The 1,153,433-nt window shown below is 42.9% G+C and overlaps 6 protein-coding genes, 3 long non-coding RNA genes and 6 pseudogenes across 36 annotated transcripts; 5 read left to right on the forward strand and 10 right to left on the reverse strand.

The window, feature by feature from the left end:
- Positions 1 to 3,382: 3,382 nt before the first annotated feature.
- CLYBL (citramalyl-CoA lyase) lies at positions 3,383 to 284,373 on the forward strand. Of its 10 annotated transcripts, XM_077973917.1 has the most exons (10): positions 3,383 to 3,453; positions 102,992 to 103,070; positions 167,704 to 167,890; positions 249,680 to 249,868; positions 254,074 to 254,175; positions 255,908 to 256,001; positions 257,313 to 257,480; positions 262,007 to 262,131; positions 283,125 to 283,244; positions 284,250 to 284,373. In XM_077973917.1, exons 2-9 carry the CDS (start codon positions 103,036 to 103,038, stop codon positions 283,218 to 283,220), a joined length of 996 nt encoding a protein of 331 aa, XP_077830043.1. In that variant the 5' UTR covers positions 3,383 to 3,453; positions 102,992 to 103,035; the 3' UTR covers positions 283,221 to 283,244; positions 284,250 to 284,373. The 10 variants fall into 10 exon arrangements, with proteins under 10 accessions (XP_077830043.1, XP_077830041.1, XP_028693089.2 ...); XM_077973915.1 differs by lacking the exon at positions 102,992 to 103,070 and having other exon boundaries at positions 255,908 to 256,034; positions 284,230 to 284,373; XM_028837256.2 differs by lacking the exon at positions 102,992 to 103,070 and having other exon boundaries at positions 255,908 to 256,034.
- Positions 177,357 to 177,477, reverse strand: LOC114673618 (small nucleolar RNA SNORA25; annotated as a pseudogene).
- Positions 177,548 to 177,634, reverse strand: LOC114673636 (small nucleolar RNA U13; annotated as a pseudogene).
- Positions 284,374 to 355,600: 71,227 nt separating the features above from the next.
- On the reverse strand, positions 355,601 to 364,182 carry ZIC5 (Zic family member 5). Its single transcript, XM_015121381.3, has 2 exons — positions 362,709 to 364,182; positions 355,601 to 358,414 (listed from the first exon to the last, which is right to left on the reverse strand). The coding sequence occupies exons 1-2, from the start codon at positions 364,165 to 364,167 to the stop codon at positions 357,972 to 357,974; spliced, it is 1,902 nt and encodes a 633-aa protein (XP_014976867.3). The 5' UTR covers positions 364,168 to 364,182; the 3' UTR covers positions 355,601 to 357,971.
- Positions 364,183 to 373,892: 9,710 nt separating this feature from the next.
- ZIC2 (Zic family member 2) lies at positions 373,893 to 379,344 on the forward strand. The gene is made up of 3 exons (XM_001093759.5): positions 373,893 to 375,723; positions 377,525 to 377,688; positions 377,901 to 379,344. The coding sequence occupies exons 1-3, from the start codon at positions 374,649 to 374,651 to the stop codon at positions 378,252 to 378,254; spliced, it is 1,593 nt and encodes a 530-aa protein (XP_001093759.2). The 5' UTR covers positions 373,893 to 374,648; the 3' UTR covers positions 378,255 to 379,344.
- A 64,558-nt stretch (positions 379,345 to 443,902) lies between these two features.
- Positions 443,903 to 445,013, reverse strand: LOC100424700 (adiponectin receptor protein 1 pseudogene; annotated as a pseudogene).
- An 11,282-nt stretch (positions 445,014 to 456,295) lies between these two features.
- On the reverse strand, positions 456,296 to 458,609 carry LOC100428608 (asparagine synthetase [glutamine-hydrolyzing] pseudogene; annotated as a pseudogene).
- Positions 458,610 to 465,789: 7,180 nt separating this feature from the next.
- Positions 465,790 to 476,990, reverse strand: LOC144336176 (uncharacterized). The gene is made up of 2 exons (XR_013407705.1): positions 476,669 to 476,990; positions 465,790 to 466,930 (listed from the first exon to the last, which is right to left on the reverse strand). It is a non-coding gene; the product is annotated as an uncharacterized LOC144336176 (long non-coding RNA).
- Positions 474,868 to 475,776, reverse strand: LOC106994359 (uncharacterized). Its single transcript, XR_001440918.3, has 2 exons — positions 475,641 to 475,776; positions 474,868 to 475,062 (listed from the first exon to the last, which is right to left on the reverse strand). It is a non-coding gene; the product is annotated as an uncharacterized LOC106994359 (long non-coding RNA).
- A 133-nt stretch (positions 476,991 to 477,123) lies between the features above and the next one.
- PCCA (propionyl-CoA carboxylase subunit alpha) lies at positions 477,124 to 913,862 on the forward strand. Of its 2 annotated transcripts, XM_001092670.5 has the most exons (24): positions 477,124 to 477,264; positions 494,885 to 494,962; positions 504,136 to 504,183; positions 504,293 to 504,361; positions 537,118 to 537,231; positions 539,423 to 539,476; positions 592,699 to 592,830; positions 614,416 to 614,452; positions 635,110 to 635,188; positions 640,159 to 640,261; positions 648,146 to 648,240; positions 653,114 to 653,264; positions 677,375 to 677,518; positions 678,832 to 678,906; positions 683,134 to 683,202; positions 686,126 to 686,201; positions 706,773 to 706,883; positions 716,798 to 716,900; positions 751,960 to 752,062; positions 811,272 to 811,370; positions 835,232 to 835,285; positions 899,440 to 899,580; positions 911,110 to 911,187; positions 913,530 to 913,862. In XM_001092670.5, exons 1-24 carry the CDS (start codon positions 477,160 to 477,162, stop codon positions 913,596 to 913,598), a joined length of 2,187 nt encoding a protein of 728 aa, XP_001092670.3. In that variant the 5' UTR covers positions 477,124 to 477,159; the 3' UTR covers positions 913,599 to 913,862. The 2 variants fall into 2 exon arrangements, with proteins under 2 accessions (XP_001092670.3, XP_014976871.3); XM_015121385.3 differs by lacking the exon at positions 835,232 to 835,285.
- Positions 533,198 to 533,894, reverse strand: LOC114673452 (large ribosomal subunit protein eL15 pseudogene; annotated as a pseudogene).
- On the forward strand, positions 852,307 to 853,449 carry LOC114673453 (ribosomal protein uL30-like; annotated as a pseudogene).
- Positions 913,612 to 971,304, reverse strand: GGACT (gamma-glutamylamine cyclotransferase). Of its 13 annotated transcripts, none has more exons than XM_077973922.1 (4): positions 971,265 to 971,304; positions 966,392 to 966,563; positions 916,694 to 916,770; positions 913,612 to 916,016 (listed from the first exon to the last, which is right to left on the reverse strand). In XM_077973922.1, exon 4 carries the CDS (start codon positions 916,004 to 916,006, stop codon positions 915,545 to 915,547), a length of 462 nt encoding a protein of 153 aa, XP_077830048.1. In that variant the 5' UTR covers positions 916,007 to 916,016; positions 916,694 to 916,770; positions 966,392 to 966,563; positions 971,265 to 971,304; the 3' UTR covers positions 913,612 to 915,544. The 13 variants fall into 13 exon arrangements, with proteins under 13 accessions (XP_077830048.1, XP_014976874.1, XP_077830046.1 ...); XM_015121388.3 differs by lacking the exon at positions 916,694 to 916,770 and adding an exon at positions 916,953 to 917,214; XM_077973920.1 differs by lacking the exon at positions 916,694 to 916,770 and adding an exon at positions 916,953 to 917,214 and having other exon boundaries at positions 970,857 to 971,304.
- A 15,364-nt stretch (positions 971,305 to 986,668) lies between these two features.
- TMTC4 (transmembrane O-mannosyltransferase targeting cadherins 4) lies at positions 986,669 to 1,056,781 on the reverse strand. 6 transcript variants are annotated; one of them, XM_077973928.1, is made up of 19 exons: positions 1,056,703 to 1,056,781; positions 1,052,237 to 1,052,435; positions 1,050,462 to 1,050,677; positions 1,046,014 to 1,046,129; positions 1,044,765 to 1,044,981; positions 1,038,267 to 1,038,354; positions 1,024,202 to 1,024,302; positions 1,019,962 to 1,020,054; positions 1,019,570 to 1,019,734; positions 1,018,561 to 1,018,763; positions 1,017,061 to 1,017,232; positions 1,016,537 to 1,016,668; positions 1,007,880 to 1,007,959; positions 1,007,594 to 1,007,701; positions 1,007,343 to 1,007,484; positions 997,463 to 997,577; positions 994,913 to 995,025; positions 989,094 to 989,163; positions 986,669 to 987,885 (listed from the first exon to the last, which is right to left on the reverse strand). In XM_077973928.1, the coding sequence occupies exons 2-19, from the start codon at positions 1,052,237 to 1,052,239 to the stop codon at positions 987,737 to 987,739; spliced, it is 2,283 nt and encodes a 760-aa protein (XP_077830054.1). In that variant the 5' UTR covers positions 1,052,240 to 1,052,435; positions 1,056,703 to 1,056,781; the 3' UTR covers positions 986,669 to 987,736. The 6 variants fall into 6 exon arrangements, with proteins under 6 accessions (XP_077830054.1, XP_077830055.1, XP_077830056.1 ...); XM_077973929.1 differs by having other exon boundaries at positions 1,052,160 to 1,052,435; XM_077973930.1 differs by lacking the exon at positions 1,056,703 to 1,056,781 and adding an exon at positions 1,054,659 to 1,056,653 and having other exon boundaries at positions 1,052,160 to 1,052,435.
- Positions 1,056,782 to 1,057,018: 237 nt separating this feature from the next.
- LOC144336177 (uncharacterized) lies at positions 1,057,019 to 1,058,837 on the forward strand. Its single transcript, XR_013407708.1, has 2 exons — positions 1,057,019 to 1,057,157; positions 1,057,344 to 1,058,837. It is a non-coding gene; the product is annotated as an uncharacterized LOC144336177 (long non-coding RNA).
- Positions 1,058,838 to 1,153,433: the final 94,596 nt, after the last annotated feature.

The following is a 1,153,433-nucleotide window of genomic DNA, read 5'->3' on the forward strand; positions in this document are numbered from 1 at the left end:
ATCTTTTGAAGAAACTCAATAACCCCATACCATTGTTAGTGATAATGGGCACAGCTACAGTTCCTTCCAGCAGAATCTGAAATTGAACCAATTAGCAAATAAGTCATAGCAAGACCTACTTTAGATCCGAGGCCTTTTAAATAAGGATAACTAGTTACATAGCAATTTTCAACTGTAATGAGGCTGGTAGAACATTTTCATCATATATATATATATTTTTGTGTTGTTTTGTTTTGTTTTGTTTTTTTTGAGATGGAGTCTCGCTCTGTCACCCAGGCTGGAGTGCAGTGGTGCGATCTCAGCTCACTGCAACCTCTGCCTCCCAGGTTCAAGCAATTCTCATGCCTCAGCCTCCTGAGTAGCTGGGAATACAGGTGCCCGCCACCACACCCAGCTAATTTTTATATTTTTAATAGAGACAGGGTTTCACCATGTTGGCCAGGCTGGTCTTGAACTCCTAACCTCAGGTGATCTGCCCGCCTTGCCTCCAAAAGTGCTGGGATTACAGGCATGAGCCACCATCTTATATGTATTGAATACCTGCCAGGTATGTGTCACTGAGCAGGTGCTGGGGGTACAGCAGCGACAAGAAATATAAGGTCCCTGCTCTCAAAGAAGTTATGGTCTCATCCTACCGAAGGTGTTTCTAAATTAAGACAACAACAGCCTTTCTCCCAAGGGGGCTGCCCAGCACATCACTAGCCCTGCCCCCTAAATGACAACACCGCATCCCAAACCCCACCTGATAGATGGTTAGTCATCCCATCCCAACCCACCCTCTGAGAACTGCTGGGGAAAGACACAATAAAGAAGTATCAGGTTGTTGCAAAAGTAATTGTGGTTTTTGCCATTACTTCCAATTCTGTAAGTTTTTTGAGAGCAGAGACCTTGTACGTCTTGTCACTGCTGTGCTCCCAGCACCTAGCTCAGTGACTTATACCTGGCAGGTATTCAATACATAGAAGGTGAAATTGTTCTTTCCATTACTTTGAGTGGCAAAAACCACAATTATTTTGCACCAACCTAATAAATTCACAAACTCATATATCGATATTGTGGTGGAGATGACCAGGCACTGTGACAGCCATGGGGGATCTTTAGGTTATTAGCACAGGCCCCTGTGAAGAGGTGGCACGTAGGCTGAAGGTCCTGGAGGATGAGCAGGTGTAGCCATGAGCATTCTGGGGATGAGGAACAGCATGTGTGAAGGCCCCACGGTGGGAGAGAGCCTCGTGGACTTAGAACAGAAGATGAGTGGGGCTGGAGATAAATTGGAGAGGCTGGCAGGGGCCAGACCATGTGAGGCTTTAAGGGTCATGGAGAAGAATTCAGATTTTATTCTAAAGCCACCAAAGGGTTTTAAGAAGGGAAGTGATGCAATAACAATAATAATGAGGAATAGTTAACACTACTGAGAACTTGTTTAGATTTTAAGTGTGCACTCTCTTTCTATGTATGTGTAAACTCAGTCTATCATGACAACAACCCTATGAGGTGATGAGGTATTTATACCCCCATTCTATAGATGAGGAAACAGAGAGCTTCAGAAACTTGACCAAAGTCACACAGCAAGTCAACTTTGGAACTAGGAGCTGTGGTATGCTTTTAAAAGGTCAGCTGGGTTGTATGGCAAAGGGGTGATTGTAGGAGGGAAGAATGGGAGCAAGGAGGCTTTGAAATAATCCAGGTAAAGGATGATGATGGCTAGAAGCAGACTTGAGTGAGGCGAGTGCAGCACCAGCCTGGGAGGCAAAATTTAAGGAGAAGTCTCAGTAATTAAGATAAGTAATATTGGCCTGGCGTGGTAGCTCATGCCTGTAAGCCCAGCACTTTGGGAGGCTGAGGTGGATGGATCACTTGAGGCCAGGAGTTTGAGACCAGCCTGGCCAACATGGTGAAACCCTATCTCTACTAAAAATACAAAACAATTAGCTGGGCATGTTGGCATTTGCCTGCAGTCCCAGCTACTCGGGAGGCTGAGGGATGAGAATTGCTTGAACCTAGGAAGTGGAGGTTACAGTGTGTGAGCCGAGATCGTGCCACTGCGCTCCAGCCTGGGCGACAGAGCAAGACTCCGTCTCAAAAAAAAAAAAAAAAAAAAAAAAAAAAAAGTAATATTCTAAACTAAAAACCAAGATAATGGAAAAATCCCATTATGAACAAAATATCAAAATTTTAATTAAAGACAGGATTGGTGTTACTGAAATTGCCTTTGCCTCAGTCTTCAGTATGGCTGGGCTGGGCACTGGCTGGGACTAAGGTGGTGACAAGAAAATTACCAAATTTAAGTAGACAGGAGAGGCCTGAGGTGGAGCAGGCGTGGGAGCTGGGGGAGGGCACAAAGGGGTTGAGCAGTCTCTCCTGTTGGTATCGAATATAACAATAATTCTTAGGCTCAGCAGAAGTTTAGCATCCATGTTCCCAGGCACCTGGACTTTTCCAAATCTTGGAACCCACTCTGGCTGAACAGGCTTTTGTTTGTTGAAACGGCCACTTTTTGCATCCAAGAGCACAAGTCAGTTTCCACTGGAAGGTTCTTAGAAACGGTTTCAGGTGTAAGTTTAGAGCATGAATGGAACGGAGTCACAGCTGAAAAAGAAACATGCTGAGTGCGAAGGAAAAGACATGGTTAAGGGGTAACACGGACTCGGGCAGGTGATGACCGGCAAGTGGAGGCCGGCTGGATCAGGGAAGGTGAAAGAAGAGGCAGGTGCAGGGCCCAGCCTGTTTTAACGCCTCGGCGTTCTCACCGCTGCAAAACGACTGCAGGGGGCAGAATAAAGAGCTGCTGCCAGTTTCCCTGCCGAGAGAGTGCCAACAGCTGCTCTGACCTATTGCAAGCATGTGTGTTCCAGGATGCAACCTTCCTGTATTCTCTTTGACCACTCTAGATTAATTGCTAACCAAGATATGAACGTGGTGGGGCTCACAAAGTGTTAGGCGGTATTTTAACAACAAAAACTGCAAAGAAATCCCTAGAAATGTTGGCTCTTCTGGCTGGGAAAACGCAGTCTGTCAACAGTTGCCTCAAAAACTCAGAAGCTCAGGGAGAGTTGGATTCGGTCAACAGAGACGCCCCTCAAAGAGGAGCCATCCATTCAGATCCTCTGCTCTGTCCCCCATGACAGCGGGGACGAAGGGCCTGAGCCCTGGCCGGGAGGGGCAGGTGACCTCGGGACTGGCCGCGGGGCGGAGCGGGTGCTGGGAGGAAGAAGAACGTGGCTGGCGGCGGGGGGGGGCGGGGGGGCGGGGGGGCGGGGGGGGCGGGGGGGCGGGGCGGGGCGAAGACAGAGCGAGGCGGGGACTGGGACTGAGATGTAGCCGTGGGGGAGTGGAAAGTGGGGTGGGCGTGGCTAAAGGCAAAGGGCGGGGCGCGCGCTTCGGGAAGATGGCGCTACGTCTACTGCGGAGGGCGGCGCGCGGAGTGGCGGCGGCGGCGGCGCTGCTGAGGCTGTGAGTGCAGGTTCCCATTCCCCGCCTTCCCGGCCCGGCTTGCAGCGGGTCGGCTCCCGTTGCAACCCCGCGGGCCGGGCGCGGCTTCCCCAATCCCTCATGGGAACCCAGCCGGACGGGAGCACCATGCGCCTCCCTCGCGCTGGCTCGACCTGGTCCAAGGTCGCTGCCGCCCGCGCCTCCCTGTGGGTGGGCCCTTGTTGCACCCGGAAAATGGGTACATATAGTCGAGTTACCTGGACTCAGCCCCAAGGAACAAAACTGTCTGCCTGCCACAAATGGCAAACGTGAACGCGCCAATCTTTATCTCTGAGAGGCGGCTCGCCTGGTGAAGAACACCTGCGGTTCGTTTAACACAGCGGTTCCCAAACGGTTTGGTCTCAGGACCCGTTTACACGTCTAAAAATAATTTGAGGACCCCGAAAGCTTTTGCTTATATCTATTGATTTTTGTGGTATGAGGAATTAAACCAGAAATTTAAAAAATATTCACTTAATAACAAACCCATTAACTTTTAATACAAATAACACTTTAATGAAAATATTCTCAAAAGTGAGAAGATTGGCTCATGGTTTTTATATTTTTGAAAATTTCTTTGGTTTAATAAAGGACAGCTGGAGTCTCATATCAGCTGTTTTGGAGGAAGTATTTGAAAGAAATGCTGGGCTCCTGCAGATGCAGATATTAGTTGGGAAAGGGAGGACCAAGCAGACACTCTCAGCGGGTCTCAGGGACCCCCTTAGGCGTCTTTGGACCACACTCTGAGAACCGCTGGTCTAGCACTTGCCCATCGCCTAGGTACGTGCACATACATGGTCTCATTTGTTTCCCTTGACCAGCATGTGAAGAAGTTGGGTGTCATGTTTATAAAGATGAAAAACAGGGTCAGAAAGGTTAAGGATTGTCAAAGCTCTATGACCAGTAATGAGAGTTTGGTTCAAACACTGAGTCTATGGCGCCTGGTCTGAAACTTTTCTTTCTTTCTTTTCTTTCTTTTCTTTCTTTCTTTCTTCTTTCATTTTTATTTTTATATTTTGAGACAGAGTCTCGCTGTGTCACCTAGGCTGTAGTGCAGTGGTGCAATCTCGGCTTACTGCAACCTCCACCTCCACGATTCTCATGCCTCAGCCTCCTGAGTGGCTGGCATTACAGGTGTGCACCACCACCCCCGGCTAATTTTTGTATTTTTAGTAGAGACAGGGGCCATGGTGACTAGGCTATTCTCGAACTCCAGACCTCAAAGGATCCACCCCGCTCAGCCTCCCAAAGACTGGGATTACAGGCGTGAGCCACTACAGCCAGCCTGGTGGTCTGGAACTTCTTCTTCTTCTTTTTTTTTTTTTTTTTGAGACGGAGTTTAGCTTTTGTCGCCCAGGCTGGAGTGCGATGGTGCCATCTCAGCTGACTGCAACCTCCGCCTCCCGGATTCAAGCGATTCTCCTGCCGCAGCCTCCCGAGTAGCTGGAATTATAGGGCGTCCGCCACCACGCCTGGCTAATTTTTGTATTTTTAGTAGAGACGAGGTTTCACCATGTTGGCCAGGCTGGTCTCGGGCTCCTGACCTCAGGTGATCCGCCCGCCTCGGCCTCCCAGAGTGTTGGGATTACAGGCGTGAGCCACCGTGCCCGGCCAAGTCTGAACTTCTTACGTCTTCTTGCATTGTGCCTCTTTAGTCACCCACCTATGGGAGGACCCACCTAATCGTATGCATCCCACTTTTCCATTTCCTCCACTGCCTCTGGCACAGGGCCCTGGCTGTGGGAGTCACCTCTGGCCCCAGAGGAGCAGCTCAGGCAGTGTATCCAGGCTGGTCCAGAAGGGTCCTTTTCTGGCTCCTTTTGAGGGGGCCAGCCTCTGTGGACTGTTCAGTAGCGGGTCCGGTGAGCAAGCACAGTCCCCACGCCAGCACTGGGGGTTAATTCACAGTGCTCTTCACCCGCCTTAGCACACTGGCTCCATTCTCGACATGTCTACCCGCTGGATATAGGATTCTTGATGGGCATTTTTTTTTCTTTTGAGCATTTTAAAGTGTATTATCTCACTGTCTTCTTGCCTCCAGTATTCTAATGAGAATTCAGACTTTAATCTTATTAGGGTTCTATGTAAGTGATGAATCTCTCTCTCTTTTTTTTTGCTTGCAAGATTTTCTCTTTGTCTTGGTCTTTTAGTGGTTTTATTGTGGTGTGTGTGAATCTGTTTGAGTTTATCCTCTTGGGAGTTTGTTGAGCTTCTTGGATGTGTATACATCAAATTTGGGAAGTTTTTGGCTATTGTTCTCTCAAAAAAGTCTGCTTTCTTATCCCTCTCTTCTCTTTCTGAGGCTCCCATTGCATGTATGTTGGTGTAGTTGATAGAACCCTATGGGTCTTTGAGACTGTTCAGTTTTCTTTCAGTTCCTCAGGCTGGACAATGTCAATTGACCAGGTTTTTTTGTTTTTGTTTTTTTTTTTTTTTTTTTGAGATGGAGTCTCAGTCTGTCACCAGGCTGGAGTTCAGTGGCGCCATCTTGGCTCACTGCAACCTCTGACTCCCTGGTTCAAGCGATTCTCCTGCTCCGGCCTCCCGAGTAGCTGGGATTACAGGCACGTGCCACCACGCCCAGCAATTTTTGTATTTTTAGTAGAGATGGGGTTTCACCATGTTGGCCAGGATGGTCTTGATCTTCTGACCTCGTGATCCGCCTGCCTTGGCCTCCCAAAGTGCTGGGATTACAGGTGTGAGCCACTGCGCCCGGCCAACCTGTCTTTAGGTTTGCTGATTCCTCCCTTGTCCAGCTCAAATCATTTTCATTTTAATCCAGAACTTCTTTCTTTTTGGAGACTGAGTCTGATTCTGTCACCAAGGCTGGAGTGCAGTGGTGCTGTCTCGGCTCACTACAACCTCTGCCTCCTGGGCTCAAGCCATCCTCCCACCTCAGCCTCCCACATAGCTGGGACTACAGGTGTGCACCCATGCACCTGGCTAATTGTTTATGTTTTTTTGTAGAGACAGGGTTTCGCCATGTTGCTCAGGGTGGTCTCGAACTGGGCTCAAGCAATCTGCCTGCCTCTGTCGCTCATAGTATTGGGATTACAGGCATGAGCCACCATGCCTGGCCCTTTTCTGTACTTTCTATCTCTTCATTGATATTCTCTGTGTACTGAAACATCATTCTCATACTTTCCTTTAGTTCTCTTTTTTCTTTCTTTCTCTTAGAGACAGAGTCTCCAGGCTGGAGTACAGTAGTGCGATCATAGCTCACTGCAGCCTGCAGCTTCTGGGCTCAAGTGATCCTCCTGCCTCAGCCTCCCCAGTAGCTGGGACTACAGGCACACACCACTATGCCCAGCTAATTTTTAAATTTTTTGAAGAGACAGAGTCTTGCAGTGTTGCCCAGGGTGGTCTTGAACTCCTGGGTTCAAATGATTCTCTTGCCTTGGCCTCCAAAGCAGTGAGATTCTAGGCATGAACGACTGCACCTGGCCTCCTTCAGTTCTTTATGCATAGTTTCCTTTAGTTTTCTGAACATACTTTAAATAGATGATTTAACTAGTAAGTCCAGCATCTGGACTTCCTCAGGAACAGTTTGTACTGGCTACTTTCTTCCTCTGCGTATGGGTCGTACTTTCTTGTTTCTTTGCATGTCTTGTATATTTCTTTTGAAAACTGGACATTTTAAGTAATATAATGGGGCAACTCTGGAAATCAGATTTCTCCCTTTTCCCATGGTTTTTTGTTGTTGTTTGCTTAGTGACTTTAATAAACTAATTCTGCATTGTGTTCTTTGTCATGTGTGACCACTGCGGTCTCTGCTTGGTTAGCTTAGTAGTCTAACAATTAGACAAAGATTTCCTTAAATTCCTGGAAGCAGTAAGTCTCCTAGTCTTTGCTGAGGGACTCTGTGTGTGTCAGGACATGTCTTCAACATTCAGCCACAGTTTGCTACTCTGCCCCTGCTTCCACTTCCTTCTTACACAGAGATTGAAGGTTAGCTAGACATGATCTCTTAAGGTCTTTCCTTAGCAGGTATACAGCCTTGCACGTGTGTGTGGCCTCCTAGAGTCTCAGGAACATGTCACAACTTTTCAGAGTTCTATATGGATATCGCGTTCTCCATTTTTAGCTTTTAAGTGTTTTGGTTAGCTGGTGGTTTGCCCTGTTACCTTCCATCTCAAGTAGCTGTGATGTTAAATAAGTACTTCTGATTGTTTGGACAAATGCCCTCCGGGAAAATACTGTTCCTACTGTGCAAGCTCTGAGTCAGGTCAAATAAAGACAGTTTTGCAAGTAGGGTCTGTCAAGGAATCACAAGACAGGTCAAATAGTGACATTTTCCAGAAATGGGGCTTTCCCCCTTCTAGTGGCTGCCGTGCTGCTGGTTTTCACTGTGATGGGGGCTGTTGATTTTTAAGTCTACCATAGAACTGGGGAAAACGGATAGTGTAAACTAAATCCCCACGACAATTGCTGTTCTTCCTGAGATTTATCCATTTTTCTTGAATAAATGATCCCTATATTGCTGCAAGTCTTTAATTTCTAGAATTCTGAAAAAGTTGATTCTGACCATTTTTGCCAATATTCTCATTGATTTTATGGAGGATGGGATTTTCAGAGGTCCTTTTTCTGTAGTTTTTGCTGAAGTCAGCCTGCATGGAGTTTTGATCAAGAATGGATTTGAATTTATAATTTTTTTTTTTTGCATCTGTTGTGTTGATCATAAGGCTTTTCTTCTTCAGTGCGTTAATTTGGTGAATTACAGTGATTGACTTTTTAAACGTTAAGCTGACCATTGCATTCCTGGAATAAACCCCAGTGATCGTGATGTATTGTTTGGATTGCATGTGCTAAAATTTTGTTAACATTATTTGTATCTATGTTCATAAGGAATATTAGCCTATAGTTTTCTGATATTGCCTTGGTCTGGGTTTGGTGTTAGGATGGTGACGGTCCCAGGATGTGTTGGAGAGTTCCCGCTTCTATTTCCTGGAACAGTTTGTGTAAATTTGGTAAGATTTTGCCTGTATATGTTTGCACCTGCAGTTTTCTTTGTGGAAAAAGTGTTAAACTACAAATTTAGTTTATTTAATAGACATATTGCTATTCAGATTATCTAGTTCTTCTTGAGTAAGCTTTGGTAGTTTGTATCTTTGAAGGACTATGTACATTTCATCTAAGTTGTCACATTCACGTGCCTAGAGTTGTTCATGCTGAGTCCTTATCCTTTTTCTTACATCCCTACAAAGGTATGTACCACACAATTCACCCTTTGTTAGTGTATGATTAAGTAATTTCTAATAAGTTTATAGGCCCATCACTACAATCCAGTTTTAGGCCCCCATCCAAATTTCTATCACCCCCCCAAATTCTCTGGAGTCCATTTGCAATTAATTCTTACCCCTGCCTCTAGTCTGTCATCTCCTTACTGTTCGTGTCATCTGTAGTGATGTGTCCTCTTTCATCCCTGATATTTGTAATTCTTTTTTCTCTGTTTTTTATTTCATCAGTCTGGCTCGAGTTGTATTGCTTTTCTTAAAGAACCATCTTTTGATTTTATCGATTTTTCTCTATTTTTTTTTTCTGTTTTCTATTTCATTGATTTCAGTCTCATCTTTATTATTTCCTACGTTCAGCTTACTTTGGGTTTAATTTGCCCTTTAGTTTTTTAAGGTGGAAATTTAAATTATTAATTTTAGACCTTTCTACTTTTTTTTTGAGACAAGGTCTCGCTCTGTCACCCAGGCTGGAGTGCAATGATGCAATCTTGGCTCACTGCAACCTCCATATTCTAGGCTGAAACAATCCTCCTTCCTCAGCCTCCCAAGTAGCTGAGACTACAGGCATTAGCCACCATGTCTGGCTAATTTTTGTATTTTTGGAGAGATGAAGTTTCCCCACGTTGCCCGGGCTGGTCTCAAACTCCTGGATTCAAGCAGTCCACCTACCTCGGCCTCCGAAAGTGCTGGGATTACAGATGTGAACCACTGCACCCATCCGGGGTCTACTTTCTAAATATAAGCACTCAGTAATTACTTTTCAGCAATGCTTGGTGGCTCATGTCTACGATCCCAGCACTTTGGGAGGCTGAGTTAGAAGGATCACTTTTGGCCAGGAGTTCAAGTCCAGCTTGGGCAACATAGATGCTGTCTCCACAAAAATTTTTTAAAAATTAGCTGGATGTGGTGGCTTGTGCCTGTAATCCTAGCCACTTGGGATACTGAGGTGGGAGGATTCCTTGAGCCTGGGGATTTGGGGTTCCAGTGAGCTGTGATCATACTGCTGCAGTCCAGCCTGGGTGACAGAGCAAGGCTCTATTAAAAATAGTAATAATAATAATAATAAAAAAATTTCCTCTAAGGAGTGTTTTAATTCCCTCTAGCAAATTTTGCAAGATTTCTGGTACCTATCATCTCTTTTAATGTCTTACGTTGATCCTCTGTTTTCTAAAGTATTCAGTAGTAAGACTCCAAAAGAAAAAGGGCTCCCTGGCTGTATGTGTTCAGTGGTAGCAGCCAAGGAATGTGCCAGGAAGATACTTCACATTTTGCAGTGCCATGGTGGAGAGAAATCTGATTAAAAAAAAAAAAAAAAAAAAAAAAAATTGAAGACAATTTAGAGCGGCGACAACTGCAAGCTAAGTACCTGAGACTCTGGGTCAACAGGAAGGGGACAGTGTGTGAGGAAACAGGGGCCATGGAAAGTGGCTGAGGGGCCTGGATGGGGTTACCTGTCAGGGTCCCAATAGGCCTTTTGTAGGGTTGGCTTCATCTTTGAAGCCTCCTGAGGTTACCGTGACAACCACTATTGTCCCTCTGTACTGCTGTGAGGCCACTAAGGGAAAAAGGAAGGGAAGGGACCCAAAGGGAGGACGGAGGTGGGAGAAGAGGGAGCGATGGGGAGAGAAAGGCAGAGAAGAATGGAAGCAGTGAGCAAGAAAGGGGAGAAACCTGACTGAAAAGGAGGCAGGGTAAACATGACGGAGAAATGGAAAAATAATCACATTGCAAAGAACTAACTCAGAGTCAGGATGAATGTGTATTCTTTGCTACTTGAACTGGCATTAAAAGGCCAATGTGAAGTGTTAGATATTTTAAAATGTTTATTGGTATCATTAGAAGTTGACTTCAGTTGCCCAAATGCATGGTGAGAAAGGGGATGTGTAAACAAAAATGGTATTTTGGATTGTGAAGCAGAAGGTCATTTTAAATGGCCCTGGGAGGTAAAGGGACCAATCCTCTCGGTCACCTGGGACTGTCCTGGTTTTAGCATGGAATGTCCTATGTTCCCAGAAACCCCTTAGATCCCAGCAAACCAGGATGGCCATTCACCACAGAGGTAGAGAAGTAAAGGGCTGTGGATGAAGACGGGTACTTATTAGGAACACGGAGGAGGATGGAGTTGGAGGGGATGAGTGCAGGGCAGGATACAGAGCCCAGAAGAAAGGGAATTGACAGAAGCTGGGAGAAAGAATAAAAAGACCAGTGGTCTAAGATGGTAGACCTCAGGTTCAAGAACTGGAGCAACAGTCTTCTGGAATGGCCTCCATTCTAGAATGGAGAGAGAGTGTTCAGAATGCTTTGATGGAGAAAGAACGGCCGCTGCCAAGAGTGGGGCTGAAGAGAAAAAGGAGACCTGGAGGGAGCAGGCAACACCAGGAAGGCAGTTGTATGCAGTGTGCAGACCGGGAGTAGCCTAGGGGTAGGGACATGCCTGGACTGGACAGTGGAATTGGTGGGAAATCAGATTTCCCTGAGCAAAATCCAGTGGGCAGCAGCCAAACTGGTGAGCAAGAACTGGCTGTGGTGGCTGGGCCCGAATTGGGTGCTGCACCTGCCAGGGCAGGTGTAGCTGCGAGGGAGGTCTCTGCCAACAATTCAGCTGTGCTGTGCCTACTGAACGGACTCACCTTGGCCTCTGGCTCTGTTGCAGCTGTGTGGCGCTCATGCTTCTACATACTGTTATCCTGTGGTAGAGTTTTACCGTGAACCAGGGCCATCTAGAGGAAACTGGGTCACCCACATGCTTTCTGTGGGAGAGGCCAAGGAGTCAGGGGGAGACTGGGACCTGAAGATCAACTCTTTACTGCAGAGATCACTCCCTCCCTCTCTCTGTCCCCTGGATCCAGAGGGAAGTTGAGGACAGTTTCATGCCACATGCTTGACCCGACTCGACTGAGTAACTGTGGCTGCTGTGAAGACTCTGTCCTTGCAAGGAGCTCTCCTTAGTGCCCGAATTCCGCAGAATGTTTGCGTGACACGAGTGCTTCATTCGTCTAGAAATACTTCATGGTAGTCAGTTGCTAATAACAGGGTATCTGCAGGTGGCACGTTCTCAGGAGGCACACCTGAAGCCTCAAAGGTGAGGACACACATGGCTGGGTGAGCCTGTCCCAAGACATGACCCATATCCATAGGGAGTGCCCTCAGGGCAGCTGACACCAGTCAGCCTCAGCAGTCTCCAGTGATAGCTTCGGAGCAGCCACGGTCTGACTGATATACTTTCTGAAAACAGCCTTCGATCACACAGTTTCCTAACTAAATGTGGTGGTGGCCACTCTGTAGGAGTTGCCATTTTATGTGTGATTCCCTGTGAGGAAGCCCATAGGTGCTCGTGGCTGAAATTTTAGGAATGCAGGTTTCTAAGAAGGCTGGGAAAAGCAAGCTGGGCTCCTTGGGGAGGTTTAATTAAGTTTTTTAACATATAAAAAGTTGTTAATTATAAAAACAACATTTTTTCCTACCCTGAGTGCAGCTGGAGCTGTGTTCTGCTGTTACACATTGCTCATTAATTCCACACATTGCTCGTGATCCTGTGAGGTTTAGAATTTTATTAGACAATAAGGAAGATATCAAGGAAATAATATTTGTGTTTTCATATAGGTCACTTGGGTATGAATTTAAATCCACTGTAATTCAAACAGGTTTAATTTATTTCATGTTGCTACTTGAATGTGTTATAGCTTATCAATTAAATAACGCACCTGAATGATGCAGACTTGAGATTCATTCCCTCCTTCTTTCCTTACTTCCTTCCTTTCTCATCCCATCCTCTCCACCATAAACCAGGTTTAGAATAGCTGTTAATTTTGCTGCTTTGATTTTTTGTTGTTGTTTATTTTGAAACGGAGTCTCGCTCTGTCGCTCAGGCTGGAGTGCAGTGGCACAGTTTCAGCTCACTGCAACCTCTGCCTCCTGGGTTCAAGTGCTCCTCCTGCCTCAGCCTCCTAAGTAGCTGGAATTACAGGCGGACACCACCATGCACGGCTAATTTTTTTATTTTTCTTATTTTTAGTAGAGATGGGGTTTCACCATGTTGGTCAGGCTGGTCTTGAACTACTGACCTCGTGATCTGCTGCCTCAGTCTCCCAAAGTGCTGGGATTATAGGTGTGAACCACCGTGCTGGCTTTTTTTTTTTTAAAGACTGGTGCAGCTATGTTGCCCAGACTGGAATGCAGTGGCTATTTACAGGTGTTATTATAGCTCACTGCAGCCTTAACATCCTGGGCGCCAGTAGCCCTTCTTCCTCAGTCTGTCTAGTAGCTGGGACTGTAGGCATGTGCTACCACACCCAGCTGTTTTTACGTTTTGTTTACATTTAAGGATGTTAACCTAATTTAGGAGTGGTGATGATGTTCACTATTGTCCCACATGACTCTAGCACGTATATATTTGTATGTGTATAACCACAGTTGTTCATTAAGTCTGTTTCCAGGTTTTCTTGGGAAATGCAGAGAAAAATGTTCCTATCCCCAAATCTCTGTGGATACCCTTACTTAAGTATTTGGAGGTAAATTTCTATATGTGAACTTGCTGAGTACAGACATTTGAAGCCTTTTGATGCTTGCTGACAAATCACCCTCCACAAGGGTGTGTCGATACATCCCTGGATGGTGTATGCCTCTTGGAGGCTCATCTGTCCCATTTCCTTGCATTAGGAGACCCATGCACACTGAAGTAGGCACAGACTGTCACGCAGGTCACCTGACTGGAAGCACCAGACCTAAAAAGGCCTGTTGGCTACCACGACAGCCTTGGCTGTCACACTGGACCCGCCCATGGGTGTTTCTGTACATGGCCATTAACCTCTTTTGAACTACACCACATGTTAACATCTTTCTCTTAGTTAGGTCTTTGAGATTGGCAGAAGTGCTCTATTTAATAATAAAGGAATGGCCCGGGCATTGGTGGCTCACACCTGTAATTCCAGCACTTTTGAGAGACCAAGGTAGACAGATCGCTTGAGGTCAGAAGTTCAAGACCAGCCTGGCCAGCATGGTGAAACCCCATCTCTACTAAAAATACAAAAATTAGCATGGTGTGGTTGTGCATGCCTGCAGTCCCAGCTGCTCAGGAGGCTGAGGCAGGAGAATTGCTTGAACCCAGGAGGCAAAGGTTGCAGTGAGCCAAGATCACACCACTGCACTCCAGCCTGGGTGACAGAGCGAGACTCTGTCTCAATAATAATAATAATAACAAGGGAATGAAAGTTTCCCTAGAAAGTAAGGATTCTATTTTAAGAGAGTACTTGGGTGGGCAAGTCTGTCTTAACTGTTTCTCCTCACTGTGTCTAAATGAGAAGGAAGAATGACCCTGGTGTCTGTATTTGCAGGACACTTTTCAGTATTGATATTCAGAACCCCAAATATTGAAAAGTGTAAAAGACAATACTTGCTACTTCATTGTCCCGTTGCCCCCCACCCCAGTAAAATGAGGGTCTTAGGTTAGTGGAAGACTGTGTTCACTGTTTAACTCACAGTTCTACATTGCTAAAATTTGACACTTTTTTTTCCTAATAAGGGCCTCTCTGTGGACCTTTTGAAAGTTTATATGGTCATTAAAAACATCATTGCACACATATATTTCATACCACTTTGGAAGTAGTGCAGGCTTGTTTGAAAGCATACACTTGACTTGTCTTGTTACTCAGTCTCACAGTACTCTTTGGGAGAAGGTTGATGTGCCCACATTCTGTGGCCAAAAACAAAAGTTTAGGAAATGAAAACAACAAACAGAAAACCCCATGCCAAGTGCTGTTTTCGTAGTGAGGCACTGGAGGGTGCTCTAGCAATGGGAGATGCACGCAGTCTCTGCAGTCTGCAGGCTGCCCTCACAAATGCCTCTTTCAGAAGATGTAAGAGTTGTTTTTTCTGTTCATTTTAAGGCAAATGAAAGACACATGGATGGTAGAGGAAATATTTCTATACTGACCTATAAACGGTCCCTTTAAAAGTTTATGAGAAACTGAAGAAGTAGCTCTGCGCTCCAGCCCTCTTTATGACCTCCTCTCTCCCTAGCCTGTTGCAGCCTCACCGGCCTCCTCTTCTGGGCTGTGTCAGCCTGAAGCACTGTCCCTTTGTGTCTTAGATGTGACAGATCAGAGAGGTCTTCCTTGACCACCCTGTACAACAGAGTCTCCACCCCCTTACCAGCCTCTGCACTACCCCCTGTCCCCTTGCTGCTGTTTTCATTTTTTCCTGTTGCCCCATTTCCACCAGACATATCACATGCTTATTTGTTTATTGTCTGCCTGTACCCTACCCCAGCCCCCAGATAGTCATGAGAGCAGGAACTTGGTTTATTCCATTGCTATTATATATCCAGAACCTAAAACAATCCTTGGCAGTGCCTGATATAAATTTGTAGAAGGAAAAAAGAAGAGATTTAGGAAATGAAATATTTTGAGTGTTTCTAAAGATTTAGTGGATTTTTTTCTTTATTATGGTAAATTATACATAACAAAATTACCAGTTTAACTTTTTTTTTTTTTTTTGGGATGGAGTCTTGCTCTGTCCCCCAGGCTGGAGTGCAGTGGTGCAATCTTGGCTCACTGCAACCTCCGCCTCCCGGGTTCAAGCAATTCTCCTGCCTCAGCCTCCCAACTAGCTGAGATTACAGGTGCCCGCCACCACACCCAGCTAATTTGTTGTAGTTTTAGCAGAGACGGGGTTTCACCATGTTGGCCAGGCTGGTTTCGAACTCCTGACCTCAGGTGATCTACCCGTCTCGGCCTCCCAGAGTGCTGGGATTACAGGCGTGAGCCACCACACCTGGCCCATTTTAACTATCTTTAAGTGTACAGTTTAGTGGCATTAAGTACATTCACACTGTTGTACAGCCGTCACCACCACCCATCTTCAGAACTTTTTTATCTTCCCAAACTGAAACCCTGTGCACATTAAACACTAACTCCCTGTTCCCTTCCCCGCTACCCAGCCCCTGGTAACCACCGTTCTCATTATTTTCACTGTGAATTTGACTACTCTAGTTACTTCACATACATGGAATCACATATTTATCCTTTTGTGTTTGGCTTATTTCACTCAGCATAATATCTTCCAAAGTGCATCCATGTTATAGCAGGTATCTGATTTTCATTCATTTTTAAGGCTGAATAATCTATTGTGTGCATATTCCATATTTTATTTATTCATCCATCTGTTGATGGACATTTGGGTCACTGCCACCTTTTGGCTATTGTTAGTGCATGTTCTATGTGGAGCACAGAAATGTGATGTTTAAGTTTCTTTGAATTATACTAGCCAGTCACAGATCACTCCTGGGTAGTACTATGGTTTGAATGTGGTATCCCCTCCAAAATTCATGTTGAAACTTAATTCCCATTGCGGTGGTATTAAGAAGTGGGGCCTTGTAGGAAGTGGTTAAGTCATGAGGGCTGGGCCTTATGAATGGGTTAGTACCATTGGAAAGAGGCTTCAGAGAGAGTTTTCCAGTCTTGCCCTTCCACCTTCCACCATGTGAGGACACAGCAACAGGGCGCCATATTGGAAGCAGAGAGCAGCCCTCCGTAGACACCAAGGCTGGCACCTTGATCTTGGATTCCCCAGTCTCCAGAACTGTGGGAAGCAAGTTTCTGTTGTTTATAAATTAGCCCAGTATGTGATACTTTTTAAAATAGCAGCATAAACAGACTGAAACAGGTGGTTTCTACTTTTAGGAAAATATTTTTAATTCATATTAAGGTAGAAACTTATTCTAGCTCCTAAAAATCAGAATTGTTTTAATATCCTCAGGTGCTCTTTTAAGTTTTTCTTGCAGTTGTCAAAAACAAGTTTAAAATCAAGTTACTAACTCTCTGCTATAGGCAGGAAGCTCCTGGATAGATCCTCTGGGGTTCAAGTCCAATGCTGACCTGCAGTTGGCCCTTGTCTAGATTGTGCCTTATTTTTCTCACCCATCAAAAGGAGGATGGACAAGTTTCTTCCTGCTAGTTGACATTCCACAGTCTAGAAAGGAATTGTTGCCCTCAAGTAAGATGACATTGGGGAATTCAGAAATATAAAATATATAGCTTTTTGAGCTCTAAGTTATTTTGGTCCATTTGAGCTCAATTTGACCAGAGATTGAAGATAAAAGCTCTGCCTCCCCCAAACTTATGGGTACAGCCTGCACTCAATAGGTTTTACCGCCTGCTCCTGCCATTAAGGGAGATTTTTTTGGTCGTGTGTTGTTGACCCTTTAGGTCCTCAGAAGGGGCGGCGGCCTCATCGTGTCTCTCCCTGTAGCAGGGAGTGTTACCAGGCACTTTGTTCCGGTGACTTATGATGGACACAGCACAGCGCCAAGGGGTTAGGATTCTAAAATAATTCAGGTGTACTGAGATGCAGAACCTAAAAGAACTCCGGGGTAAGAGAAGGTAGATATCCTCAATTTTAGTCGGATTTTGACTCAGAAGTGGGTACCTGATTTCTGCCTACATCTCACTTCTTTCAGTTTTTTCCTGCTCCATTTGGGTTCCCTGCTCACTTGGTACCCTCAAGCTGGCTTGTAAATGCCCAGAGCCTGGACCACAGTGCTCTCGTGGGGCCTGCCTGTTCTAGAGCCCAGCAGCCAGCAGTCCACCCAGGGATGACCAGTGAGCCCAAGAAAACAAGCAGTGCTCATGTCAGATGTGTAGCCCTTCCCAAGTGCTGCACCTTTTAAGAAATGCCTTCACTGGGCGTAGTGGCTCATGCCTGTAATCCCAGCACTTTGGGAGGCCGAGATGGGTGGATCACGAGGTCAGGAGTTCGAGACCAACCTGGCACAACATGGTGAAACCCCGTCTCTACTAAAAATACAAAAATTAGCCGAGCGTGGTGGTCACGCACCTCTAATCCCAGCTACTCAGGAGGCTGAGGCAGGAGAATCACTTGAACCTGGAAGCAGAGGTTGCAGTGACTGAGATCCTACCATTGCACTCCAGCCTGGGCGACAGCAAGACTCCGTCTCAAAAAAAAAAAAAGAAAGAAAGAAAGAGAAAGAAATGTCTTCTGCAGACACCTTAACTGCAAAAGAGTCAGCCAGGCAAGAGAATTTCTCCTCTACCAGGAGGAGAATATGGGTATAGGAGAGGCTTGGAGTGTCTCTGCCACCCCTCATGTCCTCTGGACAAAGGTCCAATCTGTGCATTTGCATCAGTGTCTAGCTGTCCTGCAAAACGTCAGGGACTTACCAGGTAAGCTGGTGACATGCCTGCACCAGGGGATTGGGAGAATCCTTACCGTTAAACCTCTTCTCCCCACCTCTTAACACATAAATACACTTTTTAAGCTTCCTAACGCTGTACTCTGATCATGGTGCCCACCCCCTCGGACAGCATAAATTTCCCAATGATCTCCGATTACCTGTCGCATAAAGTCCAGGCCCCTTAGCGTGGCATGTACACACCTCCTCACCCATCCTTCTATCTTTCCATTTCCCCCAGGCCGCTTACCTGTGGCCCACATGCGCCACTCACCATGCCCCATACTCTTGAGTCATCAGCGCCACTTCCTCCTGGAAGCCTTCCCTGGACACCTCAGCCAGCCATCTGTCTCATCCCCGAGAGCTCTAACCTCTCTGCTGACTTTTGCCACCCTTCCCTGTGTTAAGGTCATTGAGATGCAGAACTCCCAGTTGTCTTTGATGCCTCCTCTCCTCTCCCACCCATACCCCATCTGTTGCCAGGCCCGTTGATTTTCCCCTTCAGGTGCCAACTCTTTTTCATTGTATTAGTTTCCTATTGCTGTTGTAATAGATTATTGCAAACATCATGGTTTAAATTAAGCTTGTCCCTGCAGCCTATGGGCCACATGTGACCCAGGATGGCTTTGAATATGACCCAACACAAATTTGTGAGCTTTCTTAAAACATTATGAGATTTTTTGACGATTTTTTTTTTCCTTAGCTTATCAGCTGTTGTTAGTGGATTTTATATGTGGCCCAAGACAATTCTTCCAGTGTGGGCCGGGGAAGCCAAAAAAATTGGACTCCCCTGGTTAAGTTAACACAGATTTGTTAGCTTATGCTTCTCCAGGTTGGAAGTCTGACCTAGGTTTTGTGGGCTAAAACCAAGGTGTTTACAGGGATGGGGAGCCTTCTTTCTGGCAGTTCTAGGGGTGATTCGTTTGTTTGCCTGTTCCAGCTTCTGGAGGCTGCCCACATTCTCTGGCTCATGGCTCCTTATCCATCTTCAAAGTCAGCCCCAGTGGACTGAATTCTTCTCCCTACTGCTGCCATCTCGGGTTCTGTTGCTTCTGCTGCCCTCTTCCACTTAGAAGAACCCTTGTGATTACATTGGCCCCACCTGGATAACCCAGGCCAATCGCCTCAACTCAGGGTCAGATGATTAGCGACCTTCATTCCACTTTGCCATGTAACCTGACATATCAATAGATACTGGGTATAAGGACATGGACATCTTTGGGGGCCATTATTCTGCATACCCATCCACTGTTCTAGATTCAGGTTTGAACTCTTGGAATGACCATCTAATGGGCTGAGTTCCCTCATTGCCTCTCATGTTACGTGCTGCCAGCATGTATTGAGATGTACGTTCTATCATCTAGACCTGTTGGTTCCAAAAATATCTCTTGGATCTGTCCTTTTTGTCTCCATTGTCCCTACCCTAGTGGTCATCTGTCATCTGGACCACTGTGAAAAAGGATTGTTTACATCTACAGGTACCCCTCCAAGCAATATTTAAGTGTATTATTCAAGAGTATTTTAGTACATTCACAATGTTGTGCAACCGGCACCTCCATCTAGTTTCAAAACATTTTCATCACCCTAAAGGAAAACTCTGTATCCATTGAGCAGTCATTCCCCATTCCCTCCTCTCCTCAACCCCTGGCAACCACCGGTCTATCTTCTGTCTATGGATTTACCAGTTCCTTTGTATGGATATAGTACTACATTTTATTTTTTAAATTAGATCAAATTTTTCAGAGACAGGATGTAGCTCTGTCATCCAGTTTGGAGTATAGTGGCGCTGTCACCCAGACTGGAGTGTAGTGGCATGATCATAGCTCACTGTAGCCTTGGACTCCTGGGCTTGAGTGATTCCTCCTGCCTCAGCCTTCCAAGTAGCTAGGACTGCAGGCACTCACCACCACACCTGACTCATTTTTAAAATTTGTCAGTTGATGGACATTTGGGCTGTTTCTACTTTTTGGCGATTGTGACTAGTGCTGCTGTGAACATTCATGTACACGTATTTGTTTTCAGTTCCTTTGGGTTTATACCTAGGAACTGCTGTGCCATATGGTAATTCTATGTTTAACTTTTTGAGGAACCACCAAATTGTTTTCCACAGTGGCTGCACCATTTTATATTCCACCAGAAATGCACAAGGGTTCTGATTTCTTCACATCCTCACCAACACTTGCTATTTTCCGTTGTTTTTATTGCAGCCATCCTAGTGGGTGTGAAGTTGTATCTCGCGGTTTCCTCCAAATCATTTTTAAATGCACAAATTGGCTAATTTCACTTCTCTGCTTTACATCCTTCCCATTGCATTTATGATAAACCCTGGCCCTCCCCTTGGACTCCGAGGAGCGTGTGATCTTCCACTCCTACCTCTTTCTGTCACTGCTTTCCATTCTCCTCACACAGTCCACTTACCGAGTGTCATTGGCCTTCTTCTGTTCCCTCAAGCAGGGAAGGCAAACACCCATGGGCTTTTATTTATTATTTATTATTATTATTTTTTAACACTTCTCTTAGTTCCAGAGACCGTGGGCTTTGAGGCTCAGGGGATTCAGATCCAAGGTCCATCTAGAAGTAAATTATGAGATAAGCTGGGCGCGGTGGCTCATGCCTGTAATCCCAGCACTTTCAGAGGCTGACATGGGCAGATCACGAGGTCAGGAGATCAAGACCATCCTGGCTAACACGGTGAAACCCTGTCTCTACTAAAAATACAAAAAATTAGCCGGGTGTGGTGGTGCGCACCTGTAATCCCAGCTACTCAGGAGGCTGAGGCAGGAGAATCGCTTTAACCAGGGAGGTGGAGGTTGCAGTGAGCTGAGATCATGCCACTGCACTCCAGCCTGGGCAACAGAGCGAGACTCTGTCTCAAAAAAAAAAAAAAATTAAATGATGAGATGATGCATTGAATGCTAGATATGGCGTGTATGTAGTTCATAAGAACACCAGTAAACAGTGGATGTAAAAAGCAACATCAGCTAGATACCTAAAGGCCGTGTCTTTGGAGCAGGGGTGACCACCTGAAGCATGTCCTCCCGTCCCTGCCTTTTCCCTCCCTCACAGCACCCCGCTCTTCATCACACTTACTGTTTGTCACCAGCCACGAACGTGTGCATCTCCCTGTTATGTTTGGTCTCCCGCACTGGGCTGGAAACTCCACGTTCACCCTTTATGCCTGTGCCCAGCACAGTGCCTGACACAGTCGGCACTGATTAAATGATTCCTGAATGACTGCATCATCATATGGTCACAGTAAACAGAATCCATCACTAATTATCTATTTGACATGAGAGGGTGGAAAGGCAGAGTTTTTATGCATGAGTGTGGGTGTATGTATGTTTTCCTAGATTATAGATTTGTCTAAACATTCCTGCTAATTTTAAGATATCAAATCTGAAGTTTCCTTCTTGGCTTGAATTTTTGAACATAGGCCAATGCTGTTTTTAGATTCCTCAATATTCTCTCTTTTGTAAAAGAGTTTTCAAAAGTATAAACGGGGCATCTTCCGTACAACTGGTTTACATTGTTGGTTTATGCAGCTGAGTTGTGGGCAGACGGGAAACCTCAATGTCTGAATGTGGCTTTACCCCAGCACTGAGGTATTCCCCGGAGAGCTTGGCCAGTCTGAGTGCATGTGGTCTAAAGGTCCTCCCTAGCCAGTTCCCTGTCCTAGCTACTTTCTCTTTATTTCAGAACTTCTCACCTGTTGAACACTCAGCCTTTCCTCAACACAGGACCAGCTCAGCATCAGGAAGCTGTATTTTAAGAAAATCATGGTCTTCCAGCCCAGTGGAGGCATCTTAGCGGTATCCAAAATAGCATTCACTTTTATCTTGAAATTCTTTCTGGTTTTGGTTTTTCCCCAACTCTCATCCTTCACCCCAGACACTCCAGGTTGTTACTGAAATGAGGCATGATAGAAAGTGTGAACTCATAGGCTCAGTTCTGTTGCCTCCTTATGGCCAGTGTGTGGAAGGGCTCCTCTGCTCTCATGCCTTCTCCCTTGGAGCTCGTTCATCACCTTGGCCTGTTTTGGGCTGAGTCCCCGACTTGGGAATTGTGCTGTTCGTTTGATGTCCATCGGGCTGTAAGCTCCTTGAGGACCAGGCACCCTGTTTACTCACTCCTGTCCCTTCTGGGAACCTGGGGGAAACTGCTAACTGGCGTGGCTCTGAGACCTTGTATGGCCCCACACATTTTTTTTCTGTGGGAACCACTAAGCATTAGCAGCTAGCCAGTGACCAGCAGGGATTAGCAGCGTTTAGGCTCCGCAAACATTTAATGTGCTAATTGAGGAGCCCAGGGTTCGGCCGAGGAAGTGATTTACAAAGGTGGAAACAGGACTGTTGACACAGGTGCATTTTATTATTACTTGTTTGGGGGGATTAGTAAACATGTTAATAATTTGGGGGATTATTGTTAATGAAGGATAAGAAACTTCACGACCATATGGTTTACTACTTGATGTGATTTTCCCTTTTTTAAAAAACACTTTTAAATCTGGGTTTTATCTTAGTAAGGACAAGCCATTTATTGCAGAACCTACTGATTGTATTACATAGGTAAATGGAAAAATATTTCCTAGAACAATTTTTTTGTAACAAAAAATTCTAAAACATACCAGTGGTATGAAGAGGCACCTATGGTACATCTTTGTATTATTCAGTCCCTCCTTTCTATGTTCTTCTGACAAGAACGGGAGTCATGCCTCCCAGGCTCCGAGCATTACTGAGGCAGCTCCTAAGAAGAGAAAAGGGAAGAACATTTCCTGAGGATCTTTGCTGTGCCAGGTTCCAGAAGGTGCTTTGGCGCATCTCACGTGAGATACGGGCTCCTTTCGCCTGCTTTCTAAGAAGTGTGCGGTGTGGGCCGGGCGCGGTGGCTCAAGCCTGTAATCCCAGCACTTTGGGAGGCCGAGACGGGCGGATCACGAGGTCAGGAGATCGAGACCATCCTGGCTAATATGATGAAACCCTGTCTCTACTAAAAATACAAAAAACTAGCCGGGCGAGGTGGTGGCGCCTGTAGTCCCAGCTACTCGGGAGGCTGAGGCAGGAGAATGGCGGGAACCCGGGGGGCGGAGCTTGCAGTGAGCTGAGATCCGGCCACTGCACTCCAGCCTGGGCGACAAAGCGAGACTCCGTCTCAAAAAAAAAAAAAAAAAAAAAAAAGAAGTGTGCGGTGTGAGGGGGCCGGCTGCGTGGAAGAGACCTGGGAGGAGTAATTCCACCACTATTGTGACTTAGTCTTCAAGTGGTCAGTGCAGTACCTTGGCCTGTGGTAGATCCTGAGTAAATGTTGACTGAAACGAAGATGCCATGGCCTGTGGTGAAGCAGGGATCATTGCAGCATGCTGTGGGAATACAGAGGCGGGGCTGGCTTTTGGAGGGCACCTGGACCATTCCCAGGGAAACTGCCCTCTGGACAGAGTTTAAAGTATGGCAGAGGGAAGAGTGTTCTGGGCAGAGGGCACTGTGTGCACAAGGCCCCGGCAGGGGAGTTATGAGCAGGTAATTGTGGAGTATGGGATTCCCAGGGGCTGGGCATAACGTTGAGAGTGGGGGAAGTTGAGGCCAGACTGTGAAAGGATTCCCAGGCCAGCCCAGGACTGACTTCAAATTTACATCCCGTTGGCAACAAGGAGCCAGTGGAGATGTTTAATCTCTTTCGGCCTCCATCAGGTTAGCCTTTCAGTCTATAACCTGGCCTAAGTGTTAGTCCCATGTCATTTGAACCCCTTGCCTTTCTCTTTTACTTAAATTACATTCACAGTGCGCTGTGAAACCTAATTGGAATAGACAAAACGTGGTGGAACTCTGCAGCTTATGGGGCCAGTTCATGCTCACCTTAATATACTTATAATATACATTTAAATACTGCCAGTTATTTGAAGCTTTCAGGTGACTTCACTTCTCTGTGTACTATATACTTTGCTTCCTACATCTGCAGTTAATTTGTTAAGAGACCTTAATGAGAAACTTCAAATAGTTTAAATGTCAATTACCAAAAAAGTGAGGTTTTCAAGTTCCAGTAATCTACCCATATTGGTCATCAGAATGTAGTCCCAGGTGGATGTAATTTAAGACATGACATTCCAGAGCTTCAGTTACAAAGAATTTATGTATTTCAGGACTAATAAGCTGGCTTCAGTGGTGGCTACACTTGCGGGATTGTCTGCAGTTATGACTCATCTAGTGCCGGCTCTGCTCAGAGCTTTCTGTCTGTGGAGTTCACACTGGTTTTGTGTTTCGGCTGGTGCTTTCGAATCTGAAAAAAGTGCATAAAAATATGCCAGAACTGTAATAAATATTGTGATCATTTCATTTTTTAATACGACACTTTTGAGAGGAAAAGAGTATTATCAGTACTTTATCGTAGATTGAATTAATGGGATAATCTTTAATTTCTGACTCAGACATCTGGATTTGTTTCTTGCCACTGCCTCCTTTTTTTCTGTGTTCCTTTCTTGTCTCTATTTTCGATGAAGATAAAATACTTAAAGAAAGCGTTGGATATGATGAGTATTGTTTTAACAGAAAGTGAAATCAAAAGCATGCAGAATAAGTTAACCTTGCATTTTCTTGGCAGGTCAGTTAGTGGGTGTTATATCCTTAGTTGTTTGTGCTACAAAGTAAATACTTTTTGACAGCTGGTTTAGTTTTCGCCACTTCTAAGCCTATGACAAATGGTCTTCGAAGATCTTTGGTCTTAAAATTTTTTCTGTGCGAGTTTTAAGTTTAGTTTTGTTGGGTTTTGAAGGCTTTTTTTATGTAAGCCAATTTACGTGGCATTTTGTTTTATTTGAATTCGAAATTTTTTTTTAAGTTTTAAAGCTAGAGTCTGCCACAAAGAACTGTTTTTCACACTTGGCATTTAAAAGTTAATTTGCTTTTTCTGTTTTTAAAAGACTAAAAAACTAAGGTTTCCCCTACTAAGCATTTATTAGTCAACTGCTATTGAAAATTGAAAAATTAGTTTGTATGGTTTTAGATTGTTTTTCTCCCCAGGAGAAATAATGTTGCTACATAATCTCAGACCTGCATTCACGTATTCAACCTGCCATAAGTCACCGTCAAAGTGAAGAAAATGCTGAAAGTTAGATAGACCTGCACATGTGAATTTCATGTATTTTCTGGTAATCAACTCTGTTTTAAAGGCTTTTGGGAGTTGTTTTCTTCCAGAAGCAGCCCACTGGTGCTGTATTTGGCATGTTGTGTGTTATTAAAACTTCATATAAATGCAGAGGTACTAAAACGTGAAGTTTACAAAACCCATCGGAACATTTTTACTTGTGTAGCTAGCACGATCACGTCTCCAAGTACAATAATCTTTGTGTTGTGAGCCTGTAGACAAAACTGGTGTCTGGCATATCTGATTGGAATGTGAAATTTAATATTTTCCACTAGTTATTTCCCAACATGCAAAGTGAACTGATACCCATTAAATGTATATATTTAAGTAAAAATAGAGAGGATCAGTGGCTTAATCAGCTTTACAGCTGTGAATTTAGGAAGTGAATTCACATCACCCCTCTCTCCAGAGAGACGACTTGGTGACTTACTCTTGGTTTCTTTAAGTGACATAGTAGACCTTGTTTGGATTAATCAGCAGCCTTGGGAGCTGGAGCAGTCATTTGCAATATTGAGTGGAAAAGTTCCTTGTGCTTGGAAAAGTCAGAAGGCCAGGAGTGAGAGACATGGCCTCATCCTTTCCCTGGTGGCTCCTCACCTGTGAAGTCGCACCAGGGTGGTAATAAAATTGTAGGAGCTCATTTTATGTGAAACCATTAGCAGCCTGAGAATTCAGGACTAGCTGCCTTTCATACTTTAAGACACTGGAAGGTGTCATTTATAAGCATAGAGAGCCTGCAGGAGGGCAGAACAGGCTTGTAAACTGGAGCCTGAGGCTCTGGACAGCAATCAGTGTGTAATAGAGTTTAAAGTCTTAGGTTATCAGAATCACAAACGGGCCTTTAAGTGTTGTGGGCAAATCCCAAGAAACATCTGTCTATAAAAGGCAGGTACAATGGCCAGTTATTTCCTCCTGGTTATTGTGATATTGTTATTTTCTGTTTCTGCCTTTGTGGATGGGAGTGGGGAGAGAAAGGGAGGGGCCCTTGCTACAAGTGTAAGAATAAAATTGTAAATATGTGTATTAGTTGAAAAAAAATTGACTATGGTAAGTGTCGCAGCTAATGTGGGGTATTTTCACCTTGAAACAGCGACTGCCGCCCAGTTCCTGCTGCCTTGTTCCGCGGACTCTGAATTCCACTGCTGGGGCAGGCGTGTGTGACAGGCAGAGGGCGCTCTGGGGTTGGGGGAGCAAGGAAGTGTTTCCAGTTCCCATTTGGCTTATGCATTGGAGGGTTCTCCAATGTGGGGACAGTGTCCGGGTTCTTGGCCTGTGGGAATGACAAATGGCCCTGACAGTGGGCTATCCCAGCTTCAGTGTTTCTGTTCACCATCCTAAGAGTAGTTCTTTATCTGAAACCATGAAGAAAACCGGAAGATTAGATAACAATTCAAGACCCCACTCTGTAGACGTTGCCTGCTGATAAGTACAAGTGTGTCTGTTGAAATCTCAGTGCTCCAAGTCCCCGTCTGTCCGCCTTCCGCCTCCTCCAGGTGTTAGATGGGTTACCTGATTGCCCCTGCTTGGCCCTCATCCCCTCCCCCATCTGGCCAGCGCTCTGCTCTCCCCGCTGTTGGGCGGGGTGGGGGTGGTCCTCCTGTTCCTGGGTCGCACGGCATCGAGAGATGCTGATTCCATCTGCAGCTCCTTCTCTGTACTGTGGACTTCACTGCTTGTCTCTTTCTCTGGCCACTCGGAAGCATATATTCTGATTCTCACGGGCAGCTCAAGAGGGCTCCCGCAGAGGGAAGGGTAGGCCTTTAATATTTCTGTCCTTCATCTCAAAGTCCATTTCTTTAAAGTGGACACCGATGGGATTGGGCTGGAGAGAGGTGGCCCCAGCCCAGGAGATCCGTGTTGTCTGGGTGAAACCACTGCACCCTCTGGTCCCTGGGCTCCTAGTGCTCAGGGTTCCTTTTTGAAGCCCACTTGTTAAGACTTCTTCCTTTATGGAGGAGATATTGTGCTTATCCTCTTAGGAGGATCTCACAGTGTTCTAGCACCTCTCCTTGGAGATGGCATTTACTGGTTTGAAGGCGACCTCTGCTAATGGACCTGTTCAGTCACCAGGTCCAGGGCCTTCTTCCGTTGTGTTGTCGAAGAGACTGTGCTCACCCCCGCCCCACCAGCACTGAGAAGTGCCTGAGGTTAGTTGGATGTGGCTTCTCTGCTTAGGTAGTCTTGCACCCCTGGGAGGATGGGAGCCTAAGCTGGAGGTGGATTTTTCTCATCTAGCAGAAGCACGTTCGATACTGGATACAAAGCCCCATCTTCTGTTTCAGAAGCAGCTTGGAGCATTTCTTGTTTAACTGTCAGGTAAGCCCCTTAAGCAATGCTTTTTTCAGGGAGAGATCATCCTGATAAATTGTCAAATGCCTCTTTCAAATCCACTCCTTTAAAAAAAAAAATCCTCTTTTCTGTTTATTCTAGAGTCACTTATCATGCACATATTAATATATTTGTGAGAAGTGGTGTTCCTGGAATTGAAGAAGGCTGTTTGGTTGGGCTGCTGGTCAGTACAGTCCCTGAAAAACATGACTATTTATAACACAGGCACCAGAGGGTTCAGAGAAGTGCTAAAAGTGGAGAAGTTGGGGGCAGGGGAGTGCTGGCAAGGATGAACTTTGCCTATTTCACAAGTTTTGACTAAAGTAGTTCTGAATAAGAAAAGCGTTTGATGAAATCTTACCTAGTATAAAGACATATTATTTTTGGCCTCTCTTTTTTCTTTCTTCTTTTTGTTCTTTCACCTTTCCCCTGTGACCTCTCATTCCAGCTGAGCCCTCTTGTTCCCATTTGCCCTGTACTGTTGATCTTAACCCCAGCTCTGCCCTCTCTTAAATCCTATTCTTATTCTTGGGGAAGACTACAGTCTCCCGAGCTCTTTCTATATGCCAAGCACTATCCTTTATATACATTAATATTATCATGAGGAAATATTCTTTTGACTATTTTACAGATGAGGCAAGTGAGATTCAGGGAAGTTAAGTAATTTATCCAAATTTACATGCCTACTAAGGGATGGAGCAGGAGCCAGACCCCCATTTCTGAAGCATGTTTGCTGAACCACTACACTTCAGCCACCTACTTTGGACACCTTTGGAAAGCAGGATTCTTTTACCGTTACCAAAAAGATATTAATAAAAATAATGCCAGGTGTGGTGTCTCACGCCTGTAATCCCAGCGCTATGGGAGGCAGAGGCAGGTGGATTGCTTGAGCTCAGGAGTTCAAGACCAGCCTGGGCAACATGATGAAACCCTGTCTCTACAAATAATAGAAAAATTAGCCAGGCGTGGTGGCGCATGCCTGTAGTCCCAGCTACTCCAGAGGTTGAGGTGGGAGGATTGCGTGAGCCTGGGAGGCAGAAGTTGCAGTGAGCTGAGATAGCACCACTGCACTCCAGCCTGGGTGACAGAGCCAGATCCTGCCTCCAAATACGTATATATATATGTGTGTATGTGTGTATACACATATATAATATATATGCAAGTATATAATATATACATATATACATATGTAATATATATGTGTGTATATATAATAAAATGCCCATTAATTGAAGATTCATTAAATACAGGGATAGTCATACCATAGTAATGATGTAGCTGTTAAAAGGAATAAGGTAGTTCCCATAAATGGTAGCATAGCTTGATTCTACTAATCCTCCTGTATTTTATCCAGATTTGTAAGATTCACACAAATTTTTATTTATTTTTATTTATTTTTTATTTTTGAGATGGAGTCTCGCTCAGTCGCCTAGGCTGGAGTGAAGTGGCATGATCTTGGCTCACTGCAACCTCCGCCTCCCGGATTCAAGTGGTTCTCCTGCTTCAGCCTCCCGAGTAGCTGAGACTACAGGCACCCACCACCATGCCTGACTAATTTTTATATTTTTAATAGAGATGGGGTTTCACCATGTTGGCCAGGATGGTCTCGATCTCTTGACCTTGTGATCCTCCCGCCTCGGCCTCCTGAAGTGCTGGGATTACAGTTGTGAGCCACCGCACCCGGCCCCACACAAAATATTTTTTAAAATTATTGTAAGGCACCAGAAAGCAAGCAAAATCAGGCGGAAACTGGAGGGGAATCTACCTCAAAAGACAAACTGCGGTGGATAAGGTTTGCAGGTTTGTAACTTTAACCTGAAGGTACTCCCAGAGCTACTTAAGTGGCCAAAAGCTGCAGCCTTACTGTATTGTGATGTTAGAGGGCAGAGGTAGAAACTGGCAGAGCAGTCAGAAAGTTAGGAGGAGCTACAGAGGGGACAAAACACCCAAATCTGCATATGAAATGGCACAAATCCTTGGTTGGCTACTAAACTATGTGTCTGCAAGCCTGGTGAAAAAGTAGCAGCTTTAAGCCTGAAAAAAACTGAGCAATGATCTTGGCCACTGCCTACCATGAGGAAGACAGAACTTGGTATTTGTGTTCAGCCAAGTTAACTGTCTGCTAGAACAAAAATTACTCTTCAGAGAAATGTGCAGAATCTAGAATCTCTATAACATATCAATCATAATGTCCAGTGTCCTATCAGAAACCACTAGAGGCCGGGCACGGTGGCTCATGCCTGTAATCCCAGTACTTTGGGAGACTGAGGTGGGAGGATCGCCAGAGGTCAGGAGTTTGAGACCAGCCTGGCCAACATAGGGAAACCCTATCTCTACTAAATATACAAAAAAAATTAGCCAGGTGTGGTGGCAGGCACCTGTAGTCCCAGCTATTCAGGAGGCTGAGGCAAGAGAAGCCCTTGAACCTGGGAGGTGGAGGTTGCAGTGAGCCAAGATCATGCCACTGTACTCCAGCCTGGTGACAGAGTGAGACTCCATCTCAAAAAAAAAAAAAAAAGACAAAAACAAAAACACCCCACTAGATAGAGGTAGAAATGGGAAAAAAGTAGATAATAGAAGCAAACTCAAGATGATAGAGATGTTACAATTAATAGACAAGGACTTTAAAGCATCTACTATAAATATGTTCAAAGACTTAATAAAAATATATACACAATGAATGAACAGATAGGGAGTATCAGCTTAGAAATAGTAGCTATGGGCCAGTTGCAGTGGCTCATACCTGTAATCCCAGCACTTTGGGAGGCTCATGTGGGTGGATCACTTGAAGCCAGGAGTTCATGACTAGACTGGCCAACATGGCAAAACCCTGTCTCTGACTAAAAATACAAAAATTAGCCAGGTGCAGGTGTGGTGGTGCACACCTGTAATCCCAGCTACTCAGGAGACTGAGGCAGGAGAATCTCTTGGACGTGGGAGGCAGAGGTTGCAGTGAGCCGAGATCATGCCAGTGCACTCCAGCCTGGGCAACAGGGCAAGATCCTGTCTCAAAAAAAAAAGAAAGAAAGAAAAGAAAAGAAATAAGTCCAGGTGTGGTAACTAATGCCTGTAATCCCAGCACTTTGAGAGGCTGAAGCAGGTGGATCACTTGAGGGCAGGAGTTTGATACTAGTCTGGGCAACACGACAAAACCCCATCTCTACTAAAAATACAAAAATTAACTGGACATGGTGGCACATGCCTGTAATCCCAGCTACTTGGGAGGCTGAGGCACAAAAATCGCTTGAGCCTGGGAGGTGGAGGTTGCAGTGAGCCAAGATGGCACCACTGTACTCCAGCCTGGGCAAAATGCAGGACTCTGTCTCAAAAAAAAAAAAAAAGTAGCTATGAAAAAGAGCTGAAAGGGTGGTGGTTGCCAGAGGTTGCGGGGAGGAGGGAATGGGCGGTGATTGTTTGATGCGTGTGGGGTTTCCTTTTGTGTTGATGAAAGTGTTCTTGGGCTAGTGGTGATGCTCATGCAGCGTTGTGAAATATACTTTGTGCTGCTGAATTGTTCACTCTAAAATGGTGAAAATTGTGAATTTTATGAAAAGAAAGTGCTGAAAATACATGAACTAAATAGAAATTTTTACCAGTAAGCTCAATAGCAGACAAAGTTAACTGAAAAATAAATTGTATGTACTCAGTTTGAGGAAAAGAAAAAGATTGAAGAAAAGCAAATAGAGCCTCAGAGACCTGTGGGACAGTATCAGGGAGTCTAACATGTATAGTTGGAGTTCCAGAAGCATAAAAGAGATTAGGGCAGAAAAAATATTTGAAGGGATAATGACCAGAAATGTTCCAAATTTGGTGAAATCCATTAACTTGCTGATCCCTCAACAAACACGCAGCAGGATAAATTAAAACACACACATGCACATGAGAGCCGCACTGCTGAAATCCACACATAAGAAAGTCTTGAAAGCTGCCTGAGAAAAAAGAAGGTGCACAAAAGGAACAATAATGTAACTAACAGCAGACTTCTTACCAGAAACAGTGGAGAGTAGAAGGTAAACGTATTGAAAGAAAAAATATCAACCCAGAATTTTACGTCCAGCAAAACTATCCTTCAAAATTGAAGCCCAAATAAAGACCTCTACAATTAAACAAAAACAGAGAATTTGTTGCAAAGAATCTGACTATGAGAAATGCTAAAGGAATTTCTTTAGGCTTAGGGGAAATAACTCCAGATGATAACTTAGATCTGTAAAAAGAAATGAACCAGAAATGATGAAGAAAATAATCATATCTATCTGTGTTGATGTAAACATTAATTTAATAATAAATATTTATATAGCAATTGGTATTCTGAATGCTTTATATACATTAACTCATAACCCTTACAACAATCCTGTGAAATGGGTACATTATTATTAACATCATTTTACAGAGGTGGAAACTGAGCCACAGAGTAACTTCCTCATTTTCAGACACCTTGTCAGTGACGGGTAGGATTCAGACCCAGCATTCTGACTCCAGAGCCTGTTCTCTCAACCACTATGCCGGATTGCCTCTCAACATAGATTATTACATGAACAAATAAGTGATATTAGTATGTGAACAAATAAGACATATCATTGCATGTTCAAAACAGTGTGCATATATAGAGTATGACTCTGTGTGTATAATTGAAAGTACATATAAAAATTTTCAGTTTTTTTTTGGGAAGGATACGTAAGAAACCTTTTTTTTTTTTAAATTATTATTATACTTTAAGTTCTAGGGTACATGTGCATAACGTGCAGGTTTGTTACATATGTATACTTGTGCTATGTTGCTGTTCTGCACCCATCAACTCGTCAGCACCCATCAACTCGTCATTTCGGAAGAAACCTTTAACAGTGATAACCTGCTGGGCGCGGTGGCTCAAGCCTGTAATCCCAGCACTTTGGGAGGCCAAGGTGGGCGGATCACGAGGTCGGGAGTTCGAGACCAGCCAGACCAACATAGTGAAACCCCGTCTCTACTAAAAATACAAAAATTAGCCAGGCATGGTGGTGTGTGCCTGTAACCCCAGCTACTCAGGAGGCTGAGGCAGGAGAATCGCTTGAACCTGGGAAGTGGAGGTTGCAGTGAGCCGAGATTGCGCCACGGCACTCCAGCCTAGGCGACAGAGTGAGACTCCATCTCAAAAAAACACAAAAAAACAAAAAAAAAAAACCAGTGATAACCTTCCCCGTGGGAAAGGGAAAGACATTGAGAGCTTGGGTATGAAAAAGGAAACTAAATTATTATTTTGTGCTTCTCTCAATCATTTGAATATTTTTTAATGTGGATATATTACTTATTTTTTAAAATAAATTTTTAAATGTCATGAAACAGCTATGAAAAATAGAGATACTTGATATCAGTTGAGAAAATAGTGTCCTGTTTCTCTTGTAAGGAATATGACAGAAATAGAGACATTGTAGACTGGGAGTCAGAATTGGGTTTCTTTTCTACTCTGTCGGCAGGACACTGTGTCACATGACAAAAGCTGTGAAGGAGGTATCAGATCGTGTTTTCTGGCCTCGGACACCTTCCTTCCACGCTGAGTCTTCTTCCCCATCCCCAGACGTCCCCACTCATTCAGGCGGCAGCTCTGGGAAGGCACATCTTGCTCTAAAATGGCCTCCTGAATACTCCTGTTCCCACACACTGTCTGGCTTAATCTTACTCCAAAGCAGGCAGCTGCAGAGGGCGCCAGGGCTGGTTCTGCTCCTGGGTTCCCCATCTCAGGTGATCAGGACACCATCATATGCTCTGTCACCCAAGCCAGCAGCCCGAGAGTCTGCCTTTTAACTCACCTTGTTAGTGACCCCCAGGTATGTTTCGTTAGGTCTTGGTAATGAAATGTACCTGGGGTCATTAACAAGGTCAGTTGACCCAAATCCTTCTCAAATCTGCCTCCTTTCTCTGTCATCATTTTTAATTTCCCCTTCTCCCCTCCCCCCCACCCCCAACCTTTTCCAGGATCAAATTGAGACTTCTCCAGTGTTTGCAGAGTGGTGAGGTTCTGTCTTTAACCTGGCCCCTACCCACGTCCAGCCTTGTTTTCCACATGCGAGGGTCCAGCCTCATCTCCCGGTGAGGTCAGTTGTGGCCATTCAGCCTCCCCTTCCACATGTTCAGCCCTCCTGACTTTGTGCAGCTTATTGCTTTTTTCTGTGTTCCTTCCGTGTCTTCTTCACACAGCAAATCATTCTCACCTCCAGAGATGCTGTGTCCTGGAAGCCTTACCTATTTCCTAGCACGCTGGACTGAGTGGTCCTGTCCCGGACTCCCATAACTCTTGTTAATGCTCTGTCCTGCTCTTGGAGAGACCATGAAGATTGGGGGAAGAAGACAGGGTTTGGAGTTGGACAGATTTGGTCTCAATTCTGGTCTTTCCATTTACGGGCTCAGGCAAGTTATTTAATCTCCCCACTCTCAGTTTCCTCATCTTTCTGGTGACAATACTGCTTACTTTGTTGAGACAGATGGACTAAAGATAATATATATATATAAAGTCTTTGGCATGGTTCCTATTATAGCTTTATTCTTAGAACACTTTTTTAAACATTGTGTTGATTAAACATTTACTTGATTAAATGTTTTTCTCTCCCACTAGACTATACATTCTTTGAGACCAGCAGTGCTTCATGTTTGTAGAATTCAAGTTTTAATGAGTTTGAATTTTAAGAGAGTACATTTGCTAAGTTAAAGAGTGATTATATTAACTCGAATTGTGGAATTCACGTAATGTGAAATTCAAAGCTTTATATATATTTTCAGCAGAGACTCTTCAAATTATGTTTTTGAAGTAACAATTTTATCTCCCCAAGCAAAATGCCACCTGCACCTTTACAAACACTTTACCACGGTTACCTTGACCTGTTCTTCATTGCTCACACTTGCTGCAGATCATTAAATGTACACATAAATTATTAATATTTACCAAGGTCTTAAAGTCCTGATAAGACAATTTTGAGTGGTCTATATAGAAAGGTCACCTGTTAGCTCCTGATGCTTGAAAACAGAGGTGGGACCTGGTGGGCTGTCTTCAGCTGATGCGATGCCAGCACATCTGGGCTGGGCAGGGCCTCCAGTGCCTTCTGCACAGGTTCATGTGGCCAACTCTGCTTGGACAGTGGGAGCTGCTCCCTGGCACCTGGGACACCTGCTCCCCACTGTTGAGCCATTCCTTTGGCCAGGGCTGTTTGAGTATCAGTCAGTCACTACCTTCCTGGCCCCCTCCTTTTAGAGAGAGATCTCTGATTTTAAGAGGCAAAGTTTAAAATAAGACATTTCATGTGTAGTAGCAAATATTATTAACTTTGTCGTGCACAGTATGCCTTGGATCTTCTTTTCTTGGCTAGGGCACAGATAAAATGATGGTTCTATGAGGGGTAAGTAGGAAAAATTAGTGGTTCTGGATTCTCTCCATGCCCTAGCTCACTCCATTATAGTCACAGTGGCAAGATGGAGTATTAGCAAGACCGGTCCTGAGTGTGGTTGCAGTCTAATTTAAACTTTTTTTTTTTAGACTTACTCTCTCGCCCAGGTCGGAGTGCAGTGGTGCGATCTTGGCTCACTGCATCACTGCATCCCCAACCTGGGCTCAAGCAATTCTCATTTCGCAGCTTCCCGAGTAGCTGGGACTACAGTCATGTGCAACCAGGCCTAGCTAATTTTTTAATTTTTAGTAGAGACGGGATTTCGCCATGTTGGCCAGGCTGGTCTCAAACCCCTGGTCTCAAGTGATCTGTCTACCTCCCAAAGTGCTGAGGTTACAGGCATGAGCCACTGCATTCAACCTAATTTAAACTTTGTCTTTGTAAGTGCCGGAGTAATAGAGGCTGCCCAGTTTGCCAGTGTGCTCACCCAAAGATGAAAGTGCTAACATTGAGAGGAAGAATTCCCAATTATTAAGCTCCTCCTCTCTCTGTGTTGAAAATCCTCCATGAAAACCCATCTCTGGAAGTGGATCAAGCAGTGTTATCACTACCTAAGCCATATCTGCCAAACCTGGTCTTTCCAGCATGTAGCATATTCCCTTTCTTGCCAGTGAAATGTGGTATAGAAGAAAAAAATTGCCACAGAATGTAATTTTTAAAACCACAGCCGGGCACGGTGGCTCACACCTGTAATCCTAACGCTTTGGGAGGCCGAGGTGGGTGGATTACCTGAGGTCAGGAGTTCAAGAGCAGCCTGGGCAACATGGTGAAACCTTGTCTTTACTAAAAATACAAAAAATTAGCCAGGTGCAGTGGCGCGCACCTGTAATCCCAGCTACTTGGGAGGCTGAGGTAGGAGAATTGCTTGAACCCGGGAGGCGGAGGTTGCGGTGAGCCAAGATCGAGCCACTGCACTCCAGCCTGGGCTACAGAGTGTGACTTCATCTCAAAACAATAATAATAATAATAAAACCATAAAATTCCTACAAAGTGTGAATATATATTTATGAATGATGTCTGTGTATATCCATATACATACATCCATTCATATTTCTGAGAAGCTTTCAAGGAGAATTTTTAAACATAGCAGATGCATTAATTTGCATACAAAGAGCCAATTACAGATCATTCTTACCTGGTTATCCAAGTCACCTCAACAGTGCTTTGTTGTTTTTTTTGGGAGACAAGGTCTTGCTTTGTGGCCTAGGCTGGAGTGCTGGAGTGCAATGGCACAATCACAATCGCGGTTCACTGCATTCTTGACCACCCAGGCTCCAGTGACTCTCCTACCTTAGCCTCCTGAGTCGCTGAGACCACAGGTGTGCACCAGCTACACCTGGCTAATTTTTATTTTTAAATTTTTTGTAGCGATGTGGTCTCCCCATGTTGCCCTGGCTGGTCTTAAATGCCTGGGCTCAAACCATCCCCCTGCCTCAGCCTTCTGAAGTGCTGGGATTACAGGCATGAGCCACTGTGCCCAGCTTAATGATGCTATTAAACTACACCTGTTAACCTTCTACTTGCTTTCTGTGGTTGACAAATAATTCTCTTTGCATTTCTTTTTACTCATTCAGATGGGCTTCTCTTTTCTTACTCCGAATTATTGAAAGTTATTTATTTGTGTAAAATGTTACATAGACATAGACACACACGATATATGTGTGCCTTATGCATTTCACAACATCATCTGAACAAATATTTATTAACTACCTATTGTGTTCCAGACTCTGTGCTAGACATCAGGGATTTCAGTGATGGGAACAGTGTCTGCCCAACAGTCCCACAAAGAAATATTAAGCAAGAATAAAATCTGTAGCCAAGTATGTGTCTACATTTTTTGAGAGCTTACTATGCTCTGGGCCACTGTGTTAACATTTTCAACATTATTTCATGTAGCACTCTCAACAACTGTGTGAGATAAGTTTTATTTATTGTTACCATTTTTCCAAGGAGGAAACCGAAACACAGAAAGGTTAAGTTACTTGCCTGAGGAAACTTAGCATTGATAGAGTCAGGATCTGAACCTGGGTAGTATGACTCCTAGGTCCCCATGAGCTGGCACACAGGTTGCCATTCCATCAGTTAACCCTCCCATCACTGGATCAGAGAGCCAAGGAGCAGAAGGGGGATAGAACTTCCCAGTACCAAACTAAGGGGCAGAGCTGGGATCGCCACCACAGGTCCTGTTTCAAAGCTGGGGCTCTTTGGACAAGGCCACGCCCGCCTTGTCTCTTGTGTATGCTTTTTCACCTGAGGCTGAATTTTAGGTCTGAGTCAACGGCATTTTGAAAAAATCATCTGCTTGAAGCCCCTGATGATGTAACGATAAAGACCATTGGAAAACCAGCAATCTGTGAATCTTCATATAGATGAACAGGGTGGCGTTAGAGTTTATCATCCTAATCTGGACATTTTTGAGAGTGAAAGAGTACTGTTATAGATGCTGGGGCATCAGGAGTCAGCCAGGATGTCCAGGCAAGCCGGGGCTTGTGTTCACTTTGTGGACACGCAGCGTGGTCATTAATGCCCACACAGTGTGTGTATTGTTATTTGTAGATTCCTTTACTCTTTGGAATATAAGCCTCTAAGCAAGCTAAAGTAACTCTACTATGGTTTAATTATGCATTGTTGGTAACCATAACAATAAATCCTTGGCCAATTCCAATCCAAGGACATAAGCATTTAGAGTCATTTTTAAAGCAGTGCTCCCATGGTTTAGCAGTCATTTAAATGCATTTATATGTAACAGAAGACAAAAACAATAATTAAGATAAACATAAAACTCATCCCTTTTGCCTACAGAAGTGACTATTTTTAGAACCACAAATTTGGGCTGGGTGTGGTGCCTCTTACCTGCAATACCAGCACTTTGGGAGACCAAGGTAGGAGGATTGCTTGAGCCAGGAGTTTGAAACCAGCCTGGCCAATGTAGTGAGACCATATCTATACAAAAGAAAAGTAAAAAACTTAGCTGGGCATGGTGACATGTGCCTGTAGTCCCAGCTACTGAAGAGGCTGAGGCAGGAGGATCACTTGAGCCCAGGAGTTCAAGGCTGCAGTGAGCCATGATTGTACCACTGTACTCTAGCCTGGGCAACATAGCAAGACCTTATCTTAAAAAAAAAAATTGTATGCATAGTCTGAGTATATGATTTGATATATTTAGGAAATAGATAATGGGATAAAATATTCAAAAGTGAAATTATGCAGGAAAATTCCAGGCATGTGATTGTCATATATATAGTTGAAAACTTCTCTATGTAGTTTAGACTTTAATTAAACAATAATCGGCCAGGCGCGGTGGCTCACGCCTGTAATCCTAGCACTTTGGGAGGCCGAGGCGGGCGGATCACAAGGTCAGGAGATCGAGACCACGGTGAAACACCGTCTCTACTAAAAATACAAAATATTAGCCGGGCGCGGTAGTGGGCGCCTGTAGTCCCAGCTACTCAGGAGGCTGAGGCAGGAGAATGGCGTGAATCCGGGAGGCGGAGCTTGCAGTGAGCCGAGATGGTGCCACTGCACTCCAGCCTGGGGGACACAGCGAGACTCCGTCTCAAAAAAAAAAAAAAAAAAAAAAACAATAATCTGACTTTAATCTCTCTTGATATTATAAAAGTAAGTTGAATTTGTTCTTTTTTTTTGTTATTTTTTAATCATGAAAACTAATGCCCAAAGTACCTATCCAACTCAAAATAATTGTTTCTTTTTTTCACACAAAGCCAGTTGAATAGATTGGATACTTCTAGATTGCATATTTAACTATTTAATAGTTTTGCTCATCACATTATAGGTTTTAAAAAATCATTTATCTTAGCGCTAAGTACATTTCACTATGGTTTTTGTATGCTCATTGTCGTAAAATATTATTGTTAATGTTTCACTAGGTTCACTAATGTTAGGCTGAGGGTATTTATTGTTGTATCAAATATCCTTTTGTGTTTTATTTAAATCTATATTTACTTGTTTTAAATAGTTTGCCTTATTGCTAAGGCTAGTGGAAAATATTTAAAGTGTGAAAATGTGGGTTTTTTTTCTACAGTGTTCTTTTGAGTAGTTGATAACTGTGAAAACATTTAGCAGGTTTCCCTCCTTTTCACCCTTGGTTAAGCTTTGCTTCTAAAGAAATATTCCTAGCAGAACATGCCACATTGTGTCCGAAACATTGCTGTGTTACAGCTGCAACATGGTCTAAAAGGAAAAATTGAGTGTGGGTTTCGAGTTGACACATGATAAAAGTAGCCCTGAAGTGGTCAATTAGAAAGTGAAGGCCTGGAACTGATAACTTCATGGGCAGTGGCCCTGCTCTTTTGTCTTATGACCAGTAGGATTTTGACTGCTCAGGAAATTTGTATGCATGTACCCAGATGTAGACCTAGGCATCTAAATGCACACGTGGATATATACGAATATATGGTGGACGGTGCAGATCCAAGCTACTCCTGCTAACACATTTCTGGAAAACATTCCCTTTATGGGAGGACTTAACAAAAAAAATTAGTGGCTAGTTTTACTTCGGTTCACATATATTGTTTTTCTAACACAGAATTCTTATTAGTTGGTTTTATGACTCATATCACCAAATGAAAATTTGAAAAGTATGTATCAGTTTTCTATTGAGTATTCTCTGAAAATTCTTGCCTTCAGTCCTGCTGGGAGCCTTTTCTCAGATCACCAATGCAAGCCTACAGTCATACGTTGTAGTTGATACAACCTCAATGATATAAGTTTTTTGATTATTTTAAAATACTAGTAGCTAATTGTTTATAGCCTATAGGTTAAAATGAATTATAAGTGGATGAAGGTGGGAACCCAAATGAATCAAAGCTATTTAAGTTTAGTATTGACATTGTGCATCTTCCCATTATTTATTATACCAAAAAAAATCACTTTATTTCTTAAAAATAGTCCAACACAGCCGGGTGCAGGGGCTTACGCCTGTAATCCCAGTACTTTGGGAGGCTGAGGCAGGTAGATCACGAGGTCAGGAGATCAAAACCATCCTGGCTAACACAGTGAAACCCCTTCTGTACTAAAAACACATAAAATTAGCTGGGCATGATGGCGGGCGTCTGTAGTCCCAGCTACTCAGGAGGCTGAGGCAGGAGAATGGCGTGAACCCGGGAGGTGGAGCTTGCAGTGAGCCGAGATCACGCCACTGCACACCAGCCTGGGTGAAGGGCGAGACTCCATCTTAAAAAAAAAAAAAAAAAAAAGTCCAACACAAGACGGAAAGAAAGTACAGAAATGGAAAGTCAAAAGATGAACCCAGTAGAGTAAAATATTTCTGAGATTGGTGTGTTTTCCTTTTGGAAATGTCATTCAAACCATTTAAAATTAAATTTGGAAATAATGTTCTGCAGTCTCTTGAATGGGATTTAAAATATGACGATGCAGAAAACACATGGGGATGAAAACCCATAGGACATGTCTCAAGGAGGACAGACACCCTGGGGAAGAACACTTGTGAGGGTCCCAGACTCAGACACAAGGAAAGAGGAATCTGAGGGATTGCTGGGAAGGATTCTCATCTTAAGACCCCAGCCGTGGGTAGATTTGGTTGGGGAGCCCATTCTCATTCCAGGGGGCAGTGGCCTTAACCCTGTGCATGCTGACTCTTCAGCGCTGTGCTCTGGCTGAGGTGTGCCTCGAGTGAGGGTGACCCTGGGCACCGAGCATATTCAGTCACCATCAGCCCATTCAGTTGCAGAAGGGCTGGCGGTGGTCTTGGGAATATTGCTTGAATCCATCTTGGGTGAAAATCAGAATATTGGCTCATTTCTGTTTATTATTATTATTATTATCATTATCATAGAGAGGATCTTGCCCCGTTGCCCAGGCTGGAGTGCAGTGGCACGATCACAGCTCACTGCAGATCACAGCTCCGAGGCTCAAGCCATTCTCCCGCCTCAGCCTCCTGAGTAGCTAAGACTTCAGGTGTGTGCCACCTGGCCTGGCTCATTTTTTAATTTATTTTTTGTAGAGATGAGGTCTCCCTATGTTGCCTGGGCTGGTCTCAAACTCCTGGGTTCAAGTGATCCTTCTGCCTCAGCCTTCCCAAGTGCTGGGATTACAGGCATGAGCCACCATGCCCAGCCTCTCCTTCCTGTCTGCCTCCCTCCCTTCCTCCGTTCTTCCCTCCCTTCCTCCCTCTTTTATTTTCTTTCCTTTTTTTTTTTCCTGTTGCTCAGGCTGGAGTACAGTAGTGCAATCTCGGCTCACTGCAGCCTTAACCTCCCAGACTCAAGCCATCCTCCCACCTCAGCCTCCCGAGTAGCTACAGCTACAGGCATACACCACCACGTCTGGCTAATTTTTTATTTTTTGGAGAGACAAGGTCTTACTGTGTTGCACAGGCTGCTCTCATTTCTAATACACTGAGCTCAACTGCTTGCTGGGTGAGGCCTGCATGAGGACTTTACTCATGGGCTCATAGAAGCCCTTTCAAGCTGTTTTGTGTTCTTAGAGTCTCCAGAGGCGTCCCTTAACCCAGAATCTTTTGACTGTCCTCTAGAGAGAAAGGCAGTAGGTCTGTACCAAGACCAAGAGGCTCGAAGGCTTTGGACGCTCTGTTTCCACCTGCCTCTGGAGCGACCAGAAGTAGTGCCTGCTTCTCATGACCAGCTAGTTTGCCTCACTGCTCTGGTGCCAAAGGCCAAGTTTTGATTGGAATGATGGCTGTGTATTCTGAATAACCAGGAATCTTGTTTTTCTGATTTACAGATCTTCAGGCTTTTGATCAGCATGATTTGCCATCTCTGTCTTTGTCATGTAGGGTCTATAATTGTCCTCAGGTTTTCTGCCAACACCTGCATTTCAACCAGATAGAAAAGGAGGAGCTAAAACAGGTAGAAGCCTGAAACCAAGGGGCATATGCATTTCTGAAACATTTTCTTTTTTTTTTTTTTTTTGAGACAGAGTCTCGCTCGGTCGCCCAGGCTGGAGCTCAGTGGCCGGATCTCAGCTCACTGCAAGCTCCTCCTCCCAGGTTCACGCCATTCTCCTGTCTCAGCCTCCTGAGTAGCTGGGACTACAGGTGCCCGCCACCTTGCCCGGCTAGTTTTTTTGTATTTTTTAGTAGAGACGGGGTTTCACCATCTTAGCCAGGATGGTCTCGATCTCCTGACCTCGTGATCCACCCATCTCGGCCTCCCAAAGTGCTGGGATTACAGGCTTGAGCCACCGCGCCCGGCCAACATTTTCAAGAAATTGTCTCAATTTTATATTTCTGTTCATAATTACATTTATAATTTCAGTGTCCGGTTGAAGAAGTTGTGGGACTCAATGTCAGTAGCCATCGCTTACTACTCTGTATACCTCGGTTCAGATTATTTGGGGCAATGGTGTTTTACGTTGTGGGTCCAAACCCATGAGTCAGCTGGGAAGTTAATTTATTGGGTCACAATGAGCGTTTTAAAAAGTGAACTATAGGCCGGGCGTGGTGGCTCACGCCTGTAATCCCAGCACTTTGGGAGGCCGAGGCGGGCGGATCACGAGGTCAGGAGATTGAGACCATCCTGGCTAACACGGTGAAACCCCGTCTCTATTAAAAATACAAAAATTAGCCGGGCATAATGGCAGGCGCCTGTAGTCCCAGCTACTCGGGAGGATGAGGCAGGAGAATCGCTAGAACACAGGCAGCAGAGGTTGCAGTGAGCTGAGATGGTGCCACTGCACTCCAGCCTGGGTGATAGAGCGAGACTCCATCTCCAAAAAAAAATTAAAAAAAAAAAATGAACTGTAGGCTGGGTGTGGTGGCTCATACCTGTAATCCCAGCACTTCGGGAGGCCAAGGCAGGTGGATCATGAGGTCAAGAGTTCCAGACCAGCCTGACCAACATGGTGAAACCCCGTCTCTACTAAAAATATAAAAATCAGCTGGGCGTGGTGGCAGACACCTGTAATCCCAACTACTAGGGAGGCTAAGGCAGGAGAATCGTTTGAGCCCAGGAGGTGGAGGTTGCAGTGAGCTGAGACCATGCCCTGGCACTCCAGCCTGGGCAACAGAGCAAGACTCTGTCTCAAAAAAAAAAAGAAAAAGAAGAACTATGTCAGAATAGGAACTATTCAATTCAGAGCCCATCACACATTTTGTCTTATGAAACTTTTTGTTTTTTATATGTGGTGTGTGTATATGTGGTATGTGTATGTATATATGTATGTATAGACTTTCACTACAAATACACTTCTTCCTGTGGGTTGTAGTAAAAAATATTTGAAAACTGTTACCTCAAGATAATTTCTTTTTAATTTTAAAACTTTTAATAGGTACATAGTGTATACATGTATGGGGTACAAGAGGTATTTTGATACAGGTGCACAATGTGTAATAATCACGTCAAGGTAGATAGGGTATCTCTGACCTCAAGCATTTATCATTTCTTTGTGTTTCAAACATTCCAGTTATACTCTTGTAGTTATTTTTAAATGTATGATAAATTATTGTTGACTGTAGTTACCCTGTTGTACTATCAAATACTAGAACTTACTTCTTTCTATCTCACTAGATTTTCATATTCATTAACCATCCCCAGTTTCCTTCCCCCACCCCACTATCCTTCCCAGCCTCTGGTAACCAATATTCTAGTCTCTGTCTCCATGAGTTCAATTGTTTTAACTTTCAGCTTCCACAAATGAGTGAGAACAAGTGAAGTTTGTCTTTCTGTGCCTGACTTATTTCACTTGACATAATGTCCTCCAGTTCCATCCATATTGTTGCAAATGACAGGATCTCATTCTCTTTTATGGCTGAATAGTACTTCATTGTATATATATACCACAATTTCTTTATCCATTTAGCTACTGATGGACCCTTAGGTTGCTCCCAAATCTTTGCTATTGTGAATACTGCTGCAATAAACATGGGAGCGCAGATATCACTTCAATATACTGCCTTCCTTTCTTTTGGGTATATACCTAGCATTGGGATTGCTGGGTCATATGGTAGTTCTAGTTTTAGTTTTTTGAGGAACCTCCATACTGTTCTCCATAGTGGTTGCACTAAATTACATTCCCATTAACAGTGTACGACAGTTTCCTTTTTTCCATATCCTCGCCAGCTTTTGTTACTGTCTTTTAGATAAAAGTCATTTTAATGGGGTGTGATACCTTATTGTAGTTTTGATTTGCATTTCTCTGGTGATCAGTGATGTTGAACACCTTTTCGTATGCCTGTTTGCCATTTGTATGTCTTCTGAGAAATATCTGTTCAGATCTTTTGCCCAGTTTTTAAATTGGACTATTAGATTTTTTTTTCCTATTGAGTTGTTTGAGCTCCTTATATATCCTGGTTATTAATCCTTTGTCAGATGGATGGTTTGCAAATATTTTTCCCCATTCTGCGGGCTGTCTCTTCACAATTGATTGTTTTCCTTTGCTGTGCAGAAGCTTTTTAACTTGACATGATTCCATTTGTCTATTTTTGCTTTGGTCGCCTGTGTTTTTGGGGCCTTAGGGCAATTTCTGATCCAGGGAGATGGCTTTCTTTAAGGGGTGTGGGGCACGAATAAGCCACCAGCAATGTCCAGGGTACCTTCTTTCCTGTGACTGAGAAATTTCCTCATTTAAACTTAGGATTCTGTTTCCCATGAACATACTATTAAAATAGTGGCACCCTGGGACATTGTGGGGTCCAGTGGCTATCCACTTTTTTTTTGTGAGCTATCCTGAGGTCCTAACCGTCATTTGTGACATTTTTTCTATGGAGAAAAATTCATTTTCAGTTCCAAAGAAGCAATTTATTAGTGAATTATTATTATTATTATTTTGAGATAGGGTCTTGCTCTGTTGCCCAGGCTGGAGTGCAGTGGCAGCATCTCAGCTCACTGCAAGCTCCACCTCCCGGGTTCACGCCATTCTCCTGCCTCAGCCTCCCGAGTAGCTGGGACTACAGGCGCCCACCACCACGCCCGGCTAATTTTCTGTATTTTTAGTAGAGACAGGGTTTCACTGTGTTAGCCAGGATGGTCTCAATCTCCTGACCTCATGATCCACCTGCCTCGGCCTCCCAAAGTGCTGAGATTACAGGCGTGAGCCACCGCGCCTAGCCTATTGGTGAATTATTTTGAGCAGGATCCTGTCATAATCAGGCACTGCTTTTATGTTTTTTCTGTATTCAGTAGTAAACCTACTTGTACTTTAAGCAGTCATTGCACTCCTGTAGCCCCTTTTAATTTCTAATGAAGAGCGGTGTGTTGTAGTAGTTTGGGGTGGCCTGGGGGAAGAAGGGTTGCTGGAGGATGGAGCTCCTGAAAGGGAGGCTTAATGAGGATGCGTGTCTGAAGGGTGAATGTCTGTGCTCCTCACCAGGGAGAAGGGCATCTTCTTGCATTTATGATGATTTATAATTCACCTGGGTCAGGTTCCTCTGACCATGGGAGCCAACTGGTTACAGAAATCTTAATAGAAGGAACTCGTTACAAAGGCAAGCTTACCCTAGATCTGCCTGCTAGCCCTGCGATAGCCACTTCTCAGCACCTTCTGTGCCACTCTTCTAGGCCCAGGGATACAGCAGGGAGCGAGGTGGGCAGGGCTCCTTCCCCTCTGGAGAGGCTGTTGCCGGGCCCTCCGCACACTGTGGCCTCCCATGCTTTGGGAATGCTTGTCACTGCCAAGCTGTGCAGTGCATCACCATCCATGGTGTACGTGGGCCTGAGGACCACTCTGCCCACACCTGAGGGGTGCCGGGTGGCCAGTGTTTGAAAGGCTTATAAGAAAGATCACAAGAAGTTTCTTCTTGACAAATGCTACAGAGTCTTTAAAAACAAAACAAACAAAAAACTGCTTAGAATTTTGAGAGCTCCAGCTCAACAAAACAATAGGTAGGACACAAGCTTGTTCATAGGCAGCAGAGAGGTCCAAAGCAATGTGCCTCAAATCAAGACGTGTGGCTCTGAAAAACCTTCTTAGGGAAGCCTCCTGCACCACCTAGAACTTTCCAATTCTATAGTATCTAAGGCCTTGCAAAATCTACATCTGTCACACGCCCCCCACCCCAGCCCCCCATCACAACTCCATAGTGGGAAGAACTTATTTCAGTGCCTATTTTTCTTGAGGTTTATAAAAACAAAATGTGTGAAGGGAATGTATGCTGATTCTCTTGGGACTAATTAAACAAACAGATTCAGCGAAAGAAAGCAGAGAAGATTTAGGACAGTTAAAATGTAAAAAAAAAAAATGTAATTTTGGGGGATAACAGCCGTCAATTTTTCCACTCGAATGTTTTTCCAAAGGGCAGAGGGCAAGAAGCATCTTAAGTCCTCTCGAAGCTGAGACACATTTCAACATGGAGATATTAGAAGCAAATTTGGTGCCCAAGACAGGTGCCAGATTTTAATTACAGTTGGCATTTCTGAGTATGCTTTTGGCAGAGGTGGCCATCTTGTTGGAAAAGCCATAGATTTTGACACTAGCAGTATGGGTGCCCAGTTGAGAACGATTGCAAATAATTTCCCTCCTATTTTCATCTTGTTGGTTGTGAGAGAAAACTTCAGTGGCTAATATTTAAACAAGAGATTCTCTGTTCAGAGGAAGCAGTTGTTTATTGGAATTGTCCTGGTGGCTTGGTGTGTTGGCTCTGGGGGTAATAATTTCTATCTTAGAATCTTTAAAACCAGTTAAAACAGTAAAAAAGGATGTTTCATTACAAGAAACGAAGTAGGCATGCACCAGGTTTTCCATTAAGTTCCAGGTCACAGACAAATAAAGAAAGTATGTTAGGGGGAAAAAATCCTTTTTAAAAATAATTAGGGAGCTGTCTGTTTTGTTCACCAGATGGAAAATCCGTAGTTGTGGGTGGTCTGTGTTGGAGAGGGCATCTCACAATTGGCAGGACTATGCCTTTAACTTTTCAAGTCCTCGGACAAAAATCTCAACGCCATGGACTATTCAGAAGGCTCCGAATGTTCGTCAGTCCTTCCAGGCTCTGCTTTTCTGAATTTTACCAGTTTTCTAACAAGAGCGTGTAGGCAAAATGATTATGGAATGCCGAAATAAATAGTCCATTGTTCACTGAATTCTGAAACAACATTCCTGCTAGCCCTGGTTTTTTGTGACTTTTCTTGCTGTCAGTACCTTATGATGATAATCTGATTAGTGGAGCTGCCTGTGTTACTATTTGAAGGCCTCTTTTTCTTACATTTCTGTATTCCAGAGTAGATAGGGCGGCCAGATGTGCTAAAAGCATAAGAAATCATCATAAGCTTATTATTTATTGAAGATGGATATTGCACTGTCATCAACGTTTAGGGTCTTTTCTATACTTGCTTTGATTCTGGTCAAATTAATTCAATAAGAAAATACACTTTTCTTACTCCTTTCTTGAACTGATAATAGAACGTTAGCTACCTAGTGTCACTAGTATTTTTTTATATACACATCAAAGTATCATTTTTTTTCCAACTCAGTCTTATGTGTTACATGACTTTACATCTGCAAGTTGGACTTTGAAATGAATATTTTATGTTTGAACATAAGGAGATATATATATTTACATATATTTTTATATTTCATTCATACATTTAACCCATCCCCCAAATTTTTTTTGAAAACTGTTAATAATTACAGGAGACTTAAATTAGTAAAATCATCTAGGATGCTAAATGCATAAACTTTCAATTGAGTGAAAAAAAGCCCTGGAACGTAAATCATTTTTCTCGGACAGCCAATGTGTTTGGCTTTGGATGCACATCAGATTCTGCCTGCGCGTAGTAAAAATGGCAATGATTTATTAGTTCCATCTCCCCCCAGCACAGATGCTGCACAGTCTGTCCCTTTTCTGGGCACTAAACAGTGGATTTTAAAAAACATAATTTCACTCAAGTTTTCCGCTTGCGTTCTGTGTTGTACTATTAATAGCAACCCTTTGTTATTCATGCCAGCTCGCTTCTAGCATAAGACAATGATGTGGGGAAACGGTTTTAACTAAAATACTACTAATCGGCACCCATTTTTCATATGATGGTGCAGGTGCAGTTCTGTGAAGAATAGAAGTACCTCTGAAAATTATGTCATCGGGGGGAGGGGGGAGGGATGGATGGCATTGGGAGTCATACCTGAAGTGAATCATGAGTTGATGGGTGCAACACACCAATATGACACAAGTATGCATATGTAACAAACCTGCACATTGTACACATGTACCCTAGAACTTAAAGTATAATAAAAAATAATAATAAAATAAAAATTATGTCGTGAAGATAGAAAAGCTAAACAGGTGTACCTGTTTAGTAGGTGTACCTTTGCGATGTCATTGTTTCTTTGAAAAATCTTACTTATTTGCCGATAAGATGGAGGGTGGCGAAAATTGGAACGCCGATGGAGGACTTACGTGTTAAATGTTCTATGAATCCGCCAGGCGCTGGGGCTCAGACCTGTAATCCCAGCACTTTGGGGGGCCAAGGCGGGTGGACTGCTTGAGCCAGGATCATGAGACCAACCTGGGCAACATGGCGAAACCCCACCTCTACAAACGATACAAAAATTAGCCAGGTGTAGTGGTGTGCGCTGTAGTCCCAGCTACTCAGGAGGCTGAGATGGGAGGACGACTTGAGCCCAGAAGTTGGAGTCTGCAGTGAGCAGTGATCATGTGCCACTGCACTCCAGCCTGGGCCACAGAGTAACACTGTCTCAAAAGGAAAAAAAAAAGTTATATGATGCTTCATGAAAAAAAAGGTTTCAGCCTGAGCAGTATAGCAAGACCTCATCCCTACAAAAAATATTTTAAAAAATCAGACTGGTGTGGTGGTGCACACCTGTAGTCCCAGCTACTGGGAAGGCTAAGGCAGGAGGATTGCTTGAGCCCAGGAGTTTAAGGCTATGGTGAACCATGATTGTCCCACTGTACTCCAGCCTGGGTGGCAGAATGAGACCCTGTCTCAAAAAAAGAAGTTTTCAAGAGGGGAAGAAATAAGAAGAGTGTTAGAAACCTCAGGTGCCCATCTACTCTCCACTCCTTGCCCAGGGTGACAGAAACTGTTGCCAAATTCTCATTGGCAGCAACATGAGTTTTGATTTGGCCAAGGTATATGTGCTCTTCTGGAGAGTAAAGTCAGCACAGAGGCTGCTGGAGGCTGCTGAAGGGTGCTGGAGGCTGCTGGAGAGTGCTGGAGACTGCTGGAGAGTGCTGGAGGCTGCTGGAGGCTGCTGGAGAGTGCTGGAGGCTGCTGAAGGGTGCTGGAGGCTGCTGGAGGGTGCTGGAGAGTGCTGGAGGCTGCTGAAGGGTGCTGGAGGCTGCTGGAGGGTGCTGGAGGCTGCTGGAGGGTGCTGGAGGCTGCTTCCATGGACTCTAGCACCACCTTTCTTCGTCTTGTAGCTGAAATCCTTGGCGTCATTCTTGACTCCACCGGACCCTTGGATTCTGTGCATCTCAGCATGGCTCCTGGCCATTGTGAGTCTTTTCCCGGATCTCTCTTTTCTCCTGTCTGTCTTCCAGAAGTAGGTTTCTGAACACAGACCTCATTGCTCTCGTCTCCACAAGCAGCAGTCACTCAACACTGAGCAATGAAGACCTTACAGTGTTCTTTACACCCTAACCCAAGATTACCTTCCCAGAATCATCTTCCCACACCATGTCTCTGACCTTCCAATCATGTTAAAATTCTCAGCGTGATGAGACATTCCAGCTCCTTTGTCTCTGCCATGGCTCATGCTGCTGTTTCTCCCTACAGAGCCCTCCTCTCATCTTCCTTGAGATCTTGCTGACCAAATATCCCTTCCTCTTCTGATGATTTAGCAGTCACCCACACTGCCGAGGGCCAGCAGACACCCTTCCTCTGCCTTCCAGTAGCTTTGCCCAATGTGATCTCTGCTCTCTGTACCCTGTGCTGTCTCCCATGTTAGATCCAACTACCTGGGTCATAGCGCTACTGCTGATACCTGATTGCAGGCCCATCATCTGTCTTGGTACCAAGCACATGACAAGAATGGAATAAATAGGCCAGGTGCGGTGGCTCACGCCTATAATCCCAGCACTTGGGGAAGCCAAGGCGAGTGGCCTGACGTCAGGGGTTCTAGACTAGACTGGCCAACGTGGTGAAACCTCACCTCTGCTAAAAATAAAAACATTAGCTGGGTGTGGTGGTGCACGCCTGTAATCCCAGCTACTTGGGAGAATCGCTTGAACCCAGGAGACCCAGGTTGTAGTGAGCCAAGATCGTGCCACTGCACTCCAGCCTGAGTGACAGAGTGAGACACCGTCTCAAAAAAAAATAAAATAAAATAAAAATAAATAAATATTTTTTGAGTGAAATGGAATTCTGGGTTGTGGCTTTCCATCAGTTAAGATTCTTGGTTGTGGCCAGGCACAGTGGCTCACGCCTGTAATCCCAGCACTTTGGGAGGCACAAGTGGGTGGATCAGGAGATCAGGAATTTGAGACCAGCCTGGCCAACATGGTGAAACCCCGTCTCTACTAAAAATACAAAAAAATTAGCCAGGCCTAGTGGCACGTGCCTGTAATCCCAGCTACTTGGGAGGCTGAGGCAGGAGAATTGCTTGAACTCGGGAGGCAGAGGTTGCAGTGAGCCGAGATCATGCCATTGCACTCCAGCCTGGGTGACAAAGCAAGACTCTGACTCGGGGGGGAAAAAAAGACTCTTGATTGTAAGCAACAGACGCCACATCTGGCTTTGGCAAGAGGGGTTTCCTAGAAGGATATGGACGCATTCACACAGTTGGTGGAAGGCAATGTAGGCATGCTGGCATGAATCTTTCCCCATTGTGTCCCTGCTCAGCCACGAGAACAATGTGCTGCCAGGGTGTTCAGTCTGTAACTCTGCTCAGGATGCAGGCTCCAGGGAGGGAGTGTCCAGCTAGGCTAACGGGGCCCACACTTTGGCTCTGGAGGAGCTGGGCTCCTTGATGATAATCCCAGCACACTGTAAGCTGTGGGTAGGATGAGGCAAGTTCCTCAGGAGGTGAAGCGTGTCTTGGGATAGTCAACAGCCAGTGACTGTTCACCACAGGACTAAACCTTCCATTTCTAGTGCTCCAGTGTCCCAACTGGCCTGTCTGGTGTGATTTGCCAGGTGTTCTGAGCAAGAAGGGAAGTTGTCCATTAAAATACAGATATTGGCCAGACACGGCTCACGCGTGTAATCCCAGCACTTTGGGAGGCTGAAGCGGGTGGATCACTTGCACTCAGGAGTTTGAGACCAGCCTGGGCAATATAGTGAGACCCTGTCTCAATTAAAACAAATAATAATAATAAGCAGATATCCTGGGAAGGGATAATACTATAGCCCCTGCTAGCCACCATTGATTTGCCAAAAATAGGACCTGTGGGTGCAGGATCCAGAGTAGTCATGGGTGGATGAGGTGCGAAAGGGTCCCAAGTGTTCCAGCAATGCTACCCAAATCGCGAGTGGTGTCATGGCCTCTTTCACCTCCATATTCGGGGAGAAGCCACTTAGAGGCCTCCACATAACAGGCAGGCTCTCGTCTGGGTGTCAGAGGTGAGGAGGCTACCGAAGCTTATTGCTTCTTAAGAATCAAATCAAAATAATGAATACCCTTCTCACAAGTGGAAGTGCTGTGCTGGCCACCTTGTACGACTGACACAAAGGTGGGAAGAGTTGCAGTCATGAGCTGGGGAGACACACCCTAGAAGCAGATGAGCTGGTGGCAGTAAATAACACTCCTGTGACGACAAATGGGCTTTGCACGTGTGTGGTAGCAGGGCATGGCCCTGGGGGAGGCGGGGCTATCTGAGCAAAATCATGGGAGGCAGGAATGTGTACCATGTTTTGGGAAAAGACAAGCCAATCTGAAGGGCAAGAGTTTGTAGAGGGGAGTGGTGGAGAGTGAGGTTGGAAGGGTGTTTGGGTCCAGTTGTAGACAGTCTTGAATTCTAGGCTAAGACTTCAGATGTTGTTTTGTAGGCACTAGGAGCACCTGTGGATGTTTCAGAATGGGAGTATCATGATGGATGTGCTATTTTTTAAAGAGCAGGAATAAGTAGCAGGCCACTGCTGAGGAATCTCTGTCATGAGGCTGTTAACCTGGGGACAAAGAGGACCGGCCAAAAAAAAAAAATCCTGAGTATAAGGGGGAGCACCCAGGACACTTAGGTTCCAGACCTCCATTCCTAGCAACTCACCTGTTACTCCTGGCAGGGGTCTCTGCCTCCCTCCACTCATCCAAAGATCATGGTGCTTATTCATCAGCATTAGTATGATCCAAAGAAATAATGATCTTTCATGTTTAAATAAACCTACTTAATTACATGCATCTGTTTGGAAATTCAGAAACACCACATGAGAAGCTACTGGGATTTTTTTCTCCTTTTCTTGGCTTCCCATTTGTTCTCTAGCTTTTTCTTTCTTTCTTTTTTTTTTTTTTTTTTTTTTCATCCTTGCCAGTTATTAACCTTCTCCTCCACTTTGGAGTCTCACAATGGTCCAGATCTCCCAGGATGCTGACAGTGTGGTTTTAGTTCACTTGTTCCTTCTCCTGCTTAAATTTTGATTGATTGAAAGGTGATATGCTGGGTATGATGGGCTGGACGTGCCCATTTCATTCAACTCATCTATAACTAGGATATAAGTGAGGATACAGGTTAGGGTGTTATGGCCAAAAGATCTCCAAATATGATGACTTTATGGAGGATAATTTCTTCCCCCCTCACTTGAAACACAGGCAGGTGGTGCAGGGCTGATAACGATGGCTCAGTGGGGTCTCAGGCTCCTTTATGGTTCTGCCAACCTCACCACATCGCACACATCTTCCCTAAGGTGGCTGCTTGGTCTGCCCCCACCACATGGGGTAGGGGGACACATGCCTTCCTTTATGGGGACACTGTATTTCTGCTCACCCTGACCACATCCCATCAACCAGAACTTTGGCCCATGAATACACTCAGATTCAGGAGAGGCTGGACAATGTTTTCCTTAGCTGGGCATCCATGGACCTCTCCCTGGGTCCATCCTAGAGAGTGGAGTGGCAGCATTTACACCCCAGACCTGAGGGGTAGCTGAGGCTGGGCTGGCGGTGGGGAGTGAGGCCAGGAGCTTGGATGTGCAGGCTGGCATGTCACACACGTATGATGCAAAGGGGAGGGGCTGGCTGGGACGTGTGGCCTCCTCTGTACCCTCATCCCAAGCCCCATGGTGGTAAGGTGGGCTGATCCGACCCAAATCTTCCTCTCCCAAGTCTTCTCTTTCCCACCATATTATGCTGCTTCCATTTCATCATAGTTTCACTCATTATCAAGGTCTCCAAAGCAATCACATCATCTATATATTACTTGATTGTTGTGTACAGGGTATTGGGTGAAAATGAAGGTGAGCAGAGCACATAGCCTCCAACCTGAAAGCCAGTAATGCGCCAGATGAAAGGTAAGTCAGTGTCTTTAGATTAAGTAGCATTTTAACAAAACTAAAATGTCAGGCCGGGCGCCGTGGCTCACGCCTGTAATCCCAACACTCTGGGAGGCTGAGGTGGGCTGATCATGAGGTCAGGAGATCTAGACCATCCTGATTAACACGGTGAAACCCCGTCTCTACTAAAAATACAAAAAATTAGCTGGGCATGGTGGTAGGCACCTGTAGTCCCAGCTGCTAGGGAGGCTGAGGCAGAATTGCTTGAACCCGGGAGGTGGAGGTTGCAGTGAGCCGAGATTGCGCCACAGCACTCCAGCCTGGGTGACAGAACAAGACTCCGTCTCACAAAAATATGTATATCCAAGGGTCCTCCTTGCCAGGGCCCACCAGGTAAGACTGGAATATAGGAAGCTTGTCATATTAGTAACAATGTGAAATCCTAGTGCTGATATCAATCCTACCAGGACAGATGCAGTGGCTAATGTCTCAAAACTCACATCACCACTTGTGCTCCAGACTTCATTTGGGGCTTCACCTACTTTTTTGCCTCAAAACAGTCTTATTAGCATGGTCCTGTTTTCAACCCATTTTGCAGATGAGGAAACAGATTGGCCACAGTCATGGGGTAAACAGGTAAGAAGTTAGTCCTGTGTGCCTGGATCTGCCTCCCTTGAGAACATAGGTTCTTAAGCACACACTGTGCCCACGTGCTCGTTTAGCATGGGCAGGGGGAAGTGTGAGCAGTGGTTACAGAGTCATCGTGGTGCAGTTGCCATGGCTGGGCATACCACCATCATCCTTTGGCCAGCTCCCTTTTCCTGTCAGTCAGTGAATATGTGTTGAGCCCCATGCCTTGGTTAGCTCTGAGCTGGGCACTTGGTGAGTACATTTAAATCTGATGCCAGCCCTGTGAGATAGGCATTAGGATCCTTTGTTCACATTGGACAAGCACGAGGCCCAGAGAGTTAAGTCCCTTTCTAGGATCATACGCCGACACTTGGCAGCACCAGGATTCTGGGCCAGACCTGCTCCAAAGTCCATTCTTCCTATACAGTGACTGATCTATCAGAAGAATCCCCTTCCCCGCCAGGCCTAAGAACCTATGGGAGTGATGGCCCAGCACTAGGGTGTTGCATTTCTTTTTTCTTTCTTTCTTTTTTTTTTTTTTTTTAAGACAGCGTCTTGCTCTGTCATCCAGGCTGGAGTGCAGTGGCATGATCTCGGCTCACTGCAACCTCTGCCTCCTGAGTTCAAGCGATTCTCCTGCCTCAGCCTCCCAAGTAGCTGGGACTACGGGCACCCGCTATCATGCCCGGCTAATTTTTGTATTTTTAGTAGAGACAGGGTTTTACCATGTTGGCCAGGCTGGTCTTGAACTCCTGATCTCAGGTGATCCGCCCGCCTCGGCCTCCCAAAGTGCTGGGATTACAGGCGTGAGCCACCGCGCCAGGCCTGGTGTTGGATTTCGTTACTGGCAAGATGATGTATGCTCTTCCACGTGCCCACATGCAAAGGTGTGACTCATGGAATGAAGACAGCTCAGCAGCCTTTAGTTGCTGGGACAGAAATGCAAGTCAGTGGGCTCTGGCCTTTCTCCCAGGCTGTGTTGCCACCTTGGTGGCTGGAGGGGTGCTGCTAGGGGGTGTGCTTGGCAGAGCCTGGGGTGGCGTCCTCTTTCATCCCACTCAATAACACATACACTGGTGGCTTGATCTGCCATGAAGCTGACAATCAGAGCAAGTATTTGAAGCCTGGGAAGCTGTGTGGGCCTTGCCTGTGGGACCTATGGTCAGCCGACGATGTGGCCCTGTCTGGGTGCCCGTGAGTCAGATGGCAGGGATGGCCTGACATCACGAACACTAGCTCCACCTACATCACATTGGACTTGACTCTTTACAGAGCACCTCGGAAGAGGTATTGATGAATGAACCATTGCCCAGTTATCCCGAGCTAATTATTTCCCCCAAGAAAGGTTAACATACTGAGGGCAGAGAGGGCATGTATAGGCGGCAGGGCGCTCTATTCATTTACTGTGGTCCGCAGGTGCAGTCAAGACAATTCCTTATTGTCTTGGAACCAGCCCCTTTAAGCCTCCCTGTGCAGCTCTGTGCCAGTCTCACGGGGAGACCTGTGAGGCTACTTTCCTTTTGTCAGACCCACCCCCACCTTTGGGATTATCACTCTTCCTGCTTTGTTTTCTGAGGCTTTTTGGTTTTTTAGTTTATTTTGTAATTAGAGCACAAAAGGTACAGTAATTAGATAGGAGGGTTGGGAGTGCTAGAGTGAGCCAGGATGCAGTGGAGAAATGGGGTGGTTTACCTGGACCTTAGGGTGGCATGTTCGGTCAGGGAGTAACCAGGGTGCAGTTCTAGGTAGACCACTAGATGGCACTCACACATTGGTGTTCAGACGGGTCCACTGCACTTTCCACTTTGGGCTTCTGTAAAATCTCCCCACGAACTAACCAAAGCTTTGTATCTGTCATCCCACCATTCATCCCTCTAACCTCTCTTGATCTTCTACAGATAGGTATATATATGTTCCTCTCTAGTTCATTTTTCTCTCAACATTTAGTGACCTTAAAAACCTGGCAGAAATACCTTCAAAGCCTCCCACCTTGTTAGCTGCATTGCCGCATTTTTACTGTTCTCCTAAGCCAATGTTTACATGACAGTAAATCCATGTTTAGAGTAGGTAATAGAGAAACCTGTTTCTCTCTTCAGTCACTCTGAGGGTATGTTTGATAAAGAAATGGAAATTGAGAGGATGAGTTATTAAAAGGATAATAGGTAAATGTTTTTTTTTTAAATTTCCATTCAAAATTATGGGTTGGTAAATTGTAAGATATTTAAAATTAATAAGTTGTTTTATCAAATCATTTTTTATTGTTAGAGAATTTTCAGCAAAATGAAATTCAAATGCAAAATGTCTTATTACATACTGCTGGCTCTAGGAAGGAGGAGGGACAGATAGGAAATCATGGTTGATGTTGTTATCTTTACCAAGGTGCATGTGGTATACAAGCAAAACCCCATCTGAAATTCATCATCCGTTCTGATGTTGCACAGAAATGAAAATTAATTTCTGTATGTCAACTAAAATGGATTCTGCTCCTGCCTGGTTCAATTCTGTCTTAGCTGCGTGGACATCTTGGGGAGCTGCTCTGATGGTACATGCAGACGTGCTTCATCTGTGCACTTCTTAGCTGAGATAACAGTGCTCCGAGTCCCACTGTTAAGGTTAACCTGTATACTGCAGAAGGACAACAGATGGAAATTCTGGTTTGCAGCCACTGCAGAAAAATAAAAACATGTTCCAAAGGGAAAAGGATCTTGTATTTCTGCGTTTGAACCTTTGATCCGCATTCACATCTGAAGGGAGGGCCAAACCTTTTGGTGGAGACACATGGCTTTGCATCTGTGAAAACACAGCTGTATAGAGCAAAACAAAACTAGTGGAAAATACAATGGTTTTGCTGTGTCAGGCTCACCACTAATGCTTGAATTCTATATAAATATTGTCTTTTGATAGTTCTTTCAAAAATCTTTCTTGACTTTCCATATAATTGTCCAGTAATGTTATTCTTTTAAATTCAGATTTGGGGCTTTTTAGGATTAAGGCACAAATGTCTCTTTTCTTTTAAAAAGGCAGTAAAATAAACAGATTGTAGTTAGATCGTAATAACATCTAAATTTTGACCTAATTGGAGGGGGAGATGGGGAAAAAATTAAACTCTAAAAGAAGATTAAGGTAAAGTTCTAACTTTATCCTTGATTCTGAATTTTTTTCTTTTTAGGAAATATTGCATACATTTTATACTGCAAGTTACAATGTGAAGGGCCTTTGAAGCACTCTAAAGAGACTTAGCTGCTTTGTTTTGAGCAATTAAGATTTGTTATTGAGTGAATTAAGCAGCTCTGCTTTGGCTCATCTGTAAATAGTGGTCTTCAGCGAGTTTCTTGATCCTCTTTTCCCAGGAACCGAAGCCAAGTCGGCTTCCTTAGGAGCTGCTCGCCCTGAGTCTCCATGTTTCCTCGCAGTACTGGGCAGAACCCAAGCCCGTGCCCTCCTCGCCCTGCCTTTGGGGTTTTCTGCTATTGCCCTGGCGGGGCGCCCCAGCCCTCCCTGCCCGCTGGTGCCCCAGTCCCTCTCGGCTGCAGGAGTGGGGCGCAGGGACGTCGTGGACAAAAGACGAGGATGCCAGTTCGATGTGCAAGCAGAAGGCCGCTTGCGTGCGCTCTGCAGAGCAACCAGCCCGGTTTCAGAAGGGGCCGCCGGCAGGGGACGGCCACGGCGCCCCTCCTACCCTTTTTGGCACCAGCAGCTTCATCCGCAGGCCCACTCGGGGTGAAAAGTGTGGGAGCTCTCAAGAGAAAGAATTTTAGGTTTGTCGATAGTAATCACCACTTTCAGCCCTCCTCCTGCTGCTGCAGAGAGCGCGGGCCGGGTGACAAGTCTTCCAGGCTCCCGGAAAGTTTCCGCTGCGAAGCGCGGGGTCTGCCTCGCACTTCCAGGAGGGACCAGGAGGGGACCAGCGCGAAACCCTGAGGCCGCCGGGGACTCTGACTGAGGCCTTTCCTCCGGTGTCCCTCTCCCCCACGCCGGCCTCCCCTCCTTTCAACTCTCTGCGCTTTGAAACCGGGGAGTTGGGGAGGCCGGGCCCTCCAGCCCGGCGACAGGCCTTGGCGACAGGCAGCGGGGCGGGGTGTGGACAGGAACAAGAGAGTGGGTTGGGGAGGAAGCCTCGGGCAGAGCAGGTCCTCTGCGGAGTTTCGGGAGCCGGGTTTATCCATTTTGATTAAAGAAAAGTAAAAAAAAAAATCCCCCAAAACCAAACAACAAAAACCCTCTCCCAACCCCCAACCCGCCTCCACAGCTGCATTTTGTTCCTGGGACTGTTGATGTCACCAGAGCCTCTTTTTTTTTTTTTTTTTTTTTTTTTTTTTTTTTTTTTGCAATTCTAGACTCCAGTGCAAAGGACTTGTAAAGCCTATTAATTTTTCAGGCAAAACAGATCAAGCCTGCCTTTGATGCTGCTGTTTCCTAATTTAGTATTCAAAGGTAAAGAACCCTACTACCTTCTCTTCACTTTTTACATAATTAAAAGAGATTTTTCCCCCAGTGGCAAAGAATGAGTTGCTTAGTATTTTTTGAAGTGAAAGGTCTAACTTTATATCACATCTGTTTTTGTGCTCTTTCCTAAACATAACCAATATTTACTCTTTGCTGGTACTTAGTTGCATGCTAGTCACCTTTGCATTTTAATTTCTGACAGAGAGGGATTAGTATTCCTCTTCAATAACTCATCCTCTGAGCTTAAAATATAAATATGTGTGTGTGTGTAATATATATATATCCTCTAACAAACTGAGAGTGCAATTCAAAAAGCAAAACTGTAGCATCAGTGATTGCCCTAACTTGTGTGTGACTCTTGATTTTACCCAGGAGCTTTCAAAAGTTCAGTTAAGTGGACGTTCACAGGTTTCCATCTGCTGTGTTTAATAGCAAATTGTGACCCTTCAAACCACTTCAAGGCCTTTTGTGTTCTTATCTGTGCATTTCAATACTTGCTGAGGAAGTGCCTTCAATTTCACTACATATGCAAAAAGCCAGGCTTGAATTTTTTGACACCCCCTTTTCATTTGTTGGTGGAGTCCTGTTTTCTATTGTTTGCTTGTTGATGTTGGCAAAAGTCATTTATTTAATGATGCCAGGAATACTAGGCCCTATTCTTTATTGGCATGGAATCCTAAAACATCCGGGAGTAGTTTAAAAATTAATGCATGCCGTTGAAACTTACATATTGGCATAGTTTTATTTTCCCATCATAAGGTAGATGATATTTTAAAGGTATTATATAGTAATAGTCACCGGAAGCCAATTAAAACCACTAGGATTCTATCATAAACCTGTTTGGCGGCATAAATAATTGATATGTGGAAATAAAGCAGCATTCTCTGGGCAGGAGCCTGCTGCACAGACCTTGGTAGCGTTAGCAGTCTCTCTTCTGTGAACCAGGGGGCGATTTCTGGGCATCATATCACCTGGATTTTAAAAACTTAATGATAAGGCCACACACGCATTTTTAAGAAAACTTCCCTTGCCTATGGAGACAGAGAGGAGATAGTGATGTTATTTTCAGGTGTTTGAGCTTCTTAGAGAAAAAGAAACAAATGCCAGACTCCTCAGGAGCTAGGTGCGAATGGAATAAATTGAGGCACTCCAGCGACACATCCAGCTTGTTTTAAATGATGTGATTAAAAAGGACATCTGAGAACAAATTTATGAAGTTGTTATGGCAACTGAAATACTTGGATTGAAATGTGTGTATCTAAAACATGAAAGATTGCAGGAAGCCGGAGAAACAAGCACAGCATTGTGTTTGGGAAAGGCGATTGAACAGTGGTAGCCAAATATTATTCCTCCGTCGGTCATCCTTCAGGGTAACTGCCTCGGTTTCCACTTTTAAAAACGTGTGGTGATTGATGCTTTCATGGACTGTGCTTTGCCCCAAGTCCCCAAGCCTTGTACCAGCGTTTGCTCATTGGTCGTTTGACCTGTTGAGAACACAATCTCTGTATTGTGTTCAATGCAGGGATGCATTTAGAGTTGCCTCCGCATCTACCCATTAAGTTTATACTCCTGTGTTCTCATATTAACGTCCATGTTTGTGAATAGTGTCTCTAGTCTTTTCATTCACTAACTCCCCCAATTCTAACCCACCAATGGCCACCAACAAACAGCCACACTCGAAGGAGTCAAAATATTTAAATATTCCCTAGATAGAATTCTTGGCTCTGTTCTAGAAGCTATATATCCCATCTACATAATTTGATTCTATTTTAATTTATCATGGTTTTAAAATTTTCCTTACCAGTACTTGTAAGAGTATTGAATAATTGTTTCTTTAAATCATAGGCAAGGATATTTAAAATTAACATGTACAAATGTGTATTGCAGTGTGTTAAAAAATCAGTAGTTTAAGTCACATCTAGAATGCTTCCGATTTTTTCCATCATTAGATTTCAGATACATACAGTGTCCAAAAAATTGTTTTTAAAAAATGTTACTACAAATTTCTTGCAATATATTTTGGGTTTTTCACTTTCAATGAAAAAATAGGTTAAGTGTCAATTATAATGATTTTAGTAGACCATCCCATTAAAAAAATGCTATTTTAATTGAAAAAAATTTTTGACAAAATATACATTTACACCGAAAAATTTAAACGAAATAATTTCTTCTTTAACAATATTGATTGTTGAATATTGATTACCAAGTTATTTGGTCTCCTTAATTTGAAGCATACTACTCTTTACTTTTGAATAGCCTTAATCCCTAAAGCAAAGCAAAAAGAGAAAAAAATGTAGAAGAATTTCCAGAAAATTATAGTTCCCTTAAACCATGAATTAGAACTTTTTACTGTTACTGCAGTTACTGTAGTTTTTTTAGTTAAACATGAGGGTACAATGAAACAGCTTCTTTTGTGTAATAGATTGTTTTCCTAATTCTTGAAAGAGTGAGATCAAAACATTTTTCTATTCTGTTGCAAAATTAACTGTTGTTACTCTCTCAGACCAGTTATTCACTCTAAATGTCTTTTTAAACCTGTGTATTTGTTTTTCCATCCCTTTGTGCATATCCACATGGAAGTGATTCCATTTTAATATAACTTTTTTATTTTGAAAACCCATAGATTGAAGATTATATAATCGTAGTAATAATAAGGATGCTCCAAGTATGTTAAACATAAGAATTTGGGGTCTTCATTATGGAAATAGATTTCCTTTTTCCTTTCTTCAGTCTTTACATTTTAAGGACTTTTTTTTAAAAGTATGATTTTGATGCTTCCAAAGTGGTTGCTACTTTATTTCAGGTGGGTCATTTGATAGTTTGTTGATGTTTTCAAGGTCTCTAAACAAAGTCTGATGTGTTAACAGTCTTATTAACGATGTTAAAATAGAATTAACAGCTTGTGGATGCCTCCAGAGCACAATAGCCTGTCAGCCTCCCCTGCCCCCTTATAAATTGTGCCCCTGCTGTCATCCCTTTGTTTCAGGCCCAATCAGCAAACTAAACTTTTGTGGAGAGAGAAGGCAGTTCAAGTGTTTCTGCCGCAGCTGAAGGGAGGAGCTAATGTGGAATTTATTGGGAGACCAATCAGTGCTGGAGGGAAGAATGACCCCAAATTGGAAGAAGGACTTTGTTGACCCCCTTGGCTCCCTGACCTTTCCTCGCTATTTTGTCCCTTTAAAGAGGTTTACTTTGGTTGTCGTTTACTTTGTGATGCTTTTAGTAACAGCCCCAGAAGTTTTAAAAGTTTTGGATTTAAGATTCCTCTCAGCACAGATTTAATTGTGCTATGTGATTTTGAGTAACTTGAGTAGATGTTAACATTCAGAATTTTTTAAAAATCTGACACAAGCTATTAATAATTTTTTAAGGGGTAGAATTTCATTTATTCTCTTGAGCCAAAATAGATTCTAAATCTCTAGTAGTATCTCTTTCCTATAGTTACTTTCATAGAGAATCAGATTAGTTATCGATATTAGACCGTTGGTTCTATTTCGTTGAATTATGCTTTAAAAAATAGATTTGTGTATTCTAAGTCTTTAAAACTTTTCTTTTGGGGGGGTCAGGCAATAATTATAGTGAGTCAGAAACAAATATTTTTAGAGGCACCCTTATTTTTTTCATTAGTATTACTAGTAATAAATTTGACAAATTGTCACATTTTAAAGTACCTGACAAATGGATGCCACTTTTCCTTTGCTACTGTCCAATTTAATAATTTATAAAGTGTAGCATATTTGTAAAATAGTTGCCCATTCTCACTGAGCATTACACCAATTTTGGTAAGGGATAATGAGACATTATTAAGAATTAAGTATTTTTCTGATTTTCTGAGAACTTTCCTTGTTCCCTTATCAGCATTCTTCTCACTTGTAATGTGGTTTGTTGCTTATATTTACTCCCCAACCGGCCACTGTTCAAGGACTTCAAACAGTGCTGAGGTCCGAGATGGTCACTGCTGGTACCAAAAAAAAAAAAAAAAAAAAAACTCAGGCTAGATGCAGGACACTAAATGTGTTCTTCAAACCAAGGTTAAATAAAATTACTCAAATGTATCCAAATACAGGGAATGAGATGCAGTTAATGAATTATGGCTTTGAAATATGATCATTTGCCAAAGAATATGCTGTGATGAAAATGGAGCAGTGTAAACGCAGCACTTTTAGCTCATAGTGAGCTGCTCAGGTAAACCCCGAGGGGAATACTTCCTTCTACTTAATAAACCCTAAAGATAGGCATCCATTGATTGAACAGTGTCTGAAACTAGAGCAAACGGGGTCGTTTGATTATACCCATACCCCATGTATGGGTATAAATAATGTTTTCCAGTTGACATCCTGGAAAAGCACAACTTGGACATTCCAAGTTGTGCTGCTTGATTAGGGCCCCTTTACCTGGCTGAGGAAGAATGTCTCTGCAGTAGTTCTCCCTGAACAGTAACTGCTTGGTACCTTTACCCACAGTGTCCATTGCTGCCCATCCCCATCCCATGTCTAGTGTGCCCTCATATTCCACTGCTGGTCAGCAGAACCGTCTTGTCAGAAAGTGTCACCAAGCCCTTTTTTGGTGTGCCCGCTGAATGAGCACTCCAGGCCGTGGAGTTGGGGACATGCCTCAGTTTGTGGGCAGCATGCTGCCTGCCTGTTGAGACCAAGCATCGATACTGTGTGTCTACCTGATGAAAGCGTCCAGTATGTGTCTTCATGACTTGGGGACACGAAGAAAACCAAAGGGATTAGAAACAAACAAAGAGAGCTAGTCACCTTTGTGCGGAAGCCAGCTGGCATCTCACAAGGACAACCTACAACCTGAGCTGCTGCATCCTCACTGAATCTGGGCCCCTAGCGACCCCGTTTTACTCCTGCTGTCCCGGAGCTTATTACGGGCCTGGCTACCAAAGGGAAAGAGGGGAAAATAGACCAGGAGTCTTATGCTAGAACCGTTTATTTTGTTTCAGGTGATGCAGACAGAGATAAAACTGCAAATTTAATGAAACTTCAATAATCAGTACAATGTTTCTCCTTAAGAACTTTGTAAATAGCATTTGTCTTTCAAGAGTTCTTTCTCTCTTTTTGTGATTGTTTTATACACTTAAAGGAAAAAGAGAAAAAGTCAGTGGTTCCAGCATTTGCTTTAGTCAGTGACTTAAATGAATTATGACTCTTGACCACTGACGTTTACCAAGATAAATCAGTGGTCATAGATGTCGAGCTTGATGTCTCTTCGGCTCTGGGACCAATCGCCTGGGACAAAAGTTTTCCTATGTTCTTAGTATTCTGAACTGGCTACAGCAACTTCTAGGAAAATAAAGGTTACAAAAAATTTTTCTGACAATTCGTTTGCTTTTGCATTTTCAAATTCGTGAAATGTAGAGATAATTTTTCTTTAGAATCTTTGTAATTCCCTGAAGCAGATACTTTAAAGCCAATTGCAAAATGCTGCTTTAGAAATAATCCATATAAACATGCTTCTCTATTTAATCACAAGGGAGATTTGGAGAATGGATGTTTTATTTTTTCAGTAGTTTTTCTTCTATAAAAATATTAAATTGCTATTATGATTACTAACGATACCTTTGCATAATACTTCATAATTTCCATGTACTTTTATAAACACTATTACATATAATCTTTGAGTTCTGCAGGAAGATATTATTATCCTGGTTTTGTAGATGAAGAAACAATAAATGCACACATTCATAACATGCCACATAGTGTCAGCTTTCTACTGCCGGAAAATCGTTTTAAGAAATAGATTTGGTATGTAAAATGGCTAGAAAACACAACACAAATTTGGAACAAAGAAGTTAGTTTGATTCCATATGATCTCTGTAAAATATGACCAAAAAAAAACCAGGAGAATAAAATCACCTGATAATGTGCAATTCTTTTTTTAGTATTTAATTAGATGAATCTTTTTTTATGATTGCTTTGTTTTCATGTTTATAAAATACCATACTGTGCCCCATAATTATAGCATAATAATAAAATATTAAAATAACACTTAATTTTTAAGACAAATTATAATCACAATATTATAGCAGAAGAATGTTTTTCAATTAAAAAGTGGTTTGGTTAAAATATGATTTTTTTCTTCTAAAAATCGCAAAATGGCCAAAATAAATTTAAAAATATATTTGTTATATATATTTTTATTTAAAAGTAATTTTTTCTCCCACTGGTTAAAGATTAAGCAGCGTAAGTATTTGTTTTGGGGCAATTCACTGCCGACATTCAGAAACAGAACTGTGTTATTGGGCACAGGAAAATCTGATTCGTGTTTCTAAGAATTAGTATAGCACAGCAAGACAGGGAAGCAGTCCAAAGTGCTAAAGGTTAAAAGCAATTTATAAAAACTAGGAAAAGACCTTATTTGCTAAAAAAAAAAAAAAAAAAAAAAAAAAAAAGAAAAAGAAAAGGAAATAAATACATATTTCTTAATAATTAAAATTGTCTAAGTGATATTCTTGAATATTTTTCATAATGGTTTCATACTATTTTCATAAAAATACTTTGGTTGAGGGCAGCAGCAGAGGAGGAAGAATTAATATAAGAAAGACAATGAAAAATTTTCCCATTTTACAAGATCCAAAATCCTAGGAATATAGTTTTTATTGAAAAAAATTATTAAACTTTTACACAGTAACCCTAAGAAAAGTCTCCACATATGGTCCCAAAGGTAAAAAAAAAAAAAACCTCAGAACTCCTCTGGGGAAATAACCATTTCATGAAAAGCAGTTTATTTGGAATTTCACTGAAGACACTCTGAGAATCGAATCGAGCTTAATTTCTGTCTTTGTGATAATCAGATATATATTTTGCATTCTAGAAGTTTAGAGGAGGTATTATATGTCCATGGTTTTCTTTAAACAACTCTTAACATCAAAATGGTCAAACTGTTGGACTGATTCATGTTAGATAAAACAGATGGGATTCTCAGATCGTGCACCGTTCAGCCGTTTGATGGAATTCGCGCCACCCTGACCAGCGAGCCCAGATGGCGCTTAAATCTGTCACTCTTTAACGACCCTACTGTTTTTTAAAAATATTTTTATATTTGAGCTCATTCAGTTAATCTGAGAGATTAATCTTTTCCAAGATATGTCTGGGGAGGGCTTTACTGAGGGTTTCACTTGGAGGAGCTGAGGGAGAGTAAGAAGAATGATGAGGCCTCTTGGACACAGGACCACTTGCTAGAAGGAACCTGGGGAAGAAGGACTGGTGGTCCTTGGGCTTTGGGATATTTTTGAGGCAGCAAGGCTGAGAAGTGACGGGTTAAGGGAAGAGGGGATGGATGGGGAGGGCCTGGTGCAGGAAGGTGGAGGTGAACACTGACATCGCCCAGGCACGGTACAGCCCTTGCCAAGCTTAGATCTCAGTAAGGGGCCAAGTGCTGACTGTGAACACACCTGAGTGGCTTTAGGCAGCCTGACCCTCACTGCATGGGGATGACTTGGTGGGTATGCACCCGGTGCAGAGCCCAAGATGGGCTCCAGTGTGATAAGCCTCTGGGATGGCTCTGGAAAGAACCTGTTCTGCACCACAACTCTCACAAATCTCATGGTTTTATTTTTCCTTGTAGGTTTTTTTCCCCTTTCTTAAATTGTTATTTCAAGCCAGTCAGCCTACTGAAATGCTTCAGTCATTTGGGGTGTAAGATCTTGGCCAGCCCCTCCCTCCCGAATCTCTAACCTTGGATACATTTGCAGAGTGGCTTGGAATTGCTTTCTGTTCCTGCTGGGATAAGAAAGGGAAAAATGAATGGTTTTTCATTATGCACACATGGTATTTTTTCCCGCATTTGAATCAGATGTAGCAGGTGTCAGAATATGGTACAGAATTTACAGTATTAATGTCAAAATTTCTACTGTCCCGAAAAGCCACCAGAGATGGACAAACCCACCTATGTTAACAAAAGTAAAAATGCCCTGCTGTCTTTAAAGATGTTCCTGGTGGTATCTGGGCTGCTCTGTGCTAGTTTTTCTGGGGATCACGTGATGCTGGCTATACTTGGGGGTCTTGTGGAAGGCAGCGGATGCCTCTCACCCTGCATATAGCACGGGTCCAAATGTCTTGTGCCCACCTGAGTGTCTACACACTGAAGACATGTTAGAGGTCTGCTTTAGAGAGGTTTTCCTCCTAAATTAGGGTTCTGTGACCTTCACATAGACCCAAAAGTGAGCCGAGAAGCAAATCGTGTTGGGAGGTTCTTTTGGAAGATGTGGGGCTTTGGGGGTCTTGGCGACTGGGGGACTGTCAGAAGTCACTGCTCTAGTAGAACATGGTGGGAGCTTATAACAGCTTCTCCACAGCAACGCCACATGTAGCCATCCCTTGAGGATGGAGCCACGTATGCTGTAAACAGAGTGAAAGAACATCAAACTCATAACTTGTCATTTTCATCGTAAATCTGCTGTAAGTGTGCAACAGTCATGGTTTCCCCCTCCCCACCCACATACACATAGGGACATTATGGAAAGGACTGCAGTATAGTCCTACTTAAAGAATCTTGCTTTTTTTTTTTTTTTTTTTTTTTTAGAAAATAAACAATTGCTAGAAGAGTGGAGAGACCACTTGCATCTAACTCTGTGGCAGGTTTAGGATTCTGTGTAAGACAGAAAGGGTGTCTCCTGGCCTCAATTTCCTAGTAGTTTTGGGTGTTTACAGAGTACAATTGAACATTTTAAGGGAAGCAACTTGTGGTGCCTGCATTGAAAATTATTTTGATGAAGTTATGGAATACATTTGATATTATCTAAAAAACAAATTTCCTACTTTTTTGGATTCAGTTAGATATTTCTAATAGTCAAAGTAAACATTCTTTCTTAAATTTTACTAGTCAACTCATTTCACACTCACCTGATTCCCTCTAAAAACACAAATCTTTCTAATATTCCAGTTGGCAAATGTTCTCTTTTAGAACAAAAGGAGGCCGGGCGCGGTGGCTCAAGCCTGTAATCCCAGCACTTTGGGAGGCCGAGACGGGTGGATCACGAGGTCAGGAGATCGAGACCATCCTGGCTAACACGGTGAAACCCCGTCTCTACTAAAAAATACAAAAAACTAGCCGGGCGAGGTGGCGGGCGCCTGTAGTCCCAGCTACTCGGGAGTCTGAGGCAGGAGAATGGCCTAAACCCGGGAGGCGGAGCTTGCAGTGAGCTGAGATCCGGCCACTGCACCCCAGCCTGGGTGACAGAGCGAAATTCTGTCTCAAAAAAAAAAAAAAAAAGAACAAAAGGATAGATGCATTTGAAGAATTTTCTGGTCACCTGAGAAAGGTTTGCCCATCATTTTTTATTAGGGCTTGCCAAGTAATTAGGTATGAAAAGATGAGGAGCAAAAATGAATCTTCATCTTCAACAGAACATTGGAGGCTGGGCATAGTGGCTCACACCTGTAATTCCAGCACTTTAGGAGACTGAGGTGGGAGGATTGATTGAGGTCAGGAGTTGGAGAACAGTCTGGGCAACATGGTGAAACCCTGTCTCTACATAAAATACAAAAAGCCATGTGTGGTGGCAGGTGCCTGTAGTCCCAGCTACTTGGGAGGCTGAGGTGGGAGGACCGTTTGAGCCCAGGAGGCAGAGGTTGCAGTGATCCAAGATCATGCCACTGCACTCCAGCCTGGGCAACAGAGTGAGCCCTTGCCTTAAAAAAATTTTTTAAAAAATATTTAATAGAACACTGGTGGCTGGGCATGGTGGCTCATGCCTGTAATCCCAGCACTCAGAGGCTGAGGGGAGTGTATCACCTGAGGCCAGGAGTTCAAGACCAGCCTGACCAACATGGCGAAAACCCATCTCTACTAAAAATATAAAAATTAGCTGGGTGAGATGGCAGTTGCCTGTGAATCTCAGCTACTCAGGAGGCTGAGGCAAGAGAATCACCTGAACCTGGGAGGCAGAGGTTGCAGTGAGCTGAGATTATGCTACTGCACTCCAGCCTGGGTGACAGAGTGAAATTCCATCTCAAAAAAAAAAAAAAAATAGATATTGGCTATTTGAAGAAGATGAATGTATTTTGGTAGATAGAAGAAAAAAGAGAACTATCACTCGTCACTGCTGATGTCTAAATCCCCTCCCTGGGCATGAGGATGGCACAACAGCACAGCAACCCCAGCCTGCCCAGCTTCTGGGATGCCAAGCTAGGGGTGGCCTGGCCAGGTCCAAGGTGCTGGAGCCAATCCAGAAAATAGGATGAAGGGATGAAACCACACTCCAGGGCCATGATATGGTTGAATCAAGGTGTTAATCTAGGTGAAGAGCGCAGAAGCCAAATTCACTAGGGACTCCGGGGCAGGACAAGCTGGTTCTGGGAGGGAGGAAGGCAGGAGGCAGATCCCCAAGAAGTGTGGGCAGATCTAGGGGTACCTTTATAGGTCTTCAGCTTTTTTTTTTTTTTTTTGAGACGGGGTTTCGCTCTGTCACCAGGCTGGAGTGCAGTGGCGCGATCTCGGCTCACGGCAACCTCCACCTCCTGGGGTCAAGCAATTCTCCTGCCTCAGCCTCCCAAGTAGCTGGGACTACAGGCATGTGCCACCATGCCCCGCTAATTTTTTTGTATTTTTAGTAGAGATGGGATTTTACCATGTTGACCAGGATGCTCTCGATCTCTCAACCTCATGATCCGCCTGCCTCGGCCTCCTAAAGTGCTGGGATTACAGGTGTGAGCTGCCACACCTGGCCAGGTCCTCAGCTTTGAATGGGGAGTGAGGCATTAGGGGCATGGAGACATGTGAAGAATTCGCACTTGTCCTTTCTTCCTTCCAGAGCCTCCTCTAGCCATTTGCAAAAATTCCACAAGCACATTATGCGGTCATTTTTTTAAGAATTGGAGAGAGGGGAGAGGTGGGATGTGGGGGAGGGTGTCATAAGCCTTGAAAAAGTTAGATATTCCAAAGAACCTTAGCTTTCCAAATAGGAAATGTAGAGTTGGGTGGTGGTTTCAAATCATTATTTCATTTTCTTTACCTCTGAAAAGATTTCTTAATTTACTGAGAGCCTACCTTCAATCGCATGGATATTGTAAATTTCCTTTTTCATTCCCCATGAAGATTGCTATTTGTAGCTTTTAAGAGCTGTTACTCACGACTGGCATACAGTGTTCTGCACCCCACACAGCATATATCTCATGATTAGTGACAGGGTTCCTAGAACTGCAAGACGAGTTTTGCAGTTGGGCTTACTCAATCTGTTAAGTTTCCTTATAGGCATATTTTTTCATTCTATTGTTTTAGCGAGGGGCCTGTTAGAAATTTCCATGTGTATAAAGGATACTTTGAGAGCTGGGTACAGGCTGGGTGCCATGGCTTACACCTATAATCCCAGCACTTTGGAAGGCCGAGGCAGGCAAATCAGTTGAAGTCAGGTGTTTGAGACCAGCCTGGCCAACATAGTGAAACCCGGTCTCTACTAAAAAATATATGAAAATTAGCTGGGCATGGTGGCGTGCACCTGTAGTCCCAGCTACTCAAGAGGCTGAGGTGTGAGAATTGCTTGAACCCGGGAGGCGGAGGTTGCAGTGAGCTGAGATCGTGCCACTGCACTGCAGCCTGGGCGACAGAGCAAAACTCCATCTTAAAAAAAAAAAGAGCGGGGCGCCTATAGTCCCAGCTACTTGGGAGGCTGAGGTGGGAGGATCACCTGAGCCCAGGAGTTTGAGGCTATAGTGAGCTATGATTGCATCTATGAATAGTCACTGCAGTCCAGCCTGAGCAAAATAGCGAGACCCTGTCTGTAAAAAAACTAAAAATTAAATTTAAGAAGTTCTTCACCATCCAAGTTGCCTTACATGGAATTTCCCACGGCAGTTTCCTGAGACAAAACTTGTTTATGTTGCCTGAAACAAAACTTACCTGCGGTTTCTCGACACATGCTCTAAAAACAGGCATCTACTGGCCTGTTTTAGGATTTAGGAATCTCTGCTCTGCCCTTCTTTCATTTTTTTTTTTTTTTTTGAGACGGAGTCTCACGCTGTTGCCCAGGCTGGAGTGCAGTGGCGCGATCTCGGCTCACTGCAAGCTCCGCCTCCCGGGTTCCCGCCATTCTCCTGCCTCAGCCTCCTGAGTAGCTGGGACTACAGGCGCCCGCCACCGCGCCCGGCTAATTTTTTGTATTTTTAGTAGAGACGGGGTTTCACTGTGGTCTCGATCTCCTGACCTTGTGATCCGCCCGCCTCGGCCTCCCAAAGTGCTGGGATTACAGGCTTGAGCCACCGCGCCCGGCCTGCTCTGCCCTTCTTTCAACTATCCAAATGAAAAACAAGAATGTTGTAACATTTCATATTTGTGAACATTTCCTCTATTACTGACTTTTTTGAATTTTACAATTTATTTTTGGCCAAAACAACAGCAACAACAAAAATACGATTTAATTGCAAAATTGACCCCCTGATCTTAGCTAGACCTTCCGTGGTCCTTTTGTACCATTCAGCTCGACCTTCCGCCCATGGAAGGTCTCTGCTCCTTGGGAATACTGGGCCATGAAACATGTCAGTATTTTCCATGGTCTTTACTTTATGCTTGCTCCTCTTCTATTCTTCAAACAGCAAGCCAGAGAATCAGATCATGGTCACCTTCCTACGTATCTTTCTTTTTTTTTTTTTTTTTTTTTTTTTTTGAGACGGAGTCTCGCTCTGTCACCCAGGCTGGAGTGCAGTGGCCGGATCTCAGCTCACTGCAAGCTCCGCCTCCCGGGTTTACGCCATTCTCCTGCCTCAGCCTCCCGAGTAGCTGGGACTACAGGCGCCTGCCACCTCGCCCGGCTAAGTTTTTGTATTTTTATTAGAGACGGGGTTTCACTGTGTTACCCAGGATGATCTCGATCTCCTGACCTCGTGATCCGCCCGTCTCGGCCTCCCAAAGTGCTGGGATTACAGGCTTGAGCCACCGCGCCCGGCCCCTACGTATCTTTCAAAATATCTCATTGAACTTGGAATACAATCCCTCCTCCTTACTGTGGCCACCGAAGCCCTGCATTGCTGGCTCCTGCTGACCTCTCCAGCAACATCTTATGCCACTCTCCCCCTTGTCCTCTGCCCTTGTGACACACTGGTCTCCTTTCAGTGCCTGCGGTATGCAGCGAGCTAGTTCCTGCCCCAGGATTGTTGCACTAGCTGGTTCTGCTGCTGGATTCTTTCTGTAGCTGGCTCCTTCTCCTCTTGAGGCCCTAAAGCCTTCCCTACCATCCTATTAGAGGACTCTTATCCTCAGCCCCCTGCCATGATTCTCTCTCACAGCATCCTATTTCTTTCCTTAATGGCATTTATCACAGTCTGTCCATTTTTGTTTTTTGTTTTCTCGTATAATGTTTGTCTTCCCTACTGCAGGCCAAAGAGTTTGAACTGAGCAGGGAGTTGCTACTGAAAGTGTTTGATCAGGGGAGGGTATGATTGCACTTTAAGGAGATTGCTCTGTAGCCGTGGACAAAATATATTTAAGGGCTTGGTGAAGGCAAGGGAGAGACTGAAACAGAAGAGCTAAGAATAGAAAACTACTGTAGGCTGGGCACGGTGGCTTACACCTGTAACCCCAGCACTTTGGAGGCCGAGGTAGGCAGATCACTTGAGGTCAGGAGTTCAAGACCAGCCTGGCCAAAATGGTGAAACCCCATCTCTACTAAAAATATAAAAATTAGCCAGGTGTGATGGTGCATGCCTGTAATCGCAGCTACTTGGGAGACTGAGGCAGGAGAATCGCTTGAACCTAAGAGACAGAGGTTGCAGTGAGCCGAGATGATGCCATTGCACTCCAGCCTAGGTGACAGAGCAAGACTCTTTCTCAAAAAAAAAAAAAAAAAAGGAAGGAAACAAAAAAAAATGGTACTGCAAAAGTCCTCCTAGTAGGTGACAGGGACTCAAACTGGTAGGTTAGAAGGGATGTGTGAGAGACTGCCCTTGTGCCTGGACTCACGTCCCCGACTTGCGCACCTTCCTCCCAAGCACACAGTCCCCTTCTCACGTCCTCACACTCACTCCACCCTTCACCATCTCCTTTAGGGTGTCACCTCTGAGGCAGGCACTACAGGCCTCCTGGGTGATTCTTGAGTGATGGGTATGTCTCACGTCTTTTTGATGATGATACAGTTCCTTTATACAGAGCCGTATTGTTATTAGCTGTCATCCCTCTTGTTAGAACCCTTCTCAAGGAAGAATAGATACACTGTAGGTGACTCCTGGAATCTTTTTCTTTGGGAATTTCTTTTTCTTTCTTTCTTTCTTTCTTTTTTTTTTTTTTTTTTTTGAGATAGGGTCCCACTCTGTTACCCAGGCTGGAGTGCCAGAGTGCAATGTTGCAGTCATAGCTCACTGCAACCGCAAACTCCTGGGCTCAAGTGATCCTCCCACCTCAGCCGCCAGAGTAGCTGAGACAACAGGCATGCACCACTGTGCCTAGCTGCCTGTCAGTTTTTCTTTACTGGGTGAGTATAAGTATCTAAACATCCACTAGACATAGAATTGAGAGTCTCTCTTCTCTGTCACCTAGTGTATTTCAGGGCTATAATAAATATTATACAGGGCTGGGCATGGTGGCTCACACCGATAATTCCAGCACTTTGGGAGGCTTCGGCAAGTGGATCGCTTGAGCCTAAGAGTTCGAGACCGGCCTGGGCAATATGGTGAAATCCCATCTCTACAAAAAAACAAAAAACAAAAAAAATTAGCCAGGCGTGGTGGTGTGTGCCTATAGTCCCAGCTTCTCGGGAGGTGTGAAGATCACTTGAGCCCAGGAGGTTGAGGCTGCAGTGAGCTGTGATCATGCTACCACACTCCAGCCTGGGGAACAGAGCAAGACCCTATCTCAAAAAATATATATGAAGCAGCAACAATAACATTTTACCTCATTTTTCTCCACTGTTCATTTTGTCTGGAAATCTGTGTGGCAAAAATTTATGCCCTTAACCCTTAAAGTTATTGTCAGGGGAAGGGCGCATTGGGATCTTTAGCGGTCCTTCATCCATGTGCCCATGTTCAGGGCACTTACCGCAACCTCCACCTCCCGGGTTCAAGCGATTCTCCTGCCTCAGCCTCCCGAGTGGCTGGGATTACAGGCATGCCCCACCACGCCCAGCTAATTTTGTATTTTTAGTAGAGACGGGGTTTTTCCATGTTGGTCAGGCTGGTCTCGAACTTCTGACCTCGGGTTATCCACCTGCCTTAGCCTCCCAGAGTGCTGGGATTACAGGCATGAGCCACTGCGCCCAGCCCTTCATTCTTAATAATATTCCCAAATGTTGTATAGATAAATACTGCCACAATTTTAGGACTAGAGGTTAAAAAACAAAACCAACAACAACAAAAAAAAATGGACAAAAGTTGAAAAGTAGAATTGAGAGCACAAATTGTCCGCTTTTCTTTCCTAGGTCCTTAGGTTCTTAGACCTGTGTCAGCCATAATTACTGTTGAATGTGACTCCTGTGTATATGGTCATTTTTATTTTTTCTGTTCCTGGAGGTAATGCAATAAGTCACCTCAAAAAGGGCAGAGAATGAGAGAGAGCATCTACCTGCATTGGCTTATTGAAAAGATTGGATTATTTCAGAATCCAGATCATTGTTTACTTTTAGCTGCATAAAAACATCCAAGTAGATTTTCTTGTAGCCTCTCCAAGATAAAGATGCCAGAAACGGCAGCCAAATACATTGACTTTGAGATTAAAAAAAAAAAAAAAAAAAAAAAAAAGCTTGTAATTGCCTATCACTCCTTGGATTTACTTCTGGGGAGCACCAATTAAAAATCTCAAAACACGTGGCTTTTTCAGTAAAATTATATTAATATAGAGGAAGAGTTTTTATTAAATATGAGTGCACGTGTGTCTGTGTCTGTGTGTGTTTTAAACGTTTCCATAATGAGTTCCCAAGTGCTTTTTTGGCAGTGGTTATTAAAGCTTGTGTGTTTGCGATTTATTTGGCAAAATGCCTTTAGTGAAGAAAGGATATAGTGTTCTCTTGGTTCTTTGCCCAAAGTAATTTTGGAGAAGTCTGTGACTGTATTTAGTTCATGTCATTCATTGGAGACAAGTCATTGTAATTACATTTGATCACAATCAGTTTACAGTTGTTTTATCATGTTTTCATGCTGAATATCTACTCAGACATCATAGCAAAATTTAATGGCTACTGTTTTATTTGTACATAAAAAGATTTATAGCCCTTTTTTGCAGTACACATCGGGTTTCAATCATCACTGCTACAGAGTAGAGGAAAGCTATGGATAAAGAACTATCAGAAATCCTTGACTACATAAAATTTTATTTCGGGTCACCTTGCCATAAAAGATATTGAATGTATTTTGTGGCTTTTCCTCCTGACATGCTAACCGTTGTAGAAGAGTTGCAATATTTGGAGGAAACCATATGAACTGTGGAACTTAATTCACTTAAGATGGTTTACATTGCACGTGTTTTCCACTGGAAATAGCCATGCCAGCATTATGAATGGCCCCTGGGTGATGTAGAGTAAAAGGCAACGGCGTTATCAATATTGTTGAGATTTAAAAGCAAGTTGTCTTCTTAACCATACGGCTGAACATTTTGTCATTGTTGTTTCAGAAGGTCTGCTCTAACATCTGCACTGTGGCAGAGTTGTGTTACAGGGTGTTATTTACAGCTACCAAATGCTGGAGGCTCTCATGTATCAGACAGTCCCTGATTTGCTAATTGTGGAAGCCTTGATTCACCAGTGAATTTGGGTAAATTCACTAGTTATCTCCTAAGTGTCACTTCTCACCATGCCTTATTTTTCCCAAAAGGTTGATTCCAAGCTCTGCTGAAATCTGCTCTTGGTCTATATGTTTGAGTCTACATTGTTGAAGAAGCTCCCTTTAGAAAAGTGTAATTAATGGGAAACTTTGACATCCAGCTGAGAAAATTAGTTTGCATCAAAAAAGGCAAGATAGAGGATTAAAGAAATTTTAGTCCTAATCTAATTAACACCAATTAAAAGATGCAGATGAATTTACACCAACAAATTGTTAATTATGCACCAATTTGCCTTTTTTTCTGCAACCAAACTGAAATCAGGAAAGTATTATTATCTTTTTTGTTTGAGGAGACTTACATTGTGGGTTTGTTACAATCATCTTTTATATAATTAAAGAAAAGGCAGGCAGAAAGAGCGTGAAATATTTCAGTCTCCTAATATTTTAATTTAGGTTAACTCTTTAAAAATGGAAAATACAGAAAAAAAAAAGCAAAAAAATTCCAGAAAGTACAGGATAATTCTGTTAGCATTTATTCACTGACTAGATATTTATTGAGGACCTAGTATGTGCTGGACACTTATGCAACCATTGTTTTTCTCACTCAAAATATTTTAACTTGTTTGTATTTCTAATATATTGCTCATTAGAAAAATTGTATAGGCTGGGCACGGTGGCTCACACCTGTAATCCCAGCACTTTGGGAGGCCAAGGCGGGCGGATCACATCAGGAGATGAGACCATCCTGGCTAACACGGTGAAACCCCGTCTCTACTAAAAATACAAAAAATTAACTGGGCGCGGTGGTGGGCGCCTGTGGTCCCAGCTACTCGGGAGGCTGAGGCAGGAGAATGGTGTGAACCCGGGAGGCGGAGCTTGCAGTGAGCCGAGATAGCGCCACTGCACGCCAGCCTGGGCGACAGAGCGAGACTCTGTCCAAAAAAAAAAAAAAAAGAAAAAAATTGTATAAGCTAATTGTACCAAAATTGTATAAGGTAATTAAATTCTGCCCTAGATACATGTTTAAAAAGGAGAATCGAACTTTTGGGCCTCAAGAAATGCTCTTAATGTCCCAGAACTCCTCTTTAACGTGACCTTTTAGGGTATTCAGCGTCCATGTTCCTTACTTGGGGAATCTGTGTTTCTGTTTCCCACTGTAACTCAGATCTCCACTGTGCTGGGACTTTCTTTTTCCTTGTGAATCACCCTTACAGCTCCTCAGATGGTGATCTGAGTAATTATGTAGGGGGTGGTGAAGCACAGACCTGTTATATCTGCAAATGACACATCTGTCCAAATGTCATGTAATGAGTAACCACAATCCACTTTATATAAGCCATATTTCTTCCCTTTCCAAAATGGGAAGGAGAGGGTGGGAGGGAAATGTCTGGTAGAAATGGGAAGAAAAGCATTTCTATGGATTCCTCTAGCCATTAATTACATAGAAAATACCACAGCTGCCCTCAGATTTCCAGGTGCACGTTATTAAACATCATTCAAAGAAAACGTTTGGCCAACTAGGTCCTGATGTGAGAAACAGCATCCTAAAGAGCCATATATGTTACTGTCTAATGCCTGTGCTTAGGCATTAAATAATATTAAATGACCATGTTATCTTCTTGGGGCAATAGTTAATATAAACATTTAGGATGCTCAGTTTGTACTTTTCAGTATTTGTGCTGGAAGCTTTTGCATTCACAACTTTGAAAACTGGCTAGTGTTTTCATGGGAAGTGTCGGTTTAAAGTTGGCCTACTAATTAATGGGGGAATTTCAATATGGCAGTGCCTGTGACAGCAAATGAAAAGCATTCTTTATAAACATTGTCTTCCTTCACACATTCACAGGATAATATCTGACACCCATTTTTAATTTCTAGAGTACCATTTGTACTTCTCTGTGGTCCTGCCTGCAGGTCTTCGATGATACAGTCCACCCTTCCATAAAAACTTACTCCAATTTTCCTAGATTCTACTTTCATTGTTTTGTGAATCAAGTTAGAAGGTGCACAACTTAGCCTGACAAAGTGACATTCATAAGGTTAGGATAGCAGAGTTGCCTAACTAATCTTCCTGTTGCAATGAAATAAAAGAATGATATCTAAGTTGACCAACCTTATAAAAGGTAATTTTACATGAGGCCTCCAAAAATAATGGACTAGGACTGGTCAGAGAAGAAAACAAACCTCTCATCCTCAATCCAAAACCCAGAGTTTGTCATCACCAGTCGAACAGCTTGTTTGTTTTATACCTAAGTGAGACCTTGAGTTATCCAGTGTGCTTCCATCACAGAATGGCCCACCAGGGTACAAGGATTCTGAGTGTGTTCCCTGGTGCTGTTGCCTAATGTGCCTATGGAATACCTGTGCTCCATATTTAGCCCTCTGTCTGTGCGGTAGCAAAGACGTGGATGGCGGCTGAAACTAAGAGCCCAGTCTTTGGCCTTAGGACAGACCACTGGGTTTCTCCCACTGCCTGAAACCTTAGTAGCGTTAGCATCAGACATGGACCCAATAAACAAACTGCCTAGTTGATAAGCACCACATTTTTCATGATGTTTTACTGTGGCCTATCCATACACTCTTTCCTATCCCATGAAAGGAAGAAAAACATAATTTGAGTTGTCCTATAAATTGAAATTTTTCCTTTGTGATTATTTTGGACCAGCACCATAATATCAGATGATTATGGGTGGAGTCTTTAGTCTATGAACAAGTCCTTAAAGGGAGGTAGTGCTGTAACTTACTGCATCTAAAGAAGCATCATCACTGACTGTAATAAGTGATTCTGGATTGGATCTTGAGCCAGAAAAAAAAAATGGAGATAAAGCACATTATTGGAATAATTTGTGATATTTAAACAAGGCCTGTAGAATAGATACTAGTATCATACCCATGTTACATTTTCTGATTTGGATAATTGCAATACAGTTGTGTAGGAGAGTGTCCTTGGTTTGGGGAACCATTTAAGAGTATAGGGGCACAATGAATATAACTTACAGATGGTTCAAGGAAAAAAATACAGGTGCATAATATATAAAAATAAATATATATCTGTATATATTATGCATATCTACCTATCTATATCTGTATCTATGCATATGGAGAGAGAGAGACCAAGATAGAGCAGTAATGATAAAGAAATGTGGCAGAACGTTAACAGTGCTAACAGTTGGTGAGACTGGGTAAGGGGAATTCAGGAATTAGTTATTAGCTATCCTTGCTTTTGGTTTTTTTTTTTTTTTTTTTTTTTTTGTGATGGAGTCTCCCACTGTCGCCCAGGCTGGAGTTCAGTGGCACAATCTCGGCTCATTGCAATCTCCGCCTTCTGGGTTCAAGCGATTCTCCTGCCTCAGCCTCTCAAGTAGCTGGGATTACAGGGCTGTGCCACAACGCCTGGCTACTTTTTGTATTTTTAGTAGAGACGGGGTTTCACCAGTTGGCCAGGCTGGTATTAAATTCCTGACCTCAAGTGATCCACCTGTCTTGGCCCCACAAAGTGCCAGGATTACAGGCGTGAGCCCCTACTCCCTGCCTCCTTGCATCTTTTCTGTCAGTTTCAGATTACAGTCATTCGTCACTTAACAATGAGAATACATCTTGAGAAATGTATTCTTAGGCAATTTTATCATTGTGCTACCATCACAGAATGTATTTCCACAAACCTAGATGTTACAACCTACTGCACACCTAGGCTGTATGGTATGGCTTATTGCCCCTTGGACATAAACCTGCACACCATGTAGCTACTGAATACTGTAGGCAATTGTAACACAGTGGTAAGAATTTCTTTCTTTTTTCTTTTTTTTGAGACAGAGTCTTGCTCTGTCGCCCAAGCTGGAGTGCTGTGGCGCAATATTGGCTCGCTGCATCCTCCACCTCCTGGGTTCAAGTGATTCTCCTGCCGCAGCCTCCCGAGTAGCTGGGACTACAGGAACCTGCCACCACGCCTGGCTAATGTTTGTACTTTTAGTAGAGATAGGGTTTCACCATATTGGCCAGGCTGGTCTCGAACTCCTGACCTTGTGATCTGCCCGCCTTGGCCTCCCAAAGTGCTGGGATAACAGCCAATGGTAAGGATTTCCATATCTAAACATATATAAACAGGAAAGGGGTACAGTAAAAATACTGCATAAAAGATTTAAAATGGAACACCTGCAGAAGGCTCTTACCATGAATGGAGCTTGCAGGACCTCAAGTTGTTCTGGGTGAGTCAGTGAGTGAGTGGTGAGAGAATGTGAAGGCCTAGGACATTACTGTCACTACTGTAGACTTTGTAAACACTCTATACTTAGGCTATACTACGTTTATTTAAAAAAAAAAAAAGATTTCTTTCTTCAGTAGTAAATTAACCTTAACTTACTCTTTTTTTTTTTCTTTTGAGGCGGAGTCTCACTCTGTCACCCAGGCTGGAGTACAGTGGTGTGATCTCGGCTCACTGCAATCTCAGCCTCCCGAGTTCAAGCGATTCTCCTGCCTCAGCCTCCTGAGTAGCCAGGACTACAGACACCTGCTACCACACCTGGCTAATTTTTTATTTTTAGTAGAGACGGGGTTTCGCCATGTTGGCCTGGCTGGTCTCAAACTCCTGACCTCAGGTGATTCACCCACCTCACCCTCCCAAAGTGCAGGGATTATAGGTGTGAGCCACCACACCTGGCCCAACTTTTTGCTTTATAATATAGAGTTTCACCATGTTGGCCAGGCTGGTCTTGAACTCCTGACCTCATGATCTGCCCATCTCAGCCTCCCAAAGTGCTAGGATTACAGGCTTGAGCCATCGCGTCTGGCCTATAAATTTTATATATATTTTTAACTATGACTCTTTTGTAATAGCAGTAAGCTTAAAACACAAACACATTGTACAAAAATATTTCCTTTGTCTCTTATTCTATACGCATTTTTATATTTTTAAATTTTATTTTTTATACTTTTTGAACTTTTTGTTAAAAACAAAAACACAAACACATATTAGCCTAGGCCTACACAGGATCAGGATCATCAGTATTACTGTCTTCCACCTCTGCAGCTTGTCCCAGTGGAAGGTCTTTAGGGGCAGTAACACGCACAGAGCTGTCATCTCCTATGATAACAATGCCTTCTTCTGGAATGCCTCCCCAAGGACTCACCTGAGGCTATTTTACAGTTAACTTTTTTTTAATAAGGAGGCATATAGTCAAAATAAAGATGAAATGTAAAGCGTAATATATATATATAAACCAGTAACATTTATTATTATCAACTATTATGTACTGTATGTGATTGTATGTGCTATATACATATTTAAATATTATATATACACATATATTTGTATGTAAGTGTGTGTGTGTGTGTGTGTATATATATATATATATATATATTTTTTTTTTTAGATGGAGTCTTGCTGTGTCGCCCAGGCTGGAGTGCAGTGGCGTGATCTTGGCTCACAGCAAGCTCCACCTCCCAGGTTCACGCCATTCTCCCACCTCAGCCTCCCGAGTAGCTGGGACTACAGGCGCAGGCCACCGTGCCCAGCTAATTTTTTTTTTTTTTTTTGTATTTTTAGTAGAGACGAGGTTTCACTATGTTGACCAGGCTGGTCTTGAACTCCTGACCTTATGCTCTGCCCGCCTCAGCCTCCCAAAGTGTTGGGATTACAGACACGGGCCACCGGTCCCAGCATGATTTTGTTTTGTTTTGTTTTGTTTTGTGACAGAGTCTCTTTCTGTTGCCTAGGCTGGAGGGCAGTGGTGCGATCTGCAACCACTCTCTCCCAGGTTCGAGCAATTCTTGTGCCTCAGCCTCCCAAATAGCTCGGATTACAGGTGCATGCCACCACACCCAGCTTATTTTTGTATTTTTAGCTACCGTGCCCGGCCCAGTATAATCTTATGGGAGCACTGTGGTATATTTGGTCTGTTGTTGACCTCAAAGTTATGTAGCACATGACTGTATCTAAAAACAAAACAAAACAAAAATTAAAATAGAAAAGCTGGATTCCCACCAAATGAATGAACCTTCTTACTCATGATTCTGGAAGGAAGGCAGGTTCTACTAAGGCAAGGTTCTTAGGCTACTACCACTTCCTCACCCCTAGAGGATCAGCCTTCTTAACCCAGCCAGTCACAAGGGATTCTGAGGATGAGTGTTCACCAGGGCAGGTTGGTTATGTTCAACAGCTTCATGTATTTCTGCAAAATCTACCAGTCTGATGATGCAGTGAACGTAATGATTCCCCTCTGAAATAATAAATAACAAGATAAAATGTCCCAGGCCCATTTATTTCCCACTCCTACCACCCCCTAAGACTGAACTATAGGTTGAAGTGAACACTTGAACCGAAGGTCACTGTATTGTATGTTCCTGTTCAGACAGGACTTCACAAAGACTTTCTTTTATAAAGAAAACAACCAAGGCCGGGCGCGGTGGCTCAAGCCTGTAATCCCAGCACTTTGGGAGGCCGAGACGGGTGGATCACGACGTCAGGAGATCGAGACCATCCTGGCTAACACGGTGAAACCCCGTCTCTACTAAAAAATACAAAAAACTAGCCAGGCGAGGTGGCGGGCGCCTGTAGTCCCAGCTACTCGGGAGGCTGAGGCAGGAGAATGGCGTGAACCCGGGAGGCGGAGCTTGCAGTGAGCTGAGATCCGGCCACTGCACTGCAGCCTGGGTGACAGAGCGAGACTCCGTCTCAAAAAAAAAAAAAAAGAAAACAACCAGCCAATAAAACAGCATTAGAGTACATTATATATGTGACCAATCATTTTATAAAATCTGATGTAAGCCTTCAGGCGTAATTGGAGTTCTTAGCAAAATACTTTGGTTTTTAGTATTTCTATGACCCTCTAAGGGGGGCTTAGCAATTACTCTTAAATTTTCAAAGTGGTGCATGGAGTTTTAGCTGTGTGACTTCCATTAAAGTCCATAGGAGTCTTGTTGCTAAAACATCACACAACTCACGAAAATGTGGTCCTTCTTGTGAAATTGTTAGAAGTAATGGGTATGGAAGTATAGCGCAGCATTTCTGGTACATTTACAAGCTTTCCATACTTGTTTCAAACTTTACACTTTTATGAAAACTCAACAGTTCTACAAAAATTGAAGGAGAGGAAAAGCCTATTATGTGTATTCCAAAAGTGAAGGGTGGAAAAAAATACAGTAGAACCAATAAAAAATTAAAATAATTTTTCAAGAAAAAACAATGTTTAAACATATTTATAATCTTTATTTCAGAAGTAATATATCCGCTCCCGGATTTTTAAAGTAAGCTTAAAATCTAACTTAAAAAAAACAAACTTGAATGACAAAGTTTCACTATAATTACATACAATGATTTTGGGTTTCAGCAACCTCCTCTACTGAAACCGATATAATTTAAGCATCATCTGAGCAAAACTTCACTCCTTTAGATGGTGGTGGTGTGAGGGGTTTATTCCCAGTGGATAAGAGGATGGCCTTAAGGTTTGCTGACTCCTTCTCTGTCAAGAACCTCTTAGAGGCCAGGCATGGTGGCTCACGCCTGTAATCCTAGCACTTTGGGAGGCCGAGGTGGGCGGATCACTTGAAGTCAGGAGTTCGAGACCAGCCTGGCCAACAGGGTGAAACCCCACTTCTACTAAAAATACAAAAATTAGCTGGGTTTGGTAGTGTGCGCCTGTAATCCCTGTTACTTGGGTGGCTGAGGAACGAGAATCGCTTGAACCCAGGAGGCAGAGATTGCAGTGAGCGGAGATAGAGCCATTGCACTCCAGCCTGGGTGACAGAACAAGACCCTGTTTCAAAAAAAGATAAAGAATCTTGCAGACATTTTTCTCCTGCATCCCTGTGATAAGAATGCTGTGATTCCTGCTATACAGTCAAACAGATTCAGAGCCCACCTTTGACTCCAGGACCAAATTTCCCCCTTTATTCTCTTTTGTGCTATGCTGGAGAAGACAGTGTGGCAGTTCTCAGGAATTTGTGTGGAGCTGTTTCAGGGACACTCTGAGCTAAGAAAAGGGTGAGAGCCCTGGGAGGAGACCTTCTTTCAATCCAGGCTACATGCTCTGAGTTCTTCCAGAGCATATATAGCTGCTCCATTCCAAACTGTGCTCCCAGATTACATAGGCCTGACTCGCAGGAGCCGGCAGCTCCTAGTGCTCAGCTCACGGGCTCAGCCCAGCATCAGCACCACCTCCCCTCTGAGCATCTGGTGGCCTTGCTGGTAACACAGTGACGCAGCCATTTCCTCCTAGAGGAGAAACATCTTTGGAGTTCTGTTTCCACAGTCCTTTTGGGGGACACTCTAGGCCAGGAGCTGGCCTCAGACATAAAAGTATTTGTTTCGAGAGAGAGAGAGAGAGAGAGAGAGAGAGAGAGAGAGAGACAGACTGACTCTGTGACTGCTTTTTGAGTTAATTGTTGTTGGCTCAGTTTCAGTGGTGCAATGTTTTGCTGTGGATTCATTTACTAAGCAGTACTAAAGTGTCATTTATATGCATTATTGAATCTTGGGATGATTCTGTAAGCATTACTTTCTCCTGAAATCTCCACTTCTGTCTGGATAGTGGATTTTGGGATAGGTTTTTAAAATGGAAAACTTGACGACAATCAAATTTTCAACATAGCATTGAACGAATAGCATCAGTTGGGGACGAGCTATGCCACCAATTTAAAGTGTCCCAGCTGGGGTCAGAATTAGGAACTGTCTAAATAGGGAATTTCAGAAGGTCAGGGGAGGATATCAAGGCAAATGGGAGGAAATAAGCCATTGTTCCTTTAGAAAGCTTAGTAACCTCCATAATGAGAGGCTATGAAATAGTTCTTTTTATAACTGTAACTTCTTAACTTCCCAGCCCTAATAGCTCCAAGGGTCACTTGCAGAGAGCCCTGGGGCTACACCTGCCTTGCATAGATTAGGGCCCGCTGCAGCTGTCTTCATTTGCAAGACTAAGGTGTAGCTCCAAGAGGCTGTGGGTCTCAGCATGGAGCACTCCTTCCTCCTCAATCTCAATAGGCTGGTGTTGCGGATTAAGATGGCCTTTGCAAGCCAGGCTCAGAAATTGCAAGATGAGGCAGGTAACAATTTCCTGGGTTTTATGTATCAGACCTTGTGAGGTATGAAGCGGGAAACCTTTTATATGCCTGCCTTGAATTAGCCATACCTTTTACAGTCAACTCTGCTGAAGAGCAGCTGCCTGAACTATCTAGCGTACCCATGGGCCAGGCATGCCTTTGGCACACACACAGGTTTGTAAAGAGCTTGTGAATCTATAGGATGATCTCTTGGTGAGGACAGAAGGGACCCATAGCTAGTCAGCATCGGACCGAGGGCTGGATCCGCTTTTTCCTGTAATGTGCGTTTGTTTCACAGAAAATACAATTAGGATAATTCTTGTGTGTTCTCTACAGGAAGGAAGTAGTATACTGCTTGTGAATGGTAGGCTAAATGAGGGAACCATTAAAGGGTTTTTAATAGACTTTTGAACCAAAAGACATAAGGGACTATACTTACGTTGCCTTAATTGAGAAATGTTTTGCAGTGTGAGGAGACTTAATCAAATCTTCATTACATACCTGGTCAGGGACCAGGCTGAATGTTTCTTTAAGCAATTGGATAAAATGCACATTGAAGACTTGTTAGTTATGTGAGAATATGTCTGACATGCTTATCATCTCTCCTACGGGTGCCTGAGTATCAGATACTTGGTTTACTGTGTTGGGTTGAATGCTTCTGTTCTAATTTCTAATGAACTTTACCACCAGACTACTTGATCATGACTAAGCCCAGGAACAATGCAAATGGAATTGCCCCCTGATGGGGAGGAATGGGCCCAGATGGCCCTTAAAAGGTGATAATTAGGAAATATAGCATATCTGAGTAGCTAGAAAGAGAGAAACTTGTTAAAGACAGTCAATCTGTTTGAAGCAATGGTCTTTCCCTTAATTATATGCATTTTCATTTAGAGTTGCTTTAAAGTAAAATTTTCCCAGGAAAAATTTTTATTAGTAGTGAAAACCTAGAAACCACACACATTTTTTTGCTACTCTGTTTCAGATTATTGAAAATTCCTTCCTTCATACATTTTTTTGGTTTCCAGATCTGTGTAACAGACTTGCTGTGTGTGTTTTAGGGGGCCGTTTTAGGTTATTTTAGCTCTTATGCTAAAACAGTGGGGGAGTGATTAAATGTGAGAAAAATATTAGTATATATTTGTAAACTGAGCTTTTAAAATTAAAATAGTTGCAGGATATTACAGTCTGTGATTTCATATACTTTGTAAGATTGCCTTAAATGTATTGCCTTCTTGGCCAGCGTAATGCCAGATTTTTCTCCAATATGTCATTAAAATAATTTTACATATAACAAGTTGAACTTTTTAAAGATTTATATTTTAATCTGAATTAGCATATTTACTAATTATATTACTTATTTGGCTTTTCTTTAGTCCAATTCTTTTTTTTTTTAGTGTACAAACTTGGCATTACTCTTTAAGAATAGCAAGTGAACTGGAAATGAGAAGGTGGTGACATGAAGAAAGAGAGAAGAAATATGTTCCTTCCATCTCCTCCAGCTCCTGCATGGAACGGAGGATCTGACAGTGGCCGTTCCTGGGAATTAAAGCCAGTGCAAAAGCTAAAGTGGCCAAAATACAACTTCTTCCTTATTTGTGAAGTCAGAAAGTAAAATTACATTGAAGGAAGTGCTAGGCTACATTATTCTGAATATTTTGGCAGTCATATCATATTTGGGCAGATGAGTTGCTTTCCTGAAATTACTCAGCACCATCATTCATCCTGACAAAAAGTCAGTGGTACAGATGCACCTTTGGGACTGAGGCCAAGGTGAAACCTGCATTTTCCAGGTCTGCCCCCTCAGGTTTGGAAGGACTTTCCATAAAATTGCCCTCACACCCCAAGCATCACCCCTCCCGTCCTTAGTAAGTACACTCTGACTGGAATCTGGGGGTCCTTAGGAAGTACACTCTGACTGGAATCTGGGGTCCCAGCACCTTCATATAAATTCATCAGGTATCTTATCCACTCAAAAATCTCTTATAGAATCTTTGACATTTTAAGCCTCATTACTGCAAAGCGGATATAGTTCATTCTCAGCTTCAGGATTCCAGAAGCATACATACCAGGTCAGAATGGAGAGGCGTCACACTTTCCTTCAGCAAGCTTCAGGGGAGACAGGATTTAGGGTGGGCTGCGTATATATCAGTTACAGGATGTTTTGAACTATATTCTTGCAATCACTGACAGGTCATCCCAAAGAAAATAATCTGGCGTTAACTTCTCGTTATCGGTGAAGAGCAAAAATTACTTAGTGCAGGCATGCTTAAAGGAAGAAAAAGGCAAGAGAAAAGTGAGAGGTAAAAATTACTACCATTTTAATTTCATGATTCTCAGCAATGAAGGAGCATGATTGAAATCCCATGTGCCCAATCATATCTGTAAATGAGAGTATGGTTTTTGAAGACTGTATTCAATTGTTTCAACTTGAGCAATTGCAAGTAAGACCTAGGACTGTGTTTTGCCAGTTACTGTTATTTACTATTACTTTCTAAATGTGACCTGGCTTGAAACCTTTATAGATGCAATTTTTATCCATCACAGAACATGCTGTAAAGAGAAGAGCAGCTTCAACTTTTTCAAGTATTTTTTTTTTAAAAAAGGATTTAACTTTGACCAACACCAACTTTTACCTTGTTAAGGTAACTAATAACTGATTGCTATGACAGTATTTAGAATTTTGTTTAACAGCAACTGTAAAAAACCAAGTTGAAATAGCCCAGGAGATAGATGGCGATTAACTCTGCATTCTTTTTAGACTTTTATTAATTAGCTCTCTAGACTCAAATAGGTTACATCCTCTGAGCAGTAAATTGCATGTCATTTGCAAGCTCTGTGGATGAAATTTGCATGTGGCCTAAATGCTATCCACATTGTTGTGTTAAGTAGCATTTTATCTCTCTGGACTGGTCCCCTGCCTCCTCCCCCAGCCCCAGTGGAAAGTTTTATCCACTCTTCTTGTGGGAAGGGAAGGTTGCGTGTAGTTTGGTCATTTGGCGCAATCTTCTTTTTTATTGTTAAATCCACTAAAGCCAGTCATGCCTGGTAGTACCAGGCCGGCTCCTTCCGGGGTTCTGGTCGGCGAAGCTTTCAGAGTTCTTTGCTGATTATTTACTATAAATGTTTTCAGCTTCTGTCTTTGCTTTAAGATCTGATTAAAAGAAACCTTAAAAAAAGAAGGTAGATTTTGGTTATGTTTTTCTCTCTTCCCTGTGTCCCCCCAACCCCAATCACCAACTTCCCCCATCCCCAGCAACATGGGCATTTTGTGTATTTGTTTAAAAGTATTTTAGGAAGCACCGTAATACTGCACAGCTTGGAGGTTAAGATAGAATTGGATGCTTCCCTCACCATCAGTTGATGGAATCATCAGTGTTCCGGTTCTATTTATCTTCACGATTTGAGAATGTTTCTGAACAGCTGCCCTTCCGAGGATGCTGGTATTTAGACAGACCTTCCTGTCATTTATCTGACTCACAGGCACAACTCTTTTGAAAGAATTAATATCAAACTTACATATGAAAATCTACCATGTAGAAATGGATTCTTTTCAATACCTACTTTTCAATTCAACCAGGAGATCCCATCTATTTTTAAAAATCATTAATCACATACTTCTGACATTTTCCCTTTCAGTTTCCTCAGGGGGAAAGAGTTATTTGAATAACAAACAAACAAACAAAAACCCCTCATCGCAAATAGCTGTCAGCCTCCTATGTGAACAAAAGCGCTCTCTCACAAGGAGACCTACCGTGTTTTGTTTAGTTAGAGGCAGCAGGGTGGTAGGGACACTATGCAGAAAGGCTTGGGTTAATGAGCACTTTCTGGATTGAGTGTCTCTCCTGATTAACTCTTGGATTACTTGCTTTGAGTTGCTAACCCTCTCTCACTGCCCACTCAAGAATTTCCCACATGGTAGCCTCCTCCATAGATGCCCCTCCCTAGATGCACTGATGGTAGACAGCATAAAAATGTGTAAGCACTGTGGCTTTCCAATGAACTGAAAGCAAAAAGCTTAAGCATTACTTTTTATTTCCTTGATCTAAAGAACATGTTTTGGGGATATTTTCTTAATGAAGATCTAAGTTGATCTAGAGTTATAAATAAATTCTATAAATAAATTAGTTACGAACTAATTTTTAGATCCAAGTCTTTTGTTCAAACTGACTCTTACATAGAAACTCTAAAACTTTAGGGGGGAAAGGGACAGTTGGGGATCAAATTCACTCCCTCTCACCTCTCTCTTGGTGCTCCCCAAAGGATCTTCAGGGACCGAAGTTTAAAAACCATTTTGTATAACGAAATGGGACCCGAAAGACATTCTTTCTAGTGACTTTGTGTTAGATTGAGCCATATGAAATGCCACTATATGACCCATTTTGACCTAAAAAACAAAAAAAACCAGCACTAGAATACCAGAATATTTTTAGTGTAATCACTGTACCTGATAAGAAAATGGAGAAATGAGAAGGCTTGAAATTTAGACTATATGCTCCTCATAAGCAAATAGTGACTTCCTCCTTTCTTCCACAGTCACCTGGCAAGTCCCTTCTATGTGCTGCTGGTTCTAGAGATACAGAGAAAAAAGGCATAGTCACTGCCTCCAAATCATTCACAGTGCAAAGGACAAATAAATACAGAGGGACCCATGGTATGATGAAACAGTCCAGGGTGGTAGGAACACAGAGCGAGGGTTTCTAGGATCCTGAAAGCCACGTTGCATGGAGCTCCGAGTCCCTGAGTTTTCAGACTGCTCTTTCTGTGGATTGTGCCTAAGTAATAACAGTTTCAGAACATAGAAACTCAGTGTCCATCCTTCATAGCCAGGATGGATATGATAGTCTGGAAGTCAACAGTAAACCCAGTGACTTGTTTTCTTCGCTTATTCTTTCATTTTAAGAAAGTGCTTAGAATCCACAAGTTGTGCTTAATGCCAGCAGAGGCATTACGTGTGCCAGCCCTGCCCTTAGGCACAGTTGCTCCCCACGCTAACCTCCCGTTGCATTTAAAAATCATCACTTTATTGAGACATAATCCAACTCTCATGAAGTTCACATTTTTAAAGGACACACCTCAGTGGTTTTCAGTCTGTTCACAAAGTTGTACAATGATCATCACTATCTAATTCCAGAACATTTTCCTTACCCTAAAAGCAACCCCATACCCATTGGGGTTCACTCCCTATGCACCCCTCTTCCTTTCTCCTGACAACCACTAATCTACTTTTTGAATCTATACATTTGTCTGTTTGGGACATTTCCTATAAATGGTACTACATAAATATGCCCTTTTATCTCTGGCTTCCTTCACTCTGCATAATGTTTTCAAGGTTTGTCCATTTTGTACCATGTATTAGTACTTCATTTTTCTGGCCCAGTAGTGTTCAATTGTAGGAATATACCCCATTATCCATTCCAGTGATGGATATTTTTGGGGGGATATCCACTTTTTGGCCATTATAATTCCACTATGAACATTTGTGTACAAGTTTTTGGTTGGACACACATTTTCATTTTTGTTGGGTATATATCTAGGAGTGGAATTATATATCTGGGTCTTATGGCAACTCTATGTTTAACATTTTGAGGAACTGGGATGTATAGGGTTTTGTGCCTATGTTATGAAACTAATTATGAAGCATCTTATATTCATTATCGTTAGATCTGTCTCCTCTATTAGGTTTTAAGTTTCTTGAGACAGGGATTATCCTTCTTCATCTTTGTATCCACCACAGTCCAGCACTCACCAAAGCACGAAGTAGGTTCTTAGGAAACTGTTGAGAATAAAACTGACCAGTGCAGCATCCTCCTGCCCTTAAAGTCACCAGCACACCTGGGAACACAGGCTTTCTCTTTCTCTCTTCCCTATAGCAAGTGACAGCTTATCAGGAATGGAGGCAGCTCGGTATTATCCATCAAGCCTTCCAACTGGGTGCACACCCTCCTTATCTGCTGTGGGGCCTTCACCAGCATCCTGGGATTTCCTCAGGCTGCCTCATCCTCACAGCAGCAGTGATGTGACCCACTCTGGTTTATGCAGATACATTGAGAGAGATTATTTTAAGTACCACTGAAACCCAAGCACAGGCAGGGCTGGTGGAAACCCCAGTATTTGGGGGCACACTCCCTGTTTGACATGGTTCAGTAATGACTCATACATCTACTTTAAGGGGGATTTGGACACGGAGGCACTAAGATACCTATCCAGGCTTTGACTTGGGAGCATTGTGCAGGAGGTTTAAGAAAGATTATTTTAAGACTATCTCAGAAGGCTGGAGCAGCATCTTTCTGATTTATTCTGCTACCTTTCTCTCGGAGCCTGTGATTTCTAACATGTATTTCAGGTTGGATTTAAGAGACAGAGCTGGCCCCTACCGAATTGGCCACCTTTGAAGTTACAGTACTGAGGAGGGGAGGGACAGATGGAACAAAAGTCGTAATTGCCCAAATTTACAATAGGTTCCCAGCAGCAGCCGGCACAAAAGAAATGTTAATGCAATAAACTGTAAATGGAAGGAAGCGAAGCAGGATTTATGGCTGGCGCAAACCTCCATCAAGGCACTAGAACCTCTTTCCTTCATCTATGAGGCATTTCAGTGGTCACAGTAGAATTGGGCTCGTTTGAAAATCAGTGGCTGCTCTGCGTCCTCCCTCCCTTGTGTGTCCTGCACCCCCTACACAAACCAATTCCTGTAAAAACCTGGGGAATCTGATAGAACAATTGGAGAAAAACGTCAGTCATTGAGGGTCGAGCCTGCAAACCTGGCAGAGCCCAGAGCGCGCACAGATTCGCTGTGCACGTGTGTGTGCTACAGCTGCAACCAAAGCACACATTTTCCTTCCCCAAGTCTGTGTTGGGGACCTCCGCAGACACAGCAGATGGCCAGAGTGTTTCCATGTTTCAGCCTCGAAGTGAGAGGGCAGCATGTCATTCACCAGTCGGGCACTTACCCATCCGTCAGGGCCACCGCTATAAATGGCTGTTTTTCACATTTGGTTCCAGCAGGTTCCATCTCCATTCCGGCTCACACATACCTTTACCTGTGTTGTAACATGTGGGGTGCTCCTTGTCTCCTTGTCCAGACTGCTGGCCCGCTTGATTCGTTAATTAGCCAAGGAGCACGTCTAAATGGAAAATTACTTTCTGAGAGCTGTGTGTCCTGGCTCCATGCTGTGAGGGGCTCCCTGTAATTAAACACGTTTTAAGAGTTGCTCTCTTGCGCATGTGCCCTGGACATCAGTGCTTTCCCCACTGGCTGGGTAGTTCTGTTTCAGACCTTAGACCTAAATAATAATAACAGTTACAAGGAAACTTGCATATCAGTTGATTAAGTGGGAGAATTTTTTTCCTTTTGGAAGTTGGGGGAAATAACTCCTCAGTGGGGAAGTGATTTTTCTGCCCTGTAGGGGTAGGAAAGTGGTTAACCATCGTGGGGGCCTCAACAGACCTCAGCATGTTCGCGAAGTCCTTGGCCTCAGGTTCCTCATCCATCCCACCGCAAGAGCGGTATGGCTTGGGTAGGCCACGAATCCCCTCATTGGGCTCCATTCCAGAATTCTAACTTTAAAAATAAAATGTCCATATTTAAAAGTTCCTGCTACCGTTTCAAAGAAGCTTCCCAAGAAGCTCTTCAGAGCTGGGTCCTGGAGGAACCTGTCACTGGGTCCCTTTCTGCTGGGGGATCGGTTCCTTTTATAAGTAGGAAAATATTTCTCCATACCCCTTACAGAGTTCATGGTGACACCCCTATAACAAAAGACAGGTTAGCAAGAGCAAAGCACACAAATGTATTTCATACAAGTTTTATGTGACACAGGAGCCTTCTGAAATGAAGCCTCAAAGACCCAGGGAAAACTGTGTTTTTATGAACAGTCATGCAGAAATATGATGAGAGACCAAAAGGGTTTGAATCTAATGTAATAAATAAACTTAGCAAGGCCTGTTTGTTCAGATTCTTCTTGGTGTTCCTGTGTGACTTTTTTTTTTTTTTTTTTGAGACAGAGTCTCCCTCTGTCACTCAGGCTGGAGTGCAGTGGTGTGATCTAGGCTCACTGCAATCTCCGCCTCCCGAGTTCAAGAGATTCTCTTGCCTCAGCGTCCCAAGTAGCTGGGATTACGAGCACATGCCACCACGCCCGGCTAATTTTTGTATTTTCAGTAGAGAGGGGGTTTCACCATGTTGGCCCGGCTGGTCTCGAACTCTTGACCTCAGATGATCCCCCGCCTTGGCCTCCCAAAGTGCTGGGATTACAGGAATGAGCTACCGTCCCCGGCGTGACGTTTCTTTTCTCTGGGTACGGGGCAGGACACCTGTTACAGGAGGGTCTTCAGGAGAGGAGGGAGAAGGTCCGAGGGTGACCTTCCTGCTTCTGCAGTTTTCTGGATTTCTTTCAGTTTATAGTACTCAGTAGGACAAGGTGTGTATTTGGGGATATCGTGTTCTGAGCCCCAACAGTAACAAAGAACAAAGAAAGCCTTTACACAGTTTTTGCTGAGACTCTCACATTGGAATTTATAGTGATGGACCTTCAGTCGGAGTGGCCACTAAAGAAAGTTTGACTTTCCATGTAGAATAGCAGGTTCTCCTTTGGCAAGTCTTTTCCAGACAAGGTTCTATAATTTTTTGCTAATAAATGTGTGGACAAAGTTATGGGATGTATAGAAGTCTGACTCCAAAACCATGTCAGAGTTGTTTTTTTTTTTTTTTTTTTTTCCAACCAAGAAAAAAAGGCTGCCTAGGCTGGAGTGCAGTGGCACGATCATGGCTCACCACAGCCTCAACCTTCCAGGCCCAAGAGATCCTCCCACCTCAGCCTCCTGAATAGCTGGGACCATAGGCATGTGCCACCACACCCAGCTAATTTTTAGGTTTTTTTTGTAAAGACACGGTCTCCCTGTGTTACCTAGGCTGGTCTCAAACTCCTGGGCTCCAGCAATCCTTCCAAAGTGCAGGGGTTATAGACATGAGCCACTGCACATGGTCCTGAAACAAAGATTGTTAGTAAAAGTTATTGAAATTTAAATCTACGATTCAAGTCTCAACACATAAGACACATGGCACATAGTAAAAAGTTGATTTGATTACATCCTAGGAGGCCTAGACTTGGGAAAGAAGGGGAAAAAAGTATGAGGCTGGGCATGGTAGCTTGTTCCTATAATCTCAGCACTTTGGGAGGCTAAGGCAGGCGGATTGCTTGAGGCCAGGAGTTAAAGACCAGCCTGGGCAACATAGCAAGACCCCATCTCTACCAAAACAAAACAACAGCAACAACAAAAAAACCCACACAAATTAAATTTAAAACGCAAAAGATGAAAGATGAGAAGAAGGAAGTATCTGTAGACAGCTTAAGTCTCTATTTTTTTCTACAAATGTACAGTTGTATATTGTAACATACTGCCTCTTTTGACCCTGTCTTCTCTGTTTCAACAGAGCTCATCTTTTTCTATGTATTTCTGCTGCTACTACTTTTCCAAACCACAGCCGTTGTCCTGTAATGCCCTTATGCATTTGGCCAAGCCCTCTTAGCTTCTGTATTATTTTGGGGTCTTAGTTGATGTTTGGGGTGTGTGACATTACAAAACACATGGGATGTAGATTTGGATTGGGAGAGCCCCTGAATTGCAACACTCTGCTTTCCTCATCTGTAAAATGGGTATAATCTTGGAAGGGTAATTGTAAAGTGGTTTGCAGAAAGTGGGGTAACTGTTATTTGCAACAATCCTCCTGTAGTTTTATCTGCAAATGTCACTAGCTTTTGATTTACTCACTCTCACTTGTGTCTTCTTTTGTTCTGATACTGGCTCTGCTTTATCCCACAGGCTTTTATTTTTTTATTTTACTTTTTTTGAGACAGGGTCTCTCTCTTTCTGTCACCCAGGCTGGAGTGCAGTGGCGTGATCTTGGCTCACTGTAACCTCTGCCTCCCAGGTTCAAGCGATTCTCCCCACTCGGCCTACTGAGTAGCTGAACAGGCTGAGTGATCCTCCCGCCTCAGCTTCCAAAGTGCTGGGATTACAGGCATGAGCCCCCGTGGCCAGCCTTTTTTTTTTTGGAGGCAGGGTCTCACTCTTGTGCAGTGGCTTGATCTTGGTGCACTGCAACCTCTGCCTGCTGGGTTCAAGCAGATCTTGTGTCCCAGCCTCTCAAGTAGCTGGGAGTACAGGCCCCCGCCACCATACCCAGCTAATTTTTGTATTTTTTGGTAGAGATGGGGTTTCACCATGTTGGCCAGGCTGGTCTCAAGCTCCTGACCTCAAGTGATTCACCTGCCTCAGCCTCCCAAAGTGCTGGGATTACAGGCGTGAGCCACCCCACCTGGCCTGTCCATAGGCTTTTAAAGCACCAGGGCAGCAGGGCACTGGGTCAACAGGTATATCTGGGAATGTACATTTGGTTTCATGTGTAATAGGAAAGAGATTAATTAGGGTCGTTAATGTGGCCTAATACTAAATCTCAGGAAGCCTCACAGGACACATGAAACAAATCTTTACAACACATATATGTTTTCATGCTTCTGAACGTTTTGAAGACGTTTTGCCATGCTGGGATTTTTTTTTGTTTGTTTGTTTGTTTGTTTTGTTTTTGCTTTTGTTTGAGATGCTGTCTTATTCTGTCTCTCAGGCTCGAGTGCAGAGTGCAGTGGCGCGACCTTGACTCACTGCAACCTCCGCCTCCCAGGTTCAAGCAGTTCTCCTACCTCAGCCTCCCGAGTAGTGCCCGGCTCCTGTTTTTTTTTTTTTTTTAATTGTTAAATCAGAAGGGCTCAGTATTGCTGTGCCTTGATGGAGTTTCTAGTTGAGGGATCAGTGTCATTTCTGGGTCCCCATCAGAATTAACGTTCAAGCTATAAGGAGTTATGCAAAGTCATAGGTTAAATGATTTGGGAATAAAATGTCATTTGACGTGACAGAAATGAACCCTTAGAGGCCCACATTTCCACTGGGACTTGCTCTCACTTCCAGTTCTCGTGTTAAGTAATTTTATTAACTGAGGCAAGGAGGGGCATGCGGTGACAAGGGAAATATTTTTTGCTAACATTTTAATCCCAATCACAAAATTTATTGTGTGTGGCTTTATACGCATTTGTAGCTATAAAGCCCTGGAAGACGATGAAAGTAAAAATTAGAATGTGTTGTTTTTCTGCCCAGGTGTTATTTAAAGCATTGTATGAATTGTCAAAAAGATTAATTGTTGTTGCTTGCAGCTAAACAGATGATAAATTTTAAAATTATATTATTACTGTGTGTCAGCATAAAAGCTCTGTGTCCCAAGTGTGTCACCTTTTTCTGTTGCTGTTGACAAGGTTCACATTTTATAGCACACCGCCAGAAGGTGTTGACATATATTCAGATTACTGATTAAATGTTTTTAAAACGTGCCACTCAGAAACTAACCCTGATGTTCTATGAAAGAGTCATTTTTCGGAGTAAGATTTTTTTTTTTCCTTCATCATTAACATGGAGGAAATGTTAAACACTGACATTTTAAAAAATGAACCTGGGACTGGCGTGGTGGCTCATGCCTGTAATCCCAGCACCTTGGGAGGCTGAGGTGGATGGATCACCTGAGGTCAGGAGTTCGAGACCAGCTTGACCAACATGGAGAAACCCTGTCTCTACAAAAAAAATACAAAATTAGCTGGGTGTGGTGGCACCTGTAATCCCAGCTACTCCGGAGGCTGAGGTAGGAGAATCACTTGAACCTGGGAGGTGGAGGTTGTGGTAAGCTGAGATCGTGCCATTGCACTCCAGCCTGGGCAACAAGAGCAAAACTCCAGTCTCTAGATACATACATACATACATACATACATACATACCTGGCCGGGCATGGTGACTCACGCCTGTAATCCCAGCACTTTGGGAGGCCGAGGCCAAGGCAGGCAGATCACAAGGTCAGGAGTTCGAAACTAGTCTGGCCAATATGGCGAAACCCTGCCTTTATGAAAAATACAAAAAATTAGGCAGGTGTGGTGGCACATGCCTGTAATCCCAGCTACTCAGAAGGCTGAGGCAGGAAAATTGCTTGAACCTGGGAGGCGGGGGTTGCAGTGAGCCAAGATCATGCCACCGTACTACAGCCTAGGTGACAGACCGAGACTCCATCTCAAAAAAATAATAAAAAATAAATAAACCTAATGTTATTGCACTTTCCCATTTCAAATTGCAGCCAGCAAAGAAAACAGGCATTAGAATTCCCATTTCTTCTCTTCTCCTTCCTGGGAAGGGCAGCAACAACCATACCCAGGGTGGAAAAACAGCACCAAGGCTGGGCGCGGTGGCTCACGCCTATAATCCCAGCTCTTTGGGAGGCCAAGGCGTGCGGATCACCTGAGGTCGGGAGTTCGAGACTAGCCTGACCAACATGGAGAAACCCCGTCTCTACTTAAAATTAGCTAGGCATGGTGGAGCGCACTTTTAATCCCATCTACTTGGGAGGCTGAGGCAGGAGAATCACTTGAACCTGGAGGCGGAGGTTGTGGTGAGCCGAGATTGCGCCATTGCACTCTAACCTGGCCAGCAAGAGCAAAACTCCATCTCAAACAGAAAAAAAAAAAAAAACAGCACCAAGGAAGGCGCTAAATGGCTACTTGTAAACACTCCAGGTTGGACACTGGACCCATGACGAGGAGGCGAGGCCCGTCCTGTGGTGGTGTTTGCAATGGGAAGTCTGAGGCTTTGACTCCCTCAAGTTTCCAGGCTAACACACACAACTCTTCCCAGCAGCTGAGGGGCCCTCAAGCCTTGATGTCCCTTTCACAACGTAACGTTGAAGGACCCCACTGGTCTTGGCTCTTAGCGTTTTGTGGATGGAGTGAACCAGTCTTCAGAGAACTCAAATGTATATTTGCTGCAGGGAGTGATAAGTAAACATAATACCTCAAGAATCAACATTTGAATGCTTTTCTTTTTGGCGTTAAGGTATAATGGGACACTGGCAATACACACTGTCTGTCTGAACACAGCATGAAAGAACTTGAAAACAAATGATTTAGTATTCATTATGGAAAAGTTGGATTTTTTTTCCCTCTCTGATTGTCAAGATCTCTTTGTTGATGTCAAGTTTTGGAGTGTGAATTTTTCTTCTCCACGCAGAGGAAGTTGACGTTGGTTCAGTGATGTTACAGAGGATGCTCTAAGACAGCCAGGAGCCCAGGCCGATTGTCACTTCATCCCAGCATGGTGCAAGGTTAGAGATGTTGCAGTGACAGCCTTGGGTGCCCTCAGGGGCAACCAAGTCTCTAAATAATCTCTGTGACCAAAAGTATATAGGAGGTTGCAAATGGCCCACAACAAAAGTAAAGATAGCTGCCATTTCCCAGAACTTAATGCATGTCAGGAAATGTAACCTCTTTACATATATTGTCTCATTTAAGTCCAGTAAGATAGCAGCAGCTGTGGGGGGATGTGGTTTTTGTTTTTGTTTTGAGACAGAGTCTTGCTCTGTCACCCAGGCTGGAGTGCAGTGGTGTGATCTCGGCTCACTGCAAGTTCTGCCTCCCGGGCTCACACCATTCTCCTGCCTCAGCCTCCCAAGTAACTGGGACTGCAGGCACCTGCCACCACGCCCGGCTAATTTTTTTGTGTATTTAGTAGAGACGGGGTTTCACTGTGTTAGCCAGGATGTTCTCAATCTCCTGACCATGATCTGCCCACCTTGGCCTCCCAAAGTGCTGGGATTACAGGTGTGAGCCACTGCGCCTGGCCTGAGGATGTGGTTTTATTCCCATTTAACAAAGGCTTGAGTTTCACTTTTTATATATTTATTTTATTATTATTATTATTATTATTATTATTTTGAGACGAAGTCTCACTCTTTACCCACTCTGGAGAGCAGTGGTGTGATCTTGGCTCACTGCAACCTCTGCCTCCCGAGTTCAAGTGATTCTCCTGCTTCAGCCTCCCGAATAGCTGGGATTACAGGTGTGCACCACCTTGCCTGGCTAATTTTTGTATTAGTAGGGATGGGGTTTCACTGTGCTGGCCAGGCTGGTCTCAAACCCCTGACCTCAGGTGATCTGCCCATCTTGGCCTCCCATAGTGCTGAGATTACATACTTTACTTATTTCACAAAGGAGTGAAGTGATACCCTCTCTCCTGTGTAAGTAGCAGCCAACATTCAAACCCAGGCGTGTCAGACTTTAGAGCCACACTGACATTCAGCAGCTACTTATTTATTGTCTACTATGTGTTAGGCATTGTTTTCGTCACACCTTTTATTTTTTGTTTTGTTTTTTGCTTTGTTGCCCAGGTGGAGTGCAGTGGCGTGATCTTAGCTCACTGCAGCCTCGAACTCCTGGCCTCAAGTGATTCTCCTGTCTTGGCCTCCCAAAGTGCTAAAGTGCTGGGATCACTAGGTGTGCACCACTCTGCTCAGCCCACATCTTTTTAAGTCTGCTTTTTAATCTAATTTACTTATTTTGGGGGTCTTAAAAAATTGGCTCACAGCCGGGCGTGGTGGCTCATGCCTGTAATCCCAGCACTTTGGGAGGCGAAGGCGGGTGGATCACCTAAGGTCAGGAGTTCAAGACCAACCTGACCAACATGGTGAAACCCTGTCTATACTAAAAATACAAAAATTAGCCAGGCATGGTGGTGCATGCCTGTAATCCCACCTACTCAGGAGGCTGAGGCAGGAGAGTCACTTGAACCTGGAAGGCAGAGGTTGCAGTGAGCTGAGACTGCACCACTGCACTCCAGCCTAGGCAACAAGAGTGAAACTCCGTCTCAAAAAAAAAAAAAAGAAAAGAAAAGAAAAGAAAAAATGGCTCACTATTGAAAAATGAAGGCTCATGCAGAATGCTCCGCAAGTTCAAGATAAAACAGAGCTCTGAGAGCCTGGAGGCTTTTTGCCTTAAGGGGCGAGGAGGAAAAGGATTAAGATGCTCCTTGGAAAATAGCCCTTTCTGGCTCCATCTCCTTTACTGTGGTCACCTGCACATGCCTTTAGTTCTTTTGGATTTATGTCTAAGCACGTTGCTCTGCTTCATAAGAAGCTGACAATATCAGTTACCTTCCTGGAGGTGAAGTAGAGACAAAGGGGGCTGGGCGAGTAAGAATACTTTCCATCATGAACTCCTGGTACCTGTCGGAACCACTTGAATATTGTATCTTTTCAGAAGAAAGGGGTGCTATATTCATTGTCCTAGACTATCAAGCACTTTAAAAGGCACTTCAGGTAATCTAGTTGAAGTGCAAATTTCACTGAACCCAGACTATTATGCAAACATGACTAGCTCTATATTTATTCTTTTATGTTGTGGCTTGCCATCCAATTTGCGTTTCCGGGGCTGGGCACGAGGTGGCTCTAGCCTGTAATTCCCGCAATTTGGGAGGCCAAAGCAGGCGATCTCCATTGTCCTTTTTTAAGTTTAAGTGACCATAGCTTCTTAGTATGATATCAGGTTTTTGTTTTCTTCCCACCTTGTCTTTGTTTTTTAGTGTGTGGACACCTTTGAAATTCGTTTTTTTGTTTGCTTTGAGACGGAGTCTCACTGTCGCCATGCTGGAGTGCAGTGGCACGATCTTGGCTCACTGCAACCTCCGCCTTCTGGGTTCAAGCAATTCTCCTGCCTCAGCCTCCCAGGTGGCTGGGACTATAGGCACATGCCACCATGCCCAGCTAATTTTTTGTATTTTTAGTAGAGACAGGATTTCACCATGTTAGCCAGAGTAGTCTCGATCTCCTGACCTCGTGATCCATCTGCGTTTGCCTCCCAAAGCACTGGGATTACATGCGTGAGCCACTGCGCCTGGCCGAAGTTAGTTCATTTTTTATACATGTCCTTTACACAGGAGATGTATTCAGAAAGATTATCTGTATTTTTTCCTTTAAACAATGCATTTGTTTGTTTGCTTTATTTGTAAGCTCATCTCCTGGGTTTAGAGCAGAATGAAAAATTTGACCTTAATCTTATCTACTGGTTGGAAACTCCTACTTTTATGTCAGCAAGCATAAAAAAGCTTGTACACATAAGATAATGTATAGCGTGCATAAAGATTTATAGAATACTTTTGTCTCATAAATTTCACAGTTATAAAACAAAACCTAAGCTTATGCATGTAGATATATTGCTGTGTTTGCAGTTGTCAGTGACTTCTAGAGAATGTGATTGCTGTAAAGGAAAAAGGCACCTGTGGAAGTTATTTATGTAAAAGTTACATAAGTAAAGACTCAAGCCATTAACAAGAGAGGGAGACTTCTTTATATTGTTAATGACTTTCAGATCTTTCTTCTGAATGAGGGTTGTCACGCTGAATGAGTGCTGTCATTCATTTCCTGCAAGCCGTCAGATATCTTTTTCCTTTATCTGACACATTTCAGGAAAGAGTAAGGGAAAGATTTATTTATATTACTTTGATGGTTTCATTTTCTTTGTGGAAGTCCAGTGACCCAGTTATAGAGATGTTCTTGGAATATATTACTTTGATGGTTACTTTCTCTTTTTGGAAGTCCAGTGACCCAGTTATACGGATGTCCTCAGAACATTTAAAGTCTAGTTCTGAATTATAAAATAGCCCAGTTGCCATAGGTTGATTTCCTGTAAACCTAAATCATAATTGCAAATGAATTTGGATGCTAATTAGGACTCATATAATGATCATATCGATTTATAACTTGTCTAACAACAATGCATTCCTTTCTTTGCTAGGTTATGTATTTACATTATGACCTGTGAACGGGGAAACTGGCCTGTGTTGAGTACTTTCTATGAGCCAGGTGCTCAACTGTGTACAAACTTAGAAGAACCAGGTGCACACGCCAGGGTTGGGGGCCGTTTGACAGTCAGCATTCAGTCGTGTGTTGTTTAAGTTGATGTAATTAATTTAAAAGGAAGTAGCTCATGACAGTAGCACATTTCATTGTCCTAGAATATTAAATACTTTGTTGTCAACAGACGGCTTCTTTCATATGCAGAGGTCATCTTGAGCACGGATCTTAAGCATGGTCTTTAATCCTTCCTAGCATCCTGCATGAGCCAAACTTAGACAAAAAACAAGGCAGCTCTTGGTTATCTAGGGCAATTTGAAACCTCAGCTACCTCCAGTGTGTCCAACACACTGCAGTTATGCATCTAGTTACAACGTTATGTTTGCAAAATTATGTTTAAGCAAACCACAATGAAAGCATTAAACATAGAATAACTATGATCCAGCAATTTCACTTCCAAGCATATACCCAAAGGTGTTGAAAGCAGGGTCTCAGATACTGATACACCCATGTTTATAGCAGCATTATTCATGATAGCCAAAAGATTGAAGCAAGCTAGGTGTCCATCAACAGGTGAATGGGTAACTACAATGTGGTGTACACACACACGAAAGAATATTATTCAACCTTGGGCTGGGCGCGGTGGCTCAAGCCTGTAATCCCAGCACTTTGGGAGGCCAAGACGGGTGGATCACGAGGTCAGGAGATCAAGACCATCCTGGCTAACATGGTGAAACCCCATCTCTACTAAAAAAAAAAAAAAAAACTAGCCAGATGTGGTGGCAGGCGCCTGTAGTCCCAGCTACTCGGGAGGCTGAGGCAGGAGAATGGTGTAAACCCAGGAGGTGGAGCTTGCAGTGAGCTGAGATCCGGCCACTGCACTCCAGCCTGGGCCACAGAGCGAGACTCCATCTCAAAAAAAAAAAAAAAAGAATATTATTCAACCTTAAGAAAGGATGAAATTCTGCCAGGTGCGGTGGCTCACGCCTGTAATCCCAGCACTTTGGGAGGCTGCAGTGGGCAGATCACCTGAGGTCAGGAGTTCGAGACCATCCTGACCAACATGGTGAAACCCCGTCTCTACAAAAAGTACAAAATTAGCTGGGTGTAGTGTCACATGCTTGTTATCCCAGCTACTTGGGAGGCTGAGGCAGGAGAATTGCTTGAACCTGGAAGGTGGAAGTTGCAGTGAGCCAAGATTGTGCCATTGCATTCCAGCCTGGGCAACAAGAGCAAAATTCCGTCTCAAAAAAAAATGAAAGAAAGAAAGCATGAAATTCTGATAACTGCTATAACACAGATGAACCTTGAAGATATGCTGAGTGAAATAAGCCATACACAAAAGGACAAATATGTGATTGTACTTATATGAGGTATCTAGAGTAGTCAAATTCACAGCACGGAAATTAGAATGGTGGTTATCAGGGGCTGGGGGGAAGGAGGGAATGGGGAATTGATGTTAGTGGGCTTACAGTTTTGGTGGGGGATAATGGGAAAGTTCTAGAGATAGATAGTGGTAGTGGATGCACAACATTGAAAGGACAAAACTGTATACCTGAAAATGGTTTAAATGCTAAATTTTATGTTATGTATATTTTGCCCCAATTTTTTTTTTTTTTTTTTTTTTTTTTGTTAGAGTTTTGCTCTTGTTGCCCAGGCTGGAGTGCAATGGTATGATCTCGGCTCACTGCAACCTCTGCCTCCCGGGTTCAAGCAATTCTCCTACCTCAACCTCCCAAGTAGTTGGGATTACAGGCTGGTGCCACCCTGCCCAGCTAATTTTTGTATTTTTGGTAGAGATGGGGTTTTACCATCTTGGCCAGGTTGGTCTTGAACTCCTGACCTCGTGATCCACCCACCTCGGCCTCCCAAAGTGCTGGGATTACAGGCATGAGTCACACCGTGCCCGGCATATTTTGCCCCAATTTCTAAAAACAACATAATAAAGACAAAGCCACTGGGAAGGATATAAAATGCCCCTGAGCCAAACACTGTATAGCCAAAAGAGCAAAAATACAAAAACTGTGCCAAGCTTCTTTGTCAATTCATTCTTCCTTCCTCCCTCCAAGACACTCTTGCCTGGTTTGCATCCTGAGAGTCTCCTGGGTTTCCAGTTATTTTGAGGTCATACTCACATAGGCACGGTGGCTGTGCTATGGTGGAGATGGCTTTTGGATTCCTCATAATTTTGAATTATCGGTGCCATGTTTTTCTGAGACCAAAACTTAACAGTAGAGTATTATCATGTGGAAGGTGATATGGAGTAAGTGCATCTTTCTTGGGCATTCAGTCTAAAGTCAGTAGTAAAGGGAAAATCACATATAGTCAAGTCCAAATTGCTTATGATGTTACAGTAGATCCACATGTCCCTAACTTGATTACCTGTTTTCCCTCCAGCACTACAGCACATCTCTGCTTCTTCAGCTGAGCTCCAGGAGAAGATGGCTACATTTAGAGTCAGACTGGAAGAAGAGAAGTATTTTGATATTGTATTTTATTTTTATGTATTTATTTTTTAGAGACAGGTTCTTGTGATGTCATCCAGACTGGAATGTAGCGGTCGCAGCTCACTACAGCCTTGACCTCCTGGGCTCAAGCCATCCTCAAGCCTCAGCCTCCCGAGTAGCCAGGACTACAGGTGCTGTGCCACCAAGCCCACCTAATTTTTGTATTTTTTTGTAGAGACGGATCCTGCTGTGTTGTCCAGGCTTGAAATTTGATTTTAAACACAGGCATCACACTAAGCCCCCAAGACAAGATAGAAGCTCACAGAACCTTGACTATCTGGAATGACTTTCACAGAGTGACTTCATCTTTTTTCTCACCCTCAACGAGTAACGTGCAGGCTGAGCAGGTCCTACTGTTCAAATTATTTCTCTTCTTTAGGCTTTTTTCTTCCAAACACCGGTAGTTGAATTTGAATACTTTAAGTGCTAGTATTGTGCAATTTTATTTTATTTATTTATTTATTTTTGAGACAGAGTCTTACTCTGTTTCCCAGGCTGAAGTGTAGTGGCGTGATCTTGGCTCACTGCAATCTCCACCTCCCGGGTTCAAGCGATTCTGCTGCCTCAGCCTCCCAGGTAGCTAGATTACAGGCACGCGCCACCATGCCCGGCTAATTTTTTTTGTATCTTCAGTAGAGACAGGATTTCACTATGTTGGCCAGGCTGGCCTCGAACTCCTGACCTCATGATCCAGCCCCGCCCCCCCCCGCCCTCGGCCTCCCAAAGTGCTGGGATTACAGGCGTAAGCCACCGCACCCAGCCTGGATTAATGATTTTGAATGAATATTTACAATGATAGGTTTTATAATAAAACACATTAAAAAGTTTGAAACACTAGTTACTAGAAACAGTTCTCTCTGTAATGACAGTTAGTCATGTTGCTGCTGCAATGACAGTTGTCTTGCTGTGAGGCTATTGATAAAGCCTGGGGATTTGTACACTTGCCCATGGTATGCTTTTCCCAGGCTAGCTATGCAAATCTCATTTCCCTTACATTTGAAAGTCATTTCAGAATTGTTTCGTTAGGGTTGAGGCAAGCACAAATCATGAAAGCCTTTGTCTTCTACCACCGAACACAAGATTCTGTTGGACCTACAACCGATATGCTTTCAGCTAGGTTCCATTTAGCATTCACCCTGGACTTAGGAACTCTACAAGAGTGCTGGGTGTTTTTGTTTGTTTGTTTTGTTTTGTTTTTTTGAGACAGAGTCTTGCTGTGTCACTCAGGCTGGAGTGAAGTGGCGCTATCTCAGCTCACTGCAACCTCCACTCTCCGGGTTCATTCTCCTGCCTCAGCCTCCCAAGTAGCGGGGATTACAGGTGCCTGCCACCACACCCGGCTAATTTTTTTGTATTTTTAGTAGAGATGGGGTTTCACCATGTTGGCCAGGCTGGTCTTGAATTCCTGACCTCAGGTGATCCACCCACCTTGGCCTCCCCAAGTGCTAGAATTACAGGTGTGAGCCACCACGCCTGGCCTGAGTGCTGGGTGTTTTGGACAGTGGTCCCACCTTACTGTGTAGAAATTCTCAGTCATCCACCTAATTTGTTTATTTCCCATTCATATACTTCATTTATTCACTCATTCACTTGGCCATTTATACATATTTATTGATTTTGTTAAAAAGATATCTGAATGAATGGAACACTGAGATGATATACAGAGTAATGGACAGATAGGATATACAGTAATGGACCCATAAGAACCAGGTTCTGAAATTCCAGCTCTGAAATTCTACCAGCTGGTTGACCTTGGGCAAATTACTTAGCTTCTCTGTGCCTCATTTCTTCATTTATAAAATGAAGATCATAGGTTAAGAGGGTTAGATGAGACATTCATTCATAGTACCTGGCACACAGTAAGAGCCCAGTAAATACTAGCTGTTGTTATGGATTGAATTGTGCTGCCTCCCCACAAATTCATATGTTGAAGTCCTAACCACAAGTACTCAGAACGTGACTGTATTTGGAAACAGGGCCACTGTAGATGTACTTAGTTAAGAAGAGTGATTAGGCTGGGCGTGGTGGCTCACGCCTGTAATCCCAACACTTTGGGAGCCCGAGACGGGCAGATCATGAGGTCAGGAGTTCGAGATCAGCCTGGCCAATATGGCGAAACCCCATCTGTACTAAAAATACAAAAATTAGCCGGGCATGGTGGTGGGCGCCTGTAGTCCCAGCTACTCGGGAGGCTGAGGCAGGAGAATTGCTTGAACCCGGGGGGTGGAGGTTCCAGTGAACTGAGATCATGCCTCTGCCCTCTAGCCTGGGTGGCAGAGCGAGACTCTGTCTCAAAAATAAAAATAAGGACTAATTAGGTTGGGCACTAATCCAATATGATTATTGTCTTTATAAAAAGAGAAAGTTTGAGCACGGAGATAGACATGCATAGAGGGACAATGGCCATCCACAAGCCAAGGAGAGGGGCCTGGAACAGATCCTTTCTTCCCAGCCCTCAGAAGGAGCCAGCCCTGCTGACATCTGTTTCAGACTTCCAGCCTTCACAGCTGTGAGACAATAAATGTCTGCCAGTGAAGCCACTCAGTCTGTGGTTCTCTGTCACAGCAGCCCTGGCTGATGACATAGTGGGCAGCACTGTCCTCTGCTAGTGTGTTTCTCATTGACCTGAGAATCTGCCTTTGTCCATGTCCTGGCCATTGGGAGATACATTTGCTCCTTCTCAGCTTGCATCCCTGTCCTTTTCTTTCTTTTTCACAAAACAGCATGCAAAAAAGTTCCTAGCAAGAACGGGTGGTCCAGAAGTTCCCTGGCCATTTCATTCCTGTGTCTTCCTAAAAAGCTGCAGTTGAAAAGATAGAATTTGGTTTCTCTTACTTAGCACATTCTTCTCACTTTCTAAGCTTGATTTTTCTTTCTTTGAAGGAGTGTAACCCCTTCAAAATTAACTCCTAGAGATTGCTTACCCCTCTCCGAAACTTTCGATGAGGAGCGTTTATTTTGTAGACTCTTATGTGTGAATTCTTTCAATAAATAGGGGATGCAGAGAAGCAGCTTTGTGGAGTGAAGCAGTAGGAAAGAGCCTGTTGGGGACAGAGCCTCACCACCACATTTCCGTAGCTGGTTTCACTCTTACCTATTTTTAAATGGTGACTTGTGTTTTTATTTGTTTGTTTTTAAAGAAACTTGAGATTGGACAGTGTTTCTCCTTCCTCTCCAGAGGCCCAGAGCAATGTCGCAAGGATGCATTCTGGACGAGGCAGTCACGGGACCGCACATGGCATTTGTTCTTCCCAGGGACCGTCTGCTGTGTTTCTCTGCCCCAGTGGAGCTGGGGGAATAATAAAGCTGTTATTATTTATACTGCACAGCATTTTTTTCAGTGGTTCTTGTCATTGAGACTTATGAAGACAAGGTAGGACGAGAGGGAACTTGTGAGTTTTAATGCAGGCAGGGAAAAAAAGTAAAAGAGGGACTATATTTCCAGGGATATTGCTTTTTCCCAAACCCCTGCACTTCCCCAGTCCTTTTCTTTATCTTCCTTTCCCAAATGAGAGGTATCCTCCTTCTTCTCCAATGGCAGTCCCCCTAGTTTCTTCCCTGTCCTCGAGGAATCTTGGTACACAATTTAGCCACTCTCTCTCTTGGTTTTTGACTCTGTCCCATTGTGGAATTCTTACCCACAGCTTACAGTGAGGTTTTACATACATCTCTGCCAAAGATGAAGTGGAAAATAACCTTTGCTTTGTCAACACATCTCCTTCAAGCTATCGACAAGTCTCCCAGCTTCTCTTAGTGTCTGACTTTTTGTTGGTGTTGTTTTGAGACATAGTTTTGCTGTTGTTGCCCCAGATAGAGTGCAGTGGTATGATCTCGGCTCACTGCAACCTCCGCCTCCTGGGTTCAGGTGATTCTCATGCCTCAGCCTCCTGAGTAGCTGGGATTACAGGTGTCCACCACCACACCCAGCTGATTTTTGTACTTTTAGTAGAGTCTCACTGATTTCAGGAGTGAAGCTGCAGACCTTCGCTGTGAGTGTTAAAGCTCTATAAAGGCAGCGCATCTGGAGTTGTTTGTTCCTTCTGGTGGGTTCATGGTCTTGCTGGCCTCAGGAGTGAAGCTACAGACCCTCGCGGTGAGTGTTACAGTTCATAAAAGTGGCGTGTCCAGAATTGTTAGTTCCTTTCATCTGGAGTTGTTCATCCCTCCTGGTGGGTGTGTGGTCTTGCTGGCTTCAGGAGTGAAGCTGCAGACCTTCGTGGTAAGTGTTACAGCTCATAAAGGCAGCGTGGCCCCAAAGAGTAAGCAGCAGCATGACTCATTGTAAAGAGCTAAAGAACAAAGCTTCCACGGTGTGGAAGGGGAACCCAGTGGGTTGCCACTGCTGACTCAGGCAACCTGCTTTCATTCCCTTATCTGACCCCGCCCACATCCTGCTGATTGGTCCATTTTACAGAGAGCTAGCCAATTGGTCTGTTTTGACAGGCTGCTGATTGGTACATTTAAAAACCTTGAGCTAGACACAGAGTGCTAATTGGTGTATTTACAATCCTTTAGCTAGACACAAAAGTTCTCCAAGTCCCCCCTAGATTAGCTAGACACAGAGCAGTGATTGGTGCGGTTATAATCCTTTAGCTAGACACAGAATGCTGATTGGTGCGTTTACAATCCTCTAGCTAGACAAAAAAGTTCTCCAAGTCCTCACCCAACTCAGGAGCCCAGCTGGCTTCCCTCAGTGGATCCAGCGCAGGGGCGTCAGCAGAGCTGCCCGCCAGTCACTGCATGCCCTCACTCCTCAGCCCTTGGGTGGTCAGTGAGACCTGGTGCCTGTGGAGCAGGGGGTGGTGCCCATCAGGGAGGCTCAGGCTTTGTGGGAGCCCATGGTGGGGGCGGGGGCTTGGGCATAGCAGGCTGTAGGTCCCGAGCCCTGCCCCGTGGGGAGGCGGCTGAGGCCCGGCGAGAATTCGAGCCGGGCTCAGGCGGGTGGGCAGTGCTGGGGTATCCGGTGGACCCTCCACAGCTGCTGGCTGAGTGCCAAGCCCCTTACTGCCCAGGTGGGCAGCGCCGGCCCAGCCTGCGCCCACCTGGAACTTATGCTGGCATTCAGGTCGTGCTGGCGCCCGAATGCCACGTGCAGCCCCGGTTCCCACCGGTGCCTCTCCCTCCACACCTCCCTGCCAGCAGAGGGAGCCGGCTCCCTCCTCAGCCTGCCCAGAGAGGGGCTCCCACAGTACAGCGGCGGTCTGAAGGGCTTCTCAAGTGCGGCCAGAGGTGCCCAGGCCGAGGCGGCGCTGAGAGTGAGCCAGGGCTGCTAGCACGTTGTTACCATTCACTTTTGTTCCAGCCCACTGCCCTGCGTTCATAGGTACCAGGAACCTCTAGTTCCTCAGCTTTTCCAGAGTTCTGTGGGTAGAATTAAGTTTGATGCTTTTGGCCTGTCATGTTTCTCAGGTCTCGGGGCTGCAGGAAGTTAGTAGCCAATGTTTTTTTTTTGAGACGGAGTCTTGCTCTGTCACCCAGGCTGGAGTGCAGTGGCCGGATCTCAGCTCACTGCAAGCTCCGCCTCCCTGGTTTACGCCATTCTCCTGCCTCAGCCTCCCGAGTAGCTGGGACTACAGGCGCCCGCCACCTCGCCCAGCTATTTTTTTGTATTTTTTAGTAGAGACGGGGTTTCACCGTGTTAGCCGGGATCGTCTCTCGATCTCCTGACCTCGTGATCCGCCCATCTCGGCCTCCCAAAGTGCTGGGATTACAGGCTTGAGCCACCGCGCCCGGCAGTAGCCAATGTTTTCACCTATTGATCCACTCTCCATTTTCCAGTGGTTTGTTAACATATCTTATAAGGGATTGCTTCTTCTGTTATATCTGTTTCTGTGGATCTGTATTCCTCCCCTCTTCATTGTGGGTTTTAGAAAGAAAGCAGAGACAAATACTAATAATCTGCCATGTTATTTAGCAAACTTTATAAACTCTTTTTTAAATTATGAATGAGTATTGAATTTTATCAAATGCTTTCTCTGCATCTCTTGAGATGTTCAAAAGGCTTTTCTTTTCTCATCTGTTAATGAGGTGAACAATAATAACATGTTTTGTCATGTTAAATTGTCCTTGCTTTATTGCTGTAATTTTTTTTTTCCTTCAGAGACAAGATCTAACTATGTTGCTCAGGCTGGGCTGAAACTCCTGGGCTCAAGTGATTCTTCTGCCTCAGCCTCCCCAGTAGCTGAAAGACTGGTGTGCACCACCATGCCCGGCAGACATCATTTTTCAGTTTGCTGAAATTCAGAATTTTATGGAAATGTAAAATTGAGAGTGGCCTATACTTTTCTTTCTTTTGTTTTTTTGAGACGGAGTCTCACTCTGTCGCCCAGGCTGGAGTGCAGTGGCACAGTCTTGGCTTACTGCAAGCTCCGCCTCCCGGGTTCATGCCATTCTCCTGCCTCAGCCTCCCAAGTAGCTGGGACTACAGGTGCCCGCCACCAAACCCGGCTAATTTTTTGTATTTTTAGTAGAGATGGGTTTTCACCGTGTTAACCAGGATGGTCTCTATCTCCTGACCTCATCATCCGCCAGCCTCGGCCTCCCAAAGTGCTGGGGTTACAGGCATGAGCCACCATGCCTGGCCTTTTTTTTTTTTTTTTTTTTTTTTTTTTTTTTAATGGAGTCTTGCTCTGTTGCCCAGACTGCAATGTAATGGCGCAATCTTGGCTCATTTCAACCTCCGCCTTCCTGGCCCAAGCGATTCTCCTGCCTCTGCCTCCCAAATAGCTGGGATAACAGGTGTCTGCCACCATGCCTGAGTAATTTTTATATTTTTAGTAGAGACAGGGTTTCACCATATTATTGGTCAGGCTGGTCTCAAACTCCTGACCTCAGGTGATCCACCCACCTCAGCCTCCCAAAGTGCTGGGATTACAGGCGTGATCCACCACACCCAGCCTATACTTTTCTTGTTTTTGCCTCCTTCAGTTTTTATGCTTTTTTCAGAAATGAATTGGGAAAAAATTATGTGGGAAACTTTCCCTCTTAATTTCTTGAACTGCTTGTGTAAGATATGAATTATCTGTTTCTTCGGTTGGCATGGTGGCTCACGCCTGTAATCCCAGCACTTTGGGAAGCTGAAGCAGGTGGATCACCTGAGGTCAGGAGTTCAAAACCAGCCTGGACAACATGGTGAAACCCCGTCTCTACTAAAAATGCAAAAAGTAGCTGGGCGTGGTGTTGCGCACCTGCAATTCCAGAACCCAGGAGGCAGAGGTTGCAGTGAGTTGAGATTGTGCCATTGCACTCCAGCCTGGGTGACAGAGCAAGACTCCATCTGAAAAAAATAAGAAAAAAAAAAAGAATTATTCTTTATTTTTTTGAGGCAGGGTCTTGCTCTGTTGCCCAGGCTGGAGTGCAGTGGCATGATCTCAGCTCACTGCATCCTTTGCCTCCCAGGCTCCCAGGATCCTCCTGCCTCAGCCTTCCATGTAGCTGGGACTACAGGTACATGCCACCATGCCTGGCTAATTTTTGTATTTTTTGTAGTGATGGGGCTTTGGCATGTTGCCCAGGCTGGTCTCAGACTCCTGGGCTCAAGTGATCCTCCTGCCTCAGCCTCCCAAAATGCTGGGATTCCATGGGTGAGCCACTGTGAATTCACTGCCTTGAATAATCTGTTTCTTAAAGGTTTTTGTTAAAACTTGTTAGAAATTATCTATACAACTTGGGTGTGTATGTGTGTGTGTGTATCTGTCTTGACGACTAATGCAGTATATTTAGTAACATAGGATCTCTTCAGATTTCCTAGCTTTCATTTATTGAATTACAGTACTTTTGATTACTTATGTTTATCTGGAATATTGTTCACATTATCTGTTTTCAAATTTATTGCCATAAAGTTGATTTTAGCCTTCTCTCTCTCTGTCTCTTTTTTTTTTTTTTTTTGTAGAGACAGGGTCTCCCTAAGTTGCCCAGACTGGTCTAGAACTCCTGGGCTCAAGTGATCCTCCCACCTGGGCCTCCCAAAGTACTAACACTATAGGCATGAGCCAACTCTCTCAGCCTCAGAAGCTTTTCTAAACCTTTCCTAGGGGAATGGGGAGATAAGTAGGGGCCACTTAGGGAGTAAATGATTATGAAAAGGGACATAGGCTTTTGCAAAAATAGGCAGTAGCCCGTCTGGACCAGGTACCAAGTTCCAGCCTCTTCTAGGTTTCACTCCTGTTGCCTGTTAACCTCCCCTGATAGATTAAAAAAAAAAAAACCAAAAACAGCCCGGGTGCGGTGGCTCACGCCTGTAATCCCAACACTTTGGTAGGCCGAGGTGGGCGGATCACAAGGTCAGGAGATTGAGACCATCCTGGCTAACACAGTGAAACCCCGTCTCTACTAAAAATACAAAAAATTTGCTGGGCATGGTGGCGGGTGCCTGTAGTCCCAGCTGCTAGGGAGACTGAGGCAGAAGAATGGCGTGAACCCGGGAGGCGGAGCTTGCAGTGAGCCAAAATTGCGCCACTGCACTCCAGCCTGGAAGACAGCGAGACTGTCTCAAAAAAAAAAAAAAAACAAAAACAAAAACAAAAACAAAAAAACCTAGAGAGGGTTTTCATGACAATTGACTTCCCTTCTGGAGAATCTGCATTTCATTGGATAAGGGAGATTCAGGAAAAGCCCCTCTGTGCATTTGCTGTTTCCCAAATGCCTTCAGCTTGAAGTAACCAGCAAACCAATTCAGCATATTTGGGCTGGTATTTCCTGGACTCGTGTCTATGAGGCAGTGCTTCTTCACATGCTGTTCAAGTCTTACTAAATTTTTGTCCATTAGATCTATCCATTTCTGCTTCTGGTTGTGAATTTATCAATTGCTTCTGTAATTCTAATAATTTTATTGTTTATTTCAGATGTCTGCAATTTGAGAAATATTATTTCTTTCTGATAAAATGTTCTTTTTTATCATTAGATAATGATCTTCTTTATCCTAAGAATGTTTTTGTCCTACTCTCTATCTTGTTTGATATTAATTAATTCAGTCACTCACTCAGCAATACCTGTTGAGAACTTTTTTTTTTCCCCGAGTGGGAGTTTCGCTCTTGTTGTCCAGGCTGGAGTGCAATGGCACGATCTCAGCTCACTGAAACCTCCGCCTCCCAGATTCGAGCGATTCTCCTGCCTCAGCCTCCCCAGTAGCTGGGATTACAGGCATGCACCACCACGCCTGGCTTATTTTGTATTTTTAGTAGAGATGGGGTTTCTCCATGTCGGCCAGGCTGGTCTTGAACTCCCGACCTCAGGTAATCTGCGTGTTTGGGCACCCAAAGTGCTGGGATTACAGGCATGAGCCACCGTGCCTGGCCTATTCTTTTTTTTTTTTTTTAAAGATATGATCACCCTGTGTTATCCAGGCTAGAGTACACTGGTGAGATCACGGCTCACTGCAGCCTTCAACTCTTGGGCTCAGGTGACCTCCCTGCCTCAGCCTTCTGAGTAGCTGAGACTACAGGCAGGCGCCACTGAGCCTGGCTGATTTATTTATTTATTTATTTGTTTGTTTGTTTGTTATGAGATGGAGTCTTGCTATGTTACTCAGGCTGGTCTCAAACTCCTGACCTCAAGTGATCTACTGCCTTGGCCTCCCAAAGTGCTGTGATTAGGTGTGAGCCACCATGTCCAGCCAAGAACCTATTTTATGCCAGTCACATCAAGAAACAAAACAGGCATCACCTGACTCTCTCTCTCTCTCTCTATATATATATATATGTGTGTGTGTATATGTATATTTTTTGGAGATGGAGTTTCACTCTTGTTGCCCAGGCTGGAGTGCAATGGTGCTATCTCGGCTCACTGCAACCTCTGCCTCCCGGGTTCAAGTGAGTCTCCTGCCTCACCCTCCCTAATAGCTGGGATTACAGGTGCCCGCCACCACACCCAACTAATTCTTTGTATTTTTAGTAGAGATGGGGTTTCACTATGTTGGCCAGGCTGGTCTTGAACACCTGACCTCAGGCAATCCACCCACCTCAGCCCCACAAAGTGCTGGGATTACAGGCATGAGCCACTGCACCCGGCTTGACAATATCTTTTTATTTTGATCACCTTTTTATTTTTTACTTTCAACCATTCTGTGTCCTTCTGTTTTAGGTGTATCTTTTATAAACAGTATTTAATTGAAACTTTTTTTTCTTTAAATTTAATCTTGGTCTTTTAGCAGGGATATTTAATCTGTTCACATTTGTTATGATTGCTAACGTAATCAAATTTGGTTTTACTACCATATTTTACTAATTTTATATACTGTGCTGTTTACTTATTTGTATTTCCCCTCTTTTTTTGCTTTTCATTGTACTTAGTTCTCTTTATTTTATTTATTTATTATTTATTTATTTATTTTTTTGAGATGGAGTCTCACTCTGGTCGCCCAGGCTGGAGTGCAGTGGCGCGATCTCAGCTCACTGCAGCCTCCGCCTGCTGGGTTCACACCATTCTCCTGCCTCAGCCTCCCGAGTAGCTGGGACTACAGGTGCCCGCCACCACGCCCGGCTAATTTTTTTTTGTATTTTTAGTAGAGACGGGTTTTCACCGTGTTAGCCAGGATGGTCTCAATCTCCTGACCTCGTGATCCGCCTGCCTCGGCCTCCCAAAGTGCTGGGATTACAGGCTTGAGCCACCACGCCCGGCCTATTTTTTTTAATTTTTTTTTTAGTTTTATTATTTTATTTTATTATAGTTTTTCTTATTTATTCTACTTTGTTTATTTCTTCCTATTGATTTGGAAAGTATACATTCTGTTTTTTTTGTGTGATTACATTTATAATTTAATATGCATATTTTATTTGAGTCTAAAGCTAATGGATATATCTTTGCTCTCCTTCTGATCAAAATGTCTCGGAATATTTTGGCTCTGATATTCACTCGAGTCTTTCGTGTTACCTGTGTAGCATGTTACCAGAGTCTAGTACTTAACTTTTTGGTTTTTTTTTTTTTTAATACTTTGTTTTAAATGAGACAACATGCCGGGCGCGGTGGCTCACGCCTGTAATCCCAGCACTTTGGGAGGCCGAGGCGGGCGGATCACAAGGTCAGGAGATCGAGACCACGGTGAAACCCCGTCTCTACTAAAAATACAAAAAATTAGCCGGGCGCGGTTGTGGGCGCCTGTAGTCCCAGCTACTCGGGAGGCTGAGGCAGGAGAATGGCGTGAACCCGGGAGGCGGAGCTTGCAGTGAGCCGAGATCGCGCCACTGCACTCCAGCCTGGGCGACAGAGCAAGACTCCGTCTCAAAAAAAAAAAAAAAAAAAAAAAAAAAAAAAAATTAAATGAGACAACATTATGATTGATATTACTGGCTTATTTAGATTTACTTACGTGTTTAGAGCCTCTCTGCTCACCATTGCTCCTTTGGATCCCACTGTTTTCTTTTGGATTGAGTCTTTTATCCTGAAATATAGCATTGGTCACTTCTCTCAGTAAAGGTCTAACAATAGTAACTTTCTTCAGCCTTTTTCTTGAGAACGTGTTTATTTTGCCCTTCCTCTTGAATGATTGCTTAGTTGTGTTCAAGGCTAAAAGCTATATTCTCTCAATACTTAGTTGCGTTCAAGGCTAAAAGCTATATTCTCTCAATAGCCGCAGGCTCTTGTTTTACTCAATACTTTGAAACACTATTCCATTAATTTTGGGTTGATTTTGCTGCTTAGTAACATTCTACTGTGCAGAAAAATTGTTCTTTTTTCACGGGTAATCTGTCTTTTCTCTCTATGTGTTCTAAAGCTTCGCTATTATGTGTTAGGTGTTGATTTGTGATTGTTTATCTGGCTCCTGACTATGCTGTTCAGTCTGATAATTTAAATGCTGCTTTCCATTCTGAAAACATCTCAGTCATAAGTCCTCATTCTTTCTATTCTCTCTTTAGCATTTGTTGTAAGGTCTCATGTTCCCTGGTTTCTTAACGTCTTCCATCTCCTACCTCTCTGTGCCATGTTCTGTATGATTTCCCTGCATCCATTCTGTAGTTCCCTAATTCTTTTTTTTTTTTTTTTTGAGATGGAGTTTCACTCTTGTCGCCCAGGCTGGAGTGCAATGATGCGATATCTGCCCACTGCAACCTCCGCCTCCTGGGTTCAAGCGATTCTCCTGCCTCAGCCTCCTGAGTAGCTGGGATTACAGGAGCCCACTACCACGCCTTGCTAATCTTCTGTATTTTTAGTAGAGGCGGGGTTTCACCATGTTGGCTAGGCTGATCTTGAACTCCTGACCGCAAGTGATCCGCCTGCCTCGGCTTCCCAAAGTGCTGGGATTACAGGTGTGAGCCATGACTCCCGGCCCCTAATTCTTTTATTGGCCATATATAATCTACTAATTTACTTATTATTTCAGTGACTCTGTTTTTGTCCTTCTAAATCTGCTATTTGATTCTCTTTCAAATTAATTTTTATTTTCAATCATGTCTTTTCTTTCAATGGTTACTGTTCCTTCTTGTATCACTTTAATAGCCCTAAAAATATATATCAGATTCTTTTTTAGGTTTTCACTTATTTCTAGTTCCCAGGTACCAATTGGCCCTCATGTTGTACTTGCAGACCCTTGGCATGGTAGGTTCCTGGCCTGGTTGGAATTTTTTATTGTGAGCTTATCTTCAGTAGGGGTTGTTTTTGCCTCTGGGAGTCCCTGTGCCCTGGATTGTGGATACATTTCTGGAGCACTGCTTTGCCTTTTTCTTCTGCAAACCAAGGCTCAGTTATTTTAAGGTCTTGAACAAGTTTTAATTTTTAATTTCTCTGTTTGTGATTTCCAACCCAACTGGGTGGTGTCAACTTAATCCCTGCATTTGCTCTTAGCACAGGCTCCTGATTCTGATGATTCACACAAAAGCTTTTGGTTACTTTTTAGAGCTCAAGCCAGACCTCAGGCCTCCTTGCTATTTCTTTGGTGAGCATGGTTCTTCCAGTTCCCTTTTCATGGACTGGGTAGCTTCTTAAGGGGTTTGGTTTGGTCCAGTTTCCCCCTCATCTTACACAGGCCTGGCTGGTGTCTTCTGTCCCCAGGGGTGTTGACACTCTGACCCCTACTTATTGTTTCAAGGGCTGACAGCCCTCGGTGGATACATCAGCTGGAGGTTTCCTCCCAGCCTGGAGATTCTGCTTTGTTTCTGGCACTTGGGAATCTCTCTTTCCTCTTTCTATCAAGCTGAGCTACACATTAAACCTCTTTTTTTTTTTTTAAAGTTGCTTTAGATTTTCCAATAGCTGTGTGTAATTTCAGCAGGAGTGGGTCTGCATCAACTCAGCCTGCCGCCAACCTTATCCATCTTTGTACTCTCCAACCCAGAAGAGTCACTGGTTCATACCAGATGCTGGATGAATGAATGAATGAGTGAATGAATGAATGCATTTTTCACTTAGAAGCAATATTCCAGTGAGCTGTGCCTCCTGCCTCTCCAGGAGCACTGAATCAGGCAGAATTCACTTTTCTTTGAGGTTATACTTGGAGAGTTCCCAGTGAAAAAATGAAGAGAGAATAGGACTTCTTCTATGCTTTTGTTTTAAGTCCCAGAACAATAGAAATGTTTAACTGCTTTGCACCGCTTGATACATGAAGCTGGACTGACGACTGAGTTCCCATGCCGTTTGCTGGTGGCTTCACACAGCATCATTACCAAGAGGACAGGACACTAGGCCTGCTTACTTCCCCCTTTCTCCCCTGTTTTAAGAAAAGTGTGCCTTTGATGAGATATAGCCGCAGGCTCTTGTTTTACATTTTACGTCAACTGCTGTTGTCAGAGGCTGGTTATTGATGCCATGCCCTGTTTTAATTCACACTTCTCTGCTAATCAATTACAGCGTTTATCCATTAATCAGGCGTTCTGACAGGGTCAATAACTGCTTTTTGGCTGTTGTGCAGGGCTGCACGTTATCAAGCCAGGAATAAGGCCCAGGAGCTGGCTTTAAAACACTGTGTGACTTTCCCAGGCTGGTGGACTTCCGGAGCAATAAACATCTAGTGGGGATTTCATATGGTGGGTTTTTCATATATTTGGTAAATGGGATTTTCTCAGTGAACACTTCATTAGCAGGGCTCAACGTTAGTGAAGTGTGGACAGGTGTGCTCTGTTTAAGAAAAACAGAAACATCAAAAGGTAATTATTGCCATCACATACCAATGACTGCATTTACCTAAAAGTAGCATTAAATCATGAGCTTTCTTCATTCTTATTAAATGTTTACAAACAATATCTTCTTGGCCATAGGGTTTGAGAGCAACGACTCTTAAAGCCAGAATGTTGGAGCTGCTGCTAGATGGAAAACCAATCTGAAATTCAGATGAAATAGGGCTGTAATCGTAATGCAAGTCAAGAGGAAAATCTGTAGTTTCTCTCCGGAAATTTCTTGAGGCCCATGTTTTCCGTGGAGTGTTTTAAACCTTCGTATCCATGTTCCCATCCATGGGTACACGGGCATCTTCAGTGCCTCTTAGTCTCCGTATAAGAATTTGTTACAGCATATTCAGATGTGGTAAATTGTCACAGAAATGAAAACTTTTCGTTTTAGTAAGGGTAGGTAAGAAACAGAGGTGACAAGGTTTAACTGGAGAGTTCCAGTTTGGGTAGGTAAGTTACCATTCATCATGATGGTTACAGGTTTCAGTGATCTTTTCTGTGACAGATGTACCAACATTTAATTGTTTTTCATCAAGGGCGGAGAGAAAAGACACTTGTGTAGATTTTTCAATTCTCCTCCGTGTCACTTGGCTGTCCTCACCATTGTCTGAGCTCCTTTCTCTTATCCTTTGCGCTGCAATGAGTTGTGTCATTCCCTCATGGTCAGCACTTTTGTTGTCTTTGTTTTTTGCTGTACCTCAGAAGTCCATCTTTTCTTTCATCTCCTTCCCATTCATGCATGAGGGAACAGTTGTGCCCTGTTGTGGGGATGTTCCGCTGGGTTTCAAACAGTAGGGTTTCTTTTTATTCTCTTCTAAGTAGTACAATGGGGCTGAATGTCTGTTGCAGAATGCACACACTAATATGCCAGGTTATTTGGTTTCTAAGAAGTCAATAAAAATACTGCATTTAGGCTCAGTCTTTCGCTTGATTTTCCCCTGTTTGCCTTTCAAGCCTTCGGTTATAAATCTGTTTGTTTGTTTCTGATTGTAAAATATAATCTTCCATATTAAACCGAAGCGTGGAATCAACAAACACTTTGAGGAAAATGTTCCTGGCGGTGGAGTATTTTCACGCCAGGCAGGGTTGGCAGCCGGCACCCTCCCTTGATAAGAGCCTGGAAACAGCCCCCAGAGCTAATTAATGGCAGCTCCGACTTGGAGAAGATGAAAAAAAAAAGAATGGATCCCAAGTTGGTCTTGGCAAAACTTTCTGGTGTAAGAAACCAGCTCATCTCTGCGTTTAGAGGGTACAGCTGTGATTGTTTTCGTGCAGACTTCTCACTCAGTTCTTGTTTGGGTGGGGAGGTGAGCGCAAGCAGAACGCACCGAGTTACAGACGCAAAGGCCATTGCAGCAGCAAAAGGCTAAAGACATAAAAAGTTAGAGATGTCTTAGGACACTTTGTTCTTATATTCAGGGACAATCTTCAAAATCCTCCTTAATGAGGTCATAAAAGAAAAAAATGGAACAAGTGTTCCTTGTGTACCTCTCTAGGGCGTGTCGTTGGGGTCACTTGCCACCAGTGTCCTATTTAAAAAGGGATTGGGGTAGTTCAATCAAGCATTGCATTAAGAGAGAGACTTTGATTAATTCCTTCTCTTTTCTTTTGTGCTATAGATAATTTCAGTCAATTTGTGATACTTTCTTCTTAGCCATTGCTGAGGCTGAAAGTTCTTGATGCGTCCTGCTGAGTATTAGCATTTCTCGGGCCTACTTGGCTATGGGGAAGAGGCACGCACTGCAGACAGCTCTCTAAGACTTGACAAGCAAGGCTGGCCTCTACACATGACCGTGATCTGGGATCTCGGCTTAGGAAAGAGCCCGCTCTCAGGTTGCTGGCAGAAAACAAATCTTGATGTAAAAGAAGAGAAGACCGAACAGTAAGAGGGTGATTTACTATGGTAATACCATGGGTTTTTTTTAAGGTTCTGGACCTGCCTCTTACTCAGAAGCTCACAGCTTGGGTAAGTTTCAGGAACTGCTCCCAAGGGGAACAAAAGAAAAGGAAAAGAAAAGTGAGGGCTGGCGATGTAAGCTTTCACTGGAGCCGTTGTGGGAAAGTTGAAGATTGGCCCCAGGATGGTCAGGATCAGGTAGAAAACTGGATTCTATTGTTGTCTGTTTTCTTTTATTGACCAGCTTTCTTATTTGTGGAGAGGACATCAGAGAGATGAAGGGACATTCTAGTACTATGCTGTAGAAACTCAGTGGGAAATGTTAGCTGATTTGGTGTTAGGATATATCTAAAGTGCTTAGTTAAACTGAGTCCCATACCTGTTGTATTTTATAAGCTCATTTTGGAAAATGTATGTAATGTTTATTTATTGTAAATGCAAGGTCTATTCAGTATCCATACATTTCCATGCCGCTGAAAGGGTGGATTTCGTTCTGATGGACTGGAACGGCTCCCAGGGAGGCATTGTGGTGTTTGCGTAAATCCCCTTTCCTTTTTGGTTTACTCATTTGATGCAGGAGGGTCAGTTCTTGGGCTGTTGCTTTCTGTCCTGTTAATCCAGCTACTGCACATGCGCACGAGGGCAACAGGTTAAAAGTCCTAATTTAAAATAGCTTTGGGTATGGATAGATAAAATCCCTTTTTCTCCAGTTGAAGCATCTGTTTTTCAATTGAATGTAGATGGGTTTATTTTCATGAATGTATACATCTAATATGTTTGTGTAAACACATTAAGGCAAGATTTCAGAATTAATTTTAGAGTATGTTTTATGATAATTACTACTGTTCTGCTAAAAGTTTAATAGCCAATCATAAGAATTTTCTTAAATTATTATTTTCAAATTAATAAGATGTTAGACTTCTCATTTGTTCTTTTTGGTAATGTTTCGAGATTAAGAACTCAAGGATGAACTCTTTCATTCGTCAAATATTATTTATTAAACTCTTCCTCCATGCCAGGCTCATTGTCATAATTATCAATGTAATTAGTCTATTACTTATATTTACAATGATTATGTAAATAGCGGAAACACCTAAGTATCCTGCTTCTTAATAATCAGCTTTAACTCTCTGTGGGGGTGGTGTGTTCTTTCTGAAGCATGTCTTTGAATAGATTACTCGGGCCTTCCCCTAGTTCTTGGAATGCTAACTGAAGTTGTGTGATTGATAGATTTCCCGAGACTTAAAACTGGAGAGATCCATGGAGGCAGAGTGGTGTCATAGAAAGGACACAGGCTGTCATTTACTTTTCCTCCCCTGAAAAGGGAAGAGCCAGCAGCTCAGGGGTCGGTGTGAGAATTAAACTCTGAATAAGGTAAAGCGGCTGGCACAGGCCTGGCCCTCAGTGCATCCCCCATGAGCTCCCATTAATCCCTAAGGCAGTGGTGTCTATAGGGCCTCAGGCACCTACATTCTCATTTCCTTCATGCATGCTGAGGGCCAGGGAAGTTACCTGGTTACCACTTGCTTTTTCCCCCAAAAAAAGAGTGTAGGGATGTACATTCAGAATCTGGTTTTGGCTGGGCATCGTGACTCACGCCTGTAATCCCAGCATTTTGGGAGGCTGAGGCGGGCAGATCACCTGAGGTCAGGAGTTCGAGACCAGCCTGGACAACTTGGTGAAACCCCATTTCTACTAAAAGTTCAAAAATTAGACAGGAGTGGTGTCACGCGCCTGTAATCCCAGCTACTCGGGAGGCTGAGGCAGGAGAATCACTTGAACCCAGGAGGCAGAGGTTGCAATGGGCCAAGATGATGCCACTGCACTCCAGCTTGGGCAACAAAGTGAGACTTCATCTCAAAAAAAAAAAAAAAAAAAAAAAAGGGCCGGGCGCTGTGGCTCACGCCTGTGATACTAGCACTTTGGGAGGTCGAGGCGGGCAGATCACGAGGTCAGGAGATCGAGACCATCCTGGCTAACAGGGTGAAACCCCGTCTCTACTAAAAATACAAAAAATTAGCCGGGCGTAGTGGCGGGTACCTGTAGTCCCAGCTACTCGGAAGGCTGAGGCAGGAGAATGGTGTGAACCCTGGAAGGTGGAGGTTGCAGTGAGCGGAGATCACACCACTGCACATCAGCCTAGGTGACAGAGCAAAACTGTCTCAAAAAATAAATAAAAATAAAGACAATATTAGTATTAATATTACAGATCCCATTATATTTCTTTTAATGAGTTTTGTGAGGGTATTCCCCAAAGCTCTGTTTCGGTGGGGGAATTACAGGTGTGAGCCACCATACTGGCCCCCTCCCCCAATAAATATCAACTGGGTACTTATTAATACTTAACATACATATGTTTTCTTTTCTTTTCTTTTCTTTTTTTTTTTTTTTGAGGTGCAGTCTTGCTCTGTCACCCAGGCTGGAGTGCAGTGGCACGATCTCAGCTCACTGCAACCTCTGCCTCCTAGGTCCAAGCGATTCTCCTGCCTCAGCTCCTGAGTAGCAGAGACTACAGGCACGTACCACCACATCTAGCTAATTTTTTGTATTTTTAGTAGAGACAGGATTTCACTGTGTTAGCCAGGATGGTCTCGATCTCCTGACCTTGTGATCTGCCTCCCTTGGCCTCCCAAAGTGCTGGGATTACAGGTATGAGCCAATTTCTTTTCTTTCTTTTTTTTTTTTTTTTTAATAGAGACAGGGTCTCATTGTGTTACCCAGGCTGAAGTGCAGTGGTGCAATCACGCCTCACTGCAGCCTCAGCCTCCGGGGCTCAAGCAGTCCTCACAGGTAGCTGGGACCACAGTTTTGCACCACCATGCCCGGCTGTTGTGTGTTTTTGTTTTGTTTTGTTTTGTTTTGTTTTTGTAGAGGTGGAGTCTCATTATGTTGCCCAGGCTGGTCTCAAACTCCTGGGCTCAAATGAGCCTCCCATCTCAGCCTCCCAAACTTCTGGGATTAGAGGCGTAAGCCACCATGCCCAGCCCCACCGCAGTATATATAAACTGGGTCCTTAATACCTTAAAGACAGCAATTATCGGCATATTCAAGATAGTTGTTCCTTCTGCTTTGGAATGCTGAGAGCTTCTTTCCTCATAATTGTGTTCTAGAATTTCTGCAGGCCCTTGCTGTGAGAACCAGAGAAAGCAGAATGGCCAGAGCCATCCAGTTGTCTCCTTCCTGGAGATCAGGATGAAGGGCTGCATTAAAAGATCTCATTTTCAGCTGGAAACAAATAGTACTGAAAAGAATGATCTGGACTGTTTCTCTTGTCTTTTAAAAGTGTGAGGCCTAAAGAGGGGAGAGAGTGTCTTTGTGCTGTCATATGCCTGACACATTGTCGGTGACCAACAAATGTACTTGGCCTTTTATATGGAGATAATGTACATGTGATCTGAGCCAAAGGCCCTCCAAACCTTCCTTCAGCAGCCCTTTCGATCGGGCTCCTTTGTCACTCATTCTGCTTGAGTGTCAGCTATGCTGAAGGAAAAGACACAGGGAATGGTGGTTGGAGGTGGTGGCAGCCAGAGGTAAATGTATCTCTGAGCGTGGTTTCATCTGGTCAGTAAGATGTGTGCCTTTGGATCTGCTTCGGGCTAAATATCTTAGGGGTTTGGTGGGCTTTAGAAATGTGTATAAATGGGAGGCGGGAAAGAGAGGCCAGAGATTCATCATCACTGCCCTCCACCCTCCAGAGGGTACTGCGGAAAGTGCAGCCGGCCATCAGCCTGTTGACAAGGCACTTGGCAGTCACTGAAAACATTTTCCTTTCTCTGTCAATTAGCAAATGATGGTCTTCTACTGATAAAGTTTAGGAATAAAGGAGAAAGAGGAAGATGGAATCCTGGACCACTTTCAGCCTGCACTTGAGTATTCCGCGTGTCTTCTTCTCCTGACTCCCCGGTGCCACTACCCCTGGCCACCGTTGGCCCTGTGGCACTGTAGCCCATGCCCCCGCCAACCTTGGCACCGCATCAGCGTGGCTAGTGCCTCTGCCACTATTGGTACTGTGTCGGCGTGGCTGGTGCACCCGCCACCGTTGGTCCCTCATCAGCGTTGCCTGTGTCCCCACCTCCATCGGTCCCTCATCAGCATTGCCCGTGCTCCCACCACTGTTGGTCCCACATCAGCATGGCTGGTGCCTCCACTACCCTTGGCCCCCCCGTCAGCGTGGCCAGTCCTGTGACCCAGTTGCCGGCTGGAGGATGACTGGCTGCTGTTGGAGCTGCTCATCTTTCCAAGGCCTTGTCACAGTGGCCATGGATCTCAAGGTGTACCCAGGACACTCAGGAAACCAGCCTCTTGGTTAGGCAGCTGAGGCCTCACTTTTCTGCATCCATGTACTCCTTTGGTATCTGGATCTTCCTTTTAAACTTCACTAGCACGTGTGGCAGAACCAATCACCACCGCAGCCTGCAAATGCACTGAGGACCTGTCAAGCCCAGGGGAGGTGCAGCACGCTGGTGGGGGCAGCCCAGCACTGCCCAGGAGGCTGGAGCAAGTTGTAGGGAGAGCAGAAAGCTTTGGGTGTCCTGGTTGACTGGCCTCTTAGTAAGAACCCAGGACGGCTCCTGGCAGCATTTACCCTTCCAGCTTTCCTCAAGACGGGCCATGCCAGGGCAAGAGGAGGGGCAAGGTGGCTCCCTCGGGTATAGAGATGGGATGAGTCTGGGGACAGTGGAGTCTCTGAGCAAAGGACTCCGGAGGCTCAGAGAGCAGCAGAGCAGCCCAAGATGATAGGAGCTGAAGGCCAGAGGACCACCCCTGGGGCCTTGGCGGGAGGAGCATGGACACAGGACTGGGGAGGGAGCCCCAGAGGCAGTGCCGACCATCCTGCTAAACACACAGAGCAGCCTCCCCATTCTTTCCCCTAAAGAGTGGGGACTTGGGCCGGGCGCGGTGGCTAAGCCTGTAATCCTAGCACTTTGGGAGCCCGAGGCAGGTGGATCACCTGAGGTCAGGAGTTCAAGACCAGCCTGGCAACATGGTGAAACCCCATCTCTACTAAAAATACAAAAATTAGCCAGGCACGGTGGCAGATGCCTGTAGTCCAAGCAACTCATGAGGCTGAGGCAGGAGAATCACTTGAACCCCGGGGGCGGAGGTTGCAGTGAGCCGAGATTCTCCACTGCGCTCCAGCCTGGGTGACAGAGCGAGACTCTGTTTCAAAAAAACGAATGGGGGCTTGGCGAGGAGAGGAGGGGTCCTGGTTTTGTTGTACTTTGTTAATATAGGCCAGATATTGGCAGATGGCTCTGTATAAAGAAAAATAAACATGGACAGAAAAGTTGTATAGTCAAAATTGAAGTAGCAAAGCCTTCTTTAAAAGTTGAAATGACTTTTGTTTCTTTACTAAAGCACAAAGCCTAGTTGCAGATTATATGTCTATTTAGCCTGCTTAAAAAAAAAAAAAAAAGTGGCTGAGCCCAGGGGCTCATACCTGTAATCCCAGCACTTTGGGAGGCCAAGGCGGGAGGATTACTTGAGACCAGGAGTTTGAGACCAGCCTAAGTAACATAGCAAGACTCATGTCTCTACAAAAATAAAGAAAATAAGACTGTAGCCGCTTATATTTTTTTTAAAAAAGGCCAAAGAATACCTCAAAGCACTGAAATAAAACTTACTGATGATTTCACCAGCAGAACAGAGACATTGGCCACCATTTATGCTGTGCTAGGTGATAAGGAAGGCCATACATTAGTTTCAAAGTCTGAGCTGACAGAGGCCGAGGGTAGATAGGTGTTAGCAGGATGACTCTCATGGACGTGCTGTGGCCACATGGACAGTGGAACCCTGGATGGGGAGGGAGGGAGGAAGGAAGGGCCTCAGACATCTCCTGATGTGAAGAATCCTGTGTTCTCAATTTTAACCTCTTTGGTTCTAGCTAACAAGTAAACTGAATAACACACTTCACACCAGAATGGTTTTACTTAGCTTTGGTACCTCAGGAACTGGGCTTCAGTTCTGCAGTGAGAGCTGTCGTTTAATTGCTTCTCCCCTGGAGGCTGATGTGGTGACACACTTTGGAGCACAGGGCATGCAGGCATCCCTGCACGAATAGTACCAGGGGCTTGGGATGGCTGCAGCACATTCTGCTGGGGCTTCGTTTTCCTTGGGGCTGTGTTTGTTTTTTCTTTTTCCTTTCTTTCTTACTGTTTCCTTTTTTTCTGGATGCATTATGTTCTATAAAGACTACTGATTTTCCACACCAAAGTATTTTAGACATTTCAGCATTATATGGCAGGGTTTTTTTTGTTTTGTTTTGTTTGTTTGTTTTTTTGAGACAGGGTCTTACCTTGTCACCTATGCTGGAGTGCAGTGGCATAAACATGATTCACTGCAGCCTCAACCTCCCCAGGCCCAAAGCCATCAATCCTCCACCTCAGCCCTCCCGTCCCCAGCCAAGTAGCTGGGACCACAGGCACATCCCACCACACCCGGCTAAGTTTTGTATTTTTTGTAGAGATGGGGTCTCACTATGATGCCCAGGCTGGTCTCAAACTCCTAGGCTCAGGTGATCCTCCCTCCTTAGCCTCTTAAAGTGCTGGGATTACAGGTGTGAGCCACTGTGCCTGGCCTATTTTATTTATTATTATTTATTTATTTATTTTTGAGACAGAGTCTTGCTCTGTTGCCCAGGCTGGAGTGCAGTGGCACGATCTCGGCTCCACCTCCCAGGTTCACACCGTTCTCCTGCCTCAGCCTCCCGAGTAGCTGGGACTACAGGCGCCCGCCACCGTGCCCGGCTAATTTTTGCATTTTAATGGAGACGGGGTTTCACCGTGTTAGCCAGGATAGTCTCGATCTCCTGACCTCGTGATCCATCCACCTTGGCCTCCCAAAGTGCTGGGATTACAGGCGTGAGCCACCGCGTCCAACCTGCCTGGCCTATTTTAAAGGTGTTTTTCTTTCTTTGATTTCAGAGAGAAATCAGTTTCCTGTGTGTCTTAAGCTATGTGGATAGGGGGATTATGATAATGGGTCATTATTTTATAATTTTGCTATTTTAAATGAGTTTTAAAACCTGTAGCGTTTCTGATCTCAGGGAACATACCTATTAACTCAAGGTGTTATAAATATCTTGACAGCTTAAAAATCGAGTGAAGATATGAAAATAAGATATGAAAATACTGTGCTGTAATATAAGAGGCATTCATTACCTTTTCCCTGCCCATCAGTCTCGACAGGATAACTTTATACTTGACCCAAAGATATTTAAAAATACATCAGCTTTCTTTGAAACTTATGTGTCAGTGTTTTTCATTTGAATGATTAACAGCACATTGGTTTGTAGGTAAATAGTAAATAGGTAATTCTACTTGCTTTTCTAATTTTTAAAATGCTTTACAAGTCATTATTAATGATACTGTATGATTAAGGAAAGGGAATTTGTATGAAGCTAATTTGAAGACAATTGGCTTTTGCATTTATTTATTTATTCATGTATATATTTATTTAGCATCTGTTACGTGTCGAGTATAGTGCTGGAGTCAGCAGGAAGAGTACTTCCTAAAATCATGGCTCTCGAAATCAGTTATTTGTCTTTGTTTTTCCTCCTCAAAGATTACTCGCCGTTCAGCCTTGTTATTGTGATCAGAGATTTATATTAACTTTTAAGAGCTCATGCTCCCAGTAATGTAATATATAGTAGAGATGGGTAGAGAACAGAACTTTAAAAAAAAAAAACAAACTGTAATTACTAGGAAATTGACTCTACCAAGGAAATTAACAGACTTGTCCAAAATTGTCCCTGTAGACAGAGAGGGCTGCTAAGGCTGGAATGAACCCGCCGTAATTTGAATGCTTAAAACTTTTTCCACTTTATTGTCAAAATTATTGCCTGAACTTCCTCTTTCTCCTCATTTGCCTATTTCCCTTGCTTTTTATCTTGTGCACCACCAGTATACAACATAGTGGTGTTTAACTACTTCCTGAAGGCATTATTAGTCATCAGGAACACCAGGTCATTATCGAAGTAGATAAATGGGCATTCCGCCCATCAACTACCCCTTGGACTAATTTGGAAAATATGGTTCCTTCCCTCAAAAGAAACAGCCCGTGCTCCTCTGGACACTTATAAAATAGCCATGCGTACGTCTTCGTTCCTTCTGAACAACTGGAATTAGTGTGTCCTGCTTGATGCTAAACTCAATTTTAATTCGCAATTGCAAGGACGCTTCACGTAGAATATCTGTCTGTATGAAAGATGGGGAGCAGTGCAGCTTCCGTCTCCCTGTCTGTTTTTTGGTGGGCTTTCAGCTTTTCTGTCCCGTGACTATTAGTGACTGCAGCGTAACCCCGAATCTTTCACCAGATGTTGTCTCACCATCTTAAGGACAGAGGAAAGTTCTAATGGATGTTTTGAATGTACTCGACTTTTATTTTGTTCAGACCCAAACTGAATGAGGCAGAGGTTAAAATCTTTTCTTGTTCCATCTGAGTAAGCATGAAAACCTATGATCCTTAATCTTTCAGAAGAAAAATAACCTTTCTCTGTTAGTGGGATTTCTGATTCATTTCTTCTGCCCTGCTCCCCTGCTCTGCATTTTTTTAGTCAAATACTGTCTGGACTTTTGTGAGCCAATAACCTCCCTCCTCACCTCATTCCTCTCTCTTCCCCTCCCCTGTGATCACACAAAGAGCAGAGAGCCCTCAAAAGCCTGGGTTTCTGGGTTTTGTATTTTAAAGAGAGGATGAAATACTTGCTGTACTTCAAAACATAAAACCGATCTGTTAAAACTTTCCCAAAAGAAATTGATTGGCATCAGCATAGGGGGAATAAGAAAAGTAAGAGAAATTGAGATTTAAAAAAAAAAAAAACGGAGGAGAATGGAACGCTGGCCATTGTAATTCACACCAAACTGACTTTCCTTTAGTGCAAACTAGTAGGTGTGGCAACGACTTCAAACCTCCCAAGTTAGGGAGCCCTGAAAGCTTTCTACCTACTGATGTCTCTGAATAATAACCGGGGCCCATACACGGGACTGGGATTTGATAGCTGAGGCCTTCAGTCCTAACCATTTTGCCCTGTAACTTAGATCAGGACCTACACATTTATTTGTCCAGGCTACACTCATAGACATACATTCTAAAGCAGAGGCCATGAACTAAATCCCATGTACCACCCATTTTTGTACAGCCCTCTACCTAAGAATGAGTTTTCCAGATGAATGATTTGATGATAGGGAACATTACCTTTGAACCCCAGTTAAGCAAAATGCTGTTCACCCCAAAAGATTTCCATTCTTCTCACAAGCAGAACTATATTACTATAGAAGTTTACTATAAAATATAGTAGAACTATATTACTATAAAATCTACCCAATTTTATTTTGAATTTTATCAATAAAAAAATTTGTGCAAATTTGTGTTCTCACTTGCTATACCAGCACATATATAACATCTTCCCATTTGTCTCTCAGCCCACAAAGTCTGTAGTGTTTACTATCTGGCCTTTTCAGTCAAAAGTTTGCTGAGTGCTGCTCTAAGCTGTCACAAATTGAGATGATTTTGAAGGGAAAAAAAGATATTCTCACTCTGTCTTTGCCTGAATCTGTTTTTTTTTTGTTGTTGTTGTTGTTGTTGTTGTTTGTTTGCGTGTTTGTTTTTAGTGGCAGAATCTCGCTTTGTCACCCAAACTGAAGTGCAGTGGTGTGATCATAGCTTACTGCAGCCTCAAACTCCTGGGCTCAAGCCATCCTCCCGCCTCAGCTTCCTGAGTAGTTAGGACCACAGGCGGGCACCACTGCACCCAGCTAATTTTTTAATTTTTTTGTAGAGATGGGGTCTTTGCTATATTACTCAGGCTGGTCTCAAACTCCTGGACTCAAGTAATCCTCCCACTTCAGCCTTCCAAAGTGCTGGGATTATAGGTGTGAGCCACCACACCCAGGCTTTTTTTTTTTTTTTTCTCTCTCTTTAAAGAGTGAAGTTTCTCTGGTTAATATAAATGTGAGTTAATAGGCTCTGGCTTGTGCAGTGCCCTGAGAAAACTGATATTAATTGTACAATTGTGAAATGTGGTATAATATTGTCAATAGCTGCCTGTTTAAAAATTTTAAATTACAGATTAAAATAAACCTGTGTTTCCATATATAAAACAGGCAGCAATAATAGTACCTACTTCAAAGGACTGTCTAAAGGATTAAGTGAGATAATGTAAATAAGGGATTTAATAAATGTTAAAAAGAAAAAAATCTACCATTGAGATATAGGTTTGTTTGTACAAGACTTGGTGCCTTTTACCTTAGCATACTATATCTTAGACAGACACAGTATGCCTGGTACATTGTAGATCCCTAAATCATGCTTCTCATCAATTTCAGTTAATATAAAATATAGTCCTATATCTCTTTTCAACACAATTCTGATTTTAAAGGAAAGATCTTTTTTTTTTTTTTTTTTTTTTTGAGACGGAGTCTCGCTCTGTCGCCCAGGCTGGAGTGCAGTGGCCGGATCTCAGCTCACTGCAAGCTCCGCCTCCCGGGTTCACGCCATTCTCCTGCCTCAGCCTCCCGAGTAGCTGGGACTACAGGCGCCCGCCACCGCGCCCGGCTAGTTTTTTGTATTTTTTAGTAGAGACGGGGTTTCACCGTGTTAGCCAGGATGGTCTCGATCTCCTGACCTCGTGATCCACCCGTCTCAGCCTCCCAAAGTGCTGGGATTACAGGCTTGAGCCACCGCGCCCGGCCAGGAAGGATCTTCTTAAAGGAAGACTATTGTCTGTTTGAAACAGCATTACTACATCCTATACATTTCTTTTTCTTTTTCTTTTTCTTTTTTTTGAGATGGAATATCACTCTGTCATCCAGGCTGGAGTACAGTAGCGCGATCTCAGCTCATTGCAACCTCTGCCTCCTGAGTTCAAGCGATTCTCCTGCCTCAGCCTCCTGAGCAGCTGGGATTACTGGCACCCACCACCATGCCCAGCTAATTTTTGTATTTTTAGTAGAGATGGGGTTTCGCCATGTTGGCCAGGGTGGTCTCAAACTCCTGACCTCAGGTGATCCGCCCGCCTCAGCCCCCCAAAGTGCAGGGATTACAGATATGAGCCACCGTACCCTGCTATCCTATACATTTCTAAGATAAATTTTTAAAGCATAAGTAACTCTCATTGGAGAGCAAAAGAGGAGGTTTTTTTGGTTCAGAAAATTTTAGGATGATGGGGGTCATTGTTTTGCTAACCATCTGTGACAGACTACAGCATCGGAAAGGAACACTGTCTTGGTATGTTGAATAGCTGATATTTATGCCTGGGAATCCTCTACCTTCATGAAATCGACAGATGAGACTTAGAAATATGCATGACATTTTCAAGGAAAAAAAAATCTGTAGTGCTACTCGAGGAGATGAAATTTATGGTCCTGCCTGTTTTTCTTACTCTGTGGGTCCCATAATGCATCTTTGACTCTAGAGTTTGTCCTTCTCCCTCCAAGGCCAGATTTCATTGTCATTCCTCTGAGAACCCTCTCCACTGCCCTCTTAGGCTGAATGAGCCTCTCCCCACCAAGCTTCAGGCCACTGGTTTCTACCCAGTGTTCACATTTTTTGTCTGTTGCCTTCGCTGGACCTCAGCTTCCCCCAAGGCTGAATTCTGTCCTCATTTTCATATTCCCAGACCCTGGCTTAGGTGCCCAGTATCTATTTGTTGAATCAATGAAATACTGACTAAAAATTGTCTAATGCCAAAATAAAATGAAAGCCAAAAAAAAGCCCTTTAGATTAGATTTTTGTCTCTTTTTTAGATATAGACTAATATACATAGATAATCATAACATTATTTTAGTGCTGATTAAAAATTCACAGATAAGCCCAAATGTATATATAACTTGTCTGAGGGTTAAGTTCTGAGGAATATGGAGGGCATCAGAGAGTTGATACAAATCCATCTTTATTTTCTGCAGGGCCAGCTCCCCACATAGCAGCAGCTCCCCGGTCCCCCTGCAAGTGTGTTTCCTAGATGTGGCAAAATACCTGCCACAGTGTTCCAGGCCCAAGTGTTTAGCTCATGGCGGTCAGAGGGGAAGGGGCAAGTGTCTTCTCAGTCATAGTCGCCGTTATCAGTTGGGCTTCCTGTGCACGAGGTGCTTCATCAAGGGTGTTTTGTTTTGTTTTGTTTTGTTTTGTTTTGTTGAGACGGAATCTCGCTCTGTTGCCCAGGCTGGAGTGCAGTAGCCGGATCTCAGCTCACTGCAAGCTCCGCCTCCCGGGTTCACGCCATTCTCCTGCCTCAGCCTCCCGAGTAGCTGGGACTAAGGCGCCCGCCACAACACCCGGCTAGTTTTTGTATTTTTTAGTAGAGACCGGGTTTCACCGTGTTAGCCAGGATGGTCTCGATCTCCTGACCTCGTGATCCGCCCGTCTCGGCCTCCCAAAGTGCTGGGATTACAGGCTTGAGCCACCAAGCCCGGTCTCATCAAGGGTTTTACATGTATCTTTTCATTGACTTCTCACAACAATCCTATTATTATATCCAACGGCTAATATGAATCTGGGATTTAAAGAGGTTAAGTAACATGCTTAGGGTGTCACCAGCTCCAGGTGTGCCGGGTTCCAAAGCCCGTGCTCTTCACTATTAGGCTTTCCTTACCTCTCACCTCCTTTCCAGGGAAGTGGCAAGATTTTTGGAGCCGGCGAGTCCGGGGGCTCATGACCTGTTGTTTCTCCTTGAAGCACAGACCAGAGGAGTCATGTGCGCAAGAGTGTTATTAATCACTATTCTTTCCCCTCCTGAGCTCAAGAAAAACAGAACTGTCAAGAGTTAGGAATTGTGTCCTGGTCACCAGGTTCCTTGTTTGTCCCATGACCCAGAGTGGAGTCATCCCAACACAGATGTGCTAGGCTGTAAGCTGAAGGTGACAAGGGAGGCAAACTGCACCAAAGTGAAGTCCTCCAACTTTTAGAAGAGGCTAGCTACTGTGCACGTCAATTTTTTCTAACCTTATTTTGGTGGCTTATATGCAATTACATGCGAGTTACATTTATTGAGTACCACGTGCAGGAAGTCCTAGGCAATGAGAAATGAGCTTCATGGTAATTGAGAATGAAGTTAAGGAAGAAAATTTTATTGTTAATCTAGGGCTTAATTGCCTCCGGGACATTTTAAATAAATGCCATGCAGTACTTAAGGAGCGATGTTCTGTAAGTGAGATGCAAAAATTCTTTAATTAAACCATGGTGGGTATTCCCTGATTGAAATATCTGCCTTTATCTTAATATTGAAACCTGTGTGATTCATGTAACAACTTAATTAGGGATGGAGTAAATTAAAGGCTTCTTAAAAGAACAAATCAGTTGTATAAAATTGATTAAAAGTATTTCTGGGATAGGCTTCTGTGTATTTGTATTGATCAGAACATATCTTTGGTTCATTTTATGTTTAGCTGTCTGCTCGAGTAAGCTGTGTTTCAGCCTGTAGGGGACAGATGGTGGCTATGGCATTGTATAGGGCAGACAGTTATTAGAATTTGTCTGAGAAATGGATCAAATGGAAGGGTTTTTGGCCACTGACAAAGGAGACATTTCCCCAGATGATGACTTGGATGGTCTCTGCAATTAACCAGGTAGGAGGCTGCCAAGTCAGTCCGTTGGTCAGTCAGTCAACACACCTGAGTGTGGCCATGGAAAAGGCCTTGTACTCAGTGCTAATAAGCTTGTGTCAGTGTCAAACTAAACAGACCCAGAGATTCAAGGGGACTTGAATCTGATTGTACATGGTAAAAAACAAAACGGAAACCCCGAAAACTTAGGTATTCAAAAGTTTAGACTTTACTGGATCACTCAGTTTATGAGTGGCAGAGATGCCTGGTGTGGAGCTCGATAAATTCTTGTGAAAAGAAGGAAGGAAATGAGAGTGGGGGCAGTCACCTGGAAGGAGGGAGGGGGACAAGTCTTGCATCTGTCACTGTACTACACGGCGTTCCCTGACTAGTTGGACACTCTGCTGTGACTCTCGTGCTATTAACAGACATTGTCATGAGGATTCAAAAAGTGCAGGGAATACACATCAGTGGCATTTAAAAAATTCAGGGTTGGTGTGTTTTGCCAGGCTAACATTGTGATTTCATTTAATTCTTAAAAAGAGTAAAATTGCTCTTAGAAGTTACCAAAATCTTAAAACACAGGATCACGTCTCTTTTTAAAAATTTATTTAGGTCGGCTGGGCGCGGTGGCTCAAGCCTGTAATCCCAGCACTTTGGGAGGCCGAGACGGGCGGATCACGAGGTCAGGAGATCGAGAGACGATCCCGGCTAACACGGTGAAACCCCGTCTCTACTAAAAAATACAAAAAAATAGCCGGGCGAGGTGGCAGGCGCCTGTAGTCCCAGCTACTCGGGAGGCTGAGGCAGGAGAATGGCGTAAACCCGGGAGGCGGAGCTTGCAGTGAGCTGAGATCCGGCCACTGCACTCCAGCCTGGGTGACAGAGCAAGACTCCGTCTCAAAAAAAAAAAAAAAAAAAAAAAAAATTTATTTAGGTCAAATAAGCAGCCAATAACAAGCTGAAATAGTCCTCCAATAATGGTGTTTTATAAATGGGTTTATATGGAAATTTTTATCTCCTAATTTCAATGTTCATAATGTGAAACAGTCAAGCCCTTTAAAAGGGGTTGCATTTTCAAATAAACACACTTAGACACACCGTGTGAACTTAGTACTTGAGGAAAGGAAATGAGGGAAGGAAAGGAAAGCATTTTAGGTCATATTTTCGTGAGGACTCTGTGGTATTCAGCACGTGTTGGCAGACTCTGGCCAAGCTCAGAAACGATGGGTCGGGTTCTGCCTACTGTTTTAAGACCACACTGGCCAGGGTGGCCCCCAAGGTGCCTTTCTGCCTCCAGAATCCCTGTTATGGGCCCATGGAAAGCCTGTGGACGCCCACCAACTGCTGACGGGTCCCTGTGATGGTTTAGATCTGAAATCATACTTTGGCCATGTTCTGGAAGCCTCGAATTGTTATGTCACTGTGAGTATGGAAATCTCTTTAGGATTCTACATGATAATTCAGAGCAATTCATTCCATTCTAATTTTCATGCCCTTGAAGAACTGTACTTGTGGCCGGGCGTGGCGGCTCACGCCGGTAATCCCAGCACTTTAGGAGGCCGAGGTGGGTGGATCACCTAAGGTCAGGAGTTCCAAGACCAGCCAAACCAACATGGTGAAACCCCATCTCTATTAAAAATACAAAATTAGCTGAGCATGGTGGTGCACGCCTGTCATCCCAGCGACTTGGGAGGCTGAGGCAGGAGAATTGCTTGAACCCAGGGGGCGGAGGTTGCAGTGAGCCAAGATCGTACCATTGCCCTCCGGCCTGGGCAACAAAAGCGAAACTCCGTCTTGAGGAAAAAACAAAACAAAACAAAACAAAAAACTGTATTTGTAAAAACCTGAACAAAGACCATCATATCTGCACAAAGTCGGTGAAGAAAGGAAAATGAGCCATGTGTACTCCAGAGCAACTAGCTGCTTCCCAATAGCCATAAATACGTCTTGTTTCTTCATTTCCAAATAATTCAAACTTATATTTGTACGTGCCCAGGAAAGCTCTATCTTCGCATTCTCTACCATTAGTTTTTTCTATGATTCTTTAGTGTTGTAGGAGATATTTATGAAATCATTTCCTCTGACTCTAGTGAATCTGCCTTTGAGAGCTCAATGATAAATACACAATCAGCATGTGTGCTAAAAGGCTCGAGAGTCTCATGACAAATGCTGTCCTGTGCCTTGCAGAGCAATGATGCCTGTAAGCATCTTTCCTTGAGCGCCCACTCACTCGCTGGCTTGGATACAGCGAGTCTCAAGACATCGTAAGAAAATTGCCATCTGAGCATCACGCTGCAGGATCTGGTGTTGGATATTTTTGTGGCTACGTGGATTCTTACTCATTTCCCCTCTCCGTCTGTCTTGTATTTTCTCTGTGCCAGTCTTGCCTTAGTTCATATGCATTCAGGAGAAGGTATCATTAGCAACTTGATGCCCATATTATGACTTAACGAGCTGGAAAGTCGACATGTATAGATTCTGCATCTCTCAAACTGAGATTTTTGATTCGTAGACAGGTCGCCCGTAGACTCTTCCCGGAGGCTTTGGCTGCTTGGGACACAGATTGTAATCACAGTAATTAGCACTGAATTTTCAAGTCCTGCTCTCCAGCTTGACCTGGCAGCATTTAACGGTGTGCACACAGCTGGATCAATGGCAGGAATTGAAGGACCCAGTTGTGGGGCTGCTCCTGGCAGCCTGCAATGGGCACCGTCCCTGGAGAATTCCAGGAAAGCATCAGGGACAAGGGATGGTGCAGGGACCTGGGTGCGAAAGTAAAGAAATGTGGTATTTATAAAGCACGTGTTGACGGGAATCCTGTTCAAAATTGTTACTGGAGACAAATTGAAGTACAAACTCCTGCCTGAAATTCATTATCAATAAATTCATTTTTCTTCTTCTTGCTTAGTTAAGTTTTGGATATTCCTAAAATGTCCTTTGTCAAAGTTTACACTTCCTTTCCCTAAAAGAAGTACTTACAGATAGGAATCTTAAAGCTAGTGGGAAAAAACTGTAGGACACAAAACAGATACTTCAGTGGCACAAAGGGGGCAAAGAAGCACCCATGCTGTTATGAAATAAATTCTCTAGGAAGTTTGGTGGTGTTGGAGAGATAGGGACTCAAGCTCAGATAAGCCAGAAGGCACTCCTCTGTCACCCACTTCTTCATATTCCCAGGGAATATGTCACCTTAGCAGGCCACTAGAAGGAAAGAGTGACAAGAACATGGCAGTTCGGCATGGCAGACCCTAACCTCCATCCATCGAGGGCTAGTGATTTTGTGGGGATACTTGAAGGCTGACTGCTGAATAATAGGTTTAAACTTTCAGGAAATACCTCTCAACACAAAACCATTGGAGCATATGTAGCCTCTCTTTTTTTGGGGGGGGGGGAAGGAAGTCCTGCTTTGCCACCTGGACTGGAGTGCAGTGACATGATCTCGGCTCACTGCAACCTCCGCCTCCCGGGTTCAAGTATTTGTAGTAGAGACAGGGTTTTGCCATGTTACTCAGACTGGTCTCGAACTCCTGACCTCAGGTGACCCACCTGTTTCGGCCTCCCAAAGTGCTGGGATTATAGGCATGAGCCACCGTGCCAGGCCCAGCGTATGTAGTATCTCTAACCCTATGTTCAATCTAGTTGAAAAAGCATGGTAGGCAGAGTTTTACAATGAGAGGTTTTTTTTTAAAGTTTAGTTTTCTTAGAGACAGAAACATAATTGTTCCATTCTACCGTTTTGCATCCGTAGCTCATATGAGGTTGTACGTTTGCCTTTGTCACTTGTCAGCATTTGCACCAACTTAAGTTGCTAGAGTATTTATGTGGAAAATGAGGGCAATTCTGTGTGTAAATATCTCACTTGACAATCATTGTATGATTTGAATGTTCACTTGGAATGGGACCCTGACACGTTCACACGTACTAGTTTTCAGCTGCAGTTACATTTGCCACTAATTTGTACCTTGGAACGTGTTTATCGAAGCTGCTGTGGGGCACTCGGTTCCGGGAGCCCTTTCACTCATCATCTGCTTCCAGATCGCACCTTGCACTGGGAGAAACCTGGTGTCTTTCTGGAAAATTCCTTACCATTTCACAGCTTACCCAGTCATGCGTTTAGCACTTTTTCCTGAAATTCTTTTGTAAATAAGCAGGAAGCCTTCTTTACTATTTTCATTATAAAACAGGAAATGAGGATAAAAGTTACACATATTGTTATTTTAACATCTAGTCTTGTATTTGTTGAAGAGTTACACTTCTACTTAAAAACAAAACCAGAGAATTATGCCTGTTGCCAACCTCTGTCAATGATGGCTCTTCATTCTTTTAAAGTTCACAGCAGAAAACATTGTGTTAAGCTCTTCTTGGCTTTAAAAGCCAAATTAGACACCCAAAAGTCTTAGCACTTTAAAATCTTTTAAAAGATGATTTAAGTAAATCGCTTTAGAAATCTATGCTCAACTTTTAAAAAGCACTTTTCACATCTTGCCTTTACAAGTAACTGTGGAATTAGACACACCGTAAATTTACTCTATTTTCTTAATAAGTTTGAATTTTCAGAAAGCTTTTATTTTTATATTATAGAGCCAACACGGCCGTTGGATGTTGAAGAGACCCAGCCAATATTATTACACTTTTCTTTCTTAAGTGCAGAACTTGGATTGGGACAGGGACTGTTTGATTTGGAAAACATCATCTGTTTTGCTTCTCCTCCTCCTTTCCTTCTGTGTTTATTTCATTTGGTGGCTGCAAGTTGCAGGTTTTTTCCACTTCACACTTTTGCTAGCCCTCTTCTTTTCTTCTCCTTTACAATTTGCACTAGAAGAAGGTAGTGGGCTTTTTGTTTGGGTTCGGTTTTTTTCTTTTTCTTTCTTTCTTTTTTCTTTTCCTTTGCATCTTCCTTCCTTTCCACGGAGAGATTGTTGCTGACCAAATTTAAAACACTACAGTGTTTAGGATCCCTGCAGGGCCATTTTAAGTATTTGGAGCCATAAAGGGCCCCAAGCAATAACTACCTGAATTGCTTTTAATTACACAATATAGCTGCATCATTTTACTTCAGATTCTTTTTGATTGATGCTGCAAGGCAATTGTAACCGCGGATGATGGGATTAAGTGCCTCTTGAAGTGACTTTAGCTTCTTGTGGGAACAAAGGGAAAGAGGAGAACACTTAGTCCCTTTTTTGCCTGAGCTGCCTTTTTCTTCACTTGCGTATAAAGAAATACAATTAACAAACATTATCCCCAGAGGTAAATTGAAATGTACATGCAGACAAGAACTGCTCTTGACTGCAATTAGACATATATGATCCAAGGTATTCTGGCCATTCATTAGCGCTAATTGTTTGAGAAACAAGCCCAGAACAAATGATTAAAATGTAGGCGCCATAACTGGGATTATTAGCACGTGTGATAAAATGTACTCTGTGGCTGTACCGAGGAAACACTTCGGAAAGCAGCTGTGGTTTGAAGAATGGTTGGTTCGGCTCTGTGGTGAGCTCTTGGTGTTTGCTCAAGACCTGGTGGTGTTTATAACAAACAACTTATATCTTTCTTTCGTGATTAGTGGGAGTTACAATGCAAATGTTGGTATTTTGTAATTTAATATCCTATTGCTTTCCCGCGCCTTTGAGTTGTTCCTACAGTCTAGCGGTATTGCGGGGACTCGGGATAACCTGAATTCTTAGGTTTTGCTTCTACACTCCACTTTCTGTAAAATGTTAGAGGCCAGGAAGAACCACTTGAGTGTGCGCTCTTATTTGACTTTTGAATAGTCACTCATCACACCTACACTGTAGTGACAGGGAAAAGTTCTGAGAGATCCTCTGACATTTGGAACTTCCCTTACAGTACAGAGATCTGGCAGGGCTGACCTAGTCAGACATAAACCAGCTGGGAGCTGGTTGGCCCATCTAAGTGGCCGGCAGTCTGCAGGGTTCTTATGACTGAAGGGACTGGTTTTGGGATGTGCCAGCTCCAGACCTAAAGTCGCTAAGCCCTCTAGGACCTGTACAAGTGGAGAGCGCCTAATCCAAGTTAAGTGGCCAAAGGAGTAAGCACCAATTCAGAGAGATAGGTGGCGATTAAATACCCTATGGAAATGTATTTAGGAGCTGGGGCCTAGCACTCAGTGAGACAGATGGGAGATACCCAGGGCAAGGGAAAGAGAACATATGAGATGAAAGAGGACCAAAGGAGCAATCGAGGGCTCAATGGGGAGTGTGCTGAGCAGGCAGAAGCTGCATCCCACGTAGTAGGTCTGTCTACTACTGGATGCTTCAGGGCTCCCTATTTGGAGCTCAGTGCTTGTCTGTCTTCCACTTGCAGTGCTGCATCTGGAGTCACAGGCAGGACCATTTGGAGACTGTCCATTTGGTGCCATGAAAACCTGCAACTACCTTTCAATCTCAAGTGGTCTGTCCTTGTCACCCAACATACTTCCTAGCCACCTATCCCTTAGCATGTCATTAGCACATTCCAAGGGAAGACAAATATCAGGGTTAGAGAGGATGTAAGATTAAATTTGCTTTTAAAGTCAGCTACCAAATTCAAAAGACAAACACAAAAGATTTTCTGGTTCTCTTGGTCTCTGACTGACCTATTCTGTCTTTCTTGCCACTGTCACAGAAAATGGAATTAAGTCACAAATAAACCATAACATAGATTATTATAGACATACAGCTTGTAAAAGATTCACCTCTTAATTTTTAGTTTTATTCTCTTTGTATTTATGATAAGTGTTACTGTCTGAATTTGACCACTTAGTTCCACTGCAAACTAAGTAACTGTATATATTCAGAGTGGGTTTGGCAGGGAGCTGAAAATAAAGGGGAGAGAAACTGTTTTGCACTTTAAACTGGTGCATTGCTGTGTGGTACTGAATTAAGAAAAAAAAAATAAACTCCCTTAAAATTAGAGGAAGTTCTAGGAAGTCTTGCCTTAAATAGATATTTGAAGGAATTAGTGCTTATAGCACATTAAACATACTTCAAAAAAAAAAAAAAACCCATCTATGTTAGAAAAGCCTTCATGATCATATCCATATGTTTAGTTTTAATTTTCATCACACTTAGCTCTGAATAATTAAGAAGGAAAAAACAATCTTAATCTTATTGTGGGTCTCATACAATCAAAGCCACATACACGTGATTGGTGATCACAGCTTGTATTCACAGCTTTCGTGTGTGTGGTATGGGTCTGGCAATTAGACTCAGACTGTGTTTTTTTTCTAAAAATTATTCAGTGCTAGAGAGTGATCAATATTAAACTCTTCCAAAAATCTACAAATCAGAATAATCAAGGGACTGTGGTTAAATAGAAAAAAAAAATGGCAAAATTCTAAGCTATGTAACATTTTGGCCTCGTTTCATTGAGATTGACACTTGAAAGGAATTTTTGAGAGAATCTAGGAAGAAAACGGAGATTCCATTAACCCGGGTCATTTTCATGACAGTTACCAAAAAAAAAAAAAAAAAAAATTCAGATGTGGGAATAACTATTTTCTCAAAATTGCAGAGCCATTTTCTAGAAGAAAAAAAAATACTCTTCCATGATTACTTTCATATCAAAGTACCCAGTCATGGAGGAGATGCATTAATTTGACACATTTAGCAGCCTTTGAGCTTTTGAAAAACTCTGTAAAAGAATCCATGGTTACATCTGTCAGGTTGACAGTCTTCTTTTGTGACCTTTAAAAAAAAGTTAAGGAGAAACCGATCTTTTTAGTTCACATTTACCCAGTTACCTCTCACTGAACAAGCCGGGAAATAGTCATTTCAGCTTTAAATACTATTTTTTGACATAGAATCACCAGTACTAATGGAATCTCTAAATGGAAGAGTTTAGTGGGTATTTCTGGTGGTCTCATGGTAATGATATGTCCTGTGCTCTTCACTGGCTGTTTCAATACATTAGTTACTAAATATTGTCTTTTCTGCACCTGTTTTTAGAATCAGATCTCCTTAGGAAGATCAACAGTGGGCATTCTAACTTCAGGCCTCTGCTTTGAATGTTCCACGTTGGCCAGTGAGGGAACAAGTTTCCTCTTTGTTCCTTATACACAGAGTTCCAGGATCCAAAATTATTAATGATCTCGACAGAGGCAAAGAGAACTCAGGCTGGCATGTCCTTTCTGTTGTAATTACCGTTTACCAAATCCTCCCATGTCATGCACTTGACAGGCGCTATACCTCATAGTTCCCGATGCTGGGATTACACTTGGAAATCCATCTATCAAATCTCTTTGGGTAGAGTCCTGAGCAGTCATTCTTGGACCAAGTTCTCAGCGACATTAACAGTTAACTATTAATGAACAACATCCTTTGACTCCTTTGTGCTTCCAGGAGCCCCTGCTAGAAGCAGCCCAGAAACAGAGGAGATGCTAATCGCATTGTGTGCCTGAACGTGTTCAGTGAAGGAGCGCAGGTTTCCCTCTTGACCTCGGAGTCACGGCAGGAAAAAAAATCCCTCCAGTTTTCCATCAGATAAAACCTCTGCTCCTCCTTCTCTCACCGAAAGTAGAGCCAGAAAGTGGGATTAAGGCAAATACCCACTAACAGGCACATGTGCCATTGTCATTCTCTCTTCAACACAAAACAAGGAGCTTTGCAGAAAAACAAAAAGCTCCTCTCCTCTCACCCCTGCCCCGCCCCCATGCTCCCTTTCTTTCCCTCCTCCCCTCCTCCTTCGTTCCTACCCTCCCACTTTCTTATCTACCCCGGCTTTCCCTCAGCTGCCTCCCTTCTCCTTTTTCTGGTTTTCTCTCTCACCTGCTCTCAAATGCCCCCTCCCCCGCCTTCCTCTTCCTCCTCGCCTCCTGCTGCTCTGATTTAGGCCAATTCTTTCCTCATCCTTATCCTTTCAGAAAAGCGTCAGTATTTACCCTCAAAGGAGCTACCAGGTGCCCACGTGCTGTGAGGTAGAGCCACTCTGGGAGCTGCCACGGCCACATTTATAGAAAGATGAGCCTGCACGGGAGACACACAGGGCTCTCTGTTTTCACGGAAAACTCGCCCTCTTATTTGGGATTCACGAGTGGTCACTACAGTGGTATGGGACTTTCCTGTTCCTGGGATTTCCGTGACATAAGCCATGCACCTGCCTGGACAACTAGGGCTCTGTGGCCTCACCAGGCGGATTGAGTGAGTGCCAACGAGGTGCTAACAGACAGGAGCTTCTGGTCCGCGTTTGTACAGCCTACCTTAGGAGGCCTTCCGTAGTGAGGGCCAGCGTGGGGTGGACTCAGTATTTGTTGAATGCGTGTTTTATCCTGAATCTGATCAATACATTTTTTGTTTCTGAAATGATAGCATGGATGTGATAAAGCCAATAGATTGGGTAATTTTATTTTTTTAATTGTGGTAAAATATACATAACGTAAAATATTAACCATTTTCAAGCATACAGTGCAGTGGCATTAAATAGTACATTCTGATTATTGTGCAACCATCACCACCACCCATCTCCAGAACTTTTTCATCTTCCCAAACTGAAACTCTACCCATTAGACAAAAACTCCAGTTCTCGGCTGGGCACAGTGGCTCACACCTGTAATCCCAGCACTTTGGGAGGCTGAGGTGGTCAGATCACTTGAAGTCAGAAGTTTGAGACCAGCCTGGCCAACATGGCAAAACCCCAACTCTACTAAAAATACAAAAATTAGCCAGGCATGGTGGCAGGACCCTGTAGTCCCAGCTACTTGGGAGGCTGAGGTGGGAGAATCTCTTGAACCTGAGAGGCAGAGGTTGCAGTGAGCCAAGATTGCGCCACTGCACTCCAGCCTGGGTGACAGAGCAAGACTCTGTCTCAAAAAAAAAAACAAAAAAACAAAAAAAAAAACTCCAATTCTCCCCTGACAACCATCACTCTAGTTTCGTGGGGTTTTTTTCTTTTGTTTTTTTTTTTTTTTGTGAGACAGAGTCTCACTCTGTTGCCTGGGCTGGAGTGCTGTGGCCCAATCTCGGCTCACTGTAACCTCCGCCTCCCCAGTTCAAGTCATTCTCCTGCCTCAGCCTCCTGAGTAGCTGGGATTACAGGCACCTGCCACTACACCCAGCTAACTTTTTGTATTTTTAGTAGAGACGGGGTTTCACCATGTTGGCCACGCTGATGTCGAACTCCTGACCTCATGATTCACCAGGCCCGGCCTCCCAAAGTGCTGGGAATACAGGCATGAGCCACCACGCCCAGCCTCTAGTTTCTATCTGTATGAATTTGATGACTCTAGGTACCTCATGGAAGTGAGAATTGTAGAATGTCTGTCCTATTGTGTCTGGCTTATTTCATTCAGCATAATGGGGAACTTTAATTTTGACATGGATGTTTGTTTGCTCTCTCATTCTGTGTGAAAAAAGACTTCCAGGTAGGTGCAGTGGCTCACGCCTATAATCCCAACACTTTGGGAGGCCAAGGTGTGCGGATCACCTGAGGTCAGGAGTTCGAGACCAGACTGGACAACATGGTGAAACCCCGACTCTACTAAAAATACAAAAATTAGCCAGTGTGGTATCTGGTGCACCTGTAGTCCCAGCTACTTGAGAGGCTGAGGGATGAGAATTACTTGAACCCTGGAAGTGGAGGTTGCGCTGAGCAAAGATCACACCACCGCACTGCAGCCTGGGCGACAAAGCGAGACTCTGTCTAAAAAAAAAAAAAAAAAAAAAAAAAAAAAACGAAAAAAGACTTCCATCATTGGGACACTTGTAGGAACGTCCCTCACCCCTGATGTCCCGATGGTCTGAGGAGGCAGTGCTCTGCAGTGAGACAGTATAACACAAACTTTACGAAACTGGACAAGAATGAAGATTCTGCTTTTTTCTTGACTCCTGCCAAGCCTGCCCTTTATCTGATGTCCAACCCTTTTCATGGGTTTCCATGACAAAAAGAGTGGCCGGGGTAGACCAGGAGGGCTGTTCCTCCCTGGTGCCCCTGCTTTGTACCAGGAACCCCACAGTAGCCAGAAGGCTGGCCTAGGAGTTGCCCCCATCTTGTACCCTGGGTCCTTCCTTAGAAGCAAACCCACGGTGGACCGCAAACTGGCTTCCCGTGTGTATCTGCTTTGGGCACAAAAGACCATGTCTTCACTTCAGCACAAAATGGTGCACTTGACTGAGGTGTGATATAATTGCTTCAGGAGAGAGTTTGCCCTGAAAACATCTTCTCGGCCTTCCTGAAGCAGGCTGCACGCTTATTTGTATTGGCACCACATGCTAATCTCACGAATGGCCCTGTTCCGCCAGTGGGAGGACAAATAGCTGTTCTTTTGCTCCCGTGTCCATGGAAAGCTCCCCTTTCTCCTTGCATGGTTGCCATAGTAACCAAAAAAAATAGTTCTTCAAAATAGGGAAGGAATCTCTCAGGGTACTTGGGAACTTAGCAAAGTGAGAACATAAGTAGGCCTCAATGATCATAGATGCTGGTGTAAATACCTAGTTATTAATAGTCAAAGCGGGTTGAAATTGGTAGGTGAATTTTGCTGTCACTTAGAGTAGGGAAAGATGGGTGAATAGGCTCTTACCTTCACTCAGTACTACAGATTCTTCTGTAACCCTTGGAATTGCCAGACGAGGTCAGACCCACAGGCCATACAACACAGAATTTAGTTTTTCTTAGCACAGAATAGAGAAAGAGGCAGTAACAGAGCTCATTTATGCTCCTGCAACCCCCTTAGCCCCCTCAAAGGATTGGAGATACAGCGCTAAGTAGAGGAATCCATTATGAATCTGTCATACTGCTGTGGATCTGTGCACACTTTTAAGAAATTTTTATTTTCAACCTTTTTCAGCCCTTAGAGTCAATCTCTTTAAAGGAGCCTAAAGGGCCACAGCATTTTTGTGTGGTATTCTACATAGAAATTTACTGATGGCCAGGCGCAGTGGCTCACTCCTGTAATCCCAACCTTTAGACAGGCAGATCACATGAGGTCGGGAGTTTGAGACCAGCCTGGCCAAAATAGTGAGACCCTGTCTCTACCAAAAATAAAAAAAATAGCCGGGCATGGTAGCAGTTACCTGTAATCCCAGCTACTCGGGAGGCTGAGGCAGGAGAATCGCTGGAATTTGAGAGGCAGAGGTTGTGGTGAGCCAAGATTGTGCCTCTGCACTCCAGCCTGGGTGAAAGGAGACTCTGCCTCAAAAAGAAAAGAAGGAAATTTATTGATGTATTATTTTTAAATAATGCCCTCTTTTTAAAATAATGCCCTCTTTTTAAAAAAAATTCTTATGTTTAAGAACAAATAAGAACTTACTTAAATTTATTAGAAATTGTGGAGGCAAATTTCCATATGACGCATCTCTTTTTCTGGTTGTAAAACAGCTCTTCAGTGGTAAGGGGACATGGGTACAGCTTAATTATTTTAAAAACATTTGAATAGAAATGTACAATGATATAGCCACTGTGGAAAGAAATATGGCAATTCCTCAAAAAATTGAACATAGAATTCCCAGATGAGGCCGGGCGCGGTGGCTCAAGCCTGTAATCCCAGCACTTTGGGAGGCCGAGGCGGGCGGATCACAAGGTCAGGAGATCGAGACCACAGTGAAACCCCGTCTCTACTAAAAATACAAAAAAATTAGCGGGGCGCGGTGGCGGGCGCCTGTAGTCCTAGCTACTCAGGAGGCGGAGGCAGGAGAATGGCGTGAACCCAGGAGGCGGAGCTTGCAGTGAGCCGAGATCGCGCCACTGCACTCCAGCCTGGGCAACAGTGTGAGACTCCGTCTCAAAAAAAAAAAAAATAAATAAATAAAAATAAAAAATAAAATAGAATTCCCAGATGATTCAGCAGTCCCACTTCTGGGTATAGACTCAAGGGAACTCAAGCACGGACTCCAACACGTATTTGTACAGCCATGTTCATAGCAGCATTATTCACATTAGCAAAGAGGTGGCAGCAACCTCAGTGTCCATTGACAGATTTATGGATAAGCGGGATGTGGCATATCTATACAATGGAATATTATTCAGCCTTAAAAGGGAAGAACATTCTGACACACACTATAACATGGTTGAAGCTTGAAGACTTTTTTTTTTTTTTTGAGACGGAGTCTTACTCTGTCAGCCAGGCTGTAGTGCAATGGCGTGATCTTGGCTCACTGCAAACTCTGCCTCTCGGTTTCAAGTGATTCTCCTGCCTTAGCTTCCCGAAAAGCTGGGATTATAGTCGTCCACCACCATGCCTGGCTAATGTTTGCATTTTTAGTAGAGATGGGGTTTCGCCACGTTGACCAGCCATGTTGACCAGGCTGATCTCAAACTCCTGACCTCAGGTGGTCCTCCTGCCTGAGCCTGCTAAAGTGCTGGGATTATAGGCGTGAGCCACCATGCCCAGAGAACCTTGAAGATATTATGCTGAGTGAAATAAGCCAGTCACAAAAGGACAAATACAATGTGATTCCATCTATGTGAAGTACTTAGAGCAGTCAAATTCATAGAGATGGAAAGTCAAATGACGGTTGCCAAGGACAGGGGCAGGAGGGAATGGGGAGTTAGTGTTTAATGGGGCCAGAGATTCAGTTTTGCAAGATGAAGAGTTCTGGAGATAGATGGTGGTGGTGATTGCACAACAGTGAGAATGTACTCAATGCCACTGAACTGTACACTTGACAATGGTTCAGATCATAAATTTTGCATTATACATATTTTACCACAGTAAAAAAATAGTAGTATTTCACATGGTGGGGGTATAAAATGATAGCCTATAGATCAGCTCAAGGTAGGAAACAACGGTCTTAAAATGATTCATGGATTATTGCTTTATTGCTGCTCAAATCAGGAAGTTATAAAACTTTCCCCAGGGTTCAGAACGCCAGTCCCTTTCCACAGCTACCTTTGCTCACTACACACGTTCCAACTCACAACACACACAACATACAAATCCCTGGGCATAGACAGTGCAGAGGGCCACGGATGTGAGAGCAAGCCCGGCACTCTCATATGCCTCTAGTGGGAGTGTAAATTAGCACAAGCCCATTGGGAAGACAGTTTGGTGAAGCCGATGGAGAGCATTAAATGATTGCACCGATAACCTTTTTAGCCCTCTGAGGACACCGATAACCTTTTTAGCCCTACTGGAAACTTGTGGTCCTTTCTCCTTGAACATTCCGTAGCCTGCCACCCAGCCTAGCTTGGAGTCCATTCTGTCATTCATTCAGCCTGCATGTGCCAGACATGGTGCTGTGAGCTCCATGTACAGCCATGAGCCAAGGAGACCAAGTCCCTGCCCACAGCGGGCCTGTAGCACATGGGCTGTGCAGTTGCACATGGCTGATACCAGCTAGGGCTGATTTTTGCAGAAAAGGAATTTCTGGGAGGCTGGTGGACAGGCTGGAGAATAGGAGAATGGGCAGTGACCAAACCAAGCCCCTAAGAACATAGCCCAGCAGGGCAGTCTGGCCAGGGTAAACCAGATTGTCTACCCTGCCCCCTCCTGCTGTCCCTGTGCTGCTGTTCTCACTCCCACCACCATGGGCACTTGCTGTGGCCACCTCCTTCCTTCACCACCAGCTCCCACCTTCTTTGTATAACCCCTTACGGCTCAAAGGCCCCACCTGCAGCATCTCATGGGCCAAGCTTATGCCTTGTGGCCTCTCCCTAGCTTTCAAAGGATGGGGAGAAGGACCCTGGGGTCTCTGCCTCCACCCCCACCAAACCGTAAGGGTGTTCCTGTCTGGGACAGCCCAAAAGGAAAAATTCTCTGAATCCAGTGGAAGACAGATAGTGAACAAGTAAAGCCAATAATTAATTCATTTCAAAAGGAGGAGACCTGTGAAGGGAAGGGCGGGGTTCTGGAGGAGAGCATCCCAGGCGGGGGCGTGGAGAAGGTCCTGCTGAGGACAGGGCATGTAGGCTGAGCCTTGAGAGATGAGAGGGTGGCAGACATGCTGAGATCTAGAAGAGCCTTCCAGAGGGGGGACCACTCGTGGGACGGTCCCGAGGTGAGCAGGAAGACGTGGTGTGTCAGGGAACTGGTGGCAGATCCCTGTGACTGAGGGTGGTACACAGAGGGGTGGATGGGCCAGGCAGCCAGGACCCTGTTGATCTGGGTGAGACATTTGGTTTTTAATATGAGAACACTGGGAAGCCATGGAAGGGGCTCAAACAGGAGCATCATGATTCGATTTGTGTTTCTTGATGTCCAGACTGGCTGTGGTGTGGAGAAGGGACTAGAGAGGGACAGAGAGGCCACAGGAACCAGTCGGGAGTGCGGGGATGGTGTCTTGGGCCAGGATGGGGAAGATACAGTGCAGAGGTGCGTGGAAAGCACAGTTAACGCCCATGCGTGTTAGCTTTCCAGTTCGTAATGCATGTTAGCTTTCCAGTTCGTAATGCGTGTTAGCTTTCCAGTTCGTAATGCGTGTTAGCTTTCCAGTTCGTAATGCGTGTTAGCTTTCCAGTTCGTAATGCGTGTTAGCTTTCCAGTTCGTAATGCGTGTTAGCTTTCCAGTTCGTAATGCGTGTTAGCTTTCCAGTTCGTAATGCGTGTTAGCTTTCCAGTTCGTAATGCGTGTTAGCTTTCCAGTTCGTAATGCGTGTTAGCTTTCCAGTTCGTAATGCGTGTTAGCTTTCCAGTTCGTAATGCATGTTAGCTTTCCACTTCGTAATGTACAGTAGGACGTAAGTAGTCCCATCCTAAGGGCCCTGGCAGGGAGCTGAAATGCATGCAATATGTGATTGATAACTGGGTTTGATTAGTACGTTTTTAAAATTTATTGATACATTTACCTACATTTATTAAAATGACTTAGAATTTATTGTGCTGTTCAAGTTATTATGTTAGTGACCATCTCTTTTTAACTTCGTTTTGAATTTAAAGAGTGATGTTACGACTTTCTAAAGGTCTGAACCAAGTTATTTTCTGCACTTAGTCAAGTCTGGACTTCTATTTAAATGACTCAAAAGTATTAGGACTTGGCTGGGTGTGGTGGTGGCTCATGCCTGTAATCTCAGCACTTTGGGAGGCAAAAGGGGGCGGAACACTTGAGCCCAGGAGTTTGAGACCAGCCTGGGCGACATGGAGAAACCCCATTTCTACAAAAAGTATAAAACAGCTGGGCATGGTAGCGTGTGCCTGTAGTATCAGGAACTCACTACTTGGGAGGCTGAAGTGGGAGGGTCACCTGAGCCAGGGAGATGGAGGTTGCTGTGAGCTGTGATTGCATCACTGCACTCTAGCCTGGGCAACAGAGTGAGACTCTGTCTCAAAAAAAAAAAAAAAAAAAAAGGAGAGCTGGAGTCTCACTGTGTTTCCTACACTGGTCTCGAACTCCTGGGGTCAAGCAGTCCTCTCACATGTCTCCGAATAGCTGGGACTGCAGCACACACCACTATGCCCAGCTCTTCTAGATGATCTTTTTTTTTTTTTTTTTTTTTTTGAGACGAAGTCTCGTTCTGTAGCCCAGGCTGGAGTACAGTGGCATGTTCTCAGCTCACTGCAACCTCCTGGGTTCAAGTGATTCTCCTGCCTCAGTCTCCCAAGTAGCTGGGACTACAGGTGTGTGCCACCATGCCCAGCTTTTTTTTTTTTTTTTTTTTGGTATTATTAGTAGAGACAGGGTTTTACCACGTTGGCCAGACTGTTCTCAAACTCCTGACCTCGTGATCCACCCGCCTCAGCCTTCCAAAGTGCTGGGGTTACAGGCTTGAGCCACCGCGCCCAGACTAGATGATCTCTTTTAAGTAGATACTCATTGTTATGATTTCTGCCCTCCCCTTTTCTGGGCCACAGGGGGCCCAGGAGGAAGTGTACAAACCATGTCTTGGCCCTTGGTGACTGGTCTCTGACGCCATACTAATGGTCAGTGGACTTGTGGTCTGTCCTTGGGGTACAGGAAATGCATGAGGTTTGCCCAGTGGTTGTGGTCATGGCCCTGCACAGTGGGCAGCTCCTGCCTCTGCTCTCCCTGTTGCTGTCCGTCACCCAACACCAGCCAGCCTGTTACCTCCAATATGGGCGCCCTCACTCCTGGACTCTGAGAGCTCCCTTGCAGGCACACTGCCAAAGGGTCAGTCAAAACTTCTGGATTCAGGCCGGGCGCGGTGGCTCAAGCCTGTAATCCCAGCACTTTGGGAGGCTGAGACGGACGGATCACGAGATCAGGAGGTCGAGACCATCCTGGCTAACCTGGTGAAACCCCGTCTCTACTAAAAAATACAAAAAACTAGCCAGGCGAGGTGGCGGGCGCCTGTAGTCCCAGCTACTCGGGAGGCTGAGGCAGGAGAATGGCGTGAACCCGGGAGGCGGAGCTTGCAGTGAGCTGAGATCCGGCCACTGCACTCCAGCCTGGGCGACAGAGCGCAGACTCTGTCACAAAAAAAAAAACCAAAAAAACAACAACAACAACAAAAAAAACTTCTGGATTCTTCCATCCTCAGGGAATGGATAGCATGCCACTGTGGCCCTTCACTGCTGGAGCAATCCATATTGCTGTGTCTGCTCTTCTCCATGCCCTGTGTTGATGCAGAGCTCCCATGAAGTCTGCCAGAGTGTGAGTGGGAAGTTGGCACACCCCTCAGCTTGGACATTCCCATTACCTTGCTCTCCGCTGCCACTGTCCTGCATGTTCCTGGGATGGGGGAGTAGACCAGGCAGAAACCTCAGCCCAGTCTCATTACTTGGGCTCTCCCCACCAAACCGCTGTCAGCATCTGAAGGACTTTGTCTTGCCCGTGACAAGGACTTTACTTCAAATCCCCCATTCCTTTCTCACTCTGCCTCCTGTTCCAACCCTTAAGCTGCTGGAAGTTAAAAGACTTCTTCTCCATTAACAAAGGCAAGTTTATTATCTCACTGTGGACTTGATATCAGAATCTAGCATGAAGCTCCTAGTTCAGCAGGGACTTCCTGGTGTTCACCCCATTCTCACCCCTGCACCGCTACAGTCATGGCCATGGAATCAGCTCCACAGGGGATGTGGAGCAATGTGATTTCCAAACAAGGGAAACTTCTGCTCATCTCAAAATTATCATTTGATCAGTGAAAGGTTGTGTAATTGATACCCATCTCCCCTGCCTACATGTAGTAGGATTAAATTCTGGTTACTATTAATGTCCAGCAACCCCATGTCCTTTTTGGGATCAGTAATACACTTTAGTTGTACTTACAACCCTTAGTGCAGAGATTCTCATCTTTGGCTGCACTTGGAGTCTTTCTGGAAGCTTTGAAGAAGTGCGGAGGCCGGGGACTCACCATAAGACTCATTTAATTGGTTTGGAATGTGGTCTGATTTTTTAGCCCCTAACGCAGGCTTGTCCGACCTGTGGCCTGTGGGATACATGTGGCCTAGGACAGCTTTGAATGTGACCCAACACAAATTTGTAAACTTTCTTAAAACATTATGAGAATTTTTGGGCCGGGCGCGGTGGCTCAAGCCTGTAATCCCAGCACTTTGGGAGGCCGAGACGGGTGGATCACGAGGTCAGGAGATCGAGACCATCCTGGCTAACACAGTGAAACCCCGTCTCTACTAAAAAATACAAAAAAACTAGCCGGGCGAGGTGGCGGGCGCCTGTAGTCCCAGCTACTCGGGAGGCTGAGGCAGGAGAATGGCCTGAACCCGGGAGGCGGAGCTTGCAGTGAGCTGAGATCCGGCCACTGCACTCCAGCAAGGGGGACAGAGTGAGACTCTGTCTCAAAAAAAAAAAAAAAAAAATTATGAAAATTTTTGTTGGTGGTGGTGGTTGTGGTTTTGGTTTTGGTTTTGGGTTTTTAGCTCATTGGCTAGTGTTAGTGTTAGTGTATTTTATGTGGGGCCAAGACAACTCTTCCAATGTTGCCCAGGGAAGCCAAAAGATTAGACACTCCTGCCCTGAAGCTTCCCACACGATCATAATGTTCAGGCAAAGCAAAGATCCTTGAACTAGCTACCAGCTAAGTAAAGAAGCCATTCACTTGGATTTAGAAGTCATGTACTAAATTGTATCTTCAAATGCACATTAGCTTATTTGATTATTACTGCTATTTTGAATTACTGCAATTTGAATGTTATTTTATTTTTTTTTTCCTGACAGGGTTTCACTCTGTCACCCAGGCTGGAGTACAGTGACATGATCATGGCCCACTGCAGCCTTGACCCCCGGGCTCAGGTGGTCCTCCCACCTCAGCCTCAGAAGTAGTGGGGACCATAAGCTTGTACCACCACACTGCCTAATTTTTTGAAAAATGTTTGGTAGAGACAGGGCTTCCATATGTTGCCCGGGCTGGTTTCAAACTCCTGGGCTCAAGTGATCCTCCTGCCTTGACTTCCCAAAGTGCTGGGATTACAGGCGTGAGCCACCATGCCTGGCCAAGTGTTATATATTTTTTTAATCAAAAGACTTTTCTTTAAATACAGATTTTTTTCAAGTTTGCTGAAACTTGATTGAATTTCATTGCTTTCACAGCATCTACTTGTACATAATGGTATTATTTGACTCACTTAGAAATTTTTATTGAGGCAAAATTTCTTGCATTGAGGCAGTGGCTATATTGGCATTCGCTAGTGCCGCTGCCCTCCAGCTCGGCTGCACATTAGAATTACATTGGCAACTTTTATTTTATTTTTATCTATCTATCTGTCTATCTATCTATCTATCTATCTATCTATCTATCTATCTATCTATCTATCTATTTATTGTGAGATGGAGTTTCGCTCTTGTTTCTCAGGGTAGAGTGAGATGGCGTGGTCTTGGCTCACTGCAACCTCCGCCTCTTGGGTTCAAGCAATTCTCCTGCCTCAGCTGCCTTTGTAGCTGGGATTACAGGCACCTGTCACTATGCCTGGCTAATTTTTTGTATTTTTAGTAGAGATAGGGTTTCACCATGTTGGCCAGGCAGGTCTCAAACTCCTGACTTCAGGTGATCCACCCACCTCGGCCTCCCAAAGTGCTGGGATATTAGGCATGAGCCACTGCGCCCAGCCGCCTTGGCAACTTTTAAACGTTCCAAAGCCTAGGTTTTATCCCAGACCAATTACATCAAACTGTCTGTGGCTGGGGCTCCGCCATCAGCATATTTGAAAATTCCCCAGGGACTCCAATATGCCACCAAGTTTGAGAATGAATAACCTGGAGACATTTATGTGATATGTATCACCTGGAAATCTTGTCAATACACAGATTCTCTGATGAAGAAGGACTGGGATGGGCTCCAAATCCTGCATTTCTAACTAGCTCTCACATAATAGCAATAAGAGATCTATGGTGCTGGCCTGCAGCAATACCTCACTTAAGTGGCAAGGACCTAGAAAGCTTAAAAAGCCTGAGTCCCATTACTAGTGAATTTAATTTGATGGCACTGAGTAGGGTCCAGAATTTGACAATTTTAAAAAGCTCCCCAGATGACTGTTACATTGAATCCCAGCTTGGGAACCCCTGTCATGCTACGGGCCAGCTATGCCTCTTGTTATATAAATGGTTAATTAATGGCATCAGGTGAAGGGGGACAGGGAGAAGACAAAAACAAGGCCAGGTGGGGCCCCCCTCTGGGATGGCATATCTAGAAAAGGTCCCTCTTTAGAGAGAACTCACCATAAGGCTACCAGATTTTTTCAATGCATCTTAAGCCCCTGTTTTGCATATTGTTTGAATACAGTTACATGTTGACTATCTAGAGGCCCTAATTCCAAATAACATAAGATAAAATAAAACAAGTTCCATTTGTCACCTACTGCAATTGTATTCATACGCTGTAGACAGTGCTGAACACAACTCAAGCACAGAACAGATTTTGGAACAGCTGGGGATGGGGGAAGGAGAGGACTCACCAGCAGGAAGGGAGGAGGGAGGCGTGGTAAAGCCTTCCTTCTCCTCCGGAACGGTGACTGCCACGACTGGGCTCCTGCCACCTGCCCAGTGACAGTGCCCCTCTAGACCACAGAGTCTGCAACAGAACCTGAAGCCCCAATCCTCCCTATATGTTTCTTCTTTATATTATTTCAAACAGTTTTGTTGTCTTTGATCTTTTCCCCTAGAGCTTGCTCAGTGCCGGCCTTGTGCTGTCTTGCCTCTGATTCACAGGCTGTTCTTTGGGGTGTCCCTCTCTGGACCTCTGGGGATGCCCTTTTTTGCACCACCTCCCGACTGTGCTTAGCACCGTGCAGCTCACGGCCACTGGATACAGTTGTGCAGGATGTGCCCTAGAGAGGGCACCTGGTGAGGGGCACAAGAGGAGCTGGGCCAGTCATGCTCTATGCTGTGCTGCAGCAGGAGCCGGAGCTGCCTTTCTGCTCTTCCATTCTCTGGAAGGCACCAAGGGGCACCTTTTTCCAGTTTCCATGCAAGTGCTGCCTTGTGTGCTAGTGCAGGCCCAGAGCAGGTCACCCATTGGTGCTTACTAAGTGCTCACTGAATGAATGAATGCATGAACAAAAGAACAAAATAGAGGCAATAAAGATAAATAAGAAGCTTTCATAGTCATTTAGGTCAAGGTTAAGGAAGCCCTAAACTAGAATGTAAATGTATTATGGAAAGCAGGGGATAAACAGAGGAGAAGCAACAGGTGGTGGATTGGATTAAGGTTCAAGGATGGCAAAGGAGAGAGGGAATAAAAATTACCTCCTACCTGTAGTCACCACTAACACTTGAGTCTTCCACAAGAAGAACAGGGACAGTGGGGGTGCGGGTGAGTTCTACGCACCAAGTCTGGAGAGGTGGCTTTGGTGAGGTGGCAAGTTAACAGGAGTGATGCACCTCTGATGTCAGGCCCTGAAATAAGCAGTGTGGAGAGATGTGAGGCCACCTCCACCCCTCAGAGAGCTCATGCTCCAGGTAAGGACACCAGACACAGAATTTCTGGTGCTGGGAGGTGTCGACCAGCAACACACATGGGTGACAAGTGGCAGTTAATAATATTATAGTAGCTGTATCTACCTACTACTTGTTTTACTCTTCATGATGAGCTTTCATCTGTGAGAAGTAGCTATTATGTTGCTTCTCATTGAAGAAGAAATTGATGCTTCCTACCCCATCTCCTGACCGCCAGTCAAAACAGTAGGTTGACTCATATAAAATTACCATTTTGGAGGTCAAAATTGGTCAAATATCAGCAATTTCATATTATTTCATATTATTTTTGCTGTGTGAGACCTTTTAAATGCTTTTATTGGTTTAAGCCAATTATAAAAGGAGATTTTTGATTACTGGTTCAATCTCCTTACTAGTTTAGTCAGATTTGCTATTTATCTAGGTTATTCAGATTTTCTGTTTCTTCACAATTTAGTCTTGGAATTTGTCCATTTCATCTAGGTTGTTCAATTTGTTGGCATACAATTGTTCATAGTACTGTCTTATGATCTTTTATTTCCATAGAATCAGTAGTAATATCCCCATTTCCATTGCTGATTTTAGTAATTTGAGTCTTTTTTTTTCCTAGGCCACTAGCTAAAAGTTTGTCAATTATGTTAATCTTTTCAAAAAAATCAACTCTTCTTTTCGTTGATTTTCTCTGTTGCTTTTCTGTTCTCAACTTCATTACCACTGCTCTTTTATAGCTTTTATAACTGCCCATGCATTGACCTTTACTAAGATGTTTATTTCTTCATGTGGGTTCAAGTTACTGTCCAACATTTTTTCATTTCATTTTTTCATATACCTTTGGGCCTTCATTTCACTCTGCACCTAAGCATTTCTTGCAGGGCAGCTCTACTGGTGACAAACTTCCTTGACTTTTTAAAATCTGGGAATATCTGAATTTCTCCCTCACTTTGAAGGACAGTTTTTCTAGACATAGAATTCCTAATTGACAGGTCTTTTCCTTTTAGCACTTTGCATATATTGGCCCATTGCCTTTTGGCTTCCGAAGTTTCTGATGAAAAATCTGCTGATCATCTTACTGAAGATACCTTGTATGTGATGATTTGTATCTCTCTTGCTATTTTGAAAATTCTTTCCTTTTTTATTGATAATAGATATACATAGTTTCAGGATACATGTGATAATTTAATGCAGTCATATAATTTTTGTTTTTCTTTGAGATGGAGTTTTTTGTCTTGTTGCCCAGGCTGGAGTGCAGTGGCACAATCTTGGCTCACCACAACCTCCACCTCCCGGGTTCAAGTGATTCTCCTGCCTCAGCCTCCTGATTAGCTGGGATTACAGGCATGTGCCACTATGCCAGGCTATTTTTGTATTTTTAGTAGAGATGGGGTTTCTCCATGTTGGTCAGGCTGGTCGCGAACTCCCGACCTCAGGTGATCCGCCTGCCTTAGCCTCCCAAAGTGCTGGGATTACAGGCATGAGCCACCACGCCCAACCAGTCATATAATTTGTAAAGATCAAAGCACCATACTCAGGATATCTATCACTTTAAATATTTGTCTATTCTTTATGCTGGAACCATTTCAGTTCTTCTAGCTATTTGGAAATATACAATAGATTATTATAAACTATAGTCACCCTACTGATCTGTTTAACACTAGGTCTTACTTCTTTATCAAACCATATATTTATACCCATAATCAACTTCTCTTCATACCCACTTTTCCTCTATCCTTCTTAGCCTCTGGCAACTGTTAATATTTTCTATCTTCACAAGATTTGTATTTTTAGCTCCCACATATGAGTGACAACATGCAATATTTGTCTTTCAGTGCTTGGCTTATTTCACTTAACATAATGACCTCCAGTACCATCCATGTTGCTGCAAATGACAGGATTTCATTCTTTTTTATAGTGAACTTTACACACACACATTCACGTAACAGTTTCTTTATCCGTTGATAGACACTTTGATTGGTTCCATGTTTTGACTATTATGAATAGGGTAGCAGTGGACATTAGGAGTGAATATACTCATTTTGATATATTCATTTCCTTTCTTTTGGATATATACCCAATAGTAGAATTGCTGGATCATAAGGTAGTTCTCTTTTTAGTTTCTTTGAGGAACCTCAATACTGTTCTCCATAGTGGCTATACTAATTTACATTTTCATCAACAATATACAAGGGTTCCCCTTTCTCCACATCCTCACCAGCACTCACGATCAAAGCTGTTTCACCGGGGGTGAGATGATATCTTATTGTAGTTTTGATTTGCATTCCTCTGATGACGAGTGATGTTACCATTTTTTCGTATACTTGATGGCCATTTGTATGTCTTCATTTCAGAAATGCTGTTCAGACCTTTTGTCTATTTTTAAATTGGATTTTTTGTTTTTTACTGTTGAGTCGTTGGAGCTCCTTATATATTCTGGTTATTAATTTCTTGTCAGATGAATAGTTTCTAAATATTTTCTCACATTCAGCAGATTGTCTCATCATTTCTTTATTGTTTCCTTTGCTGTGCAGAAGGTTTTTTTAGCTTGATGTAATCCCATTTGTTTTTTTTGCTTTGGTTGCCTGTGCTTTTGGGGTCTTACACAAAAATTTTTGGCCACACCAATGTCCTGGAGCATTTCCCGAGTGCTTTTTTTTTTCTAGTAGTTTCAAAGTTTCAGGTCTTAGATTTAAGTCTGATCCATTTTTACTTGATTTTTGTGCATGGTGAGAGAGAGGTCTAGTTTCATCCTTCTGAGTGTGTTTATCCAGTTTTCCCAGCACCACTGAAGAGACAGTTCTTTCCTCACTGCATGTTTGTGGAGCCTTTGTCAAAAATGAGTTGCTCATAAATGCATGGATTTATATTTGGTTTCTCTATTCTGTTCCACTGGTCTATGTCCCTGTGTCTGTTTTTATGCTGATACCATGCTGATTTGGTTATGATAACTTTGTAGTAAATTTTGAAGTCAGGTAGTGTGATGCTTCCAGCTTTGTTTGTTTGGTTCAGGATTGCTTTGACTATTCGAAGTCTCTTGTGGTTCCATATAAATTTTAGAACATTTTTCCCTTTCTATGAAGAATATCATTGGTACTTTGATAGGGATTGCATTGAATTTGTAAACTGCTCTGAGTAGTATTGTCATTTTAATGATATTAAAGCTGTGAGCATAGATTGGAATACCTTTCCATTTTTTTGGTGTGTCTTCCTCAATTTCTTTTTTTTTTTTTTTTTTTTTTTTTTTTTTTTGAGACGGAGTCTTGCTCTGTCGCCCAGGCTGGAGTGCAGTGGCGCGATCTCGGCTCACTGCAAGCTCCGCCTCCCGGGTTCACGCCATTCTCCTGCCTCAGCCTCCCGAGTAGCTGGGACTACAGGCGCCCACAACCGCGCCCGGCTCATTTTTTGTATTTTTAGTAGAGACGGGGTTTCACCGTGGTCTCGATCTCCTGACCTTGTGATCCGCCCGCCTCGGCCTCCCAAAGTGCTGGGATTACAGGCGTGAGCCACCGCGCCCGGCCTCCTCAATTTCTTTCATTGATGTTTTATAGTTTTCCTTGTAGAGATCTTTTATTTCTTTGGTTAAATTTGGTTGCTAGGTTTTAAATATCATTTATAGCTATTATAAATAGAATTGCTTTATTGGTATCTTTTTCATATTGTTCACTGCTGTTGTATATAAATGCTGCTGATTTCTGTATGTTGATTTTGTATTCTGCAACTTTACTAAATTAGTTTATCAGTTCTAGCAGTTGTTTGGTGTAATCTCTAAGTTTTTCTAAGTATAAGATCATGTTATTTGTGAACAAGGCTAATTTGACTTCTTCCTTTCCAGTTTGGATACCCTTTATTTTTTTCTCTTGCCTAATTGCTCTGGTCAGGATCTTCCAGTATTATATTGAATACAAGTGGCAAAAGTGGGCATCCCTGTCTTGTTCTAGATCTTAGAGGAAAGTCCTCAATTTCTCCCTGTTCAGGATGATGTTAGCCTTGGGTTTGTCATATATGACCCCTATATTTTGAGGTATGCTCTTCTTATGCCCAGTTTGATGAGGGTTTTGATCATAAAAGGATGCTGAATTTTATCAAATGCTTTTTTGGCATCCATTGAAATAATCATATAGTCTTTGTTCTTGGTTCTGTTAATATGATGTATCATGTTTATTTATTTGCATATGTTGAATCATCCTCGCATCTCTGGGATGAATCTCACTTGATCATGGTGAATCATCTTTTCATTCTTTTTTTTTTTAAACTAGACAGAGTCTTGCTCTTGTTGCCCAGGCTGGAGTGCAGTGGCGTGATCTCAGCTCACTGCAACCTCTGCCTCCCAGGTTCAAGCGATTATCCTGCCTCAGCCTCCCAAGTAGCTGGGATTACAGGCACATGCCACCACGCCTGGCTAAGTTTTGTATTTTCAGTAGAGATGGGGTTTCACCATGTTGGCCAGGCTGGTCTCAAACTCCTCACCTCGCTACCCGCCTCAGCCTCCCAAAGTGCTGGGATTACCGGTGTGAGCCATCGCATCCGGCCAATCATGGTGAATGATCTTTTTAATGTGTTGCTGAAGTCAGTTGGCTAGTATTTCAATGAGAATTTTTGCATCTGTGTTCATCATCTTAGTTTTCCTTTTTTTGTTATGTCCTTCTCCGGTTTTGGTATCAGGGTAATGCTGGCCTCATAGAATTAGCTTGGGAGTATTGGAGTATTCATTCCTCTTCAAAAAAAAATTTTTTTTTTTTTTTGAGACAGGGTCTTGCCCTGTCACCCAGGCTGGGTGCAGTGGTGCAATCACAGCTCACTGCAGCCTTGACCTGCTAGGCTCAAGGGATTCTCTGCCTCAGCCACCCAAGTAGCTGGGACTATAGATGTATACCAATATGTCTGGCTAATTTTTTTTCTTCTTTTTTTTAGGTAGACATGGTTTTGCCATGTTGCCCAGGCTGACTCTTCAATTTTTTTGAATTTGCATAAAATTGATATTCGTTATTTAAATGTTTGGTAGAATTCAGCAACAAAGCCATCAGGCCATCTGGGGATTTCTTTCATGGGAGACTTTATTATGGCTTCAATATCACTACTCGTTATTGGTTTATTGAGTTTTCCTATTTCTTCATGGTTCAATCTTGGTAGGTGTATATGTCTAGGAATTTATCCATTTCTTCTAGGTTTTCCAGTTTGTTGGCATATAGTTGTTCTTAATAGTCTCTAATGATTCTTTGTATTTCTGTGGTCTCAATTGTTATGTCTCCTTTTTCATTTTTAAAGTTATTTATTTGGGTGTTCCCTCTTTTTCTTTTTTCTTAGTCTAACCAAGGGCTTATCAATTTTTGTATATCATACCTTTTTTTTTTTTTTTTTTTTGAGACAGCATCTTAATCTGTCACCCAGGGTAGAGTGCAGTGGAATGATCATGGATCACTGCAACCCTGAACTCGTGGGCTGAAGCAGTCCTCCTGCCTCAGCCTCCCAAGTATCTGGGTACTACAGGCATGCACCACCATGCCTGGCTAATTTTTTTTTTTTTAGAGATGGGGTCTCACGAGTCTTGCTATGTTGTCCAGGCTTGCCATGAACTCCTGCCTGAGGCAATCCTGCTGCCTCGACCTCCCAAAGTGCTAAAATTATGGGTGTGAGCCACCACGCCCAACCCTTGTATTTATATTTAATTTTACCGATGAGTTTTATACCTTCAAATATTTTTCTTTTCTGTTTTTTTGTTTTTGCACTTTAGTGTTTTTTTCTTTTAGATCTAATAACTCAATATTTAGTGTTTCTTGTTAAGACAAGTGATGATGGTGAATTCTCTCTGCTTTCATTTGCCTGGGAAAAACATATTTGAAGGATAACTTTGCTGAATATAGTACTTTTGGATGGCAGTTGTTTTTTTCAGCACTTTAAAAATGTCATTCTACTGCTTCCCCCTGGCCTGTATGGTGTCCATTGAGAACTGCCAGACACATCAGAGTGCCTTTATATGTTATTTGCTGATTTTCTCTTGCTGCTTTTAGGATTCTGTTTGTCCTTGACCTTTGAGAGTCTGATTATTATATGTCTTGAGGTAGTCTTATTTGGGTCAAATCCATTTGGTGTTCTCTAACCTTCCTATACCTGGGTATTTATATCTTTCTCAAGTTTTGGAAAGTTGTTTTTTTTTCTCTCTCTCTCTCTTTTTTTTTTTTTTTGAATAAACTGTCTATCCCTTGCACATGTTCAACTCCCTGTTGAACCTCAATAATTCTTAAATTTTGTCTTATTTTTTCTCCCTCTGTGAAAGAGTGCAGTGGTGCAGTCACACTCACTGCAGCCTCAACTCCTAGGCTCAAACAATCCTCCCATCTCAGCCTCCTGAGTAATTGGGACAACAGGCACGTGCCACCATGCCTGGCTAATTTTTTGTATTTTTTCTAGAGACAGGGTTTTGCCATGTTGCCCAGACTGGTTTTGAACTCCTGAGCTCAAGCAATCCACTCACCTCGGCCTTCCAAAGTACGGGGATTACAGGCATGAGCCACTGTGCCCAGTCGAGTCTTTTTTTGTTTGTTTTTAAGACAGTTTCTCACTCTGTCACCTGAGCTAGAGTGCAGTGGTGTGATCACAGCTCACTGCAGTCTCAAACTCCTGGGTTCAAGCAATCCTCCCACCTCAACCTCCTGCATGACTGGGACTACAGGCATGCACCACCATGCCCTGCTAGTGTTTTTATATTTTGTAGAGAGAGGGTCTCACTATGTTGCCCAGGCTAGTCTCGAACTCCTGCCTTCAAGTGATCCTCCTGCTTCAGCCTCCCAAAGTGCTGGGATTACAAGCATGAACCAACTCATTTGGCAAATTTGGTCTTTTGAGGTAATTTTCTGTATCTTGTGAGCAATCTTTGTTGATTCTGATTTTTTAAAGATTTTTTTCTCCTTTATGTATTTTCAAATAGCCTATCTTCAAGCTCAATGATTCTTACCTCTGCTTGATCCATTTTTTCTGTTGAAAGCCTCTAAGGAATTCTTCAGTTCTGCAAACATATTTCTTAGTTCTAAGATTTGTTTGATTTCTTTTTATTATTTCAACCTCTTTGCTCAGTTTATCTGATAAATTTCTGAACTGCTTTTCTGTGTTATCTTAAAGATCACTGAGTTTCCTTAGAACTTCTATTCTGAATTCTTGGTTAGAGAACTTATATATCATCCTCTCATTTAGAGTCAGTTACTGGTTCCTTGCTATGTCCATTTGGGGAGATGATGATTCCCTGTTTGCTGTTGTTTCCTGTTGATGTGTAAGTCTTTGCATTGAAGAATTAGTCATTTAATCCAGTCTTCTCTGGCTGGCTTGTTTTTGTATTTTATTGGATACATTTGCTTAGAGGCTTTTTGCTGCTGGGTCACTGCCTCGTTTTCAGCTCTAGGTGGAGCCGTAAACCCAGGTTCACCTCAGCTCTTAGTAAACTATCAGAAAGCAGCTCTTCCTGAATGGAGGAGGTCCCCAGGGGGTTTTCCTGGCAGTGTGGGAAGGCTGGCTAGGGGTCCATGCCCAGGGGATCTGTGGGACAGACCTCCTACAGTGTGGTACTTCTGAACAGCCACTCTGCTTTGGCATCTCCTTTTGCTGAGTTACAGAACAGAGATTGCAGAGCTGGGGATGGTAGTCCCACCTCCCTGCTTTGCCTCTGTCTTTCCTCAGGGATATTTCTCCCTTCAGGCACTTGGGATGCTTTCCATGGATTAAGGCAGGGCCGGCCTCCTGCCAGGGAACCCAAGATGGTGGAGAAGCTGAATGTCCACCTCAATTACACTTTTTCCAGTGCAGAAACAGTGAGTTGGAGGAAACGTTTTTGCATGCCTGGTGGTTGTCATAATGTGGGGAGTGTTGTTATGGACTTAGAAATCCAATTGTCTAACCATCTGCTCAGGGTTTTTTCTGGGGTCCTAGGAACTGTCTCCTCTTCATATTTGAGTTCTGAGGTCCTTCTGGTGATAATTTCAGTGCTGTATATTTGTTTTTGTTTTTCTGTTGGGGAGGGGTGGGTACTAAAGTCAGCTTACTTTTATGCCACCATTTCAGAACTGGGTCTTTCACTTTTAAAAGTTTTATTTTAATATGTCTAGGTGTGTGTGTCTTTGAGTTCATCTTACTTGGAGTTCATTTACCTTCTTGGATGTTTGTATTCAAGTCTTTCACCAAATTTGGAGAGTTTTCAGCCATTATCTTTTCAAAATACTCTTGCTACACTTTTCTCTCCTTATCCTTCTGGAATTTCCTGTGTGTGTGTGTGTGTGTGTGTGTGTGTGTGTGTGTGTCTGCTTGATGGTGTCCCGCAGGTCCTTTAGGCTCTGTTCACTTCTCTTCAGTCTTTTTTCTGTTCCTCAGACTTGATGATTTCCATTGTCCTCTCTTCAGGTTTGCTAATTCTTTCTTCTGCCTGCCAAATCTGCCTTTGAGTCCCTCTAGTGAATTTTTCATTTCGATTATTGTACTTTTCAGTTCGGGGGTTTATGGTATCTTTTTAAGTTTTCTGTCTCTTTACTGATATTTCCATTTTGTTCATACATCATTATCTTGATGTTCTTCACTTCTTCCTTTAGTTCTTTGAGCATCTTTAAGACAGTTGTTTTAAAGTCTTTGCCATCAGGTCTCTTTCAGGGACTGTTTCTGTTGACTTATTTTTCTTCCTTTGACTGGGCCATATTTTCCTCTTTCTTCATATGTTTTGTGATTTTTTTTGTTGTTGAAAAGTGAATGTTTGAATCTAACAGTGTGGTATCTAGAAATCAGATTCTCCCCCTCCCCTGGGTTCGCTGTTTTTGTTTACTTATTTGATGGTTGTATACTGTGTGTATGCTGAGGATAATATAAGCCTGAGGTATAAATGTAAGGTCTCCTCAAGTCTTTTCTTTTTCTTTCTTTTTTTTTTTTTTTTTTTGACAGAGTCTCGCTCTGTCACCCAGGCTGGAGTGCAAACAGTGTGATCTCAGCTCACTGCAACCTCTGCTTCCCGAATTCAAGTGATTCTCCTGCCTCAGCCTCCCAAGTAGCTAGGATTATAGGCACCTGCCACCACGCCCCACTGATTTTTGAATTTTTAGTACAGACGGGGTTTCACCATGTTGTCTAGGCTGGTCTCAAACTCCTGACCTCGTGATCCGCCAGCCTCAGCCTCCCAAAGTGCTGGGATTACAGGCGTGAGCCACTGCGCCCAACCTCTTTTTTTTTTTTTAAGACAGACTCTCACTCTGTCACCCAGGCTGGAGTGCAGTGGTGCAATCTTGGCTCACTGCAGCCTCCACCTCCCAGATTCAAGCAATTCTTGTGCCTCAGCCACCCAAATAGCTGGGATTACAGGCATGCGCCACCAGGCCCAGCTAATTTTTTGTATTTTTAGTAGAAACATTGTTTCACCATGTTGGCTAGGCTGGTCTGGAACTCCGACGTCAGGTAATCTCCCTGCCTTGGCCTCCCAAAGTGCTAGGATTACAGCCATGAGCTAGCACTCCTGGCTTCTCAGGTCTTTTCTGAGCCTTCCTCTGGGCATCCATGGGCATTTCTATTTTCCCCTATATGTGTGTTTGTTTTTGAATGTCCTAGTCTTTAATATCTGACTTCTAAAAGGGAAAAAAGCAAAAAAGTAATGGGGGAGGTGCTGGCCCTTTAAATTACCTGGAGGTCACTTTAGCCCAAGGGAGAGGGGCTTGCAACATTGGAGGGAGATATAATAACAGTGGCTCTCAGCCTCTTTGTCTGCACTTCTGTGATCAGAACCAGCAATCAGTGATCAGAGCACAGATCCTTGATATTTGGAGGGTCAGGGTCTTTGTTTCTGCTCACCCTGGCTCCCTCAAGCTATGTGCAGTTTGCTTCGGGAACATGGGCACAGCTGCCTACCATGTGACTGAGAGGTGGGGGATGGGTAGCTGCTACTCTGCTAAGAGCTGAAATTGACCAAAATTAACTACTATTTAATATCCACGCCTTCCCTTAGAAGTTGCAAGCTTCAATAGATTCCAAAATAGTTTCAAAATAGTTACAGCAGGAAGATGTTGCTAATGCAGTTGTTGTCTGGGTGGGGAAGATTGCTGGTGCTTTCTACTCCACCATCTTCCCCCTCTTAGATTTTCACATGTGTGGTTACATTAAATCCTGATGAGCAGAGAATTTGCCCCAAACATTTCTTGGTATTTTTAGGGAAATGTATATGTTGCAAATTCTAGTCTCCGGTGTGAATAAGTAAAATGTGGTTGTTGCTGTTACATCATTATGTATTTTTCCCTGTTTTTAGATAAACCAGATATTTTCAATCAATGAAAAACGATGACATATATTTCAGGCACTCTTCAATTAGCTGGCTATAATATGTTTTATATTAAATGAAATGTTTCATAAGCCAAGTACACTTTTAAAATTCATCTCTATCTCACCACACCTCACATGTTACAGTGCTTATGTTGTGGCAAAATAAGACCCAGACTCAAGTTTTTATTTTATTTTATTTTATTATTATACTTTAAGTTCTAGGGTACATGTGCACAACGTGCAGGTTTGTTACATTTGTATACATGTGCCATGTTGGTGTGCTGCACCTATTAACTCGTCATTTACATTAGGTGTATCTCCTAATGCTATCCCTCCCCACTCCCCACTCAGACTCAGGTTTTAGAGTTCCTTATGGTAAGGTTGGCTAGAAGAAGGAATGAGGGCCGCCACACAAACTTGCGAGGCCCCAAAAGACAGTGAGATACATTTTTCTTGAGATACATGAAGTCACAAGCACACTAATCCTGGTGAAATGTTACAACCGTGCAAAGTATTTGGTAGTGTTAACTACTGATGTCCAGAGTTTCCATGAGGAATATAGCTGATATATATATATATATAGATATAGATATAGATATAGATATTTTTTTAAGATCATGCTGTTTATCTAGGGAGAGTAAAACATCAGTTTGCTAGGGTTTCAACTTTTCTTTCTTTTTCTTTTTTTTTTGAGATGGAGTCTCACTCTTATCGCCCAGGCAGGAGTGCAGTGGTGCAATGTCGGCTCACTGCAACCTCCGCCTCCTGGGTTCAAGTGATTCTCGCTACTCAGTCGCCCAAGTAGCTGGAATTACAGGTGCCCGCGACCATGCCCGGCTGATATTTGTATTTTTAGTAGAGACAGGGTTTCATCATGTTGGCCAGGCTGGTCTCAAACTCTTTACCTCAGGTGATCCACCTACCTCGGCCTCCCAAAGTGCTGGGATTACAGGTGTGAGTTACTGTGCCCGGCTGGGTTTTAACTTTTCTTAACTGGCAATGTATTTTTTTTGAGACGGAGTATCTCTCTGTTGCCAGGCTTGAGTACAATGGTGCGATCTTGGCTCACTGCAATCTCCACCTCCTGGGTTCAAGCGATTCTCCTGCCTCAGCTTCCCGAGTAGCTGAGATTACAGGTGTGCACCACCACACCCAGCTAGTTTTTATATTTTTAGTAGAGATGGGATTTCACCATGTTGGCCAGGATGGTCTCCATCTCCTGACCTTGTGATCCACCCACCTTGGCCTCCCAAAGTGCTGGGATTACAGGCGTGAGTCACCGTACCCGGCCCCCTTTTTTTTTTTTTGAGACAAAGTATTGTTCTGTTGCCCAGGCTGGAGTGCAGCTGTGTGATCACAGCTCATTGCAGCCTCATTGACCTCCTGGGCTCAATTGATCCTCCCACCTCAGCCTCCTGAGTAGCTGGGCCTACAGGCATATACACTACACTCGGCTAATTTTTGCCTTTTGAGTTTTTTTTCCTGATAGAGATGAGATTTTGCTATGTTGCCCAGGCTGGTCTCAAACTCTGGGCTGAAGTGATCTGCCTACCTTGGCTCCCCAAAGTATTGGAATTACAGGTGTGGGCCACCACACGTGGCCTAAGGCCTAATTGGCAGTCTTCATGTCATAGATCTTCATCTCTTATGGGCAGGGCTGGCTTCATGGACATGTAATTTGTGCTCTTAGAAACACCTAGTGCTTGATGTAATATTCTTCTGTTACCCTTGTGAAATTCTTAATAAATTATAAACAAAGGCCTCTGCATTTTCCTTTTCACTGGACCCCGCAAATTGTGTCACTGGTCCTGATTACGGGAGCTGATTTCATCATCCTTGACCATAGCGTATGAGCTAAAGCATGGTTTTCACAGGATAAACTATGGACCAGGCAAGGGCGGTAGTAAGTCAAAGGAGCTTCTGGCCAACACCTTTTATTTCTAACAGAGACTGAACTTGGTATGGTAGGCAAGGGAAAGCAAGGGCATAGTTTAGAAGCAGGCCAGGGCTACTGACAGCTAGAGATTCTCCATTAATAACAACAGCAGCTGCTGGTACTCCTGCTACGCCCACCACCATTTCAAGTAGCTAAAATATCTGCCAGGCTTTGGCTTAGTGCTTCATGTTCATTATTTCCTTTAACTTAATCTTCTCAACAACCTACAAAATGAGTATTATTTTTATAGATGAAGAATCCGAAGTTACCGGTAATTAAGTTGCCTACAATTACAGCAACATTCACTGTCCTACTCACTTAAAAAGAGTCAGTCTATCTTGTCTTGTTAAAATTGGATGTGAATCACTGATATACCTCCTTTAAAAGATGTATTGGCAGGGCAAGGGCCATAGACTAATGCTTCTTTAGTTTTTTTTTTTCTACTTTTTTACTTTTATGTATGATTGTAGATAGTATCGTTTCGTACAGTACCTTTTGGAGACATTTTCTTTCGTTTTTTCTCCATGGATGCTATCTGGACAGTATAAAAATACTGGAAATGTTTTCCAAGAAGAAATATGTATACCCTCTTTCTCTCAGAAGATGTCAGTAGACAGTCCTATCTGTTTTTTAAACCTCAGACAAAAGAACATTTAGTTCATTGATTATTTCTGCTATTATTGTTTTCTTGGTTTTTGTGTGTGATTGTATTCCACCATAATTTTAAAAGACTATCCAGCCAGGCATGGTGGCTCATGCCTATAATCCCAGCACTTTGGGAGGCCAAGGCAGATGGATCTCTTGAGGCTAGGAGTTCAAGATCAGCCTGGGCAATGTGACAAAATCCCGTCTCTGCAAAAAATACAAAAATTAGCCAGGCATAGTGGCGCATACCTTTAGTCCCAGCTACTGGGGAGGCTGAGGTGGGAGGATCACCTGAGCCTGGAGGTGGAGGTTGCAGTGAGCTGAGATCACACCACTGCACTTCAAACTGGGTGACACAGCAAGACCCTATCTCAAAACAAAAAAAGATTATCCATGTGTTCTGTTTTAATTTTGCATTGAGATGTAGTTTTCACAAGTTTAGAAATACAGAAATCTCATTCTGGGCTAACCCTAATCATGCGTCTTGCAGGAAAGCGTCTCTAGCAGCTGATGTCCCCAGACTTGGATATAGTTCTTCATCCAGTCACAAGTACATCCCCCGGAGGGCAGTGCTTTATGTACCTGGAAATGATGAAAAGAAAATAAAGAAGATCCCATCCCTGAATGTAGATTGTGCAGTGCTCGACTGTGAGGATGGTGTGGCTGCAAACAAAAAGGTAATGGCATGATTTTAGTATGAGAAAAAGAAAGGGATTGAAATTTGCTTCTCTTCCGAATAGTGACATGGCCCACAATTTGGAAAGATTCTACCGTACTCATCTTTTGTTGATTATTAACAATTCTTTGGCCTACTTTTATATAGGTTCTAAATGTGTATCTCTTTTCTCTGAGAGAAAGGAAGAATCCCACCAAAATGTATTTTAAAATCATGACCTTCAGTATATGAGACTGTGTGTATGTATAGATAAAAAGATAGACAATCAATTTTGGCCATGATATTTGCTGGTCTAAGTAAATGAGTGACATCAGGGGTCCCCAATCCTCAGGCCATGGACCAGTACAGGCCACAGTACAGGCCTGTTAGGGACTGGGCCAGACCCCAGGAGATGAGCCGTGGGTGAACAAGCGTTATGGCCTAAGCTCTGCCTCCTGTCAGATCAGCAGTGGCATTAGATTCTCAAGGAGCGCGACCCTGTTGTGAACTGCGCATGTGAAGGATCTAGGTTGCACGCTTCTTATAAGAATCTAACTAATGCCTGATGATCTGAGGTGGAACAGTTTCATCCGAAACCATTGCACCGCCCCACCTCCCATGGAATAATTACCTTCCACAAAACAGGTGTCTGGTGCCAGAAAGGTTGGGGACCACTGAATTAGATAATTCTAAAATTGTGGTGTCAGATTTTCAGACTGATAAAATGCAACTAGGAAGTTATTTCTTCTTACCACCAGGTATACTGAGTAGTGGTCTTCTCTCTTCTGGGATATGTATCAAGAGAATAAAACATAGCTTTTCATGGATAAATCACCATTTTCTCCACTTAATTGACGGGAAATGACACCTAGAACCTTAGTGGTTGTCTGTAGCTTCTGGCTTATTTCCTTATGGCCTGACTGAAGAGATGAGCCTTAGAAAATATACGATTCGTAGGCCAGATGAGGTGGCTCATGCTTGTAGTCCCAGCACTTCGGGAGGCCAAGATAGGAGCATCACTTGAGCTCAGGAGTTTGAGACCAGTCTGGGCAACATAGCAAAACCCCGTTTCTACCAAAAAGAAAAGAAAAAAATTAGCCAGGTGTGGTGGCGTGTACCCGTAGTCCCAGCTACTCAGGAGGCTGAGGTGGTAGAATCACTTCAGCCCAAGAGTTTGAGGCTGCAGTGAACCATGATCATGCTACTGCACTCCAGCTGGGGCAACAGAGTGAGACCCTGTCTCCAAAAAAGTTTTAAAAAACCAAAATAACCAATTTGTAAATAGGTACAAAAGACTCTTACTGCTTGATTGTATAGTAGTTGCTTTTTATTTTGTTTTGCTCAACTTTGTTTTCTATGTTTTTCTAATGAACATGGATTCATTCAGTAATTCGTTGAGATATATAAATCATTATAACAATAACTTACATTTGCTTGGAACTTTTAACGTTAAAAACATGAGTTCGCTTGACCTTTATCTATCCAGGCCCCAGACAATGAGGCTGGGCGGGGAATGGGTCGTGGGAGGGGGGATGAGGGAGCTGGCTCTCTGGATTTATGCCTACTTGAAAGTTTCTCGCCCCAGGTGACCTGAAACAACGTGGCTGAACTATACAATTTTCTGGATTAATTGCTTTTTCTGGAGTTTCCAGCAAATATTTGCCTTAATTTTAAAGAAAAAATTTAATTTCCAGTATCTTCCTAATGGTCAAACTAAGGCTTTCTAAGTATTTGGAAAAGGATTAGAATGAGCCTGTGGAATCTAAAATGTCTACTCAACATCTTTGGCATGTGCCAAGGAAAATACTATTAATCTTTCTCCCAGAGATTAAAGTAAATAGGCCTTTTTCTGAAGGCTATAATGTGATTTCAGTATGCTCCTTCCTATACCTCATGTAGTGCACTCCAAGATTAGATGCTAAATTGTAATTCCAGTTCTGTGTGACCCAGGGCAATTCACTTTACTTCTTTGCCTTAATTTCTTATCTATACTGTAGGGATGACAATATCTTCTTTTGTCAGGACAGGGTTTATTATGAGAAAAAAGTTGATAAAGTACCTGGGAGTAGCTTGATTTCCTATAGGAAATAGATTAGATAAATCCTGTAGTAATCACGATTAGAGGGGAATTTATTTTAGCATTGTAGCACAGTGAGCCATTAGGTGCCCTGATAAACTTCTAATTATAGTTCTTCACAAATCTTGAGGCTGTCCTTCAATACCCACCTGAGAATGTTTTCTGCCACTCAGATGAGTTGGAAATAGAGTCTGTTTCTGCTTTACATTTCCTTATTGTTTATCTGGGTTCCAAAGCCATCCTTATCTCCATAGTAGTAGCAGCTGTGCTACCACTTAGGAGAAACGTGAGGAGGAGCAGGGAAAGAAGAGTTGATGATGGGCAAGCAGTGCCCGCCATCTTGAAGTACGTATGTCCACATAGTGTCTTTATTAGGACATTTTCGTTCTTCTAATGCAGCTGGACATTGCAATGTGCTAGACACACTGTTTTAGGCATATTAAGCTTAGAGGCAGCTAAAAGGTCATTAAAAAATTTTTTTTTGGTCGTTCTGTTGCCCAGGCTGGGGTGCAGTGGTATCATCATAGCTCTTGCAGCCTCCAACTCCTAGGCTCAGGCAGTCCTCCCACTTCAGCTTCCTGAGCAGCTGGGACTATAGGCACCCACCACCATACCCAGCTAATTGTTTTATTTTTGTAGAGATAGGATCTTGCTGTGTTGCCCAGGCTGGTCTTGAACTCCTGGACTCAAGTGATCCTCATGCCTCGGCCTCCCAAAGTGCTGGGATTACAGGCATAAGCCATGATGCCCGGCCAAAATTCTCTTTTTTATCCATAGAAACTTCTGGAAAGCCAAGCTGGTCTTTGTTTAAAATAATAATATCCCGGGCATGGTGGCTCACGCCTGTAATCCCAGCACTTTGGGAGGCCGAGGCAGGCGGATCACAAGGTCAGGAGATCGAGACCATCCTGGCCAACATGGTGAGACCCCTTCTCTATTAAAAATACAAAAACTTAGCCGGGCATGGTGGCGGGCGCCTGTAGTCCCAGCTACTCAGGAGGCTGAGGCAGAAGAATGGCGGGAACCCGGGAGGCAGAGCTTGCAGTGAGCCGAGATCACACCACTGCACTCCAGCCTGGGTGACAGAGTGAGACTCTGTCTCAAAATAATAATAATAATAATAATCTTGGCCGGGTGCAGTGGCTCACATCAGTATTCCAGCACTCTGGGAGGTCGAGGCAGGTGGATCACTTGAGGCCAGGAGTTCAAGACCAGCCTGGGCAACATGGCAAAACTTCATCTCTACTAAAAATACAAAAAATCAGCCGGGTGTGGTGGCCCACACCTGTAATCCCAGCTACTCAGGAAGCTGAGGCATAAGAATCGCTTGAAGCTGGGAGGTGGAAGTTGTAGTGAGCTGAGATTGCCCCACTGCACTCCAGCCTGGGCGACAGAGCAGGACTCTGTCTCAAAAAAAAAAAAAAAAAAGTTATTTTTTTCTTACAATCTCTATCTAGGACTTAATTTTATCTCACATATTTCATATCATAGCCCTAGCCTGTCAAGGTCTTTTTGGATTTTGATTTCATTATCCAACATTTACATCATCTGAGAATTTGACGTGCACATTATATGAAAATTTAACAAGTTTCTGGGAAATCTTGAAGAGGTTGGGGCCAAGTGCTGCCCAAGCATGCCACGAAAGACTTCTTTTCCAGTTTATTGAACAGAGATGTACATAGTGCTGACGAAATGCTGGGTGCTGTAATTTACATGACAAGCCAATGAGGTGCTATGAGTACATTCCTTTTACAAGTAAGGAAACTGAGGCACAGAGCTATCCAGTTCATGAATTTATTTATTTATTTTTTCACAGATGGAGTTTTGCTCTTGTTGCCCAGGCTGGAGTGCAGTGGCTCGATCTCGGCTCACTCACTGCAATCTCCGCCTCCTGGGTTCAAGTGATTCTTCTGCCTCAGCCTCCCGAGTAGCTGGGATTACAGGCATGCGCCACCATGGCTGGCTAATTTTGTATTTTTAGGAGAGATAGGGTTTCACCATGTTGGCCAGACTAGTTTCCAACTCCTGACCTCAGGTGATCTGCCCACCTCGGCCTCCCAAAGTACTGGGATTACAGGCATGAGCCACCGCACCTGGCCGAGAATTTTCTATGTTACAAGTACTGTATTACATATATTGTTATTTACATACCTTATCTCATTTACATATGTTATCTTATTCAATCCTTATAGCAATGTTATGAAATATGTACAAGGTCACATTGCCATTAAATAGCAGAACCAAGATTTGAATTTCCTGGAATTTTTGCCAGGAATCAGCCTCCAACTCACCTGCTCGTGTATGTCCTAATCCACCTTTTTCGTCTTTCTTGGAAAGCGAGTGCCTTGGCTTCTTTTTATCTTTTGTCAGCTTCCTGTTCTCCATGATCTCTCAAAGGTAACTGACAGGAGCTCTGTGTTCCCACCTGCAGACTCTTTCAGTGTCCTGGGATTGGGAATGTCATCCATTTAGACCTGGAGCTTCAATTCACTGGAAAGTCCAGATCAGCCTGAAACTTCTCAAATATCTCATATTCCCTTTTCTTTCTTGAAGTCACCTCTTAATCATGTTTCTTATTTGAATATTATTCTCTTGATGGAGGACATAGAGACCATTTTTAGGGAGTTTATTTCTCAGTAAGAAGAAATCCATATTAAAACTCTTAATTTCAGATTATCTAGTTAGAGTCTGGCTAAACTGAACCATTATTGCCTAATTCAGCCTTCTTGGCATTATTGAAACGTAGTCACTTCATTTTATATCTCATTTTTTTTTATTAATAGACTAATTCCATATTTCATTTGATTGACTCTGTGAAGTATGGGCTTATAATGAAAACAATAGGAGTTTCCACAAAGCAGTTTATAAGTATATAATACCTTCCAGCAGGCTCTAATCCTGTCCTGCTAATCCAATTTGTATTTAAGTAGCTCCTTCATGTCAAGGATGGCACTACCAGCTCACCTTCCCAAGCACGGATGATAAGACTGCCTCCACTCCCTCTTATCTCCTCCTTTTCATTGTTAAATGTATGAGGAGGTGTGGGGCTGTCTTAAGCCACTGCTTGCTGGGCCGCAGTAAAATATGCCAAGTAATGCATCGATTTCTGATGTAACTCCATGACACTGGGTGAGGCCAAGAAAGTAGGTGCCGAGGAGGAAGAGGCATGATTCCACGGCTGCCATTTCAGTTGAATAAATATTTAGGCAATTCTTTAAATTTATTTAAACAATTCTTTAAATAAATACTTTAAATACTTAAATTTAAATACCTAATCAATACTTAAATAAATACTGAGTACTTACTCCACTAGTTGCCATGTCAGGCGGGAGGGACACAAAAATGGTGGCAGATCCCCAACCTGGAGGAGACACAAGCTGGTGGTGAGAGTGGCAAAAAGTAAATAGCTATGATCCAGAAAAATAGGTCTATGAGAACATATTCCTTTTTTAATCATTTAGGTCTGAGTGAGTTTTTTTTGTTTTTGTTTTTTTGGGAAGAGGTCTCACTGTTGTCACTTGGGCTGGAGTGGAATGGTATGATCTTGGCTCACTGCAACCTCCGCCTCCCGGGCTCCTGCAATTCTGGAACTCAGAATTCTGCCTCAGCCTCCCGAGTAACTGGGACTACAGGTGCCCGCCACCACACCCGGCTCATTTTTGTATTTTTATAGAAACGGGGTTTCACCATGTTGACCAGGCTGGTCTTGAACTCCTGACCTCAGGTGATCCTGCCTCGGCCTCCCAAAGTGCAGGGATTACCGGCGTGAGCCACCATGCCTGGCCAGTTCTGAGTGTTTTTAAATTGCCATTTGGTCTCTTGCTTGAAATATAATATACAAAAGACTGCTTCCCAAAGTCTATGATGAAGAACCAGTTTGGTTATCCAGCCCATTGTGGATTGATACTTTTGTAAAATACAATACAAATGAATTGCTATAAAAATTAAATGCTGATTGGGTGACAGCAATGTCAGGTGCTACAGAAGTTTCTAAACTGTTACTCTCCAAGGTTGTGCTTAATCATAGTGGCATGGTAAGATTTCAAGGACCAAGAGTGGGCCAGAACCATACCTTGAGTATACCAAGATATGGTTTTAAATTTCCGAGTGTATGAGAGTTTTTTGGTTTTTGTTTTTTTCAATTTATCTTTTTGTTGCTGAGGTCTAGCATAGTGGCATGGTGGTTAGAGAAATGTGATGTGAATGATGATGATTCTTTGAGATTTGTCGTTCTGCCTAATGACCAAATACATTAGCCATCATTTGTAACTCTTCCATGTGCTAAAGAAGAAAGTGTATTTTCTATTTACTAGATGCAGAGTTCTATGTATTTTCTATCAGACCAAGCTTGTTAATTATGTTATTCAAACATACAAATGTTTACTGACTTTTTTCTGCTTGATATGTCAATAATTGAGAGAGGCTAGTTGAAATCTATGCTCCGACAGAAAATTTGCCAATGTATTTAGGTATATACACATTTAGAATTACTACATATTCCTGGCATATTGATTCATCTGTTTCTATGTACTGACCATCTTTATCCCTTATAATGCATTTTACTTTAAAGTGATCTGATCGTAATACAGCAACATCAACTTTCTTTAGGTTGGCATTTGCTCAGTGTATCATTTTCATTCTTTTGCTTTCAAATTATCCATGTCTTTGTATTTTAATTATGTCTCCTATTTAAAAAAAATTTCTATATCCATGTTGACAATTTCTGTTTTTTTTTTTTTTTTTTTTTTTTTTTTTTGAGACAGAGTCTCACTCACCCAGACTGGAGTACAGTGGTGTGATCTTGGCTCACTGCAAGCTCTGCCTCGCAGGTTCACGCCATTCTCCTGCCTCAGCCTCCCGAGTAGCTGAGACTATAGGCGCCTGCCACCGTGCCTGGCTATTTTTTTTTTTTTTTTGAGACATAGTCTCACTATGTTGCACAGGCTGTAGTGCAATGGTGCGATCTTGGCTCACTGCAACCTCTGCCTCCCAGGTTTAAGCGATTCTCCTGCCTCAGCCTCCCAAGTAGCTGGGAATACAAGTGCCTGCACCACACCCAGCTCAATTTTGTGTTATTAGTAGAGACAGGGTTTCACCATGTTGGTCAGGCTGCTCTCGAACTCCTGACCTCAGGCGATCCACCTGCCTTGGCCTCCCAAAGTGCTGGGATTACAGGCGTGAGCCACTGCACCCGGCTAATCCATTGAATTTTAATGTAATTACTGATGAGTTTAAATTTAATTATATATTTTATAATGTTTTCCCACCTGTTTCATGTTTCTTTTTTCATCTTTCCTTTAAAAATATATATATATATATACACATTTTTTTTTTGTTTTTTGAGACTGAGTTTTGGTCTTGTTGCTTATTGCCCAGGCTGGAGTGCAGTGGCACGATCTGCGCTCACTGTAACCTCCACCCCCTGGGTTCAAGCAGTTCTCCTGCTTCAGCTCCTGAGTAGCTGTGATTACAGGTGCCTGTCACCATGCCCAGCTAATTTTTTATATTTTTAGTAGAGATGGGGGTTTCATCATGTTGGCCAGGCTGGTCTTGAACTCCTAACCTCGGATGATCCACCCACCTTGGCCTCCCAAAGTGCAGGGATTACAGGCGTGATCTACTGTGCCCCGCCGGTTTGTTTATTTTCTTAGTCCATTCTTTCCTCTCTTGGTTTATAAGTTAGGACCGTGTTAGTAATTTGTATTGGTTTGTCTTGAAATTTTACTAAGCACACTTAACAAAGCCTAAAATTAATCCATCTTTCTTCTGGACAGCTCGAGAATCTTGGAAAACTTTAAATCCAGTTATTTCTCTTGCACTATATGCGTTATTTTTGCTCAATATTTTAGTTATCTCTCTTTAATCCCATACATTTTATATTATTGCTATCTACAGTATTTCTTTATATTATCTTACATATTTTCCCACTTTTTTTTGCTTATCATTCCTTTTTGCATCTCAGATCTTCTTCCTGGGGTGAGCTTTCTTTCTCTTGAGATGCATCTTTCAGAATTTCCCTATAGTGAAAGTTGGTTGATCATAAAGTTTCCATTTTTGTTTTTTTTTTGAAAATGTCTTTATGACCCGGGTGTGGTGGCTCACACCTGTAATCCCCGTACTTTGGGAGGTCAAGGCAGGCAGATCACCTGAGGTCAGGAGTTTGAGATCAGCCTGGCCAACATAGTGAAACCTTATTTGTACTGAAAATGCAAACATTAGCTGGGCGTGGTGGTGCACACCTGTAGTCCCACCCTCAGGAGGCTAAGGCAGGAGATTTGCTTGAACCTGAGAGGCAGAGGTTGCTGTGAGCCAAGATCATACCATTGCACTCCAGCCTGTGCGACAGAGTGAGGCTCTCTCAGGGAAAAAAAAAAAGTTTGTGTAATCAAAAATTTTTCAAAGGATGGGTACCTTGTTTTGGAACAGTTGACCATGTTCTCTAGAGTGCCATCCTACCGTAAACATGGATACATTTCAACAAAAGTCCTTTTTTTTTTTCTTTGGCATACTGAAGTTTTACTAAAATGTGACTAGGTGTGGATTTATTACTCTTTTTCTCCCTTACATTTTTACTTCCTTTTGCTTGGTATTAGTTGTGTTTCCTATATTTGTAGATTCATGTCTTTTATCCATTTTGTAAAATTTCCATTAGTGCATCACATATGGCCTCTGTTTCTCCTTTCTGTTCTTTCCTTCAGAGATGCTGAGTACACGTAGTTGGAAACTTCATTCTATCCTTCTCTCTTAATATCTTCTCATATTTTCTCCTTGTTTCTCTGTGTTACATTCTCAGTTAGTTCTTCGTGTTTAATTTCCAGTTTTCTAATTCTCTCTTCAATTGTGTCTAATTCATTTAACCCTTCCTTTGAGGTTTTGTTTGTTTGTTTTGGTTTTTTTTTTTTTTTTTTTTTTTTGAGACAAAGTCTTGCTCTGTGGCCCAGGCTGGAGTGCAGTAGCATGATCTCAGCTCACTGCAACCTCTGCCTCCTGGGTTCAAGCAATTCTGCTTCAGCCTCCCAAGTAGCTGGGATTACAAGCATGCACCACCACGCCCAGCTAATTTTTGTATTTTTAGTAGAGATAGAGTTTCACTGTGTTGGCCAGGCTGGTCTCAAACTCCTGAGCTCAGGTGATCCGCTTGCCTCGGCCTCCCAAAGTAGTGGAATTTCCAGTGTGAGCCACCATGCCTGGGCCATCCTCTGAGTTTTTTATTTTAATTATTATATTTGTCATATCTGGAAGTTCTGTTTGGTTCTTCAACATATCTGCTTGGTATATTGCGAATCTGATAAATTCAGTACTTTGGGGTGTAAATAATTTTTTATCTAAGGAAGAGAAACTTTGGTTAAACTTATTTACTTTCCCACATCAACAATCATGGATTATTATGTCATGATTATGAGTGGCAAAGTCTTATATTGCCTCAATAACATTATTGAGTGCTATGGCATTCTATAGAGAACTTCAATCTTTGGTCATAGCATTAAGAGCTCTTGGTTTCATAGCCTCATGAACCCTCTTTGAAATAACCTATCTAAATCATTTTTTGTTGTTTCTGCTGACTCTTATTTATGGCATGAACTCATATGTATATTTTATTCACATCAGATTGGTAACGTGCCAACATTGCAACAAGATTTGAAGGAGGTACATCTCACACAATAGCATGCTTATGAACCACAAAAGGATCATGAACCCATATTCACTGGAATTAATTCAAACAATTCTTAGATCCCAAGAGCTTAAAGTGAGAAGGTTTTCCTCCAAAGAGAATTTGTGTTTATACCTACTGAGAGTCAAAGATATTACTAATGTGGGAGTCTCAATTTATTCTCCCTAACCTTGCAGTGGTCTCAAGGCTTAGTATTCTGATACTAGGTCTGATATAGGTATTTGATTCCCCATGTCCTTATTTTTCTTTCACAAATTAGAATTCAACTTATTGCTTTTTGTTATTCCTCTGCTTCTGGAAAATTCTCTCTCTCTTTTTTTTTTTTTTTGAGATGGACTCTCACTTTGTTGCTCAGCCTGGAGTGCAGTGGCTCAATCTTGGCTCACTGCAGCCTCCACCTTCCAGGTTCAAGCAATTCTCGTGCCTCAGCCTCCTGAGTAGCTGGGATTATAGGTGCCCACCACTAGGCCCAGCTAATGTTTAGTAGAGAGAGGGTTTCACCATGTTGGCCAGGCTGGTCTCGAACTCCTGACCTCAGGTGATCTGCCCGCCTTGGCCTCCCAAAGTGCTGGGATTATAGGCATGGGCCACCTTGCCTAGCTGAAAATTCTCTTACATTCTACTGAGCCCAAAAATGCTTTAAAAAGTACTTTTGTTGAAATATATCTATTTTTACAGTAGGATAGCACTTCAGAGAACATGGTCAACCATTCCAAAACAAGGTACCCATCCTTTGAAAATTTTTTTTTTTTTTTTTTTTTCTGAGACGGAGTCTTACTCTGTCGCCCAGGCGGGAGTGCAATGGCACGATCTCCACTCACTGCAACCTCTGCCTCTCTGGTTCAAGTGATTCTCCTGCCTCAGCCTCCTGAGTAGCTGGGACTGCAGGTGTGCACCTCCACCACACCTGGCTGACTTTTGTATATTTAGTAAAGATGAGGTTTCACCATGTTGGCTAGGCTGATCTCAAACTCCTGACCTCAAGTGATCTGCCCACGTTGGTCTCCCGAAGAGCTGGGATTACAGACATGAGCCACCCCGCCTGGCCTTTTTTTTTTTTTTTTTTTTTTTTTTTTTTTTAAAGACAGAGTCTTGCTGTGTCACCCAGACTGGAATGCAGTTGTTCAGTCATTGCTCACTGCAGCCTCAACCTCCCAGGTTTAAACAATCCTCCCACTTTTGCCTGTTGAGTAGCTGAGACTACAGGTGTGTGCCACCGTGCCTGGCTAATTTTTTTATTTTTATTTTGTAGAGATGGGAGTCTCTCTATGTTGCCCCAAGCTTGGTTATAAACTTTAAAACAATTAGTCTAAAATTCATTCTTACACATTACTTAAAAAGCCAAATAGTTATAAAGCAACCCCCAACCATTATTCAGTTTCCCCCTCCCCAGAGACAATCCTTTTTACCTGTTCTAGCTTATTGGTATGCCATTTTCTTCAGTATTTCTAAATAATACATTTCTTTTCTTTTCTTTTTTTTTTTTTTTTTGAGATGGAGTCTTGCTGTGTCACCCAGGCTGGAGTGCAGTGGCACAATCTCTGCTCACTGCAACTTCTGCCTCCCAGGTTCAAGCAGTTCTTTGCCTCAGCCTCCCCAGTAGCTGGGATTACAGGAGCCCGGCACTACGCCCAGCTAATTTTTTTTTGTATTTTTAGTAGAGATGGGGTTTCACCATCTTGGCCAGGCTGGTCTTGAACTCCTGACCTTGTGATCCACCCACCTTGGCCTTCCAAAGTGCTGGGATTACAAGCGTGAGCCACTGCGATTGGCGATAATACATTTCTTAAATTATTTCTTTTCTATTTCAGGCAATTATACATTTCTTAAATTATTTCTTTTTTATTTCAGGCATAATATATTGACTCCTCACTATGGAGAATGAGGATTTATCATTCCTCCCTCTCCCCTTTGTCTCTGCCGCATGTGAACCTTGCCCATCCTCCAGTTGTCCCAATACCATTATATTGTAACTTTAGTAAGATTAATATTCAGTGTAAAAACTATTTAGAGCTGAACTATATAGTAATAAATGATTATCTTTCTATTTCTGCCTGACCTATTGTTTTCCACCAAGGTAGAGTTCATAATTGCCTTTTTTTTTTTTCTGGCTTAGTTTTCTATTAAGTTGTCACTAATTCAATACCCACTTCATGACTAATTGTCTGAATCTCCCCTTCGTATCTTCAGAAGCATCCAGTATTCCATCAGTTCATATCTTAGAGAAGTCCCTCCCTGAACCCTCCAGTCCCTTGAAGTCTGGGCTGCTGGTCCTTCAGGCAGAGGCACAACTGGAATTGTGAACTCTCCCTTCCCCACCATTCTGGGGATTCCCTTCACCTTTCCCTTGTGGTCAGTGTCCTGTTTTCTACATCCTATGGCTTTTCATTTCTAGGTATGTTTCTATGTTTGGGTGAGGCATATCTGCCAGTGGCTCCGAGACATGACTTCCTTCTGAAGCATAGAAGCAACTTACATTCACATAATCTCATTTTTTTCTAGTTTGGCTTGTAAAGAGTAGAGATCTATTCGGAGTCTAAACCAAAGGAGTTACTCAGGATTGTGATTTGAGGAAGGCTTTTTCTTGGGAACGTAAGTTAATAAAGTCTAGGATGTCACTTGTGGGCAACTTAATTTGATACCAGCAGTCTGATTTAGTGGAAAGGGTAGAGGGCTTGGCAACAGAAAACTCATTTAAATTTCCCAGTTTTGACACTTGCTAGCCAGGGAATTTGAGTCCTGTAATCTCAGGAGCCTCTGTTTCTTTAATCTGTCCCGTGAGGTTGGTGATAATGAAACACACACCACCCACCACAGGGCCAGCTGTGAGGCTCAAACAGAAAAGCCTTTTGTAAACTCTCAAATGCTACATAAATAATCTCTCTCTTTTTTTGTTAACCCAAAAAACGGTGGTGTCCTTTTTAAAGAGATAAAGCTTAGAAAATTTAAGAGAGTGAGTAATTAGTATGTCCCTTAAGGTATCTCTTTAACATACAGGATCCTAATTCGATAGTCGGGAACTTTGGAGCCATATTGCTTTTGCCTGTGTCTGGATTCTGATAACATTTTGTCCTAACAGTGTGACCTTGGGGAAATTAATTCCACTTCTTTGTACCTCCATTTCCTCTTCTGTAAAATAACAGTAAGGACGGTAAGAGTAGTATTCCACCCCACAGAATTAGATTAAAGGGGCTGACATTTGTAAAGTGCTTAGAGCTGTGCCCAGCACATATAAGTGCTATGTGAGCATTTTATAAATCCATAAATAGCCATGGTCTTAACCGTGCTCCCAAACAAGGGTCTGAGAGCATCAGTTCAAGTCTCTGATGATTGCTCAGAATGCCAAGACTTACCGGTATTGATTATTACCTTAGAGTCCTGACTCTCATAGGGTAATATATTGGGACAGATAGGTTTTCTCTCTAAATATCATGGAGTTTGCCAATTTTGCTGTTTTTTAACCTTCCCCCTCAACTATGGTAGACGAAGAAAAGACTCTAGTGCCAGAAAAATGCCACTTTTCCCCTTAGGCTTCTATATAGATTTCTTAACATGAGGGGCTGGAAACAGCCATCTAAGAAAGATCTTATGTATTTATTTTTTTCCCTCCAGAAGTCAGACAGAAAACTAAATCGTTTTCTTGACCTGCTAAACAATAGATTTTTACTTCGCATTATTGTACCAGATACTTGAGCAGTTCTCAGAAGAAAGGGAATAAGAAAAAGTCCAGAGAAAGCAGCACCATCTGGCTGAGGACAGTTCAGAGCAAGTGGGAGCTGGGCTGGAGGCTGGGCACTGAGCAAGACCCATGCACAGTGACCCTTCGCCACCATGGGAAACCCAGGGATGGGAGGGCAGCCGCGGGTGGACTGGGATTGTCTGGGGAGAGCTGGCCACCCTCAGTAGAGGGGGCGAGGGAAGCACCTGGTTGAGTGGGGATCACAGCAGCCGCTCTCTTCTCAGCCACCTGCTCCATGTGGCAGAGTACTCGGGGCTGCCAGGAGGGCCGCCTTGTTGCAGCTGCCTTCCACCATGAAACACAAGAGGAAAGCAAATGCCTCCTAAGTGGCAGTCAGTGCTTCAGCAGCCCTTCCACCCTGCACCCCACCCCACGTCCCACCCCTGGAGTTTCTCAACTGGGCAGTACTCTTTGAATGCTTCTCCTGTCACCCATCCAGGGTATTAGGACGTGGGGTGGGGTGCCTAAAAGAAAGCGAGTGGTTGTGGAGATGAGAACAACTGGAAGCCACATTGTAGAGAAGGCAGTGCGGCTATAAACCCCACAGTGAGCCCCTTCCTAAGTGCCTCCTCCCCAAACAGAAGTTCCTGCAAGGCCTCCTGTAGTCACCTGTTAGACTGCAGAACCAGGGAGGCACTCCATTTGTCAGTGTGAGTTGCTCAGAAAGAAATACCCAATATCAATCAAAGTTGTTGGCTTATTATTACTCTTTATTATTACTTTGTTACTTTTTATTATTATTACTTTAATTGTCGTACAGATGGAGGGTCCTTTCCACCTGAGCGTATATATTTTCTCTACTTTGTGCTCTCATTTACACTTCTTCTTGTGCACATGTACGTACATCACACACACACACATACACACACACACACACACACACACACACACAAGTACATAGACCTTAAAGCTTCATTTATGCTTACATACACATACCGTACACATACACAAATCCATTTGGCTAACTTTTAAATTCCTCAGTGCTGTCACTTTTGTTGAAATAAATTAGTAGAGTGGCTAGGTGTATACTCCCCACAGCGAGCCAGTGAACTAATGTGCAGGGAATGATTAAATGTATACAGGGGCATGGGGAGCCAACTCCTCTTCAATAGGGGTGTGAAATTAGGATGGGAAGGCTCCTCTCCCAGGTGCCTTGCCTTTATTAAAAGACTTAAGAGCTCGGGAGATGTCTTCAATAGGAATTAGGATATCTGAGTCTTTCTGGAATAGTGTGGAAAGCTGAACTGTGCTTAGGAACTCTGCAAGGTCTTTTTGATCCTTAGAGGTTCTGATATAAAAACCTATCCAGGTTTTTATAAAAGTAGTGAAGTGTTTTCAGTTTTTTATTAATCTCTTCATACCCTTAAATAACCTTTCCCCTTTTGAATAGTAATTGTTAAAAAAAAATAAAAAAACAACAAAAATTTTTTTCTCATTGTTTTATTCTTCAAACCAGGCATCCTCTTAATGCAAGGATTCAAATATCTCTATTAGGGTCATAATAGTCAGCAATTTCTATTTAATGAGCTCAGCAAAGTCCCTTTACAAAGAGATGCAGGCTTTAAATTGCCAGTTATTTCTTTTCCTGCAATTCCTAGGAATCCAATTAAGTAAGACTGAGTATGATCTATAATGTGATATATCTGTCTACAGAAAGCCCAGGCCTAGGCAATAAAACAGATCTTTGAGCTCCAGCTCAAAATTAAGATTAAAAGAAAAAAGAAAAGAAAGAAAGAAAACACAGCTTAAATGATTCAAAGCTTTATAAATGTGGAAACTGTATCCATTTCCTCTAATGTGAAGTAAGAAATAGCTTGGAGACTATACTGAAAATCATTAAAGTTACTTATTCCAAATATAGCTACTAATTAAAATCTCTCCTTTGGACCAGGACCACAGGTGGTCTTTACAAAATAAATTCAAGAGGTTTTAGTTTGCTAAATCTGTGACTAAAGAATCAAATGTGTGGCCAGGCGCTGTGGCTCACGCCTGTAATCCCAGCATTTTGGGAGGCCGAGGCAGGCAGATCACCTGAGGTCAGGAGTTCGAGATCAGTCTGACCCACATGACGAAACCGTCTCTATTAAAAATACAAAAATTAGATGGGCGTGGTGGCACACGCCTGTAATCCCAGCTTCTCAGGGGGCTGAGGCAGGAGGATCACTTGAACCCAGGAGGTGGAGGTTGCAGTGAGTCGAGATTGCACCGCTGCACTCCAGCCTGGGTGACAATAGCAAGACTCCATCTCAAAATAAAAAAGATTCAAGTATATATAACCACTGCCAAAATAAAGAGGAGATAGTATGAAATCATGCAGAGAACATGCTTTATATCAAAACATAGTATTTTTTTCAGGTTTTAAAAATTTCATTGGCCACAATTTATAACAAAGTATTAAATACCATATTTTCATTTATTATTATTATTATTATTTTAGATGGAATTGTGTGCTGTCACCCAGGCTAGAGTGCAGTGGTGCTGTCTTGGCTCACCACAACCTCCGCCTTCTGAGTTCAACCAATTCTCATGCCTCAGCCTCCCGAGTAGTTGGGATTACAGGCATGTGCCACCACGCCTGGCTAATTTTTGTATTTTTGGTAGAGACAGGATTTCACCATGTTGGCCACGCTGAGCTAGAACTCGTGACCTCAGGTGATCCATCCATCTTGGCCTCCCAAAGTGCTGGGATTATAGGTGTGAGCCACCGCACCCAGGCTAAATACTATGTTTTTAATAATAAATCAGTGGGTGTATTTTAAGTCATAATTTAATATTCTGATTTAGAGACAGAGTTCAGCAATAATATCGTACTTTTGCCATGTAGTTTTAAATACATCAAAGCTTCTCAGGATGCTGGTAGCGGTGGTTTAAATCTTATTCCGTACCATGGTAGCGGTGGTTTAAATCTTATTCCGTACCAGCTTTGCAGGCCACATGGTGTTTTGCTGATAAAAGAGGAGGAAAGTGTGGCTCGTGAGGAGCAAATGTCAAGTCAGGAATTAACTCAAGACACAGCCTGCCTTTCTACTAAAAATATGCTATTTCAAATATGTTTTTGCAGTTTCCTCCATGTAATGTAGTTGTGTTAGCCATTTATTGGTCAGAAATTAACCTCTAAAAGTTAACAGTTGGGCCCTGAATTCTCAGCCAAGTCTAGTCTAAGAAGCAGCATATTCTTGAACAAGTTATTGATTAACTCCAGATAATTAAACCAAAAAGACTTTTCTAGGGCCAGGGATAGTGGCTCATGCCTGTAATTCTAGCACTCTGGGGGGCTGAGGAGGGAGGATCACTTGAGGCCAGGAGTTCAAGATCAGCCTGGCAATATAGTGAGACCCTACCTCTACAAAAAAAAAAAAAAAAAAAAATTACCCAGGCAAGGTGGCATGCGCTTTTGGTCCCAGTTGCTCAGGAGTCTGAGATGGGAGGATTGTTTGAGCCCAGGATGTTGAGACTGCAGTAGGCCATGATCATGCCACTGCACTCCAGCCTGGGTGACAGAGTAAGAACCTGTCTCAAAAACACAAAAGACAAAAACTCTCCCTAGACATCTGTCAGAAGAGCTCAAAAGCCTAGAGAGAAAGATGAGCCAGGGAGCTGGCTGGAGATAAAAGGCCAGCTTTGTCTTTGGTTTCCCAAAGACTATTCAAGAATTGGGGGGTGAATTCTTGGAGCCTCCTGGGGTAGAAGAAGGAAACTAGGGTTGAACACCAATAGGCATTCTGCCGAGCATTTCATCTTAGCCCCCTTCCATTTTGCAGGGGAAGGCTGATAACCTGGCCCAGCTGGTGCAGGTCTGCAGGGCATGGGGTAGGATGGAATGTTGTCAAGAGCTTCTTTCCTAGAGCTGTGGATGGATAGGCACATAGGGGAAAGCAAAGTAGAGAGGGCCAATAAATGGAAAAAAACCGTTCTACATAGTCAGAGCAACGGGAGCCTGAAGTGGGTATGAGAGCCCAAATTTGTGGTCAAGACATAAGAGGATGAGGGAGAACAGATCTAGGAACTTCCACTGGTCAGGGCCACGATGGCTCCCTGTGCTGGCAGCCATGATTGGGCTGCTTCACTGGAGACATGTTGCATACATCAGCCTTCAACTTTGAGGGCTACAGGTGGGGAGGGCACTAACACATCTCCTTCCTGCGTTTGGCTGGAGGACAGTGGCCTCCTTGAATTTCGGCCCATTCCTAAACCGAAGGCAGTTCCCCACAGTAGTTCCTTCCTGCCTCTCCCCTTCCTAAGAGGGCCGGCCGTGGCGCTGACCGTGGTGCTGACCGTGGTGCTGAAGGTGATCTGAGATTGATTTCAGAGATTTAGGGAGTACTTCCTGTGTGCTAGCACTATTTCTAAGTGCTCTACATGGGTTAACTCATTTCATGTTCATATAAACTCTGTGAGAGAGGTGCTATTATTGTCCCCATTGACAGATAAGGAAAGTGGAATACAGAGAGGTTAACAAACTTGCCCAAAGTCACACAGCTAATAAGCGAGGAAGCCAGGCAGTCCATATCCCAGAGCAGCACTTTTGATCACCACATTTGCTAATGAAGGTTATTGACAGAGCCACACAAAACCTGCTGGATTTTCACTTGTCCAATATCATCCTAGCAGAAGTGAGCCAAAGTTCCCCATCTCAAATTGCCAGGCAAGTTGCTGTAGGGTGGCATCTTGGAGAGTCAGACACAGTGTAGACTGGGTGGGTACAAGCAAAAGTGGGCAGCCCACCTACTCCATCTGGACAGCCACCACACCCTAATGTAATGACTTGTTTCATACCTGCTTCCCTGGTAGGCTCTTGGCTTTGTGAAGAGGGTGCCATTGTATCTCCCATTGCTTACCAGGGTGCCCAAGACATAGTCATAGTAGGTATTCAGCAAATATTTTATGAATAAATGGGTTACGTGTGATCAGTATATGGTAGCTGTTATTAATTTGCTATTATTTCAACATTGATAGAAGTACCATGTTGTAGAAATTATAGTCCCTTTTTATTTTATATTTGTCATGCCCCACTTTGAGAGTTACATAGAGTTCAGAGTGCATCTTAGTCTCATAGAGATGCATGTGTGGAGACAGAAATGAAAGAACTGAATTCATGAGTTGAGCGATTTGAATGCCTAAATACCTGTATGACTGAATTTTTGTTATATGTTAGATTTGGGATCTTACACTATATTTAAGATTTAAGATCTTGTAGTATCTCAGGAAGGTAGTTCCACTGATATGAAAATAACTGAACTGTCTCTTTTAGAGGAAGTATAAGCATTCCATGTTAACAGAACTTGCCGTGGCAGTTAGAAAATATTACAGTCAAATTTCTGGTTTTGGAGCTGAGTTTATTGCCTGTTTGTTGTTTGATCTTATTCAAATCATGTTTTTGTTGTGTTGTGTTAATATATATAAGATTTCCATGTCTGCCCTGTTAGCTGTTTTCGTGTGTGTGTGTGTGTGTGTGTGTGTGTGTGTGTGTGTGTGTTTAAACAACACTCCACAGCTGAGCTCTTGGAGGACCAGGCCTATTTTGACAGCTCCCCTTAGTCCGTGTATCACCAAGCTCGTTCTCTGCCAATATGTTTCACGTGATTTTGTGGACATGTGTAGCACGCCTGTGCAACTTGCAAACACCCATACATTATTACAATAATAATTGGGTTTTGATGCAACTGGAACTCAGTACTACCAAGCTGCCAGCATTTCCTTTTGGCTACCAGTACTAGGCAGGAAAATTATAGTCTAACTGTCTTCCTGTTTATTGATAAACAAAGTGGCCAGCCCAGCAATGGAGCCTGATTAGCAGTTTGCACCCTTTGTGAAAGGATAAACAGAACCCTACTGTTTTCTGTGTTTGACTGCAATTTGCATCTTTAAAGAGGTTGAACTGCCCTGAGATTCATGTTCAACTTGAGTGCCTGGATATTCTTTGATATGTTACATGTCAGCCTCCTTGTTTTCCTCTCCTTCATCTTGAAACAATATTTGCCAGCGTTTCTCTGTTCCCATCTGGCTTAGCATAAGCTTCCCCATAGTCACCTATCTAAAGAAGGAGGGAGGGGAGAGGCAGGAGAAGAAATATGTGTCTGTTTCACTGCGCTCAAATTTTACATTCCCAGAAGGCCCTTTAATGTCATCTCAATTCAATTTTTTGAAGAGAGAGTAATATAAGAATGAAGACCCAAAGACAAAAGAGAATCTGCTTACTGCTGTCTTTGGCCCACATGATCATGTTTGGGCTCGTTCCCCCTCCATCATCTTCACTCACTCAGCAAAATGTGCCTTCCCCCTTTGTAAAGTGAAATGTGGTATTAGCCGCCTACCTCAAGTTTGGTGAGTGTTCTATTCTGAAATTTATTCTAACCTAGTTAGATTCTTAAACTAAATGGTAACAGAGCGACTCGTTGGCTCCCTCTGTAATTATTTTCCAATGAAAGAAATGAAGATCATTTTAATTTGAATTTGCATGATGTAAAAGAGAGTATTAATACACGTAAACATCCATTAATCTGTTTAAACAAACTTTCCCCGTAATCCTTGCCGTATGTAAACAACATTTGTTCTGCCTTAGAGATATTGCATGATTGGACCCACGAGACTCCAGTTATCCTACTGCACAGTTTCCTTTTATAACTTCAAAAGAAATGTTATATATTTATTGGAGGTTGTGGGGTGTTAAGTGTAGTTAGACATAAATTGTACCTCAGCTATTTTGTTAATGCCAATAGGGATTAAATTAGATTTTTATAGCTGCTGTAGAAGTCTATTTGGTAGTTAACAAGTGGGATTTTTAAATCCTGGGAAACATAATCCTATTATAAAACAGGCAGTTGAATTAACATAACCCAGGAAGGGACTCTTCGTGGATTAGCATTTTTTTTTGACAATAACAAAGAAAATCATCAAATTGTATGGGGATATTACATGCTTTTCTCAAAAGTAAGAACAGTGAATTGGGAAAAGGAAATGAGAAATGGGCAAACATGCTATTACTTAGAGGCTGTTTCTTTTTAAGGGAAAGACAATGGAGGCTGGGCCATAAAGCTGAATAAATGTCTGCTGTTTTCTGTGAAGACAGTAATGCTTTTTCAGTTATTGTTAAACTCTTGAATCTGAGAATTATAGAGCTGGAAAGAACTTGGAATTTATTTAATTTTTATAGTCCTATTCAAAGATTAACTTCAAACACTTCAGAAAGATGGATATATACTCATACATATAAATATACTCACGTATATTGCATGATGTACACACATTCACACACACACACACACACACTTAATAGTGTATGAGTGACCTTTTTATTTTTGAAGAAGAGCCTTCCTTAAGTCTTAGCAATTGGTTTTCACATGCTGGTGAGGGTGATTATTAGAGCTTGCAGGACTTGCCAATTTTCATTTGCACGGGTATCATCTTAGCAGATAATCACATGGGCATCAATCACTGGCATATCATTGTGTTAGATAATTGCATGGGCATCAATCACGTGTGTTATCTGGAGCAAGTCATCACGTGGGCTTCAATTTCATCTATCTGGAGGAAGGTAATTGCATTGGAAGCAGGGAAGGGTGTGTCTATGTGGCAGATAATCACATGGGGATCAATCACATAGGTATTGAGGTAGATAATCCTGTGCAGATCCAGCACATGTACCAAAGTGGCTAATTACGTGGATATCAATCATGTCAACACCCTGGCTTTCTGGTACAGGTTACACATGAAGCACACATGTTGTGTGCCTGCTTATGTGGGAGAACAGGTCGGATGTCGCGTGCACCCACCCAGGAGGAGCCTGCAGCAATGTGGTGTGTGAGGAAGCTGGGCCATTCAGAGCGTGGCCTTCCTCAGTAGAGCACTGGAAATGCCATGATTAGGGATCCTGTTGAGATTCTTTTGATTTAAGGCTTTGGCTCCTGCCAAAAGGAAATGTTCCTGGGAGGAACATGATTGCATGTAGAAGAACGTGCAGTTTGTCGTCCTCCCCTCACCAGCATCCATTTTTTCCTCCTTCAGACCTTGCCTCCCAATTCCTTCTCAGCCCACATGGTTTGGGTGTGGCTTCAGTCCCAGTGGAGTCTGGGGCTCAGGGCCAACCAGTGAGTGCACTGCATTCCACTGGCCACCGTGATTGGCTCAGGCCAGGACACATGACTTCCGCCAGTCCAATCAGAGTGAATATCAGGCTTCTGGGGGAGAAATTGAAGGGAGAGTTCATTTCTCTCTGAATTTTGCCTGAGGAGGTGAGCTTGGCGCTGCTGCCGCAACCAGTGTCTGGGAGAGCCTGGTATGTCCGGCCCCCAACAAATGGAGCCAGAAATGAAGCCACCTACAGAAATCACGCCTGAAAGGTGGAGAGAAATCCTGTCCTGAGGACACTGCTTGGGCCTAATTTCAGAGTCCCTGTAGCAAATCCCTGGCCTGGAAAGGCTCACCTGAACCAATACAATCCCTTTTGGCTTAAGACATAATTGTTTGACCGGGTTTGGTAATTCACGCCTGTAACCCCGGTACTTTTGGAGGCCGAGTGGGTGGAGAACCTGAGGTCAGGAGTTCGAGACCAGCCTGGCCAACATGGTGAAACCCCGTCTCTGCTAAAAAAACAAAAATTAGCCAGGCATAGTGGCGCATGCCTGTAATCCCAGGGACTCAGGAGGCTGAGGCAGGAGAATCACATGAACCCAGGAGGCAGAGGTTGCAGTGAGCCAAGATCACACCACTGAACTCCAGCCTGGGCGACAGAGTGAGACCCTGTCTCGAAAAAAACAAAACAACAACAACAAAAAAAACCATAATTGGGTTTCTAGCCCCTTGCTTCAGAAGGCTGTAATTGATAGGATACAATCATCTGAGTCTTTCCTGAAGAACAAAGTTTCATAGGAGCAGCCCCAGTAGGAGAAGGAGCAGCTCTGAGGGTGTAAGTGAGGGCAGAAGGGGAAGCTGAGGCTTAAATAACATCACCGTCGCCCTTAGCCTAGGCCTTGAGCTGCTCTTGGCAACTGTCACCAGGTGTCCCCCCGCACCTCCCTGTTGGAGTGCCCCAGTCTGCTGGCCTCTAAGCATCTGAGCTCAAGCTGTGAGGAACGTTTGTTAAAGACTTTTAAATGCAGGCTTAATGTTTTCCCTTTTCCCCTTGCCTATTCTTATTACTTTGATATTTATCAAATACAATTTGTAATATCAATTACACATTAATGTTGAAGTGCAGTTTCCATCACCAAAATAAATGAAAAAATAGTTAGGTGTCCTCATGGCAAGAACCATACTGTTCCAAGGCATTCTTTTATTGTCATTTCAGTAGACAGTTGGATTTTTTTTTTATCAGCCTGAATGTGACATCTGATAATTATTGATTTGGAAAGAGGCAAAAGTTTTGGAAAAGAAAGTAATAGAAAAGAAAGAATTCTCCTTGAAGTTAAATAGAATATTTCTTAGAAAAGCAAAATGGAGTTTATATGCTTTGTCTACCAAATTCTATGTGGCTAACAGCTTATGCCTTTTCTCCTTCAGTTTTTATTCTTATTAATACTGTCACTTTCTGCATATGCTAAGGTTTATAAGAAGGTAATGGGACAGTTGATAGAAACACCTAATAAGAAAACACAGCCGGGCGCAGTGGCTCACACCTGTAATCCTAGGACTTTGGGAGGCTGAGGCAGGTGGATCCCCTGAGGTCAGGCGTTCGAGACCAGCCTGACCAATATGGAGAAACACCTTCTCTACTAAAAATACAAAATTAGCTAGGCATGGTGGCGCATGCCTGTAATCCCAGCTACTTGGGAGACTGAGGCAGGAGAATCGCTTGAACCTGGGAGGTGGAGGTTGCGGTGAGCCAAGATAGTGCCATTGCACTCCAGTCTGGGCAAGAAGAGCGAAACTCCATCTCAAAGAAAAAAGAAAAAGAAAAAGAAAGAAAACACATATCACTGAAATTTACTTAGAATCTGTTTTTAGTCCCTTTGGGCTGCTGTAACAAAACACTATAGATTGGGTGGCTTAAACAACAAACATTTATTTCTCACAGTTCTGGAGGCTGGTACATCCAAGATCAAGGTGCTGGCCAGTTCCCAGTGAGGGCTCTCTCTTCTTGGTTTGCAAGTGGCTGCCTTCTTGCTGTATCCTGACATGGCCAGGAAAGAAATCATCCCCACCACACTGGGGATTAGGGCTCCCATGTAAGAATTTGTGGGGGGTGTATTTAGTTCATAGCAATCTTAAAACCTCATTTTAATTTAATAATTCCAAACTCTTTTTTGGTTATTGTTATTGTTAAATTTCACTCAAACTTTAGACATAGCAGAATGTACCACATTTAGTTTGAAATTCACTTATTTTGGGGGGTCCAGACTCTCTCAAAGTTCAGGTAAACAATAGGATGGCTAATGGGAAAGGGGGGAGGTATAAGGCTTCACTCATTCACAGACATCATTTCTTAAGTCCCTCTCACCAGTGCAGTACACAAGTTCTCACTTGCTGCAAATAAATATTTGTGAAATGAATGCATGTATGAATGAGTGACTCCATAAATAACTGGTCTCTGGCTGGAAGGCATCCCAAGGATTTTAGATGGGAGTGTGAGAGATAGACAGTGTATTCTCCACTCCAAGCTGCTTGTGTACTCTTCCCTCTGGCCAGCATCCTTGGGTCTTGCTGGGAACATCTTAACTCACGAGGCCGTCCAGGACCATTCAGACTCAGTTATCTTCTTGGCTCTATATTCTACATGTGCTATATGTACTTTCTCTTCTGTAACATGCATCAAACCTCAAATACACGTACACGTACAGTGCTTACCTTTCACACTAGACTGGACACTCTGCAGGCAGGGATTGGGTCTGTATTGCCAGCACCCAACACTGTCCCAGTGTGTGCCACTTCATTACTCTTAGTGGAGGTGGGAATGGTATGATGGTGGTGAACTCTCAAGATCTGTCCCACTTCTCTGTAACCAAGCAAGTCGGGTAACTCATCCAAACTCAAGGGTTAAGTCTGAGTAGACCAACAAGGGGTAATTCAGCCCTCCTTGCCAGCAATGACTTTTCTTTTTTTTCTTTCTTTCTTTTTTTGTTTTGAGACAGAGTCTTGCTCTGTCGCCCAGGCTGGAGTGCAGTGGCACAATCTCGGCTCACTGCCAGCTCTGCCTCCCGGGTTCACGCCTTTCTCCTGCTTCAGCCTCCCGAGTAGCTGGGACCGCAGGCACCTGCCACCACACCCGGCTAAGTTTTTGTATTTTTAGTAGAGGTGGGGTTTCACCGTGTTAGCCAGGATGTTCTCAATCTCCTGACCTCATGATCCGCCTGCCTCGACCTCCCAAAGTGCTGGGATTACAGGCGTGAGCCACCGCGCCCGGCTAGCACTGACTTTTCATCACAGCGACAGATGTGGAGTGGCTGGCTGAAGGTTTCTAGAAAGGCTTTCTTTCCTCTTAAGAGAAGGCCATGGCAAATCAGTCTTTCCTTTCTGCTAACAATGACAAAAGGGTGTGTTGCTACAGTCACTAAGGATAACTTGCCCTAGAACAAAGGCAGCATTGTGGGTTGGAGAGTGGGTAGAGAATGAATGGGCATCCTTGATGACACTGCTGAGCTGCTGGCTTCACCAGCCCATCACAGGATGTTGTCACATAAATGTCGTTAGTGTTCAATTAAGCCAGTCTGAATTGGGGTTTCCAATCTGCCAGCCCAATGTATCCTAACTGAAAAGGAACTGCGGTGAAAGCCTATGGGCTTTGGTGTCCGATACATTGGATTTGATTCTTCTTAGCAGTGTGAACTGACCTGACTTTCCTAATAGGTGTAGTGGAGAAAGTAATACTTCTCATCTGGGGTTGATGTGTGGCTCAAAGAAAATATATATGTAAAACACCTGCCAGAGTGCCTAAAGCACAACCAATGTTGCTGCTTTTCCATTTAGGAGATGGTTCACTTGTTGATTTGGGGGGTCCGGTGGGTTGAATTGATCAACAGTGAGATGAATAAACTCCCTGGTCCTTTGCGCATGAACTGTCAAGTAGTTTACCGTCAGTATGGGAGTCAGATGGACATTCACAGTCATACTAACAGTGGGGTTCGACTGCAGTCCTAACTGGAGAACAGTGTCCAGCTAACGGAAGTTGAGAGTACTGGTCAAACCACATCTGAAGGCTGGAGTGCAGGTCTTGTAGTCATGAACTAGAAAACAAGAAACAGCGGAAGATGCTGAGGATGTTAGTACTGAAGAAAAGACGACTTGAAACCAGAAACAACTTCAAAGAGGAAAGGGAGTGGAATCGTTGTGTGCTGCTTCAGAGGGTGGAGTGAGGACAGACCCCATCAACAAAGGACTTAAGCTTTCACTCAACGGGAGAAATAACTGTTGGAGCATTAGCAGTGCACAAGGGCAGAGAGCGAGTGCCTCATCAACAAAGCAGCTCCCCTTCCCAGCAGCCACTCATCAGGAAGTCCTGCTGCAGGAGTTTGGGCCACATGGCCCCCAAGGGCTCTTGCAAAGATCTGGATTTGACATTAAACTATTCAGCAGACTCTTGTTGTTTGGGCTGCAGCAGGTGGATCTAGAGAGCTTCTCTGTTGGTGATACTGTCGCTGTTGTTGTTCTGAATTCCCTCCATCTTTTTTCTGACTTCCTCTCCTGTTGGCCCCCATAAGCACCACCCAAACTGACCTTTCACCTCTAACTGTTTTTTTTTCCATGCTCCCTTGATGATCAGAGAGATCCTATACATGAAGACAGAGTAATGGGATTTGTGCAGCTGCAGTGCAGTTTTTAGGGAAGTGAAAGGCTCCCTGCCCTGTAGTCTTTCTGTCTCGCCTGCCTTTATACCTGAAGTGTTCCCTTTTCCCTCATCTTTCAACTAAGGCATTGCCTCCAGAAAATACTTGGTAAATGTCAATACAGTAACTGGTAAGTTGTTAATATATCACCAGTGAGGGATACCATATTAATGCCATATGCTTTTTAAAAAATTGTGATAAAATATGCATAACATACATTTTACCATTTAAACCATTTTTAACTGTATAGTTCAGTGGCATTAAGAATATTCACATTGTCACCACCAGCATCTCTAGAACTTTTCATCTTCCCCCACAGAGACTTTACCATTCAATAATAACTCCCCATTTCCCTGTCCCGAACCTGGCAACTCCCATTCTGCTTTCTGTCTATATGAATTTGTCTCCTCTAGATACCTCATAGAAGTGGAATCATGCAGTATCTGTCCTTTTGTGACTGGCTTATTTCACTCAGCCTATTGTCTTCAAGATTCAAGTGTGTTGTAGTGTGTATCAAAATGTCCTTCCTTTTTGAAGCTGAATAATATTCCATTGTATGTATATACCACATTTTGCTTATCCACTCATCTGTCAATGGACACTTGGGTTCCTTCCACCTTTTGGCTATTGTAAATACTGTTGCCATGAACATGGGTGTACAAGTGTCTGTTCAAGTCCCTGCTTTAATTCCTTTGGGTATATTCCCAGAAGTGGGATTGCTGGATCATCTGGTAGTTCTTTGTTTAATTTTTTAAGGAACTGCCATGCTGTTAATAGCATATACTTTAAAAACCTATATATTAACCAAGGAGAAGAAAACAAGTTAATTTGATGAGAGTCAGAAAGTGTGAGTGTCCAGAGCCTACTGAGCCCCGGAAGTCATGGATAAAAACAAGAAGAAGTGAAGTCAACACTCTCGGTGAGAAAGGGAGCGGTGCCGACAAGAAACTTCTACCACCCCAATGTGCCCGGTTGCTCCCGTGCCCTCAGGATACTAAAGCTGGGAGCAAGGAGGGGGGTGGGGGAGGGGACTCAGAGGGAGAGCTACTGAGTGCCTGCAGGGATTATTTCGAGGTGCTTTTGCATCCATTAACTTATTTAATCATCAAAACAACTCAGCAGGTGTCCTTATTTTTATGGACAAGTCTTGTCAGGTACTTAACATTTTTAATTTTTATTGCTTTTAAAAGCAATGAAGAATATCTTTAAAAGGGAAGAAATAATTTTGAATCCACCAAGCTCACACACAATTCACCTCAATGCTGCCCTGTTCTTTTCCAGTTTTGATCCCTTTGCAGCCATAATTTTTACATGGTTGCGTTGTTATCATTTCATTTTCTCCTTTTTAAATTGCCACAGAGACCTTTGTATTTATTATTTTAACAGATGTATAATACGCATCTAATGATTTCACTTCAGTTCAGTTAACTGTTCCACTACCATTGACTAGATTGTCTTCAGCTTTTCACTATAATTTTATAATTGTTTCATAACAAGATTTTGTAATTTTAGCAATAAAGAGCTTCATGTACATAACTTTTTCCCTCTTATACTTACTTCTTTAGAATGCATTTCTAGGACTGGAATTACCAAATCAATGGGTAGAAGCATTTTTGTGAATTTTGTTATACACTGCTGAAGTGTTTTATAAAAGGGATGTTTCAAAAGTGATTTTTTCTTCAAAAAATTAATAATACATTTTCAACAGCAGTACTGGAGTAGACCAGTGTCTCCACATTAAGTATTACTTTTAACTTTGTTTTATTACTTAGTATATCTATATATATAATTATACTTTATTGTCGCTTTAATTAGTTTTTTTAATTAATTGCATGGTTTCCATATGCTTAGTGTGTTTCATATATATTTTGTCTCATTACACCTTTTACCCAGTTATCTATTGGATGACCCTAGAAGTACTGCATTGTAATTAAGACTAAACACCAGAAGCAAAGGTAGATTCAGTTCTTACCTTTGTTACTTCCTTTATCTTGGGCAAGTTATATTTCATTTTGTTAAGCCTCAGATTTCTGATCTTTAAAGTGAGAAACGACCATAGTACCTACCTCATTAGATTATTTCAGAGATGAAATGAGGTAATGTATCTGAAGCACTTCAGCACAATGCCTGGCATATGGAATATGGCCCATAAAGATTAGATGTCTTCACTGTTACTATGTAGAGCCATTCATCTGTCTGATTTTTCTTCCTCTTATCATATTCTAAATCTTCTGTTGTATTACCTCTTCCCCTTGGGGAATTGAGCTGCTGGGAGTCGGAAGTAAGGACAGTAGAGTTTGTGAAAGGCAAGGCCTGCCATCTGGTTCACACATGGGCTTGATCTGGTCAGACTAAACAGCATTTTAAGTCCAGATGGCTGTGTCTACATTCTTGTGTTATGTGGATGGATGATCAACCGTGGACTTGCAGGGGTGGAAGGATGTACAGAGACCCCATTTGAGCTCTCCTAGTGCTTCCAGTCAGAGCTGCTGTTCACACAGGATTGTTGAGGTAGGGCTACCCCATTTGCAATGGTATTCAAGGAGGAAAGTAGCTTCCTGTCTCCAGCCAGTTCGGCCTCCACTGCTAATTCCTGTGACTCTTGCTGAGGTTGCAAAACACAACCCATTGATTTCTCCTCAGATAGAGCAAGAAGGGGCAGAAAGTCCAGTCCACGTCTATTCAGAACTTAGTAGTTGATAGGTGCATTCTTTATGCTTTCTTACTAAGATATGGCTCCCCGCATGTGCAGGACTAAGCCGTGAAGGTCTGATTTGATGCAGAATCCACTGGGTGGTATTCAGTTATCCATAAGCGTTGAGAGCCAGCACACCCGTGTTCCTAGCAGCATCATTCACTGTAACCAAAAGGTAGAAGCAACCTAGGTGTCTGCTCGCAGATGAATGGACGAACAAAATGTGGTGTCTTTGTCTTTAAAAAGGAAAGATATTCTGATACATGCTACAACATGGATGAACCTTGAGAACATTATGCTGAGTGAAATAAGCAGTCACTAAAGGACAAATCCTGTATAATTCCACTTACATGAGGTACTAGAGTCATCAAATTCATAGAGAAAGGAGAATGACAGTTTCCAGGGCCCGGGGGGAAGGAGGAATGGGGAGTTTAGGAGGAGGAAAAATGTTCTGGTGATGGACGGTGGTGATGGTTGCACAGTAAGATGAATGTACTTACTGCCAGTGTGCACTCTAAAGGGTTTAAAAACGGTAAATTTTGTGTTAGGTATGTTTCACCACAATAAAATATTTTTTAAAAAGGAAAAAGAAAAATAACTTGGGCCTAATCCAGAATATGAAGAATATAAGAAGAGTTAAAAGAAGTTTTAAAAAATTAGAAGCAACTTGTGAGAGAAGGTTCCTCCTCAAAGCAGAGGAAAGAATTAGGATAGATTGTAGTTAGACCCAAGGAGACCAGCTCTGTCCAGAGCATATGAACTTGAAGTTCCCTGTGGTCATGGAAACCTTGGGAAAGTTCAGGATCATCTTGGTTTTTTTTTGTTTGTTTTGTTTTTTGTTTTGTTTTGTTTTTGTTTGTTTGTTTTTGAAGTGGGGTCTCACTCTGTCACCCAGGCTGGAGTGCAGTGGCGCAGTCACAGCTCACTGCAGCATGGACCACCTGGGCTCAAGCAATTCTCCTGCCTCCGCCTCCTGAGTAGCTGGGCCCACAGGCCCACATCCCCACTCGCGGCTCATTTTTTGTATTTTTGTAGAGATGGAGTACTGCCATGTTGCCCAGACTGGTCTCAAACTCCTGGGCTCAGGCGATCAGCCTGCCTCGGCCCCCCAAAGTGCTGAGGTTTTAGGTGTGAGCTACTGTGTCTGGCCTAGGATCGTCTTGCAGAGGAATGGTCACCTGAGCCCTTTGTGCTGGAGAAGATCTCTGGCCCATAAGCAACTTTAGTCACCAGAGATGGTACTATAGTTCATAGACTTAAAAAAATTTATAGACTTAAAAGCGGTGTTGAAGTATTTGAGGTTTTTCTTGTTAGGTCGAGCTTTTGAAAGACAAGAAAATGACTGTATTAAATTCATGAATATAGTTTCGAAAGTATAAGGAAATTTAATAAAGTCATAAATGGTGCCAATTGAGATTTCCACTTGTTTAGATATATTCAACCTGAAGTAATCAATTTTATTTATAAATAGAATGACAACATTGGAGACTGAGGACAAAGGCCTAAAGAAGGTGAATTTTTGAATTGGTAATTTTCACAAATTTAATATAACTTAAAAACCAAAGTAACTTACATGATCTTTTCCATGTGCAAAAGCTCCCTTCGTACATCAAAAAACTCACATTGACGGCTCCAATCCTGATCCTTCCCACTCTAAGTCAGTACAGTTGCTGACTTATTTGTGGATTTCTCCCATGAGTACATAAGCTCCTTAAAGGCCACAAGCAAGTTCATGTCCTGAGCACCTAGCACAGCTGGACACACACACAAGACACTTGTCAGATGTCTGAAGGAGGTGGGTTGGGGGAAAAGAAATGCTTGAATTTACCCTGGTACTATATGCTTGTTAATTTTGTAGACACACACCTCCCAGGTTCCTATGACAACTTCCATTTGATATCTATTTGGACATTTGCTAAATGAAACCATCTACTTATTTTAACGAATTACTACAAGTATATTTATAATAAATATAATTTAACAAATAAATTACAGGGAGTATTATTTATTTTAATCTTCCTGTAGGAACTGTATTCAGGAGTATCTACACAAGGGGTGTTCAGTCCTTGTTTGCCTGCATAACTCTCCTGAACACAAAACGTTACTTTTGTGAGCCTCCCTTCTGTGCATGACCAGTGTCGTGTGGAAGACCATGCTGGGCTCAAGGTTCTATGTCTGAAGTCTAGAGGCACTTCATTTGGATGGCAGCATCAACATTTCAAGCGTGGTGACAAATGAAGAGAGGGTTCCCAAAGTGTCTTGTGAAAGTTGGGGGAAGACATTCCCCTTCTGTGAGACAGAGCTGTGTCTTCCTGCCTGGCTTCCTCTTTTGGCACCTTTCCCCTCATGGGGGGATGGATCCTGAAGCGAAGAAAGGGATGGCTGCAGGCCCCTTGGCTGTCACGCTGTTAGCGATTAGCTGTTTTCAGCAATTATGCCCTTCCATCGAGGGTGTGACGGCTGGCGCCTCTGGTAATGAGCTGCCTTCCAAGGCTCCCTCCCGGCCTTCGCTTGCTGCTCTCCTTAGTGGCCTCAGAGTCTGCTGACATTACTGCCAATGTGACATGTTCCTCTTGGCCAACTCAGGAAGACATGCCAGTCTGCCAATGGGAGAGCCTGAAGGAACTTCAGGAGAGAAACATGAAGCTGGATGAAGCCACCAAGCAGACTTGTCCCCAGGGGGTGGGGACATCAGCTCATCCATCCTGACTAGCTCAAAACGCTCAAGAATAACCTATGCCCAAGTTTTGCTGGCAAGGGGAAATTTCCATTCTACATTAGAATAGCATAGGCGGATTTTTTTATTATTGTCGCATGGGAGTTACATTGTTGGTGAAGTCATACTAGCTAGATAAATGATTCAGTAACTCATCAAATAATGATTGAGAAACCACTTTCTGGCAACACAAGGCTACCACTAGAGGTGACAGAGGTGGGTAAAGTAAGTGTGGCCCCTCTCCTCTCCAGGCTTATGGCTGGTGAGACAGACAGACATCATTCCAGTGGCCACTCACATCAATGTTTGGTTGTGAACTCTCATATGTGATGGGAAGACAAAATACAGGAGAGTGTAAAACAGGACTCCAGGGTGGAGAGAGGGGATCCCTGTGGAAATGCCATTTGAACTAGGAGCTGAAGGATGGAGAGGCGGTAACTAGACTAAGTGTGGGGTGCAGTGGGGCGTGGAGCAGAGAGAGAGGCTGTGGGTGGAGGGGGAGGCACGTGCCAAAGCCCAGGGGCAAAAAGAAGCTGGGCACTGCCGAGAAACCGTTGGAAGCGAAGCTTGGCTGGAGTGGCCAGAGCCCAAGGTCATGCAGGATGAGCCTAGAGAGGAAGGCAGGGGCCTGGTGATCCAAGACTTGGACTGCAGTGAGGATTTTAGATGTATTCTAAGGGTAATGGAAGGCTGCCAAGGGTTTCGAGCAGCAGAGATATGTGTCTTGCAAAATAGCATTCTGAATGCAGCAGAATGGATTTGAGCTCGGCAGGTGTGGACGGGGAGGCCGCCACCATGGTCGATGAGAAGAGTGGAGGGTGATGAGGAAGACAGATGACATCAGAAACTGAATTCCCTTTCCTTCCTTCCCTCCTTCCTCTCCAAACATAGCCCTCCTGTCGGCTCCAAAAGGCAGAAGTGGGTTCTTTTTCTTAGAAGACCATTCCAGTTTTCTAAGTAAAATTCCATTCTCTCGTCCTTCTTAGGAAAGTTTTCAAAGAAACAGGAGCCTACAATGCCATGGCAGATAAAAATTTTAGGAGAGCCGCGTCCCGGTTCTGAAGGAGCAAAGACCTCTTCACACATGCAGTGGACCTTGTGGTGCCACTCTAAAACCCATACCTCCAGGCCCATTAGAACCCCCAAAGTGACCTGATTTCCATCAATCCCAAAGCCAGCCAAGCAAGGTCACATTTATAGGACTCCCTCCTGGTGACAGTCCAGAAAACAATAAAAACAGATGCAAGTCCTGCTGTGGTACAGAAGCCCACTTTGGAAACCAGGGGGTCAAGTGCCCATTATCCAGGTAAGCAGGCTCTCCCTAGGAGACCAAAAATGCATGTCAACATGCCAAGTGGAGAGGGGCTGGAAGTCACAGGGGCCACCTGGGAAGGGAGGCCTCAGCCAGGCAGTAATAATAAAACTGGACAATGCCACAGAGCTGGCGTGGCTCAGCCAGGAGCCAGGGAAGGACGGGGGTGGGAGGAAGGGCCTCCCTTCCTCCAAAATCAATGTCCCTGTTAACTTGGGCAGAAGAAAATCTGACAGCTCTGGAAATCTGCCCATCTGATGAGAAAGAGGAAGCTGAGAAGCGGTTGGAGCCAGAGAAAGCCCAGAAATGGCAGACGGGATCAGTTGCCCATTGGGGACCTGGTGGCAGGAGCTTTCTGCTCTGCTTTTACTGACGCCCAGGAGGACAGGTGCCACTGCCAGTCCTCACACGACCTCCAGCTGCCTCCTAAAGCAGCTTGCCCCTCTGGTGATCCTGGCTGGATTTGTTTTATGAAAAATCCACGAAACAAACAGGGCACTCAGCTTCTGAACCCAGTTCCCTGGGGGCTATTCCATTTTGTTATCTGGAATATAACCCACTGAGAGGCAACTGGAATAACTGAACTCTACAGAGAAATACAAGTCTTGACAAGTTTCAGGAAAAAACAACCTTCTTATTGATAAAGCAATACCAGCCAGCTAGTCCCTGATATTTACCTAATGCCTCTCATATGAAGAGAGCAGCATGAATCCACTATTCCAAAATCCTAAAAGCGGAAAACCAAAAGTTTTATTATTAAGTTTGCAGCCGACACATTGGGCAGCGAAGCCTGACATAAACTGCCATGAGACTGTTTGTAGACTTCGTCCTCCTAGTGTGACTATTCCTACATTTTGCTCCAGGTTGGGGAGGGGAGATATTAAATAGACTGTCTAGGTGCCATTTTACCATTTTAAAGTCCAAAAACTTCTTAAGTCCAAAACACATTTGTCTGGGGTTTCTAACAAGGGATGGCACACTCGTATTGTTATGAGTTTGAGGACTCACAGTCCAGTAGAAAAACAAGAAATCTCAGAGAAGACTCAGTAGAACCCTTTGCACTATAAATATTTTGTAGACATGTAGATGTTTGGGGTTACAGAATTACGTAATTCCCTTTTATGTGGTCTGAGTACAGTTTCCAATGGAGACAGCCTGCAGTGAGAAAAACATGGGTTAGGGAATCAGAAGGTGACTGGGTCATTATTAAATGCCCGTGTGGCCTTGGGCAAGACTTTTCTCCTCCCTGGACCTCATCCATAAAATGAAAGAATAGGACAAGATGATTTCTACACACACTTTCGGTTTTCAGATTTCTGTGTTCTATGACCTCCCTGTAGGAGGGATAAAGGACCAGGTAGCAAGAAGCTCAGAAAAGGTCTCCTTTCCCATGACGTGGGAAAAGGAAAAGTGTAATTACGTGCTGGACCCTGACTGGAGATGGAAGTAACACCGGCTGGTTAACTGGGGTGACTTATGCCACCGGTTATGGAACTACTCAGATCCTTGGGTGCTGATTGATCTATACCCAGCCTTTGGATGGTAACAGTCCTGGAGACAAGTGGGGCCGGGGAGGGGCCCTGTCATGCCAAAGCTGTGATATCACATACTGCTGAAATTGATTTGGCTCCATTTCATGCATACCTAGCAGATTTACCAGATTGTGAAAATGAATGTTTTCTATGCGTGTGGCTGATTTTTGCATGCATCTGTTCACTCATCTAAACCTTAGTTACATCCTGCTAGGAGAATGAAAGGCTATAATTTCTTCTTTTTTAATCTGGAGTAGTTAGAAGCACCATGATTTTTGCTTTAAAATTCTGTACCAAAATGGCGAACCACTTTTATTTTTGTCTCAGGAAAAAAAAAAAATGAAATGATACAGCCATATTTTTTTCTAGATTTGCAAATGATCCTGGCCTTAATGGGGGTCCAGTGCCTGAGAACATGGCCCTTGGAATAGAAATATCCAGTGGAATGCAAACATAAGTATTTAAACATATCATTTGCATCTGACATTAATAAGCCCTTTCTGGCTTTCAGGTTTCCATTTTAGATGACAGTGCTGTCTTCAAATGTCAGTGGTCAAGTGCAAGAACAGTAATACTAGTATTTATTTAGTACTTTGCATTTCTGGGGCGCTTTTATTGCCCTTAATTAGTAAACCGCAAATAATTTCTGCTCAGTGGCTTGGTACTACGATCTTCAGTGTTCATGGGGACAGTGTGCTCTAGTGACTAACAGGATAGACTTTGGAGTCAGTCAAACTCAGGTTTGGACTCTACCTCTGCCACTAACTTACTGGGTATCTGACTTCAGCAAGCTTCGGTGTCTTCATCTGTAAAATGGGGATAGCGACAGGCTTGTCACATGGAGTGGGTATGAGGATTAAGTCAGAATATGCATGTAAAATGCTTAACATAATGCCTGACACTAGTACTATATATATGTATATATACTTACATATAAGTGCTCCATATACCTTCCTTGTAAACTAGATGTTGGATATGTTGCCATCCCCAAGTCCTTCTGCCTCTGGGAATCACATCATAGCACAATAAGCTACTTAAAATGGAAAAGCCCATAGGCCATCACTGTGGACCAAAGTCCTGCCACCTTTCTGGACTCTGAACTCCCTCTCCCTTTCCTTCTCCAACTGCCAAAGCCTCTTCATTCTTCCTACTTCATTTTACACAGAAATTTGGTTTCTTTCACTAATCCAGTCCAGCCTTACTCTGAGGGCTCTCTTTCCACTCACAAATGACCCAACAAGGTTTTGTGTGTTTTCTTGTTTTAACTGAACAGAAGATCATTCTTTCCACCCTAAATTTTTCTATACAAATTGTATTGAAGGTGATTATTACAATGACATTTTCAAAAAGACAATTCTCTCCCTGAAGAATTCCAGTACCTGCTTTTAAATTGCCATTCCTCTCTCCTCATGATATAGATATTATAGGTTACAACAAGCCCAGGTTCAAGGGCTGGTAAACCCACTGAAAAATCAAAGAACTCACCCAAGATCATGTAGTCAGAAACAGAGACTGAATTCAGGGCATGGGAACTAAGCCTCCTAGAGTTTTCCCAAAGGCATTGTTTGCCCCTTTGAACATGGAAACAAAAAATAGGGAGAAGGCCAGGCACAGTGGCTTATGATTGTAATTGCTGCACTTTGGGAGGCCAAGGCAAGAGGATCACTTGAGCCTAGGAGTTGAGGCCAGCCTGGGCGACAATGGTGAGAGAGACCCCTTCTCCACAAAAACAAATGTGAAAATTAGCCAGGCATAGTGGCATTCACCTGTGGTCCCAGCCACTTTGGAAGCTGAGACAGGAGGACTGCTTGAACCTAGGAGGTCAAGGCTGCAGTAAACTATGAGCACACCACTGTATTATTCCAGACTGGGCAACAGAACAAGAACCTGTCTCAAAACGACAACAACAACAACAACAAAACAGTAAGGAGGCCAGGTATGGTGGCTGAAGCCTATAATCCCAGCACTTTGGGAGGCTGAGACAGGAGGATTGCTGGAGTCCAAGAGTTTGAGACTGGCCTGGGCAACATAGTGAGACCTCATCTCTACAAAAAATAAAAAATTAGCCCAGCATGGTGGTGCACGCCTGTGGGTCCCAGCAGCTCAGGCGGCTGAGGCAGAAGAATTGCTTGAGCCCAGGAGGTCAAGGCTGCGGTGAGCCATGATCACACCACTACACTTAACTTGCACACCACTGCACTCCAGCCTGGGTGAGGGGGAGTGAGAGCCTGTCTCAAAAAAAAATAAAATAAATTAAAATTTAATTAGAAATTTTAAAATTTTTTGTTAAAGATCTATCAGAGCAGAGCAGCCTGGCTGCATTTTATATAGATACAGTATGCATACTTCAATTGTTTCTGAATCCCAGTCCAACAACTTAACATAGTAATTATGTTCGCAATGACTAACTTAGTATTTACCAAGTGCCCAAATGTTCAAGGCATTGCACTGGTTAGATTTGGCAGAGGACAGAGTGAGACCCCATCTCAAAAAAAGAAAGACAGAAAGCCAGGATGGGCCTCTTAAAGCACAGTTTTCTTGAGTGGTCCCAGAGGTAACACACCCCACATGGCCTCACTCTGCCTCTAGGGGAGGCACTTCAGAACCCACTGTTAAGCAGGACAAAGGATTCCTCCATGGAACAATTCTGGGGAGCTGCATTCCCACGAACAGCAGATTAAAACTCAAATCCAGGAAAGGAGCTAAAACCTTGCATGCTGCAAGATACAACTCACGTGTATGTGTGAATGGCATGTGGGGATGGTGCATGGGGATGGTGTCGATGAGGGGATGCATGGACCTATGAAGAGCTCAGAGATCTATCAGAGCAAGCCTGGGCAAAATAGTGAGACTCCGTCTTTACCAAAAGAAAAACAAAACAGCTGGGTATGGTGGCATACACCTGCAGTCCAGCTACTGGCAGGGCTGAGGACAGAGGATGTCTTGAGCCCAGGAGGTCAAGACCACAGTGAGCGATGATGGCGCCGCTGCATTCCAGCTTGAGTGACAGAGCAAGACCTTGTCTCTAAAAATAAAAAGAAAATTGGCCGGGCACAGTGGCTCATGCCTATAATCCCAGCACTTTGGGAGGCCGAGGCAGGTGGATCACTTCAGGCCAGGAGTTCGAGACCAGCCTGGCCAACTAACATAGGGAAACCTCGTCTCTACTAAAAATACAAAAATTAGCCACACATGATTGTGTGCACCTGTAATCTCAGCTACTCCGGAGGCTGAAGCAGGAGAGTCACTTGAACCCGAGAGGCAGAGGTTGCAGTGAGCCAAGATCACGCCACTGCACTCCAGCCTGGGTGAGGGGGAGTGAGAGCCTGTCTCAAAAAAAATAAAATAAATTAAAATTTAATTAGAAATTTTAAAATTTTTTGTTAAAGATCTATCAGAGCAGAGCAGCCTGGCTGCATTTTATATAGATACAGTATCCATACTTCAATTGTTTCTGAATCCCAGTCCAACAACTTAACATAGTAATTATGTTCGCAATGACTAACTTAGTATTTACCAAGTGCCCAAATGTTCAAGGCATTGCACTGGTTAGATTTGGCAGAGGACAGAGAAATATAAAATAGCAATTTTCTTTTTCACATCGTCCAGTCTAAGCTCTGGCTCTAACTTCTATATTTGGCATAAACAACAGTCACCAAGGACCAATAAGATTTGGTTATTTGTTCTGATTTGAACTCATTTGTTTAACAAATGAGAATAGTTAACATCAAAATGCCAAACTTGGGACAGATATCTGTTTTCCAAGATGCTGAAACTTACCCCCAAATGATATTTTGATGCACTATTTAGGATGTTTTTACTTGAAACTGGCTCTCAATGATTGTGCCCTTGCTTTTGCTGGTCAGGAGCACAGTGAAATTGCTCTGAAAACAGACCAATGTGTTAGAACCCCAAAAGTGAGGCAGTAACCTCGTAAAATGGGTCCTGCTATGATCTGAATGTATGTGTCACCCTCAAGTTCATGTGTTGAAACCTCAGTGTGATGGTATTTGGAAATAGGGCCTTTGAGGAGTGATTAGGTCGTGAGATGGAGCCCACGTTAACTGGTCTAGCGCCCGTATGAAAAAGGCTCCTCTGAGCTCCCTTGCCCCTTTGGCCCTGGGAGGACACAGTGAGAAAGTTCCATCTGCGGACCAGGAAGCAAGCCCTCACCAACATCAAAGTTGCCAGTGCCTTGATCTTGGACTTCCCCGCCTCCAGAACTGTGAGAAAGAAATTTTTATTGTTTATAAGCCACCCAGTCTATGGTATTTTGTTATAGAAGCCCACATGGACTAAGGCTCCCAAGAAGATATACATGGCAGCTCTTTTCCAGCGCCTTCAGGCTGGGGCTTCATGGAAGTGGTGGGGAGCCTGACTGTGCGCTGCAGATAGGGTTTTACTTCCTCCTACCCATCAACAATGGGATAATGCCCGACAAAGATGTGAGTGACCCCGGAAATGTGAATGAAGGCCATGTAATTATGTAGGCTTTCACTCCTTCTTTCTCAGCCAAGTCAGCTCTTAGCCGGATTCTCTTGTGCCATCATCAGGATTTATCCCTGCTAACTCTTTCTTTCCCCAGGAATGATTTTCATTGAGATCGTAGCATGTTTCCTCAAAAGAAGCATAGATTGTATATTGGGTGTCCTTAGATGTAGAACAACTCTCCTGTTTAGATTTCAGCAAATATATCTTTAGCTTTAATGTGTATATGCGAGAGAGAGAGGAGAGGAGAGGAGAGGGGAGGGGAGGGGAGAGGAGAGGAGAGGAGAGGAGAGGGGAGGGGAGAGGAGGAGAGAGAAAGTGTTTAAGAGAGAGAAGATGTGAAAACTTAAGCACTGAGCTAAAGTAAAGAAAAACCACTGGGCAGGACATGGTGGCTCATGCCTATAATCCCAGCACTTCGGGAGGCCAAGGCAGGAGGATTGCTTGAACCCAGGAGTTTAAGACCAGTCTCAGCAACATGGTGAAACCCTATGTCTACAAAAAAATTTAAAAATTAGCCGGGCGTGGTGGCGCACACCTGTAGTCCCAACTACATGGGAGTCTGAGGCAGGAGGATCGCTTGAGCCCGGGAGGTTGAGGCTGCAGTAAGCTGTGATCATACCACTGCACTCAGCCTGGGTGACAGAGTGAGAACTTATATCAAAAGGAAGGAAAGAAGGAAGGAAGGAAGGGAGGAAGGGAGAAAGGAGGGGAGGGAGGGAGGGAGGGAGGGAGGGAGGGAGGGAGGGAGGGAGGAAGAAAAGAAAGAAAGACCTGGATTCCAATTCGTGCCCTATTTCTGATCAGATATGAGAACTTATGTGACAGAAATCAGTCAGCTGGTCACCAGAACCCATTTCCTCTTCCTCCTGGCACACAGATCTCCTTCCAACGCTCCTCTGCAGTTATCTATCACCTTAGGATCACACTTTGGCTGATAGCATGTGGGTAGAAAGGATGTTTACTACTTCCAGCTCTTGCCCACAAAACTTTTCACTCTCTGTGTTCTTTCTCCGTCCTCAGGTTGATTGTTAATAGAGAAAGTCCATGGGAGTTACGGGTTAAAGATGATAAAGCCACTGGCAGCCAGGGCCCCTGAAGATTGCATGGAGCAGAACACACACACACACACACACACAGACACACACACGGACACACACTGCCACACTGCCACTGATCGGATTCGACATGAACAGGAAAGGCACTACTATTATGCTAATCTTCTTTAATTGTGGGTTTTCTCTGTTGCAACAAGTCATATTGCTGTAGCTGAAATGTGTTGTGAAGTCATTTTAACTGCTTCCATTTCTATAGCTGTGATGTAGGATTTGCTTTTTACAAAGCTTCACTTAATCCACTTGAGATTGAAATGTGGTGTTTGTAAAAAAGCTTTCCTCATTCCATGTTCTTTTCCAGCCCTTCCTTGGGCATTTGTACTTAGTTGCAGTAACAGTTTAAATATAATGTTATATTTAGCTCATTTTCACTTAACACACCAGAAGCATTTTTCCACATCTCCACAGTCTTCATAATTATAAATGTTAATGACTGCTTAATATTCCATCAACCTGATGCACTGTAATTGTCTAAAATAAGTGTGAGATGTTGCTGTTATATCCTGCTTTGAGAAAATCCAACTTATCAAAACAAAAAATTCTCTACAAGGGGACTTTTATATATTGAGTGCCTTATGTTTCTAATGTATAATTTAAATTACACAAATTTAGTAGGCCAGGCGTGGTGGCTCACACCTGTAATTCTAGCACTTTGGGAGGGTGAGGCAGGAGAATCGCTTGAGGCCAGGAGTTTGAAACCAGCCTGGTCAACATAGTATCTCTACAAAAGAAAAAATTTTTAAGAATTAGCCAGGTATGATGGCACATGCCTGTAGTTCCAGCTTCTGGGGAGGCTGAGGCAGGAGGATCACTGGAGCCTACGAGTTTAAGGCTACAGTTAACTATGATTATGCCACTGCACTCCAGTCTGGGTGACAGAGTGAAACCCTGTCTCAAAAAAAAAAAAAAATTAATAGACCCTCAGTCACCTACTGTACAAAGCAAAGAACCTGTATTATTACTGGAAAAAAAAATTATATATATATAGTGTTTGTCAGGGTTGTCTGGGAAAACAGAACCAATAGGATATATATAGATATATAAGAGGGGATTTATTATGGGAATTGGCTAACGTGGTTAGGGAGGCTGGAACGTTCTGCGATCTGCTGTCTGCAAATGGAAGACCTAGAAAAGCAGGTGGTGTGATTCATCTGAATCCAAAAGCCTGAGAACGCATGGAAGTCTCCAGATCTGAAGGCCCCACAGCCAGGAGCTCTGAAGGCAGGAAAAGATAGATGCCCCAACTCAGGAAGAGGGAGAATTTGCCCTTTGTGTTCTACTCACCTTTTTATTCTATTCGAGCCCTCAACAGATTGGATGATGCCTGCCCACCTTGATGAGGGCAGATCTTTTTTACTTAGTCTATTGATTCAAATGCTAATCTCTCCCAAAAACACCCTCACAGGCATACCTAGAAATGTTTTACCAGTGATCCGGGCATTCCTTAGCCCAGCCAAGTTGACACATAAAATTAACCATGAAATTATAGATTTATACCTATAAAGTTGGACATTTGCACTCAGTGGCTGCTGGTTACAGAGAATCCCAGCTTCCCTAAAGCAGACCTCACCCGGTGATTTTCCCCAAGTGTCGGACCCTCTCCATCTGTCGTCCCATCTATACTGTGTCTCGCAGAGGCTGCTGTGTCTGTTTCTTAGCACAGGATGAGGGAGCTGACACTTCTGCATGAGCTCAGAGGTCAAAGGGCAGTTTGCCTTGTCAGGTGGCAAGGCACCTGGGCTTTAAGGTGAACATTGCACACGGCCCACCCAGGCACTGAGGAGCGTCTAGGGGGCAGTGAGGGGGTACTGCACTCCTGTGCACTCACACTTATATTGGCATTCATTGTTTTTGTACATGCTCATATTTTTAAAATTTTGTCTTTATTGCACAAACAAGAGTAAAATAATCACTTGGCAACTTATCATAGTAACAGCCCAACAAACCATGGACTGCTTCCGTATACTTTGTTTGCCTACCTCCCCGCCGACTCCTCACCCCCTCACCCCCCAAAAAAATGTCTACCTAGCTGTATTTGTCTGAGACAGTTTTGTTTTCTCCTTTGGTCCTGTAACCCTCGGCAGGGATCATTGTCATGTTGCTTCACTGGCTCAATCTTAGTACAAGATTAATATTGCACCATCTACACTCTCACCGCTGGAGTAGTCACTGTAACAACTTGCGGAAATCTTTAACCCAGAATTCACCATCTGGATCAGAATTCAGACAATTTGCATGTGTGTGCTGGGAGAAACATTTAGGTTTCGTGTGAACTCAGATTAGAGGAGTGGAAGGAGCTCAGCTGTTCTCCGGCCAGGATGGCACCATGTGTTGTTTAAATGTGTGCATTATCGTGAGCGTCCATCCTGTGTTATTAAGTGAAAATGTCTTCCAAGAAGGATCCTAAGCATGTTGTTTCATTGTTTATGTACATTACCATACATGTTTAATATGGCATAGAAGGAAAACATAAATTGTGTCTACTACTGTACAGAATCATGTAGTGTACAAAATGCAATGAGTGCCCGTTCCATGTTAAATAATTAGGTGATTTGTGTTTTAAATGCTTTATATGATGTAGAAATACTATGTGATGTAGAAACTGCTTGGTGGAAGCAATTAAGCTTTCTAATGTTATTTGAGGGAACTGATTGGGGCTTGCGGATGGGCTGGGAACACAGTAATTTTGGTCCTATTCCTAATAATGGAATACAGGCTCCCACTATCCACAACTTGCCATTTTCAGGAGTGGGTTAGATTTTTGATACTGAGGGATGTCTCTATTTATCAGTATCCTCGACTTGGCTTTGAGCATCATAAGGTCAGGAACTTAATGTATTCATCTTTGGATGCCCAGCACCTAACAGTGCCTGGCATTTAGTTGGTTTGATTCACATTATTCTGTGAATATATCAATGAAGAGATGTGTCACAATTTATCAAAAATTACTCCTGTTATTGGATAAATATACACTTAATTTTCTTTGTTTTTCTTTTGATGGAAAATTAGGCTTCTTGCTGTCTGTGAAGGGCATAGCCAAGGAATTTTGGTGTGTGTTGCAAGGCACACCAAGGTGCTACATATATGTGGTCAAAGCTCTCCTCTTCTCCCCAGCTCTCACAGGTCTGGCCTAGCCCAGTGGTATTGAGTCCAGACTCAGGAGGACTTAGTTCTCTTCATAAAAAGTTGATCACCTTTGCTTTCTCCTTTGCATGGGCAATAAAAGAGTGAAAAATAAACTCACAGTGAGCTTGCATTCTACTTGGGAACAAAATGGCACATCCATTTCCTAGAGAGCTGTCCAGTCCCCATTTGAGGGCTGCTGGCCACAGGTCAAGCAGGAACCCAGAGTACAGCCAGGAAAATGTCTGTGGTAGACCCCAGTGATTCACGCCTCCCATCTCCACACTCTCGTGTAGTCCTCTCCCACACTGATTCTGGACTAGGCCACATGGTTTGGCCAGTGGAACACATGCAGGCTTGCACATCTGGAACTCTGCTACCTCATTTAGGATCCCAGACTCTCCTACTGGAGATGCAGGTCCTTAGTGACAGTCTGCACCACCATTCAGACAAGCCAGTGGGGCCATCTTAGATCATCCAGCCCTAGTCAAGCCACCAGATAACTGTACCCACATAAGTGACCCCTGGTGAGACCAGCAGGAGAATCATGTCAGTGGGCCAGTATACATTCTGACCCACAGTTTCATAATAAAATAAAATGGTTGTGGTTGTAAGCCACTATGTTTCAGAGTGGCTTGTTACACAGCAATAAATAACTAATATGGTAAGGTAGGAAAGAATGTAAATAGCAGAGCAGAACAGCATGACTGGTGGCTGGGAGGCTTAAAACTGGGACAGGATCAGAGTCATGAAAGAAGTCAAGGAAATGGTTCGGAAGTAAGGCTGAGACTGACTCACAAAAGCTGAAAGTCCCTTTAAGTTGGTGTCTGGTGCATTGGCAGGGGCAGGTATGGTGACTTAAAAGAGCCATGCTCACCAAGATCAAGCACAACACAATCGCAAATCATCCCAGCAGACCTTAGCAAGTCTAGCCATTTCTTTGGTGGTGGTCACAGCCATGCTGCAGCCCAGTTTCCACTTGGACAAATGGTACACATTTTCAATGAGATGAAAATTAAGATACAATCCACATGCTCAGAGAGTGATCACAGCTCTGACTAAACACTGTGCCCCAAAGGGTTGAGGAATTGGGAAAACTAGCTGATGTAGGGGTCTCTTCTGTTACAATAAAGCTCATAATGAAAATTAGCCTTCTTTGTTCTTCCCCAAGTCTTTCTTTCTAGACGAAACTACTTTCAACTGTTTTAACTTCCTTGCTGTTTACTTCCATATTTCTAGATAGTATGGTCATACTGTTATTTCTTGACTTTTAAATGTAAGATATTATCTATTGACTTCCTTCTATGTAAGATGAGGATTGAGCTTTCTTTTTTCATTTTTTATTTTTTTATTTTTGAGACAGAGTCTCGTTCTGTCGCCCAGGCTGGAGTGCAGTGGCCGGAACTCAGATCACTGCAAGCTCTGCCTCCCAGGTTTATGCCATTCTCCTGCCTCAGCCTCCCGAGTAGCTGGGACTACAGGCGCCCGCCGCCGCGCCCAGCTAGTTTTTTGTATTTTTTAGTAGAGATGGGGTTTCACCGTGTTAGCCAGGCTGGTCTCGACCTCCTGACCTCGTGATCCGCCCGTCTCGGCCTCCCAAAGTGCTGGGATTACAGGCTTGAGCCACCGTGCCCGGCCGAGGATTGAGCTTTCTTACCCTTCTCCCATTCCCTCATCCTTCCAACATAAATATATTTGGGGATTATATCAATATTCAATGTTACTTTTTTTTTTTTTTGAGAAGGAGTATTGCTCTGTCGCCCAGGCTGGAGTGCAGTGGCCGGATCTCAGCTCACTGCAAGCTCCGCCTCCCGGGTTTAGGCCATTCTCCTGCCTCAGCCTCTGGAGTAGCTGGGACTACAGGCGCCCGCCACCACACCTGGCTAGTTTTTTGTATTTTTTTTAGTAGAGACGGGGTTTCACCGTGTTGGCCAGGATGGTCTCGATCTCCTGACCTCGTGATCTGCCCATCTCGGCCTCCCAAAGTGCTGGGATTACAGGCTTGAGCCACCGCGCCCGGCTATTCAATGTTACTTAAAGTGACCTTGTAAATATTTTCACAGCTGAGCCATATTTGATTTGTATACTTATGTTTACTTTATTGTTTTTCCTGAAGTTAGTAATTGCCTTGAATTTATTTCTTTAAAAATGTTTCATTAACTCAAGTCTATAGTTTATGATTCTCTGTGTTATATAGTTGATGAGTTTCTTTTCTTTCTTAATTTCTTTAAAAAATAGAGATGGGGTCTTACTGTATTACCCAGGCTGGTCTTGAAGTCTTGGGCTCAAGTGGTCTTCCTGTCTCAGCCTACCAAGTAGCTGAGACTATAGGTGTAAGCCACTATACCTGGCTTGTTTACGGGTTTTAACAAATGCATTATGCCATGTATCCATTATTACAGTATCATACAGGATATTTTCATTACCCTAAAAGCATCCCTATGCTCCACCAATTCACCCTGCCTCCATGAGCTACTGACAACCACTGATCTCTACAGTTTTGCCTTTTCTAAAATGTTGTATAATTGGAATCATACAGTCTGTAGCATTTTCAGGCTAGCTTTTAAAACTTGGCAATATGCATTTAAGGTTCCTCCATGTCTTTTTGTGGCTTGATAGCTCATTTCTTTTTATTGCCAAATAATATTTCACTGTCTGGATGTTCCACAGTTTGTTTATCCATTCACCTATTCAGTTTGCTTTTTTTCTGTATATCTATCACTAATTCAATTCCAGACTCTCTGACAGAGCCGTAAAGTGTCTTTAAATACATCAAGTAACCTATGTGTTCTATTTTTCCCTGACGAGTTGTCATCTACTGCTCCATCTGAGCTGATTGCCCAGTAAATTGTTCTGATGGTTTCCCATTCTGTCATCCAGGAAGTCCTTTTGCCTGATTTCTGAGTCGGGTCTTTTGCTTATTGGATCTCATGTCTTTTTCTTTCTTGGTTTATTTCTTCATTTTAATGGAGTACATCCTCTAGTCACTTCCTCGGAAAAGATATATGGGAAATAATTTTGTAAAAAAAGATTTGGCAGGTCTGCAAGAAATATTTATTCTATCCTCACAGATCAGACTTTTCTAGACTTAAATTTAAGTCCCAGTAGAAAAGCGTCAGGCTGCTGGTGGCTTGGCATAAGCATAGTACCAAGAGATTCCTGAATGGTTGGAATTCTATTATTTCTTCTATTTTTGGTCTAATTTTTTTCTAGCTTGAAAGCCTTCTGACTAATAGCCCCCCAGCTAATCCTTTTGTGAATTGGTGTGAATTGGCCTCACTTCATTAGTTGAGCATGGGAAATGCTAACTTCTGTGCAGAGGTATGTATTATAGCATAAGAATGGTTATGGTCACTTATTAGTATTTCTCTCCCCACTTTTGGATTGAAACAAGTACAGAATAATTAGAGCAGAGACTATTTCTGGCAAATAAAACCGTTAATAGTTGGAAAGGTATGTTTTAGTGAAGATTGTTTATAAACACACCTCTTGCTGCCAGGATCTTAAAGTCTAATTAATTAGTATCAGCCCAGCCCGCCTTTCCTCTTCTGTCACTTGCTTTCATCCTCCTTCATGTACACACACACACTCACATGAGCACACGCCCCTTGTTGTCTTGCCTTTTCTTTTCCTCTTTATCTCAGTCTGCACAAGTTTGCGCACAGAATTGGCTTGCCTCCTAGCTGTTTTGTCCCCACACTCCATCAAAAAATATTTTCTGCATCTCTAATTTCATCAAGATATGCCTGACTGAGAATGTCAAAACCACTGAGCAGAAGTGTTTAATCCAAAGTTGGCTCCGCCGGTGACGATCAGCTGAGGAAACAACCTCGAATTTTTCCCTAATTATTTGTTAGGATGTCAGTTTTCACTTTATGGAATAGGTTCACATCCTGCTTCTCACCCCCTGCCCCCCACGCGTTATTGGGCAGAGGCCTCCCACTGATTTCCAATAGAGCTCTCTGCACCTGAGAAAGACACATGGAGAAGAATTGGTACCTGGCCGTCTGTGGGAATGCTACCTTCAACAAAGATTTCCATAAGCAGACAGTCGCTTCATGGTTTATTGGACAGGCAGATTCTAGCCATGTTTTTGTAATTCCATAAGGTAAGGTTTGAGAGGCTGAGCTGCTCACTGGCGACAAGCCCTGGAGGAGTCTGGGCAGCCCAAGGTAGAACTAGGGACAGAAGATCCTTGCTCGGCAGTCTGATGGCTGTGTGACATCAGGACAGTCTGTTAACCCCTCTGAGCCTTAGTGCCATCTTCTGTAAAATGGGAATAATATCAACTACCTCCTAAGGTTGCTGCAAGGATAAAAACCAAGTAAGTGCATATGAATGCAGTTTATAGTGAATGCACTTTATAATGAATGCCCTGTAAATATTGCTTATTATAAGAATCAAAATGACACACTTTTGTTCCAGGTACTTTTTCCCCTTTGGCTTAGTCCCCTTTTTGATGAGGGATGATCTGCTGTTTAAAGCATTTATTAATATGAAGATTATGAGAGGAAGGATTTGGAATGTAATTAGTGGGGAAGGGAGCTTGCTTCTCTGGGAAGAGAACGCCATGACTTGTTGGCTCAGTACAGCACACTGGTAATCTTGTTTCCTGAGGCTCTGCACACGCTGAGAGCACATCATGCTCACAGGCACACTTAGTGAATATCTGAGAATGTGGTGAGGGAGAACGTGTGTCAGGAACTGGGCAGGTGGGCAGCACAGATTGCCATTCCTGCACTGGCTGTGATTGCAGTAAGTCCCTCATGGACACTGGTAGAACCCAAATAGACATCATCAAATAGACGGGTTTTCCTGCCCGCTGTTTCAGTTTGCTTCCCAGTCCCCTCTCTGCCCACCATCCACACAAGTTGCAGAATCTGCAGCCTCACCCCACTGGACAAAGGGCTACGGATCCGCCAGGATATCATAACTCACATGGTAGGCAGTGGCTTATGGGATCTTTCTAGAAGGGAGAAGGCTGGACTCTTCAGGGCCTGAAGGCCTTCATTTAAATTTCTTCACAGTTTGGAAGAAAGCTACTGTGATGGTCAATTTTAAGTGTCAACTTAGATAGGCTATAGTACCCGGTTATTTAATCAAACACCAGATGTTTGATTAAAAGGAAGGTATTTTGTGAGTGTGGTCAACACTAAAGTCAGTTGATTTATGTATAGGTGATTGCCCTCCATAAGGTGAGTGGGCTTCCTCTGATTAGTTAAAGGTCCTACAAGCAAAACTGGGATTTCCTGGAAAGGAAAATGTACCTCAGAACCATGACATCAATGCCTACGTGAGTTTTCAGCCTGCTAGCTTGTCCTGCAGATTCAGACTTGTCGATCCACAGTCAACTTAGAGCCAATTACTTAAAATAAGTCTATCTATCTATCTATCTATCTATCTATCTATCTATCTATCTATCTGTGTATCCCTTATGGATCTTGTTTCTCTGGACAGCCCTGACTAATACAACTGCTGTCTATCCAGAGATTACCTTTTTCTATGACTCCATTGCAGTCTGTCTCTCAGCAGTCCAGGGCGTGACACATTTTCTTTTCACTAGGAAAACCAACTGCATTACTGGAACAACACACCAGGCAAATGAATCCCAAATCATAGTCCAACTCTGATCTTGAAATCTACTAAACTTTGATAAAACTAAGGTACATCTTTTATCTTTTAAAAAATCTTGATCCATTTTACCTCATCAAAAGTGGGGAGTTCAAATCATCTGCATTCTAATCCCATATGTCTTGGTTCTCATCACTGTTCAGCCTCTCCTTACTCCCTGAGATGGTCGCCCTGTTGGAACACATGCCCCTTGGTGAGGAATCCCCATACACCACCGAGTTGGCAGTTGTCTCGGGGCCCGAGGCAGTGGGACTCACGTTGTAAGCTTTAGGTGTCAATGAAGGTGTCTTTCCTTGAAAGACACTAAACTTGAAAAAGTTGTCATCTCATAATTCCAGGTTCCAAAATCACTCAGGAGAGAAAGGCTCCTCCCTGTTTAAGTTGTTATTTTTATTTCCAGGGTCGTTTCTGGAACCCTTCATATACATTTGAATCACTTTAAGTCTGAATCACAAATGTTATAAGGCTCACCTTTGGCCATCCCCAGGCAGATGAGGCAGGGTCTGGGTTCCGTGAGTCATTTACCACAGACTCCAGTTGGAGGCAGCTCCCAGTGGGGTTACGTGTGAGCCTTTTCAATTGTCCGTGACTGTGTTCCGTATACACATATCGATTCCCCTGTCTAATTCCCAGAGCTAGTGCCCTGCCCTTCTGTCTGGCTTGGGTGGAGCCCCTGAGGGGTGGGGAAAGGACCTGGCGCCACTGAGCAGACGTCCCTTAATGGTAATCCTCCAGTGAGTCAATGGCCTCCAAAGAGACCATGAGCGTGGTCTTGTTGATGAGGAATGTAGTCACAGTCACACAAAAAAGTCCCCAGTCCCTGCCTCAGGACCCCATGCATGGCCCATCATCCCTGCCGCAGAAAGAAACTGGACAGGACCTCCCCTTAGGAGCCTGTCAGCCCTTGTCACTAATCAGCCCAGGGGCTACTCAGAATGACTGGAGGCACTCACGTCCACCCCCTACCAACCACACCGCCCGCTCTCAGCCCCTGCCACCTGGGGAGCCCCACACCAGGGCAGGGCAATCAAGCTTGGCTTCTGCATGCCGTGCAAAGCTTGCCAGCAGCCAAGCTCTTGAAATATTTATATTTATACATGCAAGGCTCAGACTCTCGCTTCGTCCCGACAGGCGCCACCGTATGCGGGGATGGGGTATGGTTCGGGAGGGTTCATTCATCCCGTGCTAGCGTGCCTACCCGCCAAGGCTCACCTGCGCAGAGGAGCAGGGATCTCACCAGAATAGTCAAAAGGTTGGCCATTGTCATGAATCAAATCCATGCGTTGGAAGAAATATACATTAGAAAATTGCATAGTCTTCCCCTCCCTTTGATTCAGAGATTTTCGTTTCATTTGTGCACAGGGAAGAGTCGAAAAGCCCTTCCTGAGGGGTGCCCTTCTGGGGACGCAGGACCCACGGATTGCAGGGTGTACGAGCACAATATATGTATTTATTTTCAAAGACAACATGAAATAACACCATAGAGCTTTTGTGGCTACCTGTCCTCTTTTGAAGAACTGTTCGAAAACTAGATGATAGGCAAAAACTCTAGAGAAGGGAGGGAGGCAGGAAGAGCCACAGTTTCAGCTAAGACAGATGGGTGCACTCGAGACTCAATTAGCAATTGTTCCCATCTATTTCAACAAACACACCTTAAGCACAGGTTTTCCGAGTGAAGTCAATGATGAAAGCCTGTGGGTTAGGGGAATTTTCCCATGGTAATGACAGCTGTCCCCACAGAAACAGCTCAATTTATCTCAGAACTGAAGGTTTCACTAGCTGCGGCCTCTCATCAAATTGCATGCCTGGGAATTATTTTTAAGTACTCTAAAATGGTATCACTTCCTAGTGGCAAATTATTTGGATGTATTTTGAAACTAATTAAAAGGGGGATGTCCTATTTTGCAAAGAGCAGAATTTCTACATTTTAAAAATCCGATGTTCTCAGTGGGGAGCAGGGTTTTCTCTTCGTCAGTGTTGGCTATTGCTAAGTGCATCCCAGATTGAAAACCTAAATGAAATAACTGCAAGGAAAGGCATGGGGTAAGCTTATGTTGGAAAAGGAGGAGGAAGACGCAGACACATATATAATACATACACCATTTATCTGGGAATTTAGAAAGCCTTTTCATGGCATCTTTTTTTCTTTCTTGCTCGTTGCTTGTTATTTCACTGTGAGCATTGCAAATATGGAGGGCGGCAGAGGTGCCAGGCTCCATCATGGTGTCCAAAAATTGGCTTTGTACATATGCTAAATTAGAGATTGGCTGGCAGAAGCAGTGCGCAGACCCTAGATTGGCAGGGATTCCTCGTGACGGAAGACAGGGCCGTGAACCCACGGGACGTACTCTGAAGCCAGCAGCCATGCAACATGCTGCATCCCCACATGCCAAAACCTGTTTTCAAATACATTCAGAATCTGCAGCAGGCATCAGATCCCACCCAGGTAATGCCCTCCAAAACTCGAATCCCCTTTCCTTTCTCATGAGGAGGGGACTGTGTTGAACCTGTCATGGGACAGAGATTTGAAATTTTTCACCCAAGGCTCCAGGTCATTTTAGTCACCACCTCTTGTGAATAGGCACCGTAACGTCTAAGGAGGAAGGTAGGGATCCTGCAGATGCAAACCTTCCTGTTTTTTTTTTCTTCCTTGGAAATAAGCGAACTACCAAGGCGGTTCTGATGCAGGAAAAATGAACGCAGTGAAGGAACACGTTAGACAGCCGGAGCAGGGAAGTCCATGCCAAAAAGATCCGCCATCTGGGGCTTTTTTCTCACTATGTCAACCAGAAAATGCCTCTCTCATGTACGAGTAGCTAGTTGGTGGCTTCACTCTTCCCAAGAGATCTACTTTATTTTATGGGCAATGATGAGTTTTAATAAAAGCAGCATTGTTGTTGTTGTTGTTGTCATTATTGATCTTGGGTTTCTGGTTTGTCTTAGAGTTGAGCACTAGAAAGGAAGTGAGGAGAATTATTTTCTAGACCAATAGGTGCTTTTGACTCAAATGATGACATTGGACACTTCTAGGAACCTTTAAAGTCGGGACATTAGCTCCAGTTACGTCACCTTTCCTCTGAGGGTACAGTGAAGGATCAGAAGCTGAACAGGCTGACCTCAGTCCCAATCAACTCCAAACGTGACAGCTGATTAGAGCCTTGCAGCCTTTCAGGTACTGTTTAATCATTTAGTCACTTGAGTGTATAAGCTCCGTGAGAGCGGAGAGCCTGTCTGCCCATAGCACACACTCAGGAAATATTGTTGAATATGATCATTGGGTTGATGATCTCACGGGGTGGCACCAAGGGGGCCAGCATGTCAAGCGTAATTCACACCGGAGCAAGCTTTGGGTCACATTCTGTATCATGTGTGATGTAGTGAACAAACGCTCGGATGGGCTTCAGGGGATGTGCGTTCAAGTCCTGGCTCTCCCCCAGCATCAGAATGACCTTCAGTCATTTGTTGATCTCTCTGTAGGACTTTTGTCTCCTTGTTTCTAAAATGACTAGATAATTTGTAGAGCTTTCTTCAGCCCTAAAATACTGTGATTGTGAAACTCCGCCAGTCATGTAAAAATGCATTTTCTGCATGATGAAAGATATTTATTAGGCCTAAGTGGAAGAGACAGCATTCTTGATGAAAAGAATTACTCTACACACACATCCTAAGGACAGTGGTTTAGAGCAGTGTCCTCCTAGTAGAGATGAACAACACAATGGGAAGGACAGGCACTGATGCACAGAAAGACCAGGAGGTTCCAGGCACCACTGCGGTATACAGGGTGGCACCTAGAGTCAGCCAAGGACATAAAGATGGACGTGGAGACACTGGAGCAGTGTGGGTGCCACTCAGCCCAGGATTGTTACAGAGAGGAGTCATATGTGAGATTAGGGTTGCCCCAAGCTACCTCTAAGTTCTGTCTAACTCAACTACCCTGTGAGTCTGTGACAGTCCCAAGCTCCGCATCCTAGGACACAGTGACACCCCTAGATATCTTACCAAAGACCTCAAATAGTCCAGACACTGTTCCTCTTAAGGGACGTAGGGAGGAGAGGGAGAGATGGAGAAGGGAGAACTCACCTTTGTTAACATACTGCTTTCTAGTAACTCTTTTAAAGAAGTGTTCATTCCATTGTTCATGGAATATGCTTCCAGTCGTGGATTGCATTGAAAAGATAAGTCCATGTCCTAATCCCTGGGACCTGTGAATGTAACCTTATTTGGGAAAATGGTCTTTGCCGACGTAGTTAAGGATCTCGAGATAAGATCATCATGGATTATCTGGGTGGGCCCTAAATCCAAGGACAAGTGTCTTTTTCAGAGAAATCAGAGACACACAGAGGAGAAGACAGACACAGAGGAGAAGACAGACACAGAGGAGAAGGGCACATGAAGGCAGAGGCAGAGGTTGGGTGGCGGCAGCTGCAGGGACTGCCAGCAGCCAGCAGGAGCTGCAGGAGGCAAGGAGGATCCGCTAGAGAGGGACCGCGCCCTGTACACACCTTGAATCCACATTTCCGGGCTCCAGAACTATGAAAGAATACATTTTTGTTGTTTTAAGCTGCCAATTTTATGGTAATTTGTTATGGTGGCCCTAAGAAACAAATATACGTCAGATATATTATAATTGGTATCATTATTCAGGAGCTGCAAGGTCTCTTTTCCTAATTAACATCATGGTTGTTCTTACTAATAATAAGAATAAAAGAACTCTCAGGGAGGCAGTGGGAGGGAGAGCATCAGGATAAATAGCTAATGCATACTGGGCTTAATACCTAGGTGATGGGTTGATAGGTGCAGCAAACCACCGTGGCACACGTTTACCTATGCAGCAAACCTGCACATGTATCCCAGAACTTAAAATAAAAATTTAAAAATGAATAAATAAAAAAAGAAAACAACTCTGTCTTAAAACACATTAACAATCTTATTGAAGAAGAATATTAGATCTTTTGAAGTAAGCAATTTTTTTTTGTCCATGTAATAGCTGTCTGTAAATACCCGCTTCTTGAATGAACCACCATTTTCTTTCTTTTTTTTTTTTTCTTTTTGTAGAAGGAAACACACACTACCGGAAAAAAGGGGCTCCATTTTGATATCCCTCCATCTCTGACCTTGTTTTGGTAACTTTGTTTCTGTACCAGATCCACACTCAATTAACCTGTCTGGTTTAGGGTATTTTGGCTTCATAGAGCAATAGTATCAATACAATTTTGCTGTTTTATTATACATTTATCAAACAGTTCACTATCTGGTCTTTTGGCCAGAATTTCATGGCCTCTTCTCAGAGTTCTGTCTCAATACGTCTTTTGATAACTGTTTTCCAGCATAGTGTTCATTTCAATTTTAGAATATGATGTTGATAAATTTACCAACTTCCAGTCGAGGATGAATAGCTTACAGTGTTTGTGGCAATATTGGATGTATTTATTTTCAGGGGAATGATTTTTAACAGTGCATGTTCTTATTTGTTTTTCACAATCCAGTTCCAGCATCTGAGAAACTTTGCTTTGATGGTTGACTCCCATTAGGGAAACACTGGAAACAATTATCTCGTAGTGGTCTCAATTCTTCCTGACAACTTTGCATTTCCACGGTGCATACCACTTGTTTCTCCCTCCACGTCCTCCAGTGATCTCTTGAAGGAACCCACTTTATACCTCATTGTTACCTTCCCTCTACTTTTTCTTATTATTCAATTCAATTCAACAACATGTATTAAATACTTACAATATGCTACCCAGGTAGAAGAAGTCAACGTATAGACAGGGCATGTCATTGAATAGTGATAAGAACTGATGGGGTAAGTACCTAGGGAACGCACACTTAGATTAGGTGTGGGGCTGAACCAGCATATTTAAATTTATGTAAAAACTGAGGAACACCCTGAAAAAGACTTTTATTGTTGGACATAATTCTCTAGTCCTGAAGTTATCATCCAAGGGAGTTCAAGAACCCACCCCTTAAGTGGACTGGGCAAGCTGGCCATTTACCACTTGTCACAGTTAGAATTAGGATCTTGACTTTCATAGCATCCTTTGGTGTCACAGAGTGGGGGGGAAACATCAGTAATGGCTCCATAGGACCACCAGTGGAGGCAAATTGAATTTGGGATATATTATGTCAAATCTGTTAAAGGGGGAAAAAAAAAAAAAAGAAAAGGAGGGGAGGGAAGGAAGGAAAGAAAAAAACTTAAAAGAATTCATTATATAACCATTATATGTTAATGGTAAAGTTTAAGAGATTTTGAAGTGTTGTCATATATTATTTCATTAAGTAGTATGTGTGTGTGTGTGTGTATATATATACATATATATGTGTATATATATATATTTTTTTTTTTTTAGATGGAGTTTTGCTCTTTTTGCCCAGGCTGGAGTGCAATGGCATGATCTCGGCTCACTGCAACCTCCGCCTCCCAGGTTCAAGTGATTCTCCCACCTCAGCCTCCCAAGTAGCTGAGATTACAGGTGCCTGCCACTACACCTGGCTAATTTTTTATAGTTTTAGTAGAGATGGGGTTTCACCATGTTGGCCAGGATGATCTCGATCTCTTGACTTCATGATCCACCCACCTCAGCTTCCCAAAGTGCTGGGATTACAGGCATTAGCCACCGCGCCCGGTCAGTAGTTTATATTTTTATTCCACCAGTTCTTATTCTTTAAAGGGAAGAAGGATTAAATAAGCCCTCATTGTTACATTACATTAGAATCTTTGAATTGCTGCTATAGCTATATAATGGTGTGGAAAGTAGTAAACCCATTTTTCTCAACTTACGGGAAAGTACAAACTAAAAATGAGTGAATGAATTAATGCACAAATAAGTCATTAGAACTGCCAGCGGAGTCCTCCAGTCAACTCCCCCAACACATACTCAAAGACAGAACCATCCCTGAGTGCACAGGTATTTGGCACTGCCAGAACCCCTGAGCACTAAGTGTGAGAAGAAAGGGCCACCATGTTGCTTGGTTTTTTTTTTTCCTTTTTTTTTTTTAGGCAGGGTCTCACTCTGTCACCAGGCTAGAGTGCAGTGGCGCGATCTCGGCTCACTGCAACCTCCAACTCTCTGGTTCAAGTGCCTGGTTCAAGCGATTCTCCTGCCTCAGCCTTCTGAGTAGCTGGGATTACAGGCACACCTGTACAGGCATCACCACGCCCAGCTAATTTTTGTATTTTAGTAGAGATGGAGTTTCACCATGTTGGCCAGGATGGTCTCTATCTCCTGACCTCGTGATCCGCCCACCTCAGCCTCCCAAAGTGCTGGGATTACAGGCGTGAGTCACCGCACCCAGCCCCGTGTTGCTTATTATGAGGATACCTGAGCACTTCCAGCCTTGCCTCCTTGGAAGTGGGGAGGATGCCTGGCGAGAGAGGTGGGCATGGCTGAGCATGCAGTGGGAGGCAGAACAAAGCCAGAGTCCCACAAGAGGGGACTGGCCAGTGCCTGGTTCACGCAGCTTTAAGGTGCTCCAAGAGGGTTGGGAGAGCCCTCGGGAACACGGGAGCCTTGGGAGAAAATAAAGTAATCCCTGCCAAGGTGCCAAGCCAGTGTCAAGCAGGTGGACCCAGGAAGTAACTCTGTCTCAGCCTGATTACACCAGGACTCCTGGTGAGCCCACGGCCTGGGAAGGCATAAGAGTAGGTCCTGTCCCATAATAGATTACTCAGTCCTGACACATTTAGGGGGCTTATGAGAGATGGAATCCGAAGGCCTTCCCAGGTGGCCTGCAGGAGCCTCAAAGTCAGCATTGCAGGGAACATTCATTCCCACTTCCTGAAGTTTCCTTCCTTCAGGACGGAGCTCTACTGGTGCAGTGCTGTGGTTCTCCCACCCCAGCCCACATCTCCGAAGACCTGGATGACGCACCCAGTGGCTATCCTGGCATATGTAGCTCTGCCCCCTCCTTTTTCCTTCCTCAAGGGTGTGGGCTGCCCACAGGCAGTGTGACTGATTCCCTGCTCCCCGGGGCCCACTCTCTGGGGCACGGGGTGCTCTTGGTTCTCTCCAGCCTGATGATAAGTCAGTCCAACTCCATGGCCCAGTATTAAAAGACCATGTGGCTCTTTCACTCACTTCTGTCCTCAACCCAGCCTTTATCAGAAGTGAAGGAAATGTTTTAATTCTCCTCCTGCTGACTCTTTTGTCTTATCGTTCAATTAGTTCAGAATTTTGATGGTCAAGAGATGATGTTATCAAGATCCTAAGCAAACACCTCTAAACTAACACAATCATGTACACACATGCCCAAATTCCACCTATTGTTCTTCCCTCTATTGTTGGAACACACCTCCCTCTTCCTAACACACACAGTGAGAAAGGGAATTCTCCAAGATCAGTAAAAAGATTGCCAAGTAGTGCCCAAGCCCAGAGCCTGTGTCTCTATGGTTACCTCTTTCCAGATGCTTTTCTTACCCCTGCCACTACTCTGTTCTCACCGTTGCCTCTACCCTCTATAAGCAGCTGATTCCTCTCCACTTTTGTGTCCGTGTGCAGGCTAAGCTGGTACAACAGAAAAGGCCACAAAGCTACAGCAGCTCAAACCAAAGGAAGTTTATTTCTCTCTCACCCAACAGTACAGAAAGAGGTAGCCAGGTGGTCTGAGGCAGGTGGGAAGTGCTCCTCCTCCATGTTCATTCAGAGACCCACGTTGCATCTGCCTTGTTGCTCTGACGTCCTCATCTGCGTGGCTGATGCCGGCTCACCATACCATCTTTGAGTTCCAGCATCTGAGATGGAGGAAGAGAGAGTGGAGGGCAGGTGGCTTCCTTTTAAGGGTTAAATGTTGCCTACACCACTTGTTCCATTCACACGCTAGCTGCAGGTGGGGCTGGGACATGCAGGCTTTAGAAGTGCCAAAACTCAAAGGAAGAGGGGAGAATGGTTGTTGTGAGCCATCAGCTGTCTCTGCCACGTCCCTGTGCAACCACATGTGATATCTGCACATCACCCTGCACTGCATTTTTGCATTGCTGTTTATTGCAAGATGCATTTTTGCATCCCTAGGACCTAGGACAGTGACTAACACAGCTGAATAGCTGAACAACTAAGTGAATGATGAAGGCCTTTTTCCCCCAGCAAGCCAAACCCCAGACCCAGACAAGAGTGAAACAGAACTAACAGAGACAAGACTTGAGGGTGCTGTGAAGGTGTCAGTGTGCACAGTTCACCAGGAAGTCCAGGGTAGGTGGTAGATTGGCAAGAAAATCTGACAGTGAGCTGACCGCCCAGGGGCCAGGACTTGGAAGACAGGGGAAGGTAAACCAGATGACAAGGACAAGGGGCAGCTGAGAGAGGAGCTCTCTTCAGAGAGGTGGATTTCAGGGCTTGAGAATTAGGGATGAGGCAGTTTTGAGAAAAGTGAGGCCAAAGCGTGACCAAGTCCTCAGGATGGGTGTTGGGGAGCATGCAGTCATGCGATGGGATTTCTCCTGGAGCTGCATGGAGAAGCTTCCAGCTGTGAGTATGGGGGGGACTTGAAAGGCTGACACAATCAGACAGTGTGGACTCTGCCAGGAGGAGCGTTAGTTGGTGAGGGGAGCGAGGACAGAGACACAGATCTGGAGGACGTCTCCCTCTACCCCGGCCCTGCATACAGGGAAGCGAGGCGTTTCTTCCCCTGGAGAGAGTGGTGACACCATAGCGGAACAAAGCCAAGCATCGGTTCCAGCACACAGAGCGGACAGCGTTCCAGGGAGTGGCTGCTGGCGTGAGGGAGTTTGTAACCTTTCAGAAGCTACACTGCAGTAAGGTAGGAGGTAGGGCCAGGAGGAAATAGGCCCGCGCCAAATGCAAGTGTGTGAAGAATGGACTTAACCACTGTCACAGTGTCTAGTGACTACCAATTCAGAGGACAGAGTCCCAGTTTCATGGCTCCGCGTGGTGATGCCACGGTGCCACAGTGCGACGGATTATAGGGATCTGTTAAAATACTTATATGCACTTTCCTATGTTTAAGCTTCTTCTATAAAAAGTATATATAGCTTTTATAGTCAGAAAACAATGCCACTTAAATCATTAAATTCTTCCAAGATACTGGTGCTAGAGAGATTATTTCATTTCTGTGGTCCTTGCTTAGTTGTAAAAGGAGAGTCGGCCTCTTAATGTCGGCCCACTTAATGCATATCATTCTCTTCCTGCTCAGCTCTCATAGGATTCTTCCCTTCAGCGCACAGGTGGGAACTGGAAAAATAAGGGTCAGGGCCAGGTGTGGTGGCTCACATCTGTAATCCCAGCACTCTGGGAGGCCAAGACAGGAGGATCGCTTGAGCCCAGGAGTTTGTGACCAGCCTGGGCAACACAGTGAGATCCTGTCTATACAAAAAGTAAAGAAAAATTAACCAGGTATGGTGGCACACATCTGTACCCTCAACTAATTGTGGGGCTAAGGTGTGTGGATTGCTTGGGCCTGGAAAGTCGAAGCTGCAGTGAGCGCCATAACTGCACCACTGTACTCCAGCCTGGGTGACAGAGCCAGACCCTGTCTCAAAAATAAAATAAAATGTTTAAAAAAGGGTCTCACGGACCAAGAGCAAAAGTTATCATGATTTCAGCTTGCTTCAGCCATAGTATTCGCCAGTAGCATTGCAAGTAGAAATGTCACCTAGCAAAATGGAGCTACCTCGTGGAGATGTGTGTGATGGGGAAATGCTCTTTGAGGATTCATGGCACGTGCTCAAGGGGCTGCTGAGTTCCTCTTCTCAGGAAGGCCTTTCTTCTCCGTGCCTTGGCACTGCTTATCCAGCAGGTGAGGCATTTATGTGTGCACCAGCGCAGCAGCTTTTCAACCCTGGCAGTCCAGCAGGGTCACGAGGGGAGCCTTTAGAAACGCGTGTCCATGTAATCCCAGCACTTTGGGAGGCCAAGGCGGGCGGATCACGAGGTCAGGAGATCGAGACCATCCTGGCTACACTGCACTCCAGCCTGGGCGACACAGCGAGACTCTGTCTCAAAAAAAAAAAAAAAAAAAAAAGAAACACATGTCCAAGCCCCACCACCCACCCATTGAACCAAATAAAGCAGATATCCCCAAGAAGAGTAAAGACAGAAATCTCTGCATACCAAAACACGTACTAAGCTTCTTAACCATAAATGAGAAACGTTTTTGTATATTACAAATATTATTTTTTACATGATATCTCTGATTTTTCCTCCTCTCTGTCAAGTGGTTTTAAGTTCTCAAAATCCCAATGCTTTTATATCTGTGAATGCTTCTTTAATACAGTTTAAAAATGATAGGTTTTATCTGTTCTTCAAATATGTGTAAGTAATTATATATTAGATGTATTTATAAAGGTAAATACTAAGTTTCAGTTAACTGTTTAAAACATACTTTTTATCAAAAATGACAAAGATTGAAAACTTTTATATTTAAAACTAAGGAATACTCAAAACATTAGATATTTTGCGTTTTCCTACCATAAAATGCATAGTAAGTTGAAATATTAGGCCAGCAATATGTTATTTTTATTCAAAAAGAATTAACAAAGGTGAGTATCTCTACTCTTTGGAGGAGGGGGGTTCTCTTGAGACAACTGATCAGTGGAGGGTTATACAGAGAATGTTGGATGTTAAAGCCAGACAGAACCTTAGAGTTTATCTTGCATTTGTAGAAACTAAGGCCCCAATGCCTACAATTTTTATCTCAGGAATGCTACCATGTGTGGCATATTTTTCAAGGCACATAAAAATGGGTTGCTGAAAAATTCTCAATCCATGTATTGTTTTTCAGCTTTAGAAGAATGCTAACACTGGCTTTTGTTAAATATTGTAATCTTCCCATATTACTATAAATTGACAAACATTTCACATTCTCAAAAGCCTTTTGGAAAACTGAGCAACTGGTATTAAGAAAGGTTAGATTTGAGAAGACTACACTAAAGGCCATATTGTTAAGCATATTGAGCAGATGAAGAGTTGTATTTGTAATCAACTAAACATTTTTACCAGTCTCCATGTGAGTCAACAGTGTAGCCAGCCAGCCAGCCAGGAATTAATGCACTTACGGGCGGGGCATAGCGTCTGGAAGAGCAGTGGGAGTGCCCGCTCAGAGTTTAGAAGGGGCATCACCAAACCTGAGTATGTCCAGAGCAGGGCAACTCAAGAGGGCAGAGGATGTTGAAAGTGTATCAGAGGGTTTCAGAGAGATAATGATCAGAAGTAGGAGGGTTCAAAGACAGAAGACCCAGGGAAACATATGGACCACACTCATGTATCTGAAGGTCCATCCAGTGGCTGTGTTTATACAGAAACAGATCATCACTTGCCAAGAGGATGGCAGGGCTCTTGCCTTGGGCAGAGCTCCTGAAGTAACTATGAAGACCCTTCCCAACTCCAAGACCCTGATTCTGTGATTCTCACTCCAGGACCTAACCTACTGATCATGTTTACAAAATACAAGAAAGAATCCTAGTTATACGAATCTGACAGACATGGGAAAATAATGCTTCGCGCGCGCATGTGTGTGTGTGTCTGTGTGTCTGTGTATGTGTAACACACCATTGGGTGTGGGTATGGGCAAGAGACAGATCAGAGTGCTGGTGGTGGGGGCATGGAACAGATTCTCCATCTGACTCCCCAGTTAATCTTTTAAAAAATTTTTGTGGGGCCGGGCACGGTGGCTCAAGCCTGTAATCCCAGCACTTTGGGAGGCCGAGACGGGCGGATCACAAGGTCAGGAGTTCGAGACCATCCTGGCTAACATGGTGAAACCCCGTCTCTACTAAAAAATCCAAAAAACTAGCCGGGCGAGGTGGTGGGCGCCTGTAGTCCCAGCTACTCGGGAGGCTGAGGCAGGAGAATGGCGTAAAAACCCGGGAGGCGGAGCTTGCAATGAGCTGAGATCCGGCCACTGCACTCCAGCCTGGGCGACACAGCGAGACTCCGTCTCAAAAAAAAAAAAAAAAAAAAAAAAAAAAATTTGTGGGTCCATAGTAGGTATATATATATTTATGGGGTACATGAGATACTTTGATTCAGGCATGCAAAAAGCAGTAATCGCATCATGGAAAATAGGGTATCCATCCCCTTCAAGCATTTATCCTTTGTATTACAAACAATCCAGTTATACTCTTCTAGTTATTTTTAAATGTACAATTAAAAATAGTTTCCCTACTGTGCTATCAAATACTTGTTCTTATTCATTCTAATGACATATGGTTTTTTTTGTACTCATTAACCAACCCCACTTCCCCACCCACCCACCCCCACTCCCCACATCCCTTCCCAGCCTCTGGTAACCATCCTTCTATTCTCTATCTTACGAGCATATAGTTCCCAGGTAGGGCAGCTACTCTGCCCCACCCCATGCTGGGAACTCTGAGGGCTTCAAACACAGTCCCAACCTCAATGTCTGTCTCATCTATCTGGTTATAGAAACAACACTAACAACCCCGCAATGGTCAGAGACACCAGGAGACCTCGGGGACTCTTTCCTTGTGGTCCTCATCCCTTAATTCTCCTCCTGAACCCTTGCTCTCATTTCCTTAAAAAAAATAATAAATTCACTATATACAATTCACCCATCTAGGCCGGGCGCGGTGGCTCAAGCCTGTAATCCCAGCACTTTGGGAGGCCAAGACGGGCGGATCACAAGGTCAGGAGATCGAGACCATCCTGGCTAACACGGTAAAACCCCGTCTCTACTAAAAAATGCAAAAAAACTAGCCGGGCGGGTTGGCGGGCGCCTGTAGTCCCAGCTACTCGGGAGGCTGAGGTAGGAGAATGGCGTAAACCTGGGAGGCGGAGCTTGCAGTGAGCTGAGATCCGGCCACTGCACCCCAGCCTGGGCGACAGAGCAAGACTCCGTCTCAAAAAAAAAACAAAAACAAAAAAACAATTCACCCATCTTAATCATAACTACCTCCATTCAAAAAGGTTACATATGCAGGCCAGGCACAGTGGCTCATGCCTGTAATCCCATTACTTCGGGAGGCTGAGATGGGAGGATCACTCGAGGCCAAGAGTTCAAGGCCAGCCTGGGCAACATAGCGACAGCCTGTCTCTATTAAAAATAAATTTAACAAAAACAAAAAGGCCGGGTATAGTGGCTCACACCTGTAACCCCAGCACTTTGGGAGCTTGAGGCAGGGGAATCGCTTGGGCACAAGAGTTAGAGACCAGCCTAGGCAATATGGCTAAACCCTGTCTCTACAAAAAATTAGCCAGGCCTGGTGGCATGCGCCTGTAGTCTCAGCTACCTGGAAGGTGGTAGGATCACCTGAGCCCAGGAGGTCAAGGCTGCAGTGAGCTGTGATCGTACCACTGCACTCCAGCCTGGGTGACAGAGTGAGACCCTGTCTCAAAAAAAAAAAAAAAAAAAAAAAAAAAGGTTACATATGCATATGAAAAAAAGCAGAAAAACTTATTCCCTACTGCCTTCTTATTAAACAGTACCAAGGTAGTGTTTGTTGCCCAAACATATTAAATATGGTTTAAGAAATCAGCTTGTAGGCCGGGCGCGGTGGCTCAAGCCTGTAATCCCAGCACTTTGGGAGGCCGAGATGGGCAGATCATGAGGTCAGGAGATCGAGACCATCCTGGCTAACACGGTGAAACCCCATCTCTACTAAAAAAAAAAAAAAAAAAAATACAAAAAACTAGCCAGGCGTGGTGGCGGGTGCCTGTAGTCCCAGCTACTCGGGAGGCTGAGGCAGGAGAATGGTGTGAACCCAGGAGGCAGAGCTTGCAGTGAGCTGAGATCTGGCCACTGCACTCCAGCCTGGGCGACGGAGTCAGACTCTGTCTCAAAAAAAAAAAAAAAAAAAAAAGAAATCAGCTTACACACAGTCCAGATTTATATCTTTTTAAAATCATTTCTCTCTCCTAAACCATAACAGCAGCAGATGGACAGAAGAAGAAATGGAATGTGGTCACATTTCATACTATTATGAAGAACTTTCACACTGCAGTGAGTGAAGGACCATCTGCAACCTATAGCCTGTGTTTCTGCTGAGAAACTGTTTCAGGACTTAAGGTTTCTAATTTGGAACAAAAGCATTGAGCAGGTTGCTCTTTGTAATTTTTTATGGAGAGGTGGAGAGCATACTAGGCCTACCTGGATTCCTGAAGAATTCAGCAACCTGAAGAGCACGGCGCTCAGAGGAAAGTAGACGCTAGATCTTTAAGATCTGATTTCATCCAAAATGGGAGGTCTAAAACTAGATGCCGTAGGAGAGAAAAAGTAACACATTTTCCTCACCCATCTTCAGGTTCATAACTGAGGTACCTATAATGAAAGATTAACAAGAGAAAAACACACACATTACTTTTTTGTATGTATGTATGTATTTATTTATTTATTTGTAGACAGTCTTAGCCTGTCACCCAGGCTGGAGTGCAGTGGCGCAGTCTCAGCTCACTGCAACCTCCACCTCCCGGGTTCAAGCAATTCTCCTGCCTCAGCCTCCCGAGTTCGCTGGAAGTACAGGTGCGTGTCACCTCACCCGGCTGATTTTTATAGTTTTAGTAGAGACAGGGTTTCGCCATATTGGCCAGGCTGGTCTTGAATTCCTGACCTCAGGTGATCTGCCTGCCTCAGCCTCCCAAAGTGCTGGCATTACAGACGTGAGCCACTGCGCCCGGCCAGACACATTACTTAAAGCTTTATGTGACAACATGGGAGCCTTCCCAAATAAGACCCAAAGAAACAGGAACACCTATGTATTTTTTTCTTTCTTTCTTTTCTTTTTTTTTCCCTCCCTTGAGACAGGGTCTCACTTTGTCGCCCAGGCTGGAGTGCATTGGCTTGATCTCAGCTCACTGCAACCTCCACCTCCTGGGTTCAAGAGATTCTCCTGCCTCAGCCTCCTGAGTAGCTAGGATTACTGGGGCACACTACCACATCCAGGGCTAATTTTTGTATTTTCAGTAGAGATAGGGTTTCACCATGTTGACCAGGCTGGTCTCCAACTCCTGACCTCAGGTGATCTGCCCACCTTGGCCTCCCTAAGTGCTGGGATTACAGGCGTAAGCCCCCATGCCCAGCTGGAACACCTATGTATTTTTATGCTTAGATTTGATGCAAGTCGACAGTCGTGTGGAAGTGTGATTGGACGAGGGGGGGCATGACCTAACAGTAATAAACCGAGGGGAATGTAGCAAGGCCTGTTTGTTCAGGTTCTTCTTGGCATCTCTGTGTCTTCAAAGATAAGGATGTTGCTTTCCTTCAGGTATAGAGAGGGCACCTCTGGAATGAAAGTTTTTGACTGCTTTGGGGAGAAGGGCGGGGGAAGGGCGAGAGAAAGACCTTCCTGCTTCTGCTGTTTTCTCAAATGTATATTTTGGGGTAGTGTGTCCTGAACCCCATCAGTGAACAGGCTGCCTCTCATTGTCTGTGAGTTGATTGGCCCCTTCTGGGACTCCTCCCCAGTGCCAAAAGACCAGCTTCCTGTTCTTTCCTTTTGGTCAGGCATTAAGGACACGAGAGCTACAAGCCACCTTCCCGGTCCTCAGTGTGGTCAGAGTGCTGGTGTAAGGACATCTGGTTACTGAAAACAGGGCCAACCGAATATGAACTCAGAACCAACCCCAAGTGGGTGTGCACAAGGAAATGGGAGTTTAAATCTGTACAGCCCTTTTTCTAAAATCAGCAATTTTAGTTTACATGTTAAAACAGGGATATGTTAGCCAGACCCGGTGGTGTCTGCCTGTGGTCCCGGCTACTCTGGAGGCTGCAGCAGGAGGATCCCTTGAGCCCAGGAGTTTGAGGCAGCAGCAAGCTGTCATGGAGCTTATAAATAGCCGCTACCCTCCAGTCTGGGCAACATAGCAAAAACCTATCCCTCTGGGGGGAAAAAAGGGCATTTTTTTAACCTAACATTTATTAACCATTTACGTTACATGATTTCGATACTCACCAACCCTCGAGTCAAGCACTATTCTTATCCCCATCTTTCACATGAGGAAACGGAGGCGCAGTGAGGTTAAGAGACTGTCCCTCTCTGGTACACAGCAGCCATCAGACAGTGAGGACTTGAAGCAGGATGGCTTGCAGGAGGCTGTGAGAGTTAGAGCCTCATGGTCATTCCTTTGGAGCCTCAGTGAGCAGGTAATTTGGCCTGGCATTTCCACTTCCGGGATTTGTCGTAAGGGAAGAGTCAGACAAGGACTCTAAGATGAATGTTCTGGGATATTTGTTGCAGCTAGGTTTATCATCTTTCAGCAATTGGGGCAACTGTCACATCCCCAAAGAAGCTGCTGTCTTGCCACCCTGTCTCAGGCACTACACCCCCATCACTCCTATCCCATTAGTTAATTCTGCTGTCTTCATAGTTTCACAGCCTACAATTGTTTATTGGCTTACTTGTTTCTTAGCTGTTTTCCTGACTGGAATATAAGTTGTATGTAGGCAGGGAGCTCTCTCCATTACGTAAAATGGTAGCTGGCACATAAAGCATATTCGATAAATATTTCTTGAATGAAATGAACATATTAATGGCAAACATTATTATATGTTTGCTGGGGAAAAATTATTATTATTATTATTATTTTAGATGGAGCTGTGCTCTGTCACCCAGGCTGGAGTGCAGTGGCATGATCTTGGCTCACTGCAACCTCCGCCTCCTGGGTTCAAGTGATTCTCCTGCCTCAGCCTCCCAAGTAGCTGGGATTACAGGCATGCATTACAGGCATGCACCACCACTTCTGGCTAATTTTTGTATTTTTAGTAGAGATGGGGTTTCACCCTCTTGGCCAGGCTGGTCTTGAACTCCTGACCTCAGGTGATCCACCCACCTCGGCCTCCCAAAGTGCTGAGATTACAGGCATGAGCCACCATGCCTGGCCAAAAAATTAAATCTTACTCCATAGGGAATTGGCCTATCCATGCAATAGAATTCTTGGAAGTCATTACAAATGATTGTGTAGATCACATCCTGCATAAAGAGATACCCTACCTGTGGCTGAGTAAAAAAGGCAGGTGACAGAACGCACGTGCACTGTGGTCGCGGTAGTGGCCGGGGCTGCTGGCAGCTAACCACAGAATTTAGTTTACTGAGTGTAAGCAGAAAACAAAGTCATTTATTACAGGCTATCGGGTAACTCACTGACCCTCGAGGGTGTAAGGAGGGCTTCTGCAGACAAATGCAAGATTGGGAGCCCGAGATGGGAGTTCTGCCTTAGCTCAACTGCTGCCTAGTTGTCTGGATTCCAGAGAAGTCTCCTAACCTCTCTGTTCTTCAGGCAGATGTGGATAATAAAATCTGTGCTGTCCACACTGCAGGACTGTTGTGAGGGCAAATGAAATCACAGGCATGAAAGCCCTTTGAAAAGTTAGAAAAGGACTGTGTATATATTGACATCATCGTTATCAGGTGATTTTGAACGTCCGAGCACATGTATTTTATCCCTAAGCCCCTGGTGTTGGCACACCATTGGGACACCATTGGTCCTCTCTGTTAGCTGCCTGTACATCACTAAGTGTTACGATCCCCCTGGCAGCGGTCTGGATAAAAAGACTGGTGATCCTGGCAGTCGTGTTTGCTAAGCTTGTCCTCAAATCATCTTCGGTGTCCTCTTGTGACTTCAGTCACTCTCCCCGTGGGGTGACCTGTGTCTCAGCTTCAGGCCTGCCCTTCTCTCGAGGCACACTAATCTTGCCATCTTCGAAAACAGGCCGTTCTCATCTCGGGTCTACACTGTGGCAGCCACAAAGCTCAGCTCCTTCCCTGAAAGTCGTCCCCATAGCCTGAGAGCTGACACCTAGCGCGTCTGCGTTCAAAGTCACTGTCAACCAGGGTTTCATGCATGGCCCAAGTCATTGACTAAGTAGGTATCAAAGACCAGATTCAATGAGGTTTTAAATTGCCTTACAATTCCATTTTTTCCATCCTCTTTGTATATTTTTCAAAAATCCTTCATTGCCTACCTACCATCAGAGGAAAACAGCGTGGTGATATGATGGGGGATTTTAACCAGGTACTGATATTGTGAAGGAGAACATTAGTGGTCCTGAAACTAGGCATGTGTTGTAAAGTGGGGTGATTTTCCCACTTCCTGTATGTCCAGAGGCCCTTCCTGGCAGAACTTCCAGCCCAGGAGACTTTCATCTTCATCTTGCATGAAGGATACAATTTCGTTCTGACGCACGGTTTAGAGAAGCCGTTGAGCGTCCACACAATCTGTTATGCTAAATCACACCTGGTGTCTGCACAGAGAAAGCTCTGGCAAGAGTTCTCGCCACTGGGACCGAGGCCTCTGACTCAGAAGCCAAAACATGGCAGTGTTGCAGGGCGCCTGGCTCAACGGCACGGGAAATTAACCTGCTTGTTCTCACGTTAAATGCTTTATGAAAATTTACCGGGCGCAAAAAGAGGGAAGAAAAACCCAAGTGGTTGTGCAGTGCGCCTGCCTGCCTGGCACCAGTGAAGGAATGAAGCTGCGGAGACAGTCGATGTGAAGAGCTGGCAAGAGGAGAAGGTGGAAAGCGCCATGGAAATCAAATGCGGCGCCAGCCACGGCATTGTTTTAGTAGCATTTGCTCGAGGAAAACATTTAATTATAGAAGATCGGAAGCTCCCAGTGTTTGTGAGCGAGGTGGCGTGACGCAGGCTCTGCCACTTGCTCCACGATACACATCTTCAGAGGAACTGTGGCACACCGCTACAGGCTGCGAAGAAAAGCCGCCTCCGGGGAGGGGAGGGGGCTAGTCCTTGCTGGGGGGCCCTTGGCTGTAACAGTCGCCATTCTCCAGTGATCCTCAGTCTGCCTTTTTTAAAAAAATTAAGTGTCCTGCTGGCCGTCCTTCTTCTCCGTTTTCTGTTTTTTCCACATGATATTTTTCTTTTCCTTGTTGATTTTGGAAGAAAATAAAATTGACGAAGAATAGGATGGAAAAGTACTACCCTGAAAAATCCCTATACATTTGCCACCTGAAAGAAACAAAGCCATTTTTCAGTTATAGTTTCCTTTGGGAAATAATTAGGAAGCAAAACAACCAATAATAAATACAAATAAATAGGGGAGCACGAGGCTGTAGTGAACTCTAATTGTGCCTGTGAATAGCCACTGCACTCCAGCCTGGGCCAGCAGAGCAAGACCCTGACTCTACAAAATAAATAAATAAAATAAATGATCTAAAGGACGCAGTATATATTTAAGCAACAGAAATGAAAATGCGCAAAGGTGGAACCAACATTATGAATGTTGATGGATATTACCAACATTACCAAATATTGTGTGGAGATTTTTTTTTTTTTTGAGACGGAGTCTCGCTCTGTCACCCAGGCTGGAGTGCAGTGGTACAATCTCAGCTCACAGCAAGCTCTGCCTGTGTGGAGATATTCTTTATTCCTTTTTGTTTTAAAGTCCTGTCTACTTTTAAAATCTGTGAAAATAATGATGCAGTATCACGTACCTGCAAGAAGTATTTCTTTGTGTTCTATTCCTGCCCTCACATAGCTGATTGTGTTACCTGATTTCTTCATTCGTGTCTTCCGGGAAGAGACTAATTAGCATGCTGCTGAATCTAAAGAATCCTTGTTTGGGAAGCTGCTCTGCCACACAAGGCAGTGCTTCATCCAAAAGACAAGAAGTCAAGGACCGGCTTCTGCCGCTGGCTGAAATTAGCATTAGCTCAGTTTGTTTAATTGCAAGGCTATGTGTGTTTTGTCATTAGACATTTATACTTCTATGAATAAACTTTATAATCGACTTATGGAGACAAGATTCTTTATGTCAGCACCTTAGAGAAGTGTTGTAGAAGCAGCTGGCATGCAGACAGGAGTCTCCCACAACAACGTGGGCACAGCTGAGTCCGTCATAACCCACCTTAGGGCATCCTCAGAAACAAGCGGGCCCAACTCGTACCTGCAGAAATTGGTGATGGGCAGGGAAATGAGTGTTTTCCTCCACAAGAACGAAAAAAAGTTTGCTTTTATTTTTTTTTAACAAATTGGTTTTTGATATCTGTGTGAAGGGGACAATTTGGATCGGTTTCCAGTAATGTGTATCAGGTCAGTGGAGAACTAGAGGGAGTCACTGGCTGAAAGACGTTGTGAATATCCCTCTAAACTGCTCAGGCCAGAGACAGGTGACGTGTCTGTTATCTGATGTGTATCTGGAACCATGGCAAAGTTGCCCCATTAAATTATGAGCCAATCACTCTTGATTTACCATTAAAAAGAGTGAAAGGCCCGCGGACCCTGCCCTGCACAGGTAATTCATGGCACCTGTGGAAAAAGGCATGTTTTCATCCTCATAATGAAGAAAGGTAGGTGCGAGGTCCTTTGATGACACTGTTCTCTTTTGCTTGTTTACTTTTATTCTCCCACGCAGACTGAGACCCAGCAGGAGGCTTTTAAACCAAAACAGTTAATTACCTCCTCTAACCCAGAGAAGTGGGGAAACATAAATATAGCGAGTTGAGAGAGAGAGCAGCTTTGCTCCAGGCTGTACTTTGTACCAGTCGGTTGGGGAAGGCAGCTACCTTCTCTTCCCCACTGAGGACGGGCTAAGCGAGACCAATTAGAAGGCACGTGCCAGGGAGTAGGTCCGCGTGCCACTACTGTGGGGCTTCCGGAACTCTTTCAGTGCCCTGGACTGAGGACCCCAAATCAGAAACCCACGTACAGACACCCATTCCAAAGACAAAATTGAGTAGCTTTGGGGCTCCAGACCCTCCTTCGAAGGATGGAACTCTTGGGCAGGTGGAATAAGCAGGGACACCCCCGCTCCAACTTGAGGGTGGATCCTCCCGAAGGCAGGCAGGGCTGCAGGGCAGCTTCTCAGAGATACTTCTCAACTGAGCTGCGAGTCATGACCTGTCACCACCATGGTCCTTTCTCCCCCATGGAATGGAGCCTCATCCCTTGTGTCTCTAAGCCCTGGGCTGCCCCTACCCTTCGGGGCTCTCCATTGTCTGCCTGTCTCTCTATCTGCCTGTTTGTCTGTCTCCCTGTTCAAGCTCCCTCCCTCCATAGCCTCATATGTACAAATCATCGCCTTGCTGTTCCCTTACTGTTCCTGCCGCTGCCCTTTGCCCATTTCTGGCTCTCTCACCTCCTCTGCACTTACTGAAATCCTGTTCAGTCTTCAGAGGCCACCCGAGTCCCAGCCTCCCCTCCTGCAACCCCCTTCTCAGCCTGAGGTGCCGTCCCCTGCTTCTAAGTCCCAAGGGCCCCAGGATCTGTTCCACCGACTCCAACTGTTACTTCATTTCTCATTACATGGGGCTTTCATCGCCACAAGTGGATGATAAATTCTCAGACTTTAACAGGGAGTGATTTATGGATCGTTTCCCTATCCCCCACACCTGTCCCCAGCACCTGGTGCAGTGGATTGCATTTGATTAATCCCTCTGGATAAAAGTTTTAAATGTACCAGACCAGGGTCATCAGGCAGAATCTGGGCATGGTATTCAGGAAGTTTTCTCTTGGGAATCACACAAAAAAGGACACATCCTCTGTTATCTAAATGCCTTCAAGTATCTGGATGTTTGGCCGTAAGTGCATAAAACAACCAGATGAGTGATTGCATTTTTCAGTTTTCCTCTGGATCCTTCTGCCACCTATTCCCTGGGACCCCTTGGAGACAGCAGGCACCACTCCCATTCCTCTGCCCACAGATTGTCCCGGCTCCCTGCTGCCCTGCTAGAAACCAGAAATTCTAACTTTGCTCCTCTGAGGCTGTGAAAACACAGAGTAAAAGTGGGAAGAGCTGTGAGCTAGCAGATTCCACAACCACAGACAATTCTGAGCGTGGCAGTTGTTAACAGTACTGAGAAAGATGGCTGAGCGCTGTGGCTCATGCCTAAAATCCCAGCACTGTGGGAGACCAAGGCAGGCAGATCACCTGAGGCTGGGAGTTTGAGACCAGCCTGGCCAACATGGTGAAACCCCCATCTCTACTAAAACTACAAAAATTAGCCAGGCATGGTGGCAGGCACCTGTAATCCCAGCTAGTCGGGAGGCTAAGGCAGGAGAATCGCTTGAACTCGGGAGGTGGAGGTTGCAGTGAGCTGAGATCGTGCCATCGCACTCCAGCCTGAGAGACACAGCGAGACTCCATCTCAAAAAAAGAAAAAAAGAAAAAAAAAACTATTGAGAAAGACAATGTAAGCTTGTGGTACATAAATACTTTGTCTTTTTTAAAAGTTGTGTGCAGCCAAGTGTGGTAGTGCATGTCTATAGTCCCAGTTACTCGGGAGGCCGTGGTGGGAGGATTGCTTGAGCCTGGGAGTTCAAGACCAGCCTAGGCAACATAGTGAGACACTGTCTCTACAAAAAATACAAATAATTATCTGGGTATGGTGGTGCATGCCTGTAGTCGCAGCTACTCAGGAGGCTGAGGCGGGCGGATTGCTGGGGCCTAGGAGTTCAAGACAGCAGTGAGCCATGATCCTGCCACTGCTCTCCAGCCTGGCTGATAGAGCAAGACCCTGTCTCTTAAAAAAAAATCTGTGCAAAGTGTACCTCGAAGCCACACTACTGAATTATAAAACATCAGCAGCGCCTGCCCACCAGGGGCGTCTTCTCACACCAGCTTCACATCACCGTATGAGTTTGAGTCGGAGGCGCCTCAGAGGCCCATAAGGATGCCTGTCAGTGTCTTCACAGACATACCAAAGGACTGGCACATATAGTTAAGGAAATCCACCAGGAGGAGACGGAAAAAGGGCAAGGTAAAGAGGAGGAAGAGAGGGGAAGGTGATGGATAAGGCCACGGCAGCAGAGAGCCAGCACCAGGCAGTTGCCAGTCAGCGCCAGGGCAAGGCAGGCAAGGAGGCAGATGGAAGTAAGCCCCTTCTTTCCACTGGAGTTTTCTCTCCCCTGGGAATTGCATTGTATTTTGTTGAGAAATAAAGAGTGAAAATACAAAACAAAAATATCACAATCCCCCCTAACCCACACCATATGCAAATATATATACTCAAAATGTATCAAAGAGCTAAATGTTATAGCTAAAACTATTAAACTCCTAGAGAAAGACATAGGCATATATCTCGTGACCTTCGATTAGGCAGTCAGTGGTCTCAAGATGATAGCAAAAGTGCAATCAACAGAAGAAAAATAGATAATTGGACTTTAGTAAAATTGTAACTTCTGTGCTTCATAGGACACCATCAAGAAAATGAAAAGATAGCTACAGAATGGAAGAAAACATTTTCAAGTCATCTATCTGATAAGGATTTGATATCCAGAATATCTAAAGAACTGGTATATGATGTTGTTATAACTCAACAGCAAAAAGACAAGCAGGCCTGTTTAAAAGTGGGCAAGGGACTTGAATAGACGTTATCCAAAGAAGATAAACAGATGACCAATAAGCACACACACAGATGCTCAGCATCATTAGCCATTGGAGAAATGCAAAACAAAACCCACTGAGCGACCACATCACATCCACTAGGATGGCTGTGACCAAAAACAAACACTGTATCAGTAAAACAGAAAATAGCAAGTGTTGGTGAGGATGTGGAGAAATATGAATCCTGGTGCATTGCTGATGGGAAGGCAAAATGGTACAGCCACTGTGGAAAACAGTTTGGCAGTTCCTCAAAAAGCTAAATGTACAATTACTATGTGATCCAGCAATTCTACTCCTAGGTATATGCCCAAAAGAATTGAAAAGAGGGACTGAAAGAGAAACCCATATGCCAGTGTTCATAGCAGCATTATTCACAATAACCAATTATGAAACAACCCAAATGTCTACCGACAAATGAATAGATAAACAAAATGTGGAATAGACATAAAATGGAATATTATTCAGCCATAAAAAGGAGTGAAGTTTGGATACATGCTATGACATGAATGAACCTTAAAACATTATTATGCTTAGTGAAATAACCAGAACCAAAGAACAAGTATTATTTCACTCATAGGAAATATCTAGAATAGACAAATTCATGGGTACAGAAAGTAAATTAGGGGTTACCAGGAGCTGGGGGCAGGGGAAAATAGTGTTGATGCTTAATGGTTATGGAGTTTCTGTTTGAGGTGATTAAAAGTTTTGGAAATAGACCGGGTGTGGTGGCTCATGCCTGTAATCCCAGCACTTTGGGAGGCTGAGTGGATCATCTGAGGTCAGGAGTTTGAGACCAGCCTTGCCAACATGGCAAAACCCTGTCTCTACTAAAAATACAAAAATTAGCTGGGTGTGGTGGCGGACACCTGTAATCCCAGCTACTCAGGAGGTTGAGGCAGGAGAATCACTTGAATACAGGAGGCGGAGGTTACAGTGAGCCAAGATCACACCATTGCACTCCAGCCTGGGCAACAAGAATGAAACTCCACCTCAAAAAAAAAAAAGTTTGGGAAATAGTGGTGATGGTTGACAATGTTGCATAAGTAATCGGTGCCACATTGTCCATTTAAAGATAATTTAAAAGGAAAACTTTATTTTATATATATAGCCCTAATTTTTTTTTTTTTTTTTTTTTTTTTTTTTTTTTTTTTGAGACGGAGTCTTGCTCTGTCACCCAGGCTGGAGGGCAGTGGTGCAATCTCGGCTCACTGCAAGCTCTGCCTCCCAGGTTCACGCCATTCTCCTGCCTCAACCTCCTGAGTAGCTGGGACTACAGGCATCCGCCACCACGCCCAGCTAATTTTTTGTATTTTTAGTAGAGATGGGGTTTCACCGTGTTAGCCAGGATGGTCTCGGTCTCCTGACCTCGTGATCCACCCGCCTCGGCCTCCCAAAGTGCTGGAATTACAGGCGTGAGACACTGCGCCCAGCCTATAGCCCCAATTTTTTAATGGGCTAAGGATTTAAATAGTTCACCAAAGTAGATATAAAAATGGCCAATAAGCACATGAAAGGATTCTCAACATCATTAGTCATCAGAGAAACACAAAACTACAATGAGAGACCACTTGGTGATACCCACGAGGATGACTAGAATAAAAAAGACACGTGGTAATAAGTGTCGGCGAGCATGTGGAAAGGAACCCTCATACACAGCTGGTGGGAGCGGAAATTGGCTTAGCCACTTTGGAAAACAGCAGACAGTTTCTCAAAAGGTCAAACATACAGTTACCATATGACCCAGGAATTCTACTTTCTCTTAAGTATACGCCCAAGAGAAATGAAAACCTATGTCCATATAAAAACCTATACATGAATGTCCGTGGCAGCATTTCTCATAATAGCCACAAAGTGGAAACAAGCCAGGTGTCCATTAACTAATAATGGACAAAATGTGACCTATCCGTACAAGAGAATATACTTTGGCAGTAAAAAAGAATAAGGATGGATAGGTACTACAACATGAATGAATCTTGAAACATACTAAGTGAAAGAAGGCAGTCAGAGAAGACTACTTATTGCGTGGTTCCATTTATACATTCGAGAATAAGCAAATCTATAGAGGCAGAAAGTAGAATAGTGGTTGCCTAGGTCTGGGAGGGTTGGGGAAATGGGAGTAACTTGCTAAGAAGTATGCGGTTTCTTTTCGGGGTGATACGTACCTTTTTTGTTGTTGTTTTTCAGGCAGTCTTGCTTTGTCACCTAGCCTAGAATGCAGTGGTGCAATCATAGTTTACTGCAGCCTCAAACTCCTGGGCTCAAGTGATCCTCCCACTGCAGCCTCCCAAGCAGCTGAGACTACAGGTGTGTGCCACCACACCTGGCTTATGTTCTAAAATTGACTGTGGTAATGGCTGTCCAACTCTATGAATACGGTAACAGCCACTGAATTGTACACATAGGTAAATTGTATGTCATGTGAACTTTATCTCATTAAAGCTGTTATCAAAATCACAAACCTAAAAATAATTTTCACCAAAATTATTTCTCACAAATAACAACTACAGTGACATTTCAGTCATTAACTAGAATCGTTTTTAACTTTTTATTGTGGAAATATTCAAACATATACAAATGTAAAGAGAGTAGTGTAAAGAACTCCCATATACACATCAATCAGCTCCAAAACTTGTCAATGTTTTAGGGTAACTTTTCCCCTCACATTTTAGTACAAAAATTTCAAGCATTAGAAAAGTTGGAAGATTGTACAGTAGAAACCCATATACGCACCTCCTACATTCTCCCATTAATGTTTACTCTGGGTGACTTAATCTGTATCTGACCATCCATTCATCCCTCTCTCCATCCATCGATTTGCTTCGTATTAATATATCCATTTCAAAGTAAATTGCAGACAGCAGTACACTTCCCCTTAAGCACTCTTGCATGCATATGAGTGACTGGAGTTCAATATTTGTGCTTTTGAGGTGAAATTTATATACAATGAAATGCACAAATTTAAAGTATATGTTCTATGAATTCTGACAAATGTATAGGTTTGTATGACTCAAAGCCATTATTCTAACATCTTTAAAAATATTTTTAATTGGTTGGAGATCTTCAAAACAAATTCTTTTCATAGATTTATTGATTTTAGTGTTGGAGTTTTTTGGTAAGGTTCTCTCCTTTTCAATTATATCTCTGAAGGGCAGAATTACCAATTATGTATTATAAGCTACCCATCTATACACATCCTCAGCCTTCTTAGTCTTTTGAATGAAAGCCAATTTAGCATTTCACTATAAACCTGTGTTTTAATGTATGTTTCATGATTAACATATCAAAAACTTTGCTCTGCCAAAATCTACATTTTCAGAGTAAACAGGGTGCCTGGCATGTAACGCTTTGTAAGATGAATCAGCACATACAGTTTTAAGCCAGTTAACATACAGTATACTCAATATAGTTGTAGGTTTTCTTTTTTTCAAAAACAGACGAACCAAGTTTTCTTTTTCATGTGGAAAAAATAATGGGATAGAAAACTCAACACTCACCTTGCTTGATGAAACACACGACCAGGTTATAATCATCAGTGAGAATTCATTTGCCTTTTTTTCAATGCACTCACTACAACAGTCTCTGCGATCATTATTACAGTGAAATTTTATAGATTTAAGAGAAAAATTCAATATAATTGACTAGTGATGATCTTCTATGTCATAAGCAATGCTGTTTTTAAATACAAATTGATGAAAAGTTATATGAAAGAGGCGATCCTTAAATAGAATAAATTCATTCCGTTTTTTATTTTAAACCAAACTTGATCTTGACATTTTCAGTAAGATTTTCATAGAGATGCTCCTGGGGCCTTCTGCTCAAAATTTGGACAACTTCATGCCCGTGACATGACATCATTTTACACATTAGATAAAATGAAAATCGGATGAGATGGACAAATTCAGAAGGGATAGAATTTACTGACGTGTTTGAATACGTGGCATGGCAATTGCCTTTCGCAGGATGAAAATATTCATTGTACTTTTCTTTAATCACAAATGTTGTGGATCTCCCTGGAGTCTAGAAAGTCTTTCCTATTTCTTAATTACCAAATCTTGGGTTGCACGTAGCTTTCTCGTTGTTCCTGTTGCCCCCAGGGCTGTCTCTGCCATTTCCTCTGAAAACAACTATACATTAACATTCAAGGTTTGAGTCGGGGGCTGGGAGGCGAAGGGAAAGGTGATAATTCAGATGTTATGAAACTGTGATAATGCTATTATTTAAGGCACTTATTTGGGTATGTTTATACTTTGTAGTTTTATAAATAAGCCCAAGGGGCTCCTCTTGGTTGTCACAGTCCCCCTTGAATCTCGTATCCTGTCTGTCTCATCCTATCCGACAGTAGAATTGATGCCGCTCTAATCCCTGGAAGTTTGGAACTAATGAACTGACTGCTGAGCTGCCGCCACGGAGCTTGGTCCCAAACTATACTGTACTTCACACTCGATTTATTCTCCAGATGGCGAGACTGTGCCGCCCTGCCGCGAGGGACCACCTCTTCCACTGGAGTGTAAAAGTGGACGGATGTTGTTTTCTTTGCAGATTTGATCATTCTGAGCTAGAAACTTGCGAGGATGATTAGTTATTAGCTTTAATGGGTGCCAATTGAACCAACTGCACGCATATTTTCTCCTTTAATTTCAGAGTCTGCAGGTTTTGGTGATGGTTGATTTCTCCGCTTTCTTACGTCACCAGAGCGTGTCTCTTCCCCAGGTGATAGGAATCCAGTCTCTGAAATCATAGCACGCCTTGGTTCCTGGCCCAGACAGAGTCACATAATACGGTGGCTTATGGATAAGGACAAGTTTATTAGCCACTGGTCCACTGCACTGAGGAGCATGGCACGAAATATCGATTGAATGCGGCAACTTTGGGAACACCATTTTTTAGAATGGGGGCCTGCAAAGATTGTCATCTGTGCCAACTTCCTCTATGACCTGGGCAGAGTCCACCTCTAGAATCAGACATGATCCGGAACACACTATGGTACTTAGTCTCTTCAAAGGTCCAATGTAACTGTTGATAAAGGCCTTAATTCCATTATTCAGTCATCTCCAGCTTGTCAGATCTTGGGGGACAAGTTCATTCCACAGTGAGAGTGGCTCACCAAGGTTGCCCTGTAGCATTAACATATTTAGAACGCAGTCCCTCTGAAACCTCATTTTAAGCAACCTGTATTGCTCCCAGAATATAAAAGCCCCCATAAAAGCTCTTTTTGGGGTGGCCTCTTTTACCTTAATTTCCTTTTTCTCCTTTCTCCCGGAAGCACTTACCTCCCAATAATCGTAGGCGATCACCCTGAGAGCCCTTCTGAGAGCCGGCTCAGCCAGACGGCCTGTTGCTAATCCACCTAAGATGGATATTGGAGGGATGGTCAGAGCCAACCAGGAGCCAAAGAAAGAGAGAAAAAAAGAAGGAAAGTGTGAAGCGTGAAGGACGAGGTGGTGGAGATGAGAGAGAGCTGAGCGCCTTGTTAGCAAGAAGTACAGTGTGTGTTGCAGAGAGAGGGAACAAGTGAGAGAATAAAATGAACAGAATTTGTTTCTTTTCACAACTGGGTGGACTGTGACTCTCTCGAACTGAACGCCCAGAACTAAACTTAATTGTTCTTAGAAACTGCCTTCCTCCCAACCCAACAGATGGCATGGGCGTGTTTGCTAGCACAGTCACATATTTCACCCTGAAAATACCAAAAAGAAAAAAAAAATTCAACATGCTCGTTGGTTGGGATAAATTCACTGAAGTTGTTGAGTGTTTTGGGATATATACCAGAGGGATGCACACTTGGTTTATGTAAATTGTAACAAGCAACAGCCTGTTAATAAGGGTGTTGTATGGCAATATACCTCAAAAGCCATCCTCTCTTTTTGGAAAGGTACAGAATGATGAAGTGGAAAGAGCTTGGTTTTCATTCTGAGCCAAAATTTTTTAAATGCTGAGTATTCACTGCTCATTATTATAATATGAAAAGTACTAATCAGATTATGCCTAAAATTGGAATTAGGTACTTCATTTGCAGCCAATTTCACAAGGGCCGAATTTTGCTAAGTAAACTGGAATGTGCTGAAACCATGGCAATCTGACTTTAGATAAAAATCGCAAACAGGTTTAGAACATGAGCTTTGAACAAACAGTCCCTTCAAATCCAAGTGAAGCCAAACAGCTTCGAGATCAGATTTTGTTTGACACCAACCAACATTAACAATTTAGGAAGTTGATGTTGCCAGGTATCCCGCATCCTTGAGCACACATGCAAATTAGATGATGGAGAAGATGACTCAAATAACTTAAGCTTTAAAATGCAGTGTGGCCTAAAAAATCGAGTGAGTTCCCTTCAGTTTTCCATTCATACTGTCCCAGTAGACTCTTTGCAAGGCTGACTTAGCTATTTAAAAGGGAACCTGAAAGTTATGTTGCCAAACTCCAGCAATTTCGTTTTTTTGTAGCTGCATAGGCTGCACAGAGCAGAACATGCTTTAGATTGTCCACAGCCATGGATCTAAATGTGCCTTCGAAAAAGCTGGAAGAGTTTTTTAGTTTGCTTGTTTTCATTTTTGAGATGAAGTCTTGCTCTGTGTCCTATGCTGGAGAGCAGAAGTGCAGTCTCGGCTCACGGCAACCTCTACCTCTTGAGTTCAAGCGATTCTCCTGCCTCAGCCTCCCGAGTAGCTGGAACTACAGTCACGTGCCACCACGCCCGGCTAATTTTTGTATTTTTAGTAGAGATGGGGTTTCACCATGTTGGCCAAGCCGGTCTCGAACTCTTGACCTCAGGTGATCCGTCCCCTCAGCCTCCCAAAGTGCTGGGATTACAGGTGTGAGCCACCGTGCCGGGCCAGAACTCAAGTATTTCTCCCAGCAGCTCTAGACGGCTTTAGAGCCAAGATACTGAGCTAACTTCTGTCCTTCACCTTCAAGATTTTCGTATTTAGGGCCAGGCGCCATGGCCCACACCTGTAATCCTAGCACTTTGGGAGGCCAAGTCGGGTGGATCACCTGATATCAGGAATTCGAGGTCAGCCTGGCCAACACAGTGAAACTCCGTCTCTACTAAAAATACAAAACTTAGCTGAGTGTGGTGGTGGGTGCCTGTAGTCTCAGCTACTCGGGAGGCTGAGGCAGGAGAATCACTTGAACTCCGGAGGCAGAGATTGCAGTGAGCCGAGATCACGCCACTGCACTCCAGCCTGGGTGACAGAGTGAGACTCTATCTCAAAAAAAAAAAAAGAGTGCATGGTAGAGCAAGTGGGCGAGTTTTATATCTATGGAATAAAACAAAGGTATGATGTGGAACCAAGCCATTGTTGGCTACATCATCTCTGACTTTAGCTAGTCTGAGCTCTCTGTTGCTTTTGTCTAAGCTTGGCCTAATTATTGGCAGCTGAAGCTCGGTAAATCAGGACTTCACAGAGCGGTCCTAAACTGTCTTAGGTACTCTTTCCATCTGACCTGACAACTCTAAGCTACCGTTTCCTCACATTGTTTAACTCAGACCACATTTGGAAGCCTTCCTTGCGCCTCCCCACTCATACACCCACATCTGTCTGGTTTAAATCTACTGTCCTGGGTTGTCTTGTTGCTTGGACTTAAGACTCAATATTGGCTTAAATGATTCTTTTTTGTCTCTACTTTGGTTTGCTATTTTTCTAGATCAGTATTGCTTTTCAAATGGCTATGTATTGTGGAGACTTTTTTTTAAACTACATTCATCAGCAGTGAGAAGCTTTAAAGTTTTATTAGTATCATAAAAACCCTTCCCAAATGAAACTACTTTGGATAAGTGTTCATTCTGACAATGAGAATTTGTTGAGGGCTGTTGGCAAGTTGGAGGAGTTTGCTTTTGAAACTGAAATTGGCAGGAAGTAATGACCTCAAGTGCTTTCTTTCTCTTGACTCCAGCCCTCACCCTTTCCATGCACTTCTTTCTCTCCCCAACCCCACCGTCATCACCCCCAAGCTGAAACCAATAAATAACATACTTGGTTTCATATAGTTTTTCTGGGGACAGTTCAAATACTGAAGCAGACTTTCAGCCTTTCAGCTTTTCTGAACTGTGGAGCAGAGCCTGTCAAGTCAAAGAAAAAAATGTATTTGTCAAGCTCTTCATGAAGGGATTCCTTGCCTTCCACCTGAAGAAGTGGGAGCTTTTTTTGTAGTACGCATTGTCAGATTCCTGTGAGCATCTTCTTAATTGAATGTCAAGATTCAACTCAGTTGCAATAAAATAGTGAGTAAAAAAAAAAGCATGCTGCATGTGGAAAAAGAAAAATCCTTTTTTCCCTAATGTGAAGAAGCTGACAGACGAGACGGCCACAATCTAGATGTTAGCCAATTTCTTATGTTTATTAAATGAGAAAGTGCAGGTAAAGAACATAGAACCATGCTTAGCACTTAGTTAATGCTCAATCAGTGAAAAATTACCCATTAACCATTTTCCCCTTCCAATTGGGAAGTAATACTAATGAGAAAGACGCACTGTGGCATTGCAGTGCGTCTCGGCTGTGTTACAGCTGTGGCGAATGAAGCCTAGAAATCAACTGCTCACCTTTCAGACTGGATGACTTCTTTCAAATATTACTTGTTTGGTGGACAGGAAATGTGTAGATAGAGTAATGGTGCTCAGACTCTGAATCCACGTAACAGTTTCATAAACCATTTGATGGTGCTCCCCTCAGTGATAAAAATAACAATAAACTTTTTATTGACACTTATAGAATGAAGCTCGACTGAGAATTGTAAAAACTCTTGAAGACTTTGATCTGGGCCCTACTGAAAAATGTGTGAGAGTCAACTCAGTTTCCAGCGGTCTGGCAGAAGAAGATCTAGAGACCCTTTTGCAATCCCGGGTCCTTCCTTCCAGCCTGATGCTACCAAAGGTGGAAAGTCCTGAAGAAATCCAGTGGGTGAGTAGCTAATGCTTTGCTTTAAGATTCAGGAGAGGCCGGGTGCTGTGGCTCACGCCTGGAATTCCAGCACTTTGGGAGGCCGAGGCAGGCGGATCACGAGGTCAGGATATCGAGACCATCCTGGCTAACATGGTGAAACCCCGTCTCTACTAAAAACACAAAAAATTAGCCGGGCGCGGTGGCGGGCGCCTGTAGTCCCAGCTACTCGGGAGGCTGAGGCAGGAGAATGGCGTAAACCCGGGAGGCGGAGCTTGCAGTGAGCCGAGATCGCGCCACTGCACTCCAGCCTGGGCCACAGAGCGAGACTCCGTCTCAAAAAGACTCAAGAGCAGCTAAGGAGGAGTGGCAAGAAGAAGGGATCTGGGTGCCACAGGTTTGGAAAATGCACACACAGAGCAGAGAGGAAGGGATTTGAGAAAAAGCAGTAAGCGCAAGAATCCGTTTCTTTCACCCAAGGAAAACTCGCCTTTGCCCAAATGCACTTTTGAAATGATGCTTCGCTTCCTAATTGGATGTGTGGTTTGGCCAGAACAAGCTCCTCAGTAGCCCTCCTAGAGTAATCCCTGGAAACTAGGTTGCCCGAGAATGTCATCCCTTTCTCCACCCTGCCCGGCCTTGAGCCAAGGCCTCCACCTGGAAGAGCAGTGACGTAAGTGGCCCTTACTGAGATTCATCTGAAATCATCCCAGGCAGGGAGGGCACATTTGCTGCATATGAAAAAATGAACCCAAAGAAGGGGAGGAAAAGGTCACTCTTTAGGGCAACTGGAGGAATGAACAGGAAGCTTTTAACTAGTGGTTTTAATTAGCACTGATATTATTTCCTGAGCAGTTCTCTAGTGCATCCTTTTTAAATTGCTGACAGGTGTGTTTGTGTTTCATGACAGACTTTTCAGCCAATAAAAACCTAAAATGTAAAGTGGTTGGCATGTCAAATTACTTAAGAAAACTTTTGAAATGGGCCTAATTACACGATGATTGTTTTAATTGACAAAGGGTGGAGGGGCTAGATTTTATTTGAGCGTCGCTATTCTTCTGCAGATCTCCACTGAATAAAATAACATTTCACTGGGTCATTCTGGGGCAGAGAATGTGTCATTCTGGGGCCTGTGAGGTGTGAAAACTGGAAGCATTTGTGGTCGGGGCGAGTGGTCAGTGGTGGTTTCGTGGAAGGCACCTCTAGTATTACGTCTGAGGCTATGGCTGCCACCACAGCAATAGCCTGAGTTGTCATAGCACCTACGAAACTGCTCACCTGCTGAATGCACCCAATGTGTCAGGTCTGTGCTGCCCAGTGCCACGGCCACTATGACATGTGGCTTCTGAGCATTGAAACGTGGCCAGCACAAATTGAGATGTGCTGGAAGTGCAAAATACACACTCGATTTTGAAGACTCGGGACTCACCGAGAGGACAAAAAGAGAATGTAAACTATCTCCATAATTTTTATATTGATTACACATTGAAATAACATTTGGGATCTGTTGGGTTGAATGCAAGACACTGTTAAAATTAAATTCACCTGTTTCAGTTTACCCTCTTAATGTAGCTACGAGAAAATTTAAAATTACGTATGTAGCTGCTGCTATACCGTTTCTTTTGGACAGCTCTGTGTTGGATCCTTCCCGAAGACCCGTATTCAAGGACCAGTATTTATTGACTAAGCTGGAGTTCTTCTCTCCAGGGTTACCCTCAGAAGCTGGGAGATACTAGTTAGAGTATGTTAATATCCTGAAGGGCCCTGAGCCCATTCAGATATGTCTTAAGTTGATTGAAATGGACTCTGAAGTCACTGTTCCCTTTTGGTTTCATAGTTAATGCCTATTTATCACTGTTATTACCCTTAATTTCAGACGGGGGAGGGGGAGACCCAGCCAGCCTTCAGCTATGGCTTCTGTTCGCTGTTTTAAATCCTTGGAAGTGAGATACACACAGAAATTTAAATAGGACTTCTAGTTAACAGAAGTCCTTTTGGCTGTTTATTTTTTCCTCTCCGTTTGTATTTATGTGAAGCATAAAACCCAGAGCCTGATGCACAACTGAAAGATGGGCTTACTTGTTTTCTTTTGTGTGAGAATCTCTTGCTCGCCTTTTGTCGCTAGTGTGGGTTCTTGTTTGACTGGCACGGCTTATTGGACTATAACAAGCGTAACCCTGCCTCCTTTGTCATGGGACAATTCTCCCACAAATCCCGAACAGTGTGCATTCTTCCAACACACTATTGGGTGTGCACTGGAATTGAAAGAATTGCTGAGCCCTGCTACTTCATCTCCTCCCCAATCTCTTTGTGATTTCTCCCCCTTCTTCTCCTCCCCCTACCCCAGTCCCCTCCACCTCGCTGAAATGAACACTTTACCAGGCCGGAAACATTTAATCGTCTCCTTTTGAAAAAATTAATTGAAACTTCTCCACTAGTTACCTTTTGTGTTAGTACTTAATGCAATTTTTTAAGAAAGAGCGGGAGGAGGAGGAGGAGGAGGATGGGCCAGAATATTTAATTTTTAAATGCCCCTATTGGCTTAAAAACAAAAGGCATTAGGGGTGTTCTCACTAAGAACAGGGAATATATTGTAAAGCGTTGACTTGGTTTTAAAGTCCATGATTTTTGTAGTTATAACTGTCATCACAAAGAACGGGGCAAGTCACTTCACAAGTTTTCTTTTTTTCATGAAAAAAAAAATCCCTACTACATTTTTAACACCAAAACCACTAATACCGTGCTACCACTTTCTAGCATAAATGAGAAATACATTATGTTTTATTTTCATCTACATCAAATCCTATACATTTTATCCCCTTAAATTGTCGCCCTCTGCTCCTTCTTGCTATTTTGGTTGAGTTATTCCTTCCCTTGAAAAGTTACTAAGGAGGTGATGATGATGTCCTTTGAAGGGGGGGCAGTGGGAGCAACTGGGAATAATTCTTCATTACTGAAAGCTGTGATTTATTTTAGCCTAATTGTAAAGTTACTGCAAATTGCTCAAAAGCTTTTTAAAGATCCCAGTGATTAGATTTTTTAGGGGGGTGGTGCACCGGCAAGGAGGGGGCAGCTAGAAGGGGAAATAACACCTCTAATCCCGCTTCTGGTAAATAGGCTGCCAGCTTTTCAAATGAGTTTCCTTTCTATTAGTCAGAATATTATGCTAAGCCTTAAGCATTAGTTTTTTTATGTTACCATAGCAGCCTTATTCCTGCAGGGTGGTGACCTGTGATGATTACAGTACAAAGCTTATAGGGTCTTGAAACCCCCTTTGAAGATGAAAAGTCTTTGATGGTTTATATTTATGCAAATCTCTTAGATATGATTTACCCAACTGAGACTGAATGGAGAGATGATTAAAATTCCCTTTTCCTTTGATATCTATTAATGGCTGAATATTTCTTAAATTTAAAATGGATATCTATGTTTTCATCTTTATTTACAAAAATATCTTTATCATACCTGTATTTCTTTTCCATCTCCCCACATCTTATTAGATCTAGAGAGACGTAATAGATTTACAATTTAGAGTGTGTTTTTCCCTCTTTTTGAAGAGGGGGAGGAATCTGGGCAAGAGCTTTTGTATGTTTCCAGATGATAGATTTTGGAATTTGGGCTACCCCACTGGCAGCACAGAGCTAGCTGTGAACTGGTCTCATGGAAAAAATTGGCGAGCTTTGGTCTTCAAAGAATTAAACTTCCTTTTTAAGGTCTTCCTAGGTAAGCTAAAAAATTATGAAGAAAAACCTTCTGAACAAAGGGTAATGGTGCTATAATGAATAATATGGAAGGAAGGCTGCTGAACAGTTACACTGATGTCAATGCTGGGCACGAAACAAAAGCAGAATGGCAGGTAGAGGAAGACTTCATTGTTTTAAGGGCCTACCATTTGCATTTAACGAAGCGAGGGCAAGAGGCCTTCAGTAAATACGTTTTCAGGGAAAGCGTTTATACTCTCTGCTTCCAGTTCTAACTCCTAGGCCTCAAGGTGCTCCTTTGGGAGAAAAAAATTGTAACGCTTGGGATTTTACTATTTAGTTTAGTGGGAACTTCATTACCTTTTTCTTTGGTCTTCTTCTTTTTTAAAAAAATTCTTTTGTGTGGACGAAAGGGGCTTGGATATTACTTCCTCAGGTCAAAGACTTAAATACTACTTCTGTGTCTACATTTCTGTGATTGTACATTTTTTCCCCACTAATCACCTATGACACTTCTGATTTTAGTTTGCAGACAAATTTTCATTCCACTTAAAAGGCCGAAAACTTGAACAACCAATGAATTTAATCCCTTTTGTGGAAACTGCAATGGGTTTGCTCAATTTTAAGGTAAGAAAGCCATAATATGGTTAATAAGTTAGCATTTTATTTATCACCTAAAGAGAACTTTTGCTTTCAATTTTAACGTCTTCTTAAAATGTGTTTCTAGAAAGATTTATAAGCAAAGGAAACGTTGAACACCATTTGTTATCTGTAATAGTCCGAAAACCAAGTTACCAGCATCTTAGAAAACAATGAAATCAGTTAAGTAGAAGGAAAAGCTTCCCAGTCCAAAATATTTAAATGAAGCATTTATATATTCCTAGTAACAATTTTAATTAATCACTGTGTAATTATATGCCTTGAATTATTGCATTTATAGACTAAATGTACATAAAAATTTATTTTGTCACTCTTATGAATTAACTTTGAAATGTTCTTTTCTATCAATTGTCTTTTCACTGGGAAATTTTCTGCCCTCTCTGTAGCAACATTATCAGTAATGGCTAGCAGAGAAGATTATTGTTTGTAAGTTCATGCACACAAATAATTTGCAGTACATTTTTTCAATTTGCCATATTAGAACATCGAATACCTTCTAATATACATGCGGGAATATTAGCTGAGCCAAGTGTTTTCAACCGCTGTGTGGTTGCACTAAACTACCTGCCTTAACAAATTCAGAGCTAGCTCGTCTTTTCTCGTTTATCAGGGGGCATTTATATTATTTTCCAAAATATGCCTCTCATTCCACCTGACCTGCAAACATCAATCTAGCACCCCCTTTCAGAGTTCCTGGACTCCCAACCCCCACCCCAGCCCCCACAGAAGGCAGGAGCAAAGAAATAACTAAAAACAACAGAAAAAAACATAGTCGAACTATACTGGAGAGAGAATGTGTGAGCGGCAACTCTGAGGCCTTGGGATGTGTGGAAGGGGGTCGAGTGCAAATGTTTGGGGAGCTGCTTCAAGACTCGTGAACTGCTTGTTTACACAACTAACCATAAATTCTTCCAGCCAGCCCCAGAATCCTGAGAATATAATCAAAAGCATATCCCTTAGATGCAACCAGATTCATCCAGTGATTTAATTTTTAAGCACTGCTTCACTATTTTATTCCATAATGTACTTAGAAGCACTTAGAATGTCTGAAATTAATCAACAGTGTCTCCACCGGTTCCTCGTTTCTTTCCCACCCACATATATTAGCAGGTTATATCTCCACCTTTCAAGATTCATGGTTATGTCTATGACAAATGGTATTTGCCTTGACTTTCATATATAAATGTCGAAGTTGCTTTATGAACACATCTTGGATGACTTGTTGCATTTTTATTTTCCCCTCTGGAGTTGCAGGTTTTTGTACTGTCTTTAATCCTGAGACCATGTGCTTGATCCTAATGCAAATAATTCAATTAGTTTGATTTTAAAATTCCTTCCTTCTCCCCTGTGGTTTTATGAGAGTCTCTTAAAGCAAAAACAAATTCTGGAAAGATATAAATAACTTCTAGCGCAAGCAAAATGAGTTAACTCAAAGTTTCTCCAAAAATGAGATGGACTACAATTTGGACATTATAACTATATTAATATAATCCATTAAACAAAGCAAATTTATACAATATACTTATCTTGGATGATATTAAATACCTTTTGAAAGGGGTAAATTTGGGCTGCGTTTTTAGGACTGCCTTCAGCCAAATTGTGTTAAGAGTCAGGTCGTCCTGTTACTAAAAGGCACCATGCCTCTTCCCTCTGACGCACGCGTTTCCGTGAGACTTGGTTCTCTTCTGCTCTTTTACAGGCAGTGTGTGAAGAAACCCTAAAGATCGGGCCTCAAGTAGGTCTGTTTCTAGATGCAGTCGTTTTTGGAGGAGAAGACTTTCGAGCCAGCATAGGTGTCAAAGACCTCTCTCTCTCTCTTTTTCTGTGTGTGTGTATATGTGTGTATGTATTTTTTCTTTGCCCCTTGACATTTACATAACAATGTATATTTGCCAACCGTGACAATGGTTTTTCATGACAATGGAATGGACACTACTTCCTGATAATTTAGAGGTCCTCATAGCTGCCCTGCTTCTAGAACACTACATGGTTACTTCTGTTCATTTACAGAAGACACGAGCAATAGAAAGCCCCAGGCATGCTCAAGAATATATGGCATCTCCTTTGCTCCTAATAAATATATTATGTGAACAGCCTCACCGTTGCTTCAGTATTTTGTTTTCACATCCGTCCGTGGGCTGTCTAGATTTCTAATGCAAATTTAAGGCGATTTCACATTTGCCTTAATGAATTGTTTTCCGCAGAATATGCGGTATATAAATATTATTTTAAATGGATCTTAAATTTTTCTTACAATATGTTTCCGAACTCTTAGTATTAAATGTGCTGATTTTCACTGATTCTCACCATCCCTCGTGTGCTGCACTTGAGGGGTCTGTGTGTGTGACTGGAGACCGTGAAGCATTTAGAAAAGAGGCCGAGGCCACAGAAACCAGCCCCAGTGACCTGAAGACAGGCACTTTCCCTGAGCAGGGAGTGGCATACTCCAAATATAAACAGGGACACTTCCCTCCCCTCAGGGTGAAAACACTGAATTTATTTGAATACGAGTCTTTCCAGGAGACTTGTGTATCCAACGGTTCAGCGGGCTACAGAAGGCATATCGACGCTTTCCAGCCCTCCCAAAACAAGTGCCCTCCCGTCTCCCCAAGTTCTGCATCCAGACAGACCCTGAAGCTGAAGCATTTGGCTCAGAACTTCAGTTTGGACAGGGCATGGCAACCACAGCACACACAGTTCTGTGCTTGCTGTGAAACACGAACCATTGCCCTGCATAGCTGCTGGGCCACCTTTTGTGGTGCTGTCTTTGGACTGGCACTTTTTAAGCATTGATAAGAAGGAAAAAAATATATCAGGAGTCCCTTGTGACCCTGACCCAGCCTCCCAGAATGGGGAAGGGGCCTTCTCTTAATGCAGGTAGAAGGAATTCTATTGAAAGGTGCCTTGTCAGTTAAACAGACACATACGAGATTTAACTTGGCCTCCACATATCCCTGTCTTCATTTATATTTGAATAATTATTTTGCAGAGGAGCAATTCCCAGGGAGGTATAGATATCTGTACAAACTGAGGTTTTATAATAAATACCTGGGTGCGGTTTCCAAAGTTAAAGCCTCCTTTTTCTGTTAACATCCCATTTTCAGGTGCAACAAGTAGTAAAGAAACCCTGGATATTCTCTACGCCCGGCAAAAGATTGTTGTCATAGCGAAAGCCTTTGGTCTCCAAGCCATAGATCTGGTGTACATTGACTTTCGAGATGGAGCTGGGCTTCTTAGACAGTCACGAGAAGGAGCTGCAATGGGCTTCACTGGTATGATTCCTGTCTTAGAAAGCAGTGTCTAAATTAGCAAGCATTCCAGAAAAATAGAAACTTGACCCAAAAACACTTCTAATCTCATCAGATATCTTGTTCCGCTATTTGAAATATGAACAAGCCACACAGGGGAAGAACTTGCCAGACACATTGTCATGGTTTTCTTTGGCCCTGCAAGTCAACAAATCACTCATTTTATTTCCTCTTTATATTAGTTGCTTTTTTTTTCCCTCCATCCTCTTAATCATTTTGTTGTGGTCCTGGCTGACCTGTAGGGAGGGATGAGGCTGTTAAAAGAGTGTTTTTGAATGAACCGCCATAAGAATTTTGGTTGATGGATAGAAGAAAAATCTCCTAGAATATCTAAAATTTAATTCATTTCTGAAAAAATGTTGGTGATATTATCTTTGGTTTTTGTTTTGTTTTGTTTTTTACTCATAACTAGTTGTTTGCTCTTCTGCCACTCCAAGCCCCTCCTCTCTCTCCCACCTCCCAGGAAGTGTCCGTATACCTGGCGACACCTACGGGCATAGGCTGGCACTAGGCTCAGCCGGCCCCTTGCAGTCCGGTCTGGGGCACAGGCGGCTATCTGTTGATTGGTGTGCCTGGTCACTCAGGTCCCCATGAGCCAGGGGAGCGACTGAAAATTGTGTTTTTACAACAGAGATCTATTTTTCGAAAAACCACGATAGGAGTCTACACACAAACATCCACATGAAGTTGCACACACACAAACTGACGACCATGGGAGAAACACAGTGTGCTCCTTCACTCTTACCTGTTCTTCTGTTGAAAGTTCTAAGAATATTAGTATCAGAAAGGTACCCGAATAATAAGGAAAAGAGATGAGCATCCTGATATTCCCGTTATAACTGTTTTTGAATTGTATCTAGGTAGCGGTTACTGAAAGAAACATTTCATAAAGCAGGCTTAAATGTAAAAAATACCTTAATGGATGATGATTTAGTCCAAAATAAAATTGAATGACCTAAGAAGCTATTTTAGTGTTATATTCGAATTAAATAAAGCTCTGAGTTTGTTCTTGTGTTTTTTACACAAAGAGCTAAAATAAATATGATCCCCCCCAAATTTTTAAATAAATGTGATCCCATATAGGGAAATATTCTTCAATTATCTGAACTATTAATAAACGAATTCTCCCTGCGTTTCATAGTGACTGAGGAAAAAAGGAGTCCTCTGCCACATCCATGTGATTGTGCTTGTTCCTGCCTCTTTCCAACGACTGGTTAAGATGTGACCCAAATGAAAAAGTTGGAGAAAAACTCCATGAAATTTATCTAATAGACCCTGATGTTGTTGGCCTGCAATGTATGGCACTGGCTGCCGGGCAGCCAGATGTTGCTCCAAAATGGGAACTAATTCAATAAAAAAGAGAAAGCACTGCATTGACACTGACCCCTCCACGATCACTCAGCAGAATCTGAGTTTCCTCTGCCTCCTCTGGGGTAAATGTCTGCCCCAGAACTTCTCCGGGAGCTGAAGAGTGTCTCCAAGATACAGGACTGAATTAACTTGGCCCCTAATTCAATCGCAGAAGACAGGCTATTTCAAATCAGGTTTAAATTTCTAGACTGTGCCCAACTCAGCACGAGGAGCTTATGGACCTGGCACTATTGTTTCTCCACGACGGGGAGTATTAAATCGCTAAAAAAAGGGGGGAAGCGAGGATAATGGGAAGGCGCAGAGGGCACAGTGCCCATTATATATTCAAGGGAACCAGGCCATAACTAGGGAGCCACACTTCGTAGGCAGTTTGCAATTTTTAGAGAGAAAGTCTTTGTTGTCCCAATTATATTTCTGCATACCAATAAGAGGTAATCAATCTGATAATAAGATAGGAGATTATTTGTAGTCGTTTTTAAAAATAAATGTTTTTTAATGAGTATTTTAGACCACTCAGGATCTGTTTGTCCTAGTTGTTTGGGATTTGATTGCCATACCTTGGGCTTTGCACAAGGAGAAGGAAAAGAAGGAAAGAAAAAAGGAAAGGAAAAGTGGGGAGGAGAGAGGGAGGGATGGAGGAAGGAAGACATGTCTTATCTGAAGCAGGTGGTTGAAAGGTTTAAAATCCAATGAAAGTATTGTGTTATCCATAACACTGGTAAGGAAGACTAAGTCTGTGCTATAAGGATTTCCTGTACTTTTAAAAATGATATATATTTGTAATGAGTTGTAGTTTCTAAAAGTTAGCTGTAGTTTCTTTTCTGCGGTCATTTCCCAGAGTCACAGTCCATGTCGATTGATTTTAAATCAATGCATTGGCTGTATAAATGGCCATTAACTTTAGGAATTTTTTTATAAAAAAGAAGCCAAAACTAAATCTTGGAATAAAGCTTTAACAGCTGACTTCGTCATTACAGTTACTCCAGTGCTACATGCTGAGAAGAAAGATTATAAATATGAAGCACTATAGGTTTTCTTCTTTTTTGCAGTCTATTGTAGAAGACAAAAATGACACCATCATACAGTTACCTAAAAGACTTGACAGGTATTGATTTAAAGCACGATATATCAAGCGGTACTGTAAAAAGGATTTCATGGTCATAAATTTTAATGTCTTCCAATTTTGCACCCTCTCAGTAACTTGTCAATAACAACTCTTCTGTATAAAATATTTGCCTGGTTCCCACATGGCATTAAAGTCTGCTGTACAGTTGTTGGAATAGCTAAGATGTGACGAAAGAGAACTTCACATCTGAGTGCCCATACATTTCTAAAACCTAACATGGATCTTAAATTAGCCTCATTGCCAAAATATAGGCACCGGAGGATGGAGAGCTAGCAGTGATTTCACAGTACTTTAAGTAGTTTGTGTTTTGCTCCTCAAATTATAGTGCATGTACCAAGAAGTTCCCATGAAATCTGGCTTTTTACACATTGGTGTAAATTATGTACATAAATTATGAAATTCAGGGCTAACAATTAGTAGGAAATGACTACCAGAACTGACATCCTTTATTAACAATATTCTAACAACTATTAGATTACTTAAATATAATCTCAATACCTACTACTGAAAAAAGCCCTCTTGTCATCCCTCATGTTATTCGTTCCCAGAAATTATTCCTCAGGTAATTTAAAGAATCTTTATTTATAAAAGTGTTTAACATTGTATTAGTATGCTGACAGAAAAGAATGGAATAGCAATGTGAGGATGTTTTAATTATGCCAATGGAAAGAAAAGATATTATTATATTTATCCACTTAAACTCTTTTACATGAAACACTAAAAATATGTTTTTACAAGCATCATTCCTTTTTTCATTCTAACAGAATAATGGCAAGTAATAGGAACTGACAGCAAGATATAAAACATCAAGGATATAATTCGTACTGTCTAAATGTTAAAATAACTATTTCAAAAGCAAAGCAAATTGATGTACCAACAAATATATTTAGCAGAGTAAATGTTCATTAAGTGTACATTATTTTTAAAGAGCCAATTATGTTCATAACTTTATCACATAGCACAATATAATCTCATCATTATTATAACATTAAATTATGTTGCATTTATTAATGATCTGATTGGATTCCACACTTCCCTGATTGTTAAATTGTTTTTTTAACGACTGCATTATTTCACAAAATCCTATGGCTCTTATCTTTGTATGATGTTTTCATTTAAAATCTTTCAACTATAAAAAGAATCATAAATCTTTTTGGAAGGTATTTCTACAGAGATAAGATTTCTTCTGGGATATGTAGGGAGCTATAAAGAGGGAAATACCCAGTCTTGATTCTATAAGCCAAAAGGGAAAATCTGGGTATATTTTTGGACAAAGAAACTTTAAGTATCTATTTTTAAATTTTTAAATGGAGTAATCCAGAGGCTGCAGTGTTCAACTCTGCCTTCTATTTTACCATACTGAATAAAATATTTTCATTCAAATCCAATTTTCCATTGGGGGTTAGAAATGACACATAAACTATGTTCGTCTAAAAGAAAAAAAATTAAATATACTATTGTAAGACTGTATTTGATAATAATATAGTTGTAATGACTGCATCTGTAAGCTTTATGAAAACCAGCAGACCATTTCTAAGAGAAATCATGGAAAGAGGTATAATTCTACAAAGAAAGCAAAAGATACCTTATAAAATTTGAGAGAATTCTCATTTAATTTTTTCTACTTCAACTAAAAATAATCCCTCTAATTTGCAGACATTATCCTTTAAAGTCCCAGCCAAAGCAGTTATTCAACAAGCTGCCTCGTCAGCCCACCTGTAACTAAAAATAAGAGATTATCTGCCCTAAGGTGGCATTTCTATAGGATCGGAAACACAATTACTTCCATTGTTGTAGTTTTGCTTCTGTGGTTATTCTGGAAAAGCCTGTCTGATTGCAGGTTTTGTTTTGTTTTGTGTTCTCAATAAAAAGTTTTAAATTAGTTATTTAACATACAGTCTATGAGGCCTTCAGGAACCTCGCGCAATAGAAACATTTTGTTTGAACATCTGTTCGTTGTTTCGTGATTCCGACGTTATTAATCTTCTTGTAGGTAAGCAGGTGATTCACCCTAACCAAATTGCCGTGGTCCAGGAGCAGTTTTCTCCTTCCCCTGAAAAAATTAAGTGGGCTGAAGAACTGATTGCTGCCTTTAAAGAACATCAACAATTAGGAAAGGTAAATGTTTCATTAATGCCTTGGCTGAAAGTAGTGTTGAAAATATTGTCGGGAAGAATGAAACAAATATGTTGTGTGAATGGTTTAAGAAAACTCATTGTATCTGGGGAGGGGGAAAGGGAGGGAACAACATTCACCAGTGAGAAAATTGCTTGAGGTAGATTTGCCCTGCCCATGTTCCTAAATATTTCACTAACTGGCTCTCAAGTCTCTCATTTTATTCTTTTCATAAAATATATTGGCAGCCTTAGAGAAAATAGAAGTCTGTTTAGTTTTTCTCTACAGACTTCTATGCAGCATTCATATGAAAATAATCTTAGATCAAAGTGAGAACAAGTTGTAATGAAATAAACACAGTTTGACTAAATGGTTCTTGTGGAGGAAAGAAATAAATTTCAAGTTATTTTAATTTGGGGGGGTAAAAGTACAGACATCTCCTCCGGTTTAGTCATCTGAGAGTGGGAGGTTGTATATGTGTTTGTACCGATTTCTGGACCTGAGATTTGGATGGAATGGAAAGCAAATTAACACTGGAGTACGGTTGTTCCTAATTTAGTGCATCATTGAGCCTCGCGTTTCCTGCTCTGTGGGTTTCTGCTATGTAAATATTGCAGTGGTAATGCACAATCTGTCTCCACTTTGTGCCAGTAACACTTAAATTAGGTGTCGCCTGAAGGAAGATTTTATGCTAGTTGCAGCATTGTCAGTTAATTATCTTAAAGGTTATTTGCAATAATACCGTTTGCCTCTTTTTAAGAGGATAGGAGGGAAAGTTACATTTATAAATCTATCCTAGAGGTAATCTCTAAACTCAGCCTCGTAACTTCCAGAAGGAGTAAAGTTTTGATACCTACAATGCAAAATTACTTAGGAGAAAGAATATTGAAAATTTATTACAGTTCTGAATATTAACCATTCCCCCCTGCAAAAGAAAAGAAAGAAAAAAGAAAAACTGGTTTTTAGTGGTGAACCTGAACCTGTGACATCCATGTGAGACATGTCCCTTGCACTTTTCACTGGCGGCAAGGACACTTGAAAAATCCCAGGACTTGCCAAAATGGGTAACAATATTCAATGGGTCATTCCCTAAGGAAGTCCATGTTCAACCTATGCGGGCACACTCACACACCAGCAGGCTCATCTTTGCACAAACTCACACTTAATATCCAAAGGCAGAATATGTTACATTGGAAATATCCAATTTGGACTTATACCAATTTCATGATAAACAGCATCCTTCCATTTCCCATCAACAGTGGCCATCAGAAAAGTAATGCATTTCATAGAAACAGTATTTTAAGTTGACCTTGTGTTTAATGTCCATTTTTGTGTCTTAACCCCAAATCAAGATTCCCATGAATAAATCCAGATATTCACCTAGAATGAAGAGCCATGGACTCCCATGCACACGTGCAAATAACTCCATCCACCCCCTTCTCTCGCATACCTGCCCACGCACACCCACACTGAATGCTCTGTACCTCTGCTATGAGCCTTGTGCCAGCTGAGGACATAAACACTTCCTGGTGAAATAGGAAACTGGGGCAACATGTAAACCGTTGAAAGGAGAGAGCAGAGTTCCAGTCTGGACCAGCACTGTGTCTATGACCCATCCCAGCTGGGTTTCACACTGGGTAGCATCAAAGGAGGCCAGTTGGCATTGTAAGCAGACAGGGGTGTGGGAGAGGTTACCCTGAATTTCAGTAGCCAACAAACAGAAGTCAAACCAGAAACACGTGTTTTTCTTAGCATTTACGTTTTTGAATGAGGAAAATGACCCTTTCCCATTGTATCTTGAAAATTGTTGTTCCTTGGGGAAATGCTCCCAAAGTTGCCATACCTTTTGATGACGGCAACTTAAATGTTCAATTCTGGACTTTTTTTTAATAAGAAATGCCCTCTTGTTGGGGCATAAGCTCTCACAACAGTGTGGCAGGATGGCTTTTCTTAACACAGAACCATAGAAATTAGAGCAGAGGGGAGACTAACTATTAGGTAATTTCTTCCCTGCCCCATTTGTGGAGGTTTGTTTCCTACAGCAAATTCTCCTGGTGTTTTGTCCAGCAAGGTTGAAATGATTCAAGTAATGGGGCTTCCAGTAGGGACATATGGTTATTTTATCCAGTTAGCATGTTTCTTTCACTTTGCCTATAAACTGGCCGGTCACAGAAATTGGATCTGCAGGTAGGTGACTCTGGATCTTGAGGGGATCTTGGGGTTTAAATAATGTGGGTTCTGTTTGTAAAGATTTTGTGTAAATGGGTTGCACAATTGTATAAAGTGTTGCTTCCAACAAACATCTAGTCTGTTTTATGTCAAATGTGAATCACTGATGAACACATGAACCCTTAGATATTTTGTCCAAAGCGCAGATGACTCTCTCAAAGATAGGAAACTGGTGGTTTGTGTCCTAGTGTGACAGTCATAAATTTCCAAAAGACCTTTTTCCTCCCTCTGATGAAAATTTCATTCAAGTAATGCTTTTATGTAGAAATGACCCAAGAAGGAAAAATTACGTATCTTTGCTTTTCTCTACTTCTTCCTGCTCTCATCTTAAATTATATCCTGCCCAAACACCAAAGGTATAGCTGAAGTTCACAGTTAGTGCTGAGCCATTTGTGTTCTCTACAGTAATAATCATTACTATTATTCAAACATAAAAGCTCTACCTTTTCTTCCTGTCCTCTCCAAATGGCAAAATTCATGGGACTACTTCGACCATGAGCAGATAAATTATTGGGGATCAGACTTTGGTATCACAGAATTTGGGGGATGTTTATTTTAATTAAAAGTCCTAAGGAAATAGTTTGATATCCTTAGTATAATGTTGGTTGACAATCACTTCACATTAAAAGAAATAACAATCAGCTCATATCATCTGTCCCTGTTTGGCTGCTTTGTTTCAGGAAACTGAAAGGTATTTTCAGGCTAAAAAATTTTGCCTGGCACAGTAGTCCAGTGACAGTAATCAGAGTTAGGGCTAGAGACTGACACTGGGGATTCTAGGTTATCTTATCTTATTAACATCTGCTGGAAAAAGTTTAGACATTATAAGTAATCTCTGCTCCTATGTTAATTCCCAGAAACTAAAATGTCTTCAATGTAGCCGACATCAGCTGTAAGGTCTCAATCCACAATACTAATCAAACTGACTTTCTTCCATCCTTCCAGAAAAATGTATTTTGAGATCCAACCTGCATACCATTAATTGTTTTAGTTTCAAATTATTTGGTAAAATGCTTTAGCCAGGATAAATCATTTCCACATGATTTGTTTTAAATTTATAAAGGATTTTCTTAAAAGTTAATTCCATTTTTATGTCTTTTTTATAATAATGGTGATTCCATTAATATTGGAAAATTATTCATTCAAAATGAATTTAATATGCTTATTAAAGTAATATGATTTCAATAATCTTTTTTATCAATAAAGAATTTTGTATAGTATAAAAATTGGATACTTGAAAACATCTGAAGCAAATAATCATTTATATTAATTGATATCAATAGAAATAATTTTATATAAACAAATACATATAGCATACATGTTTATACAACATATAAACATTCAAGTATGTATGATAACATATATTTGCTCAAATCTATATTATGAACTTAGTGCTAAAGTTTTTAATCTTTCCATGTTCATCACTTCTTAGGCAAAAATGACAGCTAAAGGAAACAGTTGCTTTTTTAAAACAGTCACTAATCACAGGAAATCTTAATATAGGAATTTACCATTTCTTTCCAAATGGAGACTCTAACAGAAAAATGTGAAGGAATAGCACAATGTGTTATGTGTGTCAAATTTTTAAAGATACTTTGCTAGAATATTCATATTTTGAAGTATCTGGCTACAAATACGGCTTTGCTTCATTTTCAGTTTTCCGAACATTCTCTTTGATTCATATAATGGATGTACGTTCTTTGTTTGGTTTTGGAAGGATTTTGTTTAGCTTTTTCAATATTTCTCCTTTGTTATAGCTTCACAAGTTGGCTAAAGCCTGAGGAAGGGGAAGTGTTCATCTTTAAATTCTGGGTTCAATTAACAATCACAAATGTCAAAAACAAGGTCACTACCTGACCTAACAACTGTAAATATCACAGATAGCCAACACTCTCATTTCACTCCGGAGAGAAAAACAGTGCAAGCTGATAAGTTCACATTAATAAGCACATCTTCTACTGGAATATAAACTGGAAACGTATCTCTTAAGAAAGAAAGAAAAAGGAAAGTAAGAGTTTTCTTCCTTATGTAAGTCTCTCCATCTAGAAACTTTACAAACAGTAACACATCCCTCCTCCCAAAATATTGAAAGTAGATCATTTTCATAGGTGTCTGATTGCCGCTCGCACACCTTTCATTTCTGTTTCCAAATGCAGGGTTTTACAAAAGAAATACTGCTTGGTCCAGATGGCCTTCTAGAAGGCTCCCTGAGAGAACGCAGGAGAAGTTTCTCTAGCCAAAAATATTGTTTCCGCTTATTCAAGTGCCAGAAATCCCACTGCCACTCTTTCACGCAGATCGAATAAACCATCTAAAGATGTGGTTGCTGTCTTTGTCAACTGAAAGGGTTGATTCCCCTATTAGACGACAGTGTATCCTCCCACACCCATCCAGCCCACCACCCACAGCATTCCCTCTGGATTTATGAGCAGGAACACAAAAATCAGAGCTGAGAGGTTTGTAGTGAAAATGAAAGATAAAGGGACATAACTCTATTTTTGAGATTCTTAGTAATTGCACTTTTCCCTTTATTTCCCTGTTCATTTAACATTTTCAGAAAGATCGGCCGTAATTTTGACTTTTAAAAGTCCAGTTCTTAGGAAAGCTGAGTCTGCCAATGATGACTTTAAGATTGGATGGATTAACACAAAATTGCAAAATTTTAAACATTTAAAACAAAGTAATGAAATGCTACAAAGTATTGAAATCATATCATATCTTATTTCACTTTTTTTTTTTTTTTTTTTTTTTTTTTAGTGGCAAATGGCTGATTTGGTATTTATTAGAGGATAAGAGTGTTTTTAATAGGCCGGGTGCAGTGGCTCATGCCTGTAATCCCAGCATTTTGGGAGGCCGAGGCGGGCAGATCACAAGGTCAGGAGTTTGAGACCAGCCTGGCCAGCATAGTGAAAACCTGTCTCTACCAAAAATACAAAAAATTAGCTGGGCATGGTGGTGGGCGCCTTAATCCCAGCTGCTTGGGAGGCTGAGGCAGGAGAATCACTTGAACCCGGGAAGCAAAGGTTGCAGTGAGCAAAGATCGCGCCACTGCAATCCAGCCTGGGTGAAAAACAAGACTCTGTCTCAAAAAAAGAAAAAAAAAAAAAAGTATTTTTAATGCGGGTTAAATTGGATAATGTTTTAAATTGGTTGTTTTTTCCTTAATTTATAACACATTCTTAAGGATATTTTAATCAAAATATTCTTTATCCAGGTTTATATTTTTCAGAGTTTTATTTGCTCAGTTTTAATTTTAAAGATGTCATTATTTTAGCTGGATGAAATCTCAGAAATCTTTTAGTCAGATGCCTTCAGTTTATGACTTAATGCACTGAAACCCAGCAAGGCTTCAGAAGCTGCCCAGTGTCACTCATGGCCAAGGTGGAGAGAGGGCTGCGAGCAGAATTCAGGGCTTAGTTTGTAAGTAAAGATATGAAATATCATAAATGTGGCTTCAGTTGAATTACAGTGAATACCCACACTCATGACCACAACGAGATAGAGCCTTAAATGCACTCAGTCACAATCAAAGTCTGGATTTGGGTAGTTCCAGTGTATGTCTTTTCTTGAGGATAAGCAGAAACCAATGAGGAAAGAGAGAAACCAGGGTCTCCACGTGCCTTTCCCCACACGCCTCCCTGCTCAGTGCTGCCCTGCCCTCGTCCCCCAGCCCTGCCCCAGGAAGCCTTCTAGGCTCTGTTCACTGAAAACTCCACTTCATATTATTAGTTATCAGTCGTTCAGTCTCCCAACATAGAATGGAAACTCCCAGAGCAAGCCTGGGGAGCCTTTGACAGAGAGGCCATATCTACTCCAGAGCCCAGTGTCATCTCAAGGACATCAAAGGACAAGTCCTCAGAGTCACACTCTCAGTTACACCTGTGCTCACACACACCCCATGGCGTTCAGTGCCTATGACAGCAAGATCCAAGTGATGGCCAGGGGAGGATCATTTTGTTTCTTGGACACCTTTCCCTCTTTCCTCTTCCTGTATTTCTCCCTCTAAGGATGGATGAGTCTGTGTGTGTATCTTTCTGTTCCACGCTCATTTTCCTTGCCCTGAATTCTCTGTTTCCCCTTTTTGGTTACATCTTTTTCTTTCTCACCACATCATCTCCACACCCCACACCATCCCTCGCCTTCTCTCCTGTAGCTAATTACAATAGAGACTTTCAGAGCATCGTTTTATTTTGTTGTTGTTGTATTAATTAAATAATTTTGTAATTCTTTTTTTTTTTTTTTGTGACAGTGTCTCGCTCTGTCACCCAAGCTAGAGTGCAATGGCACAATCTCAGCTCATGCAACCTCCGCCTCTGGGTTCAAGTGATTCTCCTGCCTCAGCCTCCTGAGTAGCTGGAATTACAGGTGCGCAACATGCCTGGCTAATTTTTGTATTTTTAGTAGAGACGGCGTTTCACCATTTTGGTCAGGCTGGTCTCAAACTCCTGACCTCATGATCTGCCCGCCTCGGCCTCCCAAAGTACTGGGATTACAGGCGGAAGTCACCGCGCCTGGCCCAGAATTTTGTAGTTCTTTTTATATTGAATTTTATTAAAAATATAAAGCAACCATTTCCGTAATTCTCTCTTTTTTTCCACTTTAGGTCAGTGGGCCTCAAAAAAAAAAAAAAAAGGTGAGGCAATTTCTTACCACTACCCTAGGGAATAAAGAATTCTCTGGCCGGGCGCGGTGGCTCAAGCCTGTAATCCCAGCACTTTGGGAGGCCGAGACGGGTGGATCACGAGGTCAGGAGATCGAGACCATCCTGGCTAACACTGTGAAACCCCGTCTCTACTAAAAAATACAAAAAAAAAAACTAGCCGGGCGAGGTGGCAGGCGCCTGTAGGCCCAGCTACTCAGGAGGCTGAGGCAGGAGAATGGCGTGAACCCGGGAGGCGGAGCTTGCAGTGAGCTGAGATCTGGCCACTGCACTCCAGCCTGGGCGACAGAGCGAGACTCCATCTCAAAAAAAAAAAAAAAAAAAAAAGAATTCTCTCTACTGTAGCATGCACCTCCCTGCAGCATCTTGGGCAGAAATAGGTACACAAAACACGTTTAGTAAACACTGTTTAGCTAACTGGTTTTCAAATTCCTGACAATGCTAAAAAAATTTATTAGATGTACTTTTAACAGTATATATGACATACTTCTGCTACCTTCTAGAAAAATCGAAAGAAGATGTTTCCATCAATTATTTCATCAGTTGTTATTCATCAATTGTACTTTGAAAAAATGTGCCAGTATTTTAGTAAATCTTTCAGTCTCTTCTAGTTAATGTTAACTCATTAAATCTGTGTTCCAAAGAAAGAATAAGCCTGCCATGTATGAAATAGAGGAATTTTAGCATTATTGGTCTTAGCTACAAACTGCTATAAGTGGCATTCATTGTCTGCTTTTCTCATGGGCAACAGGAGCTTAAATTCGATGTCATAAATATTTTTAAACAAAGACATTTAAACATTTGGCCTGTTACACATTTGTCTTGGTTTTAAAAATAATTTTTAAAAATCTTTGAACAAAATTTCCGGTTTCAAAAAGAAATCTGAAATGGAGGTGATAGTAGCAGAACGCTACACAATTACTAAAAAATCAACAAATTATACACTTAAAACAATGGGTGAATTTTATGGTATGCAAATCATACCTCAATAAAGCCACTTTAAAAACTGAGAAAATTAAGCACAAAACCTAATTTGATGGCAAATGTGTTAACTCCCTTAGATTTTGATACGCTTATAAATCCAATTGTTTTCACCTCAATACATAGCTTTCTACATAGCATACTTGGCTTTATTTTTCCAGATTTCCTTGTGAAAAGATATCGAAAACAAAGACTTGCGTACTCTTGCCTGATTATTCTGCCTGAATATTTTTAAAGAGAAATCTTGCCCTCTACATGTTTAGGCCCCGAGGAAAGTTTTAAAAATAGAAGGCTACCGTGGTCTCTCTGATCAGTTTTTAAAGTAAGCATGGCTCTGGTCCGTGGAGACCCAGACCTGGGCAAGTAGATGATTCGGGATGGTCATATATTCAGATAACTGGCACACACGTGCACCTCAGCTCTCTTCGCTGCTGTTTGGCCGCCTGTACCTTTCCTGCCCTGCTCCTGCCAAATCCATCTTCCAAGCCTTCTACTGCTTCTTCTTCCCCATCGCACCCCCGACTTCCTGGAATTCTTGGTAAAGTCCCAAATTAGTCTTACCAAGAACAACACACAAATCTTTCTATTTTCTAGCTCCATCTTTCCATTTATTTAGCTAAAGCTAAATAATTTCACCCTTCCTTTGTAAAAAGCAAAATGTTAATGCTGTCCATTCATTTTGCATCCACTCAATTTCCACATTCCAAGAAACGTCCCCCCTTTTGAACAAATGTGTCTATCCATCATCTTTGCTATACCTCTTCCTTTTCTGGTCCATCATCTGCTGAAAGAACTGTGTCCTGTGTTTCAGTACCTCCTCCTCAGTGTAAGCCAAGCTCTGGACTTCAGATCATCTGCATTTGATTAGCATCTGTCCTCTGCTGATATTCTAAGTTTTTAAAATTTTCTAAATTTATTTGTTTTCCTCCTGAGGCTCTGCCAAATATATAGCATCCCTGAGTCTAGTTGCTTAAAGAGACAACTAAATCTGTGATTTATAAGACTTTAGAGGAGACAGGAAGCTTCAGGCATGAGCCTGTTTCTGTTCATTGTATTTTCAAAGACACTGATGTCTCTCAAACTCTTGCAGGTCTTAAAACGACTCTGAAATCATAAAACCCACTTAGAATTCGAACAGTCTGCTTCTCACTGAGCCATTCTGTGATAAGTGGAATTAAATAATCTCTGGCCAGCAATAACAGTAGCAATACCAGTAGCAATGGTGGTAGCAGTAACCAGGCGAGCAGTGGCCATGGGAGTGGTAATAATAACCAGAGGAGAGATCATCACACTCCTAACAGTAGTGGTGGCCGTCATGACAGTGGTGTGGCCACAGTAGTGACAGTGCTGGTAGCATAACTGCTCCCATTTATTGTGAGAGCCTGTTAGGTGACAGGCCATTGTTCATATATATATGCATATATGTGTGTATATATGTGTGTATATATGTGTGTATATATGCATATATATGCATATGTGTATATATGTATGTGTATATATGCATATATATGCATATGTGTATATATGCATGTGTATATATGCATATATACATATATATGCATGTGTATTATGCATATATATGTATATATGCATATATGTGTATATACGTGTGTGTGTGTGTGTGTGTGTGTGTGTATATATATATATATTTTTTTTTTTTTTGGAGATGGTGTCTTTCTCTGTTGCCTAGGCTGGAGTACGGTGGTGGGATCTCGGCTCACTGCAACCTCCACCTCCTAGGTACAAGCGATTCTCATGCCTCAGCCTACTGAGTAGCTGGGATTACAGGTGCATGCCACTGTGCCCAGCTAATTGTATTTATGGTAGAGACGGGGTTTCACCGTGTTGGCCAGGCTGGTCTTGAACTCCTGACCTCAAGTGATCCGCCCACTTCTGCCTCCCAATATGTTGGGATTTCAGGCATGAGCCACTGCACCTGGCCCTTGCATATATTATTTTATGTAATCCTCACAACAGCCCTATAGAGGCGATATTATCCCCATTTTCCAGATGAAGAAATTAAGACTGGGAAAGGTAGCTTTATTCATTGTGGATCACACAGCTGGAAAAGGCATTCCTGGATTCAAAGTCAGGTGTAACAGAGCCCAAAGTCCACATCCCTAACCTCTGCATGAAGCTGCTTCTAAGGGAAACACCAAGAAAAGCCAGATCCTTTCTCTCCAGGGAGCTTCGTTACCCTTCATTGCAGCCACAGGCTACTGAGAGCCACCGCAGGCTGTGCCCATCCTGGAAAGTGTCCTGTTTTTGCATAGAGAAGATGATCCCCTGTGCTGCTCAGACCATCACTGACCTGGCAGGTAGAGCTGCCCCAGAAACACAAGAGGCCTCGCTTCTGTGCCCTCCTGGCCCTGCCCTCTGAGTGACAGCCAGAGAGCTACAGGGGAAGGGACGGGAGGGATAAAGAGGAGCTTCTCCAGGCTGCTGCACCTTTCAGAGCTTGGAAAATGAATCCACTAACTGCCCAGGGTACACAATTCTCCCAACCTCCTGCATGACCCCCAAACTCAGGACCCTCTGTGAACCTGTACCTTCTGGGGCCTTCCCCAGCCGCTCAGCATGCTGTTCCCATCTGACTTTTCACCGTGCTTCCCAGTCCGTTGCAAAATGAACACCACCCCAGCCTACCCCAAACCCGATATTCCCACTGTTACATTCTTATGAATTATTTAAAGGGCTTCCCCATCAAAGGCCATGGAGTGTCTTCAGTCTGAATTCCATGATAGGTAACCATAGATTAGCACAATGTGAATTGGTGTCTATGTTGAATGACTTCAGTTGAACTCTCAGAAATCTCATGTAGAGATACATTAGCATCCGTAAATTATCTGGCAATAGGAACGAATGGCTGCTGAATTTCAATTCAAAATATTATTAAAATACCGATCAAATTATCACTACAATTTAAAGTGTCAAAAAGATGAAAAACACGTTCTATACGTTCTAAGTCTTCAGTCATATTCTTTTACTATCTTCCTGACAGTTGTTTATTTATTTAATTATTGAGACAGGGTCTCACTCTGTTGCTGGGGTGCAGTGGCACGATCATGGCTCACTTTAGCCTCGACCTCCTGGGCTCAAGTGATCCTTCCACCTCAGCCTCCTGAATAGCTGGGACCACAGGTGCGTGCCACCACACCCAGCTATTTTTTTTTTTAAAGACAGAGTCTCACTATGTTGCCCAAGCTGGTCTCAAACTCCTGGGCTCAGGCAATCCTCCCATCTTGGCCTCCCAAAGCCACTGTGCCCAGGCTTCATTACAATTTTTAAAGATGTTTATTCATAAAACAAAGAGTTACTGATAATCAGATATTACACAAGGACCAAATATCACCACCTTTAATCCCCCTAACAAATGCTTTAGGTATTTTTAAGACTTAAAATGTTACTCATATATTGTGTTATTGAATTCTACTATTTCTAGTATTGTAATAAATTACAGTAAGAACTTTCAAATGGAAGCCCAGGATGAAAAATGTTATATTTTACTCTTTCCCAAATTCTCATTAAAATTGCAATTTCATGCATTTGCTTATCTGCACATTATATGTATTTTTAGCCTCATCTTAAGTAATAATATTTCTGAAATAGCTTAGATATGCCATTTTTATAAATTATATTAAATATAATTTAATACATAGTATATACAAAATAAATATGTAGCTGTATTCGAATTTTCTCTATAATTATCCCAAATACCAGTTATCAGCCATACTTTGGGTTACAATGATTAATAAGAAGAATTTGAGATTTGGGGTGAAAAGCCTTAGATTCTAGTCTTGTCCCCTTAAGTTCCTTTATAAGATTAACTAGTACTGAATCTTATTTTTTGCACCTATAAAACTAAATAATCATGCCTTCTGTACTACAGGTGAGAAAAAGTCTGAAAATATTTTGGGCCGGGCACGGTGGCTCAAGCCTGTAATCCCAGCACTTTGGGAGGCCGAGACAGGCGGATCACGAGGTCAGGAGATCGAGACCATCCTAGCTAACATGGTGAAACCCCGTCTCTACTAAAAAATACAAAAAACTAGCCGGGCAAGGTGGCTGGCGCCTGTAGTCCCAGCTACTCAGGAGGCTGAGGCAAGAGAATGGCAGGAACCCGGGAGGCGGAGCTTGCAGTGAGCTGAGATCCGGCCACTGCACCCCAGCCCGGGCGACAGAGCGAGACTCCGTCTCAAAAAAAAAAAAAAAAGGAAATATTTTGGGTCAGGCACGGTGGCTCACACCTATAATCCCAACATTTTGGGAGGCCACAGCAGGCAGATCACTTGAGGTCAGGAGATCAAGACCAACCCGGACAACATGGCGAAACCCCGTCTCTACTAAAAATACAAAAAGTTAGCCAGGCTTGGTGGGGCATGCCTGTAGTCCCAGCTAGTCAGCTAGTGGGGAGGCTGAGGTGGGAGGACCACCTGAACCCGGGAAGTCAAGGCTGCAGTGAGCTGTGATCGTGCCACTGCACTGCAGCCTGGGAGACGGGAGTGAGACCCTGTCTCAAAAAAAAAAAAAAAAAAAAAAAAGAATATTTTGTAATAGTATAAAGTACTATCAAATGAAACCTCTTTTTTGGGTAATGGGTCTTCCTAATGGCATTACCCTCCTCCAATTTTCAGTTTGGAAACTAATATTCCAGGGCTTACTGAGAGTATAGTTAGCTAGAGTAGAGGTTACAGTTGCCAAGACAATCTTCCTGTTTCCTCCTCAAAGAAACTAACATCCTTTCCCCCAGATCTACCCCTCCCCTGGCGCCCAGAAAGCCGTGCCAGACAATCCATCCATGCTGTCCCACTCGGAAGTAGGGCTGGGCCAGGCCAGCCCAGCCCAGCTCTTAGCTTCCCCATCGGTGGATTCTCGGACCACCTCTGGACAGAGGAAAAACACCCAGAGTGAAGGAAAGGAAACAGGTGGTTCAACTTCCTCTGCTTGGGGTCCAGAAAGGAGCACATATGGGCCCATCAGTGTGTGTAACAAGAACAGAGGAACCCCACTGGGTTTCAGTCTAGCTTCATCTAATAGAGACTGTCTTTATGTGCTTTGTCATAAGAAAAGTCAAGCAGCTAATAAATAGCAGAACCGACTGGGCGCAGTGGCTCACGCCTGTAATCCCAGCACTTTGTGAGGCCGAGGCGGGTGGATCATGAAGTCAGGAGTTCAAGACCAGCCTGGTCAACATGGTAAAACCCCGTCTCTACTAAAAATACAAAAATTAGCTGGGTGTGGTGGCGGGAGCCTGAAATCCCAGCTACTCAGGAGGCTGAGGCAGGAAAATAGTTTGAACCAGGGAGGCGGAGGTTGCAGTGAGCCGAGATCGCGCCATTGCACTCTAGCCTGGGTGACAGGGCTAGACTCCATCCCAAAAAAAAAAAAAAAAAAAAAATTCAGAACCAGTATTTTAAAATGTCATCTCTCTTCCAGATTGCTTTAATTTAGGCTGGAGTAGGCTGTGTATCCTCAGGCCTAGGAGACAGCTTTTGAGCCATAGAGAGAACCACAGAAAGATCCAGTGTCTCCTACCACACCCCTTAGTTTTGTGTATCTGTTATGTCACTGGTGACCAGAGACACGAGGCTCCTGCAGAACAAAGAAAGCCAACTCCACGCACACTTCCAGTCCCCACGCCCTTCTCCTGACTCTTCTGGCATCCCTGACCTTCGAAAGCTGACTTTTAAAGCACTGTTCTTTGAAGCCCTTCCCTGGTCAAACCAGCGCCATTGTGATGGCTCCTTCTCTCTGCAGCTCCTTGGCCCTGAAGCACCACAGACGTCATAAACTCACTTGCCCTTTAACTGTTAAGTCACTTGCACGAGTTAACTAGAGCCCAAACCAACATGAAAATTTTTTTTTTCGTGAAAAGCTCTCACTCTGTCACCCGGGCTGGAGTGCAGCGGTGCCATCACGGCTCCCTGCAGCCTTGACCAGGCTCAGGCGATCCTCCTCGCTCAGCCCAGGAGTGCTGGGGTTACACTACCACACTGGCCCCAGCATTACCCGTTTTGAGGTCAGCCACAGTGTCCTACCAGAGGCTCAGCAAGTGTTGGCCAACTGAACAGTGAATATTGCCAGACCAGGGGCACAGAGAGACACGTGCAGATAAAGGAGAGGAGAAAGTGCGCTCAGAACTGGAGAGCTTTGTGGAGACCTGGGGTGGTTCTGTCTTCTCCTATCACTGTCCCCCAGTCAGCCAGCGCGTACCCCAGAAAGAGCCATCATGTGCCCTGCTCTGTATTCCTTTCCTCCTCCTGTCCCTTTCCCCTGCTTAGCTGCTCCTCACCCTTCACATGTCAGTTTAAACATCACGTCCCACAGGACGCCCCACCTGATCAGGTTAAGTCCCCTATCGGTTACTCTTCAGCTCCCCTGTGCCTTGCTTTTTAAACACACTTTCTCATTCATAAGTAATAGTCGTTTCCATCATTGTCTATTTAATGTCTTTCTCCCCATTAGACTGGAAGCCCTGTGAGGTCAGGGACCACATCTGTCTTGTTCCTGCTGTCGCAAGTCCCGGGGCCTGAGGCACGCCAGGCATGCAGTAGACTCTGCATCCATGTCGATGCAGGGAACTGATAGGCACAGGTGTGGGCCAGGGCATCCAGCACAGCTTGATGGGGTGGGAGGCAGAGCCCCATATCCCTGAGACCATCTGGGATGAAACCTCACTGCACATTCCAGGTGACTTAAAGACCCAGCAGGTATGTGTGATAGCAAAGCTTTGCCCAGACAACTACAGCCCCTTCCCTAAGGTCCCAAATTAAAGAAAAAGAATGACCCAAATCACCAACTATCGAACCTGTGTCCCTCTATTCAGGCAGGTCAGTATTGCTGCTCTTGGCTTTTCATTCAGCCTTTTCCATCATCGCTAGGTCAGCAGTCACAGAGCATCTCCTGTGTTCCTGGCAGGTACTGGGTACTGGGTACTGGGTGCTGGGTGCTGGCTCTTGGGAGTCAAAGGCACGTGAGGCCTGGCACCTGCCCACAGGCGCCTCACGGCGTTGTGAGAAAGATAGCAATGTAAACAAATAGATAGGAACACAGGCTATACCAGGATCTGCACAGGGAAAGGGTGGAGAGGGATTTGCTCTACCAAGGAGCCCTCAAACACTTCATAGAGGTGACAACTTGACATCTGGAAGCATCAGGAGGAGTTTGCCAGACAGGGAAAGGGCCTTCAGAGGGAGAGCAGGGCATGCGGCAGAGCTGCAGGGCAGTGTGTTTTGGGGGATGGATCTCAGGGGACTGGCAGGAGACGAGGCTGAGGGGGGCAGGGTCCCATCATGGGCAGGCTTGGGTCTCCAGTGAAGATACTGCACTTAATTCTGCAAGTCCAAAGAAAACCACGGCGAGGTTAAAGCAAGGGGATGATTCCATCAGATCTGTTTTAGAAAGATAACAGCATGCTCCCAACTAGAAAAGTGCCACCCCCTATAAACATCCTGGCACCATGTCCCTGAGAGCTCCGGGAGCCAGCTTTGGAGCCGGGAAGCCTCACTGAGCTGTGGGTGCCTGGCACCCAAACGGACATCCTTCAAATGAATGTCACAACAAAATTGAGAGGGAACCGAGGGCACACGAGGGCCTTTCTAAGGACTCTCCAAGTGGGAGAAGTTGAAAAACAGGAAAGAAGAATGCAGCAGTGCCGGTGAGAGTGTCTCTGGGAGCATCATCTTCTACCTTTTTTGGGGAGTTTCAGGGCGCTGTTGACTTTGTAGGTAAGGAAGAGCCATATCCCAGGAGGCCACAGCTGGCTGAGAGATTTAGCAAGTGGAAGGCACAGCCAGGATCTCGAGGAGAAATTTGATCATGGCCAACACTGGCTGGAAGTTTAGGAATTCCCTGGGAACGGCTTTGAGGCCAGTCATTCATTCATTGAGCAGAAAGACTTAGCACCATATGGGAAAAGGGTGATACCCCAAAAAAGAAGGACTCTAGCAGCTGTATTCAAATAGTAGTGTTGAATTCTCACAGAGAGCTCCCTCTCAGGGAGCCACAGCAACACCGTCATCAGAATGTGGTGTTGGAACCCCCTCAGTGTCCACAGAAGTTATTTGGAAACATAGTGAATAGGGAAAGACTTAGATCAGTTTGTGGTTTCTAGAAAATTACTCTTTTAGGACTGTGGAGAAAAAAAGTCAAGTACTAAGTGCCAGAAATGCAAAATATATGACAATTTCCCATAGATGTGATTACTGTTGTCATCACGCTGGCATCACCTCTTTCACTGTCAAATTGTAAGTCAGATTATGTCAGTGCTTATCTGATCAACGGGCAATGGCCGAGGTGTCAGAAAAACCACAGTTCGATGGTGACTGTTTCCTTCCTATGCAAAAGACACGTGTGCTGGCCTTCACCTTCAGGAGTCTGAAATCATAGACATATGTATAGTAAGATGTGCAAAGCAATTGACCCGTGATTTATTACAACACATAACGCCATAGGTAACTGTCAAATAAAAGCCCAAGATGTCCGGAGCTCCACGGCAACGCATGGAGATGCCTGGCATTGCTGTAGGTACCCGTCTGTGTGAGCAGTGCAGTCCCACAAAGATGGCCCAGATTGGGAAGAAGTGCAGCCATTGTAGGCCCTCAGATCGTCCCTGTGCTCACCACCCTGGCCTTTTCTCCAACTCTTGTTGCATCAGGTAGCACCTGCTTCTTCCTTCCCTCTCCCCTCCAGCGAATGGTAAGCTCCCAAAGGGCAGGGCCAAGTCGCATCCTCTCACTGTCCCAAGCGACTGGCACAAGGGAGCTGCTCGGTCCATTCTTGACGGATGAATGAATAAGTGGTGATTAACCTAAGAAAATTCTGCCATTTCGCATCTTGGGGATGCCTTACAAGAGAAAGGCATCATTTACAGAAGGCTGCAAGAGGGCTCCTCAGTTTATAGACCTACATATCCAAGCCGGCCTAACCATTTCTACCTGGGGGAGCTAAAACATGGAAGCTCTCAAACATGCATATGCATTAGAATCACCAGAGGAGTCCCCGTCAACCTCCAGGTTTTCTGCACAAACCTTGTGGGACTGGGCCCAGGAATCTGCATTTTAACAAGCCCCCCCCCCCACCCCGCCCATTATTCTGATTCAGGGAGTCACAGAACACACTCAGAGAACCCTTTTCAATCACCAGGCCCCTAAGAGCACAGGCTTGGCATTAGATAGAATCAGCTTTATCCCTGTTCTGTTATATATTTCCTAACTACAGGGCCAAGTTGCACATGTTTCTTAAGCTCCTCCTGCCTCAGTTTCCTCAGTTATTAAAAGGGGATGAGTACAAACTCAAAGACAGAAAGGAGAATGGTGGTGGGCAGTGGCTCATGCCTTGTAATCCCAGCACTCTGGGAGGCCGAGGCAGGAGGATCACTTGAGCCTAGGAATCTGCGACCAGCTTGGGCAGCATAGGGAGACCTTGTCTCTACATAAAAAATTAGCTGGGCATGGTGGTGCTCACCTATGGTCCCAGCCACACGGGAGGCTGAGGCAGGAGGATGGCCTGAGCCTGGGGGGTCAAGGCTGCATTAAGCCGTGATGATGCCACTGCACTCCAGCCTGGGTGACAGAGTGAAACCCAAGGATTCTACTTTTGGCATCCTTGTTAAAAGTAGAATGGTGGTTGCTGGGGGCAGGGGGACATGGAAATGGAGAATTGTCTAATAGATACAGAGTTTCAGGGATTTGGGTGGGGGGAGGTTTAGGATGGAGTCTCGCTGTGTCACCTAGGCTGGAGTACAGTGGCACGATCTCCGCTCACTGCAACCTCCACTTCCCGGGTTCAAGCAATTCTCGTGCCTCAGCTTCCCGAGTAGCTGAGATTACAGGTGCCCACCACCACACCCAGCTAATTTTTGTGTTTTTAGTAGAGACAGGGTTTCACCATGTTGGCCAGGCTGGTCTTGAACTCCTGACCTCAGGTGATCCATCTGCCTCAGCCTCCAAAGTGCTGGGATTACAGGCGTGAGCCACCGCGCCTGGGCTGCAGAGTTTCAGTTTTGCAAGAAGGAAAAGCTCTGGAGATCTGTAGCACAATGTACATAGAGTTAACACTACTGAACCGTACGCTTAAAAACATCTAAGATGGTGAATTTTATGTTATATGTTTTTGCCACAACTAAAAAACAAAAGTTTTACTGCGGATGGATAATGGTATCTACTTCAAAGTGTTGTTATGAGCATTACATGAAATAATGTATTTAAAGTGCCAGGCAACAGGCCCCAGACTAGGAATTGCTCAAAGAATTATAGCTATTATTATGACAGTAGCATGGGTGTTAAAAAACTTAACCATGAGGCCGGGCGCGGTGGCTCACACCTGTAATCCCAGCACTTTGGGAGGCCGAGGCAGGCAGATCACCTGAGGCCAGGAGTTCGAGACCAGCCTGGACAACATGGTGAAACCAAGTCTCTACTGAAAATACAAAAAAAATTAGCCAAATGTGGTGGCATGCACCTGTAGTCCCAGCTACTTGGGAGGCTGAGACAGGAGAATCACTTGAACCTGGGAGGCAGAGGTTGCAGTGAGCCGAGATTGTGCTACTGCACTCCAGCCCGGGCAACAGAGTGAGACTCAGTCTCAAAAAATATATAAATAAATAAATATAAAATATAATCATTAAGGAAGATTTCAAACCTTCCCCAAAAATCCAAGTAGCTTTTTGATGAACTGCATTTTTCCAAATCCTGACCAATAGACTATTTTCATCTCACCTATAGATCCACATGTTTAAAAAAATGCCACCTAAATTACAAGTGGCTATGTGAGAGCCTGGGAATATTCATGCTAGGCAGTTTCGTTCATAACACTGAAATCATCCATTTGCAGAGATGCAGGACACAGAACAAATATGCTACATGTTGTTTTGTACCTTAAGCTTCATTAAAGAAAATCAAGCAAAACCTGCCACCATAGAAGAAATGATCTCCCAGTGTTGAAAAACTATGTGAAGTGTTTTTCATCTTTGATATGCACATGGAACCCAAAGCAGTTTCGGGAACATGGCACAGACTCACGGCCACAGTTTGGATTCTCTGTGCACCGTTTTGATTTCATGTGCGTCTATGCTAATTTCGTCTCCCCAGCCTATTGTTTAAACCCTAGCAGGACAGATGTGCTGTTTTACAGGGCCATAATCCACTTGGTGGGCAGATAACCAAGAGGCCTTTGGTCTTCATCATTTACTCCAATAAGAAAACTAGACGACTGCCTTGTAAAACAGCATGTGACCCAGGCCCTGATTTCCACGTAATGCCAACCTACAGGACCTCCTCGGAACTTCCAGCCAAATTAGGAAAATTCCTCCTGGTCATCAGCTCGAGGCTGAATTAAGTTATGGAAAGGACAATCTGGGGGTATAAACAGTAAAAACAAGAGGACTGGGAAGTGACTTGCAGTACAGGAATTTAGGCCACACAGGTGTTCATATGAGTAAGAGTCATCATTCTAAGGCTGAGAAGGTTGGCCACTACTGGTAAAAATCCTGATCCTAGTAGGCTTAGAATCTCTCTCAATCGAAAGATAAATCCCAAAAGTCATTGCTAGGGATTCCCCCCATTTTTCTTTACCTCCATCCTATGTATAACCATAACTTATTACCTCTCAGCCCTCATCATGGGAGCCCAGCACTCCTATCCCAGCAGCCCTGAGTAACATCAGCATTGACTGTTGGGAAGTGGTACTTGTGAAATCCAGAAACAAGCTGCAATAGATGCAAATGGACTGTCATCAATGTGCCTTAGGATTGCCCCAACCACCTCCAGATATCAAAGGACCCCTGCACCCCACTCCCACCAGCATCCTTGCCTACAGGTCAAAGCAGGGTGGATTAGGATGAAGGGCTATCATTGTAAGCAACAAAAGGAAGTGATGAAAAGAACACAAATAACCAGACATTAACTTTGGGTTCTGAGCATGCTGCTTTCTGTCCATTTAATCTGTCTTTTGCTGATGCACTTAAAGAAGCTACCTTGTCTTCTTAATGTGGGGATCTCTGATGAAGGCTTGAAGCTCTGAGACCCAAGCATCAGCCCCAGCTCTGGCTTTCCCTAGTCACATGACCTTGGAAGATCACTTCTTTTTTTCTTTCTTTTATTACTCTGAGCCTCCGTTTCCTCATATAGAACAGGGCTTAGGTTACTTGACACAGTCTATATAAGTATGGTAGAAGTTTTTTAAAAAAATGAGTCTGTAAAATGGGGCTATTCCAGGAGATTTTAGAGATGCCTTCTCATCTTATTCAACAGATCTGTGATTCTTTTGTTACAGCTCATGTCCCTGGTATTTCTTTCTTTTTTTGAGATGGAGTCCCACTCTGTTGCCCGTGCTGGAGTGCAGTGGTGTGACCTTGGCTCACTGCAACTTCCGCCTCCTGGGTTCAAGCCATTCTTCTGCCTCAGCCTCCCAAGTAGCTGGGACTACAGGCATGCGCCACCATGCCCAGCTAATTTTTTTGTATTAGAGACAGGGTTTCACCATGTTGGCCAGGCTGCTCTCGAACTCCCGACCTCAGGTGATCCGCCTGTCCTGGCCTCCCAAAGTGCTAGGATTACAGGCATGAGCCACGGCGCCCGGCAGTCCCTGGTCATTCTAATGGTCTGTAAGTGTGCACCAACAGACTCATCTCTTTGTACTCAGTACTATCCTACCTTGCATTTTCTCATCACCTTATCATGTTACCTCTCAATTATGTTACAGCAAGACAGTAAGATTTTTCCATTAGCCTGACGGTACAAATTTTTAAAACAATAATCAGTTGCCAGAATATATTCCTGCTTTTAAAGTTCTACATAATATTTCAAAAATATATAGGGAAGTATTTAGATTTTCCTCCCACAGCTGTTTTCTGCTTGATTTCAAGAGCTAACTGAACAGTTTCCTGTCTTGTGTCCGATGTGTTTTTCCTCTCCATTAAAATGCTGAAGATTTTTATTCTTTTCCCGTCTTTAGGAGAAAAAAGAAATCTCTCCTCTGTAACTTACTTTGGCTTTCTCAAAAGTTGGGTAGGAAAGTCAGTATAATTCAGGTGGAATCTAAAGTGTTCTTGTTGTGCAAGTGTGCACAGAAAGGAAACCTATCATTTGAGCATTCTTTCGGAAAGTTCGCATTCTCTGTTTTCCAGGGAGCCTTTACTTTCCAAGGGAGTATGATCGACATGCCATTACTGAAGCAGGCCCAGAACATTGTTACGCTTGCCACCTCCATCAAGGAAAAATGATCTGTTAAATGAAGCTCTCATCAGGTGGGCTGAACATATACAGTGGGTTTCTTAAAGACAAACCACAATACTTAAAGCAACGTGTTAGGATGCCAGATTGGGACCTGACTCCATTTACAGTTCATGTGAATCACGATTTTGTTGTTGTTGTCTTACTGGCCAGTTATTCCCCTAAAAAAAAATGAACGTTTTTCCTTTTGGATCCAAGTTTATGACTTGATCATTTTTAGTGTGTTACAAATATGGGCTTATGATTTCACAGGGAGGTAAGATCCTGGGGAAAGATGGGCTGTGAGAGGAAAGTAGGTCTTTAATGACACGGTCTTTCCCAAATAGACATATTCCCTCCACCCTTCTCATGTTACTAAATGTTTCCTGCTTGTTCATGTGTACAGCTGACACCACAAATAATTTTAAGAAAGCCAGGCCTTTAAAAAATAGCAACAACATTAAGGGCTCATCTCTATTTCACTAGTAATCTGATAAAACAACAGAGATGGCATCAGAAAAGGATACTAAGTACTATATTGGCTTAAAAAGACACTTTCTAAAAATAAACTTTCAAAACTGGTTACTATTAACCTCCAGCCACAAAATGAAACATCCATCTCCTTGAACCGCTAGATGATGAACAGGAAAGCTGTCATCCTGGGTGAATGCTGTGGGTCAACCGTTACTGGCAATTAAAAAATAAATGTGCAGAAACACACGACCATCCATTCTCCCCCTTTATTTTCCCGTTTAACTGTTTGCCATTGAGGCCATTTCCCCCTGGAAATGTATGGCCGAGACAGGACTCCCTCAGTCATAAACTTGTAGCGTCTCAGGAGACACAATGCCCCCGAGCTGGTGCATGTGGCCCCTGCAAGATTTGCATCACATTAGAGATGCGGCTGCAGGTCAGATGGGTGGTGTGGTTAACGGGCTTAGTAAAGCTGTTTTGAAGAGGTTAACCCAGCTTGTAGTAAGGGTAAATAAACATAACAACCAGCCATTGTTCCCTATTCAGCATGTACTCTTATATTGAAGGCTAAAGGGTATTGAAGCTGCAGAGGGATCAACTTGTGCTTGCCAGAGGACGCCAATGAAGTTTGAAACACCAACAATCAGAGATTTTGTTTCTGTTCCTCATTAAATCATGAGCTTTTGTGCCGAGACTCTGGACGACTGTTCCTTAAGAAATTAACAGAATGGGAAGTTTTAAACTCTACACCAACCTTTTCATGACCTACACAGCAGCAACACTGCTACTCTTAGACAAACACCGCGGGGAAGGCTGTTCTGTTTATTTAAATTTGTAAATAGAAAACAGTTGTTTTTTACTTTCATTTTTCACCTCCTCCTACGCCCTTTTGGATTATTTCCTCCGCAGCCCCTAGCGTGAGCCCCAACCAGGCCTCTCCTTTTCCCCACTTCTTGCAATTCCCACAGGAAGCCCGAGAGGTGAGTGGAGCTGAGGTTAGACACCAGGAGAGGCACCATCACATGAAAGCACGGCCGCAGAGTCCCACTGCCACCAGGTGACCCCCACCCTCCCCTCCCCCGCCAGTGCACAGCAGAGAGGGACAGCCATGCGGGGAGTCAGCACTGGGCAAGATGACTCTGGGGATCATCATTCTGTAAAGACAACAACTCATTTCCCAAACACGGGATCCAGGAGACAGAGCGCTCCTGAATAGAGATGGCACACGCTCCGTGGGGTCCCTCATAGAGCAGTGCCACCCTCCACCCTGGCTGCCCTGTGCTGCCCCAGAGTGGCCAGAAAGGAAGGTGGGAGCTAGCCCCATCCTCACTCAGAGGCAGGAAAGAGGAAGATGGCCTCTTACCAACGTGAGAGCAGAACGGCCTCTAGCCACACTACTTCCAGACCCCAGACGGGGCAGCAGCAGCAGTGCCTGTAGGAGCACCCACAGCACCCACTGTTGCAGCTGAGACCCACCCAGGATGGGACTCCTGGAGTCAGGTGCGCACCAGGTAACCCAGGACCACGCTGCGCACACCAGGCTGCCCCTCTGCTCAGAACGCAGAGGCATGGGAGGATGGCTTGGCAGTGGGAAGACTAAGGAAGGCCTCTCTCACTCTGCCCCTGCCATACACACCTGCTGAGGGTGTTAGAAACCGCGGAGGCAGGGCTGGTCCTAAGCAAAAGAAGAAAATAAACCCCACCTTGTCCTTCCTATGGGCAGCCCTCACCCCAGTCTGACTACCCTTCCCATCCTCCAGCCTAATCCGAAGAAGCCCTTGGCTTGAGGCGATGAAGGGCTTGCATTCTAGTCTGCACCCTGGCCCCACAGGCAGCCAGCCAGCCCGCCCCACACAGAGGAGCCTCCTCAAGACCTCCCCAGCCAAGGAGCCCTAAGACCTGGGGAAAAGCAGGCCCCTCCGCAAGGTCCCTGGGTGGTACGGAGGCCTGACTGGCTAGGTCTCCCGCTGCTGGCCACTCCCAGGCCATGGTTTCCTAGGTCCCAACCACGTCAGACTGCTCGCCACGCCCCTGCCCTCATCCCAAACTGCTTTGTTCAAACAAAACCACCTTGTTTCAGTCTCCCCAAATGTCCAGTTTATTATCTTCCTCATAATCCATGGTCCCTATTAGGGTAGGATCATAAGACTAGGACCTATGAGAGTCACAAATCTGGACCAAAGTCCCATTCCCTGAACAGAGACCCAAACGACGAGGGTCCCAGAAGAGAGTTCAGTCCTGATCAGAAATCCATGGTGCCTTAGTCCTTGAAGAACAAAACTCCAGGAAGAAGATGCTGGAAGGCAAAGGGTATTCCCCCTCTTTCCCCACCCGCATCTCTGTGGTGCCATGGGTGGGCCCAGGTGCCCTGGGAAAGGTGGGAGAGCAGCCAAGGGTGGGTGAGTGATCTCCACTGAGCTCACCGGGCACCCTGGACATGGGGAAGTGACAGCTGCCCGGCTCCTGAGCCAGGCATGGGTGACAAGAAGAGGACCTTGCAGCTAATCTGACTAATTAGAAACCATACCTGTTTATATTTTGTGTAGCTCATCACAAGCCGTTTAGCCATATCACCCCCCTGTTATTAATTCTTGGGGTCTAAATTATGGGTAACACTATTAAAACATTATCAGAACTAATGAGAAACAATTACTTAGAAAATGAGCCGGGACAAGATTGAGTCGAGAACATCAGTGGTGATCGCTGTAGATTAGTTTAATAAATCATCAGGTGCAAGGCAAGACTGACTGTATGTATGCAAAGCCCCGTCACGGGAAAATGAAATTGAGATTTTTTTTTGCATAATTTTTTCATTAATCTCAATAGGACCCGTGTGGTGTAGATTGCTTTATTCCCCTAATACCTTGCCTGAGGGGGGGTGCCCAATAATGTCTTCATTGTTTTACTGAGGTCTTAATGACAATCTGTGACAACCTCATTTTAATGTATAGAGGATTATATCAATACAGTCATGTTTTATTGAAACGGTGGAGGGAACTCCAGTCCGAGTCGGGCAGTGTCTGTGAACACAAGTTAGGAAGTTTCTCGGCATCCGGGAGCCTTCCCGGCTGATGTCCCAGTGTCAGTCCTCCCAGCCGCCCTCCCCTCCTCTCCTCCAGGGGCGGCTGGGAAAACAGTCCTGCGGGATGAAGACTTCACCGCCTCCGATTTCAATCTGAAAGTAACTCCTTCCCTGGCATATTTCGCTGGGCAGATAGAACAAACCATGTCGTTTTCCCCCGTCTCTAAAATAGACATATTATTATTCACACTTTTGCACCCGGTCGTTTTGCAGGAGTTCGGGAAACTGACGTGCTTCATTGGGGACATTGTAATTCTGTAACAATGCCACGAGGAGAAAAAAGGAATACGGGGTTCTTTGTTTTGTTTTAATTGGAAGGACCTTCTGCTTTTACGATTTCGGTTTACCGTGGAAAACCGAATCTTCTGTGTGTTCTTTCTTCTAGTACTAGAAAAGCAATGAATGGCACAAAACAGGTTCTGAGACGGCCTGCGAGGCCCCGAGCTCGTGGACGCGGCTGAGGGTCCGTGTCACCCGCGGAGCCCCTGCCATGCTTCCCGGCTCATCTTCGCGGGGAGCGGAAACCCCAGCATTTCAGCGTGAAAGTCTTCGACTTTCTTTCCGCGCTGTATTTCCCACGGGCGGAGCAGGGTACCTGAGCGCGGCCCCCACGGAGGGTCCGTGACTTTCCCAGACCCCGCTTGGCGCCCGCAAGTCCGCGCGTGGGACCCAGCAGCTCTGCGCCGGCTGGCTTTGGAGGGGGTGGTGTTCGTTTGTTTAAATTCCAGTTGTTACTTGGCAGCATATCGCCTTCCCAGTCAATAAGAATTGCCCACGACGTATAGAGCGACTTGCGGGAAGGGGCCGAAGCCGTCGTTAGCGCCTGGGCGGCGGCGGCCACTCAAACCCCGTTTCCGCCGAGCGCGCTGCAGCCTGCGGGGCGAGTTCGTTCTGTTTTGACAAAATCATTTGGGACTTCTTTGTCACTCATGCCCTTCCTTTTAAATGATTTTTATTTTTTTCCCACTGTAAGTGACCGGCTGGGTTTTACTTTTGCTTCTTCCGACGGAAAGGGCACCGCGAGCCGGGGTGGGCGGCCCCGCGGGCAGGAGGAGCGCAGGGGACACGCGGTGGCCGCAGATGCCGAGCCCTGCGGAGCCCCGAGGCTGCGTCCCCTGCGCCCCGGCTGCGCGCGGAGCCGGGGCCGGGGCCGAGGCCGAGGCCGGGCCGGGGGGAGCGTGGCGGCCCAGGAGGCCTGGACTGTGGGCCCCGCTCGCCCGCCCGCCGTGGGCCGCCCGGAGCCCGCGCGCCTGTCGCGCAGCCCGGCTGTAATGGTGGCAGATCAAAGGCGGCCCCATGTCCCGGTGGAGCCCGAGCCCGGGACAATCCCGCGCCTTTGTGCGCTGTTGCTAGGAGCCCGAGAAACTAAGAGAAAGTGTCAGGAGCATGTTAATCAGACTCGTTACACTGTAACAATAACGTCTCTCTCGGGTCTCCCAGGCCCCAGCACCCCCGTGCACCCCGCTCACAGGCTGGACACCTGCGCGGGGCCCTCGCGCACGCTCTGGGGTCCCGCCGGCCCCAGGGTCCCTGCAGCCCCGAATCCGCGCCCAAGCCACGCGGAACGACGAGCCCCGAGGGGACCCGCAGGCTCCCGGTGCAGCTCCCTGGCTGTGGTCTCCTTGACCGAAGCCTCGGCCTCACCCCGCCAGGCCGCAAGCCCGAGGGACGAATCGGCCACTGTGTTCAGTCACAGTATTCGAATCAAGAGGAAAATGAACATTCCCTTTCTGGTAGCTTTTTGGTTATGAGTTTTTGCAAAACTATGAAGTCAACTTTGCCGATTTCCCTTGGGAATCCCTGGAGGCCACTCTAAGTGGTAATCGCAAGTTTAAGAAGGAAATGGGGAAGTTTTGCTGAGAGTAAAGATGTCCCCGAACTTTTTGAAGGGATTTGTTTCATTCATTCGTTTAGTCATTCAACAAACACCTGTTGAACCCGACTAGGTGCCAGAGGGGCCAGTCACAGGACTTATTCCAGATGAACTTTTCTTTTGAAATTAGAATGCCCTTATGGAAGCCAAAGGAGGAGCAGAAGCCTAAAATAATGTCAAGTGTCAACGCAAAAAAAGTGCCATTGGCTACTACAGTGTGTGATGATAACAAGAGAGGTGCGAATTAGGAATTAAAAACGTTTGAAAAACTACAGGCCATATGCTTTGAAACCAGTCACTTCTTCCACCTTTCATCTCCCTCTCCCCTCCAGTTTTGGTGGGCAGGAGCTCTGCCAGACTGCAGTCCTCAACCTGTCAGAGGCCGGCCTGAGGTCTGAGGAGTGAGGCCAGGCCTTCTGTTTGTACACAGCCTTTCAAACTTGCAGAGAGACACACTCCATCCTGGCCCCATTCCCCTTTGCTCATACGCAGGGAATTGGAAAACTGTCCTCAGGCTTAGGGCAGAATTTGGCCAAGTTAAGGTGCTTTTCTCCCATACAAGCTCTTGTTCAAGAACCAACCCATTCTGGAAGGTGTAGAAGGGGGCCAGATTTCCAGAGTCTAGCTACCCGCACCTAAGTCACAGGACAAAGCTGGCTGTCACGAGGATGGGTGTAAGACAGCCTCTGAACTCCCCTGTGCCTACCACTGACTGAGGAGGATTCCCGAAACTGCGTGAGACTCCTCTGTTGGTGAAAATTTCTCTCTCACTATTGCATGCAACATGTAAACATACAGAAAACTGCGTCGGGCACAGTGACTTCTGCCTGTAATCTCAGCACTTTGGGAGGCTGAGGTGGGCAGATTACTCAAGGTCAGGAGTTCAAGACCAGCCTGGCCAACATGGTGAAACCCCATCTCTACTAAAAATACAAAAAATTTGCCAGGTGTGGTGGTGCGTGCTTGTAATCCCAGCTACTCAAGAGGTTGAGGCAGGAGAATCGCTTGAATTCAGGAGGCAGAGGTTGCCCAGGATCCTGCCACTGCACTCCAGCCTGGACAACAAGCGCAAAACGCCGTCTCAGAAGAAAAAAGAAAGAAAGAAAACTGGACAGGTTCCCTGGGGATTGGAGCCCCAGGCCTGGAAGGAACTTTAGAGATTCCTTTCATTACATAAATAAAAGAGTTGATACGCTGAAAACTCCATCTTACAAAAAACCAAGAGAGGCCGAACGCTGGCTATATGATGATGTTAAAATAGCTGGCTAAAAGGGAGAGCTTCAGTGACAAGAAACTGGATTTCTTTGGTTTACATAACGCCAAATAGCTGGTTTGGCTGGGTTCTGTTTTGTTTTTAAACACTGAATCAAATTTCCTTCATAATCAGACACACTAATAGAATCAAGAGAAAAATGAACATTCCATTTCAGAGAGCTCTGTGGTGGAGTTTCTCCCGAAGACTACACACTCTAGGCATCTGGCTTAATGTGAAAAAGGGGCAGGGGGGTGGTCTTTCGAGTTCTGTGAAAGGAAGAACGTAAAAACCAACATGAACTTCTGGCTTCGATTTTCTGGGAGAACTGTGCTGGCTAGTAACCCAAACCCCACATGAGGACAAGGGCACATCCATTTTTCCCCATCCAATTTCCAGGGCCTGAAATTCGCGCAGCGGCTCTCAGGAGATTCTCCCAGGCTGGCAGAAGGGAGCTCCAGCCACTGCCTGCCCCCACCCCTGTGTACCCACATCAGTGACAGCACAGCTCTCTCAAGAGGCCCTGGCCACTGTCCACACTGATCTTTTCCGAAGCCTTTGCACAAGCTGTAACCCTCCCTCTCTGTGACACCCAACAAACGCCAAAGCATTCTTCAAGACACAGCTTGAAAGCCACTCCTGTGAGGTCCTCCCAGCTCCCCCAGAGACAACTTGCTGCTCTTCCCTTAGTCCTTCTGTTGCATGGATTGGATTTTCATTATAGTGGTTGTTTAGATGTATGTGTCCCCAAAAATAGTGTGGATGCCTTGAATATTGGACATTGTCACACATCTGATCCCTCTCCTGCTCTTGCCTCTCATCCCCAGCATGAGCTTGTGGAAAATGTGTTCATTAAAATCAGGACCTGAGTCTCCCTCCTCCACTTAGGTTCTGATCCTGGCTTTACTACTAATGGGTTAGGTCACGTGCGGACAGAAGAAGCCATTTATTCTCTCTGAACGTCAGCCTCTTCAGCTACCCAAATAACACCTAATTCCAAGAGTTGCTATGAGGATGTGATAGTCAGAGAGATGCTCCACTTCCAGGATCCCCGCTTGCCAGGCTGGGGAGATGCAGTCAGCAGACAGCTCCCCATCCCGCTGCCTTGCCCAAGACCCTTCCAGGGCCCCCCACCATTTTGGCCAGAGGTGGGACACTGGCAGGGCATATACATGCCAGAGTTTCCACTGGGGTTAGCCAAGACTTTGTTGGGTCTGCTTGGCCATTCAACTTCTCCTTCACACTAATCCTGAGTTCTCCTTCCTTTCCTGGGCGTTGTTCCCTAGCATCTTGCATCCTAAAGTCTGCCTGAGCATCTGCTTCTAGAGCCCCTAACCTGTGATGGAGGATTAAATGAACTATTGTATTCAAAAGCACCTGGCGTATGGTGGTTGCCAGGGGCTGGGGGTGGGGCAGTGGGGAATTACTGTTTAATGGGTACAGAGTTTCATTTTTGCAAGGTGAAAAAAGTTCTGGAGAAGAGGAGGGCTATCGTGGCACAACGATATGAATGTACTTAATGCCACCGTGGTTAAAATGGTAAATCTTGTTTTTTTTAAATAATTTTTTATTTATTATTTATTTATTTATTTATTTATTTTTTTTTTTTTTTGAGACGGAGTCTCGCTCTGTCGCCCAGGCTGGAGTGCAGTGGCCGGATCTCAGCTCACTGCAAGCTCCGCCTCCCGGGTTTACGCCATTCTCCTGCCTCAGCCTCCCGAGTAGCTGGGACTACAGGCGCCCGCCGCCTCGCCTGGCTAGTTTTTGTTTGTTTGTTTGTTTGTTTGTTTTTTTAGTAGAGACGGGGTTTCACCATGTTAGCCAGGATGGTCTCGATCTCCTGACCTCGTGATCCGCCCGTCTCGGCCTCCCAAAGTGCTGGGATTACAGGCTTGAGCCACTGCACCCGGCCCCTAAAATAATTTTTTAAAAGAATGAATGTAAAATAAAGAGAAATAAAAACTAGTAAGTAAATACAGTGTTTTTAAAGCACCTAGCATCATGCTTGGTACATAGTAGGCATTCAGTAAAGATCAAGTGACTTCCACCCAGAGGCCAAACCTGCGCACAGTCGAGTCTGGGAATTGCACTGTGCAGAGCTGGCTGGAATATGCATTTCTATTCAGCCAACCCCACTTTATCCTTTATATTTATTTATTTATTTATTTATTTATTTATTTATTTTTGAGACAGGGTCTCTTTCACCCATGCTGGAGTGCAATGGTGAGATACTGGCTCACTACAACCTCTGCCTCCTGGTTTCAAGCAATTATCCTGCCTCAGCCTCCTGAGTAGCTGGGACTACAGGGGCGTACCACAACATCCTGCTGATTTTTGTATTTTTGGTAGAGATGTGGTTTCACCATGTTGACTAGGCTGGTCTCAAACTCCTAACCTCAGGTGATCCACCCTCCTCGGCCTCCCAAAGTGCTGGGATTACAGACATGAGCCACCTGGCCTGGCCTTCATATTTACTTTGATTACTAGATGAAGTATATGCTCTCACAGGACAACATGTTCAAATTCTGGGACATACCAGAAAGGGCGGCACACTCCCACAGCCACGTGCATTTTGGGAGCTGCGTTGCTCTTTTGTTGTTGTCGTTGTTATTGACAATCTCCTAGCTCCATTGCTGGCCTATGGAAGTTTCTCTCAGTGCTGGAGATGTTCTGACTGTAAACTCTTATCTGATCATTTTGTCCAGTCCCCTGATTTTGTAGACACTGAAGGGCTGGAGGATTATGCAGTACCAATGTCCTGGCTGAAGGGGGCACCATCCACATAGAAAAAAATGCAACGCTGGGGCACCTCCTGGAGTTGTGCGACTACTGCCCTGCTAGGGGACTTGCTCAAGGTCACACTGCTGGCAAAACCAAGACTACTACTAAACTCTCCAAATTCTCTCCACTAAACCACACGGCTTCCTTCCTGCTCGAGCGCCTCAGATTCATGTTTCCACATCAGGTTCCCCCGTTCATCAATTCTGTAGGGTGAGCAAGCTCCGAATGTGTTTTTTGAAACAATGAGAAAAATAACGAAGCCTCCTTTTCAGCAACTGCCTCCCTCAGAGACAGTGCCTGACCCCAGCAAAGATATTCAAATTCATCACAATTCAAACAACCAGTCATCAAAAACACAGCCAGGAAGCTCTGCCACCAGGCCAGTGCCACCTCACAACGCGCCTTGATGTCCCCCGGCCCCTGTAGGTCCCTGAGCGCCTGCCTCCCAGACTCAACATGCCCCTGCACATTTTGCAGGATTTTCTGCTGGGGGCTGGTCTGAATGGCTGGAAAATGTCTTGGGCTGTCTAAGGGAAGAAGGCCCGGTGCAGGCATGGTGTTGATGCCAACCCCAAGGACAGAGGCTGCAGCGCCATGCTGAGCTGGCTCCCTCGACACCACCTCTTGGCTGCGGGCCTCACTCCCATGCTCCATCCCCCATGGGCACCATACTTTGCATCACGTCTCCTTCCATCTAGTCCTGCTGGATTCTTCCTTCTGCCTTATAATTTTACCATCTCTTCCTTCTTCCCCTCACAATTCCAAAAGCAAAAATAACAAATGTAGGAAAGAAAACAACAACACGGGCAAACTATGTTTGTCTAATTCTGTGTGTGTTTTGGAGGTAAATCGAATGTCTTAGGCCATGAGCTGCTTGCAGGACATTCCACAATCTTTCCTTGACTGTGGGCTTGGCATAGGACATTTAGGGTGTCCATTTTACCAGAGAGTCCCCAAACGCACAGACAGATAATGCTGTACTTTGGGAATCAAAGTAGAAATGTCAATGAGGCTGCTAATTAGTCAGCAAATTAAATGTTGCTGCCAAAGCTGCTATTTCTTTGTTTTTTATTTTTTGGATTGTTTTGTTTTGGGTTTTTGTGGGGTTTTTTTTGTTTGTTTGTTTGTTTTTGAGATGGAGTCTTGCTCTGTCACCCAGGCTGGAGTCCAGTGGTGCAGTCTGGGTTCACTGCAACCTCCACCTCCCGGGTTTAGGTGATTCTCCTGCCTCAGCCTCCACAGTACCTGGAATTACAGGTGCGCGCCACCGTGCCTGGCTATTTTTTTTTTTTTTTTTTTTTTTTGAGACAGTCTCGCTCAGTCGCCCAGGCTGGAGTGCAGTGGTACAATCTCGGCTCACTGCAAGCTCCGCCTCCCAGGTTCACTCCATCCTCCTGCCTCAGCCTCTCAAGTAGCTGGGACTACAGGTGCCCGCCACTACACCCAGCTAATTTTTTGTATTTTTAGTAGAGATGGGATTTCACCGTGTTCACCAGGATGGTCTCGATCTCCTGACCTTGTGATCTGCCCGCCTCGGCCTCCCAAAGTGCTGGGATTACAGGCGTGAACCACTGCGCCCGGCCATGCCTGGTTAATTTTTGTATTTTTAGTAGAGACGGGGTTTCACCATGTTGGCCAGGCTGGTCTCAAACTCCTGACCTCAAGTGATCCACCCGCCTCAGCCTCCCAAAGTCAAAGCTGCTATTCCCAATATCCTACCTTTGATCACTCTGTCTTAATGCAAAGCCAACATTCAGCTTCTATGTAAGTCACAAGGAAGATGATGATCTGCAAATTAGTGACTGAAACTCATGTGAAAGCCTAGAGTGATGCTTATAAATGAGAAAGTTTAACCTCACATCAAGTTTATATGTACACACAAACTCATAAAGTATACATTTTAGAATGGTGTTAACTTATAAAATGTTATTTCTATCCTATTCTTAACCTTATTCCTTTTGGGGGAGATATTACCAGAAAGGTAACAACAAATGATTAGTAGCAAAACAGGTATTTCCAAAGGATGATCAACATTCCATTTTAGGTTACGACAATGTGGCCCAAGATGGTCATTTTTATAACTTTGCCTCATAAAAGCGTTTTTAAAATATGATCAGTCTTCGTGTCATATAAGGAATTTTAAATTGTCAAATACACGAGAATACTTAAGGTAAATGTTTTCAAAATAAATAGCCAATGGATGGGCTATGAATTTGCATGCACTGCCTATGAAAATGAGCGTATTTTAAAGTGGTTTGTTCAGAAAGCACCACCGGCCTTTTCCCTTCCGTCTCAAAGGGCATATGTGTTAGATTAGTGCTCAGAAAAGAGAACATGTTTTCATAGCCTCCCGTGTAGCGTTTATAAAAATTGTGATGATTTTAGGACTGCACCTTCATTTTTTGAATTTTCAAAACTTGTCCCTTTTTACTTTTATTTTCTTTCAACAAAACGAAGACCTAAGAACCCCTTTAAGAAATGTTATCCATTCCCACAGAGTCCCAGTTTGTTGACCTTCAGGCCACAGAGTAAAACCTTTCTTTTAAGTCAAGCATTCCCCATTGGGAAGCACTCCAGCTTTTTCTTTTTATGAGGAACTTTAACTGCTGGACTTAATTTAATTATTGTATTTTGTACATACTCCCAGAAGCCCCAGGGCATGAGCTTTACTTTTTTCAAAACTTTCAAATAAATATCTTTTAGGATCGCACATTTCTGATGGCAGTGTTCCGTCTTTGACTTGGATTTCTAATCCAAATACTGAACTTGGATCTTTCTATTTCCTGTGACCTATTGATGGATGGGTTTCAACCTTAGCATCACTTTGCCACAGACCGTCTTCAGGAGCAGACACAGGCATGCAGTCATTTGAGTTCTTAGTGTGGGCGCCTAGGTTTCATAACAAGAAAATAAAAACCATCTCCAAAGTTGAATTACATTTTAAAACCTGGCTAGTTCTGGAGACACGGTCTTCAATAAGGAGGGTTGCTAGGCAGACATTGCCATGAAATCAGGAGCCTGCTGGCCCCATGGCCGCAGCCTGCCACCATCTGTCTTTAAAGTTCCTTTAAGGTGCTCCCCCAGCACTGGCTACTCCTCCCCCATCCCAGCAGAGGCTCATTGCAAACACACTCACACACACACATACACACACATCACACACAGATACACACATCCACTCACACACACACACACGCATACACAGACACACGCACACAGGGAATTGTCATCCTTAGCAAACAGCAAGAAGTCAATATCTCTATTTCTTATCTCTCTCTATCCGTAAACATTTCTTTTTGATCCTTTAGATTTCCATGATTTCCACCTGGAAATCAAAAACTTTGACATCTTGACTCTTAAAGGTGGAAAATAAATTTGTTTTGGATAACTGGCTTAAAACTCACTTGGGAATATAAAAATGTGAAGCAAACAAAACTTTTCAGAGTTCGTAAGATCTGCCCAAAATACTCTGTGAAGTTTGTGTCCCTTATGAAGCAAGTTTATTTTTTTTATTTTTATTTTTTTTTGAGACGGAGTCTCGCTCTGTAGCCCAGGCTGGAGTGCAGTGGCCGGATCTCAGCTCACTGCAAGCTCCGCCTCCCGGGTTCACGCCATTCTCCGGCCTCAGCCTCCCGAGTAGCTGGGACTACAGGCGCCCGCCACCTCGCCCGGCTAGTTTTTTGTATTTCTTAGTAGAGACGGAGTTTCACCGTGTTAGCCAGGATGGTCTCGATCTCCTGACCTCGTGATCCGCCCGTCTCGGCCTCCCAAAGTGCTGGGATTACAGGCTTGAGCCACCGCGCCCGGCCTCATGAAGCAAGTTTAATTTGTGGACTTCCATGAAATTGGAATTTAGGAAGATGTTTTTAAGTAGCATTATGGGCAAAATGAATCTGATTTCCTTACTTTTATGTAAAAATTTAAATTACAGCCTAGGCAACAAAGCAAGACCCCATCTCTACAAAAGAAAATAAAATTTTAAAAAATTAGGCTGGCATGGTGGCACACATCTGTGGTCCCAGCTACTCAGGAGGCTGAGGCAGGAGGATCACTTGAGCCCAGGAGTTCAAGGCTGCAGTGAGCTGCGATCGTGCCACTGCACTCCAGCCTGGATGACAGAGTGAGACCCCTATCTCTTAAAATAAATAAACAAACAAACTTTTTAATTCTAGAAAGCACAGCATTTTCTTACCAAAGCAGGACTTAGAGGTCACCTAAGCCAATGGACTGGACCTTGGCTGATATTACAATTATTTCTTGGGCTTTTGGTAAATACTAATATTTGAGCCCCACCCCAAACTCATTAAATCAGAATCTAGTCTAACCCCCCATTTGCAGATTAAAAAGAGAAACAGCCAGACAGAACTCCCTGGCCTCGAAAGCTGAAATGCGGCCTTTCCATTAGCAGTGAAAGGGACACATTGTAACATGATTTGGGAACTCCTGGCTATGCTAAACTTTAAAAAGCAAAATTCAAACCAGTTTCCATAATTATGTTTGGATCTCATGAATTGATTTGATAAGTAAGAGTTGATTGATTCCTCCCACATGATCTAATTTCTAATTTTACACACATTCACATCCCTGAATGATTGCAGAAGAGGCTGAAATAGCCATCATGTTGAAATGTCTCATGCTGAATTTTCAAAATCAGCCACACATGTGTGGATGGCTGTCCTGTAAATGTCACCTAAAAGAAAAGTGTGGTCTCTACAATGGCAGTGTCATGCTTCATAACTAATGTTACATAATTTTATTTTTCTTATATATACTTAAAGCATGTAAAAAGCAGTATTTGTCCCAGTGTCAGCTCAAAACTGTACAGTTTTTATGAAAATGGAAGCAAAGACGTCAAGTAACAGCTCAGCGAAGTGAGTCCCACAGCCCCCCAAGGCAGAGGTGAGCTTAGCTGCCCTCCCTGGGGGTCTCAAGAGAGCAAAAGAGGCCCTGAGAGGGCAGCCTCCCTCTTGTAAGAAGCTCAACTGGGAGCTCAGTGGGCTCTGAGCCATCTTTGCAAAGACAGCTTGTCCTGTCCTGCCTCCCCCAGAACAGTACACCTCCCCGACCTCTCCTGCTCCCCCACATCTGCCTCCTTCTCCCCTTTCCCCACAGGGCTGGCCTGCTTACAGGTCTCAGAGGGAAAGGAGGTGCTTCACACTGGAGGGTCTGGTCCTAGGCTGTTCTCTCCAGCCGAGGACCTCCCGGGAGAGATGCAGAAAGCTTTGATCACAATTATTTGCCTTGGGCTAAAAGACCTCTGGTTGGTCACTCCTCTAGGATCCTAATAAGGCCAGGACCTAGGATCACAGATGCATACCTGTTTTTCTTTTTGTTAATAAAGGGAATGGTGAGATGCAATGACCATTACTGTAGAGTTACAACAAGAGGGTAAAGTTCATACATGGCGACCCCCATCAAGTCCGTCCATTGATCCGCCCTCCAGCACGTATGTACTGAGCTTCTGTTATGTGCCTGTGGTGAGTGACATGACATCACTTTGTTAGTGACTGGCCAAAAGGGTGTCTTGAAGCCACCCTAGGGCCCTTCTGGCCCTGTTCTAGGAAGTGAAAGCTGGGGGCAGTGGAGCCCTTTCTTATTCTGTCCACCCTCCCCCACCCCCATTCTGTTCCAATTATTCTTCGTTACCCTTCAAAGCAAACGTGCAAGTCAGCCAAGAACCGAGCTCCAGGTGTGAGACCAAAAAAAAAAAAAAAAAAGGAAGAAAAGGGGGAAGCAATCTAAAAGTGTCTTAGATGTAAATTCTCATGCAGCCATAAAAAAGGGTTCTTTTGTTGTTGTTTTTGGTTTTGGTTTTTTTTTTAGATCAAACGTGTTTTGTTGTTGTTGTTGTTGTTGTAGCTGTTTTTGAGACAGGGTCTCTCTATCGCCCAGGCTGGAGTACAGCTGCACGATCTCAGCTCACTGCAGCCTCGACCTCCCTGGCTCAAGCCATCCTCCCACCTCAGCTGGGACCCCATTCCAGGTAGCAGGAGCTACAGGCCTGCGCCACCACTCCCGGGTCATTTTCGTATTTTTTGTAGAGATGGGGTCTCACCATGTTGCCCAGTCTGGTCTTGAACTACTGGGCTCAAGTGATCCACCTGCCTCAGCCTCCCAAAGTGCTGGGATTACAGGCGTGAGCCATGACACTCTGCCAGATTAAACATGTTGAATGGCAAGGGAAAATTCTGAGAAGTTTGCCTCCATTTCATTATTTCACTTTGTTGCTTTTCCACTTTCCTGTACATTCCAAATGGAGGACAATGAGCACCCATCACTGTGATCATCAAGAAATAAAATAAACAGTAAAATAAGTAAATGTCACTACAGGGGATTTTGGGGTTTCCCTATTTTCTAAAATGGACACAAGTTTTCAAATCAGAAAAATGTGTGTTAACATTTCATTTTATTGTTGTTTTACATAAGAATAATCAGATGTGAGGAAAATAAGTGTGAGTGAAAATCAGAATTTGAATGGGAACTGAAGGACCTCCAGAGCTTTTTTTGAGTTTTTTTGGTTTTTTTGTTTGTTTGTTTGTTTGTTTGTTTTTGTTTTTTGAGACCAAGTCTTGCTCTGTGTCACCCAGTGGTGCAATCTTGGCTCACCACAACCTCTGCCTCCCGGGTTCAAGCAATTCTCCTGTCTCAGCCTCCTGAGTAGCTGGGATTACAGGCGCCTGCCACCACGCCCAGCTATTTTTTGTATTTTTAGTAGAAACAGGGTTTCTCCATGTTGGTCAGGCTGGTCTCAAACTCCTGACTTCAGGCGATCCACCGGCCACGGCCTCCCAAAGTGCTTTTAAAGCATCAAAACATGTTCTGCCTATGAAATGCTTTAAACCTTTCCTGATGATTAAGAAAGAATTAATCCCTCCAAGGATGGGTAACCCTACAGCGGGTGGCTTGGAGAATATTTGGCTTTTATCTGCAGATGTAGTGTTTTCTTTTACCCTTTGCATCTAGATCTGGGAATTTATCCTAAAGAAATTTTGTAATTCAGAATATCAAAAAAGCCTCATTGGCAAATACTACTTTATTCACAGTTGCATCGTGTAAATTACAGAGGTATGGCCAAGTCAACCGCGAGATATTTACTTGATGGAATATTAGACAGCCACTAAAACTGGTGCTTCTGAAGGTGGTAAGAAAATGCTTTTCCTGTAAAGTCAAGTTCAGAAACATACCAAGCTGCGAATGCAAGTCTGGAGCTGAACTGCCTGGCTCTCCCGCTTCTTAGGCTTCTTAGCTAAGTAACCTTGAGCAAGATCCTAACATCCCTGTGCCTCAGTCTTATTATCTGTGAAATGGGGGTAATAATAGTACCTACCTGCTAAGGGCTCTTTTGAGCCTGAAATGAGTTAATACATACAAAGCACAGTGCCTGGCACACTGTAGGCACTGGACAAATGTTGGCTCCTATAATTATTACCTGTGATTATAACCATGTGAAAAAGAAATCACAACACTGGAAGAAAATACCATAAAATGTTAACAATTACAGTGTTTGAGTGATAAGACTACCGGTGATTTTTATTTTTTCTTCTTTTTACATTTTTGTATTTCCACATTTTTCACTAACTGTATATCAGTTTTTTTAATTGGGCATGATGGGTCACACCTGTAATCCCAGAGTCTCAGGAGGCTGAACCAGGAGGATTGCCTGAGGCCAAGAGTTCAAAACCAGCCTGGGCAACATAGCATGACCCCCTTCCCCGCCATCATTTATAAATAAATAAATAAATAAATAAATAAAGCTGGGCACGGTAGTGCTTGCTTGTAGTCCTAGCTACTTGGGAGACTGAGGTGGGAGAATCAGTTTGAGCTTAGGAGTTTGAGGCCAGCCTGGCCAGCATAGCAAGACTCCATCTCAAAAAAATAAAAAAGACCCTGAATAGAGAGCCCCAGCAGGTGGTTTCATACGATCTGAAATATCCAGGTTTCAAGTCTTTGGGCATGGGCTTGCGAGGGACTCCTCTGACTGCGCCCCATGGATACCTCTCATCCCAGGGAGGACGGTCAGGCTGTGCTGAGTGATGGACAGCACTCGGATTGGCAAAAAAGTAACCAGAGCTCCAGTCTGCCACCTGTTCCCTGCAGGTTCTTGGAAGGAGCTTTTTCCTTCTCTATACGGAGGAATCTGATGCAATTAACATCCTCAATAGCTACAGAGAACTTGCAAAGGAGTGGAGAGAATGTCTGAGGTCCAGCCTTGGTGTAGAGAAGCGGCAGAAAAAGAAATCCTGAAAGGTGTCATGCTTGGCTCCAGCTCTGTGCTCTCAGAACTCCCTTCCTCCTGGGCAGAGGCCCATCTGCTCTGTTTACACACCTGGACCTGGTGTGAAGGGAGGTTTGGAGGAGGGTAGCTCCCTGACCATTTGTGGAATCGTTCCTGCTTCCAGGCAGCACGCTACAGGCCAGCCTTCAAAGAAAGACCAGAAGCCAAGTGTACTCTGTCATCACTTACTAATGCTGGAAGCTTTTCATATAACAAAAGGAATGAAGCAGCCCCGCCTCACAGTGTGGGAGCCCGATCATTCTTCCATCGGTTCTGCACCAAAAAGCTTTTCCTGAGCTTTGAATATTAGATCTGACCAATATGGGCAACCAATGCCCTTGGTAAGGTAAAATAGGAATAAAATAGCTGTTTGCAATATTATTTCCCCACACAGTGTGGTAGGGAGGGAACTGATAGGTTGCAATGCAAAGTAATCTAGTAGTATTGTTTGTAGAACAGACAAGTGTGTCCAATTTAAAGAATATCAACATCATTTTTCTATATCATACTCTTGTGAGGCTGGATTCAACCACAGAGGCAGAAAGTTTGTCTACTTTGCTCATTCCTGGCAACTAGTATGGTGCCTGACCCTAATACATTTTCATTGAATGAATGAATGAGTCAATGAATAAATAAACAAATGGGAGGTCTTCTCCTTTATATTGTGTTAGAGGCTGAGGATATAGAAATAAATAACTCAGGCCGGGCGCGGTGGCTCAAGCCTGTAATCCCAGCACTTTGGGAGGCCGAGACGGGCGGATCACAAGGTCAGGAGATCGAGACCATCCTGGCTAACCCGGTGAAACCCCATCTCTACTAAGAAATACAAAAAACTAGCCGGGCGAGGTGGCGGGCGCCTGTAGTCCCAGCTACTCGGGAGGCTGAGGCAGGAGAATGGCGTAAACCTGGGAGGCGGAGCTTGCAGTGAGCTGAGATCCGGCCACTGCACTCCAGCCTGGGCGACAGAGCAAGACTCCATCTCAAAAAAAAAAAAAAAAAAAGAAAGAAAGAAATAACTCAGAGTCCCATTCCACAAGCACATGCTAGTGAGCCACCACAAAGAGAAAACAACTCAAATTCAATGTGATTAATTCCTAAAATCATAGCACTAACATTCAGTAGTCATGTCGAGCTCTTCCTTTATGTGAGGTACCTAGACATAGCGGAACAGAAAACCCTTCAAAAGTTCAGTCTAGTCTGGAAAACAAACATGAAGCAAAGAAGGCACAATACCAGTGGAAAAGCAAGACAGAAATGTGTACATGGCAGATAGGCTGCACGGTGTCATTTAATCACAAAGACTCTGTTATCAGACTGCTTGAATACACAAAGCTGTGTTACCTTGGACACGTTACTTCACCTCTCTGGGCTTCAGTTGTCTCATTCTGTAAAATGGTGATATTACTGGAACTCATCTCATAGGGTTGTTAGTAAGTGAGTGAATATTTCTAAAACAGGATAGTGCCCAGCACATATGAGTAACAGATGTACAATACATGAAATAAATAAATCTTTCCTGTGTCCTCCGAATTTTAAACTCTCATCAAGAACTCTGTTTGGCTTTGCCTTTGTAAATGCCTGACTTTTCTCCTGTGCTGGGACTGATGACCCAACACCACTCCAGTGCTGTGGGCTCAGGTTAATACAAGAAGGAACAGTTAGATTGTGATCTGTTTGTGGAAAATAATGAGTATTTGTCAGAAGAAGAAAACTGTCAAAGCTGAAAAATGCCTATGCAGGGATTGTAAATACATTCTAAACAACTGCTACTCCCCTCTGGGTCAAGGGCAGACATTGCTAATTAACCTCAATGTCCTTTCCAACTGCGTCTAGATTCAGGCTCAGTATCCTTTCCAACTGCATTTAGATTCAGGCTCAGTATCCTTTCCCACTGCATCTAGATTCAGGCTCAGTATCCTTTCCAACTATGTCTAGATTCAGGCTCAGAATCCTTTCCAACTATGTCTAGATTCAGGCTTAGTATCCTTTCAAAGTGTGTCTAGATTCAGGCTCAGTGTCCTTTCCAACTGCATCTAGATTCAGGCTCAGTATCCTTTCCAATTATTTCTAGATTCAGGCTCAGCATCCTTTCCCACTATGTCTAGATTCAGGCTCAGTATCCTTTCCAACTGTGTCTAGATTCAGACTCAGAATCCTTTTCCAAACAGGGTCACAAGTAGTGACTACTAATCACGACCTACTGGTGTCTCTGAACTAAACCTTATTTGTATAGTCAGCCTCAGGATTGTTTTCTCCATCGGACACACTGGGCTGCCTTCCAAGCTCCCTGCTGCCAGGAGCTACGGTGCAACTGCCTATCTCCCATGACTGATGCCCAGCTCCCCAAATGCCCTTCCAGGCCCCACTCCTGAGAGAACAGCAATAGGGTAGGTTCTACCTGTAGGGAGAACAGCAGTAGAGTAGGTTCTACCTGGCCTTTCCTTACAGGTTCTTCAGTTTGCAGAAGAAACAGCACAGGCTTTTGCTACAGTCCTGCAGCCACTGTCTAACTCTGTGACCTTAGCCAAGCAAGCTGCTTAACCTCTCTGAGCCTCAGATTCCTCCTAGGTAAATAAGACCTCCCTCTGGGGATTGCTGCAAGGATTAAATGCAATAATGTTTGTACATGGATCGGCTGGAGTGGACTCTCCAGAAATGGCAGAGCCATGATTAATAATCCAGCCCGGCTTCCCACCAGTCAGAAACAAGGCCGTCAAGACTTCCTCCCTGGGGTCCCGGCGTAACAGGAGCCATGGCCAAGAGAGAGCTGGATGCTGCTTGTGAAGCCGTTGTTGCCCCAGACTCACACACAGCATTGGCTGTATAGATGAAGCCAGATCATGGGGGCTCAGGCAGTTGGGAAGCAGTGAAAGCTGGCAGGGGTGGGGAGGGAGGGAACACTGGGTGTGAGGGAGGGAACCTTAGGAAATGATGGGAGGGGGCATTGGAGTGGGCATTTTGCTCCCATAAGTGGAGAGGGTGCCTTTTGGCATGGACTAGGGGCAAGACAAGGTGGACAGTGTCTCTCCACTGGCCTTCTCCAGTTCTTCTAATGCAGGGCCCATTTACCTGAGATGCTCTATCCTGGAGCCGCTCTTATTACCTCCTCCCATTAGAGGAGTTGGCCCTCTGTGTGGACAACTCACTAATAAGTTCCTGTCCCCTCTCCAACTGGAAAGTTGTTCCTGAGAAGCTTTGACTTGGCCTCCTCCCTCGGACTCTGCCTCTGACCGCTAATTCAGCCTCCTCCCTCTGACTCTGCCTCCTCCCTCTGAATCTGTCTCCAACCCCTAATTCAGCCTCCTCCCTCAGACTCTGTCTCTGACCGCTAATTCAGCCTCCTCCCTCTGACTCTGCCTCCTCCCTCTGAATCTGTCTCCAACCCCAATTCAGCCTCCTCCCTCTGACTCTGTCTCTGACCTCTAATTCAGCCTCCTCCCTCTGACTCTGTCTCTGACCTCTAATTCAGCCTCCTCCCTCTGATTCTGCCTCCAACCTCTAATTCGGCCTCCTCCCTCAGACTCTGCCTCTGACCTGACTCTGTCTCTGACCTCTAATTCAGCCTCCTCTCTCTGACTCTGCCTCCTTCCTCTGACTCTGACCTTCAATTCAGCCTCCTCCCTCTGTCTCTGTCTCCTCTCTCTGACTCCACCTCCTCCCTACAGCTTGCTTCTGCCCTCTGACTCTTTCTCCTCCCTGACTGTTTCTCGCTGTGATTCAGCCTCCTCCCTCTGATTCTGCCTCTTCCCTAGAACTTGCCTCCTCACTCTGACTCTGCCTCCCTCTGACCTCTCACTCTGTCTTGGCCTGCTGTCACCAGGTGTATGCCTACTGTCCCCCACCCCCCGCCCCCCTACATCCTCTTGCTCCCTGTTCCAGAGGAATTGGCCCTGCACTCTTCAAACCCAGGCAATGCTCAAGCACAGCGCTGGCATCTCACAGTCATCCCCAGGACAGCCGTGAGAGCCTCCTCTCCTCTCCACGTGAGCTGGTGTAGGATTGACTCTTATCTGCCGGTCAAGAGTCGCCAAGGCAAACACCACACCCAGCCACTCTTCCTGGGCCTAGCCTGCCATTCAACAACTGCAGCCCGGTGCCTGCGTGTAAAAGGCTCTGTCAACATTTCCATTATAGGGTTCTCTTCTGAGAGTTTACAAGCCGACTGGGAAAACAAAATGAGCCCAGGCGGAAAGTTGCCTTACAAGGGAGCAAAAATCTATGCAAAAAGAGCACGGTGCAGCTGCGTTCTTGGAGACCGGGAGACTCTGCATCGAAATCTCGGCCAATTTAATGTCTACGTTAGAAACGGATTTGTGTGAAATGCAGCTGCTTCTTTTAATTGCTCCAAATAAATATCCTGGGTAATTTTAAGAAAGGCTTCTGCAGTGGCTTCCCAGCAATGCCAGCCATCTATTACTAGGAAGTGCTTTGGGGTATTGTTTGCTGAGAAAGGTGTTACATAAATTGAAACTCCTTTTGCTCAGAGCTGAGTCCTGAAAGTTCATGCAGTGAGAAACATTTCTCACAGTGCACAAACTGTGAATTGTATATCAAATTAAACTTTCTGATTAAAATCTGCATTGTTGGACCTCCTGCTGGTTGCCACCATTTTGCTGAAATAAGATACTATTTGGGGTAATGGCAGCCGGGGAAACCTGTTATCATTGATTGTAAACTGGCTTCACTCCCTCCACTTGAAAATCTGGTGGGCTTCATTGTGCAAACATTGCATTTTCCATACAAATATTACAGAGCAAAGCTCTGCTACCGATCCATCAGCCAGACTAAGCAGGTTTATAGTCTGACCCCAACAGCCCTTAGGTCTCCTACACCCCAACACTGGGCTACAGGAGGATCCTGCAAGGTGGGAGACCCAGCAGGAGAATTCAAGAAGCATATATCAAAGTCTGCTAGTTTTTAATTTTAAAAAACATACAGGGTCTCACGCTGTCACCCAGACTGGAGTACACCACCATGCCTGGCTAACTTTGTGTATTTTTACAGAGACGGGGTCTTGCTATGTTGCTCAGACTGGTCTGGAACTCCTGGACTCAAGCGTTCCTCCTGTCTTGGCCTCCCAAATTGCTGGGATTGCAGGCATGAGCCACCATGCGCAGCCCAGTTTTTAATTTTAAAAATATTTTTAGCCGGGTGAGGTGGCATGCGCCTGTAGTTCCAGCTATTTGGGAGGCCAAGGCAGGAAGATTGCTTGAGCCCAGGAGTTTGAGCCCTGGGTAACATAGTAAGAACTTGTCTTTATAAAAAATTAAATAAAATAAGGTAAATATTTTTTCTTCACAAGGACGTTATTATTTGAGAGAGGAAAGGAGATAAAGGAAAAAATGAGGCCTAGCAGGAGTTCAAATTCACCAGGACCCTGGGCCCACCAGGACACCCTCGGCGGCTCCTTAGAGGGACTCGCTTGCCTTCCCCCCAAACCTTCACCCCTTCCCACCAACCTCTAAGCCCCAGATCTGAGGCTCAGGCTTATGAAAGTCAACTAGGAACTCTGTGCAGTCCCCTTGGACTGACAGAGGGGTCCAAGCTAGTAACTTCTTTTTACAGATACAGACTCTAAAACAAAAAAAACAAAGACTATTTTTGGCCCGAGAGACTGTCCAGCAGAACACCAGGGGCTGGCCTCCCATGGCTATTTCCCCAGCTCTCAGTTGACAAGCGCGCGCTCTCCAAAAGTCAGCGTCAGCCAGGTGCGTGTAAATATTTGTTATTGCCATCTAACCGTTCGAGTAGCTTGTCCCTGTCTCTCATTTTGTAAATCATTTTGTTGCTCGGTTAATGCAAAATACTTTGACTTACAAAGACAGACAGGAGTGGGAGAAGGAGAAAGATGTAGTAAAATGATCAGTCTGTAGCGTTGTAGCTCGTATTTTGGTAAATAAAATGAAGACAGCACAGACCAATTTCTGAAAGAACAACCCAGTCTGAATACAACGAACCTCACCAAATCCTTTTCTGGAAAAGAGCACTAAAGGTTCCAGGCAAGGCCTGTGCTAGAGTAGATGCTGCTTCCTCAGAGGGAGCACGTGCTGGGGAAGGTGACTCGAGGTGGCCGGGTGCGTGGGCACTCAAAGCCCAGAAGAAAGGCATCGCCCAGCTGGCGGGCACCTCAGCAAACGGGGGGAATCACCCCCTCCCCGCCCACGGAGGGTGCAGGATATCCTTCTGCAGCATGTTTCCCTTAAAAGCCAACCCTGGACATTCCTAGTCACTAGCATAAGCTGGTCTCACCTGTAGGGAAAATACCAAGGAGGGAATCAGCAAGTGCCTGGTGGAGGTGCTGGCCCGACCCCCTGCGTACTGCCTTGCCTGTAAAATTATTATGGCTGCTTCTCTTTCTGTTGCATGAAAATTAAATAAGACAGTTCACAGATCCATGAATTCGCTATATTTGAACATTATTCTGCTGACTTTCTTTCCTCACTGTAGCCTTCCTTTACATCTCCTAGTCTTGCAGAGTTTCCACAACTATAATCTGAACCTATGTTTCCTATGTGGTCATGCAGTTTTTTAAAACAAAATCTGTTTTCCCATTTTCTCTTCTTACTTACCATCCATATACATACCCTCTAGTCAAAAACCAATAACAAAAATCAATTGCAATATTCCATTCATTCATTCATTCATTCATTCAATAACTACACTTTGAATTTACTGAGAGCTAAGTGCTAGACCATTATCCCCCTTTCACTCAAGAGTTCTGTTAGCCTGGGAATTACATCGGAAATCCCAGTTTTAGCTGGGCATGGTGGCTCACGCCTGTAATTCCAGCAGACTTTGTGAGGCCAAGGCGGGCAGATCACTTGAGGTCAGGAGTTCAAACCAGCCTGGCCAACATGGTGAAACCCCACCTCTACTAAAAAGCAAAAATTAGCTGGGCATGATGAGAGCCTGTAATCCCAGCTACTCGGGAGGCTGAGGCAAGAGAATCACTTGAACCTGGGAGGCAGAGGTTGCAGTGAGTCGAGATCTTGCCACTGCACTCCAGCCTGGGTGACAGAGCGAGACTCCATCTCAAAAAAAAAAAAAAAAAAAAAAAAAGAAAGAAATCCCAGCTTTACTGGCTTTGTTTTTTGATGTTGTTGTTGTGGTTGTTCTTGGTTTTAAGACACGGTCTCCCTCTGTTGCCCAGGCTGGAGTGCAGTGGCACAGTCAGAGCAGCCTCCAACACCTGGGCTTAAGTGATCCTCCCTCCTCAGCCTCCCGAGTAGTTGGGACTACTGAAATGTGCCAACACTCATGGCTCTTTACTGGCTTTTGAACTAGGATTTGAAGAACCCAAGCGAATCTACAAAAGAAACTTGCTGCTGAAGGTGCTTCCTTTTCCCAGCTTCACTCCCCTCCAGTGCCTCCCTGCAGCCTCCTTCCAGGAAACCAGGGTAACCAGGTTCCCTCCCCGGACCCACAGGGCTGAGGCACCCAAAGGATTTCCTCCCATGGCTCCATGGTCTCCACCAATCCTAACCAAAGGTGGAGCGCTCTGCCGCCCTGTGCCTCTGCCCAAACTTTGCCCACATTTTTACTCCTAGCTGCCATCAGTTTCTTTGAATAGTCATCAATTGTTTGATTCTTTTCTTTTTTTTTTGAGACCGAGTTTCACTCTACTCTTGTCACCCAGGCAGGAGTGTAGTGGTGCGATCTCGGCTCCCTGCAACCTCCGCCTCCCGAGTTTAAGCGATTCTCCCACCTCAGCCTCCCGAGTAGCTGAGATTACCTGCATATACCACCAAGCCCAGCTAATTTTTGTATTTTTAGTAGAGATGGGGATTCACCATGTTGGCCAGGCTGGTCTCAAACTCCTGACCTCAGGTGATCCACCCACCTCCGCGTCCCAAAGTGCAGGGATTACAGGCATGAGCCTCATCCCCAGTCAATTGTTTGTTTCTATAAGAAAAATTATCGGCCACCCCTGTAATCCCAGCACTTTAGGAGGCCGAGGCGGGCAGATCATGAGGTCAGGAGATCGAGACCATCCTGGCTAACACAGTGAAACCCCATCTCTACTAAAAATACAAAAAATTAACCAGGTGTGGTGGTGGGCGCCTGTAGTCCCAGCTACTCAGGAGGCTGAGGCAGGAGAATGGTGTGAACCCGGGAGGTGGAACTTGCAGTGAGCCAAGATCGCACCACTGCACTCCAGCCTGGGCAACAGGGTGAGACTCCATTTCAAAAAAGAAAAAAAAGAAGAAAAAGAAAAATTATCAACCATTTTCCACAGACTTGCCATAGTTTGTGGCAAGAAGATGTAATGCCTGCTCTTGTGTAGGGCATCAAAAGTCAATGACAGGATAGGCACATCAGAAGATGATACAAGGTGTAATAACAGGCTGGTTGGGCTCACCGCACCCTGCTACCCCGGGTTCCTGGCAAACATGGCAGAGCCCAGACACGGGCCCAGAGTCGGGGAGCCAGGTGCCTCAGGCTAGGCCGTGAGAAGTACATTTGGGGTTATTGGTGGGGCTTCCTAAAGAGAATGAAAATCCTGGTCTCCATCCTAGGCACAGGTGGGTCCTCAGGCAGTAGCTGCAATTCTGAGGGCGGAGGGCTGGACTCAGTTCCCTGTGGGGGAAGAAACTCCCTCTCTCCATTGCGCTCTCTGGGGCTGCCCTCCTGGCAGGATGTTCTTGAGAGAGCTCCCGAGGGCCACGGTCTAAAATGGCCACTGCTACTAGGTGTCAAGACTCCTGCAGTGGACAACCAACAAATTCCCCTTTGCCATCCCTGTACTTTTAATAATGTCATAACCGCCAAGAGTTTCCCCCCAGGACAAGGGCTATTTCCCTCCCACTCCCAGTCCCAGGGACATTCTCCTATTCGGCCAAACCTGAAGGATGGGACTATGGGTGGCCATCACTCAGCTCCCTTCCCCAGCGGTTCCCTACAGAGAACGGCCAGGTCCCACCCCCCGATGAGCCTACTTCCCCATCACAGATCACAGCGACCCCAGACTCATCAGGCGAATAGCCCTGGAGGTGTCACTTTCCTCCTCAGACAGGAAGAGTAGTTGGAATCCTGTCACTCATCCAAGAGAAGAAGGTCCAACGGGTAGAGGACGCCAAGCTCATTCTCTTCCTCCCTCTTCATCTCCCGACCTCTTCATCTTCATCTTTCTCTCGATGGGGAGCACCCTCTACCTTCCTTCATCTCATCACCTTCCTGAGTTCTAGTTCTTTCTTTTGGGTTGGCAGACACCAGAGGGCAACATAATCTCACCTACTTGCCATTTCTCCCATTTCACCAGTAGAGGGAAGAATTTGAGAGAACCTACATCCACCAGGAGTATGTGGAAATTCTTTAGAAATATGGAATTAGCCAGTGCAATAGAACAGCTCTGTCAAAGGCACCCCATGCCAAAGTATTCTGTTCCGGTTGGTAAATAATCTGTTATAAAACTGTTTAAATGCATATTAACTCACCAGAGCAAGACACTGGCAAAATTTCCCCCCAGGCTGTATTTTGCAGAAACAGCACTTTCGCGTGATGTCAGACCTGAGATTAAACTAACACAAGTCACATATTTTCTAAGGTGGCACTGACGCTCCGTCCCTCACTCACCATTTAGTCTTTTGAGATCGGGTTTTTATTTTGGTTCACAAATAGTTGGTAAGGCATTGAGCCCGCCCTGTCTCGTTGTTGTTGATACATGTCATTTCAGCAATACAGGTGCTTCCAGGGGCATATGGGCAAGGGAAGAGGAGTGGCTCAGAACTGATTATGCACCGGGTGGCAGAGTCCTTGAGAAAACAGGTACCCAGGCAGCCCCTGTCAATCTTGGAAGTCCGTGCAAGAGCACACCTCACCACGTGCTCCTCAATCCGCCGCGCACCCTGAGAAAACTAGAGAAGGCTCCCTCGTCGGAAAAATGTCTGGAAGGAGGGATTCAGAAATAAAAGTTGTGCCATTGACTATTTACCAAATTATCATCCTGACCAAGTTAAGATCAAGACCTTTAAAAAGTAGCCACACGGAGCCAAGCGATCTGCTCAGCCATTGCAATGTGCTCGATTGTTTGGATCTAATTACCTGACCTGGGTATTTTCTGCTTGGTATCCCCAGCATTTGAACCACTTCCAAAGCCAGAGGTTTGTGGAGTCTTTGAATGCCCTAAGAGTCTCTGATTCTCTCCTTCTTTAGATGGACTTCTAAATCCTGGTTGCTAGATTTATTCATGTGAATTGGCCTTCATTTCTTCATCAACATCCTTTCTTTAATAATCTCAAATCAGGGTTCTTATCCTAAGATCCAAAACTAGATGAACATTTTGGCCGGGCACGGTGGCTCATACCTGTAATCCCAGCACTTTGGGAGGCCAAAGTGGGCGGATCACTTAAGACCAGGAGTTCAAGACCAGCCTGGCCAACACGGTGAAACTCCATCTCTACTGAAAATATAAAAGTTAGCCAGGCATGATGGTGCACACCTGCCATCCCAGCGACTCGGGAGGCTGAGACATGAGAATCACTTGAACCCGGGAGGTAGAGGTTGCAGTGAGCCAAAATCACACCACTGCACTCCAGCCTGAGTGACCGAGTGAGACTGTCTCAAAATAAAAATAAAATAAAGAAGTAGATGAGCATTTTCGTAAATCCCTTGAAATTGTGAGCACAATGTATGTGTGTGTCCCATTTGTGGGCTTTCTGGGGAGAAGGCCCATAACTTCCATCAGATTCTCAAAGGGCTCCATAACCCCGTCTTTTCGCTGTGTATTTCTGACGTTGACTAGACCAGATCTTCCCAGTCAGTGTGCAGGGGTGGGTTACAGGTGTGTGCCTGAGCTGCGGATCCCCGCAGCCCTTGGGTCGGGAGTGGCAGGGACTTCCAAGCTGGTCATCTCCTGCCAAGAGCTGTCCAGTTGCCATCAAATATTATTTTCTCTGTGTGCCCCACTATAGTAAACTCCTCACTTCTAGCCCCTCTGGCATCTTTGCTGTCTGTGTCTCTTCCCTCATCTCCACGCTGGCATCAGCCTGGCTGCCTCTAGTGTAATCTACTCTCGGTATACTTTGCCAAGAAAGGGCAGGGGTGTGCTGGTCTCCCCTTCCTAGAAACGCTGCTACCCTCATCTTGGGGATCTGCCTCACCTGCCATATGGTGGTACAAGAGACCCGTTCATTTCCTCGCCTGGATTACCCCTCTCACTCTAATCCCACACATCTGCCCGTTTCCTGCGGTAGCTATCCTTTGCCCATGTGTCTAGAAGAATCTCTATGCCAGTTCCCTACTTGGCTCCCAGCTTTGTTACAAATATTCCTCAGTGCACGTTCGTGCGGAGCCTCTTTCCACCTAAGACACTGAAATCTTATGCAGAATCCACGCAGAGCCAAATTCAAACACAAATATGACAAACCGGCCGGGCGCGGTGGCTCAAGCCTATAATCCCAGCACTTTGGGAGGCCAAGGCGGGCGGATCACCTGAGGTCAGGAGTTTGGGACCAGCCTGGCCAACATGGGAAAACCCCGTCTCTACTAAAAATACAAAAATTAGCCATGCATGGTGGTGGTGCCTGAAATCCCAGCTACTCCGTAGGCTGAGGCAGGAGAATCGCTTGAACCCAGGAGGCGGAGGTTGCAGTGAGCCAAGATTGCACCACTGCACTCCAGCCTGGGCGACAGAGCAAGACACCGTCTCAAAAACAAACAAACAAAAACCAAATATGACAAACGGGGCAGGCAAATTCCCATGACTTCCTGGCTAACAGAGCACCCCCAAAATACTGTCACCTTCCAGGCCCTGCCCGACCTCCAAACACACAGAGTCCCCATGTTCCGTGACCAGACAGGCCACGCAGGGTTAGTCTGATCACCAGATGCTCAGCTTACAGCATTTTACTATCAGCAATTCCATAATTCTGGCAAGCCAAAAAGCATGTCATTCATTTAGAATTAATTTATGATTCAGATTTGTATATGAATGACTTCAACAAAATGTTGGCAACTGTCTCCTGCACTTCAACTGTCCATGTCAAAGGCTGGATGACTGAATCTTCGGTATTCTTCTAACCCACATCACAATTTGGTGAGAAAAGGCAACTGTCTTTCTTCATTTTTCCAGTAAACCAAGCTGATAGCCCAAAATGTCAAAGTCGGGTTTCTAAACATCATCAAAACTTTCTTCCTTCCTTCCCACCTGAACAACCTGATCCTAGACACAGCCCTGACCCATCACTTGCTAGTCAATACTTCCTTTCAAAAATATCTCACCTCTGAGAGAACGAGGTTGCTGCTCAGCCATGAGGAACTATAAGTGCATGTTGCTTTTTTTTTTCTTTTTGAGACAGAGTCTCACTCTGTCTGTCACCCAGGCTAGAGTACAGTGGCGCAATCTCGGCTCATTGCAACCTCTGCCTACCGGGTTCAAGCAATTCTCCTGCCTCAGCCTCCTGAGTAGATGGGACTACAGGTGCACGCCACCATGCCTGGCTAATTTTTTGTATTTTTAGTAGAGATGTGATTTCGCCATGTTGGCCAGACTGGTCTCGAACTCCTGACCTCGTGATCCACCCGCCTTAGCCTCCCAAAGTGCTGGGATTACAGGCATGAGCCACCGCGCCCAGCCTAAATGCATGTTTCTTAAATGTGTAAGTATTGTGTTAACTAGACAGGAGGCCGTGTGAAATAAAATAAGAAATTTGAGGTTGAGAAGGTTGAGAAGAGAGCCCCATGGTTTGCGGATTTCACTTTGCTACCCAAGAAAAATCACAAGCCCACAAAGACGTTTTACCTTAAAACCTACCACTAACTCTAAAATAGCATTAATTTTTCTTAGAATATTTCCAGCTGTCGTTAGAAAGGTCTTCCATCTGGGCGCTCGTTGAAAGCATGACTGTCCGCGTTACGGGGCATTGAAGAATATTTAGACCAAGATGAGCGACTTCCTTCCTAATGAAACTGACAACCAGGCTGAGTTCAGGATCACTTTACTCAAAGGATATAATCTCAGTAAATCCTTTAAGAAAGCAGTCATGTCGCATTTTTATGTATTTTTGAAGTAGGAGGAAATATTTGAATAAATGCCTGAAAATCACTCATGTTTAAAACCTATTTTTAAGCCAATATCTGGAGTTACAAAAAACTACATGATAGGATCCCCCAAATTTTAAAAATATAAAATGTTAAATTTTCTTTTCAGAACAACAAAATAATATGTGGATTTACAAGTTGCAAAATTTTTAATCTTGTTTTTAAAATATTTGCCAAGTTGAAAGAAGATGAAAGGCTGAACTCCTGTCTGCAGCCATTATAATAGCATATTTCACTGTTATTCCTAACCTTAAGTATGTACCAACTTTCAAGGGAGAGAGGAAAACATTTGGGGGGAAAAAGAAATATATATATATATATATATATATATACAGTAGAGATTTGCGGGATGAAAATAAAACCTTCTATAAGCACGCCTCGAAACCAATGTCTTATTCAAGTCATATATAACAAATATCACACTGTTTTCACTTGATTTGGATATCCAGACCCCAATTTTTCAAGGACCTGAAAAATTATATGTTAATAATACTAACAGTTAACAATATTCCTTATTTTGTCAACGGAAACCATTTGCATTGAGATCCTGGTGATGTTTGTTTCCATTTCCTGTCATTTTAATGGCAAAAGTTTGTCCATAGTGTAACTTTCCTTCTCCTTTGGTATTTTTTGTTTACTCAAGAGTTTAAAAGTATTACTTTTTACTCATGAGTTTTTGTTGTTGTTTGTTTGTTTGTTTGTTTTTGAAATGGAGTTTCCCTCTGTCGCCCAGGCTGGAGTGCAGTGGTGCAATATCGGCTCACTGCAACCTCCACCTCCCAGGTTCAAGTGATTCTCCTGGCTCAGCCTCCTGAGGAGCTGGGATTACAGGCACCTGCCACCATGCCCGGCTAATTTTGTATTTTCAGTAGAGACAGAGTTTCACCATGTTGGCCAGGCTGGTCTTGAACTCCTGAGCTCAGGTGATCCACCCACCTCAGCCTCCCAAAATGTTAGGATTACAGGCGTGAGCCACCGCACCCGTCCTGTTTGGCCATCTCTAAGTAAATAAGAAGTGCTTCCTACTTGATACTAACCTAAAACATTTTCAGGTTATGGGTTTTCCAAGCTCCATAACCATCAATTTGCAAATAAATCCCCCAACAATCCCATGAGGAAAAAGCCACAGGGACACATGGCAAATGACAGCTAAGGCGGGAGACTCGGCACAGTGGAGGTCTGCAGGAACCCCTGCTAATGGCTCTTCATTTGCCAACAGATTTTCCTCTTCAAACATAAATGCAGCGTAGGAAAATGAAGTCGAGGAATAATTCTGTGTATTGAATGGTATGGTGGGTTCCTAGACTGTGGCAGGACCCGAACCCCAATGATGTCATGTTATTCCTGGGTTGAGTAAGCTGCGTATCACCTCCTCTTTGAAGCCTTCCCTGACCACCCTCCCCAGCCACTGCTTTGTGCTCCCACTGGACCCCGTGCAGCCTTCACTTACAGAACCTTTAGCTGTCAGCACTCATTGGCTTCTATATGTTAATCCCTGGCTATACAGCAAACTCCTCAAGAGTGGCAGTGAGTGCCTCTGTCACATCATGGTCACTCCCCATCCACTGCCACTCCTGGTCGCCCTTATAGAGCATGTTGAATGAACAGATGCTTGGGTTCTCCAAAATCCTTGTTTTGTTCTCTAAATCCCATTTAGCACATTTAGCCTGGAGCTACTTGCTATTGCCAACAAGGATGAATCAAGCCTTTGGATTTTCTAACGAAGACACGTGCGGTGGGAAATACAGGCCTCCGACACCCAACGTCAGGGAGGAAGCCAGGAGTGAAGAAGAGCATGCGCGCGCTAGGGAGAGGGTGGAAAGTGGGCAGATGGGAGGAGGCAACGCTGAAGATGTCACTGGAGCGAGTGGGAGTCGTGCAAAGGTATGGGGAAGCCACATGGGGATGGGAGAGGGAGTGGGGGACGTTTCCCCCTTTTGCAGCTGGTGCTTCAGGAACACAGGTGTTGGTCCTGAACAACCCATACTCGGGCTGTCTCGGGCCTTCCCTTCTACCCCGGCCTGCCTGGCCTCTGCTGCCGGAGCAAGGTCTGCAGCTTCCGATCTCCCTGCCTTTCCCAAACATGCACGCCCTGCATCGCCTTCCCAGGCTCCGTGCCAGACGACAGCAGCCACTGTGCTCACACTCATGTGTCGTGTCTCTCCTCCCAGGTAACTTGTTTCCATGTTAACAGGTCACCTTCCTGCTGGGGATGTCAGGCACCATGCCAACCTGGGAACGACCACCTTTGGGGGCAGATGGACATTTTGGTGCCCATGCAATCCCACTGCCAAGGTTACCACCTGTCTCCAAATGGGGTCCACCCTACAGAGTGAAGAGTGTAGAGAACAACCGCTTGGTCCTACACACTCGAAGTGTGAGTTCCTTAACAGAGGGACAGTTATTCACACTGGTGTCTTTTGTTTAGAGAGGGACACTTTAATGATGCCCTTACAGCCAGCCTCCCTCAATAAGTTACCGTTTCGCACCCATTCAGGTGGCTAGTTTCAGAAAAATAAAAAATAAGTGTTGGCAAGGATGTGGAGAACTTGGGATACTTCTGCACTACTGGCCGGAATGTAAAATGGTGCAGCTAGGCCGGGCACAGTGGCTCATGCCTGTAATCCCAGCACTTTAGGAGGCCAAGGTGGGAGGATCACTTGAAGCCAGGAGTTTAAGACCAGCCTGGGCAACATAGCAAGACCCCTGTCTCTGCCAAAAACAAAAGCTGCAGCTGCTGTGGAGAACAGTGTGGCAGCTCCTCAAACAATTAAACATAGAATTACCATATAATCTAGCAATTCTACCTCTGAGAATATACTCAACCGAAAGCAGGGACTCAAACAGATATCTGTACACCCACGTTCACAACATTATTCACAGTAGCCAAGAGGTAGAAGCAACCCAGGTGCCTATTGATGGACGGAGAAACAAAATGTGGTACACACATACAACGGAATATTATACAGCCTTAAAAAGGAAGGGAGTTCTGATGCACACTACAACACAGATGAGCCTTGAGGACATGATGCTATAGGAAACAGGCCAGGCACAGAAGGACAGAGACTGTAGATTCAATTTACATGAGGTAACTGTAGTAAGCAGATTCATAGAGACAGAAAGTAAGATAGTGGTTGCCAGGAGCTGGAGGAGGAACGAATGGGGAGTTGTTTAATGGGAACAGAGCTTCAGTTTGGGATCATAAAAATCTTCTGGAAACAGATAGTGAGGATGGTTGCTCAACAGTGTGAATGTACACAATGGCAATGAATTGTACTCTTAAAAATCGTTAAACTGGGTTTTTTGGGGGTTTGTTTGTTTTGAAACAGAGTCTCACTCTGTCACCCAGGCTGAACAGCAGTGGTATGATCTCAGCTCACTGCAGTCTCAACTTCCAGGATCAGGTGATCCTCCTGCCTCAGCCTCCAAAGTAGCTAGGACTACAGGTACACACAACCATGCCTGGCTAATTTTTCCATTTTTTATAGAGATGGCGTTTCACTATGTTGCTCAGGCTGGTCTCAAACTCCCAGAGTCAAGCGAGTCACCTGCTTCGGCCTCCCAAAGTGCTGGGATTACAGGTATGAGCCACCACATCTGTCCTAAACTGGTGATTTTTATGTTATGCCTTTGTTTGTTTGTTTGTTTTGTTTTGTTTTTGAGTGGCATGATTATGGCTCACTGCAGCCTTGATCTCCTGGGCTCAGGTGATCCTCCCACCTCAGCCTCCCAAGTAGCTGGGATCATAGGCATGCACCACCATGCTCAGCTAATTTTTTAAATTTATTTTAGAGATAAGGTCTCACTATCTTGCCCAGGCTGGTCTTAAACTCCTGGACTTGAGCGATCCTCCCACCTCAGTCTCCCAAAATGCTAGGATTACAGGTGTAAACCACCATGCCTGGTCTGTTACAAATATTTTATCACAATAAAAAGAAATTTAAACATCAATCCCCCTTCTTTGCAGCCCTAAACCCAATTTGACTGTCCATGTGCCCCCCCAGAGAAATCAGCAGGGGCCTGACACCCCACCCATCCACCCACAGCCCTCCAGATGCCCTGCCTGCCTCTGGCATGGAGTGGGCCTCTCTGCCCCGTGATTCTGGCCATCACCGCTGGGGTTGTTGCCCATCTCTGGATGGTTGAAACCTCAGCCTTCCCCAGGGACCTCGCAGTGGCCTGGGCTTCTGCCTCTGTGGCCTGCGCTCGTGCTCCAACTCCAGCCCCCAAAGCCCAGGAGTAGACCTTATGAGACACTCAAAAACAATTTCCATTTTCATCTTCATAATGCCCCAGACATGTGTTCAGTGCTCAGTACGGATCAGGGACAGTGCTGAAACTCATTTAATTCTCACAATAATCCAACACGTTCGTTCTTATTGTTACCATCATCCCATTTTACAGATGAAAAACCCGAGACTTGGGGACTCAGTAATTTGCTCAAGGTCCCAAAGCCAGGAGGGGGCAAGTTCGAGATATCAAACGAGCATTCTAATTCATGGCCCGTGTTCAGCTAGGATCCCATACTATGAGAAATCATTCACAAACTCAAATCCTGATGGGAGCATCTTGATGCTTGCCCCCACTGATGCTAAAATACACATTTAAGAGAAAAGAGAAAATGTTTGCTATACTCTGGCCGGTGCTCACTCCTGAAAAAGAGATTGTAGAAGACCAGATGCAAATTAGAAGTCCCAATCTGTATAGAAGTACCAAGTCCCCACGTGACCAGATCGTAATAGTGTGCTCTAGGAAATTCCAAGGCTACAGGCTCAAAGCTGCCTATTTCTGAGGTTTGAACAACAGCTTCATCGGCCTGTTAGCCTGAAACCCCAGCATCTAATTTGTGATCTTAGGAAAGCTTGTTAGAGGGTTTCCATAGGAAAGCAGCAAGTACAATCCAACTCCAGTCTTTCCCAAACACACATCAGTGTGACCCCGCTGCCTCACCAGCGAGCAGGCGGCACACAGGTGTTTAATTTGGAATTTGATAGCTGCCTAAATTTCAAGGTCTCCCGTAGGTGCACAAAGAGTATTCAATGGCCACTGGCAGAAATTCTTAGAAAAACAACCCTCCCAGTTGTTGGAATCACAACCGCCACTTTCACTCCCCGCCTCCCTGTCAGTGAAGAGGCTGTTTCGACTTGAATTACAGGGGCCCGTGTGGACTACCTGCGGTACCAATGTGCCTGTGACAATCGACACTCTTTTGCTGGCCATCCGGTGTTATTTCAGACACTGTTGGACAGATGGGCTCTGTTCCGAGTGGGGAAGAGTGGAAATGTTTTATAGGGCTTGTCAGCTCACTGCACACAAAATGTGCTCTGCCGCGTTTCCAGGGTGGGGGCTGATTTCGGGCAGAAGGCTTCTGGATACTGAAAAATGGTTTCTTCCCTGGCGTCTTCTCTGTGGTCTCTGGGCCTGGGCATCGCTGTGGGGGTCTGGTTTTCTGCGGGGTCCCCGCACAGCCCGCGTCTCTGCCGGGTGCAGGGCACGTGTTTGCGGCTTGGCGGCTATTGGACATCCATTCTCTACTGACAAAGCCCAATGACTCACAGGGGCTGGGCGAGGAAGCACAGAGCATTTGACAAGCAGAAACAACTGAATTCCTTTTGGAGGGGTGAGGAAATGACACCCCAATGGGCTTGATCTCACCATTTGGTTTGAACTGGGGAGCCCCCATGAGCTCACCATGGGAGGCCACCCAGATGTCATCCCAGCCAGCCACCATCATTAATTCTAAGCAGAAGAGGAGCCAGGCAGGTGTTCAGGGAGCGGCAGGAAGAGTTATAAGGAGATGATTGTTTTGAGACCATACTGGATGTGAAAAAAATAAATCATTCAAATCAAAGACTTGAAGGGAGAGGCAGTCTCGTTTGTAGTCAGGAGCATGGGCTTTGGATTCAGACAGAACTGTGTTCAGATTCCAGCTCCACCACTTATGCTATGGCCAAGCTATGTAACTAAGCCTGTTTCCATTTCTGCAAAATGGGGGCAAAAACAAGACTCCTACCTGAAGAGGCTGTTTCAGGAATGAACAGATGATTGTATATAGCACATGTGTGTATAAAGCCTGGCATAAACCATTCATGACAGGTATTAATCATAACAGTATTCTTTTGTAGAGATGGAGTCTCACTCTGTCACCCAGACTGGAGTGCAGTGGCATGATTGTAGTTCACTGCAGCTTCCAACTCTTGAGCTCAAGTAATCCTCCCACCTCATCCTCCCAAAGCACTGAGATTACAGGCATAAACCACCATGTCTGGCCAATAATAGTACACTTTGTTATTTTATTTTATTTTTGATAAAATAAAATAAAATGGGGTCTCACTCTGTCACCCAGGTTGGAGTGCAGTGGCATGGTCATGGCTCACTGCAGCCTCAGTCTCCTAGGCTCAAGTGATCCTCCCACCCCAGCTACCCTAGACTCCCAAGTAGCTGGTACCACAAGTGCATGTCACCGAGCCCAGCTAATTTTTTGTATTTTTGGTAGAGATGGGGTTTTACTATGTTGCCCAGGCTGGTTTTAAACTCGTAGGTTCAAGCAATCCTCCCACCTCAGCCTCCCAAAGTGCTAGGATTACAGGCGTGAGCCATCACACCCAGTCCAATAATAGTACATTTTATTTATTTATTTATTTTTGAGACAGGATCTTGCTCTGTCGCCCAAGCTGGAGTACAATGGCACCGTCTCAGCTCACTGCCACCTCCACCTCCTGGGTTCAAGCGATTCTCCTGCCTCAGCCTCCCAAGTAGCTGGGACTACAGGCACGTGCCACCACACCCGGCTAATTTTTGTATTTTTAATTGAGACGGGGTTTTGCCATGTTGGCCAGGCTGGTCTCGAACTCCTGACCTCAAGCGATCTGCCCACCTCAGCCTCCCAAAGTGCTGGGATTACAGGTGTGGGCCACCGCGCCCAGCCTAATAGTACATTTTAAGTAGAAGGAGATGAACTTTTCGTTTGTCCATTGTGCAGATAAGTAACACAGAATTCACACTGCAATAGCAAACCTAGCTCCTAAAACAGTGTGGAATCAAAACAAAGTACAGGAGGAATAAGTCCAAGTGCTGTGCTGAAGAGCACAGTGTCCACAGTCAACAGCAGCCACTGCAGCCCTAAAAATCACTACCAGAGTAGATTTCAAGTGTTCTCACCACAAAAACTGATGACTACGTATCAGCTGATTTAACCATTCCTCAGTGTATACGTATTTCAGAACTTTGTGCTGTACACGATGAATATATACAATTTTTGTCAAAAATAAGTTTTTAAAAAACAAAACTCGATGACACCTACTGCCTCAAAACATACCCTCACCAAGTCCCCCACGACTGTGACCGCCTGCATCAGAATCCAGGTACCTGCGACACAAGATGCATTAGAGAACCATCGAGGGCTGCCAGGTGCCAGGACCTCACCAGACTTATTTTTATTATTATTATTATTATTATTATTATTATTATTTTGAGATAGCTCTCACCCAGGCTGGAGCTAATTTTTTTTTTTTAATTTATTTTTGAGAAACAGGGTCTCCCTATGTTGCCAGGCTGATCTCAAACTCCTGGCCTCAAGGGATCCTCCTGCCTCAGCTTCCCAAATTGCTGGGATTAGAGGATTGAGCCACCGCACCCAGCCCCCACCAGATTTTGTGTTCTGAATCAGACTTTAGGGAACACTGCCCTACCTAATGCAGAACACTTTTTTTTTTTTTTTTGGTGAGATAGAGTCTCACTCAGTCGCCCAGGCTGGAGTGCAGTGACTCAATCTCATCTCACTACAACCTCTGCCTCCCAGGTTCAAGCCATTCTTGTGCCTTAGCGTCCCAAGTAGCTGGGACTATATGCACCCGCCACTGCAGTCAGTGGATTTTTGTATTTTTAGTAGAGACGGGGTTTCCCCATGTTGCCCAGGCTGGTTTCAAACTCCTGACCTCAGGTGATCCACCAGCCTTGTCCTCCCAAAGTGCTGTGATTACAGGTGTGAGCCACCACGCCAGGCCTTAATGCAGAACACGAGTAAGCCCATGTCCCCACGTCATTTGCCTGAACTATACAGCATCGCCATGCGCTATGCATGCATCTTCAGCCACTGTGTTTGGGATATTTCATCCCAAGAACCAACTGGACTGGATGTTGTGAAATATTCACTTGAAATAAATAACAGGTATCATATGCTACATCAGATATAAGGTGCACTCATCCCTAACAACAGTGAGCTCCATTTGTGAACTGCACCCACTGACCAGCTTCCGTTCCATTTGGACACCTAAAGTCTGCCTATCACAACCCCCACCTAGCCTCCTCCTTTCACAGGAGGACACGGAGGAACGCCTTGTTCACTCCAGCCATGTAAACCAGTACATCACCAGTGAGTCATGGATGGGGCACTTTATTAGCAACATGAATAATGAGACCCACTGGGTCTGGCCAGCAGGAGACCACAGCTAACCTTTTTTTTGAGATAGAGTCTTATTCTGTCAGCCAGGCTGGAGTGCAGTGGCATGATCTTAGCTCACTGCAACCTCTGTCTCCCAGGCTCAAACAATTCTCCTGCCTTAGCCTCCCGAGGAGCTGGGATTACAGGTGTGTGTCACCATGCCTGGCTAATTTTTGTATTTTTAGTAGAGATGGGGTTTCACCATGTTGGCCAGGCTGGTCTCAAACTCCTGACCTCAGGTAATCTGCCCACCTCGGCCTCCCAACGTGCTGGGATTACAGGCGTGAGCCACTGTGCCCGGCCAACTTCTGTATTTTTTGTAGGGACAAGGTCTCGCTATGTTGCCCAGGTTGGTCTCGAACTCCTGGGCTCAAATGATCTGCCCGCCTCCACTCCCAAAGTGCTGGGATTACAGGCCTGGGCCACCACCTCCGGCCCACATTTTTTTCTTCATGACACAAAAAAATTGTGGACATGCAGCATGGCATTCTCCGTGCCAGAGTATGCCAGCAAACCTCAGAACTCGCCTTCTTTCAGGGCCCTGGTCTGCACCAGCTCAGTCTCCACCACTGCCACTCCTCACCTGCTCTGGCAACCCTACACCCAGGGAGACTTCAAATCCTGCACTGCACCAGGGTAACCAGGAGCACACTAAACCCAGAGTCTCCAGCTTGCCCTTCAGCTTCCTCTTCCAATCCCCTCAACCCCATTGACTATTTATAGACACCAGTCAACACCAAGCTGTTTGAAGACAACGGGCCAGAAGAAATTCTAAGGGCTGCTGTTTCCTCCTACCTTCCTGAGAGCTGCCTTCCAGAACTTCAAGCAAGAGAATTATTGAAACACATCTCACTGATTTATTATTGATTGTCTCTTGGGCGGGCACAGGAAGTACCAAGCAGAGAAGGCAGGCATCACTTTGTGGTCACTCGAAAACTTGCATGCGTCCACCCAGGTCCCAACTTTATGCCACAAACAGAGGAATCAAAATGAGAAAACAAAAGTTCTGAGGCTTAGAAGTGCACTGGAGGGAAAGGGCCCGCTGAGACAGGGGTGTGGGCAGGAGTGGCAGCAGGAATGGGAGCTAAACTGGAAGCTTGCTAGGAAGGTGGTGGCCCAGGGAAAGAGGAGGAGGCCTTCTCGGGAACGAAGCCAAGGTCTGTTGTCAGGGTGTGGGGTCCAGAAAAATCTCACCAGTCCACATGAATAAAAGCCCGCCAGCAGAAAGACGAACATGGCTCCCAGCCCAGGAAACAGTGACAGGGATGACCAAGATAAGCAGACTCTTATCCTTTGGGCAGAGGCCCAGCGACACACCTATGCAAAAACATGTCACCAGAGAAGGGACACTGGGCAGCCAGGATGTTGCCACCGCCAGCGAGGCCGTCAGAACCACCCATCCATGGGAGAAAACAAGACATCTTGGGGAAGAAAAATCAGCACATGCATCCACACACACACATACACACACAAAGACACACACACACACATAAAACACAGAGACACACACAAAGACACACATACATAAACACACACACATAAAACACAGAGACATACAAAGACACACATATACACACAGAGACACACAGAGACACACACATAAACACACAGACACAGACACACACACACACACACACACACACCATGAGAAAAGAAAAACGGCAACTTGCTGCCTGACAACCCCCAAATAAGGCAGAGACGATGCCTCGTTCAACCCGACCTAGGAGGCCTCTTCCCCAAGACCCATTTGTTGTGGGCTGATTTCTATTTCCTGGTGCAATTTATTTGGGAAAAGAGGCCTTTCATTGTGGCTAGTCTAGGAACTGGCCAGAACCATACAGACAATAATGAGCGATACGAGCCTGATTCTGCAGAATCTGGAAAACGCCCCCAGGCTGTCACTCAGTATTTCCTTCCTGCTCAGCCAGGATCCTCCATCTTTTGTTGATTAGCATGGATGAGCGGCTTCTTAGGATGAGGGATTCAATCCAGCAGGAGATCCCGCATGCCTCTCATGCCCTGAGAATCACACAGGTGTGTTTGGGCGGCGTGCCCTCCACGTGTGCTGGGGGAGGGGCATTGTTTTTCTCTGTGGCAGACACAGTCCAGGTGCTTGTGTTTTTCCAGTGACTCCTACTCTCCCATCCCCAGCGAGGCATCACTCATACTTTGCCTGACCTGTGTATGAAAGGCAGTAACACCCATCTCAGGGAACTTGTCAAACCCAGGGCACTTTCAGACCACTGGATAGACATGAGATAAATCAAATATTCAGGAATAAAAAACATTTGCAGTGTCCATACTAAGTTAGCATCAATAGGGTGACCTCCTGGGAGACGGGGACCACCAGGTTGCCTAAGGAAGGGTGATGAACCGGCCAGGTCGGAATCAGAGCAATTCCAAAATCCCACTCTGATCAGTAATGGGATGGTGCCTGTGAATACACCCTGCACTCCAGCCTGGACAACACAGTGAGACCCTGTCTCTTAAATTTAAAATAAAAATAATAATAATAATAGATTTGGATATTCTGTGAGATATATGTCTTTGAGTAGTATTATCAATCTTCATCTCCTCTGAATACTGTTTTTTTTTTGAGACAGAGTCTCTCTCTGTCACCCAGACTGGAATGCAGTGGTGCGATCTCTGCTCACTGCAGCCTCTGCCTCCTGGGTTCAAGTGATCCTCCTACCCCAGCCTCCTGAGTAGCTGGGATTACAGTCACCCACCACCAAGCCTGGCTAATTTTTGTATTTTTTTGTAGGACAGGGTTTTGCCATGTTGGCCAGGCTGGTCTCGAACTCCTGACCTCTCAAGTGATTCGCCCACCTCAGCCTCCCAAAGTGCTGGGATTATAGGTGTGAGCCACAAGGCCCAGCCTGAATACTAATTTTTTTAAAAAAAGACACAGAGTTCAGCCATAAAAGAGGAGATCCTGCCATTTGCAACAACTTGGAGGACATTATGTTAAGTGAAACAAGCCAGACACAGACAACAACTGTATGATCTTACTCACATATGGGAGCTAAAGAAGTTGAACTCATGGAAGCAAAGAGTAGAACAGTGGTTGTAAGGGGATAGGCGATGGGGAAATGTTGGTCAAAGGGTACGAACTTTCAGTTACAGAGGTTCCAAGTAAGTTCTGAGGCTGTAATGTACAGCATGAGTGGCGATGGATGTGTTCATTCATTGGGTTGTGGTCATCCTTACACAATGTACACATGTATCAAATTGTTACAATGTACCCCTCCAATATATGCAACCTTTATTTGACAAATAAATATTTTTATTTATTTCTTTTTTTTTTTTTTTTTTTTTTCTGAGACGGAGTCTCACTCTGTCACCCAGGCTGGAGTGCAGTGGCCGGATCTCGGCTCACTGCAAGCTCCGCCTCCCGGGTTTACGCCATTCTCCTGTCTCAGCCTCCAGAGTAGCTGGGACTACAGGCATCTGCCACCTCGCCCAGATAGTTTTTTGTATTTTTTAGTAGAGACGGGGTTTCACCGTGTTAGCCAGGATGGTCTCGATCTCCTGACCTCATGATCCGCCCGTCTCGGCCTCCCAAAGTGCTGGGATTACAGGCTTGAGCCACCGTGCCCGGCCTTTATTTCTTTGAGACAAGAGTCTCACTCTGTCACCCAGGCTAGAGTGCAGTGGTGCGATACTGGCTCACTGGGCAACATGCCAAAACCCCGCCTCTACAAAAAATAGAAAAATTAGCTGGACATGGTGGTGTGCACCTGTAGTCCAGGTACTCGGGAGGCTAAGGTGGGAGGATCGCTTAAGCCCAGGAGGTGAAAGCTGCAGTAAGCCGAGATCATACCACTACACTCCAGCCTGGGCAATGGAGTGAGACTCTGTCGCCAAACAAGAAAAAAAGATGTTAATATTTTTAAAAAATAAGATGGGCCAGGCATGGTAGCTCACAACTGTAATCCCAGCAATTTGGAAGGTCAAGGCGGGCAGATCACTTGAGCTCAGGAGTTGGAGACCAGCCTGGACAATATGGCGAAACCCCATATTTACAAAAAAATACACAAAAATTAACCAGGCGTGGTGGTGCATGCCTGTAGTTCCAGCTACTCAGAGGCTGATGTAGGAGGGTCACGTGAGCCTGGGAAGCATAAGTTGCAGGAAGCTAAGATCACGCCACTGCACTACAGCCTGGGTGACAGAGTGAGACCCTGCCTCAAAAAAAAAAAAAAAAAAAAAAAAAAGATGACCACATGAGAGCAAGCGTGGAAAGATGTAGAAATTGTTGGGGGCTGTATTCGTTTATTTTTATAGTGTTACAAAGAAATACTCAAGACTGGGTAATTTATAAAGGAAAGAGGTTTCATTGACTCAGTTCCACATAGCTGAGAGGCCTCAGGGAACTTACAATCATGGCAGAAGGTGAAGGGGAAGCAGGCACCTTCTTCACAAGGCAGCAGGAGAGAGAGAAGTGAGAATGCAGTAAAAAAAAAAAAATTACCGCTTTTAAAACCATCAGATCTCGTGAGAACTCACTCACTATCACAAGAACAGCATGCGGGAAACCATCCCCATGATACATCACCTTCCTCCCTTGAAATGTGGGGATTGCAGGCCCCTCTCTCAACATGTAGGAATTACAATTCGAGATGAGATTTGGGTGGGGACACAGAGCTAAACCGTATCAGGGACTATTTTGCTTATTTGCTTCCATGGACAGTTTTCACAGCAAACTCAGGGGTACTTTAATAGAAAGGGAATTCTTTTTTTTTTTTTTTTTTTTAGAGATGGTGTCTCGCTCTGTCGCCTGGGCTGGAGTGCAGTGGCCGGATCTCAGCTCACTGCAAGCTCCCCGTCCCAGGTTCACGCCATTCTCCTGCCTCAGCCTCCTGAGTGGCTGGGACTACAGGCGCCCGCCACCACGCCCGGCTAGTTTTTTGTATTTTTTTTAGTAGAGACGGGGTTTCACCGTGTTAGCCAGGATGGTCTCGATCTCCTGACCTCGTGATCCGCCCGTCTCGGCCTCCCACAGTGCTGGGATTACAGGCTTGAGCCACCGCGCCCAGCATAAAAAGGGAATTCTAAAGAAAGGGTGTTATCACCAGCAATGTCCTCATAAATAAAGTGGTTATGCCAATAGATAGCTGTTGCCTGGTTCTCCCCAAACCACTGCCCTCTAGCTCAGAATAGCTGATCAGAAATGTTCAGAGACAGAAGGAGGAGAGGAAGGAGAGAAAGAGGATGGCATATACTGAAGGCTTACAGGTGGCACCAGCTGTTTTCCATGAATGTCGACATTTCATACAGGAGGTGACTTTTTAATAAACTTTTTTTTTTTTTAAAGACAGAGTTTCACTCTGTTGCCCAGGCTGGGGTGCAGTGACGCAATCTCAGCTCACTGAAACCTCCGCCTCCCGGGTTCAAGTGATTCTCCTGCACCAGGCTCCCGAGTAGCTGGACTACAGGTGCGCACCACCACACCCGGCTAATTTTTGTATTTTTAGTAGAGATGGGGTTTCTCCATGTTGGCCAGGCTGGTCTCAAACTCCTGACCTGAAGTGATTCGGCTGCCTCGACCTCCCAAAGTGCTGGGATTAAATGTGTGAGCCACCATACCTGGTTATTAAACAATGAAGAAACTGCATCTCACAGACAGCAAATACTTATGTCCAAGGTCATGTGATGAAGACCTGATTTGTCTGTCTCCAGAGCCCATGCTTTGTGCAAAATCATTTTGCCCCTCGACCTACAAAACCACGAAAGTGACAGCCAATGTTCCAGAACGCTAAAGTACACAGAATTTTTCTGCCTCCTTTTGAGTGTTTGACTGCAATACAACCAGGTTGGGAAAGCGACCTCAAATGTATTCCCAGAGCTGAGATCCACCTGCCGCCCTGGAATGCTGTGGAAATGGGCCACGGGTTGCCAAGACCCTGAGCACCCCCCAACCATTAGGGTGGCCAGGGTGCAGCCTGGGACACTGGAGTCCCTGGACCCACACCTCTCAGAGTGTGAGCAGCTTTGTCATTTCCCTGTGGTGCCAGAAAGCATCACTTCTCTGGGTGCCTCAGATGACAAACACTGGGGAGCAGTCTGCCTTGGGCTCCAAAGGCAACTGCCCAGATGAAAACGCCAGTGCCAGCACTTCAGAGCCACATAAGCTCACTTTGTGCACCTCAGTTTCCTCATCTATAAAATGGGAATGAAAATAGAACTTACCTCCTGGGGTAGTTGTGAAAATTAAATAAGGAAAACATAAGGCTGGGGACAATGGCTCACACCTGTCATCCCAGCACTTTGGGAGGCTAAAGCAGGAGGGTTGCTTGAGGCCAGGAATTAGAGGCTGTAGTGAGCTACAATTGTGCCACTGCACTCCAGCCTGAAGGAAAGGGCGAGACTTCGTTTCTAAAAACACATTTAAAAATTTTTAAGATAAAATTTAAAAAATTACCCATACACGGTGGCATGAACCTGTAGTCACAGCTACTCAGGAGTGAGGTGGGAGGATCACTTGAGCCCAGGAGTTCAAGGGTGCAGTGAGCTATGATCGCACCACTGCACTCCAGCCTGGGTTTCAGAGTGAGACCCTACAGCTGAAAAAGGAAAAAGAAAAGATAAAATACCCAGGGCTCTCAGAATACTTTCCAGCAGCAATCACTCAATGATCATTAGCTGAGCCAATGGGGACAGCCACACAGCTATGCATGCTGCAACTCCAAGGCACCGTTCATATATTTGACTATGCTGTGAACAGCGCCCCCTGGAGTTGTGCAACTGCATCCTTGACCATTAGCTTTGTGTTTTCACCAGGTGCCCTTCACAGGTAGGCTCCAATTTACTTCTCCTGCCTCATTACCTGCTGTTAGCTCCCCAATTCTCAGCCCAGTAAACCTGTCACCCTGTGCTCAAACATAAGGACCCATTCATTGACAAGCCCTTGATCTTTACAAGGGCTCCTTCTGCCCAGAACGTTCCTCTGACTCCTGCCTGGTACCACTTTTATTCATCCTTTAAGGCCCCGCCTAAAAGTCACCAGGTCTCAGAAGCTTTCTCACAAGCAGGGTTGCTCTGTCCTCACTGTCCTGGAGTACTTGGTAAATATTAGAAACTGAGCAGGCCGGGCGCGGTGGCTCAAGCCTGTAATCCCAGCACTTTGGGAGGCCGAGGCGGGTGGATCACGAGGTCAGGAGATCGAGACCATCCTGGCGAACACGGTGAAACCCCGTCTCTACTAAAAAAATACAAAAAACTAGCCGGGTGAGTTGGCGGGCGCCTGTAATCCCAGTTACTCGGGAGGCTGAGGCCGGAGAATGGCGTAAACCCGGGAGGCGGAGCTTGCAGTGAGCTGAGATCCGGCCACTGCACTCCAGCCCGGGCAACAGCGCGAGACTCCGCCTCAAAAAAAAAAAAAAAAAAAAGAAACTGAGCACAGTTTTGTGCGGCTCACACAGTTCATCTGCATACAAGCCTCCTTTGCTGAGCTAACTGTGAGTTCCTTGTGGTGGGATGGAATCTTATTCCTCTTGGCATGAGCTTGGGCTACTTGTGCTTGCTAGAAACACTTATGTCAAAGCCAGGTCGGAGCAGAACTCAATATCGTCAAAGACAGTTTGGGGCTGGGCATGGTGGCCCACACCTATAATCCCAGCACTTTGGGAGGCTGAGGCAGGAGGATCACTTGAGGCCAGAAGTTTGAGAACAGCTTGGGCAACATAGTGAGGTCCCCATCTCTATTATTTAAAAAAAAAGAAAGTTCAGAACACCAGGCATCCAGACCAAATTCAGGGTCCAGAAAATACCCTTGCCCACATCTGAGTACATCTTAGTACCCTGAGAATGGCATTAAACACACCAAAAGGTGACAGGGCCTCTGAAAGACTGGGGTGTGAATGTATGTTCCCTGACATAACCAAGACAACAGACTATAACGATTATCTGCACTGGGCTTTGATATGTGAGAGTAAAAACCAGAAAATGTAGCCCAGTTTCTCTTTTGAAATTCCTCCCGTCATTCAATTTGAATCTCATGTCTCTATGCTTTGTTTAAAACTAAATATCAAAAGTCTTCACTTCTGTTATCTCCCTGACAGTTCTTCAATACACTGTATTAAAAACTCTCTGAGGACCAAAAAAAAAAGCACTTTTATTTTTTTTGAGATAGAGTCTCGCTCTGTCTCCCAAGCTAGAGTGCAGTGGTGCGATCTCAGCTCACTGCAAGCTCCACTTCCCAGGTTCACACCATTCTCCTGCCTCAGTCTCCCAAGTAGCTGGGACTACAGGCATGTGCCACCACACCCGGTCATTTTTTTTTTTTTTTTTTTTTTTAGTAGAGACAGGGTTTCACCCTGTTAGCCAGGATGGTCTCGATCTCCTGACCTCGTGATCCACCTGTCTTGGCCTCCCAAAGTGCTGGGATTACAGGCGTGAGCCACTGCACCTGGCCAACCTCAGCACTGTTGACGTTTGGGGTCGGGGGTGCTCTGTAGGATGCTCAACAGCATCTCTGGCCCCTACCTGCTGCAGGTACCTCCACCCACTAGAGATGCCAGTAGCACCTCCATCCAAATGTGACAATCAAGAATGTCTCCAGAAGACAGTAAAAAGATTAGCGGTTGTCCAGGCTCAGTGACTCACACCTGTAATCCCAGCACTTTATGAGGCCAAGGTGGGAGCACTGCCTGAGCCCAGGAATTCAACACCAGCCTGGGCAACATGGCAAGACCTTGTCTCTGCAAAAAATAATGTTTAAGAATTAAATAGACACGTTGACATGTGCCTGTCAACAGGAGGCTGAAGTGGGAGGATCACTTGAGCCCAGGAGGTCCAGGCTGCAGTGATCCATGGTTGTGCCACTGCACTCCAGCCTGGGTGACAGAGTGAGACCCTATCTCAGAAAAAAAAAACAACAAAGATCAGTGGTTGCCAAGGGTTGGAGGGAGGAGGGATGAATAGGCAGAGCATAGAGGAATTTTAGAGCTTTGAAACTATTCTGAATGATGCTATACTGGTGGATACATGGGACATATATATAACTGCCAAAACCTAGAGAAAGTACAACACTGATGGTCAGCCTGAATGTAAACCGTGCTCTGTGGGTGACAGCGATGTGTCAGCGCAGCTTCTCCAGTTGTAACAAATGCCCCACTCTGGTGGGGGATGTTGATAGTAGGAGGGGCTGGGGGTGGTGCAGGGGAGTATATGGGAACTCTCTACACCTTCTGCTCAACTTTGCTGTGAACCTAAAACCACTCTCCATAAATAAAGTCTATTTTTAAATGATTAATTTTAAGCGAGAGAAAGGTCTCTAGACAGTGCCAAATATCCCTGGGGGAAAGGGGGCAAATTATTTTTTACCCTGGGATAGACATTATTCTGCTCACAATTACATTTTTTAAACTGTGGTAAAATATATATAACATAAACTTACCGTGTTGACCGTTTCAGATGTACATTTCTGTGGCATCAAGCACATTCACAATGTTGTAGGGCCATCACCACCATTCATCCCCAGAACTTTTTCGTCACCCCAAACTGAAACTGAGTCCATCAAACAATCATTTCCCACTCCCCTCATTCCTCAGACCCTGGAAACTCCATTCTACTTTCTGTTTCCATGAAATCGCCTACTCTAGGTACCTCATATAAGTGGAATCATACAGTATTTACCCATTTTATTGTGACCGGTTTATTTCACTTAGCAAAATGTCCTCAGGGTTCACCCGTGTTGCAGCGTGTCAGAACCAGAATCCTTTCTAAGGCTGAGTAATAATACTCTGTTGCATGTGGATAGACCTCATTTTGCTACTCCGTTCATCCACTGATGGACACGTGGGCTGCTTCCATCCTTGTCTGTTGTGAATAGTGCCGCAACAAACATGAGTGTGCAACGATCTGTTGGAGGCTCAGCTTTCTTTTTTTGAGATGAGGTCTCATTCTGTCACCCAGGCTGAAGTCCAGTGGTGCGATGACAGCTCACTGCAGCCTCGACCTCCCGGGCTCAAGCAATCCTCCCACCTCAGCCTCATGTGTAGCTAGGACTACAGACGCACATCACCAAGCCCAGGTTTTTTGTTTGTTTGTTTGTTTGTTTGAGATGGAGTCTCACCCTGTCGCCAGGCTGGAGCATAGTGGCACCATCTCGGCTCACTGCAAGCTCCGCCTCCCGGGTTCCCGCCATTCTCCTGACTCAGCCTCCCTAGTAACTCTGGGACTGCAGGCGCCCGCCACCTCGCCTGGCTAATTTTTTTGTATTTTTAGTAGAGACGGGGTTTCACCGTGTTAGTCAGGATGGTCTCGATCTCCTGACCTCGTGATCCGCCCGCCTCGGCCTCCCAAAGTGCTGGGATTACAGGCGTGAGCCACCGTGCCTGGGATCTCGCCATGTTGCCAGGCTGGTCTTCAACTCCTAGACTCAAGCAATCCTCCCACCTCGTCCTCCCAAAGTGCTTGGATTACAGGCATGAGCCACGGCCCCCAGCTTGGAGTCCTAGCTTTCATGTCTTGTAAGTATGTACCCAGAAGCGGAATTGCTAAATACCTTGAAATGCGATCGTTTTCCCATCACTTTTTACAACGGAACGTGCGAGGTCAGGGTGAATTACTTGGCTAGCGGCAGACAGAGGGCAGCTGCCCTGTGGCTGCTCAGCTCTGGGCCGCAGCAGACGACAATCGAGGGCTCCCATCTGCCCTCTGCCGCGCACTGCCTGGGGCAAATTACTAAATCTCCCAGCCGACCACTCAGTTTCCCACTGTACACAAAGAGGATGATGAAAACGGCTGGTTGCTTTGAGGCAGGACATGTGGTGCTCAGAGCACGGCTCCTGTTCACGGTGAATGGTGCATCAGCACCAGCTCTCCTGAGTCCTAAAGCAGCCCTGGCACACTCCCAGGCCTGGCCGCCTTCTCCTCAGGACACATGGTGGCCACAGTGGACCCCGAGCAAAGCCAGCCCAGGGTCTAATCCTTCCTCCTCAGCTGCCCCATCCTGACCGAGTCTGCCCAAGAGAACACTCATCTCCCACTGCCCTTGCCCTTGCAACTCGGCCTGGCCATGCCTCCCAATTCCAATTCCAGCCAAGGAACCGAGAGAGAAAATGGCTAGGTGCTGCTTTTCTTAAGACAGTATTGGGCCGGGCGCGGTGGCTCAAGCCTGTAATCCCAGCACTTTGGGAGGCCGAGACGGGCGGATCACGAGGTCAGGAGATCGAGACCATCCTGGTTAACACGGTGAAACCCCGTCTCTACTAAAAAATACAAAAAACTAGCCGGCCGAGGTGGCGGACGCCTGTAGTCCCAGCTACTCGGGAGGCTGAGGCCGGAGAATGGCGTGAACCCGGGAGGCGGAGCTTGCAGTGAGCTGAGATCCGGCCACTGCACTCCAGCCTGGGTGACAGCGCGAGACTCCGTCTCAAAAAAAAAAAAAAAAAAAAAAAAAAGACAGTATTTATTTCAGGTTTTTTTTTTTTTTTTTTTTGAGACTGAGTATCACTCTGTTGTCCAGGCTGGAGAGCAGTGGTGCGATCTTGGCTCACTACAGCCTCCTCCCAGGTTCAAGTCATTCTCCCACCTCAGCCCCCTGAGTAGCTGGGACTACAGGGGTGTGTCACTACACCGGCTAATTTTTTTGTTTCATATTTTTAGTACAGATGGGGTTTCACCATGTTGACCAGGCTGCTCTCAAACTCCTGGCCTTAAGTAATCCGCCCCACCTCCCAAAGTGCTGGGATTACAGGTGTGAGCCACCGCGCCCCGCCTTTTATTTCAGTTTTTGAATAGGAAAGCATACATTTCAAAGTCCCAAGTATGAAAGGAGGTACGTGCATAGTTGTCCAGTTTCCCACCCCCCTCCCTTCTACCTGTCTCTCTCCTCTTCCAGCTTCGCTTAAAGGCAAATGTTTGCTTTTTTGTCTGCTTCCTTGCCTTGCAAATACAACCAAATGTGTGTGTGTCTGTTTCCTTCCTTATTTTCTTACCCATGAGGCTGCCTATCAATACAGCTATATACTCTAGACCTATACGTGTTGTTCTTGTTCTGTTTTACTTAATATCCTTGACTTTTGGAGATCACTCCATACCTGTATGCACAGTGCTCCTCATTTCTTTTTTACTGCACGGTATTTGGGGATTTTTAGTTTTTAGAGAGAGGGTCTCACTCTTCACCTGTTCATAGTCCCACTGTGTTCCTCTGGCTGGTCTCAAAGAACTCCTGGGCTCAAGCAATCCTCCAGCCTCGGCCTCCCCAGGCACTGGGATTATAGGCATGAGCCACGCACCTGGCCTCACTGCACATTATCTGATTGTGCAGCTCTATTATAGATGCTCCAAACAGTCCCTTGTTGACGAATACTTGGGTTACTTCCAGTGTCTTATGATCATAAATTATGCCACAGTGAATAATTTTGTGCATGAGCCATTTTGTATTTATGCCTGATACCACTGGGGATAGATTTCCAGAAGTGGGATTGCCAGGTTGAAGGGTGATGATAAAATATGACTGGACTATATATTGCCAAATTCTCTGCAATGGAATTGTACCATTCGCCGTTGGGAAGCCTTTTTTGTTTGCCCTTTGCTCATTTTCCATCTCCCTTCTTCCTGCCTTCCTGCCAGAAGTTGATACTGGAAAGTACAGCAGCCATCCCACAACTATCAGGCTGCAAGTCACTCCCGTGAATGTCAGAGCTGGAAACCAGAAGAGCTCCCCAAGGCCTCTCCAGCCCACCGGCTCAGCCCTCCACTAACTGCCACTGAGCTTCTCGCCAGGGGAGGAACACAAACCCCTCACCCGTACGGCCCCAGTTATTCAGCTGCCTATTACGTACAGCCAAAGGCAATATAATAATTTAAATATTGAATAAGTTTAATTGAATTAAACTTGTTAAACAATGCTAACAATGTTTAAATTAGAGAATGTTAATGGGAAAGCCTGTAGCTCATTCGTTAGTTGGTACTTTCTACTGCAAGCTGAGCTGTCCAGTATGGTAGCCACTAGCCAGGTGTGACCGTTTAAATTCAAGTTAAATAAAATTAAAAATCCAGTGCCTCAGTGGCACTAGCTACATTTCAAGAGTTCAGGGGGCAAGGATTCTTGTGGTTGCTGTATTGGACAGCGCTTTATAGAACATCATCATCATGGCAGAAGGTTCCGCATTGCTGATATACAATTCAAGGTAGCACTGAGGGGTCACTCTAACTATTAACATTTAAGAGGGCAGGCACGGTGGCTCATGCCTGTAATCCCAGAACTTTTAGGGGCTGAGGCAGGGGGATCACTTAACTCCAGGAGGAAAAAAGAAAAGAAAAAAAAAAAAAAACATTAAAAAAATCTCCATCCTGATGACCTCCTATGTCTTCTGAAGTATTGCTAGAAACATAACTCTTTGTGATATTAGGCTTATCTATCAATTGGTAAATCCAAGATGTGATCCACGTCGGCTTCTTTTTTTTTTTGAGATGGAGTTTCACTCTTGTTGCCCAAGCTGGAGTACAATGGTGTGATTTCCGCTCACTGCAACCTCTGCCTCCCAGGTTCAAGTGATTCTCCAGCCTCAGCCTTCCAAGTAGCTGGGATTACAGGTGCCTACCACCATGCCCAGCTAATCTTTGTATTTTTAGTAGAGATAGGGTTTCGCCATGTTGGCCAGGCTGGTCTCGAAGTCCTGACCTCAGGTGATCTGCCCTCCTCAGCTTCCCAAAGTGTTGGAACTACAGGCGTGAGCTACCGCACCTGGCCAGCTTCTTCCATTATTAAAAAAAATAAATTCCCTGCAATTTGTTCCATCCTCATCAAGGGCATCTGTGCTGCAAAACCCAGCCCTGCCAGCATTGCTCTCAAAGGTGTGGCTGTAACACAGTGCGAGTGCATCTTTCAGAAACAGAACTTACAGGCCAAGAGTATACATGTATGTGTAGACAAAACCAGAAAGCACAATCCCCAGAAAGGACAAGCAGTGTGTTATAAAGAAGAGATGACTCCATCAATAAGGCAGAAAACAGCTTGGGACTATGAAAAACCACCAGAGGACATTTCGGGGTGGAGAGCTCATAGTGGATGAGAGAGGGCTTCCCATCTCCACTTCAGTTCTGCAGGGAAAGGCAAGAGCTGAGATGTAGAAAGCAAGGAGGACGTTAGCAAGTTTCTGAAGCTTTGGGGGTTTTCACACAGTGAGGATGCCCATATTGTGTGATGAGATAAAGTGAAATCATCTGTCAGCCTGTCTGTTCGCATAGTTATGCTATTCATAGAAAATGTACCTCTTTCCCCATATAAAACACCATATGCCTCTTTTCTTACCTAATTAGGTGCAGAGTGTGTGGGTATCCTAGGGACCCATAACGTTTTCCCAGGTCTACGGCATGTAGTAGGAGGAAGCTCATGCCAGTGACTCAAGTGGCCGTTTTGGGTCCTTCTGTAGAACATTCTTCAGAGATGTCAGAGCAATTAGAAACCATATTAATGAATAAATAAAAAATGAGTTTTGACTCCTGCCATCTATAGCACCATGAGAAAGGAAAGGAACAAAGATACCAACATTTTTTGGACTCCAAAGACACCACTGCACACCTCTTCCTGCTTCCACCTGCTTATAGAGCCCGAGTTCCATGATCTGCCCTTGTAATCACTACCTCACAACCACCCGTAATGCCCTTGCTGCCCCCTCCCTCGACAATCCTGTGTAACTCAGCCATCACCCACTCCATGTCTGCATCTGAACACTGGTAGGGAAAACCACCTGTGGCTGCAAGGGGCTGCGGGCGGGAGAATTGGCGCTATTGTCTAAGGAGGACAGAGTTTTGGTTTGGGAAGATGGACAAGTTCTGGACCTGGATGGTGGTAATGGTGGCACAACGAGAATGTACTTGATGCCACTGAACTGTATGCTTGAAAATGGTTCAGGGCCGGTCACGGTGGCTCACACCTGTAATTCCAGCACTTTGGGAGGCCAAGGCAGGTGGATCACCTGAGGTCGGGAGTTCGAGACCAGCCTGGCCGACATAGTGAAACCCTATCTCTACCAAAAAATACAAAAATTAGCCAAGTGTGGTGGCACACCCTTGTTATCTCAGCTACTCAGGAGGCTGAGGCAGGAGAATCTCTTGAAACCAGGAGGCAGAGGTTGCAGTGAGCCAAGATCAAGCCACTGCTCTCCAACCTCTGGGTGACAGAGTGAGACTATGTCTCAAGAAAAAAAAACAAGATAAATTTTATGTTATGTATATTTCACCACAATTTGTAAACAGTATTTAAAAAGACACTTGCGGCCGGGGGCAGTGGCTCAAGCCTGTAATCCCAGCACTTTGGGAGGCCGAGACGGGCGGATCACGAGGTCAGGAGATCAAGACCATCCTGGCTAACAAGGTGAAACCCCGTCTCTACTAAAAAATACAAAAAACTAGCCGGGCAAGGTGGCGGGCGCCTGTAGTCCCAGCTACTCGGGAGGCTGAGGCAGGAGAATGGCGTAAACACGGGAGGTGGAGCTTGCAGTGAGCTGAGATCCGGCCACTGCACTCCAGCCTGGGCGACAGAGCCAGACTCCGTCTCAAAAAAAAAAAAAAAAAAAGACACTTGCCAGGCGTGGTGGCTCACGCCTGTAATCCCAGCACTTTGGGAGGCCAGGGCGGGCGGATCACAAGGTCAGGAGTTCGAGACCAGCCTAGCCAACATGGTGAAACCCCATCTCTACTAAAGATACAAAAACTTAGCTGGGCATGGTGGCACACACCTGTAATCCCAGCTACTTGTGAGGCTGGGGCAGGAGAATCACTTGAACCCAGGAGGCGGAGGTTGCAGTGAGCTGAGATCGTGCCATTACAATCCCGCCTGGGCGACAGGGTGAGACTTCATCTCAAAAAAATAAATAAATAAAATAAATAAATAAAAAGACACTCACCATTGTTGGCTGGCCTCATTTTAAATTCTGGTATATAAATAGGTAGTGGACCATTGGCCCTGGCCATCAATACTAACACATTTCCTCAGTTTTTCACTTCTCCACTCTCCAGATGTTTCTCCTGTCTCCCTCCTACACCCTTATCTCTTTCCTCCAGCAAGCTTTCAGTGAGAATACTGGAGCAATCCCACAGAAGCCCCCTTATCTTCCTATCCACAAAGCTACAAGCCCACCCTTACCTCCAGCCTTAGTCTATCCCTCCCTCTTGCTATTAGGGCTGAAACGTCCTGCTCTTATAAAAAACCAGCCTGTGGAGGCCGGGCACAGTGGCTCACACCTATAATCCCAACACTGTGGGAGGCCAAGGTGGAAGGATCACTTGAGCCTAGGAGTCCGAGGCTGTAGTAAGCTATGATTGTGCCACTGTGCTCCAGCTTGGGGAACAGAGCAAGACCCTGTCTCAAAAAAACAAAACGAAACAAAACAAAAACCCCGGCCTTCAAGGTGGTGGGGGTAGGGGGACAACTGCTTACTGGTCACAGAGTATTTGGGTTTGGGGTGATGAAAAAATGTTGGAACTAGCACAATATGGTCGTACTATATTGTGAATGCAATTAATGCCACTATTGTGTACACTTAAAAACAGTTAAAATGCACATTTCATATTATATATATTTTACCACCAAAAAAAAAATATATATTTAACCTGAGCCCCTTGACTTGGGCTCTGATCCCACCGTGCTCAAGGACTTGATTCCTACACAGCTCTCTTTTGCTCCAGCACCGGCAACCTCTCCATCTCTCTCTGCCTCCCCGTGACCCTTCAAGGCCACTTGGACCAGGACCAGCATCTGAACACACCCTGCATCTCTTGCCTGTAAAAAACTCCTGCAACCTGCTTCCCCCCAGGCTCCTGCTTGGACTCTGCCCCTTCCCAGCCCTCTGGGACACTGTCCAGGTTTTACTATCCCTGGCTTCACCCACCCACCCAATCAGCCTTCCACCCTCACCTGTCCACAAACCGTGCATAGCAGTGTCATTGGAAAACTCTGTGTCCCTCCATCAAGCGAGCTCTCAGCCTTCCAGATACACTTTTGACTTCCATGACCTCAACCTTCCCTAGTTTATCTCCTGCCTCACAGACAGCTACTCTGGATCTTTCTCTGGTCCTTCCACTTCCTGCTAAAATGCCTCCAGGACTCTCTGCTGGGCTGCTTCTCTTGTGGGCTCACACAATATCCCTAGGTAATGTGAGTTTAAATACTCATGGTTTTAAATATCAATAAAACCCAATATGCCCTAAAGCTTCCAAATCTACACCTCTAGCCCTCACTCTTCCTGGTCTCCAGATTTTATATCCTCCCATCTACCTGGCATCTCCACATAAATAAATAACTTCCCGTCCCAAATCAGCTCCTGCCCCTACTCATGGTGCGGCTCCCGCCACCAGCTGCTGGAGTCAGGTCAGGGTCCTTTCCTTCATCCTTCTCCACCGCACCTCTCTCTGTGGATTCAGCAAGTGCTGCCACCTGCTCATCTAAAACGTGGCCCGGACCTGTGCGCTGTTCTCCGTCCCATTCCCCCATCATCTGGAGCACTGCAATGGCTTGCTCCCAGGACATCCGGCCCCGACTCTCATCCCACACAACAGCCAAACCCCTCCTCCAAATATTAAATAACATTATTTCATGCCCCAGCTTAAACCCCTCCAGTGGCTTTCCCTGGCCCTACAGTAACATCTCAACTCACAATATGGTCACAGTCCAGTCTCCATCTCTCAGCCTCATCTTGAACCACACTCTTGTTCCCTGTGGTCTGGCCACACAGGCCATCCAGCTGGCCCCCTGACTCAGTGGTTTTCAATCAGAGGTGATTTTGCCTCACAGAGGGCATCTGGCAATGTCTGGAGAAATGTTTTTTCTTTTCTTTTCTTTTCTTTTCTTTTTTTTTTTTTGAGGCAGAATCTCATTCTGACATCCAGGCTAGAGTGTAGTGGCGTGATCACAGCTCACTGCAGCCTCTACCTCCTGGGCTCAAGCCATCCTCTTGCCTCAGCCTCCCAAGGAGCTGAGACTACTACTTTGTAGAGAGAGGGTCTTGCGATGTTGCCCAGGCTGGTCTCAGACTACTAGGCTGAAGCCATCCTCCCACCTCAGCTTCCTAAGGGATTACAGGCATGAGCCACCATGCCCAGCCTGGAGACATTTTTGACTGTCACAGTTTGGAAGGGAGGAAGCTGTTGCTGGCATGTAGTCAGCAGGGGCCAGGGATGCTGCTAAACATCCTATAAGGCAGAGGAAAGCCCCCCCTTAAAATGTTAGGTCAATCTAACATCGATGTAACATATTATTATTATTACTATGATCATTTTTCTAAAAATCCTACCTAAGGCTTTACTCAGAAATATGATATGCCTTTTAATATAGATGAAAGGAGTTAGAGAAGTCATTTTTTACCTACATGTTTCAGAGAAGAGAAGGCAGGAGTGTGGCTGAGAGCTGGGTCCTGGCACTGGGCGGAGCCAGTCACACATCTGTTTCTGCAGCAGGTCAGGGAAAAACAGGCCTTAGCCTAGGCAACATTCGTCTCTACAAAAACAATTTTAAAAAGTAGCCAGACATGGTGGTGTGCACCTGTGGTCCCAGCTACTTGGGAGGCTGGGCAGGAGGACCGCTTGAGCCCGGAAGGTCAAGGCTACAGTGAGCCATGAGCACGCCACTGCCCTTCAGCCTGGGCAAGAGAGCAAGACTTTGTCTCAAAAAAAAAAAAAAAAAAAAAAAAGTAAAAAAGGCAGAGCCAGAGGCAGTGTCCATCCCCAAAAGGAAATGCCAAGAAAACAGCCTGTCCTCACTTATTGAAAGGAAAAAATGATTTCCTTTTACTGTTTAGTCTAATAAGCAGGAATCTGGAAACCTCTGGCTCCATGCTCTGCATTGTGATGTTGGGGAAATTCTGCAGGACTTTCAAGCCATCAAAAGCCAAGAAAAAAAAAATCCCAGAGAGGCAAAATTGGGGTGAGCTGTCACTAAGAATGTACTTAATTTGTGGCTATTTCAAGGTATGACATTCCATATTTTCTTAGCCTCATCCCAGCTTTCTTTTTTTCCCTCCCAATTATAAGACTAAGCAGAAGAATGAGACTCTCCTAGAAACAATAACGAAAGGGATTCTGAATGAACTGAGCAACTTTCACAGGAAAAGCACTGTGTTAACCATTGTGTGGTCCCTGAAGCGGAAATGAGGTAGGGAGGCCCGTGTCCTGCCTGAGACGTCAGCCCCTCTCACCTCCATGGGCTTTCACGCCCTTACATGTATTGATTCATTATCCACACAGTGGAATATTACTCAGCCATAACAAGGAATGAAGTTCTGATGCATACAACAGCATGGATGAACCTTGAGGACATTATGCTGAGTGAAATAAGCCAGACACAAAGGAACAAATACTATATAATTCCACTTAAATGAGATCCCTAGAGTAGTCACATCCAGAGAGACAGAAAGTTGAACAGAGATGGCCAGGGGCTAGGGGAGAAGAAATGAAGAACTATCATTTCACGGGTAAAAAGATTCTGTTTGGGAAGAAAACATTGTGGTGATGGATGATGTGATGATTGCACAGGAATGTGAATATACTCGATACCACTGAATTGTTCGCTTAAAAGTTTTACTCCTCGCAAGTGCCCCAGAAGAGCATTCCCGTATAAAGGTCAAGGTCAACAATGGCTGAGCACCAACACCCAAAGCGGCCTCTGGTGTATAAGGAGACCACACCCAGGGGAGGAAGGGCAGAGCTAGGGCTGGGAAGGACTGAATTTGGAACCCAGGGTGGAATCAAGCTGAAGAAGGCCAAAGCTTCTGCTATCTTCTGGTCAAGAACACGATTAAGAGCCCAGGAGAAAAAGAAAGGAGGCCCCAGCGTCTCAGCTCTGTGGGGTAAAGAAAGTGGAAGACAGAGTGGGTGAGAGCTCGCCTGAGCTAGGGAAAGTGTTGGGAAAAAAGTAGAGTCCAGAGGGGACAAAAGAAAGAAACTGTGGTGCAGTGGTGAGTGGGGGCTGAAAAGCTCCTGCTGGGGAGGGGAGGAGGCTGGGAGAGAAGAAAACAAGGCTGTGGGCTGTAGCAAGTGCCGCTGTTGGCAGGAGGGGAGGAGGCTGGCTGTATGCTTGGCTGGCTACCGCCCAGAAAAGTTGAACTCAAAGGAGTCGTTTGAGTTTAATACTCCCTCAGGACTGTGGAAGAGGAAAAAAGGAAGGGAGAAAAACGTCAAAAGTCTCCAGAGGCAGGAGCATTTTGTTTTAAAGGACTACCTCTTCGGCCTGTCCCTAATTTTCTGGGGTTTGTTCCTGGTTTAAAAGGAGAAGTTTTATGTCACCTGTGAGAGTCTGCATTTTTGTGGGATTCAAATATTCCTTAATTAGGTGTTGTCTCTTTACAGAAAGAAAAGACGCCTTTTATTTCCTTTTACTTTGCTATTTTAATTTACTCCCTTTCGTGTCTAATAACTAGGTAGGGGAATGTGAAACAGCTGCTGTAAAATATGACAAACCCTGCTCCCTGGGAACACTGAGAAGGAACTATCCCCCATCCCAGGGAAGAGCGCCTGCCTCCCTGCCCAGTCCCAGACCGGGCAAACCCTGTACAGGACACTGCTCCCTCTCCCTGCTCTTTTGGTTGGGGGGTGGGGGGATGTTTGAATGAGAAGGACAGTCACTGGGTTGCTGGGAATCATACATCCACCTCCCGCAAGTGGCCTGTCTGTCCCTTTCCTTAGGCGTCACCGTTCCCAGGAGGGTTGAGACTACTTTATCCAAAACTCGGGAATTTGCCCCTGTGAAACTCCGGAAAATCAGGGGGAAAAAAATCAGAACAAAATAAAAGCAGCAGAAGTGGCCAGGAAATGTTTGACATTGGTCTACTGGGTCCTGACTGGTGTTCTTATTGTGTTCTCAGTTCGAGAAAAATGACAGAAAAGGGAAAGGGGTTGTATGCCGCTTTTCTACTGCCACAAATGTAAGGGTGGGCATACACCCTGTCTAGTTCGCGGTCAACCCTTCAGCAAAGCATCAGTAGTTGTCTGTGAATTGCAGAAGCTTCCCAAGGGATCTGGAACACAAATTTGCAGGGCAGCCCAGGGCACCGGTTTCCGTCTCCTGAGCTGAGTATGATGCTTATGCGCTCATTTTGCTGGCAAAAGAGCCTGTCATAAAATGTAATACTGACTATAAAACAAATCAGTGCTTTGAAACGACTTGCTTCAGATGTTTTCATAAATCCCTAATGGCTCAGGCACTGCCTGCTATTGATAATATCAATGTGTTAATAGTTCCTCTGAAGCAGGAGCACTGGGTAGGTCTGAACACACACACACACACACACACACACACACACACACACAAAGATGGGAAGGCCATGAAACTGGAAGACAATGGTTTGGCTCTCCCTTGAATTCTAGCTGCACTTTGCTGACCTCGGAAAGCCAGAGCCAAGTGAGAAAGCTGATAGTCTAAATCCATGGCTGGAGCTCCCCCTTTAAAGTGTTTTAAATTCCTTAATAAAAAGTGTATTATATAGGTACACATGTACACATAAAAGCATGTAAGCACATCAGTGTTCACAGCACCATTATTCACAGTAGCCAAAAGGTAGAAACAACCTGTGTCCATCAACGGAAGGAGGAATCCACAAAATGTGGTCTATACGCACAGTGCGCTACTACTCAGCCATAACAAAGAATGAAGTTCTAATGCATACTACAGCAGGGATGAACCTTGAGGACATTATGCTGAGTGAAATAAGCCAAGCACAAAGGGACAAGTACAGAATGATCCCACTTAGATGAGATCCCAGAGTAGTCACATTCAGAGACACAAAAAGTTGAATGGAGATCGCCAGAAGCTAGGGGAGAAGAAATGAGGAACTATTGTTTCATGTACAAAGATTCAGTTTGGGAAGATGAAAACATTCTAGAAACGAATGGTGTGATGACTGCATGGGAATGTGAATGTACTCGATGCCACTGAATTGTATGCTTAAAAATAGTTGAAGCCAGGTGTGGTGGCTCACACCTGCAGTCCCAGCTACTTGGGAGGCTGAGGCAGGAGGATCACTTGAGCCCAGGAGTTTGAGGCCAGCCTGGGCAACACAGTGAGACCCCATCTCTTAAAAATGATTGAAATGGTAAATTTTATGTTATATACATTTTACCACATTTTTTTTTCTTTTTTGAGACAGAGTCTCACTCTGTTGCCCAGGCTGGAATGCAGTGGCACAATCTCAGCTCACTGCAACCTCCCCCTCCCGAGTTCAAGCGATTCTTGTGCCTCAGCCTCCCGAGTAGCTGGGACTACAGGTGCAGACCACCATGCCCGGCTAATATTTTGTATTTTTAGTAGAGACCAGTTTTCGCCGTGTTGGCCAAGCTGCTCTCAAACTCTTGGCTTCAAGTGGTCTTCCTGCCTTGGCCTCCTAATGTGCTGGGATTATAGGTGTAAGCCACCATGCCTGGCCTTACCACAGTTTTTTTAAATGATGGGGAAAACATGCAAGCAATGGATATTAGGCTTGTCTACAACTTCCTGTGTCCTCTTCTACTGTGCCCCGAAATAGGGCCCACAGCTCTGCCTCTAGGGCCTCAGAGCACCCAGCTCCCAGGAAAGTTGTTACTCAGTTGAGCCTAAGAAGTTTTGTGTCTGCCGTTCCGCAGACAGTCATGGAGCCAAAGAAACCTTCCTATTAAAACTTTGAAACCCCATCTCTACTAAAAAATACAAAAAACTAGCCGGGCGAGGTGGCGGGCGCCTGTAGTCCCAGCTACTCGGGAGGCTGAGGCAGGAGAATGGTCTAAACCCGGGAGGCGGAGCTTGCAGTGAGCTGAGATCCGGCCACTGCACCCCAGCCTGGGCGACAGAGCAAGACTCTGTCTCAAAAAAAAAAAAAAAAAAAAAAAAAAACTTCATTCCAATCTCAAAAGAAACTTAAGGGCCAAGCAGGATATTATACTTTTCATGATGCAATTTCTTGGCTTCTTTTTTTGTTTTTTTTAAACCAAGTCTAGTTCTGTCACCCAGGCTGGAGGGCAGTGGCACAATCTTGGCTCACTGCAGTCTCTGCTTCTTGGGTTCAAACAATTCTTGTGCCTCAGCCCCCCAAGTAGCTGGGACTACAGGCTTGCGCCACCATACCCGGCTAATTTTTGTATTTTTAGCAGAGATGGGGTTTCGCCATGTTGCCCAGGCTGGTCTTGAACTCCTGACAAAAAGCAATCCGCCAGCCTTAGCCTCCCAAAGTGCTGGGATTACAGGTGTGAGCCACCACACCCAGCTTCTGCTTCCTTCTTAACAGGCATCACTCCAATTGGAGGAGTCGGAGAAAAATAAATACTCCAATCTTGCCAGGGGCCAAAGACACTAAAGTTCTTGGAAGACACATTTCTGTCTCTGGACGACTCCAGTCCTCTGCTTTATGGAGTGGATATAAAGGATCTGGGCGTTGAAGGCTAGAAATCGCAGGAGGCGTGGCCAAGGAGGGGTGGCTAACAGGCAGTGGTTTTCCTGGACTCGCCTTGTGTCTCTAGGTGCTCTTTCTCCCTGAGAAAAGATGCCTGGAATCACTTCATGGTTCTGTCCTGCGCAGGTATGAACAAGGACCCAGCAGTGCTGCCGGTTCTGAGAACACGGAGCAGTGGCCTAGCAGCGGCCAGGACTCGCCCAGAAGTTTCTGTCAGGAACACAACAGACTCTTGCCCTAGGCCACAGTTTGTTCTAATGCGTGCTCTTTCTGGTCAGTTTACTTAAAAAACGGCCAGAGCAGTCAAACCTTTGCCCTCGCCCCTAAAAGGGGACAAACATTGGCATAGTTCCTCCCTTCCAAGGCTCCCCTGGGCCCTCCCTGAAATATCCCATACATGTCATTATCCGAAATCACCCTGCTACAAACTCCAGGCTCCTGCTGCATGGGCTTTTATGTCAGTGCCAAACGTTCTTCTTTGCACCAGGTCAGGAGGATGGAACTCATGACTGGTGACAAGACAAGCCCTCCCAGAGAGAGGAGGACAGTCTGTGAGCATGATCCTGTTAGTTTTCAGACTGGTGAGTCCAGTGGCAAAGACCCTGGAAGGGTCCCATACGCCCTGCATGGGGAGCTCTCCTGAAAGGGTGCAGGGAACACAGCTCCGGCCTCCCACTGGTCCAAGGAGGGCCTCAGGAGGGACTGCCAAGGGGCCTGCAGTCCAGTAAAGAGAGAATCAGAGCAGAGCCTGATTAATAAACAGAACCTAGCCAGATAATGGCTTAAAAGCTGTTAGGACTTGGATTGGGAAGAAAGACGCATAATACGAATATGACTAAGAAAACTTCGCAGTCAGTATCCAGATTTTCTAAATCAACTACTTCAACAAATTCTCTGCCAGCTCATAAAATGTCCCCTGACGTGCCTTCCTTTCTCTAAACGATGCTATTTTATTAAATGGTGTAGGAGGTGGGAGAGAGGGGAGGAGTAGAGAGAGAAGTCATGGGTGAACATTTCAATTTTATTTTCAATGTAGCTTTTCTCAGTCTTGCTTCCTTCACCGCTGTCCTAAATTTGGCTAGGTCTGATAATTTCCAAGGTGGGATTTAGACGTGCTATAATTTGTGTGTGTGCACCTGTCTGATCAATATATATTTAGCATAGGTATTCTGTACACTGGAGCAGAAAGATGCACAACAGACTCAAAGGAGTATTTGTGTTTATCATGTTAGGCTCCCAGGTATTTTTAAGAAAATCATATTTGGCTTTATGCTTTAAGATTTCCTTTTCCTGGTAATTCTTCCTGAAGCCTGACCATTGTAACTTCTTCAGCTCAGACTCACTGGGGATGGGGGAAGAGGATTATACAAAGCTACAAACCACTTTTTATATTTTAAAAGGTGCTCCTCCCAGATTGTTGACTGGCTGGTTGATGGTCCTTATCTGGATCTATTTCCTGTTTTTTAGGCTGACCCAAACTCTCAGACCATGGCAGGGTGAGCTGCAGCTGGGCAGCTCAAGGAGCTCTGCCATGCTGGGGAGGGGGGCTGGAGGGAAGCTTTTTTCTTTTTTCTTTTTTTAGACTGAGTCTTGCCCTATCGCCCAGGCTGGAGTGCAGTGGCGCCATCTCGGACTGCAACCTCCACCTCCCTGGTTCAAACTATTCTTCTGCCTCAGCCTCCCGAGTAGCTGGAATTACAGGCATGCACCACCAGGCCCAGCTAATTTTTGTATAGTTTGTAGAGATGGGGTTTCACCATGTTGCCCAGGCTGGTCCTGACCTCAAGAGATCCTCCCGCCTCAGCCTCCCAAAGGGCTGGGATTACAGGTGTGAGCCACTGCACCAGGCCAAGAAAGCCTATTTTCAAAGAGGATCCTAGTTGCTCCTGCCTCTCCCATCCTTGTGTCCTGCAGGCAAAGGATACCTAGGACCCTGGGGTAGAGGTCAAATGACCTGGGAATCAACTTTGCAGAAAATGAGGCTAGGGAGAGGAACAGATTGGATGTCTGATGGTGAGACCTGAGGAAAGGTCGAAGCAAGAAGACTAGGAGAGTGAGACAGCTGCAGGCTTAGGACACCCTCCTGAGAGCCCAAAGCACTGTGGTGGAGTTGGCTCCCCAGACTGGAGGCCTCAGGAGAGCTGGCAACAGGCTCCCCAGCAAGCTAAGCTCCCACTCCTGGGAGTACGACCGCCCTCGCGCACGTGTGCACCCAAACACAGCCAGAGCCAGCGGACTCCAGGTCTGGGGCTGTCCAGAGAGGCCTGGGGGCCACACCCCAGCCCTCTGCCTCCCCACCCCCGCTCCAGGATGGACCCTGTCTCACCATAGGGCCACAGAACCCTCTTCGGGCCCACCAGAGTACAAACACTCCAGACACTGATTAGATCTTTACTGAAACCACTGGTTAGAAAATCCGCAAGGCAACCACCGCCTTCACACATTCCCTGCCTGCAAGTATTAACCCAGATCAGCCAGGCCTGGCCGTCAGAACCAAGGAAGAAATTCAGGACCCGGTCCTCAAAAGCTCACAGCCCCAGGAAGTCTAAGAGACTGACCTCAAGGATCCCCAGGGGCCACTGTTTCTTCTGGAAGCCGTCTCAAGGGGCGTTTTTCCCCCACGGCCTTTCCTCACCTCACAGTTGTTCACATTCGCCTGTTCCTGGGGAACCCAGGCCGGGTCATCAATGACCCCTCGCCTCCCCGCCCTCCTCCATTTCCTGAGCTGGGATAACCCCAGAAGTTGAGCGTTTCCTGTGCTGGAAGGACTTCCAGCTTGGAGCGGAAATCGGGGCCAGGGCAAGCACGCAGGGGCGTGTCGCCCACGTTTCTGGCCCGGCGAGCCGCAACTCCTTGGATGTAAACGAGATTTGGCCGGCGCTGCGGCGTGTGGGGAAAGATGATTACACTCGAAAGGAATCACGACTCCTTGCGGAGCCATTACTCGTGCCGCTCCGCACGCGCAGGTTCTGGCCCGGCTTTCGCAACTCCCCCCTCCTCGCTAACCACTCGCTAGTAATTTGTGGGCCGCAGTGGAGCTGCGCCCGGGGCTGCAGCCCCCCAATTAAAGCACTTTTGCAGCCCGGACACCCAGCGAGCTGCCTCCGCGCACCACAGGCCGGCACCTCCTGCTCCCACTCCCCTCTCTCCGCCCAGCCCTGGGTAGCTGAAAAGGATGGATTTCACGCACTTCCTGCGCGCGCACACACACGTGCACACATGGACATACACTTGCACACACGGACATACACTTGCACACACGCACAACGCGCATTCCCCCTCCAGTGCCTCCCGCACACGTGCGCGAGCCTGGACGTTTCTTTTGTGCTCGTTTTGCAGGCCCGGCGCTCCTGCTCCTGGTTTTCTCCTTTCTCTCCTTCATCTCTTCTTCCTTCGCAACTTTCCTTCTGGACCCCCCCGGGCTGGCTCCTGCCCCTCTGCCCCGGTGGCGCCCTCGCCTATTCCGTCCGGGAGGAACGGGGACCGTGGAGTTGCGCCCTGCACGCCCAGCGAGGGCCGAGTTCTGGAGCGGTTGGGACCAAAGGGCTGGCCTCCGGCCTGCGCCCTGTTTGTTTTCCTTTCGCCCCCTGAATACTAGATTGAGACGTAAAGATTACCCGGGCCGAATAATGCCGGGAGTCAACACTCGAGCAAACAAAAGTGCTTGCACAACTAGTCAACCCCGCTGGGACCCGGGCCGCAGGCTGGGGGAGAGAACGCGCTCCTCGCTGCTAATTACAAATAAATGATGATGTGCTCACTAAGTAATTGATTTAATGAAGTTCCTATGAAACTATTAAACCCGGGTGGAGGTCAGGCTGGAGGCGCCCCAGAGCGCCCATTGTGGGCTGTTTAACTCCACCAGGCTCCTCGGAAAGACATCGGGGCTAATAGGTGAAGTCACAGCTGCTCGCGCTGACTTCTCGGAGCGCCCGGCCGGCCGCGGGCACCCTCGCGCCCTCTTCCTGTCGCGCCCTTGTGCCCCGCCGCCCGCGCCCCGCGCGGGCCAGCTTACCCACGCCACTCCCAGCCCCGTCGCCAGCTCCCGAGGGACTCTCCAAAGGGATCCCGGATCTCGTTAAGAGCGGGAAGTTGAGCACTGAACTTGTGCGCTCCGCCAGCAGTCGGCAGCGTGCACCGCCGCCCACCCCTCCCTCCTCACTCCACCCCCGCCACTTCGTGCAGGAACTCCAACCAGTGTGCCACGCAGGGTGCTCGCGAGCTCTTGGCAAGGTGCCTGAATCCCGAGCGTGTGCCCAGTGCACTGGCTGGGGCGGGGCTGGGGGGGTTGAATTGCGCGTGAGTGTGTATAAGTGTGTGTGAGGTGGGTGTATGCGCACGCCAGAGCGTGCATTCCGGGCCAAAAGGCCATCTTTCTGCATTCGTTATCCTGGCCTGGGCCCTGTTCATGCAAAAAAGTAGAGGAGGTAGGGAGAGCAGAGAAGAGGAATGAGGAAAGATGTGCAAAAGAGATCACTCAGGTAGGCGGTTGGGCCTAGGAACTCCAGTCCTAGACTGTGCGAGAGTGGGCTGCTCTGGCGCGGCCCTCTCTGGCTGCCCCACCGCCCACCTCTGCCCGCGTCCTGACCCGGCCAGGCGTTCCTTGGCCCCGGAGCGACGCCTCCAGCTGCCAATGGGGCGTAGGGCCCCAGGCCCGCATCTCAGGGCCGTCTGAATGCGAGCTCCCCGGCCACCCATCGCGCTCAGATTCCAGTCTCTGCAGGAAGGGTAGGGACTAGTTCTCCTGCAGCGTGGTTCTTGGTGGAAGCATGACCCGCCCCTTATCCAAAAGGCCAGAGGGAGCCCTGAATGGACACATTTTAAGATGCAGAATCAGACATTGCAAATGGATCAAAAGCTAAGGGTGCTCAACCACACACACACACAAACACACGGGGTTGGGGGTGGGGAGGGCACTTTACTGCATCTCCCCCCACCTACAAGGGGTCGTGTGGCAAAAGAGAAGACCCACATCCAGGTGAAACGCCACATAGGGAGACGGGGGCGCCTGTTGGGCTTCTGGCTGCAGAAATCAATCTGCCGGGATGCCCTTCCCCCTCTGCCCAGCCAAATCTTGTCTCTCTTCATCAAGAACTGATAGTTAACACAGTTTCTCCGAGTGTGCATTTCATTTATGCCACAGTCAGTTGACAGTAAGCTTCATTCCTTTTTTGATGTTAGGAATTTTCAACTGCTGAAACCAATTTCCATTTGACTTTGAATCAAACACTTGCAATGGGGGTCAGGGGAAAGGGACATTTTGGCGTGGTTGTTGGCGACTTTAAAAAGAACTCCACTCCCGCCTGGATCTTTGGTCTCAAAGAGGGTCTCAACCTCTGATTTCGGGGAATATTGACAAAAACCATTTTGAGTCTTGCTTGAGGTCTCAGTTTCGCCATCTGTAAAATTGGATCTGGAGATACTTGGCTGAGGTCCTTTGGGCTTTATTTGTTTGTAATCTGTGAAGGGGACTGTAGGGGGAGGTGGAAGTCAGTCAAGACGCCTGTTTGCACCAAGCTTTTGTCTTTCTTTGTAGAAGCGAGTCCCTTTGTAAAATAACGCCCCGCCAGCCTGCCTAATGGATTTGTGCAGGGCTGGAGTTTTCATTTTCCCCACGCGGGAACGACGAAAGAGAAGGGGTCTTCCAACCCAGTGAGTCCCGCGTGGCTTCGGTTTGCCAGCGGCGCTCTCCAAAATGTGCCAACAGCGGTGCGCGGGGCGCACTCTCGACCCCGCCCCGGGCAGCTGTTCCCATTTTGTTACCGCCTCCCCTCCCCTCACCCCAGTCCCTCGTATTCCTTTAACGCCTGCTGCTGACTGCATCCCTGCTGCCCTTAATGTAGGATGGGCACTTCTCTTCAGCCTCCAAATGAGAAGTGACATTTGCACTCGGCTCAGCCAACGCGTGAGCAGGGCGCGGGGGCACAGGCCCATTGACCGAGCGCGGCAGAGGGGCCGGCCGGCTCGGCAGCATCCGAAGCTGCCTTAATTAATACCATCTTAAATAGTCCAGCAGCCACCGAAGACAAAGTTGAAGAAAGACTTTAAGGCTGAGTGCCCCTCGACAAGCTCTTTTTCCCGTGTCATTCAATATTTAATGCGCTCGCTTGTAATGCTACTACTGGTGTTCCTTTCTCAGCAAGGACATTATTTTTTCACGGTGCCCATAGCCAGGGAAAGCCCTTTAGGCAAAGAAAATCAAAATGTTTGTTGTTTTGGATGACTTATAACTCTTGTTTAACACAAGCACTTTCAGGAAAGTATAACAGGCGCAGCCTCCAAAGCAAACAACACAATCCTTGTGACAGAGTCGGACACAAAAAGCACATTGTCTTGCGGACTACCCCTTTTCTCTGGTGCTAGATGGGGGCCTGTCTCCGAATGAACACCACGATGCCATTTCACTTTTGAACTATTGTTTTTGAGTTATGCCATGTGGTCAAAAGGAGCGAGAAGGGGGTTGTTTCCAGGCTCATAAGACAAACGAGTTGCCTTTTCAATGAAATCCCCCCGCGATCCTTGAAAACGGAGTTTAAATGTCACCTCCGCCTTTCTAATGGGCACAGGGCTGGAGGCGACCCTTCAAAGCGCCTCGGTGATGAACGACCCTTATTAAATATGGCCCGGGCTGCTGGGAAAGTCCCGCGCCCGGCCCGCGCGCCGTAGAGCGCCCCTCGCTGGAGGGCCCTGGAGGAGCCAGGCCTCCACTGCCACCAAGCGGGGTCCGGGCCCGCAGAGCCCCAGCCTGGACTGGCGGCGGGGGAGGTGCAGAGGGAAGAAGAGGGAAGCTTGGGCGAGGGGGGGCAGTTGTAATACAACTTCTTATCTGCCGCCCCCAACACGCCCGTGAGTCCCCAGCCCCAGAGCCTCGGCGTGAAAGGTTGGTGCGTTTCCCCCATGACTCTTTTTGTCCACAGCCGAGTGGCGTCTGTGAGTCTGAGCTGCAAAGTTACTGATTTGCAGGCTGCATGTTAAGGCAGCCCATGTAAGTAATTTCTCCGGGCACCCCAGCAAAGGAGAACAAATCGCTGACAAAGGCGAGCGCTTTCGATTCAGCGGCGTCGTTAAGGCAACCCCAAAGTATTCCTCCTATAATAAGTTCCACTTCAAAGGGTTTCTCATTCAGCGGTGACTGCTTCGCACTTTTATTAAGTCCGGGCTTTTTCACTCTGAGGAATCATCTGTTTGGTTATTTTTCATCGTGTTTATTTTTCACCATTCACACAGTACTTGTATTAAATAAACAAAGAACAATCGCTCTGCAAATAAAAGTACTTAGGTGGGGAGAGAAGGAAGAGGAACTGGGGCTCTGGCTCCCCTGCCCCTCTCCCCCACCCTTCGAACATCACCCACTCCCCACCCGACTCTCCTCCGCTCCTATCCTCCTTTCTTCATTCTTTCTCTCCCCTTTCTCTCAAGCTAGGAGGTTCTATGGAGGAATCTTAAATGCTGAATACATACACACACACACACACACACACACACACACACACACATAAATATATATATATTTCTGATGAGGTTCAAGTGGACTGAAGTAACTTGGCATGAAAGTAAAGGTCACTGCAGCTGTGTCTCATCGACTGTCTTGAATTACAGTGGCCCCTCTGCTGGCGACTCCCCTGGCCCTGCCCACTACCATAGCCATCCTGGATGGCTCCGCGTGGATGGACCATAGAAGCAGTAGTTTGAATTTCAAAAAAAAAAAACCATGCCTTTGAACTTCTCCCTGCCTGATTAGGCACTTGCAGTGTATGTTAATGTGTGCTCGGGGAGTGCGTGGGTGTGGGGTTGAGTTTTTGTCCACGGAGGGGAAGTGTACTGGGGGCCCCAGGGCAGTTTCACCTCAGGTCTCCTGCGGGCCTTCCTGTGCCTCCAGACCTGGAAGGCTTCCGTGGCTGGGCGTCCTGTTTTGCTACACTGTGAGCGGACTGGCAGGCCAGGAGTGATGTGAGGGGATGAAAGTACTATTAATAAGCGGTTGGGTTGTTTTGTTTGCCTTGTGATCAGCCTTCTTTACTGCTGGCTTAAGGTGATCACTTGAGAAACCAGATGTCTCCCCTGCTCCCTCCCCAGGAGCTGGATTTCCTAACCAAACTGGGATTTTAAAATACTAGTGGCCAGCACCTCTCGTCCCATTTCATAAACAGATAGAGAGATGATAGATGATAGATTACTGGGTGGGTAAAACAACAATGGTCTCCAAAACCTTCCCCAAAGTAGAAGAGATCACTTATGAGAGTGCAATCTGTTTGCAGCTAGTTGGGCCTCCTCTTTTCCTGTCCCCAGTGTTATGATGCTTGTGTGGCCATCTCCAACTCCTTAAGAGAATATAATTTCCACCTTCAAACTCTATGGAGTTTAGATTTTAGGACCATCAGCTTTACCAAAGAGAATCCTGAATGGGGAAAATATATATACATAAATTTCAAATAATTGTGCGTTTGAAGATTCTCCTAGCCTGGAAAACAAAGGTAGATGATTTAAACAGTATTTGCAAGGGCCACGTTTTGCCTAGGGAAGATGAAGTCTTTGATGATAGCCAACTTAGTGTCAATAAGTGGCTTTCTTTGAGACATATTCAGATGGGAACGTCTTGCTTGCCAATTGCCATAGAAATCTTAACACACCATGAAGATTGTCCGAGCGCCAAGCCTTCCGTTCTGGACTAAATTACTTTGAAGTGGCGCAGGACGAGCAGTGGTCAATTTTAACTCTATAGACTGGACAGAGAACGCTGGGAGTGGGAGATTGTGCGTTTTAAAGCAGAAAATAAGAAGGGGAAACTTGTTTTATACACTCTATACAAGGTTCTGCTCATTGTCAGATATCTTTTATCTTTTATATTTCCCATGAATGATTCATGTCTTGGTGGCTTTGTGTCACCCTTCTTTTCACGAGAAACTTCATTAGAGAGCTATAAGTTTTCCCATTGATTGGGGCCCTCATTTATGAGTGTTTTTCTCCTTCGTGTGCTGGTTATTGTCATCTGACTTAAAACAACTCTTTGCAACCTGTTTCACCTTTACTACATTTAACAAACCTGACTTTTAAAAGCCACTATAACCTTTCAGAGAAATGCTTATTGACATTACTAGCAATTGCTTTCAACTATTTACCTTTTATCAGTTTTGTATCTGCTAACAAAAACACAAGCAAACATCCAGCCTTGTAAATGTGCATAGCCAAATACCTGCATTTAAGCCACTTGAATATTTTGCTGCCATGCAAGAATCTAATTGTTCAACACACCTGCCCCAAAATGCTGAGCTTAAATTACCAATAGCCACTCAACTTGCAGAACAAACTACAGTAAAATTGCATCTTGATCTCCCATACCATGAGAAGCATTCGATGCCCACTACTCAATTTCATTTAATACCTATCTCAGCCCCTGACTGATTTTGCTTTCACCTTCTTTGTGTCTAGAAGCCTCACTGTCTCTCCCTCCACATTTTCTTCATTCTTTTTTTTCCTTTTGGAGGCTGGGCACCAAAGAAATGCTAAAATTCACTTTTTGGCTTTTCACTGATTAGAATCACTCAGGATATTACTTATTTTAACAAATAAATGCAGTAACCCAAAAGATTTATGCTACTGTAAGTATAACTTGCAAGGCTTAGTCTTCAAAAATATCTTGTGTTTCCTAGATAAGCTTGTAAGTTGTAAGTTAAACCAGGCTGCAAAAATATTGTATTGCTTGGGGAGAGGCTAAGAAATCAAGAGATCAAGGGAAGACATTCACTCCATTAGCAACCTGTTCTGTTTGTAGGAGAGATATGCCATTAGGTAAAACATAAGCAATAATAATAAGAATACCTTTATTAAATTTGTTACTTCATAATCATTCTTGCTCTCTATTGGAGGTACACATTTTTTTATTTTAGGTGTATCAAGAACCAATAAATCTGTGGCAAAGAGTTAACCTATGCATGGTAAAATACATAAAATACATATTCCTTTGTTTCATAATAAATAAACCTGTAGCATAATAAAGAATAGTGCAAACTACCATTGAAAAAGTTGTATAAATAAAACAACTCATTATACATCAGGAATATTTTGTCCTAATAAGTTTACGATACATAAATTATCCCCCCAAAAGTTCATACCTTTTCTATTTGAAAGGGCTTTGAAAGTGAGTAATATGAAAATCAAATAAACTTTTCAAATGTAAAATTATCTCATATTCAAGTTTTAAGGTCTTTTTCTTTATAAAGGAGGGTCTGCATGTTTCATATTCACCCTAACAATCTGAAGACAACATTGAAAGGCTTTCCAAGTGACAGCACCATGCACTGTACTAGTAATATAATATATCTATAAACTATATATAATCTCATCAACACAATGCAAAAAAGACATGCAGGAAGAGTCTTGGTTTTCACATTACGTTGTTCATTCAAGTAAGCTTAAAAATATATTTTTCCATTTTCTTTCCTTTTTTTTTTTAAATAAACCATGGATCATAAATGATAATCTTTCACCAAAATGTATAATATAATTCTTTGGTGTGCTTTGAACTCTTCCAGGAAAAAAAAAAAAAAAAAAAAAAGCATGATGTCTGAAAATAAATTAATTCAACTGTACAAATAATAGTGTTCACATACAAGTTATTAACAATGACAAGACTACATCAACCGCTCACAGCACACAAAACCAATTTCTACAAACCCTGGGGAGGGGGTGTCTTCAGGGTCTCTAAGGATAAATTAGTGCTCTTTAGTATATCTGTATGATGTTTCTGATGGACTACATTTTGCACAGGAGATGTGTTGTACCAACCGAAAATAAATTGACTAAGAGTTATTGTCCTAGGTCCTTGACCTTTTTTATCCTAGCTTGACAGCTCTGGCAAAGGTCACACATTCATCAGTGTTTGGTGGTAACTATAAACCTTTTAAAAATTTTAATATGTAGGGCAACTCCCTCCCCTCTTTCAATGTAAATCATACACTTCACACACTGTCATTTTCAAATGGATTCCAGTTTGGTGTGCTCAGTGCTCAGGTGGAAGAAAATGCATTAAAATGCAGTTTCAGGCATTGAAAAATAGACTTTTTAAAAGGCTGATACAACAGTATAAAAGACGTGTTGGCCTGTTTTAAAAACAGCTTTCAAAAAAAAAATAGGCATGATGCCATCATTACACCTCCTCAAGACTTGACTGTGAATGTTGGCATCCCAAAGAACTTAGGATCGAAAACAGAATCTCTTTATTACAGAAGAACTTTGGACACAGTTAGGAGAGGCAGTATCTGAAAATTCAGATTTAAAAAAAAAAACCAAAAAAAAAAAAAAAAAAACACCATACAGGAAAAAGAAAGCACTTGAATTTCTTCTATTTTATAAAATATCACAGTTTCACAGTTGTCTTATTGCAGCAGCTTTTCTTCTCTCCACTTTTGCTTGAACAATCACAGTAGCACAAGATATGGAGATATATTAAGGTTGCTGCATCTTTTTTTTAAATCACATAGTAGGATACTGAAGAAATAATCCTGTATAAAAATATTGTATTAAGGTGAGATCAGTAATAAAAGAGTGGAAATTAAAAATTACAAATATTAAACTCAAAGGGTTTTTACAAATATTTTTGGACACAGGTACAGTCCAGGATCTGTTGGCAATGCAGCAGGTGTGTGGTTTACAATCAAGAGGCCTTGGCAGAATTAGGGTCCAACAAGGAGGCTCAAAAGCAGCCCACGGTATGGTGTCAAAGGCATTTGAGAGGCACTCTGGGAAATGCAGAGGGCCTTGTTGCTGTGTTTAAGTTCTGACTTAATGCTCTTTTTCTCCCTCCTTTAAAAAAAAAAAAAATATATATATATATATATATATATGACACCGGCAGTGTGTATCTCCATTAACTAATCTCTCCATTCATTTTCCTTGGTACAATTTGCCCCCAAGCCCCGTCCTCCTGCAATGTACAAGTCCAGCTTGGTTGTTTTTTGTTTGTTTTTTAAGAAAAAAAAAAAAAAGGCCCAAATATCTTAATTAAATTAATTAAATGTACAAACACCATAGGGTTTCATACTGAATAAATAGGGCTAATTAGACCCGGTGGCAAGTCTGAGTCACGGGTTTGTCTCAGGCTCGGCATTGTCTCAGGTTAGGATGTGGTCCAAAGACTCCGACTTATTATTTCACTTATTATTATTAATCATAAATTCTAATGTATCGTCCGCACAACTTCAGGGTTCCCGTAAATTTCCTCATCTTCAGATTCAGAGGTGGTTCCGTTGCTGGAAGGGGTGTGGAGGTGGCTGGGGGCCCCACTGGCCTGGCAAACGTACCACTCATTGAGGTTGGTCACCTGAGGGGACAGAGTGCTGGAGCGACTCCTGGCTGGGTCCAGCACGGGGGACAAAGGGGCACCCACTGGAGTCCCCACTGATGAGTAACCAAGGGGTCCTGGAGAAGGTGGTGGGGACTTGCAGTGAATCTTCATGTGCTTCCTCAGGGAGCTTGGGTGAGTGTAGGATTTGTCACAGCCTCGAATCTTGCAGTAGTAGGGCTTGTCACTGGTGTGGACATGGGAATGTTTCTTCCGATCACTGCTATTGGCAAACTTCCTGTCACAGCCATCAAATTCACATTTGAAAGGCTTTTCCCCTGCAATGAAACACAGGAAAGGTCAACAATGGCTTTGCAAGACCCCTGACTTGAGAGAAATCTTGAAGCAGAACCAAGGTTGTGTTTTTCCTATTCTCCCAAAGGCCAACTCCCAGCCTAATTCTTCTTCCTAATTCACAAAAGGGAAGGGATACTTCAAGGATGGGCCTGGATTCCGCTGGCCTGGTAGCTTCGCCTGGACCTGGGCTCCTGAGAGGCTGTCAGCCCCTGCAGTCCCAGAGGGGTCAGGGTGAGATCCCCAGTGCTGAGCTAAGGGCCAGCATGTAACACTGAAACCCACCTGGGACCCGCAGACCCCCTCCCCCGACAGACACACTCCCCTCAGGGTCTGTACACTCAAAAACACAAGCAGGAGATCCTCCTGTCAAAATAAACACAAAATGATACTTTCAAAGCCACAGGCAGAAATAAGCATATAAGAAAAAGAGAGAAAAGCAAACACATACAGTAAATTAAAAGTAAACTGGGGGTACAGTCAAATGATAATAATGGCATTTCCTTTCAGTGTTCCCCAGGATTTCACTGATGGAGGGGGGCAGCAGGAGAGAATATGGAGCTGGGAAAGGGAAGGAGGTAAAACAAAACAATGTTTTTCTTTAGAAATAGAGGTACCTGTGAAACACACTCCCACCACTAGATTTTTACAGGGCTAGCTGGGCAGAGAATAGGCTGTTGGCCTCTGCATTCTATAGCTTTCCTCAATACTTGCAGGGCGGTTAAGAGCACAGCAGAACGAGATTTAACAAACATTAATAAAGACCACAAGTCTTAGCAGAACGTACCTTTATGCCATAAGTATACTTACTCTCACAGCTCCCTACATTACTTACTAGTCAAAAAGACTTTAAAAAAATTTAAAAAGGCCAGGGTCTTATGGCCTGTCACCTCCTTAAGCTGGCCTAACCACCCCACAAACACAATGCCTTTAAACACAAGGCCTCTAGTCCAGGAAATGGAAATACTTAATAAGACAACTAGAGAAATTCAGCCACACTACATTTTGGTGTTAAACAGCAAGAAAAGGAAGACAACAGGTAACAGTCTAACTGAATTTTCCCTCTCCCCTTGGCATCTCTGAACTTGATATAGTTGAGTCTATAATTGAACAAGTCATTTCATACATATTATTGTATTAATATTTTCCTCTTTTAGGTAAATAATTTAAAAATAAAGCTGAATTTCTCACATTTCAGCAACTACTCTGGTGATACACTAGGTAGGACATTTTTCTTTTGTTTTGGATAACTTATTTTCAAAAAGAAACTATTAAGCCTCAGCTTAGTGTACATATCTTTCTGTGGTAAATTTTCTTACATCCTCTGCACAGATATGTTACTGTAGTGAGTTTCTTAAAAACATTTCGCCAATGATAACTGGTTCAATGGCAGAGTATGCTAGCACATCTGAGAGTATTCAGGCAGGTGCCTGGAATTTAACTTTCCCTACCTGGAAATACTGTTTAAAAACAGAATTAGACATTATTCAAATATGCCTCCTACAGTGATGTATAAAGAGAAAAAACAACCCCATGATAATGACAACCTCTAAAAATTCTCTGTAGATGAGCTTCAACAAAAACAAAGCTAATCCCTTTTTATCAAAACATCAGTAATTTGTCCTGATTTCTATATTACACTTTAAGTCGTAGATAAGACCAAATTAACATCACATTCTTTTTAAGAAATTAAAATCAGCCTTTCTTCAATATGGAGGCGTAATTACGTGGGTTTACTCATTCACCCTACGCGAAAGCGCAATGCTGTTTTTTAGAATGGTCATGTTTCTATTCAACCTACATATTCCCAGGTTGTGAATAAACGCTTTGAACAGTGCTAACTCCTCTACTGCACATGAAAAAGGGGAACAATTAGACTCAGGAAAGGGAGAGATGTCGTGGAAGGAAAGGTAGAACACGAGAGGTAAATAAAGGAAGAGGTATACGAAGAAAAGGCAAGGGCGATGGAACGGCCTATGTTGTTCAAGGGGCCTAAGGGGAATGAGCAAATTCTACCTAACTAGAAAGGCTGAGAGACCTCAGTGTTTACATTTAAGATTCTGACAGACGAGTCACGTCAGAATTTAACTATTTACAGAGTTTGAGAGCTGGAGCCTGTGGGAAAGTAAGGAACTAACTGCGGACTCCGCCAGCTCCTAGCAGCTCCCTCTCCCGAGAGAGCGCGAGTCGGACTCGCAGGACGGTTATAAACGGAATTGGGGGCACGTGGGTCAGGAAAGGGGCCTTCGGGAGTGGCCCGGGGATTAGTCCCTTTGATCAATCCGTTCCGGGATCCCGGATAACCCCAAAAAGGGACAGCGGCGTGGCAGGGAGGGAAGGAAGTCCGGATGGGCCCTCTCAGGACACAATGCCCAATGGCTGAGCGGCCCAGGGACCGCCAGAAACACCAAGCGCGGGTTGGCGTCTGAACCCGAGGCGCCTGCGCCCCTCCCGCAGGGACCTCCACGCTCCACTTGGTGGGGCCCACGCGGCCGCTGGGAGGGGGCAGGAAATGCAACCGTCCGCGAGACGCGGAGCCAAAAATCCAAATGACCGCGGGTCTCCTCGGCGCCTGGGGTCCCCCTCGCCCTCCGACCCCACGCTAGCGCGCGCGCCCCGGGAACCCACTGGGGACATGGGGCAGGGAGCGACCTGTCCAGCCGGGGGCCCGGATCGGCTTCCGCGCCCGCAGCTCCCGGCAGCCGCGAAGAGAAAGCCGCTCCCGTCACGAGGCCTGGGCAGGCTGGAAGGGCCCGAGGCCGCGCGCAGCACCGCGCTTGGGGGTTCCCTTTGGGGACCGGGCTGGGGAGAGGCTTCACGGTCCCTGGATCCTGCCCCGCCGAGAAGTGCTGGGCACAGGAGCGAGCAGCCGGCTTAGCAGGCCAGGGCGTTTTTACAAGAGCCTCCTGGGAAGTTTCCTTCTGGAAAAATCATTAAGGCGGACTGATCCCGATTAGAGGGAAACGGGGCTCCTGGGAAAACGTGCTCCCCGCCGGCCATCAGGCGGCCCGCAGGAGCCAGGCCAAGGCTCCCGCCTCGGGCCACCCCGACACTGCTGCCCCCGCAGAGCCCCGAGCGCCCGCGGCCCGAGCGTGGGCCCCGGCGGCTACCTCCTGGCCGCGGCAGCGCCGATAAATCTGCCAAGTGATTACTGAACGTAAACTCCAGTTACTTAAGTGTCCTCCGAGGGGTAATCGTGTCTGTCCCTATAAATCCCGACCGCGTTCGCACTCATCAGCGCTTCCGCCCGACGCGCTCGTCCGCTTAAAGGGGGCACACGACCCACAGGAGTCATCCACCGCCCCGCGCCGCAGCCGCCCTCCTCAGCGCTGCGGGATCCCCAGACGCAGGGCTTGAGGTGGGGCGGGAGGGTCCCCAAGACGCCGGTGGCTCCCCCCCAATTCCACGACAGGGTAGGCCTCACCGATGGCGGGAGGCTCGGTCCTCCTGCAACTACAACCTTCTCTAGAAGGGCAGATGTCAACTCCAGCACCCTCCAGGGCGAGTGTGATACTGCGTGTGAGAGGGCGCGTGCCGCGTGTAAATGATGTGAGTGTGAGGACACACAGGTGTCGGTGTCGCGAGAATGGGGTGCAGGCGCAGGAGGATATGAGTGTGTAAAGTTGTGGGAGACGCATGCAAGCGAAGGTGTACGTGAGAAGTGTGTCACAGTGGGCGAGTGCGAGTGGTCTCCGGGGGCCCGAAAGCGCATTCCTGTCTTCCCGGAGGGGTCCCTTCCCCTCCCGGAAGGCCTGCCTCGAGCGGCCCAAATCAGGCAGCAAATCCCACGCCCGGTCCTCGGAGCGCGGCGACCGCGCGGGGCCTACGACCCGGTGGGAAGAGAGGCGCTTGCCGGGGAGGCCTTGGTCTCTCTTTCTATCGCCCTTCCCGACTTCCCAGGGCCGGGCGGGTAGGGGCTGCCGACCGTCCTGGGCGCCTTCCTGCTCCAGCTGCTGCTGCGTCTGCTCCGAGGTGGCTGCGGCGGCGGCTGGCGCGCGTTGCGGATCCCGGCCGAGGGGCTGCGGGCGCGCTGGAGACTCCGCCGTGTAGGAACCCAACGCGGGGCCTGTGTGTGCTATCGAATTACTTATTCATAGAAAAAAAAGGGGGGGAGAGAAAAAAAAAGAAGTCACATGTCCGGGTTATACGTATGCGAAGAGAAGCAGCAGAAGGAGGAAAAAATTAAGGCGAGCAGGAGGAGGAGGAGAAGCAGCGGCGGAAGTGGCGGCGACGCAGGAGCTGGTGGCGGCGGCGGCGCGGCCGGGGACAGACACCCACCTGTATGAGTGCGCTTGTGGATCTTGAGGTTCTCGGAGCGCGCGAAGACCTTGCCGCAGCCCGGGAAAGGGCAGGGGAAGGGCTTCTCGCCGGTGTGCACGCGGATGTGGTTGATGAGCTTGTATTTGGCCTTGAAGGGCTTGCCCTCGCGCGGACAGTCCTCCCAGAAGCAGACGTGGCTGCTCTGCTCGGGGCCGCCCACGTGCTCCACCGTGACGTGATTCACCAGCTCGTGCATGGTGCCGAAAGTTTTGGAGCAGGGCTTGGCGCCGCCGGCCGGGGGCGGTGGCTGCGGCGGCGGCGGCAACCCGGCCAGCTCGTCAGGGTCGATCCACTTGCAGATGAGCTCCTGCTTGATTGGCTGCCGCATGTAGCGCAGGAAGGCCCCGGACGCCCCTGGGAGGTGGGGGTGGTGCTGGTGCGGGTGCTGCGCGGGCGCTGGCGGCGGCGGCGCCGGGGGCGGCGCGTGGTGCTGCAGGTGGGGCCCGGGCCCGGCCGCTGCTGCGGCCGCCGCAGCCGCCAGGTTCAGGTTTAAGTTCACGGCTCCGTAGCCGTGCAGGGCGGCCGCCGCGGCGGCCGCAACCGCCCCGTAGTGCGCGTCCCCAGAGCGCGGCGCGAAGGGCGGTTCGGCGCGGCCATACAGCTCAGCCGCCGCGGCTGCTGCTGCTGCCGCCAGCCCCAGGCGCATCTGGCCGTTGAGAGGGTGCGGGTGGCCGCCGGGGGCCCCCGGCGTGTCGTGCAGCGCGGGGAAGAGCGCCGGGCCGCCGCCGCCGTCCGGGCCCGCGTAGGTGCCGCTGGCGGAGATGAACATGCCGGCCGAGTGGGGAGGCGGGGCTGGGTGCTGGGGGGAGCCGGTGCCGGACCGCTGCTCCCCTCCAAGCGGGGCCCCGTGCATAGCCGCCGCGGGGGCCGTGGCGGAAAGGTCCCTCCGGAGGACGAAGTCCCTGCTGTGGCCTTTGCCGCTGCTGCCGCCGCCGCCACTGTTGGTGGTGGTGTAGCCCGAGAGGGCAGGAGGAGGAGGAGGAGGCGGGGGAGGGGAAGGGGGTGAAGGGGTGGGAGGAAGAGGAGGGGCTGGGGGCGGGGGCGCAGAGGGCTGCGCGCCACTGCTGCCCCCACCACAGGGGTAGCTGCCCGCGCCGGGGTGCACGACCAAGGCTGCAGCACGGGCGGCGGCTGCCGGAGCCTCGGGGTGTGCCGGGAGCGCCTGGGAGGGAGGGCTGAGGCCCAGCGCGCTCGCCTGGGCCATGTGCTCGGGTCTGAGCGGAGTGGTGGCCACGCCGGGGTCAGCGCCCAGGTCCCGCGGGCGGACGTGCGCGACGGCGGCGCGGAGTTGGGAGTGGGCGGGCGGGCCGGCCAGCGCCGGGAAGCCTGTCATATTCTGAAGCGGCTGGACCTGAGCCGTTGCCAAATCCGCTAATCTCAGCGCTGGCGGGTTCCTCTTGCTCAAAGGGGGCTCCATCAGAACTACACAATCAGGCCCATACACCCTCCCTGGGGGGACTTTTTTCCCTCTGCCCGCCTTCAAAAACATGTATATATTAGGCGCTCTTTAACTTCTTTTGTCCTGGCCTCCTAACTATGCTTATTCCTGTTCCCACTCTATCCTCCAGCGATTGGCAGAGTGAACACCACATTTGAGCTGCACAGTGGGACCGAGATTTTGGAAATGGCACGGGTGGGATTGGAGGGAGCCGCGTGATTGGCAGTAGCCTCGGCTGCCCGATTGGCTCTCGTACAGGCCCTCGACCCAGCGGGGATCCGCCCCCGTGCTCGCGGCCGCCTGCGCTTTCGCTTCGCGCCCCCTCCTTCGCTGGAGCCCGGCGTCCCCGCCTCCCCAGGGATGCCCAAGTTGCACTTGCAGAAAGTTTGAGCCTGGCCTGCGCGCGCAGCGCCCCGCTCACCCTTGACGCACCTAGCGGAGCGCGCGCCGGCACGCGGGCAGAGGGCGCGGGGTGGTGACGGGTTGAGGATTCCCAAGGGGCAGTTCCAGTTTCAAAAACCTCGGCCTCACTTCTCGCTGTGTGCCTTCTGGCACCCAAGTACTTTCTACTTCCATTTCCCTTGGGGGGTGGAAGAGCCCTGGGCTGCTCTTTGGGAGAGGAGGGTCCTACCTGCAGTGGTGATGCTAGAAACTTCTTGTTTGGACACCCTACGTGCCTAGCGCTCACCTAGGGCGCACAGACAGTAGACGGAGTGAAGAAGATAAAGTCTATTGGTTGCAAGACAACTGGAGTGATTTGGCTCCGCGAAACACCAGGTGAAGTCAAAATAAGTCTTTCCCCCAAAGGAACCGTTTTACCTCGACTTTTTAGCTCATGGAGTCCTTTTCAACATGGTTCAAAGGAGTTGGCTGGAAGTGTAATCTCACTACTCATCGGTTCTAGATCTGCCACTTCCAATTAGATCTACTGTAGAGGCGGGGGAGAGGAGATCGGGCAGCAATTCTAACTTTTGCCTTTCGGAGATACAGTGGCAGGGCAGGCCAAACGGCATCTCTTCAGAGAGAAGCCGCTAAATGAGCACCGTCCTTTAAGCAGAATTTCTCCTTCCGGTCCAGATCGCAGTCCACAGTCCACATGTATACCTCAGTTTCTTTGACTGGTCCACAATTAGAACTGATACAATAAAGTATTATTTTGAAATCAAGAAATATATTTGCTTTTTATTTACTGATAGAATAATCTTTCGCCTTCTTATCGTTTTCTAATAAACCAGTCTACCTCTAAGATGTCTTATTTGAAAACCATAAAAACTGGCTTTTAAAACGAATCCCATCCCTTTCCAGCGGTTTGGTATCAAATCGATTTTTTAAAAATAGAAATTCCCTCCTTCACTTTTTGGTGGGCGGAGAAATGTGGGACCCTCCCCCCAAATTAGGGGTTTTACTTCCCCAAAGTGTCCTTTTCAGATTTTAAAAGAAAACATTTTTGAAATTTGTGATGTTCCAAAATGCTCAAATATTAAAGTCAGGGTTTTAAAATTTGTATTTTGCTGCCATCTGTAACATTACTTGTAAATAATAATAATAATAATAATAATAATGATTAGAACGTGATTTGTTTTCTTTGGGGATACAATAAAACATGTTTCCAACTTAATTCGTTTGCAGTCCAAGTAAAAGTAGACTACACAAAGCCGTTATCGGGGAGGTGGCCCTGGGAAGTAATCAGAAATATTCTCAAAAGAGTTGATTCGATAGCGCCATTTACATTGGTGTGAACGATGTTTAACAGGGGGCTTCGGTATGAGACTTAGGAATGTCATTTCTTTTATAAAACTGACAAGCAAACAAAGACAATGCTACCATCAAATTTTAAATGGACTTTTAAGCTTCGATGAAGTTCAAATATGGGGAATTAAAGGCGTGTGTGGAAATAAAACGAAAAACATTTAATAAACAGCGGTAACAAAATCATCTCTCTTTGGAAAGGACCAGTCCTTTCACAATTTTTATATCAAAGACTTAAAACATTTCAAGCCAACCAGGCAGAGGTTGATAGAGAACTGTGCCATCTCCATGGATAGTATATGAAGAAAACATCATATTTGGAATTATCACTGTCTTCGTTTCCTCTCCGAACCTTTCCAATGAGTTTCCATTATTTGAATTTCTTGGCAATAAGCATTAATTCTTGTAGTAATGGCAGCTTTGGGTTCAATCCTGCAGGTTATAAGTAAAAACAAAACAAAACAAAAAGAATGAATAAAGAAAGAAGAAAATAAACACAAGCTAGCCTTTAATATGGACTGTTCAGCATTTTTATTGTGCAATAAAATGGGTACCTCCACCCCCTTCAAAATAGCTTTTCGTCAAAATTATAACTGCTTTGTTTTATTGAATTGCTGAAATTTAATGGTTTAATGGGTGAAGGCATGAAGGAAAGGCTGTAAAAATGTGAATAATGGTGTAGCAGAGCCGTGCGGAATCTGGAACCCGCCTCCTTGTACAACTCTTGTTAAACACAGCGTGATATGTATCTGTCATCGATTTAATATGTCTTAATTCAAATATAGCTCCCTGATCAATTTCTTTTTATGGAAGCCTTAAAAAAGAAAAGACTTTCTTAGGAAATAATAGAGATTTGGGTAGCGATAGGAAAGAAGGATATTTACAAAGTGAGTTTAATGAATATTTGCAAATTTATGACCAAACCTAGACCCTAAAAAGATAATTGACTCAGGTAAATCGACTTGAGATGCTAATTCTTAAAAGAAAAGACTGGGAGCAAAATTTCAATCAACACCAATAAGGCGCCAATAAACCGCCTGCCAATTAAACCTGAGAATAGGCCTAGCTAGATGGTCATCAGGAAGGCTTGCAGTGGATTTCCGGGATTGCCTTTCTTTATAAAAGAGCTTTTTATTTTGTAGAAGCGCTTTTTGTTATTGTGATGACCCGCCTGACCCCAGGTGCGCTGTTTCTTTTTCAAGCTATTTGGGAGCCAAATCAAACCCCCTTAACATCCCAAGTTTCTGAAGACCCAATAACTCTGTCACACTTCCTAAATAAACACCAACAATTTCCAGGGCGCTGAAGGGAATTATAATACTAGTTTTAAAAGCAGGGGGCTGTGGAAGGCATTATGCCAATTCTTCTGTGGGTTTGGCCCGCACATTTCGACGGTGGTGTTGGTCGTCAGGGCCAGTCCTCAAACCCATGCTCTTTCTGCGTTTTGCAGCGGAGGTGCCTGTGTGGTGGCAGCAAAGTGGCAAGCCATGGAAATGTCCTTTCTGGAGTTAGCAAGGGCTCTTGCGGGGTGTCCATTTCCAGACCTCTAGGTTGCACCCCGAACCCCAAAGTCCTTCCAGACCCAGACAAAGTAGCGAGTAGGCTGGGGAGATGAGAGGCCCAGTAAATGACCAGCTAACCAGAACCCAGGTTAGCTGAGCTAACCACGTTCAGCTGCCTGGAGGCCACGGTACCCCATCTCTGGGGATGCTCGAGCTGGCGCTTGCGGCTTCCCGCTGCGCAGAGTCGGGGGACTGAGGCTCCACCGCTCCCCGGTGCCCTCTGTATGTCACCGAACACAGCCAAGTTTCCTGCGATGGGTGTAGGCAATTAATAAACTCCAAGGGAAGTGAATTGGACATTTCCTGGCTTTTGAGCCTTTGTTTGATTGTTTCTGCAGGCGGAGGGCGGGGGGATCTCGGGGACGATGGGGTGGAAAAGAAAGGAGCTGGGGGACCCACCGAACTGCCTTTTATTGCCCCTGCAATTGCTTTACGACTCGCTGGTCCCGCGTGGTTTCTGTGAGAGCGGCCTCCCTGTAGAAGGGCTGGGTGTCGGCGGGTTTGGAGCATCTAGTGTCATTTGGGCCGCTCCAGGGGCGGGTTCAAGGGCGAATGGGGCACCCGAATTACTAGAGGAATCGAAGGACCTTTGAACCCTAGCCCAAGGGCGCCAATGGGAGCTTAATAGGCGCAGAAGTAGGGGGTTGCTAGCAGACACTGGGAAGGGCCTGATGGTCCACTGAGACCTTTCCTAAAAGCTAGGGCGGGGTGGGCAAAGGCACCAGCACAGTTGCATTTTAGTAGAGCTTCGCCACGGCCGTGAGTGATGGTGACTTAGGGTCCAAGGGTTTCCCCAAATCAGGTTCGCCAGGCTAGGCAGGGAGTTTCAGGGCAGCCTCTCCTGGCCGGCCTCCCCGTCTGCACGAGGCAGGGACCAGATCCCCATCCCCACCCTCCGGCCTTGGCAACTCGCAATCTGACTTGCGTGGGGGCTGCGACTGGCCCAAGGCCTTTGGGTGCTCAGAATCGCTCCGCAATTCGCAGTCCTCTCAGGGGCTCTTCGAGGGTTACCGCCCTCCTGAGCTGGCGCTGAGTCCTGAGGCTCAACGGATATGTGTGGAGCTAAGAGTATCCAGAAAAGTGCTTCTAATAGCCCTATCACACTTATGTAGACTTAACGAGGATGAAAAGGCAGAAGACTGGGGCTGTGTGGTGGTGACTGATATGTTGGATTCCGTGGGGATTTGTTTTGTCTTGTTGTTTGTACAGTCATGAAATGGGCCTATCCCATGTCCACCTCACCTTTGTGGTTGAAAACCACTGAAAAACTATCACTCCCTTTACTTCCTTACTTCTAAAGAATAAGTTGAATAAAATTTGCCTGTCGCCAAATACTCTCATTTGGTTTGCAGTCATTTCTACTCTCAGAGATAGAGGTTGTTGGAGAAAGACCTTTGACCTACAGTTGACCATTAGGATTGACAATTTCTTGGGAAATGCATTAGTGTTCTAAAATATGTCCAGAAGGTCAAAACAACCACAGAACTCGCTTGCATGTTCACAGTTCATATAACCACTCAATATTTATTTGTGTTGGCCCCTCCATGTGCTTCTCCTCCCCTTCATCTCTTACCCTTTAGGATGTTTTTGGATGGGAAATGAAGAAGTAGAGGTTGTGCAGTTAAAAATAAAATCTCAAATTTCTTGGGTAGTTCCTCTCACTCCACACCCCTTCCAATATCTATACTTCAATATTTGAAGAAGCTGTTGAGATAAATCAAATAGTGACACGTTGATGGATTTACTTGTGTAAGCAATATGGTTGACATATGGCATTGTTATTTATGAATGACAGCATAAATTGTATTACAAAGTCTATTGCAATAATACTACAGTTTATTGGAAAGCTGCTCGCCTGTCATCTGTATTCAATCTCTCTGGATATAGTTCGCCTGGGAGCCCAAAGGATAGGTCTTCAGAATAACATTAAACACATTCACATTAGCTAATGTCTCCTATTTTTTGTTTGGTTTTGTTTGTTTTTCAGCAGTAGAATCACTCCCATCAGGAAAGAGAAGACAAGTAAGGACAATTAATTCTCTTCCTTTTGGAAAACCACAACCACTGACTATCACCAATGCAGGGGTAAAGTCCAGGGTGGTTAATAGCTTCTATTTTTTCTGAGTCCCTTTTGACAAATACACAAATATTTGCACCCCTATCACTAAACTGCTGGTGAGCACATATTTTATATGGAGACTTTTTATAAGCCCAGTTACAGGACAGTAAATTTTAACTGTAGGAAGAAAAGACATTCTTTTAGCAAACTAGAGAGGGCCTTATCCTATCACAACCTCATTCAGCACCCCCACTTCTTAAAAATGGTATTTAAAAGTTACAACATTGGCTGAGATTTTCACAATTTCCCCTTCTTTTACATTACACTTCTCTAAAGCACTAACAAAGAACTTTTGTTCTAGGTGGGTTTTATAGAAGGGGCTCCCGCACCACACATGTGGTCCTTCATGGGTCAGGGGTCACCCAGCCCAGGAGTAGCTGAGAAGGCGGAATCAAAGGTGCCCTGCAACTTAATATCCTGTTGATGATCTTGTTGAATTTATGAGTCTGTGATACAGATGATGGTGCTGGAATCCTATGAAATCCCCCCCTTTTTTTGTCGCTTGTTTCTCTCATTTATTCTCTCAACTCTTTCCCACTACCCCCATTTCCACCTTCTTCCTTAAGAGGAAAATTAAAAGTTTGAGTGGTGTGGCAACCGAGAGCTTCTGCTTTTCAATGTAAAGGTCAATTTTGTTTGCCTGTTCTTTGGCTTCTCCTGTCCAGCAATGTATACCTATGTGTGTGTGTGTGAGGGTATAGTGTGTGCATACACGCTATATTTATGCATAGGTAAACAAAACACATCCCATACCACAAAAGAACTCAGTCAACACTGTTCACAGATGCCCACAAACGGCAACGAGGTGCTTTGGTTGATGGGGGCTCGGGTGTTGGCGGGATTTTCTGGTTTTTGAAGACAACCCCAATTCTCCATCACGCTGCCATTCCCTCTACTTGCAAAGAAATGAACACCGGCCCGCGCGGCCTGGAGCGGGATCCGCTCAAGCCCCGGCCTGTGGCCCAGCGGCGCGCAGCCTCCGCAAGATTTCGGAAGCATAGTTTTGGGAAACTTACAAAGAGGGGACATGTTTGCCGGATGGAGACAGTTGTGGGTCCTGCGCGCCTGACACTGCCACAGACGGGCCCTTCCAGAAACCTGTTGAAAAACTGAATTCACTCACAATGTGCCGCTTGGCTGCTTTTTTCCTTCAGCCAAGGAACCCGAGTCTACTTTTGAGGCAGTAACTCTGAAAGCCTTTGCATGCTTTCTTTTTCCCCCCTTGCTCTCTCTCGCTCTCTCTTCACTTTCCTTCCTTTAAAAAAAAAAAAAAAAAAAAAAAAAAAAAAAAAGTGTCATGAAGTAAAGGGGTTTGCGGTTTGTAGAGAAATAAAGCACTTCTGAGAAGGGACGGCGACGTGACTTTGAACTTGGCTCAGCTCTTCTGTGCCCTGCAGAGAGAGGAGAACTGGAGCCGGGAAAGAATAGCCAGGAGGGCCCAACCCGCAGGGTCTCCGGCGGGAATTAAGGCGTCCGCCCCACCGCCCGGCCGCGCGCGGCCCCCGGAATGCGGCGCGAGCGAGCACCCAGCCGCGCGATCCCCAAACGCGGGAGCAGCAAAGGCGAAATCAAAGCGAAAGAGAGAATGGGTCAAAGAGGAGAGGGAGGGAGGACTGGGGATGGGGTAAGACAGTGGGAAAGGAGGAAGACTTGGAAGTCTGATGGCCTGAAAGAAGGAAGGGAAGTGAGGTCTCTGCATGTGCAGGTTTGCTATTCTCACAACCAATCTCCAAGAAAACATTTTCCTTCGGAAATATTTTTGGAGTAAGCCTTTCCAAATACTCTCCTCTCGCGCTCGCTTCCCATCTCCATAAAAATTGATGAATAAAGCAAACAAGTGTGCAATATAAAAATTGCACTAGCATTTTTTAATGGATTCAACGTAGCAGGGCAGCCTTTCCGCCAGAGATGTTCTCTTTTCTCTCTGCGTCTCTGTCTCAGGTCCCTTTAGGCCTAGGGGGCCAGTTTGGCTAGTGCCCTCCGCCCCCTTTTATGCACAGAGAGGGGTGTGGAAATGGGAACATTTCCTCCTTTCAGGGAAGGTGAGAATCTCCACCTTCCAGGCAAACTGCCTTGCTTTCAGACAAGAGGCCACAGCCTCCCTCATTCTTGCACCCCCACCCCCACCCCCATGACAGGGAAGAGTGGGACGGAGGAAGGGCACAGGGCCTCTTACGCAAGGGGCTGCGGCCAGCGCCAACCTGCAGAGACTCGCTTAAGCCGGGAGAGGCTGCCTGAGCCGGCGCAAGACAGCCCGGGTTCTGCCAGCCATAGTGAGCTAGAGGATCCTTCCCGCGTTTTTGTTGATTTCATTTCAGAACATAATTCTGAAAATTAATTATTTTCTCTTCGTTTAATTTTATTTCAACTCCTAGAGACTTATAAATAAAAGCAGTTCTCCAGGCCAGCCAGGCGAACACGCCCGAGGCGCTGGCCTCAGGCCGTCCCTTCACACCTCTGCAGCCTCTGGACCCTCCTTTCCCTCTCTGGTTACCTCGGGAGCGCGAGATTTGGGCGGCGGGACAGGAAATGTCCGCAGCGGTCAGCCTGGGGCCGCGGCGCTGGCCAGCGCGGCGCAGGGAGCAGCCTCGCCGCCGGGCCACCGCCCGGGTGGCACTCCCCGCTCCTGCAGAAGGAGTGGATATATATGCTTTCTAGAAGGTTTAAGCCCTGCCGAGTCTGACGGCTTCTTCTCCCGATACCCTGAGCCTGACTCGCAGCCAAACTCCGGCCTGAACCTCGCTTGGTCTCGGGCGTTCCCACACTTCCCAGCCCAAGGATGCGCGGCCCGGCTTCTGGGCATTTACCCTGAGGGTGACACTGTCTTTAAAAGACTTCCAAACAACCCCCTTCCACGCGGGGGCCGCTGCCCAGTGTTTACTGCTGTAATCGGAGCAGGACGCAAGCGGCGGGGGGGAGCTCAGCGCGCTGAGGGGCGGACGGGGACGCCGCGGGGGGCGGGGAAGGCGGTGTCTGGGTGGGCGTCCGGAGGGTGGGAAGAAGGGGCATGCCTGGCTTTCTCTGTGCCCACCGTCCGGCACCTGTGGTTTCAATGCCACAGAGCAAGTTAGCAAAGGCGGGGTGAGAGTAGGGAGCGTGCCAAGCGGGCAGCAGACCGGCCCCCTGCCGCTCCTTGTGGCGCGCTCCCGGCGGGGCCCCGGGCCTGAAATGTCCCCGCGCGCAGAGCCTCCTGCTGGGCGACCCAGCTGTTAGCCACATCTCGAGCGGCCAGGAGTGCTCGGGCCAGGCGTCCCCGGGGTTTTCGGTGTCCGCTGGGAGCTGCTCGGATCCCGGGGGAGTAGGTGGCCTACGCAGAAAGACTGGAGCGCTGGGCTGCGTCCCATTACTGACCCAGCTGAGGGCGCCTCGACCCCGCGGCCCGGGCCCGCGTCCGAGCCACGCTGGACGCCCGGCTCCTGGGAGCGCCGCGGTCGGCCGGGACTAGAAGCCGCGGCGCCGAGCTCTCGGGAGAAGCGCTGCAGGATGTCAGGCCGGGCCCGCGGGCACGTACGGCGGCTGCCCGAGCCGGGAGCAGCTCAGGGAGCGCGGGGACCGAGGGGCGGGCCGGGCCGCGGGGCGGGGGCGCGGGATTGACTAGGCCGCGGCGGCCAATCGCGGCGCTGGGAGGGCGAGCGGGGCGGGAGCCGCCGTGAAAGGGGCGGTTTGACCGGGGGCCCGGCCTCGAGCTGGAGGGAGGGAGGGAGGCCGGGGCGGGAGACTAGGGGGCGCGGGGGGAGGGGAAAGGAAAAGGAGGAGACAAAAAGTAAAAAATAAAAGGCTGCTGCTGCGGCGTTGGCGGCGCCCACCGAAATCAACAGAGGCGGTGGCGAACGCAGCCCACCGCAGCCAAGACCTGAGAGCCCGCCTGGGCCTCACATTCGCTCGGGCCGCGGACTGCGCTCTGTCCACGCGGCGCGGCCACTAGTTCCGGGCCCAGCGCCCAGGCCCGACCGGCGGGAGGGAAGAGGCGAGCGAGAGATCACTTTTTTATTGTTGTTATTGTTTTTCAGCCCAGCCTCCCCCTCCTCCCCTCCCCCTGCTCGCCTTCTCCCCTCCCACATCCCCCTCCCCCCTACTCCCCCGCCTACTCCTCCGGCACAACTTAAAGAAAGGGGGAGCGGCGCGGCTGCTGCCTTCATCTGGGGAAATTCGTGGCCACTGCAAGTTTACTACGCGAGGCGCAGCCAATGCCAAGCGCCGAGGCCGAGGAGGGCTAAACACTGCGGCCGCAGCTCCGAACAATACCCGCCGCGCGCGGGGCGGCGCGAGCAGGGCCGCGGGGGAGGGAGCTGTCGCCGGAGCGCGCCCCAGAGAGGACGCCTGGACTCCGCCTGCCGCCCCGGCGCCCCCGTCGCGGTCAGGTGGAGCCGCTGGTGCGCTGGTCCCGGGTGCCAATCGCGGATCTCGCCTCGGTCCTCTCCTCGCCCGCCTTCCTGGAGTGAGCACGGCCGCCGCGCTCGGGCACCGTGGCCCCGCCGCGGTTGTGACTGCATTCTACCAGCGCTGCTTGGCGCGGCCGAGCTCCGGGTCCGCTGGGCGTGCGAGCGAGTGAGTGTGTGCGTGCGCGCGCGGGTGCGCGCAGGGGTGGGGGCCGCGGCGCGGCGCTCGCCCCCCGGTAGCCCCCCTCTACTCTCGGCTCCCCACACCTCCCTCCGGCTCCCTCCTCCCGCCCGCCCTCCCCTGCCCTGCCCGCCCGCCCCCGCCGCAGCTCCTTTAATACACTTTGGTTCTCCGCCTGGCTTTGGACTCTTCTCCTCCTCCACCTCCTCCTCCTCCTCCCGCGCCTCCTCCGCCGCCGCCTCCTCCTCTTCCTCTCCGCGCCTTCGCTCCGCGCCCGGCCGCCTGAGGCAGAGCCAGGCGGCGGCGGAGGCGGCGGGCGCAGGAGAGCGGCTCTCAGGACTGAAGCGGCCGCCACCACTACCGCCTGCGCCTGGAGCCCGGTGGCCGCCGGACGCACCGCGCGGATCGGGAGCGGGAGTCGAGGCGGCGCGGAGGCACGGGGCTCGCCGGGGCGTGCGGGCGCGCTGGCCATGCTCCTGGACGCGGGTCCGCAGTTCCCGGCCATCGGGGTAGGCAGCTTCGCGCGCCACCATCACCACTCCGCCGCGGCGGCGGCGGCCGCGGCCGCCGAGATGCAGGACCGAGAACTGAGCCTGGCGGCGGCGCAGAACGGCTTCGTTGACTCGGCCGCCGCGCACATGGGAGCCTTCAAGCTCAATCCGGGCGCGCACGAGCTGTCCCCCGGCCAGAGCTCGGCGTTCACGTCGCAGGGCCCCGGCGCCTACCCCGGCTCCGCTGCGGCTGCCGCTGCGGCCGCAGCGCTCGGGCCGCACGCCGCGCACGTTGGTTCCTACTCTGGGCCTCCTTTCAACTCCACCCGGGACTTCCTGTTCCGCAGCCGCGGCTTCGGGGACTCGGCGCCGGGCGGCGGGCAGCACGGGCTGTTCGGGCCGGGCGCGGGCGGCCTGCACCACGCGCACTCGGACGCGCAGGGCCACCTCCTCTTCCCCGGCCTGCCAGAGCAGCACGGGCCGCACGGCTCGCAGAATGTGCTCAACGGGCAGATGCGCCTCGGGCTGCCCGGTGAGGTGTTCGGGCGCTCGGAGCAATACCGCCAGGTGGCCAGCCCGCGGACCGACCCCTACTCGGCGGCGCAACTCCACAACCAGTACGGCCCCATGAATATGAACATGGGTATGAACATGGCAGCAGCCGCGGCCCACCACCACCACCACCACCACCACCACCCTGGTGCCTTTTTCCGCTACATGCGGCAGCAGTGCATCAAGCAGGAGCTCATCTGCAAGTGGATCGACCCCGAGCAGCTGAGCAACCCCAAGAAGAGCTGCAACAAAACTTTCAGCACCATGCACGAGCTGGTGACCCATGTCTCCGTGGAGCACGTCGGCGGCCCGGAGCAGAGCAACCACGTCTGCTTCTGGGAGGAGTGTCCGCGCGAGGGCAAGCCCTTCAAGGCCAAATACAAACTGGTCAACCACATCCGCGTGCACACAGGCGAGAAACCCTTCCCCTGCCCCTTCCCGGGCTGTGGCAAGGTCTTCGCGCGCTCCGAGAACCTCAAGATTCACAAAAGGACCCACACAGGTAACCGCGGGCTGGGATAGGGACCAGGCGCGGAGGGGAGACACGCACAGCCTGAGAGACTGTGTGTGCCGACGCTGGGCACAGACCGCCAGCCGGGAACCTGGAATGGGAGGTGTTTTTGCGTATACGAGAGTGCCAGCAGCTTGTTTCTGTTGGAGAATGACAGAATATTATTGGGCTGGGTTTTTCCATGTGCGGAAATCGACTTTTAAATGATCAACCTCACATCAAATGTATGCTTGGGTCATGCAATTGCTTCGTTTACTCAGCCCCGGTTAATAATTTCCGTTCTAAGTGGAAAGCACAAAATAAAACTGCTCTCTAATTCGGTGCCCGGGAAGCGAGCCTAGAGAGGATTTTGCCAGCTTGTGTGAATGTGCTTTTCTGCTCGGAGTGTATGTCTGTTTGAGTGGTTTGTGTGTTTTCCCATTTCTTTTACTCGGGGTCCAAACGCCCTTCCCGGGACTGTTTCCCATTAAATGAGTCTGGTGTAAGCCGAAGCTGTAATGCATTTCTCATTTTAAAAGTGTTTTTAAAGCCCGTCTCGGGGTGGGTTGCGGGGCCTTTACTGTGGTTTCGCAGCAGTTTGTGAAATTCTCTAATGGGCACCAGAGAGTTTGCAATTCCCAACTTGGACCCAGGTCAGCTAGAGCCCCAGGTCAGCTAGAGCCCCAGGCAGCGCGGCCCCGTGGGGGGATCGCGTGAGAAGAGAGAGCCGCAAGAGAACGCGCCTCCTGCCTCATAGATTATTCATCTATGACCAGGTCTCAGCCAAAATCGTGCCAGACGATTTCCTAAAAGAAAGCCAAATGTTTTAGCAACTTCTCCCGTCAATATTTACTCCGAAGTGGGGATGCGCCAGCGGCCTATTGTTCTCTTCCGGGAAGGGAGGGAGCCGAGGTGCGAGACAAGCTTTTAACAAGGTTTAAAATTTGAGAAATTTATTTGCATGAAATGCTCGCTTTCGAGTTCTGTGTCTGAGCGGATGTCTTTAAGAAACAATTTAGGTGCTAATGGAATTTAACGTTAAACGGTCCCCTTTCCTAGTGGAACGACGTTTGAGTTCTCGCAGCTCTAAATGACTCCAAGCGTTTGGAATTCTGGCAACAGGATGCAGAGGCCGCCAGAAAATTAAACGGGGAGGTTTTGAAAGGCTTTGCTGACTCCCCCAACCCTCGCCCACCAGCTTGTGCCTCTCCGCAGTCACTAGATGCTGCCTTATCTCTAATATTTACCTTTTCTTCAACTTATTTTTTTAAAGACTGGAGGTGAGACCAGAATTATTAATTCAGTTTGCAGAATTTTGGATGAAAAATACTGGCTCAGTCACTCTCCACAGCCCGGCCCCCAAACAACACGTAGCAACTCCAAATGTAATTGCTTACTGGCCCTGGCGAGAAACCGACAGCAGCCCAGCAGCCTGTGTGATTTTGATAATGCCCCAAATATTTTGTCATAATAACAGCTTCTCTGTGGCGAGACCAACTTGTTAGAAGCTGCAAATCCAAGAAGCCCCGTAGAAAGGCAGGCAGGGCCAGGAGCTACCGCACATTCCTGAGAAATTTGAGGAGATGGGCGTCAGCCTGGAAGAAAGTAAAATATGAAATAAATGAGCAGGACTGTCGGGCGGGAAGGCGGTTAATTTGATCTTAGTTCTGCCGCAGAGGGGATTGGACTGGTTTAAGGGACCCAGCCCCCTCAGGCCCTTCTCCCTCGCCGTGACCCAGCCCCCTCGCAGCCTGAGTGGGGGCTCTGCAGGCTCTGGGTGTCTGCAGCCAGCGCCAATGTTTGCCATCCACAGGGGAGAAGCCGTTCCAGTGTGAGTTCGAGGGCTGCGACCGGCGCTTCGCCAACAGCAGCGACAGGAAGAAGCACATGCACGTCCACACCTCCGATAAGCCCTATCTCTGCAAGATGTGCGACAAGTCCTACACGCACCCCAGCTCGCTGCGGAAGCACATGAAGGTACCACCGCGGCGGCCGGGAGGAGGGCGAGGCAGGCCGAGGTGCGGTGCAGCACCGGCCTGGACCACCTCAGCCGGCCTGGGAGGGTCCCCAGGGGCCAGGGAGGCTGAGGGGACATTTCTGGGGGTGCTCTCCCCCAGGGGCCCGGCCCCACAGCAGCTGCACTCACACCCAGTCCCCTCTGGTCCCCCCTCCCGGCTTTTGTCTTGCAGGTCCATGAGTCCTCCCCACAGGGCTCTGAATCCTCCCCGGCCGCCAGCTCTGGCTATGAGTCGTCCACGCCCCCGGGGCTTGTGTCCCCCAGCGCCGAGCCCCAGAGCAGCTCCAACCTGTCCCCAGCGGCGGCTGCAGCAGCGGCGGCGGCTGCGGCGGCGGCGGCCGCGGTGTCCGCCGTGCACCGGGGCGGAGGCTCGGGCAGTGGCGGCGCGGGAGGCGGCTCGGGAGGCGGCAGTGGCGGGGGCGGCGGCGGGGCGGGCGGCGGGGGCGGCGGCAGCTCTGGCGGGGGCAGCGGGACAGCCGGGGGCCACAGCGGCCTCTCCTCCAACTTCAATGAATGGTACGTGTGACGGGTCGGGGCCTCGCTCCCTCTCCCTGTCCCCACCCCAGCGTAGCAAACCTCCCCGCTGCTAGCAGCGAGGGCACCTTGTGATCATGTTGTTAAAATTATGAAACTGATTTTTATGATGATGAAAATTTTACCAGCAGAAGGATTTTTTAAAGTTTTTTTTTTTTTTTTTAATAATAATAATCTAGGCATGAAGAGCAAAAATACCCCTTCCGGAGTCTTTGAAGCTGAAAATATAAAACAAATAAAAAATAAAAAAATAAAAACCCACAAAAATGTTGAACCAAACCTTCCTGCTAATCTCCATGCCCATGTTCTTTCCCACCCTGTTCCCAGTCTTCTGACAAACTGTGTACATAGCGGACTCCTCCTTTCTCCTCCGAGGTGGTTTTAATGGCTTTTTGGTGTATAGAAGTTTGTCCATTTGTAAAACTCCGGACTGCGTTCCTCCCCGCCTTCCTCCCCTTTGCTTCCCCAAAGTGATGGGCTTTCTCTTTTCTCCTTTTTTAGTTTACCCGGTTTCTTTTTAAGTAATGTGGAAGAAAATGGTTTGTTTTGTATTGTGGTATTGAATATTGTGTTCCTTTTTATGAGGCAACCTGATTGTAAACTTCATGTAACTATAGACTGGAAAAAAACGAGCCGTGCCAAAGTCTCCCTTCTGTTTCTTCAGTACACTGACCCATAGCACACACATACACACCACCAACAACAACGCTTGTGAATGTATTTTTCTGTTAGCTGGGTTTACATGTGATGTTTTAGTGCTTTTGCAAGTTCAATTTGTTAGTTCCTGTATGAAAGATTGTGGGGGAAAAATAAACGTCGTGCCGTTAGCTTTTTCCGTAATAACACCCTTCCTTCTGTAAATACCCGTTACCATATTTATCCATTTGTAATTAAATTATGGTATTAACTTGCTACAGAGGAAACAATATTTATAAAGAATGTTTCTTAACTATAAATATGTACAATTGTGGGCATAAACTGTTTCAGATTTTTTATTTGAAGGTTTTAAGTGGTTTGATCATTTCTTGTGATGTTTTGAGAGTAATGCATACAGAAATATAATAAAACGTGTTGAAACTGCATGAACATACTATTTTTTCTAGCAAAGTTATTAAAGAAAATGGGGAAAGAGGCAGCTGAGGATTGACCTGGGTAGAGGCTGGCTGAGGCTGAGTGGGCGGGAGGCACATGCGTCCTGGGGAGGAAGGTGTGTATCTGCCTCTTTGGCAGAAGGTCTCAAAATTATTTTCTTCGTCCTTTGTTTAATAGCTGAGAGTGAATTAAATTTTTGGAAAGCCCCTGTGAGGAATGGCGGCAGGAAGCTTCAGAGCTTCTAATGGCTCCATTATCTGAGGGAATGCCTTTCTTTCTTTCTTTCAGCTATTTGGGCTGGATTTAAGAGCACTAAACATTTCCTTATTCTTTGTTTTTCCCCCTTTCCTGCCCCCTTTCCTCTCCCTCCCTCTGAAAAGCTGAGGTACAGTTATTTTTAATTACACATTTAAAACTGAGCAGAGTACTTTCTTTTTGAACTTGGCCTAATGATTATAGTTTTAAGGGCCCGTTTGTACCAAAAGTTGCTTGAAAATTTAAGCAGAGAAATCCTGCTGAAGCAAAGCAGCTGTGTGCCAATAAGCAGGATGGTCAAGGGAAGGTGATAAATAGGCTACATTTTGATCTTCTTGGGGGAGGAGAATAGATAGGAAAGCAACAAACCGTTGGCCCCAAAAGGAAAGAGAACTTCTTGAAGAATTCAGTAAAAATAAAATAGAATAAGATATCAAGACTAAAATTGCCAGGTGAAAGTGAGATCCAGAGCCCCAGCCACCAGCTTTTCTCCCATGTTTACAGCCTTCCTACCTCCCCCGCAAGAGCTGATCAGAGTTTTCAGGCAAGATACTCTAAGGAAGAAGGCAAAAATAATTGTAATAACCAAAGGGTAGAGATAGGGAAGATTATTTTTAAATTTCTGAGCCATCACAATATCTCCCTCTCCTAGTAGCTCTAAGAGGCCTTGGGTGGTGCTGGACCTCCCCCCTCCAGCTCCCCCGGCTCGGAAAAGACTTGGGTGGTGGCAGCGACACCTCCAGAGGATCACCCAGCACCACCGCAGAGACGCAGAGCGCGGGTGGCTGCGATAGCTACGGCTGCCCTGCTCTCCTTTCCCTCCAGCCCTGGAATGAGCCTCTCAAACTGGCCAGGCCTAAAGGGCGCTTGGGGAGAGAGGGGCAGCCCTGACCTCCCGGAGGTCACACTACCTGTTCAATGGGGAGGAAAGACGTCCAGCCTTAGGTGGGGGGGAGTGACCAGAGGGTGACAGAGGCTAGGCTCGCCTTCCCCAGCGGCCCTGCGAACTGCCCAAGCGCCAACTCCTGAAGCAACCAGATCCCTATTAAAATCAAATTTATAACCCCTAATAATATTAGGCGAAATTATTAAAATAATTGGCATATGTTACTGATCCTTGGGAGAGTTCATTGAACACATTATAAGCTGTGAGGAAAATCGTTTAGGGTTTTCCAAAGCCCCCCCCACCCCCAAGGGGGGAACGAAGGAGTCAAATGAAATATTTGTCATAACTTGTGCAAGAACAAAAAGGCCTATTGGAAATGTTTCAACTTTTTAATTTTTTTTTTTTTTTTTTTTTTTTTGGTGGAAATTGGTTTTGAGAGAAGTCCCAAATCTAAGGAGAAGGACAAGATGAGGGTGGGGGTGGGGAAGGCAACTTTACCATGGGGCTTGGGGTTTTTCTTCCCATCTGGGGAAAAAGGAAAACGGCCAGAAGAGGTGGCCAATCTCACAGCCTTGAGTTGGTTCGATGGCTGTCCTCATCTGAAAGTCAGAGAGCCACCCGAGGCCCCTTCAGGTCCGGGGGCGCTGATCCTAGTTTTCAGCAGGAAAATAAAATACGAAGGAGGAAGATCACAGCCTGGGAGTGGTCTGCCAGTCCACCCTACGATGTGCGGAGCGGGCGGGAGCCGTTTTCCCTCAAAAGGGCTCCCAGTTCCTGGTCCCTCGCTTCCCAAGGCTTTGTCCAAACAAGTCACGGACCCGACAAGGTGGTCCAGTCTTTCTGCCTTTGGCCTTTCTCTTCTGCCCTTGGAATCCGAAGGACTGAATGAGGGGAGGGGAGATGGCAATAGTGTAGAAGTGTCAAGATGTGAAAATTGCTCAACTGAGAACGCTCGCGGGGGCTCGCGGCCCAACAGCCTGCACCGCACTCAGGCTCCTGGGCTTGGGCCTGGGGGTAGGGGTGGGGGTGGGGGAGGACGCCTGTCCCCCCCCACCCCCACCCCCATCCCTGCCCTGCTGTCTAAACGGACCTAAATGCTAACCTGCTGTTGCCTCGACTCCAGAGACACGAAACTGAAGCCAGCCCTCGCCCCTCTCCGGGACCCTGCGCTGCGCTGCGGGTCGCTGCCCGCAGGGAGGCCCAACTTGCAGCGGCCTGAGCTCGGTGTCTGCTCGCCGTCGCGGTCAACTTGAACTTCAGTGAGCCTAGACCGGCTTCCTTCGCGCTCCGCTCCATCCACCACCTAAGAACTTCCCTCAGCGCGAGCGTCGCTTTATCTGGAGGCAGCTGGAACCCCCTCGGGAGGCCCGTCATTATTATTATTAATTATCGTGATCCTCACTGCATTATTAATGCCCACGATGATAACCGGCATCGGTATCAGCTTTCCCCGGTTCAGTGATATCCCATGAACTTCGGGGCGGGGAGGAAGTGACTCCAGGATCAGAGGCCGCGTCGGTTCTGCTCGGGGCATGGGCAAGGGGAGGCTGCTGCTGGGGCCAAGCCACGGCTGGACGCGAGGGAAGAATCTCGTCCCAGGCCCCGCACGCCTATCCCAAGCTGTCCCGGTGCTCTTCCCTAGGCCGGCACCTTCGTTCTTCCTCTTCCCCACCCCCTAGCCCCTTTGTCTCTTTTTCAGACGGATGTTTTCAGTCTCAAGTGGTTTTATTTTCCGCACAAAACCCTGAGATCAAGGGCAGATCACAGACTGTACCGGAGGCTCGTGTTTCCCTGGACTCCGTGCTGTTCTGCATCCCAGGGTTGGCTAGGAAGGAAGGCCTGGGCCGGCGAGGTGATGGGTCTCCTGCCCAGGTCGCCAGGACTGGGGGAGGTGTGTCCTGGTAGGTCCCTGGTGAGCTCACCCGTGGCATCGGGGACCCGCGGGAACCCACCGAGCGCCCACTAGGGACTCGGGTCCTACCCTCCCCCACACCACTCCACCGAAATTATCGGAAGGGCACGCTAGGCCTGCTTCCAAGGGCTGAGCGATAAAGGCCTCAAAATCACGCACCATCAAGACTTGGTTGAACCTTTGGCTAGGTTTTTGTTTTGTTTTGTTTTGTTTTGTTTTTACTTTAGCAGACACGTGTCCCGGAAAGAGGTTCTCAGAACCCAAAGCAAAGGTTCAATAGTGATTTGTGGATTGATTGATTATAGTCTGATATCGCTCTGGTTCCACAGAAATTCGGAGCTCCTTGGCCCACTGTTACCCCCAGCAGATCGAAATGAACGGTTTCTATTTTTCACTGGCAGCTCAGAACTGGATCGGAAGAAGTTCCCCTCCACTTCCCCCATCCGGACTTCAGATCGTTGCTGGGTTTATTTTCGGGGAGAAAAAACACTAGATCCTTCCAGACTGGATCAGATGGTAGGGCAAAAACTCTCAGGCTAGTCCGGCTGGGTGCCCGAGCACGAAAAGGCCTCTGTGGCCGTTTGAACCGGGTGTTGCAAATGAAACTTCTGTAAGCCATAACCAGGGCAGTCCGAGGGTATGAGTTCACGGTCAAGGCTGTGGGCTACTAGGTCCAGCGAGTTCAGGCCCCGCCCCGCCCCCGAGTTGCCGCAGCCAAGATCCTCTGCAGGGAATTCGAGACCAGGGTCCTCCCACTCCTGCCCCGCCCCGACAGTCCGAGAATTCTCGGTGCTGGGGCCACCTCGTCGCCCTCCCACGTTTCTCTTTTGTTCCCAGGGGCCGACGAGCTTTGGAAGAGGTGACACCTCGCCTCGCCTTCTCGTGCTCTAGGCCCTGCCCTCGTCCGGCATCCCTCCTGCCCCACGAAGCGAGACGATGCTCAGCGCAGCTGCCAGGCAGAGAGTGTGTGGGGAGGTCCCCTGCCTTTGCGCACGCACACACAGACACAGACACACACACCCAACACACTCACTCACACCATATGCTCACACATCCTCACCTCCCTCGGCTTCCCCACCTCCCAGCCACGGGCTCGCGGGAGTGGGAAGGACCTGAGGCCGCAGAAATGTGGGTGAGCATGGGCAGCAGGAGGTGCTCCCCGCACCCCTTCCTCCCATTCCTACCTCCCCCAGCCCTTTCTAGAGCCGCTTGGAGGGGACCGGGCCTGCCTTGCGCTCTCAACCTAATTCGGCCTCGGAGGGTCCTCCACCAGGGCGGCACTCCTCAGGCCCGCACTCGCGCCACTGACGTGGGACTGGGCTAAGCAGGGCTCCCTGGAGTTGGGTCTCCCAAGCCCACTCCCAGGGGCTGCGAGAGGCCAGGCTGCCTCGCCTGCCGGCGCGCCCTCCAGCCCTCGGGCGTAGGGAGGGGGCGCGCCCCCTCACCTCCCAGGAAATCTGGAGTGAGGGAAGAGCTGCCTGGCCCCCGCGTCCCCCGAACCTGGCCTCAACCTCTCCCTTTCCCAAACTCCCGGGGCCAGGTTTACCTCTGCCCTAGAGGCCAAGCCGGTGGCCCTGGAGAGCAGAAGGGAGCTCAGAGCTGCTAGAGAAGGTGGGGGGTAGAAATAATAATAACGTTAATAATGTCAGAGATAATCATCGCAGTTAATGCTCAGCCACTGGGCTGCTCCGCGGAGGCCGGCGGAGACCTGTATAGGATACTGACTGGCAGAACTGGAGGTGGGAGTGTGGTTCCCTTTTCGCGGGGGTTCCTATGTTGCCCGTCCCCCGACCCCAACAGGCAAAGCCCCCTAAACTTAGGGTCTGGAACCAGGCCGAGCCAGCGAGGGCCTGCCAGAAGCTGCGCTGGAGCCTCTTGTTGCAGCCAGAGCTGGTTCTTGTTCCTTTCTCTCTCTTGGTCCACTGGGCCCACAGTGGTTAGGTGGCCGAGTGTGGTTTCCCGAAACTCTTTGGTGTCGGCTGGGTCTGCCTGCCCCTGGCCCCGTCCCCACCCTCAGTCCTGTCCCCCAGCCTCCGCCCGCCCGCCCGTGAATGGTGGATTTAATGAGCGCTTGTGCGGCGTTGGCCGGCGGTTCTGAAGATGCGCTGACCTGGAGGGAGGGCGCGAAAGGTCAGGCGCACGCGGAGCCCAACTTGGGCTCCTCCCAGGCCCACGCTGCTCCGATATTGATCCTGGGAGAAAGATAAACAGAAAAGCTGGACATTCAGTCATGAATACTAATGAGCCAGGGTAGGGGTTTTAATTACTGTGGACTTCCTTTCTCCAGTTAATCCTTATTGCAAACTTCGCTGGAGTCAGCTTTCTCGAGCCTCCCTCCTCCTTATATTTTCCTGTGAAATACCCAGGCGAAAGAGACCCGTGACAACCTGACTCTCTCCTCTTCGAGAGGCCCATGTGAGCTCGAGAGCCCACAGCCCGTGTTTCCAGTGTGGCTCTGTTTACTAATTTTGGAAATATAGGGATCCTATAAAATAAATTGTTTCAATGTGGCTTTGGCGAGTCTGCTTCTTGACTTCTTCACCCTTATTGTTTCAAAGACTTCTTGTGTCTTTGGCCTTTAAACTTCCTCTTGACAATTGCATCTTTTCTCCCGCCACGGAGCTCGTTTCTGCTCCAAACGGTGCATTCTGTCCCCAAACGTTCACGTTTCTCAAGTCTTCAGGACTTGGCACTGGCTTTGCCAACCGCAGTGCCTAAGTATTTCAACCTAGCAGTGAATTCTTAGGCAAGCTAATTTACCACGTTACATAAATTTTGTGGTTTCTTTGGTACCTATAAGCAACACTGTAATATGAGACAGGAATCTAAAAGAATTGTCAGAAAAATTTCTGCCTCCATTCTTGATATGCATTTGATAACTTAGGTATAATCACTTTTATTAAAATAAAGCCATTCTTGAGCTTTTTCTTGAAACTGCATTAAGTCGACTGTAAATTCTATAAAGCAGTTTCGGCTGTGTGATCAGGAGAGAAATACATAAGCCCATTTTTGTGACAGACTATGTAGAAATGTGTTGAAACCCAAGCCAGAAAAAAAAAAAAATCAGTTGTGCTAGAGTAATTTTCAATATTATTCTGATCCTTAAAGTTTTGAACAAAATAAGCCTGTATTTCACTTCATTGCCAATAGATCCCAGCATTGAAGTCTCCTGAGGATTCTGTTTCACTTACACTTTTCAGTCCAAACTTCTTTTTTTTCTTTGCACAATGATTTATTATGTAGGTAATTTTAGGGGATACAGTTTACAGCTTGAATTATTAGACTGAACACCTCTGGCTGACACCACGACGCCTTTTTTTTTCTGCCTGCAGCTGTGAGTCACAACCCCATTTTCATACCCAACCGCTGCACATTCCTTCACAATGTATACTTCCTTCTTGCAAAGATCAAACATGCTTTGGTCAAAGTGTTTATTTTAAAATACAGGAAAATTAAAACTAAACACAGCTCTACTGAAAAATCCCCAAATGTATCATATTTTCCTCCTCCTGTGCCCACAAAAAAAGTAACAAATTGCACCTCCACTTTCTGGAATAAAAATTTGAATTGAAGGAGAACACACAGGCACATACAGACATAGTGTTCATTTTAGTATCGAAACACACCAGAAAACCTCCCACTTCCATTCATATTTGGATTCCTGTTTGGATGTCTTGTTTTTACTATAAAAATATCACAAACCAAGCAACAATAACAATGTATCATTAAAAAGATGCTGACAGATACCTATTTTATTCACCAACCTACACACTCCTCATTCCTACTTCATTTTTCCCCTTTTAGTGTTTTTCTTGTAATTATATCTTTCAGATTGTAGCTTTCAGGAGAGAAGCATATCTTGAAATATTTTCTAAATAGAAAACAAAAGGCCTCAGTAACTCAGAAATAAGTTAATAATTCCTAAGCATCTTTGTAGGTCTTTGGCAGGTGTGTGTGTTTTGTTTTTCCTTTCAAATTAAGGTGAAAAATTATAAGGGAGAATCACTCCATCGCAGCACCTAAATCCTGTAAAGTGGACTTTAACTGCGATTTTGGTGGACAAGCTGGCCTTCTGCAGCACACTGTCTAACTGCCTATTTCAGCTTCTCGCTGCTCCCACTTGAAAGAGACATAGACCTCAGCCACCTCCTCTCTGATGCAATTTACTCAGCTTCTCCAATCACACAGTTCTTTAACGGGGCAGAAATTGTTGGGCTGTTTTTAATCAAGTTTGGAAGCTGAATCTCTTCCCCCTGATGACTGTGCCCAGGGGTGGATCCGGCTGAATGTCTGGCGCTGCGGGCAGCAGGCTCGGCCACCCGTTTTTCAGACACAACACCAGAGAATGGCACTGAAATAATGGTGTGTAGCAGAAATGTTTAAAAACATTAACCTCTCTTATTTTCCATACTTGTGAATTAAAAGGCAAAAGAAGCTGAAAGGAAATCTGAAATGACACTCATTTACCTACTGAAGGCCGACCAAGAAACTGTAAAGATGCTTGGTGCTTTGAAAATGTAGTCTGTAAAATCTTTCAAATTAGATGCTGCTTAAGATCAATGGCAGTAAAAATATTTTTATTATTTGATTGGTTAAAACTCTTTTAGATATTAGTGATGATAAATTAACAGATCAGAAGTTTCTTTCTAGGAACAATTTGGGAGGGATATAGAAAGTAATCTAGTAATCTAATAATAGTCTTCTTCCTATTGTTTAAAGGGAGACAAATTATAGTACATACTATGTGGACTTTTTTAAACTTTAGATAAATAAAAATATTTGGCTTTCATAGACTATTGAAAATTCTTTGAGAAAGTGGAGTATCAAGGATTTTCAAGACCAAGAACAAAACAAAGAATCAGATTACAGTCTTCCTCTAAAATACACTTCTTCCTTTGCTGGGTTTTCAAATGATATCTTTGGTGATTCTTTGTTTATTTGAACAATCTCTTGAAATTAAAATGCATTGAATATTTCTCTCTAGATAGTTCAACTTCAGACACACAAATATTTCTAAAAGTTCTAAATGTAAATCAAACACTTTATAAAGCTTCAGCAACAACATTTCATATCATGGTAAAACCAATTTTATTGTGACATTCCTCTCATATTTGGTAGATTATCAGACACATCAAAAATTCTCACCTTGAAAATGCACTCTTCCAAAAATCTTATACATTTGAGAAACTCATTTTTATAATCTGTAATTTGCGGTTTATTATCTCATTTCTGTTCTTTAAATCCAAGTGAATTAATTTAAAAAGTAAATTTGGACTAGAGGGGAGACATTAGTGAAAAGTCTTAAGTATTAATCAAATTCTTTTCAACTACCTCCAGTATGCACACACATCATTCACACACACCCTTGTTGAGAAGAAAAAAAAATGTTTCAGCTGAAGAGAACAGTCATATCAGCCATTTGGCTTCAAATGTCTTATACAAAAGTTTAAAATAGCTATTTTGTAACATGGCAAAACTATCGTTTAATGTTTCAGGGTAACATTTTTCTAAATCTTCATGTGACAATTTACTTATTCAAAACGTAACAAATGATTGACTTTATTGGGCAAAATATTGCTCTACCTATTTGTTAAAGTAGATATCTCACATACGGTGCCATTGTAACTTATGTAAGTCTCTTTTTTATACAATTGTGTTCATTTGCAGATAATCTACTATTCTCTTGTGCCCCCAACATTGTTGCACTTGAAAGTTGAATGTTGAGAACTCAAGGTTGGAAACCAAATCGAGTGCCTTGTGTGGAAGCAAAAGATGTTTTCCTAGACAGATGCTACTTTGAGTGTCTTTTCTGCTAAGCAGATCTCCGCGTTAAATTAGCCTAATCATTTGCCTTTCTGCTTTTTCTAAAGGTCTGTGGTCCAAGTGGCAGTCCTTCCTGCAATAGACCATAGGTTCTGTTCGGTAGCGGTAATGTCCTGTTTCTTTGCTTCAAGTTTCACTTTGTGTTTAAAATGCAATAAAATTAGTTTAGAAAATCATTTTTAAGAGAGCACTTTCAAGAAGCACTTCCTTTCCTACTGCCAGGCAACGGGGCTCCCCAACCTCTTGGCTGGAACGCTTGCTTTCGATTTGTTTGTTTCGCGCATTTCCCTAAAGAACCGGGCTCTGTGCTGTTTAATTCTGCTTTAAAAAATGCATCGTTTCTGCCCTGAATCCTTCTCTGAAACAAATTCCTATCGAAAGTGTATCAGATTCGTTCCAAATATGGGATTTGGATCAATATTCCCATGCTACAAATATTTTTAGAATTGTTTTTGTCATAGGAGTCCACACTTTTGCAATATATTTTTAATTGAAATAGGGTTGCCTGTATTTCTCATGACACACAAAAAAGTAGCAATTACCGTCTGCTTAGTCCTTTCTTTATTATTATTTTTAGCCCGTGTATCATTACCTAACTGGTATGTGTTCTTCTGTCCAGCTCTTGATGATCTAGTTGAATTCTAGACATTGTGCCAAGAAGTGTATTTGAAGCAGATAAGTACGTATAATACAAATGCGTTTTGTTAGACCTGATGGATGCTATTTTTCTTTTAATAGGTTTGTAGCAAACTAACACAATAACACAATGTATTCCTTTTCAAGGTACATTGTTGAAACAGGTCTATTAAGAGCGCGTTGAGCTATTTCTCGCTTCTATTGAACAGTCTGTTGCTCAAACACAACAGCCAACAAACGCCAGCTGCCTCAACAAAAGTAGAAACCTAACCCTTTTATGTAATGTTTTAACAGAAAGGGTAGCTGTGTTTAATTAAAAACATTGATGATTCAGTGAAACAATAGAAACTCAAGTTCAAGTGGTGCTCTATTGATTTAAGATGATTTTTTACTAGCAATGGGTATAATTCATTTTTTTTTCCCCAGCTCTCTCTTGTGTAAAGGGGTTCCTTCTTGGGGCATTATTTGGGTGAATAGGAAAAGACAGAGATGGCTATTGCCTTAGAAACCTGATTAACGCATGTTGCTCTGAGGGTAAGGTGTTTAATTTATAAGTGCACCCCATATTTTTTGTCAGTTTATTCGCGGTAGGGAAGCTTTGAAAGTAGCTCCTCTCAGCAGGTTAAAAAGTGAAGTCTGCGTCCTGGCATTTAAATGTCTTTGTTATTGTGTCAAGCAAGTTGTTGAAAACTGCATGCCCAGAATATTAAGGTTGGGCGGCTAGAGGAGGCAAGTTGTGTGTGTGTGTGTGTGTGTGTGCACGCGCGCCCCTGGGCGCAGGGCTGTGTGTACGAGGACAATTATTTTCATCAGCTGCTTGCTAGCCCGCGCCCGACTGCTCCTCTTTGCAGAACCGACGGCCTCCGGGCTTTCAACTCTGGAAGTGAAGCAGGACGAATTCCTCCATGGAGACTCCCTCCTTGGGAACGTCGAACTCTCTCTGCCATGGGGAGTAGGACACGATAAAGGGTACCTAGGTCGCCCCCTGGCAGGCGAGCACTCGAGGGCCGCGAGGTCCCGGGTTTCGACATCCTGAGACCCCCCGCGCGCATGACCCAGGAGGGGCGCGGCGGCCCCTTAGTCAAGGTGGGCGGGGGCAGGTGCTTCCCTGCACTGCGTTTTCCTACGCCGGCGCGGTCCCCACAGCAGACCTAGCCCGGCGCCGGCCGAGTACTGCTGCAGCGCTAAGTACCCCTTCCTCCTACCGGGCTGGCAGGCCCGGCTTCACGATTCCCGGGCCCTCGGGCATGTGAGGGACTTGAGCGAAAGCAGCTCCCTCAATTCACTCCCGCGAAACCACCGCCAGGAGGGCCTGAAGTCGGAGAACCCGGCCTAGGAGTCGCCCCTAGAGCCTCGGGGCGGCCCCTTCCCCTTCCCCTTCCCCACATCGGCCCGCCGAGGGAGCCTAGAGCAGGTGGGAGAAGGGCAGCGGCCTCTCCTGATCCTTTCCTGCGGCCATACAAGTTCCCAGGGTGGGCCGAGGACAGAGCTCCTCAGGCATCGTCGGCTTCCCACGGCTGCGGCCCAGGCCCAGCCTACGGCCTTGGAGCAACTCGCTCCAAGCCCCCACAGGCCGCGACCGCCTCGAGGGCCGCACTTCCGCCTGCTTCCGACTTCCCGCGCACCCAGCGGTCAAAAGGTACGGCCCGCCTCGACCCACTTCCGGGGTTCGGTCTCCCCAAGTCCGGCTGGCACGGCCGGCCTCGACCCACTTCCGGGGTCCGGCCTCCCCAGGTCCGGGTGGCCCCTGTGGGCCCCGGTAGCCTGGGGACCGCTGAGACCGAGGCCTGGAGCCCGTCGCCCTCCGGGCCCACCGTGGCGGATGACACTCGGGGAGGCCGCGGCCAGAAAGTGACCCGCGAGGGAAACGTCCACACGGGCCCCTCAGGCCCACAGTGAATTATTTAAGCTGTTCCTGGTGTTTAAAGAGGTTTTTCAGTTTTTAAAGAATGTTGTAAAAAAATATCAGCCCTTGTTAACTCCCTCATTACATGCTTTTTTTTCCCTCAGCTGAACAAGCCCTATTTCCTGAGTCGCAGGAGCAATGTAAGTGTTTAAACGTGTGTCAAGTGTCTTATAAATAATACAAATTCATAAAGAAGAGGAGGACATTTAACTGATACATGAAGGACTTGGCATAGCCACATTTGCTGTGAGGTTGTTTTCGGACAGGGACGTGTGGTCGGGAAACCGCCCTGACAGCGCCTGGTGGGGCTCTGTCCTGGGCTCAGCCCCCTGAGTCTGTCCCCAGCCCTTTCTGGGAAAGCCCAGGAGGAGTTTGACCGGTTCATGAGAGACGGTTCGGTCCGGTGGTCTGCAATGTCTATACTAGAGCGTCTAGACTCAACTCAGGATTTTGGAGTTCCTTTTCTAATTTTTTATTTTTATTGTTTGAGACGGAGGTCTCACTCTGTCGCCCAGGCTGGAGTGTATATAGTGGCTCCATCTCTGCTCACTGCAACCTCTGCCTCCCTGATTTAAGTTATTCTCCTGCCTCAGCCTCCCAAGTAGTTGGATCTACAGGCACCCGACACTACACCTGGCTAACTTTTGTATTTTTAGAAGAGACAGGGTTTCACCATGTTGGCCAGGCTGGTCTAGAACGCCTCACCTCAGGTGATCCACCCACCTCGGCCTCCCAAAATGCTGGGATTCCAGGCATGAGCCACCGCCCCCAGCCCTGGAGTTCTTTTTCTGTCTTTTCCTCTCAGCCTCCTATCCTTTCTCCATTTTTCCTTTCTGGTCTTTCTCCCTCAAAGTGTCTGCTGCTGTGTGACATTGCTCTGACATCCCTCCCTCCTTGTTAGAATGAAGGTTAGTGCTGCTTCTGGCAAAAAAGACAGTAAGAGGGTTGAGGTCTGGGCTTTAATTTGAGATCGGGGCCACAGAACCATTTGTATTCATTCTCATCCCTAGAAAGCTAAAATAATAATAAGGAGGTTTGGTCATGCAGGGCTCACACCTGTAATCCCAGGACTTTGGGAGGCCTAGGCAGGAGCATTGCCTGAGGTTGGGAGTTTGAGACCAGCCTGACCAACGTGGAGAAACCCTGTCCCTACTAAAAATACAAAATTAGCCGGGCCTGGTGGTGCATGCCTGTAATCCCAGCTGTTTGGAGGCTGAGTCAGGAAAATCACTTGAACCTGGAGGGCGGAGGTTGCAGTGAGCCGAGATCACACCATTGCACTCCAGCCTCGGCAACAAGACAAGAGCGAAACTCCGTCTTAAAAATAAGAAGGAGGGGGTGGGAGAAGGATGTTTTCTTCTGAGGAAGGTAAGTACAAAGTGTTATTTTATAGTAACATGGTGTATACTGTGTGGAAATTAAACTTCAGCAGTACTCCCCTGCTTTAGTTCATTGGATGATATTTTTCATATTGGTTGTCATTCTGAGAAAGATTTCTCTGGACATTCTATTTCTAGCTGTTTTAAAATGTCTAAACTAGAGGGAAATGTAGGAGTTTTCAATTATTAAAATAACCACATGCTTTTATAAAGTCAGAACTATCTTGATTTTAAATCATCATACTCATAGTGAGTATAATTATCTTCAGTGTAGTAACAAAAATTGACTGTATTGTGGGTGTGAGGAAGAGGTTACAAATTCACTTCCTAAGTAGTATTCCCCCAGCATTCTTTTTTTTTTTCTTTGAGATGGAGTCTCGCTCCATCATTAGGCTGGAGTGCAGTGGCACGATCTCAGCTCGCTGAAACCTGTGACTCCTTGATTCAAGGGATTCTTCTGCCTCAGCCTCAAGTAGCTGGGATTACAAGCACGCACCACCACGCCCAGCTAATTTTTGTATTTTTAATAGAGATGGGTTTTCACCATGTTGGCCAGGCTGGTCTCGAACTCCTGACCTCAGGTGATCCAACCGCTTTGGTCTCCCAAAGTTCTGGAGTTACAGGTGTGAGCCACTACGCCCCGCCTGCATGCACTGATGATAGGTCTGCTGGGTGTTGCCCCTCTTGTCAGGCATCTCTTCTGTGTGCATTGTTGCTGCTTTTTCTGGATACAGCTGGTGTTGACTGTATGGGTAATATAGAGACGCTAAAGCTCTGAGGCATTTATTGTTAATTATCTGTGCTGTGCTGTCTCAAAGGGTTTCAAAATGGTTTGCAATGTATTTTGTTACTGGTTTTAATAAAAACCGATATTTTCATTTTTACTTATACCCCTCTCTTTTCTTAGAACCTAGATTTGAATCCAAAGTAGTTGTGGTAGAGATAATTTCCAGTATCAGGCACTATGGTACTTTCAAAATTACACCACTAAGCACCAAAGCTTTGTTTCTAAATGAAACTATTTGATCTTCTCTTTGCTTAAGATAAGTTTACACCCAGGAGATTTTTCAGTCTGTCATATGAATACATTTCAGGTGGTTTTCTTCTTATGCTTTCAGAATTGCTCTGATATGTATGAACCCTAGCGATGCAAACAACTTGGATTTTGTAGCTGGGGAGTAGTTGGGACTATTCCTCTTCCCAGTACACTCACGCAGACACAGATGTGTATACACACTGATAAACTCCTAAATTGGCAGATGAAAACTTTGCTGAGCTTAACAAATACCTTTTTGATATGTAAACAGTTCCTAAGAATGCCAGCCATCTGCTGAAAGCCAGACAATACATTATGAATAGAATAGTCAATGCACACATAACTTATTTGTTCTTAAACATTAGCCATATCTAGGCAGTCTTTGAGATGAGCCTCTGTTGCTAAACTCAGATTCAGCATTTTGATCTTTTTTCTTTTTTGAGATGGAGTTTTGCCCTTGTTGCCCAGGTTGGAGTGCAATGGCGCCATCTTGGCTCACTGCAACCTCTGCCTCCTGGGTTAAAGCCATTATCCTGCCTCAGCCTCTCGAGTAGCTGGGATTACAGGCACACACCACCATGCCCAGCTAATTTTTGTATTTTTAGTAGAGACGAGGTTTCTTTTCTTTTTTTTTTTTTTTCCTTTTTCTTTTTTTCTTTTCTTTTCTTTTTTTTTTTTCGAGACGGAGTTTAGCTCTTGTCACCCGGGCTGGAGTGCAGTGGCGTGATCTCAGCTCACTGCAACCTCTGCCTCCCAGGTTCAAGTGATTCTCCTGCCTCAGCCTCCCAAGTAGCTGGGATTACAGGCACACACCACCACACCCAGCTAATTTTTATATTTTTAGTAGAGGTGAAGTTTTACCATGTTGACCAGAATGGTCTTAATCTCTTGACCTCGTGATCTGCCTGCCTGGGCGTCCCAAAGTGCTAGGATTTCAGGCGTGAGCCACTGCGCCCAGCTAGAGATGGTGTTTCTCCATGTTGGTCAGGCTGGTCTCAAACTCCCGACCTCAGGTGATCCGCCTGCCTTGGCCTCCCAAACTGCTGGGATTAGAGGTGTGAGCCACCACTCCCATCCTTCTTTATTCTTTGTGTACCACCCCCCAGTCCATGAAAGAACATGGTGCCTCTTTATAGGAAAAGATGTATAGTACTTCGTATAGTGTCAGGTAGCTTGTTCTCTAATGGTGGGATTAAGGCAAATATGGAACACAACGAAATAATACAAGGTAAATAGTGTTAAAGTATGGAAAGGGGCTAACACAAAATATAGTAAGTGCCTTAAATAAGTATCAGGCCAGGCACGGTACCTCACGCCAGTAATCTCGACACTTTGAGAGACTGAGGTAGGAGGATTGCTTGAGCCCTGGGGTTTGAGACAAGTCTGGGCAATATCATGAGACCTCATCTCTACAAAAAATAAAAAAATTAGCTAGGCATGGTGGCATGCGCCTGTAGTCCCAGCTACTCAGGAGGTACTTAAGCCCAGGAGGTCATGGCTGCAGTGAGCTGTTATCACGCCACTGCACTCAAGGCTAGGTGACAGGGTGAGAGTGAGACCTTATCTCAAAAGAGAGAGAAAGAGAGAAGAAATATCAGTAAATTTTTATTGGATAATCAAAGGTAGATAAGATAACATCAGAAACTATCAAACTATTACATACAAAGAAGCAACATTTAGGCTAGCAGCATACTTCTCAACATTAACAAGTCAGGTCTGAAGACAAAGGAATAATATTTTGAAAGGCCTGAGAGAAAATAACTATAACTCAGATGCCATACCCAGCTAAACTATTATTCAAAATTGAAAGCTCAACAAAAACCAGATTTCAGAAAGTGGGAATTTACCACTTACAGACTTTTAATAATGATTACAGGTTTTACAGTAGTAAATTCCCACTTTTCCAGATTTCAAACATGGGAATTTACCACTTAAAGCCCTTTGATAATTGTTACAGGAGGTGTAGGATGTATAGGAGGAAAAAGTGTATTAAACCCAGCAGGAGAAAGTGGACTACAAGAAGGAATGGTATGCAAAGAAGTTGATCACCAACAAATGGGAATATTGAAATAATTATTGCGTATATAAAATAATAATAATGACTAATTTGAGATATTTAAAACATGGAAGAAATACAACTTACCAAAACAGAAGATGATATAGAAAGTTAATATGATATAGAAAATTTATATATATTTGGCTGGGCATGGTGGCTCACGCCTGTAATCCTAGCCCTTTGGGAGACTGAGGTGGGCGGATTACCTGAGCTCAGGAGTTCGAGACCAGCCTGGGCAACATGGTGAAACCCCGTCTCTACTAAAATACGGAAAATTAGCCAGGTATGGTTGTGGGTGCCTATAGTCCCAGCTACTTGGGAGGCTGAGGCAGGAGAATTGCTTGAACCAGGGAGGCGGAAGTTGCAGTGAGCCAAGATTGCACCACTGCACTCCAGCCTGGGTGACAGAGCAAGACTCTGTCTCCAAAAGGAAAAAAAAAAGAAAATTTATATATATTTGGATGTATATCATATATATTATACATATATCATTAACATAAAATGAATATAACCCACCAAAACTCAACATCATCTCTCAGTTTTGGTATATATACACATGAAAAATTTTTTTTCGAGACGGAGTTCCACTCTTGTTGCCTGGGCTGGAGTGCAATGGTGTGATCTTGGCTCACCACAACCTCCGCCTCCCAGGTTCAAGTGATTCTCCTGCCTCAGCCTCCTGAGTAGCTGGGATTACAGGCATGCACCACCACACCTGGCTAATTTTGTATTTTTTGTAGAGACGGGGCTTCTCCATGTTGGACAGGCTAGTCTCGAACTCCCAACCTCAGGTGATCCACCCGTTTTGACCTCCCAAAGTGCTGGAATTACAAGCGTGAGCCACTGCACCTGGTCAGTGTATATATAAAATTTTCGGCCGGGCGCGGTGGCTCAAGCCTGTAATCCCAGCACTTTGGGAGGCCGAGGCGGGCGGATCACAAGGTCAGGAGATCGAGACCACAGTGAAACCCCGTCTCTACTAAAAATACAAAAAATTAGCCGGGCGCGGAGGCGGGCGCCTGTAGTCCTAGCTACGCAGGAGGCTGAGGCAGGAGAATGGCGTGAACCCAGGAGGCGGAGCTTGCAGTGAGCCGAGATCGCGCCACTGCACTCCAGCCTGGGCAACAGCGTGAGACTCCGTCTCAAAAAAAAAAAAAAAAAAAAAAAAAAAAAAAAATTTTCGATGTTATATTTTCTAGATCATTTCTCAGTTTTGGTAAGTTTTATTCATTTTATATAATACATATATATAATTGTTGACAAGTTATTGAACAATCACTCCTCTTTTGGCAAGCCAAAATAACAGAGTGTAAACCACATACAACTGGACAAAATACATAAAACAACTGTTTTCAGATCTTGGACAATAGGCAGTATGGGACTGTATCTGTCAGAGAAGGAAAATGTACAAGTTGAGCCTCGTAATTTGCCTTTCTGTGTGGAGGCATTTTGTGATCCATGGTGCAGGGAGGTGTAACCCTTGTAGAATATTGTGGTCTTCATGAGTTGAAGATATGGAGATTGAATTTTTGGGCTGTTGAGTTCTATAATTGCTAGGTCAGGTACCAGAGAGGGAGCTCCACAGAGGAGTAGCACTAAAAGTCTGCATAAGGGCCACTTAAGTCTTTGGCAGAATATAAGCTGTGTATCCACAGGGAGAAACTCTGCAAGACCTGGCAGAGAGTACCTACAGTGTAGCTGAATGGAGACTCCAGAAATCATACTGCACTGGAAGAGATGTTGGACTTTCAGTCAGCCATAAGACAGACCTCACTAAGCACACCAGTTAACAACATAGGAGTATGGCTATTCTGACCCTAAAGTGTCTACTAGACCCATGCAAACAAAATTTTAAAACAATTGAGTTGATGTGTTATTTTATTTTATTTTATTTATTTTTTCTTGAGACGGAGTTTCACTCTCGTTGCTCAGGCTAGAGTGCAATAGCGTGACCTCAGCTCACTGAAACTTCCACCTCCTGGGTTCATGGGATTCTTCTCCCTCAGCCTCCCAAGTAGCTGGGATTACAGGCACCCACCACCATGCCCAGCTAATTTTTGTATTTTTAATAGAGACAGGCTTTCACCATGCTGGCCAGGCTGGCCTCGAACTCCTGACCTCAAGTGATCTGCCCACCTCGGCCTCCCAAAGTGCTGGGATTACAGGCGTGAGCCACCTGGCTGATATGTCATTAAAAAAAAAAAATCCAGCCGGGCAGAGTGGCTTATGCCTGTAATCCCAGCACTTTGGGAGTCCAAGGCAGGCAGATCATGAGGTCAGGAATTTGAGACCAGCTTGACCAACATGGTGAAACCCCAGCTCTACTAAAAATACAAAAATTAGGCAGGTGTGGTGGCAGGTGCCTGTAATCCTAGCTACTTGGGAGGCTGAGGCAGGAGAATTGCTTGAACCCGGGAAGCGGAGGTTGCAGTGAGCCAAGATCTCACCACTGCACTCCAGTCTGGGTGACAGAGCAAGACTGTCTAGGAAGGAAAAAAAAAAAAATCCATGTAAGGCTGAGTGTGGTGACTCATGCCTATAATTCCGGCATTTCAAGATGCTGAGTTGCGAGGATAGCTTGAGACAAGGAGTTCAAGACCAGGCTGGGCAACATAGCAATACCCCATCTCTACAAAAAATTTAAAAATTAGCTACTGGGGATGGGGTGGTGGCACATGCCTGTAGTCCCACCTACTTCAGAGGCTGAGATGGAGGGATCTTTTGAGCCTGAGAGGTTGAGGCTGCAGTGAGCTGAGATTGCGCCACTGCACTCCAGCCTGGGTGACAGAGCAAGACTCTATCTCAAAAAAAAAAAAAAAAAAAAAAAATTAACCTGCCAGAACAAAATTCTTCGAAGAAAGATACAATCCAGACCCAAAGTAATATTCACAATATTTAGCATAAATGTTAAAGATTATTAGAAAAGGTCAGGAGCGGTAGCTCACACCTGTAATCCTAGCACTTTGGGAGGCCGAGTTGGGCGAATCACTTGAGGTCGGGAGTTCAAGACCAGCCTGATCAACATGGTGAGACCCCATCTTTACCAAAAATACAAAATTAGCCGGGTGTGGTGGCATGAGCCTGTGGTTTCAGCTACTCAGGAGGCTGAGGCAGGAGAATCGCTTGAACCCTCGAGGCAGATGTTGCAGTGAGCTGAAATTGCACCACTGCACTCAAGTCTGGGCAACAGAGTGAGACTCTGTCTCAAAAAAAAAAAAAGAAAAAAGAAAAAAGAAAAGCAAAGAAGTAGGAAATTGATATGTGTAACTAGGAGAAAAGCAGTCAATAGAGACAGACAAGGACTTGAGAGTTGACAGAAATATGAGAATAAGCAGAAAAGAGCTTAATGTGAGTATTTTAAATGTTTAAGAATTAAAGGAGGCCATGTGTGGTGGCTCACACCTGTAATCCCAGCCCTTTGGGAGGCCGAGGCAGGTGGATCACTTGAGGTCAGGAGTTCTAGACCAGCCTGGCCAACGTGGCGAAACCCTGTCTCTACTAAAAAAATAAATAAATAAATGAAAAAATTAGCCAGGCGTGGTGGCAGGCACCTGTAATCCCAGCTACTTGGAAGGCTGAGGTAGGAGAATTGCTTGAACCTGGGAAGTGGAGGTTGCAGTGAGCCGAGATCACACCACTATACTCCAGCCTGGGCAACAGAGTGAGACTCCGTCTCAAAAAAAAAAAAAAAGAAAAAGAAAATGAAGGAATAGAAGGACCTAGTGAATGAACAGATAGGAAATATTAGTCGAAAAATGGAAACTATTTCAAAAGAACCAAAGAGAAATTCAAGAACTGAAAAATATGATATCTAAAGGGAAAATTATGCAGGATGGGCTTAACAGTGGATTTGACATGGCAGAAGGTAGAATCAGTGCACTTGAAGACATGGCAAAAAATAGATCCAAACTGAAGCACAGACAGCAAAATGCTAGGGGGACAATTTTAATGGAAAATGAATGACCTCTTGGATAAGATTGTGAAACAGGAAACCCATAAGGATAGGAGAGAATAAGGAAGAAAAAAATTTTGAAGAAATAGTGACTGAAAAATCTGACATATTGGAGGAAAACTGTAAACCTACAGATTCAAGAAGTTTAACAAACCCCAAGTAAGATAAACAAATGAAAACACAAGTAGGGGCCCATACCCTACGGTATGGCTCATACCTGTAATCCCAGCACTTTGGGAGGCTGAGGCAGGCCAATTGCTTGACTCTGAGAGTTCAAGACCAGCCTGGGCAACATGGTGAAACACTGTCTCTACCAAAACTACAAAAAAAATTAGCTGGATGTAGTGGCACATGCCTGTAATCCCAGCTACTCAGGAGGCTGAGGCAGGAGGACCACTTGAGCCTAGGAGGTCAAGGCTGTAGTGAGCTTTGATCATGCTGCTGCACTCCAGCCTGGGACGCTGCACTCCAGACCTTGTCTCAAGAAAAAAAAAAAAAGAAAAAAGAAAAAACACAACTAGGCACATTATAGTTGAATTTCTAAAAACTGAAGACAAAGAGAAATAAAAGACAACTAACTAAATTTAGGAAACATGAAGAATGACTTCTCATCAGAAACAACATAAGCCAAGGGAATAGCATCTTTAAAGTACAGAAAGAAGAAGATGTCAACCTATATCCAATGAAAATATCCTTCTAAAATGAAGGGGAAATAAAGATATTTTCAGATAGGTTAGAAAATTAGTCTCTAGCAGGTCTGCACTATGAGAAATGTTAAAGGAAGGCTGAAGGAAAAAGATACCAGGTAGAAAAAATCATGTCTACAAGAAGGAATGAAGAACACTTGAGCATTTGTGGGTAAATAGAAGATACTTTTTTCATTTTTAAATTCCTTTAAAACATAATTGACAATTTAAAGCAAAAACAAAATAAAAATGGTGATTTATTGTGTGGCTTAAATTAGGTAGAAGTGAAGTGTAATGGCCATAATAGCACAATGCACAGGAAGGGAAAAATGGAAGTCTATCATTTTAAGGTTCCTTTGTTATATACAAAATGGTCCAATATGAATTCATGGTAAAGTGTGTAATAAGTTAAGAATGCATATTGTAACCCCTAGAACAATGAGTGAAAAGAGGTATAATAAAAAGCCGATACAGGACACAAAGTGGAAAACAAAAACAATCCAAAATAGTGCAGGCAAAGAGGGGAAAAAAAACAACAGCAACAACAAAAACATCTTGTAGTATCTAGTACTACTAGAAAACAAATAGTGACATAGTGGCCTGAAACCCAACAATTTTTGAGACAGTTTTACTCTGTCACTCAGGCTACAACAGTGGCCCCCAACCTTTTTGGCACAAGGGACCTGTTTTGTGTAAGACAGTTTTTCCATGGATAGGGGAAAGGGGATGGTTTCAGGGTGATTCAAGCACATTACATTTATTGTGCACTTTATTTCTATTATTATTACATTATAATGTATAATGAAATAGTTATACAACTCACTATCCTGTAGAATCAGTGGGAGCCTGAGCTTATTTTCCTGCAACTAGATGGTCCCATGCGGGGTTGATGGGAGACAGTGACAGATCAGCAGGCATTAGATTCTCATAAGGAACAGGCAACTTAGATCCCTCACATCCCCAAGTAGCTGGGACTATAGGTGTCTGCCACCATGTCTGGCTAATTTGTGTGTGGATAGAAAAATATTATATACCATGTAAACATTAATCATGAGGAAATGGAGTGGCTTTTAATATCAGAAAAGTATACTTCAAACAAATAATATTATCAGAGGCTGGGTGCAGTGCCTCACATCAGTAATCCCAGCACTTTGGAGACTAAGGAGGCAGATCACCTGAGGTCAGGAGTTTGAGACCAGCCTGACCAACATGGAGAAACCCCATCTCTACTAAAAAGACAAAATTAGCTGGGTGGGGTGGCACATGCCTGTAATCCCAGCTACTTGGGAGGCTGAGGCAGGAGAATCATTTGAGCCTAGGAGCTGGAGGTTGCAGTGAGCTGAGATCTGGCCATTGCACTCCAGCCTGAGCAACAAGAGCAAAACTCCATCTCAACAACAACAACAACAACAACAAAAGTATATTATTCGAGAATAAAGGGACATTTCAGAACGTTGATAAAGACAGTCTTGTGCAGCCTGTTGACCCTTGAACAACTGTGTAAGAGTGTGGTGTGGACCTGGAATATTTTCTTATATGGAGATAAAGAAACCTCACAATTTGTGCTGGGCATATCGCTTTGCTTGGGATTATCTTACCCTGTTCTGGGCTAGATGTTTATTCCCTTGTTTTACTTAAATTGTGTGCATCATGTGTGTCTGGCCAACCCCACTATGATATCTGTTCCCAGTAGGGAGCAGATGGCATCCTTCACCTATAACGCAAGATGGATGCATGCAGACCATCTCCCTGCGTTGGCTATGTGGTCCGACCCGCTGGCCATGGGGAAGTGAATGCTTACTGTTGAAGCTGATCTCTTGCTGTGTCTGTTCTCTACGTGAGTAAAGTATGGTTCCATCCAATGCCTGTATGAGTGTGTCTTTCAAACAATGGAGTGGTTTGACATCCGTGGAGTGAGCTGGCATCCTGGGACTGCTGCTTCTGATGGTGGGGAACAGGTGTCACTTACTCAAGAAATAAAGATAAATATTCATGAAGAAAATAGAATAGTGTGAAATGGGCAGAACTAAAGGGAAAAATGCACAAATATACACTTTTTTTTTTCTCTTTTTGAGACGGAGCCTTGCTCTGTTGCCCAGGCTAGAGTGCAGTGGCATGATCTTCTGCTCACTCCGACCTCTGCCTCCCAGGTTCATGTGATTCTCCTGCCTCAGCCTCCCAAGTGGCTGGGACAAAAGGCATGAGCACCACAGCTGGCTAATTTTTGTATTTTTAGTAGAGATGGGGTTTCGCCATGTTGGCCAGGCTGGTCTGGAACTCCTAACTTCAAGTGATCCACCTGCCTTGGCCTCCCAAAGTGCTGGGATTACAGGCATGAGCCACAGCACCTGGCCCCCAAATCTATAATTACATTTGATGAGTTTAGTACCCCTCTCTTAGTTATTGATAAAACAGAGAAAAACTCAGTGGTGATACAGATACTTTTAACAACTTTATCACCTGAGCCTAACTGAAATATATAAACACTACACCCAAGATTTGGTTTAAACAACATTATCAACCACTTTGAGATAACTGGCATTTATAAAACACTGCACACAATCATATATTCTTTTCAATTGCAATTTGAACATTTGTCAAAATAAACAATACGCTATGTCATAAATCTAGTCTCAAAATTAAAAAAATTAAAATCATACAGATATGTGACCTAAATTAAGTTAAATTAGAAATTGAAAAAAAAGATATTTGGAAAATGCTGAAATATTTGGAAATTAAGCCACACAGCTTATATTACCTATGGATCAAAGAATAAATCACAAAGGAGGTTAGAAAATATGTTGAGCTGAATGATAATGAAAACACATAAAACCTGGGGACACAACTAAAGCAGTCCTTAGAGGGAAATTTGTAGCTTTAAATGCTCATGTTAAAAAATAAGAAAGGAGGCTGGGCGAGGTGGCTGTATTAGCTGGGATTACAGGTGTGCACCACTGCACCTGGCTAATTTTTATATTTTGAGTAGAGGCGGGGTTTCACCCTGTTGGTCAGGCTGGTCTTGAACTCCTGACCTCAGGTGATCCACCCACCTCGGCTTCCCAGAGTGCTGGGATTACAGGCGTGAGCCACCAGCTCCGGCCAAATTTGGCAACTTATATGACATGGACAAATTTCTTGAAAGACATAAATACCAAAACTGACAAAACAAGAAATTGAAAATTTAATGGTCGTGTAGTATAGTTTGGATATGGTTTGTTTGTCCCCACCAAAGCTTGTGTTGGAATTTGGTCCATGATGTGGTGAAGTGGATGCTAGTGGGAGGTGTTTAAAACATGGTGGATGTCTCATGAATAGCTTGGTGTAGTTCTCCCAGTAGTGCATGCTCATTCTGAGAAACTGGATTAGTTCCCACAGGGATGAACTAGTTCTCACACAATGGATTGTTATAAATCCCGGATGCACCCCAGATCTTGCTCTCTTCACTTGTATCTGCTTCTCTCTTGAACTTTCTCTACCATTTTAAAGCATAGCCTTCACGAAAAGCCTAATGGATGCTAGTTTTGTGTTTCTTACACTTCCGAGCCTGCAGAACCATGAACTAAATAAATCTCTTTTCTTTATAAATTACCTAGTCTCAGATATTCTGTTATAGCAACATGAAACAGACTAAGATACTCTATATCTAGTAAAGAATTTGAATTCATAAATATAAACCTTTTCATCTCAATAGAAACAAAAAAGAAGCATTTGACAAAATTTAACTCTAGTTCATGATAAAAAACTCTTAGCAAACTAAGAATAGGGCATCTTCCCTATAAGATAAGGAGCATCTAAAAAATCAAACAAACAAACAAAAAACTCCAGCTAACATAATACTCAATGGTAAAAGACTAAATACTTTCTAAGATTGGGAAGAAGATAAGGATGTCAGCTCTAACCACTTTTATTCAAGATTGTGCTGGAGGTCCTAGCCTTGTAGACAGTGCAGTAAGTCAAGAAAAAAAAAGGCATAAGAATTAATAATTGGTAATGAATAAATAAAACATTTGCAAAGGGTATGACTATATAGGTGGAAAACCTAAAGGAATCTATGAACTATCCAAAGTCATAAGTACATTTTAGCAAGATAACTAGATACAAGGTAAACATATGAAAACCAACTTTATTTTTGTAAATTTTTTTTAAGAGACAGGCTCTCACTATGTTGCTCAGGCTGGATTCAAACTCATGGGTTCAAGCAGCACTCCCATCTCATGCTCTTGAGTAGCTGGGATTGCAGGCATGTCCCACCACGCCTGGCTTCAGATGGTTTTAAAACGCCATTAGCAATAACATAGAAAATGGTTCAGGGGCAAAAGAAGAAATTAACAAAGATGTGAAGAAGGAAGAAATAACATTGAGCACAGAAAAGAATGACTAGAAATCAAAGGAACAATTGGAGGCTCAAAGAAACCAAAGGTGGAGGCCAAGCATGGTGGCCCACACCTGTAATCCCAGCACTTTGGGAGGCTGAGGCGGGTGGATCATGAAGTCAGGAGTTTGAGACCAGCCTGACCAACATAGTGAAACCCTATCTCTACTAAAAAATACAAGAAATAAGCTATATGTGGTGATGGGCGCCTGTAATCCCAACTACTGGGGAGGCTGAGGCAGGAGAATTGCTTGAACCCAGGAAACCTGGGAGGCGGAGTTTGCGGTGAGCCGAGATTGCGCCACTGCACGCCAGCCCTGGCAAATAAAATAGACAAATTTTTGGTGAAAAAGAATTTTAAAAGGCACAGAAGTACAATAGTCAGCATTTTTTCAAGGTGCAAAACTGTAGATATGGTAGGGATTCTTAAAAATTTTAAGAGAAGCTGGGGGCAGTGGCTCACGCCTGTAATCTCATCACTTTGGGAGGCCAAGGCGGATGAATCACCTGAGGTCAGGAGTTCGAGACCAGCCTAGCCAACATGGCGAAATCCTGTCTCTATTAAAAATACAAAAATTAGCTGACTGTGTTGGCTGGCGCCTGTAATCCCACCTACTGGGGAGGCTGAGGCAAGGAGAATTGCTTAAACCTGGGAGGCGGAGGTTGCAGTGAGCTGAGATCCTGCCATTGCTCTCCAGCCTGGGTGACAAGAGCAAAACTCTGCCTCAAAAAAAAAAAAAAAAAAATTGTGCATGTTCTCTAGAGGGGAAAGTCCCCACTGAAGACAGCTTTGCTTGAATGAGTTCAATTTCAATGTGAATGCAAAGGCTTGTTGTGTTAATTGTACAGTCACCATGTTTGCTGCCTCCCAAGAACATGGTCACTTCCTTAGCTACCTATCCTGCCTCATAATGGTATAAAACTCCTATTTTACATAAACAGTTCAATAGAATTTTTAAAAGGAAGGAAAGTTTTCCAATTTATTTGACGAGTGTGGTAAAATTTAATGTGGATAGTAAAATAAAATGAAGAAAGAAAAATTATAGGCTGGGTGTGGTGGCTCAAGCCTGTAATCCCAGCACTTTGGGAGGCCAAGACTGGCGGATCACGAGGTCAGGAGATCGAGACCATCCTGGCTAACACGGTGAAACCCTGTCTCTACTAAGAAATACAAAAAACTAGCCAGGCGAGGTGGCGGGCGCCTGTAGTCCCAGCTACGCTACTCGGGAGGCTGAGGCAGGAGAATGGCGTGAACCCGGGAGGCGGAGCTTACAGTGAGCTGAGATCCGACCCCACTGCACTCCAGCCTGGGCGACAGAGGAAGACTCTGTCTCAAAAAAAAAAAAAAAAAAGAAAAATTATAGTTTTGTTTTCCTTATTAACATAAATGCAAAATTCCTAAATGAAACATGAGCAAATAATATGTGGCATGTATAAAAACACAATTTTGGCTAAGGAAGATTTATCCCAGTAATTCAAGGATGGTCTAACAATAGAATGCTTACTGAAATAATTTACCACATTTATGGATTAAAGGAATAAAATGATACAATCACCTTAGAAGATTCAAAAAAGAAGTTTTCATAAAATTTAACACATATTTATAGTACAAACTTATATAGGAGAAATGATAAGATAATCCTCTTAACGTGATAAAGGGTATCTCATAAAACTCATAGTAAGCATCAGTCAGTATCCCCTTTTAAGTGAGGAACAAGATAAAGATGCCAGTCTCATGACTACTGTTCCACATCTTATTAAAGTTGTATCAGGGCAATAAGTGCCCATTTCAAAAGTGAAATGCATAAGGATGAAAAAGGAAAGTCTAACTTTTTATCATTCATCATAATTACTTACATAGAAGATGTAAACCATTAACATTAATAAGAGAATTCAGCAAAATTTGATTACAGGATCAGTATACAAAAGACCAACAACATTCCTATATACCAACAACAAACAAGATAAAGTGCAATATAAAAAAATTACATCATATTGATATAGTTTGACTCTATGTCTGCACCCAAATCTCACGTTGAATTATGATCTTCAGTGTCAGAGGAAGGGCTAGGTGGGAGGTGACTGGATCATGGAGGCAGATTTACCCTTGCTGTTGTCGTGATAGTGAGTTCTCAGGAGATCTGGTAGTTTAAAAGTGTATAGCACTTCCCACTTCACTCTCTCCTGCCACCACGTCAAGATGTGCTTTCTTCCCCTTCACCCTTTTGTCATGATTGTACGTTTTCCAAGGCCTCCCCAGTTATGCCTCCTGTACAACCTGCAGAACTGTGAGTCAAACTTTTTTCATAAATTACCCAGTATCAGGTAGTTCTTTATAGCAATGTAAGAATGGACTAATACAGAAAATACTAGAGAAGTGGGGCATTGCTATAAAGATACCTGAAAATGTGGAAGCAACTTTGGAACTGGGTAATGGGCAGAGGTTGGAACAGTTTGGAGGGCTTGGAAGAAGACAGGTAGATGAGGAAAAGTTTAGAACTTCCTAGAGACTTGTTGAATGATACCAAAATGCTGATAGTGATATGGACAGTGAAGTCTAGGCTGAGGTGGTCTCAGATGGAAATGAGGAACTTCTTGGGAACTGGAGTAAAGGTCACTCTTGCTATGCTTTAGCGAAGAGACTGACAGCGTTGTGCCCCTGCTCTGGAGACCTGGGAAACTTTGAACTTGAGGGAGATGATTTAGGATATCTGGCAAAATAAATTTCTAAGCAGTGAAGTGTTCAAGATTTGGCCTGGGCTGGGCGCGGTGGCTCACGCCTGTAATCCCAGCACTTTGGGAGGCTGAGACGGGCAGATCACCTGAGGTCAGGAGTTTGAGACCAGCCTGGCCAACATGGTGAAACCCCGTCTCTACTAAAAGTAAATACAAGAATTAGCCAGGTGTGGTGGCAGGCGCCTATGATTCCAGCTACTCGGGAGACTGAGGCAGAAGAATTGCTTGAACCCAGGAGGCGGAGGTTGCACTAAGCCGAGATCGGGTCATTGCATTCCAGCCTGGGGGACAAGGGTAAAACTTTGTTTCAGAAAAAAAAAAAAAAAAAAAAAAAAATTTGGCCTGGCTGCTTCTAAAAGTCTATGCCCATAAACAAAGAAATGACCTGAAACTAGAAGTTAAAAGGGAAGAAGAGCATAAAAGTTTGGAAAATTTGCAGCCTGACCATGTGGTAGAAAAAGAAAACCCATTTTTTGGAGGAATTCAAGGCTGCAGAAACTTGCACAAGTAAAGAGCTGAATGTTAGAAGCCAAGACAGTGGGAGAAATGCCTCCAAGGCATTTCAGAGACATTTGCAGCAGATCATTCCATCGCAGGCCTGGAGGCCTAGAAGGGGTAAATGGTTTTGTGGGCTGGCCCAGGGCCCCTGCTGCTCTATGCAACCTCAGGACGTGGCACCCTGCATCACGGTGGCTCTAGCTCCAGCGATTGCTAAAAGGGACCAAGGTATAGCTCAGGCTGTTGCTTCAAAGGGTGCAAGCCCCAAGCCTTGGTGGCTTTCACAAGGTGTTGGGCCTGTAGGAGCGCAGAAGGCAAGAGTTGGTCTATGAGCCTCCACCTGAATTTCAGAGGATATATGGAAATGCCTGAATGTTCAGGCCAAAGTCTGCTCCAAGGGCAGCACCCTCATGGAGAGCCTCTACTAGGGCAGTGCAGAGGGGAAATGTGGCTTTGGAGCACCCACACAGAGTCTTCACTGGGGCACTGCTGTGATAAGAGGGCTACCATCCTCCCAACCCCAGAATGGTAGATACACCAACAGCTTGTGTAGTGCACTTGGAAAAGCTGCAGGCACTCAACACCAGCCGGTGAAAGCAGCTGGAGGGACTGTACCCTGCAGAGCGACAGGAGTGGAGCTGCCTAAGGCCTTGGGAGCCCACCTCTTTCATCAGCATGCCCTGGATGTGAGATAGAGTGTCAAAAGAGATTATTTTGGAGCTTTAAGATTTAATGGCTGCCCTACTGGTTTTCAAACATGTGTGGGGCCTGTAGCCCCTTTGTTTTGGCCAATTTCTCCCTTTTGGAATGGGAGCATTTACCCAATGCCTGTAGCTGCATTGTGTTTGGAAGTAACTAACTTGGTTTTCATTTTACAGGCTTATAGGTGGAAGGGACTTACTTTGCTTCAGATGAGGCTTTGGACTTGGACTTTTAGATAATGCTGAAATGAGTTAAGAATTTGGGGGACTGTTAGGAAGGCGTGCTTGTGTTTTGCAGTGTGAGAAGGACATGAGATTTGGGAGGATGATATGGTTTGTGGCCCCACCCAAATCTCATATTGAATTATGATCTTCGGTTTTGGAGGAGGGGCCTGGTGGGAGGTGATGGATCACTGGGGCAGACCTCCCCCTTGCTGTTTTTGTGATAGTGAGTGAGTTCACACAAGATCTGGTTGTTTAAATGTGTACTACTTCTCCCACCTTCACTCTCTCTGTCTCTCCTGCTGCCATGTCAAGACATGCTTGCTTCCCCTTTGCCCTTCTGCCATGATTGTAAGTTTCTGAGGCCTCCCCAACCATGCTTCCTGTACAGCCTGCAGAACTGTGAGTCTTAACCTCTTTTCTTTATTAATTACCCAGTCTCAGGTAGCTCTTTATAGCAATATGACAATAGACTAATACACATGTGAAAAAAAAAAAAAACTATGAAGAACTTTATAATATACCAAACAAAAGATGTTGGCTGGGTGCAGCGGCTCTCACCTCATAGCAGTTTGGGAGGCCAAGGTGGACAGATGCTTGAACAGGAGTTCAAGATCAGCCTGGGCAACATGGCACAACCCCATCTCTACAAAAAACACAAAAATTAGCTGGGTGTGGTGATACGTGCCTGTGGACCCAGCTGCTTGAGAGCCTGAGGTGGAAGGATGGATTGGGTCAGGGAGGTTGAGGCTGCAGAGAGCCATAATCGGTAACCACATTTTAGCCTAAGTGACAGACTGAGATCCTGTTTCAAAAAAGAGAAAACATGAAGATCTTTATGGAGAAAATTATAAAAATTTACTTAAGTACATAATATGGAGGCAACATGCTCATGAATGAGAACTCAGTTTTATAAAGATGTCATTTCTTTTTTTTTTTTTTTGAGACGAAGTCTCACTCTTGTCCCCCAGTTTGGAGTGCAATAGTATGATTTCGGCTCACTGCAACCTCTGCCTTCTGGGTTCAAGTGATTCTCCTGCCTCAGCCTCCTGAGTAGCTGGGATTACAGGTGCCTGCCACCACACCTGGCTAATTCTTGTATTTTTAATAGAGATGGGGTTTCGCTATGTTGGCCAGCCTTGTCTCGAACTCCTGACCTCAAGTGATCTGCCCGCCTCAGCCTCCCAAAGTGCTGGGATTACAGGTGTGAGCCACCGCGCCTGTCCTAAAGATGTCATTTCTTCTTGTATTAATCTATTCATACAGCATAGTTCCACTATAAATCCTGGCAGGTGTGTGTGTGTGTGTGTGTGTGTGTGTGTGTGGTTTGATAGGTGAATGTTAAATTTTAAATGGAAGAGTAAATATCAATAATTTTCAAGACACATTTGAAAAATAATGAGAGGTTTGTTATACCAAACATCAGAATTTAGTGTGAAGTTTAAGTAATTATAGCAATGTGATATTGGCACAAGTTTATAAGCATAGGGCAAGTTTATAAGCATAGGACATAGAATAGTCATCTATGGTTGTTTGGTATATGAAAGAGATGGCATTATAAATCAGTGGGATGGAATATTCAATAAATAGTGCTGAAAGAATTGGTTAACTACATTATAACTGTAAATCCTTACTTCAACTGTACACACACCACATTCCAGAATTAAAGGCTGAATTTGAGAAGCAAAGCCTAAAAGTTTTAGGAAAGAAAAATAGAATATCTTTTTGATCTTTGGAGGGATTTCTTTTTATCTATTATTATTATTATTTTTGACATGGAGTTTTGCTCTGTCGCCCAGGCTGGAGTGCAGTGGTGCCATCTCGGCTCACTGCAACCTCTGCCTCCTGGGTTCAAGCAATTCTCTTGCCTCAGTCTCCTGAGTAGCTGGGACTACAGGCACCTGCCACCATGCTCAGGTAATTTTTGTATTTTTAGTAGACAGGGTTTCGCCAAGTTGGCCAGGCTGGTCTCAAACTCCTGACCTCAGGTGATCCGCCCACCTCGGCCTCGCAGAGTGCTGGAATTACAGGCATGAGCCATCGTGCCTGGCTGGAATTTCTTATATTAGACACAAAGAGCAGTCACCCTAAATAAAGTACAGTAGTCCTTTCTTATCTGTGGGCAATTCATTCCAAGACCTCTAGTGGATGCCTGAAACCAGGAATAGTACTGACCCTATATATACTATTTTTTTTCTTTTCAATCTCATAACCAAGACAGCTACTAAGAGTGCTCAATGGTAGGTAGCATATATAGCATGGATCACTGGACAAAGGGATGATTCACTTCCTGGGCAGGATGGGGCAAGAAGTGAGATTTTAATCAAGCTACTCAGAATGGCATGCAATTTACAACTTATGAGTTATTTTATTTTTGGAATTTTCCACGTAATATTTTCATCCTATAGGTAACTGAAACAGATAAAAAACCAAATCACAGATAAGGAGTGACAACTGTAATTACTCTTTGTGTGTTATCTAAGAAATTCTTCTTAAATGTATTTGGCCACATGTCTTTAAAAAGAATTTATTTTTAGAGACAAGGTCTCACTCTATCACCTAGGGTGGAGTGCAGTGGCACAATCATAGCCCACTGCATGTCAGCCTCCTGAGTAGCTGGGACTACAGGTGTGAGCAACTGCATCCTGCTAATTTTTAAATTGTTTGTAGAGGCCGGGCACGGTGGCTCATGCCTGTAATCCTACACTTTGAGAGGCCAAGGTGGGCGGATCACTTGAACTCAGGAGTTTGAGACCAGCCTGGCCAATGTGGTGAAACCCCGTCACCACAAAAAATACAAAAATTAGCTGGGCGTGGTGGTACATGCCTGTAATCCCAGCTACTCAGGAGGCTAAGGCCCAAGAATCACTTGAACCCAGGAGGCAGAGGTTGCAGTGAGGAAAGATCGTGCCACTGTACTCCAGCCTGGGTGACAAAGTGAGACCCCGTCTAAATAAATAAATAAATAAATAAATAAATAAATAAATAAATAATTTGTAGAGAACAGGTATTGTTATATTGCTCAGGCTGGTCTGGAACTCCTGGCCTCAAGCAATCCTCCTGCCTTGGCTTCCCAAAGTGCTTGGATTACACATGAGCCACCATGCCCAGCTTACCAAGTGTCTTTTTAAAAAAATATTCAAAATTCAGTGGCTAACATGACAGAAGTTTATTTTTCTTTTATGTAATAGTTCAGGGTAGACGGATGAACTTTTTTTTTTTTTTTTTTTTTTTTTTGAGACAGAGTCTCGCTCTGTCACCCAGGCTGGAGTGCAGTGGCCGGATCTCAGCTCACTGCAAGCTCCGCCTCCCGGGTTCACGCCATTCTCCTGCCTCAGCCTCCCGAGTAGCTGGGACTACAGGCGCCTGCCACCTCGCCCGGCTAAGTTTTTGTATTTTTAGTAGAGACGGGGTTTCACTGTGTTAGCCAGGATGGTCTCGATCTCCTGACCTCGTGATCCGCCCGTCTCGGCCTCCCAAAGTGCTGGGATTACAGGCTTGAGCCACCTCGCCCGGCCTTTTTTTTTTTTTTTTTTTTTTTTTTTTTTTTTTTTGAGACGGAGTCTAGCTCTGTCGCCCAGGCTGGAGTACAGTGACCGGATCTCGGCTCACTGCAAGCTCCGCCTCCCGGGTTTATGCCATTCTCCTGCCTCAGCCTCCCGAGTAGCTGGGACTACAGGTGCCCGCCACCTCGCCCGGCTAGGTTTTTTTTGTATTTTTTAGTAGAGACGGGGTTTCACCGTGTTAACCAGGATGGTCTCGATCTCCTGACCTTGTGATCCACCCGTCTCGGCCTCCCAAAGTGCTGGGATTACAGGCTTGAGCCACCGCGCCCGGCCGACGGATGAACTTTTGATCCATGAAGCCATCTTACAGACCCAGGCTGGTTGAGTAACTTTGTTATTCTTAACATATAGCTTGTAAGATTGCTCTCAATTATAACATTTAACATGCCAGTATGAAGGAAGGTGAAGAGACAGTGATGGAACACATGTTCAATATTTTAAGGCACATACCAGGAAGTGGCACACTTTACTTCCAGGCACTCTCCATTGTTTGCAACTTTGAAATAGAATACTGTGTCTAACTCCAAATATTACTGTGGCAAAAGGGGAGGATAGAGTACAGTGGACAATTAGTAGTGTCTGCAATAATTATATTAAAATTAAAAAATTCTTTATAATAAAAAACACCATGAAAAAATTGAATGCTCAAACCCAAAACTGGGAGAAACTATTTTGAAGGTATATTGATATCAAGAATATATACACAGTTCTACAATCAAGTAAACAGACAACCAAATAGAAAAATGATTCGTCATTTCAAAGGAGAATCTTGAATGGTTGATGATACTTATACTTGGCAGTAATCAAGGAAATGCAAATTAAGAAAACAGGAGATACTATTTCACATCCATCAGATTGGTAAAAATCAATATATCTGATAGCCTGAGTTATTAGAGAATGTGGGAAAACTGAAACTTCTTTGGTGTTAATGGGAGCACAAGTTGGAACAACCTCTGGAATTTTCAAAGAAATGTGGAAATACATAAAATGGCATCAACTGCTAACACCAGCATTTAAGGCAGGAAGTGACAGGCTAACTCTACTGTTTTGTGCAAATGTTTTTGTGTAACTGATTTATAATCAGGACTGCCCTTATCTACGAAACTGCTAACCCCTGAACCTTGAAGGGAAAAGATAAACACCAGCTGCCAGTCTTTTGGTTGTACAAGCAGAAGGCTTGGACAGTGAGAACACTTTTTCTGGGTTGGTTTCATTGATGCTTTGTCCCTGAAGTCAGGAAGTAACTTGCCAGTAAGGGATTACCTTTTAAAGTTATTTTGATAAAGTTATTTTGATATTGGCCCATGCCCCGGTCCTCAGAACACATCATCTCTAAGTTAGCCTCTAGATCGGAATCATAGGCTCATTACACACAGTACTCCATGGAAAGGATTGTCAATGCTGTGGAACAGAACTGTGATAGAACATCATGAAAGTCTGAAAGGGCTGGCCGCAGTGACTCATGCCTGTAATCCCAGGACTTTGGGAGGCCTAGGCGGGCGGATCACCTTAGGTCGGGAGTTCAAGACCAGCCTGACCAACATGGAGAAACCCCGTCTCTACTGAAAATACAGAATTAGCTGGGCATGGTGGCACATGCCTGTAATCCTAGCTACTCAGGAGTCTGAGGCAGGAGAATCACTTGAACCTAGGAGGCGGAGGTTGCGGTGAGCGAAGATCACACCATTGCACTCCATTCTGGGCAACAAGATTGAAACTCCATCTCAAAAAAAAAAAAAAGAAAAAAAAAAAAGTCTGAAAGGTTTACACCATTGAAGATACCATCATTGTTATAGAAAAAGCTGTAAAAGCCATCAAACCCAAAACAAAAAATTCCTGCTGGAGAAAACTGTGTCCAGATGTTGTGCATGACTTCACAGGATTTACGACAGAGCCAATCAAGGAAATCATGAAAGAGATTGTGGATACGGCCAGAAAAGGTGGAGTGGGGGGTGTGTGTGTGAAGGGTTTTAAGATATGGATCTTGGAGGAATTCAAGAGGTAATAGACACCACACCAGAGGAATTAACAGAAGATGACTTGATGCAGATGAGTGTGTCCGAACTGGTGCCATATGATGAGGTAGAAGACATGGAAAGAGCTTCCAGTTATTCAAGACTGCTTTTCACTTATTTTACAATGTGGGGTCTTCTATGATTTGGGCACTGAAAGGAAGGCAAACGGTGGAAGGAGGATTGGTACCGTATAGAAACATTTTTAGAGAAATAAGAAAGCAAACAAGTCAGACAGAAATGGATGTATTTCTATAAAGTTACACCAGGTGTGCGTGCCCCTCCTGCTTCCCCTTCCAATCCTCCATGTCTTCTGCCTCTGCCACCCAGAGAGAGCAATATCACCCCCTCCTCTTCCTCAAAACTACTCAATGTGATAACTTTATGATGATCTACTTCCACTTAATGAACGGTAAACATATTTTCTCTTATAATTGTCTTAATGACATTTTCTCTAGCTTACTTTATTCTAAGTATACAGTATATAATACATATAACCTACAAAATATGTGTTTATGTTATCAATAAGGCTTCTGGTCAACAGTAGGGTATTAGTAGAGATTTTGGGGAGTCAAAAATTATACTTTGATTTTTGACTGCATGGAAAGTTGATGCCATGCAAGTCCTGCATTGTTCAAGGGTCAACTGTATTTGTAAATAATTTGTACTTAAAAGATTTCAAAGTATTATGGAAATATAATAAACTGTTCAACTCTTAAAATGTATTTCATAGGAAGGCTTATAAATTAATGCTTAACAGCTAACTTATTTTTTATTAAAAAGAATTTTAGTCAAATGATTTTAATCGACTTATAATAATCAGTAAAATTGTAATTATGGCTGGGCGTGGTGGCTCACACCTGTAATCCCAACCCTTTGGGAAGCCGAGGTGGGTGGATCAGCTGAGGTCAGGAATTCAAGCACAGCCTGGCCAACATGGTGAAACCCCAGCTCTACTGAAAATACAAAAATTAGCTGGGCGTGGTGGTGTGTGCCTGTAATCCCAGCTACTCGGGAGGCTGAGGCAGGAAAATCACTTGAACCCAGGAGACAGAGGTTGCAGTAAGCCGAGGTCCTGCCACTGCACTCCAGCCTGGGCAACACAGTGAGATTCCATCTCAAAAAAAAAAAAGTGTTATTACATGAAAAGCCCCATATTTTACATGTTTAAACTGTTAATTAATGTTTTTATTTGTAAAGTGCTGAAGGTGGGATTCACTTCTGAATCTTCTTTCTAGTAGTAGAATAAGGTAATACTGTTCTGGATTTTGAATTTTTGGTTTGTTTAAATGAATTTAAGAGGAGTAGGTCGTTTTTTTTTTTTTTGGAGAATCAGCGGTCACACAGTGAAACAACCTGTGCCATTTGGGAGGTACTGTGCTCTCATTCACATCCCAGATTATGTTTTGCCATTAATTTCAAAAGCATCTATAAATCATTGGTGATGGCCAAAAAATTGATTGTTGTCTTCATGGTATTTGTTTCCATATTTTTCTCCCCCCACCAGTGCACCAACCCTCATATAATTTGCCCTGAAGAAAATTCACAGATAGGCATGGAGGCCACCATAGCCACTAACCTGCTGCAGCCCACACTTCAGGACTCCACCTTTACCTAGTGCTCATCAGCTTATTTACCTTTTTTTTTTTTTTAAGAGACAAAGTCTTGCTACGTTGCTTAGTGCTACGGAGCATAGTGGCTATTCACAAGCGCGATCAACTCCTGAGCTCCAGCGATTCTTCTGCCTCAGCCTCCTGAGTAGTTATTTACCTTTATAGTATGAGTAAGTAGGACAAGGCAAGATGAAATCAGTAAGACAAAAGATGAAAGGATGATCACTAATTGAAACAGATAATTCAGAAGGAGCTGTGGATTTTGGAGGAGAAGATGCATTCAACTTTGGGTGTATTAAAATTTATATTGTAGTTCCTTTGGGATATCCTAATTGATATATCAGGAAGGCAACTTGAAGTATAGCTCTGTTAAGGGGGCAGATCACAGCTAGAGAAAGAGACTTGAAAGTCACCTATATGGCCGTTGACATCATAAAAGTGGATGGGATGCTTCCCATCTTGTTGTGTTCTGGATCATGCTCCTCTTTTCTGGACTTAATGCCTGGTGGCCAACACTCAGTAGAATCTAAGTAGTAAAAATAGGCCCAATGCAAAGTCTAAGGTAGGTTTACTCCCAAGAACAATAACAAAAACTTTTTTTTCCTTACGTAGATATATAACTTTATCACCAAATAGCTTTAAAAATTTTTTTTAAGCCAGGCGTGGTGGCTCACGCCTGTAATCCCAACACTTTGTGAGGCCAAGGTGGGCGGATCACCTGAGAGGTCAGGAGTTCGAAACCAGCCTGGCCAACATGGTGAAACCCTGTCTCCACCAAAAATATAAAAATTAGCTGGGCGTGGTGGCAGGTGCCTATAATCCCAGCTACTTGGGAGGCTGAGGCAGGAGAACTGCTCAAACTCGGGAGGCGGAGGTTAGAGTGAGCCGAGATCGTGCCATTGCACTCTAGCCTGACTTCGTCTAAAAAAAAAAAACAACAAAAAAATTCAGTCCCTACAACTATAGAAACATTCTTTGGAAAACGCAAAAGCAACATAGTATAAAGTATAAACACAATATTTTCCCACTACCAAGAATTTGTAAATTGTAAGAAAACTTAAAATATTTTTTATGATTAATTTTAGCAAAATTCTCTGTTTTGCAACTTCCAAATTTTTATTTGCTTACATTTCTTTGTTTTTAAAATTTTTTTACTATTTTTTATTTTATTATTATTTTGTTTTGAGACAGAGTCTTGCTCTGTCGCCGAGGCTGGAGTGCAGTGGCACAATCTCGGCTCACTGCAACCTCCGTCTCTCGGGTTCACGCCATTCTCCTACCTCAGCCTCCCGAGTAACTGGGACTACAGGCGCCCGCCATCACGCCTGGCTAACTTTTTGTATTTTTAGGAGAGAAGGGGTTTCACCGTGTTATCCAGGATGATCTTGATCTCCTGACCTCGTGATCCACCCGCATGGGCCTCCCAAAGTGCTGGGATTACAGGCATGAGCCACCGCGCCTGGCCACATTTCTTTCTTAATTAGTTGTATGTAACTCAGTTAAGTGTTATTGCCTCATTGTGATCCAGAAATGGTTCCTAATTCATATTAATTAGGAGAAACAATGTTTTTTCTATAGATCTTGGGATGGATTTCTCAAAAACACAATTTAAAAGAACACAAGTGGGTTTAAAAAAACTGGCTAGCTGTGGTTGCTCGTGCATATAATCCTAGTGCTTTGGGAAGCTGAGGCAGGAGGATCCCTTGAGGCCAGGAGTTTGAGACCAGCCTCGGCAACATAGTGAGGCCCCGTCTATACAAATTTTTTTTTTTTTTAATTAACTGGGCTTGGTGGCATGCACCTGTGGTCCCAGCTACTCAAGAGGCTGAGGTAGGAGGATCACTGGAGCCCAGGAGTTTGAGGTTGCAGTGAGCTATCTTCAAGCCACTGTACTCCAGATTTGATGACAGAGTGAGACCTTGTCTCTAAACAAAACAAAAACATACTCTAACAGTAGTATTTTATGATGACCCAGCAAATTTGTGGATTTTTTAATACCTTTTAATTTAATGAATTTAAGTAAAGCAGTAATTGCATGTTAAAAATTGTGTTACCTTACTTGGAATATTTTTGGCCATCTTCTGAATATTTCTTACATGGTAATTTTCCTCCATTTGAAGTATTTGTGCAGAAATAAAAAAGGATAACAGGCCCGATGCAGTGACTCATGCCTGTAATCCCAGCACTCTGGGAGGTCGAGGCAGGTGGATCACTTGAGGTCAGGAGTTTGAGACCAGCCTGACCAACATGGTAAAACCCCATTTCTACAAAAATACAAAAATTAGCCAGATGTAGTGGCGGGTGCCTGTAATCCCAGCTACTCAGGAGACTGAGGCAGGAGAATCGCTTGAACCCAGGAGGCAGAGGTTGCATTGAGCTGAGATTGTGCCATGGCACTCCAGCCTAGGCAACAGAGCAGGACTATCTCAAAAAAAAAACAAAAAAAAAAAAAAAAAGAAAGAAAGGAAAACAAATCAGCCACTACACCTCAAAGATATTGCTTGAGATTAGGGAGCAGACTTATTGAATTATTGATCTACTAAAAAAGGCTATGCTAAAATCTTCTGAATATGCTAAACCTTTATGAGGAAAACCTTAAAATTTAAGTTAAAAATAATAATAACTTACAGCAATAAGTACCAGAAGTAATATGAAGAGGCAAATGATTAAGTGGGAAAATACTTGCAACTCATATTACAAACAGGTAAGGTTCCTAAAATATAGAGAACCTTTAGAAATAAATCAAGGCCGGGCGCGGTGGCTCAAGCCTGTAATCCCAGCACTTTGGGAGGCCAAGACGGGTGGATCACGAGGTCAGGAGATCAAGACCATCCCGGCTAACACAGTGAAACCCCATCTCTACTAAAAAATACAAAAAAAAAAATAGCTGGGCGAGGTGGCGGGCGCCTGTAGTCCCAGCTACTCGGGAGGCTGAGGCAGGAGAATGGCATAAACCCAGGAGGCGGAGCTTGCAGTGAGCCGAGATCCGGCCACTGCACTCCAGCCTGGGCGACAGAGCAAGACTCCATCTCAAAAAAAAAAAAAAAAGAAAGAAATCAAGAAGGCCAGGTGCGGTGGCTCACGCCTGTAACATTTTGGGAGGCAGAGGCAGGTGGATCACCTGAAGCCAGGAGTTCAAGACCAGCCTAGCCAACATGGTGAAACCCTGTCTCTACTAAAAATACAAAAATTAACTGGCGTGGTGGTAGGCACCTGTAATCCCAGCTACTCAGGAGGCTGAGGCAGGAGAATTGCTTGAACCTGGGAGGTGGAGGTTGCAGTGAGCCAAGATCACACCAGTAGAGTGAGATCTGCCCACCTCGGCCTCCCAAAGTGCTGGGTTTATGGGCGTGAGCCACCATGCCCTGCCTATATTATTTAATTTTTTTTTTTTTTTTTTTTTTTTTTTTTTTGAGAGGGAGTCTCGCTTTGTCGCCCAGGCTGGGATGCAGTGGCCGGATCTCAGCTCACTGCAAGCTCCGCCTCCCGGGTTTACGCCATTCTCCTGCCTCAGCCTCCCGAGTAGCTGGGACTACAGGCGCCCGCCACCTTGCCCGGCTAGTTATTTTTTTGTATTTTTTAGTTGAGATGGGGTTTCACCTTGTTAGTCAGGATGGTTTCGATCTCCTGACCTCGTGATCCGCCCGTCTCGGCCTCCCAAAGTGCTGGGATTACAGGCTTGAGCCACTGCGCCCGGCCTATTTAATTTTTTAATCATGAAAATATATTACATAGTAAAAATAAGACCTCATAAATGTAAATTCTTGTTAAAAAAAAAAAAGACTTCATGAAGCAGATAACTTTTTTTTTTCTGTTTTTCAGACAACTTTTTATAATTTGAAGGGAGCTCTAAGCCACTGACCTCCCACCAAAGTACCTAGATTTTCTAATTTGTGTTCTTGACTTGAATCCAGGTGCTGTGTTCAGAAGTCCTAGTTAAAATACAAATGTGTAACATGCTAACCTAGATCTTCATTCATAATCTGATGTGCTTTAGAATCTTTAGTTTAGATGATCAGTTTCATGGAATACTCAGGAGAGTTCTGATGGAAGGCAAGGGGTTGGGAAATATTACAATAATGGGCCACCATGTGTTGTAGAGGTGGGCCTTTGACACCAAGAGGCTGTACAAAGGCACTTGAGTGATGGGAGCTTGGTATTAGGGGGAGGAGTCCCAAATATAACCCTCACCTAAGAGAAATTTAAATTTTTTTTTTCTTTTTTTTTGAGACGGAGTCTCGCTCTGTTGCCCAGGCTAGAGTGCAATGGCACGATCTCGGCTCACTGCAGCCTCTGTCTCCTGGATTCAGGTGATGTTCCTCCCTCAGCCTCCTGAGTAGCTGGAATTACAGACGTGTGCCACCACACCTGGCTAATTTTTGTATTTTTAGTAAAGATGGGGTTTCACCACGTTGGTCAGGCTGGTCTCGAACTCCTCACCTCGTGATCCACCTGCCTTGGCCTCCCAAAGTGCTGGGATTACAGGTGTGAGCCACCGCTCCCGGCCGAGAAAGTTAAACTTTTAACTATAATTGCTATGTCAACTGTAATCTTATCTTTAATTTAGTTTTTGGTTTAGCCCTGCCTGGAAAACCATGCTTTCTGCCCCATGAAACATAGATTTCATTTCACCTTCTTAGCTTATACGTTCCAACAGAACTACTTGGATTTGAGTCCTAGTCCTGACGTTTACTAGCCAGGTAAAATTGGAAAAGTTACTAAAACTCTCTGTGCCTCGATTTTCTCATTTATACATGGGTCCAAAAATATCAGGGTAGGTGTGAGTTAACTACCAAATTAAAATAAAATACAAGACTAGGTGCAGTGGCTCACGCCTGTAATCCCAACACTTTGGGAGGCTGAGGTGGGCAGATCATGAGGTCAGGAGATCAAGACCATCCTGGCCAACATGGTGAAATCCCATCTATACTAAAAATACAAAAATTAGCTGGGTGTGGTGCGCCACTGCATTCCAGCCTGGTAACAGAGTGATACTCCATCTCAAAAAAAAAAAAAGAAAGAAAAAGAATTGACTCAAGATTAATCTTGAGAGCTCATGGCCCAGTCTAGTGGGCTATGGTTTGGCTGATGCAACACCTATACCAGACAGAAATAAAAAGTTGTTGGCCGGGCGCGGTGGCTCACGCCTGTAATCCCAGCACTTTTGGAGGCTGAGGAGGGCAGATCACCTGAGGTCAGGAGTTTGAGAGCAGCCTGGCCGACACGGTGAAACTCCGTCTCTACTAAAAAGACAAAAATTAGACGGTTGTGGTGGCGAGCACCTGTAATCCCAGCTACTTGGGAGCCTGAGGCAGGAGAATTGCTTGAACCCAGGAGGTGGAGGTTGCAGTGAGCCAAGATTGCACCACTGCACTACAGCCTGGGCAACAGAGCAAGACACCATCTAAAAAAAAAAAAGGTGTTAAGATTTTTTCTCAAGAATTGGTATTTGGCCACAGTGGCTCACGCCTGTAATTCCAACACTCTGGGAGGCCAAGGCGGGCAGATCTCCTGAGGTAGGAAATTCGAGACCAGCCTGACCAACATGGAGAAACCCCGTCTCTACTAAAAGGAAAATATTAGCTGGGCGTGGTGGCACATGCCTGGAATCCCAGCTATTCGGGAGGCTGAGGCAGGAGAATCGCTTGAACTCAGGAGAGGGAGGTTGCAGTGAGCCGAGATCATGCAATTGCACTTCAGCCTGGGCAACAAGAGCAAATCTCCATCTCAAAAAAAAAAAAAAAGAAAAGAAAAGAATGATATTTATTCAGATCCAATTCTAAGCTATGCAGTTGTTATGCTGTGTTTTTCAGAGCTTTCTTTTCTTAGTTTTGATAAAGGAATTAAAATTTTTTCCTTCATGGGCAAGAATTGTGTATGATATATATTTTGAATTGCTCATAGTACTTTACATTCAATACACAATTATTATTGGTGATGATATAAATACTAGTGATCCTTTCAATTAGATTATACATTAAATACTTTTTTCTTCCCTAATTTTTTTATTTTGAAATTTTTCAAACATACTGAAAGCTTTAAAAAGTAGTAAAATGAACACCTCCATCTAAATGCAACAACTGTTAACATTTTGCCACATTTGCTTTGTACTTCTGTCTCTCTCTATTTGTGTATCTAAACATAGTTAAACATAGAAAAGGAGATGCGTTGCACTATGACGTTGTGATGGCTAGAACATCACTAGGCAACATAAAATTTTCAGTTCCATTATAATCTTATGGGACCACTATCATATATGTGATACATCATTATGTAGAGGTTAATTAGTGTGTGTATGTTTGTGTATGTGTGTGAGTGTGTGTGCATAAAAAAGTTTTTTGGGCTGGGCATGATGGCTCATTCCCATAATTTTAGCATTTTGGGAGGCTGAGGCACGTGAATCTAATGTCTGTGTGCGTGTGTGCGCACGCGCACATATAAAAGCTTTTTTGGGCTGGGCATGGTGGTTCATTCCTGTAATTTTAGCATTTTGGGAGGCCAAGGCAGGTGGATCTCCTCAGCTCAGGAGTTCAAGACCAGCCTGGGCAACATGGTGAGACCCTGTTGCCCAGGCTGGAGTTTAGTGGCACGCTGTCAGCTCACTGCAACCTCTGTGTCCCAGGTTCAAGCAATTCTCCTGCCTCAGCCTCCTGAGTAGCTGGAACTACAGGCATGCACCTCACACCTAGCTAATTTTTTGTATTTTTAGTAGAGACAGGGTTTCACCATGTTGGCCAGGCTGTTGTTCTTGAACTCGCGACCTTGTGATCTGCCGGCCTGGGGCTTCCAAGCTGCTGGGATTACAGGTATGAGCCGCTGCGCCCAGCCAAAAAAGTTTTTTGATACCATAACAACACCTAAACTTTCAGCACGTACCTGCTAAAAATGCATTCTCCAATATAACTGTATCACCATTATCACAATTTTTTTTTTTTTTTTGAGATGGAGTTTCAATCTTGTTGACCTGGCTCGAGTGCAATGGCAATCTCTGCTCACCACAACCTCCACCTCCCAGCTTAAAGTGATTCTCCTGCCTCAGACTCCTGAGTAGCTGGGATTACAGGCATGTGCCACCATGCCTGGCTAATTTTTGTGTATGTGTTTTTAGTAGAGACGGGGTTTCTCCATGTTGGTCAGGCTGGTCTTGAACTCCCGCCCTCAGGTGATCTGCCCGTCTCAGCCTCCCAAAGTGCTGGGCTTAGAGGCATGAGCCACCGGACCCAGCCCACAACTTCTAAAATATAGTTAATATTCAAATTTCTCCAGTTGTTTCTTTTCTTTCTTTCTTTCTTTTTTTTTTTTTTTTTTTTTTTGAGATGAAGTCTTGAGGCTGGGCACATTGGCTCACACCTATAATCCCAGCACTTTGGGAGGCCGAGGTGGGCGGATCACAAGGTCAGGAGTTTGAGACCAGCCTGGACAACATGATGAAACCCCATCTCTACTAAAGATACAAAAAATTACCCACTCCAGCCTGGGCGACAGGGCAAGATGCCGTCTCAAAAAAAAAGAGAGAGAGAGAGATAAAGTCTCTGTCGCCCAGAATGGAGTGCAGTGGTGCGGTCTCGGCTCACTGTAACCTCCACCTCCCACGTTCAAACAATTCTCCCCTCAGCCTCCCAAGTAGCTGGGATTACAGGCACCTGCCACCACAACCTGGCTAATTTTTGTATTTTTGGTAGATATAGGTTTCACCATGTTGGCCAGGCTGGTCTCGAACTCCTGACCCCAAGTGATCTGCCCACCTGGGCCTCCCAAAGTGCTGGGATGACAGGTGTGAGCCACTGTGCCTGGTCCAGTTGTTTCAACAAGTATCTTTTATAGCTTTTTAAGAAAAGATTGAAAGATGACTTGAGCCCAGGAGTTCAAGACCAGCCTGGGCAACATGGTGAGACCTCATCTCTAAAATAAAATTTAAAATAAATAAATAAATAAATAATAAGATATATTAAAAGTTTCCACATTGTTCCATCTCTTTAATAATTTTTTTATCTAGAATAGTCTCTCATCTTTTTTTTTTATTACATTAAATGTTTTTTGTTTGTTTGTTTGTTTTTGACGGAGTCTTGCTCTGTCACCCATGCTGGAGTGCAGTGGTGCAATCTTGGCTCACCACAACCTCCGCCTCCCGGGTACAAGTGATTCTCCTGCCTCAGCCTCCTGAGTAGCTGGGATTACAGATACATGCCACCGTGCCAAGCTAATTTTTGTATTTTTAGTAGAGACGGAGTTTCACCATGTTGGCCAGGCTGGTCTTGAACTCTTGACCTTGTGATCTGCCCGCCTCGGATTCCCAAAGTGCTGGGATTACAGGCGTGAGCCACCGCGCCTGGCCCCACGTTAACTCTTTTTTGAAGAGTTTAGGCTGCTTTTCTTATAGTATGTCCTACATTCTGTGTTTGTCTGTTTCATGATGATGTTATTTAACTTGCTCTATCCCTTCTCTTCTATAAATTCAATGTGAGTCTAGAGACTTGATTAAACACAGGTTAAATATATAAAGACATTTTTTTCCCATTATTAGTGATGCTATGTTTGGTCACTTAAGTGGTCACTTGCAGTAAGGTAGTAATTGTAAATTATATCAGAAAGGTACATTTTCCCTTTGTACTTCCAGGTAAGCTATGGAGTGATACTTTGGCATTGCACAAATATTCCTTCACCCAATGATTAAACATGCATTTATTTATTTTATTTTATTTTTTTTATAGAGAAGGGGGTCTTGCTATGTTGCCAGGCTGGCCTTGAACTCTGGGCTCAAGTGATCCTCCTGCCTTGACCTCCCAAGTAGCTGGGACTAGAGGTGCATGCTGCTGCACCTGGCTCCTAAACATGCATTTAACTGTCTTATTTGGCTTGCTCTGGTGTAGAGTTGATTCATATTCATAGGCTCAAAATCAGAAGACACCTCCATCTAGATTAGTGCTTCTCAACTGGGGGAGATTTTGCCCCTCAGTGATAGTGTTTCTCAACTGGGGGCAGTTTTGCCCCTCAGTGAACATTTGGCAATGTCTGGAGATATTTTTGGTTGTCACAACTTGGAGGCAGGTATGCTACTGGCATCTAATGGGTAGAGGCCAGGGATGCTGCTACACATCGTACAGTCCACAGGGCAAAGAATTATCCCCACAGCAAAGAATTATCCCGCCCAGAATGTCAGTAGTTCCACTAGGTGGGAAGCCTTAATCTAGACATTGGATTAAGCTTCTTTCTTACACACAGTTCATTGGCCTTTTTGGAGATGCTAGTAAAGTTTTAGAGATTATCTTCAGAAGTAGAAACCAAGCAGATGTTAGAGTCCATCAGAATTTCCCCGTGATCCAAACCAGGCAGAATTTTACTACCCACCTGTTCTGTCTTTCCATTTCCTTTATAGATGTCCTCTCAATGTAAGGATTTAAATTGTTTTTGCTTTTCTCTACTCTCAATAAACAAATACATCATGAAAGGATTAAAGAACAGAATTAACACATCTAAGCATTTTGGTCTGCTTTTGTGTCTCCTAGAAGATTTTAGAATGTCATCTTAATAGCCCCAGAGCCAGAGAAGAGAAAATGGGGAAAGAGAAATATCAAGTTAAGAATTTACCATTATTGGCCGGGCGCGGTGGCTCACGCCTGTAATCCCAGCACTTTGGGAGGCCGAGGCGGGCCAATCACGAGGTCAGGAGATCGCAGACCATCCTGGCTAACACGGTGAAACCCCGTCTCTACTAAAAATACAAAAAATTAGCCGGGCGTAGTGGTGGGCGCCTGTAGTCCCAGCTACTCAGGAGACTGAGGCAGGAGAATGACGTGAACCAGGGAGGTGGAGCTTGCAGTGAGCCGAGATTGGGCCACTGTACTCCACCCTGGGCGACTAAGCAAGACTCCGTCTCCAAAAAAAAAAAAAAAAAAAAAAGAATTTACCATTATTGCCGGGCATGGTGGCTCAAGCCTGTAATCCCAGCACTTTGGGAGGCTGAGGCAGGTGGATCACCTGAGGTCAGGAGTTCGAGACCAGCCTGGCCAACATGGTGAAACCCCGTCTCTACTAAAAATACAAAAAATCAGCCGGGTGTTGTGGTGGGCGCCTGTAGTCCCAGCTACTTGGGAGGCTGAGGCAGGAGAATCTCTTGAACCTGCGAGGCGGAGGTTGCAGTGACCCAAGATTGTGCCGTTGCACTCCAGCCTGGGCAACAAGAGTGAAACTCCATCTCAAAAAAAAAAAAAAGAATTTACCATTACAAAAATGGCCCAAAGAGAGTGACCAGAGTTCAGGAAGGGGCAGGAGAGTGCAGAGGGCATTTCCACTCTCACACCTGTAAGTTATTAACGACCTTTGAAGTGATTGTTGATGGAATCACTTGTACATTTGAGCTGCTTCATATGTATACATAGTGTATTCAGAGAACTGCCTAGCTTCTGGAGCCCTGAAATATCTTCAAGCTGAATCAGAGATCAAACAGCAAAACCCATGACTTGGGAATATCATATAGCCATGTGACATATGGAAGGACTGAGAGTGTGAGAACCAATGCCTAAATAACTACACTATATATTTTTAACTTTAAGAGACTTAGCATTGCTTTTATAACTTTTAAAATAGCAATCTCAGAAAATAATGTCCTAGAATTTCAAGAAAATATAGTCAGAGGTAACACTTTATACATTTATTTTGCATTTAAATGCCTATGCTTAGAAGATTAGAACCTAATTACCTTATTTTCATTCAAATTGTCACTAGATAGCTTGTACAGCATTTGCTCCTTTTATGTTTTGAATTCCCAGGACAAGGACATTGCCTTTCCTGTTGAGAGCTGAATCAACAATTTTGTTTGCATTTAACAAAGACGGAATCACTTCAAGTCTAATTTTCTCTGTATACTAGGGAGTTAGCACATGAATACATTCATCAACTACAGTTTCATTTTTAGAGGAAGCAGCAAAATACCCAGGTCTGTGACTTCAATTTTTATTTTTCTCTATTAATAGGTTAAGAGTTATTTTTCTTTTTTTTTTTAACTTTATTTTATTTTATTTTATTTTTTTAAATTTATTTATTATTATTATACTTTAAGTTGTAGGGTACATGTGCATAACGTGCAGGTTTGTTACATATGTATACTTGTGCCATGTTGCTGTGCTGCACCCATCAACTCGTCATTTACATCAGGTATAACTCCCAATGCAATCCCTCCCCCCTCCCCCCTCCCCATGATAGGCCCCGGTGTGTGATGTTCCCCTTCCTGAGTCTGAGTGATCTCATTGTTCAGTTCCCACCTATGAATGAGAACATGCGGTGTTTGGTTTTCTGTTCTTGTGATAGTTTGCTAAGAATGATGGATTCCAGCTGCATCCAAGTCCCTACAAAGGACTCAAACTCATCCTTTTTTATGGCTGCATAGTATTCCATGGTGTATATGTGCCACATTTTCTTAATCCAATCTGTCACTGATGGACATTTGGGTTGATTCCAAGTCTTTGCTATTGTGAATAGTGCTGCAATAAACATACGTGTGCATGTGTCTTTATAGCAGCATAATTTATAATCCTTTGGGTATATACCCAGTAATGGGATGGCTGGGTCATATGGTACATCTAGTTCTAGATGCTTGAGGAATCGCCATACTGTTTTCCATAATGGTTGAACTAGTTTACAATCCCACCAACAGTGCAAAAGTGTTCCTATTTCTCCACATCCTCTCCAGCACCTGTTGTTTCCTGACTTTTTAATGATTGCCATTCTAACTGGTGTGAGATGGTATCTCATTGTGGTTTTGATTTGCATTTCTCTGATGGCCAGTGATGATGAGCATTTTTTCTTTTCTTTTTTTTTTCTTTTTTTTTTTTTTTTTTGAGATGGAGTCTCGCTCTGTCGCCCAGGCTGGAGTGCAGTGGCCGGATCTCGGCTCACTGCAAGTTCCGCCTCCTGGGCTCACGCCATTCTCCTGCCTCAGCCTCCTGAGTAGCTGGGACTACAGGCGCCCGCCACCTCGCCCGGCTAGTTTTTTGTATTTTTTAGTAGAGATGGGGTTTCACCGTGTTAGCCAGGATGGTCTCGATCTCCTGACCTCGTGATCCACCCATCTCGGCCTCCCAAAGTGCTGGGATTACAGGCTTGAGCCACTGCGCCCGGCCGAGCATTTTTTCATGTGTCTGTTGGCTGTATGAATGTCTTCTTTTGAGAAATGTCTGTTCATATCCTTTGCCCACTTTTTGATGGGGTTGTTTGTTTTTTTCTTGTAAATTTGTTTGAGTTCTTTGTAGGTTCTGGATATTAGCCCTTTGTCAGATGAGTAGATTGCAAAAATTTTCTCCCATTCTGTAGGTTGCCTGTTCACTCTGATGGTAGTTTCTTTTGCTGTGCAGAAGCTCTTTAGTTTAATGAGATCCCATTTGTCAATTTTGGCTTTTGCTGCCGTTGCTTTTGGTGTTTTAGACATGAAGTCTTTGCCCATGCCTATGTCCTGAATGGTACTACCTAGGTTTTCCTCTAGGATTTTTATGGTATTAGGTCTAACATTTAAGTCTCTAATCCATCTTGAATTAATTTTCATATAAGGAGTAAGGAAAGGATCCAGTTTCAGCTTTCTACTTATGGCTAGCCAATTTTCCCAGCACCATTTATTAAATAAGGAATCCTTTCCCCATTTCTTGTTTCTCTCAGGTTTGTCAAAGATCAAATGGCTGTAGATGTGTTGTCCCTGTTTGCAGATGACATGATTGTATATTTAGAAAAACCCATTGTCTCAGCCCAAAATCTCCTTAAGCTGATAAGCAACTTCAGCAAAGTCTCAGGATACAAAATTAATGTGCAAAAATCACAAGCATTCTTATACACCAGTAACAGACAAACAGAGAGCCAAATCAGGAATGAACTTCCATTCACAATTGCTTCAAAGAGAATCAAATACCTAGGAATCCAACTTACAAGGGATGTAAAGGACCTCTTCAAGGAGAACTACAAACCACTGCTCAGTGAAATAAAAGAGGACACAAACAAATGGAAGAACATACCATGCTTATGGATAGGAAGAATCAATATCGTGAAAATGGCCATACTGCCTAAGGTAATTTATAGATTCAATGCCATCCCCATCAAGCTACCAATGAGTTTCTTCACAGAATTGGAAAAAACTGCTTTAAAGTTCATATGGAACCAAAAAAGAGCCCGCATCTCCAAGACAATCCTAAGTCAAAAGAACAAAGCTGGAGGCATCACGCTACCTGACTTCAAACTATACTACAAGGCTACAGTAACCAAAACAACATGGTACTGGTACCAAAACAGAGATATAGACCAATGGAAGAGTTATTTTTCACGCTTTTTCACTAACATAGCTTTCTCACTTGAAACAACTGTTGACATGACATGGTATAAAGAGGCCATTCCATTCAGTGGAAAATTACAGAACATGATTTATTTCCAAAGTATATATTTTTTTCTTTTAAGATGGAGTCTCACTGTGTCGCCCAGGCTGGAGTGCAGTGGCATGATCTCAGCTCACTGCAACCTCCGCCTCCTGGGTTCAAGCAATTCTTGTGCCTTAGCCTTCCAAGTAGCTGGGATTATAGGTGCCCACCACCACACCCAGCCCAAAGTATAATTTTAGGAATTATAACTCAATAATTGAATTCTGTTGATCATCGTTCACATTATTTCCTGTATTGGCTCAATTTCTATAAAATACAAAAAATTGAAAAAAGATGTGGCACAGTATATATCATTTAAAAATATTATTCTCTATAAATGGGATGAGAGAATAAGGAAAGGAGAATCAGAAGACAATAATTATTCTAATATCTAGGGTCCTTTGTATTGTCACTGTCAGCAACTTTTCTTTATCTTTGAAATTCTCATTCTTTATGAAAGAGACTCATTTAGAGCAACACCAAAAGCTAACAAAGATAGTAAAAGAAATGTATAGGGTCATCTCACTCATAAATCCTAAGTAAAATCTAAGCAAATCGAATCCAGTGATTAGAATGAGAAATACATCATTACCAAATTGGATTCAACCCACAAATGTAAGGTAAAGTGTAAGTTCAAAGATCAATTCTATTATTGTTAATAATATATGCCATTTACTAGATTAAGAGGATAAAGGGCCGGGCGCGGTGGCTCAAGCCTGTAATCCCAGCACTTTGGGAGGCCGAGACGGGCGGATCACGAGGTCAGGAGATCGAGACCAACCTGGCTAACACGGTGAAACCCCGTCTCTACTAAAAAATACAAAAAACTAGCCGGGCAAGGTGGCGGGCGCCTGTAGTCCCAGCTACTCGGGAGGCTGAGGCAGGAGAATGGCGTAAACCCGGGAGGCGGAGCTTGCAATGAGCTGAGATCCGGCCACTGCACTCCAGCCTGGGTGACAGAGCGAGACTCCGTCTCAAAAAAAAAAAAAAAAAAAAAAAGAGGATAAAGGATTGAAAACCATATGGTCATCTTAGTAAGTACAGAAAAAAAAAGAGCCCAGTTTAAATAAGCTAGAAATATGAAGAAACTGGCCGGGCGCGGTGGCTCAAGCCTGTAATCCCAGCACTTTGGGAGGCCGAGGCGGGCGGATCACAAGGTCAGGAGATCGAAACCACAGTGAAACCCCGTCTCTACTAAAAAAAATACAAAAAATTAGCCGGGCGCGGTGGCGGGCGCCTGTAGTCCCAGCTACTCAGGAGGCTGAGGCAGGAGAATGGCGGGAACCCGGGAGGCGGAGCTTGCAGTGAGCCGAGATCGCGCCACTGCACTCCAGCCTGGGCAACAGCGTGAGACTCCGTCTCAAAAAAAAAAAAAAAAAAAAAAAGAAATATGAAGAAACTTCCATAACCTAGAGAAAGCTCATGCTCCTCAAGAGACAAGTGTAAGAATGTTAATACTGTCATTGTTTAATCAGGACAGAAACACAGAAGCCACACAAATGTTCATCAATAGTAAGCTAGATAAATAAATTACAGTATAGTCATACACTGATCTCTTTTATAGGAATGAAAATAAATGTGCCTTAGCTGTCCTCATTAGTAAGAATGATCTCAAAAATGTAATATTGAGTGAAAAAAGTAAGTCACAGAAAAGTAAATAATATTCTGTTTGTAGTAAATGTGAAACAGGCACATTTAAATTATACATTGTTAAGCTCAATATACATATGTCATAAATCCTTGAAGAAAATGATTGAACAATTATTATAAAACTCAGGATAGTAATTACCTGGGGTGGAATGATGAGGGTGTGACTGGGAAAAAGCATGATGTGGGGGGGAGGGTGTCAAAGTATTGATAATGTTCTCTCTATAAGCTACATCCTGGGTACACAGGTGTTCATGTTATTATCTAAGCTATGTGTTCATAATATATACTTTTTTATTTGTGTATAATGTTTTCACATTGAAATAGTTAAATAGAACACATTATTAAAAGCCAGATATATGACTGTTGGTCCCTTTACCTTTATCAGGGATACATGTGAATCATGTTCTTGAAGATTTAAGAGAGAGAAGAGTAGATTTTTTAAAAAAATAAAAATCTTTTTATTTGGAAATAATTTCAAACTTACAGAAAAGTTGTAAAAATGATATCAGAAACACCTATTTACCTTTTATCCAGATTCACTTACTGTTAACATTTTATTTTATTTGCTTTATTGTTAGGGATTTATTCTTTCTCTCTCAACATATACATATTTTTTCTAAACTATTGAAGAATAAACTGCATACATCATGCCCCTTTGCCTCCAGATACTTTCTTGTGTATTTCCTAAGAAAAAGGACATTCCGTTAGAAAGTCACAGTACAGTTATCAATGTCAGGAAATTTCCCATTGAAACAATACTTTGTAAAATAATCTACCATCCACATTCCAATTTGTCAACTGCCCAAATAATGTTCTTTATAGCATTTGTTTTGTCCTCCACTAGAGGTTGCAGTATCCGTATCAGATTTAGTTGTTATGTTTCTTTAGTCTCTCGTCTGGAACAGTTCCTGAGCTTTTCTTTGTCCTTTATGACAATGATATCTGATTCTTTTTTAACAAGAATGATTCCCACTTTTAGTTTGATGTTTTCTCAGGATAATATTCAGGTTATATGTTCTTAATTAAAATGCTACATAAATGATATATTCCTGGAGTATCACATTTTTAGGTGCACCAATATCTCTGTTTCTCATCGTTGATATTCATTTTGATAATCTGGCTAAGGTGTTAGCGATTTCTTCACTCTAAGAGAGAGGAATTTTTAAAAGGATTTCTTTGGCAAGAGCTGCTGATGGGCTTTGAAGCCTACTGTCCTCTAATGTGGAGATGTAGACACTTTATTTCCCACTCAACTGAAGTTAAAAGAGAGAGGCTTCAATGAGACCAACTGGAAAGCTTAATATGTATTCTCTTGATTTATTTATCAGGTCAGAGTTCACTGATGTCTGATTCCTCTTCAGGAAATCTTGACATTAGGAGAAGGGCTGTAAAATCAGCACTTTGGGAGGCCAAGGTGGTTGGATCACGAGGTCAGGAGTTTGAGACCAGCCTGGTCAACATAGTGAAACCTTGTCTCTATACTAAAAATACAGAAGTTAGCCAAGTGTGGTAGTGGCTGGCTGTAATCCCAGCTACTTGGGAGCTGAGGCAGGATAATGACTTGAACCTGAGAGGCAGAGGTTGTAGTGAGCCGAGGTCACTCCAACCTGGGCGACAGAGCAAGACTCTGCCCCCACCCCCCGCAAAAAAAAAAAAAAAAGAAGGGCTTCCTTGCAGCTTGGAGGTGCAACAAAGGAGAGTTACTAGTAGATTGGAATTAGCCTGTTATTCCAGAGTTTGTAAGGCAACAAGTGCTTAAGTGTTTCCCATGAACCAGATGTCATGGGAATTCTTACTTAATTAAAAGTCCCATAGTTGGTTTGAATCACAAACATAGTCTCAATTTCGTTTTAAATAAAAATATCACCTAGGCTGGAGTGCAACATCTGTCCCATGAAAAGACAGCCTGTTTGGGGCCATTTCATAATCTGACTCAAATGCCACTGAAAGGGTGAACAGACCTAGCAGGGGAGAAGCTGGCAGAAACTCACTGAATTCTTAGTGGTTAGGAATGAATAAGGTCCTTGAAATAGAGTACATTTTTTCTGGTCAAGGGAACAGAAGGTGAGAGTCCAACAATGATTTGTGGGAGATACTTACTTCCTAAGAATCTATAAAACAGTGGTCGGCAACCTTTTTGGAGACGATTTTTCCATGAATGGGGTGGGTGAGGGGTGAGGGGATGATTTCAGGATGAAATTGTTCCACCTCAGATCGTCAGGCATTAGATTGTCATAAGTAGCACGCAAGCTAGATCACTGATGTTTGCAGGTCACAATAGGGTTTGCGCTCCTATGAGAAACTAATGCTGCTGCTGATCTGACAGGAGGCAGAGCTCAGGAGGTAATGCTCTCCTGCCTTCTGCTCACCTCCTGCTGCGTGGCCTGGTTCCTAACAGGCCACTGACAGAGACCAGTCTGCCACCCGGGGGTTGGGGACCTCTGCTATAAAGAACTCCAAAACAGAAGGAGTCAGCTTTCAATTTCTGCAAGCCCAGAAAGCATGAAACCATCTCATGACCTCATGGGTAGAACAAGAACATTGCTGTCCTCCTCTGTGTGGAGAGGGCCAAGTCAGAAAGAGAGGTTAGTCAATTCACAGGAGGCAGGGTAGCAGCTTGAGGGGAGAAAGGACCATGTTCCCTTCTGGCACTGATGGGCTTACCCCACTGCAGACCCCATCCATGGGAGAGGACAAGATCTGCTTTCAATTAACTTTGCAGTGCATTATTTTATGGGATCAAACATTTTTATTTAAAATGAAATTGAGACTATGTTTGTGAATCAAACTAACTACGAGACTTTTAATTAAATAAGAATGATCTGAAAAGTCATGTCATTCCTTGAGTATTCATTGAGGGGCAGAGTAAAAACACATATCTGGATAAACTGTATTTATTTACCTGTTTGAAAAATTTATTCATAGTGCATTACATGACCCAAAATAAAAATGGTATGAAAAGTATGCATTATGAGAAATCTCCTTCTCACATCTGTGTCCATCCACCCAATTGCACTTCTCCTCTTACAGGTAAACCTTACATGCTTATTGTTTGTTGTTTTAATATTTCTTAGGCAAATATAAGGAAATATGAATATGTAGTTTTTTTTTTTTTTTTTTAGACAGAGTTTCACTCTTGTTGCCCAGGCTGGAGTGCAGTGGTGTGATCTTAGCTTACTGCAACCTCTGCCTTCCGGGTTCAAACGATTCTCCTGCTTCAGCCTCACAAGAAGCTGGAATTACAGGCATGTGCCACCATGCCTGGCTAATTTTGTATATTTTTAGTAGAGACGGAGTTTCACCGTGTTGGCCAGGTTGGTCTTGCACTCCTGACCTCAGGTGATCTACTCGCCTTGGTCTCTCAAAGTGCTGGGATTACAGGCGTGAGCCACCACGCCTGGCCTATAGTCTTATGTATCTGTTTCTTACTCAAGAGGTGGAATACTGTTTAGAACTTTGCTTTTTTTTTTTTTGGCCAGTTGCAGTGGCTCACACCTGTAATCCCAGCACTTTGGGAGGCGGAGGTAGGTGGATCACCTGAGATGAGGAGTTTGAGACCAGTCTGGCCAACATGGTGAAACCCTGTCTCTACTAAAAAATAAAAAAATTAGCCAGGCATGGTGGTGCATGCCTGTAATCCCAGCTACTCGGGAGGCTGAGGCAGGAGAATCACTTGAACCTGGGAGACGGAGGTCTCAGTGAGCAGAGATTGTACCCACTGCACTCCAGCCTGGGTGACAGAGTGATACTCTGTCTCAAAAAAAAAGAAAAAGAACTTTGCTTTTTTTTTATTGTGGCAAAATATAAATAACATTAAATTTACCATTTTATCCTAGATGTGGAATTTCTGGATGATATGGTAATTATATTCTATTCACCTTTTTGAGGAACTTCTAAGCTGTTTTCTTACAGTGGCTGCACCATTTTACACTCCTACCAGCAATACATGAGGGTTCCAATTTCTTCATATTCTTGCCAAAACTTCTTTTATTTTATTTTATTTTATTTTTTGAGATAGGGTTTTGCTCTGTCACTTAGGCTGGAGTGCAATGGCTTGATCTTGGCTCACTGCAACCTCTGCCCTCGGGCTCAAGTGATCCTCCCGCGTGTCTCCTGAGTGGCTGGGACTATAGGTGTGACCCACTGCGCCCAGCTAATTTTTGTATTTTTTTGTAGAGACAGGGTTTTGCCATGTTGCCAAGGCTGGTCTCAAACTCCTGGACTCAAGCAATCCTGCCACCTTGGCCTCCCAAAATGCTGGGATTACAGACATGAGCCACCATGCACAGTCTGGCTTTTTTTTTTCCTGTACACCCACCATGTAATTTGATTACCACAAATATACTGTGTATCTGTTTTTTTTGTTTTTGTTTTTTGTTTTGAGACGGAGTTTTGCTCTTGTTGCCCAGGTTGGAGTGTAATGGTGCGATCTTGGCTCACTGCAACCTCCACCTCCCGGGTTTAAGCGATTCTTCTGCCTCAGCCTCCTGAGTAGCTGGGATTAAAGGCATGTGCCACCACAGCTGGCTAATTTTGTATTTTTTATTAGAGATGGGGTTTCTCCATGTTGGTCAGACTGGTCTCAAATTCCCAACCTCAGGTGATCCACCTGCCTCAGCTTCCCAGAGTGCTGGGATTACAGGCATGAGCCACCCCACCTGGCCTACTATCTGTTTATGTATTATATTTTTATTTGTGGTTTATACATAAAAAGAGTAAAAGCTTTTTATACATAAAAAACTGTAGGCCAGGCACAGTGGCTCATGCCTGTAATCCCAGGACTTTGGGAGGCTGAGGCGGGTGGATCACCTGAGGTCAGGAGTTTGAGACCAGCCTGGCCAACATGGTGAAACCCCGACTCTACTACAAATACAAAAAATTAACTGGGCCTAGTGGTGCACACCTGTAATCCCAGCTACTCCAGAGGCTGAGGCAGGAGACTTGCTTGAACCCGGGAAGCAGAGGTTGCAGTGAGCCAAGATTGAGCCACTGCGTTCCTGTCTGGGCAACACAGCAAAACTCAGTTTCAAAAAAAAAAAAAAAAAACTTTATACACTTTTTGCTCCCCAAGAATCAATTATGTCCCCTGTTGAGAATGCATACTCTAAAGATTGCAAGTGTAAATTATTAGCAACAAAGTATTTGCTATAGTTGCTGACAAGTGAGTACATGGGACTGGGAAAAGGGACCCAAGGAGATCTAAGTGGGGCACCAACAGCTTGGCCACACAATCAATTTAAGCATGTTGTGTAGTTCTTTTTTTTTTTTTTTTGAGATAGAGTCTCACTCTGTTGCCCAGGCTGGAGTGCAGTGGCACAATCTCGGGTCACTGCAACCTCTACCACCTGGGTTATAGCAGTTCTCCTGCCTCAGCCTCCTGAGTAGAGTAGCTGGGATTATAGGCACACACCACCATGCCTGGCTAATTTTTGTATTTTTTTAGTAGAGGCGGGTTTTCGCCATGTTGACCAGGCTGGTCTTGAACTCCTGACCACAGTTGATCTGCCCACCTCGGCCTCCCAAGGTGCTGGGATTACAGGCATGAGCCACTGCGCCCGGCCTGTTGGGTAGTCTTTACAATTGTTCTGTGGGAGGTTAGTCCAATCCAAGCTGTATGATCATGGTCAGAAACAGAAGACCCCCGTTTCCCTTTATTTCTAATAGTAGAATGAAAGATAACTTGTGTTAGGCCATTCTTGCATTGCTATGAAGAAATACCTGGGACTGGGCAATTTATAAAGAAAAGGGGTTTAACTGGCTCACGGTCTGCAGGCTGTACAGGAAGCATGGTGTCAGCCTTTGCTTGGCTTCTGGGGAGGTCTCAGGGAACTTTCACTCATGGAGGAAGGTGAAGTGGAGCAGACATGTCACATGACCAGAGCAGGAGCAAGGGGAGGCAGGGAGGTGCCACACACTTTTAAATGACCAGATCTTGCAATAACTCACTCACTATCACAAAGGCAGCACCAAGTCACGAGGAATCCTCTCCCATGATCCAAATACCTCCCACCAGGCCCCACCTCTAGCACTGGGGATTACAATTCAACATGAGATTCATGTAGGGATGAATATCCAAACTATTTCAGTATCTCACAGGTATTAATAAGCAGTTGAGGGAGATATAATATTTCCTTTGACCCTGAACTCTTATAATATCTAAAATTATCGTGGATAATAAACTTCTTTTAACCTCTTAAGGGAACCTGAGTTATAAGGGAAAATATCTATTTATTTGCTTATTCTAAGGGGAACACCAGTTGAAATATTAGAAGAGTAAAGTGTGGGCCTGAGGGATGAGTGGGAAGTGTCTTAACATCACTGCCTTTCTAAAGCTTTGTCACTGAAACCTGTAATTATAATGGTTAATAGTTCTAATTCTTTTGTTTTTCCTTTTTTTTTATTATTATTATACTTTAAGTTCTAGGGTACATGTGCATAATGTGCAGGTTTGTTACATATGTATACTTGTGCCATGTTGGTGTGCTGCACCCATCAACTCATCATTTACATCAGGTATAACTCCCAAAGCAATCCCTCCCCCCTCCCAATAGTTCTAATTCTGACTGGGCACAGTGGCTCATGCCTGTAATCCCAGCACTTTGGGAGGCCGAGGTGGGCAGATCACCTGAGATCAGGAATTCGAGACCAGCCTGGCCAACGTGGAGAAACCCCATCTCTACTAAAAATATAAAAATAACTGGGCATGGTGACATGTGCCTCTAATCCCAGCTACTTGGGAGGCTAAGGCAGGAGATTCACTTGAACCCGGGAAGTGGAGGTTGCAGTGAGCTGGGATCACACCATTGCACTCCAGCCTGGGTAAGAACAGTAAAACTCCATCTCAAAAAAAAAAAAAAAAGTTATAATTCCACTCTTTACTGGATGTGTGGTGTGGACAAGGTAATGAATTTGAAGTAGAGTCAAAGAAGGTCACACAATAGATTTTGTTTTTATATTACATAAAGGACTGCATCCCATTAGAAAGTGGTTCAGATTGCATCCCATTAGAAAGTGGTTCAGATTGGTGTGTCTTATCCAGCTTTTATATTGTATTGATGAGAGAGTATGTATGTTGTGAACAACAACGAAAAAAAAAACGAACTCTGTAAAATATTCAAAGAGGTTTATTCTGAGCCAGTACAAATGACAATGGCTTGGGGAGCAGTCTCAAGAAGTCCTGTTGATAGAGGCAGGAGGCAGCCAAAGGCCTAGGCAGATAGGGAAGGACCTGGAGAATCTCTGACATGCCCCACAAGTGTTTTTTTGTTTCTTTTGTTTTGTTTTGCTTTGTTTTTTTGAGACAGGGTCTCGCTCTGTCACCCAGGCTGGAGTGCAGTGGCGTGATGTCAGCTGCAACCTCCACCTCCCAGGTTCAAGCGATCCTCCTCCCTCAGCCTCCCCAGTAGCTGGGACAACAGGTGCATGCATCACAACTGGCTAATTTTTGTATTTTTTTATAGAGATGGGTTTTCACCATGTTGCCCAGGGTGGTCTCAAACTCCTGGCCTCAAGTGATCCGCCTACCTCAGCCTCCCAAAATGCTAGGATTATAGGCATGAGCCACTGTGCCCAGCCCCCCTGCAAGTGTTTACATCATATGTTTCGTGCAAATAAGGGAACCTGCATAGGGCGCTTGTTTGGGCATGCCTGCAGCCTACTGGAGGCCCACATGCACTGGGGGAATAGGGTGAAGCCACCAGGAATTCACACCTTATGCATGGGAGGAGCCTGGCCTCTTCAGCTCCTGTGTGGTGGTCATGGCATTCAATTTGTGAGGTGGAAACCTGTTTGCAGGACCCCCTCTCTTGTGTGAGAGTTTTCCTTTCACTTAATAAATTCCACCCTCCTCACCCTTCCATGTGTCTGTGTACCTAATTCTCCCTGGTCATAAGACAAGAACCTGGATTAGCTGAGCTAAGGAGCAAAAAATTCTGCATCACTGAGAAAGTGCACCCAAAGTGGTTGGGTTACAATTTAGATTTATACATTTTAGGGAGAAAGAAGTTACAGGCAAAGACACAAATCATTACACGTAAGGGTATACATTCATGTGGCCCAGAATGGCAGGACATCTCAAAGTGGGGGATTGGGGATGATGGGGTTTGGGAGAAATGGTTCAGGGGGCCTTAGAAGTCTTAGGTGGATTCAAAGATTATCTAACTGGCAGTTGGTATAAATAATTAAGCTTTGTCTAAAGGCTTGAAGTCAGTAGAAAGAAATGCTTAAGATAAGGTGGCTTGTGGAAGCTAATGTTTTTATTTAGATGAAGGCTCCAGGCTCTTCCTTCAGAGAGAATAAATGACAAATGTTTCTTTTCACACCTTAAAAGGTGTCAGACTCTAATCTCTCCTAGATCTGGGAAAGGCCTGGCTGCATTAATGGAGATTCTCTACAGATGCAAATTTCCCCCATGAAAGATGATGGCTTTGCAGGGCCATTTCAAAATATGTCAAATAAATTTATTTTGGGGTAAAATATTTTGATTTTCTTCAGGATCTGCTATCTGTCATGTGATGCTATACCAGAATCAGGTTGAAATTTGGTATCTTATTGCCACAGAGTCTGTTCTGTCAGTCTTAGGATCTCTGTTTCAATGTTAATGCTGGTCAGTTGTACCTCACCTCCAAAAGGGAGAGGGGATAATGAGGTGTTTTGGACCCACTTCCCATCATGGCCAGAAATTCAGTTTTTTAGGTTTCTCTGGGGTCCCATTGGCCCATAGAAGCTCCATTCAGTAGGTTGGGGAAGGTTAGGGTTTTCTTTTTGGTTTATAGTTTCTTTTATAACAGGGCAAAGCAGAGTGCTTATCACAGATTTGAAGCTGAGATTGCTCCTTGATGCCTTGAAGAACAAGATTATGCATGTTTTATGATATGTGTATGTATGTATTATTTAGTCAAACTAGGAATTTAGTCAAATATAGTAAGTCGAACTGCCATATTGTTACTTACATACAAGAGTAGGCCTTGTGGACTTAGTATTGCTTGGGGCATTTCAATGTTTATTAGCATCTCTGTGTATATATCAATCCGTTTTACTACCTCTCAGATACTTTGGTGAAATACTGATCCATTCAAAAGGCTGAGGTAGACCAGGCGCAGTGGCTTATGCCTATAATCCTAGCACTTTAGGAGGCTGAGGCGGGTGGATCGCTGGAGCCCAGGAGTTTGAGACCAGCCTCGGCAACAAAGTAAGACTTCATCTCTACAAAATATACAAAGATTAGCCAGGTTTGGTGGCACATGCCTGTAGTTCTAGCTACTAGGGAGACTAAGGCAGGAGATTGTTAGAATCCAGGAGGTGGAGGTTGCAGTGAGCCGAGATCATGCTGCTGCGCTCCAGCCTGGGCGACACAGTAAGACCCTGTCTCAAAAAAAACAAAAAGAGAGAGAGAGTTAGGTACTGACTAACTTTGCTTTCTGGGTTTCAGGTATTTGTTTCCTTGTTTCTATTAACAGAGTTGAGCATATTATTATTAATAGAGCTGTCTTCCTAAAATATCCACTTACATTGGGTGTAGGAATAGCCTGTCATAGGATATGCAACCATTTTTACTGTTTATTTACTTTTACTTTTAATTTTGCAAATCAAAACATCTTTTAAAGTATAGGTTTTATACAAAAAAGGACTTAAATCATAAGTGTACAGTTTGATGGATTTTTACAAAGTAAAGATACCTATGTAACCGATACCTAGACCGTAAAGAGGTGTATTTCCCACACAGCAGAAACCCCTTGACTCCTCTCAGTTGTTATTTCCCAAGGGTAACTATTATTCTGATTTCTTTTTCTCTTTCTTTCTTTCTTTCTTTCTTTTTTTTTTTTTTTGAGGAGGAGTTTCGCCCTTGTTGCCCAGGCTGGAGTGCAATGGCACGATCTCGACTCACTGCAACCTCCACCTCCTGGGTTCAAGCGATCCTCCTGCCTCAGCCTCCCAAGAAGCTGGGATTACAGGGGCCCACCACCATGTGCAGCTAATATATTTTGTTTTATTTTATTTTATTTTATTTTTTGAGACGGAGTCTCGCTCTATAGCCCAGGCTGGAGTGCAGTGGCCGGATCTCAGCTTACTGCAAGCTCCGCCTCCCGGGTTTATGCCATTCTCCTGCCTCAGCCTCCCAAGTAGCTGGGACTACAGGCGCCCGCCACCTCGCCCGGCTAGTTTTTTTTGTATTTTTTAGTAGAGACGGGGTTTCACCGTGTTAGCCAGGATGGTCTCGATCTCCTGACCTCGTGATCCACCCGTCTCGGCCTCCTAAAATGCTGGGATTACACGCTTGAGCCACTGCGCCCGGCCCCATTTTTTTTTATTTTTAGTTATGACAGGGTTTCACCATGTTGGCCAGGCTGGTCTCGAACTGCTGACTTCAGGTGATCCACCTACCTCGGCCTCCCAAAGTGCTGGGATTACAAGCATGAGCCACTATGCCCGGCCACCATTATTCTGATTTCTAACATCATGAATTTGTTGTGCCTGTTTTAAACTTTATATAAATGGAATCATACTGTATCCTTGCTTTTTGGTCCAGCTTCAAATATTGTTCGGCTTAGTATTTGTGAGATTCATTCCCTGTTGTACATAGTTTATTCAAACTCTGTGAAAAACTTTAAACATACAAAAAAGCATACAGAACAGAATAGTGAATGTTCATTTCCTATCATCCAGCAACAACAACTGTCAACTCATGGTCAATCTTGGTCCAGTTAGCCTCTACCCACTGTCCTCAACTCCAGATTGTTATGAAGCAAACCCCAGCTACGATATAATGGTATCTGTAAACATTTCAGTATATACTCTGGAAGAAAAAGCCTTTATTTTTATTCTGTTTTATTTTTTGTCTTCTGTACTCTCTTTTATTAACATCATAGTCTTTGCATCAGGATACATCACAATGCTAGCAGGTTTTGTTTTAAAGCTTAGTATTAAATATTAAATATCTTTCCCAATTTTAATTTAAGAAATTAAAACTCAAGTTATTTGAAGCCTGGACACACTTCCATGATTAGCGAGGCTATGTGAAAGTTGGTGGCTTTATTTTTCCTCCTCTGTAGGCAGATCCAGGTGACCCTAGAAAGATGGGACCAGATTATATGATTGTGTATTTGTTTTTTGTTTTTGAGATGGAGTTTCATTCTTGTTGCCCAGGGTGGAGTGCAATGGCACGATCCGGGCTTACTGCAACCTCTGCCACCTGGGTTCAGCGATTCTCCTGCCTCAGCCCCACCCCCCGCAACAGGCATGCACCACCACGCCCATATAATTGTTTTAAAGTGTGCTACAAGACTGGGTGTGGAGAGGCATGGTGGCTCACACTTGTAATCCCAGCACTGTGGAAGGCCAAAATGGGTGGATCACTTGAGGTCAGGAGTTCAAGATCAACCTGGCCAACATGGCAAAACCCCGTCTCTACTAAAAATACAAAAATTAGCCAGATGTTATGGCGCACGCCTGTATGAGGCAGGAGGATTGCTTGAACACGGGAGGCAGAGGTTGCAGTGAGCTGAGGTTGTGCCACTGCACTCTAGTCTGAGAAACAGAGTGAGACTCCATCTCCAAAAAAAAAAAGCGCTACAAAAATGGATGGCCTGGCCAGGCATGGTGGCTCAGGCTGGGTGCAGTGCCTCACGCCTGTAATCCCAGCACTTTGGGAGGCTGAGGCGGGCAGATCACTTGAAGTCAGGAGTTCGAGACTAGCCTGGCCAACATGGTGAAACGCTGCCTCTACTAAAATTACAAAAATGAGCCTGGTGTGGTGGGAGCAGGTGCCTGTAATCCCAGTTACTCAGGAGGCTGAGGCAGGAGAGTCGCTTGAACCCCGGAAATGGAGGTTGTAGTGAGTCAAGATCGTGCCACTGCACTCTAGCCTGGAAGACAGAGCAAGACTCCATCTCAAAAAAAAAAAAAAAAAAAATTGATGGCCTGTTATAAGCCAGGATACAAAGTAAGGATGTAGGTAAGGGAGGGATCATTCCCTTCCAGTAAAAGGACAGAATTTTGAGCTGGGCGTGGTGGCTCACACCTGAAATCCCAGCACTTTGGGAGGCCAAGATGGGCAGATCATGAGGTCAGGAGTTCAAGACCAGCCTGACCAACATGGTAAAACCCGTCTCTACTAATAATACAAAAATTAGGCCGGGCGCGGTGGCTCACACCTGTAATCCCAGCCCTTTGGAAGGCCGAGACAGGCAGATCACCTAAGGTCAGGAGTTCAAGACCAGCCTAGTCAAAATGAGGAAACCCCGTCTCTACTAAAAATATAAAAAGTTAGCTGGGCATGATGACGGGTGCCTGTAATCCCAGCTACTCGGGAGGCTAAGCCAGGAGAATTGCTTGAACCCGGGAGGTGGAGGCTGCAGTGCGCCATTGCATGCCAGCCTGGACAACAAGAGCAAAACTCTGTCTCAAAAAAAAAAAAAAAAAAAAAAAGAGGCCAGGTGTGGTGGCTCACGCCTGTAATCCCAGCACTTTGGGAGGCTGAGGCAGGTGGATTACGAGGTCAGAAGATCGAGACCATCCTGGCTAACACAGTGAAACCCCGTTTCTACTAAAAATACAAAAAATTAGCCGGGTGTGGTGGCGGTCACCTGAGGCTGAGGAAGGAGAATGGCGTGAACCCGGGAGGCAGAGCTTTCAGTGAGCTGAGATTACACCACTGCACTCTAGCCTGGGCGACAAAGCAAGACTCTGTCTCAAAAAAAAAAAAAAAAAAGACAAAATTGAAAAAGTTGCAGTCCATAATTTCATAATTTTTTCCAAAAATGGTTGGAGGAGAGGGTAAAATCGCAATATGAGTTTCAAAGTACTGTCTCTCTGTCTCTGTGAGGGGCCCGTAGTTGCCTTGTTGAGGAGGAAGACTGTTGAGGGAAGAGATGGCTAGGTTTGACCATTCCCCCTCCCAAACTAGGGGAGTGGAAATGGAAAGTTCAGTGCCTAGTGAATGTAGAAGGGGGCTGAAAGTTGGTTGATGTTGAATTCTCTAAGAGGTTTCCTCCAGACAACTCAGACTCCCCTCACTTCAGTGAAGAAGGTATTTTCATTTTGAATTTTAATTTTTTACAGAGACGGGGTCTCTGTTGTCCAAGCTGGAGTGTGGTGACATGATCATAGTTCACTGTAGCCTCAAACTCCTGTGCTCAAGCACCCTCCCACTTTGGCCTCCCAAAGAACTGGGATTACAGGCGTGAGCCACCGTGCCTGCCAGAAGTTATTTTTAAAAGCACTTGAGAAATTCCTCCTCCACCCCTCAGGTGGGAAGTCTTAGAGAAGGAAGTCATCAGTACAGCCACTTTCTAGGCCATAATAGAATTCCTGAAGGTTGGAGACCCCAGAGAAGTGGACAAAGGATGCTGCCACCACCAGGACATGGGGAATCTGATGAGACTGGAACCATATGTCAGATTTTCTAGGAAAGAAGCATTCAGGAATTCGGGCAGCATAAAGGCCAGCTGTACATCACAGCTGTGAGGAAGGACCAGCCCATCCAGCCCATGGCGTTGGCCCTGACAAAGCTTTAGTGATAGGAAAATGCATGACGGGCACAATAACACTCAAGCCAAGTCCCAGGAATGCTCCTGCTGTGTCTGCTGGTGCTTAGGAGTGGAAACCGGTCCCACTGTGCCACCGTGATGGCAGAAATGCCCAGAACACAGACAAAGAAGAGGCAGATGAGCTTGGCTGTGGGGAACAGTGGAAGGAGTAACAGAGCAGGGGACAAAGCTCCCCGTAATCAGTAGAGCAATCGCTGAGTAGTTCAGTTTGGAAAAAGTCTAAGAGACTTACTCTGAATGACAATAGACAGTGTGGAATAGCCAGGAGGAACTGAGGCAGAGCACTACACCCACAAAGGACGTCCCCATACCACTTTCTCCTGTAGAGGGTCCATGAAGTACATATTTGGTCTGAGCATGGTCAAGATACTCAAAAGAGAAACAGCATGAAACCAAGCAGATGGGTCCAGATGATGCCCGTTTTCACATGGATGTGGAAGATGCTCTTGAAGCAAGCCCAAAAGGAAGGCATGGATGGTCTATGGCCATGTAGCAGGTAGTCATTGTCCTTCAGTCAGTCAGGGACAACATCATATGGGATGGCCCTCCAGTGTCCCTCTCAGACCTTGCACACAAACTCCTCCATCTCCTCCGTGGCATAGTGGAAGTGCAGTGCATCAGTAGCTTTACCTTCTCCTCCTTTTCCTGAGGCATTGGACATGTTTGCACTTCTTCAGCTTTGGTTGGGTTGGTGATAACCCATCCATCCTTCTCTTGTAGTAGGGGTCCCAGTTCAGCTAGTTCCACCATGTCAGTTTCCCTGTTACTGGCAGGAGCCGCATTGCCCCATGCCACCACAGATCCTTTGTGGGAAGACATCTGGCCAGTACCTCAATACCCTGCAGCTTTAGCATGGGGAAAGGTTGGGGTCTCTCAGCCCCATGGGCAGAGATGTCTCTGTAATGGTAGATGAGCCAGACAGGCAGGCTCTGCTGGGACACTGGTCTCTTGTTACTTCCTGCTGCACACGGGCAGCCTGTGGCTCTGGATCTTCATTGTCCTTCCTGCAAAGCCTTTATTTTATATAATCACCTCAATACAGTTATCATAGCTAAAATAATGGTAACTCCTTAATGTTGTCAAATTCCAATCACTGTTCAAATTTCCAGTTGTCTCATAAATGTGATACATTTAAAAAATCAGAATGTTTCAATCAGGATCCAGGGAAGGTCTACACAGTATTATTGTCTTCTGAGTCTCTTTTCTAACGTGTGTGTATGTGTGTGTGTGCACATGTGGGAACACCTTTTAAAAGACTGAGATGGCTGGGCACAGTGGCTCACACCTATAATCCTAGCACTTTGGGAGGCTGAGGCGGGTGGATCACCAGAGGTCGGGAGTTCGATATCAGCCTGACTAACATTATGAAACCCCATCTCTACTAAATACACAAAATTAGCTGGGTGTAGTGGCGCACACCTGTAATCCCAGCTACTAGGGAGGCCGAGGCAGGAGAATCGCTTGAACTCGGAGGCAGAATTGAGCCACTGCACTCCAGCCCGGGTGACACAGTGAGACTCGGTCTCAAAAAAAAAAAAAAAAAAAAAAAAAAAAGCCTGAGATGTATTTAACATGGAGTGAAATGCTCAGATCTCAAGTACACTATTCCATCAGGTGGTTTTTTTTTTTTTTTTTTTGTCACTTAGTCAGTCTTGATGAATACATTTCCAGATATAGAACATTTCTATCAGGCCACAAAGTTCCCTCATGCCTCTTCCCAGTCAGTCCTTCCATAAGCAACCAGTAATGTAATTTCTATAGCTGGGTTTTCCCAGTTTTTTAAATACAGATGCCTAGAACATTCTTGTTTTTATTTCTGTTGGATAAACACCTAGAGGTGGAGTTGCTGGGTCATAGGGTACATGTATAGTCAACCTTTTTTTTTTTTTTTTTTTTTTGAGACGGAGTCTCGCTCTGTCGCCCAGGCTGGAGTGCAGTGGCCGGATCTCAGCTCACTGCAAGCTCCCCCTCCCGGGTTTATGCCATTCTCCTGCCTCAGCCTCCTGAGTAGCTGGGACTATAGGCGCCTGCCACCTCGCCCGGCTAGTTTTTGTATTTTTTAGTAGAGACGGGGTTTCATCGTGTTAGCCAGGATGGTCTCGATCTCCTGACCTCGTGATCCGCCCGTCTCGGCCTCCCAAAGTGCTGGGATTACAGGCTTGAGCCACCGCGCCCGGCCTTTTTTTTTTTTTTTTTTTTTAGAGATGGGGTCTTGCTGTCTTGCCCAGAGTGAAGTGCTGTGGTATGATCATGGCTCACCGCAGCCTGGAATTCCTGGGCTCAAGTGATCCTTCCCTCTCAGCCTCTCAAGTAGCTGGGATTACAGGTGCGAGGGAGCCACCATGCCTAATTTATTTATTTTTAAATTTATTTTTATTTTTTGAGACAGAGTCTCGCTCTGTCACCCAGACTGGAGTGCAGAGGTGCAATCTCAGCTCACTGCAACCTCCGCCTCCCAGGTTCAAGCGATTCTCCTACCTCTGCCTCCTGAGTAGCTGGGATTATAGCCACATGCCACCACACCCGGCTAATTTTTGTATTTCTAGTAGAGGCGGGTTTTGCCATGTTGGCCAGGCTGGTCTCAAACTCCTGACCTCAAGTGATCTGTGTGCCTCAGCCTCCCAAAGTGCTAGGGTTACAAGCATGAGCCACCGTGCCTGGCCACTTTGCCTGATTTATATTGAACTTTTTTTTTTTTGGTGGAGTCTTGCTCTGTCTCCCAGGCTGGAGTGCAGTGGCTTGACCTCAGCTCACTGCAAGCCCCGCCTCCTGGGTTCATGCCATTCTCCTGCCTTAGCCTCTCGAATTGCTAGGACTACAGGCGCCCGCCACCACATCTGGCTAATTTTTTGTATTTTTAGTAGAGACGGAGTTTCACCTTATTAGCCAGAATGGTCTTGATCTCCTGACCTCATGATCCACCCGCCTCGGCCTCCCAAAGTGCTGGGATTACAGGCTTGAGCCACCGCGCCCGGCCTATATTCAACTTTTTAAGAAACTACCGAAGAGCTTTCAAAATGGTTGTACTATTTTACACTCGCATCAGCAATATGTGAGTGTTCTCATTGCTCCACATCCTCTCCAACATTTGTATTGTCAGTTCTCTCTCTTTTTTTTTTTTTTTTTTTTGAGATGGAGTTTTGCTGTCCCCTAAGCTAGAGTGCAATGGCTCGATCTTGGCTCACTGCAACCTCCGCCTCCTGGGTTCAAGCAATTCTCCTGCTTCAGTCTCCTGAGTAGCTGGGATTACAGGCAAGCACCACCACGCCTGGCTAATTTTTGTATTTTTTTTTTTTTTTTTTTTTTTTTTGAGACGGAGTCTTGCTCTGTCACCCAGGCTGGAGTGCAGTGGCCGGATCTCAGCTCACTGCAAGCTCTGCCTCCCGGGTTCACGCCATTCTCCCGCCTCAGCCTCCCGAGTAGCTGGGACTACAGGCGCCTGCCACCTCGCCCGGCCAAGTTTTTGTATTTTTAGTAGAGACAGGGTTTCACTGTGTTAGCCAGGATGGTCTCGATCTCCTGACCTCGTGATCCGCCCGTCTCGGCCTCCCAAAGTGCTGGGATTACAGGCTTGAGCCACCGCGCCCGGCCTAATTTTTGTATTTTTAGGAGAGACGGGATTTCACCATGTTGGTCAGGCTGGTCTCGAACTCCTGACCTCGTGATCTGCCCGCCTTGGCCTCCCAAAGTGCTGGGATTACAGGTGTGAGCCACCGTGCCCAGCCTCTATCTTTGTTTTATTCTTGCAGTTTATGTATTGAAGAAAATCAGTTGTTCCTCCTGTAGTTTTCCATAATTTGGGTTTTGCTATTGCCTCCATATGATGTCATTTAATGTTTCTCTCCTCCATATTTCTGGCATATTGGATCTAGAGGCTTGATGAGATTCAGGTTCAAATTTTGAGGGGGTTTGGGGGGACGACTACTTCATAGGCAGTGTTGTATTCTATCAGGAGGCCCATGATATTTGGTTATCTCTCTCTTTGTGATGTTAGGAGTCATAAATGATATTTAATTCATTACCGTTTGAAAAATGATGGTATCAAATTGAATTATTCCATCTTCACGTGTTAGCTGGAATATATATAAAGAGAAACTTCCTATTCTCTAATATTTGTTTACTAATGATAGAGTACATACAGGAAAGACAGGATATATGCTTATTTCCCTTTATTTACCAGTTTTCAAAAGGATGAGTTGGTTCCCTCGCATCCTCCAACAATGACCAATATTTAAAGTCTCATTATTTCATGTATTTAAATATCATTAATATACTTCAATCCATTGCAATTATTATTCTCTTTGTTTGTTTGTTTGAGATGGTGTTGAGCTCTTGTTGCCCAGGCTGGAGTGTAATGGCGCAGTCTCAGCTCACCACAGCCTCCACCTCCCGGGTTCATATGCTTCTCCCGCCTCAGCCTCCCGAGTAACTGGGATTACAGGCATGAGCCACCACACCCGGCTAATTTTTATTTTTAGTAGAGACGGGGTTTCTCCATGTTAGTCAGGCTGGTCTCGAACTCCCGACCTCAGGTGATCCGCCCACCTTAGCCTCCCAAAGTGCTGGGATTACAGCTGTGAGCCACTGCGCCCGGCCACAGTTATCATTCTTATTGATATTCAAATTGTTCCATATTTGGCCAGTGAGTGCCTCTTCCGGTTGGTTCCTAAATTCTTTTGACACATTCCTAGTAATCTCTGATAGCTTACTTGCTATCTGGTGAGATAAAATTTTCCAAATTCATTTTGCACTTTTTCTGCCCCAGACCTGGATTCAGCCATTTCCTCAAAGCTCTCTGATTCCTTTTAATTGGAAATGATATTTAGAGACAATAATGGGTGCGTAGGGAAGGTAAAACATTACCTCTACTCTTTTGGGGTCTCTGGTCGGGCCTGATAATTAATTTCGCATTAGATAGACTAACAAAACAGAAACATACACATTTATTTACTGTATGTTTTCTGTGACAGAGGAGCCCTCATAAGGATTTAAACCGAAAGAACTGACAAAACCTAAATAATTTAATACAACATTAAACAATTGTGGAAAAGTAATGAAAATGTATGTGGAGGCTAAAGGAAGATAACAATTATTTTAGTAAGGTCTGTTTGTACAGGATTCTCTCAGTCTCAACCTCCCATCCTTGATGATAAGAATGTTTCTTTTCTCCCGGTATAGGGAGAGCAGCTCTCACATGGTAATTTCATCACTTGTTTTTAAGAAAAAGAAGGGAGATCAGGCCAGGTGTGGTGGCTCACGCCTATAATCCCAGCACTTTGGGAGGCCAAGGCAGGTGGATCACTTGAACTCAGGAGTTCAGACCAGCCTGGTCAACATTGTGAAACCCCGTCTCTACTAAAAATACAAAAAATGAGCTGAGTGTGGTGGTGCACACCTGTAATCCTAGCTACCTGGGAGGCTGAGGCAGGAGAATTGCCTGAACCTGGGAGGTGGAGGTTGCAATGAGCCAAGATTGTGACACTGTACTCCATCCTAGGTGACAGAGTGAGACTCCATCTCAAAAAAAAAAAAAAGGAGATCAGAATGTCCTTGTACCTGCTGTTTATTGTTTTTTTTTTTTTTTTTTTTTTGAGACGAAGTCTCGCTCTGTCGCCCAGGCTGGAGTGCAGTGGCCGGATCTCAGCTCACTGCAAGCTCCGCCTCCCGGGTTTATGCCATTCTCCTGCCTCAGCCTCCCGAGTAGCTGGGACTACAGGCGCCCGCCACGTCGCCCAGCTAGTTTTTTGTATTTTTTAGTAGAGACGGGGTTTCACCATGTTAGCCAGGATGGTCTCGATCTCCTGACCTCGTGATCCGCCCATCTCGGCCTCCCAAAGTGCTGGGATTACAGGCTTGAGCCACTGCGCCCGGCCTGTTTATTGTTTTTAACTCAAAACAGTCAACATGCCAGCATGGCATATTTTACAGTGGGATGTTCTGAACTCCTTCAGGTGCCAGGAGTACTTATAGCTACTGAGATATTTTTGATTCTAGACACTTTAGGTGGACAGATAAAAGGATTTTTTAAAAATAAAATATATTACAAATTCATATTGGTATTATGGTTTTTTTTTTTTTTTTTTTTTTTTTTAAGAAAATTCTGGCACGGTGGCTCATGCCTGTAATCCCAGCACTTTTGGAGGCCGAGGCAGGCGGATCACCTGAGGTCGGGAGTTCGAGGCCAGCCTAACATGGAAAAACCCCGCCTCTACTAAAAATACAAAAAATTAGCCAGGTGTGGTGGCACATGCCTGTAGTCCCAGCTACTCAGGAGGCTGAGGCAGGAGAATCTCTTGAACCCAGAAGGCAAAGGTTGCAGTGAGCCGAGATAACGCCATTGCACTCCAGCCTGGGGAACAAGAGCGAAACTCCGTCTCAAAAAAAAAAAAAGAAAAAGAAAAGAAAATAATCCTCCGTCCCCATCACCTCCCTGAAAATAGTATACCACCCCTTCCTATTGACATTAGGCTTTGCCATGAGACTTTTTCATCTCATTCATGACAACCATTGATTTAGGGCTTGAACATGTGACTTGCTTTGACCAATGGTATATTAGCACATCTGACTGCCAAGGTTGGTAATGTGCTCGTGCATATGGGCTTGCCCTCTTCTACCTCTGTCATTGCCATGAGAAGAACGTGCCACAAGTAGCCTATTGCTTTCAGAATAATGAAAGATACATCTTGTAGACCTGAATCAAACCTGCAATCTGGAGCTAAGCCCAGCTGAGCCTAGCCTAAATTGTTCAAATGCCAGTCAACCTGTAGAATGTAGCTTAAAGCAGAAGCACAGATATGTGAATGAGAAATAAATGCTTAGGGTTGTAAGTCATTGATGTTTAGAGTGGTTTGTTATGCAGCATAATTAGGTATATTGTAGACTAATACAAATATTTACAAGCTAAATTCAAGATTATAGGAATAATAGAATTGGTATCTCACAAAATTATTCATTTTCATTCCACAATGTGCACGCAGCAGTCTCAGAATGATAATACCAATACTGCTGCTAATAATATGATTATTGAAATCAGTTTAAGCTTTTATTTTTTGCAATTTTTAATCTTTAGGATATTTCCCTTTATTGATGTACAGTGAAAATTTTCTGTTATGAAGTCATTTGGAATGGTTTTTATGTGTGGTTATGCCACAACTGGATATGCATTAAGTACTCTTTGTTTGATTTTATTTTGGGAAATTTCCCCTTAAAATTCAGTTTTTCTTAATGATTATATAAAATGTGTACTTGCTTACAAAGTAAAATCTCTGGAACAAGTTATTTCAATGAAGTCTACCTTCTATTCTAGCTACCCTCACCTTATTCTTTCCCTCTCCCATAATTAACTACTTAAAAATATTTTATGATTCTTTGTTTTAATTGTACCTGGGTTTTTTTTTTTTTTTTTTTTTTTTTTTTGAGACGGAGTCTCGCTTTTGTCGCCCAGGCTGGAGTGCAGTGGCCGGTTCTCAGCTCACTGCAAGCTCCGCCTCCCGGGTTTACGCCATTCTCCTGCCTCAGCCTCCCGAGTAGCTGGGTCTACAGGCGCCCACCACCTCGCCCGGCTAGTTTTTTGTATTTTTAGTAGAGACGGGGTTTCACCATATTAGCCAGGATGGTCTCGATCTCCTGACCTCGTGATCCGCCCGTCTCGGCCTCCCAAAGTGCTGGGATTACAGGCTTGAGCCACCGCGCCCGGCCCCTGGGTTTTAATTTATAGAGGTGACTGAGTGATGATACAGAGAGGACAATGCCATTGAAAGAAGCCTTTTTTTTTTGAGACAGAGTCTCGAACTCCAGCCTAGAGTGCAGTGGTACAATCTTGGCTCACTGCAACCTCTGCCTCCCAGGTTCAAGTGATTCTCCTGCCCCAGCCTCCTGAATAAATGGGACCACAGGAATGTGCCTCCAGGCCCAGCTAATTTTTGTGTTTTTAGTAGAGACGGGGCTTCACCATGTTGGCCAGGATGGTCTCGATCTCCTGACCATTTTTTTTTTTTTTTTTTTTTTTTGGGATGGAGTCTCGCCCTGCAGCCCAGGCTGGAGTGCAGTGACACGATCTCGGCTCACTGCAACCTCTGCCTTCTGGGTTCAAGAGATTCTCCTGCCCCAGCCTCTGAAGTAGCTGGGACTATAGGCATGTGCTACCACACCCGGCTAATTTTTTGTATGTTTAGTAGAGACAGGGTTTCACCGTGTTAGCTAAGATGTTCTCGATCTCCTGACCTCATGATCCCCCCAACTTGGCCTCCCAAAGTGCTGGGATTACAGGCATGAGCCACCACACCCTGCAAGAAGTCTTATTACTTACAGTTCCCGAAGAGAAGGGGCCACACCATGACACACAGGGTCACATGGGGAAGTACCAGGATTGGTCAGGAGGCAGAAGGAGCAAAGAAGAGAAGTGTGGCCCAGAGCCTTTATTGTCATTTCTATGGAAAGGAAGGGATGAGGCAGGGCACAGGCAAATTTGAGCAAATTTAGGATTGTATAGCTTAACATCATTTCAGTTGGCTCAGGGTCACAGAATTGGTCTCTGATCATCTGGCACCTGGCCCTGGGGTGATTTAGAGCAGGGGAAATGTTCACTTGGTGTCCAAGAGTAAGTTAAAGAGGTTGCAAATATGTGCTTTGGTTGATTGGTTTGCATAAGAAAGGTGAGTCTGCAGGGCGGGTGACTCAAGCCAGTAATCCCAGCAATTTGGGAGGCCAAGGAGGATGGATCACCTGAGGTCAGGGGTTTGAGCCCAGCCTGACCAACATAGTGAAACCCCATTGCTACTAAAGATACAAAATTAACCGGCCTGTAATCCCAGCTACTCGGGAGACTGAGGCAGGAAAATTGCTTGAACCCAGGAGGCGGAGGTTGCAGTGAGCCGAGATCGTGCCATTGCATTCCAGTCTAGGGGACAAGAGCGAGACTTCATTTCAAAAAAAAAAAAAGGAATTGGGATATAAAAATTTAAGCTATAAATACGGTTTTTACTCCATATTCCAGGAATCTACTTGTTCTGAAAGCTGGACTGGCTTGAATAAGGCTTTATGGCAATTTATTGGGGAGGACCTATCAAGATTCCTATAAAAATTCACTCAATAAAACTGACCAAAACAAGATGTTCAATAAAGGGATCTCATGGTTAAAAAAATAAAATTAGGCCGTGCGCGGAGGCTCACGCCTGTAATCCCAGCACTTTGGGAGGCCGAGACAGGTGGATCACGAGGTCAGGAGATCGAGACCATCCTGGCTAACATGGTGAAACCCCATTTCTACTAAAAATACAAAAAATTAGCCGGGCATGGTGGTGGGCACCTGTAGTCCCAGCTACTCGGGAGGCTTGAGGCAGGAGAATGGCGTGAACCCAGGAGGTGGAGTTTGCAGTGAGTCGAGATCGCACCAGTGCACTCCAGCCTGGGCAACAGAGCAAGACTCTGTCTCAAAAGAATATAAATAAATAAATAAAATTAAACCAAACCAAAACAACAACAATAAAACATGATTCTTTTATCCTTCTATGGAGATTACTTCATGATAATAAATAGTAATAGTTGTAATTTCTCTCTTTCTTTCTTTCTCTCTCTCTTTCTCCTTCCTTCCTCCCTCCCTCCCTCCCTCTCTCTCTTTCTTTCTTTCCTTCTTTCTTTCTTTCTTTCTTCCTTTTTTTCTTTCTTTCTTCCTTTCTCTTCCTCTCTTTTTTGACGTGGGGTTGGTCTGGCTGTGTTGCCCAGGATGGAGTACATTGTCTCTTCACAGGCACGATCATGGCACAGCATAGCCTCCAACTCCTGGCTGGGTCTACAGGCCCGCACCACCATCCCTGGCCTAATTTCTGCTTACAGTGGCACAGTACGCCAACATGTGGCTTTATAATTATACAACCAGTTCCTCACTAAAGGACATTTGTATTGTTTCTATGTATTTCCATACTTTTCTGATACGAACATCCTAAATAAATAACTGTGAGCATGTTTTTCTTTTTTAGGTGGGCTAATTTATTTATTTATTTTTGCCCTTAATCCATGCTTTATTGTTTTTTTTTTAATTTTTTGTTTCCATAGGTTTTTGGGGAACAGGTGGTGTTTGGTTACATGATGACGTTCTTTAGTGGTGATTTGTGAGATTTTGGTGCACCCATCACCCAAGCAGTATACAGTGAACTCAATTTGTAGTCTTTTATCCCTCACCCCCTCCCCATACTTTCCCCAAGTCTTCAAAATTTATTGTATAATTCTTCTGCCTTTGCATTCTCATAGCTTAGCTCCCACTTATGAGTGAGAACATACAATGGTTGGTTTTCCAATGCTGAGTTACTTTACTTAGAATCATAGTCTCCAATCCCAACCAGGTTGCCGTGAATGCCATTAATTCATTCTTTTTTATGACTGAGTAGTATTCCATTATATACATATATGATGTGCTATATATATATCACAGCACCTGGCTAATTTTTGGTATTTTTAGTAGAGATGGGGGTTTCTCCATGTTGGTCAGTCTGATCTCGAACTCCCAACCTCAGGTGATCCACCCGCCTTGGCCTCCCAAAGTGCTGGGATTACAGGCGTGAGCCACTGCACCTGACCACATATCAGAGTTTCTTTATCAACTTGTTGACTGATGGGTATTTGGTCTGGTTCCACATTTTTGAAATTGTGAATTGTGCTGTTGTAAACGTGTGTGCAATTATCTTTTTCATATAATGACTTCTTTTCCTCTGGGTAGATACCCAGTAGTGGGATTGCTGGATCAAATGATAATTCTAGTTTTAGTTCTTTAAGGAATCTCCACACTGTTTTGCATAGTGGTTGTACTAATTTACATTCACACCAGCAGTGTAGTAGTGTTCCCTTTTCACCACATCCACGCCGACATCTATTATTTTTTGATTTTTTGATTATGGCCATTCTTGTGGGAATAAGGTGGTATCGCATTGTGGTGTGGATTTGCATTTCCCTGGTCATTAGTGCTGTTGAGCATTTTTTCATGTTTGCTGACCATTTGTATATCCTCTTTTGAGAATTGTCTATTCATGTCCTTAGCCCACTTTTTGATGGGATTGTTTTTTTCTTTTTTTTTTTTTTTGGAGGCGGAGTCTCGCTCTGTCGCCGAGGCTGGAGTGCAGTGGCCGGATCTCAGCTCACTGCAAGCTCCGCCTCCCGGGTTTACGCCATTCTCCTGCCTCAGCCTCCCGAGTAGCCGGGACTACAGGCGCCCGCCACCTCGCCCGGCTAATTATTTGTATTTTTTAGTAGAGACGGGGTTTCACCGTGTTAGCCAGGATGGTCTCGATCTCCTGACCTCGTGATCCGCCCGTCTCGGCCTCCCAAAGTGCTGGGATTACAGGCTTGAGCCACCGCGCCCAGCCAGGATTGTTTTTTTCTTGCTAATTTGTTTGAGTTCGTGTAGATTCTGGATATTATTCCTTTGTCAGATATATAAATTGTGAAGATTTTCTCCCACTCTATGGGCTATCTGTTTACTTTGCAGATAGGATTTAGTTGGATTAAGTCCCACCTATTTGTCTTTGTTTTTATCGCATTTGCTTTTGGGTTCTTGGTCATGAACTCCTTGCCCAAGCCAATGTCTAGAAGGGTTTTTCTGATGTTATCTTGTAGAATTTTTTTGTTTGTTTTTTAGAAAACAATTTTATTGAGGTATAATGGACATACAATAAACTGCATATATTTAAAATGTACAATTAGATAATTTTTGTACCCATTATATCATCACCACAAACAAGATCATGAACATATCCATATCGCAGAATGCTTCCTCTATCCTTTTTTTTTTTTGAGAGAGAGTCTCACTCTATTGCCTAGACTGAAGTGCAGTGGCGCAATCTCGGCTCGCTGCAACCTCTGCCTCCCAAGTCCAAGTAATTCTCATGCCTCAGACTCCCAAGTAGCTGGGATTACAGGCAAGCACCACCATGCCTGTCCAGTTTTTGTACATTTAGTAGAAATGGGTTTTCACCATGTTGACCAGGCTGATCTCTTAACTCCTGGCCTCAAGTGATCCACCTGCCTTGGCCTCCCAAAGTGCTAGGATTACAGGTGTTGGCCACTGCACCTGGCTTCACACCTCTTTTTAATCCTATCTTCTTATTCCTCCTTTTCTTTTTTGTTTTAAATATTTTATTATTATACTTTAAGTTCTAGGGTACATGTGCACAATGTGCAGGTTTGTTACATATCTATACATATGCCATGTTGGTGTGCTGCACCTGTTAACTGGTCATTTACATTAGGAATATCTCCTAATGCTATCCCTCTCGCCTCCCCCACCTGTGTTCCACCCTGTGTCCAAGTGTTCTCATTGTTCAATTCCCACCTATGAGTGAGAACATTCGGTGTTTGGTTTTCTGTCCTTGCGATAGTTTGCTCAGAATAATGGTTTCCAGCTTCATCCATGTCCCTACAAAGGACATGAACTCATCCTTTTTTATGGCTGCATAGTATTCCATGGTGTATATGTGCCACATTTTCTTAAATCTTGTAGAATTTTTATATTTTCAGATCTTAGATTTAAGTCCTTGATATACCTTGAGTTGATTTTTGTATAAAGTGAGAGATGAGAATCCAGTTTCATTCTCCTATGTGTGACTTGCCAATTCTCCCAGCACCATTTGTTGAATAGGGTGTCCTTTCCCCACTTTATGTTTTTGTTTGCTTTGTCAAAGGTGAGTTGGCTGTAAGTATCTGGGTTTATTTCTGTGTTCTCTATTCTGTTCCATTGGTCTATGTGCCTATATTTATACCAATACCATGCTGTTTTGGTGACTGTAGTGCTATAGTATAGTTTGAAATCAGGTAATGTGATGCCTCCAGATTTGTTCTTTTTGCTTAGTCTTGCTTTGGCTATGTGGGCTCTTTTTTGGTTCCACATGAATTTTAGGGTTTGTTTTTTTTTCTAGTTCTGTGAAGAATGATGGTGGTATTTTGATGGGAATTGCATTGAATTTGTAGATTGCTGTAATAGTCTTATTTAGTGTTAAGAATACTGAATGAAAGTTTTTGTGTTGCAGTTGCCATCATTATATCATCAACGTGATGCTCAGTATATTCCTGTAAAACCCCAAAACAGAAATTCTTAACTGAGGTTATCCCATCACTGAAGGCTTCTTTTGGCCAGACAGTTTTTTTAGGTATCAGGTATAGTACTCAAATATCTTTATCAGGAGATGTTTTCCTATCCCATTCTTCAGAATTCTTATTTCTGGTGCCAGAGGCGATAAGAGGAAAATAGATGATCCAGGAATTAGACTCTCAGTTCAAGGTCACAGGCAGCAGCAGTTCAATCTGCACACAGTACATCAAACAAAGAGTCCTTCAGAAGCCCCTCACTCTGCTCCTTGGCTTTTTCCTGAGGAGGAGTCTTGTAAAAATATATGTAACCCTGTGTAATTTCATCTGAACCTTCTCTAGAGAAGATTACTATGCTATCTGTGTTCTTCCAAATATACTCGGAAATTAAATACCTACCTACTGAAGTGTGAACTATTGTTATGTCTTAAATTTCCAAGGAAAATATTACTTCATCCAGGACCTGAATGCCTTCCTCAGAGTGGTGTTCACTTTCAATATGATTTTCCACCTTTCTAGCAGCCAGTACATTGGGACTGTTTTCCATGCCAATTGCAAATGTCTAGAGAGTGTCTTACACTTGGGCCTCTTTCAGCTGCATCAACAGAGTGGCAACAACGAAGCTGGAATCCAAGCCTTTTCTCTGTCAGTAGTCGTTTCTTAACAGCACTGTCAAAAGGAATCCAGAGGTTACTCTTCATAGTTTCTATCTCAAAACGGTTTCTCCACATTGTTATAGAGGGCATGCAGAGGTTAATCTCTACAATGATGACTCTCTAGGTAGGTGTCTCTGCCCAGGAATACTTTCTTATTGACAGAACTTAATGAAATAAATGCAAACACTCAACCCAACATACGAATTTTCTGCCCAGTCCCTCCTTTGTCATAAAGATGAAGGATTATCTCACCATCCACTCTGGCCTTGTACTCAAATTCAAAATGGTATTATACCTTGTTGTGGTTGTAAATTTCACCACTGCAACAGAGCCACAAATAGAGATATTTCCTCACTTGAATTGGCTGCATTCCAAACAGCTGGTCAACTACCACCAACTGGCAAAATCCAAAGCAGCAGCTGATGTATCCATTGACATTCTCAGGAAGAAATGCATCTGGACCCCTGTGTGTGATCTTCATAGCACTCGGATGCTGACCAGAGAGGCAATCATTGCTGCCAAAGAGGGCCCAAATGCCACACATGGTACAGCGGAGCTGCGGGCTCTGTGGGTATGTGAGCAGAGGCCAGGGCTGTGGACTGTTTCCATTGTTTACTTTCAGTACAAGCATCTCTGTATATATCTCTATTCCTTTTTTCTTAGATAAATAGTAGCAAACTGTACACATTTTTCTATACCATGATTTTTTTTTTCTCTGAACAATATATCCCGGAAATCACTGCATAAATATACAGAGATTTTCTGTGTTCCTTTTTACAGGTATATAGTACCCTGTTGTGTGGACGTTCTGGTACATTTCAAGAGGGAACAAGTGTACTAGGAAACATTCAAAGCATGAGAAACCTGCAAGAAGAAGTCTTTTATTTTAGCTAAGCTGTGGGTAACTTGAGGGTCGCAGAATAGGCTGAGGAGTCAACAGAGAAGATGGCTGAATAATTACACAAGATTGCTGCTGGCCCTATTTAATAAGTCTCATTGTTCTCTAAGGTGAAGCAAAGCTGAAAGGATTTGAGGAAATAAATAGGCTGTTTCCTGTCCCCCTATTCTTCTCTGTTTTTCCTCCTTTTATTCTAGTAGGTTTTAAAGTGAAGCCTGGAGTAAGCCTGAGTGCAGCTATCTCACATGGGAAAGTGCTCTGATGGGTATCAGGGAAATCCTGCATTTGTCTTTGTGAGACTCTTCACCTGATGGTCATTGCTTCTCCTCTGACTCCTGGAATCCCCTCACTGGGGAGATGGGGGTGCCCATCAGAAGTCTCTGGATTAAGTCAAAAAACAATTTAACCCTAGAATCCTATTGTATACTGTATCCCCAAATTCACCCTCCACGCTATTTCCATCCTGCATTATGCTTCACCATATTGTACAATAAAGCTTCCTAAAGACAGTGTTTCAATGAGTACTACATAATATCATAGCCAGTAATATAAACATATGCTAAATCCTCAGTGAAGTGAACAAGAATCAGGGCAAGTAGAATGTAGATGTTTGTGCTGGGCGTGGTGGCTCACGCCTGTAATCCCAGTACTTTGGGAGGCTGAGGCGTGATCGGCCCCCTTCCTCACCTCTCCTCAAAGAGAAGAGTAGCTATGACTGCTGATATTCAGTTGACCTAGTTTCACAGAGGATAGGATCACTCACTGTAGTTTAAAAGATTACATGTGAAGCCTGTACGAGAAACATTTTGAAATCGTCCTGAAAAATCACAAAGTAGGATTGAACAAAAATAGAAACACATTCCTTGCCTTCAATAGAACCAATCAACGTAATAAAGTTTCTTCAGGTTCGTGTATAAATTTAATGTAATCCCAATAAAAATGCCAGCAAATTTTTTCCTGGCACAGGATCCTACACTTCATATGGAAAAATAAATAAGCAAGAATACTTATGAACATCTTCAAAAGCAAGAACAATAAAAGGAGACTGGTCTTACCACATATTAAAACTTTTTTTTTTTTTTCTTCTCTTTTGAGACGGAGTCTTGCTCTGTCACCCAGGCTGGAGTGCAGTGGCCGGATCTCAGCTCACTGCAAGCTCCCCCTCCCGGGTTTATGCCATTCTCCTGCCTCAGCCTCCTGAGTAGCTGGGACTACGGGCACCCGCCACCTCGCCCGGCTAGTTTTTTGTATTTTTTAGTAGAGACGGGGTTTCACCGTGTTAGCCAGGATGGTCTCAATCTCCTGACCTCGTGATCCGCCCGTCTCGGCCTCCCAAAGTGCTGGGATTACAGGCTTGAGCCACCGTGCCCGGCCCAACATATTAAAACTTATTATAAAGATCTAATAATTAAAACAGTGTGGTATTTGTTCCTGGCTAGACATTCAAACCAGTGGGAATAATTGTGAAGTACACAGGGAAATTTAGCAAAAGACAAAGGTGGGATCTTAAATTATTGGGGAAAAGATTAACTTTTTTATTTTTTAATTTTTTGAGACAGAGTCTCGCTCTGTTGCCCAGGCTGGAGTGCAATAGCACTATCTCAGCTCACTGCAACCTCCACCTCCCGGGTTCAAGCAGTTCTCTCACCTCAGCCTTCCAAGCAGCTGGGAATACAGGTGTGCATCACCACATCTGGCAAATTTTTTTGTATTTTTAGTAGAGACAGGTTTCACCATATTGGCCAGGCTGGTCTTGAACTCCTGACCTCAAGTGATTTGCCCACCTTGGCTTCCCAAAGTGCTGAGATTACAGGCATGAGCCACGATGCCAGGCCAGAAAATACTCACTTGTCTTTTTTTTCGAGATGGAGTCTCTCTCTGTCGCCTGGGCTGGAGTGCAGTGGCACGATCTCGGCTCATTGCAAGCCCACCTCCCAGGTTCACACCATTCTCCTGCCTCAGCCTCCCGAGTAGCTAGGACTATAGGCGCCCGCCACCACGCCCAGCTAATTTTTTTGTATTTTTAGTAGAGACGGGGTTTCCCCGTATTAGCCAGGATGGTCTCAATCTCCTGACCTCGTGATCTGTCTGCCTTGGCCTCCCAAAGTGCTGGGATTACAGGTGTGAGCCACTGCGCCTGGCAAGATTCACTTTTAAATAATGACATTAGCACAACTGGAGTGTTTATGTCCCTAATTTACACTAGAACCGGGCGCGGGGGCTTATGCCTGTAATCCCAGCTACTTGGGAGGCCGAGGCAGGAGAATCACTTGAACCCAGGAGGCAGAGGTTGCAGTGAGCCTAGCTCGCGCCATTGCACTCTAGCCGGGGTGACAAGAGCGAAATTCCGTCTAAAAAAAAAAAAAAAAGATTTACATCAGAATGTACTTCAAACATTCCTTATTTCAATGCACAAAAAAATGAAAACATAACAGGTTCAAGAAGAAAACATATATGAATTTCTTTGTAATCTGGACAAAAGAAAGGCTTCCTAATTATAACTAAAATTCCAGAAGTCATGGAGAAAGATTGATAAATTCAAACCTATCCATTTATATCTACAGCTGTATCTATATATGCACAAACATATATATATATATATATATATATATACATGCACACAGGCTTTTTTTTTTTTGAGATGGAGGCTGGAGTGCAGTGGTGCAGTCTTGGCTCATTGCGACCTCTTCCTTCCAGGTTCAAGCGATTCTCCTGTCTCAACTACTTGAATAGCTGGGATTACAGGCACCCACCACCGTGCCGGCTAATTTTTGTACTTTTAGTAGAGACAGGGTTTCGCCATGTTCGCCAGGCTGGTCTTGAACTCCTGACCTCAGGTGATCTGCCCGCCTTGGCCTCCCAAAGTGCTGGGATTACAGGCATGAGCCACCACACCCGGCCGATATATGGATAGACTTTTGCTTGGCAAAAATATCGTAAGCAAAATCAAAAGAGATGAAAAACTGGGAGAAAATGTTTGTAGTTTAAATTATACAAAATAGCTAATTTCCATCATACATAAATAAGTAAAAAAAAAGAAGAGTATTGATGCATGATATATGGAAGAACCTCCAAAATATTATGCTAAGTGAAAGAGTCAGTCACAAAAGACTACATATTGTATGATACCATTTGTATGAAATGTCCAGAATAGACAAATCTATAGAGACGGAGTAGACTAGTGGTCACATAGGGCTGGGTAGGGTAGGGGCAAGGGCCAGGAATGGAGATGACTACTGAGAGGTAAGGGGTTTCTTTTTATTTATTTATTTATTTATTTTTATTTTTTTTTTTTTGAGACGGAGTCTCACGCTGTTGCCCAGGCTGGAGTGCAGTGGCGCGATCTCGGCTCACTGCAAGCTCCGCCTCCCGGGTTCCCGCCATTCTCCTGCCTCAGCCTCCCGAGTAGCTGGGACTACAGGCGCCCGCCACCGCGCCCGGCTAATTTTTTGTATTTTTAGTAGAGACGGGGTTTCACTGTGGTCTCGATCTCCTGACCTTGTGATCCGCCCGCCTCGGCCTCCCAAAGTGCTGGGATTACAGGCTTGAGCCACCGCGCCCGGCCGGGGTTTCTTTTTAGAATGTTAAAAATATTCCAAAATTATACTATAGCAATGGTTGCATAGCTCCATAAATATACTAAAAACCATTGAATTGTATACTTTTTATTTTTATTTTTTATTTTATTTTATTTTTTTTGAGATGGAGTCTCGCTCTGTCACCTAGGCTGGAGTGCAGTGGTCGGATCTCAGCTCACTGCAAGCTCCGCCTCCCGGGTTCACGCCATTCTCCTGCCTCAGCCTCCCGAGTAGCTGGGACTACAGGCGCCCGCCACCAGGCCCGGCTACTTTTTTTTGTATTTTTAGTAGAGATGGGGGTTCACCGGGTTAGCCAGGATGGTCTCGATCTCCTGACCTCGTGATCCGCCCGTCTCAGCCTCCCAAAGTGCTGGGATTACAGGCTTGGGCCACCGTGCCCGGCCGAATTGTATACTTTAAATGGATGAACTTAATGGTATATATATCTCAATAAGCCAGGCGCAGTGACTCAGGCCTGTAATCCCAGCACTTTGGGATGCTGAGGCGGGCAGGTCATGAGATCAGGAGTTCAAGACCAGCCTGATCAACATGATGAAACCGTCTCTACTAAAAATAGAAAAATTAGCCAGCCGTGGTGGCTCATGCCTGTAGTCCCAGCTACTCAGGAGGCTGAGGCAGGAGATCTGCTTGAACCCAGGAGGCAGAGGTTGCAGTGAGCAGAGGTCATGCCACTGCACTCCAGCCTGGGCGACAGACTGATTCTCCGTCTAAGAAAAACAAATCTATATCTAGATATATGTATGTATACATATACATATATATAATATATCTCAATAAAGCTGTTTAAGTATAAAAGATTTTACTATTCAAGAGGTCGGGTGTGGTGGTTCACACCTGTAATCCCTGCACTTTGGGAGGCTGTGGCAGGTGGATCACTTGAGGTCAGGAGTTTGAGACCAGCCTGGCCAAAATAGTGAAACCCTGTCTCTACTAAAAATACAAAAATTATCCGGGTGTGGTGGTGGGTGCCTGCAGTCCCAGCTACTTGGGAGGCTGAGGCAGGAGAATCGCTTGAACCTTGGAGGCAGAGGTTGCAGTGAATGGAGATCACACCACTGCACTCCAGCCTGGGCGACAGAGACAGACTCTGTCTCAAAAAAAAAAAAAAAGGTTTTTGAAGTAAAAAACCTAGCAGGAAAATGGCCAGAAGTGTTAAGAGACAGTTCACAGAAGATTAAAGGCAAATGTCTGTGAAGCACTTGGAAAAATACTCAGCATCACTTCTTATGAAAGAGATGCAAATTAAAATATGGTCAGCCCTTGGCATCCATGGATTCCATATTTGTAAATTCAACCAACCATGTATAGAAATGACAGTCATGTGTTGCTTAATGATGGGGATACATTCTCAAAAATGTGTTGTTAGGTGACTGGGTGCTGTGGCGCACGCCTGTAATCCCAGCACTTTGGGAGGCCGAGGAGAGCGGATCACCTGAGGTCAGGAGTTCGAGACCAGCCTGGCCAACATGGTGAAACACCATCTCTGCTAAGAATACAAAAAAATTAGGCCAGGCGCGGTGGCTCAAGCCTGTAATCCCAGCACTTTGGGAGGCCGAGATGGGTGGATCACGAGGTCAGGAGATCAAGACCATCCTGGCTAACACGGTGAAACCCCGTCTCTACTAAAAAATACAAAAAACTAGCGCCTGTAGTCCCAGCTACTCGAGAGCCTGAGGCAGGAGAATGGCGTAAACCCGGGAGGCAGAGCTTGCAGTGAGCTGAGATCCAGCCACTGCACTCCAGCCTGGGCGACAGAGCGAGACTCCGTCTCAAAAAAAAAAAAAAAAATAATAATAATACAAAAAAATTAGCTGGGCATGGTCACAAACTCCTGTAATCACAGCTACTCTGGGAGGCTGAGGCAAGAGAATCGCTTGAACCCAGGAGGCAGAGGTTGTAGTGAGCCGAGATCGCACCATTGCACTCCAGCCTGGGGGACAAGAGCAAGACTTTGTCTCAAAAACAAAAAAAAGTGTTGTTAGGTGATTTCACCATTGTGCGAACATCATAGAGTGTACTTACACAAACCTAGATGGTATAGCTTACTACACACATAGGCTATATGGTATAGCCACCATTGTATATGTAGTCAGCTGTTGACTAAAACTTCCTTATGGGTGCATGACTGTATTTGAAAAAAAAAAATTGTGTTTGTACTGAATATGTACAGACATTTTTCTTACCAGTATTCCCTAAATAATAGAGTATATCAACTATTTGCATAGCATTTATATTATATTAGGTATTATAAGTAATTAGAGATTATTTAAAGTATACTGGAGTATGTGCATAGGTTATATGCAAATATTACCACGTTCTACAAAAGGGACTTGAGCATTCATGGATTTTGGTATTCACTGGAGGTACCGGACATCGTATATTCAAATACTATTCTTCCCTTATCAGATTGGCAGTGTTGGGAGACAATCCTTCATGGTGTTTCTATATGTCTTGTGACAGCTTCTGTTCTCAATGTCTTTTGAGCTACAAACATTCTGAAGGGACAGAGGGTAGATTCCTCTCCTGACCAAGACAATAAAAACAACATTTTTTGGCCGGGCGCGGTGGCTCAAGCCTGTAATCCCAGCACTTTGGGAGGCCGAGACGGGGTGATCACGAGGTCAGGAGATCAAGACCATCCTGGCTAACACGGTGAAACCCCGTCTCTACTAAAAAAATACAAAAAACTAGGTGGGCACCTGTAGTCTCAGCTACTCAGGAGGCTGAGGCAGCGTAAACCCGGGAGGCGGAGCTTGCAGTGAGCTAAGATCTGGCCACTGCACTCCAGCCCGGGTGACAGAGCGAGTCTCCGTCTCAAAAACAAACAAACAAACAAACAAACAAAAAAAAACCAACATTTTCCTCCAGGTCAAAGGTTAGCTAGGTGTTTTAGCAGCTCCTTATAAGACTGGGGGTTTCCTAATCTCAGTGTTCTTCAGCTCTGACACAAGCCCACCAGGGCAAGGCATTCACCTTGCAAGGAGGGCAAAAATCTCAGATCCCTCACAGTTCTTAGGCAGAAGTCCAAAAGCTTACAACATATGCTGTTGGTAAGCCCAGGGAGAAACAGGTATTTCCACACATTGCTGGTGGGATTGCAAAACGGCACAACTCCCCTGGAAGGAAATCTGGCAATGTTTAACAAAATTACGTGTTCATTTACCCTTTGAATCAGTGACTCTTCTAGAAATCTAGCTGATACACCTCCACAAATGCAAACTATGATGTACAGATATGATACGCAAATGCAAAATAAGATATGCTATACAGATATGCTATTTGCAATAGGAATGGCTTGAAAACCAGTACAACTACCCATGAATAGGAGACTGATTGAATAAACTAGGGCACATCTAAACGCACACACATATTTATGCATATGTATTTATTTTTTTCAAAGAAATAATAAACAAGAAATTGTTGAAAATGGAAATGGCTACTTCTGAACGATGGGTGAGATGGGAATAGGGAACAGGGGTGAGAGCAAGAACTCTCTGAGTATCTTTCTTTATACAGTTTTTATTTTTCAATCATGTAAATGACTCACATATTCAAAAACCAAAATTAAGTCAAATGGGAAAAAATCAAATTAAACACAAACAGAAACAATTGAACACAAAAATAAACAAACGAACAGACCTGAATATAAAACCTAATCACACAGGGGAAATGATTACTTCAAATAACTTTGGAACATAGAACACTGGCAGTAACATTTTCCAGACACACATTGTAAGAACAAATAAAACTGTTTTCTGATTTCCATTGTGTGCATGTTCCTGTAGACTGATTTCAAGCCATCAGTGGTTTCACAACCATCTGGTAAGATTCCTGACAATTTAACAATTGATTCTCATAAGCCGGTTCTATCTGGCTCTAAGAAATCATTGCTTATAGTTACTCTAGTTGAGGTAACATGCTGTCTGTCAACAAAGCAAACCATAAACCAAAAAAGATGAAAGAAAATATCTAGAAAAGTTATGAAAAGGCTGCATGCAGATTGAAGTGTGACAAACACATAGCTCCAGCTCCTTATCTTCTATGGTCCTCAGGTCTTGGGCTGTCTTCATGCAGTCATTATCTTGTTCCTATGGTCTTCAGTGGATGTTGTCCCCTTCCTGCAGTTTTCTGCTTCTGGACGATTCCTCAGTATCCTCCAGTTGAGGTCTCTGGTAGCAATGTCTTCCTGATTCAAGAATGGCTAATTTATCCTTCCTCAAGAAACAGGGATATAGCTGGGTGCAGTGGCTCATGACTGTAATCCCAGCACTTTGGGATGCTGAGGTGGGAGGATGTCTTCAGGACTTGAGGGCAGGTGTCTGAGACCAGCCTGGACAACATGGCAAGATCCCATCTCTTAAAAAAAAAAAAAAATTAGCTGGGTGTGGTGGCACATGCCTGTAGTCCCAGCTACTTGGAGGCTGAGGTGGATCATTTGAACTGGGGCATTTGAGGTTACATTGAGCTATGATTGCATCGCTGTACTCCAACCTGAGTGACAAAGACCCTGTCTTAAAAAGAAGAAAGAAAGGAAGATGCAAGGATCAGTACCCTAGAGTTCAATTGCTGTGGTGTTTGTTAATTAGTGCCTACAAGGTCCTTTACATTGAGGTAAAGGGCAGTCTTTTTCTGATGTGTCCTTCAGCAGAGGAAGCCCCTACATTTTAAACTGTGAATGGTTTTTGGTTTCTTTTTTTAGATGGGGTTTTGCTCTGTCACCCATGCTGGAGTGCGGAGTGCAGTAGCAGGATCATAGCACTGTAGCAGGATCACAGTACTCAAACTTCCAGCCTCAATTGATCCTCCCATCTCAGCCTCCCCAGTTGCTGGGACTACAGGTGCGTGTCACCATGCCCTACTAATTTTTTGTTTTTAAAAAATTTTTTGTACACATCATGTCTTGCTACGTTGCTCAGGTTGGTCTCAAACTTCTGGCCTCAAGTGGTTCTCTTGCTTCAGTCTCCCAAAGTGTGGGGATTATAGGTGTGAGCTACTGTTCCTGGCCTGGGATTGTTTTGAAGGATGTTTTTGAAAAGGTATTCATGTTTCTTGATAAAACAAATACTTGTTGATATGAGTGTATCAATTCCACTTATGTGAAGTATCTAGAGTAGCCAAATTCATAGTGAGAGAAAGTAGATGGTGGTTGCAAGAGGCTGAGGGAAGGAGGAAAATGAGGGGTTAGTGTTTAACGGATAGAGTTTCAGTTTTGCAAGATGAAAAATGTTTGGGATGGATAGTGGTGATAATGGCACAACAGTGTGAATGTACTTAATGCCACCGGATCATACACTGAAAGATGGTTAAAATGCTAAATTTTGTTATGCCTATTTTACCTCAGTTTTTACAAAACCAAGTGTATCACCCCAGTCATATGCAATATTGGCTATATCAGCTTATAATAAGACAGAGTCTATAATGGGAGCAACATTCCCAGGCAGATAAGATAACTGAGTATCAGTTAATAGGCTGAGAGTCAATGGGCCAGGCACTGTGGCTCACGCTTGTAATTCCAACACTTTGGAAGGCCAAGAGAGGAGGAACACTGAGGCCAGGATTTTGAGAGTTAATGGGCTACCTATGGAGTTGACTTCACTGTCATTAAAAGAAAAGGCAATAGTTTGGGTCAAGGAAGTTCAAGCGTTTCTGAAAATTCAACTAGAGTCTGAGAATTCTGTTTGTCCTTTCCATATTACTTGAGATTTGGGAAATTCTGAATAATGGAAAGAATGATTGTTACTCATTGAGCAAATAAAAAGCCGAGGCCACAGTGGTGTGTGTATGTGTGTGCGCATGTGACAGAGAGAGACAGATGGGAGAGTAAAAAAGAAAAGTTTCTTCTTTACAAGATGTTAGCTAATGAATACAGAAGAAATGACAGAATTAGGGCCAGGTGCGGTGGCTCATGCCTGTAATCCCAGCACTTTGGGAGGCCGAGGCAGATGAATCTCCTGAAGTCAGAAGTTCAAGACCAGCCTGGCCAAAATGGCAAAACCCCATCTCTACTAAAAATACAAAAATTAGCCAGGCATGGTGGCATGCACTGTAATCCCAGCTACTTGGGAGGCTGAGGCAGGAGAGTCACTTGAACTCGGGAGGTGGAGGTTGCAGTGAGCTGGGATCACACCACTGCACTCCAGCCTGGGTGATAAGAGTGAAACTTCGTCCCCCCAAAAAACAAAAAGAATGAACAGGGATAAAAAATACAAGTGTCAGACGGTGTGGTGGCTCACGCCTGTAATCCCAGCACTTTGGGAGGCCGAGAAGGGCAGATCACCTGAGGTCAGGAGTTTGAGACCAGCCTGGTCAACATGGTGAAACCCCATCTGTACTAAAAATACAAAAATTAGCTGGGCTTGGTGGCATGTGCCTGTAATCCCAGCTACTCGAGAGGCTGAGGTAGGAGAATCACCTGAACCTGGGAGGTGGAGGTTGCAGTGAGCCGAGATTGTGCCACTGCACTCCAGCCTGGGCAACAGAGAGAGACTCAGTCTCAAAAAAAAAAAAAAAACAAAAAACTGCAAAAAACACAAGTGTCTACATCAGAGTAAAGCACGGCATGTGGCAAAGTGAGCTGCCCTTATACAGTGTAAATGCTATCTAAATAGTTATACTGTATCCCTGTATTATTAAATCTTTTGATTTCTCATGAGAAGTAGAAAACTTAAAATTTTATGTGAAAGCTGCCATATTTTGGATATATATGTAGTTAACTAATTCAAATTTGCACACACACGTCCACACACATAAACTGAACATAGCTTTGTGCCACATGTGGCCCCACTTTTGCCTCAGTGTAATCTCTAGCCTCTTAGATAAAAACTCCAAACTCTTTAGAACAGTATTCACTTTCTTTAGGACCTGGCCCTTGCCTATTCCTGAAGTCTTGTCTCTAATATTTTCTCCACCCACGTGGTACCATTTGTAACTTGGGAATGCATGTGGCTAGCTTCACGTCTTGCTATGTGGCATGTGGCATTCTCTTTTCACCCAGAATGTCCATTTACCTTTGTTTTTGTTTGTTTGTTTGCTTGCTTTGAAACAAGGTCTTGCTCTGTTGCCTGGGCAGGAGTGCAGTGGTGTGATCATAGTTCACTGCAGCCCCTATCTACTGGGCTCAAGTGATCCTCCCATCTCAACCTCTCAAGTCGCTGGGACTACAGGTGCATACCATCATGCTTGGCTAAATTTTTTATTTGTAGAGACAAGGGGTCTCCTTTTGTTACCAAGTCTGGTCTAGAACTTTTGGGCTCACGGGGTCCTCCCACCTCGACCTCCCAAAGTACTGGGATTACAGGTGTGAGCCACCTCACCTGGCCTATCTTTTGACTACTTTTTAAGATCCAGCACAAGTGTCTCCTATTCTGTAAAAGTCTTCCCTGACTCATAGGTACATACTGATTACTTTGTTTCTGCTAAATAGCATAATTTTTATTTTTACTTAAATTGTGTTAATATTGTGATTGAAATATACAGAGAAACTTAGAATAATGTAATAACTGTGTTCCTACCAATGAGGTCCATTAATTCCTGACACTTTTCCATTCTAACCTCGTCTTTTTTTAAATTTTTTTCTTTTGAGAAAAAATATTAAAAGCTGCAATTGCAGCCACCTGAAGAGAGGTGGTTTAGCATAGTGGAGTATATGTGCTCTGAACGCCCACTGTCTAGGTTCATTATCCCTGCCCTGTCACTTACAGGCGCCCGCCACCTCGCCTGGCTAATTTTTTTTGTATTTTTAGTAGAGACGGGGTTTCACCGTGTTAGCCAGGATGGTCTCGATCTCCTGACCTCGTGATCCGCCCGTCTCGGCCTCCCAAAGTGCTGGGATTACAGGCTTGAGCCACCGCGCCCGGCCGCCCTGTCACTTACTAGCTGTTTACCTTCAGCAAATTGTTTAACCAGCTCATCTGTAAGAGGAGATAATAATAGTATCCATCTTATAGAACTGTGAGGATTAAGAATATATTCGGGGCCGGGCGCGGTGGCTCAAGCCTGTAATCCCAGCACTTTGGGAGGCCGAGACGGGCGGATCACGAGGTCAGGAGATCGAGACCATCCTGGCTAACACGGTGAAACCCCGTCTCTACTAAAAAATACAAAAAACTAGCCGGGCGAAGTGGCGGGCGCCTGTGGTCCCAGCTACTCGGGAGGCTGAGGCAGGAGAATGGCGTAAACCCGGGAGGTGGAGCTTGCAGTGAGCTGAGATCCGGCCACTGCACTCCAGCCTGGGCGACAGAGCCAGACTCAGTCTCAAAAAAAAAAAAAAAAAAAAAAAAAAAGAATATATTCAGGTCACTTAGAATGGCCAGTTTCTGGAATAGAGTAAGCATTCAATAAACATTAATAATTAGTATTTTGTCTACTCCTCCTTCATTTATTTATTTATTTTTGAGACTGAGTCTCGCTCAGCTGCCCAGCCTGGAGTGCAGTGGCATGATCTCGGCTCACTGCAACCACCATCTCCCGGGTTCAAGCGATTCTCCCGTCTCAGCCTCCTGAGTAGCTGGGATTACAGGCACCTGCCATCATGCCTGGCTAATTTTTGTATTTTAGTAGAAACGGGGTTTCACCATGTTGGCTAGGCTGGTCTTGAACTCCTGACCTCAGGTGACCCACCCGCTGTGGCCTCCCAAAGTGCTGGGATTACAGGCATAAGCCACTGCACCTGGCTTTTTTTTTTTTTTTTTTTTTTTTTGAGACAAGAGTCTCACTCTGTCACCAAGGCTGGAGTGCAGTGGCACGATCTAGGCTCACTGTAACCTCTGCCTCCCAGGCTCCCAGGTTCAGGTGATTCTTGTGCCTCAGACTCCCGAGTAGCTGGGATTATAGGCATGTGTCACTATACCTGGCTAATTTTGGTATTTTCAGTAGAGATGGGTTTTCACCATGTTGGCCAGGCTGCTCTCAAACTCCTGACCTCAGGTGATCTGCCTGCCTTGGACTTCCAAAGTGCTGGGATTACAGGTGTGAGCCACCATGCCCAGCCTACTCCTCCTTTTCATCTGAGCCAGAAATAGATTATTTGTAGCTCTTTTAATCTTTTAGGATACAAACAATCAAGTTTATCCTTTTGCTTGCTTACTCTTTCTAGTAAGTGTAGATTAATGATAAACGTTCCTAAATAACAGTATTTACACATGTTACTTGTTCTCTCAATGCAGATATGAGTTAGGGGAATCTTGGCATATTTTGCTTAAGATCAGGGTTCATAAACTACTACTGATTTGTTCCTGTGAGAAGAAATGTTACACAGAGATGCCAGGGGACTCAACCATATTCAAGAATTTCCCCAAGATCTTCCATGATTGTTCCGTTCAAATTCTTGGGCCAATAAATTGTTGCCAGAATGCGAAGGTTACTTGACACAAAGAATGGCTACTTAAAGCTTAAGGCATCTCCTGTGGCTGCTATACTGAGAAAAAGTTATGGGCATGGCAGGTGTTCCATGGGCTGTTTAGAAGCGGGCTTGCGTAGAGTGGTGCACAACTTGATGCTTACAATTTGTTTTCAGGATGCTACTTCGGACTCTTAGGATACATTTTAAACTCTTGGAGAAACGGGACCACACTTTTGTATTTCTATCACACTAACTGCAACAAAAGAACTCAATAAATTCTTTTTTTTTTTTTTTTTGAGACAGAGTTTTGCTTTTGTTGCCCAGCTGGAGTGCAACGTGTGATCTCTGGTCACCACAACCTCTGCCTCCTGAGTTCAAGTGATTCTCCTGCCCCACCCTCCCGAGTAGCTGGGATTACAGGCATGCGCCACCATGCCCTGCTAATTTTGTATTTTTAGTAGAGACAGGGTTTCTCCATGTTGGTCAGGCTGGTCTGGAACTCCTGACCTCAGGTGATCTACCCGCCTCCGCCTCCCAAGTGCTGGGATTACAGGTGTGAGCCACTGCACCTGGCCTAACAAATTATTATTGAATGAAGAGAGCTCTCTGGTAATTTGTAATAATATATGTTTACCATTTATAATTTTTTTTTTTTTTTTTTTGAGACGGAGTCTCACTCTGTCCCCCTTGCTGGAGTGCAGTGGCCGGATCTCAGCTCACTGCAAGCTCCGCCTCCCGGGTTCACGCCATTCTCCTGCCTCAGCCTCCCGAGTAGCTGGGACTACAGGCGCCCGCCACCTCGCCCGGCTAGTTTTTTTGTATTTTTTAGTAGAGACGGGGTTTCACTGTGTTAGCCAGGATGGTCTCGATCTCCTGACCTCGTGATCCACCCGTCTCGGCCTCCCAAAGTGCTGGGATTACAGGCTTGAGCCACCGCGCCCGGCCTACCATTTATAATTTAGGGTAGCAAGCTAATATTCATTTGTAGGCATATGTATCAGCAAACAAGAGGAATCTAGCTAGTTTAAATATGAATGGAATTTATTTGTTTTTTTTGTTTGTTTTTGTGTTTTTTTTTTTTGAGACGGAGTCTTGCTCTGTTGCCCAGGCTGGAGAACAGTGGCGTGATCTCGGCTCACTACAAGCTCCGCCTCTCGGGTTCATGCTGTTCTCCTGCCTCAGCCTCCCGAGTAGCTGGGACTACAGGCGCCCGCCACCATGCCTGGCTAATTTTTTTTGTATTTTAGTAGAGACGGGGTTTCACCATGTCAGCCAGGATAGTCTTGATCTCCTGACCTTGTGATCCGCCCGTCTTGGCCTCCCAAAGTGCTGGTATTACAGGTGTGAGCCACCGCGCCCGGCCAATATGAATGGAATTTATTAAAGAATATTCACTCGGCTGGGTGTGGTGGCTCGTGCCTGTAATGCCAGTACTTTGGGAGGCTGAGCCAGTGGATTGCTTGAGTCCAGGAGTTCGAGACCAGCCTGGCCAACATGGCGAAACCTGTCTCTACAAAAATTACAAAAATTAGGCATGTTGGTGCATGCCTGTAGTCCCAGCTACTTGGGGATCTGAGGTGGGAGGATCACTTGAGTCCAGAAGGTTGAGGGTACGGTGAGCTGAGATCGTGCCACTGCACTCCAGCATGGGTGACAGAGCAAGACCCTGTCTCAAAAATAAATAAATTAAGAACATTAATGCACAAGATCTTTAAAGGGCCTAAGAATCAATCTGTAAGTTACACAGCCAGGAAAAAATACCCCATTGCTCCTCCAAGCCCACAGCAAAGACCTCACTGTCATCAGGGCTTGGCATGGACACTGCAGTGGGTACTTGATGCCAGAACCTCTGTCACTGGTGCTCCTAACAGCTGGAAGCCTCCATTGCTACCCTCACTAGGAAATGGATTCTGTGTAGCAACTGCTTCACCACACTGCTCTTCTTTCAGACACAGCTACGAGTGCAGCTAGGTCAGCTACCTGCACCCAAACTCCAAGTAAGGAGGACAAAGCAAGTTTCTGGCCCTGTCTTTGGAAGAACTTATCACATGGGAAATTTCCCAAAATGAGAAAGGTTTTCAGGTGATGGTGGATGCCCATAAAACACGACACGTCTTCGACGGCAGCATGATGCAAAGTATTTCTGCAGGCCAGTAGCAAACCTCAAAGTGTTGGTTATTGGTCCCTGCTGGAATAACTACAGAAAATGAGAGTAGCATTTCTCTTATTATAGCCCTAAGAAATAGTCAGAAGATAGATGTTCTTATCTAATCACAGAATTATCACAGAGAGTTGGCAGATTGGCACTGTTTCCGGGGTTACACTTAGTGTAATGTTACTCCAGAGCAGAGTAACCCTTGGCCAAATCTGGCCAGTCCTCTGTTTTTATAAGGCCTGTAAAACTACAATGTTCTTTTTTTTTTTTTTTTACATGATTAAAGAGTTGCTAAAGAACAAACATGCAACAGATGTCTGTGGTGCTCCAAGCCTGAAAATATGTCCCTTTAGAGAAAGTTTGCCAGTCACTGCCCTGGGTGTCCTCCACTGTTGAATTCTTTGAGAAGGAATGCTTGCCACATACTTATATGCTTAGGTTTGGGAGGCCCGCCTTGGCCTCCCAAACTGTTGGGATTACCGGCATGAGCCACTGCGCCCGGCCAGAATCTATAACTTTATTTTTATTTTTTAATTTTTAAAATTTTTTATTTATCTTTTTTGAGACGGAGTTTTACTTTGTCGCCGAGGCTGGAGTGCAGTGGCGTGATCTTGGCTCACTGCAAGCTCTGCCTCCCGGGTTCACACCATTCTCCTGCCTCAGTCTCTTGAGTAGCTGGGACTACAGGCACTGGCCACCACGCCCGGCTAATTTTTTTTGTATTTTTAGCAGAGACGGAGTTTCACCGTGTTAGCCAGGATGGTCTCGATCTCCTGACCTCGTGATCCGCCCGCCTCGGCTTCCCAAAGTGCTGGGATTACAGGCATGAGCCACCGTGCCTGGCCCACAATCTATAACTTTAAATGGAAAAGGCAAAGATAAATATCAGTGCTCTATCATTTAGGATATACATGTAGCTGCTGTAACAAAGGCAAAACAAACACAATGCAGTAACTTAACAAGATACAGTATTTTACTTGCTTGCATAACAATTGGAACAAAGCGTTCCAGGGTTGACATGGCAGCTCCACAGAATCAGGCACCTCAAGGCTCCTGGTATATTGTTTTGCCTCCTGGATCACCTAACTTCCTTCTTATCATCTGAGATGACAACTTTACCTCCACTGTTGTGTCCACATTCTGGCAAACTGGAAAGAGGAGAAGGGCAAGTGGAAGGCATGCCTTTCCCTTTAAAGGCATAACGCAAAAGTTGTCTATGTCACTTGTGTTTATGGCCCATTGGCCAAAACTTAGTAACCAAATCTTGGTAAGCACCCTTGCTGCAGTGGGGGTTGGGAAATGTAGATCTTTATTTAGGTAAGAAAGAAGAGGGCATGGAGGGAACAACCCATACATTCCAGACCTTAGTCATGGCGCTACACCTTGTTGTAAGGGAGGCTGGCTATTGCAGCCTTTCGCTGGGTGGCCACGTACCCAGCTAGATCTCAGGAGCACTCTTATTAAAGTAATGCATGGAGAATGGATAGTATGAGAAGCAGTTTCTGCTACAAGTGCCTTTCATAAAAAGAACTCCTATAAGAAAAACAAATAGGGCCTAAGGAAAACTAACCCAAAGGGTAAAACATGGGGAAAAGACAAAAAACAAAAAAAGAAAAAAGAAAAGCAGGTTTCCCAGGTAGAAAATGAATGAAGACTGAGGTACATAAGAGAGAAGTCCTGTGAAATTGATAATCCTTTTCATTTTGTCACAAAAGTCCATACTTACATTTTAAAATTCCACTAAATGTCACCTTTCTGATATCCCCATTTTATTTATCTCTCTTTTGGCATTTACCATGCTGTAGTGTACTCTAGGTCATTCCTAGCTTTGTAACTCTCTCAAGGCGACTCTGCAGGAGATGCAAAGTAGTTAAGAGCGGAACCCCTAATACTGATGTCTTTATAGGTGAGATGGTCTGATGTCTTAGATTTGCTTTTAAATATTCCTGCAAAAAATATAAAGGGGAATAGATGAAACAAGATTGACAAAATGTTGATTCGTTGGCGCGGTGTAATGGGTATCTGGGTGATCATAGTACTATTTTCTCTTTTGTATATATTTTAAAATTTCCATAATACAGCAAAACACGAGCCCAGTCCCTCAAGGCAGCCAGATTTGGGTTCAAACCCTAGTTTGACCTTTTACTCGCTGAGTGACTTTACCCTGCTACAGCTTCAGTTTCTCCAAATGGAAATAATATATACTCCATGAAGATTCTTGTAAAGTCTAAAGGAAGAGGGAATCTGAGGCTCTAGCACAAGGCCTGGCCCTTAATAGTTGTACTAATTTTTTATTTTTCGAAACGGAGTTTGCTTTGTCACCCAGGCTGGAGTGTAGTGGCATGATTCAGCTCACTGCAACTTCCACCTCCCGGGTTCAAGCAATTCTCCTGTCTCAGCCTCCTCCCGAGTAACTGGGATTACAGGAGTGCGCCACCACGCCCTGCTAATTTTTGTATTTTTAGTAGAGACGGGGTTTCAGCATGTTGGCCGGGCTGGTCTCCAACTCCTGACCTCAGGTTATCCTCCCGCCTCGGCCTCCCAAGGTGCTGGGATTACAGGCGTGAGTCACCGCGCCTGGCCAGTAGTTGTACTAACAAGGGTTTCTGCTTGCAAGCAACAAAGACTGACTCTAGTTGCGGCTAATTTCATTCACGCGCAGATACTAAGTGGCAGAGGTAGGACTTGACCTCGGATCTCTGATTTCCAGACCTAGAACTTTTCATGTGTTATCACAGTCGTTCAAAACCTTACCTGGATTTGTGCTTTGCAATTTACGCTTTCAAACAGGCAGGAATGTAGTTTGGGCATTTGTCTGGAACTTCGGATTCTCGGGACCCCAGGGTGGCCAAGGCGCGGAGGTGACTCACTGACATTAACCGGCCTGGATGCACGTGGGTTGCTGAGCGGATGCTGGGAAGGTACGGGGTTTGCCCGCTGCAGGTCGCCGGAACTCACGCGTGTCCCTGCCTCTCTCACTCCTGGGGTCGGCTCTGGCCAGTGGCCCCCAGCTCAGCTAGGGACCTGACGCGCCGCCAGCCCACTAGCCTTCCGGGTCCTAGCGCGTCTCCAGGCTGCCGGATCCGGCGGATCTGGCCGACCACTCACACGCTCCCCTTCCCGCAAGTTAGGGGGTGGGGCATCGGATTTCTGGCTCGTGATTTGTCGAAGCCCGGGCGCTCCCCTTCTCCGCCCCTCTCCGGCTGGGTGAGAGGTCAACGGAGAGGCGGTCTGCGGGGACAACAATGGCGGGGCTGTGGGTCGGGACAGCAGCGCTGGTCGCTGCCGGACGGCATGGGCGGTGGCCGCCGCAGCAGCTGATGTTGAGCGCGGCACTGCGGACCCTGAAGGTGAGGAGCGACGGGGCCCTCGCGGGTCCCGGCTTCACCGGGCTTCCAGCCGTGCCGCCTCTGGGTGGGTGGCGCCAGGAGAGCGCCGGCTGGGTCCGGCTGCCCCGCGCCCCGATTCCGTCTCAGCTACACCCCTCTCTCTCCTCCCACCCGCAGTTCGCGTGGCAGCGGGCTCAGGAGGCATCCCTTGTTGCAGCTGTTCCTCTCGGGGATCCTGCGGAGCAGAGAGGCCTAGGGCGGAGGCAGTTGGGCGCCCGCACGCCCTCCGAGGCGGCTGATGGCTTTGGGCAGGCATATTCCTGCCTTGCCCGAGGTCCGCTTCCAGGGCCCCGCGGCAGTGGCTTTGTCTTAAGCTTTCCAGGGTGGGTTTTTAGGTGTCGTTATAGTTTCCGTGTTCTCTGACCTCTTTCCAGCATTTTTGAAGGGACACTGTGAACTGTTGTTCAGGTAGAGTTAAGGTTGTGAGTTGATCTTATCTTTTGAAGTACTACACCATATCAGGACTGCTAATAGATTTTACGTTGCATTTGAAAGCCTGTTTTAATTGTATGACACCCCAGTCTACTGTGTACCAAATGCATCTCGTGAACTTTCCTTTTCGATGTAGTGGTGAGCCTTATTTTGGCACTGTTCTAAACACATTTCATGACTGTTCTGTATACCTAGGCTGTCATGATGGCAGATTGACTCACAGGTTGGAGTGCTTGTGTGTGCTTCTGAACTCTTTCTCACGTCAACATCGAGTCTGTCGTTAATTCTGGGGCACAGACCACTTAACCTACTTTATAAGGTTTGTTGAGGCACTTGAACACATTCTTTACAACGAAGGTCCCCTGAAAACCATCTGTCAGCTGGTTCAGTGTGCTTGTTAAACCTCCTTTTAAAAAATAATTATTAAAACATTGCCACATAACTTGATTTATAGTCATTGAAGTTTAGACTTTGAAGACACTTTAGAGACGAACCTGCCCCATCCTACTCTTTAAAGAGGAGGGAACCGAGCCCTGGGTGGGCAGTATGAGAGCCAGAGCTTATCGACATGGAAGTGAGTGGCGCCTATGTTTGTTTTGTATTCAGCGTGCGGACTTTCACTGATCTCTGTGTTCCCATACAGTTTAGTGTTCTTTAATCTTTATCATTCTGTTCATCTTTGTTGGCCACTTCAATTGCGGCTGTAAGACTTATGTATTTACATAGGAGGCAGCTTACTTAGTATGGTAGAAAGTGTGGGCTTTGGAGTCAGGTACATGAGGCTTTGTATACTGGACAGGTCTCTTGGGCGTCAGCTTTGTCCTTGTAGCTATTTTTTTCAACAGATGTTTACTGAATATCTCCTGTCTTCCACTTCTGGGGAATGAATATGGTTTCTGCTTTCTTAGAAATTTTACTCTAGTAGGGAGAGTGTAATAAGTGTAAAATGGTATTAGGGGAGATGCCCTGGTGCTGTAAGAAAATAAAATAGAGGGATTTGACCAAGCCAAGATTTTGAGTTCTGTGTCCTGGATACTGTTCTGTTGCTTTGCTTAAACTAATTTATTCAATCTCACAACAGTCATATGTCCCCCATTTACAGAAGATGAAAGTGAGGCACTAAGTGTTAATGTGACTCGCTCGAAGCTATAGTGCCAATAAGTGGCAAACAGGATTTAGAAATCCGGAACCTGTGCTCTTAATCATACTATACTACCTACAGTAAGGGAGTGTTTTCCTTTGGAATTGAAAATTGAGACAAGTTTTGAAGGATGAAGTGACCTTCTCTAACAAACGGAGGAGATGAATGTGAGAGAACAGTGTGTGCAAAGGTCCTGCGGCCAGAGGGAATGACAGGTTAGAAGAACTGAAAAAAGCCTACAGAGACTCTGATGCAGAGAGTAGATGGTGCTGGAGAAGTTGGCAGGAGTCAGACCATGCTGGCTCTTATAGATCATATTGTGAGGTTTGCTGTTTGTCTTAGAGCAGTGGGAAGACATTGATGTTGGAGGTGGGAGGGATGACACTGACATTTTAGATTGGAGAGGCTGAGAGGAAGGCTGTTACTGTACTTACTGTTGTACACTTGTTATACACTCACTGTGTAATACATAAGCTTTGATGTTTCTTACCTGGTTTTTTCCTTTTAATGTGTTGGCAGAGACTGCATCTTGTCTATTTCTGTGTTCTTAGTACAATGTTTGACACAATAGGTGCTGAATGTGTAACAATAGAGTAGCATTATGTTTGTGCCGGTAAAGAATCCCTCCTTGGGGTGGGAAGCATCTCTGAAGTTCACTATCACTCTAGGGGAACTTGAGCTGCTGCTTAGCTTCTCTCCGTGCTTCTCTTCTATGAACTTGAAATATGCTCTACTGAGTCTGTTTGAAGCTGAATCTTTTGAAGATTTTAACCCCTCCCATCCCTCCCTCCACCTCTGCAAACCTTTTGGTTGGTTGGAAAGCAGCCAGCTAACTCTAGGTTCTAGTCTAGAGAATTCTGACCATTCTTTTAGCCAGTCAACAGAGTTTATTTATTTTTAGGGTATATATGGAGTTCACCTTTTAGTCTTACTTGTTTTGTGTATCAGCTTTTTAAACACATTCTATTTTAATGCCTAGTTTTTTCTTCTGCGTAAATGTTTTCAGTGGCTCTAGGATGTTGGTTTTATGGTAATTGCTATAGTTTTTATTGAACTCTTATATGCCTTGCGTGATTTTCCTTTGCTTTTCTTTTTTTCTGAGATGGAGTCTCGCTCTGTTGCCAGGCTGGAGTGCAGTGGCGCGATCTCGGCTCACTGCAACCTCCATCTCCTGGGTTCGAGTGATTCCCTTGCCTCAGCCTCCCAAGTAGCTGGGACTACAGGTGTGCGCCACTACCCCTGGCTAAAATTTTTGTATTTTAGTAGAGAGGGGGTTTCACCATGTTGGCCACCTCGATCTTTTGACCTCGTGATCCGCCTGCTTTGGCCTCCCAAAGTGCTGGGAATTACAGGCATGAGCCACCAAGCCCGACTCTGTGATTTGTTCATATAATATCTTTTATCCTTGTAACAACTAGGTCAAAAATCCCAGTTTTATAGTAGAGGAAACACAGCTCAGGGCGGTTAAGTAATTGCTTAAAAGCACAATTGGCTGAAGTAGAATTTGAACCTTAGATAATATGATTCCAAAGGCTTTCTTTTCTTTCTTCCTTTTTTTTTTTTTTCAGACGGGGTCTGGCTCTGTTGACCAGGCTGGAGTGCAGTGGCATGATCTTGACCTACTGCAACCTCTGCCTCCTGGGCTCAAGCCATCCTCCCATCTCAGCCTCCCAAGTAGGTGGGACCACAGGCACCTACAACCACACCTGGCTATTTTTTAATTTTAATTTTAATTTTTTGTAGAGATGAGGTTTTGCTGTGTTGCCCAGGCTGGTCTCAAACTCCTGAACTCAAGCAATCCACCCACATCGGCTTGCTTTTCTAGTTACAAATTGTCTCATTTGAATCATGGTCTCATTGTGTGATACATTCATGAAATTTGAATGTTTAAGCCCTATGTTACTTGAAATCCATTATTTTCTTTTGTAATCAGTAAATATGGAAAAGAATGTTTAGGCTTATCTGAATGCTTTAGAATTGCCTGGAGGTTAATCTTTCCAACATGCTGATAAATTTCTAACAAATCATTTGGGAAAACAAGTTTCTGAGATTATTACAGAGACTAGTTTCTGGTGTAAAAAAATGTTTATAGACATGTATGTATTTATATATCTACCATTTGGATTTTATTCTGTTCCTGAGAGATTCAGAACAGAGGTAAAAACTGCTCTAGTCCTTTCCTAAATAAGAGGAAAAGATGGTGACATTTTTGATGAAGAGTGAGGGAAAAGGATTTGTTTAAATGATTCCAAACTTTAAAAAATGTAGGTGGGAGAACCAGGATGAAAAAGGAATTTGGGAAGAAACATCTTTTCGGTGGGGCTGGAAACATAGTGTTTCATTGTAGATATCTGGAGTTAGATGCCCACAGGAGCCATGCTGAGGTGCTGGGAAGACAGAGGGTATCAGTGGCTGGCTTTACAGCCAGGGATACGAGGCTAAAGTTAGAGTTAGAATCTGTGAACCCTGAAGGATGTAGTGAGGCAGTTAATATTTAATTGAATAAATGCTTCGTCTTACAACCCTAAATTAGGATTTGGAAGAAGGAAGAAGAGACTAGAGGAGTTAGAGGTATGGTTTGAGAGGAGCCAATGTAGTGTAGTGTTACCAAACCTAGGAAAGAAATTTCAAGAAGTAGTTAGCATTCATTCATTCACTTGTCTAGAGATCTAGCTCTTTACTCAAAAAGTGTTTGTGGAGCATTTTCTAAGTTCCAGGTACTATGGCATATACAGAGGAGAGAAAAAAATTAAAACATAGTCCCTAACTGCGTTCCAGGTGCAGAGAGGCTAAGGAATAAAAGATTGATGATGGGCCGGACGCGGTGGCTCAAGCCTGTAATCCCAGCACTTTGGGAGGCCGAGACGGGCGGATCACGAGGTCAGGAGATCGAGACCATCCTGGCTAACACCGTGAAACCCCGTCTCTACTAAAAAATACAAAAAACTAGCCGGGCGAGGTGGCGGGCGCCTGTAGTTCCAGCTACTCGGGAGGCTGAGGCAGGAGAATGGCGTAAACCCAGGAGGCGGAGCTTGCAGTGAGCTGAGATCGTGCCACTGCACTCCAGCCTGGGTGACAGCGAGTCTCCGTCTCAAAAAAAAAAAAAAAAAAAATTGGTGAAAGAATTTGATAAGATCTTTGATCTTTAATGAGAATAATTTTAGTAGCAGGCTGAAGTGTTATACAAATATACTGCTTTTATTTTGACAATACTCTTAAATAGTTGAAGCAAAATTATATTTTTTGAAAGATAAGCATATTGCATAACTTTCAAAAATTAGTTTCTTTATTTTAAATGACTATTGACATTTTCGTTAGAAAAAAACCTCACAAACTGATGGGATCAACCTAATAAGATCAAAATAAAAGTGAATTTTAAAAATGTTGGAAGATACAGATTTGTAATTTCATTCACAAAACCTAATACAGCATCCATGTGGCATACTTGCTTTGATATTCTATGTTTGTTTGTTTTTGAGATGGAGTCTCATGTTGCCCAGGCTGGAGTGCAGTGGTGTGATCTCGGCTCATGGCAACCTCCGACTCCCGGGTTCAAGTGATTCTTCTGCCTCAGCCTCCTGAGTAGCTGGGATTACGTGCCACCATGCCCATCTAATTGTTGTATTTTTAGTAGAGATGGGGTTTCATCATGTTGGCCTGGCTGGTCTTGAACTCTTGACCTCAACTGATCTGCCGGCCTTGGCCTCCCAAAGTGCTGGGATTACAGACGTGAGCCACTGTGCTTGCCCTCTTTGGTATTCTTTATTCAAGAAACCCTTGGTTTCCAAGAGCTGCTGTACAAATGACCATGGACCTCGTGGCTTAAAACAACAAATTCATTCTCCCACAGTTCTAAAGGCCTGAAGTCTGAAATCAAGGCATGAGCAGGGCCATGCTTCCTCTGAAGGCTCTAGGGGAGAATCCTTTCTTGCCTCTTTGAGCTTTTGGTGGCTGCATTCATTCCTTGGCTTGTGGCCGCATCACTCCAGTCTCTGCCTCTGTCTTCATATGGCTGCCTTCTCCTCCTCCTCCTTGTGCATCTTTCCCTCTCATTCTTTTATAAAGACACTTTTTATTGGGTTTAGGGCCATGACAAGATCTAGGATGATTTCATCTCGAGGTCCTTCACTTTGTTGTATTGGCAAAGACCCTTTATCACAGGTTCCAGGACATGGACACATCATTTTAGGGGCTACCATTTAATCCACCTACACATCGTATGTGTCAGACACTACTTAGAGCTGGGAACATAATCGTGAATGTTTCTGCTCCCATTGTGGTTACATTTGAGTAAGGAGACTGTGCTCATATAAATAGAAAAGTTCAGAGAGTGAGAAGTGATCTTGAAGTAAAAAGATAAGTTAATGGGATAGAGAGTGGTAGTGGTGCTGAGTTGGGGATGTTACCTAATGAGACCATAGGGGACATTTCAGAGCATGTGGCATTTGGACAGGAAACGGAGCCAGCCAGCCATGTGACTATATGGGGGCCTAGCATTGCAGACCAAGGAATGCCAGGGCAAAAACTCTGAGGGGAGATTGCATTTGGCATAATTAAGGGATGAATGTGGCTGCTGTGGTTGGAGTGAACTGAATGAGGGGATGATCTTAGGAGATGAGGGAGGAGGAGTAGGTAGGCAGGACAGAGTTATTAGGGGTTTGTATTTGGAATTTAATAATGAGAGTCCAATTGGAGGCATTTAAGCACATTGAACTTGTGTTTGGAAAAGACGATTGTGACTACTGTGTGGCGAATGTCTTAGTAGGGGTGGGAGTAGGATTGGGGACAGCGGTGGGAAGAGTGGAAACAGAGAGACCAGTCAGGAAGCTGTTGTAGAAGACCAAGCTAGAGATGATGGTAACTTGCGCTAGGGTGGTAGCACTGGAGTTGGTGAGAACTGGTCAGACTTGGAATATATTTTGGAGCTAAAGCCAGTATCTTGCTGTGGGGTTTGAAGGCAGATACAGACATACCTCATATCTTGGCTTTAGTGGCCCTGCAGATACTGTTTTTGTTGTTGTTTTTACAGATTGAAGGTTTGTGGCAACCCTGCTTTGAGCAGCTGTATTGGTCTCATCTTTCCAATAGCACAGACTTACTTTGTGTCTCTGTGAAACATTTTGATAATTCTTACAATAATTTAAACTTTTTCATTATTACTATGTCTGTTATGGTGATCTGTGATCAGTGATCTTCAATATTCTTATTGTAAATATTTTGGGATGCTATGAACCACGCCCATATAAGCAGAGGAACATAATTGATAAATGTTGTGTGTGTTTTGACTTCTCCAACCAGGTATTCCCCCATGTCTATCCCTCTCCTCAGGCCTCCCTCTTCTCTGAGACACAACAATATTGAAAGTAGGCCAATTAATAACCCTGTAAGTGTTCTAGTGAAAGGAAGAGTCACATGTCTGTCAGTTTAAATAAAAAACTAGAACTCATTTAGCTTAGGGAGGAAGGCCTGTCAAAAGCCAAGATAGACTGAAAGCTGGGCCTCTTGTGCCAAATTGTGAATGCAAAGGAAAAGTTCTGGAAGGAAATTAAAAATGCTACTCCAGTGAGCACACAACTGATTAAAAAAAGTGAAACAGCTTTATTGCTGATATGGCAAAAGCTTTAGTGGTTTGGATGGAAGATCAAACCAGCCACATTTCCTTAAGTCATAGCCTAATCCAGTGCAAGGCCCTCTCTTCAATTCTACGAAGGCTGAGAGAGGTGAGGATGCTGCAGAAGAAAAGTTGGAAGCAAACAGAGGTTGCTTCGTGGGGTTTAAGAAAAGAAGTGAGGCCGGGTGCAGTGGCTCACACCTGTAATCCCAGCACTTTGGGAGGCCGAGGCGAGCAGATCACAAGATCAAGAGATTGAGACCATTCTGGCTAACATGGTGAAACCCTGTCTCTACTAAAAATACTAAAATTAGCCGGGTGTGGTAGCGCGCGCCTATAGTCCCAGCTACTTGGGAGGCTGAGGCAGGAGAATCGCTTTAACCCAGGAGGTGGAGGTTGCAGTGAGCCAAGATCGTGCCAGTGCACTCCGGCCTGGCAACAGAGAGACTCTGTCTAAAAAAAAAAAAAAAAGAAGCGATCTCCATAACATAAATGTGGAAGCAACAAGTGCTGATGTAGAAGCTGCAGCATTATCCAGAAGATCTCACAAAGATCATTCATGAAGTTGGCTACACCAAACAGCAGATTTTCGTTGTAGATGAAATAGCCTTCTATTGGAGAATATGTCATTTAGCACTTTGAGAACTGGAGAGAAGTCAGTGCCTGGCTTCAGAGCCTCAAAGGACAGCACCTGGGGTGCTCACTATCACACCTGGCTGTCCTTTGAGGCTTAGAAGCCAGGCACTGGCTCCAGAGGCTGAGGTGGGAGGATTGCTTGAGCCCAGGAGTTGGTGTCCAGCCTGGGCAACATAGCAAGACCCCTATCCCTAAGTGGGGGGGGGGAAAAAAAAGGTAGCAAGCTTCAAAGGACAGGCCAACTCTTGTTAGGGGCTAATGCAGCTGGTAACTTTAAGTGGAAGCCAATGCTCATTTATCATTTTGAAAATCCTAGGACCCTTAAGAATTATTGAAAGTTGACTCTGCCTGTGCTCTAGAAATGGAACAGCAAAGCCTGGATGACAGCACATCTATTTACAGCATAGTTTACTGAATATTTTAAGCCCACTATTGAAACCTACTGCTCAGGACAGAAAGATTCCTTTCAAAATATTGCTGCATATACACAATACACTTGATTACCCAAGAGCTCTAATGGAGCTGTACAAGTAGATTAATGTTATTTTCGTGCCTGCTAATACAACATTCTCCAGCGCATGGATCAAAGAGGAATTTCAACTTTCAAGTTGTATTATTTAATAAATAGTATTTCATAAGTCTATATAGTTGCTGTAGAGAGTGATTCCTCTGATGAATCTGGGCAAAGTGAATTGAAAACTTTCTGGAAAGGATTCACCATTCTAGATGCCATTAAGAACCTTCATGATTCATGGTGGGTCAAAATATCAACAATAACAGGAGTTTTGAGAAGTCGATTCCAACTGTGAGGGGTTCAGGACTTCAGTGGGGAATGTAACTGTAGAGGGATGGAAATAGCAAGAGAACTAGAGTGGAGCCTGAAGATGTGGTAGAATTGCTGCTGTCTCATGATCTTGAAGGGATGAGGAGTTGCTTCTTAATAGATGAGTAAAGAAAGTGGTTCCTTTTTTTTTTTTTTTGAGGAAGGGTCTCACTCTGTCACCCAGGCTGGAATGCAGTGGCATGGTCATGGCTCACTGCAGCCTCGACCTCCCAGGCTCAAGTAATCTTCCCACTAGCCTCCTGAATAACTGGGATTACAGGCTTGTGCCACCATGCCCAGCTATATATATATATATATATATATATATATAAAATTAAAAAAAAATTTTTTTTGTATAAATGGGGTTTTGCCATGTTGCCCAGGCTTGTCTCAAACTCCTGAGCTCAAGCAATCCGCCTGCCTCGGCCTCCCAAAGCGCTGGGTTTATAGGTGTTGAGCCACCACACCCAGTCAAGAAAGTGGTATCTTGAGACGGAATCTACTAGTGGTGGAGGATGCTGTGAACATTGTTATCATGATAAAAAAGGATTTATAATATTACATCGACTTAGTTGATAAAGCAGCAGCAGGTTTTGGGAGGATTTATTCCAATTTTGAAAAAGTTCTGATGTGGATATAATGATATCAAACAGCATCACATGCGACAGAGAATTTTTTGTGAGAGGAAATCACTGCAGCAAACTTCACTGTTGTTTTATGTTAAGAAATTGCCACAGCCATCCCAACCTTCAGCAACCACCACCCTGATCAGTCAGTAGCCATCAACATCAAGGCAAGAACCTCTACCAGGAAAACGATGAGATTTGCTGAAGGATCAGATGATTGTTAGCATTTTTGAGCAGCAATTGTTCTGAACAATAATTAATTGGACCTGAACCTGCAATATCTGTAAGGTATGTACAAATAGGGAAAGGAAGGAATTAAGAGTGACTTTTGAAGGTAGGCACACGAGGCCGCTATTGTATGATTGTGTTTCTATGCAGTCTCCAGAATAGACTGATCCATGAAGACAGAAAGTAGATTAGTGGTTGCCCAGGGCCTGGAGGAGAGGGGATGGGAGTGACTGCGCATAGTTAAGGGGTGTCTTTTTGGGGTGATAAAAAATGTCCTGGAATCAGTAGCCATCATGGTTCCATGCCTTGTGAATATACTAAAAACCACTGAGTTGTATACTTTTTTAAAAGGGTAAATTTTATGGTATGTGAATTACATCTGAATTAAAAAATAAAAGAATGGTCTGGGCGCAGTGATTCACACCTGTAATCCCAGCACTTTGGGAAGCTAAGGCAGGTGGATCACCCGAGGTAAGGAGTTCGAGACCAGCCTGACCAACATGGAGAAACCCCATCTCTACGAAAAATACAAAATTAGCCTGGCATGGTGGCACATGCCTGTAATCCCAGCTCCTCGGGAGGCTGAGACAGGAGAATTGCTTGAACCTGGGAGGCAGAGGTTGCAGTGAGCTGAAATCGCACCATTGCACTCCAGCCTGGGCAACGAGAGCAAAACGCCATCTCAAAAAAAAAAAGAAAAAAAAAAAGACTTAAATCAATTGCCCACGTTCCTGAGTATTTAGTATCTTAGAAATAGGGAGGGTTAAGACTTGAGAGGGAAGAGCAAGACAGTAGTAAGAATGAAACACATCTTTGTTTTGAGAGCTGGAGACTAGCTTCATTCTGTTCCTACAGGGAGCTCTAGAGCAGTATTTCTCAAAGTGTGATTGTTAACCAGCAGCATTATCCGGGACTTGTTAGAAATGCAAATTATCCAGCCCTAGTCCAGAGCTGCAGAGTCTGAATCTCTGGTGATGGAGCCCAGCAATCTGTTTTAACAAGCCTTTCAGCTGATTCTGATGCATGGTAAAATTTGAGAACAACTGCCCTAGATCAGTGCTGCCCAATAGAAATATAAGGTGAGCTGCAAATGTCATTAAAAGTCTTCGCCGGGCGTGGTGGCTCAGCTGGGCATGGTGGCTCAGGACTAATTCCAGCACTTTGGGAGGCCGAGGCGGGTGGATCACAAGGTCAAGAGATTGAGATCATCCTGGCCAACATGGTGAAACCCTGTCTCTACTAAAAATACAAAAATTAGCCGGGTGTGGTGGTGTGTCCAGAATTGGTGGGTTCTTGGTTTCACTGACTTCAAGAATGAAGCTGTGGATCCTCATGGTGAGTGTTACAGTTCTTAAAGATGGTGTGTCTGGAGTTTGTTCCTTCAGACGTTCAGATGTGTCTGGAGCTTCTTTTGGTGAGTTCGGGGTCTCGCTGTCAGGAGTGAAGCTGCAGACCTTCGTGGTGAGTGTTACAGCTCTTAAAAGCAGCGCGTCTGGAGTTGTTCGTTCTTCCCGATGGGTTCGTGGTCTCGTTGGCTTCAGGAGTGAAGCTGCAGACCTTTGCAGTGAGTGTTACAGCTAATAAAGACAGCGTGGAACCGAAGAGTGAGCAGCAGCAAGTTTTATTGCAAACAGAGAAAGAACAAAGTCTCCACAGTGTGGAAGGGGACTTGAGTGGGTTGCCACTGCTGGTTCAGGTAGCCTGCTTTTATTCCCTTATCTAACCCCACCCACATCCTGCTGATTGGTCCATTTTACAGAGAGCTGATTGGTCTATTTTATAGAGAGCTGATTGGTCCGTTTTGACAGAGTGCTGATTGGTGTGTTTACAATCCTTCAGCTAGACACAGAGTGCTGATTGGTGTGTTTACAATCCTTGAGCTAGACACAGAGTGCTAGACAGAAAGGTTCTCCAAGTCCCCACTGGGTTAACTAGGTACAGCGTTAGCTAGATACAGAGTACCAATTGGTGTATTTACAAACTTTGAGCTAGACACTGTGTACTGATTGGTATATTTACATACCCTGAGCTAGACACAGAGTGCTGATTGGTGTGTTTACAATCCTTGAGCTAGACACAGAGTGCTAGACAGAAAAGTTCTCCAAGTCCTCACTAGGTTAGCTAGATACAGAGTTAGCTAGATACAGAGTACCAATTGGTCTATTTACAAACCTTGAGCTAGACACAGAGTACTGATTTGTGTATTTACAAAGCCTGAGCCAGACACAGAGTGCTGACTGGTGTATTTAGGATCCTCTAGCTAGAGGGAAAAGTTCTCCAAGTCCCCACCAGATTAGCTAGATACAGAGTTCTGATTGGTGCACATACAATCCTCTGGCTAGATATAAAAGTTCTCCAAGTCCCCATCCGGCTCAGCAGCCCAGCTGGCTTCACCTAGTGGATCCTGCACCGGGGCTGCTGGTTCAGCTGCCCACCAATCCTGAGCCGCCCCTGCAGTCCTCAGTCCTTGGGCTGTCGATGGGACCAGGTGCCACGGAACAGGGTGCCGCCCGGCACCCGTTGGGAAGGCTCGGGCCATGCAGGAGCCCACTGCAGGCGGGGAGCTCAGACATGGCAGGCTGCAGGTCACGAGCCCTGCGCCATGGGGAGGCAGCTAAACCTGGCAAGAATTTGAGTGCAGCGCCGGTGGTCCGGCACTGCTGGGGCATTCGGCACAACCTCCACAGCTGCTAGCCCAGGGCAGCTCACTGCCCTGGGCGTGCTGCACTGGCTGGCCACTCCATGTGCAGGGCCTGTGGAGCCTGCCCCAGGGCCCACTGAAACTGGCACTGGCCTGGGAGCGCCTCTTCCTCCACACCTCCCCTCAAGCAGAGGGAGGCGGCTCTGGCCTCAGCCAGCCCAGAGAGGGGCTCCCACAGTGCCGTGGCAGGCTGAAGGGCTCCTCAAGCTCCGCCAGAGTGGACGCCGAGGCCGAGGAGGTGCTGAGAGTGAAGGCTGCTAGCACATTGTCACCTCTCAGTGGCAGGCACCTGTAATCCCAGCTACTGGGGAGGCCGAGGCAGGAGAATCGTTTGAACTTGGGAGGTGGAGGTTGCAGTGAGCCGAGATGGCACCACTGCACTCCAGCCTGGCGACAAAGTGAGACTGCGTCTCAAAAAACAAACAAAAATCTTCTAATACTTGTGTTAAAAAAAAGTAAAGTGAAGAGGCCAAGGTGGGAGGATTGCTTGAGACCAGGAGTTCAAGACCAGCCTGGGGAAAATAGTGAGAACCTCCTTCCCCTGCCACCCCATCTCTACAGAAAATGAAAACATTAGTGGGGCATGGTGGCATGCATCCGTAGTCCCAGCTACTCAGGTGGCTGAGGTGGGAGGATTGCTTGAATGCAGGAGTTCAGGGCTGCAGTGAGCTATGATCCTGTCACTACACTTCAGCCTGGGCAACACAGTGAGATCCTGTCTCAAAAAAAAAGAAAGGTAAAACGAAGCTAGGTGTGGTGGCAGGGAAGTGTAGTCTTAGCTACTCAGGAGGCTGAGGTGGAAAGATCGTTTGAGTCTAGGAGTTAGAGGCTGCCATGGGCTATAGTTGTGCCTGTGACTAGTCACTGCAGTCCAGCCTGAGCAAACATAGTGAGACCCCCATCTCTTAAAAAAACAAAAAAAGTAAAATAAGAGGAAATTAATATATTTTACTTAATATATTCAAATATTCAAAGTATTATTTGAATATGTAAATGTAAAAATTCACTAATGAGGTCTTTTACATTTTTTGGGCACTAAGTTTTCAAAATCCAGTGTGTAGTTTACTCTTAGCGCACATCTGAGTGTGGCTCATGGCTGCCATATTGGGTGGAACAGCTCTAGGGCACAGATTGTGCTACTGATGAAGTCCCACCTTGAGGTGCTGGGACTGGCCTTTTGAATTCAGTGTTAGCCCTTGGCCAGGCACGGTGGGGGTAGCTCTCAGGCTTGATGGAGAACTGTATAGTTGAGGAACATGGTCGAGATGAGGGAGCAGGTGTGAGCCGTTAGTTGTCAACACAGTAGCTAGAGAGGATCTGAGTGGCCTCTGACAACATCTGCTACCGCCGGATGGGGAAGAATGGCCTGGCTGAAGAGTCAAGGGTGGGATAATGAAGTTCTAGAGTTGACATGTATAGTTTTCTGGTGCTTGAGTTTAGTACAGAGGCAGAGCCCAGAGAATCTTGAGTCTTGAACATCTCTCTCAAATATTAGGTGTTCAGCTTGGCTTTTGGCAGACACTGAAGACTGGAACGGTCTCTGAGATCCTGAAGACTAAATAGTCTATTTGCAAGAAAAGCTGTGCTTCCAGGAAAAAGCCAGACTTAAATCAAGTGTCTTCAGAGAAAGGCATGTGCTCAGAAGGCCCCTTGGCTTCTGTTACAGTGCACGATGAAATACTCAACAGATGTTTCCAAACTCTGTGTCATAATACATGGATAAGACCTTCACCTGGAATTTTAGAGATGAAGCAAGATGAAGTAAACTAATGTTTACTTTGACCTTGGTGAGACCATTTTATAGCTCCGTTAACCCAGTTTTGAGGACAGTTTCTTCTTTGAAGCAGAATGCATTCTGATAATGAATTTATCTGATAATGAGTTATTTAGTATTATTCACCTGATTGCTACTGTGGGTGAGTTAACAGTAGTTTTGGTTTTGGCAGAACTGGTGTTTAGATTGTTCTTTAAGATATTTGCTAGTGGATTTACCAGTTTTAACTGCCACGTGAGGCCACATCATGCTTAGTATTTTTTTGAGACAGAGTCTCACTCTGTCACCCAGGCTGGAGTGCAGTGGCGCGATCTCGGCTCACTGCAACCTCCGCCTCCCGGGTTCACGCCATTCTCCTGCCTCAGCCTCCCGAGTAGCTGGGATTATAGGCGCCCACCACCACACCCGGCTAATTTTTTTTTTTTTTTTTGTATTTTTAGTAGAGACGGGGTTTCACTGTGTTAGCCAGGATGGTCTCGATCTCCTGACCTTGTGATCCACCCGCCTTGGCCTCCCAAAGTGCTGGGATTACAGGCATGAGCCACTGCGCCTGGCCAGTGCTATCTAATCTTAAGAAAGGATAGTTGTTTCCCTGTTTGCCATGACTGGAAGGCATGCAACCAGTTTGTCTAAAAGCCTACCATTTCCCCCCATTTTTGTCTAAGTTATTGTGTGCTGATGATAATATATGCAAGACTGTGCTAGCCATGTTAGACATTCTCATTTAATCCTCATAGCAGCATTGTGACCTAGATAAGTACTATTATTATCCCCAGTGTACAAATGAAGAAACTTTCTATATATCTAGGAAATGTCAGAGTCAAGATTCGAATCCAGGTCAGAATCTGAGTTTAGACCAGAACTCTTATTGACTATATTATTCTCTAATGGTAACTCCCAAGTGGTTCTGGTATGGTTTTAAGAAAGAAGGTGACAGCTGCATATTTGGATTTAGTTTTCATGTAAAACCTTACATTTTTTGGCACTTTACTATTTATAAAAACTCATTTGATCCTTTTAACAACTCCCTAGGAAATCAGGGAGGTGTCATCACCTGCATTCTGTAGATGGAAACGGGGGCCCAGAGAAATGATTAGCTCAATGACTCATAGCTGAGAGTTGACCCAAGTCTTGTGACTCTGAGGGTCAATGCCACTTCCCATGTGCCAAACCATTTGCAGGCATTTCTTTTCTTTGTGTGGAAAATATAGGAAATCATTATTCCTGTGGGAGAGAACCAATGGCAATATGTTATTGGGGAGTCATTTTGCACACCCTGACCTTTCTCCTTTTGGCTGTGATTGGCTAAATAGTCTTTATAAATAGAATTGATTAAAGTTCTTTCTCAGAACCTTTATTGCTAGGAAATACCTTACAAAGAATTTTGGACTGGGCGTATAGCCAGTTTGTTACATGCTTAACAAAAACAACAAACGTTAAAATTGTGCAGAGGTCCAAATTAGCAGACTTCTACAAACGTTTTCCTGCATTTAGAACATACATTTTATGTTGTGGCTTTACACAAATAGTCTGAGTGTTGACCCGATTCTTCATTTTTGACCTTCCATGAATGTCTCCCAGGAGTAAACAGGAACAGAGCCTTTGTGGGGCTGACTCCAAACCAGTTGAGACTTGTCGTGGGAATGGTTCACACTGGTAGTTGTTCTGTCATAGTTGTGTTTGCTTGTACGAGTTCTACTTCTTTTTTTTCTGAGATGGAGTTTCGCTCTTTTTGCCCAGGCTGGAGTGCAACGGCACAATCTTGGCTCCCTGCAACCTCCGCCTCCTGGGTTCAGCCATCCAAGTAGCTGGGATTACGGGTGTGCACCACCACTCTCTGCTAATTTTGTATTTTTAGTAGAGATGGGGTTTCTTTATGTTGGTCAGGCTGGTCTCGAACTCCCGACCTCAAGCGATCTGCCCGCCTTGGCCTCCCAAAGTGCTGGGATTACAGGCATGAGCCACTGTGCCCGGCCCGAGTTCTACTTCTGGTTGCTGTCTAACCGGGAGGCATCTATGCTTTTTACAGCTGTGGGCCGCATTATTACAAGTTCACATGTGTGCAAGCTCTGTGGAACAACATCATGTCTTTGAGTAGATATTAGTGTTTATGTGGGACTCGCCACTGTTTTTCTTATCTAAAAATAAAAAACTTCAGAAAGCTCTTGACCAATCTGTGGTTAAATCTTGTAACCATTACAGCATCAGCCTGTGACCTTTGAAAAATTAAAGTTCTTGGGACTCAACTTTGTCATAAACTTGGGGATAATGCTCTTTGAACTCACAGTTATGCTTGAAGGAATATATGAGAGATAGTCTTGATCTTTAATAGGGACACAGTAATAATTTCCCATTCATAGTTCCTTGTTGTTCCTAGTCTTTTACTTGGTAAAGGTTTTATTTTATAAACTATATCTTTTTGTATCTTTTACCTCCACTTTTGTATAGAGATTACTATTCGTTCGTTCGTTCATTCATTCATTCATTCATTCATTCTGATGAGTTTCGCTCTTGTTGCCCAGGCTGGAGTGCAGTGGCACGATCTCAGCTCACTGCAACCTCCACCTCCTGGGTTCAAGCAATTCTCCTACCTCAGCCTCCTTAGTAGCTGGGACTACAGGTGTGTGCCAGCATGCCCCACTAATTTTTTTTTTTTTGTATTTTTAGTAGAGACGGGGTTTCGCCATTTTGGCCAGTCTGGTTGCAAACTCCTGACCTCAGGTGATCCACCTGCCTCGGCCTCCCAAAGTGCTAGGATTACAGGCATGAGCCATGGTGCCCAACTCTTTAAAAACTAGTTGTACAATTTTTTCAGTTCATTTACAAATGTTGCTATAAAAACATTTTGTTTCTTATTTGAGTTGCTATCCTCTTAGAAGGTTCTAAGGGGTCTTGCTCTGTTGCCCAGGCTGGAGTACAGTGGTGTGATCTTGGCTCACTGTAGCCTCAAACTCCCGGGCTCAAGTAGTACTCCCACCTCTGCCTCCTGAGTAGCTGGGATTCTAGGCGTGTATCACTGTGCCTGGCTTAGTCACTTAATGTTCTTAAGTATTAAAGCATTAAGATATGCTTTCTTCACAAATAGTTCAATGAATGAGAAATATCCTTGATTAATGGTTTTGGTTTTTCATATTTATCAGCCAAACCACTTTTGTACCAGAAAATGTAAAATAAGAAATTGGGCTGATGACATCAGCACATATAAAAATAATATTTTATTATGTTCTGGCCACTGTTAAATTCGAAGCTCCCTGAGACCAAGACTCTTGTTTTGTGTTTTTAAAAGTTCTTTGTGGTCTGTGACATTTCTGACCCTGTTCTATCCTTTTGCGTGATCTGAAAGGCTTTCCTCAGATTTGCTTGGCCCATTGACAATTCTTGTTTTGCTTTTCTGGAGATTGTTTTGATGCTTTTGGTTTCTCTTACATGCCGACGGGCTGTGTCTGTAGATAGATTTCCCTTCCATAATTATAATTATGGTGTATTGCCTAGAACTACTATTTATTGATCAAACACTTTCGCTAGAACCCAGCTGGAAGAAATATCCTGAAAAAATGTTCAAAAGCCCGTCAAGTATTTGCAATTTATTTTGCTTTTCTTTTTTTGTAGCATGTTCCGCACTATTCAAGACAGCGCTTAATGGTGTCCCGTAATCTTGGTTCAGTGGGATATGATCCTAATGAAAAAGTAAGTATTTAAACGATACTCTCAACAACTAACTTATCATGGTTTTACTTTCTTGTCTCCATACTGTGTTCAATGGGATTTTGTTAAGACTGTGGGGTCATTGATCACTCTAGCATTATATGTTTCTATAGGTGCTCAATCTTTAGATGTTCTGTTTTTCATTGTGGGCCACAGTCTGAATCTTTTTAATTTTGTATTTGTATCTTTACCAAAAATTGAATGCATTTACAATGTGTTTCCTTTGTTTTCAGAAGAATAACTAAGAAATCATTTGTTCTTAAAGACTGGGCAGTTAAGAGATTTAATTAAACTATTGAGTTTTTCTTTCATTTACTTAATACTTTTTTTTTTTTTTTGAGATGGAGTCTCGCACTGTCGCCCGGGCTGGAGTGCAGTGGTGTGATCTTGGCTCACTGCGACCTACACCTCCCAGGTTCAAACAATTCTCCCACCTCAGCCTCCTGAGTAGCTGGGATTACAGGCGTACACCACTGCACCCGGCTAACATTTATATTTTTAGTAGAGACGGGCTTTCACCATGTTGGCCAGGATGGTCTCAAACTCCTGACCTCAGGTGATCCACCTGCCTCAGCCTCCCAAAGTGCTGGGATTTCAGGCGTGAGACACTGTGCACCCGGCCTCATTTACTTAATATTTATATTATTTATTTATTTATTTGTGACACAGAGTCTTGCTCTTTTGCCCAGGCTGGAGTACAGTCGTGTGATCTCAGCTCACTGTAACCTTTGCCTCCTGGCTTCAAGAGATTCTCTTGCCTCAGCCTCCTGAGTAGCTGGGATTACAGGTGTGCCCCACCATGCCCGTCTAGTTTTTGTGTTTGTTAGTAGAAACGGGGTTTCACCATGTTGGCCAGGCTGGTCTCAAACTCCTGACCTCAGGTGATCGGCCCGCCTCGGCCTCCCAAAGTGCTGGGATTACAGACGTGAGCCACTGTGGCCTACCTGTATGATTCATTTAGATTGAAGATAATTTTGTGTATTATAAATTTCAGGACAAGCAGTTTCTAATTAAAATGCTATTTCAATAATGTTTGAGCCTTGTAGGGACTAGAAGAAGTGATTGGAAATAAAATATGGTTTCATGCCTTCATGGCAATGAAAGCATCAAAGAGCGTGGGAGTTTTGGTTAAGAAGGGATTGTTCAAGGTGACTGTCATCAAAATACAACTGACAGGCATGATTATTTGAGAATGACATGTCTGAGGTATCTCTGAATCATGTGCTGAAGTGCACAGTACTGCTTTCCAGATTCTTTTGAATCTGGAGGCCTGGAGGAAGAAAGAGTCTACATATCTTCAGTTCAGTAGGAATACAACATGAAACACAGTTGCAGGGTGGTATGGTTTGGCTCTGTGTCCCCACCCAAATCTCATCTCGACCTGTAATCCCCACGTGTTGAGGCAGGGAGGTGATTGGATCATGGGGGCAGTTTCCTCCATGTTTTTCTCGTGATAGTGAGTTGGTTCTCACAGGATCTTATGATCTTACAAGTGTTTGGAAGTTCCTCCTTTGCACTACTCTCCCCTGCTGCCTTGTGAAGAAGGTGCCTGCTTTCCTTCTGCCATGATTTAAGTTTCCTGAAGCCTCCCCAGCCATGTGGAACTGGGAGTCAATTAAACCTTTGTTTATAAATTACGTAGTCTTGGGTGGTATCTTCATAGCAATGTAAAAACCGATTAATACACAGGGCAAATGCAATTTTCAAGGTTTTTTTTTTTTTTTTTAAATTTTTGAGATGGAATATTGTTCTGTCACCCAGGCTGGAGTGCAGTGGTGTGATCTTGGCTCACTGCAACCTCCACGTCCCGGGTTCAAACAATTCTCCTGCCTCAGCCTCCCGAGGAGCTGGGATTACAGGTGTTCATTACCATGCCTGGCTAATTTTTGTATTTTTAGTAGAGACGGGGTTTCACCATGTTGGCCAGACTGGTCTCGAGCTCCTGACCTCAAATGTCTGCCTGCCTCAGCCTCCTAAAGTGTTGGGATTACAGGCATGAGCCATGGCGCTTGGCCAATTTTCAATTTTCTAATAGCTACATTAAAAAACAGTAAACAGTTAAAATTAATTTTAATAATATCTCAATATCTAAAATGTTATTTAAGTACATAATCAGTATAAAAAGTATTAACAGGACACCTTAGATTCTTTTTTTGGGCCCTAAGTCTTCTAAATCCAGTGTATGTTTTACATCTCTGGCATATCTCAGTTTGATTAGCCACATTTGAAGAGCCCAGTAACCTCTTGTGACCAGTGGCTACTGCATTGGATAGTGCAGGTCTATTGAATGAGTTACGATAAACTCCCTGTTATGAAAGCTGTAGTTTAATTTAAAATCTTCATCATAGGTGATATGCTTTGGGGTTCATGTATCCATGTGTTGCATTCCAATCTCGAAGTAATCATCTATCCTAAGTGGCCACACTCTTAAGAGTGGTTAACTAACATTTGTTGAGGAGGCCACATTCTAGAGGGGTGGAATACTACAAACGGCTCAGCCATCTTTCTCTTTATAAATACCGGTAGCCTTCCTCATTAGCATAATAACTGTTAGAAGTAGGCTGTCAGCCAGGTGTGATGGCCCACGCCTGTAATCCCAGGACTTTGGGAGTTCGAGGCCAGTGGATTGCTTGAGGTCAGGAACTTGCGACCAGCCTGGCGAAACCCTGTCTCTACCAAAAACAAAACAAAACAAAAAAACCTCCACAAAAGTTAGCTGGGTGTGCTGGCGTGCGCCTGTAATTCCAGCTACACAGGAAGCTAAGGTGGGAGAATCACTTGAGCCCAGGAGGCAGGGCTTCAGTGTGCCATAATTGCACCACCGTACTCCAGACTGCTAGGCTACAGGGCGAGATCCTGTCTCGAAGAAGGAAAAAGAAATGGGCTGTCATTGAGGAAGTTTGTGATATTCGTCGATATTATGTTATTGGCTGTTACTTTAGAGAAATTCTCTGCCTTTGTACTATTAGAATATAATAATGTAGTTGGCCTTTAATTCTTTACCTTTAAGAATAACACTCATGCCCGATCCCTAAATGAATAGTCCTGTGTTCAGCCACTTGTCTGGTGGATTCTTGATGGCTTAGTCTGACAGTATGGTTAACCAAATCAGAATATTGTTTTTTTTTTTTGCCTATGGCGAGCCTTTCTTGCAGTCTTTTGGAGCCTTACAAAGTACAGGGAGTTGAGATTTCACTGAACTTATCAAGCGGGTTTTATGATTCTTTTTATGTCTTAATAAATGTTTGTATGTATGGACAGAGTTAGGTCTGGCACTTGCTTTCGTTATAACCTCATAGTGAAGTTACAGAAATAGGTAACTCACCTCCCACATGGGTGACCACTGCTAATTACTAAAAATAAATAAATGTGTGTAACTGTCTGGGTTTAGCACATTTATTTATTTATTTATTTATTTATTTATTTATTTATTTTTGAGATAGAGTCTCGCTCTGTCACCCAGGCTGGAGTGCAGTGGCATGATCTTGGCTCACTGCAACCTCCACCTTCTGGGTTCAAGCGATTCTCCTGCCTCAGCCTCCTGAGTAGCTGGGATTACAGACACACACCACCATGCCCAGCTAATTTTTTTTTTTTTTTTTGTATTTTCAGTAGAGATGGAGTTTCACTATGTTGGCCAGGCTGGTCTCGAACTCCTGACCTCAGGTGATCCACCTGCCTCCACCTCCCAAAATGCTGGGCTTATAGGCATGAGCTACCGTGCCTGGCCCAGGTTTGGCACATTTAAAGAGATCGGAGGGTTAAAGAGTGTAGAAGTGGAATCCCCTTGGAATTTACTAAGCATGTTTCATCATAAATTCTGAAATCAATCCTGCTGCCTGCTATCTTTGCCATCTCCTTTGCTGTGCCCTTGCCTAAGGTGGCTGTGGAGAAACTGTGTTTCCCTCAGTGAGTGATGAATATTCTTTGGCACCTAATCGTGGTACAGGTGCATGTTCAGACTAAATTGGTCGCTTCACCCTTTGCTTGAGGGCTGCACTTAATCAGACCTTTCTCCTTCCCGGATTCCTGCTGTCCTTGTAACCATTCATTAAATATTGACCTGGTCTGTTTATACCTACTGTCCCAAGTGCAAGTAGACTTGATCTTTGGTGTAATACATATTTGTTAAATAAATTGATTCTCGTTTGAATCTGTTATTAACTCCTTTCTTATTCCACATTTTATCAGTGACTTACATCATGCACAACTTATCCAGGTGAAATTTAATCATCACTGAAAATGTTATTTTTTTTTAACTGGAGTTCTAACAAGCTAACTGGTTGTCTTATGTACGTTCATGAGAATAAGGAAGATTTAACTTACGGTAACTGCTTAGATAAAGACCATTAAGTTTCAGCTGGCCTTAAATTAATGTGAGCCAGTACAGTACTATGTTGTTCCTTTCACACTAATGTGAGCTGGCTGGGCTCAGTGGCTTACGCCTACAGTCCCTGCGCTTTGGGAGGCCGAGACACGGGATTCCTTGAGACCAAGAGTTCCATACCAACCTGGGTAACAGAGCAAAACCCCATCTCTTAAAAAAAAAAGTGATGTTAGGTGTTATTAATAACATAGTGTTTAGAGCTTGCATTGTTATTCTCTGACCACATTATGTCATGGTATGTTCTGACATGAATACCTGGATGTGAACTCTCTGACTTTACCATTAAGTGACTTAAGGCAAGTGATTTAGCCTCATCAAGCCTTAGTTTTCTTATTTGTAAAACGGAGATATTATCAGAACTGACTTCGTGGGATTATTATGCTAAATATTGTCCTCATAGCCATTACCTGAAAGATGAAATAATGCACAGAAGGGATTCATCACAGTGCCTGCTGTATACAAAACGTGTCCTAAATGTCGGCTGCTTAATCTCCTTCACTGAATATTGCGCATTTGGAAACTGAGACTCAAAGTCCATGGATAGTGAGTAGCTGGGTGTAAACTCATGTCTGTCCTTTTCCAGAGCTGGTGGACTTACCCATTGTGCTGTGCCCTTTCTCAGAAGAGCTGGGCAGTGACCCAGTGTCCAGAGTTCTGCCATCATTCCAACAAGCACGCAGTGCAGGGCCAGCTCAGCCCTCTTGGTGTCTGAATGGAGTGTGCTGCTAGCTGTGGAGTTAGAGCCCGGGAGAGAGCATCTAAACCTGGGGAAGGGAAAGGAAGAAGGAGGGGTAGAGAGACAGTGGATTAAGAGAAAAACAACAACAACAACAACAAAAATCCTTAGGAAATCTTTTACTTCAGATGACATCATTAGTACAGTTATAGAGCAGCTACTGCCAAAGGTCTTCATTATCTATTCTGGTGCCTGAAATCTCCTCTGTCTTCAAGGATCCAGGATCCTAATTTATAGTTGTCTTTTTCTGAGTGTCTTCAGGGTGCCTTATGAGTGACTCTCCACATACAGGAACAAGTCCCAGTTCCTTGAATGGCGTATGAGTCCTTCTATCATCTGGACTGTTTTTATCCTAGCTTTATTTGCTACAACTCTCCTAAGCATACCACACGCTTGAGTCATATTGAGAATTCCTTGTAGTTCTTTAGTGCTACCCTCTTCTTCCAGTGTCACCACCTTTACACATGCTGTTCACGCGCTCCCTTCTCTGTGTAGCATCCTGCACACAGCCTTATTAGAGCACTTAACACAATTCATTGTGTTTGTGCCATATTTTACTTTGAAGTTGCCAAATGCACTTGATATTTACCTGTAATTGTTGATGCAGAGGGGCAGTTTTAGTTGGTTTTGATTGATTTGTATGTGTATTCTGTTACAGGCGTAGCCTACCTGGAAGAATATATAGGAGACCAGTAACAGTGGTTGCCTTTTGGGCAGGGACTTGGGTGTTTCTTCAGTGTATCCCCTTTTGTACTTTAAAAATTCTGAACTGTGATTTATTTAAAAGAAAATGTTATGTATGGAAGATTAATTGATATGGTTAGCTTTATTGAGTTTTATGTGCTAATTGGTAATACGTTAATAGCCCTTAACAGAGAAGATGTGTCAGGTGCAGGTATTTGTTTTGATATAGCTTTTCCCCAGTTAGGCAGATAAGGGCACACTCCTAAATTCATAACAGTCTGGCATGTAGCCCAAAGGGGTGAAGAACAGTAGCCATAGCTAATGCTGAATGAATATATATTACATGTTAGACGTTATTCTAAACACTTCAAGGGTGTTAATTAATATCATTCTCACAACCTCTTGTGGCAGGTGCTGTTTTTACCCTTATTTTACATACCAGGAAATGAGAGGCAAGAAGGATGACTTGTTCATAGCAGGACACACAGGAGGAGAACATAGTGTGCTGGAAGTTCAGCCTGGGTGGTTTGGCTGCAGACTGACTCGTAATGACCGTTCTGCTGCTTGAACAGAAATTAGAATGGGGATTCTTACTTAATTCTTCCAGTGTTATGATTTGTTATATTTGCTGTAACAATTGTTTAATATATAATTTCTAGGAGTGGTGTTTATGGTGATTATCAGAGATGGTCTGTTTCACAGTTAATATTAACATCACATTTTAAAACCCATTTAAGAAAGTGTTGGCCGGGCGTGGTGGCTCAAGCCTGTAATCCCAGCACTTCGGGAGGCCGAGATGGGCGGATCACGAGGTCAGGAGATCGAGACCATCCTGGCTAACCCGGTGAAACCCCGTCTCTACTAAAAAATACAAAAAACTAGCCGGGCGAGGTGGCGGGTGCCTGTAGTCCCAGCTACTCGGGAGGCTGAGGCAGGAGAATGGCGTGAACCCAGGAGGCGGAGCTTGCAGTGAGTCGAGATCTGGCCACTGCACTCCAGCCTGGGTGACAGAGCGAGACTCCGTCTCAAAAAAAAAAAAAAAAGAAAGTGTAATCATTGTTTTCTCAGGATATGCTTACTGCTTAAGAGGGATTTACCATGACCATTTAAATACAGAAAAGTAGATGATTTTGCGTTCTCAGACCTGAGGTGTGAGCAAGGCTCTGAGTGGCTTAGCGTTTTATCAAATTAGAAGTTTACCTATTTTTAAGGCAGGGGCTTGCCTCGGGTTGGTGGAGTTAAGACATATATGATGTAAAGGTTAAACCAAGACCTAGAAAGCTTTTTTCACTTCTGAAATGCTGGACTTTTTCCTGTATGTTAAAATACTGCTCTAGGCCGGGCGTGGTGGCTCAGGTTTGTAATCCCAGCACTTTGGGAGGCCGAGGCAGGCAAATCACCTGAGGGCAGGAGTTTGAGGCCAGCCTGGCCAAGATGGGGAAACCCTATCTCTACTAAAAATACAAAGAAATTAGCGGGGCGTGGTGGCATGCACCTGTAATCCCAGCTATCGGGAGGCTGAGGCAGGAGAATATCTTGAACCTGGGAGGCGGAGGTTACCATGAGCTGAGATCGCACCACTGCCCTCCAGCCTGGGTGACAAAGTGAGACTCCATCTCAAAAAACAAACAAACAAACAAACAAACAAACTGCTCTAAGTTATATAAGAGTACTTTTTAAAAGATCATATGTAACTCTAAGTCTTCCTTTAGAAATGTAACTAACACTTTTTTTCTGTAGTTCCGTTGAACTTAAAAACAATTCACAAATCCAGAAATTACCATGTGCTAATATGTATAACATCCAAATTACTTGGAATGGTGTGTTTTTAAAAACGATTAGCCTGTACAATTTTAGAGTAGGAAGAAAACCTTACTAAATAGCTTTCCTTTGGAGTGCTGCCAGTTTATGTGGAAATCAAGGCCTACAGGGATTGATTTGCTTAAAGTTAAATAAGTCATTAGTGGCAAAGCTGGACTTGGGTTTAGGTCTCTAGATAAACACAGGATATACAGCTTCTCTACTATTTGGTCTCAGCTGCTTCAAAATTTGGTGGTTATTCAAACTTAACATTGTATTCAAATGGTGTAATCTGCTTAGCCTAGGCGTTTTTGGATATAAGCACGATTGGTACCTATTCTGAGTTACTGAAAATATGCCCTGTCCCAACAGAGATGGCAGATAAATTATTCTTACTTAGTATCAGACTTTCCTTTGAAAACAACTCATGACACTTAGAATTTCCCAGAATTTAGAAAATAAATTGTCAAGTAATTTTGGCCAAAGTTTTTTTTTTTTTTTTTTTTTTTTTTTTTGAGACGGAGTCTTGCTCTGTCACCCAGGCTGGAGTGCAGTGGCACAATGTTAGCTCACTGCAACCTCTGCCTCCCGTGTTCAAGCGATTCCTGCCTCAGCCTCCCAAGTAGCTGAGATTACTTGGAATTACCAGCACTTGGGATTACAGGCATGCACCACCACGTCAGGCTAATTTTTGTATTTTAATTTATTATTTATTTATTTATTTATTTATTTATTTATTTATTTATTTTGAGACGGAGACTTGCTTTGTCTCCAGGCTGGAGTGCAGTGGTGCGATCTTGGCTCACTGCAGTCTCCACCTCCCGGGTTCATGCCATTCTCCTGCCTCAGCCTCCCGAGTAGCTGGGATTACAGGCGCACACCACTAGACCCAGCTAATTTTTTTGTTTTTATGTTTTTTGTATTTTCAGTAGAGACGGGGTTTCATCATATTGGCCAGGATGGTCTCGCTCTCCTGACCTCATGATCCACCCACCTTGGCCTCCCAAAGTTCTGGGATTACAGGTGTTAGCCACTGTGCCCAGCCTTTTTGTATTTTTAGTAGAGACAGGGTTTCACCGTGTTGGTCATACTGGTCTCGAACTCCTGACCTCGTGATCCACCTGCCTCAGCCTCCCAAAGTGCTGGGATTACAGGCATGAGCCACTGCGCCCGGGCTTGACTACAGTCTTTTAGTATCTGAAATATCATTTGAAGATTTTCTTTTGGCTAGAGAATTGATAAATACCCCCATTGTGAATACATTCACCTACTATGCTTTAACAAAGTAATTATAGAACCCGATCATATCAGGTGAATTTTGTAGTTCTCTGGTTGTAAATGATTATACTATTTAATAACCTATTTTAATATTACCCTAAGTATTTATAGTACATTTAATATTACTCTAAATAATATAGTATTTAATGTTACTCTAAGAAGTAATGTTTTTTAGGATTATATTCAGTGTTAATGTTGGAAAAAGTTGGTGTTTTTTGGTCCCAAAGTAAGAGTAACAATTTCTAATGAATGTGTTTTTTCTGTCTTCAGACTTTTGATAAAATTCTTATTGCTAATAGAGGAGAAATTGCATGTCGGGTGAGTAGAATTTTCATCTTATTTTCCATTTTACTCTATGAAATTATTTATTATTAAACCCCTTTAAGTGTGAATCACTATTAATAGACATTAATATATTTTAAAATAGGTTATTAAAACTTGCAAGAAGATGGGCATTAAGACAGTTGCCATCCACAGTGATGTTGATGCTAGTTCTGTAAGTATATTTTTGCTTTGTTTAAATCAGGACTTAATTTTGGGTCAAGTAGAAAAAGAGGGACATACAGGCTTTTTTTCTTGGCCTGCAAAAGATATATTCGAGTTTAAAAACTGTTTACTTGTTCACTGTTGTGTTAAGCAAAATGACATTATCACAGTGTCTTCTATATGTGCCTTAAGTATTTTCTTTTCATAGCTTTAAAAGCTTAAACTGAAAAATTGCCAGGCTGATTGCTGGTCACCAAGTAGATTTAAGCAAAGCATGAGAAAGTTTGAGTCAAAGATTAATGAAATGTTTACACAATGCTCCCTTATGAGAGCACTTTCCCCAGCATAACTTCAGTATCACTAAGGGAATGCTACAATTGTTTCACCTTTCCGAAATGCTTCAAAGTGTTCAGCTGAAAGTCTGACAAAAATGAAAGACAGGTTAATGCTAATTGGATACGAACAAAAGAAGGTTTAGCATAAAGCAGATATACTTTTATTTGGTACTTTTAACACAGCAGGCCTTTATTTATTTATTTATTTATTTATTTATTTATTGAAACAGAGTCTTGATCTGTCGTCCAGGCTGGAGTGTAGTGGCGTGATCTCACTTCACTACACCCTCCGCCTCCTGGGTTCAAGTGATTCTCCTGCCTCAGCCTCCTGAGTAGCTGGGATTATAGGCACCTGCCGTCATGCCTGGCTAATTTTTGTATTTTTGGAGAGACGGGGTTTCACCATGTTGGCCAGGCTGGTGTTGAACTCCTGACCTTAGGTGATCCGCCTGCCCCGGCCTCCCAAAGTGCTAGGATTACAGGCTTGAGCCACCACACCCGGCCCACAGCAGGGATTTTTTTAGTAGTAGTGTTATGAATGAGTAGAAAAAAATACCCTGGGGAAAGAATGTAAATTATTAGGTCTTTATGGCATGAAATATAAGTAGTTGAATACTAATGCAAGCATTGTTTCTCATTGTTTCACACTACTTTTGATAATGGGACCCTTTGGTAGGGTCCGTCACTTAGTGACAGGGATATGTTCTGAGAAATGCATCGTTAGGTGAGTTCAATATTATGTGACCATCACAGAATGTACTTACGCAAACCTTGATGATATAGCCTAGTACACACCTATATGGTATAGCCTATTCCTCCTGTGCTACAAACCTGTACAGCGTGTGACTGTACTAAATACTGTAGGCAATTGTAACACAATGGTGTTTGTGTATATAAGCATATCTAAACACAGAAAAGGTACAGTAAAAATGTAGTATAAAAGATAAAAAATGGTACACTTGTATAGGGCACTTACTGTGGATGGAGCTTGTAGGACTGGAAGCTGGTCTGGGTGAGTCAGGGAGTGAGCGAAGGCCTAGGACATTACTGTCACTACTGTAGACTTCATAAACACTGTACACTTAGGCTACACTACATTTATAGAAAAATAGTTTTCTTTTTTCAATAATAAATTAACCTTAGCATACCATAACTTTTTTACATTGTAAACTTTTTAATTTTGTCTTTACTCTTTGACTCTTTTTTTTTTTTGAGACAGAGTCTTGCTCTGTCAGCCAAGCTAGAGTGCAGTGGCGCATTCTTGGCTCACTGCAACCTCCATCTCCCGGGTTCAAGCAGTTCTCCTGCCTCATCCTCTCAAGTAGCTGGGATTACAGGCATGTGCCACCACGCTCGGCTCATTTTTGTATTTTTAGTAGAGACGGGGTTTCACCATGTTGGCCAGGCTGGTCTTGAACTCCTGACCTCAGGTAATCCGCCCGCCTCAGCCTCCCAAAGTGCTGGGATTACAGGCGTGAGCCACGACGCCCGGGTTTACTCTTTGAGTCTTTCATAATAAAACAGCATAAAATGCAAACATTGTACAACTGTACAAAAATGTTTTCTTTATATCCTTGTTTTATAAGCTTTTTTCTGTTTTTAAAGTTTTTTATTTTTCATTTATTTTTTACTTTTTGAACTTTTTTGGTAAAAATGAAGACTCAAATGCACACATTAGCCTAGACCTGCACAGGATCAGGCTCATCAAGACATCAGTAGGCACGAGATCACATTAAGTTAGAAAGCTTCTACACAGCCAAGGAAGCAAAAAAATGAAGAGACAATCCACAGAATGGGAGAAAATATTTGCAAACTACACATCTGATGAGGGATTAGTAACCAGAATGTATAAGGAGCTCAAACAACTCTATAGGAAAAAAATCTAATAATTTGATTAAAAAATGGGCAAAAAGGCCAGGTGCGGTGGTTCACGCCTGTAATCCCAGCACTTTGGGAGGCTGAGTGGGCAGATCACTTGAGGTCAGGAGTTCGAGACTTAGAATAAATAAATGCGTGTTTAACCAGCCTGGCCAACATGGTGAAACCCTGTCTCTACTAAAAATACAAAAATTAGCCGGGTGTGGTGGCACACATCTGTAGTCCCAGCTACTTGGAGGCCAGGGCAGGAAGCTTGAACCTGGGAGGTGGAGGTTGCTGTGAGCCAAGATCGTGCCACTGCACTCTAGTCTGGGCGGCCAGGCGAGACTACGTCCAAAGGAAAAGGGGGCAAAAGATCTGAATAGGCATTTTTCAAAAGAAGACATACAGATCACAAACAGATATATGTAAAGGTGCTCGACAGTATTCATTACGGAAATGCAAATCAGAAGTACAATGAGATATCTCACCCCGGTTAAAATGGCTTTTATCCAAAAGACATAACGAGTACTGTCGAGGATGTAGAGACAGTACTCTACATCCCACCTCATACACTGTTGGTGGGAATGTAAGTTACTACAACCACTATAAAGAACAGTGTGGAGGTTCCTCAAAAAACTAAAACTATCATATGATCCAGCTGCTAGATGTACATCTGCTGCTAGGGGTACACCTAGCACCTGGGAAATCAGTATATGGAGGAGATATCTGCACTCCCATGTTTATTGTAGCATTTTTCACAATAGCCAAGATTTGGAGGCAACTTAAGTGTCCATCAATAGATGAAGGGATAAAGAAAATGTGGTACATATGTACGGTACCATTCAGCCATAAAAATGAATGAGATCTTGTCATTTGCAATAGTGGGGATGGAACTGGTGGAGGACATTACGTTAAGTGAAATAAGCCAGGCATAGAAAGACAAGTTTTGCATGTACTCCCTCATTTGTGGGAGCTAGAAATGAAAACAATTGGACTCATAGACATAGAGAGTAGAAGGATGGTTACCAGAGGCTAGGCAGGGTGTATGGAGCGGAGGGATGGGGATGATTAATGGGTACAAGAATATAGTTAGAATAAGTAAGATCTTGTATTTGATGGCACAACAGGGGACTACAGTCCAGTAATTTGTGGTACATTTTAGAATAATTTAGGGAATAGAGTTGGGATGCTTGTGACACAAATAAATGAATGATTGAGATGATGGCTACCCCATTTATCCTGATGTGATTATTATACATTGTATGCTTGTGTCAAAATATTTCATGTACTCCATAAATATATACACCTCCTGTATACCCACAAAAATAAAAAAAAGACATCACTAGGCAAATAGGAATTTTTCAGCTCCATTATTGGAGCTGAAATGTACATGCAGTACATTGCTGACCAAAATGTCATATGGCGTACGACTGTATTCTGATCTACAGGTAGACGTTTTAGACTTTCACTTTTGCAAAAGTGGTTTCAAAAGAATTGTTTTTATGTTTTTCTCATTCGCACCTTCCCTGAAGCACATGTGGTAGTTTTATGTTTTAGAGACTTTTCACCACTTCTGGCTGAAAGTAGAATATACCAGAGATTATGATACATAATTTATAATGAAATTTACCAGACCCCATAATGGAAGCAATTGCACACTAGTCAAAACTTTCTCTTACTATGACCTACTTTAAGTCTGTTTCTAGAAAGACACCATAAGTAAAAGCAGGATAATGATGGTTGGAATGTCAAAAGTTTCATTTAAACCTCAACAGTAGGGTCAAATCTGCTGTGTGGTTTCTGTTTCAGTCTCAAGGATGTAAACTGAGACTGAAAAGGTGAATTCCTGTAACAGCATTTTTTGCTTCCTCAGCACATGATCACAAAGGTTACTATTATAGCTAATCAGCTTTATAGTATCAGTAATATGAACAAGCCATGCTATTCAGATGTATTTGCATGTTTGTTTTCAAGAGGTGAGCATTTTAAATGTAACTTGGAGTAAAAAACCTTATAGACTTTGCATGTTAATTTCATATGTGGAAATGTAAATACTATTCCAGTAGGAAAATACTGCAGCAATTGATTGTGAAAGCTATTCATTTTCTATTATAAACAACGAATTTTTAAGGTAATTATGCAAGGAAAAGGATGAATGGATACTACACATATTAACTGATAAGTCACACAAGGAAGGAAAGCCAGCTAACTTGCAAACAATTAATGTTTGATGGAAAAAATGTTGGCTTTTAGAGATGATTATGCAGTTTACCTCTGTTGGTCCTTTCCTGCCAACATGTTCTTCAAAATTGTTTTCAGGATTCTTGGTCCTTTGCTCTTCCATGTGAATTTTGGGATGAGCTGGTCAAATTACCTCCTTCCCCAATTTTTGGCTACCATGAACAAGATTTTTATAAGTATAACTTTTGCATATCTTTTTGTGAACATAATTTTGATTTTTTTGGAGTAAATATCTAGGAGGGGAGTAGCTGGGTCTTGGGGGTAGATAAGGAGTTGGCAACCTTTTTTTGTTTGAAAATAAATATATTTTTGTCTGGATAGCAAATGTATTTTAGATTTTGCAGGCCCCTGTGGTCTCTGTTACATATACTTCTTTTTGTTTTGTTTTGTTTTGTTTTAACAACACTTTAAAAATGTGAAAACTATTGTTAGCTTGAGAGCTGTGCAAAAACAGCCCTTGGATCAGATTTGGCCTGTGGGTAGACAGTATTTTGCTGATGCCTAGAATAAATACATGCATGTTTAAATTTATGAGAAGCTGCTAAACAGTTCTCCGTCATGGTTGTATCATATTTTACTCCCTCCAGAAATGTATGAGGTCAGGGTGCTTTTGTGTCCTTGCCAGCACTTGGTGTTTTTAGTCCATTTGATTTTGTGTTTTATTTTTAAGTGGTTGTGAAGCAGTATGTCATTGTGCTTTTAATTTTAGGTTTTCCTGATGAATACTGATGTTGAGTACTTTTTTGTGTTATTGGTCATTCATTTACATTTTTTTTTCTGAAGTGTTTGTTCAAACATAATGAAAAAAATTTAGAAAAGTAGTACCAGTATACTGGTATCAGTTTACCGTTATATACCAGTATAAGAGTGTCTGTATACCCTTCACTTAGATTCACCAATTGTTAACATTTTGGCTGTTTGCTTTATATCTGTATCCATATATACGTTGTGTGTGTTCATTTTTTAAAATTTTTTTTGGCTAAACAATTTGAAAATAAGTTAGAGGACATGGTTGAAGCTGGAAACCATCATTCACAGCAGACTGTCACAGGGACAGAAAACCAAACACCTCATGTTCTCACTCATAGGTGGGAACTGAACAATGAGTACACTTGGACACAGGGCGGGGAACATCACACACTGGGGCCTGTGGTGGGGTGGTGGGATGGGGGAGGGATAGCATTAGGAGAAATACCTAATGTAAGTGATGAGTTGATGGGTGCAGCAAACCAACATGACACATGTATACCTATGTAACAAACCTGCACGTTGTGCAAATGTACCCTAGAACTTAAAGTGTAGTTTAAAAAAAAAAGAGAGAAGCATTAAAAAAAATCCCCTGGACAGGAAAAAAAAAAAAGAAAATAAGTTACAGACATTGTGGCATTTTATCCCTAAATACTATTCATCTCACAGTAATAAGTATGGTTTTCTACATATCTATAATACTTTATGAAACCTAAGAAAATAACTCATTATTCTGTAATATCATGTAATATGCATACCACATTCAGGTTTCTCCAGTTCACCCCAGTTGTCCTTTTTAATATTTTTCTTTGATCCACAGTTCAGTCAAGGCTTATGAGTTACATTTGGTTATTATACCTCTTTAGTCTCTTCATCTAAAATAGTGCCCCTATCCTCCCTCCTTTTTTTGTTTGATTTTTATTATGTTGGCTTTCAGACATCCTGGCTTTGTATGATTATTTTCTTATGAATAGATTCAAATTAAATATTTGACAAGACTACTTCATAAGTGCTTTTTTTTTCTCTTTTTTCTTTTTTTTATTGAGACAGGGTCTGTCTCAGTTGTCCAGGCTGGAGTGCAGTGGTGAGATTATAGCTCACTCCAGCTTGACTTCCTGGGTACAAGCGATCCTCCTGCCTTAGTTTCCCAAGTAGTTGTGACTACAGGTGCATGCCACCACGCCTGGCTAATTTTTGTATTTTTTGTAGAGATGGGATTTCATCATCTTGCCCAGGCTGGTCTTGAACTCCTGGGCTCAAGAGATCCTCCTGACTTGGCGTCTAAAGTGCTGGGTTTACAGGCGTGAGCCTCCATACCCCAGCCAGTAATGTTTTTTTTTTTTTTTAATAGTAATATCGTAACAAGAGGTTCTTAATGTTGAATTGTTCTGTTGTTATGCTAAGTATGATAATTTGGTTTTACCGGGTCTTCCCATTATAATGGTGCATTCTCTTTTTTTTTTATTAAATACTTTTTGGGGAGAGTTTTTGAATCCATATGAATATTTTGTCCCTCAGCCACCTCTCTAATGTTTTTGCATCAATAATGAAAATTGCCTGAGCCTGATTACTTTGGTTGCATTTGTCTTTTTTGCTGTCTGTTGAGTAAGCTGTTGATTTTCTGCTCCTTTTTGAATCTGCCTGTTTTTATGTATTATGTTTTTTCTTATGTATTTGAGGCCTTTAGTATATTTATTTTTAGCATATTTAATTTAAAGAACTATCATATTGTATTATTTCAAGTTTGTGGGTGTTTATTTCTATTCCTGACTCTTCCTCATGACATACTGTTTCCTCACATGTTTGAATTTTGGCATGTGATTTTATGTTTGGTGCTTTTATTGTTGAATTTCAAGATGGTTTGGGTTATGGATTTGGCCAGGTAGGGTAGGTGTTATATTTGTTTCCATCACACCATCCAGGGTATCACTTATCTGGGACTAATTTTTATATGAATTTTTTGGCATAAAGATTGTCAAAGTTTGAAGATAATGTGAAGAACAAAATGAGATTGCACACACACACATACACACCTGTTGAATAGGCTCATGGTTTCTAATTTCTAGAGACATTTTCCTTTACTTTGAACCACAGAGATACGAACATAGGGTTTATCCTCTCTATTTAGTAGGTTGATTTCTCCCCCACAACCTTTCACTGAGAACGTAATCTTTGAGCCTCCTGGCTTTAGACAGAAGGGTTTCCTTCAAACCTCCAACTCACACGGGATCTGTTTCCTTTCTCTCATTGTTAAAACCCAATCTTCTAGATTATTGAGATTCCCACCTTCACTCTCCAAGACTGGCTCTTGTGGATGCAGACTGATTTTCATTTTTATATTATTTATTTATTTATTTGAGCCGGAGTTTTGCTCTTGTTGTCCAGGCTGGAATGCAATGGCATGATCTCAGCTCACTGCAACCTCCGCCTCCTGGGTTCAAGCGATTCTCCTGCCTCAGCCTCCCGAATAGCTGGGCTTATAGGCGTGCATCACCAAACCTAGCTAATTTTGAATTTTCAGTAGAGACAGGGTTTCACCATGTTGGCCAGGCTGGTCTCGAACTCCTGACCTCAGGTGATCCACCCGCCTCAGCCTTCCAAAGTGCTGAGATTACAGGTTTGAGCCACCGTGCCCACCCAGATTTTTAGATTACTTTTTTTTGTTTGTTTTTTTGAGACAGCCTTGCCCTGTTGCCCAGGCTGGAGTGCAGTGGTGTGATTGTAGCAAACTACAGCCATGAACTCCTGGGCTCAAGTGATAGTCCTGCTTCAGCCTCCTGAGTAGCTGGGACTACATACATGTACATGCCATTGCGCCCTGCTTCCTTTTTCTTTGTTTTTCATCCCTTGTAGTTTTTTTGTGAGCCAAGCCCTTCATTTGAAGGATGTTTGTTATATTTAATCTAGGTCTTTAGATGTTTTTAAGGAGGATTTGCAGGTTATTTAGTTGAGGATTTGCAGGTTATTTAGTTGGCTTATTGTTGGTTTGTCTTAAAACAATATGACATCCTATTCTCTGTTGAGGAAATTCCCTCAATTTCTTTGAGAAATAAAGACTGATCTAGAGTAGTCTTAAAGTCAGGCTTTCCCTAGGAAAACAGTTCATTTATAACGATGAGATTAATGTGCCTGAATCCAGGGGATGAGGCCACAGGGAAGCAGTATAAAATACTCCAATGGGAATTGGTCAGGGAAGGAAAAAGCGAAATGGGAGTTAAGCTTCTAATTAAGTCATGAATTGTCTTTTATGTTTCATTTTCCAGGCTCTAGAAAAGCATGCTTATTATTCTCTGGGAAGATTTGTGGAGAATGGTTTATGAACAGAAGACAATTCTGGTCAAAGAATGTAACCAGCTGGGATTTTGATTGATATTGCATTGTGTCTGTAGATCATTTTGGAGTGTATAGCTATCTTAACATTTTTTAAGTCTTCCTATCCATGAACATGTGATATTCTTCCATATTTAGGTCACCTGGATTTCTTTCAGCAATGTTTTGTAGTTTTGTACTACTATAAGTGTAGTTAGTTTTTTAATTTCAGTTTTTTAAATTAGTTGCAAGTCTATAGAAATACAATTGATTTTCATATAATGATTTTGATTCCTGTAAACTTACTGAACTCTTTTATTAGTTCTAATAGTTTTTTAGTGGATTTCTTAGGATTCTTTTCTTTTTAGACGGAGTCTCTGTCACCCAGGCTGGAGTGTCCTGGCATGATCTTAGCCCACTGCAACCTCCACCTCCTGGGGTCAAGTGATTCTCCTGCCTCAGCCTCCCGAGTAGCTGGGGTTACAGGCACGCACCACCACACCCAGCTACTTGTTTTGTATTTTTAGTAGAGATGGGGTTTCACCATGTAGGCCAGGCTGGTCTCGAACTCCTGACCTCAAGTGATCCTCCCACCTTGGCCTCCCAAAGTGCTGGGATTATAGGTGTGAGCTACCGCGCCTGTGCCTTAGGATTTTTTTTTTTTTTGAGACCGAGTCTTGTTCTGCTGCCCAGGCTGGAGTGCAATAGTGCAATCTTGGCTCACTGTAACCTCCGCCTCCCAGGTTCAAGTAATTCTCCTGCCTCAGCCTCCCGAATAGCTGGGACTACAGGCACCTGCCACCACACCTGGGTAATTTTTTGTATTTTTAGTAGAGATGGAGTTTCACCATGTTGACCAGGCTGGGCTCGAACTCCTGACCTCATGATCTGCCCACCTCGGCCTCCCAAAGTGCTAGGATTACAGGTATGAACCACTGCACCTGGCCAGGATTCTTTATATACGATCATGTCATGTGAATAGAGATAGTTTTACTTCTTTCCATCTGGATGCTTTTTATTTTGTATTCTTGCCTAATTTCTCTGGCTTTAACTTCCAGAACAATGTTGATGAGGTGAGAGGTGGCATCCTTGTCTTGTTCTTCATCTTAGGGGGAAAGAATTCAGCATTTCACCATTAAATTTGATTTAGGCTCTGGTATTTTCATAAACTTTCATTATCAGGTTGAAGAAGTTAATTGCTCTTCCTAGATTACTGAGGAATTTTTATCATGAACAGGTGTTGCATTTTTTAAAATGCTTTTTCTGTGTTTACTGAGATAATCATGTGGTTTTTGTCCTTTAGATATGGTGTATTGTTACATTAATTGATTTTTTTGGATGTTAAGCCAACCATGCATTCCTGTGATTAATCCCACTTGGTCATGCTGTGTAATTCTTTGTATATTGCTGGATTCAGTTTGTTAGTATTTTATTAATTTTGTGTTCATATTTACAAGAGATATTGTCTGTAGTTTTCTTATGATGTCTTTGCTTGGTTTTGTTGTTAGTGTGATCCTGGCCTCATGAATTGGAAAGCTTTCTCTCATCTTGTTTTTTGGAAGAGTTGGTATTAACTTTAACTTTCCTTTAAATGTTTGGTGGAAATCACCAGTGAAGCCATTTGAATCTGGGCTTCTCTTTGGTTAGTTTTTGATTATTAGATCCACCTTTTTACTTATTATAGGTTTTTTCAGATATTCTATTTCTTTAGTCAGTGTCTGTAGTTTGTGTCTTTCTATGAATGCGTCAATTTCATCAAAGTTTCTAGCTTATTGGTATAGTATTTTCTTATTTTTATTTTGAGCTTTCCCTTTTTTCTTGGTCACTGTCCTAGTCTGTTCAGGCTTGTTACAGGTTATCATAGTCTGGGTGGCTTATAAACAACAGGAATTTATTTCTCATAGTTCTGGAGGCTGGTAAGTCAAGATCAAGGCACTGTTAGATGTTGTCCCTGGTGAGGGCTCCCTTCTTAATTCTTTGATGGAGCCTTCTTGTTGTGTCCTCACATGGTGGAAGGAGCAAAGGAAGGATCTCATTCATGAGGTCTCTGCCACTAGTGTTCTAAAATAGCATTCTAGAAGTACAAGGTGATACAGTTAGTCAAGAGCTATAAATTGGTGGATAGCAAAGGCAAAAATAAGAAGATTGTATTGAGTTTCTAGTTATACAATGAACTGAATAACTCCTTTTTTTTTTTCCTTTTCTTTCTTTTTTTTTTTGAGACAAATTCTTGCTCTGTTGGACAGGCTGGAGTGCAATGGTGCCATCTCGGCTTATTGCAACCTCCGCCTCCCAAGTTCAGGCAATTCTCGTGCCTCAGCCTCCTGAGTAGCTAGGATCACAGGTGCCCGCCACCACTCCTGGCTAATTTTTGTATTTTAGTAGAGATGGGGTTTCACTATATTGGCCAGGCTGGTCTCAAAGTACTGACCTCAGGTGATCCACCCTCCTCGGCTTCCCAAAGTGCTGGGATTACAGGTGTGAGCCACAGCACCCAGCCCTGAATAACTCTTTAGAAACAGAAAAAATCTCTGGTGGCTGGTTAAATAGTAAATACAAATAAATCTATAAACTTCATATATATCAATAAGGTAGAAAATACAAGAAATGTAACCTTGTAGAAGCAATGGAAATGATAAAACACTGTATGATGTGAATTTAAAATGAAACTTTTAGGACTTACATGAGGACTTCTTGTTTTTGTATAGGGAAACCGATTTTTAAAAATGCTCTTTAGTTCTAAATTAATCTGTACATTTTCTATTAAATCCTAATATAACAACATAATTGGGGGGGGGATTGACAAAGAGTAAATATGCAAGAATAGCCTAGATAATTCTGAGGAAAATTGACGGGGAGTAGCCTAACATATTAAAATACATTTTAATACATTATAAGTCAGCAAGAAGAGATAGGTCTGTGGAATAAATTTGTTAGATTTTAGGCAGTGGGGTGATGTGGGAGGATTTTTGAGTTGTTAAAGAGGGTCTTATGAATATTATTTGGATTTAGAAGACGAAGTAATTCTAGGATTGCTTGCCTCTAATTTACTGTGATTTTTAGGTATCTCAGAGAAGATGAGAACTATAAGGAATGAGAAATGTTTAATGGCTTTAGTGACTAGGAGTTTCTAAATGGGCACATGGGCCGATTTCGTTAGTTTGGTGAATACTGGGAACAAAGAATTTGGGAATTTAAGATTGTTGTACTTCTCCAAATGAATGTTAGATAACATTATGTTTTAAGTATAAAGACTAGTATGTCTTTCCACAAAAATAGTAAAATATATTGTTACATCTATATCAAACTGCTAAAATTAGTTTTGATTTTTTTTTTAAAATGAGATCTCATCAGGTTAAATGAAAAGAATTGAGAATCTTCATTCCCAAAGAGGAAAATGATTCTGTACATCAACAGAATCATTCAACCTTTGACTGTATTTTCTATCCACGTTCCTAAATTGAACCTATCTATACATATTTTGTTGCTTTGTCTGTTTACAGTCATGTTGGATTTAAATGAGAAATATCTGATTTTACCACGTTGAAACAAGAACCTAAAATCAAGGAAGTACTCACTGTGACTCACATCTTACCCAGGCAGCCTGCTGTTGAAAGGATGATCCCTGGTGCGCACTGTAGTCTCAGCCTCAGGATTCTATAATGAGATTGAGTGGGGTTTCCTGTGAGCAGTCTGGGGTGATTGATATAAGGTGAGGGCAATCATCACTTTTTATGCCTACCCTTGATAATATATCCCTGCTGTCTGGGGAGGTACTGAGGACAAATAGGACTTCGTGATGTCTAAGTAATTAGTGTATGTTGGTTCCAGCTGAACAAACTTGAGGGTAATGATCAGGTAAATGGAAATGGAACACATTAATGCATACTAAGGTATAAAAGACTTTAGGGTTAAACTTTTCAACATTTTCTGGGATTATTGGAATATCTTTATTTCATTTTTTATATTTACATGTCTCTGTATATGCGTACATTTATTTATATTTTTTGTCAGCGTATCTTCAGTTTTACCTTAGATGTATATAGAGATGAAAGCAACTTAAATGTGAAAACTTCAAACATTTTTTTTCTCCTTTACATGATTTCAGAATATTTTCAAACTTCTTCTATTTGGAAAGGAGTTAAGGTTCTTAAATAACCATTTTTAAAAAAATTTCACAAAAATTGTTAATGGACTTGTTTGGTGCTGATGCCTATCACTGATCCTCAAATAGGAACAAATGACTAAAGTCAGGCTTAGAAAACTTTTATGGGGTGTTAACTGAAAAATATCAGGTGACCCTTTGTGTGTGTGTGTGTGTGTGTGTGTGTGTGTGTGTGTGTGTGTGTAGTTGAGAATGTTATATTTAAGTAACATTTTCTTAAATTGCCTTTTCTTAGTAAAGGATATTTTAAGATGATGGCTGTCCTGGTCCATGTTTCACAGTTGGTCTTAATTAGATCAGAAACATTTCCAGACATTTAGGTTGCAAGAGGAAATCTATAGGATTCTTAATTTATTCTTACAACAGGTATTTATAGTTGCCATTCTTCAATATTAACTTTCCTTATCAACAACAAAAAGTCTTGTGGCAAAGCCTCTGAAGAGTGACTGCAGTACTGCATTTAATGGGAAGGGAGGAATTCTTTGCCTTAGTATATGGTTTTGAATCTGGGAGTCTGGGAATTATGTAATCAAAGGGTTTAAAAAATGGCATAATGGCTTTAAAACTTGCTATTTCTCACTTTTCTTATAAAACTTAGCCTTCAGAAATCTTTTTAGATTAAGAATACAATGTATCTACTATGCAAATTTGAAACAATAGACTTTTCATTAAAGAACTAACCGGGAGAAGAAAGCGTTTAAGATGTTTAGACATTTCCTTTTCTTTTTTGCTTTTGTTGTCTTTGGAAAAACTTACTTTGCAGAAACAGTATGCTGCATCAATTTTAAATGTTTTGATTATCTTTGGCTTGGCTAAATTCCTTTCTCTCCATTTTTGGGTAAAATGGAATAGGATGGGATTCCTGGTAGGTATTTGTTCACATTAATATTATATTTAATTGGAGATCCTGCAGAATAGTAGCAGGAGGGCTGAAGAGAATTATTTAGCATTAGCAATGGCTCGTCTGGGAGTTGTGGACTAATCAAGGCGCTGCAGTGTTAGTGGTGGGGATGATGGGAGTTATGACGATTATGACATGTAAGCATGTCTGTTACGAATTGGACAGGCAATGAGTTAATCAAGAAGTACGTTAAATGGCTTCCATGCTGATTCATTATTATCTACCATAGTGCCTGTCAGGTTGTGTATTTAAAAAACACAATCATTGCCAAATTCAATATGTATATGAGCTGAATTCAGCCATTGTTTGCTTTTCCATAAAATAACCTCAGATTACCTTATATGTATAAAAATAGAAAATTATGTCAACTGTGCTGTGATTTGTGTTTTAAAGTACAGTATCTGTTTTTGTTAACAGAGTCATTTAAACATATGTTTGCCCTTTCATGTATTCGTTGTAAATATTCTCTGGCTTGTTTTCTATGCATAAAGGGTTTGGGTTTGAAAGTAAAATTTATGTGTCTTTACTTTTCAAGATGAAAAAATAATTCCACTGTTTCAGAGACAAATTAACACATGAACTATGGACAAATCAAAGCATGAATCTTTTCCACCATCAAAACGCTCCTAAATTGGGGGTGCGGTTGGGAGCCTCCTTTGCTGTAGCGGGGGGTCTCTTTGTGCCAGGTAGACAGAACCATTCTATGCCCAGCATGGTTGGAGTTATCTGTCAGGAAACTATCTATTAGAAATGCTAGAAATGTATGCTTTTTTGGGGGAATGGAACTAATAAATTGAATTCCTTTTAGAAAATAAATTGAAATGCAGCATAAATCCATGACCAAACTGGATTATATCTCTAGACAAATGTAAAGAGTTATTGCACAGATGAACACCTCTTTTTTGGTTATTGTGAGCACTGCCAAATTTAATAAAACTTTCTGCCAAATTGTGACCTTTATGTATTAACGTAATTAAAGCAGTATTATGGGTAATACTCAGTGTTAACCTGTGGGTGGCTGTTATTGAAATCCATTTTCTGTGGAGTTAGTATTAGTGGTCAGCAACATCAGAAGTAAAACTTGCAACCAAGACCCTCCCATGGGTGCTGTGAGCTCAGCAGGTTAAATTGTCAAAAACCAGTAAAGCTTCTTAAAGGACTGATAGTTTAAGTCACCTGGAGTTAAAGGTAAACTAGTCATTCCAGTCAAGATGGACTATGACTTTTTGCAGCAGTCAGGCAAAAATTATATTTGGGCAGGATTTATATCAGTGTCTTCATGTATGACTTACTCATTTGTGTGTTTATATACCTTGCTATTTAAATTCAGTAAAACCATCCGGCTTTTTTTAATCTATGGGAAGTGACCTGTGGATATTTTCTTTTATAAAATGTTAAGGAAATGTCTCAAGACTTTCTTAATTTTTTGTTAATAACTTACACTGAAGTTACTTTTTATTTTTACTTATAGTAAAATTTTAAATTAAGAACAAAACAGTGAAATATTGTATTAATATATCTTTTTGGTTTTGTTTATTTTATAATTTCTGATGAACTTAAACAACATGGTTTAAAGGGAACTTATGTATTTCAATGTAATTAATACCTGCTGGCATGGAAAAGTACCTAATCATGGATTTATTTTTCTCTAAGCAGCTATTTGGGAAGGATCGGAAGTCCTATCTTACTGAAAAAGCATACATTTAATAAAAGATTTGATATACAGTTTAACTTATTCTGATGTTCCAGTGTTTCTAAGGCCATGACTTAACTCATTTTTACAGCCTCACTCATTCAGACTACTGAGTGGAAGGAAAGGACATGGTTATTCCAAATAATGCCTCTCACTCATTGAGTATCTATGGTGTACTAGAAAAGCACATAATTACATAAGGATTGAATTGTTGTTACCATTTTAAATTGAGAAAATTGGGCCCTCAAGTATAAAGCCAGTCTTCGGGTTGCCAAAGATCACTGCGCTAGTGAATAGTGGAGCTAAGATTCGAATTATGTGTAACTTCTAAGTTGTACTCTTTCCACTGTTTTTTTGCTTTCCATGTTGTTTCTCATACTAAGTGTAAGGAAAAGTCCCCTCCCGCCACAAAATGAAGTGAAGTTTATTACTTTGAAGGCAGAGTTTTTATTAGTGCCTGTTGGAGGCCAGGTACTATGATAGGTACTGGAACAAGAAGAGCCACTGGAAGTGATAGGATTGCTGCTTTGGAGATGGTTATAGAGAAATAAAACATAATTACAAATTGTGATAAGTGTTATGAGGGAAACAAGTTGTTGAGAGAGAACTGTGGTTCCCTTCACTAGTAGGGTGCTCAGGGAAAGTCTTGCTGAGGGTAAAATGTAAGCTAAGACTGATGGATGAGAAGGAGTCAGCCAGCTAGGCAGACAAGACGGCTTGTGCAAAGGCCCTGAGCCACTCCAGTCTGCTTCTGTCCTCAGTACTCTACTAAGAGTTCCTGCTAGTGTGACCACCAGTTTTCTCATGTTAAGTCCAGTGGACATTTTTCAGTCCTTTTCTATTTGACTTCCCAGAAGCTTTTAACACTATTACCCTTTTTCAGACACTCTCATCCTCTGGCTTTGGTGCCATTTTAATCTCCTACTTTTCTTTATACTTCTTTGGCCCTCTTCTGTGTCCTCTCTACAGGAATCACTCAAGGTTTGATGGGTGGGCTCTTCTTAAAATTGTTTTCTTTTTGTACTTTCTCTACCCGTACCCCGAAAGATCACATTCTCTTCCACTTCTATTTCTGTGGTTTTAATCAACCACAGTTGTCAACCACAGTTGACTCCAACTCTGTTTCTCTCTCTCTGTGACGTCTTTAGTTGGATATTTTACAACTACCTCAAACCCAGCATTACCCAAACTGAAATTTGATCCTTCAGGCTTCTTGTATTTGAATCCTACTGCAGAAGCACAAGATGTAGGAATTTATGTTCACCATCATTCTTTCTTTCATTTCTCATTTCCAATTTATGAGCAAGTCCTTTTCATAAATAATTTTGGAATCTAGTCACCTCTCTTCACTTTGTTATTGCTTCTTTAGCAAGGTCTTTTAAAATCCTTTTCTAGTTAGTCTTTTAATCTTTTAGACTGATAAAATTAATTTCATCTGGGGCAGTTTATCTGATGTGAACTGTTTCAGTTTCTGAAGTTTTGTTTGTTAGCGAATGTTTTCTTACTCTGTTTTGGAATTTTACTTCATAGGCTCTTTTTTCTGGTGAAAGTTAAAAAAGATTGTTGCTCTTCATCCTTCATCTTCTCCCTCCCCTTTGCTTCCTTGACCTTCCTCTTCCTCTCTCTTTCCTAGTTTCTCTCTTACCTCCATCACTGCTGCCTCCCACCTTCTCCCTGACCTGTAGTTTGTGGTTGCCCACCTCCTGGCATTTTGGATTCCTAATCTACATCCAGGTTTTATGGTGCCAGTCTGGACACATGGCAGCTTAGTCCCAGCAGCTCGTTCAGATTTTGACCCTAAGGCTGTGTTCTGCCTCCCTAGGTCCACAGTCTCTAGGTGTTATAGTGAGCTGTAGTTGCAGACTGTACTTGGTGGCCTTCTCTTTAGGCCAAGGGCAGTTCCTCTTTGGCCTGGTTTTCGCCAGTGGCCCTGGCTCTCTTCTCAGTCTTCTCAGAACATTCTCACCATCTGTACTTTGCATTTGGCACTTCCTGCTTCTGAAGAACCAGCCAGTGGTTAGCATTGTTACGTGTTTTTCTCCTGTTTTGAGTTTGTGAAATGTTTACCACTTATTTCTGCTTACCTGTTTTCTTAGTTTTCTTTTCTGGGTTTTATTGTCATTGCTGTACATTTGAAATAGAGAGAGCTTTTGAAATATGAACTCACTGTGCCATCCTTTTTTTGTGCTAAATTTATTGAGGTCTTGAATCTATAGGTTTATGTCTTTTACCAAACTTGGGACATTTTCAGTCCTTATTTTTCTGATAGACATGTATGTTGGACCTTCAAGTATTATTCCATAGTTTCTTGTTAATTTTTTCTAGTCTTTTTTTCTCTCTTGTTTCAGATTGTATAATTTCTGTTGATCAGTCTTCAGATTTATTGACTCTTTCCTTTGTCATCTGTAGTCTACTCTTGAGCCCATCCAGTATGTTTTTTCTTAAAATTTGGTTATTGCATATTTTAGTTTAAAAATTTCCATTGGTTTCTTTTTATACATTCGATTTCTTTTCTGATACTTTCAAATTTTCTGTTTGTTTCAAGAGTGTTCATAATTGCTTGTTGGAAAATTTTAATGATAACTTCCTTAAAATTTTTGTGAGATAATGTCAACATTTTTGTCACATTGGTCTTGGTATTTGATTTTTCCTTCGCTGTAAGAGATTTACCTGGTTCTTGGGTTAATTTTAGATGTTTTGAGTATGATGTTATGAGACATAATCCTCTGAATTTAGTTCATATCTTTTTGGATGTTAATATTTTTGTTTTAGTAGCAGTTAACTTGGTTAGCTTCAGAGCGCACATTCCAGTTTTTTTTTTCCTGTGGGCTGTGGGTCTTTGTACAGCTATTCAGATCTGCCCCACATATGTGTCAACAAGTCATCAGTCTGGGATGTGTGGTTAGTTCAGTGTTTAAATTCTTTGGTATACTTATTAGGATTACATCCATACATGCCCAACCTAGGGAAGAGCTCAGAAGTTCATAAACAACTTTTCTTGTGTCACTTCTCCATGCTAGCTTCTCCCATTCTGGTTCTTTAGGCCTTCACTTTTCAGTCTTCTCACTTAGAAATCTGAGGTTTTAGTTACCTTGCTCTGCTGTTCTAATTTTGTGTTTGTGGCCAGCACGTGTTAAGAGCACAGAGAGAGTAGAAAAAATCTTGGGGTTTTACCTACCCTCTTGAGACTGCAGTTTCACTGATTGGAGAATAATGTTTCTTCTCTCATTGTTTTGACTCTTGCTGGCACCTGTGTCTGCCACTGGTACCACAGCCACAAAATTACTTGGGGACTGGGGCAAAAAAGAATAGAGCAAAAGAAAAAATATATGGGAATTGAGATTTCCATAATGTTGTAAGTATCAGGAGCTCCCTTTTCTGCCTTTTGAGTGAGATGAGTAGGGCTTCTCCTGGAGTTCTCTCTGTCAGAGTCCTCATGCCTACTTTGCATTTCAGGCTTTTCCAAGGTCGGGCAGGGAGATCATGGGAGGAAAAGAAAATGATAAAACTCACCACTTATTTATAGTAATTTCAATTCTTTTCTTCCTTGATCTGCCTGCTACTGTTTGCTTTTCCAAGTCTATAAATACTTGATTCGTGCATTCTCTTGAAGTTTCATAGTTGCATTCAGTGGGATAGTCAGGGTGGAGCATGCTTAGTCTATCTTACCTGCAGTTAGAATGGCCAGGGGTGTTTCTTGAAAGCTACTTAAAAAACAAATGTGGGAAGGAATTTGCTGCAGCAGAATGCATGTTTGCATCCCGTATATTATGCTGTGTATCCTATATTATGGTAAAAGTTTGGTTAGATAACAGAGGAAAATAAAGGAGGTTTTCATTGTTGATAGCCCTATGTCCTAACCTTCATCTGAGGTTACTGGGAGAGAAAGGAAAGTGTTACAGCTAATTGCTTGAATGACTCAACTGCAGTAATATATAGTAAGCTGCTATTAATGATGCAGTGTAGTTTGCCTCCTGTGGATGTTATTTTCTTTCCATAGGAGATAAATATTGAGAATCACAGACTTCCCAAAATCCAAACACTTTACCGAGACATTCAAGATCCATTCAAGTTCCTACTAATTTTTCTTCTGCCATCCTTTTCATACACTTTATTTTCAGGTCATCTTACAGATTTCTCAATAGACTGGCACTTTTCACATTTCCACCATTTCGAATGTGCTCTTTCTCTGTTAGTTCTCTCTCACTTTTTTCATTTATTAGAAATCCAGTTTTATTGTTCAATAGCCAATTCTTTGTGAAACCATTTTCTATGTTAGCAACTTGTACATATTATTTTTTATTACATTTATGTATTTATTTATCAGATGGAGTCTCACTCTGTCACCCAGGCTGGAGTGCAGTGGCGCGATCTTGGCTCACTGCAGCCTCCATCTCCCAGGTTCAAGTGATTGTTATGCCTCAGCCTCTTGAGTAGCTGGGATTACAGGCATGCGCCACCATGCCCAGCTGATTTTTTTGTATTTTTAGTAGAGACAGGGTTTCACCATGTTGGTCAGGCTGGTTTCAAACTACTGACCTCAAGTGATCCGCCCGCCTTGGCCTCCCAAAGTGCTAAGATTACAGGCGTGAACCACCACACCCAGCCTTTATTATCTTAATTGCAGTTGGTGTATAAGTCTATCTTTCATACCAGACCAAACTCCTGGAGGGGTAGGGAACTGTGATTTACTATCTTTTTATACCTTGCTGTAATAAAATATACCTGTCATAAATGTTTGAGTGGATCAGGGAAAAGAAAGGAAGTGTTCACGATTTAGTTAATGTTAAAGGGATGTGATGGGTGGAACATCAAATAGTTGAATTAGAGAAGAGAGTGGAAAACAGAGGCACGTACTGTATAAATGGAATTGGAACTAATGTTTTAGGAAATATGTTTTGATGACTTTGAGTGTTGGCAATAATACTTGGAAATTCATTTTTTCTGATCTTTTTATTATATACAGTTTTTCTTCCAGTAGGGCAGATTTTTTTTGTTTTTCTCTAGTTCTTTCTCTTCAGAGAGCCAGCTGCCACCTCTTATAAGGTAGGGTTTTTCTGCCTTGTGTTGTCCAGATATTTCTTTTTATTTGAATTTATTTATTTACTCTTTTACACAAAAGAGGCATGCCAGCAGCTGTGCCCAAGTGTTCTTTCTTAAGTCAGCCAGACATTTGGACTTGGAGAAAAGTTAGATTTTGAAATAAAATAAAATAAAAGACAAGGGGATTATAGCCCTTCATTCAACCATTTATTTTTTCCTTGCGCATTGCTGCTGCCAGGTAGGGTTTCTTTAACCCATCTTTATAGTACATCTTGTCACAAATTTACTTCCCAAAATTAAAGGACTAATTCTTCCTGAAATCTCTATGAGATGAAATGAACCTTCTGTTTTTTTTATTTTACTTTTTTGAGGTGGCGTCTTGCTCTGTCTCCTAGGCTGGAATGCAACCTCCGCCTCCTGGGTTCAAGCGATTCTCCTACCTTAGCCTCCCGAGTAGCTAGGATTACAGGTGCGTGCCACCACACCCAGCTAATTTTTATCTTTTTAGTAGAGATGGGGTTTTGCCATGTTGGCCAGGCTGGTCCCAAACTGCTGACCTCAGGTGATCCACCCGCCTCAGCCTCCCAAAGTGCTGGGATTACAGGCATGAGCCACCGCACCTGGCTGAAATGAGCCTTCTTACAGACTGGAGTCTATGCCGTTGTCCTAGCATGAGGCTGGTAAGCTTGCTGACATCATGCTTGCTTGGGCTTTCATCTGATATGGTTCAGCTGGTGGCCCAGCATAGCATATCAGGCTCCCTGTATATGACAGTGCCGCTGGAGGTGGGTCATTTGATCTCCCATGATACATTTATGTTTTTTCACATTTTGGACCCTGATTCTTCACTTTGCATGGGGCTTCAATTCCAAGGAAGGTAGGAGTTGAGATATAGGTACCCTTCTTTATTTCAATCCTGCTACTCTTGCTATATTTATCTGCGTGTGGTTCTCTTATACTCTCTAAGTCCCCAAAGAGGAATTTCTGTCCCTGGTAGCTGGGCCTACTTAAGGAGTTGCAGGTAAATTCAGTGAATGGCACAATCACTTTGGGTCTTTAACTATTGAGTTAAAATATCTTTGGCCAGGTGCAGTGGCTCATACCTGTAATCCCAGCACTTTGGGATGCTGAGGTGGGTGGATCATTTGAGGGTCAGGAGTTTGAGACCAGCCTGACCAACATGGTGAAACCCCATCTCTACTAAAAATACTAAAAAAATTAGCTAGCTGTGGTGGTGCATGCCTGTAGTCCCAGCTACTTGGGAGGCTGAGGCACGAGAATCGTTTGCACCTGGGAGGCAGAGATTGCAGTGAGCCGAGATTGCGCTGCTGCACGCCAGCCTGGGCGACAGAGTGAGACTCTGCATCCAAAAAAAAAAAAAAAAAAAAAAACAAAAACACTTTATTAATTATTAGTCTTGGATGAATAGGAAGAAATAAAAATTGTTTCTTGAGCTCCTTCAAAGTACTCATTCTGTCTTCGGGTATAGAAGACTTTTCTTTCTTGGGAAATGGGAAGAAAGAATTTATTTTTGAAGAGAAAATAAAACACTTCTAGAGATTTTTGTTTTCTTTTTGTTGTTGTTGTTTGTTTGTTTTTGAGTCAGGGTCTTGCTCTGTCACCCAGGCTAAAGTGTAGTGGCATGACCATAGCTCACTGCAACTTCCAACTCATGGGCTCAAGCCATCATTCTGCCTCAGCCTCCCAAGTAGCTGGGATTCCAGGTGCCAGCCACCATGTCTGGCTAATTAAAAGAATTTTTTTTTTTTTTTTTTTTGTAGAGATGGGTCCTCTCTATATTGCCCAGGCTGGTCTGGAACTCCTGGGCTCAAATGATCCTCCCACCTTGGCCTCCGAAAGTATTGGGTTTACAGGCATGAGCCACCATGCCCGGCCCCAGATGTTTCTGATGTCTTTAAATTTCATCTCACTGCTTAGTGAGAAATGACTGTGCTAAGAAAACTTCTTGAACTCCATAACTGCTTTTCATGATTACCTTCAATGTCCGGGAGGTAACTATAGCAGGAAACTTTTGAGTGGTTGATTTTGCTGCTATTTGTTATACTCATCTGAAAGTTTTTGGGAAGAAACTAAACAACCATATACCATAAATCAAGAGTTGTCCTGTCTTTTGGGATCCCAGGAAAAATATTGGATAATGTGGGAAATGGAATCTGAGCTCAGAAAGCCAGCTTTTGAGTTTCTAGGAATGCCATGATGTCTGAATAGATACTATGAGAAAGATACTCACCATTAATAGACATCAGTAGAGGAATGGCTGTAATGGTTTGGGACTGCTATGATCCCTTTCATGTACTCATTTTTATATCATATTAGATGCTCACTAGATTAGCTGATGCTTTTCATGATAGTCTTAAAAGTAAGTTTTAACTGATTAATTTTAGAAAACTATGTTCTTGTTTATAATCTTTGATTTTTTTTTTTTTTTTTTTTTTGAGACGGAGTCTCGCTCTGTCGCCCAGGCTGGAGTGCAGTGGCATGATCTCGGCTCACTGTAACCTCTGCCTCCCAGGTTCACGCCATTCTCCTGCCTCAGCCTCCCATGTGGCTGGGACTACAGGCGCCTGCCACCGCGCCCAGCTAGTTTTTTGTATTTTTTTAGTAGAGACAGGGTTTCACCGTGTTAGCCAGGATGGTCTCAATCTCCTGACCTCGTGATCTGCCTGTCTCGGCCTCCCAAAGTGCTAGGATTACAGGCTTGAGCCACCGCGCTCGGCCTAATCTTTGATTTTTAAATTAATAATACATACACTATATATTTCCTGTGTTAAGAAATGAAAAAATTGAAAAGTCTTGACTTATAATTAAGGCTGTTGGGATGAGTCAGACTTCATCTTCCTGTCCCAAATTCCCAGGGAAGAGAAAAAGTTAAAGAGAAAAGACCTAAAGATAAACAACAAACCAGAATTTTAATGGAAAACGGTGAAGAATACTTGTGGGATCCTGGAAACGCTGGTCCTGGAAACAGAGGAATTTTGAAAGAGAGATGGCTGATGGGATCATGCAGCAGGAAACCCCAGTCTGAAACACAGATAGGAGAGGATGGCTGCAAAGATGGGAGCAGCTCCAGAGGAGACAGCCTTGAGCGCAAGAAGTGACATCCAGCCAGGTGATTCCTCCACACTCAGTGTCCATGAGGGAGCAGATGATTCATAAACCGGTAGAGCCATATCTTGGAATTCTTTAGTAGTTAAAAAGACTGAGGTGGATCTCTATATATCAACAGAGAACATCTCTAAGACATTAAAAATTGAAAGAGAACTTGTGTAAGGACACGTATGGTATAATGATACCATTAATGGTAAAAGAATCCCACCCTAAAATATTTTTATAGTTACCTATATAAAAGCATAGAGCATAGGTTCTAAACAGTGGCACTATTCGTATTATGGATTAGAGAACTCTGTCATGGGTGACTGTCCTGCACATTATAGGATTTTTAGCAGCATCCCTGGCATCTTACCCACTAGATACTAGTAGTGTCCCCCCAGGCCCCAGTAGTGACAGCCAAAACTGTGTACAGACATTGCCAACTGTGTCCTGGGGGACAAAATTGCTCCAAGTTGGGATCCCTTGGCATCTATTGAAGTCTAATAATGCATATTCACTTGTTAAGTGATTACCGGAGAGAGACATTGTAATGGGTACAGGTGTGGTCAGTGGAGTTGTTAGCTTTATTTTGAATAAGAATGTTTAGGTATTACAAAAAAGCGGTGGCTCACACTTGTAATCCCAGCACTTTGGGAGGCCAAGGCGGGCCGATCATGAGGTCAGGAGATCGAGACCATCCTGGTTAACATTGTGAAACCCCGTCTCTACTAAAAATACACAAAAAAAGCTGGGCTTGGTGGCGGGTGCCTGTAGTCCCAGCGACTCAGGAGGCTGAGGCAGGAGAATCGCTTGAACCCAAGAAGTGGAGGTTGCAGTGAGCCGAGAATGCGCCATTGCACTCCAGCCTGGGCGAAAGAGTGAGACTCCGTCTCAAAAAAAAGTAGTTTAGATATTACATATATTTACATATATTACATGTAATTAAAAACAAAACAAAACAAAAGATAGTTTCCTTTCTTTTTTTGAGTCTCACTCTGTCGCCCAGGCTGGAGTGCGCTGGTGCAATCTCAGCAGCTCGCTGCAACCTCTGCCTCCTGGGTTCAAGTGATTCTTGTGCCTCAGTCTCCCAAGCAGCTGGGACCATAGACGTGCGCCACCATACCCGGCTAATTTTTTGTATTTTTAGCACAGATGGGGTTTCGCCATGCTGGCCAGGCTGATCTCAAACTCCTGGCCTCAAGTGATCCACCTGCCTCCACTTCCCAAAGTGCTGGGATTACAGGCGTGAGCTACCGCACGGGCCAGCTTTGCTTTTTTATAAGATGTCTGTTGTATTAAATTTAAAAATGGTTAATGGTGGCTGGGTGCGGTGGCTCATGCCTGTAATCCCAGCACTTTGGGAGGCCGAGGCGGATGGATCACGAGGTCAGGAGTTCGAGACCAGCCTGACCAACATGGTGAAATCCTGTCTCCACTAAAACTACAAAAGTTAGCCTGATGGTGTGGCACATGCCTGTAATCCCAGCTACTCAGGAGGCTGAGGCAGGAGAATCACTTGAACCCAGGAGGTGGAGGTTGCAGTGAGCTGAGATCGTGCTACTCTACTCCAGCTTGGGTGACAGAGTGAGACTCTATCTCAAAAAAAAAAAAAAAGATTAATGGTTAGGAGAAATACAGATAGCTCACAAACAAGCAAATATGCCCAAACTCATTACCACGAAAATGCAAATTAAAAAAAGGAGGAATCATTTTTCTCCATTACATTAATAAAATTAGAAAGATAAACCATGTTCAATGATGGTGTAGTGTGGGGAAATTAATCTCTAATAGTAGTGTAAGTTGACCTAAGATTTTAAGTGTGTAGTTTGCGGTATTTGTACTTTTAAATATTTTTCTTATAGAAATATACATATGTATACAGATTGGCATGTTTAGGGAAGCTTATTGCAGTGCACAATACTGGCAAATTGGAACCATGTCCAATATTAGGAGAATGGTTAAAGTTATGGTTCATCTACATTACTTAGAAATACTGGGTAGCAGTTAAAAATTATGAGGTAGAATTCTAAAAAAAAAACAAAAAAAAAAAACCTGAGCGATAAAATTACTTGTAGAATAATATGTAGTGTGATTCAGTTTAAACCAAGAAAAATCTTAAACACAAAATAAAACTCTGCAGTTTTATGTCTGCATATCCATATGAAAATGCTTAGGTAAGTTTGGAAGGACACATGCAAAACTGATAATAGCTGGATAATAATAGGAAATGGGACTAGGAGCCTTTAAAAGGGGGCAGGGAATAATGATTATCTGGTATCTATACTGTTTAAGCTTTTTTTCTTTTTAACCAAAGGAGTCTTACATTACTTGGGTAATTACAATAAAATTGAAAAATTTAAGAACATCTAAATGACTTGCTTTATATGCATAGTGTCATCATTTAGTGGCCTGTGTTGAGCAGTGATAGCTGCTGCTGGGGCTCTGGTAGGGCTTTTAAAATCTCATGACTTTTGGTGGCTCTCTATATTTTGTGGAATTGGCATTAGCTGTTCATATGGTTTGGAAACACTTTTTAAAAAATATTGATTTCAGTGGAGATTATTTCCCAATCCTATTCCTAGAATTTCACTCTGTTATTGCTTCAGAAAGAGGTATTCAGAAATATATGCCTGCGTATTTATGTCTTCATCACTAGACCTTGAATGCATGTGTGATAGCTTTCTCTTTAGTAAGTGGAAAATAATCTTAAAGATTGCAAGCTAGAGCGGAGCCCACACTCTTACTGGTATTTTCTTGTTTCCTCCCCCAACCCTACCGTGTCATAGTTTTTCTTAGGTAGTATTATTTATTTCTTTTTTACTATGTAGTGACATTCTTCAAATGTATACTTTCATTCTGGCTTGTCAGTAATTGACCGGAAATTGTGATGGATCTGTATAGTTTTTTTTTGTTTTTTATAAAATCTATATAACATAAAGTTTACCATTTTGCTCATTTTATTTCATTTATTTAATTATTATTTTATATTTTTACAGATGGGGTCACACTGTGTTACCCAGGTTGGACTCGAACTCCTGGGCTTGAGTGATCCTCCTGCCTCAGCCTCTTAAGCCGCTGGGACTACAGGGGCTGTGCCACTGCACACGGCAGTTTTAGTCTTTTTATTTGTTATTTTTTGAGACAGGGTCTCACTCTGTTACCCAGGCTGGAGTGCAGTGGTGCAATCACAGCTCACTGCCACCTCAGCCTCCACGTGGGAAGCCTCTTGGGTCTGCCACTGCTTGTCAGAAATTTTTTACTCTGAATTATTTCATATCTCAGGTGTTTTTACCTAGTTTTTTTGCACATTATCCTTCTCAAAGGCATTTGTTCAAGTTTTTCCTAAGCTAATAAAGGAAAACAAACCTGAGCCATCTCTCGGCTGTCACTCTGCCTCTCCCATTCTTTACATCCAACCATATGGACAGTCCCTGCCCCACCCAACCCCACCCCTACTCTACTTCTTCCTCTGCTTTATTCCACAGTCCTTTGCATTGTGGTCTGGTACCCACCAGCTACACCGACATGGCTCTTGCTAAGGTTTTGCTTGAATACTTGATGTCTCCTTTCTCTCTGTCATTCCTCCCCTTCTCCCTTGATGCTTCTACTAAGGGCTCAGTGGTATGAGAAGATAGTTCTCCTCCTGCTGGTTTTCATTCTTTTGTTGTTTACTGTATCCTCAGGAATGCATGCTTGTAAGACAAAGACTAAAACAAAAAACAAAAAAACCCAAACAACAAAAAAACCCAAAACACCTTTGTTTTGGTTCCCAGATTGATTCAGTATTAGTTCCCTTGTGTGAGATGAAAACAGGATTGTAGAAAATGGGCTGGGAATTTTGTAACTGGCAAAATCGTATCCTCTTTTTTCCCTGTAGTTTTAAATTTTACCACTTTGAAAATCATGTAAGTTATCTTAGAAGAAAAATAGTAGTCACTAATTCTACCATCCAAAATAACCATGAATAAATACGTCTTGGTGCTACATGTGTAGTTTTTCAAAATGGAATCAAAAGTGAATCTTTAAAAAAATCATTTTGTTTTCTATGATCAAATTGCCTTTCAGGGAAAGGACATGCCAGAATGTTAGTTTTTTTAAAACTTGTATAAAGTATCTTTAGGTACTTTGAATGAAATAGAAAGAGTTCTATTCTTTTTTTTAATAGAAATAAGATTTTATCTGGTTGATTCTTTTTTTTTTTTTTTCCCCAGTTATTCAGATGAAGATTAATGCAGTTGGCTTTCCTTTCTTTAACCCTTTAGTCTTTCAGGGTAATTTTCTCTCTCTCTTTTTTGAGACTCTCAATAAGTTTATTATTTTTTAAATTGTGGTAAAATGCTTATAAGGAAATTTACCATCTTAACTATTTTTAAGTGTATAGTTCAGTGGCATTAAGTACTTTCACATTGTTGTTCAGCCATCACTATAATCTATCTCCAGAACTCTTTTCATATTACAAAACTGAAACTCTGTACCCATTAAACAGTAACTCCCCATTCCAGGCTCCCCACAGTCTCTGGCATCCACCATTCTACTTTCAGGATAATTTTCATTGGTTAGTAATGTTTGGATAATTTGATTAGATATGGTGGATACTGAAGACTGGCCAGGTTATGTAAGGTATTGCTACTTTCAGCCAGCGAGTGCATCTGGTATGTATTACGTCTTCCTTGGAGTGTTCTACCGAGTGTCTTGCATTGAAGGACATCACAAGGAAAACTCCTGTATTCTCAGTTGTGGTAGAGTCCACTTCACTACAGATCTCCTTGAGTGATAGGTTTCAGAATATCTCTAGGCATGAAGAAGCATTTCCAAAGCTGCTTGCCTTCTTTACCTTTCTCAGTATGTACTAGTTTAGAAGGTATTCAGAAGCTTTCACTGAGACCATTGAGTTTTATACTAAATACAACATCTGGCCTAGCACTTTTTATCACTCAGATGCAATCTATTTGATAAAGACAGGGACCAAATAGAGTGTCTTTTTCAATGTATTTTAGGCATCTAATTGACTAATATGAAATTTTCTATTAACTCACAGTTTTTAAATGCAGGCATAATCCTCCCCCGCACCCCCACCGTACCCCTAAGATGGAGTCTTGCTCTGTTTCCCAGGCTGGAGTGCAGTGGCCTGATCTTGGCTCACTGCAACCTCTGCCTCCCAGGTTCAGCGATTCTCCTGCCTCAGCCTCCTGAGTAGGTAGGATTACAGGCGCGCACCATTACGCCCAGCTAATTTTCTTTTGTATTTTTGGTAGAGACAGGGTTTCTCCATGTTGGTCAGGCTGGTCTTGAACCCCTGACCTTGCGATCCACCCGCCTCGGCCTCCCAAAGTGCTGGGATTACAGGCGTGAGCTACCGTGCCTGGCCGCAGGCGTAATTTTTATCCTATTTATATCCAAACATTTAAATTTATTTTTAATATTCATTTTTTAATATTTTTATTATTTATATTATTATTTCAAATTGTTTATTAGGTATGAATTTTACAAACTTTACTTATATTATCGGTAACGGTGGAGCAGGGTAGTATTGCGCCTTCTCCAGGCTGTCCGGCGAGAACCACCAATAGTGTGGTGGAACTTAGGGCCCTTTCCAAGGCCAGGGCTGTCAGCCTGCAGATGTCAGCCCACGCATCTCCCTGTGCTGTGGACTGGTTTGGTGATCCATTAGGTGTCAGGATTTCTTCTGCTAGCTTTATGGAATGGATCAATGAGGATAACCTCAAAAAATGTGTATGTGGAATCTTCACCAACCCTGTAAGAATTCAGGACTCTCAGAGCCCTACAGTGGCGTCCAGCTCCCTCCTCTGCAAGGGACTGAAGGCTTGGAGCAAACCTTAGCTGGTTAACACCATGATGGACAGGCTTGCCGTAAGTCGCACCCTTAGGAACTGGGCGTTTTCGGCCACCACTGGCGAACACGAATCCTGTATATAACGTAACCTTGCTTGGTCTTGTAGTCCAGTCGGCGTGCTTTATCAGGCCGGGCGGGGCCGGGAGCCCTGCGGAGAGCAGAGAGCTGGCGGTACTGCCAGCAGCGAACCCTCAGAAGAAAGTGCATGACATCGGGCTGCTTCTTTCTCCATAGCTCCTGGATGTACTTGTATGCACCCATCTTGGCTTACCTGATGGCAGCTGCTAGACGGAAAAAAAAAAAAAAAAGTTTGATTTATTTTTTAAAAGTAGGTAAAGAAGATGATTTTTCTCAGTCCTGTAAGATGAAAAACACATCTGTTGTTCTCCTAGCTTGTTATTTGGAAATTAGGCTCATGCAGGTGATAAGCTGATACAAGTAATTTTTCTCTGAAGAATAAAATAATTCAAAATATAAAACTAAATGCTTGATGGGAAAACTAATAATCTGCTTTAAAAATCTCTATTGGTTTTCTGAGAACGGAGAAGTTTATGAAGACAAACTATACTTAGTGTATATACTTAGTGTTAGTACTTAAAATGCTTTACTTTTCTTTTTGAAACCATATAACCAGCAAATCCTGCTTAATTGATTAGTTTACCTCAGTTTAAACTTTCCATGGTTGTTATATATTTCCTTTACCATTAAAATATATAAAAAGGAATTTATATTTTTCAAGATGTTGATATTTTTGAAACAAACATATCTAGTCAGCCTATGCAATATTAAGTCATTCTGCAGAATAGCATCTGCATTGCTTGAATATTGTTTTTTGTATTATTAAGCCAAAGAAAACACCTCACACATTTCATACAACAATGACAACAAAATTGAAATAGAGTTTCAAAAGTTTGTTAGATTGTTCTTTCCAAGTTGACTCTTAAGTGTCTCCTTAACTAAGGCAGCAGAGAATTCTAATGTTTTCTTTTGCATGGCTTTTTGCTACTACCGACCCTGGGCTAGACTGTGGGCTTGTTGAGACTTGAATGTACCCTGCCACCTGAAGTAAGATTTGTTCCTGCAAAGGGAGGAAAAGAAGCCAACCAATCCTTTATAAACAATTTGTGTTTAGTCCTTCTTTGTAAAGTCCATAGCAGTTTTGACCTGCTTTTAATGCATAATTTATTCAAATGTTTATTGGAGCAGTCTTTTTTTTTTTAACTGGAGCAATCTTAATCACCCAGTAAAATATATTAGGCTCTGAGCTAGTTCTTGGTATGTTTACAAAACGTTTGTGATAAAATAGGAAAAATGTCTATTATGCTATTAAAAAACAAAAGGGTGTAAATTATGTATGCAGTATCATTATAAAAGTGTATTTAGAGAAAAGACTGTAAGTAAAAATGTCAATACTATTAGGATTCTCTCTCTCCTTTTTACTTTTGAATGCATGTTTATTATAGAAATTTTGGACACATAAACACATGTGCCTATGTGTATCTTTTTTATTTCTTTTCCTCCATAAACCACCAGTTGCCATATGTATTGCCAAGATTAAGAAGACTTTATGTAGGTGTAGATTTTTACCTCAAATATAATGAAAAAAAGATAATAAAAGTTGCAACTTTTTTGTACTTCAAGGACAATGGCTTTTAACATTTGATAATGAAAGTTACTAAGCAAGCTGCTATCCTAGTGTATCTGTGAGTAAATAGCTTTAATCACATAACATTGGGCTAGGGGAGATTAAAAAAAGAATTTAAGGCATAACCTTATGATCTGGTGGAGGAGAAATTGTAACAGTGTGCAAAGCAGTTAAAATGAGATTGTTGGGTAGATGAGATTATATGCTAAAATTTGCACTAACTACTCTCAGAGTTTAGATTAAAGGAGATTCATCCTAAATTGAAGTACTTGGGAGAGATCCAGTGGTAGATGTGAAACTTGAAGTGCATCTTCTATAATAGGTAGTATCTGAGGACAATAAAACAAATGTGGATTTAAGTTTAAACAAAGACTTAAATGTATTCTTTTTAAAGGATTGTGAAGTACTCAATTTCTTTCTTACAGAAAAAAACTACAATCACAATTACAACAACAAAATTGACAGTAACAGGATCTGAAGTGGACAGAGGGCAATAGGGCAATAGAGGAGGGGCATCCTGGTCTGAGGGCAGAAGAGCAACTTGAGGTTGGGGGCGTACCAGGCAACGATAACCACGAGGAAGGCCTTGCTTTGAACACAGGGATATTTAGAAGCCCTTTGCAAGCAGGGCTGCTTTTCCCTGCAATTGGTATTATTAAATAATTACCAAATGTATATATTTGGATATTTTATAGTAAGATACTGACCTGAAAATCCCTTGGGCGTTTACCTGATCTTTTACCTTTCAATACTCAATATAATTTTTTACTAAAGTGGAAAATATTTATTGAATTGACAAAGAGAATTCTTAGCTTTCTAAAAGACTGCTTTTTTGTTTTTTTAAGATCTCATTTAAAACAAAGTATTTAAAAATTATTTCATAACTGAAGACTATAACAGAAATACTCAGGTATTTGCCACCTTTGACTTTTTTTTTTTTGGTGGAGGAGTGGGTCAAATGTTTAGGTGTATGTTTGTGTTCCAGTTTTATATATCTGTCTTGCAAAATAATTGTAATCTGGAAGTTTCTGAAACTAGAAGACCATTAGGAAATTAGGAAAAGTCATTTAAAAAGATACTAATCCTTTCATCATTTAAAAAGAATAGACTCCTTTTAGAACTAGAGTTTACTCTTTTTCATATTGAATGCTTAGCTTCTATTATGCAAAATAAATACATTTAAACATTATAGAGTGAGTAGTCTTAAAAATGGAGCATATATTCCTGAATTTTGAGTAGCGTTAGAACTTAATATACATATCATTTCTTTTAGGAATAAATGTAAAATGGATGAAGATTGAATGTGAGAGTATTTAAATGATTCTCAAGATTTTCTGGTTCACATGTTGTGATATTGAACTCTTTCTTTCGTCTTAGGCTTTAATTTGTGTCTGGTGCTGACCTGATGCTGTGCAGGGACACTCGCTGCATCCCTCCATTCAGTCCCTCTAATTATCCCAACTTCCTGGGGAGCTTGCTTAGAACTGGTCTTGAGTGCTCGTTATTAAAATATTGGGCTACCCTGGCTACATGTAACAAGGTAGTTTTTGATATCAAATTTATGTATTGATGAACGGAATAGGAAGCTAAAATTGTTTGCTGTGATTTTACATAAAGAGGTAGGGGATATTATGGAAATTATTTGCTTAGACAATGAATTAGGCTGTAATAAATGAAATTATGGGTAATAGAGTTCTTGAGTTTATTTGTTTCATTGTTGCTTTTTAGTGCATACTCAAAAAGAAATATGACTCTATAAATGATATGTGGAACAATCAGATTTGCAATTTTGTGTGTATTTGCAGATGATGGTAATTCTTTTTGCTGGGCGCATCTGTTAATGCAGAAATTTGTCTCCTCAGGTTCATGTGAAAATGGCGGATGAGGCCGTCTGTGTTGGCCCAGCTCCCACCAGTAAAAGCTACCTCAACATGGATGCCATCATGGAAGCCATTAAGAAAACCAGGGCCCAAGCTGTGAGTTTGAATGAATCTATCTACTGCAGCTGTTTCATATGTAGTGAGCAGAAAGCTAGAGTTTGTATTTAAAAAAAAAAAAATAGGAAAGAATGATTGAAAATGCTGTTGCAGTTAGTTCATGTCACATGAGTTAAATGTGGTCGAATTCGCTACTGGAAATCAAAGGCTTTGTAGCATCTGGCAGTGTTGGTCGCTGATCCTGCAGGTGGCTGCTGGATTCAGCTTTCACACCAGGGAGCAGTTTCAGTTCATTTCCAAATTTGCTAGGAAAAAAGAAATCCCAATTAGTTTTGAGTATTAACCCTTTCAGTGTAATAAGAGCATTTTTAAACATTCTGTATTATAAACAGGATCCAAAGACTCTGTTTAAATTCCATTTTAATAATTTAAAAATTACGTATACCTAGTACACCTCCAGAAATAAAAACAGCACATTTGGTAATTATTTTAGTTTGTTAATGTCAGTAGAATGCTCATAATTTACAAGGATAAATCATTCTCTCTACCCCCAGTTCTGTATGAATAGAGTGGAATCCAAGGAAAAAAAAGATTTCTGACATCGGAAACAGTGTTTTTTTCTTTTTTCTTTTTTTAATTATCAGAGAACTAATTATATACCGTGTTAAAAACTATGCAAAGTTATCTCTAAAATTGGGTGGAGACATCCAACACCAACATTAAGCCTGGAGCGCTTCAATTAGTGCTCACATTTCTTTTGAAAGAAATGTTTCAGTAAGATGCATGTTTAAATAAAAAACTTAATTCATGAACCCATATTATAGATGTTTACAGTTTATTAGCACAGTTAGCGAAGGTAAAACTCTTTTAACATTTTAACTATAGCTTGCCAACATAAATCTGTAGTTGAGTGTTGATAAAATGAAATTGGTGGAATGAAAGCTCTTCTTCCCTGATACAGTAGTTTAAATTGTTCTGTACCATGTTCATAAAGCTTAGTTCAGCATTTGTTTTGTTTTGTTTTGTTTTTTGAGATGGAGTTTCGCTTTTGTTGCCCAGGCCAGAGTGCAATGGCGTGATCTCAGCTCACTGCAACCTCTGCCCCACCAGGTTCAAGCGATTCTCCTGCCTCAGCCTCCCAAGTAGCTGGGATTACAGGTGCCTGCCACCACACCCAGCTCATTTTGTGTTTTTAGTAGAGAAGGGGTTTCACCATGTTGGTCAGGCTGGTCTTGAACTCCTGACCTCAGGTGATCTGCCTGCCTCAGCCTCCTAAACTGCTGGGATTACAGGCATGAGCCACTGTGCCCAGCCTGAGTTCAGCATTTAAAAGTCGCTAATATATAACTATTTCTGGATCATGATAATGGTTCCTTCAGAAATTTGAATTTGTTTTTAGCAGAATTATTTTACTAGAAGTATATTCAACAGTGGCTGATACTGAAGCGGCTAAATTTATGTTTGGCCAGTGTGGGAGAGCCAAAAATTACTTGATTAGATCAAGCTGGTAGATTGCAGCAATGTGGCTTGTGGGTGAGGATAGTATAAAGTAGTTGCGAATGGCAAAGTTTGGGGTGAGGAAGGAAAGAAGAGTAGACATTAGAAGGAAAAAAATTCAGAGCATAAAATAAAAGTAAAACCACACCTCCATTTTAGTTCAGTTTGATAGAAAGATCTTGTTGGTAGTGGCTGAGTATTATTAATGCCATCAGGAATAAAATGTATTAGCTGTCCTAGTAGTCTGGGTTTTGGAAATTACCAGTTCATGAGTACTGTAAAGAAAGGAGAATTTAGAGTTTTTCATCCATCTTGCCAAGGTTCCTTTTACATAAATCTTTGACACACCAGCCATTGTGAAATTCTCCAGAATTGTGGACAAAGTTAGCCTCAGGAAAAGGAGAGAGAGTTTTGTTGAAATATGTAGACAAATGCTAGTGGGTATTAAGATATATGTGGGTGTATACTCCCCATTATGGTTAGGACAAAGATACTGTGTGGAAAATCAATTAGGACATAGGGAGTGTGGAGAAAGTAAATATAGGAGGCAGTTTCTTGGAATTTGATTCTGATCCTAGAAATGTGAATTAGAACTGATCAGTGTATAAGAGAAGTATACCTATTCAAGGGCTCTCGAACAATAAATATTAATACATAAATGCACTGTACATTTTGCTTATAAAGCTTTTGCAATATGATAAAATTGAAAGTGCTTTTTGCTTTCATTTCTAAGGTACATCCAGGTTATGGATTCCTTTCAGAAAACAAAGAATTTGCCAGATGTTTGGTGAGTTGGTAATGAACCAGAAACTCTTCATTTCTATATCAGAAAGCAGTGTGGTAGCATGGCTTTTGTAAATGTGGGTAGTGATGGATTATAGAATTTTAATTAACCCAAGAATTCTTTGAAAAACTGTTTGTGAAAAGTGAAGTGTTTTTATTCTGAAACTCAACTCTTGATTTGAAGAGTAATTATAAAAATAGAAAAGTTTAGAAAATCACCATTACACCTAATGAATGATACCTGGTTTATTATATACTGCATGGTATTTGAATTAAAGTTAAAAACTTCAGATTTTTAACTGTAAATATGTTAGGGAGTTTAGTGAGTTATTGTAGTGCTTTAATTATTTTGTGGCATTTAATATCAAATCTTACCAATGCCTCTATTTTGGGTAAAGTTGTTTTTAATGATCTAAATGTCCCCTTCCAGATAGGTGAATTAACCTATGTTTGTTATTAAATTGATTTTTCCAGGTATATTCATTCAAGATGGTACTGAAACCTTATTTTTTAGGTACTGGGATATGATTTTGATTAGCGTTTGTACATATGTTTATTATTAGATCAATTATGCCAGGTACTGTCTTAATTTATTCTAATATGTTATACTTGTTTCTGTGGCATACAGTCATGTGTTGCTTAACAACGTGAATACATCTGAGAAATGCATCATTAGGCGAGTTTGTCCTTGTGCGAACATCACAGAGTCTACTTACACAAATCTACATGGTAGAGTCTCCTACACACTTAGGCTAAGTGGGTTATAGCCTGCTGCTCCTAGGCTGCAAACCTATACATGTTGCTGTACAGGCAGTTGTAATACAGTGGTAAATATTTGTGTATCTAAACATGTAAACATAGAGAAGATACAGTTAAAAATACAGTGTTAGAATCTGTGGAACCACTGTCATACATGTGGTGCCTCATTGAAATGTTCTGTGGTGCATAACTGTACTCGTATTCTGTTCTTCCACAGATTTGAAATTATTTGTGAATGTTGTTATTTTCTAGATGGAATTTCCACTTAAAATCTATAACTTTAACTTGGAACGGCTCTTAAGATCACAGAATTGTCTATTTTAACCACCTTGCTTTGTGGGTCCAAAACTAAGGCCTAAAGAGATATCTGGAGAGGGCAAATTACATGGACGCATCCAGAGGTTCCAGTTTCCCAGATTTTATGCGGCATATCTACAGTTTTTTGTTTATATCCCTTTTTATTTTTTATCTTCCGTGGAATTTTGACCAAGATTCTGTTATTATAAAAACTATTTGAATATAATACTTGTATTTAAATGTGTATGTGTGCATATATATAATGTAATGTATTACATTTAAGTCTGTATAGATGAGAGGTCAGCGCACTACGGTCCACATTACAAATGCAGCCTGCTGCCTGTTTTTGTAAATAAAATTTTATTGAAACACAGCCATGCTCTTTCATTTATGCATTGTCTATGCTGCTTTTGTCCTGTGACAGCAGAATTGAGTAGTTGTGACAGAGACCATTTGGCCTATCAAGCCTAAAGTACTTTTTCTATGGTCCTTTATAGAAAAAGTTTGGGAACTCCTGCTATAGATGAATATCCAAATCCCAGATAAGTGATGTGGTACCAGTATTAGGCATTTATTCCTATACAGTTAATACATTTATTTATTTTATATATTATATATAATATTTATTGTATACAGTTTATGCATTTTTCAGTTATTAAAAGGTGTTTTTTTTTTTTTTTTTTTTGAGACATAGCCTCGCTGTGTCACCCAGGCTGGAGTGCAGTGGTGTGATCTCGGCTCACTGCAACCTCTGTCTCCTGGGTTCAAGCTATCCTGCCTCAACCTCCTGAGTAGCTGGGATTACAGGCGCCCGCCACCACCATGCCTGGCTAATTTTTGTATTTTTAGTAGAGACGGGGTTTCACCATTTTGGTCAGGCTGGTCTCGAACTCCTGACCTCGTGATCCGCCTGCCTCGGCCTCGCAAAGTGCTGGGATTACAGGTGTGAGCCACCGTGCCTGGCCAAAAAATGCTTCTTTAGAATCTGTTCTAGGCCTTTGAGAAGGATATATTAATAAAAATGAATCTAATCTGGTTCCTACACACTGGGTGCTCATAGTCATGTTATGGAAAATAAGTTGATACACAAATACACTTCAGAAAACAAATCACTTTGGGGAAGAAAATATTGTGAGATAAGATCAGTATCTTTGTAAATGAAAGTAAGAAGGATGATTTCCATCTGGGGTTCTACATTAGAGAAAAACATGTAGAATATACAGCCGCCTCCTTTCTTTCGCACTAATTTTCTTTCCAAACCTATTTCCCCGTTTCCCTTTTTTCAGTGCTGTGCCTCCACCCAGCCTGACTGTGCGCTGCTCCCATGCGTGGCTGGCTCTGCCCTGAGTGCTTTCCTCACTCTCTCTGGGTGGGCGTATGTGGCCTCCCACCCCCGTGTCTAAGTGCTGCGTGTCTAACTGCAGCATGTCTAACTGCTGCCTGCCCTTGAAGGCACAGTTCACATGCAGCCTCTGTGGGGAAAGGGTTCTATTGAGAAGTAGATCCTTCTGTTGAGAAGTAATTTCTTTCCTTGGACTTCTTGTTTCAGTTTGATTGGAATGTTTTTGTTTTTAGAAAAATGATCTGTGCTTTATCTGATACATTGTTTTTACTTAATATCCAGGACTAAAATGATTTTTTGATTTTTTTTTTCTGAGTAACTGCTATGTATTTGCTTTAGAAAGTGTACAATAAGCCAAATTCCCCCAATATAAAAACACACCAAACTTTATAAGACTAATAATTTTTTATGCCAAGTTTTCACAAAGTGAGATTGGATTTTATACAGTCCCTGCTGCCCATGACTGGAAAAAGATCATGTGGGCTGGGCACGGTGGCTCACACCTCTAATCCCTGCACTTTGGGAGGCTGAGGTGGGCAGGTCACTTGAGGTCAGGAGTTTGAGACCAGCCTGGTCAACATGACGAAACCCCATCTCTACTAAAAATACAAAAATTGGCCAGGTGTGGTGGCACGAGCCTGTAATCCCAGCTACTTGGGTGGCTGAGACAGGGGAATCGTTTGAGCCTGGGAGGCAGAGGTTGCAGTGAGTCAAGATCACACCACTGCACTCCTGCCTGGGCAACAGAGCGAGACTCTGCCTGAAAAAGAAAAAAAAAATCATGTCTTTGTTATTGCTTAAATAGTTCATAGAAAAAACAAAGATACACATAATCCTCATAAAAATAGCGATTTTCCGTAATTTTAATGTGCTGAGCCAACAGATTTTATTTCCAAATTGTTTTCTATTCCGCATTTTCCCTGCAGGCTTCTTTTATCACGAACATTAAAGGACCATCCATGGGAGACTATGAGGATTGTTAGGATGAGGCAAAGACATTCTTAACAGAGTTTACAAAGAGCTTTGAAGTGTGAAACTACCTGCTCTGGAAAAGTGGGATGTTGGCTTGAAGATATTTCCTAGTATTCCTCGTTTTCTTTCTGGTTTTTCTATGTTGTTTTAATCATATTATCGGATCTTGTCATTTCAGGTAACATAGCATTATAAGTTATAGTAATTAGCTTCAGGAGAAACATATGTTAGAATTTGTGTTTTGTGTTTGGGTCCTATCTGTGTACTTGAAAGATACATGTATATGTAGTTGGATAGTGAGTTCCATCAGGATGCTCAGCGTTGAAAGCATAGGAGGGAACTGTGCTGAGCGTGTGAGGTTTGGTAATTGTGCTCTTTTATCTTCTTTCCTTCTTGAGTTTTTAGCAAGATAAGAAATGTAACTACTGTAAAATGAGAGGTGATTTTTAAAATAGCCATTGGGTTAACCAAAAACCTTTTAAATAGCTGTGGCATCCAGTGTGGGCAAGGGTCACATAGTTTGGTTCCTGGAAGTGTAAATTGTTTCAGACCTCCCCTGGCCCCCAGAAATTTGCTAGTATTTGTCAAAATTTAAAACATCATTATATTCTTTTTTTTTTTTTTTTTTTTTTTTTTTTTTTGAGGCGGAGTCTCGCTCTGTCGCCCAGGCTGGAGTGCAGTGGCCAGATCTCAGCTCACTGCAAGCTCCGCCTCCTGGGTTTACGCCATTCTCCTGCCTCAGCCTCCCGAGTAGCTGGGACTACAGGCGCCCGCCACCTCGCCCGGCTAGTTTTTTGTATTTTTAGTAGAGACGGGGTTTCACTGTGTTAGCCAGGATGGTCTTGATCTCCTGACCTCGTGATCCGCCCGTCTCGGCCTCCCAAAGTGCTGGGATTACAGGCTTGAGCCACTGCGCCCGGCCCATTATATTCTTTAATTTAGCAGTTCCACTCTTAAGAATCTCACTTACAAAGATATACTTGAGAAAATGTTCATGGTAAGGTGTTTCATAATAGCAAAATTTTAAAATTATTTGAAAGTAAAATGCAAAAATAAGTATGGAATACCTACCTGCAGATAAGTTATTTAGTCATTATGACAACCTATGGTGTATTCTTATTTTTATTCTTGGTTTTATGGAAGAGAGAACAATCTCTGAAAGGTTAAATAAATGCCTTACCCAGTGTCACATAGCTGGTAAATGAGAGTATGGATCCCATGTTTAGTTTATGTTCCAGACTGACTCTCAGATGCATTGGAACTGGGCCGGGCTGTTAGTGGTATTTGTTTTTAATCGATAGCTTTAGCTGGCACCTGTTCTTGCTGTTGGTGGAGGCTTCTCTCTTTCTGCTCCCTTCCCCTCTTCCCCATTGGTGTATCATCATAGACATCTAAAAAGCAGAGTTGTTTCTTTTGTTTTTCTCATCTTGTAACTTGGGTGCCAGTGAAGGCAAATCTTCACTTGGATTTGCTGACTTACTGAGTAGGAGACTGAGGGAGCTTTGCTCAGGTAACTGAGGGAGCTTTGCTCAGGTAACTGAGGGCCAGAGCTGCAGCATAGAGATATTGATGCCTTTTGCCACTCGTTGATATTCTTTGGTGGAACTAATGAAGTCTCCCTGGATTTGGAGGAGAAAGTTCTGTTGACTCCTTTTTCCTTTTCACTGTAATTTTATAATATTTTTCTAATTGTGACTTGTACATATGTGATGTTCAAAAGAATTGATAAGAACTAATGAATGCAACTTCATAAAACCCTCATGCCAGAGTATCTTTTGAAATGTTTGAGAACCTTTCTTTTCCTATGTGTTGGCTTAAGTTCAGCTTTTGGAATATTTGTTGAAGATTATGAATGTGATGTGGAATACTAAATGCTCTAAAGTGAATGCCTGAAAAGGAAGACTCTCCCTTTCCAGTTAGGGAGTCTTTTAAGGATGTAGATAGGTCAGATACTTTTAGGGCTTGTGGATTTTGGGGAGTGGTTTCAATAGAAAAATCTGGGATTTGATGAGGCTGGGATTTTTTTTCCCTTTGCTTGAGGTTAAGACAGGTTGAAATGTTATTTTCTAGCTTTCTTATTATGCTCTCTCCTTACTGCCCTATGCGTCTATTAGCTCATTCTGGAGTCAGAATGACAGGTAAATTCTTTCTCTACCACTTAGTAGCTGTGTGATCTAGGACAGGTTGTTTAATGTTGGACTCTGAAGATTGTGTTTTATTCTTACTATTTGCGTGATATGTATTTCTCCATCTGTGATTTTATGTTGAAAGTACTGTGTGTTTCTTGTAGCTAGGATGTAGTTGTGTCATGCTTTTGAAATAATTCTCATGGTCTCTATTTTTAAATTGTAGTGTTTAGACTCTTGTTTCTTCTTTAGTTTGCCTTCATGTATTTTCTTAAATAGCAGCTTTATTGAGATTTAATTCATGTGTCATCATGCTCACCCTTTAAAAGCATACAATTGAGTGATTTTTAGTATAGTCACAGAGTTATGTAACCATCACTACTATGCAATGTCATTAAAATCCATTAACATTTAATAAATGATCAAGGCGGTTGGATTTATGTCTGACATTTTATTTGTTTTCTCTCTGTCTCCCCTTTTTTTCCTTCTGTTTTCCTTTTCTGCCTTGGATTATTTTAATAATTTTTGAAATTCAATTAAAATTTATCTATTGGATCTATCTATTTTTCAGTGGTTTTTCTAGGATTGTAGTACCTATCCTAACTTTTCTTAATCTAATTAGAGCTAATATGATACCATTTCAAGTAAAATGTAGAAATTTTGCAATCATATAGCCCATCCTTCTCTTCCCATCAATATCCTCTATGTTATAGTTGTCATGTATTTCATCTGCATGTATTATAGATTCTATGGGAAAATGTTATGATTTTGTTATAAGCATGTTGAGGTGAGTTAGGACATTTCTTTAAAATGATCTGTCAAATTGGAAATATAGAGACAAATCTCTAGGTTAAATATTTTATTTGAGAATCACAGAATTGGAATTTGGGACATACACATGGGGTCTTCAGCATGTCCAAGGAACAAAGAGGAGGTTGAAGGTTTTATTAGATAGAAAAAAACCTGTTACTGATTATTTTGAAAGAAAGTTAATTGGTAGTTGAAAAGCTTTGGGAGCTGGCAGGCTTGGTTAGGAGAGTGAGAGCAGTAGGTAAAACTAGTCTTAGAGTGATAGCAGGTTGTTTCAGCAGTTACTAGGTAAAGCTGGTCCTAGGGTTACAGCAGGCTGTTTTAGCAACTGGGCCTCTGGACAGTTCAGTTCTTGGAGCCTGTGCTATGTGCCCTGAGTACTTTTTTCCCCTGACTCCTTGACTCTTATGTAGTTGGATTTACAAGAATGACCCAATTCATATAATCAGCTTTCATAGATTGAAATATCATTCATTTGAAATTAAGACTCATTTTGTTTTGGTCCATTTAAAAAATGTTGTGTTTTAAAATTACGTATGTATTTTTATTGTGGTAAAGCAGACATAACATAAAATTTACCCTTTCACCAATTTTAAGAGTGTGGCTCAGTGGCTTTAATTTTATTCACAATGTTTTACAATCATCAGCTTCGGAACTGTATAATCGCCCCAGACTGAAACTGTACATATTAAACACTAATTCCTTATTTCCCACCTACTCCTAGCCCTTGGTAACCTTCCTTTTACTTTCTGTTTTTATGAGTTTACCTATTCTAGGTACCTCACATAAGTGGAATCATGTAAGATCTGTTGTTTCGTGTCTCGCTTATTTCACTTAGCATAGTATTTTCAAGGTTCACCCAATTTCTTCCTCTTTAAGACTGAATAGTAGTCTACTGTGTGGATATACCACATTTTGTTTCTTCATCACCTGTTGATGGACATCTGGACTGTTTGTACCTTTTGGCTGTTGTGAATAATGCTGCTATGAACATTGATGTACAAGTATCTGTTTGGGTCCCTGCTTTTGCTTCTTTTTAGTATATAACTAGAAGAGAAATTGCTGGGTTCTATGGTGATTCTATATTTAACTTTCTGAGGATCTGCCATACTGTTTTCCGTAGTGGCTGCACCATTTCTCTTTCCCACTGTTTTACTGTTTATAATAAGTACCAAATCATGCCTTTCCTTACTGCAAGCTCTGGATAGTTGACTCATTGGATATTTGTAATGTAGCTTTACGTAAGTTTAAGAGATTTAATTTGACAGTATCATCCTAACCAATATGTTTATGCTTGTTAGTCTAATGTTACTGCCAGAGACCTATTGCAAAGACTTGTGGGAGTATTGGGACTATGGGCCATGGACATTTATTAATATTTTTTCCCGTAACATTTTATTTAACGAAGAATTTAAGAAATACAGAAAAGTTTGAAGGCCGGGCGCGGTGGCTCAAGCCTGTAATCCCAGCACTTTGGGAGGCCGAGGCGGGCGGATCACAAGGTCAGGAGATCGAGACCACAGTGAAACCCCGTCTCTACTAAAAATACAAAAAATTAGCCGGGCGCGGTGGCGGGCGCCTGTAGTCCTAGCTACTCAGGAGGCTGAGGCAGGAGAATGGCGTGAACCCAGGAGGCGGAGCTTGCAGTGAGCCGAGATCGCGCCACTGCACTCCAGCCTGGGCAACAGCGTGAGACTCCGTCTCAAAAAAAAAAAAAAAAAAAAAAAAAGAAATACAGAAAAGTTTGAAGAATTGTACCATGAATGCCAGTAGATTCTATAGTTAACATTTTCTTATTTGTTTTTAACATATGTATTCATTTGTGTTTTCCTCTACTCATCTATCAGTCGACCTCATTTTCATTTTGCATGTCAACTTAAGTTGTAGATAATAGTGCAATTTACTCCTATACACTTCAGCATGCAATTTTTAAAGCAGAGTTCAGACTGGGTGTGGTATCTTTGGGAGGCCGAGAAAGGAGGATCACTTGAGGCCAGAAGTTTGAGGCTGCAGCGAGCTATGAATCCAGCCTGGGTGACAGAGCAACACCCTGTCTCAAAAAAATAAATAAGTAAATAAGTACGATTAACAAAAAGCAGAGTTCATTATTCGCTTACAGCTTTTCCAAGAAAGCCTTATTGAAATATAATTGCTGTTCAATAAAGTGCACATACATAAGAAATTAATTGTACACTTATATGTGTACACTCATGAAATAATAATCACAATCAGAATAAAGAATGTATTCTGCAACTCCAGAGACTTCCTGGTGCTCCTTTGCTGACTCTTTCGGCCACTTCCTAGCCTTCCTCCTCCCGCTTAGGCAACTACTGATGTGTTTTCTTATCGTAGATTAGTTTGCATTTACTGGAATTTTATATAGGTGGAATAACACAAGTTATGCTGTTTTTGGATTTTTTTTTTCACTAAGCAAAATTATTTTGAAATTGATCCGTGTAATTGTATCAGTACTTCATTCCCTGTTTTTTTTTTGTTTTGTTTTGGAGACAGAGTTTCCCCTCTGTTGCCCAGGCTGGAGTGCGGTGGCACAACCTCCGACTCCTGGGCTCAAGTGATTCTCGTGCCTCAGCTTCCCAAGTAGCTGGGATTACAGGTATGCACCACCATGCCCAGCTAATTTTTGTATTTTTAGTAGAGATGGGGTTTTGTCATGTTGGCCAGGCTGGTTTCAGGCTCCTGGCCTCAAGTGAGCCGCCCACCTCAGCCTCCCGAAGTGCTGGGATTACACGTGTGAGCCACTGCACCTAATCTGCATTCCTTTTTATTGCTGAGTTCATTCCTTTATATTCCATTGTATGGGTTTACCACTATATTTTTAGTAGCCATTCATCTGTTGGTGGACATGTGAGTTGTTTCCAGTTTTTAACTACAACTGTAGGTGCTATGGACAAGTAGTTATGTGGGCATATGCTTTCATTTTTTTGGGGTAAATGCCTAGGAGTGTAATGGCTAGATCATTTGTATGTTTTATCTTAGAATCTGCAAACTCGTTGGTACAATTTTACATTTCTGCCAACAGTGTATGAGTGTACTAGTTGCTGCATATTCTTACCACCCTTTAAATTTAACTGTTATACTATGTATTGATGTCTTATTGTGGTTTTGATTTGCATTTGTCTGATGATTAATAATGTTGAGCTCATTTGCTTTATATCTTTTGTCAATGTGTTTGTGAAGTCTTTTGTCCATTTTTAAATTGAGTTACTTGTCTTATTTAGAAATGTTAGGGTTTTTTATTCTAGGTAAAAGTCTTTTGTCTGATACATATCATTACAAATATTTTCTCCCACGATGTGGTTCTGTTTTCATTTACTCAGCATTATCTTTTGAAGAACAAAAGCTTTTAGTCTTGTTGAAGTCCAGGTTATTGATTTTTTTCTTTTATAGTTTGAATCTTTTGAGTCTTGCCGGGCGCGGTGGCTCAAGCCTGTAATCCCAGCACTTTGGGAGGCTGAGACGGGCGGATCACAAGGTCAGGAGATCGAGACCATCCTTGCTAACACCGTGAAACCCCGTCTCTACTAAAAAATACAAAAAACTAGCCGGGCGAGGTGGCGGGCGTCTGTAGTCCCAGCTACTCGGGAGGCTGAGGCAGGAGAATGGTGTAAACCCGGGAGGTGGAGCTTGCAGCGAGCTGAGATCTGGCCACTGCACTCCAGCCTGGGCGACAGAGCGAGACTCCTTCTCAAAAAAAAAAAAAAAAAAAAAAAAAAGAATCTTTTGAGTCTTAATAATATGGGCCAGGCGTGGTGGCTCACACCTGTAATTCCAGCACTTTGGGAGACTGGGGTAGGTGGATCTCCCGAATCCAGGAGTTCCAGACCAGCCTGGGCAACATGGTGAAACCCCATCTCTACAAAAAGTAACAAAAATTAGATGGGCTTGGTGGCATGCAGCTGTAGTCCTGGCTGCTTGGGAGGCTGAGGTGGGAGGATCACTTGAGCCTGGGAGTTTCAGGCTGCAGTGAGCTGTGGAGTGTTACTGCAGTCCAGCCTGGACGACAACACAAGAACCTGTCTCAAAGTAAAAAATTATTTTAAAAAATAGAAATATGTAATTTCTTGCCAAACTCAAGGTCACTGAGACTTTCTTGTTTTTTGTTTTGTATTTTTAATGTTTTATAGTTTTAGATCTCTGATCCATTTTGAGTTAATTTTTATATGTGGTGTGAAGTAAGATCTAAATTAATCTTTTCTGCATGTGGCTATTCAGTTTGCTATACAATCTCTTGAAGAGGTTATCCTTTCCTCTTTGAATTGCCTTGGCACCCTTATAGAAAAAGTAATGGGACATACATGTGTGAGTATTTTTTCTGGACTGTCTGTTGTGTTCTATTGAGCTAGTTTGCCTTTATCTCATTACCACACTGTCTTGATATTGTTGTCTTGATTAGCTTTCTAAGTTTGGATATCAGGAGTGTTAATTTCTCCAACTTTGTTGCTCCCTTTCAACATTGCTTTAGCGATTTCATGTTACATGCAAATTTCATACTTTTATATACACTTCACATACATATAGATTTTAGAATTAGCTGTTAATTTCTTCAAAAGCCTCTTGGGATTTTGACTGTGATTGCGCTGAATGTGTAGATCAGTTAGGAGAGTCTGGATGAATTAACTGCCTCCCAAAGCAAACAAAAAACAAAAACAAATACTCTTTTTTTTTGAGATAGTTTTTTGCTCTGTAGCCCAGGCTACAATTTTCGCTCTGTGGCCCAGTGGCACAATCTTGGCTCACTGCAACCTCCACCTCCCGGGTTCAAGCAAAACAAATGCTCTTGAGAGAAACGTAACGGAATTTAGGTCTCTAACTGTAGGGTATCATTCGTAATATATGACACATACTCAAGACAAAAGACAACAGGTACAGATGGTAAGATAAATACCCAAATGAGCAAAGATTTTTTTTCCACCTTGGGACTTTCTTTTTTTCCGAGGGGAAAAAACATTATAGAGTATAAGACCCAGGCTGTCCGTTTATTAATAGCTTAGCCCATTAAATGTACTATACCTAGCCAGCACTAATAAAACACAGCTGTAGATAACGAACTCTTTTTTTTTTTTTTTTTTTGAGATGGAGTCTCGCTCTGTTGCCCAGGCTGGAGTGCAGTGGCGTGATCTTGGCTCACTGCAAGCTCTGCCTCCCGGGTTCATGCCATTCTCCTGTCTCAGCTTCCCGAGTAGCTGGGATTATAGGCGCCCGCCACCACACCTGGCTAGATAATGAACTCTTAAAAATACTTTGTCCAATCACCTTTCATTTACTTCCATGTATTACTGATCCTGCTGAGGCTATCTTGGTGTGACATCCTTCTCCCTCACCACTGACTCCTCTTTTCCGTCTCAGAACTTCCTTACTTTAACAATCCAGTTGAACACATATGCCAGCCTTATTCAGCAGTTGAATCGCAACCTGAGAGAAGATACTAGTGTTCATTCTCCAGTTCCACACATATCCGTTGTAAGATAGGCTCATTCCCATAGAAGGATGAGGTTTAAGATTGCTCCAGTCATTAACAGTATACAAGATGTCAGATAGAGTTTTACTGGGTCTAAGAAAAATTAGGCTGTAACCAAGAATATTTATATATCAAACCAACCTCTCCACACATCCCAATTATAAATTCTGGACAAAATAGAAAAAGCTACATAATACCTATGGGTACCAGAGAGCAGCCGCAATTAGAAAGAAGTAGGAAGCTGACTACCCTTGGAAGGAGGAAATTGCATGGGGGCAGTTTCCTTTTTTGGCCTTTTTTGTATAGCTCATGGAATCAATTCTGGAGTATTCCATGTATGCATGGGTCAGATTTCAATCACTCCAGCCGAGGCTAAAAGAACCAAAGAGAATTATTAGCTGTTTCTTATGCTACTATTGGGGAAAAATATTCAAGTTCTACCTAGGTGACTCTTGAACCCCCTTTTGAAATGTGACAACCCTGCAGATGCTGTTGATGCTGCCGTCCACCCTTTCTGCCCAGTTGTTAGCATCATCTTAGGTGACCGTCGCTTCTCTGTGAGTCTCAGTGGTAAATCCTGACTAGTGAAATCCTGACTAGGATTCATTCTCTTCCTTACCAATGACCAGTTTAGGGGAGGCTTGGGGTCCAGTTTGATTCCTGGCAAGTGAGAGGACCTTTCAAGAAAAGGCTTCTTTTCATGGTGTGAAATAAGCCTTTTTACAATTATTTTAAGCCATTGTAAACTGAGGGTTTTTTTATTGTTGTTGGGATTTTTATTTTGTTTTGTTATTTTAATTTTGACCAAAACCACCAGGTTGAAAGACCAGTGTTTTACAGGTTGACATTCTATTCAATCTTAAAATATAATATAGCTTCTGATTCTTGTGTTAAGCTTTCAGAAATAATTTAGAAACAAAACCCTGTATGGATTACATGGCAAAAAAAGGCATGTTTCAACCATAAAGTAAATGTTTTAAAAATTGCCCTTAATTTGACCAGGCGCAGTGGCTCACGCCTATAATCCCAGCACTTTGGGAGGCCGAGGCGGGTGGATCACCTGAGGTCAGGAGTTCGAGACCAGCCTGGCCATCATGGTGAAACCCTGACTCTACTAATAAGACAAAAATTAGCCAGGTATGGTGGCGGGTGCCTATAATCTCAGCTACTCAGGAGGTTGAGGTAGGAGAATCACTTGAACCCAGGAGGTGGAGGTTTCAGGGAGCTGAGATTGTGCCACTACTACACTCCAGCCTGGGCGACAGAGTGAGACTGTTTCAAAAAAAAAGAAAAATCCCTTGATTTATGTAAGGATTAGTCTTTTTGTATGCAAGTAGAAGGCTGAACTGATGCTTTTTATTTTTTATTTTATTATTATTTTTTGAGATGGAGTCTTGCTCTGTTGCCCAGGCTAGAGTACAGTGGCATGATCTTGGCTCACTGCAACCTCCACCTCCCGGGTTCAAGCGATTCTCCTGCCTCAGCCTCCTGAGTAGCTGGGATTACAGACGCCTGCCACCATGCCCGGCTAATGTTAGTATTTTTAGTAGAGATGGAGTTTCACCATGTTGGTGAGGCGGGTCTCGAACTTCTGACCTCAGGTGATCCTCCCACCTCAGCCTTCCCGAAGTGCTGGGACTATAGGCGTGAGCCACCACAGCCAGCCTGAACTCATACTTTTTGATTCTTTTGTCTTACTGAGGCTTTCTGTAGGTGCTTATTAACTCTTTGCTAGATCAGAGAAGTTGCTGAATTAAAATTTAGAATTCTGGAATTAAATGTAGAAGGGACGCTTTGAGAAACATCCTTGTGCCTTCATCGTGTAATGCTATTTTTAACTTATAGTAACTTTGTGATGTCTTAAAATTTATCTTCATTGATTTATTTGTATGTGACCCCTAAGCTTAGGATTCAGTTGGAAAGATTTTTATTTTTATTCTAGTGAAGGAAATACATTGCTTGAGGATTTTGTTGGATTAAATGGAGTAACACTAGTTATCTCCGTTAATAGTTAATTAGTCTTGTTGCCCCCAAGTTTGTTCTAAAATTAAACTTTTAAATGCGTGCTTTCTAAAACAGGCAAAGAAGCAGAAATAATGAAATGATCACTGGGACTTTGTTTCTGGACTGGTCCTTATTTAAGGATATTACAAGGTTCCTGAGTTACCATTTTGACTCATAATATGTGATATGCTAATGTACCAAGCAGAGAGTTTTCTTTTCTGTATGTTTCCACTTCCCGGCCTGCCTATGGTTCCTCTTCTGCACCTGCACGTGTGTGCGCATGTACATGTTCCTAGCTTTCTATTCAGTCCTTTATGTGCTAGTTGATTGTTGAGTGCAGACAAAAATAACGTGTTGCATTTCTTAGCCACAATATTTGATTTATAAGGAAATATTTTGATAACAGCATTTATATTAATGTATGCTCTTACTGATTAGAATGTGACAAGTGATAGAAAATATATTGGATATAAAATCGGTCACATATTTACATAATCTATATACAAATAACAGTATATTTTACCAGCATAATGTACAGTCGTCATAAAATAAGAGTGGGTGATACAGTAGAGCACGCGTTCCCAGTATGTTCTGGGGTACCTGGGGACTCTTGAGACCCTTTCAGACACTCTGAAGTAAACAATTTTCCGTAATAATCTTTCCTGTTCTCGTTCTCTGAGGATTGTGCAGTAGAGTTTTCCATGTAACAGTAGAGTTATATGATATATGTTATCACAATAGATTGAATGCAGGAACCAGATTTGAGAATCCAGCTGTCTTAAGCCACATGTTAAAGAGATTTGGGAAAATGTAAAACATTTCCGCTCTAATGAATTTGTCATAAAAATGTTACTTTTAATTGTTAACATAAAATGAACTTTTCTTTGGAAATATATTTTTTAAAGTTTCTTAATTTTAACATGGTAAATAACGATATATACAATATGTGTAAGCCAAAGCTCCTTGAGATTGTCAATATTTAAAATTAAATGTAGAGATTCTGAGCCCAGAAAATTTGATAGGCATTGTCCTGGAAGGTGACTGGGTGGCCTCTTGAGATAGGGTGATGACAGTCTTCGCTGAGAGTGTGGCCTTTAAGCTGAGATTCTAGACAGAATGAGCACGCTTCCTCTGACTACTCAGCCCTGCTCCACTTCCACATTCTTTTTTAGCCTTAGGATAATTACTTCCATGTCAAGTCAAGGACTTTTACTCATTCGTTTCTGAATTCCTGTTGCTTACCACTTTACTTACTAGGCATTAATAATTCTTTACGGCTGGACACAGTGGCTCACGCCTGTAATCCTAGCACTTCGGGAGACTGAAGCCAGAGGATCACTCGAGCCCAAGAGTTCAAGACCAGCCTGGGCACATAGGAAAACCCCATCTCTACAAATAATTTAAAAATTAGCTGGGTGTGTTGGCATGTACCTCTGGTCCCAGCTACTTGGGAAGCTGAGGTGGGAGGATTGCTTGAGCCCAGGAGATGGAGGCTGCAGTGAGCTGAGATTACACTACTACACTCCAGCCTGGGTGACAGAGCAAAACGCTGTCTCAGAAAAAAAAAAAAAATTACCTTTTAATGGAATTGTTTATATACATTTCTACACATGAGACAAACTTTTGAGGGAAGTTTAATGTCTTTGGCATTCACACCAAACTTAATTTGAAATGTATTTTTATTTAGTTTTTTTTTTTTTTAACTGAATTTTTTTTTGGATCTGTTATTTCCTATTAAATTCCTTTTACATGAAAAATCATAAATTGATTTTTAAAAATGACTTTTAATGTTAATAGGGCTTTGTCTTTTAGACATATTTGTTAATGATAAATTTGTTTCTGTAATTGTTATGCTTTGTAGCTTTAATCTGGGCCCATATGTAAAGACTCTGTAGTTTTATTATCATTCCTGCCGTCATTATCCTTGATCATACTATTTAAAAGCAATAGAAGTTTTAAAAGGACTAGTAGAGAAAGACAATCAGGAAATAATGAGTTTAGATAAAATAAGAGTACAAGCAAATGAGGTTGATTGTGGCCATGTTAGGAATGCGTGAGATTTAAACTTTTAGCAAATTAATAACTTTTTTTGAACACTTACTGTGTGCCAGGCACTATTCCCACCCCTCTGCATGTACTAACTCATTTGCTCTTCCTAACAGCCTTATAGGTGGGTACTATTATTTCCGCTTTTCAGGCAAAGAAGCAGAAGTTGCTCAGGATCACACAGCTGTTAGTGCCAGGGCAAGGACTTGAACCCTGTCATTACCATGCTTGTCTAATGGACTATGCTACCTCTGAAGAAGAGATTATACAGCTTGTTGTGGCATGACACAAAACTTTAAAATGTGTCCAGCTTTTTATTCCACCTATCCTTATTTTTTTCCCCATACGACTGTTATTTATTTCTTCAGCCTCTTGGTATCTAGCTTGCAGAATATTTCAGGATCCCAAAGGGACTATATAAAGAGCTGTCTGTAAAAGTGCTGCTTTCCTCCCAAAAGCTAGCAGTGGGAAAAAGAAGCAGGAGAGATAAGGTGCAAAGCACAGGGAGGAAGAAAGAATAGTGGAAGCAGCAGTGGTGATCTGTAGTGGTGTCTACAGCGTGCTGGTTCTGGTTGAGTTGGTACGGGCAGCCATGTCAGCAACCAAGTCTTCACTTGTTGGAGGACTTGCTTTTTACATGCTCTGGCCAGGATGATTTTAGTTACTAGGATGTAGGGGACAGGAATAACAGCATTTGTTAGAGATTCAGAACAGCAGCCAGGGATGATGAGCTGCAGACATTGATCGATATCAAGTAAATAATAAGAGATAGAAGATAAAATAGTTGTAAGGTGCCAGAAAGCAACTTGGTAATGGAGAAATACATATCCTAGAGAGAGGTAGACAAATGTTTTTATCCTCTCAGGAAATTACCTGGATAAGTGTACATTTCTGCAAAGCAAAAGAGAGTCAAGCTTCTGAACTCCTGCTGCATAGGCTGGTGGGTGTGAGTGGGTGTCTGATTGGAGAAGGATGAGGACTTCAGGTTTCTAGTAAACTTAAATGTGATATGGTTTGACTGTGTCCCCACCCAAATCTCATCTTGAATTGTAGCTCCTCTAATCCCCACGTATTGTGGGAGGGACCTGGTGGGAGGTAACTGAATCATGGGAGCAGGTTTTTCCTATGTTGTTCTTGTGATAGTGAATCAATCTCATGAGATCTGATGGTTTTATAAAGGGCGGCTCCCCTGCACACACTCTCTTGCCTACTGCCATGTAAAACATGCCTTTGCTCCTCGTTTACTTTCCACCATGATTGTGAGGCCTCCCCAGCCATGTGGAACTGTAAATCAATTAAACCTTTTTCCTTATAAATTACCCAGTGGCGGGTATTTCTTCTTAGCAGTATGAAAATGGATTAATACATAATGATTCCCTTGTTTGGAGGATTGTCCAGTACTATATGAAAAGTAGCTTCACATGTGCTTTAAAAAACCTGTATATGTGCCTTATGGTGTCATTATTTCTAATTTATAGATGTAGAAATAATAATATTTAGAGAAATAAAATGCCTTGGCTAATCACATGCCAGTAGGTGATCAGCAAGCTGGGACTAGAACTCAGGTTCTTTTGATTGAAGTTGTTTTTACAAAGCCCTGAGGGTTCTAAAAAGCTTGAGTTTCACTGTGCACCATTATATGGAAAACTTAAATGTAGCCAGAAACCACATAGAGAAAATAGCTAGGTTTTAAATGTTTTATTGTATAATATTTGTTGTGGTACTCTTTTATGGGCTTTAAGAATCTAGTATGCTGGCCGACTGGGGTGGCTCACGTATGTAATCCTAGCACTTTGGGAGGCCGAATCGGGCAGATCACTTGAGGTCAGGAGTTCAAGACCAGCCTGGCCAACATGGCGAAACCCCATCTCTGCTAAAAATACAAAAATTAGCTGGTCTTGGTGGCGCATGCCTGTAGTCCTAGCTACTTAGGAGGCTGAGGCAGGAGAATTGCTTAAACCTGGGAGGTGGAGGTTGCAGTGAGCCAAGATTGCACTGTTGCACTCCAGCCTGGGCAACAAAGCAAGACCCTGTCTCAAAAAAAAAAAAAAGAAAAAAAAGAAAAAGAGAGAATTTAGCATGCATTTAGGTAACCAGAGAGATAAAATCATATTCAGATATGCTTGTATTATGAGTATTACTCTTCTTTATAAGTATTCTTTGGAAAAACTATTGTCACACAGTAACATATTAATTATATCTTTATTCATTTACCGTATTTGAAATTCTCAGTAAAGTTTTAAAATGTATTTTAATTATAAAAATAATAAGTTAATAAATATTAGATGTCTGTTCACACTTCATTTTTCCACTGTAAGTTGCAGATTAGATTTTGATGAATAGACTATAGTGTTCTAATATTCTCTGCCCTAGAAATGAGTCATTGCTTATGTAAGTCAGATATTTTGTAATTTTGATATCTAAGTACTTGGTTATTATGATTTATTTTTTTCTTGACAAGCTTCTAAGCTTTGTTCAGTCTTGTCAAGTCCCTGGTAAGTTTTAGATCTCTGGGTCTAGAGTTTGTTGACTGAATTAGTGAATAAACCAATAGATTAGTACATTGTTGATTTTTTTTTTTTTTCAAAACTTTAGATCCTATTTGCTCTCTTAGGAAACTGAAAGTATTGCAACTTTTAGAGAAGTTTCACAAATCTTAGCCACATGTCTACTAATATTTTGCACACTATTTTTAGTTGATGAAATGGAAGCAATTTATATGTCCTAACTTTCCATCTATAAGGTAGTGACAGTGGTGACAGGCTGCTCTGTTTTGCAGCTAGCATCTTTAATTGATGTTGAATTGTGGCTTTCTGTGCACACAGGGTTAAGTGAAAAGGTTGCAGTCATCTAGTGAGCATTTTCCTTTAATGTGCTCATTAGTGGTGGCAAGTCCAGGTTTCAGCACATGCCAGTAATTTACATTTCATTGTGGAGAGGCTGCCCTTGTTCAAGAGTTGTTTCTAAGCCTGATGAATATATATTGGGAATAAACAGAGTAGAAGAATTGAAAGCCAAATACCCTGCCAGGCCTTTCAGTTGGTTCTGAAGCTTCCAGTGGATCTCTGATTAGCAATGCATAAAGCAGGATGAAAATGCAAAGATGAGGCCTACAAAAGTTGTCACAGGTAGCTTCTCCCCTTAAATCCTCTTTTTATGACTGCCTTTCTGTTTCATCTTCTCCGAATTCTTTTTTCATGGTAGACTTTGTTAAAGTGAAAATACTCTGTGTTAGACGTAGGATATGAATGCTATAGGATCAACCTGCTTCCTGTACCCCTTCTAACTGCGAAGCCAAGTCTGATTGTTATGCAGTGAGTTTTCAGAAGCAAAGGGCTTGATAGGCCTCGGTTCTTAGGGATCAAATGATTGTAATTGGAATCTTTTTGATTATTCCTTCTGGGACTCATTTTTTCCATCTTTGCTGATTGGTAGGTACCAACTTGTTCTGAGTTTTGAAAGCTTGCATAGATCATTAAGGAATAACTGTGGAGGCTGTGGTCAGTGTTGTTGGGGATAGAGACAGGACTCATATTCATATTGTCTTTGAAACCGTGGTATTTGGGAAAATCCAGAAGTTTTCTTTTTGTAGAAAAACTAAATATGTTATAATGAAGCATTTTTGGAACTTGGGATTTTATTACAAGTTACTTCATGCATAGATGGAGTAGCATTAGAAAACTTAGGCCTAGCTGTTTTTAGAAGAAAATGTTATAATTCTTTATACATTTTAAGTTTAACTATTTACATGTATATAAAAATTTGGGTTTATTGCAAGAAGGTAGGTTTTGATGTTGCTGTTTCTGTGTGTTTGTATAATACATCTACCCATGTATCTGTCTACTTACTTTATGGTGCTAGTCAAAACTTGCAGCTTAAGAGGGTTTGTTCAGAATTTGTGGTTAGAATCAAAAGTGAGTGAATTTATGACTTACATTATTGAAAAACATTGACAAATGTCAGAACTCAAGTCAGGCTTTTATTATTTTACGATAAATCCAGTTAGATGTGATTTAGTACTTGGATCATTTAAATATAAAGGCATGTTAGTCACAGTTTAAGTCTTTATATTAGTTTGTTTTAATTAGAGTTTTAACAGGAGCAACATGGAATAACGTTTTGGAAAATTTTTGTGTGTATGAAGATAAAAATGCAAGTCTCGAGAATATTAGTTTAGTAATGTTCTGATTAGTGTTTGTAGCCTTTGTAAAAAATGTAAATTTACCTTCTAGATGACTATTTGAAACTATTGTTTTTGGATGCTTGCCAGATAAAAGTCCTATGGGATTAAGTTCTGGTTAATCGCTTGCAAATTTGTGAGGGATATCAGTGACTCTGAATGTTTAACTGTCCAAACTGTCACCTACATGCATCCTGTCACTGCATTGGGTGAAAAAATTAAAAGTTTCTCAGCCAGTTAGAATTAAAGGTGACATCTGCTTTTAATTGGTGTTTAATTTTCCTCCAAGTCAGTAAAAATTCAGTAAGACATGCATTATCAAATTTTGCAATGCTAAGCAACTTGTCAAGTGACAGTAAGCACTACCTTGAGCAGTTGTACAGATGGGAAGTGTTAAAATGTTGATTAATCTTCCAGAGTTCTGATTATGACTTTAGAAGCCTAAAGCTTGTGTAACCATTGCCAGCTTTCTAGTGACAGAACAGTATTTATTTGTTAATTTTGTAGACCTTTTTCAATTACTGACAAATTACCTCTCGCATAATGAACATTGTACTAGTTTTAATAAGACTTGGTCTATTAGACTAAGGGTCATAGATGGCAATGTAGAATTCATGTTTCTGTTGTCTATTATTTAGTAAACATATTGGATTCTTTTTAGTAAAAAAACTGAAAAAAATCTAAACATGAGCTTTAAGTTTTATTCTGTTACACACATTCATCCTGTGTTGAGAAGGGAGTATCTGTTTGAATCTTGGCAAAGTCAGTCTTGCTTGGGCCCCCTGTTGAAAAAGAAAATGGATTATTTCTGTTTTTACCATTTATAAAACATTTTAAGATGTAAAACATAAGGATGAAAAAAATCGTCACCTTCAAGTAGACCATGTAAAAATAACTCAAGTCTTCAAACATTCTCAGAACTAAAAAAGACCAAAGAAAATACTACCATCATACTGATTATGTTTTAATTTTCTAGTTACTAAAAATTAGAACATGGCACTAAGTAGACTATATAAAGTGTATCTTTGAAAATTCAACTGTGAAGGAGATCTTTTTTTGATAATCATTAATATGAAAGTGAAGTTTCTCTTTTCCCTATTTTAACAGTTCTGTATAGTAGAGGTAGAATTCTGATTTGAAGGTGTTTAGGACTTGTAGCAACATTTCTGGGATGAGTTTTTCAGTATTACCAGACTTCAGTTTAACTCAGGGTTTCTTTTTTGCTCTCCACTTATGAATACCTGATAAATATTTCATGTAGTCGTGTACTTTTGCTACTAGGAAAATCAGTGGATTATTTAATTTGATTCAGGAAATCTACCCTGTTGTATGGTTATTTAGATGCTGGGTAGATTTTATTTCAACTTAAAAAGTAGAAAAGATGCTTAGGCAAATCATCTAATAGTTTAGAAAAATTTGGTAACTTGTATCTTAAACCTCAGGGCCAAATTTAGCAGTCTTACACATTTTTAGAAAATAGTTGAAAAATAGAAAATTTAGGTCTTTTGAGCTCAACTATACAAAACACTTTTATAGTCATTTTGATGCCTGATAACTTCAGGGTTCATTGCCCCTGTACATTTTTCAAATTATTTGCTTCTCAATACATAAGGCTTTAATTTACCCCCTACTGACAAATCCCAAATGGGTTTTTAAGAATTTTGAGAGTGGTCTGCTATAGTTGTGCTTCAGCACTGGCTTCAATTGCTGACACAGACTCTCTTAAGATGCACCACATTTAGAATAGGAGGTTCAGGCAGCATTTCCTTTGGCAAATACTAAGGTTTTATTTGTGGAGGGAAGGGGCGGAGATACAGAATTACTGTTTTCTGTAATATTTTTCTTTCTTTGATCCTGTTTTAATGCCTGTTTATTTAAAAAAAAAATTTTATACACAAGACTTAGCCACATTTTTTTCATTAATTAAAATTTGTGGGCCAGGCACGGTGGCTTATGCCTGTAATCCAAGCACTTTGGGAGGCTGAGGCGGACGGATCACAAGGTCAGGAGGTTGAGACCATCCTGGCTAACACGGTGAAACCCCATCTCTACTAAAAATACAAAAAATTAGCTGGGCGTGGTGGCGGGTGCCTGTAGTCCCAGCTACTTGGGAGGCTAAGGCAGGAGAATAGTGTGAACCCGGGAGGCGGAGCTTACAGTGAGCCGAGATGGTGCCGCTGCACTCCAGCCTGGGTGACAGAGCGAGACTCTGTCTCAAAAAAAAAAAAAAAAATTTTTTTTGTGCTTGTTTGGATGGGCTTTTTTAATCTTGAATTTTATAGAATAATAATAAAGTATTTGTACCTCGAAATACCTTAACATAATTAATTATTGCTTCCATAAATAATTTTGATCTTATCATAAACATACTTTACTTACTGATGAATAATATTAACACAAATGTATATTCTCTTAGAGGTGCTCAGAATGACTTTCATGCTACCCTTCATGCTTGCTGGGTTTTAAGGCATAAGAGACACAGATGATTTCTGCATTTTACTGGAAAAAAAGACTAAAACATACAACTATTGAATTGGGGTAATAATCTGCCACTTTTTTGCCCTTCAGTGCTGTTGTGATCTTTTAGGGAAGTGAGGTCATGGTAGACCTGCTTGTTAATCATTTCTGCGTTTTCAGCTCAGTTTGGTCATGAATACTTGAATCTTGCTTCTATTTGCCTCTTTGCATGCAGCTCCTGTTGTTTAAATTACCATGCTTTCTTTATCATGTGATCCTGTCACTCTATTGACAATTGATTGGATCAAGGATTAGTGCCTGACCCAAGGCAGACATCTATAGAAGGGTCATCGGTGTGTGTGTGTGTGTGTGTCTGTTTGTGTGTGTGTGCATGTGTGTGTGGTGGTCGTGAATGGTGGTGGTGGTGCCAAGAAGGTTGTGACATTGAAACTAATAACTGATGATGAGAGAAGCAGCCAGCACTTGGAGATCTAGAGTAAGAGCTCTCCAGGCAGAGGAAATAGCAGGTTTAAATGTTCTGAGGCTGGAATGAGATTTGAGATGTAGAATATAGAGTTTGGATATAGAGAAAGGAACTGGTGTGGCAGGAGAATCATGAGTGAGAAAACACGTGGTACAAGATGAGGTTGAAAGGATAGGTGGCTCAGGGCAGATCAGTTAGGGTTATTGTAAGAAGCTGGGATTTGGGTCTGAGTGCATTGGGGAGCTGCTAGAGGAGTTTTAAGCATGTGGTGACTTAATGTGATGCACTTCTGTATCACTGTAACAACAGTGCATGTCAGACTGAAGAATTATGTGATTAAGAACACTTTGCTACATTGGAGCAGAAAAATTTAAAGAAGAAACAGTGCCGTAGAAGAAGTTAAATTCTCATGGGCGTCCACCTGTGGACGTCCTCACTCCTTAATTTGTCCTGCTGTTCTTAGCTTCATAGCTCTCTGTGAAAACAAAGCTATCTTCTAATTTATACTTTGCAAATCATTTGCTTTTCAGTAAACCCCATTCTTGCCTATTGGGGTTAATCTAATACCAAGATCCAAGATTCCTCTTCCCACAATGGTTTATTTTCCTCAGGCTGGATTCTTCAGTATTGAAAAACCCGCGTAAGACAACCCATGGGAACCACTGACCCTTCATGTCCTAAGAACAGTTAGAGTTAGGGGGTAGGTGTGGATACAGAGGGTGTATGTGGTATTCCAGTTTAAGGTGGCCACTCTCCTCTGATTTCTTTCTCCTCTGATTTTTGTCTCCTCTGATTTCTTTCCGTTGGTATTAATTACTAGTACGCTTCTTTGACTTTCTGTCTGGCTAGTAGGTGAGGTTACATTGCACAAATGCTTAAATGAATGCATGTATGTTGGCATCCTTGTATATGGGCTTATGTTTGCACACAAATACTCAAATTCCAGTGAAGTTTGCTTTGCCAACATCCTTTCCACCACAGGTGATTTGTGGAAGCCAATCAGGATCATCTTATCTTCCCTCACAATTACTGATTCAGGGATTAATCCAGGCTTAAGCCAGTGTGGACCACTGAAACATGATGAAAGGCTTGCCTGGGATTCCTGGAAGAGGAATACCTCCTCATTCTTAAGAGAAAGACATTAGAAGCCAGGTTCTCTTGCATTCTCCACCACCCACCACCTTGTGAACGAGAGGGCTTAGCTGCTGCTGGCAGCCATGTTGTGACCATGAGGATAGCTAACGTGAGGCTAAAGCTGACCTACAGAATAAGGCAGAGCTGAGAGAATGGCAGAGAAATCCAGAATTGGGAGATATATTTTTGGAATAATTTCTGTCTAAAAGTGTTGGTGGGGTATGTGTTATGGCAAGAGGAGAGCTGGGATGTTTAATGGGTTAACAGCATTTTGTTCTTTATCATATATTTATTGAAAAATTTTCCTATCCCATTGTGCTAGGCACTGAGGAAATTACTTAAAAAATAAAGTAGGGCACAGAACTTGCCTTTCCAGGAAACCCATTTACGGGTATTGGGTTTTGATTCTTTCTTTCTTCTTTGGAGATGGTGTTGCTCTGTTGCCTAGCCACCCCGGCTGGAGTACAGTAGTGTGCTCATGGCTCACTGCAACTTCCGCCTCCTGGGCTCAAGCAATCCTCCCACGGTAGCCTCCTGAGTAACTGGGACTACAGGCGTGCACCACCATGCCTGGCTAATTTTTGTATTTTTTGTAGAGATGGGGTCTCGCCATGTTGCTCAGGCTGGTCTCGAACTCCTGGGCTCAAGTTATCTGCTTGTCTCGATTCCTTCTATAACTGCCCCTTGTATTGGATTTGGGGACTGAAAGAACACTTAGTTACTAATATTCTTTTTTTTCTTTTTTTTTTTTTTTTTTTGAGATGGAGTCTCGCTCTGTCACCCAGGCTGGAGTGCAGTGGCGCAATCTTGGCTTACTGCAACCTCCGCCTCCCTGTTCAAGCAATTCTCCTGCCTCAGCCTCTTGAGTAGCTGGGATTACAGGCGCACACCACCACACCTGGCTAATTTGTGTGTGTGTGTGTGTGTGTGTGTATATATATATATATATATATATTTTTTTTTTTTTTTTTTTTTTTTTTTTTGAGACGGAGTCTCACTCTGTCGCCCAGGCTGGAGGGCAGTGGCTTGATCTCAGCTCACTATAAGCTCCGCCTCCCGGGTTCACGCCATTCTCCTGCCTCAGCCTCTCAAGTAGCTGGGACTACAGGCGCCTGCCACCACGCCTGGCTAATTTTTTTATTATTTTAGTAGAGACGGGGTTTCACCGTATTAGTCAGGATGGTCTCGATCTCCTGACCTCGTGATCTGTCCGTCTTGGCCTCCCAAAGTGCTGGGATTACAGGCGTGAGCCACCGCCGCCTGGCCTAATTTTTGTATTTTTAGTAGAGATGGGGTTTCACCGTGTTGGCCAGGCTGGTCTCAAACTCCTGACCTCAGGTGATCCTCCTGCCTCGGCCTCCCACAGTGCTGGGATTACAGCACTGTGCCCAGTCAGTTACTAATACTCAGTTTTAAATTTTAGAAACCTAGTACTTAAAGCATATTAACCTTTGCTTACTGTGGAACCAATGTCAGGGCTGTGAGTTGCCTTCAGTGATGTTGCTGGGTAGCCAGACTTACCTGTGCGTTACACATGGTTGCTTTGAGGAATCCAACAATGTGAAGATAGTTAGTCTTGAAGACAGCACTGGAAGCAGAGAGTAGCCAGCAGTCAGTGTTACTTCTCTCTGAGTTTATGCTCCATTCTTTGAGCTGTTTCTGAAAGCCTCTCTGCTTTCCACCTCTGCTTGTCTGGCTCTCACGACCCTGTTGGAACATGCTGACTTCATCGCCTCTAAACCTATGTGACGTAGGCCAGGGATCCTGAAAAGAGGAAAGCCTCTTTTTCTCTCTGTCCCCATGCCCCATGCCTAGAAAAGGAACCCTGCTAGGTCTAGTTTGGGCCAGCTGCCTCTTGCCACTCCTGTCTGTTCAGGGAGCAAGATTATGCCATTCATAAGGGCTACAACTGAAGAGGTCTTTTGCTGTGTTTGGGAAAAGGGCAGTTCGGGAAAGTCAGGCTAACTCTGCCACCAAATGTCTCGTAAACCACATAATTATAGGACAGTATGGTAATTGCAGCAATCAAAGGCTGTTGTGTGCAGGAAGGTAGTGGTTAACTCTAGTAGGTTGGGGGTTGGGTAGAGCTAAAGAGAACATTGTCAAACTTCACATAAAGGTCTGTGTGTGTGCATGTGGGTGCGTATATGCGTGTGTACGAAGGATTCATGAGGGGGAGTATTTTATATTGGGATAGGTGTTGGTTTCCTCCCTAAGAATTTATTCCTGTCATAAATGCTCTGTGCCCCTGTGATGCTAAGTTTCATAATTGTGGTATCATTAGAGTTATAACGTACAGAAAATAGAAGAAAATCATGGACTTTTTGAGCTCGAAAGACCTTGGAACTTACCTAATTTGTTTGACATACATCTTTTAATATGGCAGATGCTGGTAAATATAAAGATGAAGCAGCTTCCCTACCCTGAAGAAGTTTATAGGACTACAGCAGGGCGGAGATATTGGGAGGAGTTTCTCTGATTCCCAGGAGAGGACAGCTGGCTATCGAGGGTAGTCAGATGACGAAGTGATCCATTTTGATGGAGGAGAGGTGCCCAGAAAGGTTTCATGAAGAAGGTGGCATTTGAAGTAGGCCTTGAAGATAGGTAGTATTTAGGCAGGGGAGATGATGGAGAAGAATGAGGGCACACAGGTGGACGGGGCATTCCAGGAAGGGGCTATAGTGTGGGGATGGCAGAAAAAGGGGTGCCACATTGAGCCATGAGCTGTGACAGACCTCTGAGTGTAAGAGTAAGCCTGGAAGGTGAAGGGCCCTGGGTACTGGGCTTGAATTTGTTTATACCATTCAAGCTTTCCAGAAAACCCCTGTGAGCATTGAAATACTTCAGGGGAGCATTCTATGTGAGGCTTTCGCTTTCTGCCATTTTCCTCAATTCAGCAAATGGCAAGAAATTTGGTATCATCTTTGCCCACCTTTGCTGTGAGGCCGTGTGTTAGTCTGTTCTTGCATTGCTATAGAGAAATGCCTGAGATTGGGTAATTTATAAGAGGTTTAATTGGCTCACGATTCTGCAGGAGCATGTTGTCATCTGCTTCTGAGGAGGCCTCAGGAAACTTACAGTCATGGTGGAGGGCAAAGAGGAAGTAGGCACGTCTTACATGGCCAGGGCAGGACTAAGAGAGAGGGGGGAAAGGTTATAACTATAGTAGTTATTGCTTCCTGATGTACATTTTATTCGTTTGTCTTTCTCCCCTGATGAAATACAACCTATACAACCATAGGAGTTCCTGTCTCTTGATTGTTGCTATTTCCTCAGTACCTAGGACAGTGTCTGTCTCATACATATTTGCTTAATGAACAAATGAATAAGAGATGAATTATTTAGCTTTAGGCCATTCATGGAAAGTTAAATACTCGAAATTCTCTGTTAAGTAGGCAGATATTTATAAATACAGAAATGGCTTCTAAGGTGTCTCTGTAAGATGGCTATTGAACTGTTGCATGAGCTTATGATGACTGGAATCTTAAGCCCTTTCATCATATAGACCAGCATGTGGCAGGCTTTTTTTCTGTAAAGGGCCAGATAATAAGTGTTTTAGGCTTTGTGGGCCATACTGTCACAACCATTCAACTCTGTTCTAAATACTCAGCTCTGCAGTTGTCGTGTGAAAGCAGCCCTAGACTACAGGTAAATGAATGGGTATGGTTGTGTTTCAATATAACTTTCATTATGAATACTCAAATGGGAATTTCAAATTACTCAAATGTAATTTTAATATGTCACGAAATATTATTCTGCTTTTGATATTTTTTAACTATTTAAAAACATGAAAAACCTTTCTTAGCTCATAGACTACAAACATGTGGTGGGCTGGATTTGGCCTGTAGGCTGTAATTGGCCAGTACTTGCTATAGAGCTTTCTGTGTTCCTCAGCTTTAATGGTTAGAAAATCCTTCATTATAATCTATCTGTTTAGAATATTTACCTATTTTTTATGGTGAAATAGGACATATATACCGAAAAATGCACATAATATAAATGTACAGCTTTACAAATTATTGTGAGCACCCACATAATATTACCTAGGTCAAAAAATAAGACAAATGTCTGCACCCTAGAAGCCCTTTACATGTTCCCTTCACATGATACTCCTTCCTCCCATCCCAGGAACACTGTCCTAACTAATATGGGAATCATGTTCTTGCTTCTCTTTATACTTTTCACCTCCTTAATATGCATCCTGTGACTCTAGAGTTTAGTTTTGCCTATTTTCTTGAACTTTCTTTTTTTTTTTTTTTTTTTCTTTTGAGACGGAGTCTCGCTCTGTCGCCCAGGCTGGAGTGCAGTGGCCGGATCTCAGCTCACTGCAAGCTCCGCCTCCCGGGTTCGGGCCATTCTCCTGTCTCAGCCTCCTGAGTAGCTGGGACTACAGGTGCCCGCCACCTCGCCCGGCTAGTTTTTTGTATTTTTTAGTAGAGACGGGGTTTCACCGTGTTAGCCAGGATGGTCTCGATCTCCTGACCTTGTGATCCGCCCGTCTCGGCCTCCCAAAGTGCTGGGATTACAGGCTTGAGCCACTGCGCCCGGCCATTGAACTTTCTATAAATAGAATCATATAGTTAAAAAAATTTGCCTTCTTTGTTTCTCTCTTTTTATCCTTTCTTCCCTCCCTCCCTGCCTCCCTCCCTCCCTCCCTCCCTCCCTCCCTTCCTTCCTTCCTTCCTTCCTTCCTTCCTTTCATTTTCTTTTTTTCTTTCTTTTCTTTTCTTTCAACAGTTTTGCTCTGTCTCCCAGGCTGGAGTGCAGTGGTATGATCATGGCTCACTGCAGCCTCACCCTCCTGGGCTCAGTGATTCTCCCACCTCAGTCTCCTCAGTAGCTGGGACCACAGGCATAAGCTGTCATGCCTGGCTAATTTTGTTTATGTTTTGCAGAAACAAGGTCTCACTGCGTTGCCCAGGTTGGTCTCGAACTCCTGGGCTCAAGTGATATGCCCACCTTGGCCTCCCAAAGTGTTGGGATTACAGGTTTTCTTAAATTTCTTTTCTCTTCCCTCCCCCTCCCCCTCCCCTCCTCTCTTCAAGATGGAGTTTTGCTCTTGTTGCCCAGGCTTGAGTGCAATGGTGCGATCTCACCTCACCACAGCCTCCACCTCCCAGGTTCAAGTGGTTCTCCAGCCTCAGCCTCTCGAGTAGCTGGGATTACAGGCATGTGCCACCACGCCTGAGTAATTTTGTATTTTTAGTAGAGCCGGGGTTCCTCCATGTTGGTGAGGCTCGTCTTGAACTCCCGACCTCAGGTGATCCGCCTGACTTGGCCTCCCAAAGTGGTGGGATTACAGGTGTGAGCCACTGTGCCCAGCTAAATTTATTTTAATAATGTTTATTAGTTTCCTGCTTGGAAGTATTGTGCATTTTCACTGTATTTATTATCAGAAGTTTGAGTCTTAAAATTTATTCGGTTTTCTCTGTGATTTCAGTCTTGTCATTCCATCTGGTTAAAATGGGTTTTATTGATGTCTTGTAGTTCTTTTTCAGCTTCGGTGCATCATTGAATTAGGCACTCAGTGTCTTTGTGTGGCTTTATACAAGTATTTAGTAAAAATGTCCATTAGAGAAAGGCCAAAAGTAGAGTAGGGCTTTTTAGTTAGGCAAAAATATACCCTTCAATGGTCTGGATATGACGTTTGAAACAGTTGTGTATCTGTACAAATATATTTAGTTTAATACACACTTGTCTGTGTTGTCCATAAACACACATTTAGATATGGCCACAAGAAAGATTGTGGGTGACCATGTGAATAAAAAAATTATTTGGTACAGTTATGTCTGCTAATGAATGGGGAATGTACAGTAATATGGAAAGTACAAAATAGGGGCCAGGCGCGGTGGCTAACGCCTGTAATGTCAGCACTTTGGGAGGCCGAAGCAGTTGGATCACTAGAGGCCAGGAGTGTGAGACCCCCCTGGGCAAAATGGCGAAACCCTGTCTCTACTAAAAATAAAAAAATGAGCCAGGTGTGGTGGCATGCTCCTGTAGTCCCAGCTACTCAGGAGGCTGAGGCAGGAGAATCACTTGAACAGAGGGCGGAGGTTGCAGTGAGCCAAGATCACATCACTGCACTCCAGCCTGGGCAACAGAGTGAGACTCCATCTCAAAAAAAAAAAAAAAGAAAAAAGAAAATACAAAATAGGGATAGTATACAAGAAATCTGAGAATGTTTTCTATAAGTTAATGTATATTGCCTAGTAACTATATTTAATAATACTAGATTTATATTCTCTTAAGTGTATGCCAATTGAGAATGTGTGCAGTGAATTCAGGGATGCTGTGAAGGAATTATTTTCAGAATTCAAAATTTTCAATGGATCATTGAGAATTAATTGCAATGATGAAATATATGTAACATGTAGTAGCTTATGTAAACATTAGTGTTCAATTAGATTTGTAAAATTCCTGGTTTTCCCAAAATATTTGAATTATGCTCTAGAAAAGTCCAGGGACTCACTCCCACAACTGTAAATGTAGCTATACTGATACAGGATTTGCGCCCTAATAGATGTAGGGTTGAAGCACAAAGAAGTTTAAAAATACTCTATTCCATGGGTGTTTAATAGATTTATACCTGTTGATTATTAATTTTTGAGTCTGTGGATTAGGTATTATCCTCCATGATTTAAAAAAATTGGAGAAAGAGGATAATCACTGTAAGAAAGAATCAAGATTATGACTTTGTATGTTCAGACCAGCATGGGAAGAACAAATTCTTGGTAATACATCAATTGGGATCTGCGATAGGCTGGAGAGGTTTTTGGGCAGATATGGGAAATAATGCTATTTTTAGTCTGTTCACTTTCATGAAGCTGACCACAAGGTGGGGATAATATATTATATGAGGTCTGGATGACCTGTGATATCATCCAGAGTTGTAATGGAGAATTATATTACTTTAAAGGATGTGTTTTTTAAATTTGGGTGTTTACACATGAGTTAGAGTCAAACAATTATTTTACAGCTATATCTTGACTATTTAGTTATGCCAACAATAATTATTTTTTAAATTGTTTCTCAGTACTATAAGGTTCTTATTTTATTGCTGAAAAAACTTTTAAGTTCAGGGGTACATGTGCAGGTTTTTTACATAGGTAAATGTGTGTCATGGGAGTGGCACTCTTTTTATTATAATAGATTTTTGGGGAACAGGTCATATTTGGTTACATGAATAAGTTCTTGAGTGGTGATTTCTGAGATTTTGGTGCACCCAACACCCAAGCAGTGTATACTGTACCCAAGGTATAGTCTTTTATCCCTCACCCCCTTCCCACCCTTTCCCCCAAGTCCCCAAAGTCCATTGTATCATTTGTATACCTTTGCCTCCTCATAGCTTAGCTCCTACTTATGAGTGAGAACATATGATGTTTGGTTTTCCATTCCTGGGTTACTTCACTTAGAATAATGGTCTCCACTTTGGGAAGCCGAGGTGGGTGGGTCGTGAGGTCAAGAGACCAAGACCATCCTGGCCAACATGGTGAAACCCCATCTCTGCCAAAAATACACAAAGTAGCTGGATGTGGTGACGCGTGCCTGTAATCCCAGCTACTTGGGAGGCTGAGGCAGGAGAATCGCTTGAACCCGGGAGGCGAAGGTTGCAGTGAGCCGAGATCGTGCCACTGCACTCCAGCCTGGCGACAGAGCGAGACTCCATCTCAAAAAAAAAAAAAAAAAAAAAAAGGAAAGAATAATGAATTCCACTGGTGTTGCTGCAAATACCATTTTTTCATTCCTTTTTATGGCTGAGTAGTATTCCATGGTGTATATATACCACAATTTATTTATCTACTTGTCGATTGATGGGTATTTGGTTTGGTTCCATATTTTTGCAATTGCAAATTGTGCTGCTATAAACGTGTGTATGCAAGTATCTTTTTTGTATAATGACTTATTTTCCTCTCGGTAGATACCCAGTAATGGGATTGCTGGATCAAATGGTAGTTCTACTTTTAGTTCTTTAAGGAATCTTCACACTGTTTTCCATAGTGGTTGTACTAGTTTACATTCCTACAAGCAGTGTAGAAGTGTTCCCTTTTCACCACATCCACGCCAACATCTCTTATGTTTTGATGTTTTGATTATGGCCATTCTTGCAGGAGTAAGGTGGTATCTATCGTATTGTGGTTTTGAATTGCATTTCCCTGATCCTTAGTGATGTTGAGCATATTTTCAAGTTTGTTGGCCATCTGTATATCTTCTTTTGAGAATTGCCTATTCATGTCCTTAGCCCACTTTTTTTTTTATTATACTTTAAATTCTGGGATACATGTGCAGAATGTACAGTTTTGTTACATAGGTATACACGTGCCATGGTGGTTTGCTGCACCCACCAATCCATCACCTACATTAGGTATTTCTTCTAATCTTATCCATCTCCTAGCCCCAGACCCCCTGACAGGCCCCAGTGTGTGATGTTCCCCTCCCTGTGTCCATGTGTTCTCATTGTTCAACTCCCACTTATAAGTGAGAACATGTAGTGTTTGGTTTTCTGATCATTTGATAGTTTGCTGAGAATGATGGTTTTCAGCTTCATCCAAGTCCCTGCAAAGGACATCAACTCATCTTTTTTATGGCTGCATAGTATTTCATGTTATATATGTGCCACATTTTCTTAATCCAGTCTATCATTGATGGACATTTGGGCTGGTTCCATGTCTTTGCTATTGTGAATAGTGCTGCAATAAACATACGTGTGCATGTGTCTTTATTGTAGAATGATTTATAATCCTTTGTGTATATGCCCAGTAACGAAATTGCTGCTTAGCCCACTTTTTGATGGAATTGTTTGTTTTTTTTAATTGCTGATTTGTTTGCGTTCGTTGTACATTCTGGATATTAGTCCTTTGTCGGATGTTTAGATTGCCAAGATTTTCTCCCATTCTATGGGTTGTCTGTTTACTCTGCTGATTGTTTCTTTTGCTGCACAGAAGCTTTTTAGTTTAATTAAGTTCCATCTTTTATCTTTGTTTTTGTTGCATTTTCTTTTGGGTTCTTGGTCAGGAAGTCTTTGCTTAAGTTCTTTGCCTAAGACCTTGTCTCTATTTTAAAAAAAATATGTGTTGCCCAGGCTGGTCTCGAGCTCCTGAACTCAAGCAGTCCCCTCGCTTTGGCCTCTCAAAGTGCTGGGATTACAGGCATGAGGTACTGTGCCCGGCTGTGTTATTATTTTAAATCCATAAAATCAGACCTTTTTCAGCTTAAGATCATTTCTAGACTGTCCCCTCACTAAAAATACCCTGGAATCAATTTACATGTTGTTAATTTGAAAATTCTTTGCTAGATCGGACAGCCATATTGGAAAAGCACCAAATCCCTTTAGGGTTTTTTGTTATTGGTAATATAAAGAGGACAGAGAATGTATTTCAAATTAGTTGTCATTTCATGAGGTGTTGCCCTTCATTTCTTGGCAGGCCTTAACTAGAATCTAGCCTCCTCTTATAATAGTTGAAAATGTCTCATGACTAATTAATATTCTACAATCAGAGCACTGTTTTCTGATTAATAAGGTGGGTGGACTTTATGAAATGTTCTCTGAAGACCATGCACGTAATCTTTGATGGCTGTTTATGTGTTATATTGACTTCTGATTCCTGTGTGTTCAACTTCTAGTGTGAATAGTAATGCCAAAAATTAAAAAGGGCTTTTGAAGTTGATTTGTAATTAAATAGCATTATTAAAATAAAGAGTCAAAGCATTGTCAAATATGATAAACTCAGTGTCAAAACTGAGCCTTTAAAACCGAAAAGCGTGGCCGGGTGTGGTGGCTCACACATGTAATCCTGGCATTTTGGGAGGCCTGGGCAGGTGGATCACTTGAAGTCAGGAGTTCAAGACCAGCCTGGCAAACATGGTAAAACCCTATCTCTACTAAAAATTAGCCAGATGTAGTGGCATATGCCTGTAGTCCCTCCTAGCTAAACGGGAGGCTGAGGCGAAAGAACTCCTTGAACCTGGGAGGTGGAGGCTGCAGTGAGCTGAGATTGTGCCATCGCACTCCAGCCTGGGCGACAGAACGAGACCCTGTCTCCAAAACAAAACAAAACACCAAAAAACTCATGTCTGTTATCCTAGCACTTTGGGAGGCCAAGGCGTGAGGATTGCTTGAGCCCAGGAGTTTGGGACCAGCCTGGACAAAATAAGGAGACCCCATCACTACAAAAAATAATAAAAAGGGGCTGGCCGTGGTGGCTCATTCCTGTAATCCCAGCACTTTAGGAGGCCGAGGCAGGCGGATCATGAGGTCAGGAAATTGAGACCAGCCTGGTTGCATGGTGAAATTAGCCAGGCATGGTGGCACGCACCTGTAGTCCCAGCTACTTTGGAGGCTGAGGTGGGAGGATGACTTGAGCCCTAGGGGTCAAGGCTGCAGTGATCATACTACTGCACTCTAGCCTGGGCAACACACACAGAGAGAGATCCTGCTTCCAATAAAACAAAACAAAACAAAAAAACAACCCTCCCCAAACCAGAAAGCATTCTCAACCATAGTACTTCCAAGCACCCTTTTTGAATTAGAAGTGTTTAAGGCGATGATAAAGTCAGTAAACTATTTCAAAGCTGTCGGAAGTGCATCTCAGCACACGACAGTTGTGATTTCGTAAGTTTCTTAAGGTTTCAAGTGCACAACATTTTACTGAAGTGTTATTACTGTCTCAGGAATGAGGCCCCTGGAACACAGGAAAGATCTCCACCCAGGGAGGAAGGTTGGGAGGCCTCAGCAGCCAACAGTGGTGTGATTGAGACTCCGGAGTCCCTTTACACTTGTGTAGAAGCTTACTATGGGTCACCTTCATCCTAAGTGCGTTACATTTATTAATTCACGTATCCTCACAGATAGGGAAACTGAGGCACACAGCAGCCAAGGAACTCGTCCAAGGCCAACCAGGTAGTTGAGTGAGTGGAGTGAAGGCAGGCTCCACAGTCCCTGTTCTTAACCTTTACACTCCACTGCTTCTAATTCCTGACTTTCTTTTAAATACAAGAATATAATTTAAAATCCTGCCCAACACTTGTTTTGTAAGATTCTAGTGGCATGGGAAGTGAGGGGTTACAGTTGGTGTCAGTCATATTTCAAATGGCTGGGGATAGGGTGATAACATACACCTAAGGAAGTCACGCTGGCTGCTACAACGTTGTGAGAATATCATTCTGCTGAGATTTTACGCTTGCTGGTAGTTGACATAAAATGAGGCTTAGTCTATTATATACAATGCCAACTTTTTCCCTCATCACTTACAAGGGTTGACTTTAATGTAAGGAGAAGATTGCATTTTCAAGTCTCATTTAGAAGGTTACAAAGGCTCTGGTTGGAATTATTAAGAAAGACAAATCTCAGGTAATCTGAACATGTTAAATTGTAAGAGTACTTAATATGAATTGGAGGAAGAAATTCTCTGAAGCAAAGGGGGAGGAATTTGTATCTTGGAAAGAATTTCCTTTGTCTTTTATTATTTATGCAGTTGATAATTGCAGTATCACCACTTCACATATGAAAATATCATTGTAGTAAATTTATGAGTTGGCTAACGAAGTTCCCATCCATCTTCGCTTTAGTTCAATTGCCATTATTAGTTTCCCAGAGTACTTTCTAATTCTCTACCACAGTACTCATGCTTTATTTTGATTTTAATTGTGTTATATTTTTGTCTTTCTAGTTAGTCAACTAAGCGAGGCCCTGGTGTACCTCTGTCTTGTCCATCGTTGAATTCCTAGGCTTAGCACAGTGCCTGACGTAGAGTAGGTATTGGCAGCTATTTGTAGGATGAATGAATGCATGACTGTGTTAAGCAGACATCAAAGATGCATAAAATTGAAATCTAGTTGTTGTAGGACTTAAAAAGAGAGGAGATCCTTATAGATGAGCACTGGTTGTTTGCAGGATCATTATTGTTCTCTGATGATCAAAAAACTGTTGACACCTGTACCAGTAGTCCCAGCTACTCAGGAGGCTGAGGCGGGAGGATCCATTGAGCCTGGGAGGCAGAGGTTGCATTGAGCCGAGATCACGCCACTGCACTCCAGTCCGGGTGACAGAGCCAGACCCTGTCTTAAAAAACAAAAAAGAACGGTTTACAGATGAGTGAGAGGTGTTTTCCTAAATATTTACATGTTTGTTTGCCCATGCTACTTTTCCAAATCCTGGTTCTCCTTTTCCCCTTCAAGTGATCCTTCCTTTGTGAAGTCGTCCTTGATTCCCTTGTTGGATTCTGTTCACCGTGTCTGATTTTTACCTCTTCTAGTGCACTGACTACTCTTACCGTGTATTGTTTTTATTTTTTGGTACATGTGTTATTGTTTGTCCTACTAGACTATAAACTCCTTGAGTGTGGAAACCATGTCTACTTAAACCAGCCTGCTTCTGAGAGTGAAAAGGGACACTAATCAGTTAGGACGCTGAGTAATAGATGTGTTCAAGGGTGTGCGAGGCAAACCTGATGTCTGGTTACTTCCCAGTAATCTTTAGCTTATTGAAAAAGCACGGGCCACTTGCACCTGTTTACAAGCAGGTGAGATGGGCCTGAGAAGGTGATTGAGTTGCAGATTCAAAATGCTGGTTTGTGTCTTAGTCTTATCTCTGTCACTTCACCAGTCTAATGACTGTGGGCAATTTATTTCATCTTGAAGATCCTCATTTTACTGACATGTTAAGCAGTGATGACCATTTATTTCCTGCTGTTTCTTAGGCCCCCTCCTTTTTGTTTTTTGAGGAGGAGAAGATATAAAAAAGCACCCTTTAGAGCTGTGAAGTGTCATAGATACTACAATATTGTTTTAGAATCAATTGAAGACTTTCTAACTTTGTAAACAAATTTGAATCTGATGACTGAAATGCTAATCTATAAAATTTTTTTTAGTGATAAAGTGAGCCTTAATACAATGCTTTGTAAATAGTATGAAATAAACTAGTAAATAAATATTGTAGTTTTTGTTAGTATTATATTCCTTGTTCTTTTAATTCATTTTTAAACTTAGAATTGTTTCCCACCTACAGATAAATAAATGTCAACTTGGGTCCATCTACTACATCTTATTGTCACTTTCACTTCATTGCATCATTGCTATTAATCAGAATAAAGGATGAATTTAGCAGGTTTTAGGGTTAGAGTAGTGCTAAGTGTTGTGAGGAATTGTGCTCAAGGTCATTAATTGGAAATCATAGGCCGGGTGTGGTGGCTCACGCCTGTAATCCCAGCACTTTGGGAGGCCGAGGTGGGTAGATCATGGGGTCAGGAGATAGAGACCATCCTGGCTAACACAGTGAAACCCCGTCTCTACAGAAAAATTATCTGGGCGTGGTAGTGGGCGCCTGTAGTCCCAACTACTTGGAAGGCTGAGTCAGGAGAATTTTTTGTTTGTTTGTTTGTTTTTGTTTTTGTTTTTGTTTTTTTTGAGACAGAGTTTCGCTCTGTCGCCCGGGCTGGAGTGCGGTGGCCGGATTTCAACTCACTGCAAGCTCCGCCTCCCGGGTTTACTCCATTCTCCTGCCTCAGCCTCCCGAGTAGCTGGGACTACAGGCGCCCGCCAACTCACCCGGCTAGTTTTTTGTATTTTTTATTAGAGACGGGGTTTTTTATTAGAGACGGGGCGCCTGGCCGAGTCAGGAGAATTTTGTGAACCTGGGAGGTGAAGCGTGCAGTGAGCCGAGATCATGCCACTGCACTCCAGCCATGGTGACAGAGCAAGACTCTGTCTCAAAAAAAAGAAATCATGATCTCTGCTATTTTAATATTCTACTCAGTATTTGAAATAAGCTTTATAATGTAGGCTGTAGTAAAACACAGCAATTAAGTGCTTAAAACAAGAATATCCCAACTGTAGGTTCAGCATACTTTACCTAAACTATACAACTATTATTTCTATCCACGATGGAATCAAAAACTTGATATGTTTCAGAAAACATGAAGTTAAGCAAGACATGTGGGAGGATTTTGACTTGCAGCAAATTTTGAAAGAAATTGTAAATATTTTCAAAGAAAATAGAAAAAGCATACAATTCAGAGAATATACAAAGCCAAATAAAAAGTTGTAAAATTATTATTATTATTATTTTTGAGACGGAGTCTCCCTCTGTCGCCCAGGCTGGAGTGCAATGGCACAACCTTGGCTCACTGCAACCTCCGCCTCCCGGGTTCAAGCAATTTTCCTGCCTCAGCCTCCTGAGTAGCTGGGGTTACAGGCGTGCGCCACCATGCCCAGCTAATTTTTTTTTGTATTTTCAGTAGAGGCAGATTTCACCATATTGGCCAGGCTGGTCTCCAACAACTGACCTTGTGATCTGCCCACCTTGACCTCCCAAAGTGCTGGGATTACAGGCATGAGCCACTGCGCCCGGCTGTAAAATTAAACTTAATATCTGATCTGACGGACTAAACAAAAGATCTCTTGCCTTTCACCAGTTTACCAGCTTCCTGTTCTTTTTCACTCTTAGCAGTTCACTAAGTATAAGTGGACTGTGAGGCATGAGCCGGAAGGGGTGGCATTGGGCATTTACAGCAACAGACCCTCACGCTAAGTGAAGTGTTATCAAATCTTCATTTTTTTTGCTTAAACTGTAAAATTGCTAATTACATTCATAGTTGTTGTAAGTTATATTCCAAAGTCTAACTGGAAAAATATTATTTTGCAACCAAAAAGGTACCAATTAGTTTTCTTGTTCATGAAACAAAAAGAATTGAATCAGGGAGAAATGAAAACAGCTCATTTTAAATATTCAAATTGTAAGGGATGTAAAATAAAAGTATTTTATATGAGATATAGAGGAAAGAAATTACAACTTCAAAACAAATTCCTGTGATCAGCTTCCATGAGGAGGACCTTAGCAGTGTATACCACATTTAAATGTGAACCTTCTTACCTTATCTTCTTAAAAGATGCATCTAAAAGAAAAACTAAAATTTGTATCAAGCTGTTTAATTAAAGTATTATTGCTATTATTATGTAAAGCAGAAAGAAACTTCTGAAAAATAGCTGAGTGATACATTTAAGAATTTTACCTAAGGAAATTTAGTGGTATTTATTTATTTATTTTTTTGAAATTTAGTATTATTTAAACTGATTAACAGTATTTGGCAATGTATTTTCATTAGCATTCTAGTATTAAAGTTAGCATTTCTTTAAAGGAGCGAGGCTAAAATTCATCCCAAAGCTTGTTTTTGTTAACTCAAATTTTCTCCGTGTTACTGCTAAACAAGTTATTGAATTTTCTCTGGGTGTCTTCTACATTGCCTTTCTTTGATTCTTGTCAGTGCAACCAGTCTAAGGTTTTACATGATAAAGGAAATCTGTGAAACTAATCCTAGAAACCTCTTTCTATTTTCTTACCTAACACCTCCAGGCACAGAGAAGACAAAATACTTCATTTGCATTCTTTAACATTAGGAACTCAGAATAAGTCTTTCAGCTGGAAATGTTATTGCATCTACATTTCCCGAAGAGAAAAAAGGTTAACAGCCCACTCAGGTTTATGTTAACTCATCCCTTTTTAGTATCCTGATCTGCACAAAGAGTGAAGAATGTGAGGCTTACCCACCCAGGCTCTTTCTTCTTTACAATCAACAAGACTCTGGAAGTGGTATCAGTGCTGATTATAGGGAAATAAAAAGAAGAAATCAAATATGCACAAAAGAAATGGAAAACACTAACAGACTTTAATCTTAGTTTTCTAGGAATAGGAAGAACATTGCCAAAATTAATAAAGAATATAGTAATTCAAATTTTTTAAAATAAAAAATTTCCTTCATAAATTTGAAAAGCTTACGAGGAAAGTACAAAGATATTGCGATTTATAGTTTGTTTGTTGAAATGGTTTTTATTAAAGTAATCAATACCAAAAAACTCTTGTTTGTTCTAAGTACCTTGGTCAGAAACCTGAAACATTTAATAAAAGAAATTGAGCAATTTTCTGACTTAATGTTAGCTAAAAAGTAAAAATGGAAATCATTCAATTGCCAGATATTAAAAATAGAAAGTGTTCTATTGCTGCAATGCTCACTCCCCATCAGTGTGGGAGAAACAAGGTTTTATATTTAACTGTAATATATTCCTTAAGATATACTTAAGTAGGAAACTTGACTTCTGCCCACAGTTACAGTGTGGAAAGTTACCACTGTTCTCTTTCCCTAAACACTGTACATAGCTATCATCTGGAAATAATAGTATTACTTCAGTGCATTGTGCCAGTAGACACTTAATATGGAATATACATTAGATTAAATGACTTCCAGATCCCAGTAATACTGAAAGAAAAAGACACAGGTTCCTTTCGTTAAACCAAGTCATAGCATATAGTGTACAATAAATTAAATACAGTTTGTATGTCATTCGATTTTAATTGAACTCGCAATTAGCATCCCAAACAAATTTAAAAATCATGTGGGTTTATAAATTTTTATTTTTGAATTTTAAAATAATAGAACCTTTGCCCCCTTCCACTACCCATCTGCTATAGCAATTACATTCCTTTATGTTCTTATCCTAATGAATCAGCTAAATTCGGTTTTAATTTACAATGAACTGATAACAGTTAAAGAAAATGACTCCTATAAATGTAGTAGGTGAGAGGCTGAGGGCATCCTCTTCTAGGTTATTCTTTTTCTTCCTCCCTTTATTGATGCTCCACAGTCAGTGTTGGGGAAAATTAATTAGGAGTTTTATTATAGTCTTCTCTAAAGTTGTCCCCCATTGCATAGACTGAGGACTTCCAGTGCAGTGTTGACTAGTACCAGTGCACATCCTTATCCAGGAGACTGGAACTTACCCAGGATCACAAAATGACACTAGGAGTGTTTCTCCCCTCTCAGGGTTAAAAATGTTCTCCTCATCTTTTATTTTTATATATTTATTTTTGACACAGGATTTTGCTCTGTTGCCCAGGCTTGAGTGCAGTGGTGTGAACACGACTCACTGCATTCTTGACCTCCTGGGCTCAAGAAATCTTCCTGCCTTGGCCACCTATGTAGCTGGGACCATGCCTGGGTAATTTTTAAAATTTTTTTGTAGAAACAGGGTCCTGCTATGTTGTCCAGGCTGATCTTGAACTCCTGTGCTTTACTTTTTATTATTTTTATTTTTTTTTTTTTTGAGACAGAGTGTCGCTTTGTTGCACAGTGGTGTGATCTTGGCTTACTGCAACCTCTGTCTCCCGGGTTCAATAGATTCTCCTGCCTCAGCTCCTGAGTTGCTGGGATTACAGGAGCACGCCACCATGCCCAGATAATTTTTGTAGTTTTAGTAGAGATGGTTTCACCATGTTGGTCAGGCTGGTCTCAAACTCTTGACCTCAGGTGATCCAGGCACCCTCGCCTCCCAAAGTGCTGAGATTACAGGTGTGAGCCACTGTGCCCAGCCCTTGCCTTTTATTCTTAATGATTATTGTTTAAAGTACACTGAGTTCAGGTTAAAAAGCAACCACCAAAGTAGATTTTAACACCTAAAAGCTGGGAGAAGGGGCCATTCTTGTACGCAGTAACTCTTTGGAGGCCAGGTACTAACATGCCCCATATTTCATCCCGGTGCTAAACTGAACTTGTTTTCCAATAAAAAAAAAAAAAAAAGTCTGAGTAATATTGCATAGGAGTACCAGAAATGGCCTTGCTGGAAACCCAAACTATTCACATTCAATAAGAAATCTGTTTGTAGGTGTGTCTGCCCATTTACAGAACAGCGTATGGCTCCTGGCACTCAATACGCAGTGTTGCACAGCTTGCCAAGGAGCCTAAAGTGGAGGTCGTAAAAGGTAAGGAAGAAAGAGGGAGGAGTATGAGTTGTTCGGTATTCATTTGCTTCTCATTTCATCACTGATTTGATGGTACCCAGGCCTTTCAGAGCCGGTCTCCGTAATACTGGTACGGGTGGCCTGATGTTCTGTTGCTCAGATAGTGTAGTCTCGTCTCATCTGTGATTTCAGCAGCACTCATGGCAATGGGAACATTCTTTTTCTTTGCAACCCAGGAGTAAGATTGAATCTCTGATTAAAGAGCAAAGCTTGAGTGTTTTGGACACGGTGATGCTGCAGAGGTGGGTTCCTGTTCTGGCTGTCCATGTCCAAATGTTTTCATACTTTGCAGTTGCCACATTTTTTTTTTTTTTTGAGACGGAATTTCGTTCTCGTTACCCAGGAGTGCAATGGCATAATCTCGGCTCACTGCTACCCCCACCTCCCGGCTCAAGTGATTCTCCTGCCTCAGCCTTCTAAGTAGCTGGGATTACAGGCACACATCACCACGCCTGGCTATTTTTTATATTTTTATTAGAGACAGGGTTTCACCATGTTGACCAGGCTCGTCTCAAACTCCTGACCTCAGGTGATCCGCCCGCGTTGGCCTCCCAAAGTGCTGGAATTACAGGCGTGAGCCACCGTACCTGGTGTTCAGTTGCCACATTTAACCTTTAGTGCTAGTAAACATTTCACCATGGTTCACTTTGTACAAAATGAGAATCTTTATTGAAGCATCCCAGCCAAACATAAGAATGTACTTAAAAAATTTTTTTTTTTTTTTAAGCCTAAAGTCCCTGGAAGAGGCTGGCAAACTGGCTTCAGAAACACTTCACTGGGCATGGAGCTGCTGAAGCCACTCCTAGTCCGTGTGTTGATTTCACTCCTATAAGTTGGTGGCTACTCTGAAATAGTTGTCAAAATTTTTATTGTAAAGTAAAAGGCAGTTACAGGAGAACTATACAAAAAAAATGTGTGGCTTAATGAACTATTATAGGGTGAACAATTTTGAAATCATGAAATAGGTCCAGATGCAGATGTTTACCCAGAATCCTGGAAGGCCTGGCCATGTGACGCATCTCAGTGCTAACCTCCGGCCTCTCTCTAAACATACCCATTCCTTTGGCTTTTATAGTAATCATTTTTTTGCATTTAAAAATAATTTTATTGTCCAAATGTGCCACCTTGGACACAGTATTTAAGTTTTGTCCATTTATTTTTAAATTCGGTAAGTTTTTAAAATATTAGTCTATAGGCTCCCCTTGCTTCCTTTTCTTTACGACTTATCTGTTGAAGAACTTGGATGTTTGACTTACAGAGTTCCCCCAGTCTTGAGTTAGCTCACTGCATGGCGATGATATAGCTCGGTGGTTTCCTCCATTCTTGGTGTTTCCTACAAATTGGCACTTGAATTCAGAGATAAGATCAGACTTGGATGTGATGCCTTTGATCAAGACTATAGGAGGCACATAATGTCTTTTTAGCTGTTTTTAAGATATAAGCAGACTTTGATGCTTACTGCCCATATCTAGTTCTTTATTGGATTACAAAATTTTGGTAGTTTAATGCTAACATTTTTTTCATTAGTTAATTGGAATAAGAAAGAAACACTTCTCATTTACTGTTTTATTAGCACTGGTACAATTCATATATGAAAAGCAAGATAAATGCTTAATTCTTTACCTTTATTTACTATTTCTTTTTTTTTTTTTTTTTGAGACGGAGTCTTGCTCTGTCGCCCAGGCTGGGGTGCAGTGGCCGGATCTCAGCTCACTGCAAGCTCCGCCTCCCAGGTTTACGCCATTCTCCTACCTCAGCCTCCCGAGTAGCTGGGACTACAGGCGCCCGCCAACCCGCCTGGCTAGTTTTTTTTGCATTTTTTAGTAGAGACGGGGTTTCACCATGTTAGCCAGGATGGTCTCGATCTCCTGACCTCGTGATCCGCCCGTCTCGGCCTCCCAAAGTGCTGGGATTACAGGCTTGAGCCACCGCGCCCGGCCACTATTTCTAAAGTAATGATTGGTTCCTTATCACCCCTCGAAGTTAACCAATTCTTTTAAACAAAATCACTATGAAGTCATATCGTTGAAATTACTAGTGAACTCAAGTTGTTCCTCTTCGGTCCGTGGGGCCTAAGTTGACTCACGGGTCTTTTTGACTTGACCTCATAGTCTTCTCTAGCTTCCTTGCTATCTGATCTGACTGGACATTCCAGGCTCATGTTTTACATTTTCTGTTCCAACTTTATTTATGTATGTATTTATTTATTTATGTATTTATTTATGAGATTGAGTCTTGCTCTGTCGCCCAGGCTGGAGTGCAGTGGTGCGATCTCAGCTCACGGCAAGCTCTGCCGCCCGGGTTCACGCCATTCTCCTGTCTCAACCTCCTGAGTAGCTAGGACTACAGGCGCCCGCCACCACACCAGGCTACTTTTGTTTCTGTATTTTTAGTAGAGACGGGGTTTCACCTTGTTAGGTAGAATGGTCTCGATCTCCTGGCCTCGTAATCCACCCACCTCGGCCTCCCAAAGTGCTGGGATTACAGGCATGAGCCACAGCACCTGGCCTTCTGTTCAACTCTTTATTCAGCCATCTTTTCAAAACGCCTTGGCTGCTTCTAATGGTATTTGGAGATCACAGTTGGGGTATTAGGCATGGTCATTGCTACTGATTGGTCATTTTAAGCCTTTTTAGTTACCAGGGCTAGGAAATAAAATATACATATATATTAACAGATTTTTAACATATATGTTTTATGTTATATATGTATATTGCTTATAATACAATATGTTATCTTAACTATATTATATTAATAAAATATAGACCATATGGCAGTATATTTACTATATAAATATGTTTATAATGCCAACCACAACCCAAAATATGGTATGTATATAAAACAAATTTATATTATAATAATCGTACTGTATTAATAACATACACATAACATTTTTCTCATACATAATATATATAACAATATAAAAGTATAATTAAATAAAGTCTATGTTTTATGTGAGACAAAATAACTCCTGTGTTCATAGCAGTATTTTCCATTACAATTCAGAATCGCAGAACTTTAACCTCTTCTTTGTTGCCCCTGTGCATCTTCATTCTTCCGGATTTAGAATTCTGACTCTCAAGGATAGGGGAAATGACAGAATTAGACTATCTCACAGTTGCTTATTTGTCTCCTCCTGTGCTATACACAGAGCAATCTCAAGATAACAATGTTAATACCACTGCCAATATGATTACTAAAAACATTACAAATGTGTTTGTACATAATCTTCCTCTAATATTTTAAAAAAAGTTGTACTATATCTATATTGTCAGAAAGTGTGGCTGTTATCTATAAGGTTTTTATACATACATCTCCTTAGCTTTCATTTAGTTTTAGCTCTACAAGTAACCCTGGCTCTTTATGTTGATGTCTCGTTTGTCATTTTGGTTTCCTGAAGCTCCTTCTCTAGTACAGGAGTGGGCAAGCTTTTTCTATAAGGAGCCGGAGGGTAAATATTTTTGGCTTTGTAAGCCATATGATCTCTGCTGGTACTCATTCTTATTCTTGTAGTGAGAAAGCAATCACAGACAGTGTAAACTATGAGAATGGCTGCGTTTCAGTTTCATATAATTTTCACACGTAATGATACAGTATTTAAAAAAAAATTTGCCTCCTCCCCACCCCCAATAATTAGTAAAATCTTTTCTTGGATCATGGACTGTACAAAAACAGGCAGTGAGGCTGGGCATGGTGGCTCTTGCCTGTAATCCCTGCATTTTGAGAGGCTGAGGCGGGCGGATCACTTTAGGTCAGGAGTTCAAAACCAGCATGACCAACATGGTGAAACCCCGTCTCTACTAAAAATACAAAATTAGCTGGGCCTGGTGGTGCATGCCTGTAATCCCAGCTACTTGGGAGGCTGAGGCAGGAGAATCGCTTAAACCTGGGAGGTGGAGGTTGCAGGGAGCTGAGATTGCACCATTGCGCTCCAGCCTGGGCGACAAGAGTGAGACTGTCTCTCAAAACAAAAAACAAAAAAACCCAAAGCAGGCAGTGAATGGGCCAGATTTGGCCCACACACTAGTTTGCAAACCTCTGCTGTATTGGACTTCTCAGAGTTTGTGAGTTCTTGCATGTTGTTACATTTTCTCTGCCTTTTATAGTTGCACTGACTTCTATGGATTAAAATTGCTTAGCTTGACTCAGCCTGGTGGCTCATGCCTGCAATCCCACCACTTTGGGAGGCTGGGGCAGGAGGATCACTTGAGGCCAGGAGTTTCAGACTATCATAGGCAACATAGCAAGACTCCATCTCTACCCCACCAAAAAAGAAAAAAAAAAATGCTGGGCATGGCAGTACACACCTGTAGTCCTAGCTACTTGGGAGGTCAAGATGGGAGGATCACTTGAGCCCAGGAGTTTGAGGCTGCAGTGAACTATAATGGCCCCCCTGCATTCCAGGCTGGGCAACAGAGCAAGACCCTCTTCCCCAAAATTAAAATAAGTAAAATTCTTAGCTCATACTTTCTTTCCTTGAGTTTCTTACTCAAAAGAGTTTATTATTCCATTTTCTTCTTTTTTTTTTTTTTTTGAGATGGAGTTTCACTCTTGTTGCCCAGACTGGAGTGCAATGGCACGATCTTGGCTCACCGCAACCTCTGCCTCCCAGGTTCAAGCAGTTCTCCTGCCTCAGCCTCCATAGTAGCTGGGATTATAGGCATGTGCCACCACGCCCAGCTAATTTTGTATTTTCACTAGAGACGGGGTTTCTCCATGTTGGTCAGGCTGGTCTCGAACTCCTGACCTCACGTGATCCACCCACCTCGGCCTCCCAAAGTGCTGGGATTACAGGCGTGAGCCACCGCGCCCGGCTATTATTCCGTTTTCTTTTGGCACAAAATGTTGCTGTCAAAGTCTGATGATTATTTAAATTTCTCTTTTGTATAAGTTACTTTTTCCTAGTTGTTGTTTTTTTTTTTCATTTACTGAAGTATTATTACTAGCATTTTTTCTTGGTATGTTGGTCATCCTGGAATGAATTTCTCCTGTAGTGTGGTCTTTTAATATTTATTTTTTGGTTCAAGTAAATTTTCTTGAGTTATATTTTTAATATTTGCTCTTTTTTTGCTTTGGTTCTCTTCAAGGATTCCTATTATTCATATGTTGGATGTTCTTTTTTTATCTTCAGTATTTGTCATCTTCTCCTATATTGTTTATTCATTTTTTTATATTTAAATTAAATATTTTTATTTTCACTTTGTCTTTCTCATAAGGCATTGTCTGTTTTCCTTATTCACTCTTAAATTCTTTGTAGCTGTTTTCATTTATGGAATGATTTTCTTTTTCATTTCTAATTGTATCATGAGTTCTGTCATCTCCTTTCTGCATTTTGGAGCTTTTCTAAATCTGATTTATACTATTTTATGTTATGTGTCATTTAAAAATGTCTTTTAACTTGTTTTGAAATATTAGATGATAGGCCGGGCACGGAGGTTCATGCCTGTAATCCCAGCACTTTGGGAGGCCAAGGTGGGCGGATCATGAGATCAGGAGTTCGAGGCCAGCTTGGCCAACATAATGAAACTCTGTCTCTACTAAAAATACAGAAAAAATTAGCCGGGCGTGGTGATGCGCATCTGTAGTCCCAGCTAATTGGGAGGCTGAGGCGGGAGAATTGCTTGATCCTGGGAGGCGGAGGTTGCAGTGAGCCGAGGTTGCGCCACTGCACTCCAGCCTGGGTGACAGAGTGAGACGCCGTCTCAAAAAAAAAAAAAAAAATAGATGATAGTTTTGATCTATTGTGTTGGTATGTTTTTGTCCTGTGCTTTTCCCCCGCCACATGGATGTTATTCTGGTCCCTTTTTGTTGCCTTATAAAAACATTGTGTTGAGGCTGGGCATGGTGGCTCACATCCGTAATCCCAGAACTTTGGGAGGCCGAGGCGGGTGGATCACTTGGGGTCAGGATTTTGAGACCAGCTCGTCCGACATGGTGAAACCCTGTCTCTACAAAAAATACAAAACCTTATCAGCTGGGCATGGTGGGGGGCACCTGTAGTCCCAGCTACTTGGGAGGCTGAGGCAGGAGAATTGCTTGAACCCCAGAGGTGGAGGTTGCAGCGAGCCAGGATCTCCCTGCTGCAGTCCAGAGCGAGACTTTGTATCAAGACAAAAAACAAAAAAAATTGCGTTGGATTTTATGTTGATACTTTTATTTTGCTTAGTTTAATGTATAAAATTAGTTTTTCTCTACATTGCTTTTTAAAGAGCCACGTATTTTCAAATCAGTGACTCAAGTCCAAAAAGTTCAAACACTTGAATAGAGATAGCAGGAAGTGGTTTATTCTGAGGTCTTGAAAAGAATGAATTAACCCTGTAATCTCCCCAGTATTCTTTTCGATGTTCCTATTGATATCACTGTATTCAGTGGGTGCTCCTTTCTATCTGCTATGTAAATTTTTGAAAGCTTTCTTTCTGACTCAGTTTATCAGATGTGCTATATTCCCTGAACCAATCCTGGAACTGGCCTTTTCTACCAGAAACACTTTTTCCTTTTAGCATGGAATAGTATTAAAAACCACAATCTGGATCTTTTGGACAGTTCAGCTGTTTTTCCATGGCTATCTTTTTTTTTTTTTTTGAGACAAGGTCTTGCTCTGTCATCCAGGCTGGAGTGCAGTGGTGCAGTCTCAGCTCACTGCAGCTTCTACCCACCGGGCTCAAGCAATCCTCCTACCTCAGCTTCCCGAGTAGTTGGGACCACATGGGACCACAGGTATACACCACCATGACTGGCTAATTTTTATGTTTTTTGTAGAGAAAAGTTTTCGCCATGTTGCTCAGCCTGGTTTCAAACTCCTGAGCTCATGTAGCTCACCTGCCTCGGCCTCCCAAAGTGCTGAGATCACAGGCGTGACCCACTACGCCTGGCCCCATGGCTGTCTTTTATTTCTGACCCTGGTTTTGTAGTTACCCAAGTAGCAACTCTTGGTGAACCTAAAATGTATACACTTTAAAATCTGAATTCATAATTAGCAATTTACTAACTTGTGATATTTCTGAGAATGAAATATGTATCATACATTGTAATTTTTACAATGATTCTTTCTGTCCTTAATTCCTGACATAAAATCTGTTGTAAATTAAATCTCATTTCCTTAACATACTGCTCAAACCCGACTCTTTTCCCCATTCTTCTATTAAAATTTTTCCAGAACCATAAAGTCACAGAATTTAGGAAATGAGTAGAATTTTGGAGCAGTGATTTCAGCTTTTCATAATTTCTTTCTCTTCCTTTGTCTTGCCATGTCGCCCATGCTGGAGTGTAGTGGCTGTTCATAAGTGCCATCGTAGCGCACAACAACTGTGAACAGTGTCTGGGCTCAAGAGATACTCCTGGCTCAGCCTCCCAAGTACCTGGGACTACAGGCACACTTGGCTCCTAATTATCTTTTTTAATGAATTACTTTAATGATGAAAAATGCCTACCTTTTGTAGTCATAAGACATTTGTTTGCATTCAGATATTATATGCATCATGCAAGGTAAATTTAAAAGGACCTTGAAAAGCATATTTTTGGAAACAAATTTAGTTACTATTGCATAACAGAAAACTTGCAGTGATTAAGGGAAGCTGATAATTAGATGGATAACAAAAAATACCAGGTTAACAGAAGAGTATCGAAGGTTACTAGTGGATATAATCTGGCTTTTTATTCTACATCACACCACTGCCTGGTCAAGAACTGAAAGCGTTTGAAACATGCTGCATCACACTGCAGTTGCCATATTCTCTTATCCTGACCTCATCCTTTTTGGTCACAGATTTATGGGAGCCAAGAGCCTCTAATGTTGCTCTCTCACTTTGCTTTAATTACTTTTAAAGGCCGACCTAGGGAGCACTTCCAAAAACACATTGATAAAAAGGAAGTTAAGTCATTGAAACATTTGTAGTGATCCAGCATACTACTGGCTATTTTTCTTTTGTATTGGGTGGGACAAAAAATAGTCACTAAGTACTTGATGTAAGCTTTTTTTTTTTTTTGATAATTTTGCATTTTTGGGTGAGTAATTTTCCTCAAATTAGAATGCACAAGAAAAATCTGGTTAATCAGTGTTCCAGGTCGTTGGGCTCCTGTTAATCAGAAGTTTTACTGTATAATCATAATGTACTTTGGATGTTCTCATTTATGTTATTTCTTCAATTCTTTGTGTGGGTACTCTGATTGCTTGATTACATCTACCTGGCATAGTCGTTTTTAAAGCAGCATTATAATAAAATTTTCCATCTTTGCAAGTAAAATGAGAGTATGGAAAGACAACTGATGGTTGAAGCATGATTGTTTCCTCTTGCCTTTACTTAGTGTTCAGCGGGTTTCAGGTTTTAGATAAAGAGAAATGAATATGATTATTGTCCTGGTCCGAAATGATTCATGTATCCACCTGGAGACATAGAGTTGATAGAGGTGTAGGCTTACCACTATTATCTCCTCATACAGAGCAGCGCTACTTCCTACGTGCTTTACATTTTTGGAGATTTGCATAAGATTTTTTTTTCCACGAAAATAAGGTTCTACTAAAACCAAATACAAAAACATTTGATAGATACTTTATAAGCACCTCTTATGGCTGAAGGGGTTTCTTATCCAGCATCCTGCCACTTGTAACACCAGCAAATTTTAGGCATTTCGGTTCCTATAATACTATTTTAGAGTCCTGTGGACCTAGCTATCTTATTATTCTAGTGTCCTCTTTTTTTTTTTCTGGAGAAAGAGTCTCACTCTGTTGCCCAGGCTGGAGTGCAGTGGTGCAGTCTTGGCTCACTGCAACGTCCACTTCCCAGGTTCAAGCGATTCTCCTGCCTCAACCTCCAGAGTAGCTGGGATGACAAGCGCGCACCACCCTGCCCAGCTGATTTTTGTATTTTTAGTAGAGACAGGGTTAGGAGCATCCTCATTCCCAAAGAGAAGAGGATGCAGAGGAATCTGAGTCGTTTTCCCCAGTTTATGACACTACCTCTTGCGCTCTGTGCTATCATTTCTCCTTAGCTCTCTAGTCTTCATCAGCCTTGTATAAAAACACTCAAGTTTAACTGTTTCTTTGGATTTTCATTTCCTTACGCAGGCTCCTGTGTCACGTACAACTTATATTAAGTAAATGTGTATACTTTTTTTTTTTTGGTTAATCTATCTTTTGTAATAGGTGCCCCAGCCATAAACTTAGAAAGGTAGAAGGAAAATAATAGTTTTCCTCCTGTACATTATTTAATTATTTAATCAAACTTAAAAGTCAGATATTATCCACATTGTCACTCAAAGAAATGGATGCTTTAGACTCAGGGTCTAAAAATTCCCTTTTCTTTTGTTTTGCTTTTGGGTAGGAGAGAAGCATACCTCTTGAATTTAAAGGCATTGGCTTTACTACTCATTTTCTCTGAATGGTTTCATTCACAACTTTTATTTTTATATATATTTTTTGAGATGGAGTCTCGCTGTGTCCCCAGGCTGGAGTGCAGTGGCTCCATCTCGGCCCACAGCAACTTCTGACTCCTGGGTTCAAGCAATTCTCCTGCCTCAGCCTCCCCAGTAACTGGGATTACAGGTGTGTGCCACTACACCCAGCTAATTTTTTGTATTTTTAGTAGAGATGGGGTTTCACCATGTTGGTCAGGATGGTCTCGATCTCCTGACCTCGTGATCCGTCCTCCTCAGCCTCCCGAAGTGTTGGGATTACAGGCGTGAGCCACCGCACCTGGACTGCCATTCACAATTTTTAATTCCATCCTGTATGTGATGCCTTTAAAAATCTGTAGTTTGGCTGGGCGCAGTGGCTCATGCCTGTAATCCCAGCACTTTGGAAGGCCGAGGTGGGCAGATCATGAGGTCAAGAGGTTGAGATCATCCTGGCCAATATGGTAAAACCCCGTCTCTACTAAAAGTATAAAAATTAGCTGGACGTGGTGGCGTGTGCCTGTAGTCCCAGCTACTTGGGAGGCTGAGGCAGGAGAATCGCTTGAACCCTGGAGATGGAGGTTGCAGTGAGCCAAGATTGTGCCATTGCACTCCAGCCTGAGACAGAGTGAGACTCTGTCTCAAAAAAGATAAAATCTGTATTTCAGCCTGGACTTGTCTGATCACTTCTATACTTCTCTATCTGCCTCCTTAACATGAATACTTGACTATTGTGAGGCACCTCAGCTCAGCGTGTGCAAAGTTGGAGTCATCATCTCACCTCCTAAATATTTATCTCCTTGTATATTCCTTGTGTTTATTCCTTGTTCAACTTCCACTTGCTGCTCAGGGTGGGGTTAATCCTCCTGGTCACGATGGCCAGGAGAGCGCTCCAAGCACCAGGCTACTCAGCTGCCCTGGTCACCAGGAGAATGAACCTTTTTTCCCAAGTCAGGATTCTTTGCAGGTAGCAATGCTAACATGGAATGAACATGTGACGTAAAAGTGATATATAAATATGCGATTTATTGTTTATACCACCTCTGACAAAGGTCGTAGGGCAATCAGCAGTTAGGCGCCTTCCTCGAGGAAGGCCTGCATATAGGTCTGGTTTTTCCCATTTTATATTTACCTTCAGTTCTTTATGAAATGACTTCATCCTTTATCTCAGCAAACACCCCCATTACTTTTCTAGACCATGCCCTGTGGTGGAGCTGATGGCATCATATTTTGTTCTGTCTCTAGATCTATTTAAGTCATTAGCATTTTTTTTATTAGAGTGGCATGAACAGCGAGGTAGATCCGTTGTCAAGGTACTCAGTGTGGTCTGTGCAGAGTGGTTTGGATTGAAACTGGACCTCTACCCAGTTAAATTCCCGCTGGATTCTTGACTCATCTTTTGTAGTCACAAGGATGTAAACATGTTGTACTTTTTTTTATCTATTTCTCTGAGGTGTCAGTGATCTGTTCACGTTTCCTGGAAATTATTGATATCCTGTTATCTTCATCCATGTTATCTCCTATGTTTAGCTCAGAGCCTGGTGCAGAATTGGTATTCAGTAAATATGGATATTTGTGTTATACTAGGCACTATGCTGCAGGCTGTTGAAAACACAGAGATTTATAAGGTGTTTAGGGGTGACCTTACTGGCTAGATTAGGTGGCGTAGGACGTTATATACAAATACAGTGTCATAGAGTGGCTTTTCGGAGGTGCACTGTTTATACCTAGCAGGAGTTCTTCAGTGCTGTCCGTTGTTTTCATTTGACTTTGTTGCATGCATCTATCCACACATGTACTATATGCAATATAGTATTTTAATGTGTTGGCTCAAAGACTGTTGTTTCTGCAAGAAAAATAGTTAGAAAATACACATATGGGCTTTTCTTTTTATAAATTGTGACTGCACATCATGCTCTGTAATGTTCTTGTTATAAATTTTGACTTGTTTTTCTCCACAGGCAGCAGAAGATGTCATTTTCATTGGACCTGACACACATGCTATTCAAGCCATGGGTGACAAGATTGAAAGTAAATTATTAGCTAAGAAAGCAGAAGTTAATACAATCCCTGGCTTTGATGGAGTAGTCAAGGTGAGAAGCTATTTTAACTTTTATTGTATATGTCTTTAAGCATTTTGTCAAAAGTATAAGATAAAATGTAACTATTGCTTTTTTGGGATATATTTATACACACACACACATATATATACACACACATACATACATGTATGTATGTTTAAAAAATCAGTGTTTTTACATTTATTTATTTATTTATTTATTTGAGGTGGAGGCTTGCTCTTGTCACCCAGGCTGGAGTGCAATGATGTAATCTCGGTTTACTGCAACCTCCACCTCCAGGGTTCAAGTGATTCTCCTGCTTCAACCTCCGGAGTAGCTGGGATTGCAGGCGCCTGCCACCATGCCCAGCTAATTTTTGTATTTTTAGTAGAGACAGGGTTTCACCATGTTGGCCAGGCTGGTCTTGAACTCCTGACCCCAGGTGATCTGCCTGCCTCGTCCTCCCGGGTGCTGGGATTACAGGTGTGAGCCACCACATCTGGCCAAAAATCAGTGTTTTTAACTGGATTATTTTATTATTTTTAGAGATGGGGGTCTCACTCTTCTGCCTAGGCTGGAGTGCAGTGGTGTAATCATAGCTCACTGTAACCTTGAACTCCTTGGCTCAAATGATCCTCTCGCCATGACTCAAGAATCCCTCCTTCTTTAGCCTCCCAAGGGGCTAGTACTGCAGGCACACACCACCACACCTGACTAATTATTTTTATTTTGTAGAGATGAGGGTCTCACTGTGTTGCCCAGGCTGGTCTCAAACTCCCGGGCTGAAGTGATTCTCCCGCCTTGGCCTTCTGAAGTATTGGGATTACAGGTGTGAGCCATTGCGCCTGGCCAACTTGTATTATTTTAAATAGCATAAGTTTGAGTGAGAAACTGAGCATTGTATTCAGTGAATCAGCAGTGACTCAGACTTTCATAGGAAAAAGGTTGGTGATCAAAAATTGTATTGTCAGATCTCTGGATTGCATTTAATAGTGGTATGTGTTTCATGTGTTAAATATTATGAGTTTCTCTATATATCTTTATCTTGAGCTTCTCTCCATGTGTATAATATGTAAATTAGAATCATGTTTCTGGTGAAAGTGGTATAGCTATAGGTAATTGTACATTGCAAACATTTAGCAAGAGCCTTCTGCAACTGAAGGCTTCTGAGGGAGAAATGCAGAAATTGAAGTATGCAATTTCCCCTTTTCCCATGAAAAATTATTCTATTTTTTTTCTAGTTAGAAGAGAGTCCTCATGTAGAGTTTTAACCTTGTGATTTGAGTTAGCCTGCAGGAACTCTTCATTTCAGCATTTCTTGTTGTTACTTTTGGCATTCTGTGTTGGGCTGTTCTTCATTGTGCAAGATCATTTTGTGCATTAGAGGACAATTAGAAAACTTGGCCCCTGGTTAATAAATATCCTCAGCTTCTTGCCCATATTTACCTGTATTTACTTTTATCTACATTTATTCATGTCGTTCTTCCCCCTTGGTACAAGGAGGAGGTGTTCCACATCCTCTGGAAAGCCAGTTTCTCCTCCTATTTTCCAAATGTATTCTTTATAGCCTTCACAGGCTATGGTTTTACTGATTATCTTTTTTCTCTTCTGTGTCTTAAAATTCTCATCTTTTAGCTCCTTTCTGTTATCATTGCTATTAAAAATGCTCAGTGAACAAATGTATTGTTCACTCAGTTGTGTGGGAAGGATGTGGTGATGAGACACACGTGATCTGCGCATCATAGTGCTCACAGTTTAGTGGGAAAGAAACAAGCATTTCTTCCATTCATACAGCACCATCACCCCTCTCACTCCACAGCTAGTTGCCACCTTCTTTCTCTCTTCCCTTTCAGTGCCAAAGCTCTTAGAATTGCCCTTCTTCACTTTCATTTCTGTATCTTTCACTTTATCTTTAAATTTGCCATCTAGCTTCTTTCCTCATTCCTACTGAATTTCTCTTGCAAAGCTACCAGCAACCTCTTCCCTTTGTTAAATCCAGTATATAAGCTTCAATTCTGATCTTATATCAATCTCTGAGCAGCATTTGAGTCTCTTGGTCAGTCCATACTTCCCTCTGAGATATTCACTTCTGGCACATTACTCAGTTCTAGTTTTTGTGTTTTTTGGCTCGTTTGAATGCCCCTTCTTAGATTCCTCCCGATTGTTCTTCCTATCTTTGTTCCTTAAATGGGGGTTTTTATTCTGGGTCCTGAGTAGGACATTTCCTCTTTTTATTGTGCTAACTTGCCCTGGACAATCTTACTTTTTTTCATAGCATTAATTGCCACCTTTTCTTTCTTTTATTATTATTATTATTATTATTTGAGGCACGGTCTTGTTCTGTCACCCAGGCTAGAGTGCGGTGGCACAGTCACGGCTCACTGCAACCTCAACCTCCTGGGCTCAAGTGCTCCTCCTTCCCACGTCAGCTGCTTGAATAGGTGGGACTATAGATGTGTGCCACCACACCTGCCTACTTTTTATCTTTTGTAGAGACGGGGGTTTCACTGTATTGCCCAGACTGGTTTCAAACTCCTGGGCTCAAGCAGTCCTTCTCCTTGGCCTCCCGAAATGCTGGGATTACAGATGTGAGCCACTGCGCGCAGCCCTTCCGTATACTCTAAATCATCTCTAGATTACTTATAATACCTAATACAATGTAAATGCTATGTAAATAGTTGTCCCACTGTGTTTTAAAATTTGCAGTAGTTTTATTTTTCCTTCTTTCTTTCCTTTCTTCCTTCCTTTTTTTTTTTTTTTTTTCTGAGTATTTTCCATCTGTGGTTGGTTTAATCTGTGGATACAGAACCCAAGGATATAGAGGGCCAAGTGCATGTTTAGCAGACCATCTAAGGAAGTGGCAGGACACGTCTTGTTGCTATCCTGGAGAAGAGCAAAGCATATTAGGCAGAAAGAATAACAAGTGCAAGATTGTTGGTTGAGATTGAAGTGTACCTGATACTGAATAAACACCAAGGAAGCATGTGATTGGAATCATCAAGAGAGAGACAATTTAGAGATAAGGGAAAAAAAAAGATAATGGTATAGTAGGGAGCTTAGATTTTTAGGGCCTTAAAGGCCATTTTAGTATTAGGTAAATGCCTCCTTCCTACACTGGAGTGCAAGCTTCTGATGGCAGGGATGCTGCTCTCTTTATTACTGTATCACATGCGCATGGTGCCTAGCATATTGTCAGTGCTTAGTCAGTGCTCACTAAGTATTTGTTGAATAAATAATATTCTAGGAGGTACATTTTATACTTAATACCTATTTAATACACATTGTCTGCCATTTAGTACATATTGATTAGTGACATTTATTAAATACCAAAAGAAACCAAAAACCAAGAGAAAAAAAAAAAGACAATAGAAACAGATCCACATATGCTTTAGATATTGGAATTGGCTGAGATAACTACGATTTATATGTTAAAGAAGGAAAATATGGAGAAAATAGATAAGTATATAAAGAATTTCATCCAGGCGCGGTGGCTCACGCCTGTAATCCCAGCACTTTGGGAGGCCGAGGTGGGCAGGTCACCTGAGGTCAGGAGTTCGAGATCAGCCTGGTCAACATGGCAAAACCCTGTCTCTACTGAAAATACAAAAATTATTCGAGTGTTGTGGCAGGTGCCTGTAATCCCAGCTACTCGGGAGGCTGAGGCCTGAGAATCGCTTGAACGTGGGAGGTGGAGGTTGCACTGAGCCAAGATCACACCATTGCACTCCAGCCTGGGCAAGAAGAGTAGAAGTCTGTCTCAAAAAAGAAAAGAAAAGAAAAGAATTTCACAAGAGAATTTGAGTCTATTTTAAAAATTAAATACAAGACTGGGCGCAGTGGCTTATGCCTTTAATCCCAGCACTTTGGGAGGCCGAGGCAGGTGGATCATGAGGTCAGGAGTTCAAGACCAGCCTGGCCAGCATGATGAAACCCCGTCTCTACTAAAAATACAAAAATTAGCCAGACATGGTAGTGCGTGCCTGTAATCCCAGCCACTCGGGAGGCTGAGTAGGAGAATCGCTTGACCCCAGGAGGTGGAGGTTGCAGTGAGCCAAGATCGTGCCACTGCACTCCAGCCTGGGTGACAGAGCGAGACTCTGTCTCAAAAAAAAAAAAAAAGAAATTCTTGAACTGCAAATATGTGAAAATAAGGACTTTAGATAGACTTAACATTGGACTCAACCAAGCAAAATATAAATATAGTATCCATGTTATAGCATGTATCAGATTTTTTTTCTCTTTTTGTGGCTGAGTGATAGTCTATTGTATGAGTATACCACTTTAAAAAAATCCACCTGAGGTCAGGAGTTCGAGATCAGCCTGGCGAACATGGCGAAAACCCGTCTCTACTAAAAATACAAAAAAATTAGCCGGGCATGGTGGCAGGCGCCTGTAATCTCAGCTACTTGGGAGGCTAAGGCAGGAGAATCGCTAGAACACTGGGGGCAGAGGTTGCAGTGAGCTGAGATGGCGCCACTGCACTCCAGCCTGGGCAACAGAATAAGACTCTGTCTCAAAAAAAAAAAAAATTCCATTCATTGGTTGAAAGACATTTGGGTTGCATTTTCACCATTGCAATTAGTATTGCTACAAACATTTGTATGCAAGTATTTGCTTATATATTTGTTTGTTTGTTTTGAGATGGAGTTTCACTCTTGTTGCCCAGGCTGGAGTGTAGTGGCGTGATCTTGACTCACTACAACCTCTGCCAAGTTCAAGTGATTCTCCTGCCTCAGCCTCCCAAGTAGCTGGAATTAGAGGCACCCACCACCATGTCTATGTCTGGCTGATTTTTTTTTTTGTATTTAGTAGAGACAGGGTTTCACCATGTTAGTCAGGCTGGTCTCAAACTCCTGACCTCAGGTTATCCACCCACCTTGGCCTCCCACAGTGCTGGGATTACAGGTGTGTGCCACTGCACCCAGCCATATGTCTGTTTTTAAGTTATTTGGGGTATGTACCCAGGAGTGGAATTCCTGGGTCATGTGGTAATTCTATGTTTATCTTTTTGAGGAACTGTCAGGCATCCAAACCTTTATCTACTCCCTTCCTCTTGTATAATCCACTCCTTTTCAATTTGAGTAGAACCTGTGAATTGCTTCTCTAATTAATAGAATATGGCAAAGGTGATGTCATGTTACTCCCTTAATTAGGTTGCATTATATGGCAAAAGTGATGGGATGTCACTGCATTCAATCACATTATGTGGCAAAGTGGTTGGGTGTCACTCCTGTGATTATGTTTCATTATATAATACTTGATCTTAACAGACTAGAGAACAAGATTCGTTTTGCTGGCTTGATAAAGTAAGCAGCCATATTGAGGAAGCCTGCTTGGCAGTGGATGGTGGGCAGATTCTAAGAATCTATGTAAGGGCAATCTCTACCCAAGAGCCAGCAAAAGGCTGGAGTCCTTCCTCATGCAGCTACAAGGACATAATTCTGCCAACTACCTGAATGAGCTTGGCAGCAAATTTCTCCCCGTTTGAGTCTCCAGTGACAATGTAGCCTGGTTCACTCCCTGATTGCAGCCTTGCAAACCCCTGAGCAGTGTATGATGAAATTATTATTATTATTTCCTTATGAGGTATTTTCCTCTTTACCTTTTTGTTTTAGACATTTGTGTGAATTTGGGTAGGGGTTTGGATGTGTCATTATGAACCTTGATCTACTCAGCCTGAATATTTCTACCAGTATAATTATATATTTTTTTGACAAGGAATCTTGCCTTTTTTGTATCTTCAATTTGTACTTGATTTATTCACAAGAATACTAATGGTCACTGTCCAAATTATTTCTGGCTTGATGATGAATGGTGGAGTCCTCAAGGGTTCAAGGACGAGACCATCAGGAGAGCATTTGATACGGAAATTCTGTTTACATAGGAGATTTTTCCTTATGAAATTAATGGATGTAGTATCTCATAGGAAGGGAATGTTTCTTGGCTAAAGGTCCAAAGGTGACCGTTGTGTGCTGGGACGTGGGAAATGTGACAGTTATTATCGATATCTATCAACCGAGTAGTTTGTTGATTCCGAGGGAGAGCTTGTGGAACAATGGCAGGAATTAAGGTAAATATTGTGCCACCCATATCAATAAATTTTTTACTTGTTTCTCCACTAATAATTAGTGAAAATTCTTCTTGTGAGTTGAAGAGTAAAAGGAGAAATGGGTGCTTGATTTGCTGTTAGAACGTTGCCTACTATCATTTTTTCCCCCATTCTCTTGAATAAAACAACAATTATTTTTCCATTGTAATTTCTTCTTACAATGTCTCAGGTGTCTTTATCAAAAGACTGGTGTTTAATTTTTGGAGTGGGAGCATCTAGTTTTATCTTCAAGTGTGTCATCTTATTCTGGGTCTTATACTGCCTTTGTTTTCAGGCTCTTTTGAATGTGTAATATGGAGTTGTGTTGTTTGACTGTGGTGCCTTCCCAGCCAATTTTTGCTTGTTTATAACATTTTCTGTTTCTGGCCTAAGGCTGCTCACAAGAAGTGAGGAAGGAGCTGGGGTCACAATTACTTCAGGGCTTACTCCTGAATGCTAACTGAAGGTAGTAAGAACCCACCCTGGAAGTCTCCGAGGGGCTTATCCTTCCTCTGCCAGCACAACTGGATTAGAGTTACCTGTTTTCACAGGAAAGATTTTGGTGATAGCCTTCAAAAGACCTTGTCCAATATCTACAGTTTCTTTTTTTTCTTTTTTCTTTCTTTTTTTTTTTTGAGACGGAGTCTCTTTCTGTCACCCAGGCTGGAGTGCAGTGGTGCAGTCTTGGCTCACTGCAACCTCTACTTCCCAGGTTGAAGTGGTTCTCCTGCCCCAGCCTCCCAAGTAGCTGGGACCACAAGTGTGCACCACCATGCCCGGCTACTTTTTTTTTTTGTATTTCTAGTAGAGACTGTATTTCACCATGTTGGCCAGGTCTTGAACTCCTGACCTCAAGTGATCCACCTGCCTTGGCCTCCCAAAGTGTTGGGATTACAGGCGTGTGCCACCACACCCAGTCATTCAGTTTTTCTAAACCCCACCGGCTTTCTGTGCGTTTGGGGTCTGAAGTCACTCAGGATATTTCTCATTTCCCCTTTCTAATAGGTCTTCCTATTTCCCTCTCCCTGTTCCCCACTTTGTAACTATCCTTGGTGAAATGATGCCCTTTAGAAAGAGAAGACGGTGAATTTCCATTACATATTTAATGCATTTAAAGAGCAGAAGTCTGACTCTGAGAGACCACAGACTTAGTCTGAGCCAAACTCATGGGGGTCTCCTAATGGCATATTGAATATGTTGTTTGTGCACCTCATGAATTGGGCTCACAACCTAATCGTTGGCCGTCTCTAACTGCAAACCTGACAGTGCCTTGTCGGTTTAAGATTTGGAAAGACTCTATCTCCTAGGCCCAGACTTCCATGGACAAAGCAAGTCAAGACAGAGGAAAATACTCCAGGTTCCCAGGTAAATTGTGTTCTATTGGGATGGTGATCTGCTGAAACCTTCTGAACTCACTGGCTTCTAGAGTCAACATGAAGATGGGCTTATGAAACCTGTGCCTGTTTTCTTTCAGGTGAACTTTGACTTACGGACTTAGAACAAAAAATGTTGAGGACATTATGTTAGTAGTATGGGAGGTTTCTTCCAATATTAAACATTTTCAAATGTGATCAGAAATTCAGCGGGTCTTTATTCCTACAGTTCTTGAAAAGGAAATTGGAGCTCTACCCAGTGTGAGACTCATCTCACCATTGTGGGTGGGGAGACCCCCGAGGGGGTCGCTCAGTGGGCCTCAGAGAAGCATGCAGATGCCAAGTCTAGGATCTTGAACTGTGGCTTTTAGTGGGCCTGGAACGTGTCTCTGTGGGTAATACACGTGTTTTTGCTTGTTCAACAGGTTATTTTGGTTATCTTCTTAGGAGGCTGCATCTGAATTTGCAGCCTCTGTTCTAGTAAATTTGGAAAATATGGAAAGGTAGAAAGGAGAAAAGAAATCTCATCTTCTCAGTTTTTTTCCTTGTATGCATTAGATGATTTGTAACATCCTATTACACTCTCAAATCATGATTGATTCTCATTGTCTGCACTAATGATTGTTTCTGAATTTGTGACGCCACAACTGAACCTGCAGGTTATAGTTTTCAGATAAGCATTTACAAATAATTTTAAAGGAATGTTCTTTTGTTACCCTGGGAAATATTTTTCATTTTTTGAGATGGAGTCTCTCCCTGGAGTGCAGTGGTGTGATCTCAGCTCACTGCAACTTGTGCGTGCCGGGTTCAAGCAATTCTCCTGTCTCAGCCTCCCGAGTAACTGGGATTACAGGCATGTACCACCATGTCCAGCTGATTTTTCATTTCATTTCATTTCAGAGATGGGGTTTCACCATGTTGGCCAGGCTGGTTTCAACCTCCTGACCTCAAGTGATCCACCTGCCTCGGCCCCCAGAGTGCTAGGATTGTAGGTGTCCAGGTGTGAGCCACTGCGCCTGGTGGAAATTTTTTTGAGACAGACTGTCACTCTGTTGCCCAGGCTGGAGTACAGTGGCACAGTCTCGGCTCACTCCATCCCTGCCCCCCTGGGTTCAAGTGATTCTTGTGCCTCCATCTCCGGAGTAGCTGGGATTACGGACATGCGCCACCATACCCGGCTAATTTTTGTATTTTTAGTAATTAGTAATTTTTTAGTAATTTTTGTATTTTTAGTAGAGATGAGGTTTCGCCATGTTGGCCAGGCTGGTCTTGAACTCCTGGGCTTGGGTGATCCGCCCTCCTCAGCCTCCCAAAGTGCTGGGATTAGAGGTGTGAGCCACCATGCCCGACCGGAAATAATTTTTAATACTAATTTTATTTTTAGTTTGTTTTTATTTCTAATACAAGAGGCTGTACATATTTTTCTTTTATATTTGGCTATTAGTTTAGGTTTCTGGTATAGTGACTCCACATTCACTTGGAGCTACACTGTTCACATTTATTATTTTAGAGTCATTGAGTATAAGATTACTTTTGAGGATATCTATGCAGATAGAAGTTTGCTGATGGAAATTAATAGTACCGAATTTTGGAATATCTTGTGTTTTTAGCAACTGTGTTAGCAACAGTTTTTCATTGGCAGAGTGCATATGCCAATTATAGGTAATTCTATCTTTTAAAAAATGTTTAGTGTTTTTAAAATTAGTCTACAGTATTTTTAAGACTAAATTATTTTCCTTGGTGACTATAGTCTACTTTTTTTGCCCAAGTAGTTTCCACCAGTTATGATGCAATTTTAGTTTGTTACATTTCTCCTTCAAACCTCTGTTCCTTTCTTATTTGAACATTTAGGATGTTACATGGAGACAGTTTACCCATACTCCTTTAAAGCACTGTGTGCAGTACTTCAGTGGTCTTCTGCATCTGTTTTCTTTATGGCTTATTAATCTGTCCTTGAATCATCCTTTTCCTTAGAGAGAAATTAATGTTTTAAAATGTAATTCTGAAGTAATGATTTGGTTTCAAGTATTTCCCTTTAACAAATTTCGTTTTATGCAACATTTCATTACCTTGAACTCAGGAACTTGAGAGCAGAGTGAAAGGCATGCACATAAAGATACTGGAGACAGGAATTGGGATCCCAGCTCTTTTTTTTTTTTTTTTTAAGGCAATGAATAACATGCCACAGATCCTGATTTCAAAGAGCTTAAAGCCTTCTTCGGGAGGACTGCAAGTATTCAGGCAATTGACTACGTTTTGATAATGCTAAGCTCAAGGTGCAGGGGCCCATGTAGGATGGGCATGTAACCTAGTTTTAGGGTATCATTGCAGATTTTCCACTGGAAATGATAGCTAAGTAAAACCTGAAATCTGAGTAGTAGTGAGTTAGCTGAAAAGTGAGATTGATGATGGACACAGCTCTAATGTCAGTGAAAACATCTTATTGCAAAAGCCTGGAGGTGAGAGACAGTGAGAACTCTGGAAAACTGCAGATTTGTGGTATGAGGGGCAGCGGTTAGAAAGGGAGCTAGAGAGAAAGTTAGGATCCAGATATGTGTGGGCTTTAATGTGATGCAACTTATTTCTTGTGGTTTTGGGAGCCTCTGAATAATTTCATGCAGAAGAGTTAACATGACAGAAATGTGGCATTAGAAAACTCATTTTGGTTTGTTGTGTGGAAAATAGATTGGAGCAGAGCAAAACTTGAAGTTGGTAAACAAATTAGGATCCTCTTCTAATCCAGGATAGAAACGGCAGACCCCTAAAATAAAGTATTGTATGCAACAAAGTAGATGGTGTTGAGGAAGACGGTGTAAATGGAATCCATGGGATTATGTGATCTGTTCAACGTCAGGTATGAAGCGGAGGGAAGGATCATTGATGATTATTTTACTGCATTTGGTTGTAATACCTATCAGCACACCAGTTTCGGAAGAAATTCATTTAATGTCTTGTAGTTCTAATTGTTCGTTAAGAGGAAATAGGCCGGGCGCGGTGGCTCACGCCTGTAATCCCAGCACTTTGGGAGGCCGAGGTGGGCGGATTACGGGGTCAGGAGATTGAGACCATCCTGGCTAACACAGTGAAACCCCATCTCTACTAAAAATGCAAAAAAAATTAGCCGGGCGTGGTGGCAGGCGCTTGTAGTCCCAGCTACTCGGGAGGCTGAGGCAGGAGAATGGCGTGAACCCAGGAGGCGGAGCTTGCAGTGAGCAGAGATCGCGCCACTTCTCTCCAGCCTGGGCAACACAGCGAGACTCCATCTGGAAAAAAAAAAACAAAACAAAACAGAGAGGAAATAGTAATACCCATTTACACCACAGAACAGAGTATGGTCATGTATTTGAATGAGTTTTGTAAATTAGGCAGTGTAGATTTAAAATAGTAATTTTTTTTTTATCACCGAATTAGCCAGATTTTAAAAACTGTACTCTTGCTTTAGCAGAAGGAGGCCAATAACTAAAAAAGCTAGTGTGAAGGAACTCATTTAAAAAAGACCCCGAAAACAAAAACCAAAAATTGGAGACAAGCTGTGTCTTAGCAGTTAGAAAGTGTAACATTAAACATTAGTGTATTTGTCCCTGCTAAACCAAGAATAATTTATTTTCCTGATGAAGTCTCAAAGGCTTTATATTTTGGAAAAAAAGACTCAATTGTTTTTACTATGCTGTTTTTACAATGATAGAAAAGTGTACTAAATTTTAGAAAGTTTTTTTTTCTTTGAGATGGAGAGTGTCACTCAGTCACCCAGGCTGGAGTGCAGTGGTGCGATCTTGGCTCACTGAAAACCACCACCTTTTGGTTTCAGGTGATTCTTGTGCCTCAGCCTCTCAAGTAGCTGGGTTTACAGGTGTGGGCCACCACATCTGTCTAATTTTTGTGTTTTTAATAGAGACAGGGTTTTGCCATGTTGCCCAGGCTGGTCTGGAACTCCTGGCCTCAAGTGATCCGCCCCCCATGGCCTCCCAAAGTGCTGGAATTGTAGGCGTGAGCCACTGTGCCTGGCCGAAAGATTTGAAAGTATATTAAAACAGAAAGAATTTTCTGCCTCGCTTTGAGTTAACTGGATTATGTGGAAGCCAGAAAGCCATTCCTGAGCCCAGGATTGTTAAAAAGTTTCTGCTTTACTTTATATATGAATGCAGAATAGTTTGAGGACAGCTTTTAGGGTGCAGCTATAGCTCTTACCTATAGTGTCTTGAAACAAATGATTTTTTTTTTTTTTTAATAAACAGTCACTGATTCCCTTCTAGAACCAGCTGAGGAAAGTAAACTCCTAAGTGGTTTTCATATGAATGGGTAGCAGGATTCTCATTCACAGAGTAGAAAATTAAGGGTCGGTAAGTAGGCAGTAGCAAGTGAGAAAGATGTCTGAATCGTGCATGGCGGTCGGTGTTGACACTAATACCACTATAAAAATGTGTGGGTGTTTAGCATCTGGGAAGAATGATTCGAATTTGCCTGTCTTTGTTGTAGTGTTTTCTGCGCCTCCCTGTGTTTTGCCCTGTTCACCAGCAATACCGAGTTGGTAGATCGTCTGATCCAGTGCATTATGAGAGAGGAAGTACATGTTTTTTCCAGTATTGGAGTGCCAGGATTAGTTCTTTGTTATCTAGGTTCAGAAGATGAGTAATGACACAGGATATAACAACTAAGGCCAGGCAGGGAAGGTACCAACATGGTAGTTTGGGGTGGCAGGCTGCCCATTTTCTCATAGTTACTAACCTTAATTGAGTACCTGCTGTGGGCCAGGTATTGTTCTAATGTGTTTAAGCCTTGACTAATTTCATCTTCTTAATAACTATCTATCAGATAGATATTGTTATTATGTCTATGTATAGTATGTCTATGTCATAGTATCTATCTATGAGATAGATACTGTTATTATGTCCATTTTACAGATGAGGAAACCAAATACCAGAGAGGCACTCTAGTAACTCAGTCATAGCCACAGAAGCAGTATTGGAGCCCAAGCCTTCTGGCATAGCGCTTGTGCTCTTTTTTTTTTTGAGACAAAGTCTTGCTCTGTCGCCCATACTGTAGCGCACTATCACTGTCTTGCCTCACTGCAGCCTCTGCCTCCTGAGTAGCTGGGGTTACAGGCATGCGCCACCACGCCTGGCTAATTTTTTTGTTTTCTTAGTAGAGACAGGGTTTCACCATATTGGCCAGGCTGGTCTCGAATTCCTGACCTCGGGTGATCTGCCCACCTCTGCCTCCCAAAGTGCTGGGATTACAGGCGTGAGCCGTCGTGCCAGGCCAACGCCTGAGCTTTTAACTACTAGGCTTGGTTGTCCCGCAGGCCATGTTCTAGGTATTAACAAATAAATGCTTGCAGAAAAGGCACCAGATTTTTGTTAGCTCTTTTCACGTTTTTTCTGGTTGGTTTTTCCTACTATTTAGTTGGTTTTTGTAGCATCGTCCACACTCCTATCATAGTCACAGTAAAATAGGACTTTTTACTGTTATTATTCTTGGGTTGGATAATAGAGCCCACTTAATGTGAGTTGTTTTGTAATAGAGGAATAAGAGGAATAAAAGAAATGGGTACTGGTTCGCTTGGTTTCTTTCCCTTTTCTCCATTTCTTAAGCTGTTCTTTTGGCATTATATTCCTAGTACTTTCCTGTAACTCTTTCTCCATTGGTGCTCAAAAGAGTTAAGTAGCTTCAGAACCTGAGTGTGCCTTCCCTCAGGACAAGCTGGGATTACAGAAAGAATGGACCACGGGGATGTTTATCACTTAGAAGAATAGAATAAAATGATATCATTGGACTTTTCTTTTTTTCCTACCTCCTGATTGGAAACCATAAGGAATACGATCATCTGAGCATTTTTGCTGATGTATTTTTAATTTTTGTGTGTGCTTTGTTTTCTCAATTGTATTACTTGTGATATGAAAATAAAACTATTCTAAACACTCAAATGAAATTTTTTAAGGAAAAATGAATAGCATCAAATTTGTTTTATCACTTCTGCTGAAAGTTTTATATTTGACTTGTTTTTCTTTTTTTTTTTCCCCAGACAGGGTCTTGCTTTGTCACCGAGGCTGGAGTGCAGCGGCGCCATCTCAGCTCACTGCAACTTCTGCCTCCCAGGTTCAATCAGTTCCCCTGCCTCAGCCCCCACAGTAGCTGGAATTACAGGTGCGTGCCACCACGCCTGGCTAATTTTTGTATTTTTAGTAAAGACAGGGTTTCACCATGTTGGCCAGGCTGGTCTTGAATTCCTGACCTTGTGATCCGCCCGCCTCGGCCTCCCAAAGTGTTGGGATTACAGGTGTGAGCCACCACGCCTGGCATATTTGACTTTTCTTCCATTTTGGGGACGATTATTATGTAATGTGTCAGAAATTTTCTTTTAATAAATTATAGGATGTTATTGAACATTACGTTAATAGAATCTATTGTTCTAAGCCCTTTCATATGTTCATGTTTTGTGTGTCATGTAATTTATAGATGTGAGAGCTGTCTTAAGAATATTCTAGGCTGGGCGCGGTGGCTCAAGCCTGTAATCCCAGCACTTTGGGAGGCCGAGACGGGCGGATCACGAGGTGGGGACATCGAGACCATCCTGGCTAACGTGGTGAAACCCCATCTCTACAAAAAAAAAAAAAAAAACAAAAAAAAAACTAGCCAGGCAAGGTGGCAGGCGCCTGTAGTCCTAGCTACTTGGGAGGCTGAGGCAGGAGAATGATGTAAACCCTGGAGGCAGAGCTTGCAGTGAGCTGAGATCCGGCCACTGCACTCCAGCCTGGGCGACAGAGCGAGACTCTGTCTCAAAAAAAAAAGGAATGTTCTAAAGAGTGTTAAGCATAATCAACTCCACTTTTTCTTCAAATATTACCAAGCTGTATTTGTGAAGAGATAATGTTGTTTTGTTTAAAATATAATTATTTTATATAAATAAAGAACAAAGGCTGGGCGCGGTGGCTCACGCCTGTAATCCTAGCACTTTGGGGGGCTGAGATGGGAGGATCACTTGAGGTCAGGAGTTCAAAACCAGCCTGCCAACATGGTGAAACCCTGTCTCTACTAAAAATACAAAAAAAAAATTAGTCATGTGTGGTGGTGGGCACCTGTAATCCCAGCTACTTGGGAGGCTGAGTCAGGAGAATCGTTTGAACCCAGGAGGTGGAGGTTGCAATGAGTGGAGATCGCTCCATTGCACTCCAGCCTGGGTGACACAGCGAGACTCTCTCTCTGTCTCAAAAAAAAAAAAAAAGAAAAAAGAAAAAAAACCCCACAAAGTATATTTAGTAAAATAAAGTTTAACCTTCTACATTTTTATGAAATAAAGTTTGATATCTGTACATTGAAATGAGCTGCTTTCTATTGTTTTGTATTATAAGTTAAACTTGTGGCTTTTCAATTTGAAAACTTACTGCCATGTAGAATTTGATTTTTTTCCCTAATGCAACACTTTACTTAAAAATTATGGAGTAGAACTATATTTTTTAGAAGAGCAGGTTTTATGAAACCTAAAATTCAAACTCTGGAAGTTAATGATGTGGTGGAAGAAGTGCTGGACTGAGAATTCCAAGAATATCGGGCTTGGTTTTGCCCAATGCCAACAGTATTTCATTGAGTGCACCTTGTTTTAAACTGAAGCAAAATCGAAATGTAAAAAGTAAAGTAGAGGTTCCTCTTCAAAGACTTTCCTTTGCATCTGATTGGGAATAAATAGTAACTTCTCTTAGAAGCAAAATTTATTCAAAGGCCTGTGCTAACATTCTTAAATATCTGCTAGCTATAATAAAGAAATCAATGTATTTTATGTTCTTAGCTCCCAAAATTTAACCTAAATATTTGCCCTGGCATGCTTATACTGGTCCAAGCAAGCATTAGGTCATAGCCTGTTCCTCTTCCTTATTTGAAGGTGTTTTTACCTTTCTTAGCATTCCACAAGATACTTCTTCCTTCCTTTGTTCTCCTCTGCCTTTGCCTCTTTTAAAAAGTTCTATGTTGCTAGCCAATCAGGACAAATACATAATGTGAGGTCCCGTTCCAGCCAATGGAAACCAGACACAGCAGTGGGGGGGACGCCTCAGGTTATAAATGATCCTGTCTCCATTGTTCAGTGTTCTCTCACGGCAGAACTGCTGGCGAGTGTACCCTTTCTGCAGAAAGTACAAATGACCTTGCTGAGGAAATTAAATTTATGTTCAAGTGCTGTTTCTTTACGGCACCAGGGAACAAGCATTTCTAACAGAAGTCTGTCTGGTTCTTGAGTCCCTGCCCTGAACCCCTAGCTTTGGATGTCAGTTAACTCACTTATAAAACTGCTGCTCTGGAGATAAATAGTTCTGTTGGCATTTATAAGATTGTGTCTTATCCTAACAGACTTACTTTTATGGAAGCTGATGCAGATAGTTGTTTATTCATGGAAGAAATAATGTGTTGATTACATGAATTTGCTAAACTCTGGGGATTTAGTAGAGAGTAAGACAGCTAGTTGTTGCCCTCATGAAGGTTAAGTGTGACAAGGGCTGTCATAATTGCAGGTTGTGGTGTATGTGATCACACAGTGATGATACCTAGCCAGGTGTGGGAGGACTGGAAAGGAACCCTAAAGAAAGTGGCAGGCTGGGCGAGGTGGCTCATGGCTGTAATCCCAGCACTTTGGGAGGCCGAGGTGGGCGGATCACCTGAGGTCAGGAGTTCGAGATCAGTCTGTCCAAAACAGTGAAATCCTGTCTCTACTTAAAATACAAAAATTAGCCGGGTGTGGTGGTGTGCGCCTGTAGTCCCAGCTACTTAGGAGGCTAAGGCAAGAGAATTACTTGAACTCGGGAGGCAAAGGTTGCAGTGAGTGGAGATCGTGCCGCTGCACTCCAGCCTGGGTGACGGAGACTCCATCTCAAAAAAAAAGGAAAGAACGTGGCATTAGCTGAAATTGGAAGCATGCCACCGTGAACTCTGGGAGGAAATGGTTATTTTCCTCTCACCCAGACTACTGCCTCCCAGCCTGACTCTTAGATCCCTCTTGCCTCTCAAAGTGTTCATTTGTTTGTTCATTCATTCAGTTATTCTTCCAACACTATTGATTGAATAACGACTGAGCCAGGCACTGTGCTCGGGATTTTAAATACCTAACTTGAAACAGCTGGACAGGGGTTTCTGTGCTTATGGAGCTTACATTTTAACGGGCTAGGGAGTTGCAGAGGGTGGACAGTGCACAAGATAAGTAAGCAGATGCTATGCCAGAATTCTGCAGCCTGCAACCAGAGCGAGTCCTTCATTTCCTTGCTCTGAGGCTGCAGTTCAGTCTCTTTCATGTGACTGTGAGGCCCTGCTTCCCCTCAGCCTCTCTCTTCAGGTCCCAGACACTCTGTTTTTCACTACGCTTGTATTTCTTAGGTCTCCTTTCAGTCACCACGCCCGAGAAAATTTTCAGGAATCTATTTTTGGATTAGAGATCTCCTGTTGTCACATGCCCTCTTTACAACTTCTACATAACACGCACCACGTAATCATTCCTTAGCTGCTGTGTGGCTGTCTTGAAGGTTTGTCTTTTCTACCAGCCTGTAAATTACCTGTTGGCTAAGATGATGCCTTTCTTGTTCTGTCCTGTGTCTTCAGGGCCCAGAATTGGGCCTATTGTAATAAGAGCTGGTTTGGTGAAAGGAGGTAAAAGGGGAGAGAGTTCCTGGCTGAGCCTGGCTGAACTGAGAAGGCCGTGCAAGGCTGGGGAGCCTGCCTGGGCCTTGGGCGGCAGGGTAAGGTGCAAGATGAACAGGGGTGGGGCTGAGACTCATGCTTAGGCAGACAGGATCAAGTATTGAAACCATCCTAGGGAGTTCAACCTTGGTTTTGAGGCTATGGGATGTCATGAAAAGCTTAAGTGGATTTTGGGGACTCCTAGTTTGTTTTGATAACATTAAATATGTTCTCAAAATCATTAACAATTTGGAAAACAACTTCAGACATGGCTGGCTTAATTTTTAAACTATGAAAATATGAAGTATGTAATTATGATTCTTATGGTGAAAAAGTTCAACATGTACGTAAGAGCATACAATTTTAATTTCCCTTATCCTACTACTTTTAATCCTACTTTTTAAATTTAATTTTTTTTTTTTTTTAAATATAGACAAGGTCTTGCAGTGTTGCTCAGGTTGATACAGAACTCCTGGGCTCAAGCGATCTTCCTGCCTGAGCCTCCTGAGTAGCTGGGATTATAGGCCTGAGTTACCATGCCTGGCTGTCTATCCTACTTTTGATCAGTAACTTGGTTTTGGTAGCTGTCCAAAGCATAAACTTTCCTGTGCATTCAAGTGTGTATTTCTGTCTTAATGTAGGTAAGGTCATACTCTATGTACTCCAACTTGCTACCCCCGCCCCCAGTATATACTTTATTTTGCTTATTTTTACAGTGTAAGCGTTACTCTCTTAAAACTTAATTATCATTCATCATTGCCTTGTATAGAACCAAGGCATCTTGGACCACATACCAAATCCCGTAAGGCCTGGCCAGAACAGGGCCATGCTGTCCATGCTCCTTATGTTGTGCTTTGCTGCTGCTTCCTTACTGCATTTCAACTTTAGCTGACTGATATTCTTTCCCTATTAAATTGCTTCCTCATCTAGGATTTTTGTATATGCAGTTCCCTCTGTCTAGTAACTTTTCTGCCTGATCTTTTCATGGTAGCTAGGTGTTTGTATGTGTGTGTGTGTGTGTGTGTGTGTGTGTGTGTGTGTGTGTGTGTGTGTGTGTAGTTTTAGAGACAGGGTCTCACTTTATTTCCCAGGCAGGAGTACAGTGGTGCCATCATGGCTCACTGCAGCCCTGACCTCCTGGGCTCATGCAATCCTCCTGCCTCAGCCTCCCAAGTAGCTGGGACTACAGGTCCCACTACCACACCCAGTAATTTTTGTATTTTTTGTAGAGATAGGGATCTTGCCATGTTACCCAGGCTAGTCTCAAACTCCTACCCTCAAGTGATCCTCCCATCTTGGCCTCCCAAAGTGCTGGGATTACAGATGTGAGCCACTGTGCTTGGCCTGGCTAAATGTCTTTATCCTTAGTTTTAAAAGTTCACTCCAGAAGGGCCTTTCTGAGCAGCCTCTCTGAAACAAGTTCTCTCTAGTATTCTTGCCTCAATACTCTTTGTTTCTGTGTAACATTTATTTTGGTTATCAATTGATTGGTTTATTTTCTGTTTCTCTCATTAGTTTGTAATAAGCTCCGTGAGGGCAGAAAATGTATTTCATGTAGTGTTGCTGGGCAGATAGTTATTGAATTAATGTATAAGTGGTTGAATAAGAACATATAGATCAACTGCATTCTTTCTAAAGGCTAATATTTCATCTTACGGATGTACTAGTCCCTTATTGAAGGCTTATTAAATTGTTTTTCAGAATTTTTTTCTTATTAAAACACCACCAACAAATTCAAAATAATGAATTTCTTTGAATGTCTGTGTCCATGCATGTGGGTATGTCTGTAGGATGACTTCCCAGGAGTAAAATTTCAGAACAAAAGATAACATGTCCTCAAACTTTTGATAGATACTAGCAATTTCTTTTAAAAAAGATTATACGATTTTCTACGATACCGGTAATATAAGAAGTATTTAACTTTGTCATCCTGGCCATTATTAGACTTTAATTTGCTGGATGAAAAGTGAGATCTCATTGTTTTAATTTGTGTTTCTGTGATTGTGACCAAGGCTGAGCATAGATATTTTCCTTTGAGAAGTGTTTTTATGTGAAGAGCTTTTAGTTTCATCTTTGGCCCAGTTTTTGGTGATGATTGTTGGTCCTTTTTTAGTTGATTCAGAGTTTGATTAAAATTTTTTTAAACTTATGATGTTATAGGCAACTTTTACAGTGATGTCACTTAGTGTCATTGAATTTGGAGCTTTATAGGGCCTTTTTTTAAAATCTCTTCAAAAGTAATTTTGTAGAGCCTGATAATGAAACTTTGTTCTGAAAGACCATATTGGAGCTGAATGTATAATATTTAGTAGTTTATTACTGAACCAGTAATAGAGCTTTTAATGTCCAGTGCATAATAGACCCTCAGTAAAGAATTTTTGGATGAATGAATGACAAGTAAAAAGTTAATTTTTAAGGCAGCTTGATTTTATTTGAAAGTTCATTTAGTAGAATTTGATTTTCATAGTAAGAAAACTTAAGCATGCTGTTAAGTTGCAAGATAAGATTGCTTTGTGGCATTCTACAGAAGTATTGGATTTGTGGCAGTGGAATTTTTAGTTTGCCGTGTCAGGTATAGATATGGCTTTATATATCCACACACAGCTATAACATGTATATACAAATAAGTGACAAAATATGACTGATGAATTTTTGAATTACCTTTTAAAATTTGCCTGTTCTCTCAAGTGATGAACTTTTTAGATAGCAGTTTATTTTCTCTCATCACGTTGGAAAGAAATGTTAAAAGTTTTCTTCCAGGTTTATTATAATCCAGTCTTCATCAGCCATCACTCTTCCTGTATTTTGTTCAAGGGGCACTAATTGTTCACATTTGGCAGGTTTAACACTTCCTGACAGAGAGGCTATTAAGGGGAAGTATTCTCCAATAACTGTCACTGGCTGGAACAAAGAACCTTCCAACTCAATGTGTGGAAACCACTAACATTCTTAAATGACCCTTTTCATGGATTTTCATCCCTTTAAGCTAAAATTTGGAGAATGTAGGGTCAGCGAAAACAGCAAGGTGTAATAAAGCAGTAAACCTTGATTTTGGAAGGCATAGGGTGGGAGGTATAGATTTATCTCTGACTTGAAAACAATTGTTATTTGGAAAATCTCATTAGCAGATGTGACTGCTTGGAGTGGAAAAAAAAAAAAAAACAAAAAACAACTTAAAACTGATGTCGCTTTCAGGACCGCTTTGAACTTAACAAGCACCTATTTGTGGAGCAGACTGGCTAATGAAAGGAAATTAAATTTTTCTGACAACTTCCCCTGCCAACCTCCTTATTCAGGAGATGTTATTAGGTACTGAAGACCTTTAAGGAAGATTTTTTTTTTATTAGACGTAAGTGAACCAGTTATAAACATCCCCTTTCTCCCCCCTTTCTTGGAGGATTCTGATATGGTTGCTCTACATTTTAAATGTATTAGTTTAAAAGCTTAAAAAACACTGGGCTTCACTTTAGCATTTTAGTCATTTTCTGAAAATTCAGTCACACCAGCTGTGGTTTCAAAACAATATTGTCAGTTGTTGTGATAGTTTAGTTTGTGTCACTAAATTACACACACACAGACACACGCGCACACACACACACGCACAAAGGAGGCTTAGATTTCAGCATTATCTTTATTGTTATTTGGGGAAATGATTCAGCAGTGTCCTGTGTTGGATGTGTTAGGAGAGGGTTAATGATCAGTGAAATTACTTAGATTCAAGGGAAGTTTTTGTCTTTTCAGCTTCTTAGAGGTAGAAGTGGCATTGGTTAATATTTAGCAATAACTAATCCTTAAATGGATAAACTCTTACCCTTTACTGTTTAGGGAAGCATTTTCTTTCTTTTGCTTTTTGGAGTTTTTTTCTCCAATAGTTGGTTCATTGAAATTAAAGTTTTAATTTATGTAACAAGATACAATTGTAGAGGTAAAATATGTACCTGGTAAAAAGACGAAAGAAACAATAGAACAGAAAAGGTAATGCAGATTGCCAAAGGGATTTTTTGGAACAATTTATAATTCCTGTAGGTACTGGAAATTAACTTTTATATTTCTGGAAAATCGATCAACTACTCCCAAACAATAGAGAATCAACTCCCCCTGCTGACAGAATCTAGGAAAACATGACGCATAATATTGGACAGAAACAAGCTGGCTGCGGACAAGCTTTAATGACCTGATTTATGATTCAGTATTGATTGTAAACATCTAAATTCTGCCATTAAATTCCGGCAACTGCACCAAATCATTGGCAATTCTGGTAGTGCTTCCTGCCAGCTCATTTCAACTGCTTTGAGTTTCTTAATATAATAATGATGAGGTAGAATTTACATTCCACTTATGGTATTAATTTTACATTTCTCTGAATGAAAAGGGTTAGAAGGTTGTAAAATTGAACATTAAATGAATCGGAGGAGACAGTAGTGCAATATATGACTGCCCTAAAGACATTGTGCAATGCCTCATGGGATTAATGTTGAGTCTCATTTCCTGCTTTTACAGGATGCAGAAGAAGCTGTCAGAATTGCAAGGGAAATTGGTAAGTCCTTAAATTAACTTTGGTAGGGTTTCTGTGTCTTTCAGCAGATATGGTTGAGTCAACAGGTAATAAGTAATTCCCATAGAGCAAATAATACTTTAATAGTTTTAGATTTTGATTACTTGTTGCTCTGGAAGAATTTATCAGTTGAATTACCAAATTCTATTATTAAAGGAGACTTTAAAGAGTAATTTGACCTTAGCTATACATAGCTCTTTTGTAAGATGAAATCACAGGCTAATTCAAAGAAGGAATTGTCTTAAGAATTCTAAAGATTGGATATAAGTTGAATGTCAATTTATATGTACATAGTTGAATGTGGTTTGTTAAAATTAAGAACATTTGGATTAAAATGAAGATACCATATTTGATATAGTTCTTTAAGTTTTTGCCTTTTTCTAAGATGTTAGGTATCAACTTAATCTTGCTAAACAGGAAAGATAAAATAGATGTTGGAAATTAGAACTGAATGTTCTAAATTGGAATAAAAGGTAGACTGGAGGAGTTTTTAATGGCTGTTTTACATGTACTTGTATTTGGGGCAGTGTTTCCCAGCTTTTTAATTTCTTTTCTTTTCTTTTTTTTTTTTTAAGATGGAGTTTTGCTCTTGTTGCCCAGGCTGGAGTGCAATGGCGCGATCTTGGCGCACTGCAACCTCCACCTCCTGGGTTCAAGTGATTCTCCTGCCTCAGCCTCCCTAGTAGCTGGGATTACAGGTGCCCGCCATCACACCCAGCTAATTTTTTGTATTTTTAGTAGAGATGGGGTTTCACTATGTTGGCCAGGCTGGTCTCGAACTCCTGACCGCAGGCGATCCACCTGCCTCAGCCTCCCAAAGTGCTGGGATTACAGATGTGAGCCACCGCGCCCGGCTCGCAACTTTTTAATTTTAAAAATATTCTTGGCGGTCATGAGAACTATTTTTGGTATCTGCTAATTGAGAAAATGTTTAAGGGCATGCTATTGTCATGGATTAACAATATTGTTAAATAACTTTGCAGGTTTAATAATTAAATCAGTAATTGTATATATTTGACAGAAATGTGTACAGAAATGAGAGAAATTAGGCAATGCTTGTAGTCAGGGATCCCAGCATCTTCTCAGCATTCCTGAACTCCTCAGTCCAAGCATCTCATCGTGCCACACAAACATTTCTGTAGGCCTGTTTTCTCATTAAGATTATTTAGATCTATTTTCTGCCTCTAGAGAGCATTTGATTTGGCAAAGTTCATATAGTTGTGATATGTAGAAATATCTTATTGGTCTGGAAGTGATCACTTGTACTAATAAGCGTGTTCTTTGCAAATGGGACAGTCTAACTTAGCAGGTCTTTAGTGACCTGAAAAGCAGTTTGGCTTGTTGCATCCTTGTTTATAGTTGGTTCTGTCTAAATTGTTTGGGCTTTGCTCATCATTAAGTGTATTTTGTTGTTTGCTTTGCAAAAATCTATCTTATTGATATAGGTCCTGGATTTAAGACCAGACCATAGAAAATCTTATTTTATCTGACCACCTCATCTCTTTGTTATTTTTTTTCAGAATCATTAATGTTTCACAAAGCATTTCAGTACTTCATAGGAACATTTGCTCGACTGCTAAATAAATTGGACTATATGTAACTGATTCTGTGGTTTCTTTATTGAGGAAAATCAAAAGTTTCTGTCCATGGTTTGAAATCACTGGTGTTCCTCATTGCCTAAGAGGCATGTAATATACCTACTGGCTTTTGAGGATAGTTTTCTAAAATAGTTTAATTTCATCCTGTCAGAGATCTTTACATTTAAAAAGCCCTTTTTCTAGTTCTAGGTTAGACATTATTATCAACCTCAATGGATATAATAATACTGTTTTTATTATAATAGTATCTATGTAAAAAAGGACAATATTTAGAGAAATTTGGGGACATAAAGGGATTAGACGAAAATCTACAGTTACACTGCAGTGCCACATTTTGAATGGTGAATCTTGGACTTCCAAGCATTCCCTTTGTGTAAATGGCAGGCCGTGGATTGCTTTGCTTGCTTTCTTGCCTTTTCTTCCACTTTTTTTTTTTTTTGAGGCAGAGTTTTCATTCTTGTTTCCCAGGCTGGAGTGCAGTGGCTCAATCTCTGCTCACTGCCACCCCCGCCTCCTGGGTTCAGGTGATTCTCCTGCCTTCACTTCCTGAGTAGCTGGGATTACAGGCACACACCACAATGCCAGCTAAATTTTTTTGTATTTTTAGTAGAGATGGAGTTTCACCATACTGGCCAGGCTGGTCCCAAACTCCTGACCTTAGGTGATCTGCCCACCTCAGCCTCCCAAAGTGCCAGGATTACAGGCATGAGCCAACGCACACGACCATCTTCTGCTTTAGTTATAACCTGTGACCTTTAAGAGAACCAGTTCATCGTGATGGGCCTCTCTCTAACCAGTTCTCATCACTTTGCTTTCCTCCCTCAATATTTTAATGCTGTACTTTACCTTCTTTTCATTTTCTTATTTTTTTCCTACTGAGGTTACCTAATCTAAGTCTCTTTTCTTTGCACTTGGGCACATCCTTTGACTCCTTTCTCTTTCCTACTCTTTCCTATCTTTCTTCTTCTTTTTTTTTTTTTTTTTTTTTTTGAGATGGAGTCTCGCTCTGTTGCCCAGGCTGGAGTGCAGTGGCCGTCTCTCAGCTCACTGCAAGCTCCCCCTTCGGGGTTTATGCCATTCTCCTGCCTCAGCCTCCCAAGTAACTGGGACTACAGGCGCCTGCCACCTCGCCCGGCTAGTTTTTTTTTTTTATTTCTTAGTAGAGACGGGGTTTCACCGTGTTAGCCAGGATGATCTCGATCTCCTGACCTCATGATCTGCCCGTCTCGGCCTCCCAAAGTGCAGGGATTACAGGCTTCAGCCACCGCGCCCGGCCTCTTTCCTATCTTTCTTCTAATTCTTCCCCAATTGCTCTCTCTCACTTGTGAAATAAATGATAGCAATCATGGCTATTAAGTATAAGAGTACTGGTGTTTTGCTTATACTGAAAGAAAGGGAAACTATAAAATTTGAGGTAAAATAAACCATAAAGAACTAGGGTCATCAGCTCTTACAAAGCTTTTGGAATTTCCCTGAAAATCTCTTCTGAATCACCTCAGAAGCCTTGCATAAAATCTTTTCCTTGAAGTGCTACTTTCTAAAATACATTAAATTATGTTTTATTAAAGTCTGTTGGCTTTCTGTGTTGTTTGATATTTTGTAAGTTTTTTACTACTGATTTTATTGAGATATATCACATTTTAACTATGATTATCATTCCATGTGAAAAATGTGTTCCTAGTTCTAAACAACTGAATTATAGTCAAACCTTTGAACCTATCCATTTGTAAGTTGTTGATTGTCCCTGTGTTATACCTATTCATAGAGTTCTCACTTTTAATTCTTTCCGTGTTATGTGGTGAAAATGAAATTCATCCTGTTTTACGTGATTTCCTCCTCTCTCATGTCTTTGCTTTTCTTCTGGAACCATGAATCTATGCTGCCAAAGTAGGAAACTCACTGTATTGAGCATTGATGAATTAAGTGTCTTTTATGTAATGGTAACTCCAGTTTATGGAGCATTTCTTCCTTAGGCCAGGCATTTTGGAAATGTTGTTTCTAATGCTAATTCTTGAGTTTAATTATTTTCGTTTACATTTAAGGAAACTAATGATTAGGCAGGTAAATAATTTGTTCAAGGTCACAGAACTATTGAGTGGTGGACCCTGGTTTAAATTTAGGTTTGTTTGGCTCCAAAGACCACAGATTTTTTATTATACTTTGTCTAAACTAGTGAGATTACAGGATGGCAGCTAAAATTTGAGCAACTACTTAGTGTAAAATACTGTAAGGTACTTACGTGTGTTATATGTGGGATTAAAGCAGCAGACAGTCTCCTATCCCTGATGAGGTGAGAGACAGTTAAGACTTCATATGTTACTTGCATGTATTTGTTTTTTGGACTACCTGGTTTCCCTCATTCTTATTCCTGATTTTTTCCTTTGACCTATCTAAGTTGAGAGATACAGAGCTATTGATCCTCAGTTTGTCTTTAACCTCAATGATAGACAGCAGTAATCTGTGAGCTTGATTTCCATTGAAGTTTGATCCTTTTTCTGGACTAAAGGTCCTTAATACAATCAAGTCAAAATTGATTCTTGAAAGGAAAATAAATTGTGAATCTAAAACCTGTCCTTTAATAACTTCCAGATTATTCAGATTCTTTTCCTTTGCTTGTCTTTCTTACAGTCACAAATCATGCCCAATTTAAACAAAAACATTTTTTTTTTTTTTTATCCTCAAGTCTACTATACTACAAACCTACTTCTCCCAGAATTTCCACATCTCAATAAATGTCACCCCTTTCAGTCAGGCCAAAACTCAGAGTCTTTCCTGGATGCCTCTTTTCCTCATCATCCTATTGTAAATACATCAATAGGTATTGTCAGTTCGTCTTATATACACTGTCTTCATTACCACCACTCTCCTCCAAACTACTTTTGTCTTTTGCAGGGACTATGGCAATAGTTTCTTTACTTCATTTCTTAAACACTTCACATAGCTGACAGTAAGATATTTAAACTCTTTAAAGAACAAAGACACGTTTCATCTCATCCCAGCCCATTTCTGCTTTAAATTCTGTAATGATTCCTTTGAACTTAGATAAAAATCACAATTCTTTACTCTGACTACTATCCCCATATAATTTGACACCTGCTTTTCTCTCCAGTCTTATTGTATACTACTCCCTTCTTTGCCTACCTTACTTCACTCACATTGGCTTACTTGAACACAGCAAATTTCAGGGCCTTAGGGTAAGTTTTTTTTTTTTTTTTTTTCTTTTGCAGGGTGAAGGGGGATGGCAGGACCTAGCAGACTCTTACTGATATCTTCACATAAATAGCTCCTTGCAGTCTTTCATATCTTAGCCTAAGTATCATGTCTTCAAGAGAAGATGCTCTAATACTGTCACCCAGTCATTCTCTGTCTTGTAACTATTTTCTAAATTTCTGCATAGTATTCATGACTTGCAGATTTTTTTTTATTCATTAACTTTTCCCCAAATATTTTATTTTGAAAAATTTGAATCATACGACATTTGGAAAGAATTGTTACAATTTATACCTGTATACCCAACAGCAAGATCCCACTATTAACCTTTTTCTAGATTTGCTTTACCACTCATCTGTTCATATACTAATCCATTTTATTTTTGTAGCATTTCAGAGTAAATTGCACAACCAGTATATGTCACATTAAATACTTCGACATATGTGTTATTAATTGAATTCAGTATTTGTATACAGTTTTGTTATTTTGATGCCAAATTCGCACACAATATAATGTGAACAAATCTTAAGTCTGTATTTATTGATTTTGACATATGCATATATATGTAACTTGGAACCCCACCAAGATGCTGAACATACTGTTTCCCTGGAGAGTTCCCTCATGATCCTTCCAAGTCAGTTCTCACCTACCCTCTGGCCCTGGAGGTAATTTGTTCAGATTTTTATACTAAAGATTAGATTTTGAAAAAGATAAATTTTTAATACTGTACAATTCAACCTTTAAAAATGCACAATTCGGTGATTTTTGTTGTATTTACAAGGTTGTGTAACTGTAATCACTATCTAATTTCAGAGCATCTTCATTACTCCCCAAAGAAACTCTGTACTTATTAGTATTTACTTCTTGCTTTCTTTCTATCTAGTCCTTGACAACCATTAATTTACTTTGTGTCTTTATGGATTTACTTATTCTGGGGATATTTTATATAAATAGAATCACAACATATGAACTTTTGTGTCTGGTTTCTTTCACACAGAATAGTGTTTTTAAGGTTCATCCATGTTCTACCATTTATCCCTTTTTATGGTTGGATAATTTTCTGTTACATGTACATACCACATTTTGTTTATTTTTTAGAGACAGTGTCTCGCTCTTTTGCCCAGGATGGAGTGCAGTGGTGTGATCCCAGCTCACTGCAGCTTCGATCTCCTGGGCTTTAGTAATCCTCCTGCCTTACCCTCCTGAGCAGCTAGGACTACAGGTGTGTGCCACCATGCCTGATTAATTTTTGTATTTTTTTGTAGGGATGGATTTTCACCATGTTGCCTGGGCTGATCTTGAATTCCTGGGCTCAAGTGATCCACCCACATTGGCCTCCCAGAGTGCTGGAATTATAGGCATGAGCCACTGCACCTGGCCTTATCTACTTATTAATCTATCGATGGACATTTGGTTTATTTTTACCTTTTGGCTATTGTAAATGGTACTGCTATGAACATTTCCGTCCATGTATTTGTTTGTATACCTGTTTTCAATTAATTTGGGTATATTCTTAGAAGTGAAATTGCTGGGTTATGTGGTAATTCTATGTGTAACTTTTGGAGATACTAGCAAATTATTTTCCATGGTGGCTGTCCCATTTTACATTTCTACCAAGAATGTATAAGGCTTTCAGTCTTTTAATATCCTTGCCAACTCTTGTTATTTTCTTTCTTTTATAATGAAAACTATTGCCATCTTAGTGTGTGTGTACAGTAACATCTTACTGTGGCAGAGGGAAGAATGGATTGAAAAAATGTGACCCAACTATATGCTGTCTATAAGAAACTCACTTTAGATGCAGAGACACAAATAGGTTGAAAGTGAAAGGATGGAAAAAGATATCCCATGCAAATAGTAACCAAAAGAGAGCTGGGGTGGCATACTAATGCCAGACAAAATAAACTTTTAAGTCCAAAACTGTTATAAGAGACAAAGAAGGACATTTTATATTGATTAACAATTATGAATGTATATGTACCAGAAAACATATTCCTAAAATACTTAAGATAAACATTGACAGAATTGAAGGAAGAAACAGACTAATTCTACAATAATAGTTGGAGACTTTAATAGCACACTATAAGTAATGGATACAACATCTAGAGAGATCAGTAAGGGAGGGAATAGAGGACTTGAACAGCACTATATAATAATTAGACCTTATGGATATATAATGACCATTCTACCCGATAACAATATAATGCGCATTTTTCTCAAGTAACTATTAAAAGAGGAAAGGAGAGATGATTGAGTTAAAGTAATTGTTAAAGGAAAAGAAAATGTAATAACAAACAGGAGCAGTAGCTCATAAAGTATTACCCATGTCTCACAATGTTCCCAAGAATTAGTTTGATGTAGAAATATTTTTCCCCACATGTACTGATTTATATTGATGGATTGCTCTTTTCTTAAAATAGTATAGGATTCTCTGCAATACATAAATTTTATTTTTCTTTGCAAATGATTGCTTTATATTAATTTGATTACTACTTCAGAGTAAAATTTTCATTGTTGTTGTGGTTGTTTTTTGAGATAGAGTCTCATTCTGTTGCCCAGGCTAGAGGGCAGTGGCGTGATCTCAGCTCACTGCAACCTCTGCCTCCCGGGTTCAAGCAATTCACCTGTCTTAGCCCCCCAATAGCTGGGACTACAGGCATGGACCACCACGCCTGGCTAATTTTTGTGTTTTTAATAGATATGAGGTTTCCCCATGTTGGCCAGACTAGTCTGAAACTCCTGATCTCAAGTAATCCCCCTGCCTTGGTCTCCCAAAGTGCTGGAATTACAGGTGTGAGCCATCGCATCTGGCTGGTTACTATTTTGTAGTAAAATTCACCATGAGTTAGTTTTCTTTGTATTTCTATTACTTAATGCTTGTTACAGAGTATATATTCAGCAAGTGGTTATTTGGTGAATGAATCAAAATGAAATATGTATACATGTGTATATAAATGAATTAAGCAATCACATATTTTAAAGTTTTTTTGTAATATTTATATACCAGAATTTGGCTATAATTTTCTCCCTTTTCCCCCTTAATCTTCAGTTTTATAATAGAGATACCTGGGGAAAAGAAGGAATATTAAGCAAAACATTATAAACTTTCAGCAAATAGATAATTGAAACAACATGATCTAGGATTATTCAAATAAATTGTGTATATACTTGTTAATGACCACTAGTCATCAATTCTTGTAGGCCGTCCTTGTGTTCATTAGGTTGGACTAACAGAGATTTGTAGGAATCTAAGATTCAAATATATGAAAGTCTTTTACTGAACTTTATTGCCTTTACACTAACCTGTTCCCATGACATCTTATGTTCTTTGAAAGTTTGGCTCTCCCGTTTGACTTATTTTACTATTAGTCTTCTGACGGCCTCTGCTCTGTCTCTGCTTAGTGTGTGGGGGCTATGGTAGTCCTTTGTTTTCCACCCTGGCTGTTTGCCTTTGCCTATTCTTCTCATCTTCCATTTGGCATAATGTAACATTTTTTAAAAAAGTTGCTTGTGTTGCTTATATACAACCAATTGTTAATACTTAAGAGGGATAAAATATGTGGCTAAGTCGGAAATCTTTTTCTTTTGTCTATTTCATGCAGCTTAGAAAAATTTTCACATGTTATGTATGACTCTGGAGTTAAGGTTATATGGAAGAAAGCTTTGCAAAAACATTACAATTTATACCTTCTTCACAATCTTACATCTTGTTAATTTATTTGCCAATTTGGTCTTCAGGAGAAGACATTTAATATTTAAGGAGATTGAATAACAAACGCCTAAGGAAAAGTTATGTTAAAGAAAATGGCATTAAAGTAATCTTTGTGAAATCCATTAAATAATGAGATGTTTATTTTACTGTTTTCCTATTATTGAAGTGATGTGGTCACTTGAGATTAGAATGATATTCCCTGGGAGAGAGGAACATGTGTTCTGTGGCTTTTTTTCTTCTTTCCTTTCCAGTGGGTGCTTATATTTTCTTTTATTATTCCAACATGCACATTTGGGTTTAAGCATAATTTTACAGGTTCTTTTTCTGTCTTTTACTGTTAAATTTGCTGTTTCTGCCTCTTTTTATTTCTCTCAGTCCTTCATCTTCTTTCTCTTGTTTTATTGTTAGTCATTTTTGTATACCATTTTTTTCCTTTTTCTGTTACTCTCTTGGAAAAGGCTGTGCATAACATTCAGGCAGTAATGTGGAAACACATTGTAATGTGAAAAAAAATTCCTTTTTTTGTTTGGAAACTTCCTGTGTGTGAAGCGTTTTGCTGTAATCTGTGCACTGAAATGCACTGATTTCCGATCCCTGGAGCAGAGTTAGGGATCTAGTATTTTTATTTGCCTAAGTAGAGAGAAATAATAGGCAGGCAAAATCAGTTTTGCTTTTATCTGCCAAAGAAATGGTGTCATAAAATAGTGTCATGTACTGGTTTGTTTAGTGTATAATACATCTTGATTATATCTTTATAGGTACTGAATATTGATTCAGTCTTATTTAAATATGTTTATGTAGTTATTTGTATATATGTGTATGACAAACTGAGGAAAGGCTGTGTGTGCGTGTGTGTGCAGTAGTAGTAGAGATTTGGATAAATCATAGACTCCAACATATATATGTTTACTAGTTACTGGATAATTACAGACCCCAAATAGTATTGACACAAATGTGCATTACCTCAGTCTGAGGTGTGCCAACTCGAATGATACTCCAAAACTAAATTGATAATGATGAAACTAAATGTAACTATTTTGTGACTTAAAGATAACAATAAAATCAGTGGAAAATTATGATCAAATGAGAAGTGAGTAATGAATTGATAGTAGGGTGTATTTCCTTGTTTGTATCTACAGCAGGAATTTTTCAGTGTAGTCAACACGTGGTGCATGGCAGCTAAATTTCCCAGTAGATTCTGAACTGGATTCGTTGGAAAACTGTAGTAATATGCTAATTTAATTAGAGTTTGCGGAGTTGTCGTTAGTTCACCAGAGCTCGACTATACCACATTTTCATTGCCCCTCCCCTGTGACTCTAAACAACACAGATTTAGTTTTTCTTCATTCTTTATGTTCATTTCTCAGGTTGTAGGGTGCGAAGGAGGTGTTTGGTTCTGTGCTGTCCTTATTCAGTGGCTAAGGCTGATGGAGTTTCCACTATCTGCAATGTCATAGATCATATAGAAAAGCCTCAATTTCGATAATCATCAATAAGATATTCTTCATGACGAGGTGTTTACTATTATATCTCATTGTGTGATTTTGAAATTTGCAGATTATCACCATCATCTCCTAAATATTTCTTGAATTTATCTACTTCTCTGCATTTCTGGTGCTATTCTTTGTTTAAGGTAGTGTCATCCCTTGCCTACATCACTGTAATAGGCTTTCCAAATGTACCCCTCTTATCATAGCTTGCAATCCCTTGGAGGTAGACTTTGGAAGGTTATTGGGGGAAATACTTTTGGGACCAGTACCTGAGGGGGAATGAAGGAAACTGAGCCAAGGGAAAAGTTGAATTGATTCTCTCTCAACAAAGGCATCAGCTAATAATTTAGAGAGCTGTGAATATTTATTGGTCTTTCATAGTTGTTCCAAGTTTGGGCAAGAGGATTCAGCCATTATACACCTGTATCAACTAACTAGTGGGTGTAGGCTGCCCCTAGGAAGGGGCATGACCTTAGGCAGAAAGCTGAGGACAGATCAGCTGTTGGTTGACAATACTTCCAACAGTTGGGGCAATGTCCTAAACTAGGGATCTGGGCAGAGAACTGTACTTAATAACTTTGACATATATTTTTCATGATTGTTCATTTCTAAGTATTTTCAGATTTCTGCTACGATTTTGACTCATATGTTATTTGGTGATGTATTTTAATTCTCTAATTTTTTGAGATAGAGTCTTGCTCTGTCATTCAGGCTGGAGTGCGGTAGTGTGATCATGGCTTACTGTAGCCTCGACCTCCTAGGCTCAAGCGATCCTCCCCTCTCAGCCACTGGAGTCGCTGGGACTACAGGCACAAGCCACCACTCCTGGCTAATTTTTGTTGTTGTTGCTGTTTTTGTATTTTTTGTAGAGACAGGGTTTTGCCATGTTGCCCAGGCTGGTCTCGAATTCCTGGGCTCTACTGATCCTCCTGCTTTGGCCTCCCAAAGTACTAGATTTACAAGTGTGAGCCACCATGCCAAGCCTAGTGATGTATTTCTAAATAACGGAAAATAAATTAGTTTTTTGTATTATTGATTTCTAACTTAATTGCTTTGTGGTCAGAGATTATCATCTTTTTCATTTAAAAATCTTTCAGAATTGATGAAAATTGCTTTATGGCCAAGGAATAAGTCACTCTGAATACACATTCTGTATGTTCCTGAAAGAATTTATATTCTCAAATTCTTATATGCAGTGTCTTATCGATAACTCAAGAGGTCAAACCTACCTATTAGGATATTCAAAACTTCTAGTGAGGTTTTTTCTTTTTCTTTTGTTTAAAGACAATGGAGTCTCACTCTGTCGCCCAGGCTAGAGTGCAATGGTGCAATCTTGGCTCACTGCAACCTCTACCTCCTGGGTTCAAGTGATTCTCCTGTCTCAGCCTCCTGAGTAGCTGGGATTATAGGCACCCACTACCACGCCCGGCCAATTTTTGTAGTTTAGTAGAGATGGGGTTTCACCATGTTGGCCAGGCTGGTCTTGAACTGCTGACCTCAGGTGATCTGCCCACCTCGGCCTCGCAAAGTGCTGAGATTACAGGCATAAGCCACTCTGCCCGGCCTGAGTGGTTTTTTTTTTTTTTTTTTTTTTTTTTGAGACAGAGTTTTGCTCTGTCGCCTAGGCTGGAGTGCAGTGGCACGATCTGGGCTCACTGCAAGCTCCGCCTCCTGAGTTCACACCATTCTGTTGCCCCAGCCTCCCAAGTAGCTGGGACTACAGGTGCCTGCCACCATGCCCAGCTAATTTTTTGCATTTTCAGTAGAGATGGGGTTTCATTATGTTAGCCAGGATGGTCTTGATCTCCTGACCCCGTCATCCACCTGCCTCTGCCTCCTAAAGTGCCGGGGTTATAAGCATGAGCCACCGCACCCGGCCTTTTTTTTTTCTTTTTTTTTGAGACAAAGTCTTGCTCTGTCACCTAGGCTGGAGTGCATTGGCATGATCTCGGCTCACTGCAACCTCTGCCTCCTGGGTTCAAGCAATTCTTCTGCCTCAGCCTCCTGAGTAGCTATGACTACAGGTGCCTGCCACCACACCTGGCTAATTTTTTTGTATTTTTAGTAGAGATGAGGTTTCACCATGTTGGGCCAGGTCTTAAACTCCTGACCTTAAGTAATCCGCTCGCCTCAGCCTCCCAGAGTACTGGGATTACAGGCATGAGTCACCACATCGAGCCTTCTTATGACGTTTTTGGATATTTGATGGACCTATATTTGAAAAAGTGGATTTTCCAATTTTTCATTGCTTGTTAGGTTTTGTCCTTGTTTAGATAATAGGTATATTACAGTGTATCGTGTTTCCGTAGCTATCAAAACATAATGACTAATTTTTTTGTTTTCAAGTCTAATTAGGATATTAATATTCCTAAACAAGCTTATTTTTGTTTTATCCTTGTATCATTCTTTATCTTTTTTATCTGCCAGTGAACTGTTGTTTTAGGTGTGTCTTTTATAAGTGCACATCGAAATTTGGACTGGACTTTTATTTTATTGTTTTTCTATTCAGCCTGCTGGAGCTTGTCTTTTAGCTGGAGAGTTTAGTTCATTCATATTTATTGTATTTAAAATTATATTTTGATTTATTTATGTATTCTACTTTTTGGGGGGTTGGTTTGTTCCATTGTTTGGATTCTGTTTTCTTTCTTGGCTTCTTTTTGATGATGACTTAAAAAAAAAGTCTCTTGTTCTTATTTTATTTTCCCTTCCCATTCCCCGCTCTACTATGTTGGAAATTTTATACTCTATTTCTGTTGTTTCAGTGTTTGCTATAGAAATTTCAACTTGGAGACATTCCTTCAGGTGTCCTTCATCTTTGGCAACATTTAGTGTTGTCAGTGTTTTGGATTTTAGTCATTCTAATAGGTGCATAGTAGTATATCATAGTTTCAGTTTACAATTCCCTCATGACATATAATATTGAGCATCTTTTCATACTATTATTTGCCATCTGTGTTTCTTTTTTATTGAGATGCCTGTTCAAATCTTTTGTTCGTTTTTCAGTTGGGTGATTTGTTTTCTTGTTGTTGAGTTTTAAGAGCTCTGTATCTTTTGGATACAAGTTCTTTCTTAGGTATGGGTTTTGTAAATATTTTCTCCCAGTTTAGAACTTATGTTTTTATTTTTATTTTTTTTGAGATGGAGTCTCACTCTTGTTACACAGGCTGGAGTGCAGTGGCGTGAACTCTACTCACTGCAACCTCCGCCTCCCAGGTTCAAGTGATCCTCCTGCCTCAGCCTCCTGAGTAGCTGGGATTATAGGCACCTGCCATCACACACGTCTGATTTTTTTTTTTTTTTTTTGTACTTTTAGTAGAGACAGGGTTTTGCCATGGTGGCCAGACTGGTCTTGAACTAACCTCAGGTGATCTGCCTACCTCAGCCTCCCAAAGTGCTGGGATTACAGGCATCAGCCACTGCACCTGACCATGTCTGTATTCTTTCAAGAATGTTATTTGGACTGCAGAAGTTTTTATTTTAATGAAGCTAAATGTGTCAGTTTTTAATGGTTTGTGCTTTTGGTGTTATATGTAAAAATTTGTTGCTAAACCAAAGTCACCTAGATTTTCTTCTATTTTTCTCTAGAAATTTTGTAGTTCTGCAATGTATATTTAGGTCTGAGATCCATTTTGAGTTAATTTTTGCGAAAGGTATAGGATTGTGGCAAGATTAATTTTCTTGCATAATGAATATCCAGTTATTCCAGTACCCTTTGTTTGGAAAGACTATCTCCGTTTAATTACCATTGCTTCTTTGTCATAGTTCAGTTGACTGTATTTGTGTGGGTCTATTTCTGGGCTCTTGAGTAATTTGTCTGTTTTAGGCAATACCATACTGTCTTGATGTCTGTAGCTTTATAGTAAGTCTTGAAGTTAGTAAGTCTTGAAGTAAGTCTTGAAGTTTTGAATTTGTTCTTTTTCTTCAATATTGTGATGTCTATTCTGGGTCTTTTCCTTTCCATATAAACTTTAGAATCAGTTTGTTGATATCTACAAAATAACTTGCTAGGACTTTGATTTTAATTGTGTTCAGCCTATAGATCATATTGAGGAGGATTGATATCTTAACAATACTCAGTCTTCCTATCCATGTACATTGATTATCTGTACATTTAGATTTTCATCCATTTATTTCATCAGAGTTTTGTAGTTTTCCTCAAAGATACACTGTACATATTTTAAGATTCATGCCTATTTTATTTCTTTAGCGCTAATATAAATGGCATTGTTTTAATTTCAAATTCCAGTTGTTCACTGCTGGTATATGGGAATGTGATCATCTTTTGTATATTAATTTGTATTCTGTAACCTTGCTATAATTGCTTATTAGTTCCAGGAATTTTGTTGTTGCTGCTGATTTTTTTGGAATTCTGTCATAGACAGTCATATTATTCACTGGTGAAGACAGTTCTATTTATTCCTTCCCAGTCTGTTTACTCTTTATTTCCTTTTGTTGACATACTTCATAAGCTAGAATCTGCAGTCAGATGTTGAATAAGAGTTGTCAGAGGGGACGTTCTTGTATTGTTCCTGATTTTTGGGAGAAAGCATCCAGTTTCTTGTCATTAAGTGTGATGTTAGCTGTAGGCTTTTTGTGTATATTCTTTATCAAGTACAAGAAATTTCTCTTTATTCCTAGTTTGCTGAACTCAGTGATTGTTGATTTTTGTTAAATGCGTTTTCTACATCTATTTATATGATCATATGATTTTTCTTCTTTAGCCTGTTAATGTGATGGATTACATTAACTGATTTTTAGATGTTGAATCAGCTTTGCGTACTAGGACTAAATCCCGTTTGGTCATGGTATATAATTCTTTTTATATAATATTGGACTTTTTAGTCATTTTAATATCTAAAAACTTCACAACTTCACAATTTTTATTTTTTTCTTGTTTATCTCCTCATCATGTTTATTTTTTTCTCTAAATCACTTTACCCATTCGTAATAGCTGTAACTTATAATGATATTTGTAACAACTGTTTTAAGAGTCTGCATTTCTGGGTTTATTTCTGTCAGCTATTTTCCTTCTGATATGTATCACATTTTGTGTCTTCACCTATCTCTTAATTGTTGGTTGGATTCTAGACATTGTAAATGTTATATTGTGTGTTTGGATTTTGTTACCTTTATTTAAAAGATACTGATGTTTAGTAGGAACATTAATTTTGTTTAGGTTAAGGCCTTTTAGGCTTTAAAAAAGTTTTCTTAGGGCAAGTCTAGCATAGCCCTTTCTGGTGTTCTGATTAGACAAGTTTATATTATGCTGTCTGTCTACCCGCCACACTTCCTATCCTTTGGTTCATAATTTCTATTTCATTATACATCTATGATTTTTTTGTAGTATAATGTAAACCCATGAGAGATGTAGGCAGGAGAGAGATATGATAGTATATATACCTTAAGAAAATTTCACTGACCGCTATGTGACTTGGATGGGGGCAAATGTAGGGAGTTCTGCTAGTAGGCCAGTGCAAGAGTCCTGGACTGCTGGTTTGTGTAAGTATTACGATTAAGTATTATGATAACTGAGATAAAGAAAAGTGAATAGATTTGATCTTTTAAAATAAATAATTTATAAGAGTTTTGTACTATCCAGCAGTTGTACTCTTTTGCATAGATACAGGAAACTCATATGCAAAGTTCCAGACAACAAGTACAAAAATATTCAAAGGACCATTGTTATATAAATAGAACAGGATAGAGTCTGAATGTCCATTCACAGTGGAATGCATAATGCTGCAGTATGTTCATAGGTGAAATAGATTACAGCAGTAAAAATAATGACTTACAGCTGCTCAGATTATTAACTAATACATTTACTTAGTAACTGTTACTTTGCATGTTATTCTTTAGGCAGTTTCAGCCACTGCAGAAACAACAAAGAAGACAGGCAAAGATCTTTGTCTTTATGTTTTTTTAATCATCGTGCAGTGAACAATGTAGATATTGATTAAAGCAGGAGTCATTAATGTTCATTTTTAATAATGGGTGAAAATTGTTTGGATATAGGATCATCACAGTTTCAATGTATCAATGTCAGATTATTTGCTAAGAAAAAAATGGCGTACTTTCTGTGAGGAAATTTAAGGGATGCCATCTTAAGTAATCAAACTTTATCAGTTTGGGATAAATTGACTTTTTATTTTACTTTTGATGTGATGGAAGAACTCGAGGATACAATATCAACTATTTTGTATTTAAGATTTCTTAAAAATCTGGAATTTAATGAGTGAATAATCAGGTATATTCAAATTGTGGAATATTCTATCCAACAGCCACCCTGGATTCTTAAAAAATACCATGGTCATGAAGAGCACCCCCCACCATCAACACAAAACAACAAACACAAACCCACACCTTCCCTTCTAGGGAGGCTGAGGGGATCCAAAAGGCAAGTGAACTAGTTTACATTAGAGGAGCATAAAGAAATGAAACAAAGCAACACGTACTATTTGATTTCTATGCAATTCTCATGTGCAACTTTCATCTGGCGATTTCTTTCCTTTCTGTCCGAGTTCCTTCTTGAAGTGGGGGGGTCTTTTCTCTTCTGAGGTCCTATAACCCATATCAGGACCTATTCTGTCCATCTAGAGGACTGTTCTACTTCCTGAAATATCTTCTGTTTTCTTTTTACCTTGGACCTTTCTTTGAGGAGACAAAGGCCTTGCTGTTAATTATAGGTGTTTTGCGATTGGTTTTAAAGAAGACCCCCACTCCCCATCACATCTTCTCTTTGATCCATGAGAGATTTCTGATTCGTACCGCTATATTAGGAATAAGACATTTCCTAAGAAATACTTTTCTTTTCCCTTCTTTTTATTTTTCCTTTCCCATAAGTATATTCTATGAAATTTTAATTCAAGAAGTTAGGGCGAGAAAACCACGTAAGATTCTTTATTATACGGCTTGCCCCTGTTGCATCGATAGGGCGTCACTTTATCAGCTTTTAAGTTACCAGGTTGTGCTATCATGTGTGGCATGGATTTTGCTTGAAAAGTAAGGTTATTTATCATGTCTTGAGTAGGTAAACATGACATTATCAGTTGGTCAAAAAAGATAATTCTTTTTAACCTGGAATCCATAACTAAACGGAAGATCTCCTAAGCGCCTAGAATCTTCCTTCATTCATCCCCTTATCTTTCACATCCAAACTGTCGCTAACTCTAGTCTTTGTCTTTCTCTCTTTCTCTGTTGCTAGCTGGACTGCTGCAAAGGCTTCCTTATCAGCTCCTTGTTTCTACCTTTGCTGTTTCACAATTCATTCATTGCACAGCAGCCAAAGTGATCTTTTAAAATGCTGTATTAGGTACTTCCCTTTCCTGTATCACACCTTCCAACTTGTTCCTTCTGTCTAGACTCATCCCCCCTCATTGATTTTCAGAGTGCTCTCTCTATCTCGTCATTAGGTTCTCAGTTTAAATACCAGTTTTCTCAGAGAAGCATTTTCAAAGAGCAGTAACCCTATCACTCAGTTACATTTATTCCCTCCGTGTTGTTTTATTGTAGCAGTCATCACTATCTTACATTGTATATAAGACATACATTCACTTATTATTTATATTAATATATGTACATACATACATAAATACTGCAGCCTTGACTTCCTGGACCCAAGTGGTCCCTCCAGCTCAGCCTCCCAAGTAGCCGGAATTAGAGGTGTGAGTCACTCCACCTGAGTCACACATATATTTAGATGCGTATATGTTTGTATATCATTGTCTGCTAGATAGCAGGGAGTTTTCTGAATTGCTGGTCTTCGTAGCCTGCAGAGAGCCAGATAAGCCTGATAGTGTATACTCAGTAAACATTTTTTAAGCTGATGAATACAAATTTGATAGTAGAGTTAGAAAGAAGACTGCTTGCTTTGTGGTAGAAAGTAAGATACACTGGTAGCTGGGAGGTGAGGGACCCAGAGAAGATATCTTCTCCTGCACTTAAACGTGCCCTTGAAAACTGAGTCCAGAAAAGTAGGAATGGAAACTTTGTAGTACTTTGCTAACCTAAGTTTCTGTATTTTCTTCATGTATTTTCTCATATAGTACTTAGTAAATTTCTTTTCGGAAGTGTTAGTGCCTCTTTTATTGTGCAGAAGGGAATAAGGAGTGGAGACTATCTCTGTGTTGGAGGTGCAGTGTCAGTAGGGGAGTCACTTCTGTGTCTGGGGTGAGATAAGGTAGTAGCAGTAAGCATCCAATGAGAGGACCTGGAAGGTGAGGAAAAACTTGGGAAGAGCACTAGGGCTTGATTTTTGTTTTTTTTTAAAGCAATCTCTTCTACTAGGACATTCACCTCCTTTTAAGGAGGTATATTAGTCTGTTCTCACACTGCTAATACATACCAGAGACTGGGTAGTGTATAAAGAAAAAGAGGTTTAATGGACTCACAGTTCCACATGGCTGGGGAGGCCTTCACAAATTCACAAATCAAAATTCAGAAATCACTGTGTAGTCCAGGGTCCACAGTAAATGACTAAAATAAGATTAGTAACTGGAACCAGAAAAACTGCAAATTTCCTAATCCTCAGAGGGAACTGAATGTAGTGGAGATGTGGGCTATCTCTCAGCTCTAGTGGTTTCCTGTTACATGGATAAATGGTTTGTGATGATACATTGATAAAATATTGTTTTGAGAGGATGGGGGTAAGGATCTATTATGTTGTTGTAAACAGGATTTTGCAGGTATACCAGTTTCAAATTTTTAGATTGGGCCTTTTCACTCCCCTAAAACAGGCTAATTCTTCTCTACTGATTTCATTCTGATTATTTTATGCTTATTATTGTGAATGAGACAAATACCATTCTTGCCTCTCTCATGCAGGATTAAAACTCGTGCAGAATCAAGAATCAAAGCGTGCACAATCTTGCATACTTTGTACCCATCTATGTTTTCTATTGTGTTTTCTTTCCCCTACCATCCTGCAGATAACTCTGTACTTCAACTGAATTGTTTTATTCATTCCTTAAACTTGTCCTATAATCTCCACCTCTGTTTTCCCCACTATTCCTGCCTGAAATGTTCAAGTCCTGCTCATTCTTCTTAGCATCATTTATATAGCCCTTTCTTTGTTTTCTCTTTTTGGAAATGGAGTCTCGCTCTGTCGCCAGGCTGGAGTGCAATGGCGCAATCTTGGCTCACTGCAATCTCTGCCTCCCAGGTTCGAGCGATTCTCCTGCCTCAGCCTCCTGAGTAACTGGGACTACAGATGCACACCACCACACCCAGCTAAGTTTTGTATTTTTAGTAGGGATGGGGTTTCACCATGTTAGCCAGGATGGTCTTAATCTCCTGACCTCGTGATTCGCCCGCCTCAGCCTCTCAAAGTGCTGGGATTACAGACATGAGCCACTGTGCCCAGCCTAGATGGCCCTTCTGATAATACACTTTTCTTAATTATTTTTCTGTCTACTCTCTATGATCCTTTCTGTTTTGAATAGCCAGTGATAGAATTATTTGGGTCCTTTGCCTCTGTCTTCCTGGATTTGAAGGCTCCCAATGTAAGAGCATATTATCTTTCTTCTCAGTGCACTGAACATTGTTTCCAAAATACCAGCCCATATAAACATCATGAACATATAAAAATTTTAAATTAAATTAATTGTAAAACACTTAGGAAGCAGGTGCCATTTTAACGAAGTTGAAGTTAAGAGTGATGTTTTGTGGTTTGGGGTTCAAAAGGTCTGTGACGTTTGGCTTTTGCTTCCCTTTGCCTCTAAGGATCCTATAGCTTGAGTTGAGTGCCGTTAGAGCATCACAGGCCAGGAAGGATCGATAAGGCTCACTGAGCTCTTTTTTCTTTAGAAAAGATCATAAACAAATGGTCCCAAACATAGGAGTATCTCTACCTTGTTTTTAGAAAACATCTAAAGGGGACGTTTACACACTTTTCTTGATAAATCGTTATAAATGACTCCTGCTGTCAAAAATTTTACTGTATAATAACTAAATACTTAATCATGTAACTGATGACAATTTTATGAGTTTAAAACTTTAGCTGGAAGTATCCTTTGTTTTGACCTTTGTATTTTCATAACACCCTGTTGAATGTATGGAACAGTGGAATAGCTTCTCCATTGATACCAGTGAGCCCTGGAGCTTCTGTTCCAGCCCATAGTATCATAGCCATGTTTGGATTTTCCCCAGTACCATCATGTCAGTTCTTGCTGATAAAAGCGGTAGGGGTTCTCTATGACTCTTCAGATGAAAATACCTGAAGTACTTGAAAATCGCCATTTTTGAAAAAAGGGAATTTAGTTTGTTATGCATGCAAACCTCAGTTTTGGACACGTTTGTTGGTGCTGTATAAGTTGCTTCTTATCTCTTTGGTTACTTAATACTGTACTTCTGTTTTTGGACTCCACTGTTAATTTATGTATGTTTTCTTAGCTTTTATTACTGGGGAAAATGTTATGTTTATTGGTACAAGTACCCTTTTTTCTTTTATAGTGGTCACACTCTCATTTTTTAAATACATTATTACATTGGTATTATTTTCCTGACTCTAAAGAAAGGAACTTTTAAATAAATTAATTATTGTCTTCTGCGTTATTGAACATGTGGTCAGTTGTCATGTTCATACATCCCTATGATCAAAGTCTGAACTTCTGTCTAATTCTTCCCTGCTGTTAGGCTACCCTGTCATGATCAAGGCCTCAGCAGGTGGTGGTGGGAAAGGCATGCGCATCGCTTGGGATGATGAAGAGACCAGGTGAGAGGCTGTCCAAAATACACTTTTGATGAAAACTGCAGTTACTAGAGTTTTATTAGACTGACAGGTAAACAGATACCAAAAGCATAATGGAGTAATTATAGTAACCATCTAATTTTTACACTTTTGAATGGGAAAAAGATTGAAATTATGTGGAAACCTTCCTTATTTATATTTTGATGATGATTATCTTATTATAGAAAGGGTTTTACTATTTTAAACATTAACAAAGGATTTTCTTTTTGTTTTTACAGTATATTTTTAAAAATTGCAGTCATGATTCTATTTTCTGGGCAGAAATTACTAAGATTTGGCTATATAATTCTAAATGTCATCTAAAGATTTAAACCAACTATATTTAAAAGCAGTTATAATTTCATTGAGACTTAATGTATTACCTCAGTATGTACTTGCTTTCCTTTGCTAGTGCATAAAAGTAGTGAATTACCTTGATAATTTTAGAGTGTGAAATATATTCTTTTTCCTTGAGTTTGAAATTACTGTGTCCTTTATATGGAATGCACTCTTACTGTAATTTAGAATACTTTTTATGACCCAGTCTCAGAAGTTACACAGGTTTCCCTCCAGTGAACACAGCTTCTACTCAAATTCAAGGGGAGGGGACTGAGTCTCCACGTCTTCATGAGAGAGTGGGCGAGATTCTTAGAAGAGCATGTGGAATGGGAGATACTGTTGTGGCCATCTTTGGAAAAGACAATCTGCCACAGCCCATTTTGTGGGAAAGAATGGTATCACAAAGAAGTCGAACACAATGGTTTTGCAAGAAATGTGTATTTTGTGGACTTCAGATTTTTTTCTCATTGTTTTTCTATTTTGCACAGTACTTACATAGCAATTTCACTGAATGCTTAGCGCTTATTTTTCATTATTCATCTTAGGATCTCAGGTTTCTTATTAGTCATTTCCCCAGGGCTACTGTTAGTAATATACTCTTTTATGGTGCAGATTACTCTTTATAGTTTCCTGGAAGTGAGGTTTGCTGTGCTGCTGTTGATTTATAAATTTTAATTTAAGAGCTTAATATTTTGAGAAATCACCATATCCATTCATATATTAGGCATCATTGTGTAAATAATTTAGTTCTTTCTTGGCAAGTAAATAGCACATTGATTCAAAACATGTTTATAAAATTAATAAAAATACATGAATAATTTTCTACTTAAAATATTACTCTCTTCAACTTGATAAATAAACTATCTCAGAAAACTTGAGATCCACACAGGCGTGACTATTAGATTTAATAGTACAAGCTCCTCATTTTAAAAAGTTGCTCTATATCCCTTATTTATTTTGGAAAGTCAAAACTACCTGAAAAGGGAAAGAACAGTACTGCAAACATGCCTGTGCTTGTCTTTTGGAGCCACTAACCGTGAACACCATGCCACAACTTATCCACCCCTTCTTTTCCTCTCTCCCTCTGGAGAAAGTAATTGGTTTTTACATAATCCACAAAGATTTTATTTTTCAGGTACAAAGGAAAATTTAGTGCTTAATTGCTTTATTCCTTTATCCTAAGGGCTGTCTTTTTCTTGTAACATCTTTCCTATTTTTTGGGGGGGGGGGAAGTAGCATCTATGACTTGTCTTAGAATCTGTAGGACATCTGAAAGATTTTTTAAAAACTGTAATTTTTTTTTTTTTTTTGAGACAGAGTCTCGCTCTGGCACCCAGGCTGGAGTGAAGTGGCACGATTTTGGCTCACTGCCATCTCCGCCCCCTGGGTTCAAGCGATTCTCCTGCCTCAGTCTCCTGAGTAGCTGGGACTACAGGTGCACGCCACCACACCCAGCTAATTTTTATATTTTTAGTAGAGACGGGGTTTCACCGTGTTGGTCAGAATGGTCTCGATCTCTTGACCTCGTGATCTGCCCGCCTTGGCCTCCCAAGGTGCTGGGATTACAGGCATGCACCACTGCGCCCAACCTGTAATTATTATATAGTAAATTTGGGTGAGAATTATGAAGATTGTTGAAGGTTCACTTAGATATTTTCATAGTAGTCTCTGACTTTGTTTTCCCTGTTCAAGTTTAAATGAAGTGTATCGCATGATTGAGAAATTGTGTCTATATTTTTGAATATCCCCACTAAGACTTTTGGCATTGTGAGTGCAATTTCTCTTTTATTTTTGTATTCCTAGCATCTGAAATATATCCAGGTACAAAGTTCAGTAAATACTTATTGAATGAATGTATAATTGAATGTCACAAATGATATTCATAATAGAGTTTCCCATGAGTTCTAAAATATGTTGTTGGCAATGCTTTCAAACTTGCTGTTTATTTTATTTTGGTGACTTTGACTTTTTACTTGTGGTGGTGTGGGTTTAAATGCAGAATGAAAGCTCTCAATCATTATGGTGGAGGCAAACTGTAAAGTGCTATATTTTTTCTTTCTGTTGTTATATCCAATCTAATAAAAAGTTGATTGTATTGTATTGAAAACTAATTAATTTTGCTTCCAGTTTCTTTGAAGTTTGCAGCCTCCTGAGATCTAAACTTTATTCCCCTAAATCAATGATGTAATGGAGGACTGATACCTTTCCTCTGAGACCTCTGAGAAATAAGAGTTTTTTGCAATGTTTTAAAATTTTTCTTCTAATCACTTTTACTTGCAGTGTTGTACAAAAACAAGCAAATTAGTTGTGTGTGCGTGTGTGCCTTTTTTTTTTTTTGAAATGGAGTCTCGCTCTGTTGCCCAGGCTGGAGTGCAGTGGTGCGATCTCAGCTCACTGCAACCTCTGCCTTTTGGGTTCAAGCGATTCTCCTGCCTCAGCCTCCCAAGTAGCTGGGACTACAGGCGCATGCTGCCACGCCTGGCTAATTTTTTGTTTTTTAGTAGAGACAGGGTTTCACCATGTTGCCCAGGCTGGTCTCGAACTCCTGAGCTCAGGTAATCCACCCGCCTCAGCCTCCCAAAGTGCTTGAATTACAGGTGTGGGCCACGGTGCCTGGCTGCAAATAGTTCCAATATTACTAGGTGGAGTGTAGGATTAAATGATATTATTTTAAAGTTGTGATAATTAAAACTCATCTTAAATGTACCAACCTGGATTACCATATGGCGAAGATTATCATTAAATTTTTCTGTTTGTAGTCTCTCATCGCCAAAACTAGAAGCAGCTCTTGAGATGAAAAACCGTCCTTTAAAAAAAAAAAAAAGGAAGAACAGTCAGACTAACAAAACAAATAGAGCAATAGAGCTGACATTGTTAAAGAAAACGCAAAACGAGCAAATCAGATAGTTGTTTCTTATATTACTAGATGGACCATTTGCAACTTAAAGGACGGGAAGAATTTGGTTTCAGTATTGTACGTTAAATGCAGACATTTAATCTTCAGATTAAGAAACTTTATTAAATATAAAAGGAATTAAAGCACAAAAATAAGCAAATTGGAGAGTTATTTCTAATAATACTAGATGTACCATTTGCCACTTAGGGGATTAGAAGAATTGATTTTAATGTTGTACATTAAATATAGGTATTTAATCTTCAGATTAAGAAACTATTAAATGTAAAGGAATTAAATTTTATATGCTGAGTTTATCAATGGATAGACGGCAATATATGCTCAATTACTTTTAGGCAAGCAAGTTTGTTTTTTTTTTTTCTTTTTCCTTTTTTTTTTTGAGATGGAGTCTCACTCTCACCCAGGCTGGAGTGCAGTAACATAATCTCTGCCCACTGTAACCTCTGCGTCCCAGGTTCAGGCCATTCTCTTGCTTCGGTCTCCTGAGTAACTGGGACTACAGGCATGGGCCACCACACCCAGCTAATTTATGTATTTTTAGTACAAACGGGGTTTCATCATGTTGGCCAGGCTGGTCTCAAACTCCTGACCTCAGGGAAGCCACTGTGCCCGCCCAAGTTTGGGTTTTTAATGCATTGGTCAAATGAGTCTATTTTATTTGAATAATAGGCGTATTTTAATAGTAATGATTTAAATTATAGTTTGTGAACAAAATATATAAAGCAATAATTAGGTCAATATTTTTATTTTAAAAAACTATACTTTTGTATACTAATTTTGATCAATTTTATAGCAGATAAAATTGTAATGATCTGTGTGGGTGTATGTGGGAGGCAGTTGCATTTCAAGATGTGGATATAAAATATTAAGCAGTGTTCTTGAGAATCTTCCTATTGGATGTTCAGTCTCAATGAGTGTATTTGCTGTAGTTCCACTCCAGTCATGCAGGTACTAAACCCTTTACATTTTTCTTTGCATCGTCTGACTTCTGAATCAAACAGATGTATTTTTATATTTTTACTAGTGGAATTAAGGTATATTATGGTTGAAGAAATGGAATTAATTTTACTTGCTCTGTATGGTTGATTAAAATACCATATTTAGGCTGGGCACAGTGGCTCACACCTGTAATCCCAGCACTTTGGGAGGCTGAGGCGGGTGGATCACCTGAGGTCAGGAGTTCGAGACCATCCTGGCCAACATGTTGAAACCTTGTCTCTACCAAAAATACAAAAATTAAGCGGGTGAGGTGGCTCACACCTGTAGTCTCAGCTACTCGGGAGGCTGAGGTGGGATATTGGCTTGAACCCGGCAGGCAGAGGTTGCAGTGAGCTGAGATCCAGCCACTGCACTCCAGCCTGGGCGACAGAGCGAGACTCCGTCTCAAAAAGAAAAAAACAAAAAAAAAAGAAAAAAAATTCATATTTAGCAGTTGGTAAAGTATCGGCATTCCTGTTTCAGTGGAAAATCTAGGATCTGGGAAGTTAAATAACTCATCCGTGGTCACAGAGTTAGGGAGTGGAAAAGTTGCAGGTCAACCAAAATTAACTTAGTTATTTGTACATTGAGTAAAGTTTTTTTTTGCTTTGTTCAAAATAAGCCAAAATAAATATTTAATTGATATGTTTTCTTTTATAATGATAGCTCTATTTGTTTTGTTAGTCTGACAGTTCTTCTTCTTCTTTTTTTTTTTTTTTTGCAGGGATGGTTTTAGATTGTCTTCTCAAGAAGCTGCTTCTAGTTTTGGCGATGATAGACTACTAATAGAAAAATGTATTGATAATCCTCGTCATATAGAAGTCCAGGTTGGTACATTTAGAATGCTTTTTATTACTGTGACTTTAAAATAATCTCATTTAATCCTATTGGAATGATCTTTTCTTCCATTTACAATGATTGTGAATTGTTTTGATACGTACAAAATAAATCGATTACCTGCCTTTGGAATCTGTTGTACTTTCTGTTAAAGTGCTAGGATGCTGCTTGAGATTGGGAATGGTAACAAAAATCTACCTCCAAAAAAAGCATTCCCGAGATAGCTGACCAGGCTATGTCATTCCAAGACTGGGCCATTATAGGGCATTTTTTAAAAAAGAAAAGTGCCTGACCTGGACTCCTGTACTACTTCAGTTTACCAAATGTCCATATAGCTTGCTATGACAGGTGTTCTGCGAGGAACTGGTTGTATAGAGATCCGTAAATCATTTCTTCTATTCAGTTTAAGATATTAATCCTTAAAGTGGTAAAACAAAATGGGTTTCCTAAAATAAAACAAGGAAGAAGACAAATCTGTTGAAATTTTCATTTGCCTGTTGAAAATGCCTTCATGCGAATTTTATACATTATGACTATGAATTGATATGTAATAGCTAAAATTGATTTAAAAAAATGTCAAATTAGAAATAACGAATTTTAAGTATTTTTTAAAATCTCAATTTGGTGTGGAGAGAGAACCAGATAAATAAAAGGTTTTTTGCTGACCTTGTATTTTCTGACAGGGGCATGATATAAAAAGTTCTAGATTCTGTCAGTTTGTTCTTTAAGTTTAATGGTCACTTTACAGAGATATTATTTATGGGTAGAAAATCAACATTTAGATCCTCAAATTTTCTAAAGTGAGAAAAAATATCCAAACTTATATAATCAGTTGGATGTTTTACAACATTGAACACAGTTTATTTCCAAGGCTAGCAGGCTTTGTTTTTGCCTTTTTAAAAAGATTTTCTAAATTGAGATATTGTATATATATGATATCTGTATATCATATATATATGTACAGTGAAATCCATAAATCTTAAGTGTACAATTCAAGACAATTTCTATGCACACACATCTAATTGTGTAACAACCATCCATATCTAGATAGAGAATGTCCCATCACACCTCTTCCCAGTCCATCCCTACCCGTCGCCACCAAAAGTAACTGCTGTTCCTATCTGATGTCATAGATTAGTTCTTAAATTGCGTAAATGAAATCCGGTGATGTACTCTATCATGTCTTCTTTTTCACACATCATCGTGTCTTTGAGATTCTTCCCTGAGGTTCTGTTGTCCTTCGCTTCTCAGAATTGCTCTGTGCTCTCCCATTGTTTGACTCAGCTGTAGTTTATCCATTTTCCTATTGATGGATCTTTGGGTTTTTAGTTTCTTTATATTAGAAATAAATTGCTATGTCTTTTTATGAACGTATATACATCTCTCAGATAGACTGAGGAGAGATATTACTGGATTACGTAGTAAGGTTATTTTTAGTTTTAGTGGGTACTCTGGTTGTACTAATATATACTCCCACCAGAAATACATGAGAGTTTCCATTAATGCCACCCCTGCCAGCATGTGATATTTTCAATTTTTAAAAACATTTAGCCATATTAGTGGACTTGTGATGATATGTCTGTTTAATTTGCATTTCCCGGATGAATAATGATGTTAAGCATCTGTTTATAAGCTTATTGACCATTTGAATGGCTTATATTGTGAAGTGACTTCTCAAACTTTCATCCTTGCCTTCCTTTTTCAAATTAGATTTTTAAAAATTATTGGAATGTCAGAGTTCTGTATCTATTTGCTTATGAGTCGTTTGTCAGATGTATGTGTAGTGTATCCTTCTCCCTTCATGCGGCTTGCCTGTTCACTTTGATAATAATATCTCTCAAAGAACAGAAGTTCTGAATTATAGTGAAGTCAAGTTTAAGTCTACTTTGTGTACCCTAGTTAGTAGTTTTTTGTTTTAGGTATGATATTTAAGTCTGTTACTCTCCTTTAATTATTATTATTTTGTTTGTTTGGTGTGAGGCAGGGTCAGATTAATTTTTTAAATTCTGATATCCACTTTCTCCAGCATCATTTATTGCAGTGACCATTTGTTGCAAATTAAGTGAGATTTTGTCATTGTCTTAACTATTTTGCTTTTATAATAAATCTAGAAACCTGATTCTGTAAGTGGTCTAGATGTATTGTTTTTCTGCAGATAGTTTTGATTCTTTTTAGGTTATTTGAATTTCCATGAAAATTTTAGACTTCACTTGTCAACCTGTTCCCCCTACAGACACCTATGCCTACACCCACCCACTCCCACCTCCACCTCCACCTCCACTCCCACACACCCCATCTGATGGGAAATTTGTATTTGGGTCGTATTGAATCTAGAGATTATTCTGGGGAGAATTGACGTCTTAACAATGTTGAATTTTCTTTTCTTTCCTTCCTTCCTTTCTGCCTTCCTGCCTCCCTGCCTCCCTTCCTCCCTTTCTCTTTCTTTCTTTCTTTCTTTCTTTCTTTCTTTCTTTCTTTCTTTCTTTCTTTCTTTCTTTCTTTCTCTCTCTCTCTCTCTCTCTCTCTCTCTCTCTCTCTCTCTTTCTTTCTTTCTTTCTTTCTTTCTTTCTTTCTTTCTTTCTTTCTTTCTTTCTTTCTTTCTCTCTCCCTCCCTTCATTCCTTCCTTCTTTTCTCTCTCTCTCTCTCTCTCTCTCTCTCTCTCTCTCTCTCTCTCTGTCTGTCTCCCAGGCTGGGGTGCAGTGGTGTAATCATGGCTCACTACAGACTTGGCCTCCCAGGCTCAATCAATCCTTCCCCCTCAGCCTCCCCAGTAGCTGGGACTGTAGACGTGTGCTACCATACCCAGCTACTTTTTGCATTTTTTTGTAGAAACGGGGTTTTGTCTTGTTGCCCAGCTGGTCTCGAACTCCTGGGCTCAAGTGATGTGCCTGCCTCGGCCTTCCAAAATGCTGGGATTCCAGGCATGAGCCACCGTGCCCAGCCTACAACGTTGAATTTTCATGGATCCATGAACTGGAATAGCTCTTCCATTATTTAGGTCTTGTTAATTCCTTTCAGCACTGTTTTGTATTTTTGAGTGTAGAGGTTTTGTGTATCTTTCATTAGATTTATTCTTAGATATTTGAGGCTTACGTTATGTGGCATAGTCTATTATAATAAAGCTTTTTCAGGAAGCAGTATAGCTTAGATACTGTTATAATTTTAGATACTGTTATAAACGTTATTTTCTATTATAAATATTATTTCGGATCTGGTATCTTTGGTAAATCCACTTGTTTATTTTGTGTATTTTGATGACCTTTTGCTCAGTGACAAGCCACCCCAGAATGTGGTGATTTAAAACAACATTTAAGGCTATGCAAGAATTTGAATATACTTAAGATTACCGAACTGTACACTTAAAAATGGTTAAAATGGTCAATTTTTTGTTATAGTATGTTTTCCCACAAAGCACACCACAACATTTAACGATTCCTCATGATTCTGTGGGTTACTTGGGTTCAGCTGCCACTGCTTTTGCATTACACATTGTTCTCTGGGGCAGTCGTTATACTGTGACTTGACTGAGTGTCCCGTGTTAGGTGCCCTGGAAGGATGGTGTAAAGCCTGAGCTCGGCTGAGACACTTTGGTGGGCAGTGGGGCCTCTGTCTTTCTCTCTGTGAAGTCTTGGGGTATCTGGACATGTCTTTCTCTCTGTGAAGTCTTGGGGTATCTGGACATGTCTTCTCCATGTAGCATTTCTACAAGGATATCCAGAATTCTTGTCACTGGTCAGAGCTGCTTGAAATCACTGTCCTACTCTTTGAAGGTTTAGGCTCAGAACCGGCACAAAATGACTTTTGTTGCATTTGCAAAGTTCCTTCCCAGTCTAGAATCATTGCTGGATGGAATTATATAAGGGTGGGACTACCAGGATTTGTGTTGTACATGGAGTCATCTTTGGATACTACCTACCACAACCCATTCTTTGGCCCTCAATGATCATGCCCTGTCATAAACAGAATACATGCAACTTCCATTCCAACTTGGTCCAGGTCTGGATGAGACTTTTTTTTTTTTTTTTTTTACGGAGTCTCGCTCTGTCGCCTAGGCTGGAGTGCTGTGGCGCAATTTTGGCTCACTGCAACTTCTGCCTCCCAGGTTCAAGTGATTCTCCTGCCTCAGTCTCCTGAGTAGCTGGAATTACAGGCTTGTGCTATCATGCCCAGCTAATTTTTGTATTTTTAGTAGAGGTGGGATTTCATCATGTTGAGACCAGGCTGGTCTCAAAATCCTGACCTCAAATGATCCACGCACCTCAGCCTTCTAAAGTGGTGAGATTACAGGCATGAGCCACTGTGCCCGGCCTGAGACTTCTTATGTATGGTCCTTCAAGAACAGTTCTTCTGGTGCAAATACCTGAATTTAAAGTCTGATATTCATTCATCCAGTGTACAATGATGAGAAAAGGATATGACACTCCAATAAATACCCCTATTTGACACAGTTAAGAAAGGGAGGCACACAGTAGTCATTTGTTCTTAGCAATTGAGAGCCAGCATGAAAGCCGAGAGATCCCTTTTGAGGTTCTTGCTGTCGTAATTTGGCTGAGAAAATGATGGTGGTTTGGGCCATAGGGTTGGCAGTGGAGGTGGTAAGATGTGATTGAATTCTGGGTATTTTGTGAAGGTAGACCACATTTTCTAATACATGAATGTTATGTACAAGAAAAAAAAATTAGGTGATTTTAGGGTTTTGGCCTGAGAAATAAGAAGAATGGAATGGCCTTTTACTGAGATAGGAAAGACTGTGAGATGTGCTTGTTTCCGAGGGAGGAAATCCGGTTATAAAGTTGAACAAATCAAGGTTGAAATGCCCATTAGATATCTAAGTGTAGGTGTTGAGTAGACACTTGGCTCTTTAAATCTGTAATTTAAGGGAGATATTTAGATTGTCCTTCTTGTAAGATCCTAGGGGCAGAATTAATTTTGTCCTTCACTGTATTCCCCATCTAGCACTTGTTCACACTACTGGAAGACCACTTAGGTAGGCTGTTTTATCTTTAACTAGTTGAATTTCCTAATAGGCTGTGAGGTCCTTGAGCGTAGAGAGTAGGTCTTACTCATTTGCTGTCCCCAGCAACCAGACCATTGTCTTTCACTTTACTAATACTCAATAAATGTTTGTTATTTTGTGTTAAGTAATTACATATCTAGATCAGCTTTTTAGTTTATTTTATTTAGCCATGGCATACAGCCTGGGTGATATTTTCAAACATAGGTGAAAATGCCTCCCAGTAACTTAAGTAGGCAACACAGATGTTCTCATATCTGATCTATACTTGGAAGGGTTTTTAGTTTACTTTTCTTTAGTTTTCACTTATTTATTTATATTAGGTAATTTCTGCACATGATAAAGGGTAATCAATAAAAAGTAAGCATCCCTTTTACTCTATTTCTAAGTCCTCTAGTTTCTGTTCCTAAATGCAGGCACTGTTACTGTTTCTTGGCTATTCCTCTGTACATAGTCTATGAAGTATATATATGTGTGTGTCACCTATTATTTTTCACATAAGCCATTATATACTATGTCCTTTCCACAATGAAACTGCACTGGCAGCGTGAATGGCACCTCTCTTTGTGGCGTAAACCAGTATTTCTCAACCAGGGCACTACTGGCATTTCCTGGGTTGGGTCTAGGGATACCAACGGGCTTGCATTATGTGACATAGTCTATTATAATAAAGCTCGGCCGGGCGCGGTGGCTCAAGCCTGTAATCCCAGCACTTTGGGAGGCCGAGACGGGCGGATCACAAGGTCAGGAGATCGAGACCATCCTGGCTAACACGGCGAAACCCCGTCTCTACTAAAAATACAAAAAATTAGCCGGGCGAGGTGGCGGGCGCCTGTAGTCCCAGCTACTCGGGAGGCTGAGGCAGGAGAATGGCGGGAACCCGGGAGGCGGAGCTTGCAGTGAGCTGAGATCCGGCCACTGCACTCCAGCCTGGGCAACAGAGCGAGACTCTGTCTCAAAAAAAAAAAAATAAAAAATAAATAAATAAATAAATAAATAAAGCTTTTTCAGGAAGCAGTATAACTTAGAGATTTTTCTACATTCAGTATGTGTAAACCTATAAATTTTTTTAAAAACTCATGATGCATTTAAGGATTAACTGCTCTTAAAAGCAGTATTTATTTATAATGTTTTCTGATTACATGGCTTCCTCATTTATTTAATGGAATAAATAATCACCAAATCATTTTTGTTGAATGCCTAGTAAGTGCACAGAATTTTAAAAAAATGAACTGGGAGACTATACAGAATTTAGAGAAGAACAACCTCTTGATTCTGTATATGAATCTGATATTTTATAGTTGGAAATATTTCTGAGAATTCATGGTTATTTTGGCTTTATTGCTTGGAGACTGTCTACTTTTACTTTCTTGTCAACTAGAATTTAAAAAGAGGTTGAGAGTTATTTTAATGATTTCAAATATGTTTAGATTTACTTCATGCAGCCACCTTTGAGTCTTAGAAAATTCCAACTTATTGGCATTTTATTGCTTTTATGTTTTCCTTCATTGCTTGGAATCATTCTTGAGTTTCAGAAAGGGTTTGTTCCTAAAAATTAACTTTACAGTCATATATTAACTATTTATTTTACATTTTACCAATTATAACCATAATATTTATTTATTTGGTTTTTTCAGCAGCCATATAAAATATTAAGACTGATACTATCTGCTGTTTATAATGCACGAAGAAACAGAATGACTTGTCCAAAGAAGTTGCATAGCTGTTTGGAACTAAAATTAGTGCCTGGCCTTTTGACTTCTAAAACAGATCTTACCTCTGTAAATCTAATATATGTATTTGGAAGTATACATCAACTTCTTAAATCTGAAAATAGATTGGTCCATTTCTGAAAATGAGATGTTGTAGGCAAAAACTTTAATAAAGAGCTGCTTTTGAGTTTCCAAATTTAGCTGAAAAAGATACATATTAAATTTGAATTTCAGATCAACAATGATATTTTTAAATCATTGTTCCATGTGGTACTTGGGACATAGCTAGAAAAAAATTATTCATTGTTTATCTGAAATTCAAATGTAGCTGGATATCTTGTATTTTATCTGGCAATCTCAGCTTATTTTCCATTACAGGTTCAATATATCTCTTAACTGAAATGCTTGGGACCAGAAGTGTTTCAGATTTCAGAATTTTTTGGGTTTTGGAATATTTGCATTTATACCTGCTGGTTGGGTATCCCTAATCTGAAAATTCAAAATGCTCCAGTGACCATTTACTTTGAGCATCATGTCAAAAAATTTCAGCTTTTGGAGCATTTTGGATTTCAGATTTTCAGGTTAGAGATGTTCAACGAGTATCGCAAATGGGAAAAACTATAATGTGTTGTATATTAACTCCAGACCTTTTACCAGTTTCCTAGAACAAAAATAAACCACAGTAAAGACATCCATAGATAAATAACAGATTACGTATTGGATGTAAATGCATGCAGTGTCATTTCCCAATCAACAGACATTCAATAATGTTAACTTCAAGCAGATGTTTGTAATAAAGCTGCAGTGGCAGTCCTCAGCAACATTGACATCCAGTGTTTATCCCCTTCACTAACACTCAGCGTCCTTCACAAAATTTGTACAACTGATTCTGATGTTTTACTCATTGTATTTGAAAGGTGATATGAACACTTTTTCCTCAAATCTTTTTGATAAAAATGTTTTATTGAGCTTTGGAATAATAAAGTTTTCCTCTATTAACATGAATCAAAATAATGTTTTGAGAGGTATGTATATACTATGAGGTTTGAGTATTAAAAACCAAGAGATGTTGCATGGGGAAAATATTAACCATCATCTACCTTGTGGGTGTGGTTATATGGTTCTTCAAATGGTATTGCTCTTTCAGGTTCTAGGTGATAAACATGGGAATGCTTTGTGGCTTAATGAAAGAGAGTGCTCAATTCAGAGAAGAAATCAGAAGGTGGTGGAGGAAGCACCAAGGTAAGTCTCTCCCAGGGAACGTTTATAAAGTGGCTGCTTTTATGCATTTCATTCATTCACTCATTCATTCGTTCAGAGACAGGGTCTCACTCTGTTGCCCAGGCTAACGTGCAGTGGTGCAATCACAGCTCACTGCACCTCCACCTCCCAGGCTCAAGTGATCCTCCCAACTCAGCCTCCCATGTAGCTGGGACTACAGGCGAGTGCCACCATGCCCAGCTAATTTTTGTATTTTTTGTTGAGATGGGGTTTTGCCATGTTGCTCATGCTGGCCTTGAACTCCTGGCCTCAAGAGATTAGCCCACCTCAGCCTCCCAAAGTGCTGGGGTTATAGGTGTGAGCCCCTGCACCCAGCCACATTTCTTTTTGTATTTGTTTGCTTTATTGGCTACAATTGCACTAATGTTCATGTGGACTCTCTTACTGCATATTTTTATAATTAAGAACTTGTTACTTGATTTCTTCAGTGCTTTAATGTATAAAAATGAGAGAATACTTGAAAAAGAAGTGGGTTTTTATTAGAGGAGAAGTTGGGTAGACAACCAACTATGACTTCTGCAGGCTTCTAGGAAGTATGGAACCTGATGGTATTTCATGGGATTTCTGAGATATATGCCTTCTAGAATTTCATGTTGGTGAAGGGTTCATAAAGTTGGTTCTGAATTTATCCTACCATGAAAGGCTTTTGGAGTGTGGTTCTTGGAAATTCCTTGAATTATCAGAGCCACTTTGGGTACTTCTCCAGGGCACCTTTCATGAGTTTGGTGTATGGAGCCTCATTTCTAATTTGATGCTAGTTTGCTATTTGTATATACTCTGGTATTCTCTTTGTTCTTAAAAATCCTCAGGTGAGTGTTCCTAGTAATTTTTAATTACCAGACACTAAGAAATATAGCTTATTGTAGCTTTAATCAGCCGAGCTAGCATATCTTGACATAATGCCTATATAGTTTCTGAAAATAGTGAGAATGTGAGTGTATTTTTAATCCCAGAGTAATGGTTAAAAATTAAAATCTATTTTAGTTATATTGGTTTTTAAAAATATAGCATGGTGTATTAGTTTTAAAGCATGGACCCCAAATCCTTTGACATTTTTCTCTTTGAGCAGTGAGGGGAAGGATCAGTGTTCCCTTTTCTTGATTCTGTGCTGTGTGAATGTTTGACCCATAGACTACTTAGAAGTGATGCTATGCCAGTTTCCAGCCCAGGCCTTGGGAAACTGCCAGCTTCCACTTCCTGTCTCATGGGATGCTTGTGCTTACACACCAGCCAGTATGCTGTGAAGAACTGTGTGGTTTTTTTTTTTTTTTTTTTTTTTTTTTTTTTTTTTTTTTTGAGATGGAGTCTCGCTCTGTCGCCCAGGCTGGAGTGCAGTGGCCTGATCTCAGCTCACTGCAAGCTCCGCCTCCCGGGTTCACGCCATTCTCCTGCCTCAGCCTCCCGAGTAGCTGGGACCACAGGCGCCCGCCAGCTCGCCCGGCTAGTTTTTTGTATTTTTTAGTAGAGACGGGGTTTCACTGTGTTAGCCAGGATGGTCTCGATCTCCTGACCTTGTGATCCACCCGTCTCGGCCTCCCAAAGTGCTGGGATTACAGGCTTGAGCCACCGCGCCCGGCCAGAACTGTGTAGCTTATATAAGATGTGGCCATCTAGTTCTCAAGGCCCAGGACCAGGATGTAAGAAGGGAGGAAGAAGAAAAGCCAAAGGGAATCCTCTTCCTGTGTCTTTAGGAAGATCCTGGAAGATGCCGAAGCTAATTACTTGGTGTTGATCTGAAGTTAGACACTTAGCTAGGGAGACTTATAAGTATCTTTTTCTTAAGAAACCGTGTGCTGAGCTAGAACTAATTCTGTAGTACTGTAATACTGTAGTATGGAAGAAGGGGAAAAAGGATACTGGTAGAACAGTAAGAGTCTTCAGCACACTTGTCTTGTAATTTTCTGTTTCCTTGACTGCATTATCAATTCCAATTCAATTAACCTTCTGTTTTTAGTCAAAATCTACTCAAGTCTTACCTGGGATAGAAATCTTTCCCAGACTGGGAACTTTGAATCATAAAATCTGTTTGTTTTTTCTCTTTGTCTAGAAATGTAAACTTCTCATAATGAATACCATATCTACTTATTTAGAGAAAAAAAAGGAAAATTTACAGCAGTAGGAATCAAAATGAAAAAACTAGAACTCATCATTAATACTGACTTGATATGTATTTGTACACTGTGAAATGTTAAAATAAATGGAATGTGCAGTTTTCAGTCCCTAGAATAAGAATTGCCTGGGCACGGTGGCTCACACCTGTACTCTTAGCACTTTGGGAGGCTGAGGTGGGAGGACTGCTTAAGCCTAAGAGTTTGAGACCAGCCTGGGCAACATAGTGGGACCTCATCTTTACAAAAAAGTAAAAAATTAGCTGACTGTTGTGGTGTGTGCCTATAGTTCCAGCTACTTAGGAGGCTGAGGTGGGAGGAGTGCTTAAACCCAGAGGTTGAGGTTGCAGTGAGTCGAGATCATGCTACTGGATTCCAGCCTGGGTGAGAGAGCAAGACCCTGTCTCAAAAAAAAAAAAAAAAAAATTAATTAAAAAAAAAATAATCTACTAATGTGGTTTGAGGGCAATGCTAGTTAGGGTCATTCATATCTCTGGGTATCTAGCAGGGCTTTTGAAAAGGACAAAGGCAAAATCAAATAGGAGAAGGAGAGTTTCACTCAACTGCACTGAGATTCTCCAAATGTTATGATATTGTTAGTTGGTTTTTTTTTTTTTTTTAGTTGCATTAGTTTTGTCAGCCAATTATTATTGAAATGTCATCTATGTCTATACATTAGCTTAATGCAAACTATATTATTGATAAGATTCAAAACACTTGAACCCGTTATTTTATTCTAATGTCACCAAAAGGGAGACAGTAGGAAGTACACTTCCCACCTGTGAACTCTTCCCCCTCCCCCACCCCAGGCCAACTTGAATATATTCAAGGCTCTGAGTCTAACTAGCAATCTATATGAAATAGAAATGTAATGTGAGTGTTAAAAGACAACGTGGAGTTGCATGCAGTTGAACCAAGAATGGGAGGAATGAGACAGTAAAATGACCAGATCCTTGGCCAGAAAATGGGGAAGGGGGCATTCCAGATTAAAAGAGTCTTAAGATACAAAAACCAATCAAATGCAGTTTTGGACCTTATTTGGATCCTGATTCAAAGAAATCAGCTGTATAAAGATATTTATGAGATAGAGAAATTTGAATACCAAGTGGATATTAAATGCTTTTAAGAAGTGGATATTAAATGTTTTTAAGAAGTTCTTGTTTTTTGTATAGTTGTGTTACAAAAGAGTACTTTGTCTCATAGAAACAGATATGTATGTTTTTACAAGTGAAATGATACCTAATTTGAGATTCACTTTAAAAAGAATAAAGGGTGGGCCTGGTAGAGAAGTGGGCGTGTAGCACAGATAAAGCCAGAGTGGCTATGGATTAATAATTACTATATATTGGAGGCAGGTTCATGCAAGTTTATTATACTATTCCATAATAAAGCTTTTCTAGCATGCTGTCTCAATCCTGCTCATTTGAGAATAATTTTAACCCACAAGTAGAAAAGTCGTCAATGTTTTGTTCTCAGAGCCTTTCTTTCATAGAAGCAAAATCTGTGAAAATGCAGAAGTGGTTTGATGATATTTTTTCAGGGTTTGTTGAAATCGTTTTAGCTTAACTTGCCTGCCTGAAGGTGGGTTTGGTATCTTGAAGCCAAACCTGCAGGATTTAGTGGATATATTGCTGATTCTTGTTACTTGTGGCGGTTATGTTCTCCAAAGTCACCTTGATTACTGAATTAGTCTACACTGAATAATTGCCCCAGGGGAAATACAGTGTTAGGTTCCTGCGAGCCTTTGCTCATAACATTTTCCTCAGTGGATTAACACATAATTTTGTTTTATGTGTATTTCTTATTTAATATCTGTGGTTGATTCGTTAACAGTGAACTCACAATCCTGGCCAACAAGACTCTAACACATGCCTGAGTGAAGCTTATTCCACACACATTTTCTCCAGACAGTATTTCTTGGCCTTCTTGCATATGGAGACCCCAGACAGCACCTAAGCACAATGCTTGGAGGGCCATTTCACACAGTGAAATGACACACACACACACAAACACACACAAATGCAAAAAAAAAGTGACACTAAATAGACCTTGAAAAGGACGCTTGTTATAGTATGAGCATTGAAACAGGAAGGGAGAGCATCACCTTGTTCAGCCTTAGCATGCTGGAGTCTCACATTTTTCACCTCTTTGCACTTGTTCACAAAGGACCATGAAAGCGCCTTAAGTATTGATTTTGGGGTTACAAATAAATTTCAGCAAGTAGGCACATTTGTAAATATGGACTCCATGAACAATGAGGATTGATTGTGTATGTTAGTTTCTAAGAAGTTATTTTTCTCCCAGTTTTTGGCTCGAAGCAATTCTGAATATATATGTATATATGTTAAATATTAAAAGTTGAAGAGATAACAAGAATCAGCAATATATCCACTAAATCCTGCATGTTTGGCTTCAAGATACCAAACCCACCTTCAGGCAGGCAAGTTAAACTATATTTTGTAAATGGATTGAAGTTGCAGAGTAATGTGAAAAGTTCAAATGTTAGTTTTATACAAATCCAAAGTTGACTTATTTAAGCATGTTATGCTTAATAATATAGTCAACATATATTATAAAACGTATATAAAGCATCATATTTTGAATTCTTAAATTGATATAGATGATCTATATCTGAGTAAACTTTAAGAAAACGTTTATGTAATGCACACAAAAGATAACTTTATTTTTGTCCAAAATGTAGACAAACACTTTTTCTGTATATGTAGCATTTTTTTGGATGCGGAGACTCGAAGAGCAATGGGAGAACAAGCTGTAGCTCTTGCTAGAGCAGTAAAATATTCCTCTGCTGGGACCGTAGAGTTCCTTGTGGACTCGAAGAAGAATTTTTATTTCTTGGAAATGAATACAAGACTCCAGGTAACAACAACTGTTTTTTATTCCTCTCCATGCCTCTGTACTTTACCCTTCCTTCTCCACTCATTTTTGTTTTATAAAAGTTAAAAAATTAACTCTGTAAAGTGTTAAATATTTAGTTTTCTTTTCTTTTTTTTTTTTTTTTGAGACGGAGTCTCGCTCTGTCGCCCAGGCTGGAGTGCAGTGGCCGGATCTCAGCTCACTGCAAGCTCCACCTCCCGGGTTTACGCCATTCTCCTGCCTCAGCCTCCCGAGTAGCTGGGACTACAGGCGCCCGCCACCTCGCCCGGCTAGTTTTTTTTTTTGTATTTTTAGTAGAGACGGGGTTTCACCATGTTAGCCAGGATGGTCTCGATCTCCTGACCTTGTGATCCGCCCGTCTCGGCCTCCCAAAGTGCTGGGATTACAGGCTTGAGCCACCGCGCCCGGCCTACTAGTTTTTTTTTCTTTTTATTATTATTATTATTATTATTATTATTATTATACTTTAAGTTCTAGGGTACATGTGCACAACGTGCAGGTTTGTTACATATGTATACTTGTGCCATGTTGGTGTGCTGCACCCATCAACTCGTCAGCACCCATCAACTCGTCATTTACATCAGGTATAACTCCCAATGCAATCCCTCCCTCCTCCCCCTCCCCACGATAGGCCCCGGTGTGTGATGTTCCCCTTCCCGAGTCCAAGTGATCTCATTGTTCAGTTCCCACTTATGAGTGAGAACATGCGGTGTTTGGTTTTCTGTTCTTGCGATAGTTTGCTGAGAATGATGGTTTCCAGCTGCATCCATGTCCCTATAAAGGACACAAACTCATCCTTTTTTATGGCTGCATAGTATTCCATGGTGTATATGTGCCACATTTTCTTAACCCAGTCTGTCACTGATGGACATTTGGGTTGATTCCAAGTCTTTGCTATTGTGAATAGTGCCGCAATAAACATATGTGTGCATGTGTCTTTAAAGAAGACATTCATACAGCCAACAGACACATGAAAAAATGCTCATCATCACTGGCCATCAGAGAAATGCAAATCAAAACCACAATGAGATACCGTCTCACACCAGTTAGAATGGCGATCGTTAAAAAGTCAGGAAACAACAGGTGCTGGAGAGGATGTGGAGAAATAGGAACACTTTTACACTGTTGGTGGGATTGTAAACTGGTTCAACCATTATGGAAAACAGTATGGCGATTCCTCAAGGATCTAGAACTAGAAGTACCATATGACCCAGCCATCCCATTACTGGGTATATACCCAAAGGATTAAAAATATTTAGTTTTTATGCTTGTGCTAAGACATCTGTTAGGAATGACGGATAAGTATCCCTCTAAAGTTCAGTATCTAGACCTCTGCTTTGTCACTGTTAATACTTTATGTTGGAAATACCACTTTGTTTTTTTCTTGAACCTTTCTAGATGAACTGTATTTGTCAGTGTGTATGTGCTGTTAAGAGAAATTACTCTAGCTATTATAAGTAGGAAGTAATTCAGTGATTATAAAATCTTTGGAAGGATGGAGGAAGGAAGGGTACCCAGAGTGAACTTCCTGAGTGACCCCCACTGCTGTACCACCCAGCCAGGCTCCCAGAGGAACCGGCACCTCTGCCACAGTGAGGAGGTTGAGAATCAAGTGGCTGCCCTTGGAACTGTTGGCTTTGGGGGACATATTCCTTAGTTCTAACCAAATCTCAGGAAGCTACCGGAGTTGTAACTGGTGGCTTTATTTCCTTCCTCCTTCCCTTTTTTCTTTTGTTTAAATTGTGAACTATACAGAAACATACATAGAACACAGGTGTATAATTGAACATATTATTATAAAGCAAAAATCGATGTAAACATCAACTGGGTCTAGAAGTATTTACAAAACAGCCCCCTCTTTTTACACCAGCCTCATTTTCTTCCCCTTCTCAATGATTCGGATTCCCCCTCCATCTTCCCTAGAGCTGTCTCCTATCTGACTTCTCAGAACCCTCAGTTTTCATATCATTCTTCCTTTGAATTATACATACCTAAGCAGTGTTATTGCTTTTGTTTGTTTTTTAAAACTTTATATTAATGGGATTGTATAGTATTTATTCTTCTGTGCCTGGCTTCTTTTTTCAGCATGGTATTTGTGAGATTCATGCTATTTCATGGAACTCCTGTATGATACGTTTTCTAAGAAAATGCCACTATTTCTTTATCTATTAGATTTCTATAGATAGTTTATTCTAGTTTTATGAAATTTGTGTTGGTTTGCTAGGACTACCATAACAAATGATCGTAAACTGTAGCTTAACACAACAGAAATTTGTTCTCTTATGCTTCAGGAGGCCACAGTCTATCATGCAGGTTCCAGCTGAGTGTGTCCTTCCTGGGCGGTTGGAGGGAGAATCCACTCCATGCCTCTCTCCTGGTTGTGGTGTTGCTGACAGTCCTTGGTGTTCCTTGGCTTTGGCAGCATAACTCTGATCCCTGCCTCAGATGTCATGTTGCCTGCTCCCTGTGCATCTCTGTGTCCAGAGTTCCGGTTCTCTATAGGGACACTAGTCACATTGGATTCAGGACCCTTCCTATTTAGTACGGCCTTATCATAATGTGATTACCTCTGCCAAGATCCTGTTTCCAAGTAAGGTCGTGGTCACAGGTTGTAGGTGGATGTGAATTTTGACAGGACCCTCTTCAGTCCAGTACACCATTCAAACAACACATGTGGCCTACAGAGATAAATAAATCGTGCTTGCCTAGGACTGGGGTGGGTGAGTGGGGGAATTATGGGCTGATGACTAAGGGGTGGAGTAGGACAGGAGAGACTGAGAAAGGCATACTTATGCCTAAAAACAGTGTCAACTCTTCTTCTGTTAGGCCTTTGGGGGACGGGGTGGGTGGCAGGGCGTGTTGAGTCACTGCAGGCATGAGCTGGGTCGAGCTGAAAGCATTCCTGCTGTAGTTTTCACATGTGCACCAAGGGGCTGCTTGTGGGGTTTCTGCATGCCTGCTTCATCCTGAGCTTGAGGGCTTGCCTCTGACCCCGTGCTTCCTGGGAGCCGTGTCTTTATGCCTGTGCCTCTTTCCTAGGGGGAGACTCCCTTGGGCCCTGGTTAGCCCTCCCATGGGTGCAGGAGGGCTGTTTTCTGTTCCCTGTGCCTTAGTGGTAGACAGACCTTGTGTCCTTGAATTTTGAGGCGAGTTCCGCGGTGGCCCTGCCGCTCCCCAGCAGTTGGGAAGCTGATGGTCTGGGCTCCAGGTGGATTTCTACCTCTTTCCTGATGGTTATCTTTCGCATGCTGTGGCTTTCTTCATCCTTTTACTCTCGACCTACCTGTATGAAGACAGTTCATATGTGCCTCTGTAAGCAGTGTATAATTTTTCAGCCTAGTTTGATATCTTCGTCTTGTGTCTTGACCCTTTGCTCCTTAGAAAGTTAACAGAAATGCTGGTATATTTGAGTTTAAATTTCTAATTTTAAAAAATATTTTCTTCTTGTACAATCTCTGGTCTTCTTCCTTGTTTTTCTTTCTTTTGCAGTATTTATCACTTAATTTTTTTCCTGTACAAGTTTGGGGGTTATAAATATTTCTGATCTTTTGGTAGAACCTCTGCATTACCACAGGAGATCAAGACCATCCTGGCTGACACGGTGAAACCCCGTTTCTACTAAAAAATACAAAAAACTAGCCGGGCGCGGTGGCGGGCGCCTGTAGTCCCGGATACTCGGGAGGCTGAGGCAGGAGAATGGCGTGAACCCGGGAGGCGGAGCTTGCAGTGAGCTGAGATCCGGCCACTGCACTCCAGCCTGGGCGACAGAGCGAGACTCCGTCTCAAAAAAAAAAAAAAGAAAAAAAAGAAAAAAAAAAAATCTGATAACAGTATGTTTTCACCTGAGCTGCCAGACTGTACAAGGGAGCTTAAAACATTTAAAGTCCGTTTACTGTCTCCTGACTTGAGTACAATTATCCCTCAAAGCCATTTCTCTTATTATTTTAGTCATCATTCATTCCATTCCTCCCACATATTTACCTTTTGTTTGTCCTACTTTGTTTCTGGTAGTTTCTTTTAGAGGTTTACTTGTGACAAACTCTTTTTGTTGACAGCCAATGACTTTGTGTTGCCTCGTTCATGAAATGTGTGTTTACTCCTCTTAGGCATCTTGGCTGTGTGCAGTGGCTCATCCCTGTGTTCCCAGTGCTTTGGGAGGCTGAGGTGGGAGGATCCCTTGAGCCCAGGAGTTCAAGATCAGTCTGGGTAACATAGAACCTGTCTGTACCAAAAAAAAAAAAAAAAAAAAAGAAAAGAAAAAGAAATAATTAGAAATCTTAGTTTGGCTAGTATTTTTTTCAATTTATTGAAAATATTATTTCACTGTTTCTGGCGAGACTTCCCCACTCATTCTGTATTCTGCTTATTTGGACATAATTGCTTTTTGCTTTTGGTAGCCTTTATGAATTTCTGTTTCTCTTAGATTCTCTTTAACTTTTCGCTGATTTGCACACATGTGTACATGGAATTTATTGAATATTTTTTCTGTGGATTAACGTCTTTTAATATTTTTTTGGAAATTCTCCACCATTACTTCTGGAACAATCTCACACACACACACACACAAATGAATAAACCTATAACTTTCATTTTAGACCTCCTTAATATATCTCTTATGTTTCTTATGCCCTCTTTGATATTTTTCATCTTTTTTGGAAAATTTCTTCTGTCTTTCTTCCCTTCCCTTTTGCTGTATTTAATTAATCACCCATTGAGTTCCTGATTTCAATTGTTTATATTTCAGTTCTGAAATTTCTGTTTGGTTCTTTTAAAAGTATGATTCACTGACTTTTATCTTTTCTTGTCTCCTATTTGAATTTTCAATTTTGGCTTTTGTTTTTTGAACATAATTAGCTTATTTGTTTTGTAGTACGTGTCTGATATTTTGACATATGACGTCTTATGACTACTTCTGTTATCTGTTTTTTGTGCTGTTTCTTGGTTGTGCTGTTGATTTCCTGTTGGGCCTTGTTATTATACTGTCATATACAGTTATTTTAAAAATTGTTATTTTATTGATTAATTAAAACCCAGGATGATGGATTCTTTCTTATAGAGTTTTTTCAATTATTTTTTCTGCTGCATGCCTATGGACAGTAGTATTTTGTGACTACAGCAATCTAAGCTCAAAGTGTAAGGTTCCTTGAACTCCTGAAGGGATACACAGCCCAGTTGCAGTTCTAGAGAATGGTTGGTTTTATTCCAGTTCAGTCTTATCTGTAGGTTGCATTCCTTTATGGTGCCCACTGAAAGTGGGGGTAATTTATCAGGGTTCTTTGATAAACTGATACTTTTGGTGGCCTCCTGTCTTCATGGTTATGCTTTTGATTTCTTGACGCCACCAAAAGTATAGCTAATATTCATAGTCCTTTTTTCCTGGAATGGCAAATGACTTTAGGGCAGAAATGGTGTTGAGTGTTGGGTTTGCAAATCTGTGTTTTCATCTTGGTTTTGGCTGATTCCTTCCTATATTCTTACCCTGTGATGTTTTTAAGAAGACCTCCCGCATCTCACATTCCCCACCAATTGTTTTCTAGTCCCCAGTAAGCCCAAGTTCCAAGCTGATGGCTTTAGAGATACATTATCCCTATAGATTAAATAAGTTTGTGTCCTGACTTTCAACACCCCCCAAAAGCAGTGAGCGGGCGGTGGAATGACAGTCTGTGCATCACTGCTAGCTCACTTTTCCTTTCCAAATTTCATGCATATGCACTTGATTGACACATCCAGAACCTCATGCAGTCACATGGAAACCTCAGCTGTAAGGGAGTCTGGGAATAGGGTTTTTAACCGTCTGTATTCTGCAGTGTAAGAGTATACCTTAGAAGTAGTTTGGAGGGAAAGTTGACTGCCAGCCCACCATTTTCACATGAATATAATCACCACAATTTTAATCTGTAAGTTTTGTGTAAAAAGTTAAAAACATTGCTGCATTTTCATTGTAAAGTGTAACTATCAAATAATGGGGCTGATTTTCATTAAATGTGGCAGAAGTGATCTATCTAGATGCATTTTGAGACCAATATTATAAATACTTGCAGCATTTTTATAGATAGTAGCTCAGTAATTGTTCCTCAAAACTCATACTTCCTTTGAAATTACCTTTGTAGCCTATATTTTATTTTGTGACTATCTTTAGAAGTGACAGAATTTTTCTTTTGAAGATTAATTTGATTTTGATTAAAATATATCTTTATAACTAAGTATATTTAATTAGATAATTAGCTGGGAAATCATGTTTTTGGTTAAAGTGGAGACTTTATTTTGTCATAATGAGAATAACAGCTTATAATTTGATTTTGAAGACAATTTGAGATGACTGCAAAATATTTGTATTCTTTTCCAGACCCAAGGGATACAAGATTTTTTAATTGAGGTACTTATCAGTATTTATGGAATTAACAAATGGGCAGTTTGTTACTGTGTTCTTATGTTATCTTTTTTTCCCATTTGTTTTTGGCTCATTTATCTCAGGTTATAAGTTTGTTCAAGTTTGTGCTATGGTCATTTCTGTTATAAGACCCTATGGTTGAATTTGTTTTTTTAAACGAAGTCTCACTCTGTCAGCAGGCTGGGGTGCAGTGGTGTGATCTCAGCTTGCAAACCTTCGCCTCCCAGGTTCAAGTGATTCTCCTGCCTCAGCCTCCCGAGTAGCTGGGATTACAGGCGTGCGCCACCACACCCAGCTAATTTTTGTATTTTTAGTAGAGACAGGGTTTCACCATGTGGCCAGGATGGTCTCGATCTCTGACCTCATGATCTGTCCCCCCCACCCCCGCCAGCCTCCCAAAGTGCTGGTATTACAGGCGTCAGTCTCCGTGCCCATCCTGAAGTTGATATTTTTATCAAATAATTCTGTGCAGTTGGTCAAGGCTATCTAAGTACCTATGTTTTGTATATTGGATAGCTTGCTAGGAAATTACATTCCATACCCTCTACTTTATTTCATAATGGCCCCGGCACGCACGAGTATTGTTGCTGGCAATTCATATATGCCAGAGAGAAGCCAGAAAGTGCTTCCTTTAGGTGAAAAGGTGAAAGTTCTAGGCTTAATAAGGAAAGAAAAGAGTCATGTGCTAAGGTTGCTAAGATCTGCGGTAAGGATGAATCTTCTATCGGTGGCATTGTGAAGAAGGAAAAGAAATTGGTGCTACTTTTGCTGTCAAAAGTCAAACTTCAAAAGTTATGGCCACAGTGCGTGGTAAGTGCTTAGTTAAGATGGAAAAGACATTAAAATGTATGTATAAGACATGAGTAGAAAAGTGTTCTAATTGAAAGCAATCATATTCTATACTATCCACAGTTTCAGGCATTTACTGGGGACCTAGGAACAAGTCCCCCAAGGATAAGGGGGGACTACTATGTATGTAATTTGCTGGGATAATTTTAGTTTCTTATTTTATTGAATGGTAATACTCAGAACTTATAATACTTCATTTAAAAAAATCTAGTGATTCATAAGAGTCTACAATGGAAAAGTTACTCTGCATACCACACTTTTATCACAGCCATTTATTTTTCCTCTGTCAAAGGAACCTTTGTTTTTTTAACGTATTAATTTGGGAATATTCCATGCCTAATTTAAAGCATTATCTTTTTCATTTTGATGACTTTTAATAACGAGTCATAGGGATGTAACAGTCATATAATTTCACCAGATCTCTATTGATAATTTTCCCAGTATTTCGCTATCCCAAATAATGCAATTATGAGTGACCCTTTATATCCACTTTGCACGTGCAGAAGTAGAATTGCTGGGAATATATGTGCTTTTATAAATTAGCTAAGTTTTATCAGTTTACCTCTTAAAGGAGAGCTTGTTTCTTCTCTCCCTGGCCGAAAGTGTTTTTTGCCTTTTGATCTTTGTATGATAGTGAAAAATGGTATATTGTTTTCATTATTTATCATGATAAAGTTGAATTTTTCTTTATAGATTCATTTATATTTCCTTTTCTGGGAATTGACTGTTAGATCGTTTGCCCTTTGGGTTTTCTTATTGATGTGTAGGTATTTGTTTATTTTCGGGGGACATTTGTGGTATTGTCAGAAAGGAGTGGCTTTGTGAATATTTTCATAGGTCTACAGGGCAGGTGCTTTCTGAGCAAAGACCCTGGCAGTTGGATTAAGGGGTAGCAACCCTAAAGGCAGAGCCCTTGAAGCCGTTTGTTGACAGCCCAGGCTGGTAAAATAGAGACCTTCCCCTTCTCTGCCCCTCCCCAGAGAGCTGTGCTGCCTCTCCACATCACCTTCTCACCCCCCTATCCCCACCACCAAAAGTTGAGGAGGGGCAGATATGCCAGCAACTCTTCTACAAGCTCTGAGTTTGATAGTCTGAGCTTTCCTTTCTTTTTTTTTTTTTAATTATTTTATATATATATATTTATTTATTTAAAAAAATTTTTTTATTATTATACTTTAAGTTCTAGTGTACATGTGCATAACGTGCAGGTTTGTTACATATGTATACTTGTGCCATGTTGGTGTGCTGCACCCATCAACTCGTCAGCACCCATCAACTTGTCATTTACGTCAGGTATAACTCCCAATGCAATCCCTCCCCCCTTCCCCCTCCCCATAATAGACCCCGGTGTGTAATGTTCCCCTTCCCGAGTCCAGGTGATCTCACTATTCAGTTCCCACCTATGAGTGAGAACATGCGGTGTTTGCGATAGTTTGCTGAGAATGATGGTTTCCAGCTGCATCCATGTCCCTACAAAGGACACAAACTCATCCTTTTTTATGGCTGCATAGTATTCCATGGTGTATATGTGCCACATTTTCTTAATCCAGTCTGTCACTGATGAGCTTTCCTTTCTAGAGGTGCATACTCCTCTGCATGTGTGGGGGAAGCAGGCCATTAACTACACTGCCCCATGGGGAAGTGAGGTATGAGGAATGGGGCTAAGATGTTCTGTGAGTAAACAACTGCACTGATCTATGATTCAGCAAAAAGCTTTTTTTTTTTTTTAATATGATTTTCTTTTTAATTCTCAGCAAGGCAAGGTTCTTCTATAGAAGGGTGTGCCCTTACAGATGGAGCAATGGTGAGCGCACACTTAGACAAGGGAGGGAAAGGGGTTCTTATCCCTGATGCACATGGCCCCTGCTGCTGCGTCGTTCCTTTGTTGGCTAGGGTTAGACCGCACAGGCTAAACTAGTTCCGATTGGCTAATTTAAAGAGATAAATTGGATAAGGTGGAGGACAGTTAAGGGAGGAGAAACCTTTTTTTTTTTTTTTTTTTTTTTTAATGTCCTGGCAGGATAACAAATACATATATGAAAACATAACAGATATGATTTTTAGGTATTTTTCCTTATCTATTGCCTTTTTAACTTTGTATATATTTTTTCTTCTTATATAGAAAGTTTTTACTGGTATGCAGTTTAATTTTTAAATCTTCTCTTTTGTGATTTCTGGTGTGATATACTTAGGCTTTCTGTGCTCTATGAGAAATCAAACTGTTTTCTTTCATGTTTTCTTCAAATATTTCATCTTTCATGGTGAAATCTTCATTTGGAATTCATTTTATTTTATTTTCCAATGACTACCTGATTGTTCCAACAATTATTGAATAATCAGTCTTTTCTGTAATAATTAGAAGTGCTATCTACATTACATACTGAAATCACAGATGTATGCAGACCTATTACTTCACTCTTCTTTTTTTAATTTTTCTGCTTATTCATCTCCTAGCACCACACTGGTTTAGGTATTATAGCTATATATTATAGAACAGTATCTAGTAGAACTATTCCTTTCTCATGACTTTTATTTTTCCATATGAAAAATTAGCCTATAGATTAGCTTATTATATTTACATTTAACAGAAGAAAAAGAAATTAGAATGACGGAATTGCTGGACTATTAAGATAGATGTTTATAACTTTCCACAGATAGGTTAATTCCTAAAATATGTTCTTTTTTTCCCTTCCAGTGACATGGAACTAAAATATGTTGTTAATAAGAAAAGTGATTATGAAAAACATTTATATTTTTGTCATCATTTTTCTTCATATTTCAGCCTGAAAGGGTATATTGTTTCTTTTTTACAAATGTAATGGAAATTGGCATGCTTATATTTAATCCTGCTGTCTTTACTTCCTAACTCTTCATGTTTGCTTGTTTTATTATTAGTTCTATGTGATTGTAGCATTTCCTTTCTTTTCTGTAGGCATGGTTCTCCTAGAGCTTTCATCTTACTTGTGTATTTTATCTCTTTATGGTCACTGTCAGCATCTCACCATAGCTTCATGATTAATGAGTTCTTTATTTTGATTCATTTTATATAAAGTTAGGGTTTTTTAAATAAAAAATTTATTTTTTAGAGATACCTGTGGGTACTGTATTTGAATTCTTAAATGGGTAATAAGGTTACCCTTATATTTGAAATTAGAACTCAGATGCAAACCATTTGATACTGGTATCCTTCATGATTGTAGGACTTCAAACATCTTTCTGTGGTAGACCTTCAGAATTTTATGAGGGAATATCATCTATTAAAATTTAAGATTATCAATTGTTTTATTCAATTCCTCTATATATCTTTTCTTCTTTTTCTTTCCCTTTAAAAATTGAATCTGTTTAAGAAAGAGATAGGTGGAGTTTTTCATCATAATTTTAAAAGCTAACTTTATTTGTTAGAGCAGTTTGGGTTTATAGAATATATAAGTACAGAGAGTTCCCATATGCCCCTCCCTCACCCCACACCATTTCTCTACTCAGTGTCTCATATTAGTGTGGTGCGTTTGTTACAACTGATGAACCAATATTGATGCATTGTGGGTTTTTTGTTTGTTTGTTTGTTTGTTTTTAGAGATGGGGGTCTTGGTGCCACCCAGGCTGGAGTGCAGTGGTGAGATCCCAGCTCACTGCAGCCTTGGACTCCTGGGCTCAGGCGATCCTGCCACCCCAGCCTCCCAGGTAGCTGGGACTACAGGCACACGTCACCACACCTGGCTAATTTTTGTATTTTTTTGTAGAGACGAGGTTTCACTATGTGGCCAGGCTGGTCTCGAACTCTTGGGGCCTCTGTCTCCTAAAGTGCTGGGATTATAGCCCTGTGCCAGAGCACCTGGTGATACATTGTTTTTAACTAAAGTCTGTAGTTTACACTGAGGTTGCTCTTTGTGTTACACAGTCTGTGAGTTTGGACAAATGTATCTGCCATTATGGTATCATAAGAATAGGTTCATTGCCTCAAAAATCTTCGTATCCAAGACATCTTTGCATTTTTTTCCTTCTTTCCTTCTTTGGTTCTTTCCGTCTCTCTTCTTTCCTTTTCTTTCCTTTTCACCTTCTTTTCTTTCCCTTCCTCCTTCCTCCCTTTGTGTGTCTGTCTCACTTTCTTTTTTTTTTTTTGAGACGGAGTCTCGCTCTGTCGCCGGGCTGGAGTGCAGTGGCCGGACCTCAGCTCACTGCAAGCTCCGCCTCCCGGGTTCACGCCATTCTCCTGCCTCAGCCTCCCGAGTAGCTGGGACTACAGGCGCCCGCCACCTCGCCCGGCTAGTTTTTTGTATTTTTAGTAGAGACGGGGTTTCACCGTATTAGCCGGGATGGTCTCGATCTCCTGACCTCGTGATCCGCCCGTCTCGGCCTCCCAAAGTGCTGGGATTACAGGCTTGAGCCACCGCGCCCGGCCACACTTTCTTTTCCTCATTGTAATTTTCACACATACAGAAGTACTTCAGAATAGCAACAGTAGTAGAATAGAGCCCCAGGGATCTGCAACCAGCTTCCTATTTACTTCCCAGTGTTGTTTCAGGTATGCCTTCTTTTTCTCAGTTGTTCTTCTCTTGGCTGGAGTATTTTAACACAGATATCAGACATCATGTAATTTCACGTTATACTGAAGTATATGTCTTTAAGTTTTCTCTGCATTCCTAATGCATATTTTTACATATTTGTGTGCAGCGTAATTTGATGTATGTGGGTTTATGGCTCTTATACATGAATTCTGTGCCTTTTTTTCTTGCCTGAATGTTCATCTTGTTTAAATATTTAATCTCAAATCCTACTCTGACTCATATCATATTGTATCTCCTCCTTTTTTTTCTGGTCCTTTATTTTAAAGCCTTCTTTATTAGTTGTTTTGTTTTTTAGTTTAGAAAAAATTGTGTGTGTGTATGTATTTGTATACAGCGGGTCTCAACATATTTCCCAGGCTGGTCTGGAACTCTTGGGCTCAAGGGGTCCTCCTGTCTTGGCCTCTGAAAGTGCTGGGATTACAGGAGTGAGCCGCTGGCACCCAGCCTGAAAAAATTTTCTAAGAACCTAATCCAACATTTTCTTTTAGTGTGAAAATTTACTTCTTCCCATTTTAAATACTTGATTTTATTTATTTTATCTTATATTTTAAGTGTTTTTTTCTTGTCTTCTATTTTGTTTTTCCTCTTCTGTTTGTTGCTGAAATAATTGTTAATTATCCCTTTTGTTTCCCATTGATAATTTGGAAATTCTATTGTCCTTTAAAATTTTATTTATTGTTCTATTCAGACAGACGTTTTCTCTATCATTTGTAAAGATGATGTAACTAGTTCCCTCGACTTTCCAACACTGAAGATTTGCTAAGATAATTTAATACTTCTGAGCTATTTTTGACTTTCTTTTGTAGTTTATCTCTTGTGTTTCCAAAGACCTTTTTTAACTCCTGTGTGTACAGCCCAGACACATCTTTCATTATTTGCTGTATCTTCATCTTTCTTTTTTGAGATTTCTGCCCTAGTTCATTTGTTTATGTAGCGCATATTTTTCATGAAATTTCTTCAGTAGAATTTGTGGAGTATACGCTCTGAAATGTCACATCCTCAACTATGTTTCTTTAGCCCTGAAAGGGGAATACTGTTTTGATTGAGTACAGGATTCTTGATCAGGATTGGGTTTCGGTTCTTGGCTTTCAGGAGTATATGAATTTCAGCTGTGTTCTAGCTTCTAGTATTATATCTGGTGTCATTCTCATTTCTTTCCCATTAGAGATAATGTAGTCTTGCTGTCTGAAAGTTTGCCCGATTTTTTTTTTTTTTTTTTTAAATTTCTCTCTTTCTCTCTCTCTCTTTTTCTCATCCTGTCACCCAGGCTGGAGTGCAGTGGCATGACCTTGGCTCCCTGCAGCTTTGACCTCCTGTGCTCAAGCAGTCCTCCTGCCTCGGCCTCCCAAGTAGCTGGGACCATAGGTGCATGCTGCTACGCTTGGCTAAATTTTGAATTTTTTTGTAGAGACGAGGTCTCACTTTGTTGCCCAGCCTGGTCTCAAACTCCTGGTCTCAAGTGATCCTCCAGCTTGGCCTCCCAAAGTGCTGGGATTACAGGCATGAGCCGTTGTGCCTGGCTCTAATTTTCTTTTAATCATTGGAATTCAGGGACTTTTTTTCCAACCAGGATATGCCTTGGTGTGTGTTTGTATACGCTAACCCTGCCTTTTAGTCCATGCCCTTTTTCAGTGTTCAGGTTTAAGTATTGCTTCATTTCAGAGGAAGTTTCTTCTGTTATTTAACTATTTCTTTCCCTCAGCAATTTTCTTCTCCTTGTGAAACTTTTAGTTTTTGCAATTTAAGTCTACTGGATAGATTTCTCTTACGATAACTGTCATTTTGTATTTATGCTGTGTCTCTTGACATTATTTCTTTATTGATCTTCCAGGTTACTAATTCAGGTTGCAGCAGTGATTATCCTCTCCTTGAAGTAACTGACTACATTGTGCAATTGGGAAATCCCATTGTTTTAGCTCAGAAATTCTAATTGTGCATTACAGTTAGCTCTCCTTACCTACTAGTTCTGCATCTGTGGATTCAATTAACTGTGGCTTAAAAATTTAAAAATAAAATAAAAATATCAATTCAGCAATGAAAAAATGCCAGTAAAAACACCATATAGCACAGCAACAGCTTATATAGCTTTTATATTGTATTACTATAAGTAATCTAGAGATGATTTAAAGTATATGGGAAGGGCTGGGTGCTGTGGCTCATGCCTGTAATCCCAGAACTTTTGGAGGTTGAAGCAGGAGGATTGTTTGAGCCCAGGGGATCAGTGCTGTGATGAGCCATGATCATGCCACTGCACTGAGCTGGGGCGACAGATCAAGACCCATTTCTTAAAAAAAAGAAAAGGGTACGGGTCGTTTGATATGCATAGGTTAGATGCAAATACCGTGTTATTTTCTATCAGGGACCTGGGCATCTGTAGAGTTTGGTATTCACAGGGGTCCTGGGACCAATCCCCTGGGGAAATGGAAGGAGGACACGGGGTGTGTGTGCACATGCACGTATGTGCATTGCTACTCCTTAAGTTTTTAAGTGCCTTTACTGCTTTTTGGGTAAAGTTGTATTTTCCCTGTCCTTCAGCAGCTCTGTTTCACTTGGCCTGTGTAATCAGTATTCTGAATGTTTTTTTCTTTCTCGTGGTAGTAATCCCCCTGCTGTGGTTTTGCTGTGGTTGTTTGGGGGTTATCAATACTGAGTTCTGCTTCTTGAACTATTCTAAGTGACAGCAGCCCTTCAAATGGTTGAAGACACAACCATATCTCCTCCAGAGGCCTGGAAGAGCATATGTCTCCTAGCATTCTCATCTCAAGGACAGAATTGAGCTAATTTTTATTGACTACTTGGATTCCTGGGCAAAGAGACCATGGACCCATCTGGAGCCTTTATTGACTTTTCCCCCGAGGTCCATGACTCTTTGCAGGCCAATCTATGTCCTTGATGTGTTCCTTTCACATTCTTCCCCTAGAGTTCTCTGAAGCTAGTCTCCAGTTTTCATTCAGCCAGAGAGGGAGAAGAGCCTGTTCCCAGTTCTTGGCTCTCATCTTCTCCCTCGATCTTGGTGCTTCCCGTGTCCTCAGCTGCTTGTTAACTCTGGGGAGATAGACAGCATGGAGTTTGGAGTGGAGAGGTGGGAGCCAGGCTGGTTTTGACAGGATCCCAAAGCAGGAATAGCTAACCTGGGTTATCTGGATCTCTCACGAGCTTTAGGGAAGTCTGTAAACCCTATGAAGTCAGATATATAGTTTTTTGTGGAGACATTCAGTGAGATTCAAAATTGTAAAATGTTTTAGAACAACTGTAACTGACTAATGGAGAACTCATTTAATCATTGTTTTTCTTAATTGCAAACATCTACTATTTTCACTCAGAGCAAGTAAATTCTAGTTCTCTTCCTACTTAGCTGTATGACCATAGGCAAGTTCCTTAACTTCTGTATGTTTTGATTTCCTCATTAGTAAAATGACATTAATTGTAGCATTTGCTATATAGGATTGTCAGCATTAAATGAGTTAATATAGTTTAAATATTCAAATTAGTACCTGGTTTATACTGAGCACACATTCTTTCTGCTAACTGTGAGTATCTTATCCATAACATTTGCATGCTGTTTGTTATATATTGGTTGACATTTTTACTCTTACTGTTGTCATTATTATTAACATTATTGCTATTGCTATTGTCGTTAATATAAAGCCTGTCTGACATCTGAAAAGATGGCAGACTTAGCCACATATTAAATAATAACTGTCTCTCATTCTCTTGTCAGTTAACTGCAAAATTATTGTTACATGTGAACAAACATATTTGAAATATTAACTACTTTTAAAGAGACCTCCTTTTTGTTTTTTTTTTTTTTTTGAGACGGAGTCTCGCTCTGTCGCCCAGGCTGGAGTGCAGTGGCCGGATCTCAGCTCACTGCAAGCTCCGCCTCCTGGGTTTATGCCATTCTCCTGCCTCAGCCTCCGGAGTAGCTGGGACTACAGGCGCCCGCCACCTCGCCCGGTTAGTTTTTTTTTTTTTAATATTTTTTAGTAGAGACGGGGTTTCACCGTGTTCGCCAGGATGGTCTCGATCTCCTGACCTCGTGATCCGCCCGTCTCGGCCTCCCAAAGTGCTGGGATTACAGGCTTGAGCCACCGCGCCCGGCCGAGACCTCCTTTTTGTTAAAGGGTGTTTGTGTAAGAAGAGTCTGGGAGGAAAAATGGAAACTGAAATCTTTTCTTCCAAAAATGAAGCTGATAGAGAAAAGTATTTACTACATGGCTTAGGCCTTTGTGTTAAGATTAATATTAGGACCCTTAATAATACACATTTCCAAATTCGTGTATGTGTATGTGTGTGTGTGTGTGTGTGTGTGTGTGTGTGTATGTGTGTATGTGTGTGTGTAATTAATTTCCAGATGCTAGGTTTTTTTAGATTTAAATTTTTTGGAAAAGCAACCTCTGTATAGTCTACAAAGGCTATAGAAGTTAGAAAATTCCCAAATAGAAAGGAATAAAATCTTAATAAGTAATTAAAACCCCAAACATGGTCAGTCAGCTGTCCATATCTTTGAGAACAGACGGGTAAACTGTCCCACTTTTGTTAGCCTTAGTCAGTTGCTTATATTGATTGGTGCAGTGGAGGAGGAATCTCCTCTTACCATGGAAGGAAAGGTACAGTGCGATTGTTGAATTCTATGAGGGCCACACACTCTAATCTCATCAGGGAGAATTCTGCATCACAGGGAACCTTTATATCCAGAAGGATTTCAGAAACTTTTCTTGCAACTTGATTTTGCCCTTGGGTGTTGCATTTGTTTAAAAATTAAAAACTACTGCAACCTAAATTCTGGTTTATAACAATTGACTATAATTGAAAAAATACCATATTCTAATTTCAGAGTAGTTTTGGATTAAAAAAAATATTTCTAGACTTGCCAGATGAAAAGATTTTGGTCTTTTATGGAGTTGGAGTGTTTGGTAGAAAGAATGAGGAGAAATTATTGGGAAAAGGATTTCTAACTAATTGTAAAATTTCATTCGTGTCAGAAGGGACATTTTGGATGTGAGCAAATGTTGACCTTTTTGATTATATTTAAAGTGATAGAGGCCAGGGCTCTCAGGCTGTTTAGAGTAGGCCAGAGTTGGGCTGTTTGGGCATATTTTGTGCTGGGAAACTGAGGATGGAAGGTATGATGTGTTATACTCTTCCTTATTATTTACTGAACCTTAGTAGAAAGTTGAAGGAAAGAAGTTTTTGGTGTACAGATATGTATAGGTAAGCCTTTCAGGCACTTACAATTGGGATTTTGTTTTAAAGCATATTGTAAACGATCTTGCTGTCTGAGTTCTGGACTCTTGATCTATGTTTAACTTTTTAAAACTGGTCTTTGTATTAGTTTGCTAGGGCTGCCATAACAAAGTATCATACACTGGCGTGGCTGAAACAACAAAAATGTGTTTTCTCACAGTTCTGGAGGCTGGAAGTCCAAAATCCAGGGGCCAACAGGGTTGGTTTCTTTTGGAGGCTGTTCTCATTGCTTGTGGGTGGCCATCCTCTCCCTGTGTCTTCCTGTGGCCTCTCCTCTGTGCCTTGTGTTGTCTGGGTCCTGATCTTCTCTTCTTACGAGGATACCAGTCATGCTGGATTAGGACCCACTCTGATGATCTCATTTTAACCTAATCACCTCTTTAAAGACCATGCCTCCAAATGTGGTCAACTCTGAGGTAGTGGGTCTAGGACTTCAACATAGGAATTTTGGGGCGGGGGGGACACAGTTTAGCCAATAACAATTTCCTTATCATTTCTTCATGTGATTATTATTCTTGGGGTCATCAGGGGAGCCCTGTAATAGAATCTGTTCAGTTTTTATGGTCACTCTTGAATATAACCATTATTTCCAAGGTGAGTTTATAGGAGTGATGTGTTGGGGCCTATTTCCCAACATGCTTTTTATCCTTGAGTGCTGTGGATCAAAATCTAATAACTTTAGATCTTTATTTTGAAATCCTGTATTCTCAGGAGGTAGAGCTTCAGAATTTTAGTAGGTACATGCTAGATTCCGTTCTGTGAACAGAAAGAGCAGAATCTTTCTGAACAGACAGAGCAGAACCAAAAATAATGGCATTGACCATCCTTTCAGGCTGGAATAGCAACAAACTACAAAGACAGAGGCCTATTATGCCACACACTTATGAAACTGAATTTTATGTAATGGGACAGTTTCCTCATATTTCAATGGGTAATCACACTAAACTACTTTGCTAAGTTGAATCCAGCAAGCTCTGCTTACAAAAGACAGCTTTCAAAAAAAAAGTCTTTGTAATATCTGTCAGTTTAGATGGGATATATTGAATAAAAATGTCACTTAAAATTTTGTTAATTTAAAAGAACATTATTTTGATAACAAAAAATTTCACCATTCTCTCACCACACCGTATCTTGAGAGCAATCTCCTATGCCTTCTCTATTAAATGACAGTGATGTATTGAAGAAGTTTGTGCATGTGTGGAAGGATTTTGTACATTTCAGAGTGCCACACTGATGTTGGTTATACTTATCTATGGTGGGCCTTACACTTTTAGGGGCAGTTTCTGCTTTGACTAAGCAGCTGGGCCACTACTTACCAGCTGCCAAACAATTCTAACTGCAAATATCCCACTGTTGAAGGAATTTTTAACACTTCTCATCAGCCTCCTCCTCACAGTGGCCAAGTTGACACACAGTGCATCCTTCTGACTTCTTTTTACATGTTGTGACTTTTTTCCTTTTCCCTTAAAACTGACTTTCCTCAGTTTTAATTTTTCATTTCAAGTCAACTCAGGTATATAATTAAAATTTCCTTGAATCTTGCTCCCCTTCAGGATGACTTGCCTGTTACTCAGTTACTGATCCTGAAAGTGTTAGGAATTATTAGGTAAACATCACAGTAAAATATTTAAAAGTTTAGGTCAGAGGAAACATACCGCCAAACTATCTGCTATTGTATAACTATTTTTATTTAACATAGTGGGAGGATTCTGACAAGAATGTTGATCAAGTCAGATGTCTTTATTTTTAATAATGTTTTGTAGTATGAAAAACAAGTCTTTCTAGGGACACTGTTTTTATTTCTAGTAACTTTTTTATTTTTTTGAGGCAGGGTCTCAGTCCCATCTCCCAGACTGGAGTGCAGTGGTTCGATTTTGCCTCACTGCAGCCTCGACTTCCCGGGCTCAGGTGATTCTCCCACCTCAGCCTCTCAATTAGCTGGGACTACAGGCTTGCGTCACCATGCCTGGCTGAAGTTTTTTGTATTTTTTTTTTTTAATGGAGACAAGGTTTTGCCGTGTTACCCAGTCTGCTGTCAAATTCCTAGGCTCAAGATATCCACCTGGGTTGTCCTCCCAGAGTTCTGGGATTATAGGGGTGAGCCACCGTACCCTGCCATATTTTTCTTAACTTTAAATTTTGAAATGAGTTCAGACTCACAGAAAAGTTGTAAAAATATTACAGGTAATTTCTGAATACACTTTGCTCATATTTACCACATTTGCTTTATCTTTCTATCTATATCTGTATTTACTGGAAACATTTCAGAGTAAGTTGCAGGCCTGGTGCCCCTTTACTCCTAAATATGTCTGTACTTCCTAAAAACAAGTACATTTTCTTGTATAGCACCATAATCAAAATCAAGATTTGAACATTAACGTATTACTGTTGTCCAATTTAGGGACTATATTCAAATTTCCGCAGTTGCCTCATTAATGCCTTTTGTGGTAAAAGAAAAAAAAAATCTGGCTCAGCATCCTGCATTGCATTTAGTTGCTATATCTCTTTCTTCTCTCTCAATCTGGAATAATCCTTAGTCTTTTGGTCAGTTGTGATCTTAACATTTTTTAAGAGCATAAAGCATTTATTTTATAAAATGTCACTCATTTTAGGTTTGTCTCTTTTCTTGTGTACTAGATTCAGTCTTTGCATTCTGGGCAGGAATACTGCAGAACTGACACTGTCCGTCTGTGAGCATCATGTTGGTAGCATGAAGTGTCTCTTTATCCCGTTATTGGTGGTGTTGGCTTGGTTAAGGAGGTGTCTCTGGCGTTTCTACGCTGTAGACTTTCTATTTTTCCATTTGTCCTTGATAAAGTATCTTATAGGGAGATACTTTGAGACTCTGTAAATAGCCCAGCATACTTTCACTCACTAACTTTAGCATACTTCCTAGTTTGTATTTAATGAGGAATAGGCTAAAGATGACAATGGCAATGTCAGAGTTTGTTGTTATAATTTTTAGAATCATGACGTAGGTAACAGCACAGTGCCAAGGAGATTTAGTTTTCCTAAGCTTATTCTGCTACCGAAATGAGATACATTAAGCACTCAGAGATGAAGCACAACCTAATTTACCTCACAGTTGCATTTGACAAGCTTAGTTATATTTTGGGAAATAAATTTGAAGCAACAGATGAGCAAGAGGGAGTGGTAAGAGGTTTGGACACAATGCTAATAGTGACAGCTTGATGGTGATTAAGAAGACAAAACTAAATTAAAATAGCAAGTAGATCTATAAAAAGCCAGCCGATTGTTAACATCTAGCGTAGGTGTATGGAACTAGATATATTTATTCTAGTCCATGAGGATGATAATGGCATGGGATATTATGAGGCATGATTATGTCCTATAATATGGCATTTGATAATTTTTTGTACATGTTTGAACAAAAGATTCATGGTGAGCTAGGGATGTAACCAATACAAATGAATTTATCAACAACTGTTAGAGTCTGCAGTGTGGCACTCCCTTGAGAAATTTGTCTTTGAGGACTCAGGTATTATGACTTGGTAGGGCTTACTCCTTTTTTGTGAATGGGATTTTTTTTTTTTTTTTGGCAGGGGGGTTCGGGCTTACTGTTGCTCACTAAATCCCAAGATTTATATATTCACATGCTAATATGTTAACAATGCAAAACAGTGCTCTCTGGTGGATCCCTGATTTGTGTGCTTTTTAGAATGAGCGCATTGCTGTCAGGTAGGAAAAACATAGGAAACCAGGTTCTAAAATATTTGTGTGTTGAGGATGGAGTAACAATAAGGGAATTCCATCTTGTATTTTGAATGTTTTTAAGGCATTGTTTCCAAAAATGTGTTCCATGGACTTGGCAACTCATAAAGGTACTTTGCAAAAGGTGGAGGAAGTGCTGCACAAGGCCCTTCTCTAGGAGAGTCACAGGACATATGGGCATGCTAATGACAAGAGTCTTTCCTAAACAATCTGTTGAACTGAGATTAACCCGGTGTTTCCCAAATAGAAGTGACACAGAAACCTTTTCCCCCCACATAATAGCCCTCACAACAGATGCTTATTAGCATCAGACTTCTGTAGTTACATTTTTCTTCTAAGTGGGACAAGATGAACTTGTTGGTTTACCACACACCAATTTTTGACTTTTTTGTTTTTTATTTTTATAACCTTTTGGTCAAGTTAACCATCTTTTCCCTCCCTTCCTTCCGTCCGTCCTTCCGTCTGTCCTTCTGTCCTTCCTTCCATCCGTTCTTCTGTCCCTCCCTCCCTCCCTCCCTCCCTTCCTTCCTTCCTTCCTTCCTTCCTTCCTTCCGTCCGTCCGTCCGTCCTTTTGTTCCTTCATATAACCCTGTTCTATCACTTAAGTATTGAGCTTAACTTATAGAGAGAAACTGTTGCTAAGCATTTGGGAATAGAGGGATATTTGTGATTATTTAAGCAGTGTTGTACTTATAAGATTTCTGGTAATAACACAGTCTAAAGGAAAGGTTTCATATCCTGTGGAGTAGCTTTGGAATCCTATGTATTTAGAAGGATTTCTTTCGAAAATGTTTAAAATTTTAAGTTTTACTTTAAAGAAGTTGATTTCTTTTACCTGGAAAATTCAAGCAAGTTAGACTATTTTGTGGACTTATGCAGTACTTGTCAAAAGGTAAATGTTTTTTAAAATTTCTGTTAGTAAGGATTTTACCTTTAGCAGCTTGTTATTTTAGTTATCTGCTTAGTTGCTTCTAATTTGAATTACTTGTAGCTCCCTAATTTAGACTGTAAAATGTTATGGATCTGTTATATGACTAAGTTTAGAACACAGTGGGTCTACTTTTGGATCCCATTCAAAGTGGATCTGATGTACCTATTTTCCTACACAGTTATAGATCCATCTTCAAATTTGGATCTTGAAACCTTGATAGTAATATGCTTTTAAAAAGATATGTATACATAATTGTATAGCCATTGCATATACTTTTATGCATACATTTCTTTCATATATATTTCTGTCAGGAAGATCAGGAAGATAACGTCATCTCTGCAGTGAGATAAGTTCCAGCTCCATCTCGACCACTTACTATAGGTGTGAATCTGTATTTGTTGTTCATTCATTCAATATATATTTATTTGCCTTGTATATGGTATATGCTTATATGGGCACTGGTCATAGAAAGAGGAAACTGAATGGTTCACTTAACTCTTAAAGTTGTCTTTTCGTCTATCAGGGATGTGTGAATAGTATTGATGTAAAGCACTTGGCACATAGTAGGTTCACCTATTTTTTTTCTTTCTTTTTTTTTTTTGAGATGGAGTATCGCTCTGTCACCCAGACTGAAGTGCAGTGGTGCAATCTCGGCTCACTGCAACCTCCTCCCGTGTTCCAGCAATTCTCGTGCCTCTGCCTCCTGAGTAGCTGGGACTACAGGCGTGTGCCACCACACCTGGCTAAATTTTTTTATTTTTAGTAGAGACGGGGTTTCATCATGTTGACCAGGCTGGTCTCAAACTCCTGACCTCAAGTGATTCTCCCGTCTTGGCCTCCCAAAGTGCTGGGATGACAGGTGTGAAGCACCACACCCATCCAGGTTCACCTCTTGAGTAGAGTGCTGAGATGCTTTCTCACATGAAATTGGTTTCTAGTAATAATAGAGGGTTTCTTTTTTTTTGCTAGTTACTTTCTTATTATATTTATCTTATAGAGTCTTGGTTCTTACAAAATCATAATTTGTTTTCAAAAATGTATATTTTAAACTACCTAATAAGATCTTTATTTAGTGTCACATTTATTTTACGAAGGGTAGATGCTTATTTTAGTGATGATTTGTCATTAAAATTATGTCAAAATGTCTTAAAATGTTGTTGAAACTGTAAACAAACTCATAACACACACAAAGCTAATTATGGATGCCATCTGTTTATTTTTACAAAGCTTTTTTTTAAGACTATGGCATTGTCTGCTTATAATAAGCTTCAAGATTATTATAATGACTAAGTCCTATCCTTCAATTAGTGTAGTTGAAGATGGGAAGATAATTCGTTTGTTCACTGACCTTTTCCTGTGTCAGAGTGTATGAAATATGACATGTCATGATAAAGAAACTATTGTGAAGTGCATTTAGAAGATACTTAGTTTTTATGAGAAAAAAATGGCGTCAAAGCAGCAGATGTGGCCAAAGTTTTGTTTAAATTCTTAGAACTTATTCAAGGTTTTAGATGAAAGGTAGATAATTCACTCTTTCCCAGTGACTTAAGTGGAATTAAATTCTTAATTATTAACTTAAATTCTTAAATTCTTAACTCAAGTTTAAGAATTTCTAAGTGATCCACCAAGTTTATGTTGACATGTATCCCTGTTTGTGTATCTATAAGTCAGCACATGTTTTTGTACATACATATCTCCTGTGTTAGTGCAGAAGGCCAGGTACTTGCATGACAGCATCAGCCCAAGTAGTTATCAGCAATTTGCTGAGAGGGCAGAGCGATCACACTGGCTCCGTTTTGCAATTGTGCCTGCTAAGCATTACCCAAGTCAGTGTGGAGGGAAAGCAACCTGAAGGATCCATCTGCTCCCTTCTGCTACGCTGCCTTGATGCAAGATTACACTAATCTGGCTGCTTGTCAGGACGGGTTAGTGAAAGCATGCAAGTGGGTGAGACTCAGGGTGGACTAGCGCTTTGGAAAATCATAAGCTGCCCCTCTAGATGCCATGTTAAGTGCTGCAGAATAGGTTGATTATCAACCACATCGAAGATTGCAGTGAAATAAATGTATAGTTTTATGGTTAAGAATTAGTTTCAAAATTAAAATTCTTAAATATTGTTGGACCACAAATAAATCAAAATTGAGAAAAATAATACAGATAGTTTACAAATACTTTTAGGCATTAGTTTTTTTTTTTATGATTTGTGTATTGTGTTCATTCTTTCATGTTATTCCCCTAGCTCAAGAGTTTTTAGTCAAGTATGTTTAAATGTTACATCTAATTAACTTCATTTTACCCAAAAACTTTTGTGATTTTTCTTGTTTCTATTTATTTATCTTTTTCTACACCTACTGACTGGCAGACCTTGGCTTTGCAGGTTGAGCATCCTGTCACAGAATGCATTACTGGCCTGGACCTAGTCCAAGAAATGATCCGTGTTGCTAAGGGCTACCCTCTCAGACACAAACAAGCTGATATTCCCATCAACGGCTGGGCAGTTGAATGTCGGGTTTATGCTGAGGTAAAAATGAATGGTGTTGGGAAGAAGGATGGTGGTTGTGTCCAGAGTCATGAGACCTGGTATAGCCAAACAATGAGGTAAAGTTAGGGTTTTATAACGTTGCCAACTATTGGATTGTGTAATCCATAATTAAACCAGAAAAAAATTAGATAATTTTGACCTAATTCCAGATAGTTTTAAATAATTGGGTTTAGTTAATTGTCATTTATTCGTAGATGGGGAAATAGCTACCAATCCTTTAAGAGGCAACAAAGCATTAGTTCAATATTCTTGAGCTTGAATGGACCATGGTTTTTGTTTTGTTTGCATTTTCTTTGTTTATTTTCAAACAACACTAACAAGAAGTAACATTTATTTCCACGGGTTTTTTTTTAAGCGCCCACCTTGGGTACACATTAGTTGTTGATTGGATACTTAAAATTTTTCCCAACATTGTTTTTTGTATAATTTTCTCCTTTATTATTATATGAAAATAACAATCAAAATTTAAATTGTAAAGCTTTAAGTAAAACTTGTACTCATAATTTATAATTTTAATTACGGGTTTTACTCATAAACTCTCAGTTCAGTACTTTTAAATGCTTTTTTCAAATAACTAAAACAAGAATGCAAGGTAACATTTGTACTATTTTTACTTTTCGACAGCAAAAATGTCTGTCAAGATTAAAAATAAATCAATGTCTGTGTTTAAGAATACTGAAAGCTGGTTTGAAATATTTTTCAAGGAGTTCAAAAATATGTTTTGGCATGACTGTATTGCTCTTGCTTTTTTCATATTTTAAGTAGTATTGCTTTCATTCTTATGACATTGAACCTATTTATTCTGATGATCTAAGATATTTACAAATGAAGTACATATCTAGTAGCATGTGCAAAGTTTTTTTTTCAGGTCTTTATTTGAAGAACCCAAATTCTCAAGTTTTACCATATGTGAGCTGTTTGAGAAGTAAGAAAAACAAATATCTTTAGTGTACCACATTTGTTGTTCTAAACTTGAGTATGTTTTGATGTAGGGCCTAGGTTATTTTATTTTTTGCCCAAGGCATTCTAAGAAGTTTTATAAAACGTTGGAATTTTACCAATTTCAATAAAGTATGAACAAGGTCAGGCTAAATTCTGCTTACAGTTCTGTTTGATTTTTAAGTACATTCTAAGTTGTCTAGAGTAAAAGACAATATTCTGAAATCTGTGATTTGGTAAATACCGTATGTCGAAAATAGACCTATAAATGGTTCTTCATTGTGTAAATATTTAACCTTACTTGTGCTGATTTATATTTCAAAGACTGTGCTTCCTTTCCTTTGAACTTTCAGGACCCCTACAAGTCTTTTGGTTTACCATCTATTGGGAGATTGTCTCAGTACCAAGAGCCATTACATCTACCTGGTGTAAGTCATTAAGCTGTAATACCAGCTGAGGGGTTACACTCGTGATTTATGTCATACTTTTATGTTAAAGCATGTCAACACCAAAGGGTGTAAATTGAAGGACAAGTGAAATTCATGGGAATCATGGTTTTTGTGTTGAAAACAAAATTTTTTCAGTGTTTTGCGGTATTCAAGAAAGTCAGGAGCCACTGGACAGGGGAAGCCTGGAGACATCTGATGATATAAATGATAGCTTACAGTGTTCCCAATTCTTTTGAAAATTATAATAAAAAAGACTGTGAATCCTAAGAATGAGAAATGATGTTTTGTGTTACAATTTAATCTTTTCAATGAACTAATCCAACCCTGCTATGTAGTCACTTGTCAAGAAATTCAAGCACAAAATCAGTTCCTTAATTGAAATTTAAAGAAATTGAATTGATTAAGGCAAACAAAGTGTGTCTCAGTCTATTAAACCTCATGGACTTTAAGGAGTACATATTATTTATATCAGATGAAGAAAGGTGACCACTGTCCATTTTATTCCATAGCTCTTCTATATTTAATAGCTATTTTAAAAATAGTTTTTGTTGCAAAAAAAGAACAAGGACATACCCTTTTTCTTAATCAAGGTAATAAGCGCATATATATATGACATTATGTTAGCTAGTAGATGACAAGGCTGTACCATCTGTGAATATTCAAATTATTCATTTTGATTACCGGCATGAAGATGGTGAAAGATTACAGGAAGAATTCTAGATCTGAAGATGTTATTGGATATATGATTTATTTCACTTTTTAAATTGTTTTTGCCCATGTGCTTTCTAAAGGGACTTGACCCTTTCTAGGCTTGGAGACTCCATGCTGTGTTCAAAGCCAGAAGGCAGAAAAAAAATTGTAAAGATTTAACAGGCATTATGTGACGTTAAATAGCAGATGAGAAAACAAGTATCATAGGGACATATCTAAATACTTCTTTAATCAAACAAAAGAAGTATTAAATAAGAATTCATAATGATTACTCTAGTCGTTAGAAGTTTTCACCATGTTGTAATAGCTAACAAGATGTCAAACATTTTGCCCTTGCAAGTTTTTGCAATTTGCAATTTTCAAACGTGAGACCTGTTGAAAGTGCAAGTGATAATGGACAAACTATACCCCCTACAGTCTTCGTCCCACCAAATCTTTCTTCAATTAATGCTGCAGCAGGAGTTTTATGTAATAACATTTGCAGTTGTGAGCCATCCATAGAAAGAAAAAACAATTAAAATGCCTTAAATGTTCTGCTTACTGCTGTTATTTGCTTGTGTGAATGTTGCATGTCAGCTAAATGGACCAAGGAATAGATAAAGTGATTGGGTGCAGGAGAGTGCACACTAAGCTTTGTCTATCATTATTGCTGGGAGCAATCAAATTGATGTCAGCAGGACAGTAGATGCGTTGACAGCTGTAATTATGTATCTCCATGGTGATCACTTTTGGCCTGTCATGGAGGCCCACGAGTCCCCTCCCTTGGAAGCATTTAATCAGATTGGGCTGTCACTTGTCAGGTAGACATGGCGGGCTGGGAGTTGTGCTTAGGGGGAGAGGTGAATTGAGAATGAAGGGTGGGAGACGTCTTATAGTTTCACAGGGTCCACTGTGGTACTGAGGACAGAAATTTTAATTATGCGAGAGGTTTCTGAGCAATGGTTTGAGAATCTCGTACAGAGGTGCTTGGGTGTTTTGTTGTGGTTGTTACTGTTTGTTTTCCTTCCTTGCCTTATTAAAACTAGAGCAGTCAGTTTACCTTAGAAAACAATTTTTGGCTCTTACCATTTTTGGTCACGAGAATGCCTACTTAAGAGCTAACTTATGGTTTGTACTTTTCACATGCTTCATTAAGGCTGACATTTATTAATATGGCAGAGGTGAAGATTTCCTTTTTTATTTTTGATCATCATCTTTTGTAAATTTGTTGTTTTCAGACCACAGTTTTGTTCTGCTCAGAAATTTGGTTCTGATTTCATTTGACTTTTTTCTTAAAGCTTTCGGTGCAAATTTGTATAGCCTTTCATGGAGTAATGGAGACTTGATCTGACTTCACATTGGTTGTTAAGAAATAAAAATATAGCTGATTATTACTTGGAAAAAACAGCATAAATAGTAAATTATAAATCAGAGTTTTCATACTGTGGTACAGTTTTTAATTGAAAATACTGATTTGCTTCTATAAAGATACATGTTGATTATATCTTGATTTTATCCTGTGTATTTTAAAGTTAAGATGATATAACTTCTGTGATCATAATATTAGTAAATAACACAGTTACATTTAAGAGCTCTAGGTAACACCTTATAGGATGATATTATTCAAGGCAACAAAAGTTTTAAGTAAGGAACTATAGAAGAATGTAATAAATATTCTTTATTGTCTATGTTATTTTATTTGTGGGTTGAACATCTAAGTTCCTCCTAGCTTTGTAGCAGTTTATGTAGCAAATGATAGGATGTAGTTAAAGTCAGAAGTTTTAGAACTTGTATCAGTCTTATTTGATAGGATGTAGTTAAAGTCAGAAGTTTTAGAACTTGTATCAGTCTTATTTTTAAACACAGCATTAGCAAGCATGCTATGGTTTTAAAGATGACATAGTGGTCAAATTAGCTCTTTCACTTTTTGGTATTAAAATTAAGAAAATGAAAACTCACAGATATCTTTTCTGTTATGTAACCTGATTACTAGTTGCCATTTTGGGGCTATTTAATGTGGGGAAAAGGTAGATTGTTATTTTATTGCTTTTAAAGCTGCTCCATTAATTTTTTTCTAGTTTTTGTCAACACTGTGAATTTCATAGAACATCAGTTTATGTCCTGAAATATGTTTTCAGAAAATAGAAAGCCAAGTATATTTCGTAAGTGTGCTGAATCATTTTTGTTTAAAATTAAGATTTTTGTATATGAATGTGAATACGAACACAGATATCTGTATTTTTGTTTGTGCTTGCAAATACAGAAATAAAAGCCCCTCAGGTATGTTACAGTGTTCCTTTTACAACCTTACAAAGAGAATAATAGTAGTGTGAATTTTAAGAAAATGAAACTATAGCTTGTCTTCTGATGTCACCGTATAATAAAGCCATCATTATACCCTCATGTGGATATCCTAGACAGGAGGTTCTACATGTGGTCCCTTGATAATTGCCTAAATTAAAATATTAAAGGCCTAACAGCCGCTGTGTTGACCTTTTTCTGCCTTGCTGCAGACAGATGAGCTGCTGTTTATTAGGAAGGCTTCTTCCCACAGGTGGAAGGCTACGTGAGCTTCCGCTCTTCTCTTCCCACCCCTTTACAACGTTGGGCATCAAAGTCCTGCTGTTCCAGCAGCTTTGATTCAGTTCCTCCGTCCTCAAGACCCCTAGGATGTGCCTGACGGTCTGAAGTATTTTGATTAGCTTTTAAATACTTCAGATTCCAAAACTTCTTTCAAATAATTTAATAAATATTCTGTCCTCAGTAACTGCTCATTTTTAAAGTTTTGCATGGCTAACCTCCGTGCCTTGCTGCTGGTATCAAACTGGGAAATGAAAACAAGAATCAGCGATGTACTAACTCACTCGTTGGCTGGTTAACAGCAATCAGCCTCTTCAAAAGAATATTTTGAACTTGTGCTATCCCCCTACCCCACACCCCATGAAAATCACAAAATCAGAACTCTAATTGGGGCTTTACAAAGCAAAGCCATAGGAAAAGCTGTGTAAACATTAAAGCCTCAGGGGACCAACACTAACAGAAAAATAGTGTTTTACAGTGGAGAGGGTGAGGCAAAAAAGGAAAGTGTTACAGACATGAAAGGCCCAGGCCCACGTTCCTATGGAGCTGAGGAGCAGGCTTGACTAGGGGCCTCACTGGCGGGCTTAGAAGGGTCCGGTGGGGAGTGCAGTTAGCAAGGGCATCGTCCATGCCATGCTTCAGCGGGAAGACGCCGTCAGAGAGCCACAGCATCCTGGCATAGTGATATAGGAAGTCTTCATTTTTTATTTTTTTTGCTATTTCTTAGTTTCTTCATTCAGTGGCAGACCAAAAAATGTGTTGCATTGCGTATTAACGGATCAAGATTTTAGGTTGTTTTCCTATTTTCCAGAACTGAAAATGTTATTTGAGATTGAAATTCTCTATCCATCTTCTCCATGGAAATGAAATTTGTGATTACAAAAAAGTATCTACACACTATGAATTACTTTTATTTTTTTTCTTTTTTTCTCCCAGGTCAGAGTTGACAGTGGCATCCAACCAGGAAGTGATATTAGCATTTATTATGATCCTATGATTTCAAAAGTAAGTTTAATTTCTTAATGGATTATTTGATTTCTTCTGAAAAATCAGTGATATTTAAAAAGTCTGGGCCGGGCGCGGTGGCTCAAGGCTGTAATCCCAGCACTTTGGGAGGCCGAGACCGGCGGATCACGAGGTCAGGAGATCAAGACCATCCTGGCTAACCCAGTGAAACCCCGTCTCTACTAAAAAATACAAAAAACTAGCCGGGCGAGGCGGCGGGCGCCTGTAGTCCCAGCTACTCGGGAGGCTGAGGCAGGAGAATGGCGTGAACCCGGGAGGCGGAGCTTGCAGTGAGCTGAGATCCGGCCACTGCACTCCAGCCTGGGCAACAGACCGAGACTCCGTCTCAAAAAAAAATAAATAAAAAAAAAAAAAAAAAAAAAAAAAAGTCTGGAACTGGGCCTTTATCTGCATCATATGCTATGAATAACTAATTATGCACTGATGTAATGCGAAAGCAGAGCAGTTTTTTCTCTTGAGAGAAAGTTCAGCGTTATGTTAGTTTGCAGTACTCCTCCTCCCAAACTATGTCATATCACCACCATCACACACATGTGCATGAACGGTATTAATAATAAACATCTAACCAATGGTGCCACCCTAACTCATCGCAATGAGAAGGAATTAAGGTTTCTTTTTTGGCCATTGGCAGAAATTACCTGAGATGAAAGTATGAATGAATGGCAAGAGTTGGGCTGATAGGCAGTGTTTGTTAGAGTACTTTTTGATCTTTTCTCTTCAGTTTTTACAAATTACCAATTACGTAAGTAGATTTGATATAAGAGTATAAGATTCGTTTTGGCCACCTGTCTTTTTGAAGTTTGACTTTCCAGAATAAATGAATTGAATTTTTGGATCTTTAACCTTGAACTTTTGCATCTTTAAATGCTTAAAACCTTATAAAATTTAAAATGCTGTAATAATTAAGATTGTGGATTTTATTTTTATTTTATTATTATTTTTTTGAGATGGAGTCTCACTCTGTCCCCCAGGCTGGAGTGTAGTGGCATGATCTCACCTCACTGCAAGCTCCGCGCCCGACCCCAGCTTCAAGTGATTCTCCTGCCTCAGCCTCCCTAGTAGCTGGGACTACAGGCTTGTGCCACCAAGCCCAGCTAATTTTTTTACTTTTAGTAGAGACGGGGTTTCACCTTGTTAGCCAGGATGGTCTCCATCTCCTGACCTCGTGATCTGCCTGCCTTGGCCTCCCAAAGTGTTGGAATTACAGGCGTGAGCCACCGCGCCCGGCCAGATTATGGATTTTATTTTGAAAATCTGTGTTCTCTGAAGTGATACATCTGTATTGAGGAATGATTTCTTTATTGAACCCTGTTTCTCAAGATGGCTTTTCCCCAAGTGTCCTTTTTAATGTTGTCGTTGCAGTAAACAAACCATTTTTTATCTTTCTTTTTTCAGTTAAGGTTTTAGTGCTTTTTTTTTAAATGATAGTGTCTCACTTTTTCACCCAGGCTGGAGTACAGTGTCACAATCTTGGCTCAGTGCAGCCTCGACCTCCCAGGCTCAAGCGATCCACCTGCCTTAGCCACCCAAGTAGCTGGGACTACAGGCGTGTACTACCATGCCGGGCTATTTTTTTATATCTTTTGTAGAAATGGGGTTTCATCATGTTGCCCAGGCTGGTCTTGAATTCCTGAGCTCAAGCAATCCGCCCGCCTCGGCCTCCAAAAGTGCTGGGATTACAAGCATGAGCCACCGTGCCTGGCCTAAGTTATTGGTAGTATTAAAATAAAGTTTAGGTCTTTTGTTTATAGAGAACCACCATTTAATTTAAAAATAAAACTATGTAAAAATATTGTAGGTTGATTTTTAAATATTCAATTTTTAGATGAATGTTTTTCTCTTCAGAAAAATGTCCTACAAATTAATTTTCAAATTTTCTTGATATTGAAGAGCTAGTAAAACCTACTAAAATAAAGACAATCTATAGATTGGCTAAAATAACTGTCAGAAAAATCTTTAATGAATAGTTAAGGTCTTATTTCATTGCTAAATTATAGAGATATGTATAAGTAGGCACTAAATCATGTAGAATGGTAAGACTTTTCTGTTTTTTTGATTTCTGAAAAAGTACCATTTGCTTCTGTATATATTATGTGTAAAACTGCGAATGATTTCTAAGTCGTCTTCTTTCTTTATACTTTTATTTTTGAGACTTTACTTTTTTTGTTAGTTATGAAAGTGTTAAGGGCTGGACGCAGTGGTTCATACCTGTAATCCCAGCACTTTGGGAGGCTGAAGTGGGTGGATCACCTGAGGTCAGGAGTGTGAGACCAGCCAGGCCAACATGGCAAAACCCTGTCTCTACTAAAAATACAAAAAAATTGACTGGGCGTGGTTACACATGCCTGAAATCCCAGCTTCTCAAGAGGCTGAGGCGAGAGGATCTCTTGAACCTGGGAGGCGGAGGTTGCAGTGAGCCGAGATTGCGCTGCTGCCCTCCAGCCAGGGCAACAGAGTGAGACTCCATCTCAAAAATAAAAAATAAAAAGTAAAGAAAGAAACTGTTAGCTGTTCAGGGTATCAAACTTGGAAACCACAGAAAAATAGGGAAAAAATGTCTTATCTAATCCTCACCACTACCCTAGATATTCAAATCCTATCTCAAATATTCACATTTAGCTGTATCTCCTTTTAAATTTTTTCTGTACTTTTGTTACGTTTTTGTTTCTGTAAAATCACTCTTTACTATGATAATGAAATGTAGGAGAAAAGTCTGAAATAGCTTGATTCTAATATTTATATACTTAAAAAATCATAATTGACATATTGAAAACTGAACTATTATAAAATTTCAAGATATATTTAGATATCTGTTATGAAATATTTTAATTTTTACTAAAATGAATCATTTAACATTGTTCTAAATATATATATATTGAGTTTTTTGTTTGCTTGTTTTTAGCTAATCACATATGGCTCTGATAGAACTGAGGCACTGAAGAGAATGGCAGATGCACTGGATAACTATGTTATTCGAGGTAAAAACAAAGATTTGCACTCGTTGGTTATTATATATGGTGTCCAGTTCCAGAGAACAGCCTGGGTTTACCAATGAGAATATGGCACGGCACATTTGCTCACTGTGTGCTTAAAGAGAAATAAGAAAAGCTTCCATCCATCAAACCACCATACTAAGTATAGGGGTTTCATTTTCCTTGGCACTCCTATACTTTACATCTACTTCTTAAGATATTAAACTTACAATGTATGATCTTTCCTAGGTGAGCATCTAATATTTTGTGGGTACAATTATGTATTGTGTGTGAAATGAGAGCCTTCAAAGTAAAGAACCACTGACCAGTGCAGTTTGAGAGCAATTTTGCTAGATTATTGTGTATGGAGTGTCTGTTGCTGTTGTTGTTTTAAAGTAGAAAACTTGAAAATGTATGGTGATAGAAGTGTAGTGACCTACATTTGACTAATTTGGGGAAAGAGGGAATAGCTCTTTGCTTCTGTGATTAGAACACATTACAGACTGTCTTCTAGGAAGTGCAGTTTTGTTACCTCCTGTTCATATATGATAGTTCTAATGCCTGACAAAATGCGAGACTACCAGCCTTTAGCATGTATAGTGATAAATGAATTAGAAGCAGCCATTACATTGAAATAATCAAAGTACAGTTACGCTTATACCCCTAAGGAATTAAATTTCATTCTAAATTTTAGCAGCTTTCCGTTAATAATGAAAAGCTTACTTTAGTGCAACATAAATCATCATCTTCAGAATAACAGGCTTTAACACCAGACTTAAAATATAAGTTCACACTGAATTGTGAAAGAATAGTGTGGTCAGAGAGCATTCCATAGGCAAGACTGGCTTCTGTATAGTTTTGTCCTTTTCTAGTGGCTCTCTGGATGTAACAGTAGGCTGGTAGGCTAGATTTGGAGGCTGAAGTGGTACAATAGTAGTGGAGTAAGACTGCACAGTCCCCTTCAGGACCAAATGGAACTTTTATGAAGGTTTTGAAAGTCCTCTTTTTGCAGTAGACAACTTTTAGGTACCCAGGAAATGGACTGAAGCTTTGTGTGAAAAAGAAAAAGTGCTTTATTTTCAGGGCACATCCTTCTCCGAGACAGGAAGCCCAGCTAAGCAAAGGAGCATGTCAGGCCTTTGCTTTACCTCCCTGACTGAGTACCTTTGTGCAGTGAACCATTTGTACAACTGTACAGGAGTACCCAGGGTAATCAGTGACTGTATTTTCACATCTACCTTTCCCTGCTTATTTTTATATAATAATATTGAATTACATCATGTAATCCACACTTGCCCTTGCCTTTTCTCTTTGAGTTTTTCCCTGTTAGATCAGGAGGCTGTCTTCCTTCCCATCCCCCACCGCCAACTCCCCCCTACCTTTTTTTGAGATGGAGTCTCACTCTGTTGCCCAGGCTGGAGTGCGGTGGTGCAATCTCGGCTCACTGCAGCCTCCATCTCCTGGGTTCAAGCAATTCTCCTTCCTCAGCCTCCCCCCTTCCCTTTTAGCATTACCCTTTTTTCTTTCCATTTGTTAACTAACAAGTGATGGAGATTCTAATTAATCTTGTGTGCTAGTGATTCATCCTTGTGAACTAAAGAAAAATAATAAGCTTTTGGCTGGGCGCGGTGGCTCACACCTATAATCCCAGCACTTTGGGAGGCTGAGGCGGGTGGATCACTTCAGGTTAGGAGTTCGAGACCGGCCTGGCCAACATGGAGCAACCCCATCTCTACAAAAATACAAAAAAATTAGCTGGGTATGGTGGCGCATGCCTGTAGTCCCAGCTACTCAGGAGGGTGAGACAGGAGAAGCACTTGAACCCAGGAGGCAGAGGTTGCAGTGAGCCAAGATTGTGCCATTGCACTCCAGCCTGGGTGACAGAGCCAAACTTCACCTCAAAAAAACAAAAAAATGAAAAACGAAAAATAATAAGCTTTCAAGTGAGCCTAGGTGTAACTTAAAAGAAAATCAGCAACATTAATATCCACAGCATCTAAAAACTGGAAAAATCCCCTTCACATTCTTTCTAGCTCATTTTCTACTTTTTTTTTTTTTAAGCCTTGATTATGGAGTATTTTCTGACTTCATAACTTTGCTGTTTTCACTGTTTTAAGCAAATGCATATTTTCTCCATATACCCAACGTCTGTATTTCTCTATATAACCAGTACACGATTGTTACATAGGCCTTGAGGAGGGCGTCTTTTTTCTTACAGAAGTAATATTGCTGTGGAGAGGCCTTTAGTGCGTATTTGGGACACACGTTCAGTTTATGTGAGTTTATCTATGTTTATCTATATATGTGAGTTTAGATAGACATAAATAAGTTACTTGGGAAGATTATTCCTGGAGGACATTAAAGTATTTGTAAGCACATTCTATGGGGATTTTCTTCCTTTTTGTCTCTGCATTTTTATTGTGGTAATTGAAATACTAGATTTTGGTTAATTTAAGTTGTACTCTAATGTGCTTGAACAGTAAATCCATGAATTTGAGAGTCTGAGTAAGAATATTTTGTCAAAACACATCTCTGTTAAACTTTGATATAATACGACATAGTGGCGTGACATGGCATCTGGGCAGTTTGTCAAAATATTAGATTAGTTTTGGTCCAAACTAGAAGTTATTTATCTACTCTATCTGGCTTCTGAAAGGAGTATTCTCTCATATTTACATAAATACCCTGTCATGTTTTATACTTAAATGAACATTTTTCCACTAATTTGCTTACTATACTTTATATATATAGGTTCACCAGTTACTAGTTTTTAAGTGACTGAAATACAAAGTAGGCTTGCCATTATTCTCCTAACTTTATACGTGTCACATGTAAAAAATGTGTTTCGTTGTATGGGTAGATTTTTCCAGGCTTAGTCTGAAATTTTGCCTTTGAATTACTGTGATGTAGTAGACAGAAACCAGACAAATCTGGGTTCATAGCCCCTGTCCTGATGCCATTTAATAATAATGTGATTTTTGGCCAGGCGCAGTGGCTCACACCTGTAATCCTAGCACTTTGGGAGGCGGAGGCGGGTGGATCGTGAGGTCAGGAGTTCAAGACCAGCCTGGCGAAGATGGTGAAACCCTATCTCTACTACAAATACAAAAATTAGTCAGGTGGTGGTGTGCGTCTGTAATCCCAGCTACTCGGGAGGCTGAGGCAGAAAATTGCTTGAACCCGGGAGGCGGAGGTTGCAGTGAGCCAAGATTGCACCACTGCACTCCAGCCTAGGCGACAGAGTGAGAGTCCGTCTCAACAACAACAATAAAAAATTAAAAAAAAAAAAATTATGTGATTTTTGTCAAATGACTTTGTCTCTCTGAATCTCATACTCCACATTTGAAAAATGGAGTGATAGTCTCTGCCGTATAAATTACTGGTGAGGATTAACTGAGGTTAAGTATATAAAGGGCTTGGCACCACACTGGCTTATGTTGTTCAGTAACTTTAGTTCTCATCCTTTCTTCCTCTCTCCTCACACTTATAAAACCATATATTTAAAAATCAAGGCCAGGCACGGTGGTTCACACCTGTAATCTCAGCACTTTGGGAGGCTGAGGAGGGCAGATCACTTGAGGTCAGGAGCTCAAGACCAGCCTGGCCAACGTAGCGGAACCCTGTCTCTAGTAAAAATACAAAAATTAGCCAGGCATGGTGGTGGGTGCCTGTAGTCCCAGCTACTCAGGAGGCTGAGGCAGGAGAATCGCTTGAACCCAGGAGGTGGGGGTTGCAGTGAGCTGAGATCACGCCACTGCACTCCAGCCTGGCTAACAGTGTAAGACTCTGTCTCCAAAAAAATAAAAATAAAAATTATGTGTTATAAATCACATTATCAATCCATTAGTCATATGAAATTTACTAAACCAAAGATAAACAATATTGAAAGACCATTTTAGGTAATTTCAAATACTGTGTGCTGAAGTTATATGCTTTCATTGTACCCTGTTCGAATACTTCTGCAGAGCATTTACCATCACTGTAAAATTAAAGTATTAATTGTGTACTTAACTGTGAAATGTTGGGTTATCCTATAAGAATATTAGGCACATGAGGACACTGATGATCTTTATCTTGTTTGCATGCATATTACTGGTGCTTAGCAGTGTCTGGCACATGCTAGATGATTAATAAATGTTTGTTGGATGAATGAATGAGTGAGCGAGTGATACTATCCCTGATTTCAAGGAGTTACTAATATACTTGATGTGAAAAACATATGAAAAGATAACTATAATATTAATATAGCTTCATAGGTGCCACAATGGGGGATTGAAAAAGTGTAGTGGGAGTTTAAGAAAGAGGCTAGCATATCTTTCTTTTCTTACCTCTCTTGGTCCTTTGAAAGTAAAGAGTACTGCTTTAGGATTCATGGGTGTCTCTGTATCTCTTGTCGAGAGTACCTCACTTTGTTCTGCCTTCAAATGATCCTCAGAGTGGCAGCATTTTTAAAAAGACTGGTAATGTCCTGTGTAGGTGACCTAAAGGGAATGGACACACTCAAGCATCTTTGCAGTATCACTTGTTATAGTATTTTAGGAAAATAATCTGGTGTTAGATGTTAAAATAAAAGTACATGCCCTCTGACCCAGCTGTTCATCTTTTGTAAATCTTTCCTATAGAGTTAAAAAACTGAATTATGAGCTTGTTCACCATGACGTTTACAACAACATTGTTTGTAGTAGCCGAAATGCTGATCAGCCACAGTGTCCACTAAATGGATGAATGACTGAGTAAATTACAATGCATTATTACTGTAAAATACTACGTAGCTGTGACTTAAAGACCTGTCCGTATGGATTGTTAAAGTAGAAAAGCAATTTGCAGTCAAGTGATATTCTCATATCACTTGAACCGTCTTCTCATCCTAAAATATTTTAAATTGTGTTGGATGAGCACAGAGAAAGGTGTGGACATCTACATATCACAATGATTTCTTTTTTTAAGGTCAAAGGATTTATCAAAGAGGGATTTTTGTTGACACATTTCTCTTAGACTTTTTAATTTTAGGTATTTTCGAAACTATAGAAAAGTTGAATGAATAGTGCTGTGCATGCCTGTATAATCTTCACCTAGATTATTATTTAATTAACTTTTTTGATATTTGCTTTGTTTTTCTACTTCTCCCTTTGTTTGCCTTTTCCTCCTCCTTTCTCACCCTTCCTCTTTCCTTTCCTCCCTCCATTCTCTCCTCTGTTTTTCTCCTGATCCATTTGAAAGAAGGTTGCAAACATCATGGCACATCACTCCTGAATACTTTATCAGGCTTCTTAAGGGGAAGACCATGGTCCTGTAACTGGATTTTTCTTGTGTGCTGCACAGATAAGAGTCAGTTTATTGAGACAGCATTATTGCAATAGAGAAAGAGTTTAATAAACACAGGACTGGCTAAACGGGAGACTGAAGTTTTATTACTCAAATAAATTTCCCCCAAAATTTGGAGGCTAGGGTTTTAAAAGAATAATTTGGTGGGCAGGGGGCCAGGGAGTGGGGAATGCTGACTGGTTGGTTTGGGGATAAAATTATAGGTGCTTGAGGCAGGGTCTTCTTGCTACCTTCAGTTACTGGGTAAGATCACAGAACTAGTTGAGCCAGTTTACTGGTCTGGCTGCATGACTCCTGAGCCGTCATTTCTAATGTTAGTTTTACAAATACTGTCTGTTCCCCAGGCAAGGAGGGGGTTTGTTTTGGGAAGGGGCTATTATCATTGTTTTACAGTTAAAGTATAAATTAAATCATCTTACAGTTAGCATGGCCTACACCCAGCAATGAACAGGGGCAGCTTGGAGGTTAACAGCAAGATAAAGTTGGGTAGGTCAGATTTTTCTGAGTGTCATAATTTTTGCAATGGCCATTTCATTCCTGCAAAAAAGTACAATACCATCATTACACTCCAAGGAAAATTGACAGCAACTTAACAGTTTCATCTCATGTCTTGTCCATATTTAAGTTTGTCCCTCAGAGTCTTTTTTTTTTTTTTACTATTTTTTAATCCCATCTGTGGCCCAAAGTTACACAGTGTCTTTGATTATGTCTCTTTATTGTCTTGCCCTCTTTCATATTTCATTTCATTAATTTTCAGGAGAGTTTACTGCAGTTGATTTGTAGAATGTGGCACATTCTAGATAGAAAGTGTCAACATTGGTTCAGTAAAGGCACTTGTGAAGTGATTCCAAGGATGAGGGTTGTAGGTGGTAATTTGCAATATCACTCTCAGAACTCACGGAAACTCTTTGCTTACTATTATCAGTTTATTATAAAGGATACAGCTTGAGAGTAACCCAATGGAGGAGATGCATAGGGCAAGGTTTTGGGGAGGGATGCAGAGCTTCCATGCCCTCTCCAGATGCCCCACCCTCCAAAACTTCCATGTGTTCACCAACCCACAAGTCCTCTGATCCTTGTCTTTGGGTTTTTATAAGGCCTGACTAGGTAGGCATGATCGATCCTATCAATCTGCCATTAGTTATCAAGTCATTCTTCAGTCCCTCTCCCCTTTGGAGGGTGGGCATGGGTCTGAAAGTTCCAACTCCTTAATCACATGGTTGGATCCTCTGGCCATCTGCTCCCATCCTCCAAGAGTCGTCTCATTAGCATAAACTCAGGTATGATTGAAAGGAGCTTGTTATGAATAACAAAAGATGCTCCTCTCACAACAGTCATTTCTGTGATATTCTTGCCAAAGATGTACAGCCTGAATGTAATCATGAGGAAATATCAGACAAACCAAACTGAAAGACAATCTACAAAATAAATGGCTTCTTCTCTTCAAACATGTCAAGGTCAGGAAACACAAGAGTTGAGCAACTTACGTAGATCAAAGGAAACTAAAGACACATGACAACTAAATGCAGCGTGTGGTCCTGGTTTAGATCCTGGACCAGCAGAAAAATGTTCTTCTTTTGTAGTAAGGGTCAGAAGTGGGACAATTGGTAAGATTTGAATAAGGTCTGTAGATTATGTGATAGCAATGTCAGCATTGTTAGGCTTGTCTGATTTTGATCCTTGTACTGTGATTATAGAAGAGATATACTTTGCTTTTAGGAGATGTACACTGACATATTTAGAAGTAAAATGACATCTTGTCTGCAACTTACCTTCATATGTTTCAGAAAGAAAATTATGTATCTGTGTATAAATAGAAAAAAATAGTGACAAAGTAAATAAATATGATAAGATGTTATTTGTAGAACCTGCATATGTAGTAATTCTGTTCACTATTTTTTACATTTTGAAATTATTTCAAAATAAAAAGTTTAAAAAATAGGGAAGAGCAAGTACCCCCACTCTCCACTAATATTTAAAGAATAAAAACAGAGATGCACTTGGGATTTTGAACTTAGATATTACTTATCTGGCTAATTCTGAAGGATAGGCAGGTTTAAAAACTTGCTTTATGAAGGGCAGAAAAGGTAAGACAATCTACTGTCTTGTTTGGTAACTGCTTAATTATTCAAATATGAATATTTTTTTCCTGTGCTGATTGTGAACTTTTGTTAAGATAGAGAAACTTCGAAGCAAAAATGTAATTCGGTTAAAGTGAATTTAGAAATCCTCATGAAATAAGAGTGCTTTTGGCCTCTGTTTGATCCTGGCAGCATGTCTAGCTGATGTCTGGGCAGTGTTTTGGAACCAGCAGGCAGTCAGGGGAAGGCCACTCCTAGGGGCCTCTTCTCTGTGGCCTGGTCGTGATTTCCCATACAGATGGGACCTGGTGAACTCTGCCAGAGGTCATCCATGACTACCAGTCCACACCTCCCAGTCATAATTTTTACGAGTATGTGATTAATAATATCCTTGAAGTTGCAAACTAACTCTCAAAGAATACCTCTACTGTCCCCGTACTATTTAAACAAGCATCTGTTCAAATAGTGTTGTCTTTCCTGGGATGTGAAAGAAAGAAACTAAATGCAAAATGGTAACTTTCAAATCTGTGTGATCCTGTTTAGTGCTTCAGTGATTCTTGCCATCTATCTGATCTTTTGAGCTCTTAGATATAAAATAATTTTCTGATTATTACCTTCTTTTGGCTTTAGGATTATTAATGGACAGTAGTTTTGGGAACAGTTAGTTGGGGCATAGGTGTTTGTTGTCTGCCATGAGCCATTATCTCACCATATTGGCCTTAGGAAGGAAAAAAAGATAACGATTTAGTTTTGCATAGTCATATATAATATTTTATTTAGAAAACATTAAAGAGAAAATGGTTTTATGTTTTGATTTTATTCTTAAAACATCATTTAGTGAGATGAAAGTCTGTATTTTTATGCTGTATTTGCTATTCAAGTAGAAAGATTTTTTAAAATTCCATGCTTCATTTATGTGCTTGATGGCTCTGTTCTTTGATATCCAAAATGTAAATTAATATTTGCTTCCAATTCCTTTGAGTTACATTTTTCTCAAATCAACACCTATTTTTCAGCGTTGGATATGGAGGACAAATACAACATATCATTTATCCTGTGAAACTGCAAGCATGTTAACTTTCTGAATGTTATCAGTCACAAATTTGGCGCATCAGAAAATAATCTCTTTTTCGTTCAAATTATCATTAACTATTTCTGAAAGCTATATTGTATTTTAGTGATGACAGAGTTTGGTTCCAACTATTTTAACATTGGCCACACAGGGAGCTAAAAAATTTATACCAGCAATAGGCTGTAACATGAAAGCCAGTAAAGTTAAATATGAAATATTGAGTATATATTTGAATAGTATTACTTCTTTCTTTCTTTTTTCTTTTTATTTTGACTTGGAGTCTCACTCTGTCACCCAGGCTGGAGTGCTGTGGCACAATCTTGGCTCACTGCAGCCTCTGCCTCCCAGGTTCAAGCAATTCTCCTGCCTCAGCCTCCCAAGTAGCTGGGACTACAGGGGTGCGCCAGCCACAACACCCAGCTAATTTTTGTATTTTTAGTAGAGACGGGCTTTCACCATGTTGGTCAGGCTAGGCTCAACTCCTGACCTCGAGTGATCCACCCGCCTCGGCCTCCCAAAATGAACTGTACTATTTCTATTTAACGAGGGGAGGGAAGTTCAAAAATCCTGAGACTCCTGCTACCTTACCTACTGTTTTGCAAAAACTCTTGTAAATTGAAAAATTCTGAATTATTAATTTGTACATAAGATCAACTTTTTTGGTAAATTAAATCGTTGATGTGCCTTGGTCTAATAACTTTCATCCCTTTCAGTCCCTCCTTTAGAGTCTTATTTTTTCCAGAACTTGATTTATTGTAATATATGAATGATTTGCATATTGCTGGTTTTATTTCACATTTCTCTGTCTCACCCTGTTTTGGATTCCTTCACATATGGGGGATGTTCCCCCCATAACTAGAAGCATCTGTTTTCTGATGTATACCATCGAATCTGCCTGCTTTTCTGAACCTTAATCATTCAGACATCATCTCACAGGCATTGCAAATTTAACTTGTCCATGAATCTGCTATTTTTCTCTCAACCTGTTTCTTCTCTGCAAATGGCAACTTGTCTCATGTTGCAGAGTCACAACTTTGGTACTCATCTCCCCATTCTTTGTAGTTGTTGTTGTTGTTTTGAGACAGAGTCTCACTCTGTCACCCAGGCTGGAATGCAGTGGTGGGCCCAGGGCTCACTGCAGCCTTGACTTCCAGGGTTCAGCTGATCCTCCCACCTCAACCTCCTTGGTAGCTGGGACTACAGGCACACACTAGCACAGCCAGCTAATTTTTTGTATTTATTGTAGAGATGGGATTTTGCCATGTTGCCTAGGCTGGTCTTGAACTCCTGACCTCAAGTGATCCACCTGCCTTGGTCTCCCAAAATGTTGCACTTACAGGCATGAGCCACTGCACCTGGCCCTCATCTCCCCATTCTTGCCATCAGTCCCTGCCTGCCTCCTGAATATCCCTCAAGTCCAGCTACTTCTCCAATCTGTATTGTCAGTGTCCTAGCTGTGGACCTCAGCCTTGCCATTTTTCAGCATATCTCCGCAATTGTCCCCTGAGGAATTTTTCAATCTTCCCTCTTGCCCTTCCCCAGTCCCTTTTCCATATAACAGCCTAAGTGATTCTGGATTGTGTAAATCTAGTCATACCTGCCCTGCTTCCCATTCTAGTTGCTCTGATGGGAATGTGAAATCTGTGCATGGTCTATCACACCCTGAATGCCTTTTGGCCTTTTCACTGCACTCAGCACCATTCTCTCCTTTGCTCATACTCAGACCATGGTGTTTTCCTTTCATTCTTCTCCACAGGAATACCTGGTGGTAATCATTTGCTTTTTACCACAGTGAAATATCTCTCTCTCTCTCTCTCTCTTTTGTAACCAGAGATAGGGCCTCTCTGTGTTGCCTAGGCTGGAGTGCAGTGGCACTATTATAGCTCACCGCAGCCTCGAACTCCTAGATTCAAGTGATCTCCCTGCCTCTGACTCCTGAGTAGCTGGGACTACAGGTGTACCACCCTACCCAGCTAATTTTTAAATTTTTTGTTGAGGTAGGGTCTTACTGCGTTGTCCGGGCTGGTCACAAACTCCTGGCCTCAAACAGTCCTCCTGCCTCAGCCTCCCAAAGGGCTGGGATTACAGGTGTGAGCTTAATTCCTCCCTAATGTTACCATAACCTTAGCTTCTCATCTTTGGGTCCTTCTCATCTTTCTGTTTTCCTTCCCAGCCAGGAAAATCTGTGTAAGTCTCAAATGCTTTCCTCTTCCTGAAACACCAAAGCCGTCATTTCCTATGCAGGTGAACCTTTCTGGCAAGTGATATACCTCTTTTCTTTTTCAAAAGCACTCTAGTTTGTCTCTTTGTGAAACATGATCAAGGGATTAATTTCCCATGTTTTATTTAGCCTGATCTCTTTCAAGGAGCTTTTTATGTTTTTGCCTACCTAATTGTTCTCTCTAAGCATACTAGCATATTGCCTTCAATTGCTCTTCATTTTCATCTATCCAAAAGCAACACCACATTTTTTCAATGATTTCTTAGGTATATTGATGTCATTAGAAATTTCAGATGCCTTCTACTATGTTTCTCATTAAAAAAAAAAAAACTTACTAAAGCCCTCTGAAACATCAGTTATTGTATATGGACCAAGTAAATCATTACCCACAGGAGAAGCATGAAATAGCTGTGTGTATCTCATGGGCATGCGCTATAGAAGATCTGTGTGTGTATGTACATAAAGCAATCTATAAGGTATCTATATGTATGTAGTGAACAATATGATCGATTCTGATATATGTAACTTTTTCTATGGAATATTCATGTATCTAAAGGAATAGGATTAATTTGAATTTGTGAAAGTTTTCTAAATGTTTTGAGGTAGTTTTGATAAATTGAGATTAGCTTTTATAAAATTTAGATATATAGCATCTGTTGAGTCAGGAACGGAAGTGCTCAGGATTTTCCATATGGTTGTGGATATCGTCTAGTATAAAAGAGATGCATAGGAAAATGCCTGGGCAGATATACGTGTTAAGCTGTTATCATTGGCTAGCTTACAGATGGAAAGTCATATTGAAAAGGTGTGCCCTGCTCACTCAGACACATGCACTAGGGTACAGGATAACCTGCTGTAACAAAGACTTATAAATCCAGTGGGATAAATAAGAGAGACATTTATTTATCTCTCATGTAACTGTCTGGTCCATGCTGCTAGGAGGGCAAGTCAGCCTCATGAGGTCATTCAAAGATACACACACCCATCCTGATGTGCCACTCCATTTGAATTGCCAAAACTGAGTTTCTGACCTGTTGGAAACCCATAATAGGAGGAGAAGAAAGGAAGCCCAAGCAAGCAATTTTAAAATAAGTGAGTGAGTCAGAAGTTGCGTACTTCACTTTAGCTTACCTTCCTTTTTCTAGGAATTAGTTTGTCATGCCTAGCTACAAGCTAGATGGGAAAGTAGAGTCTGTGTCTGGGTGTCTTTTGCTCAGCCAAAACTCTATTACTGTGGAAAAATGAAAAGCAGGTTTTAGGAGAAACTAGCAGTCTGTCACAATAAACCTCTACATCTTAAAAATTGTTTATATATAATTATATATATGTAACTATTGTGATGTATAATGTACTAAACATTAGGTAAACTATTCAGTCTCTCTGGATTACAATTTTCTTTTTTTTTTTTCTGTTTTTTAAAAAATTTTTTATTTTTTTCTTTTAGAGATAGAGACTTTCTCTGTTGCCCAGACTTGGGTACAGCAGTGCAATCATAGCTTACTATAACCTCGAAGTCCTGGGCTCAAGTGATCCTCCTGCCTCAGCCTCCCAAGTACCTGGGACTGTAGGCATATGACACCATTCCCAGCTAATTTTCTGTTTTTATTTTTTGTAGAGACAGGGCCTTGCTATGTTGCCCAGGCTGGTCTTGAACTCCTGACCTCAAGTGATCTCTCACCTTGGCCTCCCAAAGTGCTGGACTTAAAGGTGTGAGCCACTGCACCCAGCACAGTTTTCTCATTTTTAAGGTCCCATTTATCTTTGTAGTTTACTTATTCTATTATTAGTTGTGCAGTTTGCCAAGAGCAGGTACCATATTGTGTGCTCTCATTTTCCTTCCCATGATATCTAATTGCTGCATGAGTAATAGGTGTAGAATAAATGTTGATGGATATAGATAGGTTTGCTCAGATTAAAGGGCTAGATAGTAAATGTTTTAGACTTTGTGGGAAACAAGGTTTCTGTTACAACTGCTTGACTCTGCTGTTAACAACATGAAAACAGCCACATGTAAACAAACCAGGCTGGCTGTGTTCTAATAAAACTTTATTTACAAAATAGGTAGAAGGCTAGATTTGGCCTTCAGGCCATATTTTGCCAACCATTGTGTTACAGGAAAGTTACACCTTCCAAATAGATATAGGTATAAACTTAGATTTCAGGAGCTTTTTTTTTTTTTTTTTTTTTTGAGATGGAGTCTCACTCTTTCACCCAGGCTGGAGTACAATGGCGCGGTCTCAGCTCACTGCAACCTCTGCCTTCTGGGTTCCAGCGATTCTCCTGCCTCAGCCTCCCGAGTAGTGGGATTACAGGCGCCTGCCACCACACCTGGCTAATTATTGTATTTTTAGAAGAGACGAGGTTTCACCATATTGGCCAGGCTGGTCTCAAACTGCTGACCTCGTGATCTGCCCTCCTCGGCCTCCCAGAGTGCAGAGATTATAGGTGTGAGCCACTGTGCCTGACCAGGAGCTCCATTCTTAACAGAAAACAAAACTGGAAGTTAGTTAGGTCAGTGCTGAAGCTTAGGATGCAGGAAAACTTATGTCTGATGTTTCATTAATTACATTTTGTCTCATGTTCTTTGTTTATTCCCATATAACAGGATAGTAATATTCTCTTTTGAGAGCCTGGCATTATATTAAGCATTATCTCATTTATACCTGATAACAATTCTGCATAATAGGTTCTATTATTGTTATCAGTTTACAAATGAGGAAACTAAAGCTTTGAGAGGTTAACTAACTTACCTCAGGTAAGAGGCAGACCTGGTATTTGAACTTGACTATCTGATTCTTTCCTTACTTTATGGTTATTGTTGCAAAAGTGGGGATTCTGTGTGACTTTAATAGTAAGATCAGAATCATAATTTGTAGGTTTCTTATGCAGCGTAATGGTACAGATTAGAACCATACAAAAGTGGACTAAAGAAATAGGAAGGAACGAACAAACCTCTGTTTACTTTGACTTCAGCTGTCATGCTGCAGTCACCTGCTCTTCTTGTGGAAGCCTGATGTAATTCCTGCCTTCCCTGGATGTGACATGCTTCCTCCCATTTCCTTTCACTACTGTGTAACATCTTTGTAATCTGGAATGACCAAGATTAGATACTTCATTCTTCATAAAGCCTTCCTGCATCCTAGAACTCTCCCAACACTATTAGTATCCTCTTGTGGCAGTTACCTATTTGATTTTACAGTTGACCCTTGAACAACACTGGTTTGAACTGTGCAAGTCCATTTATCCTGGATTTTTTTTTCAATAAATATATTCTAAAATTATTTGAAGATTTGTGACAATTTGAAAAAGCTTTCAGACAAACCATATAGCCTAGAAGTACCAAAGAAAGAAAAAGGTATATCATGAATACATAAAATATAGAGAGATACTAGTCTATTTCATCATTTGCTATTATAAAATATACACAAATCTATTATAAAAGTTAACATTTATCAAAACTTACACAGAGACCATACATGGTGCCATTCAAAGCAGAGAGAAATGTACACAAACAGTAAAGACACAGCATGAAATCATAACCACATTAAGCTTCACTGTAATACATACTGTACTACTGTATAGTTTCAGAGCCACCTACTGTTGCTATTGGAGTGAGCTCAAGTGTTGCGAGTATCTGCTTAAAACACCGTGCGATGCCAATCACCACTGTGTGATCAGTTCTCTCTCCAGTAAATTGTGTATGGCAGTAAAAAGTCATCGCTTATGGTTCTGGCGTAGTTTTCATCATGTTTAGTGCAAACCATAAACCTTGAATAACACCATGGAATCCATACAAAGTGCTACTAGTAATGCTGGAGGTCCTCCCAAGAAACAGAGAAAAGTCATGACATTATGAGAAAAAGTTGAATTACTTGATAATGTGTGGTAGCTTGAGGTCTGCAGATATAGTTTCCTGTCATTTCAAGATAAATGAATCCCGTGTAAGGACCATTGTAAAAGAAAATAAAATGAAATTCATGAAGCACTTGCTGCAACTACACCAGCAGGTGTGAAAATCTTGCACTTTTTGTGAAACACCTTTCATTTCATATTGAAGATGCAGCTTTTATGTGCGTGGAGGATTGCTATAAGAAAGGCATTCCCATAGACTCGAATATGACTGTCTATGGGAAAAGTGAAGTTGTTATATGGCAACTTGAAGCAAAAGGAAGGTGGAAGGATATAAAGCTGGATAATGTATTGCCAACCAAGGATGGTTTGATAATTTTAGAAAGAGATTTGGCTTTAAAATGTGAAGACAAAATGTGAAGGGGAAGCTGCTTCTGCCAACCGAGAAGCAGCAGATGAGTTCCAAGACACCGTTAAGAAAATCATTGAAGAGAAAGGATATCTGCTGAACAGGTTTTAAATGCAAACACAAGCGCCTTATTCTGGGGGAAAAAAAGCCACAGGGAACATTTCTTAGTAAGGAAAAGAAGCGAGCACGAGGAGTTAAGACAGTGAGGAATAGGCTAACTCTGTCTGTTGTTCTGTGCAAAGGCAGTCAGGTTTACGATCTGCACTTATCTGTGAAGCTGCTCATCTCCTCGCCTTGAAGGAAAATGATACGCACCGGCTGCCAGTCTTCTGGTTGTACAACAAGAAGGCCTGGACCGTGAGAACCCTTTTTATGGATTGATTCCATTGATGCTTGGTCCCTAAAGTCCGGAAGTGCCTTGCCAGTAAGAGACTGTCTTCTGAAGTTCTTTTGATATGGACAGTGCCCCAGCCACCCAGAACACATGTTTAACATCGAAGGCATCGAAGTGGCCTGCTTCTCCCCAAACCCAGCAAGTCTAATTCAGCCTCTAGCTCAGGGTATTGTAAGGACCTTTCAGGCTCATTATCCACAGTGCTATATGGAAAGGATCATCGACACCGTGGAAGAGAAAAAGTCTGGAAAGATTACAGCACTGAAGATGTATTGTTGTCATATAAAAAGCTGTGAAAGCTATCAAGCCCAAAATTTTTGCTGGAGAAAACTTTGTCTGGATGTTGTGCATGACTTCATAGGATTTATGAAAGAGGCAACCAAGGAAATCATGAAAGAGATTGTGGATTTGACATGAAAGGTGGAGTGGGGGGTAAAGGGTTTTAAGGTACGGATCTTAGAGGAATCCAAGAGTGAATAGACACTTCACCCAAGGAATTAACAGAAAATGACTTGATGCAGATAAATGCTTCCGAATCAGTGCCAGAGGATGAGGAAGAAGACATAGAAGAAGCAATGCCAGAAAACAGGCTCACATCAGAGTGTGGCAGAAGGATTCCGATTACTCAAGACTGATGTTGACTTATTTTATGACATAGACCCTTCTGTGATACTGGCAGTAAAACTAACACAAACAGTGGAAAAAGGATTGAACTCATATAGAAACATTTTTAGAGAAATGAAAAAGCAAAAGCAGAGAAAAATTACAAAGTATATTCATAAAGTTATTCCGAGTGTGCCGCCTCTCCTACCTCCCCTTCCACCTCCTCCACCTCTCCTGTCTCTGCAACCCCTGAGACAGCAAGACCAGCCTCTCCTCTTCCTCCTTCTCCTCCGTCTACTCAACATGAAGAGGAGGAGGAAGACTATTACGATGATCCACTTCCACTCGATGAATAGTAAACATATTTTCTCTTGTGATTTCCTTCATAACATTAGCTTTATTGCAAGACTACAGTATTTAATATATATAATGTACGAAACGTGTAATCGACTATATTTTCAGCATGGGTTTCAGTCAACAGTATGTTATTAGTGTTTACTTTTTTGGGGGCATCAAAAGTTATGTGTGGATTTTTGTATGTGCAGGAGGTCGGCACCCCTAACGCTCATGTTATTCAGTCATCACCTGTACTTTGAAATTGTCATTGTGTACTAGGCTCAATTTTTGTCTACTAGATTACATGCATCTTTAAAAAATGACTTATTGAGGTATACTTGACGTAATAAATTTCTAATATTCAAAGTATTCAATTTTATGAGTTTTGACATACATATCCACCTGTGAAACCATTACCACAGCCATGGTGTTGAACGCTTCTTTCACCTCCCGGAGTTTCCTTATGGTCTTTGCCATTTACCCTCCCTCTACCCCTTTCCCAGTGTAATCGCATGATCTGCTTTCTGTCGCTGTAGGCTCGTTTGCATGTCCTAAAATTTTGTATTAATGGAATTATACATTATTATGCATTCTTTTTGGTCTTGCTTTTTAAACTCAGCATAATTATTTTTAGATTCATCCTTGTTATTTCATATGTTATTGACTCTTTTTGTGTATATGTGGAATAGAATTCCATTGTATGGACAAACCCACTTTTGTTAATTCATTTGCCTGTTGATGGAGATTTAATTGTTTCTAGGTTTTGATTATAGTAAATAAAGCTGCTATTAAACTTTGTATGTAAGTCTTTGTATAGACATATGTTTTTATTTAACTTGACTTAATACACAGGAGTGAGTTGTCTGAATCAGTGAGTATATGTTTAACTTTTCCAGAAACTACCAAACCGTTCCAAAGTATGTGTATCATTTTATATTGCCACCACAGTGTGACAATTCTCCTTGTTCCATATCCTGACTGGCACTTGCTATTATCTGTCTTTTCACTTTGGCCATCTAAATTGGTATATTGGTGGCAGCTCATTGTATTTCTTTAACAATAATGATGTTGAACAATTTTTCCTATGCTTAGTGGACATGTTGACTGTTTTTTTTTTTTTTTTTACTTGGTTTGTTTTTTGTCTTATAATTGTGTTGTAAGTATTCTTTATATATTTGTAGATACAACTCCCTTGTCCAATATATGTATTGTGGGCCAGAATTGGTGGCTTATGCCTGTAATCCTAGTACTTTGGGAGGCCAAGGTGGGTGGATCACTTGAGCCCAGGAGTTCGAGACCAGCCTGGGCAACATAGCAAAAACGTGTCTCTACAAAAAAATATAAAAATTAGCTGGGCGGCCGGGTGCCGTGGCTCATGCCTGTAATCCTAGCACTTCAGGAGGCCAAGGCGGGCAGATCACGAGGTCAGGAGATAGAGACCAACCTGGCCAACCTGGTGAAAACCCATCTCTAGTAAAAATACAAAAATTAGCTGGGTGTGGTGGCGTGTTCCTGTAATCCCAGCTACTCAGGGGGCTGAGGGAGGAGAATTGCTTGAACCCGGGAGGCAGAGGTTGCAGTGAGCGGAGATTGTGCCATTGCACTCTAGCCTGGCAACAGAGCGAGACTCCGTCTCAAAGAAAATAAAACAAAACAAATTAGCTGGGCATGGTGGCATGCATCTGTGGTCCCAGCTAGTTGGGAGACTGAGACAGGAGGATCCCTGAGCCTGGGAGGTTGAAGCTTCAGTGAGCCAAGATTGCACCACTGCACTCTGACCTAGGCGATAGAGTGAGACCCTGTCTCAAAAAAAATATATATATATATAGTAATAATAATATATTTAATGTGAATATTTTCTCTCAGGCTATAGTTTGCCATTTTATTTTCTTAATTGCCTCTTTTGAGGAGCAGACTTTAAGTTTGATGATGTACAGTTTGTCAATATTTTTATAGTTCATGGTTTTTGTGTAATAAGAATCTGTTGCCTACCTTAAGGTAACAGATTTTTCCTCCATAGTTTCTATTATAGTTATTAAAATAGTTTTAGGTTTGTGATTCATTTGGAGTTAATTTTTTGTCTGTGTTGTTAGGTGTTAGGGTTGAGGTTATTTTTTTTTTTTTTGAGATGGTGTCTAGCTCTTTCGCTGAGGCTGGAGTGCAGTGGTGTGATCTCGGCTCACTGCAACCTCCACCTCCCAGGTTCAAGTGATTCTCCTGCTTCAGCCTCCCAAGTAGCTGGGATTACAGGCACCTGCTACCACGCCCAGCTAATTTTTGTATTTTTAGTAGAGATGGGGTTTCACTCTGTTGGCCAGGCTGGTCTTGAACTCCTTACCTCATGATCTGCTTGCCTTGGCCTCCCAAAGTGCTGGGATTACAAGTGTGAGCCACCGTGCCTGGCTTTTTTTTTTTTTTTTTTTTTGGTCCAAATGGTTAGCTGGTTGTTCTAGTACCATTTATTGAAACGACATTTATTAGGTTGGTGTAAACATAATTGCTGTTTTTGCATTGCTGAAATTTGCTGTTTGATATTGGAATACATTCTTAAATAGATGTGGTTATGTTATACATCATTTTAATGTACATTTCTTGCTTTGTTTCTTTTTTTTTTTTTTTTTTTTTTTTGAGACAGAGTCTCGCTCTGTCGCCCAGGCTGGAGTGCAGTGGCCGGATCTCAGCTCACTGCAAGCTCCGCCTCCCGGGTTCACACCATTCTCCTGTCTCAGCCTCCCGAGTAGCTGGGACTACAGGCGCCCGCCACCTCGCCCGGCTAGTTTTTTGTATTTTTAGTAGAGACGGGGTTTCACCGTGTTAGCCAGGATGGTCTTGATCTCCTGACCTCGTGATCCGCCCGTCTCAGCCTCCCAAAGTGCTGGGATTACAGGCTTGAGCCACCGCGCCCGGCCTGTTTCTTTTTTGCTAATGACTTACTACTTGCTGTTTATTTTATATTTAGAGTATGGAAATGATGTTAGACAAAAAGCAAATGTGAGCAATTTTCTTATTTGAGTTCAAAATGGTACGTAAAGAGCAGAGACAACTTCGCATGTCAGCAATGCATTTGGCCCAGGAACTGCTAATGAACATACAGTGCAGTGATGGTTCAAGAAGTTTTGCGAAGGAGATGAGAACCTTGAAGATGAGGAGCTTAGTGGCCAGCCTTCGGAAGTTGATAGCAACCAATTGAGAGCAGTTGTCGAAGCTGATCCTTTTATAACTACATAAGAAGTTGCTGAAGAACTTAGTGTCAGCCATTCTATGGTCATTTGGCATTTGAAGCAAATTGGAAAGATGAAAAAGCTCCACAAGTGGGTGCCTCATGAGCTGACTGAAAATTAAAAAAATCGTCATTTTGAAGTGTAGTCTTTTCCTGTTCTACACAACAATGAACCATTTTTTGGATTGTGACGTGTGAGGAAAAGTGGATTTTTATATGACAGCCAGCGATGATCAGCTCAATGACTAGACCAAGAAGAAGCCCCAAAGCACTTCCCAAAGTCATACTTGCACCAAAAGGTCATGGTCACTGTTGGGTGGTCTGTTGTTGGTCTGATCCACTACAGCTTTCTGAATCCTAGTGAAACCATTACATCTGAGAAGTATGCTCAGCAAATCTATGAGATACACCCAAAACTGCAATGCCTGTAGCTGGTGTTGGTCAATGGAAAGGGCCCATGTTTTCTCCATGACAGCACCCAACTGCACGTTCCACAACCAATGCTTAAAATTTGAACAAGTTGGGCTATGAAGTTTTGCCTCATCCGGCATATTCACCTGACCTCTTACCAGCTGACCACCACTTCAAGCATCTCAACAACTTTTTGCAGGGAAAATGCTTCCACAACCAGCAGGATGCAAAAAATGCTCTCCAAGAGTCCGCCAAATCCCAAAGCATGGATTTTTACGCTACAGGAATAAACAAACTTATTTCTTATTGAGAAAAAGGAGCTGATGTAATGATTCCTATTTTGATTGATAAAAATGTGTTTCAGCCTAGTTTTGATGATTTAAAATTCATGGCCCCAAACCACAATTACTTTTGCACCACCCTAATACAGCCTGTTGACTTGACTTGGCAATACCAAGCTTCTTAAGTTTATATTTACTGTTTTATTGATACCACAAGTTCAGATATTTTTTGTTGTTAATAGAAGTCAAGGAAATAAGTAATCTTGAATGGTTTCTGCTAGGTCATAGAACAATGATGATAAATTTCCCCACATTATCAGAATTCCATTTTTCACTGATTCATTGTTCTTCAATTTGATATCATTTTACTTTTAGGTGTTACACATAATATTGCGTTACTTCGAGAGGTGATAATCAACTCACGCTTTGTAAAAGGAGACATCAGCACCAAATTTCTCTCTGACGTGTATCCTGATGGCTTCAAAGGTTTGTATGCAGTAAAAATATTTTAGTGTTTTAAAGTTGTTATTTTTATACTTTATTGTAATACATAATTTCATTCTATTTTGAAATTAAGGCCTTTTGGCTTATATTATACTTAATTAGCATTTTTAGAACATGCAAGACTGTTTACATTCATGATTTTGAGTATTTATGGGTGACTCAAGAGTGTGATAATCTGCAGTCTTGTGGAGGGTAGAATTCAACCATATGGAATGTTCTATGAGTCCAGTGTTTTGAAGCCAAACATGTAGATAGATGATTAGCCTACCTTTTTGGTTTCTGAAAATCAAATCAGATTTGTATTTTCTACTGAGGTGAGTATATAAGGACCTCTTCTAAAGTGATTGTTAAAAGATATGTTTATGAAAATAGCACAGAATATTTCAGAAAACCAGATTCTAGTCCTATTAATGAAAATCTAGGAAGATGATGATTTTATTCTGAAAAATGAAGTTTTGAATAAAGTAATGAGTGGAATGTGAAATTAACACTGCAAAGTTCTCAGCGAGCATTTCCAGGTAGTAGAAAAATTGCTCATCAAGTGAGAGATAGAGAAAACCCTTTAGTGAGCATTCAAAATATAGTTAATATAAGATATCAAAAGATAAACAAGATTTAGATGAGACTTAATAGAAATGTTATTCAGGTGAAAGCCTCTACATACATTTTTAATGAGCTAGCTAGTGATGTATGAAGGTTAGATAGTCTGTCCCACATTTCAAGTGTTCTTTATATCCATTAAAGTGTTTTAATGTAAAATGACTCACATTCATGTTAGGAGCTATATATAGATTCAGGTCAAGTTGATGTCGTTGAGTTGTTGAATGCATTTATAAAGCAGTTTTCCACTCAGAATTTATAATACAGAGTTTTCATAAGACTCAACAGAGATAACTGATTTGAATATTCTTTTAAAACTGTAGTGTTATAGAGTTTTATTAAGGCAGATGAAGAATGGCTCTGATTTGGGATCTTAAAACAAAAACTAATGATTTATTAGGTTGTTTTTCCTAAACTTTTGAATTTTTAAAAATACAAAATAAAATACAACCAGGATAGTAGTTTTATACTTTTGTGATTATTCTTTTAGTATTTGTTGGTTTAATGAGGCTAAGAACCCCTTAGGTCATTGCTTTTCATTTTATCCCTAGCACAAAACATAATAGATACTAAGTATTTGTTGAATTAATAAAAAAAAAGAAATCTTACCCATAGTATTGATGAGAAAGGATTACTTTGGATTTTTTTTTTTTTTTTTTTTTTTTGAGATGAAGTTTTGCTCTTTTGCCCAGGCTGGAGTGCGGTGGCACGATCTTGGCTTACTGCAACTCCGCCTTCCGGTTTCAAGTGATTCTCCTGCCGTAGCCTCCCGAGTAGTTGGGATTACAGGCGTGTGTCACCACACCCGGCTAATTTTTGTATTTTTAGTAGAGACGGGGTTTCACCATGTTGGCCAGGCTTGAACTGGATCTCCTGACCTTGTGATCTGCTGGACTCGGCCTCTCAAAGTGCTGGGATTACAAGCATGACCACCGTACCTGGCTGCTACTTTGGATGTTTTTAATCATTTATACATGTATCCAGATAACCAGTTCTTTCTATTTTGATACTAACATTTAGTTTCTTGCCCTTCCTAAAATTTTAATTAAAAGTTGTAGTACGTTTTGAAGTGGACTTAGGACTTGCATGTTTTCATGTCTGCCTGGCTAATTCAGTGATAGTGATAAGACAGGAAACAGTGGGCAGAAGGAGAAAGCAGGGAAAAACTATAGAGAACCTTTAGAACAAACGTATGCGTGTATGGGTATTTATATAGATACACATATACACATTTATATATGTCTCTATATATGTATGTATGGCAAAGTATTGCAGAGAAGAAGAAAATGGGGCATTTAAATTTTCTAATCAGAGTTGGTTACTATGTGCTGGACTGTTAGCAATAATAGAGAATATCCCAAATCCTCTAGACAAGGGATCCCCTTCAAACTCAGAAATATACTTAAACCTAAGTATTGCAGTTTTCTGTGATGCATATAATATATTACATTTCTTTTTTGGTAAGGAATTAACAGCTTGGACACCATAATTTTGTTTTTTATGCTTAGACCAGATAGGAACACAATTTAAAAAATTGTCATACATTGCTTTTAGCAATAATTTAGTTGAAGCCTTCATTTTACATGTGAGGAAACTAGAGCTCTGAGATACCCGTAAAGCTAAATGACCAATAAGATAATAATGCCACGAATTGAACCTAGGCTTATTCAACTCCTATTTGAGTAGTCTTTGAGTTATGCTGAGATTCAAATTCATAAATCACTAATGTTTTCAATCAGGGTTTGCTACTTGTTATATTGCCTCTAAATATTTTAGAAACACACTCCTATATTTGCCATTCTTAATGTCTCCCTCTTATTTTATTTTCTCGTTATTTTCATGTCATTTGTTCTTTGAATGGTTACTGTCTCTCATTCTTCTTCAGATTGCTGTATTTCTCATTCTCCATTTTCCCCCCAGATCAGGTCTTAGATATATTAAACTGTATCGTCTTTGACTGTTTGATATATGTGCCCTAGAGACCGCAGGAAGTGGTAACTACAGTTAATCCAGGATCCTCTCCATATGTTTGGGGCCAGGTCATTTTGCCCCTTTGGGGTTCCCCATCTGCTTCCCATCTGTCCAGCTGTCCTAGGCACTATTATAGGCAAGCACCTATTTTTATGACTGCATTAACATTTTCTATTGTATATGTTTATTATCCCACATTTATGTGGATGTAAACTAAGACAGTTTTACTAGAGATTCTTAGAGTTAAACTTTGAAACGATTGCTTCTAAAATTAAAAAATAGGATACATGAGAAATTATTCTTGTCATTTCTTTAGATGTGAATGTTGAAAAGCTGTTTCCCTTGATTCTGAAAAATAAATGGAATATGAGGAAGAAGGTATTTTAAGAACTATAATTTCATTTGGCCTATAATGAACATTTTGGGCTTATTTCTCTGATACTTTCCTATACTTCAACCTCGAGCCTCATCAAAAGAAATTGTCAGATTTATCTCTTTCTTTTAAGAAGTTACAGATCTTCTGGTAAAAATTTCATTCAACACAGAAAGTATATAATTACTTATACTTCTGTTTTTTCTGTTGAATTTAGTCAAGTATGTCTACACTTTTAAAAATACTACTATGATATTTGGACTGAATTCAATCATTAATTCAACAAATAATTGGCTGGGCGCGGTGGCTCAAGCCTGTAATCCCAGCACTTTGGGAGGCCGAGACGGGCGGATCACGAGGTCAGGAGATCGAGACCATCCTGGCTAACACGGTGAAACCCCGTCTCTACTAAAAATACAAAAAACTAGCCGGGTGAGGTGGCAGCGCCTGTAGTCCCAGCTACTCGGGAGGCTGAGGCAGGAGAATGGCGTAAACCCGGGAGGCGGAGCTTGCAGTGAGCTGAGATCCGGCCACTGCACTCCAGCCTGGGCTACAGAGCAAGACTCCGTCTCAAAAAAAAAAAAATAAATTAAAAAAAACAAACAAATAATTGGTGTAGGCTGTAGAAGAAAATCAAAGATGGGTATATTTTACCTGCTCTTAATGAGCTGACATCATGAGAGAAATAGTCACGTAAAGCACCAGCTGTACTACAGGACGGGATAAAGCAAGTGCCTGGTAAAGATGTGAGCAAAGTATCTTGATAGAAGAGCAAAAACAAAAACAAAAACAAAAAACGAAAACAAAACGAAACAAAACAAAAAACACCCAAAACCCAGTTCCATTTGAGGGAATCAAGAATGACTTTAAGGATGAGGTAGCATTTAGACTATTGGAATACCTCTCCACGGACTCTCCATGGGAGCTGGGCTGCACTTGTGAGAGCCATGTGTGCACATCTTCATAAGCCAATCCCCTTTGAAGTTGGTGGTTTGAAATCAGCCATGAAGAATGTATTTACTATAAGGAAATTTGTTGTACCCTGTGGCTTTTCTCCTTCCCACACACCTCAGTTGTTTGTTAAGCATTTACCAGCAAACCACTGCCTGACTCTTTGGCCTGCATATTGAGCAGAGTCCCTGGTATAAAAAGGAAAAGGATTACTCATCTAGGGAGGAAGACCTAGAAGACTCACTAAGGACAGGTGGTGCTCAGTTTTAGAGCTGCTGTTGTAGGAGGCAGATGACTGTGCTTACTGAAAAATAGGAAGAACACTTAAAAATACTGAATTAGAGGAGAAAGACATAATGAACTAAAAATCTGTGATTTTTCTAAATAAAACAATTCAGCAGTCAATGTGGAAGGTAGGATGGTCACTACTAAGATCCAAATTAGTGACTCAAAGGAATAAATAGAAGTATCTCAAAATACGTAGCAAAAAGGTAAAGAGAATGAAATCATGTGGAAAATGATAAAGATATGGAGGGAAGATCCAGAAGATTTTACACATAAATGCATACTAGGAGTTCCATGAAAAGAAAAATGGGAATGAAGGATATTTTTAAAGAAATAATAGAGAGTGTTTTCTCACTGTTCTTAAGAAAGTGTTAGGTACTCTTGGAAAGAGTCACTGAGATTCAGACAGGATTAACTTAAAAATTAACTCCACTAGGCATATAAAAAAATACTTTTTTAAAGCTTCCAGAAGAAAAGAAAGAAGATGCAAGGAATGTACAGTGAGATTATGTTCATACTCTATAAACTGGAAGTTAGAAATCTTAGAATAGTGTCTGCTACATAGGAAGGAATTTGACTCAAGAGTACTATACCCAGCTAAGATATCATCATCAATATAAACAAAGTTGTTTTCAGTTAAATAAGGATTCAGAACTATTTTACCATAGATATTCCTTTTGAGGAAATTGCTAAAGAAAATACTTTAACCAGTTTTGAGGTAAGATGATAGCTTAAAAATATACACATTTTTTTGCCCTATCCCCAAATCTACTGACTTGAGTTTTTTAAAGACACAAGCCCACTAGGAAAAAGAAAGGAAATAGCATTTGGTAAAATGAAAAGCTGAAAGATGATTCTTAACTGACTTAGTAACCTAAGAAAGTTGAATCCTAAGCTGACAATGGAGAAACTGAGAAGTAGCTCATTACCACTGCAGAACCCTTCAGAAGTCTCAATAATTATTAGCTCCAGGTACCCTAGGAAATTCCTAAAGAAGCACTACTGGCCTAAAATCTCTGTAAAGTTTTCTCCATATCACTTCCTTCACTCTTCAGAGTAAGGCGACTCTCTCTCCCTCATCCTGGTTAAAGCTTTCAGATTCTTCTCTGCAGAGGATAAAAACAAGGGGGCACCAGGCACAGGAGGACAAAGAATTGAGGGAACATGGACATACTAAATGTGACACTCCCTGTCCCAGCCTTCATTCCTCAGTTGATTCCCAGGATACTGGCAGACACACAGGTATGCACAGACATGAGAGTAGAAGATCCTTGAAAAATCTAACCCCCAGTGAGATTACCTAAAGATTCCCCAACAGAATAGTCCAGCCACATTACCCTACAGACAAAGCTGCCAATGGTCAACAAGCCATAGCCCACAAAGAGAGAACGGGCCTGGCTCAGAATCAGGACCTCTATCCGCATTATTTAATACAACACTATGGCCGGGCGCGGTGGCTCATGCCTGTAATCCCAGCACTTTGGGAGGCCGAGTGGGGTGGATCACCTGAGGTCGGGAATTCGAGACCAGCCTGACTAACCTGGAGAAACCCCGTCTCTACTAAAAATACAAAATTAGCCGGGCGTGGTGGCATGTGCATGTAATCCCAGCTATTCGGGAGGTTGAGGCAGGAGAATCGCTTGAACCCAGGAGGTAAAGGTTGTGGTGAGCCGAGATCGTGCCACTGCACTCCAGCCTGGGCAACAAGAGCAAAACTCTGTCTCAAAAAACAAAAACAAACACACACACAGAAAAACCAGAAAACACTACATTTAATGGGAACCAATGCATAGCTGTTAAAATAAATGGTAGACCTAAAACCACTCGGGAAACACGCAGGTCAGGCTTCTTGAAAACTGCATCATGCCAGTGAGGGTGGCCAGTAGCATCAGGGTCATAGTGGCATGTCACAAAGCTTGTGGGTGCTGCTACATGGTTTTGAACTCCAGTAATTAGTGGCTTAATGAACAAGGAGAGGAGATAATAAACATATAGGGGTTGGGACTTTTACTTGAAATTATCTCCCCAGAAGTTTAAGAAGGTAATAGTTGTGAGGAGGAAGTTTTTCTCCTTTCAGTCACAAATACTTATAGAGCCTGTTGGATCAAAGGTTGTGCTCTAGGCTCTGGGAATACAGAGGTAAAATTGTCAAAAAGCCTAAGGCTTTTAAAACCAAGAGCTGCAGCTTTTTCCAGACATGTCCTCACTGAAGAGCCCACTGTGCCCAGCCTCGTTGACAGCGCAGTAGAGGCTCTAAGCTTGAATGCTATGAACGTTCCAAGCTGGGTTTAAGAAAGCCTTAGAACTCCATCTAGACCTGTAACAAGTACAAGTGACTTGGTCCTCTGAAGAGTGCTCGAGGCTGCATGTGTCCCGCATGTGAGGCTGGAGTGCTCAGTCCTTCTGCCTCCTCAACACCTGTATTCCACATGCACCCAGCAGCATCCTCTCAGTCTTCTCCGTCAGATTTGGGGGAGAGGGGAACCAAGTGTTGGATTACAGCACTCTTGGTTTACTTTCACACTCGCCGAAAGGGGTGGGAAGAATTGGAGAGCTTTTTAAATACATATTGTGCTCCCAAGTTTCAGGTGCGTAGGATTCATCAGTGAACAGAAAAAGGAGCTGCCCTCATGGGACTTACATGAGGTTAACAGGCAGCAGGTTAACAGGCAGCATGCATTCCCAGCTCCCCTCATGGCAGCCAGGCAGGGTTTACAGATTAGAAGCTACTCAGAAAAGGGAATGAGGTACATTCGCCTTAGCTTACTAGCCCAGAATGCAGTGTCGGTGTGTCTGACTCAACACCAAACTGGTCCACCGCCCCCAGAGGGCAAACAGGGGAGACCATTCAAAAGGAGCTAAAGGTCAGAGCCAGGGAAGACACGCCTTACTTAGTATCAGGCTGCAGGGGAGCTTGCAGAGATCGAGGCCACTCTGGCCTGTGATCAGGAGTAGCATGATGCTAGAATCGTTATAAGGAGGCGGAGCTTGCAGTGAGCTGAGATCCGGCCACTGCACTCCAGCCTGGGTGACAGAGCAAGACTCCATCTCAAAAAAAAAAAAAAAAAAAAAAAAAAAAAAAAGAATAGGTCAGTTATGATCAGACTTCTTATACAGAGCCTGTTGGAACCGAGTACCCCCCTTTTGAAGTGGAATAGCAATAAAATGCTTGAAGTTGACGTGCATCATATCAGTTTGCGTGGGAGATGTTATGAATGATGGTCCATTTTATTTGGGAGACCGCTCTTGATATTGCTTGGATCCGGGCACTAACAGTTGGTTAGACTAGATGAAATACTGATTGAGCATCTTGCAGTGAATGGGTTCCCCTAATGCACTGCCTCTTCCCTTGCTGATGGTATATACTGTGCATATGTGTCTAAAGAACTGACTTGTAAAGGACTTTGATTGTGAACCACCATGAGAAATACATTTTACATCCGGCCATAGTATACACGCATATAAACACACACAACATTGTCATGTAAAATACTGTGTTTAAAGTGCTCTGATAATTTGTCTTGCTGTACATGACACATTAAGCTGGCTTCATGAACTACTAAACAGTTTCTTTACACAGTTCGATCAATATCAGTCCAGAACAGTTGTATTCAAAGTGAAATCTGCTGACTGGTAGCATCAGCATCACCCTGGAACTTGTTAGAAATGCAGATTATTACCTCTTGCCCGCATACCTTTTACCAGTCAGTCCGCTGGTGAAGCACACGCAGCACCTTTAGTCCAGGTGATTCTGATGTTTGGTGAAGTTTGAGAAGCACTGGTTCTTTTTACACTCCAGAGAGCTTTTGTGATTATATGTATTGATATTTGCCACATTATAAATTAAAACTGAGGAACTTGAAAATATTTACTCATTTGTTCTGAAAGTAATAGTAATAAATCTATTATGTGTTGACATGAGAGCAGTGATGTCATCACACAATATGTGTCCCTTGGATCTGGGAACCTCTGCAGTATACTCTTGAGAAAACTAGAGTTAAAAAAGCAAATACGTTTTAGTAGTTGTATGAAAATCGTTTGACCTTGGAAGGACTCCTGGGGACTCCCAGTTGTTGGCAGGTCACGCTATGAGAACTGTTCTTCTCAACTATGTGTTTTGACAAGACTGAGACCAAATTTTTGTAATACTTCTCATATAGAGTAATTATGTAATCATATGGGATGTTTTCATCACTGCTTAGGTGTCTGGAGAGAATGAGGAACTTTCCAATGCCCGTAAGAGTATGGTTTATTAGGCCATCGTGAGGATCTAGGATTGAATTCCCAGAACCAGGTGGTAGATCCCATATTTGTATTACGTTTTATGTAATGTCTAGGTTTGTCTCAAAGAGGGTGGCTTACCTGTGCTCTCCTTGCCCTTCAGGGAGCAGATAGATTACTTCCCTGTGGAAAATTGTGCTGTAGATATTGAAAGCATTTGTATCTTAATTTTGAATGTTTTTAGTCTTATTTGTATTTTGAGTGATTTTTAGACATAATGCTTAAATTACTTCATTTCTTCCAAATAAGTTTAGGCAACTAGTTTTTTTTCTTTTTTTAAATCGTACATTTGTTTGTTGGTATCTGTGGGTGATTGGTTTTAGGACCCTTTCAGATACAGAAATCCACAGAAGCTCAAGTCCCTGGTGTTGTATTTACATATAACCTAACATATATCCTCCCTGTACTTTAAATCATCTCTAGATTACTTATAATGCTTATACAATGTAAATGCTACACAAATCATTGTTATACTGCATTGCTTTGGGAAAAATGACAAGGAAAAAAAGCCTGTACATGTTCAATACAGACAACAATACATTTTTTTTTCCTCAAATATGTTCAACCTGCAGTTATTTGAATCCATGGAGGGTTGACTGTAAAGGTAGCACCTTATGGCTGACGAGCCAGCATTCAAGTTGCTCATACTGTCCTATTTAATACTCTACTATCTGTATGTAGTACTGTGGTAAATAAATAGTTTTAGATTTGTGATGAGGTTACAGAGCTGTTAAGGGACGTTTTAACCTATAGACCCTGGAGTATTAGAATCCTACCTTGACTCACAACCTTCTTGAAGAATTATGCAAATTCTTCAATCAGTCACTCACCCCAGGCCTTTGCGGCCTGCCGACTATTCCAGGTCCAGCTGTGTAGTGGTAGGAAGATAGTATGAGTGAGAGGAGGAGAGAGATTGGTTGGTTGATTGGGATTCATGCAGAGAGGCAGAAGAATCACGGCGTGATATTCTTTGGATCTTCGCACTAGAAAGCATTGCCTTGTCTGTGTCCTTGACCAGCCGCTCTCCTTTTCTCCAGGGACTGGGGCTTCTTGCACGCTATCCTCACTTTCCTCAGCAGGGAAGCTGGGCTGGGAAGGTACAGAGAGAAGCAGATGTGAGGAGCTTTTGCTTTTCCTGGAGATCTCTGTGTGGATTTTTTTTTTAATTGTTTTTGTTCTGTGCATCTGTTTAATATCTTCTTTCCCAAATTAAACTTCTTTCCCAATATAAACTTCCCGTGGGCAGGATTTTGTTGTCTTATTTGAATGGTATTGTTCCCTCAACGTCCACACACCCCAGTGCCTAGTACAATCCGAGCTGCATAATAGATGCCCTATAAAATACTTGTTTGAATGACTAGTAATTCTATAGGAGAGAAGCACAGATGTTAACATATATGATTGATTGATTGATTGGTTGATTGATTTCCCTCAGGGCACATGCTAACCAAGAGCGAGAAGAACCAGTTATTGGCAATAGCATCGTCATTGTTTGTGGCTTTCCAGTTAAGAGCACAACATTTTCAAGAAAATTCAAGGTATGGTAATCATTTAAAACAGAATAAATGAGCAGAACTATATTGATAATCCAGTCTACATAGGAAATAACTAATAAAAGATGTGGCTGATCTCAGTTCTAGAGATCTTATGGGTCTTTGGAGAAGTATAATAAAGTCACACTGTATAGATATGATATTGCTTACATTTTGTTTAAACAAGTTTTTTAAGTTCAGAAAGGATAAAAGGATCTTGGCCCTTTTAATTTGGACCTAAAAAGGTATTCTGAAGTCCGATGGGAAATCCGTTCGAGTAGTTTGTGTTTATGATTTCTGTTTTATTTATGTATCTTGAAAAACGTTTGGAGAAGTATATTAAAAGTAGGAATGAATCTCGGCAGTTAAAAAAATATGTATCAGAAACTAGTGAAGACACAAGAAGGAATTAACACCAGGTTGAGTTAGTCATTTGTGAGGCGCACGTGTGCCTTTTAGCTTCCTAGTGACCCAGGTAAAAGGGGAACATGCTTTATATCCGGATAAATAGAAAGAAAACCTCAATGTCATTGGTGCTTCTAGAGAGAGGATTATTTATTATGAATGTGTGTTTACTTGCTGGAGCAATCCCTTTAAAGGAATCATGCTGTTGATACATTGTTACTTCAATTTCTTTTCCTTTTTACTTTTTCACAAGAGGAAGAACAAAGATTAAAAAAAAGAAAAAAAAAGATGGAAGGTGACCAACTAGCTTTGAAAAGCACAAATCAGAAACTGAAATTACCCCTGAAGAATTAGGCAGAGGAGAAACTAAATTGGATTTAGGCTGTATCTTAGTGGCTAATGCGGTTTTAATCCAAAATTCTCAGTGTAGTTGGTACTCTTCACTTACTCTCTTTACCTAGAGAGAGTAGGAAGCTTACAGTGCATCTTTGTAAAAGTTATGATTTGGTAGCTACCAGGGAGAGATGAGGGGATATAGAATATCAGTAAACGACTGAATGACTGGATGGAGGAGGAAAATCGTCAACAGAGCCATGAATATGCTTGTACATCTGTTTAATATCTTCTTTCCCAAATTAAACTTCTTTCCCAATATAAACTTCCCGCGAGCAGGATTTTGTTGTCTTATTTGAATGGTCTTGCTTCCCCTGTGTCCGCACACCCCAGTGCTTGTTGTTTGGTTGTTTTTTCTCCCTATAGTTGTGCTGTCTAGTATGGGAGGCACTAACCATGTATGGCAATTAAGGTTAAAGTGAATGGAAGAACCCTTTTCAAAGTCACCTGAAATGTGGCTACATTTCAGCTGTTCCATAGCCACACGTGCTTAGCAGCAACTGCTCAACTCAGAGAGCCTTCCCACCGTGGCAGAGAGCCCTTCCACCATCAAGTTCTGTTGGACAGCGTTTGTCTGGATGGATGTGTGTGTAGGAGAGAATGTTGCTTTTGTTTTAAAACCTGAATTTCGTATTTCTTATTATTCTTTTGATAAATGCAGTATTCATATCCTAATTACCTTCAGATGTTATTTGGACCTTGATTATTTCAGAAGTTCTGAGTGTAGCTAAATATGACTGGTTTGATTTTTAAGAAATGTATGCAAGTTATTTTCAGAGAGTGCTGCCTTACTGTGTGGGAGAATCTGAAAAGGGCTTAAAAAGATGGAGAGTAAAAATTACCTGTCATCCCATAATTATTCAATAATTACTTTTAATGTTTTGGTAGAATCCCTTCAAAGTATATATATATGTATATATGTGTGTGTATATATGTATTTTTATATACATACATGTAGCATTTATACTTTGCATAATTAGAGTCATCCTGGGAATATGGTTTGAATTACTTGTGCAAGATAAACAGCAGTATATTAAACACCCGTGCACTCATTATCTAGCTTCAACAACCGTGAAAAATCTACCTTCCTTGTTTCATCTTTACCTCTACCCACTCCACACTTTCCCCATTTGTTAATTTTTTAAGGTAAAATGTACAAACACACATATACACTTCTTACCTGTACAGTTTTTGTTTTTGTTTTTTGAAACAGAGTCTTGCTCTGTTGCCCAGGCTGGAGTGCAGTGGTGCGATCTCGGCTCACTGCAGCCTTCATCTCCTGGGTTCAAGCGATTCTCTTGCCTCAGCCTCCCGAGTAGTTGGGACTACAGGCATACACCACCACATCTGGCTAATTTTTTTTTGTATTTTTAGTAGAGATGGGGTTTTACCATGTTGGCCAGGCTGGTCTTGGACTCCTGACCTCAGGTGGTCCACCCACCTGGGCCTCCCAAAGTGCTGGGATTATAGGCATGAGCCACTGCACCCAGCCTTACCTGTACAGTTTTAACAAAGGGATACTTGTGTGTAACTCAGACGACTCTATCTTCTATCTTTACATCGTCTCTTCCAGTGCGCTCCCTGCCTCCTTTTGCTTGTGGTGCTACCTGCAGTGCAATTTCTTCAAATTGTTTTCTACTAGAAAGTTTGGTAAACTATTTTTTTTCTTTTCCTTTTTTTTTTTTTTTTTTTTTTTAGAGAGATGAAGTCTTGCTTTTGTTGCCTAGGCTGAAGTGCAGTGTCACAGTCATAACTCACTGCAGCCTTGAATTCCTGGGCTACAGTGATCCTCCTGCCTCAGTGTCACATGCCACCATGCCTGGCTGATTTCTGTGTTTTTTGTAAAGATGAGGTTTCACCATGTTGTCTGGGCTAGTCTCGAACTCCTGGGCTCATGTGATCCAGTTTGCCAGCCTTGGCCTCCCAAAGTGCTGGGATTACAGACCTGAGCTAGGCGAAACTTCGTCTCTACTATAAGTACAAAAATTAGCCAGGCATGGTGGCAGGCGCCTGTAATCCCAGCTACTAGGGAGGCTGAGGCAGGAGAATTGCTTGAACCCAGGAGACGGAGGTTGCAGTGAGCCAAGAACGTGCCACTGCACTCCAGCCTGGGCGACAAAAGCGTGACTCCGTCTCAAACAAACAAACAAAAATAAGCTAAACAATCTAATAAAAAACGGGCAGTAGGTTTGACATAGACTTTTTATAAGAGAAGATAAATGAATGGCATGTAAGTTCATGATAAAATGCTCAGCGTCATCAGTCAGTGGAGAAACAAAATCACATATCTATATCACTACACACCCACTAGAATAATATGCATCAAGTAACGAATGGATAAATAAAAAGTGGCATATCCATACCATGAGCTTATTCAGCAGTAACAAAGAATAAACAGCTGCATTCACTAATATGTGTAAATCTCAGAAATAACATGTGAAGAGACAGAAACTAGATAAAGAAGACTATGTAATGTATGACTTCATTTATTTGAAATTTCTAGGAAAGGCAAAAAGTATAAAGAACAAAAGAAAGATCGGTGGTGGTCTGGGTATGGGAGCAAGATTGACTGCACATGAGTTTTATTGTTCTAAAACTGGATTGTGGTGATGGATGTACAACTATATAAATGTATTACAATCTCACTTGATCTTAGCCAAAAGGCCGAGAAGTGTACAATTAAAATGTATAGATGTTTTTGGCCAGGTGCAGTGGCTCACGCCTGTAGTCCCAACTTTGGGAGGTCAAGGCGGGCTGATCACACGAGACCAGGAGTTCGAGACCAACCTGGCCAACATGGCGAAACCCTGTCTGTACTGAAAATACAAAAATTAGCCAGGCGCGGTGGTGCATGCCTGTAGTCCCAGCTACTCGGGAGGCTGAGGCAAGAGAATTGCTTGAGCCTGGGAGGCATAGGTTGCAGTGAGCTGAGATCACGCCACTGCACTCCAACCCAGGTAACAGAGTGAGACCCTGTCTCGAAGTAATAAAATAAAAAGTAAAATTTATAGATGTTATACATGTAAATTATATGTTAATGCAACTTAAAAAAACTGCAAATGTAGATACCAACAAAGGGCTTGAAAGAGGTGGGGAGTATTATGAGAAGTTAAGATGATGGAAGATACATGTAAAAATAAATTGTATTTGAAACTTGAGTAGAAACAAATATTAAAGAGTCAGGTTACTGACGTGGAAGACTTGGTGGATGGTGGTAATAACAAAAGTGCAAGAGCAGCTTTGAAAGGAAAATATGAGAAGTTCCATTTAGGGAGTTGAGTTTGAGATCCTTGACAACCATAATTGTAGCTCCTAAGGACTTAGCAATATGATACATCCCTATCCCTTTGACTGTTTCTTCTTTAATAATAATATATATGCCCCTTTGAGCCCATTAGGAAATGGCTTCGGGCATGCTTTTGTACTCATTAATTCAATGATTTTTTTCGTAATAATCAAATGCACACAGTTTTAGACTTCAACTGTATTCCTTAAAGTGTACTCCACAGAGCACTAGTTTGAGGGAGGTATTAAAATGCATTACTTAAGAAAATGTTTCTGTGTTTAAATAAACATGGAAAATCCCTTGTTAAGTTGGAAACCTCTTAGAGACTGTCATACAGGCACACCTCATTTCATTGTCCTTTGCTTTATTGCACTTCTCAGATATTGCATTTTTTACAGATTGAAGGTTTATGGCAACCCTGCATTAAGCAAGTCTTTTTGTGCTGTTTTGCCAATAGCATGTATTCACTGTCTCTTTGTCACATTTTGGTAATTCTCATAACATTTCAGACTTCGTCATTATCATCATATCTGTTTTGGTGATCTGGGATTAGTGATCTTTGATGTTCCAATTGTAATTGTTTTGGGGTGCCACAAACCATGCACATGTAAGATGGTGAACTTAATTGACAAATGTGTGTGTTCTGATTCACTGACCCAGCCATTCCCAGTGTCTCTCACTCTCCTTGGGTCTCCCTATTCCCTGAGATACAGTAATATTGAAGTTAGGCTAATTAATAACAAAGCAGTGGCCTTTTAAGTGTTCAAGTGAAAGAAATAAGTAGCACATCTTTCACTTTAAATCGAAAAGTAGAAATGATTAAGCTTAGTGAAGAAGGCATGTTGAAAGCTGAGGCAGGCTAGGCCTCTTGTGCCAAATGGTTAGCAAAGTTACGAATGCAAAGGAAACGTTCTTGAAGGAAATTAAAAGTGCTATTCCAGTGAACACATAAATGATAAGAAAGTGAAACAGCCTTATTGCTGATATGGGGAAAGTTTTATAGGTCTGGACAGAAGATCAAATCAGCCACAAAATTAACTTAAGTGAAAGCCTAATCTAGAGCAAGGCCCTAACTCTCTTCAATTCTGTGAAGGCTGAGAGAGGTGAGGAAGCTGCAGAAGAAAAGCTTAAAGCTGTCAGAGCTTGATTCATGAAATTTAAGGAAAGAAGCTGTCTCCATAACATAAAAGTGGAGGGGAAGCTGCAAGTGCTGATGTAGAAGCTGCAGTAATTTATCTAGAAGATCTCACTAGGATCATCGATGAAGGTGGCTACACTAAACAGCAGATTTTCAACATAGATAAGACAGCCTTCTATTGAAAGAAGATGCCATCTAGGACTTTCATAGCTAGAGAGGAAAAGTCAATTCCTGGCTTAGAGCTTCAAAGGACTGATGGTAGGGGCTAATGCAACTGATGACTTGAAGTAGAAGCCAGTGCACATTTACCATTCCATAATCCCTAGGGTCTTAAATATTTATACTAAATCTGCTCTCCTTGTGCTCTAGAAATGGAATAACAAAGCCTGGATGACAAAATGTACGCTTACAGCATTATTTACTGATTATTTTGACCCCACTGTTGAGACCTACTCTCAAAACAAAAAATATTTTTTTCAAATGATTGCTGCTCATTGACAGTGCACCTGGTCACCCAAGAGCTCTGATGGAGAGGCACAAGGAGATTAATGTTGTTTTCATGCCTGCTAACACAGCGTTCATTCTGTAGCTCATGGATCAGGGAGTCATTTTGATTTTCAAGTCTTATTTAAGAAATACATTTCACAAGGCGATAGCTGCCGTAAATAGTGATTCCTTTGATGGATCTGGACAAAGCAAATTGAAAACTTTCTGGGAAGAATTCACCATTCTAGATCCCCTTAAGAACACTTGTGCTTCAATGGGCAAAATAAAAGATCAACATTAACAGGAGTTTGGAAGAACTGGCTTTGAGGTGTTCAAGAGGTCATTGAAGGAAATACCTACAGATGGGGTGGAAGTAGCAAGAAAACTAGAAGTAGAATCTGAAGATGTGGCTGACTTGCTGCAATCTCATGGTAGAACTTGAATGGATGAGAGTTGCTTCTAATGGATGAGCGAAGAAATTTTGCTTAAAAAGCAAAGTTTTTAAGATGGACTCTACTTCTGGTGAAGATGCTGTGAACATTGTTGAAAAGGATTTTAGAATATTACATTAACTTAGTTTCTGAAGCAGCTTAGAGGATTGACTCTAATTTTGAAAGAAGTTCTACTGTGGGAAAAATGGTATCAACAGCATAACATGCTACAGGGAAACCTTTCATGAGAGGAAGAATCAATTGGTTTGGCAAACTTTATTGTTGTCTTATTTTAAGAAACTGCTGCAGCCTCCCCAGCCTTCAGCATCCATCAGCCTGATCAGTCAGCACCACCGTCTACCAGCAAAAAGATTATGACTCATTAAAGGCTTAGATGATGGTTAGCATTTTTTAGTAATAAAGTCCTTTTTTTTTTTTTTTTTTTTTTTTTTTTTGAGACAGAGTGTCGCTCTGTCGCCCAGGCTGGAGTGCAGTGGCGTGATCTCAGCTCACTGCAACCTCCACCTCCTGGGTTCAAGCAATTCTCCTGCCTCAGCCTCCCAAGTAGCTGGGACTACAGGCACGTGCCACCACACCTGGCTAACTTTTTGTATTTTTAGTAGAGACGGGGTTTCACCATGTTAGCCAGGATGGTCTCGATCTCCTGACCTTGTGATCTGCCTGCCTTGACCATCCAAACTGCTGGGTTTACAAGTGTGAGCCACCATGCCCAGCCTACAGTACTTTTTAATTAAAGTTTGTACATTGGTTTTAAGAGCTATTGCCTGCTTCATAGACTACAATACAGTGTAAACATAACTTTTATACACATTGGAAAACTAACAAAATTATGTGACTTGCTTTATTGAAATATTTGCTTCATTGCAGTGGAACTGATCTCACAGTGTCTCCAAGGTATTCCTATATACTAAAATGCATTCTTAAACTCTTTAAGAGCAGGATATAGTTGGACTGTTACCTAAACTCTTTTTTTCTTGTGAAAACCTTTTTCCTAAAAGCTCTTTGAAAAATTAATATTCCAATGAATGGTTTTGGGAAACACAGAATACTTTATATTATGATTTATAGTGTTTTAGATAGTTCAAACACTAACATTCCTTAGAGATTGTTGAAATATTTAGGGCAATTGCTTTATAAAGTAGAGGTTAAGAAGCAATCTTACTTTATAGTCTTCTGCTAATTTCTAGCTAAAATTGTAAATGTGATAATTGCTACATTAAAAAATTTAAGTATCTTATTTTTGAACTCATTATCTTTTATAAATTAGAAACAAAATATGTATTTATGAACTGTAGACTGCAAGTTCACTTATCCAGATAATTGCACATTTATTTCCTATACAGCAGAAATTGTTCATTTTTGGTGAGTTTATTTTCTGTTGAAAAAAAGGTACTATCACTTACATAGTATTATCAGTTTATTGTAAAATTGCTACAACCTATAACAGCGGAGAGCTGTAACATTTAGCAAATATACTGTGCTTCTTCACAAAGCGTAATCTTGTTTAGCTAAGTGAAGCTGTGTTTCTGGCTTGCTTTCTGAGGAGGTCCCTGACACCTACATCATGAAAGCTGATGTAGGGTGTTTGAACCTTCGCATTTTGGCTTTAGAGTCATGTTTTCACAATCGGCTTGGGAATGGAGTCTAAGAGTCACCCTCCAGGTGTGGCTCTGTATTGCTTTGTCATGGGTGTGTTCGTGAAATGTTTTTCCTTCCAAACCAGTAGCCCACAGCCCTTCCTTTGTGTTGCTTGTTTTGGCTGCTGATCTTATTTTTCCAATTTCTCTATGGGCTTCACTCTTTCATCATTTATGACTTGGAAAAACACATTAATAATACATACCCGTAGTGAAACGATAGTGGTACATTTTAGAAAAAAAGAAAAGTTAATGTCAGAAATAATAGCAATTTTTGGGGGGATGAATATAAAATAAATTTGATGAACTCAATTTTTTACTGACTTACCATGAAGGTTTCTTTTTAATTATTCTTAAACACTTATATTGACAGAAATGAATCATTAAAAGCTAGTTATATTAAACAATCACTTTTTTTAAGCTAAAATGATTTTGTTGAAATTGTAGTTTGATATAATAATTTGTTTCACTAACTGGTAATGATTGGAAGAAAAAATAGTAAAGGTAACGTTTTACTCATTTTTAGTGATCTTTATTTTTGCTCAAAATGTCTGTTTTCCTTAGATCCAGATGTTGTTCTTCGATCTGGATTCAGCTTTCTTGAGAATCAGGATAACTTACCCCGGCTCGAGTACTGCCCGTCATCCCAGGCATCTCAGACAGTAGTGAAGATACTGTTTTGCCCTCTCTCAATTTCTTTACTTCCTCCTTTCTCCAGTGTTATTTCTTCATCCATTCCTTTCTTTTGTCAGGTTTTTGTAGCTGGACAGATTGTCCTTTATCCTTGCTTCTGCTCTATCATTCAGCCTTCCTAACTTCCTAGTTATTATCTTTCTGCTGAGTTTCTTGCTTTATCATTGTAATGATCACCATTTCTAGGGCTGAACCAGCCAACTTTCTCGATAGTAGAATGTCTGGTGACTAAATTGTCTTTCTCTAGTAGAGGGCTGCTTCGCATTCCTGTTACTTTGCGGGTTTTAAGAATCAGGCAGGGGGCATGCCTCAGAGTAAGCCCTGACTCCCTTTTAGAGGCCAGTTCTCAGGATTGAGCCCTGCTGAGGTGGGTGTGGACAGTGTTATCTCTTTTCATATGTTAAATATATTTTAAGATGTTTGAAAAGAAATGTTGACCCTGTGAGTCTTATAAAATCATCTTTTATTGGAGATAAATAGTAAATTCATTACATTTTGTTGACCTGTTTTCGTTTTCTTCTTTCTTCCTTCACCCATTTTGCCCTTCCATAGAGGTTATGGAGGATATGTTTAGAATCCTTATTTTTAAGCAAACAATTAGAAAAAGATCTGCAGTGTTGATGTCTTTAATCCACTTGGAATTCACTTATGTGGACATTATGATGTGGGGTTCTTCTTTGTGATTTGGAAAGTTGCTGTGTTTATAAAACATTCTAGTCCACTCCCCCGCAAATTAGTATTTGTTTATAATTCCAAGGTTGGCAAGACAGAAATACACGCAAGTTATATATATTCTCTCTCCCTCTCCCTGCTGCCTTCTTCATTCACGTGGGTATGCTTGCACACATGAACATGCACCGCTGCATCTATGTAAATAGGTATGTTGTATTAGTCCATTCTTACATACCTATAAAGGCATACCTGAGACTGGGTAGTTTATAAAGAAAAGAGGTTTAATTGACTTATGGTCCCACATGGCTGGGGAGGCCTCAGGAAACTTACAGTCATGGCAGAAGGTGAAGGAAAAGCAGGCACATCTTCACATGGGTGGCAGGAGAGAGAGAGCACAAAGGGGGAGGTGCTGCCTACTTTCAAACAACTAAATCTTTTTGTGAGAACTCACTCACTATCACGAGAACAGCAAGTGGGAAATCTGCCCCCATTATCCAATCACTTCCCACCAGTTTCCTCCCCCAACACTGGGACTTACAATTCAACCTGAGATTTGGGTGGGGACATGGAACCAAACCATATAATATATATAAACATGTAAATACATTTTGTACATTTTGTGATATGGTAGCAAAACCAGAATTTAGAGTTATAAGTCTAGATTTTAGTCATAACTCTACCACTTACTAGTAATGTGAGCTTAGGTATGTATTTTACTTTAAGCTTACCTATAAAATGAGAGTAATCTATATTCTGTCTTTTTCATATGAGAATCATTGTTATTGTATAATTTTTTTTTTTTTTTTTTTTTTTTGAGGCAGAGTCTCGCTCTGTTGCTCGGGTTGGAGTGCAGTGGCCGGATCTCAGCTCACCGCAAGCTCCGCCTCCCGGGTTTAGGCTGCCTCAGCCTCCGGAGTAGCTGGGACTACAGGCGCCTGCCTAGTTTTTTGTATTTTTTTAGTACAGACGGGGTTTCACCGTGTTAGCCAGGATAGTCTCGATCTCCTGACCTCGTGATCCACCCGTCTCGGCCTCCCAAAGTGCTGGAATTACAGGCTGGAGCCACCGCGCCCTATTGTATAATTACATTGCAACACCCAGATTCTTTACCTCATTGTTATAAAGAAATAAAAAAGAATCTATAATATATTGTAGTACACAACTAAGTAAATGTATTATGAATAAACCAAAAGGAAACCATCAAGAATAAGATGCCGTATTTTTTACTTCTTTATACAATAGCTATACATATATATGACAAGAAAGAAAAAATGGGGGTCTGGTTTTCTTCCGTGAAGTAAATAATGAGATGTTTTATGTTATATTCCAGTAAATAGGACACCATTAAAGTTTGTTTTTAATGTTATTTAATAAATGTATTTCTTTGTGGGTTTTTATTTTGCTTTTATGCTTAAAAAGCAATATTTTCTACCTAAGATTTTGTAAAATATTTACTTATATTTTTATTTCTGGTCTTTTAGAAGTTTCCTTTATTACACTGGTATTTCATATTTCAAATTTATTATGTGTGATGATAGGAGATTGAGATCTGATTTTATTTTTTCGTATGGGTAACCAGTGGAATCAGTTTCATTTATTGACTTGCATATCCCTGCTTTTTTTTTTTTTTTTTTTTAATTAGAGACAGAGTCTTACTATGTTGCCCAGGTATGAACATAGCTGATTGCAGCCCCGACCTCCTGGGCTCAAGCATTCCTCCCACCTCAGCCTTCTGAGTAGCTGGGACTATAGGCGTGCCCCATTATAGTAACTTTTCTCTTGTTTCTAGAGTGGCAGTTATATTACCTCCTGAGTCACTGGGGATGTTTGGGTATGGATAACAGAAACCCTGATTGAAACCGATACAGTTTTCATCTCATATAGAATTAAGGGGTTCAGAAGATATGAAGGATGAGGCTCAGTATGTTAGTCTGCTGAATGCAGCTGGAGAGGAGTAAGCAAGCTGTTGAATAGTAGGAAATGGAGTTGTGTCAGATGGGCTACCGTCAAGGATTCCTGCTCTTAACTTTGAGTGAAGTGGGGAGCCATTGCAAGGTTTTGAGCAATGAAGAGTGTGAGCAACATGTGTATTCACAAGATCTTCCTGGCTGCAGTGTTGCAGTTGACTATAAGGGAGTAAAAGGGGAAGCTGATGCCAGAGAGGATAGGGTCCTAGGCCTGAGCCCTGAGACTCTTCAATATGAGAAAGCTGGAAAGATGAGGATTCAACAAAGGAGACTTAGAAGGAGATAAGTGGAAAACTAGGCCTGGGTGGAGTTCAGGGAGCCAAATGAAGAAAGGGCGGCAGGGAGAAAGGAGTGTTCAACTGCAGTGTGTCAGATGGGATGGAGAATGACCATTGACCTTTGAACAATGTGGACGTCACAGGAGACCTGACTAGAGCAGTTTTAGGGGAGGCACATGGAAAGTGGGGCTTAACTTCGGATTGGTGGGGGTTCTAGAAAGAATGGGAGGGAGAAACTGGAGATTATAAATCCCAGCATCCCTTTTGAGGACTGACCTTTTTTTGTATATACACATAGTCTAGTTTTATTTTGATTTTACCAGAAAATGGGCCATTCTTTTAAAAGGATGTCTTTTTAAAAAATGCATTATTACGCTGTCATCAGTTTCCCATGTTAAATATTCTTTGAAAAAGTGGTTTTCAAAGACTATACAATGTTAATATCTTTTAATAATTTAACATATGATGGAAAATCTTTCTCTGATAGAACCGACAAATCCAGAGAATGAATTTACATTAGGTCATGTTATACTAGTGGTCACTGACATTGCAGGGTGAGATGTGTACTCCGCATCCCTTAAATACTGAAAATGCATACACTGAATTCTGTATGGCCTTTATGGCATTTCCTCTTTTCAGTGATTCAGGTTGGGAAAATTTAGAGTCACCTTTGGTTCTTTTGGCTCCCTCATATGGCACTGAATTGTTAGAGCAGTTGGCATGGTGCAGTGGATGGGACAAGCGCTAAGCGAAATGTCAGGAGTCAGGATCTGGACCCAGCCCCACTGCCATGTTTCCAGGTTCCACAGGCCCTTGTGCACAGTGATTCAGCTTTTAACTCAGTTTTCTCTTCTGAAAAATGGCAGTGTTGAATTGGATGATTACTGAAGCCTTTTTCAGCTCTGATGCTATTTGAATTGCATGAAGTCACAGGTTTTACTTTCTGGTTTCTTTTTTCTTTTCCTTTCTTTTCTTTTCTTTCTTTCTTTTTTTTTTCTGAGACAATCTTGCTCTGTCATCCAGGCTGGTGTGCAGTGGCGTGATCTTGGCTCAGTACAGCCTCTGTCCCCTGGGCTCAAGCAGTTCTCCTACCTCAGCCTCCCAGGTAGCTGGGATTACAGGCACGCACTACCACGGCTGGCTAGTTTTTGTATTTTTAGTAGAGACCGGGTTTTGCCATGTTGGCCAGGCTGGTCTCAAAATCCTGACCTCAGGTCATCCACCTGCTTTGGCCTCCCAAAGTGCTGGGATTACAGACATGAGCCACCGTGCTTGGCCACTTTCTGGTTTCTACTTTATCCTCATAATTTCTCTCTTGGTATTTGAGTGGGGGTTAAAGACTCAGAAAAAGAAACGACTTCACTATGGCCTATAATATTGATGGAAATACTTCAGCCTGAAAAGTTAAAATAAAGCACTCACTTTTGTGGAGGATGACTTTGGCTGCATGGAATCAGTGTACTTTGTGCTCAGGCTTAGTAGCACATATCAAGTATCGTGACTGGCTACACAGCCTGGTGTCAGTTTAACTCTTTCAGCCACAGTAACGTAACGGGAAATTATTTTCACCTGGGTTCTCTGTATGTGCAGTCATTGTGTCTGCATTTGTATTGTATTATCTTTCCTCATCTGGCTTCCTGATAAAATGGAGAATCGATTTTTTAGTGATTTCTGCCTAGCAGAGACAATTATCTGTTTATTTTTCTTGGCCTTTCCTGGTTTCAGATACAGAATTTATTCACCTGTTATTAAATTTTTCAATTAGATGATAAAAGTTTAAGGTTTTTGAAATGTGATTTTAACCACTAAAAGATGGGTGGGGAGAGAAACACAGAAAAAAGTAACCATGTGAAAATAGTTCCCAAGGAAAAGCAAGTATTGTTGAATGGGTGCATATTGGCTCTTTTGCTAAAATGTCTTCTGAATTAAAAGAACATGTGAAATTATAACACATTTATACATCAATGAAAATAAAACAACTTATCATAACTCGTTTCATACTCTCAGATAAGCCACTTCACTGTGACAATGAAGGTGATGTGATACCTGACTATACAATAAAAAAAATAGCACTTTAAGTATATATTTACAAACGTATGTATATACTCTTTGTCTTTGGAAATATCTACTTTCATTTGAGCAAATAAATCCCCTAAAAGCAATAAGATGAGATAAAACATTAACTCAATCATTATCATTTAGGCTTGCCTAACTTTTTACTATGTCTGTTACGATCTTTTCAGTTACTTAATATGACTGTGTTTAAGACGGTTTAGAAATCTATGTGAGATTAAGTACAAGATACTCGGTGGATAAGAAAGCATATTTACATATTTTTGCTAACTATTATATTGTAAAATATTTTTATTTTGATCCTACTGTATGAGCTGAGTGGAAGACAGAATAGCCTGATTATTGCCAGAGAATTTCTCTGTTCCCTGCAATGATTCCAGAAGCTCTTGCACACTTCATCAGTATTATTGTAATTCTTTGGCTGCAGGATATTTGGCAGCTGTTGCACCCCACTGGCAAATCCTATTCATACTTCTTTCCCATTCACCATTGCCATTGGAGAATTGATTTCTCTCTCCTCTACTCTAACCTTTCCCAATTCATTTTGGATTGTTCAATGTGAAACATTTTAATTTCATATCATACAGCTATTCAGCTTACAGTCCCTTTTTTAACCTGTCACCAGGGTAACAGCATAGCATGCTTTCTTTAGGCAATCAAGTTTTTATTTCACATGCTTAATGTTGCATTAAGTGTTTGCATTTTGTTTAACCCCCTTTAAATACTTTGAACTCTGGATATGTTTTATAGGATAATGAAATCCTTGATTTTTGAATTGAAACTAAATCAGCACCATCAGTGCATATATAATAAAATGTCGAAAGATTAATTTACATAATACAAAGATTATTATTAAAAACCCAAGTTAGCTGATCTGTGTAAGGCAATTTTCTGTAGGTAATGGAGGAATATTTGTATATATTATAATATTTGTGTTCAGCCTTGTTCCAAAAAAGGATTTAAAAGTCGTTTAGAGATTGTCAGTGAGATAAGTATGAAACTTAAAAGAGGAATATAGATTTGGTGCAAATGGGAAAATATATCTTTTGAACCCATTACTTGATTTTTCAGTATAATGCTTTTTTCTCTGTTCGTATATATGAATTTGGTTACTTGATTTTTCAGTATAATGCTTTTTTCTATATTTGTATATATGAAGACCATAATGATTTATGCATGTGGCAATGGGTGAAGTAATGAGATGTACTAGAGGGAGATTAGGCATCTTTTCTAGGAGACCAGTGTGGGCATTATGTGCTTTAACATCTCTTCATCAGTTTACTTTAGAACTACCTTTTCCTTAAAATAAATAATTTAATAAATAATAGATTATTGAAGATAAAAATGCATGTTTAGATAGTGATTATTTGGCTTGAATTGGATAGACCTCAGTTTCCCTTTATGGAGCTACCTAGTCATCTTTTCAGCCTTATCCCCAATAATACGTTCAATGAAATTTGTTCTGTGAATAAATCCTGTGATATTTGGAAAATACTAAGAAATGTGTAAGACAAGGTAGAGCACAGACTAGCAAACCATGTTGTTTGAAAGCATTGTTGTTTTCAAGGGTATTGTCAGTATACTGGCTGTTTCAATGTTCTTATATTCCATTATACAATCAACAAAGCTTTCACATTAATCTACAGGGTAAACACTGATTTAAGCTACCTGTTGTTTTCTTTTAAACCATCTTTTAATAAGTTCTTTTTTACAATAAATGTGTGTTTATTATCTTATTCTTGATTTTTGTTTTCTTTGGAAATTCTGGTTTCTTACAGTGTATCAGACTATTCAGAAATGTTGAGTATTCATATGCAACTAGTGGCCCTGAATGTAGATAACATTAGTCTAGATGACCAGTGTTCTGATCATCCACAAACATCACCTTCTTTCAGTAAGTTTCTCAATATATATTTTAATGATGATAAGCTTTTACCTTCAGAGTTAAAGTTATCAGATCATTCCAAAAATAATAAATAGTGCTCCATGTGATAAGATGCATGTACTGGCTGGGCGTGGTGGCTCACACCTGTAATCCCAGCACTTTGGGAGGCCGAGGCGGGCGGGTCACGAGGTCAAGAGATCGAGACCATCCTAGCTAACACGGTGAAACCCCGTCTCTACTAAAAATACAAAAAAATTAGACAGACATGGTGGTGGGTGCCTGTAGTCCTAGCTAATCGGGAAGCTGAGGCAGGAGAATGGCATGAACCCAGGAGGCGGAGCTTGCTGTGAGCTGAGATCGTGCCACTGCACTCCAGCCTGAGTGACAGATCAAGACTCTGTCTCAAAATAATAATAATAATAATAATAATAAAACCATGTGCTTACAATAATAATGAAACAGTCTTTGACCTTTAGGAACTGTAACATCAAATGGGATAGATAGACATGGAGCAGATAGTTAACTATTCTGAAGAATATCAAAGGGGAAAAGTCCAGATTGTTGTCCTGAGGAAGGGGAAGGAATCTCATTTCCAGATTTTCCACATAATTTTATCTAAGATGTCAGTTTTCAACAAAGAGTTATAAGACGTGTAATGGAACATGAAAGTGTGGCTCATTCACAGGATAAAAATAAGCCAATAGAAATGTCCAGGAGAGAGCCTAAATTTTGGACTTACCACACAGCAACCTTAAAAAACCTGTTGTAAATACATTCAAGAACTAAAGGAAATGAGGAATGAAGAAATAAAGGACAGTATGGCAATGATGTTTCACTAAACCCAATATCAATAGAGAGAAATGATAAAATAGCAAATAAAAATTTTTGAGATGAGAAGTACAATACCTAAAGTGAAAAAGTACATTAGATGGACTCAACAGTAGATTTGAGCTAGCAGAAGAAACAATCTGCAGATTTGAAGATAAGTCGATTAAGATCATCCAGTGTGAAGAACAGAAAGAAAAATGGAAAAACAACAACAACAACAAACCCCAAGAGCCTCAGAGATTTATGGTGCACAATCAGTGTACTAACATACATGTACTGGGAGTCCCAGAAGAAAAGGAGAAAGAAACAAAAACAATATCTAAAGAAATCATGGTCAAAAATGCCTTAAATTTCCTGCTCATTCAAGAAGCTTCATAAACTCCAAGTAGAATAAACTCAAAGAGATCCACACCTACACATATCATAGTCAAACTGTCAAAAACCAAAAAGAATCTTGGAAACGGCAAGAGTAAAATGATTCATCACGTAAAAGGATCCTCCACAAGACTAGGAGCTCACTTTTCATCAGATACCATGAAAGCTAGAAGAGAAAGGGATTTTATACATAAAGTGCTCAGGGAAAAATGCCAACCAAAAATCTTATGGGTAACAAAACTGCCCTTTCAAATGACATGATAACATTCCCAGGTAAACAAAACCTGAGAGAATTTGTAAGACCTGCACTACAATAAATACAAAAGGAAGTTCTTAAGACTGGAATGAAAGGATACTGAACAGTAACTTAAATACACATGAAGTTATTAAGAGCACTGGTAGGCTGGGCATGGTGGCTCACGCTTGTTATCCCAGCCCTTTGGGATGCCAAGGTGGGTGGATCACCTGAGGTAAGGAGTTAGAGACCAGCCTGGTGAAACCTCATCTCTACTAAAAAAACAAACACACAAAAAAATTAGCCAGGCATGGTGGTACATGCCTGTAATCCCAGCTACTTGGGAGGCTGAGGCATGAGAATCGCTTAAACCCAGGAGGTAGAGGTTGCAGTGAGCCGAGATCATGCCACTGCACTCCAACCTGGGTGATAGAGCAAGACTCTGTCTCCACCAAAAAAAAAAAAAAAAAAAAAAAAAAAAAAAAAAAAAAAGCACTGGTTAAGAGAACTACATTGGTAAACATATAATAAATGTGTTATTTACTTTGTAAGTTTTTTTTCCTTTTCTGATTTAAAAGGTGACTGCGTAATGTAATAATTGTAAATTATTGTGGTGTTGGGCACACCATGTACACAGGGTAATTTGTATGACAATTAGAAGACAAAGGAGGGTAGAGCAAATGAAGCTATGTTGGATGTCATTTTCTATATACTATTCCAATTAAGTTAGCATCAACCCAAATGATATTGTTTAAAGGTAAGGTGATAATTGTAATGCCCAGGGTAACCACTAAGAAAAATAACTTTAAAAAGTGGTAATATTAGTAAAAGAAAAATCAAGGGAATTAAAATGAAACAATAGAAAACGATGATTTAAAATAAGGCAATAATAAAGGAATAGAGGGAGAAAAAAGATATGACATATAGAAAGTGAAAAGCAAAATGGTAGATGTAAATCCTACCTGACAGATAATTGATTATATTAAATGCAAATGGCTTAAGCTTGTCAAGAGCAGATACTGACAGAATAGATTTAAAAATATGATCAAACCATATGCTTTACAGGAGACACACTTTAGAGTCAAAGGCATAAATAGGTCAGTTGTAAAAGGATGGAAAAAAGTATCAGACAGACATTGTATTTGTAATATTATTATCACCATTTTATTATCAATAATGCTGATATCAGACAAAATAGCCTTCTTTTTATTTTTTGAGATAGAGTCTTGCTCTGTCACCCAGGCTGGAGTGCAGTGGCATCATAGGTCACTGCAAGCTCAAACTCCTGGGCTCAGGTGATTCTCCTGCCTCAGCCTCCTGAGTAGCTGGGACTACAGGGCATGCCCTAACATTTGGCAATTTTTTTTTTTTAAATAGAGATGAGGTCTTGCTATGTTACCCGGGCTAGTTTTGAACTCCTGGGCTTAAGTAATCCTCCCACCTCAGCCTCCTGAAGTCCTGGGATTTTAGGCATGAGCCAACATACCCAGACTGTTTTGTATTTTTTTTTTCTTCAAGAGACAAGGTCTTGCTCTGTCACTCAAGCTAGAATGCAGTGGTGTGATTATAGCTCATTGCTGCTTCTATTTCCTGAGCTCATGTGATTCTTCTGCCTTAGCCTCCCAAGTGACTAGGACTACAGGTGTACCCCACCACGCCCAGCTAATTTTAAAAAGTATTTTTAGAGGTAGGTTTTTCCTTTATTGCCCAGGCTGGTCTTGAACTCCTGACCTCAAATGGCTGGACTCAAGTGATCCTTCCGCCTCAGCCTTCCAAGTAGCTGGGATTATAGGCATGAGCTGCCAAGACAAAATATTGTTCAAGACAAAATTATTGCTAGAGACAGGGATATTTTATAATGATAAAAGGGTCAGTCCATCAGAAAGCCATAACAAGTATATACATATACCTACCTAATAACATAGTTCCCAAAAATGTGAAGCAAAACTGACACAAAGAGAGAAATAGACAATTCCACAATACGTCACTTTGAAAAATGGGTAGAACAACTAGACAGAATATCAGCAAGGAAGTAAAAGTGTTGGACCGCCCTATAGACCAAATAGACCTAACAGAAATCTCTAGAATAATCTCTCCAATGACAGCAGAATATACCTGTCTCAAGTGCCTGTGTAACATTCTCCAGGCTAAACCATATTTACCATACCATAGCATACCATTTACTAGGCCATAAAACAGGCCTCAATAAATTTACTAGAATTGAAATCATACAAAGTATGTTTTCTGACAAATTAAATGAAATTAGAAAACAACAAGGAAAATGTGAGAAGTTCATACATATGTGGAATTAAGCAGTGTACTACCAAATAACCAATAGATTTAAAAATTTACAGAGGAAACTAGAAAATATTTTGTGGTTAATATAAACAACACATCTAAAAACGTGTGGGCCGCACATAAAGCAGTGCTTAGAGGGAAATTGAGAGCTGTAAGCACATGTATTAAAAAAAGAAGAGGCCAGGCACAGTGGCTCACATTTGTAATCCTAGCTCTTTGGGAGGCTGAGGCGAGCAGATTGTTTGAGCCCACTAGTTCGAGACCAGCCTAGGCAACATGGTGAAACCCCATCTCTACAAAAAAATACAAGAATTTGCTGAGTATGGTGGCACGTGCCTGTAGTCCCTGCTACTTGGGAGGCTGAGGTTGGGGGATTGCTTGAACCCGGGAGGCGGAAGTTGCAGTGAGCCAAGATCGTACTGTTGTACTCCAGCCTGGGTGGCAGAGTGAGACCCTATCTCGAAATGAAAGAAGAAATAAAGCTGGGTGTGGGTTTGGTGGCTCATGCCTGTAATCCCAATTCTTTAGGAGATTGAGACTGGAGGATCACTTTAGCCCAGAAGTTGGAGACCCCGTCTCTACACATAATAATAATAATAATAATAATAATAATAATAATATCGCTGGGTGTGGTGGCACACACCTGTAATCCCGGCTACTCAGAAGGCTGAGGGGAGGATTGGTTGAGCCCAGGAAGTCAGGGCTGTAGCAGTGAGCCGAGATCATGCCACTGCACTCCAGCCTGGCTGACAGAGTAAGACCTTGTCTCAACAAAGAAAGAAAGAGAGGGAGCGAGCGTGAGCAGGGGGAGGAGGGAGGGAGGGAGGGAAGGAAGGATGGAAAGAAGGAAAGAAGGAAGGAAGGAAAGAAGGAAAGGAAGGAAGGGAGGGAGGGAGGAAGGGAGAGAAGGAAAGAAAGGATCAATTACCTTATTTTCCATTTTAGGAAACATGGAAAAATAGAGCAAACAAAAGCAGAGGGAACAAAATACTGAAACCTGGAGTAGAAAGAAATGAAATAGATACTAGAAAACAATAGAGGAAATCAATAAAAGCAAAATGTGTTTGTTGGAAAGATCACAGACATGACAAACCTACAGATAGGCTGACCAAAAGAAAAAGAAAAGTCAAATTGTAAAATCAGGAATAATAGGGGGTATGCCTACTGACCTTACAGAAATTCAAATGATCATAAGGGAATACTATGAACAATTGTTTGCCAATAAACAAGATAATTTAGATAAAATGGAGAAATTCATAGAAAGATACTGACTGCCAGCACTTTCTCAAGAGAAAGTAGGAAATCCGAATAGACTTATCATAAGTAAAGAGATTTAACTAATCATTGCAAAACTTCTTAGAAAGAACTCAGGACCAGGTGACTTCACTGGTTAAAACAGTTAAAGGAAAATTACTTAATACTAATCCTCACAAACTCTTCCAAAATCCCAATTTACAAGACCAATATTATCATGATTCCAAAACCAGATAACGTCATTGCAAGACGAAAACTAAAGGCGGATATCCTTCATAAGTATTAATGCAAAAATACCCAACCAAATAGTGGCAAACTGAATCCAAGAACATATACAGTGATATACATCGTAACCAAATGAGGTTTCTCATAGGGGATGCAAGATTGGTTTAACATACAAAAGTCAATCAATGCGATACATCATATTAATAGAATAAGAGACAAAAACCACAGGATTATCTCAAATGCAAAAAAAGAGAAAAATCTGACAAAATCCAACAGCTTTTCGTTATGAAAAACACTCAGCCTACTCGGAATAGAAGGCAACTTCCTCAGACTGATGAGGAGCATCTATAATAAACCCACACCTGAAAATAAGGGCATCTAGATTGGAGAGAAGTCAACTTATCTCTTTTTGCAGATGACATGATCTTATATGTAGAAAATCTTGAGGAATTCACAAACAAATCTCTTAGAACTAATGAGTCCTGGAAGGATATAGGATACAAGAATGATATGCAAATATCAATTTTTGTTTTTATACAGTGGCATTGTACAAGCCAAAAATTAAATGAACAAAACAACTCTATATAGCACCAAAAAGTATACAATACTTAAATATAAATTTTTAAAAAAGAAATGCAATACTTGAACACTGAAAACTGTAAAATGTTGTTCAAATAAAGATGACCTAAATGAAACACACCCTATGTTTTGAATCAGAAGACCTAATATTGATCACCAAACTGATCTACAGATTCAGCACAATCCTTACTAAAATCCCAGCTGCATTGTTTTTGGAAAAATAGACATCTGATTCCAAAATTCATATGAAAATGCCTTTGCATTGTAAAAGAGGAATAAAGTTCAGAGGCTCCTACTTCCCGATTTCAAAACACTACAGAGCTACAATAATCAAGACAAAGTGGTACTGGTATAAGGATAGACATGTTGATCAATGGAATAGAATCGAGACTCCAGAAATAAATTGTTATACTTACAGTCATTTGAGTTCAATAAGGGTAGGAAGAAAATTCAATGAGTTAAGATTAATCTTTTCAGTAAATTCTGCTTGGGCAATTGGATATGCACATGTAAAAGAATGAAGTTGTTCTCCTTCCTCACACCATACATAAAAATGAACTTTAAGAATCATAGACCTAAATGTAAGAGCTCATACAACAAAATTCTTAGAGGAAAACATAGGAGTTAATCTTTGTTCCGTTTGGTCAGGTAATGATTTCTTACATAAGATGTCAAAAGTACAGGCAACAAAAGAAAAATTAGATAAATTGGACTTCAGAATTTAAAACTTGTGCTTTATTTTTTTTTTTTTTTTTCAACTGGAAATGGAAGATTTTATATGATAATATATAAAGCACTTAGCAGATGGTCCCGGAAATGAATGACTATTTTTTTTTTTTTTTTTTCAAATTTGGAAATAGTTCTCTTTACTTTTTCTTTACTTTAAATTGTAAGCTAAATGCAAATAGTCTACTTCATTCTTTCCTTCTCATGATGAATAAACTGTCAGTTACAAGTTCTTTCTTTTGACAATATAACATCATCAATGGTCTTTGAACCAGGACTGTTTAAATGATAAATACTACTAAAGTATAATAATAATAAATAAATTAAAAAAAAAAAAAAAAAAAAAAGAAAAAAAAAAAGAATCAGAATAGGAAACATAAATAAGAACACACATAGTGATCCATCCACAACTATTTGACTGGGAAGTAGATTAAAATCCTAAATTATTGCTGAAGTTTCCTAAGTTAAAAAAGACTTGAATATAAGCTCCGAAACCAATCAAAGTTTCTCATGTCAGCTGTACTACTGCCTACGGAGCTAATCTATGCAAGTAGTAAAACTTGTGCTTTAAAGGACATGATGAAGAAAGTGAAAAGACATCCCTCAAAATGGGAGACAATATTTGCAAATCATATATATTTAATAGTGTCCTTTGTCTAGTATAGGGAATTCTTACAACTTAATAATAGAACAAATGATCCAATTAAAAGATGGGCAAAGGACATGAATAAAAAAATTTTCAAAAAAATATAGAAATGGCCAATAAGCCCATAAAAGGTGCTTTGTGTCATTAGTTGATAGGAAAATGTAAGTCATAACCACAATGAAATACCACTTCACACCCACAAGGATGGCTGCAATCAAATACACAATAAATAGTTGGTGAAGATGTGGAAAAATGGGAACCGTTACATGTTCCTCATGGGAATTTGTGACTACAGTGATATGAATTTGGAAATAATTTGACAGATTCTTAAAATATTAGATTACCACATGACCTAGCTATTCCACTTCTTGGTATATACCCAAGGGAAATGAAACCTTGTGTCCACAGAAATGTTGTACACAAATGTTTATAGTGGCATTTGTCATTATAGCCAGTGGAAACAACCCTAATGTCCTTCAAATGATGAATTAGTGTTTAATAGTAAATAAAATGTGGTATGTTTATAGAATGGAATATTTTTCAGCAATAAAAATAAATGAGGTATTGATATTTTCTACAACATGGATGAATTTTGCAAAAATGCTAAATGAAATAATTCAGTCAAAGTAGATCACAAATTTTCCCAGAAGAAGCAAAGCTATAGAAACTGAACGTACATAACAGTTGCTTAGGGCTGTGGAGGGGAATGTAGAGTAACTGCTGTCGTATCTACTGTTTCCCTTATGAGGCAATGAAAACCTTTTAAAGTTGCTTGTGGGGATGGTTGCATAACTCTGTGAATATACTAAAAACCATTAACTTGTTTACTTCAGATGGGTTAAATGTATGATATGTGAATTTCATCTCAAACTGTTTAAAATGTTTATCATCTGTTATGCATTTTATATTTAAGAATTTGTTTTCCTAATGGTATAATAGAAGTTCAAATTTTAGGAAGTAAATGAGGCATTTCTTCCTTCTAATTTGATGGAGTCTTTAAGAGTATTTCTTTTCAAATTGTAAAATATGTTTCTGTGTCTGCTCTCAATTTAGTTCAAGAGTAGCTTTTGGGGGTAGCAATGTCAAGTGTTCCTGGGCTACCACCTGGAAGGTGGAAGTAGTAAATGTATGTGAACCCCCATTCTTCCGTCCTTTCTTTCCTCTTCGCCTTGAAATGCAAGTGACATAAAGTTAAAACAACACAGAAAAGTTTCAGTTCCTACAATGGCAGTGTGGTGTATTTTCAATGAATTCCTTTCCAGATAAATAACTATAAACTTTGGACAAAATATAAAACACAGCTATTTGAAGCCTGTCGATGTACAACCGAATACGACCCCTAAAAGAAGAAAACTACACCAGTGAGATGCACATGTATGTGGCCTTTCCTCTGAAAGCAGTCACTATTGCATGCATTAAGGCATGGCTGGAACTCAGTTATTGGTTTTAGGTCTCAGAGAGTGATGTTCAATGTTGTCAGAACTGCTGGAAATTAAGCAGGGATATCATGGCAAAAAGGGAGCAACAGAGTGAAGAGTTCCATATGTGAATTCAGGTTCTCTCAAATTGTTGGCTGACCCTAGAAATGTGCATAACGAAGACCCCAGGGATCCCAGAAGATCCCAGACCTGCTGGAATGCTGAGTGAACTGATCTAAAATTCCAGTTGCCTACCATGGTTATGATAATGTTGGAATCTGAATCTCATCAATTCGAGATACTTGTAAACACCTTGAGCTTTCCATTAAAACCCTGGAAGGATCATGCCTTGGGAGAAAAGACTGTTTCTGGAATAAATAGTTGGGACTTTTTATTTATCGAGAGCAAAACCAAATAGTTCCTAGCACAACATAAAAGTGAGCCTCCACAACTTCAGGACTAGTAACGAGTAATTTAACTGCCTGCTGTAATAACAATCCGTACTTTTCAGAGGGAGATAACATGATGAGTGAAGTCCAACAACATCCCCACGATACAGTTTACAATAAACATTTACTTGGCTTGCAGTTTAAAAATAAAGACAACTGTAATTGAGAGGAAAAGCAGTCAACAGAAATCAACCGTGAGATTACAAAAATGTTTGTTTCATGGGTAAAAGCTTTAAAGTAGCTATTAAAATCATTTTCAAGTATTAAAGATGAAAATGAGGGAAAAATAGGGAATATCAGCATAGAAATTGAAATTAAAACACATTACTAAGTGGAAATTCAAGATCTAAAATGTCCTGTATCTGCAATAGATAATTTGCTGGATAGGCTGAAAAGCATACTGGTGATGGCAGAAGAAGGAATAGGTAACCTTGAAGATAGAATAAGAGAGATTATGCAATCTGAAAAAAGAGAAGGAAAAATATGTTTTAAAAAATTGAAGAGACACAAAAGGACAAAGGAAACTTTTGGAGGTAAAATATGTGTATTACCTTGATTGTGGTGGTAGTGTAATGACTGTATGCGTATGTCCAAACCAATCAACTTGTGTGCATTAAACATGCAGTTTTTTAAATGTCAAATACACCTCAATAAAGCTGTTTAGCCGAGGTGGGCAGATCACCTGAGGTCAGGAGTTCGAGACCAGCCTGGCCAACATGGTGAAACCCTGTCTCTACTAAAAATACAAAAAAATTTGCCAGGTGTGGTGGTATACGCCTGTATTCCCAGCTACTAGGGAGGCTGAGGCAGGAGAATCACTTGAACCTGGGAGCTGGAGGAGGTTTCAGTGAGCCGAGATTGTGCCACTGCACTCCAGCCTGGGCAACAGAGCAAGACTCCCCCCACCCAAAAAAAAAAAAAAAAAGCTGTTTAAAAAAAAAAGGAAGACAGCCGTGGTGACTTGTGGGCACTGTCATTTATCAGGAAGCATGTATTAGGAAGCACAAAAGGAAATGCTAGAGAGTGAAGAAATTTCAGAAAAAATATTTAATGTTGTCTTCTTAAGATTGGGAACAAGACGAAGTTGTCTGTTATTATCATGTTTATTCAGTATTATCCTGGAGATCCTAGCCAGTGCAGTTGGAAAAAAAAGAATAAAAGGCATAGAAATCAGAAAGGAAGAAATAATGTAAATGTTCTATTTACAGAGGACATAATTGTTTGCATAGAAAGCCTTATAGGAATCTATAAAACTGTTGCTGGAACTAACAAATTTAGCAAGATCACAGGATAAAAAGGCAATCAAATACAAGTTGTATTTGAATAAAGTAGCAACAATGAGAAAATGAAAATTAAAGTTTCACTTAACAGCAGAAAAATACTCAGGCAAAGCAAACAACCTCACTAGTTAGAGTAGCAAGGCATGCAAGAAATAACAGAGCCTAATGATTGCAAAGGAAGCTTTCCACACCTTGTGTGGAAAGAAACTCTAAGGAGTCTGCCATACAATGAATAAAACTAAGACAAAAATAGGCATCAAGTTAACAAAAGAGATTCATGACTACCACACTTTACGAGATAAATTAAAAATCAAAAGAAGCCGGGCGCGGTGGCTCAAGCCTGTAATCCCAGCACTTTGGGAGGCCGAGACGGGCGGATCACCAGGTCAGGAGATCGAGACCATCCTGGCTAACACGGTGAAACCCCGTCTCTACTAAAAAATACAAAAAACTAGCCGGGCGAGGTGGCGGCGCCTGTAGTCCCAGCTACTCTGGAGGCTGAGGCAGGAGAATGGCGGGAACCCGGGAGGCGGAGCTTGCAGTGAGCTGAGATCCGGCTGCTGCACTCCAGCCCGAGCGACAGAGCGAGACTCCATCTCAAAAAAAAAAAAAAAAAAAAAAAAAAAAATCAAAAGAAGTAAGAGTCATGTCCTGCTCATGGACTGGAAGAGAAAATGTTAAGATGTCACTTGTCTCTACAGTAATATAGATTCAATGCAGTCCCAATCGTAATTCTATTGAGATTGTATCTCAGGGAGGATGTGGAAGAAGTTGGCACATTGGTTTTGAAGTTTCTATGGAAATGCAAAGGAACCTTGTATTAGTCCATTTTCACCCTGCTAATAAAGACATGCCTGAGACTGGACAATTTACAAAAGAAATAAGTTTAATTGAACTTACAGTTCCACATGGCTGAGGAGGCCTCAGAATCATGGTGGAAAACGAGGAGGGGCAAGTCACGTCTTATGTGGATGGCAACAGGCAAAAAGAGTTTTGTGCAGAGAAACCCCCGTTTTTTTTTTTTTTTTAAATCATCAGATCTCGTGAGACTACTTCACTATCATGAGAACAGGGCAGGGAAGACCTGCCCCCATAACTCAGTCACCTCCCACTGTGTCCCTCCCACAACACATGGGAATTCAAGATGAGATTTAGGTGGGGACACAGCCAAACCATGTCAGACCTAGAATAGCTGAGAGGAGCAAAGTTGCAGTACTTGGTCTACAAATTTTCCTGAAATGACCTCACACCTGTCTCCTACCACACAGGAAAGTTAGAGATGCATCATGGATAGATCTACATGTAAAACTTCTAAACCATGTGAGTATATCTTCTGAACCTTTGTATATAGGTAAAAAACTTCTTAGCAAGGACACAAAGCACTAAACATAAAAGGAAAAATTAATGAGTTAGATTTTGTTAATATTAAAAACTTCCATTAAAACTGCAAAAAGATACCACTACATACCTATTAGAATGTCTAAAATCCAGCACACTGAACACCACGTGCTGCTGAGGATGTGGAGCAACAGGAGCTCTCATGCATTGCTGGTGGGAGTGCAAAATGGTAAGCCGCTTTAGAAGACAGTTTGGCAGTTTCTTACACAGCACAATCTTACCATATAATCAAGGAGTGGTGCTCCTTGGTATTTACCAAAATGAGTTGGAAACATAGGCACACACTAAAACCTGTGCGTGAATGTTTATAGCAGCTTTATTCATAATTGCCAAAACTGAGAAGCGATGTCCTTCAGTAGGTGAGTGGATAAACTGGTACATCCATACAGTGGAATATTAGTTAGCAATAAAAAGAAATGAGCTACTAAGGCATGAAAAGACAGAGTGGAAACAAATACATATTGGTACGGGGAAAAAGCTCCTCTGAAAAGGCAGCATTCTGTATGATTCCAGCGCTAAGGGACACTCCGGAAAAGGCAAACCTGTGGGAAAAAGCTCCTCTGAAAAGGCAGCATTCCGTATGATTCCAGCGCTAAGGGACACTCCGGAAAAGGCAAACCTGTGAATATTGTGAGATCAGTGATTGCCGAGCATTCAGGGGAGGGAGCGGGGAATAAATAGGTGGAACAGGGGACTTGTAGGCAGTGAGACTACTCTGTATGATACTGTCATTCTGGGCACATTTCATTATATATTTGTCAAAACCCACAGAATGTGTCACACAGAGTGAACCTTAATGTATGGACTGTAGTTAACAGTGACGTATTGATATTGGCTTATCAATTGTAACAAATACACCACACAAATGCAAGATGTTCATAATAGAGGAATTCATGTGGGGGAGGGTGTGTGGGGAAATTGAAATTTTGTTGAGTTTTTGTCAACCTAAAACTTCTTTAAAAAATAATGTCATAATTTTTTTAAAAATCTGCTGAAGGAAAGACATTGTTAAGAAAATTCATAAGCAAACCACAGAGGAGGAGAATACTTAAACCTGACAAAGGCCTTGTATCCAAAATAAAGAACTTTCACAAATTAATAAAAATAAGGCCAATGACCTAGTAAAAATGGGCAAAAACTTGAATATAAATGGCCACTGAGCACCATGAGGTCCTCAGCATTACTAGTCGTGGGGGAAATATACATTAAACTATGATAGGATGCAGTTTCCCAGTCTCTAGCCTGGCTAGAATTAGAAAGACTGACAATGCCAAATGGTGGCAAGGATGTAGAGTAACTCATTGCTATGGGAACATAGAAATGTTGCAGTCTTTTGGAAAACAGTTTAGCAACTCATATAAAATTAAACCTACATTTAGCTTACGACTTCTACTCCCTAGATTTTTTACCCCACAAGAAATGAAGACATACCTCTTTAAGGGGGGAAAAAACAACCATGTACAAAGAATATCTACAGTGGCTTTGTTTGTAACAGCCCCGAACTGGAAACCACCAAAGAGCCATCCACAGAAGGATGAACTCATTTTGGTGTGTTGGTGCAATAAAATACTTCCCAGCAAGAAAAAAAGGATGAACTATTCAACAACATGGATGCACCTCAGAAACACTATATTGGTAAAAAAAAAAACTACAGTTTTTCTTTGAGTCTGTTCATGTGATGCTCAGAACAGGCAAGCATAATCTCTGGTTGACTGTTAGTGACAGGCAGAGCCAAGTGCCTGGAAGGGTGAATGATGGAACTTAAGATCTTGGAATTTGACTGTATGTTAGTTTTGTAAGAGTAAAATTTTAAAAAAGTAACAGTTGCTGAAACAAAAGAGGGATTTCAGATATTTCTGCACCAAATTATGATAACAATAATAACTAATTTAGCATTTATGTGCCAAATACTACTCTAAGCATTTTATACCTTTTATCTCATGTGAGCAGCATATGGGTTAGGCATTCTTATTATCTTTGTCTTGCTGATAAGGAAACTGAGGCACAAGAAGGCTAAGTGAGTTGTGGATGGAGGTCACACAGCTTTTGCAGGTCTGCACTTGGTCAGTGAGACATGGGGTCTGCTGGGGTGACAGCTGTGCCACAGTGCCTTTCCTGGCTGAGCATGCCCAGTGCTAAATTGAGAACCTTAAGCCCTTATCGGTGGAAGAAGGAAAGGGGGTATGCATACTATTTAAATATCTGAGATTGTGAGTAACATTACGTATTCTATCCTAGATTCAGATGTCATTTGTGTAATTATTTGTAATGCTAATAACACCAAACTTGGGGGTGTTCCCTATTTCTCAGCATGATTATGTGATACAGACTCTTCCACACAGTCTCATATATTTGAACATACACATTTTCAATTGCATGTAGGCAGAATTCTAATCCTCCTCTATGCCAGTTCCTAGCTTTGAAGAGGTTCTCTGAAAATGCTGCTTTTATCTTTCTTCTGCAGTGATGAACTTTAATGTTGGAGTGTTGTAAGTTCTCACATAATAAGGCTTAGATTTTTGTTTGGTTTGGCAGTAGACTTCTGTTTAAAATTCCTTTAATCTGTTCATTCCATGCTTTTTATATTCATTTTAATAACTGATGGCTCTGTGAAGAATTTTTTTTTAAAATTTATTGCACTAGTAAAAAACTACTAAAACTTGTACTTAACTCTTCCTCCGTCTCAACATGCTAAAAGTGAGTTTTCCAGTGAATTGCTGAATTTTTATCTTCCCTGGGAGTTGTTCCTCCCCTTCCCCAGCCCTGGGGAAATAAGAAACAATTCATATACTAGATCTAAAGTTTCATTAAAATTGCTTATGCCCTGTCTCAGGCATTTTAAGTGGGCCATCTGTCTAAACATCTCTCTCTCTTTTTTTTTTCTGATCATTTCCTCGACTTATTCATGAGCCATGGGAGGGCTCCTTTGTAGTCTCCATGTAGCTGGTTCTGTCTACCCCCACTGAATACATCTATGTGCTTGCATAACATATCTTTTCACTGTGCTGGAAATTCTCTGAACTTGGTTCAGATGAATGGCCCACTTTCTGAAGGCCTTTTTCTTCCTGCAAAGATTTGTATGCAGAAACTGACCTCAGTGGCCATGGAATGCAGCATATTATTCTCGATCATTTTACAGCCCACCCACTGTGAAAGTTATGATGAAGCATTTCTTAATGATTCCTTGACCATTAACATTTTTTTAACTCAGTATTTTACTTCTAAAAAGGTGATGGCACAATCAAAACCCAGCTTTTTTGAGTGTCTGATAATTATGGTTTAAAATGCTTATAATCCTTTCTAACTGAAGATGCTGAGAGTTTTTATGTTTATACAGTCTTCTTTTAGAAAATGACATGTAATAGCAAAGTATTTACTCAAAACCTCCCTTTTGAGTAAAATATTCCAGTAAGTTAATGTATTAGTATTAATAGTGACAATCAGCTGACAGTTTTTCACCATCAAATATAAAAAATTTAGTTTTGTTGAGCATATTCATCCTGGCTGGCTGATGATGAACTGGACAGACCTGGGTTAGAGCTATTATTTTATTTGCTTAGTGAGTCACTGTTTATGTGAATTCTTTTTTACTGGGGTTTTTGGTTTTTGTTTTTTGAAGAAATAATTGGTATCAGCTTTGCAGGTGACTAAGTTGCACAGATTAAATTTTTGGTCAGATGACAGCATCTTTCACTAGAAATATACTTTGTTAAAGGAAACTGTATCATTACTATGGGGAGTTGAATGAAGTTCTAAGACCTTTTCCCTATTGTCAGAGAGTTGTTCATGAAAATCTTTGAGACTATTTTGAATTTAATGGATCTGTATAATTCTTTTCTAAACATTTAAAATATAATTATAGGTAATTGTTACTATCATAAATCTGTGCTGGTTAAATTAATAAGAATGTTTCAAAGTAAGTATTATAAATGTGTTTTCAGTGATTTTGCAGAAATAGAGTGTGTATTCTTCCAGGTTTGTATTTTTTTTTAATTTATAGTTTATTTCTATTGCAGAGCATATTTATATCTGCCAATTAACTGGCATATATGCCCAACCCATCCATTTTATTTAAAACCAAAACAAAACTAGTTTCAAACTTCTGTCAAGCCAGAAGGAATCTTTGCAAATTTTGTTTGTAGAAGAGTGAACTTACAAAGAGATTCCACACTTTTGACTCTTTTTTGGTATTTGGAGGTCTTTCACGTTGAAGCCTTTTTCCTATATCCAGTTAACATATCACCCTAAGACAAATTGTTAGAAAAAGGCTGGGTACTGTCGCTCACACCTGTAATCCCAGTACTTTGGGAGGACAAAGCAGGAGGATCCCCTGAGGCCAGGAGTTCAAGACCAGTCTGGGCGTCATAGCGAGACCCGCCCCATCTCTTAAAAAAAAAAAAGCCAGACCGGGTAGTGGCACACACCTGTAATCCCAGCCACTCAGGAGGCTGACGCAGAAGGATCATTTGAGGCCAGGAGTTCGAGACTGCAGTGAGCTGTGATAGGGCCACTGCACTTCAGCCATTGTGACAGAGTGAGATCCTGTTTCTTAAAAGGAAAAGAAAAAATTGTTAGAAAAGTGCCATTGCGGGAGTTAAGTGTGCAGAAGAAGCAGTAGCTTCCTATCACTTGCCTAGCTCTGATCCACTTTTACAGGTGTAGAAATGTTGGTTCAAACAGATTAAGTTCTCAGGTACATTGCTAATAGAAGAACAGGTTGAGATTTAGACCTGGATGTTTTAACTCAAAACCTGTACTCCTTCTATAAGGTCCCTCCTGGGACAAATTATAATATATATGAAACAGATGTGAATCAAAATAAAACAATGGAAAAATAAATAGTACTTAGGTTTTGGAGAGTGGCAACTATATGTCATCACCATCTATAAGGTCCCTTTCTGTGGGAAAATGGGTTCTGGGTTGGAACAGGATGTCAGGATTAACAATGTTCCAATGCCTCTGGAAGCAGAGACTCGTTACATAACAGAAGGGATTCTCAATCCCTACTCCATCAGGCTGCTACAGTTTGAAAATTATTACAGCATATGACATAGATTAAATGGAAGAAAGATCTCTTGAGTTTATGCTAAAATTAACGAACAATTGGTGAGGGAGGCAATATTTTCCTTGAAGGATCTGTTAGTGTGAGAAACAGAGAGATGAGATGAGGATCCAAAATTTCTATAAAGAAAGAGGTTTCAGTTATAGGGGAAGTAAGAATATAGGCCGAGAACTGGGACAACTACTCATAATAAGAGCTAGCATGTATACACCTAATTTAATCAACACATCCCTGTCAATGCAGATGTTGTTATAATCTTTTATACACAAGGAAACTGAGACAGACAGTTTGCTCTGGGTTTAGTACCAGCTTCTATGAGTCATCAGGGCCTGAAATCAAAAACCACTGTCTGCTCTCTACCTCTTGGTAGCTTGGCTTAAGAGTCTAGCCTAACCAGATAGACAAATCAGAGAATAAGCAGCAATCAAATTGAATGCAAAAGGTGGGTTCTTACTTTTAAGGACATTGAATGGTAGTTAGGTTAATAAAGATTTAACTTGGTGTGGGGTAGAAAACCATTCAATGATCATGAGCGAGGTAGTAACATAATTCTTGAGGAAAGCACAGATTTAAGAAAGTCAAGTTGCACGGTCGTCTAGATGTGAGGCTGTTTCTGCAATCACAGTACCCCTGTGAGACTGAAGTATTGACCCCATTCGAACTGAGCAAAATGAAGTCTAAACGAGATGATAGGTATAGTCCAGGGACACCCAGGGAGTATCCAGGAGCTTGGGGTACACGCTGCTCCTGTCACGCCTGTGCTCTGTCCCCTGGGCAAGTCAGCCTCCCCTTCTGCACATGCTTGGTGCATAGTAGACACGCCTCACATTCTTTTCTACTTATCCCTCATCTCTTTGTCTCCATCCTGTGCTAGGAGCTGGAGATACAAAAATAAGGAATGATTTTGGTATTTTAGGAACCCCCAGGACACTGGGAGACAAACATATAAACAAATAAATGCCCTGTAGAATAAAGGTGCTAAGAAAAAAAAGAGGCAATGCCAGCACAGAAGCCCTCTCTTCCCTTCTTCCTTTCTGTCCAGACCTCCTTTTCTTTCCCTGTCCTCCTCCCCTCCGCACTGTGTGTTGTCTCCCTCAACTCCCCCACACCCCCATTCATTCATATTCTCTTGTGTGAGGCTCTGTCCCCTCAAACAGTTCTCTTCACACTGCCAGAAAGAATCTTCAAGTCCTGTGTTGTACAGTGTGCATTGTTGTTAATGCGTTTTTTTACTTTTATTTTTACTTCTATGGTATTTAAAACATATCCTTATCTTCAGAATGATGCAGATCAAGAAGTAGTAGATCAAATACAAATATGTATTTAAATGAACAATATTAATCATCAGGTATTGACTCTAGAGGTGATGTGATTAGAACTATAGTTTTTGTGGCTCTGCCTTTTTTTAATGCTGAATACCTAGAGACTTCTTTTGAAATTTGGTGGGTTTAAATGAAAACATAACTTGGAGCATTTTTTCAGAACTGTGGTTTAAGCTGACACCCAGATACTACAAAACGCTGATGTTTCGTGCTGAGTAAATATGACTTCACAAGTATAAATATGCAATACTGAAATTAGGTTAATTCTGAAATCATTAAATTTTGTTACTTTAAAAAGTCGTGGGCAACATTTATATTCTAAAAATATTTTTGTCTTTGGCTGCTTGATACAGAGTTTCTGAACCATGTAATTCTGATCATATGCAGGAAAAGACCCGTATGATAAGACTAACATTGTTCATAGATATGGAGTCCTTTTTGGGAGTTTTAGGTGATGGGGAAAACCAGGGCTAGAAAAGAAATAGCGTGTAAGTTTCCAAGATGAGAACTGTGTTTTATTTCTCTGTGGTGCCCCAAAACTTAGAGCCAAGTACTTAGTGTTTGTTGAACTCATAAGTCATATAGGGTTTTGTGTGTGTGTGTGTGTGTGTGTGGCTGTGCTTTATTTTAGCAAAATTTTGATGTTGTCCTATTTTATAATAACATAATAAGTGGGTATCTGAGTAATGTTTAAATTCATTTTTTAAATTTCATGAATTTTTAGTAATAACATTATAAAATAAGTATAGTTTTTTTTGTTTTGTTTGTTTTGTTTTGTTTTTGCAAACTATAATTATATTGGCTGGGCGTGATGGCTCACGCCTGTAACCCCAGCACTTTGGGAAGCTGAGGCGGGCAGATCATGAGGTCAGGAGTTCAAGACCAGCCTGGCCAAAATAGTGAAACCCCATCTCTACTAAAAATACAAAAAATTAGCCAGGCGTGGTGGCGGGCGCCTGTAATTGCAGCCACTTGGAAGGCTGAGGCAGAAGAATCACTTGAACCCGGGAGGCAGAGATTGCAGTGAGCCGAGGTTGCGCCGTTGCACTCCAACCCGGGCGACAGTGTGAGATTCTGTCTCAAAAAAATAATAATAATTAAAAAAAATTATATCCTAGCTAATGTACTAAGGTATTATTCTTCTAATTGACATCATGAAGAAACATTCTATATTATCTTATAAGTAGAATAATGTAGAGAGAGGTTCATTGTTTAATACATTTTTAGTCTCATCACCTATAAAGAACAAAATGATTTTCTAGGCCCGATCATGCTGACTCAGTAATTCATTTTATGTCTCTGAAGCTTAAGGCATGGCATACTTATTCATTTCATTGTAATTTTTTTAAAAAAACTATTTTGAATAGTAACCAAATATTGAAAAAAACTAATACTGCTTCAGGCAGACGAATTTGTGAATGACTGTAACAATTAAGCAATTCAAATTCACAGAATAGATGATGATTCTTAGAATAGGTGTTTAAAATGTTCTCAAATACATTCTATGGCAGTTTTACCCTGCACACTTTATATAAAAGGGAAATTAGTTTATTGAGAAATAATAATATATCATTATTAACTCTTTTTCTTTTCATTCTACTTTAGAATGCCTATTATTAAACCAGACATAGCCAACTGGGAGCTCTCAATAAAATTGCATGATAAAGTTCATACTGTAGTAGCATCAAACAGTGGGTCAACGTTCTTGGTGAGTTTTCTTTCTTTATTTTCTTGGTAATCTTGATATTATCTATGAATATTTAAAGCCATTTTTAACCTGTTCAGTGACTCTTATCTTTTGAATTTATAGCACCTCTATGTACTTGTTTCATCTTCTTTAGGAAGCTGAATGGAAATGGAAATTTTTTGTTCTCTTATGCTAATTAGGAGATACATTTCCAGATTTAGCCACATCCTAAACTCACTTTCTGATATTTGATTCATTTTTCTTTTATGCTATGAGAAGTATTACTTTCGCCTTTGTTACAGAGAAGAGCATTTTGAATTACAATTCCAAATGTATGATAGTGGTGGCAGGTAACCATCCTTTTAAAACAAATAATCTGAAGCCTCACGTAACATTATCTTTAGATCTCATGTTGTGAGATGCTCTTGAAGCTAAATTTACCTCTTTAATTGACATTCTTTTTGTTTTAAAGAACTTAAACCCCTTGGATATAGTGTCCAAGACAGAACTGCTATAGTTGGAATTCTAGTCTATAGTGAACAATATTACACTAAGATTTCAGTGTTTATACTGTAGTATGAGTGATATGTTTAAACCTGTGATTCAAGTGTGCCAAAAAATACCATTAAGAGTTGCTATTTTAAGTCGTATGCCTTCGTATTTTCAGCCTGAACTCAAGGAGGTTGCTATTAATATATAGTTAGTATAATGAATATTCTGTTTATCTACATTTCTCTTCTAATGGCTAAGTGGCATTGAAATGTCATTTTGTTTTGGGGAAACAAGTGAATTTTTATCAGAATATTGGAATAGGATGTGAACATCAAAATAATATAATTTCACACAAATAAGACCTGGTATGGCTTGAGAGGGGTGTGGCGGTTTCTTGATCTCAGTGAGAAAATATCACAAGTCGAAGATTCATGAGAATTCATTTATTCCACAAATTATTGTTGCATGCCTACTGTGCGCCAGATCAGTTCCACGCTGTTGCCCTGGGGAAGCTGACGTTCTTGTATGGTGTCAGACTCACAAATCAATGATGTCAGTCCATGAACTAAGGGTAATCGCCTTGGTTTTCTTTAAATGTTGTGACTCACTATATAAGCCCAAATTGCTAAAATGTTAGTACTGAAAGAGACTTCACTCAGCTCTCTTAAAATGAAAGCTGTGATGGAGTTCAACAGCTGTCTCATGAGATCCTGTGTGACTCTCTACATTCCACCTATTGACGTGGTCATTTCAGAAAAACAGCGTTGTAAGTGGACATTTAACCAGAGATCAGGTTGAGTAGCAAATTATAGGAAGTGAATAGTAAAGAATATCAATATTACAATGTACCATTTTTTTTTTCCTGGGGGAAGATTACCTTTACAAAAATGTAGACTTTAGCATAATTTTCAGTTCTGTATTGAGTCACCACTGAAGCCTTACTGTAATCTGATATTCTGATACAATGTTCTTTTAAGTAGTGCCTTGCCTTAATAAAGAAAACTGTCTAGATGACTTTTTAAAGCTGTTACTTTTTTTGTTTTTGAGTTGGAGTCTTGCTCTGTCACCCAGGCTGGAGTGCAGTGGCATGATCTCGGCTCACTGCAGCCTCTGCCTCCCAGGTTCAAGCGATTTCTCCTGCCTCAGCCTCCCGAGTAGCTGGGACTGCAGGCGCATGCCACCATACCCAACTAATTTTTGTAGTTTTAGTAGAGATGGGGTTTCACCATTTTGGCCAGGCTGGTCTTGAACTCCTGAGCTAAAGTGATCCTCCCGCCTCAGCCTCCTAAAGTGCTGTGATCACAGGAGAGCTGTTGCTTCTTTATGCTTGTTTTAGATTCCATGCTGAAAACTAGAGACCTCTGGCCTGACTGCATATGTGGTAGCTTTAATTTTTTTCTGTAGAATTATCTCCAGCTTCACTTTTTAGCTTATGAGGAAAACAGGGCTGTTTTTAAAACACATCAAAATCAGTACATTAAAAATTTCCCTGGAAAATATCTACTTTAGTATATAGTATCAGAAATGATTTCCTATATTTATTGGCTTAGCTACTGTCAGAGCATCAATAGCCCAATGAATAGCATATGCACATGATAGCATAGCCCTTTTTCCTAGGCATATTTGAATTGAGCTACTTTCATTTGATATCAGTATTATGAAAGGAGGCAGGTTGAACAGCGTGGTGTAAGTAAAGGCTCATTGGTAGAAAGATTTCAATAGTATGGCACTATTGTCTGCTTTTAGGGTCATAGACGGGAGAGCTGTGATTGTTAACTTAGTTTCCCAGATCACCCACTGTCACATCAAGAAAAAAATTAGCCTACAGGTGACAAGCTAGGTCTGGGTTAATGACTCTGGAGATAGTGCAGGCACTACTTAGCACAGTGAAGCTTTAGGTGCCCCACATTTCTAGAGTTCTTCTGTTTAATTTTTACAAGTTTAAATTATAAGATATTTCTAATAAGGAAGGTACAGCAAATGCTGCACATTTTCCTTACGGATCTCCTATTTAAAAAGAAAAATGTATAGATTAAGCTAAGTCCTGTTTTTACATCATCCTGTTCTACTTTCTCCCAAGCAGTGGCAGCTAACCTGAAGATGCTGTGTGTCCCTCCTGTACGTGTTGTTAAGAATTTTGGTTACATATGTATATACCACAATCATGGTAAAAAGGAAAGTTGCAACAATATACGTACTTAATGGCACCGTTTATGTAAATTTTAGGCAAAACAGTTTCATTTGCAATAGAATCAAAAAGACTAAAATACTTGGGAATATATTTAACCAAGGAGGCGAAAGGCTTATACACTGAAAACTACAAAAGGTTGCTGAAAGAACTTAAAGAAGACACAAATATATGGAGGGATATGGGATATCTTGTGTCAGGGACTGGAAGACTTAATATGGTTAAAATATCAGTACCTCTCAGCTACTTGGGAGGCAGAGACAGTAGGTTCACTTGAGCCCAGGAGTTTGTGCCCAGCCTGGGTAACACAGCGAGACTCCATCTCTGGGGAAAAAGAAAAACGAAAGAAGGAAATGTCAGTACTACCTGAAGTGATCTACAGATACAATGCCATCCCTATCAAAATCCCCAAATACATTTTGTTGCAGACATAGATAAATTTATTCTAAAATTCATGCAATTTCAAGGGGGTCCCAAATAGTCAAAACAACCCTGAAATAGAAGGAGAAAGTTGAAAGCCTTATACCTCCTCATCTCAAAACTTATTACAAAACCACAGTTTTCAAAACAGTGTGGTACTGCACATATATAGACTTATATATAGACCAATGGACTAGGATAGAGAGCCCATAAATAAACCCTTGTATGTCATTTGACCAGAGTTTCTAAAATATTCAGTGGAGAAAAGACAGCATTTTCAACATGAATGGATTTGGGCCCTTTTCTTACGCTATATACAAAACTAACTCAAAATGGATCAAAGACCTAAATGTAAGAGCTAATGCTATAAAATTCTTAGAAGAAAACACAGGGGAAGGCTGGGCACAGTGGCTCACGCCTGTAATCTCAGCACTTTGGGAGGCCAAGGCGGGTGGATCACTTGAGCTCAGGAGTTCAAGACCAGCCTGAGCAATATGGTGAAACCCCATCTCTAGTAAAAATACAAACATTAGCTGGGCTTGGTGGTGTGGCACACACCTGTAATCCCAGCTACTCAGGATGCTGAAGCAGGAGAATCTCTTGAACTCAGCAGGCAGAGGTTGCAGTGAGCTGAGATCGCGCCACTGCACTCCATTCTAGGCGACAGAGTGAGACCCTGTCTCAAAAAAAAACAAACAAACAAAAAAAACACCAGAAGAAAACATAGGGGAAAAGCTTCATGGTATTGGATTTGACAATGGTTTCTTAGACATGACACCAAAAGCACAGGCAACAAAAGGTAAATTGGACTACGTGAGAGTTAAACACTACTGTACATGAAAGGAGAATATCTTCCCAGAATTTTCATCCCTCCTTTAAAATTTTTCATTATAAATACTATATAAATGTTTCATGCAAATATTTTCTCCCATTCTGTGAGTTGCCTTCTTACACGATTGATTGTCTGTACTCTGACAATCAACAGAGTAAGATGCAAATATTTTCTCCCATTCTGTGGGTTGCCTTCTTACTCTGTTTTTTCCAAAGTAACCACTCTGTCAGAGTACAGACAATCAACAGAGTGAGAAGGCAACCCACAGAATGGGAGAAAATATTTACAAGTCACATAGCTGATAAGAGGTGGTTGTTGTTGTTGTTTTGAGGCAGAGTCTCGCTCTGTCGCCCAGGCTGGAGTACAGTGGCACAATCTTGGCTCACTGTAGCCTCTGCTTCCCAAGTTCAAGTGATTCTTCTGCCTCAGCCTCCCGAGTAGCTGGGATTACAGGCACATGCCACCACACTCGGCTAATTTTTTTTGTATTTTTAGTAGAGATGGTGTTTCACCATATTGGTTTCGGCCAGGCTGGTCTCGAACTCCTGACCTCAGGTGATCTGCCCACTTCAGCCTCCCGAAGTGCTGGGATTATGGGTGTGAGTCACCATGCCCACCCCTGATAAGAGTTTAATATCTGGAATATATAAAGAATTTTTTCAACTCAATCACAAAAAACACAATTAAAAATGGGCAAAGGACTTTCATAGACACTTCTCCAAAGAAGATATACGCATGGCCAATAAGCACATGACAAGATGCTCAATATCACTAATCATTAGAGAAATCCAAATCAAACCTACTACCTCCCACCCATTAGAATGGCTACTATCAAATAAACAGAAAATAAGTACTGGTGAGGGTGTGGAGAAGCTGGAACCCTTGTGCACAGTTGGTAGGAATATAAACTGATGTGGTTACTTTGGAAAAAACAGTATGATGGTTCCTTAAAAACTTAAAAGTAGAATTATATACTAACCTTAGAAAGTTGGAAATTCTGACATGTGCTATATAACACACATGAATCTTAAGGACATTATGCTAGGTTAAATAAGCCAGGCACAAAAGGACAAATACTGTACAATTCCACTTATATGAGGTACCTGGAGTAGTCAGACTGATAGAGACAGAAACTAGAATGGTGGTTGCCAGGGACTGAGAGGAAGGGGAATGAGGAGTTATTGTTTAAAGAATACGAAGTTTCACTTTTTAATATGAAAGGTTTTCTGGAGGTAGATGGTGGTGATGGTAGTAGGAAAATGCAAATGTATTTAATACCACTGAACTGTACACTTAAAAATGGTGACGATGGTAAATTTTATATGTATTTTACCACAAGTAAAACATATACGAAACAATTCAAATCAGGGTTGTGGCTGGGTGCAGTGGCTCACGCCTGTAATCCCAGCACTTTGGGATGCCGAGGTGGATGGATCACCTGAGGTCAAGAGTTCGAGACTAGCCTGGCCAACATAGTGAAACCCCATCTCTACTAAAAATACAAAAATTAGCCAAGTGTGGTAGTGCGCGCCTGTAATCCCAACTACGTGGGAGGCTGAGGCAGCAGAATCACTTGAACACAGGAAGTGGAGGTTGCAGTGAACTGAGATTGTGCCGCTACACTCTAGCGTGAGTGACAGAATAAGACTGTCTCTCAAAAAATAAAAATAAAAATAAAATATGAGGGATGAAAATTCTGGGAAATGAATGCATGGTAGAAATAAAAGTTAAGTGAAGTATTAATAGTAGGAGAGGTGAAGTATTTTATGTGTTTTAGGTCTTATTCTGATTTCTGAATACAGCTGTCTGAATAATGACAGAATTAATTAAAAAGTATAAAAACTGCTAGACACAAAGTGGAAATATTATTCAGCTTATTGTGGTGATAAACCCAAAAGTACCAAATAAACTGATTTTTATTTGTAATTATTTCATGGTTCTCTTCTGGATTCCCAGTATGTTTTCCATTTCTCTCTTGCTCAGTATAACACAAAACTGGTCAAGATAGTTTTTGGCCAGGTACAGTGATGCGCACCTGTAGTCCATCCGCTCAGGAGAAAAGAAGTTTATGATGAATGAAAATATTTAACACAGTTAATATCTTAAAGATGGTGAAAAACTAAATTCATGTTGAGTATGATTCACCTGAAAGAATGAATTGAAAGAGGAGTGTCAGAGTAGTCCTGATGTGTAAGAAAATTAGTTAGAAATTTGGCCTTCCTAGTGATGGAAAAATGAGCACTATGCATGCACTTTTTGAAAAGTTTTGCCTGATGTTTCATGTTTACTACTAATAAACTAGAAAGCAATTATATATGATCCTATATATTGAATTGTTACAGTGGGCCAATGGTAGAAATTTTTGTAAGGACCTAAGGGTTTTTTGTGTCTCTGTCTCCTTCAGTTCTGCTGTGATCTTAGTTATTTCTTGTGTTCTGCTAGCTTTGGAATTTGTTTGCTCTTGCTTCTCTAGTTCTTTTAATTGTGATGTTAGGGTGTCGATTTTAGATCTTTCCCGCTTTCTCCTGTGGGCATTTAGTGCTATAAATTTCCCTCTAAACACTGCTTTAGCTGTATCACAGAGATTCTGGTACATTGTGTCTTTGTTCCCATTGGTTTCAAAGAACTTGTTTATTTGTGCCATAATTTTGTTAATTACCCAGTAGTCATTCAGGAGCAGGTTATTCAGTTTACATGTAGTTGTGCGGTTTTGACTGAGTTTCTTAATCCTGAATTCTAATTTGATTGCACTGTGGTCTGAGAGACTGTTATGATTTCCGTTCTTTTGCATTTGCTAAGGAGTGTTTTGCTTCCAATTATGTGGTCAATTTTGGAATAATTGCGATGTGGTGCTGAGAAGAATGTATATTCTGTTGATTTGGCATGTAGAGTTCTGTACATGTCTGTTAGGTCTGCTTGGTCCAGAGCTGAGTTCAAGTCCTGAATATCCTTGTTAATTTTCTGTCTCATTGATCTGTCTAATATTGACAATGGGTTGTTAAAATCTCCCACTATTATTGTATGGGTGTCTCTAAGAACTTTCTTTATGAATCTGTGTGCTCCTGTATTGGGTGCATATATATTTAGGATAGTTAGCTCTTCTTGTGGCATTAATCCCTTTACCATTATGTAATGCCATTCTTTGTCTTTTTTGATCTTTGTTTGTTTGAAGTCTGTTTTATCAGAGACTAGGATTGCAACCCGTGCTTTTTTTTTGCTTTCCATTTGCTTGGTAAATATTCCTCCATCCCTTTATTTTGAGTCTATGTGTGTCTTTGCACGTGAGATGGGTCTCCTGAATACAGCACGCTGTTGGCTCTTGACTCTATCCAATTTGCCAGTCTGTGTCTTTTACTTGGGGCATTTAGCCCGTTTACATTTAAAGTTAATATTGTTATGTGTGAATTTGATCCTGTCATTATGATGCTAGCTGGTTATTTTGCCCATTAATTGATGCACTTGCTTCAAAGTGTCGATGGTCTTTACAATTTGATTATGTTTTTGCAGTGGCTGGTACTGGTTTTTCCTTTCCATATTTAGTGCTTCCTTCAGGAGCTCTTGTAAGGCAGGCCTGGTGGTGACAAAATCTCTTAGCATTTGCTTGTCTGTAAAGGATTTTATTTCTCCTTCACTTATGAAGATTAGTTTGGCTGGATATGAAATTCGGGTTGAAAATACTTTAAGAATTTTGAATATTGGCCCCCACTCTCTTCTGGCTTGTAGAGTTTCTGCAGAGAGATCTGATGGGCTTCCCTTTGTGGGTAACCCGACCTTTCTCTCTGGCTGTCCTTAACATTTTTTCCTTCATTTCAACCTTGGTGAATCTGACGATTATGTGTCTTGGGGTTGCTCTTCTCGAGGAGTATCTTTGTGGTGTTCTCTGTATTTCCTGAATTTGAATGTTGACCTGTCTTGCTAGTTTGGGGAAGTTCTCCTGGATAATATCCTGAAGACTGTTTTCCAACTTGGTTCCATTCTCCCTGTCACTTTCAGGTACACCAATCAAACATAGGTTTGGTCTTTTCACATAGTCCCATATTTCTTGGAAGCTTTGTTTGTTCCTTTTCATTTTTTTCTCTAATCTTATCTTCACTCTTTATTTCATTAAGTTGATCTTCAGTCTCTGATGTCCTTTCTTCCACTTGATTGATTTGGCTATTGGTACTTGTGTCTGCTTCACGAAATTCTCCTGCTGTGTTTTTCAGTTCCATCTGGTCATTTATGTTCTTTTCTAAACTGATTATTCTAGTTAGCAATTCCTCTAACCTTTTTTCAAGGTTCTTAGCTTCCTTGCGTTGTGTTAGAACATGCTCCTTTATCTTGGAGGAGTTTATTATTACACACTTTCTGAAACCTACTTCTGTCAATTTGTCAAACTCATTCTCCGTCAGTTTTGTTCCTTTGCTGGCAAAGAGTTGTGATCTCTTGGAGGAGAAGAGGCCTTCTGGTTTTTGGAATTTTTAGCCTTTTTGCACTGGTTTTTCCTCATCTTTGTGGGTTTATCTACCTTTTGTCTTTGATGTTGGTGATCTTCGGATGCAGTTTGTGTGTGGACGTCCTTTTTGTTGATGTTGATGCTGTTCCTTTCTGTTAGTTACTTTTCCTTTTAACAGTCAGGCCCCTCTGCTGCAGGTCTGCTGGAGTTTGCTGGAGGTCCGCTGCAGACCCTTTTTGCCTGGGTATCACTAGCAGAGGCTGCAGAACAGCAAAGATTGCTGCCTGTTCCTTCCTCTGAAAGCTTTGTCCCAGATGCCAGCTGGAGCTCTCCTGTGTGAGGTGTCTGTCGACCCCTGCTGGGAGGTGTCTATCAGTCAGGAGGCACGGGGATCAGGGACCTACTTGAGGAGGCAGTCTGTCCCTTAACAGAGCTGGAGCGCTGTGCTAGGACATCTGCTGCTCTCTTCAGAGCTAGAAGGCAGGAACACTTATGTCTGCTGAAGCTGCACCCACAGCCGCCCCTTCCCCTAGGTGCTCTGTCCCAGGGAGATAGGAATTTTATCTATAAGCCCCTGACTGTGACTGGGGCTGCTGCCTTTCTTTCAGAGATGCCCTGCTCAGAGAGGAGGAATCTAGAGAGGCAGTCTGGTGACAGCGGCTTTGCCAAGATGCCATGGCTTTGTTTATACTCTGAGGGAAAAACCACCTACTCAAGCCTCAGTAATGGTGGACGCCCCTTCCCCCCAGGTCGACTTCAGACTGCTGTGCTGGCAGTGAGAATTTCAAGCCAGTGGATCTTAGCTTGCTGGGCTCCATGGGGGTGGGATCCACTGAGCTAGACCACTTGGCTTCCTGGCTTCAGCCCCATTTCCAGGGGAGCGAACGGTTCTGTCTTGCTGGCGTTCCACGCACCACTGGGGTATGAAAAAAAACTCCTGCAGCTAGCTTGGTGTCTGCTCAAATGGCTGCCCAGTTTCGTGCTTAAAACCCAGGTCCCTGGTGGTGTAGTCATCCAAGGGAATCTCCTGGTCTGTTGGGTTGCGAAGACCATGGGAAAAGCATAATATCTGGACTGGAATGCACTGTCCCTCAAGGCACAGTGTCTCATGGCTTCCCTTGGCTAGGGGAGGGAGTTTCCCGACCCCTTGTGCTGCCTGGCTGAGGCAATGCCCAGCCCTGCTTCAGCTCGCCCTTCATGGGCTGCACTCATTGTCTAACCAGTCCCAGTAAGATGAGCTGGAAATGCAGTTGGAAATGCAGAAATCACCCACCTTCTGTGTTGATCTTGCTGGGAGCCGCAGACCAGAGCTGTTCCTGTTCAGCCATCTTGCCAGCCACTCAATAAAAATGTTTTTTTTACTGTTTTTGACTTAAAGCTGTTTTATGTGACAACAGTAAAGCTACTCCTGCTTGTTTTTGGTTTCCATTTGGATGGAACAATTTTTTCCATCCCTTTACACCCGGTCTATATATGTCTTTAAGGGTAAAGTGTGTTTCTTGCAGACAGCATATAGTTGGGTCATGGTTTTTATTCAGTCAGCCAGCCTCCATCTTTTAAGTGGAGCATTTAATCCGTTTACATTCAGGGTTATTATTGACATATAAGGTTTTGTTCCTGTCATATCATTAGTTGCTTTCTGATTGTTTTATGTGTTCTTTGTTCCCTCCTATTTTATAGTGTTTATCCTTGTGGTTGGTGTTTTCCTGCAGTGGCAACGTTTGAGTCTTTTCTGTTCCTCATTTGTGTGTTTGCCTTACCAGTATGTTTTATACTTTCACGTGTTTTCATGATGGTATATGTTGTCGTTTTGCTTCCAGGTTTAGGACTCCCTTGAACATTTCTTATAGGGTGGATGTAGTGGTAATACATTCCACTGGTCAAATTCTGCATTTGCTTGTCTGGGAAAGACTTTATTTCTCCTTCATTAATGAAGGATAGTATTACTGGGTATAGTGCTATTGAGGGGCAGTTTTTTTCTTTCAGCCATTTGAAAATATGATTCCATTCTCTCCTGGCGTGTGAGGTTTCTGCTAAGATGTCTGCTGTTAGTCTGATGGGACTTCCTTTATAGATGACTTGACGCTTTTACAGTTTTTAAAACTCTGACTTTAGATAGCTTGACTGTAATGTATCATGGAAGAGATACTGTTTTGTATTGAATATGGTTGAGGATTTCTGGACCTTCTGTATCTGGATGTATTTCTCACTAGACTTGGGAATTTTCAGTTATTATTTCATTAAATAGAGTTTCAAGTCCTTTCATTATTTCTTTGCCTTTTGGGATACTGATAATCTTGATATTTGGTTACTTTATTGTATCCCACATACCATGAAAGCTTTCTTTATGTTTTAAAATTCCATAAAATTTTTTTTTGTCCGACTGCATTTTTTCGAAAGACCTCTCTTCATGCTTTGAGATTCTTCTGCTTGATCTAGTCTGTTGAAGCTTTTGAATGCATTTTGCATTTCATCCAGTGAATTCTTCATTCCAGAATGTGTCTGATTCTTTTTTATGATACCTATCTTTTTGGTAAATTTCTCATTTATATCCTTAATTGTCTTTCTGATTTTTTTGTGTTGATTTTCAGATCACTCTTGTGTCTCACTATTTTTAGTATCAAAATTTTTAATTATTTTTCTGGAATGTTGTGAATTTCTTTTGGATGGGATCTGTTGCTGCAGAATTACTGTATTCCCTTGGAGGTATCATATTCCCTTGCTTTTTCCTGTTTCCTGTGTTCTTACATTGATATCTGAACATCTAGGGTAATATCTGCTTCTTCCAATTTTAGAATTTGCTTTCATAGGGGAAGACTTTTTCCGGAAGATGTATCCATGTTGTTGGTTGGGTAGGGCCGTTTGGCTTTGATTCTGGGTGCATGTGGTAGTGTAGTCACTGTATGATTTCTTTGGCTGTAAACAGCATCAGTGGTATCTGTGATTTCCTTGGTGGCTTAGGGTACTGTTATTAGTGGAGGCCGTAATGAGGTTTTCTGGGGACAAGGATGCCACATGGGCCCATCTTTGGGCCCCGATGGTGGCAGTGGTGGGCTGAGTATGTCTGTCCTTGGGCCCTGGGGTGGCGTGTGCCGACACTGATGTTAGTGGGTCCAGGTGGGCAAATTTAACAGAAGAAGTACAGAACTTGTATTGTGAAACAAACCATTGAGAAAAGAAATTAAGAAAAATCCAAATAAATGGAAAGTTTCTTGTATTTGTGAATTTGTGAATTGAAAACCTTAAGATGGCACTACTTCCCTGTATCGGTCTGTTCTCACACTGCTAATGAAGACATATCCAAGACCAGGTAGTTTATAAATGAAAGAGCTTTAATGAACTCATAGTTCCATATGGCTGGAGAGGCCTCACAATCATGGCAGAAGATGAAGGAAGAGCAAAGGGACATCTTACACGGCAGCAGGCAAGAGAGAGCTATTGCAGGGGAACTACCCTTTATAAAACCATCAGCCCTCCTGAGACTTATTCACTGTCACGGGAACCACATGGGAAAGACCCACCCCCATGATTCAATTTCCTCCCACTGGGTCCCTCCCACAACATGTGGGAATTATGGGAGCTACAATTCAAGATGCAATTTGGGTGGGGACACAGCCAAATCATATAATTCCCAAATTAGTCTACAGATGCAACACAATTCCTGCCAAAGTCTAAGCTGTATTTTTCTCAAAAATTGACAAGCTGATCCTAAAATTTGGAAAATATGGAAACTTAAGAGACCCAGAATAGTCAAAGTAATCTAAACACACACACACACACACACACACACACGAAAACAAACAAACAAAAAACACTCCAGTCACGTTGGCTCAGACCTGTCATCCCAGCACTTTGGGAGGCCAAGGCAGGAGGATGACTTGAGCCCAAGAGTTCAAGACCAGCCTGAGAAATATAGTGAGACCCCCATCTCTACAAAAAAGTTTTTTTTTTTTTGTTTTTTTTTGTTTTTTTTTTTTTTTGAGATGGAGTCTTGCTGTGTCGCCTGGGCTGGAGTGCAGTGGACGGATCTCAGCTCACTGCAAGCTCCGCCTCCTGGGTTTATGCCATTCTCCTGCCTCAGCCTCCAGAGTAGCTGGGACTACAGGTGCCCGCCACCTCGCCCGGCTAGTTTTTTGTATTTTTAGTAGAGACGGGGTTTCACTGTGTTAGCCAGGATGGTCTCGATCTCCTGACCTCGTGATCCGCCCGTCTCGGCCTCCCAAAGTGCTGGGATTACAGGCTTGAGCCATCGCGTCCGGCCCAAAAAAGTTTTTTTAGCTGATGGTGGTAGCATGTGCGTCTAGTCCCAGCTACCTGGGAGGCTGAGGTTGGAGGATAGCTTGAGCCCAGGAGGCGGAGGTTACAGTGAGCTTTGATCACACCACTGCACTCTAGCCTGAGATACAGAGCGAGACTCTGTCTCAAAACCAACCAACCAAACAAACCCACAAAAAATCCAGAATTTATAACTCATATTTCCATCTTTCAGAACTTACTACAAACAGCCTTGTAATCAAATACAGTGTAGTACTTGCAAGATGATTGACATATAAATCAACAGAATAGAAATGAGAATCCAGAAATAAGCCCAAAAATGTATGGTCAGTTGATATTTGACAAAGGTGCCAAAATAATTCAATGGTGGAAAGAATAATCTTTTCAGCAAATGGTGTCGAAACACCTGGGTTCACATGTAAAGGAATGAAGTAGAACCCCTACCTCACATTGAGTTAGTATACAAAAATTAATCCAAAATGGATTGAAGACCCAAATATAAGAGGCAAAACATCTTTTTGACCTTGCATGTAGCAATGGTAAAAATAGATGAATTGTTCAACATCAAGATTAAAATGTTTGCTTCAAAGGACACTAACAGGCAATTGAAGACAAACCACAGAATGGGAAAAAATATTTGCAAATGAAATTTTCAGTAAAGCCCTTGTGTTTCAAATACATAAGGAACACTTACAACTTAGCAATAAAAACAACCCACTCTAAAAATAGGCAAAAGATCAGAATAGACATTTCTTCAAAGAATATATGCAACTGCCAGTAATCTCATGTACAGATGTTCCGCATCATAAGGCATGGAGGGATCCAGATGCAAATCAAAACCAGAGTGAGATTGTCCTTTGCATCCATTACATAGCTCTAATTTAAAAAGTCAGGTAATAACAAGTGTTGGCAGACCAGGTGTGGTGGCTCTCATACAATCCCAGCACTTTGGGAGGCTGAGGCGGGCGGATCACGAGATCAGGAGATCAAGACCATCCTGGCTAGCACAGTGAAACCCTGTCTCTACTAAAAAATACAAAAACAAAATTAGCCGGGCATGGTGGCAGGCACCTATAGTCCCAGTTACTTGGGAGGCTGAGGCAGGAGAATGGCGTGAACCCAGGAGACAGAGCTTGCAGTGAGCCAAGATCGTGCCACTGCATTCCAGCCTGGGTGACAGAGCGAGACTCCGTCTCAAAAACAAACAAACAAAAAACAAGTGTTGGCAAAGATGTGGAGAAATTGAAACCTTCAAATGCTTTGAGCCTGGGAGATTGAGGCTGCAGTGAGTACAGCTGCTTTGGAAAACAGTATGGCATTTCTTCAAATGGTTAAATATCTGGGTTATTCAAAACCTTGGCTCTCTTTTATCAGGAGTATTTAATTTTGAATATTTATATAAATATTTATGTATATATTTATTACTATGGTGAATGTATCTTACTTTTCAAACAGTGTTGAAGCAAGATATTTCCCTGACCCCTTTGCGGGACCCCTTTGCAACGGGGTGCCTTGTTTAGTCAGCCTATAGCTCTTAACTCCTTGTGGGAGGGAGCACATGAGCGAACGAGGTGGGAACTGTAGTTCAGGGGCACTGGAACTAGCCAGCTTTTTGGCACCAGTGGGATCAAACTCCACTCATTTGGACCTGTTACATTCCACACCACGTAGGAGGGAGTGCACAGGTGAGTGGGTGCAGGAGCCAGAGCAAGTGCTTTTGGGCACCAGCAGGAGTGAACTCTTTGCAGGCCCCGGAGCAGCATCCAGGAGGGGTGCCTGTGACTCCCAAAGCCCCAGAAGGCATGTCACAGTGCTCTTTTAGCTCTGCTCTCCACGGGTGACTTAAGTGTTAACAGCTCAGTGGGCCTGCGGCTGCCCTCCACCAGTGCGGGCAAAGGGCCAGTGTAACGGCCTTTTGTATCCACACACCTGGCTCCTGAGCTCTTGTCTGGTGTCCAGGAAAAATGAGGTCACACGAGCTAATTGAAGGATGGTAAATGCAGGGATGATTTTATTGCTGATGAAAGTGGCTCTCAGTGGAAAGAGAGGGGAGCTGAAAAGGGGACGGAGGAGGGGTAAGGGATCTTCCCCTGAAGTCTGGCTGGATTCTTCTCCTGAGTTACACCATCAGGCTGTCCCTCTGAAGTCAAGTCACTTCTCTCCAAAATTCAGCTGCTTCTCTCTGCTAGTTGAGTCTGGGGTCTTTATAGGCACAGGATGAGGCGGGGTGGGGTCATGGGTAGTTTAGGAAAAGGCAACATTTGAGCTGGAAAACAGGGAGAGAAGTTCTCACTTCAGGCCACAGTCTCAGGCTTTTCAGCTTGAGGGTGGAACTTCACCAGGGACCCACGCCTGTCTGCCTAGAATCTCTGCCTCCTGCCTCTATCATTGTATCAATATCAAACAATAGTTGTTGGCCTACATGTCAGTAATTTAAAGATGAATTAAATGGGTATATATGATAACATTCATCAGAGACCTTTAGAAACATTCGTATTCTTTAGTCTACTATTTTTACTTCTAGGACATATTCCAAGCAAGCAATGAAAAATCGCTATTTCAACATATAATATTTTGTCGGGGAAAAAAATGAATTAAAGGCAGTTGGCCTTGGAAATATCCATGTAAACAGTCTGTACTTATTGTGGTAAAGGGAAGGCAGATTTGGAAGTAATTAAAATAATGTAATAAATGCATAAATAGAGGTGCCATCAACCAGTTAAATCTGTGAGAAAGAAAGGCACTCAACTGCCTGGGGAAAGGCAAGGATCTGGGGGAAGATGAAAGAAGTTCCTCTTGGGGGAGATGACTGATGAGTCACAGCTTAGAACATGTTTTTTACTGTATATGAGCCAGAATTTGCCTCAAAATTATTGTAGAAATAAATGAGGAAAAACATTAGAATGTGGTAGCATGGGGGAGAGCACCTCAGCCCCACAAGCAGCTGAGACTGCAGAGGCATGCTACCATGTCTGGCTAATTTTTATATTTTTTGTAGTGAGAGTTTTCGCCATGTTGCCTAGGCTGGTCTTGAACTCCTGGGTTCAAGCCATCTGCCCACCTCGTCCTCTCAAAGTGCTGGGATTGCAGGTATGAGCCACTGTGCCCAGCCTATGATTTCAAGTTTTATCCAAGCAATATTTTTTGAGAGCAATATAAGATTTGAGAATGGGTGCGGTGGCTCACGTCTGTAATCCCAGCACACAGAGAGGCTAAGGCAGGAGGATCACTTGAGCCCAGGAGGTCTAGACCAGCCCTGGCAACAAAAAAATGTTATATGATTAGCCGGTCGTGGTGGTACACGCCTGTAGTCTCAGCTACTAAGGAGGTCCAAGGGGGAAGATGCTTTGAGCCTGGGAGATTGAGGCTGCAGTGAGCCATGATTGCACCACTGCACTCCAGCCTGGGTGAGAGTGAAATCCTGGACCCTGTCTCGAAAAAAAAATAAAGATTTGAGATAGGTAAGCTTTTGTGTACAAGAGAGTTTGTGCTTTCATTTTGTTTTCTTTATAATGTTTGTTTTGGTTGATGCAAAATTGTTTCATCTTAGATGCCTGAGGTGGAGGGAGGGAATTGTTTTGTAGTATTCATATCATTGAAATTACCACCCTATATTTTTCTCCTCAACAAAAGAATATGGTGATGAACTAAGAATAAAAAATAATAACTACATATGGACGCATAATAGGAAATAATTATATACGCATCGTTTGACGTTTTCCTTCTCTGCGGTAACTCACCCTTTCCCCTTTGTTCTACCACCATATGTTTTGTTCCGGATTTCTTGACTAAGAAAACATTCCACCATAGTTTCTTTCAATATTTAAAGAGCACTTTGAAATTTGATTTTTTTTTTTTTTTTTTTTTTTGAGACAGAGCTCATTCTGTTGCCCAGGCAGGAGTGCAGAGGCACAATCTTGGCTCACTACAACCTCCACCTCCCGGGTTCAAGTTATTCTCATGGCTCAGTCTCCCAAGTAGCTGGGATTACAGGCATGTGCTACCACGCCTGGTTAATTTTTGTAGTTTTAATAGAGATGGGGTTTCACCCTGTTGGCCAGGCTGGTCTCGAACTCCTGACCTTAGGTGATCTGCCTGCTTCAGCCTCCCAAAGTTTTGGGATTACAGGCGTGAGGCACTGCACCTGGCCCAAAATTCAGTTTTAAGTAAATCTGTTTAAATGTTTTTGTGTAACATTTTCATAAAAACGAAAAATTCGATGAACTTAGAATATAGCAGTAATCTTCTGCACAAAATAATAACTTTGTATTCTCAAATACTAATATAAAGAATCTGTAATGTATCTTCATTAACAATTTATACATACATTTTACATCATAATCTCTTTTACTTTTATTCTATTAATAGACCATAATATTAAATCATGAAGTTACTGGAATTTTTATAGGAACATGATAAGAATCATGTGGTTCTTTTAAAGAATTAATTTTGGAACATCCTTTGTTCAAAAAATAAAATATTATTATATGTGTTCTTTTGATTCTGTTGTCAATTTTAAGATAGGCTTTTAATCTTGAACATGAAAAGGACATCAGTAAACAAGGTCAGTTAACTATTACATTTATACCTACTGTAGGCTTTTAGTTTAAAAATTACCTATGGCTTAAATACAGAGAAGGTAGACAGTAAAAGAAACCTTTTTTTCCCTGAGCATTTTAAAGAGAATACTACAGTACCATTAGGGGTTTATAATAAAGGACTGTAATTCTATTTAGAAAACTGACTTACAGTACATGACAAATGATGGAAAACTGAGGTAAGTTTTTTGAAGCCATATTTTATATTTTTATATTTTTATTTTTCAATTTGTCTTTTGCCAGAATTAAATGTTATGATCATTAAACTACTTCTCTTCTTTGGTAATTTTTTCACTTAGTCTTTCTACCCCTCTACCTTTAAAAAGTCTGCTGAACAAAGCTGCAAAAGATATTCTATTTGAGGAAAATAACGTATTTTCTGTCAATAGTTTTTTAAAATTAAAACATAATATTGCATAAACATGGAAATTCTTTTACATTGGCAAGAACTTTTTCCTTGATAAAATTATTTTTCCAATTGAAAAATTATTAGGATGATAAGTCAAGATAATGCTTTAAAATGTAAAAATCTTCTGCAAAGAATGTAAAACTGTCATAAATGAAGGCAAACAGGTAAGCCAAAAAACCAGAGAGAAAATTTGCAATTCATTTTAGTCACAAAATAAGGGATACCCTTCATATATACAGAACTCTTACAAATCAATATGAAAATGAACAAAAGCCCTGGTAAAAAATATTCAGAGACAGTTTACAGCAAAGAAAATATGGCTCGTGCACATATGATAAAAAGTGCTAAAAGCCACACACAAATTCAAGTTAAAATTATGATGAGATACCATTTTCCATGTACAAAATGAAAAGTTTGTTAATTCTGTTTTGTTTTTATTTATTTATTTTTTTGAGACCAGGTCTTGCTCTGTTGCCCAGGCTGGAGTGCAGTGGCATGATCACGGCTCACTGCAACCTCGACCTCCTAGACTCCAGTGATCCTCCCATCTCAGGCTCCTGAATAGCTGAATAGCCTGAATAGCCAGCATGCCCAGCTCCTTTTTGTATTTTTTTGTAGAGACAGGTTTTCACAATGTTGCCCAGGCTGGTCTCGAACTCCTGGGCTGAAACAATCCACCTGCCTTGGCCTCCCAAAGTGCTGCAATTATAGGCGTGAGCCACTGCACCTGGCCTCTCTTTTCATAAGATTGTAGAAACGTAAGCTCTCAAACACTGGTGGGAGTATAAATTGATAGAACTTCCATGGAGAGCAATTTGACAAGATGAATTTGTACTGTGTGTTATGTTCACATGTAGGAGATGTGCAAGAATAGTCATGTTAGTATGATTTGTCACAGCAGAAGGCTGGAAAGAACTACCAAAAGGTAGCGGAAAGGTAGCTCGCTCCAAAAGCTTTGCTTAGGGTTCCAGAGTTCGTAGTAATTTCATTTGTCCTAAAACATCACGGGACTATTTTAGAGAATAGTATGTTTCTCCCTACTATTGGTTTAAGGAAGAATGTCCAAAAGTAACTTACTGTACCAGTGTAACATGGTATCAAACTGCCTGTCAGACTGGGATAGTTAAATAATTATGATACATTCATGACATTGAAATGCTGTGCAATGGCACATGTATACATATGTAACAAACCTGCACGTTGTGCACATGTACCCTAGAACTTAAAGTATATTAAAAAAAAAAAAAAGAAAAAATGCTGTGCAGCTGTTAAAAAGTTGAGAGTGTTTTCTATGTGCTGCTTTTTTTTTTTTTTCTTTAAAGACGGAATCTCACTCTGTAGCCCAGGCTGGGGTGCTGGGGTGCAGTGGCGCGATCTTGGCTCACTGCAAGCTCCGCCTCCCGGGTTCACGCCATTCTCCTGCCTCAGCCTCCTGAGTAGCTGGGACTACAGGCGCCGCGCCACCACACCCGGCTAATTTTTTGTATTTTTAGTGGAGACGTGGTTTCACTGTGTTAGCCAGTTTGGTCTGGATCTCCTGACCTCATGATCCACTAGCCTTGGCCTCCCACGGTGCTGGGATTACAGGCGTGAGCCACTGCGCCCAGCCCTATGTGCTGCTTTATCAAGTGACAGAAGCAAATGACATTCATTGGCATAAAAAAGAATGTGTGTGTTTGTGCTTGTGATATGCACAGAATATGTTTGGAAGGAACCACAGGAAACTGGGACCCGTGGTTGCCTTTGAGATGGGGAGCTGGAAGGCTGAGTGCATAACAAGTGAGAAAGACACATCTCTTAGATCATATCTTTTTAGTATTTTTTGAATTTTGAACCCTACATGTGTATTACCTATTTTTTTAAAAGCAAATTTCAAAATTGTGCAGTGGAAGGGTCTGTAAGATGGAGGAATGTTGAAATAATGGAGCCTTAATTACCTTTCAAGAAACTTCTGCCGTGACTTGGCCATCCAGGGAAGCAATCAGACGAGCAGCTGGCTCATTAAATAGAGTGTGCTGGTCCCACAGGTGTAAGTACACAAAACGCAATCACTGAAATTATTTGGCTAGCACTTCCAACTTGGAGACAGTTGCTGGAGATCACTTAATCGGCTGTGGTTACAGGTTGATCTAATCTGAATGAAGAAATTGGAAAAAGCAAAGAAAGAGCAGTAATATAGGTCAGAGTAAGGAAGGTGAGCCAGAGCAGTTCCTCCACAGCCTCCTGTTTCCCCTTCTGTAGGTGTATGAACTACCCAGAGAGATGACTGTGAATATAGAAGAGTTGGAGAGATGTGTGTTTCCTAATAGCAAAAGGCAGTGGAAAGGTAGCTCACTCCGAAAGTTTTGCTTAGGGTTCCAGAACTCGTAATTTCACTTGTCCTAAAACATCGTCAGGCTATTTTAGAGAACAGTATGTTTTTCCTTACCCTTGGTTTAAGCAAGAACATCCAAAAGTAACCTACTGTACCAATGTGACTCCTTATCCCAAGCTGAAGAATATCCTTTCAAGGCAAATTCATCCGAAGCAGCTTGACATCTGATGGGAGGGGGTCGGGTAAACAAGGTTGTAGAGAAATCAAGTCTGAAGAGTAACCTTGCACAGCTTGATCTGTTTACTTTTTAAATGCAACCTTGTTCAGTGGGTATAGCACTCTACTTTTGAACCATAGGACTAAGTTTTCACAAAAATGTGAAGAACCTGCCCGTGTAATCTGGAAAATTGCTTGTCTAATTGGGTGCACAGCTGCACCTGTACCCTCTTGAATGACTCAGTCATGTTGTGCTCAGGGGCCAAGTAACTTGTTATGGTGCTAAGTGAAGAACAAAAATACATAAAATTCAGTTACTTTGGCAGTGACAAACACTGAATGGTATTGGTTGTTATATTACAGTTGGCAAATACTGTAATTAAGACTTCAAGTGATTTTTAGTATTAGCCCTGGATTCACTTTCTGAAGAATTTTATTTAGAATAAAACTTTCAGTGTTGATACCAGATGTTCACCTTTAGTTCAGTTCAGTTTCATAAATCTTTATAAAATATTTATAGTAGTCAAGGAGCCTGTTATAGGTGCTGGCCAGTTTTCTGCAACAACAAAAAGTAAATTAAAGTTGGCTGGGTGCAGTGGCTCACACCTATAAGCCCAACACTTTAAGAGGCTGAGGCAGGAGGACTGCTTGAGCCCAGGAGTTGGAGACCAGCCTGGGCAACATAGTGAGATCCCGTCTCTACAAAAAATAAAAAAAAATAGCCAGGCATGGTGGCACATGCCTGTGGTCCCAGCTACTCAGGAGGCTAAAGTGGGAGGATCAAGTGAGCCTGGGAGGTCAAGGCTGCAGTGAGCTGTGATTGTGCCACTGCACTTTAGCCTGGGCATCAGAGTGAGACCCCATCTCAAAATAAACAAAAAATGTAAAACTCACAAATTTAAAAAATAAAGTTTTAAGTCCAGGTGCGGTGGCTCATGCCTATAATCCCAGCTCTTTGGGAGGCCAAGGCAGGCGGATCACCTGAAGTCAGGAGTTGGAGACCAACCTGGCCAACATGTTGAAACCCCGTCTCTACTAAAAATACAAAAATTAGCCAGGTGTGGTGGTGGGCATCTGTAGTCCCAGCTACTTGGGAGGCTGAGGCAGAGAATCACTTGAACCCGGGAGGTGGAGATTGCAGTGAGCCGAGATTGCAACATTGGACTCCAGCCTGGGTGACAAGAGTGAAACTCTGTCTCAAAAATAATAAAAATAATTAAAAAGTTTTAAAATTCACTTTGGTATGGTATTTTGACCCCTCAAACTTGTTTATAAATAGAATGAACAGTGGAGCCATCTGTTAAAATGCCTTGGCTGAGTGACTCAGCCAGTAGATGAATTTTGACATATTTATAGCACCATGCATTGATCATTTTAGTTGTAATATAACAGCTGTTTATTGAGTACCTTTTATGACATAGGTCCTGGAGAACCAGTGGTAATCTAAAGAGATGATACATCTGACCCTTCACTGTGTCATCTGTTGAGGGTGACAAGGACGAAGGCTGTGTCAGTACAGGAGAAAATTGTTGACAGGGAGAGCAGGTGCTGTGGTGAGCATGTAGGGGAGGCCCCGAACTGAACACGGAGGTGGTTCGGGGAGGCTTAGGAAGGAAATACTGGCCGGGCTGAGACCTACAGAGGAGGTTTGGGGGAAGGTAGGGGAAGGAGTCAGAGTATGAAGGCTTGCATAAAAAGTAGATACAGCTATAAAAAAGAACGAGATCATGTCCTTTGCAGAGACATGGATGAAACTGGAAGTTATTATCCTTAGGAAACTAACTCAGGAACAGAAAACCAAATCCCGCATGTTCACACTTACAAGTGGGAGCTAAATAACAAGAACACATGGACACAAAGAAGGGAACAACACACTGGCGCCTACCAAAGCGTGGAGGGAGAGGATCAGGAAAAATAATGGGTACTAGGCTTAATACCTGGGTGATGAAATAATCTGTACAAGAAACCCTCGTGACACAGGTTTACTACGTAACAAACCTGCACATGTATCCCTGCATGTAACATAGAAGTTAAAGAAAAGAAACACACACACACACCAAAAAAAAGTAGAAAGAGAACTAAGAAAGTTATTTGTGTTTGAAGCAAGAGAGAACTTGTGTATGACTGCAGCACAGAAAGCTTGAAGTGTGGGACCTGGTGGCAGGCAGGGAGGGGGAGAGGAGTGGTGAGATGGGAGGGGTAGGCCCCAGGGGAAGCAGCTGGGACCCGGCCGTGTGGAAGTGCCAGCCCTGAACCTGGTCTGGATGTGTCTGGAGTCCAGTGGAGAGCCACAGAAGGCCTACCTGCAGGGAGACGGACAGAGTTGCCTGTTTGGGAGATCACTCTGCCTTAATGATGGAGAATAGGTTTGGAGAGACAAGACTAGAAGCAGTCATGCAGGTGAGTGCTGTGAGCCTCAGCTGCAAGTATTTTGGAGAAAAATGGATCAACGTGGAAGAGATTTAAGATGTAGAATTAACCGTGCATTTATTAAGCAGTAATAATATTAGCTAATATATATTGCATATTTAATATATGTCAAGCACTGTTCTAAGTGATCCACATGCAATATGTTATTTAACAACAATTGTAGTCAACATGTACAATCTACTTTCATTTCTATTCCAATCCTATAAGCATCAGTACTATTATTAGTCCTGTTTTTAAGTATAAGGAAATTGAAGCATAGAGAGGTTAAGTCTAGAGAAATAGGAATACAATTTCAGACATAATTTTGAAGGGATCTATGAGATACACAAGTGGAGATGTTTCCTGGGTCTTTGCATATGAGGTTCTGTGGCCCAGGAGAGAGTTTGGGGGAGATTTGGTCTCCAGTAGTATAAATGGCAGTTGAACAAGGGGTTGAATTGAGGAGAAAGTAGAAAAGGGAAGAGGGCCAAGAAAGATGAAACCTTGAGGTACACTAAAGATTTAAAGGATGGGCAGAGGAAGGAGAATCAGCAAAGGATACTGAAGAGGAGCAATGAAAGAGACTGTGTCAAAAAACCCAAGAAGTTGTGTTGTTTCAGAATTTAAAGGAAGAGGCTGTTTTAAGAAGATGAGGTCAGTAATGCCAGTGAATATTAAGAAGTCACGAAAACAAAAAAACAACGAAGGCTGAGATTTATCCTTTGGATTTAGCGAAAATAATTGAGAACAATTGCAGTGATGTAATGGGGCCAGAAATGAAATTGTGGTGAGTTCAGACATTGAGATATGTGGACAAGTGGAGTGAATGACTCTTCTTCGAAAGGCATGGTGGTTGGAGTGGGCCATAGTGTTGAGGGGATTGACTTTTTAAAGGTGGAATAAATTCTTAAGTGCTGATAACAGGTGCCAGAGAAGGGAATTTTTGATGCTTAAAGAATAAGGAGAAAAAGAAGAACTAGGAGAAGGGCCTCTGTTCTTTTTTTTTTTTTTTTTTGGAGTCAGAGTCTCGCTCTGTTGCCCAGGCTGGAGTGCAGTGTCACGATCTTGGCTCACTGCAACCCCTGCCTCCCAAGTTCAAGTGATTCTCTTGCCTCAGCCTCCCAAGTAGCTGGGACTACAGGTGCACGCCACTAAGCCCAGCTAATTTTTGTAATTTTAGTAGAGACGGGGTTTCACCATGTTGGCCAGGATAGTCTCAATCTCTTGACCTTGTGAGCCATCACACCCGGCCTCTGTTCCATTTTTATATGAAAGGACAAAGGAGCGGGTGGAGATGAAGGGAAAGTTGGTGACTTATCCCCCCATGATGGCTGCTGTGGGGGAAGAGGTGAGGTGAGACTGGAAGGAGTTGATTATGGCATTAGAAATTGGAAGTACATGGAATGTTGTTGAGGTTGGGAGCAAGAATTGACTTAAACACAACTGAAGAGCTAGGCTAACCAAGCTTCCATTTGAAGTCGTGGAGCAGGAATTGATGGGGTATCAATCCATGTGGTCAGATCGCGCAAGGCAGCTCTACATGCCCAGGAGGGCAGGACACAGGGAGGCCAGGCAGAGAGGTACCAGTGAGGGAGGTGGAGATGGGCAGATCCTGAAGGGCCTTTAAACTATGGGTTTTGATTTTGTTATGAGGTTATTCATTATCTGGCCAGCTTTTAAAGGAGAGGTTTATGATTATGTTCTAGAGAATATGATTGATCAACAGGTGTTTCGAAAGTCTAAATTGTGTTCAAATTGGTATCTTGTGAGAATTAATAGAATATATGCTTTGATGACTTTTGTAAATAAATACATAAACATATTTTCAGTAAACTCATGTTTGATATGTAATCAAATTCTTTTAGTCATGAATTCGAATGAGAGGTTTTTTGGGTTATTGTTACTGTTTTGTTTTGTCTTCTGTGTTTTTATATTCGGAAGCAGAATCAGCTTTTGGTCTCTTAAGTGACCCCTTAGTCACTTGCTGTCATATCATGATGTTCATTTCCATCATTGTGCTTATCATGCACTTGACTTCTCGTGTTTACTTCTTTGTCCACTTATTTAGTTGCAGCCTCTTCACACTAAAATATGAGCTTTGTAAGAGCAAGGACCTAGTCTTGTTCACTGTCACACTTCTTGTACTTCTCAGGAAATATTCACTGGGGGTGGGGTAGAGGAGTTGGGGAAGGAAGGAAGAGAGAGGACAGTGAAGGGAGGAAGGAGTTCAAAAAACTGCTTCCCTAGTGGTCATGGAAAGTCTTTAATAAACTAGAATGTTGTCTCCAAAAAAATACAGGCAAATATGCATTGACAGTTGCCTTTCATACACCTTAGCAAACCAGTTAGTTACATAATAGGATATCAAAATTCAGTCAATGTGTTTGCCAGTTTAATTTGTTGTGATTAAAGAAAACAATGATTTTATTTATAAATTTAGCACCTAGAAAATGTGATTTCACATTTTCTAAAAATATAAGCATTATTTTCTAAAAAAATAAGCGTTTTTTATTATTTTTAAAATGGAAGGGTCAACAAAATCTGCCTTATTCTTCAGCACAGTTTCTTCTCTGTCAGTAATGTAGCAGTGTGTTCATTTCCAGAAATGTATTCTCTTCTATAAAATTTTCTGTGACCTGTAAAATTTTGAATTGGAGTTAATTTACCAAACTGTCATGGAATGCCTGAAATTTCCTTGGGGCAGAGGAGGTAGCAGAGAGGTGGTAAGTGGGCATGTTTCCGTTGTGTGAATAACAAGTAGGATTCCAAACAGAATCCATGTAGCGTTTTCATGAATTCACATTTGGAGAAAAAAGTCACAGACTTTCAAAACTTACAGGAATTTGGCCGTCCTAGGGCAACTCCTCACTTAACAGCAAGAGAACACAGGGGACGAGAAGGTTGAGTGACTCACCCAGGGAAGAGTGACTCACCCAGGGAAGGTCGAGTGACTCACCCAAGGTTACTTGGTAAGTAAAGAGAGAAGCCAGAAGCCTGGGGCCTCCTGATGGCTCCAGCTTCTCTCTTTACTAAGGTCTTCTGCCGTGGGAAGAAACTCTGAATGTTAGCAACCATCTGGATGGTGTTAGTTGTATGTCTCTCTATGTATGTTGAAAACAAAATGTTGAAGAATTGAATTTCTCCTGTTTATGGATTGTGTCACATTTAATAGTATTCTTTAAGGAAAAAACATGACTGCTCAATATGATTATATGAGCTCACCATAACCAATGACAGGCAGAAAATCCTGGAAGGACAGACAATAACACCACATTATGCTGTTGGGATAATAACCCAAATTCTGAATATAACTTTCTTCTACCACTTTAAAGGCCAAAAAATGGCTGTTAAATGTAGTATTTTTGTCAAACCAAGTTTTTAAAGTTTTAGCAGCTGCTTCTGCTGGCTTTTATTAACTACTGAAGAGTCTTTTTTTATTTTATTTTATTTTTTGAGATGGAGTCTCACTCTGTCACCCAGGCTGGATTGCAATGGCACGATCTCAGCTCACTGCAACCTCTGCCTCTCGAGTTCAAGCGATTCTCCTGCCTCAGCCTCCCGAGTAGCTGGGATTACAGGTGCCCGCCACCACACCCGGCTAATTTTTGTATTTTTAGTAGAGACGTGGTTTCACCATGTTGGTCAGGCTGGTCTCGAACTCTTGATCTCAAGATCTGTCCACCTCAGCCTCCCAAAGTGCTGGGATTACAGGCATGAGTCACCACACCCCGCCTATTGAAGAGTCTTAATTGAACATCAAAATCCTGGTTTTGTTTATAAGGAAAAAAAGTTAATGGTGCAACCAGGACTAATTCTTTGATTAATTTTTTAACCACTTCTACTTAGCAAGTATATGAAACACATTAAAGACCGATGCATCTGTTTTGTTTTTGTTTTGAGATCAGGTAGATCTACAAAACGAGTTGGAGGCTGGAAACAAATTTCAGATAGTGATAAGTAGAAATGTTCTGCCTTAACTCTGAATTTGTAGTCATGAAATAGTGCAAACTCTTAACATTACTTTTGTGGAGCTTTGTAGTCCATAAAAATAACATTGTTGTAGAGCCTCTATGTGCGTCAGCTGTGACTGAGTGTTTTGATGTCTTAGCAAAAGGCAGAGGAGTGCTTTCCTTTGAAATGTGTGAGGCGGTTTGAGATGCAGCTTCTCAGATGGATTTAATTAGTCCTTCATAGAACTGGATGTCCGTTTGTTGCAGCTGAATTCTCATTTCATTCACCCATAACTAGAAACACCTCGCTTCAAACGGGTTTCTTCAAAGAAAGAGGGGTTTAGGGTTCTATGTTGTACTGCTTTTTGATGTTGGTTTCCCTTTAACTGAGAAGACCTTATGTTTATACAACTGTTATTATTAAGAAAACACAGCTTTCTTCACCGAGGTTCCTTTTGTATCAGCTCTGGTTCTTGGTGGCAGTCAGAGGTCTGTGGAATAGATCTCTCTCAGACTATCACAGCAGCTGTGTGTTTGCAGAGTTTGCTTACGAGAGGCATGAACTGAAAATAGGCATAAACTTGAGTAATTCCCTAAACCCAGAAGTAGAAGATAAAAACCAGTAACTGAATCTGGTAACAGGGTAGTTGTTTGTTTCAGAAGCTTATATTAACCACAAAAACAAAGTGAATCAACTAACAAGGGTTACCATGACCCAAACAGTAATTGTATTTAGATTCACTTTGCCTACAGTGCACAGGTCAGGTCTGCTTCTCAATAAATATGTTGAAAGAATGAAATATATCCTTCATAGTAAAATTCTGTTTTTAAAAAATATGTCCTACTACTAATATTTTTAAAATTATCCCTAAACCTTTGCATTTCATTAGAATAGCTATTTTAATTTGCTCTGAAAATACTGCTTTCTTCTCTTTCCAGCTTGTGTGTCCAGGATCTGGCATGCTCCATCATCAAGGCAGCTTTTATCTTCTGTGTCCGTGACTCTAATTACATTTAAAATCAGGGGGTTGTGATCTCTCCCAGGATCCCGTTCATGTGTTGTGTTTAGGATGAAATGCTTCAGGGGTTTGGGGGGCTGTCCGCTCATGGGCACAGGTTTGCATATCTAAAAGTTTCTTTGGTCTTACATCCTGATTTGTATAAAAGTCCTGAAAGCAAATTTCAGAATTCTAATTATTCTTCGCCTTTAAGGAAAGACAAAATTAATTTAGACTATCCAAGCTTAAAATTATCCCAAAGCCACAGATCACACTGAAAACACATAGTGATATAGCCCCAAAATTATTCTGGTGTCTTGTTTCCATATTCCATCCAAGAGTCTGTAGAATCTGTAGGCTTATATTTCTGCCCTGTTTCTTAGCCATAACTGATCTTTTCCATCTTATTCACCAGACTCCGCACTGCGTAACTGTGGCAGTTTCTAAAACTCAGTGGCCAGGGATATACCACCATTGAAGAGATGAAAAATAATCAACAAAGGCTTAAAAAGTTTATATTTGGAGCAATAATAGCAATAGGTCAGAAAAAGATTTCACTGAAGGGGCCCATATACAATTGGGTTTCCATCTCTGTATTCTTGATTGTGTGTTTTATGTCTTGTGAATATCTTGTGGAGTTCCTGATATTAAAAGAATTGTGGGTGAGGCTGAGGAATGTTTTGTTACATTTGTGTAAATTAAATGATTTTTTAAAATTATGGATGTGATTTAAATATTCTTTTAGTGGTTCTGCCTTTGGTACAGTGTTCCATGATTTTGTAATGTTTTTGTTTGTTGAAAAAGCTCTAAAAATCTTGGTAGAAATATAGAATCTCAGAAGGCAGAACATTTGGTAATTATCTTTTATATCAATTTGCAAGATAACTTGTTAGGGAGCCCTATTTCTAGTAGTTGAAGTTAATAAGTAACAACTCACAGTGATCACGTTTTCTATCATGCAGAGTGGGCAGTCTTATAAAAAAGAAACATCAGTCTTTTTGGATATAGGGACACAAGCAATCATATTTTTCCTCTATTATCTTCAGTTTGTAAAAATCAACCTATCTACCATCAGCATTTACCCACAAAGTTTAGTTTGGAGTTACCTAAGGAGATGGTAGAGATGCAATAATGTAACATTATGCTGAAAACAATTGTCTTTGAAGATAGAGAAACCTCTGTCACTTGCCAGTTGTGTAAAGTTGGAAAAGTTACTTAGCCTCCCTGAACCGCTGCAGCAGTGGTGTTTATCTGAATGTTGGCATGGAGGAAAATCCAAGGGTCACGAGGCAGGTGGACTTGAGTTTAAATGCCAATCCTGAACCTGCTGGCTGTGGAATCCAGTAGAAGTTAGTTATCTTTTCTTAGCCTTAGTTTTCCTTATCTGTAGAATAGGGATAGTATTCTCCAGGGTTTTTGTAAAAATTAAGTGAGATTTTATATAAAAGCTCTAGTACAGTGGCTGATGTCATAAGCCCCCCAGAAATGATTTCTCTTTCCTCTAAAACATGTATATTTTGCTTTTTAAAAGAAGCTAAAGTAGCTTTTACTTTGCAAGAAGTTCTTTTCCATTGTATGAAAAATTATTGGAAAGTTTTAAAAATAAGACAAAAGGGAGCCACAGTGGCTCAGGCCTGTGGCCCTGGCACATAAGGAGCTGAGGCTAGGCGTTCAAGGCCAGCCTGGGCAATGTAGAAACCTCTCATCTATATAATGAAAATAAGACAAAAAATAAAATGTGCAAACATGTATTAGCAAGACTTGTCAGTACTGATTAATATTTTTACATTCTAATATTCTTTGTTAGAATTGTTTTTATTTTATGAAATCCCTTTTGAAGCTACAGCAGACTACCTGGGAAGTAGCTATAGAGGTAATCATCGTGTCTTGGTGATTCACTTTGGGAAATTTTGTTGAGTGAGGCTGGTGAACCTAGAAACCTGCTCCCTCTGCCTCCCCATTTCCGTCCCAGGGCCCTGCTGTGGGTCAAAAGCCCATATAAACCTGCAGTTTCCCTTTCCTCCACGATAGGGCGCACCTCCACTGTTAGGGTACGGGTCTGACTGGCTCCTGCCCTGTGGGAGGTTTGACCCTTGTCCGTTTAGAGGCCCTTCCTTATTCACGGACACTCTACTGAGTGTCTGTTGCAAACTCTCTGGTATAAACCCCAGACGTCATGGATTTACCACACTGATTATTAGAGTGGCCATTATTTGCAATGAAATAGTGACCCTTGCCATTGTGTTTTCCTTCCAAATAAACTTACTGACAAGTATCTGCATTGGCTGGGTCGAGGTGTCATCAGATCAGCCTAGGGTTGGATGTGCTGTTTTGCTAGCTGTGGACCCTTGAGCAATTATTTAACTTCTCTGAGTGTCAGATTTGTCATCTATAAAATGTGGTTAGTAAGTCTCCATTGTAGGATTGTTCCTAGGATTCTATGAGTGTGATGTGTATTAAAATACCTGATTGATATTAGGGCCTCAGTCATGTTCCTTTCTTTGCTTTAGACTCACTTCTCTGAAAAAGTAATACAATGTTTATAGTTGGGGAAAAAAAATCCCAAAGAGCCTTCATAATCTGGATATTACCACTAATGAAATTTCTATTTTTATTCAGTGTTTTTTTAAGGTATTCTTATTTTTAAGAGAGGAAATTATAAAACATGCCATTTTCTAACTCAGTGTTTAAACCTTAAAAAAATAGACATTTCTTGAAATGTTAAAATAAACTTATGGCTTTTTGAGCATGGCTGTGTGTGGCTGTATTTGCTCTTGGCCGTATTTATCGTGGCAGCATGGTAATGGGTTTTTACTTGTTTTATCACTGTGGTTTTTATGAAGTAAACACTGTGTTTAGCTGTGTGATGTGTGACTATCATTCAGAACAAGATTAAGGAAACTAGATGGAGGTTAAACATAGCACAATCCTCTGTTGTAAATAACCATAGACAAACTTGTGAGCAGCTACCAAATTCCCCAGTTGGACAAAAAGTGCTTATGTTTACCTTTGAAAATCAAGTGATGATGATTTGAGAACTGGCTTAAGTCTCTTTAATCATTCAGGTTCAGCGTGATTAATAGAAGAGTTGTTTTAAATGTTTTTGTGATTAGCTTTGAAACAAGGCTTAGAAGGATTTATGATTTTGTTTACAACCAGCTACTAAAAACACCAAGGAAATGTGAAAGCTGGTAGTAATTGGTGAGCTTGCTGTGAGTGGGTGTTGTTTCCAGTAGTGTAACTTAACCAAGATTGAAGGAAGCTCTGTGCCGTTTTATTTCATACCACTGGTTTAGGTGCGTTGATATTTTAACCAAAATTTTAATCTAAATCAAGCTTTTTAGGTTCAACCTATTCCATTGGGTTTTAAAGGATCATATATGCACACCACAGCACACCTCACACTGAGAACGTTACCTCAATGGGAAGGTCGTTTCATTCTTGGTTGAGTATAGCATTCCAGCTTGTAATTAAGCTGCAATACAAAAAATATACGCACTTACTAGAAGGATATTCTTGCTAGCATTCTGTATGTATCATTTGCTTATTCAAGCATATAAAACTTCAACAAGAGGAGGTAATTTTGCTTAGATTTCTTGATTTGAATTGTTCCGCTGTTTGGCACTGGGTGGAAAAAGGAAAAAAATCATATTGAAAGCATTGTTCTGTTAATGAAGTTGCTTGTCCTTTTTTGTGCCAAATTTGGCAGGTAAAATTACCATTTATTCTACTTGCTAGAGCTGGAGAATAGACTGTTGAGGAAAAGTAGCAATTTAAGTAATGACACTACATAGAATGTGCTACATTATATACATCTCCCATACTTTTAGATATTGACATGCAATTTTTATTTCTCTTTAGTAATGCACTTTGTCTTTAACTACTGTATTACTTCCAGTAGGTTTCATCAACTACATGCAATTTGCTTCAATTGTGAAATTTAAAAATATACTGTTACTATTAATTATAACAAATCAAAGTGAAGCATTTTGATTTAAGAGGAAATTAAAGATTGCTGTATTTTGTTCTGGATATTTCAGAAGTATTGTATTCTTTTTAATTCTGAATATTTAACATAAAAAAGATGAAATAGATTCATTAGTTAATTTGAAGAAATACAATCAAATTTGAGGTATTCATGGTTTTTTCCATGTTAAATATGCTTTGCTTATTTATATTTGCCTTAATTTTTGTTTTGTAAAGTATAAAAGAGAAACTTTAAAATCTTACTCAAAAATGGGAAAATATATAAAAATATGAATAGGTAATTTAAAAAATTACTCATATATTTAAATGAAATGCATAAATTTAGCATTTGCTAAATTTGAGATATTTTATTTCAAATTATTTGTAAATATATTTTTGTTTGAAGTTAATTTCTAATTCACTAAGTTTCCTATAGATTAAATTTTCCTTAGTTGTGAAACTTCAGGCTTAAAAAAATATTATTATTGTTACAGTTTACACTATAGTGGCTAAGCTTGACCCTCCTTAAAAGAAATTGAAACTAATTTGCAAAAATATATTTTTTGAAAAGCCAATTGGTGAATTTATAGACTTGCAAATGTTAATTCAGGAACAGAGTTGAGTATTGCTGGAACTTCTAACCATCATTCATTTCTTTCTGCCCACTAAACTAACTGGTAGGCAGGTGCAGATGTTACGAAATCTAACATCGCAATTGACACTAATTGGCATAGTTGTTGGCAGTCTTATCAGAAAGCAAAGGGCTGAATGGTTGAATGGGTTTAGAGAACTTGAATGGTAATAAGCATTTTTATATGCATCTTGAATTACTTTTGTGACCCAGACTAACAGGAACACTTTATTCTGACCTCATTCTTCAATGAATAGAAATTGTAGAAAGCATAATATGCAATGTATGTGATGATTGATTGTTTTTCAGGTAACCTTTTACAGCTATCTGCTCTGTTGCCTACTTCCCCCACTACTTCCCTTCCCAGTGCTCAAAAAAACCAAAGTACTGTAGATGCGTGGAATAAAAAGGAGATAACGACCACTATTGAATATTGAATTAGTTTATTTGAGTGGTTTATTGCCAAAAGCTTGAGCATGTCATAAGAGTTTAGGCTAAACTTAAGAAAAAGTATTCATTGAATTTATGGATAAAACAAAAAGACGACTGGGACTTGCTTCTTAATGGTCTTGGAGCAGGTGGCTGAATCAATGGGGATATGGATGAAACAGAATTGACTTTGAGTGGATAAGTTTTGAACTTGGGTGATGGATATATAGGGGTTATTAAACCATTCTTTCTGTTTCTATATATGTTTGCAGTTTTCCAGAACGGAAAGGTTGTTTGTTTTATATGCAGGGTGACTTCACCCTCTGCTGTTGTCAGGCTTTTTTCCATACCTGCCAGTTCCTTTCCCGGATCTGCCTTTTCTCCCCCAGTCCCTTTTATCAAAAAGTACCCATCTAAAGTGAGAACTACATCACCTGACAAGCTAATCTGTGTGCTTATGTATACATGAGTTATTTTCTAGGCAGTGTGGATTTAATAGGAGCTTTCTAAAGACACTGCCTTAATTAAAGGAATGGTTCTTAGGTTGGGAATTATAGTATTGGGGTGGGTCTTTGTGTCTATATGTGACTATATGTAGACCTGTCTTCATACTTACAGAAGGGTTAAGTGATAATTTTAGGTGTAATGTGATGATTGATCTTTCTTTCTTTCTTTCTTTCTTTCTTTCTTTCTTTCTTTCTTTCTGTCTTTCTGTCTTTCTGTCTTTCTGTCTTTCTGTCTTTCTTGACAGAATTTCGCTCTTTTGCCCAGTCTGGAGTGAAGGGGCATGATCTCAGCTCATTGCAACCACCGCCCCCCGGGTTCAAGTGATTCTCCTGCCTCGGCCCCCTGATTAGCTGGGATTTTAGGTGCCTGCCACCATGCTTGGCTAATTTGTGTATTTTTAGTAGAGACGGGGTTTCACCATGTTGACCAGGCTGGTTTTGAACTCCTGACCTCAGGTGATCTGCCTGCCTTGGACTCCCAAAGTGCTAGTATTACAGGCGTGAGCCACCGGCATGGCCTGATTTTAGTTCTTTTTTTTTTTTTTTTTTTTTTTTTTGAGACAGAGTCTGGCTCTGTCGCCCGGGCTGGAGTGCAGTGGCAAGATCTCAGCTCACTGCAAGCTCCGCTTGCCAGGTTTACGCCATTCTCCTGCCTCAGCCTCCCGAGTAGCTGGGACTACAGGCGCCCGCCACCTCGCCCGGCTAGTTTTTTGTATTTTTTTAGTAGAGACGGGGTTTCACCGTGTTAGCCAGGATGGTCTCGATCTCCTGACCTCGTGATCCGCCCGTCTCGGCCTCCCAAAGTGCTGGGATTACAGGCGTGAGCCACCGCACCCGGCCAATTTTAGTTCTTTATGTTAGAGGTAATGATGTCTTTTTCTTCTGTAGAAAAACTTTCCAAAAAGAAGTGCTTTTTTTTAGGATGTTTTAGAATGTGTTCAAAATATTGATCTTTGACTAAGGAGAGGAAGATAAACCAAGATCATATTTCAGACTATTGTTTCTTTTCCCATGGTTTTGGCTTATCCCAAGAATTGACTTGACTTGTTCCCTTTTTTATTTCGAAGTAGCATTGCTTGAAATATTTTATATATTTTTTATAGCTTTCTAAGGAATTAAACTCTAAAAACACTTTAACTGTTTTTTTGTTTTGTTTTGTTTGTTTGTTTTGATACAGAGTCTCGCTGTGTTGCCCAGGCTGGAGTGAAGTGGCACAATCTTAACTCACCACAACCTCTGCCTCCTGGGTTCAAGCAGTTCTTCTGCCTCAGCCTCCCTAGTAGCTGGGACTACAGGCGTGCGCCACCATGCCTGGCTGATTTTCGTATTTTTAGTAGAGATGGGGTTTCACTATGTTGGCCAGGCTGGTTTCGAACTTGTGACCTCGTGATACACCTGCCTTGTCCTCCCAAAGTGCTGGGATTACAGGTGTAAACCACTGTGCCCCGCCAACTGTTTTTTTAAAATTGTATCTTGGGAGACCTTCAGGAGTAAATGTAGCTTGCTCATTATTTTTTGTACCATTCCCAGTCATTTTCTACTCTTTCCTTATTAGTTTTCAGTTTGGCCATGTTCTGTGTACAATTTCTGGTAAGTGCTACCACAACTGATGCATATTAAACTCTCTGTTTTTCAAGACTCCTGGAAAAGTGCCAATCTTACTCTCCTTTCAGTTTGGGAGCACAGTTTCACAAATAATAGAATAGTCTTACTTTGTTTGCAGAATTAGAAGGATTTATCTAACAACTTGAATAGATAATTTTATTTTTGTAGACATGAAAGTGAAACCTTAGTATTGGGATATAATTTTAAGTAGCATTTTAAATTTATCTCGCAATTCTTTCTTATTGCCTGCCTTTCATTAAATGAGCTATAGTAAGTATGCTTGGGGTGTATACGTGTGGGTGGTGATGAGATGTTTACCTCTGTGTGGATCCCTTCTAGATTTTATATTGTAAAATTGCATAATGGAGTCCTTTATATAGCTAGAATAACTGTAATCTGCTATTGTAAGCATATACGGATTTTTAAATACAACCATTATAAATACTTTATAGGACATTACAACTGAAAGTATTTTGACTTAAAAGTTGCTTTATTAGTCTTACAAAAACTATGTTGGAGAGTTGTTTTTTTTTTAAAAAAAGAACCATGTTGTCAGTGGTCAACAATCAAAGGTAAAAAACATTTAGCTGGAAAACATCCATTAAGATAATGAAAGTGAGCCACGATGCTTGTGTCCGTTTTGATATTTTAGTTTAAAACATAGCTTTTCAGTAATCCTATAATTATAAATATCAGTTAGATTTTCTCTCTAACTTAATTAGATAATTTTTATTTTAGTACAATAGGTACTTGTCAAGGATCTATCGTTCTTCAAGATCAGGGCACTGTGCTAAGTTCTTCATGAGGGACATGAAGGAATAATGCCCGCCCTCGTGAACTTCCAGCCTAGTTTGGAGGTGTTGAGATTAATACAGTAATGATTGTAATATAAGGCTTATTCTGATAAGTACATTGAGATATAAAGTGTTACAGAAATTCAGAGCAAGGAAAGACCCAGCCCTATTTAGCAGTGGGCAAGGGGTGGTATGGGTGGGTGGTATTGGCAGGGGCAGGGGCCATGAGGCAGAAAATCAAGAGTACACTGAACAAAATGAATAGGATGGGTGGCAGGTCATGGAAGATGGTTGGTAGAATTCTGTTAGGCTGAATTGGCTAGTCCAAGTTTAGAAAATAGTAGGACTAAAGTTTAGGAAATAGTACCTGTGCACATTTGCTGAATGTAAGAGAACGTGGGAAGAAAAATGGAAATGATAGTTAGATTGTGACCATTAGTACAGAAGACCCAGAGGACCATGTGGAGAACTTAATTTTTTTTTTTTTAATTAAGCAACCAAAAGCCAAGAAGGATTTTGAACTGAGAAAACTTGTAAGACACAATAAAGCCACATTTGTAACTGGTCTGTGGAGGTGAATACAACTGTAGCAGGTTGGAGATAGGGCTTTGGGAAGGTTTTCTTGTTTGATGGGGTTGTCAGTAGTAAAAGCAATGGGAAGGGAAATAGTTCACATTCAGCTTAGAAGTTGATAACAGAATTTGGGGAGATAGACGAGAGAGATGTCAGGCAATAGTGGAAGGGAAAAGGACCAAACAAACAGCACTCAGTTATTGGCATGAGTGTTAGGCCGTTTCTCACACTGCTGTAAAGACATACCTGAGACTGGGTAATTTGTAAGAAAAAAGGTTTTAGTTGGCACATGCTTCTGCAGGCTGTATAGGAAGCATAGCAGCATCTGCTTCTGGGGAGGCCTCAGGGAGCTTCCAATCATGGTGGAAGGCCAAAGAGGAGCAGGCACCTCACATGGTGAGAAGCAGAGTGAGCAGAGGGGGGGATGTGCCACACACTTTTAAATGACCAGATTTCACAGGAACTCAGAACAGGAGCTCACTAAGGAGATGGCCCAAGTCATTCATGAGGAATCCACTCCCATTTTTGCAGGACTTTTTCTTGGTTCAGCTAAGGATGGGGTTCTTTGTCCCATGGCCATGAAAATTCAGACCCACAGACAATTCGAATGGTGAATAAGACAGGGTTTTATTGGGTGAAAAGGAAAAAAAAGGGGGGAGCAGGGACTCTTAAAGGCCAGAGTCCTGCTAGAGTGCTTCCTGCCTGCAGCTTGAATGTTTGGTTCCACACAGGGAGATAGGAGGGGCCAGGTTCCTCCCCGCTGCAAACACGCGAACTTTCTGAGGCCCCACCCCAGTGTGCAGGCTGGTTGGAATTTTTCCAAGAACCCCCTCCCACCTCGCTGTCTCATTCCCCTCCCCGCAAAGAAGTACATCTAACTGCCGTTAGAACAAGGACAAAGACCGATCTGAACTGCTTCCTGCTGACAGGGGATGCCGTTTTGGGGAAACCGCAGAGATCTCTCAAAGGCCTTAAGGTTTCCCAGCAGAAGGGGCCATCGCCAGAGTCTCTGGTTGCATGACCTTTTGGAGTTTGATGGCCGCCCAGCAGAAGGGGCCATCGCCAGAGTCTCTGGTTGCATGACCTTTTGGAGTTTGATGGCCGAGGGCAAGAACAGACAAACTGGGTTATTAGAAAACATGTATCAAAACGAAACAAGAGGAGGGGTAAAGATAGCTCAAAACTTAGGCCTTTTACCAGTTTGCACAGGGAGAAGGAGGCCCAAAGCCCGACTGGTCGAGAAAACTTCACCCTTTTGCTGGCATGTTGGGCTTCTGGGCTCCCTTCCCCTGAGCCCAGTCCTAAGCCAACCCACTTAAGGTTTGGGAAATTAATTTTTTCCAGCTTGGAGGATGCATCTGAGGTGAGTGTATCGTAGTATAGAGACACAATTACCTATTTGTGAAGAGAGAACTAAGGAGGAGAAAGAAGAAAAGAAGGTGTTTTTTTTCCCCCCCAAAAGGAGTCCCGGGGGTTCAGGATGTATTGGAAAGGGGTACAGACTGATGATGAATGGCTATCTATCTAGAAAGAGGGGAGCAGGCCTCCCTGGTTCTCTTCTCTTCCTGGCAGATACCCAGGGTCAGTGAGGGAGGGAAGGGAGAGCATCGTCTTTCCCTTCTGTCCTTGCGTCCCGAATCCCAGCAACCTTGGCAGGTGCTGCCATGGGTGTCAAATCAACTTGCACCCATGAAGCAGGGGACCTAAGGGGTGAGAATCATCCACTCTTACCCACGTATGCCCTATCTCCCTTGCTGTCAGTAGCTTTGAGTTCTCTATGCCATGGATACTAACGTGGCCTTTATCCATGAAACAGGAAGCTTTGGGTTGGCTTAACTGGCAAGAATCAGCCACGCTCACCTGTGCTGTGCCTTTTAACCTGTGTTGTCATCTGCCTGTGGATCCCTTATATCCAGTTGTCTTTCTAGGGCTTTGACCCGAAGCTTGGAATTGAGTCTGGAACACAAATGTGTCTCGGGGGCAGTTGTGTGGACTCCTTATCGTAAGCCAGATACTAAGGTGAAACTGTGGAACTGAGTCCACCTCTAACAAGGGAGAGGAAAGCATGTCTTGTGACACACCCAGATAACTGGCGGCTGTAGTTATGCTTGCTAGGATTTGGGTGCATGGTGCTTGGCTTTGGTTAGCTCCCTTTGTCTTTACCAAAAGGAAACCTCGGAGTGATGGGCATCCTATTTATTCCCATCACCTGGCAGGATTTACAGGATAATTGCTCAGAACTAGAATATTGACTCAGACTTTTACATTACGCATCCCTCTTGTTCTTTCTGAGCTGCAGCCAGAGATTACTGGTTGATTCACAGGAGCAAGCAGGGTTTGTTTTAAAATGTAAGTGAAAACTGAAAAACAACTAGTGAGTTTAGAATTTAATGACAAATGCAGGATAAGTTTTGGAACATAATTTCTCTCCAGTCCTCATTTTTGTTAAACAACAACAACAAAAAATTATGATAGAACTGAGTGGTTTGCAAAGTAGACTTTACTCTGATACTTGGCCTGAATATTTGCATAAAATGCAACAATAATAATTATCTCTACATAGGCCTTTTGAATTGGCTTTGATGGAAGTCTATTCCAAGGAATCTCAGATAAGACCTTTTAAGCTGAGCCCCGCCATGGGTTTCTATCCTTAAATACTTGCGAGTCGGGGGATCCTCTCCTTTTAAGGTCCCAAGATAAACTTGGAGCTCCTGGACCTGTTAGAAAGTGACATTCTTTTTTTTTTTTTTTTTTTGAGATGGAGCCTTGCTCTGTCACCAGGCTGGAGTGCAGTGGCATGATCTCGGCTCACTGCAACCTCCGACTCCCAGGTTCAAGCAATTCTCCTGCCTCAGCTGCCCGAGTAGCTGGGATTACAGATGTGCGCTACCATGCCTAGCTAATTTTTGTACTTCTAGTAGAGACGAGGTTTCACCGTGTTGGTCAGGATGGTCTCCATCTCTTGACCTCGTGATCCACCTACCTCGGTCTCCCAAAGTGCTGGGATTACAGGCATGAGCCACGATGCCCCGCCAGAAATTGACATTCTTTACTGACCACAGGTCAGTAACCCTGTACAGGGACTGCATAGACAAGGGTATGAAGCCAGTTTCCCCACTGGGCTTTTATTGGCTCTGCCAGTCAAGATTGACTCCTTGAAAGGAAGCTACCTTTTCAGTCAAAGCCCTGGTAAATAACCACTTTCTCCAACTGTGTCCTGTTGCAAAGAAAAATGGATTCTTACTGCGCTGATACAAACAACTATGTTGTCATAAGTTAAGAACACTCACAGATAGTTTCCAAAGTCTAGAGGAACCAGGAAGAGAGAAACAAACATGCTCCAAACCTTCATCACAGGAGTGTATACCTTACTTAATTATTAAAGTCCGTAAATAGTTCAAAATAGGCCAGGTGCAGTGGCTCATGCCTGTAATCCCAGCACTTTGGGAGGCTGAGGTGGGCAGATCACCTGAGGTCAGGAGTTCGAGACCAGCCTGACCAACATGGAGAAACCCCATCTCTACTAAAACTAAAAATTAGCTGGACGTGGTGGCACATGCCTGTAATTCTAACTACTCAGGAGGCTGAGGCAGGAGAATTGCTTGAACCCAGAAGGCAGAGGTTGCAGTGAGCCGAGATTGTGCCATTGTACTCCAGCCTGGCTGGGCATCAAGAGCGAAACTCTGTCTCAAAAAAAAAAAAAAAAGGAAATAAAAATAGTTAAAAATAAGTTTCCTTGACTCTGAAAAACTAAACAAGGATCAGCAATATGCCAAGCAAAAGTCAAAAAGGTTGCTTCAGGTTTCTGAGTTCACTCCATTAAGTTCTCTTGTTTTGCTTGATATTTGTGAATACTTCAGCTCTTTATGAGTCCTGTACTTTTTCCTTTATTTTAATGTTACAATCTCCAAAGTTACCAGAAGCCTGTATTTGAGAGGACCTGTTAAAGTTCTGTAGCTTATCATAAACCATCTTTTGAAAAGGATTAAAACAAGACAACAATTGCCTGTGTATAGCTAAATGTTCAGGGTAGTTACAGTTAGAAACACAACTGACAAAGAAGTTTGGTTACTTCCATGGTTTACAGTAACTTAACATAACAAGCTTAATTATGATTGATAGCATATACTTGGACATTAGGATTTTAGAAATTGCATACAATTTGGGAACATATGTTAGCATTATTCACAAAAATATAACCTAAAGAAGATTGAACATCATTTTGGCAATCCCATATAACTAAACATGTTAAATAATCCTGTTTACCTCTTTTTTCTGGACATTCCAGGGGCCCTCTGGACTATCCAAACAGCCAGGTGTCAGGAAAGACAATTTTGAAACTGAAGTTTGATTTTGAGAAGGCTGTTAAATGTTTAAGGTTTAAAACACTGTGTGTTATAAAATAGAATTCCAGATTACCATAAATTATTTGTTTTGCCAAAGTAATGACTCAGAAATTTTAAATAGGTAAAAACCTTTTATAACCCTTTACGAATTTTGCCAAAGAGCTGATTAGCACTTACAAAAACCTTGTGGGTTTTTTTTCCCAATGCTCAATCTACAGAAAAACCATATAATACCTTTTGGAATATAGTCAATATGTTCACATAGAGAACCTCTTCTGCAAGATTCTTTTCCACAATTCTTCCACCACTTGTTTGAACCTTCAGCTTTTTCCTAGTTTAAAACTGTCCTTTAACCTAGACAAAAGTTTTTATTTTACTGTTTTTCCATACCTTGCATGTAAATCTTAATTAGGTAGTCTTAATTACATGTTATAATGGTAACTCCTAACAATTTTTACCTTCAATTTAAAACTTGGGGCTGAGCACATTGGCTGACGCCTGTAATTCCATCACTTTGGGAGGCCGAGGCAGGTGGATTACCTAAGGTCAGGAGTTCGAGACCAGCCTGACCAACATGGTGAACCCCTGTCTCTACTGAAAATACAAAAAATTAGCTGGGCATGGTGGCAGGTGCCGGTTATCCCAGCTACTTGGGAGACTGAGGCAGGAGAATTGCTTGAACCCAGGAGGCGGTGCTTGCAGTGAGCCAAGATTGCACCACTACACTCCAGCCTGTGTGACAGAGTGAGATTCCACCCCAAAAAACAAAAAACAAAAAACAAACAAACAAACTTGGTAAGTTGTTTTACTTGTTTAAGTGTGTGCTAAGTGCTGCCAAGGTTTGCCTTCTTAATTAAGGTCATGGTTCATTCCATATGTCCCCAGGCCTTACCAGTTGTGAAGCCAGTAAGTCAAATAGTTCTCAAAACTCAAAAAGTAGTTTGTAACCTCAAAACACTTAGCAAACTTTGTATCTAACCTGCATTATTTAGTCCACCTGTTTACATTTTGACAACATCTGCTTTTTACCAATAATCCTTAAGGCTGTTTTTATTTCTCAATGATTAAAGTCACGTGAACTGAAAGGTACCACAGCTTTTATTTTTCCTTTAAAAAATATTAGATCCAAGTGCTTGTCTTTCTTTAGGCCAAATTAATTAGAGTTGTTCTTACAGATAACACACACAGTATACACACAGACAGGCAAAAGAAAACCCAGTCGCTGGGTGGGGCCATTTAAGAGACAGGGCTAGGAAAACATGCAGATATGGAACCAGAGAAGGCTTACCCCCTAAGGCAGGATTGCTAAACAAAGCCTTGCCACTGGAGTTAGAAGCCATGCCCTCAGGATGTAAAACAAGATGGAGGTCTGATTTCACAACCAACACCGTGCGGAGCATACAAACAGTGATAGTTACGGGAGTGGGGATCTGGCCTAGTAAAGTGTCTTCTAAAAGAGAAAAACTTAAAAGTTAACTGCTGACAGGGTAGAGAAGGGAAAGAAAAAAAAACAGTTTAAAAATGCCTAGGAAAGAACCTCTTATTCTCATGCAAGTGGTTCCTCTATTGAGGAGAGAAGCTTAAGCTTAGTTACTGTCCAGTGGAGTTGAAACCCTTGGTAGGGGAAGGGGAAGGCTCCAGTGGTTCGTGGCAGAAAATGCCAGCCAGCCACCTCGGGTGTCTTGGACCATGTATCCAAGCCTCAGCAGTGGGGGAGGGAGTTAGGGAGCTGCTGCTCACTGGTCCCTCCCGAAAAAGGAAGAAAAGGGCCATGGAAAGGTTGGGTTGGTTCTCGACCCCTGAGAGCAGCAGGCAGTGGGGGCACAGTTTCCTCCACCCTCAGAAATCTCAGGATGAAAAGGCTTAGGAGCCACAGTGAGAGGTTTTGAGTCCCCATTTCACTCACTGCTTCTTGAGCCCCACATTGGGTGCCAAAAATGGTTGCTGGACTTTTCCTTAGTTCAGCTAAAGAAGGAGTTCTTTGTCCCATGGCCACAAAAATTCAGGCTTGCAGACAGTTTGAATGGTGAGTAAGACAGGGTTTTATAGGGTGAGAAGGAATAAAAAGGGGGAACAGGGAATTTGCAAGGCCACAGTTCCTATTAGAGTGCTTCTCACCCACAGCTTGAATTCCTAGTTCCACATAGGAAGAGGAGGGGCCAAATGGTGCAAATGGCAAGGACTTCCCAAGGCTCCACCCCAGCGCACGGGCCAGTTGGAGTTTTTCCAGGGACCTTTTCCTGCCTGGCCCTCTCACCATGATCCAAACACCTCCCACCGGTCCCCACCTCCAGCCTTGGAGATTACAGTTCAACATGAGATTTGAGCAGGGACAACTGTCCAGACTATATCAGTGTGTCTTTTAGAGTTGGCCATTTTTGTCACCCCCACTTGTTTATTTTTTTGAGATGGAGTCTTGTTCTGTCACCCAGGGTAGAGTGCAGTGACATGATCTCAGCTCACTGCAACCTCCGCCTCCTAGGTTCAAGCGATTCTCCTGCCTCAGCTTCTTGAGTAGCTTTTGGGATTACAAGTGCACCATGCCCGACTAATTTTTGTATTTTTAGTAGATACGGGGTTTCACCATGTTGGTCAGGCTGGTCTTGAACTCCTGACCTCACGTGATCCACCCACTTCAGCCTCCCAAAGTGCTGGGATTACAGGCGTGAGCCACCATGCCCAGCCTGTCGCCCCTACTTGTGATTTGACTCAACAAACCCATTTCTCTCTATGGCCAAATTGGTTTGCTAATTACTATACTATATGCACTGGAATTATTTGGTACAAAACATGACTGTCCAAATAGCCTAACCTAATGATCTATTTTCCTTAACTTTTTGCCAGGGAATTTTTTTTTTTTAAATCTAGAGACGGAGTCTCGCTCTGTCCCCAGGCTGGAGTGCAGTGGCACCATTTCGGCTCACTGCAAACTCCGCCTCCTAGGTTCAAGTGATTCTTCTGCCTTAGCCTCCTGAGTAGCTGGGACTACAGGCATGTGCCCAGCTAATTTTTGTATTTTTAGTAGAGACGGAGTTTCACCATGTTGGCCAGGATAGTCTCGATCTCTTGACCTCGTGATTCACCTGCCTCAGCCTCCCAAAGTGCTGGGATTACAGGCATGAGCCCCCATGCCCAGCCTGCCAGGGAAATGGTAAAGTCCACACACAATGGAGCTACTGGTGCAGTGAACACTGTGTGCTGTTCTTGTGAACCTCTCCTTGCACACCACTGTTTTTATTCTGAAATATTTTATAGCACGTATTGCAGTCCTGTAAATTGATACTTTTTTTAAAAGTTTGTTCAATTGCAGTATCCTAAATTCCCAAACCCACGTTCACTGACCACCTAGCACACTCTTTTTTTCCCCAAGAGAAACCTGTTTCTTATTAAATTTTGCGTTAGTGTCAAATCAGTTGACTGTTTTTTTGTTAAAGCCCTGTCATTTTCTTTTCTATAATGTATATACTCTTTGACTTGCTGTGAAATATATTTAAAGTAGAAGATTTATGTGTATGTCAGACAAATTAAGAAAGAAAATAGTAGCAAACTTGTTAGCCGGATAATATGAGGCAGTTTCTCACTGTTTTTCAAGGGAGCTGCAAATATAGAATAGAGGAAAGTTAAAATAAATCCTACAGTGTTGAAATGTATGGAATCAGAGGTATCAATGTGAAGTCATGTTTGTTTGTTTGTTTTTATCAGTAGACACAGAAACAGATTTAGATGTATTTGCTTAGGGCTTAACATTACACACTTGGCAGAAACCATATTAACCAGTAATAAAGTAGCCATGCTGGTAATGTGACAGGTATGCCTCCTGATTTTTTTTGTTTTTTTGAGACATGGTCTCGCTCTCTTGTCCAGGCTGGGGTGCAGTGACACGATCTTGACTCATTGCAACCTCCACCTCCCAGGTTCAAGGGATTCTTATGCCTCAGCCTCCCAAGTAGCTGGAATTACAGGTGTGCAAACCATGCTAATGTTTTTTGTATTTTTAATAGAGACAGCATTTTGCTATGTTGACCAGGCTGTGCCTCCTGATTTGATGCTGAAAAAAGCACAACATTACTTCTGAGGTATTCCTGATAAAAATGCATTAATCGAGAGGAAACTTTTTCCCACATTAACTGGTCTATGCCCTGCTAGTCTGGAATTACCTTAGTCAATTTGGACTGCTATAATAAATATACCATAGAATGGGCGGCTTAAACAACAGTCATTTATTCCTCCAGTTCTGTAGGCCGACAAGTCCAAAATCAAGGTGCTGGCATATCTGGTGTTTGGTGAGGACCCACTTCTTGGTTTGCAGATGACCATCTTTCTTGCTATGTTCATTCATGGCTGAGAGCAGAGGGAGAAGAAGCAGCTTTTGTATCTCTTCTTATAAGGGCACTGATGCCATCAGGAGGGCTCCACCCCCACCACCTCATTACCTCCCAAAGGTCCTGTCTCCTCATACTATCATATTGAGAGTTAGGCTTTTATCATGTGAATTTTGAGGGGACAGAACCATTCAGTCCATAGCACAAGGAAAATCATGAAGGACAAGCAAAGTTAAGGAACTATTCAGGTTGACAGAGACACCAAAGAGACATGAAAACTAAATGTATGAGCCTAAATTAGCTCTCAGACATACCATAAAGGACATTATTGGGGCTATTAGTAGAATTTGAATAGAGTTTGTAGATTAGATGGTAATATTGGATTAATAGTAAATTCCTGTTTTGTTGACTGCACTGTGCTGTCAACAAAATGTTAATGACAGCACAATGTTGTTGACAGCACAGTGCAGTCAACAAAATCAGGAAGTTACTATTACTCCAGTATCACCACCTAGTTCACAAACTCTGTTCACATTCACTAAGGAGAGGGTCCTTGTACTTGGGAATAAATGCTGAAGTATTAAAGGGAAATGGGACAGGCCAGGCACAGTGGCTCATGCCCTGTAATCCCAGCACTTTGGGAGGCCGAGGCGGGTGGATCATGAGGTCAGGAGTTTGAGACCAGCCTGGCCAAGATGGGGAAACCCTGTCTCTACTGAAAAATACAAAAATTAGCCGGGCACAGTGGCAGGCGCCTGTAATCCCAGCTACTTGGGAGGCTGAGGCAGGAGAATTGCTTGAACCTGAGAGGCAGAGTGCAGTGAGCCGAAATCACACCACTGCACTCTAGCCTGGGTGACAGAGCAAGACTCTGTCTCAAGAAAAAAAAAGGGTAATAGGACATCATAAAATGTATTCTTTACTGCTCAGAAATGTTAACAGCTAGGGAATCTGGGTGAAGCGTATAAGGGAACTCCATGTACTATTGCTATAACTTTTATGTATATCTGAAATTATTTTACAAGAAACGAACAAGATACAAAGAAATACTTCCCCAGGATGTTTATTAGAACAATAGAGGGTAACTATACCATTTTTCTATTTCTTATTAGGTGCAATAAAAGGACACTGGTAACTGTAAGCTTAACAGTTAAAAGTAAGGTCATGGCAGTGGCTTACAGGGCTGATAAGTGCCCTATATACTCTCTACAAGTGCCAGTGCATGCTTGATTATGATTAACCTAATGGATAGTTTTTTTTTGTTGTTGTTGTTTTTTAAACCAGGGTCTTCCTTGAGATGTAAAGGGCACAGAGTAAATGGCTGATTGTTAGCTTATTCCCTGGATGGATGTGATGAGTGGGTCTGGGGCATCAGTTTCTATATCTCACCTTTACCTATCAAAGAAATTGGGACAAACCACAAGAGCAAATAAATAAAAAGAAAAAGGAGTTTTATTGTTCATGCTTACAAAAGAATCCTGTTAATAGATTTGTAATCCACCAATTATTTTGGGAATAAAATTGTAGTAGCAAATAAACTTAAGATACAAACATAAAACTATTAAATATGTTATTTGTATTATAATGTAAAAATATAATTAATATTTTTGTATGTACATATTAGGAATAATGTCACTGGTGGCCACAGAGGCTAAAAAACAGAATGCAAACCTGCTGGAAAATCCTTGGTAGATAGGAGCGTAGAAAACAGAATATCAAATACATTTATTATTGGCCAGGAGAAATGGACTACTAGGGGAAATTCTGAGTGCTTAAGGATAGTAGTAGAATGTTAAGCAGCTCACAGATAATAATATAAAGTAGGTTGGATTAACAAGAAACAGCACACCACAGTCACAATATATGGGAATTAGGAAAAGGAAATACGTAGCCATTTTTATGGAAGTCTTTTAGTCCACTTAGTTAATAGATGTGTTCTGTGGTGGTAAACCACCAGCTTAGGTAATGGGATTTATTGGGGGACATCAGTGGTAGCAAAATACTTATGAAAAGCAAAAGAAATACTAATAGGAATCTGATGAAATTAAGAGGATAAATAATGGAAGAGATATTAATGGAAGAACAAGAAAAATTGAAGAACAGTAAAAGTAGGCATGGTTGGAAAAAGAGAAAAATAGATCTCTAATAATCATTTTTGTGGAAGGAGTACAGAGCGTCACTAAGTTGAACTACCAACAACAACCAGCATTTACTGAGGGCTTATTATGTACTAGGTGCTGTTCTAAGGGCTTGACTTCATTCCTCACAACCACTCCATGAATATGCATTTTACGTATGAGAAAGTGGAGACATGAACACGTAGGTAACTTGTGGAACTGAGGTTCAAACACAAGCATTGTGACCATTGACAACAAAACTGCATAGAAATGCAGGATTCCACCACCATCAGGTAGGGGAGGGAAAGGCAGTTGCAATTGTTCTTTATGTAAGGAACTTATCTACCTGGAGTTATTCACTAAGCTGATATAATTTACAGTGTGATCTGCAGAGAGTGACCTTATCACACCAATCCAAAAGAAACTACTACCATAATTAAACGTGGGCAAAATAATGTAGGATATTTTTGTAAACCGTAAACCTGAAATTAAAGTTGTTACTGATCAATTAATGAGGTGATAATTAAACAGAAACTAGCCAACCTGCCTGATTGTAGACCAGTACCTAAAATTTGTTTTTGCAATTCACATCCTTTGAGATATATTTAATTACATTTATAACACATGAATATTTAGTATAATCTTTTGTGACAGATTGACAGGTCTTCACCATCATTGTGTGTAATTCCTCTTGATGTTTTGGTCATTATTACATATATATTTGGGAGATAAGGGCTGTTTCCAAGGTGATGGGGATAAAGAGCAAACTTACAAAAACGGGTTGCCTCCTTTTGTTTGTATAAACAACCATCTCATTTCCCTGTGGAAGGTCACTAGAGGTATAATAGCTCTATTGTGAAATAGTATTTTAGGAAATAGGAGAGCAGGGTAAAGAAAGCCTCCCGTTTTTGTGTTATCTTAAGGCTTAAAACTGTGTTATAGTTTATACTAAAACATTAAGAATCATTAATTATTATAATAGCATTAAATTGTTTGAGTTTTGTCATGCTTTGCCTAGAAATGTGTGTTCTAGTTTATACTAAAACATTAAGAATCATTAATTATTATAATAGCATTAAATTGTTTGAGTTTTGCCATGCTTTGCCTAGAAATAAGTGTTGAAGCGAGTGACTTAGCAGCGTTATTAGATCTACTAAATAATTGGAAATTTATGTGCTTATTGTCAGCATCTTGGCTTTTTAGAATTTTAAAGTATGTTTGTGCTTCACATCTCTAGTTGCAGTTTATGTAGAATTTAGTGAACTATAATAACGTTGGATGGTGGTAATATCACAATTTAATTAACTGCATAGAATACAAAGTTCTTTGTTAATGGGAAATGGGATATACCTCCTCTATTTGATATATAATTTAATAATCATACTTTTTGTTAGCAGTAGTTAAGTGATAAGAACTAAAAAGAACCAATAGACGTCTCCATCTCTAAAACAGTCTTACAAGTATGCAGTGAGCATCTACTGTATACAAGCACTATGTCTTCATATTTAGATTACATTTGCTATTTTGCTTTTAACATGCGAACTTAAGTGAAATACTCTAAGGAGTATTGCAAAGTAATTGCCCCTATAAATTACATAATTTATATGGCTCTTTAATTTTTTTAGATGTAAAATGGGAGGAGGAGAGCATTGAATTGGAATGTATTATTTCTAGGATTCTTTCTAGACCACAAGTTGAATCAGAAAACTGTGGCTCATGCCTGTAATCTGAGCACTTTGGAAGGCTCAGGTGGGAGGATTGCTTGAGGCCAGGAGATCGAGACCAGCCTGGTCACATAGTGAGACCACACCTCTACAACAACAAAAACAATTAGCCAGGCATGGTGGCAAATGTCTGTAATCCCAGCCACTCAACCAGCTGACATGGGCAAATTGCTTGAGCCCAGGGGGTTGAGGCTGTAGTGAGCTGGATCCCACCACTGCTTTCCAGCCTGGGTGACAGAGTGAGACTCTGTCTCCAAAACAAAACAAAGCAATCAGAAACATACAGATCTTTTTCCACATTTTGTGCAGAAGAGTCACTTTTAAGATACACCATGAAAGCCTATTAAAGAAGCAGGAACTAGTTATTCCTTTCTGAGAATTAGTTATAACTTGACTAGCAAATCGGTTTTTTATCCTTCATATCGTCTTCAGAAGTAGAAGCAAGACATATGATCAAAGTCTTTTTAAAAATAGTGGAATACCTGGGTTTTTGTTTTATATTTTCACTCTGCACAATGCTAATCTCCTTAACATTTGATGACAAAGAAAGACCTTAGAATTTGTGTATGACAAAAAGGATGACTTATGAGGTGAATCAAAAACACTTTTTACAGCCTCTGTCTTCCTAAAGTTTATTATTTTTGGAAATGGTTTTTTGGCAAATATTTTGTTTTGTAAATTTTACATTTCTAAAGTTGAATAAAATTAAATGTTTAGCAGGTGCTTGTTGTAATAGAAGCTATGATATTTTAACTATGTCATGAGGTATCTCTGAGGAAGTGTTCTTTTTTGTTTTTTAATGGTAAAGGATGTCAGTAATATCTCTCAAATGTCAAATTAACTTAGGGTGTGTACTTTCTTTTTCCCTATGATGACGTAGATAGGAAAATCGAATGTTCCAAACAACTCATGGAAAATCTTCCACTTCAGCGTTATTTGTACCACAAATGCAGTGAAATGCTTTTAATGGAATCCAGAGTGATAGGTGCATTATGACATGTGGGGAGATGCCTTCTTGAAATAGGACATAAATCATGGATTTTTTGTTGTTGTTGTTGTGTGTGTTTTTTTTTTTTCCTGAGACAGAATCTCGCTCTGTTGCGCAGGCTGGAGTGCAGTGGCATGGTCTTGGCTCACTACAACCTCCACCTCCTGGGTTCAAGCAGTTCTTCTGTCTCAGCCTCTTGAGTAGCTGGGGTTACAGGTGCCCACCACCATGCCCAGCTAGTTTTTGTATTTTTAGTAGAGACAAAGTTTCACCATGTTGGCCAGGCTAGTCTTGAACTCTTGACCTCAAGTGCTCTGCCCACTTCAGCCTCCCAAAGTGCTGGGATTACAGGCGTGACCACCGTGCCCTGCCAAATCATGTTTTCGAACTTGTTTTAAATATTTTGTGTGTGTGTGTGTGTGTGTGTGTGTGTATATATATATATATATTTTTTTTTTTTTAATGGAGTCTTGCTCTGTTGCCCAGGCTAGAGTGCAATGGCACGATCTCAGCTCTTTGCACCCTCCAACTCCTGGGTTCCAGCGACCCCATCCTGCTGAGTTGCTGGGATTATAGACACCTGCCACCACATCCAGCTAATTTTTGTATTTTTATAGAGATGGGGTTTCATCATCTTGGCCAGGCTGGTCTCGAACTCCTAGCCTCGTAATTTACCCACCTTGGCCTTCCAAAGTGCTGGGATTACAGGTGCCTATGCCACTGCGCCCAGCCCATATTATGTATATTCTTTTTTTCTTCTTCTTCTTTTTTTTTGAGATGGAGTTTTGCTCTTGTTGTCCAGACTAGAGTGCAATGGTGTGATCTTGGCTCACCGCAACCTCCGCCTCCCAGGTTCAAGCAATTCTCCTGCCTCAGCCTCCCGAGTAGCTGGGATTACAGGCATGCGCCACCACGCCTGGCTAATTTTGTATTTTTGGTAGAGAACAGGGTTTCTCCATTTTGAGCAGGCTGGTCTTGAACTCCCAGTCTCAGGTGATCTGCCCGCCTTGGCCTCCCAAAGTGCTGGGATTACAGGCGTGAGCCACTGTGCCTGCTCCTGTCATGTATATTCTTATTATAAATAATTTTCAACCAAACTGATCTGTTTGGTTAAGCTGGAGAAGGTTTTCAGAAAATAGAGTACATTGAGATGAATTTCATGAACTGTACCCACCAAAGCTTTGTCCTGGTTAATTCAAATTTATAATGCCAATACTTTAAATTAGCATTTAGCTTTTAAGTGATGGTGGAATGGTGAGACGCATGATGTTTTTATACCAACCACTGCATGCTCCATGTCTTTGTTGGAGTTTACACTTTTCAAAAACAGGCGGCATTTCCATGTGTTTATTTCCCCTTTATCTCGGTTTCAGTGAATGATTGGTTTCATCTTTACAAAGATTATTCTGGCTGTAGTGGGGAGAACCAGTTGGAGATATGGAAGATGTATGTGGGGAGGCCAGAGTATCGTGGCAGTAGGCCTCAGAGATGCAGTGGCCGGGGTTTGGGCTAAGGTGTTATCGGTGGAGATTGAGAGAATTCGTGGTATTTGAGAACCACTGCAGCCTCCATTATTTCTAATTCTGTGTCCTCTACCCTTCTCTGTCATCTCTCCACTGCCTCCCAGTCCCTTCCACTGTGCCCCCTGTATTGCCCACTTGCAGACCAACAGCCTTTTGTATCAGTCTTTTCTGGAATGTTCCAGTAATTACTTACCCTAACTAAAACCTTAGGGTAGTTTTGTTCTCATACCACATGCACCTCCAAGACAGGAGGTGGGATTACTTTCCCTCCTCGTGTCATTCAGTACCACTGTTCCACTCTTTCTTGTAAGCCCTTTCTTATTTGAAATCACATCATCAGTCTTCACTACCTCATCTTCCTCTTGGCAACCTTCAGGTCCCCTTCCCTGTATCCCTCTCCCTGCATGTGAAGACCAGCAGCCAGTTCCTGGTCTGTCTCTCTGTCGCCATACAATCATTATTCCCTGTATTTTCTCTCCATTCACAGACACCACTCCCGTTTTTACATCCTTTATCCAGTTTAGATTCCCTGGCCTGGCATTATAGTCACTCACTCATGAATACCCTTAACTGCTTACTCCTTCGTTCTTCCACGGCCAGCTGAGCATCCTACACTGGGCAGCAGGGTTGCTGTTTCTCTGATAACTTCTCCTCCCTTTTCCTCAGTGACTCCTTCCTGTCTTCACATGTCCCATGTTCCCGCTCCAGCTGACACTACTTCTGAATGTCCCTCTTCTCTACACCACCAGGGCTCTAGATCTGATCACCATGACTTTTAGTTTTATTTCCTCTAATTCATTGTCCAAGCTACAGCCTGAATGATCTTTCAAAAATAGACAGTGTGGCTCATGCCTGTAATCCCAGCACTTGGGGAGGCCGAGGTGGGCGGAGGTCAGGAGTTCAAGAGCAGCCTGGCCAACATGGTGAGACCCTGTCTCTACTAAAAATACAAAATATTAGCCAGGCATGGTGGTGTACACCTGTAGTCCCAGCTACTCAGGAGGCTACGGTGAGAGAGTCATTGGAACCTAGGCAGTGGAGTTTGTAGTGAGCCAAGACTGTGCTGTTGTACTCCAGCCTGGGTGAGAGAGTGAGACTCCACCACCAACAACAACAACAAAAAAAAAAAAAAAAAAAAAAAGGACAGCAGTGAATGGCACTCAGCAGGTGAACCCATTCATGTTTCCCACTCCTGTCCCTGTTGTTCAAGAACCAGCCTCCCCTTCTCCTCTCTGCTCCATCCACACTGGTTTCAAACCAGCTCAGCTCTTTCTCACCTCAGGGTTTTCTTGTTTTTGTTTTTTTAAATATGATATTCCTTCTAGAATATTCCCACACACCTATCACTAGCACGCCTAACTAATTCCTACTCACCCTTCCAGTCTTTGCTCAAGATCACCTCCTCAGAGAGGTCCTTCTTTCTGCTGACAAGCAAAGAATAATGAGAATTCAGAAGAAGCTGTAGAAATTGGCTGGGCGTGGTGGCTCATGCCTGTAATCCCAACACTTTGGGAGACTGAGGCGGGCGGATCACTTGAGGTCAGAAGTTCGAGACCAGCCTGGCCAACATGGTGAAACCCCATCTCTAGTACAAATACAAAAATTAGCCAGGTGTGGTGGTGGGCGCCTGTAATCCCAGCTACTCGGGAAGCTGAGGTAGGAGAATTGCGTGAACCTGGGAGGCAGAGGCTGCAGTGAGCCGAGATTGTACCTCTGTACTCTAGCCTGGGCAACAGAGCGAGACTTTGCCTCAAAAAGAAAAAAAAAAAAAAAGAAAAAGAAGTTGCTGAATATTTGTGACTTTTCACAATACAGTTTTAGTAACCAGATTATAGGAGGTTATGGGGAAGGGTGTACGGTAAGAAAATAGCTACAGAGAACTTGTTCTAGAATCTGTCAGAGAAAGGAAGAGACACGGAGCTGCGGAGTTCTGCATGTGTTTGAAAGCAGAGGCGAGGCTCCAGTGTAGACTGAAAGCTGGAGAACAGGGAATTTAAAAGGATTAACTAAGAAGCAGAGAGGGCATGAGATGTGAGTAAAGGAAAGAGCATGGCTGATGAGGCAAGCAAATAAGAGGACTTGGGCTTATGGCTTCGATTTTGGTAAAGAGAAGAAGTCGTCTGCTGAGAGTGCGGGGCAGGCTTCTAATTAATGTAAGTTTGGTGCACTTGAGTCCTTGGTCGATTTAAGGGCAAGTTATAAAATCTTTGTTTACGTTAGCGTTGCTGCTAAACACCTCTGGCGTTGTGTCTTTGGATAGTTTATGAAATACAGAGTTTTTTGCATAATTTGAAATATTCCAGTGTTTTCACAGTGCTAAGACATTTTGATAATATTGTCTCTGCCTTGAAAGGAGCAGATTTTACTTGTGCCTCAGGATATTATGTCATTTATCGCTTCACTTTTGGTCTATTTTTCTTTTTATCCCCACACTGAATTCGATTTGTTAGCTTTTATTGTCACTTAAAGGAAAAATCTTAAAAAGTTCTAACCTCAAACAGAGGTATGTGAGCAAAAGACTCACTTTATAACATTAGAAATAGCCATGTTAGAAATTAAATGTCTGTGGCCGGATGTGGTGGCTCATGCCTGTAATCTCAGCACTTTGGGAGGCCAAGGTGGGAGGATTGCTTGAGCCCAGAAATTCGGGGCCAGCCCTGGCAACATAGTGAGAACCTGTCTCTCCAAAATAAACAAATAAATGAATAAATCTGGAGGTGGTAGCTTGTACCTGTAGTCCCAGCTACACTGGAGGCTGAGGTGGGAGGATCACTTGAGCCTGGGAGGGCAAGGCTCAGTGAGCCATGATCATGCCACTGCACTCCAGCCTGGGTGACAGAGTGAGGCCCTGTCTCAAAAAAAAAACTAACAAAGGGCTGGGTGCGGTGGCTCACGCCTGTAATCCTAGCACTTTGGGAGGCTGAGGCAGGTGGATCACCTGAGGTCAGGAGTTCGAGACCAGCCTGGCCAACATGGAGAAACCCCGTCTCTACTAAAAATACAAAAATTACCCAGTCTTGGTGGCATGTACCTGTAATCCCAGCCACTCTGGAGGCTGAAGCAGGAGGATCACTTGAACCTGGGAGACAGAGGTTGCAGTGAGCCAAGAATACGCCTTTGCACTCCAGCCTGGGCAACAAGAGCAAAACTCCATCTCAAAGAAAAAAAAAAAAAACACACAAAGAAATTAACCATCTAAATACATCTGAAATAAAAGGGCTTTGTAAACACAGAATTATAGATGTAGCAGAGATATTTGACCTTGTTAGTTCAGGTCCCTCTTTTTCAGATGAGGAAGAGAGATTATCTGAAACACATTGTAAAATTTGGTGTTGTAGTTGAAGTCTGTAAATCTACAACCAGAGAAATAGAAATTAGTATCCACCTGTTAACTAAAATGCAGTTTTGAAAAAACAGCTACTATTTATTGTGTGCCTACTAGTGAGAGGTCTGAAGTGGCTGTTGATTGCATATTATAATGACAGAAAATGAGCACATTTCGCTTGAAAAAAAATTTTAGAGCGGACGTAGTGACTCGTGCCTGTAATCCCAGTATTTTAGAAGGCCGTGGCGGGCCAATCATCTGAGGTCAGGAGTTTGCAACTAGCCTGGCCAACATAGTGAAGCACCATCTCTACTAAAAATGCAAAAATTAGCCGGGCCTGGTGGCAGGCGCCTATAATTCCCACTACTCAGGAGGCTGAGACATGAGAATCACTTGAACCCAGGAGGTGGATGGAGGTTGCAATGAGCTAAGATCGCACCACTGCACTCCAGCCTGGTCCACAGAGTGAAACTCTGTCTCAAAAAAAAATTAAAGTACCGTATGTATATACGGTAAAAAGTCCAAATGGATTTGTGGTGAAAAACAAGCCTTCCTTTCATCCCTGTTCCTTAGCTACTCTGTTCCTCTTAAGCATTTGTCCAGAGATACTCTTTGCATTTAAAAACACACATGTATAGTTATTTTTTTTTAAAAAAAGATAGCACACTGTATACACTATTCTGTATTTTCTTGAAAATGGTTTCAAATCAATACGTATAGAGATGACTTTTTTTAAAGAAGGGGCACTACGTTTTTACATTCTACAGAATATATATTTATTTGTTATACTTTAAGGATACCTTTGCTGGGTGTAAAATTGGGGGACATTTCCTTTTTTTAGTACTTAGGCCATATTGCTATGTGGTCTTCTGTATCTGTGTCGCTTTTGAGAAATTAGGCTGACCTGAGTTTTTTTCCTTTCGTATACATGATTTCTTATTTATTTATTTATTTATTTTTTTGAGATGGAGTCTCGCTCTATTGTGCAGGCGGAAGTGCAGTGGCGTGATCTCAGCTCACTGCAACCTCTGCCTCCCAGGTTCAATCAGTTCTTCTGCCTCAGCCTCCCGAGTAGCTGGGACTACAGGTGTGTACCACCACACCCGGCTAATTTTTGTATTTTTAGTTGACACGGGGTTTCACCACGTTGGTCAGACTGGTCTCAAACTCCTGACCTCATGATCTGCCCCCCCTTGGCCTCCCAAAGTGCTGTGATTACAGGCATGAGCCACTGCGCCTGGCCCATGAGTTTTTTATTTCTAACTTAATACCTCCACACTTTCTTTTCAGTCTTTTTCTTTTCCTTTTCCTTTTTCTCTTCTCTTTTCTTTTCTTCCTTTTTTCTTTTTTTTTTTGGACAGCATTTTGCTCTGTCATCCAGCCTGGAGTGCAGTGGCAAAATCATGGTTCAGTGTAGCTTGGAAGGCTTGGGCTCAAGCAATCTCCCCCTGCCTCAGACTCCTGAGTAGCTGGGACTACAGGCACTGGCCATCATGCCTGGCTAATTAAAAACATTTTTTTTTGTAGACTGGGTCTCACTTTATTGCCCAGGCTGGTTTCAAACTCCAGGCTTCAAGCAGTGCTCCTGCCTGGGCCTTCCAAAGTGCTGGGCTTACAAGCGTGAGCCACCATGCCTGGTTCTTTCTTTAGCCTTAAAGTTGTATAAACATAATCAATCCACAAATTCCAGGTTTTATTTATTTTGACAGGTTTTATCCTATTATATATCTTTGAATGTACATTTGTTCTTTTTGCTTTGTGAGCCTCTTTGGAGAGTTACATATTCTTTCTACCCCGCTTCCTCCTCTATATCTGTTGTCTTCTCAGTAAATTGGTTTTATATTGTTAGTCTTATCTGTTTCATTTTATATGATTTCTCCCATCCTTATCTTTCTTTTTAGTCACGTTTATTCTATTTTTGGTTGCTTCTTAATGTGGCTTTTATCTCAATAATGTTATTTTTCTCTCCATTTTTTTCTGAGTTATATCAGCTTGACTTTCATTTCCTTCTGTTGTTGTATAATCTTGTCTTTGAACCTTTGTTTTTCTTCTTTGAGCTCTTTTTTTTTTTTTTTTTTAAGAGGGTTCACATTTCCTATGGTTGCCTTTGAGACTTTGGAGAACTATTTATCTGAACTCTTCCTGTGTTTCTTTGAGTAGTTCTTGTGTTATATGCTGCTAATTTACCTCTTTCTGAGTTTTTTTTTTTTTTTTTTCCAAATTGTATGCAGACATCCAGTATTGGTTGTTTTCTGAGTGTTGTTTATGTTGGAATAGGGCGGGAGGATGGGTGCAGCAGGCTACAGCCTTTTTTTTTTTTTTTTTTTTTTTGACTTATTACTTAGTCATTTCTCACCAAATCTGTTATTTAGTTTGAAAGGGTAGGCTGGTTCTTCATGTCAGAGTCTATCACGAAATGCTACCTCCACTCTACATCTGCCCCTTCAATCACCCTTGACTGAAGAGTTGCGTGTGCACAGTGGATCTGGCATAGTAACAAGGATTCTTTGGTTCAGCCAGCCCACCTTTCTCTGGTATTAACCCGTGGTTCAAAGAGACATTCTCTACTTCTCCTATGGCCTATACTTCCATCTGGATTCCCCGCTTGGATGCAAGCATCAGTAGAATCACTGTACCTCTTATTCAGAATTATGTATCTGTGTATCGCTGGAAGCCTGAGAAGGCCTGTGATGGCTTTCCGCACATTCCCTTTCGCCACTTAGTACTGGCAGATAGGTTTCAGCTTATGATTTGGAGTCATGATGGCTTCCTTGTTTCAGTTGTGTAGTGAAGTTGCAAATTTCTACTCATGACTCATTATGTAGATGACAAAATGTACTGTATTTTCTATCACCTATCGTCTTCGTCAGAGGCCCTCTACCTTTAGTAGTGGATGGTGGGAAGAAAAATATGGGAGTAAACAGGATCTTGGCCTCTGCTGGTTTAAACAGTCTCTTTGGGGTAATGTGTTTCAGTTTTCTTCCATCCCCAGCTTCCACTGAGGTGAGGTCTGGGAGCAGTGAGAGGGGCCTTTGGGAATGATGGTCAGATCTGCCTCGCGGTGCTGGCGTGGGGAGAACGTAGACTCACACGCAGTCCCCCTAAGGCTTTGCTACGAGGGCCTGGGTTGGTAACCACTGAGTAATGACTCTCTCTGTTTAGGCTCTGAAAGCCTTGAGGAGGCTTCTGCTGTCCTTAGATCTACTACGGTCGGCCCTCTGTATCCATGGGCTCCGCGTCTGTGGCTCCGACCAACTGCAGATATTTGGGGTAGGGGGGCGGGGAGAGAAAGATTTGGATCTGTACTGAATAGTACAGCCTTTTTTTCCCCCGCCTTTATTCCCTAAACAATAGAGTATAACAACGATTTAGATAGCATTTACATTGTATTAGGTATTATAATTCAAAGATATTATAGGTAATCTAGAGATGATTCAAAGTATATGGAAGAATGTGCATGGGTTAGATGCAAATACTACCCCATTTTCTATCAGGGACTTGAACATCCCCGGATTTTGGTATCTGCAGGGCAGGGCCGGAGTAGTGCTCCTGGAACCCGTCTCCCATGGATTCCAAGGATCAACTGTATTTGCCTGCAGTCGTGGTGTTCCCCATACTGTATGGTCTTCATCCTGACCCAGGTCTTCACTGGTCAGAGCTTCTGGATTCCTATCATGATGTACTTGGGTTATTTGCCCAGCCCCTCCCTCCAGCCATGCTGTGCTGTTGCTGCCACGCCATATTCAGAATGCCACAAAACTGAGCCCTGGGCTTCACTGCAAGCCTGCAGCCTCCCTTACACTGTGTCCCAGAAGCAGACCTCTCACCTGGATATTTTTAGGGCACCTGATACATGTCAGAATGTTTCCAGCAATCTTTGTCCACTGCCACTCCCGACCTGTCCCCAAGGGTCCAGCAGAAGGGGAAATAGGTCTCTGATAATCTGATTTTAATGAGTATCTTTTAAGAGAAATAAGTGATAGTGGGGGAATTGTTAGGGATCATATATCATGGTTCTGCTGCAGGTTTATTTGGAAACTTGAGCAAGCTTAAGTATCCCCTTGTTAGGTTGTCTACCATAAATAATGTCATCTGTAAGCCTCTCATATTAAAGAGTTAGGGAATAAGCATCAGTGAGTGAAAGAAAGAAAACGATGGTACTTTCATTTTAAATTAGCTATGATTTTTAAATTTCCATTACTTTTATATTTATTTGGAAATTTTTTTTTTCTTTTACGAGTATCCCTGTTTTGAAAGATTATGGGTCTTTTTTTGCATATTCATGAAAGATGACTGGATGAAGTCAGTCATTTATGATTGACAGAAATATGACAGAACTTTGCAAAGTTTGAATGGACTTTTGATATTCAACACCAAAGAATTTTGTCTAATTAAAGCTTCTGTTTAATTAAGATAACAATGCATAGTCCTTCATTAAAATTAACAGAGAAAAAGTTCTTCCTTGGTCCTTGGAGAGGATATTATATGCAAGCCCTGTTGTGTGGGTTGCAAGATGTCACTGGAATTTATATGCATTACTTGTCTAATTGCAGTAAATGTAGCATGTCCAGATAGGTTTCGAGTTAGAAGGCTGTTTGTTACTTGCGGAAATCACTTGAAGCCTCAGTACCCAGAGGCAGCTGTTCACAGGTCCTTCACCTCTCCCCAGAGATGACTGGGAAGACGCTGTTGTTGGACCCTGTCTTTCATGGCTGGAGCAGTAAACATGACAGGTTGTTTGGGAGCCATCTGTTTAAAATGGCTGCTGCTTTGTATGCAGCAATGAACTTGAGATCAGTTTTCTGTCTTTCTTCATGGTAATGGTCTTATTTGGTGTCACAACAGGTGGAAGTTGATGGGTCGAAACTAAATGTGACCAGCACGTGGAACCTGGCTTTGCCCTTATTGTCCGTCAGCGTTGATGGCACTCAGAGGACTGTCCAGGTGAGTGTTGTAAGGATTTCCTTAGAAGGCCTCCTCAAGTCCAGAATCCTTGTCAGCACCTGTGTGGCTAATACTTACAGCTACAGGAGGGAAAAGCTGTATTTTATTCACCTTATGCTTTTTATAGTCGAAAACTTTTCTTTTCTTATCTTAGAGGATCTTAAGTGTTAACCTGAGCAATTAATGTTTTTTTTCAGACAGTCCAAAAAGCTTCATGTATTGTACTTTGTTGTAAACAATGAATTCTGCATGCTTTTCTAAAAATACTCGATTAGCTGTTTTTTTCCCCCCTCTGTGGGTTTTTAGTTGTAAAATACAACTTACTTTGTTACCTTTCTTTTCTGTGCAGTTGAAATTACCGTAGTGTTAGGCTAGCAAAACATGTGTTATCCAGGTTGACTTTCCACGGCTCACTGATGTCCTTTAAAAATTTAGTAATCTTAACTTATTAATCTTTCTTTTCACCTCAATATAAAATGTCCTGCCTTGAGGAGATGCCTTGGAACCCAGAGTCGACAGAATGTTTTTTGTAACCTGTGACTTCCATTTTAAAGTAGAAAAGTTATGAAAAGAGATTCTGCCAAAATCCTTCACCTTGCCTCCTGTTTGAGGTTTAGTGTTTTAGAAAAACAAAGAAACAAAAAATCATGGAACATGTGGCTATCACAGGCTAATAAAAATCTAGTCCCACCCATAGCATTAAATGCTCATTCTTTGTTCTTTTTTATGAAAATGATCTTAACTTGATTTTATACAGGAAACTGGTTTTAAAAACCTTGAGAAATCAGGATAATCACAGATAAGACTACTTACTCCATACCTGATTCTTATCTACCTCTATGAGAGACTGGGGCAGAGGATTTCAGAATCCACAAAAAATATATGGTGACTCAACTGATTTCTAAGTCAGTTTCAATTGATATATATTATCTCTATGGTTCCAAGTAACCTTGAACTCTTGGTAATGAGCCCTATATTTTAACTTTGGTTTTGTGACTTGTCCCCATATATTTTTTCTCATTTTTTAAATTTTCTAACTCCTGTCTTTTCTATTTTATAACTTATATTATATAACTTTATATAATATTATATCAGAATAAATTATGAGGTGAACCCTTGAAAAAAATGTCACTACATAATTTCACATTACTGAGATCCATGTATTATTGTGTCTTTAAAAACTGTGATGCCTGGGTGCGTTGGCTCACGCCTGTAATCCCAGCACTTTGGGAGGCCAAGGCAAGTGGATCACCTGAGGTCAAGAGTTCCAGACTAGCCTGGCCAACATGGTGAAACCCCGTCTCCACTAAAAATATAAAAATTAGCCAGATGTGGTGGCAGGCATCTGTATTCCCAGCTCCTCGGGAGGCTAGGGCAGGAGAATTGCTTGAACCTGGGAGGTGGAGGTTACGATGAGCCAGGATTACGCCATTGCACTGCAGCCTGGGCAACAGAACAAGACTCTGTCTTAAAAATAAAACAAAAACAAATAAACAACAACAACAAAACTGGTTTTGTTATACTGGTTTATGTTCGATAGACTCTATAGTGCATTGAATGTGTTATGGCTCAGGTATTTGTCAGAGGGACATAGTGTTAACTCTCAGTAGTCAGAAGAAAGAGGTACAAACTCCTGTTATGCAGATTTTTTTCTATTGTGATACTTTCATCATCCTTTTCAGTGACTGTGCAGATAGTTGCCTTGGTGGCACTTTTACATGTAGAATTTATAGCTAGATTAATGTGGATATATATGTAGAATAATCAAAAATATTTTCCCTAGTGTAGGGATCATGTTCAGTAAATCCCTTTTTAATCTTGTACGTACTTTGCTACAAAAAGAATTAATGTGTCTGAAATAAGTGACCCCTTAAAGGCAGATCCCTTGACTCTTAGGAAGAGGTCATTGCATCAAGTTAAGTACTCTCTAATTGGAAGGAAATAAACTCAGAGAGGTAAATGGTGTACTAGAAAAAAAAAGTCATTTACCTAAAAAAAAAAAAAAAAGGTAAGGAGAGTTTTTCCTTATGAAAGGGGGTAGATTGTATTTACTTTCTGTCGGCATTAGCATTGTGTTGACTCTTTCCAAAAATGTAATGTGGCCTCTGTGAAAATAATAACAATTGTAGTAACAATAAATAACACAGTGCTTACTGTGTATCAGGTGTAGTTTTAAACATAGTACAGATATGAACTTCTTTGATCCTCACAATTGTATGAAGTAGGTGCTATTTATAATTTTATAAATGAGACAACTGAGGCTCAGAGAAAGTAAGTGACTTACTGAAGGTCACCAGCTAATAAGAGGTAAAGCCATGATTTTTTTTTTTTTTTTTAAACGAGACAGGATCTCGCTCTGTCACCCAGGCTGGAGTGCAGTGGCACAATCTGGGCTCACTGCAGCTTTGACCTCCCAGGCGACGGCCCCCCAACCCCCCACCTCAGCCTAGAGCCGTGATTTAAATCTGAGCAGTCTTGCTGTAGTAGGATCCTTGCTATCAAGCATTGCAAGATGCTGAGGCCAGCTGTGTAACTTCCTGGGCATCACAAAGCTAGGAAGAAGCAGAGCAGAAATTTTATCCGTGGCAGTCACGTGTGCTTCCCCCAACTATGCTATAGTACTTTGCGATTTTTCCTATCAAATTGTTCTTCAAATTATAATTACCTGTCATTCATGCTTTAAACCATAGATGCTTAATCTTTAATGTGCTTTAGAATCAACTAGAAGCCTTGTGGAAACTCAAGTTGTTGGACCCACCCATAGCTTACTCTGATTTAGTAGGTCTGGGCTAGGTCTGCATTTCTGGCAAGCCCCCAGGTAATGCTAATGCTGCTGGTCTGGACCACAGTTGGACGCCTTCTGCTTTCAGAAAATGAGCTGAGGGGTGGTGTGCCCCAGCAAGGTGGGTAGGAGCCAAGTCACACAAGCCTTATTAAGGACATAGGACAGGCTCTACTTTATCCCTAGGTCAGTAGGGACCCGTGGAAGAGCTTTCAGTAAGGAAGTGATGATCGAACAGAATTGTAGTTTACGACGTGCTTTTGGTTTTTGGCTGCTTTGTGGAGAGTGGCTTGAAGAAGGATGAGGTGAAGATTGGAGGCAAAGAGAGAGGTCAGCAGATGTTAGGGATTCGGAGGTGAGAAGTCTTAGCCCCTGCGGCGATGAGGGCACTGTGTGCAGAAGGGACCTGCAAGCGCGACAGGGGAAAGAACTGGTGGCTTTACAGTCGTCTGCTGATTTCTCTTCTGGCCACCGTTAGCATGGGCAAATCTCCACATTCTATTCCTGACTCCCCCTTTCCTCTCTCTGCTTGCTTCCTGGGCTGCATTGCTCCAAGAGTTCCAGCCTAACACCTCCAAGCAGATAGCTATGAAATGCAATTATGAGTGTTTGTGTATCTCTTTGCAATTGTTTATGGTAAATTCTGAGAAATAAGGAATGAATATTACAAAGGTATTTTTCAAGTGATTTTACAGTAATCACTTGAAATTGATTACTGTAGTAATTGATTATTATAGTAATTGTAGCTATTTTAAAGTAATAACTACAGTTCTTTTTTCTCTGGATTTTTGAGGATACATATAAACTTTATATTCTTAAATATTATTATTAAATATTACTATTTATCATTAACTTATATCATTAAATTTTATTAAACCTCATTTGATATAAAATAATATTTATTACTATTATTATTATTATTTTATTTATTTTTTTCAGGCGGAGTTTCACTCTTTTTGCCCAGACTGGAGTGCAATGGCGAGATCTCAGCTCACTGCAACCTCCGCCTCCTGGGTTCAAGTGATTCTCCTGCCTCAGCCTCCTGAGAAGCTGGGATTACAGGCATGTGCCACCATGCCCGGCTAATTTTGTGTTTTTAGTAGAGACGGGGTTTCTCCATGTTGGTCAGGTTGGTCTTGAACTCCTGACTTCAAGTGATCCGCCCGCCTCAGCCTCCCAAAGTGCTGGGATTACAGGCGTGAGTCACCACGCCCAGCTTATTATTTTGTTTTATTTTTTTGAGACAGAGCTCCCTCTGTTGCCCAGGCCAGAGTCCAGTGGTGTGATCTTGGCTCACTGCAACCTCTGCCTCCCGAGTTCAAACGATTCTCCTGCCTCAGCCTCTGGAATAGCTGGGATTACAGGCATGTGCTACCACGCCTGGCTAATTTTTGTATTTTTAGTAGAGATGGGGTTTCGCCATGTTGGCCAGACTGGTCTCAAACTCCTGACCTCAGGTGATCCACCTGCCTCAACCTCCCAAATTGCTGGGATTACAGGTATGAGCCATCGTGCCAGGCCAAAAATATGTTATATCTATACAAAAGCTAAAGAATAACCCAATGAAAACCTGTTTACCCACTATCTAGATTTAAAAAAAAGAAAACAGGCTGGGCACGGTGGCTCATGCCTGTAATCCCAGCCTTTGGGAGGCCGAAGCAGGCAGATCACCTGAGGTTCGGACGAGACCAGCCTGACCAAGGTGGAGAAACCCCGTCTCTACTAAAAATACAAAATTAGCCAGGCATGGTGGCGCATGCCTTTAATCCCAGCTACTCAGGAGGCTGAGACAAGATAATCCCTTGAACCTAGGTTGTGGTGAGCCGAGATTGTGCCATTGCACTGCAGCCTGGGCAACAGGAGCGAAACTCCATCTCAAAAAAAAAAAAACAAAAAAAACAAAACCATACACAAAAAAAAAACCCCAAAAAATTATCAGTGCTGTTTGTATCACTCTTCCTTGATTAAATCCTCCTTTCCAGTGTCCCTGAAGAATACCATTGTGAGTTTTAAATTGATTGCTGCCTTGCTCTTCTCTAGGGATATTTACGAATACACGAACACTGTGAGCAGTATCTTGTTGAACTGCTCTTGTTTTTGAACTTTGTAATTGCCCCTGTCCTCCCTGTATTTTTCCAGAAGTTGCCTTCTCCCCGCCAGCATGATGTTTGTGAGCCTGGCCCATGTTGCTGCCTATAGCTGCAGTTTATTTACTTCCATCCATCATATTAATATACCACAAATTATTTATTCTCCTCTAAATAGACATTTGTGTTATTTTCCTTATTTTGTTGTCACAGTGATGCTTATATGAACATTCTACTTCCTGTTTCCTCTGTCAAGAGGAGGTTCTCCAGGTCATGTGCCGGTAGAACAGCCACGCTGTGGGGCTTGTGTTTTCTCCTTCCTGCACAGCAAGGCCAGATGGGTTTCCCTGTGTGGCTGAACCAGCTTCCGTGCCCACCAGTACTGAAGATGATAGTCATAACGGGAACAATGAGCTAACCTTATTCTGTACTTACTATGCCCAGCACTGACTATTCTAAACACTTTGTATGTATGAATTTGTCTAATGCCCCCAGAAACCCAATAAAGTATGTACTAGTGTTATCCCTCATTTTGTATTTGGGAAAACAGAGGCTTGTAGAGGCTAAGTTGCTTTCCCATCTGGTAGTAAATGGAAGTGCCAGAATTTGAACCAAGGAATCTGTGCCCTTAACATTTTTTTTCACATCCCGGTGAACCTTTGGCATTCCCAAACTACTTAGGTTTTTCCCGACTAGTGGGTTTAGATGTCATCTCATTATGGTTTTAATGTATACTTCCCTGATTAGTGTGACAATGAACATTGAAAATACACATTTATTGGCAGTCTTGTTTTCTCTTCTGCAAAATACCTGCTCATGACTTTTGCCCACTTTTTTAATTGGGTTGTCTTTTTCTTATTGACTCATAAAAGTTCTTCCTGTGTTATGGCTCCTAATCCTTTGTCATATGTGTTGTTAAAGTAGCTTGTGTTTTTTTTTTTGTTTTTTTTTGAGACGGAGTCTCACGCTGTTGCCCAGGCTGGTGTGCAGTGGCGCGTTCTCGGCTCACTGCAAGCTCCGCCTCCCGGGTTCCCGCCATTCTCCTGCCTCAGCCTCCTGAGTAGCTGGGACTACAGGCGCCCGCCACCGCGCCCGGCTAATTTTTTGTATTTTTAGTAGAGACGGGGTTTCACTGTGGTCTCGATCTCCTGACCTTGTGATCCGCCCGCCTCGGCCTCCCAAAGTGCTGGGATTACAGGCTTGAGCCACCGCGCCCGGCCAGTAGCTTGTGTTTTTATTGTTTTAAGTTACCCAAGTGAAGTTTTAAGACGAGATTTAATGTCAGAATTTGCAGTATTTTCCTTTATGGTTTGTGTGTTTTGCGTTTGTGTAGATAATCCTCTTCTACTCCTAAGCTCACAAAGATACCTATATTTTCATTTAAACCTTTTTAAATTGTGCTTTTCAAAGTTAACGCCTTAATCCTCATGGGATTGACTTTTGTACATAGTGTGAGTCATTTTACTTTTAAAATACAGATACCAGGCTGGGTGTGGTGGCTTAAGCCTGTAATCCCAGCACTTTGGGAGGCTGAGGCGGATGGATCCCCTGAGGTCAGGAGTTTGATACCAGACCAGCCTGGCCAACATGGTGAAACTCTGTCTCTACTGAAAATACAAAATATTAACTGGGGGTGGTGGTGCCCACCTGCAGTCCCCACTGCTCAAGAGGCTCGGCCCCTGTGCTCCAGCCTGGGCGACAGAGCAAGACTCCATCTCAAAAACTAATAAATAAATAATAAAATACAGGTAACTAGTTATGCCAGCACAAATTAATGACAGCCCTGCTTCTCTTCCCTTACTACCTTGCCACCACCTCACCTTTCCAACTCCAAAATTCTTTAAAAGCTTACTGTTTCTGTGATTCTCAATTAATTGTAAATAAAAAGATGATTTTTCACTTAATATGATCCTCAGTATATTTGCTTCTGTGAGCTCTCTTTCATTTTTTGTTAATCCTTTGGAAACCCTTAACCACTTAAAATAGTAAGGGGGTGTGTGTGTGTGTGGGTTGCAAGCCAAGGGCATCAGATGATATTTGAAATACACCTTAGAAAAACGTGTTTGTGAATCCAGAGGCAAATTGGGAAGCATTCATTTAGGGAAGTAATGAGAGCTAAACATGGAAAATAGGTTGGAGGAGCCAGATAGTGAATGAGAGCCTAAAGAATCTATGCTTTTCAGACAGCAGTGGAGATATTAAAACTTTTTGCAGAGTAAAGTAACGTCCATCAAAATGTCGTTGTAGAATATTGATGTGTCCTCATAATAGAGGAGGGGTTAAGGGATTGAAGGGTGAAGTGGAGATGGAGTTCATTTAGAAGACAATCCTATTACTGCCTTCATCCTCCACTAGTGTTCAAGTCGTGTAGAGAAAAAGCGGGTTGAGTTTGAGAGAGGCTGATGATGAAAACTTGACCCAATTCATTAAGTACTCTTTGCAGATACATGATGGGTACTATAAGGATCACAAAATTCTATCTGCAACGTACACCTGGGCTCCTGCCTTGACCATTTGTCTTCTTGTGTTTTCAATATGAGTTGTTTTTCTTTTTTCCTCCAGCCTTGACTGTCATTCTTAGGTGGTTATCCCCTTGAGGCAAGTTTTTGAAAGTGAATCCTATATTATTTGCTTTTACAAACCAAGCTACCAACCGTCTACTGATCTATAAAAACAGGTTAAAAAACCCAGAAATTCAGTTCTGTGCTCATCTGAGATTAAATCCTCTGGTCTTTTGTTAGGGTTTTCTTTCTCTAACACTATTTTGTACCCTTAGCAGGTTTTTTTTTTAAATTGTGGTAAAATATTGGTAGCATAAAATTTTCCATTTTAATAATTTTAGGCATATCAGTGGCATTAGGTACATTCACATTGTCATGCAATTATCACCAGTATCTGTCTCTAGAACTTTTTCATCTTCCCAGACTGAACCTCTGTTCTCATGAAACACTGAACTCTCCATCCTCCTCCCTCAGCCCTTGGCAACCGCCATTCTACTTTCTGTTTCTATGAATTTGACTACTGTTGGTATGGGTACTGCCTGTAAATGAAATCATATAGTATTTGTCTTTTGTGCTGGCCTATTTCACTTAGCATACTGTCTTCAAGGTTCATCCAGGTTACAGCATGTGACAGGATGTCTTTCCTTTTTATAGCTGAATAATATTCCATTGTGTGAATATACTACATGTTTATCCATTCATCTGTCAATGGACATTTGGGTTGTTTCTACCTTTTGGCTGCTGTGAATTATGCTTCCATGAGCATGGGTGTACAAATATCTGTTTGAGTACCCTATTCTTTTGGGTATATACCCAGAGTGGAATTGCTGGATCACGTGGTAATTGTATGTTTAATTTTTTGAGGAACCTCCATAGTTGCTGCACCATTTTACATTCCTATTAGCAGTGCACAATAATTTCAATTTTGTGCCATCTTTGCTAACACTTGTTATTTTTTGTTTTGTTTTGTTTTATAATAGCCATCCTATTGGGGGTGAAGTGGTATCTCATTGTGGAGCAGGACTTATCTGGATAGTAACTGAAGAAGAAGCATTCTGAATACTTGTAGGATGTTTGTTTGTTTGTTTTGAACGCTTTATCTCAACTTCTTTCCTTCCCATATATAAAACCACATTCCATTCTAACAGTCTGTAATGTTGCTACCAGGTAATAAACAAGCTATATTGTATTTGGGAGAGGAGGGTGTGTTTCAAAGTCTAGTTCATTGTAATATCAAAACTGGTAAAACCTCTCCTGTCTAAACTCAGTTTGACCTCACACTGAGAAACCTTTACTAGGGCAGAGGAGAATGTCACTTTCTTCTTGCTTGCTTTATATTGTAGGGGCAAAAGGGTGTGATCCCGCTCCTCCCCATCATAAGGGTGTCAATGGCAGACACTCCTATAACAAAAGACAGGTTAACAAGAGAAAAGTATAACTGAGAGTTAATCAAAGTTTTATGTGAGATGTGAGTCTTCAGAACAAAGATCCAAAGATACAAGGAAAGCTGTCCATTTTAATGCTTAGGTTTAATGAAGAATGGGCAGCTGTGTAAAACTGATTGGACAAAGACTATGAGTGAATGCTAGTAGGCTGAGGGGAACCCAGCAAGGCCTGTCTGTTCAGATCTTCCTGGCCTCTCTTGTACCATTTCTTCCTCCCAGGTATGGGACAAGACCCATACGGTCTTATGACCTGCTACTGTTGGAGAGAAGGGTAGGCCGGAGAATTTCTTTATGGGCAGCTCTTAGAAAGGCAGGGAGGGGTTAGAGTCCTATTTCTAGTTTCATAGTTGTCTTTGCGGGACAGGAGTTCTGATGTCTGTGACTCTCATCAGGAGAGAATGAGGAGTGAGAGACAGGAGGGCAGAAGGTCAAAGACCTTGGTTCTGAGGTTACTTCCGAGGCCTTCACTTTGGGGTATTGTTTTCTGAGCCTCAACAACACCCTCTTCTACTTCAGAGCTGCTATATTGGGTCTCTCAGAATTTACAGTATGGGGTAAAGATGAGAAGAGCACGGCAGGAAGAACCAGGTTGACTGGGGCAGAGGCAACCCGGCATTCATTCTCGTGGGCAGATGTCCAAAGCTGGCAGGTAGCCCTGGGATACTTTCATGTGGATTTGGGGGAACTTCTCACCTGCAGAACACTAAATGCCTCCTGTCTTTTCCTCCTGAGCAACTACTGTGTTGACTCTGAATGTTCTCATTGGGCAGGGTCCCTCATAATGACCCCGCCGGCTTTTCTCCTGCACAATCCACGTCTGGCCACAGGAAATAGTAATAAGTCCTTGCCTCACCAAACCAACAAAGTACAAGTTTCTCTTCTTGGTCTGTCACTAAGAATTCACATGAATAAGTGATTCTCATGAATTCGCTTTCACATAGCTTAAGGAGTTCAGCTTTAAATTCTTAGCTTAAGAATTCGACCTCCTCAAATTAATTTTCCTCTTTTATTCTTTTGAGGTGGGAGATGGGCAGTCACTGGTCCCACAGCTTCCTAGCACATTCTACCTGGTCACCTTGGCTAGCATCTGACTTAAAGATATGTGGGTACTTGGCGTCTACTTCATTTTGTTGCTGAACCCCTATGAAAAGTAGTGTGTTAGTCTGTTCTTATATTGCTATAAAGAAAAATCGGAGACTGCATAATTTATAAAGAAAACGGGTTACATGGCTCACGGTTCTGCCAGCTCTACAGGAAGTGTGGTGCCAGCATCTGCTCGGCTTCTGGGGAGGAAGGCCTCAGGGAGCTTTCAATCATGGTGGAGGCAAAGCAGGAGGAGGAGCATCACGTGGCAAGAGGAGGAATGAGAGAGAGAGAGAACTGGGAGGTGCCCCACTCTTTTAAACAACCAGGATCTACCTCCATGACCCAAACACCTCCCACCAGGCCCCACCTGCCATGTTGAGAATCACATTTCAGCAAGAGATTTGGAGGGGACACACATCCAGACCATGTTAAGGAGGATTTAACTTCTTTATCTGATTAGATGAGTAAGTAGCTGGGAACACAACTTACCTTTGTCTCAAGAATTAGCTCCCAATTCATCCAGTCCGATCACGTGTATTCATGTTCCTGGTTTTCATTGGTAAACTTCATAAGCTTAATATTATCCATTAAATTCCTTTAAAAGTAAGTTGTATTTTGGTGTATACTGTCACTGGTAGAGGGTCGTGACTGCAAGTTATCCAGGTTCTTGGCGTTTTGAACGAAGAATTAGACAAAATGTCCAGCAAAGTGAACAAGGAAGCAACAACAGAACAAAAGTAGGGATTTATTGAAAACGAAAGTACAGGTGGCCTGATGCGGTGGCTCATGCCTGTAATCCCAGCACTTCGGGAGGCTGAGGCGGGTGGATCTCCTGTGAGGTCAGGAGTTCGAAATCAGCCTGGCCAACATGGTGAAACCCCTTCTGTACGAAAAATGCAAACTTAGCCTAGTGTGGTTGTGCAAGCCTGTAATCCCAGCTACTCGGGAGGCAGAGACAGGAGAATCGCTTGAACCCAGGAGGTGGAGGTTGCAGTGAGCCGAGATCGAGCCATTGCACTCCAGCCTGGGCAACAGGAGCGAAACTCTGTCTCAAATAATAAAAAAAAAAATGAGAGAGAGAAAGAAAATGAAACTGCACTCCACAGTGTGGGAGTGGGCCTGAGCTCAAGGGCCTGGATACAAGAATCTTCTTGGGTCCAAATACCCTCTAGAAGTTTTCCATTGATTATTTCATACTCACCTCATGTAAATGAAGTGGTAGCCCGTAATCAGTCTGATTGGTTGCAGAGAGCAACCAACCAGAGGCTGAAGTGAAGTTACCAAGATCGCACTCCTGTGCAAACATCTGATTGGTTGCAAAAAGCAACCAGATGGGTAGGGTGAAGTTACAAAGTTACACTTCTATGCAAACGAAGACTTGGCCCGCAATCAGTCTGATTGGTTGTGGACAGCAACCATTCAGAGGCTGGGGTGAAGTTACAAAGTTGCAAAGACTGGACCGGCAGTCAATCTGATTTTCTGATTTGTTGTTGGATGGGAAAATGACTGTTCGATTTCCCATCGGCCACACAGAAAAGGTGGGGGGTTTGCAAAGGGAGTAGCCTCTGGTCCTTTTGTTACTTAGGTGTGGAAAGTTAGGATTTTCCTTTCAATTTAGTTCTAGGAAGCGGGCTGAAACATCCTTAGGTTCCCTGCCTCCAGACCTTATTCTTCTGCCTCAATACTGTCATTGGAATAATAAATTTCATAGGTTATTAACCTCTTTTAATTGATCTAAATCACCTGTTTCCTTGTGGATTTGACTTTTAATTCCCACTGCCCTGCTGACTTCTCAGCACGTATAAATGCTCAATAATTGGATGAATAGGTATGGGTGGGTGAATGGGTAAGTAGCCAGTCACCTTACATTATAGAATGTTTTACTGATTCTTTTTAGTTCCTGACCTCCCAACATTTGCGAAATCCATACTCCATTAGTGTGTTGCGGGTGGACCTCTCTTGATACAGAATAACCATGGTTTCCGTGAGAGCAAAAAGAAGCAAGCGGGCTCCCAAGGACTTACCACAGAGGCGCACCTTGCTCAGCAAGCATGGTTCTTTCTGTTGGCCTCTGTGTGCTCTGGGTAGCACCTCGGCTGTTTGAGGCCCACAGTGTCACCTACTGACAGGTGTAGATAGCTATTGGTAGTATCAATAGGTGTAGGAAAGGGTCTGCCTCTGGCTGTTCCTGATTTTTTCTTTCTCAAAGGCTTGTGCATGCCCTGGGCTTTCTCACTGTCCGTTGCTCGGTGAGGTCTACTTCATATCAGCTCTTACTCCCATATAACCACCCGCCTGCTTTCAATATGCTGGCTTTCTGACTTCAAGAAAATCATACTCTCGGAAAAAGTCTAATCATTGTGGATAACTTTGAATGTGGAGCTAGTGATGCATTACCTGAGGGAGGAGGGACTCATATTTTGAAATGATAAAGAACCAGGGACATAAACATTGAAAACTCTTGAAAATAATTAAAAGTTCTCTTCAGAATTTTAAAAAGTCTTCTTCTATTAGTTTAGCTAATAATTTAGCCAACTTTTCTTCAAATATCATTTAAGGAAAATGAAATAACTATTTTATATTTATTTGCTTTACTTTTTTTTTTAACTGGTGTTTCTGTTTTCATTGTCTATTTTCGTTGCAGAAATAGTTGGTAATGATGTTTATTAAATAGCCTTATCGAATAGAAACCTAACACAAGCCATATATATCATTTAAAATTTCTTTGTTTTAATTAGCTTTTTTTTTTTTTTAAATGAGACGGAGTCTTGCTCTGTTGCCCAGGCTGGAGTTCAGTGGCGCCATCTCAGTTCACTGCAACCTCCGCCTCCCAGGTTCAAGCAATTCTTCTGCCCCAGCCTCCCAAGTAGCTGGGATTACAGGCACCTGCCACCATGCCCAGCTAATGTTTTTATTTTTAGTAGAGAGGGGGTTTTACCACGTTGGCCAGGCTGGTCTTGAACTCCTGACTTCAAGTTATCTGCCCGCCTCAGCCTCCCAAAGTGCTGGGATTACAGGTGTGAGCCACTGTTCCCAACTATCATTTAAAATTTCTTAGTAATGATAGTAACAAAGAGGAAACAAGTGGAATTAATTTTACTAACGCATTTTTATTTAACCCAGTGTACCTGTGGAGACAGAAGTGATTCCATCTTGATTGTTAATCCACCATGTTTTATTTTTTTTTTCTCTTGAAGGCAAACCTTGTTTTTTAAATTTAATTTATTTTTTATTTTACTTTTTTTTTTTTTTTAAATGATAGGGTCTTGCTCTGTTGCCCAGGCTAGAGTGCAGTGGTGCAGTCGTGGCTCACTGCAGCCTCAACCTCCCAGGCTCAACTGATCTTCCTGCCTCCGCCTTCTGAGTAGCTGGGACTGCAGGCCTGTGCCACCACGTGCAATTAATTTTGTTGATTTTTTTGTAGAGATGAGGGCAGACTGTGTTGCCCAGACTCCTGGACTCCAGTGATCATCCTGCCTCTGCCTCCCAAAGTGCTGGGAGTATAGGCCTGAGCCGTCACTCCCAGCAAAGCCGTGTTAATTTCTCGTTAGCCCCAGTCTCGTGAACGCCTCCTGATTCCAATTTTATTTACTGTTTTTAGTGAAAGAACAAAGCAGCCTTGATGTTACCACACAAATTATAGGCAGTGACGCACATAGCATTCTCACCTGTTCTGGAGGGTGCCTTTAATTGCCTCTATAGAGCACGTACACCCTTTTCCTGTGGCATATAAGCTCTGGGTCTGGCTAGTAACAGTGCGGGATATACCTGTCTTGCAGCTATCTGAGACCACGCTTCTGTCTGTAAGTTCCCCCAAGTAAGTTCCCCCAAGAAAACACCCTTTACCAACAAACTGGATTTATTTGCCTGATTCTTTGGTTTCTTGGCTCCTTCCGCATTTGGGGGCTGCTTTGCATTTGTGGCCCTTTCACAGAATAATACCCAAAATGTTGTCATTTCAACATGAAAGACTTTTAAAAATTACTAATGTGATACCAGAAACAACATAGACATTGGCATTAATACAGCAGTATCTTAAACAATGGAACGGTCAGAGTGGAATGCAGTCCTACCAAAACAATGGAGTTGGGCTTAACAGAAAATGATATTACGCTGCTTCAGTTTTTAAATTAAAATTAAATACAATTGAAAATTTAACTCCTCGGTCACATCAGTCATATTTCAAGTTCTCAGTAGCTATGTGTAGCTAGTGGTTACTGGGTTAGACCACTCACAGGCAAAATGTTTTATAAACCAGAGAGTGTTGACAGATGGAGAAAACCCTACACAGTGGTTTTTAAAGTATTCCCCTTTAATGTCAACCATAGTTTTGGTTTTTATTTTTTAAAATTCGGAACTTCAAAATTCGGAATAGATGAGTTGAATTTATTTTTAAACAGAAGATGAATGTATCATCTAGCTGACAAACTTTTTAAATTTCCACTTAGAAGATTTAAAAAATTAGAACTATTTTTACAATGTGGAATGATTTCCTGCCTGTGGCATAAAGTAATGAAACAGATTCGCTACGTCCTGGCCATGGTGAGCTCACTCTGTTTTCCTCACAAACCCCAGAACCTTTGGAGTGTGGAACCTACTGGATGAATAGAAGTTTTTTATTTTATTTTATTTTTACTATGTCTATATTCCTGTGAAGTAATTTTTTTGACCTTGGAAGAAGTTCTTCAATTTTGCTGTTCTCTATTTCTTACAGTGTAATTTGTGTACCGGGATTTAATGTATTGTTTGTTGTTAACGTTTTACATACTAGATTTTCATTTTGCATAGTCACGTTGTTTGAACATTTGCAAGCAGAGCCGACTAACTGCTGTTGGCCTGTTCTTTGTGTGGTGTGATTTCTTCTATCCACCTGCTCACAGCAGGTTGCCTTCAGGCCTGAGGAGTAGCTAAATACTTCTGAAAATATCTTGAGATCCTGCTAAAGTCTAACAATTTCTGCATTTGTGTGATGTGAAGCTATTCATGCTGTACCTTTGAAGACTTTTTTCTTTTTATTTCTCATATTCTTGCTCAAATATTTTCAAGAGAAGATAAATTTATTATAAATAACAGAGCAGAGCTGATTGTAGCACCGCTGCATTCTGTATTGAATAGGTCTTTGATATTCAGCTAAGTGGAACTAATTTTCTATGTTAAAGCAGACAAATTTGGAATAGTGTCACATGAATCTCATGTTATTTACTGAAGAATACCAGATTAAATGGATTACTTGCGAAATGACTAGAGTATTAAATGATATATATATATATATATATATATATAACTTAAAATGCCCCGTGGGCCTATGTAATATAAAATATTACACAAGCACATGAATATGATGGACAAGATGTTCTGTTTGCAGACTGAAACTGTCTGTAATATATATACAAATGCTTGTCCACACAGAATTTGAATCAGTTTTAAAACTAACCTTAAATTTCAGTTCTGAAGAAAATAAATTGTTGATTTTCATATCTACTTAAGAGAGGAAGTTAAAAATGTTATTTTCTTTTCAGTTTTTAGATTAAAATAGCTCCCACGCCCTCCAAGAATAAACTTTAGTTTTAATCCTAATAGCTGTTTATAGATAGTAAAATTAATATTTTAATTAGAAAAATAAAGCGGCATACATTTTTGCCTGTACTTTGCTGGTACACAAATGAATTGGGAAGTAACTGTCTTACGTTTTTAGTCCTAAGATGTTTTACAGGTTTTGAAAATGTTCCCCCCACCCCCACCTCTTTGAAGTCATTATTATTTTGTACTTTACACGTGTGATTTCTGTAGACTCATTGCATGTGACATGAAAGTCTCAGGATATAGAAATAACTTATTCTAAGTAGAGGTTGGTATTTTTTTTCAAATGAAATAGGAAATGAAAGAGAATTATTAACCATATCCTTTTTACTTTCCTGACATACCAATTACAGCTACACATCTTAGAAAGAAGCTCACCAGTAGAACAGAAATAACTCTGTTGACTCTGCTTTAAAATATTTCGAGGCAATTTAACAGGTGGGATGTATTTACAGCTATGGTGTAAAATATTAATTTTAATGCAAGGCTACCTGCTTTTGTGATGTAGTCCTAGAAGCTTAGCAGTTTTCTTGGTTTTATAATTTGGAGTTACTTTTAAAATTTAACCGAATGGGAAAATGTCTTTCTGAACTTCCCCCTCCCACACCCCCACACATACATGCTTTTCTCCTCTTCTGTTAACTAGAAAATTATATTTTCGTTGCTGACTGAGGAAGAGAATTTTGAACAGTATAAACACTGATTGTAGTAAATGTGGAAAATAATATAAACAGCTGCACTGGAGACCGATAAGACAAATCCCACAGTAATGGCCTTTAAAACATATTATCAAGTTGGAAATCAGTGAGGGGAAAAAGAAAGCTATTACTATTTCTTCCTCTTACTGTTCAGGGACATTATTTTTAAAGGTGAAATTGCCTCTGATTTTATTATCCTAGGAAGGTATTTTTGGAACATTTGATTTATTGTTTTGTGAATGTTTTTGCCTTTGTGTGAATAACTTTGCTAATTTTGTATGAATTTGATTCTGACAAATGTAGAAATCATTTTGTTAATCTTCTAAAGTATTTTTTAAAGATATAAAAAGGAATATATTTTGTAAACGCTGGAGCAGACTATCAAAATAAGAAAAGTAGGACATTTTTATCTGGCTTTGGAGTGCCATTTAAAATAGGAAAAGGGATGAAATATTTGGAGAAAATAATAAGCGTGGATATGTTTCATCACATAAAAGTCTTAATTTTTATGAAGAATTTTGCTATTAGCTTATCAAGTGGTCAGTTCATATTTGTTTTGGCATGCATTAGGCTCATGATAGGCATTGAATACTTTGTATTTTTGTGGATTCTAAAACTGAATTATGTTAATCCTAGGCTCTAGGAAAAGTGGATCTTCCTCTTAGGGAAGATAGAAGTAAATTCCAGTTTTGAGTGAAATTTTCTGTTTTTCTTTACATCTTTTTCTTTTTCTTCTTTTTGTTTTTTCTTTTTTGAGACTGAGTCTTGCTCTGTCACCCATTCTGGAGTGCAATGGTGCGATCTTGGCTTACTGCAACCTCAGCCTCCCAGGTTCAAGCCATTCTCCTGCCTCAGCTTCCCGAGTGGCTGGGATTACAGGCACCTGCCACCATGCCTGGCCAATTTTTGTATTTTTAGTAGAGGCGGGATTTCACCATGTTGGCCAGGCTGGTCTCAAACTCCTGGGCTCAAGCAATCCACCTCCCTTGACCTCCCAAAGTTCTGGGATTACAGGCTGTGAGCCACCGTGCCGGGCCTGCATCAATCTTTATTGCTAAGATATGTCAGGTTTTGGCCTCCTCCACCTTCCCTCCCTTCTGTCCCTCCTTTACAGACTGGGAGTGTGGTGAAAGAAAGGTGATAGTCATTATATATGTAATTGTGACCTGCTTTAAACGGAATGCAATGTTAAGGACAGCTTATTGGTACTTATACCTATGGTCACACATTCATCGATACAATTTGTTTTTAATGTGAAAATCTATGTTTCCATTTTACATATTGCAAAATTACTTCTCTTTGCCTGGGAATGAATCTAACCTTTGTAGTGTCAGCGAAAGGAATGATGATATTGTTTTAGTGTCTCCTACATAGAAGGGGAACGCCCAGTATGGCCTAGGCGGTGTTCTAGGCACTGCGGATAGAACAAGGAACAAGACTTATATTCCAGCAGGGGGAAGTAGATACTAAACGTGTAAATACTTAAATAAGGTGATTTGAGTACGAAGAAGTTGGATGAAGACTATAAAATTGACAGAAAGTGACTAGAGAAGGCAGCTGTAGCAAGGATGGCTGGGAAGTCCTATCTGAATAGCTAACACTGAGCGGAGATCTACGAGGAGGAGGGGGCAAACGTGCAGAAGTCCGGGGGAAGGAAGTCCCAGGTAGCAGAAGGGGCAAAGCAGAGGCTCTGAGACGGGACAAGCTTGTTTTGTGTGAAGGCCAGTTGGGGAAAGTGGAATGAGGAAAACAGAACCAGATCATCTGGGGGCCAAAGAATTGTTTTGTCTTTTTTTCTTTTGATTCGTGTTGTGGAGTGTTTGGCGGGTTTGAATAGGAGAGTGATGTGATGTGGTTTTCAAAATCACTGCAGGCCCTGGGGTATAGACAGGGAGATTGATCTGACCTTTGCAGACCTAGGTGAGAGGTGCTGGTGGCTTAGACCAGGAGGCACTGCCTGTTTCTGTGGGGCTCACAAGTTGAGTGGTTATTACATTTTTAAATAGTTGGGGGAAAAAAGAAGAATGTTTCATCCAGCCTGGGCGACATAGTGAGACTTGGTCTCTACAAATAATTTTTTTTTAATTGGCTGGGTATGCCTGTGGGCCCAGCTGCTTGAGAGGTTGAGGTGGGAGAATAGCTGGAGTCCAGGCAGTTGCTGTGGAGAGCTGTGACCGTGCCACTGTGCTCCAGCATGGGTGACAGTGTGAGACACTGTTTTAAAAAAAAAAAAAAAAAAAAAAAACACCAAAAATGTTTCATGGCCCATGGAGAAGTATGACATCACATTCAGGTGTTATTGATAAGTAGTTCACTAGAACATAGCCACATTCATTCATTTTTGTCTGCCATCTATAGCTGCTTTTGCAGTCTTTGTCGTATAAAGCTGAATGCACAGACTTTCTTGCCACGCAAGCAGTTCAGTGGCTTACTGTATTTTTTTAATCTCAGGACCAAGATTAAAATTTTTCGTGCAGAGTTGCAGGTAGCCAAATTACTTTTTATATTCCTGTGCCTTAGTTTCCTCATCTGTAGAGCAAAACTGAGATCGTCTTTCGGGTTTGTTTGCTCTCTCCATCCTAAGGTCCTAGGTCTGAATCAGACTTAGTTCTGCTGTTGTGGCTGCTTGGCACATCAGGCTCCTACCTGAATGATTGTAGTGGTGTTTTACTCGGCCTCCTAGCCTGGTTCTTCCCCATTCTGTATCTCTTCGGCATGACCTCAGACTACCGTCTTTCTAAAACATGAGCGTGTCACACTCCAGTTCTTAAGTGTAAGAACTTGGTCAAGCATGAGCTCTCTCTCTACAAGATCTGACCTGGGTTTATAATTCCTTCCTGGTTTCCTTTCTTGCCACTTCCACCTTGATGCAACCCTATTTCTGGCCACACTGAACTGCTTAACATTCGCTAAACTCGCCATGCCATTGTACCATCTCTTCATCTGAAATTTGCATTAACTGTCTCATCAGCCCACAATTTTTTTTTTTTTTGAGGCGGAGTCTTGCTCTGTCTCACAGCCTGGAGTGCAGTGGTGCAATCTTGGCTCACTGCAACCTCCGCCTCCCGGGTTCAAGTGATTCTCCTGCCTCAGCCTCCCAAGTAGCTGGGATTACAGGTGCCACCACCACGCTTGGCTAATTTTTGTATTTTTAGAAGAGACGGGGTTTCACCAGGTTAACAAGGCTGGTTTTGAACTTCTGACCTCAAGCAATCTACCTGCTTCGGTCTCCCAAAGTGCTGGGATTATAGATGTGAGCCACCAATCCTGGCTCCTTTTCAGTTTTCTTTTGGAGAATTCCTGCTAATTTTTAAAATTTGTAATTTGTTTTTTAATTGATAAATTAAAGTTGCATATATTTGTCGTGCTGTCTTAGTGTCTTTTGTGTTGCTACGAAGGAATACCCGAGACTGGGTAATTTATAAAGAGAAAGTTTATTTGGCTCATGATTCTGATGTCTGGAAAAGTTCAAGATGAGGCATCTGGTGAGGACCTCAGGCTGCTTTTATTCATGGTAAGAAGGCGAAGGGGAGCTGGTGTGTGCGGAGATCACAGAGTGAGAGAAGGGAGGGAGGTGCCAGGCTCTTTTTTAACAACCAGCTTTCTTGGGAACTAAGAGCGAGAACTCGCCCTCAAAGAGGGCATTAATCTATTCATGAGGGATCCTTCCTAGAGACCCAGAGATCCCCATTAAGCCCCACCTCCAACACTGGGGATCACATTTCAACATGAGGTTTGGAGGAGACAAACTTTCAAACTAGCACATGTACAACATGTTTTGAAGTACACACTTCAAACAGCGAATACACTGGAATGGCTAAATTGAACTAATTAACATTTATGTATTACCTCACATGCTTATTCTGTATGTGAGGTACACTTCAAATATACTCAGAAAATTTCAAGAATATATTAATACATTGTCATTAACTGTAGTGACTATATTGTACAATAGCTTTCTTGTACCTATTTCTCCTTTATAACTGAAATTTTGTGGGTTTTGATTAATATTTCCCCAACCCCCCCTCTCCCCAACCACCATTCTATTTTCTACTGAGTTTGACGTTTTTAGATGCTACCTGTAAGTGAGGTCATATGGTATGTCTTTCTGTACTTGGCTTATTATACTTAACATAATATCTTCCGGGTTCATCCATGTTGTTGTAAATGACAGGATTTTCTTCTTTGTTAAGTCTGGATAATATTCCATTGTGCATATATACCACATTCTCTGTTTCCGTTGGTCCGTGGATGGACACTTAGGTTGATTCCCTATCTTGGCCATCATGGATAGTGCTGCAATAAACATGGGGATGCAGGTATCTCCTTGACATAACTGATTTCTTTCCTTTGGATATATATGCAGTAGTGGGATTGCTGGATCATATGGTAGTTCTATTTTTAATGTTTTGAGAAACCTCCATACTGTTTTTCATAATGGCTGAATCCTGTTTGTGGTTTGTTTTTTTTTTTCTTTTCTTTGTAACAGAGTTGCACTGTGGCACCCAGGCTGGAGTGCAATGGCACAATCTTGGCTCACGGCAACCTCCACCTCCCAGGTTCAAGCGATTCTTCTGCCTCAGGCTCCCAAATAGCTGGAACTACAGGCATCTGCCACCACGCCCTGCTAATTTTTATATTTTTAGTAGAGCCACCATGTTGGTCAGGCTGGTCTCAAACTCCTGACCTCAAATGATCCACCCACCTTGGCCTCCCAAAGTGCTGGGATTACAGGCGTGAGCCAGTGTACCCTGCCCCTGTTTGTTTTTAAATATCCAGCTTTAATGTCTGTCTTAACCTATCTAATGTCTCTCTTAACCTTTCTGCTCATTTAGTCTATCTTCTTATCCCATAATAGCTTGTACATTTTGTGCTATGCATTTATCGTATTGAATTATACTTATTTTCCAATAATTGTGACGTCTTTTCCTTAGTCTCCTGGAAGGTGGGTCTTAATTCAGCCAGCAGTGCCCAACACAGCTGAGAGATAGATGGATGATTAGATAGATGAGCAACGCAGAAGTGCCAGTGTCAAAACCTAGGAATCAATGCTCCGTTCTTAATTGAGTCTCTGTAAGACACAGGAAAGGAGTCTGTTTTATTCCATTTTGTTTTCTGTCTCTTTTTGCCTTCATTAAGTTCAACATATGCATATAAAAGAATAGGAAAAACAGATAAGTGAAAACGAGAGTCAACTAATATTTTTGCCTAGAAATAACAGCTTTATGTACACTAATTCTAGAATTTTTTTCTATAACATAATTTTTTTTACAAGGCTTATTCTGAACATATTGTTTTGTTCTTCTTGCACTTAGAAATATACTATAAGCATTTTTCATGTCTTTAAACTTTTTAAATGGCAGGCTGGATATATACCATAATTTAGCCGTCCTTCCCAGTCATTTACATTGCTTGCCATTGTTCAGTTCTGTCAACTATACTGTGATATTTGTTCAGCTTTATTTTCCTGCCTATCCTCATATTTTTTCCTCAGGATAAATTCTTAGAAGTGAAATGGGTTGGCCAGGCGCGGTGGCTCACACCTGTAATCCCAGCGCTTTGGGAGGCTGAGGGTGTAGATCACAAGGTCAGGAGTTCAAGACTAGCCTGGCCAACATGGCAAAACCCCATCTGTACTAAAAATACAAAAAATTAGCCGGGCATGGTGGGAGATGCCTGTGGTCCCAGCTACTTGGGAGGTTGAGGCTGGAGAATCGCTTGAACCCAGGAGACAGGTTGCAGTGAGCCAAGATCGTGCCACTGCACTCCAGCCTGTGCGACAGAGTGAGACTTTGTCTAAAAAAAAAAAAAAAAAGATGTGAAATGGGTTGGTGGGGCATGGTGGCTCACACCAGTTATCCCAGCACTTTTGGGAGCTGAGGCCAGGAGTTCGAAACCAGCCTGGTCAACATGGTGAAACCCCGTCTGTACTACAAATATAAAAATTAGGCAGATGTGGTGGCGGGTGCCTGTAATCCCAGCTACTCAGGAAGCTGAGGCAGGAGAAACACTTGAACCTGGGAGGCAGAGGTTGCTGTGAGCCGAGATTGTGCCATTGCATTCCAGCCTGGGTGACGAGAATGAAACTCTGTCTCAAAAAAAAAAAAAGGAAAACTAAGTGAAATGGGTTAAAATGCTCCCATACTGATTTTTTTCTACTCTATACCACACTGCCTTGAGTATGCTATTCAGATTACTGTTGTGTCAATTGACTTGGCAATATTTGCAAGTAGGGGAAAAGATTTTGCATTAAACCACTGTCTTTCTTATTGATCTAACCTCCCTCCGTCAATGAACCAAGGACTCAGCTTGATTTCTAGAGTTTCACTCTGGGTTCTATTACTTTTGTGATTGTAGAGATCAGAGTTGGTAAACTACTTTTGTAAAAAGGAATAAAATTAGTATACATCTGTATCCTAATGCTCATGGCATGTAGTTGAGTGAAAACCACTAATACTCTACATCTGGGAACTTAAAAAAATGATGTTGGCTTAGTTAGAACTGCTTTATTTGTGTGTGTAGTCTTTGAAGTCACTGAGTCCTCTCTGATTAGCCAGAAGAGGAATAATTCTGAGGAATATGTTAGGATTAAATAGAGCAAGTTGTTTTTGTTTTGTTTTGTTTTGTTTTGTTTTTTTGGAGACAGTCTCACTCTGTCGCCCAGGCTGGAGTGCAGTGGTGCGATCCTGGCTCACCACAACCTCACCTCAGCCTCCTGGGTTCAAGTGATTCTTCTGCCTTGGCCTCCCGAGTAGCTGGGACTACAGGTGCACGCCACCACGCCTGGCTAATTTTTGTATTTTTGGTAAAGACAGGGTTTCACCATATGGGCCAGGCTGGTCTCGAATTCCTGACCTGGTGATCTGCCTGCCTCAGCCTCCCAGAGTGCTGGAATTACAGGCATGAGCCACTGCGCCTGGCCCAATAGACCGGTTTTATAGGTGAGAATTATCTCAAAGTGTAGTCTGCTTCCCGTGTACTACTTAGTCACCCATTTTTAGTAGCAGTAGTATTTACTTTTAACTAAATTTTTAATAGTCATAGTATTTACTTTTAATTAAAATTCAAACAAGATATATGCAAGTGATGTATTTGCTTTAAACAAATTTTATTTATAAATAAATGAATAATAAGTTATTTCTTTCACTACTCTCTGGACATAGAATTGCATTGTTGTTATTTTAAACAAATGCTAATTCATTTTCTATAACTATTTTATTGAGATAGAATTCACACACTGTACAATTCACCCATTTAAAGTTACAGTTCAGTGGTTCATAGTCAATTCACAGGGTTGTTCCACCATGACCACAGTCAATTTTAGACTGTGTTTACACCCTTGAGAAACCCGACACCAATTAGTAATCATCTCCATGTCCTCCCAGCCCTCCTTCTGGAGGCACCTACCAATCTTCCTTCCATCTCCATGGATTTGACTATTCTGGACATCTTTTATTAAGTGGAATCATATAATGCATGATCCTTTGTGACCGACTTCTATTGTAGCATGTATCAGTACTTCATTCCTTTTTATGGCCAAATAACATTCCACTGTATGGCTATACTATATTTTGTTTACCCATCCATCAGTTGATGGACATTTGAGGTTTTTGGCTATCGTGAACATTACGTGCAAGCTGTGTGGATATGAGTTCATTCTATGTCTCGTGTTTGTTTTTTAGTGTCTGTCTCGAGAAGCAGGTGGAAACATGAGCATTCAGTTTCTCGGTACAGTGGTAAGTATGAAATCATTATTCTCTTAATTTACAGAGAAAAAAGTGTTCAACTAGTTCTAGCCCATGTGTTTGAACTTGGTTTCATTACTGGTAGATATTTAAATTACCTCTATTTTTTTTTGCCATTACAAATGATATTCTAGGGAACAACTTCATATATTTCACTTTATTTTAATGTTTGGAATTATTACTATCTTTTTTGAGACAGAGTCTCACTGTGTTGCCCAGGCTGGAGTGTAGTGACGCAATCTCAGCTCACTGCAACCTCCGTCTCCCAGGTTCAAGCGATTCTCGTGCCTCAGCCACCCAAATAGCTGGGATTACAGGGGCCCGCCACCATGCTTGGCTGATTTTTGTATGTTTTTTTCTAAAGATGAGGTTTCACCATGTTGGCCAGGCTGGCCTTGAACTCCTGGCCTCAAGTGATCCGTACACCTCTGCCTCCCGAAGTGTGGGATTACAGGTGTGAGCCACCGTGCCCGGCCTGGAGTTACTTTCAAATGTGGATAAGATATTTTTAAACATGTATGATACATTTCCTCCCAAATAGAATCAAAGTCATAAATAGTTTTATGGCTTATTATACATGTTGCCAATTATTTTATGTCTCTTTCGAACACCACCCATTATGTATTAGAACACAACTTCGTACTCTCACCTAGTGTGAGTTATGATTTTCAAGATTAGTAAACTTGATCTGCTGAAGAGGTTCAATTTATTATTACTATTTTGCTTACAAGTTTATAATTAGTATTAATTACTATAATTTTCAAACTAATTTGTTTAAAAAGGTACCTTATTTGGCCGGGCGCGGTGGCTCACGCCTGTAATCCCAGCACTTTGGGAGGCTGAGGCGGGCGGATTACAAGGTCAGGAGTTTTGAGACCAGCCTGACCAACATGGTGAGACCCTGTCTGTACTAAAAATACAAAAATTAGCTGGGTGTGGTGGTGGATGCCTGTAATCCCAGCTACTCAAAAGACTGAGGCAGGAGAAGAACCTGAACCCAGGAGGCGGAGGTTGCAGTGAGCCAAGATCGTGCCATTGCAGTCCAGTCTGTGTGACAAAGTGAGACCCTGTCTCCAAAAAAAAAAAACTTAAATTTTCATTTTTCTGTTTATTGCTATTGTATTTGAATATTTCTCCATGTATTCATTCACTAGATATCATTTCTAATCTGTGAAATGTCCGTTCATGTCCTTTGGGTACCTCATTCAGGATATGAATGCATATTGGGGCATTTCAGATAACTCGGGAGTTTATTGAGAGCATCAAAGGTATTCTGCAAGAATATCAAGAGGTATTTCATGCAAGAGAGCTTGCGTGAAAAAGGGTTTTGCAGCCATTGAGATAGGAAGGATGTTAATAAAAATGTGTGTTTACTGAATGCTTCATTGTTTATAGAGATGTATATATAATTTATGTATATAAAATATATGTATAGGCACTTGGTCAATGTAACCTAAATTTTAATTATTGGAATTAAGTTTTGTGATTATTCTTGTTTTTCTGATTAGTAAGGTAATACATGCTTATTGTAAAAAATTTTAAATACAATTCAAATATATGTCATAAGATGTTGCATTAGTCATGGTTCTCCAGAGAAACGGAATCAACAAGATGTGTGCGTATGTGTAGAGAGAAAGAGAAAGATGGAGAGATCTAAGGAATTGGCTCAGGCAGTTGTGGAGGCTTGGCAAGACTAAAAACCCTGCAGGGTAGATCAGCAGGCTGGAGACCCAGGGGATCCTTGCAGTTCAGATCCAGAGACAGTCCACTGGCCCAAGCCCTCCTTGCTTGGGGAGATCTGTCTTTTTCTCTTCAGGCCTTTAATGGGTTAGATGAGGCCCACCCCACTATGGGGGATGATCTGCTAAACTCTCATCTACTGATTTCGGTGTTCATCTCGTTTAAAAATATCTTCAATGATGTATCTCAGTGTTTGACCTAACATCTGGGTACCGTGGCCTTGTCAGGTTGACACATAAAATTAACCATCAAAGAAGTATATATCCTATCCCCTAGAGGTTTTGAAGTTATTAGCAATAAATAATTGTTCCAGAAAATTATGCATCTTTTCATGCAGTAATAGATCTTGGACACCTTTCTGTGTCAGTCCATAAGGTCGACATCAGTCGTCTTAAGGGCCACACAGAGCTGCATTATGTGGAAGGAGAGGACTGCGTTTACTCCTCAGTGTTCGTGCCGGGAAGTCCACTCGTGCTGTCTCTGCTCTTAGCATCTCGACTGGGTTTCTAATCGGTGTCTCAAACTTCACATATCGAAAACTGAGCTCGAACACACACTTTCTCTTTCAGTTTTTCCTCTCTCAGAAAATGGCAACTTGAATTAATCCTTGATTGCTTTCTCTCCTCCCCTCCTCTGGCGCGCCCTCCTCCCCTCCTCTGGCGCGCCCTCCTCCCCTCCTCTGGCGCGCCCTCCTCCCCTCCTCTGGCGCGCCCTCCTCCCCTCCTCTGGCGCGCCCTCCTCCCCTCCTCTGGCGCGCCCTCCTCCCCTCCTCTGGCGCGCCCTCCTCCCCTCCTCTGGCGCGCCCTCCTCCCCTCCTCTGGCGCGCCCTCCTCCCCTCCTCTGGCGCGCCCTCCTCCCCTCCTCTGACGCGCCCTCCTCTGCCTCTTTCTCCTCTCCGTCTCACTCTCTCTCCTCTGCGTCTCCCTCTCTCTCTCTCTCCCTCTCTCTTAACATCTGCCCCTAGATGTCTGCCCAGGGGTTTCCTCACTTTCTTCTGGTCTTTACTGAGTAGCCTCCTCCTCAAGGAAGGCTTCCCTGGTCACACCATTTACAATTTTGGTCACTCTTTCCAACATTTTATTTCCCACTTACCCACTTTATTTTTTTTTTTTTCATTAGCAGTTACCACTGCTTGACATACTGCATATTTTACTTTTGTGATATATTTGTTGTCTATCTTCCTCACCTGGAAGTAATAAGCTCCTTGAGTGCAGGGTGATTTGTCCTGTTCAGCGTGCTCTACCCAGTGCCCTGAACAAGGCCTGGCTTGGAGGAGGTATTCAGTCAGGGTTGGGCAAAGGAATGACTGAAATTGGTCCAGCATAGGACCTAAGTGTTAGACTTGAAAAGAAAACTAAAGAAATATAGGCCTGGCTCGGTGGCTCATGCCTATAAACTCAGCACTTTGGGAGGCTGAGGTGGGAGGATCAAATACATCAAAAAAGTAAAATATGCAGTATGTCAAGCAGTGGCAACTGCTAATGAAAAAAGTAAATAAATTAGGCAAGCGGGGGAATAAAATGTTGGAAAGAGTGACCAAAATTGTAAGTGGTGTCACCAGGGAAGCCTTCCTTGAGGAGGAGGCTACTAGCCTGAAGTTTTTTTTAAAATGTAACCATTAGTTTGGAAGGTCTCTGTGTTACTCCCATTCTGTCACTCATTTTCTCCTTGCACAAGGAACTAACATCTTCCTGACTTGTATTTATCATTCTTTGCTTTTCTTTATAATTTTCCCACATTTATATCCCTAAGTGATACACAGTTTTGTCTTACATGTTTTTAAACTTGATATACACATAGAATTATATTCTGGAATCATCTGTGACTTAGTTATTTTGCTCTGTGTTTGTGAGACTCATGTATGCTACGTGGAGGTGTAATTCATTTACGCTCAGCAATGTAGGATGCTGTGGTGTTGATAAACTAGGCTGCTGCTGATGGATAAGTGGGTAGTTTCCAGTGTTTTGTGCTGTAATTCTCACTGCTACCCGAAGCATTTTGGTACATGGGTGTACATGTACTGATGGCACATATGCAATTGTTTCTTTTTTTTTTTTTTTTGAGACAGAGTGTCCCTCTGTCACCCAGGCTGGCATGCAGTCGTGCGATCTTGGCTCGCTGCAGCCTCCACCTCCTGGATTCAAGCAATTCTCCTGTCTCAGCCTCCCAAGTAGCTGGGACTACGGGTGCACGCCACCCTACTCGGATACTTTTTCTGTTTTTAGTAGAAATGGGGTTTCACCGTATTGGCCAGGCTGGCCTTGAACTCCTGACCTCAAATGATCCACCCACCTCACCCTCCCAAAGTGCTGGGATTACAGGTGTGAGCCACCATGCCCGGCTATATGCAGTAGTTTCTTTAGGGTTTTGTGCATTGACTATGCAGTGAATGAGTTCACCTTGTTCCACATCTTCACTAGGATCTTCTTAATTTTTGCCAGTGCGAATAGTGCCCTTGTTGTTTTAATTTGCTTTATCCTGATTATTAATGAAGTAGAACATCTTTTCTTGTTTATTGGCTATTTCTGTTTATCAACCATTTGGTTTCCACCTCTGAGAAGTACTTCTTACAGCTTTTTGTGTATTTCTCTGTGATGTGGGACGCAAAAATACATTAATTTAGTATGTGAATGATACAAATTAAGTATATGTCATTTGGCTTTTTAATAAGGCAAGAAGGGTTAGGTGTGGATTTTTATGACTCATTCTTGTAGGGTCCAGCCCTACAGCGCTTAGCAGGTGTTCTCCTCGTGTGTGGAGACGAGCGGTTGTAATAAATAAAGACACAAGACAAAGAGATAAAGAGAAAGCAGTTGGGCCCCGGGGACAACTACCATCAAGACGCAGAGACCGGTAGTGGCCCCGAACGGCTGGGCGCGCTGATATTTATTGCATACAAGACAAGGGGGCAGGGTAAAGGAGGGTGAATCTTGCAAGTGATTGACAAGGTCAAACAAATCACGTGATCATAGAACAGGGGGCCCTTCCCCTTAGGTAGCCGAAGCAGGGAGAGAGAAGGCAGCATACATCAGCGTTTTCTTCTTTGCACTTATAAGAAAGATCAAAGACTTTAAGACTTTCACTGTTTCTTCTACCGCTATCTACTACAAACTTCAAAGAGGAACCAGGAGTATGGGAGGAACACGAAAGTGGACAAGGAGCATGACCTTTGAAGCACAGCACCACAGGGAGGGGTTTAGACCTCTGGATGACTGCGGGCAGGCCTGGATAATATCCAGCCTTCCACAAGAAGCTGGTGGAGCAGAGTGTTCCCCGACTCCTCCAAGGATAGGAGACTCCCTTTCATGGTCTGCTAAGTAACAGGTGTCTTCCCAGACACTGGCATTACCGCTTGACCAAGGAGCCCTCAAGCGGCCCATATGTGGGTGTGACAGAGGGCTCACCTCTTGCCTTCTAGATCACTTCTCACAATGTCCCTTCAGCACCTGACCCTATGCCCGCCGGTTATTCCTAGGTTATATTAGTAATGTAACAAAGAGTAATGTTAAAAGCTAATATTCATAATGTTTATGATGATTGATAATGTCCATGATCATCTCTATATCTAATTTGTATTATGACTATTCTTATTTTAACTCTTTTCTTTCTTATACTGAAATAGTTTGTGCCTTCAGTCTCTTGCCTCGGCACCTGGGTAATCCTTCACCCACACGTTCTAACCATGAGCTATGAATGGAAGTGACTGTCAACAACTGTGAAGGTTCTGAGATTTATGCTACTTGCTGGCTGACAAATCAGCCTGCGACATTTCATGAATGCTGATAGAAAACATGAGACTCCAGGATCAGAGATGAAGGACAGTTTACGACAGCAGCAGCAGTGGTCAGGGTACCATTATCTTTGTACTATTTCCCTGAACCCAGATTCCCTCAGGGCAATGCAAAGAGAGATGATACCTGCACACATAATAGGTGCATTATAGGAGAGGAGCTCTGAGTTGAGAGAACCTGAGTCTTTTTATAATGTGCGGTAATCGCACTTGCCCTTTGATCTGGAAGGAGACACTCTACCAAGGCTGTTTACTGTAAAAACATCTTTGAAAAGATAGTTCACAGCAAAGAACCATCAGTGTCTTGCTCACAAGAAGTGGAAAAATGCAAGAGACTTGGGGGTGAATTGTCTCCTGGTAATCATGTGTGTCACTTTTGGTCAGAGATAGCTAAGAGCAAGTGCGAGCCCTCTAGTCCCTGCCATGCCCCCCTTGGAGGTTGTGTGTGACGCTGATGCTCCTGTCAGCATGAGTTCCTGCTGAAGAGTGGCAGTGAGCACTGCCACCTGCAAGCCGTAGTAGACTGAGGTCTCTGTTGACTTACTGCTGATGCATAGCCCAGCTTATCCTAATACATAGTCTGGGAACATGAAGGACCACCTTCTGTGCATAGAACCCCATGTCCACTTATATAAATTTCAGATTTTATATAGATTTAGTAGGTTTTTTCTGTCTACTTTCAGTTCTTTGGCTCATAAACTTTCAGCCCAAGCATGAGGTCTTTTTCCTGTTATGCTGTTTGAACTTGATTTAAAAATTGTGGCCAAGCATGGTGACTGATGCCTGTAATCCCAGCTACTCAGGAGGATTGCTTGAGCCCAGGAGTTCAAGCCCAGCGTGGGCAACAGTGAGACCCCATCTCTACACAGAGACACACACACAATAGCGGAGTGTGGTCAGGCCCACCTATAGACCCAGGTGCTCAGAAGGCTAAGGAGTAAAGATGGCTTGAACCCGAGAGTTCAAGGCTATAGTGAGGCATGATTACTCCACTTCACTCCAGCCTGGGCAACAGAGTGAGACCCTATCTCAAAAAAAAAAAAATTTTTAAAAGCCAGGATTTAAAAATTAAAATAAAATTGTTAGCCAGTTTTTTGTTTAATGAAGGGAAAGTTTTCCAAATTAATAGAATGGGACATTAAGATAAAATTTGTGCCTTTATGACCCAGCAAAGCACATTTGGCCTGGGTGTACATGTGTGTACTCAGGACACCACATTTTCACCTTTGGTATCTATCCATTTCATTACTCTGCTACTCCCAAACTGTAATACATAGAAAGTCCATGTTTCCTAGGGCTGGTGCAACAAATTAGCACAAACTGGGTGGCTTAAAATAACAGAAATGTATTCCCTCTCAGTTCTGGGAGCCAGGAATCTAAAATCAAGCTGTGGGCAGGGTCCGTTCTGTGCCTCTCACCTGGCTTCTAGTAGTTGCTGGCAATCCTCACCTTCCTTGGCTTGTAGCTGTGTAATTCCAGGCTCTTCCTCCGCTGTCATGTGGCCTTCCTCCCTATGACTGTGTGTGTTCATACACATACATCCAGCACCACCAGTCATCAGATTTAGGGCTCACTCACACCAGTGAAACCTCATTTAACTCATTATATCCGCAGAGACCCTGTTTCCAAATAATGTCACATTCTGAGGTTCTGGGTAGACATGAATTTTGGGATGACACTGTTCAAGCCAGTATGCTATGTAGATCTGAAAGCATACTTGACACATATGTAAAGCTAAAAAGTGACTGAAGTGACTTACCTAAATATATATTTTACGAACAGAGCGTTACCTCTTAGGTCTCACTTGAGTACTACCATTTATTTCCCTAGTGTTTTCATACCGATTATCATCACCTGTATGACTGCAGTTCGTGCCCCATACTCAAAAATGCAGAAACACTGAAGATGGGTATGCCTAGTTTTCAGAAGACAAAAGTGAGCACAGAAAGGTTAAATAAGTATCCTATGGTAATAATTGGTAGAACCAGGATGCAAAACCAGCCCTCGCTGACTTTAAAGTCAGGCTGTTAACCATCAGAGTACCTTAAGAACAAATTGCTTGACTGGAATCCAGGGAGCTCTGCAGTAACTGATAAGTACAACTGCTCAGGCTGCCATAATGAAACACCATTGACCTGGTGGCTTAAATAACAGATGTTTATTTCTCACAGTTCTAGAGCCTAGGAAGTCTAAGTAAGGTGCCAACAGATTCAGTTCCTGGTGAGGGCCCTCTTCCTAGGCTGCAGGCGGATGTCTCTTCTCCCTTAGCAGAGAGAGAGTGCAAACTCTGATCTCCCTTCCTGTTAAGGGCACTAATCCCATCATGGGGCCCCACCCTCATGACCTCCTGTAGTGAACTCTGAAAGGCTCCATCTCCAAATACTGTCACATTGAGGGTTAGGCATTCAGCATATGAATTTGGACATTCAGTCCCTAACATACACTTAGTTGGTAAGCTGCAGATCACAGAATTTTTCCAGGATATCTATGCCCATTTCAAATTGCAGATTGTCTGGGTTTTGTTTGTTTTGTTTGCATGTTTTTGGTGAAGCTGCGAATCTGTGTACATCAGATAGTATAAGCTCACAAAGAAATCGAAGAGAGCTGATGTTTTACTTAAGCAGAATTCCTTCCTTGAACTGTGCTTCACAATAAGAATAAATATTTTGTTGTTACTTTAAGAATGCAGAAGTTACCATTTTATTGCAAATTTTTATTATAATTTACGTTTTAAAGTACTATCATAAGGCAAACATATCTCAGTGAGACTGACTTTTCTTCCCTTATAAAAACAATGTTTGTTTGAAAGGGAAAATAAGCTTAGACTCCGTTGAACAGCTTCTTCATGGCTGTGGTATTGGCATTCACCCAAGGACTCTTGAGAAACAATCAAATTTTCTGTATCTTTGAAGCTTAGCCAGAGATCTAATGAAACCAAATGATGCTAAAGTTCTTAAAGCTAATTTAAATCTCAAATTGTACATTTTAAATTACGTTTTTATTGATAATAAATATACTTTATTTCATATTACTCTTGAAAGCTTGAGTGATAATATTAGTAGAGTAAACATGTTTTACAAAGATTTACCATTAAGAATGCTATTAATATGACCCTTGATACACCAGCACAATTAGATTTCAAAGTAAGCACTTATGAAGTAACAGCGATTAATGACAACCATCGAAAACAATTTTGAACTCCATCAGTTTAACTCAGGAGGGTAAACTTAATATGATAATTCATCTAGTTGAATTGTATCAGCTTAGCAGGAAGGTATGTAAATATGTGACCCTTACCTAGCTTCTAAATGAATGCTGTGCTGATAGATTTATCAGTTCCATTTAAGAACTTTGGGGAACTTTGGAATTTCAGCAATTGTTCCCTTGGAGGCTGAAAACCCAACCTGATCTCATACTGGGACCATTCTGGTCTGCATATTTCCATAATTTGCCTTTGCTACTAATATGACAGCAAGACACAAATAACTGTTTCTAATAATATCAGATGGAGTTGTGGAGGACAGCATTTTAATGTAGTAAAAGACCTCCCCGTGGGGTTGTTATTGCTACTATAGAACAGCAGCTACACAGTTGCAACTGTAGGCTCTTAATTGATTCGTTTAATTAGCAAGAGCTGAAGCTTGGGCTGTATCTTGTCATCTGATATCATAGGACTCGAAATTTGCATCATTCATATTTATAGATATGTAAACGTCATGAAAAAGGTCTTCTGCTTCTGAAAATTCACTTATGGATATCAAATTTTAATAGAGCAGACTCTCATTTGTTTGAAATTTAAATAATTGGAAAATGAAAAGAATTAAGTTTGTTATTGTTTTTCTTTATTCTCTTGAGAAATAAGTGATGTCATGCCTTTTTGGTTGTGTATCATCTAAACTTCCAGAGAACTTCTTCAGTCTTCTATATCTCATAATTCCACAAGCAGCCCCTCAACTGACATGTCTGACTTAAGTTGATCCCTTCTCTCCGTCCCATCCCTTTCTCTGTGTCAGTGGGGTTTCAGGAATGACATGATGGCTTACTGGGGTTTCTTGCACGCACATGCTGTAACTTTCCACCTGTCCCTGCCTGCCTTTGCAGCTGGTCCAAGTCCTGCTAGGGTAGACTCTGCGCTTGTGCTCTGCTTTGGTGGGTCATCTGGTTGAGTTGCCCCTTGGATCTTACCTGCCTAACCCAAGCTGCATTGGTCGCCACTTTCTCTGGGTGGGGAAAAGAGAAGGAGATAGAAAGTATCCGGCATAGAAACCAGAGCCTTTATAGACTGTTTACCCTCAACTCCACAGGGCTTCCTCCCTGCTAAGTCACACTCTTTGTATTCCTGACCCTTTTCTAGTCCAACAGTAGGAAGCAGGTGGTGGTCACAGAGCAGACACTTTGTGGAGGGGTGATGAAGTTTTCTGATGTTCCGATATATTTTACAGTGCTAAGAAAATCTATAGCGTTCCTTCCTGCATTTGCTCCTAAATATACAAATTTCAGGCAAAATATGGGTAGAATAAGATTTTATGAAATGGAATATAAATGTAATTTTCCTCTTGAACGTTGTTTTTGTGGTAATGTGTGTTCTGTGTGCCATGTAACCAATCTAAGAATGAACTTTTGGAATATAACTCAGTTTTTATTCTTTTGAAATTGGCATGCTCTATATAATATAAAAGTTTGGTTCTTAGTATTGCAGTGGTCATGCATTCCGAACAAAAATTTAAAAGAAATCATTGCCTGCCTGCTGTACTATCTGCTAGGAAGTGGGTTAGATGAGCATGACTTGGTCCCTACCCTTAAGTAGCACACTAGCTGGTGAAGACAGACAAACTAATACCATGCAAACATGGTAATGCTGAGATGGGTACTGCATAGGCTCATATAGTAGCAGAGAGAACTGTAGATCTGTTAGCTTTATTATTTGTTTCTTTTGTTGATAGCAGTACAGTCCATAGGTCATAGGTCTCTGGTTAAGAGTTTGCATTTCATTTGTCAAGTACACCTCAATAAACACAGGGAAGAGAAGAACTGTATTTCATATTTTATTAGACATTATTTTTTGAAAATGAGCATAAGACCTAGCAGTTAATGGTAGTCACGGGAGTCCGCAGTCATCTTACATTGATGACAGACACTGAATTCTGGCAATTCAAAGAAAACAAATATCCCTGCAGTCATTGAGCCCATTGTCACCGAGGGATAGAGAAATGTAAATGACTGATTACACTGTACAGTAATAAGAATGCTAACAGAGGTGTGTATGAAGTAGAGGGATTCTGGGGCTGAGGTGAAGAAAGTGGAGAAATTGTGAACAGTTTTCCAGTGTTTATAGCTCGTGCTATGACTTTAAGGACAAATTGAGTTTGCAAGCAGGAGAAGGCATTCCAGACAGAGGGGAACAGTAGGCCTAGAGATGCCAGGTGGTAGAAACTGTACTCTGTACTGATGATGGAGAAAGAGGATGGAATGACATTAATAAAGGCACAGAGGTATGAGGATGTCCCAAGTGTTAAAGGAAGAGCAGATTGGCTTATGAGGGTGATGGGCAGGGCAACAAAGGTCCCTTTGGAAGATGAAATTAGCCTGTTGGGGGCAAGATGACACAAGACCATTCCAAGGAGGTTGGATGGCATTCCCTAGACCCTGAGGTTCACTGAAGGAGTTGAAAGAAGAATCATAATCTCATCAGAGGTGGTTGGTTTTATTGGTGTGGGTTTTGTGTGTGTGTGTGTGTGTGTGTGTGTGTGTGAGACAACTTATGGGAATAGGCAAAGAAAGAAGAGGGTACATTTGAGAGCCACTTTAGAATCCAGTGTACAATTCTATGTATTGGGCATAATTGAAGATGATTCTGAGAGTTCTAGAGTATGATAACTGATGCAGTTGACTGAGGGAGGAAAAACAGGAAGAAGAGAAGAATTGTACCAGAGAAAAGATGGACTTGATTAAAAAGGTGGATTTAACGAATTTAAGTTTGAAATGCCAAGAGACATCTATAATGTAAGGGAAATTTCTGGTCTGGAGAGCAGGAAGAAGGTTAAGAGTGAGCATGTAAGTTGACGCCCCAGCGGAGGTGAGGTCCTAAGCCACGCAGTAGATGAACCTGGCCAAGGGGACAATGGCAAAGCAGAGGCCAGGCCTGGAATGGAGCTCCAGGAAATGCCCACAGCTAAGGTGGAGGCCTGTCCTCTCTAATGGAGTCACTTACAAAATGATGACATGTTTATTACTGAAATCATTTGTATGTACTATTAGAAGCCAGTTTAGTGTGACCTCAGTTATGATTTCACCGTATCCTAGGGTATCACTAAATTATTTCAAAGTATCTCAGGATCTGTTGCCACCTGCCAAAGATCCTCAAAGTAAAATTAATATTTATAAATAATGCCTTATGTGTGTATGATGCTTTAGGGCTTTAGAGTGCTTCTACATATGTCGGCTCACTTGATTCCATTCAATTGCTAAGATGAATAAGTCATAGCACACCTTAGAGTGAGTTGTAAAAATCAAACATGCAATACTCCTTGCATTGTTTTCCATTTAAAATATTTGAGATTACAAGTTATATGTTCACAGGAAATTACCGTGAACCACTCCCGGGTTGCTAGTGAACACTGGAGCGGGCAGGGGTGGGGAGGAATGAGCAGAGTTTGTCTTCCTGCATTTGAATCTCAGATCACTCATCTCTTAGCTTTGTGAATTTGAGCAGGTTACCTAACCTCTCTGGTCCTCAATTTTCTCATCAGCAGAATAGACATTATCTGCTTTTATGGAGACGGCAAGGGCTGAAAAAGAAAATGTTCGTAAGATGCCTGAAATGGCAGGCACTTGGCAAAGAATAACTCGGTTTCTATTGTAGCTCCCTACTCTCCCTTTGCTTCGTTTTCCCTTTCATTTGCCCGCCTTTGTCTTCCTTGGAGACATGCTAGCATCTGAAGTGACAGTCTCCACCGAGTCTACAGTTTGGTGCTTGGCCTACAGAAAAATCCAGAATGAAAAAATTGTTCCCTTTTATTTGAAAAACCAAATTTGTGTTAATCCCCCCTGGTTATGACCCCTTAACATAGTTAATGTTTTGTTAGTGAATCCGGAATAGAAAGCACGTATTTAAATGTGTACCTTGTGGTGGCAGGGTGCTTAAAAACATCTGTTTCCTTGAAGAATCTTGCGAATCACCAATACCAAACTTGACCAGGGAGGAATTTGGTGCCTTGTGTTTAAACAGTGCTGCTTAAAATATATTCAGATGGAAAGAATGGCAAAACCATTCTGATATAGGACATTTTATGACAGTGCCTGTGAGATATTCTTTCTTCTACTGGCCTCACTTTTAAAGGGATATCATTTTAGGTAGGCCGTTTCAGGGCACTGTCATATGTTACTATGGACTATTGATCTCTTTTACCTATGAATTATTTGTCACTCTTAATAGTGGGAAGGAAGTGGGAGTGGCAGCTCATTTCTTATAGAAGCAAAGTCTAAGTCAGTGGTTCTCAAGTTTTATCATGCTTGAGAATCACCAGGAAATCCTGGTGAAAATACAGATTCCCATATTTGTTCCCAGAAAAGCTGACCCCCATGTCTGATGTCGAAATCAGCTTAAAATGCACCCGGACTAGAGTTAGCAATATATTTTGAACATTAATGTAGGATTACTATCTAGTTTGGAAAGTCAATACCAAAGACACATGATATTCCTGGCCTCATGAGCCAAGCTTAGGAGCAGTGTGCTGGATCCTTTTCAGAATGAGAAGATAGGGCAAACGTTTGATTATTTGTGCTAATTAACATGTACTTTCATAATACATACTTTTTTAAAATCAGGGAGTGACATGATAGGACCTAAGGTATAATTAGGTCCATGGTGTCATCAACTGTATCTTTTAAGTTTACTTATCACCTGTATAATTCTTTAGATTCAGTCTGAGTTATTTCAAGTCTCATATACAGTGATAATTTTTATTTTTGCCCTAGAGTAGGTAAGTATTATCTGTTTGGGCAGTATTAACATTTTGGACAAGTCTCTGTTGTGGGAGACTGCCCTATGCATCATAGGATCCTTAGCAGCATCCTTGGCGTCCACCAGCTAGATGTCAGAACATGTCTCCAGGTATAACAACCAAAATTGTCTCCAAACATTGCCAGATGGCTGCGGAGAGCTTGGCTGGGGAGAGAACACATGTAAAACTTATTGGATGGAAGCTTACAAAGTACACATGTCATGACCTACTTGAGTATCTTGTGCAAAGAAAATACACTTTACCTGGCCTCGGGCGCGGTAGCTCACGCCTGTAATCCCAGCACTTTGGGAGGCCGAGGCAGACGGATCACAAGGTCAGGAGATCGAGACCATCCTGGCTAACACGGTGAAACCCCATCTCTACTAAAAAATACAAAACATTAGCTGGGCGCAGTGGCGGGCACCTGTAGTCCCAGCTACTTGGGAGGCTGAGGCAGGAGAATGGTGTGAACCCGGGAGGCGGAGCTTGGAGTGAGCCGAGATGGTGCCACTACACTCTAGCCTGGGTGACAGAGCGAGACTCCATCTCAAAAATAAATAAATAAATAAATAAACTTTACTTGGCCTGATACTGGATTTGCTTTAGGAATGTGTTTAGCAATTAGCTGTTTGGAAGTGTGTAAGGGGTACTTTTTCTTATTCTTCCTCATACTGGATCATGAACCAGGTCTACCATGCATAGCCATTAATGGAATTGAGGGCAGAGTCTGGTTTGTGTGATTGCATTGTGTTCATTTGGGTCCTTTTTACCATTTGAGTAGATGTACTGTTACTGCTTACCAAAGACACATTTTGGGTATACAGTGAGTGTGCAGCTCAATACCTTGTTCTAGAAGCTGCTGCTCTTCATTTGGTCTTCAGTTTTGTAAAAGCCCTGTAATCCTCCTGGTAAGACATGAGTGTGTTATAAGCATCACCTCACAGTGACATCTGTGAAGTTCTTCTGTTCTTTTTGCAGCTACTATTTAATTGCTTGGCTATTTAATATTTTGTGGCACTTCACCCCCTGTGCGAGGAAGTATGTGGCAGGATGCCTGACAAGACACCTAGGAAGCCACACAGTAGTCAGCATCTCAAGTGTGTGTTCCTGAGAAATAGCCTTCCCAAGCCCGCATATGTTTTGTGTGGTATAAATTCTCAAGATTGTGGGAGGAACAGCTAAGGTCATTTCTAAGGTATCTGTGTTAATTACCTATGGTAATTACCAAGCACCAGGGAACACAGCGACACTGTACCCTCATTTGAAATAGAATCCCTGCCTGATTTAGGGGTTAGGGAAAGGATGAGTGGATAGGTTCTAACAATTACCCTTCTGAGGTCAAGAGTTTGAGACCAGCCTGGCCAGTATGGTGAAACCCCATCTCTACTAAAAATACAAAACTTAGCTGGGTGTGGTGGTTTGTGCCTGTAGTACCAGCTACTTGGGAGGCTGAGGCAGGAGAATCACTTGAACCCAGGAGGCGGAGGTTGCAGTGAGCTGAGATTGTGCCATTGCACTCCAGCCTGGGCGATAGAGGGAGAGTCTGTCTCAAAAAAAAAAAAAAAAAAATTACCTTTATAGTTCACCATGGCCAAAAAATTGTACCACTCTTTTCCTGTCTCAGCCACTCAATAAGCCAACCTACTTTACAGGGGATGATCATTGCTTGCTGAGTGCCTGTAGGTACCTAGCACCGTATATTTGTCATCTCACTGAAGTCTCCCCTTTGAGATCACCAGTGGAACCCCCATGTTTCAGATGCAGTAACGCCTTCATTATAAATGGACAGTAAGTAAGGGATTTGCTCAGGGTGGTTTATATCAGAAGAGCAGCTGTAGGACCAAACCCAGATCTAGTGACAAACGTGGCTTCCTTCTCACATGAGCATCTGGGTGGTTGGGAGTTAGTTATTCCTGACTGTTTGAAGGAATCTCGCTCTGTTGCCCAGGCTGGAGTGCAGTGGCTCAATCTCCACACACTGAAAGCTCCTCCTCCCGGGTTCAAGCCATTCTCCTGCCTCAGCCTCCCAAGTAGCTGGGACTACAGGTGCCCGCCACCACACCTGGCTAATTTTTTGTATTTTTAGTAGAGATGGGGGTTTCACCGTGTTAGCCAGGATGGTCTCGATCTCCTGACCTCATGATCCGCCTGCCTCGGCTTCCCAAAGTGCTGGGATTACAGGCGTGAGCCACCGCGCCCAGCATCAAGTTTGATCATAAGATTGTGGCAATTCAGTCACGTGTTCAGGCTCCACTCCTAGTTCTTTTGCTATTTTCCCCACATCTACAGTTACTTGTTGAACCCCTCAAAGTCATCCATGAGGGTTAGAATCTAGTTCTTCCAAACTCCTGTTCATGTTGATAATTTGGCCTCTTCCCATGTGAATTCAACACAAATACTCTTAACAGCATCTAGAATGGTGAAGGTTTTCAATTTACTTTGCCCAGATCCATCAGAGGAAACACTGTGGCAGCTGTAGCCTTCCAAATGTATTTCTGAAATAATAAGACTTAAAAGCTAAAATGACTGCTTGACCCATGGGCTGAGGAATGGATGTTGTGTTAGCAGGCACAAAAACCACATCATCTCCTTGTATATCTCCGTCAGAGCTCCCACGTGACAAGGTGCATTGTCAATGAGTAGTAATATTTTTAAGGAACTGTTTTTTTTCTGAGCAGTAGGTCTCCACAGCGAGCTTTAAATATTCGGTAAACTATGCCCTAAACAGATGTGTTGTCATCCAGGCTTTGTTGTTCCGTTCCAGAGCACAGGTAGGGTAGACTTAGTATCATTCTTAAGTGCCCTAGGATTTTCAGAATGGTAAATGAGCATTGGCTTCAACTAAAAGTCAACAGTTGCATTAGCCCTTAGCAAGACAGTCGGCCTGTCCTTTGAAGCCAGATGTTTACTTCTCCTCCCTAGTTGTGAAAGTGAGATGACTTCTTCTTCCAACAGAAGGCTGTTTTGTCTACACTGAAAATCTGTAATTTAGTGTGGCCACCTTCATCCGTGATCTTAACTAAACCTTCTGCGTGACTTGCTGCAGCTTCTTCATCAGCGCTTGCTGCTTTGCCTTGCACTTCTATGTTATGGAGCTAGTTTCTTTCTTTAAACCTCATGAACCAACTTCTGCTAGCTTCACACTTTTCTTTTGCAGCTTCCTCGCCTCTCTCAGCCTGCGTAGAATTGAAGAGAGCTAGGGCTTTGCTGTGGATTAGGCTTTGGCTTAAGGGAATGTTGTGGCTGGTTTGATTGTCTGTGGAAACCACTAAAACTTAGGCTGGGCGCAGTGGCTCACACCTATAATCCCAGAACTTTGGGAGGCCACGGCGGGCGGATCACTTGAGGTCAGGAGTTTGAGACCAGCCTGGCCAACATGATGAAACTCCATCTCTACTAAAAATACAAAAATCGAGCTGCAACACTAGTTCAGCTCATGCACCAGCTGAACTAGACCCAGGTGCCAGAAAGATACTAGAAAAATGGCGGAGCAAGAACAAAGAAACAATCCTTTGGTTCCAGAAAATCTCCTGAAAAAGAGGAAGGCTTATTAACTCTCAAAGCCACCCAGGCAAAGCAGGCACTTTTGGCAAAGAGGAGCAGAGGAAAGGAAAAGGGCTCAGGTTTACGCGACTGGAATCATTCCTACATGATTCCTGGCCGCAGAAACGTGACAAGGTGCATCTCAGACAACTAGAAGTGAACCTTCTTGCCTTGGAGTTGCCAGATAAACGTTCCTTGGCCTTTGTTGTACGTATCAAAAGAATTGATGGTGTGGCCGGTCGTGGTGGCTCATGCTTCTAATATCAGCACTTTGGGAGGCTGAGGCAGGCAAATCACGAGGTGAGGAGTTCGAGACCAGCCTGGCCAACACAGTGAAACCCCATCTCTACTAAAAATACAATATTAGCTTGGCGTGGTGGCAGGCACCTGTAGTCCCAGCTACTCGGGAGGCTAAGGAAGGAGAATCGCTTGAACCTGGGAAGCGGAGGTTGCAGTGAGCCGAGATCGCACCACTGCACTCTAGCCTGGGTGACAGACCTAGGCTCTGTCTAAAAAAAAAAAAAAAAAAAAAAACGAAAGGAATGATGGCATGTGAGTTTACCGGTGCAGAAAACCATTGCAGGATTTGCCTAAAGAAAATTTTTAGTGGTGTCTAGTAGGTGTCACCCCCTAGAATCTAAAACTGCTGCATATGATGGAATCTTACGTGACCTGGGGATTTCTGAATCTGAATTCTCTCTGGAAATTCATTTTGAAACATGGTCAAGGTCAAGAATAAGACCATCCCTTTGACAGACAACACAGTGATTGAGGAGCACCTGGGGAAGCATTTCCAGGAGATCTCATGGTTCTTGCGCCCTTTCCACCTGTCAGTGGCCCATCACACTACCAAAAATAGAGTGGGCTTCCTCAAGGGGATGGGCTCACCTGGCTATCAGGGTAAACACATCAATCAGCTCATCCGCCAGCTAAACTAGATGCAGGTGCCAAACTGCAGTAAAGTTTTATCAGTGAAGTGGAAGCGTGTGTTTTGGGGCTTTTTTGGGAGGAATTTTTATCAAGTATCTTCAGAGAAGATGATTTCCTGCTTAATCTTCAAAAACCGGAAAGGAAGGGTCAAAGAAAAGACAGTCGCTTATGTTCATGGCAGGCACCTCTCATCATAGTCAGTTCCAAGGAAAAATTCCAGCGCTTTCTACATTGGCTGCTGCGTCTTCTGAAATCAACACATTCCATGTTCATCTTCTATCCTAGGGTTTAATGTTGCTAAACGAGTCACTCTAGCATTTGTACAAGGCTCCCTGAGACTCCTGCAGCCGTCGACCAAGCCCAGGGACATAATTGAATCTGGAGATTCCTGGGGCCTTGTTTTGAAAAAGACTTGAAATACATATAGGAAGAAAGGCCCAAAAATAAATGTTCACTTGTTTCTGCAAAAAAATAAATAAATAAAAATTAAATTAAAAAATAAAAATGCAAAAACTAGCTGGGCATGGTTAGTCCCAGCTACTATACTCGGGAAGCTGAGGCAGGAGAATCGCTTGAACCCGGGAGGCAGAGGTTGCAGTGAGCTGAGATCACGCCACTACACCCCAGCCTAGATGACAGAGTGAGACTCTGTCTCAAAAAGTAAAAATAAAAAAAACTTTTCGTATCAGCAACAAGGTTATTTCCGTTTCCTGTCATCCATGTGTTCACTGGAGTAGCACTTCTAATTTTCTGCAAGACATTTTCCTTTGCATTTACAAGTTGAGTAACTGACACAAGAGGCCTAGCTTTTGGCCTGTTTCAGCCTTCCACATGCTTTCCCAGAAAGCTTAATCATTTCTAGCTTTTGATTTAAAGTGAGAGACAGGTGACTCTTCCTTTCACTTGAACACTTAGAGACCACTGTAGGGTTATTAACTGGCCTAATTTCAATATTGTTGTGTCTTGGGGAATAGGGAGGCCCAAGGAGAGGGAGAGAGATGGGGGAATGGCCAGATGGTGGAGCAGTCAGAACACACACAGCATTTATTATAGTTTACCTTCTTACATGGGCACAGTTTGTGGTGCCCCAAAACAATTTCAGTGGTAACATCAAAGATCACTGATGACACATCACCATAACAGGTAACGATGAAAATGGGTTTCCTAATAATGCAAAGGGTTGAAATACTGCAAGAATTACCAAAATGTGACACACAGTTGTGAAGTAAGCACATGCTCTTGGAAAAATGGTGGCAGTAGATACAGGGTTGCCACAAATTTAAGTTACAAAAAGTGCATTATCTATGAAGCACAATGGATTGAGCCCAGTAAAATGAGGTAGGCCTGTATTTTTTGGATACCTAATCCAAATAGAGCAAACATTTTACAGTTCAAATTTGCCCATCAGTAGTTTTCTCCATGGATCTTCTCTGTTAATGCCACATCTATCTAGAGTAAAAGTTGGATTCAATATTGTGCTATCAATTTATCAGCTTGTTGAAGGTGAACTAACATAAGTACATGCTGTGTTGTGTGTTCCGTGTGCAGATACAACACAGGTGAGCTTTCCACAAGCCTGGGTCTTCCCAGTGGCAGGGCTTCACACGTGCAGGCCAGCTAGGGAGAAGGGGACAGGTGGGGCCCAGCAGGATCTCCATGGGCCTTGTCTCTTGCAACAAGGAGATTTTGCTCCTTAGCTCAGCAAAGTCCAGGTTCTTGTCTCACGACCAGGAAGAAGTAGGCAGGCGGACACTCGGAGAGTGAGTGGAGTAGAATGCACTAAGCAAGAGGGAAAACTTAAAGGGAAGGGTCCTGAAAGCAGATTGTGGTTCTCCCTTCACAGTTGAATATACCTTTATATACCTGCTGATGGGGCTGGGTTCCCTATGTCTATCATTGCGAATTCCTGGAGTCTCCACCCCGTCCTTCCAGTGCAGGTGCGGGCCCTTAGTCTGAGCCACTCTACACTGATTTATTTTCCTTACTGTGCGTGTGTTAAGGGATAGAATTTTTCACCGCAAGCATGTTTGGGCGAGCCCCCTGTGCACGACGACCTTGGCGGGTCAGAGGTTCTCCGGGGAGAGTTCTCTGCCTCCTGCCTCTGTCAACTCTCCAGTCAGCAGTCTGGCCCCCGTGGTCCTGCAGATCTGGTGTTGATTTTGCAGGGTGTTTGGAAAGGCACCTGTGGGTTTTCATTTATGGAAGTGACTGAGTGCCAACGAGAAGAGGTTAATGCCCTTGAAAGGAGAATTTATTATATCACCTAAGAGAAGGGGGCACACCCCACCATGCAGGACACAGGGCAACCACCAGTGTGGGTCAGGAGGCAGAAAGGAGCCAGAGAAAAGCGTGGACAGGAACCTTACTGGGGCTTCCTCGGGAAGCGCAGTGCGGGGCTGGTTTGAGTAATGTTGGTGGGCTTTGGGGTAGTCTCTAGTCGCCTGGTACCTGGCCCGGGGATGTTTTAAGGCAGGGAAAACACTGGCTTGGTGTGTGTGAGATAAAATGGGTGGTTGGCTTACTTCCAAGTTCTTTACTAAATTGGGGAATTAGCTGGTCCTGGGAGGGCAGTGTCTTTCTGGGTCTGTAAATCCCTGCAAAATGTTAAAGTATCATAAGAAAAAAAAAAAAATTAAACATGATTAATACACTGTGAACCTAGAAGTAACCAGATTTTAGGAAACTAACCTGTAGTAAGTAAACTCACAGGGATTGGTAGCTAAGCCAGAATATGCATTTATTAGTTTGAAGGGAGGAATGTTTCTTCCAGTGACCAAATCTTTAAGTCTGCCCTCCAGAATATTGACCGACTGTTCTGCCCTCTAGAATGGAGTAATTAGGAAAGTCATTAGTCACCTTAATTTCAAACTAGCTTGGTTTATGTGGTAATCAGAGCAAAGGGTGACGTGGTGTACCTGTGCCGTGCAGGGACTTGGTGAATTAATCACTTCTCCCAGAACACCCTTCAAGGGCCACCTTCATGCCTTCCCTTTTCTTTGCCTCTACGCCGCTGTTTTCTTCCCACAGAGAGGCCCTCTGCAGTCGATTAGGCTTCAGCTACGTAAACAATAGGCACAGACCCAAACGATGTCAAACTACAGTTCTCCTGCCCGTAGGCTGACACGCAGGTCACTTTGATTGGAATTTTGAGTGTCTCCAAACTCTGTACACTTTCACAGATGGTCGATTACAGTGCTTCTCTGTGGAGTTTTACCAGCGTAGCTCTCAGAATTCCTAAGAATTTTCTATTTCGTAGGTTACACTCTCTACAGTACATATACTCAGACAGAAAAATATGCTTCATGAAGAGAGCCCTGAAAAATCTCATCTCTAGTCCCAGTGATGCCTTAAACTGGTTGTGTGACCTTCGTAAACCTCAGTTTTCTTTGTTGTAAAATGAAAGGTTGGGGTCGGTGACCTCCAGAGTCTATCCCGCCTCTAGCCTGCTCTGAGAGTGATTGCATTTGGCACAATATGCAGTTTGCTTCGCAACAGTAGCAAAACATCACACATGCAACTTATTATCATCATTGTCTCTCTTTGGATTTCCTTGAGTTTTCCAGTCTCATTAGGGGAGACATCTCTGGCTTATCGCACAATGACATCGTGTCTTGTAACTTAATTTCTGGGGACAACACATTGTGCTGCTACAGGCACAGTGCTAATAATCAAGATCGTATGTTCTGCTTACTGTGACTTTTTTGTGGTTTCTGGGGGGAAAATGCAGATGCTTTTCAATTATTCCAAGGGAATTTTGATTAACCCCCTGGGTGGAGTTCTCTGTGCCACCTGCCGTGGGAAGTGAGTTTTATTGAACAGAAGGTAGGGACTGAATTGCTCATATTTGTTTTCTTTCTGGTACCTATCGTATTATTTCAAGCTCAAGCATTTTAATAAATATTTAATAAATACCTGTCTAAAATAGGCCAAAAGTGTCATAAACTAAACCTCTTTTCTTCTTCAATTTTAAATGCAAATGAGTTCATTTGACTTTTAGTGGAATTTCCAAGATAAAGACTCATGTTTTTCCTTTATGTATATGAAAGTTATTTTTGATGGCGTAGTCAGTGTCCTGCTTACTACACATTTTAAGTATTAGCCTTTGGAAACAAATTCCTTAAATTCATTGCACCGTTGCTGCTTTTGTTGCCATTCTTAAAGATAATTTTATATGTTTACTGTTTCTCTCTGGCTCTCTCTCTTTCTTTCTCTCTCTCTCTCTCTCTCTCTCTCTCTCTCTCTCTCTCTCTCTCTCTCATATATTGAGACAGGATCTCACTCTGTGGCCCAGGCTGGAGTGCAGTGTTACAGTCATGACTCACTGCAGCCTCGATCTCCTGGGCTCAAGGGATCCTCCCACCTCAGCTTCCCAGGTAGCTGGGACTACAGGAATGCACCACCATGCCTGGTGAAATTTTTAGGTATTTTTTGTAGAGAAGGGATTTCACCACGTTGCCCAGGCTGGTCTCGAAATCCCAGGCTCAAGCCATCCTCCCACCTTGGCCTCCCAAAGTGCTAGATGTGAGCCACTGTGCCTGGTCATATATGTCCATTTTGCGGGCCAGAATTCTTTGACTGTTTGATTTACAGAGAAGTTTCAAATGTCTGCCTCTAAGGACTTTTGTAGCAATTTTATTGAGATACAATTAACATATAATTCACCCACTTAAAATGTAGGATCCAGTGGGTTTTGTTTCTTGTTTTTGTTGTTTCTTTTGTTGAGAGATAAGCAACAAATACATTTTTAGTATAATTGTGTTTCATTCAATATTTGGGACATACACTAACACTTGCTATTATTACCATTATTATTACCATTATTATTCGAGCTGAGGTCTTATTCCGTTGCCCAGGCTGGAGTGCAGTGGCTCGGTCACAGCTCACTGCAGCCTTGAACTCTTGGGCTCAGGTGGTCCTCCTGCTTCCGCCTCCCAAGTAAGTGGGATTACAGGCGCAAGCCACAGCACCCAGTGATTCATTGGTTTTTAGACTGTTCACAGAGCTGTGCTACCATCACTATAATATTTTGGAACATTTTCATCACCCCAGAAAGAAGCCCTCTACCCATTAACATTCACTCCTCACTCCTTCCACCCCCTCCAGCCTGTGGTAGCCACTGATCTACTTTCTGTCTGTGTATACCTTATTCTGGCCATTTCTTAGAAAAGGAATCATACGACGTGTTGTCTTTTGTGGCTTTCACTTAGCATACTGGTATCCACGGTGTAGCATGTGCCAGTACATCATTCCTGTGTGTGGCCAAATAACGTCCCATTGTATGGATATACCACATTTTATTTACCTGTCAGTTGGTGGGTGTTTGTTCTGTCTTTTCGGCTACTATGAATAATGCTGTTATGAACATTCCTGTATGAGTTTTTGGGGTGACAAGATTTTACTTTTTCTTGGGTGTATGCCTAGAAGTGGAATTTCCAGGTGGTGTGGTAACTCTGTGTTTAACTTTATGAGGAATTCTCACGCTGTTTTCCAAAGTGGCTGCACCATTTTACCCTCCCACCCGCAATGGAGCGATCCAGTTCTTCCACATCTTCACTGACCTTCGTTATTGTCTTTTTTATTATGGTCATCATAGTGGCTATGAAGACAGGCTTGTTTTTAAATATTCTCTATGTGGTATTCTGCCTTCTTCCCTAGAAATCATAATTAGTGCAGAAATAGCCCAAATTGTGTATGTTAATTTGTTTTATTGTTTTAAAACAAACTTGAGCCCCCAAAAGCAGCAAAGCACATACATTTCAGTTAATAATATATTTTCTAGGACGTTTTTGTCTCTTCTCAAATGAAATGATTTTGATATTAAGCACAGAGTTCCTTTCACTTTCTTATGCTCATTCTCTCTCTTTTTAATGGTATCACATACTGTGCAGGAAGGTCATTATATAAAGAGAGGAAAAAAGAATAATCAGCATAGAAGAGAAAATCAATGCTGTTTGTATAATTTTTAATAGGAATGTTGTAAAATTTTGAGATTTAAACCAACTAATAATATTTTTTGTACATTACTGGACAGTTTCCCCTTGTTGCCTGTGAACTGATAGTTTGCCTTGGAAACTCAGATAGTAAAAATATTTGTCAAAGCTTCAAATACCAGTGTTTTAATTCCTTATTCATTTAGATATTAATCCTGTTCTGGAGACCACCTACATGTGTTTGTAAGGGATGTAATAACTGACACTGTATTTAATTAGCACTAATATTGTGAAAAAGGAAAAACATATTAAGTGTCTTTCCAAGTCACTAGTTTGAAATTAGCAGAAGTGGGGAAGAAAAAGTCCTGTCTTACCCCCCCCCCCACCCTTAGTTTGCATACCCATGGAAGTTTGTGATCCATTTACTCATTCATTTATCCAAGTATTTGATAGGTACATATTTTGTGGTGGACAGTGTTCTAGGTATTGGGAAATGGACCAATTTCAATAGGACAGAAATCTGAATCGCAAATAAGCATCCAGTGGCAACCAGGTGTTATACACACTGCACCTAAATACAAATTCATATGCATCAAAATCACCTTCATGTGTCACACAGTCACCTTTCTTAGTTCTTCATAGCAAAACTAGGGGACTCTGACGTCAGTCCCCAGAGTACCTGGTTGAGGGTTGGGGCAGAGCAGTTGAATAAGGGAGTAGAATGAATGAAGACTTTAGACTCCAAAGCTCGTCAGTTTGTTCTGCCATGTTTTAGTTTTGTGGTATTAAATCTCTACAGAAATTAATTATCTTGCTTCCTTTCTTGAATTCCTTTTCAAATGTTATAGTTTGAATGACCGAGGACGCCTGCTTTAAAGTCGAGCACATGCTAATTTACTGGCTATTTGCTTGGCCTCATTTATTCTCTCTCGGCACAGTTTCTGGGTCTGTAAAATGAGAGTAATTGTACCGTCTACCTCATTGGTGACAGTGAGAATTAAATGAGTTGGTGCATGCATAGCACTTAGTATAGTTCCTGGCTCAGTGTTACCACCCAGCAACTAGCAGTGTGGAAATATTTCACACCCAAGAGTAAAGTTTTATTTACCTTTAGGAGACAGGATCCTGGGAACTTTCTGGTTACCATAGCTGCTTCCTAAAGGCAACTAAGTTAGATGTGGAGTTTCTAATTCCTGTTGGAAATTCAGTGAATAAGAAAATACTACTGAAAGTTACACAATTTTCTGCATGTTAATGATCTGATATTATACAACTTTAAGTTTTCAGTGCCCATTCGGGTGGTGCAGGTGAGAGACGGGGCCTTTGCGGGCAAGGCAGTGACCCTGCTGATGAAGGGAAGAGAGTTGTTAAGCAAATAATTTTCAAAAAATCATCCAGAGAGTACTGTAGCAAGGATTGTTCCTAAAAAGAACTGTGGTATTCCTTGTTGAACAGCACGTTTGGGCAGTGTACGGTAGGGAAATCTCAGGAGTTATAAACAAAACAAAATGATTGGGCGAGCCCCATGAAGTGCGTGTTCTCCTGTGGGCAGTCGCAGAGTCGCCCTTCACCCCTGGGTCCTGATTTCTCAACCTCTTCATTGGACTGTCTCCTTGGTGCCTGGGAAAGAAGCTTCTGCCTTCCCTGGATTGAACTCAGCCCTTCTTGTCCCGTCCACTGAGCATGAGGAACAGCTGGCCACCCGTACCTGACAAGGCCTGCGGCCACGGGCGGCACCCAGCCCTCCGCTGACGGCCACTCCAGGTTGCTGCTGGACGTGGCAAGCTCGAGCTAATCGGGCCTTTTAGGCTTTTGCTTCTCGGCAAATGATCAGCTGTGAACTGCCCTCGGCCTAACTTGGTCTTGTTAGTTCAGAAGCCTGCAATTCATTGCATTTTACCCTGAAGAAGAAGGGCAGGTCTGATAACTTATTTATTTTTCTGTGGATTTTTTTTCCCCTTTGACCCAGGAAATAGTCTGTCTTCAACAAGCTAGTCTTGTCTCCTCCAGAGAAAAGTTTTGAGTCCTCCAAGGAGCGGCCTGTTGCCGCTGTGGCCTGCGGTCACTGGGTCATACCAGAGCCCTGACAACTGTCTCCCTTCCGGGGCCCAAGTGGACACCAGAGGTGTTTGGGGCTCTGGGATCGGCCTGTTCTGGCGAGGGTCTTTCCCTCCCACTCTGGAACTGTAGCTTCTCAGCCCTTTTCTTGATGCTGGGCGGGTGCCTGGGAGGCCCCACCCCTTCCCTGGGGGCCCTGGGGAAGTCCCCAACTGAGAGGTGCGAAGACCGGGGTCCCCTCCCCCAGCACACTCTCAGCCTCTGACTTAGTTCTCACGGGAGGAGGGAACAGCTTCCAGGAGCTGCTGCTGTTACCCTCACACGTTGGTGAGGAGGAAATTGCCTGGTGAGGAGGGCTCGCCTGCCTCTTCACAGCCAGGCGCACCGCACAGTGGCGGCCTCAGGAGTGGTCACCCTGGGAGTAGTGACTCCTCACCTCCTAAGCGGCCCTGGGGCGTGAACACTCGTCCTGGAAATCCTGCTAGGCTGGCTTAAGGGAGTTGCTTGTGACACCTAGAATGCCTTTCGGGGTAAGCCTATAAAAAGGAAAGAATGGGGCTCCTCTTATTATAGTGGCAGAATTCTTGGTACTAGAACTGGTAAGACAAGAGAAATGGAAGCTGACCAACTTTTCTCTTGGCCCAGGGTTCAGAGGGATAGAAACACACATGTAATCTGGCTCTGCATGCACCAGAACCTTCTCACTCCAGGCAAGGGACAGCCACAGTTTCTGGGACGTTACCTAAAAACACAATAGTCCCACTTATTCTCTGACAGATAATCATCAGTCATAGCCCCGCTACCCACTTTTATTAAAGAAATAGCTGGGCCTTGTAGGTTAAGCTCTTTATATACTGGGAGAAGGCCATGTTATCCATTCCTCAAATCCTCAGAAATAAAACAAAAATGAAAGCCCATTCATAACAGGAACGCCTAATCTTGTAATGAGGGAATCACTGAGCGTGGCACAGGGAAGACTCCTGAGAGATTCTGATGGGGTACAAGTGCGCGACCAACGTCCTAGATTCAGTGGGCCCTTGAACAATGTGGGGGCCAGGACGCCAACCCTGTGCAGTCAGTAATCTACGTATACCTTCTGCCTCCCCCAGAATGTAACTACTAGTAGCCCACTGCTGACCAGAAGTCTTACCAATAACGTAAACAGTCATTTAGCACATACTTGGTATGTTACGTGATTATATACTGTATTCTTAAAATAAAGTAAGCTAGAGAGAATGTTGGGAAAATCATCAAGAAGACAATGTATTTATTCATTAAGTGGAAGTGGATCATCATAAAGGTCTTGCTCTTCATCGTCTTCGTGTGGAGTTGGCTGAGGAAGAGGAGGAGGGGTTGATCTTGCTGTTTCAAGGGCAGCAGAGTCAGAAGAAAATCCACATTGAAGTGGCCCCATTCAGTTCAAATCCGTGTTGCTCAAGGCTCAACTGTACACCAAACTGAAAAATGATTCCATTTTTAGTAAGAAATCGCCTACTCTAAGCCCTGCTGCTTCCCTTTGCACTTGATGGCAAGGGTCTTTAACTGTGTCCCTGGAGCTGGCTTGGCTCCGCTGACAGAGGCTCCCCGACAGTCTGACAGGCCACTTTCGTTAGAGAAGGTACCCCCTCGCCTACCTGTGTTTTCTTACTTCACGGGTCTTGATTCCTGACTCAGGAGCACCTGTTACAGAAAAGACCCTGGACTAGATCTACTTCTATGTAATGAAAACTCTGTGGAGCATTGACTCTGGCTTCTAACACATTAACCAGTCAGGGCTTTCTTCTGAATAGGACGGTCTCTTGACTCTTTGATACTTGACTTTTGAACCAGACTGGGTGAGGCAGAGCTTCAGCACATATTTTACCAGTGTCTTCAGCAAATGCCTTTCTCTTTGCAAAGCTCCATATTACTACCAAAAATGAATCCAACTGAATTGTAATTTCTGCTCACCCACATTCATTGAGTACTATGTCTCCTTGAAAGATCTCAAACAAGGCACCTCCTTGCAGGATCTTCACCACCAGACCCTCATGATAGTCACCTCCTCATTAGGCTGAGACACATACACAGTGATTACATTCAGACACAGAGACTCCTGTGTCTTAAGACCTTGTGTGACCCTTGTAATTAAAGCATTACACTTAGCAAAGGCTGACAGTGGGATAGGGGCTGTCTGAAACTATTCAGCCATAGCCTGGTCTCTGCTTTCTTTTTACAAATGGGAGATTGGCTAAGGCAGACACGGGGATGGCTAAGAGGGATAAAGGACGTGACTTCCATAGAACCTTTTGTTCTTAGAGGAACCTCTCCATGAAACACAGTGAAACTAGATCAAACCAAAAAGCGCCCTCAGCTCCAGCAGATTCTGAGAGAGAAACCACCTCCTCCCTACCGAACCTTCTCACCCAATGCACACTGAGTTTCTGAGTGTCAGAAAGTCAGCTTTCCGAATCCCTAGAGAAAGTAAAAATCTCCTTGGACACAATGGGTTTTCTTTGCTCCCTGCATGACAGTCACGAAGGGGAATGTGAAATAGAGAACTTGAAAATGTGGCTTTCTGAAGGGAAGTACTGTACAGTAGCCCCCCTTCTCCGCGGGGGATCCGTGCCAAAATCCCCAGGGGATGCCTGAGACTGCGGATGGGACCGAACCCTGTATACGCTTGCCTTTAATGCCTTTTCCATTTTAACTCAGCACTTAGCCCACATTGCGGCTGTAACTTTTGCAGTTTGAGGTACAGCAGCAAAACTAGCACAAATTTCTTTGTCCTTTTTCACAATTTCATGGATAGAAGATTCATTCTTACTGTAGATCTTAGCAACCTCAGCATACTTTTTTTTTCCCTTAAGTTGAGAACTTTCACCTTTTCACTAAAGGAAGCACTTCACGGCTGCTTTTTGGCATATCCAGATTGCCAGCATCATACTCTTGCACTTTGGGGCCATTGTGAAGTCAAATAATAGTTCCTGCCAGGCACAGTGGCTCACGCCTGTAATCCCAGCACTTTGGGAGGCCAAGGCAGGTGGATCACTTGAGCTCAGGAGTTTGAGAACAGCCTGGGCAACATGGCAAAACTCTGTCTCCACAAAAAAAAAAACACAAAAATTCACTGGGCATGGTGACACATCCCTGTAGTTCCAGCTACTTGGCAGGCTGAGGTGGGAGCATGGCTTAAGCCCAGGAGGTGGAGGTTACAGCGAGCCAGGATCATGCCACTGCACTCCAGCCTGGGCAACAGAGCCAGCCTCTGTCTCAAAAACAAAAAAAAGGAACCTGAGCACTGAGACCGCCTGACGGTAGATCTGGTAACCAAGGTGGCTACTAAGTGACTGGCTGGCGGTGGGGGTGTCTACAGTGTAGAGACGCTGGACGCGGAGAGGAGAGGGTGTATGACCCAGGCAGGACGGAGCGGGACAGCACAAGATCTCCTCAAACTGCTCAGAATGACTCACAATTTAAAACTTATACATTATTTATTTCTGGAATTTTCCATATATTGTCTTTGGACCATGGTTGACCACAGGTAACTGAAACCTTGGAAAGCTAAAACCTTGGATAAGGGGGGACTACTGTAATATAATACTTTACAATTCCTGGGATGAAAGCTCAGGCAGACCCTATCTATGCATTATTACAATGTAACATCAATTCAAAACCATAAAGCTTTAGAAACATAGTTGCTTTTATTCCTAAAATATTGAATATGAATAATAATAATTTATGCTTTGTCTTAGAAGTACCTTTTTAATATGATTGATGTGTATTAATCTGTTTTTTCTTCTAATGTGAACATTTCTGTAACAGTCATTTCCCCTGAAATATCTAACCTGTGGGTGCCTGAGACAGCTTGTCAGCTGGGAAGAACAATGGTGGCGATAGCCACTTGGGGCTGGTTTGGTCGCGAGTGCAAGTGTGGTCACAGCAGCTAGAACAGAGGGCTGTGTGGAGAACATGGGTCGGGTCAGAAGGCAGTAACCACGAGGGATGCAGAGTCGAGAGAGAATTTGTTGATTGGAATAACTCAGGTTGACTTTCAGGATGAAAAGAAGGGGCCAGTAGAGAGGGAAGAGAGGACAGTTGATGTGGCAGGCTCCCCGGGAGAAGGGCAGAGCGAGATCAGGGGCTCAAGTGGAATGCCTGAGTGTGGTGACAAGAACGCTGCCTTGCGAGGCTGGAGACGGAGCCAAGGATGGGCGGCCTGGGAAGGCTGGAGAGGGAAGCGAGGATGGGCGGCCTGGGAAGGCTGGAGAGGGAAGCGAGGATGGGCGGCCTGGGAAGGCTGGAGAGGGAAGCGAGGATGGGCGGCCTGGGAAGGCTGGAGAGGGAAGCGAGGATGGGCGGCCTGGGAAGGCTGGAGAGGGAAGCGAGGATGGGCGGCCTGGGAAGGCTGGAGAGGGAAGCGAGGATGGGCGGCCTGGGAAGGCTGGAGAGGGAAGCGAGGATGGGCGGCCTGGGAAGGCTGGAGAGGGAAGCGAGGATGGGCGGCCTGGGAAGGCTGGAGAGGGAAGCGAGGATGGGCGGCCTGGGAAGGCTGGAGAGGGAAGCGAGGATGGGCGGCCTGGGAAGGCTGGAGAGGGAAGCGAGGATGGGCGGCCTGGGAAGGCTGGAGAGGGAAGCGAGGATGGGCGGCCTGGGAAGGCTGGAGAGGGAAGCGAGGATGGGCGGCCTGGGAAGGCTGGAGAGGGAAGCGAGGATGGGCGGCCTGGGAAGGCTGGAGAGGGAAGCGAGGATAGGCGGCCTGGGAAGGCTGGAGGGGGGAGCCAAGGATGGGTGGCATGGGAAGGCTAGAGAGTGTAGACTGTCAGGGAGCTGCTAACCCACTTAGAAATACTCTATTGACATAACAAGGTTTTTTTGTTTTGTTTTTTGTTTGTTTTTTTGAGATGGTGTTCGCTCTTGTTGCCCAAGCTGAAATGCAATGGCGCAGTCTCAGCTCACTGCAGCCTCCACCTCCTGGGTTCCAGTGATTCTCCTGCCTCAGCCTCCGGAGTAGCTGGGATTACAGGTGCATGCCACAGGTGCAGTGGCTCACACCTGTAATCCCAGAACTTTGGGAGGCTGGGGCGGGCAGATCATCTGAGGTCAGGAGTTCGAGACCAGCCTGGCTAACATAGACATAACAAACTTCTATTTCAAAAGTTCAGTCGTGGGCACAAGTTGATTTTGCGTTACAGTCTTTGATAGTGAAGGTGCATACTATTTTTAAAGCTGTATTCCTTAGATACTACCATGTTATCTAATGTTTCTAATAATGGAATTAACAAAAAATGACTGCATCATCCAAATTTGACTTTGTACTAACATCATGCTTGGCGTACTCCACATCCCTGAAGGTTAACAAGAGATAAATTTGGCCTAGACTGGTCTTTTCCTGAATTCATCACTTAAAAAAGGAAAAAAAGAATGGGGAGGAAAAGCCACGTTTTACTTTTATAATTTTTATTCCATCATTAAAAGTACAACTTGCTTTATGATCTGAAGAAATACCATCTAAGTCTTTCTATTAGGAACAAAAGTGAGCCTTTCAGGGAAAAAAAAAGCAGGGCTTAATCTGCATTCACCCTTTGATGTATTCCTAGATTTTAAAAAGCTTCCCGCCGTTCTCAGCCACGTTGAAACAGACTCAGCCATGTGTCCGGCGCTGTCCTTTTCTCCTCTCAGCACACACTTAGCCGGAGACACCTTTCGGCCAGTGGGCCAGGATTCTTCCATTGCATCTTCAGCACGGGACCACTTGGGCTGGCTCGTTGGGAGTTTCGCTGCTCAGTATTCCTTCCCAAGGCAAAGACTCTTAAGTTAATAATTGGTTCAGAAGAATAAACTATATCGCCCTCTTGGTCTTCTTTTGGACATTTCTTTAAGATGAGGCTCTTATTGGTATATCCAGGGTACTTTACTGAGAAATAGAAAATGCTAGCTGAAACAAGGCATATCAGTCTCGAGGTATGAAATGGGAAATGCAATCGGTAAATTTTGCTTTTAAATAACAACGGAAGCCCCATTTTATTGCTGCCATTTTTAGTCATTTCGTCATTTTTTAATAGCCTAGTTTTCTATTTTAGAGAAGTTGCTGACCAGTATTTAGAGAGCACCTCCTTAATCCGCACATCCTCTTGTGTGGTAGTGAAGTGATGGGTTGGAGTCGTTTTTAATGCTGTTTCCATTGATGGACATTATTACCAGAAGGAGTGCTTTGTGCCAGCTGGTTTCATGGATGGAGGAAAACAATCTGGGTTTCAGTTTCACAAATAGAAAAACAAAACCTGAGAGGAAAAGGAAGTAATTCGTTAGCAGTGGCCACTGTGCAGAGTAGGATAACCTGCCTTCAAAGATTTTTGTTTCATGCACTATAATATAATGTTTAATAAATACTTTACTTCAAAGAACCTCACTACAAGAAAACTGGCCGCTTTCCTGCTATTCTTGTTCACCGGCTCAGTATGACTATAAGTAGCTCATATCCGGTCCTCTGTGGTCTCAGGTGGTCATTTGTGTATATGATCCTTAAGCTGAATCTGTGAGGACTGTGTCCCTATTTTAAGTCTTTAGCAAATCCACAGTGTTCTGCAGGAATTGATCGAGGCTCTCGTGAAACCCTTGACACTTTGACCCATCTTGAGGAAAATGCTTAGATGCTAAAAGCAGTGTGCATAGGGATTACGTCCTCCAAAAATAGAAAACTCTAAATTTACTAAGCAAGGAGTAGAAAAACTCATCAGACTGCACCTCAAGTTTTTGATGTATTGTGATCGCTTCTGCACTCCCATTCTAGACTTCTAAACAACACGTTCAGTATCTTTGAGATAAAAGCTGGACTGAAGTTACAGAAGGAGCATTGCAGATGTTTGAATTTTTGTTTTTCCCCTGTAGATATATTTGGCATATGTAGAATTTGAGAACCCACGATTGATACCAGTTTCTTCCAGATATTAACAGATATCAAATTGACAGCTAGAACTCAGAAGAAACTAATGGAACCCTGAAAGAAACCATTGTTTTTTCCACTATAAATCTTAACCCAGCAGCATGCTCAGTCTGGGTGGAGCCAGTCACCTGGGAAGCCGCTTCACACCCATTGTGAATCGGCTGCCCCGGGAGTCTGGTGAGCACTTCGGTAGGAGCCACTGCTGTGAACTCTTTTGCGAGGTCTGGTGGTGACTGGTTTGGTTTTTATTGCTCCCTGTTTGATGCACTGATAGGACCTAGGGCTGTTCTTAGAAATATAGGCCTGAGATGACTTAAATTTCACACTAGCTTTCTGTCTTCCGTTTCCACATTTTTCTCGCTCTCCCTCCCTTCATCCCCTCTCTCTCTCATAAGTAATGAGTTTAAAATCAAAGGGAAAGGATTGCTTTAATATTTAGCAGTCTAAACAGGGGGACAGGGCTGAAGAGGAGGAAGGGAGTGAATGGGTGTAGCAGGGAGAAGCTGATGGGCGCAGTGGCTCACGCCTGTAATCCCAGCACTTTCGGAGGCCGAGGCGGGTGGATCACGAGGTCAGGAGATTGAGACAATCCTGGCTATCACGGTGAAACCCCGTCTCTACTAAAAATACAAAAAATTAGCCGGGCATGGTGGCAGACGCCCGTAGTCCCAGCTACTCGGGAGGCTGAGGCAGGAGAATGGTGTGAACCCGGGAGGCGGAGCTTGCAGTGAGCTGAGATGGCGCCACTGCACTCTAGCCTGGGTGACAAAGTGAGACTCCATCTCAAAAAAAAAAAAAAAAAAAGGAAGGGAGAAGCTGTTCCCACCCCGTTGCTTTAATGACAGTGGAAAAGGTGTGTGGATTGGGCCTGTGTTTCTCTACCAGCTACTTTGTTCTTTAAAGCACTGGCTAGCTAAGCCATCTCTTTTCCCCCCATATTTTGCCTCCTCGAGTGTTTGCCTAGAACCACTTGGCTGTGGCAGCCCTGCTGATGGGACAAGGTGCTCTGTAAGTTTCTAGGCAAGGTTTCTGGATCCGTGTTGAACTTGAACGCAGATAGCACAACCATATTGTAACAGCTCCTTACAAACCAGTCAGCACATGTGTGGTGAGCATTTCTAGAGTTGAATTATTGCTTAGGTCAATTGTAAGAGGAGTTTCTCTGGAAGAGTTCTGCTCTTTGAACTGGCAACCCCAACTCTAGAACTTAAAGAATTGTTTTTGTTAATTTTGCTGGCAGGAGATTCATCCAAGTTTCCTAAACTTACTACAAGGATATATATATATACAGAGGCCTTAAGGGATGGCCAGCCAGCCAAGCCCTAGGGAACGTCTTATCTGGCAGTTCTCGGGATCCACAGTGGCTTGGGTCATAATGATAATACTGTAACTGGGAGAGCTAATGTACATGGAGCACTCTGTATGTGTGAGGCACCGTAGATTATCTCTTCAATTAATCTTCTCATGAGATAAATACAGACGTTAAATAATTTTCCCAGGGTCACATAAGCTGGTACTAGGAACGGGGGCTTAAACCAGGGTTCCTTAAGAACAAAAGCTATGAGGCCTTAGCGTAGACAGCAGCTCCCAGGTCTTAGTCATCCTAGTGCAGTCCCATTAGCCTGCCTGAGCTCCCCCTAACACAGGACTCAGCCTCTGCCCACTGGGGCTTTCATTCCCACTACCATCCACAGTTTCCGCATATGGCCGGTCGGAACCTATCATAGTGTCACGAGCCATTCTCTAAACCGCCGTCTGCCTGAAAACTGCCTCATTCTCTGTCATTCCTGAAGGAAGGACTCTGGCTGGCCCATCTCATCTTTTCTCACCTACGTGTTCGATGGATCCCTGGGTAATCTGAGGGCTGATGTTCTTCAGTCTGTCAGCCAATCCCAGAGATGGGAGGAGGCAGAGTTTACATGACGCTCTGAATACTGCCACCTAGGATGACTCCTGCAGGAGAAGTACTGAGACCCAGGTCCACCGTGGGAACCAACTGGATACGTTTCCAAAGATTTATGTCAGTGACAGTCACCACCATGTCCTTTGTATACACAAAATAATTAGAACCTACCTGACTGGCCATCAGTAGGAGTTTGATTAAAGAAGTTTTGTTGTTCCATATGGGAGAACATTCATACGCAGCCGTTAAAACAGTGATCAGATGCAATATGAACTATATTGTATAGTATAACTATACACATGGAAAGATGCAATATAAACTATATTGTAACATGAAAAAATAAAGTTAAAATGGCCTGTGTAGGATATTGTTTTGTTTTACAAACACAAAGTTGAGGCTGGGTGCAGTGGCTTATGCCTATAATCCCAGCACTTTGGGAGGCCGAGGCAGGAGGATCACTTGAGCCCAGGAGTTTGAGACTAGACTGGGCAACCTAGTGAGACCTCATCTCTGCAAAAAAACTCAGAAAAAAACAATAAGCCAGGTGTGATGATACATGCCCACGATCCCAGCTACTCAAGAGGCTGTGGTGGCAGGATCACTTGAGCCCAGGAAGTCAAGGCTGCAGTGAGCTGTGATTGTGCCACTGCACTCCAGCTTGGGCGACAGAGCAGAGAGACTCTGTTTCAAAAACATGAAGTCCCCACAAACATGAAAGGCTTAATCCAGGAATAGTAATAGTTGCCGAACTTGAGCAGAATTCTCTTCATGCTCTTCTGTTAGCGTCTGATATTTTATAATGAGCATATCCCTTGTATATTCAGCAATATATTTGAAAAATACATCAAGGTAAAGGAGTTGTGCTAATTAAAAGTAACTGAAATGAAAAATGTTGATTATTGAGGAAGAAAAACAATGACAGTAAGACATAGAGGCCTCAGCAGTATTACTGACAACTCAGTCAACTCAATCATTGTTACCTGTGTAATAGAACAAATTCAGGGCAGAGGTTCTGAACTTAAGCAGTGTTATTACTAAGGTGCTTGAAGGGGGAGCCCGCATTTCTTTAATAGCAACACTCCAGATTTCTGACATCTGAAAGTATCACACCATGAATTTTTTTTTTTAACTCAGAAAAACCAGGAAAAACTTCAAATCACTGAATGATGTGTTAACCAAGTTTCTGACTTTAAGACTTTATTGACTCTGAATTTACATAGAATTCTAAGAATTTCAGTTAGCTGATTGTGTGTGTGGTGTGATGTTTAAAGTAAGTTTGGGAAATGCTGGGTTAAATTAATTTTAACCCAGGACGTCTTTATTTATTTCAGGACGTCTCTAAGTCTTTACTAAGAGATGCCTTTACCACGTGGATGTCTGTTTTGAGTCTCCAAGATGGATATAGAATGCAGCATTTCTCCAACGAAATTTGACCACTGAGTCCTTGTTTTCTTTGGGCATGTACTAAGTAGGCTTTCCCAGAGCTCATTTTGTGGGATACCACAGGAAATGCTGTGTTTGGACCTTTTAATTAATTTATTTTTTGAGACAGGGTCTCCCTCTGTCACCCAGGCCGGAGTGCAAACTTTATGTTCAAAAACAGTTGGTGGGGTGCAGTTTGCAGACCTGATCTAGAGTGGTGCTTCCTGAGGGAATTCTAAGGAACATTATTTTCAGGGCATGTTAATAGCTAATGTGAAAAAAATAAAAGCAGGGGGTAAGGGAGTGGCCCATGGTAAAACAGATCGGGGGGAAACTGGGAAAAGTTCACTACAGCACTTTCCACTAACTTTATCTGTGAGGCAGGGTCTTGCTCTGCTGCCCAGATTGAAGTGCAGTGGTGCAATCCTAGCTCACTGCAGGCTGAAACTCCTGGGCTCCAGTGATCCTCCTGCCTTAGCCTCCTGAGTAGCTGGATTATAGGTATGTACCACCACACTGGCTAATTAAAACAAACAAAAACAACAACTTGTAGATACGGGATCCCACTATGTTGCCCAGGCTGGTCTCAAACTCCTGAGCGCATGCCATCCTCCAGTCTCAGCCTCCAAAGCGGTGGGATTACAGGCATAAGCCACCGTGCCCAGCCTCCACCAACTTTAAAATGCTAATATGCAATATTTTTGCAATTTTTTTCAAAATGTCAACTCACAGATTACTGTGTTTCCTAAAAGCATATAAAAAAATACATAAGACAGGCTGGGCACAGTGGCTCACGCCTGTAAATCCCAGCACTTTGCAAGGCCAAGGCAGACGGATCACGAGGTCAGGAGATTGAGACCATCCTGGCTCACACGGTGAAACCCCGTCTCTACTAAAAACACACAAAAAATTTGCCAGGCATGGTGGTGGGTGCCTGTAGTCCCAGCTACTTGGGAGGCTGAGGCAGGAGAATGGCATGAACCTGGGAGGTGGAGCTTGCAGTGAGCCGAGATTGTGCCACTGCACCCCAGCCTGGGTGACAAAGCGAGACTCCCGTCTCAAAAAAAAAGGAAAAAAAAAAAAGGGAAGAAAGTTTTATTGGAACACAGCTTTGCTCATTCCTGTATGTACTGTCAGTGGCTGCTTTCACATGACTGAAACAGAACTGACAGTGTAACATACAGAACTGACAGTGTGACATGCAAAACAGGTTAAAAAAAAAAAAAATTGCCATCTAGCCCATTGTAGAAATAAGCTGGCTCACCTCTGACATAGATGATTAGTCATAGGTAGTTGTATGTGCAAATCGACTTTAATTTCCTTTTTCTACTCTAGCATGAATACATGCAATTGAACAGCTAATATAGGTGTGTGTATGTGTGTGTGCACATATGTATGTATTCTAAAATATTGTAAAATGTCAGGTGTTGCAAATAACATTGTTAACTGAAAGTGATGGAATGGCCGGCTAAACTTATATTTATTGTGTCAAAAAACGAAATGTACCAGACAATTAAGGTAATTTTACCTAGGCTACTGCAGTAGGGGTAATGTTTATTAATGAGAAATGTCTCAGAGAAGAGGAAGAACTAGGGTTTTATAAACACAGGTGAACAAGGGAGTGGTCCAAGAATTAACGGGGTTCATGAAGAAGAGTGGAAGTCTATGGGGAAGGTGGCTTTGCCTCCAGCTATTTCCTGGGTTAGGAAAGAGGAGGGAGATTCTGTAACTGTTTCCGTGTTGTAGGAGCACAGGGCTCAGGGTTCAGCATTGTCCGTTGTCAACAGAATCAGTAAGTGTTATTAAATAGCGCATGGTGTGGTTCTGGCACTGAAATGGGGTTGTTTCCTAAGGCTGTATCCATGGCCACCTCTGCCTGTTTCCACAGTCTGTCTTGCATTGCTTCTGTTACCTGTATCCTGGTCAGCACAGTTGATGGTGAGTCATTGCTTATTGAAATGAATGAGATGGCAATAATGAAACCAGCTATTATAAGTTAGAGCAAATATACACATCCAATGCGTTTTAAATGCATGTTATCTCTGGAGTAGTATCACTGGGTTGGTTCTATTTCAGTTTGCCTTTGGCATATTACTATACTCCAAGGAATATCATTTTTCCCTCTGTAAAGTCTTCGTCATGAAAATGGTCACCGTAGGTCTGATTTATGTTGTGGATCAGTAACAGGTCACAGCATAGATCCCATTCCTACATCAAGGTGAACAAGACCCTCACACTTTGGAGGGAGATTAGTTCCTTTGTAGAAGAACATGCACAATTAGATAAATCTGTTCAAATGGCTTAGATGACCAGAGCCAACATCTGATTACTATGAGCAAGGCACTTTTCTAAACATTTTTAGTATTTTGTGAACAGTTTTGTTAAGGTATACTTTACAGATAACATTCACCTCTTGAGCTACAATTCAATGAGTTCTCGTAAACTGAGTTGTGCAGCCATCACCACATTCCAGTTTTAGCGCATTTCCATCACCCCTAAACTTCCTTTCTGCCTGTTTGCGGCCAATCCCTGCTCCCTGGCCAGCCACAGGCAAGCACTGTCAACGTTTGGACAGTGTTGGATTACCTAATGGACTCTTCAAGACAGTCCTGTGGGGTGTTACTGTCATTCTCTCAGTTTTACAAGGTGAAGAAGTGAGGCACTGAGGGCACTCAGGGTGGTTTCAAATGACCGAGGCCAGGTGCTCAGGGCCCAGAACGCTCTTACCCACTACAACTCCAGTGAGCTTCAGAATCACCTGCTGAGCTTGTTTGACCACAGACTTCTGGGCTCCACCCTTGAATTCCTGGTGCCCTAGGTCTGGGATGGGGCCTGACAATTTGTATTTATAAAAAGTTCCTGAATAATGCTGCTGCTGCTGCTGGTCAGGGGACCCTGCTTTAAGACCTCCTGGTCTCGGCAATTTCAAACGTTGTAAGAAATAGTCACTCATGTGATTGGTTTGTGTGCTTAGTGCAGACTGTACAAGGATTTTTTTAAAAGCAAGTATTGTTCATTCTCAGGGAAGGAAATGTATGTTATGAGATGGAATTATATAATAAACAGAACCATTAAGTGTCATCTGAAAAGTGGTGTTTTCAATGGCGGGAAGTAGCATCGCTGCGTATTTTGTGTGTGTACGCGCCTCAGCTTTGTGTCATTGTGTAACTTTAATTTGAAAGAACGTCACGTGACTGCTGTTTTCATTTCTGCCTTTTAAAAAGCAGACAGCTATTCAGAACAGCAAGAAGCAGACCTAAACTTTGTTCGTACGCCCCTAGTCACAGGCAAAAATGGAAAGGGTAATTTACCAAAAAAGAAGAAAATAGAAAAAAAGGAAAAGAATAGAAAGAAAGTACTGACTCACTGCAAACAGCTGCAAAATGTTGCCCTTGGGATAGAGGTTAACTCGGTTGTGAAATAATGGCCAAGGCAGTGCAATCTTAATAACTTTTTCTTAGCCCTGGAGAAAGCTTCTGGATTGACTGTGAGGAGCTTGGCAGAAGGTGCTGCAGCTTTGGTGGCTGGCTCAGCGGGAGGCCTGGGATTGAAAGCTCGCGGTTTGGCCGGACGCGGTGGCTCAAGCCTGTAATCCCAGCACGTTGGGAGGCCGAGACGGGTGGATCACGAGGTCAGGAGATCGAGACCATCCTGGCTAACACGGTGAAACCCCGTCTCTACTAAAAAATACAAAAAAATCTAGCCGGGCGAGGTGGCGGGCGCCTGTAGTGCCAGCTGCACTGGAGGCTGAGGCAGGAGAATGGCGTAAACCCGGGAGGCGGAGCTTGCAGTGAGCTGAGATCCGGCCACTGCAGTCCAGCCTGGGCAACAGAGCAAGACTCCGTCTCAAAAAAAAAGAAAAAAAAAAGAAAGCTCGCGGTTTGCACAAGCTCTTTTGGATTTGTAACGCTTTTATTTTAAATCTCCAATACATGTAAATATTTTGGTCCCTTTTTTTTCCTCTATTTTTTAAAATAAAAATATCTTAGTGCATATGAGTTAAATGAGAATCAAGTGGCTTCTGGGCCTCCCTGAAAGATCAAGTGGAAACATTGGATGACTCTAGTGATGCCGAATTATAATCCATAAAGCACCTGGGCAAAGTTCAATCAGGGGTCCCATTTCAGAAGTTCTTTTGGAATGTAGGCAAAGGATCACTTAGAAAAGGTTCACCTACTCGGAGAGGAGGTGGTTCAGTATGACTTTCACAAGAAGCCTTAGTCCCAGCCCCACAGGGGCTGCTTAGATGGACTCTCATCTCTTTTTTTTTTTTTTTTTTTTTTTGAGATGGAGTCTCGCTTTGTCGCCCAGGCTGGAGTGCAGTGGTGTGATCTCGGCTCACTGCAAGCTCCGCCTCCCAGGCTCACACCATTCTCCTGCCCCAGCCTCCTGAGTAGCTGGGACTACGGGTGCCCACCACGCCCGGCTAATTTTTTGTATTTTTAGTAGAGACGGGGTTTCACAGTGTTAGCCAGGATGGTTTTGATCTCCTGACCTTGTGATCCGTCCGCCGTGGCCTCCCAAAGTGCTGGGATTACAGGCATGAGCCACCGCGCCCGCCTGACTGTCATCTCTCTAAGCAGCAAGAGACAGTGGGAACTGCAGAAGGGTGTTTGCAGCCTCATGCTGTTGACTAATGAATTGGCCACAGGGTTGCCCCTGGCACCTTGATACGGACAGGAGACGGGGAAATACTGGGTAGAAGAGGGTGGTTCCCCAGCAAAGGCCCCACCCTCAAGCCTGGAAACCCATGGCCCTAAATGGGAACAGGCATTCCCGTTTTTGTGTCCAAATGTTGCCTTTTGGCCCACCACGGCCCCCTATCCTGTATCCATATAAACCCCAAACCCCAGGCTCCACAAGCAGAAGAGTGGCAGAGCAGTGCAGCAGAGGAGGAGAAAAGAAAAGGTGCGCCTGAACATTGAGAGGAGTTCTGCTGGGGAGGGTAGGAGAGATCAGCTGTGGGACCGCCAAACTCCAGGGGAAAGATGATCTTCCCACTCCATCCCCTTTCCAGCTCCCCATCTGTCTCACCGAGAGCCACCTCCATCGCTCAGTAAAATCCTCACATTCACCATCCTTCAAGTCTGGGTGACCTGATTCTTCCTGAATGCTGGCCAGTTCTTGGAAACCCCCCCCCCGAGTCTTGTGGTCCAAACTGGGAAAATATAGAATTAGTCAAAAGACTGAAGTCTTGGTCATCTACATGCTTGCAAATTCCAGCCTTCCTGGCCTGTGAGTGTTGCATGAATATAGCAGGAAGTCAGCACTCTACCATCTTTCACAAAACATGATGTGTTTCAGTCCATGCCCAGTGAACACTGTTCTCCACCTCCCTCCCTCCCAACTTGCTTGCTTTCAGCTTCTCTTTAAAGTACACTTTAAAATTGGATCTTTTTCATTCAGACATAGAGAGGAGTGGCATATAAGAAGCAAACATTTGACCGGGCATGGTGGCTCACACCTGTAAACTCAGCACTTTGGGAGGCTGAGGTGGGCAGATCACGAGGTCAGGAGATGGAGACCATCATGGCCAACATGGTGAAACTCCGTCTATACTAAAAATACAAAAATTAGCTGGGTGTGGTGGTGCACACCTGTAATCTCAGCTACTCAGGAGGCTGAGGTGGGAGAAGAGCTTGAACCCGGGAGGTGGAGATTGCAGTGAGCCGAGATCATGCCACTGTAATCCAGCCTAGTGACAGAGCTCTGTCTAAATAAATAAATAAATAAAAGGCAAACATTGACCAATTTCTCATCTCTTAAGCCATTGTTTGTTTAATGGAGTAGTAGATGATGTGCGTTGTTGTCTAACAAGAACATTGTCCCTTGCGGGACTGCACTTAGCATTAACCTTTGGATGCCATGGCTAGGTCAGGATGCCAGCCTAAGCAGTCTTGACTTTAGATTTGAAATTCCGGCCAGGTACGGTGGCTCACGTCTATAATCCCAGCACTTTGGGAGGCCGAGGCAGGCAGACCACCTGAGGTCAGGAGCTCGAGACCACCCTGACCAACATGGAGAAACCCTGCCTCTACTAAAAATACAAAATCAGCTGGGCGTGGTGGCGCATGCCTGTAATCTCAGCTACTCGGGAGGCTGAGGCAGGAGAATGGGTTGAACCCGGGAGGTGGAGGTTGCGGTGAGCCAAGATTGCACCATTGCACTCCAGCCTGGGCAACAAGAGCAAAACTCTGTCTTTAAAAAAAAAAAAAAAAAAAAAAATCTTTGTAATTCCTTCAACACATTACATGACAAGTACCTCTCGCCTTATCTACTAGTGAAGACTCTGCCCGGCTGGCTGGCTTCCTGACAGTTCTGTGGCGGTCTGTTCTTTCCTGTGTACACTCCTTAAATTGTGCCATCCCTACTTCTGGAAAGCTCACCATTTCCTCTACCCCTATTTGATTTATTTTACCCCAAGATTCATCTCAAATCCTCCCTGCTCCCTAAATCCTCCTCTGACTGCCTTAGTTCTCCCTCTGAAATTCCGTAGCATTTCATTTACTCAACACAGACTCAGAGAAATTTGTTGGTAGGAGGGACCTTAGAATCGCGGTTCTCAACTGGGGCAGTTTTGTACCCCAGGGGCTATTCGGTGATGTCTGGAGACATATTTGGTTGTCACAGCTGGGAGGGAGTGCTATGGCATCTAGTGTGTGGAAGCCCGAAACCCCGCTAACCATCCTACCCAACACAGGACAACTCCAAAACAAAGATTAATCCAGGCTTTCGGCTGCCATTGGGAAACTTGTCCACATTACCACCGCATACCTGGTTCTACGATTTTCCTCTACAGGTGCATGTTCCCGAGTAATTGCACACTTTGTAACGTCTCGTAGTCCCTGTAGCTAGTCTAGTTAATTTCTGCTCGTCATGGAAAATGCCACCTCTCTGAAATGGCCAGCACTGGAGAGACGAGATTGCTGCTGATGGTGAGCCCAGGGGACTACGGTGTCCCTTCTATTTTTGTTAACTTGTAGTTATTTGTAGGATGGTTGCCTTTAGGGCAGCTTTTTTTTTTTTTTTTTTTAAGTTTGTAAAGCTTGTGAGAAAAATCCTTATTTGTAAAGTAGCTCAGCATTATTTGGAATGTTCTTGCTTCTCATTTATGACTACCCAATAAAGAAAATACCTTTTCCTGTTCTGCTGTCCAGTTTGTTGGGTTAATTTGGGAGATAGTGTCAGCACCCTGGAATTATGCCAACTTCCAATTAGCACTCTTTGTAACCACTGACTTCACTTTCAAAGTAATTACTGCAGATTTTCTCACTACCCTGAACATAGCCTACACGCTTTTAATCCCACACTTATTTTTTTCTCATCTAAAAGGAAAACTTATTTTAGATGTTCATACTTTTTAATTTTTTAAACTTATTTTGAAATAACTTCAGACTTGGCGAAAAGTTGAAAAACAGTAATACAAAGAATGTCCAGGTCATTTCACCCAGAGTCCCCAAATGTTAACGTTTTATCAGGGCTATTTATTGTGTATTCTCTCCTTCTCTCTCCCTCTCTCTCCCCACCCCCACCATCTATATATGTAAATAATTGGTATCTTCTGAACCATTTCAGCAAATTGCTAACAATACTTAAGCGTGTATTTCATCGACACAGGACAACACTCCCTTATGTAACTGCAATGCAGTACTGTTACCACAATTGGGAAACCAACATTGAAACAGCACTGTTGTCTAATCTACAAACCTTTCAAATTTTGCCAGTTTTCCTACTCTTTAAAATGTTTTCAAATTGTTGCCAGTTTGCTCACTGTAAAAAATACTGGCTTTAAAGCCAAAGGAAAAAAAGTGTTATTTTCTGGCCCAGGATCTGCTCAGAATCACACTATCGCGTTGACTTTTCCTGTCCTATTGGTCTCCTGAATCTGGAATCGTTCCTCCGTCATTGTTTGGCTTCCATGATCTTGACATTTTTGAAGACAGGCCATTTATTTTGTCAGATGGCTCAATTTGCGTTCATTTGGTGTTTCCTCATAGTCAGGTTGTTACTCAGTTTTGGCAGAAACGTAATGGTAGTGCTGCTGCGTTGTCCTTGTTGCCCCCTTTTGGGAGGCGCATGTTCATGTTTCTCTTTGTCCCACTGTGAATGGCATCACTTTGATCATTTGGTTCAGGTGGTCGTTGTCCCTTTCTCCACTCTAAAGTTACTACTTTCCTTTTTCCGTTTATCTGGTAAAGGAAATAGACAGTTAAGCTGATAATTTCAACATAATACGGTGAGTGTTAGACAGCCAGGTGCCTTGGGAGCCAGTAAGTAGATGTCACCCAACCTAGAGCTCAGGGAAGGCTTCTGGAGTTGATGACACCTCAACTGTGACTTAAGGAATGACTATGAGTCAGACAAGCAAAGGAAAATGGGGAGGGTATTTTAGAAGGACATGATACCATGAACACAGCCATGGAGCCATGAAACTGCACAGTGTGTTCAGGGTGCTACAGTGGCTGGCAGCTTGAGTTCTAGGATGGAGTTCGGAAGATGTCCCAGAATCCCCCCATGGCAGTGCAAGAGCACTTGTTCTCACGGGAGGCTGGAAGCAGAGGCTGTGCTCCTTGTCCCTCAAAAGCTCTAAAGTCTCTTTTGTCTTTTAATTCCATAGTTCTCTCTCCCCTAATTAACATGGAGCTAAAAATAGCAGAGAATTGGGGGGAAGATTATAGTCAAAGAAGTTTCATCACAGGACGCATGTTAATTTGATTGCACTGGAAATTGGTTTCCTTCTCTTAGAAAATAAAAATCATCTTTGCAAAAAATTGTCACTTCTTTTTCTCTCACTTTTTTGAGGGTGAAAATTAGTGAAAAATGAAAATATGAACAAATTGTGCAAATAAACCTAAAAAGTCAGCGAATTTGGCTTTGAAGTATGCATCTGAGATGCCTACCATTCTTTGGCTTGAATGAGAAGTGTAAACTGTGGAATGGTAAAGCAGTGTAGCCTCTTTGACACCCAGCCAATTTAATTTTTTTTTTTTTTTTTAATTTTAGTGGCAGTAAGTTCTGACTTACCAAGGCTTGGGGTAGCAGATACTATCAGAGCTGCCAGGACTTTACCAGGCTCCTGTCAAGAAACTGCTGTAATTCTGCAAGAGTCTTCAAATTAAATTCATGCCAAGTCATTTCCTCTGTTCTACCAGTGAGGTCATCCTTGCAGGTGACCATTAGTGATGCTGTCAGCAAGAAAAGGATTATGAACTGAGGTCTAAATTTCAGTGATGTCTAGGCAAAAATAAATGTTCGAAAGAATTTAGTGAGGTTTCCAAGACCTGGTAAATTTCCAGAGAAATTGCCAGATTTGTGCGCTCTTGATTTTAGCCTGAAGGATCACATTCTTCAGCATTGGAAGTTTTTCCTTCTTTTTTTACTTTTCTTTTTTTTTTTTTTTTAAGACACAGGGTTGCACTCTGTCACCGAGGCTGGAGTGCAATGGCAGGATCATAACTCACTGTAAACTTCGAACTACTAGGCTCAATTGATCCTCCTGCCTCAGCCTCATGAGTAGCTAAGATTACAGATATGTGCCACTATGCCTGGCTAACCTTTTTTTTGGTAGAGACAAGGTCTTGCTGTATTGCCCAGGCTGGTCTCGAACTTCTGGCCTCAAAGTAATCCTCTCACCTCAGCCTCCCAAAGTGCTGAGATTACAGGCATGAGCCACCACATGCAGCCCAACTTTCAAGTTGTCATAGTTATCGCCAGTTGCCTCTCTTTTTGTCTGGAGATGGGTAGGTTAGCAAAAAAAATAATAATAAAATAAATTTTTTTTTTCATTCACAAATATTGAATGTCTTCTATGTACCCGATACTATAATGCTCTCTCATGGAGGTTAGTACTGTCTACTGGAGAAGACATACCAAAAACGAGAGAGAGAAAGAGGAAAGCCACACATCAATTGGAAACACACCCATGTTAGTGACTAACGAGCCTGCACATGAAAGCTTTACAAATTCATATGGCCAAATAGATTTTCTTGTTTCTTGAGTCAAAATTCACATAACACAATTAACCATTAGCTAAGTTAAAAATACAATTCAGTGCATTTATTAACATTCACAACGCTATACAACCATCATCTCTATCCAGTTCCAAGATGATTCATCACCCCAAAAAGAAACCTCATTTCCATTAAGTGATCACTCCCTATTTTCCCCCACCTCCCCCTGGCAACCCCTAGTCTACTGTTCATGTGTGACTTCTTCCACTCAGCATGACACTTCTGAGGTTCATCCACACTGGAGCATGTGTCTGGTCTTTGTAGGTTTATTCCACTACCAACCATGTTCTTTATGCTTAAAATAACTCCTCCCTATTGAACTGTTTCGGAGTGATATTTCCTGGGGTGGGGACAGTTTAATGATTCATCTCTGTTATGTTAGCATACTTGTTTATAGTAGAGAGAAATTTTGTATTCTGCCGTTATACCTTGTCAAAACCTTTTAACAAGGCGTTGATTCAGTTCTCTGGTTCTGAGAACTTGGCAGTGGAAGACAAGACTTCCACCAGCATTGCAAGCAAAATCATTGATGTCAATTCATGTTATCGTAGAAAACCATGAGTTGTGACAAGTGAAAGCTTTTCACCAAGCCACAAAACTGTGGGCTGCAGTCAATACATGGAACACGAGGAGTTTGTTTCCATTGCTCAGCATAGCACTCTTTCACTAGTTCTAAAATATTCATAGCCTTTGCTGTTCCCAAAAGACGCTTGAAAAATAAGATTTCTCCTTTGTCAGCATCCGTGTTCACATAACTGGTGAAACTACGAGACAGTTTTGTATCCTGGAAGATAGTCATTGTTCCATTCAGGTGTTTGAAATGGTTTATCTAGCCGGGCGCGGTGGCTCAAGCCTGTAATCCCAGCACTTTGGGAGGCCGAGGCGGGCGGATCACGAGGTCAGGAGGTCGAGACCATCCTGGCTAACACGGTGAAACCCCGTCTCTACTAAAAATACAAAAATTAGCCGGGCGTGGTGGTGCGTGCCTGTAGTCCCAGCTACTTGGAGGCTGAGGTGGGAGAATGGCAGGAACCCGGGAGGCGGAGCTTGCAGTGAGCCGAGATGGTGCCACTGCACTCCAGCCTGGGTGACAAAGCGAGACTCCGTCTCAAAAAAAAAAAAAAAAAGAAAATAAATGGTTTATCTGCTCATTCACAGGATGTAAGAGATTAGTGAAATATTTGTGATTCTGATGTTGATGACTTTTAATGTTTGACAGAGAAACTCTTCTAATTATTTTCTTCTGGTCCAGGCCTCACTCGTTCTAGCCCACGTGGCTCTAGTGAACCTCCTTTAATCCGCAGAGTAACAGGCAAGACTGTAGCAGGATGCCTCAGGACAGACTTTTATGTTGGGACAAGTAGTATCTTAGTAAAGTGGTTCCAGCCTTTCATATCCTGCCTCTTTGGGATACAGAGTGTTTCTTTCCAGAGCTTCTGGGATAGACTGCTGCCTGCTGCATCCGCACCTCTGTTGCAGAAGCACATTTGTCCCGTTATGTCTAGTGACAAAAATAAGACCAACTCCTCAGTGAACTTTCTCGTACATCCGAATGTAAACAAGACAAGTATATTTGACATTTTAAAAAGGTTTTTTTCTTTCACAGTTTTCAAAATAACATAGGAGAAGCAAAGGAAAAAATATTTCTTGTGTTTCTAATTCACAGGTTGCTTGAGACTTTTTTTTGGAGGTGCTAGTATTTTATCAGCCACAGAGTTTTGAAGGCAAATACAATTAAATCATGCTTCTGTCATTTGGGGAGAAGGAATAACAGATTCATTTTTTTTTTTTTTTAAAGATGAGAGAGACAGTATTTGGGATCTGTCTTTAGATTATTCTACCTCTGAATCTAACTGAAGTGAGAAATTAGGCAAGAATGGAATCTCGTCACCCAGGAAAAAAGCTAAACAGTTCTGGCTCAGTCCATTTTCTCCTGAGCCTGTCTTCAGACTGAGGTGATCAGTGTTAGAATGGATGGAGTCACCAGGCTCTCCACGTTCTGGTAAGATTGTAGTATGGTTGAAAGTCCAGCTCTTCAGTGTGTGATTTCCTCTTGCAGACACCAGACCAAGGGCAGTAGTGATCTGGTGCTTATATTTTGTTGTTATTTGTTGAGACCAGAACTCTCCTTAAGGATATATTTATATATATTTTTAATATTAAAGCTTCTTTTCAAGGAATGTATACTTAATTAGTTCATGTAATAACATGTGCATTCCATTTAAAGTTACCTTGCTAAATTTTCTAAGACTTTTTAGCTTCCCCATAGTTTTTAATAAACCAAAAGATCAAAGGAACAGTCCCCAGTTGCCCAAATATAGAGCAGTTAAGGCTGGTTTCAGCTCATCTGAAATCTGTAAACATTTAAAGAAAGCCTCTCTCCCAGAAGATACTGAGCACAGTGGCTTCTCCAGTCTCAGAATGTTAAGGTTACTTACAGCTAGAGAGGCCTTCAGTCTATATTAATGAGTTCCTTTCCTAATCTCACCCTTCTAAGAATGTATTTGATCCAATTTGGGGTCAGCCACATTGAGGCCAAAGAAAAATTAATGGGGTAGTAACTGTAGGCACCAAAACACTCCCCAAACCTTGAGACATCAAATAAGCAAGACTGAATATATGCAAAAGATACTTAAACTATGTATCTTTAGCCTGGTGCGGTGGCTCACGCCTGTAATCCCAGCACTTTGGGAGGCCGAGGTGGCTGGATCACAAGGTCAGGAGTTTGAGACCAGCCTGGCCAATATGGTGAAACCCCATTTCTACTAAAAATACAAAAATTAGCCAGGTGTGGTGGTGGGTGCCTGTAATCCCAGCTACTCGGGAGGCTGACGCAGGAGAATTGCTTGAACCTGGGAGGCGGAGGTTGCAGTGAGCCAAGATCACCAAGATCGTGCCACCGCATTCCAGCCTGGGCAACAGGGTGAGACTCTCAAAAAAAAAAAAAAAAAAAAGTGTCACTCAGGTATTTTTCTACCTAGATCAAGAGTCAAACATACTTTTTTTTTTTTTTTTTTTGAGACGGAGTCTCAAAAAAAAAAAAAAATCATTTTATCTGTATAAACTTGTGAGGTACAAGTGTAAATTTGTGACATGCATAGATTGCATAGAGAGGAAGTCAAGGCTTTTAGGTATCCATCACTTGAATAATGTACATTGTATCCATGGAGTAATTTCTCATCGTCCATCCTCCTCCCACCCGCTCACCCTTCTGAGTCTCCATTGTCTACTATCAGAAAAGCCTTCTCTAGCAGCGCATTGTCAGCTGAGTCTAGGAGAAGAAAGGCTTCTCATGGACATGAGCTAAATTCCCTGGGAAAGGCCATTCCATAGTGGAGAAGGCCTTCTGTTCACCCACAATGTGGTCCTCAGACCAGCAGCTTCAGCATCTCCTGGGAACTCATTAGAAATGCAGACCCCAGGCCAGGCAAGGCAGCTCATGCCTGTAATCCCAGTACTTTGGGAGGCCAAGGTGGGCGGATCACAAGGTCAGGAGTTCGAGACCAGCCTGGCCAACATAGTGAAATCCTGTCTCTACTAAAAATACAAAAAAACTAGCCAGGCATGGTGACGCGTGCCTGTAGTCCCAGCTACTTGGGAGACTGAGGCAGGAAAATCGCTTGAACCTGGGAGGCGGAGGTTGTGTTGAGCCGAGATCGTGCCACTGCACTCTAGCCTGGGCAACAGAGTGAGACTGTCTCAAAAAAAAAAAAAAAAAAAAAAAAAAGGAAATGCAGACCCCAAGCCAAACCTGAACTGGAAACTCAAGTGGGGGGCGTAGCAGTCTGTGTTTTTACTAGCCCTCCAGGCGAGTTTTGATGCTTCTGTGATTGAGAACTGCTGCTTATGCTGTCTTGGTGGAGAACACTTCTGCCAATGCCTCTTCTGCTGATTCTGTATTTATCAAAGAACCACTGACTATAATTTAGTGCTCACACTACAGTTAGGAGGTGTGTGAGTTCCCTTTACAAACCTATTTCTTACTGTAAATTCCTAAGATGGTTTGTATGTCAGTATCTTAATGAGCTTGAAAAAAGTGAATCCATCTCGTTCAGAATGATGCATTATGAGTGTATAGTGGAAATCTAGCTTCGAAACCTGTGAAACAGGCCCAGCCCCTGATCCAGGCAGATTTCACTAAGGTGGAGGTCAGGGTAGATGTCCCTGCTGAACGGGGACCCTCTCATCCCACCTCACCCTGGCTGTGTGTACTGTATATTTTTAACCAAGGGGACAGCAGAGTGGCACAGAATGGCTGGTACTCAGTATTCCTGGTTTCTGAATTATACAGATGCAGGGGAAATGTCTCCTAGTCTTATTTCATGGGCTACTGTGTAGCATTATTGAACTGCAATGGTAAGAGGGTTAGGTAGGCATTTTTCATTTTGATTAGACAGCTATCATTTACAAATTAGACCACAGAGAATCGACCTTAATTTCTGTGACTAAAGCTTTTGGCAGTAACTTTTGGCATTTCTGGCCCTCTAGACTTGAAAATGACTGAGTGGTTACAATTTACAAAGTTAAGAGAGCTTTCTGTTGATTGGTATGAATGGTAGGTATGAGGTAGATTCTTAGGAGTAAAGGACAGGGATTCAGGGACAATCCTAGTGGAGTCACTGCAGCCACGCAGAGTTGTCTGTTACATGCAGATAACGAGTCACGCTGTTGTGGATAATTAGAAAAAGAGGAAACAAAGTTGAGAAAAGAACAGGGAGGCTGAGCAGATGGCAGAGGACAGGAAATTTCAGTGCAGCGTTGGGAAAGGCTGTAGAAGCTGAGGCCAACGCAGACCCAGGGCCTTAAAGCTATATTTACAGCTGGACCTTCTGACTCCTGGGGTGCAGAGGAGGCTGGATCGTGGGAGAGAGACTGGCAGGGCCACTGGAGGATACTCTGCCACATTCTCGAGTTGGCCTGGGCAGTGGCTGCGTGTTGACAGAGCTTGGAACAGCAGCATGCTTAAGACAAGCTAGCTAAGCAGGCACGAGGAAAAATAATTTACCTAAGTCCTTTCCGGCCGGGCACAGTGGCTCACGCCTGTAATCCCAACACTTTGGGAGGCTGAGGTGGGCAAATCACCTGAGGTCAGGAGTTTGAGACCAGCCTGACCAACATGGAGAAACCCCATCTCCACTAAAAGTACAAAATTAGCTGGGTGTGGTGGCGTATGCCTGTAATCCCAGCTACTCAGGAGGCTGAGGCAGGAGAATCGCTTGAACCCAGGAGGCAGAGGTTGCCGTGAGCCAAGGTCGTGCCATTGCACTTCAGCCTAGGCAACAAGAGCGAAACTCCATCTCAAAAAAAAAGAAAGAAGTAATAATAAAGTTTTTTTCTGTATTAAACATCCTGTGTTTAAAAGTCTACAGTGAGTAGAGGATGTTGAATGGCAAAAGATCATAATTTTCTCCCTCTTTAAATGAGCTGTGGGCTGGGCACAGTGGCTCATGCCTGTAATCCCAACACTTTGGGAGGCCGAGGTGGGTGGATTGCTTGAGCCTAGTAGTTCGAGACCAGCCTGGGCAACATGGCAAAACCCTGTTTCTACAAAAAATTTTTTAAAACTTAGCCGGGCGTGGTGGCATGTGCCTATGGTCTCAGCTACTTGGGAGGCTGAGGTGGAAGGATCACTTGGGCCCAGAAGGTTGAGGCTGCAGTGAGCTGTGATCACATTACTGCACTCCAGCCTGAGTGACAGAGTGAGGTCCTCAAAAATAATAATAAGCAGTCTTCAGTGTTTCATTTTATCCAGGCTAAATGTATTTGTAGTTTACATATATGTTTATATTTTGATAGATTCATGTGAGTAAAAGATATACAATAAAAATTGACGTTACTGAAGTGGAGTGGGATTAGATGTGAGAGCGCGGATTAGTAAGTTGTTTTATACAGCTCTTTACCATTGGACTTGTTACAACAAGCCTATAACTATTTTTAACTCCATAAAATACATGGTTTTATAAGAGCTGTGAAATTTCACTCAGTCCCCTGATTTTCATTTTCTTATAAAATCTCAGGTTCCTCAAATATGAATTCTTCTGCCATGAGAAATTAGAAACATAGTCTTAAAGTCTGGGGAAAGATGATTATAGTCAGATCCCATAGATAGGACGAAGTTCCAAGTCAGGAGAATGTTCATATGAGAATTGAATAGAAGGCCAAATTATTAGGTTAGGAAGGTGATCAGAGGACACTTCCAGTGAAGAGAATCAGCATGAAGAGTTGAGGTACGTGGCTGTTGTGCACCTGAGAGCATGTGGGCAGGCGTGGAAGCAATTCAGATCCTTGTGTGTTGAATTCTAGACCCATCCAGACAGCCTCCAGTGTCTTCTCAGTGACTGTGCCCAAGAATTTTGTTCATCTGTGGACATGTTTTAATGACAACAATCAGTAGTAATGATGGCTATTAAATACTTACTGACCTCTCTGTGTTCTGAGACTTCTTCATACAAGAATTCACTTACTGGCTGGGCGCCGTGGCTCACGCCTGTAATCCCAGCACTTTGGGAGGCTGAGGTGGGCAGGTCAAGAGGTCAAGAGATCGAGACCATCCTGGCCAACATGGTGAAACCCCATCTCTACTAAAAATACAAAAAAATAGCTGGGCATGGTGGCACACGCCTGTAGTCCCAACTACTTGGGAGGCTGAGGCAGGAGAATCACTTGAACCCAGGAGGCGGAGGCTGCAGTGAGCCGAGATCATGCCACTGCACTCCAGCCTGGGTGACAAAGCGAGACTCTGTCTCAAAAAAAAAAAAAAAAAAAAAGAATTCACTTACTTTCCACAGAGGTAGATACTATTATGATCCACAGTTCATAAAGAAGGAATCTGAGACATGGAAAGTCGAACTTTCCCAAGCGTCTAAGTGGAAGAGTATTCTGACTCCAGATCGTAAACAGTAAACCACTACTCTACTGCCTCGCACCCTGGAGATTTTCTGTAAGAGAGGGGCTAAAATAAAAAAGCCCACCTCATGTTGATCACATTCTTAGTAATCCTTGAATACGTTTATATTGTGTCATTCATGAATGTCTTTCCCCTTTGGCCAGATTATGGTATTTAGGTCAGGAGCCATTTTTTCTTGTTTATTTTGTATTCTTAACATTGCCCAGATATGCTCGATCAATGGTTTTTGAATGAATGAACCAAACTGTTTCTCTAATTCACTGTGCTGCTAACTAAGGAAAAGACAACCGTGGGGTCCCTCGCTGTGTGCCCAGGAACCTCTTTGAACACGAAATCAACTTTGTTTCTTTGATTTTAGAGCCAGATGTGATGTTTGAAGAATGTAATCTATTTGCTCTCAAACGTGGAGAGCATAGAGCTAGAACTCTAACAATTAGAAGTTAATCTGAGACGTCCTACAATACACGATTTTAAAATAAAATCCACCAGTGTCAGCCTGGTGCAGTGGCTCATGCCTGTAATCCCAGCACTCTGGGAACCTGGGGCAGGTGGATCCCTTGAGCCCAGGAGTTCAAGACCAGCCTAGGCAATATGGCAAACCCCATCTCTACAAAACATACTCAAACACTAAGCAGGCATGGTGGTGTCTGCCTGTAGTCCCAGGTACTTGGGAGGCTGAGGTGGGAGGATCACTTGTACCCAGGAGGTCGAGGCTGCAGTGAGCCATGGTCACGCCACTGCACTCCAACCTGGGTGCCAGAGTGGTACCCTGTTCTCTGCCCACGCCCGCCAAAAAAGAAATCCACTACTCTTTCATTCTGAACAACCACAGATGTTTGGAAAGGAGACAGGAAATACCTGGTGAATAGTTACTGTCCAGCAGTTGCTAGGTGCACTGCACATCTTCATAAATTTAATCCTCAAAAGAATTATTCAAGACCTGTATTAGTGTGATTTTAGAGAGGACATTTGTCTGAGGTAGCTTGGTCAGAAGGTGCCATCTTGTTGGGATGTCACATTCAGGCCGGTTGGCTTCAGAGACTTGGGCTTTCATGCTCTGCTGCTGCCAGGACGGGGGCCACATCGCCCTGTCTCCCAATTTCTCCCATGGCTCTCCAGGTCTTGGCTACCTTCAGCATCGTGTTCTGTACACAGCACAGCATGAGGGCACCGGCAGTCCTCCTTGGCTCAGCGTCTAGGATATGTCAGAACTGTAAACCGTAAGATTCTTAGGCGACCCCGACACCAGCGCTCATTTCTCCTACTTCAGTCCAGAACCTTTCGGGGGTGGGGGTGGGCGGTGGGGGTTTCAGTTGTTTTCTGCTTCAGTTTTCTTGGCCAACAGTCTACCTCACAGCATCAGTCATCTCTAATTTTGTTTACTCTGACTTTATTTTAGTTTCTGAATTTCTGTCCCATAAAGCCAGCATTTTGGCATTTTGAATTTTGAGTTTCTTCAGTGAATTCATAACAGTAAAACTATTTAAGAAAACCTGTAAAGGCAAGATTGTTGTTGAAGCCCCTCACATTAGAACACTTCCCAGGTGCTCCAACTTGCGGGGGACTGAGGACTTACATGGGAAGGCTGAGCTCCCCATCTTTTTTCCCCAAAGATCATTCATTCTGACAGCATGACTTCAACTTGATACGAGCAAAGAACATTTCAGATAGGAGGAGGAAGAAGAAGAGGGTGGCGCCATTGTGGAATGGTACACTTCCTCACCTCCGTGCTTATTTACATAATTGTGTTTTTATAACATTTCCTGTACTTTTCTGTAAGCTGATGCTGTCCTAATTATAGATTTTTAAGAGAACACTTCATTGTACCCCAAATTATATAGTGCTTTAAAAAGGTACTTTCTTACCCTTTTACCAAATACCTTATAAACTCGTAATTACATAAAACAATTCGAGATACAGAATAGAAACAGCCTGTACTGTTAACAGATGTTGGTATTGTTATATAATTGAGTACATGGCTTTCAAAGATCTGTAACATTTTTCTTGAGTAAAAAGAAAAAAAAATGACTCATTATAGTCATAATGTGTCACGGAGACTCCGGATCAAATAGAATGCACATGTTCTATTTTGTGCATTCTGTACAGTTCATTGTAAATGGCCTTGCCTTTGTGGATGTGAAAGTGCCACTTATTCCAGCAAATTGCCTTTGTGGCATATGCACCTACTTGTTAGCTTGCGGGCACTTGGGCCAGGCAGAGGCTGGGCCCCCTTTATCATCGGCACACCTGCACATTATGGCGCTGTGCTCCAGGGAGGCTGCCGTCATTAACAGACTTGCTCCTTGGGAAACCCACTGAGGACTTCTCAGTGCCCTCCTGCCCATCAGACACCACCTCAGAATTCTTTTTTTTTTTTTTTTGAGACGGAGTCTCGCTCTGTCACTCAGGCTGGAGTGCAGTGGCCGAATCTCAGCGCACTGCAACCACCACCTTCCAGGTTCAAGCGATTCTCTCGCCTCAGCCTCCCAAGTAGCGGATTATAGGCGCTTGCCACCATGCCCGGCTAATTTTTGTATTTTTAGTAGAGACGGGGTTTCACCATGTTGGCCAGGCTGGTCTGAAACTCCTGACCTCAGGTGATCCGCCTGCCGCGGCCTCCCAAAGTGCTGGGATTACAGGCGTGAGCCACCGCACCCAGCCGACCTCCTCAGAGTTCTTAGAAGACTAGGAATGGGGCAGCCTCCCAGACGCCAGCTCTCTTCCCTCTGTCAGTTTTAGGCCTCTCTTATGATACTAGTGATACAGATTACAAAGTAACCTCAGTGCAACACAAGGGAAGAAATAAATCCTCTCTTATTGAGTGCTGGGTCTATGTTTAATTTTCTTTCTTTCTTTCTTTCTTTTTTTTTTTTGAGACAGAGTCTCACACTGTAGCCTGGGCTGGAGTGCAGCCGCACGATCTCGGCTCCCTGCAACCTCCATCTTCTACATTCAAGCAATTCTCCTGCCTCAGCCTCCCGAGTAGCTAGGATTACAGGCACCTGCCACCACGCCTGGCTAATTTTTTGGATTTTTAGTAGAGACGGGGTTTCACTATGTAGGCCAGGCTGATCTTGAACTCCTGACCTTGTGATCCTACCGCCTCGGCCTCCCAAAGTGCTGGGATTACGGGTGTGAGCCACCACACCTGGCCTAGTGTTTAATTTTCAATTTAATTTTTGGCACTATTTTTTTTTTTAAAGTTGCTTATCTTAGGACAGTAGAACTGGAATGAGTCTTGTGTTTCCAATTACAAAAACAAGATGGAACAAAGGATGGGGCTAGATTTTTGTATTATTGACAGCCCCATATTCTTCCCTCCAGAGATCGTCTTTCGGAAGCGAGCCCGAGATACACACAGACTTACCCATTCCTTCAATGCTGTTGATGATTAGACTTAAGATGGTTCTTTTTTTTTTTTTTTTTTTTTTGAGACGGAGTCTTGCTCTGTCGCCGGGGCTGGAGTACAGTGGCCGGATCTCAGCTCACTGCAAGCTCCGCCTCCCGGGTTTATGCCATTCTCCTGCCTCAGCCTCCCAAGTAGCTGGGACTACAGGCGCCCGTCACCTCGCCCGGCTAGTTTTTTGTATTTTTTTAGTAGAGACGGGGTTTCACCGTGTTAGCCAGGATGGTCTCGATCTTCTGACCTCGTGATCCGCCCGTCTCGGCCTCCCAAAGTGCTGGGATTACAGGCTTGAGCCACCGCGCCCGGCCTAAGATGGTTCTTTTCTCTAAGGAAACCCTCCCCATTTTTGCAGGATTTTTGAAAAATGAGTTGCTGAATGGGCTTCAGATATTTTTGTTCTTTTGTTTTGTTGGGATTTTCTTCCCACTCCTATTTTTGTTAATTTTTCCCTCAAAATATGAGATTGCTGCTTACTGCCGTTGAGCCTCCTTGTGGCACATTCATTGGTCCAATAAAAGACTTAACTCCAAGAACCACCTACCAGTAACACAATAAAACCTTGAGTACAGATTGATTCATAAATGGCAGCGGACGAGTGTTGAAAGTGACACATTATGTTGCTGCAATGTATTGACATTATCAATTGTGTGTCACTAAACAGCGAGGCTAACTGGATGATTTACTCTGTGTTTAACTGCCTTTTCAATTGGAGCAAATGTTGAGGAACTGGGACGCAATATCAGAAACCATATATTTTCTTCTGTTAACACCAGCTTCGCTGAGGCATGTTGGTTTTGGCTGCAGGCTCTAAGGCTGTAGTTTAAATGGTCTCAACAAGTGATTAACGACCAGGAGGTGGGCCTCTACACTGTTTCCACATCTTTTCTCCTTTCTGTTTATGTCGCCCTGATGCTTGGGAGGGGTTGTTGCAGAGTAGTTCACGCTATTTATTGCGCTGATGTTGGTTTCCGTCCTGAGAGTCCTTGATGTTTCTTTTGCGGATTTTGTTTTTAATATTATTTAGCATAATGACCTAAACCATAAACGCTTGCAGTTGTGATACAGGTGTCCTTAGTTCAGCAGTCAGATGAATAATAAGGGCCACTGTGTACAGGGATAGGTGACAGCTGTGGCCTCCAACAAAGAAGCTCTGGACTTTCCCTTCCCAAGTTTCAGTCCTGGTAACTTGAACTAGACTTTTCTAGTTTCTTGAAACATTGTTTTATTTTCTTGCAAGTTATTATGGTGTTCATATTTCACAAGGTGGAACGATACAGGGTTTCTCAAATGTACACTTGGTGTAGATGGATATGAACTGTTACTGTGACATTGAGAACTGGAGCTGCTAACTGACCCTATGCATTTGTCTTCTGCATAGAATGTTGTAACAGTGCTAATTCCTAAGCAGCTGAATTTGCGAGAAGGTCCACAGCACTAATCTGCACCTCAGTGTTGCCTTGATATTAAAAAAATGTGAGCATGTACTCAGGACACATGCACTTGATTTATGAACTTCCCAAGGAGCACGTTTATGTGTGGCTCACCGATGGTTTGACTTATGGGATGAAGCTTTTGATTTCTGTATGTGTGCTTTTGAGACACTCATTTTTACCCTATTAAGAGTTGTTGAGTGCAGAACAAGACATTTTAAAAAGGAAGAGTAACATTTGGAGATTTTTAAATGGAAGCTTTTAAATTACTACTTGCTTCTGGTTTTTTCTTTTCTTTTTTTTTTTTTTTTTGCTAGTTTTAGAAAAAACAAGGAAGAATATCTCTTCATTAAGTTGGAATAGTCAGATTTCAGTGTTTGGGTGATGGTATTAAAATCGGTGTTTTAATGGTAGATGAAAATGATTCTGTTCTGTTGGATTCACATCCTGAATAAATGTTTCTACACAATTAGAGTCTATAACAGACTAAACCAGCATAGTGGTGGTGTATGTGTGTTTTTTTTTTTTTTCTTTTGCCTAAAAGAACAGCTTCAAGCCTTGGGAAAGAATTTGTTTTTGCCCTGTGGAGGGTCAGAAACATCTGCTTCAGGTATAGTTTACAAGTGTTACTTATTAACCCATGAGCCAAACACCCAGATGAGGAGCTCTATTGAAAACTACACATTCCATGTTTTTATAAATGTATATTAAGATGAATTCCACATACCTATTATTTGGATTTCTGGCAGCCAGAACTTCTACAAGGAGTTTGTGTTTTTAAAAAGGAATGTAAACTTAATTTTTATTTTCTGGTACCAGAGTTTTGCTGTATATGAAGAAATCCTGCTCATGGGCAGAAAGCAAAGTTTTCAAAGGAACCTCATCTCCATATGGTTTTACTCGATAATCCTTTATCCACCATCTTCAGCTCTCATTCCTTTGCTTTCTTGCCTGTGGCTACATTTCTATCTCTGCATCAATTAGCACAGTGATTTATACAACAAGCAAGCAGTTTAGAGGTAATGGTACACAATTAACATCTCATTCCACCATAAAGGGTATGCTAAATACCCCAGTCATTGCTTTCTCTGCCTGGAATTGAAATAAGTGTTTGTCCTAATTCATATGCTATCTGATGTGAAGTGGGCCTGCTTTGTACCGCACTACACCATTAATCTAATTATAGATAGCTGCAAATGAAGTGCTGTCTGAGCTGGGAGATTGAAGAAAATAGCCTTTTGTCATTTAGCATGACTCTGTGAAGCAAGATCACACTTTACAGGGCAATAATACAAAATGGAAATCTCAATAATATTGCTGCCTGTTGCATCTTTTCTAATTACAACAACATTGTAAACACAACTGGGCGCTGACATAAATAGAGCTGTAGATATGCTGTCATGCGGGTTGTAGGAGAAAGTCCTCCGAGTGCTGTTGGATTAAATGATGCATCCTGATTGACAGCTACCTTGAGACTGCACTGATGGAGTTGTCACAGCTTTATGCTAACAGGCTGTTCCAGCGACTGCAGCTGTAGGAGGCTGTGGTTCGCCCTGCGCCTTAGCTGCTGCCTGTTCATGTCCGTTCCTTCGCCTGGGCTGCACCTCCAAAGGAAGGACAGCCGCAGGCTTCAATTCTGTGTACCGTCACTGTTGTGTGTTGGAGATTGGTGGTGGTGGTTTAGCTCAGATATCAGGCCACTGGGCCCTGTGCGGAAGCAGAGGGAAATCATTTTGTATGGCTCCGAACCTTGCTATGTTTTTCCTCAAGTGATAATTGTGTACCCTACAGAGAACTGAGGAGAGGAGAACGTGGTCGAATTACGAGTCTCATTCCACTGAAGTGTTTTAATTTATATCTAGTTTTTCTCTGCTTTTCTGACATGCCAGTGTTTTTAAAGATGCATCATTTTTGCATTTCACCCTTTCCCATCACTTAAAAAACACTGACACTGTTTCCCTAGCTCTGAGTTAGGACAGTAGACCTTTAGGGGCATATTTGAGTGTCGCTCTCACTGCCACGCTGTGGAAATGAGACAGATTAATGTTGGAGACCTTTGGGGCTAGAAGGTGTAAAACCTTGACTAGGAAGAGAGCCTAATGTTTGGAAGTGTCTGCCACCTTACTTAGTGAGGGTTGCGTGGACAGTATGTGGCCAGTGCTTCAAGATAACTGATGCACAGTGATTTACAGTCAAAGATAGCACCTGCCCTTGAGTTGGTGTTGACCGAGATGGCAGCAGTTGAGGACATGAAAGAACATTAACAGTCAGTCAACTGTACGTGTCCTAATTGTTACTGGAAGAATGAATTAGAAATAGAAACTGGAAGTGAGCCCACTTGAAGAGGAACAGAGGTTGACAGTGGCACCGGAGGCTCTGAAATCACAGCTGAAAACTGTACAGCAAACTGCAAGCGCTCACCTCGGGAGCAGCCGCAGACCTCGGAATCACTGCAGCACATTAGCGCATGGGGTCTGCAGAATGACATGACTGGTATTTCCATAGGCTGTGGAAAGAAGTGGGTGGAGTTAACACTGTAAGGAGGTGCAGTACTATACAAATACAAAAGCCTCCAGCGTGGTATTTTGTGTGCCCGTCAGAGTGGAGTGTGTCTCAGGGTGGGTGATTCTTCGCTGTCGTTGGGGTGCTGAGTTCTGGGGTGCTGGGGCGCAGGCACACATGCCCAGTTACAGGATGCTTTTCTGAATGAGGTCCAGTGATAATGTGCCTCTCTCACCCAGACTGTGACTAGCCACCGCCTCCTGCAGCAACCGCTCTCAGCCCCCAACCTTTCATCAGGCCCATGGAAGAGCTGCGTGTCAATTTTAAAAACAATCCCACTGGAGTGTCTTATCATTGTCCAGCTCTTGTGGCTTTCTTCCTGACCCTTTCATGTCAGCTGTGACTCTTCTTTCTTCTAAATTTTTGGGAGAAATTTTCTTGTTAGACATGGTTTCACACTGCAGAAGCCATAAAATTAATTTGCTTAGAGACCAGGGCTGGGGTCACTTTTCCATCACTGGGTCATTAGATAACACCTAATTCCCTCCCATTACTGTCGTGTGTGGGTTGAGGAGTCCCACCGGGCCAAGTCCAGAGAGCACCTGTTCTGTTCTCACTTATATGGTGAGCTGTTTTCCAAGAACGTTGTTTTCATTTGGCTGTGTGGTGTGGAGAGCGCCTTCCTGAACCAGCGCAGTGAAGGAGTGACGTTCCACGCACTGACCAGCCCTGAGCTCATTGGAGCGGACCATCTTCCGGCTCCGTGGCAGCCCAGCCCCACCCACAGGCAGCTGCCTGTCACCCATGCTGGCATTTTCCTCACCCTACCCAGGCAGCGGGAAAACCTGGCTGCTGCTGGGATCCTGCTACTCCGTCCTGTTCACGAGCCTTCAGAGTCTTCGATTCCTGCCCTCGGACATCAACTTTGTGATTTATCGGCTTGAAAACAACCACAAAAACTTAAAATCAAAACTCTCTAGGGGAGTTTCGCACAACCGCTGAGGAATAGTTAAATGCCCACGGTGAAACCGAGCTTGTACCCTGCGGTCCAGGTAGGGGCGCGTTCCTGAAGTCGCACAAAACATTGGCTGCTCTGTGCCCCCGAAGAATCCAGAGACGCCAATAAATAGCAGTTTTGATCATCAGCTTGGAAGGTCCTGGTGTACATTCTTAAATGACTTCTTTTCTGGGGCATCAAAAAGCTTTTACGGTTCTCGCCAGGCAGTTCATTCTGATGGACCCATGTGCTGCACCCTGCTTGGGCCCCATCCCGGCACGCGCCCCGTGCGGCACAGCACAGGCCAGCTGAGAGGTTGTTTTAAGAAGGCGTGTTTGTGTGGTACACTCACGGGGTCAGGACAACATCAAAGGTAATCTTAAAAAGAGACTCTCTCTCTGCCTTCTCTTTTTATATTCAGAAAGGTCATTTCTAAACCAACTATTTGCACCAAGGCCTCTCTGGAGGAGTTTACCCCGTTGTTATTTTTACTTGCTATTACAATAAGTCACTTATCCCCCAAACAGATTTAAGAACAATAAACAAATACAAAAGGAAAAGGAACATCTCATCAGTAACAAAGACTGCATCTGAAGGCATTGAGTTTGTGACTCTTTTACATCTCCTTCCAAGCAAAGCAGGAGTCCTACAGAGAAAGGAATCCGAAAGATGAAAATTATAAAAATAGTAAAAGGATCCAGTGTTAGTCAGAATCTTGTAATTTCTGGGGAGAAATGAAGCTAAATACAGTCTTAGCACTTTGTTCATATGCAGGCTGATCTGTGATATAACTAAACTTAGTTCTGGAGTATATCCACTGTGGTGAAATGTGGTATAAATCATATTCTCAATGTATGAAGATACTTTTCCTGGATTTAGGCTTCACAATTTGAAGTCGAATTCTGCAAAACAAGAAAAAAAATAGATCTGTGTGCTACACCGAAAACTGAACGAGGCACGTTGCAAATCAGTCGTATAGAAGGCGCAGCTCAGGGCGATACCAACTACAAAAGTAACTTTTTTTGTTGAGTCTGATGCCTCTAGTGATGTTGGATTTTTTCCCTTATGGCAGACAGCACAGATACAAAAACTGCAATTTGGTCCAATTATAGTCCCCTCTGTCCCTCCACACCCTCCCCCATTGATTTAATGAAGGACTTGGAGGTACAATTCATCACTGATAAATAGTCCCTCTGCCCAGAATGTTTGTTAGACTGACAGCAGCGTGCACTCTCCTCGCTTTTTCCCTCACCACTTATGACTCAGATGAATTTTAATAGGAGCAAAAAGCTTTTATTTGCACTGTAATTTCACTTAAGGATCATATCCTTCAGAAACTGGCAGACGCTTCTATGCCTTGATTGCAAAACACACACTCAGGAGTAAAGAAACACGCAAAAGATGTTATTATTCAACCTGTCACAGTGTCGCAAATCCACTTGGAACTTTGGCCATCAAAGCTCTCTCCCCACCCTTTCCAGTAGGCCCTGTGAAGAGGCACTTACAGATTCCCGCCATCCCCATACAGAATTAAAGGGGGAATTATATTTTGTTTTTGCATCCCTGCCATCATGATGCCCACAGGAGGCTTTGAGTTACAGCAGGTTGTTTTTTTGTTTTTTGTTTGGTGTTTTTTTTTTTTTTTTTTTTTGAAGAAAATGGAGCTGTCTCACTGCTGCTTCTTTCTTACCCAAGAGAAATCAGACCTGGTAGGGATCCAGAACCTTCGGGTGGCGGTTCCAATTTCACCGAGAGACACTTCCTCAAACCATTTTATCATTTTTCTGTTTGGATAGACCAAATTGTGGCTCATAGATTTATTCACGGACAGGATAGGAATTCTCTTTTTTTGAAATGTTCTGCTTCACTGAACTGCCCTGAATACGCCCGGTTATTTGAGAGCCACCTACAGAAGGTGCCGTGAATATACTTGTCTGTGTGTATTTTCCATCAGTGTTTATAACATCTTGATGTTATTGTCTCTTAGTGCAGAAGGCATTCTCATTATCTTGCGTCTTTTCCTAACCATCTTGTTACATCAGAAAGACGATGTAGTGCCTTTAAGAAAAGCCAGCTTTTTTAGTCATGAATATAGCAGTTTTTGTCACTGAAAAAATGGAATTTCAAATACTATGTTGCCCAAAATGAACACTGAACCCCATTGTCTTAACTTACTGATACGTAGCACAGCCGCTCTTGGAGGGCTGTGGGAAGCTGCGACAGCCATCTGCTGCCATCTACTGGCGCCTGTCCACATGTCACCTCCTCCATCCCCGGGGCCTGCCCAGCTCACGGGATTTTCCTTGATGGGGATAAGTTTGTAGGCGGTGAAGGGAATACAAGTAAAATTCTCAGTTTTCTTTATAACGTTTTGAGATGTTTTTCTTAAAGATATAGGATGATATTTATCAATGATTAATATTAATAACTGGAATAGTCCTTATTTCAAGATATTTCTGAAATAACTAGCTCACAATATATGACAGGAACAAATATATTTTGATGTGTACAGCAATTGAGAACCATTTGAATTTAAGGATGTTACTGTAATTCGAACTTAAAAGCTAAAAATTGATTTAGAATGGATGTTACTTTTGAGGAAAAGTTCATTTGAACTCATTTATGGTTTCATTTTATTTTTCCCTTCAGTACAAGGTGAATATCTTAACCAAACTCGCCGCAGAATTGAACAAATTTATGCTGGAAAAAGTGACCGAGGACACAAGCAGTGTTCTGCGTTCCCCAATGCCCGGAGTGGTGGTGGCCGTCTCTGTCAAGCCTGGAGACACGGTAAGGGCTGTGTGTGTCTCTGCAGGACATGCTGGTCTCAGACTCCCCCTCCAGAACGATGGCTAACGGAACAGCACGATTCAGCTCTTTGCAGTTCTTTCTTAACTGACCTCCAGCAAACAGCAAAGTCGATTTTGTGTGTTGTCAACCTGTTTCACGTTTGCATTAGGTTTGTGCCAGGACCCTCAGCACTTCCCCTCCCAAATGATCTGGGAGTGGAGCAGAAAGGCGGCCAGATTCATTCTGTCATTTTGCAAATGCAGTGTTTTGGGAAGTATTTGCCCTAAAAGTACTCTCTAGTATGCTGTGCTCAAAGCGTCCATGAAGATAATCATGCCAGGGAATAAGACTCTGATGAGGAACTTTTTGCATGATTTTCTTGGAACAAATGTCTAACTGGGAAGAAGAGCGGAGGAAAGGTGAATTCTGCAATCTGTACAGTACCAGAGCACTTCCGTTAGTTGGTAAATGAAATGTAGCATCACAGTTTGAAGTTTTTCATCTTGATCTTGTGACATTAAAGCACAAATCAAAGCTGTATTATTTCCTCGAGGTAACCACTATGGATGAATTGGTAGGATGCACACATTTTCTTAGAACGTGGATAGGAATCTCTACTGATGAGCAGCAGAAGTGAAAAGAAAACAATTTAGGAGGCACCCGGAAGGTTTCCGGGGACACTGAAATACTTGCATTTTTATTCACGTGCAGGAAAATAGCAGCCAGACGTGACTGTCTCCTGTCTCTCATGGATGAGGTGCTGATTCCATTTTGTATCTCAGGTCACTGGGGCTTACATTTTAATGCCTCCTGATTGCTCAATTAGTATAGATAAAATAACCGCTTAATACTGAGGAAAACATCAGTAGTTGGCATTGGCTTCTAGAAAAATATTTGCCATAAATGTGAATATTAAGAAAACATGATCAGTTTTAGTTGTTCGAATGATCAGCCCTGAAACTAATATGAGAGGTTAGAAAAACGACTTAAAGTTTGCTTTACTTGGTGATACAGAAATAGAACTATCCGCCTTTTCAGAAAGGTGTGAGAGAGGCTGCGTGGCTGCGCGTTGCTCTTTGCTCTGAAAGCGTCGACTGCTGGAAGAAAGCCCTCTTTAAGACTGTCTAATGCCCACGGGTTAAGGATTTGGGAGAGGCTATAAGAAAAATTACGTGTATGTGTGTGTGGTGTGTAAAATTCAGGGAGAGCATCTTCCGTCTCCAGAATTAGGGTCATCAGAGGATCGTCTCTTGGCCTTGACATAAAGAATTGTTCACTTGCACATGACATTATCAGAGCTGTCAGTGGAATCTTCTAGTGCTAGATATGTAGGTTGGTAAACAATGTAAGGGTTTTGTTTTGTTTCATTTTTCTTAAGTTTTTTACTGGAAGTCATATAGTCTGCATACTGCCAGCCTGAGCTTGTCACTCCTAATTATGTGGCTTTAATTATAAAATCGTGTGTGCATGTGTGTGTGTGTGTTGTGTGTGTGTTTCAAGTAAATGTTTTCCTTAAATCCTCTTCTAACACCTGAATCCAAACCGCAGTGGAGGGAGGGAGGGCAGGGAGGAGGGAGACCGCTCCTGCCTCAAGCCTGGAGGGCAAGAGGGTGAGACTGCAGCCCTGGCCCATCAGCCCAGCGGCCCTCAAGGAGGCTGCTCAGAGGCAGGAAACGGGGCACTCCCAAGGCCAGATGAGCGCAGCCTTCTGGTTTCTTAACAGCTGCTGGCTCCTGATCTGACTTTTCCCACATACAGAAAGGGTCTGGCCTTTGTACATTCCATTTCCTGGTTGATAATTGAATGTAGAAAAGCAAGGCATTTCGTAAATGGGAACAATGTGATATCAGTCCTCGGTTCATTGATGTAGCTCAGATATTAAAAACACCCACCAATAATTAAATGTGTGTACTCATTAAGAATGGTTTGAGAACTAACTGTTAAAAATACATTACTGCAGAGCAATGGGGCCAGTATTTTATGCATTCCTTTAAAGTCAGAGTACCTGAGGGGCACACGTAGTGAACAGGCTCAGGACCTCGGGATCTGTCAGCGTGCTCCTAAGTTCTGTTTGCGGGGCCTGCTCAGGTGGGGTGTATACTTGCTTTTATTTGTCTGTTTTGGTACTTGCAGAACTTCCTTTCATATTCTGTGCCATTGTGTTTTGATGAAACAGTCTTTTCACTTGAATTACTGCTTGTGAAAAATGTCCCAAACCACTAATACCGAAACCCAGTGCAGCCCGAGAAGTTTCATCGCCGGCTCTTAGAACAACTTCTGTAGTTAAATTCTGCTTATTGTAATTAAAACACAAGAAGCTTCCTTGGACCAGAGGCACGGCACTTACTTGAGGCCATTGTGAGAAAACACTACTTGTCATGTTGAAGGTTTGCGGTTTTAAATGATTTTAACACCGCAGGGGCATGTTGTGAGCCCCGCCCCCCGCACTAACAATAGCTGAAGGAGGTTCCCCTTTTATGGCTGGGAAGATAATGGAGTCAATCTCCTTAGTGTATTTTCAAGGAAAATAAGGACCCAAAAACAGCTAAGGGCCTTACAAGTATTCTGTTTTTCTCTGAAATGTTACTTTTCATTTTTTAAATTCCAGTAATCTATCATGTTTCTGTTTAGCTGAAGTAAAACTTGACCAATCTTAGAATGGTGGGCCTGGCAATAAGTTCTAAAAAAGTGTCACATAAATCGTAATTAACAAATCTGTTTTGTGAAGTAAACAATTTGAACACAGTTTAAAAACCTCAGGAAGAAGAGATGTGGGATGGCTGTTGAGAAGTAATGAATCCACCTGGGGGACTTGATGTGCCAAGGCCTGTGAACTGATTCATTGGAAACACCCTGCCCTAAACACAGAAGCTGTGTTTTATTTGAAGGGTTTCTGTAGGGTTCACACAGCGAAAGTTCCTGAGAACTTTGTCAGTGTCTATTATATACTGTTTAACATTAGATGTGGCAGGTCACATTTGAAATGATTGTGTAATAGTTTTTTTGAACACGTGGCGAGAGGATCTTAATACACAGTAAAATGCAGGTAACCAAACAAATCAATAAGAAAGTACAGTGGATGATTAAAGTCAGGAATCACTAATATAATTTAGGAAACAACTCATAGAATAAATCTTATGTGCCTTTCTATATGCCTTCTGAAAATGTTTCTGCAGTAACTCATTTCAGTTTGAAAACAAACCTGTTTTCTTAGACACGTAACACTCTTGTAAACTGGGAGCATTTCTGTAATCAAAGTTAGCATGACTCAACTGTTTCAACCTTCTATCTTTATGATACTCTTGAACAGAAATGTTAAAAATATATATATTTTCAGAATAATGGTAGAATACATTTTTCCATATGTTAAATTAGACTTATAGCTGCTGAATGTATTGCATAATTTTCACTTTGAAGTATAAAGTCATGATAAGCACATTCACTTTGTTAGCCTTTTGATACCAGAAACAAAACAACCCCATAAGATAGTCACCCAAGGAGGCGTTTTAATATTGCATTTAGTTAAGATCCTTTCAAGTAATGTTTGTATTCTGCAGTCATCGCAGATTTGCATCAAAAATACTCATTTAATACACCAAACAATTAAATGAGGAACGAACCCGTAAGCTGGCTACTCATCTGCATTTCTTTTTTTCTTAAGGATTAGTGAAACCAGGTGAAAGAATAGATTGAAATTAAATACCTGTTGCTGCTTTCTCTTGCGAATTAGCCCATTCAATATCAGCTAGACGTGGGGATGTTTTGGTGGAGCTGAGAAGATCCACCTCGTGATGGAACTGACCTTCAGCGGGGCAGTGAGGCGTTTAGGGTTGCTCCTCTGTGAACGCCTTAAAGGCAAGAAACAGCCACTGTACAGTGTGCCGGTGAGAGCATCACACTGGTGAGCGTTGTAGCAACACCACTTACACTTCTCTCCGATTCTGTTTCCTCCTCGCACGTGCTGCTTTGACAGGGCGGGCTCCCACGCAGGTAGCAGTCAGGGCCACAAGACACAGACAGGCACCCCATCCCATCTCAGAGTATGATGTCCACACCTCCCCTCTGTCTCTAAGCCTCATGCAGCTGAGCTTATAGCCGACCATGGAGAACTGGCAAACTTGGCGAGATACCTTTATTTTTTATTTCTTAAAGAAGCAAGGTTTGAAAATGTCATAAGCTTCTCAAGTATCCTAACGAGAAGGCAGGGCTAGGCGCTCTGGACGCGCGTCTGCCTGGCGCGAGTTGCGCGGGTGTGCCCCATGCAGCCCAGGCTCGCTCGCTGCATCTTTCCCTGGCAGAGGGACCGGCCTAGCTGCGTCACAGACTTTCCAGGTTCTGGATGCCTCGATTTACAGTCATAAAATAATTGTAATAATTACATTTATACATTTTATAGCAATGGTTATTCAAGCAGTTGGACAGGATGCCAGTTTTCACCCAAACCTCAGATTGTATCTCACAGCACGCCATAGAGATCCATGCTTTCGTTAACATTTTAAAACTTTAAAATGATGAAATGCTGCAAACATGCAGAAAATTACAGAGAAGAATCCAACAAGCACTCCTGTGCCCGCTGTTCACCATTTCCACGTGTTTCAAGTTGTATTTGACAACGAAACATTACCCATAAAACGAACTTCCCCCGCAGCAAGCTCCTCCACCCCATTCCTGTCCTGTCTCCAGAGGTACCGACGCCCCCAGGATTTGGCCTTTTAATCTTTTCCAGATAACGTTTATTTTTAAATGTGAAGAGTTGGTTTTTGTTGGAGGTAACAATGTGGGGATTTTGACAGTTTACTGTACTCAATTATCAATGTAAAATCAACCATGTTTACGCAGGGCGGTATATTCGGTGTTGTCGGAGGGTCTTCCCTAAGCTTGGCGTGTGACTTTATGTTTCAGGAGTGACCTGCTTGGGAGTACAAGGTGTGCTGTCTTTGTTTTCAACCTTTTTGTAAGTGACCATTCTCAGCCTTACCAAGATTTAAACTTTTTCTCACTCTTTTAATAAAAATAAAAGTTTACCAAAAAATCATTCTTTCACGGAGCCTTTCCAGCAGCATGCTTTACAAAGGTAGACGACCCCGGCTGATTTCCAAGGTGTTGTCAATGACATCAGTTTTCACTAGTTCTCTGTGTGACTACAGGCTTTGGCTCTGATTTTGAGCTAACTTGGGCAGTAGGGAGTCATATTTTTCTTCATTTTAAGAAATTTTGAAAGAAACTGGGCTTGTTTTATATTGGCCACAAGTCTTTACCCTTGCCCTTAGCCCCTCAAGTGCTGCCCAGTTCTGGGGAGCTCCACTCGAGAGAAAAGGGGAGCACCGTGCAGACGGCATGTGTGCCTGAAGTCCCAAGCCAGCATGGGGCTGAACGGGTGGCCCCTGGGTTCCCGCGCCCTCCAGAGTGAGGCCGCTCGTGCATGGGCCATTAAAGGAGCCTTCAGCCGGAGAAAGGGCTGGGCGCCCATCTCCTGCCGCCTGGTCTCTCTTTGTAATTTGATGATGATTCCATCCTTGCTCAAATACTGCAGTCTCCCGTGGCCGCCTCCCCACCTCGCTTTACATGAAGCTGTTGGGATGTGAATACACTTTTCTTCAGGAAATATCACGGGATATTTGCCAGCCTGTCTTATCATCTCAGAGGAAGTTGCTATTAATATAATCAGATGCAAGCAGTGCCTTTTCACTCAATGTGAGATGCCTTTTCTTGTGACTGTTAACTCAATCTTTCTTCAGATCTAAGGGCCCTAAAATATGTGGCATTCAGGCACCTGTGTTCAAGTAGAGCAGCCTTTACTAATGAAATGGAGGGATTTTCACGTTTGTGGTGCAGTCAGCAGGGCTGATATTGATCGTGTTTTTCCCGTGGCCCGTACTGCAGAAGGGGGAACTGCAGCGGGCTGGTAAGCCCTCCAAGCCTTCTGTCTAATTTGGCAGAAAAACACAGAACATAGAACAACAAAAGAATCCTCTTTTTCCATAAAAATTCTTCCTCCCACCCACCCTTCTTCCCCAAAAAGGGGACTTAATTTTTCAGCTGCACACAGTGATTCGGTGCTCACTCTTGCATTGAAACAGTTGCTGTCTGAACAGGCAGGAAACAGTTTTCTTTTAATTGCCGAAATCATTCGGAAGTGCTTCATGCCCTGCTTCTGTACAGCAGATGCTGCGCATTAATTGGCCTGCGTAGAAGTGACCCAGGGTTCCTTGCAGCGGGCCCAATTTTAGGCAGAGGGTTTAAATAGCTTATTTATTATTTTGTATAATCTGGCGTACATTGTGTGCTCCTGCACGTGTCGTATTTCATGGTCTGCAGTTTCTAATGTCATGTGGGTTTCAAAACCTGTGTTTCTCTGGTAATGTACTAGCAGCAGGTAAGCTCAAAATACCATCCATCAGGAGCTAATTTTTTATCCAGACACTGCAATGACTGATGAACCTGTCTTTTGTGTGAATGTTTAGCACAGTGGAAAGCCATATGCCACTGGCACCGCTTCCTCCGCATTCCTTACAGTTGCTGGAGAGTGGGCTTCCTGGGGGGCGGGGGGACTCGATGCTGTGTACGTCCCCTGGCCTCTATTTCAACGATAACGCATTTAAAACAGCCCTGGGCTTGGGCAACAAAAAGAGGATGAGGCTGTCTTAAAGGAGACCTGACTCCCTCGTCATTTTCTTTATCAGAAATACAACTGCACACTCTTAATAGGGAACCTTGTTTTGTTACTCCCCGTCTGTTCCAAACAGACCTCAGCCCATTAGAAGGGCCTCCCTTGTGTGGGAGACCACAGCTGTTACTGTAAATCTCATCCACTCACTGTATCACCCCCATTTTGTGGCTCTGAAGGATGAAATTGAGAAATGGAATACTGTGCAGTCATCCCTTACATCTCCAATTTTAGGCCTTTGCCATCATTTTCATGCTTTTATTCCAAATCAAATGACATTAGTGAGCTACACCACCTTCTGATGGATATCTGGTATTGAGCACCGCTTTCAAGTCTGTGCTTGTGGGGGCTTCCTTTTATGTTTGGTGGTCTTTTTTCCCCCTTTCTCTTCTCTTTTTCTTCCTGCACTTTCTTTGAGCGTTCTTAGTGGTCATGGCAGTTTGCAGTTTGAATGATCCGCGTTGCCAAATGTGTCCCCGTCTTAGCATGTTTTCTGAGAAGGGGGCATGTGCGGGAGAAGGGTCTCTGTCTTTTAATCTTTGTGGAAGGAGTGAAGAGAACTTGGTAGAAGGATATTGGGGGCTTTAATCAGAAATAAGAAGTGGTTTAAATCATTAGCACAACAAAGCATACTATAAGCTTGAAGATAAAAGTCTCTGGGGAAAGAGTCCTCTGAAAATAAATGGAACTTGAGAGATTTCCATATCATTTATAACTTCCCTTAATTACCCTTGGAAGACTTGCCAGGAAAACTGGAAAATTGGCAGCCTATATCCATTAGAGTCATTTTGCCGACCATGGCAAGCAGCTGGCTTTACGGGATTTGATTCCCATCACTCACAAGTCATCATCAGCTGGAGGTGTCTGCGCTCTTCAGCACAGAGCAATGCTGGCGACACTCGGCCCCGCGACAGGAGAAAATCTGCTGAGTAAATGGGCCGAGGTTCCTCTCAAGCCTCGTTTGGGGCAAGGCCGACTCCCGCTTAATGAGTGCCGCTCTGATAATCGGATGCGAATGCGAACCTTGACCTCGTGTCAAAGGAGAGGACGCAGTAAGCTGGATGAAAGATAAAGGATCGAGGCCTCCAAACTTTACACCAATTAGACAGGGAGTGGGGAAACACATCAGGCCCACTAGGTTCATCAAAAAGACTTGCGAGGCTTGTGACCATTTTGTAAGCCCAACACTGGAGACATCCTGTCACAATCATTAAGTCTTGATCAGATGATTCACAAAACTGTTGGAGAAGTGTGCGCACACATCCTGCAGGAACGGGCCCCGCACCCGGGGGCGTCGGAGAGACACAGCACGTTGGAGGGCCCTCTCTGTGCACCCAGTTACTGCCTGGCTTCCCAGGCACCCCGGGCCATCCGGAAGGTGTTGCTTCCATTGGGCCCACTGCCCAGCTCCCTGGTGTGCGCCGCGTGTACCCTGCGGTGTGCGGCACATTCTGCAAGAGCCAGCGCGGCTGGGAGCAGGGCTCCAAAGCCCTAGGGTGAGAGCCCCTGCTCCCAGGAGCCGAGTGAGAGCATTTTGCTATTGCTGGAAGGAGCCCAGCTGGATGCTCACCCATCCCTGGAGCACACCTCGAGTGCCAGCCTCTTCCCACAGACTGGGGCAGGTGTAGTTTGTGTTTCCATTGCAATATTCTTTCACATTTGGTTTGTACCATATTTGGTTCTCCAGCTCGATTTTTTCCAAAGGATGAAACAAGTTGAAATTCAATTAAGTTCACGTGTGTGTGGGTGTGGGTGTGGGTGTGTGTGGGTGTGGGTGTTGGGGTAGAACATGATTCTGTTGAACAAGATGTATCTCACTATTTTGTTAGGGCATCAAGGAAGTTTTTAAGCACCATCTCTTAGGGATGAATTAGTGAAAATGGTCTCCAAAACAGATGGTGCAAAGTTAATAGAGAAGTTTGTTACTTAGTTTTTCATTTACAGCTAAATAATCTAGGCTGGGCACAGTGGCTCACATCTGTAACCCCAGCACTTTGGGAGGCCAACGTGGGCGGATCACTTGAGGTCAGGAGTTTGAGACCAGCCTGGCCAAAGTGGTGATACCCTATCTGTACTAAAAATACAAAAATTAGCTGGGTGTGGTGGTGCACGCCTATAATTCCAGCTACTCAGGAGGCTGAGGCAGGAGAATCGCTTGAACCTGGGAGGTGGAGGTTGCAGTGAGCTGAGATCGTGCCACTACACTCCAGCCTGGGTGACAGACCGAGACTCTCTAAAACAGATGATAGATTAGATAGAGCTAAATAATCTAAGGAGACTAGTAGGCACCGTGAGAGGAGCTAGGGAGGGAAACCGGAGTGAAAGGTGGATGGAGCAGGGAGGATCTAATTCTATGATTTGGTGCTGTGCTTGGATGGGGCAGAAGGTGGGATCGCTTCAATGGGGACACGCTTTCTCTAAAGTCCTTTGAATTGAACTGCCGGACTCTCACAATCAGAGGGAAGGACTGTTTGAATTTCAGGCCTCCCCGCTTTTCCTGATTGTCTCAGGCTAAATCCGAGGTTTTATTCTGATGAACAATTGGGGACCCAGCACTTGGGGTTACCTGTGCATTACCTCTTTGCAAACTGCCCACATTAGAAGCACAGAGCCAGTCAGAAAGATGGTCAGTGGCAGCCACAGCAGAGCCCCTTAAGCTCCTGTCCACCACCCGCTTGCTCCCAGGCCCTGGCAGAGCCCAGAGTAGAGCTGTAACGGGGTCAGATTGGCCTTTGCCCCTGGCGTGACCTTTGGAAATCCCCAGGCCGCATTTCTTCATATTTGCAGTTTAGTTGCTAACTCGCTCACTTGAAGATCCTGTAAAACAGAAGCAGGAGCTGTCTGCCTGTCTGGCCCGCAGATTCTGAGCAATGGGATGGGAGGGGACGAGTGGCAGAAGGGCACACCTGCTGGCAGAGAGGGCAGGGGCTGTGCCACCCATGTGAAGCCAGTGTGCATGGCGGGGGGACAGGGCTCTGGCCAGTCCTGGGCCCTCAGATGCCTGCAGAGGAAGGGCTGGGTGGGTGTGTGGGAGGCCGGCATGCAGTCCCCAGGGAGCTCCTCCACCTGGAGAGAGCACGGGGCCCAGAGCGGGAGGGTGGATTCCTCATTTTTGGATGGCATTTCTACTATGTTCTGTTGAGTCTCGGATCCATTTCCCAGAGAGCCCCCAGTCCTGTTGCCTGAGTGCTCAGTCCTGGGTCAGAGTCGATCGCAGTGAGTCCAGCTTCTAAGAGGACACAGCCAAGCTTCCAGGGTCCCCTGTGTGGAGCTGGCTGGCAGGTGCGCTGCAGTGAACCGGACTTGCTCCTGGCTTCCCTGGTCTCTGCCTGCCTTTGAAGAGAGAAAAAAGGCTCTAAAATGCCGACTGGAGGGAGCGACTGCATTGTCTCTGCGCCGCCCCTCCTGTGCCCTGCAAACAGCCTTCGAGGCCGACTCTTCGCTCTCCCTGGAATGCAGATGCCAGGTGAAAATGAATCAAAAAGGGCAGCGCGGGCAGTGCTTCCAGGCCCAGCTCCTCAGCGCGGTGTCTCCTCCATGCCAGCGCCGAAGCCTTGGCATCGTCTCTCTTGCTATATTTCTGTGCCAGGAAAAAGAAGCGCACCACCTGAACAGCAGAGGAAAAGAGTACATCGGGCTCAGGCGCTCCAGAGTGCCAGCAGGACAGCTTGCGCCACACGGGGGGCCCAGAGGGGGACTTGGAGATCATCTGGGGATTTCAGGAAAGAACATTCTCTAGGCGCTTCTGCGGCATTGGACGAATACGGCCACAGTGGTGTGAAGGGCCAGGAGCACCATGCCAGGACACCTACCCATCCCACATAGCCATTGCCCTAGGAACTTGGACTTGCCCGTTTCAAAGACTGGGAGGCCCTTTTTCACAAAAGCAGAAGAAAAACCTGGCCGGCTCAGGATGCTGACCCATCTAGGCAGAGCGGAGTGAGCGCACAGCGTGCTTTTCAGCTGCAGCTAACTCCTGCAGGGAAGCCTCGGGCTTAACCCCAGTGGGCTTACACCCAGCTCAGCCTGGCTTCCCCGCAGAATGAAAGGCAAGCTCTGAACGCAGTCTGAGCAAGGGCCCGTGGGCGCTCCCAGTCTCCTAGCGTGGAGAGCGTATAGCTCTGGAAGTCATTCCCGTGTCGGGAGGGGCTTTCCGGAAGCTGCCTTGTGCCTCATTGTGGGTACTCGTGGGTACCCGCTGTGTCTTGCAGAGGATGGGACCAGTGGTCCTCATGGCGCCAGGCCTGAGCTCTGTTCCCAGCTCCCCGGGACTGTAGACAGAAATGTGTGTATTTGGTGGGGCTTTTTTTTTTTTTTTTTTTTTTGGGTAACAGCTATAGTGAGATGTTAAAATGTACAATTCAGTGGTTTCAGTCAATTCAGACTTCTGTAGCTGTCACCACAATCAATTTTGGAACTTTTTTTATCTCGAAAGAAACCCTGTACCCTTCAGCAGTGACTCCCCTTCCCTCTTCAACCCCAGGCAACCTTGAGTCTGTCTGTAGAGATCTGCCTATCTGGACATTTCAGGCAAGTGGAAAACATTCCCATTTGCCAGCAGCTCTGTTAGTGGCAGAGCCAGACTCAGAGATCCCCAGGGCAGGCCCCACAGCCAGGGCCCCCAGTTCTCCAGGGCCAGGGCTTTTTTTCCAACAAGGACTTTATGAGAGAGAGAATGGTGTTTCTTTACTGTTCCTAAAGATGAGCTCGGAATAGGAAACTAATTAGAGATTGTTGCTGCTGTTCATAGGCACATATTTTGGGGCATTTGACAAAGAATTTCTTAATGGCTTCATTCCTAAGCGTTATTGCAAAATTAGAATGCTTTTAAAACTTTTGCCCTTTTTAAAATTTGTTTCCAGGTAGCAGAAGGTCAAGAAATTTGTGTGATTGAAGCCATGAAAATGCAGAATAGTATGACAGCTGGGAAAACTGGCACGGTAAGTCCCCAAGTCCCCATCAGCCCAGGCTGGCCTTGTGATGGAGGAACACCCACCTTTGAATCGTGGGTGGTTTGGCTGGAAAGGGCCACAGAGGCACCCTCTGCCTCTCGCTCCTACAGAGGACATTAGGATTGGGAGCTTTTGCCTTTCTGCCCTGATGCGTCCCTGCCTCGTGGAGAGCGTGCCTTCCAAAAAACTCTGTGCATTATGTTCAGGTAGTCAGAGAACAATTGTTCTTCACCTTAATGTCTTTCAAATTAAGGGGTCTTTAATTTTTAATGTTTACATCTGTCTTGGAGGCAGTTAGTTATCTGAGACTTAGGTGACACAGCAGGAAACGGTTTTACAGATTGCAAAAATTAATGTAACTCTTCAAGACAATTTCTCTACAAAGAGAACAATTCAGTTGCAGATCAAGAGGAGCCGAAACCCCATGTACATGTGGGACTTAATTATTTAGGGAGAAAAAGAGAATATCTATTAGTACTGAAATTCATTAATAGTGAAACTCAAGTGTATTTTTTTTTCTTGAAGAAAACAGAAAAGTCCTTTTAAGCAATAACTTCATTATTCTTCCTGTGACTAAAAAGACGAAAAAGATGCCGTTAGTGGGTAAAGGGTCCCTTTCTGAGGGCCGTTCTGGTTTGGAAGTGTCTCATGGTGGAGCATGGTCGGAAGCGCAAGGCTGGCCGTGTTTTGCATGTGGCCGTGCCTTGGGGACATCAGGTGCAAAGAGAGATCCATCAGTTCCTAACCAGGTTTGCATCAGAGAGAGACACAACCTCTGTCTCATGCCCTGTCACTGCAGAAGGCGATGAGACGGATTCTCAGAGAAGGAAGGGGCAGCAGGGATGTCATGTCTGGTCCCCGCTGGGAGAACAGAGGCCCAGGTGGATGCCAGGGGCTCCTGAGCCCAGCCAGCCAGTCTGGAGGGGTGTGGACGGCTGCCCCGTGTTGGTGGGGTATGGAGAGTAGAATGGCATGATTTGGTATTTTAAGGAATTCTTTCTAAATTACTTTTTTTAAAAAGTGAACAAGAAAATGTTGGTTTCTGTTCGTATAAAAATTTGTATCCGTTCTTCGGGATTTAACATTTGTGCTGCCCTAGCGTCATGACATCCATTGCGATGAGAACTTGGCCTAGTTGTGGGGGACCGAGAACGTGTGTCCGCCGCATGCCAAGGGCCCTGTGCTGCGGGTCTGAGGTGCTGATGCAGAAATGAACTTGGCCTCAGTTCCCTGAAGGGGTGTGGTTCCATGCGTTAGTGGGCTTCCTGTCCTCGTGGCCTAGGTCTCCCTCAGCCCTCCTGCTTGGAGCCGCCTTGTGCATTGTGTTCACCTCTCCCCATCCCCAGGCCTCTCAGTTCCAATCCAGCCAGGAAGAGCAGAAGTGGCCCGAAGCCCCTGTGCAAAGTAGCAGGCCCTGGTCTCTACCTGCGAGGCCACTTTTCCTCCCAGAGAAAAAGTTCACAAAGGAAACAGATTCTCTACTCCGGTCGTCGCAGCATCACTAACGCTGCGTCCTCTAGTAGGGCTGCTAAATGGAGGCAGGAGCATCGTGGAAAGCAGCCTCTTCAGTCCAAGTAGCGTCTGCAGTGGCCGATTAGCTCTAGCCCATTGTTCATTTTCAGGCCCAAGCAAGAGCCTCCAAGAAGTCAAATGACTGTCTCTTCCCCACCTTAACCCCCTCCTTGCTAATTTTAAGTCGGAACCCAAATTTGGGAAAGCAAAACTTGATAAAGATTGACTGAAACTGGCAGGACAAAAAGGCACAGTTCCACACACCCATGGTGCCGGAAAGGATGACGGCACAGCCCCACCTGCCAAGGATTCCATTTCCCTTCAGAAGGAAGGTGCCGCCCAGGCTAGGGAGGTCCTCCTCTTACTCAGCGGCTGATCTGACTGTCTTGTGTGTTGTTCCTTTTTTTCTTTTACACTAAATGTTCCATTAATTCTCAGAGAACATTTCCACAACCTGAAACCATAGAGAGGGAGGCTAGGGGTTAGAACTCACCAGGCAGTGAAGAGCCCGCCTAGACCTGAGGGTGTCCAGCGCGAGGAGCCGGAGTACACAAGTGCCCCGGAGAGCAGCCCTCAGACCAGCCACTGTGAGGGTGCCGAGGACAGAGGAGACGGGAGAGGGAGGGGTGAGCCACAGCCACCATGGCGCCCCCCTGTTCACCAGGGTCCCTTAGCTGGGCTCTGGTGGGGTGGCGTGTGCCTGTGCTGCTGGGCCTGCAGGACTGTGCATTTCTAGAAATGGATTAGGAGCCTGCTGCCTCCTGGTTCTGGTTACTAATTCTTACTCTTCCCTCCCCCTGCATTTTTTAAAATTCAAGGTGAAATCTGTGCACTGTCAAGCTGGAGACACAGTTGGAGAAGGGGATCTGCTCGTGGAGCTGGAATGAAGGATTTATAACCTTTCAGTCATCACCCAATTTAATTAGCCATTTGTGTGATGCTTTGACACACAATTGATTCAAGCATTTTACAGGAACACCCCTGTGCAGCTACGTTTACGTCGTCATTTATTCCAGAGTCAAGACCAATATTCTGCCAAAAAATCACCAATGGAAATTTTCACTGATATAAATACTTGTACATATGATTTGTACTTCTGTGAGATTTCCTAGTATGAAAATTAAATCAATCAAACTGATCATTTGTCTAAATATTAGTTTGCCCTTTCTTTGAAGACAGTGTACACATAGGCGACAGCCTCTGCCAGTAGACTACCAGCATTTCTTTGTGATCCTTTTAAAAGATTGATATGTCAGTTATTTGCCTTGCTTTATTAGATTAGCACTTGCCATTTTTTCATCTGATTGCCTTACTTCTTCTGGAAGTGAGGCCCTCACTCCTGGTGCTGATTTTCCTAACTTCCTAAGGATGGGAGACTGCAAATGCAGATTTTGGCAATCCCTTTCCTGCTGTGTCTCTATGTGGGTGTAGTGTTGCTGGCTGACCGCCTGGAGGTCACCTTCCTGGAGGTCACCTTGAAGCTTCCATGTTGGCCGGGGGTGCTGTCTGCACTACTTTGAGGATGAGCGCACTGCCTGGTCCCTTCCCCGCTGCACAAGCCAGGGCAGTCGCAGGAAGCTTGGGCTGCATCACCCACCCCGTCAAGCACAGGGCTGCCACGAACTCATCAGCTGAGACCCCTCCTAGCCTTTTTGTGTTTTTTGTGAAGCAAGTTTCCAATTAAGCAAAAGAAGCTAAAAATAATGATCATGTTTTTGTGCCAGATGCAGTTAGCAATCACAGTCTACCATTAAGTTGAAGAGTAAGTGAGCTCTCCCAACAGAGAACAAGGTTACTAAGGATCACAGCAGCTACATTTTCATTTGGTTCTGAAATTCTTGGAATACATTTCAGACTTTGCTGGGAAGCAGAAGCAAAGAGCCGTGCATCGAGTTGAATCGATGCTGACAATTATTATCAGATGGAGGTGGGTAGTAATTGGTACTTCGTGCCTTGCTAAAATTATTTTAAGTGCTGTTTGTATTTGGAAGCTAAGCTTCTGTCAGGCCTAAAGAACAAATTACTAATGCGTTGGCTCTTCTCTGAAAGGACTACCCCCAAATGCTCTCCCTTCAGGGGGCAGGGACCGGGCCTGGCTGCTGAGATCTGGGCTGAGATAAACTTGCACTTGAAGTCTGGATGCTCAGCTGTGTCTACCGGCAAGTGGGTATTCATTATTTTGCTAGATCAGAATGTAGAGAACCTTCTACCAAGTAAGTATACCAAAGAAGTGGTGGTCAAACACAGTACCAACACTTTTATATTTGATTTCCCAAAACATCAACTTCAAATTTAAATAATCTTTAATATCTGCTATGAAGCTTGATCTGAAAATTATGAAGAATGGTGCTGTACGCACTCTGATATACAGCATGCTTGCCCTGTGGACCTTCTTTACAAATTCTACCCAGCCGTGTGAAATCAGCTTTCTCAGGGGCTACAGGCCAGAATCAGTGTAATAGGGCTGCTAAAATCTAGCTGCAACACCAAGTCTTTACATTGGTCCTAAATATTATCTTGAGCTCAAAGCTGAGCAAACAAAAATCACAAGGAAGAAGAGCAGAAGAATTAGGCATAACATAAGTTCTCTAAATGTCATTTAGGGGTATTAAAATCCTGAATTTTTCCTACCAGGTGGAAAGATGGGAGGGAACCACCTTGCTATTTGTGTGTCAACATTATTTGTAAAATCAGCTGCCACTGAAAGATTGGTTCCTTCTCCCGCTGATTCCTTGGAAAAGGCCCTGTTCTGCTTCGGCCTTCACCCAGCATGGGCTGGGCACATCTTGGAGCCCCAGGGCTCTCAGGCATAGGCCCACCCTGCCTGCCCCCGTTATCTGTTCTCCCTGGGGTTGTAGCGCAGCCCGTGCGGCCCCTCGGAGTCGTAGCTGTCGTAGTGCGGGAGCTGGGCCCACTCCGGCGGGAAGGTGGCCCTGCTGTACACGAAGCACTGCACCGTAGTGGGCGCCGGCGGCTCCTCCGCGCCCGGGGCCCCCTCCTCCAGCAGCTGTACCCGCAACGCCGTGCGCTGGTACAGGGCCGGGCAATTCTCGAAGTCGTCCAGGAAGCGCAGCATCCGCTCATCTACCGTGTAGACCTCACCCTCCACGCGGCGCCCCGAGCCAGGCAGGTGCAGCAGCCACGGGATGTTGTGCTCCCCCGCGATCACCAGCGGGTAGGGGTCCAGCGTGCGGCCGCGCGCCCGAAAGGCTGCGGAGCCGTGGGCGCCGTCCCACAGGACCCTGTGGTTGGGCTGACCCCGCTTCAAGGTGCCGTACAGGAAGACGAGGGCCATCCGGGCACAGCTGCGGGGAGAAGGGAAGCCAGAGGTCAGCACCTGGGGCCCCGGCTCCCGCCCTGAGAGCCTGCACTGGGGCTGCTCCCCTCTGCGGGTCACAGCCCGTACCACGTGAATGGGCCTGGCTGTGCTCAGATAAGGCGTTACTTTCCCACGCAGATGAGAATGGCCTACAGTGTTCACACACGATGAGATATTTTGACTTTCGGCCATTTAAACATGTCAAAGCCATTCCTAGCTTGTGGGCTGTTTACAAACGAGCACCAGGTCCGCTCTAACCTGTGGACATGGTGTCGTTTGCCAATCCCTAGGCTAGAGAAAGGGGCACACATTGGCGACTTCCTTGATGTGTCTGTAGTAGACAGGACACCTGCGTTCTAGGCAGGAGGACCGCGCCCTTAGCCTCCCCGCACCACCTGGATGGACTGATACTCCTCAGCCCTGCAGCGCCAACCCTGCCTCGCCTGCACAGGCCACCCTCCTCCCAGGAACACAGTCCTGACCTGCTGACAGCGGAGCCTCCCCAACTCCGAGGGCACCAGCCTCCGCCCCTCCCAACCCCTACCCCCATCGTGGCAGCTCAAGGCCAGAAGACGCCCTGTCCCGGTCCTAGCACGGGCCTCCCAGACACACCCTGTCGAGGTGAACAACTGCCCCTGTTCTTGAGCCCAGCACAGCCCCTACCTCACTGTTCTCAGCCCTTGTGCGGTGGGTGCGGAAGTTGCGGAGGTTCCAGGCAAGGTGGCCGCCCTCTAGAGCTGCTGTTGTGGGAAAAGGCACTCCTTTTATTAGGACAGTCTGTCAAACCTGTCTCAACAGCCTGCCCTGCTACCTGAGCCCTGCAGAACTGCCATTATCTTGAGCAATTTTCAATGTTTCTTAAAGGACTTTGAAAATTGCCAATAACTATTAAAATTAGAAATAAGCCAAAAAAAATACATACACTTTTGTAAACACCTGTTATCCAGCTGCAGTGAGAACCCAGGTTTCAGCTCTGAGTTCCCACTCGGGTGCTGGCCGTGTGACCCAGCGGAGCTCCAGCACCCGCACCCACACCTTCTGCTGTTTCCCTTTCCAAGGTCTTAGAGGGCAGTGGTGCTTCGTGGGACTCCCCGCAGCGATCTTGGCTCCAGCGTGAAGGTAAATATTTACCACTTGCCTGGGTCTGGGCCACAGACTGTTACATAAGGACAGAAGTGATTTGCCTGAAAGTGACTCAAACAAAAATGGAAATGAGTATTACAGGGGTGGGGGCTGCTCTTCCTGGCCCCCCCTCCGTTGCCCTGTGTGCCCCTGCCATGAGGTGTCAGCCTGTGGGGCGACTCCTTGAGATGGGCTTTGCAGACGGGACTGCAGGTGCAGGAAGACAAGAAATGCAGCTGTCCAGGTACCAGCAGTGGCTCGTGACCCGCCAGAAATGGCCCTGGACACTGGCATTTGCCACCAATTGTGGACAAGTAGACCCTGAAGAAGTCACACTGAACTCATGGGACTTGTTTTCTTCTCAGCAAACAAGAGCTGCTCTGGGGGGCTCTAGGCCTTAGTTTTGCTCAAGAGGCATGTCTGCTGCCTCTTGGTTCTGTCACCAGCCTGTGCGACATCAGTGTTCCCCAGATTTCAGGCACATTGCCCTAGGAAAGGTGTGGCCGTGGGAAAAACACGAGGCTGGCCAGATATGTGTGCCCTGTGGGCCTGGCAATGTGATAGTCCTGGGACACCCTAGCCAGGGTGGGGACACAGATTAGACCTGGGGACATGCTGGGATAGGAAAGTTGAGATGAATTAAGGAGAGCCTGGGGTAGGACGGTGCTGAAGGAAGAGAAGAGGCAAGTGTTCAGGCCTGAAATTGCCAGGACTCAGCTGCTGGGGAAACTGAGCGGCGGTGTACGAGAAAATGACAAAAGGCACCGGCTGAGAGCAGCGCTGGTGTCTGGAGAGGGCACTGGATGGAAGCGGCTGCCATCCCAAAAGACGAGCACCTGGGGGGCAATGACGGTCTGGACCCCGCTGTGCAGCTGCCTTGGGGACTCAGCATTTGGAAGGACTCACATCCCTCCCCTCACCTACATCCCAGCAGCCCCCAGGGAGACTCATCAGCACTTTCCTGCCACGTCTCCCACCCTGTTCTCCTCCCCCAATGCCTGCCTGCCTCCCCGTCTTCTTTGTTCCCCTGGGGTCTGTCCCCAGTGCACCACCCAGAGGGTCCTTGTTAATCTCCTGCTGCAGACTCAACTCTCCCACCTCAACTCCTGCACCCTCTCTCCCCTCATCCGGGTGGCTCCTGCCCCCGCCAGCGCCTGACCTGGAGGGGCAGGAGTAGTAGGCAGGGCCTACTTAGTCTGTCGCATCACTCTGTCTGGTTGTCGTTACAGCACACATGTTCTCTAAATCACTGGTCTTGTTTGTTGCTGGAACATGAAGAGCCAGAAGAGAACTTGGGAACCGTTCAGTCCAGCGCCTGCAGGTGAGGAGCCGAGTCCCAGGCTGGTGGCGACCTAGGACCAGCCAGCCCGGCAGGGCCGTAGGCACACTGCAGACCAGCTCTCCACAGCCAGTTGCCTGCCTGGCTTTCCCTGATCCAGTTTTTCAAAATGGCATGTGTCCATGTCAATAGATCGCTTTATAGAAAAATGAAATTTCTTACCCCTTTCCACTCCCTGGAGGCAACACTTTTAAGTCTTTTAACTGTTGTGTTTGGCATTTCTCTCCGTATTGTTACTTACACTGCTACTTCTTGATGTCTTAAATCATATCTTGCTTTTCTACTCAAAAAGTGGGTAAGCATAGTGGTTCTAAAGCAGACTTTAACTGTGTGACTTTAGGCAGATCATATAACCTCTCTGTGCCTCAGCTTCCTCAACTGTAAACTGAAGTCACAGCAGCAGCCTGCCTCGGAGACCGCGGTGGGTTACCAGCACACATGGCCCTGTGTGGTCTGTTGACATGTAGCGTGTGCTGCTGCTGCCATCACTGTAGAAGCCTGACCTTTGGCTCTCCTACCACATCCCGCCATCCTCCCAACAGACTCATCACAGTTTTGGGCCAGACCCAGATCTATTTTGGCATTAGAACCATGCAAACATGGCTCTCAGATGAGACACAGAGTGCACTTTGATTACATTTCCTTTCTTAGACAACTTTTTGTTTTTCTTGAAATTCAAAATTGCTTCAAATTTGGTTTTTCGTTTTGCATTTTGCTTAGGTTTCTAGGATTGTAATTCAGCCTCACATTTTCTGAGAGCGTGGTCAGAACCTGGGTCCTGACCATCTGCTGGAAGGTCCTCCCTGCCCAGTGCTAGTCTGGGCTCTCTGTCGCTGCCATCCAGGCCACCCTCATTCGTGTCCCATCCTCGGGCTGGGCTGACAGTCGCAGTTTGCTGAAGTGTATTCCCTCCCACTTTTGGGTAATAATGTGGCTGGGTAGAGGATTCTAGAAATCATTTCCCTCAGAACTTTAAAGACATTTCTTCATTGTCTTCTAACTTTCCAAGTTCTTGCAGAAGAGAAGTCAGTGTGCTGTGATCCAGGTCCCCTGTGTGTGACTCGAGCTCTTCCCTGGAGGCTCTTAGAATTTTCTGATCATGTGGACTCTGTTTTCATTGATTGTGCTGGAATTTCCATCTGAATGCTCCTTATCCTGGATTGCAGGGGCCTTTTCTTCCCCTCCTTGCTCTTTGTTCTCTTTCTGGCTCTCCCAATACTCCCGCGGTGGAAGTCCTGACTTCAGCCTCCAGGGATCTTATATTTACTCCTTTCCTCCAGGTCTTTATATTCCGCTTTATCTTGCATTTCTTCTATTAAAATTTTTTTGCCATCATATTTATTTCCAATATATATATATTTTTCAACTTCTTGTTCATTCACAGGCTCAATACTTTTTTTTTTTTTTTTTTTACACGTTTTCTTCCTTCCCTTCACTGCCTCCATTTCTCCCAACTCCCTCTTTCCTCTGTTTTGGTGTCTGTGTTTCAAGAGATTTTCTTCACATATGATCTTGGCTGGAAAAGTTGAGCCACTCTTTGGAAGTGAGGCTGAGCTCTGTAAAGTGGCAGGCCTCACACGGGGCTCTGGGGAGAGGCGCTGGGAGCTCTGCAGGCTTTCCCTCAATGCTCGTTTTCAGGGTGCCACCTCACCACCACTCAGCTAGGCCCATGTCCCCAGCATGGAGGTGTTCTTGTCAAGCTCTCCAGAAAGGAACCCACCGTCCTCTGCCGGGTGTGAGGGGAGGCAGTGGCGTCTCCTGCACCTTGTGCACACTCCCAGCCTTTCCCTGTCTTGGCCTGTCCTTGCCTCTGTGGCCTGCGGTTCGGTTCTGGACTCCTCCAGCGTTGCAGACACTGCTCAGCTGACTGCTTGTCAGCCTCTCACTGTGCAGGAGCTTAAGTTTTGCGTGTCTCCAGGCTAAGTCAGCTGTCACTCACTTCTGTTTTCCATCTTCCAGAAGCATGTCACCGGCTTTCCTCCGCTGTCCTTGTGGGTCGTTTGGGTAGCATTTAGGAAGAAGCTGGACACAGAGCCTGTCCTCCCTGTCTTCTCTATTGCTGTACTGCCAGCCTAGCCCCTTCCTCTTTGGAAGACTTGACGTGAGCCGGAAAGGAAGTGACAAGACAGGCTGGGCGCGGTGGCTCACGCCTGTAATCCCAGCACTTTGGGAGGCCAAGACGGGTGGATCACGAGGTCAGAAGATCAAGACCATCCTGGCTAACACCGTGAAACCCCGTCTCTACCAAAAATACAAAAAAATTAGCCGGGCGTGGTGGCGGGCGCCTGTAGTCCCAGCGACTCGGGAGGCTGAGGCAGGAGAATGGCGTGAACCCGGGAGGCGGAGCTTGCAGTGAGCCGAGATCGCGCCACTGCACTCCAGCCTGGGTGACAGAGCAAGACTCCGTCTCAAATAAACAAAACAAAACAAAAAAAACAAAAGGAAGTGACAAGACAGAAACTGCTTGCTTAGAAGGATGGCGAGGAGGTTTCCTTCAGGTATAGGAGACTCAAGGGTATGTCGGGTCCCCGTGAAGAAGGCAGGAAAGTAGCAATTGTGGCACCAGAGTGAGGGCTGGGTAGGGCGGATGGCTGGTGATAGCTGAAGGAGCCAGGCAGCGGGGAGGCAGAGAAAGGACTTGCTCTTCCTGCTGCTGAGACGAGAGGAAGGAAAGACGAGGCAGCACTCGCAGGAAAAGGAAAGCCTAATGCAGCCATGCAGGGAACAACGCAGCCGTGCAGGGACGCCCTGTGCTAAGCGCTGGGCGTGCAGTGAGACTCCATGAAGCCACGGTGTCATTGAGGGGAGACAGGAGACAGACTTGTCAAAGGGCGCCTTGTGGGAGACAGCTGCACAGCACAGGCGCTCTCCCTCGGAAACCGCTCCCTCAGTAAGAGGGGGCAGCGCCATCCACTCAGGCAGGGAGACTGCCGCCAGGCTCAGAACTTGCTAAATGGAAAGAAGTGAGAACAGTCCTATGGAAGCAGCACTGACGTCAGAATAGAGTTGTAAGATGCTAGGACAGAGCAGGTGCTTGACACGCAATGGCCACTGTTTTCACTATTCCAGGGATTCAACTGCAAAGGAAGAAAAATATTTCATCCAAGAGTGGACAGGCAGGCTTAGGAGAGAGGTAGAAGAGTGTCTTGGAGGATGGTGTTTCTGAAGAGGGCTAATTCCCAGCAAGGACTTCTGGGACCTTGCTTACTGCACGGCCGAGGTTACCTGGTTGTACTGGGTCCCGCACTAAGTAGCTTGTGTCATCTCAGTTTATTTAATGCTCTCAACTCTATATAAAGTAGGTGGTATTATCTTCATTTAACAGATGAAGAAACTAAGATGAGGGCTCTGGCCTGGAGCTGGTGAGAGGCCGCAGCAGGAACTGAACCTGGGCCTGCTGGACTCCAAGAGCCTTTCTGGCTCTGTCACTTGCACTGACCCCGAGGCCCAGGGGAGGTGACCCTGTCAAGTATGGTGTAGAACTCAGGCTCTGCAATGGCAGAGATGGTTTGCAAAGGACCCTACACTTCCCTATGCTTTTGTTCCCTACTTGTTTTAAATTTTATCTGATAAACCAAATCCTTCTATTTCCTCTTTTTTAATTTGTGGAGTTTTAAAAATTGTGATAAAATACACATAAAATTTATCATAACTATTTTAAGTGTTCAGTTCAGTAATGTTAAGTATATTTGAGTTGTGAAAAAGGTCTCCAGCACCTTTTCATCTTGCGAAACTGAAACTTTGTACCCATTAAACAATAACCATGGAAAGCAAAACCACAGATGAGGAGGAATTCCTGTTCCATGCTATTTTGATTACTGGAACTTTACGGTAAGTTTTGAAGTCAGGAAGTATGAGACCTTCAACACTGTTCTTTTCAAGACCACACTGTCTATTTAAGGTCCTTTGATATTTGCATATAAATTTTTGGATTGGGTTTTCCTCTTTTTGCATTAAAGGATTACATTAATCTGTAGATCACTTTAGGTAGTATTGACATCTTAACAATATTGTCTTCCAATCCATGAATATGGGATGTCTTTCCATTTCTATGTGTCCTCCTTAATTGCTTTCAGAAATGTGTTGTACTTTTCAGTGCACACATCTTGCCTGCTTGGTTAAGTTTATTTCTAAGTATTTTATTCTTTTTGATGCTATTGTAAATGGAATAGTTTGTCTTTTCAGATTGCTTATTAAGTATATAAAAATGCAATAATTATTTGTATGAATTTTGTCTCCTGCAACTTTGCTGAATTTGCTTATTAGTTCTAAAAGTTCTAAGGTGGAATTTTTACGTTTTCTATACAGGACCATATTGTTTACAAACGGAGTTAATTTTACTTCTTACCTCTGATTTGGATGCCTTTTAAATTTCTTTTTCTTGCCTGATTGCTCCAGCTAGGACTCCCAGGACTATGTTCAATAGAAGTGATGAAAGCAGCATCCTTTTCTTGTTCCTGATCTTAGAAGAAAAGCTTTCATTCTGGCATCACTGAGTATCATGTTAGCTGTGGGCTTTTCATATACTGCCTTTATGAGGTTGAGGTAATTTCCTTCTGTTCCTTTGTTGAGTGGTTTTAATCATGAAGTTGTGTTGAATCTTGTCAAATGCTTTTTCTGTATCAGTTGAAGTGACTGTGTGTTTTCCTTCATGCTGTTAATGTGGTGTATTACACTGACTGATTTTCTTATATTGAAACATCCTTGCATTCCAGGAATAAATCCCACTTGGCCTTTGCATATAATCCTTTCAATGTGTTGTTGAACTCTGCTAGTGTGTTGTTTAGGATTTTGGCATCTGTCTTCATCAAGAATATTAGTCTGTAGTTTTCTTTCTTGGAGTGTCTTTGGCCTTAGTATCAGGTTAATGCTCAACACTGAAATGTTCCTTCTTTTTCATTCTTTAGAGGAGTTTCAGGAGAACTGGTGTGAATTCTGTAAATGTTTGGTAGAATATACCAGGGAAGCCATCTGGTCCTGGGCTTTTCTTTTTGGGGAAATTTTTGACTGCTGCTTCAGTCTCTTTACTAGTTGTAGGTCTGTTGAGTCTTGGTAGGTTGTGTCTTTCTAGGAATTTGTCCATTTCATCTAGGTTAGACAATTTGTTGGCATACTTGTCCATAATATTCTCTTGGTCTTTTTATTTCTGCAAGCTGTGTTGTTCTGTAGGACACAATGTTTTCTCGCCCGTTTCTGGTTTTAGTTATTTAGCTTTTTTCTCTCTTTTTATTTAAGTTGAAGGTCTGTCAATTTTGTTAGTCTTTTCAAACAGCCAACTCTTAGTTTAATTGATTTTCTCTGTTGTTTAAAATTCTCTCTCTTGTTTATCTCTGCTCTAATCATTACTGTTTCTTTCCTTCTGTTAGCTTCGGGTTTTGTTTGTTGTTTTTTGAGCTTCTCATCTCCTTGTACTCTTGTTTCTTGTCTCATATTCAGCCCATCTCCAAGGGCTGCTGTGAGGATCACAACCAACAGGACACATGAAAAGTCTATGACACTGGCCAGATGCCTCTCAGAACCACAGCAGAACATGCCTGTGATTCATTCTGGCTGGGAGGATGTCGGGCTGCTCTTTGGGTGCACCAGGCCCCTGGGCCAGGCTGGGAGAGGTGACACTACCACTGCAGAAGGGGATGCCACCTTCTGAGAGCCACATGTTACTGTGTCTTCAACCCTGCCCCCTCTCACCATGCTAGTTTTTTTTTTCCCCCATGGCACAGGGTTAGGAGTCACAGTCTTAGATAAAATGTAAGGGCTTGGTTTAATGAGTAATGGTTAGAAACGGCTGTAGGCAAGCCATCCGGGTTTTTCTAGATTAAAACAAATATTTCTCTTGGTGTCTACTTTAATGTGAAATAATTGCCCCCAAGTCAGCCCTGTTGCATCAGACACAGTGTGAGCCCAGCCCTTGCAGGGCCAGCATCAGGAAAGGCAACCTCAGAATTCTGTAGACGGGCATTTAGGGACACAGTACATGGCAAGTATCAAACAATCCACTGTGCCACAACAGGCCTGACTTGAATTCCTGCCTGCACCCCTGAGCACTTTGGGACTTTGGGGAAGTGATTTCAAGTCCCTGAGCTTCCGTTTCCTCCTATTTACCCCAAAGAGTTACCCTCCACTGACTGCCGACTGTGCCGGGAGGGCACGAGCACCTGATGAATGTGGATTCCTTTCCCCTTGGCCCTTCCTTATCCTGCTCCCTCCTCAGGTCTCCACCTAACTCCATCCTTTATCAAGATCATCTAGAGATATCTACTAGCTATAGTCTTCTCAATGAAGCCCCATAAAAAATAGAAATGAACACACTATAAGTGGGAGAGGCATCAGGCATATTGAGTAGTGGTTGTGGCCTTAATGATTTTCCAAAACCAAGAAAAATGCTTGGGCGGGTGACATTACATAGAAATGATGGTGATTAGGCCATAGAAGGTTAATTCCAACTCTGGAAAATCAGTTCAGTAACTGTTTTCTGCAAAAGATAAATAGCTTATTTCTGTAAAAGAAAACCAGGCAATAAAAGTTAACCTTCATTTCTAGGAAGTAATCCAGCCTGCTAGAATGACCAATTAAAATTTTCTACATTTTATATATTGAGTTCAATAGTATCCTTCATAATATAAAGTTAGAGAACACTACTTATGCAACAGAAAAGAAAATAGCCTGCATTTCTGGCTTCTGTCATAAGAAAAACTTCATTGCCTTTCTGATTGTGTTTAGAACAACACACACAGATCCTAACAGGAAGAAACTTGTCCCCATGGGGACTGAGCCAGGATCAGAGTTAAGCACTGAAACAAGCAATTAATTCCCCTTAGAGGATTAAGGCACTCAGGTTCACTTTGAATCAGAAAAGCGAATGAAGAATAAAATGGTGTACAACCAAGAGGCTGCCGGTCCAAGTTATTAAGTTAGAGAACTGAAGAGCGACCCAGGGTGCACAGGACAGGCAGAGCAGCCGCTGACCCACCAGCAAGGAGACGGTGGGGTTTGTTTCATGGGACAAGGTCATCCTTCATGACGCTGTGGAAATGTCGGGGAGAGCACGGTTTGTGCCCTAGGATGCTGGCCTTACTCTAACAGATCCAGTCCACAAAAGTAAATCTAAAAAGTGTGTTTCAGCCTGCCACACCATCATCCCTCGTGCATGGATTTCCTTATAGCATCTTACCGTTAATACATAGAATCAAAGAAAGACATGCATGAGACATTAACGTCAGTTTGGAGAATTTTACTTTGGGGGTTCCTACAGCCAATTCTGAGGGCACTGAACATCTCTGCAGATGTCATTCCCTGATGCTGATGTGTTAAGGATAAGGGCGGCCTGCTGCTATGGTCAGGATTCAAGCATCTTCCATTCTGGAAATCCAAGATGCCAAAGCTGAACCTGTGTCCCAAACCTAACTGGCCCGGACAATCGTGACATCCAGGGGACAGCACGGAGGTGGAACAAGCTCAGAGAGTCTCCAAAAGCTTTAGTTCAGCGAAATCTGGTTTCCCATTGCCAATATTTGAGAAAATAGGAATACTCATGAGCTATCCATCTGGCTGGGCGCTGCCTGAAATGCCTGTCACTTATTCAACAGTTCTCCTTGAAATGCAGTCCATCTATAGTTTCATATTTCACCACTAAAGTGGAACTTGAAAGTGATTACGACTCCTTTGCATAACTGTTAAATTTTTTTTTCTTGCTTGCTTTTTTTTTCTTAGCCACCTGGTGGTAAGAGTGTAAAAGGCAGGACTTAAGAGTTTATGATGATAGTTTACAAATCACAACCACCTCATATGCCTGGTACACATTTAAAAGCATGCATATGCAGACCAGGTGAACCGAACAAGGAAAGGGCTAGTGTTTAACTCTTCTTAAATTAATTTACAAAAGGATCTTAAATAGACACCGGCTTCTTTTTGAGACGGAGTCTCGTTCTCTCGCCCAGGCTGGAGTGCAGTGGTGTGATCTCGGCTCACTGCAAGCTCTGCCTCCTGGGTTCAAGCGATTCTCCTGCCTCAGCCTCCTGAGTAGCTGGAACTATAGATGCCCGCCACCACGCCTGGCTAATTTTTGTATTTTTAGTAGAGACAGGGTTTCACCATATTGGCCAGGCTGGTCTCGAACTCTTGACCTTGTGATCCACCCACTTCAGCCTCCCAAAGTGCTGGGATTACAGGCGTGAGCCACCACGCCCGGCCAATACCAGCTTCTAACATAAAAACCACCTTTATAAAAAGATGCCTCAAGAAAATACTCCTCTCAATATATATGAAAATTTCATGACAGGAGGAAATGTTAGTAAAATCTGTACGTCATCATGTCAAAGCATCTGTTTTCTCCACATGATAAATCAAGCCACTAACAATGCATACTGCCCTTTGGCAAGTTAAGACTTTGTTAGAAAAAAGTAAAATGATTTGGACTTGGGTAGCATGAAGCTCAGGCCCCTGCCAGAGGGGCTCTGCCACTGGCCAGGGAGAAGCAGTTTTAGAATCTCAAACTCCTGGTCCAGAAGATGGCCTGGCAAAGAGCTTTAATTTGCTTTTGTCATTCAACATCTCGTGTCAAAATTGGCCCAGCAGATCCTGGGCCCACCAGACTCTCAAAGGGCATGGCGATCACGGCTGTACCCTGGTTTCAAGGACACCAACTGCTGCCCTAGTCCTTCTGTGACCACCAGCAGCCACACACTGCGCCAGTCCTGAGCAAACGCAGCCACTCTACATAGTGGAAACAGAGTAAGAAGCACATGCGATGTTGTGCACGTTTCCCCTAGAGAGGGTTTTTCTTATTTTATGGAAACCTTCTTGTGTCTCATCAAGTAGCCACTTCCCCTCCCCTCCCCGCATTGTAACATTATTTTCCCTGGAGAAAACGCTGAGTGTCTGATATAGTTACACATTAATTCTTCAGAAGTTTCTTAGAACTGTAGGAAACAGGTGAAAAAACAAAATGCCTTGAACTTTGAACCTGCGTCTGGCCTGTGCGCGTGAGGCGGTCCCTAAGGTCACTCTTCCCCGCGCGGCTCGGGGCGACGTGCCAGGGAGGGCTCGGGCCGCATCCTGTTGGCTCTTTGATGCTTTCATTTTGTCGCTTGCTGGTTTCTTTACAGCAAAGGCAAGGGCTTCCTGCTAAGGCAGACCCCTCACCAGCCCCACTGCATACCCCGGAAAAGTCCCTGGCAAAACACCTTTCTCCCATTATCTGCACAGGCCCCGGTAAAACGCTGGCGCCTTTGAAATCAGAGGCCAGGGTCTCCTCTCCCCAGTTCGCTCAAGACACTGAACACTCACGGGTCTGTGAAAGCAAACAGACACTTGGTCCCTGATGCCACCCCAGGCCCCCTGAACGCTCCTCAGCAACCATCCCTTGAGGTTTTACTCTTTGGCCATGCCAAATATAAATAACGATTTTTTCATGCCACATCACTTTAAAGGCAATTGTGTTGCCACCTTTAAAATGTTCAGTGACCAACAATGCAGACATGACCGTCCCCTGCATCCCCATGTCTGCTTCAAGTATGGAAAGGAATTGCTGGAAAATCCCAAGATGCCAGGCCAGGTAATGAGCTCTATGCAAACAGGCAGGATAGAAAACCGGCCAGGGCCATGGCCCCAAATTCCAGGCGCGGCAGCAGGACCGGAGGTGCTGCCAGCCCCTGCTGCCTCCTGGTGGGACGCTCAGAAGGTGCAGCAGAGGCCGGCAGCAGGAGCCAGAGCCAGGAACACATGCTGGGCAGGCAGCCAGCGGCCTGACACCAGAGATGCTGTCAACCTGATCACATAGGGCCCTCAACCTGCGGGGACGGCCTCAGGAACCTGGCTCCACTTGCCGGACCTATCTGTGCCTCACGGGGGATCAACGCTGCCCCCAAGGGACAGCCCTGACTCCATGCCCACCCCATGCCAAATGCTTCACTTACATTCTCCATCTGGTGCTCCAAACCACATGGTGAGGTCACTGCACTCCCAGCTTCTCCCCCATTTTGCAGATGGGGAAGCTGGGGCAGAGAGGAAGTGACTCACAAACAAGGCGACCGAGGCAAGGGTAGCAGAGCCTTCACACCTCCTCCCTGACCCCCAGGGCCCCTGGAGGAGGGTACCCTCCTCACTGCCCCCAGCCACTCCAGGGTCCCAGGCAGCCAGTGGCCTGGGCTGCCCCTCATACCAGGCTTTGGTCACATCCACCGTGGCCTCCTGAATCTAGAAGGTGCCCTCAGGGTTTACTAAGCACACCCCGGGCTGCCTGCCTGGCATGTGCCATGGAATTGACACTGAGAAGCTGCCACTATCCTGAAATTCTCGATTTTGTCTTTGTATTTTGTAAGTGAAGCGAAGCCTGCTGGGTAACACAGCACTCCCGTGAGGAAAGAGCCCAGGAGCGTGGGATCATGGTGGACCCAGGGGGTAGGGGTTCCAGCATTAGGGTGAGGCTTGGGTGAGCCACTGCCCTTCCCACTGCAAGCAGAACCTGTTCCCCCTGCAGAAGGAAGTAAGGGTTCGGAGAATTCAGACACCAGAGGTCCCATAATGTCCCTTCCTACCCGCACGTCAGCCAACCACATACTTGGAAAATGACACAGAAAGCCAGTGCAACCTGCTAGGCCACCCAGAGTGCCTTTCCCCCTCCGCTTTCCTCCATTATCAGTAGGTAATGGCAGACAGTGTTGGTAGAATATGTGCACCTCAAGAGATGAAAAACAGTTAATTTTTAAATAAGAATTAAATAGATGGGTACGGTGGCTCACGCCTGTAATCTCAGCACTTTGGGAGGCCGAGGCAGGCAGATCACGAGGATTGGAGATCGAGACCATCCTGGCTAACATGGTGAAACCCTGTCTCTACTAAAAATACAAAATTAGCCGGGCGTGGTGGCGGGCACCTGTAGTCCCAGCTACTTGGGAGGCTGAGGCAGGAGAATGACGGGAACCCAGGAGGCGGAGCTTGCAGTGAGCCAAGATAGCGCCACTCCACTCCAGCCTGGGCGACAAGAGCGAGACTCTGTCTCAAAAAAAAAAAAAAAAAAAAAAGCATGTGTAAGTTATGAAAACTGTCATTTCTGTGATTTCACGAGTTAAATGCATTGAATACATGCACTGAAACTTAAAACTGATATTGCACAATATAAAGATGAATGAAAAGCTCCGTGCTGAGAATTCTGTAATAAGGAAATAGACTGGGTGCCGTGGCTCAGTCTGTCAGCCACTGAGTGCCATGGCTCAGACCTGTAATCCCAGCATTTTGGAAGGCTGAAGTGGGAGGATCACATGAGCCCAGGAAGTCGAGACTGCAGTAAGTCATCTCACCACTGCACCCAGCTTGGGCCTCAGAGTGAGACCCTGTCTCTGAATAAATAAATAAATATGGAGTATGTAATAAAATAACGTATAGCTTTTAACAACTAAAACCCTCCACGCCAAGTTGAGAGGCTGAGCTGCAAGTCAGCAGAGGAAAGGGCTACTGCCTCTTCTAGGTCCCTCGACCGCGCCTTTTCTTGCTTTTCGAGCAAGGATGTCACATGGCCCATCCTCACGCCTCTAAACCACAGCTCGAGGGCGAGGTCTTGCCTTCTCTTCCTTTCACCCCACTATGTCATCTGGCATGGCCCGGCGCATGCAGTAGGCACTTCATAAATACTGCAGGAAGCCAAGGGGTCATCCCGCTCAGCCCAGATTCCCAAAGAGGCACCATGGGCCTCTGGGCTGTTAGGAATCTTTCAGGTTCTCCTTGTCTCTCAAACCCCACAGGTTCAAACACAGCCCTGGCGGCACATTCACAGGCCCTGGATTCGGTGCTAGGTCTGCCACCTCTTCCTTCCCACAAGACAACCAGGTCTCCAGACCCTCAGACCAGGCCGGGGAGCAGGGCAAGAAGCGGGATGTGCAGAGAGGACAGGCAGGATGGCACCAGGCGAGCTTCAGCCCCCATTACAGCCAGACAATGAACCTGCAAAACTCACCTCCAGGGACAGCACCCAGACCAGAGGGGGTGGGGTACTCGTTGCCAGGGACACAGGACCCTCTGGGGAGATGGAAATGTTCTTTATGCTGATTGTGCAGTGATTCCATGGGGGATACATTTGTCAAAATCATTGACCTATCTATGCACTTAATCTGTGGATTTTGTTTGTTGTATGTAAATTATACCTCAAAAAAGATGACCTAAAAACAAGACTGAATGAGCTCACAGGAGGCAGGCCGGCCCTGTGCAGGCCTGGTCTGCACTTACTGTCACTCGTGTGCGTTCTTGTCGGAGCTCAGCAGGCTTCAAAGCCCCAAATCAGAAGCTGAAGCTCCTCATCTTTAGGGTTTCCACAAGCACCCAAGCCTGTCCAAAGCATTTCTACAGATTTGTGCTGGCTTCCCTTACACTCACTTGCTTTCTGGAGACAGTCAATAAAACAAGACAAGAACAAGCCCTCTGGCAGTAGGGTCAAGGTCGAGCAGGCCCGGAAGCATGAGGTGGCTGTAATCCCTGCAGGCCTGGGCACTGGGGTGGAGACCAGGGCTTTTCTCTGCCCACCCAGGGTCCCATGCACACCAGCTGCTGACTAAGCAGTGAGTTCCCACGAAGAAACACAGCAAACGGTTTGCCTTTTAGAGTATTTTTCCAGGCCTGCTGGAAGATGGTACAGCAATCACACGCTGGCAGTTGCTCAAAATATGTTTATTCTGCCTGGGGCAGCAAAACCCCGGGCAGCTGGGAAAAGCCAAGAATCTGTGGCTTGTCCCAGCCCGCTCTCCGCTTGTTAAATAGGACACCCAGGTCTGGCTGATGGCAGGCAACTTTCTGTCTACCTTGTGTGCTCCCAAAGGTCTGGATTGTTTCAACTCCGGCAGAAGGCAGGGGAGGCCTGGGAATGCCACCTGTGCCTTTCTGCTGTTCATTTTTCTAGAGCATGGCTGCTTTTCATTTGGAACCTTTGGGCTAGAAATACTTTGAGTTTGAAACAGGAATAAAATATACATTAGTGTTCTGTTTTTCAGAAACATCTTAAGGTTGTATTGATGAACATAGTTTTATATCACTGCTTTGCCTTCTTAAGTGAGAAGTAGAGAATCCAACTTTGAGTTAGAAGAAGCATAAAACAACTACAAAATGTCACAGTCATTCCTTCTCTAGGTTTGCTGACAGTATTCTAGAAGGATGAGAATATATAAGAATAAGAAGTTAAACCTACTTCAGAGTGAAGAAATAGAAATTAAAGATGCAGGTGGGGCCTAGCAAGGCCTGGGCCAGTGCACCCTGTATTTAGCAGCTTAGCCATCTGGTTGCTTTGGGAAGATCAAGTCCCTGGAGAGGGACTGGACACAGTAGGTACAAAAATAGTGAGATCCCCATAAACATGAACAATTATCATGTGCCCTTCAAATTTAAAATTAAAAAAATTTAAGAACTGAGAGCTGATAAACAGAGGTCAAAGCCACACTCCTGTCAAACATCTAGGAAGAGGCCCGCCTGACCCAGGCCAAGCAAGGCAAAGCCACAACAGGGTGGGATAGACTGCAGGGACATCCAGGGGACACAGGGTCCACAGGAGAGCCGACCAGGGAGGCCACCACCCAACATCGTGGAGCAGAATAGATGCATCAGCATAAATTAGTCAAAGTATTTCAGAGAATACTTTCAAAGATAACCACCCAAATACAACTGCAAGATGTCAAATTTAAATCCCTAGGAATGCCACCTCCACTATGCGTGCAGCCTGAGCATAGCTTAGAAACCACCACCCAAGAACTGGGAGCAAGGGCTCGAGCCTGTAATCCCGGCACTTTGAGAGGCTGAGGCGGGTGGATCACCTGAGGTCAGGAGTTCGAGACCAGCCTAACATGGTGAAGCCCCATCTCTACTAAAAATACAAAATTAGCCAGATGTGGTGGGTGCCTGTAATCCCAGCTACTCCAGGAGGCTGAGGCAGGAGAATCACTTGAACCTGGGAGGCGGAGGTTGCAGTGAGCCGAAATTGCGCCACTGCACTCCAGCCTGGGCAACAAGAGTGAAACTCGGTCTCGATAAATAAGCAAACAGCCACCCACGTGGCCCTACCTGCACATCTGTCCAAACCAGCACGGTACCATCCTCACCTGGGGCTTGCTGCTGGTTGGCACTGCCAGCCAGGGCCCCACATCCCACTGCCCAGAAACATGAAATCAGGAGCTAAAAGGAACCCAACTGGCCACTGAAAACTGGACAACAAGTTATATCATAGCCACCTGGTCTGCTGTGCCAGCGGCAGGTAGCTGGGTCCAGGCCCAGCCAGACTCTGCCTCCAGTGGGCTCTGTAAGGCAGGACTCCTTTTGGTAGCAATAACAGGCGTGCTTCAGCATCACCTTTCGCTAAGAACATTATTAAAACCAGTTTAAACCCTCCAAAAAGATGCTAACTACCTGGAGATCATGTTGCCAGAGATGGCAGATAAAGGAAAGGAAAGCAACTCTAGAAAAGTCCATTGCTTACATCAGTGCACCCAAAGATATGAGACCTCGTCTCCAACACACGTGGACGCACACACACGATGCCATTTTCACACATTTGAAAAAAAACATTTTTAAAGATAAAAGCATAGAACTCAAAATTAAGCCTGATTAAGTTTTTTGTATGCATTATCTTGTTCCCAAAGCATTCAAATCCTTTCAGTGCTTGTATAGTTACCCCAAGTTAAATTCAATTAAAATGGCTGAGAGCGAAGACTGAACTACAAGGAAGAAGGGAGTGGGGGAGGCAATTCAGGGCTGTCCCTGAGCGAGCTTCTACACCCCCTGCACAGAGTGGGCCCATCTGCCACACTCCTGTGAGTCCTAAACGCACGGCCGGCCACTGTGTGCTGGCGGCAGCCTGAATTCTGAGGCCAAAACTTCCAGAAAAAGGCACTGAGCTGGAGGGACTGGCCCTTCTGAAGAAACTGGATGCGCTGAATGAATTAAATCCAAGCCGATTATACACTATACCCTCACACACACACAAAAAAACAAAACTCACTTTTAAAAGCTCCATTATAGCCAGAAACCGCTGATGAAAGCCAGGCCAGGCTGCAGCCAAACACGCCAGTCTTTGGATTTACAACTCCTTGGTCTCCCCAGTGTTAGGGGTGGATCCCAGGACCCTGGATATTATTTAAAAGCACGTTTGGGTATATACTTGGCTTTTGAAAAAACACTTAAATGCCCACGCACGGACCACTCCCGAGACAGCGGAATGCGCCATGAAAACGTGCAAAGCCCCAGCTGCTGCCGTGTGGTTATTAGGGAGAGCGGGGCTCCTCCAGCTGAGGCTCTCTCTCCAATCCACTTGCTTCAGAAACAGTAGAACAGCCGCTGTGTTTTTCATTATGGAGTTGTTTTCCCCCCAGATTTACAGTGTTCTTTCTTTCACTTATGAAGTTGAAATCGTGTTTACTCAGCCATTTTCCGAATCGAACAGCTCACACATGTGAGGCATTTGGCTTTTCTGGGAGGGGTATATAAAAGTGTTGTCATTTCTCTCATCCAAAACTACTTTCTTAATTAAAAAACAACAACAACAAACCCATAATGTATATATAAACGGAGAGGATGAAACCAAGGATGCTCTCCTCTCTGCCCCTAAGCTGTCCAAGCCAAGAAAACCTTCTCCTCAGGGAGGGACCAGTGCCCGTGACAAGGTGAGGAGGCCACTAGCCTCTTCCCACCTGCTGGAACTGGTACTAACAGACTTTACTCGGCTCCCAGGAACTTCCCAGAAAAGGAAAACGGGATTTCTCCAAGCGGGCCATGCTTCGGTAACCACAAAATAGCTAAGCAGCACCTTAAAAATGTTCAACTCTATTGGCCGGGCGCGGTGGCTCAAGCCTGTAATCCCAGCACTTTGGGAGGCCGAGACGGGTGGATCACGAGGTCAGGAGATCGAGACCATCCTGGATAACACGGTGAAACCCCGTCTCTACTAAAAAATACAAAAAAAAAAAAAAAAAAAAAAAAAAACTAGCCAGGCGAGGTGGCAGGCGCCTGTAGTCCCAGCTATTCCGATGGCGTGAACCCGGGAGGCGGAGCTTGCAGTGAGCTAAGATCCGGCCACTGCACTCCAGCCTGGGCGACAGAGCGAGACTCCATCTCAAAAAAAAAAAAAAAAAGTTCAACTCTTTACTGGTCCTTTGAATGGGTCCCCTAAAATCCAGGACCTCCAGGCTGTGCTGTCCAGGGAGCACCTGTGCCCAGGCAGAGGAGGGCTGAGGAGCAGAGCGCAGTTGCCCAAAGAAGCTGCTCCCATCCCTTGGATGTTCGGAGTTTTTCTTTAAAATTCATGCAAACTTGGCGTTGTTTTAATATAACAATGTTTCACTTATTTTCAGGTTAAGGAATTTCTCTCCCTTCCCTCTGCCCCCATCTAAAGGCAATTCCTTAGGGAGCAGGTCCCCATCTCTCAGAGGGAGCAAGACCAGTACAGAGAGGTAGGCTATACCTCCTCCCCTGGCCTAGCACCCAGGAAGGAAAGGAGGGGCTGCCTGGCCAGGGTAGCTCCCTGTGGGCACGCTCCCTCCAGACCATGCTGGCTCTATAGCTACCCACACCTGAGGGGCCCTTGACCCTTCTCCCAGCTGTGCACAGGGCAAGCTTTGAGTGTGGTCCAGGCAAGATCTCTCGGGAAGACAAAGCCTGGTGGAAACTTGCTCTATGAATTTCTCATTTCCCCAGGAGAGAAGAAGAAAATTCACTGGATGGGGGCTGTCAGGGGCTCTTCAGGAACTGATTTTGTTCTCTCCTGGGGAAACGAGGAATTCACAAACTGGGCCTCCCACAGCCCCGTGACAAGTCAGGAGTTACTGTCCCATCTCACACATGGGAAGCTGAGGCTCGGACGAGTTATTTAACTGACACAGCAAAGCTGTTACATGGAATGGGCTGGATTTAAGCCAGGGCTTGATTCCAAATCCACACGCCATCCCCCAACATACTCTGTGGTCAACCAGGAGAAACAGACGGGGAGGTTCTTGGTTGAAGAGAAGACTGAAGTTCTATCTGGTTCTCCCAGCAAACACTACATTCTGAGATGTAAAGACGGTGACCTGTCATGAGCCTTGTTACCAATCCCCACCTATTGTTCCTGTGCAAGGGGCTGTGCTTTGAGTCCTTTTCTTTCCAACTTTAAAAACCAAAGCTAGATGTAAAGATTTCCTAAGGCAAGGAGTGCCTGCCAGCCACTTAACGTTTCTGTTAAGATCATCTGCTCAGTGCTCAGGACGTCCAGGCTGGCTGACAGGCCATTCATTCAGGAGGTACTGAGCGTCTACGACGGGCCAGGCATCCAAAGACAGAAAAAGCAGCAGTCCTTGTTCTTACAAAGCTGCAGCCTGGTGGGCAGCAGAGACGCCGAGTGCTGACGAGAGGGCGCTCTGCAGTGGGGACCATGAGTCCCACATCAGGACCAGGTGTCGAGTGTCCTGCAGGACAGTGTGACCCAGGCAAGCAGCAGAGCCTCTGGGGATACCCAGGAGCAGGCAGGCCAGGCGGCGGGTGGCTGGGTGGGGGGGACCTGAGCAGAGGGGATGGTGGGCTGTTGGGGGAACAGTAATCATGCCAGCGGGCAGGGCGAGGCAGGGCCCGGGCCTCCAAGGGCCTTCCATGGTATCTTACGGAGCCAGATTTCAGCTTCTGTGTGAGGAGAGCCATTCGAGGGTATTAAACCTGGGAGGTGCATGGTAAGATCTGGGTTTTAAAATATTGTGCAGTGAATCCCCCGGGAAGACTGCGTGGCAGTTTTAGGAAAGCTGAGCCTGTGTCCCCAAGGAGCGGCAATTCCACTCCCAGGCAGATGCACAGCAAAAATGTGAACGCAGGTTCACCAAAATCGCATGGATGGGAATGTGCTGATCAGCACTGGGTGTCACATCCCCAAACCAGACACAACCGAAACGTCCACCAACAGTCAAATGGGCCAGTCAACTGTGGCATGCCTGGGATACTCTATGGCAACAAGAATGAATAGGGGCACGATACGATGGCATTCACCATGAGCAGCACCAATTGAGAGCAGCCAGACAAGGGCACACACTGTAGGACAAGTTTACCTGAAGGTAAAGAAGTAACAGGCCGGGCGCGGTGGCTCATGCCGTAATCCCAACACTTTGGGAGGCCCAGCCAGGCAGATCACGAGGTCAGGAGTTCAAGACCAGGCTGGCCAATAAAGGGAAATCTCATCTCTACTAAAAATACAAAAATCAGCCGGGCGTGGTGGCGTGCACCTATAGTCCCGGCTACTCGGGAAGCTGAGGCAGAAGAATCACTTGAACCCAGGAGGCGGAGGTTGCAGTGAGCCGAGATTACCCCACTGCACTCCAGTGGGGGTGACAGATCGAGACTCCATCTCAAAAAAAAAAAATAGTAACAGCCAAAACAAACCTCTGTGCCAGGGGCAGGTACACAGTGTGTCCGCAGGAATCCTGCACTCTTCTAATCTATGGTATACTTTCATAAAATGTACACTGGGCCTTAAAAACACAGAGTAACAGTAGAGGATGGATTTTTCAAGGGCAAGAGTTACACACAGGAAACACAATGAACAAAGATACATAATTACTACATATGATTAGTACTACACATAATTAAGTGGAATTCAGAGGTGATGGAGAAAAAAGGCTTCATGGACGTTGCCTGGCCTGAACTGGACACAGAAACCAGATATTTCCCAGGTCTTGAAATGGACAGTTGCCCACCCTTCCTTTATGTTCCCCCAGGGGATGAAAGCCAAGTGGATTTCTCAGGGGTTCAGAAAGTTCCAAGTCATCATTTAGTCCTCTCAGATTGAAGAAACTCCTATCGTAGAATAGTTAAATGATACCAACTGGAAGCAGACGGATCCAGAATGTGAGGCATTTTAGGGGAGAAATGATTGTAAGACAGTTTATTGCATTAGGAAAAGTGAGGGTGATTTCCCTTACATTAACGATTTAAGGTACTGCCATGGGTAAATGTACAGACCTTGTTTGGATTCTGATTTGAAGATATAACCTACACAATGACTTTTCTGAGACACTTAGGAATATCTTACAGGTATATCTAGGTAATAAAAGAGTCTACCAAGGAACATGGTTGATGTTTTAAAGTATGATAATGGCATGTGGTCCTGTAAGAAAATATCCTTATTTTTTAGAGATGCATATGGAAGTATCTAGCATTTGAGAAATATCATAATGTCTGGAACATACTTTAAAATACATCAGCATATCAAAGAAAAGAGGGAATTGATAAGGCATGTGTGGCAAAGGCTTGATAGTTACTGAAACTGGGTGATGGATATATGGGAATCATTGTACTGCTCTATTACTTTTATAGGTAAATGAGAGAGAGAGAAAAGAAATAATCAGTATAAGAAATCAAGAAGGGAACATCACTATGTAACAAACATTAAAAGGATAATAAGGGAATGTAATGAACAACATTATACCAATAAATTCAACTTAACTGAAATGGAAAAATTCCTCAAAAGGTCTAAAGTATCAAAGCTCACTCAAGAAGAAGTATATAACCTGCAAAGCCCTGTATCTACTTAAAAGCTTTTACTCACAGTTAAAAACCCTTGCACAAAGGCAGATGGCTTCATTGGTGAAATCTATCGAACACTTAAGGAAGAAACAATACCAACGTTTTCCAATAATACCAAACAAATTTCCAGAAAATCAAGGAGGAAGGAGCACTTCTCAACTCCTTTTATGAAGCCAGTAGTATCTGATACCAAACCAAAGACATTGGTAGAAAAGAAAATTATGGCCAGGCATGGTAACTCATGCCTGTAATCCCAGCATTTTGGGAGGCCAAAGCAGGTGGACTGCTTGAGTCCAGGAGTTTCAGACCAGCCTGGGCAACATGGCAAAACCCTGTCTCCACAAAAAAATACAAAAAATTAGGTGGGAATTGTGATGCATGCCTATAGTCAGTCCCAGCTACTTGGGAGGCTGAGGTGGGAGGATCACCTGAGCCCAGGAGGTTGAGGCTGCAGTGAGCTGTGATTATGCCATTGTACTCCAGCCTGCATGACAGACTGAGATCCCATCTCAGATTTTTTTAAAAAAGAAAAAAATCTGGGTGTGGTAGCTCACACCTGTAATCCAAGCACTTTGGGAGACAGAGGCAGGAGGATCGCTTACCAGCAGTTCAAGACCAGCCTGGGCAACAGAGAGAGACCCTGTCTCAAAAAGTAAAAAAAGAGAAAAGAAAAATTTACAGGCCACTGTCTATCATAAACATAAATGTAAGAGTCTTGCACAAATATTAACAAAATTCAACACTATGTAAAAAGGGTAGTACAGCATTACTAATGTTTCATCCTAGGAATGCAGCGTAGTTTAATATTTAAAAATCAGTCAATGAATTGCCGTAGAAACAGATTAAAATGGAAAAACCACATAATGATCTCATTACAGGATAAGCACTTGACGAAAGTCAGCAAATTCAAGATAAAAATTCTTAGCAAAGTGGAAATCAAAGAGGACAGCCTCGATCTACTAAAAAGGCTAAGTCTCTGAAAAACCTACAGCTAACATCCTTCTCTTTATAGTGAATAATCAAGTAGTTTCCCTTGAGATTGTACAAGGCAAGGACGTCCACTCTTCCCACTTCTAAATCCTGGAGGTTCTAGCCAGGGTAACATAGGACGGAAAAGAAAGAAAAGGCATACACTTCAGAAAGAAAGAAAACTGTCTTTTTTGCAGTTAACATAACTGTCAGCATCGAAAATCCTAAGAAAATCTACCAAAAGATTGCTAGAACTAATGAGGTTAGCAAGGTTTTAGGATATAAGGCCAATAAACAAAAATCAATTATATTTATATATTCTAGCAGGGGAAAACTGGAACCTGAAATTTAAAAATCCAGTATCATGTATAGTATCACCAAAAAATCTGAAATACTTACGGTGCCACTGAACGAAATACATGCAAGACCTGTGTACTGAAAATTCCAAACACTGATGAGAGAATTTTAGTATCTAAATAAATGGAGAGATATACCATGTTTTGATGGATCATTTTCAGTTAAAATGTTAATTCTCCCCAAATTGAGTTAGACATTCAACATAATCTTAATGAAAATCCCAGGGTTTTTTTGTAGAAATTGATGAGCTAATTCTAAAATTTATATAAAATATAACTTAAAGAGTATAACTGGATTGTTTATAACTCAAAGGATAAATACTTGAGGGGATGGATACCCCATTCTCCACGATGTGCGGATTTCACATTGCATGCCTGTGTCAAACCATCTCATGTACCCCATAAATATACACATCTAATATTTACCTACAAAAATTAAAAATAAAACTTATATAAACATCTGAAGGATCTAGTATAGCCAAAACAACACTGAAAAAGCTAAACAAAGTTTCTCTCTTTTTTTGAGATGGAGTCTTGCTCTGTTGCCCAGGCTGGAGTGCAGTGGTGCAATTTTGGCTCACTGCAACCTCCACCTCCCAGGTTCAAGCGATTCTCATGCCTCAGCCTCCCAAGCAGCTGAGACTACAGGCAGGCACCACCATGCTGGCTAATGGTTTTCTATTTTTAGTGGAGATGGGGTTTTGCCATGTTGGCCAGCCTGATCTCAAACTCCTAGCCTTAAGTTATCCACCAGCCTCGGCCTCCCAAAGTGCTGCCAAAGTTTCTATTTCAATACTTACTACGAAGTTACAATAAACAAGACAGTGTGGAATTAGAGAAAAGATATGCATCAAGGTTGATGGAATATTCTTTCTGAGATAATGAATGTGATATGGAATTAGTGGTGCAGGCTGCACAACTCTGAATATACTAAGAGCCACTTACTTGTATAGTTTAAAGTGGTGACTTTTATGTTGTGTGAATTACTTCAATTAAAAAAAAACTAGTTAAAAAAAAAAATCAATGGAACAGAACAGAGTCCAGAAGTAGACCCTTATTTGTAGGGTCAACTGTTTTCAATAAAGATGCCAAAGTAATTCAATGGGGAATCTATAGTCTTTTAAACAAATGGTGCTGGAACAACTGCATATCCATATGCAAAAAAAAAAAAAAAAAAAAAATAGATTTTTAAAAACCTCTTACCTCACTCCCTGTACATAAATTAACTCAAAATGTATCCAAATGTTAAGAGTTAAACTTTCTAGAAATTTTTTGATAGGACACAAAAAGCACAAATAATAAAAAGAAAACACGAATAAGTTTTGACTTCAAACTTTAAAACACCTGCTCTCAAAAGACTCAGGTAAGTAAACGAAAAGGCAAATGTAGAAAGAGAAAATATCTACAAAATAGATATCTGATAAAGGACTGTTAAGCAGGATATACAAAGAACTCTTACACTTGAAGAAGAAAAACAATCCAATTAAAAGTGGGCAAAACAGCCGGGTGCTGCAGTCCTAGCTATTTGGGAGGCTGAGGCAGGAGGACTGCTTGAGCCCAGGAGTTAGAGACCAGCCTGGAAACACAGCAAGACTACCTCTCCAAAAAAAACAAAACCAAACAAAATGGGCAAAAGATTTAAACTGACACTTTACCAAAGACCTATGAATCTCATGTAAGCACATGAACAGACAGATGCTCACTATCATTAGTTATTAGGGAAATGCAAATAAAAACCACAAAGAGATACCATGAAAGTGGCTAACATTGAAAAGACTATTAATACCAAGTGTTGGCAAGATGTAGAGCAACTGAAATTCTCATACATTGCTTCTGGGAATTCAAAATGGTACAGCGACTCTGGAAAGCAGTTTGACAGTGTCTTATAAAGTTAAACATACATTTACCATACAACCCAGCAATTTCACTTTGGGGAACAGACCCAGGATAAATGAACACATATATCCACATAAAGACCTGTACATGACCGGAGGACACTATGTGAAGTGAAATAAGCCAGGCATAGAAAGACAGGTACTGCATGTTCCTGCTCACATGTGGAATGTGAAAAACCTGACCTCCTAAGAGCAGAATGGTGGTTACCAGAGGCTGAGGTAGCCAGGGGGAGAGGGGATGGAGAGAGGTTGGTCAGAGGGCACACATTCAGTTAGATGAGAGGAGTTAAAAAAAAATAAAAGAAAAATGTCCAGAATAGGCAAACATACAGAAACAAAAACAAGTCATTGCCTGGGGCTGGGGTGTAGGGGTGATGGGTGTGGAGGATGGAAGAAGAGAGAAATAGGGAATGACCACTAATGGTTATGGAGTTTCCTTAATGGATGATGAAAGTGTTCTAAACCCATCGTGGTGATACATTTTATGAGTCAGAGCACAGCTCTGATGATGGTAAATACAGTTCTGCACAACATTCCAAAAAACCATTGGACCATACATTTTATTTTACTTATTTATTTATTTATTCATTCATTCATTCATTCATTCTTTTTTGAGACGGAGTCTCACTCTGTTGCCCAGGCTGGAGTGCAATGACACAACCTTGGCTCACTGCAAACTCCGCCTCCCTGGCTCAAGCGATTCACCTGCCTCAGCCTCCAGAGTAGCTGGGATTACAGGCATGTGCCACCATGCCCAGCTAATTTTTGTATTTTTAGTAGAGATGGGGTTTCACCATGTTGCCCAGACTGGTCTTGAACTCCTGACCTCAAGTGATCTAACCACCTCGGCCTCCCAATGTGCTGGGATTACAGGCATGAGCCACCGCGCCCAACCTGTACGTTTTATTTTATTTTTATTTATTTATTTCTGAGATGGAGTCTTGCTCTGTCACCCAGGCTGGAGTGCAGTGGCACTATCTCAGCTCACTGCAACCTCTGCCTCCCAGGTTCAAGCGATTCTCCTGCCTCAGCCTCCCGAGTAGCTGGGATTATAGGCATGTGCCACCATGCCCAGCTAATTTTTGTATTTTCAGTAGAGATGGTGTTTCACCATGTTGCCCAGACTGCTCTTGAACTCCTGACCTCAAGTGATCTACCCACCTCGGCCTCCCAATGTGCTGGGATTACAGGCATGAGCCACCGCGCCCAACCTGTACGTTTTATTTTATTTTTATTTATTTATTTCTGAGATGGAGTCTTGCTCTGTCGCCCAGGCTGGAGTGCAGTGGCACTATCTCAGCTCACTGCAACCTCTGCCTCCCAGGTTCAAGCGATTCTCCTGCCTCAGCCTCCCGAGTAGCTGGAATTACAGGTGTGTGCCACCACACCTGGCTAATTTTTGTATTTTTAGTAGACATGGGGTTTCACCGTGTTGGCCAGGCTGGTCTCCAACTCCTGACCTCAAGTGATCCACCCGCCTTGGCCTCCCAAAATGCTAGGATTACAGGCATGAGCCACCACACCTAGCCAAGATAAAAGTCTTAAAAATAGAAATCTAGCTGTTAAAAGATTGTGTTACATGTAATTCAGTTATGTACACCAGTTTAACAGCCAATAACTAGAAAGAACCCAAATGTCCATCAACTTGAGAATGCTTAAACAAACTGAGGTGTACAGATACAATAACATGCATAAATCTCAAACACATGAGCTGAGTGAAAGAAGCCGGACACTAAAGACTATATTCCGTATGATTCCATTACATTTGGGAAAAGCCACGCCATGGAGGCAGAGCAGAGGCTGCAAGGGGCTGTTGCTGGGGAGGGAGACTGACTGCAAAAAGGTGTCAGGAAGCTTCTGGGGAGATGGACAGGGCCTATATCTTGAGTGTGGTGGTGATTACATGAGTATACATATTTATCAAGATTCGTTGACCCTTTAAAAAAATGCACTGAACTTGAAACAGTAAATGAGTAAATTCTGTCTGTAAATCAAAAAAGCTGAATTATTTTGGGGAGAAGCCCCTCCCAAACAGCAGCATCTGAACAAAGTCCTTCAACACCCCAGGATCTGACTCGCTTTTCTGCAGCGTGTTGCTGCTCCATAAACATTAAGCCTTTTCTTCTTTGCCACATAGGCGAGTCTGTTCTTCTCTCTTCCTATTTGAGTGAATATGGCTGGAAGTCTCTTGATATTCTCCTTTCTTAGCTTTTTACGCAGGAGCTTAACTCAAGTCTACTTCCAGGGCCAAAAGGGAATGGACAGGGAGTGAGCGTCTGTGGGAGCTGTGTGGCTCTCCCGGGCCCCGAGGGCTGCGCTAGGAACGTGCCCTCTGGGTTTGTATCCGTTGCTTTCACTGGGGCTGCGCCTGGCTGAGGAGGGCTGCAGCTTTGCAGCTCTGCTGTCGTTGAGCTCTGTGCGATCCCTTTAGCCTCCCCACCTTTTATTCTGGACATTTCCATTCCCTCACATAATCTAGCTTTGTTTTTCTGACTCTTGGCCAAGGTTTTTGGTGTCAGTGTGTTCCTAGGACATGGTGTCCTAAAGTACAATAGAGTGATTTTCTAAAGAACCAGGACACGTGCTCTAGCAAGACGGATGTGTGTGGGGGAAAATATGGGTCAGAATCTTTGCAATTGCAAACATCTCTGACAGCCCAGGCTGCGCACCCCGCATCTCCTTCAGGGCCTGGGATAGTGGGCTGGTGGGCTGTCATTTCATCACAAACACGCCTCCTACACCACTCATCCACACAGCTCAGGAACACGCGCCTCTTCCCCCAGCTCCTGACTCTGCATTCATGGTGAAGCTTGTGGCTACACCCACCTAAGTCTCATCAAGCATCAATACCCTCCCAGGGCATTTTAACCTCTCCATTTCAGTATTTCCAGCTCCACTGCTATTATTTTACTAGTGATTATCTACAAGCTTTCCTTGAACTTTGTGTTATATTTCCTTTTGGTTATCGTTTTCTGGTATAAGCAACATTTCCATATTAGGAACAGCCCCAGAGAGCTGCTTATATCTGACTCCATAACGGTGGTGAACTGTATGGCATGTGAATTATTTCTCAATAAAGCATTAAAATAATGCAATTCTGTATCGATCCATAGCAAATATAAAAATAACACTGAAATGGTTTCTATCGTAAAGGTAATAGTTGATGGATGAAGATGGTTAGCCCTGCCTCCTGCCTCCTCACCCTGATTTTGAGCTATCTTAATGCTGTGTCTTCCCACAGAAGGCTTTCCTGGACACGTGGCCTTGTCTTACCTGGGGCTATTAACACCAGGATGAAATTCTGCAATGTGCAGCACAGGCTAAACACCCAGCAAGTGGTACTGGTTCCCTTCTCAGATCAAGAGAATGCCATCTTCAGAAGATGTATGCAGCAAAGATTCCTGTACTTAGAAGAACCCAGCAGTGGGAGGGCCTGGGATGCCCTTCACACCTCCAACCCAGGACCCTGGAGGGGCAGAGGTGCTGCTCAGTGGCGGGCTGGGCTCACGACCTTGGCAAATGACTGAACCTCTCATCCTGGATCTCCTTCTCTGTCCAGTGAGACCCCAGCACTTCCCAGAGATGGTGGGGGTATCCCCGGGGAGTACACGAGTGCCCAGCACAGGTGGGTTCAAGCAATGACAGTTGTTTTGAATGAAATAAAACAAATAGGAAATCATTAACTGTGCTCAAAGGTCATGCTGCAGAGTCTCCATGCCCCAGAGGAGGCTGTGTGCAACAGCGGGTTCAAAAGGACCAGATTCCAGACAGCTCCCAGGTGACTCACTTTGCCTCACTGGGGTTTAGGTGCCTCTAAATGGGGACAGAAACTCTTACCTTGCCTACCTCGCAAGTTTCACCCTAAAGCTCAAATTACTGCAAGTACACAGAAGTTGTGAAATTTTATTCTTCTATAAAATGGCAAGCCCCTGTCCACTGCCTGTGTGGATCCTGACAGAAACTACCCTAGATATTCTCTACAACTAAGCTCGGTGGAGGGTAAGACTTGATTTCCATTTTCATAAATACACCTTAGTTTTGCACAGAAAAAAAATTTTTCCTTGCATGAACACCATTTTCTCCAAACCTGGCACCAGCAAGGATCATGCCTAGCACCTCACGCAGTACCTGTGATTCACCACATATACTTCACCCACCTTCACAGCACTCAGAGGACACTGGGACAGACAGCGCAGGCAACTCACCCAAAGTCACACCACTGGTAAGAGAAGCGCATGAGGCCAGGTGTCGTGGCTCACAGCTGTAATCCCAACACTTTGGGAGGCTGAGGCGGGCAGATCACCTGAAGTCAGGAGTTTGAGACCAGCCCAGCCAACATGGCAAAATCCCGTCTCTACTAAAAATACAAAAATTAGCCAGCCATGGTGGCGGGCGCCTGTAATCCCAGCTACTTGGGAGGCTGAGGCACGAGAATCACTTGAACCCAGGAAGTGGAGGTTGCAGTGAGCTGAGATCACGCCACTGCACTCCAGCCTGGGCAACAGAGCAAGACTCTGTCTCAAAAAAAAAAAAAAAAAAAAAGGCACGGCCTTAAACTTGTGTGGGCTCTTGACTTCAGAGTTCAAGCTCCTAACCCCCAAAAAACAGCTCCCGTTCCCCTGCCTGGGCACCCACTGTCATGTGCTGAAAAAGAAAGCAAATCAAAGCATTACTTGCCTTGAATTACAAGCAAACTCCACATAATCTTACTTCTATAAATCAAGCCAAGCAGAGACTTCTAGAGAAACCAACCCTGCTGGTCCCTGATCTTGGACTTCTGAACCTCTAGAACTGTGAGAAAGTTCTGTTGTTCAAGCCACTTGGTCTGTGGCACTTGGTTGTGGCAACTCTAGCGAATGAATGCACTGATGGACGCTGCCCCAGGATGAATCTGCAAACATTATCCTCAATCAGAGGGGCGAGACACATGAAGCATATGTGACATGCATCCACTGACCCAGAACACCCAGCACGGGCAAAGCCACAGTGACGGGAAGGGGGATGGAGGCTGCCAGGGGCTCGGGATGGAAGAATGGGAGGGATGCTTAGTGCGGATGGAGTTTCTTTCTTTTGGGGTAAGGAAAACGTTCTGGAACTGGACAGAAGTTGTGGTCACATAACATTATATACTAAATAATCACTGAATCCTTCACTTTTAAATGGTTTTCTTTCTGTGAATTTTGTCTCAATAAAAAAACCTCTAAATTAAAAGTAAATAAATCTTTTAAAATGGTCCAAGCTGGGCATGGTGGCACATGCCTGTAGTCCTGGCTACTCGGGAGGCCACGGTAGGAGGATCACTTGAGCCTAGGAGTTTGAGTCCAGCCTGAGCAACATAGTAAGACCCTGTCTTTACATTAATTAAACTAAACTTTAAGAGATGATACAGATAAAATCTACTATAAGAATGTGATGTGTGGAATGCCACAGTGAGGGGTTTGTTCAGCGCATCATAAGGAACGGGAAAAAGAATGGATTTTGCTTGTGGGTGACTTGGATGCAGCCCCCGACAGGGCTGGGCACTGCCCCTGCTGGGGAGGATGGTAAAAACCATGCTGGAAAGAGGGGAGAGGAGGAGGTGGGGTGCCTTCCAGGCAAGGAGCATGAGCCCAGACGTGTGCAGGGAACAGGGATTTGGACCCTCTGGGGGCCTGTGGGCTACTGCAAACCAAAAGACAGGGACTGGGTGGAGGGAAGCCTCTCCCAGTTCTTCCCTCCTCCCAGAGGGAAGCAGGCTGGGTGCCTGTGGCCACCCTCGGTTGGACCTGTGGCTGGGGCTCCCCACGCCTGCTGAGTTCCCAAAATGCATGTGAAGCTTCAACACTGATTTTCTAGGCCCCTCGCAAGAGAGTTGGATTTAGTAATTTAGGAGTTGGGGGCATTTCAAATAAAATACAGTATTTTTCAAAGGTCTCCAGGTGATTCTGGTAATTACCCTTTGGAAAAATCATTGATTGTGGGAAGGTCTTTCTGTTTTACAGTGACGTTCTCGAACTATTAACTTTTAGATTAAAGAGGATTCATGATGCTCTGTATACCGTAAAAACAGAGAAGGGACACTCCTTCATTTTCGCAGGTTTTCCTAAAAAAGACTTACATTCAACCTTCACCTACATGGCAAGTTCAATGAACCAGAATAGCTAATTTTCCAAGTATTAAAGATTGAAGATTTGTATAAACATATCTTTTTTAAAAAAATTATCCAAGTTATACAAAAAGCAAAACAAAATACATAAAAATGAAGATAATACAAAACGCCTTAGAATAACTAACAGGTAGCCCTTCCAAGTTTAGTACATATTCACCTTTAAATTTCCCCATCATTCTATGTAACTACGAGACTGTTGCCTAAATAACGCGGAGGACACATTTTCTAAGAGCATTATGTTTTTACTCTCATGATTCAAGGTCGACCGAAGTATAAATACTAAGCCACAGGAATGGCCATTTGAAAAGCGTGGAATACATTCCATTTTTTACTTTCAACACCTGGTGTCACCAGCATCATGTAGTACCCGGCTCCGAGTGCTCCATGCCCAGGGTGGCGGGTGGGGAGGGTTGGCCTGAACCCAGCAGAAGCCAGGCCTTCATGAGGGAGGGAAGCCCGAGGCCCAGGTCACCCTTCCAGAAGCAGCATTTTAACCACACTCCAGACTGCTGTTATTCCCAAGGAACATACAGGTTTAAAGGGTGGTTGTGATGTTTGTTTTTAACTTCAAGCACAATGATGCAAGGAAAAGCCTGTTGTGATGCAGACCTGGAATGCTCTCTCTGTAGTATTTCACAGGGGATGGCTGCCTTCCCCTTCCCAATCTTTGACCTTCTTCCCACTGCATATGTGGCTCTGCCCCCAGAATTCACAGCTCATCTTGTTTAGATTGGCTTGGTGAAATCAAAAATCAAAAATCTCAGGGAAAACTTCATTCTTTAAAATAATTTTTGCTCAGATCAGACTTCAAAAAACTGGGAGATTTCAAAAGGAAAGACACAATCCTTTAACCATCATGCTGAAAGATCAGAGTGTCACCTCTCAAAAGGGATGAATTGGTATTTTAAAGCCTGGTCCAGTCAACCTACCTGACAACGTAAACAGCTTTCATTTGCACATTTGACATCTGACAGTCAAGGCAAAGTAGTGCTTATGAGACAACTAAAAAAATAACAGCCCTGATATTTCACAACTTTAAAACGTGATGCTGGTGACACCAGGTGTTTGAAACGAAGTCGCTGCCTTGTAGCTTTCACAACAAAGAGTTCCTGCAAAAGCCTCTCTGCAGAAGCTGGTTTCTAACCACTCAGGTTAACCCCCCTTCCCTTCCCAACTGCTTGAGCAGTGTTTTACACTGATGAGGGTGCCCCTTTCTTCTTCCCCACGCAGTTCTATCCTGTGTGATCCTCTCCCAAACCGTTTCACTGCTGCTCCCCCTCAAAGCTGGAGTGGTATCTCCAAGATGCATGCCCGGTCGTGCCCCTGCCTGTCCAGCTGTGGGGACTTCTGTGTGGCAAGCAGACTCTCACATGGCACCCACCAAGCCTGTGCCTGGCATCCCTGTCCCTGTGTGACTCCTGCCCCGCTGAGCATGGGTTTAGTGATTAACTGCCAACAAACACAATCCAGAGGAAGTGATGGGATTCAGTTATAAAAAGACTGCGGCTTCTGTCCTGGGGGCTCTCCTTTGCTCTCAGATCCCCCACTGTGAAGGAAGCAGCTGCCATGCTATGAGCATCTCCATGGAGATGCCACGTAGAGAAGCAGCGAGGTCTCCACCAACAGCCAGAAAGGACCAAGGCATGCCAGCTGTCAGGTAAGTGAGCTCGGGGCCTCCCCAAGTCAAGCCTGGAGAAGGCCACAGTGCAGCCAGCACCTGAGTGCAGCCTGTGACAGACCCAAGTCAGAATCACACAGCTAAGCCACTATTAGATCCTGAGCCACAGAAACTGTGGGATCATTTTTGTTGTTTTCAGTCACTAATTTTGGAGGTGATTTGTTCCTCAGCAGTGGATAATTCCAGAGAGCCAATCCAAATGTCTTCACCTGCTCACAAAGGCCAGTTGCCGCTCAGCCACGCCTCACACTGCCTGTGGTACTTTCTTTGTTTTCTAGGTTGCTACTGCCTTTCAGGCCCCTCACTCTTCATTCCTCAGCACTCTGCCTGGCAAAATCCTCCTTGTGCTTCCAGGTTACTTCAAACACCATCATCCTGGTAGCATGCCTCTGACCCTAAGCCCTAGAGGCAGAGCTGACCCTGGGACACCGCAGCCCTTTGCCCCTGGCCTTGCGGCTGCTGAGGTCTCCTTTGCCAGATCGCTGCCGGCCCGGGCACCAGCAACTCATGCTCCTCGGCTCTCAGCCCTGGTACCTGGGTGTGGTGGGTATTTAAGAAGTGTCTGCTCAGAGAGTAAACCACTGGTTAGTTGCCAACCTGATGCCCTTCATCCCTGAACATGGTCATGTCTGTTTCCCACAAGGACAGCTGATCTCACCACACTACATGTGTGACATCAGGGCATCAGCATTTGTGACTAGGTTTACTACCTTCTCGCAGACCGTTTGAACTTTTTAAACTGTCCTGATAATGTACTTTACAGCAAAAGGGCTCAGTGCACAATCCGAATTGTATGTAGCTATGTCCTTTAGCCTCCTTCCATCCAAGAAATAATTCCTGCCCGTCTTTGGCATTCACGATCTTTTAAAGATTGCAGGCCATTGATTTGGTTGAATGTCCCTCAGTTTGGGTTTGTTGATGCTGTCTCCTGATTAGATTTAGATGGTGTAGCCGGAGCAGGAATCTTTCAGAAATGATGCTATGTTCTTCTCACTGCCTATCAGACACCTCACGATTTCAACTTGCTCCATTATTGATGACATTCACTCCAATCACCTAAGGTGGTGACTGCCAGGCTTCTCCACAGAGAAGTTACTCTTTTGCCCTTTATAGTTGGTAAGTATTTCATGAAGAGGGATTTTGAAACCACGCAACATCTCATTCACCATCAGACCTGCCACTTGTTCATTATTTGTATCTGTATGGACTTATGGTTTCCTATTATATCCAATGCTATCATTATTTCTTTTGATGCTTACATTGTCCCCTTTTGGACAGATGGGGTGAATTCCAGCAAGCTTCTCTGTCCCCTTGGTCGATCTTCCTCATTCTTCCGTTGCTTTCTGGTTCAAGACGTTCCAGGCTCATCTTAGACTTTCCCTGTCCCAGCCCTGGCATCAGCCCTCTCTCCAAGGAGCTCTTGTTCTCTTGTAGAAAATGGTATTTAGATGCCAAGATCGGGGTGCGGGGTGTGCTGTCATTGGGCTGCATCTGTCTGCAACCCCCCCGCCAGCAGAATATATGCCTATATCCACATACAAACATACACACATGCACACTTACATTCACTTCTTTACACCTTTACATCTATGTTCACTTCTGTATCTGTCTACACTTACTGAAAATCATGAATTCACACAAACACAACCCAACGCATATCACAGGATTTATTCCAGTTTTCTGCATTTCTGTATTTATAACTCTCTTCTTTGACACTGGGAAACCTGGCTCCCGCTAGCCTGAATGCAATTACATATCTGACTGATCCCTTTATGTGTTAACTAATTTCTAATCTCAGGTACTACCATCTCCCCTCACAAGAAAAAAAGGCTAGTGGAGCTCTAGCATAATGTCACATTCAAAGGTGGTGGCATGAGGCAGGGCAGGTGGAGAATCCCAGGGCCTTACTTCCAACTGAATCAGGTTCCTTTTTAAAACCTCCCTGGAAGCCTCACGCATTTCTGCTTACCTCTCATTCACCATAATTAGGCACATGGGTCACTGAATAAAACAGTACCAGTAATTAAGAAAGAAGAAAATGGATATTTGGTTGCAATCAGCAATTTCTACCAATCCCACTTTTTACATTTATTGGCCAACATCCTGCTGTCACGGTTTACTGAAGACCTTGTATTAGTCTGTTCTCATGGTGCTAACAAAGACATACCCAAGACTGAGTAATTTATAAAAGAAAGGTTCAACTGACTCACGTTCAGCATAGCTGATGAGGCCTCAGGACACTTACAATCATGGCAGAAGGGGAAGCAAACATGTCCTTCTTCACAAGGCAGTGGCATCAAGGAGAAGAATGAGTGCCCAGTGAAGGGGCAAGCCCCTTATAAAACCATCAGATTTCGTGAGAGCTCACTATCATGAGAACAGGATGGGGAAACCGTCCCCCATGATTCAATTATCTCCACCAGGTGCCTTCCTTGACACATTAGGATTATGGGAACTACAATTCAAGATGAGATGTGTGTGGGGACACAACCAAACCATATCATCCCACCCTTGGCCCCTCCCAAATCTTGTCTTCACAATTCAAAACACAATCATGCCCTCCCAACAGTTCCTCGGTCTTAACTCCTTCCAGCTTTAACTCAAAAGTGAAGTCCAAAGTCGTCATCTGACACAAAGCAAGTCCCCTCTGCCCATGAGCCCACAAAATAAAAATCAAGTTAGTTGCTTCTTACATACAATGAAGGTACAGCCATTGGATAAATAAACCCATTCTGAAAGGGAGAAATTGGCCAAAACAAAGGGGCTACAGACCCCATTCAACTCTGAAATCCAATAGGGCAATCATTAAATCTTAAAGTTCCAAAATGATCTCCTTTGACTCCATGTCTCACATCCAGGGCATGCTGATGCAAGAGGTGGGCTCTCATGGCCTTGGGCAGCTCCGCCCCTGTGCCTTGCAGGGTACAGCCTCCCTCCCAGCTGCCTTCACAGACTGGCATTGAGTGTCTGCTGCTTTTCCAGGTGCACAGTGCAAGCCATTGCTGGTTCCACCATTCTGGAGTCTGAAGGACTCTCTTGCCACAGCTCTACTAGGCAGTGCCCCAGTGGGGACTCCGTGTGGGGGCTCCAACCCCAAATTTCCCTTCTGCACTGCTCTAGCAGAGGTTCTCTATGAGGGCTCTGCCCCTGCAGCAAAGTTCTGCCTGGACATCCAGGTGCCTCCATACATCCTCTGAAATCTAGGCAGAGGTTCCCAAACCTCAATTCTTGACCACTATGTACTCACAGGCCCAACACCACATGTAAGCTGCCAAAGCTTGGGGCTTGTACTCTCTGAGGCAATGGACTGCCCTTTACGTTGGCCCCTTTAGCCACAGCTGGAGTTGAAGCAACTAGGAGGCAGGGCACCATGTCCCGAGGCTGCACAGCGCAGGTGGGCCCTGGGCCCAGCCCACAAAAGCATTTTTCCCGCCTAGGCCTTCAGGCCTGTGGTGGGAGGGGCTGCTGAGAATGTCTCTGATATGCTCTGGAGACATTTTCCCTACTGTCTTGGTGATTAACATTTGGCTCTTTGTTACTTATGCAAATTTCTGCAGTGGGCTTGAATTTCTCCCCAGAAAATAGGTTTTTCTTTTCTATCACATTGTCAGGCTGCATATTTTCCAAACTCTTATGGTCTGCTTCCTCTGGAATGCTTTGCCACGTAGAAACTTCTACCACCAGATACCCTAAATCACCTCTCTCAAGTTCAAAGTTCCACAGATCTCTAGGGCAGAGGCAAAATGCCACTAGTCTCTTTCTAAAGTATAACAAGAGTCACTTTTGCTCCAGTTCCCAACAAGTTCCTCATTTCCATCTGAGACCACCTCAGCCTGGACTTTATTGTCCATGTTGCTGTCAGCATTTTGGACAAAGTCACTGAACAAGTCTCTAGGAAGTTCCACACTTTCGCACATCCTTCCCGTCTTCTGAGCCCTCCAAGTCTCTAGGAAGTTCCAAACTTTCCCACATTTTCCTGTCTTCTTCTGAGCCCTCCAAATTGCTCCAACCTCTGCCTGTACCCAGTTCCAAAGTTGTTTCCACATTTTTGGGTATCCTTATAGGAGCACCCCACTCTCTGTGGTACAAATTTACTGTATTAGTCCATTCTCATAATGCTAATAAAGACATACCTGAGACTAGGTAATTTATAAAAGAAAGAGGTTTAATTGACTTATATTCAGCATGGCTGAGAAGGCCTCAGGAAACTTATAATCATGGTGGAACGGGAAGCAAGCATGTCCTTCTTCACATGATGACATCAAGGAAAATGAGTGCCCAGTGAAGGGGGAAGCCCCTTATAAAACCAGCAGATCTCATGAGAACTCACTCACTATCACAAGAACAGGATGGGGGGAACTGCTGCCATGATTCAGTTATCTCCACCTGCCCTCCCACGACACGTGGGGATTATGGGAACTACAATTCAAGATGAGATTTGGGTGGGGACACAGCCAAATTATATCAGACCTCAAATTAATCTCTGGAACAGTCTGGGTCCTTACCCATCCTCTAAGTTTAAAAAATCCCAAGCAATGTCCCCTTCCACCATGATTATAAGTTTCCTGAAGCCTTCTCATCCATGCTGAACATGAGTCAATTAAATCTCTTTCCTTTATAAATTACCCAGTCTCAGGTATGTCTTTATTAGCAATATGAGAATAGACTAAAATACAGTAAATTTTTACTGCAGAGAGTGGGGTGCTGCTATAAGGTTACCCAAAAATGTGGAATCTTAGGCTTAAATGCCTGCTCAGATGATGTATCACAACTTATTTGTTCATCTAGTAATTCCATATGTGAGAAAATGTTGCAATTGGCCTCCCTGAGAGATTGCTGAGTCTCCAAGAAAACGACCCCCTATGAGGACAGTTTATAGCCCTTGAGCTGTGTGAAAACACGGTGCCAGAACAGATCAAAGCTCCAGCCCAAAACACCATGGCATTAAAGAGATGGGGATGAAGAGAGCAGTGACAACAGTCCTAGCTCTCTGCCAATCCAAAGGAAAGAAGGGAAAAAAGGGAAGATAACAGTGTCAAGGAGGGTAACCTCAGATACATGGGAACTAGCACGTGAGAAGCACCCTTTTGTAAGTAGGGAGATTTATTTTGCAAAATCCCCCAGCAGGCAAGCCTTGGCAATACATTTCAGATGAACTCATCCAAAATGATGCTGTGTCTTTGCAAGGAAAATTGAAAAGACCATATTTAATGCAAAGATATTACAGTTTTTCTAGTGACAATATAGAAGTGCCATTCTTTGATATCACTCTAATATCCTTCAGAACACAGATGTATATGCTGTGCAGCAGAAGAAAGTGTGGTGTGGGCAGAGAACACATTTTCTTTTTTTAATTTTAATTTTTGTAGAGACGGGGTCTCATTTGGCCAGGCTGGTTTCAAGCTTCTAGCCTCAAGCGATCCTGCCACTTCAGCCTCCCAAAGTGCTAGGATTATAGGCGTGAGCCACCACACCCAGCCCAGGGGACACACTTTAGAACTAGATGTACTTCATTTCAAAGTCAGGTAAAACCCTGCCATCTTTTAGCTGTGTGACCTTGTTCAGGGTGTTTCATCTCTCTGAACCTCAGTTCCAACTCCCAACAAATCAGAATAATAATGCCCACCTCAAACACTGAGGTATGGAGATAATGTATGTATATACACATTCTGGCACACACATGATTTCAATAACTCTTAGTCCCTCTGAGTGAAGGATAAATCACAGAATTATAAAGACTAAATAGAATATATCACATATATAATAATGCCTGGTATATATCTTGTATCCAATAAATGTTATCCTTTTTTAACTCACTCAAACATACAAAAAGCCATACACTAGTTATCTGGTATGGTTGACTGGTGTTCTTTATTATGAAATTTAACCTTTTATGTGCAGGAAAAACCTGTATAAGCCCTTCTCTGCATTAGTCAGCACAGTACACTAAAAATGACATAGCACATGCACGCTCCCAGCATCAGTATTCACAACAGCCAAGGGGTGGACGCAAGCCAAGTGTCCACTGACGGAGGAAGGGATAAAGAAAATGTGGCATATACACACAATGGAATATTACAGAGCCTTGAAAAGGCTAAAAGGAAATTCTGACCCATCCTACAACATGGATGAGCCTTGAGAACATTATGCAAAGCAAAATAAGCCAGTCCACAAAAAGACAAATACTGTAAGAGTCCACTTTTATGACATACCTAGAGTAGTCAAATTCATAAAGATAGGCAACAGAATGGTGATTACCAGGAGATGGGGGACGGGGAAAATGGGGAGTTGTTTAATGGATATAGAATTTCAGTTGTGCAAGATGAAAATGTTCTGGAGGTTGGTTGCATAACAATGTGAATATACTTAATACTACTGAACTGTATACTCAAAAATGGTTAAGATGGTAAAATGTATGTGTTAATGTTTAAAACAGTTATTTACTTTTGTAGGCAGGGTCTTGCTATGTTGCCCAGGCTGGAGTGCAGTGGCTATTAACAGGTGTGATCATAGTGCACTGTGGCCTCAAACTCCTTGCTTCAAGGGATCCTCCTGCCTCAGCCTCCTGAGTAGCTGGGACTACAGGCATGCACCACCACACCAGGATAAAAAAACGTTTTTGTTTTTTTTTTTTTGAGACGGAGTCTCGCTCTGGCGCCCAGGCTGGAGTGCAGTGGCCGGATCTCGGCTCACTGCAAGCTCCGTCTCCCGGGTTTTACGCCATTCTCCTGCCTCAGCCTCCCGAGTAGCTGGGACTACAGGCGCCCGCCACCTCCTCCTGGCTAATTTTTTGTATTTTTTAGTAGAGATGGGGTTTCACTGTGTTTGCCAGGATGGTCTCGATCTTCTGACCTCATGATCCGCCCGTCTCGGAAAAAAACGTTTTTTAGATGATATAAGCTTTTCATAAGAACGCAGAGTCCTCATAATGATTAATGATGAACTGTGCTGCAGGTAGGTTTATGCATTTTGCTGCCCAGAGCTGAATCTGTATCCAGCTTCAGGGTGTACCCTAGAACTTGCTTTCCTGAATAAATATCTGGGGTTTCTTAGGAAACAGCTGCTAAAGGAAAAAACTGAACTTGACATCTCTTGCTATACAATGGCATCTTTTATTAATACCCTTGGAGAAGAACAGGGTATTAATGCTGGAAAAAGTTTAGAAAGTACATTTTAAAGTTGAAGAACATGAAATCTACACTTCAATCAAACTAAATGATTTTTCTAAGACCATATAGGTAGCAATCACAAGAAGAGTGGGAGAGAAGCGGCATCTCCCAGTTTCCTCTACAATCCTCTTGACACCCACAGTCCACTGGACTTAGCTCTCCACAAGTCCTTACTTTTGAACTTCACTGTTTACTACACTGCCACCAGGGGGCAGCAGGTGTATTAGTCTGGTATTCTAAACACCCTGGACTAAAGGCCCAATACTCTTCCATTACCCCTTCCCCCATCCCATGAAATGTATGTGCATATATGTGACTTCATTGAAACAATCTCAGTAAGCCAGAAGTTTGAAAGAGACCCATACATAACTTTTTAAACAAAACGAAGACTTGAGTCCAATGGACATAACATCCCTACTAATCCTTTACTATTTCTGATTTATTCCAATCCCAACAGATGTAATGGTCAATTAATACGTTAGGTTTTTTATTTGTTTGTTTTGAGAGATGGGGTCTCATTATGTTTCCCAGGCTGGTCTCAAACTCCTGGGCTCAAGCAATCCACACGCCTCAGCCTCCTAAAATGCTAGGATTACAGGTGAGGGCCACTGCACTTGGCCTAATACGTTAGTTTTAAACCAAAAACGACTCGACCACAGGATCAACAAGCAAAAAACAAATAAACCCATTAAAAATGGGCAAAGGACATGAACAGACACTTCTGAAAAGAAGACATACAAGTGGCCAACAAACATACCAAAAAAAGCTCATCTTCACTAGTCAGAGAAATGAAAATCAAAACCACAGAGATACCATCTCACACCTGTCAGGATGGCATTATCAAAAAGTCAAGAAAAAAAAAGATGCTGGCAAGACTGTGGAGAAAAGGGAATGATTATACACTGTTTGTGGAAATGTCAATTAGTTCAGCTACTGTGGAAAGCAGTTTGGAGTTTTCAGAGAACTTAAAACAGAGCTACCTATCTATCCCATTACTGGGTATATATCCAAAGGAAAACAGATCATTCTACCAAAAAGACACATGCACTCATATGTTCATTGCTGTACTATTCACAACAGCAAAGACATGGAAGCAACACAGGTGCCCATCAGCAGTGGATTGGACAAGGAAATGTGGCACATACACTCCATGGAACACTACACAGCCATAAAAAAGAAAGAAATCATGTCCTTCGCAGCATCATGGATGCAGCTGGAGGCCATAAGCTTAACAGAATTAACAAGGGAAGAGAAAACCTGGCCGGGCGTGGTGGCTCATGCCTGTAATCCCAGCACTTCTTGGGAGGCTGAGGCGGGTGGAATTATTTGAGGTAAGGAGTTTGAGACCAGCCTGGCCGACATGGTGAAACCCCGTCTCTGCTAAAAATACAAAAATTAGCTGGGTGTGGTGGTATGCACCTGTAGTCCTAGCTACTCAGGAGGCTGAGGCAGGAGAATCGATTGAACCTGGGAGGCAGAGGTTGCAGTGAGCTGAGATCACACCACTGCACTCCAGTGTGGGCAACAGAGCAAGACCCCATCTCAAAAAAGAAAGAAAACCAAATACCGCATTTTCACTTACAAGTGGGAGCTAAATGCTAAGCACACATGGACATAAACCTGGGAGCAAGAGCCACTGAAGATACTAGATCGGAGAAGGAAGGGAGGCAGGGGTTGAAAATGACCCACTGAGTACTATGCTCACTACCTGGGTAAAATATGCTCTGTAGAAAACCTGCACAGGTACCTCCTGTATCTAAAAAAAAGCTGAAATAATAAAAAGAAATTAACAGAACTGCTTCCTCCAGAATATCATATAATACATAAATCACACTTGTGTGTAAAAAAAAAAAAGAGGAAGAAATCTATCCCATTTCTTTAACACTTGAAACCAAATCTTCCCTGCAGTTGGCCTCTGAGGCTTCAGCCACAGCAACCTCAAGAGCCCATCTGACGTCTGTCCTTAGTCTCCTTTGTCAGCTGTTCTTCATTTGTGAAGTTCCTATATTAGAAAGGAAGGTCTGTCAATAGGTCGAACCCTCCAGCAACTTTTCAGAGGAAAAACAGGGAGATTCAAGTGACAAAATAAAACCTATATGCTACCGTTCTTCCAGGTAGATGACAGGAATCTCCACTCTGTGTTTCTTAAATACTACCACCAGCTGAGAGCCGAAACCATAGCAGTTAACACGTGAGGCTTGAATTTACAAAAGCAGTGATGGGACTGCTCTGTATACCGTTGGTGATGGTCAGTACAAGAATCCACACATTTTAAATCTATTCACATTGTGCAAACAAGTTGGTTTTACTGTATATAAACTTAATAATAATGAATGAAAGCATGAGAGCATGCAACTACTCTAAAATAGTTAAAAATGAAAGGTAAAAGAATAAGAACTGAATCAAATTAATGCCTGGCATACAAAATTATTTTTAAAAGAGACAAGAGATACATAAACCAAATACAATAGATGGGATTTTAAAATTCTGACTTGAAGCCGGGCACGGTGGCTTACGCCTGTAATCCCAGCACTTTGGGAGGCCGAGCCAGGCAGATCACCTGAGGTCAGGGGTCGAGACCAGCCTCAACACGGAGAAACCCCGCCTCTACTAAAAATACAAAATTAGCTGGGCATGGTGGTGCATGCCTGTAATCCCAGCTACTCAGGAGGCTGAGGCAGGAGAATCACTTGAACCTGGGAGGCGGAGGTTGCAGTGAGACGAGATCGTGCCATTGCACTCCAGCCTGGGCAACAAGAGTGAGACTCCGTTTCAACAACAACAACAACAACAACAACAACAACAACAACAAAAATTCTGACTTGAATAAACCAACTGCACAGACCTTGCTTTGTAAAAATAGGCCGGGCACAGTGGCTCACACCTGTAATCCCAGCAGTTTGGGAGGCCAAGGCGGGCAGATCACTTGAGGTCAGCAGTTCAAGACCAGCCTGGCCAACATGGTGAAACCCCGTCTCTACTAAAAATACAAAAATTAGCCAGGCCTGTGGTGGGTGCCTGTAATCCCAGCTACTTGGGAGGCGAAGGCAGGAGAATCGCTTGAACCCAAGAGACGGAGGTTGCAGTGAGCCAAGATTATTGCATCCCAGCCTGGGCGACAAGGGTGACTCCATCTCAAAAAAAAAAAAAAAAAAAAAAAGGAAATTGGGATACAATATTAAAAGATATTAAGTATTTTTTTCACTGTTGGACAGAATTATATTTATATAAAAAACCCTCAAAATTCATACTAAAATATTTGGGAGTGCAACGACATGATTTCTGGCATTTGCTTCAAAATTCTCTAGAAACAAGCAAATAAAACTCCAAAACACAAAGAGAGGAGGGCACGTAGAACAAGCATGGCAAAGCCAATATGGTGCAGTGATCTCTGATCCCGGGTGGGTGGCACATGAGGGTTACTACACTCTACTGTAGAGTACGTCTGGAAATGTTCACAGTAAAATGCTGGAAAGGGGAAAACAAAAAAAGAGGAAGGGGAGAAGGAATGGAGGGAAGGCCATAGGGAGGGAAGAAGGGGAGAAGGAAAGGAGGGAAGGCCATAGGGAGGGAAGAAGGGGAGAAGGAAAGGAGGGAAGGCCGTAGGGAGGAATGAATGTGAGAAGCAAAGGAAGGAGGGCTGTAGGGAAGGATGAAGGGGAGAAGGAAAGGAGGGAGGGCCACAGGGAGGGATGAAGGGGAGAAGGAAAGGAGGGAGGGCCGTAGGGAAGGATGAAGGGGAGAAGGAAAGGAGGGAAGGCCGTAGGGAGGAATGAATGTGAGAAGGAAAGGAAGGAGGGCTGTAGGGAAGGATGAAGGGGAGAAGGAAAGGAGGGAAGGCCGTAGGGAGGGATGAAGGGGAGAAGTAAAGGAGGGAAGGCCATAGGGAAGGATGAAGGGGAGAAGGAAAGGAGGGAGGGCCGTAGGGAAGGATGAAGGGGAGAAGGAAAGGAGGGAGGGCCATAGGGAAGGATGAAGGGGAGAAGGAAAGGAGGGAAGGCCGTAGGGAAGGATGAAGGGGAGAAGGAAAGGAGGGAAGGCCGTAGGGAGGGATGAAGGGGAGAAGGAAAGGAGGGAAGGCCGTAGGGAGGGATGAAGGGGAGAAGGAAAGGAGGGAGGGCCATAGGGAAGGATGAAGGGGAGAAGGAAAGGAGGGAAGGCCGTAGGGAGGGATGAAGGGGAGAAGGAAAGGAGGGAGGGCCATAGGGAGGGATGAAGGGGAGAAGGAAAGGAGGAAGGGCAGCAGGGACGGAAGAAGGGTTCATCAACTGGGATGTGTCTCTATCACTGCAGGAACCAAGTTCAAGGCCAATTTGTACCTAATTGTTATGAACAAAGGGTGGGAATGACATTTTCACTTGCCTTTCTTCACCAGGGGTTCGTTATTTACTCAGGCACAACTAAAATATCAGAAGGGAAAGATAGGAAAGGGAAATGGATGTTTTCTGAGAGCCCTGACCACAAAGTTGACTCTGAAAGCCATTCATTTGATAAGGAGATCCTGGCATCTGCGCGTCCACAGGGAAATGTCCGAACACCAAGTGCACTCCTCTTTTCCTCCCACAGTAGCGGCCACCTTCACCTCTACAGCTCTAATCCCAAACACCGCCAATGGAGAGCGCCTCCCTGGACACAAGTTTGTTGAAGATGTCTCTGTTATAGATATTCTGCCAGTACTGTTTTTATTCTACATAATGAAAACATCCACTTATGCCACCACTACACTGAAGCCCGAGAGACCAGAATGTGTCACATTTGTGTAAGGTATCTGCCAGATAGCCCAGATGGAAAGTGACACAGAGGCTGGAGAAACCCAGTGAGAGGCAGGTAACTGAGCTTCTGGCAAGCTCCCAGTCAGTACATTCAGTTATATCCCAGCTGATCTTAAGCCCCGGAACCCTGGTACTGCTGGCTTACCTGTGAGTCTACTTGACTTCTATTGTAAAAGATCTTGCTGTTCACAATTCCTCCTAAAATTACGTTAACCATGACTTAGACTTCGTAAATGTTCCCCGCAATGCCGTCAAACCATTCTTTGTTCATTTATGAGATATACTAATCTCCTAAGTTTTTATTAGGCTTTTATAATCTGGATCTAACTTTGCAGAACACCAAATCAAGGGAGGAAGAGTAATTCAAAGCAGGCAGTTATGATTTTCAATAATGGCTCAAAGAACACTTTTCAAACCTCATTTAATGCTGGTAAGTTAATAAAACCATCATGAGATGTAAAAATATTAATTTTCATTAAACTTACCTCTTCATACTCCCAAGTACAGATGACAACAGCAGGAAGAGGTAATTAACACTCAAAAGCTTGAAAAGTAAATGTGGTCGTTTGAAAAATGGACAAGAACACAGCTTAATATGAGGAGTATTCCCGCATATACTCTTCCTTACTCTAATTTACTCTGGCCTGACTCAGAACATGAGTTCTGTAAAAACACTCTCGACTAACTGGAAGTGAGTTCTTTCTTACTGGGTCCCCACTATGTGGAAGGCATGATGGCGGACTCCGAATGAGGAAGGCATGTTTCTTACCCAGTCAGAGCTCACAGCCCAGCAGTGTTTAGGCTAGTATCCAAAAACAATTATGCAAGACAAAATAACATGAAATTCAAATAAAAGAGCAGTTGCAGCAAAACCACCCCCAGGGTGTGGAGGCAGGAGTGCCGGCAGCTGTCAGGAGGGGAGGGCCTAGGAGTTGTGGGGCTCAGCAGCTCAGTCTCTCCGACTTTCTCCTGCGTGTCTTGCCCCTCTCATCCTTCCGCAAGGCAAACTATAGGATCCAGAATTTCTCTTCCCCAATGCAGGTGACAGGAACCAGAACCCCTTTCCCCAAAGCTAGCCATAAAACCTAAAAATACTACTCTAGCCTTCCCCACGCCTTTCCGTGTAATAGCTGGCCATAAAGACCTTGGACAAGAGGATCCTGCGCCATTCCTGGAAGGAAGAAATGCTACAACAGAGAGGCCAAGAAGAACCTGGAGACAGGCCTTGCTGGGCTTCCCCACTCGGTCTATTTCCATCGGCTCACACCCTTTTTTCCAATTGGATTTCCACATGGCCGTCTGTGCTTCTTCAAATCTAAGCAAAATCTGGAGAGTTCACCCTGGGTCTCTGGTCTTCATTCTGAAAGCTCCTGTGTCATGTAAAACTATGACTGAACATGTGTTTTGCTTTTCTATTGTTAATGTTTGGCATAGGGGTGTCAGCCATGACCCTTATGATGGGGTAGAGAGGGATCACCCCCTTTCTGCCCCTACAGAGTGAATCAAAGAAGGTTCTGAGCACCGTTCTGCTGATGGAATTCACGCACGGAACCTATGTCTCCTGTCAGCCCAAAGCCCCCTCCCTTCAGCGCTGAGGAAGGAGGGGCCTGCTGGGTCTCGACCTGATGGCACTGCCTCGGTGTATAAGAGCAGCAGAAACACACCTCGGGGATTGGCACCTGGTCTTACTCTGCCAAAAATGCCTTGGGATCTGCTCTGATCCTGCGATGGCTGCAGCATCACAAAGTGAGACTGACAGAACAAAGGTCTCCCGCAAACATCTCCATGCCCTAATCCCTGGAACCTTTGACTACAGCACCTCACACGGCAAAGGGACTTTGCACATGCGATTAATTAGGGAAGCTGAGATGAGATCATCCTGGGCAGCCTACATGGGCCCCGAATCCCATGGCAGATAGCCTTATGAGGGACAGGAGAGAAGACAGACACCGAGGAGGGGCCATGTGAAGACAGAGCAGAACCGGGAGCTGTGCGGCCACTTGCCGGGGAACACCTGGAATCACCAGAAGCTGAAAAATGTAGGGAGGGACTTTCCATACAGCCTTTGGAGGGAGGGCAGCCTTGACAGCACCTGGAATTCTGGTTTTGGATTCTGTGAGCCGAGAATACATTTTTGTTGTCTTAAGCTTCCCAGTCTGTGGTAATTTGCTATGGAAGCCCTAGCAAATGAACACAGTTACTAAGGAACTCTTCTGTGTCAAGTCAGGATAGCAAAGCCTGCCTTGGCTCAGGCGGAGTAAAATAGCCAAGTGATGGAAGAACTGCCAGTGGGAAGCCATGGAATCTGCACCCTGTAGATCTGACTGGTAAGATGTTCTCAAGGTAACAGGATCTCATTCAGCCTGCCCAAAGAAACTGTTTCACCTGTTGGCCCAGTCCACAGTTAGAAGACTAAAGGCAAAAGGAACTGTATATATTAATAAAAACCAGGCTCTCATTGATTCAGTGGTTCCCATAGGGCGAGATGGCAATTCCAATGCTGTCATACACACGTATGTACTGAAAAGTAGGCAAATGAGCCACAGGCGATGGGAGCCAGGTTTCTCACTGTTGGAGTGGGAGGTGAGAGACAGCAGGGAAAAGGCGAGAGTGATCCATGGGGTAAAGGATTAGGGCTGGAGACACCAGTGTGGACTCACAGAAACAGCTGGTTCCATACAGAAGTATTTACTGATACGTGTATACACACAGGTCAGTACACACAGACATTTCCTTGCTCCATCAGCTGAGAGGACCTAAAAGCAATGACACCACAGTCTAAATAAGCACACCAGCATCCAGCTTGTGGTTTCCAACAACATCTCCAACAGAGGGGACCAGGGTTCCCTAGAGAAATGGCTGAACCTAAGACTGGAGCAGGAAATACACAAGAAGAATCTAGGGCATCTAGCAATATCGGAAAGCAAGGAAGTGCTCAAAAATAAACAAACCCACCAGCCCAGAATGATGGGGCAAGTCAAAGGGACACAAGAGACGACAGAACAAGCTACCAATGACCAAAGCAGGAACAACTGGAGAACAAAATAAGGAGTACTGGATTAGAACCTAAAGTATAAAATAAGTGTCTGTGAGTCCATAATGATATAAATGACTGAGTAAATAAATGCAAGAAAACAGATAAACCTCCTACATGGAAGAATTCCAAATAACATATGTAGACACTTTCCCCTTAAGGAGATGAAGTCTAAATAACTCCTCCCTCCAGAAGTGCAGGCTGCTCACTATGACTTCCTTTCAGAGCACAGTATGAAGTGAGGGGGAAAGTGTGACTTTACAGTGGAGAAACCTGCCAATCACTATTTCAGTCAGGTAAGCAAGGTCAACAGCAAAAGAGAGAAGTCTTGTAGACGGTATGTAGGCTTGATACGATGTAACAAAAATGACACTTTACCTCCGTGGTCTTCCTCCCAATCCCCACACCCCTGTGGCACTGACTCCGTGGGGTGAGGGCTAAAGCAAATCATCAATTACACTGGGTTGCTGTGAACTGAGATTTCTGGAGTGGAAGAAAGGGGTATGGATATAAGTTCTATGACATTAAGCAAAAACGCTGCAGTCCAGAAACAGACTTGGATGTTACCAGTAGGCACTCATGAAATATTTTATCTTGAACAATGGTTTTCCCTGTCTGTTGAAATGGCTTAAAAACAACTGCCAATCCAACAGTAATGAGCACCCTGTTAGGTCCAGATTACGGTCTTTAAGTATCATTTTTCACTTTAAAACAGCTAACTAGGGCTCCTTGGAGAAACAGCTGATTCCAGATTTGAGGGAATAAATCTGACCATAACTTCCTCTTACTGTTGGGAGGAACTTCAAAACATATGATGACCTACTGAATCCTCTCTGCCTGGCTCCCTCTCCAGTCCCATCTCCTCCCTGCCAAGGACTCAGTCACATTCACTTTCTTTTGTCTCTTCAAATCTGTGGTTGGCAGAATAATGGCCACCCAAAGGTGTTCACATCCTAATCCCTGGAACCTATGAATATGTTACCTCCTATGCCAAAAGGGACTTCACAGATGTAAGGACCTTGAAATGCAGAGATTAATCTGGATTATCCAAGTGGGCCCAATCTAATCAAATGAGGAATCCTTAAAACTGGAAAACCTGTCCTGGATCAGATCAGACAGATGTGATGACAAAAGCAGGGTCAGAAAAGGGCAATGTTGTTAGCTTGGAATATGAGGAAAGGGCCAATAAGCCAAGGAATGCAGGTGGCCTCTAGCAGCTGCAAAAAGCAAGAAAACAGATTCTCCCTAGAGCCTCCAGACAGCTGTTATTATACACATCTTTTTAATTAAAAAGTCCAAAATCACCCAGCTAGTAAGTGGCAATGGGAGGACGAGAAGCCAGGCGGTCTGACACAGAAGTTGGTGCCCTTAACCATGATGCTAATATTTGTCTCCCACATAACAGAAATTTCAATACCTTTTTCATTTATTAACATGATACCCTCCAGTGTTCAGAACAGCTTAATAAATAGCTGCTGAATATGAATGAATGGGACAAAGATACAATTTCCCCCTGCTATTCTTGGTAAAAAAATAAAAATAAAAATAAAATTAAAAAAAACTCTGTTATGGAAAGTAAAATATGTACAAAACTAGGGTAATGATAGAAGGAGCTCTCAAATACTCATCGCCCAACTTCAACACTTAGCAACATAGGACCAGTCTTAATGCCAACATTAGTTTGGTATTATATTGTCTGGAAATACTCCCCCTTCAATAGTCTTTTTCAGAATCACATGTTCCCAGCTCTCATTACATTTTCATTTATCTGTGTCAACATGAATTTTAAAAGGAAACCTTAAAATGGGCAGGTCTTTCTAAGCAAAACACAAAACAAAGACACTGTAAAGGGGAGATCAATATTTTAACTACATAAAATTAAAATTTTTTGCAAAGCCTAGAGATTGTATTACACAAAGTATAAAAAAAATAGGGTGGAAATAGTTATAGTATATATGACAAAAGATTCATATTCTCAATATATAATTCTTGTAAGTCAAAAGACCACACACCCCAAAGAAAAATAGATGCAGAAATGAACATACAGTTTCTCTACTATTCTTCCCTTCCCTCCTCCTTTAATTTTTTGAGACAGGGTCTCACTCTGTTGCCCAGGCTGGAGCACAGTGGCATAATCAGTGTAATCACAGCTCACTGCAGCCTCAGTCTCCTGGGATCAAACAATCCTCCCGCCTCAGCCTCCTAAACTGCTGGAATTACAGTATGAGCCACCATACCTGGCCCCCCACCACTATTCTTAAATGACAAAGAGACAAGGGCTTCCAACTGACACTATTTGTCAGCATACTTCTTGTGGTGCTCTAGAACTTGAGCAATGAACACTCTAGAACAGAGAGTAAGAGTTCTCACCTGTAAGCTTGTTTCTTCAAGGAAGTGTTGCCTTAGAATCCAGATCCACAGTAAGCCTGAGAGTCTTAAAAACTTGTGACTTCAGAGTCCTTCCACATGACTCAAGACAAAGTAAATCTACCTCATAGGGTGACCAGAAAGTCCACGGGGACCAAATATCCAGTTTTCGGTCCTGTTGGGAGGTAAGAGAAGAGGAAGTCAACTGAAGAAAATTAAACATTTAAGCAATAAGGGGCTTAAAAACAAACATAAATGACCTAACTCCCATTAGAAGGCAATCTGAGACCCTGGGCATATGCCCAAGGAAGGAATATATTTTTGTTCAGTGCAAAAATGTAGTTCACATGCTTGAGGGGCCAAAGAATGCCTTGAATACAGGCACCTTCCAGTGACCTAGAGAAAGGGTTCAAAGTTCTCAAGACCTCCTTGACAAAATGTGGCACACATATGTAATGGAGTACTATTCAGCCATTAAAAAGGAGATCCTGTCATTTGCAACAATATGGTGGAGCTGGAGGTCATTATGTGAAGTGAAATAACCCAGGTAGGCACATAAAGACAAACTTTGCATGTTCTTACTCATTTGTGGGAGCCAAAAATTAAAACAATTGAATTCACTGAGATAGAGATCAGAATGATGGTTACTAGAGGCTAGGAAGGGTAGTGGGGGGTTGGGGGAAAGTAGAGATGGTTAATGGGTACAGAAACATAGAAAGCAGGAATAAGATCTAGTATTTGATAGCACAATAGGGTGACTATAGTCAGTAATAATGTAATTGTACATTTAAAAATAACTAAAAGAGTATCATTAGATTGTAACACAAAAGATAAATGCTTGAAGTGATGGATACCACATTTACCCTGATTATTTATGTGATTATTACACATTGTATCTCATATACCCTGTAATGAGCGTTATTACACATTGTATCTCATATACACCTACTACTAGGTACCCACAAAAATTAATCAAGAAAGAACTCTGAGAAATAACAGCTCTATATACTCTCCCACAAGTAAGAAAAGTAAAAAGAAAAAGAGAAAAAATGTATTCTCAGCCATCAGGCAAAGCCGATTTTAGTAATGCTGAGCTCCTATTTTGGTAATGTTGAGCTTCTTTGATGAGGGTTTCCAAGTCTTTAAAGTCAGATAAATTTAGATTTTAAAAAAGTCAAACCACTTCTGAAGTAGACTTGCCAAAAATGGCGAGCATGAACCTAATGAAGCCTCTAACTCTAACTTCTAGTTTACAGGAAATATAGGGGATAGAGAAGTAAGCCAAACCATACTCCACCAAAAGCAGCCCAACATATCCAGAACGTGAGGCACTCTACAGGCAATCAACCAAGCAACATCGACAGTCATTGGCATTAAAGAAACCCGCCAAGGCTGCTCTAGACCTGGGTCGACAAACCACAGCCTGCGGGTCAGTCCAGCCTGTGGGTGGATTTTAAAACACAAACGTTTTGGAAATTAAGTATTATTGGAACACAGCCACGCTTATCCATTTACTATCACCCCTGGCTACTTCTGCATGACAATAGCAGAGCTGAGCAGTTACGGCAGAGACCATAGGGCCTGCAAAGCCTGAAAGAGCTGGTATCTGGCCCTTCACAGAGAAATTTGCCACCCCTGCCCTAGACTGAAAGAGACAACAGCTGGGTATGGTAGCTTACATCTGTAATCGCAGAACTTTGGGAGGCCGAGGCAGGTGGATCACTTGAGTTCAGGAGTTCGAGACCAGCCTGGCCAACATGGTGAAACCCCGTCTCTACTAAAAATACAAAAAAAGTAGCTGGGCGTGGTGGCATACACCTGTAATCCCAGCTACTTGGGAGGCTGAGGCAGGAGAATCGCTTGAACCCAGAAGGCAGAGGTTACAGTGAGCCAAGATTGTGCCACTGCACTCCAGCCTGGGTGACAAGAGTCAATGAGACTCCATTGGGGGTTAGGGGAACAACCAACCAGCCTGGGCAATACCTATCTCTACAACAACAAAAAAAAAATTAGCTGGGTGTTGTGGCACATGCCTGTAATCCCAACTACTCAGGAGGCTGAGGTGGGAGGATGGCTTGAATCCAGGAGTTTGAGGTTACAGTGAGCCATGATCTCAACAGAGCTGGATCCTGTCTCAAAAAATAAAAAGATAACAGATAGTCAACAAATTCTTGTCTGGATTTGGATTCAAACAAACCAACAGTAAAAATAAGTTAATTTTTGAGGTGATCAGGTAAATTTGATCATGGGCTAGGTTTTAGAAAATATTAAGGAATTATTGTCAATTTCATCAGGAGGTGATAATTGTATTATGGTTACACAAGCAAATGCCCTTTCCCTGGAGAAGCATGCTGAACAATTTAGGGGTGAAATGTTATGTTGTCTGGAATAAACTGCTTTAAACTGCTTCAGCCACAACCAAAAAAAGAAAAAAAAAGATGAAGTGGATATGGCCAAACGAGACTTGTGAAGTCCATTTGATGGATATATGGAAATTCATTCTACTACTTTGCTGTGCTTTCATGTTTGCTTAAAATTTTCCCAATAAACAAGCAAAAAAAAAAAAAAAAAAATCAGAACCATGATTGAAAAGTAGAGGTTATCACCAGAGAGCCTTGCTTTCCAGGCACCCCCACCCCCACCCCACCCCTCTTCACGCGCAGTCCAGGCTCAGCACGCCAGCTGTTTGCCTTTCTCGAACACACTGTCATTTTCAGCTTATTTTTGCTCATGGTGTCGGCCACCCTTTCCACTCTTCTGCCTATAAAAATCCACTCTCTGCTTAAGGTCTGTCCAACTGTGACCTTCTCCTGGCCCTCCAGTAAGCACTCATCTCTCAGCTCCAACAGCACACTGCCTCTGGTTTCATTCTTCTCTACGTTCTAGCTATTTACCAGGTCTGTTACCTCATGATGCCATACAATCCCGGAGACTTCCAACAGCTGAGTCTTTTCTGTAAATCCATTTGAGGGGGTATCAAGACGCCTTTTACGGAGCAAGCTCCGCAGTCCAGGGGCAGCTCCTCACAGCCTAAACACGGCTGCCTTATCCTGAGCAGTTTTACTGACAATAGAGCTTCGACTGAAGAATGACTTCCTCTTCAGCAAGACACTGAGCACTAATGTTTAATTGAAGCCTCTTAAAATTCCTAATAGATTTTGCCTAGATGGAGGATGTTCTAAAGAGGGCTGCGAATATTTCGTGTTTTTGTCTTCTTATTGTCACCCTTCCTTGGGTCCTGTCCCTCTTCAAGCACGCCTGCACTACACCTCCACACCAGTCTGCCGGTGCCCTAATCCCTGGTAAGGGCCCTGGCTCCAGGTGGGTACAAAGCCTCCCAATGACTTCAAGAATGGACACAGATTGGAAATCTTACTAGTAAAGAGAAAAATGAATAGATCATTTTAAAATCCCTCTTCAGTTCTACTTACGGCTACCCACTATCCAGAGAACCACAAACCACCACCCTCTCCTGACTAGTAGTAGGTAGGTCCTGGTTAGTAAAGTCAACTAGCCCAAAGTATTTCCATACAAAAATCCACCAATTCGAAATTAATTTAACTTTGCAAACTCAGCTTTTACAGTACAAATCTCTGCGAGAGCACAGTGGTTTGCTTACGGAGGAAAGTCTGGCTTCTCCTGGGAATAGTTGCAGGCAAACAAGGCATTTTGGGAAAATACGGGCAAACTGCAGGTGCTCCTCATCTGAGCATTTCGATAAACTGAATGAGGCCAGGGAAAAGTCGTCTTCATTTACAGGTAAATGTACATAAGGACACGTACGTGTGTGAAGACCTACACTTTATATAGGTCACCTGTAGTTTTCCATTAATCATTTTTCCTGGGACATTTAGCAAAATAAATCACATGCTTTTAAAAAAGGCCACAAATTCCGGGTGCGGTGGCTCACGCCTGTAATCCCAACACTTTGGGAGGCCAAGGCGGGCGGATCACGAGGACAAGAGTTCGAGACCAGCCTGGCCAACATGGTGAAACCCCGTCTCTACTAAAAACACAAAAATAGCTGGGCGTGGTTGCAGGCGCCTGTAATCCCAGCTACTTGGGAGGCTGAGGCAGGAGAATCGCTTGAACCCGGGAGGCAGAGGCTGCAGTGAGCCGAGAGCGCGCCACTGCACTCCTTCCTGGGCGACAGGGCAAGACTCCATCCCAAACAACAACAAAAAAGGCCAGAAATCTAGTACATTTTCTTATCACTTCAATATGAATCAACTAAGCGTGGAGTTAAGAAGCTGTGTTCCAAAAACACTTAAGTCGGCTTTTGAGCCTATGGCGTTCTCCTTGGCCCACGGAGTAAAATAGCAATGATAACCATAATTAATAATCAAGTTAATAAATTTCTTCAAAATTTCAGAATTTTCACTAACGGCTCCAAAGAAACCTTAGATCAGAAATTCACAAGTGCCAGGAGACGTTTTTAGATTTCTTTTGCTGCTTCCAGTCTCCTTACAAACGGGAAATCTTTAAGAACAATTTCTGAGAAGCGTTAGCCTGGTTCAGCCGAGGTCCTCTGAAAGCCAGCGTGTGGGCGGCCACGTTTCCTTTACAAGGAAGCAGCGTCCGTGCGTGAGGCGGTTCCTGGCTTTGGCCGCCCTCCGCCCGTTCTGGCAATCGCGCCCATGGCCCCCGCGCGAGGCAATGGAGGACGCGTTTCAGGGTCCACCGTCCTCTCCCTCCGGCTGGCCTCGCCGGCGGCGCCCCAGGCTTCCTCCCTCACCCCCGGGGACGCCGGGTGCTGCGGCCTCGGCCCAGACGCCGCGCAGGGAGCGGCACCCCGAGTTCCCGCGGGGCTCAGGACACCTCCCGCGGGGGGCGGAGCGGACGCTTCCCCGACCCCCTCCCGCGCTCAGCGCCTCACCTGCCGGCAGCCGGGGCGTCGGGGAGGGCCGGACCGGGGCGGAAATGCAGGGCCGGGCCCGCGCCTCTGCTCCCAGGCCGCCCCCGGCGGCGCCCCCTGCAGGCGGGACGCGAGGCCCGCCCGCCCCTGCTGGGCCCTCGCACACACCTGGCCGCACGCACAACTGACCGCCTAAGAGCCAGACCCACCCACGCCGATGCCCGCCGGAGACGCCCCGCCGGAGACGCCCCGCCGCAGACACAGCGCAACCAGCTTCACACACCTGGGGACACCCCACAGAAGTCACATCCACCCTAACACACCTGAGCACTCAGGCTCAAGCCCCGATTGCATGGTGGACCCAGACACCTGGGCCACACCCCACAAAACACAGACTCACGACTCCACAAGCTTGAGGACACAGCACCTCAGATGGACGCACACTCACACACAAATGAACCCAAAGCTCAGACACACCTGGGGATGCAAACCATGTGTGTATCTATCACATCACACATTACCAAGGGCCCCCAGCTGAGCATGCACACAGCCCTGATACGGAGTCCAGACGGTCATCTAGTCACACTGCCCACTTATTTACCAATACTCTCTTAAAATGAAACTGTGGTTGAAGGAGACAATGGAAGAATGACATCACCTCTTCCCTAGCTCCAGGACTAATTTAAGCCCCAGAAATTACAGGACTGAGAACCAAAATCAGAAGAGAAAATTTTCCCTAGAGACATTGGGTTGAAGCAATGCCATTTGGGGGCCAGGTGGTAGGAATGGTACAGATATGGAGAGAGTGACACTTCTGTCTCTCCGAAAGCCACAAATCTGTGTTTATCAGATTAGCAATAATCCCCCTTAATCATTTCCTGCCCTTTCTACTTTCTCATGGACGTGGACTGATTGAAACCTTTATATAAATTGGTTTTTATCCAAACATTTCCAACAATGAGATGTGATCGCATTTTGAACAGATGTACAATTCCAAAAGAAATCTAAACCATCAGGTACATAAGTAGTTGGTTTTCACAGAGTTTTTTCTTGTCTTGGACACTTCATGATTAAATTGAAATGTATTTTAAAAAAACTTGTCTAGCTCATATTAGTATTTTTAAAGGGAGCAGTAATAACTTTTTGAAGCGAAAGAATGATTCCACTTTCATTTCTTTTTTGAGGGAGGAAAATCATGTCAGCAAAGGAAAGTAAGGCAAATAGATTAATTCTTCTGATAAAGGAAAATTAAAGATGACAGGATGAATTTTTTGTTTGTTTTGAGATGGGTGCTCACTCTGTCACCTAGGTTGGAGTACAGTAGCATGTGCTGGCTCATTGCAACCTCTGCTTCCCAGGCTCGAGTGATCCTCCTGCCTTAGCCTCCTGAGTAGCTGGGACCACAGGCATGCACCACCACGCCCGGCTAATTTCTTGTATTTTTGGTAGAGACAGGATTTCACCATGTCACCCAGGCTGGTCTTGAACTCCTGAGCTCAGGCAATCCCAAAGCGATGGGATTACACATATGAGCCACAGCACCTGGTCAAGACAAATGTTAAGTTGCATCTATCACCAGGTAAGGCTGGGAAAGCCCAATTTAACATAGAATAGGCTCTGTGGGATGAAGCCTTCAGATTAACTTCTTGGAAAACAACTCACAGTTTAAAGAGCAGTTTTTGAAATGTGGTCCCAGTCCAGCAGCATCGGCAGCATCTGGGTATTTAGAAATGCACAATCTCCAGCCACACCGGAGGTGTCCTGACTCTGGGGGTGAGGCCCAGAGATGTACATTTTAATGAGTGATGCCAGTTCAAGTTTGAGAACCATCGTCTTTTGAGGATGTACCTCAGTGCTTCTCAAACTTTAATGTGCATGTGAATCAACCCAGGATCTTGTTGAAAAGTGCAGATTCTGGTTCAGCTAGCCAGGAGTAGGGTCTGAGATTCTGCAGGTGGACAGAGGGTGCTAAGTAAGGATTTTCTTGTGTATGGACACACTCAGGGTGCTGTCACTGTGAAGACAGCTCCACAGCAAAGCAAGGGTCTCATAGAGATAAAACTCACAAAGTGTTTCAAGGAAACGGACTGGTCAGTCTAGGCAGGTCCCGGGCTTGTCACATTTAGGGGTGGTCAGTTACTCAGGATCCCTTGGCAAGCCAACTGCTCTGGTGGCTTTTAGGAAGTGGGTTGACTCACCAAATCTGTTTGGTTGCGTCCAAATGGTACTATTGAGTGATTCACTGCAAAGGGTTCAGCTCTGTTCATTCTGGCCCCTTTACTCTGCCTTTTTACAAACTCCCACATCCTCTAGGCTTCGGGTCATGCAGTCAGCAAATCACTATGCACCTGTGTTAGTCTGTTCTTGCATTGCTATAAAGAACTACCTGAGACTTGGTAATTTATAAAGAAAAGAGGTTTAATTGACTCACAGTTCCACAGGCTGTACAGGAAGCATGACTGGGGAAGTTTCCTGAAGCAAGCCTCAGGAAACTTACGACATGGCAGAAGGTGAAAAGGAAAGAGTCACATCTTAAATTCTTAAATGGCCACAGACGGAGAGAGAGTAAAGGAGGAGGTGCCACACAGTTTTAAACAGCCAGATACTGTGAGAACTCACTCACTATCACGAGAACAGCCAGGGGGAAATCCGTCCCCATGATTCAATCACCTCCCACCAGGCCCCTCCTCCAACACCAGGGATTACTATTCGGCATGAGATTTGGGTGGGGTCATAGACCCAAATCATATCAGCACCTGTTCAAAGCTCAGCAAACGTTTTCTTTATCAACTCCAAGGATTTAAACCAGCAAATTGTCTTTAACCAGAATTAACCAGTTTGGCATTTGTACTGCCTAAATCAGAGCAGGTAATTGCTGATCTCTGTTTTCTAGACCTGGGTGTAATGTCTAATTTACATTCCTATTTAAATACATTGCCACTTAATATTATGTAAATGAGGTCAACCTCCTCTGGGTGTTACCTCTCCTGCATGTCTCCAGCATTGCAAGTACCACTCAATAGAGGGGAAGATATTCCCTGCGTCTCTTGAAACTCTAGTTATAATGTGAAATAAACAACCGAAAGGAGGTGCTATATGAGAAGCTTGAAGTCCAACTGAATAACACCGTAAAATCTGCTGAAGTATTACCAAATTATTCCAGTAAACCATTCAATAATCATCTTTGGGCCTAAATAGCCTGCAGACTAAATCCAACCTGGTTGTCTGCGGCCTTCAAATAATGAGTTTTACATTTTTAAATACTTAATTTTAATTTTAAATTACATTTTAAACACTTTACATTTTGGAAACAAAAGAATCATAATAGTTCATGAGATTTAAGTTTCAGGGTCTGTATATAAAATTTGGTTTGTTGACACTGTCTGTGACTGCTTTCACAGGACAGCGGCAGCACTGAGTAACTGCCGCTGAGACCATATGGCCTGTAAAGCCTAAAATACTTAACTTCTTCCCTTTTACGGAAAGTTTGCCCACCCTGCAAACTGTGTTTCTTGCTCTTGCGTCTGTTTCAACACCTTCCTCTCCTTTCTGTAACTGTCTCCCTACTGAACCCAGTTTCACGAGCACAGACCTTAATGCTTTGTGTGTATGTTTCAAGGACCTCATGCCATGAGGTTTACTTTCTGATCATTTCCCTTTGCAAATCAGTATGAACTTAATAAGAAGACTTTCAAGTTTCAACATAGGATTATTAGGCTAATTCAGAAAATGTGTGTGCAAAAGACAGCAAATAGTGTATATTTTGCAAACCATTGGATTCCTTACTTCCACTTCTAAACCTGGCTCTAAAAAGTTGTTAAATTTGAAAACAGCAGGATTATTCTTCCTGTGTGATTATTTTACTTGTTACAACAGGTCTCACTGCAGAACAATTTAAACCCATGACAAATTAACGAGCAGAGAAAACCAACCTCACGAAGCTAAGTTCACTCACATTAAATTCAATCCCAGTATTTCTAGAATTAATGTTTTAAAGATGATGCGGGTTGCTGTCAGGTTTTTGTGAATAAGACATTGACCTTTTCTCCACAAAAGATACGCAGTATCTTTTTTAAAAAGTATATGAAATTTTCCAAGAAATTGAAGTTGAGATGGTTTATGCTATTCTTGCCATCTTCTGTAATTTCAGGAACAAGCAAAGACCGGAACAAAGCACTATGAGATTATTTCCTCAGCTTTGTTGAATAAATCCCTCATCATGAATAGGAGAATAACTAAGAATTCTCAGAAGTAATCTGACCAGCCAAGTATACTATCCACCATGCTCAAAGCTAATGACATTGAAAGAGCTGTAGGCAGGCCACAGCCATCTCTAACCCTATCACCTTGCTGCCAATCAAGTCATTGGGCCCTGCTATCCAAACAGTAACTTTTAAAAGGAAATAATGCTAATCTAGTGTCTAGAAATGTAAACATTACACAATGAAACGTAGCTTGGTTCCCTTTGAGTGGTCAATGTAGGGAATGAATGCATATTGAGTGGGCCTCATATGCCAGGCACTTCATGATGCTTCTTGTGTCATCCTTTGAAGAATAGTATGAACCAGATATTATTATCCCCATTCTATCTGTGAAATGGCTCTGAGAGGTAAAATAACTCACTCAAAGGTACACTGCCAGTAAATGAGAGTGCAACGGCTTGAACTCACACGCAGCTGAGCCAAAAACCCATGCTCTTAACATGAGGTTTAAATGGGGAAGCTGGGTAATATACCTTGAAATGTATATTATCAGGACTCATCATTTATGTTTGAACCTCTTTGTTAAAATTATTAGTTCCAGTAAATAATCCTATGTATGTAGTTCTTTCAATGAAGCTCTTTCACACACATGATCCATTTGATCCTTATTCTTGCATGAAATAGTAAAGACCAGGGAGAATTTCTTCTGCTTTGATAGGCACGTGGCCTGTCTGAGCCCAGTCAAAGACCACCAGGTGCAAAACTGTAGTCGGATGAAGTCAGATTTATTGGCTCGTTGCAAGGAGAGAAGACTGAGGCCAGAGGAATCCTGGGATGCCTCAGCAAAGGTAAAGTTTGAAGACTTAGGAGAGGGGTGGCGTGTAGGTGAAATTTAAAGGAAAGAGTATTTTGACAAGTTCAAGGCAGACAGGGCTGTGAGTACAGGTCAGCATCAGGTCTGGGGGTCTATGTCCTTGGAGACTACAGAGTTAATATAGATGCAGACTGGCACACCCAGAAACCCTTTAAGGGAAGCTCTGCACCCAGGTTGGAAATAGAGGCTGCTTGTTTGTTTCAAGGAGACTTGTATCCCCCAGACAAGTTCAGATGCTTCACTCCTGATTATTTCAAACAGCAAAGCTTCTGAGAGTCAATGCTTTTCCAGAAGGAGGCCTCTCAGTAAGAAAGCAGCAAGCACCCAAAGACGGGGGTTGTTTGACCTGATATGACATCAGTGTGTCCTTGGAGGACATGCTTCCTGCTCCCTCAGCTGCCGTCTTTATCTGTACTATCTCAGCCTGATGGATGGCAGGGGGCAGAAGTTTACTTTTTCAGTCTGAGATACTTTTTTAACTTATCAGGCCATATCAGGACTAGAAACCTTCAAAATATTTATTTCCATGCAGGTGTTGGCATTTCAAACATTACGACATTTTACAACAGATTTTGATGAGGATTTGCATAAGCATGCAAAGCAACTCACCTTTCTAACTTCTTCCAGTGGACTTCTCTATAAGAGTTGTTTTTTTAAAAAAAGAGTTAAGCATCTAAATATTTTTGAAGGCTCCTGGGTTAGTCCATTCTTATTTCATAGAGGAGAAATTAACCAAAGCAAGGACAACTACCGATAGTGACAGGAGGCAGCCAAATGCCTAGGCAGATAGGGCAGGTCCCCAGTGAAACCCCACCTTCAAGCCAAAAACAGCCTGAAAACTGAAAGACTGGATTGCTGGTCCCAGATGAAGTCTGCAACCCAGAGTGAGAACTTCTGTTCCTGTTTGCCCACCCTTTCCCAATTGATTCTTTCTGAATTATGTCTTTTAACCAACCAAATGTTGCCTTTTCCAATACTACCTACAGCCTGCCCCTTCCCCATTCTGAGCCCATAAAAAGCCCCAGACTCAGCCATATTAGGGGAACTTTCCCACCTTTGGGTAGGGGGACCACCCCGGTGTCCCCACTCCATGAAAGTTGTTTCATCATTCAATAACACTGCCTTCCTCACGCCTTGATTGTCAGTGCATCCTCATTCTTCTTGGGTGTAAGACAAGAACTGGGGAACCAGTGCGTAAGCCTGACTGGGCCCTGGCAGGCTGAGTGGGCAGGCTGCCTCCTGCAGCAGGTAGTGTGATTGAGTGAGGCCTGGGTGGGATGTTGCATCTTGCAAAATGACTGAGAAGAAAATCCTGTGTCACTACCATTATTTTAATCAGAAGCAACTGAGGCATGGAGCACTTAACAGATTCATCCCAGGTTCCAGGTAACTAACGGAAGGATTGGAGTTGTTTGTATCTAATTGGTTTGCTGGAACTTAAAAATAAAAGATACATGCCAGTGAAGTTAACCCTAGCACAGCTCTCACACACCTGTTCCTATGCTTTTTCTACCCTGTCACCTTGTTTGCAAGGTCTGCAGTTTCCTAGGCCAGTACTGTGAAAGTTATCATCTGTATGCTTTGTCAGAAAATTATAGAAATGAGCAGTTTTGATATTCTTCAAGACAAATCTCAAGTCTAGCCATCATAATTAATGCTATCAAAATTTAACTGCTGAGACATAATTGTTTTAAAAAGGTGGATAAAAGTATAATTTAAATCAAGAGAGAGAACATTTTCTCAAACACTTATCACAAGTGGGAAGAAGAAAACTTTATTGGTCTTTGGGAAGTGCTACATATTTAAAAATAAATGATTAGAAATGTAGGACACTCAGGCAGTTTTGATAAACAATGTGACTGATTAAAAGTACTTGAACTAGTCAGAAAATAAGTGATTGCCCAGGTGTGGTGATTCATGCCTATAATCCCAGTACTTTGGGAGGCTGAAGCAGGAGTTCAAGACCAGCCTGGACAACATAGGGAGAACTTGTCTCTACTAAAAAAAAAAAAAATTAGCCCAGCATGGGGGCACATGCCTGTGGTCCCAGCTACTCAGGAGGCTGAGACAAGAAGAATGCTTGAGCCCAGGAGGTTGAGGCTGCAGTGGGCTGAGATCGCACTACCGCACTCCAGCCTGAGTGACAGAACGAGATCCTGTCTACCCCACCCCACCAAAAAAAAAAATCAATGTATAAATCTGAAATTATTTCTGGGTCATTTAATTATAGGATAGAAACAAGAAAAGTGAAGGGTTTTTCCCTCCTTCCGTTATTTATCAAATATTTTGATATACCAAGCTCCAGTCCAGGACTTTCTATGTCTTTTCTCATGTAAACCTCTCAATAATTCTGTGAAAAAGGTAGTTATATTCCCCATTTCACAGACAAGGAAGCCAAGGTGCTGAAAATTCAGTGACTTGCTCTATTAGTTCCCTAGGGCTGTCATGACAAGGCCCCACAGACTGGGTGGTTTCAAATGACAGAAATGCATTCTCTTGCAGTTCTGGAGGCTGGACATCTGAGATCAAGGTATTGGCAGGGGCCACGCTACCCTAGAAGCCTCTAAGGGAGAATTCTTCCTTGTCTCTTCCAGTTTTGGGTGGCCCCTGGTATTCCTTGGCTTGTAGAAGCATCACTCTAATCTCTGCCTCTGGTGTCATCAACCCAGAATGTGGTAGGATATGAGTCAGGATGGACTTTGGCTTTGAAAAGCTATACCCTGTTTTAAAGAGACTGCTTAGGGAGGGAGGCTCACTAGTCCAAAAGATAGGCACTTGCGTGGAAATGTGTGACACTAAAGGTGGAAGCCAACAGGAAGAGGATGAAGAGAGAAATGGAGATCTGTGATGTGATTGCGGGAGGTCAGTACTGCCTGCATGGTTGAGTGGGGGAAATGAGTGATGTATCTCAAAATACAAATCCCCGGCCGGGCGCAGTGGCTCACGCCTGGAATCCTAGCACTTTGGGAGGCCAAGGCGGGTGGATCACAAGGTCAGGAGATCGAGACCATCCTGGTTAACGCGGTGAAACCCGGTCTCTACTAAAAATACAAAAAAAGTAGCCGGGCGTGGTGGCGGGCGCCTGTGGTCCCAGCTACTTGGGAGGCTGAGGCAGGAGAATGGCGTGAATCCGGGAGGCAGAGCTTGCAGTGAGCCGAGATTGCGCCACAGCACTCCAGAATGGGCAACAGAGCGAGACTCTGTCTCAAAAAAAAAAAAAAAAAAAAAAAAAAAGAATACAAATCCCCAAATTGGCACCAATGCAACATAAAGTGCCTAGAGGGATGCTCCAGTGATGTCAACACCTGCTGGGTGTCGTCTTTGGCAGTTCCTCTGTTAAGACTCTGGCTTGCCATGCTGGTGTTTTAATTCCCCCAGAATAATCTAGAAGAGGAAGGTAGATGCTATGTAGGTCTATGGGGGAAATTGGGTTTCTGAGATGCCATCACAAAATTTCCCATTCCATGTGCTCTTTTTACAATGTGATGTGAACATGCCTCCCATGGAGAAGTGAGGTCTGTGTTCCCTCCCCTGGAATCTGAATGGACCTGTGATGATGGCAGGAGATACTTTGTGACTGCCAAAGCTAGATCAGAAAAGGTGACATAGCTTCTGTTTGACTCTTTTGGAACTCAGCCACCATGCTGTGAGGAAGCCTAAGCAGCCACATGGAGAGGCCACGTGTTGGCATTCCGGGTCTTAGCCCCAGATGAGCTGACAGCCAGTAGCACAAACTGCCAGACATGAATGACCAAGACCACAGATGATTCCAGACCCCAGTTTTTGTGCCACCCCAGCTCACATGGCATGGAGCAAGAGAGGAGCTATTGGGGATGAATCCAGCCCAACTTGCAGACACATGAGTGTATTAATCAGGATAACAATGGTTGACCAAATATCTGGGCACCCCATGACCTACGTACTCAAGTTGACATATAAAATGAACCATCACAGGCCAGGTGAGGTGGCTCATACCTGTACTCCCAGCACTTTGGGAGGCCGAAGTGGGTGAATCACCTGAGGTCAGGAGTTCAAGACCAGCCTGGCCAACGTGGCAAAACCCCACCTGTACTAAAAATACAAAAATTAGCCAGGCATGGTGGCATGCTTCTGTTATTCCAGCTACTTGGGAGACTGAGGCAGGAGAATCACTTGAACCTGGGAGGCAGAAGTTGCAGTGAGCCGAGATTGTGCCACTGCATTCTAGCCTGAGCCAAAAAGTGAGACTCTATCTGAAAAAACAAAACAAAACAAAACCATCACAGTAAGGAAATTAAACTGTCATTTTAGGCCACTAAGTTTTGGAGTAATAACAACTGGAATAAACTCTTTTTTTTTTTTTTTTTTTTTTTTTTTTTAGACGGAGTCTCACTCTGTGGTCCAGGCTAGAATGGAGTGGCACAGTCTCAGCTCACTGCAACCTCTGCCTCCCGGGTTCAAGTGATTCTTCTGCCTCAGCCTCCCAAGTAGCTGGGATTACAGGCTTGAGCCACCATGACTGGCTACTTTTTTTTTTTTTTTTTTTGAGACAGAGTCTCGCTCTGTCCCCCAGGCTGGAGTGCAGTGGTGCGATCTTGACTCACTGTAAGTTCTCCCGGGTTCACGCCATTCTCCTGCCTCACAGCCTCCTGAGTAGCTGGGACTACAGGCGCTTGCCACTGCGCCCGGCTAATTTTTTGTATTTTTAGTAGAGACGGGGTTTCACTATGTTGGCCAGGCTGATCTCAAACTCCTGACCTCAGGTGATCCACTTGCCTCAGCCTCCCAAAGTGCTGGGATTACAGGTGTGAGCCACTGCACAAACTATTTCTAATCCACAACTGGAAGTGTGTTGGTAAAGTGAAAATAACAGCAACTGCGGGAGAAAGTGGCTGTACAGCCAATTTCTGAAAGCCAAAGCAGAAATGGCTGTGCGGGTGCAATTAGACTTGAATCAAAAGCTTCAGGAAGGCATGTTTCCAGAAGCTAAGTAAATATCTCAAGAGGATAGGTAGGCACTCAGCTCTCAAAAATGCAATTTCGATTGTGATTCAAGGGAGGGAAAAGACGGGCAGGCACCTAAAGTAATAAAATCAGGAAGTTTGCCATTAAACAAAGATATTTAAAAGATTTACTCAAAAGACAAAAATATGACTTGCCCCAGGACAATATGAAAGGGACCATTTGCAAGAATGGTGTCAGGAAAAATAAGCAGAGATCCGTCCGTTCTTCCTTTTTTCTTCCCTCCTTTCCCTTCCTTTTTCTTTTAGTTATTGCAAATCCCAGATCTATCATTTTACCTTTACAGATTTAGTATGTATTTCTATCTTAAAAAATACACATATTCTATGTAATAATAGCATTATCATGACAAATTTAATATTTATGGTCTCAGAAATGTCATTTTGCAGTTTTTTTTTTGTTTTGTTTTTCTTAACATTAGGAATCAAAAAAGGCAAATTTTGGTTAGATTCAGGTGGAACTGCCTTTTTTGTTTTTTTTTTTTTTGGCAAGGATACTTCCTGGGAGGCACAATGTACTTTATGCAGCACCACAGTGGGAAACACGTATCTGGGTGTCCCACTCTTAATGATTGTGAAATTGGTCAGTGGGGCCAGGCACAGTGGCTCCTGCCTGTAATCCCAGCACTTTGGGAGGCCGAGGTGGTCAGATCACTTGAGGTCAGGAGTTCGAGATCAGCCTGGCCAACATGGTGAAACCCTGTCTCTACTAAAAATACAAAAATTAGCTGGGGATGGTGGTGCGTGCCTGTAATCCCAGCTATTTAGGAGGCTGAGGCAGGAGAATCGCTTGAACCCAGGAGGCAGAGGTTGCAGTGAGCAGAGATTGCGTCATTGCACTCCAGCCTGGGAGACAGAGCAAGGTCCGTCTCAAAAGAAAAAAGAAGAAATTGGTCAGTGGGTTCAGCTGGTGACAGCCTGGTCCTTCCAGCGCGGTTTCCCATCAACCTTTCATCTAATGATTTTATTTATTGCTGATCTCTGCTTGAATCAATTGGTTCACTGGGGACGAGAAAAAAAAAGGATGATTTCCTAATTCCCATTTTTTCAACATGTATTAGCTATAATTAGTCTGCAAGGAAGAGTCTCCCTCATCAGCTATGGCTATTTGCTAATCACGTAATCACGATAGGCCTGCAGAATCCAGTTTTCCAAAGGGCATCAGACTGGTCCACTTAGGAAAGGTTTAGGGACAAGATGAGAAATATAGACCTTGTAGGAGTCCAAGAATGAAAACATTAGATTGCAATAATTAGGTGCAATAAATATTCTTTTTAAAAACACAAATTAGATTGCGAGGTAGGTACCGTATACCCAGCTCCTACTATACTCCAGATTAGTGCTAACCATTGGAAATATCAAATGAGCTCCAAAGCAAGCCATAGATATAATTTTAAATTTGGTAGCCACGTTAAAAAGTTAAAAAAAGGGGAAAATAATTTTATGTTTTATTTAACCCAATATATCTAAATATATCAACATGTAATCAGTATAAATATTACTGAGATCTCACATTAATCTTTCATGCCAGGTCTTCAAAATCCAGCATGTATTTTACATTTATAGCACATTTTGATGTGGACTGGCCATGTTTGTAGTGGTCACTAGCCATATGTGGTGAGTGGCTACCTTACTGTACAGGACAGCTGTAGACATTTTATTATATTAACTTGAACTTTCACAACAACCTTGCAAATTAAACATTACCTGCTTTTTTTTTTTAATTTTTTTTTTTTTTTTTTTTTGAGACAGAGTCTTCCTCTGTCACCCAGGCTGGAGTGCAATGGCGCGATCTCGGCTCACCGCAACCTCCGCCTCCTGGGTTCAAGCAATTCTCCTGTCTCAACCTCTTGAGTAACTGGAACTACAGGTGCATGCCACCAGGCCCAGCTAATTTTTGTATTTTTACCATATTGGTCAGGCTGGTCTGGAACTTCTGACCTCAGGTGATCTACCCACTTTGGCCTCACAAAGTGCTGGGATTACAGGCATGAGCTACTGCACTGGCTTTTTTTTTTTTTTTTTTTTTTTTTTTTAATATGAAGAAGTTGAGAGTTGGAGAGGTGGAACTTCTTGTAATATGACCACTGAATGCTGCAACTGGGGCTTAGCCAACTGTATGAATGTGCAGAGGTGCCTACTTCTGTTCCCATCTGGACCTCTTAATATACAGGAGCCTTATTTCCTCTTTTGTAGGGCCAAACTCCACCTGATTTGGGGCCCTATCTCATTTCTTCTCAAGAATCTTCTCTCTCCAGTTTAAGGCCAGCTTCTCCCTCAGTGGCTTCTGTGCCGAATTTTATTTAGCACCTCTCATTCCCCCACCACCCACCTCCGGCCCGTGACTAGTTGATTGACTCCTTATCATTACTCTTAACTGTCCACATTTCTCCAGCTCCTCTGCCACTTGGCTGCACAGAGCCACCTTCATTTCGACGCTGACACCTGGGATGGTCTCTTGGCTTCTCTGCTCATGTCCTCTTAGCCTCTCTCCAATTCCCTTCCCACCAGCAGCCAAGTGACCTTGTCAAAACCTCACTAACTTGGATCATGTCACTGACCTGCTTTGGATTCTCCCCCAGTTTAAAGTAAGCACCACGTGGTCTGTGAACCCTGTATGAGCCGGCTCATCACCAAGGCCAGCCTTCTCAAGCACCCTCCCCGGCCTCCTCGGACTTCAGCTTTCCCACAGCACGGCCTGTGCAGATGCTGTTGCTTCTGTGTGGTCCAGGTTTTCTCAACCTTGGGACTACTGATGTTTTAGGCCAGGTGATTTTTGTGGGGGGTTGTCCTGTGCATATTCTATGTACAGCAGAAGCTTCTCTCTCCCTCATCACTTTCCAATCAGTTTTAACAATCAAAAATATCCCCAGGCCTTGCTGAATGCCTCCCTGCCCCAAAGGGCAAGAAATTCCCTGGTTGAGAACAGCCAGCCTGGAGTGACCTTCCCCTTCTCTGCCTATCAATCTCCATTCAGAAGCCACCTTCCCAGGGCGCCCTTTCCTGACTCTCCAGGTTAGAGCAGGCCTCCTTCCTTAGCTACTATTCATGCGACTCTTTGATCATTGTTTTCTCACTGGACTGTCCACTGGTGTCCTCTTCCACCCACTTTAGTATTTAGACAGCCTAAGAAAGTATCTGGTACATAGCACTTAGTATGCGTTGAGTGAATGGGGAATAAAGGTATCTAAGGCCAGATCTGTGTGCTCCCAACCGACCCCCTCTTTCAAAAGTCCAGCCTATCACTTATGGAGGGTCTACTGGGCTCTCTAAGTTATGGCTATGAGAGATCTTCTTATCCCCACTGTACAGATCGGAAACTGGGGCCTGAGCAATGCTCAATGCCTTACCTGTGATACCGCAGGGGGAGACACCAAGGTCCAAGTCTGGGTTTTCTCACCCCAAAGTCCAGGCAGGTTGGGTGTGAATATGGACATAGACGTCCAGTGTTTTGGTGGAGGCCTCAGTCTTCTGTTCCGATATTTTGTCAGTAATTTGAAATAAAATGTGAAGAATGGCCGGGCACAGTGGCTCATGCCTGTAATCCCAGCACGTTGTGAGACCAGGGCAGGCGGGTCACTTGAGCCCAGGAATGCAAGACCAGCCTGGGCAACGTGGCAAAACCCTGTCTCTACAAAAAATATAAAAATTATCCAGGCATGGTGGTACATGCCTGTAGTCCCAGCTACTCAGGAGGCTGAGGTGGGAGAATCACTTGAACCCGGGAGGCAGAGGTTGCAGTGAGCCAAGATCGCACCACTGCACTCCAGCCTGGGTGACAGAGTGAGACCCTGTTTCAAAAAAAAAAAAAAAAGAGAGAGAGAAAGAACATCTGTAAGTAATGTGACAGACAGGATGAGACCCTCAAGGGGCCCTGTCAAGGCCTGTAGGCTATGCCTGACAGGATGAACTTGGGAGAGAAACAAATGTAAGCCTGCGTTTAAATTTTTAAAAATCCAAACAAGAACAGGGAAGAAGTGCTGCATTTTCACATGTGCTACATATGTTAAACCACCCAACAAACCAACACCCAGCTCCAAGCCTCTTTCCAGGTTTGCTGATGTTTGCTATCGAGGAAGAGAAGGATAATGAAGTTTCTCAAACTTCTGACTTCCCCATGTTTGTTTTGACACCTGCCTCCCAACTGTCACTAGTGATAAAAACATTGAAAGAGTAAAAGACTCCAAGTAAGAGAAGAACTGCGAGGCGGCCTTCCACTTCAGTCTCATTGGAAAGGAAAGCCAAGAAACAAAGAGGGTGGCTGCCTTAAGATGGAAAAAGAAAAGAGAGCCAGTGTGGTATGCTTCCAAAATCTGCACAGATCAAAGACTTCCTGAAATATCAATCAAATCAATCACTGTGTTCTCTGGAAAGAAAACAGCTACGATGGAAATGCTGGAAGCTGAAGCAGTGAAAGCTAAGGGAATTTGTAGGTAGGCAGGGGTCCAGGTTTGCATAACTTGATTTGGCACTAGTTTTAGAATCGGTAGGAAAAAAAAGAGGATCCTGAAGGGGCTTTTGTAAGAAACATCATTTTTTGATTACTCTCAATAGACTAGTACTGTTTCAAAAAAAGAAGTTTGCTTTAAAAAAAATCAACAAAGCATATAGTGCATCTATCGTAAGACAAGTGAAGCACTATAGGAACATAAATAAGAGGAAGATGGTCTTCGCCACTGAAGAGAGCTATAAATTATTACTGTTGTTTTGGGACCATTTAAGAAATATTTGAAGGCCAGGTGTGGTGGCTCACGCCTGTAATCCCAGCACTTTGGGAAGACGAGGTGGATGGATCACTTGAGGTCATGAGTTCCAGACCAGCCTGGCCAATGTGGTGAAACCCCATGTCTACTAAAAATACAAAAATTAGCCAGGCGTGTTGGTGCACGCCTGTAATCCCAGCTACTCAGGAAGCTGAGGCAGGAGAATCGCTTGAACCTGGGAGGCAGAGGCTGCAGTGAGCTGAGATGGTGCCACTGCAGCCTGGGAGACAGAGTAAGACTCCATCTCAAAAAAAAAAAAAGAAAAAAAAAGAAATATTTTACACACAGCACTTTATTTCTTGATCTATTTCAACCACCAGAAGTTACAATTACTAACTTAAACACTACACAGATCTGCCCCCAAAAAGTGAGTCCAGAGAATCAAATTCCTCTCAGTGTGGATCTATTCATCTGTTCTCTGAACTTGGAAAACACTGTAGTGCAATTCTATGAAATGGTCCCCACGTCAAATAGAAGCCACATAAAAGATGATATGGTCACTTTGATTTCATTTTAAGGTAAAGGAGGATATAAAGTTCACTACTTGAAAATCATCGATTAAGAAAGCAATTTGACATTTTCATGCTAGTTTGTGTAATAATTTTACTGCATAAGGAATTACAGAGATTGCATAAATCATTAGGTCAACAGCATACAGAGAAGAACAAAACAAAACATTGTTTGGATCAAATAACAGCAGGAACAACTCCATTCTTAAAAATACCACAAATTCCCCGAATGTGGCTCCATTTGAGAGAAAATTTTGCATTTTCTGGATAATGTCTGCAGTTTCATTAAGCAAAATGGAAAACGGCTTTTCAGTTAAAAACACTAAAAAGCAACTTACACAGATGTGTTGCCCTCTTCACCTTGGATGTAACAAAAATAAAGATGTGAGGCTGCCTGCTTTTGCCTAAAGCATGGCCTGAACTTTCAACTGATAGTAATTGTTTATGTAAAATATTACATTACATAACCTCCTATGTATTGAAATTGCACAAGTCAGAGCATCCAAAAACTACTGCAGAAGTCAATTTCTTCCTATGGGGAAAAGCATATAGATCTAGATATACTACATGTTACATTTTCCATTCCTCATTCCATTTGCCCTATTCAAAACATAAAAATACAAATAAATATTTCCTTACAAAGTTCACAGTATATTGTTTTAAAAAAAGAGATAAAAAAACAAGAATCCTAATTTGCTTTGTCATTAAATAAAAATGCTAATATATAGACACGTTCAATATTTATACAAATTGTAGGGGTCAGTCTATCCTTTCTTGGTCACAATTGAAGTTTAATAGTGCTAGTCCATACACGACAAGGCTCAGATCCCAAATGAAAGTTCAATTCTACTAAAAGTTGCTCAAGATAATTTTTTCTCTTTTTCTGTTTAATTAAAAAAGACAATTTTGGAATTTTAGAATTACATTTGAGTTGTCTGAAAAAATACAATTTCAATGAAAAATCGTATCAAGCATTCAAGAGTATATTGCTGGTGCTATAATCTTTTTGCATGTCTTTGTTTTCATAGAAAAAATCAATAAAATAACATGTCTAAGACTTTTAAATGGTTAAATGTAACCACATACTATTAATGATATGCCTCATGCACACACACACTCAAACTGAAAACATGAAGGAAAAAGGATCAGACGTCCTTCTTTTGCATTAGTTCTAGCTTTCTTCTTAGCAGACCATAGTTCTCCTTAGTTCCTGATGCCGTGGGGTCAAGCTGCAAGGAGATTTCATAGTGTTTCTTGGCCAAGTCTAGATGTCCCCAGCGATGATAAAGCACAGCTGAAATAGCAGGAGATAAATTTCACTGGGAACGCTTCTGAGTAACGTGCCGAATTCCTACCCTCTTGGACAAAGAAATATTACCGATCCTATGCAAACAGCTTTCAAAAGTCAATTGTATGAAACAATATTGTTTGTACTGAAAACTTTATTTATTGTAATCACACTCCCTGATGATTATCCATTTACTGCCAGTTACTCCTAGGGCTCTTCATAGCACTAGACAGGATACATCTGCCTGTAGGAACATTATTACATAAAGAAGTAAGAAGACTACATGCAATGTCTCAGTGCTGCCATGAAATTTCCAGGAAGCAAGGCTGGGTATGGAAGGTGGGGGTGACGGATGCCAGGCGCTGCCTAGAGCCTTGACTATGCAGAAGTTCAGCTGTTTATTTTAAATAGATATTTCCCCACACCATTTGGGGAAGTAAAAGCTTGTGTGGGGCCATTTGGAAATAAGGCCTCTAATATCAAAATGATAGTTACAATAAACCTAATCATTAGGATGATTAGCCTCTGATCATGACAGTGATTTTGTTAGTAAAACTAACTTTCTATATGGGCAGAAGAGCACCTGTGGATGCTTGTTGGCTTTTGTGAAGAGAAGCTTCAGAGTTGGTAGAGAACAGCTTTGGTCCAGAAACATTTCTCTGGGCATTCTAAACATCACCATGCTATGCTCTAAACATCTTAACCACGGAGACACAAAAGGGTGCAAGAAATGAATTCTAGGGAATAAATGATTATAAATGCATTTTAGCCAAGGCATAAGAGGATATAAGAAAGCAGAAGACCAGGCTGGAAGGGGAAGGTCTACTCTGTAAGAAGGAAGGAAAAGGAGGTAAGTTCAATGGCAAGCTTCCAAAGAACATACGATTCATTTACTAGGATAACCCTTCGTAACCATAGCCTCATTCTCTTGATCCGATCTCACCCTTCTCAGCTTAACACAAAGAAGGACAATCTGAGTTTCATCATGAGAAGGTGATAAACAGAGTGGGCAACTTTAGGGCCGTTCTGGTCATGCAATTAAGATTTGGAAGTGTGGCTATCACTTTGCTATCTTTAATGTAATAACAGAATCACACTGTAAAGCCAGGTTAGCTTTGAAAAAACTACTCTCCCAACATCAATTTTATAGACATGCACCCACTTCATTAAAGTAACAGAATTTCAACACGATTCAAATTGAACATTTTTCTTACCCAAATTACCATGGTAACTTGCAGCATTTGGATTTGCTTTAATTGCCTTGAGGAATAAAGCTTCAGATTCCTAAAAAAATGAGAAATATAAAAAGGAAGGTATTTATTGTACACGAACCAAAAGCAGTTCCCAGTTTTATCACCTATGGTTTTCAAACTTTTAACCACCTCCTTTTGTATCACTGCATTCCTCTAGAAACACTCAGAAGGCCCAGGGGGGCCACACTCTGCCAGAGAGAGGCTGACAAGGGGCAGCGGGAGGGAGCAGTGGCCGCAGAGAGGGGACGAACATGTTCGTGAGTGCCACCACCTGCCTCCCTGCAGTGCTTGGACTTCCGCAATGTTATGCAAGTCGCCCAGGTCAGGGTGCGTGATGAAGACAGGAGGCCCAGGGAACAGGAGAGGGCTGAGCCGTGGAGCACACCCATGCCAATGCCATTTCCAGAGCTCCCAGGGTAGGAGCTGAGGCCCATTTCCTCTCCCCCAAGAACCTACAACACTCTGGGCAGCCCAGAAAGCAGCCGCATCCATCTGGAAAGGATGAGCAGAAAAGAGGAAGGAATGGCCACCTGTCAACTATACTGTCACAGTACCGGACATGACCATGACCAAATGCCCCTGATGGGGGTGAACTGATTCTTGTACAACCTTGCATTTCTTCCAAGTCATCCTCACTTCCAGCCTGGCCACTAAAAGGCAGGGCAAAGTGTCTTCCTACCCTGATCACTGCTGAGAACTGCTGGCTGGATGGCCCCTTCTACCATAATGCTGATAAATAAAGATGCCTAACCTGTTTTTACTGACATGTGCCCCAGGGGTGCTGTTCACTCCATCCACCTTCACATTCCTTAAGGGCAGCATGTTTTAATCAGTATCACATGCTGGGCATGGTGACTCATGCCTGTAATTCCAACACTTTGGGAGGCCAAGGTAGGCAGATCACTTGAAGTCAGGAGTTCGAGACCAGCCTGGCCAACATGGTGAAAACCTGTCTCCACTAAAAATACAAAAATTAGCCAGGTGTGGTGGTGCGTGCCTGTAGTCCCAGCTACTCGGGAGGCTGAGGCAGGAGAATTGCTCCAACCCAAGAGGTGGAGGTTGCAGTGAGCTGAGACTGCACCACTGCACTCCAGCCTGGGCAAGAGAGCAAGACACTGCCTTAAAAAAAAAAAAATCGGTATCACACACTGAGCTTAACCAACCAAATGTGTTGGTGTGGGGATAGTTCTAGTGCCTTCTACCTGGGTCATACATGAATTTTTCCAGGTGGGCTTCCCACATCTGGGACTGTGCATTTTATAATGTGCAAGACCACCAGTTCCTTTGCCCTGTTACAGCCTGTGGTACCCCTGATAAATCGGCTGGGAAATGTGGGGGAACCACCTCCAAAACCATGACCTTTTGGACAGAGCTGGCAGAGAAATATGTATATTTTAAAAATGTCATCCAAGAGGGACTTAAGAAAGACACCAGGATAACATATGGGATGTCAGTTCAAAGTCAGTGTCTACATTCCAAGTTTCAAGGGCTGAAACTCCTTCCAAGAGGGTTAAGACTCTGGCCATATCAGGAAGGCTGCAGAAAGACAGTCAAATGGGTTGTGTAGCTTTGCAGGGGTTTCTGAGTTGCGGGGCTGTTTCTGATGATTTTCAAACATTTCCATTTAAAACCTAAAACTTGAGACACAGGAAGGTCAGGGAACCAAATCTACTCAAAAATGCTTCCCTACCTGTAAATGAAGTAGTGTTAACTGGAGAGAAATGGCTTAGGGACAAAAAGTGAGGAGTTTTCTAGTGTTGCTAAATTCATTTATTTATTCAGCTAAGTTCTCAGATGCCTGTGAGGACGAACATCATTCAGGACATTGAGGAGTCAGCAGTTTGGGGGACACAGTGGTGCTGAAGACAGGGAAGGACTCAGATCTGACAACTTGTTAGAGAGCTACTGCTCTCAGCAGGCCTGGGCCCAAACTCTGCAGGGTGAGGAGGAGGCTGGTGTGAAGGAACAGGGATGAGGAAGAACAGGCAGAGAGCACTGGGCCAGGGGGACAAGGGAGGAAAAATGAGTCAAGATTTCCAAGCCAGGGCAACAGAAACATGACAGCATGTGGACAAAAGAAGGGGTATCAGGAGGAAGGGCTGGTTTGAGAGGAGGTGCGGGTGGGCCGGCCTGGCTCTATCCAAGTCACGGGGGCAGCCCCTGGGCCTGTACCTGGGCCTGGGAGTGGGGTTGGATGGGCCTCTTTAGAACGCAGCATCTGTGAGTATTCAAAGCCCATGAAACGTTCATCTATTAAATCAGGGCTTCTAATGGCCTCATTCAGGAAAGCAGTGAACTGTTTATAAATTGATCTTCTGTGGAGGTCTCTGGATGTGTAAAGACCCAGGCAATGAGCCGATTTATGCCAATGAACCAATAAACTCACATTTAGAGTTGGGGATATTTTTTTCTCAATAGAAAGGGGAAAAATAATGTATTATTTTCTAAAGCATATTAGACAAAATGTAATTAACAAAGGCGTAGGACTTGAGAAAGCCTTGCAAATTGTGTCTCTAGGTAGGAACAAGCACTAGTCTCCACGTCTAGGTGAGAAAGCCCGGGTGGGTGGAGGTCATTTCAGCCACAGCAGCCACTCAAGAATACTCTGGGACACAGGGGCCACTGTGCCTCTGCTAGAATAGGAAGGGTAACATGGGTGATCTGATGTGAAGTTGAAACCGTGACTCACACAGGAAGAGAGTTATTCTCTATTCTCCCTCCTTCCTTCTGATTGCATCAGGCTGAAGTCTGCGCTAGGTGGTGGTGTGTGGGCCCCACCCTCTAACACACCAGCCAATCTCTCCTTGAAGCTAAGAGAGCTCAGAGCCTTGGCCAGCAATAGTATCTAGCTGGGATTTAGTATGATTATTTAACTTTCAGTTACCCTATATTTATAGTAATGATGCATTGTTTCTCGTTTAAATATATTCGTGTTAAAAATCTATTTAAATAAAAATGTCTAGTAAATAAGGTAACATCTAGATGTGGCAAGAAAAAAAAAATCATAAAGGTGTGACATAAATGTCGGGAGCTTAGGAAACTGACTTTATCAACATAACCTGCACTTAAGCTACCGGGCCATTGGAATTAGCACTACAAAAAAAGAAATCAGTACAAGAAGCAATGATTTAAGCACTGAAAAACATTACTTTTCTATTTTTGCTTTACCACATTAGCTTGAAATAGGAAATTAAATGGCAAGAAGTAACATAAATTTTAATACATTTTTTTTTTTTTTTGAGACAGAGTCTCGCTCTGTTGCCCAGGTTGGAGTGCAGTGGCGCGATCTCTGCTCACTGCAAACTCCGCCTCCCAGGTTCACGCCATTCTCCTGCCTCAGCCTCCTGAGTAGCTGGGACTACAGGTGCCTGTTTTAATACATTTTAATGATCCCTAGAGATCCACTGAATGTTTGAATGCTCACTATACATACATATATATATATATATGCATATACACATTAACCATTTGATAGTTGCAAATTATGTTGTGCATTTTTTTGTATCACCTTGTCAAGAGGTTGGGCAGATCACTATCTCCATTTTATAGATGAACAAACTGAGGCCCAGAGAGGCCGACTGCTCTTAGGTTTTAAAAAGGGCTGCTTAGATAGGATAAAAAGGTGCTTAGAGCCACGCAGATATAACAAGAACACTCCCTCTGCCTATCAACACCTCAAAATAGGTTCTGGAAGCCTGAACATTTCAGGGTCAAATGAGAGATGCATGCGATCATTTTACAATTACTTAACTGGGTGCTTTGTAACTGCCTGACAGCAATGGAGGTATAGAACCGGGACTGAAGGCTTGGCTCCAACCTCAAGAAGCCTCCAGGCTCTCTGAAGAGATTTACCAAGTGCATGATAAATAAAACACACGCGCTTGGGTAAAAAGTGAGTTGCCGGGCAGCAGACACCTGCCCTGCCATCAAGATAGCTGGGCTGAAGGGTCTGTTCACCCAGCCCTGCAACTCACCACCATATCCCCTCTTCTCTGGAACATCCTGCCCAGTGCTCTGCAAGGAAACAGACCCTTTCACTCCATCCTGAAACAAGCAGTGCCAGGGATGCAGCTGACCATTAGCAACCGGTATCATTTTTGCATTACAAGAGGAAAACCTAAACAGTTGTTTAAAATTTAAACCCTTAATAAAAAAAAATACATGGAATGCTTGCTTGGAGCCAATGCCAGGGCTCAGGAAGTCACATCATGTTCCCCCTACTTGGTAGCTCCTGAAGGTCTCATCGTGAGTTCTGTGTTTCAGATTTCACCTTCTGTTTCCTTACGTTAGGCCCAGCGCCTTGGCCTGGATAATTAAAATGCAAAATGTGTAGAGAAAGAGGAAGCTGATTTCTTCATTCTGTTTTACAGAGTATTTTCTAGTTTATTTGGGGGTTGGGGGAAGAACAACGTGAACTGGAAGCCAAACGAACTCTGGGTTCTGTCCCCTTAATAGAAATTCCAGCAGTTTACAGACTGTGTGATGATAGAAAAATCAATACGATTATATAAGCCAAGTCTTCAAGAAGACTCGCTATAGCTGGGTCACTGGAAGAGAACTGAGACTTGGGACCTGTCCCAGGCTGACAGATGGCTGGAAAGGTCATTAGAAGGGAAACCTGTAAACCTCACCTCCTTCCCCTGCTACACAAGTAGATTCATAAAAAACCCTCTTCAAAAAGCTATTTCTAGAGCAAAACCTAGAAATTTAAAAAATGTACAATAAAGCTATTGAACTCCCCAACATTATAAAACTAGAGAAATGCATGAAATTATCTCACCATTGTTATAGAAAATTATACTAATAACGACATGTATTAAACAGAAAAAGAGAAGTGAATAACACTGGACCGATGTTAGCTAGTTGCTGCCTTTAGGTCTTATACATAGGCTGAGTGATCAAAATAAGATATAGCCCCTGATTCTGAAATAAAGTATTTACCTTAAGAAATGACTAAGGCACTACTTCTGTGATATCTGTGTTCACCACCCAGGATGCTAGGTAAAAATGTATATTCCCTGACCTGACCTAATCCACGAAGCCAATCCCTTGTAGGGAGAATCTGGGCATCTCTGCTTTAACAAGCTCCCTCAGTGATTCTGATAGACAAAATTAAAGTTTACAACCAGTCCCCTTCAACACACAGGGAGTTACGCACAGCCTATTCCTGCTCCACCCTGGCTGCCAACTGGAGCAAAGATTTAGTATCTTGTGGTTTTTGTTGGCCAGAAAACTCTGGGCCTTGCTGGTGGCCTGTAAAACTCAGATAAAGAAAAACCTGGAAGCAGCAAGAACCAATCATGCATCCTCCATGGGTCGCTTATTCTTTTGTGCAGAAGATGGAACCTGCAGATAAAACCCAGAGCTCCAGCCCATGTGCAAGTGACAGAGTCAAACCCCACTGTGCCGGGGCGGGACCCAGGCACCTCCGGGGATGCACTGTGGCTGCCCCGAGTCCTCCTCTCGCACCAGCCTGCCCGGCCTCGGCGGCCAACCATTCCACAGTTCCCTGCCTGCTCCTGCCCCTTCCTTGGGCTTCTCTTCCTCTCTCCACGTGTGAACAACGGTGGTTAATTCTGATGAGAAAGGACACTGGGTTTGGCCCCCACACTGCTGTCTTTGAAGCAACTTTTCCAGGAAACAAACTGGCCAAGCCGCATTGGTGCACCGCTGCCACTGTTTTGGCCTGATTCCTAATTTAACTGGGCAGAAGTAACACTTACGGCTTCTGTCAGATGCTGGCATTAACTGCAAGAACTCACAGCCTGCGGTTTACGCACCTTGTATTTCTGGGATTTCCCCAGCACGTTTGCCAACGAGAACATGAGAGAGTGATCATTAGGTATTAATTCCAGGGCCTCTCTTCCAACTGCTTCAGCTTGGGCTAAATTACCTGGGAGTAAAACATGGAAAAATAAAAGACATGTTAATGTTGTACTCGCATTTTAGCCTCTAACTGACAGGGTTTATGTGCACAGCACATGACAATTATGAATAAACTACTGAAGAAAATCTGTGTAGATCATGTAATACACACCCACATACAAATACACACACGACCTTATCAGTGGCACAGCCACTGCGATTCAGCACATCTCTGACACAACATAGAAACAGCTTTTGATTAACCTCTGTAAAACCATCTAAAACCTAGTTTTAATTTTTCCTCAGATACCAGTTACACCCAAACAAATCTGCAAAATAAGAGGATGACAGTAACACTTTCATAACTGAGAATTTATCACATTGAAGTATACATTCTGTATTTTCCCTAGAAACAAGCATGTATCTGCTCTATACCATGCAGATGATCAAATTAACACCATCATTAACATATTTTTATTGACACATAACTACATATTGATGGGGTGCATGTGGTATTTTGATACATGCATACAATGTGTAGTGATCAAATCAGGGTATTTAAGACAACTACCACCTCAAATATTGATCATTTCTTTATGTTAGGAACATTTCAAATCTTCTAGCTTTTTTGAAATATATCATTAAGTGTTAACTACAGTCACCCTACTGTGCAGTGGAACACTAGAACTGACTCCTTCTATCTGTGTTTGTACCCATTAACCAACCTCTCTTTGTCCCTGCCCCGTTCCCAGACCCTAGTAACTACTGTTCTGCTCTCTAGCTCCACAAGGTCCATTTTTTCAGATCCTCCATGCTTGACAGCATGTGATATTTGCCTTTCCGTTCCCAACACCATCATTTCTTTTTTTTTTTTTTTTGAGACGGAGTCTTGCTCTGTTGCCCAGGCTGGAGTGCAGTGGCTGGATCTCAGCTCACTGCAAGCTCTGCCTCCCAGGTTCACGCCATTCTCCTGCGTCAGCCTCCCGAGTAGCTGGGACTACAGGCGCCCGCCACCTCGCCCGGCTAATTTTTTTTGTATTTTTAGTAGAGACGGGGTTTCACCGTGTTAGCCAGGATGGTCTCGATCTCCTGACCTCGTGATCCGCCCGTCTCGGCCTCCCAAAGTGCTGGGATTACAGGCTTGAGCCACCGCGCCCGGCCAACACCATCATTTCCTTTTTTTATTATTATTATTATTATTATACTTTAAGTTCTAGGGTACATGTGCATAACGTGCAGGTTTGTTACATATGTATACTTGTGCCATGTTGGTGTGCTGCACCCATCACCTCGTCAGCACCCATCAACTCGTCATTTACATCAGGTATAACTCCCAGTGCAATCCCTCCCCCCTCCCCCCTCTCCATGATAGGCCCCAGTGTGTGATGTTCCCCTTCCCGAGTCCAAGTGATCTCATTGTTCAGTTCCCACCTATGAGTGAGAACATGCGGTGTTTGGTTTTCTGTTCTTGTGATTGTTTGCTAAGAATGATGATTTCCAGCTGCATCCATGTCCCCACAAAGGACACAAACTCATCCTTTTTTATGGCTGTATAGTATTCCATGGCAACACCATCATTTCTTAAAAGACGTTTTGAGTTTTAAAGTGAAGGAGGCAGAGTAACTCCTAATCAATTGAATCTGGTCTGCTCGGGGATAGGAAACCAGATCTTCAAGTCAATGAGCATCATATACAAAGTAAGAATCCATGGCTCTGAGTGTAGACTGAGGGGGCTCGTTTGAGTGAAGTCCCTTAACTTGGGGCATGGACCTAGCACTATCCATGTCATTAGCCCCAAGGCCATTCTTGCTCACTTGTGGGTGCTCCCAGCGCCCTAAAGGATGGCCAATGGCAGATAACAGGCTTCAGAAGAAACAAGATACTGTCATACCTCTCCCCCATTACTCAACACCAGTTCTAGATGAAGTGTGACTTTCCCAGAATTCACATTCCAGTATGTCTAAAGAAATTCCATTTTCTTTCTTCTCTTTTTTTTTTTTTTTTTCTGGAGATGGAGTTTTGCTCTTGTTGCCCAGGCTGGAGTGCAGTGGCGCTATCTTGGCTCACTGCAACCTCCACCTCCCGGGTTCAAGCAATCCTCCTGCCTCAGCCTCCTGAGTAGCTGGGATTACAGGCATGCACCACCATACCCAGCTAATTTTATATTTTTAGTAGAGACGGGGTTTCTCCATGTTGGTCAGGCTGGTTTTGAGCTCCCGACCTCAGGTGATCTGCCTGCCTCGGCCTCCCAAAATGCTGGGATTACAGGTGTGAGCAACCGTGCCCAGCCTAGAAATTCCATTTTCTAGAAGAATAGACATTTTTGTAATAGAAAATATTTAACTTCATATTTTTTTTTAAAACTCAGGAGGAGAAAAAGCACAATAATCTCTATTTCCTAAGTCTTCAGTGGTACTTTACTGTGGAGCCATGTCCTGAGATTTGTTCCATCCACCTCTCTGTACCTGTATTGTCGAGGAGTATAATCATGTTGTTCCAGGCTAGGCTGTGCTCTGGTTTCAGCACGGTGGCATTTCTCCACGCGTTCAAGGCATCCACGTGGCGATTGAGATCTGCATACTGAAAATAAAACACACCAAAAAATTAGTATTCCAAGTTTCCTGCTTCCTCGTTCCAAGACATTATGAAACAAAAGAAAAAGCCCAACAAACAAAAATAAAAAACCAACCTAACTTTAATTTATGTAGCTTCTAGTTTTTCCTATCAACTCGCTGAATCCTCCAAACAATACCAATGAAGTAAATACTATTGTTATCCCCATTTTACAGATGAAGCAACTAAGGCACGAGGAAATGAACTTGCCCAAAGTTATAGACTAGAAAGGGTAAAGCAGGAATAAGAACAAGGTTCAAACCTGTAATATCCCATTTCCTGTTATTTAGTGATTTTAGGAATCAAATCATATTTCAGACTGCTGAAATACTGAAGCAAGCCTCATCATTAGTCTTTTTCACTAAAGACTTCATAAGTTCATTGTTCATAAAGTATTACTTAGAATCGTAAACAAAATATTTCTCATGATCTAAAGCTGTGTGTCCAATTCACCTTCTGAAGGGTGGTCTCGGGGCCTCTTCCTGCCTGCGTCTAACGTAAATTCAAAAACAGGAGCATATCAGACATACTTTGTCAACTCCTTGGAAAAATCTCCTATGGTAAGGTAAAACCTCTTGGCACTTTCGAGTTTGTTTGCTTCATTTAGGAAGGAGAAAAATACCTGTTGCTTTCTTATTTTTTATAACTTCAACTTTTATTATTATTTTTGAGATAAAGTCTTGTACTGTTGCCCAGGCTAGAGTGCAGTGGTGCGATCCTGGCTCACTGCAACCTCTACCTCCCGAATTCACATGATTCTCCTGCCTCGGCCTTCCGAGTAGCTGGGATTACAGGTGCACACCACCATGCCCGGCAGTTTTTTTCTATTTTGAGTAGAGATGGGGTTTCACTATATTGACCAGACTGGTCTTGAACTCCTGACCTTGTGATCCGCCAGCTTCAGCCTCCCAAAGTGCTGGGATTACAGGCAGGAGCCACCGCGCCAGGCATATGTATGTATGTATGTGTTTAGAAACAGAGTCTTGCTCTGTCGCCCAGGCTGGAGTGCAGTGGCATGATCTTGGCTCACTGCAACCTCTGCCTCCCAAGTTTGAACAATTCTCGTGCCTCAGCCTCCTGAGCAGCTGGGATCACAGACCCGTGTCACCACGCCTGGCTGATTTTTGTATTTTCTGTCGAGATGGGGTTTCACGAAAATGCCCAGGCTGGTCTCAAATTCCTGGCCTACCTTGGCCTCCCACAGTGCTGGGATTACAGGCATGAGCCACCACGCTCGGCCTTCAACTTTTATTTTAGATTCAGAATGTACATGTGCAGGTTTGTTGCATGGGTAAATTGTGTGATGCTGAGGTTTGGGATATGAATGATCCTGTCATCCAGGTAGTGAGCACAGTAACCAATAGTTAGTGTTTCAGCCCTTGTTTGCCTCCCCGCCTCCCCACTCTAGTAGTCTCAAGTGTCTGTGGTTGCCATCTTTATGTATGAGTGCTCACTTATGAGAACATGTGGCATTTGGTTTTCTGTTCCTGCATTTATTTCCTTAGAATAGTGGCCTCCGGTGGCATCCATGTTGCTGCAAAGGACATGATTTTTTTTGTATGGTTGTGTCGTATTCCATGCTGTATATGTACCACATTTTCTTTTTCCAGTCTACAGTAGATGGGCACCTAGGTTGATTCTGTGTCTTTGCTATTGTGAATAGTGTTGTGATGAACATATATGAATGCATGTTTTTGCATGTTTTTGGGTTTTTTTTGAGACGCAGTCTTGCTCTGTCACTCAGGCTGGAGTGCAATGGCACGATCTTGGCTCACTGCAACCTCCACCTCCCTGGTTCAAGCAATTCTGTCTCAGCCTCCCAAGTAGCTGGGATTACAGGCACCCGCCACCATGCCCAGCTAATTTTTGTATTTTCAGTAGAGATGGGCTTTCACTGTCTTGGCCAGACTGGTCTTGAACTCCTGACTTCGTGATCCACCTGCCTCAGGCTCCCAAAGTGCTGGGATTACAAGCGTGAGCCACCGCACCCAGTTGCATGTGTCTTTTTGGTGGAATGATTTCTTTTGGGTATATAACCAGTCATGAGATTACTGGGTCGAATGGCAGTTCTAAGTTCTTTGAGAAATCTCTAAACTGCTTTTCACAATGGCTGAACTAATTTATACACAGTGTCCAAGCATTCCTTTTTCTCCCACAGCCTTGCCAGTGACTGTTGTTTTTTCACTTTTTGATAATAGCTATTCTGACTGGTGTGAGATGGTATCTCAATTGTGGTTTTGATTTGCATTTTTCTAATGATTAGTGATGATGAGCATTTTCTCATGTTTGTTGGCTGCTTGTACATCTTCTTTTGAGAAGTGTCTGGTCATGCCTTTTGCCCACTTTTTAATGGGGTTGTTTTTTGCTTGTTGATTTGTTACTTATAGATCTGGATATTGGATGCACAGTTTATGAATATTTTTTCCCACTCTGTAGGTCGTCTGTTTACTCTCTTGACAGTTTCTACTGCTGTACAGAAACCCTTTGGTTTAATTAGGTCAATTTTCGTTTTTGTTGCAATTGTTTTTGAGGACTTAGTCACCAATTTTTTCCCAGGGCTGATGTCTAGAATACTGTTTCCTAGGTTTTCTTCCAGGATTCTTTTTTTTTTTTTTTTTTTTTTTAAAAGACAGGGTCTTACTCTGTCATCCAGGTGGAAGTGCAGTGGTGTGATGTAGTGCAACCAGTGGCTCACTATGGCCTTGACCTCCTGGGATCAAGTGATCCTCCCACCTCAGTCTCCCAGGTAGCTGGGACTACAGGCACATACCACCATGGCAAGATAATTTTTTGGGATTTTTGTAGAGACGAAGTTTTGCCATGTTGCCCAGGCTGGTTTCAAACTCCTGGGCTCAAGCCATTCGCCTACCTTGGCTCCCAAAGTGCTAGGATTACAGCTGTGAGCCACTGAGCTCAGCCTCTTCTAGGATTCTTGTAGTTTGAGGTCTTATATTTAAATTTTTAATCTATCTTGAGTTAATTTTTGTGTATTGTGAAAGGTAGGGGTCCAGTTTCACTCTTTTGTGGCTAGCCAACTATCCCAGCATGATTGACTAGGAAGCCCTCTCCCCATTGCTTTTTAAAAAAAAAAAATTGGTTGAAGACCACATGGCTATAGGTGTGTGGCTTTATTTCTGGGTTCTGTATTCTGTTCCACTCATCTGTGTGTCTGTTTTTGCACCAGTACCATACTGTTTTGGTTACTATAGCCTTATAGCATAGTTTGAAGTCAGGTAATGTGATGCCTCTGGCTTTGTTCTTTATGCTGAGGATTGCTTTGGCTGTTCAGGTTCTTTTTTGGTTCAATATGAATTTAAGAATAGCTTTTTTCTAATTCTGTGAAAAATGACATTGGCAGTTTGATAGGAACAGTGTTGAATCTGTAGATTGCTTTGGGCAGTATGGCCATTTTAATAATATTGATTCTTCCAATCCATGATCATGAAACGTTTTTCCATTTGTTTGTGTCACCTCTGATTTCTTTCAGCAGTGTTTTGTAGGTCTCCTTGTAGAGATCCTTCACCTCTTTGATTAGCTGAATTTCCAGGTATTTTACCCTTTTTATGGCTATTGTAAATGGGATTGCATTCTTGATTTGGCTCTCAGCTTGAATGTTATCAGTATATAGATATGTTTCTTACTTTTGTACACTGACTTTGTATCCTGAAACTTTACTGAAGTTGTTTATGAGTTCTAGGAGCCTTCTGGTAAAGTCTGCAGGGTTTTCTAGGTGTAGAATCACATGGTCCATGAAGATAGATAGCTTGACTTCTTCTTTTCCTATTTACATGCCTTTTATTTATTTTTCTTGCCCGATTGCTTTGGCTAGGACTTCCAATACCATGTTAAGAGTGGTGACAGTGGGCATCCTTGCCTGGTTCCATTTCTCAAGGGGAATGCTTCCAGATTTTTGTTGCTTCTTTTGAGAGGGAATGTTAACATTGGTAACAGAATATAAAATGGCTAGCTCTCAATTTGCATAGTTAATAAAAGCACACACACAGAGAGAGAGAGAGAGAGAGAGAGATGGATTTTTTTTACCAGGTGACCCTGTTGCCCTCTTATCTCAGTTCAAATGCACATTTTATTTGAGTGTACTTGATCCTTTAACTCTGCAAAAAGTACAAATGATCACAATTTGTCAGAGTTTAAGACTGTTTACTTACTCACTGGCAAGTCTGTCCTTTTTTTAGATGACAAAACCATTTTGACTTGTCCTATGCTACACAGCAAATAGATAGCATATTATGCAAGAAAAAGAAAGCTTTAATGGAATTATGGAAACACTTATGAACATCCATTTGCTAAGATGTTCTCGGAATTTCCCATGAGACTCAGAAACTCAAGTTACAATATTTTTACCCCTTTAATGAGGAAATGATAGGAGAAGTTCAGAAAATTAAAATAATTTGGGATGCTTAATTATTCTAACACTTAATTATCTCTATTTGATGTTCCAGTGATTCCTCAGATCAATTCACTCCACCATAATATGCGTTTGAGTCACTTGGACAAAATCCATGGTGACATTTGAACACACCCAGAACAACCAACATAACTTCATTTATCCAACATGACAAAATTCGTTACTACTTTACTGTTACTACTACAATTATTACTGCTATTTATTGAAGAATAGACTGAATCAGATAAAATTTGGTTTCATTTTGTCTCAAACTCTACTCATCTTATAGCATCTACACAAAGGGAACAAACTTTCAGGGAGGCAGAGAAAAGTGGTGATTTAACCAAAACTGCTCATCCAGGAAGTAGACGGGTAACATCAGTTACCCAGCAGTCCTATGCCCACCCTTCTGTACTCTGCTCCGAGAAGCAGGGGCTGGGAGTCTGCAACTACATTTCCCAGGTTTCTTCACCCTTTGGTTCCTTTCTGTCAACAGGTGCCGGGTGGTGGGGAGAGGGGAGCAGTCCTTTCCTCCCACTCTCTCCTTCCTTCCCCTGGCAGTGTCTCTGAAGTGACTACATCCCCTCCTACACCATCCCAGGGTGGAAGCAGTGGTCTGTCTCCCATGATCACAGCTCTTGACGCTGTGGTAGCTCCAGAGATTGGAACCTCTTGTGATTTCTTAAATCCTGGTAGCGCTACTTTCTCCTGTCTGTTCCCAAACCTATAGGATTCCCTTTAACCTCTGAGTTCATGTTACCATCCCATTTTTGCTCAGCCAGCCTTCCAATGATAGTCTAACCAATTCTCCATATTAAGTCTTCTCTATCTAAAACACTTAGAATGGTTTCTGTTTTCTTGAACACATCCAGTCCTTCCATCATGCATTGTCTTCGGTAATCCCTCTAGCCACTATTACTGTAACTTTCTAAGATTAGTAATATGTCCCAGTAATCGCGCTCTTCCTGATTTCCTGTTCCACAAGAGAACTTCCTTAAATTCTTTCCATACTGGGGTCTAGAAATCAAAACAAATCTCTGTCTCCTGTTACTAGAGAGTGATTTCTTAAAACGCCACCAATTTAAAAAAAACCCTCTTAAGTTATTAAGTTCTTATTTGCCAATATATAAATGGGTTGGTCGAGTTGTTAAAGATTAAGCTCTTAATGCTTTTAAGCTGTCAAACGGGAAAAAGCTGGATAATTAAACCACAATGGAGAGCAAAAGCCCGAAATAAGCAGGAACAGTTGGCGGAAGGGAACACAGGAAGACCATTTCACAGTAGCGTAATTAGTAAACAATATAAACAAAAAGCAGTACAAGGTCTCAATCTGTTCAATGCTACAGATGATCTTCCAAGTGAAAGTGTAATGAATCCCAAGGACTACAGCACATGATGAAAGCTGGTACTTTATACTCTACATTCTTCCCTTTGGACATCACTCTTACAGAAGGAACATTTATTATAAATCCTCTATTTTCCAAATCCCAAGGAACTGCAGTGACGGGCAGTTAATAGGAGAGGGGAGAAGACTAAGCTGTAGAGCCTAGAGGATAACCTGGGAGGCTGTGGGCAGACCCACTCACTTTGTGAGCAATAAAGTAACAGAAGAGCAACCTCCAGAAAAGGAAAAAAAAGGGACAAAAGAAGAATTCATATGAATATCAAGTCTCATATTTAGTCACTTGACTACTAGTTTAACAGAGAGTGAACAGAAATGGTAATCCCTACACCCATATATTCATAACCACCCAAATGCATGAATTCAGGTAAGACCTCATGTGTTCCCATCCTCCACCCCACCCTTATTCTCACTTCACTAACTTTGTGAGGATCGTCCCTCCTTTGTATGTGATTGAATTTTGAAGTCACCACTCATAACATTATGTTGAGGTTTCACAGCCTCCCCTTCCCCCCAGGAACAAACAGCCGATCATTATAATAGTTTCAGCTCTCCTGGAATCTTCAGGTCTCACAGAGAAAGCAGTTTCAACATCAAAGCAGGTAACTAGGTCATAAAGCACAGAATTTTAAAACGTAAAAGAACAAAAATGCACGCAAGGTCAGTGGTTCTGAAGAAAGTTAATGTGAGACAAAGGAGTATCTTGCCATTAATCTTCCTTGTTCAAGCATCATGCCATTCCATGGGTTCGGCCACATTCCTGCCACCCTTGCCTCTGTCCCCAGAAAGAAATAATTCCTCCTTTCCACACTGGAGTCAGCACATAGAAGATGTATCTTCCTATGGCATATCATAACTGAAACATGTTTTGCATTTTTTAATAAAAATGCAATGATATGGTTTGGTTGTGTCCCCACCCAAATCTCATCTTGAATTGTGGCTCCCATCATTCTCATGTGTTGTGGGAGGGACCTGGTGAAAAATAACTGAATCATGGGGGCGGTTTCCCCCATACTGTTTTCATGGTAGTGACTAAGTCTCATGAGATCTGATGGTTTTATTAGGGGAAAACTCTTTTGCTTGGGTCTTATTCTCTCTTGCCTGCTGCCATGTAAGTTGTACCTTTCACCTTCCGCCCTGATTGTGAGGCCTCCCCAGCCACGTGGAACTGTGAGTCCATTAAACCTTTGTTTCTTTATAAATTACCCAGTGTCGGGAATATCTTTATCAGCATTATGAAAACAGACTAATGCATGCAACCACTTTACTTTAATATTTCTAACACAAGCATTACTCGTCCACGTAGAGGGACTTCTGCAGAGGGGGAAAGGCCACATTTTACCGTTAGCCAGACGTTCCTGCCATCTTGTTTTCTCCATTCATAAGATTCTATCTCCACAACTCGCAAAATCATGGCTACCCAGTCCAGAAACAAAGACAGTAACACCAAAGACATTCACATTATGGTAAAAACCAAAGCCTCGTTTTCCAATAAATGTAAAGCAGTCAATGTTTTCTAGGATTGTTCCCCACAAACCATGACTTCTCTCTGACGTGATTACCCTGTCATCCAAGTTCAGACAGAGCTGCTTCCCAGGTGCAGGGCCAACGACAGGGTACTGGAATCACCTGGGTGATTCATTATTGATATTTTACTTAATTTTTTTGAGGCAGAATCTCGCTCTGTTGCCCAGGCTGGAGTGCAGTGCCGCAATCTTGTCTCACTGCAACCTCTGCCTCCCAGGTTCAAGTGATTCTCCTGTCTCAGCCTCCCAAGTAGCTGGGATTACAGACATACACCACCATGTCTGGCTATTTTTTGTATTTTTAGTAGAGACGTGGTTCTGCCATGTTGGCCAGGCTGGTCTTGAACTGATCTCAAGTGATCTGCCCGCCTTGGCCTCCCAAAGTGCCAGGATTACAGGTGTAAGCCACTGGGCCCAGTTTATTATTGTTATTTTAAAAACACAGACTCTCTATAGAGTCTTTGATTCCCTAAATGTGAGATGGGGTGGGACAGTCTGGATGCATGTCAAGTTTGGAAACTACTAGTTAGGGTTTTGTTTTTGTTTTTGTTTTTTTTTACAGAGGGAAAAGGAGCCAACGCAACAGCTAGTCTTTACTAGAAAGATGACACTTTACAGCACATTTTGAGTAACTTGGTGCAGGCGCTCAACGCACCAGCTTGTAATGGGTTCCACAGCTGGGGCATTGCTGGGTCTTGCCTTTGTGCAGCCAAAACCAGATGACAGCACTGTTGTCCTCTTCACAGATGCACCCACTATTTTCTTGTTGGTGAAGAAGGGGGCTAAATTAGGGTCTTCCTTGGTGCCTAAAGCTGTCTTGGGGGGTAGTACATTGTATGGGTCCAGTCCCTTCCTTGTGGTCATCATGACCTCCATCTCTAAGCCAGTCACCTACTTGTTATCAGTAGAAACACCACCTCCAGGATGGGTGTGGTGGCTCACGCCTGTAATCCCAGCACTTTGGGAGGCCGAGGTGGGCGGATCATGAGGTCAGGAGATTGAGACCATCCTGGCTAACACAGTGAAACGCTTTCTCTACTAAAAATACAAAAAATTAGCCGGGCGTGGTGGTGGGCGCCTGTAGTCCCAGCTACTCGGGAGGCTGAGGCAGGAGAATGGCGTGAACCCGGGAGGCGAAGCTTGCAGTGAGCTGAGATAGCACCACTGCACTCCAGCCTGGGCGACAGAGCGAGACTCTGTCTCAAACAAAACAAAACAAAACAAAACAAAACAAAACAAAGCAAAACACCACCTCCAGAAGCTATGGCACGCACCGCGGCCGTGCCACTGGGAGAGCCGGCTCTCAGGGCCTGTGTGCAGCCAAGCGCTCCAGCTCCATGAAGTATCCTTGAAAGCCATCACACCCACAACAAGCAGCAAAGGGAACTACCAGTTTTGACAACATAAGGATTCTTTAAAGTGAAACTCTGTCTCAAAAAACAAAACAAAACAAAACAAAACAAAAAAATAAACAAAACCAAGAAGCTTCAGGCCTTTAAAATGAGGGTAAGCAGGTATCTCTTTAGAACACGAGGATGCTTTCCTACCTGTAAGGCTAAGCTGGGTAAAATCTGGAAATCTACATATAAACTTCCGTGAAAGTCACATCACTATGGATATATTCCAGTTTGGTTAAAATGAACAAAATTTTTTTTAATTAGCAATTTTTATCGAATACATCTAAATATATTAGGAACGTACATATCTGGTTTCTTGAAACCAAATTAAATGGTTGATTATAGGAAGAATACAACCATTCGTGTTTTAAGAATTTTGCTATGTGTGTGTCTCATTTTATTTTTGTCAAGAAAATCAAGAGCAATCAGATCTTCACAAACATCCTGTCAATAACCAAAAATATAAAGCTACTATAGAACACATTATTTTTTATTTCCACCAAATAATGTCAAAGCCCTTTTAAGTAAATCCCATGCCCTCCAAAGCTGCTTTTGGGAGAAATGCTCCCTGCAGATGAAGAGCTCTGCTCCCTTGAAGAAGGAGAACAAGGGAGCTCAGAAATCATACTACGGATTTATTTAATTTCTGTTCTTATTCAATTTTTGTTTTAAAAACAGAGAAACCGATGTTTATCAGGAAGTTACCCGTTGTAGCACTGTTTTACAGGGCAGACGGGATTTTTAACATTTTAATTTATTCCTTGGTTTAACCTTTTGCCTGGGTGACCTCTTAAACTTGACTATTTCATACTGCACTGCTCTCTAATGAGAGCTTTAAAAAATTACTTATAAGGAAATCAAATAGCTACCTTCAAATGAGATAAAAACATGTGAAAGAACTTCATAAAATGTATGGGGTAGGTGGGTGTCACTATGTCATTTTATTATAAATAAGAAAAAGAACCCATCTTTCCTTCCGCAGGCATGGCACCCCGAGCTTACCAGACGCCCGAGGTTGTAGTAACAATCTGGGTATTTCCTTCTGTGTTTAATTGCCATCCGGTAACTTTGTTCTGCGGCTTCAAACCGTTTCAGGCTGTTCTGCACTATGCCTAGATTCATCCACGCAGCAGCAAAGTCTGGCCTAGAGGAGCAGTTTTCACAAAGATAAACAAGAAGACAAAAGGCTTAGACGACAGAATGCAGGAGCTCCTTTCTTTGTCACTAGCATAATTATAAAAAACAATGCTTACTGTATTCGAACAGCCAAAGACAGCAACTCCTCAGCTTCCTGTAGCTCATTCCTTTCTTTTAAGATATTTCCAAGATTATTCATGGCATGAACATACTTAGGATTTAATCTGGAAGTTGAGAGAAAAACCAAGCTGACCATTAAGTACTCAGTGTAAATTTTTACTAAACTCTCAGGAATCGGCAAAGATATTGCAAAGTTGGGGTCTTTAAAGGAATGGGTGTTTCATACCAGAAAGTGAAAACGATCTGTGTACATAATTCCTCTGTAAGGCATACTCGCCATACCTTACGGCTTCCCGGTAGTATCTGATGGCAGCTGTCTGGTTGCCTTTATCAGCCAGGTTTTTGCCAATGTTGTAGTGAACCTGCAGAGAGAGAATAACTGGGCCATCAGCAGATAGACTTCTTGTTCAGAGCCTGGACCCCATCATCTCTTCTAACTGAAGACAAAAGGATGAGGAAAAAAATTACCCACCAGAACTTTAGCTAAAACCTTACAGGGTTTAGCAGTTGCTTGTGCTTTCATCTCCAACCCTGTAAGAGGATCAGAAGAAAGGGGGTACAGGCATGGTACATCTCTAAAGTACAACAGAAGGGAAATAACTAAAGACCTCACCAGAGAAAGCCAGAAAACTACAAAGCTTGGCTTTTTAAAATTTTACTTTTGATTTTTAGAGATGGGGTCTTGCTATGTTGCCCAGGCTGGAGTGTAGTAGCTATTCACAGGTGCAATTATAGCGTACTGCAGCCTTGAACTCCTGGGATTCAGGGATTCTCTTGCCTCAGCCTCTCAAGTAGCTGGGACTACAGATACACACCACCACACCTGGCTTGTTTTTATCATCAAAACCTCAAATCCCCCTCACCTACACACTCCACGAGAGTTGAGATAACAAAGTCCAATCTCATGTGGACATGAGTGGAAGAAAGCATGATTCTGTCCACCCATTTAAACAAATATGGCCCTTTCTTGGATGACACCTTTCTTCTATAGCTAGCATCAAGAGCATTTTACTCTGTATCTGTTCTAAGCAGAATGTTTATGGACTCCCCAAATCCAAATGTGGAAATCCTGACTCCTAATGTGATGGTGTTGGGAAGCAGGGCCTGTGGGAGGTGATTGGGTCATGAGGGTGGAGGCCCATGAATGGATCAGTGCCCTCGTCAAAGAGGCCCTGGAGAGCTCCCATGCCCCCTTTCTGCCACGTGAGGACACAGTGAGAAGACCGTCTGTGAACCAGGAGGCAGGCCCTCACCACACAACCAACTGCCTGCACCTTGATGGGCTTTCCAGCCTCTGGCACTGTGAGAAGTGAGTGTCTGCTGTTGAAGCCACCCTGTCTCTGGTATTATTCTCACAGGGTCTGAGCAAAGGCCTCAGTGTGGCTGGAGCACGCAGAGCAGGGATGCACGCTAGAGAGCCCAGGAGGAGCAGCTGTGCTCGCAGGGAACCCTGGGCAAGGGCAGGCTTGGATCAGTCGTTGTCCTCAGAGCCACCAGGCTGGGGCGGGGCGGGGTCTGTAAGTGTGTGAGTGCCCCAGGGCTGCAGCAATAAAGCACCACACACTGAGGGGCTTAACACAACACACTTCTCTCACAGTCCCGGAGGCTGAGATCACGGTGTTGGCAGGGCCGGTCCCATCACAGGCTGAGAGAGCGACTGCTCCCTGCCTTTCTCCTGTCTCATGGTGCTTGCCCGTAATCTCTGGCTTGCAGATGCCTCGCTCCCACCTCTGCCTCTGTCTTCATGACCATCTCACCTCTTGTCTGTCTCCCTGTCTTCAAAGGACACCAGTCACATTGGATTAAGGGCCCACCATCCTCCTGGATGACCTCATCTTAACTGACATCTTAATTACATCTGCAACAACCCTATTCCCAAAAAAGACTATACTCCCAGGTCCCAGGGGTTAGGATTGGAGCGTAGCTTTTGGGAGGCACAATTCCACCCAGAGCAGGAGGCCGGGGCGGGGGTGGCAGAGGTCGTCATCAGGTTTATGTCCATAGGAAACAAATCCCGTGGTGGGAAAGGATGTGAGTAGGGGAGAAGCAGATGTCAGGGCCTCTGGGGAGGCTGTGGCTGCAGTCCTAGGAGAGAAGTCAGCATACTGAACTAGGGTGCTGGTGAATCTGTGGAGGGGTTTGAAGAACAGTGAGGAAACAAAAAGCATAGAAACTGGTGACCAACTGATAGGAGAGAGGGAAGTGTGTCAAGAACAAATGGTAGGTTCCCAGCATTCAGGACAGAATGTGTGTGATGGCTTTCAAGAGACGTGATGGGCGATCAGGCTTGTTTAGGGGGACAGGATAGGCCGACGTGGAAGTCCACGGTCACCATCCATCTCCAAAGTTCTTTTCATTTTGCAAATCTGAAACTCTGTACCCATTCTCCCCTCCACCGAACCCTGGCAACCTCCGTTCATTTTCCATCTCTACGCATTTGACTCCCATGTACCTCATGTAAGTGGAATTGTACAAGATTTGTCCATTTGTGTCACTTATGCCAGAATTTCCTTCCTTTTGTGGCTGAATAATATTCTCTTGCATGAGTACACCACATTCTGTTTGTCCATTTGTCCCTGGATGGACACCCTGGGAGGCTTCTACTTTTTAGCTGTTGTGAATAAAGCTGCTGTGAACATGGGTGCACAAATCTCTCTGTGAGTCTCTGCTTTCAGTCCTTTCGGGTATTTGCCTGGAAATGGAATTGCTGGATAACAGAATTCTGTTTTTAATTTTTTGAGGTACTAACATGGATAATTTTATGTTATAGGAATTTTACCTCCATTAAAAAAAAAGAGAGAGAATGAGGAAAGGATTTTCAATGATTGAAGAGGGGGTGAAGTAGGCTGGATGGAACGGGGCTCCCAGCTGCCAATTTACTAGGGATTCTCAGGTCTCCTTGGAATGAGGGCATCAGGGAAGCCAACGTCTGGTAGTTTCTCAAGTATATGTGGGCTTAGAATAAATGACAAAAGAAAAAAGTAGGGACCTGAACTAAGCCCAGGGCAGCAAGACTACACACGCTCAAGAAGACTACAATAAAAAGAATGTGTTGGCTGGGCGCAGTGGCTCATGCCTGTAATCCTAGTACTCTAGGAGGCAAGGTGGGTGGATCACCTGAGGTCAGGAGTTCAAGACCAGCACGTCCAACATGGTGAAGCCCCATCTCTACTAAAAATACAAAAATTAGCTGGGCGTGGTGGTGCACGCCTATAATCTCAGCTACTCAGGAGGGTGAGACAGGAGAATTGCTTGAACCCAGGAGATGGAGGTTGCAGTGAGGCGAGAGCAAGCCACTGCACTTCAGCCAGGGTGACAGAGTAAGACTGTCTCACACACACACACACACAAAATAAAAATAAAAATAAAAAGTATTTGTTGATGACCAAAAGCTCCTTTTGGGACTTTACAATACAAAGGGAGTAGCAAGCCCAGAGGAGGTGATGCTATAGAAACTCAATCAGAAGCATGAAGTGTGGGTGCTGCTAACAACAGTCACGGTGAATGGTAAGATGGTGTATAGCTGGCACGCCTCGAGTGGCACCCACCAGCCGGGTGCGGTGTTGCGTGCTGTGTGATCGCAGTCTCTCCTCACGGTGGCTCAAGGCCGTGGCTGCTGTGACCCTCTCTTCTGAGTTGGTAAACTGCTTTGGGGCCGTTCAGCATCTCATCTAGGGCTGTGAAGTTGGACTGGAACCAGGCTCTGAAGCCTGTGTTTCTTCCCACTAGATACTACACATTGATTACAGTGCTGGGGGACACGAGGGTGACTGCTCGAGGCACTTTCTAGATCCATTCATTCATACCACTGGCCTTTTTCCTAAGTAAAATCACATTTCTTTTTATATGGTATTGTCCCCCAAAGTTCACATTAAACCCTCAGCACCCAGAATGAAAATGTATTTGGAGGTAGGGTCTTTAAAGAGGTAAGTAAGGTCAAATGAGGTCATATGGTTGGGCCCCCATCCATGACCCCAATCTGGTCTGAATGGCGTCCTTATAGGAAGAGGAAATATGGACACAGACACCAGAGATGTGTGTGCACAGAAGACAAACCACGTGAGGACACAGGGAAGGCGCCGTCTGCAAGCCAAGGAGAGAGGCCTCACAAGAAATCAACCCTGCTGACACCTTGATCTGCCAATTCCAGCATGTACAACAGTGAGAAAATAAACTGTGGTCTAAGCCACCCAATCTCTGTGTCTCTCTGTGTGTGTGTGTGTGTGTGTGTGTGTGTGTGTGTGTTTATAGCAGCCTGAGAAGACTAATAAAATCTCTAAATACAGAAGTGGTTTAAACACATTCAAGTAACATTATGTCGGAACACTACTTCCAAATGACCCCTGAAAACACAACCACATCCTGCCTTATCCATCTTAACCTACAGTTTCAGCACTTCCTCAAACATACTTAGATTTCTGGAAGAGTATGCAGTAGTGCCTATTAACAGGTTTTCTTAACTGCCAATTTAAAAGCATGTAGATTTATGTTTAACCACTCTGATGAAAGGACTCACAAGCAGAGAAATCGCAGGCGATAAAAATGTGTGTACTACTGTGCACTACACAGTAGAATTTAAACTTACTGCATCAAATTATTGTCCATTCATAGGCATTTTCGTCCTTAAACTGTATCTTGGAGGAGGCTCAGTTAATGCTATTGCCAAAGTGTGTGTTGAGGAAAGTGCTCTAAATGATTAGAATTTGAGCTTTCCCCAACCCAGCTTGGACATATGACTTTACCTCCTCTCCTATGCACAAAAGAACCTAGGGTCAGATAATCCAATCTGCCAGTGATGTCTTTGTGGTCTACAGAATACAAATATAGCTTCTACTCAGACATCAACACGACGCCCGCCTCTTCCGCCCCAAGCTCCTGCTGCTTCCCTTTGTTCCAGGCAAATTCTGTTTTCTCAATAAAAAGCCCAGACAAAGAGTTCAACCGCCCTCTGCAGTATAGACAGTGTTCTGTTAGACACTCAGAATGCCAGAGACCAGAAGATCAAGGGAGAAGGATGTGAGACTCTGGAACAGGAACTAGTTAAAAATCTGATACAGCCTTAGAAGGCAGGCCATCCTTAAGAACTGGTAAACAGGTTTACCCAGAGGCCAGCTTTATCCTATAGGTTAGGTAGAAGGAATTCTTTGAATAAAAAATAGCTGCCTAGATTGCAAAACAAAACAAAACAGAACAAAAATCTCACAACCAGGTCACTTAAAATAGTGTTTAGAGAGTGACTTTTGTTTCCCTGAAATACAAATGATTGGAAAAGCTTATTGATTCTTCAACTTTCCCCTAGCATTTGTGATGCACACGCTGAGGCAATGAACTAGCACAGGAGAAGTTGAAGATGAAACAACCATTACAACCCAGTGACATGTAAACGCAAGAAAGTAAGAGCATTGGTTATGAAAGGCACCTTTAATACCAGGGCTGATTTGTTATAAATATTCTGGCAACATCTAATGTTAAACTTAAAATGTTTTGAAAGCATAAAAATCCTATAGCATCCTGGGTCATTTACTCCTTAAGAAAATACCTCATTGTGGCATATGATCTGTTTCATTGTTAAAAGAATTTATTACAGAATTGTATCACAGAGTTGATAGTATGACATACTTTTAAGCCCTAAAAACTATAAAAATGATTATAAGTATAGTTGCTATCTCATCTATAGTAGTCTCAGTGAATTCAATTTCCATTTGGCTCAATTCAATAACTAACATTGAGTGTCTACCATATGCAAGGCACTGTGGGTAATTTACATGCAGACCAGGCACCCGCACTACCTACACTGGCATTGCAATCTCTCGGAAAAGATGAGTCTTAACTCATACATCTGGCCCTACACTAGAGCCAGTTGCCAATGTCTTACTTTATATTCAATAGATAGCAAATGAAACCAGTATAGAAAATATGTCCCCTATAATAATGGGACTGAAGGAAACCTAATACTTATGTGCATGCCCACAAGTGCACGCCCTGTGTTTTCTAGCCTGTCACATATGAAATCACTTCCTGGGCAGGTTTTTGGGTTCAGACATCACCTGTGTTACACCCCCCTTATTTACTAGAGGCACCTGGGCACATGCATACCAGGTATCTCTTGAGCCACCTATATTATCAACCTAGATAATGTCAGTTTAATCTTGCTATGCCTCAGTTTCTCTCATCTGGGAAAACAGAGAAAATAATACCCTCTCTCTCTAAAAAGCTGAGTGACAGGATAACAGAGATGAATTATAGAGCCTTTGTAAAGAAATCTGAACTCCTTGTGATAAGGAACTCCACAAATAGAAGGGGCAATTACTATGATTCAAACAGTAAAGGAAAAACAAAGCAGATCTATTAATGTTTATGAAATTAAATCACAGGCAATTTATTTTTGGTAGCATAAAATAAATTGATAAGTCAGCAAATCAAACTAAAGATAAAAGCTGAAAGTAATTCATTATTTTATCTAAGTCTCTTAACTGTAAAATATGAACGAGAGATTTTAGTCTAAGAAAAAGATAAGTAGCCAGTATCTCTTATATATTATTCTTTACTTAAGGTTCATAATAAGATGTCAACTATTCATTAGTTTTGTTTACATAATTTTGTCTGAAATCATTCTTTCCCTTAAATATGGAACATACACATGAAACAGATCCAGAGAGTGCCCCGTCTCCACCCAGAAGGACTGCATTTAAGCAATCTAGGCAGCTCTTATTCTGAGGACCTAAGACAGAATGAATCATTATTTAATGATAATAATCTATACTAACAGGAAATTCTTCTAACCTAACTCCCTTGGCCCTCATTTTGAGCAAATAGCATTCTACTCAACATAATGCAAAACCCAAACTGAAATGAGCCTACAAAAGCTAACACTTGGCTGGGCGCGGTGGCTCATGCCTATAATCCCAGCACTCTGGGAGGCCGAGGCTGGGCGAATCACGAGGTCAGGAGTTTGAGACCAGCCTGGCTAACATAGTGAAACCCCTTTTGTATTGTAAAAATACAAAAATTAGCCAGGCATGGTGGCGCACGCCTGTAGTCTCAGCTACTCGGGAGGCTGAGGCAGGAGAATCGCTTGAACCCGGGGTGGAGGTTGCAGTGAGCTGAGATCGCACCACTGCACTCCAGCCTGGGTGACAGAGCGAGACTCCGTCTCAGAGGAGAAAAAAAAAAAGCTAACACTTTCTGAGCACCTACTATGTGCTGGCACCGTGTGAGGGCATTTTAGTTCACTCAGCCCTAACCACAAACCCAGCAGATGGGTATCATCCAATTCTGATAGAAAAGGGCATGAAAAGTTTTAAAAAGTGTAGTTTTGCCCAAAGAGGCACCAGCTAGTCAAGTGAAGAGCTTGGATTCATCAAGAATACAAGTGAAAAAATTCCTACCAGATTGCTTCAACTAAAAACATTGCCAATTTTAGAGTACAGTCACGCATTACTTAATGACAACAAGGATACATTCTGAGAAATGCATCGTCAGGTGATTTTGTCATTGTTTGAACATCATAGAGTGTACTTACACAACCCTAGATGGTACAGCCTGCTACACACCTAGGCTATGTGCGGTCTAGCCTGCTGCTCCTAGGCCAGAAACCTGTGTAGCGTGTGACTGTACTGAGTGCTGGAGGCAGCAGTAACACAGTGGTAAGGATTTGTGTATCTAACCATAGAAAAGAGGCAGTAAAAATATTGGTCAGGGGCAGTGGCTCACGCAGCATCTGGGAGGCTGAAGTGGGTGGATCACTCGAGGTCAGGAGTTCAAGATCAGCTTGGCCAACATGGTGAAACCCTGTCTCTACTAAAAATACAAAAATTAGCTGGGTGTGGTAGCAGGCACCTGTAATCTAGCTACTCAGGAGGCTGAGGCAGGAGAATCCCTTGAAACCGGGAGGTGGAGGCTGCAGTGAGCCGAGATCATACCACTGGACTCCAGCCTGAGTGACAGAGTAAGACCCAGTTTCAAAAAAAAAAAAAAAAGGTATAATTTTATGGGACCATGGTCATATATACGCTATATGCAGTCTGCTGACTGAAACATTGTTACATGGCACATGACTGTATGTACATTTATGTTTACCTAATCTGACCCCCAAAAAATCACAAGCAGGGGACCCAAAGGTGACAAAAATGTGTACTATTGTGCAGCACATAGCATAATTTAAACTTCCTGAACCAAATTATTGCCAATTTGTAGGTATTACCACCCCTTTAAATTATAGCTTGAAGGAGGCTAGTTAATGCTATCACTAGAGAGTGGCTTTTGAAAAGTGTGCTCTAGACGTCAGAATTTGTGCCGTGGCCACCCTCAGTCTGAATACGCAATGTCACCTCCCCTGAAGCTACTTCAAAGGATGAGTAGATCATCTGGAAGATGAGTAAGACCTCATTAGAGTCATCTGTTTCATTGATATTGTCTGCTTTTAAATGATTTCTTTTCAATTTTGGCTGAGTGGAATTTTATTTTATTTTATTTTATTTTTTTGAGACGGAGTCTCGCTCTGTCGCCCAGCCCAGGCTGGAGTGCAGTGGCGCGATCTCGGCTCACTGCAAGCTCCGCCTCCCGGGTTCACGCCATTCTCCTGCCTCAGCCTCCCGAGTAGCTGGGACTACAGGCGCCCACAACCGCGCCCGGTTTGTATTTTTAGTAGAGACGGGGTTTCACCGTGGTCTCGATCTCCTGACCTTGTGATCCGCCCACCTCGGCCTCCCAAAGTGCTGGGATTACAGGCGTGAGCCACCGCGCCCGGCCGGCTGAGTGGAATTTTAATGAATCTTATCAAAATCATTAAAAAAAAAACATACACAACAAAGAAAAACCCAAGTATTCGGTCATGTCTTACATTAAATACTGTACGACAGGAAATGTTCTTATTCAGCCCAAGAACTTAACAGATATCCTAGTAAGGTCTCTTTAAAAGAAATGTGGCAGCTAGGTACCTTGGCATTGAGGGGACACACAGACAGAGCGCTTCTGAAAAGCTGTTCCTCACTCCGCCACTGGCCGCTGCGCACCACGCATCTCAGCATGTTGATGAGTAAGATCCCCAGCACGACAGCAGCAATCAGTTTCTTAGAACAGAGAGACACGGTAAATGTCAGCGGTGAGATGCGTCCGGTCGTTTTGTCCATCAATCAACACCACTCTCGGTTGATACCTTTTTTTTTTTTTTTTTGAGACGGAGTCTCGCTCTGTCGCCCAGGCTGGAGTGCAGTGGCACGATCTCGGCTCACTGCAAGCTCCGCCTCCCGGGTTCACGCCATTCTCCTGCCTCAGCCTCCCGAGTAGCTGGGACTACAGGCGCCCCCCACCTCGCCCGTCTAAGTTTTTGTATTTCTAGTAGAGACGGGGTTTCCCCATGTTGGCCAGGATGGTCTCGATCTCTTGATTTCGTGATCCACCGCCTTGGCCTCCCAAAGTACTGGGATTACAGGCGTGAGCCATCGCGCCCAGCGGCTGATACCTTTTTCTTGGTATGTTTGCTCAGGGCTCCAAATCCAAAAGTCAGCAGCACACAGTACCCAACACTGGGGAGGTAGAGGACTCGCTCGGCCACCACGAAGCCCACTCGGAAGAACAGGTTACTCGCGGGGAGAAATGGGATAACGAGAAATCCCAGGCCCAGAGTAAGGATCCTGGATGATGAAAAGTATTTAAATAAATGGCTATTTCCAGACTTCTCAAGAAAAACGTCCTACTCCACATTAAATTAATGCTAAAGACCTTTTCTTTTCCATGGCATCAACAGAGAAAAGATATTGTTTCAGCCAAAGGATATCATCGGTAGAGAGAGTTTAGCATGTGGCAGCATGTGGATAAGGCATAAAAATGTTCCTCAGGCACTTCACAGCGAGTCTAAGGGTAAAACTTAAAAGCTATACAATTTGTATGGAGAAAGTTAGAATGACCACATTTCTGAGGCCTTACTAATTCCTCTACTCCTTACTATGCCTCAACCCGTTTAGGTACTGAACAGTTCAGTGGACACTGTAGGTCTCAATTAATTCAAAAACTGTCCCAATCAGTTTTCATGGGGGAAAAATTTTCCTCCAAAATGTAATGAGAATAATAACTGAAGCAGTTTAAAGTTTATGAAATCTGAAATAAACAAATACCATTGTTTGGTTGCTACGTCACCATAAATTTCAGTCAGGGAGATACGAAGCTGAGCACTGAAACACTTCTAGAACCACTCGATCATTCCCAATGTCCCCTGTGATGCAAGAGGATAAACTAAGACTCTAGGTCCATTTTGGTGGCTCCTTCCTGGGCCCTGTGGCTACAGTATTTCTTTAAAAATCCCATTTCCCGTGGATAACGGAACGGGGACGAAAGTTTGTGGCTCTTTAGAATTACCAACCGATTTAAGACACAGGTAAACGTAAAACTTAATTTATTTTGAGAAATTACTAATTCCATAAACACTTAGGCTTAAAAGAAATCACCTTAAACAGTTTTCTTTTTCATGAAACACATTTGTTTTCCCCAATTATTTTCTCAATAACTTTTTTTTTTCCCCATCAAGAAAGAACAGTCTCTTTGGGGCAGTGGCTTGTTTTGTCCCCAGCAACAACAGAAGGAATCACGGCAGCGTTCACTGGGGTGTTTTAAGGAAGAATTGTGCAATAATGGGCACAACACACATCAATTACACTCTCTGTTCTGACCGTAAATTACTCTTTACCACCTATGGCGAAAAGGATCGCAAAATGCTACTTCCCGGGGAAAGGGGGAGGGAGGGATGAAGCAGTCATCCGTAGCCCCTCTTCCAGCCTCGCTCCCCACCCGTGGAAGCCAGCCATGGATTCCGAATGGTGGAACTCATCCTAGCCATAAATATGCATTTGAAACAAATGTCCTTAGATGTGACTTCCACAAAATCGTTAAAATGATCAGCGCAGGATTTCACAAAACGCTTCTGACTCAACCAGCGTGGAACTTAAGATTCAGTGCTGCCTCTTACCTTCTCTTGTGGCCGTCTTCAGAGCACAGGGCTTGGCATATTAGGCCAATTAGGCAGAACCAGAGTGCTGCAAGTGCAATTACCCTCCAGTCACTGACGGACTTAATGAGGGGGATGCAGCCCATTGACCAATCAAAACACAGCCACCAGGGACACAGCAGCAGCCAGGCATTCAATGAATAGTAGTAATTGTAGTTTATGGCCTGTCGGTCAAAAGGAAAACAAACATTTATTTGATACTGAACTTAAAAAACATATATATATGCACTAACTTCACTTTTGAGGCACTCATATGCTTCTGTTCAATGAAAGCAGTTGTATCAACTAAAATGTTGCCAATTTGTATTACAAGTTGTAATACAGGCTGTAGTCTGTAATGTGTTAAATGCATTCAGATTTTGGTATATAAAAATATGGCAAAGCCACCAGACTACGCAATACATTCATTATATTTCTGGCCAAGCTATGATCTCTTTGCTGCCTGAAGCCCATGACCTCTGAAATCTGAGGCCCCAGGGTCACCTATGCACCCAATAACATAACAGGGTTCGATGGCTGTTCTCTTGATTTTGGTCTCTATGAAATGCACAGCTAAGAATTTGTGGCTTGATACTCCTGCCTTTAGAAAAAAGGCAAATCTAAAAGAATAGTCTTATACCACTAGTCTTCTAAAGATACCAAGAAGGTTATATATTTAGTCTTAACCCAGCCGCAGGGTTAGGGAGCCCTTTCACGGGACTGGCAAGGACCCTTATGTGAGAAGGAACCACCCGCTTTACTCCTCGTTAGAACAGAAATGCGAAGAGCTTCCGCACGCCCTTTCAAGCCCCTCAGGAAGACCTGCTTTCATCCCAGAACATCTTCAGTGATCGCAAACAAACATGGAGGTGGCCCGTGTATTGGGGAGTCTGTTGGCGTGGAGGGGAGTGAGACGAGGAGGAGGGGTGAGGGATCTGGGAATCTGGTGGGGGAAGAAAACAGTCCAGGGAGTGGCAGGCTCAGAACTCACCCTCACCAGCATGCTGTCAGCAAAGGACGCCGGGTTGTCCACCTCGGTGAAGGCCGGCGGGCCCGTGCCCATGATCCTCCAGCGCACATAGAGCATCCCAGCCCCTCCGGAGGTGAGCAGGGTCATTCTGAAGAGGAGGCCCCCGTTCCTGAGCATGCTGAGACTCTGCAAGGACACCGCAAAGCCCCAGAGGTGGCTGATTTTCAAATAAAAGTGTGGCTGAGCCAGGTACAGATGTGCAGCAATTCTGCCTGAACTACTTCAACACCGTGCTTTAAAAGGTTAGTTATTGTAGAATTCAGAATCACAAGGAATATTTGAAAATGGCATTTTAAATCAGCTGGTACTTGACATTTTCCATGTCTGGGCTGGCGATAAAAGTGCAGACTCACCTCTAATGACTTGTCCTTATGCAGTACCTTCTGGACAATTTCCAGAACATTGAATTTGCCTATCACCAAGATGTCAAATACTGCATTCAAACCCTAAGAAAGCAAAGCAAGACAATCAGCCACAGGAGAGTGTGGCTCTGTTAGGCAGCAATTAGACTTCACAATTTCATTACTCCATCTAGACAAGGAACACATAATAATGGAAGACCTCTGCAGCTCTCTAAAAAACCACAAAACAGCCCTCCTCCGTTTCTATGAAATTAGCTCAAGGTAATAGATCATATTTATTATTTAGTAAGCCCCTGAGAGTAATGATTTCACAGTCTACATGTAGGGGTTCTACAAGATTCAGGATAACTAGAAATTTGGGATTCCTAGGAAAAGCCCTCAAGAGATCCCTCCCCCCCACTTTTTTTGGTCACTATAAAACAGTCCTTTAGTTCATGCAACAGAGTGTTTTCCTGGGCAGTAATCATACTGGAAGATAAAGGCAGCCATCAACCTCAAAAACCCAGCCACGTAAGTGAACCTTAAGTGCCAGTGGACTTCGGCATCTTTAGAAACGGGATGAACATACATGATAATCTCTGATGGAGCTCTGGAGATCTCTTGTGCAGAAATCTAGTTGTCTGGTAGTTTTCTCCCTGGGTTACAGCTAGATGACATCTCCCAGCCTCCCCTGCAGTTAAGCTAGGTCGCGGGGCTGAGTTCTAGCCTTATGGAATGTGGGAGAAGTGACATGTACCATTTTGGAGGTTTGGTTGTAAAACTTGGGCACACATTCCCACATGGTTTCCCCTTCCAGCTGGCTGGAATGGAGATGCCCAAGGTGACTTTGGAAACCACACATTGATGAGAGCAGGCCTTTGCCAGGTGGGGCCGTGGTGTGGAGGATGGCTACCTCTATTAATTTACAGCTCTGCCCATGACCCATGAAGGGAACAACAACTTCAATTAGCTGTCCACCTATGTTAACAGTTTCCAGTTGCACCACGATAGTTACTTTCTAGCAGGTAAAATTAAACCTGTAGTTACAGGCGAAAGCAGAGATGGGCCTTGGATTCTATTCTCTCTCCTGCAATGGACTTTCTACAAATGTCACTGCTGCAGGCAACGTCATCGACAGAACTCCCTGCTCAATCTGGATAACATGGTCTGCACATGCTCGGTGGATATAGTTAGAGCTGCCCCTAAATGACTTGGGTCTCTTTAATATGCTCTTCTTTGCAGCAAAGGAGATCACACATCATCAGAAGTCAGTGGTAATTTGTGGTTTTCAGAGCAAGGATGACATCCCTACTTAACCCTCTCCCGGAAATGCTGGGAGCCACTAATTATCCGATACATGGGCCAGTGCTGGGTTAATCAGTTCAAAGAATCCTGATTTTATTCACCCATGTGAGACATGATCTTAGTGGGCCACAGAAGACGGTTTCCGCCTGGTTGAAAACCACTTTCTAGAAGGCAGATGCTCCCTGCGTAGCAGCCACTGTCTTCTCACAGTCTTCCTGTAAGCTGCAGGACAGTTACCAAGGGATGGCAGGGTCATGTGGTGAACAGGCCTGAGCCAAACACAAGACTGCCCCCTTCCCTCTTAAATGCTTCACCAAAATGGCCCCATTTTAATCCAATTTTGAGAATAGCTACTTTCCACTGTATCTTTATTCATGTAAATTCAACCGAATTCTCTCCTGCTCCTGAAAAACAGCACAGAGGAGGCCTGGTGCAGTGGCTCACGCCTGTAATCCCAGCACTTCGGGAGGCTGAGGCGGGCGGATCACCTGAGGTCAGGAGTTTGAGACCAGCCTGGCCAACATGGTAAAACCCCGTCTCCACTAAAAATACAAAAAATAGTTGGGCGTGGTGGCACATGCCTGTAATCCCAGCTACTCGGGAGGCTGAGGCAGGAGAATCGCTTGAACCTGGGGGGCGGAGGTTGCAGTGAGTGAGATTGCACCACTGCACTCTGGCGAGAGTGACAAGAGAGAACCCTGTCTCGAATAAAAATAAAAATAAAAATAAAAAATAAAATAAAATAAAATACTGCACAGAGGAGCCTCCTGAGGACCTTGTGGAAGGAAATTCTTACTCAGCAGGCCTGGGGAGGGGGTGGGGCCTGGGATCCTGAATTCCCAACACGCTCCCAGATATTGCTGATGCTTCTGGTCCTCAAACCACACTTCATATTAGGGAAAGGTTCTAAAACCAGTGGTTCTCAGGGAGGGTTGTGCCCCCCAGGGGGTGTGGCACTGTCTGGAGACATTTTAGGTTGTCACAACTGAGAGGTTCCACTGGCACCCAGTAGGTAGAGGCCAGGGACGCCGCTAAACATCCCACAAAGCCCAGAACAGCCCCCACAAGAAAGAATTGTCTGCTGTAAAACATTAATAGTGCCAAGGTTGAGAAACACTGTTTTAGAGCAAATTTAAAGAAAATTAACTCATGAAATTCAAGTATCTTTCCACGGTAATTCTCCCTATGCCATCTCCTTGCTAGCTTAATATTAATAGATACAACCTAATACAACCACTGATTTTTGCCTTGACTTGTATCAAGCCCCAAACGGCTTTAATTGTTCTTTCCTTTCCAAGCTATTTCTATATGATCATTCTAATCCCACGACTCGGCCAGGCGCGATGGCTCATGCCTGTAATCCCAAGGCTAGGAGTTTGAGACCAGCCTGGCCAACACAGGGAGACCCCATCTCCACAAAAAAATTTTAGAAAATTAGCCGGGGTGGTGGCACGCACCTACAGTACCAGCTACTTGGGAGGCTGAGGTGGGAGGATCGCTGAGGCTGCAGTGAGCTATAATCGTGCCACCGCCCTCCAGCCAGGGTGACAGGGCGAAACTCTGTCTTGAAAAAAAAAAAAAGGAGAAAAAATTCCACATCTTTCCATTTTTCTACCTCTGTTCACAACCTTAATTTCTATATTTTCTTCTAATAATGTAAAGCAGCAAACTGGTTAGAATGGAGAAAAAGAAAAAAGGATTTCAACACTTTTCCTTTCCTGGGTCTTTAATCCTAGCATCTACTCAGATCAGACTGAAAAGGTAGATGTCTTTCCGCTTCACAGAGCTCTCTCCCCCAGCCCCTCGATGCTGCCGGTGGAAGCCGAGGTACAGGTTCTCTCCAGGAAAACAACGTACCCCAAGAGAATACAGTGTGTGCACCATATTACACAGAGAGAGACCTCAAGGCTCGAAGTTAAAACACGTGATTACTCGGCACATCTGGCATAAAAAGTCTTCTGAGAACAAAGTCCCACTAGAAACATTAGCAGCATTACAGATTCTCCTTTAAATACTAGTTAGTAATCTTTTAATTTCAGGTCAAACATTTGTGACCATGGAACATTTTGGTTCCAGCGTTGCTTGAAGTTGCACTTGGGTAATGGTTAACTATAACCATAGGTAACCGCTGGCGGTGGGGGAATGATGAGAAGAGAGACAGAATGTGTGTGCACGTGAGGCTTTGAGTGGCTGCAAAACTCTTGTTCCTGCATCTCTTACTTTTTTTTTTTTTTTTTTTGACACATAGTTTCGCTGTTGTTGTCCAAGCTGGAGTGCAATGGCACGATCTTGGCTCACTGCAACCTCCGCCTCCCAGGTTCAAGCGATTCTCCTGCCTCAGCCTCCTGAGTAGCTGGGATTATACGCATGTGCCACTGCACCTGGCTAATTTTATATTTTTAGTAGAGATGGGGTTTCTCCATGTTGGTCAGGCTGGTCTCGAACTCCTGACCTCAGGTGATCCGCCCGCCTCGGCCTCCCAAAGTTCTGGGATTACAAGCGTGAGCCACGGTGCCCGGCCCTGTTTCTTCATTACTAAACTATCCGCCACCCTTTCTAGATCTGAGATCAAAACGATTGATGAGGTCAGTCCTAGGTGATCTAGGACTGCTGAAATATGTACTAGCATCCCAGAAAACTCAAACCATTCTTTTATCTTTTTCGATAGGGCCTCTCAAGAGGACTCATCGTGGCTCCCTGAGAACTCCTCATTCACCATTTCTCGCCAGTTGCACATGACTGTCAAGGAAGACAGTCAGTTCTCCATCTGAAATGCCAGAATTGTGACAGCGAAAGTCATTTGCCCAGAAAGGTCATCACCTCAGGCCAGCAATGGGATGAAGGCGTGGAGAATGCCACAAAGGCAGGGCCAGCCCCAGATGTCTTTATAGGAGGGAAAAGGATACACAGAAAAAGCAGGCCCCGGCGGCCATGTCGCGGCTCTCACCAGCACGGTGATCCCTTGCTCTTTGCACAGCATGGCCACTGCTCCTAGGAAGATACTCAGCAGCACCCAGAAGGTGGAAGAATACGTTCCCTCCTTGTTACCTGCCAATTAAGAGAAATGATCAGTGCAAAAGTCATGGAATGCAGCTCAGTTTTTTAGCATCAGGAACTAAAATTCTAAGCAAATACCTTAAACAACCGTAACTTAAAAACAGGGTTTGGGCTTCAGACAGCACTTCTCTGTGGGCAAGAGTGCATTAGACAATACCTTCTAAATGGTACATATGTCCCCTCTCAAAGCTCTCCCAAGGAGGTGCCCAGGGCCTTTGGGAGGCACCGTCATGAAGCCCTGGCCACAAAGACACCTCATGCCAGAGTCCCCATGCAGCGGGTACCTCGTTCCCAACCTACCAATCACCTGCGAGACCATTCTGATGAGTCTTTTTGAGAACTCCCACTGAGACTGCAAACAGTCCATTTGGTTTCAAAATGCCCCCAGTGGTCACTGCTGCTGTCATGATGGAGCTGCTGGGAAAGCCTCTGAGAATCTCCATTCCTCCTGGAATGGGAGTTCGGGCCCTCTGGACACCAGGTGGCTTAGAATGGATCTGCTCTGCTCCCTGTGTGGAACAGCTCCAACCTCTACCAAAGGGTGCACGGCCACTGACAGAGCTGGCGCCTATCTAGCACCTGGGACAGGTAAAGACACAGACCAGGCTGGGCTGCCAATCTGCACGGGGGCTCGAGCACCAACAAGAAGCCAAAACATCCCCAGATGTGTGAACACTGTAAGAAGCTGGGCTGGGCGGCAGCTCGAGTAACCACCGCTGGTCCCTAAGTGGCCTTCTGGGAGCAGGGTCTGGCTGTACACTGTCTGGTCAGTGGTGTGTGCAATTTGGGGGCCAGAACTAAACTGCTAGGGAGGAGAGGGAAGCTGCATGGATACTCCTCTCTGTTGCGAAGCCCTCATTCTTCATCTAAATAAATAAGCCAACATATAAAAAAGACATCGGTATCAAGTGGGACAAAAGCGAACTTTCTTGGAGAATCCAATTGTTAGCTCACCTGGCATTACTCGGTTCAATTCTACTTACAACTAGAACTCCCAGTCTGAATGCTTATGGCTCTACGTAAGCATCTAAATGCCAGCTGTGCCACTCACTGTGTGACACTGGGCAAGTGACTTTCACGGTCTCAAGGAACTCACCTATAACGTGGGGGCAACGTTACCAACCTCAGGATATATTTGAAAGGAAAAAATTACACAGGAACACCTGGTCATTTTTGTTAAACACTCATAAAGAATGCTTGCAAATGCAAAATATATCTCTATGACAACACATAAGAAATTGACTAGTTTCTAAGAAGTTCTAAAATGAAGAATTGGGGTAGAGGAGCAAGAAAGTTTACTTTTAGTCTTACTTTTCATTACATAACCTTCAGTACTCTTTACATTATCTTAACCATGTGCATGTATTAAAAAACTATGTTAAAAACTAAACATGTTAAAAATCACTTGGTATAATGCTGGGACTGAAATCATTTAATTAATGTTTGTGGCACTTGGGTCAGTCAAACCTGATCAGCTTAGAGGGAGATGCAATTTCCAATGGGGTTTTGATGCAGTAGTCAAGGGGGTGGCTGATCAGCCAAAATCTGCCAGACAACTGGATTGTGTAAAAAATACACCGTGAGCTCATTAAACTGCCTGCTGGGGAAATTAACAAGTGTTTGTGTGTGTCCTGCAGACCCTGCATGGAGGGACAGAAAAATACTTGTGAATACTTGAGACAGAATCAGCAACACACCAGGATGGAAGGCCTTCCTGTCCCAAAAACAGCCAGTGCGTTCTGGCTTGGGGGTGGGAGGTGCTCCTTTTTTTCTTTTTTTTTTTTTTAAGGCGGAGTCTCGTTCTGTTGCCCAAGCTGGGGTGCAGTGGCGTGATGTTGGCTCGCTGCAAGCTCCGCCTCCTGGGTTCATACCATTCTCCTGCCTCAGCCTCCTGAGTAGCTGGGACTACAGGCGCCCGCCACCACATATGGCTAATTTTTTGTATTTTTAGTAGAAATGGGGTTTCACCATGTTAGCCAGGATGGTCTCGATCTCCTGACCTCGTGATCCACCCACCTCGGCCTCCCAAAGCACTGGGATTACTGGCGTGAGCCATTGCACCCGGCTGGGAGGTGCTCTTAACCTCAAATGCTCTACATTGGGGTTGAGACCCTGTCAGGATGAGAAGGCCTGTCCCCAGCTGGGCCCCTGGCTCTCAATAAAGCATGAGCAGGACTAACTCCTGATGTGCCCAACACCTGCAGCCTGCAGGACCAGCTACACGGCTGGGCTGCTGGGACAGCCTCCTCACTCCCACACAGGCTTCAGCGGCAGCAGAGACTCTGGCCCTTTCAGCTTTCTGGGGGAAGAATCTGTGTATCAAATTTCTAGATTTAAAATACAAACAAATGGAATAGCTATTATACAAAAAGTTGACTTGGCCATTATAGTTGAGGCACTTAGTTAAAAGCTTTTCACAAGGCCAACTGATCGACAGGAAAGCCTCTTAACTGAGATCCCATTGTCTCATGAAACACAATGAACATTCTTTTTTCTTTTTTTTTGAGATGGAGTATTGTCCTGTCACCCAGGCTGGAATGCAATGGCGCGATCTCACCTCACTGCAACCTCTGCCTCCCGGGTTCAAGAAACTCTCCTGCCTCAGCCTCCCGAGTAGCTGAGACTACAGGTGCACGCTACCATGCCTGGCTAATTTTTGTATTTTTAGTAGAGACGGGGTTTCACCATGTTGGCCAGTCTGGTCCCGAACTCCTGACCTTGTGATCCACCTGCCTAGGCCTCCAAAGTGCTGGGATTACAGGCATGAGTCGCTGAGCCCGGCCTGAACATTCTTGTTTTATGCCTTCCAATTATCTCTTTTGCCTTCAGGATAATGGTTCCTCTTCTGACTGTGGCTTTAAAGGCCTTGCTGAAGTGGCCACCACGGGCCCTCTCCAGCCCCTCCCAGCACACACTCACTCCAGGCCCACCACCACTGCCCACTTGCAGGTTCTCACCTGGGTGTGCTTACTGAGTTCCCTTGGGGCAGAACAGTCCTGGAGGAATCCTACCCAATCAATAAAGCTGTTAAATGTCACTTATGCTGTGAAATGCCAAACCCCGCCCTCTCAGGCAGGTCTCTCTGCAATTCACTTGTTTCCTTCCTCAGTTAAAAGAGCAAACACCCCTGCTGTATGCACACCTGACTGCCCCGTGAGCAGGTGAGCCCCGTTCACCTCTCCATGTCCCTGACTGCCCCCCTAGATTAGGTTAGGCCCAGCTGTGGTGCTCTAAACTGCCCTGATCACAGTCTATCAAAACATTCCTCATGGAGTTTATCGCCAGCACTTGATTTTCTGTCATTCCCGAGTCAAGGTTCTCTCCACCTTGGCATTAATCACATGTGGGCTGCTTACTTTTTTTGGAGGGGGGTTGCCCTGTGCATCACAGGATGTTTAGCAGTACCCCCAGCTTCTACCCATCAGAGGCCAGTGGCACCACCCCCACAGCTCCCCTCAGTGGTGACAAACAAAAATGTCACAGATATTGTCAGATGTGAGTAGGGGCGTGGGGAGGGCAGGAAATCCCTCCCAGTTGAGAACCATTGCCCTAAACCAGTGCTACTCACAGGTGTATGGTTCACGAACCTGCACCTGGATCTTGTTAGACTCAGGCCCCAGATGAATCAGAAATTGAGGATGGGAACCAGTAATCAGCCTTTAACAAGCTTTCCAGGTGGCTCTGATGCTCCCTAAAGGCAGGGTACACCCCCTTGAGAGTAAGCCTGCTCATGGCTGGACGGCTGGCACCACGCCTGGCTCGTAGGAGCAACTAAAAATTATTCTGACTGAATCAGCAGGCCCGACTGACTCTGGAAGGGCAGAACATGTTCAGTGACTGAAGTGACTATCTACTCTCTATCAAAAGGGGTGCAATAAGCTTTGAGCTCCTGACAACTCATGGAAACGCAGGGGTCAACACTGCTTCTTAGAGGCTGTGCATCATCTCTCCTGCAAGGACGGAAATGCTGGAATCCCTTCTAAGATGCTTCCAGCAGGGGGCCACCTGGTCTTGACTTGAGGAACTTCAGTGATGGGGATTAATTTTCAAACCAAAACCCGTTTCATTTTTAAACTCTGGGTTGCTAGATTATTCTAAATGCTGAGCCCAAGCCAGACTCCCTAAACTTCAGGCCTTAGCTGTGCCCTTGGGCAGCGCTGCTCCAAGTTGTTCAGGAGGCGTGGAGCCCAGAAGCCAGGATCCCTCCACTGAAAACCATTATACATGAGTATTCTTGGATCCATCAAGCAAAGGAAGGATCATTTCATTTGCAGAAAGTAATTACTTTCTATGTATCTAATGCCAAAAGATCACAATAAAGAGCCACAACAACAACAAAACCCTTTCAAATTACACGCAATTCCAACTTGAGCACTTACGGATTTATTGTTTCATGTGGGCATTTGCTAGCACTCATTGGCAGATAAGTATTGGCAGGCACTAAAGCTTTAAAAAAAATTACAGCCAAAATAACCCAAAAGCTAACAGATTGATGAATTATTTTAGGCTATGATTTGGGGAAAGGGCCACAAGCTTTAGGGGGAGAGCACAGCGTCCAGCTTACAAGTTCATGCCAGAGCCTGAGAAGTCCAGGCCTTCCGCCACATCATGAGAGATGGGGGGCTTTGTCCACTCAGTCTCAGGGTACAGCCCCTCTTCCCATGACACATTTTCCTGAGTCTGGGTCAAACTACCTTTAGGATTTTCTCCTATTAGCAGTTTATTTGCAAACAAAACTTTTAATTATAAATGACCTGATTAATTACCATGGGATCTCATCCAGAGATAAACAGGGCAAGAGACCCCGGGCCCCCACTGGCCACTCTAGACCCAGCATGAGGAGATGGTGCCATGGCTGGGCTCCATCCATTGTTTTCAAGTTGACTAGGCGCTCGGCTCCATGGCTCACTAGAAACCAAATGGACACCCTCCACCCCACCCCATCCCACCAACCCGTTACCTGAATTGGGTTTTTGTAGGCTTCTCTCACTCTCAGAATGTGTTGGTACTTCTCAACTAAACATAATACATTCCCCAATGTAATAGTCTCTGTTCTTAATTTCAAAAGCAAGTTCCTTGGTTTTACATTTCTGCCTAGAAAAAAGGAATTATCTTGTATTTTTACTTGACTGTAACATAGATTAATTTTCCTCCATGGACTGGGAGGCCTTTGAAAAGAAAAACATTCCCAGTTCCTTCATTAAAAATGCCCAAAAGATGGCTCTTGAAAGCACCCTATTTACACAAAGCTAAATTATGACACAGACAGGAAAGTGATGGGCTCCTCTAGAATTCCTCTAGAGAAGAATTCTAGACATTCCTCTTATCTAGAATTTAAAATGGCTTTCTCCTTATAAGGCTAAACCAGAGACTTAGTTGAAAACAGAAAAATAACAACTAGGAAACACAGCCTTCAGGTTTACTGATAACCTTCTCCCTAATCTCACCTCATAATTTCACCACATTCTCAAACTCTAAACCCCACCTCTCCCGTCCTCTATTGCAATTCTGACAGAAGAGTCCTATTGTTTTTCCTTAGACTTCCGATTTTGCTTCAAACGCACCCAGCATGAAAAGATATGAAAGATGAAGGTAATGTTTCTTTGCTGAAGAAGTGTCTTCAGTTTCAGCAATTATTAAATATTAAGTATCACTTCTCAAAACTGTGGCAATTTCAGATCAAAGGCAAAAGCTCGATGGTCAGAGATAAACCTAGTGAGCACCACATTCTAGACCCGCCACGGTCCAAGAAAGTAATAATTAGAGCTAACGAGTGCTTGAAATGTATCTAGACCCAGGTGGGATGTATTGTTAGTGTGGAATACACACCTGGTTTTGGAAGCTTAGTATGAAAAAAAGATGTGAACATTTTCATTTTTTTATATTGATTACATGTTGAAATTATAATTTTGATATATCAAGGCAAATAAAATATATTATTAAAATCCATCTCACCTGTTTCTTTTTAAAACATGGCTACCTCAAAGTTTTCAATTCCATGTATGGCTCCTGTTGTATTTCTATTGCATGGCAGTGTCTAGACCATGTGATCAAAGACCCAGCTCACAGGTGACATAGTGTGGACATTGCTATGTTTGTATGCAGCTCTGTCCTTGAAAACTCAGAAAATATGAAATGAGTTTGCCTATTTAAATCCAACTCTTTCTCCAATCCCTACCAGATTCGTCACTTGACAATTTTTGGTGTTTTTTTTTGTTTTGTTTTGAGACAAGGTCTCATTCTTTTGCCCAGGCTGGAGTACAGTAGCGTGATCACAACTTACTGGAGCCTTGACCTCCCAGGCTCAAGCAATCCTCCGGCCTCAGCCTCCCAAGTAGCTGGGACCACAAGCACATGCCATCAGGCCTGGCTAATTTTTAAAAAATTTTTATTTTTGTAGAGAAAGGGGGTCTTACTATGTTGCCCAAGCTGGTCTCAAACTCCTGTGCTCAACTGATCCTCCCACTTTGACCTCTTCAAGTGCTGGGATTACAGGTGTGAGCCACTGTGCCCAGCTGCCACTCAGTATTTTATCCAGAGTCATAAGACGAAGCATGCACATAACTTTGAGTTCCCCAGAATCTAAATTGGAAAGCTTAATATTTTAAAACCATTTCATAAAAATGAAAGGGGCCCTCTTTATATATATGCAGTATATATGTGCATGAATGATAAACCAAGGCCAGCCCATACAGCGATGACAAAATGTTTCCACTTTTGGAGGTGAACAAAAAAGGCCTTACAAAAATTCAAGTGAAAAACTAGCTCTGAGTGTTTAGATGGCCCAGACTAGTGGACTTCTGGAAATATGACCTGCTCCACCAAAGTCTGGCCCACATAATTCCCCAAATTAAGATTTATTTTAAGCCTTAGTTTGTGAAGGTGACTAATGCTAATAATTATCAACATATAATCTAGTGGAATTTAGACTCTGTGCTTTTGTGACTATGTTCTTACACAGTAACAAATGCAAACCATTATTTTATTTCCAAGTTTGAGCATTTTAATAAGACAACTGAGACAGGTAACAGTAGTTCACCTTGCATATAGTGGGCACTCGAAAAGTATCTGTTGAATCAATAAATAGTTTCATTTATTTCTATGTCTATCAGAGTCTTACTATATTACATTTTTCTTGCAATTACGATATGTAATTTAATACCCAAAAGTTAATCATTTGCTCAGTGTGGACAAATACTGCCAGAATTCAGGTCTTTTCACTTTCAATCTTTGAACCCCTTCACACTGGAAGAATCACCATCATTAAGATATTCTTCTTTAAAATAAATAAATAAATAAATGAAAATTACATAAGAAATATTTAAAAACCATGGAGAAAATCAATAATTTTCATTTTAAATTTAGAAGTAACTGTTAAAAACAGTGCAAATAAATTCTGAGTGGCAGATGTCACCTTCAGCACAGCTGCGCTTATAAATATTTTTATTCAGAAACATCTTCCCCAGATTTAAAATTCTAACTTGTACATGGCTCTAGGTAAGCATCTGAGGACATCACTCTTCCCCAGCATTCTCTGTCTCCTCTCCATCAAGACTGTTAAATTTTAAGTACCAATGACCCAGGAGAGGATGGGAAAAACCAAAAACCATTTGGACACCATGCTGCCTCTCTCATCCTTTAAGAAGACAACTTGCTCTAGGATAATTACACAGCATTAGCAAACATCAATAGTTTATGATCCAGAATTGACTAGAGACGTGCCTAGGCAATGTTCTTCTCGTTTCAGTATATTGTCTCTAGCATCTAAGAGAATTCACTCACTTGGGTAAATGGAGGCAAAGGCTAATGGAATGAAGGGAGCACAGGGAAAAAAATGCAATGACAGAAAGACACTTGTCAGTGCTAACACCCACAAGTGCCAGCAGATGTGATCCATTTAATGAAGCATGTGCCTCGGATTTGGCACTCCTTTCCAGTGGGAAGATCTCCTTTCAGAAAAAGCATCACATTATACAAGTTACCCCTCTCCACCACTCTATGCCTGGCATCTCTGCCGCTCGAAACTGGCACGTCATGTTGTGTGTGGGAACCACGCCACCCCGACAGGTGGCCGCGACTCTCTCTCTGCCAGAGCAACACAATGAGCATCAGATTCACGTTCCAAAAGCTGGAACGACCGAGCCGTGCTTCTATGCACAGAATGAAAGAAGTCAGGCTTGCTGCTCTAAAACACGGGTCCATTTGGGGGAAAATCAAGCAATGAAGGAACCAAAGAAACAGGGAAAAGAGAATCTGCACGACTCCCACCGTCAGAATGCAGTCAGCAATGGCCCCAAATCTAAAACCAAGTGTCCTATCAGACATGAGTTAGCCAACTGCCCTATTTTGTAAGCAGTGTGATTCGATGTCAAAGAAAAACAGGTGTCTTTAATCAGAATGAAAATATGAGGGAATGACATCCCAAGAGTAAGAGTCACCCCATTTTAGTGCCTGAACTATACAGCTTAAGGTGAACTACACAGCTATAGAACTATACAGCTTAAGGGAAGCTATACAGCTTAAGAATAATGGAGATTTGAGATCCTGCCTTTGATATTATGAATAAGAATTTAGAACTTAAAATGATTGTTCTAGGTATATAGAAAAAACCCCTCCGGAAAAGACTCTCTTCTCCCCACTATAAATGAGATTAAATTTCTCCTTTTGGTCTTAACTCCCATGAAACAAGTATTTTAAGGTATTAGTTTGGAAACGAAATTGTTTTGGCTATTCTAGCAAGTTTCATGTGCAGAGATGATCTGTTTCCAATCTGAAATACCAGGCTTTAAGAGAGATGTAAATACAAGATACCTCATTGTAAGAATAACACTTTTTGTTTTGGGCATTCAGAAGTAATACCCAGTGTGCCATTGATTTCATCTGACTTAGTGTTTTTTTTTTTTTTTTTTTTTTAAGAAAATGCATGCTTCCTTTATAAGGAACCTACTTTTAAAAAATTCTGTTGCAAAGATCTTGCTAGACATTCTATTTATGCACCAAAAAAAAAAAAAAAAAAAAAAGAGGCAGAGTCCCAGAAATGTGAGTACATTCTTCATTTTCTGAAAATACTAGGATTCCAGAGGTTAGGACAGGACTGCTTGTGGATAAACTCAAGCAGTTAAAAATTATCCAGAGCTTTATAATAAAGACATCCCATCCATAAAAAAAGTTAATGATGTTACCAAAAAAAATGCATTCTCTGAAAGAACTTATTAACTAGTTGAATCATTAATTTCAGAGTACTTAATTTTTTGTTCCCTTATAAAATAATATTAAATTTGTTTCTCTGATGTTAGGCCTTTCTTTGAATTTATGTTCAGATCCCAAAAGTACAAAGACCAGGGTTACTTTAAACCTGAAATTTAAACATTAAATAGCATTATTATTTGTATCTCAATAAATAATGGACTTGTCTACCACAAAAGAGTTAGTTTTTGTTCTCTGCTGAACATTTATAGACACGGGCACTTGGAACAAGAAATCACCACTGCAATGACAATAAATACATGTGTTTACCACTCGGCTTTTTGTACAATTTGTACTGACTAGATAGGGTAAAATAAAAACATGGCTGGAGGCTGAGGTAGGAGAATCGCTTGAACCTGGGAGGCAGAGGTTGCAGTGAGCCAAGATTGTGCCACTGCATTCCAGCCTGGGCTACAAGAGCAAAACTCCATCTCAAACAACAACAACAACAACAACAAAAACCACAGAAAACACACACAAAAAACAATGCTGGGCACGGTGGCTCAGGCCATAATCCCAGCACTTTGGGAGGCTGAGGTGGGCGGATCACTTGAGGTCAGGAGTTCAAGACCAGCCTGGCCAACATGGCGAAACCCCGTCTTTACTAAAAACACAAAAATTAACTGGGCATGTTGGCGGGTGACTGTAGTCCCAGCTACTTGGGAGGCTGAGGCAGGAGAATCACTTGAACTTGGGAGGCAGAGGTTGCAGTGAGCTGAGATTGCACCACTGCACTCCAACCTGGGCAACAGAGCAAGACTTGGTCTCAAAATAAATAAGTAAATAAACATGTGACTGTTTAAGATATCTCAAACTCCAAAGGAACAGAGCTCTTGATCCAAATGAAAATATATATACAATTGAATTTTCATTAGGATCAAGAGTTCTGTTTTGTTGTACTGAAGGAAATTTAATAGAAGATGAAGGAAATAAGTAGAATAAAGGCCATGGCCTCCCATTCTGCATAAACACACCATGAAAAGAAAGGATCCTTACTGAGTGCCTGCTATGAGGGGTAAAGGAAGGAAAAAGTCAACAGGAAAGGAAGGAAAACCAGAATATTCTGCTCTGTAGACATTCTGAATCACGGAAGCTTTATTTTAATCAAAATATACTGGAGTTACGGTAAGCCCCTCAGGGGCATGAACTTTGTTGTTCTAGTCTTTGTATCCCCAGCACTGGAAACTGGACCTGGTACAAGAAACACCCTTAAAGTTTGATTAACTATTGGTGATGGAATGAATGACTAAAATCAATAAGCCTTTCTACTATTTTAGAACAGAATCAGAAACCACGGCTTTTCACGAACACGTTAACCAGAATTATTTTTGCATATGAGACTCTTACTGCTTCTTCTCTGTAAAGGTATTATTCATTTGTAGAAAGTTTTCTCCTCCTAGAAAAGACTCTTAAGCACCCTACGAACTTAATTGAACATTAACATGATGATGTTCAAGGATTATTCCAAGGAGTTGTCATCTATCAACAAAGAAGCACATTCTATTCTTAGCATGTTTAAAAAGGAGTATGGAAAATCAGAAACAGAAAAGTTGCTAAAAACAGTGCCTCTGCTAAGAGACTAGGAGAGGCTCCAGCAGATTTCATTAGCCCTGGTTCTGGGGTTGATCAGACAAAGGGAACTTTGGGAGTTGTGAGGAGGAGGGGAGAGACGGGCTGGCAGCGTGAGGGGCTGTTCTGATGTCGCTGGGCCAGGGAACGAGGTGGGTGGGGCTGGGTATCCAGTCCTGAGGTCCTGAAGTGACAGAGGGTGGGTCTCAGGGCACAGAACCTTGTTGGGGAGGGGTCAGAGACCTGCTCACATGTGGGACACAGGGGACTCCCCCAAGTAAGCTGGTCACCGTGTGTCTAAGGCCCTCTCTCAAGAATCAGGTGGCTCTGCGCCTCCAGGCCTGCGATGGAACTGAGGCAGAATCCGATCACTCCGGCGGAAGTCTGGAAGCGATGAGTGGGAATGGAAAATAGCAGTGAAAGCCAATTCCAAAGGATGGAAACTGCAGCTCGAGGATGGGTGTTTCAAACCGTCCACTTTACACTGCGGAGAAAAACTGTGATGATCCGTAACTCAAAGCCTGCTGGGGCAGGTGGGCACCAAGAGGGGAGAGGAAGGACACAAAATGCAGGATGAACAATCAGTTTCGGGGTCAAGACACCAAGGCCTGGATGAGCATAAGATGCAAACTACTGTCCAAAGTAGTTTTTTATTTTTGTATTTTGTATTTTATATTGTATTTTAGTTTTGTATTTTCCAAAGACCCAGTAAGCTGTTGGTGCCTGCAAAGGCCCAGAGACCAGTCTGGAGGCGACTCCATCGGCTCCATTTAAATCAGCGCTTTCCTTTTCCTCAAGAGGGTTCATGTTAACAAGAGAACAGATCCTATGAAGAAGGGGCAGCTTGCAGACAAGAGGTCAAGAGAAAGCATTCTTCAAAGGTTTCCCAGTCCATCCATCCGTCTTTTAACTGCCCCAAGTAACTCAACCAAATCAAAATCTAGTCATCTTAAAAAAGTTTCTACGGAAGCCACATCTACCACTGCTATCAGTTTGCAAATGCAAAAACGCCCAGGTTAACACTCTCAAAAACATCTACAAACTTAACATTAAAGTCCTCGTAATTTCTTTCCAATTTTAAAATAAACATTATAAATGCTAAAAGAATGTTATCGGAGAAAAAAGAAAGGTCACGTTGGTACTTACAGTTAATATATTTATGTCAGTACTGAAATATACTTCGCCTATTTCTTGTAAGTCAAAGTGTTAACTAACTGAACAGCCACCACACATTTCTTTAACTTTGGTATTGGTTTCTTGCCAAAAGCTTTATAAAAAAAGTATCTTTTGTATGGATACTTGGAAATAATTTTATAATTTACAAATGTATGCAAAATATACATGTAATATATACTAATATACAAATTTGTGAATTAAAACAGAGAAAAGGTTAGTAAAAGCTTCCAGAAAAAGGATATAAAATATCTAGCCTTTTCACTTTTCTGTGAGAATACTCCATTAAAGGAGGCCAATACATGTATCTGTTCACCTGAGGGAAGAGTGTTTCGTATCATGATAGCTTTTTCATTATTTCACAAGAGCAATCTTTAGAAGCAGTGACAGGTTCCATCATATCTACTAAATGATGTCCCCCACAAGTTAAATCTATCAAGGTTTAGTACTTTCCTCAAAAATCACTTTGATGTCTTTGAAATCCATTCAGAATAGGGAGTAGTGACTTTAAGGGAAGATATGTTAAAATTATGTTAAAATCAATAAAATGGCACTTTCAGAAACTTTAGAGTTGTCTTTGAGAAAAGTCACAACTCCTTTTTTTTTTGAGACAGAGAGTCTCGCTCTGTCACCCAGGCTGGAGTGCAATGGCGCAATCTTGGCTCACTGCAACCTCAGCCTCCTGGGTTCAAGCGATTCTCCTGCCTTAGCCTCCCGAGTAGCTAGGACTACAGGCACACACCACCACGCCTGGCTAATGTTTGTACTTGTAGTAGAGACAGGGTTTCACTATGTTGGCCAGGCTGGTCTCGAACTCCTGACCTCAAGTGATCTGCCCACCTCGGCCTCCCTAAGTGCTGGGATTACAGGCGTGAGCCACCGTGCCGGGCCCACAACTCCTAATTTTTAATTTTCTTCAGAAAAAATATGATTTCTGATAAACTGTTATCATCTGTATCTATAAATTCAGATTTAATTGCCAACTTTTGAAAAGGAAGAACCATTATCTGTAGTGAATGTTAATAGTCAGGCAGTGAAGGCACCCCTCCCTCCCAGTCCTGTTCCTGATTCAGTGTCTCATGAAGAGCCACATGATGGTACTGACTTCATTATGGGGCCAGCCGATGCAACCTCCCCAGGTCTCTGGTGGCTGCGTGTCTCTTGGGAGATTTATAATCATCACAGGTGGGGAGACCCCCACCCCAGGAAGAGACTGAAGTGCATTATCGCTAAGTTATAGGAAGAAAAGTTACCACCACTATTCTCGATACTTGAAGCTGTTCTGCTAAGCTGTCCCCAAACTCTCTATAATGCATCAGAAAACCAACGAGCGATGGGAGGAAGTGGTGGTTTTATCCAGGCGTGATAAAGTAATAATAATAAAAGGGGGTGGGTGTGGTTGTGTGTACCCACGCCCTGAGTGGGTACTGGCACAGGCTAGGGCCACTGGGGTCACTTTTCTGCTGCACCTTAGTGCAGTCGCAGGTGCTCCAAGACAGGGCCTGAGCCTGGGTTCAGTCTGGACAGGATGGGATGAAGGAGGGACAGTGTATGAAAAATCTCCCTGGCTCTTTCCAAGCCACCTTTGGAAGCTGTGGAAGGATAGCTGGGCAATAAATACCTAGAACATCAAAACAGGAAAGGCTGTCCTGGAATCATTCGCAATCCTGTAATTTTGCAGGAAATAAAATAGCAAAACTCAATCCTGCTGCTGCTTCTGCTCTTGGTCTCAATACCCAATAGGATAGGCCACAGTGTGAACACCAACGTCAGAGCTTTGCATCATGGAAAAAGCGATGGCGCAAACAGACATACATATCTAAAGAGAGTTTATGCACCCTCTGGTCCACATCCCCTCAGAGTGACACACTCATATAGATGGATTCTTTCCCACCTGTTAAGACGCTGCTCAACAGGACAAAAACATGAAGAAGGTGGAAAATTCAGGAGGCAAACGGAATGCTTACTTTCTCTAAATGCTTTACAGTAGCCAAGGAAAGACAACAAGAAGAACAGGGCACACAGGAGGTCTGCACGGCCGACAACACCAGCAACCTTAAAAGAGGGGGAAGAAAACAAAGAATTACATAAAACACATTTAAGCAAATCCTAAACTTAGGAGACACAACCATTTTTTTTTTTTTTTGAGACAGGGTCTCACTCTGCCACCCAGGCTGGAGTGCAGTGGTGTGATCTTGGCTCACTGTAGCCTCAAACCCCCCTGGGCTCAAGCAATTCTTCCATCTCAGCCTCCTGAGTAGCTGGGAGCACAGGCGCACACCAGCACACCGCCACAGCTGGTTACTGTTTGTATTTTTTGTAGAGGTGGGGTTTCACCATGTTGCCCACACTGGTCTTGAACTCCTGGGCTCAAGCGATCCACCCACCTCTGCCTCTCAAAGTGCTGGGATTACAGGTGTGAGCCATTGTGCCTGGCCAAAACCAAAATTCTTTAGACATATAAAACAAGAAACTTCCCAGACTCTGCCACATATTAAAATAAATACACGATGTAGCTGTGTAACAGCGTTTGGTGTTACCTTACAATCAGTTCTCTCCTTCCTTTTGGGTGTAGGACTTGATTTAACTGCTTCAAGAGAACAGCGGATTGGTTTGAACCTGCTGCTAGCTATTCCGCTGGACACAGACGGCGATATGTGTGTGCCGTAAAAGCTGTGAGCTGTGTTCTTTAACACACGATACCCAAGAGCTCCAAAGACTTAGTCTTCTGAGGTCACAAAGTGGATTTTCAATCGGAAAATGTTATCAGCTCAAAGGGCATGATATTTAAAAAATAAAATGTGATTGGAAACATGAAGGACATAAAGGTGCGAGAGAAGTGTGAAAAGCCGTCCTGCCGATAGAAAAAAAAAAACAGGAGTAATCCTTCAAAGCTCCCTCTGCCCCCTTTTTTTTCCCTTCAGACCAAAACTGATTAAGTGGGTTAACCTGGAAAGCCGAATGCTTCAAGAGTGATTAACAAGTAGGATGAGCACAGAATACAATTTCTGCCATTTCTTTCCCACATTTTCCACATGGTGACTCTGCCCTTCCTTTCCTCAGTGAGAATGAAGCAATATAAACTATGTGTTTCTTTCTTTCAGGCTGATGACTCCAGTCATTGTTCTCCCAGTGCTGTACGGTGATGAAAGACACAGAATTCCACCCAGCAGTACTGGACTAGTTTAGGTGGGATTCTTTACTAACTGGCACCTGAATGTGACACGGACCAAAGCTTCTGCTGTGATTGTCCAGGTATCACTTTAAAGGCTGGTAGTTTAATCCCTTCCCAGAGGATGGGGATGTGATATATGAGCTGCAGAATAAAGGACTTTTCTATAAATCAAGATAAGAAAATATACACTGACTATGAAATTACTATATTTACATGTGATTCTCAAGTTCACATGCAGTCAGTAGCTAAAAAAGAATGTCTTTTAGGAGCAGATTCCCCTACACCGGTTATACATGAAATGCCAAGGACCATTTGTCACTGTAACTGTGACCTCCCGATGATGCGTACGTGGCAGCCTATGGTGTTAGGTGATGGTTGGGAAGATTGAATAAGCTGATAAATCCGCCCAATGAACACTACACACACACAAACGCTACCGAGAAGGAAGCTAGGGACAAAACAAAGGCTTAACAGATCTGGAACAAGTATGCCAGTATGCTGGAGGGGAACAATCCAATTGCTTTATGAATGAAATGAATATACAATGAGAGCTCTGGAATACGCAGGGCTGGAAACTCACTCCATCAGGGACACAGTAAAATAGTCAGAGATGGAGCCACACAGAACAGAGCCTGGTACAGCGTGGGTGCGGCTCACTGTGAGTTCCCCGGTGGGTCCTATGGGGTGTGTCTATGAACAGGAGTAGCAGAAAGGCAAAGGACAAAGGACGCAGAAGCTCAGGTGTCATCTCCACAGCCCTGGGTGAGTGAGGAGGCAGCTGGAGCATCCTGGCTCTGTGGTCCTCATGCCAGGAGGACACGAGAGGAGACAGAGCGTCTTAGAGCTGTGGCTATCTACAGCACCTCGGGATGGACTGGAATCCCAACCCTCTGGAGAAGAGAAAGCAACGAATGCCGAGCCAGACAAGCCTGTCTGAAGGAGACCACAGAGAACAGGGTCACAGGAAACAGGGGGAGCAGGTGTCAGAGACCAAGGGGAAGTGAGGTGAGAGAGGGGGAAGGAAGTGGTTTGGAAAAATACTAGGGCTAGGGGCCAGGAGGGCCAGGCTGCCTAAACCACTTGCTATCTGGATGGCTAGGGGAGATCTGAAGAATCACCAAAAATGAAATTTAAACATCAAAAGCTTATTTTTACAGAAATGTTTCTTTCTGCTAATTGTCGAAGACCATCCCACGACTTTAAGCAATGTACATTATGTTCTTTGACATAAAGAAAAACAAAATTTTTAAAGTATGGGAAGTGTTTTAAAGCAAGACAGCATTTAGTATTTACAATGAATGTTTTTGGCATAGTAATTAAGAGAGATTTCACTAAAAGAATGTTAAAAAGCTACCCAAGGAGGGACTGCATCCAATCACTGTTTGAGAATGTACATAAGCAAGAAAACATTTTCTTTTCCTTTTCTGATATTTGCATAATATGTATTTTTAGGCAAACTTTTCTACAAAGGCTATTTTTTTTTTCTCACAAATAACGTGAAACACTCAGAGTTTTCTGGAGAAATCACTGCAATCCCTCTGAATCCATAAAGCAGGCGGTACCATTGTTTCCCCAGTAGGTACAATTTGCATGGGGGCCATGAAAAGGAATTAGGGGGGTGGGGAAACTTCCTTCTGGATTAAAGTCTGGGTTCATTAGATAGACAGAACTCTTTTTAAACATTTTGTTTCATTTTTCACTTTCAGAGACAGGGTCTCACTGTGTTTTCCAGGCTGGAGTGCACTGGCGTGATCATAGCTCATTGCAGCCTCAAACTCCTGGGCTTGAGCGGTCCTCCTACCTCAGCTTCCCAAGTAGCTGGGACTCCAGGCGCACACCACCACACCCGGCTACAGGAAGAACTCTTAAGGGGGCCCGAGCTTCTTTCCTTGATGTTGGAATTCAGACAAAGTGAAATCTTCCCCAACACTCTGAGGAAAATAAAAAGTAAAGCCCATACAAGCCACTTCTGTCCTCAGGGAAGCGCTGGGATCCTCCTGCTGATGGCCACACAGAGCTGAAGAGCCACCAGCAGACCAGGGGCTGTGTGGCCCTCCCAGACTCTCCTCTCTGCAGTGGGGACTGGGCTATCAGAGGCTTTGGGTGTCTACAAACCACTCAGCAATGTGCGGTGGCTCATTAGAAAAAGACAGACACTCCCGTCAGTTGAGGAGCACAAAACACTGACTGCAATTACAGCATCACCAAGCGGAGACCAGGAGGGGGCAAGACTGTGGGGTGCCCAAGTCATCCCTATTTGCCCGGCTGTCATTGCTTTCAAATGGGAAGTCCCCAGTCCCAGAACCCTCTCAATCTCAGGCACACGAGACGGCTGATCACCCTAGAAGACTGGAAAATTCAGGTGCTTATTTGCAGTGGGCAAAATCATTTTCAGTGTGAAATGTTGGAGAGTGTAAAGACCTAAAACATATTAATGTAAATGTTAATATAATGAAATTCATGTTAGGCCAGGTGCAGTGGCTCACGCCTCTAATCCCAGCACTTTGGGAAGCTGAGGCAGGTGGATCACTTGGGGCCAAGAGTTTGACACCAGCCTGTCCATCATGGTGAAACCCCATCTCTACTAAAAATACAAAAATTAGCCAGGTGTGGTGGTGCATGCCTGTAGTCCTAGCTACTCGGGAGGCTGAGGGAGGAGAATCACTTGAACCTGGGAGGCGCAGGTTGCAGTGAGCCAAGATTGCGCCACCGCACTCCAGCCTAGGTGACAGAGTAAGACTGTGTATCAAAAAAGAAAAAAGGAAAAAAAAAAAAAAAAAGAAATTCATGTCACTAAAACCTGCAGGGGCCTATACTGCTATTACTGTCTCTTAATAAATGTACGCTGAGACAAATGGGGTAAACTGAGGCAGTTTACTAACCAAATCCCCATTGTCCTCATCCCACAGGGATCAATGTGGCTGGGGCTGCTGTGCCCAAGGCCATGATTCAGGCTGCTGGCTCTGCCGGCCAGAAAGCGGGACTGACTCCTCGCTGAACACCTAGGAGGAGCTCGCCTGCCACCCGTTTCCTTGGGTGTTCCGTTCTTTGCATATTTTTAAAGCTGGAATTTTTTTTTTTTTTTTTTTAGACAGTCTTGCTCTGTTGCCCAGGCTGGAGTGCAGTGGCATGGTCTTGGCTCACTGCAGCCTCTGCCTCCTGGGTTCAAGCGATTCTCCTGCCTCATCCTCTCGAGTAGCTGGGACTACAGGTGTGCACCACCATGCCCAGCTCGTTTTTGTATTTTTAGTAGAGATGGGGTTTCACCATGTTGGCCAGGCTGGTTTGGAACTCCTCACCTCAAGTGATCCACCTGCCTTGGCCTCCCAAAGTGCTGGGATTATGGGTGTGAGCCCCTGTGCCTGGCCTAGAGCTGGAATTTTTAACTGCAGGGTAGGAGATAACAGGGGAATGCAGACAGAAGTAAACTGAATACTATCTGCAGAAACACTGAAAGGTAAACATACAAAATATCTGTCTTCCAATGCTAACTCTTAATTATCCACAAGTATTTCTTGAAATCTGAGTTTGAATGGATGTCATGGTGGGGAGGGGAAGAGAGAGAGGTTTTTCAAATACTCCTTTTTCTCCTAGAGCTAGTCTGCCTCAGTTTCCTTTTAACCATCTGGAATGTGGACTTTTAAGATTACATGTTCCCAGCTTGCATTTATCTGGAATGTGAGTGTGTGTGTGAGAGAATGTGTGTGTGTGAGTGTGTACGTGTGTAAGCACACTGTTATACTTGTTGGCACTTGAAACCTTTTTATAAATCAAATTCTGAATATTTAAAATGAGAATTTTAGAAAACTTTCCTTGGCTAATAATTCAAGTATTATTTTGCTTTTGAGATCACGCTAAATTAGATGAGAAGGAAGACAGAACCAGAACTTCTCCAGTGAGTCCCTGTCTTCCAGTCCCTTATTCAGGACCACTGGCTACACTATATCTGGGTCCCAGAGAGAACTCGGATTGAAACAAAGTCTAATTCAGTCACAGTTATCTATAAAGAGCTTATAACTAAATTTTTACACAGCAGTCCCCAGCCTATCCAGCCCTTAACGTCCTCTGAATTTGCTGAGGTAAAAAATAAAGATTTAAAAAGATATCAGGAGGGGGGTGTGATAACAACTCCACAACACTCCTGATACTGGAGTGAATAGACAGTTTAATAAAGTCAGATGCTAAAAACAGGACTTCTGCTCAGCATCTTGAAACTCCAAGAAGCAACATGCAACTGGTTAAATGTAGAGATTTCAATCCCGATGAAATGAGAAGTCTACCGTGAGGGAAGTTATAAAGTGTATGTGATTATTTTATGCACTTCGTGCTCACAGAATGAATGACTCGAGTCAAATCTCGTCCCTCAGCAAACATGCTGCCTTTTGCATTTTCAAAGGGTCCATGTGGTGGTGCAGCGGGTGGTTCCTGAAAACTTCACAAATGTCTAGTGAAATCCCAGCACAGCCTATTCCAAATACACAGAGGCAGCTCGATGGGATGGAGACGTAGCCTCCAGGAGGGTGGGCACCCACCAGAGCTGCCTGATCACCCTGGGGAGAGGATCACACAGGGTGAGGAGGAGGAGGGTGGAGAGGCTTCACGAGCAGCTCCCCAGCAGGGCACGGGCACCACTTTCCAGTTCAACACCAAGTCCGTCAGCATCTCCTCAGTGGAGGCCGGGGAAGCCCAGAATTTAAGTCCTGCCCGACATCCACTTGCTCCTCACCCTGGATAAATTTTTATCCCCCCACGCCTTTCCCTCATTCCTAAAGTGGAAACGGTTATATTAGCCCAGGTGATGTCACAGCGTTTTCGTAACAATCATGTTAAGTCTAAGAAAGGGTTTTATAAATCATAAAACTGTCAGCGAACACAGAAACACTGCATCAGACCCTCCATTGAAGAACAGTTCTTAGCCTCCGAACTTCAGACCCCAAAGCCCGGCAATATTTAACATCCGTGCCTTCACCGCTGGTGTTATCCTAGAAGCTAAACAGAAAGTATCAGCAGAGATCACACCATACCTTATTACACAGTCTCCACCAGTATGGTGCTCTGCATTTTTTTCACCAGAGACATGTCTCTGCCCCAGACAGAATCGTTTCAAATGTCTGGCAGGGTATTTATGTAGTGTCCTTTCTATTTCTAGAGTATACTGTGGAGTAGACTTTCTCCAGCTCTGGAACCAAGATGGGTACATAAAGGGAGCCTGTTTTAGGAAACCAGGCGACACGGGGGTGTCACATCACTTCTCACGTGCATACAGATGCCTCATGCAGACGACACTTACACATTCGGTGTGCACAGGATGGACAGCAAACAGCAGCGCGGCCAGCAGGGATGCCCTGGGGGCGAGGTGCAGCCTCCGGCCCTTACTGGTGTACTGCAGGCCGCCAAACAGAACGGAGAAGACATCCACCATGAGGACAGAGATGCCACCGTGCAGAAGGATGTTGACCACGTGAAAGCCCACGGGGTGGAAGCCTCCCGAGAGGTAGTAGTTAATCCTGCAGAAACACAGGGAGTTCAGGGTACACGTGCAGCGGCAAGCGGCAAGAAATGGCAACGGTCTGGAGGGGAAGGCTTGTGTGTGGAAATACTAAAAGGAGAAGTGGAAGACTTTGTGCCAGCTTGATAAAAATAGCACCAAGATAAATAATGCCTGTCGAGCTAAGAAGGCTGTGGAAAAGGTGGGAATGTAACTACAGGGAAAAAGGGATGAAACGGATGTGTCCAAGGCGAGTGGCACTGAAGCAACTTGCAGAGGAAAATCGAAAGGAAAGCTAGACGATGTTTTACATGCAGAAGGGGCAAGGCTGCATTCCAGGAAGATACAATATTCCACACATTACTCATGGCTACCCCCTAGGGACCTGGATTTAAGAGAGTCTTATACCTTGCTTATCCTCCAAAGGGCTTCATATCAGTATGCCCACCAGCCTTCCCCCAGCGAAACACCCTCCGCTGGCAGGGATTCCTATTCTGACTGTTTCTCAGCTGCTGGTGGTTCCAATTCATCACTCCTACGCTCCTGTGGGACGTCTACACACAAGTGTTTAAATGCACCCGAGAAACAGGTATGGACGAGAACCTTTGTGAGGTGAATGCATCTATTCAGTGCAAGTGGCTCCCTGTTTAATGGAGGGGGGACTGTTTGCAAGCTGCATCTTGCTTTTGCATATTGACTTGGTAACAGTAGGAAGACTTATACCTTATTTATTTCTGTAGTGAAAAACATAAGTTTCATCAGAGGCCTCATGTCGCTTTCACTCATATTATTCCATTGGTGTTAACCAGCAAAGGGTCAAACCTCCAAGAACTGAGAAAAATATGAACCACCACCCATGTGCATGCCATCCTTCACAGGGGCCCCGCTCGCCTTCTCTGCACCTAGACACCCATGTATGTGAGCAGCTCAGACCCCACCTGAGTCACTGACTGGACTCCTGAATGCTGAGAGCCTGCTGACACACACCTGTCTCCAATGTCACACACAAGCCGGGAGTGACCTTCCCAGGCCCTTCGATGTCACGGCTTACCTGAAAGTCAGGACGGTGAGAGGCCGGTAGGACTTGTGGCTGGTGTTGCTGCTCAGTCTACTGCCCCAGAAATCATGGTGCCACAGGTCCCCAAGGGGCGTTTCTGCTTGGAGGTCCTGCAGGGACACAAATGGGACGTTCTGGACAAGGGTCTCCCACCAGCCCTAAGCCAAGCTCCTCCATCTCTCACCCGGGATGCAGTCAGGCCTCCTAGCGGGGCTGCTGCGCCCAGCATGTTCTCTATGTTGATCATCTCAAACTACACATGGGCTCACCCCACTGGGCTTTCACCCTCCTGGGACCGACAGCTTCCCCTGAACTCTGCAGGCCCATGTCTCTGGTGCTGTGCTCCTGCCAGCTCCCAACCCAGAGGCTCTGCATGTGCGGGTCGTCCCTGGACAGTCACCCTCAACTCTTCACGGCTCAACTCCTCCCGCCATTCATCTCCCAGCTGCCCAGCTCTGCCCTTCCTGAGCTGATCCCGTCCCTCTTCCATGGGTCTCTGGGCATCTCACCCTGTCAAGCAGTGCGTGGCACCCTGGCAACTTACAGTCACATGACTATTTGTCTGTGCCACTAGACTGGGCTCCACGAGGACTGGGCCACATCTGGGTTTGCTGGCTATATACAGAAGGTGCTTAATATGTGTCAAATATAAGTGGACCACACAGCTAAATAAGATCACTATTAACTTCTCACATCTAATAAATAGGGTAACTTACCAAAATGTCCCAGTTAAAACACAAAAGTGGATAAACATATTTTCGTAAGTTTCCATTTTTGATCATGAGCTAGCAGACTATGAAATCAGAAAAAAATCCTTAATTTTTACAGATAAAAATCACTCAATATTAAAAAAACTCTATACCTCTCTTACTGCTGAGGTAGTTTAATTTGGTACTATACTACAGATGCTTAAAATGCATTTTTTTTTTACATTTAAAAGATGAAAGTAGATGGCTTAAATTGTGTCTAAAGAGAAGAGAGGCAAACAAGGCACTGTAGTGGAGTAAGTAAGAAAAATGACAGATTAACTTTCTCTTTAAAGCGTAATTAAACCAACGTTTTAGGGACTAGAAATAACAACATGCTGATCATTTCCCTGGGTTGTCAGTCAAGATTCTTCATTGCAATAACCAAACTCTGATTAATTTAAACAAAAAGGGAATTCTTCAAAGGGCAGTGTGCAGCTCACAGAGTCCCCTGTGGCCTGGAAAGCCAGGGCAGGGCCACATGGCAGGAGCAAAGCCACCCATCATGCCCCGGGCACCTCGCAGAGACTGCCCGGCTGCCTCTGGGCCCCCACCTCGCGTGACCAGTTCCTAACTCCAACAGGTGGGCGCACCTGACGGGACAGCCCATCTGTGCCAGTTCCCTAATCAAATCGTCTTCTGAGCACCTAAGAATGCCCCAAACAGAAATGGGTCAAATGATGGGTGGCCCCAAAGAGCAATAAAAGTCCACACCCACCGTGCAGCTCGGCACTTGCAACTTAAGCGCTTGCTGACTCAAAGGGAAAGGCTTGAAAAGAGGTGACAGATGCAAAGCTGGTCACCAATGTCCACTGTTAAGGGTGACATTTGCTTCCACAGTGATCAGCTTCAGAGGCCAGGAGTGCACTGACCACTCCCCGAGAATGGGTTAGAGATTCTGTGAAGGTCGTGTGAGTCACCTGCTCCCTTCGTTGACTCAGTGACAAGCCTGGAAACCTACCTTCTTCTACACTCTTACAGAAGCACCCGGTCAGCTGTGAGGGGCTTGGGTGGAGGATCTTTTCCTCCCTTTGAACAGGAAATGAACACCAACGAGGCTCTAAATATTTGATTAGGTGGAGCCTCCACAGCAGGGTGTGCTACAGAAAGAAAGGTCAATTCTTCCGCATAATGATTTATGGAAAAAATGTATTGTGTCTAAAATTCCCCCTAACTCCACTGTCTCAAAGATCATCATCTCAAGGAACAAAAACGGCAACTCCACACGGCAAGGAAGCATCTGGAAAACAGTCTCTAACATCACTAAAATCCAGTAACAGCCTGTTTCACATTACTGTAGGCACAGTGCCAATGAATGGAGGAGTGCCTTTCATTAACTAGGAAAAGAAAAAGGGAGGGCTAGCAAGTTAACAAAAGGGGCACAGTGTGATGCTCCCAAAAACACTGCCAAGACCATGCTCAGCAGAACCACGAAATGGCTTCATCTGCCTCACCTCACAGAAGGAACGAGAATTACACCCAGACACCAGGGCCTCCACACACAACACGGCTCGTGTTTTTGTTCTTCCTAGCTGACCAACATTTTTCAACATGGTTTCTGAATTAACACTTTATATGTCTTCTGGTTCACACGAGTAGAAGAGTCAAGATATTCTCACCAAAACGAATAATGGAATTTAAATAATAAAACTCTATCTTTGTGAGAAAAACAATTCTGTGGCCATTAAGCCACCAATCTGTGCTGGGCATGGTGGCTTGTGCTTGTAATCCCAGCACTTTGGGAGGCCAAGGTGGGAGCATCACTTCAGGCCAGGAGTTTGAGATCAGCCGGGCAACACAGTGAGACTCTGTCTCTACAAAAAATTTTAAAAATCAGCTGCGCGTGGTGGTGCGTGACTGTAATCCTAGCTACTCGGGAGGCTAAGAAGGGAGGATGACTTGAGCCCAGGCATTGGAGGCTGCAGCGAACTATGACTGCACCACTGCACTCCAGCCTGGGCAACAGAGTAAGACTTTGTCCCCACCTCACGAAAAAGCCACCAGTTTGACATAGCTGTGTAGACTTACTTAGTTCTTTTAAGCATGGTTTAAAAAAGAACTGAAACAGAATCATCTACAGTAACTGCTGAGTGAATTTGAGGAAAATTACAAATGAAGAACTTGAATTCGGGAGGCTGAGGCAGGAGAATGGCGTGAACCCGGGAGGCGGAGCTTGCAGTGAGCCGAGATCGCGCCACTGCACTCCAGCCTGGGCTGGGCGACAGAGCGAGACTCCGTCTCAAAAAAATAAAATAAAATAAAAAAAATAAACATTGGCCGGGTGTGGTGGCTCATGCCTGTAATCCCAGCACTTTGGGAGGCCAAAGTAGGCAGATCATCTGAGGTCAGGAGTTCGAGACCAGCCTGGCAACATGGTGAAACCCCATCTCTACCAAAAAATACAAAAATTAGCCAGGCATGGGATGCCTGTAGTCCCAGCTACTTGGGAGACTGAGGCAGGAGAATTGCTTGAACCCTGGAGGCGGAGGTTGCAGTGAGCCAAGATCGTGACACTGCACTCTAACCTGGGCAACAGAGCAAGACTGTCTCAACAACAACAACAACAACAACAAAAACCCATTAACAATGATCTAGTCTGTGCCATCAAAATGGAGATCGATTGCAATATTATGTCACAAATAAATATACGCAAATCAGTCATGTTCCCCCCCATACAATAAATGCTTGTCATATAGAGAGTTCTCAACATTTTCAGCATGAAAATGACTTTCCACTTATTTGGTAGAATCCATGACTTCAGATTTTTAAGAGCATTCAACAGTGTTACAAAGAGTTGCTCTAATTATATCTAGCAGGGAGCTAAATGTGTATTTTCCTCTAAGTCTTCTTCACTGGCTAAGGAACACACAGAAAATATCTTCTGAGTAATAGATTGTCGAGAGACTAACTTGTGCCATTTCCGAGTTCTTTCTCCTCTGGGTCTTGCTTGCCTCTGCATTTCTTGCTCTGGTTTGTAGCCTGCTTGAATCTTTTTCATCTTTTCCCACAAACCTCTTTCTTTTGCCCTAACTCCGGGTAGGGAGTGGAAAAAGATGACCATTTTTCCTGCACTGATACATAGCAACCACTGGTAAGCAAAATTGACTGGGATTCTGCAAGTCCAGCAAAACTGACTCTCCGAACACCAAACAAGCAGGAACTGCAGCGCCCATTGGCAGCACATTCCTCTTGCCCCAGCAGCTGTCAGCAGGCTGTCCTGACAGTCTCGGAGAAGGACAAAGCGGCAGCCAGCTCACTGCCTGCTGCTGAAGACGCACCTTCTGGCAGGGGATCACACCCGTCCATCACTGCAGCAAATGCATGATGGGTTTTTTTTTTTTTTTTTGAACAACTGTGGAAATGTTTCACAAAATCTGAAATACTAAGTCTGCAATGCCCTGCAATCCCCTTGCCTTGTCATCTTAGAAGAACGGCCTCTTTGATCCATATGGGGACTGGGGCTCTTGAGGGGAATGTCTGAGCTCAGGCAGGGGTTCGGAACCTTGGTGACAGCAATAAGAAAGGCACTAAATCAAGGAGGCGATGTTGAAAAGAGACAGAAAAATCGAAAGCACCATTGGGGCCCAGGCCAATGCTTAACCTACGTTCCACGGAGAACAATGCAACACAAACTTAGATGATTACTGAGACACAGGTGGGCAGTTAAGTTTACCAGAAGAGAGTTGAGATACAAACCTTATTGTTAACAATAGCTTCTGAGTCATCAAAGACAAAGTCTCCATCATAGCTGCGTGCAAAACACACAATGGCAACCAATCCCACCACTAACTTAGCCCAGAATGGAGGAAGAACAGAAGATGGAAAAATGTGATCCAAATCAGTGTCCAACACGGCCATTCTGAAAACTGCAGGCTGGTGGCCCCCGGCTCCAGCATTATGCTGGTTAGGAATCTGCAGGAAAGACAACACCATATAAATATTCATCAACACTGGTAGGACCGTTTCTGCAGTGGGCACCGTGAGTAACAGCTAGATAGTCATTTATGCTATGATTTTATAGGATGTGATCATTAACAATTTGAAGCTGTGCTTCCCAAACTTTAGTGGGCAGAAAAGTCACACGGGACACATGCAGATACCTGGGCCCGACCACAGGATCTATCAAATCAGATGCCCTTTGGTTTCTGATGCTGGAATACCCTTTAGAAACATGAATTTAATGGTATCCTCATCAAGCCCACAAGGCAAATCATTTTTAATCATCCTTGAACCAGTTTACAGAGCTTAAAAAAAAGAAGTTACCATCTTACCTCATCCAATCAAGAAAAATCAATAAATAGTCATTGCTGGGTTTTAGCACACTGCGTGTGTGGCAGGAGAGAGGGTAGTGTGTAAAACACAATCCTGCTTCTGAAAGAGCTTATGGTCTATTTGTAGCATTCAGGCACACAGGCCAGGGAGCTGAGACTCTGAGACAGAGACACGGGAGTCGAATGGAGAAACCCTAAGGCGGGGCACAGGATCGAATGCTGGGTTCCTAGGCTAGTGGCTCGACACAGAGGACAGATAGAGGAAATGACTGGTGGGGACAATATCTTGTCCCAGAAAAGGCTGAGGCATACAAAGGAAAGGAGGGGAGGCTATTCGATGTGAGGATATGACCTTCAATCCTGGTGAAAGAGTCAAGATAAAAATATATACTATTTTGAACTTTTCTTTCAAATGGGCATAATGTTTCTCACCGGGGATGCCTGTGCCCTATCCTTGCCATGTGTTAGTTGTGCGGTCCTGTGCACAGCCTCTTTCCTCTCTGAGCCCACCTCCTGCGGCCCTCTGCAAAGCATCTTAACGGTCAGTGGTGAGAGGTGCCTGATAGCTTCCTGCCTTGGAATTCGCCAAAACAAATCCCAACCTACCCCCAAACTCACACTTTTATCTGTCCCCATTCCCACCACATCCTGGACAGGGGCTTTCTTTGGACTTACCAGGATCAGGTTTGGGTCAGACTGCTTGGTTCTGACCTGGGGTACCTCTGGGCAACTCACTTGACCTCTCTGGGCCTGTTTCCTCAACACTAACATGGGGGTGGTAGGAGTGCCTGCCTTCTAGAGTTGTCATGAGGGTTAAACGGGATTCCCAACACCGCCTGGCTGTAATGAAGGCTCAGGGGAGGCCAGCTATTATACTTTCTTCCAGAAGGCTGAAAGCAGAGGCGCAGAATGATTTTCTGTGGGAAATCCCTTTTAGTATCTGGTTGATTGGTACCGAGGCTCCTGTCTTTACTAAGGGACCTGGACCCTGTTCTTTTCCTGCCGAGATGAAAGAGAATCCCAGCCCCCTGATTGGGAAGACAGTTTGGATGTATTTGTTTCTGGATCTCTAAGTGGATACCCCAGACCATGGAATCAATAAAAAGCCAGCCAAATAGGCCACCTGAAGTCACAGGCATCCTTCTATAGCCTTCTGTCTGAGTGAAGATGGAGACAGATCCAACAGGCAACGGGACACACCATTCCATGGTGATGCTGTCCCCTTCCAGGAGCCAGAAGGAGGCTCAGATTTATAATCCAGAGATGAAACAGGCCACAACTCTTCCACTGCTTGTCTCTCAAGCCTCACAGCCTCACGTAAGGCATGCTCTCAGCAAGTGCTGGGGGAATACTGCAGCTACTTTTCTTTTCCAGTCAAAGGATAAACCACTTCTCGAATCTAAATTACAACGCAAACATAACACAGGTCAGCACACAGGCCTCAACATCTATGCTTACATTTCAGCTAAAGAAATTACTCCTGCTACTTAAAAAACAACAAATCAAGGCTGGTTGCAATGGCTCACACCTGTAATCCCAGCACTTTGGGAGGCTGAGGCGGGTGGATGGCTTGAGCCCAGAGGTTCAAGACCAGCCTGGGCAACAAGGTGAAACCCCATGTCTACAAAGATATACAAAAATTAGCTGAGTGTGGAGGCGCATGGCTGCAGTCCCAGCTACTCGGGAGACTGAGCGGTGGGAGTACTGCTTGAGCCCAGGAGTTCCAGGCTGCAGTGAGCTGAGATCACACCACGGCTCTACAGCATGGGCAACAGGGTGAGACCCTGTCGGAAACAACAAACCCCAACAAAGCCAAACACTGAATAGTTAGGAAGATACTATGATTTAATATGGAGAGAATAAGAAAATTTAGAAAATTACTGTGAAGGAAAACAAACAATTTATAGCAATTTGAAATGCACAATAGAATCATGAGTTGACAAAAGGTCATGTAACTGGTTTTGACGTTATCTGCTTTATTGTTTCAATAGTGAATTTACTGGCTCATGCAATATATTTTTGGAGATGGTGTCTTGCTATGTTGCCCAGACTAGATTCAACTTTTGGGCACAAGTAATCCTCCTGCCTCAGTCTCCCAAGTAGCTGGGACTACAGGAGTGTACCACTGAGCCTGGATATTATCTGCTTCAGTCCCAAATATTTGAAAATTATTTCACACACGTTTGTCAAGGTTCAAATGGCCTTCTAAGTAGAATACTAAATCAGGAAATACTTTGTGCTCCTAAATTAGCAGCCGTACCTCAGATTGCTTAGAACATGACTATGTTCTAAGCATAGTCATGTTCTAAGCAATATATGTTCTAAGCATAATATGTTCTAAGCATAATCATGTTCCAAGCAATAATCATGTTCCAAGCAATAATCATGTTCCAAGCAATATGTTCCAAGCAACAGCCCCAGTATATATAAGGTAGACTGTGGACCGTACCATCAACCAGGTACCCTGGTAGGCCAGGTCCAAACTCTTGGGAAGTCAACTGGATGGATGACTCAGTGGATCTCAGATGATTCCTCCTCTGCTCTTGCAGGGACAGCAGAGAACCTGGCCTACCTCCAATGCCCCTGCCCCCACATCATTTCCTAGTTCTGGCTGGCTCTCCCCCCCTCGCTGTGACTCCCCTGCTTCTCTATCTCAGGGGGCTCCTTCTCCTTTCTCCAAGGCCTCCCACATCTTTGCTGCCACCGAAAATACTCACAAATGCTCTTTTCTTTCAAGGGATTTACTGTTAATGTACATAGTGGAATAGTTCGGAAAATGCCTTTCACTAGCAAATGCAAAAAAAAAATAAAAAATTAAAAAAGCTACAATTTGTTAGAAGGCCAGGCAAAGTGATCAGTCTAGTCCAGTGGTTGAGACCAAAGGCTCTGGTGACAGACAAACCTGGACCTGCCGGCTGCACGACCTTGAACTGCTTAGTCTTTCTAAGAATCAGTTTCCTCACTGGGCACAACATGGTACCACCACTACTTTCTTCAGAGGGCGGTGGTAAAGAATTAAAGGGAGAAAATGCATGCAAACAACTAGTTCTCATTATTGTTAGATTTTGGAGAAATTAGCCGCTGCTTCCTAGTCCCTGACTGCCTGTCTTGCGCACACCCATGTTGCGACTGTTTATTCATGCAGATGGGCTGAGCACTAGGGCCAGCAGCAGCCCATCGCGTGACCTGGTGCAACTGAGAAAGGCAGACCCTTCTTTTGGGCAGACCCAGGGCACATGGCTTCCTTGGTCCGGTGTCTGGTACAAACTGTACAACCATACACAGTGACCCTGTTCCCAACTCTCCTTCCTCTAACACTAAACGACTTCTGTTCCTCAATGACCTGAGCCAGGCTTGGCACTCAGGTAAAAGCAGCCCTGTCTGAGTAAGGTGGTAGAGATGGGGGACCACCCTCTCTACACCCCTTCCCCTTTTTTTTTGAGACAGGGTTTCACTCTGTCACCCAGGCTGGAGTGCAGTGGTATGATCATAGCTCACCACAGCCTCACTTTACTGGGCTCAAGGGATCCTTCCACCTCAGCCTTCCAAGTAGCTGGGACTATAGGCATATGCCACTATGCCTGGCTATTTTAAAAACTTTTTTGTAGAGACAGGGTCTCACCATGTTGCCCACGCTGGTCTGAAACGCCTGGCTTCAAGCGATCCTCCTGCCTCGGCCTCCCAAAGCATGGGGATTACAGGTGTGAACCACCGTGCCCAGCCTCCACCGTTTTTTACACTCAGGCCATGAAATAGGAAGGGATGCTCCGTTTTCTTCCAGATGGGCCCTAGCTTGCACTTTCTGGTCCCTCTTCTCCACGTGATGTCCCGCCTGGCTCCTCTGCCATAGCTGGATCGTTAGCTCACCTTATGAAGCAACAAGAGAGACCCACTGTGGCCTCAGCTACAGGCCAAGCAGAGGGCACAACCCGGGAGGAATGAAGTCAGTGTTCTGCTCGCTACCTGACTCCTGCAACAGAATCAACTGGCCCCTCTACAGGGGCTGAAATCTGGAACAAAGCAGAGGTCCCTTTATCCTACAATTTCTCAAACTTCTCGTATCAAGCCTCTGTTTTCAGCAGGTTAAAACAAACTAATTATCTGTGAGAAGGTCAAAAAGACCCCACACAGGGACCCGCGAAAAACAAATGTCATCCAGCTGTGAACCATGAGGACCCAATGACAGCTGACACAGCAGCCTGGACTGCAGTAAACAGAATGGCGACACCAAACCTAAATGTTTCCCCTTGGGAAAATTAGCAGCAGCCACCTACAGAAGAATATTCCTCTCCATGCATCCGGGGGCCTGCTGACCTCTGCCCCGCCTTTCTACCTCACCTGTGACATTCAACCACATAGCCAGCCATCCTCTGCCACGCTGAGAGGTGACAGCACCTCTGGGAATCAGATTAGAGAACGTGATCACTTGTGACCCCACATCCCCGGTCCTGGCAGTTTCCTGGCTGATCCGATCCTGGGCCCCTCAAGGCAGAGGCGTGAACCACCACCACTGCCCTCCTCCGTGCAGTGCTGAATTCATGCTACTGAAGGCTAAGGTATCGTCCTGCTGTGACGGCCTTCCCATTTATAATTCAGTAGCGCACGAGGGCCATGGCTGCCTATAGCAAGAATGTGAGTGGTTCGATATTCACAGCTCCACTGTCCCAGAAAGTTTCCAGCTTGCTAGCTTGTAGCCATTTCCCCCATCTAGGTGCGTGGCCGTCATTTTACCCCACCTCCATCTAGGGCGCGCCCGGCGCAGACAGGACTGCAGAGAAAGGGGACAGGGAGGGGACCTAGGCAGTCCCTACTATAACTGTTTCTCAAGACATTCTCCCCATGCATTTGCTATCCCGGAGAAAGAGCGAAGTGTGGGATGACTCATAGTGGCTACATCTTTCCTCTAACTCCTCCCTTCTTTTGTGTGTGGTTAAAAAAAAAAAGAAAAACACACACACAGCCCATAGTCACAACATCAACGTGACTAGAAGCCCCGCAGAGTTCGCAGGAGGTGGGCAGTGGCTGCGCCACCTGCTCGGCTTCCCCAAACTCTGAGCCCACGCCGGGAAGTGGCGGCTCGGTGGCCCCGGGCGCCCGGGCCGCTGGCCCCGCGCTCGCGCCGCTCCGCTCCGCAGCCGAGCATGGAGTAGCGGGCGCTCGCGGCGCGGTGGGAGAGCCGCCGCGGAACCCGGGGCAAGCGGCCAAGCGGCCCGGCTGTGTCCAGCCATCGCCTGCGCCGCGGCCAGCTGGCGGCCAGGCGCGGGGCCCCGCGGCCAGATGGCCGCTCCGGGGACGCGCCGCAGGCGCCGGGTGCGCCCGGGCCGAAGGAGCCCGCGCGGCTGAAGGCAGGGGCTGGGGGCGGCGACCTCCGCTCGGGCTGAGTAGCGCAGGGGCCCGAGCGGGGCGCGGGGAGGTGGGGCGCGCAGCCTCAACACCGCGCCCTTTGTCCCGTGTGCAGCTCACACAGGGGCCGGCGTCTCCCCTGACCCCAGCCCGGGCCGCAGCTCAGGTCCCGGAACCAACTCCTCTAGCAGCGCCGCGGCCGGGCCCGGGCCACCGTGCGGAGCTCGGGACTCGGCAGCAGCGGGGAGCCCGCACCGGCTCCGCGTCCAACTCCACTAGCCCCGCGGCGCGCTCGGCCCTGCAGGGGCCGCCCCGCGCGTTACCTGCAAGGAGCCTGAGCCCCGGCCGCATCGCCCTCCCGGGTGCGGAAACTCCGGCGGCTCCAGGCGCCCGCCCGGACCTGACAGGGGGAGGGGCCGCCCGCGCACCGCCCCCCTCGACCCCCCCCGCCGCGCCCCTGCCCCCCGCCCCGCGCCTCCCGCAGCTCCCCACGCGCCCGGGCTCCCCACCAACACCCATCTCGACCCGCCCCCTCCGCCCGACCATTGGCTGCTGCTCCCGTCACTTTCAGGTCGCAGCCGAGTCCCTCCTCAGCTCATTGGCGGACGCGCCGGTGACGTCAGGCCAGGGGGCGCTAGTCGGCGGCGAAGGAGGCGCAGGGGCAGACCGACCAGGCGGGAGAGGAGGAAGCCGGGTTGTGGGCGCGGAGCTGAGGCGGGGCCGGGGCGGGAAGAGGCGGCACCAGCCTGGTCGGGCGAGGCTAGCTGCGGGAGCCCGGGTGAGCCCTCTTTCTTCCTCCGCGGTCCACGTGCGGGACCCTATTTCTGGCCTGTGTCGCACTTCGCCCGCGCGGTGGTCTCCGCGCTGGGACTGCGGCGTCCTCGCAGAACAGCCAGAACTTCACTTCTTCCTGTCCGGGAGGAGTTTTTTTAAAATGTGCGTGTCTCCACCTTCTGCTTCTCAGAACAGAACTGACTGAAGCCGTGTTCTTCCTGCTGAGACCGTGCTGCCCCATCGACCCTGCTGCGGCCAGAGCCACCCAGGGCGGGCCCACTCACCGCAGGCTCGGGCCACTTGGTCCCAAACCTCCACTCCCATCCGGGTGACCGGCACATCCCCCACACTCCCACTCTCAGAGGTCTTTGCCGCCTGCTTCAGGAAAAAAGAGAAACTTCTTCCACTTTCCACCGGCAAAGCTGCACTACCTGCTCCCTACATCACCGAGCCCCCCCACCGTCCGTTTTTCCAGTATCGAAGAATCCGATCCATTGCTCCCTCTGGGCTGGAATCCGTATCCTCGGCATTTCATCATTCCCAAGACTCTACTCCACTTCCCCTTGCACCGCTGAAGTTGGTGAAAGAGGCGCCTCCCCCCAGTTTTGTCGTCTCTCAACTCCATTCACGTGTTCGTTTTCACACACGGTGAAATTGCCTTTTTAGTGGTCGCAAGTAACATCCACATCACTAAAGTCAAAGGACACTCTCCTTTCTTGTGTTACCTGATCTGAGCAAAAATTCCTTCTTCCTCCTTAAAACACGTCTTCCTGTGGCGGGAGGGTGCTCCACTTTCCTGTCTGTCCCCAGTCTTGGCGTGCTTGTCTGCTCTGGGTGACCACCAAGTAACAGAGTTTTCAAGGTCTCAGACCTTTCCTCTCCACAATTTTTCCCTGAATGATTTAACCTGCTGTCAACATTTAAATCAATATATCCCAAATTTACAACTCTAATCTTTGCTCCTCTGAACTCCAAATCCGTTTGTCTAGCTTCCTATTCAGCTATTCCTCGTAACAAGCACCTCAAATGGAACCCATCCAAAGCTGAATGTGTCCTTTCCCTGCTTGCTTTCAACTCCCTGTCTCCCTGTGAGAGTGAAGACACCACCAACCAGTGTTTCCCAAACTCTGCCTTCACCCCGGCATCTAACAAATTGCCAAGATTCTACTTCCTAAATGTCTCTGCAGTCTGTCCACTTCCATTTCCAGTATTATCATAATGTGCTTACTGCGCATGCGTCTTCCCGGCCCACACTCAGTGATGTCTCATTGGTAGACTGTAATGGGCCATGGTCGAAGTATTTACACCATGGAAGTTAGCCAACATTATGAATCAGGGATCGATTTGTTTTGCCGATTGTCTCTAGACTTAAGAAAGTGATGGGGAAAATGTTAATAATGTAGATTAAACTTTAAAATGTGTTGTGCTTAGTGCTGAAACAAAAAGATTGCAGTTTAATGAGTTTATACGAGGGTTAGAAGTAGTCTAACAGATCACGTATCAGATTTAAGGACAATAAATTTGTTAGCAAAAATCGGTGTGTAATTTCACTAGTCACATCATGGTTGAGTTACAAGCATTGAATCGATTCAGATACAAGCCTTTGGCAAAAAGGAACCAAAACTTTCTGTGAGAATCAGTCAAGTAGACAGAACTGACAATAAAGAGTGTCTGCCTATTTTTTACTTGTGTATTGTTTATTACACATCCTTTATATCAGAAACATTTATAACACACATTTGGTTGTATATGTAGGCAAACATTTCTATTTTCCCCAGAGAGTTAGTTGTTGAACATTTACCAGCACACTGCTGACTGATATAGAATCACCAGTGCCTGGTGGAAATAAAAAGCAGATGAAATTTTAGTCAGGTTTTTTTTTTTTTAGGTATATATACTTTAAGTTCTAGGGTACATGTGCAGAATGTACAGGTTTGTTACATAGGTATACATGTGCCATGTTGGTTGGCTGCACCCATCAACTCGTAATTTACATTAGGTATTTCTCCTAATTCTTTCCCTCCCCCCCAGCACCCCACCCATTGACAGGCCCTGCTGTGTGAGGTTCCCCACCCTGTGTCCATGTGTTCTCGTTGTTCAACTCCCACCTATGAGTGAGAGCATGCGGTGTTTAGTTTTCTGTCCTTGTGATAGTTTGCTGAGAATGATGGTTTCCAGCTGCATCCATGTCCCTGCAAAGGACATGAACTCATCGTTTTTTATGGCTGCATAGTATTCCATGGTGTATATACGCCACAGTTTCTTAATCCAGTCTATCATTGGTGGACATTTGAGTTGGTTCTGAGTCTTTGCTATTGTGAATAGTGCTGCAATAAACATACATGTGCATGTGTCTTTATAGTAGCATGAGTTATAATCCTTTAGGTATATACCCAGTAATGGGATCACTGGGTCAAATGGTATTTCTGGTTCTAGATCCTTGAGGAATTGCCACACTGTTTTCCACAATGGTTGAACGAATTTACACTCCCACCAACAGTGTAAAAGTGTTCCTGTTTCTCCACATCCTCTCCAGCATCTGTTGTTTCCTGACTTTTTAATGATCACCATTGTAACTGGCATGAGGTGGTATCTCATTGTGGTTTTGATTTGCATTTCTCTGATGACCAGTGATGATGAGCATTTTTTCATATGTCTGTTGGCTGCATAAATGTCTTCTTTTGAGAAGTGTCTGTTCATATCCTTTGCCCACTTTTTGATTTTTTTTTTCTTGTTAATTTAAGTTCTTTGAAGATTCTGGATATTAGCCCTTTGTCAGATGGGTAGATGGCAAATATTTTCTCCCATTCTGTAGGTTGCCTGTTCACTCTGATGATAGGTTCTTTTGCTGTGCAGAAGCTCTTTAGTTTAATTAGATCCCGTTTGTCAGTTTTGGCTTTTGTTGCCATTGCTTTCAGTATTTTAGTCATGAAGTCTTTGCCCATGCCTATGTCCTGAATGGTATTGCCTAGGTTTTCTTCTAGAGTTTTTATGGTTTTAGGTCTAACGTTTACGTCTTTAATCCATCTTAATTTTTATATAAGGTGTAAGCAAGGGATCCAGTTTCAGCTTTCTGCATATGGCTAGCCAGTTTTCCCAGCACCTTTGTCAAAGAGGGAATCCTTTCCCCATTGCTTGTTTTTGTCAGGTTTGCCAAAGAGGCAGAGTCTCGCTCTGTTGCCCAGGCTGGAGTGCAATGGTGCAATGTCAGCTCACTGCAACCTCCGCCTTCTGGGTTCAAGTGATTCCCCTGCCTCAGCCTCCCTGAGTAGCTGGGATTACAGGCACTCACCGCAACGCCCAGCTAATTTTTGTATTTTTAGTAGAGACAGGGTTTCACCAGGTTGGCCAGGCTGGTCTCAAAGTCCTGACCTCAGGGGATCCATCCGCCTTGACCTCCCAAAATGCTGGGATTACAGGTGCGAGCCACCACGCCTGGCCTAGTCAGTTTTATTATTGTCAACTCTCTATAGACAATGCACCCCTTATTTCCTGCCTTCAGGATGGCTTTTCCCCACATGGCCCCTCTTGGTGGGCCCCTGCTTCCCAGTACTCTTGGATTGAAGGCCTCAATCTTTCATGATCTGCAGTGCCACAGCATGATCAGGCCCCTTGCCTGCTGCTCCTGAGTCATCTCATGCCTCTCTCTCCTGCATTCCCTAGGCCCCAGCCATGTCGGCCTTCTTGTATCCTCCAGTGTGCTTGAGCTCCTTTCCATCCTGGGCTGTGCACATGGACATGCAGTGCTCCCTCCTGCCCTCCTCCATCACACCTGGCTACCTCCAGTTTAGAGGTTTCCAGCTCCCCAGGGCCATGGATGGGTATCTGTCTATGGCTTGTTAGGAACCCAGGCGGCACAGCAGGAAGTGAGCCTGCCAAGGGAGCAGTACCATCTGAGCTCCACCTCCTGTCAGATCAGCAACAGCATTAGATTTTCATAGGAGTGGGAACCCTACTGTGAACTGTGCCTGCGAGGGATCTAGGTTGCAAGCTCCTTATGAGAGTCTAACCAATGCCTGATGATCTGAGGTGGAACAGTTTCATCCTGAAACTATTGCCCCAACTCCATCCATGGAAAAATTGTCTTCCATTAAACTGGTCCCTGGTGTCAAAAAGGTTGGGGAGCAAACTTTCGCTGCCCTAATTCATTCTTCAGGTCACTACTCAAGTGTCACCTCCTCTGAAAACTCTTCCCTGAATTATCTCCCCAAACACATATAGGTCCATCTGTATATACTCTCATAGCTTTTATTAAAACTATAATTAACTGACAGTGTGGCCATTTGTATAAAGTCTATCTCTATCTCATTAGACTGTAAGTTCCATGAAGGCAAGAACCATGTCTGTGTAGTTAACTCCTGCACCCCTGCAGCTACCATGCCTACCACACAGCAGGCATTTAACAAGGTATCTCCTAGAGATGCACAACTCTTAAGGTCGCATTACATGTTATTGGCAATACTGGAGTTAGAATCAGAGTCTCCTGACTTTATCCAATGTTCTTTTGTGCTGTAAATTGCAAAGCCAACCATGACCAAAATGATATAACACTATGTGCAAAGCATAGGGGCAGGCTCTGTGGAGAGGATAAAGGTAAACATGACACTGATTCCACCTCTTACAATCTTATGGTTTAGTAAGAAGGATAAGACGCAGGGAGAATTTCCCTGTTCCTGCTCCCCTAAACTGACCACAACCCCTTGCCCCCATCATGCCTTCTGCATGTGACAGCAACCCCCAGCCTCTTGGACAGGAGCTCTGGGGTTGCTGTCACACATGGAAGGCATGATGGTGGTGGACCACTCAATGTGCTCCAGGCGCTGTGCTTGTGTTATTTAATTCTCACAAAAGTTCCGGCCAGGGATGATGGCTCACACCTGTAATCCCAACACTTGGGGAGGCTGAGGAGGGGCAGATCACTTGAGGTCAGAAGTTCAAGACCAGCTTTGCCAACATGGTGAAACCCCATCTCTACTAAAAATACAGAAAAAAAAAAAAAAGAAAAAATTAGCTGGGTGTGGTGGCAGGCACCTGTTATCCCAGCTACTTGGGAGGCTGAGGCAGGAGAATAGCTCGAACCTGGGAGGCAGAGGTTGCAGTTAGCGAAGGTCACACCACTGCACTCCAGCCTAGGTGATACAGCAAGACTCTGTCTCAAACAAACAAACAAACAAACAAAAACAAAAAAAAAACCATAACTTCTTATTGGGAGAACCCACCCCTGACGGTTATCATGGGTTCTTTTCTATTCCCTAAGCATCTCAGCTGGTTTGAGAAATAAAGGGAAAGAGTACGAGAAAGAAATTTAAAGCTGGGTGTCCGGGGGAGACATCACATGTCGGCAGTTTCCATGATGCTCCCTGAGCTGTAAAACCAGCAAATTTTTACTAGTGATTTTCAAAAGGGGAGGGAGTGCATGAATAGGGTGTGCATCACAGAGATCACATGCTTCACAAGGTAATAAAATATCACAAAGCAAGTGGAGGCAGGGCAAGATCACAGGACCACAGGATGGGGTGAAATTAAAATTGCTAATGAAGTTTCCGGCACGCATTGTCATTGATAACATCTTATCAGGAGACAGGGTTTGAGAGTAGACAACCTGTCTGACCAAAATTTATTAGGCGGGAATTTCCTCATCCTAATAAGCCTGGGAGCACTACAGGAGACTGGGGCTTATTTCATCCCTTCGGCTTCGACCATAAAAGGCAGCCACTCCCACAAGGGCCATTCATAGGCCTACCCTCCGGGGCTCATTCTCTTTCTCAGGGATGTTCCTTGCTGAGAAAAAGAATTCAGCGATATTTCTCCTATTTGCCTTTGAAAGAAGAGAAATATGGCTCTGTTCTGTCCTGCTCACCAACAGTCAGACTCCAAGTCTTATCTCCCTTGTTCCCTGAAGATTGCTGTTATCCAGTTCTTTTTTCAAGGTGCCCAGATTTCATATTGTTCAAACACACATGCTCTACAAACAATTTGTACAGTTAACACAATCATCACAGGGTCCTGAGGCGACATTCATCCTCCTCAGTTTACGAAGATGATGGGATTCAGAGATTAAAGTAAAGACAGGCATAGGAAATCACAAGGGTGTTGATTGGGGAAGTGATAAGTGTCTATGAAATCTTCACAATTTATGTTCAGAGACTGCAGTAAAGACGGACATAAGAAATTATAAAAGTATTAATTTGGGGAACTAATAAATGTCCATGAAATCTTCACAATGTATGTTTTTCTGCTGTGGCTTCAACCAGTCCCTCTGTTTGGGGTCCCTGACTTCCCGCAACAACTTCTTCCAAGTGCATATCATTATCCTCATCCTACAGATGAGGAAGGAAGCACAGAGAGAGGTCTGGGGTTAAACAGTCAGTACTTTACTCAATGAAGCCAAGGTTGGGCACGCAACCAAGGGATGTAGTCAGAGAGTTAAAGAACCCCTTACCTGACTAATAAGGTTATGTCAGACTGGAAAGAACTGGAACAAAAAAGTGAGTACATATTGTCTTGTCTCCCCATACCTTCTCCCTTATGAAGAGTGGATGTCAAAAGTTGTTGGAGGGAGATGAGTCATTTGAGCCTTTGGGGATAACTACTTTCAGTTAGCTTGGTTGTAGATTTGGGGGTGGTTGAAATGGTTTTGGTGTCTGGGAAGTCTTTGGGCTCTGAAATGTGCACACAGGTGCACTATAATTTGCATGAATAGAGCCCTCTGGAGTTGGGCAGGAAACAGCTCTCCCAGGTGTACGCAGCTTCCCTGGACTTGGAGGACTCCTTTCATGAGAGCCCCTCAGCCCTAGGAGAATGTAAGGGGACTCTCATATTTCCTTCTTGCTTGCCACCCCTGTTCACCAGATAGAAATTCCATCAAGGAACAGCATGTACACTGGACAGCAGCAACAACCCTCGCCATATACTAGCAGTGACTAAAATGTGGTTGCTGGGCAAGGAACACCTCAACACTTGTCCTCAAAAAATGTACAATCTAGAGAGAAAGAGAGAACACATAAACAACCTGTATGACAGAAGGCTAAATGATAAATACTGTAAATGGAGCACTAGAGAAAAATGCTCAGATGACAGAGTGGTCATTTTCTACAGGAGTGACATAAGAAGGTGTAAAATTTGAGCAAAGTGTCGAGGTATGATGTGCCATCAGAGTAGTTCAATTGCTATTATGACAATGCTGAGTCTCAGTGACTTAGCCTGATCAAGTTTTCTTTCTCATGTCCTAGCCATGCACAGTCTCCAAATAGTCATTCTGGAACCCAGACTCCACCCATGTCGTGGCTCCAGGCTTTCATCTTTAACTGGCTTAACAGTTGCTTTACATTATTCCTTGGGAGGAGGGGAGAAAAGAGTGAATAGATTGAAAAGACACATGTGCTGTTAACTGCCTTGGCCTGGAAGTTACACACATTACTTCCACTCTCTTTCTATTGGAGAAAAGCAGTCATGCTGTCTAGATGCAAGAGGGCTGGACGATGTAGTTTAATTATAGGCCTAGAAGAGAAAATGAGTTTGGTTTCACTTGTGTATGATTTTAATAGGAGAGGATTGGTGAGGGACAGCTTTCCAGCCATGAATGGGCATGAGATTTTGGAAAGTTATGGCCATATTTATAGAAATCCAGACTGTCTAAACATGGAATCCATGTGGAGGAAGCAGGCTGGAAAGGGTTGAACTTTCCAGATTGAAGAGGGTATGCAATGTCATAAGAAACTTGGACTTTTTTCTATAGGCAGTAGGAGGTCTCTGAAATTTCTCTTGAGAGAATGAATTAACCGAGCCATGTTAAAGGGGATTAATCAGCAGAGATTGTACACAGTGAGATGGGATAAGGCCAGGGCTGAAGCAACCCTGTTTTTCTCCAGCAGCAGGGAGTTTGCTGGAAAAACAAGGATTAATCAGATGTTTAGAGAGACATGGTGCCCAGATACCATGCAGCACTGGAGGCCAAGAGAGGTGACTTAAGTCCAAAGTCTCTCATTTGGGAGGCCTCCTAGATCTTATTGCCCCATGATTCGGGGAGATGCTTTTGTTTCCTTCCAATATATTCTTTTTTTCTTAAGATATGTTGAATAGCTTTTCTTCCTTTTAGATGAAGGAACCTTGATTAAGATGAAGGTTGTTGGAAAGAAGATTTGAGAATTTATCTGTGTCAGACAAGGAACCAGACCTGTGGGTGAATTTAACTTCCACGCACCATCCCTTGCCCTGTCTGCTTTCAATCTTAGCTGTCTGACCGGAGTTAGAGAGAACGAGTGGTCCGCATGAGCCGGGCTTGAGAATGGACACTTTGGTCTCTGCCGTGACTTGTGGGTCATGGGGTTGACAGCCCCGGAGAGCAGGGAGGATCCCAAGGCCCAGAAGGTCATGTAGAAGGAAAATGTGCATACGAAGTAAAAGATTCTAAGAGCTTGATTGTAAGAGCCCCTCCCTGGGTCTTGTTCTCTTTTAATTGCAGCTTCCTCACCTTAAATTGCTATTTTAAATAAATGAGACAATAATAATAAAATTTATTCTGCACTGATAACTTAGCATGTGCCAGGCACGTGATACACACTTCCATTATGTGTATGAACCTAATTATGTTATAGAAACCTAATAATCCCTTGAAGTTTGCTATAATGACCCTTTTTTTCTTTTTCTTTTTTTTTTTTTTTTTTTGGAGACAGAGTCTTGCTCTGTCACCCAGGCTGGAATACAGTGGCACGATCTTGGCTCACTGCAAGTTCCACCTCCTGGGTTCATGCCATTCTCCTGACTCAGCCTCCCAAGTAGCTGGGACTACAGGTGTGTACCACCATGCCTGGCTAATTTTTTGTATTTTTAGTAGAGACAGTGTTTCACCATGTTAGCCAGGATGGTCTCGATCTCCTAACTTTGTGATCCGCCTGCCTTGGCCTCCCAAAGTGCTGGGATTACAGGCATGAGCCACCGTGCCTGGCCTATTATGACCCATTTTACAGATGGGGAAGTTGAATCTTGGTGATATTAAGTAGCTTGCTCCAGGTCATGTGGAGAGCAAGAGTCAGAACTGGGATGTGCACTAGGCAAACTGACATCAGATCCCATTGTAAAATCGGCACACAAAATTTCCTACCATTTGATTACTGGTTTTACAAATTTTTGCTTTTCTCCTGCAAATTGATAAATCTTCCCAATATGCTCCCTTTTCCTTGGACTGGGCTGAGTAAACATTGACACATCTTGCTCTTTAGCTCAAGTTCTATGGTCTTTGTGCAGACTACCACCCTCCTGCCTACATTTTTAGGGACAGGTTTATTTCCGTAATTATTATTTTACCCACTAATCACATTTATATCTTTTTAGCTCTCATGGAATTTGGAGGGTGCTCTAATACCTTGTGATTATTTGAGAATTTTCTCCTGTTCTTTTTTTTTTTTTTTTTTTTTTGCTCATATGTCTTTCTACCTTTGCCTGGGATGTCCCTCACACCTGGATACTTCGCACCCACCTTCAGGAATTAGTTCAAGGAGAACTTTCTTTGTAAACCAGCCTTGCTTAAATCCTCAGGTAGAATTAATCATGCTCTCCTCAATGGATCCCATAAAGCTATTGAGTCTTTCCAATCTGTTCATTGCTCTTGCAAAGATTCCTTTATAAGAGTAGTGTTTTCTCATCTGATTCCTTTTCCAGTACTGAGCACAGCACTGAACACAGTAGAAGCTCAAAAAACAGGAGTGGAGTTGTTGAATTTAATTCAGTTCCCAAATTCAATAGGATGACAAAATATGTAAGGAACACTCTAGTGCTCACGTGGATCTAAGGATACTTAGCCTGGGGGAGAAAAAAACAAGAAGAGTATAATATCAAATATCCTAAGGGCTGTCAGATTCTGTGCTGCTCCTGAAAGCATAATTCAAACTAGTGGATAGAAGTTGGAAGGAGATTTTGCCTTAGTTTGAGAAATAATTTTCTAATTATAAATGTCTAGCAATAGAACAGCTTACCATAAAAACAACCATGAGTTCCCCAAACAAATCAGCAAGAACAAAACAAACAATCCCATCAAAAAGTGGGCTAAGGACATGAATCGACAGTTCTCAAAAGAAAATATATGAATGGCCAACAAACATATGAAAAAATGCTCAATATCACTAATGATCAGGGAAATGCAAATCAAAACCACAGTACAACCACCTTACTCCTGCAAGAATGGCCATAATAATTTAAAAAATAGATGTTGGTGTGGGTGTGGTGAAAAGGGAACACTTTTACACTGTTGGTGGGAATGTAAACTAGTACAACTACCATGGAAAACAGTGTGGAGATTCCGTAAAGAACTAAAAGTAGATCTACCATTTGATCCAGCCATCCCACTCCTGGGTATCTGTCCAGAGGAAAAGAAGTCATTATATGAAAAAGATACTTACACATGCATGTTTATAGCAGCAGAATTTGCAATTGCAAAAATATGGAACCAGCCCAAATGCCCATCCATCAAGGAGTAAAGAAAATGTGGTGTATATATACCATGGAATACTACTCAGCCATAAAAAGCAATGAAATAATGGCATTTGTCTGGGCATGGTGGCTCATACCTGTAATCTTAGCACCTTGGGAGACCCAGGAGAGCGGATCACCTGAGGTCGGGAGTTTGATATCAGCCTGACCAACATGGTGAAATCCTGTCTCTACTAAAAATACAAAATTAGTCAGGCATGGTGGTGTGTGCCTGGAATCCCAGCTACTCAGGAGGCCGAGGCAGGAGAATCGCTTGAATCCGGGAGGCAGAGGTTGTGGTGAGCCAAGATCACGCCATTGCATTCCAGCCTGGGCAAAAAGAGTGAAACTCCATCTCAAAAAAAAAAAAAAAAAAGAAAAGAAAAGAAAAAGAAATGGCATTCACAGCAACCTGGATGGAATTGGAGACCATTATTCTAAGTGAAGTAACTCAGGAATGGAAAATCAAACATGATACGTTCTCACTCATAAGTGGGAGCTAAGCTATGAGGATGCAAAAGTGTAAGAATGATACAATCGTCCGGGCATGGTGGCTCATGACAATAATCTCATCATTTTGGGAGGCCGAGGTAGGCAGATCACTTGAGGTCAGGAGTTTGAGACCAGCCTGACCAACGTGGTGAAACCCCATCTCTGCCAAAAATACAAAATATTAGCCAGGCATGGTGGTGGGCATCTGTAATCCCAGCTACTTGGGAGGCTGAGGCTGGAGAATCGCTTGAACCCAGGAGGTGGAGGTTGCTGTGAGCTGAGATTGCACCATGGAACTCCAGCCTGGGTGACAGAGTGAAACTCTGTCTCAAATAAAATAAAATAAGAGGTACAACGGACTTTGTAGACTTGGGGGAAAGACTGAGAGTGGGGCATGAGGGATAAAAGACTGCACATTGGGTATACACTACAGTGTACACTGCTCAGGTGATGGGTACACCAAAATCTCATAAATCATCGCTAAAGAACTTGCTCGTGTAATCTAACACCACCTGTTCCCCCAAAAGTCTATTGAAATAAATAAAAAAAAAAAGAATCATGAGTTCCCCATCAAGTAAAATCTTCAAGCACAGACTGACCAAGCCTATTGATGAATGCACAGATGAAAGAATGCATTCCTCCATTCAGTGGGACATTGAACCAGACCACCTCAGAAAGATGTCTGGTCCGTGAAGATTCTGGGTTGTTAAAGTATAATTTCAAAAAAGTTAAAAACATGACTAATCTGTATGTAGAATGAAGAAGCATCGAGAATTTTATTTCACTTTCTAATAAGGGAACAGGTGGTAAAACCAATTCAAATGAAAATTAGAAGGATCAGAACTGTCTCCACCAGAAAACACATTCTGGTACATCTGCTGAGTTTGAAGCAAAACTGGTTAATACTTTACAGGATATTAAAATAATAACTTTTAAGGTTATCTTTTTCACTAGACAAAAATTATTTGCATCTCCACTGGGCAAGGTCTACAAATTAACATGTAACTTTACAGAGACTGTACCCTTACCTACTGTAATAAGTAGAAACAGCAAAGTCACAGTCCCCTAAAAAATTTAATAATACTTGGGTACTTGGGTGAGCCTATTAAATAATAGCCCAGGGTATTTGTTTCCTAGAGCTGTTATAACAAACTATAATTGACTGAGTAGCTTAAAACAACAGAAATTTATTCTCTCAAGAGGCTAGAAATCTGAAATCAAGGTGTGGGCAGGGTTGGATCCTTCTGGAAGCTCTGAGGGAAATCTGTCTCATGCCCCTCTCCCAGCTTCTAGTAGTTGCTGGCCATCTGATATGGTATGGATCTGTGTACCCGGCCAAATCTCCTGTCGAATTGTAATCCCCGATGTCGGAAGAGGGGCCTTGTAGGAGGTGATTGGATCATGAGGGTGAATTTCCCCCTTGCTGTTCTCATAATAATGAGTGAGTTCTCATGAGACCTGATTGTCTGTGATAGTGTGCAGCACCTCCCTCTTCCCTCTCTTCCTCCTACCCCAGCCATGTAGGATGTGTCTGCTTCCCCTTCACCTTCTGCCATGATTGTAAGTTTCCTGAGGCCTCCCCAGCCATGCTTCCTATACAGCCTGTGGAACTGTGAGCCAATTAAACCTCTTTTCTTTGTAAATTACCTAGTCTCGGGTAATTCCTTATAGCAATACGAGAACAGACTAACACACCATCCTTGGCATTCTTTGCCCTGTAGACATGTCACCCTCTACCTCTGTCATCACATGGTGTTCTTCAGAACACCAGTCATGTTGGATTTAGGGCCCAACCTACTCCAGTATGACTTAGTCTTAACTAATTACATCTGCAAAACCCTATTGCCAAATAAGGTCACATTCTGAGGTTCTGGAAGGAACATGATTTTTTATTTTTTTTTTATTTTTTTTTTTTTATTTTTGAGGGAGGGATTATTCAACTCAATATACTCCATAACACAGAGAAAGGGACATCCTACCTACTCTTTTCCCCTATTTCCAAGTTTTAAGTACTCTTCTTACCACGGGTAGTCGCTTACTTTCCCAGTCTCTCACTTTCCCAGTCTCTCCACTGGCATCTCACACATGTTGTCAGCCATTCAGCTGGAGCTAGCTCTATATTTAATGATGTCACACAAAGGAAAGATATTACATATGTTTCAAATAAAAAATGTAAGAAATGGATCAAATAAAAATGTTTGAATGTAATGATACAAAAGACTTAATTTCCAGGGCAGGTCTCTAGCTGTTCAGTTACTATTTTGGGAAAAATCATTTTCATGAGCTGTTTTGGTGTGTGACATGTCCCTGGAATTATTAAGGCAGACTCAGGAAAGTCAGTCTTGGCACACATTAAGAATAGGGGAGGAAATTTTAAGTTATATAGGCAGCTCTCCACCTCCTCCCATTTTTTGTTTAAATAAAAGCTTTTTTGTAGGAAGTCCAGTCGGGCAGAATTTAGTTTTGTTGTTGTTTTTTTTTTTAACAGAGAAGTTACCAGCACTTATCAAGGTTAGCCTCTGCAGCAAGTCTCTGCAGAATTTTTTGGGGGAAGTGGGGTCCCTTCTTTTTTTTTTTTTTCGTGGGACAGAGTCTTTCTCTGTTGCCCAGGCTGGAGTGCAACGGCGTGATCTTGGCCCACTGCCACCTCCGCCTCCCAGGTTCAAGCAATTCTGCCTCAGCCTACTGAGTAGCTGGGATTACAGACATGTGCCACCATGCCCGGCTAATTTGTGTATTTTTAGTAGAGATGGGGTTTCACCATGTTGGCCAGACTGGTCTTGGACTCCTGACCTTGTGATCTGCCTGCCTTGGCCTCCCAAAGTGCTGGGATTACAGGCATGAGCCACCATACCCAGCCAGGGTGCTTCTTAATACTACAAATGTTAGGTGAGTAGGGATTCATTACACTACTGCATTTCCCTACCACAGGGAAGATTCTATATTAATTTAATAGGAACTTTTTTGGCTAGACTTTCTTCCAAAAATCCTGGTTGGCAGAGATGATTACTAAATTAGAAGAGGGGTAAATTGGAGAGATAGAAGATTGAGACGCATCTCCTATCTTTCACTGATTAGATATTACCTTATCGAGATCTTTTAGATGAATTAAGGTGGCCTCAACCCAGATGAACTCTACTGATGGTAAAGGCCATTCAGAACCCAAATGAGACAGAGATTGATTTGGAATCTCTTCATTCATCCTTCTATCAAGCCATCCATCCATCCGATGCAGGACAGGTGAGCCCCCAAATTGGGGCTTAGCTCAGGAAAGTTCTTGGCTTTGCCCAGGAAATAACTCAAGGGTGAGCTGGTGGTGTTAGCTAATATTTTATTGAAGGGTACTGTTCCTTGCAGAGCAGGGCTAACTCACAGGCAGTTTGCCCAGAGTCAGCAACATATGGGCTCTTAGCACCTGTGTTTATTCTCACTTATGCCCACTTTCAAGCACATGCAAATTTAGGGGCAGATTAATGCTCATTGGGGTGGGTTATTTAGAATTTTCAAGGAAAGGCAGAGCAACTTCCAGGTTCTTGCCATGGAAAAAGATGGTAAGTTCTGGGTCACTGCCATGGCATTTGTAAGCTGTCATGGAGCTGGTGGGAGTATCTTATGCTAATGAGCAATGAGGGCAGCTAGGGATCACTTTCATCGCCATCTGCTGGTTCCTGCTAGTTTCTTCATTTCACCCCATCTGGACCAGGTCTTGTTTTGGTCAGCAGAGTTGCGACCAGAAAGCAAGTCTTCCCAGTATCCTACTGCGTTCCCTACTCAGAGATTAGATACTCTTTCTTAATCTTAAGGGGGGTGCAGAAAGGTGGAGGTCCATCTTCTGTAGCTGCTTCTTGCTGAGTTTCTGGGCACAGGCCCTGCCTGGCATTGGAAGAATAAAAATCTCTGGATACCTAACCTAAGGGACCCAATGGCAGAATGTTTTCATTCTCTGCATCAGAAAACAGGACGGGTTGGAAGCGTTGTGCCAGCATCATCTTCAGGTGGAATTGTAGTCTAGAAGACATAAGCTTAACTAAGAGAATAAACAAGCAAGGGGCAAAAATTAGTAATAATAAAATAGCTATCATAGGTCTTAGGAAAGGTAAAAACTAGGTGAGAATATTAAGTGTGGTGTATTATGGCACATACTCCTCCTTGTCATGTTATTTATTTGTGCATTTGTGAAACAACAGCTTTAAGTCTTCTACAGGTTCACAAGCATAGGTCATTCAGTCCTCTTATGCCTGCAGGGACTCATAAAAAAAAGGTTTAATCTTGGACAGGTGTGCCCAGCTACTGATTCTCTGAAGTTTAACCACAGTGGGGGTACTCAATAATACCTGATAAGGGCTGTTTTATTTTGGTTAGGCTTGATCCTTAAATTGATACCAGAAGTGGGGTACTGCTGTAAAGATACATGAAAATGGGGAAGTGACTTTGGAGTTGGGTAACAGGCAGAGGCTGGAACAATTTAGAGGGTTCAGAAGAAGACAGGAAGATGTGGGAAAGTTTGGAACTTCCCAGAGATTTGTTGAATGGCTTTGACCAAAATGCTGATAGTGAGCGACATGGACAATGAAGTCCAGGCTGAGGTTGTCTCAGATGGAGATAAGGAACTTGTTGGCAACTGGAATAAAGTCACAGTTGCTATGTTTTAGCAAAGAGACTGGTGGCATTTTGTCCTTGGGCTAGAGCTCTGTGGAACTTTGACCTTGAGAGAGATGATTTAGGGTATCTGGTGAGAGAAAATACTAAGCAGCAAAGTGTTTAAGAGGTGACTTGGGTGCTATTGAAAAGCATTTGGTTTTATGTAGTCACAAAGATATGGTTTGGAATTGGAACATATGTTTAAAAGAAAAGCAGAGCATGAAAGTTTGGAAAATTTGCAGGCTGGACAATGTGATAGAAAAGAAAAACTCTTTTTTATATTCTTTTACAAAATTATACTTTAAGTTCTGGGATACATGCGCAGAATGTGCATGTTTGTTACAAAGGTATATATGTGCCATAGTACTTTGCTGCACCCATCAACCCGTCATCTACATTAGGTATTTCTCCTAATGCTGTCCCTTATTTTCTGAGAAAAAGTTCAAGTCAGCCGCAGAAATTTGCATATGTAATAAGAAGACAAATGTTAATCACTAAGACAGTGGGAAAAATCTCCCCAGTGCATGTCAGAGACCTTCCTGGCAGCCCCTCTCATCACAGACCCAGAGGTCTAGGAGGAAAAGACGGTTTCATGGGCCAGGTCCAGGGCCTTCCTGCTTTGTGCAGTCTCAGGTCTTGATGCCCTATGTCCCAGCCACGGCTAAAAGGGTCCAAGGTACAGCTCAGGCCATTGCTTCAAGGGTGCAAGCCCTAAGCCTTGATGGCTTACATGTGGTGTTGGGCCTGTGGGTGCACAAAGGTCAAGAATTGAGATTTGGGAACCTCCACCTAGATTTCAGAGGATGTATGGAAATGCCTGGATGTCCAGGCATAAGTTTGCTGCAGGGGTGGAGCCCTCGCAGAGAACTGCTAGGGCAGTGTAGAAAGGAAATGTGGGGTGGGAGCCCCCACACAGAATCCCCACTGGGGGTACCATGTAGTGGAGCTGTGAGAAGAGGGCCACCATCCTCCAGACCCCAGAATGGTATGTCCACTGACAATTTGCCCCATGCACCTGGAAAAGACACAGACCCTCAATGCCAGCCTGTGAAAACAGCTGGGAAGGTGGCTGTACTCTGTAAAGCCACAGGTGCACAGCTGCCTAAGGCAATGGGAGCCCACCTCTTACATCAGTGTGACCTGGGTATGAGACATGGAGTGAAAGGAGATTATTTCAGGGCTTTGAGATTTGACTGCCCTGCTGAATTTCAGACTTGCTTGGGGCCTGTAGCCCCTTCATTTTGGCCAATTTTTCCCATTTGAAATGAGTTTATTTACCCAACGCCTATACCCACATTGTATCTACGAAGTAACTAACTTGCTTTTGATTTTACAGACTCATGGGAGGAAGGGACTTGCCTTGTCTCAGATGAGACTTTGGACTTGGACTTTTGGGCTAATGCTGGAATGAGTTAAGACTTCAGGGAACTGTTGGGAGGGCATGATTGTGTTTTGAAATTTGAGGACATGAGATCTGGGAGGGGCCAGGGACAGGGTATGGTTTGGCTCTGTGTCCCCACCCAATTCTCACCTTGGGTTGTAATAATCCCCATGTGTCAAGGGTGGAACCAGGTAGAGATAATTTATCATGGGGGCAGTTTCCCCCAGAATGACAGTTTCCCCCATGCTGTTGAGTGAGTTCTTACAAGCTCAAGTGGTTCTTATAAGGGGTTTCACCCTTTGTTTAACACTCATTCTCTCTCCTGCTGCCTTCTGAAAAGGCACCTTCCACCATGATTGTAAGTTCCTGAGGCCTCCCCAGCCATGTGAAATTGTTAGTCAATGGGCATTTCTTCATAGCAGTGTGAGAATAAACTAATACAATCCTTGAGGGATTAGTTTTGTGTGTGTGTGTGTGTGTGTGTGTGTGTGTGTGTGTGTGTGTGTGTGTCCTTAGTAAGACTAAGTCTTCTGGTTGAACAGAGAAGCTGTTCTTTTTTTGTGGATGGGGGAGAAGGGCAATACTTTATTTTGTAATTTTGAAAGGCCTTTTGAACCTGGCCTAAAATTTAAGAAAGGACATGGTGAGGCATGTCTGATACTCTATTTTCAATCATGGCCTGAATTCATTTTTTTAGGTTTGTTTTTTTCCCCCTTTGGTTAAGGGACTTAGAGTCAAAAGACTTATAACCAATTAAATATTTCAGGTGAGATGTGAATGAAAGTGGGCCCTCATCAGCCCTTGAAATTTTTTTAAGCAATATAAGAGTCAAAAACAAAAAGCCACAAACAAGGTTATATATCAAGAAAAACCAAGTACTATAGTTTGCCTGTGTCTCCACCCAAATTTCATCTTGAACTGCAGCTCCCATATTCCCCTCATGTCATGGGAAGGGCCAGGCAGAGATAAATGAATCATGGGGGTGGGTCTTTCCCAATCTGTTCTCGTGATAGTGAATAAGTCTCATGAGATCTGATTTTTTTTTTTTTTTTTTTTTTTTTTTTTTTTTTTTTTTTAGATAGAGTCTTGCTCTGTCACCAGGCTGGAGTGCAGTGGTGCAATCTCAGGTCACTGCAACCTCTGCCTTCCAGGTTCAAGCGATTCTCCTGCCTCAGCCTCCTGAGTAGCTAGGACTACAGGTGCACGCCAACATGCCTGGCTAATTTTTTATATTTTTAGTAGAGATGGGGTTTCACCATGTTAGCCAGGATGGTCTCAATTTCCTAACCTGGTACTCCACCTGCCTTGGCCTCCCAAAGTGCTGGGATTACAGGCATGAGATCTGATGTTTTCATAAAAGGAAAGTTCTCCTGCACATGCTCTCTTGCCTGCCACCATGTAAGACATGACTTTGCTCCTCCTTTGCCTTCCACCATGATTGTGAAGCCTCTCCAGCCATGTGGCACTGTGAGTCCATTAAACCTCTTTCCTTTATAAATTACCCAGTCTTGGGTATGTCTTTATTAGCAGCACGAGAACAGACTAAGACACCAAGAGCATAGAATCAAGCTATATTGGGGGAAAACACTGCTCCCCCAGACCTCTAAGAAACAACAATAATCAGAAACAGGAGAAAAAGTCACAGGAGCTGGTGGAAAAGTTAAAGGAAAGAGTTATTTCAGGCCTTTACTAACAGGGAGAAAAATCTGAAAGCCTCAAGACGCAATAACAACTGAATGTTCAAGACACGAATTTGAAAAGCTTTTGAAAGAAATAGATCATGGGATTGAAGAGCAACATTTCTGACAATTTGGCAAATTAATATTTTAAGAAAACCCAGGTCCAACACATAGACCATTTTTCTAGAAAGTCTACCGCAAACAATTTCCCTTTAATCACAGCCAGCTTAATCACACACAAAACTTCGGTCGCAAATTCCTTTTCACAAACCCTATTATGACCCCACAAAGACCATTCAATGACATGGCTGGACCCTCTAACCTGGCCTGTACCACCTACCTCCCAAACAACCAGTCACTTTATTTTAAAACAAGAATCTACCACACAAGATCTCTCTTCATATAAAATCACTGTTTTTCCACATCTCTCCCTGCAAAAAATATATCTTCCATCTATAGCTTTCCTCACATCTCTCTTTTCTACTGACTGGTTTTCTCCTATTTTGATCCTTCCTTTTAGTAACTTCCGAATTAAACAAAAATTATTCTTTTTTCCAACAAAATTTTTTTCACAATAAAAAATACACCTTCCCTGGCATATTCTATATAAACCTAGGGAGCAAGAAATCCTGAAATGCCTATTGGTGTTAACAATTTTAAGATTTTAAGCCACACAAAGTACTCTCTACTCAAAGCCATTTAAACCATTCTAAAGCCTATGAATCCTCAGTGGTTTATCCAGGTAAAATTCTTAAATTCTAGAAGACACATATTTTTCAAACTGGTAAGTTTAGACTCGTTTTATTTGTTGAGTTTATGAGCACTCTTCTATTCATAAGCCAATTGGATAGCACGCTGGACTCAACACACATCACACAAATGAGGTGACCTACACGAGATAACTGGATCTAAGTTATTTATAAAATTGGGAGTCGTCTGCTGGCCAAATTTTGTTTGCCCCAATAGACATGGAAGACAGGACAATGCAGGGAAGGGGATCCTGTAGCCTCAAATAAGGAATGGAGGGGGTGAACTGCATTGCTCCAGGGAGACCTCAGAGTCCCTGAGCTGCTGGAGAACTCACTCAGTGGAGACGCCAAAGAAAAATGTTTCGGGCTGGGTATGGTGGCTCATGCCTGTAATTCCAGCCCTTTGGAGGCTGAGGCGGGCAAATCACCTGAGGTCAGGAGTTTGAGACCAGCCTGGCCAACGTGGTGAAACCCCATCCTATTAAAAATACAACAATTAGCTGGGCGTGGTGGCGGGCACCTGTAATCCCAGCTATTTGGGAGGTTGAGGCAGGAGAATCGCTTGAACCCAGGAGGCGAAGGTTGCAGAGAGCTGAGATTGTGCCATTGCACTCCAGCCTGGGCGACAAGAGCGAAACTCTGTCTCAAAAACCAAAAAAGGAGAAAAGCAAAATGTTTGGGAGGTGAGTCAGGGGATCCCAGACACTGACCTCAGGACACTTTCTTGGCATAGGTAACTGTGAGGTGGCAGAGAGCTTAAAGCAGCCACAAATAATTGTGTTTTTTGATTATTTTTAGTTGTTTTTTTCACTTCTTGTGCCCTGTCTTTATTGTTGTAAACTTAAAAGATCATATTTAGGAGTTGGCTCATGGCTGGATGCAGTCGCTCATGCCTCTAATCCCAGCACTTTGGGAGGCTAAGATGGGCAGATCACGAGGTCAGGCGATCAAGACCATCGTGGCCAACATGGTGAAACCCCATCTCTACTAAAAATATAAAAATTAGCTGGGCGTGGTAGCACATACCTGTAGTCCCAGCTATTCGGGAGGCTGAGGCAGGAGAATCGCTTGAATTCGGGAGGCGGAGGTTGCAGTGAGCTGAGATCATGCCAGTGCACTCCAGCCTGGCAACAGAGTGAGACTACGTCTCAAAAAAAAAAAAAAAAAGAGTTGGCTCATAGGGGTTCGAGGTCCCACTCCTGCATCTTGTAGTTTCCTCCTAATGTCAGGGGCAGATTGAGTAATAAAATGCATACCCAGTAGAGCTTGCCCTGCTGGGGAGTCTGGGTCTGTATTAGTATATTTCCTGAGTGCTTCATCCAAACGACCCTGAAACAGAACAGGACTTTCGTCTTTCCCCTGAGTTACTTCTCTAACCTTGTCATAATTGACTGGCTTAACCACACACTTTTCCCTCTGCATCTTCTCCATGGCACAGCAAGTGGATGATAAAAATTTGCAAGTCATGCCAAGTTAAAGGATGTGGTCAACTGAACAAACTCCTCTATAAACCTCCTTGAATTTTCTGAAAACCAGCCAAATTTCTCCTTGTATAAAGCCAAATTCGAGATAGAAAATGGCACACATACTCTGAGTGTTTCCTCATTTCCTTTAGCTACTTCCCACAACGGATACAGTTTTGATTTTAGAGGCTGAGATAAGGTCCCACTCCTGGTGGTACTGGTTGGGCTTACTCTCTTGGGCAGCAGGGGACATAAGCTGGGGCTAGTCAGATAAGGGAGAGGAGTGCCTGATGACCTTGGAGTGGAATCCTGTGTTAGAGAAGAGGCAGACTGACTCAGAATTGTGGGGCAGAGGATGCTCTGAGGAGGGCGTAGTCCTCTAGGGGGAGCCGCTAGGAGGGGATCCCTTAGGCATGGCATCCTGGTACCTAGAAGTAACATGAGCCAGAAAAGGGCCACAAAAGCCTTTACATAATAAGGGACCTCCTCCCACATTCCTTCTGTTTTTACAGAATCAGTCCAATTGTAAAATAGCATTATAATGTATAGAACCATATTTAGGCCAAATACCTTGGTTTTCTAGTTTGTGTTGGACTCAAACGGTGTTGCAAAAGAAAATGCGTTTCTTTTGCTTTAAGCTGGATTTGAATTTGCTCTAATAGCCTAAAAGTCACCCTAGTGGCAAGTCCTATGAGATGCTCATCATTGTCCCATATCCAACAAGAATTTCTACTAGACACAGAAGTTTTTCTAAGTCTAGTGAGAGGGAAAGCAATTGGGCTCATTAGGTTCCCTTTTAGATTCCCAGTTCCTGCAGAGAAGGTGTAAGTATAGGCAGCAAGGCATTACAAAAGTGGACTATAAGTGTTTGCCGGTGAACAAAATATGACAAAAGAAGTATATTGATTAATAAAAGTATAGAAGGAAACGTATAATACAGTGACAATAAGAAAAAATACTTTTATGGAAAATAACTTTAGGACAGAAAACAAGAAAAGGTAGACCAAGATTCCTTTGGATGGGTCTTCAACCCCCAATCCTAGAGGAAATACCAACACCAAAACCCTAGAGAATCCTGGGGGTGGCCAACAATACCAAAAGCTGAAAACCCAGAGTACCCAAGTATTAGCCAACTAGGGTTCCCACACCAAAGGCTGAAAACCCTGAAACATCCAGAGGGGACCAACAGTGAACACCAAAGGCCTCATTCAGGTGACAGAACAATGTGACTCTGTCATCCCAGGGTCGACACAACAGGGGACCTCTTATAGCCAAGTGTCCTGCCGTAAACAATTGCCCAAGTATAGTTAACAGGGAGTGACAGCAAAAATTGCAAATGAAACATACATTTCAGAGCAGAAATAAAGAAAATGGCCAGTGAAGCAAATTAAAATGGCATTACAGGAGAAACGACCGAGAGAAGTTGCAAGAAGGATGTAGTTGATCTGTCCTGTTCTTGGGGACTTTGAATCGACTGTCTAGCCAAAAGCCTTATTTTCTGGCTCACCTGATATTGAGGTGAGTGGTAGAGGGAACACCCTTTCAATGGAGCCAAAATGGAGCTGTCCAGTCTCCAACATGGGACCCAGGTGAAAGTCTCTCCAGGTTTTCCCAGTTGCGTGGGTTCGGTTGATGCAAGGGGACTGGCGCTGCCACTTGTCAGGAAAGATAATGGCTCTTAAAAGAGTCTATGGTTGGTACTGTAGCTCTGCTGGTTTGATTGCTGTAGCGCTTATCAGCGTCTTGCCATCTCTTGCCCATTGCTGTCTCTTGCTGTCTCTCTGCTTTCTCACCAATCACTGATTGCTGCTTGCTGATCGCCACTAGCCACCTCTCTCTGATCGCCACCTCTTGGTGTCTTGTTGCCCTGTTGAGCACCACCTCTCACCATCTTTCTGGTTGACATCTTACCATCTCATCGTCTCTCGCTGTCTCTTGTCATCTCATCTCTCTGCCAATCACCACTGTCTCTGCTGTCTCACTGCCTGTCCACTGATCGCCATTTGCCAACATCTTTGTCTCTTCATGGTCGCCAGATGATGCAAGACAGGTGAGCTCCAAAATTGGGGCTTTGCCCAGGAAAGAATTCAAGGGCGAGCTGGTGGTGTTAAACAGCAATCTTTAATTGAATGGCACTGCTCCTTGCAGAGCAGGGTTAACTCATAGGCAGTGATCCCAGGGTCAGCAACATATGGACTCTGAGCAACCGTGTTTATACTCACTTATACGCACTTTCAATTACATGCAAACTAAGGGGTGGGTTAATGCAAATTTGGGGAGTTATTTAGAACCTTAAGGGGTGGCAACTTCTGGGTTGTTATCATGGAAAGGGGCAGTAACTTCCAAGTAGTTGCCATGGCATTTGTGAACTGTCACGGTGCTGGTGGGAGTGTCTTACGCTAATGAGCAATGAGGACAGCTAGGGATCGCTTTTTTCACCATCTGCTAGTTGCTGGTTCCTTGACTTCAGCCCATATGGACCAGATTCCGTTTCAGTCAGCAGGGTTGTGACCAGAAATCAAATCCCACATCACATGTATGTATCTATGCGGGTGGAGGAGGTGTCTGGGTTGGTGAACCAGGCTCAGCACAAGCCATAGCTGTTTGTGGCCTTTCTAAATCCAGCTGTTCTGGCCGAGTATCATGCAGGGGAAAGCAGCTGTGCAGATGGCTGCACTAAATGTGATAGCGCCTCAAGGTCCCACTAAGGGGCACTGCTGTGTCTGAGACCAGAAAGTGCTGGGCGTCTACTGGGCATAGTGGCCTCCGAGCAGTGGTGCTGGATTCTGTCTGCACAGCTGAGCTTTTCCTCTGCCTGCTCCTTTGGGGCTGAGCAATTGAACTTTGAATTCTTGGCACTGAGATGGCAAATATAGCGAAGCTTTCAAGAAGCAGATAATGAAAGTTTTAATAAATAGCACAGGCAGGGGCTCAAACAAGAAATTAGAAAAATGATCTGACCTTGGTTGTTTCCCAGGCTGACAAAATGGCTCAACTGGTTATAATGTTCAGTAACATTTTCTTTTGCCTGTTTTTCTGTCACTATAAGTCACCCCCGAGGTAAGTGACTCTTCCTTTTTCTTTTCTTGGTGTGACAAATCTGGCTTTCTGCCTAGAATGGTGCTGTTCTTATTTCTGGAAAACCAGTTAAGAAAATTGGGTAGAATAACCTCATTCAGAAGAGAGGAGGCCACAATTTCTGTTTTGTTTGTTTTGCTTTGTTTTTGACAGTTGCCAAAGTACACTTTGTATTATTCTTTATGGTTTTTGTTTTACAAAAATACAGAGATATTTTCATCTTTTCTGAGTAGTTGATATACAAAAGCCTAGGTTTAACCTTGAGTTGTTGCAAATACTGTTATGGTTGTTTTCGTAGCTATGTTTAAACTTAGCTTTATATCTGAAAATGCTACCTATTGGAAAATATTTAAATAAAGCAGAAAGTAAAGAAAGAAAACACTAGAAACTCTACTTCACAGTGATGACTACATTGGTGCATTCGGGCACATTAAGTATATGTATACAGTTTTCTATAAATGTATACTATACATGTTCTGTAATCAGCATCATTACTCCATTGTCATGGACATCTTTTCATTTTGATAAATCTAAATCTAAAAATCACTTATGATGTTTGGAGACTATCGCATTGTCCGTAACATAATTTACTTAATTAACTCTCTATCAAGGGGCATTTTGCAAACATTTTACAAAACATCTCTAGAAAGGTTATACCCATTTATATTTCCTTCAACAATACATAAAATCTCATTTCTCAATGTTTTGCCCAAACAGGTTTTATCACCATATATGATTTTTCTGATAGGCAAGAAAAGCTTAATTTTGTTTTCAAAAATATTTCAAATAAAACACTGAAAATTTTAAAATTCATATGTCATCTGTACCAGCCTGATATCCAGTTCTACTCCCCAGGATCCCCTGTTTTAAATACTTCTACTTATATTGTTTGTAATGACTTTCTAAAAGTTAAGAAAATACTATTTTATTTATATTTATTTATCAGTGTTAGAGAACAGACTGGCTTCCACTGAATTATCAGGGATACATATTCTTACAGCTGTCTTTTTCTGCATCTAATGTTTTTATTTTATCCCACATTAATCCAGAAGAGAAAGTTAATATTTGGATTCAAAAAAATCCTCTATACAAAGCTTCTATAAACAATGTATACTCCCAAAGAAGGCTGAAGAGGTTTATTTTGAAACAAAGCAAACGATTTTAATGGTCACAGAAGCCACCAGTCCTCAAATAAACTGATATCGATCAATTGTACTGCAATCTATTGGCTAAGCAGCGTGAGGCCAGCCCAGACTCAAAAGAAGGGGATATAAACTCTATCTTCTAATGAGGAGAATGACAAAGAATTTGTTTGCCATCTTTAACAGCAGGCAGCTGATGGAGTTTTAAAAATGAGAATGTCTTCTGTGACCATTAAAATGATCCCAACCCTGTGAGTGAGCCTTCTTGGACATTCTAGTCTAGCTGAGTACCCAGATGTCACAACTCCAGCTGCTTATGATAATGTGGGAGATAGGAAATGTAGACAATGAATTTGTGGATTTCGCTAAGGAGATTTCAGTTGAGCTCCTAGATGTCTTCAGACCCAGCTCACATCCTGTGGGGCAAAAGAAACACCCAGGTGACTCCAGATTTAGGGTGGATTGTCTTATACAGAACAGTACATAACTGAAGTAGCTGTTCCACCACTGAGTTTAACCTTCATCTCTCCCTACATCTCCCACTTTCGCTGGGTCCCCACCCATCCTCTCCCCATCTCTACCCCTGCTCCTGCCAACACCATCACTTCTCTTCAAGAGTCAAACTAGCCAAATTTCTCCTCTGTCCTCACTTAAAATGTCTTTCCCCACCCTGAGGACTTTATGCCTGCTGACCCAGGTTCTCAGTGGGCAGGAACTTAGGAAGGCATCCTGCCAAAGTCTCTCCTTTAAGAGAATTATGATGAGTGAAATTTTCTCTATCCATGTACCACGCATGAGCTACACTCACCACTTCTCCTACATTCAGAGAGAAAACAACCTCCCTTCCTTCTTTTCCTTCCTCTCCCCTTCTCTTTCTTCTTGTCTTTCTGCTTCCTTGTCCTTCCCCTCATTCCTTTGCAAACCACGAAGAGATAAAACTGTCCATGATGAGATGCCCAGTTTTTTCAAGGCGAATTGCCGTTCCACCTCTTAAAAAAAAGATCTCACTGCAGAACTGCGCACCCGCGTTTATAAATGTTAGATAACTATGGAAATGATTTAATCAGTTCATCAACACATTTGTTAAGCACCTGTTTTCTGTAAGGCACTGAGCTAGCCAATGAGGGAAAAAAAAGACATATGACATGGCATCAGTTTGCACTTTATTTCCTCTCACACGTCTGTCATCAGTGCCTTGTGTACGTGTCACCTAGTCTATTAATCCACACTTCCTTACTGAGTATCACCGTGTTCCAGGCAGCATGAGAAGTACACAGCCTTCAGGAAGCTTCTCCATACACTCTCTCCTTGTTAGTTTGCTCAGGCTCCATAACCAAGTACCACAGACTGGGAGTCGTAAACCCACAGAAACTTTCTCTCTCTAGTCCTGGAGGCTAGAGTCTGAAATCAAGTTGTTGGCAGGGCTGCTGTCCTTCTGAGCTCCAGGGGAGGGTCCTTCTTTGCCTCTTCCAGCTTGTGGTGGCCCCCAGCACTCCCCGGCTTGTAGCAGCATCACTCCAACCTCTACCTCCGTCTTTATGTGATCTTCCCTCTGTGTCTGTGTCCAAATTTTTCTCTTCTTAGAAGGACAGCAGTCGTGTTGGATGAGGGCCGGCTGTCATCAGTATGGCCTCATTTTAACTTGATTCCATCTGCAAAGACCCTATCTCCAAATGAGGGCGCATTCACAGGTTCTGGGGATTAAGACTTCAACATGTCTTCAATCCACTCACAAAGTTCTTCTTTCCTCCTTCTCTTCCCCTCTGATGAAACCTCCTTCTCTTCTACTCCATTCTTTACCGTTCCCTTTTCTCTTTACACAGTTGTATCTTACCGTCTCATTCACCTTCACCCCAGACCAGCCTTTCCTTCGTTTCCAGCTTCATAGGAGTCCCCATGTCTCTCCTGGTGGTGGTGCTGGCTCCCTTGGGGTTGGGGCACAGTAGCCCAGAGGGGTATGAAGGCGAGCAAGAGCACAGGTGAATATCTTTAGCGTGACACGCCTCTCAGCAATTGCTCCCTCTCCCATTCACTCAGTGTCCTGCAATCTTGAATATACCACCCATAAGGAAACACACTGGAAGGAAAGAGCCCAGAAAGGAGAGCGAAGATAAGGATGAAATTCCCTAGATAATCACAGCAAGCAATTAGTCTAATTAAGCTAATATTATTCAACTACTTTTATAATACCTGCCAGAATGTTATCAGATTTCGCTGAAGTGCAGCAGCATATTTCAAAATAAGTAAGAAGGGATTACAGATCCTAACTTTGGCAATAAGACTTTGAATCCATGGACTCTGTCTCACAGTGGGGTTTGTTATTGGCTAGTACATCATTGGTGCCTGCGGAATACTTGAGGGATTCCAATTAGATCAATCAGTTGTATGAGCTGCCGCATGTAACTGCTAACGAAGAGGCTTTACCGAGCTGAGCCAGCTTCTGATAGCCGAGCCTCAAAACCTCAGGTGTCTCTCTCTTCCATCATTCATGCAAAAGTGAGAGGTTAGGTCAGACCCTCATTGGCACAGTTGTATTAGCTCAGTGGTTGATGAGCCGATCTCCCGTTTCTCTCTCCCACAAACCTGCGACTCACCCACAAAGGAACATTAGTGGGCTTTGTGGTCCTGATTTCTGGCATCCCAGGTGGGAAAATGAAGAGAGTTATATCATGGTGACACATTGTGCGCCAGCTCCGCAGGCTGTGAGCCAACGGTGAGGCAGGCACGGAGAGCTGGTGATAGGGTTTGGGTCTGTGTCCCCACCCAAATCTCTGTCAAATTGTAATCCCCACTGTTGGAGGAGTGGCCTGGTGGGAGCGGATGGAATCATGGCGGTGGACTTCCTCCTGGCTGTTCCTGTGATAGGGAGTGAGTTCTCGCAAGACCTGGTTGTTTAAAAGTGGGCGGCACCTTCCCCTTCGCTCTTCCTCCTGCTCCTGCCCTGGCAAGATATGCTGCTTCCCCTTTGCTTTCTGCCATGACTGCACGTTTCCTGAGGCCTTCCCAGTCCTGCTTCCTCTATGACCTGTGGAACGGTGAGTCAATTAAACCTCTTTTCGTTAAAAATTACACAGTCTCAGGTAGTTCTTTATAGCAGTGTGAGAACTGACTCATTTCAGCTGGTTTATTAGTTTTCTATGGCTGCTGTAGCAAAATACCACAGACAGGGGAGCTTAAACAACAGAAACACATTTTTTCAAGGTGTCAGCAGGTCTGGTTTCTTCTGAGGCCTCTCTGCTTGGCTTGCAGACGGCCACCTTCTCACTGTGTCCTTGCGTGGTCTTTCCTCTGTGTGCACACATCCCTGGTATCTCTGTGTCCAAATTGCCTTTTCTTATAAGGACGCCAGTCAGGTTGTGTTAGGGCTCACCCTCATGGTTTCATTTGAAATTAATCCCCTCTTTAAAGGCCCTGTCTCCAAATACAGTCGCATTCTGACGTACTGGAGGTTAGGGCTTTAATATCGGAATATGGGGGTGGGGGAAGACACAGTTTAGCCCGTAACAGCTGATTAGCCGAGAGGAATTGGTTTTGGAAGAAGCATATGACTTTCTTTTCTTCCTTTTCTTCACCCCCACCATCCAGAGCCTTGATGGGGCACTTCTAGGTAGTACCTCTGGAGATTGTATTAAAAATAAAGTCTCTCTAAGATAAGGGTTTCCAAATAGCTTCGTATTTCCTAGAGTACTTGCTGCAATGCAGATTCTTGGGCTACCTGAAATGATATTAATAGGAATCTCTTAGGGTTGTAGCCTAGGAACCTGTACGTTCCTAAGAATTACTTCTCCAGGTAATTCTAAAGAATACTCAACTTTGGAGTTGTGTCACTATCAGCTGGAGACGATTGACTTGACAAAACTAACGACTGGTCACTACTTATTTAATATGCTGACATGCTTTTTGAATAAAAGTTGCAGAGAAAGAGCAGGTTGCTGTGGGTGAACTGTGCATAACTCTATTTTGCTGATGTTTCGACCAGTAAGGACAGACTATTACTGAAGCATTAACAAATAGCTGTAGTGATTATAAATTATTGTCATCTAAATACGGGGAATTCCATGAGTGTGTGTTGAACATGACAATTCTAGGCATCATGCAATTCTTCAGAGGAAAATCAAAGAGCAAAATTGCCTTGGACATTCTTTCTAAAACCAGTAAGATTGTATATAGAGAGATGTTCCTCAACTTTGGTGGGGTTGCATCCCAATAAACCACCATAACTTGAAAATATTGTAAGTCAAAAATGCATTTAATACACCTAAACTACCAAACATTATAGTTTAGCCTAGCCTACCTTAAATGTGCTCAAAACACTTCCACTAGCCTATAGGTGGGCAAAAATAATGTAACACAAAGCCTATTTTATAATAAAGTATTTACTATCTCGTGTAATGTATTGAAAAAACAGAATGGTTCTGTGAGTACTCAAAGTACAGTTTCTACTGAATGCATTTCACTTTTTCACCATTGTAAAGTCAAAAAAATCCTATGTCAAACCATCATAAGTTGGGGACCATCTGCATATACAGTCTTATATATATATGGTATATAGTCATGTGTTGCTTATTGATGGGGATAGGTTGAGAAATGCATCATTAGGCAATTTCTTCATGTGCAAACATCATAGAGTACACTTACACAAACCTAGATGGTATTGCCTATCACACACCTAGGCTATATGGTTTAGCCTATATATACCTATATATGGTATAGCCTATGCTCTTAGGCCACCAACCTCTACAGCATGTGACTGTATTGAATCCTGGAGGCAATGATGACACAAGGGTAAGTATTGATGTATCAAAACATGGAAAACGTACAGCAAAAATACCATATAAAAGATTAAAAATGGTCCATCTGCACAGGGCACTTACCATGAAAGGAGCTTGCAGGATGGGCAGTTGTTCTGGGTGAGTCAGTGAGTCAGTGGAGTGTGAATGTGAAGGCCTAGGACACAACTGTCACTACTTAGACTTTATAAACACTGGACACTTAGGCTACACTTAGGAAAAATATTTCTTGTTCAATAACACATTAACCTTACCTTACTGTAATGCTTTAACTTTATGAACTTTACATTTTTAAAACATTTTGACTCTTTTGTAATAACACTTAGCTTAAAACACAAACACATCACACAGTTGTACAATAACTTTATATTCTTATACATTTTTTCTGCTTTAAAATTTTTTTTTACCTTTTAAACATTTTTGTTAAAAACTAAGATACACACATACATATTAGCCTAAGCCTACACAGGTCAGGATCATCAATATTACTGTCTTGTCACATGGCAGGGTCTTCAGGGGCAATAACTTGCATGGAGCTGTCATCTCCAATGGTAACGGTGTCCCTTTTTGGGATACCTCCTGAGGAACCTGCCTGAGGTTCTTTTACAGTTACCTTTTTTTAAATAAGTGGAAGGAGCATACTCTAAAGATAAAAAGTGTAGTATAGTAAATGCATTAACTAGTAATAGTCATTTATTATCAAGTATTATTTACCATGAATAATTGTATTGCTATACTTTTATGTGATTGGCAGCACAGAGGGTTTATTTACACCAGCATCACCATGAACGTGTGAGTAATATGTTGTGCTATGACATTAGGACAGTTAGGATTTCACCAGGGGATAGACATTTTTCAGCTCCATTGTAATCTTATTAGACCACTGTTGTATATGTGGTTTGTTGTTGATCAAAATGTTGTTATTTGATGCATGACTATATATCTTTTTTTGTGTGCGTGTGTATGTATATATACACACAAATATAAGTATAGATATCCATATATGTATACGCATGCGTACATATATAGAGAGAGTCAGGGTCTTGCTCTGTTGCCCAGGCTGGAGTGCAGTGGTGCAATCATAGCTCACTGTAACCTCAATCTCCTGGACTCAAGTAAGCCTCCTGTCTCAGCCTCCCTGGTAGCTGGTATCACATGTATGAGCCACTTCACTTGGCACCCTTTGATATTCTAGGTGTTTCCAGGTCCTACAGACTCCTGGGGTTACCTTTTTCTCTAACACAAAAGCAACATGGCACGTGTCTCATTGAGCATAGAATAGGGTGTTGAGCATCTTCTCTACATGCTTCTGGGAATTTCCTTGGAGTTTGTAATCCCGTGCTCATCCCAGCTCCATATTCTAAACATCTCCATCTGAAAGCTCTGTAGCCAATCTGAGCACACGAATCCCTCACCTGCCAGCCCACGTTCTTCCTAAATTTAGCTTTCCACATGTTTCCTGGTATGTGTGCTTTCTTATTCTCTCTCTTCCTCCTCCTCTCTCTCAAATCACCTCCCATACTTCCTTCCTCCATTCTAACATCCACCTCCAAACTATTTTTCTCCAATTACCAATGCAAGACTAAAAAAACTGTTACTGAATTATAAAAAGCAATTTAGTTCTCTATCCTCATCTCTAACTGGACTCTGGGCCTTCTTTTTGAGTTAAAAACAAATCATTTGGGCCAGGCACGGTGGCTTATGCCTGTAATCCCAGCACTTTGGGAGGCCGAGGTGGGTGGATCACCTGAGGTCAGGAGATCGACACCAGCCTGGCTAACATGGTGAAACCCCATCTCTACTAAAAATACAAAAACGTAGCCAGGCGTGGTGGTGCATGCCTGTAGTCCCAGCTACTTGGGAGGCTGAGGCAGGAGAATCACTTGAACCTGGGAGATGGAGGTTGCAGTGAGCTGAGATCACACCAATGCACTCCAGCCTGGGCGGCAGAGTGAAACTCTGTCTCAAAACAAAAAATCCAGAAAACCCCCAAATAATTCAGCGTTGATTTCCTGAACACCTGCCAGGAGACAGGCACTGTTTTAGTGACCTGAGGCGCCCTCCAAGGCGTTCTGCCAAGGGACCACTCATCTTCAGAACAAATAGCAGGTTGAAAGTTTGTGTTTGAAACTTTCTTATACCTGGTGAGATCAAATTCTTAGTCAGAACCCTCTCTCCCAAATACGTATTAGAAGTATTATTATTATTATTTTGAGACAGGGTCTCACTCCATCGACTGGGCTGGAGTGCAGTGGTACGATCTTGGCTCACTGCAGCCTCCGCCTCCTGGGTTCAAGCAATCCTCCCACCTCAGCCTCCTGAGTAGCTGGGATTACAGGGGCGCGCCACCACACCCAGCTAATTTTTGCATTTTCAGTAGCAACAGAATTTCACCACGTTGGCCAGGCTGGTCTTGAACTCCTGATCTCACGTGATCCACATGCCTCAGCCTCCCTCAGCTGGGATTACAGGCGTGAGCCACTGGGCCCAGCCAGAAGTTTTTTTTTTTGTTTTTTTTTTTTTTTTTGAGACAGAATCTCGCTCTGTTGACCAGGCTGGAGTGCAGTGGCACAATCTCGGCTCACTGCAAGCTCCACCTCCTGGGTTCACGCCATTCTCCTGCCTCAGCCTCCTGAGTAGCTGGGACTACAGGTGCCCGCCACCACGCCCAGCTAATTTTTTGTATTTTTTAATAGAGACAGGGTTTCACCGTGTTAGCCAGGATGGTCTTGATCTCCTGACCAAGTGATCCACCCACCTCAGCCTCCCACAGTGTTGGGATTACAGGCATGAGCCACAGTGCCCGGCCCGCCAGAAGTATTTTTTTTAAAGTTCTTGTAGTTCCTTTTTTTCGTGTAGCAAAATATATATAGCATAAAATTGGCCATTTAAACCATATTTTGAGTGAAGAATTCAGTGGTATTAGGTATAGTCGTGATGTTGTACAACCATCTGCACTATCCATTTCTAGAACTTTTTTATCATCCTAAACTGAAACTCTGTTCCTGTTAAACTGTTCCTGTTACTCCCATTCCCCCTCCTCTCAGCTCCTGGTATCCTCTATTCTGCTGTCTGTCTCTGTGCGTTTGCTTTCTGGCTATCTCAAATAAGTGGAATCTAACATTTGTGCTTTTGTGTCTTGCTTATTTCACTTGACATGTTTTCAGGTTCATGTGTGTTGTAGCAGGTATCAGAACTGCCTTCCTTTTGAAGGTGGAATAGTATTCCACTGTAGGTATATGTCACAGTTTGCTTCTCCATTCATCAGTTGAGGGACATTTGGGTGGTTTCTGCCTTTTGGGTACTGTGAATAAGGCTGTTATGTACACGGGTGTACAGGTATTTGTTTGAGTCTTTATTTTCAGTTATTTTGGGTATGTAGCCAAAAGATGCTGGATCATAACCCTTGCTGCACTTCTTTTTATCACACACGATATGAAGGATGTCAGCCCAGTCTGGGTTTCAATCCTGGCTCAGCCACTTGTAATTTGGGCGAGTCACCTCATCCTCTCACCTCCTTTCTTCCTCTTAAACAGGGGCCTGGACTAAGATCCCTTCCAGTCCTAAGATTTATGAAATGAATATTGAATCATATTTCACAAAGCCACATTATACCTTATTTCAAAAATGCGTAAATTACCAAAAGTGAAATCTTCAGTTTTACATGTCTCCAAAGTTATTATGTCTTTTGTGTAGAAAATTGTAGCTGCTAATATCTGACATTGTAGCAGTCACTCTGAAAGTCTTATCCATTATCCACTTTTAAGTTTTAGGTTTTGGAAATATAAAGATGAGTCACATAAATTCTATTCTTAATCCAGTGGCAGAGGCAGAGGTAGATCAATTCTTTTCCTCTCTTCCTTTATTCCCCCTCTCCCAATTTGAGCAGGGGGAGCATTTTGGCCCAGGCCCCACATCCATGAAAAACTTCAGACATTAGATTTCACTTCTCCTGTTGAAGTTAAACACACAGGGACAGAAATCATTGACAAGATAGAGAAAAAATGATGTCATATAAATTGAACCTTGCATCTTATTACTAACCACACCTCTATAGCATTATAAATTAATATTTTTAGTACATGCTTTAATTATCTTGTGATTAACAATCTTGCGGCCGGGCGCGGTGGCTCAAGCCTGTAATCCCAGCACTTTGGGAGGCGGAGACGGGTGGATCACGAGGTCAGGAGATCGAGACCATCCTGGCTAACACAGTGAAACCCCATCTCTACTAAAAAATACAAAAAACTAGCCAGGCGATGTGGCGGGCGCCTGTAGTCCCGGCTACTCGGGAGGCTGAGGCAGGAGAATGGCGTAAACCCGGGAGGCGGAGCTTGCAGTGAGCTGAGATCCGGCCACTGCACTCCAGCCTGGGTGACAGAGCGGGATTCCATCTCAAAAAAAAAAAAACCAAAAAACCAAAAAAACAATCTTGCATTTGTTGTAGGAATGTTAAAAGGATTAATTTTATACATGTAAATGTTTGAACTGTACCACAGTGTCTGTTATCCTGGGTTTATACTTGGCTGAGAATAGCAAGGACCCCCAACAAACAATATCTTAAGGAAGATGTATATCTTCCTTCCAGCCTTCTGCCACCAGAAGGCAAGAGGGAGGCAGTTTGGGGTTTGCATAGCCACAGGAGAGTATTATGTCAGATGCCAAATTATTTTCCCTTCCTCCTGTGCTGGACTACATTTCCTAGACTTCTTTGCAGTTGGTGTGGCCAGATGACTGAATTCTGGCCAAAGGAAAGCAGTTGGAAGTGATACATGCTGCTTTTTGTTCTGGTTCATAAAACTTTACTGAAGGATTGGTTCATTCCCTCTTTTCCTCTCTGCTGGCTGGATGTTCACACCCAGGGTAATCTGAGAAACCACATGTTGAAGATGGCAGCACCTCCATCAGCCTGGGTCCCTGAATCATGACAGGGAGCAGAGCAATTCCTTCCATCCCCTGCTAGTTGAACTTTACATACATCATAAACGATTGTTGTGTGAGAGTTCAGAGTTTGCCTGTTACTGCAGTTATTGTTAAGTTACAAAGATTACATCAGGAGACTAGTCTCTTTCTACCTTGTCTACCTTTGAGATGTAGCTTTCATCCTTATGGTCATAAGATGACTGCCATATCACCAGCCACCAATAGCTGCATCCCAGCCAGAAAAGAAAGGAGACCAGGAAAGAGGAGAGAGGAACGCTTTCTGGGGAGTTTTACCTATTTTTCAGTGGCCAGGCTTGTGGCATGTGACTACCTCTAGCTGCAAAGGAGGCGGGGAATTTGAATATTTTGTTTGCCAGTCTCTACTGTAGAGGGACATAGTATTGAAAATGAGCAAGTAGGCACTCGTCTCTTTTTTGGCATTTCATCTCAAGAACTTTAAAGGCAGTCTCTTTGATCCTTGAGAGGACCTCTTTGCGTTTCAGCAGCTTCGTCCTCCTGACTGTGGGTGGAGGTCAATATCTGGCCCCTGCTCAGCCAGGCTGACTGGGCTGTGGTACCTTGGTTGGGCCTGGTCACCTACCAAGTTGCAGCTTTCTTTCTCTCATCCTTCTGTCTCCACTGTTGGTTCCAGTTCATGTAATTTTACTTCTGTTTTTGGCTTCTGTTTCTGATTTTATTTCTGCCTCCCGCAGCTACACCACCCTCCAGGAAGACTGGTAGGGATTGCTCCCAACTTGGTACCGGAGCTGGAGCCCCACCACCCACGAAGAGGCCTGGCCCTGTTCTTCTAACCACCTGGACTCCCAGGTGCCACCCACCCTTGGTGACCCAGGGTCGCTGGGCTCAGTGCCCTGCTGGGGTGCCCACTCTCCCTTCTTCCTCCAATGCCCCCATCTCCCAGGGCCAGGCCTGGGAATACTGTGTTCATCAGGACCTTGTCCATTTGGTAGCTGGGCAGTGTTGCCTGGGCCTACTTCTGTGTGTGTGTATGTGTGTGTCCATGCGTGTGTGTCTGGTGGTTGGGGAAGGCTTGTGGATGCTGGGCTATGAAAGATAGTCTAGATTTAGGCAAGTGGAGATGAAGGTATGGCCTTCTCTATGGTCACCCATAAAACACCAGGTAGGAAGCAGGTGTGACCGACATGTGACTCCACCCAAAGTCCTTAGGCCCCTTTTCCATTCCTCTTGTTCCACCCCCACCCACTCATCCCCCTACACAAACTTCTGTGTGATTTGCTTCCCACAGCTCTGTACCTGGGACTCAGTTAGCGTTGCCTTCTCTTACGGAGGCCCGGGAGCGCCTGGGTTTACAGCCCGTCTTCCCTCCCGCCCCCACCTGGCCCTTCTCCAGTGGCAGGCAGGGGCTGGGGGCGATAGGGAGTCTGAAGGCCCAGTGCCCTCAGCCTGGACAAAGATAAACTTCAGAGCTCCCCTCTGTTCCCTCCAAGGTCTGTGTCTGAAGTCACCCCCGTCTAGGCTTTTGCCTGTCATCTGTCTGGCTTCCTCAGTAAGTCACCTGCACATGAATCCTCATCTCAGGGCCTCTGCAGAACCCCACCTGAGACAGCAGGAAAGTGTCTGGGGAGTGGAAATAGCTCATTTGGACTGCAGTGCAGAAAGAGCAGTCGGCTTCGAGTGCCAGGCAAGGCTGGGTTGCACTCTATTCTGCAGGAAGGGGATGTCAGCAGCAGCTCCTCAACTGCCAATCAGCCTACAGGAGGGGGGTTAATCTATACATTAGCGTGGGGGAAACTTGGAGGCAATAAGGCAGCTGGAAGGCTATTTTAATAATCCTGAGTTCTCAAAAGCTTAAAATCAGTTTTTAGGGTGCGGCAGCAGGAGGGTGAGGAATGCGGAGCACAGGAGGGGGACTTCAGACGCTGTATTGGCCAGGGGGCAGGAGAGAAGGCACCCCCACTGATGCCCTGGAGTGAGGGGAGAGGCGGTGCCATTGGCAGGAATCTGAAACACAGAGAGAAGGGCTGGTCTAGAAGGGAGAGGGGGAATTCCATCTCCCGTCCCTGTCTGCCACTCTGAAATCATACCCTTTCACTCTGCATTAATGTTTCTTTCCCTCGCATTCTTCTTGATTTATCTTCCAGGAGCAGACCCTCCTTTCCAAGTCATCATCTGGCATAATTCTTAGATCATTATGGCTTAATTGGTGTTTGATCATTTTTAGTCTCGGCTCTTCAACATCAAGGGAGAATTTACAGGGGAACGAAAAAGATCTCATTGCGATGACACCCAGTTTCACAGAGCTGGGTGTGTTAAGTCCTCTTTTACAGCTTTTTGAATGGCATGGTATTGCATTCAGATAACACCTAATGCCAACAAAGCAGTGAGCTGTGAGGATTGAGCTGTGAAACTGTAGCGTTTAATAGTAGGGCTGAGTTTATTGTACATTTTAAAAATTAACTCTGTCCTTCATGATCCTAAGATGTACTGATCATTCTGTAGAAGCAGAATGGGTGAACTCTTAGTCCTAGAAATTCTGAATGATGAAGACACAATATAACTGCGAATCACTTAGATCATTGTTCTTACAGACACAATACGTAGCTTTATTTGAACAGTGTTTTTGGAGATTGTGTTTTGCTTTAGATAATGAGCCATTGTACTAAGAATGGAGAAATGCTCCAAGGCGCTCACTTTTAATTTAAACACAAGTTCAATGTACCATCCCAGAGTGGAGATTGCTATCATCGTTAGCACATCTCAGGCTTTATTGCTTCCCAAATTTACATGTTCTTTGTGTTAGATGATGGTGCTGTACTCTTTCAGCAGCTCTCAGTGGGTATCCCAAGGAAAAGTATGTTCTTATTAAACAAGGACCAAACTGCTAAGCCAATGCTGCCTTAATTAGTTTAATCATTCACAAATTGATTTAGACTCCACCCACATTTTTGAATGCCTACTATGTGCTAGGCACAGTGCTAACTGCTAAACACTGGGGACACACAGAGGTGCCTATAAAATGTGTCCCCTGCTGCAGAGAGACTTGCAGGCTACTTGGGGTTACAGACGTAGGAAACAGATTATTATCGTGCAGTCTGGTATGGTACACAGGGCTCAGCAGGCTTCAGGGAGGAGGCGAACACCCCTGGAGCGTCTGCAGAACCATTCCAGTTCTCTCTAGCCCCCCTGCATGTTTCAATTGGATTCAGCACTCTTTATGTCTGCTGCTTTAAAACAAGAAAAGATTCCTCAAAAAGTTAAATGCAAAATTATTACATGACCCTGCCATTCCAGTCCCAGGTATATACCCAAGGAAACTGAAAACATACGTCTACACAAAAGCATTTATGCCCACATACATAATAGCAGTATTCAAAACAGACAAAGGGTGGAAACCAACAAAATGTCCATCTGCTACAGGAAAGAGGTCCGGATCCAGACCTCTAGAGAAAGTTCTTGGATCTTGTGCAAGAAAGAATTCAGGGCAAGTTGATAGAATAAAGTGAAAGCAAGTTCATTAAGAAAGAATAAAAAAACCCAGCTACTCCATAGACAGAGCAGCCACAAGGGCTGCTGGTTGCCCATTTTTATGGTTTTTTCTTGATGATATGCTAAACAAGGGGTGGATTATTCATGTCTCCCCTTTTTAGACCAAATAGGGTAACTTCCTGATGCTGCCGTGGCGTTTGTAAACTGTCATGGCACTGGTGGGAGTGTAGCAGTAAGGGCGACCAGAGGTCACTCTCATGGTCTTCTTGGTTTTGATGGGTTTTGGCTGGCTTCTTTACTGCAAACTGTTTCATCAGCAAGGTCTTTATGACCTGTATCTTGTGCTGACCTCCTATCTCACCTGGAGACTTAGAATGCCTTAGCCATCTGGGAATACAGCCCAGTAGGTTTCAGCCTTATTTTACCCAGCTCCTATTCAAGATGGGGTTGCTCTGGTTCAAATGCCTCTGACACATGAACAGATAACATAAGTGAAACAAAATACTGATACATGCTAAAACATGGATGAACTTTGACAACATTATGTGAAGTGAAATTAGCCAAATACAAAAGATCACATACTGTATAATCCATTTACATAAAAAATCCAGAATAGGTAAATACATAGAGATAGAAAGCAGATTAGTTTTGTCAGGGGCTAGTAGGGGAAGGGAATGGAGATTAACTTAATGGGTATGGCATTTGCTTTTGGGGTGATGGAAAATGCATTGGAATTAGAGGTGACCATTGTATAACATTGTGTATGTACTAAATGCCACTGAATTATATACTTCCAAATGGTTAATGTTATATATGAGAATTTTACTTTGATTAGAGAGGAGAGGACTACTTATTTGGGTGTTCAGACCAAAGCCAAAGGGATACCAATGATACATTCTTAATTCTCTCACCTGGGAGAGAAGGCCCTCTTCAAATCTCTTCAGTCTGTGGTATGTCTTAAGCCAAAATATACTAGGAAAATATTGGTTCAATACAAATGCATCTTGTTTTTAAGCCAACTTGGGAAAGGTAGACACAGCTCAATTTCATAACAACAATAAAAAAATACAGATTGACAAACCCCATCAGGTGGTATTCACCAGCTCATGGGCTGTTGCCTTAATTCAGACAGAAGGCAGGCAAGGGAAGTTGCAGGAAAATAACAAAAAGATAGAGATGTAATTGAGGACAAATTATTCATACATGGATGATATAGTTTGGCTCTGTGTCCCCACCCAAATCTCATCTTGAATTGTAATCCCCACATGTCCAAAGAAGGACCTGGTGGGAGGTGATTGGGTCATGGGGGTAGTTTCCTCCATACTGTTCTTGTGATAGTGAGTTCTCATGAGACCTGATGGTTTAAAAGTGGCAGTTCCCCCTTTTTCTCTCTCTTGCTGACATGTAAGACATGCCTTGCTTCCCCTTCATCTTCTGTCATGATCGTAAGTTTCCTGAGACCTCCCCAGCCATGTGGAGCTGTGAGTCAACGAAATCTTTCCTTCTAAATTACCCAGTCTCAGGTATGTCTTTATAGTAATGGGAGAGCAGACTAATACAGTGGAGTTAGCAGTATTGTTAGCCAGGGAGCAAGCCTTGCTTAAAATGGAAGACAGTACAGTGCTATCTGTTAATATTTTGTGCTAAAGGGAAAAATAAGACTAATGACTATACTAGGGAAAATGAAATGTACTCAGTTTACCTCTACAAATGTGTATGTGAAATTGATTCAGCTCAATTTTCAAAATATGTTTGTCTTAGACCCTGTCCATTGGCAATACAAACACAAAGATCTGTCTCCTGTCCTCAAGGATCTTACAGCCTTCAGTATAAACAGCCAACTGTAGTAGATGAGAGACTGAATATACAAATAGATAGTGGCCAGACCATATATAAAAATAGAACTCTGACCCCCAAATCTGCAGCAACTACCTCAGAAAATCAACCCGTTGTATACAGTAACCAGCCCAGGAAGCCACCTGCTGCCTTTAAAAGCCAGACTTATGGGAAGTCAGGCTACTTCCTATAAGAAATTTAGAAAGAAAGATATCTCTAGCAACTGGTCTAAGAAGCCAAACAATAACCCTTCTAGTAGTCAGCCCCAAATGGACAGGACTTGATTAATAACTGACAGCTTCCCTAATTTTTGTGCCTGCTTCCAATTTAAAACCAACCAGAGAAAGCCAACTGTGGCTCCAACCAATCAGATAGGCTTCCATGCTCCTGGTTGGCCACCGTGGGCTTCCCCAGGCCAACAGCCTCTGATCAGGGCACACCTGAAGCTGTCCCTTGTGTGCTCTGTAAAGTTCTCCCCCTTCCCTGCCTGCCTTTGAGTTCCTGCCAAACGAAAGTGATGGTGGCCAACTCCCTTGATGGAGCAAGCTCTGAATAAATAGCCTTTGCTTTTCTTATGTGGGTGGTGTTCATTTATTTCTACATAGAAAAGGCAGAATAAAAAAGTGCTAAAAATACCTACAAATTTCACACTGTGTGGGAACAAAGGAAAGAGTAATTCCTTCTGTCCTAGGAGGTTGGGAAGGCAACCTTGCAGCAATCTGCTGAAAAACACCATGGTGCATTCCTAAAGAGCCTCCTTTTAAATTCTGATATAGTAGTGCTAAAATAACTTGTGGACTGTTTTTGAGAAGGGAGACATGTTGTCCCACCTCCAAAGGGAGAATTAGTCCTCTGAGGTCACCAACGCTAAGGCTGCTGGTGGCTAGGGTTAGCCTCCTGCCAGCTCAGGGTTCTAAGAAAGGCTTGCATCACTGACACTGGAGGGCTCATGTATACTTCAGGATTTCTCTGCTGGACATGAGCATAACTGTCCATAAATGCATGAGAAAGGCTATGTATTTTCATTGCTATTGGCTAAATAGGCTTTTGAGATATTTATGGCCTTTCAGCCCAATTTTCCCCCTTTACCCACCTCCTTCAAGCAGATAGACCCTTAGATTCTTTGCCCCCAGGAAGGCGTGAGGCTGCCTGACTTGCTTCTAAGCCCACTGAGGAGATAAGACTGTAGGTCCCTGAGAGGCACCTCAATGATGAGGTGTCCTGCTTGGAGATGTGATACTGTAGAGAGGCAAGAGGGAGAGGTATGTGAATTAACATCAGGAAGTCTGAGAGTCTTGGAGGAGAGGGGGTCTTGGTCATGGCTTCCTGGAAGCACCTGGAGGTGCCGAAGGACCCAGGGGAGAACCCAAGAATCCAAGGGCCATCCAGCTCATTTAGGGAGATGGAGTCTCATGGCTGCAATGGGGCCCAGCTGGGGCCATGCAGGTGGAAGAAGACGTCTCAGCAATTAGCAAACTGATGCTAGTCCAGGGGGCCTGTCACAGACCTGCAGCAGTGCACAGAGGCCTCCCTCACCGTGCGATAGCTTTAGGGAGCCATCCGGAAACTCTGAAAGTCATTGAGGTTAAATTTTCTATCAGCCTGATATTATTAGCATTGGGATCAGAAATCAAATTAATTTATATAAATAGATGTGCTGTTTCCTGAGTTTGTGGACTGTAATTCCTGTATGAACTTGATACTTACATGAAATTAACAAAAAAAGGGTCATCGAATAAATTAATACAAACGATCTCACGTGTGTATGCATAATTTCAGGGTGGGCTGTATGTACGGAAACACTCATGGTGTGGGGGGCTGGAAGATCAAGTAGGGGAGATAGATGAATTATCTGGCCACTCACTAGCTGGCGTCAAGGAGCATGTTGGTTTACCTCTGTGGGCAGATTTCTTTGCCCTTCCTGTCTCTTTTCCTTACTACAGATTTTGCAGCGATTCTTTATGTCAGCTTTCCATGTTTGTGAATTGGGTAAGAACTTAGACTCCCTGAGGAAAATGCATTGAGTAGGAGTTGAAAGTTGAGTAGAAATGATGAGGAGGTTGGGAAATATTAAATCTTTCTTATATAAATTCTTGGTGCTGTTTATGTTTCTGGCTTTAGAGAAAAGAGAGCTAGAACATATTTCTTTTTAGGGAGAAATGTTTTTAAACAAGCAATATTTGGGAGAACACATCACCATCTACAAATTACAAAAATGTGATTTGATCAGAAATATTTACAGGATTTCCAACAGAAAAACTAACTGGTCTTGATATGTGGCTTAAAGAAGCAGCCTGCAGCTTCATAGCCTCCTATGGTTCCTGCTCTCCTGCTGCTGGCTTTGGCAAAGAGAGTCTCTTTGGTGGCAGCAGTCGGGAGTATGGAGGAGGGGGGATAATTCTGGCCATCGTTGGTACCGGATTCTGGGAGCAGGGCATGGCAGAGGCCAGTACTCTTGGATGGAGGATATTGATGGATGGCAGTCAGTTCCTAGAGTGCTGTGCAATTGTAGTGTAACACCAGCCTGTGGCAGGCTCCTGGAGAGGAAGCCAACCGCCTCCCTTCTGTCCAAAACCCAGCTTCTGTGATATGGGTGCTCAGGTGGGAAGGAGACCTGGGCCCCTGGCAGGATGATGTATCACAGTCAGGAATGAAGGCTGGAGGCTGATTCCGTGGTTTAGTTCCAGCATAAGGTGTACCTGGGTGCAGAGGGCTTGCCCCAGCCCAGGCACTAGAGATGACAGATGTGCTTGGCAACAAGTGAATCCTGGGAGGGAGGGGAGTATACAGAATTGTCCCCCAAAGGTGTCCGCATTCTAATTCCTGGAGCCTGTGGATATGTTTCATTACATGGCAAATGGGATTTTATAGATGTGATTGAGATTACTGTTAAGTCAGTTGACATGAAGATAGTGAGATTGTCCTGAGTCATGGAGGGGTTGGAGGGATACCAGTGTGGTCACATGAACCCTTCAAGCAGAGAGTCCTAGGAGAGGGCAGTAGGATACTCAAGTGTGAGGATGATACCATGTGCTAGTGCTGGTTTAAAGACAGAGGGGGTAATGTGCTCAGGAATGCAGGTGACCTTAGGCAGCTGAGAGAGGCTCCTGGAAATGGGCACCTCAGTCCCACAGCTGGGAGACACTGAATTCTGCCAACAACCTCAATAAGCTTAGAAGCAGGTTCTCCCAGGTCTCCAGCAAAGAGCCCATGCAGGCCAACACCTTAATTTTGGCCTTGCGAGACCCATAGCAGAGAAATAGCTGAGCCCACCGAGAATTCTGACCTACAGAGCTGAGAACTAATATTTTTCTGTTATTTTAAGCCACTGAGTTTGTTGTCGTTTGTTCTAGCAGCAATAGGAGAGGAATACAGAGCTGGGGGTGCGAAGGGACTGGGGCCAGGGCCTGAGGTCATACCTAATTCCAGGTTGTTCTTCATGGTGGGGGAGACGGTGAGGGTGACATAGGGGTGTGGTGGGTAGGGGCATCGGTAGGCTCAGTGCCAGAGGGAAGGCACCAGAAAAGAGCAGGAGAGGACAGTAACTCAAGATGGTGGAACTCTTTGCTGGCTCAGGACTTCCTCTAGCTCACTGCCCTGACCCTGGTGGGTAGCAGGATCATAATACTAGCATTTTATGGAAATAGCATTTGCTATAGTTTGGCTGTTTGGATCGAACCTCAAGTTGAAGTTTGATCCCCATTGTTGGAGGTGGGGTCTTGTGAGAAGTGTCTGGTCATGGGGGTGGATCCCTCATGAATCAATGAATGCCTTCCTTTAAGGGTGAGTGAGCTCTTCCTCTTTTAGGACTATGAGAATCAGTTGTTAAAATGAGCCTGACACCTCCCTCCACTGTCTCTTGCTTCCTCTCTCACCCTGTGATCTCTGCACATGTGGCCTCCCCTTCACCTTCCATTATGAGTGGAAACAGCCTGAGGCTCTTGCCAGAAGCAGACACTGGTGCCATGCTTCCTGTACAGCGTGCAGAGCCATGAGCCAAACCTCTTTTCTGTATAAGTTACTTAGCCTCAGGTATTACTTTATAGCAATTCAAACAAAGACAGCATTTGTCCTTGATGAAAAAACAATCAGCTCCACTTTTGGTCGTTCTTCATTTTAGGCTTACTTGTTCCAGGTATAAATCTCTTAAAATTAGCTAACCTTCTTCCAGGAAACCACATTGTGAAACAAACATCAGGTTGAGAAGAAGGGTTCATTTGGCCAACAGCTACTTTCTTTGGTACAGCATTTTGGAAAATAAGAGACATCTCTTCTATATTGCTTTCAAAAACCATGCTGGGAAACCATCAGAAAAATAAATTTTCCCAAGAACAGAGCTTTAAGGTTTATATTGTTTTTTACCTGAAAGTCTAAAAGCAACTTCTACTTATTTCTTGTGAAATTTATTGTGAATATGTCACTTTGAAATATTTAAGATCAAAAGGTTTGGTGTGTTTTTGTAGTGGCTACTTGATGGAAAACCAACTAAAGCATGTTAAGAATGACTGAAGTTGCAATGTGCCAAATTGCAAATACAGCTATCTCCACTTTCTGAGTGACTCTTTATAATACAACTGGAATTGCAGGTTCTTCTATCTCAAAGGTTGAATAAATGACTGTGTTCCCCAAGCAACTCTTGTGTCTTTTTTTCAGTCATTTCTGCACAGAATGACGGTTGTAACCTCCCAAGAGCTAATCTATTAATTACTACAGGAAATTGCTGTGGGGTCCCCAACAGGGCTGTCTGTAGAATATTAAACTCTCAGTTTTCCAGAGGCGGCATTTCTTCCTTTGCAATTTTGAACCATTTTCAGGACAGGAGATAACCGTATTCAAGGTTTTCTCAGTGTTGTTCAATCTATACTGTTTCTGAATGGAGAAAATTTCTTGTACAAAGTGGTCATATCCCTGATATGACTGTACAATACATCAAGAGCTTAGCTGCCAAAAAATGTCACCTTTGACGATCTCCAGTCTATCATGAAAATTTCACCTTTTAAGTTTTGTTTGTATATGTATGTTTTATATTTATACCATATCTATTTCCAAAAATGATTTGAGGAGCTATATACTGTCAAGTCACTTAGACAAGAGCCAAAAGCCGAAGCCTTACAATAGAACAAAAAAGAGATTTTTTCATGAGAAAATTTAGGCTGAGGAAAAATATGAAGTCCAAGAACAAAATGAACTAAGATCTTTCTGGAGGCAACTAAAAAGAAGTTCAAAACCTCCCTTTCAAAAGAAAAGGAGGAGTTACAGGCATCGAATGTGTAACAATAAGACAGCACTAATTGGTCACGGAAGGACAGGAATTTCCACTGGCAGAGCCCCTTAAGGTTATCTGGGAGGGTGTGGAGGGCCCAAGCAATTTGCTGCAGCCCTGCCTCTTGGGTGCCTTTGCCTGCTAGTTATACTGGCTGGGGGAGGTGGGGAGAGCCCTGGCCATAGGGAGGTGCTATCAGTGGAGGGGACATGGCAAGCATGGCAGCTGGGTATCAACATGGGGAGACCCAGGGGAACCCCACAGACACATGAGAAGTGTAAGAAATGTTAGTTTCTTTTTTTCCCTCTATGTTGATGTCCTCTTTAATTCAAGGCTATGTAGATGTGTGTTTAAACATTTCCAGGCAAAAATATATTGGGGCTAAAACATTATTTCATGGGGAGTGATTGGCACAGTATGATATCAATTTTTTTGAACTACTTTGAGCTTTGTGTGGCCTATAATAGGGCTAATTTTTCAAAATATGAAGTGGGTATTTGAAAAAAAACGCATATCCTCTGCTTTGGGAAACAGAAAACATAAGTTGTTTAGTCTTGTTAATTGTTTAAATAAAATCCTGAATTTTTGCTTGCTTATTTATTTTTGGTCTGCTTGAAGAATATATTTCAAAAGAGGCATGTTAAGACTGCTTTCTTCAAAGGCTTTTGCTCTAAAAGACTTTTTTCAAAAATTTACACCCTTTCCCCATTGTACATTTTTAAGTTGGCATTTAAAAATACTCACTGTAAGGCTGGGTGCAGTGGCTCATGCCTATAATCCCAGCACTTTGGGAGGCCGAGTTAGGTGGATCACCTGAGGTCAGGAGTTTGAGACCAGCCTGGTGAACATGGTGAAACCCCATCTCTATTAAAAACACAAAAAATTAGCCAGGTGTGGTGTTGGGTGCCTGTAGTCCCAGCTACTTAGGAGGCTGAGGCAGGAGAATCGCTTGAACCCAGGAGGCGGAGGCTGCAGTGAGCTTAGATTGCACCACTACACTCCAGCCTGGGTGGCAGAGTGAAACTTCATCTCAAAAAAAAAAAAAAAAAAAAATTGACTAAGTTTAAATGGTTCAAAAGAATATAATGTTTGAATAATATTAATAGTAAATATAATATTCAATTTCTAAATTTTGGATGCTGTGTAGCAAGAGTTCAGATAGTGAGGGATTTACCCAAACTCTATTTGGTTCCTGAATTCACAAGGTGTGAATTTGGATGGAGGTGGGGGTATCTATATTGAGAATAAAAGAATTATTAGGGTTTATTTTCTTCTCTAGAGATTTGCAGATAGATGGTTGGTTACATCAATTCAGCTGCTCAAGAATGTCAGAAGGCTCTTCTGGTTCTTACATGTGGAGTTTTGTTAGATACTGCCAAGCTGCCTGATATGGTTTGGCTGTGTCTCCACCCAAATCTCATCTTGAATTGTAGTTCCCATAATTCCTTTGTGTTGTGGGAGGGACCCGGTGGGAGATAATTGAATCATGGGAGTGGTTTCCCTCTTCTGTTCTCGTGTTAGTGAATAAGTCTCACGAGATCTGATGGTTCTATAAGGGGAAACCGCTTTTGCTTGGCTCTCATTCTCTTATCTGCTGTCATGTGAGATGTGCCTTTTGCCTTCAGCCATGATTGTGAGGCCTCCCCAGCCATGTGGAACTCCATTAAACCTCTTTTTCCTTATAAATTACCCAGTCTCAGGTATGTCTTTATCATCAGCATGAAAATGGACTAATACACTGCCTTTCAGCAATTTTGTACTATTTAATACCCTGAACAAAATCATATGCATGCCTCTTTCCCCATTCTCATTGTCAACAGTGTATGTTATAAACCTTTAGAAAGTCTTCCAATTTGAGTGAAAGAGTTATATGTTGTATTCATTTGCATTTCCCTGGTTAGCAGTGAAACTGCATGTCGTTTCATGTCTGTCTGGCTATTTAATGTATGGCACCCTCTTTGAATTACCTCCTTGTCAATTTTGTCCAGTTTTCTATAAAGCATTTAAAGTACAACTGTCAGAGTGAGAAAAATATCTGAAAATAAATAACAGTGTACAGATATCCATAATGCATAAAGGCTATATTGACATCTTAAATAATGATGTTATTATATTACAACTCACATACAGAAAAGTGAATAAAGCATAAGTGTACAGTTCATGAATTTCTACAAAGCAAGCACACCTGTATAACCAGCACCGCACCTGGATTAAGGAACAAAGCATTAGCAGACTCTCCCGGAAGCTTCCTGTCCCCTTTCCAGTCACTCCCTGCTCCATTTCAAGGATAACCACCATCCTGACTTTTTTTTTTTTTGAGACACAGTCTCACTCTGTTGCCCAGGCAGGAGTGCAGTGGTGACATCTCGGCTCACTGCAACTTCCACCTCATGAGTTCAAGTGATTCTTGTACTTCAGCCTTCCAAGTAGCTGGGACAACAGGCATGCACCACCATGCCAGGCTAATTTTTAGTTTTAGTAGAGACAGGGTCTTGCCTTGTTTGCCAGGCTGGTCTTGAACTCCTGGCCTTAAGTGATCCACCCGCCTCAGCCTCCCAGAGTGCTGGGATTATAAGTGTGAACCACCACCGCCGGCCCATCCTGACTTCTAATACCATTGGCTAGTTTGCTTATTTTTGAATTTTATCTTGTGAAATAAGTTCACTGTGCCCTGGTTACCAACTTCTCTGAGTCTGGTGAGACAGAGCACCCCCACATACAAATTACATAGAGCAGGTTCATTACTCACATATAGGCAGCAAGGGATGACAGAAGCCTAGGATCCACCATGAGCCATTCCCCCAAGCTCTGGAAAGCTGCCCAGGACAGATGGAATCTTGACTGTGCATGACCCACTTCCATTACAGCTGAGGGACCCTGAAAAGCAGCCTGCCCTGGGCTTTGCACCTAGGGTTTTATGCCCTGGAGAAACGCGACTTGCTGGGCTAAAGTGTTGAAGGACATCTCGTTTCTAGGGTAGGGGCTAGAATAGAGCCTGGGCTGTTCTGGCCAGCTCCCCCATCCCAGCACATTCTACAGTTATTCTTGAGAACTACAAATGAGAATGGGGGTAGGGGTGGGAGATGGGGGTGAGGGGAGAGGGGAGAGCTGGGTTGGTCCAAGATCACAGGGAGGACTGTCCTGAGTATATAAATGAATCATTTCATTTGACTTCTTTTGCTCAGCAATAGTTGGTGAGATTTGATGGTATCAACATCTTAAAGCAAACCTGTCAATTATACTTTTAAATATATCCAATGGAACCTAAATGCTATAGTGATTTGTTATACATTGTCATCTTTTACAAACGTACACACAAAAAGCTTTCCTAAACATTGGGAAAATGTATATTTCATCTCTCTCTTTGGCTTGAATTTCTCTTCTACTTCTCCCATAGAATTTTATCCAATAAATATAATGGAATTTTATGCTTGAAAGTCTTTAGTACTCACTCTATTATATTTGTTTGCAGTAAAATTGTGTCTATTGATTCAAAATCTTGCTTTATTTCTTATCAATATTAGACTTTTAGTGACAAGTTTATTTTATATTTAGTTATAACAAATTAGAATACAATTGATCAAAATAATATATGAATGTATTATGGAGTAATATACTACAAATTTTGATAAATAATAAACCTAAAACTACACGTTATTAGAATTGTTTCTTAACAGCTGTGATAGGCAAAATACCAGCTACCCAATGGTGTTTGTATCTTAGTGTCTAGGACCTGTGAATATGTTCAGTTATATGACATAGGGGAATTAGGTTTTAGAAGGAAGCAAAGTTGCCAGTCAACTGACCTTGAGATGAGTCTGGATTGTCTAGGTGGGCCCAGTGTAATGACAAGGATCCTGATAAGTGGAAGAGGCAGAAAGAAGAGAGAGAACCAGAAAGATGGCAGCATGAGAAGGACAGTCTCACGTTGCAGGCTTTGAAGGCGGAGGAATTAGGCCATGAGTCAAGGAACGTGGGCAGCCCCTACACACTGGAAAAGACAAGAAAATGGATTCTCCCCCTAGAACCTCCAGAAGAAAGGCAGCTCTGCAGACACCGTGATTGTGGCCTTCTGAAATCCATTTCAGACTGGCCCCCCAGAAATGCAAGATGATCAATTGGCGTTGTTTTAAGGCACTCAGTTTGTAATAATTTGTTATTATAGCAACAGTAAGTGAATTTGATAGTTCAATATGGTCTATTACTAAAATGAGAGGACACAGCATCCACTTTATTTTTAATTCATTTAATAGGAAGTGGAAAATAAAATACTTTATGTGATAAACTGGCATGAGGAGAGACTATGGTCAGAAAAAAGTTTTATTTAAGTGTCTTGTTGATCTGCAAGAAATCATATTAGTGTTTTATCTGTGAGTTTTGTCAGGAATATGTTAAAAGTTTATTTCCAGAAAAATTCTGTTTATATTATTTTATTTATTTTTATAGACAGAGTCTAGCTTTATTGCCCAGACTGGTCTGCAGTGGTGTGATCATGGCTCACTGCAGCCTCAAACTCCTGGGCTCAAGGGATCTTCCCACCTCAGCCTTCCAAATGGTTGGGACTACAGGCATGTGCCACCATGCCTGGCTAATCTTAAAAAGTTGTAGAGATGAGATCTTATATTACCCAGGCTTGTCTCAAACTCATGACCTCAAGCAGTCCTCCTACCACAGCCTCCCAAATTGCTGGGATTACAGGCATGTGCTCCTGCAACCAGCCTTTGGTTACACTAAAAAACAACAACAACAAACAAAAACCAAACCAAAACAAAACAAAAACATCACGACTCTTACTGCTCTTGCGATTTGAATGGTTTTTCTTTCTGGCTGTTAAAATATCCTAGGCATGAGTATTGAGAGCAGCTGAAAATAATTGCTTATGTTTAAAAATATTATAATGAAAAAAGGTACTTCTTGCTTTCAGTGTTTCTTGTAAATGCTCTCTTCGCTTTGCTCTTTTGAGGATTCTTCTTTGAGATTGGACTATCCTTTCACAATGGTTCAGAATGATGTGGCAATGGAGATGAAAGTTTTTACTCCCACCATTTCACTCCACTCTAAATTGAAATCAGAACACCCCAACAGGACTCAACATTTCTACTTTCTTACAATATAATAGTTAACAGAAATGTGTGTAACTCAGGAAAGAAATTGGATCCTATCAGGGTGTCCTATGACATGATTAATCATTGAAGACAGCTCCTCTTTTCCACCTGGAGGGCTTTTGGTTGGGTAACCACCCTGGAGGCGGGGTGGGGGAGGGCAGCTGCAGTCAGCAGTTCTCTAGAGAAGGCTGGCAGCCCGTGAGGCTTTGAGAACAGATAGAGCAGCTGGGGGTGGCTTCACCAGGCTGAAAAGGGGTCTGGGTGGAGTCCCAAGTGTCTACTATAGTCTGTGTCTTATAAACAAGTAGTTGATTTTGTGTTTGTGTGTGTATGTGTTTTAATATTAAATTGAATACTCCTTTTAATATGCCATAGGGAGGGAAAAACTTTTTCCTCTACCCTCTTAACGTTAGTGATGGCGACCCATGAATTAAAGAAACAAAAGACACAAGTTGTATTAGTATTTATGTGTATGGGAGTTCAGAGAAGAGAAGTAAAACTCAAAGAGGGGATTAGACACTAGGCCTGAATATCATTTTGATAAAGGAAAGGGGCTTTGGGCTTAAAGGGGTAACAAATTGTGGGGAAATGACAATGAAATATGTGGGGGGAAACAAACGAAGAAAAGGGTTATTTTAGTAAGTTGTGTTTATGCAGACTCATCTTGGTGCCATCTGTCCATCTCAGGGGATAAGAGTCATTCTCCTCTTCCTGGGACAGGAGAGGGGGACGCCTTTATAAAGGGAAACATGCTACCTTCACAAAGGGAAATGTTTGCCCTAGTTTTAGGGGATGGGAGACGGCAGAGAACTCCCTGCACCTGTTCATTCTCCATTGCCTTCAGCTCGAAATAATTTTTATGGCAAAATGGCATGTTTTGGGGTGACAAATCCTGATCCCCTTCAACACCAATTTAACCTAACTTTCCCCCTACCTGTCATAGATTCCATCAGCAAATCCTGTCATCTTTTCCAAAATAACTCCCCAGTTCTGTAAGTTGTCACTGCTTCTACAAATACCACCCTAATCCAAGTCCCCATCACATATTGCCTGGACTAAGACAATAACCTCCAAGTTGGCCAACCTGTGTTGCTCTCCAGCCCTTAACTCTGCCTTTTCTCTCTCTAAAATAGCACCTATATTCGAGATTCTATAACATACCTATTGGTTGATGGTCTGTTTCCTTACTCAAGTGTAAGCTTCATGACAGCCATCAATTGTGGTGTCTCTAGTGCCTGTAATAATGCCAGCCACAAAGCATACACATCATCAGCACAAGGTTGAACTGATATGGTTTGGCTGTGTCCCCACCCAAATCTCATCTTGAATGATAACTCCCACCATTCTCATGTGTTGTGGGAGGAACCTGGTGGGAAGGAATTGAATCATGGGGGTGGGTCTTTCCCCTGCTATTGTTTTGATAGTGAGTAAGTCTCACGAGATCTGATGGTTTTAAAATGGGAGTTTCCCTGCACAAGTTCTCTTCCCTTGCTGCCATGTGAGACGTGCCTTTCACCTTCCATCATGATTGTGAGGCCTCCCCACCCACGTGGAATCGTAAGTCCATTATACCTCTTTCTTTTGTAAATTGCCCAGTCTTGGGTATGTGTGAAAATGGACTAATACATGAACTAAATCCCTTAGTTATATCTACGAAATTCACTGGTATGTTTGGGTTTATTCCTATTTTCTTTTCTTTTTTTCTTTTCCTATTTTCTTAATTTGTGTTCTCCTACTGGGCTTTCTAGTTGCCTTTAATTAGTGTTTCATTTTTCCATTTTTACCTTCTGTAAGTTGGAAATGTACACATTTAATATCAAATACTTAAATACTTAACATTGTCTAGAATTAATAATTACCTAGAAATTATCTAGAATTAATAAGCTTTGTCTGCAATTATCTTTTTCCTCTGCTTTCCTCAGTCCCACTGAGAAGACAAACTTTACTGATCTTTTAGTTTTCTCTACTTAAAATCTCACCTGCTTCCATTGCATTTAACATTGCATGGGATTTTAAAACATAAAGCTTAAACATTTACCACTTATTTTAATGTAAAAATAAATTTTACTATTGTGTTTATAACTCATTGCATTATACCTCTCATCTCTTCCTCATGGAACCTTCCCTCCCACTCCCCCAGAATTCTCAGTAATTCTTCCAAGGAGGATCATTGGATAGTAAATTTTGAGATTTTACATATCTGCAAATGTCTTTATCTTAATTTTTAGAAAGTTTTGTAATTTCAACTTTTATTTTAGATATAGGAGTACATGTGCAGGTTTGTTACATGGGTAAATTTAGCGATGCTGAAATTTGGGGGACACATGATCCTGTTACCCAAGGAGTGAACATAGTACCTGATGGGTAGTTTTTCAGCCCTTGGCTCCCTTCATCTCTCCCCTCTCTAGTAGTCCCCAGTGTTTATTGTTCCCATCTTGATGTCTGTGTACCCAGTGCTTAGCTCCCACTTATAAATGAGAACACACGGTATTTGGTTTTCTGTTCCTGCGTTCACTTAGGATAACAGAGGTTGCTGCAAAAGACACGCTTTCATTCTTTTTTATGGCTGCACGGTACTCCATGGTGTATATGTACCACATTTTCTTTATCCAGTCCACCGTTGATGAGCATCCAAGTTGATTCAATGTCTTTGCTATTGTGAATAGTGCTGCAGTGAACATACGTGTGCATGTGTCTTTTTGGTAAAACGACTTATTTTTCCTTTGGGCACATACCCAATAGTGGGATTGCTGAGTCTACTGGTAGCTCTGTTTTAAGTTATTTGAGAAATCTCCAAACTGTTTTCTACAGTGGCTGAACTAATTTACATCCCCACCAACAGTGTGTAAGCATTCTCTTTTCTCCGCAGCCTCGCCAGCATCTGTTAGTTTTTGAATGTCTTTATTTTAAAGCAGGTGTCAGCAAGCCCTTTTAAATGGTCCAAATAGTAAGTATTTTAGACTTTGGCCATATGGTCTCAGTTGCAATTATTCAGCTCTGCCAAGGTAGCGCAAAAGCAGCCACAAATGATACCTACATAAATGAATGGGTGTGGCTGTATTCCAAAAAAATTTGTAAAAATGGGGCTGGTCCATTGGCTATAGTTTGCTGACTTCAATTTTAAAGGATAGCTTGTCTGGCTAGAAAATTTTAGGTTCAAAATTCTTTTCCTTTAGATATTGAAGATAATTGCTCCAAGGTCTCCCTGTGCCCATGGTTATTGTCAAGAAGGCTGAGGTCAATCAGATTTTTTTTTTTTTTTTTTGAGACGGAGTCTCACTGTTGTCACCCAGGCTGGAATGCAATGGCTCACTGCAACCTCCATCTTCTGGGTTTAAGTGATTCTCATACCTCAGCCTCCCAAGTAGCTGGGATTACAGGTGCCCACCACCATACCCGGCTAATTTTTGTATTTTTAGTAGAGATGGGGTTTCAGCATGTTGGCCAGGCTGTTCTGGAACTCCTGACCTCAGGTGATCCACCCATCTCAGCCTCCCAAAGTGCTGGGATTACAGGCATGAGCAACCATGCCTGGCCATATTATTTTTCTTTTGTAGATATCCAGTTTATTCTTCCCCAGAAGATTTTAAGGATTTTCTTTTTATTTTAATGATGAAGTTTCTTCATGGATTTTCAACTGTCAACTCTCCAAAATATCTATCAAAATAACCTTTTGATAAAGCAAAGCTAAGTTGATTAAACTTACTATCGTAAGAGAGACCATCACTTTGAGATCTTAGCAGTGGCTCAAAGGGAGAAGTCAGGAGAGGATATTTATAATGTTTTGGGGTCTAAGCTCATGATATTTGAGGCAGTTCTTTCAAGCTGGGGAACTGACTGGGATGAGCAAAGTTTGTGTAACTAATAGTTTAGGATTGTGGCCACAGTGAAGCTACGGGCTCAAAGCAAATATTGATAAGTAAATTGTTTGATAAAAGAGTTCTTTGCCCAGATGAAAACATGGTTGTCCTGTGAGGAAAACTGGCCAGATGCCCAAACTATTTGCCCAGACAAATTGGTTTGCAGGAATTTTCTAAAGTAAATAGCAGTTATTTATTGGTTTACAGCTTTATCTTTCTGGGCAAGGATTTCCTGGAGCAAATAATTAAGTCATGTTGAAACAGGTGGTCTTTGTCCTTGGCCCTAATAGTTAAGCCATGTGGATGCAAATGTTTTATCAACTGTGTCTGGATCATCTTAAAAATGTTTATCCTGCTGGGTATTGATGGCTTCTTTCAGAGACCTCATGTCTTACTTCAATTCTGTACATTTCTAATCAATTATTTCTTAAAATTTTATTTACTTTTGACTGGGCGCGGTGGCTCACGCCTGTAATCCCAGCACTTTGGGAGGCAGAGGTGGGCGGATCACGATGTCAGGAGATCGAGACCACGGTGAAACCCCGTCTCTACTGAAAAAAAAAATACAAAAAATTAGCCTGGTGCGGTGGCGGGCGCCTGTAGTCCCAGCTACTCAAGAGGCTGAGGCAAGAGAATGGTGTGAACCCAGGAGGTGGAACTTTCAGTGAGCCAAGATCACGCCACTGCACTCCAGTCCGGGCAACAGAGTGAGACTCCATCTCAAAAAAAAAAAATTTTTTTTTTTTACTTTTAATTTCTTTAGGCTCTTCTTTTGTAACTCCTATTACGTGGGTGCTGGAACTAGATTTATTCTACAAACCTCTTAATTTTTGTGTCATTTTGAGCAAATTCCGTGGTTCCATTTTCCAATCTATTTGCCTCTCCACTGTGCTTATTTTGTTTTTCACCCACATACTAGGTTTTTACATTTCAACCACTAAAATGTTCATCGAATAGTTTTGATTGGTTCTTTTCTCTTTGAGATGGGGTCTTGCTCTGTTGCCCATACTGGTCTTGAACTCCTGGGTTCAAGTGATCCTCCTGCCTTGGCCTACCAAAGTGCTAAGATTACAGGCATGAGCCACCACACCCAGCCTCTTTCTATTCTTGTGATCACACACATTATGTCCTTAAATATTTAAAGATATTTTATATGTGCAAGTGCACATGCGCGCGCGTGCGCGCACGCACACACACACACACACACACACACACACACACACACAGCTTCTATTCACCAACCTGCTTCTTTAATGAAAGTTTTTCCTTTTTCACTTATTTCTATCTTCTGGTGCTGGATCTGCTGGAATATTTGATTCTGCTTATGTAAATCAATGCCAAGGTTCCCTGTTAGAAGATCTGCTATGATAGTTCACACAGATGGTTGAGACAGGATGGGAACTGCCATTGTCGCTGCTGCTTTACACTGGCTTTAGTGAGCCTGGCAGAGGCTCCTGTGGTGTGTAAGGAGATGGCATCTCACAGTGGGTTTTTAAGGCATACCTGCGGCACTGCACTGCGTCTCTTGCTCCCAGAGTTCCTGTACCTACTGCTGTGGGGAAGGCACGCGCTTGCATCCATGGGCATGGGTGCCCAGCCCAGGGGCTGCCCTACCACGCTGCTCTCACCTTGGCCACTCTGAGTTTCTCCTCCTCTTTCTGGATCCCCCCCTTCTTGGTCAGGTGCACCCCTTGAGGCTCATAGCAGAATTCTGCCACTCCCAGCTGGGCTCTGCAGTTTTTCCTCTTTATGCCTGCCTGCTTTCCAATTTTAAGAGATTCTGGGCTGGGCGCAGTGGCTCATGCCTGTAATCTCAGCACTTTGGGAGGCCAACGTGGGCAGATCACAGGGTTAGGAGTTTGAGATCAGCCTGGACAACATAGTGAAACCCCGTCTCTATTAAAAATACAAAACGTAGCAGCCGGGCATGGTAGCATGCACCTGTAGTCCCAGCTACTCACGAGGTGGAGGCAGGAGAATTACTTGAACCCTGGAGGCAGAGGTTTCAGTGAGCCGAGATGGTACCACTGCACTCTAGCTTGGGCAACAAAGCTAGACTTTGTCTCAAAAACAAAGAGATTCTGTATGATTCTGGTTCATCCAGAGTTTCTGTTCTTCTTTCCAATCATGGCTATGCACTTACGTGTTTACTTTTTTATATCTTTTTAATTTCTATGAATGTCATGTAAGAGGGACTGGTAATCTGTTTTGGAACATTTGTTTAAAATGTCAAATGAAAGTAAACTCCAAGCCACCTTCTTATATCATTGGCAAAAATTCAGTCATTTGGGGGTACTCCGTTATATAGTAAAGGTCCTGGGGTATCATAAGCAGGAATAGTTATCCTGGAAGCTGACCTCTAGTCTGACCTGGTTACTCCTGAGAAACCCATCACTGAGGCCCATTGCTAGTTTTGTGGCTTCTTTGCCATCATGGATCCAGAAATCTCTGCCAAAGCAGTGCCCTGGGCTGGGAGTCCAATCTGTGTTTACACAACAAGTAGCCATTTCCCCTGAGGTATGGCCACCGTCCTTGGTCATTTTGAGGGACTTGGTGGGTTGGAAGTTCCCGTACTTACCTCTGTTCTAGTTTCCTAGTGTAGGGGACTCTCCCTTATATATAGTCATTCCTTTTATGTCCCCTCTCCCTTTTCCAAACACCGATTGTTCTCCTTTCTGTTCTCAGGATGTAATCTCCAAAAGAGTGATAGGATTCGAGAACTGTCTGCTTCTGATTCTATTCATGGGGGAAGAAAACACAAAGGCTTTCTTGGGGTGGGCAAGGAAAAATCCAGAGAATAAACCACAAGTAACTTTCATTATCAGCTGAGTTATCAGCCTAAAAACCTCGAGGTGTCGTTTCCATGGGCTGTTTCCACATGGGCTTGTTTGGGCTTCCTCACTGTGGCTGGGTTCCAAGCACTGGCTTCCCAAGACAGCAAGGCAGGAGTGTGGGGCATGTTTAAGACCTAGCCTTGGAAGTTCATAGCCGCTTCACTTACTATATTGGCGACAGCAGCCCGAGTTTTGTCCGGATTCGAGAAGAGAGGACTGAGACTACCACCACAAGAAAAGCGTCAAGGTGATGTTGCCAGAAGGGCAAGTGGGATGGGGCAGGTTGTGGTGGTGACATTTGGAAGACACAATGCGACACAATCTGCCCTTTGGCCACCACAGTTCACATTCTTCTACATGTAAAATATGTTCTCTCCCTTCCCCGAGAACCCTCATATTAGTTCTTTCACAACATTGTCAAGGGGTGCCTTGAGCAGGGGAGCTTTCATCTGCCACATAAATCATCACCTTCTTCCTGAACCTTACCCAAATAAACGAAAAGGCCTCTCTGCACATGGCAGCTTTGAAATAAAGCCTTTTGTCTCCATCGGCAGCTCCAGATAGGTCCCCAAATAAACACGGAATCCAGTTAAAACCAGTGTGCCTGCTCCGTAAGTATGATGTCAGGACTCACGTCTAGTCCTTCCTTTCAGTTGCTTTATTCCTTCTGTAGACATTCTGGAGCTGCCGCTGCACAGCAGTGAAAACAAGCCCAACTTCATTTGTCAATATCATCTTGCAACATGTTATACACTGGAAACAGAAATGTTAACTTGGGTATCTGTGGGTGATGAGACTGTTGGTAATTTTTTTATTTTTATTTTTCTAATGTCCAAAACATCCTTTTCTTTTCTTTTCTCTTCTCTTCTCTTTTCCCTTTCCTTTCCTTTCCTTTCCTTTCCTTTCCTTTCCTTTCCTTTCCTTTCCTTTCCTTTCCTTTCCTTTCCTTTCCTTTCTTTCCTTCCTTTCTTTCTTCCTTTCTTCCTTCCTTTCTTTCTTTTTTTCTTTTTTTCTGACACGGTCTTGCTCTTTCACTCAGGCTTGAGTGCAGTGGTGCGATCACAGTTTACTGCAGCCTCGACCTCCCATGCTCAAGCAATCCTCCCATCTCAGCCTCCTGAGTAGCTGGGACCACAGGCATGTGCCATCACACCCAGCTAATTTTTGTATTTTTTGTAGAGACAGGGGTCTCACCATGTTAGCCAGGCTGGTCTTGAATTCCTGGGCTCAAACTATCTGCCAGGCTCAGCTACCCAAATGCTGGGAGTACAGGCATGAGCCAGCATGCCTGGCCCTAAACGTTCTAAACTTTTAATTTTCTATGATACACACTGAGTGTAGAAAACCACCTACAGCCACCCTCTGCATCAGACACCCTGGATTGCCCATCCAACACCATCCTCCCTCCTTTCTCTTTCCTCCTCACCTATTTCTGCTCTTCTGTGGGACCTGGGGACTTAGCCATATGTGCCCTGTTCCCCTGCACTCTGGCTTTGGGTTTGTTTGGCCATTGGAGGTACTGGCAGGAGATCAATGGCTGGAAAGAGAGAGTGATTGGGGTATTTCTTTACCTGCTTCTTCTGTGCTGTGGCTCTGGTGGTGACCACACCCTCCAAGCACAGCTCCTGCTGAGCAACCCGCCCTCAAGGTGCTAGGTTTCCTGGGGTTCACTTACGCCATTTTCTCTCTTTTCCTCTTTAGGCCAAAGGGTGGTAAGTGTTTCTCACTGTCACTCTTCCTGAGTGTCTTTATATCCCTAACTGGCACCCTGCAGTGCTACCCATCCTCTGTAAGCAATTCCGAAATTAAATTCTCTCCATAACTAGCTGAGTGGTCTGTTTCCTGGCAAGCCCCTGGCTGCCGCACCACTGAGGAGCTGTGGGATGTTGCACACGTCCCTCCCCTCTTGAGCTTCTACTTCTCCATTTTAAAAGGATGGATTTGGACTAGACTGGCGTTTATTAAGCTTTATGTTAATTAAAGCATTCTTTAAAAAGGAGTTACACTTTCGTGCACTGTTGCTGGGAATGTAAAACGGTGCAGCTAGGGAGAACAATGTGGTCATTTCTAAAAAATTAAACATAGAATTACCATAAGATCCAGAATTTCCACTTATGAGTATATATCCAAAAGAATCGAGAGCAAGATCTCAAAGAGATATTTGTGCACCTGTGTTTGTAGCAGCATTACTCATAATAGCCAAGAGGTGGCAGCAAGTCAAATGTCCATCGGTGAATGAATGGATTAAAAAAATGTAGTATATTCATACAATGGAGTATTACTCAGCCTTAAAAAGGAAGGAAATTCTGACAAATGCTGTAACATGAATGAACCTTGAGGACATTATGCTAAATAAAATAAACCAGTCACAAAAAGATAAATACTTTATGATTCCATGTGTATGAGGTACCGAGGGTAGTCGAATCCATAGAAACAAAGTAGAATGGTAGTTGCCAGGGGTAGGGGAAGAAATGGGGAGTTTTTGTTTAACAGATACAGAGTTTAAGTTTTGCAAGATGAAGAATTTCTGGAGATTGGTTGCACAACAATGTGAATATGCTTATCAAAACTATACACTTAAAAACAGTTAAGAGGGTAAATTTCATGTTATGCATATTTTACCACAAAAACAGAAAAATTAAAGTGTTCCATTCAAAAAAAGGTTCTATAGTTACATCAGGTTTGGAAAAGGTAGTTATACATATATATTTTAAAGATTCATGTATACAAATCCCCTGAGAAGTTTTTTTTTTTTTTTTTTTTTTTTTTGAGACAGAGTCTCACTCTGTTGCCCAGGTTGCAGTACAGTGGCACGATCTCAGCTCACTTCAACCTCCACCGCCCAGGTTCAAGTGATTTCTGGCTATTTTTGTATTTTTAGTAGAGACAGGATTTCACCATGTTGGCCAGGCTGGTCTCGAACTCCTGACTTCAAGTGATCTGCCCGCCTTGGCCTCCCAAAGTGCTAGTGCTAAGACTACAGGTGTGAGCCACCATGGCCAGCCCCCTGAGAAGTCTTGAGTTAAAAAAAAAAAATCTAATATCCTCTCTATAAAATCATTTCCCAGAAGGAACTAACCATGGAGAACATAGTTTTGGATGCAAGTGAGGAAAACCATCTCTAGGATCCCTTGTGGTTCTAAGTCCAATGGCTCTTTTCTGATTTTGAAAAGACGGTCAATCCTGGTCGCTATTATTTCTGGCATGTCTTTGCTGCCTTTTCCTGAACTCAGGAATTCTTTCTGCCACAGATGTGTCTGGATGTTGACAGATGGGAATCTTCTCCAGTGACCAGAATCCATGCCAAAGGCCTGGGAGCCCAAGGTAAGCTGCATTTATTTCCTTGGGCACTCTCTGAGTATTGGGTAGAAAGGAACTTTTGAAATATTTGAAGGTTACTTGGGTACAAACGTTTTATGTGTGAATGGCTTTCAATTGTTCTCTTTGTTAATCATAACATATATGGTACTCAAAACCCAGGAAAATATACTCCTAAAGATGTTAAAATTTCCTTATTGTAACTTATGTAAATGTTTTATGGACTTGGAAATTTTTATAAGGGATTTAAAAATACGATTATATTTATTAAAAATTTGACTATGATAATTTGTAATCTGATATAGACCACATTCAGTCAAGTTGTACATAAACACTGAAGAGGTAATTAAGGTAGAAAGATTTCTTTCTAAGGGTAATTATTTGGTAATTAGAAGGAGTCATTGTAGATTTTATTTTCAAAATACTTAAAGGAGAATGGAAAGTTCCAGAATAATGATTATGTCTTAGTCAGAAAAAGATATTTGAACGGAAATAAATATTTGTATTGCTTGATTCCTTGCATTGAATTGGCCTGGTAGGAAACCAGGGAAATTATTTGACTGTCATAGGAATATCCAACCTCCTTCTTTTTGCCCATCTCCCATCAGAGGGTCTAGAAAAGAGATGCTGGGGATCCTGTTCTAGCTACTTGAGAAAACAGGAAAATGGCAAGGAGGCATCACCCATCAATCTGGTTGTTCCCTGTTTCCTTTTTTAGAAATTGTGCTGTGAGAATTTGGTGTTTAGGGCTATGTTTGGGCTATGGTGTTCAGGGTGGCCACCTTTCAGCTAAAGGGAAAAGACCAAGAACCTCACAGAGTGGTTCACCCAGAGTCCTGGAGGGATCGGCTCTAGAATCACCTGTGCGTAGACTTCTCACAATGTGTGATTACTAAATGCCTCTATTTTAATAGATTCAATTCAACAGATGTTTATTGACATCTATTATCTGTTAGTCACTGTTTTAAGTACTTTCCAAATATGAACAAAAATCATTGAGTTCCATAGAGCTGTATTCTAGACACTTTTAGTCATATACCCTGTTACCTAGAGCTTAAAGCGTTCCCAAAACTCCATGGTGTGACCTAACCTCTTATGGGTTGGATGGCATAGCATGCTGGAGCTGACTCCTAATAGCTTGCATGCAAGAACTGATTGTTGAATTTTCCAGAATTTTTAGCACTTGTTAAACACAGCAGGTTTATTAAATTGTCTAAACTTGTAATTAAATTATATTAAAAACATAGTACTCAAACCCTCAGTACTTTCTACTTATTTTAATATCATCTGACCTTTTGAATTATTTACATTTATTTCACTTATATCATGCAAATAGTATATCTTGGAGCACTATGGGGCATCTCTTCCCAAATCCATGTCCAAGGACATCACCTCGGTAGCTTAAAGTCAGTCATAGTAGGGATATTTGTGCCACGGAAATTGGCAACTGCTATAAATCAAAGCTTGATTTATTGTTCTGATGACTCTTAATGTTATCCATATTAAATTTAAAGATTGTCATGTCTGTAGCCATTACCTTGTCAATAGCACAAAAACTTGAGGAAATATTCTTTTAGCATTAGAAAACTGTTACCTGAATCAGCAAAGAAGTTGCTCTGATCATTGATGATCAAGTAGTGTTTCTACATATATCTTCATTATTTCACCTTCACCATACTCATTAATGCAAACAAAAATGTCAACGTTCTAATAAAAACTACACTCATATATCAGCTGCAACCATAGGTTGGCTATGAAAACAAGAGCTTGGCAAAAATCAAGGAAAGCATTCTATAAGAATCAATTGGCTATGTGGAATTTACAATGTAGACTTTACTTTTTGTAAATTGTGTGATACACATTCTGTATATCAGTAAAATCAGTAATCACCTCAGGTATGTATATATTTCCATGCATTATTTGGAGAGCTGGTTGTTGAACATTTACTAGCACACCACTGGGTGGATGGGATCAAAGGGGAAACGGGATAAAAAGTGAGTAACAGCAATGGACATTGCCTGACTGTTCAACCCAAACCATTTTGCAGGATTGCTCTGGAATCCCTGTTCTTAGAGGCCCACACATGTTGCCAGGCTTTGAATCTAGCACTGGACACAAGTGTCCAAGCTGGTCAGAGACATTCATGTGATCCCACTAGTTACTGAGCCCACCCAAATAGTCACCCACCAGAAGAACTGTATAAAGTACAAACCAGATGACTTTGATACAGCGCATGTGATTTGGGCTATAAAACTGTCCACAGAGCATGTGACCCCAATCATTTAGGCCCTCAAAGTGTAACATGTCTTCACAACACACACCACCATGTACTGTATTAGGCCATACCTGTAGAGCAATGAGTATGTTGAGAACAAAAAGTAAAACACACACAAAAAACCACATATAGATATAAAAAGGTGTTCTGGGACACCCTTGGTCAGATTGCCTCTTATGAAACAGGGACTTCATTGACAGGTTCTATGCATGTGATTATTTTTCCTTCCTGGGCAAAAAGATGGGATATATGAATGCTGATTATTAAACAAGTTACCACATGGCTGTGTATGTCCTTCCTCAAAAAACAAATATCTCAGCATGAGAAGAATGTGTAATGTTTGCAAAATTTCTTAGAATTTTTAGAATTTTCTCTTTAACAATGTTGGTGACTGATGGTTGATGTAGTCACTGGAGAAAGACTGCCCATTAGGCTTTATTAAATGAAGAGATGTGATTGGATTCAGCATGGCACAGGCTTCTACTGTGCCAGAAACAGAGACACGTTCCCTTTGGGAAGCAGCTGTCCGATAGTCTGTGGGGGTGGGCTGTGACTTACCTGCAGAAGCTGCTTGTCCATTACAAGAAAAGCCCAGGTCTATTTGAATGTCCACACAAAGAGATATTTATCTCAGAAGCAGAGGGCTGAAACCAGTATGTATAATTTGTGAGTCACTTGTTTTGGATTAAGCATTTACAAAAGAGGAGAACAACTGTTGACCGTTTTCCATTTCTTGGTGTATTGAAACTTATATCTCATTTCCCTTTGCCTACCCACCCCCAATCCTATTGCTTTTTTCTTTTGAATCCCATGTCTTTATTACAATTATCATGAATAGAACAAAACTGCCTGGGCTTGAGTTCTTGTCTATTAACAAAAAATCTATTTAATTCATATGTAAGGTCTAAAATAAAAGGGAGTGGGGAAAGGCAGAAAAATCTTTTATGGAGACAGATAATGAATGATACCTTCTAAATGGTAAACATGTACTTGTAGGAGATGAGCTCAGCTCACTCAGAGATCTCATGGGAATGAATGTTTCTCCTGATTTAAGAGCATGCATATCTTATTTCCATGTTGAGGGAGGAAGGAATCGTAGTGTAGTGGAAAGAAGAATTGGACAGATTCAGGACCCCACATTTTCCTTCTGCTGCTTGCCTTATCAACTCGGGCAAGCCACTTGACCCCTACGAGCCCTGTTTCCCCATCTGTGGAGTGGGGATTATTATACCTACCACATGGGATATTGGGTTTATTACATGAAAAAATGTTTTTATGGCCTGAGGCATACTCCAACTCAAAGTTGAGTAAGAAATGATAGCTGGGTGTGGTGGCTCATGCCTGTAATCCCAGCACTTTGGGAGACTGAGGTGGGCAGATCACAAGGTCAAGAGATCAAAACCATCCTGGCCAACATGGTGAAACCCCGTCTATACAAAAAATATAAAAATTAGCTGGGTGTGGTGGCATGTGCCTGTAGTTGCAGCTACTCAGGAGGCTGAGGCAGGAGAATCGCTTGAACCCGGGAGGCAGAGGTTGCAGTGATCTGAGATTGTACCACTGCACTCCAGCCCGGGCGACAGAGTGAGACTGTCTCCAAAAAAAAAAAAAAAAAAAAAAAAATTACACTTACCTTCAAGAAATTTACAGTCTAGCAGACATTTGAAAACTGACTTTGACTTTGGTTTAATCATAATACAGTGATTTCTTGTTTACCTCTGATGACTATTATTGCACTACTTATTGGAAGATAGATAGTATGGTTGGGTTTCTGTGGGGAAAAAATGGAGACATTTCCTTTGGGACGGTGACTGTGCTTAGAACTGATCACATTAAACAGTCCAAGACTAAAAACCCTATAACCTTTCTCTTTCTTATTCTACTGACACCTTCACCACCCCCAAAATGAATAATAAAACCACGCATTCAACATCAAAACTTATGATTGCAACCCAATTTTTAAAATGGGCAAAGCTGGCATGGTGGCTCATGCCTATAATCCCAGCATTTTGAGAGGCTGAGGCAGGCAGAATCGCTTGAGCTGAGGAGTTTGAGAACAGCCTGGGCAACTTGGTGAAATCCCCTCAAAAAATACAAGTATTAGCTGAGCGTGGTGCTGCGTGCCTGTAGTCCCAGCTACTCAGGGGGCTGAGGTGGGAGGATCACTTGAGTTGGGAGGTCAAAGCTGCAGTGAGCTGAAATCATGCCACTATGCTCTGAGTCTGAGCAACAGAGTGAGACTTTGTCTCAAAAGAGAGGGGGTAGGGGGCAAAAAGAACTTGAACTGACCTTTGTTATGGGCTGAATGTATCCCCCAAAATTCATATGTTGAAGTCCTAGCCTCCTGTACTCAGAATGTGACTGTATTTGGATACAGGGTCTCCGAAGAGGTAATTAAGGTTAAATGAGATCACTGGGGTGAGCACTAGTCCTCATAAGAAGAGATTAGAGCATAAACACAGAATAAAGCACATAAACAACCACAGAAGAAAGACCATGTGAAGATGCAGGAGAAGACTGCCATTTACAAGCCAAAGAGAGAGGCCTCAGCAGAAATCAGTCCTGCTGACACCTTGGTCTGGGGCTTTTAGCCTCCAGAACTGAGAGAAAATAAACTTCTGTTGTTGAACCCTGCTCTTGGTACTTTGTTATGGCAGCCCTAGCAAACTCATGCAACTTTCCCCCAAGAAGACATACAGATGGCCAATAAGCACATGAAAAGATGCTCAACATCATTAGTCATCAGGGAAGTGCAAATCAAAATCACAAGGAGATACCACTTCATACCTACTAGGGTGGTTATAAACACACATGCACAAAACAAAAAATGGAAAATATAAGAGGTATTGGTGAGGATGTAGAGAAAATGGGACCCTCCTACAAAACGGTACAACTGCTATGGAAAATGGTTTGACAGTTCCTCAAAAGCCAGACATAGAATTGGCATATGATCCAGTAATTCCACTCTTGTGTATATATCCAAAAGAACTAAACAGAGGACCTCTAGCAGATGCTTATAGGCCAATTGATATGGTTTGGCTGTGTCCCCACCCAAATCTCGAATTGTAGCTCCCATAATTCCCACGTGTCATGGGAGGGACCTGGTGGAAGGTAATTAAATCATGGGGTAGGTCTTTCCTGTGCTGTTCTTGTGATAGTGAATAAGTCACATGAGATCCAATGGTTTAATAAATGGGAGTTCCCCTGTACAAGCTTTTTCCTGCTGCCATGTAAGACATGACTTTGCTTCTCCTTTGCTTTCTACCATGACTGTAAGGCTTCCCTAACCATGTGGAACTATGAGTTCAGTAAACCTCTTTCCTTTATAAATAACCCAGTCTTGGGTATGTCTTTATTAGCAGTGTGAGAACAGACTAATATACCAATGTTTATAGCATTATTCACAACAGCCAAAAGGTAGAAACAACTCCAGTGTCCATCAACGGATGGAATGGATAAAATGTGGAATATGTATACAGTGAAATATTATTCAGCCATAAGGAATGAAATTATAATATGTGCTACAACATGGATGAACTTTGAAGATTTTATGCTAAGTGAAATAAACCACACAAAAGACAACTATATAATCCCCTGATATGAAATATCTAGAATGGACACATTCATAGAGGTAAAGTAGATTAGACATTACCAGGGGCTGGGAGGAGGAGAGAATGGAGAATTATTGTTTAATGGGTAGGGAGTTTATGTTTGGGGTGATGAAAACGTTCTAGAGATGGATGGTGGTGATGGCCGCACAACAGTGTGACTGTATGTAATGCACAGAACTGTATACTACTTAAACATGGTGAAAATGGTATATTTTGTTATGTATATTTCATCATAATTTTGCCAATAACGTAATAGATGCCAAACCATTTAATTATACATGTTTAATGGGTGAATTGTATGGTAGGTGAATCATGTCTCAATATCGCTTTTGGAAAAAAACCGTGCAATAGATTGTAGTGGGTGAGAAAACGCAGGTGACGGCGACCAAAAGACTAAATTGAGGAGTCTGCCAGAATTTTCCCCACTTTTCCTTGTTCTAACCCACTGATGAGGCCCTATTACCAGGAGATGAGCTGAAACCATTAAACAGGCTTGGCTTCTCCAGCAGCTCTTCTTTCCTGTATAGAAGGCGGCACGTCCATGATGCTTCCAGGCTGACCATCCTCTGCCCAGCCAGAACTCAGCTGTCTGTTCTCAACTTGAGCTCATTTCCCGTGTCTCAGTCAGCCTCCCATATGGTCAGGTGGCACCTGCTTACTGTCACTTCTGCCTGCGCTCCTTCTAGACTCTATAAATATGAACAGAACATAAATAAAAAGCCCAGCTTTTGGGCCTCTGAGCAGGATCGTTATTTACTGTTATGTAGTGTGATTCTGCACTCCCGGGACTGTAGGCTAGTATGTGCTTTGGGGGCCTGATTGAAAGGTAGTTCTGCATGATCATAAAAACAAGTCAAAATCATCTCCTGTGATCCAGCCTGCTGCTACCAGCTGCAATCTATGCTTTTACATTATGCATGATTCTTGACTGCTCATGGTGCAGGAAAAAGATACACAATTCCATTAGCGATTGCCAGTGTTATGCTAACCACTTCCAGGCTACTGCTGCTAATTAATGTTAATATAGAACTGCTTACATATTTATGTCTTAGTCCATGCATCACAAAGATGGCACGGTGCTCCTCTTCTTTAGGATTGATCAAGCCAATCTAAAACTGATTGAAAGCCACAAGTGATGGCTTTGGAATGGATGGCTTTGGCAATGCAGCCTCACATTATTAAATGGAGGGAACCTGTGGAGGTGCCTCCTCTGCCAGGGCTGCTGCTCACACACGCGCGCCCAGGCGAGTTTGGACTCTCCCTCTTCCCTGCCCTTCCTGCTATGTTTCTGTATTTTTGATAACCAGCATGGGTCTGGTACCTGCACTGATTGTCCTGCAGACTGTGACCCTTTTAGCGTACAAGCCCCACCATGAACCACACAGGTGGCTGCAGCAAGCAGCCTCTCTCATCCTTTTCTCTTTCTAGGCTCCTTGCCTCTGTCTCTCCTCTGCTTTTCTTTATGCTTAGAATGTGGCTTTCTTCTCTCTGTCCACCTAAATGTACTTATTTTTCAGAGCCTAAATAGTGTATGTGAGGGGACAGGGAGAGAGAGAGATGGAAGGAGGAAAAGTCAGTATAAGGGGTGGTTACAGGACAGGCCACTGTTGTCAGCAAGGGGACTCCATCCTGTCCAATCCTTCTGTCCACCCAAGAGTGGTCTTACAGAGGCATCTCTCCTGTGTTGCTCCAGGAGCTGTGGCTCCTCCTAGAACTCTCAAGCAATGCGTGGAGATGGAGGGAGTGGGTTTTTTCCCAGGTCTCCCATGGCAGGATCAGAGCAGTGTGGGTGAAGGCAGATATACTGGGCAGAGCCTAAAAGCGACACACAACTGCTGTCCACAGCTGCAGCAGGGGTCACCGGAGGTGCCTGCTAAGCCAGCTGACACACTATCTGGAAGAAGGCTCCATCGCAGCCCTCCCATGGAGGCCACACCACCCCAGGACATCTGGGTGGCTAGATGTGGACTGGTGCCTGTTCTCCTTCCACACCTTTTTGCTTTTCCACCGTTAACCTCCCCAGGAGGGTCTCCCATTCAGTGCTGAATGCCAGTTCAGACGTGGCTCTTCATTTATTCACTCCAGCATTCATTGAGTGCATACAGTGGACCAGGCTCCTTGCAGGTTCTGGAGATAAAAAGAAAAAAGCAAACAGTCTGTGTCTATCTTAGAACCAAGGCGTGAAGACAGTCCTTGAAAAGACTGCAAGAGGAGGCAGGGACTGTAAGGTAACGATGACTCGTGGGGCTCCCTTATTCCCCTACTTCACAAATAGTTACCAAGCACTCACTCTGGGCCAGGTGAGTGCTATCAGACCCTAGGGACTCAGCGCTGTGCAGAACCTACACAGTGCTTGCCTTTCTGGGCTTGGAATAGGGGATGCCAATGGTCAGGATCACGAGTGCAACAGTAATTTATAGCAGAGGAAGATCACGTAGGCTGGAATGATTCAGAGAATTTCCTCCTTCTGCCTCTCACTCTCCCTGGTCCCTCATATATACTCTTTAGGCTTTGGAAAATAAGTATATTTAGGTAGACAGAAGAGAGCAGCATTCCAAACATCAAGAAGACCAGAGGAGGAGGCAAAGCGGGAAGCAGCCTAGGAAGACAAAAGGGAGTGAAAGGGTCTTGTCTGCTGAGGCTGGACAAAGCTAACCAGGGCGGCAAGGGCAGAGGTGCACTCCCCTCCCCCCTCGCCCCTTCTTGGCTTCGATACTGGGTGTGGAGGGCTTATATGTCACTTACCCATGCCCGCTAAACATCCTTCTCAAAGTCGCATCTCTACCAGGAGCCTGGAGAGGTTGTAGAGAAGCACTATGCTTTGTTCAGGGGAGAAAATCCATGAGTCAGGAAGCCAGAGATAAACCTGTGTCCTGAACTGAATAAGGAAAGGATTTTGACTCATGGTAAGAACATGGCATGTCTGACTTCAAAGAAAAAGGACAACCTCCGTTTTGATCTCCCTGACACCTAGATTTCACAGGATGGCGACATGCCAGGTACTTTTTTGGTTGGACATTTTGCATGGGAGATAGTGTATTCTTAGTTGGGATGGAGTAAGGAGCCCTGAATGCTTTTTAAAATTCCATACTAAAACTGAATTGGGCCTGATGGAACCCCTAGAATGTTACTATTAAGGATCAGAGTTTTGTGTCAGTTGGGACAGAGACTCTTCTGTGCAAGCCCCTCATTGTCAGATGAGGAAACTGAGGCCAAAGGAAGGGCAATGACTCACCCAGTTTTCCAAGGCTGGTAAATAGTAGGTTGGCAGCAGCAGAGCCTGGAACTCCATGGTTAGGCCATGACCAAACACAGCCGAGTGAGCAAGGCCAGGTACTGGGCAGGGCAGCCCACGGGTAGCCTGTGCTGCTCATATGGGAAGTAAAGCAGGAATTAGAGTTCTCCAACCCAGGGCCATTAGGCACAAGCCCTGGATGAACAGCAGAATCACCTGGGAGAGTTGTTATCGCAAACGACAGATGCCCGGACTCCACCTGCAGACTGGTTGTCCCTCTCCCACTTTATATGTTGAAGCCCTGACTCCCCTGTGTTTGGAGATAGGGCCTATAGGGACGTGTGATATTGTGGTGGAATAAGCATCTTTTACAGAAGTGTACATTAGACTAGGTTGTTTCCTAAGCCTTTTTATGTGTGTTGCTCAGAATATTGTTGGGGACTGGAGAGGTTGGGGTGGAAGCCCAGGAGAGGCAGTGTCCCTCCTAGGTCATGTCAGATGAGGCATAGTCAAACGTGTGGGGTCTGGGTAGCACACTGCCGGTATTCCACAAGCATGAAAGCTAGAAAACCACCCAAATATGAAACAAAGATTCTCTCCTACCCCCATGACGAATATGTGAAAATCATCTTATTTAACACAGATACTATCTTGTTCCCCACTTACCTCCAGTCTCCTGCCAGCAGACGTCTGCACACAGGCAACCACAACCACATACATGTACACACATAAGCCCACACACAAACATACGCACACTGTTGCACTCAGCTGCTGCAGTCAGCCATCACAGTGGCTCGATTAGACAGCAATGTGTTCCTCATTCCCTGCCTCAGGTTTTTTGCTTTGAAAAGAGGTTTAAAAAACCTTTTTTTTTTGTTTTGTTTTGCTTTGCTTTTTTAAAAAAGGAAATTTCTTTCTTCTGCTAGCTTTTCAACTAGGAATCGAAATGTCCCCCCTGGGTTTTGAGGTGGAGGAACAAGTCTGTAGCCTTCCGTGAGCCTCTTGGCTGCTACCAGGTGGAATCTGGACAAAATAAATGACAGTAATCATATTTTCTTGTTCTCCTTTAGTTCCCCGTAATCCTGCATGTCCCCGACCCCTCACACATGGAAAGAAATTCGTCTCTGGCCTGGGTGAAGGTCTAGAATGGTGAGCGCTCCATCTGGCCCGCCCGACTGCCGTCCCTGCGTTCTCCTGTCCCTCCCTGGCAGTCCATCCATCACCCTCCAACCTCCCTGTACCCCACCCCTCCGCACCCCTCTCCCGCTCCGTGGGGCCTGGGGACTTTGAGGCGAGAAGGACTTTGGTGAACTTCTGAAACATGCAGAGCACGTTTGGGTTCTGCCAGAGCTTCCTCTGAAGGCTGAAAGCTTGGAACTTCTCCAAGACAATGGACAAGGGCAGGGCGAAGGTCAGGGAAACATCATTTCTCATTTTCCTTGGCGGGACTCTCCATCAGTGCTATGCCCTGTGCCTCCTGGCTCCTGGCTCCTGGCTCCTGGCTGGGTGTTCATCTCTCAGCTGCCTCTGCTGGTGGTCTCAAGCTGAAGAGGTCTCCAAACCTTCCACGGGGGCCAGGGGGGCATTGAGATCTGCTGCCCACTGCTACTCTGGGTTGCCAGGGCATCTGGGCTGTTCCTGCGACTGGGCAGCAGCTGTTGAGTAAGCCAGGCAAAGCCATGTAAGGTGAGAATACATGTGTTCCTCTGTCCTGGAGACTTAAGGAACCCCAAAGGTTGTCTGGCTTCTTCATTTAGCAGGATGACATGCCCCGAAGTGAAAGATGAGTGTGTGCAGAATCCCATCATCCAAAACCCTGCCGCGAGGGCAGCACTAGCAAAGACCCCTCCACAGACACATCCATGTGCCAGCCGCTGCTGGGGCAAACGGCAAGTCCCCAAAGCTAGGGGCACGGGGGACATGCATTACATGGAGAAGCAGAAGCTGCTGGTGCACCCGTGACAGCTGCTGGCTGTTTTCCAGTACTGCAGGGCTCCCTGCAGCAGCAGACGAGACCGTAATGCAGAATTTGGAGTTGATTGGTATGGACAGAAAACAGCCTTTGCCTTGCCAATATACTTGAAGCTCTCGTTAATTCACACATTGCTAACTGGATGGCGTCGATAGAGTCTAAATGTAGCAGAGAATTGAGGAAATTACCTACATTATTTAACTCACAGGAAACACTTTTGCTCAACCAGCAGGATATTTCTTTCTGGTCGAAATAATTGGGAACCTTGAATTATATGGTGCTATGAACTATGTCCTCCCGGAATTCATATGTTGAAGCCTTAAACCCCAGTGTGACTGTATTTGTTTTTTGTTTTATTGAGACAGAGTCTCACTTGATCACCCAGGCTGGAGTGCAGTGGCATGATCATGGCTCAGTGTAGCCTTGATCTCCTGGGCTCAAGTGATCCTCCTCTTTCAGCCTCCCAAGTAGCTGGGACTGCAGGTGTGCACCACCACACCTGGCTAATATTTGCATTTATTTTGAAGAGATGGGGTCTCACTATGTTGTCCAGGGTGGTCTCAAACTCTTGGGCTTGAGTGATCCTCCAGCCTTGACCTCCCAAACTGCTGGGATTATAGGTGTAAGCTAGCACACCCACAATGTATTAGAAATAAGGAAGGAATTAAGGGTAAATGAGGTCATTTAGGGTGGAGCCCCAATCCAGTAGGATTTATGTCTTTATAAGGAGAGATACCAGAGAGCTCATGCACTCTTTCTGTGCCAAATGAGGACCTAGGGAAGGAAGCCATCTACAAGCCAGGAAGAGAGCCCTCACCAGAAACTGAGTCAGCTGGCACCTTGGTCTTGGGCTCCCCCAACTCCAGAACAAAGAAAAATAAATTTCTGTTGTTTAAGTTACCATGTCTATGGCATTTTGTTATGGCAGCCTGAGCTGACTAAGATACATGACTGTTTAACTCACTTTAGTTGGCATTTGGAGACAGAGCCCGTATTTCCAGAAGAAAACAGTTTCCAGAGGCATTTCCCCAGAAAGATATGGCTTTAGCTTCTCTCTTACTCTATCCACTTTATTTCCAGTATATCATGTGCTAGAAATATGGAAGCATGCAAGGTGTTTTTATTCTATCAAAAATTAAACTGTGCTCCCCATGTGTTCTCACAGTGTTTGGGAACTGGGAAAGTGGGATTTGTAAAGCCTTGTTGCTGGCCTCTGGTATTGGATAGTAGACAATGTAAGTATCATCTTTAGAAGATAAAACATTTTATCTAAACAGAGCCTTATGATCGTGTCATTGGGTTGGAAACGTTGCTTTCAGTCTGCAGTCACAGACAAGAGGGAGCGAGTCAGAATTCTTGCCTGAGTTCCCCAGTTCCCCAGGGATGAGAGCAGCAATCACAGATTTTCTCTCCATCCCTCTGGCAGCCCTAGGACGTCCCTAGACCACCACGCAGGTCCTCAAGCTGCCTGCCTTTTGTGTGCATGTGTTTCACAGTTTCACATCTGCTGTTAGAACCAGAAATATGTTTTTGTGGCTAGCTTGAATGTAAGTGCTTCTGGGAATGTGGCAGCAGGACAGTTTTCTCTGTGGTGATGTGCCAGGAACACCGTAAACCCTCAATAGATGTGTTGCATTGGCTTGAACACAAATACACACCCTGGGTGCTTACATTTGCACAAAACATTTATTTTCCAAGGATGTTCTCATTTACAGCACCTTTGACTGGCATGATTTGGGCCTATTCTTTCAAGAATGAAAGAACTCATCTAACGGAACTGATGGATTTTATTGTGAAAACCACTAACCATGGGAATTAATGGAACAGGGGGAAATTCCCTTTACACAGGGAGACAGCTATTGTGCCCATCTCTCAAAAGGACAAAAGATAGTTTAATAATTACAGAGCAGCTTGCTTTACCTGATGTACCTGGAAATGACTAGAATGCATCGCCCCAAAATCGGTTTGTAATCACCCAGAAAAGCAAAAGAGGGTACAGAACAATTAGAGCTGGCTTTGTGTGAAGTAGCACATGTCAGAGCAGATGAATTTATTTCTGTGAGGGAGAGCGGGACTGAGTAACACAAGGCATGTATAAAGGATATTTGGGCTTCTGGAGCCTTTCCGCATGATGTTTTCATCATCAGGCTGGGAAACTTTGGACTGAGCCATGCTACTGTTAGGTACAGAGTGAGTTTTTAATAATTCTGCACCAGGCTGGGCATGGTGGCTAACGCCTGTAATCCCAGCACTTTGGGAGGCTGAGGTGGGCAGATCACCTAAGGTCAGGAGTTCGAGACCGCCCTGACCAACATGGTGAAACACCGTCTCTATTAAAAATACAAAATTAGCTGAACGTGGTGGTACGCTTCTGTAATCCCAGCTACTGAGGAGGCTGAGGCATGATAATTTCTTGAACCCAGGAGGTGGAGGCTGCAGTGAGCCAAGATCATGCCACTGCATTCCACCCTGAGTGACAGAACAAAACTCAGACTCAAAAACCAAACCAAACCAAATAAACAAACAAAAATGACAACAATAATTCAGCACCAGTCTGGAGAGGAATACATTTGAACATTTGATTCAGACCTCACAGAGGCCCTTGGAGCAATGCCTGGCATATAGTATCTACTTGATAAATAGTTTTAGAAAGAAAACAAATGAACTCCTTTAAACAGTAAGCTCTAAGGATAGAACAATTTTGAATACATTTTAAACTGTGGTTTTGGTATGAAACGTTCCTTTCAATAGCTTGTAGATGTTGTTTATTTCAGTTTTTGATATATTTCTTCATAATTAATTATAAAAAGTTTTCAAACCTGTAAAAATGTTGAAAGAATCATACAGGGAAAACCACCACTAAATTCTACAAGGAACATTTTGCTGTACTTATCAAATCACCTATGCATCTAACTATCCAGCTCTCTCATCCCACACTCCAGCTTGGTTTTTGGATGCATTTCCTGGTAAATTACAAACAAGTTTTGACGTATTTTAAATAAGGGGTTCAACCAAGGGAGTGTTTCTTAATTCTAATGTAAATTTTGAAATTATCTTTTCATTGCTTATTTCCCTTTATTAGAGTATGAACCAAGAACATGCCTTCTAAAATTTCTGCTTTGGGAAAGTTTTCTTGATGGCCAAGCACGCAATCAATTTTTTTTTTTTTTTTTTTTTTTTGAGACGGAGTCTCGCTCTGTCCCCCAGGCTGGAGTGCAGTGGCCGGATCTCAGCTCACTGCAAGCTCCGCCTCCCGGGTTCCCGCCATTCTCCTGCCTCAGCCTCCGGAATAGCTGGGACTACAGGCGCCCGCCACCTCGCCCGGCTAGTTTTTTGTATTTTTTAGTAGAGACGGGGTTTCACCGTGTTAGCCAGGATGGTCTCGATCTCCTGACCTCGTGATCCACCCGTCTCGGCCTCCCAAAGTGCTGGGATTACAGGCTTGAGCCACCGCGCCCAGCCTACGCAATCAATTTTTGTAACATGGATACAAAAGATGTATTTTCTGCTTGTAGGAAACACAGCTCTCTCTCCATGCTTATTGTTCTTGTCAATTACACAATTCAAATCCTCTATATCATTACTGATTTTTCTCTGCTTGCTTTGTCAAAATCTGAATGATGCGTATTGAAATTTCCTTTTATAATGTTAAAAAAGCTTTTCTTGCAATTCCATAAGTATATGTCTTCTATTTGAAATACTCTTCTCCACTATTCTATTGTAGATCCCCTGACACACTGCTACGGTCCATCTGGTGTAGCTATAGATCAAAAGATTCATTGCTCACCCCCATTTCCTTTCCCCTGATCTTTTCCTGTCTTCAGGTGTCTGGTCTGAGTCAACTGACATTTGGTTAACTATTTTCTATTTTCATTGGCTAGGAACACTGATATTAAGATATCCTGAATCCTTGCATATAGGCAGAGAGTAAGAGATTTCATGGCCCGATAGCATGGATAAACTTCCTTTAAACCTCTGATCTTTCCCCTTAGGATTTTCATCTTACTGTGTTTTTGCTTTTTGTTGTGAGTTTTTGGTCTTTTGGGTTATTAACTTGGTTCTCAGCCATGATCACCTTCTTTTTCAATTCACAATGAATTTTATAATAAAGATATCAAGTATCTTAGCATGAGCTGCCATATCAAAATACCAGAGACTGCATGACTTAAACAACAGAAATTTGTTTTCTCGCAGTTCTGAAGGCTGGAAGTCCAAGATCAAAGTGCCAGCGTAGCCATTTCTGGTGAGGACTCTCTTTTCTGCAAAGACACAGAGAGAAAGAGATGGGGGAGGAGGGAGAGAAAGACAGAAAGATCTCTGACGTCTCTTCTTCTAAGGGGGTTAATTCCATTATGAGGACTTCATCTAAATCTAACGGTCTCCCAAGACTCCATTTCCAAACACCATCACACTGGGAATTAGGGCTTCAACGCATGAATTTTGAGGGACACAATTCAGTCCATAGCATCAAGTTTTTTTTTGTTTTTGTTTCTCCTAAACTTCTAGAACATATTATGGGTGCTCTACTTAAATCACCTTGGGGGTTCTCATTAGTTCTCTATTATAAGTTATTATCTGGGTCTTTCCTGATTTGTCCCTCAAAGGGAGCCTCCTTATTCAATTGTTCCATATTCGGCTCTTCCTCCTTGTCTCTTTCTCTGTCTTTCCCAGGGCACTGAGTCCTCTTAAACAGTTGCAGGTGTGTATTTTTTTTTAACCTACTCACTTGGTTGTGCCTTTAGTCCCCACATTGGCCAGGATGTTGAGGCCTCCTGAGCAGTAGCAAGCTGGTGAACACGCAGTGAGAAAACTGGAATGCTGTTAATTCCCCTTGAGTGCAGTGGGGATGATGGTCCTCCCCTGCCACAGACCTGCACAGTGTGCACAATTTAACTCAGCCCTTCTGGGATCAACAGGAATGGGCAGGCCCGTCCAGAGCCACTTGGTTCACAGGTGGGCAGAGGAAGAGCTTTCCTGAAAACAATCACAGGCTCTGATGCCTGAGGTCCTCAGCAATCCAAGTATGCCTAGGGCCTGAAGTTGCTGCACGCCCTTGTTTGTAGCCACAGGCTCCTTAGCTTTCCCCAGATGCCAACCAGAAGAGAATCTACATCTGCCCTCTCCTCCAGGAATGCTGCGAGACCTTGACCTCAGATGAACCCTCCAGGTCCTTCCAGCTTGATTGGTGCTGGGTTTTAAGTCAGAGAAGGGATCTGAGACATGTGCTCCTACCACCATCTTCTCCCAATTTTCTCAAGCCCATGCTCTTAGCATAGTGGGCATTCTGTGGCAAATAGGCTAACTCTGTGCTGAGTGTGTTTTGTGTTACTCTTCTGTCATGTTCGGGGATGGAATGCTCTACCTTCTATCAATAGAGTTGGGAGAAGTATAAGATTGGGGTGAGGGAGACATCCTGCAAGCTGCATAAAGAATCAAGGTCACTGACATTTTTTTTTTCTTTTTTTTTGAGACAGCGTCTCACTCTGTTGCTCAGGCTGGAGTCCAGTGGAGGTGATCTCAGCTCACTGCAACCTCCACCTCCCAGGTTCAAGTGATTCTCCTGCCTCAGCCTCCCAAGTGGCTGGGATTACAGGCACCCACCATTACGCCTGGCTAATTTTTGTATTTTTAGTAGAGACAGGGTTTCACCATGTTGGTCAGGCTGGTCTCGAATTCCTGACCTCATGATCTACCCGCCTCAGCCTCCCAAAGTGCTGGGATTAGAGGCGTGAGCCACCATGCCCGGCCTGGCACTCTTAAAACTCAAGGCATTTTGGGGATCCAGAGGTTCTCTGAACTAGGAATAGAAGAATATTGAAGAGAACACTAGCGAATAATTGTAGGAATCAACCAAGATGCTTTTTAGAAAATATCTGGGATGCCAGGAATATTTCTGGACCAAGGAACAAAGGGATGTGGCAGCCATGGACAGTCCAGCGATTGGCTCAGCCAGTGTGGGTGTGGGTAGGGCAGTCAGGATAGTGCCAGTCCCCAGAGACATGAGAGATACTGGAAATGACTTCTTTCAGGGAAGGTGGCCCAGGCCTGGGACAGTAGGTGACACTGGGTGGGATCAGTATTCCTCCCTGGGTGATGTGCAGAAAGCACATGCTCAAAGTCAACTGGTGGAGGGGGCAGGTGGGGCTAAAATCCTGAGAATGGGATGGCTTTTCTAATTTGGTCACTCAGAGAGCACCATTTTCTAGTTGTCACAAATATGACACAATGCTGGCAGTGACCACTGTGGCAGTCTTGGATAAAATGAAACAATAAAACTAAAGTTTATTTTGTGGCATCACAAATAAGTACATATGAGGTAGGAGGTGGGACTCAACTCCCGACCAAATTGAAGACTGGCTGACATGCCCGCCAGCGCCATGACAGTTTACCCATTCCCTGGTAAAAACACGAAGGTTATCACCCTTTTTCTAGAAATTTCTGAATAACCTGTCCCTTAATTTGCATGTAATTATAAGTGGGTATGGCTGTGACTGCAGACCTGCCCCTGAGCTGCTACTCTCGATGCACGGCCTATGGGGTAGCCCCGTTCTGCAGGAGCAGTCACGGAGCTGTGACTCTGCCGCCCCAGCAAAGCTGTTTTCTTCTACCGCTGGTTCACCCTTGAGTTCCTTCCTGGGGGAAGCCAAGAACCTTCTAGGTGGAGCTCCGATTTTGGGGCTCCCCTGCCCTGTGACACTTAGGCAGAATTCTATAATGAGATTTATTACCTGTTGTATGGTCTTGGACAAAGAATGGTGAAAGATTTAAGAAAGTGCCTCATAAGTCTCTATAGTGTCTTACAAAAAGAAAGAAAGTACCTCCCACTTTCTGCCATGCTCGCAAGACTTCAGTGACACAGGCAGTTCTGGTCCATGTACAGATGACAATGACAGTAGGTGCTCAGCAAATACTGAACAAACTCATGCAGGAAGACATAAACCCTGAGCTCTTTTTTTTTTTTTTTTTTTTTCAGATGGAGTCTTGCTCTGTCAACCAGGCTAGAATACAGTAGCTCAATCGTGGCTTACTGTAAACTCTGAATCTCACATTCAAGCGGTTCTCCCGCCTCAGCCTCCTGAGTAGCTGGGATTACAGGTATGCACCACCACATCCAGCAAATTTTTGTATTTTTAGTAGAGACAGGGTTTCACCATGTTGGCCAGGCTGGTCTCAAACTCCTGACCTCAGGTGATCCACCTGCTTTGGCCTCCCAAAGCGCTGGGACTACATGCATGAGCCAATGCACCCCCGGCCCCTGAGCTCTTTCTGTTTGGATTGATTAGTGTGCTGGTGCCTCTGTCACTTCTGCTCACCTAATCTCCGTGCCAAAGTACAATTCTAGTCTCTCTGTTCCCACTGTGGAAGAAAGATCCTTATGGTAGGTGTCTGAGTAGCTTCAAAGGCAAAAGCTTTGGCAAGGGAGCTATGTTACAGCAATGGGCCATGTGGTGTTCAAGGCTGGGGGCATTTTATTGATGGGAAGGGAAATGTAAAACGTTCACTTTTTGTTAGCAATGTATACCCTAAACAGCTAAAAAAAAAAAAAAAAAAAAAAAAAAGATAAATTGTGATTCAAATAATGCCTTGCATATCTCTGCAGTTTCCAAATGTGTTATAATTGAATTGGAGGAATTACTGAGAACAGATGCTAACGGAAACACTGCACCTACCCTACAGTGAGAAAAATGACACACTTCACTCTACTTGCCCAAAATCCATTTAAATTTTAACTTGCTTTAATTGCTGCGTATTTCTAGTGCAATATGATGGAGGTTTACAGAAAGATCTGATGGAAAACAGTAGGTTTTGTAAAGGGCTTCATGGTTTTCATGTGTGATCAACATAGCCACACCCACTGCCACTGACTATCCAACAGGGATGTGCATTTCTTTGCGTTTCTTTTAATAGAAAAATGTTATCACCGACATATCTCATCATTATTTACATTCTAATCACCCTCCAGTGATGGATTCAGAATGCAAGCGTTTTTCATTAGTCAGTTTGCCATGGCAACTCGAGTTGGGGAAGGCCCTTCTGCCGGCGCCGCCACTGGGCCTGGAGCAGGCCTCTTTCTTCCTTAGCTATCATTGATCTCCTGCTAGGAGACTCATCTTCTGATGTGCACTTGGTGGCAAATGGGACCAGAAAACCCCTACAAATTCTCATTTGGAGAGAAGAAAAGATGGTTTGTCTCCAATCGTTGGAAGTACAATTAGATGTTGATAGACACAGACAAGGCTGGAAAAGCAGGGCGTTAATAAAAAACTGTAAAATCTTGTTTCATCTGGTCCAAGAAGGCTAAATGGAGTCTATCACTGTTGACCCCGACTGAGCTTCCGTTAGCATGGCAATTCTTAAGTCGCCACATCTTTTGATCTTTTAAAAAGGGGCCTGGGTTTTCAACCAGTTGTCAGGAATGACTGAAATTATTGGTGTAAAAAAAAAAAAAAAAAAAAATCTGACTTTCATGATTTTGTTGGCAGCTGCAGACAAAAGGTTTTGAGGAATTCGTGGGGCCAGTAGAACTTAGTACATTTCATATACGTTCTGGAGAAAATATACAACTACTGAAGAACAAGTGAGCAGTAACGCAGGTTTTACGACAGTCCAAGGGCTAATGTGACTCATTCAAGACTAGATTCACTCTTAGTTATTCAACAAAGAGTGTGTATTGGTTGTAGACGGTCATGTCTATTATCCGATGTAAAACTTACCTTCAGGAGATTTTTAATATAAGGGAGAAGAGAGGGCCATACACATGGCAAAAAAATGAGAAACATGTATAAACACATGCAGATACATATATGCGCACATAGAAATGGTGGTAAAAATATCCAGCTGTTACAAGCATTATCCAAGGAATGGGAGTGAGTGGAGTTTGAAAGGAGTAATCTGATAAAATGTCATAGAGAAGGTAGTCCTAGAATAATTGCTCTTTATTTTAATGATGAGAGATGTATACATAAATATAAAGTTTAAATATCATAAATATATAAAAGATAAAATGACAATCTTCCATATTACCACCCCCTAAAATAGTGACGTGCAGAGAGCCCCACCTCTTTAATACATATCTAATTATGTTACCAGAAAGGGGTCCCGATCCAGACCCTGAGAGAGGGTTCTTGGATCCCATGCAAGAAAGAATTCGAGGTGAATCCATAAAGTGAGAGCAAGTTTATTAAGAAAGTAAAGAATAGAAGAATGGCTACTTCATAGGCAGAGTAGCGGTATGGGCTGCTCAACTGAGTATACTTACAGTTATTTCTTGATTATATGCTAAACAAGGGGTGGATTAGTTGTGAATTTCCTGGGAAAGGGGTGGGCAATTCCTGGAACTGAAGGTTCTCACCCTTTTAGACCATATGGGATAACTTCCCGATGTTGCCATGGCATTCGTAAACTGTCATGGCGCCAGTGGGAGTGTCTTTTAGTATACTAATGCATTATTCTTAGCATATAATGAGCAGTGAGGATGACCAGAGGTTACTTTCGTCAGCATCTTGGTTTTGGTGGGTTTCGGCCAGTTTCTTTACTGCGTCCTGTTTTATCAGCAAGGTCTTTGTCCTGTATCTTGTGCTGACCTGCTATCTCATCCTGTGGCTAAGAACACCTAAGCTCCTAGGAGTGCAGCTTAGTAGGTCTCAGTCTTGTTGTACCCAGCCCCTGTTCAAGATGGAGTCACTCTAATTCAAATGTCTCTGACAACTATGTATTTTTTCCAACTTTTTAAAATGAAAATGGGATGGGTTGGATGCGGCGGCTCATGCCTGTCATCCCAGCACTTTGGGAGGCTGAGGCAGGAGGACTGTGTGAGTCCAGGAGCTGGAGACCCACGTGGGCAACATAGGGAGACCCTGTCTCTGCAAAAGAGAGAGAAAACAAGAGAAAAAAAAATTAACGGGGCGTGGTATCACGTGCCTGTAGTCTCAACTACTCTAGTGCTGAAGCAGGAGGATTGCTTGAGCCGAGACTGAGTTGAGGCTGCAGTGAGCTGTGATCACACCACTGCCCTCTAGCCTGGGTGACAGAGAAAGACCCTGTCGAAAAGAAAGAGAGAGAGAGAGAGAAAGAAAGAAAATGGGATCAGAAAGAAAGAAAGAAAGAAAGAAAGAAAGAAAGAAAGAAAGAAAGAAAGAAAATAAGAAAGAAAATGGGATCATATTGTACATACTGTTCTGCATCCTGCTTTTCAGTAAAAAAAATATATATATTGTTAAGTCATAGAGGGATGACATCAGTCATTCTGAAGGGGGAGATATGAGCAAATGGGTATGGGGTGAAGGCAGGTGAGGGAAAACAAGCTTAAGGGCAAACCAAGTCTTGTCTGGGTTATAGTTCTTTCTCCTGGCAAACCAAGTCCTGAGCCTGTCACTAGGCTGTTGTTTAGGCTCAGGGTTTGGGATGGCCAGGAGAAAGAACTGTAACCCGGGCAAGACTTCACATTCATTAATATGATCATATGTATTAAGAGGAAATCTGAGTTGATTTATATTTCAATTTCATTCAAAAGGCCAGTGGGAAGTAGTGTAGTCTAGGAGATAAGCAGTTCTTGGTGAAGGTGATTCTGTTTATAAACTGAATTACAGGAGAAAGAAGCAGAGGGCAGGGTGGCAAAGGAGGATATGCCAAGATGGGCCACACCACTCTAATGTGAACACGAAAAAGGAAGAAGGACCTTGTGTAAGGGAATTAAAATCCAGTCACTTTCTTTTTTTAAAAACAAAAAACAAAACAAAACAAAAAAAACTACCCTCTGCTGCTGCTTTTCTTTTTGTAAGTCTAATCGGTGTGTCCTTCTGAATTCAGCTAAGGTGACGTCTCACCCAGAGAAAGGGTTCATCTCCTCTGGCCTTTTCTGTTTCTTCTCTTTTCACACCAGTTTTGGAAAAGGCAGGGCCCTCATGTGGAGGTAGTAGACAAAATGACAGTGCAGGTTTGTGCATTCTTTCAAAAGAATTCTTGATTTTTGGCTGGGCTCTGTGGCTCGTGCCCATAATCCTAGCACTTTGGGAGGCCAGGGAGGGTGGATCCCCTGAGGTCAGGAGTTCAAGACTGCTCAACGTGGTGAAACTGAGTCTCTACTAACAATACAAAAATTAGTGGCGCATGGTGGCGTGCACCTGTAATCCTGGCTACTTGGGAGACTGGGGCAGGAGAACCACTTGAACCCGGGGGGTGGAGGTTGCAGTGAGCCGAAATCACACCACTTCCCTCCAGCCTGGGCGAAAGAGTGAAACTCCATCTCAAAAAAAAAAAAAAAAGAATTCTTGGTTGTTTTGAACGTGTCCTGTTGGCTTTGTGGTGTGGAAATGGAGTGAGAAAATGGCTCCATCGTGCTGTTCATGGGACTGACTGTTCCCAGCAGTGTAGAAACCTTCCTGTTTTATGCTTAGAGCCCGATTCCAGAGTCCATTTATCTATTTGTTTTGATTGCAAGCAAAAACATGCAGTCTATATATAATCCGAGGATTCTGCTAAACAGTTGTCAGAAAAACAACGGAAATCCTAGTTGCTTGTGATTTCGTTACACGGGCCTCGTAATTGAGTTAGTGAAAGATGCATTTATTGAGTGCGTCTAGAACAGAGGAGGCACTTGCTGTGGCCTAAGGACAGGTGAGGTAGAGTACACTTTGTACCAGTTATTGCTGGGACATGCGATTGAGTATTCGCTGTTGCAGATATTCTGTTTATCGTATTTCACACAAGATTAATTCACGGTTTTTTTTATGCTTTCAAAGCAAAAGCTATACAATACAAAATGTACATACTAGATTTCCATGTCATAAGTAAACAAACTTTTTTACAATCATAATTTTTAAAAACCTAATGAACCTATAATAAAATATTGAGAAAAATATCTTCAGTCCTATTAGGCATTCTGGGAGAACCTGGGGAAAATTTTACTTCTCCTTCTGTCAGATTTGTTTGATTATACTGTAACTCATTAGTGGAACGGTTCCTATGTGTCAGCTGCTGAGCTAAGTGGTCACAGCACATCATTTCTCATCTTCACATCAAACCCTTTGGGACGGGTACTATTATGATCCCCATTTTACAGTGTGTTATGTGAACCAATGGACTCCACCAAAGAAAAATAGAACATGAAGAATAGAAAAGTTTTGCAGTCAGTTCAGTTTTTCACGGAGCCTCTGTTTTCCCCCTGAACAACTCTGTCCCTTGACCACAGCTTCTTTGAAAACTAGCTGGGTGTGGTGGCTCACACCTGTAATCCCAGCACTTTGGGAGGCCAAGGTGGGCAGATCACCTGAGGTCAGGAGTTCAAGACCAGCCTGGCCAACATGGTGAAACCCTGTCTCTACTGAAAATACAAAAATCAGCTGGGTATGGTGGCGCATGCCTGTAATCCCAGCTACCTGGCAGGCTAAGGCAGGAGAATCACTGCCTGGAGGCAGAGGCTGTGGTGGACCGAGATCGCACCACTGCACTCCAGCCTGGGCGACAGGGCAAGACCCCATCTCAAAAAAAGAAAAAAAAAAGAAAAAAGAAACCAGGGGTTTTGTGCTGTGACCTCTGCTAGTTTCACCCTAGCTCACTTCCCAAGCATGTGGTTTCAGTTATGGCCTAGGTAGATTATTTTGCTCATTCACAGCTAGCTCATACCTTTCTCCTGAGCTCCAACCACACATAGCCAGTAGCCCCTCAGTTTCTCCAAAGATGTCTAATGGCACTGCCAACCAACTGAACATTCTTTAAACGGAATTGATGGTAGCCCCTCTGGAATCTGCCTTTCGAGCACTCCCAGCATCAACAAACATGCTGCATTCCACCAAATTCCGCAAGCAGAAATCTCCTCCATCTTTGTAACTTTCCATTTTCAATCAGTTACCAATTTCTATCAATTTTGCCTCTAAAGATAGTTAAGAATCTTACAGCTTCTCTCTATCCCCACTGCTATCACCCCTGACCAGGCTTCCTTCATCTTGTCTGTGATTCCTGCCATAATCTTATCTCAGCATCTTTGAGGTTATGAGTTATACATATTTCAGTCTTCTGTTTACTCCATTAACTGTGTTTCTTTAGAATTATGTTATGCTCTTCAATAAGTTTAGCTCCACTTTCTCACAGGTTGGGTTTTCCCCACATGTCTGCTGCTTCTTGGATTTCAACTACTTATTTTTGAGATTCTCTGTTATGCTGCCCGCTTGGTTCACTTCAGCTCACCCTGGGTGGTGATGGTGCATTATTTGGAGGGTTTGTCGTTTGCTTTTGGGCGCTCCCTCTTCCTTCTGTGAGTCCTGCCTGCCTCTCTGCTCTCATGCACATACTCATTCATTCATTCAAACTCAGCAAGCAACAACTCTTTGCCAGACACCTTTCTAGGCTGGGGGATCCAGCAAGGTATTGAATTGAATGACTGCGATAGCCACCCAAGGTTGAGGGTAGGGGAGAGAGTGCCACAGATCTGTCAATATTTCCCTGAAGCTGGCCCGGACCCTTGCACTGTTTGGATCCTTGGCTCCAGCTTTGAAGCTTCTTCAGTTTCTTTTGGACTCTGATTTTCCCTATAAAACTTACCCTACTTAGATCCATCTTTTAGGAATTTATTGTCACTATTATTTGAACATTTCTTTTTTAGGGCTTGGCTAATGGGTACAAAAATACAGTTAGATAGAAGAAATAAAATCTAGTGTTCAGTAGCACAACAGGGTGACTATAGTTAACAATAATTTATCATATATTTCACAATAGTTGGAAGATTTGTAATGTTCCCAACACAAAGGAATGACAAATGTCAAATGTTTGGGGTGATGGGTTTCCCAATTACCCAGATTTGATCATTGCACATTGTATGCATATGTTAAAATATTACATGTACCCTATAAATATGTACAGCTATTATATATCCATTAACATATGAACAACAAAAATAAATTCCTTTATTTAAAAAATAAAATTTTTTCTTAAAGTAGGTGCTCAGTCATCCTTTGTGAGCTAACCCTCTGAAAGAGCCTTCAAGAATCCATTCCTGTCCCACTACCAGGTATCGTTCTGTCAAGATCACTCATCATCCTCAAGTTGATTCTATCATTTGCCTGCTTTAAACCCTTCAGAAATATGCTAGTTCCCTTAGAACTAGGTCCAAAGTTCTTAACATGGGTCTACAAAAACCCAGATGACTATGGCCTCTGCATACCTCATCTAGTACTATTTTCCACCACATCTAGCATTCGCCTATCCTGAGTCTTCTTAATTTCTGAAATATGCTACTGTTTCAGCCACTACATGTTGACAATGTTTCAACTACCTGGAAAAGTCTCCGTTCCTTCCTTTATATATATTTTTTAACCTAACTAAAGTCTGACCTTAAATATCTCTGATTCCAGGAAACTTATTCCAGATCTTCCATACTAAGTCAGGTCTCCTTTAATTGCAATAACTTGTTTAACTATTGTATTTAGTTATCATTTTAAGAGGGTCTGTCTTCCTTGCTTTACTGTAGACTTTAAGACTATAGAGAACAAAGTCAATATGACATTTTTTTCCCCTGGCATATTGAAGAATTAAATAAACATGTTTGGATAACCAAATTGTATCTATATTTACATTTTTTATGGCTCACTGAATTATATTTAGGGCTATCCAGAATAACTTTTTGTGATGGTAGAAATGTTCCATATCTGTGCTGTCCAATGTGGTATCCAATAACCACATGTGGCTACTGGGTACTTGAAATATGGCTAATGCCATATTAGTCATATGGCTAATATGGAAAAATCCTAAAATGTTTCTAATCTTAATTAATTTACATTTAATTGACTAGAGGCTACCATATTAAAGTGCACAGGAAAGGTATTTCCACCTTCTAAGTCATTTTTCTGTTTTTCTTTTTTCTTTTCTTTTTGAGTTGGAGTTTTGCTCTGTCACCCAGGCTGGAGTGCAGTGGTATGATCTCAGCTCACTGCAACCTCTGTCTCCCGGGTTGAAGTGATTCTCCTGCCTTAGCCTCTCAAGTAGCTGGGATTTACAGGTGCCTGCCACCATGCCCAGCTAATTTTTGTATTTTTAGTAGAGACGGGGTTTCACCATGTTGGCCAGGCCGGTCTTGAACTCCTGACCTCAGGCGATCCACCCACCTCGGCCTCCCAAAGTGCTGGGATTACAGGCATGAGCCACCGCACCCTGCTCTTTGTTTCTGATTATCTTTTTCAAGGATGTTTATATGGTGAACAGTCTTGGAAAAGGGAGATGGTGTCTCCCTGTGGAACAGAGGGCAGGCATGCTTATTGCCCATTCGGATTCCCTAAACTCAGCATTCTTCTCAAGAAACATAACCTACTACACGTGCAAGTGGCATCTGGCCCTCCTCACATCACCCTGTGGGATTTGGAGCTTGGGGGGCTGACTTAAAATGCCAATATTCCAATTCCTGCTACTGCTTTGAGTAAAAACTCTCCTCTGTTGCTGACCCAGAAATTTTGTGTCTTCTACTAGCCTCCATGAAACGGTGGCAGACTAACTTGTTAGCTTCTAAATGGGGTCAAATCTCACGCCCTTCACAGTTCTTGACACACAGACAAAACTTAAGCTCTTAAGTATTTTGCTTAGGATGGTTTTCAAGTTTATTTGTTTCCTCGATGTTCTTTTTCTCCTCTTTCTTAAACTACCAAGGAACATTTTGCTCCTGTTAATGCTGTAAACTCAACTTTTTTGATTTATAAATAGCAAATGACAAGAGAATTCCATTCTAAAGTAACAGAATAACTTTAAAATGTGTCTAATGAGTAGGAGATGTTATTTTTCACACTATCTCCAATTCTCGCACAGTTAGGCATCTGAATAGAGAACGACTGGAATGCCTATTGAAAAGTCATGTTTTGCCTTTTTATCTTTACCAACACAAATTAAATTGATCTTGGAATCTATTTGTTTTTATTATATGTATAATGTTACCTGGTAAATCACAATGGTTATGATATTTTCCTAGACAACAAAGGGAGATTTTCCTTTTTAATATTTCATAATGCCTGAAAGAAATCCCCAAACACAAGATTTCCAATGCAAATGAATTCAGCAAATATTTACCAAGGCCCTTACTCTACTGATCATTGCTTTGTGATAGAACATCTGAGGAAATGATGACTTTTTAAAAACAATATAGTCAGTAAAAAACAATTTTTTTTTTTTTTTGAGATGGAGTCTTGCTCTGTCGCCCAGGCTGGAGTGCAGTGGCGTGATCTTGGCTCATTGCAAGCTTCACCTCCCGGCTTCACGCCATTCTCCTGCCTCAGCCTCCCAAGTAGCTGGGACTACAGGCACCCGCCACCGCGCCCGGCTATTTTTTTTTATTTTTAGTAGAGATGAGATTTCACCATGTTAGCCATGATGGTCTCAATCTCCTGACCTTGTGATCCGCCTGCCTCAGCCTCCCAAAGTGCTGGGATTACAGGCATGAGCCACCGTGCCCGGCCTATAGTCAGTAAAAATTTTACTAAGATAAGGCTATGGAAAATTCTAAAAATTTTGTGGATATTTGTCTTGACATGTTGGTCTTTTGGATCCTGGAATCTAAAAATTTAGCTTTTGTACTTGTTAAGTCAGATTCCTCAGAGTTGCTTTACTGCAAGGTGTGGCAGATTGTATTCTCCAAGAGTAGCCATAGTAATATTTCTGGGGCCCATTGACGGCTGCAGTCTTTTTCCCTTCCCCTTGAAACTGCGCAGGATTTTGTGACCTCTACAAATAGAATATGGGAGAAAAGACACCGGACAGGACAGGACTAGGGTGACATGAGTGAAACATTGTCTCTCCTTGGATGCCATACATAGGGGATGCTAAAAAACTCAGTCATAGACATTGTGCACCCAGAACATCTGAGACAGGTCTCAGTTAATTTAGAAGTCTATTTTGCCAAGGTTGAGGATGCGCTGTGACACAGCCTCAGGAAGACACATGCCCAAGGTGGTCAGGGCACAGCTTGGCTTTATACACTTTAGACAGGACATGAGACATCGATCAATATATGCAAGAAGCACATTAGTTTGGTCTAGAAAGGTGGGACATCTTGAAGCAAGGGCAGGAAGCTTGGAGGGAGCCTCTAAGTCATAGACAGGTAAGACACAAAAGGTTGCATTCTTCTGAGTTTCTGATAAACCTTTCCAAAGGAACCAATCAGATATGCATCTGTCTTAGTGAACAGAGAAATAACTTTGAATAGCATGGGAGGCAGCTTTGCCCTAAGCAGTTTCCAGCTTGAGTTTTCCTTAGTGATTTTGGGGGCCCAAGATATTTTCCTTTCACAAAAGAAATAATATTTTAACATAATATTTTAAAAAATCAAAGTTAATGCAAAAACTCCATGATAAACAAAATATCAAAATGTTAAATACAGACAGACTCTATCACTGCATGGCTTCTGAGTTTAGGTTATAAAAGGCCAATATGACATTACGTAGTCTGTTCTCTCGTGTCTGTCTGTCTGTCTCTCTCTTTCTCTCTCTCAGTCTCTCAGCATACTCATCCCTGGAGCCCAGGCACCATTTATGAGGGAGTGTAGGCCGTGTGGAGGAGCAATGTATTGTTTCTGCTGACAGTCTGAGCATCAACTACAAGACCTGTGAGTGAATAAGCCTTCAGGGGATTCATTCCCAACCTCTTAGTCTTTCAGCTGAAGCCCCAGGCATAGTGAGCAAAGATAAACTGTCCCCACTGTGACCATCCAAATTAATGACCATAGAATGTGTAGCATATTTGTATTATTTTCTAGCATGAAGTTTTGGGATCATTTGTTATACAGCTACATATGTGCATATACAATATGCAATGTACAGCCTTGTATATTGCAGCCAAGGCAACTGCAACACAAGAATACACAAAATTGGGTTAGCTTGTGAGTTGCCTTATCTAACTCTTGGATGCGCTGGGTCCTGGCTCTTTGGATACTAACTTGTACTCTGGGTTAGAGTGATCTGGACATGCAGTCCAGCATGGCTCAGGGAGTACACGCTGGGATCGTGTACCCCTTACAACGCTCCTAGGAGAAGGTTTGGTTATTGGTTTGTTGCAACCTGGTGTGTACCCTGGTTATGGGCTGAATTTTGTCTCATCGGCAAAAGATGTATTGATGTCTTGGCCCCCTCTACTTCAGAATGTGACCTTATTTGATAATAGGGCAGTTGCCGATGTAATTTAAGATGGGGTTATTCCGGAGTAGAGTGGGTCCCTAATCCAATATGACTCATGTCATACTGGACGATGACCATGTGAAGACACACAAGGAGAAGATGGTGTGAACCCAGAACATCTGAGACAGGTCTCAGTTAACTTAGAAAGTTTATTTTGCCAACGTTGAGGACGCACCTGTGACACAGCCTCAGGAAGTCCTGACGACACGTGCCCAAGGTGGTCGGGGCACCGCTTGGTTTTATGCATTTTAGGGAGACATGAGACATCAATCAATATGTGTAAGAAGTACATTGGTTCCATCTGGAAAGGCGGGACAACTTGAAGCAAAGGCAGGAGGCTGGGAGGGAGCTTCCAGGTCACAGATAAGTGAGACACAAATGCTTGCGTTCTTTGGAGTTTCTGATGAGCCTTTCTTAAGGAAGCAATTAGACAGGCATTTATCTCGGTGGGCAGAGGAATAACTTTTAATAGCATAGGAGGCAGGTTTGCCCTACGCAGTTTCCAGTGTGTTTTCCTTAGCGATTCTGGGGGCCCAAGATATTTTCCCTTCATGATGGCCATGTGCTTGGAGTGGCATCTACAAGCCAAAGAATGGCAGAGGTTGTGGTTAAACAGCAGAAGCTGCAGCAGGCACGGCAAGCTCCCTCCTAGCGCCATCAGAGAGAGCGTGGCCCTGCTGACAACTGATTCCAGAATGGTGAGACAATACATTTCTGTTGTTTTAAGTCCCCCAATGTGTCGTACTTTGTTATAGCAGCCTGAGCAAACGAATCTAACCCTTACGAGAGGAGTCTGCCCCAAGCTATCTCAGAGGCAGCGGGTCCCTCGTGTACATCTTACAGATAAGATGGTTTTTGCTATATCTGTGGTAACAGGTTTGATTTAGCTTGACACGCTAGCTGTACAGATGATGAACATTTGAGGCTTCATAGATTTGGTCTGCAGCCTGACCATTTTGGAAAAGCAAAACTGCTCTTCTCTTCTCCTTTCTTTTTCCTTTTTCACTTGAAGTTCTCTAATAACAGTGTCTGACATAGGGTAAGCCCACAATAAATGACGATTCCTTTGTCTAGCCATCTACCCCTAATTTCCTTCTTCCTTCCTTCATCAGTGGGTTGGGACCTCCATCTTCTTGGTTTCCAGATACATTTGGTTTTCATCTTAAAAAACAAACTTTACTGGAGCCTTTGGCTTAATTTCCTCTCCTCAGTCATTACTACTTCCTGTATTTCATTTTCTTTCTCCCTTCTGCTTTCTTCACTTTCTTTCTTTCTTTCTGTTTTTTTTTTTGTTTTTGTTTTTGTTTTGAGATGGAGACTCGCTCTGTTGCCCAGGCTGGAATGCAGTGGCACGATCTCTGCTCACTGCAGACTCTGCCTCCTGGTTCAAGTGATTCTCGTGCCTCAGCCTCCCAAGTAGCTGGGATTACAGGCATCCGCCACCATACCTGGCTAATCTTTGTATTTTTAGTAGAGGTGGTGTTTCACTATGTTGGGCAGGCTGGTCTCAAACTCCTGACCTCAGGTGATCCACCCGCCTCGGCCTCCCAAAGTGCTGAGATTACAGGTATGAGCCACCGTGCCCGGCTGCCTTCTTCATTTTCTAATGTTGGCTCTTGACTGCATTCTCCAAGTCACACTGATTCCCGGTGGCCTTGCCTCTGTCCTTATCTCTCTCTTTGCCTTTGTTTGTCCCCCACACACTTCCTGTTTATAATGTTGTCTACTTATGCCATAGCTATTTGCTTCTTTTTGTTTTTAATAAATCTTCTCCTAAAGAATAACATAGCTACCAAAAAGTGCTCATATTCTTAGTGTATAGCTTGGAGAAGTGTCACAAAGTGAAAATTTCACCTGTTTCAGGAAAAAACTCTCACATCATGTTTTTCCTCTGTTTCTCACACCGTCAAAATCGACACACAAGACTTCTGTGACCAAATGTATGGGAGGTTGCCCCATCACCAGGCAGTGAACAGGAGGTGGGTGTCCTCCAGTTCAGTTCCAACACTGTGTACCTGGAGGTCGCATCAGATCCCACAGGTTGATCCCACAGGCCCCCAAGATTCCCTCTGACCACCCCTTCAGACACCAGTTGCAAATCTAGGCCTCTGGAACTTCTGACTGACAGGCTTCAAGTTGGGGTTCCTATGACCCCTTCTTTGGGTTTGCCGAATTTGCAAGAATGGCTCACAGGACGCTGAGAAACACTTACTTAGGTTTACTGGCTTATTATAAAGGATGTTACAAAGGATACAGATGATGAGATGTGCAGGCGAGGTATGGGCAAAGGGGCACGGAGCTTCCATGCCCTCCCTGGATGCACCACACTCCAGGTGAAACCACCTTTGCAAAATTATGACTGAGACAGTGAAAGAGATCTAACCTAACCAACTCCATTTTGCTTCTAACCTTTAAGTTGTCCTCGTTCATTCCTGGGCATAGGCTGAACTAACTTTGGGAGGAACTTTATAGTTTATAGCTTAAAATAAAGATGATAATAGCCCTTTCCTAAAACAAACCTCCTTGCCTGGGGACTAGATTGCCTTTGTATGACTAACAAATTAGCCACAAGATTAGAAATTATGGCTTAGGAGTCATGCACCTGGAGACTACAAGATTCTGACCTTCCATCACTGCTCCTGAGATCAGTGCTTGAGATATTTTGCAGACCCTGCACTTGATGGATTAGCTGGCACCACCAAATCAATTAACTGGCTCACCTGCCCCCCATCCAGGAACTGACTCAGCACAAGAAGACTGCTTCAATTCCCTATAATTTCATCTCCTACTTAACCAATCAGCACTCCTGGCTCATTGGCTTCCCCCCACCCACCAAGTTGTCCTTAAAAACTCTGATCCCCAGATGCCTAGGGAGGCTGATTTGAGTCATAATGAAACTCCGGTCTCCCACACAGCTGGCTCTGTGTGCATTCCTCTTTCTCTATTGCAATTCCCCTGTCTTGATAAATCAGTTCTGTCTAGGCAGTGGGCAAGGTGAATCCACTGGGCAGTTACACAGGAACCTGCAAGTATTCAGCTACCCAGAAGCTGTCTGAACCCAGTCCTCTTGGGTTTTTAAAGAAGCTTCAAGGCATCAGCTTTCCTTCCCCCATGGTATAGGGTGGGACCCTCTCTAGGCTGGGTCTCATGACTCGCCATCAGACAGTCAAGGAAGATTAGAGTCCTAATTGGGACAGAAGAAGAGCAGAAGAAGGTTGGAGAGATTCTGTTTCCTGAGGCCTGACACACCCAACATTATAACAAAAGACTGTTAACAAGGGTTATATGAGTTATGAGCCAGGAACTGTGGATGAAAACCAATATATTTATGTGTATAGATCATAACACCACCTTACCGAAATCAAGAAACAGAACCTTCCTAGTACCCTAGAAGCCCTCTCCTAGTCTATCTTCATCTTCTTCTCTAAAAGTAACCAAAATCCTTTCAATGCCACAATTTTTTTTTTCTGGCTTGTTTTTGAACTTTGCATGAATAAAATGATATACTATGAAATTATATTGTTGGTTTTTAAGATTTTTTATGAGCTTGTTGTATGTAGTTCATTCATTTTCATAGCTGTATAATATTCCATTGAACTAATAGACCAAAATTTACTTCCAAGTTCTACTATTGGCAGACACTTGGGTGGTTTCCAGTTTTGGCTCTGAGTATCCAAATCTGAGTGTTCTGAGTATATGTACCTAACATTCTTGTATATGTCTTTTGTAGTTCTTATGCATTTCTATGGGACAGATCTTAGAAGTGGAATTGTTGTGTCATATGCAAAGGTTCACCATTGCTGGACATTAACATTTTTCCAGAGATTGTACCAATTTATTTCCTAATCAGCAGTATATGAGTGCTCAAGTGGCCCCACATGCTTGCTGACTTTCAATATTGTGATTCTATTGGATTTCAACTTTTATAGCAGGTATGCTATGATTAAGAAATGTAAACTTCGTTTGATATGTTCATTGGCCACTTGAATATCCTCTTGTAAAAAGCCTATTCAACTCATTTAAGAATTTGTGTTTTGCAATGTCTTATTAATTCTTATTAATTGATTAATAAAAATTAATCACAAGATATATTAATTCTATTAATCAAATACAGTTCTTTAGTTAGAACATTTCATGTCCTGTTTTAAAAAAAGTTTTCCTACCTCAAAGCAATAAATATACTCTTCCTTGTTATCTTTTACAAAGGTAATATTTTGCTTTTCACATTTAGAGGCACCTGTGAAGGATTTTTTATATGGGGCGAGGTAGAGGAACAGATTCACTTTTCCCCATCGGGCTGTGCAACTGACCTGCCACCATTTATTGCCCCACTATTGTTGCTCCTCAGGGCTGCTTTGTCATAAAGGAAGTTTCATTTTATGTTAGAGCCCCCAAGTTTTGAATGGCTGTATTATATTATAGATGCGTCACCAATTAAATATCCTAAAAATTAAATATCCTGAACAATCAAACATAAACGAGAAGCCAGCAAGCCTTACCTGGTTTAGCTAGATGGTATTCTAAGCATAAAACTTCCACACAAAAGGGATATGGAGGAAAGAGTATGGATTTAGGCCACTTATCCCAATCTTAGCTCATGCTCTTACTCATCAATATTAGTTATTTATCCCCAGTTTTCTCCTCTATAAAATAAGAATGATAATAGCTATCTCAGCCAGTTGTTAGGAGGATTAGAAATAGCATAGCCTAGAAGGCTTGGCATAGAGCCGGCACCCAAAAAGTCACAGCGGTTATTAATATAGCCAAAGGTTCAGGAAGACCTCATCTCAGTTCCAGAAAGATCCTCGTTATCTCTGGAATAAGGAAAATGCCTTCATGTGTCCGCTTTGGAGAGGTGAAGGTGGCTGAGCACAGGCGGGGACTATGGGTTTTGGCTCCTAATGGCCTTCGGCTTAAAGAACCTAATAGGACCCAGTTTGAGATCAGTTGGAGAAAACACATGAGAATCTTCATTGCTGCCCTCGTGGCCTTTCATGCCAATACCAAAAACCTACTGTTTTGTGTTTCATAGTCCCCCCGCTTTTTTTTTTCCTGGAGAGACACAAAGAATATTTAGATAATCTTTCTGTAATTATTTACTTACTCTTGGTTTCTAATTTTCTCCAGAGAAAGGAAAGCATTATTTGAAAATGAAACTAAAGTAGCATTTAAAAAGCCCTCGGTGAGGACATTTTTTTCCAGCGGAATTTTAGCCTCCAGATTCCCATGTCACTATTTTTATATTTTTCAATAGCTTTGGCCCTTCCCAGCGACTGGGAAGGCCTGGAACATACCATAATGCACATATTTAAGAAACAAATAAAAAAGAAAACCCTATTGCTGTCAAGATTGTGGGTATCATATTAATCTTTATGTTAGAAGTCTCCTTGGAAACCTAGAGGGGAATAAAGGTTCTTTACAATGGGCTAGGAAAACTTTAGATCTATGATGTTTCACCAAACCATCTTTGCTTTGGGCTTTTTCACTGAGTAAATATCAAAGTTAGTAGTAAGGGCAGAAACTTGGTCCTTTTTGGATTCATTATATTGGAAATTGAATAAAATGACTGAAACAGAGACAGTTAAAAGGTGTCAGTTGGGTTTCTTTTTCTTTTTTTTTTTTAGAGTCTCACTCTGTTGCCCAGGCCAGGATACAATGGCATGATCTTGGCTCAAGGCAGCCTCCACCTCCTGAGTTCAAGCGATTTCCTGCCTCAGCCTCCCGAGTAGCCAGAATTACAGGCATGTGCCATCATGCCCAGCTGATTTTTGTATTTTGAGTAGAGACGAGGTTTCACCATGCTGGCCAGGCTGGTCTTGAACTCCTGACCTCAGGTGATCCACCTGCCTCGGCATCAGTCGGGTTTCTAAACTTCGTCTTAATTAATTTTATCCTGAATACAACATGAGGCATTATGAATCAGAGACAAGATTTCTTATCACAGTTCAGTAAATAATAAACCTGTCACCCCCTTGCCCCAGTGCTTACCCCTGGGTGACACGTAAGAGACAATGGGAATTTTCCCGGTGTAAGTAGTGGACATTCCCTAGGTGAGGGGGTAGGAGAAACTATTTGCTCTGCTTGTGAAGGGAAGGAGACAGATTCTCCTCTTGCCTTCTGAAAGGCTCTTTTTGGAAACAAAAAGGAAAGAAATCCTAACTCCAGCCTTTGCCATGTAAATAAAATCTCCTCAGGTGCCTAGTAGCCCCAGTTGACTTGGCTTTTACACCTTTCATCTAAGAAGATAAATCTCTGGTATCCCAGGCACCTTTGGAATTAACCTAGGTGTCTATATCAGGATTTAATCTTTTGACCTTTGGGGAGATGAGATGTTTTATTTTCCTTTCAGATGAGAGCACTTAAGTAGACAACTGGCTGTAGATCTAACTGTCATGGTGTTCGGAGAATCCCAAGAGGCCAGGGATTTTACCAAAGCCTTGAGAGTGTTCCTTCCATCGGAGACATCTGCTTGCAGAAAAGGAAACAGGTGACAAGGGGCTATTTTCTCGAGTGGCCACAGGATTGCTACAACTAGGATGAGGGAGGAATGTG

The sequence above is a fragment of the Macaca mulatta genome, chromosome 17 (genome assembly GCF_049350105.2).
Source record: "Macaca mulatta isolate MMU2019108-1 chromosome 17, T2T-MMU8v2.0, whole genome shotgun sequence".
Lineage (NCBI taxonomy): Eukaryota > Metazoa > Chordata > Mammalia > Primates > Cercopithecidae > Macaca > Macaca mulatta.

Excerpts from the sequence above, each read along its gene's own strand:
- CLYBL (XM_077973909.1), top strand. The coding sequence starts at position 3,389 with ATGGCGCTACGTCTACTGCGGAGGGCGGCGCGCGGAGTGGCGGCGGCG. Across the intron at positions 3,454-167,703 it reads GCGGCGGCGCTGCTGAGGCT|GAAAGCGTCTCTAGCAGCTG; the intron begins GTGAGTGCAGGT and ends TGCGTCTTGCAG. Across the intron at positions 249,869-254,073 it reads GTCCTGAAGAAATCCAGTGG|TTTGCAGACAAATTTTCATT; the intron begins GTGAGTAGCTAA and ends TTCTGATTTTAG.
- ZIC5 (XM_015121381.3), bottom strand. The coding sequence starts at position 364,167 with ATGGAGCCCCCTTTGAGCAAGAGGAACCCGCCAGCGCTGAGATTAGCG. Across the intron at positions 358,415-362,708 it reads CCACAAGCGCACTCATACAG|GGGAAAAGCCTTTCAAATGT; the intron begins GTGGGTGTCTGT and ends GTTTCATTGCAG.
- ZIC2 (XM_001093759.5), top strand. The coding sequence starts at position 374,649 with ATGCTCCTGGACGCGGGTCCGCAGTTCCCGGCCATCGGGGTAGGCAGC. Across the intron at positions 375,724-377,524 it reads TCACAAAAGGACCCACACAG|GGGAGAAGCCGTTCCAGTGT; the intron begins GTAACCGCGGGC and ends TGCCATCCACAG. Across the intron at positions 377,689-377,900 it reads CGCTGCGGAAGCACATGAAG|GTCCATGAGTCCTCCCCACA; the intron begins GTACCACCGCGG and ends TTTGTCTTGCAG.
- PCCA (XM_001092670.5), top strand. The coding sequence starts at position 477,160 with ATGGCGGGGCTGTGGGTCGGGACAGCAGCGCTGGTCGCTGCCGGACGG. Across the intron at positions 592,831-614,415 it reads GCTTTGATGGAGTAGTCAAG|GATGCAGAAGAAGCTGTCAG; the intron begins GTGAGAAGCTAT and ends CTGCTTTTACAG. Across the intron at positions 653,265-677,374 it reads AAATGAATACAAGACTCCAG|GTTGAGCATCCTGTCACAGA; the intron begins GTAACAACAACT and ends TTGGCTTTGCAG.
- GGACT (XM_002800818.4), bottom strand. The coding sequence starts at position 916,006 with ATGGCCCTCGTCTTCCTGTACGGCACCTTGAAGCGGGGTCAGCCCAAC.
- TMTC4 (XM_077973928.1), bottom strand. Across the intron at positions 1,007,485-1,007,593 it reads TCTTTGGCTGTTCGAATACA|GCCAGACTTTGCTGCTGCGT; the intron begins GTAAGCATTGTT and ends CTGCTCCTCTAG. Across the intron at positions 997,578-1,007,342 it reads ACTACAACCTCGGGCGTCTG|TATGCAGATCTCAATCGCCA; the intron begins GTAAGCTCGGGG and ends TTTTATTTTCAG.